The 997,490-nt window shown below is 40.7% G+C and overlaps 1 protein-coding gene across 1 annotated transcript; it reads right to left on the reverse strand.

Annotated features, from left to right (window-relative positions):
* Positions 1 to 3,189: 3,189 nt before the first annotated feature.
* Mcr (macroglobulin complement-related) lies at positions 3,190 to 943,942 on the reverse strand. The gene is made up of 29 exons (XM_067145574.2): positions 943,760 to 943,942; positions 572,949 to 573,074; positions 123,130 to 123,339; positions 120,340 to 120,520; positions 111,055 to 111,223; positions 110,680 to 110,792; positions 110,349 to 110,489; positions 102,065 to 102,253; positions 97,505 to 97,585; positions 96,774 to 96,998; positions 94,005 to 94,191; positions 93,145 to 93,320; positions 91,207 to 91,458; positions 88,141 to 88,290; positions 85,032 to 85,171; positions 79,514 to 79,680; positions 73,960 to 74,183; positions 66,435 to 66,611; positions 62,956 to 63,138; positions 57,017 to 57,253; positions 56,605 to 56,789; positions 44,666 to 44,768; positions 44,390 to 44,584; positions 32,732 to 32,918; positions 26,997 to 27,388; positions 22,825 to 23,018; positions 22,558 to 22,732; positions 8,486 to 8,591; positions 3,190 to 5,402 (listed from the first exon to the last, which is right to left on the reverse strand). Exons 3-29 carry the CDS (start codon positions 123,321 to 123,323, stop codon positions 5,212 to 5,214), a joined length of 4,914 nt encoding a protein of 1,637 aa, XP_067001675.2. The 5' UTR covers positions 123,324 to 123,339; positions 572,949 to 573,074; positions 943,760 to 943,942; the 3' UTR covers positions 3,190 to 5,211.
* Between the last annotated feature and the right edge of the window lie 53,548 nt (positions 943,943 to 997,490).

Raw genomic sequence — 997,490 nt, forward strand, 5'->3', positions numbered from 1 at the left:
TGAAGTTGCTGATGATGGCACAGCCTATTTACCAAAGGAATATACATCTGAAATATTCATGCCAAGAAAAATAAGATGACAACTGCTCAATTTTAATTTACCTGTAATAATTAAAGGTGTGCCTACAACAAAGAAAGGTATGGATAAATAATTATGCTAATAAATGTATACTCAAGAGTAAATGGAAACAATGAATCACATTCATTTTCACTAGGCTGACACTCTGAAAGAAGCATTGAAGGGGACACTGCATCAAAATGTTTGAGAATTTGTATTTGTATTTTAAATAAGCTTTATATGAAACAGCAACGGTATTCCAACCCCCTACGCCCTAAAAATATTATCTTAAGTTTTTATATATAACTAGAATTAAGTATAGAGGTCTTGCTACTAAATCAATAAGGGAAATTTGAGTGATCATGACAGATTTAAAGTACAACGAAAAAAACATACAGGGCCCATGCAGACTCTGTAAGGGAGAATAATTTGTTTAGATTTATAAGCTTTCAAAAAGTAATGCTCCTAGTGTGTGTGGCCATATTTCGTGTTACACAAGTGCAGAGAAGAGGAATTCCAGACCTCACGTTTTTCTGGGGCCGTAAAATAAACTTCAATACTAGCAGATGTCCTAGGTTTCACAAAATGTATGATATGTAACCCTGTAACTAAAACTGCCAACTGCCTTGCTGATTACGTCCACAATATCTCCCATGGATGACCTTATAGAGAATAAAAATATAAAATGTTTCAGTGGAGCAATACAATCAGATATCTTCAAGATACAAGTTTGTTGCAAGAAACTGTTATGACACAGAATACATTCTGTTTTAAGACAAATGCCATTCAGTACCTTGAAAGATATCAGAGTTCTTAATAATGATTTTCATCTTCCAGCATGCTTGTGTTTTAAGTATTAAAATATGCCCTTATAAAAATATGAACACAATGTAATGACATTTACAAAATTCTGAAGTATATACATAAAGTCCTTTGGTAAATCTCAAAATTAAAAAATATATATATAAAATAAGAAACATACCAGTGCAGCTTAAGTTAATAAATACTGTTATGATATGATCTCTAACTGCATTTGCTAATGTTATGAACTTCCTTTAACCACTCAGCGCAGAGAGCTGTGCACTATTTTGTCTGCTTTGTGCTTTGTTCTGGTAGCCTATATTTTAAATATTATAATCCTGTTAAGATATGTCAATTGAGGAAGAGTTATTCCTTCATTAATTGTACACTAGGATTCTGTAGCTTACATTACATGAATATTGGACATAAGTGAAGCTGACCATGTCACCAACAATACAATAATCCATCTAAATATTTTTTTGAGAACAATGTTGCAAAACTGTAATGTGAAATATGTAACAACTTCACAACTGATGGTGGATTTCTACAAAACAACCACACCTCAGGACATAGCAGCCAAAGTCTGAACTCAGTCAGCTTAATGCATTTTAATTGATTCTTTTATCTTTATTTCCCTTCTCCTTTAACACTTCTATTCTTGCAACATCAGGTATGGCTGCAAAGGGAAAAATCATGTGCAAGATATGAAGTAATAAGCCATTGTCCACAATATAGCATTGCCATACTATACTAGTAAACTTCTGGAGATAGAGATTTTATTACCAAATATTTGTCTCATTTTCTGTTCAGGATTCATAAGGTATGTCAGAAGGTTTGGGCATCTAGAAAACCTGTCAGATTTTTAAAAACTATTTTATATGTCATATTGCTCTCCACCAAATACAATAATTTAATTACTGTAATGATCACTATATGCCTTATTGTAATGCAAGAGTCAAATGCAAATGATGCCCAAGTTTTAAATGATTTAGAAAAGTTGATAACATTGAATGAAGACTTAGACAGAGTGCCTGAGAATGCAAAGAGTGATTGTGACAAGAAAACTGTATCTACAGTTATATCACTGACAAATTACAGGAAAAAGAGAAGAGGGTTGGTCTATTACTGATAGATAAACCAAATTTTTTATTTAAAAAAAATAACTGAAATTTATATTTACCACAACTGTATGAGTGAGTGCTTGCAAATCTAGCAGTGATCTATTATTATTCTTTAACAGTACACAACAGCAGTGAAGTAAACATTCTCCCATGCTGAGAGGTTAAGTAACAATGAAATAAAGGAAGTCTATTACTGCATTCATCCAGGTGTGTCTATTATAAAATACAACAGTGTTATTATAAAGGTGGGGGAACCATTATTAAAAACTCTTGTAATAACATTAGCAACAAGTTATGGTCACAATGGTGTAAGACCACATCAAGGCATTCTCCCCTCACCAAACTAGAAATTATAATATTTTTATATATTATTTTCTCATTCTCTCAAAAAAATTATGGTAAAATACAACCAGAGCACTAGATACTAACATATTACAAGCTCATTTATTTGAAATACAGCCTCCAAGTTGGCATAAGCAATTAGTTACTATGTGTCCCAAAACAGAACTAAAACATCTGGTGTAAGGAGTAAATAGGCCTTAATTACCACGATTACTCGAAAATCATTCCGAGTAAGTACAATATTGTTAGCAAGAGTGGAGATGACTCCTGAAAATGTTTCTGGCCTAATATAAAATAATTTTTGCAGAGCTAAACAGACATTTTCATTGAGTCAAATTAAAAAGTTTCTTGTCACACCTCTCAGATCAATGTTATTGGTACTACGAGAAATAGTGTCATAGTATACAATAGTTTGTATTCGCTCGGTTCTGTAAAATTCCCAACATGAGATACAAGGTCTTTCCACTTGACATTTTAATTCACAATGAAATGAAAATAATATTTTTAAACAAAAAGTAGTTGAGAATAATCTGAGCCAGTTTAAGCTTAAAATTAAAAAGTAACAAATGCTTACCCTGTGGAGATTGTGTGTGTACATTAACTTTGTACAGCACCATTCATATACATGGATCATTAACTTGCAACTGGAAGGCAATAACAATACAAAACTTCCAACATAATGGACACCTGACTAGAGTTCCATTACACACAAATGTCAAAAAGAAGCATGAATATACTACTTGAATAAATACTTGTATAAATAACAAAAAAATATTGAGCTGTCTTCACAGCAAGTACACCAAACCTGAATAACCTTGTAGACACATTTCTTATTTTTCACAAAGAAAGCACCAGCTTGGAGGCTAGATATCAAGAAACAGAATCATTCTCTCTTGAAACACATGGAAATTACAATACTATTTTTGAACTGTATAATGACATTTACATGCAAACTTTAACCACATATTTAAAACTATTTGCTCACTGTATTTGTTAAAATGGGGCAGTTTGGATGTAGCCAAGCCAATGCTGATTAATTCAAGTTATCAGTAACTATGTGGTAGTTTAATAAACAAAGTCATAAAAAAAGTCAATCCCATTCTGCACTGGAAGTGGCACATACTATTTAGGAGACTTAAAAATATTTCTAAAGTGAGTAACTGCAATACCAGTAATCGGTTAATGCACACTTGGCACCTTTTTCTTTTCCTACTACTTGATACAAATTTCTCATGAAACACAGCCAACATGAAGCTATGATAGCTTCTCCACACAACAGGTCCAGGGGAAGAACCAGCCTCAGATGTCGTTACGTGATACATCTGGACAATGAACAATTACAGAAAAAGTATATATAATCAAGACAAGTAATCAGATCTTCAGAGGTTACAGGGAGTTAGAAAATATAATCTCAGTGGCCTAATTAAAATTCTTTCTTCAAAGCTTAAGAAACACAAAACAATATGAGGCACTTTCCGGAGAATTTAAGGGCTCATCATTTTTCTATTGTTACGATTAGAACAATACTAATAAATAATAAACTATCCAATGAATAAAACACTGAAAAGTAATTTTATCACTGGAGCTGTACACATTTCACTATAGTAATTTTCCTAACAATACAAGTTTTTAAGCTCTATCAGTCAGCAACAGTGATTTCTTATACTATGATCATGTTTGTTATTTTACAGCTGTTTCACCACAATAATGAAGTTTCGTATCAACGTTGAGTGAAACACCCACAGTTTTACATGGCAACGGCAAGTGGGGTTGTGAGAGAGGGTAACTATTGGTATAAGTGATGTAATGTCTGGTTTGTTAATCTGTTATATAAATCAACAGTGTTAATGTCATATATTTTTATCACACATTAGATCTGATATAGTACACACAGATATGTTCAATCTCTATTAGAAATGACAAAGGAACTCCAAGTTTCAGAATAGAAAGCTATATCATTCTTTTACAGATATAGTCTGACCATTGTTCTCAGCCAGGGCCAGAGCATGGGGGCTCAAAAGGCCTTCTAATATTTGCCGTGTGCAAGTGAAATCTATTACTTAAAAAAAAAAAAAAAAAAACTGTAAAACTGTTTATAATAGAGGTCATTTTCTCATTAGACTTTACGTGTGAGCAAAGTAACAATACAAATGCTAGTTGCACTGGTAAGACATATTGTAAAGTTTTCTTGTCCTCTGTTATGAGCATGACTGACTTCTGCCAACAGTGATGATACTCGATCTATCATTAAACAGAGTCCCAGTGATATTCCAATGAGTCACCCTGGGTAGTATATTTAAAATCACAATAATGTGGATCAATATAATACATTTATGTATCAGTAAACTAAATTCCGTAGGTTTTAATTAGTCTCTGATTACTAATCTTACATGATAGCGGCATTGGATCAATGCATTGTATAACAATTACATAACAAAGAGGAATTCTGTAGTGCTACCCATGTATCGGTAAACAAATTTAAAACACATTAACACAAATTCTACCAGTACATCACAATTATATACATGGTTCTTTAGACAATTCCATTGTCAGTTAATATTCAGTCAAATGAAATGAATCAAAACACTATAGAAATTAAGATACATCTACAAAGAAAACCAAAACAAGATCAATCACATACTCCTGTTATGTATCAATGTGGATGACACTACAACAACATAAAATGAATGTGAATGAATGGCAGATTTCTCATCGAGGAAGAACTTGAATCGTCGTGGGCTCCACAACCCCCATGGACCAGCACTTGTTTTCAATGAAGTGTATATGTTGAGACTGGCAATACTCTTTAAACCAGCAATCTGTTAACCATGTTCCTTTGGTTGTTCTTTCCCTGGATCCTTTTTAACATATTATAACTACTCCCAACGTGTTAGAGATAAGACGATCTGGCGTGCCTTACAAGCAATATTAAACATGTCACCATCAGCACAGTCACAGGTACAGGTAGAGCTGTTGCCAAGTTGTAAATGGGGCAGTACGGACACTGACTGCTTCCACACACCTCACAGATGTTCAGTAAATATGTAGGGAAAGCATCAAATATTGTTTCATTAAATCGCTCTGAAAAAAGAAAAAACAATACAATATTAATACATTTCAGGAAAGGAGAAAAACATACCTATGTATTCCAGATTGTATTTATAAAAGATATGTTACACTAATAATTTGGGTAGGATAATGGAATCATGTTCAGTAACTGAAAATAAATGTGGAGCTTTACAGTATGTAAGGATTTAATTTTGGACTTGGTGGATTTTGGTTACAACATACTGGCAATTGTCAATTCAAGATCATGTGATATAGACAAAGGATTTGCTTAATCTGTTTATGTAAGTAGTTTGTGTGAACAGTACAAAGTTTTATTACCGCTGAAAACTCAAGAACAAAGTTTAAGTGAATGATTCATGGTTCAACGAAAAAAAAAAAAAAAAAAAAATTGACAGTTTTATTCCCAATTCAGAAATATTTCAAATTTTTTAAACTTCAGGTCAGGTGCACACTCTCTCCTATTTTCATCACAGGCAGAATCCTCTTCCACATCAAGCATATTTGTGGCTGTTAAGATTACTGTTTCATTTCCAACCTTGGACTGGATTGCATACACTTATTTGATAAATCATCCATATTGTGAAAATTAATTTTGTTTTGAAACAAATTTATCAACTCTGTTGTGTCTTACAAAATTATACTCTAACACAAGGCCTCTCAGAGTGCATGCACCGGTGCATGCACTGTGCACGGCGCAAAAGACAACTTTGCTTGGTTGACCAGTGTGCAGACCCCCACTCCTCGATTTGGAGCAATAGCGCTGTCTCTCTCTTTCGCCATGCCTGTCTCGCTAGCTCCGCCTGTCTCCCTCTTCCTCACATGCTCCGTAGCACTCCAAATCTGAACCAAGCTTAGCTCAGTAGCCCAGAAATGAAGCGTTGGTCCGAGCCGAGCCAAATGGGACCGATGCACTGTATACGGTAATTCTGCGCCTCAATTTGCACGCGTAAGATTTCGGGCGTTTGAGAAGCCCTGCTCTAACAGCTGTGAAAGCTATGCGGAATAAGGTGCTAAACTATGTCGTGTGAGATGTATGATGAGCTTTGATTGGATCCTGTGGACTTGGATAGACTGGCAGACGTAGTGGTTTTAGCTTTAAAGGGCAAATTTCAACATACAATTTTGTTATAAAATTGAATGTTTTGTATATTACTGTTAAAACATAACTTATTTTAAATTTGCTTCATGTTGCACCGACACAGATAAGTCTTAGGCGACGATGGGATAGGAAAAGGCCAAGGAGTGGAAAGGAAGCAAACGTGGCCTTAATTAAGGTACAGCCCCAGCATTTGCCTGGTGTGAAAAAGGAAAACCAGGGAAAACCATTTTCAGGGCTGCCGACAGTGGGGTTCAAACCTACTGTCTCCCAAATGCAAGCTGATAGCTACATGACCCAAACCATGCGGCCACTTGCTCGGTTTTAACACATAACCAAAGATCTATTGAATACACACATAATGGAATACGTAGCTAAAATATGTCCCAAAAAATGACTGGGTGGTATATGGATATAGATACCACATATAAGGATATATCCAGTTATTAGATATACCAGAAGTTGTTTGATTTGGCTGTGACTCCTTTCAACTATTTGAGAACCACTGATCTATCCTATTGAACTACCTGTCTTCTCCTAATTACCTATGCTAACCAGAAAAGAAAAAAGAGAATTTGAAGGTTTTTTAAGAGAGAGAGTTGAAGGAATAGCAAAGATAAAGTGAACATTTAGGTTCCAATTCTTGTCTGACCTTGATTTCCATCATTATCATTAATTTGCATTATTAAAGCTAGGATAAGACAATGGTTTTCTGTACTGTCTATTTACTCCTCATCCATCACCAAGCTGCTGTCCAGGTGTCATGGTTCATAACTGTTCATAACCAAGTCTGTCTATATAATCTGGATTCCTTCTCAGTCTTTCTTTCCATTGTAATTCAATGTTTTATTAGTCTTTTCTTTATTCATTCTTTTAATATGGCCAAACCATGTCTATTTCTCTCCATTTTCTCACCAACTTCTAATGTTTCTTTCTTTTTTCTTATGTCTTCATTTATATTATTTATATTATTTATATTATTCTCAGAAATTTAATTCCTTCTGCCTGTATACAATTTTATTCCTGCTTTGTCATCACTGGTAAGGGTCTGTAAATGTGCTTTGCATTTAGCCTTCTTTGGTTTACCTTTGCTCCTGTCAATTATTATACCTTTAATTCATTAAAATTCATAGGGAGCTAAAAAACAACATGAAAAAGTGTCAAATCAAAATTAAAAACTGGGAAGCTACTGCACGTAACCGCATAGTCTGGCATTGTAATGTCTGGGAAGGAACTCGGCGCTTCAAGCAAGAAAGGCGGAGAAAAGAAATTGACAAGCGCAATGCAAGAAAATAACGTAAGCTCATGAAGAAAAAACAAACTACACAGCCAGTACCAAACAGAACAAATGTGTGTCAAAAATTCGGAAAAATCTGCAGTTCTAGGATTGGCCTCCACAGTCACATTAGATCTCACAAAACTAAGTTCTTCAGAAAGACAATCATACTCGTCTATGAGGGATAGTGTATCAATACAATAAAATAATCAAAATATTGCAAAAGTTATGAATGAATTAGTAGCTGCATAATTCTTCACACATACAGTACATAATCAGAATAGACAATACAATGCAGGTATAATTTGCTATAGGTAGAAGCGAAGAGAACTTCGATTAAACAACAGAGATAGATGGATTACAACAGAGTCTGCACATTACATACATTGAAAGAATAATTGTATCATCTTGGGAAGTCCAAGTATTCAAGGGAATGTAATGGATTTGACTATACATTATAGGTATGTTTAGCTGGTACTACAGGAGATAGTTCTGACAGGAAGGGTGTTGCTTCTAATTCGGGTTCAAAATGAAGCGACTTCAACAAGAGTCTTTGAAAAGAGGAAGTGTTATGAGAGTGATGGGATACAGAGGGCTATCTAGTAATTGTGGTACAGAAGTCATAATGGAAGCAGGTTCTACAAAGTAAGTAACCAATCTGTATGAAACAAAGAATTTAACAAATAATAACAACAGAGTTCAACCATTAATTGAATTTCTTACCTGGAGCATAATAATCATACACCCTTATAGGGAGATAACGCGACATGTTGGCCACTGGATGCCAGCGTTCCACAGTGAAGTTAATGCAGATGTCATTTTCATCCAGCTACAAGTAAATAAAAGGGTATCATCCAACAACCAGTAAAAGTACATATAAATAATACCAAACACTAATTTATGAACTAAAAATCAACACATTACTGTTCTCACAATATTCATAACAAGTACAAGTTTCAATGCACTAGAATTAATTATATACTGATGGACATGGAGACTGCTATACACCCATAAGGAGTCATCTATACATTGGTTTGCAAGTGACTTCAACAACAGTGTTTGAAGATTGTGGTATGAAATATGTTTTATGCAGCCATTGATATGTAAAGGTATTAGTCCCATCAGATGCACTACAGACCAAGAACATAATCATATCCACCAATGTCCAGTAGTAAGAAGATCTAGTGGTCTGTGAGGTCTGCACTGCATTTGCTGATCTCAACAAGAACCACCATCCATTGCTATTTGAGTAAATTAGAACTACAAGCATGAAATCCTATGTGATATTTACCTTAGTCCCTGCAAATGACCGTGCAATGAACAGGGCTCACTGTTTTTTTCTGATGAATCCCACTTCAATCTTAACAGAGATAATAGTTACATCAGCGTTTGGCACCACAGAGGACTGTGCAACGATCTAGCATTGATGCATCAATGGAATATGTCTATGCCTCACACACCATTTGCTGTGGGTTGGGGTGCCATCAGTTACAACTCTCAATCACTTCTCATGTTTGTTAAAGATAAGGCTACGGAACAGTGATATGTCAGTGAGGTTCTGTGGCTTCTATACCTGCTATTTATGTACAGCATACCAAATGCCATTATGACCATACAACTCGAATCACCCAAAAGGCTCCACGAGTGTGGGCATCATTCCTTGGCATGCAAGGTCAACAGATTTGTCACCAATTGAGTACATCTGAGATGTGAGGGCTAATGTCAATCACCTGCACAAACACTGGATAATGTACATAAGCAGTTGCAGGAAAAATGGTTGTGTGCAACTCAGGACACTATCGAGAAGCTGTAGGACAGAATGCCTCCTTGCATCATTGCTAGGTTCCAATGTGAACTGTCTATGGTTTCATAAGGTTTCCATGTCCATCATCAGTGTACTTAGTTTGCCAAATGTGAAATTCAATTGAAAGTCACTGCTGGATCATCCATTTTTTTGTTGCCATTCATAATACAAATTACTAGTAGCAGTTAACAACTGCGTACAAACTAGGCCAATAGTTATACAAATTGCATGGGACCTCTTATTGTATTGTTTAGAAACGCATAGTGTTACATTTCACTTCTCGGCATGTAAATGCTGTCAGAGTTATGTCTCAGAGTAAAGAAACAAGAAAGTTGTAAATGGATATATTTTTTTAATCGGCTGGTCAGTGTCGTAAAGAATTTTGAAGTTTCTTACAATTGTTTAAACTAACAGAATTTAAGTTTGAAGACTAGCGAAGAAAATCAAAACAACACAATCAGAGTTGGACAAGAAATTAAATTAAGGCCATCAGATTATGACAGAGGAAACGTTAAACGATATTGAGATTAAATTTGGCACTAAAAAGTAAAATAAGAGGCTGTGGAAGGAGCTACAAATGCTAAATTTAGATTTCTCCTTTGTTCTTGTCAAAAGAAATTTCAGTCCCATCAACGTTAAATCCTCGATCACATATTTTTCAAGAAACTGTATCACACACATTACTTTTTTTTTTTCTTTTTCGAGTGTATCGCCGAACAGGTTTTCGGCACTTCCCTCAGGGCACTGTATAGTCATTGCGCTTTCAGGCAGGAATCGAAACTGCTCCTTCTTAAGCAACACAAATTTAGTATTTCAATATTATCGTATAGGCCCTACAATTATGTTATCGAGACCAGAACAGATGTTGCACCTTACATACATAGAGCCATGGGAGGTTTTGGGATTGCCTACTGTTTTGGTCCTAATATAAGACTGGTAATTTCATGTTTTTGTGTTAAAATGTTATAGAAACCGCGGTCTCCTTTTTTGCGCACGTTACATTTAAAAACTTTGCATCATTTCACACTCGTACCGACTTGTACAGTGAGTGCACTTTCCAGCTGAGCTCAAGGTCACAAATAACAGTAATTTCGGAAGTGTTAAAGATATTTTTTCTCTTTCCAATTTGATTGTGGTAAGTGACGGGCAGAATTGAATATAATGCATTCGAGAACTTGAGAATCGATACTATCATTTGAAACCATATTCTTGAGTTCAACACAACCTTTAAAAGTCGATGTAGGCCTAATTTACGCGGTACAAGATTTCCATAAACAGACTGCGAACAGTATATTGGTGACCAAATTACAATGGAAGATAAAAATAACAAAAGATTTTGCCATCAAGTTGGCGCTTTTGTATCTAATGTGCTTTAATTTATTAGATTACAGAATGAAAAACTACTTGTGGTTGATTGTTGTTTGGCTTGGCGTTACGGGTATTTGATTTTTCAAAGAGTTTGGCTGATCAAAGTTGCTGATCTGAAAGAAGTTCTCAGAGGAAACTGACGAAGTTTCCACGGTAAAACTGAGTGTAAAGTTTCGAGACTTTTAAGTCACGTACCGGTAATACAATGTTTCAAGCTGGTCCCTTGGTCTAACTTGCCTGCCTCTCACCCGGAGTGCCCGGGTTCGATTTCTGGCCAGGTTAGGCATTTTTACCTGGATAAGAGGGCTGGTTCCAGGTTCACTCATTCTATGATTACCTTTAATTGAGGAGCTATTTAATGGTGAGATGGTGACCCCGGTCTATAGAGCCAGGAATAATGACTGAGAGAATCATCACACTGACCATGCATCACCTCGTAATCTGTAGGCCATCGGACCAAGCAGCGGTCGCTTGGTAGGCGGAAGGCCCATTGAGGCTGTAGTTTGGTTTGGTTTAGGGGTGTTTGTAATATTGTAAGTATACATATTTCATTTTTGTGATATTTAGCCAACCGGGCGAGTTGGCTGTGCGGTTAGGGCCGCACAGCTGTGAGCTTGCATTCGGGAGATAGTGGGTTCGAACCCCACTGCTGGGAGCCCTGAAGATGGTTTTCCGTGGTTTTCCATTTTCACACCAGGCATGTGCTGGGGCTGTACCTTAATTAAGGCAATGGCCTCTTCCTTCCCACTCCTAGGCCTTTCCTGTCCCGTCATCACCATAAGACCTATCTGTGTCGGTGTGATGTAAATCAAATAGCAAAAAAAAAAAAAAAGTTTAGCCAAATTATTGATGGACAATTAGAATTAAAGAAGGTTCAACCTATTCAATACAAAGTGTGTTGTACAAGGTGTTCACAACATGTTATTTATTATTACTAGTACCGGTTTCGACGCTTAATGGCGTCATCATCAGCTAGAAATCACAAAGTGGGCAGGGTACATAACATAAAATTGTATACATGATACATGCATTGCAAAGTACAAATGATTGACTGTTTTTACATTCAGAGCTAGCTCTATGCGTTATATTATGCCATCATATTTTACTCATTATTCATCTAGCTCTTAATGTAAAAATAGTCAATCATTTGTACTTTGCAATGCATGTATCATGTATACAATTTTATGTTATGTACCCTGCCCACTTAGTGATTTCTAGCTGATGATGACGCCATTAAGCGTCGAAACCGGTACTAGTAATAATAAATAACATGTTGTGAATACCTTGTACAACACACTTTGTATTGAATAGGTTGAAACTTCTTTAATTCTAATTGTGAATCTCAGTTCAATACGGGGAAATGAAGTTCTTAACTTATAATAAACAATTGATGGTTCATTCCTTACCGGATATTTCATTTTCCCCTGTTGTAAGTTTTTTTTCCGTGGTCCCTCCAAAAATCGAGGTTCCACTATACTATAATATGCAATGTTATTGAACTACATTACTAAACTAAGGACTAGTTTTGGCCTTGGCTGGCCATCTTCAGCCTTAATGTAACACATCTAATAACTAAACTAATGTACAAACATACAATTGACATAAAAACTAATGTACAAACACATAATTAACATTAAAATCTGGGATGAACTATGTGTAAAATCTGAAAAATAAATTAGACTCTAAATTGTTAGCATCTGGAGTATGCTCATCATCCAGACTCTTTCTTGTATTAATATTCATAGAATTCTTAGTTCCATCACTGCTAATCATTACAATTTCAATTGCAAAACGGGAACTGGTAAATGTTGATTCTGTAGTCAGATCACCAATCACCAAATCTACTTGAATGGTGTTAGCAGTATGCAAGCCACTAGACGCCACTGTAAATAACCACCAGCTGACGCAGAACTGCTAGATGGTGTTTCCACATTGACCAGCGTAAATAAAATGAAATGTTCCCATAGTGCTTGTTAAAATGTTGTTGGACATTGTCAGGACGGCACATGAAGATATGGTTAAAACTGACACATTCTTAATTTATGTCTGGTATAAATTTGCAATTCATTGCGGTGTCCATGACATTAACCTGAATAAATGATAGATAAAATTAATAAACAGAAGTAGAGAGAGAGAGTGTGTTAGTCAAATGGCATAGGTTATATGAGAAGTACCTCTCATTGGGGCATGTGGTGCATGGCGTATTGTTGTGTGCCTCATACTAACGGTTGTGAGATTCAAAGGAAAAGGAAGGGGCGGGGCAAGGGAAGAGGTCAGCGAAAGGAGAGGGGGTGGATGGGAAGGGGGAATTAAGGCATGGCTTAAGGATGTGGGAAAAGAGATGGCTGCTGAGGAAAAGTGCTGTGAATATTATGAAAAACTGAATTATGACTTGTTGGTTTAACATTTCTAAAAATGGGAATTAGGTCAAATAGGATATTTGGCTTTTCTAAAATGTTATTAACCCTCCGTCGGGTGCAGCTGGCCTGAGAGGCCAGGAAAACACGTTCTGGCATGCCCTCCCTCCACCCCACTCCCCAGCAGGCCACCCCTACGAATAGTTTCCTGAATCGTGGCAGTGCATAAGACACCGTACCTCAGTTGACTGCCAGTCTCTATGCGGCACGTCTGTAACTTCTGCGGCTTGTGAGGCCGACTGCGCCCGATTACGTCATAATTTTGAAGGCGAGTTTTTTCAGTATATTTTTATTGCAAGGGTTAATTTTACTCAAAATAAGCTTGTTCTGTGTGAAAATTCATCAATATCTTTAGAAATAAGTGCTATTCTGAACCTGGCCTCTCAGGCCGAGTGCGCCTGATAACGTTACATCGATAACTAATTTAAGTATTTATATCTTTAGTTTTAGATTTCCTGCTGAAATGGCCCGAAAATTGTATGATGTCTCCAACCCCAAGGATGTTGCGGAAATATGAAGCATCCTCCTTGAGGATAATGGTGATGATCCTGCTTTAGTTGAGGATTTGGGTGAAGAAAGCGACATTGCTTCTGAGGACGAGGTTGAAGAACATGAAGTGGACTCAGAAACTGAACAGGAAGGAGGGACTAGCGGTGAGGAAGACGAAGGAGAAGAGAACATAGCGGATGCCTTTTTTCTTGGAAAAGATAAACAGACAAAGTGGACCAAAAAGCCATCTCCGGCTGCTGTTCGTTGTGCACAACGTCACAACATCATTACACACCTTCCAGGTGTAAAAGGAGATGCAAGAAATTGTAAAACCATATTACAATGTTGGGAATGTTTGTTCAATACAGATATTTTGGAATTGATTGTCAGATATACCAACCAATATATTGACTCAGTCAAAGCCAAATTTGCCAGAGATAGAGATGCTAGGGAAACAGACCTCATAGAAATTAGGGCATTCATTGGTCTATTGTACCTGGCTGGAGCTTACAGAGCGAACCGTCAGAGTCTGGAGGAACTATGGGGAACAGAAGGAGATGGGATTGAAAAATTTGGCCTCGTGATGAGTATAAAACGGTTCAAGTTCCTCATACGTTGTATTCGTTTTGACGATCTTACCAGCCATTCACAACGGAAAGAATATGATCGACTTTGCCCAATCCATGAACTGTTTGATTGTTTTGTTCACAACTGTCAAAAGAACGACATTCCGGAAGAAAATGTCACAATCGATGAGATGTTGCCAGGATTTCGTGGAAAGTGCGGTTTCAGACAATACATACAATCTAAATCCACCAAGTATGGGATAAAGATATTTTCCCTTGTTGATGCCAGAATGTTCTACTCATACAATATGGAAATTTATGCAGGAAGACAGCCTGAAGGGCCATATAAAGTAAGCAATAAGCCAAGTGACGTGGCACTGTGACTTGAAGGTGTGTAATGATGTTGTGACGTTGTGCACAACGAACAGCAGCCGGAGATGGCTTTTTGGTCCACTTTGTCTGTTTATCTTTTCCAAGAAAAAAGGCATCCGCTATGTTCTCTTCTCCTTCGTCTTCCTCACCGCTAGTCCCTCCTTCCTGTTCAGTTTCTGAGTCCACTTCACGTTCTTCAAGTCACATAACCTGTGACGATTGGTTTTCAGACATTGATTTGGTAAATGATTTGAAAGAGAAGAAGCTATCATATGTTGGGACAGTAAGAAAAAATAAAAAACAGTTGTCGCCCAGTTTTGTCAATGTCAGAGGGAGGAATCAATATAGCAGCTTGTTCGGATTCAACAGTGGTAACACTTTGATTTCATACATACCAAAGAAAGGGAAAAATGTAATTCTCATTTCATCACTTTGTGAAACTGATGCCATTGATCAATCGACTGGAGTGCAGAAGAAGCCAGAAGGGTTACATTCTACAATATAACCAAAGGTGGAGTAGACACAGCTGACCAAATGTCTGCAACTTTCAATGTGAGCCAGAACACAAGACGCTGGCCGATGGTCATTTTCTTTGCCTGTCTGAACACAGCCGGCATAAATTCCCATGTGACTTTGATTGGAAATGGACTGGAAGCACTAAGAAGGAGAATCTTCCTCAAAACTTTGTCTCGTCAACTAGTGATCGGACATCTAGCCCGGCGAAGTCTGAACATAAGTGGAATGCCTACTCAGCTGCAATTGCGCTTGAAAAGGTTTTTGCCCCGAAAAGAACGTGAAACATCTTCCTCCATACCTCCCAAAAGACACAAGTGTGCTACAAGCATGGCTGAAACAGGATTCAGAAGGATGACAAATTACGAGTGTCATAATTGTCATGAACCGATCTGTCTAAACAACCACTGTGCCAGACCTGTTATTCAGCTGCTGATTCTGAAGATTCATCGTAGGTTTCTGCTCACATATGCGGCAAAGAATGATGGTCCCACGTCAGAAGACAGTGTATTTTACCTTTATATTTCAGTTTTTTTCTTTTATAATGTTTAATTCGTCTAATTTTAACATTTCTTTTGTGATAAGTAATCAATTTTTGTTGTTTTAGTTTAAGCTTTATTTCATGTAATAAACACTTTCTTTCCCGTTAGTTTGGTATATTTGCCTTCCTTAGATCCTAGCAATGTATTAGATCCTAAGCAAACTCTTAGGTAGAGAGGAGGGGTTAAAATATATGGGTGGCCTCTTAGGCTGGCTGCGCCTGATTTTGTTTCGTTCAGAGGTGCGCCCGACGGAGGGTTAAGGGAACAGGGTAGTGTGGAATGACCAAAAATAGCATTTTTTGTTTTTAAGTTCAAAAAATTCTCCATTCTTTCCCAATCACAACAATATATAACACATGGGTATAGAAACCATATTTGAGGTCATTATTGATATTTTAATGTAACTTGCATACATCAATTACATGTAACGACACGCCCTCTTTTTGTTTTCTGGGAATATTTCTTGTTCTACATCATGTAGCTGAAATCGGGAAAGTTTGTTTTCTTGGGAGATTCTTCTGTTCGTCACATTGGCTAGCCTGAGCACGCATTAACGATTGTCAGTCATTTTACCGCCTTTCTAATGTTTATTTTAACCTGATGTTTACATTGTGATTGTGCTCATATTCAAACTTCAACCTCATTTTTCTCAGAACACAATTGTTGACCAGTTATGTGCCTTTTTCTCGGGAACTAAAAACTGAACAATCCTGAAATTTCTACCACATACTGTGCAAGTACCAGTACATAGCCTGTAGCAGAATTGCTTTGAAACCATTAGTAGTTATTGAGATAAGTTATGAAGTATAACCAAAAAATGCCACTACAAAATGCTCAAAAAGTTTGCTAGATTGGATTTTTGCTTAAAAATCAACCATCAAGCTCATCAACATAAATCTGCTACAGGCTATTAACCACACATTTGCAAGTACATATTCCAACACTCAAGGTTCTGAGTCTTCTAGATTACAAGAAAATGGTACAAAAACAAAACTGCCCGTTTTTTAAATTTAACCTTATGCCACTGCTCATAGTTTTTTCAATCATCACGAAATTCAACTGATGTATACCCTTAAATAATTGTAACAATTATTCAAAATCTCATAAATATAGCTCAAGTAGTTCTCTGATTATGATTCGGGTTAAAATATTGATCTATATGTATGAAGCAGCTTTCAGTAATGTTAAGAAGGGGTCCTTTGTTGATGATTTTGAGAATTTCCATATCTTGTTTTATGTCTGTGAATTTGTGCTTATTGTCATGCATATGCTGTTCTACAGCTGAAAATTTATTGTACTTTAGGGCATTGACGGGTTCCTAGTACCTTATATTAAAATTCCTCCTGCTTTGTCCGATATAAGAAGAATTACAACCATCTATATATATAAAATAAGAGTTTTGTCTGTACATTGCTCAGAATTTGAAAATAATGGTATTTCTGTATCGGTCATGTCCATAGTAACAAGAAAATGCATTTTTTACTTTTCCGTAATTTCTGTCTGCCTGTTTGTCTGTATGTATGTACACGCATCACGAGAAAACTGTTGAAGAGAATTTAATGAAAATCGGTATGTGAAGTCGGGGGATGAGCCTCTACAATCTAGGCTATAAATCATTTTGCTCACGCTGAGTGAAATGGTAGTTTAGGGGAAGGCCTAAAATTGAATTCTCAACTATTTATGTTATTAGTGGTCATATTTTAAAGAAAATGGGTATGCAAAGTTGGGGAATAAGTTGCTATAATCTAGGCTATCAATAATTGTATTCACGCTGAGAAAAATGGTAGTTTAGGGGAAGGCCTAAAATTTAATTCTCAAATATTGTTGTTATTAGTAGTCCTATCTTGATGAAAATCGGTATGCAAAGTCAGGAAATAAGTCGCTATAGTCTAGGCTGTAAATTATTTTATTCACACTGAGTAAAATGGTAGTTTAGGGGAAGGCCTAAAATGTAATTATCAAATATTTCTCCTTATGCATTGTTACCGTACTGGCTATGATCACAAAGATATTCATGAATTTGGATTTTTGTTAATAAGTCCATATCAGCGCCGAGTAACGAGAAAATGGGTAAACAGTATTTAATGAAAATCGGTATGTAAAGTCGGAGAATAAGAAACTTTATGGTATAAAATATTTTACAAATCACAGAGTCGAAAGAAAACTAAATGTGAAGGCCTACAATATAGAAAGCTCATAACATTGATCAACAATAACATTACATTGACCATTGTTTGTCGTGATGTGCTTTGTGTCTTCTGTTGCCCCTCATCTCCGGTAGATAGGATTACTGCTGCGTACAGAGTATTTTTTATTCGATTTACATTGCACCGACACAGATAGGTTTTATGGCGACGATGGGATAGGAAAGGGCTAGGAGTGCCTTAGGCCTTAATTAAGGTACAGGCCCAGCATTTGACTGGTGTGAAAGTGGGAAACCACGGAATACCATCTTCAGCGCTGCCGACAATGGGGTTCGAATCCACTATCTCTCGGATGCAAGCTCACAGCTGCGCACCGCTAACCACACGGTCAACTCGCCCAGTCGTACAGAGTGGAACAGCCTGTCTGAATATTGATGGGAAGTAGCTGGGGAGTTAGATAACTTTCTTCTTTAGCATGCCATTCCCCTGGTTTATAAATTTTCTGATACTACTGGTACGTAACACACTAGATCATCATAGCATTCGGGCTATTCAATGCCTACTCTGAGGCACTGATTGGAATGAACAGTGTGCATATTTAGCGGAATAATGGCAGATGAGTGTTCATGACAATCTGCGGCCTGGTCATCCCAGCTCTGGAACTTTGGACTATTAGATTAGCACCGCAATCTAACCGCAGCACTGTTCGTTAAAAGTGATAAAACGTGCGGCTTTCCATTTGATCGAGTATTTTATATGATAGCATTGTTTTTAATCGCTACATTCATACTTACGTTTTTGTAATGACCTATGTTGATCTCAGGTTAGGAAAACCACAAAGTCATTCTTTCTGAGAATCCCGTAGCGAAGCACGGGTACATCAGCTAGTTTCAAATAATCCTGTATACTCCTGATTTTGAAAAACTATTGAACTTGTTTATGGATGTGGTATTATATAAGACTTGTGCATTCCTATTGTTGGTTTTGAAAACTACTTTTACATCATGCTTTTTAAGGATGTTGGTGACTTTGTGAATTTGTTCGTTGAACGAAAAAATAGAAAGGGAGGAGTTGTTTTGTTTATATTTTTTCAAAGTGGTACAGGGGCGATATTTATATTTATTGATTATTTTTTCAATAAAGAAACTGTTGTATCCATTAGAGCTATATTACGAATGATGTTCAACTCATTTTTGAGGTCCTTTTAGACATTGGAACATTGAAGGCTCGGTACACCATGCTGTTGTACACTGCTCGTTTGTGAATTTGAGGGTGTGAAGAATCTTGACGGATTGTAGTGACTGTTTGGGTGGGTTACCTGAAAATCTTATATCTTAAGTAGCCTGGGTACTTGATAATAATTTTGCTGTTCAATTTCAGATTCAAGTGTGAATTTTATATGCGGGTCAATATTATTTAGATTAATGAGGGTGGTAGCAGCATCTGTGATGCTCTCATCCGTAATTACTATGCTGTCATCTACATATCTTGCCCAGAAAAGGATGTCGTCAAAGTTATTATTATTATTATTATTATTATTATTATTATTATTATTATTATTATTATCAATTTTGGTGTGCTCCAAAATATACAAATAAATCTCAGCTAAGATACACGAGGCCGACGATCCCATAGCCAATCCTTCTTGTTGATAAATAACATTATCAGAAGTGAAATAATTGTTGCTTATAACTAATTTAAGCATAGACATGAAATCCTGTGTTTCTAATATAATTAGGCTGCTATATTTTCTTAAATTGTTTTGAATTATGGGGTATACCTTGGATATTTGTATGCTAGGATACATGTTTACAATATCGAATGAGTGGAGAGAATGATTGGATTGAATGTTAAACTTTTTTAATTTATCAATCAATACTTTAGTGTTTTTGACGGATTTGTTCGGGAAAAAAATTATAGTTCCTTCTTAAAAATCTTCAAATGAATTGTGATGCTTTATATAACGCCACGCACCACATGCCACAATGAGAGGTAAGTCTCATATAACCTATGCCATTTGATTAACACGCTCTCTCTCTCTCTCTCTCTCTCTCTCTCCTTCTATTCATTAATTTTATCTAATTTTATCTAATTTATTCAGGTTAACTTCATGGACACCGCAATGAATTGCAAATTTATACCAGCCACAAATTAAGATTGTGTAAGTTTTAACCATATCTTCATGTGCCGTCCTGACAATGTCCAACAACATTTCAGCATGATTTTAACAAGCACTATGGGAGCATTTTATTTACGCTGGTCAATGTGGAAACACCATCTAGCAGTTCTGCGTCAGCTGGTGGTTGTTCTTACGGTGGCGTCCAGTGGCTTGCATACTGCTAATACCACTCAAGTAGATTTGGTGATTGATGATCTGACTACAGAATCAACATTTACCAGTTCCCGTTTTGCAATTGAAATTGTAATGATTAGCAGTGATGGAACTAAGAATTCTATGAATATTAATACAAGAAAGAGTCTGGATGATGAGCATACTCCAGATGCTAACAATTTAGAGTCTAATTTATTTTTCAGATTTTACACATAGTTCATCCCAGATTTTAATGTTAATTATGTGTTTGTATATTCGTTTTTATGTCAATTGTGTGTTTGGACATTTGTTTAGTTATTAGATGTATTACATTAAGGCTGACGATGGCCAGCCAAGGCCGAAACTAGTCCCTGGTTTAGTAATATAATTCAATAATATTGCACATTATACGACGGAAAATGGTGGACCATTACAACATTAATTTAATAATTATTATTGTGATGTACTGCTCACTATGGCGGCTCCATACACGTTTAGTCCATCACGCTGTGTCAGGGGAATTCTGGACTCATCTGTTAACAACACGGGTCTCCATTGGCGAAGTTGCCAGTTGACGTCGGTACGGGCAAACAAAAGGCAAGCTGCGCGATGTTGCTATGTTGAACGGGACACTCGAACAGGACGTCTGGGTCGTAAGAACACTTCTCTTAACCTGTTCCTTACTGTCTGGTCAGACACTGTGACTCCAGTGACCTTCCTGAGGTCTTGTTGCAGTTCTCTGGTAGTTGCTGAACGATGCCGCAACGCACAGATGGTCAGATATCGGTCATCCTGCGAGGTTGTCATGTTTCTACGACCTTGTCCAACCCTCTTCGTGAACTGCCTGTCTCATTGTAGCGATTCCCCAAGAGGTGAATAACTGACGGAGAGACAATGAGATCCACTGCAACATGACGAAAAGTCCATCCTTCCTGGATCAAACTGACGACTCTTGCAACTAACACCTCGTTAAGATGTCTCATGGGATGTGCTGGTTTACGTACAACATGCTCAAATAACCGCAGTAGTCTGTGTACCTCACGATGACACACAGACGCACCGCTATTCACTTTGTTTTGAGGGGTCAGCTGACAGTTTAATGCATGGCTACGCCTACAGATGGAGCATAACTTTGATTTGATGTACCCTGAGTAGCTAAGATCTCAAAGTATGCTGTACGACCATTGGAACCTCATCTACCAAATTTACGTTCACATACCAGACAGACATTACAAAACATGTTCCCCTAATTTTCTTGAACTGTGTATTTATAGGTAATCAAGGACCTCTATCCTTAAGCTTGGTAAGTTTATTTGTGAATATAACATTTCTAGCTTCCTTATCTTTTCAGTTACTCTGCTTAAATATTATTTTCAGTTGCTTGTTATCTCCATGCCAATATTGTAAATGTTGTTATAGAACAGCTTTGATTTTCAATTTCTTATTTAGGAAAATAAGGAAATGAGCAGAAATGGGAATAGTGAATATTACCTGCTGTCTTACATCAAGATAATCATTCTCACCATGTCACTGTATCTTTCAGAAAATGGTGACAGAGTACACCACTTGTCAAATGACCATAATTATTGCACTTAGCAACAGCACAATTTACTAATATTTTTAACCAGTGCAACAAATTCAGTTCTCTTGCCCTAGCTTCACTAGCGTAACTTCCTCGCCGACTTTCTGTTCGAGTGGTGTCACATCGTGCAAAGCAGAATGAGAAAATTCTACTCTTAAGAAGCGGGCATGGCCTACCTTTAGTAGTCTATATATCTTGTGGTTTATCCATCATGATGGTGCACACCCTCTGTGATGAGTCTTTCCATTTCTTCGGTCTCTTGGGAAAGTACTCTTATTTTTGGATGATAAGGGTTGACAGTTTGTTCTGACATCTAGCTGTTTCAGGACTTATTTCATTAGTTCAGTGTGCTGTCCAAGGTATTTAGAGTACATACAGCATACATTTCTAGAGCATCAGTTCTGTGTCGAACCGTCATGTTCATCACTGCATAGGTTGCAGTAGGGAAAGTTAAACTTTGCACAAGGATAAGTTTCATCTTGGTTGTGATGGAGGTGTCCTTCTAAATGCTGGTAAGTTTTACTGTTGAATTCCTTGCCATCGCAATATACCTACAGTCTCACAGTCACCAATATTAATGACAACAGATCCTAGGTACTATAAGTGACTGATGATTGCACCCGGTGATTCCCTTGGTGTTAGGGCAGAATTAATATACAATAACAGCACACAAAAACAAATACTTACATAATCAAAGTAGAACAATACTTTGCTCTCTTGATATCGTGCTCTCTGAAGATTACGAACTTGTCTTGAAAGTATATATGCATCCAGCTTCTGTTGCTGAATGATATAACCTGTTGGAATGGTCACATCGAGTACTGCCATTCCAGATCTGACAGATTCCTCCACATTGGTCCACCTAGAAGAGTATAGAACAAACATTAAGGTACACTCTTCAGAAAGAATAACAGGCAAATTACACAATTATTACTTTTCAGCATGAACATATACCTCTGGCAACTTTTATAAGTGATATGAGAGTGGTTACGACCATGGTAATTTGGCCTAACATAAAGATGGAATGCTTGAACAGGTGGTGGAGTTTGGAACTGAGGAACATCCACATTGTACTGCACTGACATCTGGAGAATAGCATAACCAGCTCCTTTAGCTTGCACTTTCACAGTGCCCCAAGCTCCTGGAATCTGTAAACATAGGTCCAAAATGAAAGATTCAGTTTATACAATACCCAAAGAAACAAAGTAAATGTCAACTATCCCTTTTAATGGATGTAACATAATAAGCATCTCTCTGTTGATCAGCTTGTCAGATTGTCAGCTTCTAAATTACAAGACAGGGAGTCCATACCTGACAGAGTAAGCCACATTTTTTTAAGAATGCAAAAAGTCAAGTCAGTTTGGCTTTCCATGTCGTATGCCATTGCAGGTAAAAGATCTCTGGTGACACATTTAATTTTTGTCCCACAAAATTAAGTAAAACTCAGTCATAGATTGCACAGCAAAGATCTGTTTCTTCACCATCTTCTAGAGTAATATGGAATTAACATGCAGGCAGCTTAAATGGGAACAAAAATGTCTGCTTATGGTAGCTGGATCCACATAATTAAAAAATTTAATAATGAAAAACCCTTGTGCCATCCTTCCCACCTGTTTGTACCAACGATCATTCTCACTACTTTCGTGTCTGTTACTTCTAAGGAATAAGATATGAGTCCACTCAGCTTTCACTCCTGTACAGCAAAGTTAGTCTGAAAACAGACCAGTGGGAAGATTAAAAAAAAATAAGCATGATCAATTTTCAATGCCAGTTCACTTCTCAAGTTTTGACTTCCTACTCTCTCTGATCGTTTTGCTCATGAATGAGCATCGTGACCTCATACATGTTGTGTCAATTTGTTCTAAACCTAACCCATGGGTCCATTAATGGCAGATTTTGCTGAAACTTGAAACCTGAAAATAGGTGCTATGAATATGATATGGAAATTAGCACTACCAAAACTGAACTGATGTCAGTTGGTAAGAAACCTGAAAGAACTGAATGTCGGGTTGCAAATACGAAGCTGGAATAGATAGATTTCAAGTATTTAGGATGTGTATTCTCCCAAGATGGTAGTATACTAAGTGAGATTGAATCAAGGTGCACCAAAGCTAACGCAGCAAGTTGACAGTTGCAATCAACAATATTCTGTAAGAAGGAAGTCAGCTCCTGGATGAAACTATCTTCACACCGGTCTGTTTTCAAACCAACTTTGCTGTACAAGAGTGAAAGCTGGGTGGACTCATATCTTATTCCTAAGTTAGAAGTAACAGACATGAAAGTAGTGAGAATGATTGCTGGTACAAACAGGTGGGAAGAACGGCAAGAGGGTACTCAAAATGAGGAGATAAAGGCTAAGTTAGGAATTAACTCTATTGATGAAGTTGTAAGTATAAACCAGCTAAGGTGGTGGGGTCAAATGGAAGAGGGTAGCTTAACTAAGAAAATAATAGACTCTGTCTTGGATGGTAAGAGAAGTAGAGGGAGGTCAACACAATAATGGTTAGACTGTTTCTAACAATTTAAAGATAAGAAGTATAGAACTAAGCAAGGCCACAGAACTAATTACAAATAGAAGATTGTGGTGGCATTTAGTAAATTCACAAAGGTTTGCAGACTGAATGCTGAAAGACATAACAGTCTATAATGAAGATGTATGTATATACGAGGGGGATCAAATATAAACAGGATTTTTTAAATTTAAATTCATTTATTGAAAAACACAAGGCAATTACAATTTATTTTTCCTCATAGTTTCCTGCTTTGGAAATGCATTTGTACCAGCGTACAATCTCTGGTAAATTTCCACCGCTGTAACTCCTTCAAGAGCAAGAAATTTTACAATCATGCGTTGTGCAGTGGAAGGGTGCACCTGTTGCTCCGACATCGTGAGCGTTACTGATGGAATGGGAGGAAATATCTAACAGCACGCTCTCCCCACTCCTAATGGTCTCGCTTAAGCATAGCATAAGCGCCAGTCCTACCAACTGTTGATGTAAAAATCATGTTTATACATTTCTTTTAACAAAACATGCCAAATATAGGCTAATACTTTGAAGAGTAGATATGTTATTTTTCAAGTCTAAGTACATGCAAAAGAGTGAAATAATGTATCTTCATTTTCTTAAAAATTTACATGATGCTTCAACAAAAAATTTACTTTCAAAACTGCTTCTTCTTTTATTAATTTTGGCCAGCTGTGGACCATGTAAATAACTCCTCATGATTTAAACTTTCTTTGGCGCCAGTACTCCTTCATCCTCCTGCTTGCTGCTTCTTTTCTTTCAGCCGTCCATTGTTGTTTCAAAACTGCTAATATATTCCATTTGGAATATACTGTTTCCTGTCTTCCAGAGCAAGATGAATTATCTCTTAAAAATAAGTTCTTGTGAAGTAGTTTGACTTTGCTATGAACATGGTGTTTGATTTTGTTAGTTGGTACGTTATTCATTTATTATATTTGTTACATTTTATTATCAAATTTTAAGTTTGTTATTTGTTAACAGTGGATGTAAGAAGTACTCAGTGTAGCTGTTTCTTGAACTTTGTGAATGAATGTGAATGAATGAATTATAAATAAATAAATACACCAGTAGAAAAAAATATCCAAACACCAAGAACGGGTTGTGCCAGATTAATGAACGTTGGTAGGAGTGTTTATACATCTGAAAGATCACGCTGATTCAAATTTCCCGCAAATCGCATTAGCATAGCCCCATGACAATGCACATCAGGTTTGCTTTAAATACAGGCTGTACTATACGAGAGCGTTAGTTACCTGTGAGATTGGACGGAGTGACTGTGAGTGGGTCAAGAATGCCTTTACAACAACGAAGAGGCCAGTATCAATAGCTCACTGCAGTTGAAAGAGGCTTTATAATAGGGCTACGTGAAGGTGGATTTTCTTTCTGCGTTATCGCGGAACGACTTGGCAGGAATGTCCCCACTGTGCATGCGTGCTGGCAGCAGTAGTCACGAGAAGATACGCTCGCAAGAAGACCGGACTCCGGACGTCCCCGTGGCACCACCGAGAGGGAGCACCGCCGTATTCAGCATATGGCTGTGGTGCAGTACACTGCGTCTGCAGCAGCAATTCAAGCGGCAGTTGGCACCATAGTGACGCAACAAACTGTTCGAAATCGGTTACTTGAAGGAGAGCTCCGAGCCAGATGCTCTGCAGCACGCATTCCACTTATCCCAAACCACCGCCGTCTGTAACTTCAGCGGTGTCAAGCGAGGGCTCATTGCAGGATGGAGCAGAGGTCTGTTGTGTTTTCCGATGAAACTTGGTTCTGCCTTGGTGCCAGTGATGGCCGTGTGTTGGTTAGGAGGAGGCCAGGTGAGTGCCAGCATTCTACCTGTCTGCAGCGTCGACATACTGGACCTACACCGGGAGTTCTGGTCTGAGGAGCAATTTCCTATTACAGCAAGAGCACTCTCGTGGTTATCCCATGCACCCTGACTGCAGTTATATATGTCCATCTGGTGATTTGACCTGTTGTGCTGCCATTCATGAACAGCATTCCCGGGGGTGTTTTCCAACAGGATAATGCATGCCCACATACCACTGTTGTAACCCAAAGTGCGCTACAGAGTGTCGATATGTTGCCTTGGCCTGTTTAATACCCCGATCTGTCTCCAATAGCATGTATGGGACATCATTGGACAACTTCAGTGTCATCCACAATCGGCATTAACCATCCCCGTATTGACCGACCAAGTGCAACAGACATGGAACTCCATCCCACAAGCTGACATCCAACACCAGTATGACACTATGCATGCACGTTTGCATGCCTGCATTCAACAGTCAGGCAATTAGATCGATTATCAATGGACCCGCATGGCATATATGTGATGGCTTTTCTCGCGTGGATTTTAATCTGTAGTCTCGTACCTTTATCCAATAAAATATGTTACCTTGGCAAATATATTGCCAAAATTCCCATATTCTACATTCCTTATTTCATGGTGTATGGATATTTTTTCCACCATTATAAATAAATAAAAAATAAGCAAGATAAAACAGGGTAATTTCAAAGGATACTTAAGAAATAAATCAATAAAAATAACTTTGCAATATTTTTGATCAATTATACTATCAGTTCTGAAGATATTTTACAAACCTCTATTTTTTGTAATTGGGCTATGTTCTTGTTTGTAACGTGAAGAGGTCTCACTGGTTCTTTCAATGCAGTAGGTTCAACTATGACTGTCAGGGAGGACACATCTCGTATCTTGGAGCGAATAGTATACTCAATGAGAGCCTTCATTGCAACAGCCGTATCCTGCGTTGAAGCCCATCCTCCATCTGTCAACCTCTGAGAATTCAACCATAACACAATGGGTTCAACCAATATCTCTTGTCGAGCCACATATGTTAGCAGTGCATATGCTGTGGTTTCTATATTGCTAGCATCATATTTGTTTGGAAGTCTTGGCAATAAAAATGGCTTCTGATTTTCCATCTTGGTAGGAGGCTCAGGAACTTTCTCCTTGCCCCAGTACATTAACCCTCCTGGAAAAACAAAATTCAGATGTTAATTATTTATAGCAGTGATTACTTGCACTCACTGGAATTCCTCAGTACACAAGAATTACCAAATTGTAAAACAAGACTAACTGTAATTCTGAACTCCTCACTTGACTTTGGTTATCACTACCTTACGTAAACAGGTTAGAAATTATTCACAAACTTTGGTGTTTGAACCAACTATAAGATAAATATATAATTCTTCTAGAACAACAAATCCAGTATGTTTATACTATGAAAAAGAAATGCACAAGAACAGCTGTAACCTGTGTTGAAGTCCATCCTCCATCTGCCAACCTCTGAGAATAATGAAAATAGATGGACAGAGATGTATGAAAACAAGAGAAAGAGACTGATCATTCTATGCATTCTCCACGACTGAGGGATTCCGGACCTTCCTTTAGGCCATCAGTGCTATTAATTTTTTGGACAATGATATTAAAGGGCAGTGTCTTCAGAATATCTTATTTTTGTGCTGGATGGCAGTGAGAGTCTGCATGGAGATGGTGGTTTGTATGGTAAGGCTTGCAGAGACAATGTATGAAAAGTTTCCTGGTCTATTATGTTTAGGTTGTGAAAGAAAGCATAAGCACCTCGGACAAATTTTTAGTCATTCCTGCCAAGAACGTACTTAGTACCGAGTACCACTACCCATAGCCTCGATAACTAATCAAAAGATAAGAATTTCATGATTATTGGTCCGTATTGAACTGTGAATTACAATAGTACCGGTAGTTAAATGTTTTATATTTGAGGTCCACCTTTTCAATACAAATTATAAATGATATACATTTATATTAACATTCAGGGACTAGTTTCAACATAAATCGTAGGTCATCATCAGCCATGAAGTAAATTATACAAATGTATCAAATAAAATGAACAATGTAATGACACAATAGTCTTAAAAAACTGTACATACAATCAATAGAATTTTAAGGCTCACTGAATAAAATAATTTCTGTAAAAAGTAATGGAAGACACAGTGTAGTGTCAATAATATTAAAAATGATATGTACATACCATATGAGAAATAAGGTAATGTTCAAGATTTTCGTTGTACTACATTAAAGAGATCCTTTTAATAGAGGTTCCTAAAATGCTGGATTGTTGCTCTATGTTAAAAAGTTGTTTTTTATAGATATTCATAAAATGCTGGTCGCGATTTACGCATAGAAATGCGACTGAAGTTGGCTCTCCAAATACGTCGCAGTTCGTTCAAAGTTCAAGTGATCCAAAGCCAAAGTGTCTTCTTAAGATATCAAAATGTTTGAGTTGTGTACACAAAATTATACATTCAATTCACGTAAAAGTGATGCGCTATGTTAGAAAAGGCTCTTCTGTGTGAAGAATCTTGCTTTTAAATAATTGCTTTTGATAGAGGTTCGTAAAACGTTGGTGCGCTGCAATATATTAAAAGCTGCATCTGACAGATAAACAAAATACATAGGTTGCAGTTAACGCATAGAAATGCGATTGAAGCTGGCTCTTTAAATACCCTGTAGCCTGTTCAAAGATTATCTGAGCCAAAATCGAGGTGTCTTCTCATGATATTAAAAAAATTGGGTTGTGTACACAAAACTATATATTCAATTCATGTGAATGCAATGAATGATGTTATAAAGGCTCTTCTGTTTAAAGAATCCTGAATGATGATGATACATTAGTAGTATCTATAAGGTGATGGAATTTCGCAGTTCAATGCGGACCGTAAAAATTTTTAATTGTATAGATGATGGTTAAGAATAAAAAGATTTATGATAGAGGGAATATAATAAATGACATATGTTGTATGGGAATCACCTCGTGCTGCAACGTGCGAAATTGAAGTTGGATGTGAATAAACGTTGAGGAGAGGAATGTATGAGGTTCTACCTAAGTCTTTAGGGGGAGGTGCAGAGAGGGGAAAAAAAGAAGAAGAGAGTGGGGTAGGAAGGAAAGGAAAGGGAATTAAGGTGGGGCCGATGGGTGCAGGAATATAGGTGATTGCGTAAGTAAGGTACTGTGAACAGAACGAAAAATCGGACTGACTGCTAGATAAAATGTCCCAAAGTATGAATGAGCAGGTCAAATAAAATGTTTTGTTTTTCAGAAATGTCATTCAGCTTGTAATTTGGATTAAAATATTGGTCTAAATGTATGAAGCAGTTTTCAGTTATGTTAAGGAGGGGTCCTTTATGCATAATTTTGAGGATTTCCATTTCCTGATTAATGTCAGTAAACTTGTGATTGTAGTCGTGCATGTGTTGTCCAACTGCTGAAAATTTATTATATTTCAGAGCAATGACATGTTCTAAGTACCATATATTAAAACTTCTTCCAGTTTGGCAAAAATAAGAAAAATTACAGCTGTTGCATTTTATTCTATATACTCCTGAGATTTTGAAAAGTTATTAGTTTTATTAATAAAAGTAGAGTAGTCCTTACAACAGAAGACACCACAAATAGGATAAAATTGAATACAATTTACCCTTACATGAAACAAACCAACAACATGCATATTTTCAACCAAGGAAGGGGCACGAAGATCAGAGCGTCTGAAGAAGTACTGGGAGGACTGCAAAGCCCGAACAATCCCTTCAAAGATACCTGAACGACGGACTGACTAAAGTGATCCTATGCGGTCATAAAAGAAGAAGAAGTAGAGTTATGTAAGACTGTTGCGTTGTTATTATTATTAGTTTTAAAGGCTATTTTTACATTATGTTTGTTTAAACATTAGTGATTTTATAAATATCTTATTGAACGTGAAAGTAGAAAATAAAGAGACATTAGGTTTTTCTTTTTTCAAAGTGGTTACAGGGCGATGTCTGTAATTATTAATTATTCTTTCAATGAAACAATTATTGTATCCATTAAGTTTTGCAATCATACGAATGTTGTTTAACTCTTTTTTTTTTTTTTGAGATCTCCTTTGGACATTGCTACAGTAAATGCTCTATAAACCATGTTATTGTACGCCGCTCATTTATGGATTTCATCTATACAAAAAAAAAGAATTATGGTCCGCATTGAACTGTGAAATCCCACCACCTTGTAGATACTACTAATGTATTTGGACCTCCATGTGCAACAATCATCATCATTCAAGATTCTTTAAACAGAAGAGCCTTTATAACATCATTCATCGCATTCACATGAATCGAATGTATAGTTTTGTGTACACAAACCATTTTTTTTTTAATATCATGAGAAGATACCTTGAATTTGGCTCAGTTAATCTTTGAACAGGCTACAGTGTATTTAAAGAGCCTGCTTTGACTGCATTTCTATGCGTTAATTGCAACCCACGTTTTTTTATTATCTATCAAAAGCAACTCTTTAAAAGCAAGATTCTTTAGCCTTTTCTAGCATCACGCATCACATTCACGTGAACTGAATGTATAATTTTGTGTACACAGCTCAAACATTTTGATATCTTAAGAAGACATCTTGGCTTTGGATCACTTGAACTTTGAATGGACTGCGACGTATTTGGAGAGCCAACTTAAATCACATTTCTATGTGTGAACCGCGACTAGCATTTCATGAATATCTATAAAAAAACAATTTTTTTACATAGAGCAGCAATCCAGCATTTTAGGAATCTCTATTAAAAGGATCTCTTTTACGTAGTGCAACGAAAATCTTGAACATTAACTTATTTCTCATATGGTATGTACATATCATTTTTAATATTATTGACACTACACTGTGTCTTCCATTACTTTTTACAGAAATTATTTTATTCAACGAGCCTTAAAATTCTATTGATTGTACGTACAGTTTTTTAAGACCATTGTGTTGTTACATTGTTTATTTTATTCGATACATTTGTATAATTTACTTCATGGCTGATGATGACCTACCATTTAGGTCCAAACTAGTCCCTGAATGATAATATAAATGTATATCATTTAAATTTGTATTGAAAAGGTGGACGTTAAATATAAAACATTTAACTACGGTACTATTGCCTGGGTAACTACCTGGTTTCAGTGGGGGAGTGACTCCACAAGGTGTTGCAGGTAGGTTACCTCGAGGTGAATCCACTCGCTCATCAGGAGACCCCTTAACCAGCAATGTACAGGGATGAAAATGTCTGTTTCAATCACTGCTCCAAATAGTCCCACACAGATCATCAATAATATTCAAATCGGGTGAATTTACAGACCAGAACAGATGTGACATGGTGCCTGAATCTTCCTCAAACCATGGCACATATGCACTGAGCATAGTAACACAGTGGTCACCATCTTGCAAGATGGGAGTGTCCACTGTATAGATAACATGAAGATGTTGGATAAATATCCAGATACACATTCTTGTTCATGTTCACAGTTAGCCAAATAATTGGGCCCCAAGCTGTGGAACAAAGAACACTCCCACACTGTCACAGACCTAGCTCCCACTTGAACTGTAACTTCTACACATTGCAAAGTAAAAGCTCCATTTGGCTGTCGATGCACTTTACGCCTTGCATCACTGGAAAGAAGACTCGCCGGACCACATTACGTTTCCTGATCACTATGGTCCAGTTTCGGTGATCTCCTGCCCAGTGAAGAGGTGCAGATTTACTCTTGCATGGTACTCGACTACAAATGTTCTTTGCATGCAGTTCTCTTCTTATTGTTCAATCAAAAATTGTGAGGATGGACCTGCATTACAAGAATGATGCAATGCCTGCTGGATTTGAAACCGATTTTCAAAGACTCTGTGGGATGTTTGCCTCCAGTCGCTCTGGGTTAGGATCTTTTTGCAACCACAGTTCTGATGCCGTATTTCGCACCTGTGTGTGGTACACCATTCCTCAAACACATTGGACAGTCTTTATGGATACACCCATAAAATCAGGCAACTTCATTATCCACAGTCCTTAGATATTAGCCAGTCACATCCTCACATCGATCCATCTTAATGCAATGGTTATATACAACCGACTGCCACACACTTACCATGTCACTGCCATGGTCCTATATCAGCAGCAAAAGGTTATGTGGCCACAAGTTACCAGTACAACACCAATGCAGTGCATTCTTGAGGGGAATACATTTTTGTCCAAGGAGCTTATCAATCTAAACAAGTGCCTTTATATATCTTGTTTTGTTTCTATTAATGGAAGACTGTCTTTGCCTCCTCCTTTTATTGTTCCCTTAACCCACACAGACTAGTCATAGTATTAATCCTCTGTGCATGTTCCTATCTAACTTTCTAGCTTTCTTTGATGTACATTAGTACATTTTGTTGTAACTTTTCCATTTCATTTAGTGTGTAAGTTTTCTTAAAAGGATAATATAAACTAATACAAACAGCAGGTACATAAAACAAAGAATTTAATTAACAACTTACCACTGAGTCTAGCTCTATCAGCAAGTATATCGAATGCTGTTTCAGCATATGATGCTTTGCTGAGCATTAAAGCATATGCCACAATAGCAACTTCATATGGTTCGCCATGTTCCTGCAAGAGCTTCAGGTTACGTTTCAGCCATGAAATAGCTTTGTTTTGAGCCAAAGATACTTTAAATCCAATACCCTGAAAATGAGAAGAGAACAGACATGTTACTTATGGCTAAATCCCACACAGGACTGAAGTGCCAACCTTCAGTAGTGTTTTAACAAACAACAGTTACACGTGGCAACTTTTTATGTGATTATTATTTTCCATTCTCATCTGACGGAACAGCAGAAACTGTGCCTTATTTCAAATTTATGGCCATCTGTCTCAATCCTAGGCTAAAACTAATTACACGTTCAACACTACCAAAAAGTAAACAAAAATGTAGATTAGAATGGGCCCAGATGAACAGGAATAAAGGATTGAAAACCAGGAATGCCTTTAGCCCCTTAAAATACAATAACAACTAAACCACTATTGGCAATGTGCTAGTCACCCTTGGTGGGCCATTCAGATTGACATTTAGTTTAGATCTCTGCCGGAAGAACAAGAATGATCAAGGCTATCCAAGTACAATCAGGAGAGCATTGGATGTGAAATAAGGTTGTGGGTTCAGTTCCCATCAGAGTCTGGTTGGCCATTTCTGTTCTGTACTGTACTTAACACCTTTCTGGCATGTACTGCGTATACACGACATGACATACTGTATTAAGCTGAAAGTCTATTTGAAGTACAATGTGGCTGTGAAAATGAATTATTCAATTCAAATGGCCCACCGCAGACGACTAGCACATACCCTTACAGATGATCTTTACTAACAGAAAAGAATGACGCAAGCCACCATAGCTAAATCAGGAGAGTATCGGACACAAAATACAGTATTAAGGTTCTGACTCATGTCAACTGGCCGTTTTTGTTCTGCAACCATATACTCGACATGAACCAATAAGCTGAAAGTCTATTTCAATAACTTACATATACAGTAGAGTCCCATAAATCTGAATTAATTGGGATCAGGCCCTGTACAGATAAAAAATAATTGGATCAACCAGAAAATTGTTGCTAGAATGTAACATTGAGCTGAGATGTCCTGAGCTGGCTTCAGATGTTAACTTAAAATTTCTGCCACTAGTAGGCACCCCAGCCAGTGTAAATGCTTTGCCTTTGCATTAACTTACAAATTTTGCCACTAATAGCACAGCAGCCAGTGTGTGAGGAAACTGGATGCTTTGCCTCTGGGTCATTTTGCTGGTGACATTGTCTCAGCTCACTTACTGTACTTCCGATAAAGTTTAGGTTTTAGAATGGCAAGTAAACGAAGTGTTGAAACATTTGGATAAAGGTGAAAGTAAACATTAGGATAAAGGTGAAAGTGCATCAAAATTATCTCTTGAGGTGTTGGAAAAAATACAAAGGTACAATCAAACAGTTTTGCAAATCATCCTTGAAACCCACCAAAGGTCCAAAAACAACATCATTTGATAACACACTCCATTAAATGGACCTATTATCCAGAAAAATGAGCTTTACTTAAATAAATTATCGAATGGAGATGTTTCGTTCACTACCAGTACTAGATGGTTCAGTCAATGGAAGCAAGGACATGGAATACTTCAGTTGATAATAACAGGAGAACTGTTATCAGTTGATCTTGCCACTACAGAAAATAACATTACTGAATTTAATAACTTGGTGGCATCAGGAAATTATTCACTGCAAGAAGTGTACAATGATGACAGAATGGGTCTTAACCAATAAAAGCCTTGCATCTACAGAGGAATCTTGTGCACCTGGGTTTAAAATTAACAGGGAACCATTTGTGATATTAGAATGTACAGTACCATGTAAACTAATTGGAACTAGGCATTTTTTCCCAATGATTGGCAACAAATTGTTCATTCTGAGATCCCATAATCTATGCATTCTTTGGACTGATTTTCATTGGTAATTAATCTGTGGTGATTGTGGCAGGAAGAAGAAATGATGCTAACTGATGAACATTTTCACCTCAGAAGAAGCAAATCAAACTCCAGTTTCACTGCTGTGGATGACTTCTGGCAGCTGGAAGGAAAGCTTGCAAACCTGCAAAGATACACTTTCTAAGAGAAGAAATGTGCACGAAACACCTCTTGTGGGCATGTAGTTATCACGATTGGACAATGGAACACTGGAAGAAAGTTCTTTTCTTCAATGAGAGTCACTCTGAAGTGCAAGAGCAGAGGACTGAACGTGTGTGGCAAGCGAAGAATGAGACAACAACTTAAGCACATTTGCAACAGACCATAAAAACACCCCATAAAGAAGATGCTTTTGGGATGTTTCACGCATGAAGGACCAGGATTCTCACTACCAGTCAACGGGATGATATCTGATGAGTACATCCAAGTATTGGAAGGGAGAGTTGTTGGAGAGCTGCAGAAGAGGTTTCTACATGCTGATAGAATTTTTCCACAAGGTTTTGCTCCTTGCCATAATTAGAAGACAATAAAAAAAATCTTCATTGAAAACAATATTTGTGTCTTACAATGGCCAGGGAACTCCCCAATCCCAATCCAATAGAAAACATGAGGGCCTGTGCAAAAGGAGATTCACAAAACTTGACTATTCCACAAAAAAATGTATGATAGTCTCTAGTTACAGTGTGGTTTCATGATGATGAAGAACTTGTGCTCAAAGTTTGTGGAATTTATGCCAAATCATGTAAAGCAATTTATCAAACAGAAAAGAGGAGATATGAGCAAATATGTATGAACAAGAGCTGAAGATGAGCAGTCAATATAAAACACTTTTTGTCCTCTGTGATGAAACTATGGACAAGTCGAGAAATTGTGTTTTTAATGTGTTCTTTCACCTTTTGAAAGCAAGGAACAGCGAGGATGTGTATTTAGCTGCCAGTAGGTACTCGATAAAGCCACGGGTGCCATGTATTCACACAGCTTTGTAAACACCCTGAACAAATATGATGTTCAATTTGACAGTGTCTTGAACATATTTACTGATTCGGCTCGTTATATGGGTGCCTGTGCAAATACCTTAAGGAGGCTTGTTGGGGACAACATATATCATTTGCAAAGTTAATCTTGCATGCCATATATCGAAGTGCAACCTCGATAAACTTCACTCAGCAAGGCAGCTTTCTTAACCACTAGATAAAGGAAACACATTTATCTTGATTCCTTCACAAGAGATACAACAAGATGCAGGGAAGATCAAATTGTTACTAATGCCTGTGCAGATGAGGTGGAATACTTGGTTCGAGTCTGTGCTCTACACTAATGAACATATGAGTGACATAGTTGACTTCATGGATAAGTGAAGAGAACAATGGTGTTAACAGTTTTTAAAGTAGCAGTGAGCTAGCTTGTCACAAGAGCTCAAACTCAGTTTGTGGCAGACAAGTGTAATCTGATCAAGGATTTAATTACATGGTTAGAAGGTAATAGCTACCCTATGAATCATACTGGTACTCTGTATTCTAAGCTCAAAGTAATGCAGAATATGTTGGATCTGCTGACTACGAAAGAGATTCCCCACTGAGCTTAATGCTCACCTCAGTGAAATGTCAGCAGTTTGCAAAGCCAAAGCTGTGAACACTCTAAAGACAACAGTAAAAAAGAGTTTGACGAAACTAGGAGCTGATGACAGGTGACCCTTCAAAGGCTGTTTTGGAAGCCCTTGGAAACCTGTTTGCCCCCAAAAATATATGCAACAAGATCCTAACTCTAGATGGTATAAAGAAAGAACTGAGAAAAATGTCATATGCAGCTCCAGTTAGTCTGTAAGAATTCTGTGAGTTCTATACCATCCTCCAGAAAATGGTAAAAGAAGAAATGTCCGTGTCAGATACCTGTACATTCTAACCCACTCTATCCCACAGTATGATGTGGTGGTGAGCAACCGTATGAGATGGCTGTAAGCACAATGGTTGCATTTTCTCAACTAGTTAATTCTATATCTAGTACATTTGTTAAGTGTATTTTCAATTAAAAGAACCTAATACAAGATATGTACAGCTTTTGGTTATCTCTTTCCAACCAGCTTGTGACTGAAAATATTCCAAGCAGTATGGCTACAACCGAATTGTATAACATAATAATTGTTAAAAAATAAGAATTATATTTGTGTAAATTTCTACGTAAATATGTTACATAAAGCATTAAAAGTTCAATAACAAAAATGTTCATTATTTTCATCTGGAATAGGTATGTGGTTGGTTAAGAGCCAAGTTTCCTATAAAAACAAAATCACATTATTTTTAAATGAATTTTACTAAAAAATAAAACCACTTTCACAGATCTTTACTTATATATACCATTCCACTCCACAAGAATACCATCTGAGCACAGATTCCTATCTCCTATCCTCTTGTTTAAATCCACAATTACCAAACAAGTTGGCTGTGTGAACCTGATCCCATATAGTATATGAGGGTGAAAGAAAGCATGATAGGATGCAAGTAGCATATCTTGACTGATGCAGGTTTTCAGTTTCTGCAACAGATACCATGTCCGACTTGTTGGCTGAATGGTCAGCGTACTGGCCTTCAGTTCAGAGGGTGTGTTATTGTGGTGGAGTATAGTGAGGTGTGTGAGTTGCAGGGATGTTGGGGACAGCACAAACACCCAGCCCCTGGGCCATTGGAATTAACCAATGAAGGTTAAAATCCCTGACCTGCAGTATAAAAGAAAGGGGATATTCATAAAAGTTGAAATGTGGAAAAAGAGCTTGGGCTATAAATGAATGTGGATGACATTTATAATCCTGGATGAACACTCTATAGATGCGCTATTTACCCTTAAAAACCTTACCGTAATAATATCGACCAAGACATCAAATTTAACTTAGAATCAGAGATAATAATTCTATTAATTTCCTGCACCTAATAATACATAGACTTCCCTCTTCATTTACATATAGTATTTATAGAAAGCCCACTCAAATGACCACTACTATAGGAAATGACTCGTTACATTCTAAAACACAAAAAAACTGCTACATACTAATAGCTTGGTAGATCGTGCATTCAGGATTCCTGTGAACAAAAAGGAACTTAAGTAAGGAACTGAACATCATTCGTTCCATAGAAAACTTTAATGGATTCAAGGAAACCTTTAATAAAGAAACGTTTTTTAAAATGTAATGTTAAAATAGCCCTTCGTACTAGCAATAGAAGTACAAAGATCCTGCAGAACTCTACATCAATAAATAAAAGTAGTCCTTTTTCAAAATCAGGTGTCTATAGGTTTTCTTGTCAAGAATGCAATAGTTCGTACCTAGGTCAAACCGGACGTAGTTTTAAAATCAGATATACAGAACATGTCAGTGCTATAAAGCATAACCGATTTCCTGCAGTCGGCCAACATATGAAAGAATTTAAACATAACTTTACTGAAATACTTTTTTTTTTGCTAGTTGCTTTACGTCGCACCGACACAGATAGGTCTTATGGCGACGATGGGACAGGGAAGGAGTGGGAAGGAGGCGGCCATGGCCTTAATTAAGGTACAGCCCCAGCATTTGCCTGGTGTGAAAATGGGAAACCACGGAAAACCATTTTCAGGGCTGCCAACAGTAGGGTTCGAACCTACTATCTCCCGAATACTGGATACTGGCCGCATTTTAAGCGACTGCAGCTATCGAGCTCGGTTTTACTGAAATAGATCAAGATCTTGAGGTATTAGAAGTTCTAAATAAAGGTCCTTTATTATTATTATTATTTACATTTTATGGCCTTCATTGGACCGCTCTAGCCAACTTTATACAAAGAATTTTTCAGTTTCCTGTCAGCCCAGTATTTCTTCATTCTCTCTAATCTTGTCCTTCTTTCTTCATCGGAAATCACCCTTTCTATTGTCTGTTTGTTGATTCTGATTTGGAGTCTGGTTTGTTTGCGAGTTTCTTGATTTTGTTGGTTTTGTTTCTTAGGTCTTCCATTGTAATTTGTAGTTCATCCATATCTTCCTTGATTTCTGTAATCCACTTAATGTTGCACTTACTATTCCATAATTTTTCTATTATTCTCCTGATGATCCTGTTCTCTGGTGTCCTGATTAGATGTCCAAAAAATGAAATGCGTTTCTTCCTGATTGTGTTCATTACTGGTTCTATTTCCTTGTAGACTGTTTCATTAGAAGCTACTCTCCAGTGTCCATCTTTTTGGTATGATTTGTTGATGCAGAAAATTGCTATATTCATTCAGATCAATACTTTAATTCAAACCTAAACTTAAATGATATCTCTGAAAAACCAAAACTCTTGTTCGATTTTCTTATTGCAGACATGCCAACTTTCAAAAGTGAAAAATCAGGAGAAATTTCGCAGCGAATCGCGACGTATTATGACACATCACTGATGGCAGAACATGTACAAATTCATTATAATTCAATACATTAACAATTCTATTTGGTCATATATATATTTTTTCATCATTTACATCTGAATACTAAATACTGGTCATACCTGAACTGTAGGAACATGTGACTTCTCATCCTTCAACATGGTGATCACATTACGACTAATTGTTGTTCAACACACCAGTAGCTGACTTAGCCCTCTTCAGTAACTCGGAACTAAATTTTTGCTCAAAACACTTGCCTTGCTGAACTGAGTTCAAGGTTAAAAGTTTCTCCAAAGTTTGTTCAGACAGCAAAGATCTGAACTGTGTTTTTGTCTTTGTGACTCTGCTAAAAATCCTCTCACATTCTGCATTGCTATGTGGAATTGATAAAATAGCAAGCATCACCTTAGAGAGTCTGTCATATTTAAGTACACCATCAGCTGATTTCATCTGACCTACCAATGCCCATTGAACATCAATTCTTCCTTTTGCCAGGTCTGTTTCTTCGAGCTGAAAGTTACAGAACTGGGAGTGCAGAATATCAGTTTCTTTATCCAAATGTTCCGTTTCACTAGTCAAAATGTTCGGACAATTGTTAATAAAAAATCTAAGGCTAGAAAATGATGCCTTACTTATAGCAGAAATATTCGCAACTTCTGCATTAATTAAAACTTCATCTTTGAATGGAAATTTGTGTACCATGTAGTCACACGATGAAGAGAAACACTTTCTAACAGACTTAAAGAATATGCACTTTTCCTCAAACTTCAAGGTGTTCACTAAAACAAACGCAGAGTTCCCTATCATCAGATCACAATCATCCTTTTGATTTGCTGGAGTATGATAATCTACATCAAGGAGAGAGGAGGATCTTTTAATAACGTCTGGTTTCACAAACCTTGCCATCACATTCTTCAATAGTTCCTCCAAAACTGACCTCAATAAGTGGATGTGCGGCATACTTGACTGAAGAGCTACGTTTGGATTCTCAAAGATATCCATAAAACTTGAGAGAAAAAGGCAAAAAAATATGTAAATTTGATGAAAGGAACATGAAAAGTCGTTCTTCACGTGACAATGCATGGCTCTTAGTGTCATCAGTAGTTTCATTTTTTTAGTGAAACTGATTACTGGGTTTTCCTTTTAACTGAGGTGAAATGTTATGAGAATCCTTAACGTTTTCAGACAAACAAGACACATCTGCAATTTTGTAAGTCTTTAAAGTTCCCATCTGAGAATCCTTACTCACAATTTCGCTCCTGAATAATGTAACCAAAGGGTCCCACTGAAGCAAAATCATATCTAAACACCTTCTTAGTGATAACCATCGAGCAGGCACATGCTTCAAAATTTTCCTGATCTCTGTGTTATGTAAAGTCTGAAATTCTCTGCTTTTCTTTCCCCTTTGCACTCCTTTCCAGATAACAAGATATATCAGTTATACTTTCATCTACATTTACAGGCAAGCACGCCGCACCCTTCTCGGCAGCAAGATTAATTAGGTAACAAGAGCAGCCTACAATGATTAGCCTATGTTACTATTTTCCTGCTTCAAACATTCTGCCACACCATTCTTTAATCCTACCATTACTGGAGCATTATCAGCACCTAGAGCTAGGCAGTTTTTTAATGGAATGCAGAATTCCCGAAAAGTTGAGAGCAAAATATTGGCAATGTTAGCTCCTGTAGCATCCCCTTCTAAATTAGGCACAGAGAGTAGACAACTCTGAATTTCATTGGGTTCAGACCTAAAAAATGTTACAACAATGGGATATATCTTCAAGTCGCTTGTATTGCTACCATTAGTAGCAACAGAAAATGCATTCACCTGCAAATGTGATACATTTTCGCCCTTTCTTCCATGCACATTTCTGTAATGATAGCCGCTGTTTTCGTTCTAGCACAGCCATATCGTTTAGCAATTTCCGAATCAGGAAACATTTTGCGAAACAAAGGTCCGGCGTGATCGGCACAATTTACAGGCAGGTTATGTTCTACTATAAATGACGTAAATAATGCCTCGACATTCGTCACAGGATTTACATCTTGGTTTTTACATGAAAATTTCAGTTTCTGGTTTCTTTCTACACACTGGACACTCCTTATGTTTTTTCGTTTGAATATGCTTGAGTTTATCGCATTTCCCACCATGTGCAACAAAAAATCACACCTACATATAGTACAGAATGTGAACGTTGGTCCCTTTCTGGATTCACTCAAACACGGAAACTCTTCCCTATAAGCACTTTTAAACACTGCATCATATGTTTTTTTGACATTTTGGCCAAAACAAATATTAAGGCACAACACGAGCACTTCTACGGGTAAAACAACTATGGTGTGCTACTTCTGAGGTTAGGTTACTCCAAAGAGAATGTTACTCGCTTGACTCGCTTGCAAAGAGAATGACTGTATTATAGACCAAAGAGCAGCACATGACTGGCCACCGTGCCCCGTACTGCCATCTGGTATCATTATTAGAACTACTATCGACCAGCCATACTCAGCCATATATCGATAGAACGAGGAAATCCGCGGGAGTTTAAAATAATACGAAAATTACGGATATTGCTCTGAAAATCGGGAGATCGGACCCGGCGATCGGGAGATCAGGAGGAACAATGAAAAATCGGGAATCTCCCGCTCAAATCGGGAGACTTGGCACGTCTGTTATTGCATTTTTCAAACATATTAAAATTCTGAATAACAGATCTGTCTTTCATATTATGTGTAATGCTTTTTCACACCACGCGCTTTCACCGTATCACCCTCCCTAAATTTCCCTCCTTCCCTTCCTCACACCTCCCCTGTCGCTCCTCCTCCTTCCTTCTCCCTTCCTACCCCAAAACTAGCCGCTTCCCTGACCCAAGCTATCTTGCTCAGTTCCTCTTCACCACGCGTCACAGCTTTGCCGCCCGAGGTGAGTCGCATTCAATTATAGTAGCCCAAGCTCTTTTTCCTCATAGTTTTCAACTTTTATAAATATCCCCTTTCTTTTATACTGGAGGTCCTGCATTGAAGAACATCTTAATGACCTTGGCTCAAAACTTGGTCTCCACCTTACATGTTATGTTACAACATTAAAACATTAGACCACAGGCAACAGCACAGCCGTCATGTAACACTAACTTCAAAGCTCTCAGAGGAACATCTTATGCAAATTGAATATTGTACTTCTGATCAAAAAGTGACAAAATGAAAAGTGACCATGAAAACATTATACTTCTAGTCAAAAAGTGATATAAATTTAATGAAAATAGTGACTTAAAAGTTGAACCCTTGACCAAGTTCAACTTGGATTTAAAGCAAAGTTTTAAAGTGTTATATGTATTCTTAAAAACTATGATCGTTGAGTTCTTAACTCGTGTTTGCATAATCAGATTGCTATTTTAATTTACCTTCTATGTGTTGTTCCGATAATGACTGTCAAGTTCTGAACTTGCGATTGAAAATCTATTCACTATTTCATTTTATTCCCCATTTTAATCACATTTCAGCATGATGTTATAATATTTTGTGTATTGTATATGCTTGTATATATGTGCCTATGCTTGTTCTCACATTTTGGCTGAAGATGATGCTAAACAGCGTTGAAACTAGTCCCAAGTAAATATGTTGTAACTTAACTGTTATAATATTCATTTGTATTGAAAAGGTGGACCCTTTAAGTTATCTCTCTTATGTAGACAAGAGAGTTACTGAATGGGCGGCTACATTTCTAGAAAATATATCTCAGAAAATTAGAGTAGGCGAAGCTTTATTTGACCCTGTAATAATAAAGAGGGGAATTCCTCAAGGCAGTATTATGTTTTCTTATATACTTAAATGATATGAGTAAAGAGCTGGAATCAGAGATAAGGCTTTCTGCAGATGATGTTATACTGAAAAAGTAACAAATAAGTTGCAGGATTGTGAGAGACTGCAAAAATACCTCAACAATGTTGTGAGATGGACAATGATAAACAGGATGAAAAGTCAGGTTGTGAATATCACAAAAAGGAAAAGTTTGCAGTTTTAATTACTGCATTAAAGGGATAAAAGTCCCTCATAGGAATCACTGTAAGTACCTAGATGTTAATATAAGGAAAGATCTACATTGCAGTACAGGTCCTAGATTTTAGGATAGTAATTTAAAAATCCAAGACGAGTGTTTTGAAGTAACAAAATTACATGGTCCCGACGAACTTTGGTTCCCCATTCAACAGACAGAGATGTCAGTGAAATAAAACAGACATTTTATTAGATTTTATGACTGAATTATTTTTAAAAAACTCAAAGAAAATGGTTTTCAATGACTGTGATTGTACTCCTTCAATCGACAGTGTAACAAATTAAAGTAACAGTTCACTAGATTTTTAACGAGCCACCGTGGCTCAGGCAGCAGCGCACCAGCCTCTCACTGCTGGGTTCTGTGGTTCAAATTCCGGTCACTCCATGTGAGATTTGTGCTGGACAAAGCGGAGGCGGGACTGGTTTTTCTCCGGGTACTCCGGTTTTCCTTGTCATAATTCATTCCGGCAACACTCTCCAATATCATTTCATTTCATTTCATCTGTCATTCATTGATCATTGCTCCAGAGGAGTGCGACAGGCTTCCGCAGCCGGCACAATTCCTATCCTTGCTGCTAGATGGGGGCTTTATTCATCCCATTCCTGACCCGGTTGAATGACTGGAAACATGTTGTGGATTTTCATTTTCACTAGATTTTAAGACAGCGAATTTATAAAATTCAAGAAGGGTGTTTTAATTCAACAGGAACATGGACGGTTATTAGATTTTAAGAAGTATTTTTGATAAACTCAAGGAGTGGTTTTTAATGATTGTATGTAGCCTACTATTTTAATTATTAATGTAAACAACTGAGGATGTCCCATGGATCAAAACCAGTATTGTGTACTTAGTGTACTCAATGAACTCCCACCTTGTACCTACCTGTGACAAAAATAGATTGGGACTTCCTAGGGTTAATAAATGTGCACTACTATTTCTATGTATTGACTAAATGTTTCTTTCTCTAGTTAAAACAAACACCAATCAATAGCATCAATATCAATACTTCGTGCAGTGAAGCTGATCACATTACCAATCTTGCTACTCAGATAGGATGGCAAACTAGACGACTTAAATATATAAAGATTGGATTCAATGTTTGAATTGAAACTTTTATTGATTCAGTGCATGAAGTTATAATCAGATCTCAACAGTTGACATAGACATTTGCCTTCTAGCGAGAAATCACAATGCAAAAGCAGAAAAAATGATGGTACTTACCCCAACCAGATCCTTCACAGTTTCAAGAGTGATAAGTACATGTGCAGTCAGTGAAATATTGCGGAACTTTATATTGTCATCTGGCCATCTCAGAGATGAGTCGTTCATCTTGCGATCAGGAAACCATGTTACTTCATAGAAAGAACCTTCAGGTGTTTGATGTTCCAACAACCAATTCACAGATTTTGATATTATCTAGATAAATAAAGACCGAATATTAGTGTCCAGCCTTCCATAATTAAATTTATTTGCTCTTTAAAATGACCTTGTACTCACCTGAGGATCAATGTAAATATAATTCTCCCACTCATAAAAGCTAGCTTCCTGGAAAATTCTAGCAACGTAGGCAGTTAGCCACACACTTGATGCTGACTGGTTCCTAAAAAACAGATAAATAACATTGTAATTGAAAGGGAAAAAAAAAAAACAAGTGACAGGTTGTGGAAGATATACAATATTGCAATATGGTTGTCACTGTCCAAAATGTACAAATATTTAAACATTTTCATAGAATAATTTCAGTTCATTGTTTTGATATTTGGAACATACAATCCTTCATATTTAATGATCACTACTGTCTTCATCTCCATTTTTCAACAATGCTCGTTTTAAGTGCAGCAGACTGATCGGGCAGACTGCAGGTGATAGCAATCAGGTATTTGTTTTTATAACTGAAACTCATTTATGAATCCAGTCAGTAATTTAGTTTTTTAAACTTAGTGTTTCATAGTAATTAATAACATTGGTTTAGAGACCCCATCAAGTGACTTCTTTAAGTTGGAGAAATACTTGCCCAACAAAGCACGATATTAATATTCTTTTACGAATTTCATTTTGTTGGTTTGAATTCTCCCCTCTAAAGAACTAGAGAAACTGGGAAATGCCTTTTGGTCTCAGTTTCAATGACGGTAAATCCAGACATTCACCTCCCCATGGTATAGAGGGGGCAACGGTTGTATATATAATATACAGGCGGCTAACGAATGCAGGGACTGAGTATCTCCTGGTATAAGGAGACCACCTACCAAATGCCAATGGCCTCCTAGGAGGGCAGATGAGTGGGTAGAAGGAAGGGCACTCTCTTGCCCTTGGAGTGGGAAATTGCTCCTAAAGATGGAGGAGCCACTAGATGGCCAACGGCATAGGATGGGGAAGGGAACGGGAAACCACTCCATTAAAGACCTGAATGGGTGTCCCAAGCATCAGCTGGTTGAGAATCTTGGGGGGTGCACCCATGTCGAGTACAGTAAGTATACCTGCTAAAACTCAAGAAATATTTGGCTGATATACATTATAACCAGCAAATCCTATTTTAATAGGAGGAGTGAGGGTGAGTACCTGGTGCCTTAAAACTGGGACTACTCGGCTAAGGTATGAAAACCCTGACAGAAGAGTCTCTGGCCCTCCAGGTTGGGGGGTTGTACATAGGGTTAACAGCTCTATGGCATTAAAAAAAAAGAATATCTCACATTTGCCTCAGATTAATAAGAATGGATATCAAAATATGACAACCCTGCAATGGAAATCACCTTTACAAATAGGAACTTTGAATGTAAGAACCCTGTGTAAACCTGGATCCTTCAAAATGCTCAGTCAACAGTTGGAGAAGTATAGAGTGGGAATTGCTGCAATTCAAGAGACTAGATTATTAGGTAATGGTATACAGGACATGGAGAAGTATGTATACACATTTTAAGAGTGGTAAAGAAACTGGACCCCACGAATTTGGTACCGCATTTTGTGTCCAAAATTCACTAGTATCGTCAGTGCTGTCCTTTGAACATGTGAATGAAAGACTATGCTATTTGAGGGTGCATTCTAAATGGTTTAACAAATCACTGGTGAACTGCCATGCCCCCACAAACGACAAAGATGATCATGTTAAATACTCCTTTTATGAGGATTTGTTAGAACTGTGGAATAAATTATCCAAACATGATATCAAAATGATTTTGGGTGATTTCCATGCAAAAGTTGGAAAGGAAGAAATTTTTGTGCCAACAATAGAAAGGGAAAGCTTGCATCACGAAAGCAATGTTAATACCATTAGACTAATCAATTACACTACATCCACACACATGAATGTACGGAGTACCACTTTCCCACATAAACAGATACATAAGGAAACATGGTATTCGTGTGACGCTAAGACTGCCAATCAGATAGATCGTGTACTAATTGATAACAGGCATAGAAGCTCCATAACTAATATCAGAGCTTACAGAGGAGCTGAGGCAGAATCTGATCACAATATGATAATTGCTTCTGTTAAAATTAAACTGAAAACCTCTTTTATGTCACAGACTGAGGAAAGATGCAAAGTTGACACTGAGAAACTGAAGCTGGAGGATGAAAGATTAAAGTATAATGTGGAAATTGCGGAAGAGATTTGATATTGTGGGAGAAGATACTACAGAAGACATAGACGAAACAAAGGACGAAGTTTGTGAACGAATGTGGAATAACGCGAAACAAATCATGACAACAGTAGCAATGAAAGTGATACCAAAAGATGTTAGTAAGAAAAAGAAATAGTTCGATGAGGCATGTCAGAATGCGGTCAATGAAGTGGAAATATGGCATAATAAGTGGCTGCAGTCTAATAAGAATGTGTTTGCTGAGGAACTATACAGAGAAAAACAGAAAGAATGTAGTAACTTAAATTAATTTGTAGAAATAATAAAGTCTACCTGAGACGACAAATAGAATCAATCCAAGATGACTACAAAAACAGGAACATCCCCAAGATGTATGGAACTGTTAACACAATTAAAAGAGGATTTCAACCAAGATCGAGTATTATGAGAGATAAGTCTGGAAAATTATTGCTGATCAGGACAAATTATTAAATTACTGTAAGCAATACTTCGATTCCTTGCTGAATTTTGATGATCCAGAAACCTGTATTGGTAAACCATCTAGTTCCCCATCAGAAGAACAAATACCAGAGCCATCATAGCAAGAGGTATACGTTTAAAAAACAATAAAGCTTCAGGTAGTGGCAACATTCCTGCTGAGCTTATTAAATACGGTGGAGAAAAATTACATAAATACATATATAAGATCATTTTAAGGATATGGCACAAAGTTATTCCAAAAGAATGGCAGGAATCACTTATTGTCCCAATTCATAAAGGAGGGGACAAGAAAGAAATTCAAAATTAGCGTGGCATATCTCTTGTAAACACGGCCTACAAAATTCTGTCTTTTATTCTTTTACAGCGTTTAAAACCACTTGCTGAAAATGTTATTGGGGACTATCAGAACGGTTTTCATAGTAACAAATCCACTACAAACAACATATTTGCAATTAGGACTATTAATGATAAGGTGTGGGAACACAAGGAGTCTGTTCATTATCTCTTTATAGATTTCTTCAAGGCATGTGATTCAATCCACAGAGAAGGGCTGTGGAACATCATGATTGAGTTTGGCTTTCCCATAAAATTAATTAACATGTGCAAACTGTGTATGGATGGTAATGTTAGCTATGTTTTGCTCAAGGGCAGAAAATCAAGTTTCTTCCAGAATAAAATTGGTCTGAGACAAGGGGATGCACTATCTCTTCTTCTATTCAACATTGCACTGGAGAAGATTATCAGGAAATTAGCTCTTGTACCTGCTGGCATCATATTAGGGAGACAACATAAAGTCCTTGCATATGTGGATGATATTGTTCTTATCGGCCGCAATGAATTAGAAATTAGGCAGTTATTTGTGGAACTAGAGGAAATGGCAGCAGAAATTGGCTTTACAGACACATTACATGGCTGTACAGAGACCGAATCATGAGGAGGTTGACAGATTGCCTTTGAAGATTGGGAAATATATATTTAAAAGAGTAGATGAGTTTAAATTCCTTGGTGTATTAATCGATGAGCAAAACCGAAGGCAACAGGAACACCAAGCTAGAATTAAGAATGCAAATAAGGAATTTTACTCTATGAGCCCTATATTAGGCTCCAAGTTTTTAACAAGGAATGAAAAAATGATTATCTACAATACAATCATTCGACCGTTACTTCTGTACGCTTCTGAGACATGGAGTATAACCAAGAAAGAATAGCAGCAGTTGCAAGTCTTTGAGAATAAAGTTTATAGAAAAATATTTAGCCCATGGTTCGATCCTATCTCTCAAAGCTGGCAGAAAAGATCTAATTATGAGATTTACACTCTCTCTCAACAACACACTATAATGGGTGTGTTATGTGGCTGAAGATGTTGATAAAATACGAAAAATGTACCACTTTTAACCATTAAACTGCCTTAAGCAATCATTGTATCGACTAGGTGGAAAATAATAAATACTTAACTGTGAATCTATTGAAGTGCGATACGGACCATGAAACTGATTTTATGTAAAAATAAGCTCGCACGCAAATGGCCAATGGCGTGCCGTGTTAATGGTCACATGACAGCACATCTCCTCTCACACTTCTCAACTGTGAGAGGAGGAGTTACACAATATTAGAAAGCTTATCTGTCTCTCCGTCTCTCGTAGATACCATTTCTCCGCTTAGACAGGCTGGCGGCGGCGCTGTGCATTGGGTAGCTGTTTTCTGTTTGTACTAGGCACTCCAAAACACAATGATCAAATACCAAGCTCACAGAATGTCGTACTTGCCTGCTAGCTATGTAACTGAGCGCATGTTGGTTCGAGTCTGGTTCTATGCAAGATACGGTCCACGATACACACGATGGGGTGATAATGTTGCTAGTTTACCTCTTAAACAATATCCCACATAATATTAAGGAACAATACCGTTACTCAGATTTCCATTAGGAAAAAAAAAAGTGTTATCACATGGTAACAGACACGAGACTACAGTATAATATTCAGTACGCATAGGTTATCTTAAGATGAGTGTCTTGGGATAGAAGAATAAACAACTAAAATAACAAAATAAGTTAAATTTTTCATACCACATAGGAAACGCTCATAAATTTCAAGGTGCCCAAATACGACAGCCTCTTGTCAGAAGATTTACTGGAATATAAAAGAAATTCTGCGGGATAGAATTTCAGCACCTCAACGTCCCGGGAAATCGTAAAAATAAATGGGGGGCCGTTAAACAGTTCAGATATTACTGTTCAGAAATAATAGCTGCGCAAACCTTCTTCCTGTGAGACGATTCCTATTCTTGGTCACTATCTGTCCTATCCCATGTGTAATGATGTCTAATGAGATGTACATTGTAGTGGTTAAAATTAGAAAACTATATAAGTTCATAATTTCAGTCATGACTCTCCTTAATACATTGTAATATTAATAGAAATATTGAGAGAATTAGATTTTACACACCAATAGAGCATATCAAGAGTTAACAGGCTTCTGATAAATTCACCTGCATACATCCTACCGTCAGTGGGTAGGGCCTGACACATCGCACTCTGATGAGTCCAATGTCAGGCCTAAGGAAAAACACTTGTTTTATAGAGTAAACACCTGAAAAGACTTACGTCTAACATTGTAATAATAGTTAACTATTCAGCAATATTCCTTGTTAACAGGACGTTTCCATACGGTTCGTCTTCCCCAGCTAAAAAGGACATGTATCATCTTAGAGAAATGTCTTCCCATGGATGAAAATGAAAAGAAAATCCACAGCCTGTTTCCAGTCATTTGACCGGGTCAGGAATGGAATGAATGAAGCCCCCATCTAGCGGCAAGGATAGGAATTGTGCCAGCTGCTGAAGCCTGTCGCACTCCTCTGGGGCAATGATTAATGAATGAAAGATGAAATGAAATGATTGGAGAGTGTTGCTGGAATGAAATACGACAGATAAAACTGGAGTACCCGGAGAAAAATCTGTCCCGCCTCCGTTGTTCAGCACAAATCTCACGTGGAGTGACCAGGATTTGAACCACGGAACCCAGTGGTGAGAGGTCGGCGTCCTGCTGTCTGAACTAAGGAGGCTCCCTTCCCATGGATAAAACTGGTAAATAGCTCCTTCTCTCTCAAACAGCTGATTCATACGCCCCTCAAACCGCCAAGCTTTAAACAGCTCTAAGAGGTGGGGTGCAGTCGAAGTCTATACGGTTTGTAATTCATATTAAGGGAGGACGAAGACCTAAACAAGTACCATCTATTGTAAAATGAACTACCTCGTTCATTGGACCGAAGTGCCGCAAGAGCTGTTTCCACGAAGACAGCACAAATGAACTACCTCATTCATTGAACAACTAATTAAGTACGCACACGAATGGCCAATGATGTGCTGTGTTAATGGGCACATGACAGCACTTCTCCTCTCACACTTCTCATCTGGGGGGAGGAAGTAATTATAAAAAATTAGAAAGCTTATCTGTCTCTCATAGATACCATTTCTCTACTTAGGCAGGGTGGCGGCGGCGCTGTGCATCGGGTAGCTTTTTTCTGCTCGTGCTCATAATAAACTAACTTGTTAATTTGAACAAAGTGCCGCAAGAGCTGTTTCTATGTCATCACCTCATGAACTATCTCATTCATTTGAACTAGTTCATTTGAATGACTCAAGGCGACAAACAGTATCAAATGAACTAGTTCAAGCAAATTAACTAACTGGACCCATCCCTAATTGCACTGTTGCATCAACCGGGCGAGTTGGCCGTGCGGTTCGAGGCGCGTGGCCGTGAGCTTCCATCCTGGAGATAGTGGGTTTGAATCCCACTGTCGGCAGCCCTGAAGATGGTTTTCCATGGTTTCCCATTTTCACAAGGCCACGGCCGCTTCCTTCCAACTCCTAGGCCTTTCCTCTCCTATTGTCGCCATAAGACCTATCTGTGTCGGTGAGACGTAAAGCCAATAGCAAATTTAAAAAACCACTGTTACACCCTCATGTTCAGCCTTGAATTCTGCCTTAATTCACTCGCTAGGTATTTGAAACTGTCAACAATTTCAAGGCTTTGACCACCAATTTTTACAATGCCTTTCTCTTGCCTTTCTCCTCTTGATATTACCATGATCTTGCTTTTCTTTGTGCTGATTTTCATACCATACTTTTCAATTTTCTCATTCATTGCATCAAGTTGTTCTTGTACTTCTTTGCTGTTTGTTCTCCACACCATAATATCGTCTGCAAATATTGCAACACATTGTATTTCCACAAGAATGTTCTGTACAGTAGAAATTCAATTAATAAAGTCCTTGAAAGCATTGCGTAACTTGAATTTACGTTACTTACCACATGTTAATTTTATGTGTTGAGGACATGATTGCACACATTTGGCAGTGCAACAAGAAGGGGTGTCTCATACAATGCTACACACGATTCTTTGATTCCCTTCTTAACCCATGAGGTAATTTTTTCCTCTCTTTTTTATTTCAGCCAATCCTGCAGAGTAGGGGTAGTGTGCCTGCCTCTTACCAGGAGGTCCTGGGTTCGATTCCCAGCCAGGTCACGGATTTTTACCTGGACCTGAGGACTGGTTTGAGGGCACTCAGCCTAAGTGATTACAATTGAGGAGCTATCATCTGATGATGAGATAACAGCCCTGTTCTAGAAAGTCAAGAATAACTGCTGAGAGGATTCGTCGTGCTGACTGTATGACACCTCGTAATCTGATGGCCTTCGGGCTGAGCAGTGATCGCTTGGTAGGCCATGGCCCTTCGGAGCTGTTGCGCCATGGGGTTTGGTTTGGTTTGGTTTGGTTTTTCTTATTTCAGACTTATCACATCCAACGTGATCCTCAGCACATCATAGAATTTTCGGATCTAAGATTTCCATTTTTAGCCAAACTCATTTATATCACTCTTTCACTCATACATCAATCAGGTAGAACATCTGTTGAAGGCCAAATCCTATGTCATACTTAATGCAAGCTCTACAAGATAACTGCGGTTATCAACTGCACTACAATTTTATTAGCCAGGACTGAGAAGATTGTATTTTATTTCCGGACATCTACATAATAGTGCACAGACTTGATTTTTAAAGTGTATTTGATCAATCTTAGATTATCTGATAATGCCAAAAAGTTGGGTCATCTTGACATAATCTTAACAAGAGGACTTCAGAATCAATAATGTTAGAATTTTAGAACCTATGTCTGACAAAGCCAAAGTTTTATTCTGAGCATCTACATAACAGTTCACAGATTTAAATTTTAAAGTGTTTATTTTAAACATATATGTGTTTTGTATTCCAATCCACATGAATCGTCAATTTTAGTTGTAATGACTGAAGACCCTCAACAAGTCAAAACTAGTCCAATGATGTATTAAATGTGAATATAATTTACATCAAATATTAATGTGTATTGAATATGTGGAGTCTTCTTCAATTTTGTAAATGCCGTAAATCACAAAATGATGCACTTTAAAGCACATGAAATTGCACAAAGTCTTGGTATTACACCGGCCGGGCTGAGTGGCTCAGACGGTTAAGGCGCTGGCCTTCTAACTCCAACCTGGCAGGTTCGATCCTGGCTCAGTCCGGTGGTATTTGAAGGTGCTCAAATACGACAGCCCCGTGTCGGTAGATTTACTGGCACGTAAAAGAACTCCTGCGGGACTAAATTCCGGCACCTCGGCGTCTCCGAAGGCCTTAAAAAGTAGTTAGTGGGACGTAAAACAAATAACATTATTATTATTATTATTATGGTATTACACGGAAAGATTTTAAAGCAAGAAGAGGTTGGTCGGAACACTTTATGCACCAGAATTGACTAAGTTTTCATAGAAGGACATCACTGTGCCAGTGGCTTCCATCAGATTATAGCAAAACAAAGTGATCGAATTTCATCACTTTGTTGCAAGACTTCAGCCTTAAACTCTGCGCGGCGATATCCGGCTGTGGCACAGGTGCAGGGTTCAGTCATATGACCAGTCAGCTGTGGTAATGAAGGAGGGCACTGATACAAAACTGTTTAACGCTTTCAACACTACCCTATCTTACATGAACACTGGCAGTAAACTGGGTCTTTTTCTGGAATGTTAATACATTATTACGCAAAAGCGAAACATAGTACCTAATTTTTGTATCATATGAAGGTGTCAACCAACCAAAATGATGTTAATAAGGAATGTAATATAATTATACTAGTCTTATGTAAAACATAAAAAAATGTACAGGGAGAAAACTGTTACATTCAAGTTATTATACAAATAAGCCTGCTCAAACAATAAAAACGAATCATTAAATGTGGCTACTTAAGCCATAAATAAACACAAAATTTATCTACAGAAGAAATCTGCTATAGCGAGAATTCATAACAGCGGAAAATTTACTCACTATAGTGGATTTTCATTATATCCGATTTTTTGTAAATTGGATAAAATCGGTATGAAACGGCAATCAATTTATTCAAAACTTGCATTTTCGCGGATGATATCCACACTATCATGAAAACATTTCAAACGCATGTAGAGAAATGATAACCTCCTCGCTAAAGATGTACATGGGAAAAGCATTTCCGAAATTTAACTAGACGCAAGAAAATATAAACTATCCTCTGAAATCAGTGATGTGCTCTGCCATATCTTGATGTGTGTCACATTCTTACTTAATTTCAGTACCGGTATAACATTAAAATTAAGAGATAGTTTACTTCAGCCTTTATTTTTAAGGAGATAATAACTGCTATCAGCCACGTTATTTATGCATTTATTACAAAAACGTGTTATCCTATTTCATTTCAAATTTTCTTTAGAAAACAGCAGTCGACGGTTATTGCTAATCAACTTCAACATCGCTTTCGAATGTCGACGAGAAAGCTTGCAAATACACATAGTGAGAAAACTATACCGTACAAGATGATCGATCGAATTTTGTGGAAGACGTTTCAGTTTTCTTATTCAAACAGCGTCACCTATCCTAACTGTACTATATGCATGATGAAAACGTACTTTAAGCGCTAGTAGAGAAATGATAACCTTCTCGCTATAAATTTGCATGATAATAGCCTTTCCGTAATTTAACCAGATGCGAGAAAACATAAACTAACCTCTGAAATCAATGATGCACTCTACCATATCTTGAGGTGTATCCAATTCTTACTTAGTTGCAGTATTTACCATTAAAATTAACGGATAGTTTATTCAGCCTTTATTTTAATGAGTAAACAACTGTTATCAGACACGTTATTTACGCATTTATTACGAAAACATGTTCTCTTTCATTTCAAATTTTCTTTAAGGAACAACAGTCAACGGGTAGTACTACTCGATTCTGACATCACTTTCAAATATCGATGAGAGAGCTCGCCAGTGGACATAGCGAGAAAACGATACCGAACACGCAACATAATCGCTGGGGTGCATGAATATTGGTAACGGAAAAAATCGCACACGCTTAATCGCTCATAATAACGGATGCGTCAGTGATAGGGTTCTCGCTGTAACCGAAGAATAATGCACAGTTTAATATAGGAATTTTGAACGGGCAGACAAAAACTGTCATTATAACGAGTTCTCGTTATACGCCATATTCACTATAGTGGATTTCTACTGTATTTAGGAATTGTTTTGTGATAGTAGCCCTGAAAACAATGGGCTATGCACAGTCCAACCTTGCACTCCTTTCACCATCATCTATTTATTTTCGCAGTACAGGTGAATCATCAGCCTGCGTCTCTTCGTCTAAACTAAAAAATAAGCCAAAATTTCTGGAGAAATTCTATTGTTTGTATTCGGAGTAAAATAATGCAGCTAAAAACTTGCATTTGAAAGTGACGTAATAAATAAAAATTGTGCCCAAACTATCACTTGATATGTTATCTGGTTCATAAGCAGAGAATTCATCACTGACATCTATTTCTTAACCCGCTACTCTCAACAAAACATCCAAGATATCACTATCATTGAGCCGGCATGAGGACATATTTGTACAATAACACAGCTGACAGCGCGACTGATTTGGTCAGCACCCGGCACATCCAGTGCTTCGGTAGGTCAAGGCAAGGAGAAACTACCCTTCTTATCGTTTCAGTTTGAACTTCCCAATAACTGCTGCATTCTAGTAGACACCACATAAACTACTACTTCCCAGCAAGGGACGGGAACCATAAGAGATACATGCAGCTGCATATAAACGTGCACAAAAATCACACCCATATGGGATACGGGTGCCGTCCACAGCCAGGAAAGTACTGTGCCCGTATCTCGTACAGGCATAGTGTTGAAAGTGTTAAAGGTGCTAGTATTGTTAAAGTATAGATTTAAATAACTATTTTGTGTGTTGATTTAAAGACACTAGATGTTGCTTTTTCTGCTCTTAAACCAGGCTAACCCAAACTATATTAGGTTTAATTTTCACCTATTTTTAAAGTTGAAAATGAGGGGGGGAAAAGAGGGTGTTATAGGCGAGTATAAGCGTAATCTACTTTACAGTGTCAGATACATGAATAGAAGACATATTTCAATGTCGATAAGGGGTCACGTAGACAACCAGCTGGGTATGGCTGTGCTGGTACTGAGCAACAACAACAGCTCTTTCATAATGGTACAGAGATTAGTGACACGACAAGCCATGTTAGGTGCACTGGCAGCATTATACTGAAAGTATATCTGGCAATATAGACCAAACAATCCTGAGTGCTTGCTGATTTTTGCTGTTCCAAATAGATATGGCTTTGGTCTTTAAAAAATAGTAAATGAGTATTAAAATAATAATTTCACCATAAATTATACTTTACAACCAATTATTTTTATTAAACCGTATTTATGCGAATAATCCCCGCACCCTAACTTTAAGAAGGATGATTTTGAAAAAAAAATGCCAACATTGACTCAAATAAAATCCGCACCCCAATTTCGTGCCTCAGTTTACTTTTTAAAAATATGCGGGCACTATTTGCGTAAATACGGTATTTTACTGTTAACAGCGGTAACGGTAATATACACATCACGTTCGTGAATACAATACAGTGAATGAACTCAACTCTATATATAATTTTGTATTATTGAAGCTTCAGTTAACTTAGAGGGATGGTTGTTTATTAATTGGAACAACAGGCATTCATGCTATGAACCAGTACATAGAAATAATAGCTACCAAAGTAGCTGATGTGATTTAACAATACATCTCAATTGTTTTATCCTTGTGCAGTATGTTCTTCCTTACAAATATATGACTAAAAGAACAATATTACACAAAAACAAAACAAAAAACAAGAAAGACAATCTCTTTCTTTGTTTGCTTTAAACTGAGAAAATTGTTCTGAAATATAATATCAGTGTAATCTCCTGTTATCAAGAATATCAAAATACCATTAATGTATTAGTGAACATCCTTACCAGTCACTTCTGAATAAACTAAAGGAGCCATCCGGTTTCAAGAACGATAATGTCCTCTGATATCCGATGTTCATGTGGTAGAAAGATAGTTTTTCCAGAGTCCTATTTCGCTGGTTAATCAGTCTCATGTACATGGTTGTGTAGAGGTTTGCAGCAAAACTAAACACTGTCTGCTCTGCACAATCCTTTAAAAAAAAATTAAAATAACTATACAAGAAGATCCCATTGGTTTCAACAGTGGATGATCGACACTGGAGCCTGTTTTCATCATGAGAACAAATATGGGAAACATGGGATTATGGGAAGGATATGATAATGACACTTGCTGGTATAGCAGTATAGGCACTATATCACATCTAAAAACTTAATCTATGTCACCTTCTCGAGTATTGAATTTAAAATTAAAACATACCATTGGCAGGTTGAGCAGAGATGTAGCATTGACAGGCATTGTGGGGAAAATAGGCCCAACCACATCACCAACCACAGACACAAAAGCCTTGTTAGAGCCATATACATAGTAACGTTCTTCATTGTAGGGAATCAGAGGTGATTCTGTTACATTCACATGCAAATACTGGAACACATAGGCTCGATTGGTTAGGTCCAGAAGAATGGACTGGTGCCTGTATTGTGGGAGACCATCAGCCTGAAAAAAGAAATGTAATTAAAGAATTAATCTGAGGAAGGTACTGACAGAAAACCAACTGTCTTAATTTTTTCAGTTTATAGACATGTCTGAAAATTATTTGCAAGACCAGAAAACAAAACACTTTACTGTTTCTACAGTATAATATTCTTAAATTACAAAAGGAATCAATAGATGCAAAACAAAAATGTTATTTTAAAAAATCGTTTTCGAACTTCAAATGTTGCCATTTAATACGAGGGAGAATTAAAAAATAAGTTACTAGCTCACCGCGAGAGCACGCTGTGTGTCGTGACCGTGGTTAATGCGGAGCAAGCTACAGTAACTGCTGACACATCCATTATGAAGTTTGGTGCGGTATCCTGTCGTGTTGTGTGTGCAGAGCAACTGGATGTTCACTCCAAACTGGAGGTACGTGCAACGATCAGATTTCTATGGGCTAAACGGCTCAATTGCATGGACATTCATCGTGAAATCACTGCTGTATATGGTGAGCATGCAATTTCTCACCCAGGTATTGTAAAGTGGTGTAAGCAATTTGACGCCGAACACACGGTTCTCACGGACGAATATCGTGAAGGCAGGCTCGCAACGTCCAGTACTGTTGCAAATGTTGACCGTGTGGATGGGATCATTAGAGAGAATCGGTGCATAACACTGCAGGAAATTGATAGCATTCTGAACATTTCATACGGCAATGTGTTCTCTATTGTTCACCAGCAACTTGGATTTCGTAAACTGTGTCAAAGATGGGTTCCACATCTGCTCACCGATGTTCACAAGGCACAATGTTTCCAATTGTCACTGGCATTTTTGCAACAGTATTCCGTGGAGGGCAACGAGTTTCTGTGGCAAATCATCACAGGAGATGAAACAGGGGTCCACTACTTCACCCCCGTAACAAAGCGAACATCGATGGAATGGGTGCACACCACATCACCACCACAAAAGAAGGCCAAGCAGGAAAGGTAATGGCGCCAGTGTTCTTTGACATGGAGGGTGAGGTGCATGTGGAATTTGTGCCAAAAGGCATGACAATCAACTTGGCTTCATATTGTCCAACGCTGCGTAAGGCATAAGGCAATTAAAGAAAAGCGGTGGGGAAAATTGAGCGCTGGTGTGATTTTGTTGCCCACATGGCCTGCCAAACGTCCGAAATGCTGCAGCGATTCAAGTGGGAGGTACTGTAACATCCTCCATACAGTACAGACTTAGTGCCATGCGATTATCATGTGTTCGGTAAGCTGAAAAAGGATCTCAGTGGACGGCGATTCCGAAACGATGAGGAGGTGAAAGCAGCTGTCACCAGGTGGTTACATACCACTGAAGGTAATTTCTATGCATCCGGAATCTAAAAGTTGATTGACTGTTCCGAGAAATGTTTATTGTCTCTTGGGGACTATGTGGAAAAGTGAACTTACATGTATGTTTTCATAGCAGTGTTGCAAATGTGTAGGTGGTTTCATAAACAGCCATAACTTGGAAGTGTAACTTACTTTTTGATTCACCCTCATAGAATTATTAAAACTTGGCTTACTGTATTGTATTGCATTGCATTCTTTCTCTATATAGCTAAGCATCTGTTTTTATCTACTCACGTCATATTCTTTAGGTGAAAGGAAGAGACTGGAATTTTTCATTTCAAGAAACAACTGATGTAAGTTTAGATTTATGTTACATCCCTCTTCCATTTTTAGGTGCTTGTTTTATGTAAAAGGGGACACAAAAATATACATATAAACCTGAAGACAAGAAGGTAAGAAAGCAGACATGAACGCATACAGTGCTATTCACTGTCATGTCACATGTTCATTGTGATGAGGGCAGTCAGTGGGGCAACCATGCTGTCAACCAACATAAATTCATGCAAGCTAGGTGACTCAAATGTGAAAGGTACTGCAGAATGACAAACACTGCAAAAGAGGATCTTCATCAACTTTAGATTGGATGTTTCTAAATAAATGTATGTTTATTTGTATATTAGCAGTTAATTTTTGTACTTGTAGCAGTAAACTCATCTAGCAAAGTAGAGTGCAGCAAAAGAGAGAGCACACCTTAGTTATTGTTACTGAGTTTTAGGGACTTAGTACATTTTATGCCATCACATTTTGTTTTCTTCCATTCTTTCAGCTCTGTGATATTGGTGCATTAAAGATCTGGGCTTTCAAACTCCTTCTTTTATGATCCCCTTTTTGCCATGTATATTCAAGTGGTCTGGCACATCTTCATTATCTTCCTGATCAGTAGGAACTGATAACCAAGGGGTTTTGCAGCTTATACAAAGAATCACGACAACACACATTACCTGTAATAAATTTCATGATTGGTCTGTATTGAAAATTGTAAATAAATATTAAACAATTAAGTTTACTGAAGTGGTCAACCTATTCAATACATTACATTCATGTGAATGTTTATAGCTTAAACATAACACTTAAATTGGGACATGTTTCAGCCTTGTTGTGGGCATCATCAGCCTATCTCCCAGCCTCAAAATCAATCGACATTGGGATCGCGATACATTCATATTAAACCAACATATAACTAAAATAGTAGTATCGGTTAAAAATACAATGTGACAGTCCTTTACTGACAAGTAAACAAGATTTAGTGGAGTTCTTGATAGAATCTTTAAAATAATTCGTGGGATATCTGGTGTTGGCACTTAAAATAATGATTATGTGGTTAGGCACTCTCAGTCTTATGAAACAATGTTTAACGTTTAAAGAATACATTAACACTTAACACAAAATAAAACACTACGTTAATACATGTACAATACATTAACACTTGATAAAAGATAAACACCATGTTAAGACACTATGTCACAGAGACACTATGTCACTATGTCACAGAGTGCAGATTTGAGATGTCTGGTTGCTAATTACAATGTTTGATGTCTGATAACATCTTTTAATCGTCCTCGAGGGATTTTATAAAACCACTTGATGTTTCTATAATCGTGGTCATATTTTAAGTTGAAGTCTTCTTTACAAACGGCATATCAACAGATTGTGGGATTGAAACACATGAGTGTTATGTTGTAGTCAAGCCCTGGTTCATGCTATTTTTAAAAACGGTCATTGTTGACTGGCAACCTAATTTGCACGCTGTAACGGTTCAGAGAATAAGCGAATAATAAGGATAGGTAAAGCGATGATGGTTCCAAAGTGTTCGACGTGTGGTGTCGCCACTGTCTTGATGTTGGTTGAATGGGAGACTCATGAAATATTAACTTTTTACGCTTTGGGTACGCCTCAACTCACAATGAGAACGAGATGTCCCAGAAATGCAGAGTCGCCCGTCTTTCCTCGGTCCACACAGGGCAGGACCTTCATTTTCAGTGAGCCTTTAGGTTTAGTGTCAAGATCATGAAGACGATTGCTTGCAATTCAACCCAATGACTCACACATGCGTTAGAAACAAATAAGAAACAAGAAATAAGAAAATAAAATTATGCACAGCATAACAAATTATGGTCTACCTAGACTACAATTTCTTCACAGAAATGACTAACATTTAAATTAATGGATAAGCATATATTCTTGAAATAGGCTATGCTTTAACATGCGCTTATCAAAAGGCAGAGTGCATTGTTTCATGGTGCAAAGGAAGTAAAATAAAGCGTGTATGCACACAGATAAGTTCTTTATTATATTGTGAGTAAAGAACCTGTTGTATTAGCCTGCCTAGATGAATGCACTTCCATAAATTGTGTTTAACAGAAATACAGTGGAACCTCGATTATCTGTTCCCGGAAACTACGTTTTAATGTATTGTGCATTCAAATTACGTGGTCCCGCGAGCATCCTAATTAAATAACGTTGTAAAAATCTTGCATTATACGATCCTCGAAGAAACTATTTCCCGGATCAACCGTCCAGAAATGTCAGTCCCATCAACGCTAAATCCTCGATTAAGCGTTTTTCAAGAAACTGTATTTCACAAAAGGACGGCTATGGCATACTTCCGGATTTTGGCGTTAACGCCCCATCATTGCGATAATTAGAGCAAGTCCTGTACTGGAAAAGCAATCGAGGTGAATGTGCATAAGGGACCATCTTAGCATCACATTCGGGTGGTACTGTTTAGAGAATCTGAGGAAATCATAAAGCCACAACAATTGGAAGAAGACAGAGCACATTTAGACAGCTCCACTTAAAGACGGAACGAGTTTCGTCAAATGCTCACACTTGTAAAACGTCCACATTATGTCCCGATTTAGATGTTTATATTTTTAATTTTTTCTATTGTATCTCCGAACAGGTTTCCGGCAATTTCCTCAGGGCACTGTATAGTCACTGGGCTTTTAGGCAAGAATCGAAACTGCTCCTTCTTAATACAAATCTAGTATTTTAATATCATATAAGATTATGCTATCGAGACCAGAACAGATGTTGCACCTTACATATATAAAAAGCCATGGGAGGTCTTGGGATTGCCTATTACTGTTTTGGTCCTAATAAAAGACGGGGAATTTTGCATTTCTGTGTTAAAATGTCATGAAAACTGCAGGCGTTTTATTTACGCACATTACATTTAAACAGTTTGTATCATTTCCAACTCGTACTGACTTGTGCAACGAGCGTGCTTTACATCTGAGTTCAAGGTCACGAACAACCGTAATTTCTGAAGTTTTGATGATATATCTCTTTCCAATTTGATTGTGATTAGTGACGGACAGAATTTAATATAATGCATTTGAGAATTTTTGAGAATAGAAATTACATTTGAAACCATAGTCTCGAGTTCAACATAACCTTTAAAAGGTGATGTAGGCCTAATTTACGTGGTTCTAGAATTCCAGAAACTGACTACGAACCGTATACTGGAGACCAAACAACAACAGAAGATTAAGAAAAGAAGGGATTTTGCCATCATGTTGGGCACTTTCGTATCTAATGTGCTTTATTTTATTAGATTAGAGAATTAAAAACTATTTGCGGTCGATTGTTATTTGGCTTGGCATTATTAGATTTTTTGAAGTTTGGCTGATCATCCCCAGTAAAACTGAATGTAAGGTATCGAAATTTTTAACTCGCGTACCGGTAATTAATGTTTGAAGCCGGCCCCGCAGTCTAATTTGGCTGCCTCTCGCCTGGAGGGCCCGGGTTTGATTCCTGGCCAGGTCAGGAATTTTTCCCTGGATATGAGGACTGGCTCCAGATCCACCCAGCCTACGTAACTACCTTTAATTGAGGAACTGTCTAATGGTGAGATGGTGACCCCGGTCTAGAGAGCCAGGAATAACGGCCGAAAGGATTTGTAACACTCACCATGCGCCACCTCATAATCTGCAGGCCTTCGGGTTGAACAGCGGTTGCTTGGCAGGCAAAGGCCCATTGGCGATGTAGTTTGGTTTGGTTTGGTTTAGGAGTGTTTGTAAGATTATAATTATACATATTTCATTTTTGTGATGTTTAGCCAAATTTTTGATGGTTTTCATTCATCCTGGATTTTCCATTTTCCTGTGTTGTACGTTTCTTTTTTGTGGTCCCTCCAAAAATGGAGAATTGAGGTTCCACTGTAGTAATTAAATCAGCTCCTCAAACATCTGTCTTTGATACTAATCTTTCTCTTCATGTTCAAAAACTTTAAAGTCTATTACAGTAATCATAACAAATTATGCATATTTACTTTCATCATAGAAGACATACATCAAATTAAAAGCAAGGAACCAAACAAACCACATAGATACAGACCTCAACTCTTAGTTTGCGAGTAACAATGTCTTTGCCAATCAGGGTAGAAGCATGGACAGTCACATCGATGTCACCAAGTCTAGTTGGAACTATAGGAATATGTACAGTGGCCGCATCTTGAGCCTTTATGAAGATGAAGAACTGATGCTCTTGGAAGGAAGTCCTTGGATTGTAGGACCTTACCTAAAAAGAAAGTTTTAAAACTAAAATCAGGATTTTCAGAAATACCTACCAAAATAATATACAGTACCACTAAATCACACTTCCCAGCAGACGCCCCAATATCTCACTCATAAGTCATATGGTATTTCAATCCTTTTATAGAAACTTCACAAACACTACAACATATATAGAAAATAATACAAGGAAATAAAAAGCAACATTAAATTCTACTTTGTAAGGTGATTTCTTTCTTTAACAAACTTTTCAGAGGGTCAATACAGTTTTATAAATTTTGCCAACAAACTGTATACAAAGTGGTCCAACAACCCCTTAAAATTCATGAAAATATGCAGTCCATCTAATGCTGCTAGTCCTTCATGCCAATATTTCTCTGTTTGCTACATGCATGTCAACAACATAAAACAAGCCAATCTTGCACACGGGAAAAAAAACCCCCTACTGTTTGTGGCTTGTTGTTATACTACATCAACTTGTAACACGTTTCCAGTTAATTAAGCGAAATACCAGTAATGATTATGGTGATGATAATAATAACAACAATAATAACGATAATAACAATAACCTGAAATTAACAGGTGGCATAAAATCTCAAAACAATATCTTCATTAATGGTGAGACAGTGGGTCCTCTAGAGGTTACGTTCACTCTCTCAATCAAAGGAACAAGAATATTCATAACTCTCACTTTACTAAAACGAAACCTTCTTTAAATTGTTGGTCACATTGCATTTTGACAGGATTTTCCATCTATACTGTTTGCATGGAAAGCATTCTGTGAATGAAATAATCAAATATCCTCCATCTTGCTGCAACATAAGTAAGTCACTTAACTGTGTGTGGGAGGTCCACTTATAGCAATAAGTGGGACACTTAAGTAGGTAATATGAAATGAAACCTGGCTTATAAGGGGCACTTATGTATAAGTGCTGTCTATGAATTCGGCCCACCATCTAGCAGTTCTGTGTTAGCTGGTGGTTATTTACAGCAGCATCCATGACTTGCATACGGCTAACACCACTCATTTAGATTTGGTGATTGACTACGGGACCAACATTTACCAGTTCCCGTTCACAATTGTGACACAGGTGCAGAATATATTGGGAAGTGTAAAGTGTTATAGATTTTATTTGTAAACCTTGTTAAGCAGTACTTACTGTATGATCTGAAGTGTGGTGATAGAATGTTTTATTTGTATGCCATGTAATTACCTAACCTGTACAGTGTAAATATTTTGGTAACATATTGCATGTGTAACTAGTAGGTTTCATTTCTATATTTACTGGAACTATCTAGAAAATTGTCACATGAATTTTAGAACAGGGTGCGTTAGCCTTTGTTAGTTATGTATTCTAGAAAGTATGTTCTGACTATTCTGGAATTGGAAGATTCGCGATCGTATGTATTCGAGAAAGTATTTAAACATCACGACTGAAATAAGTGTGATGACAGGTCAATCCGGGCAAGCTCCTGGCCACGGCCAGGGTCCCCTTTAAAAGGGACTAGGCAGCATTTCGTGGGAGGTCTGAACTCTGAAGTCTTATATCTCTGTGCCGTCTTGGTCTTGACCTGCCGAGCCTCCCGAAGTTCTTGATGTCGTGAACGTCTCCTCGGTACCAGCATGGCCTGCCTTGGGGTAAGCGCTGTTTCTTTCTGTCCAGTTTTAAGTTCCATTTGGTTTTCGTTTGGTAATCACAGGAGTTTGCCTTAATCGCCACTATTTGTTCAGATGTGAAAAGTTAGTTTTGATTTCACTCTAAAATATTTTGTGCTTCCTCTTACCTTCAGTATTGTATTTGTCGAATTTGATTTGTACTGAGATGCACTTGGTTAACCTTTGAACTTGTAGGAAGCTCTCGTCAAAGAATATATAACTTATGTGTCTCTTAGAACATGTATCTGTATCTTACGGAAGGTGTATCGGCATTTTCCACATTGACTGAAACTGTTTGTAATTTATTTATTTGTAAAGTCCATTTTGAAAATAATATTTTGAAAATCAAAGATCACTGTCAATTTTTCCGAACCGCAACCTAGACATATCCATGCCCCAGGAAGGATCCCAGTTACATCCCACATTCCTTGTTTGTTATCGTCAAGTTGCCCTCACTGATATTTACTTCTGCTGTTTTCGCCACAGTTCATTACATGATTACGGTGTGTATAGTGTTTAGTTACCTTGTAATTTGATTTACTTTCCTCCCTTTATCTGTGTTTTTGTGTAGCCGCTGTAGTACCGGTTCAAATTGAATTAGTAATGATTAGCAGTGTTAGAACTAACAGTTCTGTGAATATTAATACATGAAAGAGTCTCGATGATGAGCATACTCAAGATGCAAGAATTTAGAACCTAGTTATTTTCAAAATTAACTCATAATTTCATCCCAGTTTTAATGTCAATTTGTATATATTTGTTTCATTTGTTTTTTGTCAATTGTGTGTATGTACATTTGTTTAGTTATTAGATGTTTTACATTAAGGCTGAAGATGGCCAGCCCCAGGCGAAACTAGTTCCTAGTTAATGTAATTTAGAATATTGCATATTATAGTATTGAAAGGTGGACCATTACGACATTAATTTAATAATTATATTGTGATAGGAAGACTGTTTCCTCATCTCTCATTCCATCTAGGGAATATATGAACAGTGTTTGGCACTCGTTGGTCAACATATTTTATAATGTCAGGTTCCATGCATCTTTAACTACAGCTCCTTGGACATTTAGGAAGACAGAGAGCTACCTACCTGTGATTATAAATGAACGTTTCAAAGTATCAGTACAGGGAATGTAAATGGATCATTGCAAAAATTTCTTGGAATAGTTAAGAAAGTGAGTGATAAGTTGGTGAAATGAAACAGTAAGGTTGAAGAAAGCAAGATGGAAATACATTACTGCTATTTACATACTTACTGATCAGCAACTTGCATTACATTGTTTTTATATCCTAATACTTCAACCTAATACTACAGTGTAACAAATACACTCGAACATAATACTGGAAAGTAACTATTTGTCCCGTCCCTAAAAGTGATGAAGACATAGGCCAAAATGAAACGTGTTTCTCTTCATAAGACAAAATGGACAGAATTAAGATAATGGAATAAGAAGATACGTTCAATGTTTTGTTTCTAACTGCTTATTGAACCATGATGTCTAACCCTGTAACTTGCACTCTTGAAAATCTGACTCCATGGCTAAATGGTTAGCATGCTATTTATAAAAATATTTACAAAATATTACTTTATTCTTTCCCCTATGAACTAATCCATGATGTTAATGTCAGTTGGGTTATACTTACAATTCCATTCATCTCCACATGTACAAATTTGTAGTCCTTAGACCCAGCCAGAGAAACTGTTGCTTCGATGTCTGAGGTCATGTAATTGAACACAGCAATCCGAATTCCTACTTGCTCTCCCTGACGACATATTGAAGGCATTTCCACGTTGATAAAGAATGGCAGAATTCCCACGTACTGAAACCAAAGGGAAATCTTATTTTACAAATACAACAAGAATACCATATTATTATTCAACATAAAAATTACAATTGCTTGCTTTATCTTTTGAGCTATGGTTCCACAATTATACTCCAGCAGCAACAAACTAATATTAAGCCATGTCTATTCAATGTGATACCCTTAGAGTAGTAATTAGACTAATGGGTTCTAAAAATTAGACAGCCAAAATTTTCTGAAAAAAAAAAAAAAAGATACAGCCTGATTTCTCAAGAGAAAAAAAAGTTTATCCAAATTATTTCATATTTTTAAAAAAGGAGGTGAAAAATATGGAATTTTCTTTGGCGATTGTAACATACATGAAAATAAAGCCACAGAAAAATTTATTTACAAGGGTATCAATTTTTTGATTTCTCTGTCTCATGTTAGAACCTTGAGCTGGTACCTGTAATATTTACATGAAAATTCCATATCTATCATTTTAGGTAAAACTATAATTCTTAGGATTTTCAGTCCAAACTATACCATTTTAATTTTTCTAGGCTAAATTTAGTGCTGTGATATATTCAATGCAATCCAATTGGTAAGTAGCTAATTATAATAGCTCAGAATAACATCAAAGTTTGTGATTTTATATTATATTTATGGCATCATAACCTACACTAATATCCTTGTCCTAATATACAGGGAGATCATTTCAAAACCAGCCTAGTCGAGTTTTTCCTATCGGCAACACAACAGCCATCTCATGAACAGAATTTACACGAGGTGTGCATGCATCTGTCCTGGCCTTGGATGAAAGGCAAGCTTGTTAGTGAGAGAGTGATTAATCAAAATACGTATTTGTGACTTGTGTGATGTTCTGTTTTATGTATTAAATCACCAAGTGTATTATGTCTCAGTATATGTTTACTACTGCACAACATGTGTTTGTTAAAGATTCATCTACAGTACGTTAATTCTGTCAGACCCTGAAGTCCAAACACAATTTCAATTTCATTTTCTTGGTACTAGGATCTTTCATCCCATCCATTCTTTGATCTTCCTCTAAAAAGACTACAAAATGTATGCATTGTATCAATATATCTCTATTAAGCAGAATAACCTCCGCAGAATACAACAATCACAAATTGCAACAAATACAGTTTTGTTTGAAGTGCAAAGACCAATAAGAAATTGGCAGGAGACAGCAATGTGCAGTGTCTATCATATGGTTTTAAAATGTAAAGAATAATGCATGTTTGAAGACCATTAACAATCAAATTGTGTTCAGTACATCATAAGATAGCATTTTTGAGTTCTTATTGATAAACTGGCTCTTTAAGAGGTCTTAGATAGCAAATTACGAAAAATTCCTAATTCCACTGGTATGTATTGCGCCCTGGTGGGGGTGTGATAAGCGTCATGCAATTATAATTAGTTATGGAGGAATATATATTTCATTTTCAGAAGCAAGAAGATCGTACTGTACATACAGTAAGAACAGGCCAGGCCGAGATGGCAGGTTTCACCATACCACAGACTGTTGTCTCCATTGAGATTAACAAAAACAATGAACAGCAGAATTAGAATTCTCAGAAATCGTGACGAGGGGGAAAGAGAAAGGCACGAGTTGTTGACTAGTTGCGGAAGGTTTTCATAGCCCCGGGCCGAATAGGTAGTGACAAGAGCGCAGAGAGCCGGGTGCAAATTTCTGAGAAATGATGGCCGGGTATCTCCATGTAACTAGCGGGAGTTAAACGCGGGGTTGGCACTGGAAGAAAAAAATATGAGCCTTCCCGGTCACGTGGTTTAGGTGAACCAATGGAAAAATTCACTTGACCAAAGCAAGGTGACAACTTTGGATTGTAAGAAGCACTAGAGAGGCTAACTCCGTGGATTAAACTGATAGAAGGAAGTGAATTATCAATTCAGAATAAAGTGGAATTTAGGAGCCTTACTATACCATAAAACTTATAAAAAGTTAATAATTGCGGGAGATTGCATGGTGTAATTCTGAGAATTCATGGACGCTATTCGTTGATTGGCTGAAGGCAAAGGAAGCCACAAAAGAGCGCGAAATCCCGAGCCGGGATACGGCAGCTAAATTCGCGAATATATCCATTACCAGCGAACGATAATAGTTGAGAATTGGTATAGAGCATTTGAGAACATAATTACATCATTGGATCATATATTAAAGCCACGGGCCAAACCGCAAAGTGTCGTATGAAGATATCGGGACTGCGAGTCCCAAGATGAACTCCGGTGAACTCGGAAGAGAGGGGATACAAGTATAAATATGAGGTTGTGGACAAGGACTGACAACTACTTCTGACAAAGTGTTCGGGCGGTCACCACGCCAGTGGTGCGTAACTACTTTTGACAAAGCGTTCGAGCGGTCACCACGCCAGGGGTGCATGACAACTTCTGATATTTTGTTCGAGCCGTGATTACGACAGGGGTGCGAGTGTGTACTTACTCGTGGAGTAGGGTTCGAAGTATTATATTGTTACATAGTACAGTGATTCCTGACGTGATGTAGCTCATATTACAGTCTTGAGCAGTATACTAGTATGAAGTGTTTCAAATAGACAGGACTCAGTAAAGCATAACTTACAGAGTGTGAGATTCTACCAACAGATTAGGAAGTGAGTTACATGAGAACGGTCACGAGTGTTTATGTCACCTAGTAAACAGTCGATTCTAAACTGATACCTGGTCAGCTACACGAACGTGAGATGGGAAATTCAAGTGCGCGCACGGGCCGTTGTAAAGGGAATCCCGAGGTATCCCATGTTCCTAGTGTCCGGGAAAGGAATGAAGAATGTATATCTACATTATGTGGGCTAGATACAAGGCCGAGAGTGTAAAATTTGTGAGTAGAATTTAGGGTGGAAATTATTCCAAAGTGCAACAGTTAATTTATTTGTTTTTATTCAAAATGTGTAAAGTTAAAAAGGGTCAAGGATTAATTCTTCAAGCTGGCATGAATACCAGTGGAATGCAGGGCTAAAGACTGGACGGGGCCTGTGCTTCTCGTCCGGTTCTAGCAGACTACAATGGCAGAGATGAGTAACCTTTTAAAATATTTGTAGATTGCTATCGTTAGGGGGAGGAAATCATATTATTTTATCATGGTAACTTGATTGTGAAACGAGCCGTTTCCGGCTCGTATAAATTCAAAGATAGATAGACAAAGGGACAAATTAATATGTACATGATTAGATCGAGCACTCATCACAATTTTGATTATTAAATAGAGTATAGTAGGGTTGAGTTGTTCATTCAAGTGCTTGAGTTGTTTGATATGATATGGAGCACGTTTCACGTAAAGATAATGTTAATATTCATTTAGAAGTGCTTCCAAAGTGTTTTTCCGTTATCGGAACTTTTATAGATATTAAGGCAGGTTGTTAAGATAATCCAGAGGTAGGATTGCCAAGTGATTTAAATTGTTGTGGGACGGAATGAAGTCCATTGATTTGTTTGTAAATATCGCGAAGTTCGCCAGTGGACAAAATAATAATAATCTATACAAGTGTCGAAGTAGTACATTAAAATTTGGTAATGTGTAAAGGCGTGTTTAATAATAATCTTTGAGAATAAAGGCACGGGCCTAGTTGGATAGAATGATTGCAAATTAAAGTAATTTAAATGTGGAGATCACATGTCCCGTGAATAATTATAATTTGGGCAGTGAATCCAGTTTTAACACTAATTTTTGATTTAACGTTTTGGACTCCATAATAATCATAAATAAATTGTGGTAGAAACGAGATAGGCATTTTGATAATATGGTCACGCTATGTTTGAAGCCCAGAGTGATTTGAGCCAAAGGTTGAGATTTGGAGTTTTATGGGACAGAAATCCGGCCCAAAATGAAAGTGAATTGTACTGATGTTGATGAAGAAATAGATGGATCTTAAGGCCCACATAGAGGTTGTATTTATATACCGGTGTCTTGAGTGGCAGAATAGAGTCCACACACCGAGGGTTAATTAGCGAAAATGTTTTGAAGAGTTCCAATGGACAAATGGACTTCAAAATGGAAAAGGAAGGAATAATTTAACACTTGCAGAGATTGGAGGTATTTGCCCAACTGCGAGGTGTTATGGGATTTGAGAATTGTCTTAGGAGCATATGGTCTCCATGAATTAACGACAGTACGAAAATAAGGTTGCGGGTTCGAACACTATTATGTCCCGACCGATGTGAATTCGGATCTTGGTGATTTCTGTTTGGGAGAGAACGTATGTGACTAAATTATAAAGATGGGGAATAAAAATAAAGATTCTCGAAAGAATAATAATACTATTAATAATAATAATAATATTCCAAGTAAATCATATCTGGATTGATTAGTGACAAAATAAATCGGAATTGTAAAAGGGGTTATGCGTTAAACATATTAAGAGTGGACTACCGTGTAACAGGCGAAATTAATTTTTTTAAAAATTAATAATAATAATAAATATATTTTAAAAACTTTTTTTGAAGAAGAATTTACTTTTTTTAATATTTTGGACATAATAATGATGTTGGGAGTTGAAATGAAAAATTTGAGATTTTTAACTAATAATAATAATAATGAGAATATTTGAAGAAGAAGAATAATCAAAGAAGCTACTTTTATTTATTTCAGATGAAAATAAAAATCGCGAAAAGTTGAAATATTATTCCGAGGATGATTACGGGTTACGATAATCATGATCTCCACAAATAATAATAATAATAATAATAATATTTAATAAAATATTTTTTTTTATTTTTCTTATTATTTCGGATGCTGATGATGGATGATACTAGGGAAGTCAGCTGGCGAATTAACGTAATAATGTCAATTGGTTGTAAATAATAAGTTAAGTTAATATGTATAAAATGAAGGCAAATCCCTACATCTGGACCATTAGGTTAGAGTTCCTTTGTCGTATTCCTTCAACTAACGATTAGCATATCTTGGTTAGGAACCCGGGGAGAGTTTGTAGTTTCCCGGGTTGGTCTCATCTCAATCAAAGTGGAGGCGATAACATGGTCCATGTGATCACGCCTACTTAGCCAACAGGTAATTGGTCCATGATCAAATATGGTCATGGTGTTAACGAAGGTAAATCTGATACCTTCAGATATCAACAGTTCTACCACCCAAATGGAAGGGTGGTCAAAAGTGACAAATATTATGTAATCATTTTTCAGGAATAATTTGCCAAATTACCAGCAAATCAAGGGTCAACAGATTTTGATTGTGTGTAAAATTTAATTTGTTTACTTAAATAAAATGCTCCTTTAGCATTTGCAAGGAAACAGTTCCAGGTTCTTGTTCTTGTAGAATAGTAAACCCTTGGTGACCGTTTAAATATCCGTCTCCATCCCTAGGATGGAGCCTTCATAAATTTCCCTTTGATCTGAATATATATATTTTGTGTGTTTTATGATGAGCCTTAAAGATAAAGATTAGAGTGTCCTGTTCAACCCTGTAGTACTGATTGGATGGCGTCCTTACATTTAGTTTGAGATCTTATATCTCAAAATATTTTTTTATTGTTTAAGAGTTGCGATAGATTCGGACCGTAACACTCCCTGAGATAAATGCTGGTTGGGACTCAGACTTTGAGCGGGTACAGTGTATACGTATGTATGAGGCATGTTTTTTAAGTCAGTACCATTTTGGTATAGAAAAAGAAGTAATGCATTTTTTAAACAATTCCATTTTTACATATAAGTCTGTGCCTTAAACTACTTCTCGACGTAAGTTCCAGGCATATTAAGGCACTTGTCATGTCGTGAAGCCAGCTTCTGAATTCCATCCTCACAGAAATTTTCCGCCTGATGCCCCAACCACTGTCATGCTTTTTCAGGCACAGGAACAAGTGGTAGCCACTAGACACTAGGTCACGACTATACGGAAGATGATCAAATTGTCAATTAGCCGTGAGTAAAACTCTTTCAAGAATCAAATCTCAAGGTCAAGACTTAAATCTATAAACATTGGAACTTAATACTAAATACTTATGCTTTCTACATAGTTTATAATATGTACAATATGTACAATACATACAATATGTACATTAACTTTGCCAGAATTTGTGAATTTGTAGCCGTGAGGTCGCACATTGTCATTAAGCAAAAGAATCCCCTTGTAAGCATGACAAGTAGTTTGTTTTGGATTGCGTGAGCACTACTTCCAGTAATCTAAGCATCCTGACCCAATTTCATAAAGAACACTCCTTGAAATTTCAGGCAACTCATAACTTAATAACAAAATCGTAAAGCATCTGTTTTCTCGAACCTTTGGATCAACATTTTGCACCCAAGTCTTTGTTTGTAGTGTGTTCTCCATAAGCTTCACTAATCTGCCAATGAATTTCAACTGCTTTGACGCCTTTTCCATTCCGTAATGGCATCTGTGGCTAGCTTACAGATGTAAGTACTGAGCATGCATGCTCTGAACGACCATCGAAGCGCTGCAGCGGCCATATTAAAAACCGGTGCTTACTTTAAAAAAAAAAATCTTCAAATTATATTTCACTTCTGATGCAAGAAATACATCATTCTTCTTCTTCCCTTTTACGAGGGGTTGGCACTACATCTGGATTAACCCCAGTTTTACCACCAAATGCCTTTCTGATAAATACCAATATAATGAGATCCGTTATTGGACAATGTAAATTTAGAGACCAACTCATTCCTGTTGCCAGCATTTCGTTCCAGTGTGCTAATTTGGACTCGTCAGTTGGTAAATAGCACACCTACCAAGACGCATGGCTAGTGCATACCGTGGAGGCCACTGTGTAGGCTATTTGAAGCTACCGTCAGAGTCAATGCACTATGAGAGACTTTGCCTCTTTGCAAAAGTTGAAGTTTTGCCAGGCTATCAGATGATATGGATAAAGATTCCCTTACGGAAACTGAAATACTTCATTGGTATTATAAATTCACTCATTTGGAACAAATATTTCAGGTTCCCTAAGGGAATCTATATCCATATCAAATCCATTTCTTAACGCCAACTCTTCGTGGAAGAATGTTTTCACTACCACGTGTTACTGTGATGGTTAATAGTGTGATGTATGTATGTATGTATGTATGTATGTATGTATACAAGGATGTGTATTAAAGTGAACACAAACAACCAACCGCTGAGCTAGAGGAATTTAACAGACACAACTCAAGTCCCCAGCACAATGGGAAATTGAACCCAGAGCGCTCTTAACTGAAAGCCAATACGTTCCTGACCATTCAGCCAAGGAGCCAGACAGAATATTTTTTTTCTACATACATTCTTCTCAACTTCATGCTTTTCTGCAAGTACAAGATTATGGTGAAAATGAATGTTGCTTTAAGGGACTGTTCTGCTTATTCCTAGATAATATTCGAACATTTTTACCTCAATAGCCTTTTGGAGCATTCCAAATCCAAAAGTAGGACTCATACTAAAAGCAGACACCATCCAATGAGCCGGGCGTTCAGGCACCTTCAAATCGAATATGTATCGCCCATGAGGACCAATATTAATATCTTTCCACAGCCACACATTTTCATATTGACGCTGAATGCGACTGAAGCGGAACTTTCGAAATGCAAGAAGATCTTCCAAATCTCGAGTATCACCTGGTCAAAAGATATGAAAAAAATGCTCATTTCAGAATTATGAAAACAAGATTCTATGTTCTAACAATACAAAAAGCAGCAAATAGTTGAACACATCATGGCAAGGATTTGAATAAGGAAACATATATTTTCTTCTTTTTACTTACCATACCTTCCCATAAGTAGTGAAAACAGTACATACATTATACTCAGCCTCAAGAACAGAGGAGAAAAAAATATTCCTCTCCACTTTTCTCCTACATTTTGCAAAGATAAAACAGTGACACAGCCCACACAATCACTATACAGTAGTTCTGCAGGACATTCGAAACTTGTCTCTGTAGTAATCAGTGTGGCCGAGGCCTATCCAAGCACACATTACAGGTGGTAGGAAAGTCTGCTGAATAAACTTCTCATCCACTCTGGCTGCAGAGCAAAGATGACAGCATGAGAGGTTAAAAGAACTTTGGTTATTTACAGTATTAATGTAACAGTGCCAATGACCAATGACCACCCTTCAACAAAGAAAGAGAAGAAGCCAGCAAATCAATTAAACCAGACGTGAACTGTTTTGTCTAATGTCTGGCCAGGTAATCCTGCTATAAAATGGAGTAGACTGTAATGCCAGCGACTCAATGCCAAGTGCTGGGCGACAGTATATAACTTATCACCCCATGAGGGGCCAACAGCTCGGGCAGATGAGCCTCTCAGTGAGGGTGGGGGGATGATGGTCCTACATTTGGAGTAAATGCAACTGTAACTCATCTGGTTGGGGGAAACAGCCCAAACACTACCAGATTCAGGTTGAAGAAGAGAATATATTCCCAAGGGTCAGAATATAGACAGCTCTGAACAGATCTTGCATCAAGCGGTATGGTCAAAGTGCTGTGACGCAGAAGGCAATGGAAGACCACTGCAGAAATAAATCCCTAGAACAATCTTTATGGCTGGAAAACTAATAACCACAGCCTCGGTCCTGAGCAGACCTTAAACGGTCAGAGGGTGTTAAGAATCCCCTGGCCAACCTTGAAAATATGTACCTGGAATATCAGGAGTATGTACACAGCGAGCAAGATCCATAATATAATTCAAGAAATGACGCAATTGGATATTGATGTTTTGGGCATCAGTTAGATGTGGTGGAGAGGCAGTGGTGAATGTGAAATGCATGATAGAAGGTTCACTACATCAGGAATTATGACAGAAATCATAACAATGGTGTGGGATTCATTGTCCAGAAACCAATACAGCTGTCTGTCACCAGCTGCCTACTCCACTCTCACAGGATCATCACGACCAAACTGTGCATGAAACCCTTCCTCATTAATATCAACTTGATGCACTGACTAGCGATAAAAGTGATGACAAAATGAAGGACTTTTATGTCCAAATCAATGAAGTTTTAAAGCAATGAGTTAATGCTCATAATGGGTAACCTCAATGCAAAAGTAGGTCAGGGCAAAAAAGATAATATAGTGGGTCCTTTCGGTCTTGGTTGCAGAAACCCAAGAGGTGATTGTTGTTTTCTTTTTTTTTCTTTTGCTATTTGTTTTACATTGCACCGACACAGATGGGTCTTAAGGAGTAGGAAGGAAGCGGCCGTGGCCTTAATTAAGGTACAGCCCGAGCATTTGCATGGTGTGAAAATGGGAAACCACAGAAAACCATTTTCAGGGCTGCCGACAGTGGGGTTCAAACCCACTACCTCCTGGATGCAAGCTCACACCTGCGCACCCCTAACCACATGACCAACTTGCCCGGTAAAGGAGGGGGGTTGTTTGGTGCAATTTTGCAGAGAGGAAAAAGCATGGTTTAAATTATGACCCAGAAGGCTATAACCTGGATAGCTACATCCGACTGTGCTGATAATATTTCAACAAAATGCTTACTAAAGTTGGTGATGAACAATTGAAGGGAACTGCTATTCAAGTTTCAAAGAAGCCCTGGATGACAGTTGAGACACTCCAACTGACGGAACAAAGAAGGGAAATGAAGCTGACACCTGCCATCTATAGAGTCATTCAAAATGAAATCAAAGAAGCCACAGGAAACTGGATGAGTGAACTGTGTCTGGAAATTGAAGAGCTCAGTGATGAACATGATCTATTTAAAGTACACAAGAAAATAAGGGAAGCAACTGGCATGGGAAGGCAAAAAATGACCAGAAATATCAAGGATGAACATGGAAATTTGGTCTAAGAAGTGGAGCAAAAACTTAAAGTTTGAGACACATACATTCAAAAGCTCTTCAAGGATGAAAATTGTCTACAACAGCCTGAACTGGGTATCATAGAAGGCCCTGAAATAATCATCTACGAGGTTATGAGAGCAGAAAAGCTGCAGGGCCAAATGACATCCCTGTAGAAATACTGAAAGGCATGGAGGAGGAACGCATCAAAACATTAAAAAAGCTATACAGTAAAGTGTATGATACTGACATCATCCCTACTGGCTGAGATCTACATTCATTACCTTGTCAATGAATGCAGGAACTTTAGAACAATCAGCCTTTTGAGTCACACCTTGAAAGTATTCCTCAAAATTATTCACAGTCAAATTTATCAGCAGTGTGAGGAAAATGTGTGCATCTCAATGTGGATTTTGCAGCAGTCTGGGCACCTATGAGGCCTTGTTCGGAATTCAAGTGTTGTTTCAGCATTGCAGGGACATGAACTGCAATGTGTATCCCTGTTTTTCAGACTTCCCCAAGGCCTCTGATAGGCGACTTCATGACAAAATGATCTATACAACGGAACAGCACAGCGGTGGACGAAGAAGACACTTGTATAATCCAAAATCTATACTGGGGTCAAGAAGTGGCTGTACAAGTTGAAAACAAGATTGCAGAGCCAATTAGTATCACCAGAGGTACACGACAAGGTTGTGTTTTAGAGTTTGAGGGATGTTCCACCAATCAACACATTGTAAAATATATTAAATTTATTGGGTGAAACTGGTCTTCACCCAAATTTAATACAATTTTAATATATCATCATTGCTGGGACAAAACCTCCTATGATTGTGATAATATTTTTGGAGATATACTGACCCGCAGCACATACATTATGAAGAGCGAGAATGCCTTGACATATTCACACAATATTGCACCTTAGATAACAGAACCTTACCTGCCAAAGTTCTAAGCTAAAATATTTCACATAGGAGGTTTTGTCCCGGCAGCGACGATATTTTACAATGTATTGAATGGTGGAACATCTCTCAAACTCTATCTTATAGTTATACATCAACAGGGAAATGAAGATCATAACCTACGAAGATTGTGTTTTGTCGCCACTGCTGTTCAACCAATATTCTGAGCAAATCTGTAGAGAAGTGGTTGATGATATTTCAGATAGAATAGAGTGACTGTTCCTCCCCAAAATTAACCTGCAACTTTTATTATGTTATTTTCATTTTCTAATACTCCAACCTAATACTACATTGTAACAGATACACAGGGACATAATACTAGAAAGTAACAATTTGTCCCATCCCTAATCTTCAAAATCTACGGAGTCTGTCATTTTTGCCCCTTAATTGTTTCCAATCTATATCAAAGGCATCATTATCACTATCTTCACCGTTCACAGGGATTTTCAGCAGGGCCTATTTCTGCCATGCATAGCTGACACCTGAAACCACCTTTATGAAAACAGTCACTACAGTAGGTTGGGACACCTGCTGCAAAGCTGCCATTGTGAAATGAATTGCTTGTAGAAAGTAGATTTTCTTGCTCACTTCTTTCCTGGCATCCAGCAAGTAGACAGCTGTTTGCACTAGGTGCTTACAATGCAGTCACTTGAAACATTTTATTACCCCAAGATCAACAGGCTGCAACATGCAGCCACAATTTGGGGTGAAATGCACAACATTCACATTACGAAGAAATGATGTGTCCTGTGGATGAGTGGCACAGTTATTATCCACAAAGAGCATGGCTTTTCTTCCTAGTGTACCCATAGAGGCAATGAATGACCTTAAAAACAGTGAACAAATTTCAGTGGTCATCCAAGCCTTTTTGTTTTAACAATCAATATTTCAAGGGTAGTTTTTTTGAGTTCTTAAAACAATGTGGTTTTAATGACTTTCCCACTATGACTGGCACTCTCTTATCACTACCTTCACTGCTGAGATACAGCAGAATGGTTAGTTGCTCTGAACTTTTCTCCCCATGGCAAGATTCACCCTTCAGCGCTAATCTTCTATCCAGAAGGATGTTGTAAAAACCATCTGGTCTCATCTGCATTATACATGTCATGCAACTCGCACACATCCAGCAGCAATGGCAGTCTCTCAAACCACAGGTCCTTTATCTTCCATGTCCACAAAAGCACTTTCTTCAGAAACCTTCTTGAATATTAGTCCATTCAATGTAGCAAAATTATCAATGTTAAATCTTGCAGCTATCTTCTTGGCTTTTACTCGTAACACGGTTTCCATCTATAGGGATACTGAAAGGCCTTGCTTGCTGGTACAAAGTGATGGTACCAGCTCAGAGAACATAGATTCTCCCCTGGTTTTTTCTTTAACTGCCACATTTATCCATTTTTTCTCTTTTCTGGACAAATATGGAGTTTAAAGTTGAAGCCCACCCAAGACATTTAGCAATATCTACTCCTTTTTTTTGAACGGATTTGTTTCAACTTATTATATAATTTACAACTGTTCTTCCAGAGTTCTTACTTTTTTATGGGAAGTGACATGTTTTAAATAACAATACACAGGAACAAAAATGAGAAAAACGGAATGTAATTAGGAATGACAGATAATATTGTAACTGCCACACACAACCAAGACACAGCACAGGACCACTCAGAATGAAATGAAACAGCATAATGGTGCCTTGGCACTTCGAGCAGAAGCCTTGGCTCCAGGGGGCTTGTAGGCATGGTTACATAGTATGGTTGTGCATGAATAACCAGAGCACTGCACTCCAGCCTACATGATCCTTGCTCCAGCCGAGACACTTGCTCAACTAGCAACTCAGAATCACTCGTACATTCTCATGTAACAAGTTGCCGCTAGTCTATGCTACAGTAGTTCTTTAAATTCAAAACAAACTGTTGTGTATATTTTTCTCACAATCAAAGCAGGAAAATTGTGGCCGAGGAAAATTCATTTTTTTACAATCAATGCAATAAAACGATAGTTCAAGGAACTATAGATGTGGATAAATTAAACATTGGTTTATATGGAACACTGTCAAGACTGAATAAATTGAACAAATAATACAGGAAAACGATAGTCCCAGAAATGATGCACTGAGGTTCTGCTGTATTGTATGAGGATATGAATTACCCAAATTTTTCACTAATGAAAAAGGTAGCTAAAATAAGGTAATGAATACTTACAGTTAGCCTCATCTGTTCCATCCTCACAGTCAAACTGTCCGTCACACTTCTTTGCTTCTATGTAACACTGGCGGCCATTCAGGCATTCATGGAAACCTTGTGTCAAGTTGCAGAAGCTTTGTCTCCGAGGAAGTATTATATCACTGAATACAATCAGGCCCAGGTACCTATCCGAACACAAGATAATGTCTCAGGAAAATAGGTTAACTGAAGCAAGTTGACTGGAACATTTAAGGAAAGGTGAGAGACTTACAACAACTAAAGCCACCTCTAGGGATACAAAGACAGTACATAATTCACCTGTTTTGGGATTATTCACTGGTTCACAGACTTTTAATAAATGACAAGCTGAAGAAAAACTGTGAAAACTACATAAATTTCTAGTGCCACGATATTCCCTTCATGTTCTAGTGATACTATATCAAACAGGCTTGTGTATCTCTGCTATGGATATGAAATTATGAAATGGAAGGGGCCAAAGTATTGTCAAATATGAGTCAAAGATCAGTTCATGTCCATCTATCAGAGGACAAACTCTCTGTTGGAGCAAATACCAAACTGCAGTGCCCTTCAGGAAAAATGACATTTTCAATGTCAATCAAACATTAACCGTTCCATTTTTTAAATTTTTTTTTTCAGAAATTATCAAACTATTTGTTAACACCAGTGGCAAAGTTTCTTCATGACAAACATCATTAGTACAATTCCGAGCAAAAAAAACTTAACACCTCAAGATATTTGAAAAACTGTGATAAAAGGATACAACAAAGAATTAAAAGAGAAAAGTTACCTAAGTATGGTTCGTCCATTATTGGAATATGCAAACAGTGTTTGGGATCCTCACCAAGAATACCTAATAAAAGAAATAGACAGTGTGCAGAGGAAAGCAGCAAGATTTGTAACAGGGGATTTCCGGAGAAAGAGTAGTGTATCAGAAATGTTAAAGGAACTTGGGTGGGAAACTTTAAGTAAGAGAAGGGAGAAAACTAGACTTATAGGGTTATATAGAACCTATACAGGAGAAGCAGCATGGGGAGATATCCGTGAGAGGCTTCAGTTGGAAAATAATTATATCAGCAGGACTGACCACAAATGTAAAATTAGAAGAAATTTTAGCAGAAGCGATTGGGGTAAATTTTCATTCATTGGGAAGGGTGTAAAGGAGTGGAACAGTTTACCAGGGGTAGTGTTTGATCCTTTTCCAAAATCTGTACAGATATTCAAGAAGAGAATAAACAGCAACAGAGAAAATAAATGAAGTGTTAGAGGGCATTCGACCAGTGCAGGTTAATGTAAATAAAAAAATGTGTGTGAATAAATTAACTCCATCCCCTAGTCTAAGGAGTTTGGACAGCCATAGTAGGGGACTGCCTGTAGGGGTGAAGTACAGTGGGGACTTCGAGGACCCTGGGACCGCTACGGTAACTGTGAAGGCCCTTCAGGAACTCTGAAAAGTGGTGGCAAAAGGGGCTCTGGTTAAGACGCAGCAGGTCGTTATGCTACTTAGGTTCCGGAATGGGTAAAGGAAAACAGAAAAAAGTAAATAAATGCAATGTAAATTTTAATCTTATACCAGTTGTACAGTATCATTTGAAGTAATTCCACATAAAGTATATCAGTTGACTATATTTGTAAGTAGTACAGGAGATATTATTAGTAGAATTTTGTAAACAATATAAATTTACTAAGGATGAGCTGTGTGTTTAATAGAAAAAATTGTTAGCGTAAATTGTATAATATTGTATTATAGGAAAATTTTGTTCTCTTGTTAATTTAATATTTAGTGCTTGACAATAATGTATTTTAGTGTACCATTTGCCACCGAGGTAGGCACCTCATTTGCAAATAAAGAGATTTTGATTTGATTTTGATTTTGAAATATAAATTTTAACATTCCTCATACCCTCCTATGAAACTTTTTACTATGTACTGGATCTTACGAAATGTTATCAAAGATTGTTGAATGGAATGAACTCAACAATAGGCAATAATAGCGAACAATAGACCATCCCAAAGGTATAGTGCTCTGCAGGTGAAAGTTACCACCTATTATAAGAATGCACATCTTTGTTTCTGTACCTTCATTACCTCCAAGTGTGATGGAGGGAAATCTCTGACCTTCTGATCAGTATTAGACAGCACTTACACTACTTACAGCAGAGCGCTACTGGGTGAAGATGCCGCTGAGCTCAGAAGATGCCGAAATAGTAGTGTTAGTAGAGGATGGGCGCAGCTTGCGTTACGTGGCTGCGTTGGTACACTGCGCTCCATCAACCATTTCAGTACAATTCAGAGGTTCAAAAACAATGAAGTTATCGGGAAGTGGGTTTATACACTCGCAGGTCAGGATCTGGTAGGAGAAGGTCAACTTCTGCAAGGGATGACCAGTTCTTGTGCCTTCAAATTCTGCGTGACCGGCATAGTACTGTGGTTCTAGCCAGAAGTAGGCTTGAATAGGTACGAGGTGTGAATGTCAGTGAGTGGACAGTGAGGAGAAGCTTATGTGATGCTCAACTCTACCCCAGAAGACCTGCTAATGGCCTAGATCTTACGTGTCAGCATCGACAGAATCACTTACGTTTCGCAAGAGATCATCGGGATTGGGTTGATAAAACAAACGGGACAGTTTTCTTCATGGATGAATCTCGGTTTAGCCTCAGATCCCCAAATGGACGAGAAAGGGTGTGGAAGAGACGTGGAGAAAGATATTCCCAATGCAACTTTTCTTCACAGATACCTTTCAATGGCGGTTCTGTAATGGTGTGGGGAGCTCCTTGGCTGCTCGAACATAACTCATCTTCGTGGAAGGCGGGTCACTTATGGCCCGTCGTTACCTTGAAGAACGTTGTTCCTTTAGCACATTTCATTGGTGACTATTTTGTGCTAATGGAGGACAATGTGTGCCCTCATGTTGCAAGATGTGTCCTTCAGTACCTCGAGGAAGTAGGTATCCAACTGATGCAATGGCCTCCACGCAGTCCGGATCTCAACCCGATTGAGCATCTATGGGATGTTTTGGGACAAAAAGTGCATAGTCATTGTCCAGAGACTATGCAGGAGCTGCGGGAAGTCCTTCAAGAAGACTGGGAGCTCATTCCCCAAGAGGACATTGCGGCACTCATCAGGAGTATGCCTCAAAGGATGGAAGCTGTGATTCGTACCAGACGTGGCAACACAACTTTCTGAAAGTGTATGTTATAGTGCAGAAATGCAGTGCAATAATAACTGTCACTTTTGAATGAAAGGAAATTAAAAAATTAACTGTCCTTAAACAATATTAAATTTTGATACACACAAGGGTGATTTTAGCAATTTCTGTATCCTTATGAATAATTTGCTATAAAATCTCAATTCTCTCAATGAAAATTGCTCTGGATATCACATTAGTAGTGTGTTAAATGACAGTGATAAAGATAAGAACAACCCACACAAGTTAGTTATTGATTTTAATAAAATAAATCACTATCTTTGAAAATTCTGAAGTGCTGCATATTTTTTGCTCGGCAGTGTATTACACATGCTGACCGGTCTCTAGGTAGCGACTCAGTCACTAGAGGGGAACGCCATACAGCATTATGACTTCTGAAAAGGGGTCATGGAAGAGCACAAAGTTATCCCATTTGCACTTACAGTTCAAAAATAAGACAGTAAATTTAAAGTTTGGAGACTCTTTTTCTGCAGTCATGTTGTAAAAGAACACCTTGTGAAAGTCCAAAATGAATGGACTATGTACTGTTTGGAATTTTTAAAAATAATATCAACTATTTTCTTCTTGGTTTCATGAAGAGAAACACGATACCAAAAATGAGGGGTATACACCTAATTTAGACATTAAAATAATTTGACAGAACTATACGCGAACCTTTTCTTGATACCTGAGCTCCCTAGTGCTGAATCAGTAGACCTCGGTTATCTTCGAGTCGTTTTGGCAACCTTTGAAACACAAACCATGAATCGGTTATGCATCGCCATGAGACATCTGGCGTACAGATTACGTACTAATACTGTTATTATTTACGCAGCAAAGCCAAACTATAGAATTCATGCTAGGAACAAGATTTGCATCGAGAAATGTTATATAATGTTATATAATGTGTGTGTGACACAGTTGTTGGCTTAAGATAATAAAAGTTTAGAAAATTCATATTGATCGATCATGTTATCGATTCTATTCAGATTTCATTTACATTCAGTTGGCAGTATAACCGGAACTGGGAGAGCTCTCTCCTTACCCCTCACCCATGTAAAACCCGGTATCAAGAAAAGGTTCGCGTATAGTGTGGCAGCCAGAAAATTGAAATTCTCTTGGTGCACACAGTATTTTGGTAGCCAGCTCTCTCCTTACCCCTCACCCACGTAAAACCTGGTATCAAGAAAAGGTTCGCGTATAGTATGGTAGCCAGAAAATTGAAATTCTCTTGGTGCACACAATATTTTGGTAGCCAAGTTGCTCCGATACAAAAAAAAAAAAAAAAATCCCTTTGTTATAGGTATGTTTCGTTTGGTAGAGAGTAGGAGTACTCTCAAAGGGGCCAAAAAATAAACTCACATAATACTATAGCCAATAAAGACTTATACAAGCTAGCAAAAATACCATCGAGGAAAAGCCTGTAAAGGAACTGCTGACTGACCATCAATTCCAGAACAATTTCACTACCAAGAAAACTCAACACACAGATCTGATCCACCATAAAAATTTAAGATAAGACTTTCTGCCAGCTTTTATCTTTGCTATTGGTTAACACTAAGGAACACCATATGCATTACTGTAGTTTTATGCAAAATGAAGTTCTTGAGGAGTATGATACACAAGAGTAGAAGAGACAAAATAAAGAATGAGAAAATTTGGGAAGAAATTGGAGTGAAAAAAATTAATGACAGAATAGAGAAGGGCTGACTAAGATGGTTTGGGCTCATAAAGTGAATGAGTGATGAAAGAATGCCAAAACAGGTGATGGAAATACAAATGCAAGGAAGAAGAGGCCACAGACGACCTTGATTGAGATGGAAGGACACCGTCCAATGCAGTATTAGAGAAAGAAATCTGGACTGGGACACAGTGGTAGAGGAAGAGTGGTGGGAGGACCGAAGAAAGTGGAGAGGAACCTTATTTACCCCTACCCGGCTATAGCTGAATAATGGGAAATGATGATGATGATGATGATGATGACTGATGACATGATCATAGCCGCAGGACCTCCAGTTCTATGTGAAATCCAAACCAAAGAGATACAAACTTTCATTTCAAAAAATCCCTACGGATTGGCTGAGATTAAACCACAGCCACTTTAGTGAAAAGCTAATGATGATGTCACTTGGCTATTCCATCCCCTCTCAAACATAAATATTCAGTAGTTTCCTTTGTTTTTAAATTACTGATTCTCTTTTTTTCTAGAATATTACTTGATAGCAACAATAAGCTGTATGAAGAGGCTACAAGTACCTAGCTACAACACAAAGCTAAAAGTATGAAAAGGTGGATATTGAAATTAGAGCAGTGTACATAGCTGTTACTCACTCAAATGTCCGATTAGCATCAATACCAAATGTTGATGATGGGAAGTAAACCATTTCATCAGGATCTCCTTCATGAGATGTCCAAGTATGAGCATAGGTTCCATTTGTTTCTTCATCAAACCTTGCCATTTTTGATAAAACCTGCATAAGCATTAAAGCATTACTAAGAGCCAGAAGTGGAACAAATTTCTCACAAATATAACAAAAGTTTTATAGTTATTAGAACAAGCACTCTTTATGAACATAATATAAAAGATTAATTAACCTAACAAATCCTCCAAACAGGGTTGGCATCAGAACCAAATCCACTTGAGCAACACAGTTCAGAAACATGAACCCACCAAAGTGTGGAAAAAGCAGCAAACGAAAAAGAATTAATCTATTCCAATATAAATTCAAAAAGTATTTTACTAACAAAGTAATGTAAGTTTTTTTTTAAAAGTAACAGTTTCCTTACAGCCATTCACATACTACTCCTGACAGACCCTGTAGAGTTCTCCACTACTCAGCGGCATCAATTGGTTACAATAGGAAGGTTTAGTATGAAACTAATGCCAACTAAAAATCTTAAACTTTTCAGCAGACAAGATTTTTAAATACAAAATTATTGATACTCCACAGATGTTTAATCTATAATTCATTCCTTCCTATCAATACAGATCTTAACATTTTACACAATGAAAACAAAAGGAAACCATTAAACATACAGGAGGCAATAAAAATACAAATCACACAAAAAAGCCAACTAAACCAACCTGAATGGTCACACACAACTGATATATTCCTCACTACCCCCACCCACCTTCGCAAATTTTGGTAAAACAAATTTTCAGATTTTGGTAAAACAATATTTCACACTACAATGCAGTCTCAATTATTAGTGTGCAACGTTTTTAAAAAAAAAGTTGGTGAACTAGGCTAGGCTTTCAACAATTTCAGTTGTTAAGAAATGTAGCCTTTATGACAGCAATAAATCATTTAGTAACCGATTAGGCAACCATATCCATTGTTGTTGAATTAGCTGTTCTGTGAAAATTTAAAACAAGCTCAGTTTTTGGTTGTTAATCAGTCTGCATGATCTTCATGTTTAACACGTCATGGCAGAAATATGCAATAAAACTAAACTTTTCATTAAAAAATTTGAACAGGGAAAGTCAGCTGCCAAGCTCGCAGCAGATTATGGAATAAGAATACAAACTCTGCACAACTCTCCAAAGCTGGAGGAATTTGTAAAGAACAGTAATAACAGTGTTGGACCTTCAAACGGTATAAATTGAAAAAAGTCAACATTGGAAGAGTTAGATATCACACTTCCTTGGTTCAGCCATAAAAAGATGAAGAAGGGCTTATCATCACCGGTATAATATGTGCAGAGAAAGCCAAGCTATTCTACGAGGCATTGGAATTAGAGGAAGAGTTTTACACTTTGTCGGGATGGCTCACAAGATTTAAGCAGCATCATGGGATCCATGAACTTACTATGCAGGGTGAGCAGCTTAGTGCCAACATAGTGATGGCAGATTCTTTCTGGACTGAATTTCAAGAACTGGTGCAAAATGAAATTTTAAAACCTTATCAAATTGAAAATGCTGATGAGACAGGACTGTATTGGAAATGTCTAGCGACAAGGCTATTCAGCAATTTGGCAACCCCTATACATCTCTACATGTTTGTTAGTTCGATTTAAAAATTCACTCTGTCACAAAACAGTCTTCAAAGATAACACTTTCTCAAATGGATTATTTACAGTAGTTACTAACAGGACCATATTGCAAGTGGTTATCTAGACATATATAAGAGTTTTGTCTGTACATTGCTCAGAATTTGAGAAGAATGGTACCGTATTTCTGTATCGGTCATGTCCGCAGTAACAAGGAAATGCACTTTTTACTTTTCCATAATTTCTGTCTGTCTGTATGTATATATGTCTGTATGTATGTATGTATGTATGTACACGCATCACAAGAAAACGGCTGAAGAGATTTAATGAAAATCGGTACATAAAGTCGGGGAATGAGCCACTACAATCTAGGCTATAAATCATTTTATTCACACTGGGTGAAATGGTAGTTTAACTAAAGTTATATAGAATTAAATTTCCGATCATTTATGTCTTATCCATTTTTACCGTACCGGTTATGATAACACAGATATTTATGAATTTGTATTTTTGTTGCTAAGTCCATATTAACGCCGAGCTATGAGAATGGGTTAACAGAATTTAATTAAAATCGGTATATACAGTCGGGGAATAAGAAACTACAGTCTAAGCTATAAACAATTTTATTCACCTTGGAAGAATTGTAGTTTAGGGGAAGGTGCCTAAAATTTAATTTTTAAATACCTATGTTATTGGTCCTATCGAAAAGTTGTTATGTAGAATACAATTTCCAATCATTTATGTTTTATTCAGTTTTACCATACCGACTATGATAAGAGTGGTATTTCAGAGTCGGAAGAAAACTAAATGTGAAGGCCTACAATATCGAAAGCGCCAACATTGATCAACAATAACATTACATTGACCATTGTTTGTAGTGATGTTCTTTATCTCTTATGCTGCCACTCAACTCCGATAGATGGGATTACTGCTGTGTACCGAGTATAAAAGCCTGACTGAATATTGTCGGGAATTAGCTGGGGTGTTAGAAAACTTTCTTCCTTAGCATGCCATTCCTCTGATTCATATATTTTCAGATACTGCTGGTACGTAACATACTGGTTCATCATAGTATTCCAGCTATTTGAGTAGTAGTAGTAGTGGAAGTAGTAGTAGTAGTAGTATTAATAGTAGTAGTTGAGGACCAATGTGAAAACACAAACATTACAAGGACATCTCCGTCTTCAGACACTGCTGTCTTTGTATTAATGGGCTCTCTCCTTTCCAAGGGGAGTACAATCAACTCTCGCTGAGGAGCCATCGTGACAGATCTTCAATTTTTATGCAGGAAGTGTAGGAGAAGAAGAAAACCAAAGAAAGACAGGAAAAAAGAAACATGAATACAGGTGGTAAAAGACAAAGATAAGAAAAGGGAAGGGACATCCAATACTCTGTAATACTCATTCAATACAATTCATTCATTAAAAGTCATAATTCATAACAAACTTACCTTTGAATACGATAATTCATTGCCAGCTTGCATAGCATAGAAAGCTCGATCAATTCCCGATAATCCAACATAAGCTCCTGGTTCGCCATAAATAGCAACCTCTACTCTCTCCCCTGTTCTTGCCTTTCTGTTGTTGATGAATACAGTGAACTGAAATGTACAACAATAAAATAAAAGAAATGCAGGAACTGTTAACATCGAAGCACATTCAGTAGTGATTTCAGACAATGCAAAGTTAGGGCACAACTGTATCTATAAAGAATAATAATGGTGCTGAAGACGAATATACAAAGAGAATTTTCCGACACGACTAATAATGGGAAATATTTTATATCTGAATTTGTGGATTATACTCCGTATTTGAAAGGCACCCATCTTGTTTGTAAATTTTCCTCTCTTGATTTATGTCTAAAATGAATAATGAAACACCAAGAAAATTACAGACAAAAGCCAATGTTCACTTACTCTGAAAGTGAAAACTCAAAACACACCTTCATACGTACAATAATAATGTGATTTGGTTTTACGTCCTACTAATAACTTTTACGGTGTTCGGAGACACTGAGTTATCAGGGCGAGTTGGCCGTGCGGTTAGGGGCGCGCAACTGTGCACTTGCATTTGGGAGATAGTGGGTTCGAACCCCACTGCCCGCAGCCCTGAAGATGGTTTACTGTGGTTTCCCATTTTCACACCAGGCAAATATCGATATTGTACCTTAATTATGGCCATGGCTGCTTCCTTCGCACTCTTAGGCCTTTTCTATCCCATTCCCATTCTCGCCATAAGACCTATCCATGTCTGTGCGACGTAAAACAACATGTAAAAAGAAAAAAAAAAACCTGTTATTTAGTGTTACTGTAAGTCTGTAAGCATCTGTGAATTAACTGAATGCCTCTCTTTGCAACTAGCTCAGTAGCCTTGTTTAGTTCCACACAACTTGAAATCTTTAAAACAATCATTAAAAATCTGAGTTTAACCATTGTCATGTTGGTCTCCATCTGTTTCTCTTACCATCCATGGCTGAGTCCATTATTCTTCTAGACAACCTATCCTCCTCATCCATCCACTTCACATGATCCACCACTGAAGCCTGTTTACCTGCCCAGTTTCATCCATAGAGTTAATTTCTAATTTAGCCTTCTCATTCTGAGCACCCTCCTACCATTGTTCTCACCTGTTTGAACCAGCAATCATTCAAACTACTACATGTCTGTTACATTGAACTCATGAATAAGAAATCCTGAGTCCACTCAACTGTCACTCCCGTACGGTAATGTTTGTCTGAAAAATACCACTGATCGCAACTTCATTAGCTCTGCTACACCTAGGCTCAGTTTCACTTAGTATACTACAATTCTAGAAGAATACACATCCAGAATACTTGAAATGATCCACCTGTTCCAGTTTAGCCTCCCCAACCTGACATTCAATCCTCTTCGATTTCTTCTCCACTGACATCACTTGGAAATACTAAAGTATCTCATGTCATACTCACTGCACCTCTTTTCAAGTTCCAAGCTTTCAGTGCAGTCTACTGTTAAGACCAAGTCTTTGGCACAAGCAAAACAGCTGAAAAAATATTATTTATACAGTCAAAACAGTTTACAGTGACATCGCTTTTAACAGCACACTGTATATAATAGCGAAATCTACCTATCTAAATCCTATGTGAACACTGGATTTTAAAAAAATCGCTTAGTGCGGCATCGCTTATTACGACATATCGTATAGGTTTTGATCACATTTTTGTGAGAAATGTATCAGCTATAACGTCCAATTTGATTTTTTTTATTATGCACTTGGCGATTGCTCACAACAATATAACGCTTATTACTGTAGACTTCAAATCAGTCTGCCTGTTAAATAATCAAGTCAAGCATTGCTGTGAAGATGAAAAAGAAAAGGGAAGTGTATAATACTGAAGAAAAGACAACATAAAAGGGTGATTAGAAAATTGGGAAACAAACATAAGGCACAGTGAAGGAATTGTATCACACTGAATGATTTCTACAATTTGGAAGGACAGAGAGAAAATACAGTCTCTTTTCGAAGAAAATTCTTTGAAAGTCAAGTGGGCCAGAATATCTGAGCACAAAGATATTGAAGAATCTTTACTTGGATGGTTTAAGCAGCAAAGAACAAATAATGTATCGATTAATGGACGTATTCCTCAAGCGAAAGCCAATGAAATTTCTCATTGTCTTGCTCCTTAAATACTTCACTGTAAATACAATACTTATTTTTGTGATATTTTTGTTTAATTAAATTTTGTTAATTAACCATGGAAATGTGCAGACTAAAACTTACAGAAATGATATTTTTAGCAAAAATGAGAAAAAGAAAAACAGTTCGTGCGACTATCAGCTATAACGACCGTTGATTGGCGGTCCCTTTGGAGCCGTTATAACCAATTTCGACTGTATTATACAATGATCTAAAGTTTCCTACTGAGAGAGTAACAAGAGTCATAACAATTGGCTTTGCGTGTCGAGTGTAACGCCAGGAGTCGCATATTATGGTTGTTTCGACCGGAAATCAATAAAGCACCAAACGCTTACTTAATACACTATTTATTGTTACAATACTATAAGATAATACTAGTTAAGCACAAACACTTTTTAACATAATAATTACAACAATGAGATTGCCTTTTGCTGATGAAGTTGAAAATAAAAATTCAAGTTCTGTTTATGGAAAATACATTTAGTTATATTTAATTTCATTTAACACACATCTAAACAATGTTCCTCCACCCTCTACTCAACAATGAATGATAACAGTGCACTTACTGCATTACAAATAAGTCTACGCCATGAATCGCGTATAGTAGAATAGAACGAAGACAGATAACGTGAGGAGTTGCGTGCAAACGAAACGACCGGATAGCCAGCTTGTCACTCACTGAAGGAGTGGAGAGGGATAACAGTGGTGTGACAGAAGTATGGACGAGTTTGCGGAAGGACTGATCAAAATAAACAGAAATGATTGAAACCACCAGACGCGATCCCTCACGGGTTAATAAGTACTGTTCTATCAATACTACAGGTTTTACATTAGATTCTTACATTATTTCGTGAGATTCCATTCACAGGGAAGGTGAGACTGTCAGCTACAATGTCTCCATATCGACCTATGTGGTAAACTACCACAGTAGCAGCAGGTGCCATTTCTGCACTCAGAGTAACAGCAAATGTCCGTATAGAATCCTGCATATTCTCTTGGCCTGTCAGGAGAATGAGGCCTTTAGACATTACAACATAGTTGAACACCTCCATGTAGAAATTGCTCTGAACATGAAAAATGACGTATTCTCCAACCTGAAAAATAGAAATAAATAAATGAATAATAATAATTATCATCTTCATCATAGAAGCGATTGAAAAATATGAGTATAAACTAAAAATGATGCCTGATGATGATGATGATGATGATGATGATGCTTGTTGTTTAAAGGGCCTAACATACAAGGTCATAAGCCCGGCAAAATTGATGCAAGTGCACTAAACCCTTTTTGAACCCTATATTTGTAGCTATCACCATATCGTCTTCTATAAATTTTATCTTAGCTCCCTTTGCAGATCAGTGTAGATCATCAGCCTCCAAGTCCCAAGATTATAGGATCAAACTCAGTACAGTTAGTCGTATTTTTGTAGGGTAGTCTTCAGCACTCCATTTCAAACAATGTCAGCATTAAAAAATGAGATCTCTGGCAACACATTTTATGTCGACCGAACAAAATTTTAAACTCTACCTCAGATGTCTGCCATCTGATAGAGTTTGACGGACTGTCAAAATTGACATCCAAGCTGTATACCCTCTGCCACATAAGTGTGGTAACTATGGGAGCAATCTTAACTGCTCCTTCCCAATTAATACTGGAGGTAGTGATGTATAGCTTTTTCTTAAGTGCTGGATTGCATTCTGTGTCACCAACCATATCATGTAGGGACCCTGTTTGCCGATACAGCATCTTTCAGTTACCATTCAACTTGCATCTTTGCATTATCTGCTGTAAATTGTGTGATGAGAAACCACTGCCAACTTGTATGTTGTATCATGAAAGTCACTACTGGTGCATTTAGCAATGAAACTTATTAATATTTTCTTTTTCTTAGGACTGTATAATTATACGTTAAAATGCCAGCGTACCTGCAACAATGTGTGTAGGAAAACAATAATGCTTGCAAATCATTGATGTTCGTGATAAGAAAGTTCCTTAGATGAAGCTGTAAGCCGATAAACAATAAAGAAGGCACCAAGATTGATCTGTAAATGGGAACTACAAGAATCTTCTGCAGGTCTATATAAAGAGTGCAGCTGAAGGAGTGGGGTCAGTCATCAGTCAGCCATGAGCGAGTCACAAAACAGTTGCAAACAGTGACAATAAGTCATGAGTGAACCAGTAGTGAGTAAAACAGTCTTGATTACAGGAAATGCGACAAACAGTGTAGTGAATTACACTGTGAATTAGGCTGTATTGTGGAGCCTATATAGGAGAGCAGGAGTTTGACACATTACAGGGCTGTGTGTTTGGTTACATCTGTGAGTAAAAATTGTGTCGAGTGGAAAACACAAGCACAAGTGAACGTGTAAAGAACTGTAAATAGCAGCTGGATAAATTCAGCCTCTCTATGTAGTGATGTTGGTTTGAAGGACCCTGATAACCTGCTACCATTATGTACTGTACCTCTATACCTTAGCAGTCCTAAATTCCTGTTTTTTATTACCGGTACCATTAATATACAATTTGACTTTTCTTGTTTTGCCTATTTCCTAACTGGATGCCTATTCATGTTCAGAACACATTGTCACATGAGTACTGATGCTATTTACATAAAAGCAACAAGACTTTAAAAAGAATGAATGACCATTTATGTATAAAGGAATGTGACAACCAGCTTGTAATGATAAATGCTGTGAGAAACTTACAGATAAGAATCATACAGCGATACAAACAATCCATGAAGAGAACTTTGAACTCCGAAAGTACTCTTTCTCCTCACCTTGGCATCTCGTGTTGAGGTTGATACTTTAATCTGATGGTTTAAAGGGGAGTAGTGCGACAAGAGCAGGAGGTCCGCAGTCACTTGCTCGCCGGTCTGATCTTTGAAATAAGCAACAATTCGCATCTCCTGAATGTTGTTAAGCAATTTCTTAGACTGAGGGTTTTCATCCAAGCCTGTAAACAAAAGAGCAACAAAATAATTAAAAAATCATTTTGAAAGTGACATCAATCATTTACAAAGATTTTGATTTCTGTACCATTCTCTAATAGTGCCAGTATACACTGAATTTACTCACATATTTTTTCACACATTTTTGGAGGAACAAACAGTTTTGAAATAAGGGTGTATAAATTATGTGAGCAAAAAAATGTGACACATTATGTGTTACAATAATGTACTTTATTGTAACATACTTGTATTCATAAAAATGGTCAAAAGCATCATCAGCACTCTTACAATGTTCGGCAACCTGAAATGAATAAGAATACTGTACATTAACATAATTAGTTTGTAACTTTTAATGGAGTGCCAGTTTCAAAAATTTCCAGGTATCCATTGTACGAGAGAGAAACTACAACAGGAAAACATTCGTCACATTATATCGAACATCCTACAGGATAAGATTTCCAGAGTCTCTGCAAACCTGTTTAGGAGATGCCAATTGTGTTTGAGAGCTGAAAAATGTCACTTCTAGCATCTCTTTTCGCACCAGGTAAAGTTTTAGTCTCTTTTATCAGCATGCAGATGAGTGTCAATGAGGCAGCTTGTTGTAGCCTGGGGTGGTGCTGCTGCTGCTAAGTTATAAAATGAACCTGTGTTACAACAATGATAAGTTACAGAAATTTTGTTAAGGTTACCTAATGCACTTTTCAGGTCTACTTTCATCTCCCAAAGCCCATCCCTCTCTGTAGACATCATCAGTTCTTGATTTTCTAGTGATCTTCGTCCTCCTCCCTGCATAATCACATTGGACTGGATCTCCATCCGCGAATACTTCAGGCGATCCCGACGCAGAGGAGAACCATCATGATATGAAACTGCTAACTGTAGGGAAAACAAAAAAGAGAACAATTTCCATAAAAAATTAGCCATCATACCTAAATATATGATGTTCAAAGTCATTTACATGAAAAATGAGCATCAGAATAGCATTCATCCACAGTGATATGAAAAATATTTATATACTTCTGTAATAGCAACTACATTTTCTGAAGCCAAAATCTTGAGTACACTGAAGCACTTCAAACCTGATGGTTCTTTGATAGCACCAATGTCTGCATTTCTTGGGTATGAATGGCTATCATGGGTGTCACCCTGACGTCTTGTGTTGGCCCAAATATAAGATAATGATTTTTCTCTAAAAATATCCTTCCAAAATCTGTACTGGTCTTATATGTGTCACATTATCTTATATTTGGGCCAATACAGGATGTCATGGTGACCTCCATGATAGCCATTCATACCCAAGAAAGGTAGACATGGTGCTATCAAAGAACCATCAGGTTTGAAGTGCTTCCTTGTACTCAATATTTTGGATTCAGAAAAGGTAATTGCTATTATAGAAGTATGTACATATTGTTACAAAATGGAAATTCCTATAACCGACTGTATAGTAATACTCATGATTTATGAAATAAACAATGCGATAATGGGAAGATTATTTCCTTCATGCTAGATGAATTAACTATTGTCGACCAAAATATTACATGTACTTGAGTTTGGAGTTTGTTTATGAAATAACCAATAGGTGTACAGAAAATCCAAAAACACTGTTTTCCTCGTTTCATTTCATGTTAAGTCATGTAGGTTAATATTTCTTATTGCAGGTAGAAGGCAAAAAGTGCCTATTTTTAAACGTGTTTCAACTATGCATGAACTTTAAGACATTGTTTCTCAAAAACCTATCATCTGATTAAACACAAAATACACTGGGATGTTTTATACATTGTTGACAAATTTAAGAATTTTATGTTTTCAAGGAAAAAGTTATAAATTTTGTAAGGTCATTTTTTTTCTTGCCTCGGAGGGGTTGAAAAACTGCATTCTTGGTCGTGTTGTGATCTTTATATGTCGAACGATTGTGAAATTCGCAAATGAATTCCCTTTTTTTGATATCAGTTTGTATTTGAATTGGGTACAGTGATATGGATCAGTAGCTGGCCAGTGCAGGGAGTCTTCCGACACTGCCGCGATAGCGCAAGAATTGTGCCATGCCATGCCTCGCTCGGAGTTGAATCTACTGGTTACAAGTTGCATGCATAGTAACTTTTGCTTCACTGTTTGCTTAAGAATTTCCTCCAGTATTTAATAATTAATCAGCTTTTCTCACAAATGCTTTTGACTTCCAATGGCAGGTCTAAAAATATTTCTTTTTTTATGTTGCTTTTAATGTTTTTTAAGTTTGTGTATATTGATGGTGCGTGAGTAATAACTCGTATCCCACAATGCTCTGCTTATCCATTCCCAGCCACATATAGATATGCGGACCATCACAACGTTTGTTGCGTTCATTTTCCTATGTCAATATATACAGGAAAATGAACCTTATTCTACCATACTGTAGAATGTATATTTTCACTAAGTATTTACGCACTCCTACACTATAATGCATTTACAAAATTGGTAAATGTTTTCTTGAAAACGTATACAGCACCAGTAATTATGACATTTTTGAACATTGTATAAAATATTCCACTGTATTTTGCGTTAAAATTTGGATTCGATCAGATGACAGGTTTCTGAGAAACAATGTCTTAAATATGACTCATGCTTGAAATAAGTTTACAAACTGGCACTTTCTGCATATAACCTGCGATAAAAAATATTAAAATATAAATGCAAAATTCAAAACCTACATGAACTAGCGTGAAATGAAATGTGGAAAATGACTGTCGTTTCTTGTTTCTCTCTCACTATATGACTTGTATGGTCTCTGTGTTTTGTTATGGAAGTTAAACAGCTGATTGTAGAGAAGTAAATGAATGTGTAATTTAATTTTTTGTGAGGTTTTATTAAACTTAAGACAACCAACTGGTACATAAATAGTTTTATTGGCAATACTAACATCTGACTAAGAAGTATCAGGGAAAATATACAAATAAGACAATTAACACCCAACTAAAGTATCAATGAGATTACCAATAAAGCATTTGTAGTAGACGAGGGTTTTCTTTATCGCTACTGACGCTATTGATTATTTCAATTCAAGATGGTGCATGTTTTAATATGTGTTAATATTCATAACAAATTTTATTTTTCCTTTCGTAAAAGGAGCACCCTAGATTTTTGTTCAGAAAATTGGGAGGGGGGAATGTGTCCATTATGTGGATAGATAGGGTAATAATTGTACCAATATCAGCTAACTTTTGCAATAGCTGTATATGTTTATGAGCTTTGATAAAAAAATCTTGTATGCACAAACGAACACAACAAAAAGCACACTGTCCTGAACAGAAAAATCTGTCAAAATAATTTACACATGGAAAAATAAGGAAGGAGATAATACACAAAGACCAAAGTGTTCAGAACATTACAGGACAATCTACAAGGGTGAGGATAGTCTATATCAATTTAACATTCACAGTGCAGTTTATATGTTTGAACCTTACGTTATTCATAAAACTTACATAGCAAGTGAATGGCATTGCTGGCTTGAAGACCTGCGGAGAGCCTCCCAAGAAAGATAGCTTGATGGAGGAGTTATAGATGCGAGCAATAGAGTAACCCTCAATAACTTCATTCATGAAGTGTTCTCCAACCGTGGCTGTTATCTTCACTTCCATACCATCTAGTGTTGGAACATACCTCTCCAGTACCGACATGGGGTACCGGAACTCATAAGTACCTTTGAACTGTCAAAAAATATGTAAATATCAATTTAACTCATATTTTCATGCAGAATAAAATAACAGAAAAAGTACCTTTCACTATTTTCTCCTTAATGTAAAAACCTAGATCTTAATTTATTAACACCACTAAATATTGATTTACCAATAGTATCAACCAAAAGTTAACAAATCTTGATTCATCAAAAGATCTGTACCAGAAGTTAAGTGATCTTTATATACCATTTAGAGATGATTAAAACTGTCAGTCATTTTTACAAATGGTTTCAACTCAATTCCAGAAAAATGTTAAGATCCTTTCTCAAGATAGTTTACAAACTACAATCATGGGTTTATCAGTCTATGACCTACAGTTATGGTATTACAGCATGGATTTACTACAGTTGAGATAGGGTCCTTTTAAATTTATGATACTGAAGGATTAAATACAGTATATTTGTTGTTAAGGCATAATATTATACAATTTATATCATACACATATTAACTTACAGTAGCAAAAGTCTTATACTTACAAATTTCATGTATGGAATTCTTTCGGAGTTATAATAATTAGTTTCCTGGAATGTTGGAAACCAAAATGGATACTTCTCATCCTGAAAGAAAGATAATTTTGACATCAACATATATCATTAAATAGGGCAGATATAGTGGCAACAAGGAACTACTGAAGATAGTACAGGTTATGTTCCACAGACAGGATGTAGCGTGGAAGAAAAAGAAGTTCCTCAATGAAATAGAAACACATATTGTTGAAGATGGGATCATAATAATGGGAGATCTGAATGCTCATGTGGCAACTGATAGAATGGGGTATGAGAATGTTCTGGGCCCACATGGGTATGGTGACAGAAATGAAGATGGAGAGAAACTGTTGGACTTTTGTATCAGAAATAACTTGATATTAAAGAACACATGGTTTGTGAACAGGAATAGCCACAAGATCAGCCGATATAGTTGGGATGGACAGTATGGAACACTCATTGATTTTATAATAACAGACCGAGAATGGGGAAGACACATTGTGAATACGAAGACAATCCCCAGTGAAAGTATGGAAGGTGATCACAGATTATTAATTGTGGAATTAAAACAAGTAAAAATCCCTAAAATTGTATTGAAGATGAAACCAAAGATCAGGAGAGGAGGATAAAAGAATGGAATTCCAAGATTCTATAAAAAGGAAGTTGCCTAACACGGAAATACGAAGTGGAGAAGAAGAGTGGGACAATTTAAGACAGACATTTGTGGAAGCAGCAAATGAGGTATGCGGAAAAACAAAAGCAAAGGTTAAGGGAAAGGAGACATGGTGGTGGACAGACAAAATAAAAAAAGAAATAAAAGAAAGGGACAAGGTGAAGAAAGAAATGGATAAGGAAAAGCAAAAAATGTATCAGAGGTATGAGAATAAGATAGGACGGTTACATGTGGAATAAAAAATATTGAAACTACAAGGCATTAGAGAGAGAAGATGGATCCATAGTACATGACGAAAAGGGTCTTCAGAAGGTGATGGCAAAGTATTTTTAAAAACTTTATAATGAGGATAACTGCTCGGAGGAAGAAGGAGATAAGAAAATGGAAATAGTAGACGGAGAAAAAGAAGAGAACCCGATAACATAGCTGGAATCTCGTCAGACAGAGAGCAACTCGAGCACTGCTTAAAGTTAAAGCATGGTTAGATAATAATGAATTATTTCTAAACATTAAAAAGACAAAATTTATGAATTTTTCAGTAACAGATACACGAAACGATTTTAATGAATTAATTGTACACAACATGAACTGTAAATTTAATTGTAACTGCTACAAAATTTATAAAGTAAGTAATGTTAAGTACTTGGGATTATTAATTGATTCGAACATGAAATGGAAAAGTCACATTACCAATTTAAGAAAGAAAATCAGAAGAACTGTTTATATATTTCATAATTTAAAATACATATCCAGTATGAAATTGTTAAGAGAGGTTTATTACGCTTTAGTTCAGTCTATTCTTAGCTACGGAATTTTGGCATGGGGAGGAGCCTACAAAAATGTAATCAATAAAATACAGGTTGTTCAAAACCTTATATTACGAATAATGTACCAGAAAGGAAGATTATACCCAAGTAGTCAATTATATGCTGAAGCAAATATATTTAATGTAAAACAGCTCTATGCCCTTGAAATATACAAATATATTAACAAAAACAAAAATATAATTGAGAACATTAAACATGAATATTCAACACGCAGTAAGATGTACCACCGTTGTATGTTATACAAACCCAAACTTAGCATAACAAAGCGCAATTTCTTGTACTTCATTCCAAAATTCTTTAATGTCCTTCCCGGTTCTTTACAAACTACTTCATTAGGTCAGAAAATTAGTCTGAAGTGTCTTAAATCCTTTGTCAGGGATAATAAAACTGTTATGGAAGAAATAACTAAATGAGAATATAACGTCACCATATCCAATTTCTATTCAATGCTCCACCATGTGCTGTTGATCATATCCGTCATTCACTCATACCCATACTCGTACGGAGAACGGTTAGAGAATGTAGAACAGTTTACATTCTAATATTCTAAACTACCACACACAAGGTTTCACCTTACGTGGTATTTTACTGATATCTACTTCTGTTGAGGTTGGTGTGATTTTATAATAATAATAATAATAATAATAATAATAATAATAATAATAATAATAATAATAATAATAATAATAATTTATTTAATGTGTGCAAGAGATAGTTAGAAGTTCAATTTATTTTAAGTATTAATATGTTAATAATAATACTACTACTTCTGTAATATATGTGGTTTAGTTACAAGATTAATATTTCTCAAGTAATGATGTTATTGGAAGAGTTATGTATATATAAAACAGAGTCCTGTAAATATGATGGATGAATGAATGAATAAATACTACTACTACTACTACTACTACTACTACTACTACTACTACTACTACTACTACTACTACTACTACTACTACTACTACTACTACTGCCACCACCACCACTACTACTACTACTACTACTACTACTACTACATGAAAGGGCAGTGAAAGCAATGAGCAAAGGTAAAGCAAGTGGAAATGATGAATTTAATGCTGATATGATTAAGGCAGCAGGAAGTATTGGACTACAGTGGCTATACAGAGTCCTCAATGCCATATAGAAGGATGAAAGGATACCTGAAAATTGGCAACAAGGAAGCATTATACCACTGTTCAAAAAAAGTAAATAGGAAGAAATGTGAAAATTATACAGGTATAACCCTGAAATGAAATGTCGTATGGCTTTTAGTGCCGGGATATCCCAGGACGGGTTCGGCTCGCCAGGTGCAGGTCTTAATGATGATGAAGACAATACATACACCCAGCCCCCGTGCCATTGGAATTAACCAATTAAGGTTAAAATCCCCGACCCGGCCAGGAATCGAACCCGGGACCATCTAGACTGAAGGCCAGTACACTAACCGTTCAGCCAACGAGTCGGACAGGTATAACCAAATTATCACATGGGCTAAAAATAATGGAGAAAGTCGCAGACAAAAGATTGAGGTATATAATAGAAACACAGTTAGAGGAAGAACAATATGGCTTTAGACCAAATAGATCAACAATAGACTTGATATTTACAGTGCGAATGATAATGGAAAAACATCTGGAAAGGAACAAGGAAATCATATTTGTGATTTTGGATTTGGAAAAAGCTTATGATGCAGTTAAGAGAAAACAGGTATGGGAATGCCTACTGAAAAGGAATGTACCAAAATCATTAATTAACAAGATTAAAATGTTGTATCATGAGAGTAAAAGCAGTGTACAAGTGGGGAGTGGTGACTCTGAAACATTTTATACAAAAAAAGGTCTCAAGCAGGGAAATGCACTGTTGCCATTATTGTTTATTATATTGATGGATGAAATCATAAAACGTGTAAAACAGAGTATCAGTAGTGATGAAGTGAATGCTTTGGTATTTGCAGATGATGTGGTGATTTGGGGAAAGGGAGAAAACGAAGTACAAAGGTGACAGGACATTTGGAATGAAAATCTGAAGGAATTTGGAATGGTAATTAGTAAAAAGAAAACTGTAGTCATGCACTGTGGAAAAGAAAAAAGAAAGGAAGCCAAGTGAATATAGACGGAGAATGGTTAGAGAATGTAGAACAGTTTACATATATGGGTAGCATTATTAATAGAAGTAATGAAAAACACTGAAATTAATAACAGACTAAGTAAAGCTACAACATTTTATCATCAAGTCAGAGAGCTTTTATGGGATGACAAAGTACCCAAGAGAATGAAATTAACATTATATAAACTGTATTTCATACCAATTGTAACATACGGACTAGAAACACTGGTAACTAATAAGAGACATGATAGTAAGATCCAAGCAGTAGAAATTAAATTTTTAAGAACATCGGTTAAAAAGGCAAGAAGAGATAGAATTCAAAATATTAAAATCAGAGAAGAGCTAAATATAGAACCATTAGTACAGAAGATACAGAAAGCAAGACTGAGATGGTTCGGACATGTAAAAAGAATGGGAAAGGAATGGATAAGAAGAAGGGAATTGGAAAGAGAACTTACGGGAAAGAGACCAGTTGGAAGACGGAGAAGAAGGTGGATGGATCAGATTTGGAAGGACATTAGAGAAGCTGGATTGGATGTGGCAGAAGTAATGGAGCAGGAAAAGTGGAAGGACAGAAAGGAGTGGAGAAGGCTTGTTAACCACACCCGGGCAAATGGAGTGGGACATTGATGATAATGATGATGACAGTGGCAACATTAACATGTTTAAGATAAGTTAGTTTCACAGAGGGAAGGATAAAAACATAAGATGCTTTATAAATGTAACATCACAACTCTCAATTTAGGGTAATTTAATAGAATCTTAAATGGGTTTAATATAGATGATTAGGAGGCTTTAACATTGATATGTCAGTCCTAACAGCTTTTAACTATGTATAATAGCCCCTGGTAGGATAGAACCCAGTCAAACCCTGAAATTTGTATTGTAAACTGGACATGAGACTGTACATAATAATTAAATAATGAATACACAAGCAGTACTTACAAATGTGAAGTAGTGTACAACAGGTTCTGTGCGTTCCAGCCCTGTGCGATAGTAACGTTTGATGGGGCTTATGGTGGCTTTAAGCGTCAGGTTACCTTTCACAGGAGCACCAGTGGTGTAGTTAGCCATTACCTTGCCAAATATATACTTGTCAGTAGTGAAGAAGAAGGCTGGCATCGTTACATTAACCTGTAAAATGAAATACATTTGTTATCTGTCACTTGTATCCTTTGAGTTCAACAAACTATTATCATACCTATAGTTGCCATCTTTCATTTGCCTACTTATTTTTGGGAAAATCTACAGTTTTGGTTTGATATATAGTTTGATTTTAATATAAAGATATTCCCTACATGGCTAAACTGTATGAATACCTGATTCTTAAGAAACACTGAACTTGTTTGCACTATTTTTTCATGATCATGATCATGATCATGATCATCATCATCATCATCATCAGTTTACAGTTCCAGTTTCAGTTTCCCAGGTAATGCTGATAAACCTCTTCCATTCTTCTCTATTCATACATGTCCTGTTCTTCACGACATCCTCTTCCTAGCTGCAATATCAGTTTTCACCATATCCATCCAGCAGGCTCTACGTGTTCCTACCTGGCGTTTTCCTTTTAACCCTCTTTCCAAGTGCAATGAGGCCGCAGACTCTAGCCTCATCATGTGTCTGAACTACAGATGTCTCGGTGTACTGACTCTGTTCATTAGAGATGTCTTAATCCCAGCTTCCTACCTCACCTCTTCATTTCTTAACTTGTCCATGTGGTCTTCTGGATATTGGACCTCAGGAACTTCATCTCCAATTCCTGCAGTCATGATCTCTCTTTGTAACGTGCATGTTTCGATACCATAGATCAAGATCAGTATGAAGTAGCTGCTGAGCATTGTTTATTTTGCTTTCTTTGGATTTTTATTCAATTTGCTTTATGTTGCACCGACACAGATAGGTCCTATGGCGACAATGGGATAGCAAAGGCCTAGGAGTGGAAAGGAAGTGGCCATGGCCTGAATTAAGATACAGCCCCAGCATTTACCTGGTGTGAAAATGAGAAACCGTGAAAAACCATCTTTAGGGTTGCCAACAGTGGGGTTTGAACCCACTACCTCCCGGATACAACCTCACAGCCGCACGCCCCTAACCACACGGGCAACTCTATGTCACACCAACACAGATAGGTCTTATGGCGATGATGGGAGAGGAAAGGGCTAGGAGTGGGAAGGAAGCGACCGGCCTTAATTATGGTACACCCCGGCCTTAATTATGGTACACCCCGGCATTTGTCTGGTGTGAAAATGGGAAACCATCTTCAGGATTGCCAACAGCTGAGGGTTCGAATCCAATATCTTCTGAATGCAAGCTGATATTTACATGACCCAAACCGCACAGCTACTTGCTTGGTGCCTCCCCACTTGCTGGTAGAAGAAGAAACTCTATTGCACCCTCTTTGGTGGTCTCTCTTGTGGCTTAAGTTGTCTCTGGAGACTGTACTGCCAAGGTAGGTGAAACTGACCACACTCTCCAATTTGATGCTTGGTGGTCAGCCATCGCTGTTCACTGCCATCACCATTGATCCTGAGGTTGAACTCCTGAAAATTGGCCTTCCACGTGTTGAGTCTTGCCTGCACCTTGTCTTCTGTTTCTCAGCAAAGATAAATGCGTAAGTTCAACCTCCTCGTTATATCATCCATAACTGTGATAAAACAGCAGTAGGTTCAGTACACTGCCTTGCTGGATGCCACTCTTGGTCTTAAACCATGATGAGTGCTCCTCTTCAACTCGCACACAGCTGGTAGGCCTACAGTCCATGTACAACATCTGGACTTTTCTTACAAGTCCTACAAGCACCTTCTTCTTTTGCAGGTACAGCCAGATTTTCTCTTGGCATGCTGTCATATGCCTCTTCAATATCCACTATTTCTTACAGACATTTAATCGGGCTTAAGCAACGGCTGTGAGCTGGTCAATGAATTTCTGCTAGCTTAAATTGAGAAAAATTCACATTTTTATAAGCAGAAACCAGAAATGATTCTTACACAAAAATTTTGCATACTTACCATCCACTACAATTCGTTAATGTTCACATGTTTAAAAAGCCTAGTAATTACCTGAAATTTTCACCGAGTAGTGCAAGCTTCAGTTTAACAGTGGCTAATTTTACTAGCCTTACAGCTATACATACGGGAGGCAGAGGAGCTGTTCCCCACTGTTAGCTGTCGGCTGTTCCGTGGTTTTCCATTCCCCTGCACTAAGGCGAGTGCTGGCACCACAATGTAGGGGCAGTGTGCCTGCCTCTTACCTGGAGGACCCCGAGTTCAATTCCCGGTCACGTCAGGCAATCTTATCTGAATCTAAGGGCTAGTTTGAAGTCCACTCAGCCTACATAATTACAATGGAGGAGCTATCTGACTGTGAGACAGCAGGCCCAGTCTAGAAAACCAATAAAGACCAAGAGAATTAGTCTTGCTGACGATAAGACACCTTGTAATCTGCAGGCCTTTGGGCTGAGCAGCGGTCGCTTGGTAATCCACGGCCCTCACCTTCTCCACAAATCACATTACTGATACAAATCTCCCTGGCCGGTGAGATGGCACTACTGTCTACGAGGCCCACCGTACCCTGCTCAGCTATGGGATAAAAGCTTTCACCTTCCCCCACCTGAAAATTTTAATCAAATTTGCTTATTCATTTCTGCAGCTAAATAGAGTTTGCAATATATACAGTATTGATCCCTTTTTGTGATATGATTGTTTTGCTTAATCATTCCCATTCACATCAGTTTTTCTGTTTTTTCAATGTCAAAGGAAAGAGCCAAGAGCATTTTGATCACATAAATGAAATAATTACATAAAATTTCATGGAAATAACTCTGACAGTTTTAATTATAATTCAAAAACTATGTTTTAAAACAGCCGGCCCCGTGGTGTAGGGGTAGCATGCCTGCCCCTTACCCGGAGGTCCCGGGTTCGATTCCTGGCCAGGTCAGGGATTTTTACCTGGACCTGAGGGCTGGTTCGAGGTCCACTCAGCCTACATGGTTAGAACTGAGGAGCTATCTGATGGTGAGATAGCGGCCCCGGTCTAGAAAGCCAAGAATAATGGCCGAGAGGATTTGTCATGCTGACTACACGACCCCTCGCAATCTGCAGGCCTTCGGGCTGAGCAGCGGTCGCTTGGTAGGCCAAGACCCTTCAAGGGCTGTAGTGCCATAGGGTTTGTTTTTTCTTTTGTTTTTATGGGTAAAAACAAGCCACAAACACACAACAGAGAGAGCAGGTGATATACCTGGACATTCACAAAGATATCTTTCAAAGTATTGGAGATAATTCCCCCCCCCACTTAAGTGCCAATCTTTTTGAGATATTGTTCTTTTATGTAAAATATGTCAGGCTAGTCTATTGGAACCTTCACTAAACTACTGTGTTGGAGCTGTAGGCAGAAAATATTCTAGAAATTGTAAATAGTCCTTCCTCACGATTACTGTTCCAACCACAAAGACTAAACCTCAAGTATGAAGGTAATATTCAGGAACTTAAGTCTCCAAATGGCATCTGAACTCAGTATCATCCACCTTCTTTCAAGAAGTATGAGTATATGTGATTCATTACTGAAGTGAATGTGTTTCTACTCCTCATTAGACCACAGACACAAAGTTCAGCTTCACTACATGCAACTCTTCAAACTTAGGTCTTGGACCGGTGTGCAGCTGCTTAACATTCAAGTCCTAATAAATAATTCTTTATGTTAGTATTGCTTCCAAAGAACTGGAGCCAATGACTAGCGATTTCATTCCATATATCCATGTTTAACAATACTGCTGGACAGTTTTCTCTGGATTCATTTTCTGACATAATGCTTTTGTTCTACCTAGACTTTTCCACTTTACACTTCAAACAGCTGCTCACACAAGTTCAAGCCAAGCAGAAATTCAACACTACCATAGTTAAAATTTGTGCATCTTGAAGAAATTAATGGAATAAAAATCAATTCTGCATGCTTTTCCACCTATCGCAGTGATGACTTGCATAAAGAACCTACCTACTCATTAAAAAGGGACTGGATGCCTTTGGTTATACTGTATAACCAGTATTAAATACCATTAAGGAATAGGATGAAAACATTACGTGGTAATTATGAGCATACCAGCTGAAGAACCTTTTCTTCTTTCAGATTTATGAGAAAGAATTAAAGTGGTTAAATTAAGGTGGCCTGGAAGTATATGGGTGTCTTACAACATGCTCTTGTAGATGATATTTATGACCTGCACATTGAGTACATAAATATATAGGTTATGCCCACTAAACACTAGAGATCATGCCACATTACTCTGGCCACAACTTAAGCATTGGTTCTCTAGATACAGTCCTATTACCTTCAGTGCCTTGTTTATTGACATTACAAAGGCCAATCTGACAGAGAACCGCAACCTCTTCAAGTTGAATGGCAAGTCTGTTGGTATTAGTGGGATGCGCGAGATGGAAACACAATGACCTCTGACACAGACTGTCAAAATAATGCCCTCATTATTACTAAGACTGAGGGCATTGACAACCAGTCTGGTGCCGTTGTACAGTTTGAGTGCATCCAAATTAAGCATCAACATGACCAATGCACCAACAAAACACTCATAGCGTTTTTTTAACTTGTGCAAGAATGATCCTCCTGCCAGGACGCTTCCATACTGTGAGGTACTTCACTGCCACACTTGGAACTTGGAACAAGTCTATAGAACAGTTCAAAATGCAGTCTTTTCAGAGCACTGGTGGATGACAGCCAAAATAACAAATACCACTCATCATTGGGACTCATGTGTACCATGCATCCCAATAACTTGGAGTGCTTTCATCTGTGCTTGCTCTTGCATAAGGTGAGATGTTTTTCATGCACAGGAAATGCAAGGATCCTCCAAAAACTCTCACTGCTACTAACGAAGTGCCCAGACTGGTATATATGAACTTCATCTCACCGGTTATCTTCACCACCTTGTCCATGAAGACTTCACTCCCCTTATTGATGTTCTTAATGGATTTGACAGAGCTGCAAAATTCTACATTTATATGCATGCTGAACATTTTACATAGAAGTGGGCTGTACTGGTCTATCCAGGATATGCCAGTGTCGAGAGGTCTGTTGCCAGTGGTCACCATACTGATCTAAGCCATGCAGCTGGTGTCTGCTGGGCTTTGTCTGTGCCAAGAGCAGCCATTATCACTGGTCTGAGTCTCTTTGATGACAGCCTTTCAGTATCCTTTACTGCAGGTGCCTTTATTTATGCAAGGTGACTTGGAGAAATAAACACTGCAAGGGCTGTGGACCATGTTTTTCAGATGATCTCATTCAAGACAGGTCCAATGTTTTGGTTTTGTATTTTGGCACTACACAATGGCATCAATCTGTTCGGAGTGAGTTTTCACTAAAACCCAAAAAAAGGCATGTATATGCAAGAGATCAGGATTTTTTCCATTCTACTGTATACCTCCAGCACTGGACGGGACCCAAAATTTCACCCTTTGTCAAAACTCCCCTAAACGTAATCATTTTCTGTCAGACACTTTGGCTACAATGTCATGCCAATTAGTTGGTTTTTTGGTCTGTGAGCAACTCTGACCAAAATTTCTGTCCACTTGGGATTGCCAATCATCATTACGAACAAATTTTGTTGTCCATAATGTGTGCTGTATGCTAATGCTCATGCATATACCATGGGCTACAAGTGAATCAGGATGGCAAGATGACAACCTGACCAAGTATTGCCATTGGCAGAGCTATGGAATATAAATACAGTATGATGATGATAATGAAACTGGCTGAATAAATAAACTACAGCCAACAGCAGTTTTCAAATGTGGATAAACATGCTTAGCACACTGAACAATACAACTGTAACCTCCCAATGCTTTCTGCAGAATGGCAGGTTCATTCTCCAGCTCGCCTGATAACAAACAATGACTTTATGCAAATAATGATGAACATAGCTTCATGTGACCTCTACATACACGCAAAATGAGAAGCCCATTCATTAGTGATGGCTGGATTCTTTTTAAGCCTCGCAGAAACACTAATATAATAATAAGCTCATAATAATCATGTGAAATTTGATCTTCCTACCTGAAGGGATTTCAGAGTGTGCGAAAATGAGCCTGTAGAAAGGCATTTTGCTGTGGACCACAGCCAAAAACACAAGAAAGCTGCATTTTCTTGAAAACCATGAAGTTACGAAGAAAATGTATGACTTTTCTTATAGAAAATTTGTTTTCAAGGGCATTTTGTGATGGAACAACCAGTTTCGAGTTGATGTAGGACAAAAATAGCCCAATTTTATAAACAGAGTAGAGTATTGGTTATCTGAATACTGATCAACTGAAACATTAGTTAACTGAAAGTATTGCAGTTGGCAAATTCAAATGTGTGTGCCATGTAGAAGTTCTGCTAGCTGTTGTGTCGTTTGTAATGGTGACTAAATGTAAGCAGGTTGTTCTATGTTTTTCTGATAAAGTTAAAATAATAGAGCATTTGAGGATCAAGCTTAGTATGGGAATATGGAGTTGGAAATGCAACAATATCGGACATTAAAAATTTGCAAGTGTACTTGACAGTGAAGATGAAAGCTTACCGTCCACTGAAGAAGTTTTTCATTGCCATGAGATGACTATGAAGTGGTTAGAACAACAAGAAGAATGTGATGTAGTAGCAATAAAGAACCCAGAGTCTCAACTCTGAAGCAAAAGAAACTCCTGGACTTCTTTCCCTAAACTGTAGGCCTACTTTAATGTATTACTATGTAATACTGTATATAGTTTTGTGTTTAACATCAATTTTCTTTAGTAAAGGATCGGTTATCCAAAAAATCTTTTATCTAAAAACCCATCCCCAGTTGTTTTGGATAATTGAAGCTCTTCTGTAGTATACCGGTATATAGATGAGGGAACATGGGCAACAGAATGAATCATTTCAAAAGTTATCAACAACGTTACACAAGCACTTGTCCCACTGTTTCACCAAGTGGTGAATGCCCTACTTGTAGAACTCCTGCAGCTGAAAATGGAACCAGTTGTGAACATTGTGTCCATGACTTCATTGTCCAAGTAGAAGCAACAACCCTTCAATGCCTTTTTCAATGGACCAAACAGACAGAAGTCGCATGGCAATAAATCAGGGTTATATGGTGGGTGTTCCAACACTGTCCACCCAAACATCACCAGAAGTGGTCTGTGCAACAGCTATCACATGTGACCACGCATTGTCATGCAGCAAGAACACTCCAAAGGTCATCAGGCCAGCCCGTTTGGGTTTCACTGTTCTACACAAACAGCAGAGGGTAATGCAGTACAGAGCAGCCCTGATCATTTGACCACAGTCCAGGGACTCGAGGAGAAGATGTCCTTCCACTATCCTGCAACATCTTGGATATCTTCAGCGGTAGGGAGCTCGGATGTCTCCCCTGCTGGCTTTGTCATTTGTTTTCACGTTGGAAGTGGTGGCACCAAGATCCATCACCTGCCACAACCCTTCTCAGTAAATTGTCCTCAGAATGATACCTCAGAAGATGCTGCAAAGACAATCCCATAAAAAGCTCTTCTGATCATCTGTGATACCCCAGTACACTCGCTTTCCTGTACCGGAGTCTTTCTCTAATGACGGTACAAACAGAACCAAAACTCACTCCCAAGTCCAAGTTAATGTCCCTGACGGCTGCTCAATTTGTTCCACCAGAACGTCTGTGATGATGTGAACTTGACAAGGTCGCTCACCATCTTTCTCCTGTACAGATTTCCACCCCTCACGAAAATGCTTGTGTCAGTCCTGCACACAAGTCAATGACAGAATATGTTCTCCATAAACTGCTTTCAATCAATAATGCACTTTGCAAACTCCAACTTCTTCTGCCACTAAAAAACAAACTAGCAAACATTGCACCACCGCAGTTGAAATCTGATTAATTGCCTGCCTGCTTGCCTTCTCAGACAATATTGCTGCCTGACCCCTAACTCATATCATGTGTTCATGTGCAACAGGCGAGTCTATTATGCAGTAGGACTTTCCTTCCTTCCTTCCTTCCTTCCTTCCTTCCTTCCTTCCTTCCCTCCTGCTCTACTTCTGCACAGGGTTGTTGCTACACTCATACACAAATATAACCCAATACATCCACTGTTCTATTTTAATTTGATCCATCCTTATACAATGAGCTTCTCTCTTTAAAAATACATAATCACTAGGGCTAAAGAAATATATTATGCTAAATTAGAATGCAACACATCACAAGAGTCTTACTCACTTCAAACCTTGTCTGGTAATACTCCTCCACCAAAAAGGCTGTTTTTTCAACCTGCCCTTGAGCCACCACTTGAATGATCCACTCGCCAAATACAGGTTGATCAGACAGCTGATAGTCGAGACTCACTGTACCCAGGTTAGACTGCAAATACAAAAAGATAAAGTTCACCCTTCATAACTTAAACAGAACATCACTCCATCATTTGAGCAATTTTCTGCTTGTTCAATCCATGACAGATCACAAATTCTCAGTGGTTTACAAATGAGAGTGAGCCCTGAAACATGAAATAAAAAAAATAAAAAAAAAGTAGTAAGTTTAGATTTGATCTTACCTGCCTGGATAACCAACGTCTCATGATGTGGCCCCTTGGATCCAACATAAACACATCTATCGCATCATCAAAAGGCCTCAGTTCTGTATTGATTGGAATAGCTCGAAATCTTACTAAAAGAAGGAAAAGAAAGAGACTAATTATATCTCCACTGGGTCACTCTCAAGCAGGCTGATATGATAAGGCATCATAAGAAGAACAGTGTTAACTGAGTGTAAATGAATCTCAATTCATAGCTTCTTAGCATTATAACTTCATGAAATGAGTCCTAACTCTTTTTTTCTAGGGACTGTCTCCATATATCTCATTCTTTCCATTGATCATCATCTCGTACTCAAAAGTGCACATAAGAGTAAAAAGTCTGACAATGATTACCTGTTTGGCCCTGCATATACACTGGCTTATCTGTCTGGACAAAGATAGTCATTGATCTCTGCGAGAATGTAACATATGTCTCATTCGTAAAGGCAATTCCACCCATAAGGCCATCGTATGTGCCTTCTACTCGCAGTTTGTAAGAACCAGGAACACTGGTTGGTGGAATCTGTAAAGAGATAACAAAAATAAACCACAAGAAGCTAGGAAAATATGGAGGATGCATAAATTAAAAACTGAGGAAAGTAGGAAGAGCGACTGAAGAGAGAGACAAAGAAAAATACAGAGTATATTTAAATAAAAAGACATGGACAAATACAGAACACATTGAAATAAAAAAGACAAGGGCAAACTCCATTTCTTCACACCTGTCATTCAAATATAGTTCTCTCCCCTTTCTTGTGAGTTATTGCAGGTCTACTTTCTCAATTGTGACAGAAGATCTGTCAATAACGGTTGAAACCCATCCTCCTGATGAAGCTGGGAAGTAGAAACTAATTTGTTGGGGGTTGAGAAGAAATGGGATCAATGACGGAAGAGCCTATGTGTTCGAAGATGACAATTTATGAAAATGTTGAGAGTGTCCTTGTCCTTTGATATTTTTATGTTTCTCCTATGGTATCAAAACCTGCACCCTCACCAAGAAGGACTCATCGAAGTTGCAGCATCTGAAATCAAGAAACAAAACTGGACAAATTAAGGAATGACATGGTTAGAAAGGAAGCTGGGATTGAGACCTCACTGTTAGATCGTGTCAGCGTGTCCAGATTGAGGTGGTTCGGGCATGTAATGAGGATGGAGCCAACAAGGACAGCTTATATTAACTTGGAGAGACACGTGGCAGGAAAACAGATGGTGGGAAGATCAAGAATCCACTGATTGGTCACTGTAAAGATGAACATTGCAGATCAGGGAAGGACAGTGGAGGACGTCATTAACAACATAACATATCTCAATAAGATAGAGTGGAAGAGGCTCGCCAACAGTACCTGGGAAACTGGAACTGTAAAATGATGATGATGATGATGATGATGATGATGATGATGATGATGATGATGATGTCAATGTCATTCCTCATCACCTTTTCTATTGCTCTCTCTTTCCATAGTATTGGAAAGAAAACAAGTGTCAAATCAGGTCATATACAGAGAGATAGGAATAAGAAAAGGGACACAATTTCCCTATAGTTCCGTTTTTATGAGTTTCGACTTGACAGTTAGCCGGAAGTCAGCCAGTGGTGCCAAATTGTCACGAATACAAACAGCTGATTTATGATACACAACATGAACAGAAATGTAAATACTGGAATATAAGTCCATAACCGGTTATTCTTTGTAGCAACATACATGATTCACGTAAGATCAATAATGCACAACACCTTTAGGATAAGGCTACAAGATAAAAATATGTCAATGCTCGAACAGATAAACCGTGAGAAAATTAAATTAAATTTCTACTCACCATGTAGAAAATCTCGCGTTGCTGTTAGATTCAGTTTCCCGTAACGAAGGAAATAATCCTACAAAGCGAATATACCACTCATTTCTCAGTTACTATCGGCATTGTCATCGTCTGTTGAGGTTTCACTCTCGCTTGACCCTAAAGAGATAATAAAGTCTTCAACATAATCGTCTGAACTACTTCATGCCCGTTCCTTCTGGCTATCCACCACATAAACTGGGTACTGGGGCTTGTTTTGTTTCAAGAGATGCATAAGATCCCCCCTTTCCCATGTCATCGCGAACCGAAATATTGTGCTCCTTCAACCACTTAACCAACTCATTCTTTCTAGCCGCCATTGTTGGTGCTTTGTCAAGAATGACTCCCTAACATTACAAACAATTTCCCGGGGCCGGCTCCTTAGTGGAGTACCTCGACCGAAGGGCTTTCTTCTCTTGGGAGCTTCATCCTTAAACGTAGGCGTCGACATGACAGAACATCAAATTCACACACGGGCCTAAAATTAACCTACTATATAACTACCGAACGAAATGTTAAACTAAGCTACTATATAAAATAGATCACCTGTTACACACTATTTACTACAATATAACGCGCTATACTATTAAAAATACTAAACAATAAATTTATAAACTCTACACTGCTAAATATAAACGAACAACCACTTAGCACAAAGACACACAAAGACCGCGAAAAGAACCGAGCACAATACAACACACAGCTGATAGCACATGGTTACAGTAAACAACAAATTGACAACACTGCTAACCGCAACTGGAGTCTAACGCGGTCTATCGGAGCGATCGGCTGTCTATGATTGGCTGTTGATTAATTCACTTACCCTCCGCCAAAAGGCAGCGCTCAAACGTCAAGTCGAAACTCATAATAACTGAACTATAGTATGCCTTGTCAGTGATTCCTAGGCTATCATTATAGCTTAGGCAGAGCTTTGAGGAACAAACCAGTCTTCAGGCTGAATACCATACATACATACATACATACATACATACATACATACATACATACATGGCCATGTATGATTTATTCACTTCAGCCACAAAGACAAACATGAAAACACAAAAGGACAAGAACAATCTCCACATTTTCATATACTGGCATCTTCAAATACACAGGCTCCCTCTTCATCAACCCCAGTTCTTCTACATCAATCTCTTCTCAGCCCACAACAAGCTTGTTTCTGAAGCTGGGAAGCAGAAAAGCGCTCGTCAGTGGCTGAGAAGAGATGGATGTAGTAATATTATTTTCATCTTCGGAAGGTATAAAACATAGGGAGTAATTAAGATGAAAATGCGTTCCACCAGAGTAATATTCTTACTAGTTTAGAAAAGAATCTGAATTCCCTAACAGTTTCCAACTAACTGAAATTAAACAAAAAAATTACAGTCCATATGGCCACGTATGCCTTTGCTGGCAAGATGTAGTGTTTACAGTGTACTATGTCTTCTGATACAGGCTAGAATAAATTTGTTACTTTCATTGATCTGTCTCAGTCTCATTCTTGGCTTTGACAATATGAAAGTGACCGAGGTATCAGCGATGCTAGTAATATCATTCCTTATGCAGCCAGACCCTGTTATGAACGGTGTGAAAATATCGCTCATAGGGTCAACGGCATCTATGGCGGAGAAGATGGACTTCGGTACGGCGGAGATGGCGGAAGAGGCAACCCATCCTTCTGGGGTGTACAGATGGAACCTACTGCCTTGTAGGACGAGGAAGGCATCCTCAAAGGCTAAGGGAGTAAACCCTGAAAGAAAATCCTCTTATGCGTTAGGCCTAGCAAGTCAGCAGGAGAGTATTGAGTATAGTTGCTTTCAATAAGAAAAAGAGCCTCGGAAAGAATATTATAGACCGGACTGACACGTCCTCTCAGACAATTGTAAAGTATGATGACCGTAAGGCTGATGATATACAATGTTCTGAAAGGAAACCCCAAATAAAAAAGAGACCCAAATACCGAATTGGAACTATGAACATTCTATCATTAACTGGAAAGTTAGAAGAACTCCTAGACATGATGGATAGAAGAAAAATATCAATATTGGGATTAAGTGAGACCAAATGGAAAGGGATTGGAAGTTGCTTGCTTGTTGTTTTAAGGGGCCTAACATCGAAGGTCATCGGCCCTGGGATTGGAAGTAAGACACTTCGTGGAGGTTATAAATTATACTGGAGTGGACAGGAGAAGGTAGCGAAAAATGGTGTTGGATTCTTAATTAACGAAAGGACTGATGCTACAGCTGAAGTTATCTGCAAAAGTGATAGAATCATTAAAATGTCCATGAAACTGGAGAACACTAAGTACACCATCATACAAGTGTATGCCCCACAGACAGGCTGCAGTGAGGAAGACAAAGAGAAATTTCGGCAAGACCTGGAAGATACAGTTAATGAGGAAAATGTTATTATTATTGGAGATCTAAATGCGCAAGTTGGGGTAGACAGACTTGGGTACGAGAACATCATTGGTCCACATGGATTTGGACAAAGGAACCCAGAAGGAGAACAACTATTAGATCTGTGCAGAAGAAATGATCTTATAATCAAAAATACATTCTTCAAAAAAAGAGACAGTCACAGAATAACAAGGTACAGTTGGGATGGCCAGTATAGAACACTGATTGACTACGTAATCACAAATAAAGATGGTGGCAGGTACATCACAGATGTAAAGGTCATCCCTAGTGAAAGCATGGACAGTGACCACAGATTGTTGGTAGTAGACTTCAAACATAAGACAAATGAAACGCAGAAACTTATTACGAAAAAACCAAGGATTAAAACTTGGAAGTTGCAAGAAGTCCAAATAAAGGAAGAATACAAACTAAGGATTCAACAGAGTTTGCCGAAGTGTGAAATAACCAGCGTTAATGAAGAACGGAAGGCCTTCAAAGACACCTTTGTGGGAGAAGCCAAAAACCTATGTGAAGTTACAAGTTCTATCAAAAGAAAAAAGGAGACACCATGATGGAATGATAGAGTGAAAACAGCGGTGAAAGAAAGAAACCAAATAAAGAAGGCACTGGACAAGGAGAAACAAAAACAGGGACAAGAACAAAATGAACAAGAAATACAAAGACTTCAAGGAGTATACAGGAACAAGAAACTTGCTGTAAAGAACATTGTAAGGGAAGAAAAAGAGAAGAAATGGAATGAGTTTGCAGACAAACTGGAAGAGGACAGTAGAGGAAATATGAAATTGCTATACAGAGTAGTGAAAAACAAGCGAAGGGATCAAGAGACCATAAAAGCAATAGAACGTGATGATGGAACTCTGGCACAAGAAGAGGGAGAAATTAAACAAGAACTCAAGATCTATTTCGAAAAGCTGCTGAATGGAGATACAGAAAACATAACAACGGATAGAGGAGAGCCAAGTCGAGGAACCACAACTGAACCACCAATTACATGGCTTGAGGTTGAAAATGCGCTCAAGAGCATGAAGAAAGGAAAGGCAGTGGGCGCAGATGAACTAAGTGCAGATATGCTGAAAGCAGCGGGAGTTCCAGGAATCCAATGGCTCTATAGACTGCTCAACAAGATATGGGAGGAAAATACTATTCCTGAGGACTGGAAGATGGGCATCATTGTACCTCTGTTCAAGAAAGGAAGCCGACGAAAATGTACTAATTACCGTAGTATCACACTACTGTCTCATGTCCTGAAAATATTGGAAAAAATAATAGAGACCAGAATTAGAGATATTGTTGAACCAATTTTGGAAGAAGAGCAGTATGGTTTCAGACCAGGAAGGTCAACTACAGACCTTATATTTGCAATTAGGATGCTAATGGAAAAATACTGGGAGAAGAACAAGCCTTTATTCCTAATATTTTTGGACATTGAGAAAGCATACGATAGTGTACCAAGGGAAAGAATTTGGCAATGCATGAAAGAACTTCAAGTGCGAGACAGCCTCATAGACAAAGTGAAAATGTTGTATAGTGGGAACAGAAGCTGTATTCAAGTAGGATGTGGTTTGTCGGACTGGTTTGAAACAAAGAGAGGAGTGCAGCAGGGCAGCTCATTGTCACCACTTCTATTTATTATTGTAATGGATGTAGTAATGAAATCTATTAAAAGGAAAGAACATGGAGATATCAAAGCCTTCACATTTGCAGATGATGTTGCGATTTGGAGTGACTCAGAAGATGAAATGGGAGAGAGAATACAAAGCTGGAATGAGGAGTTTAAGAAATATGGTTTAAACATCAGCAAGACCAAGACGGTGGTGATGAAAGTGTATGGGGAAGGAGCAGAACCAATAGTCGTGTTAAATGAAGCTCAACTGGACAGCGTTCCAGTTTTCAAATACTTGGGTAGCGTTATATCAAATGACAACCTAGCAAAACATGAGGTGAACAATCGAATCAATAAGGCAACACAATTCTACCACCAGGTAAGACACCTGCTGTGGGATGAGCAAATACCCATGAAAACAAAAATGGCATTGTACAAGTCCTATTATACACTAATTCTTACATACAGTCTCGAAACGACAACACTGACCAATAGAGATAATTCCAAACTTCAGGCAGCTGAAATGAAATTCCTACGCACTATGATCCAGAAAACCAGGAAAGACACGATTAGGAATGAGAAAATTAGAGAAGAAGTAGGAATAGACAATTCTCTCCTAAATAAGATTCAGATATCAAGACTGAAGTGGTTTGGTCACATGAAGAGGATGCCAGTAAACAGAACTGCAAGGAAGGAATTTGACAGAAAGGTAGAAGGAAGAGGACCCGTGGGAAGGCCACGAAGGAAATGGATAGATTTAGTTAAGAGCGATGTAATGCTGAGAGGTCATGATTGGGACAAGTTGGTGGAGGAAGAATGGTACAAGGACAGGATGAGATGGAGGAGGCTCATATACCACACCCGGGAAACTGGAGATGGTTTAGGATGATGATGATGATGAGGGTCAGTTGGCATGCATTTCACTGGGCTTGGCAATCTGATATGTAGTAGCAACTTCTGGCTCGGTGAGGAAAGCAACGGGAAACTACCTCACTCCTGATTTTCCTATTATGCCTCATCAGTGATCTATCAAAATTGCACATTTTTTAAACATTCAGTATTCTCAATTATTAAACCAAGGACCTTCAAACAGCATAAGAAAGAATTAAGTCAGGCTTTTCTTATGCTAGAAGCCACTGCCAGGTGTAACGCAATCGGAGGAGGAAAGCATTAACTCAATGACTTGCTGTCTTTCCTTACTTACAAGAAATAAAATCTTTATGCCAAAATAATGAGGACATGGTTGCCAGAGTGTTTGATTTTATGCAAAATCTGCCTTTGCCCAGCATTCCAGTGCAGGAAATATTTTAATTGTTTCAGTTGTGGGTTCATTTAATGTAAATGATATGAAAATACACTTTAATCTATCTTTATCATTAGGGCAATGAGGAAAAAGGTGCTTATGAGGAGTCCTTTTTAAATCACTACATAACGCACTATGCTGCAAAAAGTGTGAAACAAATTACGTAATATGTTCACTACCGGCAATTACCTGAGCAACTTCCGTGTTTTCTAGTGTCGTATGCCCTCTGCCAATCAAACACATGTACAAGTGACGCCTTATTTATTTACTTTATTTTTTTAGATAACAGACAGCAAAACAGCCCGACAACCAAAGGTCAACATCCACACGTACCAACCACCATTTATTTTCCATGGGTCCTCCTCATTCAGTTACATCAGACTTCGGGAGTACCTCTGGCTCAACCTCAAAGACATTACTGACCTAAGGTCTTGCATGTATACCGGTACTTGCACCTTGCAGTACATACCCATTGTCAGTAGGCAGTAATGATTGGTCTTCGAATGTTAAAAGCTTAGTGTAGAAATATTTAACATTAAGAATTTCATTCTTCAGTTCCGTATTGAATCAAGATTCACAATAGAGAAATAGGAAGGTTAATATCCACCTTTTTAATACAATATATTACGTGAAGGTTTACATTTAAAACATCACGTTTATTTACATTTGGTACCGGTTTCGACAATGTTTGATGTCATCATCAGCCAGGACAACTATACAAAGATATATTACATTAATCGTGACTCCTACAGTAATATTACATTAATAGTATTGAATATAAACATGAATATAATTAAAAAGCTGACAGTCAATGTGATAAAAGATTGTTTTTAATAAGGTGTACACCTTAGTATTCTAGTTAAAAAGGAGAAAGTAATAAAAGTGAAGTATAATAGTCAGCTTTTAGTGACATATTTGTCTGTTGAACAGTAGGGTTATGTTTTATGAAGGCTTTTTAGCCATGTTTAACATTATAAAAAAAGTAGACACATGCTTAGTTATAAGTGTTTCTACATAAAAGTATGTAGTTAGTTCGTTGGTTCCTCTCTGACACATCTAACACTGGCTTGGCATCCGAGGTTCCGTCTTGGTTCAAGATCTTTCTCGAACAACCTATGTACTTGCAACTCAAAGGACAAGAATCTCTTCAATACCATCACAACAGAACTGCACTTAATCCACTAATATGATATAAACATACAAAATTAGAGTACAAACAACTTATACATAGAATCTACCAACGGACATCCTATATGCCAACATCAACGTGCAGTGACATCCAATCTATTAAGTCCAAGCTCAAGCCCCATTCGAATACTTTCTAGATTTTACTGTACATACTTTTATGTAGAAACACTTATAACTAAGCATGTGTCTACTTTTTTTATAATGTTAAACATGGCTAAAAAGCCTTCATAAAACATAACCCTACTGTTCAACAGACAAATATGTCACTAAAAGCTGACTATTATACTTCACTTTTATTACTTTCTCCTTTTTTAACTAGAATACTAAGGTGTACACCTTATAAAAAACAATCTTTTATCGCACTGACTGTCAGCTTATATATGTATATACTTTTGAATTATATTCATGTTTATATTCAATACTATTAATGTAATATTACTGTAGGAGTCACGATTAATGTAATATATCTTTGTATAGTTGTCCTGGCTGATGATGACATCAAACATTGTCGAAACTGGTACCAAATGTAAATAAACGTGATGTTTTAAATGTAAACCTTCACGTAATATATTGTATTGAAAAGGTGGATATTAACCTTCCCATTTCTCTATTGTAGTGTAGAAATCTCAAAAATGTGTGCACATATATATTCCACTATGGCAACCCACATCATGTACAAATGTTAAGGTATTAGATCCAAATAAGGATTATTGTTAAACTTATTGACGCTAAACGCATATTCAACTTTGAAATTTTTTGGAGGAGGAAAGCATTAACTCAATGACTTGCTGCCTTTCCTTACTTAGTGTTGGCCTGAGGAGCTGAAAGTTGTACAGGTAATGCCCAGGAGTGAATGTATTAATATGTTTCACACTTTTTGGAGCATAGTGTGTTATGTAGTGGTTTAAAATGCACTCCTCATTAGCACCTTTTTCCTCATTGCCCTCATGATAAAGATAGATTACAGTATATTTTCAGATCATTTACATTAAATGATCCCACAACTAAATCATTTAAAATATTTCCTGGACTGGAATGCTAGGCAAAGGCAGATTTTTTTAAGGCAATCACAAAATGTTATCTGCCTGAAATCGAATCCGAAAATGAATGTGTGAACTTATTTTCAGATAGGTGCCCTGGCCAAAATAAAAATCACACCACAACAGAATGAGTAGGGGTTTGAATAGGATCACTCGCTCACAAGTTCCCTAAATGTGGACATTGATATTTACCTGGCAATAGTGATTCTGGCATCTTCAAGAAGAAAATTAAAACTGTTGACAGACACTCACCCTCATTATGAGAGTCTCTGGGACTCCCTCTTTAACGTCCTGACTAGCCACACTCATTTCTACTCCATTCCTCTGAATGGAAGCTCGCACTGTCAAAGGAAGGGGTGCCTGGAGTACAGAGACTGCCACACGGTATATCTGCCCAGGTCGAACCATCCGACTTGCCACCACAAAGTAAGTCCTGAAAAGTTCAAAAATTGGTCAGTTAAATAGAAGGAGCCAATGATAATAGAAAGGAGCAACAGTGTTCAATCAGTAGCCTTTGTCAGTTAAATAGAAGGAGCCAATGATAATAGAAAGGAGCAACAGTGTACAAGCAGTAGCCTATGTATAGAAATAAATATGAATACAAATACATAATAGGATAAAATGATGCATCAGCATAGGAACAGGGAATAACAGCAAGAAGAGATAAGGACAAACATGAAAAACCATTACCTAAAAGAGACTCTCAGTTAATTTGAACTTCACCATGGGCGCCTATACCCGGGGGCAAGGTGGGGACGCGGCCCCCACCCTAGCTCTCAGGGAAAGGAAAAAATTGAACATAGTCAGCCGTTTTTCTTTCAAGAAAATGGTTTAAAAATAGGTATTACATAGAAGTGGTAGGGAATCTTCCAAAATATTAAAAATACTACATTCCCCCAGGTCTAGCCCCCCCCCCCCTACAAACTATCCTATGGGCGCCCATGAATTTCACCATTAATTTATATGTATAATACAGAATAACCTACAAGTAGTAGTAGTAGTAGTAGTAGTATGTTCGGTAGACATGATACGGACTTTAGGGCTTAAGCCGTGTCAAGAAAACAAGGTTAAACTCTTTACATTTCGGACAGAGAACTAACCTCGTGAACAGTCGAGATTTTCTTCTGAAGACGCGGAGCAAGTTCTCTGCGAAACGATATATTTGGTGCTTTTGGTGCTTTTACCCGACAAAATTTCAAACTCAACCATAGGTCGCCCAATAGAGATCAGGTTTACTCGGCCATCTGGTCGAATCTGACGCTCAAGCAGCTTACATGGCTTCAAATTAAAATGCCTGCACACGGTAGGCGAGGCCATATGATTTATTATTATTATTATTATTATTATTATTATTATTATTACTATTATTATTATTAATCATCATCAGTAACACGTGACATGCTGGTAGCATGGTGTATATATAGGTCAGGTCTACATTGCTGTTAGTAGTGTCTCCGGCGTAAGAATGGGAAAAGCGGCCGATCTCTCCGCGTTTGATAGAGGGCAGATCGTGATGGCATGGCGTCATGGGACCAACATCCCGAAACGGCTTGTGGGCTGTTCTCATACCACTAGTGTGAGCACGTATCGAAAGTGGTGCAACAATGATCAAACAGCGACGCGACGTCAAACCGATTGTCGACAGCGGCTCACTGACACCGAGAGCTGTCGCACTGTTCGAATTCCGAGTAATCGCCAACCTGTACAACGGTAGTGACCAAGCAAATACTTCCTAGCACACGGATCATCGAACAGTGCCACGCATGGGACTGCGGAGTCGACGACTCAGCCATACCACAATGGAAATTGCATCCCACCGAAAGCAACTCATGAGGTGGGCACAAAATATCGCCAATGGACTGTGGATGATTGAAAAAAGGCCGCTTGGTCTGATGAATTCAGACTCCTGGTTCCACGTCGATGACCGAGCGCGTGTACGCCGATTTCCATCGGAGGCTATGGTAGACTACGTGGTTGCACGGTCGGGCGGAGACAGGATGGCGGAGGAAGTGTAATGATCTGGACGATGTTTGCATGGGCCACACTGGGGCCCATTATTCCAGTGCACCAATCACTAACAGCTATCTGATATCTGGACGTTATTGGGATCCAACACCATTCGTTAATGTCAACAGTGTTCCCTGCTGGTGACGGCCACTTCCAAGAGGACAATGTGCCATGCCACACAGCCAGGATTGTGAAGACTGGTTCGAGGAACATGATGGTGAATGTGCTTTAATGCCGTGGTCCCCCAGATAGCTCCGATGTGAGCCCCATTAAATATTTGTGGTTCGACTTGGTGAGAAGCGGGTTCGTGCTAACTAACTCACCGCCGCCCAGCAGTGAACATCTACTGGAGGATCTGTTGTTGCGCTTGTAGAACCAGATACCCCAGGATACCTTCCGCCACCTCGTTGAATCAGTGCCTCAAGTGGCCGCGAATCTGCGGGCAAATTGTGGCCTTACATCGTATTAGGTAGGTGGTCATAATGTAATGGCGCATCGGTGTATAACGTCAAGCTATCAAGGTACAGTTTGATACCGAGTGGTTGAAGACTGACACACACTTCCGGGCGATGGCCAGTAGGTAATTATGAAGTATCACTGAAATTGCATTAACAGAAGAAACTGGATAGGCCTATCTATAAGAAAACCTGTATAAAGGCGGCCACTGTGGTAACTACTTCTAAGGATTACGGAGACGAATATTGTCCCACAGGAATTTTCTTCGTGCCAGTAAATCAATTGACACGAGCCTGGAATACCGTATGTATATGAACACTCAAATACCACTAGGCTAAGCTGGGATCGAACCCGCCAACTTGGGCTTAGAAGACCAGCGCTTCTACCGTCTGAGCCACTCAGTTCGGCAAACCTGTATGACTTCCCTTTCGTCTAGCACAGATTTCGAGAATCGAAACTGGAATCCAGCAGGGAAAGGCCAATTGCCTAACCCCATGAGTCTCTTTTTGTAATTGAAAAATTACAACAAAAAGCAGGTTCAAACATTAATTATCAACATAATACTGGCAAATGACTTACGCTTCGTTGATAATATTGTTGTTATCCCATGGCATAGAGGACTTGGACCAGTCGTTATTATTAGTCCGCGAGGACCAGTTGTCTTGATTGTTTGTCCGTAAAGGCCGCTCCGTGCTGCCAGAGAAGACAACAGGTGAATCATCTTGGGAAGCAACAGTTGCTATCAGTAGTAATAGAACTGTCAGTGAACACATGGCGACTGAGATCAATCTGAAACAAAAAACGAACAATGGCGTAAGAGAACGTGTGTTGTTGCTTGAACCATCTCTAAACCTACAATAATCAAGCGCGAGAGGATTCGTAGAGAGAGAGAGAGAGAGAGAGAGAGAGTGAGGGTTTTTTTTTTTCCTACATTCGTACACACAGTACCAAGGGAGTTACCTGGAATGTTGTTAAGTTCATGTTCAGTTACAAAATAGTTTGTATTTCAAAACTAACAGAATAGTTTAATTGAGCTTAAATACCATAGTTCATCTGAAGTTCCAACGACCATAAATAAGATGAAATTATTCCCCTTCAGTATGAGTGAAACATGTACAGAACAACTCAAGCTGCCGCAAAAATAGGAAAATCGCATAGTAAGAAAAAAAAAGAATCGTTAATGACTTATACAGTGCTTATAGCGTATAACCTTACAAACTGCGAAACTAGTACCATATTAATTTGCCTGCGAGGACGAACAAAACATTACTTTGCATGACACAACATAAAAAACCAGTTTTACTTTTTTACCAGTTTTACTGTATCTCATTATCAATATCACATTGCAAGGCAACATACAATGTAGCCTAGAATGAGGAAAGTGGTATCGCATATTATGGGCGCAATTCACTTAACATCCAAAAAATCAACACTATTCTAATTATAAATTGGTGGTACTGAAGTTATCGTCTGAATTTAAAGATTGTAGCAAAACCAGAATTGGATCAATTATAACATTTCAACCGGCAATTTATTTCATATCACTATAACCACGAACGTATTAATGCAATATGGAAAGCATCCTGAAGTGATAGCAGAATGCAAATGATAAACTTTGACCAACGAGCAACTAGATACTGTCCCTAACAAAGAGAATGTACCTAGCTAAATTCATTGACGTATAGACGCTTACAGCATACACTGTCTGAATAACGGCCGAAGAGCACTAAAACAATACATGATACAACAATGAGCAACAGTGAACAAAGAACACTTCGCCACTCAGCAGCGATACCAACTTTGGCGACAAGTCGCTAGGTCCTGAGGATTTGATAGGTGAATTGATCCCTGCAACAAGGGAATGAGTCAGTTTTTTTTATGCGAAAACATGTTTTCTTTGGAAACTATAGTTTATAGGCAGCTCTAGCCTGCCTGGTGGCCGTGAAGTCTATACGGTCTGACACCGTGGTTAGCCGGTTCCCGTTGGTCGAAAAAATGTTCACCATCAGAATGTTGGCCGGCAGGGTAGGGGAAGTGGTGGTATATAATTTCTAATCACTAGATTGGTCCGCCTCTGTGGTGTAGTGGTTAGCGTGATTAGCTGCCACCCCCGGAGGTCCGGGTTCGATTCCCGGCTCTGCCACGAAATTTGAAAAGTGGTACGAGGGCTGGAAGGGGTCCACTCAGCCTCGGGAGGTCAACTGAGTAGAGATGGGTTCGATTCCCACCTCAGCCATCCTGGAAGTGGTTTTCCGTGGTTTCCCACTTCTCCTCCAGGCGAATGCCGGGATGGTACCTAACTTAAGGCCACGGCCGTTTCCTTCCCTCTTCCTTGCCTATCCCTTCCAATCTTCCCATCCCTCCACAAGGCCCCTGTTCAGCACAGCAGGTGAGGCCGTCTGGGCGAGGTACTGGTCATTCTCCCCAGTTGTATTCCCCGACCAAGAGTCTGAAGCTCCGGGACACTGCCCTTGAGGCGGTAGAGGTGGGATCCCTCGCTGAGTCCGAGGGAAAAGCCGAACCTGGAGGGTAAACAGATGATGATGATGATGATGATGATCACTAGATTGCGTGCCAAAAGCCTGGATTAAATTCCAAACCTCTCCGCTGTGTTCATATCGAGTGAAGGTGTATGACATTGTTGATGGTGATTCGTCCGTCGGATGGGCAAGTAAAGCTTTGAGCAGACCCTTTGGTGTAGGCTACGTGCCGACACCGGGTTTCACTCTTTACGTACGGTACTTTATTATCATCATCCCACATCCAGACGCGCAGGTCACCTATGGACGTAAAATAGAACGACCTGCACCAGGCGAGCCGAACATGTCCTCGGACACTCCCGGCACTAAAAAGCCATACGATAAATAAATATATAAACAAGGCAGCTCTAACGGTTCGCAAAGGAAGGGCATCAGCCGCGACCTGATATACAGAGTTTCATGGTTAATAACTTTCCAGTCCTTGCACAAAAATCATGACCGGGCGAGTTGGCCGTGCGGTTAGGGGCGCGCAGCTGTGAGCTTGCATTAGGGAGATAGTGGGTTCGAACCCCATTGTCGGCAGCCCTAAAGATAGTTGTCCACAGTTTCCCATTTTCACATCGGGCAAATGCTACGGCTGTACCTTAATTAAGGCCACGATCGCTTCGTTCCCACTCCTAGCTCCTTCCTACCCTATCCTATCTGCGTCGGTGCGACGTAAAGCAATTTTTTAACATTCTTAATGTGTGTAAAGCTTTGAGCAGACCCTTTGGTGTAGGCTACGTGCCGACACCGGGTTTCACTCTTTACCTACTTTATTATCATCATCCCACATCCAGATCTCAGAGAATTAGGGTAGGTGAAGCTTTATCTGACCCTGTAATAATTAAGAGGGGAATTCCTCAAGGCAGTATTATCGGACCTTTATGTTTTCTTATATATATAAATGATATGAGTAAAGGAGTGGAATCGGAGGTAAGGCTTTTCGCGGATGATGTTATTCTCTATAGAGTGATAAATAAGTAACAAGATTGTGAGCAACTGCAACGTGACCTCGAAAATGTTGTGAGATGGACAGTAGGCAATGGTATGTTGTTAAACGGGGTTAAAAGTCAGGTTGTGAGTTTAACAAATAGGAAAAGTCCTCTCAGTTTTAATTACTGCGTTGATGGGGTGAAAGTTCCTTTTGGGGATCATTGCAAGTATCTAGGTGTTAATATAAGGAAAGATCTTCATTGGGGTAATCACATAAATGGGATTGTAAATAAATGGTACAGATCTCTGCACATGGTTATGAGCGTGTTTAAGGATTGTAGTAAGGATGTAAATGAGAGGGCATATAAGTCTCTGGTAAGACCCCAACTAGAGTATGGTTCCAGTGTATGGGACCCTCACCAGGATTACCTGATTCAAGAACTGGAAAAAATCCAAAGAAAAGCAGCTCGATTTGTTCTGGGTGATTTCCGACAAAAGAGTAGCGTTACAAAAATGTTGCAATGTTTGGGTTGGGAAGAATTGAGAGAAAGAAGAAGAGCTGCTCGACTAAGTGGTATGTTCCGAGCTGTCAGCGGAGAGATGGCGTGGAATGACATTAGTAGAGGAATAAGTTTGAATGGCGTTTATAAAAGTAGGAAAGATCACAATATGAAGATAAAGTTGGAATTCAAGAGGACAAACTGGGGCATATATTCATTTATAGGAAGGGGAGTTAGGGATTGGAATAACTTACCAAGGGAGATGTTCAATAAATTTCCAATTTCTTTGAAATTATTTAGGAAAAGGCTAGGAAAGCAACAGATAGGGAATCTGCCACCTGGGCGACTGCCCTAAATGCAGATCAGTATTGATTGATTGATTGATTGATTGATTGATTGATTGATTGATTGATTGATTGATTGATTGATTGATTGATTGTGTAGAGTATGGAGCAGCGATTCCCGACCAAGGACCTACGGAATTGCATAACACAGTTTAAAAACAGTCATAAAACTCAACCGTAGTCTTTCTTTAATGGACACTGCACTCGAACTTCGCTGATGATTCGACATGTGTACTTCCTGCCATCGTGGGAAAAAAAAAAAAAAAAAAAAAAAAAAAAATCTGCAATCTCATGAAAATGAAAATCCACAGCCTGTTTCCAGTGATTGTACCGAGTCAGGAATGGAATTAATGAAGCCCCCATCTAGCGGCGAGGATAGGAACTGTGCAATCACAAATAAAAGCTTTAATTATACTACTGCATTTCTCCAAGTCTTACGTATGTGAACAAGCGTTTCCGTGTGTGTGATGATCATTAAAACCAAACAACAAATAGGCTTTTGTCGGTCGAATAAGGATTTCGCAGTTGCCTATCAGTCGTGTGGTCAAGAATAAAATTACTCAGCTCCCAAGGATAGGCCAAAATATCACATTGAATCGCCAATGCCAACAGAATTATGCATTTGAAGTGTTTTTTACAAGATGCTTTTACGTCGCACCGATACAGGTACCGTAAGTGTCTTATGGCGACGATGGGATAGGAAAGGGCTAGGAGTGAGAAGGAAGTGGCCGTGACCTTAATTAACGTACAATCCCAGCATTTTTCCTGGTGTGAAAATGGGGAACCATGCAAACCATCTTCAGGGCTGCCGACAGTGGGGTACGCATCCAGTCTCATAGCTGCGCGCTCGTAATCGCACGGCCAACTCGCTCGGTATTTGAAGAATGATTTACCTTTTCAACTGAAATTGAATCTTTAAAAACTGCAAAGACAATATTAAAACACTCGTTATCAATTAACAGACATCAACTGTATTCACGACATGGCTGGAAAAATGATTAAAATAACAATAAAATAAAGGACGGGAAATACAGCAGATAACCATAGCAGATACAACCTGCTTTCTAGGAAAATAGCAACTAAAAACAGCAAAAATATAAAATTTATCGTCAAAAATATTGTGTGTGAACGGATTAGAAGGCCAATCGGTGAAGATTCCCTAATAGGGCGGCTATCCCTTATTTCCTTATTCGAAATGCTTTTGTAAAGATATAACAATAGTGTTTCAGTTAACCAGTTTTGTAAGTTGTAAAATTCATTAAAAAGTAATAAATGAGCATTGTTCTAAAATTTTAGTGACTATATGAATCGTAATTTGGGTCGTCTACTACACAGCGTTTATATTTGATTTCATATTTTGCCCTAGGTCTAAGTATGTCAGACAGACAGGCTTCCCCAGGGTTTACATAGATATTTCAAGGGCTCCCCGAAAACAAAAAAAGTTGTGAAATACTGGCATGCAAGAAATGAAAATCCACAGCCTGTTTCCAGTCATTCGACCGGGTCAGGGAGGGAATGAATGAAGCCCCTATCTAGCGGCGAGGATAGGAATTGTGCCGGCTGCCGAAGCCCGTCGCACTCCTCTGAGGCAATGATTAATGACTGACAGATGAAATGATAGTGGAGTGTGTTGCTGGAATGAATGATGACGGCGAAAACCGGAGTACCCGGAGGAAAACCTGTCCTACCTCCGCTTCATCCAGCACAAAAAATCACATGGAGTGACCGGGATTTGAATCGCGGAACCCAGCGGTGAGAGGCCGGCGCGCTGCCGCCTGAGCCACGGAGGCTCTACTGGCATGCAAGAATAGTATTTGAAAATGTAAGGGAGAAACATCAGAGGGAGCTCCCTGCGGATGCTCATACTTCCAACACACACGTCAAACGAGATACATTACCTCTCAACCAAAGAGTGCGCAATATTTTAAAACAGTACCGTAATGACGGAGTTATCTAACGTCTCCCGCCGTCAAAGCAGGCGGTAATGAGGAACAACACCAAGAAGATTATGTTTCACCGGAGCTAAGTGTTTATACAAAGTCAGCTCGATATTTAGTTTCCTTGTGTTCACTTCGTTGACAAGTCTACCATATGTTACGTCAGTTAATGAGTCTAGCAGCAGAATAAGCAGATATATTCTTGACAAGTTTCGGAAGGAGAAGAATGTGTTACATAGACTACTTAGCGAAAATTGCGACGTGACGAACTTTGATGATAAAAATAAAAGTCAAACGAAGACGTGTTCTCAAACAATGTTACGACTAACTTTTAGAATTCTTTGAAAGATATAAAGCGAACTGTGCAGAAATGAAATGTCGGCTACTGTTCCGAACTTAACCGACTTTGTCACAAGCTCTAGCAACTTTCTGAAATTGTAAGACCGAGCTCGATAGCTGCAGTCGCTTAAGTGCGGCCGGTATCCAGTATTCGGGAGATAGTAGGTTCGATCCCCACTGTCGGCAGCCCTGAAGATGGTTTTCCGTGGTTTCCCATTTTCACACCAGGCAAATGCTGGGGCTGTACATTAATTAAGGCCACGGTCGTTTCCTTCCCAGTCCTAGCCCTTTCCTGTCCCATTGTCGCCATAAGACATATCTGTGTCGGTGCGACGTAAAGCCAATAGCAAAAAATTAAAAAAATAAAAAAAAATTGTAAGTCCCGTAGCTATGATTACGACATTATAACGTGGAGGCGAGTAGCAGGTAAATACAGAACTGATCACGTTTACACTTATTAAATAACACTAATTTCTATACAAACTATACAGGCACACAATCAATTTAATTAGCGCTCTCCGCTCCCCCTCTCTCTGTTCTCGATGTTCAACCACTCTAGTTGTTTAATCTAACGCTTAAGTGCTAAAATAATCACACTACAGGCACTCCTGTAACTGTCACTTGAATCGTAGGGCAGTTTACTATTACCTTACTGCACAATATTCGCGCCCGCACACTTCACAGTTTCACAAGTCAACACGTGGTACAAGGTTCGAACTCTCACGGCCTTCTACTTCAGTAGTGCTCGTAGACCAGCTGCACTGTTCCGTCAGTTTACACGCAGCACTAACAGCACTCGATCAACACTGTCTTAAGTTGCAGTGCACTGAACCGTCTCGATCGCTGGCAGAACTAACCCTACACGGAACTGACACAATCTAGTCCGGCCTGTCCTATATAGGGAGACCGGCCTTTTCAGGTACTTCGGACGAGGAATAGATGGAGCTCTCTGGAAATATAATGCTCTGGTACACCCTTCTGTTCGTTCCTCCCATCGCCGGAAGGCACGGAGTGATGACAGTAGTGGGCTAGCCAATGCGCGCCTGACTCGTCTCTGACTGGCTGACTTCAGTGGCAGTGACTATGTCAGGCTAGCTTGCTCCTCCCAAGGCCGCATATTAAAATGGTGGACGTCACAACATCAACAGTGATGAACTGTAAACAACAAGCTTGCTTAATGTATAATAACGAACATAAAAATCGTACAATGTCCATTGTCAACCACAGTGAATGCGAGCGAATTTTCCACCTCAACCGCAATATTCACTCGTGTTAGCGAACTGCGTACAGTCAATAAATCCTATGCTCCCCTATATTCGACGATCGTATCCGTGCAATTTCTTGTCTGTAGAATAGTGTGTAACGGAAGTTATTCAGAACGGGAAATTCTGAACTTGAAGTAAACTACGGCACTCTTTCATTTAAATTCGAACCTTGGATCTCTGAACGGTACAGTTTCCAGGTTAGTCTACATCGTAGAACGTAAAAGGGTAGTTACCTCAAAAGAAACCATGCTTTCTGTCCATACAATGGTGGAATAACGAACACGGACCCTAGTTTAATCTAATTTGCTTCTGCTTACTCATGCATATTCGAATTTCCTTGGACAACTCTCCATTACTTCCGATCCCAATGGTATTATGCTTGCGAGGTATAGGGAATCTCATTTCCATAGCCTTTCCTTTTTGTTACCCCATGCCTTCATTCTTCGCCTATCTTCCTTTCTTCTGTCCTGGGTTTCAGTTGTTTCACGCATTGGCCACTAACGAGGGAACGGTACGAAGTCGGGCGGCGAATTTCGATTTGATTTTTACATATCCTTGAAGTTTTTAAAAGCTGAAACAGGTAGTGGAAGTCAAATTTTTCTCTGGTCCTTTTTAAGGGGGCATTTGGGAGCTCAAACTTGGTGGTGCGCGTCCTGAATTGTACAGTACATGCCGGCACACGTCAGTGCTCACAACCAGCGGCTGCCTTGCCTCGCCTTCCCTCTCCACTCCTCCGGTTCTCCACCATCCCCCACCACATACGACTGCCTACAATTGTGTACAATCAGTCACAAAAGTCTACATATACCTAGAAAATGTGCTACCTATACAAAAAACACAAATAAATATTAACAAGTTTCATACCACCTTGCTTCTTTACAGTGACATAAACGTTGTCATAACAAAAATAAACATTCAGGTACTTATTTTGTGACAAAAATGGAAAAAGAACTAAAGGTAACACCTCACAAAAGTCTACATACAACACCAGTGTTCACTCTCAATACTTCGTAGGACCAGCATCTGCGTCTATGACAGCCTGAAGACTTCTAGACATAGATAACACAAGATGTTCTGTCATCGATGGAGTTATTTCGGACCATGCCCTCTTCAGAGCATCCTTCAAAGTATCTTTGTGATTCGATATTTGCGAAGTCTTTTCTTCGAATTCAGCCCAGATATGCTGGATTGGGTTTTAATCGGGTACTGAGTGCAATTGTTTAGGAACGTTATACAGGATCCATTCTCGGACGGTGCGAGCAGTGTGTTTTGGATCGTTATCCTGTTGGAAGATTCACTGCCGTCCAAACCCTAAGCTTTCTGCAGGCGATTTCAGATGTTGTCGTAATATGTTGAGATACCGCCTGTGATCCATTATGCCTTCAATAAAAACCAAATTCCCCACCCCAGCCGCCGCCATTAATCCCCATACCATTACAGTGCCTCCACCATGTTTGACGGTTGGTACAAGATTTTCAGTTTTCATGGCTTCATTTGCTTTACGCCATATTTTACCACTGCCATCTGCTCTAAATACTTTGTACGGACTTTCATCCGTAAAGAGAACTCGTTTCCAAAACGTAACAGCTTTACCAAGATGCTCTGTGGCAAACTCCATCCTCTTCCACCGATTCTGCTCCGTAATTGCACTTAGTCCTCGATATCCGTTTGTCCGTAAAATCCTTCTTACAGTTTCGGGATGTGCAGACTTATGTGTAGTGTTTGCAATATCTGTCGCTATTTTAGGGGCACTTGTTCGTGAATTGGATTTCACCGTCTTCAAGACCGACCGAACATCACGGTCATTTAATATGTGTGGACGGCCAGAACGTGACTTATTCATCACACTACCATTCAATTTGAAATTGCGCACAACTGTTTGAACAGTTGCACGAGTCTTCTCCACAATCTCCGCTGTATTCCCATAGATCTACCTTCATAATGTAATTTCAGTATTAAATTACGAATATCCATAGATATTTCTTTTCTAGGCATAGTTACTCACTTTCCCTCCGCACTTTCAAGAGTGAACACCTCGATGGTTGGAGCCAGACTGACTCATTGCCATCTTTAACCCTCGCAAGATGTAAACAGTGGACTAATGCACAGGTTTAGGTTGACTTTTGTGAGATGCGCTTTTGCTGTTTCTTTATGTCTTCCCGGAAGTATTTTGTTGAACACGACATGTCTGGGTAGAATTGTGTAGAATTAGTTTACAAGGGTTAAACAGGAAAAATATCCTTTCAATATCGTATATTTTGAAATTGTAGGTGGTGTATGTAGACTTTTGTGACTGTATATGGAACGGCGAGTTCTATTCTACAGGGTTATTCACCTAAGATGTTACACGGAAATAACGTCTAAACCATTAAAGATATCGGTATTCTGTTTTCATATTCGTGAATGATACACTGGGGATTGTAAAATAATGTGCTACTTATTCCCATGGGGTGATTAATAACCGAGATATTGATCCTAACTCTATAATTTTAAATGGAACGGTACGAATACATACAGTACATACAGCTTGCCTAAAAGTTCAACCACCGGGCGAGTTGGCCGTGCGGTTTGGGGCGCGCAACTGTGAGCTTGCATCCGGGAGATAGTGGGTTCGAACCCCACTGTCGGCAGCCCTGAAGATGGTTTTCCGTGATCTCCCATATTCACACCAAGCAATTGCTGGGACTGTACCTTAATTAAGGCCACGGATGCTTCCTTCCCATTCCTAGGCCTTTCCTATCCCATCGTCGCCATAAGACCTATCTGTGTCTGTGCGACGTAAAGCAAATAACAAAGTTCAACCGCGTACAAGTTCAAATATGTACGTATTTTCAGAATCGGACAGTTACTTTCTGAGATATCAATAACAACCGCATTTGGGTTTTTACGTGCCCCATCAGACAGCGTGCGGTCGGCCAAGGACGTATTGGCACGCAAGCTGTTTCCTGACACTGGATTCCAGCCCCAGAACGGATTCTAGGCATGTACTGTAAATTATCATATACATAATGTGATGTAACATAACATACCCCGGGTGTGCAACTGGTGAACACACAATGGGGAAGGGAGATTGGAGTTTCTTTGTTTTGCTTGGTTTGTTTTGAAATCCATGTCTAACAGGTTGCGCTCAGTTTGGCATCTTTCCTAACGGATGGGAATGGGAAGGATTTGGAAAGGACGTCGGCCGTGGCTTATCTCAAAGGTACCAATCCGGTATTTGTCTGGTGTTGAACATGGGACACCATGAAAATCACTTTCAGGTCGGGCGAGGCAGGGCTCGAATCCGAACGCACGCTACTACATTATTCATTTGCTTTTCTAGAAGGAGCTCTTCAGGTGTCCTGTGTTATGTTTACTTCTCAATTCTCAACTCAAAGCTATTATTTTATTTCTTTTGAAAACATCAACCCTCCCTGTCCTGTCATGAGTTCGCCTTGCAAACCCATCACATGTATTCGATATGCTCACAACCCTGGTATCCATTCTGTGGCTGGAATCACACCTAGGAAACTGCTTGCGCGTCAATGTTTCCTTGCCCGACTGCACGCTGTCTGATGCGACATGCAAAACCGCGCATGCTGTCATTATTATCTCAAAAAAGTAAACGCCCCATTTTGAAAATACTTACATATTTGAACCTGTACGCAGTTGAAATTTTAGGCCAGCCGTATGAATTTGTGCCGTCCCATTTAAAAATATGGAGCTGCTATCAGTACCTCGGATATTATTCACCCCGTGAGAATACGTAGCGCATTATTTTACAAGCCCCTGGGTATCATTTACGAATATGAAAACAGAATACCGGTATCTGTAATGGTTTAGACGTTATTTCAGTGTAACATCTTAGGTGAATAATCCTGTATGCGGTCAAGTTCTCCACGACTGATGGCTATTCCACATACAGGCGATCGCATTGGATTCGTTACTTTGTTATGGTCACTTGCAACATTACTGCAGCTCTTAGTAATGCTTGCGGTGTTAGTATTCAGGAAGCTACAGAGCTTTCTGATAAACAGCAAATCATGTATATACAAATAAAGACAGACAACGTTTGATGCAATTCTGGAGGGGGGATTATGCGAATTTATTAAGGAGGAAGAAGCCATTTTCGTTGATTCAGAAGTCGAAGATGTCGTTGAGGAAGGGACATCACCGAAGAAACTCAAACACGGAGATGAGTTTAACGAAATAACATGTCTGTAAGTATGTGGAAATCATGATTCCAAATCATTGTTTGTCATGTATCAAATAATAAAAGAACGAGGACCTATGCACGCTGTACGGAAGTATAAGACGACTCGGAGACAAATTTATGGAATCGTCAACCACGTTGAACACAATGGAGAAATTAGGAAATGTGTAATGCTTCGAGCTTAAGTGAAAGAAGAGTTCACCAAGGCAAGGATACGTTATTTATATGTCACAAAATCGGACACTGGGCGTTGGATTGGTGAGGCTAAAGAGCGTGTTGCCCCAACACTCTGCCTAGAGCGACTCCTACTTGACAAACCTTAAAAGGCGTTCGAAAATTCTGTTCCGAAAAGTAACCAAACTAGTCAGTAAAACGTTTAAAACAGACGAAGAAGTACGACATGAAGTGGCTAAAATTTTGTAACATTCATTAATGAATTGCAAGAAGAGAAAGAGATCCCGGATACAATATCTGGAATTCGGACCAGACCCGATTCGAGTACGAAATGGCAACACAGAGAAGTTATGATTTTCGTGGTGTGAAAGACATTCTTCCTACGCTTGTGTGCCGAAATACGGTAGTTTTACGCACTCCCACACAGCGCAATATCACATTTCCAAAGCCGAAGAAATGGGACATTTGTTATTGATCGTTTTCCAAGTAATTAATGGAAAGTTTGGACCTAGGGTACAAGAAAGTATGAATGCCTACTACATGGATGCCTTTAAATATTGCCGTCATTGATTGTTCATCTTCCGAGAAAATGGGGAAAGGACATGTACGTGACTGGTTGCAAAACGTTTCCCATTCGCAATTACAGGAAGACGGAAGAAATCTTCTTCTCACAGATTCATTCAGTGGCCAGGGCAAAAGTGCACAACTTGAATCTCCGACGAACAAACATGTACAAATTGAATACATGCCGAAAGGAACTACGTATCTTTACCAGCCGTGAGATCTGGACTCTTCCGACAACTAAAATGTTCAGTCCGTCAATGGAAAACATTTGCCGAGTAAGGAATTTACACGGCCAGTCAAAATTAAAACCCAATAATAGACGTTTTATTATAACTAGTCGATACTAGCGCATAACCAATTACAAGTTGACTGTTTTGTACCAATGCTGAAATATGCTTGGAAAGCGGGTGGTTATTCCATTACTGACAATATACCACAATTGCATACTGTCTCGCAAACTAATTTTCATGATTTGAATGATAAAAAATGTGCTGGAAATGATTGTAACAATTTTTCGTTTATAAGGTGCGCACATTGTTTTCTTGTGTTTTGTTATTCATATTTTGTGTTAGATTTTCACTATCATGCCATGAACAATGAACCAATTCAAGACTGTGTTAGAATAAAGTAATTTCTTGAACATTTTGAGTGTCATGATGATGCAGATGATACAGATGATATTTGATTATGTATTATTTGTATGTTTATTTATTCCATAATGAATTCATCGTTGTAAATAAAATATCCCAACTAACGTCAGTCTTCATCCGCCATCCCGTGAACACAACTGTAGACAGACGTGTGTGGTGGATACTGGAGAACCGAACGATCGGAAAGGGAAGGCGACGCAAGACAGCCGCTGGCTGTGAGCGCTGAGGTGTGGCGGCATGCATGTACTATACAATTTATTCAGGAAGCGCACCGCCAACTTTGAGCTCTCAAATGCCCCATTAAAAAGGACCAGCAAGAAATTAGACTTCCACTACCTGTTTCATCTTAAAAAGACCTTCACGAAGGTGTAAAAATCAAATCGAAATTGGCCGTCCGACTTCGTACCGTTTACTCGTAAGTAGGATAGAGCAGAGCAGTTTTCCACCATCTTTGACGTAGGCTGAGTGAAATTCAGGGCCATGTGAATCTCCAGAAGTAGAAATATCGTTTCTTAAATTTTTCGATTTCCTGACGGGGTATCGAACCCGCATCCTTCCGGGTGAACGGAGCACGCTTTTACCGCCTCGGCTAGACAACCTCCGGTAATTCTATCTCACAAAACAAAGGGTAGACCTATTTCTTCATTTTTTTATGTGAGAGCACTTAATGTTGCTGCTCGGGTTTATAGCATGCTAGAGAAACGTAGCTCTAAGATGGAGTTTTTTCGAATTTGGATGAAAGACCAGACTTTAAGAACATTGAACTAGTATTCAATTCATTCTGACCAGCAATTTACGAAATATATTCTCTCAGATTGTTAAGAATATTACTACCGGGCGAGTTGGCCGTGCGCGTAGAGGCACGCGGCTGTGAGCTTGCATCCAGGAGATAGGGGGTTCGAATCCCACTGTCGGCAGCCCTGAAGATGGTTTTCCGTGGTTTCCCATTTTCACACCAGGCAAATGCTGGGGCTGTACCTTAATTAAGGCCACGGCCGCTTCCTTCCAACTCCTAGGCCATTCCTATCCCATCGTCGCCATAAGACCTATCTGTGTCGGTGCGACGTAAAGCCCCTAGAAAAAAAAAGAGAATATTACTCACAACACTAAAGAACTTCATCCTCTTCTGGACTGTATCAGTTTCGAACCGGCAACACCCAGGAATTTCCCACGCCACTGGTCGGACGGATACAAACCTCTGCCAGTCTTGGAACTCACAATCAGTATTAACCACTGATCTCAATATAAACAGGAGATATTACTCAAGGCTAGAACGTCTTGCCAAGCAGCTTCCATGTATCTTTACCGTTTAATATATTATAACCTCATTAACACTGTACACGTTAAATTATAATTTTATTCATATAGATTTCCAAGGGTAATGTTTTCGCTTCGACTTGTTTTCTATGTTGCCAATAAAAAGATAAGTTCAAAAGCTATATTATTAGTTTGTAACTAGAGTTCGTGTCCGCCTCTGTGGTGTAGTGGTTAGTGATTAGCTGACACCCCCGGAGGCCCGGGTTCGATTCCCGGCTCTGCCACAACATTTGAAAAGTGGTACGAGGGCTGGAACGGGGTCCACTCAGCCTCGGGAGGTCAACTGAGTAGACGTGGGTTAGATTCCCACCTCAGCCATCCTGGAAGTGGTTTTCCGTGGTTTCCCACTTCTCCTCCAGGCAAATGCCGGGATGGTACCTAACTTAAGGCCACAGCCGCTTCCTTCCCTCTCCCTTCTCCATCCCTTCTAATCTTCCCATCCCCCCCACAAGGCCCCTGTTCAGTATAGCAGGTGAGGCCGCCTGGTCGAGGTACTGGTCCTTCTCCCCAGTTGTATCCCCCGACCCAAAGTTTCACGCTCCAGGGATCCCTCGCTGAGTCCGAGGGAAAAACCAACCCTGGAGGGTAAACAGATTAAGAAAGAGAGAAAGAACTAGAGTTAGTAAAGGTTGTTAAGAATGGGGTATTAGTCAAGTTGCATAATAATAATAATAATAATAATAATAATAATAATAATAATAATAATAATAATAATAATAATAATAATAATAATAATCGTATGCCCTCAGCTAATGAGGAACTCTGAAAAGTGGTGGCAAATGGGGCTCTGGTTAAGACGCAGCAGGTCGTTATGCTATTTAGGTTCCAAAATGGGTAAAAAAATATATAAATGCAATGTAAATTTTAATCTTATACCAATTGTATATTATTATTTGAAGTAATTCCACATACTGTATATGAGTTGACTATGTTTGTAAGTACAGGAGATATTATAAGTAGAATTTTGTATACAATATACATTTATTAAGGAAGAACTGTGTGTGATGTTTGTGATGTTTGGGACATCACTGAATGTTTTTAATTATTGAACTATATATTTAATTGATAAGATGTATATATTTAATCACTGATAGGTCATTCTTAAATTAATATGTATATATATATATATAGGGTTTTTATCATCCATTTCAATCATCATTTCATTTCTTTGTATCGCGGCTATAACGTATTCTGAACGAACAAATTATTGGGTAAAGTATTTCAACATCATGCATATTAATAACTTGCAGTAAATTTTCCAATAGCCGTTGTGAGGTGACCAGAGTCAGCAGGCTAATTTCAGCCCAATTCCAGGAAAAGTACGTCATCTAGGTTACGAGAGACCTTACCCTCTCTACCTCATGAAGAGACAGTTGATACATTATTAACACCCACTTTTCAAACTCCGCTTCGGGACGCTTTATTTCAGCGGGAAAGTTCAGCCTATGTGAATGAACGTAATGAAGCAACGTGATGGATTCACAGCTATACATCGGAGAAGGGATGAGACCTCGAATCTTACTGGACCATGTGATATGGCTGATGGAAGGAGACTTTTGAACCGATATATACCACCGACAAGGGCTGGAGAAGACATTCAGATTCTTATTAGCATTAGCAGTCGTTTTCACATTCATACTCGTATTCTTACTCGTGAGCAGATTGTCACTTGTATTCGGACATTCTGATTCTGATTCTCACGCTTGGAAGATACTCTTACTACGATTCTACGTCTATACATCGGAGAAGATTTTCACTTAGTTCACTTCGCATCTGAGTATATTCTACTCAAAAGTTACTCTCATTGGGACTTGTTATCTCAATGACGAGAGGTAGTCAACGGGAGACCGGTTCTGACTAGTATAGGTGAGGAGAGCTTTTATTATGAATTTAGCTACGCTACTATTCCGTAATACGGAAGAATACAAATGTATTCTCTCCATGAACATAACCCATGGTGGTTTTGCACTTAAAATTAGGACTCATTACGACTTTATGTAAGGAGTACAGTAGGAAGTGTTAAGGACAGGAAATGAAGTAGGACTGGAATCCAACAACAGAGAAGGCAGCCGGTACGAGATCCACATATCATCAGCTTCAAAACAACAGAGTCTACATATGGTGAGCTTATGGCATAAGTTACTGCAAGTCTTTGCGCAACAGTTCATTTTTAAAATTAATTTCATTCAATTTTTCTTTTGTTTCCGTAAGTTCAGATGTCATTAAAACGCCGTTACGTCACGTTTTTCATCTTAATAAATAGCTGTTTTAATTTGTATTTTATGAAATGATTATTAATGATCCTTAAATTCCAAGTTAGTGTACTTAATGATTTGTGTTCCGTTCACCTCACCCCTGGGAGTTTTTTGAGTCTCATTACGTATTATTATTATTATTAATTATCTACTTTTGTTTTCAAGCCATAAGCTTGAAGACTGGCGCCCTTGGGATACTGTTTCTGGAGAAACAATGACATATCATTTATTTATTTTAATATTAAAGTGACCCGCCACGTTATAAATTTGTCATACATCTGTGGGCCAAGTGGGTACGTCACAAATTGTATAATATTGTATTCTAGGAAAATTTTCTTCTCTTGTTAATTTAAAATTTAGTGCTTGACAATAATGTATTTTAGTGTACTGTTTGCCACCGAGGTAGACACCTCATTTGCAAATAAAGAGATTTTGATTTGATTGATTTTGAATAAGCTACATAACTGCTGGAGTGTATTTAAACTTTAAGGTATGAATTAATAACAAACTATATTACGCATTCGTTTCCAAGGAAGTCGTCATACCATCTCACCAAGCGAGAGTGGAATCCTGTAATATGTAGCCTATATATGCGTTGGTTAACTAACTAAACTAGTTACAATACACAATTTATTTTTCACTCTGGGGAGAGTCTCTCTTGGAGTGCGGGGTATGACGCGCGCAGGTCTGTTAGACCGCAACTAACACATGCAGTGTAAATTTAATTTCTCTAAAATATTAAACAGTGAACATTGGCAGTGACACATTAAATATTAATAAAAATACAATAATGTGCTACCTTTAACCGTGTTGTAGTGGCTATGATCGATGTATTTCAATAAAATATAAAACTACAACAAGGCTGAATAATTAAAACCTAACATGATGTGCTCAGTATCACCATTCACCAAAACGTTGAAAGAACAGGTTCATGGAGACTAGAACCAATTTATCACCGAAACACAGATCACTAGATTGACAACAAAGTTGTCAACTTAATCCTTTCGAGTTTCTGTTATTTAAAAAGTCTCTGAGTATTGTAGCCTATTCTCAGCAGATTTGGTCTAAAATCTAGAAATTAAAACCTGTTAGTATACTGTATGTATTAAGATAGCGATTTCTGGTCTAGAAAGTCGAGAGTAACGGCTGAGAGGATTCGTCGCACTAATCACGCGTCACCTCAAACACAGCAGGCTTTCGGACAGAGCGGCTCATCAGGGCTGTGTGCAATGATGCCAACATAGCGTATGGAAAGAGGAAGGGAGTGCTCTTTCGTACTTAACAGGCAGTGGCGGTAGACTGCACTAGTGTTGCTATGGCTGCAACACGCTGCCCGCGTTAATACAATAGGCGGGCGCGGCAATACACGAAACAGAAACAGTAAGACGTCCATCAGACAGAATGGCCTTTGAAGTATTTCTTTTCATGTGCCGTGCGTGTAGATTCCGGGAATATGTGTATAGCTGAGTTTATAATATCATCTCTCCATTAACATTTTCGATATGGCATTCCGCCTTGGAAATTCGGGTCACCTGGGAATTTATTTCCCGTTATTTCTTCTTTTGGTATCTTCTCTGTGACTCTGTCACTTTTTATTTATGAATTTACCGAGCTCGATAGCTGCAGTCGCTTAAGTGCGGCCAGTGTCCAGTATCGGGAGATAGTAGGTTCGAACCCCACTGTCGGCAGCCCTGAAAATGGTTTTCCGTGTGGTTTCCCATTTTCACACAAGGCAAATGCTGGGGTTGTGCCTTAATTAAGGCCACGGCCTCTTCCTTCCCACTCCTAGCCCTTCCCTGTCCCATCCTCGCCATAAGATCTATCTGTGTCGGTGCGACGTAAGGCAAAAAAAAAAAAATCTTCTTCTCTGTGCTTGGAGCTCTAGTTTCTGGCTGGTGCTGCCGCTAGTCGCTAGCACGACAAACTTCTGTTCTGTTCTGTTCTGTTCTGTTTCTGGCCAATGAGAGGACGGCACTTTCGTTCAGATAAGCGGTCACAGTCAGCCATTGTGTGCTCTACCGCTATGAACAAAGGTTGCGTGTGGTGTCGGCGTCTTGTGCAGACCTTTCCTGACGAAATGGACCCGGGATGACCACCCTTGATTAGGGTGTTATCACCTTAACTGTTTCTAGGGTCGACCCATCATCTCTTCGATTGAATTTACTGTGGATTGTAATTTTTCTGATAATCTTCAAGACCCACGCCTGTATGGTCTGTATGTTTTAAGGATGTGATTTTACTTTGATGTCTAATTGGATTACTACATCGGACTTCCAGAACTGTAAGTTGATTTCTGTGTATATTCACCCCGGCCTATTCATCATGATCTTCAAAAGAATCTTTCTGGACGAAGACATCAACTTCACGTGGTCATCCTTCTGGATTATATCGTTTTCTTCTCAAAATAGCGCCCTTATTCAAGTATCGTATTCATTTTTAAATTGGTTGGGCTTCTTGCAGCCTATTGAGATTCAAGTTATTCTTACGAATTGTACGGTATTCTTATTTGGTCAAACCGCTTCCCTATCTATGGAGTTTAGTTATTCTTCTTCTTCTTCTTATTATTATTATTATTATTTTCTTATTTTGCTTTACGTCGCACCGACACAATAGGTCTTATGGCGACGATGGGAAAGTAAGGGGCTAGGAGTGGAAAGGAAACGGCCGTGGCCTTAATTAAGGTACAGCCCCAGCATTTGCCTGGTGTGAAAATGGAAAACTACGAAAAACCATCTTCAGGGCTGCCGACAGTGGGCTTCGAACCCACGATCTCCCGAATACTGGATACTGGCAGCACTTATGCGACTGCAGCTATCGAGCTCGGTATTATTTTTATTATTATTATTATTATTATTATATTTTTATGAAACTATTACCTACTTAATATCTTAACTGACTGTAAAATTATGTTACAGGCAGTTTGATTACCACCTGGGTTTCCGCAAGAAGTATTCTTAATAATAATAATAATCGGATCCCATTTAATTACATAAGTTATCTGTTACCCTTTTCATCTTATTTTAATTACTCTTGTGATTCCTTTCGTCTTACGGGATCTGCTAGTTTCCCTATTGTTTGAATGTGTGTACGTTTTCTTATTGTTGGGTATTGTTCCGGGGTTCGTGGTTCAGTTGTTTGCTTCTTTGGGGTTGCCATAGTGATGGTAATAATAATTGTTTATTGAACAAGATGGCGTGATGAATTTTCTACAGGGTGAACAAAAAATGCCGCACTTGGAGATCGGCATCCGATTTCTCATCCCATTGCAAGACAAAAGTTTCTATAGCCAAATCGGATCTGGTGCTGTTGGAAAACAAATCGAAAACGAGAAACTGGCAACACTCACATCCTGCAGCGCATCGGAATGTAATACGTAGAGAAACGTGCATCATCTCGCTCTACCGTACCCGCCGTCGCAGTTCACTGAGTAGACTGTTGGGTTATCAAATCCACATGCACCTTGGAGCTACGGCTCGAATCTGCGTCAGAATTTTTTTTGTGTGTGTGACGTCAGGTCCGTAGTTCCCGTCGTGTAACTGCGTTTGGAAGCATGACATCCTGTTGACACATGACAATGGTCGAACACCTGACAGTGTGATCCATTCAACTGAATGCATGAGTCGACTAACCACGCAGTGCACAACCATAACTGGCCCTGTAAAATGCATGTAGGGCGGCTTCCTGATGGAGTACACAAACGGCGAATACGTCGATATGCTGTTAGTGTTGGGTACGTCCGATAACCAAGCTTCTGCTGCTGCTCGTAAGTATGCAGCACGGTACCCTCAAAGGCGCCATCCCGATAAGAATGTTTTTCGTTGCCTTGAGCAACGCCTGCGGGAAACCGGTAATCTTCATCCACAAGTAGTGGACAGAGGTCGTCCAAGGACTAGACGCACTCGACAAACAGAGGATGACATTCTTGAAGCCGTTCACCAATCACCTCGGCGAAGTACCCGTGATATTGCAAGGCAGTTCCGGGTATTTCAAACACTGGTTGTTGACGTGTTGCACGACGCAAAAACCGCATCCATAGCATTACACGTTAACTCAACACCAGCGGCCAGAAGACCGCATTCAACGAGTACAGTTCTTTGAATGGCTTTTGCAACAAGTTAAAGATAATGAACATTTTATAAGGAATGTGATATGGAGTGACGAATGTAGCTTCACTCGGTAAGGTATTTTCAACCATCACAACAGCCATTATTGGTCTGACCACAACCCACATGTCACCCGTGAACGTGGCTTTCAGGCACGCTTTGGCATAAACCTGTGGGCTGGAATCGTGGGAGGAGTGCTTTTAGGCCCTTATCTAATGCCGGACAAGCTGAATGCGCCCCACTATCGTACGTTTCTGGACAATACTTTGCATGACGCTTTAGAAAACGTTCCATTTGGTGTTCAGCGACAGCTATGGTTTCAGCATGATGGTGCACAGCCACACTTTGGAATGACTGTGCGTAACGGGTTAAATGAAGCGTTTCCAGGGAAATGGATTGGTAGTGGAGGTCCAATGTTCTGGCCTCCACGTTCCCCGGACCTTAATCCACTAGATTTTTATTTCTGGGGACACTTAAAGGAACATGTTTATAGTACTCCACCCATGGATGTACAAGACCTAATAGCTCGCGTGCATGCTGCATCGGCAATGGTGGATGCAGATGTGTTGCGTAGGGTCCAGCAAAGTATGCTCCAGCGAGTGGCGAAGTGTTTGCAAATGCAAGGTGGTCGCTTTGAACATCTGCTGTGAAGTGAACGTTGCTCGTAAGTGTACGTACCGGCTCTGTGAAGATAAGATTGGAAGTCACACGTACACTATGGAATTATTGTGCATAGCACAATGGGCAATCCAGTGTAGTCTACCTACTGTACTGTATTATGTTTCCTTGTATCGCACTGGATAGAGACGATAATACTGTATCCACTATTATGTTCTACGTATTGGCTTCATTTGTGCCATGGACGAAACAAAGAGGTCGTTTACGTCTGTAAGAAGTTCATGTTATGTATTGAACCCTTTAGGTCCATATTGAGGGATACCTACCTTCCTTACCTATCAGCAAAGTTCATGAGATCTGTCTCTTGGGTCGTATCGGGTTCTTCGTCACTTGCTGAGGTAAAGGTAGGGTTCAGTAATTCTAATCTATCTACTGGAATGAAAGGTCTATTTAAAAGATTCCTATTTATTCAGGAAAATTATGAAGCAATCTGATACGTCAATGGTATCATAGAAGTCAACTGTGTCCACTGGACACCACAATCATTTTAGCATAATGGTCAGAACACTGGTGTGAGACTTTAACGTAACTGCCTGATGGGCATTCTTACTAGAAACCATTGTCTCAATTATTAATCATTTAAGAAAGGAAAGTCTGGAAATCCTTAAATTCGGCTTCCATGTGAGACCACATGTACCATCATAGTGATTCGTTATGGTCCAGCCCTCGTAACACGAACTCTGGACTCTGGGTATAATTAAGGCAGTCCAATTGGTGTGTGCCACACAGTGGTTCTACGGCATGGACCCTTAATTGAATCGATGTGACCTGCGTCTATGTCATGGACCGACATCTAATCTTCTAAGTTACTTTAAAGTCATTGTGGATGATGACCGCAAGGAAATGATGCTACAATGGCATATGGCCCTAATCTAAGTCACTGAGGTTGATGACCCCCTGACCATCCAAGTTTCTAGGCTGAAGGCTAAACACAGTTAAGTTACATCGGTTGATGACCAAAGTTTCCACTTTACTATCCCCAGCACATTCACTGCTCAATCAATCAAAGTTCAATAATTTCAACAATAGCAATGCTCACAAACTTTGTGGCAGTAAAATCCATTTCCTTCGGATATGTCCCCTTAAACGTTACTTTATATTTTAATATTCCCCCAGAAAAACAAACTAAAATTTCCAGAATGCACCTCCAAGTTATTCGCTTGATTAAAGTTATTTCAAAATGCGGTTTCACTGAATTTAATAATTAAATAAATTTAAATGATTTAGCGAAATGTTAACGAACAACAAATTTTATCTCCGCGGACTCTGGTTTCTTCACAAATTTCTACGCAGCTGTGATGTGAATTCAATATTGTGATGTTTGTCTGGCTGGAAAAGAATTGTTACATAATTCATGTCCAGTTATATATCTTGTCTCGTGATCTCACACTTTTAAAATCTAATCTAGTCCTAACCGTTATTAACACTTGGATATCCTAATAATCTACGTACAAACCAAACAACTCGCCATATAATTACGATGTCATATCTCGTCATTACCATTTATGAATTTTGCACACCCCTCACAGACAAACCGATCATCACAACCATCGCTCTATATTTTGGACAACCCTGAATTTGGTTACTCTGTTCCTTATACTCAAAGTTCGTGATTTCAAATGTTCATTACGTCCCCAATTACAGTATTTCACAATACTCAGATCATTACCGGCTATGAATTTCAACTAAATCCAGCATTTTAACGTTTTCCCTGGCCGAGAAATACAATCTCAATTCCACGCGTGTCCCGTTATATCCCCGCTGTTTTCCCCCTATCAGCTGAGGCCTCTCACCCCCAAGCTCGCTTGGCAGTTACATGAAACACCTGGTTTATTCCAGTCGACTGGCTTCTCAAAATGCTCTCTTTAAACTCTGCCGACAAAATACGATATTCTAACCAACAAAATGCACAGATTAAGCTTCAAGATGCCCACACTAATTATACGCGTCACCAATTAATACCGCTATGGATTTCTATGAATTTCTTTCCATTCCCAACATTATAAAATATACCTCGGGCTATCGTGTCCCGGCTTCAATGACAGGACTCTAACCTGATTCGCACATCTCATCTCAACTCATATAAAACATTCCTCGGGCCTCCATGTCCCGGCTTCAATGACAGGTCCAACCTGATTCACAAATCTCATATCAACAAAACTAACCTCAAAGAACTGGAATAAAATCCTCACTAGAAATCTCGACGTCTAATATGGCACAATGCATTAATCATGAATAACTTCCCATAAAGGATATCGTATTTAATAACTTGATTTTTACGAGAAAATGACTGAAACATTCTACTAGATCTTTTATTGTCAGTCAGACACAGTTTAAAATGGGCATAGAAAAACATTTCTCTCCGTGACCAAATTCATCACCCTAGGTTCTCACCCGACAGCGCGCTTCCACTCGATTGAAAATGAGTGACCATGGATTATTATTATTAACGTCAAATTGCAGACAGAAAAATTTTACGTCGAATGAACATCTTAATTTGGCATCACAAAATATAGGCAGTACACTTCACACGGATGACGATCTACATTGGACGTGATATCACTTCGGAACCCTATTCAATAACTTTTTACAACATTTTACGGCACTCGCAAGACTTCAAAAATTTATCCAAGTGGAAAATAAAACAAATGACTCTTTTTTAGTCGTATTCTCACATTTACAAAACTTAGTAGGGTGACCACTGCGTCGTATATCCCCATTCAAATACACTTTTTGAGATCATGAGACAAGATATAAGAGGTAGTAAGATGGAAAGTCACCTACCTCATGTAGTCACGCCAGTGTTCGTCATAGGGCTCACCTGCGACCCTGGCATTTTATTTAGCCATTTTTACATTCATGGCTTTACAAACCATTATGTTTCTTCAGGTTTCCTGGAATAAAGCATTAAAAAAAAAGAAAATACCCTTCACTTGTTTGCTGAGCGCACACGAAGGACTATAATTATTTCGGCACACGAATTACTTAATCACATTAGAATTTATTCAGTACTCTGACCGTCCTATCTGGTACAATTATTTCACTCAAGAAAACTATCTCCTCATGGACTCAAGACCTAGCCACACTGGCTGAAATCTGCAGTTAAATCATCTAAGTCACGAATGTCAGTCGCATTTTATTTAATAATGAAATAGGTCTTAATCATGAAGTTAATTCAAATGGACTGAAGTGCAAAGCAATAAGTGAATTATCCGAAAAACCTTTCAAATTAATTATGAAAGAAATAATCTCTCAGGAAGTTTAAATGTCGTCTAGAGACGTTACTTTTATTACCAAATGTATTTTTCGCGCCAAAAGATGTTACCGCCATTATCAAAATCATTAGATGAGTTGTTTAGTGATATGTTGGAAATTACTATTTTAAAGTACCGGTACGAGAAATGAAAACTTGCTTCTCATCAACGACAGTACATTAAATATTGTTTGCTTTGCAACTGAAAGTAATCTACGACTGCTCTATCAGAGTAACAAAATATTTATTCATGGTACATTCGATTACGCTACAGTTGTAATTTTTTTAGTCAGGTCTCTCGAATTCACGTTCCACAAAATGACTTATGCATTCATTTAGTATTTAGTATACTGAAAACACAAACAGCAGTCACACACAAAAAAACTGTTCACTAAAATCATAAGCGCCGATGATCATATCAATACTAAATTTCAACAGACTATTATTGTAGTTGAATTAGAAGTAGTCCTATATAAATCTATTACTAAAGTGTGGTCTTCATCATCACCTGGGCTAGGATTTATAAGTATGTACATGTAAATGCATGTTTCTTTGTAGTAAAGAATAATATTTTTAATTATGTTATTTGTAACATAAATTATACAAATTTGACATTTTTTCCATATTTCTGGGTTTAGCACATATTAATGTGGAAAACAAATGTTATTTCACACTTAACATTTTTAATGCAGTATTCATACATATTTTTCTTTCTGCAGTGAAGACATGTACTCTTCTCGTTTTCAGTGACAGAAAGAATTATAATGCAGATAATGTCGGAGTCCTCAGCCCGAAGTCTGGTTGGATCCTCGCCACAGTTTGTGTTGTACTGAAAGCTCCAATCCAGAGAATTAACCGCGGAAAGCTGATAGCGATTGCTGTTTGAGATGGTGGTGGTGGTGATTATTGTTTTAAGAGGAAGTACAACTAGGCAACCATCCTCTATATAACACTAATCAGAGAGAAAAAAATGGAAGGGGCCCGACACATCGAAAAATGAAGGTATCGGCCAAAGGAAGACAAGGGCCACGAAGGGCGTGAAAATGAAATACTCCCTAGCCCTCGCAAACCTAATAGCGTCGGGGTCGGAAAAGAACAAGAGTTGACCAAGGGAGGTCGGATAGGATAGATGAAAATGAGGAGTCTGGCACAAGTAAGCTGAAGAAATTCCAGGACTCAGCTGAGGGCCCCGTGGTCGCCAACCCACACTCCAAAGTTCAGAGCCCCTGAGGCTCCTTTTAGTCGCCTCTTACGACAGGCAGGGTATACAGTGGGTGTTATTCTACTGCCCCCACCCACAGGGGGAATGCTGTTTGAGAAACCACACAGCAGTTCACCTCCATCGGGCAATGCATCTCAGTTTTCTCAGGATCTTTGTGAAATTGTGGTTTCATTGCCCACCCTTGAAAAATCAGCTATCTCGGCCAGAATCAACTCGGAATCATGAGTTGGATACACTAACTCTGATCCGCTGACTCAGTTCTACCACTAAGAGAATTACTGTTATACTCCAATAACACAAGTATTCTGTGTTTTGCTAGTGGTTTAACGTCGACTGAAGGTTTTCGGCGACGCAAGGATTGGAAAGGCCTAGGGTTGGAAAGGAAGCGGCCATGACCTTAAGGTACAGCCCCCATAATTTGCCTTGTGTGGAAATAGGAAAACGCGGAAAACCATCTTCACGGCTGCCGACGGTGGGGTACTACAAGTAAGAACCGGATTTCATTTTTATAAGTGACAACGAACTCCACTCTCAAACACGTGTTGAAACTTTGACTGCTATTGTGAAGCAGACTGTACAAAGCTTTAAAAACTCTACCTATGAAGCGCCCAGTGGAAACTTTAATAAGGCTTCAAACAGACGACTACACTTAATTAATTTTTTAACTCATAAGCCGCAAATTGAACAACATTTGAACTGCAAATAAATGTTCCATCCCTTGACAGTAGCAGTAGAATGACAAGTCCCATCAATCATTGGCCACAGCTAACGATGTAGTAAATTAAATTTGCCGCTAGAACGTGCTGAATTCCATTCCTCTCAGCCTACGGGTTCCTTTAATTGCAGTATAAAACGCCGAGTCTCCAATCTGCGATTGGAATTCGAAGTGAAAACTCACTTCATATCGTAACACAGAAGATCTCCCAGTCAAATGTTGACACGTTTACGCTACGTAAACAATACTGTACATATATAAGCTTATTTTAAGTGATTTGATAGAATCTGAGGATGTTCTTGTAGAACGAAACATGTCATTCTTTGTATGTTAGTGTGTGTTTTACAGATATGCTTTTAGTGTTTTAATTTACATTGTATTTGCTATGTGTTTGACAGACTGAAAAGCCTTTGTTACATTTAACTAAGTCAACACTGGAAAACATGGCTTCATTTTTAACAAACTATTATATTGAAGGAAATAAAAAAAACCTTGATCACTTCCTCTGATTTGGGACTTGACGACTTGCGTCGCAGTCGAGCTTCCCGTCATAATATGCACTTTCCTCAGATACTCTCCGGCAAAGAATATGGTACGGTTAAGATGGTGGTTCCTGCCAAGACATGAATTTCATCTCCTTGTGAGATGGTGGTTCATGCCAAGACATGAATTTCATCTCCTTGTGAACAATGACTGCAATTCTGGAATTTTAGGCGCGGTGAATGCAGGCAGAAAGTTCTATTACCCTGATAATTTCGCTTCCGTAAGAGAGCGGTATAAACATTCCCATTCTAATTTTAATGGTCATTTACATGTTACTAATGAAAAATAAAAAGTAGAATATTTGTTTGATAGCCTTTCTAATTAGTAAATAATAATTGATGACGGAGTGTCGGAATTGCCCCAGAGGAGTTCTTTATTATGGGGGAAAGCACAGAATGGAGTTGTCGCATTTAGAAATATTTAAATGCCACGACCCAACCCGCACATATGGGGAGAGAAGGCTAACAACCAACAGAATGTGCCACTGAGATCGGCTATTAATGTAAACACAGTTTATGTCACTTACAAGCTACAAGCCTTCAAATATACATAGCTTATTATTCATTAAAGTCATTAAAGTAAGTATAAACTGATGAACAAGGAAGTAAAAAATCTCTAAAATGATTGAAAGGAGGCATATTTAATGTTAAATATTCACATCCATTAGCCTCCGTGGCGCGCCGGCCTGTCACCGCTGGGTTCCGTGGTTCAAATTCCGGTCACTCCATGTGAGATTTGTGCTTGACAAAGCGGAGGTAAGACAGGCTTTTCCCCGGATACTTCGGTTTTCTCTGTCATATTTCATTCCAGCGACACTCTCCAATATCATTTTGTCTGTCAGTCATTAACCATTGCCCCAGAGGAATACGATAGGCTCCGGCAGCCGGCACAGTTCCTATCTTCGCCGCTAGATGGGGCTTCATTTATTCCATTCCTGATCCGCTCGAATGACTGGAAACAGGTTGTGGACTTTCGTTTTCATTGTGATCCATTGAGCAACGCAGCATCGGCGGCGGCATGATTAGCGCAAAAGCTTAGCAGCTGAATTTTTCTACCCGGGCTGTCAAGGTTCGAAAGCTGGTGGATAATGGGTTGGAATTTTCAGCTGAAGATTTACGTGGCGTGATAGGCCAAGGTGGCTCCGTGACCTCAAACGTTGTTGGGATAAACTTGGTCTAGTAATTGTGATAGTGAATAAGTTATATCAAAGCCCCACACTGTATTTTTTACAACGCATTACAATTTGTTATATGGTCAAGTATAGATTTTTTATTTGCTATTGGCTTTACGTCGCACCGACACAGATATGTCTTATGGCGACGATGGCACAGGAAAGGGCTAGGAGTGGGAAGGAAGCGGCCGTGGCCTTAATTAAGGTACAGCCCCAGCATTTGCCTGGTGTGAAAATGGGAAACCACGGAAAACCATCTTCAGGGCTGCCGACAGTGGGATTCGAACCTACTATCTCCCGAATACTGGATACTGGCCGCACTTAAGCGACTGCAGCTATCGAGCTCGGTGTCAAGTATAGAAGATGGAAGATCTCCATATTGGATCTTTTACGTAACTTATTTTGTACAGTACCTGGAAATACAGAGCTATTTACAAAGGTGATAATATTGAAAAAAAATGAATAACGTCTGCGTCAAGAGCTCAGCTCACGGAAGCTACGGAACCAAAAGTTCTATTGTTGTACAGTAAGGTGTGGCTTCGCGGGACGAGCAAGTTAGAGATTAGGCACGGCGAATCTCCCTCTCCTGACTGGACGACACAGCCCAAGCGGGTAAGTCATGACGAGTTGAAGGGGGTAGGTGGAGGCATGTATAAAGTGCAGATGGACCGACCCTTCAAGATTATACCACACCTTAATACTATCCAACCAATACAACCTCGCCTGGTAACGTGTCTGACATGGAAACAGGCAGCCGTGGTAGCGAGTTTACTCGGAAGCCGGCAGATACTCTTTGTATCACTTCCCACTCTTCCCTGATATATCTTTCTTCTTAGAAATTAATAGCATGTCGGAGGCCATGTAGATTGAGTCGATGGAAAAAAAAAGCGGGTTAGTGTTCCATTTCCCTTACTGATTAAGATCGCTAGTCAGTGAAGATAGTCATTGTTCTTTCGTTGATACACCGTAGCTTAGTCCTATCTATATTTTGTCACATATCGTGTTACAGGATATCATGTACATTAGAACTTTCTACAGCAGGCTTATACAAGTAGACAATAACTACGTGGTCAAGGGTAAAAGTGTTTTATAATCTGTGGTACGGTTCTAGGGCATAGATATGCAGCGTGAGTTTGCTCAAGAAAAAGTATAATTACACCAAGTGTTAAAATCAGTGAATTTAAATAGGTACAGTATTAAGTGAATTAATTCAACTCGGAATAGCGTGTGTCGATGGTGAAATTCTGAAACTTGTGTTCATACATAAAACAAGTGAAGGGCATCATAGCCTGTAGTTCATTTCGTTGGTCTCGCTACAAGTGGTAGATCATTTTTCGCTGTATTTCACAAGCGCTTATTACAGGACCATTTCGTTGTATATAGGGAGAATCTTTCAGCATTTAATATTTATTGAGCGCGAGAAGAGAAAGACGGGAAGATCAAAGTAAACAGGAAGAAAAGCTGCAAAAGGTGATAGAAAAATAAGAAGGGAAACAACAGGAAATGACAAATAGACAAGAGCAATTGCAGCAGAAGCAATTAGAGCAAATAAGAAAACTGGAAGAGAGACAGAGAGAAATTGTAAAAATCGAAATTGAAAGAATTCGAGTAGAAATTTCAGAAATCAAGAACGACATAGTAAACATGCGCACGGATATGACTGAAATTATGGAGACTAAGAATAAAGACATTTACGAGGAAGTAAACAAAATCAGAGAAGGATTACCTGAAAAAAGAAACGTCATTCAGAACATGAAAGAAGAAGAGATAAAATTATTAACAAATGATATCGAGGGATTAAGAATTATTTCTCAGCAGAGATGGGAACAACATCACGAGTAATTATCAAAGTTAAAAGGAGGAATTGAAACTACTAACAGATCAATGGAAGTAAATTGTATAGTAGCTAGAGACCAAATAGCCGATAAGATAGGCATAATTAAGGAAGAAATGGAGCATAATAGAGATCAGGCTAATCAGAGAATAGAGAAGAGGGATTGAAGCAAATCAGAAAGGAAATACAAGAAATGAGGATAGAACACCAGACAACGAGATCTGTAATTTCAAGTTATAATGAGAAGCAGAAAGCAATTGAATTTGCGTATTATATTTATTATAGGTTGAAATGGTAGAATAGTTTATTGATAACAATGTGTTGCGATTCTCGTCTTTCTAAAGCCATAAATTAGGTGCGAAGGGATGGAGACGTCCATCGGAAATGGTGTATCACGAATTATAGGCAGTTGCACCACTCTTCGGTCATGAGATCATCTGACAATGAGTAGTCGGAGAATTTTATTTAAGCCGTTATTCGACGCAGTAAGGGCGCCGTACGGTATATGAATTGCAATGGCCTTGACAGACTAATAAACCTTCTGGCTCGATGAGGAAAGCAATGGGCTACCTCACTCATTTCCCTTGTAATCCCTAAGCTAGCTACGACAGCTGATTGTATATATGTTTAGGATTCAATCAGCTTACGGGTTCTGGACTTAACAACGTAGGTGAAGATGCTCGTATTGTTTGTAATGTAAAGAAATCAGAGTAATCAAATGTCCTGCAAAAGAAAGTCAACTGTCGGAAAATGGTACTCTTTTTCGAAAATAATAACGGGTACAGAGAGGGACGCTCTCCCAGAGATTCATCGTAGAGAAACGGTGTGAAATTCAGCTCACTGGTACAGCCCCCACAATCCGGTGCGTCCTTCAGCCTTTTACCCTCCATGTCTTTATCTTCCTTGTTCTCTTTCGATAAGAATCTGTTAGGTCTATCAGGCCCAAGAGGTCTCGTTTGCCTGCATTTATAGCACTCTCCTTTCTTTATTCTTCAAAGGGTTGGATCTCTTCGTTTTTCTTCTAGGATGTATGTTAATGTTAAGAAAGGGGTTATCACCAGACTGGAGCGGCATACTTATTCCCCGTGCCATGTAACGGCTCGTTTAAAGAAGACAGTGGTATACTTGACTTAACTGAAGAGCAAACTACAAGGGGACCAGCAATTACATGCACAATGTCAACCAAGTTCATGGATCACCGCACCAGTCGCGGTGCTTCGAACAGACTAATTACGAAAGACATCCGGTACACACACTTCAATACGGTGCGCTACCCCTGTTTTGAAGACTGGAATCGATTAGAATTTACATTTAAAATGAGTAAGCTCTCCGGAAGTTTCAAAAATTCACAGATAAGTATAATAACTTACTCCCCTTACCATTATTTTCTATTTGATTTCAACTCGTATCTTTGTTAAAATCCTCGAAATGTCTTCAGTCATATTTTTTTCTCCAAGGGTAATCTCGTCACCTCTGCAAAGTACAACACAAATCAGTCGATGACTTTCTACGCATACCATCCGAGTAACCAGAGTATAAATTCTTTGTGACCAAAGATTTTGAGCTGAATTAATAGATCACCACGCTATGTGTCCCGCTGATTCATGTTGGCACAGACATGATCTAATTTAGTTTTTCAATTCATAAAAAAGCCATATGCATATCATACAGGTGGATCAATTTCGGCCTTAAAATTATGAGTCATGGGTTCAAAACTCTTGACAAGATATGAAATTCGAGCAGATAAACCGGACGCACATGTTTTTTTCCAGGATCTTTGAATTCGCCAGCGTCCAATCTAACAATGCCCCACAATCATTATTTTGTCATTGTCCAAGATGTGTGCCGCAATTCTCTGGCCCATATGATCCTGGTGATGACGATGATGCTTGTTGTTTAAAGGGGCCTAACATCTAGGTCATCAGACCCTCATATGATCCTAGTCGGGGCTTTCGTCCCCTGACTAAGCGCTAGGATCGAATCGAATGAACTAATCTGTTTTTATTTTCAATACTTAAAGGTGCGGTACGTACACAACTTGCATTTCTACATGGATTTATCCAGCCATTAAGCAAGTTTGTACTATCTTCGTAGATTCTACTGTAGTCAAGGTTCTACTTTATGTATACAACAGTAAAAATGTAATGTAACAGAACTGAACACATATTTATAAGAGAGATGGCGTATGCCTTATAGTGCCAGGAGTGTCCGAGGACAAGTTCGGCTCGCCAAATGCAGGTGTTTTGATTTGACTCCCGTGGGAGACCTGCGCGTCGTGAGTGTCCGAGGACAAGTTCGGCTCGCCAAATGCAGGTGTTTTGATTTGACTCCCGTGGGAGACCTGCGCGTCGTGATGTGGATGAAATGATGGTGAAGACGTCACATACACCCAGCCCCGGTGCCAGAGAAATTAACCAATTATGGTTAAAATTCCCGACCCTGCCGGAAATCGAACCCGGGATCCCTGTGACCGACGGCCAGTACGTTAAGGGGAGTACGTACGCCCTATACCTACAGTGTTAAATTGGCAATATTGATGACCCATTATCTCAGAACCTTTGGCAGATAGAGATCTGAAATTTTTGGAAAGTATAGTATCACTCCTTTTCTGATTACTGAACCAGAATCAGAATTTACAGATAAGTGATTGTTTACTTATGATTTTTTAAATTTTTATATTCAATTTTTTCTTTTAAAAGTCCATTTTTTCTTCTGTAAGTAAGAAACCGTTAGAGGCAGAATTATTTTGGTGGTTCAGTAGCTGCAGTATACTAAGAGGTAATATAGTGTAAAATTAGATATATGTATCTGGAATAGTTCCTGAGATAATGGGTCAAATATTTTTAAAAAATTCATTTTCAGGAAATCAAGTTTAAAGTTTCACTTGATATTAACTCTCATACGGAGGCATGCGAGCTCCTAAAAACCGACAGCCTCATAATCAGGATTATCTGGATCCTGTTCTTGATCATCCTGCAAACCTAGAAACTTCCTTCTTTTTCCTGCCTCTTGCTCTTTTAGTCATTTCCTCTGCTGCACGCTGGGCTTTCATAATCCTAAGTCGATCCTTTCGCTGGAAGGCTTGCAGTGTGTTGGCTCCTGTAGTGATACCAAGTTGCTCTAGTACCCTAATTCTTCCCTTTTTACCATCATTAAACATTATCACAGCATCATAAACACCCAAGCATACTGTTTTCATTCCTACAAAGACATTTTTTGGTATGCGGGTCCAAGTGACATTATTGAAAAACTCATTCGGGTTTTGCGTTCAACCATGGAGACATTTGAAAAGAAGGTCAGGATGAGCTAAACCTCTATATACTGGTTTAATAGCTTCCATTACTGCAGATTGTATGCTGTTTACATGATATTCTTTGTCAATTAGTAAATCCTCATGGTTTCCAAGTTTCCTCCTCGAAGCACTAGTGGGCGTGTCCTTATCACGTATCTGTGAAACATTTATTTCAGGATCAGCACTGGATTCATATCCCGTCGAATGCTGATTTCCATGGAAAATTCGCTTCTTAAAACAACCCTTTCTTTTCGTCATGTTGAAAAGAGATATAAGAACATGTAATAACACATCAAACCACTAGCTTTTCATTTCGACAAATACAAAACACCAGAACCATAAAGTAAATCTACAAAATCTATGTGCAATACCGCCATTTCTGTTTACCCAGTGCATCCAAACTCTTAACACGAACATTAACATGGATTCAAGGAATAAATAGCTGTAAACCACAGCCTTGTAGATTGAATAGTTCCAGAGATAGAGATACTTAAGCAAGTCAATGCAGAAGGTCTGATTTTTTTACCCGTGCACTATTAATTTTGAAATGATAAAAACTACACTTCCAATTGGAATTATCCGACAAATAATGCATCAAATTACTCAGGAGAGATCAAATATTATTATGAGATCATAATCAGAAAATGTCACTTTTTGACCAATTTCACCATACGTACTCCCCTTAACCATTTAGCCATGGAGCCGGACATATATTTATAAATAGGCCTACAAGAAATTAACAGCTTAAAATGTTTAATGGGATGATAAAAAATGTCAAGTCTCCTATAAACTACATATTCTTATTTTCAACAAGTGGTCCAAAGAGTTTAAAGGATTCTACAGCAAATGTGATCATTCCGGGACCTCCGAACCAATAATCAATCATTTCCACGTGGTAACTGCTTATAAATTAAGCCAATCATGTTTTTACGTTTTCGATAGAAATGTAAAATACCATAAAAGGTGGATAATATATCTGTGAATCTCGTTTCCGCGCAGAAATATAGAAAACCAATTGAGAGATAAAACGTTTCGCCGTTAGACGAATTAATGTCACATTTTGAAATCCCTAACACAACACAGAACGCTGAAAGGTATAACAGTCTATAACGAAAATGTATGTACGCCATATAACTAATCTATTCGCGTGAAATATTGGTCCCGCTATGAATCCAGTGAAATTAATGTGATAATTTAGTAATTAATGTTGGATGCTATTGAATGCTTTTGGAAACTCGCTCTACAAGGAAGAGAGAGTCACTGCCAGGAAGGCGGAATGTTTCTGAACAACAAACCGAGCTCCTGTGCCCACCACAACCTCAAGTCTCATAATTATACAATTAGCCTGGGACACCCAATCTCGGGTACTCTAATGACAAAATCGTTTGTCTCTCTCATCATATGACCAAGACTAATGTTTGATTTAAGCACAAGAAAGGAACGGAGGCAGTACCTCTAGTGGGCGTCGATTGGGTCGTTGAACTAAAAGACCAGAGGACGACGACAGTTGTACAGCTTAAAAAAGAAAAGAAAACCGCTACGGTATTGTATACAGTACCTTGCAGGTACACTTTTCTAAAAACAACTGAATCTATAGATACAATATTTGCAGTGGGTATCAACGGGGTTTTAATTACATGGGAGGTGAATCAATATCTTGATAACAATGATAATTAAACCAGATGCAATCTTAAATGCGAGGAAAAGACGGCTCATCCTTTGTTTTTTAGCGACTATGTATTTCTGGGATTTGGAATGTCGTTCTATCATCAGGAGCCCATCCTACTTCGAGGTGTGAAAAGCCCGATGTTGATATCGTCGACACACACACACACACACACACACACACACACACACACACACACGCACACGCACACGCACACGCACACACACACACACACACACACACACACAGAGTCCAGTTCTCTTGCACAGTATTAGCTACTTCGGAAATGGAAAACTTTACCCACAGGGGGACGATGGAAAATTTACCTCTGGATGGCGAAAATCATCTGTCTCTCAACAAGACAAATGATCTATAGGGTTTACAATTCACAAGGTGATCAGAGGTCATAAAATGATCAAATTAGCCTATAACTAGCACCATGAGCAGCAAATGAAGAAACGAGGCACAGCACTGATCACAAAAATTCACTTCATCTAAATGCAAAGTGAACTCTTCGTGTCCCAAACCATTCAGGTCGACCAGAAGTGCAACCAATTTTGAAAAAGTTGTATCGGATCACATGATGAAAACAAAAATACAAATATATATGTCACATTGGCTGAAAAGTTTAGAAATATGATACATACAAAACTCTGGCTTAGCCGTAGAAGTGTTTATAGGCCCAAAATCCGTAGTAATGCACGGAGAGTTTTAGCATACGCACATGAGTGGTAAAATCCGAAACACAGCCCTGAATATGCATATACATTTTTCTAAATGAAATGTTGACAATTTATTTTTATCAAAATATACTTGTTTGCATGGCCTAAAAACAACAATTTCCCACATATGCGGAGGTACTGTGAAGATAAAGGGCGAACTCAACTAGAAACCAAACCTTTCTTACTTCACTTCTTAACTTTTTGTTTTGCTAGTGGCTTTACGTCGCACTGACACAGATACGTCTAATGGCGACGATGGGATAAGAAAGGGCTAGGATTTGAAAGAAAGCGGCCTGGTGTGAAAATGGGAAACTAACGGAAAACTATCTTCAGGGCTGCCGACAGCGGGTTCGAACCCACTATCTCCCGGACGCAAGCTGACAGCTGCGCGCCCCTAACCGCACGGCCAACTCACCCGGTCATTTCTTAAATTATTTCCCATGAAAAATAGTAACGTGGGTCAACATTACTGATTCTACACTTCTTAAGAAAATCGAGCTAAATTTTGAGTGATGTACTTACGTATATGAAGGGCGAACTCAACAGCTACTCTTGTTTAAGTAAGCATCTGGGCGTTTCCGAATGCAACCACGCTTTCGCCTGCTCAAGCCATGAGGGCCAACGAACATAATTTCAAAATAAAAACACTTGTTAAACTCAATAGGAAGTCCCTAAAATTACGATTCTAAAAAATGCGGTTGTGCAATTAAAAATAATCCAAAAAAAAGTACGACAGCCCGATAGCCATACCTCCTACATAACTAAATGGCATACACTCGTGAGTGATTGAATTAGTGGTGGCTGCCAAAGTGGGGAATAGAAGAGCATGGAATGTAATAGCGAGGACGTCGGACATCGTACGGGCTGTATGAGTAACAGTTGAATGGCAAGATATGAGACCTCAGCACATTTGATCGTAGACAGATGGTCGGCGCCAGACGTAGGGTCACTCCATTTCGAAAGTCGTACAGGCACTGGGATTTCCAAGGTTCACCGTATCAAGAGTGTACCGTGAGTACCCTACGTGGATTCGGGCAAAACCACCGCCATCAGAGTCAAAGGTCGTGGTGTACGACGCACTGATGACAGGGGTCGCCGGCGGCTAGCTCATATCTTAAAAGCGGACAGACGAGCCACAGTGCAGCAGATTACTCGTCAATTCAATGCTGGACGACAACCAAAACCATCTCCTCGCCATGGTGTAGAGAAGCAAGCGTCCCACGAGGATGCCTCTGTTCAACACCCGTCACAAGGTTCAACATCTGATACGGGCAAAGGAACACCGCCACTGGACGCTCCAAGTATGGAAAAAGGTCACCTGGACAGATGAGTCGAAGTACAATTGATACCAGGCGATGGTCAGGTACGAGTGCGTCGTCAACCATATGAGGCAATGGATCCCTCTTACCAGCAGGGAACAGTTCAGGCCGGTGGTGGTGGTGCTGTTGGTTGTGGTGATGGTATGCTCGTATGGGGATCGTCTATGTGGAATGACATGGAACCCCTAGTTCATCTGACCACGTCCCTCACAGGCGAACGTTACAGGGACTTGTACGCATATCATGCTAACCCCCTTCGTTCACCTCCAGCACCTTGCAGAAGACCTTCTACAGCAGCACAATGCACCAGTCAATCGCTTCCAAACTGTGGCTGACTGTTCGATGAGCACTCCACGTTTGCGAAGATACTTGCCTGGCCCCAGAGGAGCCCTGATCTCAATTCCAAACTGGTGTGCTGTCAAGAGGGATGTGCGTGACCTAGACCCTTTTCGGCCAATCTTCGCGGTTGCGGGAGGCTGTGCAGCAATCATAGATTAACACGGCTACCCAACGCTTCCAGTGTCTTGTGGAGTCCATGACATGCGGCATCGTCCCCGTCATCAAGGCGAAAAGGGGGTACTACACGCTACTGGCCAGTATCTCAAATTCAATTGCTCACGAGTGTACGTCAGTTACTATCATAATCTCCCTTTAACGTAGCGCAAGCCTTCTGTCGACATCATCGCCACCCAAATTCAGGTAACACAGGAATAAGGAAAAAGAGCGACGACGTCATGACTGACTACGAAGATGCGACATAATTTGATTTGTTATAAATGTGATTGCCAACTCCTCATCTTAGTAGTCAGAATTAAGGCTTTGGGTTCTGAGTGTCTCTAGTTTGACTCCCAGTCGGGTAGGGGTTTTTAACCGCGCCTAGTTAATTCCTCTGTTTCTGAGTGTTTGTGTTTGTTGCAACATATTCCTCTTCATATTCAGACAGCACAGCGCACTACCAACCACCACAGAAACACGTAACAGTGAACACATACCTCCACATAGAGTTTGCCTGAGGAAGGGCATTCGGCCGTAAAACAGAGTCAAACCCACGCATGGGACAGTTCGTATCCGCGACTCCACCAGGGTGTGGGGTAAAACGGTAGATTATTATTAGGTTGGAGTAAACCTGTTTTATAGCTTCCTATCGTTTTCGTTAGGGATATTCACTCCTTGAAAATATGACCAAACGTACAATAAAGGAAATAGAAAATTATCAAGTTGTACATTTTCTGAATTTGTTCTGTGGTTCTCTTGAAGCCCCTTCGGTATTTTCTCGAAGGGATACGTAAATCGGACCCGCAAGGTAGCGGCCGATCTGCCAGCGCGTGAAAACCATTGCTTCTCTTGACCCTTCCGTCTTGTCTCTCCGTAAATTTTCTGCAAGGCGAAACTAGAACACTCGTATTCTGGCCGTACCCCGAAGATAATAGAAATCCATCGCCAGGTACATGAAGGCAGGTTCAACTTGTAGAAAGTGAGGAGTAGTACATTACACGAGTCACGAGCTGAGAATTCAATAAGTGCAGCAGTCACGTGAGTTGATTGTGCGAGTTATCGGTCTACTCTGGAGTCGAGGCAAGCGTACAGCAGTCGTGCGCAGCGAAGTGAAGTGAAAGGTAAGAACTGTCAGTCAACATTACAGAGTATCGCCCGTTCGAGGTAAAGACTGCCAGCCAAACATCCGCTACAAAGACAAGAAACGTGCAAAGCAATCCAGCGAAAATCATGGTGTTGAGGAAATTGTTGCTATCTCAGGACGAGTCTCAGCCTCGGAGTTTCCTGGGTTTCTCCACCTACTGTACCACCGGCGACTTATCAGAGGATATGCCAACACTGCCAAAATTTTTGCATCGCCTTACCGAGAATGACCAACTATTCATTTGGATGAAAGAATGCCAGAAAGCATTCGACCACTTTAGCATATATGATTTTTCACGAGAGTTTAATCCTGATGTAAACAAGGCATGTCCACGCCTCAGCCAAAGAAAGAGTTGTGATTCGCTGAGCGTGTAGTATCGACCTCCGCCCCGTCAACGTCTCGTGTTCGGACATACAGTGCTGCGCATATTACCTAAAATAGACGAGGAACAGTTTTTGAGCTGTGCGAAACTAAACAGAGGGGTCTAAAGGGAGATCTACTGCTGAAGATTAGGGCCTACGTTATTTATTTATTAATTTCTGAATATTAAAGAAAGCTATCGTAGGCTAGAGCACCTCTTGCTCCATTTCTCTCACTGTGAATACTGACACTGACAGCTGCTGCAAGATGCAACACCTTATCTCCACACTGTACAGCTTGGGACTTTCCCTCGCTATGAGAAGACTTCCTGCATTACACCACGCCTTCTGCCTTCGTATCTCGTTATTTAATCACTGTTTTATTTAAAAAAATTATAGATACACACCGGTATATATGACAACCATATTTTAATTTGATTACGTACTCTTTCAGACTATCGAAATGTAATAAACTAAGATAAAATTAAATTAATGCCACGTACTAATTTTCTTCCAGCTCGCATACAGTCGAGTGAGTGCGACGGTTGCTTCTCCAATCAACTACGTCTGTGTCCACGTGCAAAGCCAAGGTGCTCCGCCTATTTGTTTACATCAGGATTAAACTCTCGTGAAAAATCATATACCTGTGTACATCACAGGGTCACCACAATTTCAACGCCGACTCTTTTCCCAAAGACCTTGTCGAGAGGACTGCAAATTCTACTCCAGGAGGGAGGGTGAATACGAAGTTCCCTGCAAAGGACCACCGTGAAGTTCGAGGCAATCTGAAGTCGTGACACCTGGATGAAGCGCAGAAGGATGACGAGGACATCTAACTGTTGGCTGCACGGAAGAGTGCCCGTGTTGCATAGCCAGTATCGACACACGTCGTAATCTCAGCCCCAAGACTAAGTCGTACTACTCACAATGAGATTCGGTGGTGACCATGGATAGACTGCTGAAGCGCTTCTGGGAATGTAGCGGCGGGAAGATTTTCCGAGAGCAGGTGGTTGTCCCATGAGTTATGGGGGCAGAAGTCTTGAAAGAAGATCATGGTAGAGCTTCGCGAGTACACCTCGAGATCAAGAAAATCCTGGAGAAAATTTGATAGAGGTACTACTGGGTAGGGTGCCAAGTGGACGTGGAAGTCTTCTGCACGAAATGCAACATGTGTGCATCCACCAAGAGAGCAAGTTCGTCAGCCGATACGGCGTACCGGTACAGTTACATTCCAACCAAGGATGACACTTCGAGTCAGGTTTACCAAAACCTGCGGCGGTTGTTGGGCATCAGGAAAACCAGTACCACACCTTTAAATCTCCAATCGGACGGAATGGTGGAACGATTCAACAGTACTATCGAGAATCACCTAGTCGTCAGCGAACATCAGAGAGACTGGGATAGTCATCTTCGTCTATTCCTCTTCGCATAACGGTTTGCGTTGCACGAGGCGACAGGACGCACGCCAGCTAGGGCGCCACTTGGAAGAGAACTGCTTCTTCCGGTGGATTTAGCGTTTCGCCGACCTAAGGACCATCTTGCCCCGACCAGCCAGTACTGCCAGGATCCGGCAAGGAATCTGAAGGATATACACGCCACTGTCCGGAAAAGACTGAGGACAGACAGCAACCAAAGGAAGACACTATATGATGAATAAGCGGGCGCCATAAGATGTAATGAGAAAAAAGACCTAATGCGGCTACATAATCCCACAATGAAGATAGACTTATCTCTCAAGCTCCAGAAAAAGTGGGAATGCCCTTACCGCGTTCGAAAGAGAATAAATGACGTCATCTATTGCATATAACGGAGCCCAAGAAGAAAGATCGTGGTGCTTCTGAACCGATTGGCGCCTTAGCGAGGAACAGCTGTACAAAATAACCGATCGGAACGATCAGCTCTCGAACGGGAGCAATGTGGCCGTCAGCTCTCTGAAAGCCCCCTTCGATAGTTCCTAGAATGGAAGCGTGTGTCGGACTGAAGAGCTGCAGTCGCGTGACACCCTCTGGTTCTGTTGTCCCTTTCGTCTTGTGCCTCCGGAAATTTTCTGAAGGCACAAATATAATGTTTGTATTCTGACCGTACACCGAAGATACCATAACTTCATCACCAGATATATAATAATAATGTTAATGGTTTTACGTCTCACTAACTACTTTTACGGTTTTCGGAGACGCCGAGGTGCCGGAATTTAGTCCCACAGGAGTTCTTTTACGTGCCAGTAAATTTACCGACAGGAGGCTGACGTATTTGAGCACCTTCAAATACCATCGGACTGAGCCAGGATCGAACCTGCCAAGTTGGGGTCAGAAAGCCAGCGCCTCAACCGTCTGAGCCACTCAGCCCGGCTCCAGATATATAAAAGCAGGCTTCGGAGGGATTGCTGAGTAGTCAGTTAAGAATAATTGTGAGCTGAGAGTTCAATGTGTGGAGCGATCACGTGAGTTGATTGTGCGAATTATCAGTCTTGGATGGATTTGAATCAAGCGTCCAGCAGGCGAGCGTTGGAATTGCCAACAGACGTGCGTTGAGCCTGAGTGTAATGAAGCTGCTGTGAGAAGTGACCGCAGTACGTGCGCGGCGAAGTAAAAGGAGAAAACCGTCAGTCAAGGTTACGGAGGATCACCCGTTCCAGGTAAAGACTAAGACTGCCAGTAGAAGACTCGCCGCGAGGACAATATACTTTTGTAAATAGCAAGTAATTAGTGAAGTGTTGTAATTTAATGTCAAGTCTAATTATTAAATGTATTTTCTAGTAATTCTTAACTTTGCATTAGTTTCGACAGATTGCCCAACATGAAGATTATATATGTTAACACTCGTTGGTCCTTCTTTATCTTTTCTCGAATGAAATCATTTCAAATATATTTTTCTCAAAAATGCATTTTTTGGGGTTCAAGCTTTGTATTCGCAATGATTCATATGTACATTTTTCAGTAAAGCAAATCTTTGGGTGGAAGAAACACTTCGTCACCAGATTGAAATCAGTAGAAGAAACACTTCGTCACTCCGAGAGAGAAAAATCGGACTACAAGTTTCCAGATTAATACAGACGTATGCTGTGTGCTATTCTGCGATAATACCAGCCGTGCTTCCACATCAAAACTAAGCCGTACATGAATATACTGAGCTCAACGGCTGTACTTCAACTTGGCTCCCGGAAGGCAAACTGTTGTTATCGGGCTACTGTACAATTTCTAACTCCAACAGACCCGTCCAATTTCTCTGTCATTAACTAGATAATGGCAAGTGAAACTATTACTAGGAAATGAGTATTCTAATTATATCAAAAGACACAGAAACGAGACCTTTTAATACACCTAATTCTTACAATCTTAATGCTGTAAGACTTTGAATGCTCTATTAACAGTAAGTGGATTTCGTAGGCAAGTACCAGACTAAGTGAGGATATAGTATTTAAAAACGCCAAGTCATTAGCGATTATTAGGAATTATTTCTTCATTTTCTACAAGAGATTAATGTAATCTCTAGTTTGCTAGAAACAGGAGGATGAGCTTTCCAGAGAATATTACTTGGTGGCCCTATTACGACATTACACGCCTTTTAAGCTGCTAATCTAATTTAGCTCCAAATTTCTATCTGCTTGTTAACTTAGTAATACCAGTAAGTCAAGCTTATCTGGGCAAGTGTCATACGCAACAAAGAAACGTTAAAATACCTGTTCGTCATAGTCCTCTGTGTCATTAAAATCCGTCGTAATTCTTCCCGTAATCCGTAACCTTTTTCCTCACGCACTGTTGGGGTCGCGCATGCGATCTATATCGCACATACGGATTTGGCCCTGCTTTACAGCCGGATGCCCTTCCTGACACCAACTCTATGTGGAGGGAGGTATTCACAATTGCGTGTTTCTGTGACGATCCGGGATCCGGTCGGTAGTATTGTGTGTCAATGAATATAAATACCGAATCTCCGAGCTAGAGTAATTAACCAGACAGGCTAGAATCCACGATGCGGTCAAGAATCGAATTCGGGACCACATGAATCGGTAAATATATTTTATAATTTTATACAGCTTTCTGTGCCATAGGAGGCTTAAAAACGTAATCTTGATTGTTGTTGGCATAATATGAGTTGCGGTATGCAAAAAATTGTCACCAACTTACAGATTAGTACATAATGTTATATTAGAAAGATGAAGTTTCAAAACATCATCTTGCAGCGCAGTTTCCTCACACGAGGGAAGCAATTTTTCCTATATTATGTTTCCCGCATCAGAGGTGCCGTTTCGTGGATGTCAAACCACTGCCAGAGGTTTCGTGGCCAGAATGATCAATCTTCTCCGCCCACATCCACGTTTCTATGGTCACTTGTATCAGGCTGTACTGTATTTGTCATTTCGGAATTGGCTGCTTTCCTGCGTTCCGTGATGGAGTACTCTCACGCTGGCTTATCCGTGGGATCCTGAATATTCTGCTGTGCACCTACATTTTCAAAGGCCTGAAGTTGGTTCACTGGAAGCCTTTAGCGTCCATTCTTCGACACCGTAAAGCAGCACCGATAACACTCAACTGAAATATTATAATGGTTTCCCTCTAATCGGTGCCCCCACTTTACTTTTGCCCCCCCCTCCCCCGTTATCATGTTCCCCTTTCTATTCCCGCGCCTCAACATATTAACGAGTTCTCCTTTCTATGTCTCTTTTCTTCCTATCCACATATCCCCCATTTTCACGTTCCTTCTCCACCTCAGAGCTGACCTATTGCGTACCATTGTTATGGTTTTAGTTTATAGGATCGAATCCCAGAGCAGTCATTTGGCAGTTACGAGTGCTGAAGTGCGAAGGATTTTAGTCAGTATATTATTACCATCAAGTCAAATAATTCATTTAAACTAGATGAAAAAGCTGGTTTTGAAATCGATAGTAGTCGACGGATATTAAACATACATTATTATTATTATTATTATTATTATTATTATTATTATTATTATTATTATTATTATTATTATTATTATTATTATTTATGTATTTTTTATTTCATGGATTCAACTGGTACAGATTCTAGATTAACTCAGCCGTAGCAATACATAAACATTTGCTCGAGTTAGGGCTTGATTCACTAACACTATGTTATCAAAATTACTATATCGGACATAAACATATCAAGCGGTATCTCCGACAATCCAAAATTTCTCCAAAATAATGTAGACTAATTGAAGCATTTCTGACAAAGAACACAGTTCAAGTGAAAGCTGATCATAAGAAATCAAAACCCACTGAAATTAAGTATGGTGTAGCTCAAGGATCCTCTATCTCACCATTCCTGTTTAATTTAGCAATCAAAACTGTAATACAAAATCTCACTGACCATAATATATGCCAACGTTATGGATATGTTTTATCTGATGAGCTGCCGCCTTTATCCGCATTTGCTTTCGCCGATGACCTAGTCATACTCAGTAAAACCGAAAGTGATGCTACTACCTTGTTAAATTTAGCCGAAAGCAGCTTCCCAGAAATTGGCTTACATATCCATCCTCTTAAAAGTAAATCTATAATCCTACAGAAAGGAAAATCAACGGAAGGAAACGTCACTACATTCGAAACATCAATAATTCCATCGATAAAAACAAAGAACGAATCAAGTATTTAGGAATTAATTTCAACAACGAAATGTTTCTTGACAGACATAAGCTAATAAGCACTGTAACTTCTGACTTAAAATATAATCCGGTATAAATGAAATGGCGTATGGCTTTTAGTGCCGGGATGTGTCCGAGGACTTCGGTCCGTCAGTTGCAGGTCGTTTGACTCCCGTAGGCGAACTGCGCATCGTGATGAGGATGAAATGATGATAAAGACGACACATACACCCAGTCCCCGGTTCAGCGGAATTAACCAATTATGGTTAAAATTCACGACCCTGCCGGGAATCGAACCCGGGACCCCTGTGACCAAAGGCCAGCACGCTAAACATTTAGCCATGGAGCAATAATCCGGTAAAAACAAACCTTCTAAAACCAGACGAAAAGATAAGATTATTAAAGAGTTCCTTTGGCCGGATTTAATCTATCCACTATAATGTGCACCTCTCACACAACTATCAAACTCCTTTCTCTAAAATCTACACAAAATTATAAGAAGTTCTGTAAAAGAAATTATGATGGTGCCAGATGATACTCCGAACTCCATGCTGTATAGTGCCAAAAGGTCAAAGGGATGGGAATAATTTGCGGAGTATGGGAAGCCAGTATACAGCATTATAATATTTGTAATCGCTTACTTCATATTCTCCGCCTGTTGCCATTTCTTGATGGATGCATAATTTTTGTATCCGTCTCTTGGCACAGGCCAGAGCAAAGTGTAGCTTCCACCGAAGTCCTAGTCTCATCCATGGCTGTGACAATATGGAAGCTGCAGTAGCACCTTCTGGTCCAGTGAGGAAAGCAATGGCAAACTACCTCACTCCTCACCTTGCCTAGTACGCCTCATTTGGGCTCTACCATTGGTTTTTTCAGTTTCCATATAACTGCACAGCCTTTGGTGGTGCTATTGGGGATCCAACCAGCCTCTGGGCTGATGACCTAACACCCACACAGACATTCCATATTCAGGAAGTCCATCTACAATATGTAATTAAGTTACCTAAAGTACAAGATGTGAAACTCCACAGACTTGATATACATAAAGTCTGCTCCCAAAGCTTGACGGCAGAAAACTACGTGAAATTATTCAGTCGTGGTGCCAGTTACCGCATAAAGGAAAGGGAGTAGTATTATTTTCAGACTGCCCGAAAGCAAACTCTCGGATGACTTATAAATCACATCTGTCCTCTTCTGAGTGCATAAATGCAACCTCACCCAAGTCAGATAGGTTCCCGGTAGCTCATTCAGCACAACCCGTCAAAATGCAACGAGAGAGAAACCAATGGACATGCGCTGGGATTCTGCAGGAGCACTGAGCTAATGCGCAACCATCGCCAATACCGACTAAGAACGTCGACTGCTAAAGCCTTTAGGAGGTGCACGAGGAGGTTCACTGCATCTCTAACGATGACTCTAATCGGAGGAATGACATCATAGCCATCAGCAGAAAGGACAGTAAAGCAATGGTCTTCGATCCCACCATTCGCTATGAAACAGACTCGAATCAGGCTCAGGACGTGGACCTAGAAAAACAAGCTATTTATGTACCATGCTTACCTTGCCTGTCTGCAAAGTAATACCTATTGCGCAGTGGATTGTCAGAGACCTGCTATTCGGAGCAAGAGGCACCCTCCTTAACCAGACATCGACCTTACTACAAATGTTGAAAGTTCTATTCTGCGAATAGAAAAAATAGCAATACAGATTTTGAGGGACACTATACAAATAATTCATTTCCATTTATACCTGAGAACGTGATCAACAGCCCACCGCCCGTAAAAAAAGAAGACAATAACAGTATTAACAATTATAAATGTCCACCGTTTGATGTTTTTAAATTCGATTGAAATTGTAACCTGATTGTATTCCGGATCTGAATGGTCACCCTCATTGGTGGACGGATGATTTCTTATTTCTTCAATAAATCTATCTCACTAATTATTATTTATTGTTTTTCTTATATGGCGGGGCTCAGACTATGAAACCTGCTACTATGTCAAACCATATTGTATGCCATTATACAATTTATAATATTATACAATTATGTGTTCTTAATTACGTTTACCCTTTCTAATATTTTTTTAAATAAAAATGCATAAGGCTTGTATCTCGCAGATGGTATCATATTATACTATACCCCGTCATACATGTATATCAATTGGGCCGATGACCTTCCATGTTAGGCCCCTTAAAACAACAAGCATCATCATCATCATCATCATCTGTATATCAATTTCTATTCCTATTTCATCTATTTACAAGCAACGGGAAACTACCTCACTCCTCATTTCCGTAATACGCCTCTTCGGTGATGCCTAGGCCATCTATAGCAGCTGATGGCGGAGCTGTGGAGAATCCAACCAGCCTTAGGGCTGAGGATTGAACATACATACATATTTGCATGGGATATCTTCATATCACAAATCCCTTATTCATTTGAAGTATTTGAATATTTAACGGTCTCTCATGATAATTCATCACGGAACACATAGTGGAAGGAGGAAATGCACTTGCAATATATGTCAAGAGAATTTCAACGGAGGATAAGGTCAAGAAATTACAAGAAAAGTCTACAACATTCGGAGAAGAAGCTACGCAAGAACAAAGAGTGCAAGTTCACGCTTTCACCTAGAAGGAACCTGAACCCTTCCTGGGAAAAAAGTGTACACGTGTAATTAATGCTACAGTGCGTTTTCGCGAATTGTTGACCCAGAAAAACACGATTGCATTCACTCGGGGGTGAGACTACACAAGTGTACAATATGCGGTAATACGTTATCATGAAACAAACTACAGATTAACCAATATAATAATGCTCTTCAGGGCCTGCTCACATGATGAGCTAAACTGAGCACTGCCCCTGCATTGCAGGAGGCCATAGCCCTTAGGGGATTCATATGGCTAATTTATTTATTTATTTATTTATTTATTTATTTATTTATTTATTTATTTATTTTGAAATAAAATGTTATTTGCCATGCATTTTGCCCTATACCCAGAGATTTACCATTAATCTTCAAACATAGCACAGGTATTCAAATTGACAAGGAGAACATAGTGATTCTTCTTTTAGGAAACCAAACCCATGCTGGAAATACAGTGCTGTAAAACCTATTAGCTGATCAGTCAACCCCATCAGTAAACTGCGTTCATGCAGCGTGAAGTAGAGTCACCCAAGAGACAATCAATCCGTCACCAGACAAAGAGCTTGTGCAACATGGAGAGGAGGAAGTCAGTAAATGAAACACTACTTACTACAGGCTGAAGAAACACTGAGGTAAGAGAAATAAATCACGGAGGAAGTGGAGGGTGGAAAAGACTGGGGAGTGAAGGAAGTGAGGGAGAAGGCAGGGCAGACAAGGGGAACGAAGAGACGGCAGAGTTCAGTACAGCACCTCCCAACAATCATGAGTACCACACAATACTTGTAGTGATTGACGATTATTGCCTACTTCAGAGATTTAGGAGTACTTCACGATCGATCATCGGCAACTATGCAGTAAAATAATTATCAACACAGGTGTATTATCACGATGTTTCTAAATTATACTTATAATAGAAATTAACACGTCAGACGGAGAGAAAAGAACTTGCAAATCATCTTCTATATATTAAAAGAGTTTACTAAAAACAGCTTTGGCAAATCCGTCCGTCCGTTCTACTGGACAGATTTGCTTCACTTTTGTTTTATTCTCTCCAGAATTCCCCGCCGGTGAATCATAAGACTTTGATAGGTCTCTAAGTTCAGCCAACTTCGAGTAATCATAAAATCAAATCATTAAATGATCACCCCAATAATTGCAGGCGAAGGCTTACCCCAACCCGCAATACATTCTGTACTTAACAGGTTGCTAGGCGACTAATACTTTCATTTATATTCTGATGTGATTTTCATCCTTAGTAATTGCAATGCATGCAGCCATGTTAGATTACTAGGTACTTGTCAAACCAGAGAGTATACACTTCAGCTAAACACGGAAGAATATTATTCCCTAATAAATACTCTTTGATTCTCTAACCTTCCCCAGCTTCCAAATGTATTCAACAGATGGCAGAGCGTTCCTAATAACTTACATACTGACTGCTAAGAGAAAAAAAATCTACATACAAACAGATCCCATACGCCTTAGACATAATCTGGGAAAATTTATCGAAAGATAACCTAGCTACACTACAGCAGAAAGAGTGAAGGCCATGCATCTTAAAAAAATGTTCTCTGCCTGGTAAGAAACGCTCCTTTGAGACTAACCTATGAGCTCACAAGAAAACCGTTCTGTATAGATGAACTGCGATTAAAAACATCGTTCCCTTCTACGACACAATACCAATCTTTACATCAAGAATTGCAGGATAAAAACAAAAAGCTAATATATAAAGAGACGGTATGACGACGTCAGAATGGATGAATTCTGACTACGAACTGCGGCATACCATAACGCACTTCTTAGAGCATGTTCATAAAACCATTGAAAAGGGCAGGCAAAACAATATGACTACGAGAGGCATATCAAGACGAGTTATCTGACCTGCGGAGCAGCACGAGTCCTCTAGTTATAGTATTATTTATTTTGCTATATTTGGTTTTACGTAGCACCGACGACAGGTCTGATGGGGACGATGGGATAGGAAAGGGCTAGGACTGGAGAGGAAGCGACCGTGGTCTTTGTTGAGGTACAGTCTTTGTTGGTGTGAAAATGAGAAGCCACGGAAAACAATCTTTAGGGCTGCCGACGGTGGGGTTCGAACCCATTATCTCCCAAACGCGAAGCTCCAAAACTACATGACCTAAACCACGTAGCCATTCGCTCGGTATTATAGTATCTCTAAAACTCTGTTAGAGATATGAAGACTGCAGTGCTAATTTCGAAAGGTGAGGCATGACAGCCGACAGTCACTCACGGCGGAACATAAACGCCACAGAAAACATTTATTTGTCAAAAGTAATAAACAGAATTTTTACAAAAAAAAAAAAATGCTTCAACTTGTCTTTCCATTCTTCTGTAACTAATACGTATTCAAATTTTGCAAGCGTAAGATACTAAACTAATGGTGCGGTAGTTTTCACACTTGTCAACACCTCCTTTCTTGGGGATAGGTATTACAACATTCTCTCAAAAATCGGATGACACTTCTGTATCACACATTTTACACACTAAATGGAATAACCTCGCCATGCCGATTTCTCCTAAGGCAGTCAGTAATTCTGAGGGGTATATAATCAATTTCAGGTGCCCTGTTCCTATTTAGAGCTCTCAAAGCTCTGTCGAAGAAGTCTGACCTCAAAATTGGGTCTCCCATTTCATCAGGATCAACAGCCTCTTCTTGGTCCATAATCTTATCATCTGCTTCTTTCCTTTTGAGCACCTTCAAATACTACTGGACTGAGCCAGTATCGAACCTGCGAACTTGGACTCAGACAGTCAGCGTCTTAACCGTCTGACCACTCAGTCCGATTACGCTGTTAAAAACGAAGCCTCCAGTCAAACACAACTGCTCAAAATATAAAGAAGACCTTATATTAAAATAGGAAAAATATGACCAAAATAATAAAAAAAAAAGGTAGAATATGCATTTATATGCAATATAAAATTCCTTTAAACGGGGTCAGGAACTCATCATTCACACATTTTTTTCAGATTGGTAAAATGAGCTCTGGAGAGAAATATGTTTTCTTAGCATCCCAACCTTAGTACGATGTAGGCTTATATACGTCCCACGAAGCTTCTAGTGTCCTCAGAGCGAAACTCCGCTGTGCGAAGACGACTTGGTGACTTTTGCTCAAATGGGTCAAAAGGGTGGTATTATATCAGCCCTTTCGCAAACCCAGCCGTTAGGGACGGAAGAATAATTAATGTTATTTGCTTTACGTCCCACTAACTACTTTTTAAGGTCTTCGGAGACGCCGAGGTGCCGGAATTTAGCCTCGCAGGAGTTCTTTTACGTGCCAGTAAATCTACCGACACAGGGCTGTCGTATTTGAGCACCTTCAAATACCACCGGACTGAGCCAGGATCGAACCTGCCAAGTTGGGGTTAGAAGGCCAGCGCCTCAACCGTCTGAGCCACTCAGCCCGGCAGGGACGGAAGAGAACATGAGCTGATCATGAGGGGTAGTATTCGAAAGATACGAGAAGATAGGAGCCTGCCAGAAGTATCATAGCAATGTCAGACTCAACTGACGGCCTTTGGACTCCATACCAAGTTTCACAATTCGTGAGCTCCTCAAAGGGTGAACGAAGACGCAGGCGTGTCTTTCTATAAGATAAATGAATTGCTAAATGCAGAAAGGGAACATCTCCAGTTTGAAAACCTGCATAGAAATAACAAAAACGAAATTACACTTGCCCAGTACTGTACTCATATTTTGCGGTAATCAGTGATTGAACACGTACGTTTGGAACTTTCCTAACTGGATTATCGAACATCCACGTCCATATACAGTATATACACTAGAAATAAATAACATAAGATTTTGGTGCACTTAACACTGCCTATATGACCGTACAGTATTTAAAAAAAAAGAGCATAATAAATAGTATTGTTGTCGTGAATTAATTCTTCATTGAAAATTTGATCAACTGTACATAAATACAGATTCATTCTTTTTCATATCATAAGGATAGCGACTATGCAAGTTATGAGGAATAATGCAAAAATATTTTGTAACTTCGTAGTATACCTAAATAAGAGCTTGGATCACTTAAATCATTTTTAACCCAACTACTTTTAAAAGATCTCGTTTCGAACATAAAATGCTATTATTAAGTTACATTTGACTACAGTGAAGGACTTATTCCGGTGACTGTCATAACAAGCATCTTGTAATATAAAACAACTCATTTGCCAGCAGCGCAGGCTCTAACAGATTAAATTAATTCCAAAATAACCACTGGAGACAGACACACTGCTGACATAAAGTACATCTTCAGTGTTACGTATGTTACACTTGGCAGAAGTGGGTCAAGATGCAAAATTCTATAACTCGAAATGAGTTTTGTTGAAATGATGGATTGTTTAGCGCTGAATGGTTCCCTTCAGAGTTCAAGATATCATTTGTACACTTCACATTAGTAGACTACCTAAACCACATCGTAAATACGTATTTCCTCTGCAACTTTAATGAAGATTATTGTGTAAGATATGCTTTGTCGTAATAGCAACCCATACATTGAGAAGTAATGAATTACCGTAAAACACATGCAGCTGTAGAAATATGATGTACACCAACCGAACGCCACAGTTTTCTGCAGAAACAAAACAAATCTCGAACATGTTCCTTAACTGCAACAAATACATATTTCACATTATTCACACATTTCTGATTATAACAGACATTCTATTTTCTACAGAGAATGACGAAGTTAAGACTATAGATTACATATAGGGCCTACGGTAAAACGTTACTTCCGTGAAATAGTGGGCGTTTTCCTCCTCTGCAATATGAGAGATTCAAATGTATAAAGAGCGAGTTCCGGTAAGGACTAATATTTTTAGACAAATTATCTATGATTTGGATTAAAATTTAGCGGCCAATTATAGTAATTCACCAAAAAGTCCTTCGTTACTGAGATGTATGTATTATATGGTAGCAAATCTGGTAAGTGAAATTTATCAATTTCTATGTTGAATGAATGACTGTACGTACAGATTGTGAGAATGCTATGGCATGCCTAGTACGCCACAACAGATGAGCCAGGATCAAATATTTATCCAGCGAGATGGCTGTGTTTACCTCATTAATATTTGCATAACGCCTTGACGAACGGGCCGGAGATAACTAGATACCTGCAGTGTGTCCTGACAGCTGTCGCCAGCATCGCTGGACCGACGCATCACTGCTCTCATGTCCTTTTCTCTTTGGCAACCCTTGTAACCACCAACAATAATTTTATCCGCAAATTTCAGAAGAAGACATTTTTAGAGAAATGGTTTTTACGAGTGTTCCCAGTTAGAATTAAAACTACGTTACACTTTCCACTCTGCCAATAGATTAAATTAAGAATACGAGAAAAATGAAACGTAACTAGCATTTCTATACATAAACCATAGTTTACCATTTGCCACATGAGGTTTTCACCCGGTTGGCGTAGATTCGAATGGAGTACACAATCAAGAAGGAATGTGTTAAAATTACTGTCAGCCAGTTTAGAGGTGGCTGCCAATGGCTTTTCCCATTGAACTCCAGGCAAATCCCAGGACAGTTTAGTTGCCTCTTACGACTGACAAGGGATGTTCTGATATTCTATGCCCCTTCCGACAGGGGACAGTAAAACTAAGTTACTTAATCAGGATGAGGATAGGAAAGGACGATGTAGTGATCTACGATATAGACGTAAGAGGCAACTAACGTCACATAGGGCTCTCAACTTGTTAGCGTGGGTTGGCGACCACGAGGTCCCTAGCCGAGTGTGGCATTGCTCCCACTTGCTTGTACCTGACTCCTCAGTTCAATCTTTCCTATCCAACTCCCAGGGTCAAATATAGCTCTCTTCCGACCCAGATGACTTTAGGTTTGTGAGGCCTAGGAAGTCTTTTTAATTTATTTTCACGTTCGTGATTCTTCCCTTTCTTTTACTAATACCTTCATTCTCCGAAGGGTAGGTCCTCTTCCTTTTTCTCTTTTGATTAGTGTTAAGAAAATATAGTTGCTTAATATTGTACTTCCTCTTTAATCACCACCAACTCAAAATTTTACTGTTTTCTATTAATATTTACTTTACGTCGCACCGGCACAGATAGGTCTTATGGCGACGATGGGATAGGAAAGGGCCACGAGTTGGAAGGAAGCGGCCGTGGCCTTAATTAAGGTACAGCCCCCCCCCCCCAGCATTTGTCTGGTGTGAAAATGGGAAACCACAGAAAAACAACGTCAAGGCTGCCGACAGTCGGGTTCGAACCCACTATCTCCCGAATTCAAGCTCACAACTACGCGCCCCTAACCACACGGCCGACTCGCTCGGTTTACTGTTTTCTAATCACTGTTAACGGCAAATAAACCCGATCTCATTTCAGGAGATGAAACTAGCCCTGAGGAACGGGAACACGTAGCCTGGCGAGGCCTGTCTCACGCCTCCAAGGCTATGATAAACGAATAATTATGGAATGTTACTGGAATAACATTGACAAGGTTCCTATATTCTGTGCTTTCTGGAGCTTCATCACTTGCTCCGACACTCAGCGAGTCTGCCTCTTACCCAGAGGCCTCGGATGCAACTCCCGGCCAGGTGAAAGATTTTTACCGGGACCTGAAGGGTGGTTCGAGTTTCCGTCCGCCTACATGAGGTCAACCGCGGAGCTATCTGAAGGTGAGAAAGCGGTCCCAGCCTAGAAGCCAAGAATCAAGGATTCGTCGTGACCACACATCGCCTCATAATCTGCATGCCTTCGGGTTGAGCAGCGGTCGCTTGGTAGGCCAAGGTCTATGAGAGCTGCAGCGTCATGCAGTTCGGTTTGGGATTACTTTAACTATTTTGTGGGAGGATTGTTGCCTAGTTGTACTTCCTCTTAAAACAATAATCACCACCACCACCCCCACCACTATTTTGTGGAGATGAAGATTGTAAAGTCAACGTTTGTTCCTGGGCAACGAAATACTGTGGCAATGAAGGCCGGGAGTGCAGGCAAAGCGACAATGCCGGCGCAACAGCGACAATGTGTGCGGGGCCAGCAGCGAGACAAACAATAACGGCTGCGAATTGTTGAGGATCGCGATAGATAGATAGATAGATAGATAGATAGATAGATAGATAGATAGATAGATAATTATTGGACCGAGCTCGATAGCGCCAGTCGCTTAAGTGCGGCCAGTATCCAGTATTCGGGAGATAATGGGTTCGGACCCCACTGTCGGCAGCCCTGAAGATGATTTTCAGTGGTTTCCAATACTACATATCCCCAGGTCTAGCGCCCCCCCCCCCCTAAAAACTGCCATATGGGCGCCCATAGTCACTCATAATGGCACTTATCGCTAGTAAAGTAGAACCATGGTATTTCTCAGGTTGCGGTAATCAAAGGTAGCGTAAATTCACGGTGCTCCAGACATTATGGTACAACTCACAAGTATTACACGTCGTACAGGTAACGCAGACCTACGGTGTTTCTCACATAATGGCGCCACTCGAAGGCAACGCAAACCCATGGTGCACCTCACGTAGGTGTACTAATCACAGGGACTCTTATTATCCCGTAGTGTTCCTCACATAGTGGGTACAAATCACAGGCAACGCAGACCAACAGTGTCGCTCATATAGTGGTACTAATCAAAGGCAACGCCCAACCTCGTGGTATTTCTCACATAATGGTACCAAAAAAAAAAAAAAAAAAAAAAAAAAAATCGCGTATGGCCTTTAGTGCCCGGAGTGTCCGAAGACAAGTTCGGCTCACCAGATGCAGGACTTTTGATCTGACTTCCGTAGGCGACCTCTGCGTCGTGATGAGGATGAAATGATGATGGAGACGACACATACACCCAGCCCCCATGCCAGAGAAATTAACCAATTATGGTTAAAATTCCCGACCCTGCCGTGAATCGAACCCGGGCCCCTGTGACCAAAGTCCAGCACGCTAACCATTTAGCCATGGAGCCGGACATAATGGTACAAATCATAGGCAACATAAGCCCGTGATGTTTCACATATAGTGGTACTAATCATAGGTACTAGAAACCCACAGTGAACCACACTCTGCTGCTACTCATCACAAACACATTATGCACCTAACATAGTGGTACTACTCGCAAGTAAAGGCGACCGATGGCCTTCCCCGCGTGATGGCACTAATCACAAGTAGTTTCATGATTCTAATTCAATCATACCTTGGTCGCCCCTTTTAGACGCCTCTTATGACAGGCAGGGTATACCGTGGGTGTATTCTTCGTCTGCGTCCCCCACCCACAGGGGGTAGGTAGAAAATTCCATGACCTGGACGCAGAGATTATGAAGCAGCGGTTGTAAACAGCGGTATTGTTTACGGGTATGGAAACTCCTTAAAAGAAGCTGGAAGCTAACAATCGAAAAGGTGCCCAGAATGATCTGGAAGTGGAAACTGCGAGAATCTTCCTAAGAACCGGCACAAGTAAGCCAGTCTCAGTAAATCTCGGGAGACCGTGAGCGAGTTACGAAACGGTCCCGACTAATTTTCTCTCCGAAATCACTTGACAGAACAGTTCTTAAAACGTCTGATAACGACCTCTTGAAGAAAGCTGTCGATTAAGGTTATCTAAAAATCTAAATCTTCCTGTTCGATCAAAAATAGCTAATTATCAGTAAGTCACAGCAAAGACTGGTGGTAAAGATTGGTGGTAAAGATTGGTGGTGCAGCATGGCTGGCTATGCGCTCGCCCCTATTAAGATTTACGTGATCGAATTTTAACACAGTCGACTGATTTAAGTAACAGTGCTTAAATGCTAGAACCTGTGTCAGAAGGTTTGCTGGCACATTAAAGAAAAATTATTGAAATCTCTGAGGAACTTCAGGAGGTGAGGAGGACCTTAAAACATATTATTATTATTATTATTATTATTATTATTATTATTATTATTATTATTATTATTATTATTGCCTAGAGCATACTAATTATTACATGGGCAAGTTTATGGGAACTTCCAATTGACACGGAAAATACTGCTTAAAACTTCTAAAAAACTGTATTCATTCTATTGAATACTATTTTTTAAGTTGAAGCGAGTGTATGTAGAACTGCGCCACAATAAATACAAAAATTGCAAGATCAATGGCTTTTCCTTAGACAAATGACGACGACGATTCATGGAGGGGGCTTGGGGTACCATGATCGACGTCTCGAGTACAGTGTATTAACACATACATTGCAATTGGAAGATATCTTAGTAGCAATGCATGCTTACAGTAGTACTTAATGAGTCTACATTTCTTGGTTGTTTAACGTCGCACTAACACATCAAACGTTTTCGGCGACGTTAATGTGGGAAAGCGCTATGATTGGGAAGGTAGCGCCGAAACCTTAATTAAAGTACGCTACAGCCTCAGCAGGGGCTGCCTCGCCGAGGCGGTAAAGGCGTGCTCGGTTCGCCCGGAAGGACGTGGGTTCGAATCCCCGTCAGGAAGTGGTAAAATTTAAGAAACGAGATTTTCACTTCCGGAGGTGCATATGGTCCTGAGGTTCACTCAGCCTACACCAAAAATGAGTACCACGTTAATTCCTGCGGGCAAAGGCGGCCGGGCGTTGAGCTAACCACTCTACCCCATCAAGTGCCGAGGTTAACAATGGTGGAAGCCTTTACCTTCTACTCCTCTAAGGGCCTTCATGGCCTGTACGGAGGTGACTTTGCTTTGCTTTTTTTACAGCCTCAGCATTTGTCTGGTGTAAAATGGGAGACCACGGAAAATTATCTTCAGGGCTACCAATGTGGGACTCGGACCCACCGTTTCTCGAACGCAAGCTCACAGCTATGTATTCCGAATCGCGCTGTTAACTCGCTTGGTAGGTGTAAATTTGACTTTACTTGTATACCTACACTTGTGAGTGGATCGCAGTTGCTGCTTGGATTTGAAAGGAAGCAGCCGTGGCTTAGACTAAGGTATACTTTACTCAATTATGTTATCTAAGATTGAGTGGATCCTATTCCGTTGCATTAATTCGTGACAAAAACGGAAGTAGAATCCGTACAGACCGTGTGGAAAGCTAAACCATGGCAGCAATCAACTGAATATGAACGTCGCGTTCAGTAACGAAATAATGCACGGAATGTGAAAACTGTGAAAGAGTTGGTGACCGTGGTAGTTTTGTGGATCGCCAATGCAAGAAAGGTGGCGATCAGGCATATTTGTCGTGGTGTGAGAAGAGTAAGCCGGCCCCGTGGTGTAGGGGTAGCGTGCCTGCCTCTTACCCGGAGGCCCCGGGTTCGATTCCCGGCCAGGTCAGGGATTTTTACCTGGACCTGAGGGCTGGTTCGAGGTCCACTCAGCCTACGTGATTAGAATTGAGGAGCTATCTGACGGTGAGATAGCGGCCCCGGTCTCGAAAGCCAAGAATAACCACACGACATCTCGTTATCCGCAGGCCTTAGGGCTGAGCAGCGGTCGCTTGGTACGCCAAGGCCCTTCAAGGGCTGTAGTGCCATGGGGTCAGGTCAGGTCAGGTCAGTGAGAAGAGTAATTGAAGGAATTTCTCAGATAGGTGGAGCTGTGAAGTATTCAGTATTTTATGAAGGATGCTAAAAAGCCTCCGTGGCTCAGGCATCAGCGCGCCGGTCTCTCACCTCTGGATACCGTGGTTCAAATCCCGGTCACTCCACGTGAGATTTGTGCTGGACAAAGCGGAGGCGGGACAGGTTTTTCTCCGGGGACTCCAGTTTTCCCTGTCATCTTTCATTCCAGCAACACTCTCCATTCACATTTCATTTCATCTATCAGTCATTTATCATTGCCCCAGAGAGTGCGACAAGCTTCGGCAGCCGGCACATTTCCTATCCTTGCCGCTAGATAGGGGATTCATTCATTCCATCCCTGACCCGGTCAAATGACTGGAAACAGGCTGTGGATTTTCATGAAGGATGCTAAGTATGTCGCACCGCACGCTTGCACATGACCATGATAGGTGAGTACATAAGTACCTCAGGTTTCAGATGAATAGTACAAATGCATTCTATCTTTGTTGTAGTCGATTTTGTAAGCTCATTCCTGCGTCCCTGACCACGTCACAATCATGAAAGAGGCAGGAAAAGTGCTTCGACCGTTGTTTGTTTTAGTTTCTCCGGAAATATGTAGTTTGGCTTGTTTAGAGAGAGTGACGAGAAGAAAATATGTGTTTAATTACATTGGAAACATGAGCAGTCAAAGTTTTCCACAGTAATGTACAGGCACTTCAATGAGATGGTAAGTGATATTCTAATGTTGCAGATGGTGACGGGAGCAAGATCACTCGGTTAACTTTTGATAAGAACCAAAACCAAACCCCATGGCGCAAAAGCCCGAAGGGCCATGGCAGGTGTCGTGTTGTCAGCACGACGAATCCTCTCGGGCGTTATTCTTGGCTTTCTAGACCGGGGCCGCCATCTCAGTGTCAGATGGCTCCTCAATTTATTGTAATCACGCAGACTGAGAGGACCTCGAACCCAGCTCTCAGATCCAGGTAAAAATTACTGATCTGGTCGGGAATCGAATCCGGGGCGTCCGGGTAAGAGATAGGAACGCTACCCCTACACCGCGAGGCTGACAACTTTTGATAAGAGTTTGGGATATTCAAGAAATATTGGTTTCGATGATCTACAACAGGTGTTTCCAATTAGTAAGGGCTCGAGGGCCACATTGGAAACCTTAGGTATGATCGCGGGCCGCACGTTAATAATAGACCAATTTTCGTAAAATTCTACAAATAGAACAGAGGTACCAGTATGAAATAATGTTCACAGTTCAACTGAAATAAAGGTTTGATTATTTTAATTGCTTAAAACACTATTGTACATCAGCATAAAGGAGTGCAATTAAAAATTAACACTATTATACCCAGGACAATTGAATTCTGAAGAAGAGCACCTATTAATGACAGTCCATTTGAATTAATATTTGACGAATGACAAAACATAAAATATGCCTTAAGAATAACTGAAATTAATAATGCAGTCAAAACAAAACTTAGAGAAGGGCAATTTAGTGGGAGTATTGTGGTCGATCAGCTGCATCTACCTCCAGCGCTGTTGTTGCTAATCTCAAAAGATGCAGCAAGGAAGAATCTGAAAGTCGACTTCTGTGTTGATTTTTAATGAATTTCATAGAGGAAAAAACACTTTCACATATGTACGTGCTCCCAAATATTGAAGTCATTTTTAGTCCAAATTGTCTTAACTTCGGGTATTTTTCGCTGTTTAGCTGTTTTTTTTTAAATGTGATCCCTTTTCTTGTCCTGTCTGCAGGAACGCAACGGCTTGTAGAGTGCACAGCTCAAGCTGTAGTTGTGGTTCTTGTTCCTCGATTGCAGCACCAAGAGGATTAATGTAAAGTGTATACTGCTTTTCAGAATTTCAGTTCCCTTGAATCGTATGTTGAATTCTTCAATGATCTCTTGAATGTGTGAACTGAAATCTGAAAAATGTATGGTTTCTTAGTCCTTCTCCGCCGCTAATCGTAGACAGCAGGGGAAATGAGTCAAGTCATTGTTTTCCAAAGAACATTTGAAAAATTTCAATATGTTTCGAAATCCATCAACAGTTCCCACCATATCTGACACCTCGTGGTTTCTTCCTTGAAGATTCAGGTTGAAGGTGTTAAGGTGATTTGTCATGTCTGTTAGGAAAGCTGACCGCTTTAAAAACTCTGGGCTTTGAATCTTCTCTTCTAGTTCTGAGGTATCTGACGAGACAAATTTATTAAGACATTCGGGGATTACCTTGCGAAATGTAAAAAAACGTTGAAGGCACTTCCCTGCACTTAGCCACCTTACATGGTTGTACAGCAGCAAGTCTTCGTGTTCTGCGTCAATTTCCAACTCTTTTAACATATTCATAATTGTAACAAGTGCAAAAACTTCCGTTTTCTTAATTGATTTTCCACACAACGCTCCCTGGTGAATGAGACAGTGGATAATGAGACAGTGGATCATTAGACGTGTTACGCCATTTTCTTTTAGCAATCGCGTCAGATATACATGCAAGTGACAATGATATCCATACGAAAATATATGCTCCCGCAAGAATCAGGGTTTTACAGTTTTAAAAATAATAAAATAATCTATTCAGAACAAATGAATACTTAAAAACAGGAAATAATATTAAATAATGAATTACAGTACTTCTGACTTGAGATAATTTTTTGAACGAACTATGAAATATTTTTGGTAGGTACATTTTATTCAAATTTCTTAAAAACATATATAATTTTTCTAAAGCTTTCGCGGGCCGCCTTTTGGAAACCCCTGATCTACAACTACGGAAAGGTTATCCGGAGTCAAAGCTGTAAGTCATCGGCATACATAATGATACTCGCAATATCTCAAATTCTCACAGATATCGCTGACATTCAAAGAGAACAGAAGTGGAATTTACATCCCAAACACAAAAACAGGCAATATCCAGGAACACAACTTGTCAGGAAGCCGAGTTTTATATTTCCGTCTCGGTAGTGAAACAATGTCTACAAATTGAGAAGTCGGAATGCCGGAAGTGACAGAGGAGAAATGGGAGGTACAAATGCAGAGGGGAGCCATACCCGGCAGCTGACAACTGCAAGCGGTCTTTTCTTCGCACAATTGCTATTTATCCCCCTCCCTCGGCTAACTTCTGAACTTCCATGACCTACCACAAAGGAAAAACACGAATATGCCTGCGATCTTATGATTGCCATCATGACATTTCTTTCATGTAAACATGAGGGTGAAAATTTCGAATATAGCCAGCTGTTAAGATCAACACCAAACAATTGCTAAGATGATTATAGACTACAGCGGTAAAAATCAAGGAAAGAGATATCAAATCTCGGATACAAAAAGCCGCTATATTATGTGACGGGGAGGAAATTGCGTGTGGGTTGGAGGTACAACATCTCTCACCTGCCCAGAAAGATGTATGAACTAAACGTAAGAGTGAGTGCAGTGAAAGTGGGAAAAGATCAGCCCAAACTGTCTAAGCGGAATGGTCAGTTTCTGGAGGTAAAGCGTAATAATAATAATAATAATAATAATAATAATAATAATAATAATAATAATAATAATAATAATAATAATTAGAGCTGTCGATTTAATGGATTAATCGAACCGATTGGTCGATCAATCTAAAAGTCCGATTAAACGATCAATGTACTGTACTTTAGCTGATTAATCGAACCGATTAAAACTGTAGTCAGGTGAAGGAAAAATAACTGTTTTGCGTGGCACAAAACTTGTCTATTGTATTATTATTTGCTATTTGGTGCGCTAGACTCAGCTGTTGTAGACCTATGACTGACAAGTCGAAAGTAAGGTGATGTTCATATCTTTCTTTCAAAGGGGAATACCTCCTCAATTGCATTCGTCTAAAACGAGGGTTATGGCATGACCATTGCTTTTACAAACTACTACTGGAAAGGGAATACCGGATAGGCTACTTTAGTATATTAGTGAACCTTTGCAAAACACAGTCGAGCGGAAAAATGGGTAGGGGTGGGGAAGGTACTTGAAGGGACTGACATTAGGGAATTTTCAAGAATTTCTAGGTAGTGTATCAATGGACAGATACAGTTGCTAGAAATATATAGTACAAAAAGTGACAACATAAACTTCAGTTCGTGGGCGGCTGTTATTCACAGTACATATATTCACATTCGGTGTTTGAAAACTTCAGTTACAAACATTACTCATGAATCGATGCGAGGAAAACTTGGTGAAAGTTTCGGATTTAAATTAAACGATTGTGGTAAGGTTTACAAGACCAGTGTTTTTATTAAACTACTAAAACAAACACAGAAAAACAGTGTTTTGTAAGAAATGCGAAAAATCGTTCGGTTATACTGGAAGTACAAATAGTCTTCAATAACATCTTAAACATATCCAGCCTTTCCAAAGTGTACAGTCACTCCCATAAATATTCGGCCACTGATAAAATCCGCAGAAAAGTGATGACAATAACGTAACCATGAGCAGAATGTGTAACCAAATGTGTCCAAGTAATGGAACTACATGTGGTTGCTTATGCAGAAGAGGAATCACGGATCATTGATGTCTGTAAAAGAAAGGACATTACGCACATGGGTGAAATGTTACGCCTCAAATATATTCGGTCACCCGGAAAGGTCGGGATTGCCCCTGAGTTCGTTGACAGCGACAGGGCAGATAGCGTTGCTAAACGTTCAGTTCAGTAGTGCGGTGCCGCATGTCACGTCACTTGCTGCAGTGTTGTGGACTGATTTCAAATGGGGTGCAAAAGACAACACAATACCACGTTTGAAGAACTCCAGCTCGTGATAATCCATCATGCTCGAGGTAAATAGCATAGAAAGTTATCGCAGATGCTTAAAATAAGCAGAACAACAGTTGGAGATACACTAAGATGATTTCCAAATGACGACAGAATGATTCAATTTCCCAGACTGGCAGACCGACAAGGCAGACAGAACGAGAGGACCGGTTTGTGCTTCGGAATGTGGAACGAAATCCGAAAATTAGTGCCCCGAAACTGGCAGCAGCTGTTTTAGAGGAGTGTGGAAAGAAGGTGGATACTGAAACCGCGCGAAGAGAACTGCGAAGGAATGAGTTCTTTGAGAGAAGAGCTAGGAGGAAGCCATACATTAGTGCGGTAAATAAAAAGACACGGCTAGAGTTTGCAAAAACCTACGTAAGCAAACCCAGTGCTTGGTGGGAAGATGTGTTATTTGTTGATGAGTCAAAGTTCAACGTCTTTGGGTCCCATGGAAAGCAACTGGTGTGGCGGAAACGTCACGAGGAACTGAAAACAAGCAATTTACAAGCAACGGTAAAATATGGTGGAGGAAGTGTAATGGTGTGGGGATGTGTTGCATCGAACGTGCTTGGTGCACTGAGTTTCACTGAACATACTTTGATAAAAGACGGCTATTTGGCTATCCTCAAAAAGAAATTGCGACAATCTGCGGAACAACTTGGTATACAGCGTGGGCTACTTTCAAGTTCTACCAAGATAACGACCCCAAGCACAATTCGTAACTCATCAGAGAGTGGCTACTATACAACTGCCCGAAGGTTTTGGAGACTCCACCATAATCACCCGACCTGAACCCCATCGAGATTGTGTGGAGTCGAATGAAGGCAGCTCTGCAATTGCGGCCGCCAAGTTCCCTCACAGAATTGAAGACGAGAATGCTACAAGAATGGGCGGCATTAAGCGCTGAGTATATCAAGAAAGTTATCGTCAGTATGCCGAATCGACTGGAAGAGGTCATAAAACATCAAGGTGGACCTACGAAGTACCGAATGTGTAACAGGGTTGTCAATTATGCGAGTTCTCTTTGTATAGTGACCGAATATTTTTGAGGTGGAACTGGAATTATTGCTTTTATTTAATGTGCGACAGATGGCGTACTAATGACTGTCAGAAGAGTTTGACTTACATCACAACGTGTTATGTTTTCCTACATGTTTCGTTGTAGTATACGTTATCATTATAGTGTAAGAATAGCTACCCAATAAAAGTGTGTCAAGAATCAGAGTGACCGAATATTTATGGGAGTATCTGTATCTCCATCTATTAATGCCACTACTCGTTAATCTTCTCAGTGAACGTTGGAGCATCTAATAGTGAAGCCTGTGTCCAAGGAAAGTGAAATTACGAATAAACTAGTGAAGTGGATTGCGCAGGATAATAGGCCAGTCAAAAGTGTCTCTGGTCGTGGTCCTGAAGAGATTGTACGGGACGCTCTCTTCTTCCCTCTAGAGATCGGCAACACAAGAAAAAAAACAAGTTGTATCATGAAGAAAGATCAAAATTATTAGATGAACTAAAAGAAGCAGAAATGCATATCTTATCATAGCTACTTGGGAGTTACGGCTCAATGGACTGATTCAAATTGGGAATATCGTAATTCAACATTTCAAGTTACACATATTACAGAAAACCACAATCCCGCTAACTGCACAGAGAAGTTTGAAGATGTACTGTAGTTCGTGAATGGAGGTTGGAAGATAAAGTTGTCCCTATTTGCACTGATAATGCAAGAAATATCGTTTTACGAGCTGAAAGAGCAAAGTATGACAATTTTCGGTGTGAAGCCCACATTCTACAATTAAGTTTAAATAATGCTATCAAGGATGCTGCTATCGAAACATCACTTTCAAAGCGCAGGAAAATGTGGGACATTTTCAGCACAGCTCATATCTACTTTACAAAGGCGAAAAAAAAAATGCGTGTATCCTCCTGATTCAATACATTATATATTCCATCATTAGACGGAGTAATCAAATTCAAACATGTTTCGGTTCGTTTGAGCCACCTTCAGTGAAAAAAAAGGGGGGAGGTTTAAATAATATGCACAATATAAAAAATGCCAAAAAATAATGAAGGAACGAATGAAAAAACAAAAGAGAGCCTAGACGGAAACAAAATTAGCACAATATACAATAATTACATCATCACGTGGAGCAAAAAACAACTCACTGCGACAAAATTCAGTGAAACAGGGGTTAATACAAAACATAATTGAAACTAAAAACGGCGTTAACCTAAGAAGAAAAAAATGAAAACAAATGATACAGATGGAAATAAACAATATGTGCACATAATGAGGTTGCGGACCTCTTAGTTTACAAAATATTGGTTTTGTAACAATACAAAACAGGATGAAATCACTGTCGAAAAGACAGGCAGAAAATCTATCTTTGTAGAAGCCCATCACATTGAATTGGCTAGGAGGGGAGCGGGAGCGAAAAAGTTTGAAAAACAAAGCCTGACATAACGTGCAGGCGAAAAGCCTGTGACAAGGAAAAACACCGATGAAATTTAAAGCTTTAGAACAGCAGCATTCTCAATATCTTCTCAATCTAGCGGTCCAATTCTTGATTATCGTTTCATAATGTTGGCTGGTTGCTATGCCTTATTATAAAAGGTCGGAAGGGCCGCGATATAAAATTGAGAAGCTGTGTTAGGGAGAGACAGATGCATGGTAAACTGCAAGTGACCTAGTGGAAACCGTCAATGAAGTTCCAATGGTGTTTAGAAGGTGGTCGCGCGAACGAGGCCGTTACTTTGAGAAGGCCAGGTCGTTTGAGAGGACAACCACCTTCTAAACACCATTGGATGACTGTCCAGATCCATTCTGGCGAGACAGCGTGTTTACAGCGTGTGTCTGATATGGACTAGAACAAATGTGTTACCGACCTGCCTCAGTCTCACACTTGCCTTTGCCAATATAAAAGCGACTAAGGTATTAGTGATGCTAGTAATGTCATTCCTTACGCAGCCATTCCCTGCGATGAATGGTGTGAAAGTGTTGTCTCATACAGTCGGCTGGTGCATATATTTCAATGGGCTCGTCAGATTGATATGTAATAACACCTTCTGCCTAAGAGAGCAAGGCAACGGGAAACTACCTTGATTCTCATTCCCGTAGTAGGCCTACGTCTCTTCAGTGACACCTAGGCTATTTATGATAACTGATGGTGAAGCTAGTGTGGATCAAACCAGCCCTCTGGCTGAAGACTTAACATACGGTATATTATTATTATTTTTTTTGATTTTCTTTTGATTCGTTGTGCCCAGCTGTGGAGCGCGTTTGAACTTATTTTGCACAATGTTTCTTCTTCTTTTCTTCCCAATATCTCTTCATTTTTTCACTGTGTTCCTTTCTGCGTGTTTCTGTCCAGCCTGTATTTTTTCTTGTTGGTTTCTCTGCAAATTTATGTTTGTTTACTAAGCTTCTAAATTTCATTCTATCTTGAATGGTTTCGTCCTCAATACCCATTTCTTGTAGATCTTCATGAATTTCTGCTAACCAATTGTTGCGGATTTTCAGGGTTAGAGCTAGATTTAGAATTTTCTTTGTCAACCTGTTGTTATCCATTCTGTGTAGGTGTCCGTAGAATTTTAGTCGTCTCTTTCTGATGGTATCTGTGATTTTTTCTGTGAATTGAAAAATTTCGTGTGGTTTCTTTTTCATCCAAATTCCATTTTCGAACTTTGGTCCTAGGATTTTTCTGAGAATTTTCCTCTCTTGTTTCTCAATGCTTTTCATTTGTGACCTGCCGCCAATGATCAGTGTTTCAGATGCATAAAGTGCCTCTGGTTTGATGACTGTATTGTGTCGTAATTTTGCATTTTTTGATATACATCTTTTGTTGTATCTGTTCCATGTGGTTTTGTAAGCCCTTTGCAGTTTAGCAGTTCTTTCTTTGTTAGCTTCCTGATTTAACCCTGCTGGCTGAATAATTTCACCTAGATACTTGAATTTGTCTACTTGGGAAATTATTCCACAATTGGTAATTAATGGTTGATTGTCGAATCTTGATTTAGTTCCTTCCATAAACTGCGTCTTTTCAAATGAAATTTGAAGTCCGGTTTTTGCGGCTATTTCATTCAATTTTTCTATGGATTGGATTGCTTCTTGTCTGTTGTTCGAAAGGATCGCAAGGTCATCTGCGAAAGCTAAGTAGTCAAGGTGAATTTTGTCTTTAAGAAGTCTGCCAATGTTTATACCTTTAGTTTCTTTTCTCCATTCACGAATCACTTTTTCCAAAACTAAATTGAATAGTAGTGGGGATAGTCCATCTCCCTGTCGGACGCCAGTTCTGATTTCGAACGGTTCAGAAATTTCTCCCAAGAACTTAACTTTTGATGTTGTGTTGGTCAGAGTTTGTTTAATCAATTCCCTCGTTTTCCTGTCGACTTGAAATTCCTCTAGTATGTTGAACAGGGTCTGCCGATCTATGGAATCATACGCTTTTTTGAAGTCAACAAAGGTGATTACTGTTTGTTTGGTTTTGCGAATCTGTAGTATGGTTTTTAGATTTAGGATTTGTTCTGCGCAGGATCTCCCTTTTCGAAATCCAGCCTGATAATCTCCGATCAGATGGTCTGTTTGTTTCTCTAATCTATTAAGTAGAGCTTTAGAGAAGATTTTATATACGAGTGAGAGGAGAGAAATTCCTCTGTAGTTATTAATATCTGATTTGTCTCCTTTCTTGTGAAGTGGGTGAATCAATGCACATTTCCAATCCTCCGGAATTTCTTCAGAAAACCAAATGTCCTGTAAGATTTTTTGAATACTCTGGGCCAGTTTGTCACCACCAATTTTCAACATTTCAGCGATTATTCCATCTTCTCCTGGTGCTTTGTTGTCTTTTAAATCTCTGATTATTTGTTTGACTTCTTGTAATGTGGGGGGTTCTGAATCTGGATTAGGTGTTGGTTTTTCATAGGTGAATTGTTCCTTTGGAGATTCACAGTTTAAAAGGTCCATGAAATGGTTTGCTAGGAGTTCACAATTTCCCTTATTACTTGTTTCCAAAGTCCCATCTGTACGTTTGAAACAGAGACTAGGTGCCTGGTAATTGGATAATTCTTCTCTGAATGTTCTGTAGAAGTTCCGTGTATTGTTTTTCTTGAAATCTTCTTCTATTTCTACCAGTCTGTTTTGATCATATTTTCGTTTTTCAGATCTGATGATTTTTGAGGTTTGTTTCTGTGTTTTGAAGAATTCATCACGATTTTGATCAGTTTTATGGGAACTTCAGTTTAGCCAGGACCTAATTCTGACTTCTATGGCCTTGTCACAGGTGTCATTCCACCACCTGTGTTTGCGTTTCCTTGGGGGATTGCTGATGTTTTGTGAAGCTTTCAAGAGTGTGTCCTTGAGTTCTAGCCAGTTTGAAGGAGCATCGTTGGAGATATTCGCAAGGAAATTGTCTGAGTTCTGTCTCAGAAATTCAGGGTCGATTCTTGGGTTTCTGATTGTTTTGGTTTTCTTCCTGTTCGGTTGAAACTTTACTTTAACAAGAGATAGGTGGTGGTCGGAGTCAATAATTCCCTTTTTGACTTTAACGTTCATAATTTCTTTTTGGTTTTTCTTGGAAATAGCCACATGGTCTAGTTGAAATTCTCCTAAATGCATGTTCGGGGATCTCCATGTCATTTTCTTTTGTGGAAGTGCCAGGAAATGGGTTGACATCAGTTTTAGATCGAAATTCTCGCAGAAGCCAATTAAACGTTCTCCATTTTTATTGGTTCTTTTGTGAGCAGGGTAAAGTCCTACAGTGGTCCTAAATTTCTTCTCTTTGCCAATTTGTGCATTGAAGTCCCCCAGCAGAATTTTGACATGATGTTTTGGAACTTTGGCTGTAGTTTCTTCTAGTAATTCCCAGAAGCCACCTACCTTCTGTGGGTCTTTTTGATTGTAATTGTTTGTAGGTGCATGTGCATTGATTAGTGTATAAGCTTTGTTTCCTGATTTGATTGTCATTAGCGAAATTCTTTCAGAAGGAGATGTAAAGTATAATACCGAATTTGTGATATTTTTTCTCACTGCAAAACCAGTGCCAAATTGTAATATTTTGTTAGGGAGGAGGGTAGCTGGTTTACCTTTATAAATTCTATAGTTTCCTGATTCAAAATGATTTTCGTCACTGTACCTAGTTTCTTGGAGTGCCAGAATTTGGATGTTGAGTTGGTCTAATGTGTCTGTTAAGTGCTTCAACTTTCCAATTTTGCGAAGCGTGTTGATGTTTAAAGTGCCAATAAAATGTTTTTCCTTTGGGCGAAGAGATTTGGGAAGCTCCGATACATTCCCGCATGATGTTCTCGGTCCCCCAGAATCCGATGACCGAGAAAACCTAGTATGAATACTAGGGCCTGGGGTAGTAGTATCATTAACTGACGTTGCCATCATGCTAGTAAGTTGAAGATAATGGGGAGATTGATCTTTGTCAATCTCATAGTTACAACTAAGGTATTGAGCCTCAGAGGTTGCCTCAAGATGTTTTCTGGCTGTGCCTGTTTTTGGTCCGCGAGAGGTATTTTATTTCCCTCAAGCCCTCCGGACAAGTCCGGCGAGCCCCCCGATCCGCCACCTGGGACGCGCCCGATAGGGGAACAGGCAAAACCCCCACGGATTATTATTATTATTATTATTATTATTATTATTATTATTATTATTATTATTATTATTATTATTATTATTATTCAAGGAGGAAAACTGTGGAATAAATAAAAGAGTGTTGTCTTACTCGGTTGTATTGTTCTAACTATGCGTACACAGGAACAGGCATTGGACACCGTTACAAAGACAGCGCAAAATAGACCGTGGGAGAAAAACAAGAGGTGGGTGTCATTTAACACAATCAGCTTCTACAGCACACAGTGCCTAGCACGGTACATCTGTTTAGAAGTACACAGTACTAGCGATAATCATATGCTTCGGCGAACGTACTAACAGGGTTGCCAGATTTATTTTGCGAAGGAAAGCAAGATTTTTACAAAGAATACGGAAGATATACGCGAACTTCAAAGGAATTTAGTAAGTACCAGATTATTATATTTTCGATATTCAACATCAGGAAACCTATATGCTACATGATGTTTCCAGTAAACAAAAAACATCACACATACTTAGCGATAAAATCGATGAGGGTAGTCATTTTCAACAAACTCTGTTGGTAACGCTGCTTTGTTTGTGAACACACACTGGAAATCTCTTTATATATTTATAACAAATTACACACGACACTAATTCACTGCTGCCAACTTCAGAGACAAAGCCACAATATCTAATTATGCAAGTGTTAAAATGTGCGAAATCCACGCAGTATCATATTTTGGAGGAAAGAAAGTGAAGAACCCTCAAATTACGGAAGACGTATTTTCAGGTTTAAAAAAACGTAAAATGTGGTAACCCTACGTACAAATCGCACATTGCCTATGGAATAGGCCGTGTTACATAACATTAATAAACGAGTGAACCAGGTCCGTAGCCTTTTACAAATTAAAGAATACATTCCGTATATGTATTTCCACTGTATTTAATATTTATGTTATTTTAAGTCGGAGGTGCACATGGCCCTGAGGTTCACTCAGCCTACGCCAAAAATGAGGTTAATTCCTGGTGGCAAATGCAGTCGGACTAACTACTCTACCCCATCAAGTGCCCGGGTTACGGATAGTGGAAGACTATCCTCCATCCCTTCCAGGGCGCTCACGGCCTGTACGGAGACGACTGCTTTTCTAAATAAAATTGAAAAAATATCAAGAGTCTATACACGTGATTTGTTTCTAAACATATGATTTTGATGTACATACGTTATTTTTATTAATCCTGACATTTATTGACAGTCTGCGGTGTAGGATCAGCGAGCCCTCCTCTTACCCGGAGCCCTGCGTTCGATACCAGGCAATATCAGGGATTTTTACCTGGATCTGAGGGCTGGTTCGAGCTCCACTCAGCCTACATGAGAACAATTCAGGAGCTATCTGATGTTGAGATAGCGGCCCCATCTAAGAGGTCAAGAATAACGACTCGGAGGATTCGTTACGCTGACCACGCGTCACCTCGTAATCTGCTGGTCTTCGAGCTGAGCAGCGAACGCTTGGTATGCTAAGGGTCGTCAGCACTGTAGTGCCATGGTAGGAGGGTGAATGTTACTGATAACAATGATTCCCAATTAATCCACATTAATACCTTAATGTTTACTATATACTGTGTTTGTAGTAGGCCTCCTCGCCTACTATTAACCAACGGGATCACTTCAATGAAGTTTCTTTTATTGGTCAATTATGTATTCTCACCTCCTTAATACCCGAATATTTCTGTCAAAACTTTCTCGAGCTGTTCATTCTTTTTTCCTAGACATTCTTCCCAATTATTTGGGGTAAGTCCTCGTGTGGATCAAGCCCCGTTTTACGACCGGATGTCCCTCCTGACGCCAACGCTGCGTGGAGAGGTGTATTTACTATCATATGTTTCTGCCGTGGTTGGTAGTGCGATATGTTGTTTGTAAATGAAGACGTGTATGAAGCCGATGACTAACCTCCAGCGCACGAGCTAGATGAATTAACCAAATGCCGCTAAAACTCTCGGACCCGATGACTAACCTCCAGCGCACGAGCTAGATGAATAAACCAAACGCCGCTAAAACTCTCGGACCCGATGACTAACCCCCAGTGCACGAACTAGATGAATAAACCAAACGCCGCTAAAACTCTCGGACCCGATGACTAACCCCCAGTGCACGAGCTAGATGAATAAACCAAACGCCGCTAAAACTCTCAGACCCGACCGAAATCTAATACGGAACCCTCTAAACCGAAGGCCACTTCGCTGATCATTCAGTCAAGCAGCCGGGCTACACTCTCTCGGGATTCATCTTAAAACATAATCTGAGCTTTCACATAATTCTTCAGGCATCGTTTAAAAAAAAAAAAAGTTTCTCACAAAGTAAAAGAACTGCTTCCGCTTGCGTACTTGTGCCGTTTGGCTTTTGGAAATTTCATGAACGGATTTTAAGTCACGGCACTGTTGTAAAAGTTCATGATACGTTATTCACGACACTTTGGTGGTGGTGATTATTTTAAGAAGAAGTACAATTGGACAACCAGTCTCTCTTAACACTTATCAGAGGGGGAAAAAGGAAGGAAGTGTTTGTTCACGAAGCGAGTCTTCGACGCTGTCACTACCGCGCTTAAATTCGAAAGTATATTTGGAAACAACTAAAAAGGACGTTTAGATTCCCCTGCACCAGAGGTTCTCAAATTATTATGTAATTGTACCCCTCACTCAGGCTAAAACTTAATTGCACCACCACAAAAATCGCTAAATGATAGATTTAAAAAAATATGATTATGATGATGCTTGTTGTTTAAAGGGGCCTAACATCTAGGTCATCGGCCCCAAATGGTACGGGGTGGAACGAAATGACACGACGACTAGAATTTAAAACAAATGACGAAAAATGATAATGAATTTAAAATAATCAGTGAATCTAATTCACAATGCCTTTCTTTCTGATAAAATGATAGAAAAATATATTACGGTAAATTAAGACATTGCCTTTAAGTGCAGTCATACATATTATTTAGATTAATGTTAAAAAACGCATTAAAATACACAAACACAAAATAAAACAGAGTCAACAGAATAAAACGTAAACAATAAAATAAAGACTAATTTAATAGAAAATACTATACATGAATGAACAGGCCGCTATCCCTCATAAAACGGATGACGAGGTCTTACAAATATGAGTAAGGATGAAAATTTTTCGATCTTAATTCTGGAATTCAAGACATCGCGAACCATCACAATTTCAATGAGATGAGTGTGCCTGCATGGCGTGGCAGTTTTCCGATGTGTCGTAGTCGAGCGAAACGTTGCTCCGTATACATATATCGTTTTATTTATTTATTTATTTATTTATTTATTTATTTATTTATTTATTTGAATATTTAAATTTTTCTTCACTTTGTTCCCCCTGAAGGCCGTTCGCATACCACAGTTTGAGAACTACTGCACTATTTATTATTTATTATTATTATTATTATTATTATTATTATTATTATTATTATTATTTGCTAGTGGCCTTACATCGCACCGACACAGATAGGTCTTATGGCGACGATAGCAAAGGCCTACCAGTGGGAAGGAAGCAGCCATGGCGGTCATTAAGGTACAGCCGCAGCATTTGCCTAGTGTGAAAATGGGAAACCACGGAAAACAATCTTCAGGGCTGCCGACAGTGGCGTTCGAACCCACTATCTCTCGGATGCAAGCTCACAGCCGCGCGCCCCTAACCGCATGGCCAATTCGCCCGGGTAAACTGCCCTATTATTATACGTTTTTTAATGTTATTTGTTCAGGGCGTCGACCTAGAAAGATCCTTTGCCCCCACTTGGACCATATGTGAGGAACCTGCGTGTATTTTGTAAATGGCGGAAGTGTAAAGTGTTGAATGTGAGGAAAGCAATGTTAAGGACGACACAAACACCCAGTCCCCAGGCCAGGGATATTAATAATTTACAATTAAAAACCCCTGATCCGGCCGGGAATCGAACCCGGGGCCGCCGGGTGGCGGGCGCGTTCCCCCCTACACCGCGGGGCCGGACATTGTTATACGTTATTGATGAGTGCAGTTGCCATCATACCCTCCTTCACCAAATATACAGGGTGGTCGGAAACGACCTGAATCGGGTATATGAGCGTTAAAGGATTGGTCATGCTGATAAAGAATTTGAAAAAATCGATCTCTCGTGCCGTTGTCATTTTATCAACAGCTGAAGTTAGCCAATCAAATCGCTTCGGGGGCGAATTCAAGTGGGCTTTGCGCGGCGATGTTGCAAAATCTGCACGTCGCTTAGACGGGCTTGGACAGCCATGCCGAGAAATCAGCATCAAACACAGGGTTCAAGCCGGCGTCACAGTAGTGTACTTCTTAAGGCGCATTCCTGGCAACTCGGAGGTCTGTGTTTAAATCCCTCGCATGGCGTAACTTTCTGTCCGACTGGTGCTCAGCAGTTTTCCAGATCATTTCGAAAAAGGTGAAACGTGAAGGTCTGTGGCATATACAGTACATAGGAGTGACTTGTGGAATACGAACAGAGCAAGTGGTTGCGAGGAACGAATAATATAACCCTGTGCCAAAGCTACCCTTCCGCGATTCTCATTCCAAGGTATAATGAAATACTTAACCCAGAACGAACAAATCATTTCTACACGTGCACACTAAATTCGTATCAATATATACTGTACATGCTTCGTACGGCTATGAATCATGTATCATACACAGTTCAAAAAAATTAGGGTAACATGTTTTGTAACGTCTGATATATGAACGTTAATTTGCTAGGTCGTACAGCATACCTTGAGACCTTAGCTACTCAGGGTATGTCAAATCGAAGTTATACTTCATCTGCAGGCGTAGCCATGCATTAAACTGTCAGCTGGCCCCTCAAAACAAAGTGAATAGCGGTGCGTCCGTGTGTCGTTGTGAGGTACACAGACTACTGCGGTAATTTGAGTACGTTGTAAGTAAACCAGCACATCCCATGAGACATCTTAACGAGGTTGAAGTTGCAAGGGCCGTCACTTTGATCCAGGAAAGATGGACTTTTCGTGGTGCTGCTGTGGATCTCATTGTCTCTCCGTCAGTTATTCAACGCTTGTGGAATTGCTACATTTAGACGGGCCTCACAAGGAGGGTTGGACAAGGACGCGTGACAACCCCACAGGATGACCGATATCTGACCGTCTGTGCGTTGCGGCGTCGTTCAGCAACTGCCAGAGAACTGCAACAAGACCTCAGGAGGGTCACTGGAGTCACGGTGTCTGACCAGACAGTAAGGAACTTAAGAGAAGTGTTCTTACGACTCAGACGTCCTGTTCGAGTGCCCCGTTTAACGCACCAACATCGCGCAGCTCGCCTTCTGTTTGCCCGTACCCACGTCAACTGGCAACTTCGCCAATGGAGATCTGTGTTGTTCACAGACGAGTCCAGATTTCCCCTGACACAGCGTGATGGACGTCAACGTGTATGGGGACGCCGTGGTGAGCAGTACATGGCAAATATTGTCCAGGAAGGCCACCGATTCGTACAAGGTTCTGTGATGATGTAGGGTAGCATCAGTATTGAAGGCAGTACGGATCTTGTCGTCGCCCGTGGTAATCTTACCGCTGCGGGGTACATCGAGCAGATACTGCTACAGCATGTGTTGGTTGCTGCATACGGTGTTGGCTCTGAATTCGTACTCATGCACGACAATGCCAGGGCTCATGTAGCGCGTATCATCAGAGCTGTCTTGCGAGAACTGGACATTCAAGAGATGGAATGGCCTGCAGTGAGTCCCGACCTTAATCCTATCGAGTATGTGTGGGATAGGCTTGACAGAAGTGTTCGTGGGCGTCCTGTTCGACCACAGACTCTCCAAAACCTCGATCAGGCTCTCCTGGAAGACTTGTTATCACTTAGTTTTCGCCCCTATTTGGACATTTCCTTTAGTGTTCTGAAAATGAACGCGAACCCATCGATGTTCATAAAGGTTTAGTTGGTAATATACCTGGGTGTGAGGTATTGTTTTGTGGAGCATGGCATACGTTCAAAAACATGTTCTTCTATTTTTTTTTTTTTTAACTGTGTATTAGCAGTTGTTCCTACATGCAGTTAAAACATGTTCTATAAAGCACCTGTAAACGTTAGAAACAACGCTGAAACGAAGTTCAGTTACAGCGGTGAAATATAAACTGTTAGCATTACGGTTTGGGTGTTCAATGAACATGCATGGTGCTACAACCCTTTGATTATTTGATGGTCACAGGTTCACCGGCAACATTATCAGAGGAAAGAAAACCGCTTCCGTGAGAGGGAGAGGAAACTAATTACGTAACATTAGACTAGAAAGACCCTTTATCCCGAGTCAACACTAGATTGGCCTCAAACAAATTACTCTGTGTAGTGCAAAACAAAAAGAAGCAAATTAATGTAGAATCAGAGTAACATTTCATTTAAAAGATCAACTTTAATACGGAATAAAATTAAAAATTAATGCGTAAACAAATGTGGTATAGCTTTGTGTTTCGTCTAGACAATAAAAGTCATATTACTGAAAGAAGAAAGAAAGTCTACTTTACCGATTCCAGCGGAGTGCTGAATCACGAGATGGACTTAACTTAGGCCCGAGGCATAATACATGCCAGCTGTCCAACCCTGTAGGAAACGTTAGGGGAGATGACAAATGTGTGATTATAGAATGCTTCTTAAGTTAAACTGATAAAACCTGTGAAGCCCACGTTTGTCCGGTAATGTACATAAAATATAAAAACAATAAATCAAAGACTTGTATTAACATGATTAAAACTTTACAGCCTGTGTAGAAAATGTGTACATCATATTCGCATGCAATTCTTCCATAATTTTAGTGGCACTCCAGAATAATTTTGAGCATAAGAATTTCGCAGAAAGCATACGAACATACTAGAAAAATTGCGAATAAATCCAAAAATTGTAAAATGACGGAAATAACAATGGTCGACAACAACAGAATTTCTGTAACCAGCAGCTCATATCTGGGATAAGTTATTTATATTGATGGATATCGTACAGGACTGAAGGCTCGCATTATTATTATTATTATTATTATTATTATTATTATTATTATTAATAATAATAATAATAATAATAATAATATTTGCATATTTTTCGGTACTGTGGGATTTTAGAATTCATCGTGGAACAGGTATATTCCCTCCCTGTGATACATTTCAGTCCTATTTTATCCGGAGAGCCGTGTGGTTGGGCACATTACATGACTAGACTAGCCGGTGCTGTGGTTTTGTCCTACCTCAAGTAAGAGATATGATGATTACTCTGTTAAATTATAACGTTGTATTTCTTGCGCAACATACCCTATGCACAGTATTATAGCCCGTGATGACCGTGTGTAATCTACTGGACTTGCATTTCTTGTCCACCAGGCACGAAGAATTAACTTAGCTACGAAAAAAATAAAATTATCACACCTCCAGAATAACATAGCTGTTGGACGGACCTGCCTAATGTATGACCTACAGACCACGTGGCCACAGCAATGAGCTTGAAATTGAATTTTTCAGATGGGTGTGTTCTCACCGCGGAGAAGAGAATTAATTCCTCAGTTGTTTTAGTATGCCTACGACCACAATACTCTACAAAAGAGAAAAATAAAATAGCTTAACACATGCTTACAGTAAAGCTACGCAAAACGTGACGTACTATGACGTTTATAAGTTAAAACAGATACTAGAGAGTTATAAATAAATGAGTAATATAGAAAACAAATCTTTGAACAATTTATCGCAAGTGGGATGATATTACAATATTATTATTTGCCGTGGTTTCCCATTTTCACATTCACATTAAGGCAACGGTCGCTTCCTTCCCACTCCTAGCCTTTTCCTGTCTCATCGTCGCCGTAAGACCTATCTGTGTCAGTGTGACGCAAAGCAAATTGTAAAAAAACAGCGTCTGGCGGTAAAACAGAGCCAGGTCAAGATGTGTGGCCCAGTTCACATCCGCGACCCCATCAAAGTGTGGGAAAAGATGCAGGAAAAGAAGACTGAATGTAAAACATCTCCCATCAACTGAAGGCTCTCACAAAGGACAAGGCATAATGAGGTAATAAAATGTACAATTCTGGTTTACAATGGTAATTTGTTGATTACATTATTTATATAATATCGTCAAAATGCCAACGGCCAAAGCCGTGTTGAAACACCGGATCCCGTGAGATCTCCGAAGTTAAGCAACATTGGGCGTGGTCAGGAGTTGGATGGGTTGCCACGCGCTGTTGGTGAGGGGTAAGGGAATGGAGGAGCGGAAAGGAACTGGCCACCCTACCGCACGTAAACTCCGGCTCAGGAACACCTCTGCGGAGGTTCGGACCTGCCTTCGGGCAGAACAACCCTTACCTTATCGTCAAACGATAACTCAGCAACGGAAATGAACTTGGTAAAACTCAGTGATATAGTTGGCAATTTCTGGAAAGTATAAATCAAACACTATCCAAAAAGTTAGTATGAATCGAGGAATAGTTCCTCCAGCTCTTACCATAAACTCTATCACTCCAATGTCTCTCGATACAATTTCTCTTTATTAATAAAATATGACCGAGCGAGTTGGCCGTGCGGTTAGGGGCGCGTAGCTGTGAGCTTGCATTCGTCTGCAGAATAGTATCGTGCAGCCAACAAGCTCAGTACATTTAAGTTTAAAGATATATTCAAAATTCTAAATACTTGCAGTCCAGGCCTTGTCGTGTCTGCGGTAAGAAAAGAAGACAGCTACCGGACCACGGACATACCTGAAAAACCAAACAAACAGTTTTTAACATAAAGCAAACACACTCGAAACATCGCATTAAAACAGGTTAGATGTTTACGATATAACATAATTTTAGTCTCAACTCAAATATAACGCTTAGGCCCAACTTATCTTCTTCAGAGTTGTTACTTTTACACACCTTTAGATACCTAAGTGGTTCAATAAGTAAGATGATACGATATAATCGTTGGGATGAGTAGGGAGATCGTATAATTCCATCCATAGGGAACATCAGCACCTCACGTCGTTTTGACTCACATTTTTTACTTGTTTTACGTCGCACCGACACAGATAGGTCTTATGGCACCGATGGGATAGGAAACGCCTAGGAATTGGAAGGAAGCGGCCGTGGCCTTAATTAAGGTACAGCCTCGGCATTTGCCTGGTGAGAAATGGGAAACCACGGGAAACCATCTTCAGGGCTGCCGACAGTGGGGCTCGAACCCGCTATCTCCCGATTCAAAGGTATTGAGACAAATAAGATGCTTGAATCTTTTCAAAAACAAAATTGACTTAGTGTAGAGCCTACTTGAAGTCTATTTTTCTCTTTGGTCCGCAAAGTGATGACCTGTGATAAAATCCTTCAGTGGGAGCACTTGAGCATGGCAACCTCAAGCAGATGAGAACACTTGAATATTCTTATTACTGTTCAAAATGTCTTTACTTTAAGCGGCCAATATCGAGTATTCGAGAAATAGTGGGTTCGAACTCCACTGTCGGCAGCTCTGAAGATGGTTTTCCATGCTTTTTCATCTTCACACCAGGCACATGCTGGGGCTGTACGGCCGCTTCCTTTCCACTGCTAGCCCTTCCTTGTCCCATCGTCGCCATGTAAGTCCTACGGTATCTGTGTCGGTGAGACGTAAAGCAAATTGTAAAATAATAATAATAATAATAATAATAATAATAATAATAATAATAAAATCAACTGTTTTATACTTTCAAGATCCCACTAAATATATTAGATCATCGATATACGAATATATTCAGTGTACAGAATTTCTGTTGAAATACAGGGCGTCAGCACCGTAGTATCTCAGGCGTGAGATTGACAGAGCATGTGTTATTGTTGTGGATCAATACTATGCCTATTTGAGTCAGAACGACCGAGCTCGATGGGTACAGTCGCTCAAGTGCAGCCAGTATCCAGTATTGGGGAGATAGTGGGTTCAAACCTACTGTCGGCAACCCTGAAAATGGTTTTCCGTGGTTTCCCATTTTCACACCAGGCAAATGCCGGGGCTGTACGGCCGCTTCCTTTCCACTCCTAGCCCTTTCCTGTCCCATCGTCCCCATCGTCGTCGGAGCGACGTAAAGCAACTTGTAAAAAAAGAATTAAAAAATACTGGTATTTAAATGTGAAATTGAAAGCCCATAGAACTCATCAACATTCCCGAGCAGAACAGCCTGTCTGAATATTGGAGGGAAGTAGCTGGGGAGTTGGATAACTTACTGTTTTAGCATGCCATTCCTCTCGTTCGGGTATGTTCTGATAAATACTGCTACGTGACACAGTGGTTTATGGTATTATTCCAGCTATTTAACCCCTGCTCTGAGGCGCTGATACGAATGAGGAGTGTGTACACTTAACGGAAAAATTAAAAACAGTATTCACCGCTGTCAGCTACGGGGTTATTCCAGCTCTGGAAACTGGCGCTGTTCGTGAAAAGTGAGAAACTGTCTTTTTCATCTGACTGAGCATTTCTATGATGGCATTGCGTTTAACCGCAACATTACAGTCTGTTAATATTGTATTCTGAAATTTGACATTGTAATGATGTATGTCGAGTTCCGCCTGATATTTGTCTGTGTCTGTTACAGCATCACGGGAGAATGGATGAGTGGATTTTAATGAAACTTGGTATTTCAGTTTAGAATAAGGACGAGTAGGATCTTAGCTATAACTTGTCCAAACAATTTCACCGAAGGGAAATAGCAATAGCAGTCATGTGAAAGTTTAGTCCAAGAGCTGATAATATTAACCCGATGGTATACCGGAATGAAGCCATCAAATCAATATCAGCAATAATGCAAAAAGAAAAAAAAAGTAAAGGGTATCAAAGAGCAAGGAAGCGAGTACGTCACGACAAGGCACTGACAGGGGAGGCATGCCCACTTACGAGCCTCAGAATCTGAGGAACAATGTGAGGGCAGTGGCGAAGCGTGAACTAAGTAAGGGGGTAGACAGAGATTTCTTTTATTTAAACTGTTTTAATCATATTATTATATGGAATTTTGTTTTCGACGCATACATCTGTATTCAGTATTATATTAATGACTCTGAAAATAAGACAAACCCTAAAACAACCTATAACCCTACGTGCACTTGCTTTATTTTTAAATATAGACGAAATAGGCCGCGGGAGTTGTCAAATAACAACATACTTCTAGAATAAAAATAGCAATATATTTCATTGTTATGTAGATTTAATGAAATAAGAAATAAATAGTTGTTCGTACAAGTCACCTTAAACAATATTCTTGTAAATGAGTTTAATCCGCCTGTCCTTCATTTCGGCAAATATATCTATTACTCTCGTCTTGAAGTCAGGCGTCTTGCTAAGATTCCACGGAAATTTCTTCTCTATAGCTAGAGAAATACGTTTTAATTCATTTGAATGCACTCATAGCGCGTTCACTAGAAACTGACTTTAACGGAATATACAGCATCAAGTTAAGCAATTTTTTCCGTATGCGTACTCTAGAATACCTTACTAAGACTGGAAGCCAATAGTTGTTGGGGTTATAATACCGCAACTAATATTGGCGGGCAAGAAAATGCACGTACTTGAAGGGTTTTGATGCTGCCATTCATTTATTAGGTGTAAGTTTACTATACTTCGTATTTAAATATTATTAATTTATTTTTAGACGTGTCTTATAATAAAGTAAATACAAATTAATAACATTAAAAGCATGTCTAAGCTGGTAGCCAATAAGAACACTTTATAAGAGAGACCCAAATACTAGCCAATGGGAGCAAGAAGAGACGCTGGTAAGTCTGTCTACTGGGCGGAGACATCTCGCTATAGGAAAGTCATAGTTCCACAGTCAGCACCTACAGATAGCGTTAGTGTTGCTCTATCTGAAACCTTTGAAAATCAAAGGGAAAATACACAGAATGGACAGCGTCTACTTTCGCCTATGTGCTTCGTGTAACTAACGCGAGCCTTAGCATTGCCGAAGTGAGAAGAAAATAAGTAAAGCGGGGAATACAATAACGTCACGAATCTGGAAATAATTAATGTTCTAAAAAGTAATTGAATTAACTACACAATATTTCTTTCACAAAATGTTAAGGGTACACGCTGTCTACCCTGTCTCCCCTGACGCTTCGCCCCTGTGTGAGGGGTGGACGAAATGTCACCAAACACACTGCTAAGCACTTGTCCCGTCAAACGATAGGTACTACAGCTAGTTGGATATTATAAATATTACAACGCGACCAAGAATGCAATATTCCAAGCACCCCAAGCCTCAGAAAAGTAACCCTACAAAATTGATAATTTTTTTTCTTGGAAACATGACATTCTGAAATATATGATATTATGATATTATTATTATTATTATTATTATTATTATTATTATTATTATTATTATTATTTCGGTATGATCAGATGACGGGTTTTTGAGAAAATGTCTTAATATTGACGCATGGTTTAAACACGCTTAAAATCATACACTTATCTGACCTACATGCGATAAAAATTATTACAATATAAACTAAAATTTTGAAACCTACATGATCTAACGTGATATGAAACGAGGAAAATGATGGCGATATTGGATTTTCTGTAGCCCAATTTCATAATTCGAGTACACGTAATATTTTGGTCGACAGTATTCTAAGAACTCACCTCACCTAAAAGCAAATGTTGATTTCGTTCTCTCAGAGACCCACTGTCTGAACATTAACTTTTACCGTACCGTAGTGCAACTAGTAATAAGAAATTCAGAAAGAGCAATATATCTACAATTGAAATTAGTATACAAAATTCATGCCAGGTGAAACTGAGCTTCATTGAAGGTTGGCAGAGGAACTGGGATGACCTCTTTCTTAGATTTCATTTTAAAGATGTTTTCCCACTTGAAGGAAACTGTAACGAGGCTCATTGTAAATTCCATGCATTTATGAACGATTTCTGGGCGCCATTCTAGTGCTAGGGGAGTGTTATACTGTCGCGCACGGTAATTTGAGAGCTTCACAAGCTGCTCGTTGACCGGATAGGGCGCTGAACTAAAAATAATTCAATATCAAGAAAGAAGGAATGTACCTTGAATGTTAAGCTGCAGCACACAAGTTACAGAAACTCAAATCAAATTATCTCAGCTTCTCCTGGAAGAACATAAAAATTAAGATAACGGAATAAAAATTTCATGAAATTCTTTCATTCGCAGAGAAAAAATCTCTTGAAAATCTCTTGCATAAGCATATACAGTCTGTACATAAGTCACGAAAAATTTATGGGGCATCGTATTTGAGGACATGTCCGGCCTCTTGGCTGAATGATCAGCGTACCGGTCTTCGGTTTTCAGAGGGCCCTGAGTTCGATTTCCGGTCGGGATGGGGATTTTAACTGAGTATAGTTAATTCATCTGGCTGCGGGGGAGCGTGCGTGCTTGTGTATGGATTTTCACAACACAGCACATACCAACCACCACAAAAACACGTAATTAGTTAATACATGTCCCCCCACATAGGGTTGATGTCATAAAGGGCATCAAGTCGTAAAACTGAGTAAAAACGATATAAAGTTCTTACTTCAAACCAGGGGAATGGCCAAGAAGAAGAGTGTGCTTACAGACATAAAACAGGGTCCTTTATCCTTTTCTTAAACCGTTTGATTAATGACAATTTGTAACTGCTTCATGTTTGTTGAGTGTTGAGATGAGGAGCACTGACTCCGCACAAAAAGATATACTTCGGTTCGGAGGGCCCTGGGTTCGATTTCCGGCCGGAACAGGGATTTTATGTTAAATTTCCCTTAGATCTGGGAACGAATGTTTGTACTATGTATGACTTTCTGTCTCATTAATGTCTTTCGCGATTTTCGAAGGTGTCGAGGTGCCAAGATTTTATATCACAGGAGTTCTTTCACGTGCCACGAGGCTGGCACATTTGAGCACCAATGGACTCGGCGGGGATAGAACCCGCCAACTTGGGCTCGGAAGGTCAGCGCTTCTACGGCCTGAGTCACTCAACCTGGCAGTATTATTTTCCGTGGTTTCCCACTTTTACACGAGGAAAATTCTTAATTAAAGCCACGGCGGCTTCCTTCCTAATCCTAGCTCTTTCGTGTTCCATCGTCACCATAAAGCTTATAATAATAATAATAATAATAATAATAATAATAATAATAATAATAATAATAATAATAATAATAATAATAACAGTTTGTAACTATGCATAAATATAATTCAGTTATGATCGTTGAGTTGCCTGCTGCCATTTTTTGATGGATACAGTACTTTTGTATGCATCTCTTGGCACAGGCCAGAGTAAAGTGTAGCTTTCACCGAAGTCCCAGTCTCATCCATGGCTGTGACAATATGGAAGCTGCTGGGGTATGGGTGGTGCTAAGTAATGACATTCAGAGCAGAACTAGTGCATCTGAGTGTTATGAAAGGTGTTGCTCATAGGGTCAGTCGTGCTGCAATAGCACTTTCTGACCCAGTGAGGAAAGCAATGGCAAACTACCTCACTCCTCGTCTTGCCTAATATGCCTCATTTTGGTGCTGCCATTGGTTTTTACGGTTTCTTATAACTGCATAACCTTTGGTGGTGTTATTTGGGGATCCAACCAGCCTCTGCGCTGATGACCTAACAGACAGACATGATCGTTAATAACTATACCAATAAAGAAGATGGGAGTGGATTCAAGTATTCATTCTTCTGTACATTAAGTCTTACAGGTAAAATATATATATATATAGTGGCTTTACGTCGCACCGACACAGGTATGTCTTATGGCGACGATGGGATAGTAAAGGCCTAGGAGTTGGAAGGAAGCGGCCCTAGGAAAACCATCTTCAGGGTTACCGACAGTGGGATTCGAACCCACTATCTCCCGGATGCAAGCTCACAGCCGCGCGCCTCTAACCGCAAGGCCAACTCGCCCGGTGGTAAAATATTAATTCAATCATTCTGAACAGACTACTCGCTCAAAGCAATCTTCTATAACCTTTGTGGTTATGCAAATATCTTCACTATTTAATTTGGGGCCAGGCCCACGGTCTAGAGGTAGTGAGCCTGCCTATTACCTGGAGCTCCGTGTTCGATTCCTAGCCATGTCAGGGATTTTTTTTACCTAAATCTGAGGGATAGTTCGTGGTCCACTCTGTCTACATGAAAACAATTGAGGAGCTATCTGACAGTGAGACATCGGCCGCGACCTAGAAAGCAAAGAATAACGGGCCAGACGATTCATCACGCTGACCACGCAACACCTCTAATCTATAGATCTTCGGACCGAGCAGTGGTCGGGTAGACTAAGGTGTATCAGCGCTGTGGCGCCATGGGCTTTGTTTAGTTAGTTCGAGGCTTCCTGGCCAAGGCGGTAAGAACGTGGTCACGATCGGAAAAATAGAAACGAGGTCTTATGCAGTACCTCTGGAGGGGCACACGGCCCAAAGATTACTTCAGCCTACGCCAGAAACAATCACTACGTTAATTCTAGGAGTTTAAGGTGCCAAGCATGGAGTCCACCACTCTATGGTCGAGGTTTACAATAGTGGACTTCACTTCTTCATGGATTTTCACTGCCTGTATGGGGATAGCTTTGCTATATTTATCTGTTTATTCATTAAGTAGTTCAGATCTAGCCTGCTTTTGTGAGTAGTCCTGCTGCTGCCCGACTTGTTTACTTTCTCCACTATGTGCAGAATTTCAGAAGCAAATGCCAGCCGTACTGTGGCAGTCCCAGTTACACGAGTGAACAGAATGCGGACATAAATCTGCAATTACAGAGTGGGAAAAATAAAACTGGCCCGCAAAATAGCGGAACTGACACTTGCTAATGAACAGGAGAAGTGCCCATCACTGGAAATGTTGGAAACTGTGATTTCGATCCACCAGTCGCTTGCTGCCACATACCTGCGTGTGCGGATCTCCAGCATCTCCCGAGAACGTCGTGTGTCTATAAAGTTAACGAGACACAGACAACGAATGAAATGAGAAGATAACATAGCGTCTTTTCTGATATCTAGAGGAGTGATTTTGACAATGCCCTGATCAAGGATAGAAGACAAGAAAACATGATGATCTGTCTGCCAAACTTCGACACAAACCGGTACAAGAGATTAAGTAATATGAAGTAAGGTTAGGATATCTATAATGTTATCTATAATATCAATATGGAAAGTTAGCATACTAATTTATTTATGGTACAATAAAAATTATACGGGTGAAACTTATAATAATAATATTATAATGTAGGTAGCCCTGCGCGATGTATGAGTTGAATATGGCATAACAGTTTACACTTCAGTTACCAGATGACAGCAGTAACTTAAATACATTCACTGTAGTGTATATTATACACTATAGTGTATTTAACTTAAAGCAATCTACGAAAGCGCTCTCACTTGAAAGACACGCGTGCTATCTGAATCCTGAGGTTACATTCTGTGTCTGTAAGCTGCTACTAGGACAGTTCCTACTTCCCAGTTACTGTTTTCACTAGTACGTTATTTCGTTGTTGTTACTCAGTAACCTGTTATTTTTTTTGTCCTCGTTACATCTGTAATAGTGACAGGCATGTAACTGTGACAAAGTAACTGCTACGTTATTTTTCAGCCATCTCTAAGGGCAGACACGTTTTAAGACCAGCTGAATGCAACACAAAATGGTGCTCACGATAAAACAGCGCGTGTTCATTGTCGAGTGTTATGCGAAGCATGATTGGTGAAAAACCTGGGCGGAACTGTTTGCGCAAGAGTTTAAGACTGGAAGGGTTCTGGCAAAACCTCCAGCAAAGTCTGCAATGCAAAACATTGTGGCAAAACGGCGAGCAATGGGTTCTGTAGTAAATAGAAACCGTAACTGTCCCAAATGAGTTTGAGCACCAGAAAACATTGCTCCAGTGCAGGAAAAGCCTGGAACGAAGTCCGACGAAATCTCAACGCCGTTTATCTGTGCAAGTGGGAATTAAGAGAACGTTGTGTCGAAACATTATCGCAAAGGACGTTCATCTTTATCATTACAAACTGCTGTGGTGCGTGCGTTAGTGTTCAGACGAACCTTCGTGTGTTGAGTTCTGCCGATGGTTTCTGAGTGGAGTAATAACTTGTGGATCCTCAGTTTTTCATTTCTTCAGATGAGACCATTTCCAGCATCTTCTGTGATGTTCATTAACAAGAGTCAATCCTGCGTCGGTCCAACTGTAAATATTTTCCCGGCCAGTTTTATTTTGCCCAACCGGTATAAACCACTTGGTACCAGTTACCTTACCTGTCAACCATTCAGTTTACTGAGCGACCCAAACAACGTAACGGAAAAAATGTCCAAAGCACTTTACACTATTTGGAAATATGATCTGAGCTTAGCTTTGCTAATGGCTTTACGTCGCAATGACACAGATAGGTCTTTTGGCGACGATAGGATAGGGCAGGTCTAGGAGTTGGAAGGAAGCGGCCGTGGCCTTAATTAACGTACAGCCCCAGCATTTGCCTGGTGTGAAAGTGGGAAACCACGGAAAACCATCTTCAGGGCTGCCGACAGTGGGATTCGAACCCACTATCTCCCGGATGCAAGCTCACAGCCGCGCGCTCCTAACCGCACGGCCAACTCGCCCGGTGAGCTTAGCTTTCATACTTGTATAATTACATGAGAAATATTTTGCATCTTCATTTGTATCACTAGCCTCCGTGGCTCAGCGCGCCGGCCTCTCACCGCTGGGTTCCGTGGTGCAAATCTCGGTCACTCCATGTGAGATTTGCGCTGGACAAAGCGGAGGCGGGACAGGTTTTTCTTCCGGTACTCCGGTTTTCCATGTCATCTTTCATTCCAGCAACACTCTCCGCTATCATTTCATTTCATCTGTCAGTCATTAATCATTGCCCCAGAGGAGTGAGACAGGCTTCAGCAGTCGGCACAATTCCTATCCTCGCCGCAAGATGGCGGCTTCATTTATTCCATCCCTGACCCGATCACTGACTGGAAAACAGGACTCCCTGGTTATCTGTTTGTTCCACCTATCTCCGGAGAGATAGGTGGTTTGTGACGGGTTGTAGGTTTTCATTCATTCATTCGTATCACTGGCTGTAAGTTACATTGGAATGTCATTTTGACAATGTTTTTAAGTTGAGAGATTCTACAAGCATGAAATGTATTTATTATCGATATGGCACCACAAAATAACTACACTGTGCTCTCTCGAGATTGTGAACAGTTTTATAATTGAAATATAGTATACACCAGTATTTCCAAAACTACGAAGGGAAGGGAGGGGAGTGAGATATATTTACAAAGTGGGCACAAACAATTTAGTCGGTCTGAGTGGCTCAGATGGTTGAGGCGCTGGCCTCCTAGCTAACCCCAATTTCGCAGGCTCGATCCCGGCTCAGTATGGTGGCATTAAGAAGGTGCTCAAATACACCAGGCTCGCCCCGGTGGACTTACTGGCACGTAAAAATGGGCTACTCCTGCGGGACAAAATTCCGGCCCTTAGGCGTCTCCGATAAACGTCAAAAGAAATTAGTGGGACGTAAAACAATTATTATATTATTTTACAAACAACGTACTTTGAATAAAAAAGGAACATGTGACTTGAAAAATACAGCAATTAATAAATAGGCCTACTGCACTGCATTTAAACTTGTGAGAGTTTTTTGTAGAGCTAAAAGCACTTTCTTTAAATTACCTAAATGAACGTGGGCGGAACTGATTTAGTTGCCGTACATGCTTATTTGAACATATCTTCAGAATAATACTATGGATTTGAAGCCGTATCTTAATACTGATACGTGCGACTCGTTGGCTGAATGGTCAGCGTACTGGCCTTCGGTTCAGAGGGTCCCGGGTTCGATTCCCGGCCGGGTCGAGGATTTTAACCTTAATTGGTTAATTAATGAGGCTGGGTGTTTGTGCTGTCCCCAACATCCCTGCAACTCACACACCACACATAACACTATCCTCCACCACAATAACACGCAGTTACCTACACATGGCAGATGCCGCCCACCCTCATCGGAGGGTCTGCCTTACAAGGGCTGCACTCGGCTAGAAATAGCCACACGAAATTAAAAAAATACTGATACTTTGTTGACGTATGATTATTGTTATATATCTCAATTCATTTTCTCGTTTCAGCCACATATCTCAATTATTGTTAAAATCCCTGTACTAATGTGAACTATTCTCAAATGTAAGGGTTTCTGAGGGGGGGGGGGGGGGAATTGTAATAACGGTATGGAGGGGGGTGGGGGTGCATGGAAGTTGCAGAGCTTCCAAAGGGGGTCGCCAGCTGGAAAGGTTTAGGAACCACTGTGCTAGAGGCTACTGGCGAGCGCGCTCATGCCGAAGAGCAGCCCTAGTGAACGGAGGAGGGGTGCGGTCGAATTAGAGAAATGAGGCAGGTCGAGGGGTCATAGAAGAAAGACAAAGAAAGAGAGTGATTAATTCAACAAGACGTAAAGTGATTCTGGTAGCAGAGGCTACGAGAATGGAGTAATGTGGCAAGACGTAATAAATTAAGACAAAAGTAATGGCCCTTCATAAATCAGGCGGTAGACTCAATCCTAGAAATGTACGCTGGTGCACTGCCCCGAGTACAATTCCCAAGGCGGTAGACTATTAAGTCAAAGACACCTCATTGTTCTCCACAGTATAAGAAAAGAAAGAGAGAGAATCATCAATGACGTTAATATGAAGAAAATTAAAGCGACACGATTTATTTCAGCTAGTGTTTCAACGTCGCACCAATTCAAGAGATTTTTCTGTGACGATGGAAAAGAGAAACGCTAGGACTGAGGAGAAAGTGACCTTGGTACTGGTACAACCCGAGCATTATCCTGGTGTGAAAATTGTCTGTGAGTAAGTCGAGCATAGAGCAAACCACTTTATTCCACTGCCAATGTTATGTATAATGGAAGGCTTTTCCTTCCATTCCTCCAACAATCTTCATGGCCTGTACGGAGATGGCTCTAATTTGGCTCTGCAATAATATCCTTTGATTGTACTTTACGATGATTCAGGATCTGATATTGGTAATCAAAGATGTAATATGAAAGGATCAAAGTTCAATTCTCGTAATGCTAAAGATCTCACTTTATCGTCTAACATCCAGAAGTATCCATTGTAAAACTAGAAAAGCAGTTGGAATTGATAAGATTTCTGGCGATGTACGAAAGGATATGCGATGGGATATAGTGCCGTGGGGATTTGGCTGCAATGATGATTTCAAGGTGGGAGGAGCAAGTTATTCTGTACACATCACCGAGTTATTGACCCTGCCCGCGAAGGTAACCAGCAAGGAACGAGTCCGGAACGCAAGGCCAGTCCTTCTCTATCGTCGCTCAGTCCTAACACTCAGGCCTTTCCACGGCACTAGAAAGACCTGGAAGAAAAAAACAGATCATTCCATGTCCAGGACTCTGGAGACTTCCTGTTTCAGGAAGTATCTCAAGGGGCCGGCCTCCCTATTGAAGGCAGACGGGACGAGCTTAGGCGGTAAGTTAGTGGACAGAGTCCGTTGGGTGCAAGACAAGGTCAGATGACCAGTATAGTGCAGTGCACTAAGAGCGTGAGGCAAGTGTTCCGTCCGTGGAGCTGAGTCTGTCATTCTGTTGCCATCCAGAAGTTGAGTCTCTCGTGTTCAGCTGCTGTGAAGTTAGCGTTGTGTCTCTGGTGCAGTGTGGGAGGGTTCAACGAAGGATCGGCAAGAGACAGTAAAAGAAGACTGTTGTGAGTGAACGATCAATGGACGAGAGCAAAAGGCCGTTGTGACAGACAGTATACAATGTACACAATGTTGGGAGTGTGTTGTGCGCAAGCTGTAATCTATGTGGCTATGATAGTGTACAGCGGCATAGTTTTGGAACTTATAAGATTGGTAGCAGTGAAAATGTATGCAATGTATACTTGTGTTACTTTGTAAGTGGTAGAGTGAACAACCGGTGTAAATGAGTTAGCGTGAGCAGGGAGAGCGCAAACTGGTGTACTTGTGCGACTGTGGAGAGTATTAATTAGGACTAAGTAAACCGGGCGAGTTGGCCGTGTGGTTAGGGGCGCGTGGCTATGAGCTTGCATCCGGGAGATAGTGGGTTCGAATCCCACTGTCAGCAGCTCTGAAGATGGTTTTCCGTGGTTTCCCATTTTCACACCAGGAAAATGCTGGGGCTGTACCTTAATTAAGGCCACGGCCGCTTCCTTCCAACTCATAGGACTTTCCTATCCCATCGTCGCCATAAGACCTATCTGTGTCGGTGCGACGTAAAGCCAATAGCAAAAAAAAAAGGACTAAGTAATTTAACGTTGCCAGTAGAGTGTTTATTTATTACCTCCGTGACGTTACAACTGGTGTCAGAAGTGGGATACACTGGTAGAGTACTTCGTAGTTTGTAGAAATCAGTGAGTAGCAAAATGGATACCGAACAATTACAGCTCTGCGAACTTATCAGCGACCTAAGTCTATCCAAGACGAACTTAAGGAAATTAAGTGCGAACTAAAATTGAGCCAGGAAAATATTAAGTGCCAACTGAAGCTGGAAACGACATTAAATGAAAGGTGTACAGTTAAAGTTAGTACAAGAAGTAACTCCTTAAAAATAAGTTTAAGAATGGCATCAAGCAACACGTCAGCGAACTGCCAGGAGCCGTATAAGATAATGCCCAGGTTGTGGAATCTCGAGTTCGTGACGCGTGGAAGGAAGTCAGTCCCCGGCGCAGAACGACGACGGCCACAGAGACCCGAACAGAGCGCACCAGCAGTGATTTTACATACTCTGAATAGCTAAGGTCTCAAGGTATGAAGGTATGTTGTACGACCATTGGAATTCCATATAGCAAATTAACGTTCACATACAAGACGTTACAAAACATGTTCCCCTAATTTTTTTGAACTGTGTACTTTGGATCAGAAATTTCCAAATTAGTTTCGACAAATTCTGGGTCGTAAGGACATTTCTGTTAACCTGTTCCTTACTGCCTGGTCAGACACCGTGGACTCCAGTGACCCTTCTGAGGTGTTGCAATTCTCTGCCAGTTTCTAAACGACGCCGCAACGCACAGACGGTCAGATATCGGTCATCCAGTGGGGTTATCATGCGTCCACGACCTTGTCCAACCCTCTTTGTGAACTGTCTCATTTTAGCGATTCCACAAGCGTTGAATAATTGACGGAGAGACATTGATCCACAACAACACGGCGAAAAGTCCATCCTTCCTGGATCAAAATAACGGCCCTTGCGACTTGAACCTCGTTAAGATGTCTCATGGGATGTGCTGGTTTACTTACAACGTACTCAAATGACCGCAGTAGTCTGTGTACGGTACCTCACAACGACACACGGACGCACCGCTATTCACTTTGTTTTGAGGGGCCACCTGACAGTTTAATGCATGGCTACGCCTGGAGATGGAGTATAACTTCGATTTGACATACCCTGAGTAGCTAAGGTCTCAAGGTATGCTGTACGATCATTGGAACCCTACGTAGCAAATTAACGTTCACATACCAGACGTTACAAAACATGTTTCCCTATTTTTTTTTTTTTTTTGAATTGTGTACCTTGGATCAGAAATTTCCAAGTTAGTCTCGACTAACTCTGAAGTGGCAATAGTAGCACAATCTATTTTTTTTTGCTAGGGGCTTTACGTCGCACCGACACAGATAGGTCTTATGGCGACGATGGGATAGGAAAGGCCTAGGAGTTGGAAGGAAGCGGCCGTGGCCTTAATTAAGGTACAGCCCCAGCATTTTCCTGGTGTGAAAATGGGAAACCACGGAAAACCATTTTCAGGGCCGCCGATAGTGGGATTCGAACCTACTATCTCCCGGATGCAAGCTCACAGCCGCACGCCTCTACGCGCACGGCCAACTCGCCCGGTCACAATCTATTTGGTCGACCAAGTAGACTGTGCTACTAATGACACTGCAGAATCAAATTTAACTTTCATCTCGTCAATGCTCATCACTACATCGTTATGAAAATTACCACTCATATGTGCTTGGCCATTTAGTAGGTTAAAAAACTGATATCCAAAATCTCAGGTGTAGTTTAAAATTGCGACAAATTCCGCGTTATTGTTGGTTCTTTATAGGGAAGATATTACATAAGAAAAACGCTTTTTTGAAGGTAGGCTACACCAAATGGAAACATCTTTGGCTACATTTTCAGGTGACCAGTTTGTACACTTTCTCTCTTGTAAACACTGCTTTTTGACGTTTAAAAGGAACATCCCTCCAATTTTGTTATTTTGTGTTTAGTTTTATAGATCTTCAGTAACTAATTTGCTTTTTCTCTTAATTCTTTACTTTCGACCATTACACTCGCCAGGTCACACTTCAAGGGCAAGTTGTCTTTATTTTGGTATAATTGATCGTTAATTTGTTCTCCCTGAGAAAGGTCATCATGCTCACGTGATTCCTACATAGATTTGTATATTAGTGAATGCATAACTCTTTTATAATATAGCTTCTCGGCATGAATATTTGTCTTGGAATTTTCTGACAATGCAGAAAGTGTCGGACGTTTTTGGGAAAGAACTGTCCTTTTTTCAACAAGTGCTTCGGGAGAAGGCCTCACAGTTCAGATTGTAAATCTGCCTCCAAGTCACTGGACAGAAAATGTTCCGAGCACATACGTACTATTTTAGAGTTTAAAACATATTTTCTTTTACAAAAATGTACCCATTGTTTGTGCATGGTTGGGTCTTTTGGGAATGTGTAAAAGGACAACTGACGTTTCTTTGCGTTGTTGAGATAGTTTGTACAGCACGACATTTTAACAGCACAAATAAGAAGTTCACCCAGGTACGAATTCACGGCTTTTAAAACATTCGAAAACCTCGAAAGTAATTAAAAAAGCAATGTGCAGACTTCAGACGAACAGCGATGCATCGAACTGCTTTAATTGAAAATACTGCAAGTAACGCACAAAACCATGTCAGTGTAATGGAGGGAAGGGTCTCGTGACATTACTACCGTGCCACGCTAGGGCGCACTCGTCTCGTGATGCCTACCGTCGTCTTCTAATAACAGTGACCATACCTGTGGCGAGGTGAGCCCAGAACATCAAGTAAATACAATAGTAAAATAGACCATACAGATAAGTTCTGGAATGTTGACGCGACCTTCATCAGGCAATGCAATAGCCTTGTAACGAACGATATTTTCTTTATTGATATTTGTTTTACGTCGCACGCACACAGACAGGTACCGGACAATGGCACAGGACTAGGAAGTAAGCTACCGTAACTTTAACCCTTAGCACTCGAACAAGTCCTCAACGACTGCGTTAATACGCCTTCCCAGAACAGCGATATGGGCCTAGTTCCTGTTTTTACCGGCGAGCACTGCATCGCTAGCGTTGAAACACTATTGTTCATTACAGCACAAGTAAAGTATTTTTTATATTTCTGTTTAAATATATAGCCAATCACTCCACAAACGCATTTGAATCGCACCTTACACCTTAATAAAGAAATTCAATGAAGAGTGTGTCCGTCCGCGGAGGAAAAAGAACGTGCAAAATAATGTCAACGGTAATAAATCCTATAGGAATAAAAATAAAGCTCACATAGCCTACCTCTCTATTTTCTTTAAGGGTTTCGCGTATTGGCGTTCAAATATTTCCGTCTTTCAAATATCTCTCTTGCTGATGTGACTATGTTATTTAAGAATACAGAAATAGCACACTCGCAAATAACTTCACTCAATAACTGTGAATGTCCGATTTCAGGACAATTGAAGTGAGGAAGATCGCGAAATACAGGCACTAAATGGTCACACGCAGACGCACCAGGATTTTTATGCACAAATGGTTGTGTTTCATAACAAAATCATAACTTCAAAATCCACAGTAGCAAATCAGATTGGCATTCCAGCCTGATGTTTTCATCCCTTTTATAAATCAAGTCAATTAGCATTGTTGAACACCTTGGTCTTGTCAAAGAATCAAGCAGCTATCACACTCGGTTTTCAGGCGTATTTTTCGAAAAACAAAACCTCCTATATACGAAAAACATGCTAACTTCCTAGATGGGTAGCGCAGAGCTGAAAGAGAGAATTATCGGATTTAAATCGTGCCTCAGACCAATGATGGATATTGTACAATATAGCCCTTTAAACATTAGCTGCCGTGGAGAAACAAGTAAGTTACTTCTGCAGATCATCAAGGATACACGTGACTTGATCTGGTAAATATGCTGCATTGCGCTGACCTTGAAGTGTGTTTGGAAGTTTCTCTTTGGTATTTCCTATAACAGAAGTACAAGACTCGACTTCCAAGATACTGCTTGCAGGAATAGTCAAGATTCCCATCTTCAAAAGGCGGTTGAGACAGAAGATGAAAGATCTAGCATACAGCATATTATTGCTGCTTGACATTTGCCGTAGAGCGCTAAAAACCATCTCTATAGAGCCATTATTGAATGCTCGAGTCAGAACGTAATGAAATTCTGTCTGAAGAAGTTACTTGACACAATCCACTATTGATGCTGTAGTTAAGGGAATGGCCTCGTACGTCTTCTTGCTAAGGAATTGCTTTCCGGCTTTCTCACTGGCGGTCTTATGCGGAAAACCCACTTCCAGCCACTCCATTCCCTCATCATCCAAGCTGAAGAAATGCATCTTGTCCGGCTGCAATGTTGCTGCATTTGTGCTACTGGCATCATGTATGTCGAACCGTTTCTTTACTGATAAAATGTATTTGATGGTGGCCCCTGCATTAATAAAATCGTGCGCATCTTTATGATATGTATGGTCTTTTAAATATTCTAGGGCTGTTATTACTTCAATCGCGAAAATATAATTCGAGCGCCGCGCATTCCTTTCTGTCAAAGTTAAGACTGCTCGATGTGATAACGTGTAAGGAAAGGAACCGGTTTCACATTTGATTTTGATTGCATCTGATACAGTTTCTTGATACATCTTGGGAACCATCAAGCACAGATTTTTCGATTAAAGAATTTCTTGAGTTTTTCAGAATGCGGCGCTGATCGTAAGGAAGAAACAGAGGCCTTACCCTATCAACAGCATGACAGATCTTCTATTTAATGTCTTTTGAAAAAAAAAAAAACATTCCCATCATGCTCACATTAGTCTTGTGACTGTCACAATGCGCAACACTAATAAACCGCAAGCTACGACTTGCTTTACTGTTATGAATGTTAAAGTATGTAGCTGTGTGCCTGAACGCCTCCCAGTGAAGAAAACTGTTTCTAGTAGCCTATCTTTTGCATTCACACCAGAAATGAAAAACAGAGAAGGTTATTGGACAGGATAATAGGATTTCTACTTTCGTTTGCATAACAGTCATCTTGAGTAATTTTTATTTGCTCAACGTCGAAGTGCCTTTCTGCCCAAAGAAGGTGTCAAGTTTCTTGTCATACAACACCTGCTGTTTGATAGACATTTCATCGACTACCAATGGACACAATATCTCTGCTTTATTTAGGCGCTGACTTTCTACTAAGAGGCGCTCCTTTACTCAGGGTGTTATTCCAGTCTCACAGTTTATATTCCCTACGTAGCGCGAAAGTGTGGATTTACTCGGCGTGGTAAACATATAGTTTCGATGACCTCGAGATGAAATTCGGCGACAAATCCTTTGGTGAAATAACATTTAGCCATTCTTGACGTTGTTGTTCGTTGAGAGGAAATTCATGAAACGAAATCCTATTTCCTGATCTGCTTTTGCTCATACATAAAGGCACACAGTAGTAAACCTTATTAAGTACATAAACATTAAAACGGTCTACGAACAAAGAAACGAACCAAATGAGGTAACCACAGACTCCAATTACACCGGCATTCTCAGGAATGGCCACTGAACGATTCTCGTCAAGCAGACTAATGCCAGCTTCTCAGCGCTCCAAGCGCCTGGACTGGTAACTAAGCCGGATTCGCTCGTTTACATGTGTGACCGGACGAATGAAAAGGCGTATTAGCGCAGTCATAGTAGAGGGCGATAGTCTGGTCAACCAATTACGTGAAACCGGAAGTGCTGTAACACCTAGAAAACGTAACAGAAACAAATCAGTGACTGGAGAAGAGGGTGAAATTAATGTTTTCACTACTGTTGCTGTAGATCCGCACGTTACTTCCCGTGCAATCGCACGTCCATGGAGTTTAAATGTGTGGTGTAGAATAGTGAACCATCAGTTCACAGCACCCCCCCTTTTTTTCATAGAAAGAAAACTGATTCTCAAAAGTGTCTCAACTTCCCAACAGACTAACTTCCACAGCGATTAGAAAACTGCAGACTAGGAGGAACATGTGGTATGGGCATGAGGCTGTCAAGCGCATAGCGCACGACGCACTACAACTTGTCTCCAGCTATTGTTTCCAACTCGTTTGGACTGGACGAAGTGAACCTGTACCTTGGCCGGTCCGTTCCCCAGATTTGACCCCTTGAAGTTTTTTTTTTAATCTGGGGAAAGCTAAACAAGGACGTACCGGCTACACCTGATGATATGAAACGATGTATTACTGCTGCCTGCGTTGAAATTTCTGATGAAATGCTAGAACGTGTAAATCAATCAATCAATCAATCAATCAATCAATCAATCAATCAATCAATCAATCAATCAATCAATCAATCAATCAATCAATCAATCAATCAATCTTTACATGGTGGACTGGAAGCTTGTATTGAAGCTGGCGGTCGTCATTTTGAACACAAACTTTTAAGTTCAATTCTCTTTCTTCTTCAGAATCCAAAGAATTTGTTTATTCACTTTTTTCTTAAGTTATTGCTGACAAGTGGAGCAGACAACTGACGGTATTTACAATATTCAAACTACGATAGCTCGTAAACTACTCCAATTCTGAAAAATAATTACTAAAGTCTGTGTACGGGCTACAATTATGAGCCCTTGGTTACACTTCATTTCTGTGAAAACAGCACATCAATAACACCTTCCATTTCAGAAATATTTGGGGAGCAAATTTTACGTGATTTACTCTGTACGTGTATGTATGTATTTTTTTTTCTTTTTGACCAACCTGTACTGAGTAAACTGCATTGAGAGCTTCACTAGGCCTATATCTTCTTCAAAGCAGATAATATGTGTAACATTTTCCTCGTGATGACAAGACAGCTTATTTTAATGTTGACTCTATAAATGTATCAGAACTAAGCACACATCCCCGAGGTCATTTCGCACGGTCCCAGCTAGTGCCAACTATTCTCATGGAAAGCAAACATCGGGGAAAATAGCGCGCTTGGCTCAATCATGGCCAAGGCTCAGCTATTGATTGAATATGACTGACTTTTCAAACGCTTTGTTATACTGGACGGTATTACTGCACCCATTACAATAGCCAAGCTCCCTGCAAAGCGATCTTATTTGCAGGATCGACAAAAGTTCCATTGATACGAATGACTTGACTGGCCCCCCTCGTACACAGAACAATACGTCTTTAGGAGCACGAGCCAAGCGTCGACGGAGATCCATTGTAGCGCGCATTAGCACGACCACGGGGATCACAGGACGGCCACAGACCCACTTCTAAGTCATGCCATAATACAAGATGGAATCCTAACGGTAACCGATAATACTGGAACTAGGAAACAAACGGCATATATTCATATAAATTTTACATGACCATTTAGCTCATGATTCAGAGACCAATCCGGGATAAGAATATCAGGAGTTCTAACCAATAACAGTTGCCTATCGCCACAATTCTATCGTTTTACGAATTTCATTTTATCGCACCTACGCGTCTACTTTTTATGTAAATTCAACACAACAGGGCACTAAAACATCGTTATAGCTTCTTTGGCCTAAACACCAATAATACATTTGACCATACAGCGCACAAATCAACAAGACGTTAGCTATTCTGATAAAGCGCACGGCCAACATATCGGCAGGCTGAGGCCCAAAGAGCTTAAGGTCTCCATTCTACGTGAAATCCAAATTACAACGATGTGTTGTTTTCATTTCTAGAGTCCCACATACATGGGCCAAGTTCCGAACCTTCGCCGTTTCTGTATTTTGTCTTCAAACATCTGCGTATGAACTAAGTATCTCTATGATCCTCTACTTGCAACTAGCATTGAAGACATCTCCTGCTTCTAGAAATAATAATTTAGGCATCTATTTAATTCTGATATCTTTACAGTGCGATTCAAAATGTACTTTCCCTCGTTACACGTACGCTGGATGGATTTGCCCTTCTCAGACTTTGAGTCTTCACTTGCTGTTTGTCTATTTTTATTACTTTTTTCAATTTGCTTTACACTGCACCGATACAGATAGGTCTTACGGTGACGAGGGGACAGGAAAGAAGCCCCAGCATTTCCTTGGTGTGAAAATGGGAAATCAGGGTAAACCATCTTCAGGGCTGCCGACAGTGGAGTTCAAACCACTATGTCCCGAATGCAAGCTCACAGCTGCGCACCCCTATACGCACAGCCAACTCGCTTGGTGCTGTTTGCATCTTTGAGAAGTACAGTAGGCCTAAATGCAAAGGCTTATAATGGAAAAATAAAACCTATTTTCATGCCGAAAGTTTTGTTCTCTGAATAGACATAGCCAGATCTTGACACAAAGTAATTAAATACCTATGCAGGAATTTGTTGTTTTATATTTATTTTAGAAAGCCAAATATATCGGCCGAGAGGATTTGCCGTGATGACCACACGTCACCTTGTAATCCGCAGGCCTTCGGGCTGAGTAGCGGTAGCTTTATTTTTCACTTTTCTCTCTCGTTATTTCGATAAGGCCAACTGAGGACCACGATATTCAACTTTTTCGTCGGGAGTGAACTTTGATGATTGCCCAGAACGCGCGCATTCTCTTCTCCGCCTACGTTGCTCTTTCCTCTTCTTTGTCCACAGGGCACCTGTCTTCTTACGGGGCGGATTGTCCTGGTACCTCCTTTGTATCAGAATACTTCTGAGTAGTGAACGGTCTCTGATATCACTTTCAACTATTCCTAGTTCCTGAAGATCTTTAGACACTTCCGTTAACCACGGGGTCTATCTTTTCTGCCAGTAGGATAGAATACGAGTGGTCACCCTGGCAGAATTCATCCTTGATATGTGCCCAAAGACGGTGAGACGTATTTTCATGGCCACTTTTATTATTATTATTATTATTATTATTATTATTATTATTATTATTATTATTATTATTATTATTATTTAGTTATTCGCTAAATAATCATAAATACAACTCGAGCTCAACTCTCAAGGAAAATTATGGAGCTCTCGTTATATTATTACACATAAATAACTGATCATCAGAAGAGAAAATATAATAATCTGGCTCTTACCCAATTACTTGGGAACGGCACTACAGGTGGATTAGGTCTAGTTTTCAGCCGGATACCTTTCTTGACGCCAAATTTAGGAGAGTTATGTATCCACTAGTAAGTCGTTCTGTGGCGGATGGAAGTGTGAAGAGTTGTAAATAAAGGGCACCCAACTCCGATCCAGAGGAATTAACCAGAAAAAGCTAAAATAACCAGCCCAGCCAGGGGTCGAATTCGTGATCCTCTGAACAAATTTTGACCATTCAGCTAAGCAGCCGGCACAGACGCGAAATAACAGTAAATGAAGAATATCTATCTATCTAGCATCAATGAAACATTTCCACGTTCCAAAACATTAAAACATTTCCTATTTTACTGATTATTTTTAAAACGAGTAGGCTTTACTTAGATACGTCATTTATACAGTCGTTGAGCGTGATCACAGTCACGGGACCTCCAGTTTTACGTGGAATCCAAACCACAGGGACGTGACTTCTCATTTCAAATATCCTACATACTGGCCATGATTCGAACCACGTCTTCCCGGTGAGAAAGCGAGTGATTATGCCACTCAGTTAGTACGTCTCCATACCCTTTATGCAAAGGATGAGATCTTTTCTTAATTCTGTTTTCTAAGTATCGTGCAAAATTCAAATATTAACATGATTTTTATTATTATACTGGTGTTACGTCCCACTACCTACTTTTTACGGCTTTTGGAGATGCCGAGGTGCCGGAGTTTTGTCCCGTACTTCTTCAGTGTGCCAGTAAAACTACCGACGCGATGCTGGCTCATGTGAACATCTTTAATATCAATGGAGTCGAACTCACCTACCTGGGTTCAGAAGGCCAGCGCTCTTCCGTCTGAGCAAGTTGGTTCGGCAAAGATAGCCTTCCACTATTCATAATATCGACATTGTACAGTTAATTATATGTCCTGACACGTTGATTTCCATAAATTAACCTGGAACTGACTCTCTTCTACTGTAGGCTGAGTGGAGCTCAGGATTACATGGATCTCCATGTGCAAGTCTCTCTTTTTAACCTCCATTTCCAGACATCGAAACTAAGCTCTACTGGGTGACCCAAATACGCCTTTATCGCCTTAGCTAGACATTCCCCTACTTGCACTATTTTATTAGCAAATGTAATTTTAGTAACAATTCAGGAACTGAGATTATCGACTTAATTCACGCTCCAAGCACCACCGGAAACTGACAGTTCGAATCCCACTATTAACAGCAGCTATGCTAAGCGCAACCTTTCCCCGATTCCACACTCATTTCAGGTAATTGCTATATGAGTCCTAAGGAAATAAATAGGATACAGCTCCTAAGCCTATACGACTATGGCCCCTGTGGGTGGGGGCGGTAGAATAACACCCACGGTATCCCCTGCCCATCGTAAGAAGCGACTAAAAGGGCCCCAGGAGCTCTTAATTTGGGAGCGAGGGTTGGCGACCACGGGGCCCTTAGCTGAGTACTGGCATTGCTTTCACTTACTTGTGCCAGGCTCCTCACTTTCATCTCTCCCATCCGACTTCCCGTGGTAAACTCTTGTTCATTTCCGACCTCCACGGTATTAGAACACCAAGGCCTATGGAGTCTTTCATGTTCACGCCCTTCGTGGCCCTTGACTTTCTTTGACCGATACCTTCATTTTTCGAAGTGTCGGATCCCTTCAACATTTTCTCTCTGACTAGTGTTACATAGAGGACGATTGCCTAGTTTTACTTCCTCTTAAAATAATAATCCCCACCACCACCACCACCACCACAACAGCACGAGAAACTGTAACAATTTTCTAAGCAACGCAATTTGTTATAAATATCCTAAACTGCACTTTTATCTTCTGCGCTAAGTTAATTGAACGACATGCAAAGCAAACCGTAATCACTAGATAGTAATCGCAATAACATTTCCACATTGATGTGTTATCAAAGAAAATTTCCTCCCTTGCAGAAAAGGAATAGGCTAACGATCAAAGATATGCTCTCTGTGGGTCTTTGACAGTACTTTTGTAAAATCAGGCCCGCAGGCGTAGGCGACGTAACGTTCCGCAAATTGGTCAGTTTCGTCCACAGCCTGAGTCCGTGCGTTATAATTACATACTACAGTGGGAAGCAGCTTCTGCTTCAATTGGAGTTGGCAATTACAGTCGACAGTGTCACATTCAGGCACAAGCAATTACTTTCACAAATTACTTACGTATTGCCTCGAGTCTGGTGTTACCCTTAAGAATACTTAGTGTTCTCAAAGGCATATGTTACGCAGGAATAGCTCATTTCTATGAATATAAGAGAAGTGAATAGTGATAATACATTTTCCACTGAAGACGGTAACTTATCTATCTATCTAGGTATTCTGCCTTATGGCAGGTCTTGTCATGAGATGAACCTCTTCCACTGTTGCCTGTCCTGCGCCAAGTTTTTCATGTCCGAATATTTATTTCCTTGGATATTGTCCAACATTTGATAATTTTTCCTTCCTCTTCCTCGTTTGCCTTTCACCATTCCTTCTGTTCCTTCTTTCAGTAAACAGTCCCTCCTCAAACAATGTCCGATCCAGTTCATTTTTCTCCTTCTAATGGTTTGTAACATACTTCGTTCTTCTCCAACTCTTCGTAATACCTCCTCATTCCTTACCCGGTCTTCCCATTTCACTCGTTCTATTCTCCTCCATACCCACATCTCTAGTGCCTCCAATCTTCTTTCATCTTTCTTTCTCAATGTCCAAGTCTCTGCGCCATACAGAGCTATGCTCCAAATGTAACACTTAGCAAGTCTTTTCCTCAAATCTTTGTTTAGTGGTCCACAAAATAATTTTGATTTTTTCCTAAAGCCTTCTTTTGCTATGGCAATTCTTTTCTTAATTTCTGTTGTGCAATACATATCATCTCTGATCATACTTCCCAAATACTTGAAGTTACTGACTTGCTCTATTTCTTCTCCTCCTATACTAATATGACAACTTCTACCTTTTCCTCCAATTATCATACTTTTGGTCTTCTTATTAATTCTCATTCCATATTCTTCTAGTTTCATGTTGAGTTTATCTAACATTTGTATCATTTCACGTTCGCTTTCTCCCATCACAACCATATCATCTGCAGATCTTATACATTCTACTCTCCTACCTCCAACACAAACTCCACTATTTCCATTAAAACTTTCATTGATTATTTCTTCAAGATAGATGTTGAACAGTGTCGGTGATAAAGAGCAGCCCTGTCTTACACCTCTTCCTAATTCAATTTCTTCACTCAACTCATCTATTCTCACTCTTGCTCTCTGGTTTATATACAAATTCTTTATTAGCCTTCTATCCCTCCAATCAACTCCATGTTTCTTCAGGATTGTCATCAATTTGTCCCATCTGACACAGTCAAAAGCCTTCTCAAGATCAATAAATACAGCATAAACCTTCCTGTTTTTCTCTATGTACCTCTCTCCTATCACCCTCAGAAGTCCAATGGCGTCTCTTGTTCCAACTCCTCTCCTGAAACCAAACTGTTCTTCACCTATAAAGTTATTCAGCTTTCCATATATCCTTCTGTTGAGCGTCCGCAGTAAGACTTTGGCTGCATGTGAAATCAGACTCAATGTTCTATATTCTTCACATTTTTGCTGTTCTTTTTCTTTTCCATAGGAATTAAGATGATTTCACTGAAGTCCTTTGGCCATTTTCCTGTCATGTATATTTGATTACATAATCCAATCAACTCCTTTCTCCCTTCATTATTTAACGCTTTTAACAGTTCAACAGGAATCTCATCTATTCCCATTGCTTTTCTATTTTTCATCTCGTTCAGTGATGCTTCGATCTCTCTTCTCAGTATGGTTTCCCCTTTATCATCCTCTTTAACCATATCTTCCTCCTCTAATTCAAGTTCTTCTTCATTTGGTCGATTGTCCCGATCATATAGCCATTCTATGTATTCTTCCCATCTTTTCATTATTTCTTGGGGTTCATATATCATTGTGCCATCTGTAGCATCTATTTCCTTATTGCTGCTGTTCCTTCTCTTTTCTCTGAATACTATATTTGTTGCTTCTTTGTACATCAAGTCATATTTCCCTTCTTTCTCCAGTTGCTCTATCTCATCACACTTTTCTGTCAACCATTTCTTCTTTGCCTTTTCTGTTTCTCTTCTTAATTCATTATTTAACTTCCTGTAGTTACGCTTTCCTTCTTCTGTATTTACTGTTTTCCATTTCCTGCGTTCCTCCATTTTACTTATCATTTCTGATGTTATCCATTCCTTCTTTGCCCTTTTTCTCTCCTTGACTCCAAGCGTTTTCTTAGCTGCTTCTTTTATCCCATTTTTAAAAGTTTCCCATCTCCTTTCTACATTTTCTGTTTCATTTCCTAATGTATTATTGTTACAATACTCATCCTCTAGTTCTCTACACTTGTCTTTATCTTTCAGTTTCTCAATATTAATTTCTTCTCTCTTCTTTCCTTTCCATACTATTTTCAATTTAATCATTACCTCTGCTACAACTAATATATGGTCAGAATAAATGTCTGCTCCTGGGTAACATTTAGCATTCTTTAGGCAGTTTCTGTACCGTTGTTGTATCATTATATAATCAATTTGATATTTCTTGTCATCTAATCGAGATATCCAAGTATACCTTCTCCTTTTGTGGTTGTCAAACAAAGTGTTTCCAACCACCATGCGATTTTCATTACAGAATTCAATCAACCTTTCTCCCCTCTCATTTCTGTCTCCCAATCCAAATTTACCAATGGTCTTACCATCTGATCCTTCACCAACAACCGCATTCCAATCACCCATTACAACAATACATGCATTCTTTTCCTCTTTCTCAATGAGTTGATCTATCTTCTCATAACACTCTTCTACCTCTTCATCAGAATGATTACAGGTCGGCATATAAACTTGAATGATCACTAAGTCTTTTATTTTCCCGTTCAGTCTTATCATCATAATCCTTCCATTGATATATTCAACCTTCATAACTTTGTTCTTCAGTCGTTTTCCAATCAGTATTCCCACTCCATGCAATCCATTTTTATCTTCACCCGAATAGTACATTCGGAAGTCACCGCTTTCTAGTTCTCCACATCCACCCCATCTCACTTCACACATTCCAAGTACATCCAAATTATTTCTCTTCATCTCATATTTAGCGTTTTCTAATTTTCCTTCCTGTAAAAGGGTTAGAACATTCCATGTCCCTATCCGCAATAATTCTTCTTTCTTCTTCTCCTTCCTTCCATATTTTAAAAACCTCGTTGTACACCCCTCCCGGAGATCCGAATGAGGGGAATCTTTACCTCCGGAATCTTTTACATCAATATTGAAAATAATATGGAACCATTAATATTTTCTTTTTTATCAGTAGACCTACTCGTATTTCTGAAGAATGGGCGTTATCTTTTGTGTATGTAAGAGCTTCATGTGTAGTAGTAATATCGTTATTGATGTTTGTTGGCTCTTAATATGTAGAAAGGTTCCAATTTAATAACGAACATGTGCAATATTGTACGGAGAAAGAATGACATGCTGTGGATGACGCCTCGAGAGATTTTAAATCATGATTGACAGCATGAAACACCTACCGGTACTTCTGAATTTTCCAGAGCTAATTGTGGTCGTTTTTCGCCTCCCAATTCTAATCAGAACAGACCAGCGGTCGAACGTTATCTTCGGCGAAAAATGATAGTAAATACTTTATGAATATAATGGCTGAAAATATTGTAAATAAAAGTCTTACATCCTGACAATTGCCTGGAATTGATCTTTTCCCCTAGCGAGTTTCTTGTTTGTTTTTTAACAGTCTGTTTCACGTCGCACCGACACAGACAGGTCTTATGGCGACGATGGGATAGGAAAGGGCTAGGAGTGGGAAGGTAGCGACCGTAGCCTGAATTAAGGGACAGCCTCAGCATATGCCTGGTGTGAAAATGGGAAACCACGGAAAACCATCTTCAGTGCTGCCGACAGTGGGATTCGAACCCAATATCTCCCGGATGCAAGCTAACAGCCGCGTGTCCTTGACCGCACGGCCAACTCGCCCGGTCCAAGAGTAATTAGTTATCAAGATGCAAATGTTGAAAAGTCGAGGGGGGAAAAGAACCACATCACTACAACCCTCACTCCACCTGCAGCCATACCACAACCATTAGTTCAAGCTTTTTCTTAAATTGTTGGAACGCACAAGAGAATGGATAACTTGTAGTTAAGAAAGAACAATTAAAACTTTTCAGTTCATCCCATGTAATGTTGGAGAGAGCGAGTTTTAGCAGTAGCCAGATGCCCTTACCTGACAATGTGATTTTTCAGGTGAAGATTAATTACAACCAGGAATCCACTGGGATCCAAATCTCAGCCTTCCAGGTGGGAAACCACAGCGCTAATTACGCCGCCCTTGGTAGAAAACATTTCTAAACTGAAAAACTCGAAGTTTACGAGAGAAACAGACGAGAAAATAACAAAAGCTGTTCATCATAGTTCCGGCGAAAGAACATACTGAAGAGGGAGTTCGTTTTAAAGTCCCGGCTAAAAATAACTTCGACCTTAGAAAGGCCGGTAGCAATCTATTGAATTAATTTACTTTATATAAAAAAATATTACGTTTTCGTCTTAAATATCGTAGGAATTTCATAAAATAATCTCGAGCAAGTATTAGTTTCACAAGAGCAATCTGATAAGTTTGGACTTCGCTTGATGAAGATCCCAGTGAATACAGATTTCCTTACGCTGTAAAACGAGACAATAGAAGATATGTCCACCCTCCGTAAATGACCTGTAAATAACTGGACTTTAAGAACCTCTGTAAGCTCTGTCATTCAGAAATTCCTACGAGAGGACCTCGTGATTTGGAAAAGACTGCTTGTTTTTATGTTATTTTTATTTGTACTTCCTACAATGATTGGCTGCCTAAATCTACTTCCTACAATGATTGGCTGCCTAAATCTGACAAAGTATACCATAACACTTGAATATTAAATGTATGTGTAACCATAAAGAGTTATCTGGAGTTAATTCTTCTCGTATGCAGTACTATAGAGCTGATTTCTAACCATTTAGGCGGAGCCTTAATAGCCAAGACGGCTAAATCACAGTACAGATTTTTGGAAATGCCCACACTTTTGAAAAGCTGAACTAAAAATTTTGACATGGTTCCTCTTGCTCCGATGAAAAGTCCTGCAACCCTTATACAGGAGATATATTTTTTGTTGGCTTTGATTGCGGAATTACTTCTTTGCAATTCCTTCGAAGGACGAGTAACTAGCACAGAGATCGCTCTTCTGCCAAATAAATGAGTATTACAGATGACGTGGAGAAGTGCAATTAGAAGATGAATATCAATGAAAACGGTGAAGGTGAAATATTGTAATAGAGGATTACCAAGAAAACGGCAAATATCATAGTTGGTCACGTTTAGAACAAAGATTTCTTCCTCTTCTTCCTTTCTTCTTTTTCTTATATCATCATTCACAGAATTGTGTTTACAGGCTCTTGTAACTAAACAGTGCAAGGCTTACTGACTGGCCATACTTTCTTACAAATTAGATACGCCTACTATAGAAGTTAATTTAAACAGAGTTTCCGTCGCTTGGTAGTTTTGCGCAGACTTTTGCAGATCTTGTTCTTTTCAAATTAGAATTGTCTTGCTTCTTCGCAAAATTCAAACAAGACTGTCCTCCCATTGTAACACAAGGAGCGACGTGGGAGGGCAGCAGTGGATTGAATCTTACTACAGTACATTCAGAACGATCAAAGAACATTTCCAACTAACCTATAAGATCAACACAGCTGTCCTTTCTTACTAAGTATATTACTGAGAGTTAGTCTCGAGAGATCTGGCACAACTAAACTGGAAATCAAAAGAGACGTACGAAGTTTAAGACGACATGCCGATCCACACTATAATGATCATGCTAGTAGAATAAATATTTCATTAAGTCATTAATTACTGAATTCATTCAATCATTCATTTATTTGCAATGAGAGAATTAGCTCAGAGATACGATTTTGGTCCGCCCGGGCCACTGTGATACCTTAAGTGTAGTTTCTCCAGGTATTTTCCAATACCATTTCAGGCGATTTCTGGTATTAATTCTTATTCCAGAAAATTCTGAAACCGATTAACTGATACGATCCAAATTAAAAGGATTGCACATAAGATAAACACAGTCAAAACAGCGAATTTTTGTTTTAATTTTCAATTACGAGTCAAGCGCTTCAGAAAGTCATTTTTTTAGCACCACATGAGAGTGTTGACATGTTCACATACTCGTACAGGCACTACTAACCCCTCTAGATACGCAAAAAAGATAGTTTTTTTTTTTACAATTTTGGTTTACGTCGCACCGACGCAGATATGTCTTACGGGGACGATGGGGGTAGGAAAGGGCTAGGAGTGGAAAGCAAGCGTCCGTGGCCTTAATTAAGGTACAGCCCCAGTATTTGCCTGGTGTGAAAATCGGAAACCATGGAAAACCATCTTTAGGGCTGCCGACAGTGGGATTCGAACCCACCATCTCCCGGGACGCAAGCTCACAGCTGCGCGCTCCTAACCGCACGGCCAACTCGCCCGGTAAAAGTGAATCTTAACCTAACTTTTAACCGAGGAATGGAATCTTCTACTTAAATTTAACAACAACACGTTTCCTACCAACTGTACGATACACTTCACTATCTAAAACTTAGAACATCTACAATGAACTGCAGAAGATAGTGGTTTTAGGAACCTGCAGTATTTTGAATAACGTGCTGAATAGGGTTTTGAAGGACCAATAAACGAAGAAAGTTGATCAATAGTGTTTCACCAGGCTTGGATAGTAACTGAACACAGGAGAAACCCGAGAAAATTTGGAAGGTAATAATAATAATAATAATAATAATAATAATAATAATAATAATAATAATAATAATAATAATAACATATGATTCAAATCTAGGTTAGGAGATAAAGCTCCAGTAAAGACTGAGTACAGGAACATGTTGGCTGGCATGGATGCCACGTACCTCCAAGTTTGATGCCACAATGAGTGAACTATCATGGAACGAAAGTAAAAACTTGTACATATTATGCATGCAGTCACAAAGATTTGAACCACGGGGAATTCGGCTACAATTTAGCCGCTAGATGATCGTTGAAACCGTCCCTACTACTTGGTATCGATCTTTTTTTAAACATATCTATATTATATAGACCTATATGAACAGACTTAAGTTATTTTAATTACATCTTTTGCCACAAAATATTGGCATACGTATTACGTATTATGAGAAAAATGTTGTTGCTTTCGGTGACGTTACCTTGTGTAAGGTGCTTTGCTGTAACCTACACGAAATGCCAGTCGAAGTCGGTGGAAACTCGTTTAAACACGGCGTCATTTGTACGTACTGTACTGTATACAGACTGCAGTAGACTGTGGTAATAACGTGAGGAAGATGATGAAGACGTAAAATAGATAGATTTTTTTTTTTTTTTTTTGCTAGCTGCTTTACGTCGCACGGACACAGATAGGTCTTATGGCGACGATGGGACAGGGAAGGGCTAGGAGTGGGAAGGAAGCGGCCGTGGCCTTAATTAAGGTACAGCCCCAGCATTTGCCTGGTGTGAAAATGGTAAACCACGGAAAATCATCTTCAAGGCTGCCGACAGTGGGGCTCGAACCCACGATCTCCCGGATGCAAGCTCATAGCCACGCGCCTCTACGCGCACGGCCAACTCGCCCGGTAAATAGATAGATAGATAGATAGATAGATAGATAGATAGATGGATAGATAGATAGATAGATGGATAGAGAGCGAACACTGGTAGCCTGGTTGCCACGGTGTCGGTTTTCTGTCCAAGCTAAAGTATGACGATAATTCAAGATAGATCGCAGCCCAACACAAACGTATAGCCTAACAAAGATTTATGTTGGTTTCATTGTACACAAATGGAGAGGTCTTCTCTGAAGCCTAACAGAGCAAATCACCCAACGACTTCGCTAAGTGGTATTTTTTTTTTTTTGCTAGGGGCTTTACGTCGCACCGACACAGATAGGTCTTATGGCGACGATGACTAAGTGGTTTGGGCCGTATAGCTGCTAGCTTGGATTAGAGAGATGGTAGGTTCGAACCCCACTATCAACAACTCTAAAGATAGTTTTCCGTAATAATAATAATAATGTTATTTGTTTTACGTCCCACTAACTACTCTTTTACGGTTTTTGGAGACGCCGAGGTGCCGGAATTTAGTCCCGCAGGAGTTCTTTTACGTGCCAGTAAATCTACGGACACGAGGCTGACGTATTTGAGCACCTTCAAATACCACCGGACTGAGCCAGGATCGAACCTGCCAAGTTGGGGTCAGAAGGCCAGCGCCTTAACCGTCTGAGCCACTCAGCCCGGCATATAGTTTTCCGTTGTCTCCTATTTTCACACCTGGCAAATGATGGGCATGTGCTTTATTTAAGGCCACGAACGCTTCCTTACCTATCCCATCCCATCCCATCCCATCCCATCCCATCCCATCCCATCCCATCCCATCCCATCCCATCCCACGGTCGCCAAAACAACTGTCTGAGTGAGTGTGATATTAAACAAGGAGCAAAGAAAAAAGGCATCAATGACGAGGACTGCTGATTTTCGATGTTTACCTTCACAGCCTTAGAGAGACGAAATCCATGGGCACAGAAAATATACTATGCTTCTTAAAATTATAATCAAATGGATACATAATTCACTATTACTCCATTACTTGACTAGTGTACAAAATCAGTCCGTCTTTTAGTTAATTCAACAAACTACTCTTCAAAACTTACGTCTCGGTTTAAAACACCAGATAACGCAAAAGAATTAAGTCTGCCATCTGACAGTGACAAAGGTAATTCATTTTCCCACATACTCTCAAGAGAATTCTCCACAGCTTCTAGGTTTACGGACGCTTGCATAACTTTTTCACGAGGCAGACTTGCACTGCGGGTGCTATAACAGCTCACTTGAGGCGAAAGTGAACGCCGACCACAAAGATAACGTTAACGATCAACTTAATGTGAAAATATTATCATGTAAGTGCAGAAGGCTTTATTCTGTACAATTACCATTCATCTTCATCTTGTTTTGTAGGCTACGTAATACTGATATATCACGTCTGTGAAACTTGTATATGGGAACAAGACAGCGAGTTCGACCAACAACTTGTGATACTATCGTAAGTTATGATCGTAAGTTATGATCAACAGGGATAGGATTTTGATGACATGTCATCGTTTAATTGGTTCACAACAGACATTGCTAACTGGTAGAGAAATCCTGATCATAGTTCCCACATTGTAGAAATGCTAATTTATTAGGTCATTTTTGTCATTTTTTGCCATTTCGTATTTTTAGGTCATTTTCTAAAATTATACGTCATTATTTGATCATTTTATGGAATTGATTAGACTATTTTATACTTGTAATACTTTTTTAATAATTTTCTTAAATGTTTGAGGATTTTGAAGGATTTGTGCGTGTGTTATTGTATATTATCGCAAATTAAAGTGAGGATGAATACGAAGACTTGAGAATCTTCACAACGCTTTGTCAATCTGGGAACTAAAGAAACTTTGTTCACCACTTACTTCTTGGAAATGTGTCGGGCTCCACGGCTAAATGGTTAGCGTGCTGGCCTTTGGTCACAGGGGTTCCCGGGGTCGATTCCCGGCAGGGTCGGGAATTTTAACCATAATTGGTTCATTTCACTGGCAAGGGAGCTGGGTGTATGTGTCGTCTTCATCATCATTTCATCCTCATCACGATGCGCAGGTCGCCTACGGGAGTCAAATCAAAAGACCTGCACCTGGCGAGCCGAACTTGCCCTCGGACACTCCCGGCACTAAAAACCATACGCCATTTCATTTTTATTTTATTATTATTATTTTTTGAAATGTTCACATTCCAGGAGAGGGACTTCCAATTGAAGTCTTCCTCGTGAAGAGTCGAGATTGTCTTTTGAAGACGCGGAGTAGAGTTCTGTACGAAACGTAAAGAATTTCACCTTGTTTTCTTGACATGGAAAGAGCCCAGAAGCTTATAATGTCTATAACATAATATAGGCTATACAACTCGATTAGTAAACTGATTGTAACATTTTATTTAAAATCTATGTAATTTTTTTTAAGTTTTCGGATCATTTTACTGAATTTTGCCGTCATTTTATGGATCATTTTTTATACATTTTAGGTCATCAAAATAAATCAATCAATGATTACAACGGGAAGAAAACTGTCACTTTTACTACGATTGGAGGGTCTTCTGTAGATATAATGTAGGTGATGCCAGCCACAATAGCTCAGTATGCTACAGAGTCGGCTAGTGTGGCGAATAACTATAGAGTTAAGAAAAGTCGATTCAAATTCTACCGTCTTGCATCTTTATAGTAAATTTTAGTGGCTTTCCCTAATTCAAATTTAAAATAGCTGGAGTGGTATGTAGGCAGTTAGGACTTCTTCCTTTCAGACATAACAGAATTCATTACACCTGTACACATCAGAACAGGTATCACATTTTTTTTTTTTTTTTTTTTTTTGCTAGTTGTTTTACGTCGCACCGACACAGATAGGTCTTATGGCGACGAAATATCACAATTACAGTGCTATTTCAAAATATAAGGCCATTTTTTATTTTGCGTCATTATTTTGTAATTTCATCCTGTTGCTATTTCTTGATGGATGCAGTAATTTAGCATCCATCCCTTGGCACACGCCAGAGTAAAATGTAGCTTCCACCGAAGTCCCAGTCTCATCCATGGGTGTAACAATATGGAAGCTGCTAGGGTATGGGTAGTGCCGAGTAATGACATTCAGAGCACGAATAGTGACTGCGAGTGTTATGAAAGATGTTGCTCATAGGGTCAGTCGTGTTACAATAGCAATTTCTGGTCCAGTGAAGAAAGCAATGACAAACTACCTCACTCTTCGTCTTTCCTAGTATGCCTCATTTTGACGCTGCCATTCGTTTTTTGCCATTTCTCTGAGGATCCAACCAGCCTCGAGGGTGATGACCTAAGAGACAAGTCAGATTTTGTAATTTTCTGCATTTCATTTTATTAATTTCTTACTCTCCAGCAATTTTCGTCACCTTGGTTCTTTACATCCTCATGATACTCGCTTAGTGTCCCTCCTAGAAATACCTGTCCACCGAACAACCACATACCATCGATCATTTACTATCACCGCTTCGGGATGGTGGAATGCTCTTCCCAAAGACATCAAGGATGCTGCATCAAAAAGTATATTTAAAACCTCCTACCAGCAGTTCCTCGTTAAGTGCTTCCAGCAAGGTACAGTACCTGTATGAGTGGAACGAGTGATTGTGTGTGAAAATGATATATTATTGCACAATAAATTAAATATTGGTTTAATATGATTATGGAATAATAACAATATGTGTGTGGTTAAGTGTAAGAAAGGGCCAAGAGCCCTAACTTCGCCACAGAAAATAAAGGCTTTATCTATCTATCTATCTATCTATCTATCTATCTATCTATCTATCTTTTAAGGTTCTCTACGTTCTTCGCCATTATGTAGCCATTTTCATATATTTACGTTGAATAACCAACGGCTCCTTGCTTGAATGGCCAACGTATTGGCCTTAAGTTGGGAGGGCTAGGGATTTGATTCCTGGCTGGTCGAGGAATTTAACTGTGTACAGTTAATTCATCTAACTCGGGGATTGAGTGTTAATATTCTTCTTAACACACAATCCTCTTCGTTTACGAACTTCACTCTACGTACCAACCCCGACAGAAACAAGAAATAATCAATACATCCCTCCTTAATGGGCTGGCGTCAGGAAGGGCATTTGGCTGCAAAACTGGACCAAATCCACATCAAGTGCTGACCCCAATAAATTCAAAACGGACTAATAATAATAATAATAATAATAATAATAATAATAATAATAATAATAATAATAATAATAATAATAATAATAATAATAATAATAATAATAATAATTGTAGCGAAGGTACAACCGCCCCGTACATTTAAATTAAGCGCATTGGATAAGGCCCTCTGTGAGGTAAAGTTTCAAACGACTGCTACAATAAGTTTGAACATTTCTCAACAGATGTCGCTGCTATAAACTTATGTTGTGCCCTCTGGTGTAAAGATGAGCTATTAAAATTCTAGATAAATTTTGTATGTTAAGGTTTCCTAAACTGAATTGTTTATACTTTGTTTTCGGTGTGCTAAAGTTTACAAGACTTCTATCTCTTCCCACCAACTTAAGATGTTGACCAATGAAAAATTGTGTACATTTGTTTTTCGGCCAATCAAAACTTTCTGAATTTATTTGATTATCCAATGAGAACTGGGGGTGTGCCGGGCCCTTGGCCGAGAGTTTTCTGGAACCTTCCCCTCTACTACGGACCAGGTTGTCTTTGTGATCGCTACAGTCTACTGTCTAGTGTGTGTTCGTAACGGAAACGGAGGCGCCTTGTCCATCTTCGGGAGGTCCACCAGCTCTAGGTAATGGCAGATCCTGTTTTGAAACTGATAGTCTTTCAAAGCTAGCTCGAGGGGAAGGTTTCAGATCTTTAGTAATGTAACTTCATTTTCTAAAATGTAAATTTCAAACTCTAAATGTAAATTGCAAACATGCCGAAAGGACTTAACCGAAATCAGGGAATAGAGGGTGAGATACCTTCTCGTATTCCCTCTCAACTTGATTTTGAGGTGACTATGATTTTCTAACCTTTTCTATCTTGTAATTTCTGTAACTTATATATCTTTTTCTATCTAGTCACCTCACTAGTATAGGCTTAGACTCTGTAACGTCGGGCCGTAAGCCCAAATAGGGTCTTATTCATTTAATGTAAATTTGTACGAGTGCAAGAGTTCGCCTCCTTACCATTTTGGTTTATGGGCCAGTAATTTAACCTTTTGTTTTTATCAAAGGCCATGCAGAATGGGTACTTGTTACCCCTATTTAACTGCATTTATTTCATGCTAAAGGTATCAGACTGTTGAGCAGTTCAGACAGTGAATACTGTTTAATTTTGTTATATATGGGTTGTGCCTGTGATAGCCCTGGATAGTGTGAATTTTCGGAAATAGATTCCTAAGTGTAAATTGATAGGGCAAAGATGCTCGTTGATGTAAAAGAAATGGGGAGATCCGTCTCCTTGACTATTTAAAGGAGCAGCAGTGCTCAGGTAAAAATTGTAATTGGGAGCTTCAAGCTCAGCTCGTGAAATTGTTACCTGATTATTATTCTAGATTTCTAGCTCAAGAGCTAAAATTGTACCTGATCTTGTCAATTTATTTGAAAAGAAAAAAAGGGGGGAGGGAAGGTTAAGAAAAGATAAAACTGCCAATTTTAAAGTTTTTATTCAATCTTTCGATCTTCGTATATCCACCCATTCATGCCCGCACCTTCTTTCACCTCTGCTCTCCATAATATCTACGTAACAACAACAACAACAACAACAACAACAACAATAATAATAATAATAATAATAATAATAATAATAATAATAATAATAATAATAATAATAATAATAATATACATGCATACATAATCATTATAGACTGTTATGCCTTTCAGAGTTCAGTCTGCAAGCATCTGTGAATTTACTAAATGTCGCCACAATGCTCTATTTGCAACTAGTGTTGTGGCCACATTTAGTTCTATACCTCTTATCTTTAAATCGTTAGAAACTGAGTCTAACCATCGTCGTCCTGGTCTCCCTCTACTTCTCTTACTCTCCATAACAGAGTCCATTATTCTCCTAGGTAACATATCCTCCTCCATTCGCCTCACATGACCCCAGCACCGAAGCGGGTTTATGCGTACAGCTTCATCCATCGAGTTCATTCCTAAATTAGCCTTTATCTCCTGCCATTGTTCTCACCTGTTTGTACCAGCAATCATTCTCGCTACCTTCATGTCTGTTACTTCTAACTTATGAATAAGATATCCCGAGTCCACCCAGCTTTCGCTCCCGTAAAGCAAAGTTGATCTGAAAACAGACCGATATAAAGGTAGTTTCGTCCGGGAGCTGACTTCCTTCGTACAGAATACTGTTGATCGCAACTGCGAGCTCACTGCATTAGCTTTACTACACCTTGATTCAATCTCACTAAATTACCATCCTGTGAGAACACACAACCTAAATACTTGAAATTATCGACCTGTTCTAGTATTGCATCACCAATCTGACATTCAATTCTGTTGAATTTCTTACCTACTGACATCAATTTAGTCTTCGAAAGACTAATTTTCATATCATACTCATTGCACCTATTTTCAAGTTCCAAGATATTTTATTGCAGGCTTTCGGCACAATCTGCCATCAAGACCAAGTCGTCAGCATAGGCCAGACTGCTTACTACATTTCCACCTAACTGAATCCCTCCCTGCCATTTTATACCTTTCAGCAGATGATCCATGTAAACTACGAACAGCAAAGGTGAAAGATTACAGCCTTGTCTAACTCCTGTAAGTACCCTGAACCAAGAACTCATTCTACTGTCAATTCTCACTGAGGCCCAATTGTCAACAGAAATGCCTTTGATTGATTTGAATAATCTACTTTTAATTCCATAGTCCTCCAGTATGGCGAACAACTTTTCCCTCGGTACCCTGTCATATGCTTTCTCTAGATCTACGAAACATAAACACAACTGCCTATTCCTCTCGTAGAATTTTTCAATTAACTAGCACATACTGGAAATCTGATCCTGACAACCCCTCTGTGGCCAAACTACACTGGTTTTCATCCAAGTTCCTCTCAAATACTGATCGCACCCTCCCCTCCAAGATGCCAGTGAATACTTTGCTTGGTATACTAATCAATGAGATACCTCGATAGTTATTGCAATCCTTCCTGTTCCCTTACTTATAGATAGGTGCAATTACTGCCTTTGTCCAATCCGAAGGTACCTTTCCAATACTCCATGCTAATCTTACTACTCTATGAAGCCATTTCATCCCTGCATTCCCACTATACTTCACCATTTAAGGTCTAATTTCATCTATTCCTGCTGCTTTATGACAATGGAGTTTATTTACCATCCTTTCCACTTCCTCAAGCGTAATTTCACCAAATTCATTTTTCTCCTCCCCATGAGTTTGGCTGTTCGCAACACCGCCAGGAAGATTTTCTTTTACGTTGAGAAGATGTTCAATTATTCCCTCCATCTCTCCAGTGATTCCCTGGGATCTGTTATGAGTTCACCTGAATAACTCAAAACCCTATTCATTTCCTCCCCCCCCCCCCCTTTCCTAAGATTCTTTATTACTGTCCCGAAAGGTTTCCCTGCTGCTTGACCTAGCCTTTCCAGGTTATTACCAAAATCTTCCCACGACTTGTTTGGAGCCATTTCTGATAAGCTTTTTACGTTTACAAGCTGCTCTGTATGTATGTATGTATGTATGTATGTATTATTTATTTATTTGTTTATTTATGTATGTATGTATGTATGTATGTATGTATTTATTTATTTATTTATTTATTTATTTATTTATTTATTTATTTATTTATTTATTTATTTATTTATTTAGTCCCCATCTCAAAGCCTGGTTGGATTCTTAACAGATCCACCATCAGCTCTCATAGATAACAACGGCGTCACTAAAGAACCGTACTAGGGAAGTGAGGAGTGTTGTTGTTTCCCGTTGCTTTCCTCACCGAACCAGAAGGTGAGTTACATATTCTGCTAAACCCACTGGAACGCACAAACAGACCGAACCCATGAGCAACTTTTTCGCGCATCATTTACTTATTTATTTTCGGTCGTTATGAAGTTAGGGATCAAACCCCCCAACTTGAGCTCAGAAGACCAGCGCTCTACCACCTGAGCTATTTAGCATGGCGTAATGTAACAAGTGTACGTGTTCTATCAGAGGGTTGTTGCATTATTCATGTGATTTGTTTCGTAACGTGCCGTTATGTGCTCCTATACACACAATATTACAGTAGTCAGAGGGCTAATGAGTAGTCGATTAATTTATTTGTAATATCCCAATCCATCTGTCACGTTCAAAGAGACATTACATGTCTAACATATCAATATGCACTCACTCGGTAACGAGCTACCTTACATCAAAACACTCGGCAAACATTCCTGAACAACCTCCGGATGTTTGTTGGTAGAGTACATATCCACACTGCCGAGATGACGTTACTTTGATTTTCTTTTAATTGAAGTGCACAGTGTTCTAGTCTTAGCATTAGATATACGGGCAATGCAAATTTAAGGGTGTGATTATTTTCAGAATCCGTCAACTACTTCTTGAGAAATCTCTTCAAACGTGCTTCGTACGCCAGCCTTGGGTCGCCTTCCTCGAAAGAATACCGTCCTTTAAAATCTGCAGAATGTCAGTTTTTTTTATATGGCGATATCAAAGCTTTTAAACCATACAGTGTTATCATCGCTACTTAGCGGCATAATATTGCATACACGTAGCTGTAAGAAAACGAAATGGTATATGTTTTTAGTGCCGGGATGTGTCCGAGGACTTCGACTCGCCAGGTGCAGGTCTTTTGATTTGACTCCCATAGGCGACCTGCGCGTCGAGATGAGGATGAAATGATGATGAAGACGACGCATACACTCAGTCCATATGCTAGGGGAATTAACCAATTATGGTTAAAAATCCCAACCCTGCCGGGAATCCAACTGGGGACCCTTAAGACAAAAGGCCAGCACGCTAACCATTTGGCCATGCCCGGACCACGCGTAACTTTCAGAAGGCGAAGAAAATCTGTAAATAGGCGTGGCTTTGTCATCTGGTTATAATGATGCATTTGAACAGGCCTCATGACTGACGAACGAAGCACGTTTGAAGACACGCAATTTTCTAGAGAAGTACTTCTCGGATTTTGAAAAAAAAAAAACACAAATATGAATTTTAAATGCCCATATATCTAATTTTCGGTGTAGTTCCCTTTAAAACGTGGTTCTGTTATCTCAGGATATATAGACACCCTGGAAAACTACTGCAATTTAGATTATGAACCACCTTGGAAACATTTCTAAAAGTGAAAAGAGATTGTCGGTATCTTTAACGTTTTACGAACTATTTGAAGTGAACATTTTAGTTAACTCACCCTGTACATTTATAATGCTATGCGTTTTAATATTACACTCGTTTGTATAGGTTTTCGACGATTATCGAACATAAAGGGTTACGACTGCGAATGTACATGACTTCCTTAAAATATAGCCCCGGCATTTTCTGGTCTGAAAATGAGAAACCGCGGAAAGTCATCTTCGGATCTTCGAGGTTGGCAACGATGAACTTCTAATCCACTATTTCCAAAATGCAAGCTTACAGCCATACGAACTGTACTGCAAAGTCAACTCGCTCTGTCAAGATACCTTTGTGCTCTGTGTTACAACTGGCCAATGTTCCAGTAATCGTTAAGGAGCTGCAACACTTGGTTGTGAAATGTTGATGTATATCTGTCCCTATCAAGAGATGCAAACCGTTTCAGAAATGTTCACGAAGGAATTTATTACATACTTGCATTATCATTAAAGACTGTTATGCCTTTCAGCGTTCAGTCTGCAAGCCTCTGTGAATTTACTAAACGTCCTCACAATCCTCTATTTGCAACTAGTACCGGTGGCCTCATTTAGTTCTAGACCTCTTATCTTTAAATCGTTAGCAACTGAGTCTAACCATCGTCGTCTTCGTCTCCCTCTACTTCTCTTCCCCTCCATAACAGAGTCCATCATTTTCCTAGGTAACCTATCCTCCTGCATTCGCCTCACATGACACCACCACCGAAGCTGGTTTATGCGTACAGCTACATCCATCGAGTTCATTCCTAAATTAGCATTTATCTCCTCATTCAGAGTACCCTCCTGCCATTGTTCCTGTCTGTTTGTACCAGCAATCATTCTCATTACTTTCATGTCTGTTACTTCTAACTTATGAATAAGATATCCTGAGTCCACCCAGCTTTCGCTCCCGTAAAGCAAAGTTGGTCTGAAAACAGACCGATGTAAAGATAGTTTCGTCCGGGAGCTGACTTCCTTCTTACAGAATACTGTTGATCGCAAATGGGAACTCACTGCATTAGCTTTACGACACCTTGGTTCAATCTCACTATGTTAGCATCCTGGGAGAACACACAATCTAAATACTTTGTTCTAGCTTTGCATCATCAATATGGCATTCAATTCTGCGGAATTTCTTACCTACTGACATCAATTTAGTCTTCGAAAGGCTAATTTTCATACCATAATCATTGCACCTATTTTCAAGTTGCAAGATATTAGACTGCAGGCTTTCGGCACAGTCTGCCATTAAGACCAAGTCGTCAGCATTTCCACTACATTTCCACCTACCTGAATCCCTCCCTGCCATTTTACACCTTTCAGCAGATGATCCATGGAAACTACGAACAGCAAAGATGAAATATTACAGCCTTGCCTAACCTGTTATTAATTTAAATATTAAAAACAATTGATGATGATGATGCTTGTTGTTTAAAGGGGCCTAACAACGAGGTCATCGGCCCCTAATGATACGAAATGAGACGAAATGGCATGACAAATAAAAAGTCCAAAATTCTCCACTGACCAGAATTCAAAACATGAGGACGAAGAATGAATGGATGGATATGAATTGAAAACAATCAGTGGTTGCCACCCGCAATACCTTACATTCATAGAAACTGACGGAAAAACAATAGGAATACTGACCAAGGTACTGCTGCAAGAGCATCATACTGAATCGAGGATGCTTGCAGTCTAAAAATTGTCCAAAACCCAAGTTATCGGCCCCTCATAATGGTACTTATCGCTAGGAAAGTAGAACCATGGTATTTGTCCTGTTGCGGTACGAATCAAAGGTAGCAGGGACTCGCGGTATTCCACACATTACGGTACTAATCACAGGTTATGAAATTCGACATATAATACAGATCTATGGTGTTTCTCACATTGCGGCGCCACTTACAGGCAACGCAACCCTATGGTGTCCATCGCATAAGAGTACTAACCACAGGGACCTTCCCCTATCCTGTGGTGTTCCTCATATAGTGGGTACTAATCATAGGCAAGGCAGGAACCATGGTAGCTATCATCCTATGGTCCTGCTCATATGGTGGTACTAATCACAGGTACTGCAAAAGCCGACCGCGCGGTGCTCCTGTGTGCTACTAACCACAAACCTATTCCGTATCCAATATAGTGGTACTACGCGCAAGTAAAAGCAACCCTTGGTGTTCTCCGCGTGGTGGTACTAATCACAAGTAGTTTCAGGGTTCTAATACAATCATCCCTTGGTCGCCCGTTTTAGTCGCCTCTCACGACAGGCAGGGGATACCGTGGGTGTATTATTCGTCAGCCTCCCCCACCCACAGGGTGTAGTGTGTTTGGTCCGCGAGAGGTATTTTATTTCCCTCAAGTCCGCCGGCAAGCCGGTTAGGGCCCCCCTATCCGCCACCTCGGACGCGCCACGTGGGAGTATCACCTCTCCCCCTACTACGCCTACATAGCAGGTTCGTGGTTAAAAACAATTAGGATTTTTAAAAGGATGGAAAATGATTTAGAAAAGCAAGATGTATGTCACCTTTAAAACTGAAAGACTAGCCCACCTGGTGGCCATGATCGTTAAAGCGTCTCTATGGTCTGACACCGTGGTTAGCCGGTTCGAGTCCCGTTGGTCGAAATATTATCACCATCAGAATATTGCCGACAGGGTAAGAGAGATTGTGGTATACGCTTAATAATCACCAACTTGGGTGTCAAAAGCTGGATTCACGTCCAACCCTCTCCGCAATGTTCGTATGAAGTGAGGTCATATGACGCTGTTGATGATCTGTTCGTCGGATGGTGACGTTAAGCCTTGAACAGACCCTTTGACGTTATTCGACAGGAGAGAAGGTTATGTGCCGACACCAGGTTTTCACCCTCTCCCTGCCTCATTACCACCATGATCCCGTATCCAGATGCGCAGGTCAAATAGAAAGACCACCGGGCGAGCTGGCCGTGCAGTTAGGAGAGCGCAGCTGTGAGCTCGCATCCGGGAGATAGTGGGTTCGAACCCCACTGTCGGCAGCCCTGAAGATGGTTTTCCGTGGTTTCCCATTTTCAAGCCAGGCAAATGTTGGGGCTGTGCCTTAATTAAGGCCACGGCCACTTCCTTCCCATTCCTAGGCCTTTCCTATCCCATCGTCGTCGCCATAAGACCTATCAGTGTCGGTGCGACGTTAAGCAACTAGCAAAAATAAAAAAATAAAAAAAAAAGAAATAGAAAGACCTAAAGCAGGGAGCGGACACATGTCTTCGGACACCCCCGGCACTAAAAGACATGGTGGCCTAAGATTTAAAAAAAAATGAAATACATAAGCAATGTATTTAATTGTTAAAATGTTGTGTCATTTCAGTTAAAATTAACCCATTATAATGGCAAAGAAACTGAGAAAATTTAATGTTCAGGACCTTCATAACACAAATGTTAAGGTCGTAAATTTGTAGAGGGAAAATAGTGTTATTTAAAAACATGTTTTTCCTAATCTGTATCTGACATTTTTTCCAACGATAGAAAATATTACTTTGTAGAATCTGTACTCTCAGGACTGAAAGGGATATATGATTCACAGGTTTGCCTTCACTGGTTTCATGTACTCTAGTAATCCGAAACATAACTAACGAACTTTTCTCCTTTTTCCCATTCTTTTCCCAAGCCTGGGAGCAACCCTTCTCTTAGAGATACCGTCACAGCAAACGTTGAAGATCCCGACATCAACATTCATCGAGAAGCTGTAGACCATCATTCCTCAAGACGCTCAGTTTACTGCACTTGAAATAGACGCTCTGTATTCATGTCAATAACTTGTATTCTGAGCACATTTCATATTTCACACCTCGTGGAGTGCATCGCTCAGCTAGTGTACTTGAGTTTCCTTTGGCAGCGTTTTTCCTCGATTGAATAATTTAGATCGTGAAGTGAATAATTCATTCTCGCGTAGTAGGGATAAAAGGGAGTTTTACAAAGAGAAACGTTATCACCAAAGTAGTTCAAACCACAATACGTTTAAGTTCTACCGATGTAAACAAATTATTTTGTTTCTGGTAAATATTAGTTAAGTATGTATGTTCAGCACTCAGCCCGAAAGCTGGTCTCATCCTCAACAGCTCTATCGTGACCTGCCATAGATAGCCTAGGCATCACTAAAGAGGTATACTAGGGAAATGAGGAGTGAGATAGTTTCCCGTTGCTTTCCTCGCCAAGCCAGAAATTGCTATTACATAATCAGTCTGATAAGCCCACTGAAATGCAAGCATTAACCGACCCTATCTGAGCAACATTTTCACATCACTCAAAACAGTGACGGGCTGCACAAGGAATGGCATTACAGTACAATTAAACACAGTTCAAAAAAATTAGGCGAACATGTTTTTGAATAAATGCCATTCTCCACAAAACAATACCTCACACCCAGGTATATTACCAACTAAACCTTTATTCCTTACCGTATACAAAAGAACATCGATGGATTCGCGTTCATTTTCAGAACGCAAACGGAAACGTCCAAATAGGGGCGAAAACAGATAACAGTCCTCCAGGTGGATTTCTATCGCAGTTGGAGAGCTTCAGTGTGGAGTATGTCCTCCACGAGCATGTATCACAGAATGGCACCTACGTGGCATGCTCCATATAAGTCGACGGAGGTCACGTTGCGGTATCAGGTCCCATTCTTTAATGAGAGCCTGTTCGAGGTCTTGGAGAGTCTGTGGTGGAACAGGACGCCCACGAACACTTCTGTCAAGCCTCTCCCACACATGCTCGATGGGATTAAGGTCGGAACTCCCTGCAGGCCATTCCATCTCTTGAATGGCCAGTTCTCGCAAGACAGCTCTGGTGATGCGCGCTATACGAGCCCTGGCATTGTCATGCATGAGTACGAATTCAGGGCCAACACCGTATGCAGCAACCAACACATGCTGTAGCAGTATCTGCTCGATGTACCCCGCAGCGGTAAGATTACCACGGACGACGACAAGATCCGTACGGCCATCGGACAACAATTGGCATGTACTGCTCATCACAGCGTCTCCATACACGTTGAAGTCCATCACGCCGTGTCAGGGGAAAACTGAACTCGCGTGTGCACAACACAGGTCTCCATTGGCGAAGTTGCCAGTTGATGTGGGTACGGGCAAACAGAAGGCGAGCTGCGCGATGTTGCTGCGTTAAACGGGGCACTCGAACAGGACATCTGGGTTGTAAGGACACTTCTATTAACCTCTTCCTTACTGTCAGATCAGACACCGTGACACCAGTGACCCTCCTGAGGTCTTGTTGCAGTTCTCTGGCCGTTGCTGAACGACGCCGCAACGCACAGATGGTCAGATATCGGTCATTCTGTGTGGTTGTCATGTGTCCACGACCTTGTCCAACCCTCCTTGTGAACTGGCCTGTCTCACTGTAGCGATGCCACAAGCGTTGATTTACTGACGGAGAGACACTGAGATCCACAGCAACACGATCTAAAGTCCATCCTTCCTGGATCAAAGTGACGGCCCTTGCGACTTGAACCTCGTTAAGATGTCTCATGGGATGTGCACGTTTACGTACAACGTACTCAAATGACCGCAGTAGTCTACGTACCTCACGACGACACACGGGCGGACCGCTATTCACTTTGTTTTGCGGGGTCACCTAACAGTTTAATGCATGGCTACGCCTACAGATGGAGTATAACTTCGATTTGACATATCCTGAGTAGCTAAGGTCACAAGGTATGCTGTACGACCTTTAGAAACCTATCTACCAAATTCATGTTCACATACCAGACGTTACAAAACATCGTTCCCTAATTTTTTGATCTGTATATTATATTAACGCCACTTGCATTATCCGCCAGGCAGGACGAAAACCGAGATTTAGAGGAAAGTGGGGAAGTATTCTCAGGCGGGAGGAAGGATATTTTCCTCAGTTCTTTAGTTGATTATCGGTATAACATCAAATGGGCCGCTTAGGAATAGAATTGTCGCCGACTAGAGCATCGCTCATACCTCAGCCTCTGTCACATTGGCAAAGCCACAGATAAAACTGAGACAGGTCAATGAAAGTAACAGATTTGCTCTAGCCTCTACTAGTGGCCAAAATGCACCGTTGAGGCGCGCGGCTGTGAGCTTGCATCCGGGAGATAGTAGGTTCGAATCCCACTATCGGCAGCCCTGAAGATGGTTTTCCGTGGTTTCCCATTTTCACACCAGGCAAATGCTGGGGCTGTACCTTAATTAAGGCCACGGCCGCTTCCGTCCAACTCCTAGACCTTTCCTATCCATCGTCGCCATAAGACCTATCTGTGTCGGTGCGACGTAAAGCCCGTAGCAAAAAAAAAAAAGCACTGTTAAAACTAAGTCTTGCAAGCAAAGGCCTAGTTATTTATGTAATAAGTACGAAAATTGAAGGAGGAGTCCAGTGCTGATGATACAGAATAAATAGTTCTTTATGTACATGATACATACAATGTTTAGTAAAAGCTCTCTAAATTATATGAGCAGTCTGAAGTTATTTAACAGATAAAAGACGGACAGCCTAGCCGAGGCGGTAAAGGCGTACTTTGTTCACCCGGAAGGACGTGGGTTTGATTGCCTGTTAGGAAGTCGAAATATTTAGAAAAGACATTTCCACTTCTAGAGAGATTCCTGGTTCTGAGGTACACTCAGCCTGTACAAAAAATGACTATCAGGTTAATTTCTAGGGGCAAAGGAGGCTGGTTATAGAGCTGACCACATCTAGTGGCGAGGTTACGGATAGTGGAAGGCTTCACCTTCCACTCCCTCAAAGACCTTCATGGCCTGTACGAAGATGGCTTTGGCTTTGCTTTAAAAGTAAATTACCGGGCGAGTTGGCCGTGTGCGTAGAGGCGCACGGCTGTGAGCTTGCATCCGGGAGATAGTAGGTTCGAATCCCACTATCGGCAGCCCTGAAGATGGTTTTCCGTGGTTTCCCATTTTCACACCAGGCAAATGCTGGGGCTGTACCTTAATTAAGGCCACGGCCGCTTCCTTCCAACTCCTAGACCTTTCCTATCCCATCGTCACCATAAGACCTATCTGTGTCGGTGCGACGTAAAGCCCCTAGCAAAAAAAATTAAAAAAAAAAAGTAAATTATTCTCGTATTCGTTGAACACTTAAAATGAAGCACGTTTCTATGCAACAACATATGTCAACCAGTTTGTTTAAGAGTCCGCTAAAATGTTGCTACAGTATTACCGAGCGAGTTGGCCGTGCGGTTTGGGTCGCGCAGCTATGAGCGTGCATTCGGGAGATAGTTGGTTCGAACCCCCTGAAGATAGTTTTCCATATCCCATTTTCAAACCAGACAAATTAAGGCCACGGCCGCTTCCTTCCTACTCCTAGCCCTAGCCTATCCCATCGTCGCCGTAAAACCTACCTGCGTCGATGCGACGTAAAGCAAATTGAATTTTTTTTTCGGAAAGGCAACTGTTGTAGAGGCCCTGCACAAAACATATTGTAAGACGTAAGCTTCTAATTTATTTGATTGTCTCCTAATTATTATTACATCGGTTGGAACCAGAGTTCGAGTGAAGTAAACCACAAGATTGGCCAAGTAGTACATATCACAGAGCGCTAGTATTCCAAGCCCAACTTGGCGGGTTCCATACTTGAAGGACGCCAGCGCCGTGTCGACATACCTGGTATTTACTGACAAGTAAAACAACTCCTGCTGGGCAAAATTCAGCCACCTCTACCTTTCCGAAAACAGTAAACAACACAATAACTATTCAAGGATGTTCAACGATGAAATGTTAACCCATGTTTTTTCAGAGTCCATGGTTATCCGACAAATCGAAAGGTGCTAGCTAGCTTTTAAGTGCTTTTAGCTACCAAGGTCAGACCTATGTAACTGTATGCCGTTCTCTACATGGAACTGTTATTTCGGGCTTAGACTTGAGGTACGTATCCATCGACTTCAATTTAGATGCCATTCTAAAACTGTGCTGGAGAGAAAAGGTAACATTCGAGATAGCCTCTGTCATTGTCAGAATTGAAACCTCGGATCAGTGAACGATAGGCTATCCCAACGCTACTGTGAACGCTACTAACGCGGGTACAAATTGGATGTCGATTGCAATTTGATGATGATGATGTTTGTTGTTTAAAGGGGTCTAACATCGAGGTCATCGACCCCTAATGGTACGAAATGAGACGAAATGAGATGACAAATTAAAAGTCCATAATCCTCCACTGACCAGAATTCAAAGCATGAGGACGAAGAATGAATGGATGGAATGATATGAAGTTAACACGATCAGTGGATCCGACCCACAGTGCCTCACATGCACAGAAGCTGGCACAAAACAATAGAAGTACGGACCAAGGGACTGCTTCTATAGCACGATACTGAATCGATTAGAATATGCACGTTCTCGAAACAGGTCCAAAATCCAGGCCATCGGCCCTCATAATGGTATTTATCGCTAGAAAAGTAGAACCATGGTATTTCCTATGTTGCGGTACTATTCAAGTGCAGCGTAGACTCGCGGTATTCCATACACTATGGTACGACTCACAGGGAATGAAATTTGCACATGTATTACAGACCTAATGTGTTTCGCACATTGCGGCGCCCTTGACAGGCAACACAAACCTATGGTGTTCATCACCTAAGTGTACTAACTACAGGGACTCGTACTATCCCGTGGTGTTCCTCATATAGTGGGTACTAATCATAGGCAAGCCAGGACCATGGGTTCTTTCATCCCACGGTGTGGCTCATATAGTGCTACTAATCACAGGTACTGTAAAAGCCGTCGTGCCCACGTTTGCTACTAACAACAAACCTACTTGGTACCCAACATAGTGGTACTACGCGCAAGTACAGGCGACCCATGGTGTTCCCCGCGTAATGGTACTAATCACAAATAGTTTCATGGTTCTAATTTGATCATCCCTTGGTCGCCCCTTTTAGTCGCCTCTTACGACAGGCAGAAGATACCGTGGGTGTATTCTTCGTCTGTGTCCCCCACCCACAGGGGGTCGATTGCAATTTACACACCAAGTTATTCCAACACGAAAAATGTTAACTCTGAATGACTACTTACGGTTCAGAGCGAACATAAGAGAATGAATATAAGGTTTACTCTGTACGTAAACGCAATTTTGGCTGATCTGGTTAGATTGCGGGTTCGATCAAAACCCATGTCGATGGGATTTTGAAGGTGACGAAAATCTACCCAGGAAAATTTACTCTCGATATTTTAATCCGTCCACACACAGCTCTTGGTTCCGCTTCTGGGAGGATAGTGGTGTGGCCTGGTAAGACAGTGTGTCTAATCCAACAAGTAAATCACCAAGATAACGTCATAAAAAACTAGTAATCAAGAGATAATAATAATAATAATAATAATAATAATAATAATAATAATAATAATAATAATAATAATAATAATAATAAATACAGGAGTTGCCTGGCCAATGCGATAAAGACGTGCTCGGCTCATCCCGAAGGACATGGGTTCGATTCCCCGTCCGGAAGTCGAAAAATGTTTGAAACGATATTTCCACTTCCGGAGGCGTACATGGCCCTCAAGTTCACTCAGCCCTCACAAAAATGAGTACCAGGTTAATTCCAGAGGAAGTCGGCCGGGCGTAGAGCTAACCGCTCTATCCCACCAAGTGCCGAGGTTACGAATAGTGGAAGCCTTTAGCTTCCACCACTCTAAGGACCTACATGACCTGTACGGAAATTGCTTTTGCTTTAATAATAGATACTGTATTCTCATTGTCTCTGCCAATGTTAGTCAGTGCTGAGGAAAAATTAATACCGGTTTCCTCGAATTCTGCAGCACTGAACTAATATACCACGTGAGACTGGCTCGTTGACACAGCAACGAATGCCAGCAGATGTGCTGTTATTCTTAACAATGACTACCTTCGGTGGTCGTTTCGAAAGTGCCATTGACCCGTTTTCTTGTCCACTCCAGGAAAAAGTAATAATGCACTTATTAAATCAACAAAATCTGCTTATGGTAACAGGAATTTGATTGGTGAGTTTGGTATTATAAAGAAATTGTTCGTCCTATTAAAGTTACTCTTTTACCATCCCTTTCATTCTACAGTTTCTTGCAGGTCGAATGATCGTTATTATCCTTTGTATTCTCATCGTTAGTGGAAAGGTTTTGTTGAACCAGTATAAAAGCAACATCGTTATCTCCACTGAAGTCTGGGGGATGGAGAGGTTCAATTTGTCTACTGGTTGATTACATTCCGAGCTCTTCCTTTAGTCTCGACTTTTGGTCACTGGTGAGTGGAAAAAAAAAAAAAAGATATCCCTCCTCATGCGTGTAAGTAATCCGTCATCATTACACTACAGTATTTCTGGATTTGTTTTTCTTACTACCGGCTCAATGTTTCCCATGAAAATTATCTCGAACAGGTAATTGTGACCAGATGAGGGAATGATTAGAAAATATGGGACAGATACCCAGAAAATAGAATGTAAGTTTCACGAGCTCTATGAACCAGATTTATTGATTAGTAGTGTTCACTGGAGACCATGGGGACACAAGAGAGGCATTGGAAGACCCCTGAGGAGATGGCTCGACGACATAAAGCTGTTGGCTGGAACACGCTGGTTCCAAGTGGCTCAAGACCGAAGACGATGGAAGCACATGGAAGAGGCCTATATCCAGCAGTGGATTGAAATAGGCTAGAAAAGAAGAAGAAGAAAGAAGAAGTGTTCCTTATTCTTACTCATAGAATACCTTTCCAGTCCCGAACTCCAACTGATAATTTCCAACAATTATTATACCGGTACCTATATATATTATCCTTCTGTTTCCCAGCCCAGTCAGACCTTTCCTTTTTCTCTATTTTACGTCCTACCGACACACAGACGACTCATGGCGACGATAGGATAGGACAGGGCTAGGAATGGGAAGGAAGCGGCCATGGTCTTAATTAAGACAGAGCCTGGTAAGAAAATGGGAAACCGCGGAAAACCATCTTCCGCACTGCCGAAAATGGGGTTAGAATCCATTACCTCCTGAATGCAAGCTCATAGGTACGTGACCCAAACCGAGTAGCCAACTCGCTCGGCCAGACGTGAATGAACTGATTTCAAAAATGGGATCTTTCATGGTTTCGAGTTTAGTCTGACGCGATTTCTGTTGTTTGGTACAAGGTGGTGTCATTTTTTTTTGGGGGGGGGCTAGTTGCTTTACATCACACCGACATAGATACGTCTTATGGCGACGATGGGACAGGAAAGGGCTAGGAGTGGGAAGGAAGCGACCGTGGCTTTAACTAAGGCACAGTCCCAGCATTTGCCTGGTGTGAAAATGCGATACCACGGAAAACCATTTTCAGGGCTGCCGACAGTGGGGTTCGAACCTACTATCTCCCGAATACTGGATACTGGCCGCACTTAAGCGACTGCAGCTATCGAGCTCGGTGTGGTCATTTGACGATAGTCAATTCGATATAGTTCTGTACCGCAATTTTACTATAATTCTGTTCCTTGTGGTTTACTTCCAAGTTGTCTTGAGCCTTCCAACATGGCAGTGTACAGGAGCAAAGGGCGCATAATATACGACGATGTTGTGATGAATGATGATTAGTAACTATTGAAAGGACACCAAGACGAGTTTGCAATGAATTAGCCTCTGGAAATATACCGCACAATTCTTAGTTCCAGTGAAAGAGCCAAGAGACGACTACTGTTAATGTTTTCTTACCATGACTGTCCAGTAACTTAAAACATTTGTAAATATAAACAATTTATTAAGCCGAAAAAATGAAATGCATCATGAATACCGTGGATAAAACTTAATCTCATGTAGTTATTACAGTCTGGTGCAATACTTGTAAGGTAGACCCTCGGCGCACAGGGGTCTGAATTACAAAAAACGCTGGCCAAAACTGGAAAAGAATCATTATTTTGAATTTAGTAATACAGAATCTTATAGAGAGGGTGTTACTGCCTATTGTAGTACAAGGAAATGAGTTTGTCGTTTGTACCTGGTGTAGTACTGTGCGACAAAGTCATCGCTTCGACGAACAACGTGTGAGGCAGATGCTCTTCAATCTGACGCGAATTCGAGTGCATATAACATTATATTCGTGTGCTTTGGTAATAGAGATTCCTGAAGAAAATAGATCACTTGCGTACGTTTTATAGACAGTTATTTATGTTCAGCATATATTAAAAATAGCGTCGAAAAAGTCCTATAAAATTTTCATAAATTAAAGAAAAAATACGATCCTGGGAGATCCTGTAATTTTACAACATTAAAAATGTAGATTATAATATTCTTAAAGGAAACTATCAACAAATTCCTGCATGTATATGATTGTATTATTTTCATTATTATATTTAAAAATGTCCCCCTCTGTGGTGTAGTGGTTAGCGTGATTAGCTGCCCCGGAGGTCCGGGTTCGATTCCCGGCTCTGCCACGAAATTTGAAAAGTGGTACGAGGGCTGGAACGGGGTCCACTCAGCCTCGGGAGGTCAACTGAGTAGAGGTGGGTTCGATTCCCACCTCAGCCATCCTCGAAGTGGTTTTCCGTGGTTTCCCACTTCTCCTCCAGGCGAATGCCGGGATGGTACCTAACTTAAGGCCACGGCCGCTTCCTTCCCTCTTCCTTGCCTATCCCATCCGATCTTCCCATCCCTCCACAAGGCCCCTGTTCAGCATAGCAGGTGAGGCCGCCTGGGCGAGGTACTGGTCATTCTCCCCAGTTGTATCCCACGACCAAGAGTCTGAAGCTCCAGGACACTGTCCTTGAGGCGGTAGAGGTGGGATCCCTCGCTGAGTCCGAGGGAAAAACCGAATCTGGAGGGTAAACAGATGATGATGATGATGATGATGATGATATTTAAAAATAAAACATTTATTATTTTATATCAATACATTATAATCATACTTCTAGTAATGACATGTTTTGTAATACTCGACTGTTATGTTAGTTTATGTTATTCTATAAGGCAGCTTTTATTTAATAGAACAATGTAATTATATTCATATTACAGGATCCCGAATCAAAGAATAACTTTGTCCAACTAAGTGCACAGAATTTGGACGCTAGCTAACATCGAAGAATTCACCACATTATTTCTAGAAGGTAACAGTGGGGTTTCGAACCCGGAATCTCCCTAATGCAAGCTGATAGCTACATAACCCAGAACGCGCAGCGACTTGCTCGGTAGTAATTTCTTTTTGTTTGTCATTACTTACTTTCGTTTAATTAGAAATTTTATAGTTTAATGCACAAAATATGTTAGTTCCTCACTATATTAACCAAAACGTAAATGGTCTCGTCTTTGATTCCTACGATTAAAGTCAATAGACAGATAACGAGAATTGCTGTATTCAATAGAATTATCTCAATTTATCTGTGGGCTGGCCAGTCAATGAATAGCTCAGCCTGTAAAACGGTTGGACAGTGCTGATACCGTAGTTGACAGTTGAAGTTCGAATCCAAGTCTCTGTCTTTTTGTGAGTTTATTATTATTATTATTATTATTATTATTATTATTATTATTATTATTATTTGGCATTACTATAGCCATCGCACGATGCCATGGGGGAGGTGACTAACTGACCCCTCTCACCCTAGTGAATTAACGACTGCTGACGATATTTTACAGCAGCCGGAACATGCGTTTTTCCGTGGAAAACCACCTCGTTAGCTCATCTAGCAAATCGTACAAAGATTTTCTGTTTCGATTATCGCTTGAAGTCTGCGAGGATCGGAAACCATGAGACGAGCAATACATTGCTCTTTCAAAGCATCAAAGGCTGGTCATCTAGGGATCTGGGGCGGGGTCAGGCCAGTTCTTCCTCACGACACATTATGTCCCACACTTTTTCGACTGGACTCAGATTCGGGACGCAAGAAAGCCAGTCTATAAGATTGATTTTGTCCTTTGGTCCAAGGATTTTAACCTTAATTAGTTAATTCTGATGGCTCTGGGCTGGATGTGTGTGCCGCCTTTAATAACAGAGTTCGTCACAGTAGGGCCCCATATTCGCAGACGCGCAGGTCGCCTATAGGTATCAACCTGCACGAGGCCTCTCCGGAGGCCTCCCATCTATATATATAAAATAAGAGTTTTGTCTGTACATTGCTCAAAATTTAAAAAGGATGGTATTTCTGTATCGTCATGTCCATAGTAACAAGGAAATGCATTTTTTAATTTTCCGTAATTTCTGTCTGTCTGTCTGTCTGTCTGTCTGTCTGTCTGTCTGTCTGTCTGTATGTATGTATGTATGTATGTATGTATGTATGTATGTATGTATGTATGTATGTATGTATGTATGTATGTATGTATGTGCACGCATCACGAGAAAACGGCTGAAGAGAATTTAATGAAAATCGGTATGTAAAGTCCGGGAATAAGTCGCTACAATCTAGGCCATAAATAATCTTTTTCACGCTGAGAGAAATGGTAGTTTGGGGAAGGCCTAAAACTTAATTCTCAAATATTTATGTTATTAGTGGTCCTATCTTAATGAAAATCGGTATGCAAAGTCAGGGAATAAGTCGCTACAATCTAGGCCATAAATAACTATGCACGCTGAGCGAAATGGTAGTTTAGGGGAAGGCCCAAAATTTAATTCTCGAATATTTGTGTTATTAGTGGTCTTATTGACAAATACTATATAAACAAAGTTACATAGCATTAAATTTCCGATCATTTATGTCTTATACATTTTGACCGTACCGGCTAAGATCATATCAGCGCCGCCACGAGAAAATGGGTGAACAGAATTTAATGAAAATCGGTATATAAAGCCGGGCAATAAGGAACTACAGTCTACGCTATAATTAATTTTATAAGACGGCCTAATATTACAAAGTCGAAAGAAAACTGAATGTGAAAGCCTACAATACAGAAAGCTCATAACATTGATCAAAAATAACATTACATTGACCATTGTTTGTTGTGATTTGCTTTGTGTCTCTGTTGCCAATCATCTCCGATAGATGGAATTACTGCTGTATACCGAGTTTTTTTAATTTGCTCTACGTCGCGCGGACACATAGGTCTCATCGCGACGATGGGATACGAAAGGGGTAGGAGTGGGAAGGAAGCGGCCCTGACGTTAATTACGTTACAGCCCCAGGATTTTCCTGGTGTGAAAATGGGAGACCACGGAAAACTATCTTCAGGGCTGTCGACAGTGGAGTTCGAACCCAATACCTCCCGGATCCAAGCTCACAGCTATGCGCCCCTAACCACACAGCCAACTCACCTCGTCGTACCGAGTATAACAGCCTGCCTGAAAATTGGCGGGAAGTAGCTGGGGAGTTAGATAAATTTCTGATACTACCGATACGCAACAAACTGGTTCATCATAGCATTCGAGCTATTCAATTCCTAGTCTGAGGCACTGAATGGAATGAGCAGTGTGCATATTTAACGGAATAATGGCAGAGAAGTGTTCACGGCTGTCTGCGGTCTGGTCATTGCAGCACTGGAACTTTGGACTGTTTTAGATCGGCACCGTAGTATTGTTCGTTAAAAGTGAGAAAATGTGCGGTTTATTAATTTGATCGAGTATTTTATATAACATTGCTTTTAATCACTACATTCCTTCTGACGACTTCAGGTAGGAAAACCACAAAGATAGTCTTCCTGAGAATCCCGTAGCGAAGCACGGGTACATCAGCTAGTATATTAATGAAATAACATCAACAATACCAACATTGTAATATTACCTCTTTCTTTACCATGAAAAGTATCTAATCGAATACTCTGATTAACCAATCCTTGAAAATCTGAATCTTTTAGTAGCAGAAACTTCATATTGAAGAGAGAGCTAACATGTTGATTTTCAATCCTGACATAGCCGTGTTTCAAAATTCCTTTTCAAACCACACAGTCGTTTCTGATAGAAGCCAGGCGAACGCACCACTGTGATATTAATCTGGTGAGTGTAGTTGACACGTTTGTCACGGTCAGTGTTCTGTATGTACAACAAACTCTGCACTCAATTGCCTGAAGTCATTGAATAGGCGTATGTGCATAAGTCCGTACCGCCACTGTCCGGTAACGGCTCGGCCATGGCGTCAGGTATTATTTTAGATGTCTCACTGTATAGCGAGGCCAGTTTCCTGATTCACAGTAATGTTCATTATTGGAGTTTTAACGAAATCTCAGCTGCGCGCCAGACGTACGGGACCTTCCAATTTCCAAGTCATAAGGACATTCAACAACCCTCAATCCTCACTGCCAGATGTAGACTGAGAAAACCTCTTCCAAAGACATACCACCCACCACAGGTCGACCACCTAGAGTTATGGTAGTTGAAGTGCATCCAGCAGGTAAGTGCAATGCTCTTTATTTTCCATATAAAAACTTCTCCAGGATGCCTCTGTCAACACACAACGGGATGACAGGGCGCCTCACCTGGGACCATGAAGTCACTAGTTGTATCCCCGAGGACTGGCAACATGTGATGTCGTCCTCGGGGCTGATAGTACGGTCTGGGTGTGGCGGAGACCCCAGGAGATCATGGTCGCCTAGAGGATGGTGGTGTCATCGAAATGGAGTGAGGTGTATTCTGTCATTCCTTAGTAACATAGTGCTGAACGATGTAATGATACACGGTGTGAGGTCTGTAAGTTTCGAAGTGAGAAAGCAGACCTTATACCGAAAAATTAAAAAGATGTTTGCAAAAGGAAAATAATCAAAGGACTTCCGAAAAATAATCATTATTCATCTACCTAGAAAGCCTGAAACTAAAATTTATGAATAACACCGCGCAATGAGCTGCTGTAACCTGATCCAAATTACTTAAAACCGAATTTATAATAAGATGGAGAATAACTTAGCAAAGAATCAGTTTGAATTGATTAATACATGTGCAACTAGAGGAGCAATTTTAGAATCGAGATTGATAATCCAGACGTACGCTGAACATAGGACTCTGTTCATAGGATTTGTACATCTGGAAGCATTCGACAGAGCTGACAAGCAAATGTTCTTGTCAGTTCCTAATAATACCAAAATTAATTTCAAGGACACGAAACTAGTATATGAACTTCGCAAAAACCACAAGCAAATTATTACAAATAAGATAGAAATTATGAAAGTGTGAGGCAAGGATGCCCCTTACCGTCTTGACTCTTGAAAATAATATAGACGACTACTACTACTACTACTACTACTACTACTACACACTTAAAGGACTCTCCCGTTTCAAGCAAGCGGATGATGGAACTGCCTCACTAGTAACTTTGTAGCCGTTCTGACAAGAGGAATAGGATATTCCCGTTTGCTGAGAAAGACGTCGAAGTGATATTGTAGGGGAACGTTCTAGAGCATGTTTATGTTATCTACAGTTTCTTCTCTGAGTACTGTACATGGCTGAGTACGCTTTTTATCACGAATACTTCCCGTTCCACGAAATTTATCTGTGTACTGAACTTCGACTTGGAAGTTGAATATCACGCAACATCTCTTGAAACAATCTCCGTAAAACAAGAGCCGATACTGCACGCACGTACGAATCGTAAATAATTACCCCTTGGGGAATAGACTACCTGAATTGAGCCATACGCACTTAACGAATACACATTAACTGAATACAACATGAAAATCAACAAGATGAAAACAGAAGTAATAGTTACTCGCGGGAATAGGCTTCAAGAATCCATGGCACAATAAGACACGTTAATTCCTTCAGACAACCAAGCGATTTGGCTGTGCGATTAGGGTCGCGTAGCTGTGAACTTGCATTCGGGAGATGGTGGATTCGAATCCTACCGTCGGCAACCCTGAAGATGGTATAATACTGGGGCTGTACTTTAAGGCCACGGCCGCTACCTTCCTATCCCTTCCCCATCCTTCCATCGTTGCGCTGAAAACCTTCGATGACCGAGCTCGATAGCTGCAGTCGCTTAAGTGCGGCCAGTGTCCAGTATTCGGGAGATAGTAGGTTCGAACCCCACTGTCGGCAGCCCTGAAAATGGTTTCCCGTGGTTTCCCATTTTCACACCAGGCAAATGCTGGGGCTGTACCTTAATTAAGGCCACGGCGCTTCCTTCCCACTCCTAGCCCTTCCCTGTCCCATCGTCGCCATAAGACCTATCTGTGTCGGTGCGAAGTAAAACAACTAAAACAACAACAACAACAACAACAACAAAACCTTCGATGTGTTAGTGAGGCGGCGACGCTGAACCACTAGTAAGAAATTCCTTCAGATACCAACTGAGTAGGATAACAACTGACAAAAGAAGCTGTGATAGTACAGGAATCGCCACTCTCAGATATGTATATCAATGTCTTTATTTCCTATTTTAAATGTACTTTCCGCCTTGTATGTATGTATGTATGTATGTATGTATGTATGTATGTATGTATGTATGTATGTATGTATGTATGTATGTATGTATGAATGGGTAAAGTATTTGGATATTTTGATTAACTGCGGACGGAGTAACAACAATGGGAAGTTCGATGAATCACCAGAAAGCTGGACTCCTATGCAGTATAAGCGTGTGTTGGACGCGGGAAACTATCAATGGTCTATTGACGTGTGCGTATATCGTCTACGGTCTATTAGCAATGGTGGGTTATCCAGTGTCCACTGCTTATTGTCGATTGCAAGTGAACGACAATATAACTTGTTATGTACTAACTGTTACGCGTTGACGATTATCTGATATCCTGAATGTGTTGTTGACGAAAGTCTACATTCTGCTTTTACGGCCTAGATGAGTTCTGAGAAGACGACGGCTTGTGTTTTGCAAGGTGAACAGTACAGCTAAGACACTGTTACAATCAGGGTGTTATGGTAAGGTACAGCACTGGAGATGGAATCTGGAGCAGAATATCGTATGTCAATGGTACGATATCTGAGACTTGTGTAAAGTTAGACAAATACATCGAAGTGAGCGTGTTGCTTTAGAAATTGTTCGATGTTATCAATCACTACAAATGGCAGTAAATCGCCTTCATCATGCGTCAGTAAAGAAGAGGAGCCGTATTTTCCCATGTAACTTTCTTCCAGATTTAGCTCTGATACGTATGTTCAAATTTTTGGCGGGGAGGAAGAGGGTTAGGGGGACTTTCCAGTCTTTTGTTTATTTGTGTAGGATTGATTAGTATATTTGTTTGTATAATATATAACATCGTGTATTGATTAAACGAGTAGGCGTGGACGTTAAAATATAACAAGTTGATTTCAAGTCGGTGTGGGAGAGTTATTTCCGGTTTATAGCCTAGGAGGAGTTTCCGTCCTTTTGGTCATTTTCCGAGGGCTAACAAGGCCCCGAATCAGATGTACCACAACAGTATCATGCACACGCCCTGAGAGGAGAGAGAATTACCATGCTGTATTAGAATTAAAGTTGATGGGTCCATTTTAGTAAAATCTGGCACCCAAATTTACGGACGTTTATTATTATTATTATTATTATTATTATTATTATTATTATTATTATTATTATTATTATTATTATTATTATTATTATTATTATTATTTCGAGAGGAGTTTTAAAAGTAAATACAGTTACAAAGCACATAATAGGGCATAAGAGCTCAAGTAAAAGCCGTCTTCAACCTGCTCATATCAAATAACGTAAACAGAACAGGAAATGAGAAATTTTCAAGAACGTTGTGTGCAGCGTGTCCGTACAGATCCAAGACAGGGGCAGTCGGACAATAAGCACTTGATATTTGGTTCTAGGAAGGGCTGCAGAAAATTTCGTAGAAAGATTAATGTTAGAAGTGAAGATGTTCTGAAAAAAAAAAAATAGATGAGGAACAAAGCCTGAGGATTCGACACTTAACGCCGCATAATAAGTACACGGTCGTCATTGTAGAAGGAAGGCAAGAAGGGGAGAAATGCACAGCACGGCAAAGGAAAACTCTCATGGAGCATGTAACCGAGAGGGTGACAGCAGGAAGTTACGTACTGCAAAATGAAGAAAAGGGTACTAGACAGTAAGTTCCGAAGAAACCAGAATGTATTCACCCACCGGCACCAATCCAAAGATTGAGGATCGAAAACGAAGACCGATTTGAGCGCTACGATGCACCAGCTGGTGGATATATTCAGACCAAGAAGCCGAAGCTTGCTTCGACGAGCGTTCTGGAGAGATCGGACGAATAGTGTGGTATAAACATTCACCTGACATGAATCCTAAAACAAACATCCACGAATACAAGGACAGACATGGCGGAGTCCGTTCGTCCACTTACAGAAGAGACGCCTTGTCTACTTGCTCTGTTTCATTAACCTAAGAATGGCAAGGGGGAAAGGGCCTTTCGCAAAACTAGCTATCAATCTCGTGGATTCTGGTACATGAGTGAATCTGGAATTGGAATCCCATGCCATTTGATCGTCTTTCTAGTTGGTTTCATTGAAGCAAATGGTATATGCATTCCCTAATTACTCCAAATAAGCACTGGGAAAGGTTATAAAACATACAAAGAAACGGTAACCTCTTAACTGTAAAACTGTAAACACTAAGCTGTATTCGTATTTAAAGTATGTCATTTTCTCCCTAAAGTAAACGGCTAGCATGAAAGTGGTCAGCAATTCCATCCAAGGGGCTGGTAATGTTTCGGTGGCAATGCAGTAATGCGATGATCATTGTCCACTGACGGTCTCAAAAAGTTTTCAAGCCCTGTTAAACCACAAACGGATATTTCAGCATTACGTGCTGACACAGTCATCGTTAACCTAACTCTTTAACTGTGTTAATAATTAATGGAACAGTAAGTTTCCGCAGCTGGTAGTTGTGAAATGAATATTTTTCGGGTTGTAGAACGGAAGTCCACCGGAACTCCTCGTCGTACACGGAAGTTTCATCTACAGTTACGGCAGATATCTTCAGTGACGAGGCTGCCCTGGTCGTAGTTCCTTCCGCGTCGTACAATTAGTAACTCTTATTGTGTTACTGTCAACCATGAACCATGAATAATAATAATAATAATAATAATAATAATAATAATAATAATAATAATAATAATAATAATAATAATAATAGTAATAATAATAATAAAAAATCCAAGGTGAAGTTCCACGGATGTCTCTCGCATTCCTTTGACATCAAAACAGGAGTCCAACAAGGTGATGGGCTATCCCCGATACTCTTCAACTGTGTTCTTGAAAAGATCATCAGAACCTGGCGGGTGAAATTACAGGAAACCAACTACAGTCCATTGATAATAGGAACCAAATCCAAGGGGATAGCAACAGACTGCTTAGCATTTGCCGATGATATTGCTGTTCTCTCAAACGACATAGAAACCGCTAGAGCTCAAGTTGAAATTTTAAAGGAAATTGCCGAACAAACTGGTTTGCAGATATCGTTTGAGAAAACAGAAGTAATGACTAACATCAAAGAGGCTCCACCAAAACTCCATACAAAATACGGGGACATCACCCGAGTAGACAAATTCAAATACCTGGGTGAGATCATCATGAAAAATGGACTGGACAAAGAAGCACTTCAGGAGCGAGTACGCAAACTGGAAATAGCCTACCAAACATCCCGCACAATCTACAACAAAAAATGCCTTTCCCAAAACACCAAGATACGTCACTATGAAACAGTTCTGAAGCCAGTAGTTCTATATGCAGCCGAACCCCTGTCTCTAAATGCCAACAAAGGACTCCTTGAAGAACTGGAGAAAAGACATCGCAAAATTGTGAGAGGAATCTTGGGATCAAAGTACAGAAATGGAATCCATCAAAAGAGATCCAATAAGGAAGTCTACAGCAAAATAGAGAAAATTACCGACACAATCAGAAAAAGACGGGCAAGATTTTACGGTCATCTGAAACGAATGGACGGAAGAAAGTTAACTAAAGAAATCTTTCACTTCTTTGATTCAAACCCCAAAACCACAATTCCCTGGTTTAGAAATACCAAAGAAGACCTGCAAATGCTACATACCTCAGCTGAAGACGCCCTTAACAGAGATCTCTTCCGCAAGAAAATATTGACGAACGGGCTAAACCGAGACGAGCAACCGAAGAGAAGACACGGTGCCCCTTGGACAGAGGAGCGTAAGCAGACCCACTCACAAAGAATGAGGGAAATTTGGGCTCTAAAGAAGGCCAAGTTCAGTGTCAAATGCAACAAGACTTAACGTGGTCCTTGATGGCCCCAGCGAATTATATATATATATAATAGTGTGTTATCGGCACTGCTTTATGATGTCGAAGGATGTATACTAAAAGCTTCGTTAATGAACCGACTGCAGGTTTTTTAAATGTGAATGTATCGCATAATGTTCAAAATCCAATGGGGTAGATCCACTGATCTCTATACCTGGATGGCTGGTAGCTTGGGTAGCAGTAAGCCGAATAGAAGATGACTGGCGTAGTAAGATGGCAGCGAGCGCATGGTGCAATAGACCACGAGGAGCGCGCTTGCTTTGTTTATGCTTAGTTCAGTGACGCCAGGCCTCTTGATTGTAGTTTCACGAGTGTTCTGTACTGTGTTATTGCAAAGTAAATAGTAGTGTATTTTACGAATTTAGGTTCGTTGCCTTGTAGTATGCTTGTGAATTACAAGATTAAATTTAAATATGTATGTGTTTATCTGAAATATGAATGAAGAAACATTCTACGGGGTATTAACATACCGCAGTATTCAGCTTATGGATGTACAAACAGAACCGATCAGCAGAAGGAGAAATCATTTCATCGGGGAGTTTTAATAATAATGTTATTTGCTTTACGTCCCACTAACTACTTTAAGGTCTTCGGAGACGCCGAGGTGCCGGAATTTAGTCCCGCAGGAGTTCTTTTTACTTGCCAGTAAATCTACCGACACGGGGCTGTCGTATTTGAGCACCTTCAAATACCACCGGACTGAGCCAAGATCGAACCTGCCAAGTTGGGGTTAGAAGGCCAGCGCCTTAACCGTCTGAGCCACTCAGCCCGGCTCGGGGAGTTTTATACTGTACATAAGAATCTTCCTAGGGTAGTGTTTTGAGTTTTAGGTTTATTGTATCTTATTTCGCATATTCCGGGAGCAAAATGGCAATTAATTTTTGTAGGTTTCCTTTCTCGAGACCCGAACATCTAAGATCATCGATTAGGAGTATCAGGCGGGAGAATTGGGAGCCTTCTAAAACAGCTGTTCTCTGCTCGGACCACTTAGAGGAAGACTGTTTTGATAGAAATGGACAAACTGTACACCTTAAAAGTGATGTACAGCCAACTGTCTTCAATTTTCCTGAACATTAACTACAAGTAAAGATTTACTTATATATATTTTTTTATTTCTCATAATTGAACTGACGGTTTCGATGAAATAATTGGCGTGACCTTATAACAATCTTAGAAAATGAAGTCTGGAGGAATTCTAGACCTTATTTACATCAGTAATAATTATGGATTTCAGACACTGGAGTGGTGGAAGAAGGGAAAGTGTGGTGGGTGTTTGGGGCTATTCCATTATACTATTCGTGGTATTTGGGACTCTTTTAACTGGTGTTACATATTTCTGATGATGACTATCAATATCGCTTTGCTAGCTGAATTTAATTAAAGAGGTCTGTAATAGTACATTAAGCTGCAGGTAATGTGATATACTGACTAGTTTTGAATATTTGCTGGTTTTATAAATGTGTACATTTGCTTCAATGATATTTTAATTTGATAATATGCGCGTTATTTCTTGGAAACAGGAAACAGAAATTCATTATCAAGCACCGATTACGATATGTCGAATCTAGGCCTGTATATTGAGCTACGTTTTTAGGTACATCATTTTAAGAATGCATAATTTCGTAGCATACATGTATACAATTTACAGCAATGTTTCCAGAAACTGGTTTTCACTCGTATTGTGTTACCGATCGCTAACTGCATGTATTCAGCACCTAAGTTAATATTTGCCGGCCGTTATTATACACTCATTTTTATTGCTATCCCGGAGATTTACTGACCTCGGAATGACGTGTCAGTGATCCCAATGTCCTTATGCTTTGAGTGAACATGTCTCTATATTTTTAATTATTCCAATGCGCCATTAATTGCGACTTAAAATTGACTATATTATCATTGCTTCCCCATAAGGAGAGCTCGAGGTTGGGTACGCCAACATGGCGAACCGCGCGTTCAACTTGGCGTACTTTCTCCTGCAGCGGAGACCTGCCATCAGCGATCCATGTATAGAGATCAGTGGGTAGATCACATCACCAACGAGGAGATACTCAGTCTGGCTGGCAAATCATGTAAAGTTCTAATCCTCGCAAAATGAAAGAAAGTACCCTACTTTAGCCACGTCTTCCTACAGAACAAATAAAGTCTCGTACAGCTGATCTCTTAAGGTAAGATAGAAGGAAAATGTAGACGTGGCTGGAGAAGATTCCTGGACGCGGAATCTGCCACAGTGGTTTGACATTATTAATACTACAACGCTGATACGAGAAACGCAAAATAGGAAAAATGTATCCATAAGTTAATGGTCACCAACATTCTGTGGGGAGAGGGCACGATAATAATAATAATAATAATAATAATAATAATAATAATAATAATAATAATAATAATAATAATAATACCGGGCGAGTTGGCCGTGCGGTTAGGGGCGCGCGGCTGTGAGCTTGCATACGGGAGATAGTGGGTTCGAATCCGACTGTCGGCAGCCCTGAAGATGGTTTTCCATGGTTTCCCATTTTCACACCAGGCAAATGCTGGGGCTGTACCTTAATTAAGGCCAAGGCCGTTTCCTTCCCACTCCTAGGCCTTTCCTATCCCATCGTCGCCATAAGACTTATCTATGTCGGTGCGACGTAAAGCCACTAGCAAATAATAATAATAATAATAATAATAATAATAATAATAATAATAATAATAATAATAATAATAATAATAATAATAATCGCGGCCCTTATCTGAGACGTTGTGCGTGGCGAGCACAGCTGCTCGGCTCAATCGAACATCATATTGTGACAATGACCAATAGGCCCATCATACCTTAGAATAAATTATCATCACATCATCATCATGTCAGGCTCCATGGCTAAAGAGTTAGCATATTGGTCCAAGGGGTCTCGGATTCGATTCCCAGCCAGGTCGGTGATATTAATCTTCAGGTTGTTTGCGCCAAGATTAGATATCATCTTAGGTAGGGCCCTATCCTCATAGACGCGCAGGTCGACCATAGGGCGTCAACTCGAAAGGTCTGTTATAGGCTTCTCCGCAGGTTATTATTATTATTATTATTATTATTATTATTATTATTATTATTATTATTATTATTATTATTATTATTATTATTAACCATGAACATCAAAATAAGAGGGGGATGGTTTCCTAGTTGCACTTTCTCTTATTATCATCATCATCATCATCATCATCATCATCATCATCATCATCATCATCATCATCAGAATGTTATAACTGTGTCCTAAAACTCCTTTGTTGGAGAGGCGTGTACATTTTATTGAAGTTATCAGCACTGAAGCCCAACAAAGCTCGTTCCTATTGGTATTAATCGACTAGAAAGTCATCAAGGATTATCAAAGCCGGAACATGATCCCAGGAATTACCGCTAATTTAGGGTTGTTACTCTGTGATAAATGGCGCGCGGACAGTTTTTTGCTATTTCACACTACAATGGGATGATAATTAGCTATTTAGAGCAGCAGTTGAACACAGCCCAGTAATTGACCGGACAAGCTACCTGTTGGGGACTATCACAGGGCTGCCTGCCAACTAATCAACCAGGTGACAGGTCATGCATGCTGCAAGACAAGCCACAGGAACGTGAACACATGGTACATATCATAGGGGCATACATCAGGGTGAATGTCGGCAGGAAAGCAGCAATTCATCTGCGTAATGTGAACTTTGTCCGACACCTATTAAACAATCCGCAAGAACACGATCGTGTGAATTATTTACGCCGATAAAGAGGATCGACGTTAAGCGGGTGTGTCAATTTTACAGCACAAACTTTTTCAGTTTCCCCTGTGGGTGGGGACAGTAGAACAACACCCACGGTACCCCCTGCCTGTCATAAGAGGCGCCTAAAAGGGGCCCAGGGGCTCTCAACTTGAGAGCGTGGGTTCGCGTCCACGGGGCCCTGAGCTGAGTCCTGACATTGCTCCCACTTGTGGCAGGCACCTCACTTTCATCTATCCTATCCGACCTTACTTGGTCAACTCTTGTTCTTTTCGACTCCGACGGTATTAGTTTGCGAATTCTACGGAGTCTCTCATTTTCACGCCCTTCGTGGCTCTTGTTTTCCTTTGTCCCATTTCTTCATTTTTCGAACTGTCGGATCCCTTTCCTTCTTCCTCTCTGATTAGTGTTAACAGAAAATGGTTGCCTAGTCGTACTTCGTCTTAAAACAATAATCACCACCACCACCACCACTTCCTGAAGATTGTCTCGGCAGAAATCACTAAAAGGTTCAATAATAAAAACCTCTTCGTCTTCTTCTTATTAATCCTTCTCTTCACCTCTCAACTGAAGGCGATATTTCGGTGTACTGAAGAAATGTATACATTTTCTAAACTTTCTCTTAAGTAGTAGTTTTAGTAGTCATTATTCATATATTTTTAATGTACTCTACGTAGGATGTGTAGTATATATACAGGGTGAAGCGAAATTCGCGCACTCGGGCGTCGCAGCGCGACTCATCACACGCCAGCAATAAAAAAATGTCTGTCACAAAAGTTCGTCCTGCGAGTATATCTGGGAGAAAAAGGTCGTTTAAGAGTGGCAATCTGGCAACACTGTAACCACATGTAGGGTAACTACCTCTGTCAGCATGTAATAGTCGTGCTGTGCAGTTGGTGCAATGGATAGAGTTCTAGGTTAGCATGCAGGAGGTCGAGGGTTCGATCCTGGGTTGAGGTGGGTTTTTTATTTGCTAATTTCCATCGGAAACACAGTAAGACACCATTTCTCAGATCACATGTATCCTACAATTACAAAATTTAGTAACGCTGAACACGTTGTAACGCATCTAGTAGATGAAATGGTGCAAATAAATTCATGCCCACGGCGTGGAAAGGGCGTCTTTCAAAGCTGACAAATGAAAACGAATGTTCGTCCATTTCTAGAGGACCCGCTGCAATCGCTGTTGACGATTAAGATGCCAGATACCATACCACCTGGACAACATTTACGAAATAAAAAACATGCCTCAACCCAGGATCGACCCCTCGACCTCCTGCATGTTAACCCAAAACTCTATCCATTGCTCCAACTGTACAGCACGACTAATCTGTGCTGACAGAGGTAGTTACCCTACATGTGGTTACAGTGTTGCCAGATTGCCACTCTTCAACGACCTTTTTCTCCCGGATATACTCGCAGGACGTACTTTTGTGAGAGACATGTTTTTATTGCTGGCATGTGAGGAGTCGCGCTGCTACGCCCGAGTGCGCGAATTTCGCTTCATCCTGTATATTAAGTGTTCTAGATTAAGACTGGTTAAGTGCAAGAAAGGGAGTACATCCCTAACTTTGCCAGAATAAATAAAACATATTATTATTATTATTATTATTATTATTATTATTATTATTATTATTATTGTCCGCCTCTGTGGTGTAGTGGTTAGCGTGATTAGCTGCCCCGCAGGTCCGGGTTCGATTCCCGGCTCTGCCACGAAATTTGAAAAGTGGTACGAGGGCTGGAACGGGGTCCACTCAGCCTCGGGAGGTCAACTGAGTAGAGGTGGGTTCGATTCCCACCTCAGCTATCCTGGAAGTGGTTTTCCGTGGTTTCCCACTTCTCCTCCAGGCGAATGCCGGGATGGTACCTAACTTAAGGCCACGGCCGCTTCCTTCCCTCTTCCTTGCCTATCCCATCCGATCTTCCCATCCCTCCACAAGGCCCCTGTTCAGCATAGCAGGTGAGGCCGCCTGGGCGAGGTACTGGTCATTCTCCCTAGTTGTATCCCACGACCAAGAGTCTGAAGCTCCAGGACACTGCCCTTGAGGCGGTAGAGGTGGGATCCCTCGCTGAGTCCGAGGGAAAAACCGAACCTGGAGGGTAAACAGATGATGATGATGATGATTATTATTATTATTATTATTATTATTATTTTACATCTCTAAACAATATTTAAACTGAGTGATTTAAAAAAAGGAGTTTAACAGTACAATCAATCAATACTGATCTGCATTTAGGGCAGTTACCCATGTGGCAGATTCCCTATCTGTTGTTTTCCTATCCTTTTCTTAAATTGTTTCGAAGAAATTGGAAATTTATTGAACATCTCCCTTGGTAAGTTACTCCAATCCCTAACTACCCTTCCTATAAATGAATATTTGCCCCAATTTGTCCTCCTGATAAGGGCTTAAGTGAAACTCTGTGACCAATGTAAACAAAATACTCACCAATAACAATATTATAGCTTTTGAGCCTGTCGGACACACAAGTTCAATATAAATATTACTCTATAACATACCTGCAAAAAACACACGCTATTAAACAAGGAATAAAAACACAATTATTCCTTGTTTAATAGCGTGTGTGTTTTTTATATGCTGTAGTGTAATCTTTATATTGAACTTGTGTGTCCGACAGGCCGAAAAACTTTTAAGTTGAAACACTTAACTGAGTCCTCCTTAACAAAATAAATATTATACGAACTAAATCTTCAAAGTTTCATAGAAACAAAATAAAGAAATAATCCTTCAGTGTAGATTGTTATTTCTTACAGCGTTCAGTCTGAAAGCCTATGTGAATTAACTAAGCGCTCCCACAATACTCTATACGCAACGAGCTCTTTGGTCTCGTTCAGTTCCACACTTCTTATCATTAAATCGTTAAAAACTGAGTCTAACCATTGTCAGCTTCTCCTACATTGCGCTGTCGGCAGCCCTGAAGATGATTTTCTGTGGTTTCCCATTTTCACAACAGGCAAATGCTGGGGATGTAACTTAATTAAGGCCACGGACGCTTCCCACTACTAGCCCTTTCCTATCCCATCGTCGCGATAACACCTATCTGTTTCGGTGCGACGTAAAGCAAATTTTAAAAAAAATCCTACCGTGAGTCTCTTATTCTCCTAAGTAACCTATATTCCTCCGTTTGCCTCACAGGCCCCATCAAAGCGGGTTTATAAAGCACAGCTTCATTCAAAACAAACACAAAATATCGTGATCCACACAGCCCATGGGCCTCGGATCAGCCAAGATCACTGCCGTCCAGCCTGATGTCTTGCTGATAGTGGAGTATCACATAGCGTAACGACTCCTCAGGCATTCATGACTTGGTTTATTTCCTTGCCTAACAGTCAGCTCGTCAGATGATATCTGAGTAAAAGGTCATCCCAATCTTTAGGCCAGGAACAGGCCTAAATTCCTTGAATGGGTCCAGAAATGAAAAGGCACAGCGACCAGTCGAGGAACAGTAGCATGCAGCCCCTTCGCGCTAAATGTACGATAATAATCATCATAATAATTCAAAAATGTAGTAGGACCTCGACTAAGCTGTAGTCGCCTGTCTGGTACTGCAAACGATATAGGTCAGTTGCGGTAATTCAATACATATACGTAACACAGAACAATTGAATTGGTTTTAATTTCAATGCAGCGAATCGACCGTACATGACACGAAAAACCCAACCAACACAATAATTTTCGCTTAAATAAAGGATGCTGCCAATTCAACAAATAGCGAACAACATGTTTAACTGCGCGAGCGATTATATTAGACTAACAAAATATGTAGTAACATGAATTAGATACCAAGTCACAGACAAAGGTCTCGCCAGCAAAGTCTTTCATTTTCCCGCCTTTCATGGCCATTCCCATGGGTCGAAACTCCTTCAAGGACTCTTCTTCATTGCCGTGAGGTTTCACTCCGTCTACAACAATAGACAGTAATAGGTTATTTTCATGGATAAAGAAACCCGGCCGAAAGACTAACCACTCTTTCCTACTGATTGCCGAGTTTACGGATTGTGGAAGCCTTCACCTTCCGCCAGTCGCCAACGGTTTCTCATACCGTGAACAGAGATTACATTTGTTTCCTTACTTATTACTCCCACATCATTAGAACTTATAGTTTTCGAATTACACTGCTCAACTTGTTGAAGAGCCGAGCAGTGATAGGGATTTTTGCGAGCAGAACCACAGTGAGGAACGGACGTGCTGTGACCAGACTATATTAAGACAGTTATCAAAACATTTTCACAGTCATTAACGGGGTCATGACAGAAATATTGAACTTACATAACTTACCACTTATCAAAACCAAATTTAAAACACTGTCCATCTCTATTGTGAATGACAGCTGGCAAGTGAGCCTGACGTTTCTGTAGAAACTCCAAAACTCGACTTGGAAAGGCAATAGGAATTGTGGCCTGGCATTATCTAAATTTCCCCAACGTGCCCTTTGCATCGAAAACAACGCATGGGTCCTCCCCGTTTTGTTTCTGGGATAGCGCTAAGAGACGTGCAATTTAATATAACCTTACTCACTGCGTGTGCAGTAACTTACGTAGAACTCCGTACACAAAGTATAATACTGTAAAGAAGTCCGGCTCCATGGCTAAATGGTTAGCGTGCTGGCCTTTGGTCACAGGGGTCCCGGGTTCGATTCCCGGCAGGGTCGGAAATTTTAACCATAATTGGTTAGTTTCGCTGACACGGGGACTGGGTGTATGTGACGTCTTCATCATCATTTCACCCTCATCACGACACGCAGGTCACCTACGGGAGTCAAATCAAAAGACCTGCACCTGGCGAGCCGAACATGTCCTCGGACACTCACGGCACTACAAGCCATACGCCATTTCATTTTTACCGTAAAGAAGCACGGATACATTTGCTAGTTGACAAATAATTTTTATATGCTGAATGGAAAATACTCCTTGCGCAACAGTATTCTTTGTTTCGAAATATAATTTGTCAGACTTGTCAAAGATACCCATATACTGAAGAACAACTTTGTGTTTTGAAGTCAAGTATAAACTATCGGAGATATAATATTTTTCTGTTATTCATTAAACATTCAATAGGCAAAAATGTATGTGTATCTTCAGTCGTCAGCCCTATGGCTGGTTGGATCCTCAACAGCTCTGCCATCAGCTGTCATAGATGGCCTAGGGATCACTGAAGAGGCGTACTAGGGAAATGAGGAGCGATGTAGTTTCCCGTTGCTTTCCTTGCCGAGCCGGAATTTATTACATATCAGTCTGCTAAGGCCACTGTAATGCATGCATCAACCGACCCTAAGAGCAACATTTTCACACTATTCATAGCAGGGACTGGCTACACAAGGATGGCATTACTAGCATCACTCATACCTCAGTCACCTTCATATTGTCAGAACCAAGGATAACACTGAGACAGGGCAATAAAGTACCTAACAAAATTGCTCTAGCCTATACCAGAAGACAGTGCACTGTAAACAGTAGGTCCCGCCAGCAAAGGCATTGGGCAAAAATATGAAGGCAATATTCAACTTAAAATAATATGCAGAACTACTTTTAATTTCTGTACATATTCAAACATTCTCAGAAAATTCTCAGTAAATCTGACAAGAACACCGTCGCAAGGAGCATTTTATGCATGACAAAGAGCTGAAAAAGTCTCTGTTCACTGTATTTTATTTTTATTTATCTCTTTACCTCATTCATCCCTTATTCGTATGATGACCTTGACGTTTACTCCGAAACGCATGTACGTGGAATACAAACAGATTGTGGATGACTGCGCCTCGTGTAATAGGGTCTACGCTGAGCCGGACTACAAACAACGTCACGTCAGTTGCTCGAAGTGACTTAGTCGGCACGCTAGCGGTAACGCAACCCGATGAACGTTCTCCTCAAAGTTTGATAAACTATAGTAAGCAAACAGTACTAGACCATACTTCCTCCAGTCACCTCCCTGCGTTTTGTTACAGAAGAGACTCATCCTGTATATACGCAAGCAAATAAGTGATTTGAAAGAATCTGACGATATACTTATAGAATGAAACGTCTCACTACAACTAATATAAACTGTGGTTTTGTTTCAGGTAACCTATGCACTAGTGTTTTATACATTTTTATCTTGTGTTCGAGAGACAGAACATCTTAAAAGGTTATTTTAACGAAGTCGACACTAAAAAGCATGGCTTCCATCTTTAAAACACTTAACAGAATGTACTTCCCATCGTCGTCGTTCATGTCTGATATGCTTATGTTTTCAGCTGCCCTAACTAGCGAAAGTCTGCAATATTTTATGTTGTCAGCAGTTACTATGTTTGTGATGTTTCTGGTAGCGTACTGAACTATATTCACCATATCGTCAATGGCTCGATGTAAAATCGATATTTCTCCTAATGAATCGGTTGTTTCTTGGGCATTCGTTTACAAGGATCAAGGTTGCTGGATCGATCTCACTATAGTTGAATGGAATTCAATGAAATCTTAAATGCGAGAAACGTGTGCTGCACGTTAATGAACTGCATTCTAGGTAAAACTTGCGACACTCGGGTGTCTCTACGACATTCAGAAGTAGAGATGTATTCTTCAATTAAGAAGTCCAACAGTACGAATACAGAGGATGAAATCCTTATTGAAGTTCCTTTAGACAGAAAGTCAAATGATAATGTATAGTAATAATATTAGTCTGTCAACTATGCAACTAATTGTTTGAACTCTCAGTAACTCAGATGGTTGAGCGCTCGCCTTCTATGCACAAGTTGGTGGATTCGATCCCACCTCAGTCCAGCAGTATCTGAAAGGGTTCAAATATACCACCCCATGTCGGTGAATTTATAGGTACGTAAAAGAATCCCTTCGGGACAACATTCCGGCATCTCGGTGTCTCGGAAAACCGTTTAAGAAGTCGACACGACATAAAAATAACACCATTAGTTTGAATTAAAGCAGCATTATTCCAAAACGAATAATTGGGGAAAAGAATGCCTACTAAATGTACGTAAAGGTCCCGGCCGACTTACAGGGCAACATCAAAATCACATTCAAACAAAACAAAAGTAGAACCAAAAGACAAAATGTAAGTCCATTTCTGAATGTCGTTGTAAAATAATATTAACGTTGTTGCTTTTGTTGCTGCTTCATGTCACGGTCTGGCACCCACGTCTCTCTCTCTCTCTCTCTCTCTCTCTCTCTCTCTCTCTCTCTCTCAATTGAACGACATTTATCTTCTTTGTTCGCCATAACATATCAGACGCGCGCCGCTGTTTGACACAACTGAAAAAGTTTCACCGCATTTTGTTGATGCGATTTTTTGATCTTTCACGTTCGCGAAAAAGAACTGATTTCCATTCCTCTTGAAATTCAGTTACGAAAAGACATGAAATAGATACGAATCATTTTCATTTTCTACAGTACATTAGGAAATGGCTTGAAATGTGGATGAACTGGAAATTTTCAGGGCAACCATATCACTCCAAGGTAGTATTCACATACTTGTACTCATACAAAAACAAACAAATCAACCCCATGGCGCTACAGTCCTGATGAAACTTTATCTACGAAGCGACTTCTGATCATCCCGAAGGTCTGCAGATTACGAGGTGCTCATTATCAGCGCGACGAATCTCCCATATTCTTCGCCAGATCGGAGCCGCTATCTCAGCATAAGATAGCTCCTCAATTGTTTTCATGTACGCTGAGTGGACCTCGAACCAGTCCTCGTATCCCGGTAAATATCGGGATCTGGGCGGGAATCAAAGCCGGGCCCTCCAGGTGAGAGGCAAACTCACTCAAGCGGGACGGTACGTACTCATACAAAATACTATAATTATTATATGGCTTACCAGTAAGGTTCGGATGTTAAGGAAAAGTCATATTTCATTCCTGAGCTCATTTTATCCGAAATATGAAAAATAACTGAATAATGGGTTTCTGACCCCGTTTAAAGCAATTTTATATTGCATATAACTGCATAATTCGGCCAATGTTATTGCTTTGGTCATATTTTGCTTATTTTAGTGCTCTCTCTCTCTCTCTCTCTCTCTCTTTCTTTCTTTCTCTCTCTCTCTCTCTCTCTCTCCAGTCGTTCCACTCATGACTGAGTGTCGTGACCCAAGGACTTTGTTGTTTCTTTTATAAGCTGATGCCATTCTGTACGAACTTGCGTTTTCTGGATAGTAATTCTCCATGGTAAGTTCATGATCTCTCTTACTTGATCAACCCATCTTTTTGCGATCCATCTTCGTGACCTTGTGCCAGAAACTTTTCCTTGGACAATGAATTTTTCCAGGTTGTCATCCTCTCTTCTGATAATGTGACCAAAGAACTGCAGGATTCTCTGGTACACAACTTGGCATACACTTTCTTGTATTCCAATTTCCCGGATGACAGAATCATTTGTTCGCCTGGTTATCCACGGTATTCGAAACATCCTTCACCAACACCACATTTCAAAGGCGCTGATTCGGTTCCTGTCTTTAGTTTTTATGGTCCAAGTTTCGCATCCACACAGGAAGATCGAGAACACAAGCGAATGGACTAATCTTTTCTTCGTATTCATAGATATTGCTCTATCTTGCCAGATCATCTTTAATTTTGCCATAGCTGTACGTCCTAGAATGATGCGACGTTTGATTTCTTTTTTCGTAGCTACTTGTATCCTCGATTATGGGACCAAGATAATGAAAATGACAGACTCTTTAGAGATTATTCAGGTGCTGTGACAGCTGAATCTCTGCACCTTTGTTGACAATCATTACTTTTGTCTTGCTCCAGTTTATTTCCATGCCAAGATTGTGACTTTCCTGTTGTGCACGATCCATTATTTCGACAAGCTCCTGTACACTGCTGGCTACAAGTGTGGTGTCGTCCGCAAAACGAAGGTTATTAATTATCTTCCCACCAATCGCAAATCCTCCTTCCCAACTGTCGAGGGCATGCCTCATGATATATTCACAATCACGCAAACTGACAGAGCGACAGCAGGTAAATTAAAAACTATACATTCATTCATTTTCATAGCCTGCTACCTACCCCTAAAATGCTTTTCGCACGGGAATTGGTAATGGATTTCACGATTCCTTTATGAATATATGCGAACTTACATGCCTGTATTCAAACGTTTAAAACGGCATATTAAACTCATTCTTCTACGAAAGCAAGTGGCAGTAACGTGAAGTACGATAAAGCTGAATAAAGTGGAGACAGAATGGGGTAGATCACAGAGATTATTGAACGATACAGTTCCTGGTCCGAAGTTGTGCGTAATTCTCCCTATTTCGTCTGAAACCGGAAGTGGCACTGTAGCTGAAGACTCTTAAAACTATCGTTGACGATAATCTCTCTTATTATCTATTCTCTCGAAAAGAATAAAATGGCTCTTTAGTTAAAGCATTTAAGCCAACTTGAAATGACATGACAGCCTGTAAAACAGTCCAGTAATGATAACTCCCCTGTTATCCTCCTATCGATAAGGTGCATATGAGAAAAATAATTTTGAAATTGATTTCCATTAGGGCTGGTAGTTTTCCATTAAGTTTGGTTGTGTATATTTTGTGAGAGTGCAAAATCATGGTTTCGGTTTCGTATAAAACCCCAGCCAATTCCGAGATTAAGAAACAATATTGGTCCTAAAACCTACCCAAGGACAGGTAGATTATAAATATGAAGTTTGGTAGAAATATGTAACAGTAATTTTCATGTTATAAGAACTCAGGCAAACAAACAGAAACCAAAGCTAAAAACATACAGAGGGTCATTCATTCATACACCTGAAACGGACAACTGAATGAAAATTTGGCCAAAATAGTCCATGTACAGACACACGGTCGTTACGATTTCGTTTATATAGAAAAGGAATCTGCTCCACGTACTACACCTTTTGGGTTGTGCCCATGGGACAGCCTGTAAAAACCGCCCGTTAATGATATCTCCCTTATTAATCATCCTGTCGAAAAAGTGCACATGAGGAGGACGTTTTAGAACTGGATTTCCATCAAGGTTGGTTGATTGCCATCCAGGTTGGGCTCGTATATTTTGTAGGAGAGTAAAATCACTGTTTCGGTTTCCTATAAAACCACCGTCTACTCCGCGTAGTTACCTTTGAAGAGTGAAATGCTAAATATTAAGTCTGATTACAATATTTCCAGTACGTTTTCAGTTATAAGAAATAATGCATTACACGGACCAGCTTTTAGACCAAGTCCCTGATTAATCTTCCTATCGAAATGTTGCACATGAGAAAAAAAGTTTTATAAATTGATTTCCATTAAGGCAGGTAGATTTCCATTATGTTTGGTTGTGTATGTTTTGTGGAAGTGCAAAAGCACGGTTTCGGTTTTTTATAGACCCCCAGTCAATTCAGAGATTTGAGGACGATATTGGCCTTAAAATCTACCCAAGGACAGGTGGATTCTAAATATGAAGTTTGGTAGAAATATATCAAGTAGTTTTCAAGTTATAACAACTCAGACACCGAGGATTTAAAAAAAAAATGCAGATGGTCGTTACTACACGTGAAACGGATAACTGAATGAAAATTTCGCCCAAATAGTCGATGTACAGACACGTGGTCATACGATTTTATTTATACAGATTTAACCAGTTTTTACGACATATTTGCTGGCATAGTTTGCATTTATTAGGTCATAAACTTCCGAACCTTACTTATCAGTCATCTGAAGTGTTGTTCTACACGGCTGCGAGAGCTGGACGTTGTTAAAGAAAGACCAAAGCATATGAAGGTAATGGATATATGGAATTGGAGTAAAACAACCAGAACATTTTAGAAAGAAATGAAAATTAAACTTAGTCAGAGAATGCAGACATCTAATAGGTACAATCCAGAGAAAGAAGACATCATTTTTTGGTCATTTTCCCAGGCGCAATGCCTCTATTACAAACATAATTGAAACAAGATACTGGGGAAGAAAACCAGAGAGAGAGAAAGAAAAATTATGGTAGATTAAATAACACACACAACAAGAAGCAAGAACTATCAAGAGCTGAAGCAAAAAACAAAAAGAACAGAAACATGTTTGCATCGACGATGAGTCAGGTTCAGAGTAGTAGTGGTGGTGGTGGTGGTGGTGGTGGTGGTGATTGTTGTTAACAGGAGGTACAACTAGGCAACCATCCTCTATCACGCTCAAAATGACATGTCCGTAACCTGTTAAATGCATCTGGAACAATAAACAGGCTACATAATAAACGTCATACTTGAATACCATTGAGATCTGTTTGAAAATAACTTATGGTACCTGGACAGAGAGAGAGAGAGAGAGAGAGAGAGAGAGAGAGAGAGAGAGAGAGAGAGAGAGAGTTTTCAATTAATTGGGAAAGAAGCGTCCTTGACCTTGTCCTTTATCTGTATGGGGGTTTTTAAGCATGTGAATCCGCAACTTTCAGCACGGGTGGCGAGCGCCTAACCATCTAAAACATACAGCGTACTATCAAATCCGATATTATTTCTCCCCATCCACCTAATGGTTTAACGTCGTACTGACACATAGAAGATTTTCGGCGACGCAAGGATGGGAAAGGGCCAGGATTGGTAAGGTACCGGCCGTGGTCTTAATTAAGGTACAGCCCAGCCATTTGCCTGCTGTGTAACGACAAACCACGCAAAACCATCTTCAGGACTGCCGACGGTGGGATTCGAACCTACCTCCCGAATGCAAGATCACAGCCACGCGACTCTAACTGTACGGCCAACTCGCTCGGTACATTATTTCTACTATCTCTACGCTGTAATCTCAACACTTCCAAAGATGTACAGTATTCTCATAACTATTTTATTTTACCAGCAGAATAGACAATGTGATATATGAACATATTTGAAATCACCATTTAATGAAATGTGGGATGTGAATTACAAGTGATATATATTGCAAGATTAGCAGTCGATCAGCAGACCTCCCGGATAGTATCTCTCGCTGACTCTCAACATAAATTTCTTCTTTCCCCGCGCTCTACCAGACATTTGGCACAGTCCCACAACCAGTCTTGGTAATATACTTTATGTGGGTTACATATTGCCTTCTGAATCATTTGTTACATCGAAAATCGATTAAATGAATTTTAGTGTTTCATATCGTGACAAGACAATTTAAAAAACATTTTTCTTTGGACCACGCACTATCTTACAACTATCATCTACACTGTAAATGTATAACAGATAAAACTGTACGGTGATTTGAAAATTACAATCAGTACTATCAAATGTTTTGTTTCCTCTAAGGAGTATAACACATCGTGGTCAACAAGCTCGTGAACTTAATGTGTGTGGGGTCTAACTGACCGCAAGTGTGCCGTCTTCGTGTTTACTGCTGCGTAACGTACGAGGATTCAGACTTTGTGCCTAACAACTTCGTGTTTATTCATGTCTTGGCTAATAACATGTTTCAATGAGGTATCTCTACTGGTATGCAATAATAATAATAATAATAATAATAATAATAATAATAATAATAATAATAATAATAATTGTACCGGTGGTACACCTATACGCCGCACATTTGAATGTTCCGCCTTAAAGTACTCCTCTACTGGAGAATCTCTGAACTTTAAAAACCGAATCAACTCAACTGTTTCTCAGAAGATGTCACTGTGTGTATTTCGAATTGTTTTGTTTTTCATTGATCAAAAGTCTGGACATTCTCTCACAGATGTCTCTACCACAAACTATGATCATGCACCCTGGTGCGAAGTGAAGGGACTTTTCTTGAAGAAATTTTGTATTCAGAAGTTTTGGTCTTTACTAAATTTTGTTCTTTCATCTATGGGTTGGCAATATTAATCTTTCTTTCCGCCAGTTTTGAACTTAGCCAATCCCGAATTTCTTTAATTAATTTTGGACCAATAGTGTCATTCTTCTCCAATTTTAATGTGTAAATTTTGGGCAACCAATAAACGACTGTGGGTGTGTCTTAATCATTCATGAAAGGTCTCGAATCTTCCACGAGGGTTTAAAAACTGCTGATTTTCATGGCTCGTCGCCACTTCAACAACATCTAGCTTAGTGTATGGAAGTATAGCAGGGGGCGGGTTGCGCCTCTTCCTTCGAGCAGCAGCTCTTCAGCAAAGGTAATGGCCTTTTAACATCTTTATTTCTTTCTTGCTCAGCCGTTTAACCCCCGGGGAAGGTTCGAAACCTTTTCAAAGTATCCTACCCGTTTAAAAATGTAACTTAGTGCCGGCTTATGTAAACATTTTCTTATTACTTTAAATCGGGGATACAGAGTGCTTTACCCTCTCGAGCTCCCCTTCATTTTGATTTGAGGTGACTACGTTTTCATAATCGTTTTTAAAATTTTCTTATACCAGTCACCTCCCTAGTGTAATCTAAGTATTAGAGACTAACAGCTACCTAACTGCGTAACAAATTCGGTCAATACAACTGCGACAGAGCTCGATAGTTGCAGTCGCTTAAGTGCGGCCAGTATCCAGTAATCGGGAGATAGTGGGTTCGAGCCCCACTATCGGCAGCCCTGACGATGGTTTTCCGTGGTTTCCCCATTTTCACACCAGGTAAATGCCGGGGCTGTACCTTAATTAAGGCCACGGCCGCTTCCTTCCACTTCTTAGACCTTTCCTCTCCCATCGTCGCCATAAGACATATCTGTGTCGGTGCGACGTTAAGCAAAAAAACAACTGCGTAACAAATTCGGTCAATACATCGCAATGGTTTCTCTAATAGGTGTATAAAACTCTGATACTCCTAATAGCCTCTAATATACGAAATATACGAATATACTTTAAGGCGTTCGACTATGAAAGTGGAATAAGATTGTTTTTCTTAAACAGTCGTTGCCAGTCTGGTGTCTGCTGTCATCGAGTAGCCTACTAATGGGACCGAAATCCGTCCATGCACTGTTCGATCTACCTGCTGGTGAGAACTCGCTTATTTCCTCGCCCTCGCCGGCACAGGCCATTAAAAACTCGTAAGAGAGCCATTTAAATATGAGTCTGGAAGAGCTCCAGATTCACCTCCTCCTCCTCTTGTTAACGAATGATCTGCGAGTAGAAACTGAGGGACGTAAGAAGTGTGTGGTTGTGAAAATGAGAATGAAAGAAAATGTGATATTTAAAAATAAATTTAAAAAATGCGCAGAAATTAGATGGGATACATAAACTCTCGATCGGTGATCTAACAGCGATATTTCAAAAGAAACTGAGTCTATTCTTTTAAATGTCATTGTGAGTCATGTGCCAAACCTGTCGTCAAGACAGACAATCAACTAGCTTCGTATTAACTTAAGATCGGTACTTCATGAGGTTTAAGCACAGTTTTACGGTCGGATGCCAATCCTATGCGAAAGGAAGTATTCACTATGCGTGTTTTTGTAGCAGTTGTTAGTATGTGTTGTACGTAAATGAAGATTTGTATTCAAACGAACACAAGTACCCAGCCCCCAAGCTAGACGAATTGACCAGAAGTGGCTAAAATCCCCTCCAACCGGGAATGGAACCCGGGACCCTCTGAGCTGAAGACTGCCACGCTGATAATTGAACCAAAGAGCCGGACTGACAACCAATTCGCTTGCTCTACACTGTTCTTTTCAAGATTTGAAAAACTACACATCAATCAAATACGTGAGAGTACACAACACAATACACCACTATGTGAAATGCATATGGCTCTTAGTCCCGGAAGTATCCGAGGACATGTTCGGCTCGCCAGATGCAGCTCTTTCGATCTGACTCCTGTAGGCGACCTGCGCGTCATGATGATGATGATGATGATTAAGACGACACATACACCCACCAATCGTGCCAGATAAATTAACCAATGGTGGTTAAAATTCCTTACCCTACCGGGAATCGAACCCGGGATACCTGAGACCAAAGACCAGCACGCTAACCATTTAGCCATGGAGCCGGACACCACTATGTGATAAGTTATGTGAATAAATAGACGTACAATGACATTAATGTTACAGTGAAGAATATTTTACAATTGAATAAAACATGAAATGCTTGTCTGATTTATTTTTCTGAGAAGAAAGTGCACCTTTTGCCCCGTTCAACTAATATTTTACTTTCCATTTTCCAGGACAAGGTGTTGAATTATCAAGCTTCATTTTCATTTTTGTACATTTGTAGAATTTTCAAACCCGGAGTGAAAAATTTAGCTTGTAGTTGTACATGGATCATGAACTTGTGAAGCGGAAAGCAGTCTCGAGACATTCAATTTCACTTTCTCGCAATTGGCTGGGAGTTGCTCCTTGCAATTTGAAGCGGTGAACGATCTCACTATGGCGTGCAAGTATAATGAAAATGGATCAAATCTGTGGGGAAACGTTGGTAAGGTCTCCTTATAAGCCATGTAAATTTCCTCTCATTGTAAGGCATGTAAATTTCCTCATTGCAACTTTTCAAACGGTACAGTGCAGAACCCTACTCTAGGACGATAACAAAACTGATACGCCTACAATATGGATGTAACATGTACGACTGCATGGAATACGGTGGATGGGTGCAGGAAGACTGTTCTTGTCTGGGTCAGTCCAAGCCGAAGTTCAGGACACCAGTTCCGTAAATGGGCAGGCTATGTACAAGCAGGTTATAGGACAGTTCTGCAGGAGTCTGTTTGAAACCCACCAGAATCAGCCCTAGAACTGGATACACACTGCAGTCCGACAAAGAGTCTTGTTGATTAATTTTTGCTGTAATCAGACAACCACTGGATTGAGTATCGAGTCAACATACTGTCCAGCAGTCATATTGTCACCCACAATTACCAATTATTATTTTACTCTCGATATAGGCTACTAAGACATTTTTTTTTGCTAGTGGCTTTACGTCGCACTGGCATAGATAGGTCTTATGGCGACGATAGGATAGGAAAGGCCTAGGAGTTGGAAGGAAGCGGGCGTGGCCTTAATTAAGATACAGCCCCAGCATTTGACTGGGGAAACCACGGAAAACCATCCTCAAGGCTGCCGACAGTGAGATTCGAACCCACTATCTCCCGGATGCAAGCTCACAGCCGCGCGCCAACTCGCCCGGTACTACTAAGACTGACTAGGCCTCTCTCTTCTGTAAGTCACCGGACACGTTGCAATGATCATTGTGACCAAGACTAAAGCGCGATACATCATTAACGAATGCACAACATTCGTTAGCCCAGAGCGATCCCTTTCGACACCAAATCAGCTGTGAACTTCGACGTTGTGAGGAATTGAATACTTGCATCAAGTTTGTAAGCAGATTACTAACTTGTTTGTCACGTAACGCGAGGTGATACATCGGCTCGTATTTGCACTGATGTTGTTCAGGGAAGCGTCGGGGCCATGTCGGTCAACGTGTGCAGTGACAATCCTTACAAATAACCCACTCTCACACAGATCAGATACGCTAACTCCATCAAACTGCGACAGGTGTCAATATCGTGATCATCATCATTATCAATAACATCAACATTATTTTTCAGGATTAGGCCATTAGCCTCTTACGACTTCACATTGCGACCTCTTTCTAGGACGGGCTATATCTCTCTTGCGTTTAGGACAATAGATTTGGACAATTGTCGGAAGTCATGATACAGTAGAACATGTTTAATTCGAACCTCAAGGACCCAAAAAACAAAAACAGTTAAGAACGAATTCGAATTAAACAATGTCACACACACCACATTACCCGAATCTCGAATTTAAAAAATCCCCACTTTTCAGTGCTTCCTTGTGTGGAATACGAAGAAACAATAAAAGACCATAAAACTGTAGCCTACATGGTATTTTTATCATATAAACATTTAAAAACCCAGTGTACAGTCGCTCAAAAATATATAGAGCATGTGGTATTTTTCTTGCAGGTTCACTTTTCTTAGTATTAACTGAACCTATAGAAATAATGTATGTGGTGGGTATGCACAGGGATTTTATCTACATAGGATGTGAACTGTATTTTGATAATGTAACGTTGAGGTAGTAAAATAAATACACAACAACTGGAAGCGTTAAATTCTACGACTAAGACATTTTGCCGCTAATTTTTACACAATACATCGACACACAAGTAGATCAGTTTGCTCTCTCTCTACTCTCGCTAACTCGGTCACACTGGCTGTTCATGCTGTTGTTTACAAACTAACACAATCACGACAATCAGGCGAACTGACACATTACACACTGTTCCACTAATGTCATTTATACTCTTAGGTAATTCCACAATCATACTCGCTGTACACTATCCTAGCCAATTAACTTGCGCAAAACTCAGCCTCACAATTCTGTACGTCGTACACTGTGCGTACACTCACACCAGTCTTCGTTCACTGTCCCTGGCTGAACCCTCGTCGAACTCTTTCACGCTGCGCCAGGGAGACAACTTTCACTTCACAGGAACTGGACACGGGAGACTCAACTTCTCGGCAACAAACAGAACACTCACTGCACTGCTCAACTAAACCTCAACTCTGACTGAGAACTGGAAATTCCACGGCAGTAACTCTCATACACAGCAGAGCACAGCACAGCACTCCACTCAGTGCTTCAAAGCAGTACACTCGCACACAGCACTCACCTGACTGGCTACCTGCCCGTCTTGTAAGTTATAGTTAGCATAGTGATTCCAGAAAAGACCAGAAGCTGGACCCGCCCAGAATACACTCTGCCCCCAATCCTCTAGAGCAGGGTCTCTCAGGGTGCATGCGCGTGGTGCATGCACTGTGCACGGTGCAAAAGACGACTTGGCTTGGTTGACCAGAGTGCAGACCCCCCACTCCTCGATTTGGAGCAATAGCGCTGTCTCTCTCTTTCCTCACGCCTGTCTCGCTCGCTCCGCCTGTCTCCCTCTCCCCCACTTGCGCCGTAGCGCTCCAAATCCGGGCTGAGTTGAACCGAGTATAGCCGAGTAGAGCCGAGCATAGCCGAGTAGCCCAGAGACGAAGCGTTGATCCGAGCCATACCGAGCGGCACCGATGCACAGTGCACGGAGCTCTTGCGCCTCGCTCTGCACGCGTGAGATTTTGGGCGTTTGAGAGGCCCTGCTCTAGAGGTTTCCAAGTGACACTAGCAGAGGGGACCGGCGCTCCTGCTGTTTGCTCGTCCCTCCTGAGGCAAACATGTGTGCGGAGGGCCATAGCTTGACTAGCAGGCGGGGCCAAACTGACTCGATCCTCCTCGCTTGGGAACAATAATGGCGCACACCGTCACAATGATACGTGAAATTAAATATGATTTTAAAAATGCGATGAACATACAATACCATAAGTTCATTCTCTTTTTGAGCAACTACACATTCCCTTATGTTTTGGGTCGGTAGAAAATCCTAGCCGCTGTCACTTTATCCATTTGGAATTAATGACGGATATTTTACCAAATGTCTCCAGGCCCCACCCTTCAACCTTTCAGTACCCTGTGGTATGTCTCATTTCATCTGCTGACAGCTGTCAACTCCACGTGGAGTTCTGGGTTTGTGTCTAATGAGCGGATTTTCCCGGTTACCAAAACTTTCATGCAGTCAAGAGTTTTAAATATTTCTTAGCTTCGCAGTTACTACAACTCCGTTTCCAGCACCAGCACGATTGTACACTACTTTTCTCTTCAACCTACGAACCGTTCCACCATTATTTTCTGAAAATATTTTAAGTTCTAATCTGGTAATTTTACTACAAATTGAATAAAATTATTTTCCAAACAGACATTTTGAACATCTTGTTATATAGGAATGTCAAGAGACTATGAGAAAAGTTCGAATTATTCACGAATTTGAACTGAAAACGTTCGAATTAACCAACATGCATTACATCGATGCATAAGTTCGTGTGGTTCTTATATTTTATATTATTTTACTGTCACTGTCACGCACTATAACTCATAATCACAATCACTCAGTGATGTATTCACTTGCACTCTCTATGACCTTCCGCCAACATCAGGTAGCAGCTGAATGCCTCGCCTGTAGAAATGTTTTGGTTTTGACTGGAAGAAATCGGTTAGCAATTGGTCAAGAGAAGCTTCGTCAGGAAACACCTGCCCATGAATGTGGTTAGAAAGAGAGCGGAAAAGATGGAAATCTGAGGTGCCAAGGTCAGGGCAATACAGAAGATAAGGAAAAGGTTCCCAGTCAAGTTTAGCAATCACACCTTTGGTCAACTGCGCTGTATGCGGACGAGCGTTATCATGGAGCAATAAGACTGGTTGTTGTCTTTGTCATTTGTTGTCAATAGCGACGTTAGCTGGTCGCTATACACAGCAGAGGTAATCGTTACCGTTTTTCGGAAGACGTTCATGGTGAAGAATGCCATCTTTGTTCCACCAAACACACACCATGATTTTCTGTAGATAGGCACTATCCTTGGCACGGGGAGGTGCTTTTTTTCATGGGCTGAGCCACTCTTTCCTCTTCTTCATGTTGACATACAGGCACCATTTCTCGTCACCGGTGACAATGTTCGAAAGGAAAGCTTCGTGCCTATCAAAAGCCAACCGGTGCGGGCAAGCAATGTCGAACAGTTGTTGATTTTTGTTACTGTCACTTAGCCCATGCGGTACCCATATACCCAATTTCTGTACCTTACCCATCGAATGCAAATGGCGTACAATAATTGACTGATGGCATGCAAAACCTTTGACTAGGATTCTCAATAACCTACTCATTCAAAATCTGAAGGTCTTCCAGAACGTGGATCATCAGACACGTCAAACTGTCCTGCTCGAAAGCGGGAAAACCATTTTTGTGCTGTTCTTTCAACAATCCTTTCATTCCCGTACACTTAACAAATTGTTCTCGCAGCTCCTCCTGCGCTGGATCCTCGGTTAAACACAAAGAGTAGAATGTGTCGGAAATGCTCACTTTTCTGAACTTGACATTACGAATCCGATTGTCTGAAATACACACAAAAAATACGTTCACAATCAAGAAAACCTGTGTTTCGCAACATACAAACTACAAACTCAGTTAAAACAACGGAATGACGATAAGCAATCCCATCACGCCGCATTGTTTCCAACCCAAAAGAATACCGCACGAACTTATGCATGGACCCTATACCATATATCAATTCTGACTCCAACACCCTAACAACTTTTAATCATGTATTTAAGCGGTTTTACACGTACGTACTTTATTCGTTGCAGAAACGATCAATTCTAGTGAAATCCTTGACTGCTCTTAAGGAGGTCATTTCAACAGCAGTTATCGAGCTATAATCTCCACAATTGGCGGTCTCAATCCTGAATAAAGGAGGAGAAGGGTGGGTGGTTGGTTACTACCAAGTCTCTGAGGTGGCAATGAAATGAAATGGCGTATGGCTTTTAGTGCTGGGAGATCCCAGGATGGGTTCGGCTCGCCAGGTGCAGGTCTTTTGATTTGACTCCTGTAGGCGACCTGCGCTTCGTGATGAGGATGAAATGATGAAGACAACATATTCACCCACCCCCGTGACAAGGAAATCAACCAATGATGTTTAAAATTACCGGCCCTGCCGGGAATCGAACCCGGGACCCCTGTGACCAAAGGCCAGCACGATAACCATTTAGCCATGGAGTCGGACTGAGGTGGCACTGATATCAAATAAGTGGCACCAGTACATGCTGGGGAAAATGCCACTGTTGGTAGGATTGCCTACACAATACTATCATTAAATTTTGACTCTATAAGGCGATGGGTGAAGGCGAATCTCCAACGCCTTACAAGTGGAACACCTGACTAAGGTACGGTACCCCTGGTTTTCTGAGTGAAGAGTTTCGTGAGGGACCACCGACAACCCTTCAACGTCGAAAAAGTGCTTAAGAGTTTAACAAGAAGGCAAAGCAAGATGGTTCTTCTTGCCGTGGAGCCAATTTGAGTGAAGATCACTTCACAAACTGCAATTCAACTAAAGTACACAGGACTTCACTTAACTTCGCATACTGGATGGAAGGGACTTGTCCGCGACCAATCGCGAGAGGATGTCGTATAAACAATCTGACTGACCTACCTACAGGCCACCATTCGTTATCTCTAAAAATCATCACAAATGGCCAATTCCCTTTTATGCTGCAATTCACTTTTTGTGAAAACAGTTTAAACACACAGAAAAAGATAAAAACTCGCATGTTCTTAAATCCCCATGAAAATAAAGTCACGGTACGTCACAAAAGGTGACTCCATACAAAGCTGGCTTTATTGTTATTCCGACGATATTCACCCAGCGTGCGACACAAATAATACCATGGACCTGACAGGGGATTATAATTTACCCCTGAATCAATAAGTAGTATTGTCCGAAAGCGTCACAGTCAAATATAGTAGGAAGGAAGGAAATAAGCCGACAGTATACACAGAGCTGACAAAGGCTCGATTCAATAAGGCACGGAAATTGGATTGTCCTCCAAGAAGAGGCAGCTGGGGAGGAGAGAGACAACTGCTTCCTGTCCCGCTGGACTCTGGAAACGAGCAAGTGACCCTTTGTAACAATCACATCCACTTTCATTAGACTGGGCTGTAGTCTTGTACGCAGCACACCGTAGTCACGTAAAAAGAAAAAAAAAAAAGAAAAAACACACACAGACGTGGTAGGCCGTAGAAGGTAAAGCTGCTAGAATTATTTGTGTGGAAAGTCTGTCGGGTATTGCAGTCAGAAATAGTAAACAAGTTAACTTTTTCCACATCGTTTTATTTATTCATTTACAACAATTTTAGCTATTATCAAATTTTATTGAGCAATGGTGAATGTTGCGAGAAGTACCGTAAGAGACGAATGATTTACAATGTGCGTGTGTGTGTGTTTTTGATAAGGCCAGCACAGCAGGCGCAAGTTTGCGACGGTCCCGTAGCCGTTCCATTTGTTCTGGTTCTGCAGATGTGCTTTAGGTCTTATTCGATGCCTTACTGAATCTAGTTCAGTTCTGCGTACGTTTTCTATAGGCTTTTACCAACAAATTAGTCACATAATTGAACTTTGTGAAGTAGGTATACAGATTTTATTTTTCAATTTGCTTTACGTCGCACCGACACGAAGATTAGGAAAGGCCTAGGAGTGGGAAGGAAGCGGTCGTGGCCTTAATTAAGGTACATCCCCAGCATTTGTTCGGTGTGAAAATGGGATACCGCGGAAAAACATCTTCAGTACTTCTGACATTGGGGTTCGAACTACTACTTCCCCAATGCAAGCTCAAAGCTGCGTGACCCCAACCGCACGGCCAACTCCCTCGGTATGCAAGTATTCGTCAATTTTCAGTCAGTCACAAAAGCTTGAATATCCTCTTATTTACTGATATGACACTTTAATTGTTCTCGTGTTATCTGAAAAATCTCGAGGAAACGAGACAAAATACATCTAACTCATCTCTCAGCGACATCTACACACTAAGTCCGCCTCCGTAGTGTAACGGTTAGCACTATTAGCTGCCGTCCTAGGAGGCCTTGGTTCGATTCCCGGTACTGCCAGAGATTTAAGATTGGCAGGAGGGTTAGTGTGTGGTTAAAATGGTACATGCAGCTTTCAACATCAGAGTGGACTGAAAGCATCAAAAAGATGGCCTTGTATGGCAGAAGCCAGGAGAACAACCACTGGAAGCGTGCCTGCGGTGAGATTGAAACTTTGGGACATGATCTCAGCTACTGTCCATTCGGCTCATAGCTAAGGAATAGTCGCCGTCACAAAATTCGTACGGTTATTGCAAAAGCCCTTCGCGATAACGGGTGGGAAGTATATGATGATGATGATGATGATGATGATGATGATGATGCTTTTTGTTTAAAGGGCCCTAACATCTAAGGTCACCGGCACCTGGAAGTATATGACGAAGTGAACTGCTTAGCTGAAAATGGTAGCACGAGGTGTCTTTGGGATCTGAATATTTTGCATGTTATCGAAACACAAACCTCTCTCTCTTTTTCTTTTCTGCACACTTCTGCTTTACTGCTTTACACATATTTTCCAACTATACGCCAGTAAAAATTAAAATTGTGCAAACAGCTAGTGTTAGGAAATGTTCAATAGCTAAACAATGATAATAAAATATTTTCTTGTAAGAAAAATAAATTAACAGCGTAACATTTCGTACCAAACTTTCTATCTTGCAATAACAGCACGAGTCCACAAAATTTTAAATTTGTTGAGCAGCAACACTAAACTATATCATTTTAATCTTCTTAAAGATTATAAGTAAATACTTGGGCTTAGTATTGAACTGATGGAAGACACTCCTATCCCAATTTTGATGCTAAGCAGTTTTATGTTTCTCCTGTAAAATTTGACTCTTTGGACTAATGTTGTTTATCGAACTGCCGATTCATTTGTTTTATTTACTTATGTCAGACTTCGCTTATTCGCCATTCCTGTCCAATCTAATCTTCCCTGAACAACAGTTATTATCTTCCGTCCTTGATTTTAAAACAGAACCCCTTTACTGTTCATCTCCTTTTCAACAAGACATCTTGATTGTACATCAATTACAGGGTTAGTATCATCAGTACCCGTATTCTATCTTCGAAAAACAACTCGGAAAAACAAGAAGGTTAGGTTATTTTCATCATGATCCTTGATTAGTTTTCTTACACCTAAGCACCAATCAAAAAATGAACTTACGTGGCGTACACATAATTCTGCCTGTGAAAAGGGTTATTGTTCCTAGCCTCTCAGCAAGATGTCTGAAGTTTTAATCTTGGCAAATGCAGGAAGATTTTAGAAATGGGAATATCCTGAGTTTTAAAAACTTTACACGCCATGACTTACGAACACAAGATTAAGAGACTCGTAAAACGCTGAGTACCAGTTCTACCTGTAGAAGAAGAGTTTCAACACGAAGACACCAAGAAACAAGACTAAGCGCGTCTGTTACAGCTATATTTGCAAATACCGAAGCCATTAGCCACGGGACCCTCACTTTACGTGGAATTCAAGCCATGTTTGGTTTCAAACTCACACATGCATTAAGATCGTGTCGTCCCAAAACTCACGAGTTTCAAAACTCACGAGTCTCAAAACTCACGAATTCCAGGAATAGGATTAGTAAGAACAAGTTTCCCTACTTGGGCCAGTCTCCAAACTCACGAACTCCTGGAAGAGGATTAGAAAGAGCAAGTTTCTCTACCTGAGCCAGTCTCAGAACTCACTAGCAGGGCCAGTTCTTCTTTGAATGGATAAATGTCCACCCTATTAGTGATGAGATAATTGAATACTTTTAATAATCAAATAACTTCCATCCGATTATTTAAATAATCGAATGAATAATCAAATCAAATAATCGAATGAGTTTCAAATAACATTCAGTTATATCGCGCGGAATAATCGGATGCTTCATGAATATTTTTCTTTTTGGTTTAAATGTGTCTGGTGGATAACCGATTGAAGTAAGCGAATAGATGAACGCTTTAGACGAATAGAAATACGCCTTTTTTTCCAAATTAATCTCCAAATGTTTAAACTAAATGAGTGAATTAACTGTCTTGACCTCTAATATCTCTAAATAAAATTCCTTATTCAAGTAAATGCCGTTTTCTGGCCGCATGATGGAACTAAGCCCCAGTACTACCAACTGACAGTTTCTTTTAACTAGCAGCGGGCAATATCCTGTACCTACTTTAATATGGTTAGGATGCTGGCCTTTGGTCCAACAGGTCCAGGGGGTCTCGGGTTCGGTTTCCGGTCGGGTGGGAGATTTTAACTTTGATTAGTTAATTCCTATGGTTCGGGGACTGGGCGTTCGTGCCGTCTTCAGCATGAGACTTCATCCTAGGCAGGGCCCCATCCTCACAGACGTGCAGGTCGCCTATACGGCGTCAACTTTAAAAACCTGCACCAGACTTCTCTAGAGCCCACACGTCATTATTATAAATTATGTGAAAAGGAAAAATGCATTATATTAACTTTAAGACAACAACAAAATACTTTTAAAATAATGATAATAATACACCTCGGCCTCTTTCATTCACTAACCATTATTTTTCCCCTCTGGGTTGGGGTGGCAGAATAACATTCACAGTATCCCTGCCTGTCGAAATAAGCGACTAAAAAGGGGCCCCAGGGGCTCTTAAATGATTTAAGAAAAGACTAGATAACCCACTGATAGGCAATCTGCTACTTGGGTGACTGCCGTAAGTCGGTGGAAAAACATGGGTTGAAGGGAAGCGTGAGTCACCGCACACCTCATCCCTCCTGCAGTTATCGCAAGCACCTGCTGTCCGGATTCGTGAATTTTGAGACTCATTAGAATGTTTACTTTAGCTACCAGTTTGTATTCGTGAGTTTTGATACTATTTGTTACTAATTATAGCCCGTGAGTTTTGAGACTCGTGAGTTTTGAGACGTAACCATTAAGATGAAGCTAGTGGACGTTATCACTTCTATAAAATTACTACAAATTCCAGAGAAAAAATAAAGAAGGTTCTCACCAGGCCTACAAATGATGAAAATTTGTATGCATTTAGTACAAAAGTGATTTCACACACCGCTAGGATCCCAGGTCCCAAAACCATGCTTACACCACAAGCAGTTTAAGAATCAGAGCATTTTAAACTAAACAAGAAATAATTTCAGCAATAGAAACCTCACCAAACATGCAAAACTCATCACCAACAAAACTGAACTTAGCATGCGCTACTTTAAGAGACTTACCGTTAACCGGTCTATAACATCGCCGAATGTATCACGTACCTGAAACAGAATTTTTGTCATTAATTTCCCAATACATTTAAATAGGCCAATATTAGCACAAAATATTGATGGTAAACTTACACAGGACCAACATATTTCCTTCTATGATTGCTGTCAAATTACTTTTATACATAAGTGCTTCAGGTTATAATACGAGTGTAAAACAGATACAACGCTTATCACAATGACTAATCACCTATATGAACACAGTGTTTCCATAACCCTATCATAATTTTCTAAACAATGCTTAAATAGTTAGCCTACTTTAATTTGTCACCAGTACAGCACAGCTTACAACTCCTCTTCAGATAATAATAATAATAATAATAATAATAATAATAATAATAATAATAATAATAATAATGTGTTCAATGCTCATTTATATGCTACGAATAGTCAATAACGCCAGAGGACCGGAATTTTTGAAGCTATCTTTCATTAACCCTCAAATATATTATGTTTATTTTGCAATATTAAATTTACAAAGATTGTGCGCAGCCCGTGCACTGGACTTGCGTCCCTACATCCAACTAGGGTGTAAAGCATGGGGTGACAAGGTCATCAAAACCTGGCCATGTCTTAAACATAGCTGGGTGGGAATGGGGATGTTGAAAAATAAATTGTATTTTGAGTCAAAGTTTACAGAAGTTAACATACCAGATATTTTTTGTATTGCATATATGGTACATCATGAAACAAAATAGGTCTGTTAATCTTAAGTGGCCCGCAAGTATATTTACAACACGCTCTTTAGACAATATTTACTCCTTTCTCATCGCCTACATAAATCTACAGGTTCTAGAAAGACGGGAAAATAAAAATCTCTTCAGGTCTCGAGTGCAAAATATATCCCCTATTAATGAAGATAATGAATAATTAAACAACTTGAAGGAGGAAGTAAGAAGGTCCGAAACTTCGACAAATGAAGGTATCGGCAAAGAAAGGGAAAGAGCCGTGAAAGGCAGAGAAATGAAGGTCTTGAATGCTGTAATATCGTCGGGCTCGGAAAAGAACAAGAGTTGGCCAAGGAAGGTCACACAGGAAGGAGCCAGGGAGGAGTTTAGTTTATGGATTTCCGCTCGAAGAGGTGCAAATCGAATTTTTTTCTATAGTATAGATAAGGTACACCATGCATCTAATAGCTACACTTCACAAGAGAACAACAATTTATCCGCCAGAAGCCTGAGCAGTTAGTACCGTAGATTCAGCATACCAGAGTGACACTATTGGAACTGAGCATCTTCGTCATTCCTTATGACTACGACGTTAAAAGGTCCACGAAGGTTTGCAAATAAAATGGGGAGAGAGTGAAACTGAATCCAATGATGATTTCTTGGTTGTGTAAACCGAATTACGTCGTCTGAGGCGCACACACACTAGAGAGATAGCCATCCCTCCTTACGCACATGTGCGAGTTCCCACAAATTCAATGGAACTTCTCCTGGCATGACGAGTCCATCTACAGAACCTGCTCCTTAATGCATTGTTACATACAGTACAGGACGCTACAAAGTAATCTGAGCACAGAAGCGTGCCAAACCTACGGAGTTATAAATGCGAACGAAACAGAGTTCTATTCAAAACGTGATGTGAAAGTGGTCTCCTGGCATTTTTAAACCTCTCTGCTAGAGATTTCAAGGCGTAAAAGCCGAACAGTTGCACAAACAAATTCAGATCTAGTATGGTTTAATTTTAAAGTGGATATACTATTGTATGCAGCGCTGCGCCGAAAGGTGGACGAAGAAAGCTAAAACACATTAAAGCAAGATTGTGGCAGTTGACTTATGTCTATATATGGATGGAAGTATATCTTTCTACACCGATGAGTACAGAGCCATAAAATATGGTAATAATGTGAGTCCACCGGGCGAGTTGGCCGTGCGGTTACGGGCGCGCAGCTGTGAGCTTGCACCCGGGAGATAGTGGGTTCGAACCCCACTGTCGGCAGCCCTGAAGATGGTTTTCCGTGGTTTGCTATTTTCACACCAGGCTGTACCTTAAATAAGGCCACGGCTACTTCCTTCCCACTCCTACACCTTTCTTATCCCATCGTCGCCAAAAGACCTATCTGCGTCGGTGCGACGTAAAGCCAATTGTAAAAAATAATGTGAGTTCAGTGTTAGCGTGTGTCCTTTCGTTCAGACTCTTGTAAGGAAAAGATTCAATACTCACTCAAAGCAAGAGTTGTTATTGCTTCATGTAGGGGCATGTAATATATTAGCCCACAGAGAAATTTTAAAAAGAACGGCACACACTCATTGCTGAATATGTGGCAGAGTTGCGATTCGAACATGGGCCAACTCTAGACCATGATGGATGTCTGAATGGAAGAACGTTTGATTGCCATTGAATACTCGAGTACGGAATAATCTAAAGATTGAATTTTAAATCACTCGGAGGTTATGGCAAAAACAACTGAACACATTTCACGGAAATTTAATGAGCAGAATAGCATTTGATAACGATGGAACGAGGAGCCTCCGTGGCTCAGACGGCAGCGCGTCGGCCTCTCACCGCTGGATACCGTGGTTCAAATCCCGGTCGTTCCATGTGAGATTTGTGCTGGACAAAGCGGAGGTGGTATAGGTTTTTCTCCGGGTACTCCGGTTTTCCCTGCCATCTTTCATTCCAGCAACACTCTCCATTATCATTTCATAGCATTTATCAGTCATTAATAAATCACTCTGGGAGTGGCGACCCCATCGTACTAATAGCCTATATCTGCTTCATTCATTCCATCCCTGACCCGGTCAATGACTGGAAAACAGGCTGTAGGTTTTTCAACGATGGAACGACAAAATCATGTATATGAAATTTTTACGTTTTATTATCTGAATGTACTCATTCCTTTTTTAATAGGAATTCTTACTCATCCCAAGTATCAACTACTAAGGGATTACGCTCGTGCGCTATAGTTGTATTCATAAACTATTTACAAAGTGTTTACAATTATAACTTAGGTGAGGTGGTGGTACACAGTCACTGGATTGCGTGCCAAAAGCCTGGATTAAATTCCAAACCTCTCCACTGTGATCATCTGGAGTGAGGGTATATGGCATATGACGCAGTAGAGTGTGATTCGTTCGTCGGATAGAGACGTTAAGCCTTGAGCAGACCGCTTGGTGCTATTCGACAGGAGTAGGCTATGTGCCGGCACCGGGTTTCACCCTCTCCCTTCCTACTATCATATATCACGCCATTCATTTCATCTCACTGACTCCCCTGATGAGACTGACGTCAGGAAGGGCATCCGGTTATAAAAACAACCTCTCGTTTGTTGTTCCTGCGTCGTGTTAGGAGTGACTGTGTACCACCACCTCACCTACCCTGCCGGCCAACATTCTAATGGTAATTTTTTTTCGACCAGCGGGACTCGAACCGGCTAACCACGCTGTCAGACAGTATAGACTTCAACTCCTTAACGATCATTACCACCAGGCTGGCTATATGAATAAAATAGTAGACTTACAGACACGGCAGTGTTCTACCTGCTATGAAAATAATCAATTTATGTAAGTGCGTGCTGCAAACATAAAACGAACCACCCACCACCATACCAACTATAACAAGAGTAAATAAACAATACATCACAAAATTTATTGCAATAGTTACAATGTACGCCCAGAGCTATTCACTTTAAAATAATGAATTCAAGGCGCAAGACGGTTCAAATGACAGGCATGATTACGAAAAAGACCAAACTGCTTGTCGTCATTGTTTCTGAATGCCGTATGTCTATTTCCCAATGTTAATGAATTACTGAGTTGTTATTAATGGAGTAGCATCAACTGAACAACTATTTTAACTATTCAAGCACGTTTAAAGTGAGAATAGGAAAAGTTTCGAAATATAATCCTCCCAACGTAGATACAGACAGAAATACAGGCTATGAAACACTAACCTCTGAAATCCTAGTCACTATGGAACCTCTGGAAGGGTGCTTGGTTATGAAGATGGGCAGATTTTGGCACCTTTCGAAGAGTTATAACACGGGGCAAGTTACGTGCACGAGCAGGCGTGATAACAGTGAGTGGCATCACTGATTTGTCATTAAGTCGTCCCCGGTTTCAATCCCAGCTAATGTAAGATTTTTGAACTGAATAGTCATGTTCCTGTGATTCGGATTTCACTTATAAACAACCTGAGGAACCCATACCTATGATCACGTTATCAAGAACAAGTGTAATTGCTTTCTTTCTTTCTTTCTTTCTTTCTTTCTTTCTTTCTTTCTTTCTTTCTTTCTTTCTTTCTTCGTACGTGAGTTGGAGGATAGTCGTCGTGTTAACAGTAAAGAATACAAGAACAACAGCAAAATCTCTAGACAAGAAGTATATATGCAAACATTTAAACGGAGACCTATTAACTTCAATATGCGGGCTGTTTGTGTTGTAATCTACAATTCTCCCACTGTTGCGTATGAACCATAATAGAGCAGACTGCGCTGCTCGTAACTTGTATCTGCAAACAAGAGTGACATAAAGGAGCGATACCATCATCAATGTAATGAATAGAGTAACAACAAAGGAATACTAAAGATAAGGCGGCGACGTGTCAGCACGAGGTGGTTGTTTCCGACTGAAGGTCTGTAACTACTGTACATGACTCAGGACTAGGGCAAGTCTTGCGTTGGTATCTGCTATAAGACTAATGAACATTACAACAGATGACTGAGAACTATTGCTTCCAATTAATATTATGTACCTTTTGTTAACAATTAAACAAAAATAATTTTCTACATCAAGAAATTCAGTATAAATCACCATTTAAATCAGGGACGTAGCCACGGGGGGTGGGTGGTATTGGGGGTTAGAAACACCCCTCATGGAATATAAACAGGAACTGACAAACTAAATAAACATTCAGAAACATGTTGTAGAGCGAACAGATCTGTAATTCATTTATCCACCCCACCCCCCCCTCGCACCGGCTGATCTTAGCTACGCTACTGATTTATATTATCCTATAAACGGAATATGTTAACGAGCAAGCGAAGAGTGCATGTTTTGGAAACATTAAGCGAGAAATCGCACTAATCTATACGACTATTATAAAGAGAATTTTTTGTTTATATGGAGCGCAATTTCGGACACTTAACCAATTTAATTATTTCCGCATTAAACATATTTCTTCCAGATCATTAATAGTGCAAGCGTATCCAGGGAGCAAGCAATAAAAATAAAAATTGGAGCAAACGACAAAATTGCGCATTTCTTAAACGTGAATACGCTGACTAACCTATCATAGATACATCAAAATGATGTGGATAACATTTTTAGCTCTTAATGAGTTCTTCAAGGACGTCCAGCACAGCATATGGCTATCTTCATTAGATGAAATGAAATGTCGTATGGCTTTTAGTGCCGGGATATCCCAGGACAGGTTCGGCTCGCCAGGTGCAGGTCTTTCTATTTGACTCCCGTAGGCGACCTGCGCGTCGTGATGATGATGAAATGATGATGAAGACAACACATACACCCAGCCCCCGTGCCATTGGAATTAACCAATTAAGGTTAAAATCCCCGACCCTGCCGGGAATCGAACCCGGGACCCTCTGAACCGAAGGCCAGTACGCTGACCGTTCAGCCAACGAGTCGATCTTCATTAGATTACTTCCAGTTAGTGCTTCTATGGCCACTGTACTTACGGTTCATCAAACTGCCAATTGTATGGACCAATATCGTATAAAACGTTCCAAGATCTTACGAAAATGAAGCAAACAGTACACCAAAGAATTTAATAACAATTCATAATATACTGTATGATGCGATAATGCATTATGTACACTCGTGTAAATAAATTAAGGGTTCTTCAAGATCCACGGAAAAACACTGGAAGCGGAGATACTGTGTGCACTAAAATGTGCCCTAGCAACAATTTGACTCGTGACACAGTGTTACCGATATCAGGTATACAGGAAAACCAGACATGGACAGCGTGTAGCACTGACCAGGTGTTGTGCCCCTCCAACGGTGACATACAGAACGTCAATACTGGGTGTGATGACCTCGTATGGCAATACACAATGCACAACGGCTCCCCATATTCTGGATCAGGCCGTCCAGCATGGCTTCGGGTAACGCATTCCATCGCTGGAGAAGCGCCCTCTGGAGGAAAAAAATGGCCCGTGGTGGCGGTGTTAGGGCTGCAATCCTTCGGTCTAGAGCGTCCCATGCATGTTCAATCGGATTTAAGACCGGGGAGCGAGCTGGCCAGTCAAGACGTGTGATGTCCTCATGTTGCAGGTACTCGTCCATCAGGCCACGCCTGGGTCATTTTCGTCCATCAGATGGAAACCAGGTCCGCAGGCAAAAGGAAAAAGCCGCACGTACTGCGGCTCAGTCCAGTGGCATTTGCAGATTTCCATCCCACAAAATCATATAAGAGTTTTCTGATTAAATTGGTATATTATTTTAACCTACTTCATATATCATAATTTCTTCCTTTTTACATTTCTAACAAGGAACCTACTTCAGTGCGAGATCAGCTATAAAGGTATAATTGCAAAGTATTTATTCTTTTCTTGTTTCAGCTTATCCCAGGTATACTTGGGGCCGTTCAATTTGGTTTCGGCTGGATACCTTACCGACGCCACGTGATTTCTGAGATGAAAATCTCAACCCAGAATCGAACGGGATTCGAACCTCAGCCTTCCGGGTATGAAGCTAGCATCTAAGCCGTCGAGCTAATACCCCCCCCCCCCCAGGGAATAATAATAATAATAATAATAATAATGATAATAATAATAATAATAATAATAATAATAATAATAATAATACTCTATATATTAAAAGAGTTTGCTAAAAACATCTTTGGCAAATCAGATTGTCCGATTGCTTCATTTTTATTTTATTCTTTCCGGAATTAGCTGCTGGTGAATCATGAGACATAGATAGGTCTCTAAGTTCAGCCAACTTTGAGTCATCATAAAATCGTTTCATTAAATAATCACTCCAATAATGTCCGGCTCCATGGCTAAATGGTTAGCGTGCTGGCCTTTGGTCACAGGGGTCCCGGGTTCGATTCCCGGCAGGGTCTGGAATTTTAACCACAGTTGGTTAATTCCCCTGGCACGGAGACTGGGTGTATGTGTCGTCTTCATCATCATTTCATCGTCAACAGGACGCACAGGTCGCCTACGGGAGTCAGATCAAAAGACCTGCACCTCGCAAGCCGAAGTTCTCGGATATATCCCGGCACTAAAAATCCATACGCCATTTCATTACTCCAATAATTGCAGGCAAAGGCTTACCCTAACCCGCAATACATTTTGTACTTAGCAGCTAGCTAAGCGAATAACACTTTCATTAATATTCCGATATATGATTTTCATCCTTAGTAATGTCGTTGCATGCAGCCATGTTTGATTACTATCTGTCAAGGCAGAGAGTATACACTTCCTCTGATCACGGAAGAATACTATTCCCTGCTAGATGCTCTTTGATTCTCTAACCTTCCCGACATCGAAATACATTCAACAGATGGCAGAACGCTCCTAATAACATACATGCTGCTAAGAGAAAAAAGTCTACGTAGAAACAGACCCATCATGACATACGCTTTGGACAGTATCCGGGAACACCTATCGAAGGAAAACCTGACTACACTAAGAAGAGTGAAGTTCTCTGCCAGGTAAAAAACGCTCCTTCGAGATTAACCTATGAGCTCCCTAGACAACCGTTCTATATAGAACTGCGATTAAAAATATCATTGCCTTCTACGGCACAATACCAAGCTTTAACATCAAGAACTGCAGGATGAAAAAGCGAATATACGGATAGATTTTTACCAAACAGACGGCAATCAGAATGGATGAATTCTGACTACGAACTGCGGCATACCATAACAGGCTTCTTATTAAATGCTCACAAAACCATTGAAAAGGGCAGACGAAACAATGTGACTAGGACAGACATATCAAGACGAGTTATCTGAACTGTTTATAACGAATGCTGCGGAGCCGCGTGGGTCCTATAATAATAATAATAATAATAATAATAATAATAATAATAATAATAATAATAATAATAATAGATTCGCTCAGCTGTGAGCTTGCATTTGGGAAATAATGGGTTCGAACCCTACTGTCGGCAGCGCTGAAGATGATTTTCCGTGGTATCCCATTTTCACACCAGGAACATGCTGGGGCTGTACCTTAATTAAGGCCATGACCGCTTCCTTACCACTCCCAGACAGAAATCAAATTGTAAAAATATATATATATATATATATATATATATATGATGAAGGTTAATGCCTGATAAGATAAATCGCGTCATTACACCACTCAATCAGGGAACCAAGGGCAGTATTCCTGAACCAACAACTTGCTAGAAGAACGCCCGTTTTCGAACCAGAATCCCGTGATCTATTTCACTCACATGCCAACAGTAAGAGATTAATGACTCCACACACTACGACTAATGAACATTCAGCAATAACATTGCTCTGATCAAATTACGAGCTCGAGTCCAATAATTACTGTTTTAAAGGATGAGCTGCACACAGTAGTCTTAATCCTCACCCATCGCTGTGATGAAATGTCCACTCTTAGTAGAAAAATAAATTAGTATCTTCCTGTATTTCCTGTATTTTTTTGTAAATTTCGACATTAAAACAGATTCTACTATAGAGTGGTATTACAAGGTTTAATGCGGGAAATACTGTGTAGGATTTCCGTTCCCAGTCCTAACGGGACGCAGCTTATGCGTAAACACAGAGCGAACATCAATTATTTATAGTGAAGTACAAACATTAATACAAAGATGAGTTCATCTGTCGGGAGTTCGTCCGCAGATGGGCTTGCGTACTACATTCTGCATGTGAGAGATACACAGGTCCACAATGAACAAATCCGACGACTCTGTAATCTGCAAATTGCACGATTGATAACTGCGTAACTAAAACATAATTGAAATAATATACAGTATTGTTAAATGATGATTAGATTTAGCTACTAACTGATGTGTTGATTTATTATGGGACATATTTCGTCACTAATCCGAGTAGCAGTGTCTCTACAGAGAGTCTAATAACATGTATTATTGTGGGGTCTGTCGTGGTGGATGTAAGAATAATTTTTGTAACCAGAACTGGCACAGATGTCAAGAGATTTCAGATAAGTGCATCTCTTGGAATTCACAGACAGACAGACAGACAGACGGTTGAGCGAAAAACCAGGGTAGAATCATTGTCGAATCCCATACCTCCAAACGTTCGCTGACAAAAGAGATGAGAAAGTTGCTACAATAATTGAATTACAGTGTAAATATCTTACAAGGTCGCAGGTTGTCCAAGATACTTGCAACGTTACTCACTCTAGAAGTAAGACGACTTATTAGGTCATACAATAGTATCTCCTGATGCTCGCTAGAGAGGATGGGTTCGATGTCTGCAGCAGATGCACTCCTGACAGGTCGGAGATCAACTCGCAGCTTTGCAGGACGAGCTTCACGGGACAGCATCCTCAACTGGCACTGGCAGAACAACATCCCAAGTTTGTTGTTTTAAAGGGGCGCTATAACTACCGTAAATTAGATTCCCACATTTCTTTTGTATGTCGGGCGAAATACAGGGTGGGCAAAGTAAACCTGGCCCCAAAAATATTAATAAGATTAATGCGAAATTGATCCTTGTTAATGAACAGGAGAACTGCCCATCACAGGAGAACTTCCCATCACAGGAAATGCTGAAAACCATGATTTCCATGCATCAATCGATTGCTGTCATATGTCTGTGCGTGCGCATCTCCCGCATCTCCAGAATCCCCGAGTACATCGCTGTGTCATTACGTGTGAGTGTGTGAGGAGCAGACGTGTTCAGTGCCAGTTGAATGCAACACAAAATGGTGCTCACGATGATGATGATGATGCTTGTTGTTTAAAGGGGCCTAACATCGAGGTCATCGGCCCCTAATGGTACGAAATGAAACGACAAAGTAAAAGTTCAAAATTATCCACTGACCAAAATAAAAATGCCATGAAGAATGAATGAATGAATGAATGAATGAATGAACATGAATTTAAAACAATCAGTGGATCCGACTCAAAAAACTATCATAGTTAATAGTATTACTGACCAAGGGACCACTTCCAAAGCAAATCGAGGATGCTTGGTGTCTAAATGGGTCCAAAATACAAGTCAAAGGCCCCTCAGAATGGTACTTATCGCTAGTAATGTAGAACCATGGTATCTGTCCTGTTGCGGTACTAATCAATGGTAGCAGAGACTTGCGGTATTCCACACATTATTGTACTACTCAAAGCTTATGAAATTCGACATTAATACAGACCTATGTTTTTCTCACTCTGCGGCGCCATTCACAGGCAACGCAAACCGATGATGTTCATCACATAAGAGTACTAACCACAGGGACCTCTCCCTATCGCGTGGTGTTCCTCATATAGTGGGTACTAATCACAGGTAAGGCAGGTCCATGGTAGCTATCATCCCATGGTCCCGCTCATATGGTGGTACTAATCACAGGTACTGCAAAAGCCGACCGCGCGGTGCTCCTGTGTGCTACTAATCACAAACCTATTTCGTACCTAATATAGTGGTACTACGCACAAGTAAAAGCGACCCTTGGTGTTCTCCGCGTGGTGGTACTAATCACATATAGTTGCATGGTTCGAATACAACCATCCCTTGGTCGCCCCTTTTAGTCGGCCCTCACGACAGGCAGGGGATACCGTGGGTGTATTATTCGTCTGCCTCCCCCACCCACAGGGGGTGTGTGTTTGGTCCGCGAGAGGTATTTTATTTCCCTCAAGTCCGCCGGCAAGCCGGTTAGGACCCCCCTATCCGCCAACTGGGACGCGCCACGTGGGAGTATCACCTCTCCCCCTGCTACGCCTGCGTAGCAGGTTCGTGGGGTGCTCACGATAAAACGGCGCGTGTTTATTGTCGAGTGTTATGGTTGTGACGTAACAAGGTCTCAATCCGCAGGCTTGCATGCACGGACAGTGGGCATTACGAAAATCAGCCTGTTCATCACAGGCTGTTTCAGGCAAACTATAAGTGATACATTCCATATTCTGATGTCACTAGATAACTCAAGGTCTCAAAGATAAATTGAGCACGATTATATAACCTTAGGCTCTGGAGGCCTCATGCTGAGTGCTCGATTACGCGCAATCATTAGAGGCATTACACTTCCGAGTGTCATATAGCGAGAACGCATCGACCGATTTAAAAATATTCCGGTCTCATTTGTTCAAAAACATACAGACTAACAAATATAAATGGCCGAGGCGGTAAAGGCGTACTCGATTCACCCGCATGGAAGTGGACTCTGTTTCTCGTCACGAAATCGAAGAAAGGAAAAAACCGTTTGTAAAAACTTCGATAGAAGATGACAAATACCTCTCAGTTGAACAACTGGGGTCAGAAAGAGCTTAAATTGTTCATGATGATGATACTTGTCGTTTAAAGGGGCCTAACATCTAGGTCATCGGACCCTAATGGTACGAAATGACACGAAATGCAATGGCAATTTAAAATTCCAAAATTCATCCAATGACCACAATTCGAAACTTGGTGAAGAATAAATGGATCAATACGAATGTAAAATAATCAGCGGATCCAACTCACAATATTAAAAGTTTAAAATAATTCCAAAATCAATCCACTACCTAGAATTTAAAAAAAAAGACGATGAACAATGATTATAAACTTAATCAGTGGATCCGCGATGCCCTGCCTTCCCGGAAACTAATTCAAAACAATATTGTATATCTGACCAAGAGGCTGCTTCCAAAGGACAAGCCTGAATCGATGATGCATATTGTCTAAAGGGATCCAAAATCCAGGTCAACGGCCCCTCATAATTGCACTTATCGATAGTGAAGTAGAACCATCGTATGTAGTGGTACTAATCACAAGTAACGTAGACTCACGGTGTTCCCCACATTGTGGTACTACTCACAGGTGTACTACGCACAGGTAACGCGGACCTATGGTGTTTCTCACATAATGGCGCCACTCATAGGCAACGCAAGAAAAGTCGACTCATGGTGTTCCTCGCGTGATAGTACTAATCGCAGGTAATCTCATGGTTCAAAATTCAGCATCCGTTGGTCGCCCCTTTTAGTCGCCTCTTACGACAGGCAGGGGATGCCGTGGGTGTATTCTTCGTCTGCGTCGCCGCGCCCACAGGGAGTAATTTGCAATTGTTATGTAACAAATGGTTCAATGAAAGGAACGAGGAGCTCGTAAAATGTTTCTCTTCTTCGTTGCAAGAGGCCGATGGTGCTTTCTTTATTTGGTTCTACAAAATAATATTTACAAACATTCTGGTTATTGACAATTTTAAACATCAGGCATAGCATCTTTTAGTTGACCACTGTTAATCAGCAACCCGATAATGATAACAATTCTCTCTTTTCACACTGTTGGCCATCGACACAGCAGTGAACAATGTTACTGACGTGTGCTTTAACCGGGCGGTAACCACCATGACAACCTTCTGACACTGTTCGACAAACTGATTAATATTTCGGGAACCAAACAATTGATTCGCACTAAATTTTTACTACGTATAATGCATTTGTGCAGCAAATGGCAGCTTAATATGCAATGTTATATCGTGGAAATTTCTTTCTCTCATAATTCAGTGCAGCCGAATGAAGTCTAGTGCTGGGTTGAGTGGCTAATACGGTTGAAGCGCTGGCCTTCTGAGCCCAACTTGGCAGGTTCGATCCTGGCTCAGTCCAGTGGTATTTAAAGGTGCTCAAATACGTCAGCCTCGTGTCGGTAAATTTACTGGCACGTAAAAGAACTCCCGCGGGACTAAATTCCGCCACCTCGGCATTTCCAAAAAACCCGTAAAAAAACTAGTTAGTGGGACGCAAAGCCAATAACATTATATTGAAGTCCGGTGATGCTGGGAATATTAGATTAGGAAGGAAGTGGAAAAGGAAAGGAAAAGAAAGAAAAGGAAGTAGTTGAATTCTTGTACTTGGGTAATATAATAACTAACGATGGCAGAAGTAAGGAGGACATAAAATGCAGACTAGCACAAGCGAGGAAGGCGTTTAAGAAAAGAAATTTGCTCACTTTCAACATTGATATAGGAATTAGAAAGACGTTTTTGAAGACTTTCGTCTGGAGCGTGGCACTGTACGGAAGTGAAACATGGACGATAAGCAGCTCAGAAGAAAAGAGAATAGAAGCTTTTGAAATGTGGTGTTGCAAGATGAATGCTCAAGGTGAGATGGGTACATCGAACCACAAACGAAGACATATTGAATCGAACTGGTGAGAGGAGAACAATTTGGCGAAATTTGGCCAGAAGAAGAGACAGAATGGTAGGGCACATCTTAAGACGCCCACGTCTTGTTCAGTTAGTTTTAGGGGGAAGTGTACAAGGTGAAAGGGGCAGGGGGAGACCAAGGCATGACTATGACAAACAGATTAGAGTAGTTACGTAGAAATGAACAAAACCTTTAGCACAGGATAAGGCAGCATGCAGAGCTGCATCAAACCAGTCTATGGACTGATGACCCAAACAGCACAACAATAATTGTTTCATACAGGGATGAAAAATGATTTATTTTGCTATTATTTCTTAAACCACTCATGGTACTGACCTCAGTCTTTTTTTATTTTTTGTTGCTATATCGACTATTTTCCTGGCTTTATTCCCAGCTTATTGGGGTCGGCAGCTGACATGAACTTGGCCTGGTTTTACGGTCAGATTCCCTTCCTGATGCTAATCCTATCTAGAAGGATGCCATTGCTATTGCGCGGTTCTCTGGTAATTAATAATGTGTGTGTTGTGTGTATTTTGTATGAAGAGAAGTGCATTAAGACTAACACAAACATCCGGTCCCCGAACCATAGGAATTAGCAATACGCAATTGAAATCCTCGGCCCGGTCGGTAATCGAACCCGGGGTGCTGTGAAACGAAGGCCAGTACGCTGTCCATTCAGCCAAGGAGTCGGGACAGTGTGCAGAGTAATCTGATCCAACAAAATGACTTGTTTCTCAACTATTTTGTAAATAATAGTAGATTTGAATGTTAACGTTTTATCTCACTATTTTTTACAGTTTATGTTGACGCACATCTATGAAAGAACTCGTGATGACCAAGTCAGTTGGCCGTATGTGTTAGTGAGACGTTAAATCACTAGCAAAACAGCTCGTGTTAATGCACTGATAGTGACTTTTAGGGCAATTTCAATACTGCTTTACGAAGTACATTCATTCATTCACTGTCCGCCTCTGTGGTGTAGTGGTTAGTGTGATTAGCTGTCACCCCCGGAGGCCCGGGTTCGATTCCCGGCTCTGCCACGGAATTTGAAAAGTGGTACGAGGGCTGGAACGGGGTCCACTCAGCCTCGGGAGGTCAACTGAGTAGAAGGGGGTTCGATTCCAGCCTCAGCTATCCTGAAGTGGTTTTCCGTGGTTTCCCCAATTCTCCTCCAGGCAAATGCCGGGATGGTACCTAACTCAAGGCCACGGCCGCTTCCTTCCTCCTTCCTTGTCTATCCCTTCCAAACTTCCCATCCCCTCACAAGGACCCTGTTCAGCATAGCATGAAGGCCGCCTGGGCGAGGTACTGGTCATCCACCCCAGTTGTATCCCCGACCCAGAGTCTGAAGCTCCAGGACACTGCCATTGTAGCGGTAGAGGTAGGATCCCTCGCTGAGTCCGAGGGAAAACCAGACCTTGGATGGTAAACACACGAATAAGACGAGAAGAAGAAGAATTCATTCACTGATTTTTGAGGTTTGAAAACTTCCTTTGTAGAAAATGAGGGTATGATGCGCAAAGGTATCACCCAAATATCACTATAAAATTTGTCACAAATGGAACATAATAATTGCTTTTACACATATCAAGTGAAAAATCCCTGGCAAATTAAGAAATACCGTCGTTATTTGAGAAATATGAAAACATACTTAAGGCTTGTAGACAGGACTGGTTTATGTCGTACTACGCTGCTGGTGCCGTCTTTTGTTACTTTCTTCGGGTCCAGGGCTAGCACCGTGGAATGGGAGGGCTGTCTGGATTCTCATTATCTTTGTCCATTCGCTACTGGTGCCGTCTTTTGTTACTCTCTTCAGGTCCAGGGCTAGCACCGTGGAATGGGAGTGCTATGTCTGTAGATTCCCATTATCTTTGGCCAGTACAAACAGCAAAATGGAGGTCAAAAGAAAAATAGCATGATCCCTGGACCAATAAATATTTTTATTTCCGTTCGAACGAAAGTAGCTCGATCCCTGGACCAATAAATCACTAGTCCACTGAATTTTTCTTATGTACATTGGCCATACCATTTTGTGGCCTATTAAATATTGCATATCGCGATACAATTCATGAAATGATGTCATTGACAGGTGAAGAATGAAACGAAAGCAAAGAACTTCAGTGAACACAGATATCACACACGAAATTGTTCAAAGTGTAAGACAAAAGACATACGTGTGTCACTGTGAGCGCAACACCAAATGTAATTTGCCAGGGATTTTTCACTTGATATGTGTAAAAGTAATTATTATGTTCCATTTGTGACAAATTTTATAGTGATATTTAGGTGATACCAATGCGCACTATACCCGAAAATGACATCGTCATATCAAAGACCAAAACGTTTGAGTTTTACCCGTAAACAACAGTCACCAACAGAACATTCACATTTAAGATACATCATGTAATGCCAATAACTCTGTATTACTGAACATCAACTCGAAGGCTGTCCGACTCGTTGGCTGAATGGTCAGCGTGCTGGCCTTCGGTTCAGAGGGTCCCGGGTTCGATTCCCGGCCGGGTCGGGGATTTTAACCTTCATTGGTTAATTCCAATGGCCCGGGGTCTGGGTGTTTGTGCTGTCCCCAACATCCCTGCAACTCACACACCACACACAACACTATCCTCCACCACAATAACACGCAGTTACCAACACATGGCAGATGCCGCCCACCCGCTGCACTCGGCTACAAATAGCCACACGAAATTATTATTTAACTCGAAGGCTGGCAACACCGTACCGAAGGACAGCTAGTTTCCCTCCCGCTTGCCCGGTACTGACAACTACACTACGTGTATCTCTGACGCTGTGAACCATCTGAAGTCACCGAGTAGTGAGGGGGCATCAAACGACGCCCCGTCTCCACCGTCAAACAGAAACAGCTGGTCGCTATATAAAGAGGACGCGCACATGGAGACTCTCACACACAGCAATCATAACATTCAAACCCGAAGGAGTGATTTTCCCTCGTACAGTATATGACCAACATGTCACATCTATTTTACAGATACCTTCATTTTTCGAAGGTTCGAACCTCTTCCTCTGATTAAAATTGAGAGAGGATAGTTACCCAGTTGGGGAGCCTCCGTGGGTCAGACGGCAGCGCGTCGGCCTCTCACCGCTGGATACCGTGGTTCAAATCCCGGTGACTCCATGTGAGTTTGTGCTGGACAAAGCTGAGGCGGGGCAGGTTTTTCTCCGGGTACTCCGGTTTTCCCTGTCATCTTTCATTCCAGCAACACTCTCCATTATCATTTCATAGCATTTATCAGTCATTAATGAAATCACCTTGAGAGTGGCGACCCCATTGTAATAACAGCCTATATAATGTTTCATTCATTACATCCCTGACCCGGTCAATGACTGGAAAACAGGTTGTAGGTTTTCATTTTCAGTTACCCAGTTGGACAATGTTAAGACATTCTAAATTGTGCGGAATTCTACTGGAGGCATACTATGGCTGAGTTAATTTGATTTTGTCGAGTAACATGGTCTAGAAAGCCGAGGGGATTCGTCGTGCCGACCACACGATACCTCATAATCAGGACGCCTTCGAGCTGAGCAGCAGTCACTTGGTAGGCCATGGCCCTTGTCCCGCCCCGCGGTGTAGGGGGCAACGGGTCCGCCTGTCACCCGGCGGCCCCGGGTTCGATTCCCGGCCAGGTCAGGGTTTTTTAATTGTAATGATTAATATACCTGGCCTAGGAACTGGGTGTTTGTGTCGTCCTTAACGCTCCTTTCCTCACATTCAACACTCTACACTTCCGCAATCCCAATTACACGCAGGTTCATATGTGGTGCAAGTAGTGGCAAAAGATCTCTAGAGGTCGACGCCACGAACAAATATCATTTTTAAAAAAGGCCAGGGCCCTTACAGGCTGCTGTGCCATAGACTTTGGTTTTTGAGTGACACACTGTCCACCACCAAGATCTTTATCATGCCATAATTTTTTACTGTCCTGCAAAAAACGACCCCCTCAATCCACGAACTCGGGGTCATGAGTCTGACACTACCACTGATCTACTGAGGTGGTATCTTGATTCAGATCATCCACGCATTCTTATACGATGTCATCCATGAGACTAATCAGAGAACCCAGAATTAAAACTAAGTGGTGAAATATCTTCCCTTTATTCAAAAATCTTCCCATCTGTACATTATTTTTGTTTTTGTCGGATGATCCTGGAAACAATAGATACTGAAGAACAGTATTTAGGGACTAACGGATTAATATGAAACTCTCGAATATGGTATATTACCATCCCGATCCACACGCCAATTTTGGCTATCCTACGTCAGGCAATCGTTCCAGAGCGTAGAAGATGATTACTTTCGAACTATGCTTTGCTCGATCGGTATATACAATTTTGTGTACTGAGTGCAAAGAGGTTTCGAAGAAGAAAATGTCTTGTATCCTGAAGAATGTTCACCAACATCTGGGACGAACAAGGCATTATTATTATTATTATTATTATTATTATTATTATTATTATTATTATTATTATTATTATTATTATTATATCTGATTTTTCGCTAGCCCCAAATATGTTCTATTGAGCTTAATATGATTAGATGCTTACATCTGACTCTGAAGACGATTATCATATTGTTTTGGGGTATATTTACTCTTAAAAAGTGGTTTGTGACAAAGATATGTCACTCTGGAAATAATGACTGGTGCTATTTACAAATGTAGGATAATTACTTCAAACTATTAATTATAGTGACTTAAGAAGTATTGTAGATATTATTCACCACGATTACCTAGTGACATGCTACTGGCATGGATTTCTGAATTCGATTCTTGGTTTTGTCAAGAATTAGTAAGTATTAGCCTTTCCACACCGTAAGCACTATTTTGGCATATTTTCAATGCTATTGCATACGTAAGAGCGGGAAGTAATTGACCACCCGACTACACATTAACTCCAGGCTCAGGACGCCTAGAACTGGTTGTTCTCCAACTGATTCGGAAGCAAGAAGTATCACGTTCAACACAGCCAAAATGCTACGGTATATACACCGATGAGCCATTACATTATGACCACGTACCTAGTACGATGTAAGACCAATTTGTCCGCAGAGCCGCGACCACTCGGCAAGCCATCGATTCAACGAATTGGCGAAAGGTCTCCTGGGATACCTTGAGCACAACACCAGGTCCTCCAGTTGGCGTACACTGCTAGACGGTGGTAATGTAGCACGAACCCGCTTCTCCAAGTCGAATCAAAAAATAATGTTCAACGGGGTTTATATCGGGGATATTTCGGGACCACATCATTAAAGCAAATTCATTATCGTGTTCCTTGAACCAGTCCTTCGCAATCCTGCAATGTGGCATAGCCTCCGATGGAAACCGGGGTACGCGCACTCGGCTGTCGACGTTAAGAACCAGGAATCTGGATTCATCAGATCAGGCGACCGATTTCCAATCATCCACAGTCTAGTAGCATGATTTTCTGCCCATCTCATGCGCTATTTTCGGTGAAGTGCAGTCAGCATTGCGATAAGAATGGTTCGTCGACTCCGCAGTTCCACGTGCAGCCGTGTTCGATGAACTGTGTGCTGGGAAACATTGGCCAGGTTATCACCGTTGTACCTGTTGACGATTTCTCGAACTGTAGCCTCGCGGTCGCTCCGAACACTGCGCAACAGCCTCCACCGGCCTCTGGCATCAATGACCATCCTTGTACTAGTTTCGATACGTGCTCACAACAGGGAGACAAGAGCAGAGGCACAAGCCGCGCTGGTACCAAGGCATCGTTGCCACCACAATTTGCCTTCTAGGGATCGGTCGCTTTTTCCATTCTGACGCCGGGGACACTAATGATAAGACGATCTGCGCTATATATACCAAGCCACCAGAATGTCACGTCTTAGTCTCCTCGACCCAGGCGAGCTACATGCTCTCCGATCGGGGTAGTCATAATGCAATGGCTTATCGTGTACTTTTCTAATGTCAGAGGTGTATTTCTAACTTACAATCCCATGCATAGAGATTTCTTCGTAGTAAGTTAAGTATATTGTGTCCAGCAGTATCTATCATTTTCATGTTTTCAATTTTTCACCTATTATTGTCTTTAAAAAATCTATCGGCCCCTCGAAAGTCTACATACGGTCTACAGCTGGATAGTCCTGAGTTTAGGTTAACACTGCTGCACCGCACAGTAATTATTCGTATGTGCGCGCATAATATTTCAAAAAGTAGACAAGAACACCTAGCATGCTATCTCGAAGTTACAGTTTTTTTTGGTTTTTTTTTGCAAGTTGCTTTACGTCGCACCGACACAGATAGGTCTTATTGCGACGATGAGGCAGGAAAGGGCTAGGAGTGGGAAGGAAGCGGCCGTGGCCTTAATTAAAGTACAGCCCCAGCATTTGCCTGGTGCGAAAAATGGGAAACCACGGAAAACCATCTTCAGGGCTGCCGACAGTGGAGGTCGAACCCACTATCTCCCGAATACTGGATACTGGCCGCACTTAAGCGACTGCAGCTATCGAGCTATACTAGTGCTTGCGTACATTTGTAGAGGTCTGGTGTTCGAGGGAGCTCTGTAATGAATGTAACCAGGGTAATCTTTTAATACTAACTGGAGCGGTGCAACAGACGAAGTTTATCATCACAAAGCTCACGAATCAAAGGCAGTGGCCACCACAAATACCGGGTAACAAATTACTTGTAACCACTGAGCTTCGTGCACTGCAGTGGCCTCTCGGTAGCCGCAATACGCTCGCCTTGAAACTCTGCTCAGTTTCACCTACATAAACAAGAAGATAATTCAACTAAAGAGGACAGCTTGCACCTGTGTACTAGGTACGTGAATTCAAGTCGATATCTCAGGTTATTTAATTAAATACAATATGGTCATTCTTTCTATTAAACGCAGTCAGTGAAAAATAACTAATTATCAAATCTATGAGACAAAAGAATTCAGTATGTCTTAACTTTCAATTTGTCCTACGGATAATGGAACTCTAATTTCCACTCCTTACTTGTCACTAACAAATAAGAATGGTCTCTTTATTTATTTATTTATTTTTTTCAAGTTTGCCTCCATCCTGCTCGCTCTGGTACCTAGGTTGAAATTCTTGTATACATGTAAAATAATGTTATTGGTTTTAAGCACTACTAACTAGAGTTACAGATTTTGGAGACACCGGGATGCCAAAATTTGTCCCGCACGAGTTCTTTAACGAGCAAGTAAACCGACTGACATGAGGTTGACGCATATGAGCACCTTAAAATACTAATTTACCGAGCTCGATAGCTGCAGTCGCTTAAGTGCGGCCAGTATCCAGTATTCGGGAGATAATAGGTTCGAACCCCACTGTCGGCAGCCCTAAAGATGGTTTTCCGTGGTTTCCCCATTTTCACATCAGGCAAATGCTGGGACTGTACCTTAATTAAGGCCACGGCCGCTTCCTTCCCACTTATAGCCCTTCCCTGTCCCATCGTCGCCACAAGACCTATCTGTGGCGGTGCGACGTAAAGCAAAAAAACAAAAAAAAAACTAATGAACTGAGCCGGGATCGAATCCGCCAGCTTGAGTTCAGAAGGCCAGAGCTACTCAGGCCGGCATACAAAATGTAAACAGTATCTACTTATTAACATGATAGTATGTCTTACAGGACAGATTTCTCTTTTCAGTCGAGGTGTCTTACTAGCCCAGTTATTCTCGCCGTTTTCAGCAAGCAATTATTTTCTTCGTAATTGGTTTACGTCGCACCGACAGACAGGTCTTATGGCGACGATGAGATAGTACAGGGCTACGACTGTAAAGAAAAGGAACAGCCTGGTGTGAAAGTTGGACACCATAGGAAACCACGCAAAACCATATTCAGAGCTGGCGACAACTGGGTTCGAACCAAATATCTCCCCAATGCAAGCTCACAGCTACGTGACCCAAACCACGTGACCAGCTCACTATTTCCACTAGATCAGCTTTGAATTGTGAAACATTCCCCTTACCCCAAGACATAAATTACAGTGTAAGTGATTTGATCATAACAGCAAGGTCACAAAACATTATACATCACAAGAAAGGTATTTACACAAAATTAGTTTCAAGAAATGAAAACTCTAAAAAGAATTAATATTTTGAACATCTCTTCGAAAGAAAAAGCACACTATTGTTGACATCTTTTATATTTCAGATTTGTTTTTGCAGGGTGTTTAACGCCACACACAGTCATAATTATAGGTTTTCGGTGACAATGGGATAGGAAAGGAAGCGGCCATTGCTTTAAGGTAAAGACCAGCCATTTTGCTTGCGTGAGAAAGGGAAATCACAGAAAATCAACTTGAACGCTGCAACCAGCACAAAATTATGAAATGCAATGCAATAGTGGATTACATCGTTTGTACAGCATCAAAATATTTTCCCAATTTGTTTGTAGAAGTGGTGCACCGTAGGCTGCAGTATGGTTCTGTAAGCATTACCGGAGGCAGAGTGAGTAACGCATGCGAGGTGAAACAGCACAGTGTGGGTGCTTAAGATGTTAAACTGGTGTACAATTCACGAATATGGCTCGAAGAACTCCTGTCGACGATGATGTGCGAACATGAAGTAGCGAACTGATTCGAAGTAGGTCAAACTCAGACAGCAGTGTGTTATTTCATGCCCGTCCGATAGTGTGTCATTTCCAGCTAACGTCATACTCAGAGAGTATGAAAATGTCAGTCGGCCCTTCAGTAGTGGACATCGACAGAACCTCGATAAGGGATCTGGAGATATTTGAGGTCGCCATTCTTATTCTCACGCTGTATATTAACCCATCGAATCGGGATAATTTGAAATTGCCGTGCAGTCGGAATGACGAATGTCGGAATACGAAAGCAGGTCACCTAAATAGCACAAATTCAGGTCTGCAACTCAGTAAATATTAATATTATTATTATTAATTAAAGAATAACGCGGTGCAACTTTGAAAATTCGTTCCCTCAACAATATTTCGGAAAGACCGGGCGAGTTGGCCGTGCGCGTAGAGGCGCGCGGCTGTGAGCTTGCATCCGGGAGATAGTAGGTTCGAATCCCACTATCGGCAGCCCTGAAAATGGTTTTCCGTGGTTTCCCATTTTCACACCAGGCAAATGCTGGGGCTGTACCTTAATTAAGGCCACGGCCGCTTCCTTCCAACTCCTAGGCCTTTCCTATCCCATCGTCGCCATAAGACCTATCTGTGTCGGTGCGACGTAAAGCCCATAGCAAAAAAAAAAAAAAAAAAAAAAAAATTGGAAAGAAAAACAAAGAAAAAGCACGGGACCTGATATTTTATTTTCCAGAATTCAGAGGTTTAACGCAAACTAAAATAAATATAATATGGTATTAATATCTTATGGTACGATTTCGTCCAAAGTTAAGTCATTGCCAGAATAAATCTAGTATGCATTCTGAAAATTGTGATTTCGGTCAAAGAAAATGCCGTGAAAATGGAAATGTTAACACCACGATTTAACGAAAGAAACTTACAATGCCTTTTATAAAAACGGAACCAGGACTCCACAAATATTTCAATTAATAGTTAAATCTAGTGTAAAATACTGTACGGAGTTAAGGAGGAACGAGACAAAAAAGAAGGATCTGAAATAGTGGCACGATCGAAAACATTAGGCCGGTTCCTCATCACGTAAGCGATGGCTTAACGATCAAACTCCTGGCCTTCTAACCCCAACTTAGCAGGTTCGATCCTGGCTCAGTCCGGTGGTATCTGAAGGTGCTCAAATACTACAGCCTCGTGTCGGTAGATTTACTGGCACGTAAAAGAACTCCTGCGGGACTAAATTCCGGCATCTCGGCGTCTCCGAAGACCGTAAAAGTAGTTAGTGGGACGTAAAGCAATTATTATTATTATTATTATTATTATTATTATTATTATTATTATTATTATTATTATTATTATTATTATTATTATTATCAAACTCCACTCGATCGCCATACGTGGTACTCACCCACTGCATACATGATTGCTGCAAATGTACTCGCAAACTATGTGGGGGTCGAATCGCAAAATCAAACTGCTGTTCAGCTGAACGCCCGCTTTGGTGTGATTAAGGTGCACATGCTATTAGTTTCCTTTGAACAAAGCGAGATAGTTCAGTTTCCAGAATGGAATTCCAGATTTGTGTGCGGCAGCAGAATCGAACCGCGAATTCCAAGAATATCTACATAGTGTTTGGTTTCAACATCGCTAACGTTTCACACCCATGAAGAGTTGAAATTATTTTAAAAAGTGAGAATGTCTAACGGGAGGGCTTATAAAGGATAACACCCTTCGACTATGTGTATCCCTTACCAAATCGCACCCTAACGTCAGATCTACAAAAAGTAATTGTCACTGTCATCCAACTTACCAAGCTCAATAGAAAATAGAAATATACGAGCCTCGATTAACCAAGGCTCATTTTTAAGTGTAATATTTCCGTTTATTTGAAATTGATAAAACGCCAGTCAAAATTGTATTACTCTGCATGAGTAAATACAGGGCCAGTAAGAACTGAGTTTCGTTCGATGGCTATAGGCCTACCACGATACACTGACAGAGGCTATAACTCACGCAGTTCAGAGACTTGGCAATGAAGAAACTGCTCATACGCATGACTGGCTTATTCTACTTAAAACATGAGCGAAAACAGGTGATCAGATCATGTGGTGTGGCCCCCGATGGGCTTGGTGTAGGTATTTATACTTGATACCCATGGGCGACCTGCGCGTCTGAGAGTATAACTCAGTGTCGGCACTTAGCCTACTCCTGTCTAATAACACCAAGCAATAATTTATCAGGTGGGAGTCTCTACGGTCGTTCTGCTTGGTCTCAGTTTGATTTCGTTTGCTTTCGAACGTCGCGACAGTGCAAGTGAAGAGAGTATTGTATGCGTGCAAAAATTCAACTCCCAGTTTTTGACAGATCTTGACGTTTCATGACCAGTAGACATCGGAAAATTGGGTTTCGTAACCTAAATGTAATTCAGGACGTGGTGGTGATGGTGGTGGTGGTGGTGGTGGTGGTGGTCCTTTCGGGCCATCTGGGCAGCAGACCTCGTCTAAAACGACAGTACGTTACTTGTTTCATTGGATGAAAGCTGCGAGTTAGAAGGTTGGTTCCTGTCCATCATCGTCCACGGCCAGTTATTGTTAGGCAGCATTTATTCTACACCCTGTAGCGACGTGAAAATTACAAAGAAAAGTAATTAGACTGAATTATAGTTACTTTACCCAATTACAGTGTTACAAATCACTTTCTTCTTCGTCGTCTTCTTCATCTGTTTACCTTCCAGGGTCAGTTTTCCCTCGGACTCAGCGAGGGATCCCACATCTACCGTCTCAAGGGCAGTGTCCTGGAGCTTCAGACTCTAGGTCGGGGGATACAACTGGGGAGGATGACCAGTACCTCGTCCAGGCGGCCTCACCTGCTTTGCTGAATAGGGGCCATGCGGGGAGATGGGAAGATTGGAAGGGATAGACAAGGGAGAGGGAAGGAAGCGGCCGTGGCCTTAAGTTAGGTACCATTCCGTCAATTGCCTGCAGAAGAAGTGGGAAACTAACCCACCTCTACTCAGTTGACCTCCCGAGGCTGAGTGGACTCGTTCCAGCCCTCGTACCACTTCCCAAATTTCGTGGCAGAGCCGGGAATCGAACCCGGGACTCCGGCAGTTAATCACACTAACCACTACACCACAGAGGCGGACACAAATCACTTTCAAAAACGTGATACCACACCTGGTGGCCATAATCATTAAGGCGTCAAGTCTATATGGACTGACACCGTGGTTTGCCGGTTCGAGGCCATCAGAATGTTGGCCGGCGGTGTGGTGGTATACAATTTCTAATCACTAGACTGCGTGCCAAAACTCTGGATTCAATTCCAACCTCTCCGCAGTGTTCATATGGAGCGAGGGCATATGACTCTGTTGATGGCGATTCTTCCGTCGGATGGAGATGTTGATCATTCAGCAGACCCCTTGGGGCTATTCGACAGGAGTAGGCTATGTGCCAGCACCGGGTTTCACCTTCTCCCTTTCTACTATCATACAACCTGTGACAATAAAGTTCGGTGAATGAAGTCAGAACGGACAATCCAGCAACACTGGCGACACACAACGCTGCACCTACGTAGCAGCACGTTTTGACCACCTGCTCCCAACGTTGTTCAGTTGAGCATCGTGTGTGTGCCGTGTAAGACCTGTTTGACACAGTGCGTGTTTAGTGCGTTGGTCCTGAACTGCGAACAGGAACATGAACGACCAAAAGATCAATGTACGGTACAGTTTTGTTTTAAGCTTGGCAAGACACCGAAAGAAACGCATGCGATGCTGGTACGTGTTTATGTCCTTGAAGTGTGTGTACGAGTGGTTCGCCCGTTTTCGAGGAGGCCGAGAAAGTGTTTCTGACAACCTCCGTAGCGGACGACCGGCGATCGCCGTCAGTGACGAAAACACTGAGAAGGTGAGGACATTAATCACGAACGATCGGCGATTAACTGTGTGCATGATAGCGGATGAACTGCAGATTAACCGTGAATCTGTGCGACAAATCGTTACCCAGAAGTTAGGGAAGAGGAAAACGTGTTCTCGTCTTGTGCAACATCACTTGACTGAAGATCAGAAGCAGGCACGTTTAAAGGCTTCACAGGATTTTGTTGAAACGGCGGATGCGACACCAAATTTCTTGAACTGTATTGTCACTGAGGATGAAACCTGGTGTCTCAGGTACGACCCTAAAACGAAACGGCAAAGCATGGAATATCGTTCTCCGGGATCCCCTCGTCGGAAAAAGGTCAAAGCTGAAAAGTCACGCATCAAACTCGCTTTGAAAGGAAAGAGATTTGAGGATATTCCTGACATTCAACGAAACGTAACGAGGCTTTTGAACACCATCCCAAAGGAAGCCTTCTTGCAAAGTTTCCAGGACATGTATCGCCGATCTCAGCAGTGCATAGTTATCAGAGGGGACTATTTCGAAGGACAGTAAGGTCACTGTCGTGCATTGATCATCTATGTTGATAGTACAGGAATATTCACAGAACGTTGTTGTCACAGGTTGTATAATCACGTCCCATGAACTCATCTGATGAGGCTAACGTCACGAAGGGCATCCAGTCGTAAAAACTCGCTACGAAGATTAACCTCACTTCATACCCGACCCCGCAGAGAAACGGCACAAAGGTTAGACGTATATAGGCTACATACTTTTCCAAAAAGTCATAAGTAAAAGTATAATTAAGGCAGAGCAGTCTTAAGAAAATTACGTTTGCATAGGATAGAATGACCCCATTTACAAGGTAGACAATAAAAATGAAAACCTACAACCTGTTTTCCAGTCTTCGACCGGGTCAGGGATGTAATGAATGAACCATATATATAGGCTATTAGTACGATGGGGTCACCACTCCCCAAGTGATTAATGAATGACTGATATATGCTATGAAAAGATAATGGAGAGTGTTGCTGGAATTAAAGATGACAGGGAAAACCGGAATACCCGGAGAAAAACCTGTCCCGCCTCCGCTTTGTCCGGCACAAATCTCACATGGAGTGACCGGGATTTGAACCACGGTATCCAGCGGCGAGAGGCCGACGCACTGCCGTCTGAGCCACGGAGCCTCACAAGGTAGACAATATTATCGGTTTTTCAGTTTGTGTGTTTTTTTTAGTGTAGAGATATCAAGTGGCTATCATCACTAAGGTTTTTCTTTTTGGTAGTTGCTTTACGTCGCACAGACACATACAGGTCTTATGGCGACGATGGGACAGGAAAGGCCTAGGAATGAGAAGGAAGCGGCCGTGGCCTTAATGAAGGTACAGCCCCAGCATTTACCTGGTGTGAAAATGGAAAACCACGGAAAACCATTTTCAGGGTTGCCGACAGTGGGGTTCGAACCCACTATCTCCCGGATGCGAGCTCACAGCTGCGCGCTCCTAACCGCACGGCCAACTCGCTCGGTTCATCACTAAGTAGGACTATAAACAATACCTTGGAATTTTAAAAAATCCATAATTTTTATTTTAGTTAGTGGCTCTTAGGATTTCAAATAACTTGCCATTTACTTTACAAAATAACTGGTTCCTAAAATTCTCATCGCTAAGACTCGAACTCCTGGGGTAAAGTACATCTTTGAATGTTCTTAAAAGACACTACAGATGCATTTGATGGAATACCTGTGTTTGATTTAATTTAAAGAACATCCCCAGTAACGATGGATATTGTAGGATAAGTCTATAACTTGAGGCACTGGATAGGTTAAGAAGTACCTCATTCAGCGCTGGTAAGGCTGCTTTATCGCAAAGCTCTCGATGCGATGTAAATCGATTAGTAGAATGTAACCATTACAATTTTATTTCAAGAAGCACATTACGAATAAAAAATATTTTTTTTAAAGTAACAATTACAAGTACAAATGACTAAAAAAAGTATTCGTTACACGCAATTTGATTACTTTTACTCAATTACTTCCCATCTTCCCAACTCTATTACATTACTTCGTATTACAAGTACTTCGAAACACATGCAGCCCTCATATTCTAAAGGTACAGTATACAACTTGCTCCTCATTTTATGGAGAAATACTTATCAGACTTTTGTAAAAATAATGAAATTCTCCATGCCTAGAAACTAGAACTCATAATGTCAACGTGTTTCCACGATATGGAGAAATGATTATTACATAAGCTAACTTTCATGAAATGAAAAAAAAAAAAAAAGCACGTCGCGTTATCAGACCTGACGCATCAAACCTACACCACTCTACCGAAATTCAATTATAACATCAACTTGTACAATTTCCTGGAAAGAAGGCTTCTCACAGATTAGGAGCCAAGATAACTCTGCTGGTAGTAAGTATGGCGTTAGTTTTCAACTTTTAAATAGAAGTTATGCTTCGTTCTCAGAGCATGAAATTTACAACATAAATGTTATCTTACGCCTACTCGTGAGGTAGAACAGTGCAAGTACGTCATTCTCACCTTTATTTTTGTCTGACTCATCCATGGGCAGATTTACGTAACATAATCGCTGTATCTTCGCACAAGTTGTAACATTCAAGAATGGGCTTTATTTGCACAAAAGTGGGGGAGATGAACTTTTCATCGTCGCCATAAGACATATCTGTGTCGGTGCGACGTAAAGAAAAAAAAAACTGTTCTGCCTGTAGAAAATGACTTTGCACTTTTTCAATGTAAACTCACACTAGCATATACGGAATGATTCTACAACACTAATTCAGTTGAAGATTATTGTTTATTGTAGTACTAAACCCATGGTATGTACGAGCGCTTCCCGCTTGGAGTGTGACGCACTCAGCGTGACAACATCCCCAGCCGCACTGACTGGTTTTCGTGAAAGAGTTCACTGCTTCTTGTATAAGACAACTCCTCCGTTAGTCTCACGAGGCTGAGGGAATACTTTTCCAACCCTCAGTCAAGAATTAAAATCTCTGATCTGGCTGGCAGTCGAACACGAGACCTACGCTTGCCAAATCTCCCGGAATAAAATGTAATCCCCCGTCTCAAATGCTTCCCAGAATTAAGTCACTTCTACTAATACATTTATTTATTTATTTATTTATTTATTTATTTATTTATTTACAAACCATATACCCATCTTCGCTTACCAGAGTTTAGTATGCTGGAGTTATAACCTATTATTATCAAGCCGGGGGAAGAAGTTAGGCCTCAATGTCGCGGTCACACTTCAAACTGAATCGCAGGCTTTTAGTAACAGTGTCATTTAGTAGGCTGCAGTAGAAGGGATTGTAGAATTGGAAGGAAGTGTATTATTATTGCCATGGCTAGTTTGGAACTTAAAAGAAAAATAAATAGTAATGCATATTTTAATGATGAGTGGAGAAGTGCAGACTATCGGTTAGTAAAGAAAAGAGAGTCTGGAGCAGGATATTAGTAATTGACATTAATGGTTTTTAACTACTGTAAGTTCGAAGGTATAGATGTCAGTAATTTCCCATGCCTATTCCTCTGAACACCAAAAGCACGAGGAAAGTAGAAAACGTACTATAGGCTACCCACATATTTTTTTTAAGAAGCTCTGAAGCATACTAGCATCGCAAAGAAAATCTGCGTGCTTGTAGTAAACATGATTGCGACAGAAGCGCAAGAAACTCATTCATTCAAGATCTAAAAGAGGCAAAATATTCTTCAGTTGCCACAGACTCGTCTAACGTTATTAACTAGAATAATTAACATACATAAGTCTGAAAACGTCTGTAGTTTTAAAATGGGTATATATATATATATCAGGTGGCTCTCGAACGCCGTACTTTCTACTTATAAATGCCCCGCATGCACAAGTGATGAATGGGATGTCTACCAACTGATTTTCACAGGGGAACTACTGCCAGCGGGCAGATTACGTCAGAATATGAAGAGATAAGAAACGGAGTGTCGCTGGCAGCATGTTACCGGTCTAATGCACCCCTTGCATTAGTAAACAACGTTTTCGACCGCGTAGTTCTAGGCTGGTGTATGGTACACACACGCACATTAATGGTGTCCCGACATAAACAATCAACACTGCCCCACTCCAGTACTGAAAAGGAGGGGAGAGAGTGAAGGGGTAGTGTTGAAGGCCACCCCAGTACCGAAAGGGAGGGGAAGGGAGTGAACAGGTAGTGCTGATTACACAGTGTGTATTCCGGCCTACATTTCGTCATACTGCAACATTATAAGATGGCTCCTATCTTATCACAGTGAATCGAGGCCGTATTATTGGCATGTGGGAGGCTCACATGGTCCCCCAAACAATAGCTCAAGCAATATCGTGCAGTCTTAAGACAGTTTGGAGATGGGTAGAAATATGGCAATATTATTTTATTATAATATTATTTTACCGTACGCTTATTTTATTTATATATTTTCGAGGAAGATGCGATACGTTCATATTTCTTATAAGATATTTCTGTAAAAAATGTGTTAATTTTATAATAATTAGTTATGTTGAAATGTTGTAATAATAGCATTTTTGTTGTATATTTTAAGACATGAATTTGTATTTTATGGAAATTGAATTTGAATGATATTACATTATTTTCGTACTTCTCAAGTTAATTTTGTAAAGAAACGCTCACACAGTTATACATCAATATCTTATTTTAGCATATTAATTTTCTGTTTATAGAATGTACCATAATTCTATATCCGAGATGGTAAATTATGATAACTTCAGTAAAGTCCAGAACAAAGTTAGGAACCAGTAAAAGATATTTTCAAATTACGACCCGATATAACGCAGCCACAAAATATTCCTAACTATTAAAAAATATTTTTCGGTTAAAAACCTCCTTTACCTCTTGATACTGTAATTATCAGAGTAGGTTACCTAATGCTGTACTTCAATACAACCGCCAGTGTGCCCATTTCAATCACAACAGAGTCTTGCAGCAGGCTGTATACATGCAGCAACGCGTTGAGCGAGAAGGTGGGTCATTGTGCCTTCGGCACTACCCCTTCACTACTTTCCTTCTTGTTTTGTACTGGAGTGGCCTTCAACACTACCCGTTCACACTCTCCCCTCCTTTTCAGTACTGGAGTGGGGCAGTGTTGATTGTTTATGTCGGGACACCATTAATGTGCACGTCTGTACAGCCGCACTATATTTGCTGTCTGCATATCGGCAATGGCTAGTGTGATAAGCAGAGACGAATACACAGACATTATTTTAAACTGGACAACCTGGTCGGAGTGCAACAGAAGCTCCAAACAGACGTACGCATTCTACACACGTACTTCACCGAACAATATTAGTTTTTGTTTCAGACAAGCAACTCTTCCATCGAGTGGAATGTCTACACGTGTATAAATTAATAAGTTATTAGATTTCCTTTTCAGCATCTTTGGAATCTCTGAGGGAGGTACAGGCATGCCCACCACTAGACCACGAGGCTGCTAGTTTTCAGAACTGTACATCTACCCAGTAAGTCCTTCTCACAACCAATTTCCCTATCGCATTCTTGAGAATTAATGTATATATATAAAATTATAATTCTGTAGGCCTACTCTTAAAATTATGGCCTCATAGTTCGTATTTACCTTGGATTAGGTTTAAAAAATCGAAAATAGAATCAGTCTATCTGTCTGTCTGCCACGGGAAAACAATTTTACAGAATTTTTCGAAATTTGGTACTTAACCCCAGGAGTTATTATGATTAGTAGACTATACAGTGGGTTATCAATATTAAGGGGACCAAAACAAGAAATTTGATTTTTTCCGTTAATATTAGCATTATCAAAAACCTTGACAATTATAAAAGTTATGTAAAATATGTATGTTCAGTCTTCAGCCCTAAGGCGGGTTGGATCCTCAACAGCTCTGCCATCAGCTGTCATATCCGATGTTTTATGTTGTGTGAACTTCTACGTTACGAATAATAACGGAAATATTCGCGATTGTTACAATAATAATGTTGCTGTTTTTACATCCCACTAACTACTATTGACGGTTTTCGGAGACGCTGAGATGCCGGAATGTTGCCCCGCTGGAGTTCTTTTACGTGCCAGTAAATCTAATGACACGAGACTGACGTATTTGAGCACCTTCAAATACCACTGGACTGAGCCATTCAGTCCAGCTCGCGATTGTTACATTTTTCACAAAGTTACAAATATCTCCGGAAATTTCTATTTAAGAAGTGTACATCATCTCCTGTCCGCCTCTGTGGTGTAGTGGTTAGCGTGATTAGCTGCCACCCCCGGAGGTCCGGGTTCGATTCCCGGCTCTGCCACGAAAATTTTAAAAGTGGTACGAGGGCTGGAACGGGGTCCACTCAGCCTCGGGAGGTCAACTGAGTAGAGGTGAGTTCGATTCCCACCTCAGCCATCCTAGAAGTGGTTTTCCGTGGTTTCCCACTCCTCCTCCAGGCGAATGCCGGGATGGTACCTAACTTAAGGCCACGGCCGCTTCCTTCGCTCTTCCTTATCTATCCCTTCCAATCTTCCCATCCCTCCACAAGGCCCCTGTTCAGCATAGCAGGTGAGGCCGCCTGGGCGAGGTACTGGTCATTCTCCCCAGTTGTATCCCCCGACCAAGAGTCTGAAGCTCCAGAACACTGCCCTTGAGGCGGTAGAGGTGGGATCCCTCGCTGAGTCCGAGGGAAAAGCCGAACCTGGAGGGTAAACAGATGATGATGATGATGATGATGACATCATCTCCTTCACCTTCCCTGCTGCCTGTCGGCGTCGGGCCTTTCAACCATCTTGAGTACTCAGTTCTGTCTCGTGTCAGTTGCCTTCATTTGAGTCTTTTCCTCGATTCTTCGCAATTTCACGGACCATCTGATCCCAATCCATCCGTGGACGCCCTCTTCTTCTGGTTTCCTCACGTCTAGCCTAAAATACTTGCTTAGATTTCCTCTCAGCATCCATACGGACCAGGTGATCGAACCATTTGAGTGACTTCTTGTCGATGTCATCCACTATAAATGTCACCCCAAGCTCTTCTCTTACAGCTTTGTTCCGTATTCTCTCTCGCCTGGCAACTCGACGTAGGTATTTCATTTCTGAGCTACTTAATCTGCTGTCGTGCTTTTTTCCTGGAGTCCAAGTCTCTGAGTCACACAATAAAGTGGGCAGGAAGACCGTCTTACAGATCTGAAGCTAGGTCTTCAACGACACTCCTTTGTTGCCGACTAAGCTCTGACTTAGCTGGCATTGGCTTTCTCAACTCTCTTATTGGTTTCAAGTTCGAACTTAGCAATTTCAGAAATTACTGTAAATAAATAAATAAATAAATAAATAAATAAATAAATAAATAAATAAATAAATAAATAAATAAATAAATCAAGCAAATAAATTCATTCTTCCAGGCATTTTATCCTTTACGGTCACCATTATGTCTTACTGTACATCTTCTTAATACAATCACCACAACCGCTACCACTAGGTGTCACTCAGTCTTACAGCTAGATGTCCTTCCCAACGCAAAACGTATTAGGAGGGTTGTATTCACTATTTCACTTTTATGTGATGGTTGATAGTGTGATGTATATGTAGATGAAGGATGTATATTAAGACGATAACACACACTCAATCCCGTGCTAGAATAATTAACCAAACGGGGCTATAAAATCCCTGGTCTGGCCGGGAGTCGAACGGAAGGCTACTACGGCCGACCATTCGACCAAGGAGCAGGAGAAACAAATAAAAAAATAATAAATAAATAAATAAATAAAAGTTTGGCGAAGGAAGTCAGAAGCACAAAAATAAAAGGGATGAAATGAATCTCCTGCGATTAAAATTAAAATTAAAATAATGCTTATCATTCATTCACAGATGTTTAGCTAGATTTCAAAAATGTATTTCTGTTTGCATTCTTTTTAATCTACGATAAACTGTAGTTTTATCGAATGAAGACCTCATAGTAGAGAGTAAAGCAGTTACAGGACTCCTGAGTTGATCGTTTTCAAGTTCTGCCGGAGTAACTCTTTGTCTATGAACGAGAGATATCGGTCCCACGAAATATTTCGAACAAGGGGAACTCTGTAATATCACCCTTAGTTTTAGCGAGTTACAGTTGTTGGGCTTGCCTGGGTGACGAATAAATAACTAAAGTAGAAGGATGCACATATGACATCAAAACACAAGATGAAGTCATACTGTTTTCGTGCAAATGCAATACTTCAAATACATTTAATTCAGTGTGTATTCAGCTTTCAGCACAGTCTTTTGCGATTTCCATTACCGATCATTATCTACTTGCTCTGAAAATTGCAGCAAAATGGGAGAAGTTTCTTGAAAGACCGAAAGATAGGCAACAGCGAACAATGATAACGGCAACAAATTTCAGTTCTTTGTACAACATACACAATTTTCAGGGATTATTTTACAGATACGTGGTATCCTGGTTCAAATCTCGTTTGTTGAACTGTACCTTTTTACTTACTGACTGAACACTAGTATAATCATACTGTTCACTTCTCAGAACCATACTTCTCCTGCACAAAACTCATCTACGCCTTGAAACAGGCCGCAAATTGTAGCAGTTCAACGCCCCGCGACTTCAGTGGTGTCAAGCGAGAGCTCGTTGGAGGATGGAGTGGATGTCCGTTGTGTTTTCGATGAAAGCCGGGTCTGCCTTGGTGCCAGAGATGGCCGTGTGTTGGTTAGGAGGAGGCCAGGTGAGCGCCTACATTCCACCTGTCTGCGGTGTCGACACACTGGACCTACGCCGGGAGTTCTGGTATAAGGAGCAATTTCCTATGACAGCAGGAGGACTCTCGTGGTTATCCCACGCATCTTGATTGCAGATGTGTACGTCCGCCTGGTGATTCGACCTGTTGTGTTGCCATTCATGAACAGCATTCCCGGGGGTGTTTTCGAACAGGATAATGCACGCCCCCATGCCGCTGTTGTAACCCAACGTGCTCTTCGGAGTGTCGACATGTTGCCTTGGCCTGCTCGATCCCAAGATCTGTCCCCAATCGAGCACGTATGGGACATCATTGGACGATAACTCAAGCGTCATCCACAACCGGCATTAACCGTCCATATATTGACCGACCAAGTGTAACAGACATGGAACTCCATCCCACAAGCTGACATCCGGCACCTGTACGACACAATGCATGCACGTTTGCATGCCTGCATTCAACAGGCGATTACATCGATTATTAATAGACCAGCATGGCACATTTGCGATGGCTTTTCTCGCGCGGATAGTAATGTGTAATCTTGTACCTTTAATCAATTAAATATGTTACCTCGACAAATACATCACCAAACTTTCCGTATTCTACATTCCTTATTTTATGGTGACTGGATATTTTTTCCGCCAGTGTATTTATTTCATCTTTACTGTAAATTTGTGCCTGTATGTTAAAGTGTCAGGAAAAAACTTCCCAGCCTTCCGTTTGTTTATGTTGAACAGTTGTTTGTACACTTAAAGCGCAACTGAATTAGAGATACGTAGATAGTAACCTGTAGCGCCCACTTTCAACCGAATTATAGCGGCGATGCAGCGTGATGTAGACTCCACAACACACCGAAAGCTTTGGGGAGACGTACTGGTCCACGACCACTGCACAGCCTCCCATAATGCACGCAGATTGGTAGGAAGAGATTACAGGGCGCGCACATTTCTTCCGACAGCCGGAAGACCCTGGGAGCTAGGCAAGCGTCCTCCTCTTCGCGGAGTGTTCATCGAACGAAATAGACACAACTCGGGAGCGATGAGCCGGTGCATTAGGTCTCTTGTATAGAAATAAGGTTTGATATTAAAGTATTTAAGTACTTGCTTACTATTCGTTGAACAAAAGATTTTACTTACTGAGGTGAGTAAACACTTCAAGTCTGAAGTATTGCCTTAAAGCGTAAAAAGCCTTAAAATGTTTCCAAGTACTCTCTAATTTCGGTTGAATAACGACAAGTATTGTCTTAAATCAGAAAGTAAGCTTCTAAATACTTTCCAAGAGAGCGAAAGAGAATACTTGTTTGTACTTATCTCACTTTGGACATGGTAGGATTCGTGAATTTACGCACCTCTGTGGGTGGGTAGGGGGGCAGTAGAATAACAACCGCGGTATCCCCTGCCTGTCGTGGGAACGTGGGTAGGTGACCACGGGACCCTTAGCCGAGTCCTGACATTGCTTACACTTACTTGTGAAGGCTCCTCACTTCCATCTATCCTGCCCGACCTCCCTTGGCCAACTTCAGTTCTTCTCCGACCCCGAAGGTATTAGAGCATTCCAGGCCTATGGAATCTTTCATTTTCCCTCCCTTCGTGGCCCTTGTCTTTCTTTGGCTGATACGTTAAATTTTCGAAGTGTCGCATCTCTTCCATCGTTTCTCTCTGATTAGTGTTAATGTAGAATGGTTGTGTAGTATTTACTAATCAGCATAAGTAATCACTTATAAGGCTTTACCTTACCTATTGTCTTGTCTTTTTGCCAAAACGGCAGCTCTAATTCAATTGCTGCTCAACAGTGCAATTTTTTTTTATTTTATTTTTTTTGCTGCCTCGGAGACTGATTACCTCGGATCAAGTATGCTTATTTCAGTCGCCTTAACAAACAATACTATAATGTATTCGAAACGTCGGCAAACTGAACGCAATGTACAGAAAACAACACGGTTCAACCCGGAAGAAGAACTAAATGACTAATAACTGAATAAGCTTCACTTTTAAGATACAGTGGATGTTTGTTGCAAGAGTTTGATGAAGCGGATCTCCATGGATGTCATGTTAGAATATACAGTAGCTAGTTTATTCCAAGTCAACGTGGAGGTGGAGGTTTTATTCAAGGTAGATAATCATTTTCAGAGTGTTTATCATGCTCCACCTGAATTCGAAGGAGATATTTTAGCAGATAATAATAATAATAAAATATTGTTTTTACGTCCCACTAACTACTTTTGTCGGTTCTTGGAGACACCTAAGTGCCGGAATATTGTCCCGCAGGAGTTCTTTTACGTGCCAGAAAATCTACCGACTCGGGGCTGACGTATATGAGCACTTTCAAATACCACCGGACTGAGCCAGGATCGACCCTGCCAAGTCGGGGTCAAAAGGCGAGCGCCTCAATCGTCTGAGGCACTCAGCCCGGCTATTTTGGTAAACTCCGGGACCCAAATTACGGTCATTTCAGATTATAATTATTTTACTATACATATGACGCCCAACTGTCGGGCAAGTAAATCAATAAAATTACAAATGACGACCAATGTGGTTGCAGTATGGTTATCGAAGACCAGAACATCACTGATACAGTAGTTTCCTGACATTGTAAAAATATGTCAAGGAAAGGCAACAAATCTGAGGCCTGCTATATGTTACTCGGAGATGTAATCAATGAGGCCCACCTGATAAAGAGTACGTACAGAGACAGAATCGGTTAGATATCTGGGATGTGAAAGTGGCGTGCTCGGTTCACCTGGAAGGAAATGGGTTCGATTTCCGTCAGGGTGTGGAAAAATTTAGAAACGACATTTCCACTATGACCCGGAGGTTCACCCACCGTACGCCAAACAAGAGTACCAGGTTAACTCCTGGGCACAAAGGGGGGCCGGGCATAGACCTAACCACTCTACCCCACTTAATACCCAGGTAACGGATAGTGCCAAGTCCCCCACGCCAACCTCCCTGCCTCCACCAAGGGCTTTCATGGCCTGTACGGAGATGACTTTGCTTTGGAAATACGATGAAAATCGAAAAAAAAGGAAAAAAAAAAAATTCCACACAATAGGCACCTTTAAATGAAGGCTCTGGTAGAAGTAGCAAATTACTTACTGTATGCATGTATCTAAAAGGTATATGGGAAAAGAAAATATGGAATGGAAAGCAAGCAATAACGAAGCGCAAAATACACGTAGAATCGTCGTAGAACATACAAAACTGAAACTTCTAGGACTGAAAGTACAATTAACACGGAGTGCATGTAACTATCTTCAATATATGAAATGAAATGTCGTATGGCTTTTAGTGCCGGGATATCTCAGGACGGGTTCCGCTCGCCAGGTGCAGGTCTTTCTATTTGACACCCGTAGGCGACCTACGCGTCGTGATGAGGATGAAATGATGATGAAGACAACACATACACCCAGCCCCCGTGCCATTGGAATTAACCAATTAAGGTTAAAATCCCCGACCCGGCCGGGAATCGAACCCGGGACCCTCTGAACCGAAGGCCAGAACGCTGACCGTTCAGCCAACGAGTCGGACATCTTCAATATAGTTTTAATAGCAATAGCAAAAGAACAGTACTCGTAATTATCCTTGTATGTAGTATCGTAAATTTGGATTACAATAAGCCAGTACTCTCTCCTCCGTTTCTGATTATCTGCAGGGGAAGGGAATATTCTGTTCTATTCTATGAATTTATTTACTGCAGTATAATCGTTGCAATCAGTAATTCTGCAGACTACTAAACAGTGAAGAGGGTTAACAACTAACGCTCAAGAGGGCTGGCTGGTTTAACGACGTCTCACAGAGCGAATTCTATCACAACAAGTGATACGCACAAATAAAGCGGCGCCCATTCGTAACTGCCAACAAAGCGACAAAAAGGACGCTGTACTTATAGGCTATTCATAGTAGTTAATTGGAATACTCTGGCGTCAATGCTACCAAGTTTGAGTGGCTTATCTTAGATTTTCCATGGTTACTCAATTACTTGACGAAGTATTGCATTACACGTCCTCGCCTTACAATTTACAGTTTCCACGCTCCTCGAGGACGACGAAATCATTGTTGTGAACTTAGAGCAAAACTGCATAGAATTTTTAAATGCATTGATTTGAAACTTGAACCTATGAATCCGATTATTACCCGGGATAATAATAATAATATAACGTATCCACACAGACGCACACAAGATGCTGCCAGTTGGTACAATTAATTTTATTCACATATATACACAAATTAATACGCATATGACGCTGTTGATGGTGATTCGTCCGTCGGATGGGGACGTTAAGCCTTGAGCAGACCCCTTGGTGCTATTCGACAGGAGTAGGCTATGTGCCGGCACCGGGTTTCACCCTCTCCCTACTATCATATATCACGTCATTCATTTCATCTCCCATTAACTCCTCTGATGAGGTTGACGTCAGGAAGGGCATCCGGTCATATAAAAAAACCGCCACGACAAATTCATCTCGCCTCATACCCGACCCCGTAGGGAAACGGGACAAGGGTTGGACAAACTATATACACAAATTAATACACACATAACCTTAATCACCGTATCACAAAACAAAAGCACTTCACTTGTAGAACATCAACAAGCCGCCATCTTTAAACAGTTGACAACTGACACCGAATACCACAGAGGTTACACATTGAAACACAGTTGAAAAACAGATGACTACTGATCAATTCAACATGGAGACTGCCTAACTCGGCACGTCAGCCACGTGCTACTAAACAATAACTCTCTTCCAGTAACTTCCAAACCACAACTCGACAGTAACTCACTTCACCGTCAAGATCGCCTCTTTATATAGGTGCCTGGCCAGGCGTCTAGAAAGTTACGTTAAAAAAAAAAAAAAAAAAAAGCTACCTTCTTGAATACTCCAGACTGTCCAATACCGAGATTACAATGTATAGAATATTCTCCATTGTTCTAGTGTCTATACCATTCTGGAAGTTATGGAAGTTACAGTGTGTTTCACATGGATTACAATTTATATATACAGGTAAGAATGATTACATAATATTAATTTACAGGTATTTACATTAACTGAACTCATATGTATATTTACGTACAGCACGGTTCATGACATAACCTTACTAACAACGCGATCTAATAATAATAATAATAATAATAATAATATAAAATATATATAATATTATAATATATATATAATGCATATATATTATTATTATTATTATTATTATTATTATTATTATTATTATTCCTTCATGACATAACCTCACATACAATACGATCATTCGACTACGTAAATAATGTAACACTTCACACCTATAGGCCTACATACAAGTAATAATAACCATAATCGTCAAATAATAACAATAATAATAAGAAGAAGAATTTAATGTTTAACGATCCTTTAACTACTATCGGTTTTAAGAGACGTCATACTACAGAAAATATGCTAGAAAAAGACATTCCTGGACGTGAAGGAAATCTACTAAAATGGAACACTAAAACGTAAGCTTCTCTCAAAGTGAACGGCCTACGCAGAAGCCTTTATCGACAAGTTCCAAGACAATCGATAAACGACGCGCCGTAGTAGTTATTTTATACAGTGGGTGATTACGTCGGTATTTCTATCACCGCAAAAGTTTACAACTGTTTGAACTTGGAGAAGAATTTTTAACATCGCCAGTTTCATGTCCTGGCAGTAATTTTTTTTCACCGCTTTCAGAAGCTAACACGAGGTTGTTATGACTGTGCATACTGCTTATAAAAGTTGAGCACGAATTCTACTTTTATCATTTCAGGATGAAGAACAGCTACAGTTCTCAGAAGAGGAAGAGAAGACGGGGAGCACCTTTAAGAACAAATCGTTGTCCTCATTCTGCAGTAAGCACATGATTAAGTTCTTTTCCTGGTTGTTTCATGTACCGGTTGCCGACATTTCGAGTACACTGCAATATTCTTAACCAAGGCGACTGATGACCTGCGTACTCGATCCAGGCAGCTAAAACCAACTACGAAGTTCTCTCTTCCAATTCTTTCGTCGGCTGCGAAAATAATAGCCTGCCTACAGGTACCGGTCTTGAGAGCCATATCTTGGCGGTTTAATTCCCTAACTTGCATTGTTTACTGATGACCGGGATGTTTGAATACTTGAGGTCATGGCTGGCCAGTGTGTAGTCTGGCGCTAGGCGCTGGTTTTACGACAGGATGACCTTTGGCCTCTTGTGCTCGACACCTTGGGTCTCGTAATTGTCTAACTGGTTGATGAGCAAGTTGCTCATGTCGGGCAACCTGTTATATAGTTTGGTAGCCATTTGGACAACTTGCACCTCATTCAGGTGACTATCAGTGGCAATGTCCCATAAAGGACAAGCATACTCGGGTAATGGCCTGATCACAGAATGCATTTGTTTTCTGTAGAAAGGCTATTATCACCGTTCAGCAGTGGAGATAATTGAGATACTTTTCTATGGGCAATGGCCGATATTTGAGCGATGTGCTGGCTAAACGTTAGTCCTCTATCCAGGATGACACACAAGTACTTGATACCCGGAGACTATCTGCTGACTTCTCCAAAGTAGTTCAGATCGCCTTCGAATTTAGCCCGTCGTTTCGTAAACTGAGTCGCGTGACACTTATTTACGTTTATTTTGATTCTCCACTGCTCGAAAAGGTGGTCGGTCACTGTGCGTCGCTTTATATCGCATCTCCTCCTCATGCCCCCATGAGCCCAGAGGACATCAATGGAACATATCTATCGCTCGGCGGTCAACCGGTGCTGTTCTATAACTTGAGAAGGTTCGTTCCGTGTTTTTACGGTCTGATCTGTGTATAATACGTATCCAAGAATTGCTGATTTTGAAATCTTGACACTTTAAGTTAGAAAAAAGGAACCGGAATGTCTTTTCTGCTCCCTTCACTCAGAAGGCAAGTCATAACACGTATTTTTACACTCGTTCACGAGCAGCGCATCAAAGTACGCGTCACTTACCGAATATATTGCTGCTGCTTTACCTTGAATTATCATGCGGCTGTTAACCAGAAATCTAAATGGACTTAATCGTCTATGAGAAATAGTAATGTACGTATTGTTGCGAACACCGCTATAAGTTCCCAAATGACCCTGAAATATTGAACGAACTTTCAATGTGCAGCAGACATACAAAAGTCGTTATGCTGCTGCGTTAATGCTATTGGAGAATGAGACAAATGAACGCAGCTTCTTGGTGCGATGAGGAAAAACAGCTTCCGTTTCTTGGGTAGCATTGTCACTTAATGTTACCAAAGGCCTGCCTGTCGATAACGAGGATCCGGGAGTCCAAATGTATCTATTGCTAGCACTGGAGATAGAATAGTTAACGTGCTATCTTTTTAATCTCAAGACCACAAGTTCGATTCAAGCCGAGAGCAGCGGCTTTCTGAAGATGAGTACTGTATATCCATAACAAGTTATGACGCACATGTCGACAAGTAAAATAATCCTGGTAAACGTACTAAGCATCCATTCGGTAAAAATCTTTCAGCGTTCTATATAAAATTCCACTTTCTGAACCTAAGTTTGCAGGTTCGATCCCGGCTCAGTCCGGTGATCGATAGATTAACCGGCACGTAAAAACATCGAGACAAAATTCTGGGACCTTGGTGTCACCCAAAAACCGCACAAATAGTTCATGGAACTAGAAGCGTCCACTGCAGTTAACCAGTGGTACAACCTGTTAACTGGAACAAAGTCGCAAATTACATAAGTAGCCAGATGTCGCCAAATGAATGCACCACTAAGATAATATTACTTTTTCTTCTTCTTCTTCTTCTTCCTGGCCTTTTTACCCAATTTCTTGGGGTCGGCCCTTGATGTCGATTTGGTCCAGTTTTAGGTCAGGAAGCCCTTCCTGACGCCAACCCTACGTGGAGGGATGGATTGTGCGTTTCTGCCCTGACTGGTAGTGTGGTGTGTTTATATGAAAAGGAATGAACTGAGACAAACACAAGCACCTAATCCCTCACACAGCGCAATTAATCAGACGCAATTAAAATCCCCGACCTGGCCGGGAATCGAGCCTGGGACTCTCTGAAACGAAGTGCTGGACGCTGACCATGTAGCCAAGGAGCGGAACTAAAGGGTGTGTTATAATGTGTGCAATTATTATTTCGGGCTAGTATTAAGAAAAAAAAAGTAACAGAACTTGAAAAATAAGTAAAATATTATTACGTATTTGCTGGACATAGTGAACAAAACTAAATAGTGCGCGAACATCTTTCCATTTGACTCCGAACGGTGCGACTTCTCAGTTCTACTGTAAGGCGGAATTTTAAATTTCAGTTGAAAACCTGCAACCTGTTTTCCAGTCATTGACCGGGTCAGGGATGGTATGAATGAAGCAGATATAGGCTATTAGTACTATGGGGTCGCCACTCCCGAAGTGATTTATTAATGACTGACAGATGCTATGAAATGATAATGGAGAGTGTTGCTGGAATGAAAGATGACAGGGAAAGCCGGAGTACCCGGAGAAAAACCTGTCCCGCCTCCGCTTTGTCCAGCACAAATCTCACATGGAGTGACCAGGATTTGAACCACGGTATCCAGCGGTGAGAGGCCGACGCGCTGCCGTCTGAGCCACGGAGGCTCTTTAAATTTCAGTTAAGAGTAGAAAATAAACACAAAATGGCCATTAGGAAACGAATTCGCTATTCCTTGCCTGTAACTACTTCGGTGCACATTACACCACAGAGCTTCCTCTTCCTGCCACGGTGTATTTAATCAATTCCAGACCTCTACTGAAGGTCTCCTTTAAAAGCTCCGTATTCATATCGATCTATTCTAGTGCGTTCTTTTATTTCACATTAACAGAGATTTATTGTTTCATAAAAGAAGTCTTATCAGCTGCTTTTCCAGTCCAGTAAACGCGCTCTTTCAAAACACGCCTTTCTGTCCCAAACACGAAAAAGTCTTCCCCCTCTTTACTTGACTGCTCTATCGCGTCCATTCAAGAGGAACTTTACTTCCAGACCTTACGACATTTCCGACTTATTTTTCTATTCAGCCGTTAGAATAAAATGCTTTACAAAAGTAAAAAAAAGATACAAATATAGCTAATGAAATTAACCGCAAAAGTAATCGAAAACTTCGAACGAATACTTTCAGCACAGTCTTCTGTACCATGAGCCTGTGCAAACAAGTTTGTAGTTACAGTGAAGTGAGGTTGAGGTTATGGTGATTAACAATGCTCTTACTTCACAACTATTTAAAATACTGAAATATCGATCCTTTTAACTATTGGCAATTCAAGGATATGTAGGAATTACTCTTTCTACGGCTTCAAAAATTGCACCAATTAACATCAAACACGGAAATTCCCAAATCTGTGAAGTGGATTATTTCTGCTATATGGTTACAAGCGGTAACAGGAGATAGCACAAATTAAGAGAAGCACAATTTTAGTAACGGAGGCTTTTATCAAAAAAAGCCATTTACTGACTAGCTATCTAAATTTAAGACATTTGGCAAATCTTTTACTTGGAGTGCATTTTTTAGATTAGATGTGAGAGGTGTACTTTAACAAAAATAAGCCTTATCTGTACAGGCTATAAAGGTTCTTGAGCGAGTGAAAAATAAAGCCTTTCAATACTCATACTTCGGCAGTGGGATAGCGAGGTTAATGAGCCTGGTACTAATGTTTGGTGTAGGCTGAGTGAACCTCAGACCCATGTACCTCTCCAGAAGTCGAAATCTTGTTTCTAAAATATTCGACTTCCTAGACATTAGCAAAACAAGATGCTTAAACGGACTGAAATCTTGTTAATGCAAATTTTGAGAAGAATGCTAAACCTAGGGTGGATGGCAAATAAACTGAATGAGGGAATTTCGAAGATGATTGCTGAAAGAATACTGATCAATACTTAGGAGAAAAAGAAAATTACATTTTAGGTCAAATTATCAGGCATAACAAATTCCTACTGGACGTCTCCGAAGGCAAAATAATGGTCAGAAAAAGGGTAGACCCAGATAATTGTTTTTTGTTGTTGATATTAACAAAGTTATAGGAACAGATGAACAGATGAGGACAGCAAACGAGGGATGGGGGCAGCTGTAGAACAAGATAGAACCTTTACCGACTGATGACTGCTTACTACTTGGCTCACTGCTCATACAGCCCATTAAGAGCCTTAGGTCGGCCATTGCCCAGTCGTATGGCCATATGAACATCATATGATCAGCGTTTCCACTTTCTCATCCTCATCGGCTGGCCTTTTTATCCAGTCTTTCATATCAAACATTCCTCTACTGGACAACACGAGGCAGAGTGAAATCCATTCCAACACTTCGCCAAGAATTAAAATCGCTGGACGAGCCGGGAATCAGCAGAGGACTCAGCTAAGGTACAAAGACGCTACACCACAGGTCTGGTGTGAACTGAATGAATGTAATATAATAAATATCATTAAAGTTTTTTCTTAGTTGTTCCTATGTACTGTATTCCTTTCATTTAATGTAAGTCATTAGACTATATTTAGAGCCCTGCGCGGATATACAAAATATTATTCGCCTTCGCTCCGCGACCGCGAAGAGTTATCCGCGGATATTGTAAATATTGAATAGATCTGTTAACAGGCCAAACACTAGTCATAGGTTTATGAGAGATCTATTTATTTATCCCTTTCCTTTCCCTTCCTTTCTCCAATTGCAGGCAGGAGCCAGTTAGGCTTAGGTCAGATTTACAGCTTTATAGTAATGTTATTGACTTTACGTCCCTCTAACTACTTTTACGGTTTTCGGAGACACCGAGGTGCTGAAATTTAGTCCCGCAGGAGTTCTTTTACGTGCCAGTAAATCTACCGACACGAAGAGCTCAAGACCATTTATATGTCACCAGTCCCCCATACCATCAAGCAAAAAATAAGAGTATAGCTGAGTGAAAATCAATTAACTTCATTATTTAGAAATTATCACCAAACTTATCCGCATTGCCATCAAGTTTTCATCTGCGAAAACACTAACTTCGCGGATATCCGCGTCCGTGCAGAGCTCTACCTGTATTAAGTACCAGTATGTAATAAAATAATGATATATTTATTTTCCTTCTTACGTGTGGTTTTCTAGAACTCAAACGAATGCATGAATAAGAAATCAAGTAAACAGAAACCAAGAGAGTTGGCTTCGCTCAAGATTTCCGAAGACCCTTACACTGAGTAACAAGAATAGGCTATTGCTGGAATGGTGTATAGTATACAGGGCATGGGTTATAGTGACAATCAACATGAAGTATATTAAATGAAAGTCGAAGGGTAGTAATGTAAGTATTCATTCATCGTATGATGTGCGCATGTTAAATACTAACGAAATTACATATATCTATATAGAATGTGAACAAATTTCGTAAATCTCAAGTTCGTGCAATCTTATATCTCAAAGTCAAGGTTGCTAATCCAATCAGCAGATGCATAGTGAATGTCCATTCCTGAGCCGTTGAATGCTCGTATAGTGCAGTCGGCGACTATTGTTTATGTTGTTTGTAGGGTGGCTCCACAATCACAGCGTCCAGTCCCATTTGTGTAGAAGAAATCCACATTTGCCTTATCCTGTCCCTTTCCTTTGTACACTACAACACTAGGGCTACCTTAACAACTCTCCATTCATTTGGTATAGTATCTTTTTATAAATACATTTATGATTATGATTGTTGTTTAAAGAGGTTGACATCACCGGCCCAAAATATCTTTATTATGATAGGTAAATGTCATTACTTCGCTAGTATTAGTCACCTCCACATTATCTGAATGCCCAATAATCTTTAGGTACTGCTGATCCGCGACCTCCTGAATGGGAAACCTGTATGTAATTTAATTTAAGCAAAATGTAGCTTAGAGCAACAGGAAAAGTTCACTCAAAAGAAGTGCTAGTACAGTGATCACATGTACCAGTATAAAAAGGGCACACATAATTTACAAACGTGTAACTTAAAAATTAAAGCCTTAGAAGAAACAGCGAGTGAATTAGTGAAGCTCAATATGGTGCAATACTGTGGTGCAGTGAACAGAAGTTCGAGAACAAACTAGATATAATTCACAGGGATGGAGCGAGTTACGTAGAAGTGGCGTCGTTACGTGAGATTTCCTTCTAGAACATGAACTTTTAAGAACACTAGTTCAAATGAACGCGCGCGAGTGCCAGCAGAAGGCGGGAGTTTGAGTGAACTAATAAGAAGTCTGGACAAACAGTGGACGTAGATGGCTGTTTCAATCTTGAGCAACCAAACAAACCTTCAAGAAGGACTGGGAAGAAGAATAAACACCCCGGACACAAGGCGTAAAGGACTTTTCGCTCTTGACTGTCTTGGCTACGTGAAGTCGAAGGCAGAACGTCGGCTGTGAGTGTCGGACGAATAGATTACGGTCTTTGTCTTTGACCTTTACCACAAGTAATTCATCCGAGTCGTATGTCGGCTATTAGGTATTATCGTATAAGGTTCACTAGAACAGAGCAAAGGCGATTGCGTTGTCTTTGTTAGCCTTATACGAAGGAAAAAAACGGCGATCTTTACGTATAGATCACTCGTTAAACGCTTCCACCTGTTCGAGAACACGCCAGTTGAGGAGTTGTGAGTTCCAATCCAGGGGATGGCAAAACCCAGAGGACAGCATCTATCATCAGATAGAAGCCAAGAAAAAGAAAGAAAGAAAGAAAGAAAGAAAGAAAGAAAGAAAGAAGCCAACAGCTTTCAAGCTAAGTATTATCCAAAGAAAATGACGGAAAGAAATCTCTAAGAGTTGTGTAATTATTAATACTGTTCAGTAAATATTAAATACTGAAGTTGAGAGAGTAATATTTTTAATTTTCAAAATTCAAGACAGTGCTTTAAAATTCGTGTGGAGTTATCAATCTATTTCCACGCTCCCAAGCTTCCAGCCTGTCCAGTTCTGTAAGATACGACACATGTGCAGCACAGGTACTGTTATTAAATAAAGCGAGACTTGTAAATACATAACCTAATAGTACGTTGTGCCGGCCCCGTTGTGTAGGGGTAGCGTGCCTGCCTCTTAGCCGGAGGTACCGGGTTCGATTCCCGGCCAGCTCAGGGATTTTTACCTGAATCTTAGGGCTGGTTCGAGGTCCATTCAGCCTACGTGATTAGTATTGAGGAGTTATCTGAAGGTGAGATAGCGGCCCCGGTCTAGAAAGCCAAGAATAACGGCCGAGAGGATTCGTCGTGCTGACCACACGACACCTCGTAATCTGCAGGCCTTCGGGCTGAGCAGCGGTCGCTTGGTAGGCCAAAGCCGTTCAGGGCTGTAGTGCCATGGGGTTAGGTTAATAGTACGTTGTTCTGTACTACATAAAACTCAGCTATGTACGTATGCAAATTTGAAACGCTGAACAGATTATTTGTGGAGTTTTTGCTGCCCCCGAGTAAGTTTTCCGTGTATTAAATATTGAACTGTAATGAAAATAAGCCGAGCCGTAACAACTCCAAGAAAGTGATACCCCGCGATCACTTTCTCGAGTTACTCTCCCTAAAGATATCCATAAACTATAATTGTAAGCCAAAGCTTGACCACCGATCTTTCTGTTGAGGGTCCTAAATCCTCCCCAAAACTATGCAATGGGACCGGTCTACGAGTGAGGGCAATCACGCGAATGGTTGTGGAGTAAAGGTCATGATACTGAGACAGATCTCCCTTTGGTTTCAATTTCCTGTACGACTTTGCTTACCATTCCAACTTCTTTATATTCGGAAATAAATATTTCATAACTGAGAGACGAACAAAAACAGCTGTGTACTTTTAACAGTAGTCCGCTTCGGAATTATCTCCCAGAAGGTTTAATTTTTCCCATTTTGCTATACCTTTTATGTCATACTGACATAGACAGATTTTATGGCCTGGAACTGGGAAGCAAGTGACCGTGGTCTAAAGTATGGTACGTAATGAAAGTTCACAGCTACGTAACGCAAACCGCGTAGCCAACTTGATCCCGGAAGTTTCCATCTAACCTCAGACAGTCAAGGTTTACCCAAGGATCTTTATTTTCAATATTTTTTTCGAAAGTAAAAAAAAAAAAAATCACCGAGAGAGTTGACCAAGCGGTGAGGGCCGCACAGCTGTGAGCTTGCATTCGGGAGATAGTGGGTTTGAACCCCACTGTCGGCAGCCCTGAAGGTGGTTTACCGTGGTTTCCCATTTTCACACCAGGCAAATGCTGGGGCTGTACCTTAATTAAGGCCACGGCCGCTTATTTCCCACTTCTAGCCATTTCATATCCCATCGTCCCCACAAGACCTTTCTGTGTCGGTGCGAGGTAAAGCAAATTATAATTTTTAACATTACATACATTATCATTATAGACTGGTATGCCTTTCAGCGTTCAGTCTGCAAGCCGCTGTGAATTTACTAAACGTCGCCACAATCCTCGATTTGCAACTAGCGTTGTGGCCTCATTTAGTTCTTTACCTCTTATCTTTAAATCGTTAAAAACTGAGTCTAACCATCGTCGTCTTGGTCTATCTCTACTTCTCTTAGCCTCCATAACAGAGTCCATTATTCTCGTAGGTAACCTATTCTCCTCCATTCGCCTCACATGACCCCACCACCGAAGCCGGTTTATGCGTACAGCTTCATCCATCGAGTTCATTCCTAAATTAGCCTTTTATCTCCTCATTCCGAGTACCCTCCTGTCATTGTTCCCACCTGTTTGTACCAGCAATCATTCTTGCTACTTTCATGTCTGTTACTTCTAACTTATGAATAAGATATCCTAAGTCCACTCAGCTTTCGCTCCCGTAAAGCAAAGTTGGTCTGAAAACAGACCGATGTAAAGATAGTTTCGTCTGGGAGCTGACTTCCTTCTTACAGAATACTGCTGATCGCAACTGTGAGCTCACTGCATTAGCTTTACTACACCTTGATTCAATCTCACTTACTATATTACCATCCTGGGAGAACACACAACCTAAATACTTGAAATTACCGACCTGTTCTAGCTTTGTATCACCAATCTGACATTCAGTTCTGTTGAATTTCTTACCTACAGTACTGACATCAATTTAGTCTTCGAGAGGCTAATTTTCATACCATACTCATTGCACCTATTTTCAAGTTCCAAGATATTAGACTGTAGGCTTTCGGCACAATCTGCCATTAAGACCAAATCGTCAGCATAGGCCAAACTGCTTACTACATTTCCACCTAACTGAATCCCTCCCTGCCATTTTATACCTTTCAGCAGATGATCCATGTAAACTACGAACAACAAAGGTGAAAGATTACAGCCTTGTCTAACCCCTGTAAGTACCCTGAACCAAGAACTCTTTCTACCATCAGTTCTCACTGAAGCCCAATTATCAACATAAATGCCTTTGATTGATTTTAATAATCTACCTTTAATTCCATAGTCCCCCAGTATAGCGAAAATAATAATAATAATAATAATAATAATAATAATAATAATAATAATAATAATAATAATAATAATAACAACAATAAATAAAAAGCACAACAGACTGCATTCACAAAACCTAGTCAACGCGGAACCGCACAAAAATATAGTTATCAAATAATTAATAATTGATTATAGACTTGAAGATATTTACAACTTTAAAAATCAACCTTTTCTTCTTGTGCCGAATAAAAAAATCATTTGGTCAGTAGGGAGACCCCTACTATGGAGGGAAAATAAAGTGGAACAGAAGATGGTCTACAAGGAAAGTGGTAAGGTCTGTTTTCTGTAGGAGGTGGGGTGTGGCTCAGGCTGTACGACGCCAAATCCCCCGCCTACTGTCGACCAGTGTACCAGTTCACTGAAGTGTGCTATTATTTCCTCTGACCTAACTCACCACTCCGTAACGAATGAGTATATACGAACGAAATGTGGTGTCAGAACCTGAAGCCACTTGATTCCATCTGCTTCTAAAAGAAATAGGAGTGAGGAGCGATCATTTAGATGGCGTTGTCCGATATTCGATATGCTTTTAAAATCACAAAAAAGTCATTCTACTCAAGTAGGCATTTACTCCAATTGGTAAAACCATTCCTTGTCCGGCTCCTTGGTTGAATGGTCAGCGCTGAGGCCTTTGGTTTAGAGGATCGTGGGTTGGATTCCCTGTCAGGTGTTTGTGTTTGTCCAACACATTCCTCTTAGACTACGTAAAACTACTTTTTTTTTTTTTTTTTTGCAATTTGTTTTTACGTCGCTCCGACACAGATATGTCTTACGGCGACGATGGGATAGGAAAGTCCTAGGAGTGAGATGGAATTTAGGTACAGCCCTAGCATTTGCCTGGTGTGACAATGGGGAAACCATCTCCAGGGCCGCCGACAGTGGAGTTCGAACCCACTATCTCCCAGAAGCAAGCACACAGCTGCGCGCCCCTAATCGCACGACCAACTCGCCCGGTCGTAGAACTACTGAACTATAGCCAACAGTGACTACGTCTACATTAAAAGTTATAACATTCAAGAAGAAAGAGCACAATATTACAGAAAGGTAGTACAGTTTTGAAAGATACTGTATACAAAAATACAGCTGTAAAAAAGACCATTACGAAACAATGTAGAATTATATCTGAAATAAAAGTCACAGTGACTTTCTATTCGAGGTGAGAGAGATACAAGGAAAGGATGAAACAGATGGGGTGAAGAGGATTTTAAAAAAGTGGACGAGGACGTAGGAAAGTGATTATGCCTCGCTGCATTGCTTATTTTTATCTTTGCATCAGATATTTCAGACATGCACGTTTACATTTCTTGAACGCCGACATCTCTCTGACGTCTTGCGGCAGATTATTCCTTTCACGAATTTCAGCAACTCTGGAGGAATCGCCAGATCCTGAGGACTTGTGATTAGATATGGTAACAATATGCAAGATTATAGAAACTTTTAGGTAAAAAGGAGAATTGAGAGTTAAAGTTCGCTGCTTTAAGGTTAGGCAATGAAGGTTACGTCTGTGTTGTAGACGGAGCCACCCGAGTTTGGTGTACGACAATGTCACACGATCTGTATATTTAAGTATACAGATGAACCTCATACATGCATTTTGCGAGCGTTATAACTTCTGTAGTGATTTACCAGTCCCATCGTTATAAACTATATCGCAGTAATCAAGAAATGGAGTTTCATTTTTTTTAATGGAAAATATACATTTGAACTTGCTGAGAGCGCGCAGTGACGCAATACTCGCCTGCAAGTCGATCCCGAACGTGCGGACCAGGATAGGTGTTCATTTAGCGTGATTCCAATATCTTTTACAGTTTTACTGTAAGGTATGATTTTCTGTATCCGTGTCACAGGAAGAATTGCTCGATCTGCTTCGGATAATAGTCTTGGATGAGTTATAAGGATTGTTTGGGATTTGTCAGGGTTGATAGAGAGTCCATGTATTGCTACCCAGTTGTTTACTAATTAGAAATCTAAATTTCATTTTTACGTTGTTTCTAAAATGTCACACGGTCTACATGAATGTACAGTTGCAGTTGGGCAGGAATATTTTGAGAAAAAGTTCCACAAAAATTTCGCGGTAATCATATATCGATCTCTAAAAGGTCATCCAATATATGTGTGCACGGCTATAACTCAAGAACAGCCGGGCAGTTTTGTAGGACTATGCAGTTTTCGATGTTGCCAAAAGGATTTTCCGAACAAGGTTTGACTGTAGCAAATACTGAATTCCGATTAAGGGAAGGCGAACAGTAACGATTAATGCCAAACAACTCTAAGAGAGTGACGCATGCGAACTGTTTATCGGCTTACGCTGCCTAAACAGTTAATAATATCCACAAACTACAGTAGAAACCTTGCGCTAAGTACGGGAAGAGCATTCCTGAGACTCGGCTTAACGCTGCTTAAACTGTTACAGACATCCTCAAACTATGTAGGTAAGAACTCGAGTATAAAATGTTCTATGGAAAATTCCACGAGACCAAGTGTGTGTAAGGAAACCTCAACTAAAATGCTACATGTTTCCACGTCCACCAAATTAATTTAAAAATCTCCGTTTCAAAACAATGATAGGGGTAGAATAATTTTCCATGCAAGTGGAGACAAGGAGACAAGCTAATGTTAATAAACTGCAAGTAATATCATTCCATCTCCTTTATTTTCGGATACATAGGCCTAATACAGTAATCCATCGCTGAGTGATAAATAAATAAATAAACAAACAAACAAACAAACAAACAAAAACAGCTGCGCATATGTAACACTAGCTGTTACCTGCGGCTTCGCTCGCGTGGATTTCGTAATTTAATAAAAGTAATCGTTCCTCGGTACCGCACTAACACATTATCTAAAAATCCCTAACGTATAAAAACTGACTGAAAAATTGAGATTAATTTATCCCAGAACGTCTTTGTAAACCACGCCTTTTGGCGTTAAGATGACCAGGCTACTGGCAGAGCTAACTCTGGAACATGCGGCATAGGAGGAAAAGTCGTCTCTCAAGTCGAAAATAACAAAAATTCCTGTTTCTTTATTTTTAAAGGAGATTCCAAATAACTATTTCCTCGTCTGTAACATCTTCAGTTTTTTGGATATATGTATCCCTTTTCTAAGTAACTTCCCCCCCCCCCCCCTCCCCAACACACACAAGTTAGTGGATTTTCCAAAAAAAAAACGTGTTTATTTTTAAAGGAGATTCCAAATACCAATTTTCACGTGTGTAACATGTTATTTTTTTGAGATGTACCCATTTTAAAATTCACCACTTTTTCAGTTCGTTTCACCCCCTTAGGCGGATTTTCCGAAAACAAAAAAAATCGTGTTTCTTTATTTTTAAATGAGATTTCAAGTACCACTTTTCACGTCTGTAACATCTTCAGTTTCGAGACATGTGTATCCTTATTAAAAGAATTCAACTCCACTTCTTTTTAACCCCCTCCCCATTAAATGGACTTTCCGAAAACAAAAATGAGGGTTTATTTTTAAAATGAGATTCCAATACCAATTTTCAAACTTGTACGCATGTTCATCTATATAAATAACGTTGTTGGAGGTACGCTGTCTGTAATTGCCTTTGTTTTGACAATTTTTCAGATATTTATCCGTTTTAAGTCAACTCAAGACCGAATCAGTGGTTTTTATTTTTCGTGTCTGTTCGTTTGTCTGTTCCACCATCACGGCGAAACGGCTGGATAGATCTCGACCAAAAATCATATTTAGTGTATACTCATCCCGGGGAACATTTTGATATGCATATCATTTTAAAATCGTTTATAGGGAAACCAGAACGGTTTTCCTCCATTTTCTCTTATACTATTGATTTTCTGTAAACTCCGTGGACTGTATGTGGAACGTCTCTTTATTATAAACGACTTTTGTTATTTCCATAATTTGCCTTACTCTTCAAATGACGGAGAAAATTACTATTTTCTGCGGGTATCATGCTCTGTATTGAGTGACCGACAGACCGACAACGTCCCCCTGAGGGTGAGGGCGGTAGAATAACACTCACGGTATCCCCTGCCTGTCGTAATAGGCGACTAAAAGGGGCTCCAGGGACTCGGAACGTTGGAGGTAGGTTAGCGACCACGGGGCCCTTAGCTGAGTCCTGGCATTGCTTCCACTTATGCCAGGCTCCTCACTTTTATCTATCCTATCCGACCTCTCTTGGTCAACTATTGTTCTTTTCCGAAGGTATTACGTATGGTGGCCTAGGGAGTCATTCATTTTCACGCCCTTCGTGGCCCTTTCCTTCCTTTGGCCGATACCTTCATTTTTCGAAGTGTCAGTGCCCTTCCATTCTTTCTCTATTAGAGTTATATAGAGGATGGTTGCCCAGTTGTACTTCCTCTTAAAACAATAATCACCACCACCACCACCACCAGACCGACAAGGAACCTTCAGGTTACCATTGCAACGTCTCTGACTGTTTGCCAGCAGGGAAGTAACGTACTGCCATTTTCGTCAACATTCCTGTAAATTCGTGGTTGTTCCTTGGGTAGAAAGCAAGAGAGACGTCAATCGGTCATTCTGCGGGATATTGGCGGAATATCGTTTGAATTTATAACCGTCCTCGAATAGTTTAAGTAATAACACCATTAGTCATCTTATTGTCTGTTTACCTAAGAATACCTGCGCCTAATTTTCTCCTCTGTTACCGCTTTCTTATATCCGTAACTCATACTATCATAGTTTATAGGGGGACATCTGATTTTCCAATACATCCACTTGGTATTTACATATTTGTCCTATCCGGCTGTCCTCAGTTATAATCCTGTTTTCTATTAATTTCAACTTTCTCAACTGTATTACTTTCTTCCTTAATTACTCCGTTTGTGTGCGAGTGCTAATTCCGAAACTTGGACACTTTTCTTTGAGAAAATATTCCAAGCGATGCAAATGTGTAACTATTTGCCCCGGAAAATATCGGAATATGGATGCAATTTTAACGACGGTACAGGTCTTCGTTTCGGGATAGTTGATGGCTAAACGTTAAGTGGTATCACAAAACAGAAAGGCACAATCGCCTTTCAATTTCGAAAGATCTACAACTTTGGGCCTATGACTTTTTGTCGTATCTCTATCCCTTATACGTTAAATAGAACTGAATTTCTCGAGTTCAGGTTAATTTTGTACTTTTTACACGTATATGTTATCGTTTAGCACACTTATAGGAAAAATGCTATCATGACATTGGGCACGCACATTAACATGACCAGTGCCCATATGTTCGCCAAATTTTATGATTCCAGTGTCACATGAGTATCAGAAAAATAAAGTAGTAGGTGAAAACTGTACCAAATTTCACCCCGTTCAATGACTAACTGAATCTAACCCATAAATATAGAAGATACGAGAAAATGTCATAGGACCAACCATGTAGAACACTGAACGCTAGTTGTAAATAAGCTGGAAACCCGTAATGCGAGACAAAGCTGTAGACAAGTTTACTTCCATATCTCCTTAAGCCGGCTTCACCGACATCAGGTTCCCTACCTCAAATTGTTCAGTGGAGCATTCTCTATATCCTGTTAAACTTTTGCATGCTCTTACGGAAATACCCTGTATAATAACTGGCCTATAGCCTGAGTGAACATATTTCAGTATTTCTAAACGCAATGAAATTCAGCCTGGTATTTGATGAAGTCCATGCAAGTAATACTCAGCTCTTCTCTGCGTAGAAATAAAAGAAGAGCATTGTGCAAATGGGAATAGCTGATTTTGAAGAGAGAGATCAGGGAAGACAGGCAGGTACGTCTCCAGAGAAAGGATTGCTATAGATATACCGACCCTTTTGACAATTCTTCGACGTCGCACATATTTCGTCGGCGCGTAATTTAGTAGCTTATTTATTAAATGTTTTACCCATTACTTTGTAAATGGAGAGCTTTATACAAAGAACAAAACAAATAAACGAGGAAATTTAATCCTAGGCTAAAGCAATATATTGGCTTTAGCAGTAAGTTAAAACAAATCTAGTTCCTGGCGTGGGTATGTAGACTGGTAGCTTACATTAAATGGGGAATATAGTTATCGAGCTAACGAATGGTTAGAGGAATACGACTTTGTATTCTCCTCACTACCCTGACTACCAAACTTACCCCATTGAACATGTTTGGGATATGATGGACTGGTTTGTGAAACACGCTCCCAATTGTCCATAAAACATGCCCCAAGTAACGCTGCAGCAGCAGACATGGGTCCAGTTGCCCATGGAGGATGTTTTCTGACGTCTGCAATTCCTGACTGCCCAAAAAGTACGTTATTAGGACGGTATTAGGACGGTGTTCCTGACCTATTATTGATCGCTAATTTTTAAATATACATAAAGTACTTGATTCCATTAGTTCTCCCGGCCCCGTTCAACATGCTAACTTTATGATGATGATTATTGTTAATTGAGAAAGTATTCGTAGTTGAGACGAGAAAAACGGAGTAATTGTTACGGTGACAGCAGATAACAGTTCACAGAGACGATAAATGTACTATCTTACTGCATAGCTAACACAAACGTTTGGAGAATACCTGGTTAGTTAAACTTCTGTTGAACAGTGCACAGTTGTTCCGGGTTGTTCACAGCTCCCATTAGTTCGCAAGTTGCTTTACGTCGCACTGACACAGTTAGGTCTTATGGCGACGATGGGACAGGAAAGGGCTAGAAGTGGGAAGGAAGCGGCCGTGGCCTTATTTAAGGTACAGCTCCAGCATTTGCCTGGTGTGAAAATAGGAAACAACGGAAAACCATCTTCAGGGCTGCCGACAATGGGGCTCGAACCCACTATCTCCCGAATACTGGATACTGGCCGCACTTAAGCGACTGCAGTTAACGAGCTCGGTAGCCCCATTAGTTCGAAGGAGTGCAGATCATAAAAAGAAATGATACTCACATAGGCCTACGATACATTTGTGGACACATTCTTACGAAAGGCAACGTAGTTTGTAAAGATAAAGAGGCCAGTGTGTTTCACAGCCTTCAAAAATAACCACTGGAAGTTCAGCAAAAACAGACAAGAAAATATTCAAAATATAGCTGGCAATATCATTGCAATATCACAGAAGGGAAGCACAATTATATGAATTTTTCTCACAAGAAATCAGGGCCGACAGTCATTTGTTACTACGATATCAAATTGGAGATGGTCGAAGTTGTTAAATGTCAAGTGATGAAAAAAAATCCGCAAATATGAATAGGATTAATATTTTTTAGCATCTGAGATTACATAATGGTATGTGTTAGCAGGCTGGTGCCGTTGTTGATGGTCGTACTCTGTGGGAAGATCTACCGCTTAACGATGACACCCTCTTGGTGGACTGCACTCAACCAGGCAAGTTACAGAGCGGACACTCAATAAACAAGTAGAAATGGAAAAACAGAGAGGAATAGAATATTTCAATTTACCCTCATTATAATTACTAGGAGACCGCTCCGTAAATTGAGGAAATTATGAGTGAAATTTGGGGCAAGTTATATATATATATGCTAATGGCTTTACGTCGCACCGACACAGTAGGTCTTATGGCGACGATGGGACAGGATAGGGCTAGAAGTGGAAAGGAAGCGGCCGTGGCCTTAATTAAGGTACAGCCCCAGCATTTGCCTGGTGTGAAAATGGGAAACCACGGAAAACCATCTTCAGGGCTGCCGACAGTGGGGTTCGAACTCACTATCTCCCGAATACTGGATACTGGCCGCACTTAAGCGACTGCAGCTATCGAGCTCGGTAAAGGGCAAGTTATAAAGACCAATGTTCCTAATTTTCTTACATCTAAATTGCTTCAAGGCAAGAGTACCAGTGAATGGCCATTTCATACCCTGTAGTTGCTGGAGACTTCGCTCTCCCTTAGAATGGAGAAAAGCAAAGTCAAAACTCCCTGGGTGAGTTGAAGATAGGACTACCAGCATCAGTAACCTCAGCAGTAAGTGTTATTAAGTGGTTAGCCATATGCTTGGCCACCTTTGCCTCCATGAGGTAACCAGGTATTCATTTCTGATTTATAATGAGTGAACCTCAGGGCCATGTACATCTCGTTTCTAAATGTTTCGACTCCTCTGACGAGAAATCGAACCCATCGCCTTCCGGGTAAACCATGTACCCCTTTATCATGCAAACAGCTAGTCTCATCAATATGAAGAGAACAGAACTACTACATTTTGTTCGGTCGGTTGACGCATAAAATAAGAGCTAGGTCGTGTAAAATAGAGCTTAATCCTCGCCGTAAGAAGCGGCATATACAAGCAGAAGAGGATTTGCACAAAAATACAGTCGTTCCGACCTCTTGAACAGTGAACCGGGGTAATTTACCAAGGTGCTCCAGTTTAAGAGAGAAAAGCCTCTTGAACGGGTCAACTTTACGACTCGGGAAGAGATTAACTCACATGTGCAATAGACTAGCTCACATTCTAATTATAATGAAATTAGTACGGAACATATTTACATATTACCACCAACAGTAGTGTTGTTCCCAGATACGTTAGGATATACAATTAAAAAGTGAATTAACAAAGCGTTTACATTTGCATAAACACGAAAAAAAAAATTATTGTACATTTCAATAGTGCTGCAAGCAGAGACAAACGTACTACAATAGAGAGCGATAGCCAAGTGCCATCGTCACTGGCTTCTCACCAAGGCGGCTGCGGTTCGAATCTCAGCTAATGCTTGTGGGTTTTATGAAAATAAAAGTCACTTCCCCGGGGTTCGGCTTCCACGTAAAACTGGAGATCATGTGGGTATGATCAGGTATCAACAGTCACGTTAAACTACAGACTTGCTTGATATTTTTAGAAACGTTAAACAGTGCATCGATTTCCTTGTAATTTATCGTATGGCTTTAGTACCAGAGTGTCCGAGTGTCCGAGGACATGTTCGGCTTGCATGGCGCAGGCCTTTTTATTTGACGTCCACAAGTAACCAGCACATCTCGATGTCCATCCATCAGAGATTCACTATCAACAGCGTTATATCCAACCCCCCCCCCCCCTCATCATATGAACACTGAAAGAGGTTTGGAATTGAATCCAGGCTTTTCGCACGCGATCTAGGGATTAGAAATTGTACATCACCAACCACCTCCCCTACATTGATTGATATTTAGGTTTAAGGACCATACTGGAACTGAAGAAAAATTAAAGGGTGGGGGAAGACAAGGTATGACCATGAAAGGTTTGACAAAAATAGACACACCAACTTCTATAGCTGTCTGTTCAACACGTACATTCTCCATACGAAAAATTACCAGTCTTACAAAAAATGTGAGAAATTCTAAACGCTAAAAATCACAGTAAATGAACAATTTGCAATTAATGTAAAGATCTATATTATTGAGTGCATCTTAAAACTCATAGTCCCACATACATCATACAATAATAATAATAATAATAATAATAATAATAATAATAATAATAATAATAATAATAGCAGTAGCAAAGTCATCCCCTTACAGGTCACGAAGGCCCCTAAAGGCGTAGAAGGTAAAGGCTTCCACTATCCGTAACCACGGCACTTGCTGGAGTAGAGACGATAGCTCTACACCCGGCCACCTTTGCCCCCAGGAGTTAATCCGTTACTCATTTTTTGTGTAGGCTGAGTGAACCCCAGGACCATGTGCACCTCCAGAAGTGGAAATCTCGTTTCTTGAAGTTTACAACTTACTAACGGGGATTCAAACCCACGACCTTCCGGACGAAACGAGCACGACTTTATCGCCTAGATCAGGCAGCCAATAATAATAATAATAATAATAATAATAATAATAATAATAATAATAATAATAATAATAATAATAATAATAATAATATAATTAGAGCTAAGAGGTTCTGACAAAATCACAAAAAGATGAAAATTCACTTATGACCTAAAATTTGCATAAATAGGCTCGAAAAAATAGTTAAGTAATACAATGCCCTTCTGTATCTTACCACAATTATAAGTTTACTAGTTTCACAGCTTAATACCCGAATTATTTTACCTGTAATTCTAAATCTAAACGCTCGTACAAAATTATTTTTGCCTCATAGCATCGCAATAAGATTTTGGATTAAGTATTTACCTGTTCACATAGCTGAAAATGTGAAATTTAGAGTTATAGAATTTACTAGCTGATGTACCCGTGCTTCGCTACGGAATTCTACATTGTATACAGAATTCTAGGTTAGGTACTGTACACGTTGTGAGCAAGATTGTATTAAATTGCATAGCTCTTAACGTTATCCTAGAAACGCGATAGGGAAGTCACCAAATGTGTTTTCTCATATGAAGACAGGGTTAGGGAATTTTCATTGTAATGGTAGACCCGCTTGTCTACCATCAGTCACAATCAGGTGAATGTTGCCATAAACACTATCAAGTTAATTAGTAGACGTGGATATGTCCCGAATAAGGCCACATCATCGAGACGCTGAAACGCTCTTACAACATTAGGATATTCTCGTCGGTGCTCATAAAATTCACTTAGCCACTTTCGGCCGCCTTGCTCTATTTTATTCCGCATCCCTCTCTGGTCCCGGAAGTGCAGTTGGGACCGGAGCGTGCCTGGCGAGTGTGGAGAGTACATTTCACCAGCTGCAGCAGTACTTCAGAGGCGCGTGCCCAGAGGGACTGAGCACGTGAGAGAAGAAGAAAAAAAAATCTGGAGCACGAGAGCAAAATAGCCAAACCAATGGAGCCTTGTGGGACGAGATGAGATCGGCCATCAACGTCATACCATGCAGCCAGCTCAATCATTGCGGAGCACCCTCCAGAGCCGCGCGCTGCAACTGACAGGTCAATTCAGAGACAGAAATTGTTCTGAATTACTAAAATAACAACGAGCATGTCCGTGGGAAATGGATCGTGATGGCGGTGACAAGCATAAGACATATGCACAGAGACTTCATTTAACACACCATAGAACAGAGATCTCCGTCTAGGCAAAGTACACGCACGCACATTAATGGTGTCCCGACATAAACAATCAACACTGCCCCACTCCAGTACTGAAAAGGAGGGGAGAGAGTAAAGGGATAGTGTTGAAGGCCACTCCAGTACTGAAAAAAAAGGGGGGGGGGAAGGAAGTGAACAGGTAGTGCTGAATACACAGTGTGTGTATTCCAGCGTTATACTGTAACATTGCAATAAGATGGATCCTATCCTATCACAGGTGAATCGAGGACGTATTATTGGCATATGGGAGGCTCACATGGTCCCCCAAGCAATAGCACAAGCAATACCGTGCAGTCTTAAGACAGTTTGGAGATGGATTGAAATATGGCAAGAACGAGGTGAAGAAGGATTGGTAGACCCGATATAAAGCAGCTACAAAATATTCCTAACTAGTATACAATACTTTTCGGTTAAAAACCTCCTTTACCTCTTAATACTGTAATTATCAGAGTAGGTTACTTTTTAATTTTTTTATGTTAAAATGCTATTTGTTCGGGGCGTCGACCTATAGAGTACTTTTGCCCCTACTTGCACAATATATGAACCTCCATGTAATTGGAATTGCGGAAGTGTTGAATGTGAGAAACATTAAGGACGACACAAACACGCAGTCCCCAGGCCAGGGATATAATCATTTACAATTAAAACCCCCTGACCCGGCAGGGAATCGAACCCGGGGCGGCCGGACGCGTTGCCCCGTATACCGCGGGGCCGGACGAGTAGGTAACCTAATGCTGTACTTCAATACATCCGCCACTGTGCCCATTTCGATCACAACGAAGTCTTGTAGCGGGCTGTCTGCATGCAGTCCATGCAGCAATGCGTTAAGCGAGAAGGTGAGTCATTGTGCCTTCGACACTACCCCTTCACTCCCTTCCCCCATGTTTTGTACTGGATTGGCCTTCAACACTACCCCTTCTTTTCAGTACTGGAGTGGGGCAGTGTTGATTGTTTATGTCGGGACACCATTAATGTGCACGTCTGTACAAGCTCGTATGCACTAAACAAGAGTATTCAGCAGGGGCGGCTCTTAAAGGTCTGTATTTAAAGGCCCGTCTACTCATAACGTTTTATCGTCACTCTTGCATCATGGTCAAATAAGACTGACTGATAAGACCAGGGATGTCAAGGTCACGAGCTGGCTGACTGCTCTATGTGCATGAGGAACAGCTGTTACGAGCGCTAGCCCAGGACGTTATCAGGTAGCACAAGTCTGAAGGGGTGTACATTAAGCCGGAATTACACCTACCGAGTACTGGGCAGAGTCACTCGGTCGAGTATAGTTGGGGACAAATCATGACGACCCCGCCTCACACTACTACTTTCCAGCGGCAGCTCGGTGTCTACTGTATTAGCGACTTATAGGATTTACTACCTCTACTGCAGCCAGAGTTGCAAAATCGGCTACTGCACTCTACGCGAAGAAAGGGTAAATACTACAGACAGTGAGGAAGAAAGTGGTTTGGCAGCCTCTCCAAAACAAACAAGGATCACTTAGAACTCGTTAACTCAGCAGGGTGCAGGGTGTGATTGACTGGTGGTTTCCAGCTCGCTTCTAGGAACCGAGGCCGTCATGTTTTGTCCCCAACTATAACTTATTGAGGAGTAGATGTGATCACACGAGGAAGAGACAGTGGACGAGTCAGTGCATTGAAACGTTTAAAGGGTGCTAGAACATGGTCATGCGAAGTAGGAAAATGAGGAAAATGAAGAGAGTTTTTAAAACACTATTGCAACTTGATCATACCTGCCATAATAGAGGAAATCGAAGATGACATTAGCAACAACAGAAAACGATTATGGACAAGGCCCTGGCTATTAAGACGAGATAAAGAAGGAACTGCAACCCTTTTAAGGAAATTTGAAACTGAAGATCTCAAAGAATATAGATCTTTTATGAGATTGGGGTTACATCAGTTTGTACTCTTGAATGAATGTTGACGTTGTTTCATTACTCCATTTAGCCACTGTTATTGAAGAAATCCAATCACAGTGCGCCAGACAACACAAGAACACCCCTTCACAATTGACTTGACTGATTACACTGACCGAGTGAAGAAGGAAGTGAAGCGCCGAGGTGAGTGGGCAGGTGGTGGGGGTACTCATTCGGCCGAGCAGTTGGGCCACGTTTCTATCCACTGTCTCGCCCAAATCGCTCGCTACTAGGCCGAGTACTGACTGTACTTATTACATTAGCCGAGTACTCGGCCGAGACTCGGTAGATGTAATGCCGGCTTTACACGTCCATAACTGCTGTACTCCGTGCAATACATATATATTATTATATTCTTTCATATAAGGACTTACGTAATGAAATGTGTTCAATACGGCGTTTGCATAAAATGCGCGAAATACCATGCTTTGTAAACACCGTGTACTAGGAAATAAATACAGGGTGTTAGGTGTATACGTGCAGATATTTATTGTAGCAATAGAGAACGATGTGACGAACCACTATATATCAAACTTTTAGTAATCCTCGGAAGTTATTTTCGAGAGCAAAGGGGTACGATGTTTTTAGAATAGGTAGTATGCCTTGTTCTTGTGAATGAATAGCTTTCCTTTGATAACAGGCAAGTCACGCGTCATCCCTGCCAAACTGGTTTCTGTTTATGTTTAAGAGCAAATGGACTACTGTGACAGCTGAGCGCTCCCTATTCAATGCCACGAGATGTTACGTAATATACTTGCCAAACTGGTTTTATGTTTACGAGCAACTGACCTACGGTAACAGCTGAAGGCTACCAGTCTACAACATGTTACGTTACATTATCGCCAGACTGGTTTGATGTTGTTAGTATTTAGTTTCCGTCTTAGGGGTTTCAGACAACACTAGTTATCGGTTTCGGACCCTGGAGATGTATTGAATTCTCAGCGTTAATACTGGTTCATTTGCTGTTACGTCCTTTAGGGGATAGGGATATCTGTGGTCGTCAGCCCTATGGTCTAGTGAGTATGGAAATGACCCGAAAACCTGTGTCGGTGCGCGACCTGTACGAGCGTGTGATATAATTATTGGTTGGGATACGCACGGCGGGACGTGAATGCGGTACGATCCCCGTTGTGCATTGCGTAAAGGTAGAAGAAGGAAGACAGTTCCTTGCGCCAACGAACAAATGCATGGCATAGGATATCCATATGAGTAGAATCAGAATTGAATTATCGAAGCACATCGAACGTTTTGTTTCAAACGAAAAATGGACATATTATACAACTAAGTAAATTAAACGTACCTACATTTCGTGCTTCCTGCCTGGTTGAGTGGCTAAAACGGTTGAGGTGCCAGCCTTTTGACTCCAACTTCGCATGTTCGAACCTGGCCCCGTGCAGTGGTATTTGAAGATGCTCAAATACGTCAGCCTCGTGTCGGTATATTTACTGGTACACCGAGCTCGATAGCTGCAGTCGCTTAAGTGCTACCAGTATCCAGTATTCGGGAGATAGTGGGTTCGTACCCCACTGTCGGTAGCCCTGAAGATGGTTTTCCATGGTTTCCCATTTTCACACGAGGCAAATGCTGGGGCTGTACCTTAATTAAGGCCATGGTTGCTTCCTTCCCACTCCTAACCCTTATCTGCCCCGTCATCGCTATAATACCTATCTGTGTCGGTGCGACGTAAAGCAACTTGTCATTCGAGCCAAGACACCACTGTGGTTCAGAATATCCTCTGGTGCTTAAACATACGTTCACGGAGGTCATCCGAAGTGGTTACCTCAGTTCGGTATACTTTGTTTCTCATGTCCCCCCAGGCATAACAATCCACTGGAATAAGGGCTGGCCAATTGATAGTTCCACATCGTCCTGTCTACCGTTGAGGAAATGTCTGCACCATCGTGTAAAATCCACGTGGTTCGGCGTAGTCGAAGCGACACGTCCTCTGAAAGCTCCAGTAACGTACTGTATCTACTGTACAGGAGCAAGATAACATTAATAAAAAGATGTAACCGACCTCCAACTACACCCATCCTGATATTAATTAGAACCGGTGCTGGGAACTGCCTTGTCCTATTGAATGGGGATATTCCACAGCTCATGAGTGGGATATAGTGGGTTCCAACGCCTCTGTCGGCAGCCCTAAAGGTGGTTTACCGTGGTTTTCCGTGTTCACACCAGGCAAATGCTGGGGCTGTAACGTCATGAATGCCACGATCGCTTCCTTTCCGATACTAGCCCTTTCCCGTCCCATCGTCACCATAAGGAAAGCTACACCGATCAAATTTATACAAGTAAGGTGATTGGTACCGGTCTGAGTGTCTGAGACCGTTGAGGTCCTTATCTTCCGACCTCCAACTTGGCAGGTTCAATCTTGGCTCAGTCTGATGATATTTGATGGGGCACACATACGTCAGTCTCGTGTCGTAGAAATACTGGCACGTAAATGAACTCCTGCGATATGAAATTTCGTCACCTCAGCGTCTCAGAAAACGGTATAAATAGTATGTGGGACGTAAAGCAAAATAACGCTAATAAAAAGACGATTGGTCAAAGAGACAGAATTCTCACTGCATCCATCCAGATATTAATTGAGAGCCGGTGCTAGAGGTTGCCTTGGTATACTAAATATTAAACACTCCTTCTATAAAAATTGCCTTATGTGTCATTAATACACTTGACAGAAATTCTGGATTGAGTGCTTGATCAATTAACCAGCGGCAGAAATCCACTCTTAAATCATCACCGAGCTTGATAGTAGCAGTCGCTAAAATTCGAACAGTATCCAATATTCGGGATGTACTGGCTTCGAATCCCTCTGTCGGCAGCTTTAAAGATGATTTTCCGTGGTTTTTCATGTTCACACCAGGCAAATGCTAGGGCTGTACCTTAATTAAGACCACGGTTGCTTCCTTCCCGATCCTAGTATAGTTACATCTGTTGCCATAAAACCTATCTGTGTCGGTGCGACGCACCGATACAGATAGGTCTTATAGGACGATGGGATAGCAAAGGCCTAGGAGTTGGAAGGAGGCGACCGTGGCCTTAATTTAGGTACAGCCTTAGCATTTGCCTGGTGTGAAAATGGGAAACCACGGAAAACCATCTTCTGGGCTGCCGACAGTGGGATTCGAACCCATTATCTCCGGGATGCAAGCTCTCAGCCATGCGTCTCCAACCGCACGGCCAACTCGCCCGGTAATAATAATAATAATAATAATAATAATAATAATAATAATAATAATAATAATATTTTTTGCTGCCGGGCAGAGTGGCTCAGACGGTTGAGGCGCTGGTCTTCTGACCCCAACTTGGCAGGCTCGATCTTGGCTCAGTCCGATGGTATTCGAAGATGCTGAAATAAGTCAGCCTCGTGTCGGTAGATTTACTGGCGCGCAAAAAGAACTCCTGCGAGACTAAATTACAGCACCTCAGCGCCTTCAGAAACAGTAAGAGTAGTTAGTGGGACGTAAAGCAAATAACATTACCGGTATTATCAGGTCATTAGGAGCTGAAAGGCAGGGAAGAAAATAGTAAAATATGCGTGGTGTAGGAGGAAACAAGATGAAATGTACTTCACCCGTGCCTACATCGCTCGCAGTAGTTTACTACAGGATAGTATGCATAAGACCAGAACCAGGTCTCTTTGCGATGAGTCAGGTGTATCTTCGTATTGTGGTTAGCACTAGAGGACAAAGTGTGACAAACAGGTTTTGTGTATAAACATCAAACATGCACATCAACAGACACACACACGCAATGTACCCAAACCAGTACAGTGTAGAATGAAGAACTGCCATGCTGTGTTCAAGGTCAATATCTAGCGTTTTAACAAGCACGTCTTCGGTGTGTTGTGTTCAGCTTGCGCCACGTACAAGGCAATCGCGAACTGAAACTCTAGATTTATAATTTTTGTTACCGGTACTTCAATTTTTCTGCTCGGATTTATGAGAATATCGAACTATCGAGACTCAAAATACTACATCGATTGAGAACTGAACTCCCAAATCAATACGCTGCAGAAATGGTGTAACATCTGACATACCAATGTGAAACACGTAGCAATTGTTCAAGTGACCTCCCTGGACTACTCTGCAGGCTTCACTTCTCCGTACCCGGCGAGTTGGCCATGCGGTTAGGAGCGCACAGCTGTGAGCTCGCATCCGGGATATTGGGGCTTCGAACCCCAATGTCGGCAGCCCTGAAGATGGTTTTCCGTGGTTTCCCAAGTTCACACCAGGTATTGCGGGGGTTGAACCTTAATTAAGGCCACGACCACTTTCTTACCATTCCTAGGCCTTTCTTGTCCGATTGTCGCCATAAGACCTCTCTGTGTTGGTGCGACGTAAAGCAACTAACAAAAGAAAATCACTTCTCCGAATCCAGTCTTCCGTAATATCCATTGGAGATCTGGCGGGCCAATTGATGGGTCCATGTCGTCCTATTCGCCATAGACCAAAGGACTGATCCAAATGATCACGCAGTAAGCGGGTTATATCAGGTGGTGGACCATCGTGCAAAAACCACATGTTTCGGCGTAGTCGAAACGGGGCGTCCTCTGAAAGCTCTAATAACGTACCTATGAGGAACTCCAGGTAAGATACCCCTATGAACTGTGCAGATAAGATCATGATAATAATGTCATTGGCTTTACGTCCCATTAACTACTTTTCACGGTTTTCGGAGACGCGGATTTGCAGGAATTTAGTACCATAGGAGTTCTTCACATACCAGTAAATCTACTGACACAAGGCTGACGTATTTGAGCACCTTATCAAGACTGGACTCAGAAGGCCAGTGCCTCAACCGTCTGAGCCACTCAGCTCGGCAAGATGATTGGTGCAGCACTGCGTAAAGTGCTGGCCTTCTGAACCAAACTTGGGAGGCTTGGTCTTGGCTCAGTCCGGTGGTATTTGAAGGTGCTCAAATACGTCAGTCTCGTGTCTGTAGATTTATTTGCATTAAAAAATACTGCGATAAAAAATTTTGGCATTTCAGCGTCTCCGAAAACCGTGAAAATTAGTTAGTGGAACGTAAATATATTATTATTATTATTATTATTATTAGTAGTAGTAGTAGTTATTATTATTATTAGTAGTAGTAGTAGTAGTAGTAGTAATAATATTTTTACGGAAGTTCTAATTAAACGGGTCCATTACACTCATCATTTTACCTATCGGTACTTACTGTTCAGTAATAAGCCTTCCGTCCGCCTCTGTGGTGCAGTGGTTAGTGTGATTAGCTGCCACCCCCGAAGCTCGGGTTCGATTTCCAGCTCTGACAAGAAATTTGAAAAGTGGTACGAGGGCTGGAATGGGGTCCACTTAGCCTCGGGAGGTCAAATGAGTAGAGGTGGTCCGATTCCCACCTCAGCCATCCTGAAAGTTGTTTCCCGTAGTTCCCCCCTTCTCCAGGCAAATGCCGGGATGGTACCTAACTTAAGGCCACGGCCGCTTCCTTCCCTCTTCCTTGTCTATCCTTTCCAATCTTCCCATATCCCCGCAAGGCCCCTGTTCAGCATAGCAGGTGAGGCCGCCTGGGTGAGGTACTGGTCATTCTCCCCAGTTGTATCCCCGATCCAATGTCTCACGCTCCAGGACACTACCCTTGAGGCGGTAGAGGTGGGATCCCTTGCTGAGTCCCATGAAAAACCAACCCTGGAGGGTAAACAGATTGGGAAAAAGAAGAATAAGCCTTCTATTAGAAATGCCCGGCGGCAATTCCACAGTAGGTCTTTTTCCTTCGAGCTATGTTCACGATGGATGCAACTACGGTTTTTGAAATTTGTCTCATTAATAACAATTTCACTGAATACTTATAGCCTTTTCTTTCAGTGTCCACCGTCCTTTCAATGACCTAAAAAGTTTATGAATAAGCATAGACAACCCGCATTGTCTATTGTCAGAAATTCATCGTAGACTGTCGCAATAACAGCACATAAATGTTGCACCCATATTTCATTTACTTATTAACCATTTCCTTTCATTTTGTCAGCTTGGATCACTGAGTAATGCCACTGACGTCTTAAAAATCGCACACAAATACACAACACTTGATTCGCACGTATGTGCTTGTACGGATCTTCGACGTCACTGTAAGGATTCTGTGTACTTTTCACACAGAGTACCCTACACCGGTTTTCGAGTACAGCAAGTGACCTGGCACGTGAGTCATCCTCTTCTACTTGCCAAGCCTTTAGGGGAAGTGCACAACAACATGTGTTGGCCTGCGATAAGAAACAGGTTCAACAAGCCCTATACTCGGCTACTGTACTTCCGCTACGCGTGGACAGAATGACATCACCGGCGTATCCTGCTACAGCCGTTCAAAACACATTAGGTCCTGAAATATTTGGCTCAGTTATGGGCAAACTAATAGGACAAGGTAAAAAGTACATAGCATATATTATGAGATGTATTTTTCTTAGCTGACTAGCTTAATATCTGCACGTATACAGCTAACACCCTGTATATACTTTAAAGGTTGCCATGAAGTATGAAATAAAAATTAAAGGAATGTTTTGGAAGGCTTAACATGCTCAACTCTCCTATAAACAAGTATGAAGCTCCTATATCGCTTCTGTAGCAAAAGATATGTTTTTTGTTTTAATAATAATAATATTGAACTACATTTTTAAGTTTTCCGAGACGCCGAGGTGCCGAAATTTAGTCCCATAGAAGTTCTTTTACGTGCCAGTAAATCTACCGACACGAGGCTGACGTATTTAAGCACTTCCAAATACCACCGGACTGAGCCAGCATCGACCCTGCCAAGTTGAGGTCAGAAAGCCAGCGCCTCAACCGTCAGAGCCACTCAGTCCGGCTATTTATACTTTAGAAACTTAAAGTAGGCTTAGATAAAAGCATATGAAAGTATACAAATACTTTACTATACTTTTACTATACTTTACTTTACAAATACTATACACTAACAGATTACTGTGCCAATCCTTGTGCTTCAGCCTATGTAGCTGTATGTTTCAAACAGTACCCGTAGACCGTGGAGCTTGTCATCGATAGGCGTGCACAGCCGTAAGTCAGCAACGTGGGGAAGTACAAGCCGACTGAGGGATAGACTGGCGTCCGTGCGCACAGGTACAGTACTTCTAACACAGCTAAACGCCGCTCAGTGTTTAATAATAATGCTATTTGCTTTACGCCCCACTAACTAATCTTTTACGGTTTTCGGAGACGCCGAGGTGCCGGAAGTTTGTCCCGCGGGAGTACTTTTACGTGCCGGTAAATCTACTGACACAAGGCTGGCGTATTTGAGCACCTTCAAATACCACCGGACAGAGCCAGGATCGAACCTGCCAAGTTGGGGTCAGAAGGCCAGCGCCTCAACCGACTGAGCCACTCAGCCCGGCGCTCAGTATTTACGAGGATCGCTACGCATGTTTACTGATTCTCAAGACTGATCCTGATCACTTAGGATAGAAAGCAAACCTAAGAATCAGAGCGCAGGTTTATAAACCACTTCCGTAGAGGACCCAGAACGTACTGATGCTTTAGACAATTTATAAAGTCTACTGTTTTCTAATTTTGACATTATTCAATAATCAAATTAAAGGTATAAGGTATACTTTTAAATATTCAAAAATAATGTTATGCACTGTAAATCGCGGAATATATTGTATTACACAATGAATTATTGTAGCTGAATTCCTGTTGCCCTCATGTCCTGAAAATGAAATAAATAAATAAATGTTACTAGATAAAGTTAATATAAAATATAAACCCCTATTAAATAACACAAATAGTACGTGATTTCTTTATCGTGATGCGCAGTGTGTCATCAAGTACTTTTCCATGTTTTCCACTGTGATATTTTGGCGCTGACCCGATAAAATTATCTTGTAGGCTGAGACGGGCCGTTCAACATCGCAGGAAGTCACCAGTACATATTTGAAAGGATAAAACTAGCTGAGTGAAAGATTTCCCGAGGGCTCTTCTTATGGCCTGACATACACGATGTGCTGCGAGAAGACAACATTAAAAAAACCTGTTTCCACAAAGCCTCGAAATAAACTCATATAAGCACCAGGAAACCGATACTATTCGCTACAGGTTGAAAAGTACCATCGCTCACTGCGGGGAATGCATCAGTGGACGGCAAGCAGAAAATCTAAGAGTCAAGGTCCTCACAGTGAGGCAGAGATGTCCAGCCACTCCACGTTACCGTCCGAACCGAACCATACCAAACCCCATGGCGCAACAGTCCAGAAGGACCTTGGCTTAGCAAACGACCGCTGCTCAGCCCGAAGGCTGCAGATTACGAGGTGTTGTGTGGTCGACAGGACGAATCCTCTCGGACGTTATTCTTGGCTTTTTAGACCGAGGCCACCAACTCACCGCTCACCGTCAGACAGCTCTTCAATTGTAACCGGCCACGTAGGATTCCAGATCCGATTTTGAGATCTTGCAGAGGAAATAGGCAGCGATTTTTTTTAATGTGGTGTTATTGTAGCATATCGGTTATGTACAAAAGTGTCAAGGTAGATTTCGGAATGAAGGAATGAGTGGTAAAGGAAACCCGGGATTTGATAGAGTGATAAAGAAAGTCTCCCGCATTTTGTGTGACGGGATACTTTGGGCGTGACTCCATACGTAGATTTCCTGGAATCTAGAAACGACCAGAGTTAAGATTTAGGTAGCCCTACATGGTGGTAAATACGTATTATATTGATGTAAACCCTCATGTTTTTTTTTCTGAAGAATTCTGATTATAATTTTGCTATCTTAATTAATTGAGGTGAATACCGCATATTATTTAATAGAACGGCATTTTAATAGCACAGTGAGAGGCAAAATATGCAATTAAACGACTTGGAGGACCGACTAGCCTACTGTATAACCTCTGAAATATCACAGCGCGATAAAACGAAAATAAGTCATTTAACAGTCATTTTAACCTAAAAGAGTTATCTTACTTCACAAAGCAAGGATTTAAAAAAAAGGAAACAACCGAAATTTTAAGCTACGAACCACTACTCATATTAAATAATGGTAAACGAAGAATTGAATATTATTCACACTTCCAGTATTATTTGAGAATCTACAATTTAATTTTTCAATACAAAACAATTCTATACAAGTTGCGCTATTTTTGTCCTTTGTACGCCAACTCACTTTTACACGGGGTCAGTTCAGTTTAGGACTTGGTCAGGGCCTAAGGGCTAAGATATTTCCGATTAAGAAATGGGTAGCAAATTGGTCTACCGAATAATAATAATAATAATAATAATAATAATAATAATAATAATAATAATAATAATAATAATAATAATAATAATAATAATAATAAAGACATGTGGCCTCCGAGGAGGCCAGGTGCAGATCTTTCGAGTTGACGCCGTATAGGATGGGGCTCTACCAGCCGCCGAGCCACTGGAATTAACCAATGAAGGTTAAAATCCCCACCCGACCGAAATCGAACCCGAGCCTCCTGGATCAAAGGCCACCACGCTAACCATTTAGCCATTGATCCGGACCGAACAACGATGATTGCATAACATTTTATCACATAATTTTGTGCGTTTACATCTGTCCACCAGATTATAAACCTTAAAAAATGGACGCTATCAGCAGTACGAAGAACCACAAAAGAAAGAAGGAAAGAAAAATACAAAACTTATGGCTTGCTGATGAAATCTTAACCAGTACAATTTGGTTGCCGGGCCGTTGTGGCTCAGACGGGCGCTGGCCTTCTGAGACCGAGTTGGCAGGTTCGATTCCCCCTCAGTTCAATGGTATCTGAAGGTGCTCAAATACGCCAGCCTCCAGAGGGATAAAATTCTGGCACCTCGGCATCTCCGAAACCGTAAAAAGTAATTAGTGGGATGTAAAACCAATAGCATTACTATCGCTATTTGATTGGCTGAATGGCTGAAAATATTTTACACTTGGTCGTGAAAAATATCTCTACTGCTGATAAAATTTACCTGCACCCCTTTTTCTTTTTCTAAGAAATACGTTAAGTTTGTAGGTCCCTTATGTAGAAAACCAAGGCCTTAATATTTCATTAACACACACAAAAAAACACCCAATGAATCAATTTTATATTTCATCGCTAATTTTAAACAATGTACAGACCAGGTTATAATATATGAACAATAGCTCAGGAGTTTTCGCACATCTGTACATCTTGGATTAGAGGTCACACTGGGTCTACTGGTAATGAAAAAGCAGACTCATTACCTAAATCAGTTGCTACGTCTCTTTTGGATATTGCATATCATAAATCTCCAATATGTAATGTTCGAAGACAAATCAGGCAATATATTTTACATCACTAGAATATTTTATGGACATGTAGTTTTAAAGGATCTGTTACACGAGAAATATTTTTTTCCGGAAGTTCAAAATCGACTATTATGTAAAGCATTAGTGCCGAACTTTGTTTCAACTGGTCATGGAAAATTTAAATCGTATTTAGAATGCTTTAAACTTAATGGTACAGACGGCTACTTATGCTTTTGTGGATCAGTTCAGACAGTGCATCATTTGATATTTGAGTGTCCAGTGTTTGAAACGGGAAGATGTTTTTTGCAATGTCACCTGAATAATTGTAATCTGGAATTTTCGAAACCACTGTATAATGTACTCAAGAGACAATATTGTTATGTGCAGTTTCTCACATTCATTAACAAAATTTTTCGTAAACTAAATTAATAAGAACATCTCTTTGTTGTGATTTTAAACTATAACCCTAATATACCTATGGTAAAATAGGGTTCCTGTATTTTTTGGATATTAAATAAATAAATAAATAAATAAATAAATAAATAAATAAATAAATAAATAAATAAATAAATAAATAATATATGAAGACACATAACTTGAAATGTTTTAAACATATTTCACATTGATCGCAAATACTTAATTCCACAGAAACTAATTATAATATTTATGAGTACTCATACATATACAAATTATCCATGCTCTAATAACAAACACCAGCTAGTTCGCCAGGGAAAATGAGCAGGGAACACAAGACCGATTCACGGCTATGACACAGGCGGAATAACAAACAGAAGGGATTGAAATATAGCCATTATCTGATATCCGACTGCCACTAATGCAGATTTACCGGAGAGATAATCCTCAATGCAGTCTATGGTAGTTTATATCCTCTCCATTTATAAAGCCAGTAGGTTTAAATAGACAACCATTGGCCGTGCAGCTTAAATGAAAGATTAATACCGCAGTGTGCTATCTTTCTTCCAGATATTAAACAAGGCTCGAGCATGACTAATACAACAAGGCTTGGCCATGTAATGGTGCTGTGGTCTGCTTCCTGTGGCGTGGCCATGAGTTCGACGGAGAGGGAAGCTTAAAGAGGAAGTGGCACGACTGATAGATGAATGTAAAACAAGTTCATAATCTTCTTACGGACAACACGTGCAAATGACACCATCGGGGGATTTTTTTTTTTTTTTTGCTAGGGGCTTTACGTCGCACCGACACAGATAGATCTTATGGCGACGATGGGATAGGAATGGCCTAGGAGTTTGGAAGGAAGCGGCCGTGGCCTTAATTAAGGTACAGCCCCAGCATTTGCCTGGTGTGAAAATGGGAAACCACGGAAAACCATCTTCAGGGCTGCCGATAGTGGGATTCGAACCTACTATCTCCCGGATGCAAGCTCACAGCCGCGCGCCTCTACTCGCACGGCCAACTCGCCCGGTCATCGGGGGATTTAGAATTCAAATTGACGTTCGATTCGTTTTGTTTCGACCGTTTTGATTCTACTATTCTTGGAATGTTTGGTTTCCTCTTTTTCACTGTGTTACGGGAGGGCTGCCTATTCGGTATATAATGTATTTTGTGAAATATTCTAGCTGTTTATGTATAGAATATTACGTTCTAGATCAAAATAAATATGTTTTGAATATGCGGACTGCTTAAATACAATATTTAAGTATATTCTTAAATATGTGCTACTTGAACCCTAGCATTTGCCTGGGAAGTGAGCTGTCTGAAACATTTTAATATCATAATATTTACAGCCCCGTCCCTCATATTTAAGGTGAGGCCACTAAACAAGTCCTGGGTGTCCTTAAAATGCGTCCTATCATTCTATCTCTTCTTCTCGTCAAATTTAGCCAAGTCGATCGCCTCTCACCAATTCGATTCAGTATCCCTTCATTTGTGATTCGAACTACCCATCTCACCTTCAGCATTACTGAATATATTTGTTTAGGAACACTTCTCTCAGAAACCGGTCTTCACAGAACAATTAAACTAGAATGTCACAAATAATAAACATAGAATTAATTATAAACCTACTTTTAAGTGTTTGTGTTCAGTATTCGAGAAATTAGGAATTGATATAAACATTTGGAAACTTGTTAGTGTCGCGAGTGTCGGCTCGCCTGGTGCAGGTCTTTCCGACCTGAGCGTCTGAATGTGGGATGATGATGATGATGATAATGAAGAAGGGAGAGAGTGAAACCCGGTGTTGACACATAGCCCACTCATGTCGAATAACACCAAGGGGTCTGCAAAAGGCTCTACGTCGCCATCCGATGGATGAATCACCTTCAATAGCGGCATATGCCTCACTTCATATGAACAGTGCGCAGAGGTTTGGAATTGAATCCAGGCTTTTGGCACGCAATCTAGACTGTTTATCACATACAAAAATATTATACTGAAAACCCCAATTGCCAAAAACTAATCATAAATGGTTAGCTGAAGAGGAAATAGTAGTCCACCAGCCACTAACATTTTGTGCTCATACCATGAATACTTCTTGAATGAATGGTCAGCGTATTAGTCTTCGGTTCAGAGGGCCCAGTGTTCGATTCCCGGCCGGGCAGAGAATTTTACTGCATATGGTCCATTTCTCTCATTCGTAGACTAGGTTTACATGTACACAACACACTACACTATTAACAACAACAGAAACACGTGATAGAGAATACATCTCTCCACATAGGCTAGGCGTCAGGAAGGACATACGACCGTAAAACTGGGCCAAATCCATATCAAGTGGCGAGCACAGTAAAATAGGATTAAGGCAAGGAAGAAGAATGCTTGAAAGAAGTGTTCCGAAAATCGTTAAATATAACGTAGGCAACTGACCAAGTTCCAAATTCAGCCTGGTTCACCATATACCGCACGCTAATAATGGAAGCTGACATTGAAGAAATCGATATTTTTAAACCCATGATGTAGCTGTTGAGACTTTCCTAACTCGCTGACTAAATTTACAAACATATAAATCAGCATTTAACTTGTAAAATCTGAATATCTGCATTTAAAATGGAAATTATGAAAATTAACATTCATTAAATAAAATACACACACGTCGGACCTTGTACTCACACTTACTTGTTACCTGCTTACTTACACATACGTTATTTGAAGGGCGCCAGCTACCACTCAGTGCAGCAATAATAGAATGAGACTCTTGACTACCTCTAGGGTGTGGGGTAATAAGCTTACTTTTGACAACATACCATGTAAGTTCTGGGAAAAGGAGATTGGCGTTCGGTTTCCCCATTAATTTTGAGGTTAAGATATTTTACTGTTAATGAAATAAAACTATGAATTCGTTTGATAGAACAATATATATTCTTTAAATAATATATCAAAAAATAGTGAGTCTTGTTGCGATAAAACAGATGAGAATTTGAAATTATGACATTGCAACTGAAAGAAACTAGGCATGAATTTGAATTCTTCTTGACCGGACATTTAACAATTTATACGAAATATTTCCCTCACTGATTCACTTGACTGTACCTTCAACACTTTTAGTGTAATTACGACGTATTCCTTTGATCTGGTGTTTACTGTAGATGTGTCACGCCTAACTTGGTGATACATCCTTGTGACTGCTTCTTCTCCATATCATCTGACTTCTTTGTAAGTCAATATGGTATTACCTCTTGGTAGGTCCTGGGTTGCCCTCTCTGACTTCATGGTAAGCCCTTGCGTCCTTGTCTTCCACTAAGTGACGGACCAACCATTTGGTCTCACTCTCTCAATGACCAATAATTAATGGCTCACTGAGTCTTCTCCATCTCTCGTTCACACTCGTTGACTGACCAACTAAGGCCTCTTGATCTAGTAGACTTGTTCACTGTACTGCTTCCGTTTAAATAATGACTGACGCTACAATATGCACCCACCTTATATAGACGTTGGTTGACACAGCTACGTAATCTCCAGAAATAACCATGACATACTCCCACAACGCGGCAAATATTAGACTACATACAGTGGTGAAATAGCCCGGAGGCGGCTGACTCTCTGAGCGCATATTCTAAATGAATACGATGACATAGCCATGGCGCGGCGATGACTTGGCAGAATCGCCACTAATATTGCACAATGCCCCAACGTCACATCCAATCTCTGATATATACAACAATTCTCACTGTACAGGTATTGAGTGTTATTCTACACATACGTATATATGCATGCATCTAAGTACAATCTTGCAAGCAACAGGCAATTGCAAAATCGAATTGAATAAAACTGATAATTACAATAATAGTAACAATATCACAGATAAAATAATAATAATACTGACATAATAATAATAATAATAATAATAATAATAATAATAATAATAAAATACAGATAAAATCATACAATAATAAAAATACAGATATCATCTTGTAACGGGATTTGAACCGTTACACTGTGTATAGATAAAGATATTATCCAGGCCTGTCTAGGACGCCTATCACTATGGCAACGTTGCGACAAGTATGCCAGGCATGACAAAAGCTGCAGGCGATTTCCTTTGTCTTAGGTCAGATGTTTCTATATAACCTCAGGATACTTATAAATGGAAGTTCTTACGTTCAGCTGATATTGCATGTAAAATTGAAAGCAGTATTTTCGTTCACATTTCAACAGACTGCGCATAATGGGATTACGCAGGAACTGTGGTAACAAACATTGTCAAGACTGACTCTTTATATACGTTGCCTGGCCAGGCTTCTAGAAGAATATAACAACATGTTTTCTCGTAATTTCGAGCAACTCCAATAGCCTGTTTACAATGTAAAGAAGTTTCTACATAATTCTAGTCGCACACTGCGTTGTTATGGACTTATTACAGTGTGTTGCACAATGTTGCATTGGATTATACATCATATATATGGTAATAATAAATTATATACTATTGATTACGTGTTCTTACATGAAATAAACTCATATTAATATATATACAGCAGATGGTTCATGACATTACCTCACAAAGAATACGATCATGATTACACCAAATTAAGTTCGTACACAACTACGTGTATAATAATAATACTAATAGATGTAAACAACTTCAGTGCCACACCTCACAAGTCATAATAATAATGATAATTCGAGCTCGATTTTTGCATTATTTACCCATGGGTCAGTGGCGGTGCGTTCTATATGTTCAGTGGTTCAGTGAACCCCCTAGAAATAGATAAATCTATGTATAATGGTTTATTATAGCCTATTCCTTTCATGAGCTCTGTATATCCACACGCACTGCGGTATTTTTGACATCAACACTGTTGGTCTTCGGAACCAGCGAAGAGGTTCAATTTCAGGACTGTGGGAGCGGGGCCGTGAGACGTAAGGAGGGTGCACAAGGCGAGGGGCTGTGAGGAGCAGGGAAAACATAGCCCAGGAATCGCTGGCGACTGGACCAGCGATAGACACGAGTTACATCGAGTAATTCCGAAATTAGCCGAAGCAGTGTCATAGCGCGCGTTAAAGTTTGCCGTAGGCTATGTGGTAGGTTTTGGAGGTGTTTTAATTTGACGATTTTGCAATTCTAGTGTAACTAACCGCAATGAGCTAGAATATTTTGGTAACTACGTTTTGTATAGCATCAATAGGCGTACGCAGCCTAAGTTTACGTAATTAATGAAACGTTTCATTAGTAAGTGATGATGATTTTTGTTTTAAGAGGAAGTACAACTAGGCAACCATCCTCTATATAACACTAAACATAGAGAAAAAATGGGAGGGATCCTACACTTAGAAAATGAAGGTGTCGGCCAAAGAAAGACAAAGGCCACGAAGTCCGTGAAAATGAAATACTCTCTGGGCCTCGAGTGTTCTTATACCGTCGGGGTCGGAAAAAGAACAAGACTTGATCAAGGGAGGTCGGATAGGATAGATGAAAGTAAGGAGCCTGGCGTAAGTAAGTGGAAGCAATGCCAGGACTCAGCTAAGGGCTCCGTGGTCACAACCCACGCTCCCAAATTGAGAGCCCCTGGAGCTTTTCATTAGTAATGCGTGTTTTATGAAAAGTGAGCAACAAAATACGTCAATACATAAACAACAGTAGTCTGCCTAACACGTTCTTGAAGAAATTTGTACGCAAGCAACGTCTCCAAAATCAGAGGAAATTGGGTAAGCTTTAAGTAATTGCACCTTATATTCTCTGTCTTTCATCTTCATTGTTTTGGAAACTTTTTCGAGCTGTAGCCTTGTCCATTCAAAGGAAAATCGCGTTTCTAATCAAGCAATGTCACTATTTTACATCTATGTAAACATCAAGTAACAGTAAATCTCAACACGTTATTTTCGACAGCAGTGAACCCCCACACGTTTTATCCACGCGCCGCCACTGCCATGGGTTAAAGTTTATTGTTTCCAAGTTATACTAGTTGATTACACTTGTGTCAAGGTAGTCGCAAAGAAACAAAAAAATACTGTATTTTCTCTCGTAATTCGGAAAGCGGATTATTTCAGCATGCCCCCCTACGTAGGCATCTGGGGTGTAAAATCACGCGAGAGGACATTAAGCGATCTCCGAAGTGCTGTTGCAGACAGAAGGACGAATGACTCCTTCACACTGTAGGCTAACTCCATACATTGTCGTTGCAGTGGCAGGTTCTGGCGACCTTCAGCAATGTTTCGTCTTCAGAGCACGTTTGTTTCACCACACACTCTAAATCGGAGGTGCTTAGCTGGGCGCCCGATGGGGCTAGCCCAGTGCGGCCGATTGGCCTGACGTAAATGCGGGCAGCTCAAGTAGCAAGTATAGGACACAGTAAAGCGAGAGAACAAACACAGTTTGCAGGGAAGTGGAACAGTGACGTTCGATTATGACTACGAAGCTCTCCTCCTCCACTGCTGAGCGAAATGCTGTCTGGGTTTGGGGTGAAGTATTTAAAAAAGAAAAATGAAGCTATAATCGCAAGACCGAGCTCGATAGCTGCAGTCGCTTAAGTGCGGCCGTGTCCAGTAATCGGGAGATAGTGGATTCGAATCCCACTGTCGGCAACCCTGAAGATGGTTCTCCGTGGTTTCCCATTTTAACACCAGGCAAATGCTGGGGCTGTACCTTAAATGAGGCCACGGCCGCTTCCTTCCTATTCCTAGGCCTTTCCTGTCTCAACGTCGCCATAAGACCTATCCAGTGCGAAGTAAAGCAAAATAGCTAACCATATAACCGTATAATCGTAAGAAAACCGACCTTTCAAGATATTCCGGTCTGATTTATCCTGTGCTCGATACAAAGATGTATACATTCAAACATTCAAACTGACACGTTACATTTTTGTATTGCCGTTTACAAACGTACAGGGCTTAAGCGTACATGCTACGATTCACAATTCCTTGGATGGGAATGACAGTATTTTCATTTAAAAAAGTAAAATTCCTGTTATTCATTCAGAAAAAAACGCAATATATTATTATAATTCAACAAGTTCACTGCTTGATTTTGCACAGTATTGTAGTGTTGTGTGACTTTCCTTGTTCGCTGAATTTTTGAAAACAGATGAAACTTATGAGGAACCCGATGATAAATGGCGAGTGAGTTTCATTACGGGCGAGGACATAGATATATGCCATCCAAGATTTAAGTACAACAATAATGTAAATGTATCTACCCTTTCTTTTTCTCTAGTTGTTTTACGTCGCACCGACACAGATAGGTCTTATGGCGACGATGGGACAGTAAAAGCCTAGGAGTGGGAAGGAAGCATCCGTGTTCTTAATTAAGGTACAGCCCCAGCATTTGCCTGGTGTGAAAAAGGGAAACCACGGAAAACCATTTTCAGGGCTGCCGACAGTGGGGTTCGAACCTACTATCTCCCGAATACTGAATACTGGCCGCACTTAAGCGACTGCAGCTATCGAGCTCGGTAGCTACCAAATTAATATGCCTTCAAATAAATAAAATAACTGATGTTATTCTCGGCGAGCATGACTAGATTGTTGTTAAGTTTATTAGATAATTTAAACCCAAGCAACCATAAGCCACAGCTTATCCACCCTAACTGCATACTATATTAGAAATGTTTTTAAAGCACCTCTTAAAATAGTGAAAATTGCAATCCATTACGTACAATACAAATATGTTTGAGGTTGTAGGCGTAACTTTTTATTGTGAAAAGTGAAAACCTACAACCTGTTTTCCAGTCATTGACCGGGTCAGGAATGAATTGAATGAATCATATATATGCTATTAGTACGATGAGATCGCCACTCCCAAAGTGATGTTATTAACGACTGATAGACGCTATGAAATGAGAATGGAGAGTGTTGCTGGAATGAAAGATGACACGGAAAACCGGAGTACCCGGAGAAAAACCTGCCCCGCCTCCGCTTCGTCCAGCACAAATCTCACATGGAGTGACCGGGATTTGAACCACAGTATCCAGCGGTGAGAGGCCGAGGCGCTGCCGTCTGAGCCACGGAGGTTCTACTTTTTATTGTATCCGGTCAAAATACATAAACTGTAATGAACATAACTTATTTCTTACAACGCACATTGAAAATGACGTGGATTTCTGCCCTCTTTCTTTCATTATTTTCTGCCTCAATTTCAAACTCGGGTATCACCGCTGGGATCGAGACTAACTGGGAGAACTTCGCCCAAACTTCACGGCCTGTGACGTAACCACAACGTCACTGGCTGAATAGCATAGCCTACGCTCATCGCCTGCCTGTGCACCCGCGGGACGAAATGCCCCGCGTGAGCATCTCTGCTCTAGATAGACCTTGTGAAAATTAATTTTATAAAACAGCAAATTAACTTTTGAGATTTTACACGTTTTGTTTCGACTGTTTTGATTTCACTATTTCTTGGAATGTTCGGTTTCCTTCCTTTCACTGTGTTACGGGAGGGGTGCCTATTCGATCTAGATGTTAGGCCTCGGTAAACAACAAGCAGCAAGAGTCCGGCATCGAGTAGGGAAGGCTTCCGCTTGACAGCGGCTTCCTTTGGCTAGCCTTGCAGCTCGGCATTCGGGAGGCGGAGGGGCTGGTCCCTAACGTCGGCTGTCCTGAGAATGGTTTTCCGTGGTTTCCCATTCTCCTGCACTATGGTAAAGGCCGGGATAGAGCCCTTTTATAGGCAACGGCTACTACCCCCTCACCTTCTCCGTACCTCAAATTACTTATACAAATCTCCTTAGCCTGAGGGAGGGCATTACCCTCTGGAAGGCATTCCGTATCCTTCCGGGCTTACTTAAAAAATAAAATTAAAAAGACAGTCCAGTCTGGACACGCCATCTACAGCTCAATTTGCTATACCTGATCGAGCCACGCACATATCTGGAAGAGGAGGAGATAATTATCATGAAATATTTACTGTTTTGCGATGTGATGTAAATGTAGGCGATTTAACCCCAGACGCTGTTGTTAATAACCTGTACTCACGGGAAATTGAACGCGAGATAATACATAGCAGGTTTACCGCAGATTCCGCCCCCCCCCCCCCCATTTATGACCATCTCGTCGAGCAAAATAATTTACATTAAGCATGGAGAAGAGCAGGTAATGAACATTAAAATGTTCTCTTCGGGACTACACTTTACATAGATATGAATTTTAATGGAAATATATTTTAGATTACTCGACCGCACAGAACTCACACGTACTGATGTATAGAGCAGAGCGTTGCTGTTGATCTGGCGAAGTGAGGAAAGAATTAGCGTAGTAGATTCCTGTCCGTTAAGTTATGGTTCGAATCCCGACTTGTAACGAATTTAAAACTAGTTTGATCATTTAAAACGCAACCGATAAGAAATGTTGGATAAAATAATAATCTAGGCTACCCTAGAACTGGGTTTTCCCAATTCAACTCCAACCACATTCAAGGATGGGTCCTAAAAATTAGGTTAGCGGCGCTTTCTTGCCGAGCATAGTCCCAATTAACTTAACACATCATTGAACCACGGAGAATTTCCGGATCCTAACGTCGTGTGTTCAAACCCGGCAGTAAGAGAGTCGGATATTTGAAGGGCGTAGAAAAAAATCCATTCAGCACTCTGTCTTACAATATTGGTCTGTACAAGATCTCCGGTAACAAACTTGATGTTTTATCTTCTTCTTCTTCTTCTTCTTCTTCTTCTTACGTAGCCTTTCAACGTCTACTCCTGAACATAGGTCTCTTCCTTTACTTTCCTTTCCTTTTCTTACTGAACTCTGCTGGGTAATAATAATGTATTTCCTTCCAGTGTAGCGTTGGATGCCATCCCTTCATCTAGCAGGTTGTCTTCTACCAACACTCCTTCTTGGCCCTTGTGATGTCCACTCCATCACAGCCTTGGTCCATTTTGAGATACTCCTCACTACGTGGCGTTACACTGCTCTCTGACGGACTCAGAAGTAGTTCGTGCTGTTCACGGCGAAAGTAACATTTTCAAGCCCATTTGTCGCGACTTTCAATTTGCTTTACGTCGCACCGACACAGATAGGTCTTACGGCGAAGATGGGATAGAAAAGGGCTTGGAGTGGAAAGGAAGCGGCCGTGGCCTTAATTAATGTACAGCCTCAGGATTTGCCTAGTGTGAAAATGGGAAACCACTGAAAACCATCTTCAGGGCTGTCGACAGTGGGGTTCGAACCCACTATCTCCCGAATGCAACCTCACAGCTGCGCGAACCTAACCGTACGGCCAACTTGCTCGGTATTGGTAGTACATATCATACATTTTCGCCGTGAGGTTCATTTGCACCTGTGTGGATTTCGCAGGAAGTAGCTGAGCCTACCGAAAGCTAGCCAGGTCAGGCTGATTAGTATGGTGATCTCTATCGACCGATTTTTCCTTCCTAGTTCAATGCTATGCCCCGGGTGTGTGTACTGCTCAATAGTGTTATTCGGTCCCATGACCTTTAGTTGTACTGAGGTTCACCTTCAGACCGACAGGTTGCGAGGTTTCCTTGAGTTCATGCAGTATCGATTTCAGTTCCTGAGAACTGTTAAGGGATCCATAGACGTACAGTATTATTGCGCAATATCGGGGTTTGTGCAATATAATAGATAGTGTGTATTTAATATTGAAGGGTTGTGCAATATATTGTACGAAATCAAAAGAGTTTGAAATATATTGCGCAAATCGCAAAATACTGTGTCGTGTGTTGGCAATATTGTGCAATATCGCGTCCTCCTGCCAGTTGGTATCAACAAGTGGGGGAGAACGTATCGTGATGGCAGACAAACAAGTGGTAAAAAAGTTTATTTTGGAGTTTATCGAAGCCTTCCGGCTCTAGGGGACGTTGGCATTAATTCTGAGAGAACTTGGCAATTTGGAGAAATATGGGGGGCTCCTTTCCCCAGTTAGACTGTAGTGATGTTTCTATTTCCATTTTTTTTTTTTTTTGTATTTCAGCCAACCTAAATCTTATCCGAATGAAATTTTACAGAATTCATTTCAAAAGTTATAGAAAGAATACCCATTGGCCATCAGTGTGTCGTCTCAGAACCCACGAGTCTCAAAACTCACGAGTATCAAAACCCACGAGTATCAAAATTCACGAATTCTAAGAAGAGGATTAGCAAGAATAGGTTTCTCTATCTGGGCCAGTCTCAAACCTCACGAGCAGGACCAGTTCTTTGAATGGATATGTGCCCACCCTACTAGTGATGATATAATCGGATATTTTTTAAAATCAAATAGCTTCCATCCGGTTATTTAAATAATGGAATAAATAATCAAATGAATTTCAAATATCATTCAGTTATATCGCGTAGAATAATCGGTTGCGTCATGAATACATTTTTCGGTGTAAGTGTGTCGGATGGATAATCGATTGAATTATGTGAATAGATGAAAAATAGAAATACGCCTTTTTTTGGCAATCCATGAAGTCCAATGCTGAAGACGGCACAAACACTCAGTTCCCGAGCCATAGGAATTAACAAATGAAAGTGAAAATCCCGGCCAGGAGTCGAACCTGGGACTCCCTGGACCCATTGGACCACAGACCAGCATGCTAACCATGTATCCATGCAGCCGGACGACATAAAATTAAAGTAGGTATATTGCCTGCTGCTAGTTAAAATAAATTTTCAGTTGGTAGTAATTACCGGGGCTTAGTTCTATTATGAGGCCAAAAGACGGCATTTACTTATATAAGAAACTTTATTTTACCGATATTAAATATTACGACTGTTAATTCACTCATTTAGTTTCATTAGAGATTAATTTGGTCATGAATCTCATCGCAGGGAAATTAAATTACTTATCTCCATTCCCTTCAGAAAGTGGGCGAGTATGATGAACGGTCTCTGATACGCTTTCCGAAAATAATATGAACTCATGCTGCACACGTATGACTGAGTCATGTACTCCCAGATGCCTTACTTAGCATAGATTAACATATTACATCACGCCCCCACGCGATTACACGATACGCAATGTTATATACTTGTAGTATTGACTACTTGGCTCACCAAATTTATAAAATCATAAATTAAAATGTGTCAGAATTTTATCTGAAATATAGCGAAGTAGCCAATCGCTATCTTTGACGTTCTGTTGCTATATGACTTAAAAAAGACTCCACAGCGCTGATGTTGATGATATTTTATGATGGTGGTTCTTTCCCCAGCCAAGAAAATGTGGAAAGGTTCATTAAAAATAAATAAGTGTTGAAAACAATGAAGGAAAAGGTGGTGGTGGTGATTACTGTTTTAAGAGGGAGTGCAACTGGGCAGCCATCCTCTATTAATACTAATCAGAGGGAAAAAATGGAAGGTGGCCCATACTTCGAGAAAATGAAGGTTTCGGGCAAAGAAAGACAAGGGCCTTTTCTAAAAAATGTAAGTACCCCTGGGGCCCCTTTTAGTCACCTCTTACGATAGGCAGAGGATACTGTGGATGTTACTCTGCCACCCCAACACACAGGGGAAAATAATGGTCGGTGAATGGCACAGAGGTGTATTATTATTATTATTATTATTATTATTATCATCATCATCATCATCATCATCATCATCATCATCATCATCATCAAAACATTTTTCTGTGGTCTTAAAGTAATATAACGTATTTTTCCTTTTGATATAAATTTAATGTTAATGGTATTGTGGCCTCAGGAGAGGCCTGGTCAGTGAGTCACCGCTCACCTCACCCCTCCTGCCGTCATCGCAGGCACCTGCTATCCGGAGTCGTGGATTTTGAGACTCATTGGAATATTAATTTAGCTATTAGTTTGCAGTCGTGAGTTTTGATACCATTTGCTACTAATTTTTGCACGTGAGTTTTGAGACGTAACCGGCCATACGTGCACTGTAAATTACGCTCGCGTAGGCGTAATTTGCAGTAGCTTCTTCGCCATAAATATCCCAATTACTGATCTTTTTTTTTTTGTTCATTGCTTGTACGGCCCAGGTGTAGAGCTTAAGCTTCTAGATCTGACACTGTACTGTAAACAATAATTATTTTGGATATTCCAAACAACATATGGAAACTATTCAATTTGTTGGGGAAATTACTGTTATTGCTGAAAATTAACGGCAGTGGCAAGTGATATGTAGAAGATCCCTATGTATGTTATTAATATGATTAATGTACACAGTCCTGCACCATTGTATTGCCTAACTTAAACATGTCGAGACACATGATGAACACGCTGTGTAACATTGAAACTTGAGAAATCTTCATATTAAGTGAAAATCCAGCTGACACTTGTTTATATTTTATGTTGCATCTTCGAGTGTAGATGTCTGCGGCACCACCTCCAGACTTCTTGGATCTTCGTATTTTCATGAGTATTTGATTGTATGTACATCGTAATTTTTTTTATTTTCTGTTTCAGTTCCGTTAACCCAAAACCCTCTTTACCCATTTTCGCAATCAAGTCCTCTTCCGCCGCCCGTCTCATATTCTTATTTCTATAAGTAACGCTGTTTATGTTCCATAAACATTCTTTTTCGCTGTAGAGCTCCACAAATTTGAAAGTTTCTTCTTCCGTCCACTTCATTTTGCCGCCAAATAAACGCTCGAAAATCGAACGTCCTCGGACTTCTCCGCCAGCTCTCGGAGCTCGGTTCCGGTGGAGGGGGAAGGATAGTGGTAGAGCTACTTTACCGCAGCGGAAACCCACTCTACTCTACTGCCTACTAGCTACTCTACTCTACTTGCTACTATCCCGGTCGTTTACACGATGCTAGTAGCTCTACTATCCACTCTACTCGCCTCGCTACTCTACCCGTGTAAACCAGCCCTAAGAGCAAAGATAACAGTAATCGCGTTAAAAAAAAAGTGAACAGAACGAGATGCTTATTAAGAAATATCGCGATAAATACCCGAACGCCGACAGGCAATAAGTTTTTTTTTTTTTTTTTTTATAGTAAGTTCTCTGCGTACAAACTTCCGGAACGAAGTGAAACGGCATCGTGATACAGAAAAGAGTGTTCACCAAACAAAATACCGGCATGGACTCACTATATATTGCCACGCATATTGTACGTCTATGACCGCTTTTGCACAATATATTGCACAACCTGCAATATTATCTCCACACGATTCTATTTATTGCACAAACCCGATTGTTGTGCAATAATATTGTATGTCTGTGGGCAGCTAACAATATATTGTACAATCCAATTTGCGCAATAATATTGCACGTCTATGGGCCCCTTTACTGATGAGGACAGTATCATCGGCGAAGCGGAGGTGGTTCATGTATCAATGTTAATGCCCTTTAAATCCCACAACAGTCTCTTGAATAAAATTATCTTCCAGTGTCAAGGTGAATAGTTTAGGTGAAACTGTATCAACCTACCTTACATTCCTATTGACGGGAATTTGTCAGTGATAGTCTTCATAAAGAGGAACATGATCGTATATGTACCAGGCCTGCAGTCAATACGAGCGTTGTTCATCGCTTTAAGCAATGCTCACGTCTCTATACAGTCAAATGGCTTTCTGATAATCTCTACGAATGCCATGCGAAGAGGGATATTGCATTCTGTATATTTTTCGATTAGGTCTATATGTACTACTTAAATATGGGCAATTGTGTTGAAGCCCTTTCTGAACCATGTTTGTTCGACAGACTGACGGAAATGGAATTTCTGGGCGAGTCAGTTTGTTATAACTTTAGCCAATAGGTTATAAAGTATTGACAGTAGACTGATAGGTCTGTAGTGTAGTCAACCTTTTTTGTACAGCAGGATTACTTATGCACTCTGCTATATCTCCACCAGTTTTCAGCATCTCACTTGCTATGAGGCTCTCTACTGGTGATTTTCAGTTCTTCGAAAAGTGGTGCTGGAAGAAAATGTTGAGGATTCTTTAGGAAGATCGTCGCACGAACATGTCAATTCTGAACCAACTTCAGATGAAAGTTAGTTTGCCGTGCATGGTCTCTCGGTGGATCCGCTACTTGGTCAAAAACTGCACCGAGGAGTTAGTCTTCAAAAGTTGATTGTTGAGGGCAAAGTTTCACGGGGACGAGTACCAATAAGATGAATAAACCTGGTGAATGACACGTCGGCATGTCAAAGATCTCTGGTGACACAGACTGGAGAGCACTTATTCTCGGTGTCAGTACGTGATAAATCAATCTTGTTCTCTTCAAACTCAGGAATTCAAAGGTCGCCACAATTCATTAGCAATATCGTACTTTTTTGGATTTAAGACAGCGACACCCCAACCGCCGAAATTGGAACGGGGCAGAATAGAACTATGTTTAACCTTCCCGATTCGTCCATAATATTTTAGCACACACTGCTGTGGAGGTGATAGCGCTATTATGGAATATGATACACACACATTAGGATACCTCAGAGGTATTGCAATAGGCTTCTCACCAAGGCGGCAGCGGTTCGAACCCAAGCCAAGACGTGTGGGATTTTTGAAATGAAAAGTCATATTACTCTGGTTCGGATTCCATGTAAACCTGGAGGTCACGACAAAATTAATTTAATTTCGTATGACTATTTGCAGCCGAGTGAAGGCAGACTGCGTGTTATTGTGGTGGTGGATAGTGTTATGTGTGGTGTGTGAGTTGCAGGGATGTTGGGGACAGCACAAACAACTAGTCCCCGAGCCACTGGAATTAACCAATGAAGGTTAAAATCCCCGACGCGGTCGGGAATTGAACCCGAGACCCTCTGAACCGAAGGCCAGTTCGCTGACCATTCAGCCAACAAGTCGGACACGATAAACTACAACCTTTCTTTTAAATATTAAAACAGTTCGGCAGAAAGAGTTAGGGTTATCCCGCATTTAAGGCTATTTTGAGGGAAGGGCGCGTGTTGAATATACAAGATTGTTGACTGCGATATCCAAAGCCCTTCTCGTGAAAAATAAAGGAGTTGCCGCCATCATATCACACATACATTTTGAAAATTTGTTTCACTGCGTATCATGTCGGTGCATGTCAGTAATTTGTCCTCAATTTTTGACGTGACTGTATCGCGAGAACACCGGCGATTTGCAGGTCGTCAATTTTCTGTGCCTAAATGTGTATGTATCGTTGCTGAGGAATCGATGACGTCAGAAGCGAGCAACAGCACAAAGGACAGCCACTGAAAAACACCGTAACCCAGAATCAAACCATTCATCTTCAGTATTCTAGTTCTTTCATGGTAAATGTCTAGCATGCATGGGTAACTTGTTCGGCCTCTACACACACAGCTAATACAGGCTCATGGATCTGCGAGTAACAGAGTTATGTTGCCATCACTCAATACGAAAATACACGTACAAAACTACATGACCATTAATTCATTTGCTCTCTGAAAGCAGTGTAGTATCTGGGACGTTATATTGTACAAGCACAACAAATTTCAATCACCTGCATATTTTGTGGGTTAATACAAGTGAGGTTTTAAAATTGCGGATGCCATTTTTAACAAGCAGGATTACCTTTCAAAAACGTTGCCGTGAACAATTTAACAACTTTTTCCAAAATTGTTATCCCCAAAACAGCTCATTTTAAATACCCTCTAATAATAATAATAATTGTTACGGAGTTTTCCGTGGTAGGTAGAGGTGAAAGAAGGTGCGGGTGTGAATAGGTCTCCAGCTACGAAAGCAAAATTAATTTAAAATTTAACAAGGTTATATTTTCTTTTCAAAACAAAGAAATAACAAGCATGGCAGGTACAAAGTAGCAAATCAAAAAGGGTAGTTACAATATTTACAGGAATTGGGCTTCGCGCCCTGACTTTACACTGCTTGGGCAATCAGCTCAGTTTTACCCCAAACACAAGTTTCAACAGAGGGGCAGAAAACCCCATTCATGCCTAGGAGCCCTTGCTCCAAATTACACTGAAAAGCCTCCACGAGGCGTACAACACTCAATTTTCAAAAGAGCCACTCGCTCTCAAAATTTAAGCCTCTCCCAGGCCACACCAAACTCCACCTTCAAGTTGTCCTCAACGGACATAAACACAGGGGTAAAATACCCAATCTACTGAGGTCTATTAAATGAAAAGCAGGTTAATTAAATGACCTCTAAAATAACAATTTGAGAGGAGGCGAGCTTGCACTCCTAATACACTTTGATTAAGACCTACTTGGCACTAGGCCGTTAATACAAGGGCTAATCCCATGCTAAAGAGGTGACTTAAGAAAAGAACAATTTGTTTTACGTTATCGAAGAATAGGTTGAGAAAAATAAGTTCATCTCAAAACAATAAGAGTGGGAGCTCGAGAGGGTTAGCACTCTCTATCCCAGTATGCAGCTTAAAAGAGAATAGAAGAAAAGATCGTTACATTTTAGGAAAAGGTTACATGGAGGAACGCTTCGCACCCGCCCCGAGAGTTAAACTGCTGAGCTAGCAAAGAAAGAATTTATTAATCGGCCATTACCTTATTGATGACCGCTGCCGAGGAAAGAGGCGCTTCCCGCCTCCTGCTATGTACTTTATACACTGAAAGATGGAACAGAAGTCGCCCGGAGACCCTAAAATCAGCAGTTTATATCCTCTCGAGGAAGGTTCTAGGCGTTAGGGGAATGAAAACACCCTCCCACAAACTTTTTATTGGCTCGGGTACAGAAACATATCCAAGTTGGGGGAAGATACATCGGATTGGTCGGAAATAACTCAAAGAAATTCAGGATTGGTTAAATGCAAAACAAGGGGAAAGAGAGGGGTATACAGCCAACTTAAACAATAACTAAAAAAATTTTAGCAAAGAACAAACATTTGAAATAAAAATTTCTCCAACAAAATAGTTCTTTGACTCCGCACTAGGTTGCACTATTGTTGATCTTCAGTAGTGTCCTCTAGAAGAGAAAGTTCACACTGCTTACTTCAAGCGAAACAAAACCACATCAAAAATGACACAGTTCAAAAACTCAAAATTTTCCACGTGGTGACATCTTCTGAGAAAGTAGAGAATTAATAGCGTAGATAAAGTTCAGACTTCCTCCAGCAGAGGAGTTTCAACTGGCGCACATTTTAAATTAGCGGAGTGGAGGTGTACCGCCCGGTACAGACCTCCCCCCCCCCCCAAAAGTTCCTCCCGGGGTGACACATGAAATTGTTTGAAAACAAGGTCCAAGTTTTGATGTAGATATGGAGATTAATTGCCAAAAAAATATTTATAAGATTTTCTTAATTTGGTTTGATTCAGTTTCAAAATTTTGTTGTTGCAGGTGAAGTAAAGATTTTAAGTTTGTAGAAGTAGAATTCCGAAGATGGACTTTTAATACTTAAAAGTGATGAAAAATTTTGCAATGTCCACCAAATATTGCTGTTGAATTCCCGAGTGTAGTCATTGCTTATCGTAACTGTTCATGTAGTTGATGTTAATGAAGTTGGATGGCCAGACCGGCCGTTGCAGCTTGCGTCCACAGGAGGCCGCTCGGACCCCTCAAGTACCCTGAGATACCGCTCGCCCGCACTATGAGGGGAGCAGAGGTGTTGAAACACGCCGCGCCCGCGGAGAACATATACAGGCTGCGGGCAAGTAGCAGGTCGTGCGCCGCACATCAGCCTTGGCCGGGAGGAGAGCTCCGGCTCGCCGTGCACATGTCGTCCTCGCTGGGGCCGAGGGGGCCCGTCCTCGAACCCAGCCGCGGCACAGCGCCGCGCGGCTGCGGGGGCACTGAAACATTAAAGCTAGGCGGCAGAATTGTGTTGGACCATCATGTTTCTTTGGAGGGCACAGGCATGTAGAGAGATTGAGGGGCCAGCGGCGTGCAGATATCCATGGCATTTCATCTAAGCCAGCCACTGTGTGTAGTGGAGCAGGAGACGGGAGCGTGGTAATGGCCGTGGCAAGGACAGGATGGCAGTTTAACAAATCGGGGGAGGTTTACAAGAAATGCTTAAATATAGAGAAATATAATAGAAGGAGCAGAAAGCCTTAAGAGTGGAACTCACAAAAAAAATAATATATATAACCTTCATATTCCTATCAAATTATATGAAGCAAGTTGAAACAAAATTTACACCGGTTTCACCTGGGACAGGTGAACCCTAAATATCCTCTCGGTGGCTGGATTGCTTACTAACAATGTAACCGGAGTAAGAAAATCGAGAATGATGCATGGCCCATGAAATCTGGGGGCAAGCTTGCCCGCGGGATAAAAATTCTTGACCATCACCTGGTCACCTACCTTCAAAGTGGTGGGTCTCCGTCCACGATCATACTTTTCCCTAACCTTTTCATGAGATACCTTAAGATTGGCTTTAGCCTTCTTCCAAAGATCTTTAATATTATCCGGATCTATTGTCTCGGGTAGAATGTCACTCAGAGACCAAAGGTTAGAGAGCGGCGTGTTGGGCACAAACTTGAACATCAAGGAAGCTGGAGTGAACTTATGAGATTCATGAACCGCCGAATTCAAAGCAAAAGCTAACCAATGCAGGGACGTGTCCCACCTGGAATGATCTTCATGATGATAGGCAATAAGTGCGGACCTGAGATTACGATTAACCCGTTCAGCCAGAGATGGTTGAGGGTAATAAGCAGAAGTAGTTACATGAGAGATGGATAAGTCAAAACAGAATTTACGAAATAAATTAGATGTAAAAGCCTTAGCATTATCAGATACAATATATTGACACGGACCAAAAGAAGCAAAAATAGAATTTAAGCAAGTAATGGTAGACTGAGCGGTAGCCAGCTTAGTCGGAAATAACCAGGAAAATCTGGTAAAACCATCTACACATACAAAGATGAATTTGTTGGCATTTCCCTTCGACTGGGGGAAGGGTCCTACATAATCAATATACAGGCGTTCCATGGGGCGCGATGCTTGATGCGAAGACAAAAGGCCTACCTTGGTGGACATGGTGGGTTTACTGAGCAAACAAGATTTACAAGCCTTTACTAGTTCACGGATTTCACCGTCCATACCTTTCCAGATGAACATTTCACGAATCTTTTCACGAGTTTTAAAGATACCAAGATCCCCTCCTAATGGGGTCTCATGATAATACTTGAAGATCATAGGTACAAGAACCGCTGGAACAACAACTTTCATCATCTTATCATGCCTCGAAGGGCAACATAGAACACCATTCCTCAGAACATAAGGGACAACATGTTCCCCAGAAGAAAGGGTTTCCATTATCGGAGCCAGCGTCGGATCTTCACGTTGGTATTTCTCGATATCCCTAAAGAGCATGGGGGCATCCGTTAAGATGGCATTAACATCAGATAGTATGGACTCGGGAGGTGATGAACTGTCGACCGGTTCTTGGGTCTCGACGTCGTTTGAAAACATACGGCTGAGTCCATCAGCGACAATATTTTCGGTACCTCTGATATGTCTAACATCAAACTGGAAGGCAGAAATACGGATGGCCCAGCGGGCTATACGACCAGTACGACGCGGCCTACCTAAGACCCAGCTTAGGGCTTGATTATCTGTCTCCAGGTCGAATTTGACATGTTCCAGATAGAGACGGAACTTCTCTAAGGCGAATAAGACTGCCAAACCTTCGAGCTCATAGATGGAATACTTGGCTTCTTGAGCCGACAATGTCCTAGACGCATAGGCGATGGGGCGCCTCCCTAGTTCAGTCTCTTGAAGAAGGACTGCAGCTACCGCTGACGACGATGCGTCGGTTTGGACAATGAATTTCTTCGAGAAATCAGGCATAGCAAGTACTGGGGCATTACAAAGTGCTAATTTAAGATCTTCAAAAGCGGCTTGTTGAGAAGGTCCCCACTCGAATTTGATGCCTTTCCTACGAAGAAGGTTTAAGGGCGACGCTCTATTAGCGAAGTTAGGAATAAACTTCCTGAAGAAATTCACCATACCAATGAACCTGGCGATACCTTTAATGTCCTTGGGAGGTTTAAAATCACGGATGGCCTGTGTTCTAGAATGATCGACTGCTACACCATCCGGAGACACAATATGCCCTAGGAAAGACATAGAGGGCTTAGCGAAGGCAACCTTGGACAAGTTAACAGTTAACCCAGCCTTACGAAGGCGATCGAGAACTTCTCGCAGATGATCTAGATGCTCTTCAAAAGTCTCTGAAAATACGACGACATCATCCAAGTAGTGATATAAGTACGCAAATTTGATGTCGGAGAAGACCCTATCTAGTAGCCTAGTGAGTACAGCTGCTCCCGTGGGGAGCCCGAAAGGCACGCGGTTGTATTCATATAAATTCCAGTCCGTGGCAAACGCTGTAAGATGTTTAGACTCTTCGGCCAGGGGAATTTGATTATAGGCCTGATTCAAGTCCAAGATAGTAAAGAACTTGGCCTTACGAAACCATGAAAAACAAGAATGAAGGTCGGGAAGGGGCACAGATTGTAACACCACCTTCCGATTGAGAGCCCTGTAATCAATGACAGGCCTGAAGCCTCCTTGGGGTTTCGGGACTAAAAAAATAGGCGAAGAATACGCTGACTTAGAGGGCCTAATAATACCGTCCTTCAACATCTGATCGATGATTTCTTTTAGAGCCTTCATTTTAGGTGGAGATAGCCTATAAGGTGGAAAACGGACAGGAATCGAATCCGTGACCTCAATTTTGTATTCAATAAGGTCAGTAACACCAAGAGTATCAGAGAACACCTCGGGAAACGACTGACACAATTTGCGAATACTATCAGCCTGCTCCTCAGGTAGATGTCTAAGGTCTAACAACATCTCATCCTGGGTAAGCGAAATAGAAGAACATGATGCAGAATTACACTTTAATAGAGGGATATTACAATTAGAGGCAAATTTGAAAGTGCAAGACCTACTCTGAAGATCGAGCACAAGACCAGTGTGAGAAATAAAGTCCGCTCCCAATATAATGGGGCAAGACAAATGCTTGGCCACAAACAATTTAACTTTCCATGTGAATTGAAAAATACGAATTTTGACATATAAGGAACCGAGAATTTCTAATGGAGAGGAATTAGCCGAAACGTATTGGATCGCCGACAAACAATAGTTAGGAAGCTTACAAAGAGATTTCAATTTTGAATACCAATCAGCCGAAATAATAGAACAAACACTACCTGAATCTAAGAGAGCTGTTATAGGCTCGTTATTTAACTCAATTTTGAGAAAGGGGACCGGTGCGGGGGAATCCGCCGCAATCCTAAGACACTCTTTGGGACCTTCAAAAGATGAATTTGAAAATTGCTCGTTCCCTGAAGTTACAACCTGTTTACCCGGGGCTGAGTCTCGGGAAGATGGATTAGTCGACTCAGCCGAAGCCACTAGTCACTTTTTATAATTGGCATAGGTGGAATTTGCACCAGAAGTTGAGCAGGAGGGGGTGCTATTCGAATTGGGACAATTCTTGGCGATATGTGAGAAAGCCCCACATTTAAAACAGCCTTGTGCTGACCCGGCTCCATTCCTTGTCCCACTTGACTTGATCAGTGGACACTTGTTGCGCAGATGGTCAGGCGACCCGCAAGCATAACATTTACGGGGATTGACTGGTCGGCGAGGTGGAGGCCGAGTATTACTAAAGGAAGGCGGGGGTTCTTTCGCGACACGCAAAGAATCGGCGTATCTAACTCCTTCCGCTGAGACGGCCAATGCTTCAAGTTCAGAGAAAGTTTGCGGGCACGCCGCGAAACACAAATATGACCTGTAGGGTGGTGAAATCCCTTCCACAATAGCTTGTACAATCTGATCCTCAGGGAAATGAAGAGCAAACACCCTAGTATAAAACTTAATGTCCTGTATGAAATCAGCCAAGTTTTCATCCAAGCGTTGTACACGGTAATAGTACTTCTGAATAAGGGAGGACCTGGCCCTAGCCGGGATGAAGTTAGCTAACAAATGGGCATGGAAATCCTCAATAGATGATTGCTCGGCAATGGCTCTTACGATTTTATCTGAGAGAATACCAATAGCATACGGATAGATAATTTGCAAAATTTGACATGGAGAAAGAGAAAACACAAGGGCATGATCCTGAAATTCAACTAGAAATCTTAAAAAAGAAATTACATCACTGGTGGTATTAACGGAAAACTTAGAGATACCTCTGAGCAACATTGCCAATGGATGAGGCAAGCTGCTAAACCCGGGTGACATAGTAGGTAAAGGTTTCAATGGCAAGGAAGTTAATTCAGAACGGATGTTACTCAATGATGCACGACGTTCAGATTCGTTGTCCAATGGGGCAGGGATAGTTTGAGCAGCAACGGTTATCCTATTAACTTCTCCCTTGGGAGGCGCTTCCTCACTACCTGCATTCACTGTGGTGGGTAGATCGCTTTTGGGAGGAACCTCCCCTGTTAACAATTGAGTGACCTTGCTAGATAATTCAGACATATTTTCAAGCAGCGTACTAGCTTCCTTCTTCTGAACGTCATTCAACTTTAGAGACAACAGATCGTTAACCCTATTCGAAAAATGATATAGCCTAGCTTGCACACGCTTAATTTGATTAGGAGAAGGATCATTTTCGTCAAAAAAACTAACTACAGAAGCTAGCCCAGTAATATTCTCCGTGATCGTGGAAAGAGAGTCGTCAATTTCTTTCTCTCCCAAATTGGGGATGGAAATGGGCAAATCTAGGGACTCTCTAAGCTTGTTTGTGTCTACTGCAACCGTGCCTCCAGATTGTACATTTCTAATAGTCAATTCATAGATCAACTCCTCCTTGCGCAAATAGTTAAGATGGAGAACATCGCGAGGGCCGGGCATGGTGACAGAACAATTTTGAAAAAATTCCAGCAACTGGGAAAATAGTTAGAGTTCGGAACAAACAATGTTTAGCCGTCAAAAGGGGCTAAATTGAGACCCATTCAACCACGCTCTGCTACCACTTGTTACGGAGTTTTCCGTGGTAGGTAGAGGTGAAAGAAGGTGCGGGTGTGAATAGGTCTCCAGCTACGAAAGCAAAATTAATTTAAAATTTAACAAGGTTATATTTTCTTTTCAAAACAAAGAAATAACAAGCATGGCAGGTACAAAGTAGCAAATCAAAAAGGGTAGTTACAATATTTACAGGAATTGGGCTTCGCGCCCTGACTTTACACTGCTTGGGCAATCAGCTCAGTTTTACCCCAAACACAAGTTTCAACAGAGGGGCAGAAAACCCCATTCATGCCTAGGAGCCCTTGCTCCAAATTACACTGAAAAGCCTCCACGAGGCGTACAACACTCAATTTTCAAAAGAGCCACTCGCTCTCAAAATTTAAGCCTCTCCCAGGCCACACCAAACTCCACCTTCAAGTTGTCCTCAACGGACATAAACACAGGGGTAAAATACCCAATCTACTGAGGTCTATTAAATGAAAAGCAGGTTAATTAAATGACCTCTAAAATAACAATTTGAGAGGAGGCGAGCTTGCACTCCTAATACACTTTGATTAAGACCTACTTGGCACTAGGCCGTTAATACAAGGGCTAATCCCATACTACAGAGGTGACTTAATAGCAATTTACATTACATTACGGAAGAATTGGTTGAGAAAAATAAGTTCACCTCAGGACGATGTGAGTGGGAGCTCGAGAGGGTTAAGCACTCTCTATCCCGATATGTCGTTTTAAAAGAGAATATCTGAAAAGAGTAGTTACATTTTAGGAAAAGGTTACATGGAGGAACGCTTCGCACCCGCCCCGAGAGTTAAACTGCTGAGCTAGCAAAGAAAGAATTTATTAATCGGCCATTACCTTATTGATGACCGCTGCCGAGGAAAGAGGCGCTTCCCGCCTCCTGCTATGTACTTTATACACTGAAAGATGGAACAGAAGTCGCCCGGAGACCCTAAAATCAGCAGTTTATATCCTCTCGCGGAAGGTTCTAGGCGTTAGGGGAATGAAAACACCCTCCCACAAACCTTTTATTGGTTCGGGTACAGAAACATATCCAAGTTGGGGGAAGATACATCGGATTGGTCGGAAATAACTCAAAGAAATTCAGGATTGGTTAAATGCAAAACAAGGGGAAAGAGAGGGGTATACAGCCAACTTAAACAATAACTAAAAAAATTTTAGCAAAGAACAAACATTTGAAATAAAAATTTCTCCAACAAAATAGTTCTTTGACTCCGCACTAGGTTGCACTATTGTTGATCTTCAGTAGTGTCCTCTAGAAGAGAAAGTTCACACTGCTTACTTCAAGCGAAACAAAACCACATCAAAAATGACACAGTTCAAAAACTCAAAATTTTCCACGTGGTGACATCTTCTGAGAAAGTAGAGAATTAATAGCGTAGATAAAGTTCAGACTTCCTCCAGCAGAGGAGTTTCAACTGGCGCATATTTTAAATTAGCGGAGTGGAGGTGTACCGCCCGGTACAATAATAATAATAATAATAATAATAATAATAATAATAATAATAATAATAATAATAATAATAATAATAATAATAATAATAATAATAATATTAATAATTTCTTTCTTTCTTTCTTTCTTTCTTTCTTTCTTTGTTAATTCGTTTACCCTCCAGGGTTGGTTTTTCCCTCGGACTCAACGAGGGATCCCACCAATACCGCCCCAAGGACAGTGTCGTGGAGAATGGGACTTTGGGTCGGGGATTGAACTGAGAAGGAGGACCAGTATATCACCCAGGCGGCCTCACCTGCTATACTGAACAGGGGCCTGGTATGGAGGATGGGACGATTGGAAGGGATAGACAAGGAAGACGGAAGGAAAGAATAGGCCGTGGCCTTAAGTTAGGTACCATCCCGGCATTTGCTTGAAGGAGAAGTGGGAAACCATGTAAAACCACTTCGAGGATGGCTGAGGTGGGAATCGAACCCCCCTCTACTCAGCTGACTTCCCGAGGCTGAGTGGACCTCGTTTCAGCCCTCGTATCACTTTTCAAATTTCGTGGCAGAGCCGGGAATGGAACCGGGCCTCTGGGGGTGGCAGCTCATCACGCTAACCACTACACCACAGAGGCGGAAATAATAATAATAATAATAATAATAATAATAATAATAATAATAATAATAATAATAATAATAATAATAATAACCAAGTGGCTGCGCGGTTTGGGTCACGTAACTGTCAGCTTGCATTCGAGAGATAGTGGAACCCCACAGTAGGCAGCCCTGAAGATGGTTTTCCGTAGTTTCCCATTTGCACAACAGAAAAATGCTGGGTCTGTGCCTTATTACGGTCATGGATGGCTTCCTTCCCACTCCTAGCCGTTTCCTAACCCATCGCCGCCATAAGACTTACCTGTGTCGGTGCAACGTAAAGCAAATTGTAAATAATAATAACAACAACAACAACAACAACAACAATAATGTATGTCCATCCCTTGTCCCGTTCATCTACGGGGTCAGGTATGAAGTAAGATGAATCTTCGTAGAGAGGTTTTATGACCGGATGACGTTCCTGACGTCATCAGAGGAGTTACTGAGACGAAATGAAAGACGTGATACATGATAGTAGGAAGGGAGAGGGTGAAAACCGGTGCCGACACATAGCCTACTCCTGTCGAGCACCAAGGGGTCTGTTCAAAGCTTAACGTCTCCATCCGACAAACGAACCACCATCAAGAGCGTTATATGCCCTCGCTCCTTATGAGCTACCGAGTTACAGACCTTCTGAAGTGATGCTATCTAGCTTGCCTGCACACCACTTTCGACATTCCGCTTGTGCTGCTGTCTAACAGCGAAAGTGTCTACGCCTAAGTTAATTTAATTTTGTCGCATGACGCTTAGTACGCCACCAGAGATCTTCGGTATGCCAACAACAACGATATGGAATGCCAAGGTTTTTGACTGTTCATCGGAAATCGAATCGACCTCGGATTGTGACTGACACATCACCACGGATCAATAAATAAATAAATAAATAAATAAATAAATAAATAAATAAATAAATAAATAAATAAATAAATAAATAAATAAATAAATAAATAAATAAATAATAATAATAATAATAATAATTCGCGATAGCGTGTACCACCGATAGTAACACACGCTGTTCTCAGAGGGCATCATACACCACCGGTATGGATCAGTGATAAGAGTGTGGACCTCCGGATCCCAAGATAGCGGGTTCAAACCCTGCAGAGGTACTCGGAATTTTGCAGGGCGGGACGAAGTCCATTGGACTTCCCATGTCGCATGACGTCCCCATGTAAAACATCTCGAGAAAATTAATTAAAACGCATCCATAAACGCCCAAGAGAGAGATTCCGTTCACTCTGCCATCTAGTAGGCCTGCAGTGAAACAGAACATCGATACTGACGAGCAAGCAGCCAGATGGCGTAAAATTAAACTGCTTACACCCGGTAGCCGATGTCATGCGATTATTATTATTATTATTATTTCTTTGTTCGTATCGGCCTACTAAGGACCACGTTATTTCAGCTGTCTTCTCTGGGCTTTGATCTTTGCCCAGTGTCCCTTCATTCGTTGCCGGTGTTGCTCTTTTCTTTCTTCCGTCCACGTCTTCCCCGTGTTCAACTTTGGCCTTTCTTGAAAACCCTGGTGGTCTTTTAGTTTCCTCCTGAGTGGGTTGCGTTCTTGTATATCTTCATAAGTGATCCCCATCTCCCGTAGGTACCCTTCCACCTCCTTGAACCAAGTTGCCTGGGTCTTCTTATTTTTGAAACAGGTAAAAGATCTGCTTTATATGTTATAAATTATCATCATTGGTTGTACACGTTTTCGTACTGATTTGTATCTGTCTTCTCAGTGTATTCAGTTCTTGCCATGCGGTTCCAGGCGTATGATGTAGCTATCTGCTAGGCCAGAAATAACTTCTGAAACCATCAGTAGAATATACATCTCTCTACCAATTTTACCAACTGTGTGAATAATTACTAGATTAACTGATTTTCCTCAAAAGAAATGGACTATCATTTGACGAAGCCTTGGCGAGAAAAAGAGGTAGGTCGCGTATGTACCGCCGATATTAAATGTCCCCTGGGCTTTTATGTAAGCCATCCTGTTCCACCGGTGGTACGCCTAGAAATAGGCGGGAAATCACCGTAAATACGCTGACAGCGCTGTAAAAAGGATACATTTTTCTTGCCTTTGCCACAACAATTCAAAAGGAGGGAAAATTCCACTTGCGGCACGGAGACGGAAAAGAAATACTGAACTCCGTTACGAGCGTGTTAATTCCTCAACGAGTTACAGAACAAGACAGGACTTAACGTTTAATCTGACTACATGGCGCATATGGCGCTGTTGAAGTTCCAATATTCTCCATCACGTCTTGGTTGTCAAAAATCACATTCAGCTTTACAAAATCAATATACCATGTTCTTCCCTCGCTCATGTACGTGCACTCGGCATCTTGTTTTGGTCACGCAAGGCTATATCATGCCCACAGAGAAAACTGTTGGCTGAGTCACAATGGCAATTCATACTCCAGATTTCAAGGTGAAGTTCGCTTGAACATCCTTAAAGGGGATGCACATCTTCCTCGATCAAAAATTTGTATATTACATGTTTTCGCTACTTTTAAAGATATGTTTGGTGATGCCTCTTATTACGTCTCACTCTGTCATATGCTTGTAGCTCTTTTTTTTTTTCACACGGTTTTCACCAGAATTCAAACACTGCTGAAGATATTAGCATGAACGTTTGTTTGGTAAAGAACTTTATTTATTTAAACAACATTATTTAGGCTTTATTTTTTGACACAGGTAATTCATCATCATCATCATCATCATCATCATCATCATCATCATCATCTGTTTACCCTCCAGGTTCGGTTTTTCCCTCGGACTCAGCGAGGGATCCCACCTCTACCGCCTCAAGGGCAGTGTCCTGAAGCTTCAGACTCTTGGTCGGGGGATACAACTGGGGAGTATGACCAGTACCTCGCCCAGTCGGCCTCACCTGCTTGTAGGGGGATGGGAAGATTGGAAGGGATAGGTAAGGATGAGGGAAGGAAGCGGCCGTGGCCTTAAGTTAGGTACCATCCCGGCATTCGCCTGGAGGTGAAGTGGGAAACCACGGAAAACCACTTCGAGGATGGCTGAGGTGGGAATCGAACCCACCTCTACTCAGTTGACCTCCCGAGGCTGAGTGGACCCCGTTCCAGCCCTCGTACCACTTTTCAAATTTCGTGGCAGAGCTGGGAATCGAACCCGGACCTCCGGGGGTGGCAGCTAATCACGCTAACCACTACACCACAGAGGCGGTCACAGGTAATTTAACTGTTCAAAAATGTTAAAAAATGAAATGAAAGATAACAAACAAGACGAAAATGCATTCTGAAGGAATATCTTACATAGCACAGGGCATAATAATTGTATTTCTCACCGAGCGAGTTGGCCGTGCGATTAGGGGCGCACAGCTCTGAGCTTACATTCGGGAGAAAGTCGGTTCGAAACCCACTGTCGGCAGTCCTGAAGATGGTTTTCCGTGGTTTCCCATTTTCACGCCAGACAAATGCTGGGACTGTACCTTAATTAAGGCCACGGCCGCTCCCTCACCACTCCTAGCCCTTTCCTATCCCATCATCACCATAAGACCTACAGTATCTGTGTCGGTGCGTCGTAAAGCAGCTTGCAAAAAAAAAAAAAAAGAAAGCAAAAGAATATTCAATGGGTTGTAGTATTTCCTGTATAGTGTAAACCCAATAAAAATTAATATGCAAATGTGATACCAGTATTTATAATTATAGTGCTAGGATTTTTAGAAATCTGAACATTATTTCATGAATGATAGTGTACGCATGTATGTTGGTTAAGTATGCAAATATTTGTTTAAGTACCATATGTGGCTGCTGAGCTATAATAAACACTTAATTTTACTAAATTTAAGCTAGCGAAAGAAGTATCTTCTCCCTGAAAACGATACACTGCAAAACCTAGGGATAACTGAAGTGCGATACTTCTGTATCATACATAACCTTGAGAGTAGTCAAAAATTTAATTTGAGGGTGATAAAATACGGTCATTAGATTTGCAACTGGAACGACTCCTGTTAAGAGTACATCAAGGTTTTTCTCTCAGTCCCTTACTGTTATTTTTTTCTTTCCCCTGGTGATTTAATGTCGCGCCAACACTTCGAAGGTTTTCGGCGACGCAAGGATGGGAATGGCCGAGAACTGGGAAAGAAGCGGCCGCAACCTTAATTAAGGTACAGCCCCAGCATTCGCCTGGTGTGAAAATAAGAAACCATAAAATACCACGATGGGATTCGAATCCACCACCTCCCGAATACAATTACTGTTAAGGATGTGTTGAGCGAGAGTGTATGGAAAGAGGCACCATGATTGATGATGTTCGCTGACAACAGGGTGCTCTGTACAGAGACAAAGAAGGAAGCGGAGAAATAGTTGGAAGAAGGGAGAAAAGCACTGGAAAGTGGAGCAGACCCAAGACATGATGATGATGATGATGATGATGATGATGATGATGATGATTGTTGTTTAAAGGTCATCAGAACCAAGACAATATATGAGCCTGAAAGAGAAGGAATTATGTGTGAAGATGAATGGAGCAGAGATCCCAACAACTAATTCGTTTAACCAACAGGATGGTGGACTGGAGTACGAAATAAAGGACCGGATACAATCCGAATGGTGGAACTGGAGGAAGGCGTCCAGTGTATTGTGTGACGGAAAGGTGCCAAGTAAACTGAAAGGGAAGATCCACAAGACAGTAGTTAGAACACTTATGACTTGCTAAGGAAACACTTGGCCGATGACAAGAAAATTGGCTGACAAACAGGATGTAGCAGAAATGTGAATATTGAGGTTTGTAGCTGGACATACGAAGCTGGATAACGTGCGAAGCGCTGGAAGTAATATAAGCGTCTGAAAAAGACAGGGAAGCTGAACTCAGATGATACGGGAGCATCAAAGAAGAGACCAGGAGTATAAGGAGGACGCTGAAAATGCTACCAAAGGGAAAGAGGGGTAAAGGATGACGCAGAAGACGATGGCTGGACAGCATTCAAGACAGCATAGACCTGCGCGAACTGGTGAAGGAGATGGTACTCGAAGAAGGAAATCCGCATCAGTGGGGATAATTATGCCGTGGGAGAAGGTGAGACATACTTGGTCACAAGTCCTTAATTCGTTATGGCATGTAGCTGTCTGATAACCCATTGTAGTATAAATAGGAATATGCACACATGTCATTCAACTTGTGTTTCAAAGTGTACTAGCCAGCGTCTTGAAGAGGTGTGACATTCCAATTGAAGAGTCGTCTGTCATGGGGCGCAACCGATGATTATCGTATAGTTGGAAAAGCCCCATTTCTGTTAATTTGATATCCTCAATCATTGCAATAATTAAGTTACGGTTTCATACTACTACTACTACAGTTTTCCCCACACACCTGTGGGGTCGCACTTGTGAAGTGTGTAGAATATGTGGATTTTGGCCATGTTTTACGACTGGATGCCCTTCCTGACGCCAACCCTACATGAGGGATGTAATCACTACTGCGTGTTTCTGTGGTGGTTTGTAGTGTGGTGTGTTCTCTAAATAAGAAGAGGAAAGTGTTGGGACGAACATGAACACTACTTCGACCATTTTTCGGGCTGGGGTCGGTAAGGAAGTATCATTTTAGGACTTTTATAACGCTCCAGCGAAAGTACATGGCTCTTGTTGCAAAACAGAAGCCTTATTTTTACAATAGTTAAACAAAGGGAAACCGTTTTAACATAACCCGTAGACTGCAAATGTTTCTATCTCAATAATTAGATTTTATTTCATGTCTTCTCAGTTAACTTTCTCTGTTAAAAGATGTAACGTTTCAGTCCAAATGGGTCTTCACTTTTCGTACAATATTTCTTACTAGCGTTGTTTGAAACTCTCTCGAAGAACACCCAGCAATGAAACTGCTACAAAAGTGGAGCGGAGTGACGGAAAATACGAATGTAGACTTTAAGATACAAAGGAACAACAAATGTGGTTACAACACTTCCGCCATAAAGAGTACACATTACTCATTCTACACGAGTCACGCTCTGCTGAATTCTATCGGATCGTAAAACTTCTCGACAGACTTTTATAGCAAAACAAACCTTTCCGCACCTACAGAAAAGTACTGTGTGGAATAGTATATTGAGTCACTTTTCTAGTGATCTTTATTCGATCCCATGTATGAACCATACAACTGGCGCAGAAGAGTTAATTAAAACATTCAGAGAACAACAGTGGTGGCGAATTCAATTAACAAGAGACAGAAACGAGTCACGAAATAATTTCTCCTTTCATGCCTAACATTGTTCTACATCCTTTCCATATTGATATGCTCATTATTCAAGAAATCAGGCTTGTAGTTTTACGTGACTGCTGATACCGTGATCGTACCCACGGGACTTCCAGTTTTAACGAGATCCAAGTCTTAGGGACATGACTTGTTAAGTTATTCCACATGCATTGCCCGGGATTCTCAATTTCGCCCGTCACGGTTTTCTTTTTTAAAAAGGTAAACTGAAAGCTTCAAACACCTCAATGTACGTATTTATCTATGTATAGGCTTCGAACGGCAAAAGTATTTTGAATAATTTGACCGAAGACAGCTGTTTTAAATTATTAACAACCATCCTGATTGTTGGAGGACGACATGAGCTCCACGAAGAGGTTATTCACTCCAAGCAGGGAATGGCAGCTGCAGGCGCGCTGACATCTTTACCATTAACAAAAAGAAGAACGAAGCCTACATCATCGAACATGTGAAACTGGCAGTGGGGTAGACCAGGAACAGAAAGCAGTTTCAGTTTATGAACTAGCCTGAAGCTACACGAGAGAAAAGTATAACAATTGAAATGATAGGCCTTCCCTCTGGAGCCAGGGGCACAATATTACCAAAGTCTGTATGAACTACAACATTTATATGGTTCATAAGGAACAGGAAATGTGTGGGAAAGGACTACTTTCTGGAAGACTTATACTGGCTGAAATTCAGTGCATGCTGTGTCCCGGTGGGTAATCTTTTTGAAAAAATAATTTGTATTTTTTGTACACCCTGTTCAAATTTTATTTATTTATTTAGTCTGATCCAGGACACCCTAGATTTGCCATAAGACACAGAATAATACACAATAACAATTTTGAGGGAAGATAAAAAGATTAATGTTTAAAAAAATGATAGGTTACAATTAACCATGTTAAATGGCATGAACTCCATATAAATGGTGACGAAGTATCGAAACGGAGTACTTGATGAGTGAGACGACTATCTCATCTTGTAGGCTTCTCGCTAGTTTATATTTTTGTCGCCATGTGACGAAAGATTTGGGAATTGTTCCCCTCGCGCCAAAGAAAAGTCCAGTCACCGTAATTTTTTTAAGGTTATACGACTCAAGAAAGAAAGGGATGGTTGGATTATAGATATCCTTTTTCTCATTGTCTACGTCAGTCGGCTGAGAGGCTGAAGATTCAAAGCGTACCGTAGGATCAATAATTTCTGCTTCGTTCCTCCGTCTGTCAATCGCTATAATATCAATCCTGCGAGTGCTGCCTCCTTCGGCGAGGCAGTGGACTTCTTCGTACACTTCTAGATTTTTGAGACGAAGAGCATTAGCAATCAGGTTTCTGATGATGTTATGGCGTTTGATCCTAAGCAGTTCTCCTTGAGGGCTGTTACCATACAATTAATTAATTATAAAACAATCACATTGAGCACGTCGGATTCATGACTGATGCACAACAATCATCATACATCTGAGCATGAATACAGGCCTGTGCATCCTCGCAAAATGCCACAGAAATGCAGGAATACAATCAGGAAGTGCGAAAGCTGATGCAATGCGATAACATCTCAATTGCTATTTGGCTTCGTACTAAAAAAAAGGTAATTAGTTCATATATACACAGTCAAAAGGAAGTTACATCATTAACAGCATCATCAGCAATTTTAATTCTGTTAGGGTGTTGTAGGGAAAAAAATCGTACAACTAAGTAGTATTGTAGTGTAGTAGTAGCCTGTATTAATTAAACCTTATTGTCGTGTGATCTTTGTGAACTATCCGAGACAATATTTCTTTCTTTTCATTTTTTTTTTTTTGCACAGAATAAGTTATTTTTCCTTTTCTTATTCATTATTCCGTGAAGAATGGCTAAGGAGTGCAAGTGTCGGAACTGTGTGTGTGGCCAGGCATTAAGGAGTATGAGGGAGGAGTTGGAGAGTTTGAGGGAGATAATTAGGATTCTCTCAGAGGACAGGAAGGAGAGTAGGCCTCCCTCAAAGAATGTACAGGATACAGTAGGTGTAAAAGAGGAATGGGAAGAAAAGGGGGGAATTGTAGAAGACAAGTGGTCAAATGTTTTAAGGGTGAAGGAGATTGCAGGCTAAAGGCTCTATTCGGGATCAGAATTCAAGACAGGTGCCTGTGAGAAATAGGTACGAGTGACTGCAGGTAAAACAACCGAGGGAAGATGAGGAACAGGGAACTGTTGCTAGGAAGTGCGGAAGTAGGATGAAGGGGAAAAGGTAGGAAAGGGAAATGCGGAGTAGTGGATAGGAAAAGACAAGTGGAACAGGGTCATGGGAGGGAGAAAGGGGAGGAGGAAGTAGCTTCTGCAGCTGTCAGGAAAGATAGGGCTGACCAAGAGGGGAGGGGATCAAATGAGGTGGGTAGGGTTGAGGCTCTGGTCATGGGGAATTCCACTGTCAGACATGTGCGGAAAGTGTGTGGAGGAAAGGGAACCAGGGTGGAGTGTTATCTAGGAATTAGGTTGAGGCAGATATTGAGGAAAGTAGAAGAGAAGGAGGAGGGAAGGGAGAAGGTGGTAGTGTTTCACGTTGTGACTAACAACGTAAGGCAAGCTGATATAAGTACCAACATACTTGGAGATGTGTGGGATCTAGTAAATGCAGCACGGGTGGAGTTTAAGGAAGCGGAGATTGTTATCAGTGGAATACTGTGTAGGAGGGATACTGACTGGAAGGTGATTGGGGATTTAAATGAGACTGTGGAGTGGGTATGTGGGAAACGGGAGTAAGATTTCTAGATCCTAATGGGTGGGTAGGAGATAGGGATCTGCGCTCAGATGGCCTTCACTGAAACCGCATTGGTACATATAAGTTAGGAAATTTGTTTAGAAAGGTTGTTCAGGGAAACAGGCTGGCCTGGGGAGCGGTGATAAGGATACAGCGATCCGGAAGTCAAGTATGGATGAAATAAAAAAGGTTAGTGCTCAAATGTAGAAGTACTGTAAAGGAGAAGAATTAAGTAATTTAATAGATATATATTTACAAGATATTGTAACAGGAGTTGAATCATGACTGAGAAAAGATATAATGGATGCAGAAATATTCCCACGGAACTGGAGCGTGTATCGTAGAGATAAGACAGGGATGGTAGGAGGGGAAATATTCATTTTGGTGAAAGAAGAATTTGTAAGCTACGAAAAAGTTAAAGATGAAACACTTGCAAGTTGGCAATAGAATAGAGTAGGCGAAGCTTTATCCGTCCCTGTAATAATTAAGATGAAAATTCCTCAAGGCAGTATTAATGGACTTTTACGTTTTCTTATACATATCAACGATATGTGTTAAGAAGTGGGACCGAGCTCGATAGCTGCAGTCGCATAAGTGCGGCCAGTATCCAGTATTCGGGAGATAGTAGGTTCGAACCCCACTGTCGGCAGCCCTGAAGATGGTTTTCCGTGGTTTCCTATTTTCACACCAGGCAAATGCCGGGGCTGTACCATAATTAAGGCCACGGCCGCTTCCTTCCCACTCCTAGCCCTTTCCTGTCCCATCGTCGCCATAAGACGAATCTGTGTCGGTGCGACGTAAAGCAAGTGGCACACAAAAAAAAGTGGAATCAGAGATAAGGCTGCTTGCAGATGATGTTATTCTGTACAGAATAATAAATGTTACAAGATTGTAAGCAACTGCAAAATGACCTCGATAATGTTGTGAGATGGGACAGTAGGCAATGGTATGATGATAAACGGGGTTAAAAATCAGGTTGTGAGTTTCATAAATAGGAATAGTCCTCTCAGTTTTAATTACTGCTTTGATGGGGTGAAAGTTCCTTTTGGGGATTTTTGTAAGTACTGTACCTAGGTGTTAATATAAGGAAAGATCTTCATTGGGGTAATTACATAAATATGATTGTAAATAAAGGATACAGATCTCTGCACATGGTTATGAGAGTATTTAGGGGTTGTAGTAAGGATGTAAAGCAGAGGGCATATAAGTCTCTGATAAGACCCTAAACAGAGTATGGTTCCAGTGTATGGGACCCTCACCAGGATTACCTGATTCAAGAACTGGGAAAAATCCAAAGAACAGCAGCTCGATTTGTACTGGGTGATTTCCGACAAAAGAGTAGCGTTACAAAAATATTGCAAAGTTTGGGCTGGGAGGACTTGAGAGAAAGGAGACGAGCTGCTCGACTACGTGGCATGTTCCGAGCTGTCAGTGGAGAGATGGCGTGGAATGACATCAGTAGACGAATAAGTTTGAGTGGTGTCTTTAAATGTAGGAAAGATCACAATATGAAGATAAAGCTAGAATTCAAGAGGACAAGTTGGAGCAAATATTCGTTTATTGGAAAGGGAGTTAGGGATTGGAATAACTTACCAAGGGAGATGTTCATTAAATTTCCAATTTCTTTGCAATCATTTAAGAAAAGGCTAGGAAAACAACAGACAGGAAATCTGTCACCTGGGCAGCTGTCCTAAATGCAGATCAATAGTTATTGATCTTAAAGTCATGAAAAAACAAAAACACTAACAAATAAGATCTGTTTACAGAATATGTAATGTAATGTGGACGTACAAGGCGGGTGATAATCTAAGTGACATCGTCTCTGGTCACGTATCAAGACCTCTGCGATTCAAATTCCGATCGTGACGAGCGGATCTTGATTTTTTCAATGCATCGCTCGTCACGTGACGTTGTGGAAGCAGGCACTGGATGTAACGCTTGGTGCTTTGATTTTGCCACAGTGGCCAATTGAATATTCCCACATAACAAGCTCAGGATGACCACGTAAAGACGTCCGTCAGTATCTATGCATTGTTAGACTGGGGCAGACCTCACGAACTCCTCAACACAGATCAGGGACAATGTTGCACAAGAAGTACGGTATGTTTACTTTTCGAGGGTGAATTTACTTTTATAGTTACCGTATCCTTAATTCACTTATTTAAGTTTTACAGATTTTGTAGTTCTCTTGTAGACTTGATGCATTGGTGATCAGTTCTGTTATTAAGTTGTTGATTATTAAACTTAGATGCATTAGTTCGAATGACTGGCTCGTTTAGGATTCTGGGTGTAATTCAGCCTATGACTTATGTTTCCGAAAAGCTTGTGTCATTTTACTGGTAAGCTCACCGCCACGATATTCATAGTGAGCCAGTACAGAATTAAATTTCAGTACCTCAGTGGAGAGATGACTTGGAATGACATTAGTAGACGAATAAACTTGAGTGATGCTTTTAAAAATGGGAAAGATCATAATACGAAGATTGATTTGGAGTTAAGGAGGACAAACTGGGGCAATTTTATTTATTTATTTATTTATTTATTTATTTAGTTATTTATTTAGTCTGATCCAGGACACCCTAGATTTGCCATAAGACACAGAATAATACACAATAACAATTTTGAGGGAAGATAAAAAAGATTAATGTTTAAAAAATGATAGGTTACAATTAACCATGTTAAATGGCATGAACTCCATATAAATGGTGACGAAGAATCGAAACGGAGTATTTGATGAGTGAGACGACTATCTCATCTTGTAGGCTTCTCGCTAGTTTATATTTTTGTCGCCATGTGACGAAAGATTTGGGAATTGTTCCCCTCGCGCCAAAGAAAAGTCCAGTCACCGTAATTTTTTTAAGGTTATACGACTCAAGAAAGAAAGGGATGGTTGGATTATAGATATCCTTTTTCTCATTGTCTACGTCAGTCGGCTGAGAGGCTGAAGATTCAAAGCGTACCGTAGGATCAATAATTTATAGGAAGAGGAATTAAGGATTAGAATAATTTACCAAAATGAGATGTTTGATACAATACAACTTCTTTGAAATAGTTTAAGACTAGGCAATCTGCCACTAACAGATCCCTAAGTGCAGATCAGTGGTGACTAAGGGATCGAATCAGCATCTTCAGCCACTTTTTCCCCACACCTAATGCGGACGTGGGTGCGAACTTTGCAGATGTGAACTCAGCCCTGTTTTTACGGCCGTATGCTCTTCCTGAAGTTAATCCAATGTGGAGGGAAATATTCACTACGGCGTGTTTCTAGTGGTGTGGTAAAAGATATGTGTATATGAAGAGGTGCACATTGAGACAAACACAAATGCCCAGACCCCGAGCCAGAGGAATGAACCACACGCGGCTAAACTCCCTGACTCTGCTGCGAATCGAATCCATTAAGGCAAGTAGATTTCCATTAAGTTTTAGATTATTTAATTTTTGAGTGAAACTTCGTCCTCGTGGAAGCTCGAATTGACTCGGAAGTATTTGATCCTTTCAAAATAATAATAATAATAATAATAATAATAATAATAATAATAATAATAATAATAATAATAATAATAATAATAATAATAATAATAAGTGTGTATGCATTTACCTGTCGCGCTATAGATATCATGTACACGATTTCAACTGTTATTGAGACTGTCATCAATCAGCCTCTCGACCCCAAAAGCAGTGGATTCAACACTAATCTTGGTCATTTTAGACTATTTACTTTTTTTTTGCCAGTTGTTTTACTTCGCACCGACACAGATAGGTCTTACGGCGACGATGGGACAGGTAAGGGCTAGGAGTGGGAAGGAAGCGGCCGTGGCCTTAATTAAGGTACAGCCCCAGCATTTGCCTGGTGTGAAAATGGGAAACCACGGAAAACCATTTTCAGGGCTGCCGACAGTGGGGTTCGAACCTACTATCTCCCGAATACTGGATACTGGCCGCACTTCGACTGCAGCTATCGAGCTCGGTACTATTTACTTTTAAACCCCTCTAAACACCCCCGTTTCACTGGAGGCTGAACGTGAACTTAAACAGTATCCACAGCGTTAAATTCGTATCAGCGACACATAAACAATGGATTCGACATAAATATAGGTTATTTTCCATTATTTTTACACGCCATTCCCTCCCATTTCCTACCCCCAGCGGGGGCTGTGATGTTTCATCTCCATAGTATTTTTTTTTTTTTCAGATGGTAAGTCATGTGTAGGTCTACCAAGTATCGTTGAGAGCTATTCTGGAAGCTCTGCTGGAATAAACACACATACATCCGTAATTTAGGTCATTTTGAACATTTTCTTTTCCAATCCTTCTCATCTCCATGCCGATGGGGGCTGAATAACAACATCCGGAGTGTCATTATTCACCTCAGCGACCCCAAAAGCTATGGACTGTACATTAATATTTGTCGTTGTCGATTATTTTTATATTTCACCGGTCTCTCTGTGTTTTTTATAATTCATCCCTGCCCCATAGCAATTTCTTTTATATAGTAAGTCATCTGTCTACCAAGTTTGGTTCGGAGGTACGTTAGAATATATACAAATACGTCCTTAAACTCAGTCACTTTGGATATTTTCTTTTCACCTGTTCTCACCCCACTCCCCATCTGATTGGAACTGAACATTATCTTGAACGGCAACCAGAAAGTTACAGTTCATCTCAGTGACCCCGACAACTATGGATTAGACATAAATATCGGTTCGTTTTCGGTTAATTTTTACATTTCGCCGCTGCTTTAGGGGCTAGGGTTGTCTTACCTCTAAAGTATTTTTTTTCCAGACTGTAGGTTCAATTTTGGTTGAGACCTATGCTGGAACATACACACATACGTCCATTATCTAGGTCATTTAGGATATTTTGCTTTTCACCTTTTCTTCGAAAAAATCCGGAGCGTCACTAATCATCTCAGCGACCCCGAAAAGAATGGATTCGACACTATTTTCGATTATATCTACATCTCACCCTCTCGTAGGGGTGCTACGGTTGTCATACCTCCACGCAGTTTGTCTCCTGACAGTAAGACATAAGTGTACCAAGTTTGGTTGAAATCACTCCCGTAGTCCCGAAAAGTTTGGATTCCAACACTAATACAGGTTGCTTTTAGTTATAGTTATAGTTATATCTCGCCCCCTTCCCTAGGGCTTCCAGAGGAGTCTTGCTCCCACAGTATTTTTCCAGATAATAGGTAATATTTGTACCAAGATCAGTTGACAGCTATACTGGAACGTACACACAAACATCCACAATCTCGATCATTTGGACATTTTCTTTTCTTCACTCCGTCTCACCCTCCTGCCAATTGGGACTCTACTTGGACTTAAACGACATCCGGAGTGTCACTATTCATTTCAGCGATCCCAAAAACTATAGATGTGACACTATTTTCGATTAATTTTATATCTCAACCCCTCCAACACCTACCCCTATGGGTGCTAAGATTTTCATACCCCCACGCGGTTTATCTCCCAATAGTAAAGTATAAGTGTACCAGGTTTGGTTGGAATCGCCCCAGTAGTCCCGAAAACTATTGATTCGGCACTATTATTGTTCGTTTTTAATTATTTATATATATTTCACCCTCTCCCCTAGTGGTTTCCCCCTGTGGGTGGGGGCGGTAGAATAACACCCACGGTATCCCCAGCCTGTCGTAAGAGGCGACTAAAGGGGCCTCAGGGGCTCTGAACTTTGGAGCGTGGGTTGGCGACCACGGCGCCCTCAGCTGAGTCCTGGCACTGCTTCCACTTACTTGTGCCAGGCTCCTCACTTTGATCTATCCTATCCGACCTCTCTTGGTCAACTCTTGTTCTTTTCCGACCCCGACACTATTAGGTTTGCGAGGGCTAGGGAGTCTTTCATTTTCACGCCCGTCGTGGCCCTTGTCTTCCTTTGGCCGATACCTTCATTTTTCGAAGTGTCGGATCCCTTCCATTTGTTCCCTCTGATTAGTGTTATATAGAGGATGGTTGCCTAGTTGTACTTCCTCTTAAAACAATAATCACCACCACCACCACCACCCTAATGGTTCTAGGGGTATCCTATCCTGAACAGTACTTCCTCCAGATAGTAACTCATACTTGTATCAATTTTGGTTGATAGCTACGCTGGAACATACATAGGCTACGTCCATTATCTCGGACATTTTGGACAATTTCTTTTTTACACTTTCTCATTCCCTTATGCCAAAGGGGGCAATACGAATGTCACTGTTCATCTCAGCGACCCCGAAAAGTATGGATTCGACACTATTTTCGACTATTTGTATATCTCACTCCCCCCCCGGCCCTCCGAGAAAGGGGGCTGAACTTGGACTTATAAGAAACCGGGGTGTTATTATTCAGCCTCAACGACCCCGAAAATTATGGATTTGACTCCATTTTCGAATATTGTATATATCCATCCCCTTCGGCCCCCATCCCAAAGGAGGCTGAATTTGAACGTATGCAAAATCTGGAGTGAAACGTGAAACTAATTATCTCAGCATTCCCGAAAACTACTGATTCGACAATATTTTCGATTATTTTTATATATCACTCTCCTCTCGCCCCTGTTGTTGCTGAACAACGAATTTTTAAAAATCTGGAGTGTTACCATACGACCCCGAAAACGATGGATTCGCCGTTATTTTCGATTATGTTTATATTCCAACCATCTCACACCCACCCCTACCCCTAAAGATGCTAGGTGTGTCCTGCCACCACGCGGTTAGTCTCCTGCTAGTAAGTCATAAGTGTACCAAGTTTGGTTCTAATCACTCCATTAGTCCTAAAAATATGGATTCGATGTTTTCAATTTTATCTATATTTCACCCCTTTGCATAGAATTTCTAGAGGTATCTTGCCCCCATACTATTCTTCACAGTAAGTAATATTTGCACTAAATTTAGTTGTCAGCTTGCTGGAAAATACACAGATACATCCACAATCTCTATCATTTTTGTCATTTTAGTTTTTTCACCCTTTCTCACGCCTGCACGAAAGGGGGCTAAATTAATTATTAAATTGTTATTAATTATTCACCGTCCCCGAAAACAACCGATTCGACACTATTTTCTATCATTTTGATATATCGCTATCCCCTCGCCTTCTCCCCAAAGGGGGCTGAACTTGGACTTTAGAAAATCCAGAGTGTTACTAATCATCTCAGTATAGCTATTATTGATGGCGAATTCCCCCCCACCCCCCCTACTTGAAGGGCATCTCCCGAGAAAAGAAGAAGAGAGTTGATAACATTCTCAAACTAAAAAAATCATACATACATACATACATACATACATACATACATACATACAATGTTTGAATTTATTCCAAAATATTTTTAAAATATTTTTTTATATGAACCCTGTGTTAATTCATAAACAACGCAAGTCAACGGTTTTTATGAACGTAAAAGAATGATTTAGAATTCTGTTATTTTATTAATCGAAAAGAAAAACCTATCTTAAATATGACACAGGATTCCTAACAAAATGGCCAGGAAATTTTTGACAATATCCTTGTAAGAAGGTCTTTTGTAATTACTAAACATTTACTGTGACAATGAGTAATGATAGCGATAGCATGACTAGTAAGTGCATTTGGATGTTTTCAGTTGTAATATAACACTTTCTGGTTCAGTGAGTAAAGCAATGACACTCCTCATACTGGCAAGAACGCCTCGTTATTCCGCCACCATCGGTTTTTTGCAGTTACCTTATAACTGCATAAACTTCAGCGTTTCTCTTTGAGAAGTCAATCAGCCTCCAGGATAAAGATTTGACAGACAGAATTGAAGTATATTAACTTTGTAATGCTGAACACTTGACAAAATAACAACAAACCAAACACCAGGAATGTCTAGAAAGGACCACACAAACATATCAACGGGTTTATTTTTCAGGACTAGGAATTTGTATACTAAACATGTACGCGGCTAGTTTGTTATTTCACTAGCAGGCTACCCTTATAATAATTCTATTAATAGTCGGGTGAATTCCCCCTCCTCCGAGCCTCCGGTCGTGTTTACATGACATGCCAGTCGACTGAGTTGTTTGGTTGGGGGAAACAGTGAAAGAAGTGTTTCCGCTCCATGACGTCATCACACCTGGCCGTGGTTATACTGTATACCTGGCCCACAATCTACCCCAGCATAAACTAGCAGCCGACAATAAGTTGCGTCTGAGATGACACGTGACTGGGATAAACTACAAACCACAGGCTTAGGCTGACAAGTCATCCTTCACTAACACGAACCTAAAGTTTACTTAACTAAGTCAAACACTCCACCGGCAGAAGAATAGCATCCACCCTACACTGGAACAGGTAAACAAAGGGACAGTAATATTGGCTATAAAGGACCAAATTCAACCGTTGTACAGGGTGATTCTAAGAGCAGCGCAGAAACTGAAGTAAACCACAGAGGGGTCGGCATTGACATACAAATTTCGAGTAGGTACAGTCTAGGCCGAGACAATACGCCGATGTCATACCTAAATTCAAAGTGGTGGACGACAGTTCGAACAGCTTTCGTAAACAATATCCAGTGTCTAAATTCCATGTATGCACAAACATCAGAATTGAATACCTCTCCAGAAGTGAAAGCCCCGTTTCTAATTTTCTCGTCTTCTTGACAGGAGATCAAACCCGCGACTTTCACATGCAGGGTCACCGATTAACTTGAACGATTGGTCGCGGGCCACATGTACAGTTCCAAATCGTAAACTAGTTAACACACGGGAAGCTTTCACCCCCCCCCCCCCCACCTTTAGGAGTTTACTGTTTACTTTTATGTTTACTGTTAAGCATGGTATGTTTAAATTATTGAAATATCACATTAAAAGTAACAAAAACTTTTCAGTCCGCCAAATACACTGCAATTACAATATAAATTATAACAATATAAACATACCTGCTGGGTGGCCACCTCGTCCTCCTGATCTGGTTCCATTTAATTTAAAATATGCTTATATATGTTCAGTATCGTTTAATAGTTTAATAGTTAGTCTATTTCAATTCCTTACTTTATTCACCTAAAATCATTAATTTGCACTCATCCATATTACATAAATGTACATTTTAACATGAAGTACAGTAAGTTAATAACCTTCTCTCCCCTCTCCAGTGTTGATATAAGGTTCCACAGCGCTACACTCGCTCCGCACTACTTCCCCCTTCCCTCTCCACGGTAGAACATACAAAAACTTTTCAGTCTTTCAAACACACTGCAATTACAATATAAATTATAACACTATAAACATACCTGTAAAATATACATTATTATACAAAGAATGACATGTTTCGTTCAACATGATCATCCTCAGATATGGTAAGAAACTGTGAGACATTTCTAGAGACTGAAAACGATCCCCTGGCAAGAATCCTCACTGCTAATGATAATTGCTAAGAAAGACGCTGGAGATGTTCGACCGGACAGGCTATTTTAAACACCTGTTGTACATGTCTTTGTAGCGTGTATTACGTTTTTTTAACCTACGTTCATACGTATCCCACAACAAATTCCGTTTACACCCAGCGACCAAAACGTTTCCAGGTCAGGGTTTCCGTTCTTGTACCCTTCTCCAGCGTCCCTGAAAGTTTTTATCGTCACGGAAACACACTATATAACGTAATATTTTATGGAATGTGAAAATGCCAAAGTATGTTTTAGCTAATGGTTTAAATTAATTAATATGGTGTAGTAGCCAGTTTTGCAAAGCGGGAGTAAAAGCACATGCACAATTACTCATGTGATGAGAAGTGTAGAGCTGGTGTTTTGAACTTAATAGTTAATGAACCGAGCTAAATGGCTGTGCGGTTAAGGTTGCGTAGCTGTGAGCTTGCGTTCGGGAGACTGTGGGTTCGGCAGCCCTGAAGATGATTGTCCGTGGTTTCCCATTTTCACACCAGGAAAATACTGGGGAAGTACATTAATTAGGCCATGGCCGATTTCTTGCCAATCCTAGCCGTCGCCGAAAACCTTCGATGTGTTAGTGTGACACGTTAAACGACTAGCAAAAAAAGAAAAGAAAAGATTCATATTTCCTGCACTCACTATTAAGTTTTGGGATTTTTCTAAAGTAGTTTTCACTTTTCGTAACACTACTGCACATGTAAAATCAATGAGATTAAAGAAAAACTGATTGACACTGGAGGCACAAGGCAGTGGTAAAGAGGTGGATAGTGGTATATATCTAGGATGAATGACCTGCTGGCGATGACCTTGACTGCCGGCTGGGGAGGACTCAACATTAACGAGTCGCCTGTTTACACTTCCCCCTATACCTCACACACTATCTGGTCTTACGTCTTTCATAGCCTTACTTGCTTTCAAGTCTAGCTGAAACCATTTGCAGAAACCACTAGAAACTAACCATTACAATAAAATAACTTTACTTCAGGCGGGCCACACAAAAAGCCTTGGTGGGCCGCATTTGACCCCTATGCTGTAGTTTGGGCGGCCCCGTTCAAGGAAAACTAAGCGCGCTCTTCCAGCCTCGGGTAGCTTGACCACGAAGTATACACGTAAAATAAATAAGTATTGAAATAGTATATGTCAATAAACCATGCGGTAAAGATAACGAAGAAGGTTAATGTCAATAACATACAAACACATCCATAATGATTAAACCAAGTGGAGTGAAATTCTGTCCGTTTCTGTGGTGTAGTGGTTAGTGTGATTACCTGCCACCCCCGGAGGCCCGGGTTCGATTCCAGGCTCTGCCACGAAATTTGAAAAGTGGTACGAGGGCTGGAACGGGGTCCACTCAACCTCGGGAGGTCAACTGAGTAGAGGTGGGTTCGATTCCCACCTCTCAGCCATCCTCGAAGTGGTTTTCCGTGTTTTCCCACTTCTCCTCCAGGCAAATGCCGAGATGGTACCTAACATAAGGCCACGGTCGCTTCCTTCCCTCTTCTGTGTCTATCCCTTCCAATCTACCCATCCCCACCAAGGCCCCTGTTTAGCATAGCAGGCAAGGCCGCCTCCGCGAGGTACTGGTCATTCTCCCCTGTTGTATCCCAGACCCAATGCCCTTGAGGCGGTAGAGGTGGGATACCTCGCCGAGTCCGAGGGAAAAACCAACCCTGGAGGGTAAGCAGATTAAGAAGGAGGAGTGAAATTCTACAAAACGAATATAACTGCATTAGCGAGACGGGCAAATGACAATTAACGGCACACAGCGGTATTTTTTAAGAACTTAACGTTTCCAGCAATCATTATGTTCTCTATAACTGCCGAGTCTTAACATATTTTCGCTCTTCTTATGCAATTGCATGAGAAGGGAGAAAGTTGATGCATTATGATTACACTCGATAAGATATTGTCAGTAATGTTTATTCTATGAAAATCCACAGCCTGTTTCCAGGTCAGGAATAGAATGAATGAAGCCCTCATCTAGCGGCGAGGATAGGAATTGTGCCGGCTGCCGAAGCCTGACGCACTTCTCTGGGGTAATGATTAATGAATGAAATAATATTGGAGAGTGTTACTGGAAAGATATATGACACGGAAAACCGGAGTACCCGAGAAAAGCCTGTCCCGCCTCCGTCTTGTCCAGCACAAATCTCACATGGAGTGACCGGGATTTGAACCACAGAACCCAGCGGTGAGAGGCCGGCGCGCTGCCGCCTGAGCCACGGAAGGTCTTAATGTTTATTCTATATCCTTCTCGTGTTTCATACTATATTTGGAATTCCACGTGTCTGTTGGAAGTTGAGTTACTTCTTTGGAACTTGAAATAATAATAATAATAATAATAATAATAATAATAATAATAATAATAATGTGGCATAAGTGTTTCTCTCATTTATTTTCACTCTAAAGTAAAGCGCATCTATCGGAGGCGTCAGTCCGTACAAAATGCATTGTAATCTCATTCGAAGATGAGAACCGAATTTATAAGAGCACAGAAGTTTATATACCCTCCTAAAAATTCATGGGTTAATTTTGATTGCGTATTTTACATCCTTTGCCGTTCTCAGTCTAAGAAAGTTCGATTTGTAGGGCCTATATAACATATCTTAAACAGATCGTTAACTTTTGTGTGTCTGAGCTAATCAAATAACTGTGTACTTTGTTCTTGACGCATCAGTTGCTTTCTATTTTATTTTTGTCGTCGGAATTTCCCAGCCATTGTTGCTATTCTCGACATTACCCTGAAACTGGTGGATCTGAACCCAGAACAGCTCACCAGCAGCGTATTTTATTCCTCAGACGGATGTGGTTTCCACCTTCACAGGTAAAGTTGGTGGTGGTGAAGGTACTTGGATGGGACAAAGCAAATGGTGTATGTCACTCCTCTTAATATACATCGTAGACGGAAGAAGAATAGTTCCGATCGCTTAACGAATGAGGGTATCGGTTATAAAAACGAAGGCCCATCAAATGCAGGGGAGAGAAAATAAACTCATAAATCTTGATAATGAGGTCGGAAGAAATCAACCGTACACCAAGCGAGGTCGGTTAGGAACAGGGGTCCGTAATCGCCACGCAACAAGTTGTGAGCCGTCGGTAAAGTAAGTGTCAGCAATAGCTCCCTCAAATTTATGAAAGCGGAGTGCGAGGATAATCGTGTTTCACACTTTCCTGGAAGTGTATCGAACCTGATATTCCCACTCAACGAGACGCTATGATACGGTACATTGTGCATCACTTTATCAATGTTTTACAATATAAATGGCTCATGCTGGCACCATTTGCCAGATATTTGTATCTGTCCTGAATACGTCGCTAGAGATAGAAAATAAACCACTTTTATAAATCACGTAAGGTCCCTCCGGAGTGTTCGTCGTCGCTCGGCCCATTCATTTATCGACTACAGTCAATTCACGTTTGATGTATAGTACTAGCAGAGCTAGATGTGACTGGCCATATACTGTAGGCCTATACGTAAGCACACACCATCTGTGAGTACTTGTGCCCCCTGTAAAACCGCAGTAAACTTCTATAATTATAAACTGTTCTTACAGCCTCACTCACTGCCGAGTTTCCAACCGGCCATTGGACTGTGGCGTATCTTCTTTAAGTCACTGATGACTTAATTTTGCAACTGACAAAAGAAATTATAACTTTTGATACTTTTCAATTTAAGTAAGGTCTTAACAGAGTTTATCATGACCTCTTCCTCATTCTGTCTAGATATGAACTGTTCAGATTACAAGAATTCTTGACAGTGGAGTTTCAGGATGTAATATTTGACGAACTCCCTCAGGTATCTATAACGGGTCCCCTTTAATTTTTATGGTCACGTAAATGATCTGTCTACAGTTTTACTTCCCGCGAGTTAATACTGTATATACACACACATCTATATAATTTACAGATTTACTACCATTTTCGAGAAAATCGAGCTACCGATTATCTAAGTCATGTAAATTCAGATGCCGTATAGAAAATCTGTATCAGATAAATTCCGATTCCCTTCTCTACTTTACGTGTGTTGGAACGTTTTGCCTATCATTACATCAAAATGTTTAATGTTAACATTTAAAATGGTATACTAGGGTTATTTATGGTTATGTTGTCGAATAACATTGGTTGGTATTTATACAATTATCAATTACGTTATTATTTATATAATTATATTAATCGATTAAATAATTGAAGTTGTAGTGCTAGTCCGTTACAGCTCAACAGCCCTGCAATTAACACAATGAATGTGAAATTCAAACAATATCACAGGCCCTTCGATGGATCAGAAGTACTGTGCCCGACTCATGGTCCCAAGATCGCAGGTGAAAATCTTGGCACTTCATGTCACTACTGTTGATAAAAACACAGGTTGCCTAATGCCACCATTTCAGAAAGTGTACGACCATATACCTGAGATCAGACAATTTTATAATTGTTATTCAAAATTAGGAACTAAACAGGTATTGTGGCAATGTGTTTTTGGATACTTCAATGTATGCCCCCAAAACGTGTATAAACGGAATTAAAGAGAGCTAATACGATTAATATTTAAACTGAACGAAAGTCGGCAAGTCCCCACATCTATTCTCTACTTAATAATAATAATAATAATAATAATAATAATAATAATAAATTTTTATTGGTTTTACGTCCCACTAACTACTTCTACGGTTTTCGGAGAAGCCAAGGTGCTGAATTTTGTCCCGTGGGAGTTCTTTTACGTGCCGATGTATCTACCGACACGGGACTGGCGTATTTGACTACCTTCAAATACCACTGAACTGAGCCTGAATTGAACTTGCCAACTTCGGCTCAGAAAGCCAGCGTCTTAACCGTATATCAGCATCTCAGCCCTGAAATAATAATAATAATAATAATAATAATAATAATAATAATAATAATAATAATACCGAGAGAGTTGGCTACTTGATACGGGATATATAGATGTTAGCTTGCATTCGGGAGATGATGGGTTCGAAGCCCATTATCGGAAACCCTGCAGATTGTTTTCCGTCGTGTCCCATTTTTATACCACGGCTGCTTCCCCACCAGTCCTAGTCTCTCCCCCCCCCCCCCTTTCCCGTCGTGGCCGAAAACCTTTATGTGTTAGTACGACATTCTGCTGACAAATATAAGTTAGCCGGACTGAGTGGCTCAGATGGTTGAGGCGCTGGCCTTCTGATCCCAACTTGGCAGGTTCGATCCTGGCTCAGTCCGGTGGTATTTAAAGGTGCTCAAATACGTCAGCCTTATGTCGGTAGATTTACCAGAACATAAAAGAACTCCCGCGGGACTACATTCCGGCACCTCGGCGTCTCCGAAAACCGTAAAAGTAGTTAGTGGGACGCAAAGCAAATAATATTTTTAAATATAAGTTATGTATTCTTCCGGTGACCGTCTCTTCACAATGACAATCTTTACAGAAAAAATTTTCCTATTGAGTGTTTTCCATATCAGAGTTACCGTATTGCGGATGACCATCACTGTCGAAGGTCCCGCACCCAAGATAATCTTTCATGCTCACGCTTCCCTTCTTCTAGCTTGCCTTCTATGACCAGATTCAGCTGTTCTGAAACTAATGTAAATTCAAGTCACGCTTAAAACATTTATTTCCTCCTAAAGAAAACATGTAAAGAGCACTAAACATGGTAGTCTCTTACAGAGTTAGATCATCATATGGTAACAATTCTGCAATTCATCTCTGAATCTCATTTTAAAAGTTCTTATCATCATGACAGCTGCCACCGACGCCTGGCAAGATCGAAACATGCATACACGCACAGTCCTGCTGTTCTGCAGTGAAGACTAACCTGAAAGAGGGAGGAGTATGGGCAGCGGATATGACTGTCCAAAATCCTCGCGCTAGGGCCGATTCGTAACGTATTGTGATTTAAGGGAGTTCATATCCAGGTAAATCAACAACAACAACAACAACAATAATAATAATAATAATAATAATAATAATAATAATAATAATAATAATAATAATACAGGGTCATCCGTTTCGGATGTCAGAAAAGTAAAACGCTATACACAAGAAACTATGCACATTTATTGCCTGTTAACGGTACATATATGTTAAGGAGAGTCTGGAGTTTGTGTCACAGCACATTAACGCTCAACATGTCCACCATCGCGCGTGCGGCACAAACGAAACCTCAAATCCATGTTGCGCCACGTGGCACGCAGCATTTCTGGAGTGTAATCTCCCTCCGTAGGTCAGCCAGATTCTGTGGTCTTCTGCGGTCACACCGCACCAAACATTCACTTTAGAGCTGGCTCTTTCGAGTTCGTATGAGATATGTGAATTTTCTGTTCCCCAAATGATGTAGTGTGATGGAATGTGGCTTCGTCCGTGAACATCCATCGTCGTTTTTTAACTATTGATCGTCACCTTCCTGCCGCTCACACATCATCGTAACAAAATTGAGTCGAGCTCCGTAATTCAGCTGTGTCAATGTTTGCATGCGCTACATAAGGTATGGATACATGTGAAAATAACGCCTAACAATCCTGTGACATGTTGTGTATGGTGTATTCGCTCTGCTGATAAGCGGCTGAGTGACTTTCGTGGACTCTGCGTCATGGCTTGTCGAATATCTTCCTCCTTGTTGCTATCACGCCGCCTTCCACCTGTGTGAGGCATCCGCAATCCATTTTCCAAAAACATGCTGTACCATTTAACAATGCCCCGATGTGATGGGACATGCCTAACGTTGTACTGACGCCTGAAAGCTCGCTGGGTCTCCACTACACTCGAAAATTTGGCATACCATACGACACACTGAGCGCGTTGTTGTGGTGTAACGACCATCTTCACTCAACTCTGTATCAACACTCAGCACTGAGCGCGCGCGCTAACTTGTACCGCCTCTGTACCTGACATCTGGTGATTGCACTATGAACTACACTGTTGCGTTGTCTCGCGGAAGTCATTGTTGCAAAGAGAGCCATTGTTAACTCCCATCATCGTCACGTACATTACAGAAAATTGCATAGATATATATGCATTAACATAATAGTATACTTTTCTGACAGCCCAAACGAATGACCCTGTAATAATAATAATAATAATAATAATAATAATAATAATAATAATAATAATAATAATAATAATAATAATAATAATAATAATCCATCAACTACTATACTATATGTCTTACACAATTTATTCGAATATTAATCAATTCACATGATCTGATTCTACAGTTCCGCTTTGAGTCCAGTACTTTTACCAAAACTCTGTACAATGTAATATCATCATCATCATCATCAACATTTCTATCGTAGAGTATGCACAACCGTACAGGTTCACCACCACAAGTAGTTCTTGACCTTGAATATTACCAGAGATGGTACTGTACTGCGGAAGTTCAGTGTTCATTCACCCGTCACTCTCTAGAATCTACAATAATGGTCAGTGGATGGCAGCGGCGCAGTTCCAGTTGGTAAATCGTCATGGGACATTCAAAGCCAACGAAACCAACACTTGAAAGCAAATTTCATGATGAATGAGAAACTTTTCTGCGTTCCAAAGGAGACGAACGTTTGCCCTCTACGTTCAAAAGTGTTAATGGGCTTTGGGTTACGTCTGCTTTTACTTACTTGCCTGGGCAACTGTTTTCACAAATGAGCTACACCAAGAGTAGTTTGACTGACGACATCTGTTGGCGCAGCTGAAAATAGCTTTTAACTTAAATAAACTCTGGCTCTCGAGAAGTAATTGCAAATATAGAGACATTTAATTAAATGTAAAATATTCTAATGTACTATTTGTTTACTGTAGTCCAAAGTACATACTATACCGTAAATCATAATCAGCAATTCCCTAAGAACCAGCAACGCCACTGCACTCATTTGCCTCAATCTACCGGTTCGTTTCGAACTACGTGGAGTTTGATAGCTTTGATAGCTTCGGGGTTTGCCCAAACTCTGTGACGAAGTTGTTCAAACGCAAAGCAGAAACATATTAACAGAATAGCAAAATGTTCATTATAGACGATCGTGAAACATGCAACGGTGTCATAAAGAGCATCATTTAAATTGAGCAAATATCAGCGATCTCGCCCGGAAGTTAATAAATCATATTTTACTACTACGACTTTGGCTAGACTTGCAGCTCTGCATTCGGGATACGGAGGGGTGATTCCCACCGTCGGCTGTCTTGAGAATGGATTTCCGTAGTTTTCTATTCTTGGTCCGGGAGAGGGAGTTTACTCTCTAAGAATGAAAGCTAGCTTTAAAAAAAAACTTGCGAGACCTATATCTCATCTTGTGATTCCAGCTTTAAGTATTTGTTGCCAAGAGAACGATGACATGGCTGGTCAGTACCGTTTGCGCTGTGTTCACTTCCAGTTCTTTCGGAAGATCTCGACTCTACTTCCAATCTCTCTCTCTCTCTCTCTCTCTCTCTCTCTCTCTCTCTCTCTCTCTCTCTCTCTCATCACCTGTCGTATTTCTCATGGAGATGGCGGTATGACGTTTTTCTCATCTTGTTTATTTTTTCTTACGTTTAAATTGAGTTTTGGATCACAGCTTTGTATCAGCCGTTCCGTAAGACAGTGAGAGGCCGAGTAGCATTGTCGCAAGGCGGCTAAGGTTCGAATCTCAGCCAACGCATGTTGGATTTCTGCAATGAAAAGTGACATCCCTGTGATTTGGTATCAAGGTAAAACTGGAGGTCACGATATCAACGGTCACGAAAAACCAAAATCTAGCACACTTACTTGTGCTGGTCTGACTCGGGGGCCACATATTTTGTTTCTTATTGAGGATCACATTATTATTATTATTATTATTATTATTATTATTATTATTATTATTATTATTATTATTATTATTATTATTATTATTATTACACGACCCAAACTGTAAAGCCTTCGGTCTCTGACGACATAATTTGATGCCTTCTATTAACAGCTACCCAATGTCTCGTAATAAAATGAACAATTTTAAAAACAGTTATAGGGTAAGTTCAAAAATTAATGATTTCTTGCGTTAAAACATCGATCGGTAATTAAAAGGTACAAAGTACATTTAAAGAAATAAAAGTATATTTATTTGTCGTGTAACACCAAATAGATTAAAACATAAATAAATAAACAAACCTACCACCAAGCAAGAATAGTAATATGACCAGCCAGAAGCCAATACATTCAAGAATGGCAAGTGACCAACTCCCTCGTGGCCACATAGATTAGGTGATTTGGAATACGCCCCATAGGTTGCATAAACATAGGCATCATCCGAATACTACAAAAAGTGTCAAAGTGCCAAAATGGAAAATTTCATTCATGTTTTGCAGTTAAAAACGGTCTACGTAACAAGCCCAGTGCATAAGGAAAGGGCTTGCAGGCAAAAAGTTAAAATAAGTAGTTTTTTATTTTATCAACAGTAGTACGTGTAACTAACAAGTGTCGAAGTTTCAATTTTCTTCACTAGACAGAGCTGCTTTCACTGCGATCAGATACATTTGTAGATATTTCAGTCGATAATACTAGAATGATAAAAAGATATTTGTGCCTTAATAATATTCAATTAACAAAAATAACCTTATGTTGTAAATATGGTCTAAATTGATTTCAAGGATTATTATAAAGCTGCAGATCCCTTTGCGAATATTGGAAAGTTATATACTTCTCAAGCTTCCTGCAGTGAAATCAAACACGAAAATCTCGACAGATGCTTGTAAAGAAGTCATTTAATGAAATTTCGACCTAGATCACCCGCAACATTGTAAGAACTGGAAGACGGCTATATCGAACAAACTACGTAGAAGCTGCAACTTGAGTGCATAAACTGCATTAAAACACTTGAGGAAAAATCCCGTATATGCCAGAAGAACTCAAACAACGTTATTACACAATCTCACGGTGAAAATTTGCAGGTTTGTATATACTAAAAGTGTAGCTGTATCAGAATTACAAATAGCCCTATTATAAGTTTGACAACGAAAGTTGAGACATTGATTAGTTACAATAACATGGTACACAGATACAATTTTAGTTTTCATTCATGCGTATTATACTGAAGTTTTCTTTTATAAATTTGCAAATATACTTGCTTAATATGTTTCTACATATCTACGTTTTGTAAAACTTGCATGCTAATTTATTTTTAACGTTACCGCGTAGTAAAACGTGTCTTTCTGCCTTTTCTCTGATTTTACATTTTGGCACTTAAACCCTTTTAAATTATAGTATTCACTTGTGAAAAGTCACGTAAAAAAAAAAAAAAACACACACCCTGAATTACTGTACAAATCAAATGCTCAACCCTCGGCAGGCAGTCATACTTGTTATGTTAATCATACTACAGTAAATGTTTACTGCATAAAACAGTGTAAACAACTGCCTTCTTATATCACGTGCTTTTAGAAACGGAGAGGTTTCATTAGAAATAAATCGAAAAAAAGAATAATGATTCGTGAATGAGTATCGAACGAGTAACACACCAATTCAAGTAAGATTTTTTTGTTTTTGCTACTGCTTTAACGTCGCACTAACGCGGTGGGGGCGGTATGGCGGTGGCACAACTAAGCAACCATTCTCTCTTAACACTAATCAGAGAAAAACTGGAAGAGGTCTGGTAATGCGAAGAATAAGGTATCGGCGAAAGGAAGGTAAAGGCCAAGAAGGGCGTGAAAATAAAAGATTCCCTAGGCCTCGCAAACCTAATACCGTTGGAACAAGAGCCGGTCACGGTAGGTCCGATAGGAAAGTAAAGTGAGAAGCCCGACTCCAGCAACGCCAGACTCAGCTAGGGACCCCATTTTCGCCAACCCACGCTCCCAGGTTGAGAGCCACAGGAGTTCCCTTTTAATCACCTCTTACGATAGTCAGGGGATACCGTGGATGTATTCTACCGCCCTCATCCACAGGAGATCGCACTAACACAGTGAAGGTTTTAGCCGACGTAAGGGTGGAAAGGGGCTAGGACTGGCAAGGTAGCGGCCGCGGCCTAATTAAGATACAGCCCCAGCATTTCCCTCGTGTGAAAATGGAATACCATGGAAAACCATCTTCAGCGTTTCTGACGGTGCTATGCGAACCCGCCATTCCCAAAGTAAGCTAACAACTATGTCACCTGAACTGCGTAGCCAACTCGCTCAGTAATCCATAAATAATTTCAATTTGTTGTGCAATAGAAATCTATAAATAGTAATGTTTTACATTTTTAAAGGCCTAACTCCCCTTAAACAAAAATACTTGTAGTCTAGACATTACCTTGTCTGCAGTAAAGAGACTGGAGTATGAACTCACCTGAAAAAAGGAGAAAAGTAATTTTAGCATAAAGCAAACACAGTAGAACAAGTTATCATACATTTCGAATATTACACTTTGTTATGGGAACCGTTCAAATGCTTGTAATGGGAATGTTCTGGTGACGAACGGAGGTATAACTCTCATGGTACAGAATAGGTAATAAAAGGAATGATAATTTGCTCCACCATCAATGTCCCTTTCGTTAGGCACTACAAAATAAGAGACTAAGTCCGGCATGCGGTTTTGAGGGTCACAATATAACAGAGACGATGACTCCTACATAAAATGTTATCTGTGCACTGACTGTTACAGAGCTTCTCGTACGACAGTACCATCCCGTATGCAAACATAAAATAAACAGGTACCGCACGTTTTCCGAATATTTTTTTACAACTTGTTAAACGTCGCGCCGAATCAGATAGGTCTTATAGCGACGATGGGATAGGAAAGGGCTAGGAGTGAGAACGAAGCGGCCGTGGCCCCAATTAAGGTACAGCCTCGGCATTTGCCTGGTGTGAAAATGGGAAATCACGGAAAACCATCTTCAGAGCTGCCGACAGTGAGGTTCGAACTCACTATCTCCCGGGTGAAAACTCAAAGCTGCGCGCCCCTACCCGCACGGCCAACTCGCCCGGTATTCCAAATATTTTCAAATGCACAAGTATTCTATTGAGGTTTCAAGTGTAAACCTTCAAGTGTACATTGGAAGCAAGCAGCAAGAAGTTCTCGACAGGAACAATGTAAACGCACTGCACACTTGTATCACTGATATTCGCATCAACAAATAAATTTGATTTTTTTTTTCACAGAAGCCTCATTCAAAAATAAAGTAAGAAAAGTTTCGGGCAACATTTTAATTTGCAGTTAAGCATTTTAAGTAACTTATCAAACATTTTTAATCATACCTATGTATTTTGAATAACCAATCCTAATTCAGCTGAAGTAAGAAGGAAAAACCTACGATCGGTAGAGACCTCATGATGGAATTTAGTCTCCGTGTGGGAGTTTACATAAGCTGGGAATAGCAAGTAAACGAGCCGAAGTTTACTGTGCCCTATAAAAGACATTCGTCCTCAGTCTTGATACAAATAACACTGTTTAAATTATTTTATTTGGCTTTCGGCCAATGGTTGAACATTTGACATAATACTGTTGACAGACATAAATATAATGACTATCATATACAAAATGTCACTATACAAGCTACAAAATGGGATATGCTTTGCAGAATGTTACATGCTGGAATGTAAAGTATGTTGCTTGTAAATATTGCACAATATTGGGTTATTCGAAGAAAACAATATTGATACACTGATTGGTAAAGGTATGTTCAGCTTTGTAAGTAAACTCGTTGTGCAACTCTTTTTAGACACACCCCCAATGGAAGTGAGCTGCATGTAACATTTCAACCACATACCAGCCCTCCTGGCATTCTTAAATTTCTGACAGTACCGGGAATCGAACCCGGGCCTCCGAGAACGGCAGCTAATAACACTAACCATTACCCTACGGAGGCGGACAGCTTTGCAAGTATATTGCAATGCGTATTGTGGGGCTGTTTGTGATTAGGATGGCAGTTATGAACAAGTCTTATTCCGTTGAAAATGGTGACGTGTCTTTTATTCAACCTGAAGTTTGAGAACCATGGCGTCATTGGTACTAGGGGTTGTATGCTAGTGTCCTGTAATCTTCTGAGATTCAGTGCAACCTTTCTCCTATTCCTGTAGCACTTGCTATGAATTGCTGGCAGAAAGTAGTTATACGGTAGTCGAACGGGTCTGAATAGGGTCGTTGGATGCAGAGTGGGTTTCGGCCCTTGGGTTTCGTCCCTTAAGAGGCCACGGCTTGTCCGTGGTCCAACAGCTCTGTACTCTGACCGGCCAACCGAGCAGAGGAAAGTTGGCCACGGCTCTACCGTGGCTCCACGCCTCTGCATTCGAGAGACGGGCCTGGGGCACAGTGCCGGACTTCACGCCTGGCTCCACCCGTCGACTGTCCTGAGAATGGTTTTCCGTGATTTTCCATTCTCCTGCACTAAGGCGAATGCCGGGACAGTTCGTAGTATAGGCAACGGCCGCCCACCCCCTCACCTTCTCCGCACATCTCCTTCATCGTAACAAATCTCCAGGCCTGAGAGACGGCGTCACCGTCTAGGAGGCCCGCCTCCCCCTTCAGGGGAGGAATGAAAGCATTTAGTAGTAGTAGTAGTAGTAGTAGTAGTAGTAGTAGTAGTAGTAGTAGTAGTCTGAACAGTTCGGTAGATACACTTTTTTTTGCTAATTTGTCAACAGTTCCCTTTTAAGGCGAATTATTTTCTTTTTTAAATTTTTTTACAATTTTGCTTTACGTCGTACCGACAAAGATGGGTCTTACGGCGACGATGGGATAGGAAGCGACCGTGGTCTTAAGATACATGAGGTTCGAACCCATTATCTCACGAATGCAAGCTGACAGCTACGGTGATCCAAAACATGCAGCCACTCGCTCTGTTATACGTTTTCTTGGTGTTGTTCATTAGGTTTTAGATTTCACAGACATACTGATGCAAGCGTATGTTACATTGTGGATGTTCCGGTCGCTGCAGTGCACAGTACTTTTGGAATGTTATTATCGGTACATTCATAAAGTTGTTCCGAAATCCGTATTGAATTGCTGCGCGTATGGCTAGCATTTCTGCACTGCAAATTCAATGTTTGTTTTGGTAACGCTGATTTTTCAAAGTCTTGAGTGTGGGGGCAGTACAATTCCCAATCTATTTCTTCAGAAGTTTTTTATCCATCTGTGAAGATCTGTATAAAGAAAGGCCAGTTAGTATATAGTATCCTGGGCGCATATCCATTGATACTATCTTTGTCTTTTGTATCCATCTCTTGGCACAGGCCAGAGTAAAATGTAGCTTCCACCGAAGTCCCAGTCTCATCCATGGCTGTGACAATATGGAAGCTGCTGGGGTATGGGTGGTGCTGAGTAATGACATTCAGAGCACGACTAGTGCATCTGAGTGCTATGAAAGGTGTTGCTCATAGGGTCAGTCGTGCTGCAATAGCACTTGCTGACCCAGTGAGGAAAGCAATGGCAAACTACCTCACTCCTCGTCTTGCCTAGTACGCCTCATTTTGGTGCTGCCATTGGTTTTTGCGGTTTCCTTATAACCGCATAACCTTTGGTGGTGCTATTTGAGGATCCAACCAGCCTCTGGGCTGATCACCTAACAGACAGACAGACTATCTTTGTCTAGTTTTAGGCAGGGTGCAAAGAAACACAAACGAGTGGAAAATTCGTATGGATTCGTTAATCCTGGAAGATGCTTGTCCTGTAACGATAAAGCGTACTGCAAGCGTGCAGCGCTCTTCATTAACAAAGGAACCCTGTTTTCCCGAATATTGTGTAGTGGTTGTCGAGTACGTTTCAACTATTGTATCTTCAGGATTACCGGATAATTCTTCACTGCCTGCTGTTTTTTTTTTAAATAAAGATATCTGATAACATCTGGTGAAGAATGTTTCGTGGCATTTCTTTTGTTTCTACTAGAAGTGCATTGGTGGGTGTGGATACCACTGCTGAAAGGCATGGTCTGATAGCTCGATGATGTGCGGTACTCAGTTTATGAAGGACATATTTGGGCACGCTTCCAACGAAAATGCTGCAACGAATATCATTTAGTGTGTGAACTTAGAGAGATATGTGTAGCAATAGTGTTTCCAAACTTGTGTAATGCTCCTCACTTACATTTTCGTATTTCCTGTCCAACCTAACTTGGTCACCACTTGTTCTTACCCCCCATGGATGAGGACGAAGAATACAACCATAGCATCTCATGCCTGATGGAAGAGGTGTAAAGAAGTGACTACCCAGGTGGTCTCAACTTGGGAGGCCGGGTTGAGTGGCTCAGATGATTGAGGCGCTGGCCTTCTGACCCCAACTTGGCAGGTTCGAGCCTGGCTCAATCCGGTGGTATTTGAAGGTGCTCAAATACGTCAGCCTCGTGCCGCTAGATTTACTTGCACGTAAAACAACTCCTGTGGGACTGAATTCCGGCATATCGGGGTCTCCGTAAACGTATTTATAATAATAATAATAATAATAATAAAACCTGTGTTAGCCATTCATTCCGTATGGCAGAAATATGATGAACGAGAGGAAGCTCACTGTTTTGCATATGAGGGCAAGCTATAGCTGAAACTTTACAAAGGTGAAAAATGAGAGTATCCTCCTAATTCAATACAATAAATATTCCGTCATTAGACGGAGTAAACAAATTCAAACATGTTTCTGCATCATTTGTTTTTTCATTCCTTTGTTTTCTTAGGTTAACACAGTTTTTAGTTCCAATTATTATTTTAAATTAACACCTTTTCACTGAATTTTGTCGCAGTGAGTTGTTTTTTGCTCCGCATATTGATGTAAATATTCTATATTTGTTGCTAATTTTGTTTCCGCCTAGGCTCTCTTTTGTTTGTTTTTCCATTTGCTCCTTCATTATGTTTTTAGCATTTTTTCAACTTATTTTATGTAAATTATTTCAAACTCCCCTCATTTTTCACTGAAGATGGCTCAAACGAGCCGAAACATGTTTGAATTTGTTTACTCTGTCTAATGACGGAATATTTATTGTATTGAATTAGGAGAATACTCTCATTTTTCACCTTTGTAAAGTGAAAACCGTCAATACGGAATGTTTCTAATATCCTATAGCTGAAAGACATGTTTGGAGATTGAGAGAGACTCCTAGGACTGAAAATGTTCAGCAAGAGATATGCATGTTGAAGCTATTGGCTTGATATCGACGAAAAACGTCAAGAACACACAGCGGATATTGGTCGATAGTCTTGTCCTGAGTGCTTCCACCGAACACATCAAGTAACCTTCCACCCAGATCCAGTTACATCAATACATGTGAAGGGTTGGGCATTACACAGGCCAGAGAACTGTTTCTGTTTAAACAACGCGACTTTCAAAGAATGGACGGTGGTATGGCCTTAATAAACTGTTCGAAGTGGACTCTGATTCTGTTAATTTCTACGAAAATGAAGCAAACTAATGTATCGATGATTAATAAATCAACATATTTACAAAGCTACGTATATTTTACATAATGTCTCAATGTTCAGTGCAGCAGTGAACCACAGTACGATAAATTGTTTGGAAATGTTGTACTGTTGTCACTGAAGTTCTTAACTTTCTTGAAATCTAGAGCAATTACCACGTAGATGATAGTTATAGCATATACTTAATTTACCGTCGTATTTTAATTAATTTGCATGTTTTGACAATTTAATACCAATATTCATTCGAGATGTGGGTCGTGGTAAGGAGGGACTGAGGAGGATTACTGTAGTGACCTTCACTTTGGGGGGGTCGCGTTTCCAATGGACCTCTATAGTATGTCCGAGAAGTTTCATTTCTTTACAATTAATGTCTCTAACGCTCCTTTCAGATCATTCCTTCTCTATTTAGCTATCGGCCAATGGTTGAACATTTGACATATACTGTTGACAGATATATAAATATATTCACTACCATTCCATTTCTATCACTCACAGTTGTTACATTCTGATTAATTATTGTTTTGCTGACACTATTATTTATTTGTCTTTCTATTGCATGTTTTTAAATCATGCTATATGGTATTGACATTTTTGAAAACTGCATGTATCAAATCATAACAAAGATCAATAAACAATAACCTGCCGGGCTGAGTGGCTCAGCCGGTTGAGGCGCTGGTCGTCTGACCACAACTTAGCAGGTTCGATCCTGGCTCAGTCCGGCGGTATTTGAAGGTGTTTGAAGACATCATCCTCGTGTTGGTAGATTACCTGGCATGTAAACGAACTCCGGAGGGACTAAATTCCGGCACGTCGGCTTCTCCGAAAACCGTAAAAGTAGTTAGTGGGACGTAAAGCAAATATTATTATTATTAAACAACGATCTCTTCCTCATTTGTGGTTTCCAAGATTATGGGAGATAAGCATTATCTTAAAATCTTAAATCTTACAATCTCACTAATGTTATTACCACCGTTCCAGTGATCAAATTATCTTACCTCGGATTTAATACCACAGTCACTTTGTAACTTCGAAATACCTTTCTTACCATGAGTTATTGTTTATGGACAAACAAATAGATGCGTCCCTTTTGTTTTATTTTTTATTTCTTTCAACGTAAATGTGTAAGTTCGTGTTCAGCCTGCAAGCCTCTGTGTATTATCCCCACAATCCTGCATTGAAAACTAGCGCTGGCCTTGTTTACTTCTACTTCTCTTTACAGCTGAGTCTAATCACTATCAGTTTTGTTCTCTCTCCCCTTCTGTGTTAACGTGTTAAATTGGTTATAATTATTTAAGCATGAACAAAACGTGGCGGGTAGCGTAAATCATAGTTAACTATTACGAAATTAACTGACACTGAAAAGTGTTCTTACATCTTACACTACGAAGAAAAAACCGAAATTTCTTCCCTGAAGCTGTTTAAGACCGCATCAAGTGCAAAAGAATTACAAACAATGCTTTTTTGTTGCGGCAGCCGCAGCTCCCAACGCAACCTGACGACTTGACGAACTTAATGCTGCCACGGCGTTTGTCTTGACTCTCTTTGCCAACAGTTAAATTTAACACAAAAATAAAAATCATGCAGTATTATTATTCACTTATGGTCCAATCTTCTTTCATCTAATCGCATCACATAGCCCACCTCACGTTGGACGGCGCTGCTGATCTTCCGCTTTTCCGTCATCCTGTGGGTGACCAGTGAGAACTGTATCGTCCATGTGCATTTGGCTTTGTTTTACGTTCTGATGCCCTTCCTGACGCCAACCCTATGTAGAGGGGCGTATTCATTATTGCGTGTTTCTGTTGTGGTTGGTATTCACTCTTGATGTTGTGCAAGTATACAGAAGAGTCCTTGAGTTAAAGAGAAATATTAACCAGACGCGATTCAAATCGCCGATCCAGCCGAGAATCGAAGCCGGGACCCTCTGAACCGAGGGCCTTAACGTTAACCATTCAACGAAAGAACCTTTAAAATGAGGTAGGCTGAGTCGGAACACGGGCGAAGTTTCTTTTAACGTTAATATTCATCTGAATGGAGGTGTCTCATCACTGTAACTCGTACCGATGTTTACATCCACTGCCGGTGATACATGAGACCAGGCGGGGTCTTCGCGCAAACATTTCTCCCTCTCCCGTTAGAGTCTGGTCCGTTCGTCTCACAGGTATTATAGTATAACAGTGTTGTAACCGTCCAGGCTTCTCCAGCCATATTAAATTGGTATACAATCCTTTTACGCGATATCACTCGATATCAAGATTGTCCGCCATCGGTGGTTATTCATAATGAGATATTGATTTAACTTCAATCATGTGTAAACAAGGATTTTGGAATCATATTGTATATATTAGAACATAATTTATTATTTAAATTATTATATTATGTAGGATAGAAATTCATTGTGTACTGTATATATGGTCAATGTTGAGACAGAGTTGGTGTCATTTCATCTCATACTTGCGTACACGGAAAAGTATTCTTGAAGCGGGGAAGTTGGATGACTCACGGGTTTAACTCATGAGCAAAGGTAGTATACAGCGACCCGCGCGCGAGGCTAACAAGCCAGGCATCTACATCATCGCCGCGCCTACTGGTTACTTGTGAAGAATGAAGAGAGGGAGATGATAATGCGATCTACGAATCAGATGCTTCGTTGTATTGAGATTTGGTATTGAGCTGCTACCAAGAGTGGGGAGAGCCCGGGGATATATTATCTAGCGCGGAGCAACCCTCGACACGACACAACCAGAACCACAACTACTTTATTATTCTTCAGACAGTGAGTGGTCGCTTCGAGACATAGTTATTTTTCGTACAGTGAGTTGTCGCTTCGACACAGTACTTAGCTGCTGTGATGCTGTCGGATCAGGGTGAGACGAAACAAGCTTACGGTTTGTGACATATTCAGTAATTATTCTGGACGAAGAACTACATTTAGTTCAAGTCCACGGAATTTGGTACAAGTCTATTGTAACAGTAGAATAGCTAAGTTGGATTGAGATTTCTGATAACATGAAAAAATTCATATCTCTGAATTTTCTCCTCCTACGATCAACGCTGATCAATTTTCACAAGTATAGGGCCAATGTCTAATTTAAAGACTAGGCAATTAGGGAGTGCTAGTCCAGATAGCCCAAACCACATCACAGAAGGAAGGAAGGATGTCCATGGAGCCAATTCTACAACGAGAAGAGGGGAACGAGTAACCACGGAAGATAGATGACCTCAACGGAAGCTGTAATTGGTGACCCTCAATTAGATAAAGCCAGCAACAATTAATTTCAGTAACGTAAATTCTAAAATCCCTCCAAGCTTCAAGGAACTTTTCCGATTCATCTCATTTTTGTTTAATAAATGCATTTTATTTTATATTGCTTTAATTTTCTTTCTCAAGTGATACTTAATTGTTAATTATTTAAAATCCTACCCCTGTGATTTAAGTATAAGTCTCTATGTTAGTAAATATAAATTTTGCTTTACAGTTTTGTTTAAAACTGTAACGTTGTCGCCCAAACATTACATAGAGAAATGGGAAACCATGGAATTAGTGATGGGTAGTTCGCGAACGAACTAGTTCTCGGGAACTAGTTCACTCTCACGAACTGTGAAGTGTTTACTCGTCTCTCGAGAACTACTTCGCGAACTACATATACACAGAGCAAAGAACATCACGAATGAATTGTGAAGTATTCGCTCGTATCTCGAGAACTACTTCGCGATCTGCAGAATTTCACGATTGTGAATGGGTATGGGAAGGAACTTGTTCGCGGACGAACTACTTCAGCGGTTGCAGAGTGCTCTGGCGGGAAAATTACACATTTTGAAGTAGTTATTTCTTGGGAACGAGAGTCTTGGAGTCTATTGATAAACTTAACCATGATAGATTAATATGACTGTTTGATCCGTACTGACTAGTCTGAATCTATTACAGCACTATTTAAAGTAGTTTTACTTAAATCCGCCTTGACGTTTAGCGCCACCGGCGAGAAAAATTTGACCAACGCTCAGATGTTATAAATTTACTTTTAAGTCAGGGGATGAAATCACCACCAAGAAAAGGGTTCTCTTGCGATAACAGATCAGCGTTTAAAACATCTCATTTTCAAGTCGACAATATTTAACAGAAATTGTCATTATCCTTGAAAAGAAATAGGTTTTTCCTACACTCCCATTCCTGAGGGGTTGTGGGCAGGGGGAGAGAGCGTGAGCTGACATTGCCGGTAATAGGAACGTTCATCTCTGTAGAAACTACGAATGTTATAGAGAAGTGCACCTGCGTGCTACCTGTTGTCCATATTTGTGTACTTCCTCGTTCTAGAAAGCTAGCGAAACGATCAAGCCTTGTGTGAAGGGAATGAGAAGGAAGTCGTTCGCGGACGAACTACTTCAGATGTTGCAGAGTGCTCTGGCGGGAAAGTTACACATTTTGAAGTAGTTCGCGAAGTAGTTCGTGAAGTAGTTCTTTCTTGGGAGCGAGAGAGAATGAACTAGTTCCCAGAGGTGAACTGCTTTTTCCCATTACTACATGGAATGATAATTGATTCTATTTGCGTGGCAATTTGCGGGCAAGCCACATATAGTTTACATTTATATTCATGTGTCCCCAGGTATTAACTTTCGTCTCCTCAAATGAGAAGCTTAGGAGAGCGAACAGTTACAGTGTTATGACACTTTAAACCTGTTTTATATAGTTCATTATATTCTGAACAAAATTATTTTTATTTATCTTAAATCGGTTAAATTGTGTGTGCTCGTTACGCACTATCAAAGTAGCAGACTGACCGTCCGGAACCGAACGCACGAGAAGCGCGTCGATTCCTCCTCGTGACCTTGACGGATGCGACTACTGCTACTAAAGTTTTCATTCCTCCCCTGAAGGGGGAGGCGGGCCTCTTAGACGGTGACGCCATCTCTCAGACCAGGAGATTTGTTACGGTGAAGGAGATGTGCGGAGAAGGTGAGGGGGTGGGCTGCCGTGGCCTATTCTACGAACTGTCCCGGCATTCGCCTTAGTGCAGGAGAATGGAAAACCACGGAAAACCATTCTCAGGACAGCCGACAGGTGGGGCCAGGCGTGTACTCCGGCACTGTGCCCCAGACCCGTCTCCCGAATGCAGAGGCGTAGATCCACGCTAGAGCCGTGGCCAACTTTCCTCTGCTCGGTTGGCCGGTCAGAGTACAGAGCTGTTGGACCACGGACAAGCCGTGGCCTCTTAAAAGGACGAAACCCTAGGGCCGAAACTCACTCTGCATCTACCGACCGACGACGGATGCGAAAACTCTTGCCCTACTTATGTGTATACACAACTCGATTGTACCGTGCGTGGTTTTTCATTTCATAACGTTTTAAAATCTTCCCTATTTTCGTCTCGCTCAATTTTTCGAACTGGAATACCAATTTTTAAGTATTCACGTAAAAAATGGGACAGAGCAAGGTTGGTATTAAACCGTAACTCCAAAATATTACAATAATATTGAGACGCGATGAGTTTCTATTAGTAGTGTGTAAGAGACCACTCAGGGAAGTAGTCCCAAAATCTCCTGAGGCGAGACACCGAGACCACGATCTCTTGGTCTGAAGTTCCGCGAGAGCTAAACAAACTCGGAAGATCCCCGTGATACATAAAACATTAGAAATAAAACGGAGTACTAAGTTTAAAGAGCTTAGAGGATAAGGAGGACAGCGGAAGGATTTTGCATTTTAACAGTATACTCGAACCAGGTGGTGCTTTACATGTTAATGTTAGGTCGAGTCTAGGATCGATCCCCGGTCACCACTGCCAGTACGTGCAGCAGACCACCCTGGTCACCACAAAGATTCAATTAATTCAATGGGTATTACGTTAGCCGTGCGGTGGGCATACCAATGTCTCCAACATCAATACTCCCGGAGACTACGGCTAACCAGAGCAAAGTTTCTTGCAGTAAAACGGATTCTCTCCCAGCCAAATCTCGATGTTCGATTCCCATTGGTCGGCATGCACTTAGCACAGTTGAGTGGGGTGGACTGCAATATACTCTCTGAAGAAGTGAAAAACAAAATCTCTAGTACTTCCAACTTAGCCCTGTTTCCAAAGACGAACTGTGTGCGACCATAAGTGATCAACACCCACATTTTCGTCTCCGCCATGCCGAATGGAGGACAGGTCAAAGCGCATCATATTATACACATAAATGTCAGTCCATCATCTATCAGATACTTCAGAGCCACCAGCATCTACCTTTCTTAACAACATTAATAATGGTATGGCTTAAGCTACCGAGAAGTAGACCACCTGAAGTGGTATTATCTAGGCGGCCTGCCTATCCATTTCGACATTCCGACTGTACTGCTTTCTAGCAACGAAAGTGGAATTCTATCGGACGGTCAGGCGACACTGAGTGCGCTGCCAGAGATAATCTTCAGCATGCCAACAACAATGGCATGAAGTACTAAGACGTTTAATCGCCCTTCAAAAACCGACTACCTCAGTCGGAATCGAACCCGCGATCATGAGGCGCACACACTACCACTGATTCACCGAGGCAAGTATCACAAGATGACATAAACGAAGGATTTGAAGCGAATTGGCCGTGCGATTAGGATCGCGCAGGTGTAAGCTTGCAATCGGAAGATAGTGGGTTCGAATCCCACTGTCAGCAGCCCTGAAGATGGTTTTTGTGGTTTCTCATTTACACACCAGGCAACTGCTGGAGCTGTGCCTTAATTAAGGGCACGGTCGCTTCCTTCCCACTCCAATTCCATCGTCGCCATAAACCTGTGTCGGTACGAAGTAAAGCAAATTGAAAAAGAAAAAAATAGTAATATACACCATGTGAATATGCCATCCATGCACATGAACTTTCAAAAATAATCTCAAATATATGGAGGAAAGATGAGACAGCCACTAGCATCCTATCAAGGCGATCGTGGTCCTAATCCTGGTCAATACGGGTGGAATGTTTCTAATAGAAAGTTACACACGTATGACAGGGATTGCACGCAAACCTGAAGAGACCATAGAGGATGATCACAAGATATCATTAGCGTACGTTAAATTGCAAACTTGCTTGAATTCTTTCCATTCTACCCTCAGCAATTCTATTTCTATTATTGTTTTTTCTGCAAGGAATGTTTGATCCGGTTCTTGGATCTCAGCACGAAATATTTCAGTAAGCACATGAAGTGGCTATCAGCCATTTATTCGCTGCCACCAAACTCTAAGGAATAACACACTAGATTTTCACCTGGCTGACCGGTGTTCGACTCCCGGCTCTGCCAAGAATATGACTGGTTTGAAGGACTGGAACGAGCTGGACTCGGCCTACTACTACGTTAGTGAATTACATTCTCACCCGTAGAGAAGCGGTTTTCGTGGTTTCCTCGTTTCAATCTAACATTTATTTATTTACCAGTGCTTTAACGTTGCACTAACGCATCGACGGTTTTCAGCTACGCAAGGACAGGAAAGGGTTTGGATTGGAAAGGGAGCGGCCGTAGCGTTAATTAAGGTACACCCCCATCAATTATTTTCCTAGAACAAGCATTTGCATGGTGTGAAAATGAGAAACCACAGAAAACCATGTTCAGGGCAGTTGACGGTGGGATTCGAAACAACCATCTCCCGAATTTAAGCGCACGGTTACACGACCCTAACCGCGCGACCAACTCGCTCGGTGGTATCTTAACAACATTAGTTACAAATATATTGTATACGCTAATGCAGACACCGAAACCCGACGGGAGAACAGGTAGATTTCACTGAGATTGTGAAAACGGGGCTCTTGCTCAAGATATCCCAAGCACTCTAAATCAGCATCTACGTGTTTTGAATTAAAAATCTCGACTGATTTATTTATTTATTTATTTATTTATTTATTTATTTATTTAATAGTTGAGAGTATTTAACACTTCGTAAGGAAACGAATAAGTCCAGGTCCGTCTGTAGCGAGATTATGTTCAAAGTGCACTATGACTTGTCTGTATGGGATAAGAGAAACGTATTACTTGCACCCGTATGTTCTATATTTGGTTTTGTTAATACGAAAGTGAGTGAGGTCTGAGCGATGCAGCCACCCCTGTGACGAAAGGTGTGAGAGTACGGTTTCTATGGTTGATGTGTGAGTTTCAGGAAGATTGGCAGACATACGTAACAGCAACTTCCGGCACAGTAAGAAAAGCAACGGGATACCACCTCACTGCTCTGTTATTCTCCATCAGAGACGCCCGGAAATTGACTTTTTCAGTTGATGGAGGAACTATGGGTACCCAGCCCTTCTTTGGGACTGAAGACTCAACATTCATGTGCATAGGCTACAAGGAAAAGAACATGTAGTTCAGTTTAAGTAAATTTCCAAACTACAGATACAGAAAATAGTGAGGTTAGATACTACCTCTTCCTCGAGGACATGGATGTACGAACATACTGAGCTTTCCCCGTAGAAGGAGAAGGATGAAAAATACTATTTAGCGTACATGAAAAGAAACTCAAACGACTAAGCCATAAAATACTATTATTTGCTCATAATCGTATATTATGTCCAGCTCCATGGCTAAATAGTTAGCGTGCTAGCCTTTGGTCACACGGGTCCCGGGTTCGATTCCCGGCAGGGTCGGGAATTTGAACCATCACTGGTTAATTTCACTGGCACAGGGGCTGGGTGTATGCGTCATCTTCATCAACATTTCATCCTCATTACGACGCGCAGGTCGCCTACGGGCGTTAAATCGAAAGACCTGCACCTGGCGAGGCGAACGTCTTCGGACACTCCCGGCACTAAAAGTCATACGCCATTTCATACCTTATTATTATTATTATTATTATTATTATTATTATTATTATTATTATTATTAATATTATAAGGAGTAAAGTTCGCTGCGTGGGAAAATACACCGGGTTGTAGGAGAAACGTTCTTGGTAATTTAACACCGAAAGTGTGCAAATAGTTGTAAGCTTTTCGAACACAGAAAACTGTATGGAGCAAATCCCATCTCATTTTTCCAGTTTTTAAGTAGTCTTCATGGTGCTACCAGCAGACTACAGAGGGAGCACTTTTAGCAGGTTTCTTAAAATCATCCATTACCAATTTAAGATATTTCAAAAAATGACTTTGTAAAGTTTACGGAATGAACGTTTTGACACGAAACGCCTCCAATTTTCTGGATCAGAGAATCGAATAAAATCACTCCCATTCGGTATCTTTAACAGTTTAATAGACTGTTTCAAGAAAATTATCGCTTTGCGTCTTTTTTTTTTGAATCCACTTAGCAGGAACTTTCGAACGACATAAAAATAGTCAAAATCGACTCAGCAGAACTCTGCAAATAAGCGTTAACGTTAAAGTACGCCCCATTTTACTCCTCAACGACAGAGAAACCGAAACTCTTGGACGATCTATAGCCCAGTTTATCGGGTAAGCACCAATAATACGTCACCATAGATCTTTTACGTGCCAAAAACGTACGAGTGGAGTGCCGAACGGATTATTATTATTATTATTATTATTATTATTATTATTAGCAAATTCTTCAAAGCATTCTGGCTAAAGACGCTATCCCTTCAGGCTGATGACGGGCATTAATTTAACCAGGATAAATACATAAATAAATAAATACATTAATTAATTAACTAACAACAATGTTTTTATTCGTTTTCCAATATGGAATAAAAGCTAAGACAGTATATGCTCACAATAAAACAGTATTTTCCGACAAGAATGAGGAGTTATGATATTTCTACAATTCGACCATAATTATTCTGCAGTGACTGGACAAGTGATTGTGAGATTTAAAATTCATGGGTTTTGAATGTGGAATTAATAAAACTATCGGTTTATTATATGAGGTCAAGGAATCGAGGAGATGGAGTGCAATTTTAAATTGGTCCTGCCTTGTAAATAACAGAGTGTAGGGTCGCGCACGACGATAGGTAGGGAGCAGAGGCGCAGCAAAGTGAGTTATGAGTTTTTTGCGGGAGCTATTTCCCCTACAAGTTAAGTGAAACGTCTAAATCACTTGCCGAGAACTAGCTTTTAATAATATGTCGCCTTACATCACGAGAGTACAGGTATCTGAACAGCTAACACAAACGTGACGGTATACGCAGAGTACATGACAGACTGCAGCGTACCAGAAGTGAAAACACACACTTGTTTAAGAGGCTAGGATTTGTGCGCTCCGAGGTGACATCCTCACTGGTTTCTCAGCAAAACAGCTGCGGTTTTATTTTCGATCAATGCATGTGGAATATTTGGACTAAAAATCATGTCCCTATAATTTGGGCTCTCCCGTCAAACTTGGGTTTCCTTGACAATGATCTGATCATTAATAGTCACGTTTAACTTCTAGATTGTTTGAAAGGTATACTTCCGCGTACTGTAAAATATGTGAACACTTGTAATTCCCAGGAATGAAATGGACCAACAAGATGAAAAATACCGTACAGCATTATTATTGATTTAGCATCTTGAAATTAGACAAAGTATCTTCTGGCACTTTTGTTTTATTATAATAGTTTGTAATGTTTGTAAAACATATAATTTGTAAAAAAAATAGAAAACGGATCAACTTTTTTATAATTCATATTTCCCACAACTATCGCAGGTTCTAAATAAAATAAATCGTATGTTACAGGAATTAATTTAATGAAAAGGGGTAGCTCGACACCATTAAATATTATAATAATAATAATAATAATAATAATAATAATAATAATAATGTTATTGGCTTTATATCCCAGTAACCAATTTTCCGGTTTTCGGAAACGCCGGGACAGTAGCGGCGATTGGGAATTAAAAGTGCGAGGGCAAAAAGAATATACAGACAACAGTACCCGGGTTTGTGGGATAACGCGGACGGGGGTGGGGGTGCGGGTTATATACATCAAAACAGACGAAACAAGCTACAAAATGGTAAGTTTTTTGATGCTCTCTGAGCGAATTTCAACAGAGAGGTAAAGGTTGACAGTTCACCAATTTAAGTGCGCTAATAGTAGTTTTAAGATTTTGATTCAATACTACACAATAAAACTTTCGCCAAAGGCCATATTACGCATTTATTATAATTAAACATAAGTACGGTGTAAGTATACAATTAAAATCATGTAGTATTTGACAACACACAAAGAAACTAAGAGAATGCCGGACTGCCGAATGCGCGCTGCAAGTGGGTGAATCATAACAAAGTGCCCATACCTCTGCTACCCTTCCACACAGCACGTGCAAAGTCTCCACTACTTGCTATACAAATCGGTTAGCCGGGACGAACGACATTTTGTGCGTATTTCCGCTAATAATTTTGTTAATCATTAAAGAAAATAAAGGAACAAATGAGCTGATAAGACAACAGGGCTTGTACAAATTGCTTTTTTAAATAATTCCTATAATTCTTAGTTTCTGTCGGCTAAAAAAAAGAATTAAAATGTAATATTCCCCCCCTCCCTTAATCGCCGCTAATGCGCCGAGGTGCCGGAATTTAATCCCGCAAGAGTTCTTTTACGTGCCAGTAAATCTACCAACACGAGGCTGATGTATTTGAACACCTTCCTCAATACCACCGAACTGAGCCAGAATCGAACCTGCCAAGTTTGGGTCAGAAGGCCAGCGCCTCAACCGTCTGAGCCACTCAGCCCGGTTTTAAATCTATTTAAAAATACAGTGAAATGATCATACTTCATACAATAAAACTCAGTTACTTTACTTCTTTACCTTTCATGCGCAAAACATCTTTCTTCGCATACATGGGAACTGCGTAGAAGGTATTATGCTTATAAGACACGCCGGGCTGAGTGGCTCAGACGGTTGAAGCGCTGGCCTTCTGACCCCAACTTGGCAGGTTCGATCCTGGCTCAGTCCGGTGGTATTTGAAGGTGCTCAAATACGACAGCCTCGTGTCGGTACATTTACGGGCACGTAAAAGAACTCCTGCGGGACGAAATTCCGGCACCTCGGCGTCTCCGAAAACCTAAATAGAAGTTAGTGGGACGTAAAGCCAATAACATTATTATTATTATTATTATTATTATTATTATTATTATTATTATTATGCTTATGAGACGTGCACTTGTATTTGTTCTTTTATGGAAATTTCATTTTAAGTGTAGGTGTAGACTTCCTTTCTCGTTAATGCGCATGAAAATCACAGAATCAAAACGAAAAGAATCATGTAATGGGCAATTTGGTTTGACAGATCAGTAAAGACTATTTTATCTCTAATTTCTAAATCCAAATTGACGCGATAATGCCTGACATACAGCAGGAAAATACTGATTTCGTGGCATTTGGAGAACGTGGGAATTTCTTGAGACTCTTTACGATGTGGTTTTCACTTAAACACTTGCTGACAATGAAACCCGGGAGTGCGAGGCGAGGGCTACAGTGCTGGCGAGAGGCGAAAATGTTCATGCAGCGACGACAATGTGGGTGGGGCCAGCGGCGAGTAAAACAAAGGTTCCAGCGAATAACTGAAGCTCGCGATTAGTAAGCTCCTCATATTATAACGTTGGAAGTGGCTAAAACTGTAAATGTGCCCGGAATGATCAGGAAGTGGAAACTGCGAGAATCTTCCGCTGGTGTATATAAAAAACGAAGCGAGGCAGCGAGCAGTAAGACAGTCTTGATTACGAGAAGTGCGGGGAGTTGAACTATAGGCCTACTCTGAGGACAACATTGCGCTGTGAGAGTCCATGTTGGAGAGTACGATTTCAACGCACCGCGCCGGAAGTCTATGGGGGGTAGAGGAAGTTCTTGAGTACAAACTGCGTGGATTAAAAAAAAAAACGAACGTGAGTGCGCTTTTACATTATTGTATAGCAGGGCCTCTCAAACGCCCAAAATCTCACGCGTGCAGATAGAGGCGCAAGAGCTCCGTGCACTGTGCATCGCTGCCGCTCGGCATGGCTCGGATCAACGCTTCGTCTCTGGGCTACTCGGCTAAGCTCGGCTCAACTCGCTTATACTCGGCTCAAGTCAGCCGGGATTTGGAGCGCTACGGCGCAAGTGGGGCAGAGGGAGACAGGCGGAGCGAGCGAGACAGGCGTGAGGAAAGAGAGAGTAAGCGCTATTGCTCCAAATCGAGGAGTGGGGGGTCTGCACTCTGGTCAACAAAGCCAAGTCGTCTTTTGCACCGTGCACAGTGCATGCACCACGCGCATGCACCCTGAGAGGCCCTGTAAAATAGTATTATTTAGCGTATGGTTTTAGTGTCGAGGGTGTCCGAGGACATGTTCGACTCTCCTGGTACAGGTCTTTCTATTTAACGCGCAAGAGTAACCTGCGCGACTGGGTGTGAAATGGGGGTGATGATACAGGGAGAGGGTGAAACCCGGTATTGGCACACAGCTTCCTCCTGTTGAATAAAACCAAGGGGTCTGCTCCAGGCTTAACAGCATATTCCCTCACCCCATAAGAAAACTGCGGAGAGGTTTGGAATTAAATCCAGACTTTTGGCATGCAATCTAGTGGTTATAAATTGCATAACACCACCTCTCCTACCCTGCCGACGAAGATTCTGACGGTGAATTCTTTTCCACCAACTGGACTCGAACCAGCTAAGCACAATGTCAGACCATACGATTTGACGCTTAACGATCATGGCCACTAGCCGGGCTAGTATTATACTAAATTTAGCCGATAGTTAAATGCGTTACTTCTATGTATAGTCATTTAAGTTTTAAGGACCCTAACGACCCGTCACATACTGTTTTTTTTTTTTTTTTTAAGTTGGTTTCGTAACATACAGTATTTTAGAAATAACATCTTGCACAAGCTCAGTGGAACTGGCTTGGGAGCAAATAAAACAGTTCTGCGAACATCAGCCCTTGCCTTGGTCTACCCAGTTGCAGAATACTGCTGCCCCGTATGGCTTAACAGTGCACATACTGCAAAAGTTGATGTCCAGCTGAATGACACAATGAGGACAATATCAGGCACCATCAAATCAACACCTCTGAAATGACTGCCAGTGTTATCCAACATCCATCCCCCTCACATACGAAGAGAAGCAGCTCTGCTAAAAGAATAGCAGAAATGTCGCAGTGATCGTCAATTGCCCTTACATGAGGACTGCAAACTTCAGACACGACAGAGGTTGAAATCCAGGAACCCATCATGGAAGCTTGGTGAGAAGCTCATCAACTCAGATTTCGATGCTGATCAAGCCTGGCGTGAAGAATGGAACTCATCGAACCCCGACCACCTGGGTTTAATCAGTAATCCATGCAGAGGTACGCCTGGTTTCAACTTACCGAGAAAGCAATGGACATCTTTAAACAGAATCAGGACAAATCATGGAAGATGTAAATTCTGGCTCTTCAAATGGGAAAAACTACTAGTCCACTGTGCGACTGCGATAACGTGCCTCAGACCATCCAGCACGTTGCTACGGAGTGTCCAAGAAGAAGGTTCCATGGATCTATCCAAGAAATACATAGTGCCACTGAAGAAGTAGTGACGTGGCTGCGTACACTGGACATTGTATTTTAACATGTGACATGTAAATATTTTATATAAGTTTATTGTATGTGTCCTGTGTATCCTTATTTTTGCCATGCGAAATAAATAAATAAATAAATAAATAAATAAATAAATAAATAAATAAATAAATAAGGAAAAAATCTTATTTTGCATTTTATCACAGGCTATATTTCAAGCATGTTAAAATGCACGAGCTAATGTTAAAAATAAAAATGCAGACTTACACGCACACATGGTTTCACTCTTAACTGCTAACCATGATCTACGCTCACAATCTTGAATACGTACATAGAGAGAGGTAAACATTTCTATTGTGTATACTGTAAAAGTTTTCTTACTGTAGTGTATAAGTGTTGTTTCTTAAAGCTTTGTTAATACACACAGCATGGCTTCATACGCACAGTTCTAATAATTCATAATAATGTTACATTGCTTTTTACGTTCCATTAACTACTTTTACTGTTTTCGGAGACGCCGAGGTGCCGGAATTTAGTCCCGCAGGAGTTAGTTCAGATGCTAGTAAAGCTACCGACGACGCTGACGTATTTGAGCACTTTCAAATACCACCGGAATGAGCCAGGATCGAACCTGTCAAGTTGAGGTCAGAAGGCCAGCGCCACAACCGTCTGAGCTACTCAGACCGGCGGTTATATAATTAACATTCACAAGTTGAACAGTTCTCCCATAATGAACCAGTCGTACTTGTGTCATTTTTTTACATCACTAAGTAAAAATACTCAATGCAGAAACTGATTAAAGCTCTTGCAAGGCTCAGATAGTTATACGTCGGTGTTGCATCTCCATACAGAGTTCGAACCTCGAGTACCTCATATTAAATACGTGTTCGACAAACCAAAGGAGGTAATCTTCTATATCACGGCCTCTCAGGGTGCATGCGCCCGTGCATGACTTCACTAGGTTGACCAGAGTGCAAACCACCGGGCGAGTTGGCCGTGTGGTTAGGGTCACGCAGCTGTGAGCTTGTATCCGGGAGATAGTTGGTTCGAACCCCACTGTCGGCAGCCATGAAGATGGTTTTCCGTGGTTTCCCATTTTCACACCAAGCAAATGCTGGGGCTGTACCCTAATTAAGGCCACGGCCGCTTCCTTCCCACTCCTAGGCATTTCCAAACCAATCGTCGCCATAAGACAATCTGTGTCGGTGCGACGTAAAGAAAAGAAAAAGAGTGCAAACCCCCACCCCACTTCCCTTACACCTGTCTCACCCGTTCGGCCTGTCTCCGCCCTCTCCACCTTCCCCGCTGATTCTCCCCTCACTGCGAAATGTTTATGTGCGGTGAGCGGTGACAATGTTACCGGTGTTAAAACACTGTTCTTTCAATTTGGTTTGAGCAGACAATTTATCTTCTCTAGCTCTTCTTTTCGTTTATCTTTGCAATGATACCAGTTATGCCTGGAACAAGGAACCGGCTGACAACAATTCTGAGAGCCTTCTTTAAATTACAATCAGAAATAGGCTACTCGCACGCAATCTAATTTTCGTACAAGTCAAAACAGGAAAAAATACCTTTCACATATGCATGTGGAACCAAACATAGAAATAATCTTAGCTGCTTCTCGATGTAGCTTAGGAAAATCTTCCTTCGACAAATTCTCGTAGAATTTGAGCAAAGCCTTTGTATTGGAAAATAGATCTTTTTGATTGACTTATCACATAATTATTGTCCCACGGATTAAGCAGTTAGCTTTATCATCATGACTGACAAAAATATACGAAAATTCCCAGTTCGACTGAAATGGACTTTCGGAAGTCTTTGCTTTCTTCGAAACAGGTTGCTCGATTATTATGTTGTTGCCTTGCGCTTATTTATTTCACTGATTAAACAAGCCGTCTAGCACCAAACGCTTCGTCACTCGCAGCACTACACCATCCAAGTCAAGCCGAGTCGGACGGATGCACAGTGCACGGAGTGTCAGCGCCTCGATTTGCACGCGTGAGATTTTGGGCGTTTGAGAGGCCCTGTTATATATGTTAACAATTTCCTGTGGCTATTACTAGTCGGTTTCAGCCCTTGTAAGGCAGACCCTTCGACGAGGGTGCTCGGCATCTGCCGTGTGTAGGAAACTGTGTTACTGTAGTGGAGGACAGTGTTGTGTGTGAAGTATGAGTTGCAGGAATTTTAGGGACAGCATAAACAAACCAGTCCCTGAGGCAAGGGAGTTAACTATTTAAGGTTAAAATCTCCGACCCGTCCGCAAACAGAACACAGGACTTTCTGAACCGAAAGCCATTACGCTGACCATTCATTCAGCCAAGGAGCCGGACTTATATGGGTTAATCAGGGCACTGCCGAGCTTAGGTGGTCATGACTCACGTGATTCACTTGGATTCACTTGGAAGGGCGTGGGTTCCATTTTCCGTAAAGAGTTAAAACAATGAGAATTCAGTTTCTGAAAGGGCACATGAATGTGTCATAGGTTAATTCCTATGGGCGAATGTGGCAGAATGTCTCAAGATTACGACATTGCAGGAAACTATGACTTATTGAGGCTTTGCAAATTTTCTAGAAAATCGCCACCAAGCATATTCCCCTATCTAAGCACACAAAAATGAAATGACGTATGGCTTTTAGTGCCGGGAGTGTCCGAGGACATGTTCGGCTCGCCAAGATGCAGTCTTTTGATTTGACACCCATAGGCGATCTGCGCGTCGTGGTGAGGATGAAATGGTGGAGACGACACATAAACCCAGCCGCCGTGCCAGCGAAATTAACCAATGATGGTTAAAATTCCCGACCAAGCCGGGAATCGAAACCGGGACCCCTGTGACCAAAGGCCAGCAAGCTAACCATTTAGCCATGGAGCCGGACACCTAAACACATAATGAGGCTGCACCACCAGACTCGGAACTTCAATGCAGGCAGATGATGATGATAATGATCATGATCATGATGGTTTTACGACACACGAACTATTTTAAGGTTTTTCAGAAACGTCGAGGAACTATTTTACGAGCTGGTAAATCCATCGACACAAAGCTGACGTATTTGAGCACCTTCATATACGGCTGGGTGAAGCCGGATCGAAACCGCCATCCAGGGCTCCAATGGCCCTTACCGTCTAAGCCACCCATCCAGCCCGACTGTAGCCTTCGTTATTATTATTATTATTATTATTATTATTATTATTATTATTATTCAACTTAAAACATTTATGCCAGCCCTGCGGTGTAGGGGTAGCGTGCCTGCCTCAGCCTACATGATTACAAATGATCTGATGGTAAGATGACAGTTCGGTCTAGAAAGCCAAGAATAACGGCCAAGAGAATTTGCCGTGCTGACCACACGACACCTCGTAATCTGCTGGTCTTCGGGCTACGCAGCGGTCGCTTGGTAGGCCATGGCTCTTCGGGGATTTTGCGCCATGGGGTTGGGTTTAGCTTGGTTTTAGGACATTATTCTCCCAATGTGAATCCGAAAAATGAAATCGAATCAAAGCGTAGTAGCGCTACGATCAATAATATTCACTAAGAAAGAAGAGAGTTCTCAGACGAAATTTTCTATACATCGTCCTGTTTTAAGATTTTGCTGTACGGGAGTGAAGCTGGGTATATTTACGATATATTCATAAACTATAATTAATAGACATGAGAGTAGCGAGGGTGGTAGATGGTAGATGGTGCAAGCAGGTGAAAAAAAAAAAAAAAATAGCAGAAGGGTACTCGCAACAGCGACATAAAACGTCAAGTTAGGAATGAACTCGACTGATCTGAAGTTGTGGTATGAACCGGCTAGGGTGATGGGGTCATGTGATGTGAATTGAGGAGAGGATACCCAAGAGAAAAGGAAACAGAAACAGTAACGAAAGCAGAGGAAGACAGTAAGACCAGGCCGACGAAGGTCAAATTTTTATATATATTTAATGAAAAAAAATGTGAACAAAACACCCGTAGTAGCAAATAAAGGATTGTGGAGGAGTTAAGTCACACAGACTTGCAGACTGAACGATGGAAAGCACGATAGTCTATAATGAAGATGTAAGTTGTTGTTATTGCAAGTAAACTCGTATCCTCGTCCCGAGTGGTGCAGCTCTTTCCAAGTTCACCCCAATTAGAGATGAGCTGTAGGTACCATTTTAACCACATACCAGCCCTCTTGCCATTCTGAAATATCTGTCAGTACCGGGAATCGAACCGGGTCTCCGAAGATGGCAGCTAATAAAGCTAACCGTTACGCTATGCAGGCGGACATTATTATTATTGTATGCATGTTGGGTATTCAGCCCGAAGGCTGGTTTGATCCTCTGCAGCTCCACCAACAGCTGTCATAAAGAGCCTAGGCATCACTGAAGAGGCGTACTAGGGAAATGAGGCTTGGCAGACTGAAATGTAATAGCAACGGCTGGCTCGGTGAGGAAAGCAACGGGAAACTACCTCACTCCTCATTTCCCTAGTACGCCTCTTCAGTGATGCCTAGGCCATCTATGACTGCTCATGGTGGAACTGTTGAGGATCCAACCAGCCTTCGGGCTGATGACTAAACATACATTATTATTATTATTATTATTATTATTATTATTATTATTATTATTATTATTATTATTATTATTATTATATCATCGGCTTTTTACTTCCTGCGATGGTCTTCTTTATTCCCATTAAGTAAACAAATTTTGTCCGTGTATAGGAAGTTGTTGAAAGTGATATATGCGGGAGTCTGCGCTCTTTATTGAGGGTAATGCAATAAAGCGTACTCAGGGGGTTTTACGTTGCATCTTATCCTGTTATAACAGAATATTCGAGAAATTTTGTATGGAGAGGCGAGAATACACAGAGGACTCAAGGGTGAACGAACTCTATCGCTAAGCAATTTATCAACCTTATACAAGAACATTTCTTGTATAAAGAAGAACCTCCGTATTTTCGTTTAAACCAATAATATTGAAACATCTACAGAGGATAAAACAATGATTTTCATACAGATAAATTTACGTTTGACACTAATCCCCACTGCGGCTGAGACGTTTACATAGAGGGCCAAGTTGAAATTTCGAGAACTTCGTAATAGCCTATTTGTGCTGTTCGAAGCAGAGGCAAATTACAAGAATCAAATAAACAGTAAAGCAATTATTTACTTGCTGTTACCTGTTTTCCGAATTGTTAAATCACATTTTTGTAAATCACGTACGATCAGATAACAAATAAGCCTAAGAAGTTTCAGAAACTTTCGTCTGCAACGCCAGCTTGAACCGTGATTTGGTAAGTTTCATAACATACGCATGCAGAACTGAAAATGCACTTTATGTATCACATAACGTACCTTTCTACCAGTTATACTCATCTGCCTTGTTCTCTCGCACTGTCCAGAACCGCAGAAATTCAAAATGTGTTGGAATTCGGGTACGCGCAGTTTAGTATTTATCCGATTCGGGCTAAATTAGCAACGTCATTATAAAATTATATTTGGAAACTCCCAGGTGGTGGTGGAGGTGGAGATTGTTTTAAGAGGAAGTATAAGTAGGAAGAGGTCCGATCTTTTGAAAAATGAAGGTATCGGCAAAGGAGAAAAAGAAGGAAGGGCCACGAACGACGTAAAATGTATAAAATAACAAGCTGCTTTTTCTTACAAGTTGCTTTCCGTATTTTCCCATTTTCACAACAGGCCAGTGCTGGCTTAATTATGTCCACGGCCGCTTCCTTCCCACTCCTAGCCCTTTCCTGTCGCATCGTTGATTGAGTACTCCTGATGGTTTTCTGAGGTTTTTCATTTACACACTAGATGAATGCTAGGGCTGTACCGGTACATTACAGTACTGGCCTGTTCCCTTCCCGAGGGAGATGTAAAGGAAAGATATCAACTTCGCACAAGTGGAATCACTGCCAGACTCACCAGAATGAACCGCCAACCCACGCTAGTCCCCCTGGCAGTAGGATACAGCGGACTCTTGTTAAATTCGACATTGGGTAATTCGATAAAAGTGTATTCCCCTTGAAATTCCTGTTCTAATCAATGCAAAAAAATTATTTAATTCGAATTTTCGAAGCTTAAATGTGGATAATTCGAAGTCAGGATTGTATCGCAAGTGACTTCTGTAACGGTTCCACGAACTGAAGCCTTCAAATAATTCCCAAGAATTCTCCATTTTTATTGTAGCTTCCTAGTCATGGTCAGGAAGTAGCTATTATTAACAGAACCTTTATCTCTGCCACTGTCAAAAATTTAGTGTAGTATCAGCATGGCCTTGACCGTCGCTTGTCTACGGGCATCCGCACTTGGCCACCGGAAAACTTTCCTTTACCACATCCCGAAATCGTTAACCTTGGAATAAAGGAACTAATACAGAAACTGTTCCAGAAGAACTAGAAATGCACCTGGAACGTGAGCGATGGTAAGAAGTAGTGACTGATGTGAATTATGATATGTATTTAGCTATAGATACTGAAATTGCAGTACGTGGAGATCTGGCAAGAAACGAGGTTCTGCCAGAAGTGCTAAAAAATGCCAACCCATCCAATGATGAAGAGGAGAGAAGAGCCTGTATCGACCACGTCTGAAGCTTTCAAAATGGTAGGAAGTTTAAGATGATTTGCTGAAGCTCAGTCAAATGATGACACGTCTCAAGCTTTAAATGAGACTGAAGATTTTGTCTATCATGTAAAACTAAACAAACCCAAACAAACAAACAAACAAACAAACAAAAAAAGAAAACACAAATTTTTTTAAGTGAGCTATGGAATTAGTGTATTGTTACATGTGCTAAAGTGTGTGTTAATGCTGTTGTTTTACTAGTGTTTATACACTACATTTTCGTGTGAAAACTTCCATTTACAGTAGAGGACAACATGGCAGCTGTCAAAATATGGTAGAATGCATATTATTCATTAAAATGAATTTATTAAATTTTATGTATTTATACAGTTCTGTATTACATTTTCGTTAAAATAGTCATTCTTGGTTAATTCGAATTTTGAATAATTCGATTTCTTTTCTAATTCCCCTTGGAGTTATTAAAAAGAGCATTGTATAATAGAACAGAATGCATTAGGGCGTTCGAGCACTAGCCAGTTGAGCAAGCACAGTATGTGTGTTCGGAAGGCGGCGTGAGTTCAAATGAACATACTTTGCATGTTCAGATGTGGTTTCGAATTCAAATTTGAAAACCGTAAACGTAGCTAGTGGGACGTAAAACGATTAGTATTATTATTGGTAATAATTCCAATTCCATGAATATGCTCGAACAGAACCTTTTATCAATGTTAGGACAGTTTCCATCCCAACTCAATTAATACAATCTGACCTGAAATTTGTTTTCTATCGACATCGTCGATTTGCTGAAACGTGCATCTAGCCGTGATCAGATCAAGAAGCACAGGGTGGTCTTGGTGCATGTATATAAATAAACGCAGTCGTTATTTTAAGACTAGTACGCCTGCCCACGTTGTTGCTCTTGAAAGGAGAGAAATTATTAGAGGAACTGAGGGACGTGAGGGCGAGTGGAACATCCTCCTTGATTGGTATTCCGAGAGCTGATAAAATATATGTCTGGTCTGCTATTAGGAGCACCTGCCGCACTTCCCCAATCTCCGCACGCTAACGACACTTCCTCACTGGAGCAATCAGGGGGCGACATCTTCATAAACAGCCAGAGTGCACGACAGGGCTGCCAATATACCTATAAACTGCGACTGGAATTTCAACACTTAACCAGCAACCATCAATTAAAGGCTATCGAGGAAGTACTTTTATCGAAAAGTTATTGCGAGCTATAAAGTTACCACCAGGAGGGATTTAACACCTAGCTTTAAACCAAATGTAAAATTAGTTCGAACGCTTAAAGCGGATGGATTAAGGCGAGGCTCTTTAAAGACTTTTTTTTAGCTATTTGGACAAGTGCAATCCAGTTGCATATAAAAAATAAGACCCCGAAACTGACCGACTTTATGCATCTTTACATGCGATCCTAACATCAGTTAATTTCGACTGTGGGCCTATAAATCAAAATTCTGTAGAACTTTTATTTTTTCACATTCTATTTCATTCGCCCTATGAGGGATATCCATATGAGAATCGCTAACTGCAGAAAGGCAACAACTCCACAAAATTCACAAATTCACTTTTTAGCAGAAATCAATTCTAAATGGGTAGACACACCGTTTACTGCTAGAAGGGAATTACTGCCATCATTTTTATAGGTATGGCAGAAGTCTGAATTTTGCTTTTACTGCAGATAGGGAACATGCCCGGGACTTGTTCCTTTTCTGCTGTAAACAATATTTCTAAAGCACTGTGACTTTGGAATTATAAGGAGAAAACTAAGGAAAGTAGAGAGGTATTATGAAACTGATGAAGTAATTGATCTGATTAACGTTTCCTCAAAAATTCCTGGAAAGTTTACAGTTAAAAAAATATCATTTGATGATCTCATTGACTACGGGGCTTGGTGGCCTAAGATTTACAAGAGAACATGCTTAAGCAATGACTCTTATGGGAAAAAATGTAGTAAAACCTAACAAAATAACATTTTCAATTTCAAAATACCGCGAGATGTCAGTTTCTTCTGAGATGTCGGGGGAGATTGAATGCAGTATGCATATTTCTGGATTGACAAGTGATATTTTTCGCTTACGAAACATTATAAAGGGCTTGGAACTACCAAATAATTTGGAATGAAATAACGTCATGGCCTGTAACTACTGTGTCCATTCAAGAAGATCAACCAGCTGAATACATGAAGCTCTTAAGTAGCACAGTACATCAGTTATTATGATATTAAAACAACAAAATAGCATTATGACAATAGTGTTGCATAAATAAAGCATTTTTCAAGATTTTAGAAAGTTTTCTTCATTTTAAACCTCATTTACTACAAAAAGGAGTCATGTCCACGTTTTAAAAACAATATTTACACTTAAAAACAAATGCTTAACAAATTATGTATATACCCTTTAGAACCATACTAACTGTTGAATAACTATTAATATATATATAAAGAAAGCAAAACTGTAAACGATATTAACATAACTTTGATAGCATGTAACGACTTTCCCAAGATATCCCCTACAAAAACTACATGATTAAGAACCAATTATTTGTACCTTCCATAAGAACATAGCCAGGTTCATGCTGATTTGTGCAGTGATGACGGAAACTAAAGATTTGTTTCTTTCATGACTCGAAAATATTGAGCTGAAATAATAATAATAATAATAATAATAATAATAATAATAATAATAATAATAAATTAATAATAGATTGAACTGACATTTATACTCTTATTATTCATTACATTAATTAGATCCTGTGGCTGTATATGTGTCAAGGATGGGGAATAAGTAAGGGATTGTATTCGCCATAGCTCCTTGGATGAATGATCCGCGTAGTGGTTCAGAGGGCCCCGGGTTCGATTCCCGTTTTGCTACTAGCCTGAGCCCGCAGCTCTTCGTGCCCTGAGTTCGAAGGTCAGTCCTCTCACCACGTCAGTTGTAAGATGACACTGCATGAGTAATACCTGTGGCTCAACCTGTGGATATCAGTCGAACGGAATCTCGTATAATAAGTTATCCGTAAAAATAATAATTCTCAATGGTTTGCAAAGTTGGAGGAAATAATATACAATACTCTACGTGCAAATAGTAGATATTTTATGAACAACTATAATAATAATAATAATAATAATAATAATAATAATAATAATAATAATAATAATAATAATAATAATAATAATAATAATAATAATGCTGTAATACAACAGTGACAACATCTCCTTTTTGTGTTAATCTAACGCACAACAGATGTGGGTTTTCGTGTTGTTTTTTACGTCACACCGACACAGTTAGGTCTTATGACGACAATGGGACAGGAAAGGGCTGGAAGCGATCGTCCTTTTAATTAAGGTACAGTCCCAGTATTTGCCTGGTGTAAAAATGGGAAACCACGGAAAACCATCTTCAGGGCTGCAGACAGTGCGGTTCGAACCAACTATCTCCCGGATGCATGCCGACAGCTACATAACCCAAACCACGCAGAAAGTGACTCGGTTTATTATTATTATTATTATTATTATTATTATTATTATTATTATTATTATTCCATTGCTGGCGCGATCTGGTGTTCACAGTGCACTATATCTTCTGGCATGTGTTAGATCAAATTTTGTTACTTTCACTGACCTGCCTCGGTCTCATCTTTGGATTTGACGATATGAAAGTGTCTGAGCTGTGAGTGATGCTAGTAATGTACTTCCTTATGCAGCCAGTCCCTGATCTGAATGGTGTCAAAATGTCGTTCATAGATAGCGTCGGTTTGGGCACGCATCTGCTTGACAAATTGGTACTTACACTCGGCAAGGAAAGCAACGGAAAACTTACATCACTCTTAATTTTCTTAGGCCATCTGTGACAACTGATAGGGGAGCTGTTGAGGACACCAGGTTTTTAAATTCCCGGCCGGGTCGTGATTTTATCCTTGCAAATGGTTTATTTCCCTGGCTTGGGGACTGAGTGTTTGTAATATCTCCCAACATCCCTGAAACTCATACACCACACTATTCTCCACTATAATAACACGTAGCTTCCCGTACACCGCAGATACCGCCCAACCTTGCCGCAAGATCTGCCTTACAAGGACTGCACCAGGCTAGCTATACCACACGACATTATTATTATAGTGAAATACAGCTTATGCTTGTTGTCGTGTGATTGAATTTTTTGAACAGAAACATTTGGAAGAGAGTAAGTTTTCCAATCGAACAGAGCCATGTGGTCGCCAACGCACTGCCATGCTTTGTCTACTCGCTGAACATACTGGTGTCGAACTCTCATGCCTGCACTGGCCGAGCTGGGTAGCTCAGAGCGTTGGGTTTCTTAGCTCAAGTTGCCGGGTTTGATCCCAACTCAGTCGGTGGTATTTGAAAGTCCTCAAATATCGGTAGATTTACGGGCACGTTAAATAACTCCTGGGAGACAAAATTGCGGCACTTCGGTGTCTCCGAAAACCGTGGGACGTAAGACACCTGCACTGTATGCATTTTGATGGGATTTAATTTTACCATAACTGGACTAACAGACTCCACGTCTACGAACGAAAAATATTAATTCCTCTTAGAAAAAAAAAAAAGAATCCCTCAGAAATAATATATTTCACCGTATGTGGAGAAAGCCAATTTAACATCTCATAGATCTTGTCAACTGAAAACGAACTTTAACTTTTTTTACCCGAGTTGATTTCAACCGCTCTACGGGTAACCCAGCGGGAGAAGCGCACAAACCGTGATTCAATTTCACAGAGGAAGATTGAAATGACGTCTACATCATATTGTCAATTGCATCAGAAACTTCTCGAGTTAGATCATACGAGGTCTGTCGCCTACACTCTTCACCCTACATGGCGAGGGAACGGGAGTAAAATGTATTAATATCAGTGATCCGGCAATTGCAAGACCCGCCTCATACTGGCCTTGTAGAACTAGTCTATTCAGCAGTAAATCTAGAGTATTTATAGAATTGCATTCATGCTTACGCCCGGATTAAAAGACGTGGGCCTTAGGAGGTTTTCTCCGAAGACGACCTTTAATGTGAAATGTAACTGCGAGCTACATTCACACTGGAAAAGATCTCCACTTTATCTCACAACTACCTAATAAAAACATATTTACGAACAAATAAATGCAAAAGATAGTATTGCTTCTTTCGGATTTCAAACTACATCAGGTCTAGTATTAATATGATGAGATAGCTCTGTAAGAGCATCGCTACATTTTTACAACGCGTAACATTCTCCTTCACTCATCACCTCACATCAACCCCTACGTAACTCCCGGTCTGACAGAGGGCGCAAACCCCCAAAATGGCCCGCCTCGTGCTTTTAGGTGAGGAATGAAAGCATTTAACCTTATCTCAACGTATAAATAACTAGCTGTTACCCACGGCTTCGCTCACGAGGATTTGTTAAGTTGATAAACATTAATTGTTCCTCGATACTGCACTAAGACATTCTCTGAAAGTCCCCAAAGTATAAAAACTAACCAAAAAATTGCATTTCATTTACGCCAGAACCTCTCTGTAAACCACGTTTGTGGTATTGCCTTTTGGGGTTAAGATGACCAGGCTACTGGCAGAGGTAAATCTGGAACATGCGACATGGAACTCTACATGTGAGAAACAGTCCTCTTTTAAGTCGGAAAAAAAAAAAAGAGGTTTCTTTATTTCTAAAGAAGATTCCAAATTCCGACTTTCACGTCTGTAACGTCCTAGTTTTTGAGATATAAGTATCCTCATAAAGAGAATTCAACTCCTTCTTCACTTATTTTTGATCTCCGGCTGAAAGAGTTAAACCTTCAGCAGTTCTTAGAATTACCGACTCTCTCAGCGTCTTGAATAATCTACAGTCACCTGCTACATACAAACTGACGGTTCATCAAATACAGATCATTCAGATATTTCGACAACTTACACGTCTCAATATTGATGTGCACTTTCTTTGCATACCTAGCCATACACGTATCCTACACAACGAATACGTTGACCAGCTCGCTAAAGCAGCAACGCATTTGGGCAAACGACTAGATTCATCAGTGTCTATTCGAGACTACGTGCCACGTATCGAGCAGCGTTCCCGGACGCAAATTGAAGAAGAATGGTACAGTATATTACAAAAAGACAACGGGGAAAACAATACGCTGCAGTCCAACCATACCCTCCTACTCACCTTGGTTCTCCAAATGGAATGCTTGTCGTCGATATATTACTACTCTTTCTCTACCGGATAGAAGTCCTAAACTCGCCTTACTGTCCCCGTGACCGCCAAGCAATCGCTGACCTCACCCACATCTTCTCGTGCCATCTTTATAATGAAAATCCACAGCCTGTTTCCAATCATTCGACCGGGTCAGGAATGGAATGAATGAAGCCCCCATCTAGCGGCGGGGATAGGAATTGTGCCGGCTGCCGAAGCCTGTCGCACTCCTCTGGGGCAATGATTAATGAATGACAGATGAAATGAAATGATACTGGAGAGTGTTGCTGGAATGAAATAAGACAGGAAAAACCGGAGTACCCGGAGAAAAACTGTCCCGCCTCCGCTTTGTCCAGCACAAATCTCACAAGGAGTGACCGGGATTTGAATCACGGGACCCAGCGGTGAGAGGCCGGCGCGCTGCCGCCTGAGCCACGGAGGCTCCCCATCTTTATAATGAACAGCGAAAAACATTCAAAAAACAACTGTACTTGCATTGAACTTCCAACCTACCACTCAACATACAGTGCACTTTATCATCCCAACAACCAGAGGTGCATAATGCAATCGCCATAGTCTTAAAATACACCGATTTAAGACTATAACGTTTGACGTGATACTACATCGGAACATGTAACTAAACATACTACAGTTGCAGTGTTTCAAATTATTATTTCTCTCTCTCTCTCTCTCTCTCTCTCTCTCTCTCTCTCTCTCTCTCTCTCTCTCTCTCTGTGTGTGTGTGTGTGAGAGAGAGAGAGAGAGAGAGCATTCTGTAAGAACTCAGAACGTAATCCCAGTACAATATTTTGGAAGATTCATATGTGTCGATGTATTCTCAGTGTATATTTAATGTATACATTTTGTGACCTAATGTATTTCTAGCTGGCTGTTTGGTCTGGTAACTAAAGCCAATAAATTAAAAAAAAGGTCAAGTTACGATGTTATAGTTTGGGCATTTTAATTGAGTAATGACCATCAACTTCAAGTTATGTCTTTAAGTTAAATTTTATTTTTACTGCTTAAAATGAGCTGAAACGAAGAAATGACAGAACTTTACACTCTTGAGATTGTTGCCTGTGAACAACACATCTTTAAAGATCGTGGAGTTAGGCATGTCTTTCAGAATAAATGACCAGCTTACAGATTAGGCAATTTGGAGGGATAAGAATATTTAAAAAAATTATTACCGGTAGTTAAATACGTGATCAATTTGCATGAATGTGTGTATGAGTGTGAGTATGATTTAGAGCTATATAGATAATATTAATTAAAAAATAACAATTATATTATGTTATAATATTACTTCATTAATTTACGTAGTTTCTAGAGACTGTTAACAATGTTATTTTTCCAAATCATGTGACTATGTACTGTATGTTTGTGGTTAAGTGTAAGAGAGTACCGAGAGCCCTAACTTCGCCACATACAAAGGCATAAAATAAATAAATAATTTAAATAAATAAATAAATAAATAAATAAATAAATAAATAAATAAATAAATAAATAAATAAATAAATATTTCTAACTTTCTAAATGTTTTATTGTTTGGAAAATACAAATATAAATACCTAAGCAACTGAACTGTGAGATCACTCACTTTTCTAAGTCTTCGTTAGTCACTAATTGTGCCTGATTCAGTTGGTTCGGCAACAGCAGTTTTCAGATTTGTGTAGAAATGTCACACATACCTGGAATGAGATTATGTGCACATAAAGTCAGCAGGTCCTCCTTTTCTGGAGCTACTGGCAACAGTTCCTTGTAAGTTATAAACATTACCAAGTTCCAAAGTGCGAACTGATTCCCGTCTTCCTCGTTGTTTCTGGCTAAACTTTCACTGGAATTAGCCAATGAAGGTTAAAATCCCCGACCCGGCCGGGAATCGAAGCCGGGACCCCCTGAACCGAAGGCCAGTACGCTGACCATTCAGCCAACGAGTCGGACAATCTACTGATGATCGCTCAGGTCATAAAGCTGTGAGAATGGAAACTTGGAACACCTTGACGCGTCATTGCGGAGACATGCGGAAAATCAGTGCAATCCTTAACATGCCATGTTGAGTGAATGAGTTGAATACTTCCTGTAAGATGATCGTAACTTCACTTTTACATAACTTGTTATAGACAACACTCCATTTACGAACATCGTAACTTTGTTCTTAAGTGGAACAAATTTAATTATAACAGTTACGATATTCTTAAATACTGAGTTGACAAAAAAAAAAAAAAATTGCGAATCCGGATCGAATAATTTTCCAGTTGATACAGCTCATTTTTAGTACATCATAAGCGAATAATATGAAAATCACATAAATGTAACCCACGATGTTCTTCGTTGGAGGGGTCGAATTGTTTTCAATGTACAGTAGATGCTACAGATGAACTCGCATCCGGGAGATAGTGGGTTAGAACCCCACTGTCGGCTACCCTGAAGATGGTTTCCGTGGTTTCCCCATTTTCACACCAGGCAAATGCTGAGACTGTACCTTAATTAACGCCACGGCTGCTTTCTTCCCATTCCTAGTCCTTTCCTGTCCCATCGTCGCCATCGAACAAAAAAAGAAAAAAAAGAGAGAGAGAGAGAGATGTTACAGAAAGGCTCTCAGCGGCAAATTCTAACCAATAACTTCAATAACGTAACAGCCATGAATGAGACCGAGACGTCAATGCAAAAATACTACATATACTGTAACAAGAAATAGCAAGAAACATACAAAAACAACAACAACAACAACAACAATGCAGGTACAGCCCTGACGGGCCTTGGCGTACCAAGCGATCGGTAGCAGATTACGAGGTGACGCATGGTTAGTGTGATGAATCTCCTCGGCATTTTATTCTCGGTTTTTTAGATCGAGAGAAAGAGCAGGCGAGATCTATGGACTATAGAGCCAGTTGACTACGTGGTCGAGTCCTGCTGACAAAAGCGGCAACGAGGCGATCTACTGAAATGACAGACGGTTTGCGGCAAGAGAAACACTACTCTGTAAGCTGGTCATTCAAGCGTAACTAAAGATTACATGTTGTATGATGTCATCGTACTCATTTTTTTTTTCCTTCTCTTCGGTGGGGTGGCAGGGGCACACCAGCTGTCCTATGTGGTGTGACTCATTCTCCTGGCATGGCAGCTTATTCGCTATTCTGCGTTGTGCTGGCTGTGCTAATAGCATTCCAGTCTGAGGGGAGATATTGTAATTACAAGCGAACAAAATGAAAACGTCTTTGATACCCAGTAAGAAAGCTAATTGGATTAGGCAACAAAGCTAAGATAATTAAATTACGCCTCGATGAGGTCAAACAAATGCTGCTGCTACGAAACCAAGAAATACTCCGTATTTTAATTACATATTCGCTGATGTTCAGTTCTATTCGCATGAATAAAGTTAAGTTAAGTTGCTATAAGCAATGTTAACCTATTTCTAACATTCAAACTACGGATACATTAAGCCTTTAATCAGTGTCACCCACCACACGCTTTTGAACTGATAAAAACTACGTTTTCATTTTTAATAGTACGTTAGAATAGTTTTCACGTCAACGTGTCTTGATTTCCTGAACTAAAACAAGTTCAAAGTTACCTGAATAGGTCATACTTTCCAGAAGATTGTGTTTTCAACAGATCGGTCTATTTCTCTTCTTCATCATCATCATCTGCAGTTTCCAGCTGTTGGCCAGTTCTGCTTGGAACATAAGCCCTTCCATCTCCTCATGTCTACCCACCATTTCTCCCTCTTCACTCTTGTCCAGTCCTCTTCTCTTCTCGATATACACCTATCCACTTGTCTCTAGTCTTCATTCGGGTCGTTTTCCTGTTATCTCCATTTGTGCATCCTCCTGGAAATCCTTTCCTCTGTCATTCACTTCATGTGTCCATACAATCTAAGTCTAGACTGTTCTGTAGAGGTTATCTAACTTTCTCATTTCTCATCTTATGCATTCTATTCCTCTTACATTTTCTAATATAAGTCAGCCCACTCTTGCCCTTGGTGAAGTGGATAAAAGCGAACAAGTGGTTACGCTGTTTGGGTCACCTATGCCAGCTTGCATTCAGGAGATAGTGGGTTTGAACCCCCCCCCCCATTGTCGGCTGTCCTGAAGAGGGCATTCCGTGGTTTCTCATTTTCATACCAGGCAAATACTGCGGCTGTACCTTAATTGAGGCCACGGTCACTTTCTTAACACCCCTAGCCCTTTCCTATCCCATCGTCGCCATAAGTAAGCACCATCCGTATGCCGCCTTCACACGTACCAATTCGCGACCACACCACAACCACACAACAGTGGTCTCAAGCTCTTATGGATTGCTTTCACACGTACCACACACTGCAGTCATGTTCAACAACTGTCACATTATGTGAACAGTAACCACCCACGAAAACGACGCTGGCAGTGGCCGAATGCAATTCACACACGCGATGTAGCAAAAATTACAGCAATGCTTCCTCTTCGAAATCCATTCCAGCACTTACGGGTGTGGAGCTGTTGGAACATTTGTGGTCGATACGAACTTCAAATAACCACAAAAAACCATCTAACTGTGGTTAAGAGTAGTCGATTGTAGCCACAGCTGAACCACTCAAGAACCACCTTTTTGTACTTGCAAACTGGTACGTGTGAAGACAGCCTGAAACAGATGGCACCGTGATACTTGCTGACAATTTCGAGGATTTTCAATTCCTCTTGAACAGTATGAACTATGTAAATAAGGATTTCGGCCTTAAAATAAATGCACAGAAAACAATATTCGCAGTAATCATCAAACAGAAAATCACCAACGCTGTTTCACCCTGCACCAAAACAAACATTGAAGTAGTGTCACATCAGAAGTACCTAGAATTCTAACATATGAATGGGATCCGGGTATACAAATCAAAACCAGAATCAGCTTTGCAAGCAGGGTGTTGCTGAAATTAAAACACCATCGGTGCACCTGTGCCTTCCAATACGGCGTGTCGTGAAGTGTTGCTTGTTATTGGTGCTGCTTTGCGGCGTCGACTGGTGGACGCTAAAGACTTGGTCAATGAACCTGATTCAGGCCTGTGACAGAACGTTCAAGAACCTATGGGTAGATCATGTCACCAACGAAGAGATACTCAGACAAGCCGCGAAATCATACGAAGTGTTAACTCTCACAAAACACAAGAAAGTAACCTATTTGGGCCACATCTTCAGAAATGCCAACTAGAGTCTGATAACGCTGATCAATGAAGATAAGGCAGAAGGGAAATGTGGGTGTGGACGGAGAAGCTACCCTGGACGTGGAACCTCCGACAGTGGTTCGACATCCACAATACAACTCTGATTCGGAAAACACAAAATAAGAAAATATACTCCTTGATGGTATATACAAAAATTTCTGCTTGGATCCCACGCATTAATTGTATCAAAAAGAAAAACTGTACCTGTATCAGCTGACATGAAAAGTAGAAAAGAAATCCAAAGCATTAGCATGGCAAAAGACATTCGCATACAGTTCAGCACCTCTCAACACTTCAACGGTCCTACTTGTCTCCTTTTCTCTGATTTTCTTCTTAATCTCTTTCAGATTATTTAGAGAGACGATAACCAAAGCAAACCTAATAATAATAATAATAATAATAATAATAATAAGAAGAAGAAGAAGAAGAAGAAGAAGAAGAAGTTGCGAGAGGGAATCACAGAGTTAATAAACTCCGCTGAAATCTCTTGATTTTTCTTTTTCTTTTTCAAACTGTAACTGCAATCGGGGAGCTGTTCAACTTTCCCCAAATTTTTAACAAAATACCGACGAGGGGGACAAAGAAAATAAACTAAATTATTAGTATTCCTCTCATTGTTACTTTACAGGATATGGATGCAACTCTTCCGCATAATATATGAAAGCCAGAGATATATCCCCTTTAAAACATCGAATGCCTATATATCCTTCAAATGTGGTGGACAACGAATCCAGATTGTCTACAATATATGGCATACCATTATTTATTATTCTTCGTTTCGGCCTTTTGTGGACCAGGTTATTTCAATCGTTTGCATCCTTGAGCTCTAACACATCCCCAGTATTGCCGCATTCACTTTCTATGAGCCTCCTCTCTCTCATCAGTCCACTTCTTGACTGTTTTGAACTTTGGCTTTTCTTGGAATTGTTGATATACTTGAAATTTATTCTGGAAAGGAACACGTTTCTGGGTATCATTATTTATTTATTTATGCCCTTGTTAGTAGCGACGTTAGGCATCACGGCCCCCTGTTAAACGTGACTAAATGATGCATACAACAATAAAAAAGGAAAAGCGGTAGTGGTAATGGTATAATGATGTTCAATCACTCAATCAATCACTACTGATCTGCACAGTCGCCCAGGTGGCAGATGCCCTATCTGTTGCTTTTCTTAGCCTTTTCTTCAATGATTTCAAAGAAATGGAATTTATTGAACATCTCCCTCGGTAAGTTATTCCAATCCCTAACTCCCCTTCCTATAAAAGAACATTTGCCCCAAGTTGCCCTCTTGAAAACAACTTTATCTTCATATTGCGATCTTTCCCACTTTTAAAGACAACACTCAGATTAATTCGTCTACTAATGCCATTCCACGCCATCTCTCCAGTGACAGCTCGGAACATACCACTTAGTCGAGCAGCTCTTCTTCTTTCTCCCAAATCTTCCCAGCCCAAACTTCGCAACATTTTTGCAACGCTACTCTTTTGTCGGAAATCACCCAGAACAAATCGAGCTGCTTTTCTTTGGATTTTTTCCAGTTCTTCAATCGAGTAATCCTGCTGAGGGTCCCATATACTGGAACCATACTCTAGTTGCGGTCTTACCAGAGATTTATAACCCTCTCCTTTACATCCTTACTACAACCCCTAAACACCCTCATAACCATGTGCAGAGATCTGTGCCCTTTATTTACAATCCCATTTATGTAATTACCCCAATGAAGATCTTTCCTTATATTAACATCTAGGTACTTACTGTGATCCTCAAAAGGAACTTTCACCCCATCAACGCCAAATTAAAACTGAGAGGACTTTTCCTATTTATGAAACTCACAACCTGACTTTTAACCCCGCTTATCACCATACCATTGCATGCTCTCCATCTCAACACTGTCGAGGTCATTTTGCAGTTGCTCACAATCTTGTAACTTATTTGTTCCTCTATACAGAATAACATCATCCGCAAAAAGCCTTATCTCTGATTCCACTTCTTTACTCATATCAGTTTTATATATATATATAAGGAAACATAAAGGTGCAATGATACTGTAATTCCCCTCTTAATTATTCCAGGGCCAGATAAAGCTTCGCCTACTCTAATTCTCTGCGATCTATTTTCTAGAAACATAGCCACCCATTCAGTCACTCTTTTGTCTAGTCCAATTGCACTCATTATTGCCAGTAGTCTCCCATGATCCACCCTGTCAAATGCTTTAGACAGGTCAATCGCGATATAGTCTATTTGACCTCCTGAATCCAAGATATCTGCTATATCTTGCTGGCATCCTATAAACTGAGCTTCAGTGGAATAACCTTTCCTAAACCCGAACTGCCTTCTATCGAACCAGTTATTAATTTCATAAACATATCTAATATAACCAGAAAGAATGCTTTCCCAAAGCTTGCATGCAATGCATGTCAAACTGACTGGCCTGTAATTTTCAGCTTGATATCTATGACCTTTTCCTTTGTACACAGGGGCTACTATAGTAACTCCCCATTCATTTTGTATAGCTCCTTCATGCAAACAATAATTGAATAAGTACTTCAGACGGTACTATATCCCAACCCATTGTCTTTAGCATATCCCTGGAAATCTTATCAATTCTAGCCGATTTTCTAGTTTTCAACTTGTGCATCTTACTGTAAATGTCATTGTTATCATAGGTAAATTTTAATACTTCTTTAGTATTAGTCACCTCCTCTTTCTGGACATTATCCTCGTAACAAACAATCTTTACAAACTGCTAAGTGAATACTTCTGCCTTTTGAAGATCCTCGCATACACACTCCCCTTGTGCATTAAGGATTCCTGGAATGTTCATCTTGTGACCTGTTTCTGCCATAAACTACGTATACATACCCTTCCATTTTTCACTAAAATGTGTGTGTGTGTTTTTTAAAGAAGTACAACTGGACAACCATCCTCTCTTAACACTACACACAAGAGAAAGGTCCATGTCCTCGACGAATGAGGGTACTGACGAAAGAAAGGGATGAGCCGCGAAGGGCATGAAATAGGAAAACAAACCTGCCTCGGCCTCGCAAACCTAATATAACCAGGGCTGGAAACAGAAGAAGAGTTGTCCGAGGCAGGTCGGATAGGAAAGATGAAGCTGACACAAGTAAGTAGAATCAATTCCAGACTCAGCTAGAGGATCTTTGGTCGCCAACCCATGTTCCCAAGTTAGAACCCCCGGAGGTTTGTTTTTCAGTCAGGATATATTCTACCGCTCCCACCCCATACGGGGAAGATGTACAGATAGTAGTACTGAAGCACTATAAAGAACATCAATATTATATACATGGTTACTACTACTACTACTACTACTACTACTACTACTACTACTACGTCTGGCCTTCGGAAAGGCCTAGTGCAGGTCTTTCTGCCGACACCCATCGGCGACCTGCGCGCGCGATGTGTGTGTGTGAGGGGGAGGGGGTGGTAAAATGAAATGACGTATGGCTTTTAGTGCCGGGATTGTCCGAGGACATGTCGTGATGAAGATGAAGCCAGCGAAATTAACCAATGATGATTAGAATTGCCGACCCTGCCAGGAATCTAACCTGGGACCCCAGTGACCGAAGGCCAGCACGCTAACCATTTAGCCACGGACCCGGCCGGGGAGTGAGGGAGGTGGATGTCGTGGTGGTGGTAATGTTAATTGAGTAGGCAGCGGGTGAAACCCGGTGTCGGCACATAGCCTAACCCTGTCGGAAAACACACAAGTTTTCATGTTCCCATCCGACGGACGAATCACCATCAACAATGATACCCTTACTCCATATGGCCGCCTCCGTAGCGTAAAGGTCAGTGCTTTCAGCTGCAATCCTCGGATTCGATTCCCGCTACTGTCAGAGATTTAAAAATATGGGCTGATTTGTTATTAAAATGGCAAATGCAGCTCACTTCCTCCGAAAAGAGCTGCACTACCCCGAGACAATGGCACGAGTTTGCTTTCTAATATTGCGGAGAGGTTCGGAATTGAATCTAGGCTTTTGGCACACAATCCAATGATTACAAATTGTATACCACCACCTTTCCACTTCTGTCTGCCAACATTTTGATATCGATTTTTTTCCACGAATGGGACTCGAACCAGTAAACGACGGTGTCAAATCATAAAGACGCTTTACGATCATGGCCACCAGAATGGAATAATAATAATAATAATAATAATAATAATAATAATAATAATAATAATAATAATAATAATAAATAACAAAAAAATGCATGTCAAGACAGACAAAAATTCGGCATTACAACACAGTCATAAAACCAACAGTCCTTTACGCAAGTGAAACATTGTCACTTAACAGTAAACAAGAATTAGAAGAAATAAAAAAGCAAGAGAGGAAGATCATCAGGAAAATCCTAGGAGCAAGATATACCCAAGATGGTTACAGGCTACAATCAATCAAAACAACAGAAAAAGTTTCAAACATTGAAATTGACATTAAGAAAAGACGAATGAAATTCTTTGGACACCTCACAAGATTACCAGAAAATCGACTGTCAAAAAGAATATTAAATTATGTTAGCTCACTTAAGAATTCAACACCTTGGCTGGACGAACTTCGAAAGGACCTCAAAATCCAAACATATGTGCAACAGACATTTTAGAAAGAGACACCTTCAGACACGAAGTCAACAAGTGGGATGTTACATCAGAGCAACCAAAGCAAAAACAGTGCAGACCGAAATGGTCGGAAGAACGTAAACAAGCCTTCTCAGAGAGAATGAAAGCCTATTGGAAGAACAAGAAGAACCCAAAGAAAGCTTGATTGAGTTGTTTGCTTAACGTCTTCCATTATTGGGAGAATACGCTAATAATAAAAAAAAATAAAAAAAAGGTAGGTAAGGGTTATTCTGCCCGAAGGCAGGTTCGAACCTCCGCAGAGGTGTTCCTGAGCCGGAGTTTACGTGCGGTAGGGTGGCCAGTTCCTTTCCGCTCCTCCATTCCCTTACCCCCCCCCCCCGCGCCAACAGCGCGTGGCAACCCATCCACATCCTGACCACGCCCAATGTTGCTTAACTTCGGAGATCTCACGGGATCCGGTGTTTCAACACGGCTACGGCCGTTAGCAAATAATAATAATAATAATAATAATAATAATAATAATAATAATAATAATAATGGTTTTACGCCCCATTAACTACTTTTATGGTTTTCGAAGACGTTTATATGCCGGTATTTTGTCCAGAAGGAGATTTTTATGTGCCAGTAAATCTACCGACACCAGACTGGGGTATCTGAGCCGAGATCGAACCCACCAAGTTAAGCTCAGAAGGCCAGCTCGGTTAATGAGTTGTATGTGCCCCACTACCTATGAACATTAGACGAAAAACATCAATTCGTAATAAAGTGATCAATGGATCTTCATTTGAAGAATGGTTTCAAAACTAAGTGGGAACTTCCTGGCACATTCCAACATAAGCACAATGAGCCTATTTCGCTTGTATCAGCATGAAATAACCCGTGGGGCCGTTTGTTATTTGCGCAATTACACGAATGAAAACTACAAGTAACCTCTCGGGCACAGCTACCGCCGAGCATTCAAAAAAGGAACGTTTGAATCCAATTACAGTTAAACAGGCACACGTCATAAATTACTTCATTATCATAAATGTTTTCGACACATAATTGGTACACGGCTACGTATGCTGCTCTTTCGCTATATATTATGCAATAGGAAATCTCCCCCTTTGTGTATATAATACTGCCAATATTTCAGGCTTATTTATTACATTGTACATACAAATTTCAACGACAGTGAGCATGAAGATTTCATATGGCATAATAGAGTATATTTTAACATCCACAATATACTACTCTTCAAAGAGGGAGCCAAGAAAGATAGTCAACCAATCAGTTCGTACGCAACACACTGGATTGTTCTGCAGAGAACTTCTTACCCAAAAATATATCGTTAGCGAAACAGAGAGAATATAAACAGAACTTTGAGCACGTAAATGCCTTTGCTGGTGGGACCTAGTATTTACAGTGCACTATGTCTTCTAGTATGGGCTAGAGCAATTTTGTTACTTTCATTGATCTGTCTCAGCTTTATCCTTGGCTTTGACAAAATGAAAGTGACTAAGGTATGAGTGATGCTAGTAATGCCATACCTTCTGCAGCCAGTCTCTGCTATGAATGGTGTGAAAATATTGCTCATAGGGTCGGTTGGTGCATGCATATCAGTGGGCTTGGCAGACTGATATGTAATAGCAACTTCTGGCTCGGTGAGGAAAGCAACGGGAAGCTACCTCACTCCTCATTTCCCTAGTACGCCTCTTCAGTGATGCCTAGGCCATCTATGACAGTTGATGGCGGAACTGTTGAGGATCCAACCAGCCTTCGGGCTGAGGACTAAACATACATATTGAGCACGTAAGCCCGAAGACTACACATGTAAAATGTAAACACAATAAATGATAGTTATATGCAATACCGGTCTAAAACTAATACAATATGTTACGGGATCTCAACATACCGTATCTGTAAACCACTCAGATGTTTTGTAGAAAAAGACACTCAAACTGATATACTGCGCTGACTTTATAAGTATTTATAAATGAGCCAGTAAATTCTCATAGTATGACAACTGAGAATTACACGTTTCTTATTGGTCACTTAGAAGTCGTTTTCAGAAACTTACTAGGGTAATTCAATTTATAGATGCGCAATTGTGAGCTTGCATTCGGTAGATAGGGGTTCGAATTCCACTGTTGGCAGCCGTGAAGATGGTTTTCTGTGGTTTCCCATTTTCACACAAGGCAAATGCTGGGGCTGTACTTAATTAAAGCCACGGCCGCTTCCTACCCACTCCCACGTCACCATAAAACCTATTTGTGTCGATGAGACGTAAAGGTAATGGCAAACAAAAACTTGTGTTCTTCATTTCCTGTTCATAACGCAAGTTAAATATCTTTGGTCATTTTGTGAAATCTGACGATGACATTTTTGAGAAATGGAAGTTGTATCCCCTACAGATCAATCATCTTGCTTTTCAGAGTCAGATATTTTTTGCACCACGTACTGCAGCGTCAAGGGGTTCAAGCATATAATGCGCATGCGAACGAAATGTTGTGTGGTGCTTTCAACGATATGAAACATATTGTGCTCTCCCGACCTTGAAATGCGAGAGAAATCTCGAAAAAGCCGCTGTTTTCCACTTTTAGCACTTGACACAGACTGCAGTGCTATGTTTTGCATCTTATGTCCATACCAGTACTAATAATAATAATAATAATAATAATAATAATAATAATAATAATAATAATAATAATAATAATAATAATAATAATAAATTATTACTGGGCACAGAAGGCCAGCATTCTACCGTCTGAGCCACTCAGGCCAGCCGTATCGGCGCAGGCACCACAGTCATCATGTGAACTTCATATGCACTGGCGACCACGATGTCTTGTCTACGGCTCTAAAATAAAACGTCACTAAATATTTTCCAAAATCTGTACAAACGTTACAGTAGTGCCGGTTATGACGATCAAATTCACACACGCAAAAGAATGCCAGTCTGAAGACTTCACGATGTCTCAAGCTCCTCAAGAGTAAAACAGAACGGCTAGATGTTACGGCGTACGGCAAGTTGTTACTCGAAGGGGAGAAAAAAAGAACAATCGAAGAAACAAACGTATACAAACAAATCTTTAACAAGGGAGTCATTCATCGGCAGTGTAATGAACACGACAATAAAAAGCTATTCAAATAAACACTTCAAGCAATATGTACATAGTAGGAGCAGTAACAATGTTGTAAAAAAATCTGAAGTACAGCTACGCTATTTATCGCCGCTCTTGATTACGATTCGGAGCTTCTACCCATGTTCCACGAAACATTTAAAGTGTGTAATGTTATACTCGTAGATTAATAGCCTTCTTAAATTAGTCAGCGTTTAGCGGCAATAATAATAATAATAATAATAATAATAATAATAATAATAATAATAATAATAATAATAATAATAGTAATAATTGTCCACCTCTGTGGTGTAGATGCTAGTGTGATTAGCTGTCACCCCTGGAGGCCCGGGTTCAATTCCCGGCTCTGCCACGAAATTTGAAAAAGTGGTACGAGGACTGCAACGGGGTCCACTCAGCCTCGTGAGGTCAACTGAGTAGAGGGAGATTCATTTCCCTCCTCAGCCATCCTCCAAATGGTTCTCTGGTTTCCCACTTCGCCTCGAGGCAAATGCCGGGATGGTACCTAACTTAAGGCCACGGCCGCTTCCTTCCCTCTTCTCTGTCTATCCCAATCTTCCCATCCTCCCACATGGTCCCTGTTCAGCATAGCAGGTGAGGCCGCCTCGGCGAGGTACTGGTCCTCATCCCCAGTTGTATACACCGACCTAAAGTCTCACGCTCCAGGACACTGCCCTTGATGGGATCCCTCGCTAAGTCCGAGGGGAAAAACAACCCTGGAGAGTAAACGGATTAATAATAATAATAATAATAATAATAATAGTTATAGTTTTACGTCCCACTAACTACTCTTACGGTTTGCAGATACGCCGAGGAGCCGGAATTTCGCCCCACAGGAGTTATTTTACATGCCAACGAATCTAACGACCCGAGGCTGACTTATCTGATCATCGTCAAGTACCATCGGATTGGGCCAGGATCAAACCCGCCAACTTACGCTCAGGCAGCGCTCTAACGGTCTGAGCCACTCAGTCCGGCTAATAATAATAATAATAATAATAATAATAATAATAATAATAATAATAATCTAGGCATGTAGAAATTATTATTCTTCCGCCAAATTTGCCCACACACTGGTTAAGTTGTAGGTGCGAACGGCGTCGCACATGTGGACTTGGCTCTATTTTAAGGCTGCATGTCGTTATTTACGCTAAGCCCGCGTAGAGGGATGTGTTCATTATTTCGTGTTTTTGTACTGGTTGGTAGTTTGTTCTGTGTGTATTTGAAAAGGTGTATAGTGAGAGAAACACCCAGTCTCTGAGTCAGAGGAATTATCCAGACGAGACTACAATCTCCGAACAGGTCGGGAATAGAAGCCGGAACCCTCGGAACCGAAGGACGTGACACCGACCATTCAGCCAAGGAGCCGGACATTGGCCTGCAACTATTATCGGTTTTAAAAGACACCGGAGTGCCTCAAAATTATCCAGAAAGTATAATAGTTACAAAATTGTGGTATGCCAGCAAAAGTTTTTATGACTATTATTATTTCAAGCTATCATTTCAGTAACCTTCAATACAACCGGGCGAGTTGGCCGTGCGGTTAGGAGCGCGCGGCTGTGAGCTTGCATCCGGGAGATAGTGGGTTCGAACCCCACTGTCGGCAGCCCTGAAGATGGTTTTTCCGTGGTTTCCCCATTTTCACACCAGGCAAATGTTGGGACTGTACCTTAATTAAGGCCACGGCCGCTTCCTTCCAACTCCTCGGCCTTTCCTATCCCATCGTTGCCATAAGACGTATCTGTGTCGGTGCGTCGTAAAGCCACTAGCAAAAAAATCCTTCAATGCAATTTTATTTTATGGTTGCATGTTACTAGTGATGTTTACCTCCAAGGCATTGTTGAAATTCTAACTTGAGTATCAGGATTTTCTGTGTTCACACTGATATAGTCTATGATTCATTTCATTATTTATTTTTATTACCGGTGTTAGATTATTCAAGCCACGATTTCTTTCTTTTAATTCTTCATTTCCATATTCAATCGGGCTAACTGATTTAAATTAAGGAAAGCTATCCTCTAAAGTCATTTCTAATATTTTTTTTTTTTCTGTCAGTACAAGTATTTCTTGCTATACATAAACTCGAAAGGGGTATGAGTGAGAGAAAAGTTCCGACAACCACCATGCTATTAAATCTAATGCTACGGATCTCGTGTACTTTAGCACTCTTAATGATAATGAACTGCACCGAGAATCAAATCTGGAACTCTAAGCACAGCAGTCGAGCTGGAAATCAACTGCGTAACATTCAGCAGATCGTTGAGAAGAGAGATACAGAGAAGTCATTTTACAGAACTTGGTGAGGACAGTGGAAACATGGTTGTCGGAAAAACCTACCGTGAAGTTTATATTAATGCTGTTGGGTGGATTTTCAGTGTAGCAATATTTGTTATCGCAACTTTAAAAAGTTACCATCTCGGGCGAGATCGAACTTGAAAATATCACGAGTCAGACAGTCTACGTTCGACCATTCAAGCCAGCTAATAAGTTTACATAATGCATATTACCACGGCTGTTATTGAAAGACAGCCGCGACAATATACACCCCGGAGTTCCAGCCACATAGCAATCCTCCGGGCATTTGCTCACGAATAGAACGGTGCAACCTCAGGTATGCGTCATGCATTAGTTTGGGTGCAGCTTCGCGGCAGGGCACTGAATATCAGGTTTGGCTATCCCAGTGATAAGACGGGATAGTTTAAAACATTCACACCTAGTGTCCATCATTGGTGTTCCTTTTCTTATGTTTAATCCCACTTTTCAACTTCGGAAATGGCTTAACAAGTGCAGTGTACGAACACGCACCTGTGAGCTTGGTTTCCAACCCCACTGTTGGGAGCCCTGAAGATGGTTTTCCGTGGTTTCCCATTTTCACACAAGGCAAGTGCTGGGACTGTATCTTAATTATGGCCACGGTCACTCCGTTCCCACTCCTAGTCCTTTCCTATCCCATCATCGCCATAAAAAAGACCTACAGTAGGTATCTGTACCTCTGCGACGTAGTTAGTGGCATGAACGCTACAGGAAGTCTGGTTCAACTAATCGATTTGTTACAGTCCGCTGTGCCACTCTGGTGCAATGAGGCTCTACGGCTGCTGCAGATGCAGTACGATCCACCACAGCCATGCGGCGAATACGGCGGTCTTCCCTCTCCGTAGTGGCCTGTGTGCGGCCGAACTCCGGTACTTCTTGAGAAAGCGTCTTCCCGCGACCATCACCTATGCATGGTGGATACATCCCTGCCAAGTCTTTCTGCAATATCGCGGAAAGAACATCAACCTTCCCGTAATCCTCTTCACGACCTCGTTCAAACTCAATAAGCTGCTGATATTGTCCTATTCGCCTCACATCTAACTCACAACGTCAACATCGGAGGATAACGCTCATGAAGCGTTGAGCACGTATTTAAAGCAAACTTGCTTTGTAAGGTCATACTGGAGCTACTAGCACCACTCTCCGTCGACTCGTGTGCAAATGTGAATAGGCGTCATCTTTCAGAAGTGCAAACACGCCTCCTGAATTTCGTTAGCAGAACACCTTCTTGGTGTTGGGATTTCATGTTTCGCCAGTGTAGTGATGTTATGGTCTCAGCTTGTTTGCGATAAGCTTCCGTACAGCTTCTCAAGTATATTTCTCAGCATTGGCTTCCGTCACACTCACTTATCAAATTTCCCTTGTCTTCGAACAGCGGTTTACTTCTAATATAAAGGTTTTTTTTTAATATAAAGGTTTTATTTTCCGCTAGTTATAAAGGCTGCTACCAGCCTTGTACCGGTCTTGAAATTTCCAACTTCTGAACACAAAGAGGCTTATCTCAGTCAGTATTTGTTTGCAAATCCCAGTAACTGGTCTCCGCTTGGAAATATTCTGTCGAGACAATTCTTTCTTCAACCTCTCCTAATTAAAAATATATAAAACCCAATTTATACCCATTCGTGAATTATTATCAATGTTTGATATCATGCGATCCTGGTTTGTAGCGTACGGTCACAAATACATACATACATACATACATACATACATACATACATACATACATACATACATACATACATACATAAACAGTAATGTCTTTTAGCGTTCAGTTTGAAAGCCTCTGTGAATTACTGTAACTAAGCGTCTCTACAATACTTTATTTGCAACTACTGTAGCTCTGTGACCTCATTTAGTTCCACATACTTTACCATTAAATCATTAAAAACTGAGTCGCTGTCTCCTTCATCACCCTCAGTTTCTTTTGACCTCCATGGCCGAGTCCATTATTGTCCTTGGTAACCTATCCATCAAAATTTGCCTCACATGACCCCGCCACCTATGCCTGTGCATACGAACAGCGCGATGATTCGAGTTCACTCCTAACTTAGTCTTTTAACTCTTCAATTTGTGTGTCCTCCTGCCACTGTTCTCACCTGTCGCTAAAACTTACTCTTATCTGTTACAGCTTATGAACAAGATGTCTCGAATCTACCCAGCTTTCACCCTTATTGCCATCTGATATCCAAGCGTGTACGGAATCGTCTAGTCAATTAAACGCCTAATATCCGAGAGGATAAGGAATCTTCTAATTGTAACACTACTGAACACCTAATATCCCAACAAGTAATAACAAAGCCTTCGGTACACCATTCAGTATACCACTTGCTGAAAAGACTGATGTAGTGCTGGAAGAGGTCATCGATAACTGAGCACTCTGAGGTTTCGAGACTGGGGAGAAGAGATAACTTGTGGGAGGATTAGGACGAGCGAGATGAAAGAAAGCAAACACGGGCGTGTGCACTAAGACGCAAAGCTCTAATGTCACCGGCCAGCGGGATTTTCACACACTAAATCCCTCAGATTTTCAAGCAAAGTCCTACGTCTATATTTTTTTCCACGTAAGACTTTCCGGCTTCTTATTCCAATATCGAACAATAAACAGACTGCTCTATGTGATCTGTGATCAGAAATACGATAATGACCACATTTTTACAGGCCTTAGACCTTAAAAACACCCCAATATGCAGACATGAAAGAGCCAGACATATATCCAATTAGATTTTTTCTTATTTGCTTTACGTCGCACCGAAACACATTCGTCTTATGCCTGCGATGGGATAGGAAAGCGCCAGGAATGGGAAGGAAGCGGCCGTGGCGTTAATTAAGGTACAGCCCCAGCATTTGCCTGGTGTGAAAATGGGAAAGCCCAGAAAACCATCTTCAGGGCTGCCGACAGTGGGGCTCGAACACACTATCTTCCGAATACCGTATAGTCGCCGCACTTAAGCGAGTGCAGCTATCGAGCTCGGTAAATTTACACATGAGATTTCCGCTTCTGAAGAGGCATATGACCTTGAAGTTCGCTCAACCTTCACACAAAATGAGTGCCACGTTAATTGTTGGGGGCAAAAGTGGGTGGACATAGAAGTAACCACTGTATTCCCCTAGCGCCGAAGTTACGGAGAGTGGAAGCCTTTATTTTCCACTACTGCAGAAGTCCCATGGTACGTACAGACATTTACGTTTGCATCATAATTTCCTGTTTCCATTGTAAGCATAACAAGGAAGTTCAGACACACTGGGGCTCTCATGTCACAGTAAACCCACTCAATAAAAGTTAAAAACCTGGAAGGGAGGACACACAACTGGAGAAATAAGTTTACGACTCAACCTGGATACACCAGCAGGATACAACAAAGCAATTGCATTTAACTGAAGCACCGTAACTCCATTTCTAAACATACTGTAAACAGGATTTTAACTTATAATTAACTTTAAAAATGTGTCACTTTCAATTAATATTAAATTTTTACGACCGCATTGTAATCGAAACCGACTTTCAACCTTTTAGGTCGTGTTACGTACACGACAACCGACGCGAAATCGGGAGATTGTGGGTTCGGATCCCACTGGTGTCCGGTTGGCCATTTTTGTTCTGTACTTAATATTTCTTCAACACGTACTAAATGTACGTAACACGACCTAACAGGTTGAAAGTGGGTTTCGATGTGTCCCTTTCCTTTCCATTTAACGTTAGATTGTAGTAAATATCTACACGAGCTACAACCTGACCACATGGTTGATCGCCAGATTACAAAGAGCACAATTACAAATATTGTGTTCATCTAAAATTTAGGAAGCACATTTTTTACAACTGAATTAAAGAACGAGCGCGCGATTCAATCTGAAACAACTGGTAGGTACCCTGAATTTCGGATCATGCTATTCATAGTCCCCAGGGGTTCAACCAGAAAATTCTACGTGAGGATTCCTTTTTTTTTTTTTTCGGCTGTTACTGCAATTGTTTAGGAGATCATTGTATCATGATAAACAGCCTTAGGCAGCGAGATTCACTGTCCTTAACATACCTGGTGAAAGAAGAGAAATTTAAAGAATGAACATGTCGGTTCAGCGGGATAATAATAATAATAATAATAATAATAATAATAATAATAATAATAATAATAATAATAATAATAATAATGGTTAGGTCATTAGTACAAAGACTAGTTTGATGCAGCTCTTCGTGCCACCCAATCCTGTCCTACCATTTTCATTTCTACGTTACATCTTATAGCCTATCTAATCTAATCTGGTTTGTCATATTCATACCTTGATCTACTCCTGTCGTTTCTACCGCCTACATTTTCCTAAAAAACTAACTGAACAGGCCCTGCGTGTTTTAAGATGTGCCCTATCATTCTCTCTTTTTCTGATCAAATTTCGCCAGATCGTTCTCTTCTCGCCAATTCGATTCAGCATCTCTTCATTTGTGATTCGATCACCTCACCTTAAGCGTTCTCCTGCAACACCATATTTCAAAAGGTTATCTTTCCATTCTTTCTGAGCTTATTATTATTATTTTATACTAATTTCTAATAATAATATTATTAATAATAATAATAATAATAATAACAACTTTATGTCTTTTTGCATTTTATGCGGTTTCCTGAGACGCCGGGGAGCTAGAATTTTGTCCCGCAGCAGTTATTTTACGTGCCGGTAAATCCACCGACACGAGGTTGGCGTATTTGAGCACTATCAAATACCAATGGACTCAGTCAAGATCAAACCCCCAACTTGGGCTCTACCGTCTGAGCCACTAAGTCCGACAGAATTCAAGGCCGGACACGACACAACCGGACCGGTAGCATACATGCTAAGCCCTACCATCACAGATGTGGTCGTAATCTCTTGTTTCGGTGGGCCAATTTGTACTATTTTCCATGGAAGAAATATAATGGAGCACTGGCCGGATGGATGTGTGCCTGGCACTTTCTGCAGTACACGAGAATATTATTTATACCTGTATTTCCTGTCTGGTTTACCACGGACAATTTTCTATTAAGACACCGCTGCTCAAGATCATTAAGAACACATGGACACCCACTGTAGTGAACTTGGTGGGTAGGAATGCCATTCAATAAGAATTATTACTAAACTACACCAGATATCTTTGTCTGAAGCAGTGTCGACAGCTCGCGCAAGTTACGTCTCACACTTGTTACCTAAACTCAAATAATTTCTGACGCATTGCCGCGAGCAAACTGACCTATGTTCACTTCAAGTAACACCTATATCGACACATTTGGAAACATCACGGAATGGTGGCACTACTTAATCGCCTACATAATATAACTGCTCTCCAGCTTAGATGAATAGCACTCATACAAGACTTATTGCGCCAAGCTCGATAGCTGCAGTCGCTTAAGTGCCGCCAGTATCCAGTATTCGGGAGATAGTAGGTTCGAACCCCACTGTCGGCAGCCCTGAAGATGGTTTTACGTGGTTTCCCATATTCACACCAGGCAAATGCTGGGGCTGTACCTTAATTAAGGCCACGGCCGTTTCCTTCCAATTCCTAGCCCTTCCTTGTCCCATCGTCGTCATAAGACCTCTCTGTGTCGGTGCGACGTAAAGCAGCTTTCGAAAAAAAAAAAAAGACTTTGACACACAGCTCAACCATACCATGCGTCTTATAACTGGCACAATCAGACCAACACCTACTTTCTGGCTACCTATACTTAGCTAAATACCACCACCACCTTCTCTGCGGCGGAAAAGAGCACTTGTACGCGAGTACAAAAAAACTACAGAAAAATCCTCATCTCCCTGTTCACTCAGACATCCCAACCATGAGTAAAGGAAGGCTTTGCTCTCGTCACCCACTCCTAGAAACTGCAAGGATGTCAGGTGACAACGCGTTTAATGTCAATAGACATGGCAGATTAATGCTACGACGGAACAACAGATGCCGTGCATATCGTCCACCTGGATCTGAATTGCCACACAAGGTCTGGCCGAATAAGAACCAACACTGGCAGGTGTGCCGATTTCCTGCACAAGTTGAAGAAAATAACTTCTCCTAGTTGTAACTGTGGCGCTGAAAAGCACACTGTTCACCAAGTAGTTCAAGAACGTCCTCTGAGAGCTTTTCCTGGTTATGACGGAGGGATGAATAGACTACTGGATATTAGTTTGTAATTATGATATAACTGTAAATATTAATTTTAATGATGTAGCCATACGCTAAATAAATAAATAAATAAATAAATAAATAAATAAATAAATAAATAAATAAATAAAACAATTACATGAATTTTGGTATTGCAGTGTATTTTCCATATCTATGCATGTTCGACTAGCAATAAACATTTATAACTACTTGCCGAGTCCTCATTTCTAGTAATATTACTTAGTGTTACTGGGTAATGGCACTTTCGCATTACTACTCTTTTTTCCTGGATGTCAGCATTAAAAAACATTTATTTATTTATTTATTTATTTATTTATTTATTTATTTATTTATTTATTTATTTATTATTAATTTAATAATGTCTTTCTGTACATGGCAGGGCTCAGGCTTCATAGCCTGTTATTATGCCAAACCATATAATTGTGCACCTGCATAAACATAATATACTGGACATTACAACTACTTAAAATTAAAAATAAGTTTATTATAATTTAATGTAAAATGCAATTTCAATGAAATGTAAAGCACCATAAAAATCATTTTAACATTTTAAAATTAATTTACAATATTTACTACTATTAAAACTATTATCTCAAAAAATATAAACTATAATGTTTCTAACCTTACATTGACATTTTATTCATTAATAATTCTAACATTTAAGGGTGCTTCTAAGAGTAAATTAATCTGAGTGTAGGTAAAATTTCCAGCACATTCTTCTGAATAACTTTAGGTTGCTTATGTCTCTAATTTCAGCCGGGAGAGAATTCCAGGAACGTATGGTCCCCGGTACAAATGACTTGTTATAGTACTACTGTGATGAGTGGGGATGGACAGCAGGGATCGTACTGATGACCTTGAGGGTGTTTTACCTGAAGGAGAGAGGTAGTTGAAATCTATTTTCAGATAATGTGGTTTACCTGTTCGCAGTATTTTGTGAAGAAGAGAAACAGCATGGTACTTAACATTCGGAGTAATCTAAGAGCAAAGAGAGAGACACATCAGATCTAACAAATTGCAGTACTTACCTTCCATCATATGAAAACAGAAGAGTGCAGTTTCATGCAATGACTTGGTCCGGACGCAGTAATAACAATTATGTGTATGTTCCATTTAAAAACTACTGTTAGGCCCTATATACCTGTGGCAATACACACTAGTGTGAGTGAGTGAAACAATCAAATCTCCTCACTTGATGAAGTACTGACTGGTATGGAGCATAGTATATTGGTTACGCAATGCTAAATCCCACATCTCACTCCATTAACCAACTGGGCAGTGGCAAACAACTTTGATTATCCTCCGTCCAATCACATATGACTTTACGTAATCCACTAATAACTGAAAGCCAATAGGTTTGATTCTTCTCTACACGTCGCCAACATATAGCATAATTACCACAGTGATCAAGACAATATTACGTATTCCGCTCTCACATCATCCGACCGCACTGCATCTAGTAATGAGGTGATGTAATTGGAATCATCATTATTTCAAAACAAGAGCAGGTTTTACAACTTTTGAAATTGCAAACTAAGGTGGAGCAACTTTCTACTACCATTTTCGGAATAAATTCAAGGGGGTCACGTTATAAGATCATAACATTGCTAATAACCAGTTCTCTCGTCTAGTTGTTCGTGGTAGTTTTAGATTGGGCTAATGGAGTGACCGAGATCGGCCAACAGCTAAGCTAGGAATTTAAGATTAGTCCGCTGAGCCTGATGAGATGGGACTGTTTTGAAGAGGTGACAGAAAACCGTCTTTAACGGCGGTAGAACCCATCCTGGTGATCACAGGACACCCGGTACTGCCTTAAAGAAGGCTGTCGTCAGTCAGAATAACAAATAACTCTATAGAATTTGGTCGATTCATTTGGAATATTGGTTTTCAAACCCTCATTTTGTATAGCACATTTTCATATATCGTAGCAGCATACATCCATGCTATCCATCACCTCTTTTTTTTTAGGTCATCAAACTGGAGGCCGGTTGGATCCTCAAATAGCAGCACCGAAAACAGCGCAATCAGGAGTATCAAGTAAGATGAGAGAAGCAATTTGCCACTACTTTACTCAGTAGTCCAGAAAGTGCGAACACAGCACTACTAGCCCTATGAGTAGCACAGCATCCAGACACTCCAGCTGAACCGCGAATGCCATTGTCTCCTTCCACAGAAGCTTCCATACTATCACCACTACAATGCGTTCAGGAAACAATAGAAAATGCCAATAGAATGCTAATAGAACCGCCACGATTTCAGCAGTCCGGCTCAATGACTGAGTGTTCAATATATTTGTCTTCGGGCCTCGGGGCTCCGGGATCCATTCCCGACTAGGTGGTGGCATTTTAATTGTAAACGATTAATTCCCTTAGATTCGGCAATGCGAGTATGAGGTGCTCCTGGAAGTCACACATAGTACTATCCTCCCACGACAATAGCACGCAGCTTCCCATTTACGACAGACACCGGCTATCCCTCATCGGAGGTCTGTCTTACAAGTGACATCCAGCTGTAGTAGCCACAGGAAATTATTATTATTATTATTATTATTATTATTATTATTATTGTTATTTAGTAGTAGTAGTAGTAGATAAATGCATACTCACAACATAACATAATTTGGCCTATTCCATCGAAGAAACATTTCAACCAAAGTCTCAACCTGTGAATCACTATGAATGTACCAGAGAGAGAACAAGATGGATGTTGTGTGCGGCCAGACAGAGAGATCCACGTCAAGTAATGGAACAGCCCTTCAAGCAAACGTCAAGAACACGTATTTTAACCTGAAAAAACCTCGTCTTTCGAACTAGTCACTGCATCGTTAAGAACAACATATTAACACACGTCAGAAAATCGCTGAGTAAATGAAATCAAAAAGAAGACGGCCAGGAGCAAACTGAAAGACTCCAAAAACAGAAGAAATTGCACTATTTATCGTGAAGCAATATGGAAATGAGACGTAATGCAACAGAGGTACCCATGCCGGTAAATGTAATAATGCGTTGCAGGGCAAAATTCTGATGCTCCAAGCTAAGTACAGAATACTCACCGGACAAATTAGCACGGATAACTGAAAGACGGATAATACGGTTTTGTTCATTTTAATGCACATCGAAATTTTTAATAATACAGAACATACAATACTGTTGAAAATGCAATAATGTTAAACAATTAACACATTCAAGCAATCTATATAATTATATAAAATAAGAGTTTTGTCTGTACATTGCTCAGAATTTGAAAAGAATGATATTTCTGTATCGGTCATGTCCATAGTAACAAGGAAATGCACTTTTTACTTTTCCGTAATGTCTGTCTGTCTGTCTGTCTGTCTGTCTGTCTGTCTGTCTGTCTGTCTGTCTGTCTGTCTGTCTGTCTGTCTGTCTGTCTGTCTGTCAGTCTGTCTGTATCACTAGAAAAGGGCTAAAGAGAATTTAATGAAAATCGGTATTCAAAGTCGGGAAATAAGTCGCTAGAATCTAACCCATTAATAATTTTATTCACGCTGATAGAAATGGTAGTTTAGGGGAAGGCCTAAAATTTAATGTTCAAATATTTATGTTATTAGTGCTCCTATCTTAATAAAAATTGGTATGCAAAGTCGGGAAAGAAGTCGCTACAATCTATGCTATAAATAATTTTATTCACTCTGAGTGAAATGGTAGTTTAGGGGAAGGCCTAATTTAATTCCTAATTGTTTACGTCATTAGTGGTCCTATCTCATTGAAAACTGGTATACTAAGTCGGTGAATGAGCCACTACAATCTAATCTATAAATCATTTTATTCACGCTGAATGAAATGGTAGTTTAGGGGAAGGCCTACAATTTAATTCTCAAATACTGTATTTATATTATTAGTGGTCGTATCGATAAATACACTGACTGACAGAGCAAATGCAACACCAAGAAGGAGTGGTTCGAAAGGGATGAAAGTTGGGGCAAAAACAGAGACGGCACGGCCGAATAATTGATGTTTATTTCAAACCGATATGCAGGTTACACAATGCGCACGGCATCGACTCAGTAGGATGTAGGACCACCGCGAGCGGCGATGCACGCAGAAACACGTCGAGGTACAGAGTCAATAAGAGTGCGGATGGTGTCCTGAGGGATGGTTCTCCATTCTCTGTCAACCATTTGCCACAGTTGGTCGTCCGTACGAGGCTGGGGCAGAGTTTGCAAACGGCGTCCAATGAGATCCCACACGTGTTCGATTGGTGAGAGATCCGGAGAGTACGCTGGCCACGGAAGCATCTATACACCTCGTAGAGCCTGTTGGGAGATGCGAGCAGTGTGTGGGCGGGCATTATCCTGCTGAAACAGAGCATTGGGCAGCCCCTGAAGGTACGGGAGTGCCACCGGCCGCAGCACATGCTGCACGTAGCGGTGGGCATTTAACGTGCCTTGAATACGCACTAGAGGTGACGTGGAATCATACGCAATAGCGCCCCAAACCATGATGCCGCGCTGTCTAGCGGTAGGGCGCTCCACAGTTACTGCCGGATTTGACCTTTCTCCACGCCGACGCCACACTCGTCTGCGGTGACTATCACTGACAGAACAGAAGCGTGACTCATCGGAGAACACGACGTTCCGCCATTCCCTCATCCAAGTCGCTCTAGACCGGCACCATGCCAGGCGTGCACGTCTATGCTGTGGAGTCAATGGTAGTCTTCTGAGCGGACGCCGGGAGTGCAGGCCTCCTTCAACCAATCGACGGGGAATTGTTCTGGTCGATATTGGAACAGCCAGGGTGTCTTGCACATGCTGAAGAATGGCGGTTGACGTGGCGTGCGGGGCTGCCACCGCTTGGCGGCGGATGCGCCGATCCTCGCGTGCTGACGTCACTCGGGCTGCGCCTGGACCCCTCGCACGTGCCACATGTCCCTGCGCCAACCATCTTCGCCACAGGCGCTGCACCGTGGACACATCCCTATGGGTATCGGCTGCGATTTGACGAAGCGACCAACCTGCCCTTCTCAGCCCGATCACCATACCCCTCGTAAAGTCGTCTGTCTGCTGGAAATGCCTCCGTTGACGGCGGCCTGGCATTCTTAGCTATACACGTGTCCTGTGGCACACGACACGACGTTCTACAATGACTGTCGGCTGAGAAATCACGGTACGAAGTGGGCCATTCGCCAACGCCGTGTCCCATTTATCGTTCGCTACGTGCGCAGCACAGCGGCGCATTTCACATCATGAGCATACCTCAGTGACGTCAGTCTACCCTGCAATTGGCATAAAGTTCTGACCACTCCTTCTTGGTGTTGCATTTGCTCTGTCAGTCAGTGTACTACAAAACCAAAGTTATATAGAATTACATTTCGTACCGGCTGTGATAACGCAAATATTCATTAATTTGTACTTTTGTTTCTAAGTCCATATCGACGCCGAGCCACGAGAACATGGGTTAACAGAATTTAATAAAAATCGGTATGTAGAGTCGGGAAATAAGAAACTACAGTCTAAGCTATAAACAATTCTATTCCCCCTGGAAGAAATAGTAGTTTAGGGGAAGGCGCCTAAAATGGAATTTTTAAATACTTATATTTTTGGTCCTATCGAAAAGTACTACATAACAAAAGTTACAGAGAATACAATTTCCGACCATTTATGTTTTATTCAGTTTTACCGTACCGACTATGATGAGTGGTATTTCAGAGTCTGAAGAGAACTAAATGTGAAGGCCTACAATATCGAAAGCGCGTAACACTGAACAACAATAACATTACATTGACCATTGTTTTTTGTGATGTTATTTGTCTGTTATGCTGCCTCTCAACTCCAATAGATGGGATTATTGCTGCTATAATAGCCTGACTGAATGTTGCCGGGAAATAGCCGGGGAATTAGAAAACTTTCTTCGTTAGCATGCCATTTTTCTGGTTCATACATTTTCTGATACAGCTGATACGTAACACACTGGTTCTTCATAGTATTCCAGTTATTCGATCCCTACTCTCACGCGCTCTTTTGAATGAGCAGCGTGCATACTTAAGGCAGAGGCTGCCTGGTCTAGAATAACAATTTAGGCCTATTCCAAATTATAGGACCACGATTCACTAAATAACTCAAAATTCAACCCTGAAAAGAGCCGTTTGTTAAGAAAAGCTTCTTCCTCTTCACTTATATTACATTTTACATTCATTTTATTCCAAATTATCGGAGAAGAGGGGGTTTCTCCTCTGGCTTGGAGGAAAAATTTGCCTCAAAGTCAGACAGATTTTTCTGCCACCAGTGTAGTGAGTTGATGTTTTCCGACTCATCGGGTACGGTACTCCTAGGAAACATATTAGTGAAAGGGTATAGTTTTTGCCTTGGGAGTCTCTACTATTCGACCCTCTCCCCGCCAAAAAAAGACGAAGAGTGTTTACGAATCACGGCTGTCTGCGTCTTGGTCATTCCAGCTCTGGAATTTTTGACTGTTAGGTCGGCAGTGTAGTCCTGTTCGTTCAAAGTGAGAAAATGTGTGGTGTTTCATTTGATCGAGTATTTCATATGAAAGCATTGCTTTTAATCGCGCCTTTGTAATGTATGTTCATTTCAGTTGGGAAAACCACTAGGACAGTCTTTCCGAGGATGTAAAAAGGCATGTGGAGAGTGAGTGTCTACTATTATAATGAAAACTCCCCAACCTGATTGTGACTGATGGTATGCAATCGTGCCTACCATTACAGTGAAAATTCCCTAACTCAGTCTTCATATGAGAAAATATGTTTGGTGACTTCCCCGTCGCGTTTCTAGGGTAATGTTAAAGCCGTGCAATTTAATAAAATCTTCCTCACAACGTGTACACTAGGATTCCGTACACAATGTAGAATTCCGTAGCGAAGCACGGGTACATCAGCTAGTTTTATCAATAAAGTAGGCCAATATAAAAAAATACTGACATCTATTGTTGGTAGAAAACTTGATAAAGAAAAAGTACACAAAACGTCAGTTTTTGGCGTTCAGAGAAAAATAATCTGCGATATTCTTTCGCTTTCGAGATTTATTTACGTTCTTTCGTACACAAGTAGGCATGTGCGCCCATATGACAGTTTTTAGAAGGGGGCCTATACCTGGGAGTGTGTAGTATTTTTAATATTTTGGAAGATGAATGGTGACTTGCATTCCGCAATAGAATAACACCCACGTTATCCTCTGCCTGTTGGTGGGTTGCGGTACTACCACTTCTTCGTAATACTGACTTTTAAATCATTTTCTTAAAAGAAAAATACCTGACTACGTTAGAATTTTGCCTTTCCCTGAGAGCTAGAGGGGGGCCGCGGGCCCCCCTTGCCCCCGGGTATGGGCGCCCTTGCAAGTAGGAATGTTCCGGTGTGCAATAACATCCTGCTTCACTGCTGCAATTTCTAGTGAATTCTAAGCGTTTCTGTATGCTATGTTTAATGTCTCCCATAAGCATTCCCTCATTTCTTTACTGATTCTCCTTTCTCGATCATTTCAATTAGTTCAAACTTTTGTTTTAAAGTTAAAACCACTTTCTTTCGCTTCGTAGTCATGACTGCTATCACAGAACACCAACAAAGAACTGTCACAAGGGTCCCGGGTTCAATTCCCCGCAGGGTTGTCTTCATCATCATTTCATCCTCATCAAGACGCGCAGGTCGCCTACGAGAGTGAAATAAAAAGAACTGCACCTGGCGAGTCAACATGTCCTCGGACACTCCCGGCACAAAAAGCCATACGCCATTTCATTTCAACAAAGAACTGCTATACACTACATCGCTTAGTGTTTAGTTCTCGAACAAAGCATGCCGCCAGCACACTTGCAGTCGAGAGCGGCCTCGAATTTCAGGCGCGTAGTTTACACGTATTCAAAATCCCGTGACAAAAATAAAGGGAACAAAATAAACATAATGATATAAAAAACCTCGAGGGTCCACGGAAAACCCGCAATCCGGATACTCCGCACCTGGATTATCGTGAGTTTGCTGTAGTAGTATTCCTGGTCAGTAATCGATTTCCTGACGACGTCAGTGGTGCTGTTATTTAGCTATGGGCGTTCTCCTCTGAAGATGGCGAATTCGATCCTGTAGAGGTCAGTGGAACGGAAATGTGTTTAAATACACCAACTCGCATGTTGTCAGCATCCGGCACGTTAAAGAGGTTCTACGGAACGAAACTCTGACTGCTCGGTCTGTTAAAATCCTCAGAAGTTAGAACGGACGAAAAACATATACCACAACCTGCGTTTATCCGCAGCTTCGCACGCATGGAATTCCTTCTAGTATGATGTGAATTTCTACCAATAGTACGTCACCCCGTGAAATAAGGGGAGTGTTCCAGCGCTCCATGCGAACAGCATGTGAAGCTTATCAGCATGAACGTAGCTGGCGGAAGCGACACTTAGCGCAGCCCTCGAGCAGATCTTGGGAGAAGTGCGAGGAAATCTGATACTGGGCTGGCTATCTTTCCCCACTCTTAGCCTCCTTCACCACGCAAGTAGGAGGGGTAAAATTTCCTTCCCTCCATGTCTGCTTAGCTGAACGTAAGCGAATAGAATCCATCGTAGAAGAAACGTGTTTTCTTAAACAGTTCTTAAAGCGATACTACTGACCGACATTACAGTACATACTGCAACACAGCGGTACAGCCACGGACGGGGTTAAACGGATTTAAGCTCCCTCACTTTCCTCTTTTCCAAGCAATGGCTAATTTTCGCGAATAAATAAGACATTTTTCTCCCTTGTAAAGAATTTTTTATAGTTTTAAAACAAGTGCTACTAATAGGGGAACTCCGCTAACAGTTTAGAAACATGTTCTTGTCTTTCACACCAATATCGTTGTTGGGTACCGAACACTAGTTCTCTCGATCAATATCTAGCATAACTGTACAAATCGGCAATGCCGTTTGGTTGCAATGCGCGATACACTGACCCCTCAGCGCACAAGACAACTTAGTACAACTGCTTACATTGTCGAGTGCAAGAAGAGTTTTCTGGCGTTAGTCCTTCTCGTATGCACTACTATAGAGGTAGTTACATGAACATTTTTTTTTCCTTCAGCGGAAGGAAGTAGACTTAAAATTGATGTGGTCCTAAAAGATTACACTACTTCCTTCCGCTGAAGAAACAAAACCTGTTAATGTAACTACCTTTATAGTACTGCATACGAGAAGGACTAACTCCAGAAAACTCTTCATGGTTAAACATACAGTGTTATGGTGTACTTCGTCAGATTTAGGCAGCCTATCATTGTAGAAAGTACAAATAAATACAAACTAAAGTAATTGAGGATATACGTTCATTTCATCTCCTCCTAATAGGCCCCCCTTCCAATGAAAATCCAGGCTGCGCCAATGTTGCAGCATATACTATTAATCGTTATGAACATCCCGGATTTTGATGACCTAATAAAGGCATCGTCAATCGAAAGCGAAATGCCTTGGAAGCCAGTCTGCTCCCCGCTCTTGAGGAAAGAGAGCAGCTTAGCGAGCAAGTAGGGGAAGTGCATGACGTAGTACGCACTGAAGGTCTGTGGCGCAAATATATAGCACATCTATCTGGACAGGTTAGACTGCGACACGATACGCGTGAACTCACGTGAGGTGACAGTAGTATGTTCCGGCCTTTATCCTCACATCACACCACGTTCAAGCCTAGTCGGTAAATATTGCATTCACTATGGAAGAGAGTTGAGCACAGCGTAAGCAATCGACGCCAACATGTTTCAAACCTTCTTGGGAAGAAGAGTATTTGATACTTCAAGAAAAATCACACAAAATGTTTAATATGTAATAAAATATTGAATCACATTAAAAAAATGAATCTGCAGCGCCGTTGTTCCTTATGTCATTCCAACAAGTATGATAAATATGAAGGCCGGGAGAGCAGAGCGTTACTAGAAAAACTTAAAAATAACACATTTGAGGATGCACGTACATTTCATATCACCCTGAAAAAACCTACAACCTGCTTTCCAGTCATTGACCGGGTCAGGGATGTAATGAATGAAGCAGATATAGGCTGTTAGTACGATGGGGTCGCCACTCCCAAAGTGATTTATTAATGAATGATAGATGCTATGAAATGAGAATGGAGAGTGTTGCTGGAATGAAGGATGACAGGTAAAACCGGAGTACCCGGAGAAAAACCTGTCCCGCCCCCGCTTTGTCCAGCACAAATCTCACATGGGGTGACCGGGATTTGAACCACGGTATCCAGCGGTGAGAGGCCGCCGCGCTGCCGTCTGAGCCACGGGGGCTCATTCATATTACCCTACTCAACTCTATTTATATTATACTGTTCGATAATTCCTCAGAGGTGATTTCTTTATGTACCGGTATATATTTCATTGCTGTTGTTCATATGGTAACATTTCCGAGCGGCAAGTACAGTACCGCCACGGTATGCAACCCGCCTGTCCGCTGCTCCCTTGTCACGTGACTGACAGCCGGCCCGAGCGGAGCAAGTAACACCGGCTCCCTAGAGCAACTGCGTGATGACGTCTGACCGAATATATGAACAAAAGTATAATATAGTACATCTGTGCATCGTCCACGTTATCCTTAACTCGTAATAATAATAATAATAATAATAATAATAATAATAATAATAATAATAATAATAATAATAATAATAATATACAGAAACATCTGAGAGAATAATATTTCAGTCCTTTAAAAAATGCAGTTCTTACAAGGAAAATACACCAGCATCAAGTCATCATTACTAGGATATTATGCAAACCCTGCATTCCACTGATATTCCAGATATCACGTGTTTGTCGCCACCCACATTTTTCTGAATAGTAAATATTTTATCTGCTGCCCCCATTTACCTCCGATATTTATCACCACCTGTAGAAAAAAAAAAAAAAAATCCTCGCCGAATTGTGAAATAATTTTCCCTCAACGAGCAGCGTTGGAATGGCTGAATCAGTGGCATTCTAACACTTATGTGAATCAAACTCGCACAGTGTAAAATTAAACTAACAAGCACGTATGTGTATGTTGGTATATCTGGGCCCTTCAACAACCTGGCTGAAAGGTGAATATGTACCTACTACAGCAGGGGTGCTCAACTTCATTTGCGGGTGGGCCGAATGGCAGATTTCTAAACGAAACGCGGGCCACATTAATTCCCCCCACTCCCACCCACACCCCCACCCACCGGCCTTCCCTAACACACAAATACATCAACATAAACAGCGGACTGTACCTGCAACTAGGTAAACGTTCACCTGGAGGGAACAACAGCATAATATGGTTATTAAAAGGAAGAATGCGAAACCTAGTTGATACTGCAGGCAGCCCATTCCCATTCCCAAGTAACACCAGGAAGTCTGTCCGGCTCCATGGCTAAATGATTAGCGTGCTGGCCTTTGGTCACAGGGCTCCCGGGTTCGATTCCCGGCAGGGTAGGGAATTTTAACCATCATTGGTTAATTTCGCTGACACGGGGTTTTCATCCTCATAATGACGCGCAGGTCGTCTACGGACGTCAAATCAAGAGACCTGCACCTGGCGAGCCGAACTTGGCCTTGAGCACTCCAGGCACTAAAAGCCATACGCCTCATTTTATTACCAGGAAGTCTGTCAGATGTCGTTATGAATGCTGTTAACCTGCACGTCTATGCACTCCGTAGAGGTTTGGAATCAACTAACTCAAAATGTTACCTCGGTGATTGGGGATCATTTGTGCCAATAAACTGATCCAGATAAAACTTCCTCCCCGGAATTCAAAACTATCAAAATAATACTCGATCAGTTCTGACGCAGCGAGATAACAATAAAATAACTGTTTCGCAACGACCCCTTAACATCAGATCTATCAATTTATACCTCATCCTCACCATCTTTCCACACAGGCCTATAGAGTTAGACATATTTTCCGCCAGTACGACTAAGTCCGTTGTAAGTTTTGCAATAAGGAAAAGCCCCCTCATTTTTTTAAATTACTGTGAGTACCTCACGAGGATCACTGTGACTACCTAGGAAAGTCCACCTCTGTAGGTGAGCACTATTAGCTGCCGTTCTCGGCAGCCCGGGTTCAATGGTTTTATTTTTTTCTTTTCAATTTGCTTTTGGGTCACTCCGACACAGATAGGTGTTATGGCGAAGATAAGAGAGGAAAGGGTTGGGAGTGGGAAGGAAGCGGTCTTAATTTAGGTACATGCCTACCATTTTTCTGGTGTGAAAATGGGGAAAACACAGAAAACCATTTTCAGGGCTGACGACAGTGGGGTTCAATCCCACTACTTCCCGAATGCAAGCCCACAGCTCTGCGACCCTACCCGCACGGTCAACTAACTCGGTAATTCCTGGTACTGCCAGAGATTTAAGAAAGGCAGGAGTGCAGGTGTGTGGTTAAAATGGTACATGCACCTCCACTGGAGGTGTGCCTGAAAAGAGCTGCACCACCTCGGGCCGAAGACACTAGGTTACTAATAAGGAAATATCTTGGGCTAATCACACTAACGAGGTTGTAAATACAGGTTGCAGATCTCTTCATATGAATATGAGGGTAATTCAGGGTTTGTAGTAAGGATGTATGCCGGGCTGAGTGGCTCAGACGGTTAAGGCGCTGGCCTTCTGACCCCAACTTGGCAGGTCGATCCTGGCTCAATTCAGTGGTATTTGAAGGTGCTCAAATACGTCAGCCTCTTATCGGTAGAATTATTGGCACGTAAAAGAACTCCTGCGGGACTAAATTCCGGCACCTCGGCGTCTCCGAAAACCGTAAAAGAGTAGTTAGTGGTACGTAAAGCATATAACATTATATTATTATTATTATTATTATTATTATTAGTAGTAGTAGTAGTAGTAGTAGTGTAAGGATGTAAAGGCTAGGGCGTGTAAGTCTATGGTAAAACCCAATTAGAGTATGGTTCCAGTGTTTGAGACCCACACTATGATTAATTAATACTTTTTTTTTTTTTTTTACTAGTTGCTTTACGTCGCACTGACACAGATAGGTCTTATGGCGAAGATGGGACAGGAAAGGGTTAGGAGTGGGAAGGAAGCGGCCGTGGCCTTAAGGTACAGCCCCAGCATTTGCCTGGTGTGAAAATGGGAAACCACGGAAAACCATCTTCAGGGCTGCCGACAGTGGGGTTCGAACCTACTGTCTCCCGAATACTGGATACTGGCTGCACTTAAGCGACTGCAGCTATCGAGCTCAGTAAGATTGATTAATACAAGAACTGGTGAAGAATCAAAAGGAAACAGCACGATTTGTTCTGCGTGACTTCCGACGAAAGAGTAGTGTTACAAAAATGTTGCAAACTTTGGGCTGGAAAGACTTGGGAGTAAGGAGACTAGCTAACCGACCAAGCGGGATGTTCCGAGCTGTCACCGACACCGTGGTTAGCCGGTTCGATTCCCGTTGGTCAAAAATGTTCACCATCAGAATGTTGACCGGCAGGGTAGGAGAGGTGGTGGTATACAATTTCTATTCACTAGATTGCGTTCCAAAGCCTAGATTCAAATCCAAACCTCTCCGCAGTGTTCATATGGAGTGATGGTGATTCGTCCGTCGGATGGGGACGTAAAGCTTGGAGCAAACCGCTTGGTGTTACGTGCCGACACGGGTTCATCCTCTCCCTACCGCATTATCATCAACAACCCACAGCTTGCTTGTTGTTTAAAGGGGGCTAACACCTAAGGTCATCGGCTCACAACAACCCATATCCCCCGCATGGGCGCCAAATAGAAAGACGTGCACCAGGCGAGCCGAACATGTCCTCGGACACTCCCAGGAGTGAGTGAGTGAGTGAGTGAGTGAGCGGAGAAATTGGGTTGAATGACATTAGTTGATGAACAAGCTTGAGTGGAGCTTTTAAAGGTAGATAAATATAAAGTTGGAATTCAAGAGGATAAATAGGAGCAAATCTTCATTTAAAGTAAGGGCAATTAGGGAATGGAATCATTTATCCTGTGAAATGTTCCATAAATTTCGAAACTCTTTGAAATCATTTAAAAAAAGGCTAGGTAAACATGTGACTGGAACTCTGCTACCTGAGCGACAGTCCTAAATGCAGATCAATGATGACTGATTTGTAGGATCAAGAAATATCCTGTTAGAGCAGCCATTCCCAAACTGTTGTCCGCGGACTCCTGGGGTTAGAGGGGGCGACGATAATCCAAGGGGTCCGCAATAATAATGCAAGCATTAAAGAGCGAAATTTTATTGTACACACACAATTCATATAACATTATTCTAAATTTAGAAACTATGTCTTCACTGTTGTATAACTTACACACAGTACATGCGATTCTTGGCCGATAAATGGTACAAGTTGGCAGTATCTTGTGAAGATCTTGTATCACAACTCCACGTTTCTGATCGACGTTTGGGTCCGTGACATCCTCCATAATCTACAATTTCTAGAAAAGCAATACTGCGTTTAATGCCTTTCATGACAACATACTGTACCTCGTGTGAGTGTACCTTTTCTGCTCTCACACAAATGATAACGAAGTACAGAAACGAAACTAATGTAGAGGATAATCTTCGGTTCGGGTGACTACGCTTGCAAACCAGCACCACAGCAACGGAACTAATGTAGAGGCGGATCTTCGGTTCGGGTGATTACGCTTGCAAACCAGCACCATCCGTCCCACTCATCCAACAACCGTGCCAAGTGAATTTTCTCAGGTAAGTTTCCAGATCCAGACTGTTGTAATTATTAGTTAGTGTCACAATGTTTTATAATTTTTATGCATATATAGGCCTATATAAAGTATCTTTATATACATGAAGTTACATTTAAAATTAAATGGAATGAAATATTAGTCCTAAATGATAAGAATGATAATCCTGGTAACATTGTTCACAGAATTCAGTATGCAGTTCTGTGTCTAGGGGGTCCTTGGACATGAATGCGATATGCTGAGGGGGCCTCAGACATAAAAAGTTAGGGAAACTCTGAGTTAATAATAATTATAATAATAATAATAATAATAATAATAATAATAATAATAATAATGTAATGTTATTGGCGTTACGTCCCATTAACTACTTAACGGTTTTCGGAGACGCCGAGGTGCCGAATTTATTTTAATCCCGCATGAGTTCTTTTACGTTCCAGTAAATCTAACGACACGAGGCTGACGTATTTGAGCACCTTCAAATACCACCGGACTGAGCCAGGATCGAACCTGCCAAGCTGGGGTCAGAAGGCCAGCGCCTCAACCGTCTGAGCCACTCAGCCCGGCCAGATGATAAGTCTATAGTTGGGTCCACGAGAGTTGGATTCTTACATTTGGGCGGCGAAAGAAGTAACTACGAAGTACGCTGCATTGTCATAGTTACATCCATCTGCAGCACATCACCCTCAGGCTGAATATTTAATCAAATATGTAGGCCTAATGAAACTCAATAAACTTAGACCCGTTCCTAAGTTCGTGCTAATAATTCCAGCATTTAATAGAGAACACGTCATTGCCGATAAATATGAGATTTCATAATCACTAAACTAAACAAATACCACTAACTAAACAAATGCACATGTTAAACACATGACTGAACTCTACAACTAGCCACTGATTGTTACAAAAAATAAACTAACAACGAAAATAATATTAGGAAACAAACACGCAAATAATTACATAAACCAGCAACAGCTTACACTGCTAACACAGCACCACTTTGAATATCACAAAAGCGACTGAGAGCAAGCTAACCTATGTGGCGATAGCTTCCTTAAATATGGCATCTCTGTTATCGTTACCATAGCAACAGACCATTTTCGAGCAGCGTTAGTCAACTTTTTCTCGTCGATGGCGCTAAACGTCAGACTCTCAACTCTCGTGGGCCTAACTATAGCAACCTTCAGTCAACAACACCGGGAATTACGAAGATAATTAACGAAAGATGGCTCTATGTCACAAGTGTGTAGGCACTGTATAATATATTGCCACATAAGCGGCATTTCTGACGCACAGCTGGGAGCAAGCATTCTGTTAAATTTTCGTTTACCAAAACTTGACCTGCCGCTAAATATTAACCCCGTTAATGTTGCATGAGCAGTAGATGGAGCGCAGTTCACTGGTGCAGGTGTTATCTGTGGTTAGCGTTGTTAGAGATTACCAGGATTAGGTTGGCTGGGAGAACATGTACTGCTCTATTGTTTCCTGCTGTGCAGATCTAGATAAGAGATCCATGCTCAGTGTGACATCTCCCGTCTTCTCGCGTCGGTGACACAACAGAACTAAGATTTCTACAGTACAATGGTGTCATTGTTAGCGAATTACTAGTCCGGTGGATTCCTGACCAGACTCATTACTCCTATATCCCTCGCCAATTGAACTGCATATTTCGATAAACACTGCAGAGTAAGTAGTGTTTTCCCTTGCAGTTACTAATTTTAAATAACAATGTTACTGGCTTTACGACCCACGAACTACTTGTGTGGTTTTCGGGGACTTCGAGCTGCCGGAATTTTGTCACGCAGGAGTTCTTTTACGTGCCGGTAAATCTATCGGCGTCTGCAAGTACCATCGTAATGAAACGGGTTCGAACCTATTAACTAGAGCTCAGTCCGACTCGCTGACTGAACGGTCAACGTTCTGGCCTTCTGTTCAGAGGATCCCGGGTTCGATTCCCGGCGTAGTCGGGGATTTTAACCTTAATTGGTTAACTCCTACGGCACGGGGGCTGGGTGTATGTGTTACCTTCATCATCATTTCATCATCATCACCACCACCACCACCACCACCACCACCACCACCACCACCACCACGACGCGCAGGTCGCCTACTGGTGTCAAACAGAAAGACCTGCACCTGGCGAGCCGAATCCGTCCTGGGATATCCCGGCACTAAAAGCCATACGACATTTCATTTCAACTAGAGCTCAGAAAAACAACGCTTCTACCGTCTGAGCCCAGTGTTGCCAACTCAGCGGATTTTTCGCCAAATTCGGCGGATTTTTAAATGGAACAGCGGATAATTTTTCCATTTAGCGGACAATAGATTTTTTTGACGGATTTTCAAACTTCCTTTAGCGATTTTTAGCGGTAACAATATCACCTTTCATCACGAAGAGAAAAAATAATATAGAACTTACTACGGTATAATAGTCTACTTATTTGCGTTGTATTGAACTTATGCTGGATACTACCACTCGTTTTCTAGACTAGCTCTGACCCACAACCTCAGTCAGAAATTGTTACAATCGTTACCGTACTAATGATGAGCCGGGAAGTGTCGTGTTTGATAACGTGTTTCTTTTGACATCAGGTTCTTTTTGGTACGTAAATATGTCGAAAGAAAGGGTTAAAAAGTAGTCAAATATTTCGTAAAGAGTGGTTAAATAATTAATCTTTACAATACTAGTTGGTTGAGCTTCCCAGTGATCCCAAACACATTGTGGTTCTTATAATTATTCCCTTCTCCCTCCCCCTTATAGTATTCTTCACATGCCTCTGTGTGTGTAAGACAAGTGGTGAAGGTGACGTACAACTAAGCAAGTATCTTCCCCTAACACTAACAAAATGAAGACACTGAATAATTTCGACCCTCGAAGCATGCGGGTATCGGCAAAAGTAGAAAGAGCACCAAAAGAAAAGAAAATGGAAACACTATTTAGGCCTCGCAAAAAGAGAGTAAGAATTCTCCAAGGGAGGTCGAATAGGAAAGACGAAAGCGAGGAGGCTACTAAAACAAATAGTGTAAGTAAGTGGGAGCAACGGTAGACTCTACTAAGGGTTCCGTGCTCTCCCAACCACGTTCTTAATTCGAGATTATGGTGGTGGTGGTAGTTACTGTTTTAATAGAAACTACAACCGGGCAACCATCATCTTACCACGCCCTTGGTAGCTGCAGCTTTTAATCGCCTCTTACGATAGGCAGGGTATACCGTAGATTTGTTCTCTGTTCCCATTCACAGAAAAGAGAAAGAATATAACATTATTTCTTGGAGATACTCAGCAACTTTTTCCTGTTTCTTTTACAGCAGATAACTTTCCATTTTCTCCATTTATTGGTGCATTTATTTTTATTAATTTCCTGTCGGCAATTTCGTATATATTTCATAGTGTGAAGACGTCGAAACCATACTCTTCAGTGTCATTTACTTACCATCACAATTTTATTTTAATTCATGGATTTAATATTACCCCCCCCCCTCATTTCCGCTAGCTTGTAGGCTTACATTGTTGAAGTGTGAATGCATGTTAAGAGATACACTTCTTTTTTTAATGTTTCTTTTTACTGACTACACAAGTGTTTTCTTTTGCTAGTGCATTTATACATTTCTGAATTTCGCACACAATCATGCGACCTACTAAATTACAAGTACTGAGCTACTGAAAAGCACAAATTTGGTAATACTGAAAACATGGCTTAGAAACGCGTTTCTTTCTCTCTTTCTTTCCGTTTTCATCGTCTCATCTACACTAGTTCCCAGTTCCAGTTTCTTCCGAAACCAGAGAGATCCTTTCTCCATTTTATATTCATTGCTGTAAAGATTCTTTCCTCTTCATTTCTACAACGATCAAGATTCATTCAAGGGTATTTCATTTACGTTCCTTTTCTTCTTCTTTAACGTGCTCTTTAAAACTTTGTAGTTCTTTTTTTTTTTTTTTTTTTTTTGCTAGTTGCTTTACGTCGCACCGACACAGATAGGTCTTATGGCGACGATGGAACAGGGAAGGGCTGTGCGTGGGAAGGAAGCGGCCGTGGCCTTATTTAAGGTACAGCCCTAGCATTTGCCTGGTGTGAAAATGGGAAACCACGGAAAACCATCTTCAGGGCTGCCGACAGTGGGGTTCGAACCTACTATCTCCCGAATACTGGATATTGGCCGCACTTAAGCGACTGCAGCTATCGAGCTCAGTCCTTTGTAGTTCAGTATTACAGTGTGTATGTAGTATGTGTTATTGTTAAACTGTATGTACACTGTAGTGTTGTAAAAACATGGTTTGGCAAAATAGCAGACTTCAAAGCCTGAGCCTACACAGAAATAAAGGAATAATAATAATAATAATAATAATAATAATAATAATAATAATAATAATAATAATAATAATGTCTGATAGAGTAAAGCATCGACCTAATGTAGCGGAATTGTGCCACGCGTAACGGAATTTGAATTCCATACAGAAGGCGCTGCAGAAACTGAAACTTACCGTTTATAATTTCTGTACAATGATCGCTTATTAATTAAAAAAAATGCATGCTGCACTTTGCTTCGCTCGAACTGAAATCAAAACTTCTGAATACGAGTTGTCTTTCTCAAATATCGACAAGTTACCTGAATTGCTGCAAGTGTTCCTCACAGAGGAGTAGAAAGAGATTTCTCAGCAACACGAGGTCTTTAAACAAAACAAGAAAAACAGTTTAAAAGTAGAAACATGAGCAACTTGATACGTAAGAAGATACAATTACAATGATTACTGTTAATGAATTACCGATGTTGTACCCAATCGACGTGGTAAATGTGTTTGTCCATGTGAAAATGTAAAAATAAAGCAACGCATAATTTGCAGGCTTTTTTGTTTGCTTTTTGCTAGTGGTTTAACATCGCACTAACTCAGATATGTTTCAGAAGCACAAGTTTTAACACATTCCACACCACGTCGTCCTCACACTATACAACCCCTATGCCCGGCCATTTTCTTGCCTTCTATTGGGGTTTGTTGAGGAATATTTCAAGCTGCAAAGTTCAACTTGCGTTCGACGTAATAGATAATTCCTTACTGGAGCTAATACTCAATATTTCAAGGCTAAAAAAAGAAAGAATATAAAATAGACATAAAACAGAACAAGCAACTGAGGAACAAATTTATTAATTATTTATTAATAAGTACCGTACACAACAAGCGATATCGATATTAAACAGAATTTGAATTAGATTGTTTTCTGCTTTTTTGATTAATGCAGTCGCTATTTTACTCTGATGCTGTGTTGTAATTAGTGAAAATACTCTCCACCTTCGTTATAAATATTAATTTACCATCAAACTTCGAAACAGGCCCTTCCTCAAAATAAATAAAATTAAATTATTCATGTCAAAGTCATTAATACATCTGAAGCAGGACTGAATTTTCGTCACCTATTAGCAAATTCAATGGTGTCGTGATTGCTTGGCTGGTTTGTATATAAATGTGCCATGACATTATAATTATTTAGTGTGCACAAAACTTAAAATTGAAAGAACGTTTTTATGTGATAATATGGTGATTTAAATGACAATCCCGAGGCTTTGGTTCTCTTCATCCTCGGTGTTTTGCTAATGACAGTGATGATAGTTATGCAAATCTGTTCCAATTCCATGCTTCAATTGACATGTCATAAACATATTGAAATCCATGCTGTGAATTCCCTGTGCACCGAGATGAATATTTTCCAGCACGCATTTTTGCATACAATGATGTATTGTGAGGGTGTGACACATGTGACAACTGAATTGTCTCTAGCTTGTCAACACACGAAAAGGTTTGCACCTTTCAAGTACCCTCCCGCGAATCATTATCGGCCATAGCTGTCGTAGGTATTAATCTAAATATAAGTTATTTTGGAGCCAGTCTCCTTACAGTCAATGTGACAATAAGCTAAGAATAAAATAGCTAGTGAAGAATTAAAAAAAACATATTTCTATACGTACAAGAATATTGACTGCCGTATTTATTTATTTATTTATTTATTTATTTATTTATTTATTTATTTATTTATCGTATGGCTTTTAGTGCCGGAAGTGCCTGAGGACATGTTCGTAAGGTGAGGGTACCAGAATAGCAGAGTGATAATTCAAGATAATCAAGTTGTGTGCTTCTATGACTTGCAGCAAATCAACTCCGTGTATCTAAAAACAAATATCCCCATGCAGGACTATGAGCATTTAAATCTTCGCATATTTAAATTAGGTGGAGTTAGCTTGTTCAGAATTCTGTTCCATTCTTTCGGCAGGACACGTGTACGTGGTGTACAGTGTATCGAGAGATACGTAAAGTCGAAATTTGGATGACATATACAGGCAGCAATCACTTGCGTCGTTAGTGGGAAGCTGCACGACAGAGGTATGAACTAGTAGTCAAGGAAATAGTGAATAAGTAGAGCAAATCCATATTTACCATCAGGAGTATCAGTACGAAGTAAACTGTTCAAATCTTAGAGGTGAAGCTTCCGCGGTGTGTAGAATTATTTAGTTTATTTTCCGGGTTGAACCGTGTTATTCTTTGTCCCAGGGAGACTCATTACCTCGGATCGAGTAGGGGTATTTCAGTCGCCTTGACATAGAATACTGCAATGTATTCGAAACGTCGGCAAACTACGTAATGTACAGAAAACAACAACACGGTTCAACCCGTAAATGCAGGGCTGAGTGGCTCAGACGGTTGAGGCGCTGGCCTTCTGACCCCAACTTGGCAGGTTCGATCCTGGCTCAGTCCGGTGATATTTGAAGGTGCTCAAATATGTCAGCCTCGTGTCGGTAGATTTACTGGCACGTAAAAGAACTCCCGCGGGACAAAATTCCGGCACCTCGGCGTCTCCGAAAACCGTAAAAGAAGTTAGTGGGACGTAAAACAAGTAGCATTATTATTATTACAACCCGGAAAATAAACTAAATAAACTGTTCGAGTTGTTCTTAACATTGTCTACTGCACAAGTACAGGTTGTGAACTTAGGAGACTCTTGAGTATGTGACGAAGTGGATCAAGCTCGGAATTCGCAAATCATATTCAAAACAAGGTATTTTTTGCTAGTTGCTTTACGTCGCACCAACACAGATAGGTCTTATGGCGACGATGGGACAGGAAAGGCCTAGGAATGGGAAGGAAGCGGCCGTGGCCTTAATTAAGGTACAGCCCCAGGATTTGCCTGGTGTGAAAATGGGAAACCACGGAAAACCATCTTCAGAGCTGCCGACAGTGGGGTTCGAACCTACTATCTCTCGGATGCGAGTTCACAGCAGCGCGCTCCAAACCGCACGGCCAACTCGCCCGGTTTCAAAACAAGTTGGATGATTTTCTCAATATGTTCATCTTGTGATGGGGATGGTCTTATTATATTATGTCACTGTTCGGGGGGGGGGGTGTACGGATTATAGGTAATCGGACTTACAGGGAGGTGCTGCGGAATGTATGCTCGTAGATGTGGTGGTGGGAATTATGGGCCTGACGGATGGCGGAGGCTGTGCATGGATATAGGTCTGGTAGGAATAGCCCCCGGCTATCATTATACGAGATTCCCAGAGATGGGGGATTCGAATCTGATATCTGTTTGTTGCCCTGGTGGTAGCGGTGGGAACTGTGCTGGGTCTGTAAAACGAGGGACTGGGCCGGCTTCTTGATAATAAGCTCGATTGTGCTCGTATCCTGTCACGGCTACTTGAACTGTATTAGAGTATACTGCGGCGTGCTTAGCTGCTATTTTGTTGCTTGTATGTTGGCCAGTTCCTATCTCTAGCGCAGTGTGAACCTTGACAATTAACACAGTGAGGCTCGGATGCATGGGGCATGTATTCGCTGTATGTGGTCATGCACATCTGCCGCATCGAACCGCAGAAGAACGATACTGCAGAGATCGATGTCCGAAACGTATACATTTTTGACAAATTATAATAGGCTGCACATATGGCTGTACGGCACACCGAGTGCCAAGAATCACCTCATGAGACGGTAAACGCTGCGATCGAAATTAAATCGAGCACACTGGAATTGATGTTCTATCGCGGTTGGTGACACTCATCTTAGTGAAGCGTTTCACGGAAACGACTGGAAAATCACTCTAAATTTCTGCCCGTATTTCGTCTTCAGTTAGTGTCGTATCTACGTTCCGAATGATACCTTGCTTGTGAATCAGGAAATTGGGGATGTAGGCTTCGAGATTCTTGTCCTTAAAAAAATAGCTAACTTTACCAACAAATTAGCAGATGCAGCCGTTTTAGTTCAAATTTTTAGTCTGCTGCGACCTATTGATGTAATATTTACAATGCCATTTTTATAAGCTGGATTGCTGACAAAGCATTTTGCCTATTGCCATAGGACGAATGTTTTCTACCGTTTTATCTATGATTTCCACAAACACATAATAAGGGTCTGTACATCGGATTTGTATGCAGATGCATATTTTGTTTGTTGATATGTAAATCTCCAAAATTGATAAGTACAGTTTGCAGGTGAAACTGGAAAAATTATTAAGTTTTTTGCAAGTTGCTTTACGTCGCACCTACACAGATAGGTCTTATGGCGACGATGGGAGAGGAAAGAGCTAGAAGTGAGAAGGAAGCGGTCGTGGCCTTATTTAAGATACAGCCCCAGCATTTGCCTGGTGTGAAAATGGGAAACCACGGAAAAAACATCTTCAGGGCTGCCGACAGCGGGGCCGAACCCACTATCTTCCGAATAGTGGATACTGGCCGCACTTAAGCGACTGCAGCTATCGAGCTGGGTAATTATTATTAAGTTTAATAGTGCATATAGGTATATGCATATTTATGTATATTTGTGCTTAATGTATATATTTCAAATTTCGGATTTATTGTGCAAGTTATTGACTTTTATTATGCATAGTTTAACATGTTTTACGAACAGTCTTCACCAAAATGTTAAAGTAATTAATGCCATGCACTCTTTCGGCAATGAAATAGTTCAAAGGGAGCTAGCACCTATCAAGGCACACTCTCAAATCATACCAGCTAGAATCAGTAAAGAAGCTAGAAACACGTGAGTTGCGTTTTGGTGATTCGCTGGACACTATGGAGAACGTGAAGCGTGAAATGGAAGGTATCGCAGGAAACGTCAGATTTCATCTACAAAAAAAAAAAAAAAAAAAAAAAAAAAAAAAAAAAAAAAAAAAAAAAAAAAAAAAAAAAATCGTGATGTCCAAAAACGAAATCCGTGCTACGACATCATGGTAGCTATAAACAAATATTTGGCTGTACTAATAATGTGCATCCACCAGAATGTTTTAACACCTATACTGACTCCTAAATTCAAGCACACCGAGCTCGATAGCTGCAGTCGCTTAAGTGCGGCCAGTATCCAGTATTCGGGAGATAGTAGGTTCGAACCCCACTGTCGGCAGCCCTGAAGATGGTTTTCAGTGGTTTCCCATTTTCACACCAGGCAAATGCTGGGGCTGTACCTTAATTAAGGCCACGGCCGCTTCCTTCCCACTCCTAGCCCTTTTGTGTCCCATCGTCGCCATAAGACCTATCCGTGTCGGTGCGACGTAAAGCAAATAGAAAAAAAAAAATCAAGCACTGTCCAGTCACATCGGTACATGCAGAGAGAGCTTTCTCCGCACTGAAGCTAGTTTTAACAGATGAACGCCACATATTTATACCAGAAAACTTGGAGAATACTGTTGTAGTAATCGATGTTTGAAAGATCGCGATTGTCTTTACTACTGTGTCAATTTAGACCAAATAGGTAGGCGGAAGAAACTAGTCACAGGATGAGTAACTGTATGAAGTACCGACTTATATTTGTACAAATAAATGTGTCGTTCACGTAAATTTATTTCGAAAATTAATCCACATACCTACACGACATTCTAGAGTGATTCTGTCCACGAATAAGTCCTTCCATGTTATTCTATCCGGATTGGGGCCAATAATACAATAATTGTTATCGGCCTCAAACCTTAGCATAGGAAAATGGTTGATCCTATTTTTCTGAAGATACTTACTTAATCTCCAAATTATATATAACCGGGCGAGTTGGCCGTGCGGTTAGAGTCACGCAGCTGTGAGCTTGCATCCGGGAGATAGTGGGTTCGAATCCCACTGTCGGCAGCCCTGAGGATGGTTTTCCGTGGTTTCCCATTTTCACACCAGGCAAATGCTGGAGCTGTACCTTAATTAAGGCCACGGCCGCTTCCTTCCCACTCCTAGGCCTTCCCTATATCATCGTCGCCATAAGACCTATCTGTGTCGGTGCGACGTAAAGCAAATAGCAAAAAATCATATATAGGTAACGTTGGCTATATTATGTTGTTTTGATAGCCGGAACGGAAGATATGATATTACAATATGGTCAAAGCATTGTCACAGCTCATTTTAATGGTTTTGATGTGAGAACATTCTGATATATCAAGCTCTAGAACGAACTGATTTCGAAACACCATCTAGGTATAATGTATCAGAGATAATGTACCTTAATATGCAGCAAACAACCATAAAAAATAATTAAAAAATGTGTATTTGCATTACGAAATAAAAGAATGTTGTAAAGACACTACTTGAAATTGGACGTTCGTCTTTTAGAATTACAGCAATGTGTTATCTATTTCTGGCAGTCTGACTCGTTGGCCTTCGGTTTAGAGGGCCCCGGGTTCGATTCCCGGCCGGGTCGGGGATTTTAATCTTCATTGGTTAATTCCACTGGCCCGGGGACTGGGTGTTTGTGCTGTCCCCAACATCCCTACAACTCACAACTCACACACCACACATAACACTATCCTCCACCACAATAACACGCAATTACCTTCACATGGCAGATGCCGCCCACCCTCACCGGAGGGTCTGTCTTACAAGGGCTGCACTCGCCTAGAAATAGCCACACGAAATTATTATTATTTCTGGCAGCAATATTTCCTTGTGGTAACTCAAACGAATATAACTCACAAAAGTAGAGGAACACAATTTAGAAAGGACATTTCTAAGTGGTGGTAAGAAGTGAACCTCACAGTAGTTCAAATGAGCTATTACGTTGCGTCTTTTGCTATCAGTAGACCCTATCATCTAATGGACATTCGAACAAGAGGTGAGGAACCGGCTGATCGACATTTCCTGATCGACACTGGTAATTTCCTGCTATCTGTAGACTGAATCTCTGAAAATAACTTTTAAACTTGCCGGGCTGAGTGGCTCAGATGTTGAGGCGCTGGCCTTCTGATCCCACTTAGCAGGTTCGATCCTGGTTCAGTTGGGTGGTATTTGAAGGTGCTCAAATACGTCAGCCTCGTATCGGTAGATTTACTGGCACGTAAAAGAACTCCGGCAAGACTAAATTCCAGCACCTGGGTGTCTCCGAAAACCGTAAAAGTAGTTAGTGGGACGTAAAGCCGATAACATTATCAACTTGACATGCCCTCTAATGAACTGGCTAGAGATGCAAGACTCCTTGAAGAATTTTGATTCGAGTCGCTAGACCACTGTTTGAAAAGAGAGGATTCTCGTGTCGTTGCCGTTTTTACTTCTGGTCCAAATCATATTCCACTAATAATAATAATAATAATAATAATAATAATAATAATAATAATAATAATAATAATAATAATAATAATAATCGTATGGCCTCAGCTACCGTGTGCAGACATTTCAATTTGACGCCATCTGGTTGTCTGCTCGTCAATTTCGACGTTCCGTTTTACTCTAGGCCCCCACTAGATGGCAGACCGAGTAAACCGAAACTCTTTTGGGCGTCTATGGTTGAGATTTAATGAATTTTGTCGGGTAAACACCAAATGTGTCACCAGAGATCTTTTACATGCCGACATCGTACGACATGGAGTGTCGAATGGACTTTTTTCCGCCCTTCAAAAATCCGACTTCCTCTGCCGGGTTTGAACCCGCTATCTTGGGATCCGGAGGCCGACACTCTACCGCTGATCCACAGAGGCAGCTTGTATTCCACTATATTATGCTTTCCTTGCGATGTTCTCCTCAATCAGGAAATAGCCAAGAGTTAGAACACCTCAACTAGTTCACAGATTATAAAACATGACCTTGGAAATGTTTATACCATATAGTCCGAAGAATGAGAATTTCATGATTTGTTATAGGGGAAGAATCCGAGGAAATATTAGAAAATCGCATAGGTATTTGCTGTACGTCACTGTGACTTCGAAACGGAAATTTGAATTTAGGGTTCCCAGTACAATGTCTAATCAGTCACCGACGCATATGACGTCTACAGCAATCACAATCATTATCGATATTAGAATTATGGAATGGAAGGGTGGACTTCGACCCAGGTCTTGCGCAAGAAACTTCAAAATGTGGATTTACTGGCGGATGTTACCAACCTCGTGCACGGGAAAAATGAGCAATACTGAGGTGACAGAAATTTTGCCATCTACTAAAACAGGGAAGCTTGATATTTCCTACACGTGATACATAATGAAAAGTACAGAACCATACAACTGGTTATCCACGGGAAAATAGAAGGACATTGGCCACCTAGCCGACGAGAAGACCTTAAAGACTGGTACCAGAACACAGAATAACTTTTACGTACGGCAATAGCCAGAGTTCAGATACAGTAACTATGATAGCTGCCAACCTTCAGTAAAAGACGGCACAGAAAGGAGAATTAAAAATATCCCTCTACGGCCTGATGTTTTATTTTTCCTCCTACTCCCAGGCAATGTTCATTTCACCAACCACGACTCGAACACATCCAGTCCTGATTGTTAAGGAAACGAAAAAGGTCAGAGATGCAGTAGCCTAGGAATAGAGTTGAGGAGGCAAGCTGGTTGTTGTTACACAGCGAGGAAGCTTGGAGAGACAAGAAAAGAAAGGCTCCTAATCTGCCCAACAAAGCGAATGGGCTGAGATGATTTTTGTCTTTTCAACTAAACAAACGTCCGGCTCCCTGGCTAAATGGTTAGCGTGCAGGCCTTTGGTCACAGGGGTCCCCAGTTCGATTCCCAGCAGGTTCTGGAATTTTAACAATCATTGGTTAATTTCGCTGGCACGGGGGTTGGGTGTATGTGTCGTCTTCATCATCATTTCATCCTCATCACGACGCGCAGATCGCCTACGAGCGTCAACTCAAAAGACCTGCACTTGACGCGCCGGACATGTCCTCGGGCACTCCCGGCACTAAAAGCCACACGCCATTTCCATTTCATTATATTTTACCTAAACAAACAATTGGACATGGAACTATGTATGTACAGTATTTCCATATACTGTGTACTCTTTAAGCAGTGTAATATTCAGCCTCAATACGAATATATCAAACAGAAATATTAAGACAAATCCTTACAAGCTTATAATTTCACTTTTATACTGTACAAACTTGGCAAGACTAATATTAAGGTCCAAAGCATGTACACAGTGTATTTACTATAATATAGAATTGAAAATCCAAAACCTGTTTCCATTTCAACCGCGTCAGGAATGGAATGAATGAAGTCCCTCCAATCTAGCGCCGAAACTTGTCGCACTCCTCTGGGGTAATGATTAATGACTGACAGATGAAATGAAATGATATTGGGGAGTGTTGCTGAAATGAAAGATGACAGCGAAAACCGGAATACACGGAGAAAAACCTGTCCCGCCTCCGCTTTGTCAGCACAAATGACAAGTGACCGGAATTTCAACCACGGAACCCACTTGTGAGAGGCCGGCGCGCTGCCACCTGAGCTACGGAGGCCTCTATTGTAATACAAAATATGGAACGTAATTCCAAAAATGAACTGAACATTCTGAACTGAAATATTTTGACTGTTTTAGGTTACTCTAATTTCAAGTGGAAATACTTTTATCTCACCGGACCACCCATTCGGGAAACGGCTAAAAATAATTCTCCAGAGATCTCAATGGTTCTCTCTCTCCAAACATCGTCGCCGCCACGATAAATACTACCACTTGCACCGTTACAACTTTTCTCACAAATAAGTGCCACTAGTGCTACTATCAAGGAATACTGAACATATTCTTTTAGTATCAACCTTCCTAACAAGAAGCCGGCCCCGCGGTGTAGGGTTAGCGTGCTTGCCTCTTACCCGGAGGCCCCGGGTTCAATTCCCATCCACGTCAGGTATTTTTACCTGGATCTGAGGGCTGGTTTGAGGTCCACTCAGCCTACGTGATTACAATTGAGGAGTCATCGGACGGTGAGATGGTGTCCCCGGTCTAGAAAACCAAGAATAACGGCCGAGAGGATTCGTCGTGCTGACCACACGACACCTCGTAATCTGCAGGCCTTCGGGCTGACGAGCGGTCGCTTGGTAGGCCAGGACCCTTCAAGGCTGTTGCGCTATGGGGATTTTGAGTTTTCTAACTAGAACAAGCCACAAGAACTACTATTTATTTGTTTTTGCTTTACGTCGCACCGATACAGATATGTCTTACGGCGACGATGGGATAGGAAAGACGTAGAGAATTGGAAGGAAGCGGCCGTGGCCTTAATTAAGGTACAGCTCCGGCATTTGCCTGGTGTGAAAATGGGAAACCACGGAAAACGATCTTCAGGGCTGCCGACAGTGGGGCTCGAGCCCACTATGTCCCGATTACTAGATACTGGCCGCACTTAAGCGACTGCAGCTATCGAGCTCGGTACAAGAACTGCTAATGACAAATACCAACACCTATAGTTACCATCGACCCATATCATAAATATCTGAAATATACGCTACTACTGACATGTAGACTACTGCTATCGTATTATGAAAACTAGTACCTGCACTGTTACCACAAAAATGCCATTAGCGGGGAGCAGTAACACTTACTGTTACTCTTAATCCTTCTCACAAATGTGTAACACTTACGGCGAGTTCTAACGTTTAATATTACCCTCAACTCTCACGAATGAGTGCAACTAGGGGCGTGTACCAATACTTACTGTCAACTTTAACCCTTTTCACATATGCGTACCACTAGAGACGAGTACCTATTTACACTACTGTTACCCTAAACCCATCTCATAAATGTGTGCCACTACTAACACCCGTACTGTTACTCTCAATCCATCTCACAAACGTGTGCCACAAGTGTCACTAGCGGCGAAAACTAACATCCGTACTATTACCCTGAAACCTTCTCACAGATACGAACCACTAATGCCTAACATTTACGTATGGGTTGCAAACAAGAAACCAAGTAAACACACAACGATATTATGTCACTAACGACAAGTACAATGTGCTAACCTGTATTTAAATCAAAGCTGTACGCCAGAAGCCAAAAGCCATGACGATGTATTACACCCAAGTGGCTTCATAAACTGTTACGTGAACATCGAGGACTAGTGATTACAGGAAGAAGTTATTGGATGCACACCTCGCTGAGTAATCCATCACCAAGAAATACTGAATTTTAAAACCTCATTTTTCGTACCCCGCCCCCTGCCGCCTGGTTTAACAATGTTTATTCAGATAAGAGACGCACAAAACAGGCACAATTGTCCGTTATTCAAACATCGTAACACCAGCGCTCGTCATAGATTTCCAATATCCCGGAGCAGACCCAGACTAAACAGCGTACAGTGTGCTCTCCTTACAAGCCTGTAACATCAAATAATGATTTGCGACTTGTTTCTGTTTTAATTGAATTTGCCCCACATATTGGAACATGCGGTTTGCCCTCGTTGCACTAACATATATTCCCATCCGGACCTCTCCTATTCACGGTACAACTCCGCATGGTATATCGCGTTCAAAATAACCTTCTCAGTGCAAGGAGTCATGCAATTCACCCACTTCTGAAATAAGGAATGCTTTTCAAGACTTTCTATTAAAAGTAACTTATTCGTACAGGGCAGCAAACTCAAGGCGTATATCGTCCTTGCCTCTACAAAAACGGCTATGTGATGAGGCTGTCGGAGATATACCGATCCGCAGCACATTTTTCACGGTTACCGGTGGAAGTTTTAAGCTGAAATATTTCACCGCGATTTTCGCATTCACAACGACGATATCCAGAGACATAACAATTTTAAGCTAGGAAGAACTGACATAACCTAAGGCAGATAGTGACTTACTGAACCCTTAAAAGGTCCATCGTAGGATACCTACCTTCCTTACCTATCAGCAAATCGGCATGGGATCCTTCTCTTGGGTCGTTGACGGGTTCTTCGTCACTTGCTTATGTAAGAAGCGGGTTTCAGTAATTTAAACTAATGTCTACAATGAGAGGAGCCGAGTCAAAAGAAATAGATGTTTATTGACCATATGCGATAAAGTCGGAGAAACTTGTGACATTACACCACCTCAAATCAACGAACTCAAGTCTTGTCCATTAAAAACATAATAATATAATAACAATAACGATGATGAGAGACGCTGGCGTTGGAGACCTTAATTCAATTGCCTGAGGGGCATCCTTACTAGAAACCACCGTCTTATTTTAAGAATGAAAAAGGTTGGAGATCCCTAATATCGGTTTCCATTTGAGACTGCATGTACCACAATAATGAATGATTCGTGATGATCCAGCCACCGTAACACGAGCTCTGGACTCTTGGTACAATTAAGGCAGTCCAATCGGTATGTGTCACACAGTGGTTGTACGGCATGGACCCTTAATTGAATCGATGTGACCTGCGACTATGTCATGGAACGACATCTACCTTTGTGATTTACGTTAACTCATTGCGGATGATGACCGTAAGAAAAATCATGTTATACTGGCAGACGGCCCTAATCTAAGTCGCTGAGGTTGATCACCTCATGACCATCTAACTTCTAAGCTGAAGGCTGAACACAATTAAGTTACGGTAGTTGAATGACCAAGGTTTCCCCATTAATAAATTCCCAGCAGATTTGATGCTCAACAAATCAAAATCAAAATAACAACAACAACAACAACAAACCGCTCAACACTTGTGGCAGTAAGGTCCCATGCCATCGGACATGTTCCCTTAATCGTTACGTTAATAAGTTGAAATTTCCCAGCAAATAAAACTAAGATTTCCAGAATACATTTTCAGGTTAGTCACTTGGTTTTAGGCTAATTCTCAAAATACGGTTCCACTGAATTTAATAAATGAATAAATGAAGTAATAATCCAAATTAACAACAAATTTTATCTATCCCGGACGAAGCGGTTTCCTTAAACTCTCTAAGTGTTCATTACATTTTTGTTTTCACCTGGACCTATTTGCCAGAAACATTCCTTAAAACGAAAAATATTGATCTGCTATTGTTTATGCTCAAAGTGTTCTTCAGCTGGAAAGTGAAATACATTGTGATAACTACCAATACCATTTATTTATTTCATGACGTTTCTCAACAAGTTTACATTATAACACTAATAATTAAGAAATTAGATTGGATAACCCGAACCTTACATCTGCATAAATTTATACACAACGCAAAATAAAACAACCCATGTTAAATCGCTTATAACGCCTACGGTTATCCCTTTGGCTAATTCCGGCACTTCCTTCGATATGATTTCAGGTTGATGAGACTCAAGTGTCATAATGCACCTCACCCAACTCTAGGGTGGATGGACTTACTGCACCCCATGTGCTCCATAAGCATGACCTAATATAACATGAACCTACATTTGTGCCTAGGAAACAATAACTCAACACTATCATCCCTCACGAACTCTATGGATTGACAGCTATCGTGACGTTCAAATAAAATCCTCGCAAAACTTTGGACAACCCTCAACAACACGAAACATCATTACAGATTCTCAAATTTTGATATCCCTGAAAATGGTCATTTCCAATATAACATACCATCGTGTCATTTCCATTCCTTCGATAATGAATCTCAAGTCTCCACCAAACGACTCTCTTCTAAAATAATAAAATCTAATTCCAAACATTTACTACGAATGAAAAATCTCAGTTAAAGTTTCTTTCTAACAATAAACTGGCTCGACCGCCCAACAGTTGGCTTAATAATGGGAACACGACCCGACTATGCGAAGAGTTTTTTTTTTTTTTTTTGCTAGTTGCTTTACGTCGCACCGACACAGATAGGTCTTACGGCGACGATGGGACAGGGAAGGGCTAGGAGTGGGAAGGAAGCGGCCGTGGCCTTAATTAAGGTACAGCCCCAGCATTTGCCTGGTGTTGTGAAAATGGGAAACCACGGAAAACCATCTTCAGGGCTGCCGACAGTGGGGTTCGAACCTACTATCTCCCGAATACTGGATACTGGCCGCACTTAAGCGACTGCAGCTATCGAGCTCGGTAAGATTTAATTTAAAACGTCACTTGAAACATTCTTATCCATCACGGTCCTACGGTTTCACGTGGAATCCTAACCATGGAATCACCCTATTCCTATATCATTAAATTACACAAAATAAATCATCGGATTCCCTACAATGAAAATTCCGGCTAAAGTCTCTTCAGCATTTCAGGATTTCAACAATCTGATCCACATTCTCTCCATCTTTGCACTTGCTACCACAAATTCTCTACACGACAATAATATAGAATATATCTCTTGGGTGACCAACTACGTTGTTGCATAAAACGATCTGTAACAAACTAACCATCTCTCCTCGCACATCTGAGATTGACAACACAATATTTCCAAAACCGAAACTCACAACTTGACTTACAAACAAATTTACCGTTTTATTCCTCTAATCAATTCTTCACAAATTTTAACAGACTTTTGGAATAGCACTCCCCTTTCACAAATCACATACCGGTCTCGCCTCGTACCTTCCCTTGACAAAATTTACAGCGCCGAACACATGACGGTGCTCCTTCCGCAACAGCTGACATCCCAGCATTACCGCGCATTCGCTCTAAATGGTAAACCACGGATTACACTTGCAGGAATGTCATCTTTATACTGAAAGGAATTTTATGATAACTTAATGCCTTAACTTCGGCAAACAACAAATATAGAAAATAAATGTACGGAAAATGATACTTTGCTCTAGACATCATATTCGTTTTATAGGGATCAAATCAGTCTGCAGTCATAATAATCGAGGGCTTTGAAAAAAAAGCAGCAATCCAGAAAGGAGTGAGGCAAGGCTGCACTTTGTCCCCCCTCCTTTTCAATGTTGACATACAACAGGCAGTAAAGGAAATCAAAGAGAAATTTGGAAAGGGAATCACATTCCAAGGAGAGGAAATCAAGACCTTGAGATTTGCTGATGATATTGTTATTTTATAAACGACTGCAGAAGATCTCGAGAAGCTGCTGAATGGTATGGACGAAGTCTTGGGTAAGGAGTACAAGATGAAAATAAATAAGTCCAAAAACAAGAGTAATGGAGTGCAGTCGAACGAAGGCAGGTGATGCAGGAAATATTAAATTAGGAAATGAAGTCTTAAAGGAAGTAGATGAATATTGTTGCTTGGGTAGTAAAATAACGAACGATGGCAGAAGTAAGGAGGACATAAAATGCAGACTAACACAAGAGACGAAAAGGGCTTTCTTAGGAAAAGAAATTTGGTCACTTCAAACATTGATATAGGAATTAGAAAGAGGTTTCTGAAGACTTTCATCTGAAGCGTAGCAATGTATGGAAGTGAAACATGAACGATAACTAGCTCGGAAAGACAGAGAATAGAAGCTTTTGAAATGTGGTGTCACAGAATAATGCTGAAGTTGAGATGGATAGATCGAATCACGAATGAAGAGATACTGTATCGAATCGGTGATAGGAGATCGATTTAGCTAAATTTGACGAGAAGAAGAGATAGAATGATAGGACACATCTTAAGACATCCAGGAATTGTTCAGTTGGTTTTTGAAGGAAGTGTAGGCGGTAAGAACGGTAGGGGTAGACAAGGTATGAATATGACAAGCAGATTAGAGCAAATGTAGGATGCAATAGTTACGTAGAAATGAAAAGGTTAGCACAGGATAGGGTGGCATGGAAGGCTGCATCAAACTAGTCTATGGACTGATGACTCAAACAATAACAACATTTACACAACACACTACACTAACAACCATTACAGAAACACGGAATAGTGATTACATCCCTCCATATAGAGTTGGCGTCAGGAAGGGCATCCGGCCGTAAAACAGGGCCAAATCCACATGTGCGACACAGTTCGCACCCGCGACCCCACAGATGTGAGAAAAGCGGTAGAAAAAAGTGCTTTTGACACTCTCTACCCAGATGTAGATAATAGATATCTGTTGCCCTCACCAGATTGGTCGGTGTTCACTCGATTCACGAGATTGCACCAACAACAGGCAGATTTCAGGCATTCCCAAACTGTAGCTGAACAGTGGTAACACTTCAGAATTTACCATAATATTCAGTCTAGCAATTGCTATATGCAGAGCCTCGGGCTGTCCAGAAGCTGGAAAACACCGGAAGATAAAAAAAATTAACTTCCAGAAACGTTAATTTTTGTGAACATGGAAGAAGTATACGTACTCTTCCGTAAGCAATCACAGTAATTAATCTCAGAAGACGAATTGCTATGGATGAATCTTGTATGTATTCTGCTGATCCTCAGCGTTTGATCTTGTAACCCATGCGCATGAACTAAAGAACGTACATAATCCTTTATTTGCAGCCAGCACTTGCTTTTAAGCTTCGTATTTTGAAATAAATATATATAAATATACTGAAATAACTATATATAAATAAATAGAGCACAATTATTAATATGAATGATACCTCGCAAAGCTGCGATTAACATATGGATCTTTAAGCCAGTCTAATTAATGTGTCAGAATTGAAGCAGAATTTCATGGTGACTTGGACTATGTCTGTAAGATGTTCATGGTATCTAACCAAGAAGGTAGTATAGTATTATACAGTTAAAAGCACTAAAATGGGAGTAGATAAAAGCGTACAGAAGGTTGACGTCAATATTCCAGTTCTTCATTAATAACACAGTTGGTAAATGTTTGACTTCCTCCTGCAAAACGAATTCCCTCCTATCTCGGAATACCGCACTCTGTTGGTTCCTTTGATCGACCAAAGTTTGTTATATAACAGAGCTGTCCCAAATATTCATTATGACAGGTCGAACCACAGACGTGAGGAATACTGACGGCTGAGAGGATATTATTAGAAGTTGTTCATTAGCTCGTTGCTCACTCAGCAGTTAGATACGAAGCAAACAGTAGGAGCAAGGATTATACTGATGTACCCTGGTAGGCACTGTACACAGGCTATCGTTGCAAGTAAGGTCAAAACGTTTCAGAAATATCTCGACTGAAGGCATTATATAATATACGAAATCGATAAAGTTGCTTTTAATGACGATTATTATTATTATTATTATTATTATTATTATTATTATTATTATTATTATTATCCAGAGAAACCAGGGGAAATATGCTGGCCATACTGAGGGATTAAAGGATAAGAGGTAGGTTATTACAGGCAATCAAAGGCAAATACTGTACGGTGACAATCGCGTCACAGTGAGAATTGAAGGTATAATGCGTTCTTCTTCGTTCAAACAAGTTGCATGGGTTAGATAAAGTTGTGATATTACACCTTTATTGATCATGGTTTCCAATAATAACTTACTGAAATGTATACAATGGCAGGGAAGGTTTTGTAGTTGGGTGGAGTTAAAGTAAGCAGCTTGGTCTATGCCGAAAACTTGCTGTGCAGAATATCTTAAGAGTTTGGAGATAGGTGCAGCGAGTGTGATATGAACGTTAGTAAGACTTAAGTGATGGTAAGGGAACTTAAGCTGGGTGGCCTCAGGTCGTAAATTGGAAGCAAAAAAAGGGAGTAGCGATAACTTTTGTCTTTACAATTTGTTTTACTTCGCACCGAAACAGATAGGTCTTAAGGCGACGATGGGATAGGAAAGGCCTAGGAGTGGGAAGGAAGCGACAGTGGCCTTAATTAAGGTACAGCCCCAGCATTTGCCTGGTGTGAAAGTAGGAAACCACGGAAAACCATCTTCAGGCCTGCCGACATTGGGGTTCGAACCCACTATCTTCCGGGTGCAAGCTCACAGATGAGCGCCCCTAACCGCACGGCTAACTCGCCCGGTGTGGCGATAACCACTGCTAGGAACAATGGCAGGGGCGCATTCATAATGATATAAAGGCGAATGGAAGAAGATAGGCTTCCTAAGAGTGACGGTGGTGGTGATGATTGTTTTACGAGGTAGTACAACTAGACAATCATCCTCTATATAACATTAATCAGAGAGAAAAAATGGAAGGGGTCCGACACTTCGAAAAATAACGGTATCGGCCAAAGAAAAACAAGGGCCACGAAGACCTCGAATGCTCTAATATCTTTGGGGTCGAAAAAGAACAAGAGCAACCCAACGGAGGTAGGACAGGATAGACGAAAGTGAGGAGCCTGGCAAAATTAAGAGGAAGCCATGTCAGGACTCAGCTAAGGCTCTATGGTCGCCAACATCTGAGGACCCTTTTAGTCGCTTCATAAGACAAGCAGTGGATATTCTGCCGCCCCCACCCACAGGGGTTAAGGAATTATATATTCGGTTATGGAGGCTGAGAAGCAGAAGGAGACCAAGGCGACGATGGTTAGATACATTTTCAATTATTTAAAGTCCGGCTCCATGGCTAAATGGTAAGCGTGCTGGCCTTTGGTCACAGGGGTCCCAGCTTCGATTCCCGGCAGGCTCGGGAATTTTAACCATCATTGGTTAATTTCCCTGGCACGGGGGCTGGGTGTGTGTGTTGTCTTCATCATCATTTCATCCTCATCACGACGCGCAGGTCGCCTACGGGAGTCAAATGGAAAGACCTGCACCTGGCAAGCCGAACCCGTCCTGGGATCTCACGGCACTAAAAGCCATACGCCATTCCATTTCAATTATTTAAAGATAAAAGGTGCGGAACTAAACGAGGACACAGAGCTACAACGAAGATGAAGGGGGTGTCAACCATGAGCACCTGAGTGGACTGAAAAAGAAGACGCGGTGAAGCAATGCCAGACTAAGCTAGGGGTCCCGTAGTCGTCAAGCCGCCTTCCCAAGTTGAGAGTCAGATTTACTTCTCTTAGTCGTCTCCTATGATAGGCAGAGAATACCATGATATAATATATTGTACGTCCTTACCCACAAAGGGAACTCCGAAATCCCCTAAATCCGGTTGTACTGTAGTTGAAATCGCATTAACGATCATTAGATGATAGTTCCTTCTGTGGATCAACAGTAGTGTGTCAGCCTTCGAATCCTAAGATGACGGGTTCAAACCCGGTTGAGGCAGTCAGATTTTTGAAGGACGGAAAAAAGTCTATGAGAACTATCTCAGGTGACGTTTAGTGTTAACCTGATAAAGTTAATTAAAACTCAGCCATACATCCAGCAGAGATCCGTTCCTCTGCCATCTGGTAGAGTGAAATGCAATGTCGATACTGACACGGAGGCAACTTAGATGACGTCAAATCAAAATGCCTACACAAAGTAGCTGAGGATATACGATTATTATTATTATTATTATTATTATTATTATTATTATTATTATTATTATTATTATTATTATTCGAAGAAAAAGCGATGAGGCATAATTTAAACTTGTACGCCAGAATTAAAATAATCATGAATGCTCGAGTTTAACTCTGGTGAAATTACCACATCGAAGCGGAAGTGTAACATTACATCCCACTAGCTAGCCCTAAAAGAGGAGAGAAATCGAATGGTGCAATATTACTTTCATTAAGAACTCAGCAAGTCTCCCAAACCGAATTCCACATGTAGCAGCATGCCTGTCTCGATCACGGCTAATTATTGTCATTAAAAGCACGACACTACCTCCTTCTCCTACGGAAGATCCTCTCTAGGTTACAATAATTATCACAAGGTGAGGAACTCGCACGCACCACACTACCACGGTACTTTAAGCTCTCCAGCCTGCCCGCTGAACTATAAATACGCTGTCTGGAACTGGACATCCTTTCTGGAACACGTGTGGTGCCAAGTATGAGATGAGCCACGACACAGCCGCCCCCGACAGCAGAGTTACAGTGGGGTGGCGACACAGCGTCCCTAATTGAATGCTGCTTTGTCTCCAGAGCAAGATCGTTGGCAATCTCGTCCTTGGGAATTATTCACAATTCACCGCTGGAATAAACAGGGTTTATTTTCAAGAGTAAAAATTTCATAGGCATTAATTATATTATTGGTTTCGAAGAGCCGCGGTGCCGGAATGTTATCCCGCAGGAAGTCTTTTACGTGTTAGTAAATCTCAGGGGCCTACGAATGTGATACGGGCTAAAAATAAAAATTTGGGCCCTCTCGAATAAAATGTAAAACCTATAACTAATATTGTCAAATTATATAAACAAAGGGATTGTTCAATATTGTAAGATTATTAAAAATAAAATTGAATGTTTTATTTGACTACCTCCATAAGTTTAATGGCAAAGCTGCTGAGATGCCAGCCGTACACCACTTAGCTGTTCGTACTTAAAATTGGTTTCATTTTTAAGTAATTGCAGAACTATACTCTGTAACCGATACCGAAGTCTCACTTATAATAATGTATTCGATTACAACACAGAAAAATTTACGAACACAATTAATTATAACGGCTCAAATAAAAATTTGTAAAATATCAAATCGCACAACTGATATGCCTGTTAATCATCTTCGCTCAAGGAGAGGTAGTTCGAAACTGAGCTGAATGATTGTTACTGCGCCAACTTCTTATTGGCAGCGTACATTGCCGTCGAATACATGTGACAAAAGTTAAAAGTGTTCAGCAAAATTTGTGCATAAGATTCTGGGTGTTCTGCACATTAAGAAAGTATAATTTTCTACATAAAATATCATATTTTGGTATCAATTTTTTAATGCTATAAGTATTTTTAAATAATTTAGTGCAGGTCTTTTGTGAGGATCACGTCACAGTTTTGCGACGGACGGCAAAGGAAAGCATTACTTAAGGCTGTGGTGTCTCCGACTCAATAGAATTACAGAGATGCCAACTTTCAAAAAAGGTAAATCGTAATGCAACCGTAGGGCACGGGGGGCAGGGGCAGTCGTAGATATATATATATATATTGTGATCTTACTAACTTACATATCATTTAAAGCTAGTAGTTGCTGTTTGGTAAACGTACACTGGTGACATGCTTATTCTTTTCATATCATGTGCATCCTCTGCACTAACAGAGCACTTAACAGTTCGGAGTTCATATTAGCACGAAATTCAGTCTTGTTCTTCTTCATCATGCGCATCCGAAACACCGCGGCTACACACACTACAAAACACGTGTGAATGAGATTTTGAGGAACGCATTAAACACGGCCATTCTTCGGAGTATACCTCCCTAAATTTTTCAATTATATTTATTACTAGCGTCACTAGTCACGGTAACGTAATTTCCTGCACAAGAAATCGCTTCATTATTTCAAACCTTTCGCATGTCGTAACACACGATTAGCATATACCCTAGAAGAGCAATATATGTAAATTTGGCAACCAAAATCGCAATGAATATTTCTTCAACAGTCACGCACAAAGTATTCACAATTAAACGGAGTTTGTCATCACTTTACCACCAAAACAAAGACAAAAGAACTCGTATACTTGCATGGAAGTCTGATCATGTGACGAACAAAGACAACAACTCCGCAAGATATACCACTTCACAGGTGCCTATATTTCCGGTCCTGGAAGCACACACTGCGTTCGGCGCGTGAAAACTCGAAATATTCTTAAACGAGGGACAGGAAAGGGGTATAAATTATTACTGAGAAATCCGAAAATAATATTCTGAGAATTCAAGACGCCTTGTGTATCCTTTTGAACACTTCATACACTTAGATTTAAAAATCAACAAAAAATCGTAATTTGTGGTGTGTCATTCGTAAAGGCGTAATTATATTGGGTAATTCGTAATTATTACGATTGAATCGTAATAGTTGGCATCTCTGGAATTATGATAACAGCTGCCAGAAGCAACCAAATGTACAAATCATAAAACAAACTACGAGGGTCGTATTATACTGTTCTACACTTTATTTTTTGTACGTATGGGTATGGTTCACATTTCACTTTTGAAGGTGGTGACATGTAACTAGTGTCTTGTTCCACCGTTTGGTAGCAGCACACGCACAGACGCCAATGAATGCACTCGCCATAGCCATGTCATAACAACAGTCAGCGTAGGAGCAGAAAACATGGAAAGCAACCGTCAGGGACAACGCTATACGACTTGATTCCTATGGAAAGAAGGCGTGACCACTGCAGAAATTCATCGGCGCTTGGTGGCAGTCTGTGGAGAACATGCGCCGTCACAGAAAACAGTTTACAACTGAGTGGAAGGTTGGAAAACAGGGCGTACATCGGTGGACAAGGGAACCAGTTCTGGAAGGACTATAACAGTGTCAAACAGCAGCCAACAGCGAATCCTCCTCAAACTCACTGTACTAGATCAATACCTAAATAGGGGACGGCTGATAAAGGCCATATTTAAGATTTATTTTATATTAGTTGATAGTTTTTAGTAAGAAATATCTAAATAATATACATAATTTCAGCTCCCATATGTTATTATTCACGGAATAGCTATTAGCAACGCTACATCGAATAGGCCATCCAAGGAAACAAATGCATCACATGTACGGAAATGGAGGCAGCCACGGGAATTAGCCGAAACACTCTGCAGCGGATCGTGCACGGCAACTTACAGCTGGGGAAGGTGTCATCCACGTGGGTGCCTAGACTCTTGACTGCAGACGAAAAGCAGAGGCGTGTGGACGTGTGCAGAGAACTTTTGCAACGCCATGATCAAGATCCAGACGACTTCAAGGCTAGGCGTGTGACTGGTGATGAGGCATGGCTCCATTACCATGAGCCACAAACGAAACAACAATCGATGCATGGAAGCATAAGGGCAGTCCACCGCCAAAGAAATGTCGAATAGAGTCATCAGTTGGCAAGCGAATGGCAACAGTGTTCTGGGAAACAAAGGGCATCATCCTCATTGACTGGCTGGAATTTGGGGGCGCGATTAACAGTGCAGCATATGTGGCAACCCTTAAGCGCTTACGTCGTGCCATTCAAACTAAGCGGCCAGGAAAATGCGCTAAATGTGTGCTTCTGCAACATGACAATGCCCGGCGCTACACTAGCCGAGAGACCACCGCTGCCACTGATCAAATTGAATTCACAGTGCTGACACAGCCACCATATTCTACCGACTTGGCACCACGTGAATATCACCTTCGGGAACATGAAGAAACCTCTGCGTGGTCGCCGTTTTGCGGATTTTGTAGAACTGGACACAGCTGCCAAGGCATGGGTACGCAGCACTCCGAAATAATGGTTTCTTTGTTGGTTTCTTTTTTCTTTTTTGCTATTGACTTTACGTCGCACCGACACAAATAGGTCTTATGGCGACGATGGCACAGGAAAGGGCTAGGACTGGGAAAATGGGAAACCACGGAAAACGATCTTCAGGGCTGCCGACGGTGGGGTTCGAACCCACTATCTCCCGAATACTGGATACTGGCCGCACTTACGCGACTGCAGCAATCGAGCTCAGTAAGAATGGTTTCAGAAAGGTCTGGAGAGACTGACACATCGATGGCAAAAGTGTATACAGTTACAAGGAGATTGTGTTGAGGAGGTGGACGTAACAACTGATGTGTAATGTACTCCATTTGGGTACCAAAGAAAAGTGTAAAACAATATAGTACGCCCTTCGAATTTCGACTGATTCTACAAAACCGCCCTGATCATTTCATTGCAGAGACAGAGGCTAGATAATATTTTCAGTTTTTGCGAGGACTCTGCGTGGCCCCTTTAAAAGGCTCGGGCCCGTCTGCATTACAGGCCCTGACGTTACGCCCGTGGTAAATCTACCGACGCTACGCTGACGTATTTGAGCACCTTCAAACACCAACGGACTGGACTGGAATCGAAACCGCTAACTGAAGTGGTTATTTACGTTACAAGGACCGAAAGTGAGCTTTTGCGTATGAGTTGAGATGTCAACGGCGGGACCGTCCGCCAAGGCCGGAAAATCGATTCGAATTATACGTGAAATACTTTCCTGCGTGGAACACACACTATTCTATTTCATACTACGCTGAATTTAGTTTGTACTTAAAATAATATGAAGAACACATTATGATCAATGCAAACAAACCGTACGCTCAGTTCAGGACCCACTATTAAAACAGTCGACACCATCCATGAATAAATCGATATAATCCAAGAGTCAATCGATACATGTACTGACTCGCCCACATGACGTGGTGTAGCCATGTGGAAAGTATCTTAGTAACTGTTTTATACGCTCTGAAGCAAGTTTCTTTTTTGTTTTGTATTGTTTTAATTAATGTACAGTCCCAGCATTTTCCTGGTGTGCAAATAGGAAACCACGGAAAACCATCTTCAGGGCTGCCGACAGTGGGGGTCGAACCCACTATCTTCCGAATACAAGCTCACAGCTACGCAACCCTAACCCCACGGCCAGCTCGCTCGGTAAGGTTTCTGATGGTATGTTTTTTTTTTATGTTGGTAGAAGTTGAGTGCGATTAGTAACTACACGTTCCACATTACTGTATTTTGAAGAAAGTAAACATATGATGTTCCACATTCATAGTTTGAAATTAAATAGCAACTCCCAACATAATGTTATTCAAAGCACTCTACAGGCTACCACAAACTATTAACTGATCTATTTGAGATATAGGAGCGTTAAACACCAGTCAGCGCAATGGATGTCACTCAGCCAACAGTTCCGAGGTAATTGTCACCAGGGATTGGATAGCTGTCATATCTACAGCAGTCGTAAACCTGCACTGAGCGTGTATTCCAACTCTTTTGAGGGCGCCAAAATGTTCGATAATGTATGCATTTACTATTACGCATTATACGATCATTAGCAATTTATTTACTGCAAATTCAGCAGTAATAAAAGCAGCAAGTTGGAATTAATGAAATTTAGTTAACAGTGTTGCGATACATCTCTCTGTCCTATTCAAATTCTAATTGCGATGTAGCGGAAAATGGTGTTCCACATTGGATAGTGAAATGCACACATTATGAAGCTCGTTCTCCACTGGCCAAATCCTTTATCGATTGTAACGTCTCACTATCTAATTCTGTTTCGAGTTACTGAAAGGAAAACTTAGAACTCCTCCAAGTAGTTGGGCAACCTGAAAGCGTCTCTGGGCAAAATGTACAACAAAAATTACGTTTAAACGTTCTCAGCTAAATTCCTACAGGAACATCCATCTTATTTGAATACAATTATAATAACAACATTAGTCATGAATTACCTATAAAATGCAAATTTATTGTGATGGATAATATCGCTGTAGAACATAATGTTCGATGGCCAGTTTACTATCGCACCAGAACACAACTTTACAAACAAACAAACAAACAAACAAACAAACAAGACATGATCATTAGTCGGTTGCTCATTGCTGAGCATCGTGACCTCATAACTCTACCCTTTCCGTGTTGCAGCCTTGGTGATATGCCGCCAACCAGAGCGGTTTTCAGCTTTCCTTAACCCTTTCTATCCTGAATTATTTTTCTTAACAAAAAAAATATTTTATTGTTCTTACTGTGTTGTTTGGCTTTCAAATAAGATATTATGACCATTTTTAAAGAAATTCCCATTGTAATTATTGAAGTAATTATTATAGCCATATGGCAACTTTGGGGCATGGAGTCAAAGTAATAGGCACTCACTAAATTTCATATTCATATTGCCCAGTTGGTATACATCACAATAAACACATCAATTAATATAGTAAAACATTGAAAAAGTTAAAATTACAGTTGAATACATCACAATAAACACATCAATTAATATAGCAAAACAGTGAAAAAATTAAAATTACAGTTGAATACTAAATATGATGTGGGCCTAGTTCTTCTGAATTTTAACTAACTATTGTGAAAAAGCAAGAAGCAGTCATTATTCCCATTCAAGATAAGCCAACCTTGCACTTCTTATACATCACCCTGGTGAAACCCACTTTACAGTTCCTATACTTCTGTTTTTTTGCTTCTTTTTTTTTTTTGTTTTTTTACAAATATAAACTGGCCAGTGGCACAACCTATCAAACCTCACATCAGAAGCTGGCATGGCTACTTTTGGCCTTCTTTTCACAGTAGGCTGCAACTCTGAGCTCGGTTGACCTCTTTTCCGAATTTGTGACTTTCCTGCAGTTGTGAGTAAATTTGCAATCACAGTCATAAATTTCAACAATGAAAGAGCAAGGAGAATCAAAATCGTATTTTCTTCACTTTGGATAAACTTTAATTTTGTCAATTGATGTTGATGCTGTATCTCTGGATGTTTGCCGCTGTCGTGTAGATGAACCGTTGGTACCAGAAATGTCTATTACACCAGAATTATCTACTGCAGAATGATTGGGCCTATGACTCAGTGCAGTCATATCTACTGAATTTGGTGGTTCATCAGTTGTAACACTCCTGCGAACAATATTCTGTTCTACTGTTTCAGGTTCATCGTCTTCAATATCAACACCTGATAAATCCCCATCAGGAATTACTGCCTCATTCAGGATACAGTCCAAATCTTTATATGACAGTGGGAGGTTGAGGTTCTACCAAGAAAACATCTCTTGTTAGGTTATGTGACTACGTCAAAAAATAGCTCGTAACCTTAGTTTTAATACTAATGACCTATATGTACTAATAAAGAAATAATAATACAGTATAGTACACAGTAAATTCATCAAGAAACTTGAATCATATGAGATAAGGGTATGAAAATCTAGAAGTAAATAAATGTGTACTACCTAACCTCCAATGACTGTAGTTGCCATATGGCAATAATTATTTTAGGAACTGATTACAGTAAAATACATTAGAGACATGACTTCATTCATAGTAAAAATATAATTTAGAGTCTTTTACTGACATTTATCTAATATTATTTAATGACTCATGCTTCAAATAAACTGTTTATTCACAGTTGAAAACGAAGCCCTCCATTCACATTCCATGTTTGAAGCAGCTGATGAGACTTTAAACAGAATACATGAAGCTCTAACAGTGTTACCAACTTCAGAACCACAATTATTTTGAAGAAATGATATCCAAGTGGCTAATATGGGCTAAAATAGCAAGGTGTTCGGTATAATATCGTTTCTGTAAAGGGTAAAAGTAATTGTTGCCATATGGTAGGTATGGGTAACAAAGGGTTAAGAGGTAGGCCAGCGATCTTCTTCGCCTGATCTAACTATCTACCTGCTGTTCTTCCTCGTGGTCTACTGCCTTCAACTTTGCCTTGCAAAATAGTCTTTTCCAAGTTATCTCTTTCTTTTCTGAAAATGTGGCCGTGGAACTGGAGGTAACAAACACTCACTCACACGGAGAGAGAGACGTTTCTTGATGCTCAGTTCGTTCATAATGGAAAAATGAGTTCTTCTTTCCGTCTAGGGTACACGTAGCATTCTCCGCCAACACCACTAAGACTCGATTTGGCTCTTTTTGTCTAAAACACATTATTTATATAATTTTGCAACGTATCTACCGTGTGAAAAAATGTGTAAATGCACCGAAATTCCAGGCCTAATTATCAATATTTAGAGATTAGGTGAGTTTTTGTGACAAAGATGTGGTGAAAGGGATGGTCAGTGCCTGCTGCCTGGAACAGGGGGATCTATATTTAAGTCTTAGGTGTGCTGCTCACACTTCCCTTCGTAGACTAATAACGTGGCCATTCCCGTCCAGGAATAGGCAGCAGACGTCCTATTATAAACAGCACATCGCCCTACCGTCTGGAATGAAACGAGTATTGCATTTCCTTTCTCACCCTCCACGTCCAGAGCCCCAGAACTGTGTATATTTGAAGTTTGTGTTTGGAAACTGCTCTTGTTTACACTCGAAGGGTTGATGAAAAAATATACTATACTGTCTAACAGTCTAAAAATGTAATAGGTAATAAGTGCTAATCTTGGTGGGTGATCTTGGGACTACCTGCGGCGTTGCTCTTTCAATACAAGCCAATGTAAACAATTTTCGATTTAATTATGACACGGTTTCGTAGTTTCTACTTTGCTCTTTCAATACAAGTTAATGTAAGCAATTTTCCACTTAGTTATGACACGGTTTCGTAGTTTCTACTTTGCTCTTTCAATACAAGTTAATGTAAGCAATTTTTCCATTTAGTTATGACAGGGTTTCGTATTTTCTACTTTGCTCTTTCAGTACAAGTTAATTTAAGCAATTTCCGATTTAGTTATGACACGGTTTCGTAGTTTTATGAATTATTTATACAATTCTACATTGGTGAAACTAATTTATTATTCAAAATTCCATCCATTAAATTACTACTTCAGGATTATTTCTTACAGTTGAAGGCCTGTAAACTATCAATATTATGAAGTTCAGTGGCCAAGAGCTCAGAGCTTTCATACAAAAATTATTGAATGATTACTCCTGAAAGAACAAAATCTGAATAAAATTGTTTTCTAGTTGTTGCTTTGATTTTATAAGTCACTCTGTGACATGGCTCGTATGGAACGCACAAAAATGTCAGAAATAATATTCTATCTGTGGTAAATTATTCTAAATATGTTTGTCACACGCGCTCTGTGAGGACCTATATATTTTTCACCAACTGTGAAAGTTAGAATGGAAATATTCTACACTGCAGTAGCTATTGAGTGTCAGTGTTCTATGGTGATTTTGTCTTGTAATTTACTTATCAGTTCGTCCCTTTCGTCATTTCATGTAGGAAAGGAACAATTCACTACTTTTTCAAAGTTTTGGACGTATATCCTTTTTCGCGCCTATACTTTCTTCCCCTAGAGGTTTACGCCGCATTAACAAATCGAAGGTTTTCGGTGACGAATGCTACCAGTAAAAAGGAAATTTAATGTCATGAAGGCACTTCATGACTGAATTTTCATCATGAAAATGTACTCTCTTATTCATAATCAGCTGGCTTCATCCGAATATCAACCAATGCTTCGCCTTGCTTTGCAATCAACAGATTTTATTCCTGTTGTTGCTTGTATTTGATATTCAAATGTTCTATAGCGTTTTTAGTGTTTCAAGGCATTTTAGGCCACCTTGTAACCATTCTTGTGCGTTTGTATACCGTCTGTTAAGTCATCAACCCAGAGGCTGGTTGGATCCTCAAATAGCACCATCAAAGGTTATGCTGTTACAGGAAAATCGCAAACACCGATGGCAGCGCCAAAATGAGGCGTACCAGGCAAGATGAGGAGCGAAGTAGTTTGCCACTGTTTTCCTCACTGGGCCAGAAAGTGCTATTGCAGCACGATTGAGCAACACCTTTCATAACAATCGGACGCACTGGTTGAAATCCGAATGTCATTACTCAACACCACCCATACCACAGCAGTTTTTTATACTGTCACAGACATGGATGAGACTACAGCTACGGTGGAAGCTACATGTTGACCGTGTTTTTGTTCCAAGAGAGCAATTAAAACCTACCAGATCTCATTTCCCCACCTTCGGACAGCTCATCCTGCTAGTGACCGAGTGACATTCACGAGTGAAGCACTTTCGGGGTGAAGTAATGCCAAAATTAAAGAAAGTACGAGGCAAAACCTAGAACATGTTTCTCGGTATAGAGATGAAATGTTCGGTATTCTTCTAAGATTTGTGACGTGAATGTTGGGGGTTGAACACGTAAATAGGAAAAAAAAAACAAATGCGGTCAACAGCGGCTATACGGTAAGAGAGAAGTAGTTCAGCAAATGCTGCTTGGTCAAGCCCACCCTACCGACTCGCCTTCCTTTGAAGAACTTGGCGAAGCTCTGATTTCTGCAGATATTCCTCTGAGTAAGGTTCTGTGCGTTCTTAGGAAAACATACTGGAAAGCCTGTACAGATTCTTCAGCATTATTTGTTTCCAAGTATGTAGGTAGATGCTATGAAAAAACGATGCTAGTGATTATGGCAAAAATGGCAGGTAAAAAGTCGGGGGTGTGTAAAGACGAACGCACAGACTCCCTAAGACGCTATATTGTTAACGTTGTGGTAAGCGTAATGCAAGAAAATATTCCAGGTGAGTCTTTTTTAGTTAACCGTGAACAGCTGAAGAGAGTGAATTCTTCGACAGTAAAATGTAAAGGACTGTAGATCTTTGAGCCTGTTATACCCCAAACGCATTGAACATGACAACGTGCTGCATGCACCATACATGGTCAAAGCTGCTGCTGCTTCCCTGCAGCTCCGTACTAAAAAAATGGTGCCTGTTACGTATATCGCACGCGCTTAGCACACAGTTGCCAAGGAAGCACGGTGTCAGTTTCCCAAAATTGACCGGCATATAGAATCTGTCAAGACCTTCCTTAAGGCACCTTCTAGGGTGGCATATTTCAACTCTGAAGTTCCTGAAATTCCTTTCACTGAGCAAGTAGCTGCACGGTTTGGGCCGCACAGTTATCAGCTTGCATTCGGGAGATAGTGGATACGAACCCCACTGTCGGCAGCCCTGAAGATAGTTTACCGTAACTTCCCACTTTCACACCAGGCAAAGGCTGTATCTTAATTAAGGACACGGTCGCTTCCTTCCCACTCCTAGCCCTTCTCACACCCACGCGATAGACGAAGAGTTATAAACAATAGTACATGAACTACAGCTACACAACCCCCTGTGGGTGGAGGCGGTAGAATAACACCCACGGTATCCCCCCCGTGTCGCAAGAGGATACTAAAAGGATGCCCCAGGGGCTTTTATATTGGGGAACATGGATTAGTGACCACGGGGCTCTTAGCTGAGCCCTAGCATTGCTTCCACTTACTTGTGCCAGGCTCTCCACTTTCATCGATCCTATCCGACCTCCGTTGGTGAACTCTTGTTCTTTTCCAACCCAGACGATATTAGGTGATGAAATGAAATGTCGTATGGCTTTTAGTGCCGGGATATCCCAGGACGGGTTCGGCTCGCCAAGTGCAGGTCTTTCTATTTGACACCCGTAGGTGACCTGCGCGTCGTGATGAGGATGAAATGATGAAGACAGCACATACACCCAGCCCCCGTGCCATTGGAATTAACCAATTAAGGTTAAAAACCCCGACCCGGCCGGGAATCGAACCCGGGACCCTCTGAACCGAAGGCCAGTACGCTGACCGTTCAGCCAACGAGTCGGACAAACTCGTGTCCTCATCCTGAGGTGGTGCAGCTCTTTTTAGGCACACCCCCATTGGAGGTGAGCTGCATGTACTATTGCAACCACATACCAGCCCTCCTGCCATTCTTAAATTTCTGGCAGTACCGGGAATCGAACCCGGGCCCCCGACGACGGCAGCTAATAACACTAACCGTTACGCTACGGAGGCGGACAGGTGATGATAATGCCTGTTGTTTAAAGGGGCCGAACATCTAGGTCATCGGCCCGACGGTATTAGGTTTGCGAATCCTAAGGAGTCTCATTTTCACGCCCTTCGTGGCCCCTGTCATTCTTTGGTTGTTATCTTCCTTTTCTGAAGTGTTGGGACCCTTCCATCACTCCTCTCCCCTCTGATTAGTGTTAATAAACAATGGTTGCTCAGTTCTACTTCCTCTTGAAACAACAGTCACCATCACAGCTACACAATATATCATATTTAACATGAAGCTCATGAGAACAATTCATGAAGCAACAACAAAAAGACATTGATACTGAAAACAGTATCGATAATCTCATGATGATGATGATGATGATGATGATAAAGGTGCATTAACATATTCGTCTTTGCCTTAAATGCTATTCATAACGGTCTATCCAAAAAGACACAGCCATTACAGTTCGTGATTCCGTATATAATGTGGCTTAAGTATGTAAAACACCGCAATTTAAAGATCGAGAAAGGAGCCAATTGAGCATTTCTGGCGATGGTGCCCGTGAGTTCTTAATTACGCCACTCACACATAATCTATGACGCGGGGTGTCGTGCTTAATGCGCAGTAATAATAATAATAATAATAATAATAATAATAATAATAATAATAATAATAATAATAATAATAGGATAACGTGCGAAGGAAGGAAGGAAGGAAGTTTGATGTCCTATTTTGTTGACTGATACCAGCAAGCATTATACGTATGCAAATATTAAGTGCGAACAATCTAGCCTCGTTACTCACGAACAAATGTCTACCCCAACCTTAAACCGGGCCGTTTAATGCCTAATGCGCTAACGGTCATTCTGTGATTCTCTTGTACACACTATTTCGCACACCGATGAAACAGAACGAGTTATAATGGTCATCGGGAGATTTACAGTCATTCACTGGGCCTCGCACAGGTGCGTGCCCGTTATCGAACCGGCGATATTTGAACACAATTTCCGCTGACAAGTCTACAATCCATCATGACGGAAAAGTGGAACCCAATGAGAGTAGCGTGCTTTGTGACAGGGATGGGACTTACTTCACGTCAAGGGCAGATCGATAATGGAACTATTGTTAAAAAAACTTTACTCTCTAGTTGAAAGAAAAGAGAGAAGGCATTTATATTCAATAAAGAATATTAGATTGGAATAAAGTTAAGAAACTCAATCCGTTCGCTTTTTAAAGACGCTCAAGGGAGCTCAATTGGGAATTAAAAGGTTTAACCATTATAATTGCGAGCACGAGAGTGGTGCTCGCAGAGAGACAGAGGTATTATATAAGACCTACTTCATATGCGTAAAATAATAGTGTTTGAATCATCCTGAAATGGATATTCTATCCCTAATCATATTCTCAAATGAATTATAGTAATTTATTTACGTAAGTTTTATTCGTCCTTTACTCACATTTCCAAAATTCATTGAACAGGTTAGTGCTTCTTTTCAACTGAGTAGCAAAGTAGAGACCCCAGACAAGTATGGTACTGGGTCCACATACTTGTGCCAGATTCTGTCTAAAATCTTTCCTGCAATCTAATCTACCTTGGTCTATGGTTTTTCTTTTCGAACGTCTGCGGCGTTAGACTGCGAGGCCAGTGGTGTCTAATATTCACGTCTTTAATGGTCTTCCCCGTTCTCCAACTCAGATCTTCAAAATGCGACGGATCAAAACTATTATTTTTTTCAATTAATATTAAAGAACGGCACATAATCTCGATGCGTTGTTCCTTAAAACAACATCTTCCTCTACCACAACCACTTTATTTCACCTACATGTAGACATGTAGACTTTACTTGTAGGATTCCTTCAAGCTCCAATTTTTACAGGATTCTTCTCTCTCTCTCCTCTCGAAGTGTAAAATGCAGACGAAAAGTATCTCAAAACCGATGTAGCCGATTTGATGTTTCTGAACTTCACGTATTATTATTATTTAGCTTAATTTATGTATTGTTATACTACTTGTTAATTTAATGTCGTGTGGCTATTTCTAGCCGAGTGCAGCCCTTGTAAGGCAGACCCTCCGATGAGGGTGGGCGGCATCTGCCCCCCGGCCGGGAATCGAACCCGGGACCCTCTGAACCGAAGGCCAGTACGCTGACCATTCAGCCAACGAGTCGGACATACTACTACTTGTTGGTAAGCAGAGTATAATTGCATTTTTGCGAAAGGAATGGCCTCACTTTTCTGTTCTTTTTTTCAGTAAGGTGGCTCTTCCTCCATTTAATTCCTTACCGGGAGAGTTGGCCGTGCGGTTTGGGGCGCGCAGCTGTGAGGCTTGCATCCAGAAGATAGTAGGTTCGACCCCCACTACGGTAGCCCTGAATATGGTTTTCCGTGGTTTCCCATTTTCACACTAGGCAAATGCTGGGGCTGTACCTTAAATAAGGCCGCTTCCTTTCCACTACTACACCTTCCCTATCCCATCGTCGCCATTAAGATATATATGTGTCTGTGCGACGTAAAACAACTTTTAAAATGATAGTTCATTCGTTTTTTTCATTACATGTTATTTTACTGTCCAAGAAACGACGGTTTCTTTCTTCCTACAGTCTTAAGTTTGTTTCTCTTTTGATATTTATATTGCATTCCCATACGACGTACTTGTTATTTAATCACCCTGCCGAACACCAGTCTACTTGGTTACGAGGACAATGATATCAGCAACTATTACTGCTTAGTACGGAGTAATAACTTACTGTATTTATGTAGACTTCGGTAGGAATACGATACCCATCCCATGGCTTGATATCTGGTAAGACCGCAGTTAGAGTATGGCTCCAGTGTGTGGGACCCTCACCACAACTAATTGATGCGAGAACTAGAAAAAATTCAAAGGAAAGCAGCACGATTTGTTCTGGGAAATTTCCCAGAAAGGAGTAGTGTTACTAGAACGTTGCAAACTTTGGGGTGGGAAGACTTGGGAGTAAGGAGATGAGATGCTCGACTATGCGGTATATTTCGAGCTGTCAGTAGAGAGTTGTCATGAAAAGACATAGGTAGACGAATACGCTTGAGTGGAGCTTTTAAAAGTAGGAAAGATCATATGAAGATAAAGTTGGAATTCAAGAGGGCAGATTGGGTCAAATATTCATTTACAGGACGAGGGACTGGAATAAATTATCAAGGGAAATGTTCGATCAATTTCCAAGTTGTTAGAAAATATTTAAGAAAAAACGCTAGGTAAACAAATTATAAATAAATGTAAATATGAGCTAAACAATTGACAGGGAATCTGCAAACTGAGCGACCGCCCTAAATGCAGATCATTGATGATTGATTGATTGACTGTATGATTGATTGATTGATTATAATATCCCAGCATTTTTCTGAAATAAGTGTAACCATCCATGTAATCGGACATATTAGCGCGTAGGTGTCATAGGCTCCAAATCGGAGAAAACATTTATTCGCAAAATGGTAGTATCCAAATTCTGGGTTGATTAATAATGGTTTTATGATTAAATAATACCCCACCTTTCAACAACCAATATGATTCTATATTTTTCGCACAAAAAGAGGGCTCGCCCCTTTTCACTAGACCTTCTATATTCCTGTTCAGAATTGTGGTAAATAAAAATAATACGATCGTGTAAAGAGTCCAACAACCCGCATCCAACTCAACAAATCCCATAATAGAATACGCACATCACCAAGCCAAGAGACCCCGCCATACCAACAACGCAGTATAATAATAATAATAATAATAATAATAATAATAATAATAATAATAATAATAATAATAATAATAATAATAATAATAATAATAATAATAATAATAATAATACTTTTTAAGAACCATTAATTACTTTTGACGGTTTTTCGGAGAAGCCGAGATGCCTGAATGTTGTCCTGCAGTTCTTTCACGTGCCTGGAAATCGACCGACACGAGGCTGGCGTATTTGATCACTTTCAAATACCATCGGACTGCGCCAGGATCGAACCTGGCAAGTTGGGGTCAGAAGGCAAGCGCCTACACCGTCTGAGCCACTCAGCCCGGCAACGCAGTACATGACAGACGCAGAACCAATACGTACGGTTGTGAAACAGAATTATAGTTATATGTACTGTATACTACGATTGGAAGGCATTACTGTCTCAATGTCCAGTCTCACAGCAAGAAAGTGTAGAGAACTGTGTAAAAACAATATTAGAATGTCCTGTAAGGATGCTTATGTTTGCTACCAAACTTAATAACGGGCAGTTAGAGCAAAGGCCATGGCACACAAAATGCGGGCTGGGGCCACGTTTTGCGAAATGAGCCCGCAGCGGGCTGGACGCCAAACAGTGTTTCGTAATACCGCATCATCTCAGTCAAATACTCACCGGTCTGCGCTAACGATCTCATCCAGGACGTAACGGGCAGCAATTAGTTGAATTTTGAGTCTGTTGCCTGCGTAGTGTATTGCGTAGTTTGTTGAAATGGACACGGAAAGACTGATCGATGAGGTGAAAAAGAATACATTTTTACATGACCGAGGACGTGTTGACTACAAAAACGCCGACAAGAAGAGAGACAAGTGGAGGGAGATAAGACATACTGTGCATTGAACTCAGTCGGTAATTGTCAATATAATCTGTGATATTCTCCTATTTGTTCTCATTGCCAATCTATTTCGTGAACCCACTTCCGTTTCTTGTCCTTTCTCATAACAACAAATATAGCTAATATTTCCTCTTCATCAGAAGAACACCACATATTCGTTAACAGCCTTTCGAACTGCCCGCACGCCCTATCATGCCGCAATGTGTATGACATCGTCGTTGGGCCCCGAAATACCGTTATGTGACAATGTTGAGGGGAGAAATACTGACCCGCAGCACATGTATCACAGAACGAAAATTCGTAGATGTAGCTCATGCAATACTGAACATTAGATGTCAGAATCTTTCTAGTCTGAGTTCTAAACTGAAATATTATGACATAGCGATTTTTCTAGCCGCAACTTAAGTACTTTAGGCCTATGTCGTCGTTGCGGCTTGGGTTTTACGACAACCTGTCCGTAACCGTAGCCCGCATACTGTGTGCTAAGGCTTTAAAGCCATCGAATACCTTGAATGAAAATACATAAAGAATAATAATTTCGTGTGACGATTTCTAGCAGAGTGCAGCCCTTGTAAGGCAGACCCTCCGATGAGGGCGGGCGGCATAGTGGTGGAGGATAGTGTTTTGTGTGGTCTGTGAGTTGCAGGGATGTTGGGGACAGCACAAACACCCAGCCCCCGGGCCAATGGAATTAACCAATGGAGGTTAAAATCTCTGACCCGGCCGGGAATCGAAGCCGGGACCCGCTGACCATTCAGCCAACGAGCCGGACAATATAAACATATAAAGGACCGCAAACCTCTAAACATGATAATCGGGAAGACTTTCGTCCTTCAAAGTGGACTAGAAAATGCCCTGTCTCTGCACACGTCCACACGCCTCTGCTTTTCGTCTGCAGACAAAAGTCTAGGCACCCACGTGGATGACACGTTCCCCAAGAACTCCTGCAGAACTAAATTCTGGTACCTCGGTGTTTCCAAAACCGTAATAGCAGTTAGTGGGACATAAAGAAAATAACATTATTTTTATTTGCCTGTTATTTGTTAAAACTGTCTTATTTACTTGCCAGTATTTCTGAGACAAATCACTAAGAACTTTCATAATTTTGACGTAGAATATGTGTACAGTTTTGGAACAGTACTGGAGCCAGTGAGCGTTGTAAAAACATACAAGTTTAAAAATAAAATAAAACCTTTCAGACAACACGTTCGACGAAAGCGAGCAATATCTCACTGTAAAGAGGAAGACAAGAAGAGACTGCCTTCGGTATGACGTCATTGGCTGGTAAAAAGCTCCGCCAACTTGAGGCACTAAAAAATCGTCGTGCTGCGCGGCTAACAATTAGTGTAGCTCTGGATTCCGGAAAGGTAGCACGTCATGTGATATTTCACTTGAAGCGCCTTAATGAGTTATACACGTGTATTAAAAAATACATTTCGGATAATTATTGAGGAAAAAACTGCAAAACAATTATTTCTTTTCCAAAATGTGGCAGCTTGAACAAATTCCAAAGAAGACCAAAATCGCCCGTGCCGAGCGTGAGAAGACTTACTGGGAGCGTCTCCAAATTTAGGCGAGCTGCGCATAACTTGATCTCCTTGACAGTCTGGTCAAACAAGGCACACGCACTGGTTTATTCCTTTTATTATGCCTCCCCTGAACTAATTTTTATGTACGTAGCAGAAGGAAAACTTACGTTAAATGGACAGCTCTGTGGAACAAGACTCCTCAACACAGATGTCATTGCTATGCCTCCATTCAGCCAGCTATCCCACACAAACCGTGGTACCGAGCGAGTTGGTCGTGCGGTTAGGGCACACAGCCGTGAGGTAATATTCGGGAGACAGGGGGTTCGAACCCCACTGTCCGCAGTCCTGAAGATGGATTTCCGTGGTTTCCCATTTTCACGCCAGGCAAATATCGGGGCTGTACCTTCCCACTCCCAGCCCTTTCCTATTCCATTGTCGCCATAAGACCTATCTATGTCGGTGCGACATAAATAATTATTTTTTAAATGGTATCAAGACGTCAGATGGGCCAGAGGCCAAGTAACCACCATCATCTGGACGAGAATCAACCATGCTTTATTCCCCGCTCACCTCAACAGGATTGGAGTCCTCCAACCAGCAGAATGCCCGTGTAATGCAAGAAGCACAGGATACGTGCACCACCTCACCTTAGAGTGCAGTAGAACTATGTCCTATCGCACAGAATAGTTCGATATCTCTGTGCACCTTCGTGTTCCTTTTCCAGCACACGTCCAACCGTTACCGAAACCGGAGATCTACTGTACGTGTGTACAATGCAATTGAAAAATACTTCACAAAAACTGGTGTAAATATCTTAAGACACAAGAGTGTTTATTTCAACTTTTTTTTTTTTTTTTTTTTGTCTTTCTACATGTATTTTACCTTGTTGTCAAATTGCTTTTCTCTTTTCCGTAACTTTTTAATCACTGTACATTGCTGATGGCCAAATGTCCTAAGGACGAAAGCCATAACAAGAAACCTGGATCCCCAGCCGAGTACATCTACTACCACTCTGCCGAAAAAAGAAAATCACACCCATACTAACTAGATACTTTATTTCGACAATACCTATCAAGTGGTAAGTATTCTACGTCAAAGCTTGCTGCTGTGACACCGACACAGCACCATTCGAATGTTTAGAGCTGGTTTTAGCTACTATAAAAAAAACAGTAATCTAAACTAAGTGATGTTTACGATTTCAATAAGATTAGTGACTTTCTTTCAATTATACTATTTCAAGAGGGGAAATGATATATAGACCTAACAAATAGACAGTGAATGATATTTTACCGTGATTTCAGTTTAGTGGCTACTTTCAATCCTTTTGCAACATCTCCGAAAAAATCACAAAAAACCACAGCATATTTCCAGTCATTCGACCAGGTCAGGAATGGAATGAATGAAGCTCCTATCTAGCGGCAAGGAGAGGAATTGTACCGGCTGCCGAAGCCTATCGCACACCTCTGCGGAAATGATTAATGACTGGCAGATGAAATGAAATTATATTGGAGAATGAAAGATAATAGGGAATACCGGAGAACCCGAAGAAAAATCTGTCCCGCTTCAGCTTTGCCCAGCACAAATCAATCATGGAGAGACAGGGATTTGAAGCACGGAATCCAGCGGTGAGAGACCGGTGCGCTGCAACCTCAGCTACGAAGGCTAACGAGGAGATCAATAGGTATTCATTAGATTAGTAGTAGATTGAAAATGCTAGAAATAATGTGATCGAAGTTATTCACTACGAAACCTTACACAGCCAAACACTGAATAATGAACCAAGCACCGCAATCAACCAAGCCATACTTCTTATAAAAAGGTTATTAACGCAATGGGAACAGCATCGTTCTCAGTCTCCGTTTTACAATGCAAAGGTTCCAATATCACAATGTCAAAAATTATTTTTAACTACGCATCCATAAGTTAGTAAATAAAGAAATAACGGTTACTGACACGAGGCTGGTGTATTTTAGCACCTTCAAATACCATTAGACTGAGCCGTGATCGAACCCACGAAGTGGAGTTCAGGAGCCCAATGTTCTACCGACTTAGCCACTCAGCCCGACTCCTGATAATGAAGGCTGCCAGTATTTCTGACGACAACGAATAGAAGAACTACAACATTCAGTAGCTATATCTCTTAGCTAAATTCGAGTTACGGGCGAATGCAGGTTCATAGTTTCATGTCGCACCGACACAGTTCTTATGGCGACAATGGGATAAGAAAGGGCTACGAGCGGGAAGAAAGCAGCCATGTACTTAATTAAGGTACCACGCCAGCCTTTGCCTGGTGCGAAAATGGGGAACAGTGGAAAACCATCTGCAGGGCTGCCGACAGTGGGGTTCGAACCCACTATCTCCCGAATGCAAGCTGACAGCTACGTGACCCAACCCGCACGGCCACCCGCTGAAGTTTCAAATATACCTCTCTCTTTTTGTTCCTTCGTAGATCAAAATATTTCGCACTATTAGCAGTAAATCGACCATAGATTGAAGTGTTAGGAAAGTCTTTGTTTTTTAAGGAACGAAAATTGTGCACTTAATTTATCTACAACGAAATGCCTTTCCGAAAGATGGCTACAGTTATTCCGAGCATTTCTTTGATATTACTAGGAATCTTCAGTCTTCAAATGTAAAGTACCGAGCGACTTAGCTACATGATTCACTCACGTAGGTGTGAGCTCGTAATCAGGAGATAATGGCTTCGAACCCCACCATCGTCAGCCCAAAAATGGTTTTAAAATTTCACACCAGACAGATGCAGGAAATGTACCTTAGTAACGCCCAGGTCGGTAATTTTCCTAATCCTAGCCCTTCCTCAACCCTGAGTCGCGGAGAATATTCTGTGTTAGTTTGACATTAAACCACTAACAAGAAAAGTTAAAAGTCTTAAAACCGTTGCACATACAGATACTGGAGATCCATGTGGTCAGCATAACGTTGTCTGCTAGCGAATGTCCTTCGTGAGGGGACTCACTAGTTTTCATATCAGATAGCTCTTCCCAGTAGGTCGCACGAAGCTGAGCGGATCTCGTTCCAACCCTCGGTCCAGAAGTGAAATAATTGGACTGGTCGAGAATCGAACCCGGCGACTGCGGGTGGAGGCGGCATGCTCTCTCTACAGCATGGGTTTTAGCATTAAAGCAAAACAAATTATTATTAAGGACGGAAAAATTCATTTGCTGTTTCTAAAATATTTGATTAAAGTACAATCTGTTTCATGGCACTGAAGTCTTATTGATTTAGGAGGAAGAACAACTGGGTAACCATCCTCTCTTAACACTTGTTAGGAGGGGAATAACACTTCGAAGAATGAAGGCATCAAAAAGAGGAAGGGAAATGACACGAAGGGCATGAAAATGAAAGACTCCCTAGGCCTCGCAAACCAAATACCGTGGGGCGGCAGAGAACAAAAGATAACCAAGATAGGTTGAATAGGAAGGTGAGAAGACAAAGTTAGTGGAACCAGTGCCAGAATCAGCTAAGGGTACTGTGGTTGTCAGCCCATGCTACCAAACAGCGAGAACCCGCTCCCCTCTTCAGTCCTCTCTTACGACAGAAAGGAGATCCCGTAGATGAGTTCTGCCGCCACCATCCGCAAGGGGAAAATCTGTATCACGAACCGACAGCATAAGCGGTTTGGGTCACGTAGCTATCAGCTTGCATTCGGGAAAGAGTGGGCTCAAACCCCACTGCCGGCAGCCCTGAAGATGATTTTCCGTGGTTTTCCATTTTCACACCAGACTGTACCTTAATTAAGGACACGGTCGCTTCCTTCCCACTCCTAGCCTTTTACTATCCCGTCGTTGCCGTAAGACCTATTCGACGTAAGGCAGATTGAAAAAAAAAAAAGCTGATGGGTTGTTATTATTATAGATATAATTTTTTTCAATTTGTTTTACGTCGCACCGACACAGGTAAGTCTTATGGCGACGATATCATTATTATTATTAGTAGTAGTAGTAGTAAGTTAGGAGATGCATTTAATGTCATTCGTGATTTACGCTGCAGCGGTTATATCTGCAGCAGTATTGATATCTGCCTGCTACGTTCAATGTGGCTGCATTAACAGAGTAGTTAAAAATAATGAAACCAATAAACGGCAATGAAAACATTAAAATAAAAAATGTGTCATTCGGACACACTCGTTATACCGCTCAGCTTTAAAATTATGCCTAGCGAATTTAAGGTAATGCGCATAATTCACACTCAACGGAAACATTACATACATACATACATACATACATACATACATACATACATACATACATACATACATACATACATACATACATACATACATACATACATACATACATACATACATACATATATCACCGAATCGAGTGTCTCATCTGGTAGAGAGCCGTGCTGACCTCAAGTTGGTGTGGTCGATCCTGGCTTGGTCCGGTGATATTTAAAGGTGTTCAAATTCATCAACCTCTCGTCGGTGGGTATAACGATACGTCGAAGAGCTCCTGTCAGACAAAATTCCGGCTCCTTGGCGACCCCGAAAACCGCAAAGGGAGTTAATCGGATGTAAATCTAAACCGTACAATAGTAACACAAAGAAATTTAAGTTCACTATTTATCAGATTTAAGGAGGCGTTGAAATCGCCCGCCTTCATTCTCCACACATTTTTGACACCTTGTTTGGAAATTATTCATCTCTCGTTGTAGTTCACGTTGAGGAATTCCGGCATTTTCTTGACGAATATTATGATTCAGTTCTTGTATGGTGTACGGGTTTGTCTTCTACACGTCATAATAATCGCAAGCGGATAAACCAGGTAACTGAGGGGGACACAAATCCCTACTTATAACTCTGTTCCGTGGAAACACGTCATGAATTTCTCTCATGGAATTATTCGCAGTATGAGAAGAGGAGGAGATCTGTTGAAAAAAAAAGAAGCAAAATCACGCTCCCTGTCTGTAAATTATCTTTAAAAAAGTACGGTCTTCAAATAAGTAAAATAATTAACCGTTTTCTCAAAAAGACTGGTCCTACGATTGCATGTTCGTGATGTGGGTCATTGTACTCACGTCCTAGTTCGTGAACCATGGGCAACAAATGAGTGGCCTAGTAAGTGGTCCTGAGAGTCGGGATACCAGTTGATATGGAATGGGAGTGAGTATCTCGGACATATTCTGAGTCATGGCCCTCCTTGTGCTCAGACGGCTAGGACTATACAATCCACCGATGGTCCCTAGCCCGTTAGAGGATAAATACTCATTGGAACTATGTACAAATAGGATAGCATCCTACTACACAGATTTTTTATCGAACACGCTCAGAACATTTCAAGCAATCCTCGAATCTATGGGAGTAACGGAATCTCACTTCCATCTGACATGCGAGAGATTCCTTGGAAACAATTTGACGAACGAAATGGAGAAATTAGGACGAGATTTGTTTCAATCTATTCACCATGTGAGGATGCAGATGAGGACGAAGTGGACAAGCTTTTTGAAGCACTGAGTGGCACAGTGCATAGTGCTAATGGGCGATTTCAATGGGAGACTTTGAGATAGAAGGAAATGGAACTGAAGATCCATAATAGATTATGATAATCGATTTTAAATTCAGAAAATCTGTTAGGAATGTGTACGTGTTCCGAGGATTTTCGACGACACAGATCACTATCTCATCCGCAGTGAACTATCTCTAGGCTTAGGACAGAGAAAGTGAGATCTGTCCGCAGATGAATAAGGGTCGAAAATCTCCAGAACGAGGAAATTACAAAGAAGTGGATACGATTAGTGAACATTTCCTAACAACAGATAGTAAGCAGGTTCAGGACGACAATGGGTGGCACACAGGGATGCTGTAGAATAAAGAGCAAGGGAATGCCTAGGAACAACTGTGTGTAAAGATGGGGAAAATCGAACATCTTGGTGGAATGACGAAGTGAGGGCAATGTGTAAACGTAAAAAGAAGGCGTATCAAAAATGTCTCCGAACAGGGACTGGTGCAGACAGGGTATTGTACGTAGATGAAAGAAATACAGCGAAACGAATAACTGTTAAATCCACAAAGAAGTCGTGGGATGATGTCGGTAACAACCTCGAACCGCTCGGTCCAGTAATAAAAAATCTTAGAAATGAACAGTGTTTTGGGTAGACGACGTGAACAGGGATCGATGACCTAGCTGTTAGGTACCTTTAAACAACAAGCATTATCACCATCAATCAGGTAAACTTATAATACATCCTGGGGAATCACTGGACAGGATGAAGGAATATTTTGAAAATATCAGCATAAAAAGAAATATGTTTAGCGACGCTGCGAACAATCGAGCTCACGAGGAGGACAATGGTGTTGGTGAAATTACCCTTGAGGAAGCGGAGAGAGAGTTGAGAGTAAGTTGGTTGAAAACCAGTGTGATTTCAGACAACATAGGGGCTGTCAGGATCAGATTTCCAGTATGCGAGGTCACTGAAAAATGCAACGAAACGAATAGACAGTTATGTTCGTGTTTCGTAGATGTAGGCAAGGCATATGGCAGGGTACTGCGGGAAAAATACGTTCTCCGTACTGGGGGACTACGGGGTTAAGGGTAGATTATTAAAAACAAAGACATTTCTGTGGTGAGGATTTATGGTAAAATGAGTTCTTCGTTTAAGGTAATTATTTGGTAATTTTTTTACACGTTGCTTTACGTCGCACCGACATAGATAGGTGTTATGGCGACGATGGGAACAACAAGCATTAACGACCGTGGCCTTAATTAAGGTACAGCCCCAGCATTTGCCTGGGGTGAAAATGGGAAACCCCGGAAAAGCATCTTCAGAGCTACCGTCAGTGGGGTTCGAACCCACTATCTCCCGAATACTGGATGGTCACACTTAAGCGACTGCAGCTATCGAGCTCGGTGGTTCAAGGTACTAACCCAGGTTAGACAAGGCTGTAATATTTCACCTTTATAGTCCATAGTTTACATAGATCATCTACCGAAAGGTATAAAATTGCAGGGAGGGATTCAGTTAAGTAGAAATGTAGTAAGCAGTTTGGCCTATGCCAAAAACTTTGCCTTAATGGCACAAAGTACTGAAAGCCTGCAGTCAATATCTTGGAACTTGAAAATAGGTGCAATGGATATATGGAAATTAGCCTCTTCAAGACTAAAGTGATGTCATTAGGTAATAAATTTAAGAGAACTGAATATCAGGTTGGGAATACAAACGTGGAACAGGAAGAAAATTTCAAGTATTTATTATGTGTATTCTCCCAGGATGGCCGTACTGTAAGCGAGATTGTATCAAGATGCAGCAAAGCTAATACAATGAGCTCGCAGTTACCGATAATACTCTGTAAGAAGGAAGTCAGTTCCCGGAAGAAACTATCCCTACACTTTGCTTCATGGGAGTGAAAGCTGGGTGGACTCAGGATATCTTATTCGTAATTTAGAAGTAAAAAGACAGGAAAGTAGCGAGAACGATCGCAGGTAGGCCTACAAACAAGTGGGAACAATGGCAGGATGATACTCGGAATGAAGAAATAAAAGCTAATAAACTCGACTGATGAAGCTTTACGCATAAACAGATTTCGGTGGTGGGTTAAATGAGGCGAATGGTGGAGGATAGGTTACCTAGGATAATAAAGGACTCGGTTATGGAGGGTAAGAGAAGTAGAGGGAGGCCAAGACGACGATGGCTAGACATTGTTGTTGTTTGAGTCATCAGTCCATAGACTGGTTTGATGCAGCTCTCCATGCCACCCTATCATGTGCTAACCTTTTCATTTCTACGTAACTATTGCATCCTACATCTGCTCTAATCTGTTTGTCATATTCATACCTTGGTCTACCCCTACCGTTCTTGCCACCTACACTTCCTTCAAAAACCAACCGAACAAGTCCTGGGTGTCTTAAGATGTGTCCTATCATTCTATCTCTTCTCCTCGTCAAATTTAGCCAAATCGCTCTCCTCTCACCAATTCGATTCAGTATCTCTTCATTCGTGATTCGATCTATCCATCTCACCTTCAGCATTCTTCTATAACACCACATTTCAAAAGCTTCTATTCTCTTTCTTTCTGAGCTAGTTATCGTCCATGTTTCACTTCCATACAATGCCACGCTCCACACAAAAGTCTTCAAAAACATCCTTCTAATTCCGATATCAATGTTTGAAGTGAGCAAATTTCTTTTCTTAAGAAAGCTCTTCCTTGCTTGTGCTAGTCTGCATTTTATGTCCTCCTTACTTCTGCCATCGTTGGTTATTTTACTACCCAAGTAACAATATTCATCTACTTCCTTTAAGACTTCATTTCCTAATCTAATATTTCCTACATCACCTGCCTTCGTTCGACTGCACTCCATTACTTTTGTTTTGGACTTATTTATTTTCATCTTGTACTCCTTACCTAAGACTTCATCCATACCATTCAGCAACTTCTCGAGATCTTCTGCAGTCTCAGATAAAATAACAATATCATCGGCAAATCTCAAGGTTTTGATTTCCTCTCCTTGGACTGTGATTCCCTTTCCAAATTTCTCTTTGATTTCCTTTACTGCCTGTTCTATGTAAACATTGAAAAGGAGAGGGGACAAACTGCAGCCTTGCCTCACTCCTTTCTGGATTGCTGCTTCTTTTTCAAAGCCCTCGATTCTTATCACTGCAGACTGATTTTTATACAGGTTGTAGATAATTCTTCGTTCTCGGTATCTGATCCCTATCATCTTCAGAATCATAAACAGCCTGGTCCAATCAACATTATCGAATGCCTTTTCTAGATCTACGAATGCCATGTACGTGGGCTTGTCCTTCTTGATTCGATCCTCTAAGATCAGACGTAAAGTCAGGATTGCTTCACGTGTTCCTACATTTCTTCTGAAGCCAAATTGATCTTCCCCCAACTCAGCTTCAACTTGTTTTTCCATTCTTCTGTAAATAATACGTGTTAAAATTTTGCAGGCATGAGATACTAAACTAATAGTGCGGTAGTTTTCACACCTGTCAGCACCGGCTTTCTTGGGAATAGGTATAACAACATTCTGCCGAAAATCGGATGGGACTTCTCCTGTCTCATACATCTTGCACACTAAATGAAATAACCTTACCATGCTGGTTTCTCCTAAGGCATCCAATAATTCAGAGGGAATATTATCAATTCCAGGTGCCTTGTTCCTATTTAGGTCACTCACAGCTCTGTCAAATTCTGACCTCAAAATTGGGTCTCCCATTTCATCAGCATCAACAGCCTCTTCATGTTCCAGAACCAAATTATCTACATCGTTACCTTGATACAACTGTTGGATATGCTCCTGCCATCTTTCTGCTTTGTCTTCTTTCCCTAGAAGTGGCTTTCCATCTGAGCTCTTAATATTCATGCACCTAGATTTCCTTTCTCCAAAGGTTTCCTTGATTTTCCTGTATGCAGCATCTACCTTTCCCAGGGCCATACAGCCTTCGACATCCTTGCACTTCTCCTTCAGCCATTCTTCCTTAGCTACCTTGCACTTTCTATCCACTTGATTCTTTAATCGCCTGTATTCTTTTCTGCCCTCTTCATTTCTAGCATTCTTGTATTTTCGTCGTTCATCAATCAGGTCTAGTATCTCCTGAGTTATCCACTGATTCTTAGTTGATCTTTTCTTCCTTCCTAACATTTCTTCAGCAGCCCTACTGACTTCATTTTTCATGACTCTCCACTCTTCCTCTACTGTGTTTCTTTCGGCCTTTTCATTTAGTCCTTGTGCAACATGTTCCTTGAAACGATCCATCACACTCTTTTCTTTCAACTTGTCTAGATCCCATCTTTTTGCATTCTTTCCTTTCTTCAATTTCTTCAACTTCAGATGGCATTTCATGACCAACAAGTTGTGGTCAGAGTCCACGTCTGCTCCTGGGAAAGTTTTGCAATCCAACACCTGGTTTCTGAATCTCTGCCTAATCATAATGAAGTCTATTTGATACCTTCCAGTGTCTCCAGGTCTCGTCCACGTATACAGCCGTCGTTTGTGGTGTTTGAACCAAGTATTGGCGAGGACTAAATTATGGTCAGTGCAGAATTCAACCAGCCGACTTCCTCTTTCGTTCCTTTGTCCCAATCCAAATTCTCCTACTGTGCTACCTTCTCTTCCTTGGCCTACCACTGCGTTCCAGTCTCCCATCACAATTAGATTCTCGTCACCTTTGACATATTGTATTAAATCTTCTATCTCCTCATATATTCTTTCAATTTCTGCATCATCCGCTGAACTAGTAGGCATATAGACCTGCACTATTGTGGTGGGCATTGGTTTGGTGTCTATCTTGGCGACAATAATTCTTTCACTATGCTGGTCGTAGTAGCTTATCCGCTGCCCTATTTTTTATTCATTATTAAACCAACTCCTGCATTACCCCTGTTTGATTTCGTGTTGATAATTCGGTAGTCGCCTGACCAAAAATCCTGTTCTTCCTGCCAACGTACTTCACTTATACCAACTACATCTAACTTTAGCCTATCCATCTCCCTTTTCAGATTCTCTAACCTACCACAACGATTCAAACTCCTAACATTCCACGCTCCGACTCGCAGAATGTCAGTATCCATCTTCCTGATGATCGCCCCCTCTCGTGTAGTCCCCACCCGGAGATCCGAATGGGGGACTAGTTTACCTCCGGAATATTTTACCCGGGAGGAAGCCATCATCAGTACATCTTTCATACAGAGAGAGCTGCATGTCCTCGGGAGGTGGTTACGGCTGTAGTTTCCCGTTGCTTTCAGCCGTGTAGCAGTATCAACACAGCTAAGCCATGTTGAGTATTATTACAAGGCCGTATCAGTCAATCATCTAGACTGCCGCCCTTGCAACTACCGAAAGGCTGCTACCCCCCTTTCGATGGACCATTCGTTAGTCTGGTCTCTCAACAGATACCCATCCGATATGGTTGCACCTGCGGCTCGGCTATCTGCATCATTGGGACACGCAAGCCTCCCCACCGCGGCAAGGTCACATGGTTCGCAGAGGAGGGGCTAGACATAGTTTCTTATAAATTAAAGATAAGAGGTATAGAATTAAACGAGGTCACAGAACTAGTTACAAATAGAGGATTGTGGCGGCGTAGACTTGCAGACTGAATGCTGAATAATGAAGTATGTAAGTATGTATGTATGTATGTATGTATGTATGTGTATTTTCGTTAGAGGTTTCAAGTTGTATTAACATTGCAGGTATTTTGGGAAGGGAACGGGGCTAAGAGGGTAGCGGCCGTGGTCTTCATTAAGGTACACCCAGGCATTTGCCTCCGACCCGTACGGCATAAACAACTGGCTCGGTAAAATACACTGGCGGAAAAAATATGCAAACACGAAGAAGAGGTTGTGTCAGATTAACGAACGTTGGTAGGCGTGTTTGTACATCGAAAGATGACTGTCATTCAAATTTCCCGCAAATCACATTAGCGTGGCGCTAGTAGCGGCCCCATGACGTTGCACATCACTGCGGTTGAACGAGGCCGTATAACAGGGCTACGTAAAGGTGGATTTTCTTCCCGCGCTATTGCAGAACCAGGAATGCAGCAGTGGTCACGAGAAGGTACGCTCGCAAGAAGACCGGGCTCCGGACGTCTCCGTGGCACCATCGAGGGGGAGGACCGCCGTACTCGGCGTATGGCTGTGACGCAGCGGACTGCGTCTGCAGCAGCAATTTGAGCGGCAGTTGGTACCACAGTGACGCAACGAACTGTTCGAAATAGGTTACTTGAAGGACAGCTCCGAGCCAGACGCCCTGCAGTGCGCATTCCACTTACCTCAAACCAACGCCGTCTGCGACTTCAGTGGTGTCAACCGAGAGCTCATTGGAGGATGGAGTGGAGGTCGGTTGTGTTTTCCGATCAAAGCCGGTTCTGCCTTGGTGCCACTAATGGCAGTGTGCTGGTTAGAAGGAGGCCAGGTGAGCGCCTGCATTCCACCTGTCTGCGGCGTCGACACACTGGACCTACACCAGGACTTCTAGTCTCGGTAGCAATTTCCTATGATAGCAGAAGCACTCTCGTGGTGATCCCACGCACCCTGACTGCAGATGTGTACGCCCGTCTGGTGATTCGACCTGTTGCGCTGACGTTCATGAAAAGCATTCCTAGGGGTGTTTTCCAAAGGGATAATGCACGCCCGCAACCCAACTTGCTCTACAGAGTGTCTACATGTTGCCTTGGCCTGCTTGATCCCCCCAATCTGCTCCTAATCGAGCACGTATGGGGCATAATTGGACGACAACTCCAGCGTCATCCAGAACTGGCATTAACCATCCCTGTACACCAGCATTCAACAGTCAGGCGATTACATAATTTATTAATGGACTAGCATGGCACATTTGCGATGGCTTTTCTCGTACGGATATTAACCTGTAGTCTTGTACCTTTATTCAATTAAATATGTTACCTCGGCAAATATATTGCCAAGATTTCCGTATTCTGTACTCCTTATTTCATGATGTTTGGATGTTTTTCCCGCCAGTGTAATAGATATATATAATAAATTACTTTAAAGGGCCTAACATCACGAGTATCGAAACGGAGCAGGATGCCAAGAGCAGCCTCAAAAAGCCACGGCGAGTCTCGAATACCGCAATGTGACACGAGGGATTTAATCTCTAAAGCCAAGCTTATTATCCGAAACCACGACCACTCATCTCTGTTGCAGCATTCAAACCAACAAATCCGAGAACTAGCCTACATGGTCGCAACGTTGCGAGCAAAATAAGACTACATATAGAGAGCGTGCTCTAATGCACACAAAGCTGGCGAAATAAATTTACCTCGCTGAAGAGTGAAAAATCTCTTAATCGCAAGTTTGGCAGGCAACATCAGTTATCTTCAAACGAAATTTGTGCTGTTTTTGAAAGTCTGCATGGATTGTAGGATATATCCACTGGAAGAGAAAGCACAAACCATTCTACTATATATACGCTGGTGGAAAATGAAATCCCAACACCAAGAAGACTTAGTTTAGAGGAATGCTATTTAGGTTAAGCAATTGTCTAGATAACATATTCATTTTATTATAGTTTCCAGGTCACAGGTTCAAGTAAGCGGGAGGAGACATGTACCGTCGCCCTAGTCGCCACGATTTTAAGTGTAAAAGAAAAATATACTTTAAAATAATAATAATAATAATAATAATAATAATAATAATAATAATAATAATAATAATAATAATAATAATAATATTGTTTTACATCCCACTAACTACCTTTGAAGGTTTTCAGAGACGCCGATGTGCCGGAATTTTGTACTGCAGGAGTTCTTTTACGTGCCAGTAAATCTACTGGCTGACCTATTTCAGCACCTTCAAATACCACCGGGCAGAGCCAGGATCAAACCTGTCAGGTTGGGGTCAGAAGGCCAGCGCCTCAAACGTCTGAGCATGTCAGCCCAGCAAAAATATTTTTTCTTTGTTTTTTACAATTTGTTTTATGTCGCATCGACACAGATAGGCCTTATGGCGACGGTGGGATAGGAAAGGCCTAGGAGTGGGAAGGAAGCGGCCGTGGCCTCAATTAAGGTATGAAAGGTATGAAAATGGAAAACCACGGAAAACCAGGGCTACCGACAGTGTGGCTGGAACCCACTATCTCCCGGATGCAAGCTCATTGCTGCACGCCCGTAACCGCACGGCTGTCTCACACGAGTACGCGGCATCTCCACAGTGATCACTCAGCATCTGACGCTGTTTATTGTTTACGCGCCTTATATACTCTACGAAGCCTGGTAACAACACTAACGCACTGTGGTGGGCGATCTACCTGTCACAGAGAATGGCAACTATGGTGTGTACGTGTACTAAGTTACATAGACATCCGACGATTTCTTCTGTGTGCTTCAATTTGTTTGTCAGGCAGTGTATTATTTATCTCTATCATCATCATCTGTTTACCCTCCAGGTTCGGCTTTTCCCTCGGACTCGGCGAGGGATCCCACCTCTACCGCCTCAAGGGCAGTGTCCTGGAGCTTCAGACTCTTGGTCGGGGGATACAACTGGGGAGAATGACCAGTACTTCGCCCAGGCGGCCTCACCTATGCTGAACAGGGGCCTTGTGGAGGGATGGGAAGATTGGAAGGGATAGACAAGGAAGAGGGAAGGAAGCGGCCGTGGCCTTAAGTTAGGTACCATCCCGGCATTCGCCTGGAGGAGAAGTGGGAAACCACGGAAAACCACTTCGAGGATGGCTGAGGTGGGAATCGAACCCACCTCTACTCAGTTGACCTCCCGAGGCTGAGTGGACCCCGTTCCAGCCCTCGTACCACTTTTCAAATTTTCGTGGCAGAGCCGGGAATCGAACCCGGACCTCCGGGGGTGGCAGCTAATCACGCTAACCACTACACCCCAGTGGCGGACTATTTATCTCTATACTGAATAAAATAGAGAAACTTGAAAAGTGCCGCACAATCTAAATACTGTACTCTATAGTAGAAAAACGTAACAAGAATTTGCGAAGTCACACAAAATGAAATGGCCAAAAGGTTATAAACCAAGGATAATCATTTTCTTATAGTACCTCGTACACACTAATACACAGTCCAGCTCCGTCTCTTCCTGGTCAGCGTCAGGTCTTTGGGGTCCCGGGCTCGTTCCCACGCCGGGCCGAGGGACTTGAACTGCGAATGATTAATTCCTCTGACAGAGGACTGAATATTTGTACTACCCCCTAAATACCTGCAACTAACACACAGTTTTCCATCAGCGGAAGACGCTGCCCACTCTTGTCAGAGAGTTTGCCTCACAAAGGCAGCAGCAGGCCAGTAATAGCCACACGATATTATTATATTAACAGGTAGAGTATTAGATGATGATGATGATGATGATGACGATTATGATGATGATGACGATGATGACGATGTTTCACGACCGTTAACCACTATCGGTCTTAAGAAATTTGAATTTGATCCTGAAAACGAGAGGTTCCAACTGACAGGGGAATAAGGAAAGAAAACCTACAACCTGTTTTACAGTCAGAGACCGGGTCAGAGATGGAATGAATGGAGCCCCCATCTTGCGGCGAGCATAGGAATTTGTGCCGGCTGCCGAAGCCTGTCGCACTCCACCCGGGCTATGATTAATGATTGACAGATGAAATGAAATGATAGTGGAGTGTTGCTGGAATGAAAGATTAAAGGGAAAACCGGAGTACCCGGATAAAAAACCTGTCCCACCTCCGATTTGTCCAGCATAAATCTCACATGGAGTGACCGCGATTTGAACCACGGAACCCAGCGGTGAGAGGCCGACGTGCTGCAGCCTGAGCCACGGAGGCTCATAGGGGAATAATCATTCTAGGCTCATAGGGAAATAATCATTCTTATATAACAACCGACTGGGCTGGGTCGGGAACCCATGTCACAGCCTTGAACACAGGAAGGCGAGCGCCTAACCATCAGTGCCACACGTAGTTAGCAAACATGAGTTACTCTCGGTAATAAAATATAATGCAAGAGGTGTAAAAGAACTTAGTGTACAATGCAAAGAAGTAAACATGTGCACACACCCCACCCCCACTCATGCAGCAATAGGATCTCTGTTACCAAGCTTGATAGCTGCAGTCGCTTAAGTGCGGCCAGTATCCAGTATTCGGGAGATAGTAGGTTCGAACCCCACTGTCGGCAGCCCTGAAAATGGTTTTCCGTGGTTTCCCCATTTTCACACCAGGCAAATGCTGGGGATGTACCTTAATTAAGGCCACGGACGCTTCCTTTCCACTCCTAACCCTTCCCTGTCCTATCGTCGCCATAAGACCTATCTGTGTCGGTGCGACGTAAAGCAACTAGCAAGAAAAAAAAAGGATGTCTGTTACGACGATACGTCAAGTCTTCGTCTATTTATGTCTGCATTAAGTGGGATGGAAAGGGTAGATCTATGCCCAACTATCTTTGTTGCCAATCATTAACCTACTATAGTAGTTCATTTCTCGATTTCCTGAACCGGGTACATCTTAACCGCTTCGGTGAGTAGTTCATACTTGCACATACATACATACATACATACATACATACATACATACATACATACATACATACATACATACATACATACATACATACATACATACATATTCAATATTCAGTCAGCAAACCTCGACGGATGGACTAAGAGCCTCCAATTGGAACTGGCATTGAAGCCATTTCTGGTACTGGGCCTCTTGCTTTGAAATCATCTACTACAAAGTTTTTGTCTACTAGGTTTCCCTCCGTTTCCCTTGCCCTTTATGGTCCAAGTCATCATTATCCTAGGACACCTCTTCGTTTGCCGCATACAATGCTACCACCGAAGTTGGCTGGCATTACAAGACATTCAATCAAATCAAATTAACACGTTGAAGACGATGTCACCCCAAGGGGTGACGGACGCTCATACAAAATATAGAATGTCACCCCTCATGGGGTGACACGGTAGTGTCCATGCCTCTCAACTTTAGGCTGTCGCACGAAACTAGCGCTATCATTCGCTGTTGTATTGCATTGCTTGTTCACGTAAGGTGTTCATGAAGTGCAGCGCGGTGCCCATTCCTTTCTCAGCACGCTGTGCATTGCGCAACAGACAGTCGAATTAAACGACCGTCAAAATCAAATTTCGTACTCCCTAATAGATCATCTGCGTTGTGAAAACTCTGCTTCTGTTTCCATGCACTTAGCTCATGAATGATTTATATTATCCACCTCCAACATTATCTCCCCCTCTACCCACTCTTGATGTTGGACAGGATAACAAAATAAAAAATTACCACCGATATTTAAACAAAGTGACGCATATTTGATAAGATGACAGTCTATGTTCACTCTCAACATGAGTGTACAGTACATAACTTGCGTCTGGCTTAATATCTGTCAAAGCTTGAAATTTCATGTTATAATTGCGCTCAAAGCAAACAATTAATTCTCGCACTCGGAGATAATTCAGAGCTGCGGCCGTCTCGGACAGGACCTCGTTCAACAGCTCGCACAATAGAAGACAAGCTCGTCAAAGGATCGATAGTATGCTCTTCATTCTCTCCACTTTGCTGACACGCACATGGGAGACACGTCAAAAAATTTTAAAAGCTTATAAACCACGTGGATCAGCACAGCCCCAAGAGAGCGTTTGAAGAGACCTGGCGTGCGTACTGACAGCACGACAGACCAGGACTGATCGCTATTGTTCAATGTCTTCATCTATCCTGTCTATCCACCCAGAACAAACCTTCATAGTTCCTTTCTTTAAAGTAACCTCCAGAAGTCACGAAGAAGCTACTTACCAATGTATGTACTTATATTTTTATTAATTTAAGACGCATCTAACCAGGCATTCCAAATGTCTCCTTTTACCCCCAGAGAGTCCCGTGTTTTGAATTTTCCCCCGGTCTTCCAACAAAGATTAACTGAGACGCAAAATGCTCCATTTTCACTAAAGGGGTGAAAATCGAATATGTAATTTTTAAATTCCCTCCTTCTTTTGGCGTTGTCCAGTTTTAGCATCAGAGCTCCATTTTGAATCACATAGATGAACAGTTTGTGGACCATAGAGACAAATAAACTTCAAGTAAGGATTGTCAAGTCACTTTTGTTGTTGGAAAAACTTTATAAGGATCAGAAGCTTTTTGAAATGATACATCTCCTGATTTCAACAATTTGTTTTACGTCGCACCGACACAGATAAGTTTATGGCGACGATGGGATAGGATAGGCCTAGAAGTGGGAAGGAAGCGGCCCCAGCATTTGCCTGGTGTGAAAATAGGAAACCACGGAAAAACATCTTCAGGGCTGTCGACAGCGGAGCGCGGAGCGTTAAGCATGGCTGCTGCGCATGCGGGGTAAGTGGTGCGAAGCGTTAAGCATGGCTGCTGCGCATGCGGAGTAAGGGGTGCGAAGCGTTAAGCATGGCTGCTGCGCATGCGGAGTAAGGGGTCCGAAGGGATAAACATGGCTGCTGCGCATGCGGAGTAAGGGGTGCGGAGCGTTAAGCATGGCTGCTGCGCATGTGGAGTAAGGGGTGCGGAGGGGTAAGCATGACTGCTGCGCATGCGGAGTAAGGGGTGCGGAGCGTTAATCATGGCTGTTGCGCATGCGGAGTAAGGGGTGAGGAGGGGTAAGCATGGCTGCCGCGCATGCGGAGTAAGGGGTGTGGAGCGTTAAGCATGGCTGCTGCGCAGGCGGAGTAAGGGGTCCGGAGGGGTAAGCATGGCTGCTGCGCATGCGCAGTGAGGGGTGCGGAGCGTTAAGCATGGCTGCTGTGCATACGGAGTAAGGCGTGCGGAGGGGTTAGCATGGCTGCCGCACATGCGGAGTAAGGGGTGCGGAGCGTTAAGCATGTCTGCTGCGCATGTGGATTAAGGGGTGCGGAGGGGTAAGCATGGCTGCTGTTCATGCGGAGTAAGGGGTGCGGAGCGTTAAGCATGGCTGCTGCGCATGCGGAGTAAGGCGTGCGGAGCGTTAAGCATGGCTGCCGCGCATGCGGAGTAAGGGGTGCGGAGCGTTAAGCATGTTTGCTGCGCATGTGGAGTAAGGGGTGCGGAGGGGTAAGCATGGCTGCTGTTCATGCGGAGTAAGGGGTGCGGAGCGTTAAGCATGGCTGCTGCGCATGCGGAGTAAGGGGTGCGGAGCGTTAAGCATGGCTGCTGCGCATGCGGAGTAAGGGATGCGGAGCGTTAAGCATGGCTGCTACGCATGCGGAGTAAGGGGTGCGGAGCGTTAAGCATGGCTGCTGCGCATGCGGAGTAAGGGATGCGGAGCGTTAAGCATGGCTGCTACGCATGCGGAGTAAGGGGTGCGGAGCGTTAAGCATGGCTGCTGCGCATGCGGAGTAAGGGGTGCGGAGCGTTAAGCATGGCTGTTGCGCATGCGGAGTAAGGGGTGCGAAGCGTTAAGCATGGCTGCTGCGCATGCGGAGTAAGGGGTGCGGAGCGTTAAGCATTGCTGCTGCGCATGCGGAGTAAGGGGTGAGGAGGGGTAAGCATGGCTGCCGCGCATGCGGAGTAAGGGGTGCTAAGCGTTAAGCATGGCTGCCGCGCATGCGGAGTAAGGGGGTGCGGAGCGTTAAGCATTGCTGCTGCGCATGCGGAGTAAGGGGTGCGGAGCGTTAAGCATTGCTGCTGCGCATGCGCAGTGAGGGGTGCGGAGCGTTAAGCATGGCTGCTGTGCATGCGGAGTAAGGCGTGCGGAGGGGTTAGCATGGCTGCCGCGCATGCGGAGTAAGGGGTGCGGAGCGTTAAGCATGTCTGCTGCGCATGTGGAGTAAGGGGTGCGGAGGGGTAAGCATGGCTGCTGTTCATGCGGAGTAAGGGGTGCGGAGCGTTAAGCATGGCTGCTGCGCAGGCGGAGTAAGGGGTCCGGAGGGGTAAGCATGGCTGCTGCGCATGCGCAGTGAGGGGTGCGGAGCGTTAAGCATGGCTGCTGTGCATACGGAGTAAGGCGTGCGGAGGGGTTAGCATGGCTGCCGCGCATGCGGAGTAAGGGGTGCGGAGCGTTAAGCATGTCTGCTGCGCATGTGGAGTAAGGGGTGCGGAGGGGTAAGCATGGCTGCTGTTCATGCGGAGTAAGGAGTGCGGAGCGTTAAGCATGGCTGCTGCGCATGCGGAGTAAGGGGTGCGGAGCGTTAAGCATGGCTGCTGCGCATGCGGAGTAAGGGATGCGGAGCGTTAAGCATGGCTGCTACGCATGCGGAGTAAGGGGTGCGGAGCGTTAAGCATGGCTGCTGCGCATGCGGAGTAAGGGGTGCGGAGCGTTAAGCATGGCTGTTGCGCATGCGGAGTAAGGGGTGCGAAGCGTTAAGCATGGCTGCTGCGCATGCGGAGTAAGGGGTGCGGAGCGTTAAGCATGGCTGTTGCGCATGCGGAGTAAGGGGTGCGAAGCGTTAAGCATGGCTGCTGCGCATGCGGAGTAAGGGGTGCGGAGCGTTAAGCATGGCTGTCGCGCATGCGCCAGTCTCAAGTCACAAGGCCTGACAAGAAACATCGGTTCCGTACGCGGTGATTCTTCTGAACTGAAGTGCTGCTGTAAAGTTTCAAATTGGCAGTGCAATTGCGCTTTAGTTGCACATTTACTGTCCATAATGAACCGTTTAATAATGAACACGCATCTCTTTCAGAGAGCCCCCACTGTTTATCACGACAAATGTTTGTAGCTTAGTGTAGTATCTGTTACACGGGCCGTGCCTACAAACTGCCGCGACCTCTCGTGAGACGCAGATAGTAGCGGTTGTTATTTGTTTCTGTTGAGACTTCATTTTATACACTGCGAGTCTTCTGCCTCTTTATTTGTAGGTGCAGGCTACATTTCGCACACACATATTTTATAGACAACCTACAAACATCAGCCCATGCCTGTGTGCACTAAGGACGTTACCGAGTACACTCTGTAAAACTCAGACGGCCTTATGCCGTTGATTTGGAAATAGTAGCGCTCCTGAATGAACTCATTAGCCATTTGCAACAGCGAATGAAACCTTTATACACATGGAAGAGTGCGGTACGTCTATGCCAAAAGTACTGGATAAAGTATAGTCTTCCGGTAAGCACTTACGTACCTCGTTAGCTTAGTTGGAACTGGCAGTGAATTCATGCGCAGCCGGACAAAGTGCCAGCTGGTTCGAATCTTCGGAGATGCTTTTTTTTATTTCACTTTACTTGACGGGCATATTTTCTTACAAAAATGTTTTCAACGGCTGGATGTTTATGTAGCCCTGAAAAGGAACATTTGATGATCAGGTCTGGCCAGGAACAGCACGGCCGGTGGAAGGGACTTAAGGTACGTGAACACATGTTCACTGATACAATCTTCTTCACAGTACCGTATCAGGTCCCCCTGACGTTGACGATCACTGTGGCGAATGCAGTACGATCTCTTGCTAGGTGGAAAAGTATTTCAATACTGTGAATTCCAGTCCATTCTTTGATGTTTCCAAGCCATGATGTTCGCCTCCTCCCGACACCTCTTCGACCCTGTATTTTGCCTTGTACAATCCGCTGTAAGATGAGGTAACGGTCATTTCTAAGGATGTGGCCAAGGTAAGATATCTTCCGGAGTTTTATTGTTTGAACGAGTTCCCGACTTGTTCTTCCCCTTCTGAATACTTCTTGGTTCGTTAGTCGTGCAACCCACAAAATCCTGAGCATCCTACGGTGGATCCAGATTTCAAAGGCTTCGAAGCGTTTTACTGATATGTTCTTGAGAGTTCATGTTTCCACACCATATAGCAAGGCTGACCATATATAGCACATGACCATCCTCTGTCTAAGTTTTAAATTTAAGTAGTCATTGCAAAAGAAAGATTTTATTTTTGTAAATATTTTTCGTGCTACTGCTATCCTCTGTTTCACTTCTTTCTCAGGATCAAGGATACAATATGTACTCGAAATGATGAACTCCTTCATTAATGCACGTTTGGGTACGCCGCTGTAACGGGACTCAGACCTGCTGGAGCATGTTAAGCTGCGTTTACACTAGCGAAACTCCCTCGCGAAAGTCGCTCGGGCGAAACTTACTCGCTTCGAATGAAATTTCGCACTACGCTAAACAGAGCGCAATTCAGAGCGCTAAATAGCGCGAGTGGGGCGAACCGCCTTCGATAAGCCTGAAAGCTTCGGTTCTGGTTTTGCAGCCAACATGGAAACATGTTTTGTCCCTCCAGCCGCTACAATATTTCATCATCTTATAGTAGATTAGTATCATAAAAGTGTCATAAAGTTGAAATAAATTTCAGTTTTTGTAAGAAATTGAAGTGTTGCGTTTTTCGTGTCAGTCAGTGTAAGTTCTACACAATGACCCAATAATGCTTCAAAATATGTACCGGTAGGTTCAGAAAAGTATTTAAATGACAATTTTGCATTATAAAACAACAGTAATTGCTTACCTGGTCCAGTGACTCTGCTCTTATTTTCTTTCGACCTTTCGCTTCGATATGATCCCAGTAGCGCTTTCATCTTCCCTATCACTGTAGAAATAGGAAAGTTTAGTTGAGAACTAATTTCCTTCCACGCATCTTCTCTTTTATTGCGATTGAAATAGTTTTGTTTTTCGGATTCCACATAAAATCTCGATTTTTGTAGAGCTCGATGAGCTGCAAGCACTGTTCTTGATTCATCCCTCGCGCAACTATGTGGACCACGTTTACACCGCGCGAAATTCGATGAGCGAAACCGTTTGATGCACGGACAAAAACCGACTGAGCTCGGCTCGCAGCGAGGGCCCTCACTCCGCAATTACTCAGGGGTGTAGACGCAGCTTAATGGATGTGCAAGCTCTCGAAAGCTCTCACGATCTTGCGGCCGTTGCGCGTAGAGTTCTTGTTTTGGGGATGGTTGCAGACTGCTGAATTGTGCGGTGAGCTCCGTCATGCTGAATCTACATGGTAACACGCTGTCCTAGAGGCTCATCCTCTAACAACAGTGGCAATTGATGGCGGAGAAAATGTAGGTAGAGGGTTCCTGTAAAATGGCCTAAGAAATGTGAGCCAAAAAGGAGTTTAACCAAAATACCATACTAAACACTTTACTCCCCATCGAACCTGAAATGCTGCCCTCTTCTCCAGTGGGGATTGCCAACGCTCCAATAGTGCATGTTGTGGAGATTAATGGTACCATTATTGTGAAACCGTAATTCGTCCGAAAACATTTTGGAAACGAACGGCCCTTCATTTGCCACTTGCCTCAGCATCCATTCAAAAGTTAACCTGAGCTCAGAAATCTGCCCGTGGAGCTCCTGATGTAGTTGCAGGTGATAGGGGTGAAAGCGACTGCCATGCAAAGAAACGTACGACTGGCTGATATAAGCCTGTTATGCCACTGCCGGTATAGGCCTATCCGTGACAGCGTTCAGGACAACCTCTGCACTAGCTCCAGAAGTCACAGGTGCCTCTCTAACTGGGAGGTATTTGGGAGAGTGATCCTGTTGTACACAAATGGCGTTCCACATTACTTAAAGTAACTGCGGCCGGTTGACATCTATGTGGAAATCTCTCTTGGTAAATGCACTGTGCTTGCAGTGCGTCCACTGTTGATTCACCATAAATTAGGAGCATATCGACCTACTCATCCGTTGAGTACATAGCGAAGGAATGAACAGCACTACTGAGACCGCACACTACGGTATTTGAGTGAGGGGCAGTTAACGTCCATATCCCAATAAAACAGCGTCCTATTGATCGAATGTGGCACGAACAGGCGTGTGTCTGATAGCCGAAGCTCCAACTGCAAAACAAAAACATTTCGAGGTGAGATTCGAACCATCAGCAAAAAGCGCGAGGGACAGTACAAATGCTAGTTAGCCAACTAAGCCACTCCGATAACACATTGCAAACGTCAACAAATCGTACATAATATGCGCTCACTTCCGGTTCACCAAGTCGAACACTTGTAATACCTCTGCGGTGTCGTTATCTTCGGAATTATCCTCATATTTTACTATGTCAAATGATTTGGCACGATCCGTTAACATTATCGTTTGACAAATAGATCCATTCTGTAACCACCGGATGCATGCATGTTCTCACTGGTTCTTACAACAATTTTGTTGTGATAAACTCATCTGACGTCAACTAAGCTTAGAGACTAATTTCCTCTACAAGTTCTAATCAATGTCATGACATAATATCACTGGCAGGCAAAGGAATTTAGACCTTCCGTGCTCTTGACCTTTGAAGGGTGTTCGAAGATATAATATTCAAAGGGACGGAAGACTCACACAGTGTATCTCTTGGTCATCTTCTTTCCTAATCCGTTTATTCTCCAGGGTTCGTTTTTTCCTCGGACTCGGCGAGGGATCTCACCTCAACCGCCTCAAGGGCAGTGTCCTGGAGCGTGAGACTTTGCGTCGGGAATACAACTGAGGAGGACCAGTACCTCGCCCAGACGACATCACCTGCTATGCTGAACAAGGACCTTGTTAAGGGTTTGGTAAGATTGGAAGGGATAGACAAGGAAGAGGGAAGGAAGCGGCCGTGGCCTTAAGTTAGATACCATCCTGGCATTTGCCGGAGGAGAAGTGCGAAACCACGGAAAACCACTTCGAGGATGGCGGAGGAGGGAATCAAATCCCCCTCCCAAGGCTGAGTGGACTCCGTTCCAGCCTTCGTACCACTTTTCAAATTTCGTGGCAGAGCCGGGAATCGAACACGGGCGTCCGGGGATGACAGGTAATCACACTGACACTACACCACAGATGAGGCGGACTCTCTTGGTCATCTACCTTGACTATTTGTAGCGTATGTGTGAAGAATTTCTTATTAGCTTTATTAGTTTGGTACTTGTACTAATTTGAGTAACACCAGTCATTAGGTCCTAAAATTACAGAAGTTGTAAGACTTAATATGTCATTCCGATATTTTGCTGAATGTAGTGAGGAAAAGCCTAAATCAGGATGACTGCTGAAAGTTAGGATGGCCATAAATCGAACCATTCTGTTCCTTAGACTTCCTTCCCAAGGCACGTGAATCGGAAATACTGTTTCAGAAGGAAGTAAAGTAACTCTGTTGAAACGTGCTCAATCAAGAACGAGTCCACGATCTGTCACAAACACGGATACATTTAAAAAAAATATAAAGTTTCTCGCGGAAAGAGGGAGCGTGCTTGAGAAAAATTGTGGACGGCGGTCCTTGATGATCAATATTGCTCACTAACATGCAATAGAGATGAGGGCGGTCACGCAAGACTGGCTTCCAGGATGCTGTGGGCTAAAACACGGAACTCGCTCACCTCACCTAGCTGCTTCAGAATGTAATGGACTTGCACTTAACAGCTTACCGCATACTAGAGTACGCGACCATTAAAAAATAAAGAGTTTGTAATAGTACCTCTCTTCAATTTTCAATGGAAGAACACATCAATGTCATCGGGCAGAACACAGTCAAAAACATGCCCCAAATTCTCCGGTTTTTTTTTTTTTTTTTTTTTTTGCTATTTGCTTTACGTCGCACCGACACATATGTCTTACGGCGACGATGGGATAGGAAAGGCCTTGGAATGGGAAGGAAGCGGCCGTGGCCTTAATTAAGGTACAGCCCCGGCATTTGCCTGGTGTGAAAATGGGAAACCACGGAAAACCATCTTCAGGGCTGCCGACAGTGGGGCTCGAACCCACTATCTCCCGATTACTGGATACTGGCCACACTTAAGCGACTGCAGCTATCGAGCTCGGTAATTCTCCATTTTGACCTACTCTATTCTTAACCCATTATTCCATAAATGTTTATTTTATGATGTATGTAGAGTCCAAAGAATCCAATACGAGGCTTGTTCTAAAAAAAAAAAAAATCGAAATTCGAACGGGGCTGTGTTGAGGTCACAGACACAAGTTTTGACGTAAATATTGTGGAAATAAAGTACCTAGTCAGTATGGGTTTGACATGTTATTGGTGTCATTTTATTTCTTAATTCTAAACAAGCCGGGCTGAGTGGCTCAGACGGTTGGGCGCTGGCCTTCTGAGCCCAACTTGGCAGGTTCAGTCCTGGCTCAGTCCGGTGCTCAAATAAACCAACTCGTGTCGGTAGATTTACTGCCAGGTAAAAGGACACACGCGGGATAACATTTCTGAAGATGCTGAAATATGCGGGGGCAAAATTCCGGCAACCACAGCGCCATTTCAGGCTCCAGAAGTGGGAATCTCGTTTCTTAAAATGTTTGACCTTCTGATGGGGAATCGAACCCACGTCCTTGCAGGTGAACCGAGCACACCTCTGTCACCTCGACTAGGTATTATTATTATTATTATTATTATTATTATTATTATTATTATTATTATTATTATTATTATTATTACTTCGCGCCCAGCCTGTTAAGGTTTAATTTTTCGGCTCTGCCAGGAATCGAAGATTGGATTGAGGATTCATTCTCAACTTCAAGAACACAAGTGAGAATAGAAGACGTACTTGTCTTATTCATAAAAAACACACGATAAATGCCACAAAAAAGGATGCCTGCTATCCTAAACAATGATTAAAAATTCAATATTGGCTTAAGCGTTACTTTTAAATGAACTCGAGGGAACAAGTCAATACTGAGTCACAGTAGGAACAACTACTTTACATCATTCAGCACAGGGGAAATTTAAAATGCAGTCTTAATTTTGCATAACAAAGACCAAAAGGAACTTTGTTTCACTTTGACTTTCCATCGTCTCATCCTTTCCTCACAGACACTATGCCGTCAAGTTTAAAAAGAAGTTTAGAGCTTAAGGTAAGAGAATGAGCGGCAATTCTCGCCTCAGTAAGTAACGAGCCATGGATAAAAGAAAATAATACTCGTATATTATGTAGATCTGAAGGTGAAAACCTGAACAGAAAACACCTGAGAGATACTGTAGATAAGAACAAAACATTACAATTAGGCCCTATATTCTAATACTCATATGCCATGACATTATATATTATTATTATTATTAGTAGTATTACTATTATTCATACATACACCATACAATTTCATTACCGACTTCATTGCAGCGTTCGGCATTCATGAATTAACTATGCTTCTCCATAACCCTCCATTTGCAACTAGCTCCGTGGCCTTGTTTAGCATTACATTATTAAAACCAGAGTCTACGAACGTCGTCTTGGTCTTTCCCCGCTTCTCTTCTCCTAGATTACTTATCCTCATCCGTCTGTCTCACATAACCCCACCACCGAACCCAGTTTATACGGAACCGTTTCTTCCATCGAGTACATTCCCAATTATACTACGAAGACCTGCACTAGGTCTCTCCGGAGGCCACATACACCAATCATCATCGTCATCATTATTCCCAACTTAGTCATTCAATGATTTTCTTCGCTATATGCAGCAAAAATAACTTATGCGACGTTCTATATTTATCTTAATGTTTCCGCTGTGGGTCCAGCTGCAATACTCGAGGCCACATGTTTCGAGAACGAACTTCTAAGATTAACTGCCGGAACTATTTTCGCTCCAGTTTACCACCGACCAAACACATTTACGCTGCGTGCGAGAGCCCTTTTATCTGGATCCAAGTACAGGAAGTCGCGAAGCACCAGTGGACTTTCACTACACTTCCAAAAGGCAGTCTCAGGGTGGCGTGCACCAACCAAGAGTAAGTTCTACTTCCGTAGTAAAGTACTCTTGAAGTCAGCATTCGGCGACTTCCACACGAGAGTAAATTACTTCCGAAGTATTTTAGTCCTTTCAGATACTCCTGGACTAAATTACTACAAGAGTAAAATGTTGAAGAGCACCATCTTGTAGTATATTACTAAAGAAGTAAATAACGTACGAATATAGGTTAGAATTTACTCTCACGTCGTGCATGGAGTAAGCTAAGTTTAGACTTGTTGACTAATGATAATATCGTGCCGTATATGAGAGGAAAGACGTTTCAAACGTGTTGATGGATTACTTAGATTATATTGACGATCTCGACGCAGTAAACGATGGGAAATATAATAGTGCGTAGGCCTACAGTGCGTGAAAGGCGATAGCCGTGTAATGTGAACACGGCGAGTTTCAGGAACGTTTTTGGTCTTAGGAAGGAATCCTTTACTTTCCTTCTAAATCTACTTGGAGATCACTTACAGCTGAATTCTTGTCTTAATTTTGTTGTATATCTAAAATTACAGTTGCTGTGTGCCCTACGAGTGTCTCGTACCGGAACATTTCAGTACAGTTGCCGGTGATCTAATTAACGTTTACCGCACAACAAGCAGTAGTTGAGGCTAAGAGGGAGGTACGCTTGCAAATGATGATGATCGTTCGGAAAATAAAAGGATATTCTTCACGTTGGCAGGTTTCCACACGTCGTGGGTGCAATTGACTGTGACTGCGCGCATATTCCCTTTTATTGCCCTCTCGGTGACAACGGTGAACTTTCAGAAATCGGAAGATTTTTTTTTTTTCAATTTGCTTAACGTCGCACCGGCACAGATAGGTCTTATGGCAACGATAGGGCAGGAAAGGCCTAGGGATTGGGAAGCGATCGTGGCCTTAAGGTAGGGCCTACCTGCCTGGTGTGAAAATGGGAAAATTTCGCTGTGGATGTAGGCCATCTTTATCAAGAAACCGCCATCAGTTTTAATTTTTCCCGCGTGTCCATGACTTTCTGCTTTGCTTCCGTCTTCGCTTTTAAGTCCTTCTACAGAATCTTAACTTGCTTTTCACTGCGTTTTCCGTCACTCGAAGCATTGAATTCTTTCGCCACGACTTTCCATGAATTTCCTTTCTTATCCAGCATCTTTATGTTGTGTTTCTTACACCTTATATCCTTTGCATAGATGGTCATTATCTCTATTAACAAGCATTTATCTTTTTCGTTTACGTTTTCCCCCCGTTTCCTATCGCACATAACCTTATCTATTTGGATTTCTTTAAAGAAGATACACGAACACAGCACTACTCCGCGAGTAACGAACGCTACTTCTGTAGTAGTAACTAAAAGAGTAAATTGTACTTCAACTCTCCGACGTTACTTCCGGAGTAAATAACTCCCGTAGTAATTTACTTCTGTAGTATGGACTTCTTTAGTAAACGCTACTTCCGTAGTAATTTACTCCAAGATGGTGCACGCCACCCTCAATGTACCATTTCAAAAACTCTTATCGCACAATGTTACAGGTTCAAGATATATATATCTCAGTGGACTAGCCGAATAGCTGAATGGTGAAATTTGTTAGACGTTCGTCTCCATCGTTGCGAGATAAAATCCTGACTCAGTGAGTCGGCATTTAGAACTCTTGTTACTGTTCAATCTTCCTACCAATAAAGGACATCGTAGGCACAGTCCCGTCTATTTAGTGAGGGTGTAGCTTTTGTTCTAATAACCAGTGCGACCTGGTGGTACCTGCACTCGTGTACTGTAATTTGGATGCTTCAGAAGGAAGCATACGAGCACTAAATTGTACTGAAGGCGACCATGCGGGAAGATACTATGCTGAGACCTAGACCGAAGAAACAAGCATTCTGTAGATTTTTAAAAACTAAAAGAACAAGAAAATACAGGTGGGAATAGTCTGTCCTGCTGATTTCTATGACCACGTTACACGAAACAAGTCTGGCAGCGTGAAATGAAGGACCAACGATACGAAACACGGTGACTCGGGGTGCAATGAAGGACCAATGAGACCAAACACTAACTTAAGGTGCAATGAAGGACCAATGATACTAAACACGGTGACTTAAGGTGCAATGAAGGACCAATGATACTAAACACGGTGACTTAGGGTGCAATGAAGGACCAATGAGACCAAACACTGTAACTTAAGGTGCAATGAAGGACCAACGATACGAAATACGGTGACGTAAGGTGCAATGAAGGACCAATGATACTAAACACGGTGACTTAAGGTGCAATGAAGGACCAATAATACTAAACACGGTGACTTAAGGTGCAATGAAGGACCAATGATACTAAACACGGTGACTTAAGGTGCAATGAAGGACCAATGATACTAAACACGGTGACTTAGGGTGCAATGAAGGACCAATGAGACCAAACACTGTAACTTAAGGTGCAATGAAGGACCAACGATACGAAATACGGTGACGTAAGGTGCAATGAAGGACCAATGATACTAAACACGGTGACTTAGGGTGCAATGAAGGACCAATGAGACCAAACACTGTAACTTAAGGTGCAATGAAGGACCATCGATACTAAACACGGTGACTTAAGGTGCAATGAAGGACCAATGAGACCAAACACTGTAACTCAAGGTGCAATGAAGGACCAACGATACGAAACACGGTGACTTAAGGTGCAATGAAGGACCAATGAGACCAAACAAACTTAAGGTGCAATGAAGGACCAATGATACTAAACACGGTGACTTAGGGTGCAATGAAGGACCAATGAGACCAAACACTGTAACTTAAGGTGCAATGAAGGACCAACGATACTAAACACGGTGACTTAAGGTGCAATGAAGGACCAATGAGACCAAACAAACTTAAGGTGCAATGAAGGACCAATGATACTAAACACGGTGACTTAGGGTGCAATGAAGGACCAATGAGACCAAACACTGTAACTTAAGGTGCAATGAAGGACCAACGATACGAAATACGGTGACGTAAGGTGCAATGAAGGACCAATGATACTAAACACGGTGACTTGGGGTGCAATGAAGGACCAATGAGACAAAACACGGTGACTTACGGTGCAATGCAAGACTAATGAGACCAAACACTGCAACTTAAGGTGCAATGAAAGACCAATGATACTAAATGTACCGGGCGGTACACCTCCACACCGCTAATTCAAAATGTGCGCCAGTTGAAACTCCTCTGCTGGAGGAAGTCTGAACTTTATATACGCTATTAATTCGCTACCTTCTCAAAAGATGTCACCACGTGGAAAATTTTGAGTTTTTGAACTGTGTCATTTTTGATGTGTTTTTGTTTTGCTTGAAGTAAGAAGTGTGAACTTTCTCTTCTAGAGGACACTACTGAAGATCAACAATAGTGCACCCTAGTGCGAAGTCAAAGAACTATTTTGTTGGAGAAATTTTTATTTCAAATGTTTGTTCTTTGCTAAATTTCTTTCTGTTATTGTTTAAGTTGGCTGTATACCCCTCTTTTTCCCCTTGTTTTAGATTTATCCAATCCTGAATTTCTTTGAGTTTTTTCTCGACCAATCCGATGTATCTTCCCCCTACTTGGATATGTTTCTGTACCTTAGCCAATAAAAGGTGTGCGGGAGGGTGTTTTCATTCCCCTAACGCCTAGAAACTTCTGCGAGAGGATATAAACTGCTGATTTTAGGGTCTCCGGGCCACTTCTGTTCCATCTTTCAGTGTATTAAGTACATAGCAGGAGGCGGGAAGCGCCTCTTTCCTCGGCAGCGGTCAACAACAAGGTAATGGCCGATTAATAACTTCTTTCTTTGCTTGCTCAGCAGTTTAACTCTCGGGGCGGGTTCTAAGCGTTCCACCATGTAACCTTTTCCTAAATGTAACTACTCTTTTCATATATTCTCTTTTAAAGCTACATACTGGGATAGAGAGTGCTAACCCTCTCGAGCTCCCACTCATATTGTTTTGAGGTGAACTTATTTTTCTCAACCTATTCTCGTTAACGTTAAACAAATTGTTCTCTTCTTAAGTCACCTCTTTAGTATGGGATTAGCCCTGGTATTATCGGCCTAGTGCCAAGTAGGTCTTAATCAAAGTGTATTAGGAGTGCAAGTTCGCCTCCTCTCAAATTGTTACCTTAGAGGTCATTTAATTAACCTTCTTTTCATTTTAGAGACCTCAGTAGATTGGGTATTTTACCCCTGTGTTTATGTCCGTTGAGGACAACTTGAAGGTGGAGTTTGGTGTGGCCTGGGAGAGGCTTAAATTTGAGAGCGAGTGGCTCTTTTGAAAATTGAGTGTTGTATGCCTCGTGGAGGCTTTTCAGTGTAATTTGGAGCTAGGGCTCCTAGGCATGAATGGGGTTTTCTGCCCCTCTGTTGAAACTTGTGTTTGGAGGTAAAACTGAGCTGATTGCCCAGGCATTGTGTTTTCAGGGCTCGAAGCCCAAATCCTGTAAATATTGTAACTACCCTTTGACTTGCTACTTTGTACCTGCCATGCTTGTTATTTCTTTGTTTTTGAAAAGAAAATATAACCTGGTTAAATTTTAAATTAATTTTAATTTAGTAGCTTGAGACCCGTTCACCACCCCGCACCTTCTTTCACGCATAACTACCACAAAAATACGGTAACACTAAACATTCTTTATTCTTTATTATTATTTTTCTCCAGATCACAGTAACCAAATACCCATTCGATCCATTGAATGAGAAAAATAACAATGTTCAACCTAGCCACCAACTCCACAAACAGAAATTGACAAAACACACTACTAATAAAATAATAATACCATAAATAAATAATAATAAACAGAAATAGACAAAACAAACTACTAATAAAAATAATACTACCCGCAATAAATGATAATAGTAGTGATCATCCCAAACGTACCCCTTAGACATGCCATGAAGCCCGTCGAATACCGCGGAAACGCGACCCCTAAAGATGAGGTCACCACAGTAGTCATCCTCGGTACCTTCATGCCACGTCCATCGTCTCCCCTAAATACTCCTACTACTACTGTCCGGCCGCGTCATCACCCCTGGTGAGAAGAAGGCCGCCCTCCCGATGATGACTCGACCGGCCCTATCCGTGAGGTCCTAATGAAGGCCTCACCAACCCTACCAGATGACAAAGCTTTTTTTCTCTCTTCTCACCATTCCGTTGCGGCCATCCCCGTGAAACTGGAGCAGCTCTCCTCCCGTCTATCTCATATCTCCCTTCTTTGACTTATTTGGAGTGGGCCCGTCCCACCCCGTCTTTTTACGGGTATGTCCTGCCCTCCCTTACCCATCCTTCATTACCAGCTCCCACTATGCTTGAATAGTGAGACAAAAGCAACTGCTCTACTATATACAACCCACTAATGATACTAAACACGGTGACTTAAGGTTCAACGCAGGACCAATGAGACCAAACAATGTTACCAAATGGACTATGGGTAAGAAATGTAGCTCCCTGCAAAATAAATGAATAAAATAAAATAAAATAAAATAAAATAAAATAAAATTAGATTAACTGATTGTATCTTTACGGCTGTTGCGTTATTGATGTTATTTATTTCGAACTGAAAAATGTGGCTGGTCACCCAGCAATGCGGATGGCTAACTAGTAACTGCATAGCTACTCCATATGAATTAGTCGGCGTGTGTGCTTATGCAAGTCCTTTGATTCCGCGCGGTTATAATTTGTAAAGTTGAAGGCTGAGAATAGTTACGATACCACAGTTCACTCCTAATCGAATTCCTATTTCCAATTATCCCAAACATGGTTATGTTTAAAGTAAATTTGGTATTTTCGAAATTCCGCACACCATATCATTTCTGCCGTGACTATCCTACATACAGCGCACAAAATTCTCTATACAATAATATACAGGGTTATTCAGCTAAGAAGTCTACCGACACAACTCGTGAACTGTTAAAGATGTCGCCTTCAGTTTTCACATTCTGTAATGTTACCAAAGGGATCGAAATCGAACCTTTAGTACTTTTCCAAGGTGTCGATATCTGTTGAGGTAACGGTAACAACTTTAAAAAATAGAACTATACTATTTTCTAAATACATTGCTCCTTCTCGTTTAGAATGAAATACTGAACACTGTCGTCGCATGTTTTGTCTAAGCATTATTTCAGTTTTAAAACATTTTTTTTGTAACGCTCGTTGTTCCAAGCACCATTCCGCAACTACAGACGTATTCTACATCAAAAAGGTCCTTAACATACCCGAGGCAAGGGTAACCGAAAACATTTTAGCAGTCTGCAAACAATTTTATTATAAACAAGAGAATAAATTCAAAAACCGTTTGTCGAAACACGTGTGTCCTATTGCAAATCAGCATGGAAAAATTGTGATGTTTAAAGTAAATTTATTATTATTATTATTATTATTATTGGTTACAAACAGTTTCTTATTTGTCATCACATTCCCGGTATCTGGTATTTGCAAATAATGATACGTTCCCAAAATGTAGGCCCAATTTTCTGGACATGCTTTCTTATTGCCAGGTAGTTTAAATACTAGCTCCGGTGTACCTTTGTTGCGAACTGGGAGATACATTGTGGTATTTGATCTGTCCCTCTCAGACAATCGAAAGAGAGAGGATGGTGCCACCTCACTGACAGTAGACGGAATGAGAGATGTATATGTCCTACTATAACCTGCTAAGATCCGATTAATCTCACCACAGTCAGAAATGTCCGCTGGCTTGGGTCCTTTCATGTCCAAGTGTACTGTTCACTGCGCTGGCAGCTTTACACCCGGCACTGTCCCAACGAAGGTGTTCTCGCCGATCCATCAAATAATTCGCAACAGATGTAACGAAACTTTATTATACATTGCTTTCAATATGCTTCCAAGCACATTTTAATCTGCAGTAGCTTGCAAAGTTGTATCAGTTCCCAAGAAAAATACTTTGTATTATTAATAATAATAATACCGGGCGGGTTGGCCGTGCGGTTAGGAGCCCGCAGCTGAGAGCTTGCATCCGGTTTTTTTTTTCTATTTGCTTTACATCGCACCGACACAGATAGGTCTTATGGCGACGATGGGACAGGAAATGGCTAGGAGTGGGAAGGAAGCGGCCGTGGCCTTACTTAAGGTACAGCCCCAGCATATGCCTGGTGTGAAAATGGGAAACCACGGAAAACCATCTTCAGGGCTGCCGACAGTGGGGTTCGAACCTACTATCTCCCGAATACTGGATACTGGCCGCACTTAAGCGACTGCAGCTATCGAGCTCGGTGCTTGCATCCGGGAGATAGTGGGTTCGAATGCCATTGTCGGCAACCCTGAAGATTCTTTCCGTGGTTTCCCATTTTCACACCAGGCAAATGCTGGGTCTGTACCTTAATTAAGGCCACGGCCGCTTCCTTCCAATTCCTAGGCCGTTCCTATCCCATCGTCGCTATAAGACCTCTCTGTGTCGGTGCGACGTAAAGCCACTAGCAAATAATAATAATAATAATAATAATAATAATAATAATATGCTTCAGATACCGAGTTGCAGACCTTCTGCAGTGTTGCCTTCTAGGCGACCTCAACATTCTTGACTGTGCTGCTGTTTAGCAACGAAAACAGAATTCTACTGGGCGGTTCCTACGGCTGAGTTAATTTAATTTTGTCACATGACGTTGACTGTGTCACCGGAGATCTTTAACATGCCAACAGCAACCGCATGGAGCACCTTAGAAACTCTACTATATCCACTGGGATCGAACCCGTGATCTAGGGTCATGAGTCGAACACACTACCACTAATCCACCGAGGCAGCTAGTAATGACATATGAAACTGCGCAAGAATAATAATGTTGATTATTTTGCACCCCTTAGAGACGCACCCATGAGACGTGCGAGAAAACCACGGGGCAAAGAGCTTGTTGCTACGGGGGCTTGTCTGAGTCGTGCACAGCATTAATACTCTATCCACGCCCCCAGCCGCCTTCTTATATGTTTTACAATGTATTACACACTCAGTCGTTTAGCACCGGAAGCTTTAGCGTTGCTTCACAAACAACTAAAGGAACCTACCTGCAGTTTAAAAGGAATTTCTTAATAAGCTCGCACTTCCACACCAAGTAATACAGAGTTGTAGCTGATTTCCTCTTAAAAATTACAGCATCTGTTGAGCCAGGTACCTTCTTTCCGACTAAACAGTTGGATATTTTAGCAACGGTGTTCGCGCATCTGCTGTTAAGGGGATTAAGGAACTGGACAAATTTATCTCTGCGGAAAACATCAAAATCGCCCGAAAGTGGGGACTAGGATAAGGTCTCAACTTTACCTCGCTCCCTTCTTTTCTTCTCCTTCCTCCGGTAAGATTTTGTTCCCTCTCCAACCCCGATGCATTAGGTTCGCATTATTATTATTATTATTATTATTATTATTATTATTATTATTATTATTATTATTATTATTATTATTATTATTATTATTATTTCTCTGCCACGAAGGGACCTATTCGACTATTACATATTTCTGTGTTGATAGCGTGGTGTGTTGTGCAGTGGTTGTGGTGGTGGGTGGTGATTATATTTTTAGAGGAATTACAATTGGACAACCATGCTCTAAATTTAAAGAGTCATTGTTTTAGAATCCTTTCTCGTGGACAGTCGAGATTTTATTCTCTTGACGCAGGTCACATACGGCGTCAAATCAAAAGAACTCCATCTGACGAGCCAAATTGTCCTCGGACATTCCCGGCACTAAAAGCCATACGCCATTTCAATTTTCCCTGCTGGTGACGATCAATGCGGCATCTCACGCTGCCAGGACTGTGAAGGACTGGTGTGAGAAACAAGAGTGAGTCTGCTTTAATGCCGTGCTCAAATACGTCAGCCTCCTGTCGGTAGTTTTACTGGTAAGTAAAAGAACTCCTGCGGGACACAATTCCGGCACCTTGACGTCTCCGAAAACCTAAAAAATGTAATTGGCGGGACGTAAAACAAATAACATTAAAATGATCAATCGCATAGGAATGACACCGTCGCACTTGCTGTCAATTTAGAAGACTTTCAATTCCTTCTGAACAGCATCAATGAAGTAACACGGAGTTCGGCATTAAAATAATCACCCAGACCAACCAGAAAACAAAATTAATTGTTGCTACTGTTATTTCGTCTCTGTGTTTTCCAAATCCGAACGTTCCTCATCGCCAGATGTTTCATTCCAGGCTTGTATCAATGTCACACACCTGTCAATATTACATGTTACGTACACATGTTATGTGAACCCCTTAGACTGATTCTGATGGTTCGGTTAGCTTCTGCTTCGAAAGCTAGCGCTGTGCCACGTCTGGGGAGCCATCTGGTGGCGAATGAACGTACCATTTCCACTTCTATTATAACGTCTAAATTTAAAGAGTCATTGTTTTAGAATCCTTTCTCGTGGACAGTCGAGATTTTATTCTCTTGACGCAGAGCACAGTTCTCTGCTAAAAGTAAACATTTCACGTTATTTTCTTGACATGGCATAAGCCCAAAAGCGTATACAGTATCATGTCTATAAAATTCATTGTAATAAGCAAACACAAAAATCTCTTAACACTGTTATCGTTATCGCCCTGGACAGGAACACTAGTGAATGGGCGTCACATTTCAAGTACTAACGATGCTGGCCAACACAAGAAATCTAGATGTAAAAATCAAAACCAGAATAATCACTGCAAGAAGTGTGTTTCTAAAAGTAAAACATCTTGTGTGAAACCATGATCTCCGATTCGAAAATCTTTGGCGTGTCGTGAAGTGTCATTTGATACATTTGTTTCTTGACGGTGTCGAAGAATGGACACTAGAATCTTCGCCAATGACCCGACTGCTGGCCTTCGATATGAGGATGTATCGCAGGATGTTCAAGATCGCATGGGTAGACCACGCCACCAACGAGAAGATATAACGTAATCGCGCAGATCATGTAAAGCATTAACCTTCGAAAAATACAGGAAAACAGCCTATTTCGACCACATACACCGCAAAGAAAAATACAGCTTGATACAACCCTTGACCCAGAACATCGGACAGTGATTCGCAATCTATTATACGGCAACTCTGATATGGAATGCACAAAATAGGAAAAAGATGCTCCTTGATGATCGCCAACCTTCTGTGAGGAGACCACAAAAGAAGAAGAAGAAATTCGAAGTTATCCATTATGGACGTGGGAGGAAGCCAAGGAGCAGACCTTCGAACTGCTGAAGCAAGCAGAGAAGATAGGTCTCAAAATCGCCTTTGGAAAGACCAAAATAATAACCAACATTAAGAATCCTCCAAAATATTTGAAAGTGGGAGAACAAAAAATAGAGATCGTCACAGTTGTCAAATACCTTGGTGAATGGATCAGTTGGAATGGTCTTGAGAAGAAAGTAATGGAATCTCGACGAACCAAAATAGAAACAGCCTTCCAGCTTACGAAATACACCTATAACAAAAAATTCCTCTCGTGGAATTCCATGATCAGACATTATAATACAGTAGTCAAGCCTGAAGCCCTTTATGCTGCAGAAACTATCTATAACTACACGTGGTCCAATGGAAAAGTTGGAGATAAAGGAAAGGAAAATACTACGAAAAATTCTAGGCCCCAAATTCCATAATAACGAACTTTCACACATCAGCAATGAAACCCTGTATAGGAAATCAGAGAGGATTTCCGACACAATAAGGAAAAGGAGAATTGACTTCTATGGCCACATCCTAAGAATGGATCGGAAAAGGATAACTAAAAATCTTCGACTATTTCCGTAATAAGAAAACCAAGCCGAACTGGTTTAAGGAAACTGAGAAGGACCTACGAGAATTCCAAATTACAGAAGAGATGCTTGTAGATGGATCTGCAAAGAAAATAACCAAAGATAAAATAAAGAGGCTTCAGGACAGGGTGAAGCCCAAACGACTCTACAGAATTTCTGAAGAAGAGAGGAAGGCAAGATCTGAAATAATTAAAAAAGTACTGGGAGGACAGGAAAACACAACTCACTAACCATTGATAGATCTATCGTACCCCAAAGAGGGTGAAACGGACAAGAAGAATAGTACCTTTATTTTCTCCTGATCCACACACAACTCTCCCAGTCAGATAATTTCGTTGGAGAAAATACCTTTAAAAAAACACAAAAACAAATAGGTATATAATACTAATCTACATCTTACGACACGTGTGCCTGCATGGATGAACTCCCCCTTACTCTGTCGCGGATAATCAGCAACCTGAGGGCGGAGCACTATTTACAAGCCGCCCATCGCATGTCCAACTATCACTCTCGTGACCCCTCTCCTCTCTATGGTATCTAGTAGCGAAGTTTATCCATTAAAAGAGCAAATCATTCATTCAGCTTTACGTCGCTTTTACACCATCTACCTGCCATTCTGCCTCGCAGATTAATCCACTTCTCTTTGCACTCTCGCCGATCCTTGGCATCTCATTTCTCGCTCTTCCGTCGAGATGTTCCGTGGCTTGGTCGGTGGTTTTTCAGGTGCATGCCTCAATCCCGCAACATTTTTTCCTAAATATCGTTCTGCCCTGCATCTCTTCCTCCTTGATGCCTGCTTCTGCTAGGTCCTCGTGCACCAGTTACCCAGGCTGTGTTTTCAATTTTTCTGCAAAAAAACTGCTATAGTGGGAAAGCACGCATCGGAAAACAACAAATATAAAAATATGAATTTAATTGGTGTAATTCCTCAGCATTTTCCAAATCTAACCCTAACTCGATTTAACATGACAAATACTGTAATAAAATTGAGGACATTAGGGGAGAGAGCAAGGAACCAATAGTCCTCCCGCTCCATTTCTAACATCCTAAAAACTATTATCACTCCGCTTGCTGCGTTGCTTTTTATCTTTTTCTTTCTTTCCATTCCCCTGGAGGCAGCGGAGGCTGAACGTAATATCGGCAGCCAGCCGAGTTCTGTCAGAGAAAATCCACATAACGACAGTTTCTTTCACCTGACTGTTAAGGTCTGGATACAACGCGAGGCGAAAGACTCAAGTTCAAAGATCTCAAGTTCACCAATAAGCCCTTATTGCTACCTCTATCTGGCATTTATACAGACCAAAGTACGCATCAATGGTACAACTTTCAACAACGTTTAATACGCGATTTGCACTACATAACCATGACTACTACTACTACTACTACTACTACTACTACTACTACTACTATCGGCAGCCCTGAAAATGGTTTTCCGTGGTTTCCCATTTTCACACCAGGCAAATGCTGGGGCTGTACCTTAATTAAGGCCACGGCTGCTTCTTTCCAACTCCTAGGCCTTTCCTATCCCATCGTCGCCATAAGACCTATCTGTGTCGGTGCGACATAAAGCCCCTAGCAAAACTACTACTACTACTACTCATTCTTACTATTCCTTCAGCTATGTTAGCAACTAAGAAGTTGCGTATCCTTTGTGTGTAAAAATATCTTATGTTACATTATTTCGAGCAGTGCAGTGTTTAGAATAATGAATGGGTGGGGACATGTTTTTAGCCTCTAAAGTCGGCAACACAAAAGTAGCACCTTTTTTTCCAATACAGTATTCCGCTTATTGCAACTGTACCTTCATTCTGATTAACTCGTCAATACGGGTGGGTACAGCTGGTCTTAAAAATGAATACCTCCTGAATCGCTTTAATTTCTGGCACTTCGTGGGCTTTCTCCTTACTTTACCTCATTCTCTGAGAGATCCGTTCTTTTCCTTCTTTACTATAACAGGAGGCTGTATTTTTCTTTGCGGTGTATGTGGTCGAAATAGGCTGTTTTCCTGTTTTTTTCGAAGGTTAATGCTTTACATGATCTGCGCGATTACGTTATATCTTCTCGTTGGTGGCGTGGTCTACCCATGCGATCTTGAACATCCTGCGATACATCCTCATATCGAAGGCCAGCAGTCGGGTCATTGGCGAAGATTCTAGTGTCCATTCTTCGACACCGTCAAGAAACAAATGTATCAAATGACACTTCACGACACGCCAAAGATTTTCGAATCGGAGATCATGGTTTCACACAAGATGTTTTACTTTTAGAAACACACTTCTTGCAGTGATTATTCTGGTTTTGATTTTTACATCTAGATTTCTTGTGTTGGCCAGCATCGTTAGTACTTGAAATGTGACGCCCATTCACTAGTGTTCCTGTCCAGGGCGATAACGATAACAGTGTTAAGAGATTTTTGTGTTTGCTTATTACAATGAATTTTATAGACATGATACTGTATACGCTTTTGGGCTTATGCCATGTCAAGAAAATAACGTGAAATGTTTACTTTTAGCAGAGAACTGTGCGAACTATTGCGAATAGTAAGAGAGATTCTATTTATCCATACAAAACTGCTTTCTTCGAGTCACTTATGGTACAGTAATCCTACGTTAACTGATTTAATGTACTTCATACTTCCTATTATCTTAACTGCAGATCGCAAGGGAAGGAAAATAAAATAAATTAAGACATGATATAGGCTTTTGGGCTTATGGCGTGTCAAGAAAATAAGGGGGAATTCTTTACGTTTCGCAGAGAACTATGCTCTGCGTCATCAGAAGAAAATCTTGACTGTCCTCGAGAAAGGCTTCTAAAACAATGAGCTTTGAATTTAGACGTCACCCATTAGAAGTGGAAATGGCACGTTCCAGTAGCGGCGATTAGGGGGTGCGAGGAAGGGGGGCAGTCGCCCCCAACCCCCACTTTCTGGAGAAAACATTACATTTGTATTCAATTTTAACTGGCTAAAAGAAGGAAGTATATGAATTTTTAAAACAAGCACTTTATACGAGCCCTGTTGTCTTATCAGCGGAAATACGCATAAATTGTCGTTCGTCGTGGTTAACCTATTTGTTTAGCGCCACAGCAAGTAGTGGAAACTCAGTATTTTCTGTGAAGAAGGGAAGCAGGGGATAATTTTTGCTAAGTTGATGGACGCTGAGGTACGATTCACCCGCTTGCCGCGCGCATTCGTCAGTCTGACAGTCTCTTTAGTGTCTGTTAGTTTCTTAGTGTGCAGTCAAATACTAAATGATTTTATTGTATAATCACGCAGTACTTGTGTTTAATTGTAATACATGTGTAATTATTGCTCTTTTGGTGGAAATTTTATTGTATAGCATTGAATCAAAATCTCAGAAAACTATTTTTATCAACAGTTAAGTTGGAGGCTGTCAACCTTTAACTTTCTGTTGAAATTCGTCCAGTGAGCATAAAAATTTACAATTCTGTAGATTTTTTTTTTTTTTTTTCGGTTTTGATGTATATAATCCCCCTCCGCTATCCTACAAACCCCGGTACTTTGTTGCCTGTAATTTTCTTCTGTCCGCCTACTTTTAATTTCCGCTGGTGACGAATGAACGTAACAATTTCCACTTCTATTAGGTAACGTCTAAATTCAAAGCTCATTGTTTTACAAGCCTTTCTCGAGGACAGTCGAGATTTTCTTCTGATGACGCCGAGCATAGTTCACTGCGAAACGTAAAGAATTTCACCTTATTTTCTTGACACGACATAAGCCCAAAAGCCTATATCATGTCTATAAGTACAAGCCGTGAAAGCATTAATGGCAACAATTGCTTACATAATAATATGGTACTGTACATTTAATATGCAAGAGTTGGCAATGATTTTGTGCATCGTAAGAAAACGTCTGAGCGAGAAACGGTGCCATAAAAGGCTCAAAATAATAATAGTTTTACAGTTGATGACTTCGAAATGTAAGAGCTGGGAGTAACTAAACTGTCTAAGTAGAAAATGCTAGGAATATCATTATTGCCAAATGACCAAGTTATAATAGCGTTCTGGAGTGCAGTATAAGGGTTGTCTTACTCATCTCCATGACATCGGAAGAAAGGAATATCATTATTGCCAAATGACCAAGTTATAATAGCGTTCTGGAGTGAAGTACAAGGGTTGTCTTACTTATCTCCATGACATCGGAAGACGACAAGATTATGAAAAATACATTTCTAAGCTCTGACATCTGGCAAGTAAAGTTCCCATATTTATTTCAATCATGTAAATAAATATCAGAGAAAATAAAACACTCCAAAAGATAACAATATTTTCCTTACCTTATTAAGATGTTATACGGAAGACAACGGCTGAGGTCCAAAAGTACCACGAATCCTCTTGGGTCGCTCGCCTGATGGAACTTACGCAGTGTGGCAAATCACTTCTCTATTCGGCCAGCACTTTACCTGAAATAAAATCATGCATAAATAATCTTGCAGGTACCGCAGGAGGATTAATAATACATAAACCTCGGGAGCAATAGCACTTAAGTGGACGCAGTGAGGCTCGACGGCAAGAATAAAGGTATAAACCAACACCTCCCGAGTCCTACAAACCCAACACCTACTCCATAAGTAAGTAAGCAAGCAAGCAAGCAAGTATATTCGTGGCGAAGTTCTGTCTCAAGGCCGTCTCTACTTAACCACAACATTAAAATTACACAATTATGCAATAAGAATAGTGAAACATTCAACTAAAGCACAAAAAAAAAAAACAGGACTAAGCCTACAGTAAAACTTTTCCCAGCGACAGGAAATTTCTTACGCTGTATACAGGATTTCGGTTCATAAAGGTGGTTAAAACATATAAATCGTAAGTGTATACTTCCGTTAGATAATTCAACAGTGTATTTATATGATTTTGTGCGGTAGTAGATACAAAAATGATTATAATCGCACACTAGTTCATCAGCTCTAACAAAAATCTGTTCATGTTTAGAATTTCCTCACAGTGCACAGTAGTACAGTATATACACTTACTTAATACACATTGCATGTTTTATGGAAATAACGCCAATAATAATACTGTACAGTACTGTCATTTACTTCTTCCAGTAATCCAGAATTGTACGCTGGGCACAATTTTCGCTGATAGCACGGTTCCCAATTAAAATACGGGCACGTGAAATAATGTCGAACAATTCCGCATCATTCTTCGTTAGCGAAATAGTTACGGCTGATAGGGCATGTCGGTAGGACTTCACGTTACACAAACCATCTTCTTCATCGTATTCGTTCTTGTCTTCATGGGCATGAATTTCTGTTCCTATTCTTGGAGGTGATGGGTGACGAACTCTTCGATGGTTTCTAACGCCGCCTCTGTCTCAACTTCTAGATCCATGGCCACGTATCTTCTGCACTGACATTACTAGAGTCCGAAAGTGTCCGACTCGTTGGCTGAACGGTCAGCGTACTGCCCTTCGGTCCAGAGGGTCCTGGGTTCGATTCCCGGCCGGGTCGGGATTTTAACCTTAATTGGTTAATTCCCATCGGACGGGGGCTGGGTGTATGTATTGTCTTCATCATCATTTCATCCTCTCATCCTCATCACGACGCGCAGGTCACCTACGAGTGACAAATAGAAAGACCTGCACCTGGCGAGCCGAACCCGTCCTGGGATATCCCGGCAGTAAAAGCCATACGACATTTCATTTCAGTCCGAAAGTTAAGCAAAATGCCTTTTTTTTTTTTTTTATCTAGCTGGATATATCGAAGTGTAACAGAGACAAACATGTTTTCGTATGTTTGGGAACGGCAGGACCAGTTATAATTTTTTTTTGGCCTACTTTACCTTCGGTGGCCTATTTGATAGCTTAATGCTCTTTTAAGTTGTTGTGAATATTTTCTACTATATAATTCCAATGTACTGTATTAACACTACAGAAAAAATCATTTTAGCTTAATAGATAAAAAAATAACATTTACATAAATGATATGAAGGTTGCCAGGTGAAGTCCTTGCTACGTAATATTAATTGCTAGTGGTGATGATTGTTTTAAGAGGAAGAACAACTTGGTAACCATCCTCTACTAACACTAATCAGAAGGAAAATGGAAGAGGTCCGATATCTCGAAAAATGACGTTATCGGCAAAAGAAAGGGAAGGACCACGAAGAGCGCAAAAATGAAAGACTCCCTAGGCCTCGAGGTCGGAAAAGAACACGAGTTGGCCAAGGGAGGTCAGGCAGGAAACGTAACAGTGAGAAACCTGACACAAGTAAGTGGAAGCAACGCCGGGCTCAGCTAGGGGAACCGTGATCGCCAACCCACACTCCGAAGTTGAGTGGCCCTCGTCCTCCTTATAGTCACCTTCTCTTTCGACAACGATACCGTTATTCTGTCATCACCAGTCACAGGGAGATGTAAGATTAAGTACTGAAATGTGATGCAGATGTATGTTATCTAGTTTACATTAAAGCAGCTTTATTATTTTTATTATTTTAGTGCCCGATTTTTGTAATTATAAGTGCCTATTTTAATTATTTTACTGCCTAATTCTGAAATGTAAAGTACTTATTTGCCTGCCTATTTTAGAAAAAATAAATGCCTGAACGTCCGGGCTCTAGACATTACCATAATTACACTGTTCGAGAGTTTGTTGTAACAATCAATATCTCGGCTATCTTAGATACATTTGAAATACACAAGTATTGAAAAGGGTTAGGAAGGAAATTTACATAGGCCTACAATATTTTTTCCGTTTTAGTACCAAAATTTCTTTCCATTTCCGCGTCAGACAGGTTTCGCTAAATGCAGGTAAACTTAGAATAACCATACTTCACGGGACCGGGAATATTTTCCGATATGTACAGTTTTCCGGTTCATAAAGCTTCCGCTAAAGGCAGGTTTTAGTGTGGTAACAATAAACATCGAAATAGCATTAATATAAACTGGCTGTAGCACACGGCGCTGCCCGGGTACTTTTTTTCAATGTTTACTTTTAGGATTGGTATTATCTAAATAAGTGTGAAGTGAATTTTTGTAGATTTCTTTATTGTAACGCTAACTGGTGTTTTGCGAAGAATTTTGTAGTTTTAGAGTTACTGTTATGTGTTTAGTCTAAGTTCTTGTTTGAGATTATTTTATTTAGCGTTAAACTTTGTCCTTGTGGCAGCCCTGATTGTCTGGGAAATAACCGATACTTTCAAATAAATAATAGAAGTAACTGAGAACTGTGTGTACTTACGCGTCGCGCTTATACATATGATGTAGGCATACACGATTCCAACTGTCATTGGGACTGTCTTCAGTTAGCCTTGCGACTCCGAAAACTGTGGATTCAACCCTTGTCTTGGTCATTTTGGTCATTTTCGTTTTCACTACTCCTTACCCCTATGCCGATGGGAGCTGAACTTGGACTTAAACGGCATCATGAACGTCACTATTCATCCCAGCGGCCCCGACAACATGGATTCGACTAGATCCCCTGTAGGTGGGGGCAGTAGAATAACACCCACGGCATCCCTTACCTGTCGTAAAAGGCGACCAAAAGGGGCTCCACGGGATCTGAACTTGGGGGAGTGTGGATTGGCGACCACGGAGCCCTTAGCTGACTCCTGGCACTGCTTCCACTTATTTGTGTCAGGTTCCTCACTTTCATCTATCCTATTCAACCTCCCTAGGTCAACTCTTGTCCAATTCCGACCCCGATGCTATTTTATTTTACTACCCTTCATGGCCCTTGTCTTTCTTCAGCCGATATCTTTATTTTTCGAAGTGTCGAATCCCTTACATCATTTCTCTCTGATTAGTGTTATATAGAGGATGGTTGCCAACTTGTACTTCCTCTTAAAACAATCAACTCCACCACAAACACCACCAATAATATTACCCGTTTTCGACTCCCCCAGTATTTTTTTCCACATAAAGTATTAAGTGACAAGTTTGGCAGAAATTGCTCCATGCATTCCAGAGCTATGTTAAAGAAACTCACATATCCAACTTTTGATTTTAGGTTTACTCAAGCTGACTGAAGAGACCTATCAATGCCTGATGGCTAATCTGCAGGTGATCCCGGAGATAATTTTAAAAAAGTGAAGCAAATCGATCCTGTAGAACGGCCGAACGGACCGGACAAAGCAGTTATTAGTAAATTTTGCAATACATAAATAATAATTATAGAATGTACAACACGACGATAAAAAGATAACAACGATTATAAAAATAACAATAGTAATAATAAAATAATATTTTGGAATATTAACCCGTAACTAGCAAATAAATGTGTAAGTTTAAAGAAAATATATTCATTCACACTAGAAAATGAAAATCCACAGCCTGTTTCCAGTCATTCGACCTGGTCAGGAATGGAATGAATGAAGCCCCCATCTAGCGGCGAGGATAGGAACTGTGCCGGCTGCCGAAGCCTGTCGCACTTCTCCGGGGCAATGATTAATGACAGATAGATGAAATGATATTGGGGAGTGTTGTTGGAATGAAAGATTACAGGGAAAACCGGAGTACCCGGAGAAAAACCTGTCCCGTCTCCGCTTTGTCCAACACAAATCTCACATGGAGTGACCGGAATTTGAACCACGGAACCCAGCAATGAGAGGCTGCCGCCTGAGCCACGGAGCCTCTTGATTCACACAAGCCAGTTTTTAAATTTCCTATGAGAACGCAAAAGTTGATAGGGAGGGAATTCCACAGCCTAGCGGCAGCGACTACGAAAGAACAGTTGTAAGCCCTGTAGTGACAAAGATATACAGTAGTAAGAAAAGAGCCAGATCGTGCATCGTGGTTACGATACGAGAAAAGGTAATTAAAGTTTGAAGAAAGGTAATTTGGCACACCTGAATTTACGTAGAACTCCATGCAGAAGCGACATGTGGAGACTGCAACGCTCAGAAATTATGGAGACAGGAGATATCCTCTACCGGCGCCAGACAAGATATGCACACAATACACAGAATAAATGCAAGAACAGGTGAGAATGAAACACAGTGACTTGGACGGAGATTGAGCGCTGACCATAATGCTCACTCATAATGATATGCTTAAAGCCAATGATACACCAATCTTGACGTTTTTGTTGTTGTTGTTGTTGTTGTTGTTGTTGTTGTTGTTGTTGTTGTTGTTGTTGTGGAAAATCTGATGTGCGCGTTCAAATGCCACGAACCATTTTGTCCCACGATCCGTAGTAGTTCAGATTTTGGTGTTGACATGATCGTGTTCACTGTCACACCAACCTACGTACGAGATGTCAAGCGGTGTTACAATCCTCCGTGTCTACAGGTGCCCGAAAGGTGAAAACTTTTTTGGGCACAATTTGCTTTACGTCGCACCGGCACAGATACATTTTATGGCGACGATGAGGATAAGAAATGACTAGGAGTAGGAAGGAAACGGCCGTGGCCTTAACTAAGGTACAGCCCCAGCATTTGTCTGATGTGAAAAAGGGAAACCATTTTCTGGGCTGTCGACATTGGGGTTCGAACCTACTAAAGTGAAGATTTTGGTGCTCATTTCAGAATGGGAAAATGAAAGGCACAAGATACGGCCACATGAATGAATAACCCAACGAGTACTTACTAAATAGAGGAAGTCTACAGCAGGCTGACAGAGAAACGTATGCTCGAAACATGTATTCATGGAAGGACTCAAAATGCAAACGAGTGTCCTTAATAGGATGGTGAGGTAAAGATGCCAAACGAGACTTATTTGGGAATGAAAAGTTAGGGGGAATGGATACTGTATACCACTTCAACACTGGATTGTCTGTCTAACTGGAATTCTACAAAAGAATGAATATAAAAATTGGGAATGAAATATTAGAAGGGGATAAAAAGCTGAACCACAAAAAAAGGTCCATGAAATAGGTCACATCGCAGAGTAAGACTAAAAGATCATACATGCACACATACATACATACTTAAGAGGAAGAAGAAAAATATGGGAAGATAAGGAAGAGCAAGAAGGTGTAACATACGCTCCAGGAAACTTTTAGAGTAATTCGTCTTTGATGGGTATTTCCCGAAATCTGATTTTCCAGTCAGTCAGTCAGTCAGTCAGAATCACTTACGTGATACATCATCTATCTCACTAACACATGATTCATTTTTATTATAGAGTAGAATCTTCAAGGTAGTGCGCAAACCAAAATAATAGTTTTTCATGGAGAAACTCCTACTAGAAACGTAAAAGATATGAGAATAAGAATTTGTATTTTAGTAAAATAAATTACTAGAAAAATGCAACAAATGACCATTTTAGGTTCAAGCACCAGCACCTGGTTAAAACATAGGACCAATTGTTTTGGTGCTAAAGTTTTGGTGACACAACTTTTGGCCCGTTCTTGAGTAGAAAATATGGGCTTATCGCAAAAAAATTAATACTTTTGTGCAACTAAGTGGAAGGAGTAGCTTAAAAAATAAGTGTAAAGCTCAACATTGTAGGGGTGTCATACTTCAAGTCAGGAGATTACCAAGATTAACTGGCTGCCAGAAAGATATCAGACATGCCATTGTTTATAGTTTGTCGTGTTAGTTCTTCCATAAACCCAAAAGAATACGTTTATTATGCTGCGCCATGAAAGAACCAACCTAAACATCAGAAAGATACTGTTACTCGATTAGCTCCCCTCAGATGTCACTGTTTAGCACGTGAAGGCGATCTTAGCCAAAACAGTAAGCTTACCGATCTATTCGCAAATCTCTAACTCAGCAAGAATGGATCCGGAAGAGCAGAATAAGTCGTATCTGAAAACGAAACAGCCAGGTAAGCTATTGGGAACAAGAACAAACAAATTTTTAAAACAAATTTTCAGTACAGAAGTAATAAACTTAGTTCATTTCATTTAAAAAAAGATAGAATAAATATTATTTGCTTGCAGTAGGATTTCAGATGGCATTCGAAAGCGAAGAGTTAAATTTTTTGGACATATTTCAAGAACGCCTCATGACAGACTTGCTAAGAAAATCTTTAACCACTTCAATAACCCCAATAGGAAAGGCAGCTCTTATGAAAAATGGTTTGTTAACACGAAGAAGGATTTGCAAGAAATGAACATCACACATCAAGACATCCACAACAGAACCACCTTTAGAAAAAAGTTACACACATTTAAGGGTTTCCTAGAGCCAGAAACAGCGACCAAGAAGAAACAACAATGGACGGCTGAAAGGAAAGAAGCAGCAAGCAGAAGGATGAAGGAGTACTGGCGTCAAGGAAAATTTAAATCATGAGGAGTTATTTACGTGGTCCACAGCTGGCCAAAATCGATGAAAGAAGAAGAAGAAATATTATTTTCTATTTTTCTCCACAGTTTACGTGTGTTGCCGTTATTGTCCAGCACTGCAGGAAAAAGTGGTCCGGTTAATCCACTAATTAAAATCTCGAGAAGCAAACTACACACTCTATACCAGGGGTGGCCACTAACCTTAATTTTGGGAGCCGCAAATTTAGGAGCAAATTTAGGAGACAAAACTGGGAGCATGTTTAGAAAATGGTTTATAAAATGAAGACACGTTTTTCGTTTTTAACAAATGAAGGAACCTTTATTTTCTACACTACACAGAACATAATTGTTCAGGTACACATTAAGGAATGAAATTTTACTTTTGAGAAGTGCTTTTTTTGAGTGTTCATTTTTGCTGTTAGTTTTGTTGAAATCTGGCTGATAATTGGTAAGCCCAGTTCGCACAAGTTAACTTAAATGTTCATCAGTTAGTTAAGATTGATATTTAGATTTAATGAATTTAAGCGTTGAGTACAGTGATTCACACACACATGTAGTCCCAAAGATTGAGATAAGTCTCTTAGCACACTCTTTTGTTAGTGGGTATTTTTCTTCTGGAGTATTCTTCCAAAAGTCTATGGTAGAAACGCCACTTCGTTTGAGTCCTTTTACTCCTTCGTCCTCTTGCAGTTCTAGTAGCTCCAACTCTACAGCTGCTCTATCCTTTGTTATTGGTGATGAAACAGGACAGCCATCGTCGACAACATCAACAGCAAAAGGATTTTTCAGGAATGAAAATGAAGGTTTAAGTGATCTCAAATCATTAAATAACGTTAAGCCGCACATCGCTGCTACTGACTGCCGCCGGCCGCGCGATGATGTTAGTTTCCATTACTTATATAAATTAATTTTACTCTAAGCTTGGTGTCAAGAGCCGCACGAGACTGACTCAGGAGCCGCATGCGGCTCGCGAGCCTCGTTGTGGCCAGCCCTGCTCTATAGTATTAGAGGTAGAGACAATGGGAAATGTTCTACAGTTATCGTTAATTTTATCGAAGGTTTTGGTAACTTAAGCTCGCAATACCTGCAGACACTATAAGCCTAGTTTCATGTAACCTATTTTAGTTCACAAGGTTAGCGAATGTTATTTTCAGTTTCATAGCAGATATCATTGGTTATCAAAAGAGAGCTTCCCCATCCAGCGCAGTTTACTGAACTGTGACTGTTTTCACATTAGCAGTACTACATGAATATGTTTTGGAACTGTGCCACGCGCTAGGAAATCAAATAAAAGTAGTTAAGAGTCTGAAGAGTTACATACTCTATGGATTGAAAATAACATTACATTACAGAATTCCAATTCCATAGTCACACTAACGTGATTTGCAAACCCCATATCTGGGGAGCAAGGGATCATATTTCGCGAAACTCAGTGGCGAGGGCGAGAACAGCGGCAGATGTGTGTGTAACTCGATCATACACTGCAGCACCGCATTCAAAGAAAGGCTTAAAGGGCATTCACTCTCCAGCCTGCCAACAAAAGGAACACTTCGACGTATGTCAAGTTTAGCAACTACAAAAATCGATACTTCACGCTTATCTTCTCCCTCATTAATATTCAGTTCTCTTCTGGAACACCAAATGTACTATTCTTATCCGAGAGCAGGCGTCATCTCGAATGGTACAGATCAAGACCCGCCGAGAAGCCTCAAATGATTCTAATATGAAGCATTTCCGCAGCGAAGGAATGAATAAACAGAGTAGAACTCTTCTCTCCCAAACACACACGACCAGCAACTGGGGAGAAAGTAATCTTTTGCCACCATAACTAACACACGCAGTTAGTTGTTTATAATACAAGATATTACCGAAAATTCAACTTACAAAATGTTACAAAAATTAATTTGCTTATATAGGCCTATATCCCTTAAATAAGGGCGTGATTAATTCAGTGGCTTAGCTACTGGCTTCCCACCTGGAAGGCTGAGGTTCAAATCCCGGTCGATCCTGGTTGAGATATTCATCTCAAAAATCACATGGCGTCAAGCATAGCATCCTGCCTTACACCCCCGACCAAAACCCAAATGACCCTGGGCGACTCCAGCGAAAAAAAAGAGAAGAAAAACTGGGATAAACTAAAGGAAGTTTACATACAGTATATTCCTTAAATTGAGCGGATCTTTAATAATTAGACAAACTTAAGACTTTAAGAGATATTTCCCACACTTTAACTAAGTTGTGGAGTGTGTGATACCAACTCATGTTTACCAACATGCATGTCCTCTGTTTGCACCTTCCCAAGATTTCATTTCCCAAATTCCTCATATAATATTACATAGATTTTTGTTCTCCCTTGTGTATTCCATTCTCTGTTTAATAACTTAGCAAGAGTGAATAGTACAAGTTCAGTTTTAATTTTGAATCTTTCCCATATATTTTTCGGATTTTGTGGTTTCTTTTATTGCCGAAGGGGTTCGACCTGAGTTTGGTTCAGAATGTTAACCCTCTCATTGCAAAGAGAAAAATAAAATAAATAAATACAATAAAATAAAGTTGTTTCATGTTTAAACACCAGAAGTTTCATTAGATAACCCAACCCCATAGCTCTACAGCCCTGAAGAGCCTTGGCCTACCAAGCGACCGCTGCTCAGCCCGAAGGCATGCAGATTACGAGATGACATGTGGTCAGCACGACGAATCCTCTCGGCCGTTATTCTTGGCTTTCTAGACCGGGTCATTAGATAACCAGTGGTTTAAAAGATGATGGTGGCTGCAGTAGATACGTAGCTGTACTGATTAAGCGATCATCTCCTATGCTGAAGGTTGTAAAATGCCACAATGACGGTTGTCATTTACGAGTGCTTCCTAACTGAAGTCAACTTAGACCATTACAAAAACGTCAGTAGGAACATAACGATTAAAAGCAATGTTATCATATCAAATACTCAATCAAATGAAAGAAAAAAACGCACATTTTCTCACTTTTAACGAACAGTACTACGGTGCTGATCTAACAGTCCAAAGTTCCAGTGCTGGAATGACCAGGCTGCAGACAGCCGTGAACACTCCTCTGCCATTATTCCGTTAGATATGCACACTGCTCATTCTAATCACTGCCTCAGAGTAAGGATTGAATAGCTCGAATGCTATGATGAACCAGTTTGTTACGTACCAGTAGTATCAGAAAATTTATGAACCAGAGGAACGGCATGTTAAAGAAGAAAGTTATCTAAATCCTCCAGCTACTTCTCGCCAATATTCAGGCAGGCTGTTAGAATCGGTACGGCCGAGCGAGTTGGCCATGATGTTAGGAGCGCACAGCTGTGAGCATGCATCTGGAAGGTAGTGGGTTCGAACCCCACTGTCGACAGCCCTGAAGATGGTTTTCCGTGGTCTTATCTGTGTCGGTGCGACGTAAAGCAAATTTTAAAAAAATACTCGGTATACCGCAGTAATCCCATCTATCGGAGATGAGTGGCAACAGGGACACAAAGCACATCACAACAAACTGAAGTCAACTTAGACCATTACAAAAACGTCAGTAGGAATGTAGCGATTAAAAGCAATGTTATCATATCAAATACTCAATCAAATGAAATAATGTAATGTTACTGTTTATCAATGTTATGAGCTTTTTGTATTGTAAGCCTTCACATTTAGTTTTCTTTCGACTCTGTAATATTAGGGCATCTTACAAAATTAATTATAGCGTAGACTAGCTCCTTATTCCCTGACTTAACATACCAATTTTCATTAAATTCTGTTTGCCCATTTTCTCGTGACTCGGCGTTGATATGGACTTAGCAACAACAATCCAAATTCATGAATATACGGTAAAAATGTATAAGACATAAATGATCGGAAATTTAATACCATATTACTTTAGTAATGCACTATTTGTCGATAGGACCACTAATAACACTAATATTTGAGAATTAAATGCTAGGCCTTCCCCTAAACTACCATTTCACTCAGCGTGAATAAGATTATTAATGGCCTAGATTGTAGTGACTTATTCCCCAACATTGCATACCGATTTTCATTACGATAGGACTACTAACAACATAAATATTTAAGAATTAAAGTTTAGGCCTTCCCCTAAACTACCCTTTTTCTAAGCGTGAATAAGATGATTTATGTGCTAGATTGTAGCGACGTATTCCCGGACTTTACATACCAATTTTCATTAAATTCTCTTCAGCCGTTCTCTCGTGATTCATGAGCAGACAGACAGACAGACAGACAGACAGACAGACAGACAGACAGACAGACAGACAGACAGACAGACAGACAGACAGACATTACGAAAAATTAAAAAGTGCATTTCCTTGTTACTATGGACATGACCGACAGAGAAATACGATCTTTTTAAATTCTGAGCAATGTACAGACAAAACTCTTATTTTGTATAATAGATGTGTAAAAGAAGTAGGCCTATTTATGAAGTGTCTGAAGAGTGTGGTGTAGATGAATGAATGGGTCGGAAGTTTGCGAAAATATTCCCACTAAATATTACACAACCAGGTGGGCAATTACACCAAAGTGTTCCACAGACGAGGCCATAAATAGTGAGAAAAAGATGTGTCGAGATCCACCATGTGTGGTTTCCAATTTCTATTAGATATCACAAAATACCTATCATATCCATCGCAAAATCCGATTTTCACATCTTTGAGTCAAAGTTAAAGATCCTATTGGTTTAAACTGTGCTGGAATATATATGATTCCTTCCTCCTGTGGATCGGTTTATGTTGTCCAAACATGTCGGAAGGTAGCAATGAAGGTTAAGCAACATCGCAGGCACTTCTGTTTTTGCCAGTCAGAGAAGTCTGCTGTGGCAGAACATGCCATATAAAATGGCCATCAAAATATTTTTGATATCACTTCTGTCACTTATAAAGATAAACATTTTATACCTAGACTCATTCGTGAGGCGATATACATTGCTAAACACCCTAATAATTTTAACAAAGGTGACTGCTCTATACTGAGTAGATCATGGCCACCGTCAATAGTTAACTCAACATCTTTCTCCTTGACTCTGGAGGCGCTGGAATGAACTGCATTTCTAACAGGGTCTCTCTATCTTGAGTGTGGTTCCTATGGAGTAACAGTTGGAGTTGCCAATACAATCTCTGTTATTGCTCTGAAGTGATCCTGGTCGGAGTCAGAACATTATAAGCATTACACGACCTAAAATCCTCAAAATTAAGTATTATAATGGCTAAGTAGAACTCTTTAAACCGAAAATAAAAATACATGGCCTCTAGACCAACCCAATTCTATACTACCAAAGTTTATAACCCTAAGGTTCCGGTTTTGTGCCATTCTCTTCAGTTCAACACAAGATTGGCATCCCAGCTCTTCCTCACTTGACCAATATAGTCCAGTCCAGGCCTTCCCCTACAATTTCTTCCTTCCACAGAGCCCTCCAGGAAGAAGGCTAGCAAACTATCATATCTGATTACTGTATATGTCCAATCCATGTATTTCTTCTTTTGTTCACATTCATTGACAAGCTCGGGGGTTCTCCAACTCTTTCCATTACTTTCTCATTAGTAACTCCATCTGTCCAAGGAATTTTCAGTATTCGTCTATAGCACCATTGTTCAAAGGCTTCTACCCTGTTCCTCTCTGCCACTCCTAGTATTCAGGTCTCACTTCCGTACACAAATATGCTCCACACATTATGTCTTTAACTGTTTCCTCAGTATTAACCTCATATTTTTAGATGTGAAGAGCTTTCTCTTTTTATTCAAGGCTATAGTTAATTCTGCTGAACAGACCTCTCTTAACTTAGTTCGGTTATCAGCTGTTATTTTGCTTCATAAATAAAACAACTCTTCAACGTTACTGAGCTGGTCCCCTCGCAGAGCTATCTTTATTATTCTTTGTTGCTTACTTATTATTATTTTTGTTTTGTCTCAATATTTCTTTTCGTGTTATAAGGTGAGCGAAGTCAAGAACATTCATAAACACGTGATTTTCGTAAAACAATTTCACATAAAATACGCTCTAGACTTTTCAGACAACCTCATATGACACATCAACAAAGGCTTTTCTTAACTGAGCATTTTATAACACTGGACAATTTATAACGGCTTCCCCGCTGACTCGGCAAAAGAATGTGGTAAAAGCCACATTAAAGAGCGACAGATATTTGTAATACAAACATGGTAAAAAATCTAAATACGGTACTTCAAAAGTATGTCTATATGGAGGTTATATCCATCATGATGGAATTCTCGACTTAACATCACAATGATCCTGACGCAATTCCAAGCAGCGCAGCAATTTACGAGTTATTGTGCTCGGGGCGTAGGTCACCGGTAGTTAACGTAAATTCATTTAATGGCAATAGGATCATCAGGATGCTTCCTCATTGTGCCTTAACTCCATTTAGATATGCTAATGTGCAGAACCGTTTGTGAGAACAAGCAACCTCATTCACTCACCTATGGAATCGCCCACCGTCCTTCAGACAATATCTGAGGAAGAAGATCCAACAATTCATATCCTAAAAACGCGCCAGCATCCCTAGAGAGACTATTCAGAAAATTGGAAGCAATGTTGGTACGTTAGATCAGGGACTGGTAACTGGAGGTTCGTAAACAACTAGTATGTATGTCTGTTAGGTCATCAACCGGGGGCTTGTTGGATCATCAAAAAAGCACCAACTGATGTCATGCTGCTACAGGAAAACAGCAAAAACCGAAGGCAGTGCCAAATGAGGTATACTAACCAAGATGAGGAGTGAGGTAGTTTGTCACTGCTTTCCTGGCTGGGCTAGAAAGGGCTATCGCACCAAAAATGACCCTATAGGTAACACCTCTCACAACAGTCAGATGCACTAGTCGTGCTCAGATTGTCCTGAACCAAAGTGCAGACCCTGAAACATTGCATCCATCAAGAAATAATAACAGACTAGCGGAAGACATAAGATTCTATAAAAACATTTTCCAAACACATCTGCAAAGTTTAGGTTGTAATTGAGGATTAAGCGTAATGTAGCCGATACCATAAGTATATTTATATACGGGTGAAGCCAAACTTCACGGGCGAACTTTCGGAGGCTGTTCAGGGATACCTTTTGAGTATATTGATATAAGGGACCCACCGTCTTCGGTTTCAAAGTAATTGCATTTAGTTTGGTTTGTTGTCGCAGGTAGCTTTGTATCTGTATTGCGCTGAAAATAATAAATGCTAGTTCTTGACAAACGCTGGGGTGTTGGAATTTTGTCCTGCAGAAGTTCTTTAATGTGCCGGAAGCCAACGATGTCGTGAACACGGTGGTCGATTTTAAAACAATGATGATGATCATGATTGTTGTTTAAAGGGGCCTAACAGCTAGGTCATCAGCCCCTAATGGTATGAAATGAGACGAAACGTAATGACATTTAAAAGTTTAAAATCATCCGTCGACCAGAATAAGAAACGTGATGATGGAGAATGAATGGAAAGATATGAATTTACAGTAAAACACTCAGTGGATCCGGCCGAGAAACTATCATAAACAATAGAATTATTAAGGGACTGCTTCTAAAGCACAATCCTGAATCGAGGATGCTTGTTGTCTAAAGGGGCCCAAAATCCAGATCAACGGCCCCTCATAATAGTACTTATCGCTAGTAAAGCAGAACCATGGTACTTGTCATGCTGCGGTACTAATCAAAAGTAGCGTAGACTCGCGGTATTCCACACATTATGGTACTACTCACAAGTATTGTACATCACACAGGAAACGTAAACCCACGGTGTTCCTCACCTTGGTGTACCAATCACGAGTGCCGGTATTCCCGCGGTGTTGCTCATATAGTGGGTACTAATCACAGGCAACGTAGACCCACGGTGTTACTCATATAGTGGGTACTAATCACAGGCAACGTAGACCCACGGTGTTACTCATAGTGGGTACTAATCACAGGCAACGTAGACCCACGGTGTTACTCATATAGTGGGTACTAATCACAGGCAACGTAGACCCACGGTGTTGCTCATATAGTGGGTACTAATCACAGGCAACGTAGACCCACGGTGTTACTCATATAGTAGGTAATAATCACAGGCAACGCAGACCCACGGCGTTGTTCATATAGTGGGTAATAATTACAAGCAACGCAGACCCACGGTGTCGCTCATATAGTGGTACTAATCACAGGCAACGCAGACCCACGGCGTTGTTCATATAGTGGGTAATAATCACAAGCAACGCAGACCCACGGTGTCGCTCATATAGTGGTACTAATCACAGGCAACGCCCAGACCCGTGGTGTTGCTCACAATGGTACTAATCACAAACCTATTATGTTCCTAACATAGCGGTACTACTCGCAAGTAAAGGCGACCCACGGTGTTCCCCGCGTGATGGTACTAATCACAAGTAGTTTCATGGTTCTAATACAACCGGTGACAATAAAGTTCGGTGAATGAAGTCAGAACGGTCGATCTGGCAACACTGGTGACACATCGCTGCACCTGCGTAGCATCACGTTTTGACAACCTGCTCCCAACGTTGTTCAGTTGAGTATCGCGTGTGTGCCGTGTACGACCTGTTTGACACAGTGCGTGTTTAGTGCGTTGGTTGTGAACTGCGAACAGGAACATGAACGATCAAAAGATCAATGTACAGTTTTGTTTTAAGCTTCGCCAGAAACCGAAAGAAACGCATGCGATGCTGGTACGTGTTTATGAAGATCAAGCATTGTCCTTGAAGTGTGTGTACGAGTGGTTCGCCAGTTTTCGACGAGGCCGGGAAAGTGTTTCTGACAACCCCCGTAGCGGAAGACCGGCGACCGCCATCAGTGACGAAAACATTGAGAAGGTGAGGACATTAATCACGAACGATCGGCGATTAACTGTGCGCATGACAGAGGATGAACTACAGATTAACCGTGAATCCGTGCGACAAATCGTTACCCAGAAGTTAGGGAAGAGGAAAACGTGTTCTGGTCTTGTGCCACATCACTTGCCTGACGATCAGAAGCAGGCACGTTTAGAGGTCTGAGAGGATTTTGTCGAAACGGCGGATGCGTCACCAAATTTCTTGAACTGTATTGTCACTGAGGATGCAACTTGGTGTCTCAGGCACAACCCTGAAACGAAACGGCAAAGCATGGAATGGCGTTTTCCGGGATCCCCTCGTCGGAAAAAGGTCAGAGCTGAAAAGTCACGCATCAAACTCGCTTTGAAAGGAAAGACATTTGACGATATTCCTGACATCCAACGAAACGTGACGAGGCTTTTGAACACCATCCCAAAGGAAGCCTTGTTGCAAAGTTTCCAGGACACGTATCGTCGATCTCAGCAGAGCATAATTATGGGAGGGGACAATTTCGAAGGACAGTAAGGTCACTGTCGTGCATTGTTCATCTCTGTTGATAGTACAGGACTATTCACCGTACTTTATTATCACAGGTTGTACAATCATCCCTTGGTCGCCCCTTACGACAGGCAGAGGATACCGTGGGTGTATTCTTCGTCTGCGTCCCCCACCCACAGAGGGTGATTTTTAAACAAAACCTGTAAGGGAATAGTTCTGCATTTGTTACGTACTGTACTGTACAGTACACTGACAGAACAGGTTGAACACACTGTGATAAAAGTGTATGTATTTCATCTGAGGGTTGTTACATTACTCTGAGTTTCACGTTTTGGTTATTGGATATTAAAGTCTTTGCATTATTCTGTGTTTACTGTTGTACGTTTTGGTTATCGCATATACAGACTATTTCAATGATATGAAGGTATTTTCACAGAAACAAGGATGAATGGGGTAACAAACCGAATACATCGTAATTACATCATTACTCTGTAATGAGCTATGGGAGACCATGCGTCCCTTACACCAATATACTCAGAAGGGCCTTGAACAACTTCCGAAAGTTTGTCGGTGGATTTCGGCTTCACCCTGCAGATAGGGGCGTTTTGAAACTTTCATTGTTTACTGCTGGATGTTCAGCACTGCACCTGATGATAACGCAGCAGAGTACATAATGTCCATTGAGCAGGTCTGCCAACAGAATCGCTTCCAGCATTAGTGTGCTCTATTGTTCTCCAGGAACCCACACTACAAGGGCCATTGTCGCATGGCCAGTGGAGATTAGATGACCCCAGCGTACGACAAGGCTTGTAAGTCATTGGAGCATTTGTGAGGGAAAAGCAGAAAATTCAATTGCTAAGCTAGCAGGGCACAACTGTTGATTAAACAACACGAAGACACCGGCACAGTCCTTGCGCCATTAACTGAAAATCCCGTTTATAATCTCTACACTTCCTCCCCCTCACTCGCTTTGCGTGAGGGGGATGCAAAACGGAGATTAGGAGGGGGGATGGGGATGGGGATCGCATAATGAATGACTGGAACTGTAAAAAAGCTGCAGCACCCTCGCCAAAGCAGGGCACAAAGCACGTCAGAACAAATTACAGTATTGGGAGAGGAGCGGCCCCTCTCAGCAGCTGACGGCTCAAGTACCGTCAGCACAAAGAAAGAAGATGATGTCTGCCTTCAGCTATGATACTTGATGTGACTAGCACTGTGCTCGCCTAGTTAAAGCATAGATAACGCAGCGCTGATGGCTTTACTTCCGTGGTAAAAAAAAACAAAAAATAATCGTGGCCTGTGATTTTCACAGCAATAAACATCAGCTCACTCTTCGCTGTTGAAATTCATAAGCTACTTCAAAATATTACCACGGAATACAATCAATACATTAACTCAACCGATCCAACACATTACGAAGGTGTTAAAGAAACAAACCAAGGAAAATAGAAAGAGAAAACCTGAATTCATACACACAAAATAAATTAGAATTATTCCACCCAAATGTCATACCGAGGTGTAAATTTCCAAACTGATATTACCTTTTTGTTTGTTCAAGAATTATGATTATAATATATAGTTCTATTACAGAGAGAAGTATCGGAAAAACATTTTGCAATGGCCCATATCTTACTTCAAATCTTGTGACATTGAGAAATACTCTAAATAACGTGCCTTTTCCATATATATTGATATTTATAAGAAATTTTGTATTTTCAAACTCACCTCTTTATATGTCAAAAAATGAACTTTCCTATATTATAAAGTATAATTTTCCTAATTCTCTTAGTAGTTTGAAAGGACACTTTATGTGTTTAGGGCGGATTGTGGTCAGGCAGTCAGTCATGGAAAACACAGGAAAAGTCTTATACACAGCACAATAATCGATGGAATAAGATTCCCTTGGGGATCCTTACCTCACCTTAACGACATCAACAAAATGTTATTTGAACATTTTCTTCTACAGTAAATCAGAGTCCAGCTACGACACTGTGACTGACTGACATTGCGCGCGCAATATTATCCACACCTCCTCACAGTCCAGTCAGTTACCTAGAAGAGGGCGTAACAACGAAGTTCAGAAGAAGACATTTGATCTCGAGTCAGATTATACGGCACATGACAAAAATGCAGTTGATGTTTTCCTAAGAGCATTGTTTTTGTAACTGTTGGAGTTTGCAGTAGTAACATTGTTTTCTGATGGAGCAGCGAGCCATTTACAGCAAAAATATACCCTGAGCCATTTGACGTTACTTGGATTTAAAATTCAATGGAGCTTCCTCGAATCATACAACGGAAAAGGGGCGCTAGATACAACTGCAGGCCAAGTAAAACGAATGACGTGGGTGGCTGTGAAATACAGACGGCTGAAGATTTTCTTGACGTTATCAGCAATAAGACCAAACATATTACTGTTCAGGAGGTACCACAGTTTGAAATAGAAGAGGTAAAGAGATATATTGAAAAACTATTTCAATATACCGTATTTCAGCCATTCCGGCCGTACATAACGTTCAATATGTAGGAGTAATGGGCGAATATGCCATAGAATATACACATCTTTCGTGTGAAATGAAATGTCGTATGGCTTTTAGTGCCGGGATATCCCAGGACGGATTCGGCTCGCCAGGTGCAGGTCTTTCTACGTGACGCCCGTAGGCGACCTGCGCGTCGTGATGAGGATGAAATGATGATGAAGACAACACATACACCCAGCCCCCGTGCCATTGGAATTAACCAATTAAGGTTAAAATCCCAGACCCGGCCGGGAATCGAACCAGGGACCCTCTGAACCGAAGGCCAGTACGCTGACCATTCAGCCAACGAGTCGGACATCTTTCGTGTGAACAATCAGTGAAGGATTTACAAGTTTCGCAATTAAAACTAAAACTGTTACCAATAGTCAGTTACGTTATGTGTTGATATTAAAAAATATTCTTTTATGTTATTCATTCATGATGTCTTCGTTTCTGTTATTTAAAGTGAGAAAACTGCATTTATGTTATTGACAGTGTTTTGATTACGTTTTTTTTTTGCAATAAAACGATACCTGTAAAATTGTATGAGAGTAAAATATTGTGAATACAGAATTATAATCAGTAAACTAACTCAGTACGAAACGTATAATTTTGGAGATGTCAGTCCGTCACATAACGAGGCAACAATATTTTTACCTGTAACATCCTTATAAAGTGAGTTTCATGTATGTTCTTTTTTTTATATAGAGGAGCACTTTAAACCTTCCTCTCCAAAAATACTTTGCAAAACAGTATTCGAAATAAACGTTCAGAGAAATATGCGAAGAAATACGTTCACACGAACAGAGAGTTGACATCTCTGTCAGTCAGTCACGGAAACTTTGGAACCAAGTATTTGGTATGATTTTTATTTTTAAGCCATGTTTTATATATCACTGTATATGCCCAGTGTTCCTTTATCATATCGTGTTATTAGAATCTTCAATTATCGTCGCCATACGACTCATCTGTGTCGGTGCGACGTAAAGCAACTAGCAACAAAAAAAAAAATCTCCAATTTTCAGCCACCACAACGTTTATACAGACATTTTCGTGCTGAAGTGTACTGTAAATGTCAGTCAGTCACATACGGAAATGCTCATTAATAAATGAAGAAAGTAACAGGCTTAAAACGTCAGTAATTACATTTTGATATCTTAATAAATACTATTATTTTTCTATACACTTCGATTTTTTTGCTTCATAATTCTTTTTTTCTCACAAGGAATACCCCCTGTTTGGAACAAGCAGAATCGCACAAGAATGCAGTTGAAGATCACGAGCGTACCCCCGATTTCAGTGGTGATTGTACCGGGTGGTACACCTCCACGCCGCTAATTTAAATGCGCGCCAGTTAAAACTCCTCTGCTGGAGGAAGTCTGAACTTTATTGACGGTATTAATTTTCTACCTTCTCAGAAGATGTCACTACCTGTAAATTTTGGAGTTTTAGAACTGTGTCACTTTTGATGTGTTTTTGTTTCGCTTGAAGTAAGAAGTGTGAACTTTCTCTTCTAGAGGACACTACTGAAGATCTACAATAGTGCAACCTAGTGCGGAGTCAAAGAACTATTTTTTTAGAGAAAATTTAATTTCAAGAGTTTGTTCTTTGTTAAATTTCTTTCTGTCATTGTTTAAGTTGGCAATATTTACCCCTTTCTTCCCCTTGTTATGAATGTATCCAATCTCGAATTTCTTCTATTAATTTCTGACCAATCTGGTGTATCTTCCCCCAACTTGAATCTGTTGCGGGGTCCTACCCAATAAAGAGTTTGTGGGAGGGTGTTTTCTTTCCCCTAACGCCTAGAACCTTCCACGAGAGGATATAAACTGCTGATTTTTGGGTCTCTGCGCCACTTCTGTTCCATCTTTCGGTGTGTTAGGTACACAGCAGGGGGCGGGAAGCGCCTCTTTCTTCTCCAGCCGTTCAACACCAGGTAATGGCCAATTAATAACTTCTTTCTTTGCTAGCTCAGCAGTTTAACTTTCGGGGCGGGTTCTAAGCGTTCAACCTTGTAACCTTTTCCTAAAATGTAACTACTCTTTTCATATATTCCCTTTTTTAACGACATATCGGGATAGAGAGTGCTAACCCTCTCGAGCTCCCACTCACATTGTCTTGAGGTGAACTTATTTTCTCAACCAATTCTTCCGTAATGTAATGTAAATTGTTATTTTCTTAAGTCACCTCTGTAGTATGGGATTAGCCCTTGCACTAACGGCCTAAGGCCAAGTAGGTCTTAAACAAAGTGTATTAGGAGTGCAAATTCGCCTCCTCTCAAATTTCTTAAGTCACCTCTGTAGTATGGGATTAGCCCTTGCACTAACGGCCTAAGGCCAAGTAGGTCTTAAACAAAGTGTATTAGGAGTGCAAGTTCGCCTCCCCTCAAATTGTATTTTAGAGGTCATGTATTAACCTTCTTGTCATTTAATAGACCTCAGTAGGTTGGGTATTTTACCCCTGTGTATATGTCCTTTGAGGACAGCTTAAAGGTGGAGTTTGGTGTGGCCTGGGAGAGGCTTAAATTTGAGAGCGAGTGGCTCTTTTGAAAATTGTATGTTGTATGCCTCGAGGAGGCTTTTCAGTGTAATTTGGAGCAAGGGCTCCTACGTATGAATGGGGTTTTCTGCCCCTCTGTTAAAATTGTGTTTGGGGTAAAACTGAGCTGATTGCCCAAGAATTATGTTTCTGACTTTTGAAGCCCCAAATGGGGTACCTATGTAAATGTATTTTTCAATCGTGTTTCGGCTACTAAGTACCTGTTCTATTTGTTGTTACCTAATTTTGCAAAGAAAATATAACCTTGTTAAATTTTAAAATTAATTTCACTTTAGTAGCTTGAGACCTATTCACCACCCAGCACCTTCTTTCATGCATAACTACCACCAAAACACGGTAACAGTGATAATGAACCCATCTGTCGTGCATCCAAACAAGATGTAAAATAAATAAATTCCGTGCATAATTCACTGAAATTGTTTTGTCCCGGATGCAATTAAAAAGATAATATCATCGTCCCTGTAGTATTTTTCTCGCCTTTAGTGGACAGCGTTCTTGCGCAGGCAAGCTCATACTTAAATTGACTCTGGTCACAGTTCCGAACATACCCGAGTTGAACATGTTCACTTTCAAAAATGTTCCTTCACGTTGAATTATGTTGAAAACTATGAATATATGGTATTAATTCATAGCGCAACACACAACTACACGATAGACGTTGCATGGTCAATGGATGGTCGTTTAGCAAGCAAAGTAGCAACTGTATAAGTGATTCCAGGAACAGAATGGAAAAATATGAATTCCGTGTGGTACGAGCAACTGAAGAAAATTGTCCTGCAAATGTTGTGGACGTCAGTATGAATGGAAAGATGATGAAACTACACCTGTAGAACTATTTTTCGTCGATTTTGAATAGGTATCAGTCTGACAAAGACTGGGATGGACACAAGGATGAACGCAAACTTTTCTAGAGACCTCCCGGGGAGAACAAGTTGTTTTAAAACTCATCCCACCGGAAACTACGAAATACGAGGGGCGTGCTATATTGTTTTTCACTTTATTTTTTGTACGTCCGAGTGTGGTTCACAATTCACTTTTGACGGTGGTAACGTGTAACTAGTGTCTTGCTCCACCGTTTGGTAGCAGTACACGCATAGGGGCCAACGAATGCACTCGTCATAACAACACTGTCAGCGTAGGAGCAGACAACATGGAAAGCAACCGTCCGGGACAGCGCTATCTATACGACTTGGTTCCTAATGAAAGAAGGCGTGACCACTGCAGAAATTCACCGGCGCTTGGTGGCACAGAAAACAGTTTACAACTGGGTGGAAGTTTGGAAAACAGGGCGCACATCGGTGGACAAGGGAACCAGTTCTGGAAGGAATGTGTCAGTGTCAACGTCAGCCAACATTGCCCGGGTCGAACAGGCCATCCAAGGAAACAAATGCATCACATTTACGGAAATGGAGGCAGCCACGGGAATTAGCCGAAACACCCTGCAGCGGATCGTGCACGGCCACGTACAGTTGGGGAAGGTGTCATCCACGTGGGTGCCTAGACTCTTGATGCAGACGAAAAGCAGAGGCATGTGGACGTGTGCAGAGAACTTTTGCAACGCCATGATCAAGATCCAGCCGACTTCATGGCTAAGCTTGTGACTGGTGATGAAACATGGCTCCATTACCATGAGCCACAAACGAAACAACAACCAACATACGGGCAGTCCACCGCCAAAGAAATGTCGAACAGGGCCATCAGTTGGCAAGCGAATGGCGACAGTGTTCTGGGACGCACAAGGCATCATTCTCATTGACTGGCTGCAACATATGTGGCAACCCTTAAGCGCTTACGCCGTGCCATTCAAACTAAGCGGCCAGGAAAATGGGCTAAAGGTGTGCTTCTGTAACATGACAATGCCCGGCCCCACACTAGCCGAGAGACCACCGCTGCCATTGATCAAATGGGATTCAGGGTGCTGCCACTTTCACCATAACTCCCGACTTGGCGCCAAGTGATTATCACCTCTTCGGGAACATGAAGAAACCTCTACGTGGTCGCCGTTTTGCGGATTTTGCAGAACCGGACACAGTTGTCAAGGCATGGGTACGAAGCACTCCGAAAGAATGGTTTCAGGAAGGTCTGGAGAGACTGACACATCGATGGCAAAAGTGCATACAGTTACAAGGAGATTATGTTGAGGAGGTGGACGTAACAACTGATGAGTAATGTACTTCATTTGGGTAGAAAAAAATAAAGTGTAAAACAAGATAGTACGCCCTCCGTATATTCAACCCCTAGATGCGATTTTTTTCAGCTAGTATAAAATGTACGCCATAAGGACCACATACTACATAAATATAGGCTAAGTTTCAACACACCACAGCCCTAATTAGATGGCAAACTATTCTTTCTTTTTTTGAATTTGTTATTGTAACAATTATGGTTTGTTTTTGTTCCGTATTGACTTATATATAATAACACCACTAAAAATCAGGTGGATATAGATCTTTATACCAGTTATTTTCAGTGGTGTTATTAGACTATTCTTTCTCAATATGCAATGAATTGTCTATGGAGATCTATCTACCGATGCTGCGTTACGCATTCGATACCACAGTGACAACCCTATGCAGACGTTCAAACCTATCATCAACATAGCTTTCAACACAAACGTTCTTCATAAGTAGGCATTCGATGAGTGTACCGATGTTGACTTTATCACCTGTGCAGTTGGCGGTAAAGGTTATTGCCTTCATCATCTTATAGAAAGCCCTCACCTGCATTCAACTTTGAACACATGCACGCCCTGATTATTCAATGCAGTTACAGACGTCAACAACACTCCTATACGTGCAGATCGGCTCTTTTAAATTCCAAGCGGCTCTTGTATATTGGTCCACTGCGGTATTTTACAGAGCACGACTTTCACCATAGTATTCAAAAGACAAAAGACTCGTGAAGGAATCCCGATGCGGCTTCGCAAATGATGCATACAAATGACGGAAGCAAACCGAGCTCAATATTTATTTATTTATTTAATTTATTTATTTATTTATTACATTATAGAAAAACTGAATATCTCGACGTGCGGTATTTAAGTTCAGGAATTTGATTAGTATGCAGTGGCGTAACAATACTGAGGGTCAAACAGGAAATTGCAAATTTCACCGTTAATATTAGTTAATATTAACTGTATCGAAAACTTTTAAATAATAAAAGTTCTGCAATATACACTTTCCTATCTTTTATAATATAACATCCGTTTGACTGTACGATTAATAATAACGGTAATATGCACTGTTATTACATTTACCATAAACTTAGGATTTGCGACCTGGATCAGTACTGTACATAACTACCTATTTGAGTCCGTTGAACAAGTAAACTACCGAGCGAGTGGCTGCGCGGTTTGAGTCACGTAGCTGTCAGCTTGCATTAGGGAGATAGTGGGTTCGAACTCCGTGGTTTCCCATTTCCATACCAGGATTAAGATACAGCCCCAGCATTTTCCTGACCATTGAGGCACAGATTCGGGTATGTTTATGTAAAATTATATAAAATTACTTTGACCTTTAAAGGTCCTACAAATAATCAATACAGTGTTAACCACAAACCAGTGCTAAAATGTGTTCAATGCGTATCATTATCTACATCGAAAAATACATTAAAAACTTCAAGATCTTTCTGAAAGGTTTCAATAATGATAAGATGCACTTGCCAATGGTAACGAGATATGAATTTCAAAATTGTGTTTAAGTAGTTTATAGCAGAAAATTGATTTCTTGATCTCTACATTATTTTTCCTGAATAAGGTTCATAACGATCATTGATCTATAAAGTAAATGGCTGAATGATAATCTTCACTGTTATTAACTTCAGATGATTGTTACACCAAACAATTTTTATGGATTAGATTAAGGAATTTTATATACATAGAAGAGCCAAGAAACCAAGGAGAAAACTGACTTGTTTTCAACTCTGAATCTCCTACGAATGCGCCAACTAGAGATTGAATAGTACTCATACTCGAACTACCTTGGATAGAACTGTATGTTTCTATATGAAGATCAACTTGCTAAAGAGCAGCTGCTGATCTCTTAGCAGTGGGGGCACAAGTAGCTGGTGTGGGATTCTCTCGGTTATGAGGAACAAGGATTAGAGGGAGAGACGAGTGGCAATGGTGCACTCAATATTTCCCAAAGGCGAGGGGAAGAGACTAGGAGAAGTACAATACTATACAAGAATGATCCACCAAGTGCTCCAGGGGTTACATTTCGTATACAAATGTGAATCTGGCAATGCCTCCACAAACATGTGTATCTGTTGCCTGCCCAAACTACATAGATTAGCTCTTGTTTCTTTCTTATACCCACGGCATTATGCTTGCGAGTTCCTAGATAATATTTCATTTTCACGTATTTCAGGTTTATTTCCTCGAAACCCTCATTCTTCCTCCTTTGGGTATTGTTCTAACAGAGGCTCAATCTCGTCGCTTTCCCCCTTTAAAGAACAATATTATTACAACACTGCCCGACTCGTTGGCTGAATGGTCAGCGTACTGGCCTTCGGTTCATAGGGTCCCGGGTTCGATTCCCGGCCGGGTAGCGGATTTTAACCTTAATTGGTTAATTCCATTGGCCCGGGGGCTGGGTGTTTTTGATGTCCCCAACATCCTTGCAACACCCACCACACATAACACTATCCTCCACCACAATAACACGCAGTTACCTACACATGGCAGATGCCGCCCACCCTCATCGGAGGGTCTGCCTTACAAGGGCTGCAATCGGCTAGTAATAGCCACACGAAATTATTATTAGATGCTAGCTTGCATTCGGAAGATAAGTGTATTCGAACGCACTTCGGCAATCCTGAAGATAGTTTTCCGTGGTTTTCCAATTTCTCACCAGGCAAATGCTAAGACTGTACATTAATTAACTCCCTACTCCTTCCTTCCTATCCCATTTCCTTCACACAAGAGCGATAAATATAACATAAAAATATATACGTAGGTCGAGTCATAAGTAATGGCAACTATTTTCTTTCTCGCGAACAGGAGACATGTACTTGCGTACGATGCCACTAGATGGTGTATGTAAACAACACTGTGGGTCTAAGCATGCCCCCAAGTTCGGTGTGTCAGTGAGAGCATCACAAAATGGAAGTCAACAAGCAGGAGCAACGATCGTATAAAAAAATAGCAGTTCTCTACGGCAGAAATGCACGCCGCACCCGCCTTATTCGCCTGATCTGAGTCCATGTGACTATCGTCTAATCCACAAAGTCAAGAAGCCATTACGAGGACAACGGTTTGCTAACAAAGAGGACATCTCAACAGCATTTCGGAGAGAGGTGTCACATGTTAACGACACACATGCAGCGAATGGTATTCAGCGCCTGCCCCACCGCTGGCAACGCACAGTGGAAGCCTTGGGTGATTATTTCAAAGATCTGTAACCAGTGGAAACCTGTCCTTGGTACGTAGTCTTGTGTACTTGCTGCCTATACCATAATAAAACAATGTTTACCAATGGCCTGTGTTCTGTCACTTTCCTACAAGAATCTCCTGAAGTCAGAATTTGTCTTCAGGCACTATGCATAAGTATATGCCCTATATTTCCAAATGCATATTTTAGATTTTCCGTGTTGTCTCCTGTTCGCGAGAAAAAATAGTTGTCATGACATGACTCGACCCTCGTAAAAAAATATATATAAATAAGGTATATAAATAAATATATAAATACAGATATAAATAATAATAAAAATAAATAAAAACATATAAATAAACATTGACAAGCAGAATATAGAATCCTGACACACATGGCTGACAACGGTTCAAGGGGCCACGAATTCGAATCGGAGCAAGTCAGGGATTTTAAATCACGTCTCGTTACATCCTCTGACCTGCGGACAGGGTGTATATGTTTTTTCGTAATACATACATTTACATACAGCACACCATACTGCCCACCTACACAGAAAAACGCAATAGTGAATATATCCCTTCACATAGCATTGGCATCAGGAGAGGCATACGGCCGTAAAACTACACTTAAAACACATGCAGGACCATTCTCAAGTAATGAGAAAAAAGTCGGGAATGATGAAGTGAAGGAACCAATTTTCAGGACATATTCCGACATTCTATTATCTGACAAATGAACCAAATGTGCTGTTTCCCGGGTCACGCAGTAAAGATTGTAAAGAACCACCTTTATCAAAATAGAAAGTGTTAGACTGGACCAGTAACAACCCAGGTCTAAACTCTACTGAGTATATGAAGCTTTTGAATTAATTTCTGTGCGATTGCTGTTAATTATTACGTTAATTGCCATTTTGTTTCGTTCTTTACTTTAATGTACGCCCTTTTTTCTGTTATCGTGGAATATTTCGCTTTCATGAAACTTGTATTTTTGTTGGTGTTACGCAATTTATGTTTTAATTAAATTTTGTTGTTATACTATTGTAAGTAGAGCCTCCGTGGCTCAGACGGCAGCGCGTCGGCCTCTCACCGCTGGATACCGTGGTTCAAATCCCGGTCACTCCATGTGAGATTTGTGCTGGACAAAGCGGAGGCGGGACAGGTTTTTCTCCGGGTACTCCGGTTTTCCTTGTCATCATTCATTCCAGCAACACTCTCCATTCTCATTTCATAGCATCTATCATTCATTAATAAATCACTTTGGGAGTGGCGACCCCATCGTTCTAACAGCCTATATCTGCTTCATTCATTACATCCCTGACCCGGTCAATGACTGGAAAATAGGTTGTAGGTTTTCATTTTCATTTTCACTATTGTAAGTAAAGAAGAGACAAAATTAGATCTGAAGTGGAGAAATATAGTGGAAAGGTAGGGATGAAATGGTTTCACAGAATTATAAGTTTTTCAGGGAATGTTAGCAGTGATTGGACGAAAGCAATAATTGCAACAATCTATAAGCAAGGGAATAGAATGGATTGCAACAACTATCGAGATATTTCATTGATCAGTACACCAGGTAAAGTGTTCGCTGGCAGATTGGGAAGGAGGGTGCGATCAATTATTGAAAGTAACTTTGACGAAATTCAGTGTGGTTTCTGACAACAAAGGGGCTGTCAGGACCAGATTTTCAGTACGCGCCAAGGAACTGAAAAAAATGTTACGAGAGAAATAGATAGTTACGTTTATGTTTCGTAGATCCAGAGAAACCATATGACAGAGTACTAAGAGAAAATATGTTAGACGTCAGGGATAATGGCATTAGGGGAAAGTTATTATATACAAACAAAGGCATTTATGTTGACAACTAATGGTAAAATGTGTTCTTGGTTCAAGGTACTCGCAGAGGTTAGACAAGACTAATCTTTCACCTTTGTTGTTCAAAATTTGAATGAATCCTTTAATGAAAGGTAATAAAGAAGCAGGAATGGATTCAGTTAGGTGAAAATGGAGTAATCAGTTTCACCTACTTCGATGGCTTCGTCTTAATGGTTGAATGCACTAAGAGTCTGCAATCTAATACTGTATCATGGAAGTTAAAGAGGTGCAGTGAGTTGCTACAGTAGCCCCAGCGTACAAAGGACAGGGTTATAAACGTACAGCTTGGCGTGTGTTATATGTACCACACCGAGCTCGTGGCTGCGCGGTTGGGGTCACGTAGCTATCAACATGCATTCGGCAGACAGTGGGTTTGAACCCAACAGTCTGCCACCCTAAAGATGAGTTTTTTGTAGACTCTACTAAATATTCTTAAAATGTCAGTGCGCAGACGTTCTTTCGCTTTATTAAAAAAAAAAAAAAACTCTTTACTCTAACGAAAACTTTACGCGAGATTATTCAATTAGTCAGTTTATAAAATTATCTCTGTTTATACAGAGAAAAGAAACGACTGAGTAAACCATTTTCATAAAAGGGAGTTTCAAATATAAGAAATTATATTCTTTTTTCGGAGATTTTTCATATCGGCTACTACTACTACTACTACTACTACTACTACTACTACTACCACCACCACCACCACCACCACCACCGCTTTTTCCACATCTGTGGGGTCGCGGGTTCGAACTGTATAGCATATTGGGATTTATCAGTTTTACGGCCGGATGCTCTTCCTGACGCCAACCTTATATGGAGGGATGTAATCACTATTGAGTGTTTCTGTGGTGGTTGGTAGTGTAGTGTGTTGTCTCAATATGACGAGGAAAGTGTTGGGACAAACACAAACACCCAGTCCCCGCGTCAAAATAATTAATCAGACGCGATTAAATTCCCCGACCCGGCCGGGAATCGAACCCGGGACCCTCTGAACCGAAGGTCTCAATGCTGACCATTCAGCCAATGAGTCGGACCGGGAATCATCACTATAATTTCTAAAGAAAACAGCATTTCTTAAAAGGCCCAGAATTACTTCAAACTCATCCTATACACAGACTACAACTATATGGCTGACTAATTTGTATGACTGGATGAGTGAATGACTGACTTAGAAAAGTGTAATGTATTACTGTGTTGATTATGATTTACTATATATTGTTATGTAATCTTAAGCTCTGCTCCCAATGGTGTATCATTGCATTGTTTAAGTGTAAGAGAGGAACAAGAGCTCTAACTTCGCCATCTACAAAGGCATAATAAATAAATAAATAAATAAATAAATAAATAAATAAATAAATAAATAAATAAATAAATGTGCATATGAAAATCACGAGGAAGTAATCTTTTTTTTTTTTTTTTTTGGTAGCTGCTTTACGTCGCACCGACACTGATAGGTCTTATGGCGACGATGGGACAGGAAGGAGCTAGGACTGGGAAGAAAGTGGTCGTGGCCTTAATTAAGGTACAGCCCCTAAGTCATAATAGTGATAGCCTACGTAACTGTAACATGATAACAAAATCCAGACGAATTGATTGTCCCTTCAAGTAACACGGGATTTTGAGATCGTATTCCTAATTGATAGGCATGATGGGGGAAAACAATAGCGCCATCTATAGATCACACGAGTAGTGTACAATACTAGATGATAAACGGTCAAGGGTCTCAAGAGATGTCTGCCGCGCAGACAACAGTGGGCCAAAATTGATCTCCCAGTTTATAGTCTAACCTCACAGGAATCGCTGAAACGTAAATATTTTAGTTCTTTGTGGGATTTCTCATGCATTAAGTTTCATTGGAAAAGAGTTTATCGTCGCTGCGCCTAGGAAAATCGCTATGTGATAATACTTCAGCTTAGAACTCTGACCAGAAAGGTTCTCTTATCTAACGTTCAGTATTGCATAGGCAGGGATGGCGAACCTATGGCACGCGTGTCACTAGGTGACACGTGAACATGATTTCGGTGGCACGCCACATAAACATAATGTTTTTATATACGTCTTGTACTATGAACAATACATATCTTACAGTGGTTCACGTGTAAGAAATGAATATCGAAAAACTAAATACTTCTTCCATTCGGACGTGCAATATGGCAACACTGCTACACTGATAGGTCTGAAAGTCAAGTGAGATACGTGTCGTTTTCTGGTGGTTTTATATACGGACCTAGCAAACATGTTTTCAGTATCGAAAAGAACAGAAACTTAACAAAGGTAGTGACCGGATTTTTCAAGAACAGTGGACAAGGGAATTCGGACTGATAGGAAGATGTATGGCATGCGTTCGAAAGCAATTGTATTCCCCACATTTAATGTAAAGCACCATTTCGAGACTAATAATTCAAATGTTTGTTCCATGCTAAATGAAGAAGGATGAGAGTTCGCGTCACAAAATATCGAACTTTACACAAAACAAACCAGTTCTTTTGTATCATATTTCCACTCTAGGAATAATATCAGTGCGGCTGTTATATCTGTCTGACTGCATAGTACAGCATGCATGGGAAACCGCTTTCTGACGGCGAGTTCTTGAAATAACCTTTCTTATGACGTCAGGCACATTATTTGAGAACTTCCCTAACAAACAATAAATAGTTAACAGAATTAAAGGAATGCCAGCTGAACTGCTGTCAAGGATAGAATAATTACAATTAGGACACAATTGGAGCGTTTGAGTGTTATGAAAAGTGTCACTCATAGGTCAAGTCGTGTTGTAGTAGCAGGAAAGCAGTGGCAAACTATCGCTCTTCATTCTGTCGAGTTCGCAATATTTTGGCGTCGCCATAGGTTTTTGTGATTTACCTATAACCGCATAACCTTTGGTGGTGTTATCCGAGCGTCTAACCAGCTCTCGGGATGATGACCTCAGAGTGTAAGCAGCTTAATCTCGGCCACTACCAGTACTTGGGATGTTATCTCAACCAGCATTGGGACTGCAGCCAAGAAATACGGATCTTCGTCGAACGTGCGAGAAGAAACTTCATACAGATGAAGATATTCCTCAGCAACCACAGCCTACAACTGAACCTTCGGCTCCGTTCGGTCCGCTTCTACGTTTTTTCAACGTTATTGTATAGAATGGAAGGACAGTCACTTACCCAGGCTCTCTGAAAGAAACTGAAGGCATTTGAAATGTAGGTATATAAGAGGTTGCTCCAAATTTCGTGGACTGACAGAATCCGGAAGTCCAAGGTGCTGCTGGATCGTTTGGGAAAGAAACGGAAGTCATGTTGAACATCAAAAAGCGTAAACTGTAATATTTCGGCTAAATAATGTGGAATGACATGTACAAAATCCTGCGGCTTCACATTCAAAGAAAAAAAAAAGGACGTAGAAGAGCTCGCATACGACGAAATTTGTGGCTGAAGAATCTCATGGACTGGAACGGGTTAGGCCGGCCGCAAAATGAGACGCAGGTCCGTGAGGTGACGCAGGGTCACTCACGTCGAATTCTTCACGGCAGAGTGAGTCACGGCGACAATCGTCGCAAGTTGGATCGCAGTTTCAGTACGCAGTTTACAACGGAACTTCAGCTCTGGCAGAGATGGCGAATACTGCTGCTATGTTAATAGATTTGAGTTCAGAATCGGATTCCGATATCGAGTTTGTGTTCGAAACGGTATGTTACAGATTCAGCCGGTGCTCCACTTGTCATGTATTTTTGTTGTCTTCTGAGAGCATCTCTCAGCGAATGTCTCAGTTTCTCCCACATCACCTTCGCTTCAGCACCTGCAACAATGGCTTCCTGGTTTGTATCACACAGAACTTCGCGAACACGCACGGCTTCAATTACTTTTTCTTCCATTTCGAACTACAAAACACAATATGAACAACCAAAATCACCGTGAGTCTTGCAGGAAACTGTGGAAGAGAGACTGCGGTCTGCAGGGTCACAACGGGCAGCAACTGCGTCACGTCACCCTGAGCCGTAACATGCGCAGGTCCAGTCAGTTCTGTGCTTCGCAGAAACTCACCGTGAGTCACCCTGCGTCACCTCACGGACCTGCGTCTCATTTTTCGGTCGGCCTTAAGCACTGTGTCCTAGTTCTCTGCCCCTGAATCCAAACTCAAGATCCCCCACATGCAGAGTGCCAACTTCCCTAGAAGATGGCACATTAAGAATAAACTGAGTGTCTCCTTTCTGTTAGTGGCGTCCTCTTAACTAATTTCTGTAACGCGCGACATTTGATTAATGGGACCAACAAATAAGTCTGATGTTGATGGAAGGCAACTCTGCTCTTTATCTTTCCCAGTCGTTCGGCCCTCTGCAGACTGACGGCGCTATTTCCACACCTGTCGGGCAGGAATCACTTTCCGCTTTCAAATACAATCTTCCTGCGAATGTTAAAATATGTGTTTTTGCGCGCAGAAAACGTATCACTGTGCAGACACCTACGACTACTTGTTTAGTTTTTGACACTGTCACTGTGCCAAGGTTCTGTATCACCCAAGGGCGCCCATACCCGGGGGCAACGGGGGGGGGGGGGCGCGGCCCCCTTCTAGCTCTCAGGAAAAGGAAAGTTGTAATGTAGTCAGGTGTTTTTCTTTCAAGTAAATGATTTAAAAGTCTGTTTTACGTGGAAGTAGTAATACCGCCCCCACCAACAGGCATGGGATACCGTGGGTGTTATTTTACTGCGGAGTACAAGTCGCCACCCATCTACCAAATATTAAAAATACTGCATACCCTCAGGTCTAGGCCGCCCCCCTGAAAACTGTCATATGGGCGCCCATGGTATCACCGACTTGTACAACTGTGCGCCACCTATCGCTGTGATTACGACTTCACGGATATATAAGTTTATTTGTTCTTGAGCAGTAAAACAGAGAAGCTTTTTCGTTTGTTTACTAACCATAGTATCTACGCTCATAAATCTGTGAATGCAAAAGAGAAGAAAACATGCGTAATATTTAGCTTCGTATTTAGACTGCTGCCACGTATTGCAACACGAGAAAATGTTACCATACAATAACAGGTAACAAAACAAAAGTAAAGAGTATTACACCAAAGAAAATAACAAAATGAAAGACTGTGTCCAATAAAATTTACTTCACCCAACCTGCTATGGAATAGATTCTGATGAAAATAACATTGAGTATACGTGTAACGCACACTCCATCTTTCCTCTGCACTCTACCATAGCTCGAAGGCAAAAGCCAATAAAAAAAATAAAAATTAAAAAAAACACTCATTCACTCACTCACCCACCCATAATATCACTGAAACTATTAAACAGATGAGAGAGAAATTTGGCACAGAGGCTCCTCTTAGGTCATAAGTAACGGTAAGAAACCCACTTCTTAAAGATTTCAACCCCTACGAAGTAGAGACAAGAGAGTAAAAACATGAAAAATAGGCAATATTTCAGAGTTACAGGTAGCGTTAACAGGTCTAGGGCTGTTATAGTATTAACTTTTATGCCACTTGGTAGTGTCAATATCTCTTACCGCAGGTTTCTCTGTGTTTTGGCTTGCACACCATATTTGGATATCGAGGAGTTGGCCACTCTGCTTCTTGCACTGTATAAATCATGAACCGATTAGAGGAAACATTCTGCCATATTCATCAGATCCTGGAATGTGTAGAAATGTTTGAGCTCCTCTAAGAACACCAACAAAGTACCAACTTACAACTACCATCATGTCACATCGGATCCTTAGAATTCAAATATTAAGGAGGAAATGGCTGAAAGCTCCATATATCTCGGCAGAAAAAGCATGCCAGGTAGTATGGAAGTCTACATGCAGTTGTACAAGAACGCGAACATGTTTTATGAGCTATGCAGCTAACACGGCGAGGCTTCATAACTGGCACCGCTTTTGAGAGCGCCTCGGTCACGTTATAGAGTGTTTGGTTGTGCTGCGGCTTCAATACTTGAACAGCGGTGAATTCTCGATGATGCGTACAGTGCAATATGAACTCAAGTTGTGTGCTTCTGCTGCGAACTCTCGAAACAAGAGAAAGGATTAAATGCAAAATTCCGCGAACTCTCGAAACAAGAGAAAGGATTAAATGCAAAATTTCCGCAAAATATGTACGCTGGATGCAACGCAAAGAATGTTCTAACATGTAATTCTTCCTATCTTAAACAACTTAACACTTATTTCTAGTGCAGCCGAGTGAGTTCCCAAATCTGATGAAAGGATTTTTCCATAACAATAAAATGAGAAAGACCCAAAATAATGGCGTGTGGCCTCCAGAGAGGCCTGGTGCAGGTCTTTCGAGTTGACAGCTTATAGGCGACCTGCGCGTCTGTGAGGATGGGGCCGTATGTATGATGAATTCTAATGCTGAAGACGGTACACATACCCATTCCCCGAGTCATCGGAAGTAATCAATAAAGGTTAAAATCTCCGACCCAGCCGGGAATCAAACCCGGGACCCCTTGGACCAAAGGCTAGCACGCTACCCAATTAACGATAGACCGGACAGGGTGACCAATACTCTATTCAATACGGTACTAAAAATTGTCAAGTTGTAGACTCACGCAGGGCAGAATAAAATTCAACTCATTATTAGCAATATTCACGGTGTAAAACTCGAAAGTTATGAAAGTTACTTTAATAATAATAATAATAATAATAATAATAATAATAATAATAATAATCTATAGTTCGAAAACTTTCAGTCCAGCTACGTACAACAACTCCAACAAATACAGGAATCAAACTGAATATCTCTTAGGTGTCTAATAATAAAGAACTACAACCAACAAATCCAGGTCAGAACATCGCAAGAAAAGCCACAGCGAGACGATGAAGAGATTTTGGGAGAAGAAAAAGGCGACGACATCAGCCAAATACACTGACTGACAGAGCAAATGCAACATCAAGAAGGAGTGGTTCGAAAGGGATGAAAGTTGGGGAAAAAACAGAGACGGCACGGACGAATAATTGATGTTTATTTCAAACCGATATGCAGGTTACACAATGCGCACGGCATCGACTCAGTAGGATGTAGGACCACCGCGAGCGGCGATGCACGCAGAAACACGTCGAGGTACAGAGTCAATAAGAGTGCGGATGGTATCCTGAGGGATGGTTCTCCATTCTCTGTCAACCATTTGCCACAGTTGGTCGTCCGTACGAGGCTGGGGCAGAGTTTGCAAACGGCGTCCAATGAGATCCCACACGTGTTCGATTGGTGAGAGATCCGGAGAGTACGCTGGCCACGGAAGCATCTGTACACCTCGTAGAGCCTGTTGGGAGATGCGAGCAGTGTGTGGGTGGGCATATCCTGCTGAAACAGAGCATTGGGCAGCCCCTGAAGGTACGGGAGTGCCACCGGCCGCAGCACATGCTGCAAGTAGCGGTGGGCATTTAACGTGCCTTGAATACGCACTAGAGGTGACGTGGAATCATACGCAATAGCGCCCCAAACCACGATGCCACGTTGTCTAGCGGTAGGGCGCTCCACAGTTACTGCCGGATTTGACCTTTCTCCACGCCGACGCCACACTCGTCTGCGGTGACTATCACTGACAGAACAGAAACGTGACTCATCGGAGAACACGACGTTCCGCCATTCCCTCATCCAAGTCGCTCTAGCCCGGCACCATGCCAGGCGTGCACGTCTATGCTGTGGAGTCAATGGTAGTCTTCTGAGCGGACGCCGGGAGTACAGGCCTCCTTCAACCAATCGACGGGAAATTGTTCTGGTCGATATTGGAACAGCCAGGGTGTCTTGCACATGCTGAAGAATGGCGGTTGACGTGGCGTGCGGGGCTGCCACCGCTTGGCGGCGGATGCGCCGATCCTCGCGTGCTGACGTCACTCGGGCTGCGCCTGGACCCCTCGCACGTGCCACATGTCCCTGCGCCAACCATCTTCGTCACAGGCGCTGCACCGTGGACACATCCCTATAGGTATCGGCTGCGATTTGACGAAGCGACCAACCTGCCCTTCTCAGCCCGATCACCATACCCCTCGTAAAGTCGTCTGTCTGCTGGAAATGCCTCCGTCGACGGCGGCCTGGCATTCTTAGCTACACACGTGTCCTGTGGCACACGACAACACGTTCTACAATGACTGTCGGCTGAGAAATCACGGTACGAAGTGGGCCATTCGCCAACGCCGTGTCCCATTTATCGTTCGCTACGTGCGCAGCACAGCGGCGCATTTCACATCATGAGCATACCTCAGTGACGTCAGTCTACCCTGCAATTGGCATAAAGTTCTGACCACTCCTTCTTGGTGTTGCATTTGCTCTGTCAGTCAGTGTAAGTTCAATCGTGCCCCTTAGTCGGGCATAACGAAGAAAGAGAAGAAGAAGAAAAGCAAAAACCATCAAAATACTGTACTTTCTTCCACTCAACGAATTACAACGTGAAGGTCCTTAAGCATTAGTTTGCTAAGGAAGAACAAGAAGAAGGTTACTTCGAGGTTCAACGAACTTCTACATAGCTAGTTCGCAATACTCGAGAAGCGCTCGATAGAGACAAAGCGTTTGCTTTTCTCTCCTTACGAAACAATATCTGGACGATTCACCCGCCCAACGGAAACTCTATCCCAGAGTGCTCGTGGTGACTGGTGCGCTCCAGGCTGTTAGGACGTCTAGAGAGGCGCCTACTGTAATAATAGCGCACGCTGTGTAGCGCGGCGTCCACTGAGGATGCGTTTTATGGTTTGTCGCCTTATCTACACACTTCTCGCGTACTGTTACCAAGTTTAGCTATTTCATGGAGATTTCTAAAGCTATTTTGTAACACACAAACAATCAGCGATTTAAAACTAATTTTTGTCAGAATCCTGAAATTCTATGCATTTTCCTCACTGCCGGCAACTTTCCTGTTTACTTCTCAATTTGAACATGTACAAGTGACTGATTTTACTGGATGATATCCTCACGGTTTACTCTATCCCACCATGTAAGTTAAGAAACAGCTTTCTTTCAAAAGAAGAAATATTGTGATTCTAATTTATACCTTCTCAGAGTACTTATAAAATATCAAAGCCATCTTATTAACAGTGCTGATGGTGGTACTTATTATTCTAATTAGTCACATACAGTCGTATCAACACACCAAATTTTATTTCAGAACCGGTTTTCGGACGTATTATCATGTGCTTCCAAGTGCACAGACTTAAAGCTGAACGTTTGTCTAACATGTACTAGATCACGAGTGTAATCCAGCCCTTCCTATGGTATGTCATATATTTTTTACATTATCATTACATTTTTATATGTATTGTGTGCATACTTTTACACTTTTCTTTTTCTTATTTCACAGTTGATCTCAACAAGGCTCCATTTTAACTGTTTTAAAACTAAATGTGACGACACAGTCATGTAAAATCAAATGTTTTTGTACCGGGTGGTACACCTCTACGCCGCACGTTTAAATCTGGCGCCAATTAGAACTCCTCTACTGGAGAAACACTGAACTTGGAACTAGACAAACTTAAATTTTTCCTCTGAAGATGTCACTGTGTGAATTTCGACTTGTTTTTCTTTACTATTAATCAAGAAGAGTGGACATTCTCTCATAGATGTCACTACTAAAAAACTATGATCATGCACCCTGGTGCGAAGTGAAGGAACTTTATTTGAAGAAATGTTGTACTCGTAAGTTTTTGTCCTTACTAAATTTCGTTCTTTCATTTGTGGGTTGGCAATATTAATCTTTCCTTCCGCCAGTTCTGAACTTAGCCAATCCAGAATTTCTGTAATTAATTTTTGACCAATTGTGTCTTTCTTCTTCGATTTTGATGTGTAACTGTAAGCTACCCAATAAACGCCTGTGGGTGTGTCTTAATTATTCATGAAAGGTCTCGAACCTTCCCCGAGGGTATAAAACTGCTGATTTTCCTGTCTCTCGGCCACTTCATCAACTTCTAACTTAGTGTATGGACGTGTAGCAGGAGGCGGGAAGCGCCTCTTCCATCTGGCAGCAGTTCTTCAGTAAGGCAATGGCCGCTTAAGATCTTTATTTCTTGCTAGCTCAGCAGTTTAACCCGCGGGAAAGGTCCGAAACTTTTACAATGTAACCTACCTTTCTACAAATGTAAACTCGTGCCGGCTTATGTAAAAACTCCATATATCTGTAACTGTAAATCGGGGATAGAGAGTACTTTACCCTCTCGAGCTCCCCTTCATTTTGACTTGAGGTGACTACGTTTTGGTAACTGATTTTCTACTCTTCCTTAAGGTGTTAAATTTAATCATTATACGAGTCACCTCCATAGGTTGGGAATAGACCCTGTTTCATCGGCCTAGTGCCTCTTAGGTTTTAAGAAGTTTCATGTAGGAGTGCAAATTCACGCCTCCATTCAGTTTTGCATGTTGGGCCATTTACTTAACCTATTCTTTTTCTACTAAGGCCCAGTAGGTTGGATACAAGATACCCCCGTTTCATTTTGAGTAAGTTGTGCCTTGATGGCAATTTAGTGTAAAGCCTGGTATTGCCTTTAATAGGCTTGGAAAACTGTTCCGAGGCTCTGGTCATTGCTCGCTATTTCAGCCATGCTGCAGTTATACTTGCGATGACCTATTCCATAAGTCGGCTATCGTCAACGACTGTGAGGACAAGATACTTCAATCTTGTCGCACGCGTCAGAAACGTCAAACCAACAACACAACAACATTATTATTGAGTTAACTCTCTACTGCATACTGTTGCCATCAGGCAACAAATAATTTTTCACCTGTGTAAATGGATAAATATTATACACAGAGGTAGTTTTACGGCACACCTTCAACTGCACAGTCAATTAAACACATATCCCAGTGATGCCTTGTTTTTCTTACATAACATAAGACAAAACAGCCCTACAGCCAAAGGTACTCCTTCCACCCCGTCAACATCCAAAGACATTACCGACCTACGGTCGTGCAAGTATACTTGCGCCTTGCAATACGTACCCATGGCCAGTAGGCAGTAATGTTCGGTCTTTGAATGTTAAAAGCTTAGCGTAAAATCGTGAAAAATCGTATATATATTCCAATATGGCAATCCATATCACATACGAGTGTTAAGCTATTAAGCCCAGTTAAGAATTGCTGGTTATATCTAAACCACTGCGCGGATGTTGAACATTAAAGCTTGAAATTTTCTTCGCCAAACGGAAACTAAAAATAATTCATGCAGTAGAGGGTTAAGTAGTTAATTTTGTCGGGTAACCGCTGAATGCACAGACAGAGCTCTTAAAATTTCAATAATGATGGTACGAAGTGCCAATACAGTTTGTTCATCTATCAGAACTCAACTACCTCGGCCGGGATTGAACTATTGATTTTTGATTCGTGAGTCAGCTACTTATCAATTAACGGAATAAATTCTTTCTCGAACTCATTTCGCTGCATAACTAGAGTACATCATTATCAATAACAAAGAATGTAGCCGACAGACTCAATTGTAGGCCTGAGAAATAGTGATGTTCTGAAGTTATTAGTTGTTTTTTTTTTTTTGCTAGTTGCTTTACGTCGCACCGACACAGATAGGTCTTATGGCGACGATGGGACAGGAAAGGGCTAGGAGTGGGAAGTAGTGATGGGACATTCGATTCATTTTACTGAATCGATTCATTTGATTCCGTTCACGTTACTGAATCGATACAGTGATCCGATTCACGGCTCATTGGTCACCGCTCCTACTGCATCTGTGTAGTATGTGCTGGTAAGACACCAGCAACAGCATTCAGTGCTCGCAGCTGCCATCTGGTCTTCATACCATGAACTCCTTTCTTAGAAAAAATGCTAGTTACTCTAATACATCGAAGGTTTCCGGCGACGCAGGCTGGGAAAGGTTAGGAAGGTAGCAGCCATGGCCTGAATTAAGGTACAGTCCCAGCATTTCCTGGTGTGAAAATGGGGAAAATACGGAAAAACCATCTTAACGGCTGCCGACGGTGGGATTCGAACCCACCATCCCCCGAATGCAAGCGCATAGCCCCGTGATATTAACCGCACGACAACTCGCTCAGTCTTTTTTTAAAGTAGTTTTCCATCAGCTGAAGATTTTTTTTTAATCGTCATATTTTGTATAGGCTACCCGAGATGTACAGTAGCCCGCTGGTTTTCTGATTCAACATACTGTTATTGCGTCTGTCCACATATGATTGAAGTCTTGTGCAACGATGTGACATATGAACTGAGAGAATACTGAGCCGTTCTTCCCAATATAAAACAGGTACTTTTGAGTGGTCATGACACATGAGCATGACTCATAGTCATAGGGCAGGCTAGAGTCGAGTTTAATTGTCAAATGTCAACTAAGTTATAATACTAAGATTCATTAAACTAATAAATAGTATAACCTAATAGCCTACCTACTTACTAGCTACTTCAGAATTATGTTGTGACTACCTTTTTAACACTGCAAATAAATCCATCTATTATTTAAACCTCCCTGTAAGAAGAGGACAGTGAATGCAAATGGGTATTATTTTCAAATGAGCTGAGCTCGAGAGTCCATTATAGCATACGATTCTTTCAGTCTAGCATGGCTCACTGTATCGCTGCAGCGGAAGCTCGGCTCTCCGCGTGTCCAGTGAGCCGATAAGGAGCCGTGTGTATCATGTGTCTCACTGAGCCGCGCTCGTTCACGATTCTTTCGATGTGCCATGATTCACTGTGTTCCTCGCTGCAGCGGAAGCTCGGCTCTCCGCGTGTCCAGTGAGCCGATAAGGAGCCGTGTGTATCAAGTGTCTCACTGAGCCGCGCTCGTTCACGATTCTTTTGATGTGCCATGATACACTGTCTCGCTGCAGCGGAAGCTCGGCTCCCCGTCAACGTCCAGTGAGTGCGCCACTCAGCACTGTCCGCTGGGAGTAAGCTGAATCGTGTGCCGTGAGCTCGCCTTTCCTGTGAATCGATTCACTCGGACACTTGAATGAATCGATACACTGCTTCGAATCATGCATTCAGTAGCCAACACTAGTGGGAAGGAAGCGGCCGTGGCCTTAATTAAGGTACAGCCCCAGTGTTTACCTGGTGTGAAAATGGGAAAGCACGGAAAACCATTTTCAGGGCTGCCGACAATGGGATTCGAACCTACTATCTCCCGAATAATGGATACTGGCCGCACTTAAGCGACTGCAGCTATCGAGCTCGGTGTTCTGAAGTTAGAGGTTCGAAACCCGGTGTTAACAGTGCTGCCCTAAACGTTGTTTGCCCATGAATTACACAATTCACAGTCGTTCAAAACAACAACGACAAAGACCGTTTCTGAACACACCAGCAGGCCGCGTTGATGAAGAAAGACGCTTGATGGATAATGAATATTAGTTGTCCGTCTGGTGGCCATGATCGTTTAAGGCGTCAACTCTTGTGTGATGATTACGTGATTAGCTGGCTCGAGTTTCGTTGGTGGAAAATAATTCCACCATCATAATGTTGGCGAGCAGGGTAGGAGAGGTGGTGGTATACGATTTCAATTCGGGAGATAGTGGGTTCGAACCCTACTGCAGCAGCCTTTAAGTTTTTCCGTGGTTTCCCATTTCCACACCAGACAAATGCTGGGACTGTACCTTAATTAAGGCTACGATCGCTTCCTTCCTTCTCCCAGTCTTTTTCTATCCCATCGTCGCCGTAAGACCTATCTGTGTCGGCGCGACTTAAAGCAAAATTGTAAAAAAAAGAAAAAAAAAAGTATTTGAGCCACAGCTCGTAACTTGCTTGTCTTGTTATCATATTCTTCAGATACCCCATTTTATGCGATGTCTTACGTCTGTCTGTCATGGCTGCTTGGGATCCAGAATGCCGTGCCCGGTGTGTAATTTATCCCTATTTAGACAGATGGCAGTTCATGTTATGAGGATCGCCAAAGCATTTCTTTCTATCTTATCTACATGCTGTGTGTTCTTTGACAGTCTGACGTTGAGATAGAACTATAAGATAGAGACGGTGTTTTGTGATGTGGCTTTCGTCTCTTACCGAAGGTATTATAAACGTTATAAAACGTTACCCTGTACGACTCTCATAGATTGGAGTCGGAACTATGAATACTTCTCGAGGTAATGTTCGTTAGTATCATTCACCGTTTAATATGTTTATTTCTATCATTCCCGGTTTGCCATAAGTAGTAAGCATGTTTATAAGGAGGTCTCTCGTTTTGTGTGTTATTTCTTTTATTATCTTGTGGCAGACTTATTTTCTGTTAGCTCCCTTTCTTTACATGCCTGCTTATGTGTGCTCATTTCGGCTAAGAGCGAAAGGTGGCATCGGCCCGATTGTTCTTATGTGTTGTTTTGTTTGTTGTGTTTGGTTGGAGACCTTTAATTTTTCTTTATCTTCGATGTCTAGGCTCGAGTTCGTGTTATACATTGTGTTTTGTCCCTGATACTGTATGATTTAAGTTCGTCTTTCCGCACGATATGAATAAGTGTTATGCAGCGAGTATGTTGTTAACGTTTTGCGTTTAGACTGGGTGTGCCATGCCCCTTTTGCGGCAATCCAGCTTTCTGATCTGTACTTTCAGATCGAACTCATAAGCCGTTGACAGAAGCATTTTATACTGCACGTTTCTAGTCGTATGTCGTGCCACTGTACTACTGAACTTTATATTTCGTATGCTGGTGTCTATGTGTATGCGTAAGTGTGGTGTGATTACCAGGCCTATACTAGTTTTCAGGATGCAGCTATTATTTATTATTATCATTGTTCCTATTTTTTCTTACTTTCATTTCTGACCTTCCCAGCCGATTTATCTGTTTGTTTTGGATTCTAACCTCATTTTTACGTCTTTCTGCCACGTGTTTATTTATTTCTCATTACTATGGCAACCCTTTTCTTTTTTCTTTTGTGTTCCATGATTTTTCTTTTCAGCCGGTCTTGATTTCGCTGGCATCTTTGATTTTACTGGGGATTTAATCTCCGTGGGGATTATTATATAAAAAGGTGAGAGTATAGATTCTGATGATGTACCTCGAGAGGATTATTTTACTTATTTCGAGAAAGAAATACTTTGGGATTTGATCTTAAGTGCTGTGCGCACTGTGTGGTGAAATATTATATTACCAAACAGATTCCTCTACCGTGCTTTCTAGAAGTATACTAAAGAAATATGAGATTGTGTAACACTTCCTTTCAATGGACCGTTGTTCTACATCATGTATGTGAGTAAATGACTTCCCATATCCCTATTTATTTGTTATTTTATGCCAGTCTTGGGCTGATTTCTTCCCTGTTTATATTATTAAATGTGCTTCATTTAATTAACCCTAGATCTGCGTTATTTTATTATTTTTTTCGGACGTTCCTCTTTCACTCTGTTTATAAGTCTAAGAGACCCGGATTTAGCTCCTGGTGATTTTCTTAGCCAGTTTTGGACCGACAGGTAGTAGTAAGTAAGTTTGTTGAAATTATATCACTAGATCGAGTGCAAAATGCCTTGGTTTAGTTCCTAATCTCTCCGCAGTTTTCATACGAAGTGAGGGCAAATGACGCTAATGATGGCGATTCGTCCGTCGGATGAAGACGTGAAGCTTTGAGGAGACCTCTGTATTATTTGACAAGAGTGGGCTATGTACCCTTTCACCCTCTCCCTAATTCATCTCTCACTTTCTTTCTCTCTCTCTCTCTCTCTGTATATATATATATATATATATATATATATATATATATATATATATATATATATAGCCTATCTCTGTATCTAGGTCCTATACGTAGTTTGGCTGCGTTACACGACATACTACGCACAGGTGTACTTAAGCCGAGTCCATCTTTACCTAACCAATACAGTCAAATTCACGCACACACACACACACACACACCCATATATATATATATATATATATATATATATATATATATATATATAAGTTGCCCATGGGAGTCAAACAGAAAGACCTGCACTAGGCCTCTTTGAAGGCCACACGCCATCACCACCACCACCACAAATATTTGTTTGCAAATCTATGAAATTAGTGTCGTTGCGCAGGTGCTCTGTATGAATTCAAATGATCCGTTGAGAGGTTCATTTACCGAGCAAGTAGCTGTGCGATTTGAGTCGCGTAACTATCAGCTTGAATTCGGGATATAATGGGTTCGCACCCCATTGCCGGCAGCCCTGAAAATGGTTTTCCGTGGTTTCCAATTTTCACACCAGGCAAATGCGAAGTTTGTATCTTAATTAAGGCTTGGCTATTACCTTCCTATCCCTACACTTCTCCCATCCCAGTGTCCAATTAGGACAATCATCTTAAACAAAATAAAATGCAGGTAAGAAGTATCAAGTGTCAGAACAGATGTCTCAAATACCGCTATGTCTCCAGATATTAAGCCATGTAAATGAATTCTACGGAGCTAATTCATGTTGTATTCAAAGAATTGGAAATTCTTAGGTAGGCCAAATGTTACAATTTAAACTTTTTTTCATTGTGAAAATGTATCTAATGTTCCGTTGTAAGCCTATGTGTATTATTCTTAAGTTATTTTTTAGATCGTGAACTAATTAATTTAAGCTGCAATGGCAGTTAGGGCCAAGTCTGGCTCCATGGCTAAATAGTTAGCATGCTGGTCTTTGATCACAGGGGTCCCGGGTTCGATTCCCGGCTGGGTCGTGAATTTTAACCACAATTGGTGAATTTCCCTGGCGCGCGGACTGGGTGTATGTGTCGTCTTCATCATTATTTTATCCTCATCACGACGCGCAAGTCGCCTACGGGAGTCAAATCAAAAGACTTGCACCAGACTTGCACTATTATTATTATTATTATTATTATTATTATTATTATTATTATTATTATTATTATTATTGGCCTACACTTAAACCTACCTGTTATCCAACTTGTAATAAATTTATCAAAGTTTATGCTTCCCTTTTTATAGAACACAAAAGTCTGATACTAAGTTCTATGAACTAAAACTCCTACAATCACAAATTATATATATAATGACAGCTTACAGTACTTAGATGTTATATGGATGATACTTTGCAACCAACTTCGCTTTATGAGTAGTTTTATTCGTACTTTTCTTAAAAGTCGATGCTCAAAATAAAATAAAAAGAAACTTTAAAAGAACAGTACTGTAGAATTGCCTCGTATAATTCCGAAGAGAAAATGATGCAGCGAGACCAGCCATTTAACTAAATAAAGTTTGGCATACGAGTAACATCGTCTGAGTGCACGCTCTGAGATGAGATAAAGATATTTTAAGTTCAGGATAAAGTGAAGTATACTAGCTTCAAGTGCCTCAACTGACTCCGCTCCATACAAAAAGGTCCCAGTAACGTCTGCAATTTACATAGACTTCACATTCATGGAAAAGAATAGCATGTTCTTCCTAGCCTATCTCTGTATCTAGGTCCTAGATGTGGTTTGGCTGCGTTACACGACTTACACTATGCACAGATGTACTTATAAGCCGAGTCCATGCTTGCTCCAGAGGTGGTCAGTGAGTTATACGTGCGCTAAAACTTCTCGTTTGTACGCACTGTGCCTCGAGGCGACGACAGTAGTGAAGTATCAGAGTTCAAAGGTGTGTTGGGACTAAATCCCGGCTTTTAGTTCTTGAGGTATCACTATACCCTACTAAGGCCTGGAATATACAGTATTTTAGGGCTGAATTCTAATAATAGTGTAAGAAAATGTTTGTCCTTATAATTTGGGTCATTCCACACGGAGATCAGATGTGTGTGTGTTTTTTTTCAGTTCATCCTTAGTTACCACAATATATTGTTGTTTCTTGAACTAATCATTAGTCGATGATGATGATGATGATGATGATGATGATGATTGTTGTTTAAAGGGGCCTAATATCTAGGTCATCGATCCCTCACAGTACGAGGTGAAACAAAATGGAATAATAATTAAAATTTGAAAATGTATCCACTGACTAGAATTTAAAACAACTGATGATGAAAAATAATCAAAATAATTCAAAATAATCACTGTATCTAATTTTCAAACCTTTATTTTCTTATAAAATGATAGAAATATATAAATAGAATAAGACATCGCATTGAAAGTTTAAGAAACACATTAAAGTACATAAAAACAAACTAAAACCGAGGCAATAAAATAAAACGTAGTCAAAAATAAAAATTAAAAGCAGATAGAAAACTCACTTTCATACACGACAAAACAGGCCACTATTCCCTCATAAAACGGATGATGAGGTCTGTTGATCGCTCGACATCTCGTAGGATGAGGGAGATGGTACCCAAGGTTTTGGACTACGGTGCAGGTCGACCGAGTCCACGGACTCCGTAAGGATGCGTACCACGGTAAGATGACTGCTGCAAGTACACATCGGGGGTGGGGGTTTCTCCCTTCAGTAAGTAAAAGTGCGTTGCTATACCGTGGCCGATCCAAGACGATAGAACACCACTGCTTCTCTCCGAGAAACCCGAACCAATGGGACATGGGACATAACTCAAGGTCTCAGCTGAGAACGAATATCACTGGCTGGAACCTTGTAAGGCAACGGGGGAATGTGACCGCCTCATTAGCAGCCCTATCACCTAACTCGTTTCCCGCTACATCCATGCAACTTGGGAGCCACATGAACGTGATTCTGGTGCTAGCACTCCAACACACGGTCAGCAGGTATTTTTATTTTATTTTTACAATTTGTTTTGCGTCACACGGACACAGATAGGTCTTATGATGACGACGGGATTGAAAAGGCTTAGGAGTGGGAAGGAAGCGGCTGTGGCCTTAATTAAGGTACAGCCCCAGCATTTGCCTGGTGTGAAATTGGGAAACCACGGAAAACCATCTTCAGGGCTGCTGACAGTAAGGTTCGAACCAACTATCTCCCGAATGCATGCTCACAGTTGCGGGCCCCTAACTGCACGGCCAACTCCCCCGGTGGTCAGCAGGTCCTGGATCAGCTGCACCAGAGGGTGCCGAGGGAAACTTGCATCAACAGATTGTAACGAGATGAAGGAATCAGTACACAGCAGAAAGTGTCGGCGTTCACTGGACAGCGTGTTCCGCAGAACTTCAAATAAAGCGTACAGCTCTGCTGTGTACACACTACAGGGTTCCAGTAGAGGAAAAAGAAACCTCTTATTATCGACAATGAACGTACAGCCTTCTTTCGCTTCTGCCCTGGAACCATCTGCTACTGAATCTGGATATCGGCCAACAACGGACAGGAAGAGCCTCCAAAAAATGGAGGGTCCGTGTTCACCTTTTGAGCCGGTATGCAGATCCAGGATAATTTCAGGTCGCCGTAGTAACCACGAAGGTACCTTACTTGTTCGCCTAACAAGACAAGGAACTGAAGGTACATCAAACGATCTGTTAATGCTATCCAAGCGTATACCAACCGGCTGCGTTGCTCGTGATTAGTAGAACCGGTGGAACAATCCCTGCAAATTGCATATGTTGCACAAAGTAGTGAAGTGTCGTTCCACTGCTTATACGTATACTATAAATGATAGCAGATAGTAGTGTTTGATTTCCAATGTAATTATTCAGCTTTCGATTTTGTTTTTATGTTAATTTGTTAGGGGCAAACTTTCCTTCTTTTGTTTGTTTCAATATAAGGGGTTGTTTATATGTTTGTCACAAGAGTTTGATGAAACGGATCTCCGAGGATGTCATTTTAGAATATAGTTTGTTTTATTCCAAGTCATTGTAGAGGTCTTATTTAATGTAGATATATATCCTTGGTGGCAGTTCCCAACCGTTTAATCGTTTTCAGAGGGTTAGGTAATCCCCCTAGCGAATGTACCATGATCTAAATTCGAGAGATACATTTTGGTGAATTGACTCCCAAAGTACGGATATTTCAAAGTGTTACAATTATTTATTGCAAGTAAGTTAAAGTTAATAAAAGTCAGAAAACTTTCAAACGATGTCCAACGGTGGGGCAAGTAGAAACAGTAATGTTACAGATATATAGGCACATATACATAATTTTTGCTTCGATATATCTCATTGGTCGGCAGAGAGTATCAGGCCACTTACGATGGTCAGACAGCAGATGATGTGGTACTCTTTGTGTTACGCTACATACAGTATGCAGACCGCGGTTATGGGACCGAACATATGGTAACGTACTGCGATGAATAGAGAAGCTGTGACGCTACGTAGAGTTTTCTTTTCTCCTTGAGTAAAACTGGCAGGAGGTTCTGTTTTATACACAGTGGCGAGATTTTTGTCATGTATAACTGCGCTTGTCCGATTTCACTCAAAATACCCGAACATAAACCATCGAAAGCATTTCTATTTAATGGTGATAGCAATTGTACACTGTTCCAATAGTTTAAATCCAGTTTCATTCAGTCTTCACAAAACTGAGTTCAATAACAAACAAGCACTTCGAAATATAGTAAAACCCATAGGCCTATTTAACATTCTAAATAGCTAAATATTTGATACAAAGTCATACAAATTTTGATGGTGGTTATTATTAGTACTAACGTATTTAGTGCGCCTCAAACATAATTTTTAATGGCCAAAGTCCTCAGCGTAGTCATTAACACTTAAACGTCATCATTCAGTAATAAGGGCCCCTTACAATTTGTTCCCTTAATTGCCGATCATCATCAAGAGCCGGGCAAATATCCAGTCTGTACAGGAGACATACGGTTGGTTCCCGTGACTACCATAAGGATGTTAGTCTGTTCTATATGCGTCTTGTCCCAATAGGGTGCGGTTGCAACAACGCTGTCTAATTAATTTGAATACTGTCGCTGGTGGGACAACCTAACGTACACTATATCAAGTTGTACATGCACTTGGAGACTGGCCTAGGCTTCCCACAAACGCAAGCGAACACACTCGCCCTACGGTAACTCCCTTCAAATAAATTAAATCACAACAAAGTCTTTCATTTAACACTTATGAGTGATTTCGTCGCTGGTCTGGCTCCTAGGTTGAATGAGCATTTATGTGTTCGGTTCAGAAGGTCCCGGGTTCTATTCCCGGCCTAGTTAATTCCTCTGGTTCGAGGAATGGTAGTTTAACACATCCAGTATAGCACACTATCAACCACCGCTGAAATAAGTGATAGTGAAGGTATACTATACAAAGGATTGGCGTCGGGTAGTGCATCCGGCAGTAAAACTGAGTAATATGTACCAGTGCGACAACAGCTGCACCCGTGAACCCACCAGGCTGTGGTGAAAGTGGATGATGAACGAGTGATTGTACCAGTGCGACATCAGCTGCACCCGTGTACCCACCAGGCTGTGGTGAAAGTCGATGATGAACGAGTGATTGTGTCATTACGGAGCCAAATATTTCATAGTCCACCCGTGCCCCCAGTAGGTGTGGGAGACTGACTGACAGTTTCGTTCATATTATGCACCACATCTTGGGCAAGAGATGGCATGCATGCATTCATTCGTGAGGAAGGAGGAGATCGCCATGATCCCTCCCCGAATCTTAATTCACGGAGGAATTCACTGATTAAACACTGCTGTTGCTGCCTGGGAAAACGTACCTATAGGTAATAGAAACAGAAATCAATTTTGTTAACTTACAGAAAACAATGAGGATGTTAGTCTACAAGGTTACAGAAATTAAAAATAAGAGCCAAAAGTAAAGGGGCAAGACTATTATACACAATACTGACGACCTCTGTGTTCTTCTGTTCCCAATAAAGTGAGTTCGATTCCACTAAAGTTCAGTAGCATTTGGGAGAGTCTGATTGCGATAATTCTGTATCACTGTTAAATAATTTCTGTGAGCAAATTACAACATCACTGTTCTAAAGATTGTAGCTTGTTATAGTGGAAGAAACATTATTATTATTATTATTATTATTATTATTATTATTATTATTATACAATGATGTCCGAAATGTAGTCTAACTTATATGTTAGGAATATGCTAAAGTGATGATTGGAAACAAGTGTGCAATAGATGACTAAATGATAAGGAACATGTAGCTGCAATTTGCATTCGGGAGATGGTGTAGTAGAATCCCATCGTCGACAGCTAGGCAGCCTGTATTACACAGCCAACTTATCTTCGGCTGTCTCGGTGGATTGTTATTAAAGACTCATGATGCCAGTGCGTGGCTTGGATCCCAGCCGAGGTAATCGACTTTTGAAGGGCGGTAAGAAATCCTGGCACTGTCATTGTCATTGCAGTTGGCATGTTAAAAATTCTCTGCTGACGCACTCAATGTCACCCGACAAAATTAACTCAACCATATGAAACGTCTTGCAGAGTTTCACTTTCGTTGCTAGGTAGCAGCAAGATTGGAATGTCGAAATTAGTAGGAATAATAATAAAAAGAAGATGAAACAATACTATATTACAAGGAAAATTCTAGGCCCAATACAGGCTCAGAAAAAAAAAATACATGGACCTTCACAGTGATATTACGAAACGCAGATTAACATTTTCCGGACACATCAAAAGAATGAACGCTGACAGCCTCATACAACGTACTATTACGTGGTCATGTGCCTGTCAGCTCTGATGTAGCCCCCTTCGGTATTTCCTGGAAGGAGCGAATGAGACAGGCAGGGGACTTACCGGCCGACCTGAGGGCATGTGACGGCCTCTCTTTGTCCTGTGTTTTTCGTCAAGTGTGTGCGTGGATTTTGAAACTAGAATATTCGCATTCTAGTCGCACCCCGAAAACACTGGAACTTATCACTAGGTATATAAAAGCAAGCTCGCTGGGAGCGGTTGTTGCCGTTGTTTAGTGGTTGGTGTCGAGCTGTATTGTGGAAAGTGATGTGTATTGAGCAGTTCAGTGTGTCGAGCGGTCATGTGAGTTGATTGTGCAAGTTATCGATCTTGTCTGGAGTCGAGCCAAGTGAACATCAGTCATGTCTTGTGATAGTCAACAGATGTGTATTCGAACCCAGCTGCAGGGAACTGCTGGGTGGAGTAACTGGTGTATGGGAAGCGAAGTGAAAGATGAGACATGTCAATCAAGATTACGGAGGGATCGCGATTCCAGGTAAGTACCAGCAAGCTGTAGATTTGCTATGAGGAACCGGAGATTTTTGTAAATAGCCACTAATTAGTGAAGTGCTGCTATTCATTGTCAAGTATTTTGTCTGTATGTGTGTGTACTGACTGGGTCATCCTAGATTAAAATAGTCCAATAAAACAGTCCGTGTTTTATTCGTAACACTATAGTCAAAACATGAGTACCTAAATAAAAATACAATATGAAATTGATCGGCGGGAACGAAAATGACCTTACATTGGCAGGAATTACACAAGACATCCAGAACAGGGATACCTGATCCAAAAATTCACAAATGTCAAGCTGACCGAGGGGACAAACCGAAGAAAACGATCGGAACATGGTGGACCTAAGAGAGAAACGAAGCCCAGAGCAAAATACTGAATAATGTATGGGTACAATGGAAGGCAAACTAACTTTTCTGAGTACTAAATGGGTTTACTCATAACTACGAAGTAATAATAAACTATCGTATTGACTACCAAAATGCATGCTTTGACTGACTGATGTCACGGCAATTTATATTTCACCGCTTATCATTCACAGGTCTCGCCACAGTAACTATAGTCATCACTCCTAAAACAGAAACTGAGCTCTACGTGGACCGATTAGTTCATTGAGGGAAAGAAATCTGTCGGATGATGACATAAAAAGCTCACCTGTATTATTTTACCTGCCGACATCAACAAACAGGCAAACAAAAATACCCGCATTATCATGTCATTCAAATAACGATCCAAACCGCGTACAGTAAAAAACCTGCTTACACCTGCACGAAAACATGTAAGGTAAAACCTGCCTACAACGGAACGGTTGAAAAATGATTTCATGCGGATATTTTGAAAAATTGTTGGCTTGTTTAGAAATGTCTCAAACAAAACTTACTTTAAATTTAATTTTGAACATGTCATGTCACGACAGCTTTTTTGATAGACTGACATGATTACGAAACCTTACCATTACTCCCCCATTACTACCGAAACTAGTGATGTACTGTACTTCTCTGTTAGGCGGCAACTGCGTTTGCTGATAGCTCTTACAGTTATTTTTTATCTTACATGTTGGCAGCATTTTTCGTAATTTACGAGGAGTTACACTACTGGCAACGTTCATACGGTCGTATTGTGCGAGTCACTACAGCTGCATTTCCTAGTATAATATTGATGAATACTTTCCTTTAGGATTGTAAGGCTATGGGGGATAATAACAACCAAGTACAATAGTGACAAATAATGCATTTGATAGCGTAGTTGGCGTAGGATTAAATCTTAATTTTCATTATTAATATACTAACGTAAGTGAACTTCATTATTGATACTTGCATTGAGATAGTGCTTGTTCAGTAATGTTCTGTGATTTTTCCTACGTAACTATTCAAGTTAGCAACATACTGAATATTACGTAGGACTTCCTAGAAACCAACTTCATATAATTTCGACTACAATATATGGAACAAAAACTATTTATACAAACGAAACACAAAATAAAATGATCGTTTATAAAGCCCTTCAGCTGTTACAGTTAAAATACCTACCAACCGAATTATAGATGGCGGCCACACGCGAGTAACAAAAATTCCGATTCGTGACCGGAGTTATTTCAACTTAATTCACAAAATATGAGTCTACAACCAATTCGGTTAATTACTTTTTTAAAAATATACGCAACAAACTGTAATGATAATATTTTTTTAATTTCTTAAAATTTAATCACTGCGGATTAGCGGGACCTGCTTACAACATAAACAATTAAGTTTCTGAACTAGAACAATGAAGCAAAAGCAAGGTAGTAAGAGCAAGTATTGCAGAGGAAGTACAGTACCGACATTTGCCTTCCTCGTATTTAACTACGTTAACTTCTATACCTCAACAGCAGTGAAGTTAAACAGGACTTGGCAAACAAAACTGTCTGGTTGAGAGGTTGTCGTGGTCAGCATTCGTCATCTCTAGCCCGCCCCTCACCACCAACCAGTATACAAATCTGAAGGGCTACAGGGGGAACTATCTGTAAGGGCTAGGCTTGCTCTTGACTCCCTGGCAAGAGATTAAATAGGGAGCTTCCATAACACTCGTCGTGTTCACGGTCACATCCCATCACCTTATTATTGCATCTGTCAAAAGCAGAGTCCTCTATTGGTCATACTGTCCTAAAACAAACGTCTTTACTCCAAGACCACTGTGCGACCCCTACGACATTCCCTACCAGGAAAGAACATGGAATAAGTCATACCTTCAGAGAATGCGGTCGTCTAAGGCTCATAAGCATAAATTATGCAAAACTTTAGGAACGCCCAACAGCAATGTATCTCAAACCAATGGGTCCTGAAATGAATTTACCTTTTTATTATGTAAGGCAATCAGTTTTCCCTTTCATTCTTTCTTTCTTTGTTTATTTGTATAAGGACACTGCAATACGAAAAGAAATCCTACAACATTAAATGTACTAACCAACCATTATATAATCTACTCCTCACTTTATCTTTTTTTTTTACTGCATACTTTGTCCTCGGCAATCTCCAGTAGGGGAAAGTCGAAATAAATATCTATTCATTTCTTGATGGATACATCGGGCGAGTTGGCCGTGCGGTTAGGGACGCGCAGCTGTTAGCTTGCATCCGGGAGATAGTGGGTTCAAACCCGACTGTCGGCAGCAATGAAAATGGTTTTCCGTGGTTTCCAATTTTCACATAAGGCTGTACCTTAAGGCCACGGCCGCTTCCTTCCCACTCCTAGGGCTTTTCTAGCCCATCGTCGCCATAAAACTTATCTGTGTTGGTGCGGCGTAAAAAACTTGATGATACACTACTTTTGCATCCATCTCATGCCGAAAGCAAGAGCAAAATGTAGCTTCCACCCAAGTCCCAGCCTCATCCATGACTGTGACAATATTTTTTTTTAATTTCGTGTAGCTATTTCTAACCGGGTGCAGCACTTGTAAGGCAGACCCTCCAATGAGGATGGGCGACACCTGCCACGTGTAGGTAACTGCGTGTCATTGTGGTGGAGGATGGTGTTATGTGTGGTGTGTGATTTGCAGGGTTGTTGGGAACAGCATAAACACCCAGTCCCCGAGCCAAGGGAATTAACCATTTAAGGTTAAAGGCTCCGACCAGAACGGGATTCGAACCCGGGACCCTCTGGACCAAAGGCCAGCACGCTAACCATTTATCCATGGAGTCGGACACTGCGACAATATGGAAGCTGCTGAGGTATGAGTGGTGCTGAGTAACGACACTCTGAGCACAAGCAGTGCGTATGATTGTTTGATTGTTATGAAAAGTGTTACTCACTGGGTTAGTCGTGCTGCAATAGCACTTTCTGGCCCAGAGAGGAAAGCAATGAAAAACTACCTCACTCCTCATCTTGCCTAGTACGCCTCATTTTAGTGCTGCCAGCCTCTGGGCTGATGACCTAACAAACACTATTAATAAAAATGGGATTGTGTCTTTGTTTGCCTCTTTGTTCCGCATGAGCTCGAAAACAGACCGACTGAGCTGAAATTTGGTAAGGATATAGCTTGAAATCCCGAGTCACGCAAGGAATACCTTTGAATTTCATATATTTCACCGTTGCGAACTATTGGGGGGTTTCACAGCTGCCTCTGTGGATCAGTGGTAGAGTGTCGGCCTCCGGATCCCAAGATAGCGGGTTCAAACCCGGCAGAAGTAGTCGGATTTTTGAAGGGCGGAAGAAAGGCCATTCGACACTCCATGTCACACGATGTCGGCATGTAAAAGATCTCTGGTGACACATTTGGTGTTTACCCGACAAAATTCATTAAATCTCAGCCACAGGCGCCCAAGAGAGTTTCGGTTTACTTGGTCTGCCATCTAGTGGGTCTAGAGTAAAACGGAACGTCGAAATTGACGAGCAGACAGCAAGATGGCGTCGAATTGAAATGTCTGCACACGGTAGCTGAGGCCATACGATTATTATTACAGGGGAATGTCCCAAATTTGGGCAATTTTTGTCCTGCATCAACTAAAGTAACAGATAAACGACAACGCCTATCGAAAAATGAGGTGCACACTGTAGCCTTGAAAGTAGATTTTCTACGAAAAACTTCGTATGAGTTTTCTTCATAACTCTAACGGTTTTCGAGAAAATTCAGCGTCATTGTGTTTTGTGGCTGTGATCGTCATCGCTAATGAATACGCTACTCATTTCGCACAAAGTACGGTTCACAAGCCCTGTCCAGTTGCATTCGGGAGTATTCGTATTTACTCGTGTCCGCGTTACAAGCAAAAACACCACGCATTTAAATGTCCTGCGTGTGCTGTGTCAATGAGCGGAGCGGCGAACTTTTGCCATTCGATGATCACCGAGCGAAGCGTAATGGGAGGGCTGCTCGTCCGATGTTTTTTACACCACCGCACACCATCTTTGTCAGAGACAATCAGCGACTCCGGGAAACTGGTACAATCACCACCAACAGCGCACACTGTTGTGCACCAAGGCAGCGCACCGTTGTGTGGAGGAGCCCCAGTTTCCACGGTGCATTTTCTTCACGTATGACGCCAGATTCACCACGGAAGTTGTTTTCAATTCGCGTAACATCCATGTTTGGGCACGGTTTCTGGAAGGCTGTGCGACTGGGCCATACCTTCATCCAACTTACCTAACGCGTGGCGTGTGCTTGATTTTTCTGCAGAACTTATTGTACGAGCTCTTAGGAGGTGCCACTGAGCATCCGGCAAGACATGTGGTTTCAACACAATGGCGCACCACCTCACTTTGTACGTCTGAGGTCACCTTGACCAATGATTCGGGTAAAGGTGGTTAGGCGGTGGTGGTCCAACTGATTGGCCTAAACGTTCGCTGATTTCCTGCGGGGTGTCATGAAGAGCCGGATTTACGAGACGGCGGTGGAGTCAGAGAGAAAGATCTGCTTGCGCGGGTTATGGCAGCGGCGGATGTTCCACTACCAGGTGCTTGTCAGCCAGTGTACCAGAACGTGATGCAATGTATCTGAGTAGTAACAAGCCTGTATACAGTGCTTTAAATTATGTGAATCCATACTAGCAGACTTTGCACTGCGGAAGGCGATTCGAGCAAAACGAAAGATGATGTGGCTTACTCTGCAGAATCGGCTGCTTTCCACCACTCAGAAACACGAAACATGTGAAGTTGAAAGCAGAAAAATGAATTACATGCGAACAATAGGCCTATACCATAACATCGGCTAGTAATGATCAACAAAATTTGTGAATAATTCTAAATTACTGAATTACTAATGACTAACCCTTTAACTAAAATGTAAGACTAATTTAAACTGCTGAATAAATAGAAGTATACAGTTACTCTTATTTTCTTCTTCCTCTAATCTATTTGCACTATGAGAAAAAAGGAAATATGACTTTTCGTAAAAATGAAGTAGGACATTTGAATGCATTTATGTTATTGATTTAACGTCCCACTAACTGCTTTTACTGCCATCGACGACGCCGAGGTGCCGTAATTTTGTCCCATAGGAGTTCTTTTACGTGCCAGTAAAGTTATCGACAGGAGACTGACGCATTTGAGCACCTTCAAATACCACCGGACTGATGGTGAGCCAGGATCGATCCTGCCAATCTGAGGACAGAAGACCAGCGCTCTATCATGAGCTACCAAGGCCCGGTGCCCACTTGAATATGACTGTTAGGAACACTGAGCTTTACGAAAATTATAAGGATATTTCGTCACAAGCTTCTGAACAAATTAAACCAAAACAAATTCCGAAGGCCCCCAGGTGTACAGACCAACAACTATTCTCTTTGAGGCAAAAGAAGTCGTATAGTCAACACGATGGATGCCAGTTAAGAAAACTGAGCATTTGGATCGTATAGACTCTTCAATTAACCTCAAGAGAAAGAGTGAATGAATCCATTCGTAAACCTTAATCCATTCTAAAATTCGTGACACAGCCGCTGACTGGACCTAGGATTTTACGGACAGCTGTTCGCAACACTCTCCAACAGAATGGGAGTCGTAACTCGTAAATTATAGAAAATGTTCGTATGTTTAACAAAGCTATTTTCTTTCTTTCCTAGCCTTTTACCTATTACCTGAAGTTAGCACGTACATGGATTAAGCCCAGTTTACGGCCTGATGCCCTTCCTGACACAAACCCTACAGGGAGGAATGTAATCATTATTGTGTGTGTCTGTACTGGTTTAGTAGGATTTTTGAAGGGCTGAAAGAAAACCATTCGGCACGCGTATCATACGATGTCGGAAGGTAAAATAACTCTGGTGACACATTCGGTGTTTACCTGACAAAATTAAAATTCGGCCTCAGATCGCCCAACAAAGCTCCAGCATCTCTACTATCTGCTAGAGTAAAACGGAACGTCGAAACTGACACATGGGTAGTCTATATGACGTCAGATTGAAATACCTGCGTACGGTAGCTGAGGCCGAAGGATTATTATTATTATTATTATTATTATTATTATTATTATTATTATTATTATTATTATTATTATTATCGGGAGTTGAATTTTTCTATAAAATACAATGCGTGCAATAAGACAGAGGAAAGGAAATCACAAAGAAAAACTCAGAAGAAAGCACAATATAAAAATCGTGAGGAGTACTACAGACAACAGACTTTCCCCAGGAATATTCAGAGATAGTTCCACACCACGCGCGCATGTCTCCGAGTCGCTGTTTCCTGATGGCTTAGATGCAGAATCTTAGCAAAAAACATTGACAGGTCATAACAAACAACCGTAACTTCCACCGCAGTCCCATTTGTGGCTGTGACAATACTGAGGAATGGTTGGTGATGAATAATGACATTCAGATCACGACTAATATACCTATGCTGTCCGACTCGTTGGCTGAATGGTCAGCGTACTGGCCTTCGGTTCAGAGGGTCCCGGGTTCGATTCCCGGCCGGGTCGGGGATTTTAACCTTCAATGGTTAATTCCAATGGCCCGGGAGCTGGGTGTTTGTGCTCTCCTCAACATCCCTGCAACTCGCACACTACACATAACACGCAGTTACCTACACATGACAGATGCCGCCCACCCTCATCGGCGGGTCTGTCTTACAAAGGCTGCACTCGGCTAGAAATAGCGTAGTATGCCTCACTATAGCGCCGCCACCGGCTTTTTGCGTATAAATTTCGATGGTATTATTGGATCCAACCAGCCTCAGGTCTGATGACGAGACAGGAATATAGACAGGTAGGCGCAAGTAATTACACACACACTGCCGGAGACCTCACTACGACAGACTGCGTGCAGCCCCTGGCACAGTGGTAAACTCGGCTCTTCACATTGGAGTCAATGGCCAATGCCCGGACTTTATGATTGTCGACTTGAGGCCCCATGACGTTCAGTACCGCGCGAAAACGTAAAAAATAATTGGCGGTAGGCTGTTACTATTGCAACGGCCGTAGGGTTTCGAGGGTTTTGTAGACTTACCTATTAGAAATAAAAGACAAATATTATGTGAATAATACATTTTATTCAATAGTACGTTGTACACTTGAAATGTGGTAATAACTCGGTGCAGTGTGGGTCTGTGATATGAAAAGTAAGAAATGCAATTTAAAGAGTTCGAGAGTAATATTACGAGTGAAAGTGAAATCAATTTATTTTGCATATTTTGCCGATTCCTAATCAAATCTTTCTTTTCCATGATTACATTTCTTATTCCATACAAGTGACCACGATGTATTCACAACGACAGCTAACCTCCAACACAGTCAACACAGCGCCATCTTCTAACGGAGTATGCGTGTGACGTCACATATTAAGCACAAAGTTTGCCTTACTCTGAAGCGCTATTTCATTAAAACGTTTCAGATTTTTTTTTTTTTTTTTTTTACAAGTAGCCTCTTTTATCTGTCAATTGAGACATTAAACATAATTATGAGTTAAATACTCTCGCTGATTTTCGCGTTCTACCCAAACACTAAAAGCGTATTAAAATGTTTATTTCCGTGTACCCGTTGTCAAGGAACGTTAAGTCTACGTTAAAAGCGGGCCCTGCACCAGCGGCACAACGCTAATGATGTTGATGACTGCTAAAGACTGCTTTCGCTAGCGAGACCTAGTGTTTACAGTGCACAATATCTTCTAGTAAGGGCTAGAAAAAGAAAAAAAAAGAAAAGAAAAACCCTGTTAAATTTCCATTCGTCGTCTGTCTGTATGTCACAATCTCATCCTTCGACAATATGAAAGCATAACTGAGGTATGAACAATGCTAGTAAGTCCGACTCGTTGGCCGAACGGTCAGCGTACTGGCTTTCGGTTCAGAGGGTCCCGGGTTCGATTCCCGGCCGGGTCAGGGATTTTATCCCCCTGTGGGTGGGGGCGGTAGAATAACACCCACGGTATCCCCTGCCTGTCGTAAGAGGCGACTAATAGGGGCATCAGGGGCTCTGAACTTTGAGGCGTGGTTTGGCGACCACGGGGCCCTCAGCTGAGTCCTGGCATTGCTTCCACATACTTGTGCCAGGCTCCTCACTTTCATCTATCCTATCCGACCTCCGTTGGTCAATTCTTGTTCTTTTCCGACTCCGACGCTATTAGGTTTGCGAGGGCTAGGGAGTCTTTCATTTTCACGCCCTTCGTGGCCCTTGTCTTACTTAGGCCGATGTGTGTTATATAGAGGATGGTTGCCTAGTTGTACTTCCTCTTAAAACAATAATCACCACCACCACCACCACCACCACCACCACCACCACCACCACTCAGGGATTTTAACCTTAATTGGTTAATTCCAATGGCCCGGGGGCTGGGTGTATGTGTTGTCTTCATCATCATTTCATCCTCATCACTACGCGCAGGTCGCCTACGGGAGTCAAACAGAAAGACCTGCACCTGGCGAGCCGAACCCGTCCTGGGATATCCCGGCACTAAAAGCCATACGACATTTCATTTCAATGCTAGTAACACCATTTCTTATGCGGCCAGTCCCTGTTGTGAATGGTATGAAAGAGTCGGTCGTAGGACCGGCTGGTGCGTGAATTTCAGTAAGCTTGGCAAACTGATGTGTAATAGCGCCTTCTGGCACAGTGAGGAAAGCAACGGGAAACTACCTCACTACTCCTTTCCCCCCTAATACGCCTTTTCAGTGACACCAAGTTTATATATGACAGCTGGAGAGCCCACCAGCATTCGAGCTGAAGACATATACAATACATACGGTTATACTGTACTAAAGAACAACAACTGATTTATCCAGATTTTTTAATAATTAGAAACACAGAAAGGGTAATTAAGGCGTTATTTCGAAGGTAGGAACCATCGAAGAGAAAACTGCCGAAATAAATATTTTATATCCTCGTAAACAGAATGAATGAGAATATGAGTGGATGGCACCGCGAATATCTAAGCAAGATATGGCAGACTGTGTCGTTCGTGGTATCTCGCAGCATATTTGCCTGTCTCCGTAACGTAAAGTTGGGGAAGCGTGTCTCATCGCCCTGGGGGAGAATGTGAAAGTTTGTAGCGTCATATATATAGGCTACTGTTGTTGAATATTACCAAAGGAGTTTTCAAGGCTCGACGTACCGAGCGAAGAATACAAGGAGCGTCCTCATTATTCTCTTTGACTGTAACATTAAGGCTCTCTCTCAAATCACGATAATTCAGCCAAGAACGAGGACTGGATAGCAACAGGCTCGTTAAATAAGATAATGCACTAAATGCTGTAACATACGTGGTTGTGCTCAATAGCGCGTGGAATTACAAAAGGAAGGCAGGATCAAATAAAAGAGCATACGAAAGAATCGCGCTTATCCAGGGTTCAGTGTGCTCGTGATGAAAGAAAAAGAACGCATGGTACTACAACCCTAATTGACCTTAACTACTAAATGACCGAAGGCCTGCAGATTACGAGGTGACGAGTGGTCAGGGCGTTATTCTTGGCTTTGTAGACCAGGGCTCGCGCTGAACCTCCCCAAAATACAGCTTTCTATCAATTTATTTCTCACTTCTTTGAATACGTTTTTCGTGGTTATAATGGTCCTTTTCTTGTTGAATGTCGCCTTGGCTTAGGAATTCTTCTCCACTCTTCTCTTTTTTCTGTTAGTGCTTTCATTCGAACATACGATTTTGCGCTCACATCATTAATGATTTGGTTAACTGCAATCTTTGCCAGCCCCTTCCTCTTTCTCTCTCTACTTCCCCCTCTATAATCTCTATAAATGCTTTATACCTGTACAAGTGTCCAATAAACCGATCTCTTCGTTTTAATAGCACCTTTCAAAGTCTAGCCTAAACAGAGTGGTCCCTGTTCACACACCGAAAGGTTGATGTTGATGATGATGCTTGTTGTTTAAAGGGGCCTAACATAGAGGTCATCGGCCCCTAATGGTACGAAATGAGACGAAATGGAACGACAAATTAAAAGTCCAAAATCTTCCACTGGCCAGAATTCAAAATGTGAGGACGAAGAATGAATGGATGATATGAATTTAAAACAATCAGTGGATCTGACCCGCAATGTCTCCCATTCACAGAAACTGACGTGAAAGAATAGTATTACTGACCAAGGGACTGCGTCTATAGCATAACACTGAAGCGTAAAAGGGTCCAAAATCCAAGTCATCGGCATGTCATAATGGTACTTATCGTTAGGAAAGTAGAACCGAAGTATTTGTCATGTTGCGGTACTAATCAAAAGTAGCGTAGACTCGCGGCATTCCACACAAAATGGTACTGCTCACAGGTAATGAAATTCGCACATGGAAGACAGACCTATGGTGTTTCGTACACTGCGGCGCTATTTACAGGCAACGCAAACCTATGATGTTCCCACAAAAGTGGACTAACCACAGGGACCCGCACTATTCCGGGGTGTTCCTCACATAGTGGGTACTAAACATAGGCAAGCCAGAACCATGGTGTTACTCATCCCATGGTGTTGCTCATATAGGGGTACGAATCCAAGGTACTGTAGAAGCCGGCACCGTACTCTACTGCTACTAATAACAAACCTATTTGGTACCTAACATAGTGGTTCTACGCGCAAGTAAAAGCGACCCATGGATGTTCCGCGCGTGGTGGTACTAATTACAAGTAGTCTCATGGTTCTAATTTGATCATCCTCTGTCGCCCCTTTTAGTCGCCTCTTACGACAGGCAGGGGATACCATGAGTGTATTCTTCGTCTGCGTCCCCCACCCACAGGGAGTTTTGTATTTGGTCCGCGAGAGGTATTTTATTTCCCTCAAGTCCGCCGGCAAGCCGGTTAGGAACCCCCTATCCGCCATCTGACACAGGCCACGTGGGAGTATCACCTCTCCCCCTGCTACGCCAGCGTAGTAGGTTCGTGGTACACCGAAAGGGCTGCTTGGTTGAATAAGAGACTTGATAAGGAGTATTGTCACCTCTTGCTCAGGTAACCGCTTCACAACGCCTTCTCATGCTTCTGCCATGGCGCCGCACGTTCAGTTGAGGCAGACATCCCCACTCTTCCACAAGGATGTCTCAAGGGCTTGTAGTGTCTGGGGTGGTAGATTTCTCACTCGGATGTGTTGCTCTAGTCGGTCCCTCGGATTCAAGCTGGGACTTCTGAATGGCCAGTCCATTCGCTGCACGTGGTGATCTTGCAGGAATTTCCGAACGATGCTGCCATAATGCACTCTAGCATTATTGTGCACGAGTGATGAGTTTTCTCCAAGTTGCCTCCATGAGGAACCACATGAGACAATAAGATCTCGTCAATGTACCGCAAAACATTTAAGGGTGCATTGCAAATGATCAGTAGATAGGGTTTCTTGACAAGACTTACGCCTGCCCATACTATAACAGACCCTCCTCCACAAGCAACTGTAGATTGTACAGCTGTCATAGGAAATTGCTCCCCACGGCTTCTGTAGACTCGCAGATGACCACCCGAACAATATAATGCGAAAGGGATTACATCCGAGAACAACACAGGACTTATGCCGGTGTCTTAGCTGCCAGTGCAGATGACCTCTAGCAACTGCAATCACCTGCCATGATGTCATCTGCCCAGTGCGGTACTTCAGCGGGTCGTCGGGATCATAAACTGGCCTCTCACATTCTGTTCCTGACTCATTAATCGCAAACTCGTGCTCTAGAAGCCGGCTTTAGATCCACCTGTAGTGTTCGTGTTGTAACTGGCGGTTTGGGAGAGTTTGTAGACGCACAAAATGATCCTGCTCTGAGGTGGTTTTTCTTTGGCGGCCTGTGCCAGGGCGCCTAGCAACACTTCCAGTCTCCTGGAATAATTTCCACAGATACCTACCATTCTGGCAACGTAACTGTGCGAGTAACCTTCTTGAAGCAGTGCTAGTGTACGAGTGGCTTCATTCGACGGAAGCTTACTGCTTTCCCCGTTGCCTACCTCGCCCCGCAAGATTAGGCATGACTTGTAAATTTCACTCCACTCCACACATACACCAAACTTCGCAGACACTTTGAACTGAGACACAGGTACCTTCCAACTGCAAAATGCAAACTTGTGTCCTCATCCCGAGGTGGTGCAGCCCTTTTCAGGCACATCCCCATTGAAGGTGAGCTGCATGTACGAATTCAACCACACACCAGCCCTCCTGCCATTCTTAAATTTCTGGCAGTACCGGGAATCGAAGCCGGGCCTCCGAGGACGGCAGCTAATAACACTAACAACCGTTACGCTACATAGGAGGGACACCTTTCAACTGACGCTGCCGGATGACAGGAGCTCTCTTGTGTAACACGACACGTTATTGCCGTAACTGTATAATCCCCTTTCCACTATGCATTTGTACTATCTAGTTAGGAACATCTAAACACGACCAATTTTTTTTTTTTTTTGGGCAATGCATATAATCACAACTTATCAAATGAGGCCTACTAAATCTTTTGGTGCTGTGACCTTGCATCCGGGAGATAGTAGGTTCGAATCCCACTATCGGCAGCCCTGAAAATGGTTTTCCGTGGTTTCCCATTTTCACACCAGGCAAATGCTGGGGCTGTACCTTAATTAAGGCCACGGCCGCTTCCTTCCAACTCCTAGGCCTTTCCTATCCCATCGTCGCCATAAGACCTGTCTGTGTCGGTGCGACGTAAAGCCCCTAGCAAAAAAAAAAAAAAAATCTTTTGGTGCACCACGCCATAATGAAAAACGTCTTATCTATGTCATTCGCAATATTTTACCGAATAATATTGATATTTTCTTCATTCTTGCTTAAAACAAATTTTTAACGAGCGAGTTGGGACGTGATTTGAGCCGCGTAGTCGTGGAGCTTGCATTCGGGAGACAGCGGCAGGCCTTAAGATGGTTTCCCATGTTTCCCCATTTTCACACCAGACAAATTGTGAGGTGTACCTTCCCCTTCATTAAGGACACTGTCTCTTCCTCCCTCTAACCTTGTTATCCTTTTATTTTGCTATTTTGCTTTACGTCGCACCGACACAGATAGGTCTTGTGGCGACGATGGGACGGGAAAGGCCTAGGAATGGGAAGGAAGCGGCCGTGGCCTTAATTAAGGTACAGCCCCAGCATTTGCCTGGTGTGAAAATGGGAAACCACGGAAAACCATCTTCAGGGCTGCCGACAGTGGGATTCGAACCTACTATCTCCCGAATACTAGATACTGGCCGCACTTAAGCGACTGCAGCTATCGAGCTCGGTCCTTGTTATCCTGTCGTCGCCATATGACCTGTCTGTGTCGCTGCGACATGAAATAGAATAGTAAAAACATAAACTGTCCAGATTTAATCCAGATAATAATCGTTTGTCATACTACATCAAAGCAGACACGTGCTTAAGAATGGAAAACTAAAAGGGACTGTTTGAGATTGTGCGAAATAGCTCTGGCTAGTGGCTTTACGTCGCACCGACACAGGTAGGTCTTATGGCAACGATGGTATAGGAAAGGTCTAGGAGTTGGAAGGAAGCGACCGTGGACTTAATTAAGGTACAGTCCCAGCATTTGCCTGGTGTGAAAAAGGGAAACCACGGAAAACTATCTTCAGGGCTGTCAACAGTGGGAATCGAATCCATTATCTCCAGGATGCATGCTTACAGCCGCGCGCCGCTAACCGCGCGGCCAACTCGCGCAACAAAACCGTCATTATCATCAACATCCGTTCAAGGACTGGATACTAAAGACAAACGTGCACCTAGCTCTTGAATTAAATAAACAAAAGAATGCATCTAGCATAATTGAGTTCACAATGATAACGCACATTTTAAACTAATGTTACTGTTTTTACGTCCCACTGACTACTTCTGAAAGTTTTCGGAGACACCCAGGTGCCAGAATTCCGTCCCGCAGGAGTTTTTTTTTACGTGCCAATAAATATACCGACACGACACTGACGTATTTAAGCACCTTCAAATTCACAAATACAACCAGGCTGATTTTTCAGTGGTCTTAACCAGAGAATCTGGTAACGCCTGGTATTTGCATTCTTTAGTCCTGAGAAATACGCCTGTATTTGCTGCTAACACTGGCTTCTTGTGGCATGAATCCGGGTACTGAGCATTTTATATATTATTGTCAATATTCGCCAGAAGTTGGATTTGGCACAGGTCAGCAAGGAATGAGTGGAAGAGTAACATTCAGCGAGGTAGCACGTGCCGAGTAGAAAATGAAAACAATGCTCGTAGCGAACTGGCCAAACCTTCTTGATCTCCAGCACAAAGATAACTCTGTACTTAAACCACGCCTCGAGTGACCTTCATTCCCCAAATGAAATATCTGCAGTACTCACCAAGGTAAGTTTAAGTATAGTACTGCAAGCTGTCTATTTTGCTGTTGATAAAATCAGCAACTTCGTCATTATTATTATTATTATTATTAGCAATGCTTTATTCAATAGTCGCTTTTTTGACTCTTTCTCAGCGCATATCCCACAAGGTTCACTTCTTCCGTTTTGGAAAGTCAAAAACCTGTTCTAAAACAATGTGGACCAATGCTTATGCACGTACCTATTCTTCAGCTCTTGTGTTATCCTAAGTACGCCATTCCACGGACGGGGAGTAGCCAGTTTAATGACGGGATCAGAGTAATTTTAAATTATTACCGAAGTCCATCAACATCTTCATTATAATAATGTGTCCAACCCCAATCCAATTATGACGTATTGTCTGGCGGTAAGCACATTAACAGTTAATGGTCAATGCGAGGGGAGACAAGGAGAGCAATCTATTCTATTACATAGCTCGCGTTCCGCCGACCGACCACACGAAATGAAGGAAGGCGCACCATAACACGGCCCATTACGGCCACCCTAAAAACATAAATACTGAACTGATCGAGATCAGTGACCCCACAAAGCTTCCAGGGAGAAATCTCACAACAGAAGTTTATTTTCAAAAGCGTATGCAAGCCAACTCAAAGTGCGATATTCCGATGTACTTTTGAGTCTGTCCTATACTAAAAAATGACAGGTCTATCATATAGCCGAGGCATAGCGTAAACGCTATGGTCGTAGTATAAAATCATGGACGACCAAATTTGGTTCCCTGCCGGTTCCTACCTATAAAGCAATAGCACATCATGATTCTACGAAACCAACTAGTGCCATCTAGTGTTGAATGTTACAACTATCCAATAAAGATATTACCTATAGGGTTATTTACCATAATTCTGATCATATCAATATGGAAAATCCAGTGAAAAAGGGCGAGCCACACGAACATTTAAATTATATCGTGGACCAATACTACAAATCACATCTATATTATATATAATAAGAGTTTTGTCAGTGCATTACTCGGAATATAAAAAGAATGGTATTTCTGTATCGTTCGTGTTCACAGTAACAAGGAAATGCACTTTTTACTTTTCCGTAATTTCTGTCTGTCTGTATGTATGTCTGTCTATCTGTCTGTCTGTACGTGTATCACATAAATTTATCAACAATAACATTACATTGACCATTGTTTGTTATGATGTTATTTATCTTTTATGCTGTCACTCATCTCCGATAGATGGGATTACTCCTGCGTACAGAGTATAACAGCCTGCTTGAATAATGGCGGGAAATAGCTGGGGATTTAGATAACTTTCTTCCTTAGTATACCATTCCTCTGGTTCATACATTTTCTGATGGGCCTACTGCTGGTACGTAACACACTGGTTCATCACAGTATTCCAGCTATTCGATTCCTACTCTCACGCGCTGATTGGAATGACCAGTGTGCACACTTAATGGAATAACGGAACAATGGAATAATTCTCATCTCCCCACCCCTATCCCAAAAATAAAAATAAAAGAGTGTTCACGGCCCACGGCTGTCTGCGGCCTGGTCATTCCAGCTTTGGAACTTTGGACTGCTAGATCGGCAGCGTAGTACTGTCCGTTAAAAATGAGAAAATGTGTATTTTTTCGTTTGATCGAGTATTTCATATGATAGCATTGCATTTAATTGCAACATTCCTGCTGGCGTCATTGTAATGACCTATGTTGATTTCAATTGGGAAAACCACTAATGCAGTTTTTCTGAGGATTAAAAAGGCAGGTGGAGAGTAAGTGTCTGCCATTATAATGAAAACTCCCCAACTTGATTGTTTTTGCTAGTGACTTTACGTCGCACCGACACAGACAGGTCTTATGGCGACGATGACATAGGAAAGGGCTAGGAGTGGGAAGGAAGCGGCCGTGGCCTTAATTAAGGTACTTGTCTGGTGTGAAAATGGGAAACCACGGAAAAACATCTTCAGGGCTGCCGACAGTGGGATTCGAATTCACTATCTCCCGGATGCAAGCTCACAGCACCGCGCCCCGAATCGCACGGCCAACTCGCCTGGTCCCAACTTGATTGTGACTGATGGTACGCAAGAGGGCCTACCATTACAATGAAAATTCCCTAACCCAGTCTTCACATATGAAAAGACGTTTGGCGACTCCCCCGTCGCGTTTCATGGGTAACGCTAAGAGCTATGCAATTTAATACAATCTTACTCACAACACGTACACTACCTAACCTAGAATTCTGTACACAATGTAGAATTCCGTAGCGAATAAATAATGTGTAAATATATTCGCATTTTCTTACTGATAATTCTTTCAGTCAACCAGCTGATCAATCAATTACAATCACCCATTCATTCACTACTTCGTGTGCTACTCCACTAGTCTGATGTTCATTCTGAGTCTCACATACAGACTCATGCATCAGTTTATTTAAATGATATTGTTCTTTACGTACAATTGAAATTTTGGAATCAAGTCAAATTCTTGGTATTCCCTGCTAGCGGGTTCCATAGCCTCGCGGAGTGCCAATAAAATCCCATCTGTAAAACAGAGGTTAAAACAAAAGGGAAAAAGGGGGCAACAACTGTCCCTCCTCCTCTCTGAGCTGAACGGTATGCATGTGAGGAGGAGATATCACTACCTACAGAGGTGTAGAGGGATTTCGGAAGAAAAAAGGTTAGTTGGTTTGGCTAGTTTCAATGGAAGGAAGACCTGAATGGAAAGTTGAAGTGTTGGTTAATCAACTTAAAATAATGGTTTCTGAGCTAAAATCTTGTTATTTTTGTAAACTTGCTGGCCTTCTTAACATCAGTATTTAGATGACGCAAGCTAAGCTGACCGTCTTTAACAAAATATACAAGCCGGGGCTTATACTAGAAACTGAATACGCGCTGCTGTGAGCTTGCATCCAGGAGACAGTGGGTTCGAATCCCACTGTCGGCAGCCCCGAAGATGGTTTTCTGTGGTTTTCTATTTTCACACCAGGCGAATGCTGGGTCAGTACCATAATTAAGGCCACTGGCGCTCCCTTCCCACTCCTAGGCCTTTCCTACCCCATCGTCGCCATAAGACCTATCTGTGTCGGTGCGACGTAAAACGAATTGAAAAAAAAAAAGAGAGGAAATGAATAGCAATTTCTTCACGGTCTACATGAATGAATGTACTGCACGCGACAGTGAAAGCATGCTTGTGACCAATTCGTTACCAATTACTCCTTCGTTACTTTTAGAGGAGTCTCACGTCAGAAGTTCAGTGATAAAAGAATATGCATGAAAACTTAAAGTGTAATATTCCGACACACAATGACGCTATGAAACGAAAGTTTCGACAGTCTACGATCATGCACATTCTGCTCCCACATGACCACTTTATACCACATAAACCATCAGAAGCAATAATTAATCATTTAACAGAGACGGTTACAACGAGAAAAAAAAAAAAACCCACGAAGTACCAGGACCACAACGTTTCGGATACGGAACAACTAAAGGCTACCCTCGCGAGCTAGCGCGAGCTACCACTACATTTTACAAACATTGCTCAGTGTTGAAGCGTTTGAAATACAGTACTCATTTGATTACGCGCGAGCTGGCCCTATGTAGCGCCAGTAAAGCGAGCGAAACGATCCGTTGGTCTCCGCGCATCAGTTGAAGCTTGTCAGCAGACGGGTAAGCAAGGATTGCGAAAAATGAATGAACGACGACAATTTGATTTCATTCCATCCCACCGAGATTTTAAATTTGTAAAAGAATTACTGAGTATATAATATTAAAGAAATGTAGGAAATAAAATACAGTATATTATATTTTAATTCCATCAATTCTCTTACCTCAGTGTTACTGCAAGTTTCTCTTCTGCTGAAATGGAAGGTAATGGAAGGTTTTTTCTGTGCCTTGTAGTAAGGTCCTTTATATTCACTAAAATATAATAAAATGTAACTGGTCTCATTCGACAATATTTGAGAAATTTTTTTCGCCATCTTTAAGCATTCTATGCCAGCAATCGAAATAACCGAGTTCACGTAGATTGTCAAATTGGGTGCACTGAATACCTTTGTCTATATTTCAGGACGCTATTTTCATTAAAAATCTTCACATACACAGAACTCAAACGCTTGTAAAGAACTCGCTCATACTGGCATACAGTCAATATCGAGAACAAGCGCGAAAGCGTCTACTAGCATATTAAAGCACTAGTAGAAGCGAGATGTTCCGCAAGCGCAGCCTAACGTTTTGACCAAAATTTATACGAGAAGTGAGACATTATTAAACTTGTTTTTGTACTTACGTACACATTTCCTTGAGAAATATTCGGAATGCAACAACTGCCAGTCGTAGTGATCATGACGAAGCTATTCTAAGCGGATAATTCACTCCTCGTTAAAGTTATAGCACCTAGTACCCGGTCTCAAACACTGGCGCTAAACGGAATCACAAGCAGGTCTAGTGTCCAAGGAAGACAAAGTTTGTCCTGTCGCAGGGTTTAGCCACAACAAGAAACAATGTCGCGTTCTCTGTAGGGAATGAGAAGTATAGTGCTGACTGGAGGAGAAACAATTTATTCCGATAGGAGAAAATTACACTGCAGTTCTATTTGTAGTACTTTCAGCAGCCTAGCAGCCACTGTGGAACATCAACGAAAGAATACAGATCTCTTTGTTGGTTCTGTTAATCCAAAAGAAGCATGTAACGTTAGAAACAGATAGACTGATGTGCGGATAAAAGAAAAGCAAGCTAAGTAGCAGTTTTACGCGGATAACGACAATGAGATCATAGCCTCCAGACCTCCTGTTTGCGTGCAGTTCGAATCAGAGACACATAACTTACAATTTCAAAATATCCACATGTATAGACCAGGATTCGAACAGTGTCCACCTCGCTGGGAAGCCAGAGAAATTATCAAGGCAAACTCGCAGTTTTAAGTGACTGCTAATATCGTGCTCACAGACACAATACATCTTCAAATCAAATCAAATCAAATCAAATCAAATCAAATCAAATCAAATCAAATCAAATCAAATCAAATCAAATCAAATCAAATCAAATCAAATCAAATCAAATCAAATCAAATCAAATCTCTTTATTTGCAAATGAGGTGTCTACCTCGGTGGCAAATGGTACACTAAAATACATTATTGTCAAGCACTAAATTTACAATTAACAAGAGAAGAAGAAAATGTTCCTAGAATACGATATTATACAATTTACGCTAACAATGTCTTCTATTAAACACACAGCTCACCCTTAATAAATGTATATTGTTTAAAAAATTCTATTTATAATATATCCTGTACTTACAAACATAGTCAACTCATATACAGTATGTGGAATTACTTCCAATAATACTATACAACTGGTATAAGATTAAAATTTGCATTGCATTTATTATTTATTTTTTACCAATTTTGGAACCTAAGTAGCAAAACGACCTGCTGCGTCTTAACCATAGCCCCTTGTTTTATATGCAATCTAAATCAATGGTACGTGACTTTACAATCCAAAATTTCAACATGAATTGGCTGGAATTCGCACCCCGGCCGCCTTTGTAAGACCACAATGACTAAATCACTCAGCTATCACGCCCCCACACGACCACTTGATACCAATGAAACACTGCATACATTCTATGACTTATTAATCAAGCCTTGAACCACCGTAACAGTAGAGTCACGTTTAAACACACAGCATTTTATCGCACAAGAAAAGAGGGAATATAATTAAAAATATAATTATATTCCCGTTATAAATTTAGTTACAGGGAGCATTTGGGGAAAGTATAATCGAGCAATCTCACAAAATCAGAACAATAATGCACCACTCACTGAGTGGAACAGACTGTGGCCATCAATTTCCTAAACCTGGGCAGCAACCGGGAGAGCTATATCCGCTATGTATTGAGGCGGACGAAATGTAATAGGATTTCAATAATATTCAGAGGGATAGGTAACAGGAATGCCAGTGGAATAATAATCACTTTTAATAAGTACGGATCAGATTTGAACAAAGAGTTTCGAGCCAAGTGACAATGCATACGTCACATAAATCACAATGACAAGGTTGGATAATTTTGACATTGTCTTCTACCATCGTTCATCAGCATCTTTCCAAAACGCAAACAATTAAAAATTGAACTGAAAAAAATCCACAAAAGAATGCAAGCAAACTAAGAGTTCTACGTGACTATTCTTGTGACTAACCATGGAACTTACCTTTTACAAGGAACTAGCAAGTGTCCTCGGCTTCGCCCGCGCTTATTAATTCAACCGCGTTAGATTTTCTAAACCGTTTAATTAAATGCAAAAGAAAAACTATATTTATTAAAATATATCGTTTTCACTTTTAACATTGGTCGTTTTATATTATTTTAATATTTCACCCCTCCCCCTTTCAACCCCCACCCGTAGGGATGTCTTCCCCTACAGTTTTCTTTCCCAAACAGTAAGTCATATGAGTATCATGTTCAGATGAGAGCTGTGCTGGAATATGCACACGTACGTTAATGATCTCGGTCAATTTAGACATTCCCTTCACCCCTTCTAACCCCATCCCGACTGGGAATGAATTTTGGCTCAAACGGCATCCAGAGTATCATGGTTCGTCTCAGCTACCCAAAGACTATGAGCTCGCCACTAATATCGGTCATTTTTCGGAGTTTTATATTTCACCCCTTCCTTTAGGGGTGTTAGGGGTTTCTTATCCCTGCAGTAATTTTTCCAGATATTAGTTTGGTTGAGAGCTACGATGAAACATAAACACACACATTCACCCGTAATTTCTGTAATTTCGACATTTTCTTTCTTCACTCCTTCTCACTCCTTATGCCATGGGGACTGAACTTGGATTTTTCATTTTCATATGTACCGTTTATAGAAAAAGAAGAAAAAGAAGAAGAGTTTTAAGAAACAAATAATAATCTTTACATACTGTTGGTTAGGCAACCCGCTGATCAGACTTGTTATGCGGTTTACTTACCTTCCCCTATTTTTTTTTTTTTTTTTCCCCTCATCCTTCTCACCCCCTATGCCGAACTACTCATCAGATTTCGTTCAAACCACTTTCTAAACCCTCCCAGGGGTAACAAGAACAAATTTTGAAATTTTCAGCGAAATCGGACCAGTAGTTCTTGAATCCCATCGAGACATACATAAAAACAAACATTCATTTTTATATACAGTATATTATAGATAGAAGATATATAGATAAAAAACTGCAGCGATGTGACTTTTCATTATTACCGTACTCTCACATGCATTCGTTGGAATCTGTATCGTAACCACGATAATGTCACTGAGCTATCGTAAAGCAAGGTTTTTTATTATTATTATTATTATTATTATTATTATTATTATTATTATTATAGATTTAATGATATAACGAGCGAGTTGGCTGCGCGTTCCGTTCATGTAGTTGTTAGCTTGCATTCAGGAGATGGTAGGGTTCGAACCCCACTATCAGCAGCGCTGAAGATGGTTGTCCGTGGTTTCCGATTTTCAAAGCACACAAATGCTGGGGTAGTACCTAGCCCTAGCTATCCCATTATCGTCATAATATCTGCCTGAGTCAGTGCGATGTCAAAACCAAAAGGTACATACAAACGAACGTATTTAATGACAAAACTAAACGAGGCCACAAAGCTAGTTGTAAATAGAAGACTGTGGAGGTCCTTAGTTAATTCACAAACGCTTGCAGAATGAACGCTGAAAGATATAACAGTCTATAGGCCTCGTGCGAGTGAAGCCGTTCCGTACCTGTTGCATCGCTAGTGGCTAGACAGGTAAACTGTTGGAATTATAGCTGTTTTCTCATAAATCACTTCCCATGTGTAAAAATTGATTCGAGGGTCTTTTGCGTTGGATTCCCTGAAATAAAACGATATATACGTTAACTTTAGAAATTCTATTTTAAGGCAAGGTGCACAACTTCAAGGATAATAATCATGTTATGCATGTAAAAGAAATATCAAGAGAAATATCATTGAACTGCCTGAATGAAGCAAACATTAACCAACCTCCTTACGTTGTCAAACTCAAGGTAAGCTTATTTGTAAGCTTTTTGCGTTTTGAAAGTGCGCTGTGGTGGTTTCTTGAGGGTCGGGAAGACGGTACGTTTCCTATGCTATAGGTGGGCCGGCACAAGGTTGCACTTGACAGTTGTAAGTCATGTTGGCACCACTACAAAAATGAAATGAAGAACGTCACCCGTCAGTCAGAATCACCAATCCACTACTTTTTATGTCAGATACAGTTACGCATTTTATTCATGTTAATTCGTATTTAATTCCGTATAGTATTCATAATCTTTTATTTGCTTACACAAATATGAGCATTTAAAAGATATTATAAGGTTTAAACGAGCTACAAAATAAATACGAACTATTTTCAGTTGACTGTTGTTGGGAATATACAGTGGCTCAAAAAAGTATTGGTCTGCCCATAGCCGTGGTATGAACGGAACTCTATGGTACAAATAATGGTGCATATAATGGAATTATACATATGCAGATATGTAAGACAGTCAAATACATCAGTAGGTTGAATATAGAGCCAAGGAGATTCACACTGTTTGCAAAAGGATCAGTAATACAATGGCGTGCGTCATTACACGCCAAACAAGTATTGGTCTAGTACACAGTATCATCGTGATATCGTGCTGTCTGCTGCATCTGGCTCATTGTGTCTGTGCTGACAGGACGGAAGGTAATATTCAGCACTGTTTCCGTGTTCAGCTAGCAATGGGAAGGAAAATGAAAGAAACAACCGTGGAAGAAAGGAGGATTGTAGTGCGACTATTTCAGGAAGCTAAATCTTTCAAGGGTATAAGTGAAATTATTGGAAGAGCTGTTACAACTGTTAAAAATATTGCGTACAGGTACAAACAAACAAAGACAATAGAAAACATACAAAGAAGTGGCCGTCTCTCAAAGTTATCAGTACCGGTACAAGACAAACGGCAAATTGTGCGTAAAGTGGCCCAAAATCCTCAGCTAAGTGCGCCGAAGATAGCAGCTACGTTACAACAAGATGTAGGAGTGCAAGTGTCATCTGAAACCATCCGAAATGTGCTACGCGAAAGAGGATATGCGGGCAGAAGAGCTCTTAGAAAGCCGCACATCAGTAAGGCTAACAGAAAGAAGAGACTTGCTTACGCTAAAGAGCACAGAAATGACAGCTATGAGGATTGGAAGACAGTCGTTCTTACTGATAAGAGTAAATTTACCCTCTTCAGGCCAGACAGTTGAGTGACTGTGTGGAAGAAGACGAATTCTGAACTTGAAGAGAAGAACCTGACAGCTACTGTGAAACATGGGGGTGGTTCCCTGATGGTGTGGGGTTGCATGAGTGCGAATGGTGTAGGTGAATTAGCCTTTATTGAAGGGACTATGGATCACAAAGCATACATTAACATCCTCAAGACACATCTTCCATCAAGTGTACAAAAAATGGGACTCTCAGCAAAGTATACGTTTACGCAAGATAACGGCCCCGAACACACAGCCCTGAACACGAAGCTATGGCTGTTATATAATACACCGCGTTGGATGGAAACTCCACCACAATCTCCCGACATCAACCCCATCGAGAATTTGTGGCACTATTTGGAGCAAAACTTGAGAAAGCATGCCATATCAAACAAAGCTGACCTGAAAGAAGCCTTACTCACCGAATGGAATAACATATCACAGAAAACTACGGAAACCTTGGTACGATCGATGCCAAATAGGTTAGCTGAGATTATAAAGAGGAAAGGAGGACCGACCAAGTACTAAAACGTTCAAGAAGGATCAAGAAATTGCGTTATGTTAATTCAGACCAATACTTTTTGGTGGCAAGTGAAAATGGTTGTTTTAAGTTATGGCTTTTTAGTTATATGGACATGGAAGAATTATGTTTTTCTTACAATGTACATGTTACACAAGATGATAAATAATCAGGGATTCTAGTATATGTCAATTTTTATCATCATTCCCTTAGATTCCTCGTCCTCATATGTAGTATATCTCGACAGACCAATACTTTTTTGAGCCACTGTAGGTAGTATAGTGGTGCCATCTATAAGTAGCTTGACTACTGTATTGAAGTGTTGCCGTTTTGTCTGTCGCCACTAGCACGTGGTCAGGTGTGATTCGCGCGTTTATGAAAGTTTTGTTTTCATTGTGAGATAATTGTGAAATTTTATTTTAACGAATGCAATGCGGTGTCTCGGAAATGACAACATAGTCATGAAGCGCGAAGTGATAATCCTTTGAGCCACGGAGTGTCCCTTAATAGTCAGGCATCAGAATTAGTGCGGAGAACTCGTGAGTTTTACGAGAGGGAGACGAAATTCGTACGCTTGTATAGCCGTCTCTCCGTTCCTGTAGATCATGTTGTGGATCGCATATCTCAAACATTAGGGCTTTCAAAGCGTACTGTCATTCAAACAGGTGTTCGCCTCCAAAAACAGAAGGAAAAAGTGACTGGGGTACATAGCAGTAGCAAAAACGGGGCTGATAGTACGGACTTGTTTCACAGCACTCCGGGAAAGAAACGAATTAAGCTATCTCCTGTAACAGGAATTAATTATTTTCAGGCTGATGCAATACGAAGACACGAGTACGATTTTTACAGCTCAAAGTCCCTTCTGTCATTGTTATGGACAATGCACGTTACCACTCCGTATTAATGGACAAGACCCCTTCTTCGTGCGCCCGTAAAGAACTGTAAGTGGAATGGCTGCAGTAAAGAAATATCCCAGCGCATATGTGTATGACTAAATTAGTCGACACCGGGCGAGTTGGCCGTGCGGTTAGGGGTGCGCAGCTGTGAGCTCGCATCCGGGAGATAGTGGGTTCGAATTCCACTGTCGGCTTCCCATTTTCACTCCAGGCAAATGCTGGGGGTGTACCTTAATTAAGGCAACGGTCGCTTCCTCCCCATTCCTAGGCCTATCCTGTCCCATCGTCGCTATAAAACCTATCTGTGTCGGTGCGATGTAAAGCAAATAGCAAAAAAGAAAAAAAGAAATAGTCGACGAGGTAGCGAAGGAACACGGGGACGAGGTTATCAGGTTGCCGCCATACCACTGTCACTTCAACCTCATTGAGTTGGTACGGTCTGGGGTGAAGTAAAACATTACGTACGCATTTATAACAAGTCCTTTGCAGTTACTGAAGTGGAAGGACTATTCCGGGAGAGTATTGCTCGAATGGATGCGGCTTTGTGCAGGAAGAAATTTAGCTATGCCGCAGCATTCATTAATTCGGCAATGGCAATACATGGCACCATCAGTGACTCTCAGGAGTTGATGATCTGCCTAGACGATGATGACAATGACAAAAATCAACATTGGACATTATAGCAGACACATTTTTCCGAAAATGGGACAAAAATACGCTTTTTTATATGTTGTAATAAGTGACGTCGCACTAAGCGATCTTTTTTAATGCAGTGTTTATATAGGATTTAGACGGGACCGTTAGATTTCGCCGTTATATCCAGTACGTCGTTAAAAGCGATGTCGCAATAAACGGTTTTGACTGTATTATTATTATTATTATTATTATTATTATTATTATTATTCAATCGTCCTAAACTTATTTACTCTCCAACGGGGCATACAAGTAGGCTACAAGTTCACACACATTTAGAACCAAGTCAGTGTAATTACAGTTAAGCATTAATGAAAGAGAAAACACTGTTACTGACAAGTTGTCCAAGAATCTCACCAAACAAAAGACGCATGACATGTACTTGGAAAACTAACCGAGCAAAGCATAACAGCGAGGTCATTATTCTCGCACGTAATGAAGGATTCACTCAAGATAGAAATGCGCCGCCTTTCTCTTGACAAACGTGTACACGAGCCCCAACCCTCGCCACTTCTCAGTCAGGCGCTGGAACGTGCTTGACAGGAGTTGTAAAGCGACATTTATATCAACCGTCTTCTCCTTCAAGGCGCGGAAAGATTGCTACCTTTATGTGCCTATTTTATGTTGAACACAAAGAGAGATCGCAATGGGGTACGTTCAGCAGCCCTACATGAAAGCAACCCTGCCCACTGTGAACACTTCCACTTCCAGTAAGTAATATTTCCGCTTTCGTTATAGATGGCGAAGCGGCTTTAACTATCACAAAGGACAGCCATTCTGTCAAGATCGTCAATAGTAATAAAGCCATACTAGAGTAAGTTCCATAGAAAAATTCTGCATTAACAATGGGTCTTTCCTTAAAATTTTCTTACTCAATAATCATTAGTGGACTCTGAAGCCGAGTCGGTAGAGATGTACTTGGCGAGTGAGCTGGCTGCGTGGTTCGGGCCCTCTGTTAGTTTGTATTCGGGCGATGATGGGTTCGAACCTCACTGTCAGCTGTACCAAAGATGGTTTTCCGTAGTTTCCGCATTTCTACACCTGACAATTGTTGGTGCTATACCTTAATTAAGGTTGTGGTCCTTCCTTATCAATCCTACTCATCACCGCTGTAAGAACTGTCTGAGTCGATAAGATGTAAAACAAATAGAAAAAAAGAAAGAATAAGAGATGAACTCGTCCCATCCGAAAGGACAACGGTTAGAGTCTTCATCAGGAAATCGATTATTATTATTATTATTATTATTATTATTATTATTATTATTATTATTATTATTATTATTATTATTATTATTATTATTAATATGTTGGGTAGTCAGCCCGAAGGCTGGTTTGATCCTCTGCAGCTCCGCCAACAGCTGTCATAAATAGCCTAGGCGTCGCTGAAGAGGCATACTAGGGAAATGAGGAGTGAGGTAGTTTCCCGTTGCTTTCCTCACCGAGCCAGCCGTTGCTATTACATATCAGTCTGCCAAGCCCACTGAAATGCATGCACCAACCGACCCTATGAGAGATATTTTCACACCATTCATAACAGGGACTGACTGCATAAGGAATGGTATTACTAGCATCACTCATACCTCAGTCACTTTCATATTGTCAAAGCCAAGGATGAGACTGAGACAGGTCAATGAAAGCAACAAATTTGATATAGCCCATACCAGAAGACATAGTGCACTGTAAACACTACATCTCGCCAGCAAAGGCATATTATTATTATTATTATTATTATTATTATTATTATTATTATTATTATTGTTGTTGTTGTTTAAAGAGACCTGACATCTACGTCATCGATCCCTCAGGACTGATACTGAAACAGTCAGTTTTAGTACGACGTAGGGCACGGCCCTGAAGTTTTCTCTGCTGACAACAGAAACGAGTACCAAGGATTTTTGGGGGGCAATGACGACCTTACAAAGATCTTACATTATGCACGGTGGAAGCCCACAACAACAATGATCTCGTAGCTCGAACCGAAATCGCTTAGCTTTATTTTAACGGTTTTAAGAGCGATGTTTGTGGAGTGATATAAGAATAAAATCCAAACGTCGCAAAATCAACTAGTAATATCGTGTCCGCCTCTGTGGTGTAGTGGTTAGTGTTGGAGGTCGATTCGATTTCCGGCTCTGCCACGAAATTTGAAAAGGGGTACGATTATTGGAACAGGGTCTACTCAGCCTCTGGGGGGGGGGGGGGATCAAGTGAGTAGAGATGGGTTCGATTTCCACCTCGGCCATCATCGAAGTGGTTTTTCGTAGTTTCCCACTTCTCCTCCAGGCAAATATGCCGGGAAAGCCACGGCCGCTTCCTACTTCCTTGTCTATCCCTTCCAATCCCCCGCCCCTCCCACACAAGGCCCCTTTTCAGCATAGCAGGTGAGGCCATCTGGGAGAGGTACTGGTCCTACTTTCCAATTGTATCCCCCGGCCAAAGTCTCATGCCCAGGACGGTAGAGGTGGGATCCCTCTCTGAGCCCGAGGGCAAAACCACCCTGGACGGTAAACGGACAAAGAAAGAAAGAAAGAAAGAAAGAAAGAAGGAAGAAAAGAAGGAATTTCGTGCTTTGGTATTGCTCGAGGGAATTTACTTCTTATCGAGTTAATAGAAATGAAATGTGAGCATCTTCTCTGCCAGATACTAGACCACCCAACCTTCCGACCTCCAATTTAAACATCGTGAGGTTGGGATCTGATCTTGAGCCTATGGTGAAGGCATCAAATAGTGTTAATTGTTACACTGTATTCACTTATTTCCATTTCCATTTTATGTAATGCACTCGAACAGAGGCAGTTAAGTACAAAATAAAAAAAAAGACGGGTTAAATCAGCTTGCTTTCAAGATTCCAATTAGTAAGCAGGTGTGAACGGAGTAGCTATGTAAAAATATCGGGTCCCATGAGATCTCCGAAGTTAAGCAACATCGCGTGTGATCAACACTTGGATAGGTAGCCATGAGCTGTTGACTAGAGGAGGAGCAGAAAGGAATTGGCTACCCTACCTCAAAGTAATCTCAGGCTCAGAATGCTCGTTTAGTTGCCCCTACCTGGGGGGACTGACAAGGTCGTCAACATCCAGGTACGGATAACGCACTTGCTTTTTAATAAACAAGATAACTCCTTTCATACCAAACTTTACCAACAGGAGCAGTGGTATGTTATCATAAACACTGCAATCAACGGCATTACTACCGTGAAGTTTTCTGCCTAGCTAAGTGGCATTAAACACTGTGTCTACGATACCAACAAAAAAGAATATAACCCACTTACTTCCCTCCATTTATTCCCTATACATTTTCCTACGAGAAGACAAAAGTATAACATACACCACAGATAATGCCCAAGGAAAGAATCGTTCAATCAAAAGCTGTACCATACAAATTGTCTACTTTTTGTACGGAAGGGCTCATGTCAGTAATATAATAGACATACAATTGTGTCCTGAAAAAGGAACCAATCAATGCATTCGATCGAGCTCATTGAATCACCCACTCTGAACAGCGCTATTCAATACACATTCCACTTTCCCCATGAGGCATTCACAGGCAATCAACTTCCTCTACCGGGGGAAAGAGGACAAAGCTGAAAATGCAATATTACATCGTCAGACAATACCTCTCATTTAGCTTATTTCATCCCAGATGTAATCTTTGCGTATTTCATTTAAATTACGACAAAGTGGCATCCCGTTTTCAAATTAATACGAGCTTTACAGAGAGTAATGTTGATTTGCCATTAGTAACCTAATTCGAAAACAGTACTTCACTGTCAAGTAGGTAGTATTTAATAACACTGAAAGAATGAACAAACTGAAATAACGGTTAAACTTCTCCCAGTAGTTCGCATAAATGGAGCAAAATTCCCTTCCCCCAATGAGACTACTGGACTCCAGACTGTCTGTCTGTCTGTCTGTCTGTCTGTCTAATCATCCGCCCGTAGGCTGGTTATATCTTCAAATAGCACCACCGAAGGTTATGCAGTTATAAGGCAACCGCAAAAAACCGACGGCGGTTCTACGATGAGGCGTACTAGGCAAGATGAGGAGTAAGGTAGTTTGTCATTGCTTTCCTCACTGAGCCAGACAGACTGACTATGAGTAGCACATTTTACAATATTCAGACGCACCAGTCGTGTTCTGACTGCCATTACATTACTCAGCACCGCCCACATGTCAGTAGCTTCCGTACTGTCACAGCCATAAATGAGACTGAGACTTGAGTGAAAGCCACATTTTGCTCTTATTATCATCATGATTATCACCATTATCAAAGAAAAGTTATCTCCGTACAGGCCATGAAGGCTTCCACTATTCGAAACCTCGGCACTTGGTGGGGTAGAGAGGTTAGCTCTACGCCCGACCGCTTTTGCCCCTAGGAATTAACCTGGTACTCATTTTTGGTGTAGGCGGAGTGAACCACAGGGCCATACGCACCTCCGGAAGTGGAAATCTCGTTTCTTAAGTTTTACGACTTCCTGACGGGGATTCGAACCCAGCACGCCTTTACCGCCTCGGCCAGGTAGCCCCTTGATCATCATTACAAATGCAAAATTAGTGCAGCCATCAAGAAACAGCCACATACACCACATTCTGAACGACTGCAATGAAAAAGGTTATCCCGGGAATTTCTGATACTCCTATCACACTACACACAAAATGCCTTTGCACAGACAGGAAGAATGGGCATTAAAACCGATTAGAGTTTATAACTTCGATGTTCACCTCCTTAAAACAGCAAACCTTCACCAACAAATCAAGAGATGAGAAGTCTTATTTTTATTACAAAATCTTTGCCAAACGCGTTCGCTAGGAAACTCAACCCATCTAATCTTTGCTGACGGTATCCCGTTGTGAATGATAGATGAGATTAACAACAGCTCCTACGCTCGAATCAGTTCTAGTGTGTTTGCCTATGAAGTCCAAGAGCAAGGGTTCAAAATTGGCAGAATTACTCGGAGTTCTGAAGGGTGGGAAAAAAGTCTTCTTTAGCACGTAAAAGATATCCAGTGACAACTTCGATGTTTATCTCACAATATTAATTAAAACTAGCAATAAGTCGCCCAACATAGTTCCTCTTGTCATCTAGTAGAGTAAAACGGAACGTCGAACCATATCACGTGATCAAGAAACAGCTTCAAACAATTAATATCTACAGACTCGACATTTCAGTTATCTTGGAAAACGACTTTTCAATTAAGCCTACCTTGGAAAACTTAGAATGCCCAATACGTACGTTAAAGAAACTGAAAAGGACATGGATTGACTCAAAATTATCCAAGATAATATTTAAGTACATTCACAACTCAGGAATATATTTAAAAACTCCAGAGGTCCCAGGAAAAGCTCAGGAATAACAGCGGTGTTGTTTAGATTGAGAAATCGAAAACAAAAACTAAGAGGTACCTGAGAAAAGAAGAATATTGTCAATAGTGACCCCCGCCAAAAAAAAAAAAAAGCATAAAGCGAAATAGGTCAAAATAAGACCGTTCTTGAGACTCGAATTCGATTCCCCCGCGCTACTGGAGGGCCCGCGAAGATGTCCGATGCGGAGAAGAAACATACTCACCCCTCTGACGTTAAAATATCTCTCAATGGGGTCATCGTCTAAGCAGAATCCTAGAACGCATCCATACGGAGTACGGAGGATTTGTCCGGAAGTGGACATTTTCAGCACTTTCTTCTTAGTTAACGATAAGAGAAGCTCTAAAGCCATGTCTAAAGTTTCTAAATTAAATAATGAACGAAACTGAGTGAATGATATAGAAAACAAAGCCTGCAAAACTAACCCAAAATAGTAAACATTTACGCGTCCTGTCGACAATTAAATTAAACAAAGCGTTCGATGTAAATCACGGCTGCATTCACAAAATTGACACCATAATAACATTGAATCACAGTTCAAACCAAATTGTAAAAAAAGACAACAAATAGAAGAGTCCGATTAATAGGGAGTAACATTACGTATGGTGTGTCATTTACAAGCTCTGAGCGAACTAGTATTCATGGGAGATGGTCAGGTGCCGAAAACTCTTCGGTAACCCCATTTGTATGCTCGCATAATTTATTTCTAGAGGCCTATCCATTAGATAAAATTATGTTACCATTCCGAAAACTCATTCAGAGATAGCGGTCTGAGCGGCTTCTCCCAATGATGTTAGCATTTTCGAAATACGATTTCCTTTCACGACTTAATCAGTCGCCTCGTTTCCACAGTAGTTTGCTTCCCTTTGCGACCCATTTTAACCACTTGTATCCCACAAGTCACTAAATAGAGCTCGTTTAACATGCAGTCTACACCTGAGAGAAACTGAATGTGGTAGAGAACTAGTTTGTATGTTGTTTCCTTGTTCACAGCCATACTTCTGTCCGGGAAAAACTGGAAGTTACAACGTAAACATTTTTGTCGTTTTCACACCAAAATACGGTCTTCCACTTGTGGCTAATCCGCGGTATTACGAGATACCTCATACATGTTACCCAAGGAGAATAGAGCATGCACACGAAATATTAATCGTGTTATGAGGCGCTTACTCTGACATGTTTTATTGTACAATACTCCAGAGGACTGCCTGCTATCATTTCTTGATGGATACAGTACTTTTGCATCCATCTCTTGCCACAGGCCAGAGTAAAGTGTAGCTTCCACCGAAGTCCCAGTCAACATCCATGGCTGTGACAATATGGAAGTTGCTTGGGTAAGGGGAGTGCTGAGTAATGACATTCAGAGCATGACTAGTGCATCTGAATATTAAGAAAAGTGCTGCTCATAGGGTCAGTCGTGCTGCAATAGTACTTTCTGACCCAGTGAGGAAAGCAATGGCAAACTACGTCACTCCTCATCTTGCCTAGTACGCCTCATTTTGGTGCTGTCATTGGTTTTTGGGGTTTCCTTATAACCTTTGGTGGTTCTGTTTGAGGATCCAACCAGCCTCTGGGGCTGATGACCTAACAGACAGACACTCCAGAGGACCCAGGAAAAACAGCGATGCTGTTTGGACGCATGGTTTAAAGCATCCATGTCAAGGTCATGAACTGACTGACGACTCTGCATGCATGAGAAACAACTGTTACGAGCGCTAGCCTAGGACGTTATCAGGTAGTGCAAGCCTGGAGGGGTGTACATTACACGTTCATAACTACGGTACTCCGTCCAATACATGCACATGTACATGATAATTGTGTTCAGCAAGGAGTTTGTATAAAATGTGCCGAACAACACACTTTGTAATCAACGTGTACCAGGAAAATAAATAACTACTTTAAAGGTTGCCATAAACAAAGAAGTACAAAATAAAAGACATATTTTTTAACAATTATGACCGGGCGAGTTGACCGTCCAGTTAGGAGCGCGCAGCTGTGAGCTCGCATCCGGGAGATAGTGGGTTCGAACCCCACTGTCGGCAGTCCTGAAAATGGTTTTCCGTGGTTTCCCATTTTCACACCAGGCAAATACTGGGGCTGTACCTTAATTAAGGCCACGGCCGCTTCCTTCCCATTCCTATGCCTTTCCTATTCCATCGTCACCATAAGACCTATCTGTGTCGGTGCGACGTAAAACAAATAGAAAAAAAATATGACGCAGAATAATACCGAATACTATGTCGCTACCATATCGCAACTGAAGCAAAACGACATTTTATATAAACTTAAACAAAAGAAAATAGGCGATGATAAGAGTAGCATCTCTTCAAGCAACAGAAGTGCACAAACACACACTAATAAATTACTGTGTCAATCCTTATACCACAGCCCATGTAGCTGTAGATTTCAACCATTACTTGTAGACCAAAACAAGTACCCGGAGCCTGTCCCCGCTAGGCGTGCACTGCCGTAAGTCGGCAACGTGAGGAACTACAAGCCGACTGAGGGGAAGCGACTTGCGCCCTCGAGCACAGGTATTTCTAGCACGGGCACTGCGCTTACGGCGGGCAAGGCCCGTGATTTAATAGAGTCTGAGGATATTCTTATAGAACGAAACATGTTATTCTTTGTTCGTTAGTATGTGTTTTTGCACAGATATGTGTTATATGTGTTTTAATTAGGGTTTTCAACAGACTGACAACCTTTAAAGTTACATTTACCGAGTCGACACCGGAAAGTATGGCTTCATTATTAACAGGTTTCTTTTTTATTTTATTTTTTTTATTTTTTTTTTATTATTATTTTTAAGACAATGAAATTCAGAGCCATGAGCCTCTCCAGAAGTGGAAATCTACTGTAGTATTTCGACTTCCAGACGGGGATTCTAACCCATGTTCTTCAGAGTGTTATATGTGTTTTAATTAGTGTTTTCAACAGACTGACAACCTTTAAAGTTACATTTACCGAGTCGACACCGGAAAGTATGGCTTCATTATTAACAGGTTTTTTTTTTTTTTTTTTTTTTTTTTTTTAAGACAATGAAATTTAGAGCCATGAGCCTCTCGCCTTTACCACGCCTCGGTAAGGCAGCTCTTCAGATTGTAAAATGGCACCTATATTTCTTTGCTGGAGTGTTTCTTACTTTGTTGACTAGCCCGGCACAAGAAATTTCCCAGACAAATTTGGAGACGATTCGACCTCACTTCATTTATTAACCGTACAGCTATGCTTCATTTCAGAAGAAGAAAAGTACCGGTCTGTGGAAAGGAAGCGATCACTCAATCGAAGTAAATGAAATGAAATGAAATGAAATGAAATGAAATGGCGTATGGCTTTTAGTCCCGGGAATGTCCGAGGACATGTTAGGCTCGCTAGGTGCAGGTCTTTCGATTTGACTCCCGTAGGCGACCTGCCCATCGTGATGAAGATTAAATGATGATGAAGACAACACACACACCCAGCCCCCATGCCAGCGAAATTAACCAATGATGGTTAAAATTCCCGACCCTGCCGGGAATCGAACCCGGGACCCTTGTGACCAAAGGCCAGCACGCTAGCCATGGAGCCGGACACTCAATCGAAGTGACGAGATAACAACTAATAACGGCTTGTAAAACAGCCCAGTCAATACCTAATAATTTACATGTGTCACTTGTCACATTATGTAGTTAATTCATCTAGCATTAATTATATTCCCACTGGATATTATAAATAAATTTTAAACTGATATTATTTAATATGTAATTGTGATCTATCGTTTTAAATTACATTCACTATAAAAATGTCATGTAATATGCAACGTCATATATTACACAACAGTATATTTCCCACCCTTGGATCTCCTCGCTTACTACTGTAGTTACTGACGTGACTACTGTTTTGAACATGATTATGAGGACTGACAACTTCTGCTTGATTTGAGGATTTATGAGCTTGATTCAGACAGGCCAATTCAGTATATCAACATCCTAGACATCAAGGGCGATGGAATTTGCTGCCTGCCCGCTTGAAATCACTAACTCACGACTGCTTCAAGGAAGGTTGGCCAAGTACGAAGTTGCACTGTCCACTAAATGACCGTCCACCTCTGCTCCAACAGCAACCAAGGTTGGAAAACAACTTCTAGGATAGCCAGGAATGGGACTTCAGTCTACTTATCTTAACTGTGATACCTGTCGCTAAATGCACCTCATTCCACTCCATCAAACCTGTCTTCAGTTTAATCGCCAACTGGTGAAAAAAGTAAAATTTTGAGATTTTATGTTTTTAATTGAATTTTGTCCCCGAATCCTTGGCCGATCGTCCGGTGTAGAAACGAAACAAATCATAGTTTTTCTATATGGCATAAACTCGAGATGCCTAGGAGTGAGAAGAAAGCGGCTGTGGCCTTAATTGCGATACATCCCGAGCATTTAACTGGTGTGAAGATGGGAAACAATGGAAAACCATCTTCAGGGCTGCCGACAGTGAGGTTCGAACCCACTATCTCGAGAATGCAAACTCACAGCTGCGCGCCCTAAACCGCACGGCCAGCTCGCTCTGTTACCAATTCGATTCAATATCTTTTCATTCGTAATTCGATCTACCTATATCACCTTCAGCATTCTTCTGTGACACTACATTTCCAAAACTTCTATTATTTCTGAACTAATTACTGTCCACTTCCGTACAATACCACGCTCCAGCGGGAAGTCTTCAAGAACATCTTTCAAATTCCTATACCAATGTTTGAAGTGAGTAAATTTATTTTCTTAAGAAAAGCCAGCTTTGTTTGTGCTTGTCTGCTCTACATTTTATGTCCTCCTTACTTCTGACATCGTCAGTTACTCTACTCCCCAAGTAAATATACTCTTCTACTTCCTTTAAGACATTATTTCCTAATCTAATATTTCCTTGGTCAGCTTAAAGGACTAAAAAGCCAAAGCGCAACGGGTAACACATTTACACTCTGCCTCTTAACTTCATAAACAACTCCATATCCTTGTTTCACAGCCTGCATCAACATTTGGAAGGGTATTGTCCTTGGACAGGGATTTCAAATTTGGATGAGGTTTCCTTTGGAATGGGATTTCCTATGTGCACGGGGGACTTACTCAGTAGATTAATATTAATAGATTATTAAAGGATTATATTGAGCTAATTTTACAGTGACATAATATTAATTAGAATCGCACGTCGTTACAAACAAAATAGTTTATGTAAAAAAGTCACTTGTTCAAACCAGCCAACTCTGCTTTCAATTAAATGAAATACATTTTCTTTAACTATAACAATACCAAATGGAGATAAGCAGTTTCTCCATTTCTCGAACAGTGCACAAAATCGACTTATTTGATATCATCAAGTTGACGATTAAATAGCTGAACCAGTGTTAACTGGGCTGGGCTAACTAGGCTTTCAAGGCCGGCTTTTCAATGAATATATAAGAAAGTATTTTCCGAAAACTGAGCCCGGCATTTTCTCCGAAGATCAACAGTGGATTAACCCAATGAATTATTAATCCTCAAATTGTGAACCTTGGAAGAATAAAGCGCCAAGTGGAAAAATGAAATTCAGGCGGGTACATTCATTTAGAGACGGTATGGAGCGCAAGAAATGTTTTTTTTTGTAGTTGCTTTACGTCGCACCGACACAGATACGTCTTATGGCGACGATGGGACAGGAAAGGGCTAGGAGTGGGAAGGAAGCGGCCGTGGCTTTAATTAAGGTACAGCCCCACCATTTGCCTGGTGTGAAAATAGGAAACCACGGAAAACCACGGCACTGGCCGCACTTAAGCGACTGCAGCTATCGAGCTCGGTAATGTTTATCTTAAGGGGGGGGACGTGGATGAAATACATGAGCAAATATAATCATTCACCAAATCCACAATTTGTAAGGTACATAACTGAAATTTAGTACAGAGGTTAAGAATGGTTAAATGCATCTCTTCACTATTTTTTTCATAACTTAAGAAACAACAACAAAAATTGAAGTGTTTTGCAATTTATAAATGTTATGGCCTCGTGATCAACAAAGGTACCACTTTTTCATACACTTTTCAACAAACTGTCAGGAAAATTGCACAGTGTAACCTCAATATGTATAGAAACAACTCCACAGAAGCATTTTTAAATACAATGATATGTAATTAATTTTATGTTTTCAAGGTTGGTGCATTCACTCGAGACATCTTTTAGAGGATTGACACACAACGTATAACTGCAGCTGAGAAATCCATTGAAGACCTTGCAAAGAACACGCGACGGAAGAGAGGTAGCCAGAAGAGAAGTCTTGAACGAGGACACTCAGTACAGTTCTGGAGCCTTTTAATAAACAGAATTGCAAGGAGAAAGTAAGTTCAACTTTAAAGTGCATTTTCTCAGAATCACCATTTTCGTTATTACAGTACAACTTTCTCAGAAACTGGGAAAGATAGAGCCATGATTTTTGGCATCCCCATTGCTGTGTGTATAACAAACATATACACAGGGCCAAATTTTAATATCATTCCTGTACGCCGAGATATACAAGAAATAATATAATTTTTATGACCGAGCTCGGTAGCTGCAGTCGCTTAAGTGCGGCCAGTATCCAGTATTCGGGAGATAGTGGGTTCGAGCCCCACAGTCGGCAGCCCTGAAGATGGTTTTCCGTGGTTTCCCATTTTCACACCAGGCAAATGTCTGGCCACGGCTGCTTCCTTCCACTCCTAGCCCTTTCCTGTCCCGAATCATCTGAGGTTTCATGTGGTAAATATTCACTGTCATCTGCTGAAATATCAGATGTTTCTCCTCCTGACATTACTCCTGCGTCAGCTGTTTCGAGTCTGATGAGTGATGATTGCTGGATCGCCCTAAGTCAGCATTGGAGCGTTTTTTTTTTTTTTTTTTTTTTTTTTTATGACACTTAGGATGCGATTTGGATTATGAAACTTCATGAAAGTATTGACAATGAGCTGAGCTAATGAATAAAAAATAAATCGAAAAATGAGATTTTCGGGCGATTTCATGCACGTCCCCCCTTAAAGAAATTACCGTCCTTGAACATAATATTGGGCTCACTGTCCACTTAATAGCGGCTAGTTTTACTAACCTTGCAGGTTTACATTCGGGAGGCAGAAGGGCCTGGTCCCCACCGTCGGCTGTTCTGAGAATAGCTTTCAGTGGTTTTCCATTCTCCTGCACTAAAGCGAATGCCGGAACAATAGAAGACATGGATGGAAGAAGGGCTTAAGTCAGGTTGTGGCGTTATTCGGTAAATTGCGTATATACGTTCCTTGGAGGCTCTTCTAGATACTACCTAAATGGCTTATCGGTAGTGTCAATAGATGGCGTGTGATGTGCTATATTGAGTTGCGCCGTTCTTCCAAATATTACTCATGTCCGACTTAAAATACGCTCCAATGCTGACTTAGGGCGATCCAGCAATCATCACTCATCAGACTCGAAACAGCTGACGCAGGAGTAATGTCAGGAGGAGAAACATCTGATATTTCAGCAGATGACAGTGAATATTTACCAAATGAAACCTCAGATGATTCGGATACTAAATCCTTACTATCAGAATGATCTGCCGTTCTCAGCCCACTGTCATTTGCAACACCACAAACAAAAGGACTTCAGTTTTCAATTCCAAAGTATGTCATATTATGTCACTCTCCTGAAGGAACTGTATCAGGAAGCCAGAATTATAATATTACGTTTCATGACAAGTTTCAGTTACTAAAGGATATATGGTCTGTAAGATAATTTGGATAGCTTTCCAGTCCCTCCTGTAGGTATTGAACCCAGAAAATTAAAAGTTGTTAAAGATTTAGTAAGCTTTCTATGCGCAGGTGCACGTGCATGGTTTGAAAATATTTTCCGGAGAGCTGAATCTGTGGGAGTAGGAAATTCTCGATATAGTGACTCCCCTAATAATATGTTGTGCCCTGTCAAATGTTCTAACCTGTAAAACTTGTCTACATGCTTCCAACAATGTAAAAAACATTAATTCAATGAAAATGTTTCTTGAAAATGGAATAAGGGCGTAACTCCAAAATACAAAATTGACAACAAACTAAAAAATGTATAAATATTTTTGATGTACATATTATGAAATAGTCAAGAATGTAGTTAAGTATTATATACCACAATTTTGTATTTCTGAGAAAAGTGCTTGATGTTGTAATTCTTTAAACTCATTTATCTCAAAAGAGTTTTTTTTTGAGTTACGCCCTTCTTCCATCCATGTCTTCAATAGGCCACAGTCGCACCCACCTCACATTCTCTGCAAATCACATCACACCCCTGGCCTGAGAGGTGGGGTTACAGTCTAAGAGGAATGCCATATCCTATCAGGGTAGTAGTAGTTTCTACTGAACCAACAGAGCCCAGCATGCCTCGCGATAGTTATGGTGTATCAGACCTGTACAGGAGACCCGTGCGGCTATGTAACGACATGAGTCACAGGTCAGACGAGTAAAGCAGACAATAGCAAGGACATGAATCATGAGAAGTCATGCAACTGTGCCCACGCTCAAGGAAGCTCAATTATTATTGCCACTGGAAGTGACAGTCACTTGTTCTACAGGACGAGATTCAACAGCACGTCTTAAATCTACATTCTGGCTCCCTGCACGTTATTAGCCAGTGGTTAGCCAGTAGGTATGATATATGTAACAATGTAAACAGTATCGCTATTACACTGCTAATAGCTAAATGCATAATCTAAATGCAATTCTGGGTGTTAAATAAGGGAAGATGGGGCTACAAGATCTACAACTCTCTCCAATACCGGTTCTACTACACAACTACATAGCCATCATACATGTCAAATATGGAAGAGAATTAACATATTCACAATATGTTCTTTCTATATATAGTGTACACTCATTTTATACTTATCTTTCGCACACTTACACAAACGAACCTTTTAGTACGATCTAAAATACGTAACAACTCCAGACAGTGATGTGCAACGAATATACTGTATAGCGGCTTTGAAATTGCTACCCTTCTCAGCACCAAACTTCTAGAAACATCCAGACATCTTTACTACAGACCGATACGCCTTTCGGTGTTTAGGGGCGTAATAGCCGAGTGGCATTGTCCCTGGCTTCTAACCAAGGCGCCGTTGTTCGAATCTCGGCCAGTGTACAGTGTACGCGATTTTTGAACGGATAAGTCAAACAGGAATTTGGAAAGGGAATCACAATCCAAGGAGAAGAAATCAAAAACCCTGAGGTTTGCCGGCGATACTCGTATTTTATCTGAGTATGCAGAAGATGTAGAGAAATTGCTGAATGGTATGGACAGAGTCTTGAGGAAGAATTACAAGATGAAAATAAGTAAGTCCAAAACAACAGTAATGAAGTGCAGTCGAACAAAGTCAGGCGATGCAGGAAATATTAGATTAGGAGACGAAGTCTTAAATGAAATAGATTTTTTTAAAAATTTATTTGGCTTTTGGTCCATCGACCATACAGCAGCAAAAAACATTACAAATTCACAAGTCACACAGTAGTATGTATATACATATGACAGACACAGGAATGAAATGACATAAATGGCAGACAGAAAAATCACCTGAAAGTCTCTTTCACTTCACAAACTCCCTGGATGTTCTGACATTTACATTTTTTTTAACATGACTAAAATCAGTATAGATGTCTGATAAAATAAGAGCGGGAAAAAGGGCACAAATTATAAATGAAATAGATGAATATTGTTACTTGAGTAGTAAAACAACTAACGATGGCAGAAGTAAGGAGAACATAACATGCAGACTAGCACAAGTAAGGTAGGCCTTTCTTAAGAAAATAAATTTACTCACTTCGAACATTGTACTCGCTCAGAAAGAAAGAGAAATGTGGTGTTACAGAAGAATGCTGAAGGTGAGATGGATAGATTGAATCACGAATTAAGAGATACTGAATGAAACTGGTGAGAGGAGATCGATTTGGCTAAATTTGATGAGAAGATGAGACAATGATAGGACACATCTTAAGACACCCAGGACTTGTTCAGTTGGTTTTTGAGTGAATTGTAGGCGGTAACAACGGTAGGGGTAAACCAAGGTATGAAAATGACAAGCAGATTAGAGCAGATGTAGGATGCAGTAGTTACGTAGAAATGAAAAGATTAGCAAGGACAGGGTGGCATGAAGAGCTGCATCAAACAGTCTATGGACTGATGACTCAAAAAACAACACAAGTCATGTTCTTATGTTTCCTATTTCATCATCGTCGTCTGTCTTCCTCTACTTTTCTTACCCTCGGGAGAAGAACATTGTAACCTATCCTACTCCATTCGCTTCGCATGACGCCACCACCGAAGGAGGTTCCTATGTAAGTAAGACAATACACAATGTGTGTCTGAAATGTACGGTGAATGGACCGATATTGCAATGGCAACGTGTGTTAACACTGCGTGTATGCGCATGTGAAGAGACACACATCTCGAAAAGTGGTACGTAGCACTGATCACACGGGGACTGAAGCAGATTAGTCTGCTGCGGCCAGTTGAACGTAGTGCGTGTAAAGACTCGTGTCATAGTACAATGGTGCTACACATAAAGCTTTTGTACAGTTTGGGGGAAAACGGTGACGGAGACGCATGTGATGTTGATACAAGTGTACGGAACAGAAGCAGTAAGCAGAAACCTTTTTACGACTAGTTCAAACGCTTTTGGGATGGACAGGGAACTCTTTATGATGCACCATATCCGGGTCCACCGTCAACAAGCGAGGTTGCATAAAACATAGAGAAAGTGCGACAGATGCTGGCACAAAATCGGCGACTGCCTGAGAAGGATATAAGAGGAATTTGGGGATTAGCAAGGACAGTATGAGCCGGCCCCACGGTGTAGGTGTAGCGTGCCTACCTCTTACCCGCAGGCCCCGGGTTCGATTTCCGGCCAGATCAGAGATTTTTACCTTCATCTGAGGGCTGGTTCGAGGTCCACTCAGCCTACGTGATTACAACTGAGGAGCTGTCTGACGGTGTGATAGCGGTCCCGGTCTAGAAAGCGAAGAATAACGGCCGAGAGGATCCGTTGTGCTGACCACACGACACCCCGTAATCTGTAGACCTTCAGGCTGAGCAGCGGTCGCTTGGTAAGCCATGGCCCTTCGGGGCTGTTGTGCCATAGGTTATTTTTAAGGACAGTATGAACACTATCATTCGCAGCAATCTAGGTTCTGTGTTTATGCCGCGCACATTGACTGACGAGTAGAAGGCAACACGGATAAAAATTGCTAGAGATTTCACTGATACGTGTGATCGAAATCTATCTTTTCTGAAAGCCATCATCACAGACGAGAGCTGGTGCTAGTGTGATCCGAAGACCAAGCGACAATCAATGGCATGGTGTTCGCCGAATTCCCCGCGGCCGAAAGAGACAAACCTCCAAAAGTCCTGGACCAAGACACTGTTGATCGCCTTTTACGACAGCAATGGCATGATCCACCAAGAATTCGTACCGGAAGGTCAAATTGTTAAACCCAGCACTGTACGAGAACGTTTTGAAATGGCTACTGCTAACGCATTCAGCGAGTTGGGAAAGAATTGCACAGGAAAGTGGAGTTTCCTCCATGAAAACACCCGCCCACGCACTGCGATCTGTGTGCACAATTTCTAAGCTAAGCGGCGCGTGACTGTTCTCGAACATCCACCCGTCTTCTTTTTAATTCCCAGCCTCAGTGGAATCCTGAACGCACAAACTGTGCTGACATACCGGACATCCAAAGACATGTGATATCAGTGCTTCGATGATTCCAAAGGTTGCCTTCGCTACGGAACTGTAAAATTTGCGCCGAGTAAAAGTTGCGCCGTGGAGATTCCCCGCCGGGAGTAGATGTGGTTTGACAGCTGTCTTAAGCAACTGCTACCTGCGCGCAACCGCAGGAGCTTATTTCCAGGTCCAGCGAATGGTGTGAATATCTGTAGTACTGAGATTTTGAAATTAATATATATAAAATGTTATTCACTCTATCAATGTTGGTTTCTTGCACATTTAGAAGACCTGCATCGTATTTATATCAGTGGGTGATATATGCATAACTACGTAGTTTGACTTTATTTACAAACTAAGTGTGGAAACAAGAATATCCACAGCCTGTGTGTAGGTAACTGACAGGGTCAGGAATAGAATGAATGAAGGATGAAATACCGCTAAAGGAAGAAAATGGATGGCAAATGAAATAAAATGATGGCGAATTTGCTGGATAAAGAACGACCAGTGAAAACAGAAAAAACTGTCTTACCCTACGTTTCTTCCGACATGAAGTGATAGGGATCAAGAATGTACCATAGCTATGGCCAAGGAAAGGAAAGTGTGTGCCCTGGCGAGGCCTGTCGCATTCCCTGGGTATAAAAGATTAATAAATGACAAATTAAATTGTTTCAAACAAACAATGATGCTGATATAAAGATGAAGAAATCGGAAATAATATTTTGAACGCCAGCTTTGTCCAGCATAAACGCTACCTAAAGTGATCGGACATTGAACCCCCGGAGCAGTGATGGAAGGTCTACGTTCCACCATCAACGTCATGAAGAAGCTTTTTCAATCTTAACAATAACTGAAATTTACAAAAGTATTGTAAAAATTCGGAACATCGCCACGAACTTGTCAGAATATTAAATTGAACATGTATTACATTGAAACTTAAAGTTCTCTGTCTCAAATGTTCATTCGATCAGCGTTCTTTCATTATGTCTTATTGAGACGATCTCCGTTGAATTTAAAACAGCCGCTTAAGTATTACTTGAATGATTTTATATTATTTAACAAACCAAGTCTGGCAATAAACTTCGCTGTGGAATTCCCAGACAAACAAGACCTCTCGCTAATGACATCCTAGAATGATTAATGACCACGGCTTAAGTTTTACTGATTTTAACACGGCGCAACTTTTACTCGGCGCAACTTTTACGACACCTTCGCTACCAGTTTCGAGCACCTGTATACACGTTGCCAACAGTGTTTTTTGACCAACAGAGAATACTGTACTTTGAAGGCGAATAAAGGTTCATAACTTCTGTTTCCTTTGTGTTATGGTATCATTCACGGGACTTTTTAGACGTACCTTGTATCATTAGTTTGTGTCAAATGTGAAGCGTTTGGGCCTCTTACAGGCTACTCAGAACTGTCCAACCAAGCAGCAGCTATGTTGTCGCGTTATCCGACACATTCAATGCGATGCGCTCCACAGAAAATTTCGTTGTGTTAAATATTACTTCCGCGAGGCCAAAATAATTTTACTTCATAAAACCGACCGCAACGGAAACAACTTCCCATCTGAACCTGAAGTTAACATACAGGATAGTTGCCAAAAGTCGCCGTTGCTCGCATGCTACTTCCAAATGATATAAGGCACAGTGAAAACTGAACAGTTTATTTCCAAAACGGACTTATTCCGAAGGCATAGAATTTTACTGAAAATATGCTTCCTTTCTTTACTGGAATAAAACTTCAGACATACCGTACCTAATTTTTCTTATGAACCTAAAATATTTCAATCCAAGTCTTATATTCTAAAACAAGATTCACAGGCAAGGATATGACTGCATTTTCAAAATCTTGAATTTCCGTTTCTTTGGGACTAAACAGTACGAAATGTACCAATATCAGTGAGTATCTATTTCGTAAGCAGGTACCAAAACGGTAGGAAATAAAAGTCCGTGATCCACTACATCAAGTATTCAAAAATAGTTCTTTCTTTTCCATATATGTTTTCCTCTAGACGTGTAAAATTTGAGCGCAAGTCTGCAAAACAAAAATGTGGAACATATAACTTTAACTTCTTCTTTTTCGCGAATGGGTCGCTTAGGACCAGGTGAATCAACATTTGTTAGCTTTCCTCTGAGCCCAGTATTCTTGCATACGCAACAAGTGGGCGTTTTCCCGTTTTTCCAACCACATGTTTCGTGTGGGTCTTCCTCCTCGAACCCCCGTACTTGTGTGATTTTTCTAACGGAATTTCGGTCCTTACAGATTTTCTTGAAGGTCTTTTTTTCTGTTTGCTTGTAACAATTCGGTCTAGTAGTCTTAATTTTCGGCAATATGCGAATTTTGTTGATCGTCTGTTCGGTTCCATTCAATCTAGGTGTTCCAGGAATTGGATTCTTCACATGCGCATCGCATTTGTGGTGTTGGGGATATGTTTGCAGATATCTGCAATGGGTTTAGGTTAACGAACTCTGCCTTTGATTCTTGGACCTAGAATGTTTCTCACGATTTTTCGTTTTTTAAACTTCTAATTGTGTGTTCAAAATTTTGTGCTGGAGAATCAATTCATGAAACTATTTTCTTGACTCAAAATGACCTGAGTCATTGCTATTATAAGACACTTCAAAAATAAATATTGTTTCGCCCCAGTGTACAAAGGAAAGGGTGAAAAACATAAAATGGATAACCACAAGTCTGTCAACTTGGCATGTGTTGCCTGTAAGCGCTGAGAGAGCATTATTTCTGATCATATTAGACACGTCTGCGATCGAAAGCAGTTTGGGTTTCTTTTTGTTCTTCCTTTCGCCCGTTATTCTTGGCTTTCTAGACCGGGGCCGCCATCTCACCGTCACATAGTTCCTCAATCGCAATCACGTAGGCTGAGTGGAGCTAGAACCAGCCCTCAGATCCAGGTAAAAAATTCCCTGACCTGGCTGAGAATGCAACCCGGGGCCTCCGAGTAAGAGGCAGGCACGCTATCCCTACACCGCGGGATATGGCATATATTTTAGATTCAGATCAAATGGACTGTATTACTACTGATCTATCCAAGGTTCTTGATAGGGTAAATCATGGAAGACTACTGATGAAACTGAGGGCTATTAGGCTAAACAAAAGGGTGACAAAAATGGGTGGCTAATAAACAAATGATACGGAATCTGCCTCTTGGGCAACAGTCTTAAATGCGTAAGTGGTGGTGACTGATTTTATTATTTTCACAGGGGAAAAGTTCGGCTCCATGGTTAAATGGTTAGCGTACTGGCCTTTGGTCGCAGGGGTCCCGAGTCGATTCCCGACAGGGTCGGGAATTTTAACTATCATTGGTTAATTTCACTGGCACGGGGGCTCGGTGTATGTATCGTCATCATCATCATTTCATCCTCATCACGACGTGCAGGTCGCCTACTGGCGTCAAATCAAAAGACCTGCACCTGGCAAGCCGAACTTGTCCTCGGACACTCCCGGCACTAAAAGCCATACGCCATTTCATTACAGGGAAAAATCCTACTTTAGGTTTATGAATATTTTCGACACAGAAACTTAGTACTCTGGGATCGTATGTCTTTACTCTTTACCGGGCAAGTTGGTCGTACAGTTAGGACCGTGCAGCTGTGCGCCTGCATCTACGAGATAGTGGGTTCGAACCCCACTGTCGGCAGCTCTGAAGATCGTTTTCCGTGGTTTCCCATCTTCACACCAGGCAACTGCTGGGGCTGTACCTTGATTAAGGTCACGGCCGCTTCCTTCCCACTCCTAGGCTTTCCCTATGCCATCGTCGCCAAAAGACCTATCTGTGTCGGTGCGACGTAAAGCAAATTTAAAAAAAGAAATGTTACTCTCCTCGAATTTAAACCACTTTTTGAAGCTTTGTTACTCAACGGTCGGTAGATAAGTTTATATAACTAAGAACATTTATGACGAATCTCCGTGTCTGAATAAATTCTTCGTAATAATGTTTCGTTCATGAACCACCATTTTTGTATTCCTTAACGACAAAGAATCGCAATGATCTTAAGAGCCTCTTAAAGGAATTTCCACGTTAGCAAGACACCTCATTTCTGGAAGGCACAGTAACAAAATGAAACAGATTCATCATGAACACAGAAAAGTACAGAAAACATTAAAGCCAGAAAGATATATCTAGCACTTACACTTGATTCGGGAGCCAAGGTTTTATGGGCCATATTCATCATCTGCGCGCTCGTATTTCCTGTGTTCTGAAGTCGTGAGTACACTACTCACTTGTAGCTGTGCGGCGTGCAGATTAATCTTCGTGCTCGTCTTCCGTTATTTGCATTCGTTTGTAGAATTAGTTTTAGACACTTCATTTATGTAAAGCAGTATGCCGGAGATAGGCAGAACTGCAGTTTAAACATACCTTCCGAGGTCTATAAGGGAGTGACCTGATAAGGGGGTGACCTACTACTTGAGTAGTTTACCTATTCAACTATTGTTTCTGGATTCAAGTGGAGTCCAAGCAAAACTAACAGTAGTGGTAGAGACTGTAGTTTTAAAAGACAAAAGGCGACACTGATGATATATCGTCAAAGAAGGTCAAATAGGAACGATAACAGCATCAGTCTGACACACATACTGTCATGGAGAAGAGTATTCGTACAGTATGAATGCGCTGCAAAACAAAGTGCGTGTTTAAAGAATACATCCAATTGATAAGTACCCTGATGTAGCATAATATAACCAAGCCAGTGGTTATACAGCTTTTCATGTGCCGCGGAAATATTATATGAAAATAAAAGATTATGAAATTCGTATGTGAAGTATCAGCTTTTTTTGTTCATCTTATTTATTCTGAAAAATCCACGGCCTGTTTCCAGTCATTCGACCGGGTCAGGAATGGAATGAATGAAGCCCCCGTCTAGCGACGAGGATAGGAAATGTGCCGGCTGCCGGAGCCTGTCGTACTCTTCTGGGGCAATAATAAATGAATGACAGATGGAATGTTACTGAAGAGTGTTGCTGGAATGAAAGATGACAGGAAAAACCGGAGTACCAGGAGAAAAACCTATCTCGCCTCTGCTTTGTCCAGCACAAATCTCACGTAGAGTGACCGGGATTTGAACCGCGGAACCCAGCGGTGAGAAGCAGGCGCGCTGCCGCCTGAGCCACGGAGGCTCGGTATTTTATTTCTTACAAATAAGGTACAAAGCTAACAAACAAAAGTAACACCACAAGTAAATCACTCGATCTCTTGTTACAGTATAATGCTCACTTGTCACATGTCCTTTTGTCCTTAAAAAGAATCTTTCGTACACTCTTCCTCTAGAAAATAGTCATTTAGTCATTTCAACTGAGGAAGAAGGCATTAGCACAAAACACACAAAAAACACATTGCGTGAAAAACACTGCACTGTTCACTGCAAGACTATTCGAATATTATAATGAAATACTCTTGAGTTAATTAACGTGATTTTTCTCTATCGGTGGCACACGTTTCAATATCTTCTGATTCCTTTATCTGGCAAGACGTATGTACTGAGGAACAGTAGAATAGGCCGCAAAGGAAAGGAGACGACCGTGGAGAAAAGAAACATAGTTGTCTCCATAAAATCAGTTCGGAAATTGCGAGTATAATCGGAAGAAGTCGAGCGACTGAGCAATACATCATTAACCGATAAAAGAACAGAAAAACAGTAATCAACGGTCAAAGAAGAGGACGTCCACAGAAAATTCCGACAAGAGAGACTAGAATTCTGCTAAGAATAATCAAGAAATCCCCTAAATTGGCAGCATCTGCACTATCTGCACATGTGCATGGACATTCGGAAACGACATCACTCCGAGAGCAATCCGTACCACCCTCAACCGGTCGAGCTACACAGCCAGGGAACCTAAGCAAAAATAACAAGAAATGGAGACTGGAATTCGTGCAACAGTATGTAGGAAGACAACAGATTTCTGGTACACGGTATCATTTACAGACGAAAGTAAATTTAATATATTTCACAATGGTGGTAGGATATTCGTCTGAAGGAGACAGAATACAGAACTAGACCCTCAAAACAATTTACTGAAGGTAACATGTATTTGAATATTCTCAACTAGAATCAAAGGACTACAGGGACTACAAAAAGATTGGACCATTCCATGCCAGAGAAGTTGAGCGAGGTGTTACATACGAAGGGTAAGCATACGAAGTATTAAACCGGTTGTGGCTTTGTTATAAGATGTATTTTCAGTCAGCGTATGAATAGGTAGTTCACAGTACATAAGAGCACTTGACAGTATGTTTCTGTATTGTTTCGTAAGTGATTGTTTTTTCTCTACCTGCATAGCTATGGTAGTGAATAAACAATGTATTTGTTACAAATCCAATAAATGTGTTTGTTTTCAAAGCATTTAAAATAAAGTTTACACTGCAGTGTATGACTACTTATTTCCAAGACTGTAAATGGTAGTAATGTTAGAATCAGCTTGGGTCCATTATTGCCGTAAACGTGTCGCAAAATGGAAGTCATTGAGGGTCTGAGTGTAACGGGAGCGTTTTAAAAGTAAAATTAGGTTCGCGTCTGGAATGGATGTAGTTTCTTTCTCAGCACTTTGTTTAGCTTATGTTACAAGTTAAGCCACGCACAAATCGAGTGACATGTGAAAGCAACAAATATATTAAAAAACAGAATAAATATAAAAAGTCAGAATAAAACAAAGAAACTGAGAGAGATATTAACAATAGAGAAAATATAAAGAAAAAGTACAAAAATACAAACAACGATGTAAATACATAAATTAACAAATGAAAAAAACTATAGTCTGGAGTTCTTCACCACAGCCACGGCTTGGAGAGGGTCGCAGGCCCCAAGAATGCATCGTAGAGCCGCTTTTTCCATGCCCAGTGCGCACTCTGTTTAGTGGGGGGACTCAAACACACCGCGGGAGATGAAACCAAGGCGGGGGCTGCGTAGGGTCAAAAATCGATCTCCATTCGTCGGGGGCTTTAGCAGTCCATTCTTCATTCCAAGTTCGCAGTCCACAGTGGTTTCCCTTCATCAGTTTTCGAGCCAGCAGCAGGAACGGATTTTAAATTTAAATTTACTTTTTCTCGATTTCAGATTTTCTGTTCAAATTGTCCTAATTAATATTTAGCGGGGCTTTACTGTACCTAACATCAAAAGCAGAAGTATCAAGAGTCCTCGTGTTCGGCGAATCCGCCAACGACCCATTCAAAATACGTGTGTGTAACGTTTAATGTAATAGTTTCCATGTCCGGCCCTGCGGTATAGGAGGCAACGCGTCCGCCTGTCACCCTGCGGCCCCGGGTTTGATTCCCGGCCGCGTCAGGGGTTTTTAATTGTAATGATTAATATCCCTGTCCTGGGGACTGGTGTTTGTGACGTCCTTAATCTTCCTTTCCTCACACAGAACACTACCGCCATTCCAATTACACGCAGGTTCATACAATATGGTGCCAGTAGGGGCAAAAGATCCACATGGGTCGACGCCCCGAACAAATAGCATTTTTATAATAATAATAATAATAATAATAATAATAATAATAATAATAATAATAATAATAATAATAATAATAATAATAATAATAGTTTCCGCACCAACAGTTTCCTGGTAATTTCTTCAGCCGGACTGAGTGGCTCAGACGGTTGGGGGCGCTGGCCTTCTGACCCCAACTTGGCAGGTTCGATCCTGGCTCAGTCCGGTGGTATTTGAAGGTGTTGAAATACGTCAGCCTCGTGTCGGTAGATTTACTGGCACGTTAGAGAACTCATGTGGGACTAAATTCCGGCATATCGGCGTCTCCGAAAACCACAGTGGCACGTAAATCCAATAAGACTATTATTATTGCTGTTGTTGTTATTATTATCATCATCATTTTCACTCTCGCTCCAGACGACTGACTACTCAACGTACAGTGCACAGGTCTGGTGGTTTAGATGTTCGTAGCCCTGAAAATGGGCAGCGACGTATTTTTTATTAAAACTATTTGTTTTACGTTGCACCGACTCAAGCATGTCTTATGGCGACGATGGTATAAGACAGGGCTAGGAATGGAAACGAAGCGACCGTGGCCTTAATTAAGGTACAGCCCCAGCATTTGTCTGGTATAAGGAAGGCAACCACTGAAAATCGTCTTTAGGGCTGCCGACTGTGGGATCGAACACACTGTCTCCCGAACGCAAGGTCACAGGTACGTGGTTCAAAATACGTAGCCAACTAGGACGGTGACTTAACCTTTACGTTAAGTCACAGATTCACACAGCGTAATTCTTGTTCATCAGATCCTTTCGTCAACTATCGCTCCATCCAGTGACTCTAAACAACGCGTGTGAAATGTGTTCGATAACCCATTATAAGATGATACCAAGTAAAACAAACTAGTGCAGCTACCTGCACGAGAGAAAAAAATTCACACAGGATAAGGAAGGCTTTTAAAACAAGCACGTAACCAATGTTATAGTTTTACACGACAATTAATATCGTAATCATATGCAAGGTATTTTCAGTTTTATGTGAAATCTGAACCACAGGGACTTCATTTTCAAAATCCCATATTTTGCTTTTTTGTCACTGGCTAATATTCTACAGCATACAGGGTTACTGGGCGTGTAATGTAATTTCGTGTTTTAACCACAAACCAGCACGTCTTCCAATCTTAAAATTTCTGGCAGTACCGGGAATTGAACCCGGCCCTCCGAGGACGACAACTAATGGCGCTAACAGTTACACTGTATGGTAACACCAAAGATTTTAGGTATACAGGAATTTTCTAGTCGAATTGCACACAATGAGTATTAATACCACATTAACTATCAGATATTAATTCTTGTTCTGATACATTATAATCATTATGGCATCATTAGTTGTCAGGTGAGAGCCAATATCTGAAGTCAGAAGACTTCACTAAAGGGATGACATTTTCCTATCTGTCTGGACGCCACACTTCGGGTATTTAGTCTTCGTCATGTTGAGCCATAGTTCAAATCTGTCCATTAATAAATCCGATTAAGTAACATCTAATTAAGGATTCAAGTCATTTCGAACAAATCATTCTCTGTATTTCTTGCGATGTCTTACATAACAGAGTGGCCTGTGACTTGCTGATTAATTATATTTGAACTGGGGTTTTTCTAAATGAGCTTGTAGGAAACTGCTAAAGAATAACATGTCAAAACACGGTTATTTATTCTCTCGTGAATATTCAATTGTTTATTTCGACAGATGGAGACGTGTCCTAAATTATGATATGCCCATGCATAACACAATAATAACGTAACTACCACAGCTGTGAGTTTTTTGCGGTCCACTCCATCATCACTCGCCAAACGAGGTCTGTTTGACCTTTGTGCAGCAGCGAACGAAGTAAACCTGCAGCATATTTTGCTGGACTGTAATAGCTTTCGAACGCCACGAAAGGGGAAAGGACACACGTTCTCTCAAAACCAATCAACTGCCTACTACTCCACGGGTGTAATTATCCAGTCGCCTTTCACTGCGTCAAATAGAGAGTTAAGAGGGCGAGGAAGATGATGTACAGCCCCTGCGGAGCTCAATATCAGCCAATAAATACAAAGCAACGTGCGAAAAGGAAACCACTAACCTCGCAACAACTAGACTAACTGTATATACCAATAATGTGAATTATTGCCATAGATTAATACCAGCGTCCATATTTAAGGAAAAATCCAAAGTTCTAGCCCGTCAGGCAAGCAACTGAATGTTGAAAATATCCTAGGAATATGAGCTATGAATTTTAGGTAAATAAAATATAATAAAGTTTGAGAATGTATTCTTTACTTATTCCCAAAAATGACAATCCTTTTCTTAATCATCGTTTCCCGGTTGATCAGAAGCAGTTTGCCTTTTTTTCTACCACTACGACCGATAATGCGAGTCAATGCAGAGTTTCACTTAAGCCGGTGTGGACATTTTTCAAAAAATAAAACAATGCCTTGAGGGTATTGAACCAAGGAACACTTTACAGAAAGAATTATGTAAAAGTCCGACTCGTTGGCTGAATGGTCGGCGTACTGGCCTTCGGTTCAGAGGGTCCTGGGTTCGATTCCCGGCCGGGTCGGGGATTTTAACCTTCATTGGTTAATTCCAATGGCCCGGGGGCTGGGTGTTTGTGCTGTCCCCAACATCCCTGCAACTCACCACACATAACACTATCCTCCACCACAATTACACGCAGTGACCTACAAATGGCAGATGCCGCCCACCCTCATCGGAGGGTCTGCCTTACAAGGGCTGCTCTCGGTTAGAAATAGCCACACGAAATTATTATTATTATTATTATTATTATTATTATTATTATTATTATTATGCAAATAAGTTAATCTGGCTAGGATTTAAATACTGCATTTAGGCCAGAAGTGATTTTCGAAATGTATTTATTAGTTTGTTAGAGCTATCCAAGACAGAATTTGAAACCTTTCCCTACAACTTTCCGCACAATTGAGGAAATTACATAATTTTACGTTTTTCGTAGCATGAGGACCCCTACTTTGTCTGCTAAGAAAAGTTTATCGTCAACTCATCAAAGGGAGAGCATGAGCTGTTCGAGCGTCAAGAGGTCATTCAAACGAGGTTTCTCCTGGGTTCACAAAAATGTTGAACAAAATGAAATGAAATGGCGTATGGTGCCGGGAGTGTCCGAGGACAAGTTCGGCTCGCCAGGTGCAGGTCTTTTGTCCGTAGGCGACCTGCGCGTCGTGAGGAGGATGAAATGATGATGAAGACGACACATACACCCAGCCCCTGTGCCAGCGAAATTAACCAATGATGGTTAAAATTCCCGACCCTGCCGGGCATCGAACCCGGAACCCCTGTGACCAAAGGCCAGCACGCTAACCATTCAGTCATGGAGCCGGACAATGTTGAACAAAGCTTTACTAATGAGATATTCATTTACACACACAGGTTGCAAGTAAGGTGCCGTTCAGTAATAACAGGCCGTGATGAAGGGGACTACGAAAATATTAAAATTAGGACAGGAATTAACTCTCTAAATTGAAATTCTCATCCAGATTTAAATGGGGCAAGTAACGTGATGTTTTATACGAGGTCTGAGACCCAAATTCGTAGAAAGGAGCCCCCATGATGTCTTCAATCACAGTTATGTTACGAAATCCACTTTTTCGGTGTCTAGGGTTCATGAAACGCCAAGATCCGTCAAGAACTGGACCTCGATTTTTTTGCACGAATACAATACTCCCTTAACTCATTCCGTAGTTTGAGGGTTAAGAAGTCAACTGAGCCCAAGCAGAACGATATGGCTATAAAATTACATTACTTCAGCCAGTTGTCATCATCATCTGTTTACCCTCCAGGTTCGGTTTTTCCCTCGGACTTAGCGATGGATCCCACCTCTACCGCCTCAAGGGCAGTGTCCTGGAGCTTTCGACTCTTGGTTGGGGGATACAACTGGGGAGTATGACCAGTAACTCGCCCAGGCGGCCTCACCTGCTATGCTGAACAGGGGCCTTGTGGAGGGATGGGAAGATTGGAAGGGATAGGCAAGGAAGAGGGAAGGAAGCGGCCGTGGCCTTAAGTTAGGTACCATCCCGGCATTCGCCTGGAGGAGAAGTGGGAAACCACGGAAAACCACTTCCAGGATGGCTGAGGTGGGAATCGAACCCACCTCTACTCAGTTGACCTCCCGAGGCTGAGTGGACCCCGTTCCAGCCCTCGTACCACTTTTCAAATTTCGTGGCAGAGCCGGGAATCGAACCCGGACCTCCGGGGGTGGCAGCTAATCACGCTAACCACTACACCACAGACAGCCAGTTGTCTCCGGATGAAAATGTGTGCTTGAGGGTTGGTTCCTATCCTTATTGTAACCGTCCTCTTATCACCGCCAGCGAAAACTGGATGGCACTTTTCCTGCATTCAGTACTTTACACCGTTGACGTATGACTGATGTACAGGAGTAATTCTTCCAAAATAAAAAAAGTAAACTCGTGTCCTCATCCCGAGGTGGTGCAGCTCTTTTCAGCCATTGGAAGTAAGCTGCATGTACCATTTCAACCACATACCAGCCCTCCTGCCATTCTTAAATTTCTGGCAGTACCGGGAATCAAACCCGGGCCCCCGAGGACGGCAGCTAATAACACTAACCGTTACGCTACGGAAGCATTCCTCCACAGTGAAAGGTTATTTTCTTCCAAAGCAAGCAAGATAATTTTGCGTGATTGCTGATATCATCCCTATAAGACATCCGTTAGAACGTGGAAGCGAAACATCAGGGATGTGACTTCACTTTAAAAATCTCTCACGCATTGGCTGGGATCGAACCGCAGCTGTCTTGGTGAGAATCCAGTGAAGTTGTCACTCGTATGTCACCCTCGCCCCCCCTCCCCCCACCGCCATCAAAAGCTTTCTACAGAAATGCTTTCATTTATTTTAACTAAAAAAGTTCCTATGGCAGCCCTGTGGGTTAGCATGCCTCCCTTTTACCCGGAGCCCCCGTGTTCGATTCCCGGCGAGGTCAGCGACATGAGGGCTGGTTCCAGGTCAACCTGGGCTATGTGATTACAACTGAGGAGCCTATCTGACGGTGAGATGGCCAACCCGGTCTAGAAAGCCAAGACTAACGGCCTAGAGGATTCATCGCGCATAACCTCGTAATCTGCAGGCCTTGGGGCTTGGAGCCATCGTCTGGCAGGCCAAAGGCCTTAGAACTAACTGTCGGCATAGTTGTTGTTGCTAAGGTCAAATTACCTCCACCTCTAGAACACCTGTTTAAAACTCACGGCGTTGTTGTTGTGAAGGTGATTTTTGACCTTTATGGCAACTTCTAGTTAACATTAGTCCAAAATTGCCAGCAACGTGGTGGTTGTTCTTGTTGTCAAAAAACTTCCACTTCTAGCTAACACTTGTCAAAAACTGTCGGTGTGGTTCTGGTTGTCAAGGCCACATCTAGTTTTTATAATATGCGATGATGATGAAATACCGGGCATGACCTATAGAAAAACTTCTGTCGCAACCTCTAACGGGTGAATATTTGTTATATATACTAATCAATGCTACGTAATGGTACGGGATCTTTAACATTTAAGTTTCTACCGCAATTAAACGTAAAGTATTATTTTAATTGGAAACATCTGTTTCAATTCTCTTCTATCAACATACAAAACTGCTGTTCAAAAGATTCCGCAGTATTATCATTAGACATCGGATTTGTATGAAAATGCAAATATTTTGTTTGCCGATATGACAACCGGCAAGGAAGTTCGTTTAAAAGCGAAATTGGACGAATTATTAAGTTAAATAGTGCATATAGGTATATGCATATTTGCATATATTCGAGATTAGTGCGGTTTTACTGTGTATGTTTTCGACTTTTATTATGCTTATTTTAACATGTTTTACAAGCAGTCTTTAAGATGTAAAAGGAAAGTAATTAATTTCATGAACTCTTTCGGCAATGAAACGGTTCAAAGGGAACTGGCACTTATCAAGACACACTTCCACATCATACTAGAATCAATTAAGAAGCTAGAAACACATGGGTTGCGTCCTGGTGATTCGCTGGGCATTATGGAGAACGTGAAATTGAAGGCATCCCTGGAAACATCGGACTCCGTCCGCAAACAAAATATCGTGATGTCCTTAAACGAAATACAACATCGTGGTAGTTATAAACAAATGTTTGGCTGGTACTGATAATGTGGATCTACCAGAATGTTTAACACCTACACTCGCTCCCAAATCCAAATACTGTCCTGTCACAATCGCAGATGTAGAGAGATCATTCTCCGCACTGAAGCAAGTTTTAACAGACTCCACAGAATGATACCAGAACACTTGGAGAAGACTATTGTAGTGCACTGCAAAGACAATCATAGACAGGAAAAGTTGGTTGTGTAGTGTAAAATGAAAGAGGAATCTGTACTTAAGTATGTTTCTTCACGTTTGTGGATTTTTTACATGGTTTTCTTACAACCTTACTCATTGATTTATCACATGCATTAATTAACACATTGTGTCTCATCTAGGAGACGTGTGCAAATTGTTCTAACAGTGAACACAGAGATTGATACGTCTCACGAACTATGCACGGATTGTTTGCACTAGTGGAACAGCCTCAGCTGTAAGCAGCGTGATTTTGTTTTTGTTTTTCATTCAATTGTTTATTCATGATCATGATTTAATGTATTGGGTGGGTGAATCGCGTGGGCCTTGTAAAGGAATATTACGTTAGTATTTCATACAAATGTTTAACAGCATCAAAAAGAGTGCATATTTAAATGCATAAATCACCACATTTTGCAGCATAGTTGCATGCTTATATTGGTGATTTATACAGCATATAAATCCGATGACTATCATCCATACCCTCTTAAAGCACGTTGCGGTTGTAGATCAATAGGCCTCTCCGCTGCTCATTACGATCGCACATCAATGTCAAATCTGCTTATGCTTAATTGTGACAGAATAGTATAAATTCTGTTACTCAGGAGCATCTGCTGACATTCCCATCATTCAATCAGGAACCAGCACAGAACGCTATTTTAGATTTCTGATCGCTCTGGGTAGTTGGAACATTTTAAGAGTGTTAACCTAACTTCAGCAACATCTATGGGAATAAAACTATAATTTTGTCTGTACCCTTCAAATTGTTGTCATTCGTTTATCTCTCTGATTAGAATCCTGTAGTAAGCAATAAATTAAATTTAAATTAAATTAGTATGCAAGTCCCAATACTTCGTTTATCTCTCTGATTAGGTACGCAAAAGTCGAAAACAGCTTCAGTTCAATTTACGTTCTTTGTTTCTTTTTTATGACATCACAGGAAAACGGCTGGCAGATTTTCTACAATAGCCAAGTTGTGCAACAGCTTATATGTTATTTCATTAGTATGCGTAGCCTAGAAACATATTGGCAGCATCGAAACACTGAATAATGATGATGATAATAATAATAATAATAATAATAATAATAATAATAATGCCATGCTGACCGGCTCAGATGGTTGAGGCGCTGGCCTTCTGACCCCAACTTGGCAGGTTCGATCCTGGCTCAGTCCGGAGGTATGTGAAGGTGCTCAAATACGTCAACCTCGTGTCGGCAGATTTAATGGCACGTGAAAGAACTCTTGCAAGACTAACTTTCTGCACCATGGCGTCTCCGAAACCGGTAAAAGTAGTTAGTAGGACGTAAAGCAAATAACATTATTTATTATTTAATGATAATACACACACACATACATACTTGTTCATTAGACTGTTATGCCTTTCAGCGTTGTCTGCAAGCATAATAATAATAATAATAATAATAATAATAATAATAATAATAATAAATTTCGTGTGGCTATTGCAGAGCCTGGTGCACCCCCTGTAAGGCACGGTTTCTGCTATGTACGGGAAACTGCGTGTTATTGATCTGTTGTATCTGTTGTATGTGCGATCGTAATAAGTTGCAGCGATGTTGGGGAGAGCACAAACGCCCAGCCTCCGAGCCCATTTAAGATTAACATCTCCGAACCGACCAGGAAATAGAACCCAAGGCTCTCTGAAACGAAGGCCACTGTGGTGACCATCCAGCCAAGCAGCCGAAGTATGGATAAAATAAAAGTTGCGAAAAATATAGCCTAATGTCCGTTCTTTCATGTTTCGGGTGTTTTTACCATTCGATGCATAATAGCAGAGATGTCGCGAATATCAAGTTTTTCACGACCTTCCAATTATCTCCGGCTAAAAGGTGAGCTTATTTAAAAAATAGAAAATATAATTTCCAAACTTTTATATCAGGTGCATTTTTACCGTACAAGCTATAATAATGGAGATATTCACGAATTTGTGACTGCTCAATCCATCAACGACGAGCATCGTGTTTATGGTAAGGAACAAACTTTAAAGGAGAACGTTAGATTTTTGTTCACTCTTCACCGCGACACAAACGTAGATATCAAACAGATTTTATAACGATCTAACAGTAAATAGAAGAATTAATGGTAATTCAGAAGTTTGAATTCACACTGCAGGAAAACTTCTTCAAAGGATTTCCAATCGACCTCCAAGACCACGCAGAGTCACAAAAAGCTTGGCTTTAATCTCCTCAGCTCAGTCGAGGGCTGGTAACCTCTTGCCCAATAGAAAGAAGTTTTCTCATCTTTCTCTCTCATGCTTTGTATTTATTTTCCTTTGTAATGCGTTATGCTTTGTTATTTTGCAGCATCGAGGAAAATTTCCCAAAGGAGAAGTTATTAATTTGGGTAAGCATGAAGAAACGGGACTCCACAACACTTTGCATTGTGTTGATACTGGAGGTAACTAAGAACTAGAAGTGTTTTTAAATGTTGTGTGCATTACGGTTATGGTTTAAAGAGGGATGTCAACTCCAAACTAGTATGTAAGTCACATCTACACTCATTTTATACAGAAAGTTTGCGAGTTTGTTTGTGTGTGGAGGCTAATCTCGGAACCGCTGAAGCTATTTCTTAATTTTTATATATTTTTTCCTGTTGTTTCACATTGCTTCGGCACGGAGAGGTCTTATGGCAACGATGGGTTAGACAGGGCTAGGACTTGGAAGGAAGCGACCGTGACCTTAATTTAGGTACAGCCTCAGCCTTTGCCAATTGTGAAAATGGGTAGCCACGAAACATCATCTTCGAGGCTATCGATGGTGAGGTTAGAACCCACTCTCCCTCAGCCGATTTCAGTAATTAATATTAGAAAGTTTATTTCTTCAAGATTAGGATTGGCTGTATAACATCCTATCTGCAGGCCTTCGGGCTGAGTAGTGGTCGCTTGGTAGCCCATGGCCCTTCGGGGCTGTTGCACCATGGGGTTTGGTATATAACATGCTAGCTTATCAGAGGCGCAGTTTAGTTTATATTTTTAAAAAGTAGAACAAGTTGATAAAATTGTGTATCCGGGCCTTGAGAAGTTAATACGTTACCTGAACTACTAGTACTTTGAAAATGGAACCCTCGAAAGCCTATACAGTATTCATTTTTTTCAAAAAAAGGAGTTCCTGACTCTAGGCAGTTTTCTAGGTAACAATACCTTTCTTTGTTTTGGTGCATGTTTTATCTTACAAAAACTAAAACAAACGGTAAACTGGTATTCGTATCAGAAAAGGAGCATGCACGTAGAATTAAATTTCCTACAAAAATGCCCATATGCATTTTCTTTGTTCTCGAACAGTTTCCCAGATAATTGCGCGTTTAACCCTAAAACGGTCGGGTTGGGCTTCTGAGACCCAGCAGTATGAAATTTTGTAATTACCCCAAGGTCTCAGCATTCAGAGGGCTGGTCGTCTCTGTACCTTCCTGTAATGGTCACGGAAATGCGTTGCAGTTCTTATCTAGGATCTTCCCCAGTTAGTCTTTTTCTGTCACTTCCGCAAAGTAAGAGTTTCAAAACTCTTACCATGTTCATATCTTCAATAAACAATAGCATTAGTGTTCCTATGACGTTTTCAACACGGCAGCATCAAATGAAAGGATTTCAACATCTGAAATAGAGGAAATGTTATACAATGATGAAATTGACTATTCAGACGCTGGCCTGGATTTTGTGGTAACCAGTGATCATGAATCCAACAATGAATTAAATGAAGAAGACATCAGAGATGAAACTGTAGCCAGTTTCAGTGTTACGGTGATTACAGGAGATTCAAATGCAGGTAGTTCTCCTCGTTATTTTGTTGATAAAGACAGAAGAACCTAAGGAATCTGACCCTTCTGGACCTTCTTTAAATGTTATTACACATTTTTTAAAAATGGAATAAACAAACAGATATGCATTACGTACATACTGTTTGCCACAAATGTTCATGTCAGTGTATGTTTTGAACCCTAAGTGTTATGCTAATTTCCAGCTGGCATTTTGAATTTGTTATGAAGTCAAGGATTCTAAAAAATGTTTTCAGGACATTGATATCATGTAATTTTATTGTAAAATACGTTTTTAGTAAAAATGAATCGCTAGAGAAGTTTATATAATTGTTTTTACATTAGGTCTACCAGACCCAGCCCGACCGTTCACGTCATGTTTTCCACCCGACCTGCTCTAGGGTTACGTGTAAAAGGAGTATTTTGAGCAAACAACCTGGAGGGCTAGCAAGTCCAGCATGGTATTGCTGGATCAGGGAAAGTCCAACAATCGGCATACTTTTCCACTATGAGAGAGAAACTCTTAAGGTAGAAGACTGGGGGACAATGGAAGAAAACGTGGAGCAAGACAAAGGATTTGTACGTCTGGGACTCTTAAAATACTACTTTGTCTCTTAGAAGTACGTGTAATATTACCTGACTACGGGAATAGATACGGTAATCTTTGTGTACGGTGAGGAGATAGGTAATACATGGCAGAGATATTGATCAGAAGTAAGTTACTGTTCGACTGTTAACTATCGTTACCAACAGTGTTCAAATCCGATTCCTAATTCTAATGTAAATTGGTATCCTCGTCCCGAGGTAGTCGCAACTCTTTTCTGGCACACCCCAAATAGAGATGAGCTTTATATACCTACTTGACTACATACCAGCCCTCTTGCCAATCTTAAATTTCGGACAGTACCAGAAATCGAACCAGGGTTCCAGAAGACGGCATCTTTATATTTTTGGTTCTCGGTCTGCAAGCCTCTGTGCATAAACAAAGCGCCTTCACACGCTCCATTTTGTAACTAAAACAGTGGTCTTGTCTTTTTCTATACCTCTTACTTTGAAATCGTTAAAAGCTGAGAATACATAATCGTTGAGGTCTCCCTCTGCTTCTCGCACCCTGCATGGCCGAGTCTACTATTCTCCTAGGAACCTATCCTACTTCTTTTGTCTAGCATGACGCTACGCTACAGCCCAGAGGCCTCCACCACAAAAAATAAAAATAAACTGAAAATATTCACAAGTCATTTACTGTATGTAACTCTGATGAGGGCACGTGGCGCTGTTAATGGTGGTTCGTCCGTCGGATGGAGACTTGAAGCCTTGAGCAGACCCCTGGGTGCTATTCTACAGTAGGTTATGTGACGGCAACAAGTTTCACCCCCTCCCTTCCCACTATCATGAATCACGTAATTCATTTCTTGTCATTAATTTCTAGGGTGTTGACGTCAGGAAGGGCAACCGATCGTAAAAACTCGCTACGAAGATTCATCTCACTTCATATCCGACCCCGTGGAGAAATGGGACAAGAGGAGTAGCGGAGTTGCCTCTAGCATGAAGACCCAAGGTTCCATTCCCGGCCAGGTCAGGTATTTTTACCTACATCTGAGGGCTGGCCAATCAGCCTATGTGATAACAGCAGAGAAGCTATCTGAAAGTGAGATAGCAGCCTGGTCTACAAGGCCAAGAATAACGACCGAGTCGGGATATTTCGTATAGAAAACTCTGTCAGAATAAGGGGAGGGGGAGGAAGGCGCACCAATGATTCAGCCTAGGGGCATGCACACACGAAATCCGGCTCTCAAACAGAACTTCATCCATAAAGTTTACCTGTTAACTTTACCCTTATCTCCTCATCGTGAATAAAATTCGAAGCAATAGGCTTTATGAAGAGTAATTATTTTGATCTAGGTTTAGGACGCGTGCCTCGTGTGTGTGTGTGTGTGTGTGTGTGTGTGTGTGTGTGTGTGTGTGTGTAATATCCTTTATTTAGGAAACTGGTTCTCAAAGCATCTGCCATAATACACAGCACTGTACAATTTATATGTTTCGGAATATTACAGGCCTACATTGTTCCTTAAAAGAAGCACAGACCCACGCACAGCCGCCTCGGCAATCGTGGCTAGGTAGCTTTCCTTGAGGGCAAACCTCTTCCATAACTCAGCCATCATCCCCGGTAGGATACCTCTTGAACCCACCAACAATCGTGACGGAGTTTACATGATATTTCTCCATGATGTAATTGGATACTAGAACTCAGAGGCTGTTGTTCGCCCGAGTATAGATGTACTCTTGGGTCCAATATTACAGAAAGATCTCTCTGTTTATCGACGGCTGGAATCTTTGCTCTTCTCATGCTACCATTTTCAGCTACGCAGTTCACTTCTTCATATACTTTCCACCCGTTATCGGAAAGGCTTTTGCAATAAGGCCGCGTACTGTGTGATGGCGAGTATAGCTAAGCAATAAGCCGAATGGACAGTAGCCGAGAACATGTCCCAATGGCAGTATTTTGACGTGGCACTTACGAAAACGTGAGTTTTAAAATAGCAATAATTTCTAGATAACATTGTTAACTATCTCATTTTAAAGAGGAAAACCAATGTAAATAGAAACAAGAGTCTGATCTCGATATAGCGTCATCGGGTGACGCAATAGCGCTACTATTTTGAGGTATTAAAATCACAATTCCGCGCGGCTAACAATGGAGAACACCGAGTTCGATAGCTGCAGTCGCTTAAGTGCGACCAGTATCCAGTATTCGGGAGATGGTGGGTTCGAACTCCACTGTCGGTAGCCGTGATGGTTTTCCGTGGTTTCCCATTTTCACACCAGGAAAATGCTGGGGCTGTATCTTAAATTAAGGCCACGCCCGCTTCCTCCCCAGTCCTAGTCCTTGACTATCCCATCGTCGACATAAGACCTCTCTGTGTCGGTGCGACGTAAAGCAGCTTGTAAAAAAACAAAAAATAAACAGTGGAGGTCTGCACTCTGGCGTGGTAGCAATGCCGTGGAGCAGTTGCCTTATATTCCGGAGATGGTGGTTTCGAACCCCGCTATCGACAGCCCTGGAGATAATTTCCCATTTTTCTCACCGCGCAAATCCTGGGGATCACGGTCGTAACCCTTTCCTTTAACACCCTAGCCAAAATAACCTGCCTGCGTTGATGCGACGTTAGGCCAAAAACCAAAAACATACATACTCAATGAATCTACTTTGTTCGTTTGTCGGTATCCACAGGATTTGTATATACGTAAGAGGTGAATTATATTTTGATAATAATTAAAATTGTTTGATAAAATATCGAACATAGAATGCCATGCGTTCATTCTTCTTTTTGGAGACGGGGTGTGGTAGTGAGACTATATGAATACATTACAATTTATTTCGTAGAATACGATGACGAGGCCTTACGTTATCATGGTGAAGGAGGAGGATGTTAATAATGTTATTGTTTTTACGTCCCACTAACTACTGCTGAAGGTTTTCGGAGACGCCGAGGTGCCAGAATTTTGTCCCGTAGGAGTTCTTTTATGTGCCAGTAAATCTACCGACACAAGCACCTTCAAATACTACTGGACTGAGCCAGAATCGAACCTGCCAAGTTGGGTCAGCGCCTCAAGTATCTGAGCCACTCAGACCGGCTATGATGATGACATCTTTATTGGGGACGAACATGCAGAAATCATCTCTTGTTTTTTTTTTTTCCTTCAGATTCTCGATGTAAAGTTCTGAGGTTACCATGTGGCCAGCAGGCAATGTGCCAATCAGAATCACTCCTTTAGAAAGCCAGAAGACTGAGGCCATAACCTTGCCGGCTGACGGTCCCGACTTGAACTTGAAGAATAAGCGCATGGTATTGTATAAGCTCCTCGCAGGTACACTTTCTCAGAAACAAAATTGAGCCTATAGCTACAACTTTACTTCCGAGGAGAAGTCGTGTGACGCCACTCCATGGACTGTCGCTGAGTCTCAGGCTCAAAACTACGAATCCACGTTTCATTCCCTGTAACGATTTTGGATAAGAAATCATTATTAGCCTCGAGGTGTTTAAGCAACTGCACAAATGGCCCTCCTCTGTTCTTTATTGTCGTCAGTTAGACACCCCGAGACCCACTTGGAACAAACGTTTCAATAGTCTAAGCGGTGGAATAGTACCAGCCACTTCTTTGGTTGTTATTCGCCTTTCGCCCCGAATAAGCCCGTGTACGTGTTGAGCAGACACCGGTGTCACAGCTCTGCATGCGGCCGTCCCAGTCTTCCCTTTACCTCGTGGCGCTGATACTCCGGTTACCCAACGACTGGCTGTACTCCTAACAACTGCTTGTTCTCCACAGACATTTTTAAGTGCCCGTGAATGTTTGCAAAGGTCTCCTGGTTCATAAAAAAAATTTTTATCGCAGCTCTCTGTTTTGTACGTACTTCATGTGCAGTGTAGCCATTTGACAACAAAACTATTGTCTTACCATAGCAACGACAACGATGAAACTTCGTGGCATTGCCGAGTAAAGTTTGTAGGCTACTTGTTGTATATAAAACTTCGTCCTTCTCCAACATATTTAACAACAACAACATGTGCGCTGCTTATTGAACCACCCTAGTATGTTCTTCGTGCAGGAAAAGAGGTACTGGGACAATATTCTGCTTGTAGAAATGATGTCAAATGAAATAAGGCTAGCACGTACTTATTTCACAAGTCTCTGAAAGTTAGAACGAAGAGAACAGTTGAATGATTGTTATCGGTAGCGTTCGCATACGGACAGATCGATTGCTAAGATATCATGACATTGGGAAATGGCTTGCAGCGAGAGAGAGAGAGTGGATATCTGCGCCGTAAATGAGCTGGCAAATAGCCTCCTAAAACTTTCAAATTCCAATTCCAAGTTTCAGAAAGACTCAGTCCCAAAGATCTTAATGCCGTGGCCGTGCGGTCATTATCCTGAACCTGATTTATTTAAATTCTAGCGTAGGACATTTAGTTCCACTGGGTTACACAATACGCACACTTCCTAAGAAAAAGTGATCGACCGAGTGAGTTGACTGCGTGGTTTGAGTCGTGGAGCTGACAGTTTGCATTCTGGATATGACATGTCTGAACCCTACTGTCCGTAGCCCTGAAGCTGGTATTCCGCTGTTTCCCATTCATGCCTTATTCAAAGCCACGGTCACTTGCTTCCCAGGCCTATTTCTGTCCTATAGCATCGTCCCATAAAACCTGTCTGAAGTCGAAGCGCGACGCAAAACCAATAGCAAAAAGAAAAAGAAAAAATTAGAAAGTGACTGGTTGAAAATGTCAAGACCCCGCGTAAAAATACGGCTGAAAAGAAGGACCACATTATCAAAGACTGCGCTTTTATGCTTTTAGACATGAGGATAGTTGCCCGGTTGTACTTCCTCTTGAAACAATAATCATCCATCACTACCACTCTATGCGTTGACAGGAATATATTGTACTAACGTATATTAAAGAGTAATGTTCTATTACGGAAGATCATATCACGGGACGAAGTATACAGAATCTGATGCAGATATATCCGCACACAAGTTTGCTTCTCTTTTCATGAAATAATACCCAAGGGATAAGGCAATGTCGTTCCTCCGTCGTAAACGTGGCGAATCACCTTAAAATACGGACCATTGACAAACTCCATAAAATAAAATAAACGCTAGCCCACGTACGAAGGACCGTTTCTTAAGATAAGAATAAAAGAAACCAAACCTTTCGGAACATTTTCTACATACTAACCCGCACGGCATACAAATTAAAGTATGCAGAATAACACCGCACGAATTTCGGCCCAAAAGGTAGCTGATCTCGCCCTGGCAAATCAACCTAACGCTTGTCTTAATGGAGCTCAGAAGTTCGTAAGGACCCATCTTAAAAAATTAAATTTAAAAACCCAGCTTCCACAAATCTATAACCACCACTCTACACAACACAAAATTCACGATGTCACCTAAAAAACACAATGAAGAACACTCACAAAGAACACTTATCTACTATACTGACAAAGGAGTTAAATCTAGCACCGGTACCAGTGGCGATATCCAGAGCCTCCATCCAGAGAGACGAATGATATAGAATGAAATAAAGACCCTCAAATCGACTAACTGACACAGTCCGGCATCGATGATCGTACGTTTAGTAAAGCAAGTTCTCTGTACCGTAGAACTTAGATTTGATCAACACCGAGGTGGTTCGATTTTTTTAAGTGATAAAATCCATAGCTCATCATTTTGAGGGCATGTGAGTACTAAAGGAACCTTGATTGGGAGACAAACCTAAAATCAAATCTTTAGCTGTAGACTGATGGGTGCCTATCCACAGGAAGCGTACGGATTGTGATATCAACTCTCTACCTTTCGAGGTGGAATGAACGTCGTTTCTAAACTCCCATGCCAGATAATTCAAACACAGGACCACTTGAACATACAGGTTGGTCGGAAACAACGTGACCCGGGTATAGGAGCGTTAAAAGGTTGGTCATACTGATAAATAATTTAGAAACAATAATTCGATATCTCGCGCCGTGGTCATTTTATCACCTGCTGAAGTTAGCTAATGAGATCGCTTTCGCGGGCGAATTCAAATGGGATTTGCGAGACGGTGTTGGCTTGAGACCTGCTTGAGAGCCATGTCGAGATATCAGCATCAAACACACCGTGGGTTTCAGGTGGTGTCACCACAGCGTACTTGCTATGGCACAATCCTGTCAGCTTGGAGCTCCCTCTCCTGGTAAAACTATTTCTTCGATTGGTGCTCTCAAGCCGGTCTTAATCCATTTGCAGAGTTTAGCAAACCGCGACGTAAAGTCAATTTCAATTCGCCCGCGAAGCAATCTGATTGGCTAGCTTCAACTGCTGATAAAATGACAACGGTACGAAAGGTTATTCCACTGAAGCTCAACTTGTAGGTTTCCAGCAAGATATAGCAGATATCCTGGATTCAAGAGGTCAATTGGACTGTATCGCGATTGATCTGTCTAAGGCATTTGATAGGGTGGATCATGGGAGACTACTGGCAAAAATGAGTGCAATTGGACTAGACAAAAGAGTGACTAAACGGGTTGTTACATTACTAGAAAAGAGATCTCAGAGAATTAGAGTAGGCGAAGCTTTATCTGACCCTGTAATAGAATAATTAAGAGGGGAATTCCTAAAGGCAGTATTACTGGACCTTTATGTTTTCTTATATATATATAATATAAATAATATGTATAAAGAAGTGGAATCAGAGATAAGGCTTTTTGCTGATGATGTTATTCACTACAGAGTAATAAATAAGTTACAAGATTGTGAGCAACTGCAAAATGACCTCGATAATGTTGTAAGATGGACAGTAGGCAATGGTATGACGAAAACCGGGGTTAAGAGTCAGGTTGTGAGTTTCACAAAGAGGAAAAGTCCTCTCACTTTTAATTACTGCGTTGATCGGGTGAAAGTTCCCTTTGGGGATCATTGTAAGTACCTAGGACTTAATATAAAGAAAGATCTTCATTGGGGTAATCACATAAATATGATTGTAAATAAAGGGCACAGATCTCTGCACATGGTTATGAGGGTATTTAGGGGTTGTAGTAAGAACGTAAAGGAGAGGACATAGAAGTCTCTGGTGAGACCCCAACTAGAGTATGGTCCCAGTGTATGGGACCCTCACCAGGATTACTTGATTCAAGAACTGGAAAAAATCCAAAGAAAAACAGCTCGATTTGTTCTGGGTGATTTCCGACAAAAAAGTAGCGTTACAAAAATGCTGCAAAGTTTGGGCTGGGAAGACTTGGGAGAAAGGAGACGAGTTGCTCGACTAAGTGGTATGTTGCGAGCTGTCAGTGGAGAGATGGCGTGGAATCACATCAGTAGACGAATAAGTTTGAGTGATGTCTTTAAAAGTAGGAAAATTCACAATATGAAGATAAAGTTGTAATTCAAGAGGACAAATTGGAGCAAATATTCATTTATAGGAAGGGGAGTTAGGGATTGGAATAACTTACCAAAGGAGATGTTCAATAAATTTCCAATTTCTTTGCAATCATTTAAGAAAAGGCTAAGAAAACAACAGATAGGGAATCTGCCACCTGCGCGACTGCCTTAAATGCAGATCAGTAGTGACTGATTGATTGATTGATTGATTGATTGATTGATTGATTGATTTATTTATTTCGCCTAATTATTTTTTAAAACTATTAATCAGTATGAGTAATCCTCTAACGTTCATATACCTGGTTTATGTTGCTTCCGATCAACCTGTATACTAACTACTAGAAAATGGCAGTGGGTACATAAGGCATCCGCAATGAAAAATCCTCTCTTGACATTTCTACTTAAATTTTCCAGTCCATTGCATGGAGCGCTCACTGCAATGTTGACTAACGTGGTGCAATTTGATAACAGAAATGCAAATGATGGCATTAACATGAGGCATACACTCTGCGCTTACAAGACCATGTTTTAATACAGTTTGCCATCAATAACATGGAGCTACCAGCAAGTACATTTTTAAGATGCATTTCTGCTGTATTTTTAGAGAAAAGGGGCTATCATTTTAAGGTCCCATGCCCTAACAAACAGCTACACATACATTTGAAAGAACAGACGAAATAAGGAAGGAAAAAGTGTATATTTACGACCTGCAGAACTGAAAGAACAATCAAAACCTTCTATAAACCTAATAGCCATGGAACTGAGGGATGCAATTTGAAAGCGGAGAGTCTAATTGCAGACGTGAAAAACCAATGCCAAATTCAGTTCGAGAATCCTATCATTTAAAATTTGAGCCACAGATGAGAGTAATTTGTGTAGTTGTAGTCGTTTTTGTTTTTGCTGCTTTTTCTATTATTTATTTATTTATTTATTTATTTATTTATTTATTTATTTATTTAACAGTCTTTCTCAACCTGTGAAGTTGCTTTACGACAAAGAATATACATATAATTTAAGGAAAGGTTATAAAATGTGAATAATGGTCTTTGACGACAGAATAATGAATTGGAATTTTACTGTTAGATCAATGATTTTCTTTGCAATACATTTACAAGAGTGAATGATTATCGTACAAAGGTTACTGTTTTGAGTATAGGCTACAGGATGAGATTTATGATTTCAGTGATTCAATGGCTATTTCCATAATGATATTCGAGAGGATGCAGAAGGATCTAGAGAAGAAAACGAAATAATCGGTGATTGTTTTTAATACGGATTTTGAAGTTGTGGTAAATCTTTCGATATGAGGTTGGAGTATTTGAACATATCAAATACAATTTAACTCAGCAAAGATCAAATGTGACAACTGTGGCTCAGAAGGCCAGCTATTTGCTGTCTGAGTCGCTCAGCACTGCATGAAAGAATGAATCCAAACTTAACGGATAAGAAGACAGAATGCCAACCCCTACATAGGGCGGTAGACTGAAGCCGCGTTGGAATTGGTAACAGGGTGCGTGATATTAGAAGACATTCACTCCAGTCAAGTCGTTGTAAGAAACCTGACGAATTTTTCTAAAATCTACTGTTTCATTTCCTTAGAAGAAGTGTACGTGCCTCGTTCTACAGTCAATTGATGAGTGTTAGCTCTAATGCTGCCCGCAACGTTGTAGCATCCACAGAACTCGTCCTTGAAGCAATTACTTGGCAACATTTCCCACGCCGATATTCAATTAAATAAGCAATTATTTTCATTCGACAAACCTCATTTGGTTAAACGCAGATAATCTACATATTTAACTGTATTCTAGAAGGAAAACGACATTCTGTTATAGCACCATACGATTCATGAGATGTTCAACCGACCACGTAGCCCAATACAATAAAATGGAGTAGTCTAGAACTTGGGGGATAAAGGAGTCCGAATATCCCTGCCAAAAATACTTAACCCATTAAAAACCAAATTCTCTCCTGTAATTTAAATTGTTTCGTAAGTTTCTTAAAGTATCTAGTTGATAAGAAAAATAACACCAAGTAAACACTTCCGAGTGCGGTAACTATTATCTATCATAGGGGTTTCAATATGGCGGTCATATTTTGCAGCCCGCGAGGGCTTTTAAAAAATATTCTAAGAAATGTGAAGAAAATTTACAAAAAGTTTCATTTCTCTTTCAAAAATGTATTCATTTTTGTATCCTTTATAGACCCAAGTCAGAACTAATTCATTCTTTAATATTATTTCCGGTTTGTAAGTAATCTCACGGGATGAACAGATTATTTTTATTAAAAAATTAAAGTCCAAACTTCGGCGGAAAACGAGCCCTCACAAATGACGGAGCTAGGCCTACGTCTTAAACATGATACAGAAGGCCATGGGAGCCATACCAATTCTTAAACTCCATGCCAAGGTCACTGTGGACATTGTATACAATATAGCATGCAATGAATACCAAGAAATACTTTAATTGCCATTGGTGTAAAAAACGGTATCAATTCCTCGTTCTTCTCCTATTGGTAGTACCGGCTGCCCACTCGAAGGAATTTTCAGGAAGTACTCCTGCAAGTACAATGCTGGGATGTAAGGCTCTTAGAACTGTGCAACATTGCTCCCTTCACACTATTCCCACTAAATTGTCCTCCTTTAGGTTTTGTTTTGACAACATTATTCATTTCAGTTTGTCTTTCGGTATTTTTTAAAACTTTTTGTCATTTGTGAAATAATAATTCAAATGAACCGACATTGTTAGGTGCTCTTCATCCAAATGCAATTGTGCTGGGTATAATAGTGTTTATTTTTAATTTCACTCTTTTATGCAATTGCAAAATAGTGTTTGAAGCAATTAACATTATTAAACCTTCATTTCAATTGAACTATGCATATTATTTCATGCTGGTACCTCTGTTCTATTTATGGAATTTTACGAAAATTGACCTACAGTATTATTAAAGTGCGGCCCGCGATCATGCCTAAGATTTCCAATGTGACTCTCGAGCCCTTACAAATTGGAAACCCCTGATCTATCATCAACCCCAAATGGGGATAATCATAAAGTACCGTACGTGCCCATGGTCGTTACGGTGTCAATTCTCTACGATCTGGCACCGTGGTTAGCCCGTTCGAGTCCAGTAGGTGAAAAAAAGAATTAGCATCAAGTCTTATAGACGCACGATGATAGAGCTATCGCTCGGTAGAAACCAGTTTCCTCCGGGTCTTTTTCAGCTTTCAGGATCTTGGTAATCCAGTCGTCAGGGAAAATACTTTGGGATTAGAACTCAATAAAAAGTTGCACAGTAAAAAGTTTAATTAGTGGTAGGTGGGCTATAATGGCGCACTGAATGTGGTCAATTTCTGAAGAAGTATTGGATGGATTTTTAAGTGCTCCTATAAGTTCTTGAAGGGTGAAAGGTTGCAGGGGGGTGTGGTGTGGGAGTTTTGGGCACCCTGTAGATGAGAAGTCTGTCAAATGATGATGCAGATGGGGCAACGGAATCGGCGAAGTCCCCAAGAGAGCATCTTAGTTATTTTGGAGAGGTTCGTTGTTTTTTTTTTTTTAAGTCTGTTATGATGGACCATACTTTGATGAGGGGTTTATCTTCATTTTCCATCTCTTTCTCTTCTAACTTGTTAACAAACGTTTCACTTCGGCGTCCATTTTCCGGTAGGCGCTGTACTTTTCCCACGTTGGAAAGAGGTTTTTTTAAAATTATGTATAAATCGTCGTCGTCGTCGTCTGGCGTTCATTCTGGAACATTTTGAAGCCCACCACGGGACTTGTACCCGCTTAGAAGGGTCAATGGCCGTCGATGTAGGATGGCTAGTGACGCCGCTTGGTTGATGAAACGTAAAATGCTTCATATTTTTTTAATGGATGAGGAATGCAGGTTACAGTAAATTGGTCTCTACATTATTTCTGGCAAATCTACCGACATGAAGTAGGCGTATTTGAACACCACTGCGGTTATCCAGTCGTACGATCATAACTGACAAGCGAAATAGTTGTTTATAAAAAAAGAATACATCCTCGGTCACATCAGAAGTAGTTACCTGTGATTTTCTCCACTCCTCTCCAGGTGAATTCTTCAATGGTGCGTAACATGTACAGTGGCTGCCTGGCCGACGCGGTAAAGATGTGCTCGGTTCAACGTCAGGAAGTCGAAAAATTTAAGAAACGAGATTTCCACTTCTGGAGGTGCACACGTCGCTGAGGTTCATTCAGCCTACACCAAAAACGATTAGCAAGTTAATTCCTGCGGGCAAAGGCCGGGCGTAGAGCTAACCACTCTACCCCGCCAAGTGCCGACGTTACGAATAGTTTTCGGGCCTTCATGGCCTGTACAGTCAGTACCGCGGCGATTGCCCCCACTCGCTCCCCACCTCCCAACTTTGTGGAAAAGGAATTATATTTTTATTCCATTTTAGCCACCTAAAGGTAGGAATGATACAAAAAGCAAGCACTTAAACCTAGGAATGATACAAAAAGCAATTTATACAAACCCTGTTTCCTATCACCTAGTTCTTTCCTTTGAAAATCCACAGCCTGTTTCCTGTCATTGAACCGGATCGGGAATGGAATGAATGAAGCCCCTATCTAGCGGCGAGAATAGAAAAATGTGCCGGCTGCCGAAGCCTGTCGCACTCCTCTGGGACAATGATAAATGACTGACAGATGAAATGAAATGTTAATGGAGAGTGTTGCTGGAATGAAAGTTGACAGGGAAAACCGAAGTACCCGGAGAAAAACCTGTTCCGCCTTCGTTTTGTCCAGCACAAATCTCACATGGAGTGACCGTAAATATCCAGCGGTGGGAGGCAGGCGGGCTGCCACCTGAGCCACGGAGGCGGCAATTCTTTCCTTTAATTTATTTAAATATTAAAAGTATGCTTAGTGGAAATACGCACAAAATATCATTCGACGCAGCTAACAGATTTTTCAGCGCCACAGCAGCAAGTAGTGGAGACTCGCGCAGCAGTGTGTGGAAGCGCGATTAGTATCTGATGGAACAAAACCTTAGTTGCGCACATATGTAATTGCTCCTTTGGTGAAAGTTTATTGTGTATTATTGAATAAAAATCTAAAACTATTACTGCTGTTAAGTTGGTGAACCATCAACCTTTACTTCTCTGTCGAAATTCAGTCAGGGAGCAGCAAAAACTTACCATTTTGTAGATATTTTCTTTCAATGTTGTTGTCTACACTCCCCCTCCCCGACACGATATTCCCCAGGCCCCAGGTTCTATTTTCTTTTCTATAAATTGTTGTGCCCCCGCACTTCTAATTAATTCCCAATCGCCGCTACTGTGAACGGGGATGATTTTACTTTTACTTCTTCTTACGTAACATATAGACAACCACCATTTACTTCCCAATCCCTTACCTTCCATATGTCCAGAAATACGCTTACCGATCGTATCTTACAGTATAGGAAAGACTTTTTTAACACGGGAGTTTATGATCGTCTGCCTCTGTGGTATAGTGGTTAGCGTGATTAGCTGCCACCCCCGGAGGACCGGGTTCGATTTCCGGACGTGACACGAAATTTGAAAAGTGGTACGAGGGCTGGAACAGGGTCCACTCAGCCTCGGAAGGTCAACTGAGTAGAGGTGGGTTCGATTCCCACCTCAGCCATCCTCAAAGTGTTTCGTAGTTTCCCCACTTCTCCTCCAGGAAAATGCTGGGATGGTACCTAACTTACAGCCACAGCCGCTTCCTTCCCTCTTCCTTGCCTGTCCCTTCCAATCTTTCCACCCCTCCACAAGGCATAGCAGATGAGGCCACCTGGGCGAGGTACTGGTCATTCTCCCCAGTTGTATCACCCGACCCAGAGTCTGAAGCTCCAGGACACTGTCCTTGAGGCGGTAGAGGTGGGATCCCTCGCTGAGTTCGAGGGAAAAGCCGACCCTCGACGGTAAACAGGTGAAGAAGAAGAAGAAGAGTTCGTGATCATAATTTGAATTATAAAGGAATAGACTAATATCAAAGGATATGATTAAAAACTTATAAGTAAAATGGATAACAATTACAAAAATTTACCTGAGTACATCACAGTCATTCACTTCCCAAATGGAGAATGAAGTGTAGATTAAAATAAAAGTCTGGCTTTCAGGAGAACAAACCGCATTCTCGTGCTAATTTACCTGAAAGCAAAAGAAAAGAGAAAGCATAAGACGATTAAATACTTCAGGTAACGTTTGAGAAGAAAAACAAAGGAAGAAAATACCCCTTGGGAGATAAGTCCCAAGAAGTTGCGTCACAGCAGTCTAACAATGTTATCATTCTTATTTACTGAAGTACATTAGTGGCTGGAGTGTGGCACAAACCAGACCAACAGAACACGTAATTCGTTTATCTGAGTAGTCTGCAAACATCGTACAGAGTCCCATCGCTCCTGGGAAGAATCACACAAACATTACAGTAAATTTAAGTTATAATCCTATCCGGTCACAAGGGAACATCATGGATGGGACAAAACAGTAGAAAGTCCACGGTACGACGTGTCGTTGTTACAGAGATTTATGCTGTTAGTCGAGTGAGGCAACAAATTGTATAGAACATAACTTAATTTGCCTTATTTTATATTTTATTTAAGATTGTAAATATTTAACGTTTAAAATCCTGTTGTTGAATTCCAAAACTGAATTGCGTACAATATACAATACTGAATTAAACGTCAGAAGAGAGTTTCAGCTCATACAGTTAAACTTACACAGTACTCACTATACTACTTCATTTAAAAGCAATGTTTGGCAGTCTTCCCCTGCTTGCCCAATATACACTTTTTAAATTACCGCACGTTTTAAGTTCATACTTTTCGTCACCATTTCATTCCACTACTTACGCACAGCTTACGTCGCATCGTTCAAGTTTTCCTAGCTCCGAACTTCTACACTTGACAGTTACAAAGGGGTGACGTCACAGTTTTGGCGTTTCGATATGGAGGCATGAGTCTTGTTTGCATGGTAGCATGTCGTTATTTCAACCATATCAAAGGTGTTCGTTGAAAGTTTATTTCGAGTACAATGCGGTCGTGAAAATTCAATATTCATTTCTGACCATATTTATATCGCCCTTTCTGGCAGTAACTCACGCCCAGAAATGGTGCTGGGGTCACTCAGGCTGAATCAGAGATGAGAACCCGTTAATGGAGCAACGGTGACCAGTCGTAAAGCCAAGGTTACGAAAAATGAAAGAATTTATCTTCCACTTCTCCGGGTCTTCCACGGCCTGTAAAGGGCCTGGGAATTTTTTCGTGCCGAGCGAGATGGCCGTGCGGTTAGTGTCGCGTAGCTGTGAGCTTGCATTCGATATCCCTGAAGATGGTTTACCGTGGTTTCCCATTTTCATGCCGAGCACCTTAAATAAAGCTACAGCCGATACCTTTCCAATCCTAGCCCTCTTCCATTCTTGCGTCGCCGAAAACCTTCGATGTTTTAGTGCGACGTTAAACCACTAGCAATGTTTCTTCCTCCTCCAACAACAACAACAACCGCTTGTAGAAGTAATAACAATTTAATTCATATAATGTGAAAGAAAATATCTATTTGGTACAGGTTCTGAATCAATACAACTTAAAGCTGACCGACCCATTCGACAATAAACGGAATTATTAAATTAGTGGAGGAGCTGCCTGGCCGAGGCGGTAAAGGCATGCTCGGTTCGCCCGGAAGGACGTGGGTTCGAATCCCCGTCAGGAAGTAGTAAAATTTAAGAAAAGAGATTTCCACTTCCGGAAGTGCGCATGGCCCTGAGGTTCACTCAGTCACCAAAAATGAGTACCAGGTTAATTTCTGGGGGCAAAGGCGGCCCGGCGTAGAGCTAACCACTCTACCCCATAAAGTGCCGAGGTTACGGATAGTGGAAGCCTCTACCTTCCACTCCTCCAAGGGCCTTCATGGCCTGTACTGAGATGACCTTTGCTTCGCTTTTTTTCCTGCTATTTAATTAATGACACACAAACACAGGCAAAGTTTAAAACACTCATAAGATAATTGCTAAGAGGCTGTTCTTTTAACACATCTCATTATGGAACTTGAGTAAATGAAACGATAAAGAGACTTTCTGTTCGCCATCAGATGACTGAAGAAAATGGATGGTTCCTTATTCAATGCAGCGCAGTAAATTATGCAGAGCATATGATCCCCAGCATTTACCGTGAATATTAGTTTCTCAGTGGTAACCCATTTGCTGCGAGCTTGACGTTACTAATTCCTGGTAGAGCATTAGAAAGCTTTCTCTCTGAGTGGGTAGAGAAACACAATAACTCTCCAAGATGTTGGCAGATTGGCTTTCAGCTCCGCAACTCTCACTGTCTCTACTTTGTTACGATCTTCAACCCTCGTTTAACCATTTTCTATCTTCAACTCTTTCGAATATTGGGAGGTTACTGTATATTAACGGGGAGCCTCCGTGGCTCAGACGGCAGCGCGTCGGCCTCTCACCGCTGGATACCGTGGTTCAAATCCCGGTCACTCCATGTGAGATTTGTGTTGGACAAAGCGGAGGCGTGACAGGTTTTTCTCCGGGTACTCCGGTTTTCCCTGTCATCTTTCATTCCTGCAACACTCTCCATTATCATTTTATAGCATTTATCACTCATTAATAAATCACCTTGGGAGTGGCGACCCCATCGTACTAATAGCCTATATCCGATTCATTCATTACATCCCTGACCCGGTCAAAGACTGGAAAACAGGTTGTAGGTTTTCATTTTCAACATATTTCCTATCGACGCAAATATCAGTGTAAAGTGAACGAATCGTATTACAGCGTACAGATCGGTGTGAGAAAAACACTGATACAAAGAGGAGTTCACGGACACACTGAGACAGATCTTAGCCACGGATTGGTCACACAAAGTTAAATGCAAAGAGGAGAAGAATTCCACCTAATCAATGCAGGTTTATTATTGTTATTAAAAATACAGGACCGGTTTCGACCCTAGCGGGTCATCTTCAGCTGGACATACATACACACATAACACATCGTACAATTGCAAACATTACCGTATCTAAAAAGGAATATCATGTGACGGTATATGTATGTCAAGCTGAGGATGACCCGCTAGGGTCGAAACCGGTCCTGTACTTTTAATAACAACAATAAACATTTATTGATTAAGTGGAATTCTTCCCCTCTTTTCATTTGTGTGAATCATCAATACGGATATGAAGCTCATAAATTACGACACATAAAGTTAATCCTCGAATTCGAGGTTTACAGCTGATACCTCCAGTGGGACTAAATTCGGCACCTAGGCGTCTCCGAAAACCGTAAAAGACGTAAAACGTACTACTACTACTACTACTACTACGTCAAGAATGTACCTGAAGACCCATCAACTGCTACTGATTTTAAGAGAAAGCGAGAGACTTACAATTTTCCCTGAAAAAAAAAAAAAAAAAAAAAAAAAACGTTATTTTACGAACGAGTAAATCTATTAACGGTACTCCCGTACTTAGCACTCTCAAATGCTAACCAACTGCGCCAGGATTTAGATAAGGCGAACGTCTAAGCTACGCAGCAAGTGTGTCTTATTTCTAATGTAATACCTGTAGCCCAGAGCCAAACAAACGTAAGCGCCAAACAATTCACTTTGAAGGAGAGCGAGAAAACAACATTTTCCCCACATTTCAGCAAAATCTGTAAAATAATTGGTTGAATTTTTATAAAACTTTTGACTGACATGCTTTATGATGTCGTTCAGCTTCGTTTATCATTATAGTTTTTTTAAATGTCAAAATACTGAGAAAAGGGACTTTTGTTTGGATCTAAGGGGATTTCATTTAATGTTCCATTTTGCTCCGAGTCATATGACCTCTGTAACAAGCAACGGAAAACCACGGGTTCCTTATACCAATACGCTCAGAAGGTATCCTTGAACAACCTCCGAATGTTTGTTGGTGGAATTCGGTTTCACCCTGTATAAAAACCGCTAGAGAATGGAATAACTCACTATCAACCGACATTATAGCCAATAACATATACATACACTCCTAGCACAATATATATAAATCGTCCCCCCTCTGGCAAACTAACAAATGTGCAAATTGTCAAAAAATTAGGAGAGCTGAAAGAAGTTGTGATTACTCATGACAACTCAATTTTTATATTATATATAAATATTTATTGCAGCTAATAGCCAAAAGAGAGAATGAATACAGACAAGGTAAAAACGAATATAGAATACATTATAAGTGCTAGCAGGCTAGTCGCTACAACAGAAAGACGTCAATTTTTATATTTAATGATTGGTTTTATGTGTTAGCCATACAGAACGAGCTGCAGATGTGAGACCTTGTCAGAGGGTAGACATATAAATAATAAAATCTAGATCAAACCTTTATAACTACAGGCTCCCTAGTTCGTCACTTTCACTAGTTTGCCATAGTGGGGACGATACATATAAAAATCAAAAATTTGTTTGTTTGTTTGTTTGTTTGTTTGTTTGTTTGTTTGTTTGTTCATTCATTTGTTATACAAATCTACACACCTCCACCGATCGGTAACAAAATTTACACCAAGTGCATGAGGCACTCGGACGGGTTGTAGAGATAGTTATATTCTCAAATTCAAATTTTAACTCCAAGTGTAAAGGGGAACAAAAATCCATAAAACAGGCAAAATATCGAAGTTTTAGAAGGACCGGACACAGCTCATTTTACGCCCCTCACGGCAAGCAACAACACCCTGTTCTAAATTTAACCGTTTAGAAGATATTACCAAAAAACTTCCTTCTCTTGGAATGGCCAGCTATAACTATAGCAATGCCAGCTCAAGATGTCCCACTCAACTTTCCCTCTGGCTCTATACGAGGCAGCGCCCAAAAATGGCGGGGCTAACTTCAACAACGGCATATTTCGTGAAGTCGTCCAGCAAAATTAACCTCAGTTCCATGAATAAGTAGGGATTATATGCTTTCACGGGAGGATTTCTTGTACCATAGTTTTGCATTTCTCTTCGTTTCTTAATTCTAAAACGATGCCTTTATTACGTATTTTTCTTGACTCATATTATTCCAACCTGCAGAGACTTCCTTTTAGTCATAGACTGTAGCAATCGGAAAGTCTGCTATGAATCTTTCACCTCAACTGCATCATTAGGGGATATCATATCGATATGCTTAGTAGCAGAAACCCTTGCTGGTTTATGAGATTGTATTACATCAGCGGAACGAAGCTTTCGCGATAATTGTAAACAAGGTTCTACGACAATCTCTGAAAGTAGCAGGCAAGCCTCTGTGGAACTAATCGTCTTCACAGTAATCTATTCGCAACTACCTCAAGCCTCGTTTAGTTCTACACCTATTGCAGTAAATCATTAAAAACCGAATCAGACCATCGTCGACTTGACCTCCTCCAACTTCTCTTACCCTAGGTAACCTATTCTCCTCCACTCAAAGTATGACCCCACCACCGAAGCCGGGTTATGCATACACCTTCATACATCGAGTTTATTTCTAAGCTTGTCTTTATATCGTATCCTCATTCCGTGCGCTATACTTACTGTATGTTCACGTCACGCTCGCAGCAACTCTTTCCAACTTCCGAGACAGTAGATTGTAGGGGTACATTTTTAAAATATTTAAATAACGCCAAAATGATCAGCCCCTAAAACCTAAAAATAAAACTAAAATGACAAAAAATATAAATTTCACAAGGGTTTCTCCTGAAGATTAAAGTCAGTCTACTTTCCAATAAGCAGAATATTGGGTACACTGAAAGAATACCGTAGACTAATGAGAAGAGACAGGTCATTCTGGGAGGAAGAGAAAACGGATGTACCCTCGCAATCACCTGCAGTGCGTCATCTCCGGAGCTGCATGTGTGGCGTCAAATCCGCTCCAGATGTCGACGTTATAATTGCATTGTGTAGGTACTGCTCCCCGGTGGTTTATGCTCGTGTTATTATGCACTTACTTTGGTCCACGGGGTGCATTTGTAATGTTGTGAAGAGGGAGGGGGAAGAAGGACAGTCCCGTTGTTAGGAAACAGCCACGTTGCGTCACATTCTTAGATACAATATATATACCAAAGTCGCCAGTATAATTTTACAACAAGCCCGAAGTAACACAGCATCGAGTCTGACAACCCTTACCCTATTTGCTATATAATCCACCCACCCACCCTTCCCATCAAAAGATATGGAGGGTGCCAACTTCAAAAGAGCAAGGCACATAACCCGTTAATCCCAGAGGTAACGAAAACATAAAACTTTTCAATGTAGTCATTCACAGTCACAGCATCAGTCAGTCTATGATATACTATCCAAAGAAGTGGATTTACCAGAGACGCCATCACCTTAGACCTTGAAATTCCGTATTTTCTACTCATTTTTATACTTTTCAATAAGCTTTCTCCACCAAAGAAAGAGCTGTTTCCACAAAAGAAGACTCCCCAAGAAAATATATATTGTAACGCGCCAGCCTTGCGGCAGTCCCTTTCGGTATTTCCTGGAAGGGACTAGTGAGTCACACGACTGGGGAGCTCCAAGCCGGCCAGGAGGGCATGGCCGGCCTTTCAGTGTATTGCTCTCTCCGTCTGGTTTCCCTATGCGTTTCTGGGAGGCGCACCGAGAATGTTCCCTCTCAAGTCACATCGCGAATATTCCGGTACTTATCACCCGAGCTCTAAAAACGAGGCTAGCCGCAAACAGCCAGTCAGTGTTGGAGTCAGTTTCTTGGGGTGAGTGTTAGAGTTCACTGGCTGGACTGAGGATGGCTATAACAGTGCTGGCTGCCGTCAGTGTCCCATCGGAGTCTGAACGAGGAGTTGTGTTGTTGCGTCGGAGTATCGAGTGAGTAGCTGGACGAAGGACGGCTGTAGTGGTGTTGGCTGCCGTCGGTGTCCGACCTGAGTTAGGGCTGGTTTACACGGGTAGAGTAGCGAGGCGAGTAGAGTGGATAGTAGAGCTAGAGTACTAGCATCGTTTAAACGACCGGGATAGTAGCAAGTAGAGTAGAGTAGTTAGTAGGCAGTAGAGTAGAGTGGGTTTCCGCTGCGGTAAAGTAACTCTACCACTATCCTTCCCCCTCCACCGGAACCGAGCTCCGAGAGCTGGCGGAGAAGTCCGAGGACGCTCAATTTTTCAGCTGGCGCGTCATTCGACTGCTGTATTTGCATTTGTACAGACGGTGGTATTACGTTGAGCGTTTATTTGGCGGCAAAATGAAAAATGAAAATGAAATGTCGTATGGCTTTTAGTGCCGGGATATCCCAGGACGGGTTCGGCTCGCCAGGTGCAGGTCTTTCTATTTGACACCCGTAGGTGACCTGCGCGTCGTGATGAGGATGAAATGATGAAGACAACACATACACCCAGCCCCCGTGCCATTGGAATTAACCAATTAAGGTTAAAATCCCCGACCCGGCCGGGAATCGAACCCGGGACCCTCTGAACCGAAGGCCAGTACGCTGACCGTTCAGCCAACGAGTCGGACGGCGGCAAAATGAAGTGGACGGAGGAAAAAACTTGCAAATTTGTGGAGCTCTACAGCGAAAAAGAATGTTTATGGAACATAAACAGCGTTACTTTAGAAAGAATATGAGACGGGCGGCGGAAGAGGACTTGATTGCGAAAATGGGTAAAGAGGGTTTCGGGTTAACGGAACTGAAACAGAAAATAAAAAATTTACGATGTACATACAATCAAGAACTCATGAAAATACGAAGATCCAAGAAGTCTGGAGGTGGTGCCGCAGACATCTACACTCGAAGATGCAACATAAAATATAAACAAGTGTCAGCTGGATTTTCACTTAATATGAAGATTTCTCAAGTTTCTCTTTCAGTGTTACACAGCGTGTTCATCATGTGTCTCGACATGTTTAAGTTAGGCAATACAATGGTGCAGGACTGTGTACATTAATCATATTAATAACATACATAGGGATCTTCTACATATCACTTGCCACTGCCGTTAATTTTCAGCAATAACAGTAATTTCCTCAACAAATTGAATAGTTTCCATATGTTGTTTGGAATATCCAAAATAGTTATTGTTTACAGTACGGTGTCAGATCTAGAAGCTTAAGCTTTACACCTGGGCCGTACAAGCAACGAACAAAGAAAAAAAATTAAATAGATCAATAATTGGGATATTTATGGCGAAGAAGCTACTGCAAATTAGGCCTACGCCAGCGTAATTTACAGTGTACTTATGGCCGGTTACGTCTCAAAACTCATGTGCGTAAATTAGTAGCAAATGGTATCAAAACTCACGACTGCAAACTAATAGTTAAATTAATATTCCAATGAGTCTCAAAATTCACAACTCCGGATAGCAGGTGCCTGCGATGACGGCAGGAGGGGTGAGGTGCGCGGTGACTCACTCACCAGGCCTCTCCTGAGGCCACAATACCATTAACATTAAATTTATATCAAAAGGAAAAATACGTTATATTACCTTTAAGGCCACAGAAAAATGTTTTGATGATGATGATGATAATAATAATAATAATAATAATAATAATAATAATAATAATAATAATATTGCATCCGGGAGATAGTAGGTTCGAATCCCACTATCGGCAGCCCTGAAGATGGTTTTCCGTGGTTTCCCATTTTCACACCAGGCAAATGCTGGGGCTGTACCTTAATTAAGGCCACGGCCGCTTCCTTTCAACTCCTAGGCCTTTCCTATTCCATCGTCGCCATAAAACCTATCTGTGTCGGTGCGACGTAAAACTCCTAGCGAATAATAATAATACACCTCTGTGTCATTCACCGACCATTATTTTCCTCTGTGTGTTGGGGTGGCAGAGTAACATCCACAGTATCCTCTGCCTATCATAAGAAGTGACTAAAAGGGGCCCCAGGGGTACTTACATTTTTTAGAAAAGGCCCTTGTTTTTCTTTGCCCGAAACCTTCATTTGCTCGAAGTATGGGCCACCTTCCATTTTTTCCCTCTGATTAGTATTAATAGAGGATGGCTGCCCAGTTGCACTCCCTCTTAAAACAGTAATCACCACCACCACCACCACCTTTTCCTTCATTGTTTTCAACACTTATTGATTTTTAATGAACCTTTCCACATTTTCTTGGCTGGGGAAAGAACCACCATCATAAAATATCAACATCAGCGCTGTGGAGTCTTTTTTAAGTCATATAGCAACAGAACGTCAAAGATAGCGATTGGCTACTTCGCTATATTTTAGATAAAATTCTGACACATTTTAATTTATGATTTTATAAATTTGGTGACCCAAGTAGTCAATACTACGAGTATATAACATTGCGTTTCATGTAATCGCGTGGGGGCGTGATGTAATATATTAATCTATGCTAAGTAAGGCATCTGGGAGTACATGACTCAGTCATACGTGTGGAGCATGAGTTCATATTATTTTCGGAAAGCGTATCAGAGACCGTTCATCATACTCGCCTACTTTCTGAAGGGAATGGAGATAAGTAATTTAATTTCCCTGCGATGAGATTCATGACCAAATTAATCTCTAATGAAACTAAATGAGTGAATTAACAGTCGTAATATTTAATATCGGTAAAATAAAGTTTCTTATATAAGTAAATGCCGTCTTCTGGCCTCATAATAGAACCAAATACAGTAGAGACAATACACGACACTTACGGATTTCGCCTTGCTAAAATGGGAGACAATTCGACGGTGGCGCTCCTAGTGACTTGACCTGAACAAATCGCGCTAAATTCAAATATCAATGGAAATGTATATACGGAAATGGATAAATAAATTACGTCTAGAAAGAAAGTGGTATTGAGATATTAACTTCGAAGTTGCTAAAGCAATTCTGGATAAATGAATGAAGAATTATTTAAAAGGTTATTATTCAAAGACTGAAATTAGACATATAAACAAGGTGTGAAATGGACTGCTGTGAAATGGCTTGATCTTCCATTTATGCATTACTTTTTTAGCTTTAGCATACCTGCCTGAAATCTTACGGTTGGATTTGTCTTTTTTCCTCATTTGAAAACATTGTATTATCACATTAAGACATTTGTCAATAAAAATATCGGCACACTCCTTACACATATGATGCAATGAATTAACATTTAATAGCTGGACAATTTTCCTCTTAACATGAAACCTACTAACAGAAAGAAAATCTATAAAATCTCGGCTTTAATCTGAGAAGAGGGATAAAAGAAAGAAAAGTTTGAAAATGTTGTCGATAGTGATGCTTTGAGGAATATTTACGTACAATTAGAGTAAAAATGTAACATACCCTTGGCTGTATAGTCGAGGAGTTTTAAAGTCGCTGGCCTGGAAATGATCTGAACAGATCTTATAATTCTTATAAAAGCGTAACGTCCCTTCTTTCTTGTACACTTTATCCAAATCGCTTCTGTGACATTTCAAAACCCACAGTTCACACCTACAACAACACATCGGTATTGAAGGTTAACTGCTGCACTACACAATAAAATATGCGTATTATATTTTAAGCCCGTTAAAATATGGGTCGAGCAGGTCAGAAGATTATGAAGTACTATAAAAATCTCTGTCACTGGAAGAATATATATGCAAACACAATATTACTTACATGTTCTTGTCACGAGGGAACCTGAAGAACGACCGCGCATTTTTCTCTACTTCGTAATTACTGCAGCCAAACACAGCACATACCTTTCCCCTCATGTTGAGAGGAGATATCAAGGAATGACACACGCTACTATTTAATTATGCCAACTCACTGAAAACGCATAAATAACACCAAAAACTTCACACAAAAATACACGTGCTCTTATGACAGAATCAGTACCGTTCAGGTCTATCCGCTAGAGTGAGCTCCAATAGCTGTCCCTCGATATCTCGCTCAGTGTCGTGTATTGTCTCTACTGTATTTGATAGAACTAAGCCCCGGTAATTACTACCAACTGAAAATTTATTTTAACTAGCAGCAGGCAATATACCTACTTTAATTTTATGTCGTCCAGCTGCATGGATACATGGTTAGCATGCTGGCCTGTGGTCCAATGGGTCCAGGGAGTCCCAGGTTCGACTCCTGGCCGGGATTTTCACTTTCATTAGTTAATTCCTATGGCTCGGGAACTGAGTGTTTGTGCCGTCTTCAGCATTGGACTTCATGGATTGCAAAAAAAAAAGAGGCGTATTTCTATTTGTCATCTATTCACATAATTCAATCGATTATCCATCCGACACACACCGAAAAATTTATTCATGACGCAACCGATTATTCTACGCGATATAACTGAATGATATTTGAAATTCATTTGATTATTTATTCCATTATTTAAATAACCGGATGGAAGCTATTTGATTTTTAAAAAAATATCGATTATATCATCACTAGTAGGGTGGGCATATATCCATTCAAAGAAGAACTGGTCCTGCTCATGAGGTTTGAGACTGGCCCAAAAAGAGAAACCTATTCTTGCTAACCCTCTTCTTAGAATTCGTGAATTTTGATACTGGTGAGTTTTGAGACTCGTGGGTTCTGAGACGACACACTGATGGCCAATGGATATTCTTTCTATAACTTTTGAAATGAATTCTGTAAAATTTCATTCGGATAAGATTTAGGTTGGCTGAAATACAAAAAAAATGGAAATAGAAACATCACTACAGTCTAACTGGGGAAAGGAGTACCTCACCCCTTCACCGTGGAACAAAAACCTTCCCCAGAATTATGATCTATAATTAGACTGGAGCTCGTTCATATAGTTTTATCTTAGAAATCACCACTACAGTATTCACAGACGAAGACTAGTAAAATCCTGAGGGGATGATTACACTGTCGTTACTTTCTGTACAATAATGAATAAAGTCATAAAAATTCAATCGTTTGTGTTCCTGGGTTAAAATGCATGCTTGCACTGCCAGGGAACTGCTCCTTCATTAACAAAATGATTCCTGAGACGATCCCTCATGTTCTTGGCCAACTGTGTCGAGTTTGTCCCCCCATATTTCTCCAAATTACCAAGTTCTCTCAGATTTAATGCCGATGCCCCGAGTGTATCTCTCCTGCTAAGCCAGCCTCTTACCCATTCCCTTTTTTCCTCATTTACTTCTTCTTCTAACGCTTCACCAACCTCTTGCAGTGATATGTTTGTAAATGCCTTTAAACACTTCCTTACGTCTTGACATGGTGCTACTACTGTACTCTACTCTACTGTATGACTCTACTCCCGTATGAACGATACGAGTGTCAACTCTACCAGACAGCGGTAGAGTAGAGTAACGTGGCTACTCTACTAACTACTCTACTCGCCTCGCTACTCTACCCGTGTAAACCAGCCCTTAAGAGTATTGCCACATACGGAACGGAATACTGTGAGTACTGCGAGTGCTCGGTGTGTGTGTTCTACCGTGGACCGTAGATTTACTTGGAGTCAGTGTGCGGAACAGCGATGTAAGCGGAACTTTTTAAAAAATTATTTGGCTTTTGGTCCATCAACCATACAGCCAGCAAAACATTAAAAATTCATAAGTCACACATTAATATATATACACATATGACAGACACAGGAATGAAATGACATAAGTGGCAGACAAAATATCACCTGAAAGTCTCTTTCCCTCTACAAACTCCCTGGATGTTCTGAAATTTACATATTATTTTAAACATGACTAAAATCAATACAAATGTGTAATAAAATAAGAGCGGTAAAAAAGACACAAATTATATATTTAAAAGACTATATTTGAGAAATTGTGCTGAAGTCGCTTAAACTCTCTGACAGGAGAAAGAAGAACTGGCACGCGGGTTGGAGACAGTCTCTTTCACACCACATACTCCTTAGATGTTCTGACACTCATAATTCATGATTTGCACTTTTTTTTAACGTGACGAAAACCATTACAAATTTTTTGATTAAGAGAGGTAAAAACAAAGAGAAGAAGGACACATATATTTAGATCACTATTTTTTAGAAATTTGGCTAAAATCGCATATACTCTCTGGTTGGCAGAAGAAAGAAGAACTGGCACACTGGTTCGAAGTGGAGTTCCAATTTTTATCAATTTTGAGAGCATTACTGTTCGTGCAGCACTGTACTTTGAACAAACAAATACAACGTGGTTCAAATCTGCGATATACGGAGGGTCATACTCATACGTGGGAGAGTCCAACACTTTTATACGGTAGAGATGGTCGGCGTCTAACATCCGTGTCCGAGTCGCATGCGTATGAGGGGTAAGCGGAATTGGAACAGTGTTAAACCGTTGTAAGGAGTACTGTTCTGCTGTTTAACACTACTAACCTGTTGTTGTTTAGTTGTTAACTGTATTTGACTGTGTGAATTACAGGTCTCTGGAGATGAACCAAGGGAAAGTCATTGTGTGTTGTGGGGAGTTAGCAGCCCTATCTTCAAACCTAGCTGTCTCCACGCAGCCCCGGTGTGGGGTGACTGGTTTGGAGGGGAAGTGAAGATAAGGCGAGCCTGTCAATCACGATTGCCATCTCTAAGGTACTACCAACGAGCCGGACTACCTGCTGTGTGAAGAAGACAAAGACTTGTAAACAGGAAGCAAGTGGTGAGCGTGGTCATTCCCGGTTGAAGACAATTGTGTGTTTATGTGTGTGTGTGTGTGTGTGTGTGTGTGTGTGTGTGTGTGTGTGTGTGTGTGTGTGTGCATTTAATGGGTAATCCTGAATAAATTAGAACGATAAAACAGACGGTGTATTATGTTTTAAAACAATTTGTTTTACGTCGCACCGACACAGATAGGTCTTATGGCGACGATGAGATAAGGAAGGGGTAGGAGTGGGATGGAAGCGGCCGCGGCTTTAGTTAACGTACAGCTCCAGCATTGCCTGGTGTGAAAATGGGAAACCATGGAAAACCATCTTCAGGGCAGCTGGCAGTGAGGTTCGAACCCACTATCTCCCGAATGCAAGCTCCCCGCTGTGCGAAACTAACCGTACGGCCACTTGTTTGGTAACAATTACGTTCAGTTACAAACAACTCTCTTTTTTATCTAGGATACCGAGACGCAAAAAGACTTACCAAAGTAAGATCTGGGAAGCTGAGATAAGTGATTCGATCTTGAACCACAACCTCATTCATTTCCTGGGACATCTATCCCAATCCCAAACAATAAACACTACAATGCCAAGTATTATAGCGAGGAATGTCAGTCAGTCACACACTCTTTTTTTCTTTCTCTGCCTCCCAAACGAAAGCAAGCAGCTACACGGAACAAATCGCGCAGCCTACTCGTTGGGTGCCTTTATCCTCTGTCTAACATATACGAGTCATTTTAAAAATATACAATCTTGAGAAATTGAATAAGAAGGACAATGGCCTAGTGCTCAGCCCGATTAATGTAATAGGAGGGCGTGGAATGTAACAGAGACGACTTCAGACCTCGTACGTGCTGTATGAGCAACAGTTGACTACGGATGGGTACGACCCGAGACCTCAGCGCAATTGATCACGGCCATATTGTCGACGCAAGATGTTTGGGCCACTCCATCTCCGAAGTCATGCAGACACTGAGCTTTCCAAGGGTCACCGTATCAAGAGTGTACCGCAAGTACGTGGATTCGGGCAAAACCATCGCCATTCGGGATCAACTGTCGTGGGGTACGACGCAATGATGGCCAGGGCCACCATCGGCTAGATCGGATCGTAAGAGCGGACAGACGGGCCATAGTGCAGCAGATTACTAGTCAGTTCAACGCTGGACAACAACGACGTGTGAGCAATCATACATCCAGAACCATCTCCTCGCCATAGGTTAGAGAAGCAAGCGACACCCGTCACAAGAGTGAATATCAGACATGGGCAAAGGAACACACAGCCACTGCACGTGTGAAATAAAAAAAGTGTCCCCTGGACAGACGAATCAAGGTACCAGTGGGTACACACCGATGGTCGGGTATGAGTGAGTCGTCAACTATATGAGGCAATGGATCCCTCTTCACAGCATGGTAAGGTTCGGCCACTGGTGGTTTCCTCACATGGGGACTGACATGTGGGATATGGCACCCCTGGCACATCGGACAACGTCCCTCACCAGTGAACGTCAGAGGGTTCTGCTGGCAGATCATGTTCAGCCCTAAGTTCGCCTGCAGCAACCTGCACGCGGCGTGTACCTACCGTTAGAAAATGCTCCAGCCCATCACTCCTGAATTGAAGCTGACTGGTTCGATGAGCACTCCACGGATGTGGAGTTTGTTGCCTGGCCTCCAAGGAATCTCGATCCCATTGAGCAAATCTCATCTGGTATGTTGTCGAGAGGGATGTGCGAGCTCTAGACTCTGCTCCTTCGTAGACGAGTTTATACTGCAAACTTCAGTTCCACGAAACAGCAGCAAAGCCAATAATGACCGAGTTATTTGCAGCCAGAAAATACGAACTATCATTTTTGTTAGAAGCCACACAAAGTCAGATGAACCGCACTTCTCTAACATCTAAGAATGGAATGAGGCCAAGACAACAGCTTGGATAACTAGCACAGCTTGCTTACAACAGCTGAAAGACGACACAAGAGCGAAGATGCGCTAATGGTCCAGAACTTCCTAACAATGTTATCAGCAAACAATAAGAATGGCAATTTTATGTCCTCAGCTTCTCAACATTTATGTGAATTTTGTATCGTAGATTTTGAACGAGGACGAAGAATTTTAAATCTTAGAATTATTATTTAGATCATGAGTTAGTAACCAGTCCGGTATACGAATATCAGGCACTTCGACCAATCACAGCTGCTGAGAGCTACAGTTTTATCGTTTTCTTTTTATCACTTTCATTTTGTTTGTTAAGAAGCAAGCTATACATTCCAGTGTCCACTCATTTAAATGTAACTTAAAAGATTTTCAGTCTGTCGAACACACAAGTTCAACATAAATATTACACCATACATGTAAAAAAAAACTATTAAACAAGAAATAAAAATGCACGCTTCTAACAAAGAAAGATATATTTCGTTCTTAAAAGGACAAACAGATTCTATCAAGTCACACTCAATATTTGGAAATATTTATGTTTATTTCTGTCCAAACACCTAAGAATTTGACATTCGGAACTTAATTTAATGAAGTCCTGCTTTGTCTCCACCCCAGCATACAACGAGAAGAGTTTGAAAAACCGTGGTGACATTCTGTGAATATAAATTTTTTTTTGTTAGGGGCTTTACGTCGCACGGACACAGATAGGTCTTTTGGCGACGATGGGATAGGAAAGGCCTAGGAGTTGGAAGGAAGCGGCCGTGGCCTTAATTAAGGTACAGCCCCAGCATTTGCCTGGTGTGAAAATGGGAAACCACGGAAAACCATCTTCAGGGCTGCCGATAGTGGGATTCGAACCTACTATCTCCCGGATGCAAGCTCACAATATAAATTAAACTTTGTGGACATGATAAAGTTCGATCAGTCTCTGTCAGATTTCAGTGATAAAGCGGGAATTCAAACTCAGGAAGAGGTCTTACTATTGTCATTGTAATGAAAATACACAGCATGTTTCCAGTCATTCGACCGGGTCAGGAATGGAATGAATGAAGCCCCATCTAGCGGCGAGGGTAGGAATTGTGCCGGCTGCCGAAGCCTGTCGCACTCCTCTGGGGCAATGATTAATGAACGACACATGGAAAACCGGAGTACCCGGAGAAAAACCTGTCCCGCATCCGCTTTGTCCAGCATAAATCTCACATGGAGTGACCGGGATTTGAACCAAGGAGGCTCATTGTCAACATTATTATTATTATTATTATTATTATTATTATTATTATTATTATTATTATTATTATTATTATTATTATCATCATCATCAATTACCTACACTTGCATCCGTTGACCCTGTTCACAAATGTATTTTTTCTGACGTGGAAGTGTGGGCCAGATAAGAAAATAAAAACAGGCAGGATTCTGCGCTTATCCAGCAGGAAATAAATCAGGTTTAATACAAATACATGCACCATTCTGAAATATATATATAAAGATAGGTTTTAGTAATTCGACTTATCGTGAAGATAGCTATGAGATCCCCGGCTCTGCGATGAATTCGAATCACAGGGACATCCCATTTCATTTCATTTCATTTCAAACATGCCGTTAAGAACAGTAATATAACGCACCCTTAGATAGGTTCATTTTCTAAAGCAATACTGAACGGATAAAAGTAGCATGGTATTTCGCGAGTGGCTGCTATCAAATGTCAAATTAGTCTGAATAGTTGAGAATAGTGCATAAAACAATATTTTCAGAGCTCAGACTTAACATAGATGGTGACCAAGGACCCTCACTGCTTCCACTTACAGATCAACGCCGAACTGCGGCAGTTAGTTCTTTTGGTTTTTTTCCATTTTTCTAACTTTACTGTATTATATTTCAAACACAGGAAATGAATATCAATAACCAATGTAACAAGAGGAAACTATAAAAATAAAAGAGACGAGGAAAAATAAAACATAAAACTCTTTTTTTAATTAGTCGATATATTTAAAGCAAAGTAGACCCTCCGTTTAACAGAATATTCAACGTCCAATTTTAGAATTCCAGCGAGTCGAAGAAAGTAGAAGAGGAACAGATTTAATAGGGACTTCCAGTTCATGTTATGCTGTATCCTTAATTCAAGCAATTCACCATTTGTATTTATTTACTTATTGCTTATTTATTTATTTTTAATTTGTCAAAAATAAAGTTGGAAGCGGTAAAAAACAAGCAAATTGGAAGATACTGATTAGTAACTAAAATCTCCGTTAAAGTAAAACCAACATAACTTGATTAGTCTCAGCGTTTTTTCACGATTTCACGAAAGAAATCTTTATCAAGACGCAACTTCAATTCTGACGTGAAGATTCACAAGTTGGATGCCGAAAACATGGATGAATAATATTCTCTAGCAGCTGGACCATGCCATCATATTTCAGTTAACTGTTAACCGGAATGAGGGGAGTTTATCTTTTTTGTGAACTGCAAAGGATTCACGCGAATATTGTTCACAACCATAATAGTGTCAATCTCATGCTATGCGAGTGGAGCGTATAGATATCTCAATTATCTGTTCATTAGGCACAACGTCCGATAAAACTGACAATGTCATTGTATCGCACAGTCACCCAGTCAAAATATGACGTCTTTTTTTTTACTATGCCTGAAGGCGACAATTTTTGTCATTAATATTGTACACTATCGATTAAATAATAGATTATGAAAACAGTTGACCGGCAGAAAGAAAATCAATCGAGTGATTAGCGAGTTTTTTTTTTTTTGCCTCTTTAGCATAAACAATATTGAAGATGTCTTCTCTTTTGTCTTTCATATTATATTAACCAGTAGTGAGTGCTCTTGTTTTGTTTGTATGTTAGGTAAAGTGAAAGAAAAACTCACGTGCATCAGTGTTTTAATAGAAAGCACTCTAAATTCGCTTTACGTCGCTTTGACACTGACAGGTCATATGACGACGATGGGATAGGGAAGCGCTAGTAGGAGTGGGAAGGAAGCGATCGTGTACAGCCCCAGCAATTGCCTGGCGTGAAAATGGAAAATCGCGGACAACCATATTCAGGGCTGCCGACAGTGGGGTTCGAACCCACTATCTCCCGAATGCAAGCTGATAGCGACGTGAACCAAACTGCGCAGCCACCTGCTCGGTATGTATGTATGTATGTATGTATGTATGTATGTATGTATTCTTTAAAATAATTTCTTAACAGCGTGCTCCATTACAGAAAGCAATACTACATGCTTGTATATGTATAATGACTACTAATTAATACCTTACATACAATTATTAACATATGACATGTCAATATTACACTTAATTAGTGTCTCGTTGTAAGATGTCAAAATTTACTTTGTTGACAAATTCATAAAAATCCTTTAGGTGTTTGTCCACGAGTTCGTATTTCTCCACGCCGGCTATTGGACCACTGACTTTATATAACACTTCTACATGTAGGGTCATTTGTTACTTTGAACCTAAATAAGTATTCACCCAATTTTCCATGGCCTGTTGTCATAGCTGTCATATTATGACTTAGGTTTAATTTAATTTTCAGTCTAATCCCCACATTAGGAAAGTATGATTTTGTTATGTAAGTAGGCCTACGTCACTCACTTCACTCATAGAGACGAGGGAATATTGGACAAATGTAGGTTTAAACTACAATAATGTGGATATCCACTCCATACAGCAACCATCCATTTTAAAAAAAGCATAGTATAGAGGCGGTCACGCGGTGTAGGTGTAGCGTGCGTGCCTATTTTCCGGTCTAGAAAGCCAAAAATATCGACCAAGAGGATTCGTCGTGCCGACCACACGACACCTCGCAATCTGCAGGCCTTGGGACTGGGCAGCGGTTCGCTTGGTAGGCCATAGTCCTTCGGGGCAGTTGTGCCATGGTTTTTTTTAATTTTATAGAGGCGGTCCAAAGACGCGTGGTGCACATCTTTACACCGATTAAGTAACAGCGAACGAGTGGATGTTCCTGTCCTGGTTGCAAATTTGTGTAAATATTTTAACTGAATCTGTACTGAATCGTTAGTTCTGCCAATTACAAGTAATTCTTACCGAGCTGCGAATCGTTCGAAGCACTCCACACCAATAACCACTTTTTTCAAATGTATGTCTTAGGGGAGTGAATCAATAGCTTTACCGATTTCAATTTTTGCTCGTTTCTCGTACCGTAATCTACTTCTATGTAGGGCATTTCAGATGATACATAGCATTTAGGGAATTATCCAAACCGAGTCAAGTCCTACGACTCTACAAGTTTAGAGGGCCCTTAACCTAATGAAGGACTAGTGCCGTCCTCGCAACAGGAATATGAGTTAAGTAGTACATTGTAACATGCGTAAATATGGGCCCATTGGCGTGACAAATATGGCTTCCCATCATATGAGGTTACCGTACATACAGTTCGTCATGAGGATAGGCATTACACATTTCAAGTTTCATTTTAAAATATCAATAATTATTAATTGTAGATCCTCTATGTCTCAGGCGGCAGCGCACCGGCCTCTCATTGCTGGGTTCCGTGGTTCAAATCCTGGTCAATCCATGTAAAATTTGTGCTAGACAAAGCGTAGGCGGGGCAGGTTTTCCTAAAAGTACTCTGGTTTTTCCTGTTTTTTTTGCTAGCTGCTTTACGTCACACCGACACAGATAGGTCTTATAGCGACGATGGGACAGGAAAGGGCTAGGAATGGGAAGGAAGCAGCCGTGGCCTTAATTAAGGTACAGACCCAGCATTTGCCTGGTGTGAAAATGGGAAAACACGGAAAACCATCTTCAGGGCTGCCGACAGTGGGGTTCGAATCCACTATCTCCCGGATGCGAGCTGACAGCTGCGCTCTCCTAACCGCACGACCAAATCGCCCGGTGGTTTTCCCTGTTGTAATTATTTCCAGCAACACTCTCCAATAGCATTTCATTTCATCTGTCAGTCATTAATCATTGCCCCATACGAGTGCGACAGGCTTCGGCAGCCGGCACAATTCCTGTCGTCACCGCTAGATGGGAACTCTATTAAATGTCATCCCTGACGCGGCCGAATGACTGGAAACAGGCTGTGAATTTTCAACAATATTAATTAATTACTTATCCAAGCTCTATCTATAATATATTGATTAGCAATGTGTGATCTACTTGAAGATATGCGACAGCGACAACTGAAATTCACTGGTCCGGTTACTTCCTATGGGTGGGGGCGGTAGAATAACACCCATGGTATCCCCAGCCTGTCGTAAGAGGCGACTAAAAGGGGCCCGAGGGCTCTCAACTTTGGAGCGTGGGCTAGCGACCACGGGGCCCTTAGCTGAGTCCTGACTTAGCTTCCAGCTAATTGTGCCAGGCTCGTCATTTTAATCTATCCTGTCCGACCTCCCTTGATCAAATATTGTTCTTTTCCGATCTCGTTGGTGTTAAAGCGCTCGAGGCCTAGCAGTCTTTCATTCTCACGCCCTTCGTTCTCCTTTGACCGATGCCTTCATTTTTCGAAGTGTCGGGTCCCTTCCAGTTTTCCTATCGGATTAGTGTTATGTAGAGGATGGTTGCGTAGCTGTACTTCCTATTAAGACAATAATCATCACCACCACCACAAACACATCCCCCCCGCACTGGTCCAGCTCCTTGGCTGAAGGATCAGCATAGTCGCCTTAGGTTCATAGGGCCTCGGGTTAGATTCTCGGCTGGTTCGGGGATTTTAACCGTTTGGTTAGTTCTTGTAGTTCGGCGACATCGCTAATTCCTTCCTTGTAAGAGTTTGAGTCAAACAAAAGTATCATGTTCATTGTGAACAGACAAAAAGTAAATATTTTTTTATACAGGTTCAGAAACGCACGCTTGTGCACGGTATTGCTTCTTTGTTGTTTTTGTCTCTAAGCACAATACAACGTATGCCCCAGATTAGTTATGGACATCATTTAAAAAGTGGTATCAGGAAAATCCTATTCAAATATTATATTGGAGAAGAAAATCAATGCCGTATTACGGAATAAATGAGATAGCCTACACTATGTTTAATCTCTTAAGCTATCTTCGATACAGGGCACTGTAACGTGTTTTAATCAAATAAAAGACGCGCATTAAAAATATTCCAGAGAGAGCAATACTTCATTGGAAATGCTACTATCAAAAACATACTGGGGCAGAGCGGAGTGATCCCCCTACCCCACCCCACTCTTTCCATCGCTCTCTCTGTCTCCCCTCCCCCCCCCCCTCTCTCACTCTCTCTCTCTCTCTCTCCGTAGCCAACGAGTTATATTTCGGAGCTGACAATGGCTATCCTAATGTCTCCCTGGATGATTTCCTTGATTTTTAAGATATATTTTTTACTAGTTCCTTTAACGTCGCACAAACACGTCGAAAGTTTTCAGCGACGCAAGAATGGGGAAGTGATAGAATTGGGATGGTAGCGTGCGTGACCTTAAGGTACGGCCTCGGCATTTGCCTGGTGTGAAAATGGGAAAACACAGAAAACCATCCCCAGGGCTGCCGACAGTAGGAATTGAACCCACTATCTCCCGAATGAAAGCTCACAGCTATGCGACCCAAACCGCACGGCCAAATCGTTGATTTGACTCTCACTATTGATATACAGCTATGTTGTCAAATTATGTACCATATACACTGTGGTTGAAACAATTAGTCATGGTCTCTAAATTTATACGTCATAATAGGTCAGCTTCCAGACAGGTTCCGCACCTGAAAGTGCAAGGGGTAATAAACTAATCTCTTGTGCTTAAGATCCAACAATAAATATCACACAGCAAGAGAACCAGTTTTGGGGTTCCTAGGCCCTATGCCTGTGCAGCGTTTCGCCCAGAACGTGCATTTGGGCAATAATGCACGCGCCTAACAACCCAAAAGCTGGTTCTATTGTGTGATATTTCCATCTGCAGCCGTGAAAGCCTTAATTGACAATAGACAGTTGCAGAAGCGTTCCAACAAGGAAACTATTACAAATTTTGCCTTTATAATTGGATGCTGTAAGATGTCAACATTTACTTTGTTGACAAATTTATAAAAATCCTTTAGGTGTTTGTCCACGAGTTTGTATTTCTCCACGCAGGTCATTGGGCCACTGACTTTATATAACACTTCTACATGTAGGGTCATTTGTTATTTTGAACCTAAAGAAGTATTCACGCAATTTTCCATGGCCTGTTATCATAGCTGTCATATTATGACTTAGGTTTAATTTAAGTTTCAGTCTACTCCGTACATTAGGAAAGTAGATTTGGTTATGTATGTAAGTACGTCACTCACTTCACTTATAGAGGCGAGTGTATGTTGGACAAATGTAAGTTTAAACTAGAATAATGTGGATATCCACTCCGTATATCAACCGCCCCATTTATGACGAAGACCACTGCCGTCATACGAATTGGTTTATGGGCCGCATACTTAAATTTAATATTGTACTGTTCATGTATTGGACATGTGCGAATCAATGTGTAAATACAATATAAGGAAATGATGACCTTAAACTAAATTGAACAACCTTAAATCTATTGAATGTGATTGCACTGCCCTACTAATTATCTAGGTCAGTAAATTTAATTATCTCCTATCAATGTCAGATTGGGCACAGCTTCTCACGAACAAGGTTCCCAATATCGGATGTGACAGATGTAGTAGAAATTCGAAGAGAACTTTCCAGTAGTGATTCACAATCTCGTTACACACTTCACATGCTTCATTCTCCAGAACACTGGTTCTTTCCTCAGGTATTATTTTATATTTTGCTGACATGTTACTGCTGTACGATGTACCTACTATGTAATTCTCCTGTAATACAAATAATTTATATATATCAACTCCCTTTAAGAAGATTCGTAAGTGGGCAATATCGCAAGGATCGCAACTGTCATCGAGTGTGAGTGAATAGCATTCGAAATTTTGGGCTAAACATTTTGAAATACTCTCTACACTAGTAGTACAGCGAGATACAGTCTGTAAGCTTAATTTAGAGAACTGGGATTTCTTGTCAGGACATATTATTTCAGCAACACTTTCAAGGCATTCTTTATTTAACTCGCCGTCTGAAAATGATTTTGATTTCTTTGTAATAAATTCCCCCAAAACACAGCTCGCGTTGACAAGCAATTCAGGCCAAGTGGACATATTCTTAAAACACGACTGTTGTTCAGAAATCTTAAAGTTCAGTCACTTTATCTTCACTCAACTGACTCTCAAATTAATGATATGAAGAAGCAAGTGCTGAGACGTTATATGGAGTAACAGTGCATTCTTTAAAAACTGAAATTACATATTATACACATTGCTTCGTTTTTCATTTCAGTACCTACAAAAATACTGATTTCTCCACCTGATATGAAATGAACTGCCTTCGTCCGAAACTTCTCTTTTCTTGCTACTAGATGTAGAAGAGATAATCGCCACTTATTATTAACAATGTCTTTATTTATTGTATTTATTTAGCGTATGGATTTTAGTACCGGGTCGGCCCTATGTTCCTCAACAGGAGTTTAAGGAATTAAGTCAAGTAAGTTTTAGTATCGGGAGTGTTCGTGGACATGTTTGGTTCACCTGATGCAGGTCTCTTTCTGTTTGATACCCATGGGCGACCTGCGCGTCTGGGTGTAAGATGATGATGCGATAGGGAGAGGGTGAAACCCAGTGTCGGCACGTACCCTACTCCTGTCGAATAACACCAAGGGGTCTGCGCAAGGCTTAACTCTCCATCCCACGGACGAATCACCATCAACAGCGTCCTATACGTTCACTCCACATGAACACTTGAATCCGGGGTTTATCACGCAATCTAGTGATTAGAAATTGTAGGCCTATACCATTACCTCTCCTACCCTGCCGGCCAACATTCTGATGGAGAAAATTTCTTCCACCAACGGGACTCGAATCGGTGAATAAGGTATCAGACCAAACAGACTTGACGCTTTAACGATTATGGCCACCGGGCCAACAATACGTGACATAAATATACACTATTCGTACATTTTTAAAAATCACTGGCAACTAATCTTTTCACCAACACTGTTATTTAAATACTGACCGGTTATAAACTGAGAACTCGGAGCTATATTATTATACTTTTGCTAAGATATAAAGCAGTAATCCGACACTTTCAAAGGTCCCCAATACCGACATTGAATACAATGGACGAAGACTTATAAGTGCTAAGAAAGTCGGTGAGTAACAATAAACGAATACACTCTCAAAACATCTGGACGTCTTTCCTAAAATGGGAAACAGCTGTATTGTATGCTACTCCGCAGCATTCGTTATAAACAGGTCAGATAACTCTTCTTGACATGCCTGTTGTAGTCATATTGTTTTGCCTGGTCTTTTCAATGGTTTTATGAACACTGAATAAGAAGCGCGTTATGGTATGCCGCAGTTCGTAGTCAGAATCTATCCATCCTGACGTCATTATACCGTCTGTTTGGCAAAAATCTATCCATATATTAGCTTTGTTTTATCCTGGAGTTCTTGATGTAAAGCTTGGCACTGTGTCGTAGAAGGCAATTGTACTTGTAATCGCAGTTCTTTTTTATAGATCGGTTGCACTGTGAGCTCGTGCCGGCCCCGTGGTGTAGGGGTAGCGTGCCTGCCTCTTACCCGGAGGCCCCGGGTTCGATTCCCGGCCAGGTCAGGGATTTTTACCTGGACCTGAGGGCTGGTTCGAGGTCCACTCAGCCTACGTGATTAGAATTGAGGAGCTATCTGACGGTGAGATGGCGGCCCCGGTCTAGAAAGCCAAGAATAACGGCCGAGAGGATTCGTCGTGCTGACCACACGACACCTCGTAATCTGCAGGCCTTCGGGCTGAGCAGCGGTCGCTTGGTAGGCCAAGGCCCTTCAAGGGCTGTAGTGCCATGGGGTTTTGGTTTTTTGGTTTGCACTGTGAGCTCATAGGTTAGTCTCGATGGAGCGTTTTTTGCCACGCAGAGAACATTTTTAAGATGCATAGCCTTCACTCTCTCTAGTGTATCTAGGTTATCCTTCGATATGTGTTCCCAGATAATGTGTAAGGCGTATGTCATGATGAGGTCTGTTTGTACGTAGACATTTTTTTCCCTCTTAGCAGCATGTAAGTTATTAGGAACGCTCGGTCATCTGTGGAATATATTTCGGAGCTGGGAAAGGTGAGAGAATCAAAGAGTATCTAGAAGGTAACAGTTTTCTTCCGTGATCAGAGGAAGTGTATACTATACGCGAACCTTTTCTTGAGCCTTGAGCTCCCTAGTGCCGAATCGGTAGACCTCGGTTATCTTCGACATCCATATTGGCAACCTTTGAAACACAAACTATGAATCGCTTATGCATCGCTGTGCGACATCTGGCGTACACTTTACGAACTAATACTGATGTTGGTATACACAGCAAAGCCAAACTATATAATTCATGCTAGGAACAAGATTCGCATCGAGAAATGTTATATAATGTTAAATAATGTATATGTGACAGAGTTGTTGGCGTAAGGTAAAAAATATTTAGAAGATTCATATCGATCGATCATATTATCGATTCAATTCAGATTTCATTTCCATCCAGTTGGCAGTATAACCGGAACCGGCAGCGCTCCCTCCTTGCTTCTCACCTCGTAAAAATCTGGCTCAAGAAAAGGTTCGCGTGTAATACTCTCTGTCTTGACAGGTAGTAATCAAACATGGCTGCATGCAATCACATTACTAAAGATGGAAATCACTGTATATCAGAATATTAATGAAAGTGTTAGCCCCTTAGCAAAGCTGCTAAGTACAGAATGTATTGCGGGTTAGGATAAGCCTTCGCCTGCATTATTGGAGTGATCATTTAATGATTTGATTTTATAATTACTCAAAGTTGGCTGAACTTAGAGACCTGTCAATGTCTCGTGATTCACCGGCAGGTAATTCCTGAGAGAATAAAATAAAAATGAAGCAAATCGGTCCAGTAGAACGGACGGACGGATTTGCCAAAGCTGTTTTAGCAAACTCTTTTAATATACAGACTAGTGGACCCCTTATAAATAGGTCAGATAACTCGTTTTTGTTTTGCTTGTCCTTTTAAATAGTTTTATGAACATTTAATGTCGCCTGTTGCCATTTCTTGATGGATGCAGTATTTTTGTATCCGTCTCTTCGCACAGGCTAGAGCAAAGTGCAGCTTCCACCGAAGTCCTAGTCTTATCCATGGCTGTGACAATATGGAAGCTGCTGGGGTATGGGTGGTGCTGAGTAATGACATTTGGGGCACATGTTGCTCATAGGATCAGTCGTGCTGCAGTGGCACCTTCTGGTCCAGTGAGGAAAGCAATGGCAAACTACCTCACCCCTCATTTTACCTAGTACGCCTCATTTGGGCTCTGCCATTGGTTTTTGCAGTTTCCCTATAGCTGCATAGCCTTTGGTGGCGCTATCTGAGGATCCAACCAGTCTCTGGGCTGATGACCTAACAGACAGACAGAACATTTAATACCGGTAATATACTTTACGCAATAATCTCTGCGCTTCTACCATTCGGCCGTACCTGGATCTTTAACATTTTCAGACGATCTTACCCGAGATAGTGCAACATACAATTGGCCGTGGCTGAATACTGGTTCGGGTAAGTAGACTAGCCACTTTTTCAAGAGTTTGCCCCTGTGCTTTATTAATGGTCGTACAGAAGGCTAGTTAACTTACCTTCTCGTCTGTGCGTTCGTCGACTCTTTTCTCTCTCTTTTTTTTTACAATTTGTTTTACGTCGTGCCGACACAGATAGATCTTATGGCGACGATGTGATAGGAAAGGCCTAGGAGTGGGAACAAAGCGGCCGTGGCCTCAATTAAGTTACAGCCCCAGCATTTGCCGGGTGCGAAAATGGGAAACCACGGATAACCATCTTCAGGGCTGCTGACAGTGGGGTTGCGAACCCACTATCTCCCAGATGCAAGCTCACAGCTGAGCGCCCCTAACAGCACGGCCTACTTGCCCTGTACTCTTTTCTCTTAGCTGCATGTAAGTTACAGTATTAGGAACGTTCTGCCATCTGTTGACTATATTCAGAAGCTGGTGAAGGTCGGAGAATCAAAGAGTGTCTAGCAGAGAATAGTATTCTTCCATGATCAGAGGAGGTGTATACTCTCTGTCTTGACAGGTGGTAATCAAACATGGCTGCATGCAATCACATTTCTAAGGATAAAAATCACGTATCAGAATATTAATGCAAGTGTTAATCGCTTAGCAAACTGTTAAGTACAGAATGTATTGCGGGCTAGGGTAAGCCTTCGTCTGCAATTATTGGAGTGGTCATTTAATTATTGAATATTAGGATTACTCGAAATTGACTGAAGTTAGAAACCTATCAAAGTCTCATTATTCACCGGCACGTAATTCCGGAGTGAATAAAACAAAAATGAAGCAAATCGGCCCAGTGGAACGGACGGACAGATTTGCCAAAACTGTTTTTAGTAAACTTTTTAAATATACAGATTACATTTAATTTATGAATTCCGGTACGGGCCGCATACAAAGTTCACTAGGGCCACACGCGGCCCGCTAGCAGAGTGTTTGACACACCTATCTTACAGTCAAATAATACTACAATAATGAAAAAATAGGGCTATTGAAGATGACGTTGATATTTATGAATAATGATTTAAAATGTTTATGTCCCGTCCACAGATACGTGGAATCGGAGGTAGGTCTACGTTTCCGCGGTCTTCTAGTACGCTTACTCCTGACAAAAGTTAATCGTCTAGAACGCCTACGGTGGTGTCAGGAAGAGAATCCAATGGACAAGCAACTGGAGATTGTTGGTAATCAACGATGAAATTCATTTATGACTTATACAAAGTAACGACTGTGTTCTAGTCCGTACACTTTTTTGGGCAGGGGGAAAGTACATAATGTGTTCACGCCCCTCATTCTGGGAGTGGGGGTGAGGTTAAGACAACAAGCTACACATCCCGATCACCAATGGAATTCATTCAGCAGAGAGTTGCGAAGGCGAACACCCGAGATGTTGAGAGAATGTCCTCCAACTAAATCTTGGCACTGGCGGGAACCAATCTTACATGCGCATCCAAATGCAGCTAGGACAGCAGTATGCTCTATACCAGTGGTTCCCAACCTTTTCCAGCTGACGCCCCCCTTTTCAGGTACGGGTGGTTATCGCGCCCCCCCCCCTCCCCCGTTATTTCTATAACCTCTCCGATAAACTGTCCTGGAGGATATAGACCCAACCTAGTGACACTACATAATGAATTATTCCGTTATTCAATTATTTACGAAAAAATAATATGAAGTACGTGCTTTATATCTATGACATACTAACTTCATTTTAGCACAATACAAAGAACACACTTTTACAATAAATCCTTAAATTAGTCAACAAATGTCAGTGAGAGGGTTCACACTGGTTTCTCTTGGTAAGATTCGGTATGTTTGGTTTGATATTTGACAGAGCACAGCGGAGATCACTTGCAACATCTAGCCGACAGCGTGGCTTTTTTTTTCTTTTTTTTTTACAATCAGCGTTGAAAATCCTGACTCGCATAAATATGTCGTTGAAAACGGGACAATGGCACGCAATGCTTCTTTGGCCATTTCAGGATACACTGCAAGACAGTTTACCCAAACGTCGCCCAGTCCGAATATTTTGTAATCATCTTTTAGCTTTGAATCACACTTCAGATCTATGGCTCTTCTTGAAGTTGTGCTGGCAATGCTTCACTGTCAATGGCAAACGTATTTCTTGTTAACATTCAGGACCATTCATCTGACGAGGTATCAGGAAAGTAGAAATTGAATTATTGTGCCAGGGAATCCAAATGTAACTGAATTTGCAACTTAAGTTTATTACGATCACGTTCATTTTCCGGCAAAATTTCATTGGAGGCGGTGAAAGGATGAGAAGTTGTTCAACTGAAGCCGGCGTTTCCATAACTGTATTTTTTCCAGGAAAGCTCTGATGGCATCATAGGCAAGCATAATATTGGAGTTGTTGCCTTGGAGCTCTAAGTTCAAACTGTTCAAAGCTTCACAAAATCGCAAAGATATGCCAAAGAGACGATAAAATTGGCATCAGTAAACACTTCATACAGATCGTTCTTACCTTCATCAAGAAGAAAAATTTCAACTTCAGACTTTAATTCAAACAGCCGAGCCAACATGTTCCCTTTTGATAGCCAGCAAAAAGGAGCGTTTTGTGATCGGCTTGAAGGTCAACACAAAGGGCTTCAAACAATTCTTATAGCGACTTTTAGAGTGTTATTAAAACCTTGGGGCAAAGTTTTGGCCGCCAAAGCATGCCTGTGAATTATACAGTGGGTTTCTATGATGTTTGGGTTTTTATCTTTGGCCAATTTGAGAAACCCAGTACGTGACCCAATCATAGCAGGTGCACCATCCGTACATACACCCACTGCATTTTCCCAGGAAAGTCCATGTTCTTGAAAAAAAAAACTATCGATGGCAGAAAACACATCACAATCTTCAGAAGTTGTTTTCAAATATTGGTAGAAGAACATTTCTTCTCTTAAAATTCCATTGTCGACAAATCGACAATATACAATCAGTTGACACAACGGGCCACATAGGTTGTTTCATCACACTGAATTGAAAACACTGGAGATGCTTTCACCTCCAAAATTTGCATTTTAATGTCTTCTGACAGTTCTTGAAGTCTGCACTTCACTGTGTTATCAAAAAGAGAAATTTTAGACAATTTCTGCCGACTCCCTTCATCCAAAACTATATTTACGGCTAATAACATACATGGCTTTATTAATGTTTCCCCAATTGTGTGTGCTTTTTTGTCTTTGGCAATCAGAAGAGCTAGTTCATATGATGCTTCCACTGCTTTCTCATTTTCTTGGTTAAAAATACCCGATGAATCTAATTTCATACGTTTTAGTGAGTTAGCTTAGTTGCAAAAAATTATGTGGGTTTGTCTTTTAAGCCTGAATGCGTCGTGTTTAAATGTCTCTCCAAACGCACAGGCCTCATCGCATCGTTACGCAGAACACAGTAGCAGATTACGCATTGAGGCTGTTGCATTCCGTTCCGTTCAACGACTGTAAGCCATATTTAATGTAGTCATCATTGTACAGTCTCTTCTTGGACATCGTTATCAATTTTTTTTAAAGTCACTGTATTAAATAACACAATTCACACAGTCGCACTGTTACAGCGAAGCATACAAAACACTCACAATAAACTTGACAGACACGTCCACTGCGAAAGTATATGAGGCACAGAATCAACAGTCGAAGGGCTTGGCCACTGATGGTCTATCGGCGATGTGTTGTCATGGCCATTACTGCGCCATCTCTGATGGGCCAGTTGTACTATGTAGCTCTCGCCAATTTGACTGCAAGGGAAGAATAAGAATATGCAGGGGTGGGAACAGAGCATTCAAGGACGAGCTACCCACAAAACGAGTCTATATGCCGCAGAGTGAGAGGGAAGGAGGAACTTCCACTTCATTTGTTGCTTCTGAAACTCTGATATTCTTTGTTCTTCAGAGTTAATGTCGACTCCTGACTATAGTAACTTATTGCCAGTTAAGATCTTTGGTGAGAAAATGTCACTGTTTCATTAACTGCTGTGGTTAAACATTAATTAGTTGTAGCCCAAAATACCAGTAGGCCTACATAGAATGTCACGCTAGCCGTGAAAGCCTAACATCTTATATTAATACATTTATTATAATTTAGCCTACTATTGTTACCTTATCTCCTGTTGTTCTCGCCACTAGATCAATTTGATATAATACCGACATTTATACAAATACCTCCTTCATGTAATATATTTTGTTTATGAGAAAAACCTTGTACAGTATGTAACAATAATACTGGAAAATGAAAGCAACTACTACATCGTTGATGACTAGAAACATGTCGCGTCTGGTCATAGTTTACTTTCACGCAAGTAGGTCCACAAAGTGTGCAATTAAACGTGCGTTGATTGGTCTTGTTCCCGCACCTGCTCTCAGGCTTCATTTTGCTCCTCACAACACAGCAAATTCCTTATTTCACCTCCAACCTCGCGGCTCCGCAGAGGTTTGTGCCGACAGTAGGCAATTACCAGTGCTTTTGAACGATTGACTTGGCGCGACAATCACTTGGAGAGATTCGAAAAATGTTTATTACACAAAATTGTAATTTTCGAGTTAAAAAAGATTAATTCGGAAATCACATCACGCCCCCCCTGATTAAGCCCCACGCCCCCCCTAGGGGGGCGCGCCCCCCAGGTTGGGAACCCCTGCTCTATACAGTGTACACACTCCACACTGCCCGGCTAGATCTCCGTACCTCAAACCCATCGAGCATGCCTGGTCAAGTCCGGCCTTGGCAAGGACCATCATACTACAATAATGAAAAAAAGAAAATTCGGCTATTGAAGATGACGAGCTATGCCAAGGGGGTACTGAGAGCAAGGGATGTCGTAACCCAGACAGACATTCGCCATTTGTACAGCGGGTCACCTGCCAGATTGGCTGCGTGTGTGGTCATTCAGGGTTGTTACATTCGTTATTGAGATGTCTACTGTATGTGTTTCTACCACTCACTATTAGATGTTCTGAATGTCACACGGGCTTCGTGTTCTGATCAATACCACGTGCCTTCTTTTCGTGTACCAGCTTTAGGATTAGTAAGCAAATTCAATTATCAGCTGAGGAAGCTGTATTTTTCAGAACCGCGTCTAATGTAAGTAATAGTTTAGTCCAGGGACGACCACGCCCACATTGCATGTGTGACCTTGAAAATATGACGTGAAGCGACCGTCACGTAGCGGGCGGAGTACCTGTCTCTATTTGGTTGTGTTGTAATGCCAACACCACATATCATCATCATCATCATCATCATCATCTGTTTACCCTCCAGGTTCGGTTTTTCCCTCGGACTTAGCGAGGGATCCCACCTCTACCGCCTCAAGGGCAGTGTCCTGGAGCTTTAGACTCTTGGTCGGGGATACAACTGGGGAGAATGACCAGTACCTCGCCCAGGCGGCCTCACCTGCTATGCTGAACAGGAGCCTTGTGGAGGGATGGGAAGATTGGAAGGGATAGGCAAGGAAGAGGGAAGGAAGCGGCCGTGGCCTTAAGTTAGGTACCATCCCGGCATTCGCCGGAAGGAGAAGTGGGAAACCACGGAAAACCACTTCCAGGATGGCTGAGGTGGGAATCGAACCCACCTCTACTCAGTTGACCTCCCGAGGCTGAGTGGACCCCGTTCCAGCCCTCGTACCACTTTTCAAATTTCGTGGCAGAGCCGGGAATCGAACCCGGGCCTCCGGGGGTGGCAGCTAATCACGCTAACCACTACACCACAGAGGCGGACCAACACCACATATACTTTGTTAAATATCACCCGACAGTACCAGACCTTGCTAGTACTATGATGCAAGTTGACTAGTAAAACCCGACGCTTAGACAGTGTGTGTTATTGACATTAGAAGAACAACGAAATACAGACAGGTACTCCGCGCGCATGTGACGGAGCTTCACGTCATAGTTTCAAGGTCGCGAATGCAATCTAGTCATCCTTGCCGTATATCATCACCTTCTGTTCGTCCGGCTCCATGGCTAAATGGTTAGCGTGCTGGCCTTTGGTCACAGGAGTCCCGGGTTCAATTCCCGGCAGGGTCAGGAATTTTAACCATACTTGGTTAATTCCGCTGGCACGGGGGCTGGGTGTACGTGTCGTCTTCATCATCATTTCATCCCCATCACGACACGCAGGTCGTCTACGGGCGTCAAATCAAAAGACCCGCATCTGGAGACTCGAACTTGTCCTCGGACACTCCCGGCACGAAAAGCCATACGCAATTTCATTTTTACCCTCTCCTCGTGTACCAGCTTTGGGAAAGGTGCGTAAATTCAACTATTAGCAGAGGAAGCTGTACATTTCAGTACCAGTTCTAAGTATTAGTTTAGGCTGTGCTGAGTGCTGTCGAAGTGCAAGTCCAGACCACTCCGCAGTACACTACAGCAAATGTGACTTGAAACCAGCAAATTTCTTCAATCTATGTATTTAAGTAGTATTCAGTGTAGAAGAGAGAGGATGGTCACCTAGTTGTACTTCCTTTTAAAACAACAATCGCCACAAGAAGAGAGAAAATAAAATTATTTTCAAATGCGAAAATATAAAATGAAATGGGAATATAATAGCTACGGATGAACTTTAAACTGATATTATCAGAATTTATGTGAAATATTATTTATGGCCGTGATTACACTGATTAGAATGCAATAAGCTGAGACTTACTCTTAGTACAATCTTAATCGATAGGGCAACCACGAGTAGTTCACGCGCAATAACTTTGAAGCTGAAGGAGATATTCCGCAAGATTCCAGACATTCATTGTCTCAAACTAATTACAAGTCCGTGCAATTACATAAACGAGCCGAGATTTTAATTTCGTGCTGAATATATTGGTCTGCCGACCATTAGATTCAACTGGTCCATTTAGTTTGAAGTAATTGGCCAGAGTAATTGCCTGATATGAGTTACTGCAGTCGCATTATGATGAATATTCACAGATAATCTTCAAAGAATGTATGAATTACTAGTACTATTCTATTCAAGGTCACGAACTTCACAATAACAACAATAATAATGTTATGCTTACGTCCCACTAACTACTATTACAGCTTTCGGAGACGCCGAGGTGACGGATTTTGTCCCGCAGGAGCTCTTTACGTGCCAGTAAACCTACCGACACGGGGCTGACATATATGAGCACCTTCAAATACTATAAACAGAACACATCACATACAAACTACCACAGACACACGTAATAGTGAATACCAAATCCACAAGTAGCGGTGACAGGAAACTAACTGGGAAAGGTTCAGGAAGAAGTAAGAAGACTCATCTTCTTATGACACCCCTTAATTGATGCTGCTTCCTGGAAGGGGGCCCGTGCCATCTTCCGGATATGAGAAGTCTGTCTGATAACGCGCCAGGCTGTAGAGACCGTATTATTGCGATGGTGTAAAATACCTGCTTACGCTGTTTGACAAATGTCTGATTGACATAGTTTCAGGGAATATTTTATTCGTTTCAGAATTTCAAATGCCCGGTGCCTTTCACAGTTCAACGGCACACTTTTTGAGAGTTTGCGTGTAGTCGACGCGCAGCAGTGGTAACGGAAGTCGTAGATCCTCATTCCATTCCGCGGACCTTCATGTCATGTATAGCCAAGTGCGTATATTACAAGTAAAAACCTCTGGTGAGAAATGTATATTATAACAATACTTTGTAGATGCGAGCAGGAGGCAATACGCAAACGTTTGTCCCTTCAAAACTTTATGTATGGAGCTCGTGAGTGGTGAAGTGATATACTGGTCATAAAAGAGTGAAAGAATAATATTAGCAACTTCTTGTATCAGAGTCTATACACTTCAATTCGATTTACGTTTAAAAGTGCTTTACGTTAGCCTTTATATCCGACCTCTTCGCGTATTAAATTTCACTCCTCCGGTTATCTTCCGATACACCGCGTTTATCCTATCATGCGGGATAATGTATCTCCCCCTGATAATTGCATTATATCGAGTTTCTACTATACGGTATCTTTGAAAGGTTCTGTGGTTATCTTTAAAGCTAAGAGTATGGGTCAGGAAAAGTAGGCACTGGCTTGTAGCCACCAACCATCTGTGTCTGTTAGGTCATCAGCTCAGAGGCTGGTTGGATCCTCAAATAGCACCACCAAAGGCTATGCAGTTAGAAGAAAACCACAAAAACCAATGGCAGCACCAAAATGAGGCGTACTAGGCAAGACGAGGAGTGAGGTAGTTTGCCATTGCTTTCCTCACTGGGCCAGACAGTGCTGTTGTAGCAAAACTAACCCTATGAGATGAGCAACACCTTTCATGACACTCAGACGCACTGGTTGTGCACTGAATGCCATTCCTCAGCACCACCCACACCCCAGCAGTTTCCATATTGTCACAGCCATGGATGAGACTGAGGCTACACTTTGTTCTGGCCTGTGCCAAGAGATGGATGCAAGAGTACTGTATCTATTAAGAAATGACAGCAGGCAGACCACCAACCATACACTCTGGAAACAGGTGGGCTCAAATCTTTTTGTGGACTATCCTGGAAATAGTGATTTGCTCTGTATCACTCCATGTTCGAATCAGTAGCTTTATCATAGACCATACCTTAATAAATAGTAATTAAAACCCAAATATAATAATATAATATTTGTTGAAGTGTGAAGTTCGTTGGCCAGTTCGATCCTGGGAGCAGTCCGGTGTTTAACTTCTGCGCAAGCCGGGCTGAATGGCTCAGAAGGTTGCGGCGCTGGCCTTCTGACCCCAACTTGGCAGGTTCGACCCTGGCTCAGTTCGGTGATATTTGAAGGTGAGGTGCTCAAATACATCAGCAGTTACTGGCACGTAAAAGAACTCCTGTGGGACTAAATTCCGGCACCTCGGCGTCTTCGAAAACCGTAAAAGTAGCTTAGTGGGACGTAAAGCAAATGCCATTATTATTACTTCTACGCAAGCCACTGATAGTTATATGGGCATAGCCAGAGCATTGGACATAATATTTTTTATGTTTCTATCTCCTCATTCACATTTAGGACTTCTTCAAACAAGATTAGAGATGGTCGTAGATAGGCACACCTTTTCTGCCGTCGTCTTCCATGTCATCTCGCAAGGCAGTGTCTTGGGACCTTTTATTTTCACCGTATTTAAATAAGGTGATTCTATTCGTAAACTTTACGTGATTGGACTAGACTCTCCAAGTATAAGAGATGCCGAACTGGAGGAATTCCATCCTGAAAATATAATTCTTTAAAGTGCCAGTATAAAACTATGAGCTCTCCCATTTTAACACACAAATATCAATCAAGTTTGCGGGATTAGATTCTGCAACACTGACCATAGGAAGTGATCGCCTACCATTTAAAGAGAAATGTCAGCAGATAAATATGTTATATAATTTGATCATAACTGTTTATCCTCTTTGAAGTTAATGAATGAAATTTTACACACACAAAAATTATAATGGCCAGCACTTGTGATGAACTGTGTTGTATATTTCGTGTTCTATTCATCTCACTTTAGAGTTACAGTGAACTGCTCCAATTTAACCCCTTATAGGGCAAAACCCTGGGGAACAAAATATATTACTTATTTGATTAAATACCATGTCGTTGGGGTCTACTGTTTAGGTTTTGACCAACATCTGAGCCAATAAATTGTTTGATTATGCGATATGGGGTGGTAAGTATTTTTACCAGAGAGCATTTAGGATTTCTTTCCCACCGAGTGTGCACTGGTAAATTTATTTACCACTTTGCTTACATGACAACTTTCCACAGTGTTTTGCAAATAATAGGTGCAAAATGCAGATGGAAAGCATGGAACAAGAAGTATATATAATTAATATAATTATAAATGTCACACTGGCTCTGAAAATTGCACTAGAATCATGGCGTCATGGGCAGAAAAGACTGACCTAGGAACATAGGCTACATCTATGTTTTACATCTTCTATTTATTATTTTAAATATAACTAAGGCACATAATTCTCCTTACAAACAATACGATTCAAAACAAGCCATCGTCCGAAATAAATTTCTAAGATCGTATAAGAATATCTTACGAAATAGCATAAATATGCATTGAGGCAGGCAAGTGCTAGGGGATTGAGGGGAATTTTGGGATATATCCATCCAATAAATGTCTGATTTGTCACCCCCTCCCCTATGGGAAGCCCTAGTGTTAGCCACTACATGTGGCAGTCTATTCTTACATCCATGGGTACCCTGAACATTTATTCTTTTTTATTATTATTATTATTATTATTATTATTATTATTATTATTATTATTATTATTATTATTATTATTATCGTTATTATTATTATTATTATTATTATTATTATTATTATTTTCTGTATACGCCTCTGAACTCAAGATAAACTAAATACCATACAGATCGACTAAATTTACGTTTTTCCAAAATACAACTGAAGTGTTGTTTTGGATATAAATCCATTTTTCATAATCTGGGAATAGGCTATAACATGTTCGCCAGAATATTGTACGAAAAGGCATATGTTAAACATGTAACTAGAAGTTTCTGAAGTCTATTTTCCGATATTTATATTACCAATTGCATTGAAAATGAGTACGTTATTAGTATGCAAAACGAGCACACTATTTCGCTTTCCTTGGTACTTCATGTGTAGACCAATAATAATTTTGCTAAAATTTTTCAAAGTCAACCACAAAATATGTAATCTATGGTCACAAAATAATCAAAATATTCAAAATATTTACTGTTACGTTATATAAATCATGAAAATCCAGTATCTGGCTTAAAATGAGCTGTATTTTACGGTCAACACAATGCTTATACGAGTGAAATTCAAGTGGCGCTCTCTGGTAAACATATGTACCACTTCTGGAAGTGGAATGATTCAAATAGCCGTGAAGCACAAGTTATGAAAAAAGTTATATTCTTACCAGTAGCGTTACTAGACTATAAAGCAGATAGTTACGGCTACTTAGGGTATTGCCATCTGAACAGTTTCTGTGGCAACCCAAGTGGTAAAAATATTTACCAGCAACCTATAAAGGGTTAAAGTAAACGATGATGTCCTGAAAATGCAAGAAGTAGAAGAATGTGAATCGAAACGGTAAGATATCACGAGAAGGAAGTGGCAGAAGAGCCACAGAACATGAGGCACTTATCAAAACTCAATTAATTCATGGTTCATCAACTTCATAAAGTTCCTTGAGTCACACTTTTTGTTCTATGGAGTCTATAAGTATACGGAAAATAGAAATTGCTACAGATGTAAATTTCAATTGGATATATGGGTATGTTTATAACTACGTAAAAAGTTGCTAAATTGCGAGGAGGAGGAAAGGAATTACATTTTAAAAGGTTAAACCAACTGACATGAATGGTGACCCTTACCGGGCGAGTTGGCCGTGCGCGTAGAGGCGTGCGGCTGTGAGCTTGCATCCGGGAGATCGTGGGTTCGAATCCCAATGTCGGCAGCCTTGAAGATGGTTTTCCGTGGTTTCCCATTTTCACACCGGGCAAATGCTGGGGCTGTACCTTAATTAAGGCCACGGTCGCTTCCTTCCAACTCCTAGGCCCTTCCTATCCCATCGTCGCCATAAGACCTATCTGTGTCGGTGCGACGTAAAGCCCTTAGCAAAAAAAAAAAAAATGGTGACCCTTAGAACAAAATAACAATACAATAATATAAAAATTCTGCACAAGGAAATTTTTGGTAGCGTAGCTAATAAGTTTATATAGTATTAAATAACTCAAAAAATATAATATCTATCTACTTGAAATTCTGAGGGTATTCTCACGAAACTGATACTAATTAGTGACAAAAATTTCATGGTGATCGGACGAACAGTTTCTAACTTTCTAATTTCAATTACGGCTAACATGAAGGGAAACCTCTACCCGTAACTCAAACTGGTACCGTATGGTTGGTGATATCATAGAATTCGTCGAAATGAACTACTGTAAACAGAAAAAGTAAATAAACTAAAGGAAAATTAGTATTAGAACAGGAGACTGGTCATATAGAAATGCGGGATCAATGTCCTACTGAAATGAAATGTCGCATGGCTTGTAGTGCCGGGATATCCCAGGACGGGTTCAGCTCGCCAGGTGCAGGTCTTTCTATCTCACACCCGTAGGCGACCTGCGCGTCGTGATGAGGATGAAATGATGAAGACAACACATACACACAGCCCCCGTGCCAATGGAATTAACCAATTAAGGTTAAAATCCCCGACCCGGCCGGGAATCGAACCCGGGACCCTCTGAACCGAAGGCCAGTACGCTGACAGTTCAGCCAACGAGTAATGTCCTACTTATGAGCATCTTTTCAAATAGAGACTACGTGAATTCAGTGACCTCGAACTAGATGCGAAATACTGTCATTACATTAAAACGAACGAGCAAGCATGCATGCATTTTCTGCACATGATAGTTAGGAGCAAACAGTTGTTGACGACGGCTTGTAAATGGCTGGCTCAATAAATTATCACAAGTGTACAGGGTAAAATGTAAATGGAAAAGTAATGGGGCCTCGTATGTTCCAGAACATTAAGCCAGGCCCTTCCTTCCCTCCACTCCACCCCTTGGTCTACATTAATTATGGTACCTTACCTCCATCCTGAACACTCCCATCCTTAAGGCCATCCCAAGCGGAACAATTGCAACAGACATTCAATATATCTAATGTGTAATAAAGATAAGGAACACATGCAGTCTTCCGCAAACATGATAAAGTAGTGAATTTGTCCAACAAAACGTCGCTATTAGCTTCTACACTTCACTAGCTTCCAAGAGACGAATTACACAGATTACAAACGATCACATATCGTAAGCTATACAATATCTCTTATTATTTGGTAAAGGCTGAACCCAGGTTACGTTCTGTAACAAGCAAGGGAAATTAATCTTATTTTCAGGAGTTTAAGTATAAACTATTGCACCAACCCGCGTCCAGGTGGGGATACACGAGTTCCAGACTAGCTCTTAATAACAATTTCATCTGCCAAATATTGCTGGGTTGTGAGTTCCGCGTGAGAAAGAACACCGATGGCCTACGGTAAATCCCAACCTACGTAGATGAACGTCTTCAACACGCTATCAGTCGGATACCATACTTGTATGATACCGGAATTTATCGTAAAGATCAGATTATCATGGCTTGTCAAGAATTCCGTACATGTCATCATCAAAATCGCAATCAAAATTAGTCATTATAAGCTTATATCTAATACTTATTCTAAGTAGACATTGAAAGAATTTAATGTTTTCACTACTCAGCTTTTATTAATAAATTGGTCTAAGTATGATTTGAAATTAAGGTAGAATATCTTGAAAAATTATTTATACACTGTGGCTGATTCCCTACGCATTCAGCATCTCTAAATGACGTAATTATGTTGCCTTGAAGAAAATAGGTTTAGAGAAACCTCTAATAAATAAATTAAATTAGGCCTCATTCATCTGTATCCTAGTCCTGGCCTGTCAAAGAATTGTATCATAACTAAGTAGTATCCAAGGGAATTAAATGAAAGGAAAATAAATAAATTATATAATCAAGTAAAATTATTCAACATAATTGTAATAATTGGATGCATCCAAAAGATTTAAGTAAAATAAGCTATATTCCCTACTATATACAATGTTCAAGTTGAGTTTCAATTGAAAATGTGAAAATGCAAAGAAAATGGCCAATAATTAATCAATCAATTAATTAATTAATTAATTAATTAATTAAGATCTGGAATCTTTCCATATTAAGCTAGGTTGCTTCTCAACATTACCAAAATTCAATCGTCTGAACCTAAATTCACATGCAATAAAAGAAATGCATATCTCTTGGCTGAACACTTCACATCAATGTCCACGCACAGTAGAAAAATCGTGTGAGAAGATTAATGTCTGTCCATTAGGGATTTTCTCAAGTTGAGGTTCCAAATTATTTTATGTTTCATATTTCATCCTAATTGGCCTCCATATAAGCAAATCTAAGTCCACTTTAAGTCGTAAGTAATCTCAAATTAATTCCATCGTAAGGCTTATGTGGCTAAATCATTCAATTATTATTTTAATTCATGGTTAAAATTCAATTAAAGTGCGTATATGACTTAATATAACATTACCAAGTGTATTTAATTAATCTTCCAACGAATAATACCATAGGTGGAAAAATTGACACATAGGAAGACTCTATCTTTATCTAAAATCCACATATGAAAGACTAAGTTACCAGTGATATATTAAACTGCTCCCATAAAATCATAAGTTAAATTGCCGTAAATGAGAATACATGAAAACAATCGTAGATATGTCAGTGAAGGCCTAAATATTGACGTAAGTGGCCTCTCGGCTCTTCTGATGATCCTACTTACTCAATTAATTCTATAGTGATGGCATTAAGATCGTATCCTAATCTGTATCATATATATATTAGGGAATAAAATAGCAATCGGAAACAGTACGTTTCAAAACCTATACCTTAGCATGTGCAACCTACACATACTACCATCTCTCGAAGAAATACTATGACCAACTTCCTAAATAACAATAACTATCACCATCCAAATATACTATCAACTCATATGCTAATTACATTCACCATTTAACACTTCCATTATCGCGTAGCATTTATAATCGAAGCACTCGTTTCATCAAAATACGCAATATATGTGCCATAACCTACACATATATAAATCATTATCATTACTGTCATAGTATCAAAGAACAGCACATCGTAACCTTAAAACTGTGCCACCATATTTTATTGTAACATTCCCTAAATACGATCTTTACGCATGTTATTTTGTTAAAGCCATCACGCATATAAATATTAGCTTCCTCTTAATACTCTAACACTTCACTGACAACGAATTAAGAAAAAAATATCAATCACTTCTCCACTACCATATTGACAAACTTACGAACGGCATTCACTGGTATTTTACACCTATGTTTGGGATTTATGGTAACTTCAGATGAATACCTATTTTCTTGTAAGTACACTCGTATATTAACTACGCACACACAATGTCATAATGCACATTATATATTAACCAAAAGAAAAAGGTTTTCTACTTACGACACGACTCAAATGTGGACTTAACTTTGCTTATTGGGTAGTGATTTCCATCTTGCTGTTAATCGTCATGGGATGGTAGGCCTCGCTCCATGGTTCGGCTTAGGTAATCGGGTCCATCTCGTCCTCACAGCTGATTACCGCCCTCCTGGATCATCGATCTCGTGAAGCGTCACCATAGCCAGAGTAGTCTTTGCCTCAGCTTCTTAGAACATCATGGTGGTCTTCATTGCATCAAGGACAGAATAACACAAGGCATTAGTTGATTTATACATGCTGTAATCTGCTTAGTAGTGCTAATGCGAAAAATATATTTGTAATCTGGTCCGTCTAATTTGCTTATAAGGCTCTAAATATCGTCTTATTTCAACTGCCTTGCTCGCCGAAACGGTGTGAATTTTATGTGCTTTTAGAATTGCACTCTATTTTCCGTTAATTCAGCTCTCTTGAATTTGTGCAGTATCGGGCAAATACAATGTTCCGAGCCCAACCGTGACGTAGTACAGATCCAACTTGACGTTTCCAAACAGCTGGTCTATAATCTCACGTATATGTGTCAATCACAGCTGATGTTAAGCGGGTTATCGTAGATTTAATCTTATCTCCAATAATTGATTAAAGAATCCGATAAGTAGCTGGTTTCTTTACTCGATTCCGTCTTTTCTTCGATGCAGTGCTGAATTGAGATTTGTTCTAATGGAAGACTTTTTTTTCAATAATCGGTTTAAATAATCCGCTCTCGTCATTCTTTCGCACCGCCTTCTAAAAGTGGTTCTTTCCGTGATTGCCGGTTGAATTTATTGTCTCTTCAGCTCGTACCGCTGCTAATTGCTTTATTTTAACTCTTTAATGGCTAGAGCGCCATTTTTGTTCCTAATACACCAACTATAGAACGGTGAAATGGCACACTATATTATTTTTATTTTAGCAAATCTATAATGTTTTCGTGGACAATTCTGTGTACAGAGATTTATATTGGTGGTAAACAAGTACGCGGACAGCGAGCACAAACCTTTGTACCAAGCCTAATACATCCCTCCATAAATCATTTTTGAGTGATAAAACAATTAGTTCTAATATTAGCTTGAATTCAAACTATATCATTCAAAATTACGATAAATCGAGCTCTTTAGCATTTTTATACTCAGATTACAAACCGCTGTATATCCAACTTCTGATATTTGCCGATAGCTGTTCATTTCGTATTTCCTTTTTCTTCATCTTTATACATTCTAATGCAACAAAATTGGCTTGCACATGCCGTACAGATTTACACAGTCCTCATCTACAGTTTTATAAACCTTACTGATATGGAAAGTTTACTCTTAAGGCGCATTTCTCTTCAAAGAGTAAATACCTATCTTGACAAATAATCAGCAAAGAAATGCTACGAAATTCACGATGTATCAAAATTAACCGATCGAGCTCGATAGCTGCAGTCGTTTAAGTGCGGCCAGTATTCAGTATTCGGGAGATAGTAGGTTCGAATCCCACTATCGGCAGCCCTGAAGATGGTTTTCCGTCGTTTCCCATTTTCACACCAGGCAAATGCTGGGGCTGTACCTCAATTAAGGTCAAGGCCGCTTCCTTCACACTCCTAGCCCTTTCCTATCCCATCGTCGCCATAAGAACTATCTGTGTCGGTGCGACGTAAAGCCAATAGAAAAAAAACCTAGTCTGACAATTCTGGCCTAAATGCTCCAAGAATTCTTAGAAAATCCGTGTAGTTATTAACACGAATGTTTTTATCTGTTCAGTCTTAGCTTCTGTACGTATCCCATTCAATAATTAGTTGGTTTTAGGTTTTAGAACATTCATATTCGCACTAGTTGTTTTATAAAAACCACCAGAATTTCAACTAGCCACAAGACACTAAAAAAAAAACCCCGACCTTGTCAGACAGAAATTTCAGAACACCAAGTTTGATGGGAGGAATGACTAAATTCACAACAATGTCAATGCTTCTGATTGTCTTAGATCTCCACCCCCACCCCCACCCCCTCATGCAACCTTGGACCCCAGAACGTCTGAGACCAATTTCTTACGAAATAATGCTTGAGCTCGAAGTTAAGAGATCAACCAGTAGATACCCACACTGATTCGCTTAGCACAAGATGAATTGATGGATTACAAAGAAGTAACCGTTCGTTAGCAAGTCGATGTAATAATAATAATAATAATAATAATAATAATAATAATAATAATAATAATAAATAAAAGAAGTACTTCATTTGTTCAAGATCAATCCTGCCTTAATTCATTTTCTTGATGTTACTATGAACAATTGGAAGACAGTGCTCTGCACTAAGACAGAAAATAAATGTATCATGTCCGACACAATTAAAATTGAACGTGGTATATTTCAAGGAGATTCATTAAGTCCTCTGTGGTTTTGCCTTGCAATGAATCCCCTATCCAGTCTGCTAAAAGCTATTGGTTTTGGATTTGACATTAAATATAACAATAGGAAAAACACAATATCTCATTTGTTTTATATGGATGATATGAAAGTGTTTGCCCACAACGAAACACAAATGAACGCCCTGCTGAATATAACAGACTCTTCCTCATCTGATGTGGGAATGACGTTAGGAGTAAAGAAGTGTAAGCTGCTAACAATTGAACGTGGTCGGTACACAAACTCCCAACCATATGAGCTTCATACCGGATCTTTAATCGAGGGAATGACACAAACAGAGACCTAAAGTACCTTGGATTTGCTCAGAATGCAACTCTGGAGCAGAAGAAAATCAAACAGGAACTCATTGAAAAATATACATCAAGGTTACATCAGATTTTGCGCAGCTACCTAAATGCCAAGAACAAAATTAAAGCAATAAACACGTACGCTATTCCAACTCTTGTTTATTCATTCGGAATTCTGAAATGGTCTGCTAAAGAAATAGACAGCATACAAAGAAAAACGAGAACTTTGCTCACCACCTATAGATTACATCATCCAAATTCATGCATGGAAAGGGTCACTCTTATTACAAGTCATTAATCTCATTTTTTTGGTCCGTATTATGTAACCACAAAACGTGGTACTGTATGTATTGAATAGGTGAATATTAAATGTATACTTTATAAATTGAATAAGGGTCACTCTTCCACAAAAATCGAGAGGCCGAGTAGTAATGGATCTTCAAGTCATGCTCCTGAATCAGATAAAGAACCTAAGGAGATACTTCCATAAAAAGCAAGAAAACAGCTTTCTCCATAAAGCTGTAGTACTTGCTGACAAGTACACTGTTCTGTATCCATATAATGCCTCTGACCCTTATACAAATCACCAAGTACCCCTGCAGGAGAAAAAAAGGACCTGGCGAGAGAAGACCCTCCATGGAAAATAATACAGCAATCTAAACCAAAAGAGCACAGACAAGAATGCGTCGTGCATGTGGTTACAAAATGGGCGCTTATTTTGGGAGACAGAGGTATTTGCAGTTGCTATACAAGACCAAGTAATAGCTACAAACAATTACAAAAAGTACATCATCAAAGATACCAGCGTACTCTCCGACAAATGCAGACAATGCTCCGTTCACCTCCAGACCATCGACCAATATCACTGCGGGCTGCCCAGTACTTGCCCCCGTAGAATACACAAGACGACACAATCGTGTCTCGGAAATTATACACCAGGCACTTGCTCAGGAAAACCAATTAATTCAAGAGCGTATCCCTTATTACAAGTACCATCCAACACCACTACTGGAGAACGAGTCGATTAAGCTTTATTGGGGTACAGCTGTAGTGACAGACGAAACAGTCAACCATAACAGACCAGACATCATACTGGTAAACAAAAAAACTGGGACAACTTTCGTTATTGACATCGCTATCCCCAATGACTAACCAAGGAGTACTTAGAAGGGCAAGAGCAAGTCGGGAACTCATTCAAACAATAAAACTCCGGAAGATCTCTTACCTTGGCCACATCCTTAGAAATGACCGTTACCTCATCTTACAGCGGATTGTACAAGGCAAAATACAGGGTCGAAGAGGTGTCGGGAGGAGGCGAACATCATGGCTTGGAAACATCAAAGAATGGACTGGAATCCACAGTGTTGAAAGACTTTTCCACCTAGCAAGAGACCGTACTGCATTCGCCACAGTGATCGCCAATGTCAGGGGGACCTGATAGGTACTGTGAAGAAGAAGAAGAAGAAGAAGAAGATCCCCAATGACACCAACATTGACAGGAAGTACCATGAAAAAATCTACAAGTACAAAGAACTTGCAGAAGAGATCAAGAGGATCTGGAAGATGAAACTGGTACGAATAGTTCCTGTGATTCTGTCAGTCAACGGCTTCATTCCACACACACTTCACGAGAGTCTGCAAGAACTGGGTTTTCCACCGAACTCTACAAAATTATGCAACATTCCGTCCTCCTGTCAACATGCAACATTGTGCGATCATTCCTCTCGCAAGAATGAAGATCCCGTGATCTACAGTTTTGTATATACCTGTACATCAATATTTGTATTATAATGTGTAAATACTTCAATTATTGTAAGGCACTTGGTGCATCCCGTGCCCCATTACTAACCATATTTCCTGTGGAGAAGTGTATGAATAATAATAATAATAATAATAATAATAATAATAATAATAATAATAATAATAATAATAATAATAATAATAATAATATGTTATGTATTTAACGAACAGCGTTAGAAGGGCATAACACGGAAAAGTTGAGGAGGTAGGTTGATTTAATTATGGAAATAGGAAGACTTTTCTTAGGGGAAATGTGTGTCCCATTCAAAGAAGAACGACTGCGTCTTGATTCGATCTTGTAAACGAGGATACATGAGACGCGCGTTTTATCAGATGATCTTGTAACAGATCAACGAGGGTTGGTTAGGATGTAAGTTTCCCTGTTTCACTGCTCAGAAACGAAGGAACGTAGCTCGCTCTAACCGATCTACCCGATAATTTGAAGTAACATGAATAGACTGCGCTCACGTGCAGAAGTCAAGTTAACCAGAACCCTGGCATTGCGACAGTTGCAAAATGGCAAAGATACAGAAAGAGTGGTTACGAGAGGAAGTCCGCATGTCTATCAGTTTTCTAAGGCCCGTTACATAGCTTCAAAATGAACGCATTACACACTAGAGTAGTAGCTACTTACTTGAAGGCTCATCTAAAGCACGCCTGTTTGACGGCACAGCAGATGAACAACTCGTTTGCACGGTATTTAGCACTGCCATAGCATTTCGACTAAGAAAAGTCTTCCTATTTCCATATTACACATCTATTGTATACTGTTCGGTACAGGTAAAGGAGAGGGTGATATGGAGGGAGGACCACCCTCCTCATATAGCCCCCGTCCATAACACAAACTTCTAACTGTAGCAAAATATGTAATTAAACTATACAGTCTCAGTCACTGCAAAACACGAATGAATAAACACTGAAACACACAAACACCAAATTACGCATTTATAAGTCTAACGCGCGCCGTGCGCTTTTTAAAAATTTATTTCATTTTTTGAATTTTTCTTTAAATTGTACTATTTTTTAAATTACTGATGTTTACTTATTTTTCACATTCTTTCCTTGGTTTTCCTTTTACTTTATTTTTAAGGACGACACACACCCAGTCCCCGAGCCAGTGGAAATAACAAATTAAAGTTAAATTCCCCAACTCGGCCGGTAATAGAACCCGGGGCCCTTTGAACCAAAGACCAGCTCGCCAACCATTTATCAATCAATCAATCAATCAATCAATCAATCAATCAATCAATCAATCAATCAATCAATCAATCAATCAATCAATCAATCAATCAATCAATCAATCAATCAATCAATCAATCACTACTGATCTGGATTTAGTTGCCCAGGTGGCAGATTCCCTATCTGTTGTTTTCCTAGCCTTTTCTTGAATTCTCCATTTCCATTTAGCCATGGAGCCGGACTGGGCTTGGTACATCTGTCGCTGACGCCTGTTACATGACGTCTAGATTGGTTTAAGTAGGAACAGTTTAATTGTAACCATACGATATGATTAAATTCTGAAGCCTGTAGAGTTGTAATTATTTAATACTGTAATTTAAACGGGGACAGACACACCTCCTCTAAGTTGTATATGAACAATATGGAAAATAAATAAATAAATAAATAAATAAATAAATAAATAAACCCTCGGTTACTAAAACAGCATCGTGTGCTGCTGAAGGCGAATATGAACAAGCAAGGTTTCTCGTTGCAAATACAATTTGGAGAGTGGTTAAAAATATGCATCCACACAGTCGTGTTTTCATTTAATTCGTTGAAATAAGCAACAAATGTAACGTCAACAATATTTTAAATTTAAAATTATAAAATACTCACTTTCCCCATTAAAATATAAATACAGTACTCTGTAGCCTACATCAAATATTCCGTATTCCGTACATGTATGCATTAGACCCAGTCTTAAAAAAATGAAAGAACTGAGGACCGATGCTCCGTTGTGGTTAGAATAATTGCTTAGTTATCTACATTCCAAGAGACTCCAAGTCGACTCGCTTGCTGAATAAAAATTAGGATGGGATTAATTTCTCTCAGGAGGGGGTCGTAGCATGATCTTACAAAGTACTCCTATTATCTAAGCTAGAGATGATTAAAGTGAAGTCTTAATCCACCCATCTCCAGAGTATCTCTTATTTATGGCACCTAAATGTTAATGAGATTGCCAAACTGTTGACATAACTTATTTTCTTTCCTAAACATGAGGAATCTATTGCTGAAATATTGCTCCATATTTCTGGTATATCCTATACAGTCTATTTTCTACTAGCTAAGGTGTTTAATGAAGTTGGTCGAACTCTGATTAAACAGCGATATAAGTGATAACGTAGAAAATGATTAGGCCTATTTAAACATTAAAATCAGCACAAGCAGCAATGTATGTATGACCACAAGGATCCTGAATTCCAAATAATGTTTTAGATAATTTATGAGTGCAGCAGCGATAAAACACAGCAAATAGTAATAAGAACAGAAACAACTAGAAAGATTGACATAAATATAACATGCTGCCTAAGACATTCTAAAAAAAATAACAATTGCAAATAAATACACTATAATTAAATAGGAATTTAAACCAAAAAATTGAGAAACACACTAAAGATAAGACACAAAATCATTAAGAGTATACAGATGATGGTGCAGGATCTTTATTTTCTGGTCTATGTTGTAGTGCTGACTGAGATAAGGGATGCATAGTTCACATATGTCTCTTTTCTTCTTCTTCTTCTTCTTCTTCTTCTTTCTTATTATAAGTTATTGAAGATAATAAGAAATTATGAATCTGTAGTTATAATGTAGCAACACTGTAGAAGTTTGATATTTACTGGACTGTAAATAAGGTTCAAGGAGGAGAGATCACAATGTTAATGCATAAAACATGTATAATTCAGCTAAGTTTTCCACCTCAAATATACAGTATTCTGATTCGTTGAAGATATAGACATTCTGTTTTCAAATTCTTAAATTATATTATGTCTATACCTTTAAGGGATCAGAAGATATTTGAGGTGGACAACTTAGTTAAATAATCCTGTATATCGTACAGTCTCAGCAGAAGAGGAGGAGGACGAGGACGACGACGACACGATGACGACGACGACGATCGAGTCAGTTGCTGCCGTTCCACGAGCAATTCGCATGGAGATATTTTAATCACGCTCATTTAAATACAGCAGACCGATATTCCTCTGACCTGTTGCTGGAAGCTGGAAGCGGGTGCGATTCCCGGCTTGGTCATGGATTTTAATCGCGTCTGAATAATTCTTCTGGCTCGGGGAGTGGATATTTGTGTTTGTCCCAACACTTCCCGCTTCATATTTACACAACATACTTTACTACCAACCACCATAAAAACACGCAACAGTGATTATATCCCTCCAAATAGGGTTGGCGTCAGGAAGGACATCCGGCTGTAAAAACAGGGCCAAATCCACATGTGCGATACAGTTCGCACCCGCGACCCCACAAGTGTGGGAAAAGCGGAAGAAGAAGAATAATAGTAAATTGAATAGCATTAATAATTAGACAACAAGTGTACATGAGCACATGTGTATTGATAACTCCCTTTCCTTCGTTCTTCTTTCTTCGCGAATACGAAAAACTCACACCCAAACACTACGCAGGTATTCGCCATTCTTCCACACAGTAGTTTGCCGAAAATAAAAGTGAAATGTGCATAAAAACAACATAAACTAAAACTGCACTTAGCACAGTAACATATATGTTTACTGTGGCCGGCCCCGTGGAGTAGTTGTAGCGTGCCTGCCTCTTATCCGGAGGCCCCGGGTTCGATTCCTGACCAGGTCAGGGATTTTTACCTAGATCTGAGGGCTGGTTCGAGGTCCACTCAGCCTACGTGATTACAATTGAGGAGCTATCTGACGGTGAGATGGCGGCCCCAGTCTAGAGAGCCAAGAATAACGGCCGTGAGGATTCGTCGACACCTCGTGATCTGCAGCCCTTCGGGACTGTTGCGCCACGGGGTTTGGTTTGGGTTTTTTTGTGGACCTGTAGTGACGTAAGATGGCGGCGGCCGCAAGTTTCCGGCTTCACTAGGACCAGTGCTACGAGATACAGCGCTGCCAGTCTATTTACTGTATGTCTGTGCTCCCACAACAGCGACGGCAGTACTGATACGTAACAACAGTATTGCCACCCTTCGCACGAAATATGTGTTATGGCGGGTGTTCGGTTTTCATTTGACTGCCCTTTATACATGAAAATATGACACAGGCCTCTGGCATGTACGCACAGTGCTTGGAAAGATGATCCTGTGACCAACTCATCTGGGCAATATTCTAATATTCTGGAATTGTATTAAGAGAGGCAGACAGAAAAGCTATTGATTATAACGTAGAGTCTGTATCAAATAACTGAAAAACTCGCTACCAGTTCCCCAACTCAGTTGCCACAGATCTAATCTGCTTAGTGCTCTCCACGTACCACCCCTCTTCTTCTTTCAGCAGCCCTTTACGACATACAGAAAATACCGTGTTCATGGCACCAGTCACAAGAAGTCCTCACGGTAACTCGAACAACTGACCTCTAGATATTTTACCTTCGACTGGAATGCAATGACGCCAACATGCCTCAAAAATTGGCGAGGGTAAGACGTACACATAAAAATACATAGAGGCAGTAACGCCCGCAAGCTTGACACTACGTAGTCTCTACAGTATATACGCTGACACCTCCTCGAGGAGGGGGTTAGTCGCTCGACAAACAAACAGCCTCTGTAGACAGTGCCTTAGGAGATTTACCGTTCTACCAAGCGTGCCATAGGGCGAACAATATTCCAAGGCTATGAAGTGTACTGACTCGAGACCAAGGTCCCACATCCTACACCTACCGCATCGTTCAGCTTACCTGTATCATGGCGAACAGAATCGCTTTGCGTGTACTGAAGCAAGATCTGAAAAAACGACAAAATATTAATATTAGTGCGTATGGTGATAGATTAATGAAATTTATTGACGATATACCTACGACTAATCATATAATGTTTCTGATACAGTTTATTGTTCTGTTATGAAACTTCATCAAATTTAAAACAGTAACTACTATTTCTTCTTCTTCTTCTCCTTCTCACCACAGATCTCTACGAAAAAACCAGTTATCTCCAAATGTATTTTAAGAATGTACCGTACGCTCCAATTCTAGAAATGAACTGTTTTTTTCTTTCGAAATGTGCTTCGTTAATATTCAGCCTCACCAAGGTGATTCAGCAAAATGTGTTTTCGTAATAAATACACATAAAAACTGAGTTGTTTGTTTATTTCTCTTCCACTTTTTTTTACAAATCATCGCGTGTTATATCCAGTACATATACTAAATAATGGGGCTCAATAACATCGGCGGCTAATAAATTCAAATAATAAAATTCAATCGTGATTCACGTCATGCTGCAGGTTGCTAGTTAAGTGAAACTGAATTTCACACTGCGGCGACCGAGTCCGGGTCCTTTACCAAGACAGCTGGACGTGGAATTTGGGTACAGATGATAAACATTTGTTTTAAAACGATGTACAGTGAATTAGGCACGAACATTAACCATTAATTAATGCTGCCCCTCCGAAAACCGTAGAAGTAGTTAATGGGACGTAAAACCAATAACATTAATTAATGTTGTCTTTAACCAATCTGCCTGTACCGTTTAATTTTAAACAGACGTATTGGAATGTTATCCTTTCACTTTGTAAACATTTCTGTTAAAAATTCTGTCAGTATGATTAATATTCTGTAGTTTATATCTCTCTTTTTAATACATAATGCATGTCAAACTCGTGTCTTTTAGCTTTCGAAAGATGCAATGTCACAACCACGCGGCAAAATGTCGAAATTATGGCAGGCCATAGTCTGTTTACAGGGAGATGCATGGATTTTAAACATAAAACAGTGAGGGACTAACCGAAATTGAGGCGATATATTGTAATTAGATGTACGGTACATTATACGAAACGAGAATTTTCTCCTGTTACCACCTATTATCATATAGCCATATGAGATACGCAAGCTTCTGTCCTGTGAGTTGGTAAAACGAATCGGAAGGATAACACGTATTCATTGCATTTTCCTTAGTATGGCCTTTTCTAAGACTTTTTTTTTTTTTTTTTGAAACGATACAGGCGTTTACATCATTAAAATGCATCACGTTCATAATCTAACATCTGAGCCAATCAGCCCAGAACTGTTCGGCTCCATGGCCAAATTGTTAGCGTTCTGGCCTTTAGTTCAGAGGGTCCCGGTTTCAATTCCAGCCGGGTCGGAGATTTTAACCTTCACTGTTTAATTCCGATAGCTCGCGGACTGGGGTGTGTGCCGTCTTCATCGTCAAGAATTCAGCATAGGTAGGGCCCCATACTCATGGACGCTCAGGTCACCTATACGGCGTCAACTCGAAAGACCTGCACCAGGCCTCTTCGGAGGTCACACGCCATTATTATTAGCCCAGAATTTAACTTAATGTTTCTTAACTGTAGACCAAATAATTTGTACTGTAGATAAATATATCCCATAAATCTGTCGAAACATATGTATTGCGATGTACGCATTGTTACGTACCAGCCTTCTGTCTGTAGTCCCCTTCGGCATTTCCTAGAAAGAACTAGTGAGTCAACTGTCAGCTTCCTGCCGGAGGGCTTAGTGACGGCCTTTCTCCTTATTTTTCTCTTCGTCTTGTTTCTTATGGCTCTTCTGGAAGGCTTAACCAGAATGTTCTCATTCCAGCCGCACCCCAGAAAGTCTGGAACTTCATCACCGGGGAACTATCAGTCAGTGTAGTGGAGTTCGACAGTAGTAGTGCTGGCCGTCTTCGGAGGTAATATGGTGGGTGTCCCAACCGGAGTATCATTGAGTTGGAGTGTTGTTGGAGTACGGGATGGAGTACTGTGTGTGTACCGACATGGGAGTTTGGAACAGTTGGTGAGAGTAGAGTTGGGGCAGTGTTAATTGTCGTTGTTTTGAGTACTGTAGTGTTGGTTAGCATTGTTAAGTTGTTGCTGTTATGCGAGTGCCGTTAAATTGGCAGTGTTGAGTAATTCACTGTGTGGAACAGCCACGTGAATTCACTGTGCGAGTAAACGGATTCATCTAGAGTCGAACCAAGGAACAGTCGTCGAGCGTTTTGACTGTTAACAGACTGTGTTCAAACCTGTCTACATGCGGCTGTTGTGTGGAGCGACTAAACGTCCGCAGCCAGCTAAGTGAAGGTGAGGCCCGTCCCAGGCCGGACAGCCTGCTGTGGGGAGGACAGAGGTTTTGTGTAAATAACCACTAATTAGGGAACTACTGACACCTAATCTCAAATATAATTGTGTGTGCCTATGCGTATGTACGAAATGGGTAATCCTACATTAAATTAGGCCTAGGTCGATAAATAGACTGTGTTTTATTCGTAATACTATTAGCACTTACACATTATATGCGAGCGCTAGCGTGAACCTTGTAGCCGACTGTGTCAGGTTTCATTTTTACAATCTTGAGCCCAAATGATGAAAACCTATCTAACTACTCCATTGAACCGATCAACTATCAACATGTGCCGAGAACTATTATATTTAACGTATTACCAAGTAACAGCAATGCGTGGCAACAGTAATGCAGCTAATTCATTTATACATTTTTGTAGTTGTACTGAAAATGCTTACGTCACCCAATACTAAGTAAATAATAAAAACTGGACACTAGTTGCCGTAAACCACTATGAAGTTAAGGAAGTACACACTGAATTCAAAGTTAAAATATTATTGACAGTTTCAACATGTAAATTATATTCGACAAATAATAACCAACGTTTTTGTCCTATAATAATAATAATAATAATAATAATAATAATAATAATAATAATAAATTATTATTGTTATTATATGGCCTCGGCTACCATGTGCAGACATTTTAATTTGACGTCATCTGGCTGCCTGCTCGTCAATTTCGAAATTTCGACGTTCTGTTTTACTCTAGGCCTACTCGAGGGCAGAGTAAACCGAATGTGTCACCAGCGATCTCTTACATGCCGACATCGTACGACATGGAGTGTCTAATGGACTTTATTCCGCAGTTCAAAAATCCGACTATCTCTGCCGGGTTTGAACCCACTATCTCGGGATCTGGAGGCAAACAATCTACCACTGATCCACAGAGACAGCTTTTGACCTATTAAAGTTATGATCGAATTATTAAAATAGTAATCGACTTGATTAATGCGATGGTAGGCTACTTAGATTAACTGGTAAAAACCTTACATGCACAATTTAAAATACGTAAAAATTAATTTTAAAACTTGACAGAATACAATATTTCGATTTGAGGCTGATAAGTACAGGCAAGCAAATACGACATTTTATATTCTAAACCATGGCTGCTAGGGCTACGGAAAAAAGATTTTTACGATTTTCGTTGTCTAGAAATCATTTTTTCATATTTCATAATATTTTTGGTAACATTTTTATATTTCATGCAAATCTTCATAATTATTATTTGATATCTGACTGACCCTTTTTTTGTCTTTAAAATACATTCTTTCCTTCATATTTGCAAGTTTTTTTTTCTTTTATTAATATTTTAACTAGCAATGAACTGGGCTTTCCAGATATTGTATCGAAACAACTCTTCAGGAAACATGTCTGCAAAACCCACGCCATTCTTTCCAACAGCAGTCTCATACATTTGATCGACTTGTTTATTTATTTATTTATTTATTTATTTATTTATTTTTACACCCTCTTGGTGGGCGGCACAGGTTCTGTGGGTTTAGTTCATCGTACAAAACAATATTAACTGACAGAAAATGCAACCTTTTGCCAGAAAATATTGGGAAGCTACTTGTAGTGTATTTTAAGGATGGTAAGGTCCAGGTAAGTAGCCAAGCGATTTATTTTGTTGCCTAAGAGTGTAAAAAATATAACATCACTGTGATTTATGGTATTTCATTTGGTATCGTATTAATCTATAAAGGCTTATTTTATAAACACGGCGGTGATGTAAAACTGCAGCAACTGATTTAAGGATTTTAACTTTAAAATATGTACTTTATATCTTGACTGTTTCTATGGGCTATTTTGACAAAATTTTGACAACATTTTCTTCATATTGTGCATATCCCTATTTTCTTTAAAATTCTAGTCTTATCACTTGCATTAAACTATTACGATAAGGAGCAAAAACTGACCTCTGCTGTAGACCGTAAGGGCCGCGAATGAAACTTCTGAATGAGAATCCTTGGGTAAACTCTTAAATAGAATTTTCTTTCAAAGTGTCCAAAGTCTACAAATACAATCGTGAAGTAGTAGCAGGTGCTATACAGTAACACATGTCCACCCACTCTTCTTAAGCCGAGCTTACCTTAAATACTCCTTCCGCAGCACGTTCTCGGAGGGAATTAATCCTAATAAATCCCACGTGCAACTTCCCGCAAGTATCAGAACAACTCTATCTTTGGTAGGATATTGTGTACCATGCAGTAAATCTCTATTTTACATTTTAATCATTTTTCTAATCCAATGAAATACGAAGAAAAATAAGAGATGCAAGATGAATTTGCTGTGATGTCCAATATTTTATAATACAAGGTTAAAAATGTTCTTTCTGAAAAACAGTGGTTCAGTAGAACAATGCTTGCAAGAAACGGTTCGATAAAGGATACAAAACTGAGCATGTATCGTAGCAGTAAATACTACTACTACTACTACTACTACTACTACTACTAATAATAATAATAATAATAATAATAATAATAATGCCTTTACGTCCCACTAACTACTTTTAGGGTTTCCAGAGATGCCGAGGTGCCGGAATTTAGACCCGCAGGAGTTCTTTTACGTGGCAGTAAATCTACCGACACGAGGCTGGCGTATTTAAACACCTTCAAATACCACCGGAACCTGCCAAGTTGGGGTCAGAAGGCCAGCGCCTCAACCTCAACTCAGCCCGGCTCGTAGCAGTATTATTAGGTAAGGGTTATTGTGCCCGAAGGCAGGTCCGAACCTCCGCAGAGGTGTTCCTGAGCCGGAGTTTACGTGTGGTAGGGCGGCCAGTTCCTTTCCGGTCCTCCATTCCCTTACCACCACCAACAGCGCGTGGCAACCCATCCAACTCCTGACCACGCCCAATGTTGCTTAACTTCGGAGATCTCACGGGATCCGGTGTTTCAACACGGCTACGGCCGTTGGCAGCAGTATTATTAGTCCACATCAATAGGGATTCTCTTTGATTATATTTCAAAAATATAATGCTATATCTCAAATTGTCATGACAGGGTTCTTTCTTATCAGATACCAATATTTCAACTACGTCCGTCCCTTTAGATACTGGGTGTTCTTATGCGTGGAAAAGGCACAGGACACAGATGAAAAGCAGAAAATGCTGATAAAATTTGGACTCAGATGAATGGTGACTTGATTGAATTCTGCAAGATAACATTTAAGATGATTGCCACGACAGACTTTACCGGAGATACAGATATGTCACCTACGTCCGTCCCGTTGGATACTTGATTTCATATCGGCAGAAAATGTAGATGTTAATCATCATCATCATCATCATCATCATCTGTTTACCCTCTAGGTTCGGTTTTTCCCTCGGACTTAGCGAGGGATCCCACCTCTGCCGCCTCAAGGGCAGTGTCCTGGAGCTCCTGGAGACTCTTGGTCGGGGGATACAACTGGGGAGTATGACCAGTACCTCGCCCAGGCGGCCTCACCTGCTATGCTGAACAGGGGCCTTGTGGAGGGATGGGAAGATTGGAAGGGATAGGCAAGGAGGAGGGAAGGAAGCGACCGTGGCCTTAAGTTAGGTACCATCCCGGCATTCGCCTGGAGGAGAAGTGGGAAACCACGGAAAACCACTTCCAGGATGGCTGAGGTGGGAATCGAACCCACCGCTACTCAGTTGACCTCCCGAGGCTGAGTGGACCCCGTTCCAGCCCTCGTACCACTTTTCAAATTTCGTGGCAGAGCCGGGAATCGAACCCGGGCCTCCGGGGGTGGCAGCTAATCACGCTAACCACTACACCACAGAGGCGGACAGATGTTAAACAGCAAGACGAAAATACAGTACGTACACGTCAGAAGTTTAATGAAGGAAATACTCTTCACTCCCAGGCACGGACGGCCAACAACTGATGAGAGGGTATTAGTTTATTGTCATCCAAATTATTACATGGAGTTAATATTGATAGTACTACAAAATACCAAAGATATTCAGATTAGTGAAATATTACAAGAATGTTTGAAATATATGTTACGTACCCAATAAATGTTATAACTAGCCTTCTGAGGCATTTCCTAGACCTTAACCATGTTACAGAGTCCAGGATACCTCGTCCTGTATATTCATTCTACATATGAATGGACGAGAACAACGAACAGTATCCCCCCAGTCACGGATGACCACAACAACTGAGGGAGAGAGCACCCGCCCATCGCAATCACATGCAACTAGTATTGTTAGCTTATTTAGAAAATAGCATTCTTACTATATAATTATGAATGCACGAAGACAACGAATCCACCCCACCCTACACCTGTCACGGATGACCACCAACCGGGGGAGGGGGGGGGGGGTGAGAAGAATATCGACCCATCGCAATCACTGCAATCACATGCAACTTGTATTGTCAGTTTTAGAAAATACCAAACTTACTACATATGAATGAACGAATACAACGAACAGACCCCTCCCCCCACACCACACACTCACATTCCAGTCACGGAACGTCATGAGTTGAAGTACTACAAGCGAAAAAGTACTATCATGTTGCTGCTGATTATTATTATTATTATTATTATTATTATTATTATTATTATTATTATTAAAAATGTAAAATTAGAAAATAATGAAAAAGTCATTCATTCCTTTTTAATTCTTCTGTCTCTGTATATACCTAATTCATTATCAGTCATATTCACAATTTCCACATGTTACAGAAATATCACAGTCAGTCACATTTGAACATTCAGTTTCCCTCCCAATACTGCCGTCACTCAAGTAATCAGTCATTTCCCAAATTTTCCGCAGAAAATCATCTATTCGTATAACAAGTGAATTACAAACAATGGAACCAATCTACAGTATAAACGTATTTTACAGGTGCAACATCGTAGTATAAAATGTTTTACTAAGTTGTTTCTATCTCACTGCATCTCTCCACTATATTATGTGAAATAGCTGCTTCTGTGGATCAGTGGTAGAATGTCGTCTCTGGATCCCAAGAAGTAGGCGGATTTTTGAAGGGCGGAAAAAAGTCCAGTCGACACTATGTCGTACGATGTCGGCATATAAAAGATCTCTGGTGACACATTTGGTGTTTACCAGACAAAATTCATTAGGCCCTAAATCTCAGCCACAGACGCCCAAGAGAGATTCAGTTTACTCTGTCTGCCATCTAGTAGGCCTAGAGTAAAACGGAACGTCGAAATTGACGAGTCAGATGGCGTCAAATTAAAATGTCTGCACACAGCAGCTAAGGTCATACGATTATTATGTGAATTTAATAACCTAAAAGAAAGAAAATAAAAGTAATAGTAAGATATATTACAGTATAGATACAGTCGATTCCGTAGTAACCAAAGATCAGAAATTGCCTACAGAACCTACAGAAGGCACTGATAGATGCAGCAACAGAAACCATCCTTGCAACCAGAAGGAGTAAGCACCCATGGTGGACACCAACATGCGATAAGGCAATAGAGGAGAAATGGAACTGCAACAAAAACACGGAAAATCATACAGCCTTCCTAACAGTCAGAAAGAACACGGCCAAAACCATCAGAAATGCTAAGGGGCATTATAACAACGACATCACAGACCAGGCAGAGAAGGACTTTCAAAGGAACAACACCACTAACTTATACAAAACTTTAAAATCTCAGACAAATACTTACTCAGCCCCTACACTTCACTTTCGAGGGCCAGACGGAGAACTAAAAATGAACAATGAAGATTATACTACAGCCCTTGCAAAATATTTGATGACTACAATTTCAACCCAAGAATGTTATTAACTATGATTTCCTTCCTCCTACCAAAAAATAAATCAAACAGATCATCTCTGAACTAAAATCAAACAGAGCAGCAGGCGAAGATGGCATCATTGCAGAATTATGGAAACATGAAGATGAAGAGTCAACTGACAGTATCCACAGAATCATAACTGACTCTGGACAACGGAAACACTACCAAGGGATTGGACTTCACCTATCATCCACCCGCTGCACAAGAAAGGAGACAAGTTAGACCCTAACAAATATAGAGGGATCTCTCTCCTATCAGTGACTTACAAAATCTTCTCCAAAGCACAAAAAAGTGGAGGCACAATTAGACTCCTGCATAGGAGAGTATCAAGCTGGATTCAGGAAATCAAGGTCATGCTCAGAGCAGATTCTGAATCTCAAAACTATCTTTACCTACAAAAACCTCAGCACCTCACCTTATGTAGCAATTTTCGTTGACTTCCAGAAGGCCTACGACGCTGTAGACAGACAGTCCCTCTTTGAGACGTTAACTGAAATGGGACTGGATAAGAATACTTTGAATCTTGTGAAGGCTACTTTAACGAACACCATATCCGAAGTCAAATTCAGAGGGGTATCAAAAAGCTTCAAGATCAAAACAGGAGTTAGACAAGGAGATGGTTTGTCCCCCATCCTGTTTAACTGCCTGCTGGAGAAGGTCATTCGGGAATGGACGAACACACTAGCTAACAACTCTGGATTAACAATCGGCTACAAAAAAGACAAGTTAACAGTCACTTGCTTAGTCTTCGCAGATGACCTCACACTCTTAGCTTCAAGTATGGACGAAGCTACGTACCAGCTATCCTCCCTCGAACGCATAGCAGATAAAGTAGGGCTGAAGATCGCTGTCAACAAAACAAAACAGAATTTCTGACCAACATCAGAGAAGCACCCAACTTCATTTCTTTGCAGGACAAAATAATACACAAGGCCAACTCATTCAAATATCTTGGAGTATGGATAACCCCAAATGTTAATGAGGACCTTGCAACTGTCCCCTTCAAATTTGGTCATCATTGGATTATTTACGACAGGTCGACATTAAAAGTTTTACTGTTCGCCGGGAGTTGTATTCATCATTTGGAAAGCTGTGTAAGCGCACCAAACTGGTTTTTTCTGTCATTCATAGGGACATAGTATTGATCCGTCTTCGATTGAGTGCAGGGTAAATCACGTGACAAGCCAGTGTTCCCAAGCGAGGCACGCGCATGCCGACCTGCGCTGCGAGCAGGCAAGCTTCTAGAAACAGTCACGACCAATTACAAGAGACCCCGTGGACCAATGATCGTCTCTAAGAAAGACACACCCCCTGAGCGAAAACTATAAAACATCATGTTCACATTAAATCAATTTCTACTCTACTCTACTCTACTCTACACTACACTGATCTACTCTGTTCTGTGACTCTGCTGGTGACGATATTCATTGGGACCACGTAGAAAATAAATTCAGCCGTGCAGGCAGACATCCACTCTGCTTATTTTAGTGTAGTTTTTACTGAACTTCAACATTAGTGATCCAAGTTAAGTTTATTTCTCCACGAGAACATTAAATATTCCAACGTGTGTGTACACATTCTAATATCTGTTGCATTAGTTACAGGTTACATTACTGGCACGTGGCAAAACTCATCCCAGCGAATCGACGTGTACTTCAAGATGGATTCTTCCTCTACAACGTGCGGCATAATTTCATCGTGGGACGTCTGCTACCGTTTCTCCATGACCTGCTAAGCATGTAAGGCATTTCTAACTGGAGAAGGTGACTGACGGAAAAATGCTAGAATGACGAACCTCAACCTGGCATGTTTTCAATTATTCAGTGTATTTTAATCTGGTCGTGCGTTCATCACGACGGCACGGATTATTTTCAACGTTGTTTTGCCACCATGATGACTTGTTTAGCGTACTTTAAGGAACAATTTGCTGAGAATAACGTAAGACCAGGCTAGGATTTAATTTGCACTTACCAAAGATTTAGACGAAAGATCATCTAATTCATTTCCAGCAAAGGCAAGCGATTTATAAATTAATCCTTAACTAACTCACACATGGTTATGAGAAAATTTTCAGTGCATTTATATTAAAATTTCCAAAATATTTTCAAACTGATTTGAAACTTTAAATGCCATGCAAGTATAAATTTAATGTCCACAAACGGCATAATTAGCTTGAACTTAGGAGATAACGAGTAATGATGATAATTAATTGGTTAATTAATTAATTGGAAAAATGTGTCATAATTACAGTGAGAATTATTTAGTGAGATACACTGATTTGTAAACATGATCGTGTGATGATAAAAGTAAATGCTACACAGATAGGGTTGGAAATTAATAATAATAATTAATTAATTAATTAATTAATTAATTAATTATAATCTTGGAGTCAACTCAGATTTTCCATCAGAATTTCTACTGGTGTTATTAATGGACGCTACATACCTTAGTTAACGAAATTCATCAGTATTTAACATTGACCACGTGTTGAAATTTGTAATACACTAATGGAAAATTAATTTTATTATGAAATAATAAGCGAGACAGCTGCCTACTAATTTAGTGTAAATCATTATAGAAGCATCAGGATACGTTCATTTTAAAACATATTTTTAAGTTTTGAAGGCAGTGAATGCCTAATCTTTCGTTAATTTTGATTCCAGAATTTAACCATACAGCTGGAGGACGAGGATTATGTTTGATTGATTGTTAATTGCTACAGGAAGATCAGACATCATGAAAAAGCATTGTATTTAATCTCAGCAAGGATATTTTGTTGTTCATTGATGCTTATGTCAATAAATGTCAGAGTGTTGTTTTTAACTTTTATCTTTTTTGCTTGGTCGTCACCCCCTTTTCCCTTAAATGCCTCTAAAAACATAAAGCCATGATCGAACCGTCCATCCCGGGATCTCTCGCTCACTGGCTGGGCTTAGCTCGGCAATAAAGGGGGCACGATGAAGAGTAGAGGCACTAAATTAGAAAGAGCTTCTCATCTTTGTAAGAACATATACAAGTCTAAATCCCTCTCCATGTCTTAGACACTACAACACCGTAGTAAGACGATCTGTACTGTACGCCTCAGAATGCCTAAACATGACCCGGAAAGGACAACTCAGAAAACTGGAACTGAAAGAGCGGAAGATCCTCAGGAAGATTATGGGCCCCATTAAAGAAGGAGATGGGTACAAAATAAGGCACAGGGAATTTTACAGTAAAATAGAGAGGATTACAAGTGCTATGAGGAAGAGAAGACTAATATTCTATGGTCACATAGTCAGGATGGACAGCCAGCGACTCACTTCAAGGATCTTCAACACTGTATCTAGAGGGAAAGCAACAAATACCAAATGGACAAATTTAGTTAGAAAAGACCTACAATACCTAAATATTGATCACATTGATATTTACAACTGAGATAAGTTCAGAAAGTTAATCAAGACATCTGACTCTCTCCAGTCACTAACTGCTAAATCACTCCGTCCAGGAATAGGAGTGAAATGGACTCAAGAAAGAAAAGACATCCATAGCACTAGAATGAAGAAATACTGGGCTAAGAGGAAGAAAAAAGGCTCACCAGAGAACCACGTGGTCCATCGTAGGCCTGAACAACGAAGAAGAAGAAGAAGAAGAAGAAGAAGAAGAAGAAGAAGACGAATAAATAAATAAATAAATAAATAAATAAATAAATAAATAAATAAATAAATAAATAAATAAATAAAAATAAATAAATAAACAAATAAATAAATAAATACGTTGAAAATGTCATACTAGAGAACAATAAATGTTTTTCATATTTCTTCCTTCTCTTTTACAGAAACAGAAAGAGAAAACCCTGTTTTGTGGTACTTCGTGCCATACCTTGGTCATACTAGGGTTTTCAAAATGAAGCTTCATTCGGAATCCAAGAGTAAAAACGTGATGAACACACACTTCCAGTCGTAAACAAAACCATTAAGATTGCAGGGTAAATCCTGACACGATATTCTACCACTGTGTAGTTGCTGTACGAAATGATTGGTCACAAACCGTAATGCATACGTGAGGCAGTAACACTAGGTCTCTCTGTAATTTAATATGCGCTGCCCGGCTCATGTTTATTATTTGCTGCACACGTGCTTTTCCTAGCGGTAAAACTAATTCAGAGATCATATTTCATTTGGTTTGTTCCCAACGGTCAAACTATCCTTCATTAGTTCGAAGTTTAACATTTCATATTTCACAATGGAGGACCATGCGCCTATATCAATTTAGCTAACTTAGTGTTCTTCACTAATACTAGGTTTTACTTGAAATATTCATATAAATATACGTAATACTTAAAATGCCATTCTACGCTCAAAAAAAAAAGAAGTTTCGAAAATGAGAGTGAATGGGTGGCTCTGTTTCTAGAAAATAGAACTCAGAGAATTAGAGTAGGTGAAGCTTTATCTGTCCCTGTAAAAATTAAGAGGGGAATTCTTCAAGGCAGTATTATTGGACCTTTATGTTTTCTTATATATATAAATGATATGAGTAAAGAAGTGGAATCAGAGATAAGGCTTTTTGCTGATGATGTTATTCACTACAGAGTAATAAATAAGTAACAAGATTGTGACCAACTGCAAAATGACCTCGATAATGTTGTGAGATGGACAGTAGGCAATTGTATGATGATAAATGGGGATAAAAGTCAGGTTGTGAGTTTCACAAATAGGAAAAGTCCTCTCAGTTTTAATTACTGCATTGATGGGGTGAAAGTTCCCTTTGGGGATCATTGTAAATACCTAGGTATAAATATAAGGAAAGATCTTCATTGGGGTAATCACATAAATATGACTGTAAATAAAGGGTACAGATCTCTGCACATGGTTATGAGGGTATTTAGGGGTTGTAGTAAGGATGTAAAGGAGAGAGCATATTTGTCTCTGGTGAGACCTCAACTTGAGTATGGTTCCAGTGTATGGGACCCTTACCAGGATTACTTGATTCAGGAACTGGAAAAAATCCAAAGAAAAGCAGCTCGATTTGTTCTGGACGATTTCCGACAAAAGAGTAGCCTTACAAAAATGTTGCAAAGTTTGGGCTGGGAAGACTTGGGAGGAAGGAGACGAGCTGCTCGACTAAGTGGTATGTTCCGAGCTATCAGTGGAGATGGCGTGGAATGACATCAGTAGACGAATAAGTTTGAGTGGTGTCTTTAAAAGTAGGAAAGATCACAATATGAAGATAAAGTTGGAATTCAAGAGGACAAATTGGGGCAAATATTCGTTTATAGGAAAGGGAGTTAGGGATTGGAATAACTTACCAAGGGAGATGTTCAATAAATTTCTTTGCAATCATTTAAGAAAAAAGGCTAGGAAAACAACAGATAGGGAATCTGCCACCTGGGCGACTGCCTTAAATGCAGATCAGTAGTGATTGACGATTGATACATTTTTTGTGAAAGATGCACTTTTACAGTACAAATTGCAATTTTTTGTGTGTATTTCTTCTATATTTAATTAACATAATTACCATTAGAGAACCTATTCAAATCCAAAATCAAATCATTTTAGCAACCTCAGAGTGTAGTCTACCTCAAGGAGATGGGTTTATTATTGGAACAATCAATCCACATGAACAATAAGAAATATGTCCCTTCAAAAAACGAAGTTCATGAAAGGCGCTCAAGATCTAGAATGTATGATACGAACACCGTTGAGGAGGAGAAAGAACACAATCTGGACCAGAAAATAAAATTTAATAGCACTGCTTTTACGCCCCATAAACTATTTTTACGAATTTCGGAGACATCGATGTGCCCTTCAGGAGTTCTTTTACGTGTCAGTAAATCTACCGACACCACGCAAACAAAACAGGAAAAATGAGTTCCTAATACAAGTCTCCCAACTGGAAGATATATGTGTATACCGAGAACGTATAGCAACTGTAGGCCTATATCTAATTCCTGAATGGCATGCGGAGGGGTGAGGGTTAGGGGGGAGGAGGAGGGGAAGGGTCAATTAAAATATAAGGTTTTGTTTTCCTTCCGAATTCTCCAACTTAGCGACAAATACTCAAAGTTTAGAAAAAGTTAGTTCGTGTCTTGAGCTCAAAACTCATTTAAATTCACAAATTTATTAATTTAGTTCTGTTATATAACTTACTATCTGCATCTGACGAGAAGTCGCGGCAGCTTGTAGGTACGGCACGAGTAACAAATACTACACTAAGCTACAAACATTAGTCGTGACAGACAATACGAGCTCTCTGAAACAGATGCACATTCATAAAAAAAACTGTTCATTACACAGTAGACCTACTTAAAGTGCGTAATTAAGCACAATGCACTACCAGTTTAAAACTGCACAATAGCACCTCAGTTCGCAAGTATCACCGTGTTCGAAACGGATGTTTATTGTCAGGCCTTGAGACTCCAGACTGGCGCATGCGCAGCAGCCATTCTTACCTCTCGCACCCCTTACTCCGCATACACACGATTTTTTTTTGTTTTTTTTTCTAATTGCTTTACGTCGCACCGACACAGATTCGTCTTTTGGTGACGATGGGACAGGAAAGGGCCAGGAGTGGGAAGGAAGCGGCCGTGGCAATAATTAAGGTACAGCCCCAGCATTTGCCTGGTGTGAAAATAGGAAACCACGGAAGACCATTTTCAGGGCTGCCGACAGTGGGGGGTTCGAACCTACTATTTCCCAAATATACACGACTGCTCGTCAGACGACCATAGTAGCTCAATATTGAAGAAAGGTTACCCAAATTACGTATATGAAAATATTTGTTTTACGTCGCACCGACACAGACAGGTCTTATTGCGACGGTGGTATAGGAAAGGGCTAAGACTGGAAAGGAAGCGACCGTGTCGTTAATTAAGGTACAGAGGCATTTGCCTCGTGTGAAAATGGGAAACTACAAAAAACATCCTCAGAGTTGTCAACAGTGTTGTTCGAACCCATTATCTCCCGAATGCAAGTTCACAGCTGTGTGACTAAAACTGTGCAGCCTACACGCTCGGTTACTGAAAATGAACAAAAGATCTTATCATAAAGCGAGCATTTGAGTTGGCTGTATGATGCATTTAGTTAAGCGCTTCTCTTTTTTTAAACATCTGCTTTACGTCGCACCGTCACAGATAGAACTTATGGCGACGATGGGACAGGAAAGGGCTAGGAATGAGAATGAAGCGACCGTGGCCTTAATGGCTCACCATTTGCGTGATGTGAAAATGGGGGAAAAACCATCTTCAGGGCTGTCGACAGTGGGGATCGAACCCACTATCTCCCGAATGCAAGCTGATCGATTCCAGGTTAGATAGTCGGCATTTAAGAATGGTTCAAGGCATAGACTGATATACAGTGATTGCTGTTTTAAAGAGAAAAACTATCGGATAGTTAGCCAAACGCAAAGACTCCTGTAAGTAAAATTATTGGCATATTAAAGAACTCCTTTCGCAATTAAATTCTGATACATGGGAGGATACATTAAACATATAGAGAAGGGTTGCCCAAACCTTTTGTCTCTGAGGCCCCCTGAGCATATCTCATGCATGCCAAAGAGCCCCTTAGCCACAGAACATAATACTGCATTCAATAAACAAAAACAGAATTTTGTAATGTTACCATGTTTGGTTTTATTCGTATAGGACTAAGATTTACTTTATTTGAAAGTTTAATTTAATTTCATTTACATAAAGATACATTATCAATGCACATAAATTCTAAAACAATGTGGCAATTGGCCAATAATTACAACAGCCTGGATCTGGAAATTTACTTTTACAAATTCACTTGTTGCGGATGTTGGTTCAATATGACGGGTGATGCTGTTTTCCAAAGACCAAGCGTAGTTATTCGAACAGAAGATCAGCCTCTTCATTAGCTCTGTTTTTGTAATTCGTTTTCATTTGTGTGAGAGCAGAATGGTTACTATCACATAGGTATGCTGTCATGAAAGGCATTGAACGTAGTATTTACTTTCTAGAAACTGTAGGGTATATGGGATGTCATGGATCCAAAAGTCGATCAGAAACGTGGAGTTCTGATACATTCTGGAACTTCCCCGAGCTAAACATGCCACTCCATCTGATTCTCCACCCGTATCATAACTTACTTCAACCTGTTTTTCACTTTATCTCTGCCAAGATACTTCGGCTAGGATTTTTGATCCACGAGATTTTCTCAATGAGAGGCAGAAAGTATGGTCTGAGTGTTGATACTAGCAATTCCAAATGTCTCACAATTACATCACTTACACTGCCTTGAAGTAGCGTATTACTTCTTTCCCCGCTGCTGACTTGTACTTTCTATCGGCTACGTTAAGAGTTACATATACTGTACGTCAATTTTACTACAGTGAAGACATAATTCCTAAAATTAGTATAATGATCTATGAATTGTGCTTGTATAATACAATTTCACTCTACAAATACTTACAACTTTTTTATTATTATTATTATTATTATTATTATTATTATTATTATTATTATTATTATTGCGGGCCCCTTGGATTATCGTTGCGGCCCCACAGGGCTCCACGGACCACAGTTTGGGAATGGCCGATATAGACTAATAATATGTGTGCCGTGTAAGACCTGTTTGACACAGTGCGTGTTTAGTGCGTTGGTTCTGAACTGCGAACAGGAACATGAACGACCAAAAAATCAATGTACGGTACAATTTTATTTTAAGCTTGGCAAGACACCGAAAGAAACGCATGCGATGCTGGTAGGTGTTTATGAAGATCAAGCACTGTCCTTGAAGTGTGTGTACGAGTGGTTCGCCCGTTTTCGAGGAGGCCGGGAAAGTGTTTCTGACAACCCCCGTAGCGGAAGACCGGTGACTGCCGTCAGTGACGAAAACATTGAGAAAGTGAGGACATTAATCACGAACGATCGGCGATTAATTGTGCGCATAATAGCGGATGAACTGCAGATTAACCGTGAATCCGTGCGACAAATCGTTACCCAGAAGTTAGGGAAGAGGAAAAACGTGTTCTCTCTCGTCTTGTGTCCCATCACTTGACTGACGATCAGAAGCAGGCCACGTTTAGAGGCTTCACAAGATTTCATCGAAACGGCGGATGCGACACCAAATTTCTTGAACTGTATTGTCACTCAGGGTAAAACCTGGTGTCTCAGGTACGGCCCTAAAACGAAACGGCAAAGCATGGAATGGCGTTCTCCGGGATCCCCGCATCGGAAAAAGGTCAGAGCCGAAAAGTCACGCATCAAAAGCATCAAAACGATGCTCATCACCTTTCTCGATAGTCAAGGCATTATCCACAAGGAATTTCTACCTGAGGGAACGACGCTGAATGCTGCACAGTACATCGAAATTTTGACCCGTTTCGTCTACGCAGGGTACGACCCCAGTACGTACAACAAGGTTCATGTTTTTTTTTTTAATGACAACGCTCGCCCACACACAGGCAAATATCGTCAAACAGCTCATAGCAAAAAAGGGGGTGGTGCAACTTGAACATCACCCCATACTCGCCAGATCTCAATCCTCGAGACTTCTTCCTATTCCCACGACTCAAACTCGCTTTGAAAGGAAAGAGGCTTTTGAACACCATCCCAAAGGAAGACTTCTTTCAAAGTTTCCATGACATGTATCGCCGATCTCAGCAGTGCATAGTTATGGGAGGGGACTATTTCGAAGGACAGTAAGGTCACTGTCGTGCATTGTTCATCTATGTTGATAGCACAGGACTATTCACCGAAATTTATTGTCACAGGTTGTATAATATATACATGTACTCGATTGCGTGTTTCACAGGAACACATACAACCTCTCAGAATTCCATGGTTTCACGTGAACATTCGGAGCAAAACACAAAAAACAACTACAACCTTTTCATTCGTTTCATTAAGCCCTAACTCTGTTATAACGTAAACGACCAGTTGGCCTGCTTCACTTTTATTTAAACGCACTTTATCCTTTACCACTCGAATTTGCTTTTCTATCCCCGCTTTGTCATTCTCTTCCACATTACAAATACAGCGTGTATTTAGTAATAAAAAGGGATATTGGGTCCTTGCAGCACGCAGCAGACTTAGCGGATTACCGTGTGCCTCCAGTAACTGTCACAGAGCATGCAGGACAGTTATATGCTAATAGAGGGCTGTGTTGTCACTATCAGTGACAGGATAGCGACAGTACTGCAGATAAGTATTAACGAGCAGGCGTAATAAAAGTATATTAACGATGAAATAAACACGAGGACAAAGTGCACTAATGAACACCTTTACTTTATGAATATTCCTGGCAAACTCAATGAAGAGTTAAAAGTGCTAATATCACAAATTATCATATATAATTACTCATGAACGAAAAAAATCCTCAAAATAAATCAAAGGTTATGAATACTAAACTAGATAATCGCAATTAACCCTCACATGAAACAAAAATATTCTCCCTCTAAAATACCACACGGGAGTCCCTTAGTTTATTTTCTCCACAAAAAATTGATTTTATTGATTTGTTTTCTTAACTAGATGAACTTGTCATAATAGTTTACATGTTAGAGAGAATTGTCAAAGTTGTTACGGGCATCACATTAATCGGTCGCCAGCCTTAAAGATATCAACGATGTTGTCTATTAAAGAATGTATTACTTTAAATATATACCATATTTTTACCAAATATGAAAATCATCGAATGCATCTGTAAAAGAAAAGTTGAGGATAGCTTAATTTAACAACGATATGTAACAAAATAACAATAAATAGCATAACATTGTGCTGTATTAAATTAAGCTTTATTGTCCAAACTATAAATAAAAGGCCGGGGCTGAGTGGCTCAGACGGATGAGGCGCTGGCCTTCTGACCCCAACTTGGCAGGTTTGATCCTGCCTCAATCCGGTGGTATTTGAAGGTGCTCTAATACGTCAGCCTCGTGTCGATTAATTTACTGACACGATAAAGAACTCCTGCGGGACTAAATGCCGGCACCTAGGTGTCTCCGAAAACCGTAAAAGTAGTCAGTGGAATGTAAAGATATAACATTATTATTATTAAAAATAAAATAACTGCGTAAGCTAATCACCAACAAATAAAAAAATGTAAAGGTATTATAATGTTCATATACATTCGCGAAAGAAACTGTAGCAGATAAAAGTCAATTAGGTGCACACTACTACTTAAAATGTGAAAGACCGGGCGAGTTGGCCGTGCGGTTAGGGGCGCATCCGAGAGACGGGAGCCATGAAGAAGGTTTTCCGTGGTTTCCCCATTTTCACACCAGGCAAATGCTGGGGCTGTACCTTAATTAAGGCCAAGCCGCTTCCTTCCCAATCCTAGGCCTTTCCTCTCCCATCGTCGCCATAAGACATATGTGTCAGTGCGACGTAAAGCCAATAATAATAATAATAATAATAATAATAATAATAATAATAATAATAATAATGTGAGACGTCATTAACATGTTATAGGGAAGCTGAAGTAAAAGTTGTACATTGCGTGTCCTCAGGTCAATATTTCAAACGTCCCCTGTTATTTCATAGCCGAAAATAACTCTTCAAACATGTATGTGGAAAGTAACAAATATAGCACTTTTGTAGCTGACGCAAAAAGTAGTGAAAATCATCCCCGACGGAATTGTTTGTAAAACTGTGCCATACTTCAATTGTAAATGGCATGTCGCGATCACACCTCACGCGAATCAAGTCGCGCTGTAATGAAGGGAGCCAGAGTTGCTATATTCCGCGTAGAATTCAGAATTCGGAAGAAGCCGAGAAGACCCATGAATCTCAAATGCGCTGGAAAATATTAAAGAGATTCAGGTTCACATCGTCCGAGAGGTAAAGATCGACTCCGTGGACACTATCCAGACGTATGTGTTGTGGATATCATTAGTCATTTGTGTATTTAAGTGAATAATGACCAGGTAATTTGTAGATTAAGACTGCCGGGTCGTAAATATATTATTATTATTATTATTATTATTATTATTATTATTATGCTGGGAGGTTAAATGAAGCGCCTTGAAGAACGCTACCTATCACATAAAAATTGAATCAACTAGTGAAAGAAGTTGGGACGTTGGTCAACAGATGTCACTACTAAAGTGACGGAGTAATGTGTTATTTTAAGGTTTCCTAAACTGACTGGATTTATTTTGTTTTTTGGGGTGTATTACAGTTTGTAACAACTATTTCAAGAAGTTTGGACTTTTCTCTACAGATGTCTCTATTAAAGAACCGAAGTCAGGCACTCTGATGCAAAATGGAACAACTAGAAATTTAAAGAAATTTTGAGTTTATATGTTTTCTGAACTGAATTGAATTGAATTTACTTGTTTTAGATACTTCAAGGTTTGCAACACTTCTCACACATCCCGTCAGCTTGGAGTCTGGCCAATCAGAAATAATGTGTATTTATTTTTTAGCAAATAAAACGCTTCTTGTACCTATTTTATCTGCCAATTAAGTAAGAGGGTTTGTCTGGTTTTAGTCCAGAGCCCTCTCGAACTTTCCTCTCGGATATAAAAGCTGACGCCTGTGCGAGCTAAGTTGCCTTATTGATCGTCGTATGATTGAGTGTGTGTGCTAAGAGAGGAGGCAGGGGCTCACCCATCGGCAGGCAGAACATCAACTAAGGTAATGGCCACTATTTTTCTATCTCAGTAGTTATCTCCGCAAGCTGACTCGAGGGGAAGGTTCCAATCTTTAACTATGTAACAGTCCATATCTCCTAAAATGTAAACTTTCTTCCTTCTCGTGTAAAAGTTCAAGTAAATCATAAGTACTTGTGTCCGCCTCCACACATTTTGTTTTTGGGGCCAGTAATTGAACCTGTTGATTTCCATAAAGGCCCAGTAGAATGGGTACTAGACACCTCTGTGTAAACTTAAAAGGTCGTTGATATGGTCTTGTAAATTGTAGGTTGTGCCTAGAGAGGCATGATTTTGTAATTTTATTGAGCAAAGACGCTGTGATCCGAATTGTAAAAGTTAATGGTTGGCTTGAGTAGGCTGTAAGGGATTGGGAGCGTAGTCTCCTGGGTAGAATTGTGGAGCATTGTGGCTCTTTTCTTGTAATGTAATGGATATTTCTGTAATACTGAGTGATACCTTTGGAAGGCCGTAACTTGTAACCGTTTTAGCCAAGTGCTCTTCAAAATTGTGATTCAGAATTTCCTTTGAAACAAATTGGGAGATTCATCTCCTTGCCTATCTAACTAAACGCAACATTAGTGAGTTAGGACCCTTGTAAATTATGAGCTTGAAGCTCAAATCGTAACTTACCTATTCTTGGTTTTTCTGCTTTTTTTTTTTTTTTTTGTTCAAAACTACCTCTGTAACTGAAATCTTGTTGTTTGTTAAAATTTAATACCTGAAAACATATATAACCTTTATTTTTGAAGTTTTAAATTAATCTTTGACTATCGTAAATAGACCCATTCCAACCAGCACCTTCTTTCACCTCTGTGTTCCACGGAAAACTCGGTAACAATTACTATTGTAGATTAAGACTAGGCCTCTAAAAGTGAATGGCGGTAGACTGGCGGTATGTATGCCCGGGTTGGTCACCAGGTTTGTCACCTGCTGGCAATGTCAAAGGCGAAATTGTAAAACGCCGTTGGTCGTTGATAAATACGAATGCAAAAACGCAATATCAAAAATCCTAACAGGTTTTGACGCAGACCATATTAAATGTTTCAGCGATTCCTGTTGTTATTTCTTGATGGGTGCATAATTTTTACATCTGTTTCTCGGCACAGGCCAGAGCAAAATGTAACTTCCACTGAAGTCTTAGCTTAGAAAGCATGACTGCTGCTTAGGTATGAAAGTGCTGAGTAATGATATTCGGAGAAAAACTAGTGCGCCTGGATATTAATGAAAGTTGCTACTCATTGGACCCGTCGTGTTGCAATAGCAATAGATATCCAGTGCGGAAAGCAATGTCCGCGAGATAGTGGGTTCGAACCCCACTGTTGGTAGCCCTGAAGATGGTTTTCCGTGGTTTCCCATTTTCACACCAGGCAAATACTGGGGCTGTACCTTAATTAAGACCACTGCCACTTCCTTCCCACTCCTAGGCCTTTCCTATCCCATCGTCGCCATAAGATCTATCTATGTCGGTGCGACGTAAAGCAAATAGCAAAAAAATAAAAAAATAATAATAATAAAGAAAGCGGAAAGCAATGGCGAACATCATACCTTGCCTTGTACGTCCCATCATGGCACCGTCATTAATTTTTTGCGACTGACGGCTGTTGCAGACTGATGACTTAACAGGGAGAAACAGACGATTCCAAATGCCTGTCAAATGCCTCAACACTAAAACAATGGCTTCAATGCTCTAAACTCATTGCTCCCATTGCATCACTGTTCTTGCTTCCTGTGTCAGTCAATTCTGGGAGCAAATTTCCGCAATAAAATTAACAATTTAAGGAGCTTTGGAGATTTGGGGTAGATATAAAACTATACATCTTGTAGGAGTATCGTAGTCAAGAAAAAATATTAGTTAATTTGATTGCTTGCGTTCTAAGCCTAATTAACTTATAAATTTACTTCTACTAAATGTGTGTGTCATTATCAAAATGGACCACTTGATGACTCCTGCCAGCCAGATAATCAAGACGGTGGGTGCAAACATTATTTTTCTGGTTTATCATCATCATTACGATAATCATTATCCACATCCACCACTGATCTGCATTTACCGTTGCCACACAAGTGGCAGATTCAATGTCAGTTTTCGATTATTGTTATTTAAGGGGCCTAACATCTATTACATCGCTCCTTGACTGCATGACACGGCATTAAGACCTCTGAAATGAAAATCCGCAGCCTGTTTCCAGTCGTTCGACCGGCTCAGAAGCAAAATGAATGAAATTCCCATCTAGCAGCGAGAATAGGAATTGTGCCGGCTGCCGAAGTCTGTCCCAATCCTCTGGGGGAATAATTAATGACTGACAGATGAAATGAAATGACAGTGGAGAGTGTTGCTAGTATGAAAGATAAGGAAAACCGGAGTACTCGAAGAAAAACCTGCCTCGGCTCAACTCTGTCCAGCACAAGATCTCACACGGAGTGACCTGGACTTGAACCATTGAACCCAGCGGTGAGAGCCCGGCGCACTGCCGCCTGAGCCTCGGAGGATCCGAGCTCATATAAAGGAATGCCGTCAAAAATAATGACTGTTGTCCTGACTTCTTTGATCTAAGTAACTACATAATGGCACTCACAATATTGGTAGATTTTATAACCTTTGTTCCCAATGTTCCCAATTTAGCTACTTCTACTCATCCATGAACCCTTTATGGGACTTCAAGTTCAATCCCATTTATAAAAGAGACTACGGAGGATTAAACCACCACAATATCAACCATGTAAAATGTAATTATTATGCCTTTAGCTTGAAAATATGATAGAACGACATAGCAGAGAAAAATTAACAACTTTTTTTTTGCTAGTTGCTTTACGTCGCACCGACACAGATAGGTCTTATGGCGACGATGGGACAGGAAAGGGCTAGGAGTTGGAAGGAAGCGGCCGTGGCCTTAATTAAGGTACAGCCCCAGCATTTTCCTGGTGTTGTGAAAATGGAAACCACGGAAAACCATTTTCAGGGCTGCCGACAGTGGGGTTCGAACCTACTATCTCCCGAATAGTGGATACTGGCCGCATTTAAGCGACTGCAGCTATCGAGCTCGGTTAACAACATTTGAGATTACGTTTCGCTACTTCCGGTTGCCAGGAAAGCGGGAATAATTTTACCACCAGTTGACCACAACCTTTCTCACAATTTCATAATTTTAGTCGAAGTCGCTCACTTTTCAAATTTTCTGTAAAAAAAAATAAAAAAAAATATAGAAATGATGTTCCTGGAAGGAAACAATAGGAACTAATGGGTTAAGCGCTTCCTGTAACGAGCTCTTGATGTTGTACCATTAGTAATTAAAAATGTTCAATTGATTTCGATTCCATATTACACTTTTCGTTACTATTATAATTAGTTCACATGTCCTCCGCCGAATGGTCAGCGCAGTGGCCTTTGGTTCAGAGGGCCCCTGGTTCGATTTCAGACCGGGCCGAGGATTTTAACAGTGTATGGTTGATTCCTCTGACTCGGAGACTGGGTATTTGTGTACATCTTAATGCACTTCTCTTCATCTAATAATAATAATGTTATTTGCTTTACGTCCCACTAACTACTCTTTTACGGTTTTCGGAGACGCCGAGGTGCCGGAATTTAGTCCCGCAGGAGTTCTTTTACATGCCAGTAAATCTACCGACACGAGACTGACGTATTTGAGCACCTTCAAATACCAACGGACTGAGCCAGGATCGAACCTGCCAAGTTGGAGTCAGAAAGCCAGCGCCTTAACCGTCTGAGCCACTCAGCCCGGCTCTTCATCTACTCATACAACCACCAAACACCACAGGAACACACGCAAGAATGTATACAGTACATCCTGGGACATCCGGATATACAACTTGCTCAAATCCACGTGACGTACTGTCCCCAATAAATTTTGGAAGACCAGGAATAAGAGGAAGATCATTATTTCACATATATACCATTTTTATTTTTATTCTACACCCATTCCCACACCCTGTTTTACGGTTGGATGCCCTTCCTGACACGAACCCCCATGTGGAGTAATGTTTTCACTACTGTATGATCCTGAGGTGAGGCGTGTTGTATATGTATAAAGAGGAGTGTATTGTGATGAACACAAACACTTAGTCCCGAGCCAGAGGAATTACCCAGACGCGATTAAAATCCGATCCCCGAAGGCCTCGACGCTGACCATGGAGCCGGATACTTCACATATGTATGTCTACCTCTAAGTCCCGTTTACTGATACGGAGTCGGCGATAAGGAGACGAAAAAATGTATGGTATGGTTTTACGGCCGGATACCCTTCCTCTCAGTAACCTCGGTTGAGGAGTTAATGAAGATGAAATGAATGATGGTGAACGAAATTGGGTAGTGAGGTGGAAGCGAACACCATTCAATAATGGAATCATTCATTCATTCATTCATTCATTAATTCATTCATTCATTCATTCATTCAATTCAATTCAATTCAATTCAATCATTCATTCTACTCATGAAACACTCTCCCATGTTGGTGGTTACCGTGAGTGGGAGAGAGGATATATATACGAGCAAATGTACCTGTGCTTCGCTACGGTATTCTACACTGTATACGGATGTCTCCGTAATTTACTGTAAAAGCAGTAAGTAAGATTATATTAAACTGCATGTCCCTTAGCAGTATCCGAGAAACAAAACAGGTAGGACACCAATTGTTGATAATGGTAGGCCACATTTTCTACTGCCAATCACAATCGAGTTCCAAAGTTTCTACCATAACGGCAGGCCGACTTGGCAACTACCATTCCCAGAAGAGATGGAGATTTTTCATTATAAAGACAGGCCCCTTTTCCTAATGCCAGTCACAATCGAGCAGGCGAGATTTGATTATAGCCTAATAGAGAAATGCAGCGCTATGTAACGTATCAACAATCGAGACGCGACAAAAGGACCAAAGTTCTAGATCTCTCCAAATTGAACGGTGATTGTACAATCTGTTTTGTAATATGACTTACCGTTTAGCCACCAACTACCCCGCAACAAAGATCTGCACCGTCATTTCGATATTTTCCTGGACCAAAAGTTATACATTTGAACAGCTTGGAATTCTTCCTCATAGAAAAGAGTGTCCAAGTTTCGGGATTAGCACTCGCATACATACGGAGTAATTAAGGAAGAAATTAATACAGTTAAGCTAGTTGAAATTAATAACAAATAGTATTATAACCGAAGACAGCCGGATAAGTCAAATATGTAAATACCAAGTGGATGTATTGGAAAATAAAATGTCACTCAATAAATTGTGATGGTATGAGTTACAGATATAAGGAAGCGGTAACAGAGGAGAAATTTAGGTGCAGGGATTCTTACAGTAGGTAAACAGATAAGAAAATGACTTATGGTGTTATTACTTAAGCCTAAAGAGGCAAGGCAGAAGCAAGAAATTAAAGCGGAAAACAGAAGTAGAACCGAAATACAGTAAAAACTATAACAAATGACAGAAAACACATTATGGTGTGAAATAATGGGCTACACTCCGCGGTACAGTTCAAATATTAAAAGCGCCACCTACTGCTATTCGAGGACGATTGAAACCTCCAACGGTATTCCGTCAATACCCGCAGAATGGCCGATTGACGTCTCTCTCGCTTTCTACCCAAGGAACAACCACGAGTTTACAGGAATCATGACGAAAATGGCAATACGTCGCTTCCCTGCTGGCAAGCAATCAGATACGTTGTTGTCATGGCAAACTGTAGGTTCGTTGTCGGTCTGTCGGTCACTCAATGCAGAGCATGAGACCCACAGAAAATAGTAATTTTCTCCGTCATTTGAGAGGTAAGCGAAATTACATACATAACAAAAGTTGTTTATAATGAAGGGACGTTTCACATACAGTTCACGGATTTTATAGAAAATCAGCAGTCTAAGAGAAAATGGAAGAAAACTGTTCTGGTGTTCCTATAAATCCTTGTCTATTTAAGAGATTTTAAATCATATACATATCAAAACCTTCAGTGGGACGAGTATACTCTATATATGAAATTAGATCGAGATCTATCCAGCCGTTTCGCCGTGATGATGGAACAGACAGACAGACAGACAGACACGAAAAATAAGCACCATTGATACGGTCTTCAGTTGACCTATCATCATCATCATATGTTATGCCATCCGGCAGGTCCAATTATGGCTGTGACCTCCATATATCTCGATCGTGTGCCCTTTTCTTCACTTCTGCATAATCTTGCTTTCTTTTTCTAAAACGAATAAATATCTAAAACACTGGCAAAACAAACGAAATTACAGACAGCGGAGCCATTACAGTTTCATTTATATATTGCCATTAATGCTTTCACGGGCTGTACTTATAGACATGATATTGTATAGGCTTTTGGACTTGTGTCGTATCAAGAAAATAAGGTGAAATTCTTAACGTTTCGCAGAAAACTGTGCTCTGCGTCCTCAGAAGAATTCTCGACTGTCCACGAGAAACGCTTCGTAAACAATGGAGGTCACAGCCATTATTTATATAGATTTTACAGGAACCCAGTCCATTCATTCATTGTCAGTTATTCATACATAATGGAATGTTCTCTCCTTAACGGCCGGCTTCCGCAGCGGTAAGCTGAGAGCATGCATTCCGTTCATTTCATTCATTCATTCATTCATTCATTCGTTCATTCATTCATTCAAGTACGAAGACAATTCATTCCTTCATTCATTCAATTCATTCATAATGTATGTTGTAATTGTAGGATAACTCTATAAAAGACTGGTGACACAAAAGTAAGCTAATGCAACTGAGGGAGGGTAAGATACATGTCTGTTCTAGACTATTGAACTCTGTACACATCTAGGACAAAAATAAACAAACTTAAAGAAAAAAACGACATTTTAGAAATAGGGTTGAAATACTTGAAATAATTAATACGTTTAATTGTAATGTTTAATGTAGTAACAGATAAATGGTAATAAGGAAAATAATGCATGTATCGAAACACATTTTGGATTACAATACATGATTCCTCCCTCCACAGTTCCAGGTGATTAGAAACGGGGGGGGGGGGGGTAGGAGTATTGTATTCTATTCTAGTGAGGTAGAAGGAACCGGCTGTAGCCTATGAACAGGAACTCTCCCGGCATTTGTCTGGAAGTGAAAATGTGAAAAGAAAAACAAAAAATCAGGACAAACCCAGGTTCAAACCCAGTCGTCTCTCGAAAGCAGAGCCTGACTCACATTACTGCCATGATACACTAACATACTGATAACTTAATACCTGCGAAGTGATCCCGTTTAAAATATTCCTTCATAAAAATTACTAACCAACTGTCCGACTCGGCTAAACGGTCAGCGTACTGGCCTTAGGTTCAGAGGGTCCCGGGTTCAATTCCCGGCCGGGTCGGGGATTTCAATCTTAATTGGTTAACTCCAATGGCACGGGGGCTGGGTGTATGTGTTGTCTTCATCATCATTTCATCCTCATCATGACGCGCAGGTCGCCTACGGATGTCAAATAGAAAGACCTGCACCTGGCGAGCTGAACCCGTCCTGGGATATCCCGGCACTAAAAGCCATACGACATTTCATTTCATTTCACTAACCAACTGCATTGACTGCAGCTTTTTACCAAGTGACAACACCTAGTGACAACACATGAATTACAGTGGGGTGCATTACGTAGCTACAAGTACAAAATCCCTACACATTCTTCATGATGTGAAACACGTGCCTCAAATGACGGTACACTCAGAATAACAAGAGCTGGCTCATAAAGAGATGAAGATTTAGCGCCGCAAAACTGGGGACTGAGACACCTCACCACTCGCCTTTTACCACGCGAGTTACGCACTCTGACGCGGAATAAATAGGCAATTTAAAATGCAGCCCCACCTCGACTCAGCCCCACCGTCATACGCTGTTTCTACCAGACAGGCACGTGCAAACTACACACTCATGTCCAAGTGACGCACTCATTGCTGTAAATACACGGTCGGCAAGACACGACACGCAGGGTTAGTACTACAAGAGTTCCTTACTATTTACCCTTAAGGAAGAATCTAACAAACCAAACCCTCAATTGTAAGCACATAAGCTGAGTGGACCTCGAACCAGCTCTCAGGTCCAGATAAAAATCTCTGACCTAGCGGAGAACCGAACTGGGAGCCTCCCAGTAAGAGACCGCGGGGCTTGCTAAGAAAGAATCTGAAAAAATGGATCAAAATGTTCGCTTGCCTACAATTGTTACGACACAGATGCAAATTTCATCAAACATTTTGTTACATTAAGTAAGTGAAACCTGGAGGAACCAGTCCCAATAGATTCATAATAATTAACCGCCAAACCCAACAAAAATGAGTCAGTAAAGTAATTTAGAATACATCCAGAATCACCTAAACATGGCCTTGATCAAACTACACCATCAGTACACATGGTCGGCAGTTGCAGTATACCCCTAAGCATGTAAGTGGAAGCTGAGGAATAACAAATACATACGTTATACTAATCCGGCTCACCAACTATTACCCCGATAACTTTTCACCGAATCAGTTCAGTTAGTCTGATGTGTTTCATTCGTTCATTTTTGGTCGCAACTTCAAGTTATAGGCCTATACACTGGCAGGCAAAAAAAAGCGCATAATATTGTGAAAATTGAATCGGAAAGAAATAAACACTAACCTAAAGAGGCGGCTTCCACGTATTCAACATTTTAGAGATAAGACATCATAAATCCCATACAATGAGCTAACTTTGAATCCTAAGCGCTGTGCACCGATTCATTCTTTTCTCTCTATTTGTTTTACGTCTCACGGCGACGATGGGATAGGATAGTGCTAGGACTGGGAAGGAAACGACCGTAGCCTTAATTAAGATACAGCCGCAGCATTTGCCTGGTGTGAAAATTAGAAACCATGGAAAAACCATATTCAGGGACGACATTGGGGTTCGAAACCATAAGCAATTAAAATATCTCGCCGGCCCGAAATCGAACTCGGGGTCCTCTGAACCGAAGGCCAGTATGCTGACCATTTAACCAAGGACCCTGACTTAAAGGAACGGAACCTACAGTTTAATGTCTGCGTTCTTTCCTCGCTCTCACCTAATAGCGGCACAGACATCTTGCCTACATTTGGTTGAATGTGAATTAATCGAGTCACTGACAGCGATTAGTCAAAGAAAAAATACGTCTATATACATGCAGAGCTATCTCCCCGCTACTATTAGGTACTGTATAGCCATATCAAACTCGTGTTTGACCAGCTTTCGTACATCACAGTAATGGGTTCTTATTAACTACTGTGCAAACAATAAATGCATTGGAATACCTTATATTAGATGGGAGTGTTCATTCATTTCCGCTGAGGAAGTCTATATCCTGTATAGTTACGAAAAACGAACACTAAACTGCTCAAAGGATTATGACATTCCCTTGGCACCCTACTCTTCTATTTCTTGGTTGGTTGGCCCCGTAGCCATCAAGATAAAACATTACAAAGTTCATCGCGACAGACGGTTTGTCCGCACAAGATGAGAGAACGGAAGATAACAGAAGACACGGGCGCTCTATCTTCGTTACTGCTTCCTACAGCCGCTTTAGACCACGGAAGTCTTAAAAACACGCAGGATTGAGGGGTCTTCGTATCGTATTAATAATAAAGTGTACCGGGCGAGTTGGCCGTGCGGTTAGGGGCGCGCGGCTGTGAGCTTGCATTCGGGACATAGTGGGTTCGAATCCCACTGTCGGCAGCCCTGAAGATGGTTTTCCGTGGTTTCCCATTTTCACACCAGGCAAACTCCTATGCCTTTCCTATCCCATCGTCGCCATGAAACCTATCTGTGTCGGTGCGACGTAAAGCCACTAACAAAAAAAAAGTACAAATAAACCGGGCGGTTAGTTATAAGACGTCACTGAAATGAACTGCTAGAAAACGGAATGACATAACTATCGGGAAACTGAATTTTAAAGAATGAACTCAATATGAATATTCGAAAGCCTCTGTGGCTCAGGCGGCACCGCGCCGGCCTCTCACCGATGGGTTCCGTGGTTCAAATCAGGGTCACTCCATGTGAGATTTGTCCTGGACAAAGCGGAGGCGGGACAGGTTTTTCTCCGGATACTCCGGTTTTCTCTGTCATCTTTCATTCCAGCATCACTCTCCAATATAATTTAATTCCATCTGTCAGTCATTAATCATTGCCCCAGAGGAGTGCGACAGGTTTCGGCAGCCGGTGCAGTTCGTATCCTCACCGCTAGATGGGGCTTCATTCATTCCATTCCTGATCCGGTCGAATGACCGGAAACAGGCTGTGGATTTTCATAAATATTCGAAAATTCAAAACTACTTAATTTTACATACCCACAATTTATCAACTTCAGTATCACAACTTCACATTTACTGTAAAACTCTCCTGATAACTGTTTCTGAAATATATACCAAAATATACAGGGTGGTCGAAAACAACGTGAATCGGGTATATGAGCGTTACAAGGTTGGTCATAGTGATAAATAATTTTAAAGAAATAATGCAATATTTCACACCGTAGTCATTTTATCAGCAGCTCAAATTAGCTAATCAGATCGCTTCGCGGGCGAATTCAAATGGGCTTTGCACAGCGGTGTTGCTAAATCTGTACGCGACTAAAGAACGGCTTGAGGGCCAAACCGAGAAATCACCATCAAATACAAACACATTGTGGGTGGGTCAGCGTAGCGCACTTGCTCTGACGTCATACTATCAGTTCGGAGGTCGGTATTCAAACCCCTCCACTAGCGATATTTCATTTTCAACTGGTGCTCTCATGCCACGTACCGATTTAGCAACACCACCTCGCAAAGCCCATTTGAAATCGTCCGTGAAGTGATCTGATTGGCTAACTTCAGCAGCTGATAAAATGACAACGGTGCGAGATATCGAATCGTTTCTTTCAAATTATCTATCCGCATGATCAACTCTATAACGCTCATACACCCGGTTCACGTTGTTTCCGACCACCCAGTAGATACGCATTTTAAAATGAACATGTATTTACTAGGCTGCACACAGTCTAAAATAATACATTTCACGTCTATCTATATATATATAAAATAAGAGTTTTGTCTGTACATTGCTCAGAATTAAAAAAGGATGGTATTTCTGTATCGGTCGTGTCCATAGTAGGAAGGAAATGCCTTTTTATAATTTTCCGTAATTTCTGTATGTATGTATGTATGTATGTATGTATGTATGTATGTATGTATGTATGTATGTATGTATGTATGTATGTACGCGCATTACGAGAAAACGGCTGAAGAGAATTTAATGCAAATCGGTATGTAGTGTCCGGGAATAAGCCGCTACAATCTAGGCTATAAATAATTTTATTCACGCTGAGAGAAATGGTAGTTTAGGTAAAGGCCTAAAATTTAATACTCAAGTATTTATGTTATTAGTGGTCCTATCTTAATGAAAAGCGGTATGCAAAGTCTGGAAATAAGTCGCTACAATCTACGCCATAAATAACTGTATTCATGCTGAGTGGAATGGTAGTTTAGGAGAAGGCCTAAAATGTAATTCTCAAATATCTGTGTTATTAGTGGTCCTATCGACAAATACTACATTACTAAAGTTATATAGTATTAAATTTGCTGTCATTTATGTCTTATACATTTTTACCCTACCGGCTATGATAACAGAGATATTCATGAATTTGGATTTTTGTTGTAAGTCCGTATCAGCGCCAAGTCGCTAGAAAATGTGTAAACAGAATTTAATAAAAATCGTTACATCAAGTCGGGGAATAAGGAACTACAGCCTACGCTATAAATAATTTCATAAGACGCCCTAATATCACAGAGTCGAAAGAAAACTAAATGTGAAGACCTATAATACAGAAAGCTCATAACATTGAACGACAAAAACATTACATTGACCATTGTTTGTTTTGATGTGCTTTGTGTCTTCTGTTGCCAGTAATGTCCGATATATGGAATTACTGCTGTATACGAAGTTTTTTAAATGTGCTTTACGTCGCACCGACACAGATAGGTATTATGGCGACGATGGGGTAGGAAAGAGCTAGGAGTGGAAAGAAAGCGGCCCTGGCGTTAAATACGGTACAGCCCTAGCATTTGCCTGGTGTGAAAATGGGAGACCACGGAAAACCATCTTCAGTGGTCAACAGTGGTTTTCGAACCCACTACCTCCCGGATGCAAACTCACAGCTGCGCGCCCCTAACCGTACGGCCAACTCGCCCGGTCGTACCAAGTATAACAGCCTGCCTGAATATTGGCGGGAAGTAGCTGGGGAGTTAGATAACTTTCTTCTTAAGCATGCCATTCCTCTGGTTCATAAATTTTCTGATACTACTGGTACGTAACAAACTGGTTCATCATAGCATTCGAGCTATTCAATTCCTACTTTGAGGCACTGACTGGAATGAGCAGTGTGCATATTTAACGAAAGAGTGGCAGAGGAGTATTCACAGCTGTCTGCGGTCTGGTCATTCCAGCACTGGAACTTTGGACTGTTAGATCGGCATCGTAGTACCGTTCGTTAAAAGTGAGAAAATGTGCGGTTTTTTATTTGAGCGAGTATTTTATATGATAACATTGCTTTTAATCCCTACATTCCTACCGACGTTTTTGTAATGGCCTATTTAAACTGTAGTTAGGAAAACCATAAAGACAGTCTTTCTGAGAATCCCGCAGCGAAGCACGGGTACATCAGCTAGTATAAAATATTTTTAATTGTTATCAAGTCATGGAAACAAAAATCCCGGCCCACACACTAATTTTACAAGACATACAAACACCTTGAAATTGAATCATTCAGTTACATACGTACGACTGGGGGAGCTGTAAAATTTAAAACATGTACTTTGATAACTCCTATATTTACCGGTATTAATAAATGTGCATGCATTGTTTTCATTGATTTTAAATTATCTTCCTATATAAACTAAAAACATCCAACATAAAGAGCTTTTATTTCCTTATATCAGTATCACATTTTGGAGAGTAGCCTATAAAGTATTTCTTCTTCTTCTTCTTCTTCTTCTTCTTCTTCTTCTTCTTCTTCTTCTTCTTCTTCTTCTTCCTCCTCCCATGAACTTTTCCCAACTACTCAGGGTCGACACTAAATATGTATCAAGCCCAGTTTTACGGCCGCATGCCTTTCCTGGCGTCAAATCTATATCGATGGATGTATTCACTATTGCGTGTATCTGTGGTCGTTTGTACTGTGAGGTGTATAAACGGAGATATGTATTAAGACGAGCACAAATACCCACCTACCAGACGCGGTTAAAACCTCCGGCCCGGCCAGGAATCGAACCCAAGGACCTTTGAATCAAAGGCCAGTATGATATTACTTACCCCTGTGGGTGGGGGCAGTAGAATAACACCTACGGTATCCCCTGCCTGTCGTAAGAGGCGATTAAAAGGGGCACCAGAGGATCTAAACTTTGGAGCGTGGGTTGGCGACCACGGCGCCCTTAGCTGAGTCCTGGCATTGCTTCCACTTACTTGTGCCAGGCTCCTCACTTTCATATATCCTATCCGACCTCTCTTGGTCAACTCTTGTTCTTTTCCGACCCGGACGCTATTAGGTTTCCGAGGGTTAGGGAGTCTTTCATCTCCACGCCCTTCGTGGCCGTTGTCTTCTTTTGGCCGATATCTTCATTTTTCGAAGTGTCGGATCCCTTCCTTATTTCCCCTCCGATTAGTGTTATATAGAGGATGGTTGCCTAGTCGTATTTCCTCTCAAAACAATAATCACCACCACCACCACCACCACCGCGCTATTGCTTATTATTTAACGTATGGAGTTTATGCCGGGAGTGTTCAAGGATATATTCGACTCGCGTGGTGCAGTTTTTCTGTTTAACACCCACGGGCGATCTGTGCGTCTGCATGTGGGATGATGATGGTAATGAGGTTGGGGCAGGTGAAATGCGGTGTCGGGACAGAGCCCACTCCTGTCGAACAACACCAAGGGGTGTGTTCAAGACTTACCATCCCCACCTGATGGACAAATCACCATCAACAGCGTCACATGCCCTCATTCCATATGAAAACAGCGAAGAGATCTGGATTTGAATCCGGGCTTTTGGCACGCTATCTAGTGATTAGAAATTGTATACCACCACCTCTTCTGCTCTGCGGCCAGCATTCTGTTGATGAAAATAATTATTTCCACCAACGGAACTCGACCGGGGTAACCACGGTGTCAGACCATACAGACTAGACGCCTTAACGATCATGACCGCCAGGCGACCAGTAGGCTAACGTTCAGCCGGACAGTGCAAAGTCATGACCACCAGGCGACCAGTCTGCTAACTTTCAGCCGGACAGTGCAAAGTCATGACCACCAGGCGACCAGTCTGCTAACGTTCAGCCCGACAGTGCAAAGTCATGACCACCAGGCGACCACTCTGCTAACGTTCAGCCGGACAGTGCAAAGTCATGACCACCAGGCGACCAGTATGCTAAAGGTCAGTCGGACAGTGCAAAGTCATGACCACCAGGCGACCAGTATGCTAACGTTCATCCCGACAGTGCAAGGTCATCACCACCAGGCGACCAGTAGGCTAACGTTCAGCCGGACAGTGCAAAGTCATGACCACCAGGCGACCAGTATGCTAAAGGTCAGTCGGACAGTGCAAAGTCATGACCACCAGGCGACCAGTATGCTAACGTTCAGCCCGACAGTGCAAAGTCATGACCACCAGGCGACCAGTCTGCTAACGTTCAGCTCCACAGTGCAAAGTCATGACCACCAGGCGACCAGTATGCTAATGTTCAGCCGGACAGTGCAATGTATTTAAACAGTTCCGCTGAAGAGTCTGCCACTGCTAAGCAGTCTTGGAAAGGGGTGCCGTTCCACTGATGAGGCAAAATGGCACGCCCTGGGTGAAACACTGCATATACACAAACACATAAAGCCTAATAACTCAAAAGCTTGGTTCCATTTTACTATTGGATTCTTCAGTATGGTTGCCAACAGCGTTCAAATCTAATTTCTGGCTTTCCGGGAGGTGAGATTTCATAAAAATTAACAGTTTTTGCCGTGAAAAAGGGGCTGCCTGGCCGAGGCGTTAAAGGCGTGCTTGGTTCGCCTGGAAGTACGTGGGTTCGAATCCCCGTCAGGAAGTCGTAAAATTTAAGAAACGAGATTTCCACTTCCGGAGGTGCATATGGCACTGAGGTTCACTCAGCCTACACCAATGAGTACCAGGTTAATTCCTGGGGACAAAGACGGCCGAACATAGAGCTAACCACTCTACCCCATCACGTGCCGAGGTTAACAATGGTGGAGCCTTTACCTTCCACTCCTCCAAGGGCCTTCATGGCCTGTACGGAGGTGACTTTGCTTTGCTTTTGCCATGAAAAAAAAAAAAAACAGGGCAAAGGGTTAGGACAAGCCATTTATCGATAAATATACTACAGAGCAAAGCATCAACGTCGGTGTTTCGTCCTTTAGGAGGCGGCGCTTTCACCGTTTTTCCTCTTACACCAGTTTCTCTCCATATTATTCTTACCCGCTATTTATCTTCACACAAGTCACATCCCTGCGCCGAGTTCAGCCTGTCAGCTCACTCCGTCCCTACATCGTAACTAGGGCAACAGAAGCCTGAGATGTTTTACTTTCAAAACCATTCGCAAACTCAAATACAAATTTCAACTAGTAAGACAAAGCCACGCAAACCACACAGAAGAAATATTAAGAAAGTTAGTACTGTTTCAAAGCATTCAATTTAACAAGGTCTTTAAAGAGAAACAAACAATTTAACAAGAATTTACTCAAGCAAAGATACAGATAATACCAGGCTAATTCCGAAACTTGTCGCAAACTATATTATAAGAAGAGCTCGGTCTTTGTATTCAGTGTTCTCATTAGTGAAGACGTATATATACAGTCGGCATTTATATTGCGAAGATTCACGCAAGTTAGTTTCGAAGCTGGGCAACTCAGAATTAAAGAAAGACTGGATCACTGTTTGCTCACACTAAAATAATTAATCAGTCGCCAATAATCTGCTTCACGAACTTTCAATTGATTCATTCCAAAACTAAATTTTCTGAAGTATTCCTCACTCTGCACCGCCACAGTATCCTGCTGATAAAGAGGCAAACTGGAGGGAAAAGCAGTAAAAATACATTTTATATTTTTAGAATTTTCTTTACGTCGCACCGACGATGGGATAGGAGAGGCCTAGGAATGAAAAGAAAGCGAACGTGACCTAAATGAAGCTACAGTCCCCACCAACTGCCTGGTGTGAAAATGGGAAACTACGGAAAACTATCTTCACGGCTGCCGACAGTGGGATTCGAACCCACTATCTCTCGAATGCAAGGTGATAGCTATGTGACACAAGGCACGCGGCCAATTGCTCGGTAGTGTTGTTTTTTCTTTATGCTAGCAGTTTAACGTCGCACTAACTCAGATGGGTTTTCGGTGAAGATGAGATAGGAAAGGGCAAGGACAGGAAATTTTCCTTTCTCTTTTATTTTACGATGGGAAAGGACAAGGCTAGGACTGGAAAGGAAGCGATCGTGGCCTTAATTAAGGTACAGCTTCAGCAGCATTTGCCTGGTGTAAAAAATGAGAAATGACGGAAAGCCACCTTGAGGGCTGCAGATACTGGTGTTCGAAGCCACAATCTCCGAACGTAAGCTAACAGCTACACGGCCCGGAAGACGCAACCAATTCGCTCGGTGACTGAGAAATGGCCGTTGCCTTAAATGAGATACAGCTCCAGAACTTTTCTGGCGTGTAAATGGGAAACCACGGAAAATCAATTTCAGGGCTGCCGATGGTGGGGTTCAAACTCAACTCCTGAATGCAAGCTTACAACTACGTGCTCTGTTCTACGCAGAGAACTCACTCGGTATATTTCAGATAACTTACTGCATATTTTATCCTTAATTACATGACTATAGAAATGTTGTTCATAGCAGCAGGACTTCCAGTTTTACGTGGAATCCAAACAATTTTCATTCCAAAAATCCTACACGTATTGGCTAGGATTCGAACAGCGACCGCCTTGCCACTCGGATAGCACACTCTTCTGTACTGACTCACTTCTCTACGTGCTAATATTTGTCGCTTGACAGCGGTAACTGGCTGTCACTCGCGAAGGCTGAGAAGGCGTAGAATCGAATATGTTCCTTTAGCTTCGATGTCATGAGATTTGGTAATGAATTATTTTATCAAAAGTATTTATACGAAATAGCAAAATCCACACGCAACGTCTTTGGTGTTTAGACGGAAAACTTATGTCCAATGTCTCCTAGATTTCGGTGAATACACTTGCTTACTACTTACGGTAATTATAAAATGTGAAGAAAGGCAATGCAATTTCCTTTCTTATCACTATATAGGGCGGAGAATTCAGAGCTTTTGCTCCCCCTATGGAGTGTTAAACACAAAAGATCTGACATACGGGGAGTACCCGCAAATTTGCAGCTAAAGTTAAAATATAGCACGAATTAGGGTTTCCATTTTTAGTCTATTTCAAATTAATCCTGATTTGTTCACTGTGTAGACAAGTTTGAAGATGCTAGCTGTTTAAAGGGGCCTAACATCTAGGTCATCGGTCCCTAATGGCACGAAATGAGACGAAATGTAAGGACAATTAAAAATCCTCCACTGACCGGAATTCAAAGCGTGAGGACGAAGAATGAATGGATGGATATGACGTTAAAACAATCAGTGGATCCGACTCGCAATGCCCCACATTCCGAGAAACTAGCGTTAAACAATAGTATTACTGACCAAGGGACTGCTTCTAAAGCATAATACAGAATCGATGATGACTGTAGTCTTAACGGGTTCAAAATCCAGGTCAACGGCCCCTCATAATGGTACTTATCACTAGGAAAATAGAACAATGCTATGTGCCATGTTGCGGTACTAATCGAAAGTAGCGTAGACTCGCGGTATTCCATACATTATGGTACTACTCACAGGTAAGGTAATGCGCACATGTAACATAGACCTATGGTGTTTCGCACATTGTGTTGCTATTTACAGGCAACGCAAACCTATGGTGTTCTTCACATAAGTGGACTCACCACAGGGACTCGCACTATCCCGTGGTGTTCCTCACATAGTGGGTACTAATCATAGGCACGGTAGAACCACGGAGTCTGTGTCGCTCATATAGTGGTACGAATCACAGGTACTGTAAAATGCATCCTGAGTACACACTGTCGCTACTAATCATAAACCTATTGTGTACCTAACATAGTATTACTACTAGCAAGTAAAAGTGACCCATGGTGTTCCCTGCGTGGTGGTACTAATTACAAGTAGTACCATGGTTCTAATTTGATCATCCATTGGTTGCCCCTTTTAGTCGCCTCTTACGACAGGCAGGGGATACCGTGGGTGTATTCTTCATCTGCGTCCCCCACGCACAGCGGATGCGGACAAGTTTGGATAGTAAGTATGGTTTATATAGGCCTATATATATACGTATATTGCTTTGCTATTGGCTTTACGTCGCACCGACACAGATAGGTCTTATGGCGACGATGGGGCAGGAAAGGACTAGGACTGGGAACGAAGCGACCGTGGCCTTAAGGTACAGCCCCAGCATTTGCCTGGTGTGAAAATGGGGAACCACGGAAAACCATCTTCAGGGCTGCCGACAGTGGGGTTCGAACCCACTATCTACCGAATACTGGCCGCACTTAAGCGACTGCAGCTATCGAGCTCGGTAATATCTTCATTAGGATATAATTACTTTTCTACTTTGGTTACGAAAATCTAGAAAAATACATTCCGAATAACTGTCGAAAGTCATCGTGGCTGGGATCAAACTACTCAACTATTTTCGGAAAATTAATTCAGGTATGGTTCTAATGAGGTATTCTTCTAAAATAAAACTACATGCACTATCCTACAAGAATATCGGGAATGTCAGTTTCTCAACTTTAAAAAAAAAATCATAATTTCCAATTTGCTCTATTCTTCGTGAAATAATTCGACAACCATCATTAGCAAAAGTGTGTATACTATTATTCTTCGAAACGATTTATTTTCTTTCTTTTTGCAATGCTTAAGACCACGATTCTAGGAAGTTCACAAAAGTGAAAGAAATTACCATCCTACCAAACATTTTTAATGCTCCGCATCCCGCAAAAATTGAGTTATGACGAAGTGCCTCACAACGAAATATATTTTTCTCACCAAATATCAGCAGTGAACGCCATAAGGTTCCTGCTTAGATTTAAGGTTGGAACAAACCATTATACAAGCGATTTGCATACATTTTACATAACGCCGCAACGATCTGCGAAGACAAAAGCCTGACATTAATACAAGGGAATACGAACTTTGTTGGGCGGAGCTACATGCCAACATTTGTTACATGCCGCATTCTGCAATGCTACGAATGTTTCAGAACATGGCTGTTAGTTTGTGAATCTTATTTTTAAAATTACTGCTTTATCTTCTGCTTACTGAACGGTATTCTCAACATAAATTGCCAAATATTTCTAGCATCATACGCCATCGACTTGCAGCCACGTGAGAAATAAAGGAGGCCAAATAGAGCTTAAACCTGTATAGCTTAACTTTTTTTTTTTTTGCTAGAGGCTTTACGTCGCACCGACACAGATAGGTCTTATGGCGACGATGGGATAGGAAAGGCCTAGGAGTTGAAAGGAAGCGGCCGTGGCCTTAATTAAGGTACAGCCCCAGCATTTGTCTGGTGTGAAAATGGGAAACCACGGAAAACCATCTTCAGGGCTGCCGATAGTGGGATTCGAACCTACTATCTCCCGGATGCAAGCTCACAGCCGCGCGCCTCTACGCGCACGGCCAACTCGCCCGGTAGCTTAACTTTGAAGTATGACAGATAAACTACCCAGGTTGTTAAACCAAAGAAACTCTCAGCTGCCAAACTGCTGAAAGAATGCAGGCAACAAGTTTCACATTAATTCAATGTTATACCATCCTTAAAAGATGGATTGAAACATAAAACATAATTATTAGATACGTGGTTATTTACGTACTAGCAGTTCGCGTCCAAGTTGGAATTAGACAATTGGATAATAATAACAAAGGTCAAATTTCATCTCTTTCCTCGGCCTCTACATCAGTTAGTGTCCCAGGTTATAGTGAAGAAACAATACTTGTTTTAGAAACTACAGGCCTACTTCTAGTAAATTAGGGAGTGCATTCTCTTTTAAGGCCCCGGAAATAAAACAAATGTTTGTGAACTGTGATAAAGGTGCATCGTGAGTGTACGAATGACACCACTGAGTATAATCGTTGTGGAAATTGCGGAGCTCTACGCGCCATTGATGTTCGAGGCGAGCGTTTGTTACGACGGTGCGTGAAGGCCAACCTACACGCTATAGTGATAGTGATAATGATGATGATGATCATGATGATGATGATGATGAAATGAAATGAAATGTCGTATGGCTTTTAGTGCCGGGATATCCCAGGACGGGTTCGGCTCGCCAGGTGCAGGTCTTTCTATTTGAAGACCGTAGGCGACCTACGCGTCGTGATGAGAATGAAATGATGATGAAGACAACACATACACCCAGCCCCCGTACCACTGGAATTAACCAATTAAGGTTAATATCCCCGACCCGGCCGGGAATCGAACCCGGGACCCTCTGAACCGAAGGCCAGTACGCTGACCGTTCAGCCAATGAGTCGGACGTGATAATGATGATGATGATGATGGTGATGATGATGACGCTTGTTGTTTAAAGGGGCCTAACTTCTAGGTCATCAACCCAGGCTATAGTGGAACAGCTCACCGTCCAAATGAACCTGCGCTCACACAGCTGCATTGACAAAAATGACTGGAATTTGCTCGACGGCGTGGTGACAGGTAGTCTCCTCCGACGAGTCACGTTTTCAGCTGCATACAACGGATGAACGTCGGCGTGTCCGGCAAGAAAAGTCGGAGAACCAATGCTGGACGAACACAAGGCAGTGGGGGCAATGTTCTCGTAGCAATCTCTAGGTCCCATCAACCATCCTCGGCGATCAAGTCCACCCATACATGATGACTGCCTTTCATCGGAAGGATGGGATCTTGCAGTATAATAACGTGCCTTGTCACACGACTAGAACAGAAGTGTTCACACGTGGATGGAAGAGTATGATCAAGAATTCAAAGTTCTTCCCTGGTCCCCCAACAGGCCCGATTTCAATCCAACTGGATATATGTGGGACCACCTCGATTGTCGTGTTCGCTGTCTGCTCTTCTGCCACGCATCCCTCAACAGTTGTGGGACCCATTGCAGACGAAATGGCTCCAGATACCCGTGGAGACCTATCAGCACCTGACTGACTCATGGCCAGCACCTCAGTGGTCATAATAATGTGATTCGACTGTGAATGGTATCATTCATTCTTTAAAAGCTGATGCAATAATCACATTCATGGTTGTCCACTGCAAACGAAAAGCAAATTTTTACGAAACAGATGTTAAAAATTCTTTCAATTCTTCCACTTCTCAAACTACTCATCTTTAGACAGTAAAATTCATACTTGCAAGTACATTTTAAGGACATTTTTCGTGTGGCCTAAGTTATAATGATCAAGTTATCGTTGTTCAAGAGTTTTAAAGAGATATTGCAGCATCGAAATTATCGTATGATTCACATAGACGCTACAGACAAACCTTATTGACATGATTAATCTGTGGGCTGTGGTGATTTTATGACTTGGAAAATGGATGAGAGTATCGTCAAGAGAAAGTATATGAAAGGCGGGAAACGAAAGCCCGCCAAGGCCTTGTAAACCTAATACGGTCAGGATCAGAAGAGAACGAGCGTTAACCAAGGGAGGTCGGAAACATGAAATAGGCGATCTGGAAACCAGCTACTGGAAGCAATGTTAGACTGAGCTAATTCGTCATTGCCATACATGTCACCATAAGTGCGATGGGAATGGCTAATGAAATGGAATGTTAAAGAATTGTTATGTCGTTATGATTAAGTACAAGAATCTTCAGCTCTTCATCAAAGTTAGTTCACGTCATAAAAATATGCATTTTGAAACCTTGTTTTTTTTTGCTCGGTATGTATTCGTCTATTCTCTTTCTCGCCATAATGTATTCCTTATAGAGTAGGGGTTCCCAAAGCCATATTTTGCGCCCGCGAGGGCTTTAACAAACAATTTTTTTAAGAAATGTCAGGATAATTTATAAACAAATATTTCATAGCTCGTTCATAAATGTATTAATTTTTATACACTTTAAACACCCAAGTCAGAACTAATTCATTTTTAATATTGTTTCCTTTTTTTAAGTATTCACTTGAATATATTATTTTTAATTTAGAAAAGTAAAACCCAAACTTCGGAGGAAAATGAGCCCTCACAAATGCCAGTGTGTCTTACCCGTTATAAAAATGGCCATGGGATCCATGCCAAATCTTGAATTCCATGCCAACCTCACTGTGGGCATTTTATTCAATGTAGCATGTAATGAATACCAAGAAATACTTTAATTGCCATTGGTGTAAGAAGCGGTTTCAATTCTTCGTTCTTTCATTGGTACGCAGTGCTGCACACTCGAAGAAATGTTCAGGGAAGTACATTGCTGGGATTTTAGGTTCTTACAACTGTGTATCATTGTTCCCTTCAAACTACTCCCATTAAATTATCCTCCTTTAAGTTTTGTTTTGACTACATTATTCATTTCAGTTCGTCATTATCATTAGGTTTTTTTTTCCCCTTTTTGTCATTTGCCAAATATTAATTCAAATGAACTGACACTGGCGTTCTCCTTCCAAATTTAATTCTCCTTGGTATAACATTCTTCTTCTTCTTCTTCTTCTTCTTCTTCTTCTTCTTATTCTTCTTCTTTCGAATAACCCACTTGGAGGAAACTTTGGTTACTTTTCATTGTGTTCGATTTCCTTTGCTTCCAAATTTCCTTCATCCTTCGAGAGTATCGTTCCTTCTCATCTTGAGCCCACTTTCTTCTAGTTCTTGGTTTCTTCCGCTCCTGAAACGCTGCCTTTTGAACTGCTTCTCTAAAAACTGTTTTGTTTTTTATTGAATCTGTTTTAATTCCAGCATTTTTCATGTATTTCTCAATTTCAATGAACCATGTGGGTTTAGATTTGTAAATTCAGAAGATTGAAGATGCCCTTGGTTAGTCTGTTGTCATCCATTCTGTAAACGTGTTCAAAAAATTGTAGTCTTCTTTTTCTCATTACGTCAGTTAGTTTTTCAATTTTCAAATATAACTCTCTGATTGGTCTTAACCTGTATCCTGCATTATTATTTCGTTTATAATCCAGTATTTTTCTGAAAATTTTTCTTTCAACCTTCTCTAGTTTTTCGAGATGTTCATTTTTAATTTCACTCTTTTATGCAATTGTAAAATAGTGTTTTAAGCAATTAAATTATTAAATCATCATTTCAATTGAACTATGCGTGTTATTTCATACTGGTACTTCTATTTGAGGTATTTTATAAAAATTGGCTTATTATTGAAGTGTGACCCGTGATCATGCGTAAGGTTTCCAATATGGCTCTCGAGCCCTTACAAATTGGAAAGCCCTAAGCCAAGCAACCTCAATACAGCGTTTTATGAACATATTTTTAATTAGCATAGACGGAGAGGCAAAGAGATTAAACAAAAGCCAGGCTGCAAAGCTCTTCTCTAGCTCGCAAACATTGTGAAAAGTAATAAACTGAAGACATCAATCTTAAGTAGCAGCTGGGGTGACTAAAGAAAGCGTTCGGAAAAATACATTCATAAGGTCACTCTGACGTAAGTAGCATTTCTAGTGTGTGTGAGGGTGGGCTTGCTAATGCTTTGTAATTTACATACACAAGAGTGCTGTGAATAAATGCGTGCAGGACCGTCATCTCTCTCGCTCTTCACACATTAAAGCGACACCGTTACCCGGGTTCAAAAGGACAAAAGCACCAACATTCTCAGAGATATATGAGGGAAGAGCTGCAATTAAAAAACGATACTCAATTATTTTAAAGCAGAGGAAGCTTTTATAGAGTCAGAAACATTAAAATGTTCGAATTGTGAAAATAAGTAGAAACGGTTTTGTTCTAATTTTGCAGACAAGGCGCAATCTAGTAAATTGTCACAAGATATTTCCGTAGATTAAAGGCGAAAAAGAAAAGAGAAATAAACCTGCACGTATTTCTAAACATGGATACTTTTATAATAGTTTCCACGTGTCAATTACATTATATAAATCCCAGAATTGAATGTGGAAGGCGAAGTCTGTGAAGGATAGCAGCAAAATGCAAAACGTGTGACCATAGAAATGCACCCTCCAATCTTCCGTGGAATTTGAACTACACGGACATGAATGTGCCTTCTCATTTTAAAAATTACATATGCACTGGTAGGGATTCGAACCACGATCGCCTTGGTTAGAAGCCAGTGACAATTCCATTCAGAGACCAACTAAAAACGTGCTGAGAATTTGGGAGCGATAATAAAAAGGGGTAGGAGGGGGGGGGGGTGCAGGGACGACGACAGAGAAGGGTGGTTCGGGAATGAGCAATTGACGTTACTGTAAAGCCAATAGAAGGAGATTCGTTTATCGGATGTTCCGATGTCACGACCACGCGTTGTGACTGTATTTTTGGAACTCTCCGACCTGCGTTTATTCTAAGAATACTGGCCATTATCGACAGCATTTAAGCTTCGAGCAGCTCTTTAGCTGTACCACGTCCAGAAATGTCAAATTTTCCTATGGGAAAATCAAATGATCATAACTTTCTTATATGTCTCTCAGTCACGGCCATCCATTAACGGTTGCTAATTTTTTTCATGTTTTACGTCGCAACGACACAGATAAGTCTTTTGGCGACGATGGGACAGGAACGGGCTAGGAGTGGGAATGAAGCAGCCGTGGCCTTAAGGTACAGTCCCAGCATTTGCCTGGTGTGCAAATAGGAAACCACGGAAAACCATTTTTACGGCTGCCGACAGTGGGGTTCGAACTCACCATCTCCCGAATACTGGATACTAGCCGCACTTAAGCGATTGCAACTATAGAGCTCGGTGGTTGCTAATTTCAGATGACCGCCATCCATAAGAAATAGCCTGCACGTTTGCCTGGCCATCCATCCGTACTTTACATCATAGCCTGGAAGGTTGCTAGGTTACACTTTCGTCACACAGTTTGTTACATAACATTGTTTCGTTACACAAATTTCCGGATGAACCCCAGCTCCAAGACATATTTATGTATAAAAGCACCATTTCATGGTCTTTGGAATGGATTTTTCCTGTTGAGACGAGAAGCCACTGAACGGAAAGCCACACTTCATGTAGCTGCATACTCCGATTACGATGGACTGTGTTGAGTTCAGTAGACAAAGCACAGAAAGACGAAGAGAGACCTACTAGTACCCAGTACTTCCAGTGTTACAGACTCATTTCTCACTATGTCCCCATAAATATCAATTAGAATAGCTCTATATTCACTCTGAAGCAAGTCACGACTCAAGCGAAAAACTATAAATATACTGAACATACAGATATGTATTATTATTATTATTATTATTATTATTATTATTATTATTACAAATACGAGAACGAACACTACAGGTATTGATATATTTGAAGATCTATGACCTCTTGGCAAACGCGGAGCATATAAAGCCATGATTTAAATTAACGCTTTTAAAATTCGTTGTTCTTGTTGCCTCGCTTCCCGAATATTTTTGTTTCTGGCTTTGTTTCACAGTTCGAGTTCATCCTGTTATTCCCTTCCCCCCTTTTGGCGTTAAGACTTAAATAAAATGCACTAATTAGCACTGTGTGTCGGTATTGTGTTTAAAAGGACTTAAATGCAGGCTGAAAGATAAACTGTATGAGCTGCTTACATGCCTTACATGAAAACGTTGGTAATTTTTACTTTCTTCTTTTTTGTAATGGTGGAAGCAATTTCCGTTTCGACCAGTTAAGTTATAACAAATTCTTCAGTCAGTCGAAACGAGTTTATGAACAAATAAACCGAGCGAGTTGGGCGTGCGGTTTGGATCATGGAGCTGTGAGCTTGTATTCAGGAGATGGTGGGTGGGCTAGTGATATCTACCACTTCCTAACAGATGTGTGAATTATTTTGGATAAAAGGTGTCCGCAGCAGAAGTAAGTGAGTACTAATCTAAAGTACGGTATGTGTAATGAATATTTACGATTTGTTAAAAGTTAGTATATCTTCAAATGACGTGTTTCATAAGTTCACAACCCGCCTACATAGTGTACCGGTTAGCACTATTAGCTGCCATCCTCGGGGGCCCGGGTTCGATTCCCGATACTGCCAGAAATTTAAGAATAGCACCAGGGCTGGTATGTGGTTAAAATGGTACAAGCAGCTCATCTCCATTGGGGGTGTGCCTGAAAAGAGCTGCACCACCTCAGGACAAGCGTCAGTTTTAATTTCGTGTCATAACTTCATATAATATGAATAGTACAAAATATTACAGAATGTAAACAATGAAATTTAGAAAGCAAGTACTAACTAATCGATTTAACTACTTGCGGTGCAGTTTACCGGGTGGAAATACTTTTCTGTGTTGAATAAATAATTTCAATAATGTTATTTACATTAACAGGGTTATAATAATAATAATAATAATAATAATAATAATAATAATAATAATAATAATAATAATAATAATAATAATACAATGAGTGAAATATTCCTTTAAACTGTATAGGACATTATTAAGGTATTTGGGTGAGTCTAAATGTATATGTTTGATCAACCAACTAGTGTCCTTTCATTCCACTCCGTTCAATTTTCTAAGAGTAGAGACCTCGACAGCACACTGCTTTGTTACTGCACTAACAGCAGAGTTATCCTCAGATCGAGGATACCTCATTTCGAAATATAGAACAATTTTTAGGTGCTTGATATATTCTATACTCCTATTCTGACAGAATAAAATACATCAGCGCCCGTAAACATATTCCGAAGGGAACCTAAAAATATCACAGTGAACGCATCATTAAACAGACTTCGAATTTTCAAAACATTATTCAGGTAATTTGCCTTTTAAAACAACAAAGAACACCACACTTCAAAGCATAATACATCAATCGAAATAGTGTGCCAGACTAGAGGTTTCAGCAGCTTGCCTTCGAAAAGCTTTATCCGTGACAACATGCAATAAGTCTTCAGAGACAAAAGTACCACATGTTTAATTCAAGAAGTGCACATCGAACTTCAATAAAATTAAGCTTATGCCATCCTACTCTATCCCGAATTTAGTTGACATGAGCTTTTATTTAATAAATGACTTTTAAAAAACAGTGTGGGTGAAGTCTAGCACCTGCGTTAAATGTTACATTTTTCTAATCAGAAATGGCCAATCGACTATGACCTTAAATTAAGGTACAGCCTAAGCATTTTCCTTGTGTGAAAATGGGAAACACTGAAAACCACCTTCAGAGCTCCTGACAGTGGGGTTCGTACCCACCATTTCCCGACGCAAGCTAACAGCTACATGGTCCAAACCACACAGCAAACTCGCTCGTCAACTGTTTCTCTCAGGCAATTCGACTCGATAGCTCGTGGCTGCAAAGTGAAACGTTAATAATCCAGTGTCGGTGATAATGTTGACAGGAATACCCGAAAATAATGTCATCCTTTTATGCCAATAAGAAAAAAAGTCCCTTTACTTCAATGACGAAGAATAATCTGCAGAACACTTCATCACGGGACGGCTAATCCACATAACAGATTCGACATAACAGATGCGATCGGTGCTAGTTGGTTGGTGGTTCTGCACGGAACAAACTTAAAAATTAAACTTCATCGCTTTTTGTTTTCATTTATTGTATCTTATAATATAATTATACATTGCAGTTTAAAGAATAATATTCGTAGTATCATTGGCTGAATGGTCAGCGTTGATTCCTTCGATTCAGAGGGCCCCGGGTTCGATTCCCAGCTGAGTCGGACATTTTAATCGCCTCTGATTGATTATTTTGGCCCGGGGACTGGGTGTTTGTGTTTGTCCCACCAATTTCCTCGTCATAGTCAAACAACATCAAGATATACTACTAACTACCACAGAAACACGCAAGAGTGATTACATCCCTCCATATAGGGTTGGCGTCAGGAAGGGCATCCAGACGTAAAACGGCGGCAAATCCACAATTGCGACACAGCTCGCACCCGCGACCCCACAGATGTGGGAAAAGCGGTAGAAAAAGAAGAAAGAAGATTCGTAGTATACACTTGTTTCTACTGGATTAATTTTAAAAAGATATGCATGAAAGAGACTATTAGAAAATCCAAACGGGGCTGCGTCGGAGTCATGGCCACAAGTTTTGATGTAGAATACGTATCGCATGATGGGTTTTGTCGAAATAAAGTATGCTACCTGATCAATAATTTAAATTTATTTTTACAAGTTGTTTTACGTCGCACCAACACAAATAGGTCTTATGGCGACGATGGGACTGGGAAGGGCTAGGAGTGGGAAGGAAGCGGCGGCGGCCTTAATTAAGGTACAGTCTGGTGTGGAAATGGGAAACAATGGAAAACCATCTTCAGGGCTGGCGACAGTGGGGTAGCTCCCGAATGCTGAATATTGGCCGCACTTGCGCGACTGCAGCTATCGAGCTCGGTACTAATCAAAAGTATCCGGACAACTATCTGAAACTGCACATAGACTTAACCCGTGTCACGTTCTCTATTATTGGACATTAATATGGGTTGGATCCACCAATCGCCTACATGACGGCTTTAACTCTTCTGGGGACACTTTCAATGAGGTGTCTAAAGGTCTGTGGAGGAATGTCAGTACATTCCTCCTCAAGAGCCAAAACCAGAGAAGGTAGTGATGTTGGACGCTGGGTTCTGAAGCGGAGGTCGACGTTCTGTGTTCCATTGGGTTCACGTCGGGATTCTGGGCAGGCCAGTCCATTTCAGGAACGTTATTGTCCACAAACCATTGCCTCACAGATGCAGCTTTATGACAGAGTGCATTATCATGCTGATACAATCATCGTCTCCGCACTAGTCCTTTACTGTACGCAGTACACAATGGTTTAAAATATATTCATATCCTTCAGCATTTAGAGTTTTCTTAAGCGCAATAAGGGAACCACACTCTAACCACGAAAAACACCACCTCCTCTGTACTTCAATGTTAACACTACACACGATTGCATATAACGTTCTCCAGGTATTCACCAAACCCAAACCCTTCCATCGGATTGTCATAGGGCATAGCATGCTTCATGACTCCAAATCACTTGTTTCCAGTCATCCACTCTCAAGTAACGTCGCTCTTTACACTACCTTAAGCGTCGCATAGCACTGACTATACAAAAATGTTTGGCTTATAAGCAGCAAGCCGACCACTGTACCCCATTCTTTTTAACACCCGACGCACAATTATTGTGCTGGCTGGACTGCTGGTAGCACTTTGGAACTCTCGAGTGATCCCTTTAGCTGATTTCTTGCGAAATTTTACAACCACCCTTCGCAATGCTCGGTGGTTCCCGTCCGTCATTAAATAAGGTCTGCATGGTCTTGTTATTCCTTCGCGTTTTCACTTCACAATCACATCACCAACAGTCTATTTGCGCAGCTTTAAAAGAGTTGAAATGTCCCCGATGGATTTGTTATTCAAGTGTCAACCAATGACTAGTCCAATGACTAGTGATTCTGGAATTTTTGGAATCCTGACAAACCACTATCCTATACAATGGGTTTTTAAAATTGTTTTGAAACCATTTATTGTCCATGACACTGAGCTCGCCTAACCGACCCATTGTGCTGTTACTGCTTTTCTACTGACAACATAATACTCCCCGCCTTCTTTTATATTGGCGGATCCACCTCTCGCGACATCTAGGATTCAATTCCGCATTACATAGTAGGTCCACATACTTTAGATCAGATAGTGTATCTAGTCTGCATGGATTTGAAATTTTATTGTTGACATTTTATTTCTAAATTCTAAAGAAATATGTTCGTGATAACTGCATCGGGGCCTGTTCAAGGTGATCAGCATCCATACCCACACTTTCCAAAAAAAGTCCAATAATGGTGGTGGGGAGCAGCAGCTGTGCTCAGCTGGGGCTCCAGCAGTGCGGACCTAGTCTCACGACGCTCCAAATAAGCCTTTTGACGTTGGGCACTGGTGATTCTGGAAGTTTTGGAATTCTGACACGCCACTATCCTCTCTAATGGGTTTTTTAAAATGGTTTTGAAACCATTATTGTCCATGTCACGACATTTTTCGCATTTCCTTGCCCTACAATTTTCTGAAATGGTCACTATTTGACTGGTATTTACCATATACTTGTAGAACCCATTGAGATTAATAAATTAACATCCCCCATGACGTGCTATAACGCCAGTCCACAGCCACCTGTAAGCTAATTACACTAGTCCGCGATGAAATTGTTGCCTCCGAAGTTTGATTGGGGTATTTTTAGCATACTGAATTGAAACCCAAAGCCAGAAATTTCCTATCACATACCATTTAATTTTTTTTAAAATTTTATTTTATTTTCCTTATAGCGTAATTTTCGTATGTCCAAAGAGTAATTATGTAAACTTACACATCCTGTTTTAGTTTCTCTCACATTGCATTAGTGTGTGTAATCTGGAAAAGATACCAGTTTCAAGCTGTATTGTGGAGTAGAATATTGTGAGTTTGTAGTTCAGTGCGAAAGTATATTTACAGTACCATGTCTCATCGCTCACGTATAAATGATCCAGACCTCTTTTGTTATATATGTGAGAAACACACATTGCCTAAGCAAAGGCATAATATTGTAGACTAGCAAGATACCCGTGCTTCGCTACGGTATTATAATGAAATTAATAATTGAATGCTTAACGTTTTATATATAATCCGCCGAAATTCGCGATCTAACTCGTTTTCTGAGAGAATCGGCCAAAATTCGTGATCTAACTCGTTTTCTGAGAGAATCCGCCAAAATTCGTGATCTGTCTCGTTTTCTGAGAGATTACGGCAAAGTTCCTCCCATTTTTCAATCTTTCTTTCCAGCAATCGGTGTCGTACAGTACTTCCCGGGCTGGGTCCAGGTATTCCACCCGGTCAGTTGAGTCCCTAAATTTTTGCCATCTTTTCCTATAAGCATGTTTAATATGGATCAAATCCTTGAGGAGATCCGGCGTGGTGTCGCCTTGGGTGCCTTGGCGGTACTGAACCGGCGGCCGGACTGCAATCGTAGTCATTACCCGGCCAGGACCCGTTTCCAGCGTGGTCCGCACATTTTGACGACGGTCCAGAACATTTTTGAAAGTAAAGAAACACGTATGTTTTGTTTTTGGAAAATCCAATTAATGGGAGGGTTAATTTAATTTAATTTCGTGTGGCTATTTCTAGCCGAGTGCAGCCCTTGTAAGGCAGACCCTCCGATGAGGGTGGGCGGCATCTGCCATGTGTAGGTAACTGCGTGTTATTGTGGTGGAGGATAGTGTTGTGTGTGGTGTGTGAGTTGCAGGGATGTTGGGGACAGCACAAACACCCAGCCCCCGGGCCATTGGAATTAACCAATTAAGGTTAAAATCCCCGACCCGACCGGGAATCGAACCCGGGACCCTCTCGACCGAAGGCCAGTACGCTGACCATTCAGCCAACGAGTCGGACTAATGGGAGGGTGAAAATGGGGGTGAATTTTAGATTGCTTAGATTGGATGTAAGTACCCTCATACAATTAATTCAAGTAATTTTTCTATTCTTTCACCTCCCCCGCCCCCCCGCCCTTCATTGGATTTTCCGAGAATACGTGTTTCTTTAACTATAAAACAGATTCTAAATACCAATTTTCACGTCTGCAAAATCTTTCGTTTCTGAGATAATAGTATCCTCATACAAATAATTCAACTAATTTTTCAATTTCCCTCCCCCTTTATGTGTATTTCCGAAAACAAAAATTCGTATTCCTTTATTTTTAAAGGAGATTCCAAATACCAAATTTCACGTCTGTAACATCTTCAGCTTTTGAGATATCAGTATCCTAATTAAAAGAATTCAACCCCTTTTTCAGTCACTTTTACCCCTCCACCCAAGTGGTTTTTCAGGAAACTAAAAATACATGTCTCTTTATCTTTAGTACAGATAAAAAATACTATTTTTCACATCGGCAACATGTTAAGTTTTGAGATATACTGCAGAAATGCTCATTTTAAAATTTCACCCCCTTTTTAGTTCCCCTTAAGTGCAGTTCCAAAAACAAATCACCTATGTTTCTTTACTTTTACAGGAGATTCCAAATATCAATTTTTACGTCTGTAACATTTTACGTTTCTTAGATATACTGTAGATATAGTCTTTCTAAAAATTCACCCCAATTTGTCACTCCCGTTTAACCGCCATTAATTGGATGTTACAAAAACAAAAAATACGTGTTTCTTTATTTTTCAAGGAGATCCCAAATACCAATTTTCAGGTCAGTAATATCTTCAGTTTCTGAGATATAAATATCTTCATTAAAGGCATTCAACCACTTTTTCACTCTTCCTACTGGGAGTTTCCGAAAACAAAAAAAAATACGCGTTTCTTTATTTTTAAAGGAGATTCTAAATACCAATTTTTACATCTGTAAACTTTCAAAGTTTTGAGATATAGATGCACTCATTTTAAAAATTCACCCACCGGGCGAGTTGGCCGTGCACGTAGAGGCGCGCGGCTGTGAGCTTGCATCCGGGAGATAGTAGGTTCGAATCCCATTATCGGCAGCCCTGAAGATGGTTTTCCGTGGTTTCCCATTTTCACACCAGGCAAATGCTGGGGCTGTACCTTAATTAAGGCCACGGCCGCTTCCTTCCAACTCCTAGGCCTTTCCTATCCCATCGTCGCCATAAGACCTATCTGTGTCGGTGCGACGTAAAGCCCCTAGCAAAAGAAAATTCACCCCCCCCCTTTTCACCCTCCCATTAATTGGATTTTCCAAAAACAAAAAAATACGTGTTTCTTTATTTTTTAAGGAGATCCGAAATATCAATTTTCAGGTTTGTAATATCTTCAGTTTCTGAGATACAAGTATCCTCATTAAAGCTTCCAAGCAGAAATTAAAGGTCGTTCTCCTTCATAAAGGAAACGTTTTTGGTTCAGTGCCTGCTGCCTATTCAGTAATCCTCGAAGAATCATACGCACATTTGCAACTGATGTTATTGCGAGTGAACTACAGTGAACACAACTGGCAAGTTTGTGGAGACTTTAAAGTTCTTACTATGCTGCTGGGTCAACAATCTGGTTTTACCGAATTCCTATGCTTTCTTTGCCTGTGGGATAACAGGGCGCGAGTTGATCACTGGACTAGGAAAGACTGGCCACCTCGAGCAAGTGTGGAAGCTGGTTCTAAGAATGTTGTGCGCCAAAGCCGTGTGCGTCCTTCTAAAGTTTTGGTGCCACCTCTCCACATTAAGCGTGGCTTAATGAAACAATTCGTAAAGGCTTCCAGTAAGGAAGGAGGCTGTTTCAAGTACGTACAGTATGTGAGAAATTTCCAATACTATCTGAAGCAAAATTAAAATAAGGAATATTTAATGGTCCTGATATAAGAAAATTGATGTCAGATGCGGCATTTAAAAGCACTGTGGATGAAAAAGAGAAAGCAGCATGGATATCTTTCTGTGAAGTTGTATCAAAATTCCTAGGTAACAACAAGGATTCCAATTACCGAAACATTGTGGCTAACATGCACCAAGCATACAAGGAACTTGGTTGTAACATGAGTAAGAAAATTCATTTCCCGTTTTCTCACCTAGATTATTTCCCTGAAAATCTAGGATCTTTTAGCGAAGAACAAGGCGAACGATTTCACAAGGATGTGCTGGAGTTCGAAAGGAAATACCAGGGACGCTGGAGCATCAGTATGCTTGCAGACTATTGTTGGATGTAAAAGCGTGAAATACCTGAAGACAAACAAAGGAAAAAGGAACAGGAGGACTTTCTCAAGTAAGAAGCAAAGAGTGTAAAATTTGTGTGAGATTTTCCAATATTGAAGTAAACAAGACAAAATAAAACAAAAACCCCAGTGACATGTACTAACAACCATGTCTGTCTGTCTGTTAGATCATCAGCCCAGAGGCTGGATGGATCCTCAAATAGCACCACCAAAGGTTATGCGATTATCAGGAAACCGCAAAAACCAATGGCAGCACCAAAATGAGGCGTACTAGGCAAGACGAGGAGTGAGGTAGTTTGCCATTGCTTTCCTCAACTAACAACCATACACATTAATTTCATCAAGTTGTGCGTATTAAATATTATTTTTTTCTTTAAAAAATGTGAAAACGTTTGTGATGAAATTCGCGTCATTTATACAATACATGTAAAGTGATTTCGCAATTAAACCTTACATTATAGAAGAAAACGGATTGAAAATTCAGATTCAACACATCAACATTATATAAAATCACATTTTTTGCTCTAGGCAATAAACAAAAAGTTTAAATTCGCAGGCTAGTGTTATTAGCCGCACGACGCGCGCATTTTACTACCTCAAGATGGCGGCGCTGTTGCATCAACCGACGACCTCATGTCGAAGCCACACTCTTGTCGCTAGGTTCATTAGTCCTTCCTCCTTACAAAGGTCATCTGAACTGTCGTCGCTCGTGTTGTCTAGAAATCATTTCCGTTTTTAAAACTTTCACCTTTTTAGTACCGCTCACCGGCCCAGCTACGGCTACGAAACTATAGACGTATTCTGCGTCAAAATTCGAACTACACGAAAACATATCTTCACTTGTTGATGCAAAAATCACAAATACAAACAAAAGGAACCAGACTGATTAAAGTATTGTTTTCACTTTCTGTCTTTGCATACCAGGTTAATTTTCCTGGACGAGAACGAGGGAAGAACTATGAAGCTGCAAATTAGTTTCAATTAACTTTCAGAGTATTTATCATCTGACTTTCATTGCACGATCTACGCGCTCCTGCGAACGGTAATTAAAGAACCTTTGCAAGTTCAACTTCCATTGATTACGCAGCAATAGGCGAGCAGATTAAAAAACGGCACTCGTTAATCTCTTACTTAAATTAGAATATTAATTAAACAAGACTTTGAAGTACTCACCATACATCAGACACAGTCCACAGTCTGTTTATCGCTTCATTTTTCCTTTCGCCGTCTCTTAAACAAATCAAGTTATTGTTTTGAAGACAATGCGATCATTTGCTCCCATATGGTAATTACTGCCCATGACGTTATGTTTTATGCAGTATGCTTGTCATTAAGCAATTAAATCCAGGGGGACAATACAGTAACGTTAACATAACATATTCTTACATCCGTCACTTGTAACATGTACCATACTACATTGCCCAAAATTACACTACATACATATCCCACGTCGTTCCATCTACACGATGGGTCGGCGAATGAAGCCCCTCCACCAACTTCTGTCTTTGTACTTTTCTGCTTCTTCAATGTTGTCGCAGTCCCCCTCCTCGTTGCTGAATGTCGTTTTTCACCATGTCTGTATATCGCATTCTTGGCCGCCCTCTTGGTCTTGAATATTTTAACTGCAGATCATACATTTTTCTGGGTATGCGATCAGGATCCATCCTTCGTATGTGACCATACCATTTGAGTCTACGCCGAGTTATGTTATCCTGCATTCTGCCAACCTGACCCATGTCCCTGATGTTCTCATTACGAATTTTATCTCGTCTTGTTTTGCCAGCCATCGCTCGGACGAATCTCATTTCAGCTGCCTCAATCCTTGCTTCATCCTTTTTCCTCATGGTTCAGGTCTCACTCCCTTATGTCAAAATTGACATGTAATAAGTCAGATAAATTGCTCACTTGTATTTCAATGGTACTTTTGGGTTCCATATTAAGTCTCGGACAACTCTATAGAATGTTCCTCCATCTTGAATCCTGCTGGTAAGTTCCTCTTCAATGGAGCCTGTTGCTGATATCATGCTTCCTAGATATTTGAATTAGTTGGACATTTTGAACTGTTTACCCTCTATTTCAATGTAACCTTAAGGTTGACCATTTCTCTGCATACCCAACACTTCACTTATTTCCTGACTGAATCTTAGGCCTAACCTTTAGCTGTTACTGCCCACGCATTGATCTGATCCTGAAATTCCTCCTTGGAATCTCCCCATATACAGATGTCATCAGAAAATAGCATGACTTACAATTTGTTGTCACCAACGTTTTGGCATACTTGTTTAATCTCATTCATCACAGTAATGAAGAGGTGACAGAACTCCACCCTGTCTTAGGCCCGTAGTTATTCTAAAGGGTTCCGTCATTCCTGATGGTGTTTTGACGCGACTACTGATGTCTTCATATAAATCCTCAATTCGTTTTATTATGTCATTATTGATTCCACTGTTTCTCAACACTTCCCAGACGTTGTCCCTGCTTACAGCATCAAAGGCCTTTTTGATATCCAGGAAGGCCAGCCAAAGGACCTTATTATGCTCATAATACTTCTCCATTAGCTGACGCAGTGCAAATATTAGATCAATTGTTGATCTGCCTTTTCGGAATCCGTATTGTTCCCCTGATAACTTTCAATTCTATCTATAGTCTTATTTTCCTTTCTAAAATCCTTTCATACAGCTTTCCCACTTGGGAATTTAATGCCATTCCTCTGTAATTGGAACATTTCTTCCTGTTACCTTTCTTAAAGAGTGGAATGATGATACCTTTTCTCCAATCTGCTGGTATCTGCCCATCCTTCCATATCTTGTGAAGTCTATACATCCACTGCGTTCCTGCATCACCCACAAACCTGATCATTTCACCACACACTTCATCAATGCCTGGAGATTTTCCTTTTTTGATGTATTTCCATGCGTATTCTATATCATTCCATGTCAGATCTGTTATAGTGTCTTCCATCTTTCCATCATTAACTAATCTATCTAATGGAAAGTGTGTGATACCATTCACATTTAACAGCTTATCAAAATAATTCTTCCATACTTCTTTGATCTCTGTCATCTGTAATGAGATACCCACTATCACTAGTCAGATAATTAAGCTGTTCTTTGTCCCTCCTCCTATTCTTCATCATTCCATACAACATTTTTCTGTTGCCATCTACATCTTCATTTAGTTTATCACTCCATTCATTCAACTATTTTTCTCTTTCTGCTCTGACAACCTGCTTAGATTCTGTTTTCGCCTATAGAGTTCTTTGTCCTTATCTGTTCGACTTCTGACATATTTTCTGTAGGCGTTGTTCTTTTTAAGGACTGTGTCTCTTGTTTTATCATTCCACCATGGTGTCTCCATTTCCTTTTGCAATTTGTTCTTCCACACGTCTCCTCTGTTGTCTTGACGAAGCATTCCTTGAAATTTTTCCATTCTTCTCCAACTGTTCCAGTGTCTGATTTTGGTACTCGCTGCTGGTTTTTTTCTTGATATTCTGTGGCCTTCTCTTTATCCTTCAATTTTCATACCTTTAATTTCTTGTCCTGGGTGGTCCTTATTTCCTACAACCTTTAAAACCTGAAACAACTAACAAGGAGCCTATGATCACTGTCAAGAGACGCACTTGGGACCACTTTCACATCCAGCAACATTTCTTGTATATGTTTATCTACCATAATATAATCAACTATGGACTCCTGTTGCTCATTCCATCCATGCCTGGTGATGTTGTGACTTTTCTGTTTGTGATACCAGGTATTACCAATAACTATGTTATTTCTCAGACTGAAATCTAGGAGTCTGCTTCCCTCAGTGTTCCTTGAAACACTACACAACTATCCAAAATTAATTTTAGTTTATAAATATATTTATTTTAAAGAGGTGAATTATAAATAGGTCAAGTTTATTAAATGTAGTAATATGTATATCCAATGAAGAATATTTGAGATCAGACAGCCAGTGCCTTGCATAATTATGTGAGGGTTTAAGTTACTGTGAAATAGTACATGTATTTCAGTACCGCGGGGGGGGGGGGGTTGTCGAGGGTTGTATTTGTCCAGGTGAGTCAATTTAGGCGTTGCTTCGCGCTATGCGAAGCCGCACAGTATTTGGAAATTTAGTAGAAGTATATACAAAAGAACGAGTGCGATTCAGATAACGAACGGCAAGTAAGTTGCATATGGAGATTCGGTCCGCTGTATGTAAATTCATCTAATGTTTTTGAGAGACGATTGGGTGTGATGGTTCACTCTACAGTGTGTAATCTACAATTGTTCGGCGAGTAAGTTGGTGGTTCGGAGTTCGATGTTCACTATCCTCTGAGTAAATCCGAAAAGTGGTGAATAAGTCCACAGTGTGGGAGGCGGCGCCAGAATAGATCCACGGCAACCTCTGCCCTTCTGCAAAAGGCAACTAAAAGGGGGACCAGGGGCTGTGAACTTTAGAAAGTAGGTTAGCGACAACGGATCCCCTAGCTCAGTCTAGCACTGCTTCAACTTATTTGTGTCAAGCTCCTATCCAACCTCCCTTGATCAACTCTTGTTCTTTTCCTACGCCTTTGCTATTAGATTTGCAAGGCCTAGAGAGACTTTTATGTTAATGCCTTTCTTTTGCCGATACTTTCATTTTTCGAAGTGTCTAGGGCCTCTTCCGATTTTCCCTCTGATTAGTGTTAACAGAGGATGGTTACCCAGTTGCACTTTCTCTTAAAACAACAATATCACCACCACCGGTTCAATGATATATTCAAAACTTGTAAGTTTGGAATCAACAGTCACGTCAATGGTATAAATTCAGTGATGCTGTACTTAGTTAGTCATGTACATACTACATAACGTGGATTAATGGTACGAGTCGTTTGATATTAGCTAAGGCGAGAACTACACTCCTATGCGTGGACGTAGCAGCAGTGTAATTTGGAACCAGGGACTACGTACCAAGGCAGGCACTTATGGTGGACGAGATACGTGGGAGGGCAGTACCAAGGAGAGATGTCGGTTAAGGTATCTGAAAGGAGAAGATGTAAATATTCTGTTATTTTGGTCGGGAAAAGGCTATTCTGATAATAGTATCATTATCCCACATTTGAAGATAGATATCTTATGAAATCATTTAACTGTGTTTGTGTGAAAACCTAGTAGCATGTTCCTACCAAATTCAATCTTTTCCATGGGGTATTAGGTAAGGTCCAACAACGGAATACCTTATTTACAGTTTATTTTCACATTGAGGAATCCCGACAATTTCCTGACTAATGCTATGTTTCACTTCTTGTATTGTGTGCGGGTTCGTCTTGTACACGGCATTTTTAAATTAAACTATCACCGTGCATTTCCAAAACCAAACAACAATGACAATTCTGTCTCTTAAATTATCAACCCAGAGGCTGGTTGGGTCCTTAAATAGTACGACCAAAGTTTATGTGGTTATAGAAAAATCCGCAAAAAATAAAAATCAAAGGTAGCGCCAAAATGAGGCGTACTAGGCAAGATGAGGAGCGAGGTGGTTTGCCATTGTTTTCCTCACGGGGCCAGCAGTGCTATTGCAGCACGGCTGACACTGTGAGCAACACCTTTCAGAACACTCAGACGCGTTAGTCATACTCCGAATGTCATTACTCAACAACACCCAATAGTTTCCGTATTGTCACAGCCATGGATGAGACTGGGACTTTGGTGGAAGCTACATTTCGCTCTGGTCTATGCCAAGAGGCAGATGCAAAAGTACTGCATCCATCAAGAAATGGCAAGAGGCGGGGAATGGCAATTAAAAGCAAGCATTTATCAAGAAATGCACTACGATGTAATCGTCGTAACGGTGTAAAAATTTAATCATGCTTTCCAGGCAGTAAATCAACATTAACTACAAAAGGAAACATGAATGAGGTGGAAGTGCTCTACCATATACTGAAATACTCCTTATTTGATTAAGAAAAAACACAAACGAAATACTTTCCTCGCGTATTTTTAACCATTCAAATGTGCGTTACTGGATTAAAGGCTCTAATCGAGGTTAACAGCCCTACATTGGATGTATTCGTGCCATCACATAGGAAGAAAAAAGTGAGGCCTGAAGGTGGTAAAGTACGGTAGACCAGTCATTAGAGAGAAGGGAGAGGAAAAGAAAGGCATCGCATGACTACTGACGGAACACCATTAGTGTGGGAAGAGAACAAGAATAGATCATAGGAGGCTGAACGGGAAATGTTAAGCAAACGAGGGTAAGTGGAACCGATGGCAGATGCAGACTGGGACTGCATCTTACCAGACACTTCTCACCAGTTGTAAAACTCCGGAGAGATTCAAGTACAGAACTTGTCTCAAAATGTTTACTTATTAACTGATCATTGCTGGCAAGATAAACTATTAACGTAATGGGTCCTTTTGAGTGATCACATGTTACGAACTACAATAAAGGTTTCATCTAGATCACCATTGTTTAGACTTACACATATGGTAGTATTTTATTTCGGATACTTTCTGATGATACAACTCACTGCTAAGAATAATAGTAACTAATAGAGTGTAAAACATTCTCTGTCAGTGACAGATATCACAGTGAATAGAGTAGCCTATGTGACTATGATAACGGTGTCAGGAATCACGTAAAACTGCTCGCTTAGTATCCGAGTCATTAGCCAATCACTCAAGCATGAAAAACTTTTAAACTGAAATAACATGCTGACGGTTCTGTCATAACATTTCATAGTCGTGTGCCTGTTCATCGTCATTTCTTGGGACCCTGAGATCATGATACATAAGTTAACGGTGTCTTATGATCACAATGATTCTTAATATCTAACAGCGCTGTCAGATAATTCAATACGACACAGTGTTTTGCCTAGTTCTTGACAACAAGACGTATAATTCGATGCAACATTAACCATTTATAGCTACTACAAATTTAATTGCAAATAATAATAATAATAATAATAATAATAATAATAATAATACCTGGTGTCTACAGGCCACTCTGGGAAAATGAGAAAAGAACACCATGAATTCATCGACCGAGCACAGGAGAATTTTACTGACACACTCTTGAGGACGTAAACAACACACGATCACATCGACAGAGCCATACGCATCTGAGTACAATCGAAAGGGCGTGAGCAATGTCAGCGCTAGTACCGTGTATACCCTCCTTTCGCAGCAATGCAGGCTGCAATTCTCCCATGCAAACGATCGTAGAGGTGACGAATGTAGTCCGGCGGAACGGTCTGCCATGCAACTTCTACCTGGTGCCTCAGCTGGGCCATATTTCCTGCCATTCATGCAGGCCGCACAAGACGACGTTTTATCCGATCCCGAACATGCTCAATGGGGGACAGATCTGGGGATCGTGCAGGCCAGGATAGTCGACGTGCACTGTCCTGTTGGTAAAAACATCGCTCTGTTGGTGCATGAGCGGTAGCACGACGGGTTGAATGATGGTATAGATGTAGGTTTACAATGATGCTTGGAGCTAATATGACGGTAACAGAAAAACAAACTTCTAATGCTCGGAAAATCGGCGAAGCCTCACTGTTTCTCGGATGTGAATTAATTAGCGGTCACGTACAAAAGCAACCTCCGAAGATGCGAATAACAAGCTCCATTTACGAATCTCGGCTGCGTTGTATTCACCAGAAGTTTGAACGTAAAGGGAGGAAAGGTAAGCCGTAACAAACAGAAGAGACTAACGGATTTTTCCAAGGGTGTTAACCGATGTTCGTTTCTTGTTTCACTACTGTATGTACTGTATCCTGTCTTCTAAAAAGTTACTATAATAAGGGTTATAATTAAAGTGATGCCATAAAATAGAGTTTGCTTGTATATGTTTACATACTGTTAAAAAATAATGTATTCACTATAAGCCCGTAGATACATATGATTCAATTATGGCCTATACATGCTCAAGAAAGGTACTCTCGATAACTCGAAATAAAATTTAGCTCCAGAGGTGAGTCGAGATATCGAGGTTCCACTGTAGTTTCAATACACCGTGTGACAGCCGGCATCGTCGTTACTAAAGCTATAGCAGGAGATTCGCCAGTTTCAAACAGTAGCATGTTACCGTCCTGTTAAGATGGCAGCGTGAAGTTACTACGAGCTGTAGTTTCAAGCCTCGTTAAGAGCTTACGAGTCACATTCTCCATAGAAAAAGTAGCCTATTATACAATATAGGCCTACAGGTAGAAGTCCCCGTAAACACGCCGATCCTACAGAGACTCGTCTGAAACTGAGCCCAGATAGTTTACAACGGCAACAAGCAGATCGCAAAGAGCGACTGCAGTTTCGACCTGGTATCTTGGAACCATGATTTTTCGTTTATTTGAAAATCACTAGTTGTTTTATAAAAATGATACGATTTAGTTGCACTTTTTTCAGATAAGCATATGCAAGTTATTGAAGCATTACAGATACCGGTATTCAACAGCTAGTGTAACGATGAAAAAACAACTGGATGTGTATGGGCTGCGATTAAACGTACGAAAATCAGAGTATTAGAATGCGGCTCAATTAAAGTTGATAGGACGTAACTCAACAAAACAACTGAATTACAATATTTGGCATTGCCAGCCTCTTGGGATTGTAGTACACTGCCTAATGCACGACACAGTGACTGACTCCTGGACAAAGTGGAGCCAAACGGGAGTCCTCTTTCGTCGAAAGATACCAGTCTTCCTAAAATCCAAAAACCATAAAACGATCGTTCACTCAGCGACGTAATACGGGACGAAGTGCTGGCCAACCACAAAGAAACGTCAACAAACATTAATGTTACAGAAATGAAGATGCTCCTATAGCTACTGGGACTCAGCAGGTTGGATCTTGTTCCCAGACAGGATATTCGGAGGACATTTGGTAGCGTCGATCATCGAAGAAATGCTCTAAGCTCGACTGCGATGGCACAGGCACATCTTGCACAGGCCATGAGGGATACTAGCCCAAGGGAGAGAACAGCTGAGAGCTACTTGCGCCGCCGCAAGCCTATCTTAGGATTGATGAAACAAGAACAAGAAAGTTACGACGGCCTTTCAGTTTTATGTATGTACGAAACATACGTGAAAAAATTTGTGCCGAATTTCTTTATTTTTATTTAAACAATGTTAAAACACAAAATGCTCAGTTAAGGGTCCATATTCAAACCTCAGATGGTCTACAGCCCAGCTGACGCTACACTAATTTTTAGTTGTAGAAATGGAGCTTTCGTGCTGTTTCTGTATTATACATCGAGCTTTGCCATTAGGTTCAAACTACATTTTATATTGAATCAGACTCACTAACAGTTGAATATCACAACTGTATTCCATTAATCTATCACCAGTGACCTGCATTTAGAGCAGTCCAGGTGACAGTTTGAATGCTGGAAGTTGTGAGTGCACTCCCACCTAGTACGAACATTTCGTGTGGCTATTGCTAGCCTGGTGCAGCCGTCTGCAAGACAGACCCTCCACCGAGAGATGGTGGCATGTGCCGTGTACGGAAAACTGTGGCAGAGGATAGCGTTGTGTATAATGTGCGAGTTATATGAATGTCAGGAACAACATACACCCAGTTCCCGAGTCAAAAGACTTTTTTTTTGCTAGGGGCTTTACGTCGCACCGACACAGATAGGTCTTATGGCGACGATGGGATAGGAAAGGCCTAGGAGTTGGAAGGAAGCGGCCGTGGCCTTAATTAAGGCACAGCCCCAGTATTTGCCTGGTGTGAAAATGGGACACCACGGAAAACCATCTTCAGGGCTGTCGATAGTGGGATTCGAACCTACTATCTCCCGGATGCAAGCTCACAGCCGCGCGCCTTTACGCGCACGGCCAACTCGCCCAGTAGTCAAAGGAATTAACAGTTAAAGATTCTAGTCTCTCGACCGGAATAGGAATCGAACCTAGCGCCTCGAGGACCGATGGCCAAGGCGCTGATTATGGAACCGAACATTGTTATCTAGTAGCGAGAGGGGGATCGTACTGGACGGTTCCCAAGCCTCAGCAGTAGATTCTGTCGATTGGAAGCTGTCAGCAGTATATGAGTTAACGACATAAAACAGTGAAGATCCTGTCAACCATTCAAGAATCGACTACCTCGGTCAGGATCGAACCTGAGATCTATGGACTACAAATTTCACACTAGTTCCCCGTGCAGCTTCCCTCAGCACTATTAACAACAAACTGATACACGGTATATGACCTAGAAATACTCGAGTAGGCCACCTTCAAAGCAGCTCCCAATCCGTACAGATCGACCACTCCACCAGCCGTTGCGTGAGCAATGAAAGTGCAGGCGGGAGTTCATTGCAGCAGCCACTTTCGAGTTCCCAATGAGGGGACAAACGATCTCTCCCCTATGCACGATCAGGACGCGTGCTTTCTGTCAAGCACGTGTTCAACAAGGGACGTATCGATCGCAACCACATGCAACTTCCTAACAAGATAAATGCAGCATGAATGAGCGCGCCTCCAGCAGTCATTCGCCCTCGTGCCTCAGATTATAACACTAAGATGGAGGTGAAATTTCTACCCCGCAAATCTATACGGTACTCCTCTTACAATACACAATGAGAGTATACCGGATTGTTGGTTGGCGGATGAAAAGATATTCAATAGTAACTAACAGAATATCAATGGGCATGTGTTACAACAGTTTCCGATACTACAGATGGGTACACGTCCCACCCCTGACGCAGTACTCAGCCAGCTGTTATGAGAGGTTCTAGGACATTTCGTACCACTTGACTACCTGCGAAGTGTCAGTTAATGACTTTAAAATATTTAGGAGATGCACTCAACACTAGCAAAATGTTCTCACTTCCCCACGAAGCTTCAATATTCACAGCTGAAATACTTGCCATTAAATAAGCCATCACGTACGGCGTCCAGCACTTCAGCAGTATATTAATTCTCACGGACTCCAAGAGTGCACTTCAAAAACTAGAACAACCAGGCAGGAACATGCGTTCGAATAAATACATCATGGACATCCTAAGTTACATATACCAAGCTAAGGAAAACGGAAAAGAAGTTCATCTTATGTGGATCAAAGGTCAGACTGGAATTATACACAATGATACCGTAGATCAACTGGCAAAGCAGAGCATTACAGAAGGCCAGTTCCAAGCACTACGCCTACCATACACGGACTTCCAAAGCCACATCAAGAAACAGGCTTACAAAGAATGGTCAAATTACTGGGCAACAACTCAACGCATCAAAGGCAAGCATTACGCCGCTATCCAGAGATACATCCCACAGAAACCATGGCTCAGTCTACTATCTCTCACTCGCCGCCATATGACATCAATTATCAGAATGCGACTTGGACATGCATCTTACCCCAGTCATCTGTTCAGACTCAAAGTCATAGACTCCCCAAATTGTCCCTCTGACCCCAATCAAGAAGCAGACCTCAACCATACAATTTTAGGATGCACTAGATACAAACCACAAGTGACCAATTTATATCAAACGCTTATACAACTGAAAGTTCCACTTCCCACCTCCGTTTCGTCGTTGTTCAGCAGCTATGACATCCGTATATATCAAGCAATAGCCAAATTTTTAAGTGAAGCCAATTTAACACTGTGATATGTTTGTTCTGTAGTCTGTAGTTAAACTGTTCTCAACCAACCAAAGTTCCCGTACCGTGGCTTTCCATCACCAATTAGTCACAATGCCATGAACGGTCCATGTTGTAAAGATGTTGCTCTTTGACTTCCCTGTTTTCTAAATGTACAGAGCTGGCAGCATGGTCTTACGGACCAAATGCCAAAATGTAATATATATATATATATAAATATTTAGGAGAGGACATTCCGTACCACTTGAGAGAGTGAGAAGTATTGCGAAGTAAAAACGATATCCTAATGAATGTATTCATGTGTATATCCATTGTCCACTAGTGGCGCAGAAGTCTCCGCACGGAATGACCACTACTGATGTTAACCTTCCGTCGGACGCAACTGATTTCACTGATTTCATTCTTATCTCGTAATGGTCATTCGCGGGGACCTAACTACTTCCACCTTTCAGTAAATTCCCGTTTCCGCGTGACCTTCAAGCTCATATCGGCCACTTCATCAGAATATTCTTTTTACTTGATTCTGAAAGCGCGTCTCCGAAAACCGTAAAAGAGTAGTTAGTGGGACGTAAAACAAATAACATTATTATTATTATTATTATTATTATTATTATTATTATTATTATTATTATTGATTCTGAAATAATGCAGTAGTTTATAACTATTCACGATAATAGTAATATTATCCATCCTTATGCTCGTCAGGCACATTGCGCCCGAACACGATGTATATTTCTATTGTATTGCTTTGTTTGAGGATGTATACTTTAAAAAAAAATCAACTTTCTTATGATATCTACGTAAACGTAAGTGATAAGTATAGTTTAAAAGGCAATTATTAAAATAATATAGAAGTTTTCTTCAGCAAATGCTGTCAATTATTTTTGTTTCTGATTTCCAAAGTGTGTCTGTAAGGCTCATTACGCCAGCTGGCGTGAAAATGGGATTCCAATTTAACATCAAGTGGTACGGATTGTCCTGGCGTAAATATCTGGGGATTACGGGGAAAATGTTGGGAGGTAGATAACGATCTAGGTGGTACGAAATGTCCTGAAAAATCAAGTGGTACGGAATGTCCGTGGTATGAAATGTCCGGACACCGTTATGAGATACAGTTATTTTAGCCCACCCCCCGTGACTTTTCTTTGACATTCATACTCTCTCAGCTCGTGCACTAATTCTAACAAGTGACAACTGTTTGTATATCAAAATATATGTTTGGGGCATACAGCCCCCCCCCCCCGAATTACGATTTTGAAAGTTTATTCCTTTGGTTTTTCATACTTTTTTTTTAATATTTGCCCTTGCACTTTGTGTTAAGAGTGTTTGAAATCGATTGCCTTGAAAATGGTGAACAGATTTTACCAGAATCATATAAGTCTGAGCCTGTTATCCTTGATGATTTTTGACAACGGTCTAGAAGATGATTGAAATAAACTTGTTGACGAAGATGATATGATGGAATATACATTTTTCCTTCGTGCTTCAGATGAACGTATTTTCATGTTAGAAGAATTAATGAGATCAAGGGCATGGCAAGGACTGGAAATTCCATCAACAAGCAGAGGAATTCGTCTTCCTATTGCGTAAAAAAATAGTATTAACGATACTCATTCAGCCAACACCAGTCTGTCTCCGGTCTGGAATATGCAACGGCAGTCCAAAGAGTCTAAAATCGCTATTATTTGCAATGAATGAAAGATATTCGTATGCAAATGCCATATGCTGGAGTTGTGCCCAAATTTTGCAAAATAAACCTAATAATAGCACCAAAAAACCAAAAGGTAGATATTTCTTTTTAAAAATGTGATCTATTTATTTCATTACCAGCAATTACAGTACTGTTATAATCTGCATAACTATATATCACGTATTGAAAATAATCAATTACACGGATTTCATGAGATTTTAAAATAAATCACCGGAAAACGTAAAATACTTATTTGTTTTGTGGGGTACTCAGTACCCCGGTATACGGTTAGTGTCCCTGAAATATAGTTTCACGCTTCCAGGGTTAATAGCATTAAGTCGAGAACACTGCAACACATAATACCTCTCTCACTACTAAGCGTCCAGGACCTCTAGACGGAGGAGGAGGAGGAGGAAGAGTTCTGGAATTCAGGAAGTAGTTTATAGTTACTTACAAAGTGGTGGTGAGATGTGGTGAATATCAGGAAGAAGCCGTCATAAAACAAGGAGTGCGACAAGGTTGTTTCACTCTCCTCTTATTTGTTCAATGGTTATGGCCTTTGATTGCGGCCTTTGAAAAGTTGTGTTACCGGAGGATGTTCAGAATTTACCGCGTGGAAAAAAAGTGACGAACGAAAGTTCTGCGAAGGGTTAGGGTTCAATGGGGCGAAGCTGTGCCTATGGAGCCTAATTTGCAAGAGGAGGGATGTGTGAATTGGGCACGTTCTAAGGCACGAAGGAATGCTGAAGACAATTCCTGAAGGAGCTGTGGAGGAAAGGAATGCTACAAGCAGAAGGAGGTTGCAGTACATTGAGCAGGTCATGAGGAATACTCCTATACAACATTGAAGAGACTAGTCCAAGACAGAACAGTGGAGAGCTGCTTGCACCGCCGCAAACTCATCTTAGGATTAATGTCGCAAGAAGCAGAAAGTTACGAAGGTCGGAAGTGGGGTTTTATGTATGAAACATGCGTGAAACACTTTGTGCTGAATGTATTTTTATTTAAATAATATTAAAACATGTTCAGTTAAGGGTCACTATTCAAACAGTCGTAACTATTCAAGAAAAAATCACCCAAAAATCAGTCGATTGACTTGTCCACATGATGCAGTGTAGCCATCTGGTAAGTACAGGTAATATCAAAATTATTTCAAACACATGCTATTTAATACTGCCACTGCCATATATTCATATACGTTCTGTTAACAAAATAAACAAAATAAATTTCATGAACAATTTGTGCTTCTATAACCTAACGGTTACGTCTCAAAACTCACGGGCTAAAATTAGTTACAAATAGTATCAAAACTCACGACTACAAACTGGTTGCTAAAGTAAACATTTTAATGAGTCTCAAAATTCACGACTCCGGAACAGCAGGTGCTTGCGATGACCGCAGGAGGGATGAGGTCGCGGTGACTCACGCTTCCCTTACTGTGGATGTGATTCTGCCACCCCAACCCATACGGGAAAAATAATGCCTGGTGAATGAAAGCGACCGAGGTGAATTATTATTATTATTATTATTATTATTATTATTATTATTATTATTATTATTAAACTATTTTGCTGTTGTCTTAGAGCTAATATAATGCATTTATTACCTTTCACATACATTTATAATAATGACGCGTGGCCTGCGGAGAGATCTTGTGCAGGTCTTTAGAGTTGACACCGTATAGGTGACCTGCACGTCTGTGAGGATGAGGGCCTACCGAAGATGGCACAAACACCCAGTCCCCGAGCCATAGGAATTAACTAATGAAAGTTAAAATCTCCGACCGGACCGGAAATCGAACCCGGGGTCCCCTGGACCAAAGGCCAGGATGCTAACAATTTATCATGCAGTCGGATGACAAAATTAAAGTAGGTATATTGTCCGTTGCTAGTTAAAAGAAACTGTCAGGTGGTAGTACTGGGGCTTAGTTCCATTACGCATCCAGAAGGCGGCATTTACTTGAATAAGGAATTTTATTTAGAGATATTAAAGATCAAAACAGTTAATTCACTCATGTAGTTTCAACACTTGCAGATTCATTCGGAAACAAGGCGTATTTCTATTTTTAGTAAGAGTTCCTCTATTCGCTTATTTCAATAGATTGTCTACCCGACACACTTAAACCGAAAAAGAATACTCATGACGCATCCAATTATTCTGTGCGATATAACTGAATGATATTTGAAACTCATTCGATTATTTTAAAAAATCGGATGGAACTTATTCGATTATTAAAAGTACTCCATTATCCCATGACTAATAGGGTGGACATTTATCCATTCAAAGAAGAACTGGCCCTGCTCGTGAGTTTTGAGACTGGTCCAGGTAGAGAAACCTGTTCTTACTAATCCTCTTCCTGGAATTCGTGAGTTTTGGGACTCGTGAGTTTTGAGACTCGTGAGTTTTGGGACGACACGAACCTAACAGTCATGATAAAACTAAATTACTTAACATTTCCTGCAATAAAACCGAAATCTGAAAATAAATAATAATGTTCTCACAACAAAATTAGTCGGACACGTATAAATGAAAATAAAATTCGCTTTAATACTTCCATAATAACTGGTTGGTTTGGACCATCCTTTCGAATTGTAACCTCTTCAAACGTCTTGGCATGCTGTGCTCATTTTCTTTTTTTTTCTTTTTTTTCGCTGGGAAAGGATATTTGTTCCCTATTCTTCGAAAAGTCTCGTTTTCAGTTCTTCTTTTGATTCAAACAGTCTAGATTGAATGCATATCTAGACTTTGTAATAGAGGATAGAGCACTTTAGGGTAACTGTAGAACTGTGTTATGCTTGGGGTCGCTGTCTTGACAAAACATGAACATCCCACCAAATTACAAGTTTTTCTGAACGTTGTTTCGTCAAATTTGCCGGAGAATGTTTACGTAGCCTTCCTTTTTCAAGATGCCTTCAATAAACACCACATTACTCACACCTGAAGCTGACAGAGTTCCATACCATCACATGTCCACCGCCATTCTTCACAGTCCCGATCAAATTGTTGGTTTTCACCAGACTAACTGCCTGCATCCTGAACCTTGCTCTAATCTGCAAACAGAACCTTTTCCCACCGAAGTTCTTGAAAATGGGAAACCATGGAAAACCATTTTCAGGGCTGCCGACAGTAGGGTTCGAACCTACTATCTCCCGAATACTGGATACTGGCTCGGCAATGTATCTAATGCTTTTGCCCTTCACGTGATGCCATATTACTGACTGTCTTTGATTAAATGTAGTCTCCTTTTCCTTCCGTCCCATACTGCTGTTTATTTTCTTTTCAATTTGCTTTACGTCGCACCGACACAGATAGGTCTTATGGCGACGATGGTATAGGGAAGGGCTAAGAGTGGGAAGGAAGCGGCCATAACGTTAATTAAGGTGCAGCCCCAGCATTTTCCTGGTGTGAAAATGGGAAACCACTGAAAACCATCTTCAGAGCTGCCAACAGTGGGATTCGAACCCACTATCTCTCGTATGCAAGCCCACAGCTGCGCACCCCTAACCGCACGACCAACTCGTCCAGTACAATATTGCTGTTTCACTGAGAACACAGTCAACACTAAGTTCAATGGCGTTGCTGGAAAATCTGTACTACCCTCCAGGTCTGAACAAAGCAGGATGAGAAACAGTGTCCGAATACTTCTGTTGAGTTAAGAAACTGTCATTTCTCGAAATTTGATCTATATTTACGTACTATATTTAAATTAACAAGGTAGTCCATAACAGAGATGTCTTCAATAGCAAAGGGTTCTAAGGCTTAATTTCTTATTTCTACAGAAATTCGTTTTATAATACTGACTGGGCCGATGACCTAGATGTTAGACCTCTTTACACAACAAGCAAACACATTACTGACTAAAATTCATAACAGTTAAACGTCCGAATAAGTGGTGTTTTTCCCCCTTATCTGCATCCAAGTAATTCGAAATCAACTTTCAACTTATTAGGTCGAGTTCAGTACATATAGTACATTTCGAAGAGCTGTTAAATACAGAAGAAAAATGACCAACCGTACACCACCGGGATCCTAACCCACAACCTTTCGATTTTGCGTCGGATGAGCTATGGTGGCCCAAGTCATATCCGTTCTGCTGGAAAGGATCTAAGCTACGGGTCTGACCAATACTACCAGCACAACTGCAGAGTGCGCGCAAGTCACCTGTTGAGGCCTAACACGACCTAATAGGTTCAAAGTTTATTTCGAGTACAATGCAGTCGTGAAAATGAAATATTCATTATCAAAGTAAATGTCTTGTATGCGCTGAAAAAAAAAAGTGTTTATTGGTATGTTGTTAGATGTTAATTGTGGTACCCAAGTAACTATAGTAAAGTTCCATTTTCCACATTACAGTATTTTGAAAAAAGTATACAAATGAAATTCGACACAGTACGAAATAAAATAATTTCACCATCGTTCAATATGTAAATCGTCGGTCAAAAATCAGAAAATCAGTCAGTCAGTCAGTGTCTGTCTGTTAAATTTGGTTAATTCTGGCTCTACTTCTAGCATTCTGCCAGTTGCTCGTTGTGATTCTTTTAGAATCTGTTTTACGTCGCACCGACACAGGTCGGTCTTATGGCGACGATGGGATAGGAAAGGCCTAGGAGTGGGAAGGAAGCAGCCGTGTCCTTAATTACGGTACAGCCCCAGCATTTGCCTGGTGTGAAAATGGGAAACCACGGAATATCGTCTTCAGGGCTGCCGACAGCGGGGTTCGAACCCTTTATCTCCCGGATGCAAGCTCACAGGTGCCCGCCCCTAACCGCATGGTCAACTCACCCGGTTGTGATATTTAACTTAAAACTCTGATACGTATGAACTCAAAACTAATTACTTCTAAAATCGGACAACCATTAATAGCGTAAAAGAGACGCATCAAACTAGGAGACATAACGCTAAATAACATATTTCTTACGTTTTCCTGACTTGAACTGAGAATGACTGTATCATAAACCAGCAGCAATATTAACAACAACAGGTTAGTGTGAGAACATTAGTTTAAAAACCATTTTTAACGAAACACCACATCGAGCTGGAAATTTTGGATGCTTTTTATAAACCCGTAATTGTTCTGTCACACAGCGGAAGTAATTACGAATTGGAAACGGGTCCTCTACAAGCTCAATATTTAGAACTTGCTAGTCCTAGGTTAATTTTTCGCCAATTACCCAGTACATATCCCACAGCAATAATTTACCTTTCCAAAATAGCAATTAAATCACACACCTCCTGTCCGTGAGAGAATGTGGGTTGAATTCACTTCCCATGTGTGGGTGAGCAACCAATGCAATCTCATGCAGAGGTAGTGAATCAATAGGGACACTGAAATTCTTTTACTTCTTTGTGTGTCACGAGTGGGGAATAGAAGAAAATGTTTATTTACAAGGAGAGACCATAGCTATGGGGTCATCGAATTCGCCTCCACCTCTACGTGTACGTGTACCAACACCTCCATCTGTAGGCTACCTACACCTCAACGTCCACCTCAGCCTCCACATCCGGGTTCCATTCTCCGTCGGATTAGAGATTAGAGTAGTTAAATTAATTTAAACCCAAAGCACTACCATATCATCCGAAAGAGGCCTCAATAGCACTCAAAAGAAACTTTGTAGCGCCCAAGTTAGGTCCTAACTTACAGCCACCGCAACTCACAGCATGATCTTGATGCCAACAAATACTTAGAAAACATTAAGTACAACTTCAACTATTCCAGATCTTTCTAGTGAAATTCTACAGTAGTATGAAACAACTAATGTCATTATAACTCTGGACAACTCTTAAGACGATAGTTGTAATAAAATTACGTTAGTAGTGAGTGCGCTTTTTATGATGGGCAAATAATGTATTTTTATCACCTGTGTACGAACAGACTGGCTTGGGACAATGGACTTGAAATTAGACCTATTACAGTAAAAATCATGATCACACAGCTGGTTTCATAGCCATGAGCCTATTACAGTACTGTACGTGTCACCGCTTACTTTAACAAAAACTCCTAAGGCAAATTAGATTTCAAATTAAAAAAATCTTCTCCTTCTTCTGGTGCCGTCTCCGCACAGAACGTCGCCAATCATATGCAGCAGTAATTTTTCTGTTTTGTATTTTCCGCATCAGAGTTGCCGTGTCACCATTGTCCCAGGACAATCTTCTTCGCCCACGCTCCCGTCGTATCAGGCTGTATTTAACATTTCGGAAGATATGACCGAAATAGGCTGCTTTCGTGTGTTTTGCGAGTGTTAAGACTACAAAATTTCCCAGAGTAAGTGCTCTCTGGTGACGTGGTCTACCCACAGAATCTTGAAAATTCTGCGATACAATCATATTTCAACGGCCTGAGTAGGTTCATAGACGAAACCTTGAATATCCATCCTTCGACACCTGAAAGCAGCACCGGTAATACACAACACTTTACGCCACGCCAACGAGTTTCAAATCGGAGGCCCTGTTCCACAATAGATAGTTTCAGAAACACACTTCTTCCAACGCCGATTCTGGTTATGATTTCTTCATCTAGAATAAATGCTATTCTTGTATTAGCCAGCTTCCCAGGTACTAGGAACGTGATGGTGTTTCCGTCCAGGGTGATATCATTCAAAGGAAAGTGAGGAAGGACACATTCTGGACTTGTAGGCTCCCACGGAAAGGAAACAGCTACATCCAGATCACAGATCACGAGACGTGACCTTGTGACCACAGTTCAGTCTGGCAATGACTCCACTTTGTGGTATGCTCATCTCCTCGTTCATCCTTCCTATCCTATCTACCAAGACAACGCCTTGTTCTCTTCTGACCCTGCCAGCATTTATGGGGTCTAGGTAGTCTTGCATATACTTTTCATAGCCCTTCCATTCCTTAAATCGATACCAGAGTTTCAGCTAAACGTGATTTCGGCTATTCTCTCACTGGCAGTAATGCTTTTCTTACAAGAACGACGCATCTATGATATATCACGAATTAGATGGAGTCCAAAACGCAAAAATGCAAAGAACGCAGAATGCTAGTGTGTGAACTGTTTTCAGCATTCGTAGAGTTGCCCATATTTTCTCTTTATACTGTGGATCTCGTTGGCTGTAGCAAACCAAAGGTATGCAATGGTCACATCTGAACTAAACATTATGAAACCTAGCCAAGCACACTACATGATTAACGCACTCGGGAATTAAATACACACACGCTGCTAACTTCCGTCAGTGTACTCATTAACGCAACATGTAGGTTATAAATTATCTCTTTTAACAAAAATTGCAATAGTACTGCCGAAGTTGATCAGTCAGTCGTTGTCTTTAAATAATGGTAGACTCGACGACTTTGTCGCATTTGATTCATGTGACCCTGGTGTCTGCCTGGCTCGTTTTGGCTAAGGTTTAATACTGGATGACCTTGCTGACACTACAACATTTTCAAACGAAGTTTCCAACCTGCAGCCACCAGGATTCGAACCTCGTTCATCAAAGATGAAAGCAGCAATCAGGTCCTCTGAATTATATTCAGATAATTACTTACAGTAATCCCACCTATTGATTTAAAAATCTGTTTCTTGAATTAGTCAGAGTAAAATGTATTCTCCCTCATTCATCGGCGTGACCATATAAAAGCTACTGATATATGACTAGTGATGAGCACTGACATTCAGAGCACGACTAGTGCGTCCGGATGTTAAGAAAGGTGCTATTCACAGGAAGTCATGCTTTAATAGCACTTTCTGCCCCAATGGGGAAAGCAATGGGAAACTGCTTCACTCATCATGCCTTGTACGCCTCTTATGACGCAACCATAGGCTTTTGCAGTTTCTCCATAACCGTATACCCTCTGGAGATGTTATCTGAGGATCCAACCAGCCTCTAGGCTAAAGACTTAACAGACTACTTAATACGAAATATAGTATTTTAATTTTACATCTATTACCAAGATTTCGCACTAGACTCGTTTTTGTTGGTGGTTTAACGCCGTATTAATACACCGAAAGTTTCCGACGACACAAGAGTGAGAAAGAGCGCTGCCGACGTTGGGATTCGAACCCACCATTTTCCGAATGCAAGCTAACAACAACGAGGCCCTAACTGCATGGTCAACTCGCTAGCAATAGACATGTAAATGTGTAGGTAACAATTTTAATTGTTTGTAATTCAGAACCGATAACAACAAATTAAATTCAATAAACTTCCTTGCTCAACGTGAAGACGTACTGGAATCAAATATACTTCTTGTTGTAATTTACTCTGATGGTATTAAATCACCATTAACAAATGGCTTATATTTAGGACAGACGCAGAAAGGTGTACTGCATGGGTCTGGCAGCTGTTCGCTACGACTACAGTACCATCATACTCGTGGTGACAACTTACGAAGTTTAGTTTATATTATTCTCTTCAACAAGCAAACAGTTTGACTCCATGGTAGAGTTTGCAACCACAGACAATGGACCTGCAAAGAGAAGTGCCTTCCTAAATAGCAGGATGCAGGGAAAGACAAAAAGGACTGAGAAATGGTACATTTTTAACAATACCCATTTAGACTTCATACGTCAAAAAACATCACTAGCAACTCATACAAAGGAATAAATACCAATCATTCGAAATATTCGAATTAAATAAGTTATAAGTGGAATGTATTAAAAAACACTATCTCTACACAAAAGAATTACATTCAGAATGCAAAAAGCAATTTTTTGTTTGTTTTCATTTTAACATACAAAATGCGAGAATGTATGGTACTGTACCTACACAACATTTGAAAATCATTGAATCAAATTCACTAAGTCCATAATACATAACTTTTCAGGCGAGAGGACGAAAACTAATATCTCCCAAACTTCCAGGAGATTTTTAAAACTCGAAATGCCTAATTACAGTGTGAGGTTCATATACCTGTGATCTGAAAAATAATTATTTGCTTAATACTGTGGTTATTGGCGATAATATTTTGAACTCAGTGCATTTTGAACCACTCTGACTGAAAATTATTTTTTTATTATTATTATTATTATTATTATTATTATTATTATTATTATCAATGATGATGACTGTTTAAAGAAGCCTAACACTTAGGCCATCGGCCCCTGTATTATGAGCAAAAAAAAAAAGAAAAAACATTTCCATTATATTATATTTGAGAACTTCAATGCAGCACAGAAAGCGATTTTATATATATGAAAACATTTATGTTCCGATGTTTTCATTTATGTCACTTCTACTCTAAAAAACGAAAGTATTTTACAAATGTTATAAAAGTCCGAATTATTTGGGATTAAAGTTACGTGTTACCGAGCTCGATAGCTGCAGTGCGGCCAGTATCCAGTAATCGGGAGATAGTAGGTTGGAGCCCCACTGTCGGCACCCCTGAAGATGGTTTTCCGTGTTTTCCCATTTTCACACCAGGCAAATGCCGGGGCTGCACCTTAATTAAGGCCACGGCCGCTTCCTTCCAATTCCTAGGTCTTTTCTAACCTATCGTCGCCATAAGACAAATCTGTGTCGGTGCGACGTAAAACAAATAGCAAAAAACAAAAAAATTACATGTTAGAAGTTGAATCGACTTACCCCACTTCAGATTGACGTGACCCTTAAATTTAGACTTGCTTTATATATTTTAAACAATACCAGCTTCTACCTGGATACAGTCGCATTCCGTGTTCATCCAGGCTGTTCATCCAAGACTTTTAACACAGAACTGCAGCTGAGTCTCACTTCTCCAATTGAAGACCTCGGTGCAAAAGCAGGTCAAGTCCAACTATTTTGAAAAATGACATTTTATGTGTACTGGGTAGAGAAATAGATACCAAACATTTTATAAAAGAATCAAGACACGTTCACGTTGAAGTACACTTCCTGGCGCAGAGAGAGATTTGACTGCATCACGAATTTGCATTTTTTATTTTTTTAAACCGGCGAAGTCCGGACTTAACTGAATTGCTCTGAAACCCTCTTGCTATATGTCAGTAACATTACTTTTTTTTTTTTCTCCTTGCTTTACGTCGCACCGACACAGAGAGGTCTTATGGCGACGATGGGAGAGGACAGGCCTAGGAATGGGAAGGAAGCGGCCGTGGCCTTAATTAAGGTACAGCCCCAGCATTTGCCTGGTGTGAAAATGGGAAACCACGGAAAACCATCTGCAGGGCTGCCGACAGTGGGGTTCGAACCCACTATCTCCCGGATGCGAGCTCACAGCTGCGCGGCCCCAAACCACACGGCCAACTCGCCCGGTGTAACATTACTTACGTGTCAAATGTGATGAAGGACAGTACGAATACAATTCCCTGTTACACGTGTGAAATAGTAGCCTACGTGTTGTGCACTGACATGCGAATTACTAACAAAGTCCAGTGCCAATCGAGGTTAACTACTTTGTGCTTTCATAATAATTTGTGCCACAGTGTTTAACGGGATATAATATAAACCCTGTATAAATCCTATATAAGCCCTCAGTCATGCAGCACTACAGAACAAGAAAATAATCATGTAAGTAAATCAGACTACAGACTACTGCAAGATCTAGAATCCTAACCATATTACATTTGTCATTTTTTGTGTCGTTTAAATCCGCCATTTTTCTGTAGGCCTATTACCTTTAACATTGGAATAAAAGTTAAATATGAGTATGCAAATAAGTATAATACTTCCATATTTGCAATGATTAACGACCCTGTTGTCTTATTTGGAAAGTAAACTGAGAGGAAAATGGGTTTTAAGGTTTTGTTTTCAAGTAATTAACAAATAAATACCATTTTAGCATGACTAATACGGCACTGGATCTTTTCGGGTCAGAAATAGCTAAGTCCATCATCTTAAAAATGTCCATGTACAAAATGAAAAGCAGAAGAACGTTGGTAACCCCACAGAATTTCCGATAATTACCCTACATTTTGCGTGAACAATTTGATTTGATATTAGAAAATCGGACATCTGGATTAAGAACCTGAGGGTCTGGTACCAAAACACAGAACGTTCCCGCGTGGTAATATATCCACCGTACACACAGCTATGCTCGCCAGTCTTCGATAGAAGATTATTAACGAAGAAGATAAATTACCGTTTCATAATGCGATATTCACAAATGATTTCAAAATGACAACCTATCAATAACATGTTATTTCAAAATAAATCTATGAACCTTGTCTTCACTTTAACGCTGCTATTCTTGTGAGTGCATTTGTGTACTTTACCTTTCAAACGTGATTCTCCTTCTTACAGCTAGTTATACTGCGTTAAAGGCAACGTAAATTACATCATTTGGTATAATCTGCATTTCAAATATGACAGTACTGTGTAGAACGTCACATATACATTTTCAGTGAAGTTCTAGCCTTTAAGTTTCATGCATCTGTCAGCTGAACAAGTAGCCTACTCGTCCTCAGTGACAATATCCCACAGGCACAGTAACCCAGAGCTTTGTCGCTGAGATATCGTGCCTAAAGGTAAAGAAACTAACACCGTAGGTCTCTGCTGATTATCAGAGGATATTCACTACATTATTTTTTCAGAATACCGAACAATAAGGGAAGGATATTACCGAACCTAAAATGTTTATTCTCAACATTTTTTGTGTATAAGGTTTCGAATGTTTAAATTATTTAACATCTTTTCTTTTGTGTCTCCATGTTTATGGTAAATCAGTGTACCTCTCAGTATTGCTAACAGTCAGAATATAAGATAATTCTAACCGCGACTAAATATTGTAATATTTCGAGGCAAACGTTCAGAACTCTCTTTTTTGGCCTTTCCCAAATTACTTGAGGTCAGCACCAGATGTGGATTAAACCCAGTTTTACTGTCGGGTGCCTTTCCTATATGGAGGAATGTATTCACTGTTGTGGAGGTCCGTTGTGTGATGTGTTGTACGTAAATGTAGACGTGTATTCAAACGCAAACATGCAGCCCCCAAGCCAAAGGAATTAATTAATAATACGTGGCTAAAATCACCGGCCCGGAGACATTCAAACACGGACATGTTCTGAACCAAGTTACTAAAAGAAAAGGTACAATAGAGGGGATAGAAACTAAAGCCAATTTTTAGAAGAATGTACAGTTTTCCATAAATGAAGGCGTTTATATACTGCAGGTCAAGATGCTTTGAGCAATTACAGATTTAACATACAGTTCTAAGACTAAATAATGGATGAAACATGACATCAGTACATATTTGGATTAAAAGGGAAGGTGGTACAGGAACCATAGCAATTCGCAATTATTTTACTTCCATTTTACAAACTCCGTAAATTCTGTCATTCTGTATCCCATATACAATATATATCCTATATTAAAGACAGTCCTGCGCAAGGAGACTTTTTTTTTTTGCTAGTGACTTTACGTCGCACCGACACAGACAGATCTTATGGCGACGATGGGATAGGAAAGGCCTGGGAGAGGGAAAGAAGCAGCCGTGGCCTTAATTAAGGTACAGCCCCAGCATTTTCCTGGTGTGAAAATGGGAAACGACGGAAAACCATCTTCAGGGCTGCCGACAGTGGGATTCGAACCGCTATCTCCCGGATGCAAGCTCACAGCTGCGCACCCCTAACCGCACGGTCAACCCGCCCGTTTGGAGACTTCTAGTAAAATGACTAAATAAGCCCCACCACACCAAACTACATCAAGATAATTATACGTAGGTAGCCTACTTTTCACAGGTATCTCAGACACATTTTGGCTGTTGAAATAAATATGGATCATGCTCAGTAATACCATCCAGAACACAGAAATGAGCGCATGCTATTGTATGTTCCTCGCATTTAATATTTTATCAGACTTAGTTTTTATTTTTATCAAAATATAATTCACCTCCCATGTAGATACAAACCTGTGGATACCCACAACGAGCATTATTCAGGTGTATCAGAACTATACCGGGAAAAAGAATTAGGTGATGCTCTTCGTATTATGCTAAGAACGATGGTGCAATCGGATTGGCGGAGAATTGTTACTTCCGAGCGCGTGATTCAAATTAACGAACTCGCTGCATTTGCAGAAGGGAAGTGGTGTGTATGATGGAGGCTCCGCGCGTATGCACAAGTTTCCTCGTTCGACTCGCATAGGATTGTCTTTGTCTCTTACAGGCAATATCCACAGTCCATTTATTAAATAGTCGCAACTGCACACACAGTACAAGAACGTAATGTAATTAAGAACACTTGTCAGTCAAGGAATGCACCAGATCGTTTCCCCGCTCGTCTGTTGATCGCAGAAACGTTCTTTATTATTTAATATGCTCGAAAATGCAACGCTCCCGCCGCACGATTGAGCATTCCTTCACCCACAACATTGTAAATGGAATGAAATGCTGAACGAAGGAAGCAATACGCCCAATGCTTTGATTACAGTAGATGTCCAATAGCCCCTATGCCCCCCTCCTTCTTCGATGCATGCTTCAGAACGGTGTATTACTGACCTTTGGACTCTGTTCATAATGTGTGGTGTGTCGCGAACGACCTGGAAAGCTGCCTGTATTCTTGGTACAAGTTCATCTTCTCTTTCTACGAGGTTTGCATAGCAGTCAATTTGTGCAGAACAAACTGTACACTACCTACTGGGGCTAGGAAGCGTCTATGCGAAACGAACGATAAATATGTGCATTCACACCGAGCATTACTTCTGTCTTCCCCTCCCTTCCCACTTCTGACGCACATCAACAGGCAGCAGCTGTTAGGGATGGGCTGCGAACGGAGTCGCGAAGAGTCGAGCCTGCTGCCTCTGGAACCGACACTCTCGACTCCAGTGATGTACTAACGCCATTTAACACCTGTTTTCGTAACTGCTTGGAACTAAAGTTCCACGTTCCTCCCTTGGTAGCTTGTGATACGATGAATACAAGATGATTTTCTTTTTCTTTTTTTGTTAGGGGCTTTACGTCGCACCGACACAAATAGGTCTTATGGCGACGATGGGATAGGAAAGGCCTACGAGTTGGAAGGAAGCGGCCGTGGCCTTAATTAAGGTACAGCCCCAGCATTTGCCTGGTGTGAAAATGGGAAACCACGGAAAACCATTTTCAGGGCTGCCGATAGTGGGATTCGAACCTACTAAAGATGATTATTAGCCAGCAAACATTAAATATTGTTTTGGGTTATTGTCATCGTTATTGTTAATGTTGTAGGTCTATTTTGGCGACGATGATGATAAATAATTTCGTGTGGCTATTTCTAGCTGAGTGCAGCCCTTGTAAGGCAGACCCTCCGATGAGGGTGGGCGGCATCTGCCATGTGTAGGTAACTGCGTGTTATTGTGGTGGAGGATAGTGTTATGTGTGGTGTGTGAGTTGCAGGGATGTTGGGGACAGCACAAGCACCCAGCCCCCGGGCCATTAGAATTAACCAATTAAGGTTAAAATCCCCGACCCGGCCGGGAATCGAACCCGGGATCGTCTGAACCGAAGGCCAGTACGCTGACCATTCAGCCAACGAGTCGGACGACGACGATGATGATGGTGACGATAATAGTAGTGGTAATAATAATCTGACAGTATACTTTAAAATAAATGCCAATATTAACTTCAATGACGTAAAACAGAAAAAAAGGCGAGTGACCAGAATATGATTTTACAACAAATATTTTACAATATTTTACATACCGTACTTCATTCTACAATACTCTTAAAAATCCCAATGGGAAAATAAGCAGAAACATGTACAATATTTCATGTTATTTTCCGCGCTTCGACATGCTAGCGGTCCCGCAACGAGAGTCAAGTTAGCTTGGAGTCGCGAGGCTTCATGCGAAGCGACCGTGCGGCCCCGCACTGCGCATAAAGTTACCTTGGAGTCGCGAGGCTTTATGCGAACCGAGTATGGTGCTCGAAGTCGATGGCGTCGACATTCTCGATTCCAGGCTCCAGTCATGCCCATCCCTAGCAGCTGGCTCTCTGGCATACCATATACGGCAAGTTCGTCAATTTGAATCGCGTGCCCGGAAGTAACAAGTAACCTCATCATTTTCTCCAAAATAAAAATTGTCTCCGCCAATCCGATTGCACCATCGTTCTTAACACGGTCCATGAATTTTTTATCGGTATAGCTATGATACACCCTGTATATAGGCTCACTTTTTCATGAGAAATGTGTACTCGCCAGGAACTTTTACAACATCGAGCTCTCATTCAGTTCTGGAGGGACTGTACATGTTTTGAAAACTAGTACAATTTTTCGGGCTGCAATAAAGCAATGTCCAAGCTGTGTGAGGAAAGCAATAGGAAACTACCCAACTCTTAACCCTATCTATACAAACAAACAAACAAACAAACAAACATTCTCCAAATATATTATGAGTCGTGTTCGTTCCCAAACAACGCTAAATTTGACTAACCGAGTAGAGAAACTAATGTCTGTCGTCATAATAAAGAAGAGAAGAACGATGAAGCGTCGATGTGGTCCTGGGCCACATATTCAATTCTGGGACTCTGTTCAATATGTCCGTAAGACGTTGGTCTATTTCATCAGAGATTAATGTTAGTAACCTCTACTGCTTGGAGTGAGGGATTGACGGGGCGATCTCCCCATTATTAGGCACTAGGGAGCAGTTAAGTGACCGGAGCGACAGAGATCGGCGATCTCCGTGATAGAGAAGTACAGTACGTTCACATCATAGCGAGTGCTACCATGTCCGTTAAAATTTTGATTAACCTACACTCTGAAATTTTGTATAAAAATACGAATATTTCAGGCTAGTTTACTCACTGACATTGAAAATGCCACACCGTACAATGGCAGAAATGTCTGATGGTGTAAATATCCAGATAAGTTAAATAAAATTGTAGTTTTATCTGTACATTTCAAATTTTAGCCTCATTATTCTTGTATTTTTTGTGTTACGTACATAAAAGTCGAAAACAGGCTCAGTTCATTTTTTGGTCTGTTTTGACATACGGAAAAATGACTGCACAGAAGTTCATGAAAACCCAGAGTATGCAGCTACGCGTATGTTCGTTGATTAGTATGCGGTGGCTTAATAATAAAGGGGCAAAAAGAGGAGAAGGAAATATCAAATTTATCCGTTAATATTAGTTGTTTCTACAAAATTATAAACTTATAAGACGTTATTAGATCCTCCTATTCAAAACAAAGTTTCCTCCTCTAACTACAAGGACCTCTATCTATAAGGGGGTCCAGTATCCATTGACCAAACATGTTTCAACCGAATTTAGACCATCTTCAGTGCTTAACATTGTGCTTAATTAAAGTTTTGGTCACAGTATAAGAAACTTTAAAAATATTACATAGTACACATTCTATAGTTCGAGACTATCAAAGTAAAAAGATACATGCACAGTTTTTACTTGACTATTAAATGCAGTTCTATAGTTCTGTTTGTGAAATATTATTAGTTATTTACCTCCAAGTTTGTGAAATATTATTAATAGTTATTTGTCTCCAAGTGCTATAGTTCTGTTTGTGAAATATTATTAGTTATTTACCTCCAAGTTTGTGAAATATTATTAATAGTTATTTGTCTCCAAGTGCTATAGTTCTGTTTGTGAAATATTATTAGTTATTTACCTCCAAGTTTGTGAAATATTATTAATAGTTATTTGTCTCCAAGTGCTATAGTTCTGTTTGTGAAATATTATTATTAGTTAGCCTATTTACCTCCAAGCACTGTAGTTCTGTTTGTGAAATATTATTAGGTATTTACCTTCAAGTGCTATAGTTCTGTTTGTGAAATATTATTATTAGTTATTTACCTCCAAGCACTGTAGTTCTGTTTGTGAAATATTATCATTAGTTACTCACCTCCAATTGCTATAGTTCTGTTTGAGAAATAGTATTATTAGTTACCCACCTCCAATTGCTATAGTTCTGTTTGAGAAATATTATTATTAGTTATTTACCTCCAAGTGCTATAGTTCTGTTTGTGAAATATTATTATTAGTTATTTACCTCCAAGCACTGTAGTTCTGTTTGTGAAATATTATTAGGTATTTACCTCCAAGTGCTATAGTTCTGTTTGAGAAATATTATTATTAGTTATTTACCTCCAAGTGCTATAGTTCTGTTTATGAAATAGTATTATTAGTTACTCACCTCCAATTGCTATAGTTCTGTTTGAGAAATATTATTATTAGTTATTTACCTCCAGTGCTATAGTTCTGTTTGTGAAATATTATTATTAGTTACTCACCTCCAATTGCTATAGTTCTGTTCGTGAAATATTATTATTAGTTATTTATCTCCAAGTGCTGTAGGCCTAGTTGAGGTAACTGTAAAGTTAAAATAAAATGTCCTGTACAAACATCTGTTTAAAGGACGTGCTATGAAAGCACAGTATACTAAATTTTGTTAACAATTATCTATCTATATATATAAAATAAGAGTTTTGTCTGTACATTGCTCATGATTTGAAACGAATGGTATTTCTTTATCGGTCATGTCCACAGTAACCAGGAAATGCACTTTTTTACTTTTCCGTAATTTCTGTCTGTCTGTCTGTCTGTACACGCATCACTAGAAAACGGCCAAAGAGAATTTAATGAAAATCGGTATGCAAAGTCAAGAAATAAGTCACTACAATCTAGGCCATAAATAATTTTATTCACGCTGATAGAAATGGTAGTTATGGGGAAGGCCTAAAATTTAATTATTTTCGTTATTACTGGTCCTATTTCATTGAAAATTGGTATGCAAAGTCGGAGAATGAGCCACTATAATTTAAGCTATACGTAATTTTATTTACGCTGAGTGAAATGGTAGTTTAGGGGAAGGCCTGAAATTTAATTCTCAAATGTTTATATTATTAGTTGTGGTCTCGATAAATACTACATAACCAAACTTATAGAGAATTAAATCTCCGACCATTTATGTCATACATTTTTACCGTACCGGCTATGATAACACAGATATTCATGAATTTGTATTGCTAAGTCCAGATCAACGCCGAGCCACGAGAAAATGGGTTAACAGAATTTAATGAAAATCGGTTAATAGAGTCGGGGAATAAGAAACTACAGTCTAAGCTATAAACAGTTTTATTCATCCTGGATGAAATTGTAGTTTAGGGGAAGGTGCCTAAAATTTAATATTTAAATACCAATGCTATTGGTCCTATCGAAAAGTACTACATAAAAAAGTTATAGAGAATACAATTTCTGATCATTTATCTTTTATTCAGTTTTACCGTACCGACTATGATAAGAGTGGTATTTCAGAGTTGGAAGAAAATGAAATGTGAAGGCCTATAATATCGAAAGTGCATAACATTGATCAACAATAACATTACAATGACCACTGTTTATTGTGATGTTCTTTGTCTCTTATGCTGCCTCTCAACTCCGATAGATGGGATTACTGCTGCGTACAGAGTACGAGACAGACCTTGACCGAGTATAACAGCCTGACTGAATATTGGCGGGAAATACCCGGGGAGTTAAACTTCCTTCTTTAGCATGCCATTCCTCTGGTTCATACATTTTCTGATACAGCTGGTAAGTAACACACTGGATCATAATAGTATTTCAGCTCTTCGATCCCTACTCTGACGCGCTGTTTTGAATGAGCAGTGTGCATACTTAAGGTAGAGCCTCACTTAGTGGTGGTAGTAGTGGTAGTAGTAGTAGTAGTATAGCTTGGTCTAGAATAACAATTTAGGCCTTTTCCCAATTATAGCATCACAATATTCACTAAATAACTCAAAATTCAGCTCCGACAAGAGCCGTTTCTTAATAAAAGCTTTTTTCTCTTCACTTTTATTAAATTCTACATTCAATTTATTCCAAACTAGCAGTGAAGAGGGGTTTTCTCGTCTGGCTTGGAGGAAAAATTTGCCTTCAAGTCAGATAGATTTTTCCACCGCCAGTGTAGTGAATTGATATTTTCCAACTCATCGGGCACTCCTAGGAAACAGAATAGTAATTGGGCATATTTTTTGCCCTGTGAGTCTTCACTATTCGACCTTCTCCCCGCCGAAGAGTGTTCACGGATCACGGCTGTCTCCGGTTTGGTCATTCCAGGTCTGGAACTTTGGACTGTTAGATAGGCAGCGTAGTCCTGTTCGTTAAAAGTGAGAAAATGTGTGGTATTTCATTTGAACGAGTATTTCGTAATATGAAAGCATTCTTTTAATCGCGCCATTCCTATTGACGTAATTGTATGTTCATTTCAGTTGGGAAAACCACTAAGACAGTCTTTCTGAGGATGTAAAAAGGCATTATAATGAAAATATCCCAACCTGATTGTGACTGATGGTATGCAAGCGGGTCTACCATTACAGTGAGAAATCCCTAACTCAGTTTTCATATGAGAAAAGATGTTTGGTGACTTACCCGTCGCGTTTCTAGGGTAACGTTAAGAGCTATACAATTAAAGACAACCTTGCTCACAACGTGTACACTACCTAACCTAGAATTATGTATACAATGTAGAATTCCGTAGCGAAGCACGGGTACATCAGCTAGTATATATATAAAATAAGAGTTTTGTCTGTACATTGCTCAAAATTTGAAAATAATTGTATTTCTGTATCGGTCATGTCCACAGTAACAAGGGAATGCACTTTTAACTTTTCCGTAATTTCTGTCCGTCCGTCTGTCTGTCTGTATGTACACCCATCACGAGAAAACGGTTGAAAAGAATTTAATGAAAATCGGTATGTAAAATCGGGAGATGAGCCACTACAGTCTAGGCTATAAATAATTTTATTTACGCTGAGTGAAATGGTAGTTTAGGGCAAGGCCTGAAATTTAATTCTCAAATATTTATATTATTATTGGTCCTACCGGTAAATACTACATAACTAAAGTTATATGGAATGAAATTTCTGATCATTTATGTCTTATACATTTTTACCGTACCGGCTATGATAATATAGATATTAATTAATTTGTAATTTTGTTGCTAAGTCCATATCAACGCCAAGCCACGAAAAAATGGGTTAAAAGAATTTAATGAAAATCGGTATATAGAGTCGGGGAATAAGAAACTACAGTCTAAGCTATAAACAATTGTATTCACCCTGGGTGAAATTGTAGTTTAGGGGAAGGCACCTAAAATTTAATTTTTTTAAAACCTATCAAAAAGTACTTCATAACAGAAGTTACAAAGAATACAATATTTCCGATCATTTATGTTTTATTCGGTTTTACCGTACTGACTATCATAAGCGTGATATTTCAGAGTCGGAAGAAAACTAAATGTGAAGGCCTACAATATCGAAAGTGCATGGCATTGATCAACAATAGCATTACATTGACCATTGTTTGTTGTGATGTTCTTTGTCTCTTATGCTGCAACACAACTCCGATATATGGGATTACTGCTGCGTATCGAGTATAACAGCCTGCCTGAATACTGGGGTGACATAGCTGGGGAATTATAAACCTTTCTTCTTTAGTTTTTTTTCTATTGGCTTTACGTCACATCGACACAGATAGGTCTTATGGCGACGATGGGACAGGAAAGGGCTAGAACTGGGAAGGAAGCGGCCGTGAAGTGTCTGGTATGAAAATGAGAAACCACGGAAAACCAACTTCAGGGCTGCCGACAGTGGGGTTCGGACCCACTATCTCCCGAATACTGGATACTGGCCGCACTTAAGCAACTGCAGCTATCGAGCTCGGTGTTCATCCTAGTACATATTCCAGCATTCAATCCCTACTCTGACGCGATGTTTTGAATGAGCAGTGTGCACATTTAAGACAGAGGTTCAAGTAGTAGTAGTAGTAGTAGTAGTAGTAGTAGTAGTAGTAGTAGTAGTAGTAGTAGTTTTTGTTATGGCACGGGAAAATCTTTTAAAGACACCAGTCTGTGTGGGAGTTGGATTTCCACCAACTAAAAACCCCTGCCCTCTTCACTCAGCCCATTCTGGAACTGCTAGTAGTAGTAGTAGTAGTAGTAGTAGTAGTATGACCTGGTCTAGAATTACAGTTTAGGCCTATTCCAAACTATTGCCCCACAATTCACTAAGTAACTCAAAAGTCAACCCTGAAAAAAGCCGTTTCTTAAGAAAAGCTTCTTCCTCTTCACTTTTATTAAATTCTACATTCATTTTATTCCAAATTAGCAGTGAAGAGGGGATTGCTACCGCCAGTGTTGGGAGTTGAGATTTTCCGATTCATCGGGTAATCCAAGGAAACAGATTAGTAAAAGGGTATAGTTTTTGCCCTGGGACTCAACTAATCGACCCCCCCCCCCCCCCCCAACCGCTGAAAAAAGACGAAGAGTGTTCAAGGATCACGGCTGTTTGCGGCTTGGTCATTCCATCTCTGGAACTTTGGATTGTTAGATCGAAAGTGTAGTACTGTTCGTTAAAAGTGAGAAAATGTGTGGTTTTTCATTTGATCGAGTATTTCATATGAAAGCAGTGCTTTCGAACGTGCCATTCCTACAGACGTCATCGTAATGACCTATGTCCATTTCAGTTCGGAAAACTACTAAGACAGTCTTTCTGAGGATGTCAAAAGACAGATGGAGATTGAGTGTCTGCCATTATAATGAAAACTCCCCAACTTGACTGTGACTGATGGAAGGCAAGCAGGCCTACCGTTACAACGAAAATTCCCCAACCCAGTCTTCATATGAGAAAAGATGTTTGGTGACTTCCCCGTCGCTTTTCTAGGGTAACGTTAAGAGCTATGCAATTTAATACAATCTTGCTCACAACGTGTACACTACCTAACCGAGAATTCTGTATACAATGTAGAATTCCGTAGCGAAGCACGAATACATCAGCTAGTTCAAATATAAAATGTACATTCTATTGTGCAAAGATAAAGAATTGGAGTTTATGCATAGTATTAAAGTGACTATAAAATGAGGTTAAATTCGGAATGTACTCTCTCGTCTTTATTTAAAACTAGCTGATATACCCGTGCTTCGCTACGGGATTTTCAGAAAGACTTTGTGGTTTTCCTAAATGAAGTCAACACAGGTAAGTAGGGAAGTAGCGATTAAAAGCAATGTTATCATATAAATTGCTACATCAAATGAAAAACCGTATATGTTCTCACTTTTAAAGAACAGCACTACGGTGTCGATCTAGCAGTCCAAAGTTCCAGAGCTGGAATGATCCGGCCGCAGACAGCCGTAAACACCCATCTGCCTTTATTCTGTTAAATATGCACACTGCTCATTCCAATCAGTGCCTCAGAGTAGGGACTGAATAGCTCGAATGCTATGATGAACCAGTGTGTTACGTATCAGTAGTATCAGAAAATTTATGAACCAGAGGAATGGCATGATAAAGAAGAAAGTTTTGTAACTCCCCAGCTACTTCCCGCCAATATTCAGGCACACTGTTACACTCGGTACGACCGGGCCAGTTGGCCGTGTGGTTAGGGGCGCTCAACTGTGAGCTTGCATCCGGGAGATAGTGGATTCGGACCACACCGTCGGCCGTCCTGAAGATGGTATTCCGTAGTTTCCCATTTTCACACCAGGCAAATGCTGGGGCTGTACCTCAATTAAGGTCAAGGCCGCTTCCTTCACACTCCTAGCCCTTTCCTATCCCATCGTCGCCATAAGACCTATCTGTGTCGGTGCGATGTAAGAAAATTAAAAAAAATACTTGGTACGCAGCAGTAATCCTATCTATCGGAGATGAGTGACAACAGAAGATACAAAACACATCACAACCACCAATGCTCAATGTAATGTTATTGTTGATCAATTTTATGAGCTTTCTATATTGTAGGCCTTCACATTTAGTTTTCTTTCGACTGTGTGATATTAGGGCGCCTTATAAAATTATTTATAGCGTAAACTGTAGTTCCTTATTCTTCGACTTAACATACCGATTTTCATTAATTATGTTAACCCATTTTCTCGTGATTCAGCGTTGATACGGTCTTAATAACAAAAATCCAAATTCATGAATATCTCTGCGATTACAGCCGTAATGTAATACTATATAACTTTAGCGATGTAGTATTTATCGATACGACCACTAATAAATATTTGAGAATTACATTTTAGGCCTTCCCCTAAACTACCATTTCACTCAGCGTGAATACAATTATTTACGGCCTAGTTTATAGCGACTTATTCCCCCTACTTTTCATACAGATTTTCCTTAAGATACCACCACTAATAACAAATATTTGAGAATTAAATTTTAGGCCTTCCCCTAAACTACCATTTCACTCAGCACGAATAAAATTATTTATGGCCTAGATTGTAGCGACTTATTCCCCGACTTAACATACGAATTTTCATTAAATTCTCTTCAGTCGTTTTCTCGTGATGCATGTACAGACAGACAGACAGACAGACAGACAGACAGACAGACAGACAGACAGACAGACAGACAGACAGACAGACAGACAGACAGACAGACAGACAGACAGACAGACAGACAGACAGACAGACAGAAATTACGGAAAATTAAGAAGTGCATTTCCTTCTTACTGGGGACACGACCATCCTTTTAAATTCTGAGCAATGTACAGACAAAACTCTTATTTTATTTATATATAGGTATAAATACTATAGAAGTCGGCCCCGTGGTGTACGGGTAGCGTGCCTGCCTCTTACCCGGAGGCCCAGGGTTCGATTCCCGGCCAGGTCAGGGATTTTTACCTGGACCTGAGGGCTGGTTCGAGGTCCACTCAGCCTAGGTGATTAGAACTGAGTAGCTATCTGACGGTGAGATAGCGGCCCCGGTCTAGAAAGCCAAGAATAATGGCCGAGAGGATTCGTCGTGCTGATCACACGACACCTCGTAATCTGCAGGCCTTCGGGCTGAGCAGCGGTCGCTTGGTAGGCCAAGGCCCTTCAAAGGCTGTAGTGCCATGGGGTTTGGTTTGGTTTGGTTTGGTTTGGTTTATAAATACTGTAGTAGTTATGTTGGCAGCCTATTCTTCTTTGTAAGACGTGCATGTCCCGATGTGGAGTGTGCTATGACAAGCCATCTGTCTGATGAAGTCTTGTAAGTATATAATTCAGCTGATACGAACACAAAAGTTGTGCAAAATATTTTCTGCCCTTTTCTGAATATTTATACACTAAACGTTGTAGAAAATTCAATTTTCGATATTGTATAATTTATACATTCTTACCGTATGAGCTATGAAAATGAATTTGTGTGGCTATTGCTAGCCCGGTGCAACCCTTGTAAGACAAACTCTCCGACGAGGGTGGGCGGCGTCTGCCGTGTATGGGAAACTACGCGATTCTAGTGGATGGTAGAGTTAGGTACAGCGTGAGAGTTACAGGGGTGTTGGGGACAATACAAACACCCCACCCACGAGCCAGGTAAATTAACCATTTAACATAAAAATCCCCGACCCGGCTGGAAATCGAACTCTGGGCCCTCTGAAACGAAAGCCACTATGCTGATCTTTCAGCCAAAGAACCAGACATCATATAGGCTACAGCATAAATACCATTTGAAAATAAAATTCATAAATTATTAGGTACTGAGATTGAAAATAACATTTCTTTCTGTTCCCGGCTTTTCTTCTGTTTTGTCAAACTCGCCTTAGATTGTTCATAGTTGCACGGACCAACAGTATACGCAAATGTAAATCCACAGCATGTTTTCAGTCATTTGACCATGTCAGAAATGGAATTAAGCGCCACCTAGCGACGAGGATAAAGCCTGTCGCATTCCTCTGGGGCAATAATTAACGACAAACAGATGAAATGAAATGACATTCGAGAGTGTTGCTCGAGTGAAAGATTACAGAAAACCTGAGTACTCTGAGAAAAACCTATCCGGCCTCTACTTTGTCCAGCACAAATCTCACATGGAGTGACCGGGGTTTGAACCACGGAACCCAGTAGTGAGAGGCCGGCTCGCTGCCGTCTGAGCCACAGAGGCTTTCAACAAAATAAGTCTCACCTTTAAATTCATGTTCTTTTAAAAATCCAGGTAAAGTTATTTTGTTTGCATACTTGTTCCAGAGATGGCGTGTTATTTATTAAATCAATACAAATTGCGTGCACTAAATGATATAAATAAATTTAAAAACTTCAGCAATAACAACGAAATATAATTCACAGTGCATAAATACAGCATGCATGAAAAAATTAAGAACAAAATGAGCTTTGAAACAACCCAAATGCAGCTCTACACTGAATACGTGGCGAAATAAAAACAATAAACTTATATAAAACATGAATATTGTGCATACTGTAATGTTTTCTGGATACAAGTTTACAAATGTATTATTCTGCGAGATAAATTTAATCCAGGAATTTCTTTTTACACAGTTCAAAACAATTAGGGAAACATGTTTTTGAACGTATGCCATGCTCCACAAAACAATACCTCACCAACTAAACTTTTATTCTTTACCGTTGAAGTATACAAAAGGACATCGATGGAATCGCGGTCATTTTCAGAACACAATCGGAAATGTCCAGACAGGGGCGAGAACAAAGTGATAACAGTCATCCTGCGTGGATTTTTATCACAGCTGGAGAGCTTCAGTATGGTGTATGTCCTCCACGAGCATTTATCACAGCTTGGCCCCTACGTGGGATGCTCCGTATAAGTCGACGGAGGTCACGTTGCGGTATCAGGTCCCATTCTTCAATGAGAGCCTGTTCGAGGTCTTGGGGAGTCTGTGGTGGAACAGGACGCCCACGAACACTTCTGTCAATTCTATCCCACACATGCTCGATGGGATTAATGTCGGGACTCATTGCTGGCCATTCCATCTCTTGAATGTCCAGTTCTCGCAAGACAGCTCTGGTGATGCGCGCTACACGAGCCCTGGCATTGTCGTGCATGAGTAAGAATTCAGGGCTAACACCGTATGCAGCAACCAACACATGCTGTAGCAGTATCTGCGCGATGTACCCCGCAGCGGTAAGATTACCACGGACGACGACAAGATCCGTACGACCATCAATACTGATGCCACCCCACACCATCACAGAATCTTGTCCGAATCGGTCGCCTTCCTGGACAACATTCAGCATGTACTGCTCACCACGGCGTCTCCATACACGTTCACGTGCATCACGTTGTGTCAGGGGAAATCTGGACACGTATGTGAACAACACAGGTCTCCATTGGCGAAGTTGCCAGTTAATGTGGGTACGGGCAAACAGAAGGCGAGCTGCGCGATGTTGCTGCGTGAAACGGGGCACTCGAACAGGACGTCTGGGTCGTAAGGACACTTTTATTAACCTGTTCCTTACTGTCTGGTCAGACACCGCGACTCCAGTGACCCCCATGAGGTCTTGTTGCAGTTCTCTGGCAGTTGCTGAACGACGCCGCAACGCATAGATGGTCAGATATCGGTCATCCTGTGGGGTTGTCATGAGTCCACGACCTTGTCCAACCCTCCTTGTGAACTGGTCTGTCTCACTGTAGCGACTCCACAAGCGGTGAATAACTGACGGAGAGACATTGAGATCCACAGCAACACGACGAAAAGTACATCCTTCCTGGATGAAAGAGACGGCCCTTGCGACTTGAACCTCGTTATGATGTCTCATGGGATGTGCTGGTTTATGTACAACGTGCTCAAATGACCGCAGTAGTCTGTGTACCTCACAACGACACACGAACGCATCGCTATTTACTTTGTTTTGAGGGGTCGTCTGACAATTTAATGCATAGCTACGTCTACAGATGGAGTATAACTTCGATTTGACATACCCTGAGTAGCTAAGTGTCAAGGTATGCTGTACGACCAATGGAACCCCATCTACCAAATTAACGTTCACATACCAGACGTTACAAAACAGGTTCCCTTAATTTTTCTGAACTGTTACTGTGTATTTGACCCACTCACATTCTATCGAAGTAACAGGTGTGGAAGGTTTCCTTCTACGGTAAATATTTTCTTACTTTTAAAGTTATAAATATAAGGAAATCAGTAGAAACTAAATCATCATAAAATGACACGTAGCTAAACACCAGCTGTCGACTTAACATCAACGTTACTTTGTACAATGAGAAAGCCAAGCTCGAATGTACCTGTGTCGACAAGATCTTCAATATTTCAGCTCGCATTTTTAAATAGCTGATAACGGTGACAGAAAACAGTTCGTGTCATGGCTACTGCTTATGCCACAATGCTTTTTGAAAACAGAATATATGACAAAATATCGATGTAAGTTGTTGATCTTTTTTAATTTCATTATTTCTTGTCCAGAGATTTGAAACCCTACCTGGGTATCTACAGTAATTGAACAGAACTACAGATCCGACTTTAAGGATGAAGTTCTAAGATATCGCCAGTGAGCTCGTCGCCCAAGTTCACGTAATCCACCCTTTCCTTTTGGGTTGCGGCGATGCCAGGTGTAGTGTCTCCTTAATCTCCCGCCCGCTCTAGGAGGGACTTAACCCGAGCCTCTAAGATGGTATCTCCACGCCCAGGACACTGGCCTCTTTTACGAGCAGTAACACACAGCATCAAAGGTGTGTTCATCCGAGCATACATATTACATCATACGGGTGGCTGCTCTTTTTAACCCGGCCCTGCCCTAAGTTCATCATCGCTATTTCCGCGAATGCTTCGTTGTGTCTGTTAACTGACACAGTACAAGTCGATATCTCACGGCTTAGTGGAAATTTTACCTACCTTTCGGCCGCATGAAGAATGTTTTACGAACCTGGTCAAAGATGGAATTCTTGATGTTCAAATGCAAGGCCTAGGTCCTCATGTGAAACCATACAAAATCACCAATTACCTGAAAATGAAAAAAAGAAAAACGTTAAGTTCATACATATTATATTGCGGTAGTGAAGGTGATTGTGAGGGGAGAAAACAACGCTGTAATCAAACTCTTTTACATAAATAGGAGGGAGAGTTCTGAGCCCTCAAAAGATTACAATATTGACTACATAAATAGAAAGGAAGTGGCGCGAAATGCAAGAAAATGAAATTCTCCCAGGCCTAGTGTCGGAAGACAAAATAAATGTCCATCTCCAAGCGAGTTGGCAACGCGGTACGATTCGTGTAACAGTAAGCTAACATTCGGGAGACCTGAAGATAGCATTCAATCTGTGGTTTCCCATTTTAACACTAGGCAAATGGCGGGGTTATGGCTTCATGAAGGCCACAGACTATCCATCACAACATCGCCAAAAACCTATCCGTGAGGTAGTGCGATGTTAAGAGAAACCAACACGTCCAGTTCATCCAAACTAAAGGGGTGCGGAAAATGTGATCTTTTTATTTTGCTGTTTCTTTTTCGTCACACAGACTCAGATAGGTCTTATGACAACGATAAGATAGGATAGGATTAGGAAGGAAGCGACCAAGGCCTTAACATTAAGATACAGCCCCAGCATTTGCCCAGTGTGAAACCCATGAAAAAAACATCTTCAGGGCTGTCGACAGTGGAGTTCGACCCCACCATCTCCCGAAAGTAAGCTAACAGCTACATAACTGAAAACGTGTAGCCGACTTGCTTAGTTTACAATATTACTGATCAGAGTAAAAGCACACAATGACAGTATATAGTTAAATAATAATAATAATACCCTAAATATCTAGGCGATTTCAGTGTGGCGCTGTGGCTGGGTTCAGAGGCCTTAGGTTCGATTCCCGGCCGGGCCGGGGATTTTAAACGCTTTTGGTTAATTCCTCTAGCTAGAGGCTGGGTGTTTACGTCCATCTTAATACACATTTTCAAACATAACACATCACACGACAACCAACCACAGAAATACGCAATAGGTGAATCCATTCCTTTGCATATGGTTGGCGTCAGGAAGAGCATCCCGCCGTAAAGCAAAGCTTAATCCCAGATAATAGGGAAAAGGCCAGGAAGAAGATATCAAGGCTATTTCACAGAGAGTAACAGTCATTGTCTCTTTTTCCTTCGCAACCCTTGCAAGTTGCTATATTATACCAACGCAGATTCATTGCTTTGTACGAAATGGAAGGCAATATGAAATAAAAACTTGTAGGCCTACCAATATTTCTTCTTATTAATATTAATAATAATAATAGTTTTACGCCCCACTAACTACGATTATGTCCAGCCCCGCGCTGTAGGGGGCAACACGTCCGCCTGTCACCCGGCGGCCCCGGGTTCGATTCCCGGCCGGGTCAGGGGGCTTAATTGTAAATGATTATATCTCTGGCCTGGGGACTGGGTGTTTGTGTCGTCCTTAATGTTCCGTTCCTCACATTCAACATTTTACACTTCCGCCATTTCCAAATACACGCAGGTTCACAACATATGGTGCAAAGTAGGGGCAAAAGATCATCTTAGGTCGACGCCCTGTGAGATGTCTGTGTTGAGAACATACTGTAGCTAATGCGGGTCAAGCAAGCCTGACATCCAAGGGATGGTCGAGCACACTGGAGGCTGTCTGCTGTAAATAAATGATGGTGCTAGTAGAAGGGAGCGAGGAGGTAAGCCATTGGCCAGGCATTCTCAACATCAAGGAAGCTTTCTTGGAATTCTTTCTCCTAAATATCGTTCTAAATTCATCCAACCCACTTTCTCATAATGCACTCTTTTAGACGCTCTTATAGAGTTGAGGAAAGTATTTTGATGTTCAAGTGCAATTCATCCGTCAGTGACACATATTCAATCGACCTGAATGAAACTCATGTTTTACAAGTTCCCACGATTTCTAAACCTCTTCATTTAGTCAGAGGGTTTTGTTTGGAGAGTTCTCAATCCGAGAAGTGATCGCTGTGTGTGTTGTTGTCGATTAAGTGTAATGCAATCGAGATTATCAGTTCTACCTACCCAAAGGAAGAAGAACAGTACAAGTACTGGACAACATGCAATAAGACAAATTTTGAGAGTTTCACAAAAACTGAAGATAAACAATAGCCTACCTACCATCAAGTAATGAAGATATCAACTTAATTTTCTTTGTGTCCAATCGAAGTATTCGCCATTTTGCGGTTAAAAACGTATACCAGATGTCAAAAAATTCAATAATCAAACTTCTAGGAATGATGGAAGAGGCGAAACCAAATCCATTTTATTAATTATCCATAGGTCGGAAATTGATAATTGGGGTACTCTTCGATGTGAAAAAATTGAATGAAACTATCCAACACCTGAAACAGCACCACTCTGAATGGAATATTCCTATCGCTGAACGAGGATTACGTCGTTGCAGAGCTTATGAAGGATTACAAGTAAACTGAAATGTAATAGTTTGAATCTTATTCACGTCAAAAAGTACCTCAATTTTCAATTTCCGCCCTACGGTTTTGGTCTTATCTATCATCCCTAGAAATTTGAGTACTGAATCCTGTTACATCCCGGTATATAACTTCTTGCGAAACCGGTCAAACTTTCCTTCACCATGTTGTCCAGCATAGTCTTTAATCCCCACCTGATCAATCAATGTTTGTATAAGGTTATCACGGAGTGTCGAGACCCGTTTCCCCTTTTCGTCACTACACAATTCACATCATGCAGACTGTAATTTAACTTCTAGGCCTACAAAGTTCTTTGTCAGAAGATACGAGAGGTCTACATAAGTTCCATAAAACCATTAAATTAAAAATGTACGAAGTAAAACAATGGGAACATTTATAAAATAACAAATAACTTTAAGCTGTCGGATTATAGGCCTATTCATCATTGAAACAAACATGCAGAATTCAGACACAGAACAGCAATTAATTATTTTCCCCGAAGCATTTTTAGAATAAATACGTTACAGTATTCCCCTGAACATTCGCTTTTATTGCATTTTCGTTTCAGTGTAGATATCGGTTGTGGCAGACCAAACCTAACAAATATTGATACTAACGGACGTTTGGACAGCGTTCCGGACACAAGATATGGTGGCTACTTCTACACGCATCCTGCTCTAAAATCTTTAATGGTGCACGACAAATTCCAAAGTTCTCATGAGGATAAGAACAGCCGAACGAGTCGATGTCCAACTGTAACCAGTAAATCACAGAGAAATCAATAAAACAGAATCGGCTACAAATCAAGGGTTCAGGCGCACTGCAATAAACAAACAAACAAACAAACAAACAAACCCCATGGCACTACAGCCCTTGAAGAGCCTTGACCTACCAAGCGACCGCTGCTCAGCCTGAAGGCCTGCAGATTACGAGGTGTCGTGCGGTCAGCACGACGAATCCTCTCGGCCGTTATTCTTGGCTTTCTAGACCGGGGCCGCCATAGCACCGTCAGATAGCTCCTCAATTCTAATCACGTTGGCTGAGTAGACCTCGAACCAGCCGTCAGGTCCAGGTAAAAATCCCTTACCCGGCCGGAAATCGAACCCGGGGCCTCCGGGTACGAGGCAGACACGCTACCCCTACACCACGGGGCAATAAAGTACAGTTTAAATAAGGAGATATTTTCATTCTGCGAATCAGATAGAAAATGCCTTATGTCCTATCGTCTAAACAAAATCCATGGCATGTGTATGGATCAGAAACATCACGGTCATCCAGACCCGTGATTGAAGAAGGAAGTCGAAAACTTCTGACTCATCGAACAAAGAAAACGGTTATCGCGTAGGAATGAGGAGAAAATGCCATTAAGGTCAGAAAATGGAACAATTTGTAGGCATCGTTGATAGAAAGCAGGGGCAGACTCGGCAAAGTCTTCGTAATTGATATGCCTTACGAAATCTTGTGGGGCCCTTTCACTTCTCAAATCTAATAATGTTATTTGTTTTACGTCCCACTAATTACTTGTTTATGGTTTTCGGAGACGCCGAGGTAAGTTACCGAAATTTTGTCCCGCAGGAGTTCATTTACATGCCAATAAATATACCCACACGAGACTGTCGTATTTGAGCACCTTCAAATACCACCGGACTGAGCTGGGATCGAACCCGTCAATTTGGATCAGAAGGCAGCGTTCTACCGCCTGAGCTACCCAGCCCGGTCTTCTCAAATCTCTCACTATGCTAATCTACAAAGAGAATACAAGCTAGTGACGATATGCATTTCCTTATGAATTTCTTATCTGTTACAAGGTCATAATGCCTGAAGGTTGACTGCCGTGGTGGATGAATTGTTTTACCAAAACAATGGACAGCAGAGAAGTCGTTAATATAGAGCAACATTATGAGATAAATGACTTCTGGACAACACTACACTACACTAGTATCTGGCGAATCGCCCACGCCAACTCACTTTCTACTGCCTCCGCAAAGCAAAATACCTGGTCGACATCCAGGTATTATTACAGGACACTCATTTACGATGAGTACATCCATGTTCATCTCCTCCGTACAGACCATGCACGTCCTTGGAAGAGAGGAAAATTAACTCTCTTCTATTATTCGAAATCTCGGCTACGCAATAGCTGTGACCATAATATGACGATGATATTATTATTATTATTATTATTATTATTGTACCGGGCGGTACACCTCCACGCCGCTAATTTAAAATGTGCGCCAATTGAAACTCCTCTGCTGGAGGAAGTCTGAACTTTATTGACGGTATTAATTTTCAAATTTCTCAGAAGATGTCACTACGTGGAAAATTTGGAGTTTTTGAACTGTGTCACTTTCGACGTATTTTTGTTTTGCTTGTAGAAAGAAGTGTGAACTTTCTCTTCTAGAGGACACTACTGAAGATCAACAATAGTGCACCCTAGTGCGGAGTGAAAGAACTGTGGGTTTTTTTTTTGGAGAAATTTTTATTTCAAAAGTTTGTTTCTTGTTAAATTTCTTTCTGTTATTGTTTAAGTTGGCTGTATACCCCTCTCTTTCCCCTTGTTTTGTATTTAGCCAATCCCGAATTTCTTTTATTAATTTCTGACCAATCGGATGTATCTTCCCCCAACTTGAATATGTTGCTGTATCCTACCCAATAAAGTTTTTGTGGGAGGGTGTTCTCATTCCCCTAACGCCTCGAACTTTCCGCGAGAGGATATAAACTGCTGATTTTAGGGTCTCCGGGCCACTTCTGTTCCATCTTTCAGTGTGTAAAGTACATAGCAGGGGGCGGGAAGCGCCTCTTTCTTCGGCGACAGTCAACAACCAGGTAATGGCCGACTAATTACTTCTTTTCTTGCTTGCTCAGCAGTTTAACTCTCGGGGCGAGTCCGAAGTTTTTCCATTATGTAACCTTCCTTAAAATGTAAAGAAACTTGTATCTATTCTATCTTTTAAACTACATATTGGGATAGAGAGTGCTTAACCCTCTCGAGCTCCCACTCATATTATTTTGAGGTGAACTTATATTTTTCTCAACCTATTCTTCTTCGACTTAATGTAAATTGTTTCCTTCTTAAGTCACCTCTTTAGTATGGGATTAGCCCTTGTATTAACGGCCTAGTGCCAAGTAGGTTTTAAACAAAGCGTATTAGGAGCGCAAGTTCGCCTCCTCTCAAATTGTTATTTTAGAGGTCAAGTAATTAATCTTTTCTCAATAGACCTCAGTAGGTTGGGTATTTTACCCCTGTGTCTATGTCCAGAGAGGACAACTTGAAGGTGGAGTTTGGTGTGGCCTTTGAGAGGCTTAAAGTTGAGAGCGAGGGGCTCTTTCTTGAAAATTAAGTGTTGTATGCCTCGAGGAGGCTTTTCTGTGTAATTTGGAGCAAGTGCTCTGGAACATGAACGGGGTTTTCGGCCCCTCTGGTAAAATTTATTTTGGAGTAAAGTCGGGCTAATTGCTCAAGAATTGTGAATTTGGGGCTCGAAGCCCAAATCCTGTAAATCCTGTAATTGGAACTGTTGTTGCCTTGCTACTCTGTACCTGCCGTAATTGTTATTTCTTAATTTTGAAAAGAAAATATAACCTTGTTAAATTTTAAATTAATTTTACTTTCGTAGCTTGAGACCTGTTCACCACCCCGCACCTTCTTTCACCTCTACCTACCACCAAAACACGGTAACAATTATTATTATTATTATTATTATTATTATTATTATTATTATTATTATTCGCTAATCGGCCAACTAGGGACCACATTCTGGCGTTTACTCAGTTCTCGACTGATCCAGTAGATTTACATTAGCTCGCTGTGTCGAGCACGACGTTCATCCGACCACTTTTCACCAGTTGTCCACTTCACATCCCAGAAAGTTCCATAAGTCACGAAGCTTGTTCTGAAAGTCTCGTTTGTGCGCGTCATCTGTCCGTATGCCCATTTTTGCGAGGTCTTTCTTGACGTTATCAACGGCCGTAACCGTGTTGAAACACCGGATCCCGTGAGATCTTCGAAGTTAAGGAACATTATACGTGGTCAAGATTTGGATGGGTTGCCATGCGCTGTTGGTGGGGGGTAAGGGAATTGAGGAGCGGAAAGGAACTGGCCACTCTACCGCACGTAAACTCCGGCTGAGGCACACCTCTGCGGAGGTTCGGGCTTGCCTTCGGGCAGAATACACCCTTACCTTTTCTTGACGTTAACGTATCAGGGAACTACTGGGCACATTTTGGGTGTTGTGAATATTACTACTACTATTGCTACTAATAATAATAAAACAGATAATTTTAGTTGTGATGCAGAAGTCATTGAACCTGTACGAGCTGTTTCAGTGTTTGAGTGCAGTTGTTTTGCTCTTCCTGCGCTTGTAAATTTCCGTTCGAGGATATGATTGATACTTGGACACATACATTGCACCCTGACTGAAGGAATAACAAGGTTATACCGCGTCCTTCAGTTGGTTCGTGGCACATAAAACAGAATTTAAAAATTAAACAAATTAAACTTTTGAATTTCGACTAAATTCCCTTAACTTATGACAGAACCCCTTCATTTCCGGCTTCAATGGTTCAACTTTTGTTTTTTTGATATGACGGTATATTGATTGTTAAGCCCACAGGGTCTCATTATTCCGCCTCTCACGGCACTTTCATTTCTATAACTTACCCTCAAGTTTTGGAAATCGGCACCCCTCTTGCTTCTTCCTGGTAAGTCTGACGATATGGCTCAACTGTCTGATTATTAACACTGCCATCAAAATGGAAACGAATGAACACCAACCGACTGCCCACCTGCTGGCTATGTTCGTTAAGGCGTTGAATCTCTGGGGTCAAACGCCGTAGTTAGCTAGTTCTAGTCCCGTTGGTGATAAAATTTTCACCAGAAGGAAGTTGGCCGGCAGGGTAGGACAAGTGGCGGTATACACTTTATAATCACTAGATTGCGTGGCAAAAGCCTGGATTCAATTATAAAGGTGGTGGTGGTCCTGATTATTGTCTTATGAGGAATTACAGCTGGGCACTAATCAAGAAGGAAAATCGCAGAGGAGAGACACTTCGAAAAATGAATGTATCGGCAAAAGAAAGGCAAAGGTCACAAAGGGCATGAAAATGTAAGACACCCTAGGTCTCGTAAAACCTAAGACCGCCGGGCTCGGAAAAGAACAAGAATTCGCCAAGGCAGGTGGGGTAGGAAAGTTAAAAGCGAGAAGCCTGGCACAAGTGCAAATAACGCCAAACTCAGCTAAGGGAACTATGGTCGCCAACCCATGCTCCCAAGTTCCGAGTTGCCTCTTATGACAGGCAGGGGGACACCGTGGATGATATTTTTTACAGCCCCATCTACAAGAAAAGATTCGATTATAAACCTCACTGCAGTTTTTATATAGAGTAAAGATATATGGCGGTGTTGGTGGTGATTCGTCCGTCGGATAGAGTCATTAAGCCTTGAGCAGACCCCTTGGCGTTATTCGACAGAAGTAGGCTATATGCCCACAACGGGTTTCACCTTCTCCCTACCATATAATCATCACCACTACCACCACCACCACCACCACCACCACCACACAGCCACACCCAGATGCGCAGGTCGTCCATGACGTCAACTAGAAAGACCTGTACCAGACCTCTTCAGAGGGCACACGACATCCACACCAACCCGCAGAAGTACAGGAAGAGAAGTTCGCAATCTACAACTCAATCGTTCCATATTATGGAGAAAAATATAAATTAACACATGCGGAAATTTTATCGGCTTAATGGTCTCTCTGTTTTCAGAATATTTTCTTCTTTTACAATTTGTTTTACGTAGCACCGATGCAGACATGTCTTATGGCGACGATGGAAGAGGAAGGGCTAGGAGTGGGAAGGAGGACCATGGCCTTAGTTAAGGTACAGTCCCAGCATTTGCCCGGTGTGAAAATGGCAAACCATCTTCAGGGCTGCCGACAGTGGGGTTCGAACCCACTATCTCTCGAATTCAAGCTCACAGCTGCGCGACCCTAACCACACGGCCACTTACTCCGTGAATAATTTCTCTTCCTACTGCGAACAACATCTGCATTTCAAGTTTAAGAGCTACGTAATACTTCGACCCTACCCTGGGCTTGGCGTCTACAAGTCACCAGTCATAATCTTGCACCGCATTACGTTTCCGTGGCTTACTAGCTTCGTTTTGCTACAGTACGTTTTAACTTCCACACAAATATCATATGAATTTATACATACACCTTTAGGCTAACTCAATAAAAGTATTACACGCGTATTCACTACACCTACACTTGTTTCACTGTTTCTTAATACTATTGGGATACACGTTCCTTAACGTGTAATTTAAGGTCTTGTCCTCGGAGATCGCGGGTTCGAGGCGCGCTCGAATCCGTTCGCTCCACACTGAAACACGGGAGCACGCACCGCGGTTCTCCACTCGCGACAGCCATCAATATGGCATTAATTTCAAACATGGTGGCCTACGAGTGTGCGGTAGAAGGAGAATGAAAGAGACTGATATACGAAGTACAATGCGAATAAACGTACAAACCATAAATTTTGTTTTAATCTAACACTTTATAGCCATTCAGTGTGAATTCGCTTGGTTCTCAACGTCTTTTAGTCATAAAATTAACACTTTCTGAATAGAATTCAGTTGAAAACATGATCGCCGTCGGAGGATTAAATTATTAGACACAAAAGAGTCAACCACGTGCAAAAGCCAAAAGCAGAGGGCATAATTGTGCACATGGGGATCATTGTTTACAGGAAGACATTTTATATAGTCAGTAGTAACATGGTGAAGAGAAAAAACAGTACAATGCAATGGTGGTTTAAAACATGTAATTGTAGTAATGGATTCCTCAAGGATGCACCACGGTGATCTCAAGCTGCAGGTAACACGGCTTTCAAAGCGGCTGAATATGCCCAAACATGTACTGACAAAATTAGGACAGGAAACCACCGACACCATCAGCTGGGATATAGAAGAAAACACGTGCAAATGCCTGGTCTCTTTGCTGTCCCGCCAGGAAAATTATTTTGCTGGACGGACTGCTGACCTCCGTTCATATCAAGGATCACAGAGCGATTTCGTAGCTTTGATCCAGTGACTGAATCAACTACAGTACATGTGCAGTTGCGAGCTAGTACACAACCATGTCTCTTTCAATGTGTCAACCCCTTGCTGATTATCATTCAAGGACTTCTTTCATATTTATAATTTAATGTTTAATTGTGCCTTTGCTGGCAGGACCTAGTGTTTACAGTGCACTATGTCTTCTGGTATAGGCTAGAGCAATTTTGTTACTTTCATTGATCTGTCTCAGCTTTATCCTTGGCTTGGACAAAATGAAAGTGACTGAGGTATGAGTGATGCCAGTAATGCCATTCCTTTTGCAGCCAGTCCCTGCTATGAATGGTGTGAAAATATTGCTCATAGGGTCAGTTAGTGCATGCATTTCAGTGGGCTTGGCAGTCTGATATGTAATAGCAACTTCTGGCTCGGCGAGGAAAGCAACGGGAAACTACCTCACTCCTCATTTCCCTAGTACACCTCTTCAGTGATGCCTAGGCCATCTATGACAGCTGATGGCGGAACTGTTGAGGATCCAACCAGCCTTCGGGCTGAGGACTAAACATACATACATACATACATGTTTAATTAAGCTATGTATTTATTCATTGGTCATGTATATCATACACTAAATAACAGACATCGAGTTTAGTTGAAAATTTATTAAATACAGAAATACATACTGAATGTATGACGGATGGTTCGTCACCCGGGCAGTATAACTGCATGATAGTAAATCAAAATACTCGAAAATATTTCATATCAGGTAGAAACAACAATCCAGAGGGAAAATGACTACAGGTCTAATCAAAAGGTATTCGAGCCCTAAACATTTCCATACAGTAATTGATGAGTTTTAAAGAGCGATAAATTATCAATGTACTAATTAGCAAACTATCGTATCCTCAGTAAAACTATGTCAGACAAAGGAGAGGCGAACCCTGTCACAAAAACTAGATTACTGGAGCGTCATACGCCCTGGAGAGTGTAGTTACAACTATGGCGGTAGATTTCAATTCTGAAGTTAATTACAATGTATTAGCCAGTATTTTACTTACTAAAACCAAACGCATAAATTACGTCAAGTCCAGCACGATCACAGTATCAAGCAACTGGATACCACCACGTCATCTGCAACAAACCTACTGCATGCGCTGAATACTGAATTACAATAACTATTAGACACACCGGTAGCCGTTGATATTTACGAATGGATTTTTGGCAACGGTCCAGCTGCAACGAACATCCTATATAAAGAAAACAGCTAAATACACAATACGGTGGAATAACTATAGTTTGTGGAGGCGAGGGATAAAGGTAATAAGCACCTCAGCTCGGATTATAGGCTGAGGACAATATCAGGGATCAGAGTGCTATTCATATTCACAGATTGTCAAATCTATTGTAAAATACCCCCCTTACACCACAACAAAGAAACATGTCAACAGACAGGCAATAGTCAATATTGGGGTAGGTTTTGGCAGTTTTGGACACGATTCTTTAGTACCGGTACATCAACCCCAAACAAATAATGAGGTACAAACTGAAAAAAATTAATATACCGGTGTATTCCAATCCCCCGAAGAATGAATGCTTAATGAAGGTACCTCAACAACATGGGTTCTCATAAAGAGTACACACACTGTAAGTAAATGGCCATGATAATATAAATTGTTACTTACCGGTAATCACTAAATAAAGCAAAGATTAACTTTAAACAAATCCTAACTATGGATACAAATTTAAAAATACAGGCGAGTCCCGTTAATTCGGTATCTGCTTTATCCCGAATGAAGAATAGATAATACTACTAAATTAAAATTAAAATCTTTTATAAAATCTATGATGAATGATATTTTAAATTTAAGACGATTTCATTGACAAAATGAAAATTCTTTAGTGCGAAGGTGATTATTATAAAATGCTCTGACATATCCTGAAATTATTCACAATTATAACCAAAATGAATACTATTAGAATTTGTCGATGAAATCTTCTCGATGTATAAACTATTGTTTTGAGACTGCTACTTTATTATGCTAGTCCATTAAAAATAGGTGTGGATACATGAACCCAAATTTACTGTGAGACAAAATCATATTACCTTTTGGGATAAATTCATGACTACCGAGCTCGATAGCTGCAGTCGCTTAAGTGCGGCCAGAATCCAGTAATCGGGAGATAGTGGGTTCGAGCCCCACTGACGGCAGCTCTGAAGATGGTTTTCCGTGGTTTCCCATTTTCACACCAGGCAAATGCTGGGGCTGTACCTTAATTAAGGCCACGGCCGCTTCCTTCCCATTCCTAGGCCTTTCCTATCCCATCTGTGTCGGTGCGACGTACAGCAAATAGAAAAAAAAATCATGACTGCACAGGTTTTCGTCAGTCCGGATGTTCCATTAGTGTAAGCAGAAGGTTCCCTTCTCTACTGCTTTGTTCATTGAAATGATGAACAGTGCTACAATTAAATTCGAACTAATACTGTATGCAATTTATTTGAATTTATTGTAAAATTTGGAACGTTTTGTGCTTTGTACTATTAATAATAATAATAACGGTTCTACGTCCCACTAACTATATTTTTATGGTTTTTCAGAGACGTCGGTGTGCCGGAAGTTTGTCCCGCAGCAGTTTGCATGCCAGTACATCTACCAACAGGAGGCTGAAGTATTTGAGCACCTCCAAATACCACCGTAATGAAGTGGAATCGAACCTGTCATGTAAGTGTTGTGATAGCATATAGACTGTGCAGTAAAATATAAACTGTCTTATTTCAGCCGTTAACGAATTTTCTAGATTTTCGGCCATCCGATTGGACGCGGTCCCGTTTAAGCCGGATAAACGGGCTTCAACCGAAGCGCAAGATACGTCTATAGATTGCAAAGTAACAAATGAACGACAGAATAACATACAAGAATGTCAATGCACGTCAAAACGCTACCTACGTCAGCTACCTTCCACAACAAACACACAAAATAAAAAAATGACATACGAGCGTGGCTGTGACAGGGTCACGGTTGCAATTTTTCGTAAAATACGTACTACGTGAAAGGTGTAGTCGAATATCTACTCGGTTTGAGTCCGCCTCTGCGGTATAGTGATTAGTGTGATTAGCTGCCACCCCCGGAGGCCCGGGTTCTGCCACAAAATTTGATAAGTGGTAGGAGGACTGAAACAGGGTCCATTCAGCGTCGAGAGGTCAACTGAGTAGAAGGGAGGGGGGGGGAGGGGATCGATTCCCACCTCAGTCATCCTCGAAGTGGTTTCCCACTTCTCCTACAGCCAAATGCAGGGATGGTGCCTACCTTCCGACCCAAAGTCTCATGCTCCAGGACACTGCCCTTGAGGTGGTAGAGGCGGGATCCCTCCCCGAGTCCGAGTGAAAAGCCAACCCTGGACGGTAAACAGATTAAGGCTGGTATTACACTATCAAAGAAATTTGTCAAAGATCTTTTGTAAAATATTTTGTGCAAGTTAACTTTTATAAAAGATGGTAACATACAGCTACACACTGCATAAATTATTTTAACATAGTTCAGCAAAAATAGATGAAGGACAGTTGTATTGCATGTGTGGCTACTATTAGTTTCTACTTATTTATTGTAATTGTTCCGGGGTATCTGTCGAACGCAGAGGGGATGAAAGAAGGTGCGGGCTTGAATAGATCTAACTACAATATCAAAATTAATTTAAAACTTAAACTGAAGGTTATATTTTCGGAATTCCAAACTTAACAATATTTCATAACAAAGAAACATCAGGTACAGTGATAATCTCACAAGTCTAGGAAAAGACAAGATAAGCGGTCGTAACAGATCCTGGGCTTCAAGCCCCTCGCTTTACATTTCCTGAGCTCCTAGCTCAAATTTACAAAAGAGCACAAATTATTCAAGGGCAGAAATCCCCTAATTCACGAGCACTTGCTCCCAAAATTTCAATATCTAGCCTTCCAGAGGCACACTTTTACAATTACAAAACTTGAAAAAGAGCTAACAGGCTCTCCGGTTTCTTTCACCCTTCTCGAGGCAACCTCAAAAATCTTACACTTTCTGGCCTTCCATGGCCCAATTTACAATTTGAAACAGGGGTATCTCGTACCCAACCTATAGGGCCTTTGCGGAAAAGAACAGGTTAAGTAAATGGACCGAAACACAAACGGAATGGAGGCGTACTGCACTCCAATATAATGAACACTTAAAAACCTAAAGGGCTCTAGGCCGATGAAACAGGGGCTATTCCCAAACTACTGAGGTGACTCGTATAGAAATTGCATTAACACATTACAGTAGGAAAAAAACAGTTAGAGAAAACGTAATCACCCCAAACCAAGATGAAGGGGAGCTCGAGAGGGTACTTCACTCTCTATCCCCGGTTTACAGTTAAAGATTTTATGAAGTTTTTACATTAGCTGGAAGAAAGTTACATTTTAGAAAAGTTGTTATATACTAAAGGATCGGACCTTTCCCTCGGGTTAAACTGCGGAGTTAGCAAGAAGGAATAAAGTCATGTGGACATTACCTTGTAGATGTTCTAGCTGCCGACGAAAGAGGCCGCCCGCCTCCTGCTTAACACACACTCAGATAGACGTCGATCAATTGGACAAGAAACGTGAAAATCCGCAGTTTATAAACCCTCAGGGAAGATTCGAGATCATTCAAAACTAAACCGACCACACCCTCTCAATTTAATTGGTCAATTTCAAAGTTACACTCAGAATCGAACAAGAAGCCTGTGATAGGTTGAAAATTAATTACAGAAATTTGGGATTGGCTAGATTCAAAACTGGCGGAAAGAAAAGGTAAATATTGCCAACCCAAAAATAAATGAACATCAATCAGTTACAAAAATCTAGAAATACAAAACTTCTTTAAATTACAAGTCCTTTCACTTCGCGCCAGGGTGCATGATCATAGTTTTTGGTAGTGTACTCTATGGAGGAATGTCCAAAATTCTTGATGTACAGCAAACAAAACTAGGAGAAATTCAGTCAGTTTAGGAAACTTCACAATTTTTTTTTTTTTTTTTTTTTTTAGTGGTGACATCTTCTGATTAAAGTTCCAAGTCGGTGTAGTTTCAGTTTCACTGTTTTACCAATAGAGGAGTTCATTTAGGCGCTAGTTTTGAACGCGCGGCGTTGAGGTGTACCTCCCGGTACAGTAATGACAAAAATTTTCATAAAATGTACCGGTATATTTTAAATTAAAACCATCACAGGAGAGCACACCGTAAGTTCTACATCTATCTGCTTGTTCACGCTACAAGTTTAAAATCGACATGGTTTTAGGTAATCTCACGTGGCTTATCAAAAAAATAAAAAAGTATCTTACAATAATCAAAATTACATGAATTGGCAGAAATATAATGAATAATACAAAGATTATATTCAATTTTAGTTTTTCAGCCAAATACTGGCTACGTAACCCATTCAACTTCTTTACCATTGCCAAAATGGTACATCACTCCTGTATGGTATTTATCGCCCCCACTATGTTTAAATACATTTACTGTCTTAAATTTACATATTCCCCGTGTCGTGTTGTGCTCGGAAATAACTAGTTTTATTGTAGCAACATTCTAACTTACGATACGCCATTTTGGATTTAACAAATCAAATCTTCTACAAAAGAAAACACGATGCTCACATTTCATTTTTTTAAAATAAAATGTCGTTTTATAAAATATTCCTCCATATATTTTATAAAAGATATTTTACTAAAGAGCTTTGAGACAAATTTCTTTGGTAGTGTAATAGCAGCCTAACAAGAAAGAAAGAACGAAAGAAAGTACTGGTTTGAAATGTTGTTGCAGACATTTCATTTCTGATCTCTAAACACATCTTCAAGACCATGAATTTCAAATCATTTTCCACCACTAGGGCAGTAGTCTAGATGTGCTTGATTGGAGTTCCAGAAGCGCGGAACTCGCCTATCACCACTCTGTCGCCTCAACTTTGAAACGCACTCGATACGATTTTTGACGCTCTGAACTGGTGATTTTAGACTTTTTGGAATTCTGACAAACCGTTATTTCTTTCGAATGCATTTTAGATAATTCTGAATCTATTCATTCCCCATATGTCTCGACATTTTACGAAAGAAAGATACTTTTCACACTTCTTCGCACCACACTTCTGTCCAATAATAATGTTCTTTATTTGATGTTCTTCTTCACTGTATACGCGTAGAACCCACCGAGACAAATCACATCTTATACGATGTGCTACCACATCGGAGTCCGGCTCCATGGCTAAATGGTTAGCGTGCTGGTCTTTGGTCACAGGGGTCCCGCGTTCGATTCCCGGCAGGGTCGGGAATGTTAACCATCATTGGTTAATTTCGCTGGCACTGGGACTGGGTGTATGTGTCGTCTTCATCACCATTTCATCCTCATCACGACGCGCAGGTCGCCTACGGGAGTAAATTCAAAAGACTTGCACCTGGCGAGCCGAACATGTCCTCGGACACTCCCGGCACTAAAAGCCATTCGCAATTTCATTCCCACGTCGGAATACAGAGCTATACTAATTTGTTAGCCACGCGGCACGTCGATTTTAGTACCTCAAGATGGCAGCACCCGATAACGTCATACCGAGATCCGACTCACCGACTCTTGATACTAGATGGATAAACTGACCCTTTATCTTTCAAATAGATACCGAAGACAATCTACAAATTATTTCGATTTTAAAACTTTCATTTTTTTTCACGCTTAACGTCAGGTATCCTCTTCTACATCAAAAACATATCAACATTAATAGTGGAAACTACAGTCCGAAACGTAACTCGATCCGTTTAAGTCCATGAATATAAGACGAACATTTGGAAGTTCATATCTCTACAGTGATGTCTGATAGCTATTACTCCTCCCAGATGCGCAATAAAGTTTTTGTAGAATATTCCTCAACAACAGTCCGTTAACGTTAACCTTATCAGAGGCGATGTTCCACCGACTTGAGTGAGACAATTCTTTAAAATACGTTCCATACAGGCTGCAGTAACTACATTACACAGAGATTACAGATCTGAATGTGCCTCTGCTCCATTCTGAATGCACATATTTTAGCATAGTTTTAACATATATTTCGAACAGAACGCAATAGCCCAATGAAATATCACGAACATTGTAATATCAGTGTAATTTGATCACACCTGCTCTTACGTGTGAATATTTTAAGTATTGACAGACGGGTACGTCAGAACTTCAGAGACAAAGAATAACATTATCATATTTGAATTACTGACCACCCCTTGAGTGAAAACTACATAATGGGCTTAGCAAAGCAATATATAGGAGAGAGGGATCCTCTACTATAATAATTTAAGACCAAGACTCACTCACACTGATGTCCCAGCCATTCCTGACGTATTTTATAAAGTTCTTTAATTTTAAAATTATTCCATTAATTGATTTTATAAAATTACGTCAGAGCTGCTTTCTTCTTCTTCGTCTTCTTCTTCTTTTCCTCCTGGGCTTTTTCTAAATCTCTTGGGATTGACCCTTGGTGTGGATTTGGGCCAGTTTTACGGCTGTATGACCTTTCTGACATCAATCCTATGTCGAGATATGTAATCCCTAATGCATGTTTCTGTCGTGGTCAGTAGTGTGTTGTGCGTAAACGAATATACGTGCATTGAGGTTGTTTAATTATTATTTCCTACTAATTTTATTATCACCAAAGTTCGGCTACAAATGACACATCCCACTTTACTTTGAACACTGAAATTACGTATCATGACCAAAATGAATTAACACTTCTTCTTCTTTTCTTTATCTGTTTATCCTCCAGGGTAGGTTTTTCTCTAGGACTCAGCGAGGGATCCCACCTCTACCGCCTCAAGGGCAATGTCCTTGGAGCTTCAGACTCTGGTCGGGGGATACAACTGGGAGGATGACCAGTACCTCGCCCAGGCGTCCTCATCTGCTATGCTGTAAATGGCCCTTGCGGTGGATGCGAAATTGGAAGGGATAGACAAGGAAGAAGGATGGAAGCGGCCGTGGCCTTAAGTAAGGTACCATATCGGCATTTGCCTGGAGGAGAAGTGGAAACCACAGAAAACCACTTCCAGGATGGCTGAGTGACCTCCGGAGCCTGAGTGGACCCCGTCCCAGCCCTCGTACCACTTTTCAAATTTCGTGGCAGAGCCGGGAATCGAACCCGGGCCTCTGGGGGTGGCAGCTAATCACACTAACCACTACACCACAGAGGCGGACATTAATAACACTCGTGCTAAAAATTAAAACGCAAGATTTCTCAAGAGGACCCCTCAAACTGAAATAATGATAGTGGTAGAGAAAATGAAAATGTCATCCCAGGTCGCGTACATAAATTGGAAATCTGGTATTCTGTCGGGTCTTACTTAATGCCTTCTGAAAACGATAGAAATGAGGAATAAAATGCTACAAGGACTTCTCCACAAAGAATCGACGAATACATTTAGAAAAATGAAGAATAATCAAAAAAATCCGATAAGAATGGCATTCATAACATGTGTTTACAATTCATATACTTCTCCCGAACATTTCCTGATTTTAATTCGACATTTGAACAGGCCCAACATTTGTTCTCCCTTATTTCTCATTACTTAATGAGATTCGAATCGTATAGCAGATTTATATCACGACGGATACGTATTAGTTGGCATCTCGTTCCACCTCCGTGACTCGAACAGCTTCCGTTGAAATTATAGACAAGCTCCACTTGAGCTTATTGAACAACATACCGACTGTTGTCCCAAAACGAGTTATAGTCTTGAAGATTAATGGCATATAGCCTACTGAATGCCGTTAACACTGCCCTTACACTTTACACTTCACTAAATGAGAAATGTTAGCAGTAAACTAATCGGCACACTGTGGAAATAGGTTGTACGTAAACATACTAAAAATAAAAAAAAATCAATTCGCACGTTATTAGATTATAGACATAATGTCTCATATTTTCCTGCACAGTTTCACAAAAAAACATACTGTGTGAGTATGAGTGGACATTGCAAAGCTTTCAAATATCATAAAAGCGAATTAACATGAATATACACTCTCCAACAAAGAGTCGATTCTCATGAACATTTTTTTCAATAAAGGATAGTCGTAAAATGTCAACCCCCTCTTTCGCACTATGGTGGATATATTTTCTATATTCCCATACAATTTCTGTTGGACATCAGATGGAATATAAACACTTCTGACATTTTCTTGGGCTCTAAAATACTCCTGAGAATTTTTCTCAATCTATTTTGCCCAGGGTCTCGGCGTCGTATAAGCACTCTGGTCTGTCTACCGTAGAGTATAGTAGTGTTTCAATGTTTGATTTTCCCCTGAACGAGACTGATTACTTGTAGGTATCATGGTATAGTTGTTTTTTTCCCCACTGCTAGCTTGTCATTTTCACTGGGGGCGTAAGGATCTCACCTAGGTTCTTTAAATGTTTTATTTCTCCGAACAGTTCCATACACCGTCACAATCTCACTTCAGATTCAGACATCTCCGAGTCCAGGTACTCGGCATTTTAGGTTAGTCTTTACAGATATTTGTTGCAATATTTCGATCTGCTTCACTGCAATTTGGAGGTTGTCTGCAAGTAGGCCTACCAGAGTTTTTCGGGCCAATTCTCTCTCCATGCTGAATGTTGTTATTTGTTAATGTTTTTCTGCATTCTCCAACATGATATCATCGTCAATTGCTTCTTCTTATTATTATTATTCCTTTTTTCATTTTTAGATTCTGACTCGATAATTCGTAATGAATCTCACAACCAGCAATTCAACGAATTTCACGTCGTTCCTTGCTGTATCATGTAAGGTACCGGTACTTGGAACATTGTGATCATTAACCCTATGTGCTTAGTGTGTGAAGTTTAGATAGATAAACTATGTCAATGTGGGGTATGTATTAACGTGTATATTTGTAATTATTAAGGGCAGCTATGATGCATGAAGATATGATCAAGGTGAACTTAATCCTTAACAGAACGAAACACGCTTTTTTAATCTTGTAAATTCACAGTTCAGTTACATGTAGGAGAACTAATTAACTAGGCCTACTATTTTATGTATTTACACTTTATTTTATGAAATGTGAAATCGATATTTTTATCTCACTGGTCGTTCTAGACTGGAAATGTTCATGTGGGATAATTTGCCGTTTAAAAAGAATTACGTTAATGTTGTCATAATGAACGCTGAGCAATGCAAATCATTCAAACAATGTTAGTACATTTGTGCGATGTATACGGAGTGACAGACATTTTTTTTTTCAGCCAGGCATAACGGATTAGACATCATTTAAGTTTGCGCGTGAATTAATCATCAATGTCCTGAGACAACTAGGATTTGGTGAGTGGCAGATTACTGGTTCGTGAGGATTCGCTTTTAGCACAGTCCTTCCCTCACTCCTCATCTTGTCTAATACGTCTCATTATAGCGCCATTGGTTTTTGTGGCTTCCTTATATTAAAGGCGCATTACCTTTAAAAAAAAGTATTTATGACTTTCGGCCTGGTAATGATCATAGAGCCAGCATAGATACATATTATGAAACACAAGAAAGTGCACAGAAAATTAATATAACATATTACATGAAATGTATACAATGAGTTCTTGTTTGTGATGAGGTACCATGAGATATTGTCATCGTGTGTTATAGACAGAGGCCTGTATTCATCAGAAATGTCTGGATACTGGAGTACACTGAGGGACGGTTTGTAGCGAGCAAGGTTGATAGACTGGTTGGTAGTGGTTCATGTCATTCTTCTATTGGCTTTAGAAGTGTTTGTTGGTGAGATAAATCGGTTGCACTGAAAAAATTATATGTTCTGGATCTCCAACGCCTCTGTCACAAGTACAATACGGGGTGTCAGCAACATTAATACGAAACAGATGACTGCGGAAGCTACCATGGTTGAATCTGATTCTGGTGATGGATGTGATATATCGCTTGATAGAATTCCATTTAGAGAACCAGGGCTCCGACGGTGGATGAGGCTGTATCTGAGAATAATAATATCCACGATGTTGTTTGGATATAGCCACCTCTTCATTCCACCTGTCCTATGCTCGCTGCTTCGCCCTAGAAATGAGGTCTAGTGTACGTACGGTACGTTTCTGAGGTTGGCCTGATTCTGCTGCTTGTCTGGCGAGCTTATCTACATATTCGTTGTGGGTGATTCCACTGTGTGCTGGTATCCATAGAAGAATGGCATGGTAGCCGTGTAGGTTCAGTTGAGTGATTTTCTTCAGTATGTTGATAATATGAACACTAGGATTTCGACACAAAATTGGTGTTGATAAAGTATTCAGTACACTCAGTGAATCAGAGAGGATGATGAATTCTGATGGTGAGAAGGATCCAATATACGCAAGGGCTTCGAAAATAGTTAATGCTTCCGTAGAGAATATAGAAGTATCAGGCGGAAGTGAAAACTGACGAGTTTCCTGAGTGCTGGGGCAGTAGAAAACGCAACCCATGGTGGATGCGGATGGAGTCTTTAGATCCGTCAGAATAAATTTGCCGAGCTAGAGGCCAATTTATTAATACGTATTCTTGAACCATATGTAAGGCTGTGTGTCTGTTACGAGGAGTATATTCCAGCTGGTGTACAGTAATGGCTTCCACACACAAGTAAAATAAAAGAGTATGTATTGTTGGTTGATTAGTTGATAGTTGTGGTTGAAGAAAAATCGGAAAAATAATGGAAGCTAGTGATCAGTAAAAGAAAGTTTTTTAATTGTGGTCATCCTCGATTTTCACCTAACTGCAAAAGTTGACGAAGATCATGAACGAGAGGAGAACTGGAAGAGCTAAATCGCTTCAGTAGAATTCTGTCTGATCAGGACGAATGTGAAGGGGAAATTCAGCCGCCTCTAGGCGCACTACCTTCGTTAAACAACAGACCTTTGATAACAGCAAGTGAGAATGTTAGTAGAGTAGTGGAATCAGTTCCCCCTCACCATACCAATGAAATGCGTCTCATTCTCCAGTGGTGGTGGTGATTTTTGCTTTAAGATGAAGTACAACTAAGCAACCATCATGGATCCGACACTTCGAAAAATGAAGGTGTCGGCCAAAGGAAGACAAGGACCAAGAAGGGCGTGAAAATGAAAGACTTCCTAGGCTTCGAGTGCTCTAATACCATCGGGGTCGGAAATGAACAAGAGTCGACAAGGGAAGCTCCGATACGATAGATGAAAGTGAGGAGCCTGGCACAAGTAAGTGGAAGCAATGCCCGGATTCAGCTAAGGGCCCCCTGGTCGCCAACCCACGCTCCCAAGTTCTGAGGCCCCGGGGGGCCCCTTTAGTCGCCTCTTACGACAGGCACGGGATACCATGGGTGTTATTCTACCGCCACCACCCACAATGGGATCATTCTCCAGTGCCAGTGAAGCAGCAGCATATTGACGTTTACGTGTCTACTCCCCGTTGAGTAAGTGTTGCAATATTTTAGGACCACAGATTACCTTATATCGGTGTTCGCAATAACTGTTGTTAGCGATCAGTCACGTCCATTTAGATTTCTAATTAACAGCCACACAATCCACGAGTGTGTAAGGAAAAGTAGCAATAACGCATTCTCCAGAACTCGGTAGGTGAGGCAGGTCTGGATCACTTGATGAGCCGCTCGTTAACGAGGATAGTGCGCGATTAATAACTGCACAACCTTTGGTGGTGCTATTGGCAGAGCCCTGCACAGATGCGGATATCCGTGAAGTTAGTGTCTTGGCGGATACAAACTGTATGGCAATGCGGATAATTTTGCTGATAATTTCTAAATAATGACGTTTATTGATTTTCACTGAGGTATACTCTTGTTTTTTGCTTGTGGTTAGGCGACCCTTGACATTGGTATGGGAGAAACCATAAAAACCATAAAGCCGTAAATCTGACCTAAGCCTAACTGACTCTTGCCCGCAATTAATGGAAGGAAAGAACAAAGGTCAATGTGTCAGTAGATGTCGCAAGAGAACATCCCTCATAAACCTGCGACTGTAGGACTGTAGGGGTTCTGGTGCCAGGTGTCAGGCCTGTTGTATTATGTTAACAGATCTATCCGTGTCAATACCTCGGGTGTAATATACTGCAGTTAAATATTTAAATTATCCGCGGATAACCATTTGCGGATGCGGATGAAGGAAGTGCGGATGCGGGGCGGATATTATTTTGTATATCCGCGCAGGGCTCTAGCTCTTAGAGGATCCAACCAGCCTCCGGCTGACGACTTGACAGACATAAGTCCATAAAACGAAATTCACGGGATGCAGATTAAACATATCTTCGTTCAGGAATTCCCACAACTGATCTCCACATAGCGGACAGATTGTGTTACACGTTCCCCCTTCGATCAATATTTCACCCCTCATTAGTAATCGGAGTGTAGTCCACCACAGTTCTTGTAAACCCTTCCCTTCCAAACACCACAGTCGTGTTTTACGGAAACCTTTGTAAGAAAAACGCACTTCACATTAAAGGTTTCCTCCTGCCGCCATTATCCAGCTAATTTCAAAGAAAAACAGTGGAGACCTTAGAAGCGCCAGTCGTGGAGGGTGCCGACTAGATTCCTCAAATACCAGAACTATCAATAAGACGCAGATATTCAGGAGGGACAGACAATACACAAGCAATTCCATCAACATACCTGCATACCGAACATGGAATTCACAGTCACTGCATCAGACGAGCTTCATGCGGAACATACACAACAGAGCGGTTAGCCAACATTATTCGCATCATCCCTTATTAAAATTTGTCATCATCACTGGCAAAACAAACATTAGACGAATGGACAGCATTTAAATGATTTGAGCCAATAATAATAATAATAATAATAATAATAATAATAATAATAATAATAATAATAATAATAATAATAATAATAATAATAATAATGTTATTATTATTGTTATTTGGCATGACTTCTTCTTATTTTAGCAAATCCACTCCAGTACAGGCCATGAAAGCCCTTGGAGACTGAGAGCGAGATCCATACCTTCGGCTTTAAGTGGGATTGAGTGGTTAGCTCTATGCCCAGCAACCTTTGCCCCCAGGAATTAACCTCCTACTCATTTTAGGCGAAGATTGAGTGAATCTCACGGCCATGTGCCTCTCCAGAAATTTCAATCTCGTGTCTAAATGATTGGACTTCCTTCTTCCTAACAGGGAATCGAACCTACTTCCTTCCGGGCAAACTGAGCACACCTTTCCAGCCTTGGGGAACTCCTTTCATAGTTAACACTTCTTCCGAGACTCAACCATCAATTATTATAGCAGCACTCTGGTTCCAGTAGAGATTACCAATAATACGGAATGTTCGTAAGTTCATTATGTAACTTAAAAACTCTTCAGTCTGTCGAACACACAAGTTTAATATAAATATTACAGGCTGAAAAGCTGGTAAGTTATATTTAACCGAGTCGACACTGGGAAAATATGGTTCCTTCTTAACAAAGGAGTACATTACAGCGGACTGTATCGAAAACCTTTTCGTAGTCGATGAAACAAGCAAAAATAACGACATAGGTTTCCCGTTACCGTTGGATTAACACCTGCAGACTGAATAATGTATCTCTAGTACCAAAGCCATTTCCGAAGCCGAACTGTGAGGTTCCAATATTCTCCTCATATTTATGATAAATTCTCGAATGCAAGACCTTTAGGAATATTTTCATAACATGGCTCATTGAACTAATTGCAGAATTTTGCAATGGCTTTTCTAGGCAACATTACAAAAGTTGATTTCAGCCAGTCGCGAGGGACAGTTCCACCTCAGTGAATGCCGTTGAATAGGTCATCGGATAATGAAAGGAATTTTTATTTCTCAAGCAGTTCCAGTGTCTCAGCATACATCTCGCCAGGGCCTGCAGCATTCCCATTCTTCGCTGTTCTTATGGCACACTCCACTTCTGCACGTGTGATACTCATACCGTCATCTACTCAAACACCACGATCCGTATTTCTTCGTCCCATGGAGATATTTTGTACATATTCCTTCCATTCTTTCAAATTCTCTTCTGTACACGATAAGATGTCACCATTTTTGTTAATGAGGACATCATTACCCTTGTTGTATGCACCAGACCAGTTACTTGTTTCACTTTCTTGTATATGTTGAAAAAATTCATGTTTTGAATTCAGTCATTCTATGTCGTTGCATTCCACACCTGCAGACTGAATAATGTATCTCTAGTACCAAAGCCATTTCCGAAGCCGAACTGTGAGGTTCCAATATTCTCCTTTTTTTCATTCTTTATTTTTTGTCGTATTAACTTCTGCAAAAATATGTGTAATTTACAGAATCTTTGTTCTTAAAAGACCTCCTCTGGTCCATCAGCTTCAGAATTTCTTGTCATCCAGGGCTTGTTTATCATTCTTTCAGTATCCTTTAATTTCACTTATGTCTGGTTGTGTGTGCTGCCATCCAAAAAGCTCTACTTTCCTGCCCCATTTCCACTATCCGAGTTTAACTCGTTTTTTTCTTTCATACTACAGGCCCGCATTGGATCGAGAGTATTTTAACTTCTTCAACACACAGTTCCGATCACAAGATCCACTCGCTCCAGTACAATACGACATAGCATCGTATTTACGAAGATGGTTTTTATATGTATTACCTACTGACTTAGTATTGTTTCTATGCTCACAGAGGAACATCGTCCACTTCTTTCAACGTATTTAACATTACCGCTTCGCATTTAGCATACATTTCTCTACATACGTTGGCTGCCAATGCTGTACAAAGCACCCAAATCTAAAATTTTAAGACTGTCAAAGACTTGAACTTATTTTCTGCAAGGTTTCTCAACTTCAGTTTTTAATTTTATTTGTGACTAACAAGTTGCCAAACTTGTACTAGTTACATATTCAAACCTGGACATTTAGCATAAATATGCTTTGTATTTTAACTTGTTATAGACAGTTTTAATTATGAGGGTCAATTTTGTGTGGTTTAACTTTAATGTGTATCTTTGCATAATGATCCTATTTGGTTGATGATGATGATGTCCACGGATGTTGAAACCGGTACCATTTAATAAATGTGGTTGCAATTTTAATCAACAACATATCTTGTATTGAAAAGGTGGATCTTGTACAATTTAACTTATTGTTTTGTTAAGATTTTAACTTGTAAAATTCTTTCCGTTAATGGAAAGGGAGATGGGTAAATTATATGATTGAAGAGAACTGAAAAAAGACTTACAATACATTTTACGATTTGCTTTACATCGCACCGACATATAGGCCTTGTGGCGACGATGGGATAGGAAAGTACTAGAAGTGGAAAGGAAACGCCCGTGGGCTTAATCAAGGTACAGCCCCAGCATTTGCCTGGTGGGAAAATGGGAAACCACGGAAAACCATATTCGGGGCTGCCGACAGTGGGGTTTGAACCCACTATTTTCCGAAAGCAAGCTTATAGCTGCGCGGCCCTAACCGCACGGCCAACTCGCTCGGACAATAATTTATTATGCTTGTATTGTACGACGGGAAAGCAAGAGAAAATGTACAGAAAATATATTCAATAGCTTTTAATACTCGTACTATAAACGCACACAAAAAGTGAAAAACGGGGCACAATAAATTACAGGCTATCATGCACATATTTTCTTATTTTCCTTTTTGTACAAATTTGCTTTACGTCGCACCGACACAGATAGGTCTTACGGCGACTATGGGACAAGAACGGGCTAGGAGTGGGAAGGAAAGACTGTGGCCTTAATTAAAGTACAGCCCCAGTATTTGCTTGGTATAAAACTTGGAAACCATCTTCAGGGCTGCCGACAGTGGGATTCAAACCCACTATCCCCTCAATGCAAGCTGACAGCTACGTGACCTAAAACCTGCAGCCACTCGCTCGGTATCATGCACATGATTTTTCTGGATATTCGCTTTCAAAGGCATGGCCATTCAGTGAAAGGAAAATGTCATTCCTTATATTTCCTGACACATTAACTTCAGTCTTCAAGGTAAGACCCAAATAATCTCATTCACGCCGACAGGGGAATCAGTCGCGAAGTCAGCCCAAGTAGACCATTCGTATGACAATAAGCGTCACGCAAAATATTACTTTATACGGACGGAAATTAATTTCAAGGAAACATACCTGTGAAATGATATGGATTGCCCTTTATGAACCTCTCTACGCAGCCATAAGCTGCAAAGGAGACTGGCATTTTCTTTCAGAGAAGTATGTACTTCAATTTATCGTGAAGCTACAGTAGTGACAGTGCCAAACAATCCAGCTTTTGCCAAACAACGCGCTCGCGACTGCGGCGTCAGTGCTACCTCTGGTGTATTATTTATTAACTCTATGAGGTAATCGGCCCCTGATGGTACGAAATGAGACGAAATGTAATGACAATTTAAAAGTCCAAAATTCATCCACTGACCAGAATTCAAAACGTGATGATGAAGAATGAATGGATGAAATGAATTTAAAATAATAAGAGGATCCAACTCACAATACTGAAAGTTAAAAATAATTCCAAAATCAATCCACTCACTAGAAAATGGTGGTAGTTCTTATCTTAAGAGAAAGTAAAACTAGGCAAATATCCTCTATATAACACTAATCAGAGAGAAAAAGGAAGGGATCCGACACTTCGAAAAATGAAGGTATCGGCCAAAGAAAGACAAGGGCCACGAAGAGCGTGAAAATGAAAGACTCCCTAGGCCTAGAGTGCTCTAATATAGTCGGGGTCAGAAAAGAACAACAACTGACTAAGGGAGGTCGGATAGGATAGACGAATGTGAGGAGTCTGGCACAAGTTCAAGCTATGCCAGAACTCAGCTCAGGGCCCCGTGGTCGCAAAACCACGCTCCCAAGTTGAGAGCCCCTGGGCCCATTTTAGTCGCCTCTGAACACAAGCAGGGTTTGCGTGGGTGTTATTCTAACTCCCCCACCCACAGGGGGTCCACTGACTAGAATTCAAAAAGACGACGATGGACAACTATTATGAACTTAAAACAATCAGTGGATCCGACCCGCAATGCCCCACCTTTTCAGAATCTAAATGAAAACAATAGTATACACTGACCAAAGAGCTGCTTCCAAAGCACAATCCTGAATCGATGATGCTTGTTGTCTAAAGGGGTCCAAAATCCAGGTCAACGGCCCCTCATAATGGTACTTATTGCTAGTCAAGTAGAACCATGATATTTCTCGTGTAGCGGTACTATTCGAAAGCAACGCAGACTCACGGTTTTCCACACATTGTGGTACTATCACACGTTACGCAGACCAGTGGTGTTTCTCACATAATGGCACCACTCATAGGCAACGCAGATACTAATCACAGGCAACGCCCAGACCCGTAGTGTTTCTTACATAATGGTACTAATCACAGCCAATGTACGCCCGTGGTGTTCCGCATATAGTGGTACTAATCACGGGTACTGTAAACCCATAGTGATCCACCCACTGTTGCTGCCAATAACAAATATATTGTGTACCTAACATAGTGGTACTACTCGCAAGTAAAGGCGATCCATTGTGTTCCTCGCGTGATGGTACTAATCACAAGTAGTTTCCTGGTTCTAATTCAATCACCCCTTGGTCGCCCCTTTTAGTCACGTCCTTCGACAGGCAGGGGATACCGTGGGTGTATTTTTTATCTGCGTCCCCCACCCACAGGGTGTCAGAGAGAGAGAAAAGGAAGGGATCCGACACTTCGAAAAATGAAGTATCGGACAAAGAAAGGCAAGGGCCACGGGGGGCGTGAAAATGAAAGACTACCTAGGCCTCGAATGCTCTAATACCGACGGTCGGAAAAGAACAAGAGTTGATAACAGATGAAAGTGAGAAGCCTGGCAAAAGTAAGTGGAAGCAATGCCAGGATTCAGCCACGGGCTTCGTGGTCGCCAACCAACGCTCCCGAGTTAAGAGCTCCTGGGGCCCCTTTTAGTATCTTCTTACGACAGGCAGGGGATACCGTGGGTGTTTTCTTCATCCGCGTCCCCCACCTACGGATTTTTTAATTGATTATAAACCATTATTTAAGTACACATCGTAAATAAGACGAGATTGTGAAATTAAATACACGTTATAACACATCACAAAAAAATGTAAGCATTTGTGTTTTTATCAAGTAGGCTATAATACAATGACAATAATGTAACAATATGAATGTTTCACAATTGGCTAGATTATAGCCTCAATATTAAATAAGGATGACAAATTTTGGACATTCATGCATACAATTCTGGTATTCAGACATTGCAAAGCATCAAAATTTCAATGGGATGAGTGCGCCTGCATGGCGTGACAGTTTTCTGGTGTGTCGTAGTCCAAATGAAACTTTCAAGCGAACCGTGGCTCCATACATTGTATACATACAGTATTTAACTTCCTTTTTATTTATTTCCATATTTCAATTTTTCTTCTTTTTTTTCCCTGAAAGCCGCTCGCGAACCCCCACTAAATGTCGCCTACCCTACAGGTACGCGTACCACAGTTTGAGAATCAGTGCTATAGAGAATCTGTGGTGGGAGGTGTAGAAGAAGGTGCAAAGGTACAAAGTCCCCAACAAAAGTAAGACAAAACAGATGCTGCAAAACGATTGGCAGAGGATTCTTCCATCAATGACAGAAGTATATAAAACCCATGGCTATGAGGCAAGAAGCTGTTTTATAAACTAAAGGAGGTTCTACCGGCAACTGAAAACTGTGGAATTTTAAAAATATAAGGGTGAATGCTCAACTGTGTGATGCATATAAAATATATATATTGATTCTTAAATTAGTTTTGCATTGAGTTAAAGTACTGTAGTCATTGAAAGGAAACGTATCCTGCTGTAAACGTGTCAAGAATGCTAGTACATGCTTGTAAATAATGTAAGGCAATTGGATAAACATATTTTGCATATTATATTTATGTTAATAAACACGAGTGTACGCTCAATTGTGAGAACGACTGTACACAGCACACAGCAGTTGAGTCACGACAGGTGTGACTCAGTGTCGCAGATGACCTGGCCTTGAAAATAGAATGGAATGAAACATTGTTCCTCGAAACGTTCACAAGGATCATTATGTCACATGGAGAAATCCGAGAAGACAAAATGTCTGTTCCTTTCCAGGGCTTCATTGCAATACTGCAGTACTGCACACAGGAGGAATACATGGCTTTGGGTTTTACTCGATACTGCACTAAAATCTGATAAGGGTTTAGCTCTAGGTACTAATGGCCACACTTGCTATTATGAGGGTATTTAGGGGTTGTGGTAGGGATGTAAAGGAGAGGTCATATAAGTCTCTGGTAAGGCACCAACTAGAGTATGGTTCCAGTGTATGGGACCCTCGCCAGGATTACTTGACTCAAGAACTGGAAAAAATTCAAAGGAAAGCAGCTCGATTTGTTCAGGGTGATTTCCGACAAAAAAAAAAAAAAAAAAAAAAGTAGCGTTACAAAAATGTTGCAAAGTTTGGGCTGGGAAGACTTGGGAGAAAGGAGACAGCTGTTCGACTAAGTGGTATGTTCCGAGTCAGTGGAAAGAATGAGTGGAGTGACATCAGTAGAGGTATAAGTTTGAGTGGTGTCTTTAAAAGTAGGAAAGATCACAATATGAAGATAAAGTTGGAATTCAAGAGGACAAATATTCACTTGTAGGACGGGGAGTTAAGAACTGGAATAACTTACCAGGGAAGATGTTCAATACATTTCCAATTTCTTTGCAATCATTTAAGAAAAAGCTAGGAAAACAACAGATAGGGAATCTGCCACCTGGACGACTGCCCTAAATGCGGATCAGTAGTGATTGGTTGATTGATTAATTGATTGATTAATAGTAGACTAAAATCATTTGATGATGATGATGATGATGATTGTTGTTTAAAGGGGCCTAACATCGAAGGTCATCGGCCCTACAATCATTTTAGAACTGACGTCATATTCTTTATAATTCACAAAACAAACTTATTTTTCTGACGTCTCCATGGCAATCATCTAATCTCTTTTCATTTGTAACGTCCTTTTTTTCTTTTTGTTTAATCTCAGTGTCACCATGGAGCTGCTGCACTACATCATTCCCCCTCCAGCGACAAGGTCGCGAACAAAATTTAATATTAATTGAGAACTAAGGTAATAAAAAATAAAGCAATACTTATGAATTACACAAGAAAGCGTTTTGGAAAACGGCCTGCTCTACCAATTCTTGTTTTCACTTTCTTTCTTTTTTTGGAGGGGGAGGGGGAAATACTACTGGTTTACCGAGAGGTGGTGTCCTGGTTGTCGATGACAGGTTTCCTTGGTGAGGTGGAATATTTTCAAGGTGTTCCGGGTTGACCTGGTCTTCGTTCACTAACAAATGTGCTGGTTTTAATCTGTCCACCGAAATGTTACAGTTTCTTGGCTTGATGAACACAATGAAAAATTTATCACTTCGATCAACCACAGGGAACGGACCTCCATAAGCAGGTTCCAGAGGCTTCTTCACTCTATCGACACGCACAAACACATGTGAACAGAGTTCAAGTCTTTGTGCACAAGCTGGAATTTTTGAATTCACACTGTCTCACAATTCACTAGATTAAACTGCACCTCCACTAATCACGTCGGGATCACCAATATTACTGTATCATTTATTAATTGTAGACTACAATAATTTTAGAACTTACTCCATATTCTTTTTAATTCACAAAAAACTTATTTTTCTGAAAGAACAGAGCAAATTCATTTCATCCAATCTCTTTTTTTATCGTTCTTTTTTGTTTAATCTCCGTGTCACCATTGAGCTGCTACATCATGAAAGAAGTATTCAAAAACATTTAACGACATTTCGACGATAGTGCAGAGGCAATATTTATCAGTACGGTAATTAATAAATAATAACATAACTATCTGTGAATTAATGGTTGCAATTTCTAGAACTAAAGGCCAGTAATTTTGATGACTGGAAAGTACTCTAGTTAAAAGGACATCAAACAACATCATTATTCCCTATGAAACAACGTACCGACTACAATTCTTCAAAACAAAAACAAACCATGCAGAAGTAATTACAAACACAAAATCCTTCGCCTCTGATGATACCTATACTAGAGCCCATGAGAGTTGGAGTCTGGCATTTGTGCGGCGAAAACAGTAACGACGAAGTAAGCTGCAGCACATCACCCTTTCTTACAGGATGAATATTTCATCAAATAAGCAGGCGTAATGCAATGATCCGTTCCTAAGCTCGTGCTGATAATTCCAGCATTTAAGACATTGCTGATAAATGAGATTTCATAATCACTGAACTGACCCTCAACAAATGCACATGTTGAATAGAGAATAGAACTGTACAATTAGCCACTGATTAACTTACAAAAAAAAAAAAAACTAACGAAAATAATATTCAGGAAAGAACCACGTAAATAATTACAAAAAGCAGCAACAACACAGTTACCACAGTACCACTCCGAATAATATCACAAAAGCGATTGAGAGTAAGGCAACCCACGTCGCGATAACTACCAATAATTAAAGAATAGGGGGTTTCTGCTCTGGCAGAAGGCTAAATTGCCTTCTTGACAGATTGTTTTGTCCCCCACCAGTGTATAGATCAGAGATTTTCCGACTCATCGGGTACTCCCTCGGAAACAGATGAGTAAAAGGGCACATTTTCGCCCTGGGACTCTCCATCTATCTCGACCCCAACAAAAAAAAAAAAAAAAAAAAAAAAAAAAAAAAAAAAAAAGAAGATAACTACCTTAATGTGGCATCTCTGTTATCGTTGCCATAGCAACAGACCATTTTCGAGCAGTGTTAGTCAACTTTTTCTCGCCGGTGGCGCTAAACGTCACACTCCAACTCTCGTGGGTAACTATACACTACGTTGCAGTAAACCCAAGTTGCAGTATCGTATCAGAGGACCTGTGTATTGAGTCGTCAGACCGAAGGATGGGCGGATGCTCCACAGTTCCGTCATCAGCTATCATAAACAGTCCAAGTGCCACTGAAGAGGTGTACCAGAGAAATAAGGAGTAATGTACTGTATATAGTTCTCCATAGCTTTCCTCACTCAGCGAAAAGGTGCTATTACATATCAGGCTACCAAGTCCACCGAAACGAACACGCCAATAAAACCCTACAAGTCATACATTAAGAACAAGGGTTTCCAACTTATAAGGGCTTAAGGGCCACGTTTGAACCTTAAGCCACCGGGCGAGTTGGCCGTGCGATTAGAGGCGCACAGCTGTGAGCTCGCATCCGGGAGATAGTGGGTTCGAATCCCACTGTCGGCAGCTCTGGAGATGGTTTCACGTGGTTTCCCATTTTCACACCAGGCAAATGCTCGGGCTATACCTTTACTAAGGCCATGGCTTTCCCATTCCTAGGCCTTTCCTATCCCATCGTCGCCATACGACCTGTCTGTGTCGGTGCGACGTAAAGCAAATTGTAAAAAAAATTGAAACCTTAGCCATGATCGCGGGCCGTACTTTTAATAATAGGCCAATTTTCGTAAATTTTGCACACAGAACAGAGGTGCCAGTGGGAAATAATATGCAGACGTGCCAACTTTCAAAAGTCAAAAATCAGGAGATTTTTTGCGGCATATTCCGACATGTTACGACACATCACTGATGATGAAACTTTGAAGAATACTTAACAAAATAATGTTACTACTCAATTACGTAATTTATCTTGATAATGAATTAATTAATTATGAATACTGAAATACTGCATGCATCTGAGCTTTAGAACACATGGCTCTTCATTGTAACTGCCTCTTCCCACATTTCTGAAATAGATTTGTGCTCAAAGCACTGAGGTTGTTGGACGGGTTTTAAGGCTTAATTTTTTCCAGAATTGTTCTTTTCGGGAAGCTTTGATCTGAATTGAGTTGTTCTTGTAAATATACTAAAATTAATTTCACGGTTGGCATAGTTACATGGAAATTATAAAATAAAAAGCATTACGTTTGAGATTCTGTCATATTTAAGAACACCACCAGCTGATTGCATGTGTCTTCCCAGTGTCCAATGAACATCAATTCATTATCATTTCATCCTCATCAAGATGCGCAGGTCGCCTGCGGAAGTCAAATCAAAACACCTGCACCTGGCGAACCGAACATGTCTTTGGACACTCCCGGCACTAAAAGCCATACGCCATATCATTTTCATCAATTCTCTCCAGCTACTTAAAGAACGAGGAAAAACCTGGGCTTTTCAAAAAGTACAGGAATACAAAATCTGTTCTGAAAATCGGGATATAAGTCTCTGCAATCAGGAGAGAGGGAGAAAGGACCAAATATAGGGAGCCTCCCGCTTAAATCGAGGGAGTTGGTACGTCTGAATATTCAACATTCAATTGAAACGAAGGTTTAATAACTTTAATTGCTTAAAAACTCCTTAAAATGGTATCAACGAGTGAAATTAAAAATTGAACAATTGAATTTTGAAGAAGAGCGCTCAAAAATATCAGTTCATTTGAATTAATACTTGACAAATGGCAACAAGGAAAAAAATAACCTAAAGACAAACTGAAGTTAATAATTTAGCAACAAAACTTCAAAAAGGAAAATTTGGTGGTAGAAGTGTGGTCGATCAGCTGCATCTGCCAATTATAGAATGTCCACCTCCAGCTCTGTTGTTGCTAATCTCATAAGGTGAAGCAAGGAAGAATCTGCAAGTGGACTTCTGTACTGATTTTTAATTCATTTCTTAGAAAGAAAAAAAAAAAAGAAAAAAAAAACAATTTGACACACATACGTGCTCCAAAACATTGAGGTCTTTTTTTAAAGTGAAAATTGTCTTAAGTTAGGGTAATTATCGCTGGATAGCAGTTTTAAAAGATGTAACCCCTTTTCTTGTTTAGACCGGGCTGAGTGGCTCAGACGATTGAGGCGCTGGCCTCGTATCAGTAGATTTACTGGCACGTAAAAGAACTCCTGCGGGACGAGATGCCGGTACCTCGGCGTCTCCGAAAACCGGAAAAGTAGTTAGTGAGACATAAAGCCAATAACATTATTATTATTATTATTATTATTATTATTATTATTATTATTATTATTATTATTATTATTATTATTTGTTGTTGTTGTTGTTTGGTCTAAATACAAAGATCTTCCTCGGGAAGAGAACATTGATATATTCAGTTGCAAGAGCTTGAAATACGAGCAATGTACTTCCAGGAGTACGTCCCTGAAAATTTCTTCGAAAGTGCAACAGTGTGTACCAGCCAGTACCGACCCACCTCGTACACCAATGGAAATGAAAGTATGTTTTGGTATTTACTGTATGCTTGGTTGCAAATATTTTCCATGGTTGAGGTTGGCACTGAATTCAAGGTTTGAAATGATCCCAAAGATATTTTTATAATGATTAGAACCTACCACTGACATTATTTTGTGAGGGCTCATTTTTTCCCCAAATTTTGAATTTAAATTTTAAAAGACAATCAAATATACTCTAAATATCAAGTGAATACATAAAAACAGGTAATACTATTGAGGAATGAATTAGTTCTCACTCGGGTCTGTAAGACTTCCATTGTTTAACGGGCTATGAAATAGATTTCGTAAAGTTTCTTCATATTTCTTAAAATATTAATTTTCAAAAAGCTTTTGCGGGCCACGGGTTGGAAACCCCTGATTAAGACTATTCATCACAGAGACTCAGACGGAAGAAATAATGGTGGAAATGTCGTTACAAGCCTTGACCATGCTTCAGTCACTTATTTAGTCAAAGCTAAATATGGATCCAGACTACTTGAAGAAAGAAACAAACTTGTTCTAGCCCTTCCCGAAAGACACAGTGCACTGTAAACACTAGGCAGAGCCTATCATCCTGAAGCTAGATAAAGGTTTTCTATAGAAACTTGTCTATCTACATCTTTCTGAAACTACCAGAAATATAACCGATAAAAAACGCTGCCAACATGAAAGAATTTAATAACAAAAATAATGGTTCACCGACGGAAGTCTAGACAATGCTACAAATATTTCTAGTAGCGACACTGAAAATTCTACGCAAACAGAATACTACCGAAGAATAAACAAATATAGATATTTTTCCGAGAAGACAATATATGTATAAAACACACTTTCCTTTTTACAAGCCAACATCGCTGCTATGGATTTTCTCCTTCAACTTCAACATTAAATTGACATTCTCAAGGATTGAACTGATGATCTTCGGTATAAGAAACTAGTTACTCAACCAAAATTTGATTATCCGAGAAGATGCTGGAAGCAGTATCGAGAACTGTACACTTTTTAAAAAACTTATATCTCTCTCCCTGTTCGTATGTGTTTGCCTTTTGCACATGGTGAGCATTTGTTATGAGATATTACTTAAATCTAGATTTGCCTCAGCCTCCTCTCTCGGCAAAACTGTTCGAGAAGAGGACCTTTTTGTAGCATTTTTTTTGTTGTTTTTTTTTTCTACGGGAGCTACTTCTGTTACGCAAGAACATCTCTGTAGCCATCATTGATGAATGGTAGAATAATCCGCGAATGAGAGGTGAACTGGGTGATCGTCCTCTAGTCACATACGGGTCGAAGAACTATGATGTATATTCTCTAAGAAAGGCTGACTGTCAAACAATGAACTGGAAGGATATCGCGTCCTTCACACGGGGCAGGAAGCAGAGGGGTAAGTTGACGTGATGCAGACGCAATATTTCAATTGCCACATAAAGATATATTTTTGAGGTAGTTTAATCAAACACAAATAGTGGTCGATACTTAAATGTAGGCTAGCGTTTCCATGGAACAGTTACCGTAAGAATTAAGTTATTCGATAGGCTACATCATTCAATCGTGGTTCAGGACAATTATTTTTAGTGAAAAGTGCCTTATTTTGCACTGTCAAATGAGCTTTTTACCACGATAATCTAATTTCACATAAAAGTTTTTTTTGCTAGTGGCTTTACATCGCACCGACACAGATAGGTCTTATGGCGACGATGGGATAGGAAAGGCCTAGGAATTGGAAGGAAGCGGCCGTGGCCTTAATTAAGGTACAGCCCCAGCATTTGCCTGGTGTCAAAATGGGAAACCACGGAAAACCATCTTCAGGGCTGCCGACAGTGGGATTTGAACCCACTATCTCCCGGATGCAAGCTCACAGCCGCGCGCCTCTAACCGCACGGCCAACTCGCCCGGTCACATAAAAGTAACTGAAGTATTACAAAACTGTTAATCTAATGCCACAAGCCATGGATGGAATCCTCGTTTAATTCTAGGATGAAACATTTTCCATACACCCTATACAGACCTCAGACAACTGAACCAGATGCCCACATGAACAGAAAGGTAATACCCTTCACTCATGGATCCTTGTTGGAGTGAAGACTGATCGAGACATTATGTACCACAGACATCTCCTGCACCGGATACAACCATACCCCATATGTAAAATGTAAAATGTCTCGTGTGAACCACTATAATGAAAACCATACACTATTATCTATAATCATAAAATTCAACTCGGGGAAAATGTCCAGAAAAAGAAATTCTCTCGAAAGTAACAAGATGGCATGGGATAAGTGGTGATGGTGATTATTTTAATAATACTATTGGTTTTACGCTCTGATTATTGGTACAGAAAAAAAAAGTTATGTTTTTCTAAATCCCAGGTTCATATATGAGATGACAAGGCTAGAAGAAATTCTGAATAAATTACAGTTACGTCTGAGGTCCTATAGCCTTCCTAAAAATAGTTCCCATTTGCATCGCACAGAGTACATTTTGCCCCTTTATCAATCACTATTTACAGAATTCAAATGCAGTATCTTCCTTGCATCTACCTTAACCCAATGAACCCATGGACATAACCGGTAAAGGAAGGATCATTATCACTCGCCGGAAACTGAAGCCGTATGCAAGCGTGGATACACTTTCATCCAATGCGATCATCATTCACAACTTCCTGTGTCACAAGCGATACTTGTGAAGCGGATACTAACCGTGTGAATAGTCACTGAAAATCCAAAAGTGGAATTCCGAACACGTGAAAAATGACGCGTGACATTGGTATAGCCTCGCAGTGTTACCTCGGCTCAATCGCTTTTCCAGATGACTAACTGCATAAGGTAAATTAAGTAAAAGGTCTATCAAAGACATTAAATTAAATTACACTCTCCAGAAGGTGGCTATTTTGACTTACTCATAAGCTTAAGCAGTAAGCTGGAAACCTTTCATCAGTACAGGATGGGTTTTATTCTCGGTCGAAGCTTTCAATGTTTGCGGAAGAATTGGTGAAATGTCAGCTAATGTTGACTAGAAAAACAAAAGTTGAAGCTGCTTCTTTGCCTCCTCTTTATATATTAGACAGATAAATAGATTAAACATATGTTTCCCTCTTCTTCCAGAGGTTCTCCCAACACCCGCTGGCATCACAGATGAGAATACAGTGTCACCACGTCCTGTTTTACGGCCGGATGCCCTTCCTATCGCCAACCCATTTCGAGGGATGTATTCACTATTACATGTTTCCGTGGTAGTTGGCAGTGTGGTGTGTAGTTTGTTTACGAAGGGATGTGTACTGAGACAAACACAAGCCAGAGGAATTAACCACACGTGGTTAAAATTCCCAGCCCGGAATCCTCTGAGCTGAAGACCACGGAGACGGACTAGATGAAAATATATTCAAGGCAGATAAGTCTAACTGTACAAAACAAAAACAAGCTTTTCCTTATTGAATTAGATTCTTCTTTGAATGCCGTAACATAGTAGTAGTAGTATCGTCGTTCATAATCTTCACGGATTAGATCCTACACGTCTTTCGTCACCGATTCGGTTGTCCAATCGGCCTTTCCAGGAGGCCTTCTACTTGTCTTTTTCCTGCCAGAAGACGGTATTGATAGTTCATTTCAGGAGGTTGATACCTCTCTGAGTATGTTATAGGGCCAAGCTAATTTACCTTCTCCACTGTCGGATAAGTGATGGCGTGTACTAGCGTTCATACAGCAAAGTGACACGGTCTACTGCACCACGTGACCTGACCTGAACATTTAGGCTACTAGGAATAATGTCTCGAGAAAGAACCAACAGTGTTTGACAGCAGTGACTTACTTATTTTACCAAAATGATAGATATTTGTTTTAGTATACATATAGGTCTTCGGCTTCCTTCCTAGTCACAGGTTTCACACTTATCCTTCCTTATACCCTGCTTCCATCTCAGAACCTAAGAGCGCCACAGTCATTAGCCCCAACTCCCTGTCTACTTCTTCTTCCTAGCGTTTTCTCGCTGGTGCATGGTCCGTTGTTTTAATCTTGGCTCGCGATCTTGGGCATCATGAAGGTTTAATTTCAGAGTCTTCATATCAACATTTACTGTGTCATGCCAGCGCTGCTTTGGACGTACACGTGACCATTGCCCATTAATTTCAGAGTAGTGGGTGAAAGTAGTAACTGTTCCAGGTGCAGCACGCAGGATGTGACCATACCATTGGAGTCGTTTTTTCCTGCCTTCTCAGTAATGACCATTAGCTGGCTAACGGTGTCGTTTTGGACACGATACAGGAGTGTGATACCCATCGACCAACGAAACATACGCATTTCCATGGTGTGTAATTGGCGCTCCGTAGCTTTGTCAGCTGGCCGACATTCAACACCGTATAAAGCAACAGGACGTACTATGATGAGGCATATTTTGGACTTCAGATGTAGTGGCATCCTTCTGTCGCAGAGAACGCCCGAGACGTCCCTCTATCTTATTCCATCTTATCCATGCTGCCTTTATCCTACTTCGCACTTCATCTATCCCGCCATCAGTCTGTATGTGGGATCCTAGATACTTGAAGCTTACGGTCTCCGTTAAGGTCATTCCACCAACTTGGATTGAGCCGTTGCCTGGGATGGTTTCCAGGTATTCGTTCTTCTTTTTGTTCAGTGTAAGACCGTACTGTGAAAGACGGCTGTTTCAATCTCAACTTGATGCTGCAATCATCTTCTGGTGGTATCCGCAAGTGCGAAATCATCTGCATATAAGAGAGCCCACGGGACACTGATTTGCAGGACTCATGTGATTGTATCCAAAGGACAAAAGAGTAATGGGGACAGTGTGGAGCCTTGGTGTAATAATACTTTATTAACGGTAATACCATCTTCCACTGGGAAGCTCTCCGAGATGCCGACAGCGCAACCTACACAACTTACTTGTGGTGACCGTGTATAGCATCTTGATTCAATTGATAAGCATTTCTGGTACACCATGGTCACGAAGTGCATATCTGATCACACAATGTGGAACACGGTCGAAAGCCTTTTCAAAATTAAGGAAGGCGATATGTATAGCTGTTGTTTCTCTCGTTGCTTATCAATGAGCATTCCGGCAGCGAAGTTTGCATCGGATGTACCAGCAACCTTGAAGAACTCGCACTGGTTTGTAATAATGCTGACGATGTCACGCAAACGTCGATCAAGGATTCTCCCTGTCTACTAACCTCATATCTGTTGACTGTACTAGAGTGTAGCCCAATCTTTGTAATTAGTATGGACTGGGATAGGGATGGAGTTCAGTCTAGAAAATCGATAACTACCAAGCTCGATAGCTGCAGTCGCTTAAGTGCGGGCAGTATCCAGTATTCGGGAGATAGTAGGTTCGAATCCCACTGTCGGCAGCCCTGAAAATTGTTTTCCGTGGTTTCCCATTTTCACACCAGGCCAATGCTGGGGCTGTACCTTAATTAAGGCCACGGCCGCTTCCTTCCCACTCCTAGCCCTTCCCTGTCCCATCGTCGCCATGTGACCTATCTGTGTCGGTGCGACGTAAAGCAAAAAAAAAAAAAATTATAAATCGATAAAATAAAAGAAGAAAGATAATTTTGTTTACAGTTTGCTTTACGCCGCACCGACACAGATAGGTCACATGGCAACGATGGGATAGGAAAGGGCTAGCAGTGGCAAGGAAGCGGCCGTGGCCTTCGTTAAAGTACAGCCCCGGCATTTGCCTGGCGCGAAAACTGGAAACCACGGAAAACCATTTTCAGAGCTGCCGACAGTGAGATCAAGCCCACAACTGCGCCACCCTAAACGCACGACCAACTAGCTCGGCAGAAGAAGACGGCGAAGTATAAGATCCCTTACATTACTGTGTACACCTCTTCAAGCGAGAGAATGTCAGGATTTTGTCCTCGAAATAATTCGAGATCGTAGCAGGAAATCTACTAACTTTTAAATCAGTTGTCTTGACTGAATTTAATTCAAACGCCTTAAAAACAGGGAGCGAATGCCTAACCAACTTAGCTTCTCAACAGGATTCGTAACACTGCCCATGTGACACACATTCCTACACCGAGAAAGGCCCCTTCGTCTGTTAGTTACGATCACATAAGTTACAGGTGTAGCTCTGAGAAGGGGCTGTGGCCTTTTAACGGGCACCAGCCTGGAGTTCAAACGAGAAACAAGGGGAAAGAAATCCAAAAATGGTTGAAAGCAGGACTCTATCCCACAAGTCCCATGAACGCTGTAATGATTAAGATAGGTGAAAGGATCTCCACGCCGTACTTACTACCAACCAGATTGCAATTCACTGGATTCGAAAACTCGCCGGACATTGACGATTTTCTAGAGGAAGTCGATTACACAAGATTGAAGATAACAACATAAGCTCACATCATTCCTATTTTACTTCTACAAACAACTCTGGAACATATTGTAGATATACTCTTTAAAAGCCTCACTCACGAAAGTATTCCTTCCGGATGTCTGTTTGTCGATAACGTACTCCCTTCACCCACCCTAACACAATTCCTTACAACCATGAGAAATTACTAATGTAGGCCTACCTTCCCTAAAATCGGTGAAACCACCTCTCCTAAATGTCCATGTGAAGAAGAAACTCACATGCACACGTTCCTCCGGCTGTCAAGTTTTCATCTATGCAAAGTGAGTTTCGATCCCAGGACAATAATTTCACACATAAAATATTCCAGACTGTAAGTCAATGGGATATAAAAGACTAACTCACCGAGCTCGATAGCTGCAGTCGCTTAAGTGCGGCCAGTATCCAGTATTCGGGAGATAGTAGGTTCGAACCCCACTGTCGGCAGCCCTGAAAATGGTTTTCCGTGGTTTCCCATTTTCACACCAGGCAAATGCTGGGGCCGTACCTTAATTAAGGCCACGGCCGCTTCCTTCCCACTCCTAGCCCTTTCCTGTCCCATCGTCGCCGTAAGACCTATCTGTGTCGGTGCGACGTAAAACAACTAGCAAAAAAAAAAAAAGACTAACTCAACTGTAATGTCCCATGCACCTTCGATATTAAATATTCTGCAATATACCCAAAGGGTTGAAACGCGGGTTGTAATTGCAGCAGTTGCAGTTTTTTTTTTTTTTTTTTTTTTTTAATCCTAGATATTCAGATTTCTAACACATCATGGTCGGCAACTGAAACAACTATAATGGTCGATCGTTACAATGCTTCCATGTCACTTCCAGCGGCAGGTCAAGCGCTCCGATCAGCACACTAGGGAAATAAATATAAAACTGATAAGGACATCTACCGTAAATTCTCCTACTACGTCATAACTGGTCGAGTTATTGTACTGTCGTCGGTAACTTTATTGCAACCCGAGGAGCAGACGACAGGTCATAAAATAGGTTAGGAAATCGGGTCAAGGCAGCCATTCAAACAAAAGAAGTAAAAACTGGGAAATGAGTCATATAAACCGAGCAGTGCAATACAAAGAGTGTTCGAGGAGACTCGAACCATTTGTCTTCCAATACATGAGCAGATAGAGCAGGAGCAGTGGAAAAAACAGAACGTGCAAGTTAATGACTTGTAGCCGGTCGAACCGAATCTGCTGATTGCTTCTATTTTACAGACGTACAGTTCTAACCTTCTGCCAAGGGTATTCGACGAGACATTTTCCATTTCCCCAGTCCCATCCTACCCAAGACCGTTTCTCTTCCTTTAAAAAAATACTGTATTGACTTACTGGACATTAACATACTACCTCAAGATTGATGAATATAACATATCTGACGAAAAACACCATCCACACGTTAACAGAATAATCCTAAAAGACCTGAAGGGTTCTAAAACAAACAGTTAATGCTGTGAACGGTTTGCTTACTTTTCTATAGCCCCAAAATTCAATTTATGCGAGCCAGAATATAACAGCGTATAAAATCTCGTGTGACAAGAGAGGACTCAGAAGAGAAAGTTACATAGTTCCCATCCGCCTTCTGTGAAGCAGTGTGGATCATGGTGGAGTGTCTCCCTCGAGTTTCATGATCGCGGTTTCCAACGCGATAGATGCAGTCAGATTTCGATACATGTCGCACGATGTGGGCATCTCTGGTAACACATATGGCGTTTACCCGACAATCGTTGTTTATGCCATAAGGGAAATAATGAGCAGGCTACTTACCAGTCCAGAACAATTTTGCGCCCGAGAGATAACGAGGGCTGGCACAAGAATTGGATACTCTTCAATTCTCTTTTACGCCAAGAATTCCGCGTAATAAAAATGCATTTTAAGAACACCTTGATTATCAGCGAGTAGGTCAAATTTCAATATTATTTTGTTTGTTGCTATGGAAGCATGTGAAGATGTTAAATCATCTTTGTGATTTACTTCCCTTGAGAGGTAAGTGAACTTCCATCTCGTCGTCAATAGTAAAGTAACTGAAGATATGACAGTGGTGGTGGTAGTGATAAGTATTGTTTTAAGAGGCAACCATCATCTATTAACACTAATCAGAGAAAAAATATGGAAGGGGTCCGACATTTCCAAAAACGAAGGTGTCGGCCAAACAAAGACAAGGGCCACAAGGATGTGTAAATGAAAGACTCCCCAGGCCTCCACACGTAATACCATCGGGGTCGAAAAGAACAAGAGTTGACCAAGTGAGGTCGGATATGAGAGATTAAAGTGAGGAGCCTGACACAAGTAAGATGAAGCAATACCAGGGCTAAGCCAAGGGCCCCGTTGTCGCCAACCCACACTCCCACGTTAAAAAGCTCCTGGGGTTCCCTTCAGTTGCACGGGATAGCGTGGGTGTTATTCTAAACCCACAGGGGGACAAAAATATGACAGTACAACATATTTACTGCCCTAAAAACAATGTAATAACACTATAAAGCCAAGGGCCCCGTGGTCGCCAACCCACACTCCCACGTTAAAAAGCACCTGGGGTCACGGTTACTGCCTGGGGTTCCCTTCAGTCGCACGGGATAGCGTGGGTGTTATTTTAAACCCACACGGGGACAAAAATATGACAGTACAACATATCTACTGCCCTAGAAACAATGTAATAACACTATACTTACTATAGTGCAAGTAGAAAAATGTAATTAGTGATCAGCCATAGGTCGCCCAATAGAGATCCAATTTGTGTCATTTGGTAGAGTAAAAATATGACGTCTAAATTGATACGCAGGCAGTCTAAATGGCGTCAAATCAAAACGAATGCAACACGGTAGCTCAGGCCACATTATTATTATTATTATTATTATTATTATTATTATTATTATTATTATTATTATTATTATTATTATTATTATTATTATTATTATTATTATTATAGTCAGGATTCTTGGTTAGTCAGCATACTGGCTTTCGGTTCAGAGAATAGCAAAATTCAGTTCCTCTGTCTCGGAGACTGGAAGTTTGTGTTCGTCTTAATATACACGTATACAAAATACACTACATTACCAACCACCACCAAAACAGGCAATAGTGAATAGGTAATTTATCAGTTGTAATTTATGACTGTAAGGCTTCCAGATACACCACGTTCCTCCTCTTGACGGACGCAGCACACACGACACTACGCTACACTACAACCACTAAGCTAGCCTACATTCAATAGCGAATACATCCATCCAAATAGGATTGACGCCAGCAAGGGCACCCGGCCGTAAAACTGGACCAAATCCTACGTGAGTGACGACCCAAATCAATTCGGAGAAGGGCTATGAAGAAGATAATAATGAAATAATATGTTATGCCTGTTATAACCGGAGCGCAACCCTTGTAGATCTTGCACAATCTAGCAAATTCACCTATGACTTGGAAGACAATTATTTTGTAGTTGATATATTTTGTCCTTGGAACCTCCGTGGCTCAGACGGCAGCGCGTCGGCCTCTCGCCGCTGGGTACCGTGGTTCAAATCCCGGTCACTCCATGTGAGATTTGTGCTGGACAAAGCGAAGGCGGGACAGGTTTTTCTCCGGGTACTCCGGTTTTCCCTGTCATCTTTCATTCCAGCAACACTCTCCATTCTCATTTCATAGCATCTATCAGTCATTAATAAATCACTTTGGGAGTGGCGACCCCATCGTACTAATAGCCTATATCTGCTTCATTCATTCCATCCCTGACCCGGTCAATGACTGGAAAACAGGTTGTAGGTTTTCATTTTCATATTTTGTCTTTGTGGCAGCCTCCTCGTGGGAGGGGGGGGAATTGTATTATTAATAATAAATTAAGAATAACAGAGCGCGTCACGTCTTTAACATGCTAAAGATTACGATATGTCAAGTCTTTACGCACCTTTAAATTTATCTAGCACCTCGTCCGGGATGGAACACGCGAACTCGGGATCATGAAACCGACATTACTACTGTTCCATCGACACAGCATGTACAAGTAAGTGAAAGAAATACGAAGTCTGGTTCGGGGAAGCGTGCTAGCAAGCATGTCACATAAATGATGGTTTGGTCGACTCTTTTTTAAGACAACTATCGCCCGCACTAAGCTTCTATGAAGGAGTGTTCTACAGTTTTGTAAAGAGGAAAAGAGGAAGGGTCTCGTAATCCCTCTCCAGGAAGATGTGAAAAAGATTGCTAACGCTATTGGGTACAAGTGAAAAGACTGCGTAATATTGCTAGGCAGTGTGAAAAAGCAGCAGCAGATGGAACTGTGATTCGTATCACAGGTAAAAGTAGCCCGCGTCGGAAGAAGACAGAGCTTCACGTGGGCTGAAAATGTATTAAGTTCGCAAAGGAATCCCCACTTTACGTAAACTTCTTAATGATATCATTAAAAAAAAAAAAAAACGTTTACAGGAGGGAAACGCATTCTGGAGACTCATAAAACGTATGGTGAAAGATGGTGAGACATATGTTGATGGAGCGTAGTGATATTGCTGGACGACGCGTAGCATTACTTCGCGCACTGAGGCACAATGGAATTTGATCTAAAGATTATGTCGTGTACACATATGAAGCATGGGTCCATACCCACTACACGGTAAAGAAGTGTTGTTAGCGCGAGGATGTTCCAGGTTTTTTAAAATGAATTTTATTTGGCATTCGATGAGTAGCCATTCAGCCAGCAAAACATAATGCATAAATAACACTATATCTAAAATACGCGCAAGAGATGAAATATCTCAATACCAAGGAAATTAAACTCATTTTATTTACTTCACAGCATACGTAAACGAAGTTCCAGGGGTTACAGTGAACCAAAGTGCAAGAATAAAGAGCTATTGCGGTTCATGCGGGTGGTGAAGTGGGGTTTATTCAAGGTGCAGAGTTGATTTAAGATTCGAAGTTGCAATCACAGGATTACCGTGATGAAATGAACAGCTCAAATTATACAAAGTGGCTGCAGGAGCCACTCATTCCAAAGCTTCCGACTGGCTGCACTGTAGTCCTTGAAAATGCACCATATCATACCGTTTAGGAACACAAACCTCCCATACGCGCTGTTCGCGAAGACATGTACGTGTTGTGGTTGAAGGACAACAACATTGCTGTGACTGACGACATGACCAAGAGTGAGTTGGTAGAATCTGTAAAAGCAAATAAACCGGAACCTCTGTACACGGTAGACAGGATTTTGAAACACAGTAGGTTTAATGTTCTGAGATTACTTCCCTATCACTGTGACCTAAATTCTATCAAACTCATTTGAAAATTCGTGAAACAAAAAACAACCGCAAACAATGTCTCCAATCTCTCACTGTCGGCTTTGAAAGAACTAACATACGAGAAGTGACCGAAGAAGATTGGATGGAAGAGGGTGCAAAGTTAAAGATATCGAGAAAGAATATTGGCGCTGTGACGCACTAACAGAACAGGAGATTAGGAGAATAGTGATAAATATCGGGTTGGAAAGTAGTGATGAAGACGGAGACCAGGAATTCAATACCACCACAGCTGGAGAATCTGATGGTTGCTCGACCGATACGTCAGGAGAGGCAACTGATATGATTGACGAAATTACAAGTTCAACTTCAGGTGCCACTCAGTAATGAATTATTGTAAAATGTATGTACAAGCCATTTAATTGTATTTAAATTTTAATTTATTTTAAAATAAAATACTGATTTGTGATTGATGAATGTCTGTCCGGTGTTAACAACGCTGCGATAAGGAGTGTACTGTACCTCTCTCCTCGCTAGCCGCCAGACGTGCCATTGCATCTATAATTTTGACCATGAAATGGCGTATGGCTTTTCGTGCCGGGAGTGTCCGAGGACATATTCGGCTCGCCAGGTGCAGGTCTTTTGATTTGATGCCCGTAGACGACCTGCGCGTCATGATGAGGATGAAATGATGAAGATGACACATACAACCAGCCCCCGTATCAGCGAAATTAACCAATTATGGTTAAAATTCTCGACCCTGCCGGGAATCGAACCCGGGACCACTGTGACCAAAGGCCAGCATGCTAACCATAATGGGCACCAATGGTCCATATTAACTTAAATCGCTGTTATTAATTATTTAAAGATCCGCCTTGTCAATACAATTCAAAGCCCAATATATTTGCTAATACATCAAATACATAAATCTATATAAGTACATGTTTCGAGAATCCATTAAATATACGTCCATTAGGGCCTAATATTTCTTTCCATTGAATGAGCCTTGACAATTTTTTATGGTATAAGCAGACGCATACTCTAGCAGCTTTATCAAGAACAACAACATGAGACCCATGAAGGGTGTTTGGTTTATGAAGGTCATACAAAGGCCACACCGCAAGAGTATTTGATAACTGAAAATCAGCTTAATATTAATACCAGACATGAACTCTCACATGATATTTACAGGACAAGGACAGTAATTTACGTTAGATGAATAGGGGTACTGGCAAGGCGGTTCCTTAAATAATTAATAACAGTGCCATTACATTTCAGTTAACAGGCACCAGTGCGTTCATACGTAAACAGCAAAGACTCGTGCAACGGGTGGTATGTATGCATGTATGTAATAATAATAATAATAATAATAATAATAATAATATAAAAATATAATATAAAAAGGATGAACCCAGATAGACTTACCAAGCAAATAGTTGAATTTTATGAAAACCGAAGTAAAGCTAAAACGGACACAATAAAATGGATTGGCGAAATTAAAACAGATCTCAAACTGGCAGGAATTACACCTGAAGACATCCAGAGCCGGGTTATCTTCAGAACCAAAGTTCATAAGTGGCAAGTTGACCAAGAGGAAAAACCAAAGAAGAAGACCGGAACAACATGGTCTCAAGAGAGAAAAGAAGCACACAGCAAACGAATGAAGGAAGTGTGGGCACAAAGAAAGGCAAATGCCTGTCTCTAAGTACTTTGCGTAGTCCTAATGGGCTCATTCGCAATATATATATATATAATAATAATAATCCCTTCAAGAGACACCAGACGGCCAGAACGCTGTATCATGCCAGTAAATGAAATCACAATCTCCCTATTTAATTAACATCTAAATCAGCCTGTAGCAACGAGAATGAGCATCTAAGTAAATATTAAACAATAATTCATTTTGAAACCGTAGGATATTTAAATTAGGAAGTGATAAGGATAAGAAATGAGGCAGTAGATGTCATTTCGTGAACCCTTCGTCAGTAAATACACATGAGGTAGGCCTACTCTATGAACACAAAGATTCCATAAAATTCGGATTTTCTGCACGCATGTACGTACAAGCGAAACACTTCCGCTTACTTCCGAAACAAGAGCGAGCAACGCCCATTAGCAAGGCAGCTTTAGAATGTAGGTCGACACACAGCCTCTTTCTCTTGCTCCGTAACGTCACCTTCTTTCTCTTGCTCCGTAACGTCACCTTCAAAACTGTTTCTCGAAACTTCCTTTACCTGTTTCCTGTAATGCACTGTGATCATCTGACGTGAACACAATCTTTTCTACCTGCTTGCTAACCCATAAAGGAGATAGATGCATACACTGTTTGCTTGCTGGCGACTGTACAGCAGGCTGACTGGTGTAATGGGAGACGTTAGGTCGCATATTTTAGCCCGCATCTCTTGCGACAGATAAGAAGACGTCTATGCCATCCCGGTCACTTTTATGGGACTCTGCCTACTTCTGCTTTTGTTACTTGTTCGTGTACCAGGCAGTGTGAGGATTGCATTTAGGTGACTTGGAAATCACTAAAATAATATATTACTTCAAACACACTTCGGCAATATAGGGGCTACTTTTATACACTCAACAAGACTGAATAAGCTGAATGTCTATTTCTAGCGGACTGTAATCGAAAGAAATAAATATTCACTAGAATATACAGCATTACTTGACTCAATAAATAAATAAATAAATAAATAAATAAATAAATAAATAAATAAATAAATAAATAAATAAATAAATAAATAAATAAATCACCACTGATCTGCATTTAGGGTTGTCGCTCATGTGCCAGATCCCCTATCAGTTTAACTAGTCTTTTCTTACATTATTTCAAAGAAGTTGGAAACTTATCGAACATCTCACTTAGTAAGTTATTCCCCTTCTTCTTTATCTGTTTACCCTCCAGGGTCGGTTTTTCCTTCGGACTCAGCGAGGGATCCCACCTCTACCGCCTCAAGGGCAGTGTCCTGGAGCTTCAGAGTCTGGGTCAGGAGATACAACTGGGGAGGATTACCAGTACCTCGCCCAGGCGGCCTCACCTGCTATGCTGAACAGGGGCCTTGACCGGGGGGGGGGGGGGGGGGAGATTGGAAGGGATAGACAAGGAAGAGGGAAGGAAGCGGCCGTGGCCTTAAGTTAGGTACCACCCCGGCATTCGTCTGGAGGAGAAGTGGGAAACCACGGAAAGCCACTTCCAGAATGGCTGAGGTGGGAATCGAACCCACCTCTACTCAGTTGACCTACTGAGGCTGAATGGACCCCGTTCCAGCCCTCGTACCACTTTTCAAATTTCGTGGCAGAGCCGGAAATCGAACCCGGGCCTCCAAGGGTGGCAGCTAATCACACTAACCACTACACCACAGAGGCGGACTATTCCCCCTCCTATTAACGATATTTGCCCCAATTTGTCCTCTTGAACTATATCGTCATATTATATTTCCTACTTATAAAAACTGCACTCAAAGCTTGTTCGTTTACAAATGTCATTCCAAGCCATCTCTCCACTGATAGCGTGGAACATTTCGATTAGCTGAGCTGTTCGTCTCCTTACTCCTAAGTCTTCACAGTCCACAGTTTACAACTCTTTCGTAACACTACTTTTTCGTCGGAAATCACCCAGAACAAATTGTGCTGCTTTCCTGTGGTGACCAACACTTGAGACTATTCCTTACCGAGCGAGTGGCCATGCGGTTAGGGTCGCGTAGCCGTGTGCTTGCATTCGGGAGATGGTGGGTTCGAATCCCACCGTCGGCAGTCCTGAAGATGATTTTCCGTGGTTTCCCATTTTCACACCATGCAAATGCCGAGGCTGTGCCTTAATTAAGGCCATGACCGCTTCTTTCCCAATTCTAGCCGTTTACCACCCTTGCATCGCCGAAAACTTTCAATGTGTTAGTGCGACGTTAAACCACTACCTATTCCTCAAAAAAAAAAAAAAAAAAAAAAAAGGTTGGAACTACTAACAAATATATTTTACTATAATTAGGAAAGTAATTTGTTTCTATAATAACTGAGGTGTATGAAAATGAAAATCCACAGCCTGTTTCCAGTCATGCGACCGGGTCAGGAATGGAATGAATGAAGCCCCCATCTAGCGGCGAGGATAGGAAATGTGCCGGCTGCCGAAGCCTGTCGCACTCCTCTGGGGCAATGATAAATTACTGATAGATAAAGTGTATGCCTTTGCTGGCGAGATGTAGTGTTTATAGTGCACTATGTCTTCTGGTATGGGCTATATCAAAGTTGTTACTTTCATTGACCTGTCTCAGTCTCATCCTTGGCTTTGACAATGTGAAAGTGACTGAGGTATGAGTGATGCTAGTAATACCATTCCTTATGCAGCCCGTCCCTGTTATGAATGGTGTGAAAATATCGCTCATAGGGTTGGTTGGTGCATGCATTTCAGTGGGCTTGGCAGACTGATATGTAATAGCAACGGCTGGCTCAGTGAGGAAAGCAACGGGAAACTACCTCACTCCTCATTTCCCTAGTACGCCTCTTCAGTGACGCCTAGGCTATTTATGACAGCTGTTGGCGGAGCTGCAGAGGATCAAACCAGCCTTTGGGCTGAATACCCAACATACATGCTGGAATGAAACATGACAGGGAAAACCGTAGTACCCGGAGAAAAACCTATCCTCCCTCAGCTTTGTCCAGCACAAATCTCACATGGAGTGACCGGGATTCGAACCACGGTATCCAGCGGTGAGAGGCCGGCACGCTGCCGCCTGAGCCACGGTGGCTTCGAGGAGTATGAACCGTGCTATATTATGTGGATGGATGTCCATAATAATATTGTAACAATGTGTACGGGAAGTGATAAGGCTGGTATTACATTATCAAAGAAGGTTGTAACATGCAGTCATTGCACCTGCACACTACATAAAATATCTTACCATAGTTCAACAAATATGAACGAAGGAAAGTTCGGTGCTTGTTTAGATCCAATTACTTCAACAGTTAAAATGTGTGTACTGCTAAAATATGAAGGACAGAGAAGAAAACGTCCATGAGTATGGGAATAATGGATTGCTAGAAGTGATGAGAAAGGCATCCATCAAAACTTACAGAAAGAATTGTAGTACGGGAGCATTAAAAGTTACAGAAATTATTTGAGAATGAATGTGTGACCTTTTAAGTTCGTTGCATTAAAAGTGTCAATTTAAAAATGAGAAATTGCACAAGTGCTGAATATCGCCTTCTGATTACACTGACGTTTCTAGCTACGGGAAAAAGTTATTCTGTCTGGAATACAGAACCCGCATTTCTACATGCTCTCTCTCTAGCATTATTCCACAGACGTGTAGGGTTATCCATTCAGTGAAATATGAATTTATAAAGGTAAGTAATTTATTAATTTTATTTCTCTCTTTATTAACGTAAATTACTACTACATTTAACTTACTTGGTACGTTCACAAATGACTGACACTAACGGTTTTTTTCATAGCAACAATTTGTGAAACAAAATAAAGAACAGATTATATAAGAGGTATTTCCTGCCAATGTTTATGCACCTTCGTCGTCATTCCGACACTTGACGTATTTTGGAGCAAACCAAGTGTTGGGGTTATATTGAGGCCTCTGCTGAACGAACAACTGCCTGCAGCACGTCATTGAAGACGTCTTATCCTGTGTGACTTCCTTTCACTGCGTAGTCGTTAGGGGCAAGATCGTGAGAGAGTGGCGGAGAGGTAGAACGGTGCGTCCAAGAGCACCCAGGGTGGCAATGGTCTACCGACTGCCATGTGGCCACGGTTTGTGACGGTTCTGCGGAAACAAGGTGCTGCTTCCCCACTAAGGCTGCTAATCTCGACTGAATGTGTGAAGCAACCAATCCTCCTCTCCAGAGAAACCGTACAGTCCACTGTTGCCCATGATTGTCTGTGCGTTATCCGGGAATGCTCCTGGACATCGGCACGAATGACGCTGCGGTGTTCAAGCTGATACCTACAGGCGGCTCTACGGTATGTCTTCCCACATACACAGGCCACACACTTCAAACTGCTACTTTTCCGGAGTTATGGGCTCGATGCTGGCCTTTGGTCACAGGGTTTCCGAGTTCGATTCCCGGCAGGGTCGGGAATTTTAACCATAACTGGTTAATTTCGCTGGTACGGGGCTGGGTGTATGTGTCGTCTTCATCATTTCATCCTCATCACGACGCGCAGGTCATCTACGGGAGTCAAATCAAAAGACCTGCATCTGGCGAGTCGAACATGTCCTCGGACACTCCCGGCACTAAAAGCCATACGCCATTCCATTTCATTTCCGGATTTATGGAGTTAGTCATCGCCTTAAATAATACTTAGTTTGAAATGAGCAACATTTTTGTAGCAGTGTTCCAGCTAAACTTACCATCAAACTCGTCAAAGATAACATGATACGCATAAGTTTTATCAAAGGAAGTTTTCAAAACCAACTTTTATAAAATATTCTATTAACTTACACTGTCATATACAGTATTTTATAAAACATATTATACCAAATAGTCTTAGGGCGGTATCACACTATCAAACAAATGTGTTAAAGATCTTTCTTAGATAGTGTAATACCAGCTCTTCCTGGACTGCCATGACATTAATGAAGGTCACACCAAAACTAATGCATCACATTTGTTTACAAAGCCATTTTTATTAAACAATTTTGTTATTTTTTACAGTATTTTGCTACACGCTTTACACGCACACAATGTCACGTTTCTACACCATCTCCCGCCGCTATTCTTCAAAGGACGGCTTTCCACTATTCGTGCACAGAGCCAAGAATTCGGTACCCAGTCTTTCTTGTTTCCTTGCGGGCAGTTGTCAACATTCTCGGAACTTACCGGTAACAAATCTTTTCAACCCCAGCTGTTTCAGCACATAATCGATTTCCCAAATCCCAGTTGATGTGACATTTCTCACAATTAAACGCAGTCTGTCCATAACAATGCTGTTAGCGACCTGCACATTAGCATGTGCTTGTGCGCAGTGCGGTCTGCCAGGGCGAGGAGAATCTTGACAAGACTATTGTAACTGTAAGGGTTAGGACCTTTAGTAAGGTATAATCCTAGCATTTGCCTGGAGTGAAACGAGAAGCCATGGAAAACCATACTGAAGGCTGCCGGCGACAGGATTCGAACCCACCATTTCCCGAATGCAAGTTCACAGCTACGTGACCCAAACCGCACAGCCAACTTGCTCGGTCCGATAATCTCTGTGCCCAGTTCCTTTACTGTATTGCAATCGACTACAACGTCTTAATTCAACCTCTTGTGAAGGTTTCCTACGGCCTTATTTGTACAACACAGGAACTCTGTACCTGCACTTTGCTTCTGATTAGCGAGTGTTTGGTCAATTCCTCTAGTTCGGGGACTGAGTGTTTGTGATCGTCTTCATTCGTATACAACGCTGTATACAGAAAAACGCAATAGTGAATACATTCCTCAACATAGAATTGGCGCCAGCAAGGGCCTCCGGCCGGAAAACTTAGCTTAATCTACATTATTGTCGGTGCCAGATACGTGAGGAGGAGGGACTAGGAAATAAGAAGCGTAGCACTTTGGAGGATAAAGTAATGTCGACCAGGGGAGTTTCGCGGTCTGGAGATTTGATGTTTCAGAACCAGCACTGAAAGCAGTCAAAGGAAGTATGATTTAACACTGCTTTTACACACAAGCAAACTTGATGCTAATAATTATTTAACTGCATCCCATTTCTGAAACATCAACTGCTGACGGGCAGTGCCCACGATCGGTAAAACAGAGCGCCAAATCACTACATCAAGGATATTAAACGGCATTATCTTCCTGGCACACAATAACCAGATCACCGACAGGACTTGAAGTAGCCTCCCGCCAATCACAGTATCAGGTAGCAGCCCTCAACTGGCGCTGAGCCAGCCTCCACTATTAATGCATTACCTCCCCCACGCTGCTCATAAAATAGGCCGCCCAGCAGTAATAAATGGGCCAATTTTAGAGTTCAAAGCTGCGCGTTCATAAAACAAACACATGCGGGATCCATCGAGAAGTACTTGAATAATAAACGATTATCAAAGCGAATTCAATAATCAACCTCATGACCCGTACAATTTTTCTTCTCCGCAAACAATGCAAGCTAGTTTCCTTCTGTAACAGCTTAATAGGGTCGTCTGGCTCAAGCAGAAGCCATGAGGAAAATGAATGGAACGTGAGGATACAATTTTCTCAGAGAGCATCAAGTAATGGTGAAGATGAAGTACAACTGGACAACCATCCTATCTTCATATTAATCAGAGATACAAAATGCAAGAGGTCTAACCCACCGAAGAATGACGATATCGTCAAAGAAAAGAAAGGGCCACAAAAACGCGCGATTTTTCTATTTGTTTTACGTCACACTGACACAGAAGAGGTTTTATGGCGACGACGAGGTACAGGAAAGGGTTAAGAATGGGAAGGAGTGACCGCGGCCTTAATTAAGGTACAGTCCCAGCATTCGCCTGGTGTGAAAATGGGAAACAACGGGAAGCCATCTCCAGGGCTGCCAAATTGGGGTTTGAACCATTATCTGACGATGAAAGCTGACAACTACCTGACCCAAACTGCGTAGCCAATTCGTTCGGTAGGTGCGTGAAAATGAGGGAGACATCCTAGACCTCGCAAACCTAATAACGTCGGAGTCAAAAGAGAACAAAAGTTGACCAAGGGAGGTCGGACAGGAAAAATGATAGCGAGGAATCCAGCCTTGTACAATTAAGCTGAGAGACCCGTGACCACAAACGCACGCCCACAAGTCAAGAGCTCCCGGAGATTCTTAGATTTTAGAGGAATCCAACAAACAATGATTTAAAAAATGATCCGGAGGTTACAGTGAATGAACCTCCGTGGCTCAGGCGGCAGTGCGCCGACCTCTCACCGCTGGGTTCTGATTTTTTCCAGATAGTAAAGTAAGTCATGGATTCGTCTACTTTAGTTGACAGCTATGGTGGAATATAACACAAACATCCATAATCTCTGCCATTTTAGACATTCTTTCTCATCCCTTCTCAACCTGCATTCCGATAGGACCTCAACTGTGATTTAAACGGCATCCAGAGTGTCACTATTCATCTGAGCGACCCTGAAAACTATGGATTCTACTTTAATGTTGGTAGTTTTCTATTACTTTTATACTTCACCCACCTTCCTCCCCCGCCCAGAGGGGTGCACACTCATACATTCATAATCACGTCTATTTTGGAATATTTCACCCCCTCCTCCCATGCCAATGGGGTCTGAACTTGGACTTAAACAACATGCGGAGTGTCACTGTTCATCTCAGCGACCCCAAAACCTATGGATTCGACACTATTTTCGATTATTTTCACACGCCACCCCCTCCCCATCTCCAGCCCTAGGGGTGGCTTACCCCATAGTGATTTTTTTTCAGACAATCATTTGTGTAGCAGAATTTCTCATTGGCCTAGCCTACATTTACGCACGAGCCTACTTCGAACACCAGGCCTGTATTCTACTGTAGAGTCCTTGAGCTGACGTTGTCATGGTTACTACTGGTCATTTCTGCATCCAATTCCTATAGCTGGGTAGTGTGATGCCAATATCTCCATAACAGTTGGTTTTAGGTCTTTAAAACATGATTTTCGGAGCCCGTAGGGCCTTATTGAGTTTTGTTGTGAGGCTTAAAATAAGCTTTATCTCGTCCTTGTATGACAAAATTCGATATTTCACCTATATTAGCCTATGTTAATATGCCAAAGGGCCTAAATATATGGAATGGAGAGGGCCGTTTGCTTTATATATATTTATTTATTTATAGGATGTTATGCATCAATTTGAAGAACAATACAGGTCGTACATCTCCCAGAAATTGAGAAAAAGAACATTTTTCCTTTTGCAAAATTAATTGAACATAAAAAGGTCTCCTGTCATGGCCGTCCATCAACGGCTGCTAATTTCAATGGCAACCAGTCATAAGACATAGCTGCACGATTGCTAGGTAACACTGTCTGACCATCCATCCATACCACTGATCTCTATACATGGATCACTGATGGCAGCTCTCTGCTGCAGGAGAAAGTACGCCGAGTTAAGCGCGCGGTCTGCCATGTTGGTGTACCCAACCTAGAGCTCTCCTTATGGGGAAACAATGATAATATAATCAATTTTAAATCGCAATTAATGGCGCATTGGAATAATTAAAAATATAGAGACACGTTCACCCAAAGCATAAGGCCATTGGGAACACTGACACGTCATTCCGAAGTCAGTAAATCTCCGGGATAGCAATAAAAATGAGTGTATATTAACGGCCGACAAATATAAACTTAGGTGCTGTATACATGCAATTAGCGATCGGTTACATAATACGAGTGAAAAACAGTTTCTGGAAACATTGCTGTAAATTGTATACATGTATGCCACGAAATTATGCATTCTTCAGGGGAGGTATGACTGAATTTTTCGTATTTTGAGCCAAAAACTCGGTTTTTCTTTTTATTCATACAAAAAATAGCCCAATTCTTCCTCTTTCAGAAAATCTTTTATTTTAGTCATTCCGGCTTGTTTAAAGCTTGTAGAAGCCATTTAATATGAGCCCGCAGGACATTTAAAAGCCCAGAGCCACACCCACTTCTCCTGTAATGTCATAAAGATAGTTTACTGTGTGTTTTTCGCTGGATATTTAAGTATTTCGCGGCATATTTGCCGTAGAAGTACACCTGGGCATGCTGACAGTCACTTGTTTACTACGTAATCAATACAATTACGTTAGGCCTATGTTAGGAAATATTTTGATTTGAACTGACGGAGGGAACGTTGTACCTCTTCCAAATAGTACTCTTAAAAATGACAGAAATACTTAACAAGGAAACATGTATAAATGAACCAACTTTCTCTTCTGACCACTTTGTGATTTAAGAGCTTATTTCCGCTGCCCTCTCTTGGTCAACTCTTGTTCTTTTCCGACCCCAACTGCATTACGTATGGAGGTAAAGGGAGTCTTATTTTCACATCCTTCGTGGCCCTTGTCTTCCTTTGGCAGATACCTTCAATTTTCGAAGTGTCGTACCCCTTCCATTTTTTCTCTTTGACTAGTGTTATATAGAGGATGGTTGTCTAGTTGTACTTCCTCTTAAAACAATAATCACCACCACCTAATCAGCTCATTAAATTCCCTCTGAAATGGGAGTCAAACATGGTAAACTCATTAACTCACACGGAGTATCACATGAAGGCTATTATATACTCCAACTGCGGGAAGATTGCAACCGACATTTAAATAACGACCCACTGGCACGTTTCCTTTATTAGATGTAATAGTCCACTTTCCTCGAGTTACCACTCATTACAGCTACCAAAAGACAACACTACGTATACGGTGGCAATCATTAAGACTTGTAACATGTGAGCGACATACAGGATGGCGCAACAAAAGATCCACCATTTTGTAGTTGAGTATAAATTTTATTGTGAATACAATCTCAAACAAACATACTTCAATAAACATCGCAATATGGAAAACCGTTCTAACACAGCACATGCTCAAGATGGCCACCATTTCGATTTCTAATAATAATAATAATAATAATAATAATAATAATAATGTTATTTGTTTTACGTCCCACTAACTACTCTTTTACGGTTTTCGGAGACGCCGAGGTGCCGGAATTTAGTCCCGCAGGAGTTCTTTTACGTGCCAGTAAATCTACCGACACGAGGCTGCCGTATTTGAGCACCTTCAAATACCACCGGACTGAGCCAGGATCGAACCTGCCAAGTTGGGGTCAGAAGGCCAGCGCCTTAACCGTCTGAGCCACTCAGCCCGGCATATTTCGATTTCTAACTTCATTCATATGAACGCAGATATTAACAATTACGCTATGTCACATGTCTTCAGTGATCTGACTGCTAGATTGAAGAATATGTTTTCTGGACTCGATTAGATCTTATGGACGGTCTGGAAAAATATTTTCCTTTAGGTATAACCCCCCCCCCACACACACACACACTGACAATAAATGTCCTGGGTTGAGATCTGGACTCTTGGGGAGGCGGGGTGATTCGTCCGTCCCTGAACCGACCCGAAAACCTGTGTGCAATGGCCGCATGTTGAAACGTTCCGGTAAGAAATCCACGAAAATGTTAGTAATGGACAGCCGTGCTCCACCTTGCATGAATCACTGCGTATTCAGGGACAAGAAGCTATGGAACGAAGTTATTGCCGAGCATGCTCAAGTAACGCTTACTGTTCACAATTTCTTCAAAGAAAAGGGATCCAATAAGTCCGTGACTTGAAATCGCGACACCGTAATTCTCGGAGCATGGTATTCTTCATGAAGCACTTGGTGGATTTTTAGTGGCCCAAAAGCGTACCACACCACCGTCCAAATGAAAATGCGCCTCGCCAGAATATCAAACATTACGAGTTTATTTCTTACTATCATTCTCCCAGCGTCTTCCCCGCAGACAGAGTACAGACCTGTGGTCTTCCCTTGTCAAGCATGTTGTAAGCATTAGTTCTTTAGCGACGGCATCGTGAACTACGCGTCGATTGTTTACTCATTCGTCTTTCCATACTTTACTGCTACTGCTATTGAAATGCGCAACGGGATGTCCCATACGATTGATAAATTATATAAGAAACAAATGGTGAATCATTTCACACGCCACCCTGTACTTCACTAAGAGATGGCGCCAGCGAACAGTACGCAGCGTATGAATTTGACGCCTACGTCAGTTTGTTCGTCTGACATTAACCTACCAAAACACACAAGTTGAGTCCGCCAAACACTAGCGTCTGTATTGTATCGTTCAGTCATCATATCGACGTCTGTGCCTGAAAAAGAACATTTGCGGCACGCACTGCTTTACTTATTTAAACAAAAGAAAAAAAAAAGGCTGTGGAAAGTCGTTTACTGGTAGAAACATATGGTGAACACGCTCCATCGATTAGAACATGCGAGACATGGTTTCGACAATTTAAACGTGGTGATTTCAATGTGAAAAACAGTGCGCTTTGTAGACCACAAAAGTGCGAAGACGAGCAATTGCAAGCGTTACTGGATGATGACCCAACTCAAACTCAATGTTGTCGCCAACAAATCACAATTTACATCACGCATTGATCGAAAGACGACTGGAATGGGCCAGAAGACATGGCAAAGTGATTTTGTTACACGACAATGCGCAGTCTCACACAGCAAAACCAGTGAAAGAGACCTTGAAATTGCTTGGATGGAACATCCTTTCGCACCCGCCGTACTGACCCGACCTGGCGCCATCTATCACCTCTTCGCACCAACGGGGCACGCGCTCGCACAGCAGCACTTCAGCAATTTTGAGGAAGTTGGAAAATGGCTCGACGAATGGTTTGACGCAAAAGACAAGCAGTTTTTCTGGCATTGTATTCATAACTTACCTGAAAGATGGGCGAAGTGTGTAGAAGCCGATGGCCAATATTTTGAATAAACAAAAAAATAATTTCCCTTGAAAATTACGTGTTTTGTTTACCACAAAAACCGGCAAAAACTTAGCATGCACCTGGTACAGACGGGATAAAGTGTATAATTTGTGGTTGATTTTTACAATGACAACAATAACATTAATAAAAAAAACTAGTATTCGAATTTGTTTATCAAAGTTTGATTTACAACAAAGTAGTGGTGGTTGAGAAATAACGTAACAAGTATTTTAACCGGCACGCCCTCGTAACGATTACAGAATGTAACGATATCCAGTTACTGGAACAAAAGCTTCTCGTTGATGATCCCGTTAAATCGGTTAACGAGGGTAGCGCACGTTTGTACATCCTACTCGGTAGTAGTAAACATAATAATTTATAATTTCGTGTGGCTATTGCTAGCCGAGTGCAACCCTTGTAAGGCAGACCCTCCGATGAGGGTGGGCGGCATCTGCCATGTGTAGGTAACTGCGTGTTATTGTGGTGGAGGATAGTGTTGTGTGTGGTGTGTAAGTTGCAGGAATGTTGGGGACAGCACAAACACCCAGCCCCCGGGCCATTGGAATTAACCAAGGTTAAAATCCCCGACCCGGCCGGGAATCGAACCCGGGACCCTCTGTACCGAAGGCCAGTACGCTGACCATTCAGCCAACGAGTCGGACAGTAGTAAACAGCTCAGTAATCAATCTGCATCGTTAACTCTGCTTTTAACCATCAAAGGAGTTATGGAGAAGACAACGAAAAATTCTAGGTGGTCATATTTTCCAAAGCCAAAGCATTCATAACTGAAGGCCTCGGCCTCACGAAAGTTTCACGAATAATATTTTTAAGAGTAGATGGTCATTCCAATTTAGTTCATACGTTTTAATTTTTGTATTTCGTAGTACGCCTTCTGTGGTATTTTTCATTTTTGTTAAAACTTCAAGTTCCTGTTAAGCAGCTTCCTTGGACTTCCTGTGAACAGTATGCAATTGATATTATTCACGTGTTTTATGTATTTCTCCGTGAATGAAGTATCAGTCAGTTGTATAAAAAGTGGTTTTAAGTGACTCTTATCTTGGCCTACTTGCTTCCACCTGCAATCGTAACAAGTACTCCATTTCCCTTGTACAGCGAACATAAGATACCGAAACGTTTAATACCCGACCGCCCTTTTGTATTAGTGGTTGATATTTTTAACCGTTACCGTTAACGACTATTGGGTAATCGATCCATTTATAACCGGTCATCGAAAATAAATGCTAAACCCATCCCTACAACCCAATAATACCAAGGATGAGACGAGATCGTCAACTTTCATCCGATGGTACTCAGTCGTGATTGAAAGTGATCACTCAACAATAATTCGTTTTCCGGTCAGATGATACATCTAAGTATGTTCCCGAATTACAAGAGAAGTCATTTTTTGTGTTTTTCCAACAACCCGTGTTCTTCATTTTCGACAATCTACAGGACCCTTATGAACAATACGTGAGGGTGCACATTTTGAACGCAGGCTGAACTGACACAGATACGCTTTGTCGTCGTCGCCTTGCATGTTATAATGACGTATTTTGACCTTAATGGCATATTTGTAATTTAAGTACTGTTTGTTTTACCACATACTGTATATACATCTTCAAGACTGTTCAGTCTTTCAGTGCTTGGACTGTTAACTTCTGTGCCCCACAATCCTCTATTGTTGTAACTAACTCTGTGGCCTCGCTTAGTTCCACACCTTTTATCATTTACTAACTTAAAACAGTTTAGCCATCACCGTCTTACTTGTTTTCTACTACTTTACCCTCTATGGCCGAGTCCATTTTACAATGTCTGAAATGATCTAATACGGGGGTTAGCGGCTACTTTTGATATTAGTGCTGAAAAATATCTAAAATTGACCCTTTTTTAATTTTCCTCCAGCTCTGAAGAGTATAATTCGGTTTTAATTATCTTATTAAGACTGGAGCGTTATTTTACACTTTTCCATAACGCAGACGGTGTAATGCAACATCAATAATACTGATTTCACTTGAACAGCGCAGAACTATTCTGAACAGACAGACAAAAATATAGTAAACTACTGTATGTTCTGTCGTTAAGAAAAGAAAAAAGACACTGTCTCATGTGTTTAGTTATATTTGACATGCGGCCCCACTTTGAAATAATACCTCTGCCGCTATTGCTGTAAGTTCTCTTCTATTTGCTGGTCTCCCAAGGATATTAATTGCAGATCTTGTAGACGGCGCTGTCGGTGCACTACAGAGGAATTTTTAGTAGTAGTCCAGGAAGCAAGGAATGCAGAAATACACGACTGTTACATTGTCATTGACAGCAGAAGCAATTCTGGGTTAAGTGAACGAGAGTTCCATTGCGGCGCGAATTACACACAACAGTAGTATCTGTATTCCATCTGAAATATATGAGATTGAGTTTTACTGTGTGTACGTGCGTGGTTCGTTAGCACTCGTGCAGTGGATAGCAATGTCTAGAACAAAGATGTAATGCCGAAAGATACCGTGACAATGAAGGCTGAGAGTGTAGGGAGCCGGGAGCAGGCTACACTGACGGCAAGAGGCAACAATATGTGCGAGGCCAGCAGCGAGCAAAACAATAGCACCAGCGAATTGTTTACGCTCGCGATAAGGAAGCTTCTTAGAAGAAGCTGGAAGCTGATCAACTATAGAGGAGGCCAGAATGTTCTGGAAGTAACAACTGCGAGAATCTCCCTAATCAAATCCTATGAGGCTACAGCCCTGATGAGCCTTGACCTACCAAGCGATCGCTGCTCAGCCCGAAAGCCTGCAGATTACGAGGTGACGAGTCGTCAGTGTGACAAATCCTCTCGCCGTTATTCAGGCTTTCTATACCGGGACCGCCATCTCACCGCCAGATTGCTCCTCAACTGGTCTCATGTAGGCTGTTATCATTATTACAAGTTGTTTTACGTCGCACCGACGCAGACAGGTCTTACCGCGACAATGGGACAGGAACGAGCTAGGAATGGGAAGAAAGCGGTTGTGGCCTTAATTAAGGTACAGCATTGCCTGGTGTGAAAATGGGAAACCACGGAAAACCATATTCAGGGCCGCCGACAGTGGGGTTCGAACCCACTAACTCCTGAATACTGGATACTGGCCGCACTTAAGCGACTGCAGCTATCGAGCTCGGTACATGTAGGCTGAGTGGACCTCAAACCAGCTCTCAGATCCAAGTAAAGATCCCTGACCTGGTCAGGTAAGAGGCAGGCTCGCTACCCCTAGACCACGGACTGACTGCGAGAATCTCCTGTTGGCTTATACAGGGCGTTTCCGTGATAAGACTTTCAGGGATGCTGGAGAAGGATACATGTATCAATCTGAGACAGGAAACACCGGTCCGGAAACGCCTCAGTCCTATCTTACATCCAAACGTTGTTTTCCGTAGGTTGCAGGTTTGTCAACGCATATGGGTCCAACCCGATGCGACCGCAGCCCACTTTTCGCATGATACTCGGGAACAACCTTAATCAGACGTTGCCGGAAAAATGGAAAGGAAGAGGAGATCCTGTTGCGTGGCCGCCTTGTCCGCCTGATCTGATCTCACTTGATTTCTTCTTGTGGGGTTAAGGGAAGAGTCTTGTCTACGAAACACTTGTAGGGACTGAAAAATAGCCCCTCACAGTTAGCGACATTGCTAGAACGACGCCACAGATGTTCGACGGGATACGCCAGAACTTACTGCAACGTTGGCGAAGCTGGGGGACGCTATTCTGAACAGCTGTTGTAATCGTCTTCGTAGCGTGTACATGCAGTGCAAAGTCAATAAAAGTATCACATCTCCATACAAAGATTTTATTTTAAAATTCTACGTTCATAATAATTATTCCACAACAAATTTGTGAAGTGAACTGCTCTAGGAATGATACTGCTCTGTGAAAGGCTGTATGAGAGAGCAGAAGTTCGGCGCGCCAGATGGCTGAGTGAACTTGTCTCTGTTGGTCCGATCCTCATACAGCACCACAAAAAAAAATTCAGTTATAAAGAAACCGCAACAACCGATAGCAGTACTACAAGGAAGCGTATTGGGCATGGTGAGGAGTGAGGTGGTTTTCCATTGGTTTTTCTCGCTGAGACAGAAATGCAGCTAATGCAGCACGACTGACCCTACGAGTAGCATCTTTTACTGCTTATAGGCGTACTAGTCGTTCTCCGCACCACATACACCTCAACAGCTTCTGTACAGTCGCAGCCATAAGTGAGACGGGGAGCTCGGTGGAAACGACATTTCACTCTGGTGCGTGCAAAGATACAGATACAAAAATATAATAGCCATCAAGTATTAGCAACAGGCCGCAGTGAACTTGTAAATATCTGTAAATAGTAATTTAATACATTGACCCGACAGTTAACACTCGATACTTCTGCGAGTAGTGATTTTAGTTTTACTGATCCTGATTACCGGCTACGAGACGTCTGCGGCTGGTAGGTTATCAAGATTTGCCTTCCGACAGGAAAATAATCTTATGTTCTTTGTGTAACTAAAGATACGAATTCTTCACTTAAGCTCTTATATTTTTCAGCTAAATATCCTCTTCAATGTTTGGTAATCTTAGTTTATTTTCCCTACTTCTTTTAATTTCAATTATATAGGGTCAGCACAAATGTGGATTAAGCATAGTTTTGCGGCCAGATACCCTATGCCGTATGCGGAGGGATATATTCACTAGCGTGTTTTGAGGTGGTTTGTAGAGTTGCGAGTAGTACGTAGACGAAGACACGTGCATTAAAAACGATCACAAATATCCAGCCCTCGATGTAGGGGAATTAACCAAACGAGGCTAAAAACCCCGTCCTGGACGGAAATCAAAGCCACTGAATATTCTGTCAAGGAGCCGGCCCAGCAAACTTAGTTTCTGTTCAACATAATAACCGAGTTATAAGAGACTATTCAGGTTTCTCAGGAGAAAAGTCACACATAAAACTGTTGGCCATGCCATAAAAATTATATTTCAGTGATACTAAATGGTTCATGGGCCAGTTTACTGCTATGCCGATATCGAAAATTTACTGTGCTTGCTAATGTATTGACGAAAACATGACAAACATTATTATCGCGGAATTTTTAAAGCCGATTTTTAATTTTAAGTGCCTAAATTAGCATTTTCGAAACCTACTTTAGGCGCCTAAAACTGGGCTTTTTCACGCCTAAAATTCGAGGGTATTGTGATCATTTAAGAATACAAAATGACAAGGAGGAATTATTTTAGGAAGGAACGTAATAAGCTGTTTGGCTTGCGCTAATTACTTGGAATTCCAACAGAAACGTGCCCTATATCGTATTAAAAAATGAACTTCCTAGACCAGTCAGCTGGGAAGGAATCTGTTTATGTAGACTGGATTACAGGAAGGAAATACGAAACTGGAAAAAGTGAACTATTTCAAGGACTACGAAAGTAATTCTTCCCAAATTGCAGAAATCCATAGTGAGAGAAATTTAAAAGATGTTAACAAACGAATGTAGCGCGTGGTGTGTTGCGATTGTGTTATAAGAAGAAACCGACTTCGCAGACCAAATTATCCTTACTGTGTTATAAGAAGGAACCGACTTCGCAGACCAAATTATCCTTACATTTCACTACTTTCTGAACGATTTTGCTGAAGCAAAGTGGACTCGAGATATCTTATGCAAAAGCATTAGGTAACAGATATGAAAGTCTTGCAATTGATCGCTAGTAAGAGGAGGTGTGAACAATGTCATGAGATGAACAAAGAACAGACAAAAAACAAGATAGGAATGAATACGAAGATAAGCACGTAAGTTGGCTTATATGACGAAGGAACTGATGAGGGTTTGGTGAGGATTATCTTATATGTGGATGAAATAGAATTAAATTCATGATAATTAATTCATAAACTAAAAAAAAATGTGAGAAATACTGGTCAACAGCAAGAGAGATGATAATGTTATTGGCTTAACGTCCCACTAACTACTTTTACGGTTTTCGGAGACACCGAGGTGTCGGAATTTAGTCCCGCATAAGTTCTTTTACGTAACAGTAAATCTACCGATACAAGGCAACGTACTGAGCAAGAAAGATGAAACAGTGGCATTCTTGATTTGTAAATGAATGGGCGAGTTGGCCGTGCGCTTAGAGGCGCAGCTGTGAGCTTGCATCCGCGAGATAGTGGGTTGGAGCCCCACTGTCGGCAGCCCTGAAGATGGTTTTCCGTGGTTTCCCCATTTTCACACCAAGCAAATGCTGGAGCTGTACCTTAATTAAGGCCACGACCGCTTCATTCCCACTTCTAGGCCTTTCCTGTCCCATCATCGCCATAAGACCTATCTGTGTCGGTGCGATGTTTTATAAAAAATATATATACTTGTAAATGATGATAATTTAGGAAAATTTCTTTATGGCCAGAAAGTTACTTTGTAGGGTGAAGTCGGTAAATATAAACATCGAGAATGAATATATTCTCGCGGAAAGTTTCTTTTGTGGGCAGCTTATCAGAGGGTTTAATAGCTGATAGGTTCTTTACAATGGTATATAACAGTCCATATGAAATGAAATTCTTTGCTTTTGACACATGAATAACGAAGAATTCTTTTTTTTTTTCAGTCGAACGTGGATAATTCGAATTATTGGGCAATTCGAACGGAAGTATATCTCAAAGAAATTACTATGTAAAAACATGTTAAAAATTCAAGTGTAATTCGAATTTTCGAACTGTTTACTGGATAATTCGAAGGCAGGATTTCAGTAATACACTATATCAAATTTTCCTGGATTCCAATGCCAGTAAATGTAGGAAATTCATAAGTAATTCTACGAATTTCTAGAACTGGACTGATAGCAAAGAGAATATGTATTGTACAGTGCATAGCTTCCACGGGTTTAGAGTTATACAGAGACAGTTTTAGTGAAAAGAAAGCTTCTCTTTATTGATATGCAGCCTTCACCCTCTCCTCATTAGTGTGGGATTATCCACCACCTTTGTGTGCACTGTGCAGCTACAGTAACAGTACCTACACAGTACGCCCTCACCCCGTGTTGGCCCTTCGATCACCTCTCCTCTTAACCAGCATGTTGTAAGAAGAAACAAACTGCGAACATCTTCATCACTTACTGAAGTTAGTGGCCAAAGGGCCCTGTGTTGTTTAGCAGTAATTTTTCAGAGCACATTCTTTACAATATCGAAGTGTGGCGCGTATGTTAGCTTAACATTAGAGAAAACCGTAGCAGTTCTAAAAAAAAAAATGGAAAGAGTTCTGAGGAAGGAAAAGTAGCATTACTAAAGACCATGGAATACTACCGAACACCCTATCAACCTAGATTTAAAATAAAGAAAAAGTATATGGAGAGTTGGATTCTACTAGTGGGTAAGTGGCGGTGAATTTTCCGACATTGATGTGCGTGTGTGTGGAAATGGTTCAAACAATCACGTATTTAAATGTGTGTTTTATTTACTGGTAGCTTTGAATTGTTTTCACCTTGCAATATAAGGAACATGCACAAAGTACTGCAGGTTTTAAAGCAAGGTCCACTGCATGTTAATTAGTTTGTGCAAATGTTGGTAATTTTATTCTACTGCTTCCCTTTAACACTGTAATACATGTTTCTGTCAATTCCAATTGTGGATAATTCGAGATTTTCGTATTCCTATAGAGTCCGAATAAAAAAAAAGAGCCGACTGTATTAATATCCAATTTCAATTTAAGAGTACAAGGGGCAATGTAATTACCGTACTAAATATTTATATCATAAATCAAATATGACAATGATTTAAACGAATATGAGTGCTGCCTTTGTACATGCAATTATTTGCATAATTTTAAGCTTAAACATATATTATTACGTAGACTCACATTTTCTGTTTTAAAAAATTATAATACAGCACTGAAATATAACAGGAGAAACTGCCAATCAGAATTACATGTTGAACACAAAATGTTCAAGGTATTCCGATAAGCACGGTATAAACTTTTCCTGTCATAGTTACAGATCCCCACATCCTTCGTTTATACAGCGTCTAAACCAGGGCCTCTCAGGGTGCATGCGCGTGGTGCATGCACTGTGCACGGTGCAAAAGACGACTTGGCTTGGTTGACCAGAGTGCAGACCCCCCACTCCTCGATTTGGAGCAATAGCGCTTACTCTCTCTTTCCTCACGCCTGTCTCGCTCGCTCCGCCTGTCTCCCTCTGCCCCACTTGCACCGTAGCGCTCCAAATCCGGGCTGAGTTGAGCCGAGCTTAGCCGAGTAGCCCAGAGACGAAGCGTTGATCCAAGTCATGCCGAGCGGCACCGATGCACAGTGCACGGAGCTCTTGCGCCTCGCTCTGCACGCGTGAGATTTTGGGCGTTTGAGAGGCCCTGGTCTAAACTCTATGCTATGTCAGATGAGTAAGAAAAAATACAACAGCTTTCCAATTTCTTAAAGAAATGGTAATGCAATTGATAATAATGTTATTTGTTTTACGTCCCACTTACTACTCTTTTACGGTTTTCGGAGACGCAGAGGTGCCGGAATTTAGTCCCGCAGGAGTTTATTTACGTGCCAGTAAATCTACCGACACGAGGCTGACGTATTTGAGCACCTTCAAATACCACCGGGCTGAATCAGGATCGAACCTGCCATACTGGGGTCAGAAGGCCAGCGCCTTAACCGTCTGAGCCACTCAGTCCGGCGGTAATGCAATTAGCGGTGGTTATATTCTTAGGTAACATTTAAATGCTATATTTAAGTTGAGTACAGGAATAGAACCACCACTATAAACAAATTCTAGAAAAAGTTACTTCACATCAAATTCCACAAGATATAAACAAACCCGTCAGTAGCCTATATTACAGTTGCGATAACAATCAGTTTATAAGGAAAGCAGTACTTTGACAGTTGGCCGTGCAGTTAGAGTCGCGTAGCTGTGAGGCTGCATTTCGGAGATGGTGAGTTCGAATCCCACCGTCGACAGCCGTGAAAATGTTATTCCGTGGTTTCCCATTTTCACACCAGACAAATGCTGGGGCTATACCTTAATTAAAGCCACGGACGCTGCCTTCCCAATCCTAGCCCTTCCACATCCTTGCGTCGCTGAAAGCCTTCAGTGTGTTAGTGCGATGTGAAACCACTAGCAAAATAAAAAGAAAGGATAGTAAGTAGTGAAAGAGTAGTAACATATATTCAGTAATAAAATCTGTATTTTAACGCCTTAGATCTGATGCTTTTAATTACTGTACGTAGTATATCGTTTATAGTCTCTTATTTCAAGCTCCAACCTTCTACGTACCCACTGTTTGCCATAAAGCAAGAGAAATTACCGCAAGGGAAAATGCAATTAGAGGGCAATGCGCGCTAAAAATGCATTACATGCAAATTTCATTTCATATCTGATTAAAATAAATAGGATTCAATCCAAAATGACAGACTGAATGTTTTAATAAAATCTGCATGCAAGTAATCTTTCTTTTGAAGAAATTGCCATTGTGAAGACCCTGGGAGCTTCAAGATGATCAAGGGGGGCTTCCCCTTCAGCCAATGACGACACGCGCACAACGCACACTGGCGCTACTGTCAGTCGCCTTTATTGGTCATGTTAATCAACGTTCCCCCTGCTGTACTACCACATTCTGTTTGAATTGTTCCGGGCCAGACATAGCCGGAAAAGATCTCACACAGAGTTTAATAATACAAACAGAGAAAAAAAAAAGCGCTTAATTTGCTAAATACCTAAAGCCGATTTGCAAACGCGTCCAAGCATTTAACAAAGAGAGGGGTGCAATGCTTCCTACTGTAGCGAAAATATTTAAAGTTGCAACTTGCAGAGAAAGTTGCGTCCATCATACTTTAAAATGGATTAACGTGGTAGGGTAACAATAACACAATGAGCACGCTCTCTCTCTATATGTGCGCGTAGTTTGTGCTTTGTGTATGTTCAGTCCTCAGCCCTAAGGCTGGTTGGATACTCAACAGCTCTGCTATCAGCTGCCATAGATGGCCTAGGCATCACTGCAGAGGCGTACTAGGGAAATGAGGAGTGAGGCAGTTTCCCGTTGCTTTCTTCATCGAGCCAGAAGTTGCTATTACATATCAGTCTGCCAAGTCCACTGAAATGCATGCATCAACCGACCCTAAGAGCAACATTTTCACACCATTCATAGCAGGGAGTAGCTGCATAAGAAATGGCATTACTAGCATAGCTTATACCTCAGTCACTTTCACATTGTCAAAGCTAAGGATAAGACTGAGACAAGTCAATGAAAGTAACAAATTTGCTCTAGCCTATACCAGAAGACATAGTGCATTGTAAACACTAGGTCCCGCCAGCAAAGGCATACAAGAATTATCACCTCAGAAGAGAAACTTAGATCTATTGTAGATCTTCGAGAAATCAAATGAGGGACTTTGAAAACATTACAAGTTAATGAGTGAAAGATGAGAAAGTCCACTTTAGAAGATAATAAAAAAATGTAGATGAAGCATCGAGTAAAGTCAACACACTTGTATCTGCCATCTGAACATACCGATCAAGACACTTGCGTGTGCAGTGGTGAGAAGATGAGGCCTCTCGTTTTAGTACACAACGTCCTTAATAGTTTACATACTAATAAGCTCTCTTGCCCTCCACAACACAAGATTACGTCGTGTCAAACTCGGCATAGACACTCAGAATTTTGAACGGCGGAAGAAATCCATTCGACACTCCATGCCGCATGATGTCCGTACGCGAATGTTTTCTGGAAACACATCTGATGTTTGCACAACAAAATAAATTGAAACTCAGCCAATGATCACCCAGGCGAGACCCGCTTTACTGTGCCATCCTGTAGAGTAAAACAGAACATCGAAATTGAAGCGCACCCTAGATTGCATCAAATCAAAATACTCGCACACAGCAAATAAAATTGAAATGTAAAGAGACATAACCAGGCCCAAACACAGAATATACCTCAAGCGACTGAAGTACCTGTACACTTGTAAATCAGTTTCAACATTGCGGTAATAGATACCCAATACCTCGATTTTTTACAGATGCGGCCAAATTGCTGAAAACCATCTCTGTCAAAGCGCTTCTTGAAATGCTTAATATAAAATAAAAATGTTATATCATACAAATGCATCAGAAACTTTAAGTGCAAATGTACATAAAAAGAAACACAATTACAGGAAAAATATACATACATACGTACATACACACCGGACAAAAAAATCGATCACCCTAGTGCGCACGCACAGATGGATCGTTACGGGCCGCTTCACACTAGGCGACTGGAATCGGCGACCAGCCGCCCGTGCTTGTGAAACATTGTTTTAAATGGAGCTCTTTACACTGGGCGACTCAGTAGCCGAGCTACAGAAAGAAGCTCGGCGACCGACCTTGCAGTAGCTCACTCCCGCTACCGGTCGCCGAGACAGATTTCGCAACTCGGGCTGGCGACAGCTGGTGAACCATTTTTGTATTGGGAGTCTTCACACTAGGCGACTGTGTAGCCCAGCTACTCGTCCTCTTTGCGTTCCATTCAAAACACCCTTCAGTGTCATTGTGCATTTCAAGTTCCTGCCAGTTTTGTACTGCGTTTCAGAATATTACAAACTGTACTAAATAAATATGTTACATTCAGTATGAATGATTTAATTATATAAACTGAGCAGCGTCCATCTGGAACTTAAACTGGGACGAACAGGCTATAGTAATGAAGTTGAGAGGAGAAATACATGGTATGAAGTAATGCCATAGTTTTTCAGCGACTTTAAAGAAAGAACATCCCAAGAAAGGAAAGAGCTTTGTAATTAAAATATTACAAATATAAGCGACAACACTTTTATTAAATGTTCAATATAAATGAGATTTTTCTGTCCGACCTTTTTTGGCAGTATGCTCAGCACAGCGTCCTTCTGTCCAGAGGGCCCTGGTTCGATTCCCGAACGAGTCGGGGATTTTTTATAATTTGCTTTAGGTAGCACCGACACATACGTCTAATGGCGACGAGGGTACAGGAAAGGGATACGAGTGGGAAGGAAGAGACTATGCCCTTAATTAAAGTACAGCCCTAGCATTTGCCTGGTGTGAAAATGGGAAACCACGGATAACTTTCCCCAGGACTCCTATAGTGGAGTTCGAACTCGCTATCTCCCGAACGCAAGATGATAGCTCCGTGGCACAAACCGCGCGGCCGTTTGCTCGGTCGGGGATTTTAATCTCGTATGGTACCACTGCCTCGGGGACTGGGTGCTTTTGTTCGTCTATACACACCACACGCAATAGTAAATACATCGCTCCGTAAAATTGGGTCAGGTGCAGACCTCGATTGGGAAAAAGTCCGGCAGAATAGAAAGATAATGGAGAAGATTTTGCCAATACAAGGACAGGCAGGAAATTTTTTATTATTAAGTTGTGGAGAGAACGATATTTAAGGCACCTTGTTGCGAGCGTTCTTGATTTTACTTTTAAAATGAAGGTTGCAGGGAATCAACCAACAATTTTCAAAATGAGGCTGTACAAACAACTATAGTACCGTCTTCTCAGTAGTCTACACAGAAAAGTGAAGTACCGGTAACTATAAGAAAAACTTACGAAGCTTTCATTCTTTTCTTCAATAATAAGAGCAGCAAGAGACACTCCTCTGCCTGAGAACTCGTTATAAAAACTATCACTAGGCCGGGGAAGGCGGCTAAGTAGCGCGGCCGGCTACCGCACGGCGACACGGAATTCACCTGAGCTACTCTGTAGCCGATTCTGGTCGCCGATTCCTGTCGCCTAGTGTGAAGCGGCCCTAAGCCTGTACAGATGGCGCAACGAACGAGTCCCGTGTTCAATCGCACGCGCACTGCCGCTACGTGAGCATAAGGCAGTAGCGATCAATGAGAAATTGATATTTCAAGTGGACAATGTATGTCAACATGGGTAGATGTAAGGATGTGACAGAGTACCACAAACGAGCAATCGTGTTTGGACACGGCCAAATGGTGAGTGAAATTGCTGGATTTGTTGCAATTACACAGGGAACTGTTCAACATGTCTACAAGCAGTGGTGTGCCACATGTGCTCACGAAATACGACGTCAGAATTGAAGTCGGAAAAAGATCCTGACTGAGAGGGACCGGAGATGTGTTTCACGCCTTCCAAATCAACTGCAGTCAGTGAATGAAGTTCCATCCCAACCTGTTTGCAAGAGAACATTGCGACGGGAACTGCATGCAATGAACATTTGGAGTCCATCACCGCGCAAGAGGCCATTGCTCACACAGGCACGTAAAGCCGCGTGTTTCCAACGGGCTAGAAATCATCGAACGTGGACAGTAGCTGATCGGCGGAACATAATGTGGTCTGCCGAATGAATCACCATGTTTTTGCCTGTATTCCTACGACGCATGTCGTCGAGTACACCGAAGGCCAAATGAAGCATTTCATCCTGGATGTGTGTGTGCAAGGTCAGGTTCAAGCCGCAGGTGGATCTGTGATGTTTTGGGGGTGTTTTTCGTATAGATTGGCCCACTCACTGAGGTGATCACTAACAACAAACAGCACGTTTATTTAAATATATATTCTGGATGATCAGGTCTTGCATTTCAGTCAACATCTGCATGATGAGTATGCTATTGATGCCCCGAATTTCCAAGATGACAACAGCAAAGTTCATCGGGTTGGACGCACTGGTTTTATGAACACTCTCCTACCCTATTACATCTCGATTGGCCTGAAAAATCACCTGACTTGAACTCCACTGAAAATATGTGGGACATGTTGGAACAGCGTGTAAAACGCCGACATCAGCATTACCGCAATTTCGTGGAATGCGCGATCTGTTCCTCAGCGAGTGGCTTAACCTGGATGCGACGTACCTGCACAACTATGTGGACTCACTTCCTAACCGAATCCAGGCGTTTATTAAGTCCAGAGGCGCTAAGTTACAAGGTATTAAATCATACTTGTCAAGATTTATCCAAGGATGACTAATGTTTTTGTCCGGTGAGCTTACATCTTCAATACAGACTCTTTAAGCCTTTCAGCATTTAATCTGCAAGCTTCTGTGGATTTACTAAATGCCTTCACAAGTTCTATTTGTAACTAACTCGGTGACCCCGTTTAGTTCCATACCCCTATCTTTAAATTAGACACTGAGTCCAAACATCGCCATCAAGGCCTCACACTACTTTTCTTACCCTACATGACCAATTACATTATTCTCTTAGGTAACCTATCCTCTTCCATTAGCCCCATATGACCCCTATCACCAAACGTTGTTTATGGGTTCCGTTTCCTCTACTGAGTTCATTTAATTTCGCCTTTATCCTCTCATTCCGAGTACCCGCCTATCATTGTTCTAATCAGTCTGTATCAGCGATATCGCCACTTTGATATATGTTACTTCTAATTTACGAATAATATGTCGTGAGTTCACCCAACTTTCACTCCCGTACAGCAAAGTTGGTGGGTGATTTCCGATAAAGGAGTACTGTTACGAAAATATTGCAAACTTCGAGCTGAGAAAACTTTAGACTAAGGAGACGAGATGCTCGACTATGTGGTATGTTTCGAGCTGCCAGTAAAGGGATGGCATGGAATGACATTTAGTAGACGAATAAGCCTTGTGCAGAGCTTTTCAATGTAGGAAAGATCATAATATGGCGATAAAACTGGAATTCAAGGGGACAAATTTGGGCAAATGTTCATCTATAGGACGAGGAGTAAGGGAATTGAATAAATTATCAACGGGAGAAAGCTAGGAAAACGATAGGGAGTCTGCACCTGGTTCATCTAGCTTCAGGCTAGTACTTGATAAGAGCTCCTTGCCAAGGTAAAGGCGATGTCTTCAACAGCATCTTTAGTCCGTTAAAACGCCGAAGATTGCGTAAGGGGCAATCCGCTCACTGGATCTAAGAGGAGAGACTGTTGCCTTGTGATGATGAAAAATTCCAAGAGTTTAGGGAGTAAACCTCGACAGAAAATCCTCAATGTTGGGGGCTGACACAGAATTTAAAAAAATTAAAAAAAGATTTTTACAAAAACCTCATGGCTTTATCCTTAAAGGAACAGGAACGGATTGAGGAAGGTTTAAGAGGAAGTCAAGTCTCGACAAGGGCTGTAGCAGAATAAGAAGATTAGATACGGAGAGCAAAATAAAACGTGAAATTGGTCAAAATAATCAGGAATTGAGATGATAATTGTAGCTTTACCGTGCCAAACATCGAGGTTATCGGCCCCAATCAGGAATGTTTCACACCATAGCAAGTAAAAAGTACCCTTTTTCCTCTTCTTATAAACTTAATGTTTAATGATGTTTAATAATCTTGCCAATTTATTTACTTTATACGTTTTTTATTATATGTAATACTCTTCAAGTTCAGATTTACTTCAATAATAAACTCTTCTCTGACAAGCATACTTTCAGTGCAACTTAGTGGATTGTTTCAGTTTTCGTTCTACAGACACAAAGGTCTCAATTTTCTTTCCAATTTGGTGGCGTATTCTTAGACAACACCATTAGCCAACAGATTATCCCTCTCTTTTTAACCATTCTGGACTCATTTAAAACTCCTTCATTACTTCACATAAATCCGCTAATCTTCGCTTGGTACGTGGCCATGTTATTAGAATAAAGCGTAATTTTATCATGGTGGGAAATATCCTTGAAAACTGATTATTTTACTTCATCCGTTACATTGTCAACAGAAATGGAAGGAATGTAAGACGATCTAAAGAAAACGGTGTTTCTATGAGTTCAATTTCCTCTGGGAGAGATCACTGCGTTATCAATGACCGAGATGATTTGTACATAGTATGTTGTATAATGGATCTTCAAAATTATATTATATACCCGGTACGAGAATAGTAAAGATTTTCTTCAGCTGAACGTTAGCATCAGGGGTACTTCCTCATCAATTAACAGCTCTTAACATTCGAAATATTATTGATATAGTTGATCTGAGTTAAAGGTTTATTTAAAAATGTACTCATTCTCAATATTTTGTTTCACCTGTAGCAAATGTTTTGAGTTGTATTTTTCTCTGGGTTAGCTGAACACCGTTTTGTCTGCTCAAGGTATGGCGTTGTTATAAGTGTGGATATGAATGACACTATCCGTCAGATGGATAGCACAATAATTTATTATAAGTTTAATTTTTAATAAACTTATTGACTTGGAAAGATCATCTAGGATCTCGGTGAGAGCAGTGTAGGAATAGTGCGTATGTATTAGTGTCGCTACATGAAAAGCATTGATTCACGTTACTACATCATTTGTATCTGCCAAGACTGTGAGTTCAGGAGGGAATGCATGATCCAAGTCAATGAGTTAATTGAGCAGCAATACTTCGGTGAATTACACCCAAAATTCAATAGCTGCCCAATATCGCGACCAACCATCTCTCATCCTATCTGTTCATATCCTAAGAGCACAAAATATTCCCGGAACTTTACAAGAATATTTTCCGAAAATGATTAAATGTCTCAGAAATATTCTAAAATATTTATTAATATCCCAAATGAAGATAATACTGAAAAAGAGAACGACTGCAAAATTAAAAATTTGTAATAATGTACAATTTATTCTACAACAGCACTTAGACTCTTTGACTGAAAGGTCAACGCACTTACCTTCGGTACACTGCCCTGGATTTGACTCCCGGCCGGATCGGGGAATTTAACTGCGTACCGGTAATGTTACTTCCCATTGCACGGGGAATAGACGTTTGAGTTTCTCTTATAACATTTTTCTCCATCTACTTACAATATACCACACTACCAATCACCACAGAAATAAGTAATAGTGAACACATCCCTTAAGATAAGGCTGGCGTCAGGAAGGACAGCCGACCGTAAAACTGGGCCACCCTGCCATCTATTGCCGACCCCAACAAACAGGAACAAGAAGAAACACTTTCCCCATGACGATGTTGCCCGGAAGGTCAAAGTAAACCAATGTAATTTATATCTTGCTACACAAATTGTGTTTTACCACTGAAAGAGAAACTTTCAGGACTGACAAAACCCACTCTTCGCCAGTAATGCAGAAAGGCTATTTCGTACAGAATTTCTCAAAAGTATTAGGAATTATTCCCCTTGCTCCGATTAGTAGGCCTACTACTTTTATGTTCCGAAGGTCATATTTTATTTATTTTTAAAATAAACTATTTCATTTCAATTAAAAAGTAAATTGAACTAGCTGTTAAGATATCGGATAAAGGAAGTGAAGGCTGGGGCAATGAATAACCCTCAGGCTTAATAAGAATAAGGGCATCAGGTATTAAAATAAGAGAAACCGGCGCATGTGAATAATAAAAGCCATGCCGAACTAGGTCAAAACTATATGTTATTTAACAAAAACTAATATTAGATCTCACTTGAAGAGATATATCACCTGCGAACTGATATAGTTTCGTACCCCTCATGAACTGGGTTGCATGCTCACCATTCACGGCACACAAGTCGTGAACCTCTGACGAACGTATCGGGCCTACACACAGATGACAGTAGACTCTAATAATAGTAGAAGTTTTGCACTCTCTCGTAACGGCCCCTATGGACCATATCGATTTAAAATATGTCACGAGGAGATATACTACACTTCTAATAACTATTTTATGAGCACTTAAGAACAGTGCAGGGTACGTCTAAGTTTCGTAGTTCAATCCTGTGACATGGAGCCTGTAGAAAGTTACTCTAAAAGATCATTTTTACTTGTTACACTTCATACATACTGCAGAAATATGTTGAATTACTTCCTTCTTTGTGTCGCGACAAATTACCAACCTAATCCAAAAATACAAAAGCTTAAACAATAGACACAGAAGTAAAACATATACACAGATTTTGCATGGAACTGGTAATCACGATGACCTTTCCCTTCAGTAAGCAAATCATGTTTCATTTCGAGGGGCACAAGTCTAGCGCAAATGGCACAAGGAGTCTGACTTGATTCGAGATAAGAAAACAGAATACTGCCTTTCTTGGTGCTACGACAGAAGCTTACAAACTTCCCCTCGAGTCGTGGTGCTTTGCCGAAGAACAGTGTAGAACATTATCGATTAGCAATTTACCCTGCCCTGGAATTGTAAAGCCATGGAATGAAAAGAGCAGTTAACAGGATCTAGCTTCCGAGAGAGTGTCGACAAGTAAATTATAGTCTCTTCTGAAGCGACTTTAAATTCCTATATATCCATTGTAAGTAAGCTCAAAGTTGTGGAGAGAGGCCTCGGCGTGAACTGACGTCACACACAGCTGGATTTAAAGAATAACAAATGGATTGAAGTGCACTGTTCAAATATTTACCATGTGGAATGTTTACAAGTGTTGAATTATTGAGCGAGTTCCAACGAAAAAAAGACAGGAGTCTCAATTTTTGTGAATTTGATGAGGTAACATTGTCCTCTAACCTGAAATTTCAAATTCATGGAATAGAGATTTCGGATTATACATCAATTATTAGGTAGTTTATATCACTCGATGCCATGTTTCAAAAATGATCGCTACGTATCTCTCTACAGCCTATACCAAATATGTATAGGCAAAACTTAGCTAGAAGGGTGCACATGTGATTGACAAGCCAAGGGCAGCAAAGTGGCCAGAATTGTACCAGTCGAGATTACAGAATCAATTCCCTTAGTTGACGAAGCTTTCATCACGTTTTCCTACTCTCTTCCCTAACGCTAGGATTTAAGACTGAACTACATGACCTACGTACCAGACTGTTTCTGTTCCAGTTACTGGTTTAACGTCGCCTTACCACATCGAAGGTTTTCTGCGAAGAATGGGAAAGGACTACTAGAATTGGTACTTGATTCATGAAAGTCTAGGCCACCCTTCCCCTTCTTTTTCAAGAACTTTCACCTCCATAATGTTACAAATGAAACTGTTGTCCCATTAGGTGGCCAAATAATGCACCTTTCTTTTCTCTTTTCATTGCATTTTGCAAGCCCTGTGTTCGTATATGTCTGCATTCAGCTGCTGTGCGGGGTGACCGAAACTGTGAGACAAAATAAGGTCTCTTCCCTAACCGCCTTCCAGGTTATACCGGCGAGCCGGACTACTTACTGTCAGGAGGGCAGAGACTTAGTAAATAGATAGCAATTAGTGCAGTGTGGTCATTCATGGAGTAAATAGACAGTAAGTAGTGCAGTGTGGTCATTCACGCTGTACCTGAGAGCCAAACCAACGTGTTACATTTTATTCATTTTATGAAACTTACGAGCCATATGAATGTTTTATGAAATTTAGAGCCATATAAATGTGACTTAAGTTGTTTAGCTCTCAGGTATGGTTGAATATAATTGTGTGTGTACTAATTGGGTAATCCTAGAATAAAATTAGATCAATAAAAGACAGGACAATTTTTTGTTCGTAACAGTAATAATCCTGAATATCTCCATTATTCCTCGTACGGTAAAAATCATGCAACATAAAAAAGATAACACGTATCTTACACAACTTTCTTTATGCTCAGTTTCTCTATGCAGCTAATATTAGGCGAACATTTGAAGGATACAGAAAAAAATGTAATGTTATTTACTGCAGATACGGATCACGTTACAATGTTGGTATATAGCAACATACTTGTACACTGACTGACAGAGCAAATGCAACACCAAGAAGGAGTGGTTCGAAAGGGATGAAAGTTGAGGAAAAAACAGAGACGGCACGGACGAATAATTGATGTTTATTTCAAACCGATATGCAGGTTACACAATGCGCACGGCATCGACTCAGTAGGATGTAGGACCACCGCGAGCGGCGATGCACGCAGAAACACGGCGAGGTACAGAGTCAATAAGAGTGCGGATGGTGTCCTGAGGGATGGTTCTCCATTCTCTGCCAACCATTTGCCACAGTTGGTCGTCCGTACGAGGCTGGGGCAGAGTTTACAAACGGCGTCCAATGAGATCCCACACGTGTTCGATTGGTGAGAGATCCGGAGAGTACGCTGGCCACGGAAGCATCTGTACACCTCGTAGAGCCTGTTGGGAGATCCGAGCAGTCTGTGGGCGGGCATTATCCTGCTGAAACAGAGCATTGGGCAGCCCCTGAAGGTACGGGAGTGCCACCGGCCGCAGCACATGCTGCACGTAGCGGCGGGCATTTAACGTGCCTTGAATACGCACTAGAGGTGACGTGGAATCATACGCAATAGCGCCCCAAACCATGATGCCGCGTTGTCTAGCGGTAGGGCGCTCCACAGTTACTGCCGGATTTGACCTTTCTCCACGCCGACGCCACACTCGTCTGCGGTGACTATCACTGACAGAACAGAAGCGTGACTCATCGGAGAACACGACGTTCCGCCATTCCCTCATCCAAGTCGCTCTAGCCCGGCACCATGCCAGGCGTGCACGTCTATGCTGTGGAGTCAATGGTAGTCTTCTGAGCGGACGCCGGGAGTGCAGGCCTCCTTCAACCAATCGACGGGTCTGCTGGAAATGCCTCCGTTGACGGCGGCCTGGCATTCTTAGCTATACACGTGTCCTGTGGCACACGACAACACGTTCTACAATGACTGTCGGCTGAGAAATCACGGTATGAAGTGGGCCATTCGCCAACGCCGTGTCCTATTTATCGTTCGCTACGTGCGCAGCACAGCGGCGCATTTCACATCATGAGCATACCTCAGTGACGTCAGTCTACCCTGCAATTGGCATAAAGTTCTGACCACTCCTTCTTGGTGTTGCATTTGCTCTGTCAGTCAGTGTACTTAAGATATCTTATTTCGGAGTTAATGCTGGGCATCTATCAGGCTTCAGAAATAATTCCACTGCAGAGTAATATAAAATACGACTTAATAAGAGAAACCGCGCTCGTTAGCAATCCCAAATCATATAACAGTGCGGGATCTAATGCTTGCACAGGCGCTCCACATTATTGGCAGATCAGCAAAGAGATAAAATAAACAGTGACATTTTTTCTCGCTTGCATACTCCTGCACGCACAACAAAAGCTATCCAATAATGATAGGATTATCACATCAAATTTTAATTGTAACAGTGATAATTACCAGCCTGCGATCAATATTCACATCACACGTGTGACTGATGGTTCACTACGATTAACTCTATTAACAAGTTTGTGTCTTTGCTTTTCATTCAATTATTTCATAAAGCTACTAAATACGAACCAAAAAATGAGTAATACAATCAGTGTTATGACATGAGCTATGCTACCAGCTGTCAAAACACATTATATTTATAACTTCCGAAAAAAACACCTCCAGAATAGCGTATATATCGTCAAATTCGATTTACCGTCTGACCGAAAGAGAAATCATTATTCTAGCACGTTATAGGTAGCATCTTCACGCATATTATTTAGAATGATCGGTCTTCCAGGCGTGCGCTCCTTCAATGAATGGTCAGCGCCAAGACCTTTGCTGGAAAGTGGCGAAAGAAAAAGAAACGCATACCAAGGAGGAATTTAAATCAGAATTGAGTTAAACAGCGAACTGGAAGAAAAAAGCAGTGTCAATGAGCAAAACACGAACCGCAAAATTGTCGTCCTACTTCATGTAAATGGTTAGCGACATTGTGGCTGACACCCTCGTGTTTGAAACAGAATTATCCCTGGAGGACTTCGTCAGAGATCGACGCGCTGACAATGTCACACAAGTGTGGTATACATGGAGTAAAAGTATTTATATATACAAGTTGTTTTACGTCGCACCGACACAGATAGGTCTTATGGCGACGATCAGACAGGAACGAGTTAGGAGTGGGAAGGAAGCGGCCGTGGCCTGAATTAAGGTACAGTCCCAGCATTTGCTGGTGTGAAAATGGGAAACCACAGAAAACCACCTTCAGGGCTGCCGACAGTGAGGTTCGAACCCACTATCTCCCGAATACTGGATACTGGCCGCACTTAAGCGACTGCAGCTATCAAGCTCGGTAGGAGTAAGAGTATAATGAAGGAAAGTAACTGGTGTTTTCTATGCTAATCAATCCAAGAACAATTGGATGCACAGGGCCCCGTAAACATTAAATAGACATACTGACAGTTGTTTCCAGACACATTAAAAAAATTGTGCCAAGTTATTAACAAACAAACAATGGAACAGAAGATAATAATACAAAAAAATTGTTTTATGTTTCATTTCTGAAAGGCGGTACTGGATTAGGATGGAAGAGTCACAGGGTTCTTACAAGGCTATCGCGAGTGTGGGGCGATCGCCAAAGGTAGGGGGCGCCGACTTAGGTATCATCATTTCAAACAATAAAATTAAAAGAAGAGGCCTCTTAACGAATACTTTTCGACACAAGTCTAATCGTGACCATAAACTACAGATGGCATGGTTTAACTAATTATTTACATTAGTTCAGTGTCGACTCAGTTAATTTAACTTACAAGCTTTTTAGTTTGTCGAATTAGCTATACGACATATTTACATAGTTATTAATACTGAGGACGTAAGACTCTTGGCTGAACGGTTCAGAGGACCCCGAGTTCGATTTATGGCCGGTTCGGGGGTTTTAATCTTAAATGGTTAATTCCCTTGGCACGGGGACTGGGTTGTTGTGCTTTTCCTAACATACCTGCAACTGATACACCACACACAACATTACCCTCTACCACAATAACACGCAGTTTCCCCATAGAGAGCAGATGCCACTCACCCTCGTCGAAAGGTCTGCATTACAAGGACTGCACCAGGCTAACAATAGCCACGCTAAATATTGATAATGTATTATTTTTAATATAAAACAAAACATAAGGAACGTCATGAATTGAACTTTGTGTAATGACGATCTGTTGTATTTGATAAAAACCTTTCAATTATTAGGCCTCTGCACACACAGTGCTGTAAAAAGACTTTGTATAACAAAGTAATGGAACTATACCCTAAAAATGCCACATAATATGTGTAAAGATGCAACATATAACGTAAAGAATGCTTGAATAGAAAGATAAACACCCTATGCTGAATTATTTGTTCGTAGATAATGCGCAGTAAATTAGTTTAAAACATTTGCGATGTTAATGGAGTCACGAGAGTAATGTAACTTTATATCTGAGGCTATTATAAAAGAGAACATGTATGGTCACTTGGAAAAATGAATGAGCACGTGTACCTTGCATTTAATATTTTAACAGACTTCATTTTAGTGTATTATCAAAATAGAGTGTACCTTTCAGGTAGTTACAAATCATGTAGATACCTACAACAAACATTATATCTATAGGTTTAATAGTTTCTGAGAAAAGTGTACCTGCAAGGCCGTAAACAATACCATGCGCTCATTCTGCCGTTGAGCGACTGCACATGAAACAAAGCTGAATTTAAAAATATTTTTATGAAAATGTAAATGATTGACCGTAGTCAGGCCAGCAGTGAAGGGTGTAGTGACTTGGAACAGTTTGAATAAACCGAGCAAGTTGGCCTTGCGGTTAGGATCGCACACCTGTGAGCTTGCATTCCCCACTGACGGCAGCCCTGAAGATGGTTTTCCGTGGTTTACCATTTTCACACCAGGCAAATGCTGGGACTGTGCCTCCATTAAGGCCACGGCCAATTCATTCCAACTCCTAGCCCTTTTCTATCCTATCGTCGCCGTAAAACCAATCTGTGTCAGTGCGACGTAGAACAACTTGTAAAAAAGAAAAAGTTTGAATGAAGTGCAGCATGTTCCCTATAGAAAAATCATTCTCCTTAATGTTCCACGAGTCTTTACATATTAGTTGTTTTATGTTCCTTTACATTCTATCATAAAGATAAAATTTATGACTGCACTTTTTGAAAGGACCTTCCTGAATCTCGCTCTGGGCGTTTACGGCCAAAGCAACGACTCATCGTTCTTGCATAGACACTGAGACATTTCATTCAATTAATCATTCCAAACATATCTTTATTGTTCATTTTAGGTCCATTGGACATTAAGTACATGAAATTTAAATGGAATATCGTTCTTACAAGTAGGTACGTTAATTAAATAAAAGAAACGAAGTAAGATTGCTCTATATTATTTCAAGTAATATTTTGAAACGCTATTTAATTTGATATCCAAAAGAAATTAAAATGGTCACAAGCTACTTCAGCTAATAGTTTACGAAAACACATTTAATATCTAAAACAAAAAAGCAATATCACTTTCACAACTTTACATTTTACACATTCTGTTCTGTACTCTTCTACTCAGTGCGTTTCTTTACCTTCATCTTCTGAAACACGTCCCTCTTCGTTTGAGGAATGGGTTACTAGCATCAATAATTAGCTCCAGCTCCGAGATTACGTACCTCGAGTCAATGTAATGAAGAAGTGATTTAACAGACAAGAGAATTGCAACGACTCCTTGTCCCAGTACCTGAACACAACTTGCGCAAAGGAGAGGTCAAAGCTCATTAAACATTTTTTAATGCTCCGTTAGTACCATCAAGAGTGAGAGTTCAGAAGTGAGTGGTTAATCCAGAGCTACGGAGTATTCTGGAGGCTTTAAATAAATAAATAAATAAATAAATAAATAAATAAATAAATAAATAAATAAATAAATAAATAAATAAATAAATAAAAAATTGATAGGACATAACTCTAACGACCTGATAAAAGCCCTTAGTCCTATTAATTGCATTTACTAATACCGTAGACTCGACAGCAACAAAGTTTAAAAGATCTATATAGCCAAGTAATGGACCTATTGGCTAAATTACGGTTGTTTCATCAAGCACTTTCAGTACTGGAAATAGTTTGTCCCAATATGAGCCTCTTCCAAGTGAATTGTCTCCAGCCTTTCTCTTGTTTCCTCACAGTTTCTGCGATCCGTAACCTTGATGAACGATGGTTATAATAGGATGACATAACACGGACCATCCAGGAAATGGAGCTTTTTCCTATATAACTGAAGAAGTGTGGCCTGTAGTATAAAAAAGCAAATATCACAAAGCAGCAGGGCCGGACATTACCAATGAACTAATAAAGGAATCCCTCACATACACCGTCAGCTATGCACAACTAGTGCCTGGAATTTCAGACAATTCCCAATGCCTGGAGAAGGTCGATAATAAAGAGGTTCTATTAAGACAAAAGACTTCAAAATTCACCGGACTCATACAGGGGGATTGCTCTAGAATGCACTGCCTGTAAGATGATGTCCAATGTAGTTCGAAAATAATATTTAAACGATTAACGGAGGTCATACCAATCCAACACTATTGTTTTATACCAGGGAGGTCACCAGTACAAGCAATGTCATAGAATATATTGCACCCTCAACTAGTCAAATATAAGGACAAGTAGTGTACGCGGCTTTCATAGACTACAAGAAGGAGTCAATAGAAACATTCTCACCCAGAAACTTGAAGCGATCCTAGGTCCAGGAGACCAATTCCTTAAACTCATAATCAACACCATGGAAAAGAATGTAATAAATATCCGCGACGGCCTACTAGAATCAGTAGATATCATGCAAACCAACGGAGTCTTACAAGGTGACCCCATAAGCCGGATAATGTTCAACGTAATTATGTATGATGTAATACAAAAGTGACAAGCGAAGATGGGAACATGTATCTGTATGATGATGGCATGGTCATACTAAGTAATAATAGGACATCAATACCAGCGCTCAACAAACTAGAGGATGGGTCACATGGTAACGACATGCACAAAAACCAGAATAAAATGATCACAAAGTTCGTAAAGGAGGAAAGCTGGCCGACAAATGACACACTCCTCTACAGAAATCAGAGATTAGGAAAAGTTAAGTCGTTTAAATATAGCCTATATAGGGACGACAATACAGATCATGGGACTCACTTTCACGAAGCATTCTGAGAACAGGACTGTTGTTGCAATAAAAGCGACGAAGGACATAAGCAATCTCAAATCTCTCTCACTCAGGACCGCGATGTCCCTGTTCAGACTCAAAGACGCCCCGTGGCATCATATGCTATAGAAATGATGATGATGCTTGTTGTTTACAGGTGCCTAACGTCTAAGGTCATCGGCCCGCTATGGAAATAACATGGTCATATGTGAAATACAAAAATCTCATTAGAATAACTCTTTGTATCTCAAAGTTTGCCCCAACCCTATATGTATACCAGCTGGTAGAAACTACATCTTTCATAGATGACCTGATGACCAATCACAACCTGTTGCCTACCCCATCCCAAAAATGTTCCTAAAAGAGCGACGACAGAAAACAGCAGAAATAGATACAGAGATTTTCTGCACTCCAGCTATGATCAACGAGGAATGGAAAACGGCCAACTACGAATTGAAACACCTCTACACGCGAGGAGCAATACATGGTTTTCACTATCACAGCTGTATTTTTTATTTCTTTTCAGTAACCTACTAAGGTTTGGCGCTAATAAGATACGTCATTCCGTCATAATATTGAAGAAATAGCCACATTTTACTTCCAGATTATCAAGAATACAGAACAGTCCCAGGTAAAAACCAGATAATTTGAGTTATCTTGTTAATATTCTGAATATATTGTTAATAAAAGTGGCTTCAACCACATAGGTCAGGTTGTCTTATGTTTAATAGGCCCATATTTTATGCGGTTATAGTGGACGTGGACATTATTATCTTGTAAATGAATTACTGAAAGTTAATTTACACAGATGACTTCTATTGAAGAGAAATTTTAAATCTTATTAGCTAACAATACACAAATGTGACTTACACGCTTTGGTTTTTACTGGTCCACATAAGAAAATAATGCCTGCTCAATACAGGACAAGTCAGTTTCATTCACGATCCAAAATAGATACCTCTTTCATTTTTCAAATTAAACCAAGTCCAATTAAAACTACTATTTAAAAAGCTGTCCATTATAACGCAGAATGGTTTCACAACATCTGGAGAATCGGTAATTTCGTGTTGTTTAAAAAATGCTTTCCCTGAAAAATAATTTTTGACTCATCTTGTTATTCTCCGGGATGAGTTAATTGGCAATGAAAGTCATTCTTTTTCAATCGATCTGTACGTATTGTGCTTAATAAATTTATTAATAACACGCAAACAGACTGTACTATTTTCTGTTCCGGTCACACTTAAATGCCGATGTCGTAAGCCTAAAGCGTACCTTTTAAAAACAGGAAAGATCATAATATGAAAATAAAGTTGGAACTGAAGAGGAAAAATTGGGTCATATATTCATTTATAGGACGAGGAGTAAGGGATTGGAATAATTTATCAAGGGAAATGTTCGATACATTTCGAAGTTCTTCGAAGTCGTTTAAGAAAAGGCCAGGTAAACAAATGACAGGGAAGCTGCCACGTGGGTGACAGCCCTAAATGCACAGCATTGATGACTGATCGATGGAAGATACTGCAGAAGAAATGGGTTCAAATCCTTATCCTCTGTTGGCCGTTTAGTATGAACGATTTAGAAAAATTAGAACCAGCCTTATAGCGAAAGGGAGGAATTTTAAACGCAGAGTTCATATTCATAGTCAGGCTGAATAGTAAGTAATTTATTGAACATTTCAGGCATTTAGCATATATGCATGCTCACAATTCTGTTACATAAAACAAAGAACCATTAAACCCAGTGAAACTGAACAATTATAGACAGAACTAACAACCCACCAATTAAATTACTAAGCGGCCCCTTACACGGGCAGATGACCAGTCCACATGTAAGGGCCAACCCCACAACCCTCTAATCTTACAACTAACTTGGTGGCTCCCCACACGGGCAGAATACGAGACACCATGCAAGGCGCCACCCCTAACTAAATCTACTAAGCTGCCTCTTACATGGGCGGATTAGTCAGGCTGAGTAGCTCAAAAGATAGAGCGTTGCCTTTCAGCGCCAAAGACGGCGGGTTCGATGCGGTTCAGATCAGTGCGATTTCAAGGTGCTCATATACGCCAGCCTCGTGTCACTGGACTTATCGGCATATGACCAAACGCCGGCGGGACAAATATTCCGGGCACCTCAGTGTCTTCGAAAACAGTCAAATCAGTGAGGCGTAAAATCAATAACACATTAGAACTTCGTATTCCGTAGGTCCAAGGATTCCACAGTTAAAGAAGTAGAATTTTAACGAGCTTATCAAGCACATTTGAAAGAGTTAGATATCGTTAATGATGTTTTGAAGCATGTAATCAGCTTCAACAGGCTCGTAAATGTTCGCAGACTAGGTCTTGGTAGAAAGTGTCGTAAACTTGGCCTGGACCTAATGTCGTCCTGTGCAGTCCAATTCAATTGATCTCTGGAGCAAGAGGCCAAGCTCGTGCAATTAGCTGACCGGGGTGGAACAGCCGGATGAGCCCGTGGAGATCTGGAGGTTAACATACGTCACAAAGAATACCCATTCCAAGCAGATAAGTTTAAATACCATTACGAATCATATTTCACAAAAATTAATTTATAACTATACCGATAAGATCGTCATTACAATGTTTCGATTCACTAAAACACACTCAATTTGCCTCGCAGCGTAATACTCGGCTCGCACATAATTACTGTACAGCGATGGTCACAATCAACCTCCACCACACGGTGTTAATATTGAATGAAAATGAGCTGACACACTCAGATTCATTAATTTACTGTATAGGAGGGAACACAAACGCTGTGAACACAGCGAATGAATAATATTAGTAATAATAATTTATATCATTAGACCTTGAATAAGGTAAACCACGAAGAACCGAACGATGTAATATCCAGGGTGAACATAAAATGCCGTCTTCGAAGACAATGACCATGTCAAAATATGAAGAAATAAGACAGAAATCAATACCCTAATTTACCCGCATGTCAAATGAGGCAAGTATTATTTCTGTGGGTTACGCTTCTTAGTAAGATAGGTAAGATAGACTCTTGGGTTCTCGGTTTAAAAATCACAATCATAGGAATAATTTCGGTTTTTTGTTCATACAAAAAGTCGGCTAGAGGAAAAGAAAAGAAGATCGCGAATAAGGGTGTCACTAATGACTGTCTGATGTCTGGAAGTTCATCTATCAAGATCACACACCCACTCTTCAGCCAAGAACCCGCCCGTACGTCGTCTGCATCGTAAACTTTCCGTACAACGGCAGCTCGCCAGCATGGAACTTGGAAACGAACCATTGAGCAGATGTCGTTTAACAAACGATGAAATACAAGACTAATATGAACACGAGAGACAAAAGAAAAACCAACATACAAACAACACAGGGTAGCCAATCAGACGTATAACTTATAGGAAGATAAAAATAAATGTTATTGTTTTTATGTCCCACGAACTAATTTTTACGGTATTTGGAGACGACGCAATGGTGCCGGAATGTTGTCGCACATGAATTCCTTTACGCGTCAGTAAACCTACCACCGCACGAACGGCGTACTTGAGCCCTCTCCTCTGCATTTTATCCCAAATAAATCATGTGCATCATGTTTTGAACCTCGCTAGCTGACTGTAGACAAAACATTGTTATACTCGCTTTGAAAACCATGTGCATAGTGGATTACTGCCTAACCTAACACAATAGTTATGTTATTGGTCCCGCTAAATATTTTTACGGTTTCCGGAGACGCCGAGATTCCGCAATATCAAGCCTACCGCGTTGCTCTTTTTACTCGCCAATAAATCTAGCGTCACGAGGTTGGCGTATATAAGCATCACAGGACTGAATCGGGATAGAACCCGTCAGCTTGAGCTCAGAAGATGCTGTACTGTCAACTACTCAGCTCGACTAACAAAGCAGTATTCAGTCTTTGGAAGTATTAGCTTGTTTCATCGTGAAGACAACTAAGAACTATGTCGTCTAAATTAATAAACTTTCAGTCTGTAGTTGGTCAACTTTCAAAGAAAAACGAGTACCGGTAACTTAGGGTATAATGATTGGAGATTACGTCAAAAACATGTAATGATTTGAGATTATGAAAGAAAATGTCATTTATGATGTAAAATACTGAAGGAAAAAAATCGGCATGACTTAGAATACTGATTTTGATTCAGGGCAACATGGCGATATAAATGAAAATTGGCTGGACCTGTGTACTGAAAATAAGAGTGATAAGACCAGTAAAACTTAGCGGTAGACAGTACGTAGATTTTTTTATGGCGACGATGGGACAGGAAAGGGCTAGGAGTGGAAGGGAAGCGGCCGTGGCCTTTCCTTGGTGTGAAAATGGGAAACCACGTAAAACATTCTTCAGGGCGGCCGACAGTGGGGTTCGAACCCACTATCTCCCGAATGCTGGATATTGGCCGCACTTAAGCGACTGCAGCTATCGAGCTCGGTAGTACGTAGATTGATCTGCAGTAAGGATGTAAATGAGATGGCATATAAGTCTCAGGTAAGACCTGAACTAGAGTATGGTTCCAGTGTATCCTTCACCAGGAATACTTGAACTGTAAAAAAAATCAAAAGAAAAGCAGCTTGATTTGTTCTGGGTGATTTCCGACAAAAGAGTAGCGTTACAAAAATGTTGCCAAGTTTTGGGCTGGGAGACTTGGGAGAAAGGAGACGAGCTGCTCGACTAAGTGGTATGTTCCGAGCAGTTAGTGGAGAGATGGCGTGGAATGACATCAGTAGACGAATAAGTCTGAGTGGTGTCTGTAAAAGTAGGAAAAATCCCAATATGAAGATAAAGTTGGAATTCAAGAGGACAAATTGGGATAAATATTCTTTTATAGGAAAGGGAGTTAGGGATTGGAATAACTTACCAAGGGAGATGTTCAATAAATTTCCAATTTCTTTGCAATCAGTTAAGAAAAGGCTAGGAAAACAAAAGACTGGCGACTGGCCTGAATGCAGATCAGTAGTGACTGAAATTACATATAATTTGTAGTAGGGCGTTTCATGATTAGATGCTAGCCTTCATTATTAAAAAATTAAAATGAAAAACGACGAAAAAAGGTCTCCGGCATTACACTCAAATGCAATAATAATGTTATTGGCTTTACGTCCCACTAACTACTTTTATGGTTTATAGAGACGCCGAGGTGCCAAATTTAGCCCCGCATGAGTTCTTTTACGTGCCAGTAAATCTACCGACACGAAGCTGACGTATTCGCGCACCTTCAAATACTACCGGACTGAGCCAGGATCGAGCCTGCCAAGTTGGGGTCAGAAGGCCAGCGCCTCAACCGTCTGAGCCACTCAGCCCGGCAATAATAATAATAGGCCTACATACGCATTACCTTTCATCAGACCCCCCCCCCCCCCCTCCGCTGGTTGTCTCTGCCTCTGATACATGTAAGACAGAACAACGCAGTGCGTGTCAATGGGTAATTGAGCGTTTTTCTCCCGCCTACAATGCAGGAGACCGCTCTTCTACAGTAATTAGATATTGTCAACGTTCTGTGCGCTGACACATCCAGTACACTACAGGCTATAATGCGTATCCCAATCGTTATCCATCATCTGTTTCCTTACGATATGTTCATAAGATTCAGCATATATACAAGTTCTTGACATTTATCTCCACTTAGGGAGATCATGGGTCGTACACCAGCACTGATTTCCCGAGGAAGATAACCAGTGAATGATGGGTACGATCGCTGTAAAATTCATGTTCATCCACAACATGAAAGCAATAAACAACATTCTACATGCAGAGTAAATTCGTCCCTTCATATTCCCCGAGGTGATACAACTCATTTCAAATATGGTACATCTCCAAGGGAGGTGAGCTGCATGTACCCTGTCAACCACATACTAGCTGTCCTCTCAATCCTTAATAGCTGACAGGGACAGGAATCAAACCTGGGCCTCCGAGGACCTACGGAGTATTGCAAAACATTATTTTGAGGAAAAAACTCTTTAAAATAATGTCTATACTCACAACCGCAATAAATACACAAAAACTAGGAAATAAGAATTATTTTACTTCCAATGACCTATTTAATCAGACAACAACAGACTGCATCTCAGATTTAAATGCACATGTGAATTAGTTCAATGTCTCTGAAACGTGCACTAGCGACTTCATAAGCAACGCCCTCATCTGCTAGACCACAACATCTATCTTTATAAAATAACATGTTCTGACTGACCGACTCATCATCGCCGAGCCAAAACTACTGGGCATAAAGAAATGAAGGGAGGATTTTTTAATATTCCGCCGCTAAGGGGGTGACAAAGAGGGGGGGGGGTGAATTGTATAAATGTGCATATCTATATCTCAGAAAGTTCTTCAAAAATAAAGAAACCTTTGTTTTTTTTTTCGGAAAATCCTCTTAAGGGGGATGAAAAAGGGATTGAAAGGAATCTCAAAAACTGAAGATCTTACAGACATGAAAATTGGTATTTGGAATCTTCTTTAAAAACAAAGACACACGTATTTTTGTTTTTGGAAAATTCAATTAATGGGGGGTGAACAGGAGTGACAAATGGAGTGAATTTTTAAAAAGACGATACCCTACATTATATTGTACAGTAACTGTTACAGATGTGAAAATTGGCACTTGGAATCTCCTGTAAAAGTGCAGAAACACAGATAATTTATTTTCGGAGAATCCACTTATGAACTGAAAAAGGGGGTGAATTTTTTAAATGAGAATAGTTACAGAACATATCAAAACTTAACATGTTACAGACGTGAAAAACTGGAATTTTAATCTTTTAAAAATAAGGAAACATGTACGTTTTTGTTTTCGAAAAAAAAACCACTTAATAGGCGAGGGGGGGGGGGGCTGAAAAGAGGTTGAATTCTTTTTATTAGGATAGTGAAATCTCAAAAACTGAAGATGTTACAGAAGTGAAAATTGGTACCGGTATTTGAAGTCTCCTTTAAAAATTAAGAAATACGTAGTTCTTTGTTTTCGGAAAATCCACTTAAAGGGAGGGGGGTGAAAGAATTGAAAATTAGTCGAACTATTTGTATGAGGATACTTATATCTAAAAAAACTAAAGCTGTTACAGACATGAAAATTGGTATTTGGAATCTCCTTTAAAAATAAGGAAACAGGTATTTTGTTTTTGTTTTTAGAAAATTAACTTGCGGAGGGAGGGTGAAAGGACGCAAAAAATTGAATTCTTTTACCCCGATGAATATATCTCCTTATATTAACACCCAGGTACTTACAGCAGTTCCCATGAGGTACATTCACTCCATCAAAATAGTAATTAAAACTGAGGGAAGATCGCTCTGAAACTAATGAATAAAGCTAAGGTTCCATTCTTCATATCAAATGTTAAAAATGATAAACTTATGCGATCTCTAACTTTGTTCGTTCAGATTTATAAGCATATCGAACTCGGAACTCCATCCCCCCAGGATTCCATAGGATCACATTTTCACAGCAGATAAATATCGTGGCAGTACTTTAATTAGCCCTTTCCATATGACACCATCTCCGAATATCTGCCCGTGTTAGTACGACGTTCTACAGCAAGGAGGAAATACTCCACCATTCCCAACATGATGCGAATTGTAGCTTTAAAAATAATTCCCCTTTTCTCCTTAAACCTCGCATTACCGTACAAAATAAGTGACATATATTATTTTTAAAACAATACGAGAAAATAACTACACTGTTTTTAAACAGTTTCACACGCACATAATAATGGCATGTGGCCTCCGAAGAGGCCTGGTGCAGGTCTTTTGAGTTGATGCCGCATAGGCGACCTGCGCATCTGACGCACATACTATCATCATCTGATGATAGTTTACATCCCGAATGCAAGCTCACAGCTGCGCGACCCTAACAGCACGGCGAACTAGCTCGATTGTGAGAGAAAATGAAGTCTTTCTTCTTAAAGTGAAATTGTTTAGTTCAAAAGCATATATTCATATCATTCCCATTGATAACACGTGCTAAAAATGGGTGCATTGTGAATAATTATAATTTTAAAGTGTGAAAATGAACAAACTTAGTACAGTCATATCATTAGAATAAAGCACAGCTTGTTACAGCATATTTGCAACGCGCACATGGAAATAATCACACAAAATAGCAACTGGGCCTTATCGTTAAAGTAAGGGTTGATATTTGTTCATCTATTAACTAATGTACTTTAGCACATTAACTTAACAACCTCTATTCCAAGTTTTCTTAAGCTAGCACGCCCCTTATATTTCAGGATTTTTTTATTGTACAATAAATTGTATTCAAGACAAGGCAAGAACCTGAAATGCAAAGCATACCATTGAATTTACGATTCGGAATCGTAAATGCCCACGCCCAAGAACCAAAATAGCGAACATTTCCCGCGCGTTTCAGAAGTCAACATAGTGGCGCGGTCAATTGCCTCTCTCGCTGTGCGCTTCGAGACAAAAGCAGGTACATGGTTGCCGCGGCCTAGCCTCGACCTTTTGTCACCGGGGGTCGCTGTCCGAAGGTTTGCCGCCTATTATAATAACCCATTGACGTAAAATTTATTATCTGTGAGTACATATTCTACAGCACATATAAACACCAACAAGGTAATCAGCTATCTACTGTTCAATATTCATTTCGCTGTAATATTCCCATCACTTCGCTCCTAGTACTCTCAATCAAACCTCCAAACCAAACCTCATGGCGCAACAGCCCCGAAGGGCCATGGCCTACCAAGCGACTGCTGCTCAGCTCGAAGGCCTGCAGTTTAAGAGGTGTCATGTGGTCAGCACGAAGAATCCTCTCGGCCGTTATTCTTGACTTTATAGACCGGGGCCGCCGTCTCACTGTCAGATAGCTCCTCAATTGTAATCACGTAAGCTGAGTGGACCTCGAACCAGCCCTCAGATGCAGGTACAAATCCCTGACCTAGCCGGGAATCGAACCCGGGGCCTCCAAGTAAGAGGCAGGGAGGCGGCTACACCCAATCAAACCTCAGTATGACCAAAATGAAGACTAGAGTACGGAAGTTACTTTGTGAATCACCACAATCAAACATCCCCTGGCGCTACCGGCCTTACAAACTTAATGAATCTGCAAGATCTAGCATATTTTCACTTCCAAAATGGAAAATGTGACCATGAGCCCATCTTCGACGAATTTTTCCTTTTCTTAATCCATTTACCATCCAGGGTTGTTTTTTTCCTCAGACTCAGACTACCACCTCGAGGACAGTGTCTTGGAGCGTGAGACTTTGGGTCGTGGGGACACAACTTGGAAGGAGGACCAGTACCTTGCCCAGGCGGCCTCACCTGCTATGCTGATCAGGGACCTTTCCTATACCATCGTCCCCATAAGACATCGCTGTTACCTAGAATCTGAGTTTAGTTTGAAACTGGATTGTAGCAAGGTCTGCATTCGTAATACAAGGAATTTAGAAAAAATAAAGGTATCTTCCTGGGTCCTCGAATTCTGCTCAAGAAGAAGGCTAGTGGAAACGGCACACAAGAACATGCCTTGACGAGACAGTAAATTCGAACCACTTTCACCGAAGTTAATATTCATAAAAGGATGATTCTTTATGTTTACATATTAAACTGGATTTACAAACAGCACGAGAAAGACTGAACACCAACAGAAAATCATAATTCAGAGTTGATATTAACACTGGCTAGCTCTCTGGTACCACTCAAACTCTGACAAACCTGCAATCACAGCTCACAGTTTAACATCACGGCTGCTACACATTCTCATAGCACGTATCAGTTGAGAAGTCTGTTCCATTTCTGCAAAGGTTTACGGTTTTTGGTTCAAACTTACATACCATACCAAACCAAACCCCATGACACTACAGCCCTTGAAGTACCAAGCGACCGCTGCTCAGCCCGAAGGCCTGCAGATTACTAGGTGTCGTGTGGTCTGCACGACGAATCCTCTCGGCCGTTATTCTTGGCTTCTAGACCAGGGCCGCTATCTCACCGTCAGATAGCTCCTCAATTCTAATCACGTAGGCTGAGTGGACCTCGAACTAGCCCTCAGGTCCAGGTAAAAATCCCTGACCTGGCCGGTAATCGAACCCGCGGCCTCCGGGTAAGAGGCAGGCACGCTACCCCTACACCACGGGGCCAGCTCAAACTTACATACTATTAATAATTTACTACTACTGTCAACGATCCTGCTTTTACCTTTATACAGCGTTACATACATAACGGTTATAATATCCAGCGTGAATAAAGTACCACACGCTCGCAAACTGAGATCCCTCCAGAAGAAATTGACATTTCAGGTAAGGGATGTCGAGAGAGAACTTCAGAGCCATAACCCAAACAAGCATAAAGGGACACACTTTACCCCTCAGATTGTCAATTTAAGAAATGAACGATATGCAAAACACAAGAAAGATTAACAATCAAATTCCGTCGCTACGTTGTTGAAAACTGACGCACCCCATGATCCATCACAGAATACGCACTTCCAGCAATGTAGGATTATGAACAGAATTAACGTTTTCCCCTTATGCCGAAATGAATGGAAAATGAGGCATTTAGGCTAGCTAAATATGTTTAACTAAGTGAATTGCAAACTTGCGCACTTTCCTACACTGAATACTCAAAAGAGATAATGATAATAATAATGCCATGCAGAGAAAATTCCAATAACTGCTGAAGAAACAGCAGAGAACTGGCTCCTTTATGATATCTGACGATCTTCTGCATTCAGCTACTCTTAAATGTCAAATAATTATGACATATTCGAAGCCGGAGCCTTAATCGTAAAAGCAAACTCAAATGCCCCTCATTCCAAGTTGTACCCCCACGACCCAAATGCCCCGAATATAGCTATATTAGAAACTCTGAACCCCACATATGTGATTCCATAAAGTCTGAATTTAAAAAAAAAAACCTGCACCAGCCCAAATTTTAACAGAAAGGCCTTACCGTCACATGCTATCCAATCCATTGCTTTGATTGCTTTTAGTGTACAGGTTGTCCCAGAAGCCACAGACCGAGGCAATTAGACAGCTGAAGGCACGCCCACACGAACAGAACTGGACCCTGGCCTATGACCCCGCCCTCATTGAACATGTTAAGAACATCTCGTCAAATACCTTCACAACAATTCCGGCTACTTGAGAGAGACAAAAGCTTCTCTGTCCAAAACAGCTTTCCAAGTTTTGCACAGCATGATCACACGCACGTTAACTTATGACCACACTGATGGTAGCCTATAACGTATATGGTGATCCAGTAGTTAGCCTACCACTATAAACCAGGTGAAACATCTCGCCACCGACAATACAAACCCCGAGTTTGACATATACACTGAAGGAAAGGGGATGAGGGGAATAACACACGCTAAAACTAATGCGGAAAAGATTACAGTTTCAGATCTTTTCCTTTCGCTACTGATCTTAGACATGCAAGTACTTCTTTTAAGGCTTTGACCACACTGTTGGGTCGCGGGTGCGAACTGTGTGGCACATGGCGATTGGGTCCTGTTTTACGGCTGGATGCCCTTCCTGACGCCAACTCTACGTGGAGGGGTGTAATCACGATTGCATGTTTCTGTGCTGACTGGTAGTGTGGCGTGTTTTCTGAATATGAAGAGAGGACAAACACAGACACCCAATCCCCGAGCCAGAAGAATTAATCAGTTGCGATTAAATCCCCGACCCGGCCGGGAATCGAACCCGGGACCCTCTAAACCGAAGGCTTCAATGCTGACTATACAGCCTGGAAGTCGGACTTAGAGACATAGGAACAAAGGGAAATTATATATTGCATTAAAATTACGGTTTGTCCAATGATGACAACCATTTCAGAGAGTTTTCTATTTAATATGAAGGAGCAAAAGTATATGGTACCCTTCAATTCTGTTTCTGATTGGGATAGGTTACATTCTGAGAACTACGATCAGCTCTTGGGGATATTTAGTGAAATTACCTTTCCATCGTAAACGAAAAGGATGACTGAACCTCAGGTAAGATGAAACAACTCTATAAATAACAATTCCTTCACAAAACCTCTAACAGAAATTTTAAAACTGCCTTTGTGATCTATAACACAGAAAACAACATAGGGGTACTGCGTTAACTTAGAAACGCATTTAAAACCATAACTAACCAAGCTGTTATACTACGCCTACGCTTTTAAAATGAATCCTTAAAGCAACGTAATTAAATCTGCAATTAGTGGAAAAGGCTATCAGACTGTAAAATCCTACCTCCCTCTAAAGAAATCTTCAAGTTTCTAAAATTCGGACAAAAATTCGAAAGTTGTACAAATCGTAACTAGCCGAGTCATGCGTCCTGAATTTTCAGACAATGATGAACTGGAAACTCTTCCCCTGACGACATAAATTTCCGAATACGTCTTGGTACAAATTCCTACAAAGAACGAGGATATAACCCATTATTGTATTCAGAACCAGTTATGAGGATATTTTAATAAATTCCAGAATTAAATGTTGTATTTAGAACCCCGCCACTGGAATGTCAGACCTAATAAGTTCGTCATCCATGAATTCAGCGAAGCATTAAAATCTCCAACAGAATATTGCAGTTCGTATGATATCTCAATAAATATTCAACAGAAAAAGAAGCTAAAACTTTGAAACAAATTAGGTTCCCGTTACGAAGTACTACTTTCAAACAATTAATGCATAAGGAAGAAAACGTGTTTTTCAAACTCATCCATTCTGTACACGCCCCAATGGACGAAGAAACCAACAACAATGGTAAAGTGATATTCAACTGCTCCCGATTTCTACAAGCGCAAAAAGAAGTTCCTGAAATACACTAAAACATTTTACATTACCAAATGCATTCACAATCACGAGAGTGCGTGGCGTAAGCGGTTGACGCCCAAGTTACCTGGGAAGTGTGGTCAGCGTCGTCAAGTTTACCATTCCAGTCACGGACACTCGAGTTCAAACACACAGTACACAGAACACTCGCAGAAAATCACTCCTGATTTATTTATATTATGCTACAAACTTGAACAACGAAAGCTCACTTATCCGAACCCCATGTCTGTACAAGTTACCTTGACCGTTAACAAACTACCTCCAAACAACCGAACAGTCACCGCACACCGCTCTTCGCGGACTACACGAGCGCTTGTGTTTACGTAAGTCAGAGCCGTTAGCTATACTACTAGCGACATCCGTTGGCAAAACTTTGAAACGCTACAATGTTGCCAACTTCGTTCAAACTGCGTAACCAGCGCTATACTGTAGGGGTATTAGCACGTGAAATACAACGTAACTTTGAAATGCGTGTATTCTTGCACCTTCTCACTGTGCTCTACGAGCATACCCCCTACAATTCTATCAAAATCGTGGGACTGTGTGGAGAGTACCACGCAATGTATTGTGGAGACATGATTTATTTCCAAGGTTCTGCACTTCACAATGATGGTGATGAGTTCTCTATATTATATTCTTATGTTTACGTATGCTATGACCATTGGCTGCAATACATATTTAATTACCGGGCGAGTTACCCGTACGGTTAGGGGCGCGCAGCTGTAAGCTCGCATCCGGGTTCGAATCCCACTGTCGGCAGCCCTGAAGATGGTTTTCCGTGGTTTCCCATTTTCACACCAGGCAAATGCTGGGGCTGAGACTTAATTAAGGCCACGGCCACTTCTTTCCCATTCCTAGGCCTTTCCTGTCCCATCGTCGCCATAAAACCTATCTGTGTCGGTGCGACTTTAAGCAAATAGCAAAAAAAAAAAAAAAAAAAAAAAAAATCATATTTAATTCCTATACGTCCCACATTTATAGATTTTCGGAAACGCCGAGGTGCTGGAAATTTTGTTCTCACAGTGTTTTTATGTGCCGGTAAATCTACAAAAACGAGGCTGACGTACCTGAGTAGGGGCCTACCTTACAATAGGCCACTACCAGACTGACGATGAGCTGGGATCGCCAGCCCGGCCTCAGAAAAACAGCGCTACGGTGCTCGAGTACCCCCCCCCCGCAAAAAAATTTTTTTGTGGGGTACCGGTACTCGAGCACCCCACAAACAGGAGGGAAGAAAGTAGTTCTTAACCCTAGCAATACCAAGGTACTTTTGTCCATACGTTACCAACGGGAGAAAGGGGGGGGGGGGGCTGAGGAAAAAATTGGGGCAAGGGTGATGTTCAATAAATTTCCTAGGAAAACAACAGATAGGGAATCTGCCACCTGGGCGACTGCCCTAAATGCAGATCAGTAGTGATTGATTGATTGATTGATTGATTGATTGATTGATTGATTGATCGATCCCGCTAATCAACTTTTCGTTTTCTTTATATCACAAGTAAGTTTTATGGATTTTTTTTTTTTTTTTTTTTTTTTTTTTTTGCTAGGGGCTTTGCGTCGTACCGACACAGATAGGTCTTATAGCGACGATTTTATTTTATTAATTAGACCTGTTTCATCCAAAACTTCATAAAGGGTAACTGATACCAGGGGTAGTTAAGTTTGCTAAAGATCGCTTTAACTATACTGTACGGTACCGCTACCAGTTTTTTACATGTAGGGCCTACATCAGAACGATCTTTTCCCGCCTTGAGAAGATTTAAAACTTACCTGCGCAGTACCACTCCGCAAGGAAAATTGAATGACAATGGAATCATGCATGTCCATTATCAAGGAACAAAAAATAAACTGAACCTCGAACTGTGGCGAACATTTACATCAAACGATTGATTGACTGTTCATAGGAACACACGCTTTATGAGTGAGAATTATAAATTACAGTACGCAAAGATTTTGCATTTTGTACTAAAAACTTTCAGTTTCTCCTTTATTATAAGGCCCTACACTAATAATAAACGCCAAATTTGCTTTATTTTTTAAACTCTGATTGGTATCATTGAGAAAACTAGACTATTTTTTTTTCCTTGAGATTTTAGAAACACAATTTGTATTTTTTTTTAGCTTCGATCCTTTTAATTTACATATACTTAAAATGTAAAAATCTCTTACTTTTTCATTTTTTTTTTGCTACTTGCTTTACGTCGCACCGACACAGATATGTCTTACGACGACGATGGAATACGAAAGGCCTAGGAAGTGGAAGGAAGCGGCCGTGGCCTTAATTAAGGTACATTTGCCTGGTGTGAAAATAGGAAACCACGGAAAACCATCTTCAAGGCTGCCGACAGTGCGGCTCGAACCCACTATCTCCCGATTACTGGATACTGGCCGCACTTAAGCGACTGCAGCTATCGAGCTCGGTACTTTTTCATTATTAAAACGCACATTTACCTGTTGTGTGGACTTTTGTTTGTACTCGTCAATTATTGTTGAAAAAGTGGCTAAATAAACAATAGTTTTTTTTTTTCATCAAGTACTGCTCATTCAAGAACACATAAAACTAAATTGTCATGACGGTTACATTTCCACATTTTTTGGGGCCTTCCCATTTTTAGACTGAGTGTGTTTACAATTTGCTTTACGTCGCACCGATGCAGATACGTCTTACGGCGACGAGAGGAAAGATCTAGGAGTGGGAAGGAAGCGATCGCGGCTTTACTTGAGGTGCAGCCCTAGCATTTGCCTGGTGTGAAAATGGGAAACCACGTAACATCATTTTCAGGGCTGTCGACAATGTGGTTCGAAACCACTATCTCCCGAATGCAAGCTGATAGCTACGTGACCCAAATCGCACAGCCACTTGCTCGGTTGGACTGTGAGTTAGAGCACTCCCACTAATTTTCAAAACCCGGCGCCCCTGACGGTAGGTCCTAATAACCATTCAACGGGGGGTAAAATGCAGGGCTCCATTTACTTCATTATATTATAGTGTTTTAGTTTCTTTCATAGGATGATGGAAATAAAGTAATTTTTACCCCAGGTATATTTGGTATGACAATACTTGTCGTCAAATTGACGTAAATGAACTTAACTTCTGCGTACTCAAAACAATCGTCACACTTCGTTCTGCAGTGCGAGCCTCAGTCGAGTTGCTGGGCCGTGTCTGAGCGAGTGGATAATGAAAAAGCCGCCTGACCAATATAGTTCACCCAGTGATGTCATGATCTCATGATCTCAGCTAGTCTGGGATAAGCTTCCGTACAGCGCAATTGAGTGGTTTAGTGCGTTTCATAGCTTTTGAATATATGTTGAGAGTGTGTTTCGTCTGCTGTATATTTTTAAAGGACGAATCTGCTGGGAGAGTGAGGAGAGAATTCCGCGAACATGTCCTGGAACACGAGTGCCAACGCGTTAGAGAATTAAGAAAATTGTGAAAAAATTCAAAACTGCGAGTTCAGTGCTAAACAAAAAACGAGTTAACAACAGACTATCTTAACAGACGAAAAAAAAAATCAGAATATTTGTAAAAGACTCGAGCGATCCCCACTAAAATCATTAACGAAACTCACTGATCAAAGTGAGATTTCATACTTTTCTGCATGTCGAGCCGTAATAAAGCTGAACTTCAAACCCTACAAAGTCAAAGAAGTGCAAAATTAAGTCCAAAAATTTGCAACTGATTTCTTCAGATTGTCAACAGTAGTGAAATGAATCCTGGATTAGTGCTTTTTCTGATGAGACGTAGTTTCATTTTCATGGACGTGTAAATTCGCTTAGGTCAGATGAGAATCCAAGAATAATTCATGAAATAGGATTCTGGTGCGCTATTTGTGCTATTAGTGCATGTTTATGGCCAGCTCGCTTCTATTTATAGGGTCATTTGAAAGATTGAGTCTATAGAAGTAACTCCCGCAGCGTACAAGAACTAAGAAATGCAATTCGCACCGAAAATTGCAGAGAGTGAACCGGAATGAACGCTACAGTGCTTGTCTATAGGCTGTGGGAGATCATGGGTAAGTCTGACTGTTATCTGCAATCTGATTCATTCGAACTTGGTCGGTTTTCTACGGGCGTACCGGAACTGTGTGTCGGCGACCGCGTTCCCCTTTACCGACACGCGGCGTGCATGAAGGGCAGCAACCCTTGCAAGAGATGTGTATTCCATTATAAATACAACTTGGGAGAAACATCGTTCTCAATCACGAGAATTTGCCAAGTTGTTGGGAACAATACCAGAACAGATCGATTCTATAATTTCTCGATATTGCCCGACTCCATGGCTAAATGGTGAGCTTGTTGGCCTTTGGTCACAGGGGTCCCGGGTTCGAAGCCCGGCAAGGTCGGGAATGTTAACCATAATTGGTTAATTCCACTGGCACTGGCTGGGTGTATATGTCGTCTTCATCATCATTTCATCCTCATCATGAGGACAAAATCAAAAGACCTGCATCTGGCGAGCCGAACTTGTCCTCGGACACTCCCGGCAATAAAAGCCATACGCCATTTCATTTCAAAGCCTCAATCCACACGATAACTACTACATGTTTCCAAAGTGAAAACTGAAATGAAAATATACACATAAAAGTCGGATTTATGCCCCTCGTCCTTAAACATTTTAACCGCCGTTTTAATCGAAATATAGATCAAAATGTAAATCTACAGACACAAGGCTGAGCACCTTCAAATACGACCGGTCTGAACGAGGGTATAACCTACCAACTTTGATTCTACCGTCTGAACGACTCCCAGCCCAGCTATGTAATAAAAGTATTATTAATCGAATCTCCTAGTTTCTCGCATTCAAAGTAACACTTACGACAAGAAACAGTAATAGCCTAATAATGATGACGATGATAATATCTTCTACCGTTTTTGCCCACACTTGTGGGGTCGCGAGTAAGAACTGTGGATCTGGCCCAGTCCTTTCTGATACTAACCATATGTGGAGGGACGTATTCAATATTGCGTGTTTCTATGGTGGTTAGTTGTGTGATGTGTTATGCGAATATGCAGAGGAATGTGTTGGGTTAGACATAAACACCCAGTCCCCAAGGCGTAGGAATTAACCATACACAGTCAAAAATCTTCGGTCCACCCGGGAATCGAACTCGGGACCCTCTGAACCGAATGCAAGTACATTGACTATTCAGCCAAAGAGCCGGACAAAAACAATCATAATCATCATCGTGCACTAAAGGCAAAGCCTTGTCGCTGCAACATTCTCCTCTGTTGCTCTCTTCACTTCCTTGTAGTCCTTGTACTTCACGTTCTTCTGGTCTTTGAAGTATGATTTTCTGGGTCTTCCTCTGCTCCTTTTTCCCAGCATATTTTCTTCGAAAATTTTTTGAGTAAGTTTTCATGCAGGTGGCCTACAAATTCTATTTTCCTCCTTTCCATCTCTTTAATGAGAGTCCGATCTTCACTGACTACTTTTAAATCTTGTAGGTTTAATTTCTTATCAGTCCAGCTCGTTCTGCTGATCTTCCTCGATATCCACATGTGCACTAGTTTTTCCCAACTGCCAGCTTCCAGTCTTAAAAATGAACACACACACATACACACACGGCCTTGACGAATATATGCACACGCCACTGCACAAACCAGCATTTCTTCAAATAGTAATTGTCTAAGTCTGTTTAGCAGCTTGTATACTCGCCGACCCAGCGATCTAGGAGCAGCAATCCTGCCTCTCCCGGATGTCCCGGGTTCAATTCCCGACCTGATCAGGCTTTATTTCACCTGTATCTGAGGGCTGGTTCGAGGTCAACTGTCTACGTCAGAACAACTGATCTGACGGTGACATAGCGGTCCCGGTCTAGAAAGCTAAGAATAACGACCGAGACGATTCGTCAAGCTGATCACGTATAATTTCGTAATCTGCAGGCGTCGGGGCTAAGCAGGGCTCGCTTGATAGGGCAAGACCGGTCGAGGATGCAGCACCATAGGGTACTTTTGAAAACGTGTCAAAAGGAGGTTTTATAATGCAAATACCAAACCAAACTCCATGGCACTATAGCCCTTGAAGAGCACCGCTGCTCACCCCGAAGGCCTGCAGATTATGAGGTGGCGTGGGTCAGTTTTATTCTCTTTTATCAAGGTGGAATTGCATTTGCTCATACTGGTGAATATTATTGTCATGTTGCATAGAGCAACCACTCTACACGTGTTTTCAGGGGATCAATGACTGAGGATACCCAAAATTAAAATACAATTTTAAAAACAAACTGATCGATTCTTGAGAGTGCAAAACAATCACTGTAAGTCTATAATGCAAATTTTAATCAATAAATAAATAAAAATCAGTTAAAACTGTAAATTAACAGTCTGAGTAAAACCAAGGACAAATTGTCCCCACTTTTACATCCTGGGGTATACGAAATTCCCTGTACTTGTGGTAAGGTATACATCGGCCAAACATGCCGGTCCATTGGTACCTGTATCAAGGAACATGAACGTAATATTCGTCTCAACCAGCCAGACAAATAGCTGAGATCACTCTATCGTCGGGTCATGTCATGTTTCAAGATGATCGAGCTCTTCCCCACACTAGACACTACAGGTCCAGGATTATACGGGAAGCTGTGGAAATACGTAGAAATCCTAACAATTTCAACAGGGACACTGGCTATCAATTAAGTAATACCTGGTTGCCGGCCATTAAGGATTTACGAAGGTTGGAACTTAAATAGTGGCAACTATATATATATTTTTACAGATACAAAAGAGTTACATATTAGCAACCTTTATACTCTTTCAAAGTAGTCACCAGCGTTGTGTATAACCCATTGCCAGCGATGTGGAAGTCGTAGTATACCTTTAGCAGAGCCTATTCTGTTGATGGTGCGAATGGAGTGGTCTACTGCCTGTCGAATCTCTGAAACAGTTCTGAGCTCACGAATCGTCTGGTTTCGATCACTGTCCATTAACGGGGCAAGAGCATGCACTTCTTCTTCACTGACGCTCGTAGGACGACCTGCCCGATGAATGTCCACCACAGTTTGCCGACCATCGTTGAAGGCTTTTACCCAACGTGCCACTGTTCTGTAAGGCAATGCAGATTCCCCGCAAACCTCCTGAAGACCTTGATGACACTGTCGTGCTGTACGACCTCTGGCACATTCAATCTTGATCCTGTTTGGAAAACACAGGGACGTTACATTAAACCGCTAGGTCACAAGTGACTGTTTCTCTCGCTTGTACGCACGCAGGTGATGTGGGAAGGGTGAGTCCATTTGCTCTGAGGCAAGGTAGATATGTAATCAACGTGTGTTATCAGCGACAATATTAGATTCCGTTGCATAGCGTCTCCACAGCAATGTTGCTACTATTTAAGTTCTAACCCTCATGCGTAGGTAGTTCCCTTCCCTGTCGCTTCACTGTTGTTATTTTAGCTTGGTGTTTCCCAAATTCGTACGTTCCTCATCGCCAGATGTTTCTTTCCAGGCTTGTGTCATGTCATACACCTGTCAATGTCATATGTTAAGTACACATGTAATGTGACCTCTTAGACTGATTCTGATGGTTCAGTCAGCTTCCGCGTAGAACACAAGCGCTGTGCCGCGTGCGGTGAGCCATCTGGTGACGAAAGGTTATTCCACTGAAGCCCAACTTGTAGGATTCCAGCAAGATATAGCAGATATCCTGGATTCAGGAGGTCAATATGACTGTATCGCGATTGACCTGTCTAAGGTATTTGATAGGGTAGATCATGGGAGACTACTGGAAAAAATGAGTTTAATTGGACTTGACAAAAGAGTGACTGAATGGGTGGCTCTTGTTTCTAGAAAATAGAACTCGGAGAATTAGAGTAGGTGAAGCTTTGTCGGTCCCTGTAATAATTAACAGGGGAATTCTCCAAGGCAGTATTATTGGACTTTTATGTTTTCTTATATATATCAACTAGCAAGATACCCGTGCTTCGCTACGGTATTATACTGACATTTATAATTGAATGCTTAACATTTTATATATAGTCCGCCAAAATTCGCAATCTGACGGCAAAGTTCCTCCCATTTTTCAATATTTATTTCCAGCAATTGATTTCGTACTTCCCGGGCTAGCTCCAGGTATTCCGCCCGGCCAAATGGGTCCCTAAATCTTTGCCGTCTTTTCCTATAAGCATTTTAAATATGAATCAAATCCTTGAGGAGATCTCGCGTGGTATCGTTTTGGATGCCTTGGCGGTACTGAACCCGTGGCCGGACTGCATTCGTGGTCATTACCCGGCCAGGACCCGTTTCCAGCGCGGTCCGCACATATTGACGACTGTCCAGAATATTATTATTATTATTATTATTATTATTATTATTATTATTATTATTATTATTATTATTGAGGTTCTGGACCCCGCAGCAAGATGCAAGACCGCTACTTTGCGGTAAATTACATCTGCTGCCATTGTCATTGCTGACGATGTGACCAACACCATTGTCGCGCGTTGACAAGTGTTTCCGTGTATTATCGACTTTATCATAGAGGTGGACAACTGCACGGTCAATATCATTCCTATCGTTTATTTCAAATGTGTTAAAATTTTTATTTATATGCCAGGAGAATCTACTGTAGGTAATCTAAATTTAAGGTCTCCAAAGGAAAATATGGCTCTTGAAAACGAACCCAGGAAAAATTAAAAATGGTCGGTTTATGATCAGAATCAATTAGTACATTATGAACCGTAAAATCAATTGGTCTCAACTCCCTTTTCACCCCACCGCCGTTAAGTTGATCCCCCCTCACCCCCCCCCCCCCCGCGCCCGCCAAAAAAGATGTGTTTCTTTATGTTTAAAGGAGATTCCAAATACCAATGTTCACGTCTGTTACCTTCAGTTTTGAGATATAAGTATATCCATAAAAAGAATTCATTTTTTCACTTCCTTTCACCCCCCCCCCCTTACGTGAATTTTCCGGCAAAAAATACTTGTTTCTTTAATAGTAAAGGATCTTATAAATACCAATCATCACGACTGTAACATCTTCAGTTTTTGAGATATGTGTCTTCATAAAAGGAATTCAACTCCTTTTCTCTCCCACCCCCCAAGATGGTTTCCCTGCAAAAATCCGTTTTTCTTTGTTTTTAAAGGAGATACAATGACCAATTTTCACGTTTGTAACAATTTTAGTTTGTATTAAATGTAAGTATCCTCATACAATTAATTCAATTAATTTTTCAATTCTTTTACCCCCTCCTTTCATTGAATTTTCCGAAATCAAAAGAATACGTGTTTCTTTACTTTTAAAGCAGATTCAAAATACCAATTTTTTACTTCTGCAACATCTTTCATTTTTGAGATAATAGTATCTTCATACAAATAATTCAATTAAATTTTCAATTCTCCCTTCCCCCCCCCCATTAAGTGGATTTCAGAAAACAAAAAATACGTATTTCTTCATTTTTAAAGGATATTCCAAATACCAAATTTCACGTCTGTATCATCTTCAGTTTTTGAGATATCAGTATCCTAATAAAAATAATTCAACCTCATTTTTAGCCCCCAACTGAAGTGTTTTTTCTGAAAACCAAAAATACATGTTACGTTATTTCTAATGGAGATGAAAAATACCATTTTCACTTCTTTAACATGTTAAGTTTTTGAGATATACTGAAGACATGCTCATTTTAAAATTTCACCCCCTTTTCAGTTGCGCTTAAGTGGAGTTTTCAAAAACAAATCACCTATGTTTCTTTACTTTTACAGGAGATTCCAAATACCAATTTTTACGTCTGTAACTTATTACGTTTCTGAGATGTACTGTAGATATAGTCTTTCTAAAAATTCACCCCATTTTTCACTTCTGTTTAACCCCTATTAATTAGATTTTCCAAAACAAAAAAATATGTGTTTCTTTATTTTTAAAGGAGATTCCAAATACAAATTTTCCGGTCTGTAATGTATTCATTTTCTGAGATATAAGTATCCTCATTAAAGGCATTCAATCCCTTTGTCACTCTTTTTCACCCCTCCTATTGGGATTTTCCCAAAACAAAAAAATATGTGTTCCTTTGTTTTTAAAGGAGATTCTAAATACCAATTTTTAAAAATGTTACAGATGTAAAAAGATATGATGCACTCATTTTTAAAATTTACCCCCATTTTCACCCCCTTAGCGATGCAATATCCAAAAATTCTCCCATAGCAAGCACCTACATTATAATATAAATGTATCCTCAAAATTTAATTTCTTTATTTCCAGTAGTTTTGGCTCGGCGATGATGAATCAGTCAGTCAGTCAGTCAGTCAGTCAGTCAGTCAGTCAGTCAGTCAGTCAGTCAGTCAGTCAGTCAGTCAGTCAGTCAGTCAGTCAGTCAGTCAGTCAGTCAGTCAGTCAGTCAGTCAGTCAGTCAGTCAGTCAGTCAGTCAGTCAGTCAGTCAGTCAGTCAGTCAGTCAGTCAGTCAGTCAGTCAGTCAGTCAGTCAGTCAGTCAGTCAGTCAGTCAGTCAGTCAGTCAGTCAGTCAGTCAGTCAGTCAGTCAGTCAGTCAGTCAGTCAGTCAGTCAGTCAGTCAGTCAGTCAGTCAGTCAGTCAGTCAGTCAGTCAGTCAGTCAGTCAGTCAGTCAGTCAGTCAGTCAGTCAGTCAGTCAGTCAGTCAGTCAGTCAGTCAGTCAGTCAGTCAGTCAGTCAGTCAGTCAGTCAGTCAGTCAGTCAGTCAGTCAGTCAGTCAGTCAGTCAGTCAGTCAGTCAGTCAGTCAGTCAGTCAGTCAGTCAGTCAGTCAGTCAGTCAGTCAGTCAGTCAGTCAGTCAGTCAGTCAGTCAGTCAGTCAGTCAGTCAGTCAGTCAGTCAGTCAGTCAGTCAGTCAGTCAGTCAGTCAGTCAGTCAGTCAGTCAGTCAGTCAGTCAGTCAGTCAGTCAGTCAGTCAGTCAGTCAGTCAGTCAGTCAGTCAGTCAGTCAGTCAGTCAGTCAGTCAGTCAGTCAGTCAGTCAGTCAGTCAGTCAGTCAGTCAGTCAGTCAGTCAGTCAGTCAGTCAGTCAGTCAGTCAGTCAGTCAGTCAGTCAGTCAGTCAGTCAGTCAGTCAGTCAGTCAGTCAGTCAGTCAGTCAGTCAGTCAGTCAGTCAGTCAGTCAGTCAGTCAGTCAGTCAGTCAGTCAGTCAGTCAGTCAGTCAGTCAGTCAGTCAGTCAGTCAGTCAGTCAGTCAGTCAGTCAGTCAGTCAGTCAGTCAGTCAGTCAGTCAGTCAGTCAGTCAGTCAGTCAGTCAGTCAGTCAGTCAGTCAGTCAGTCAGTCAGTCAGTCAGTCAGTCAGTCAGTCAGTCAGTCAGTCAGTCAGTCAGTCAGTCAGTCAGTCAGTCAGTCAGTCAGTCAGTCAGTCAGTCAGTCAGTCAGTCAGTCAGTCAGTCAGTCAGTCAGTCAGTCAGTCAGTCAGTCAGTCAGTCAGTCAGTCAGTCAGTCAGTCAGTCAGTCAGTCAGTCAGTCAGTCAGTCAGTCAGTCAGTCAGTCAGTCAGTCAGTCAGTCAGTCAGTCAGTCAGTCAGTCAGTCAGTCAGTCAGTCAGTCAGTCAGTCAGTCAGTCAGTCAGTCAGTCAGTCAGTCAGTCAGTCAGTCAGTCAGTCAGTCAGTCAGTCAGTCAGTCAGTCAGTCAGTCAGTCAGTCAGTCAGTCAGTCAGTCAGTCAGTCAGTCAGTCAGTCAGTCAGTCAGTCAGTCAGTCAGTCAGTCAGTCAGTCAGTCAGTCAGTCAGTCAGTCAGTCAGTCAGTCAGTCAGTCAGTCAGTCAGTCAGTCAGTCAGTCAGTCAGTCAGTCAGTCAGTCAGTCAGTCAGTCAGTCAGTCAGTCAGTCAGTCAGTCAGTCAGTCAGTCAGTCAGTCAGTCAAGTCAGTCAGTCAGTCAGTCAAGTCAGTCAGGACATGTTCTTTTATATATACAGATGATATGTGTAAAGAAGTAGAATCAGAGATAAGGCTTTTCGCAGATGATGTTATTCTGTACAGAGTAATAAATAAGTTACAAGATTGTGAGTAACTGCAAAATGACCTCGATAATGTTGTGAGATGGACAGTAGGCAATGGTATGATGATAAACGGGGATAAAAGTCAGGGTGTAAGTTTCACAAATAGGAAAAGTCCTCTCAGTTTTAATTACTGCGTTGATGGGGTGAAAGTTCCCTTTGGGGATCATTGTAAGTACCTAGGTATTAATATAAGGAAAGATCTTCATTGGGGTAATCACATAAATACGATTGTAAATAAAGGGTACAGATCTCTGCACATGGTTATGAGGGTATTTAGGGGTTCTAGTAAGGATGTAAAGGAGAGAACATATTTGTCTCTGGTGAGACCCCAACTAGAATATGGTTCCAGTGTATGGGACCCTTACCAGGATTACTTGATTCAGGAACTGGAAAGATAAGCAGCTCAATTTGTTCTGGGGAATTTCCGACAAGAGAGTAGCGTTACAAAAATGTTGCAAAGTTTGGGCTGGGAAGACTTGGAAGAAAGGAGATGAGCTGCTCGACTAAGTGGTATGTAAATAAGTTTTACTTATACGGAACAAAATGAGATTAGATACTTGTAAGTGGTATGTTCCAAGCTATCAGTGGAGAGATGGCCTGGGAGGACATCAGTAGACGAATAACTTTGAGCGGTGTCTTTAAAAGTAGGAAAGATCACAATATGAAGATAAAGTTGGAATTCAAGAGGACAAATTGGGGAAGATATTTGTTTATAGGAAGATGAGTTAGGGATTGGAATAACTTACCAAGGGAGATGTTCAATAAATTTCCAATTTCTTTGCAATCATTTAAGAAAAGGCTAGGAAAACAACAGATAGGGAATCTGTCACCTGGGCGACTGCCCTAAATGCAGATCAGTAGTGAATGATTGAATGAATGTTCCATTTCCACTTCTATTATAACATCTAAATTTCAAAAACTCATTGTTTTTAGAAGCCTTTCTCGTGGACAGTCAAGATTTTCTTCTGTTAACGCAGAGCACAGTTCTCTGCGAAACATAAAGAATTTCACCTTATTTTCTTGACATGGCATAAGCCCAAAAGCCTAAACAGTATCGTGAATTGATGTTAATGTAAATATTCTATTTGTAAAGAAAAATAAATTGTACTGAAAAGGTGGACACCTTCAAAGATTGTTTTGAATAATAAATATCATATGACAGCTCAATACGGACCAAGAAAATAAAATTTATAACATGTAGGCTTTTGTCTAGATATAGCAGATATCCTCCTTGGATTCAGGAGGTCAAATGAACTGTATCACGATTGACATGTCTAAGGCATTTGATAGAGTGGATCATGGGAGATTACTGCCAAAAATGAGTGCAATTAGACTAGACAAAAGAGTGACTGAATGGGTGGCCACATTTCTAGAAAACAAAACTCAGAGAATTAGAGTAGGTAAAGTGTTATCTGATCCTGTAATGATTAAGATGGAGGGTCCCACAGGGCAGTATTATTGGATCTTTATGTTTTCTTATATGTACAAGTGATATAAGTAAAGAACTGGAATCATAGATAAGGCTATTTGCAGTTGATGTTATACTGTATAGAGTAGTAAATAAGATAGGGGATTGTAAGAGACTACAAAAAAGACTTAGACAATATTGCAAGATGGACAGAGGACAATGGTGTGATGGTGAACGGGATGAAAAGTCAGGTGGTAAGTTTCACCAAGAGGAAAAGTCCTCTCAGTTTTAATTACTGTGTTAATGGGGTGATAGCACGTCATGGGGATCACTGTAAGTACCTAGGTGTTAATAAAAGGTATGATCTTCACTGAGGCAATCACATTAATGAGGTTGTAAAGAAAGGTTACAGATCTCTTTACATAGTTACGAGGGTATTTAGGGGTTTTAGTAAGGATGATGGTGAAGTAATCAACCCTGAAATTAATAACAGACTAAGTAAAGGTACAACATTTTATTATCATGTCAGATAGCTTTTATGGGATGACAAAGTACCCAAGAGAACGAAATTTCATACGAATTGTAACATACAGACTAGAAACACTGGTAACTAATAAGAGACAAGATAGTAAGATCCAAGAAGTAGAAATGAAATTTTTTAAGAACATCGATTAAAAAGACAAGAAGAGATAGAATTCAAAATATTAAAATCAGAGAAGAGCTAAATATAGAACCGTTAGTACAGAACATACAGAAAGCAAGACTGAGATGGTTCGGACATGTAAAAAGAATGGGAAAGGAACGGGTAGCAAGAAGGGAATTGGAAATAGACCAGTTGGAAGACCGAGAAGAAGGTGGATGGATCAGATCTGGAAGGACATTAGAGAAGCTGGATTGGATGAGGCGGAAGTAATAGATCAGGAAAAGTGGAAGGACAGAAAGGAGTTGAGGAGGCTTGTTAACCACACCCGGGCGACTGGAATGGGACACTGATGATGATGATGATGATGATGATGATGATGCTGCTGAGTAAGGATGTAAAGGAGAGGGCGAACAAGGTCCTGGAAAGACTCCAATTAGAATATGGTTCCAATGTATGGGACCTGCACCAGGAATATTTGATATGAGAACTGGAAAAGATCCAAAGGAAAGCAGCACAATTTTTTCTGGATGATTTCCGACCAAGGGGTAGTGTTACAAAAATGTTGCAACCTTTGGGCTGGGAAGACTTAGCAGTAAGGAGAAGAGATGCTTGACTAACTGGTACGTTCTGAGCTATCTAGGGAGATGGTGTGGAATGACATGAGTAAACGAGTAAGCATGAACGGAGCTTTTAAAAGTAGAAAAGATCATATTATGAAAAAAAAAAGTTGGTATTCAAGAGGACAAATTGGGGCAAATATTAATTTAAAGGACAAAGAGTAAGGGATTGGAATAACTTATCACAGAGAATGTTTGATAAATTTCCAACTTCTTTGAAAATATTTAAGAAAAGGCTAGGTACCCACTTGATATGGAATCTGTCACCTACATGACAGCCCTAAATGCAGATCATTGATGGCTGAATGGTTGATTTCTGTCTGTAACCACTGTCAATACTGTTTATTGGGATGCACAGTCTATCAAGACAAAATTTAGCAAATGCAGAGAACTCTGACTGCACCCCAGTTAATGCAATCATGTCACATTTTCCATCTTTCTTCGGTTGATTTTGAATTGTATCTCTTAGAGAACTTTCACCAGACCAGTTTTCCTTTTGTGAAAGAATTGATCTACCAAACAATTTCTCAAGCTCAGCTGCTTTACAGTTATTCAAGATGACATTTTTTTAGGATACAGAGCTTGAGAAATTGAAACAAAAATGCAATTGGGGTCTTTGACTTTCAAGGTCTCTACCTTGTAGTGATGGATACTTCACAAATAAACTAGTTTTTGAAAACTACTTCACTTCTGTGAACTGTGAAGCCCTCACTCATCTCTTGAGAACTACCGGTACTTCGTAAACCATACATTCAGCAAGACTTCATGTATATAAAATGAAATTCTGGCAAATAACAAAGTTGGAAGGTACCGGTCTACCCCTTGTCGAATCTTTAGCAGTTATTGAAGACATTTAAATGTGTCTGCAATCATCGCATGGGGAAGTAGTAGTGGCAGCTAGAGATAAGCTGAACAAAGTGATTTGAAAAGCTTGATTTTGAATTCGTCAAGCTTACAAATTACTTATTGAGTGCAAAAGACGTACAATTTGACCTCACTTTGTCACAAATATCTTCTCTTGTGACATAGAAAGACCATTTTCTGTGTTTAAGAATGTGCTGACAGATAAACGGATCAGCTTAAATCAAGACAATCTGGAGAAATCAGGTGTACAATGTTTCAAAAGGAAATGAAAATGTAACCATGTCGAACAGAATTTTGATAGTGCATATTTTCCAGTTTACTGCGCATATTTTGCCATTTGATAGTGCAGGAATGCATGAATATGTTGATATTTGTTAGTGCATGGAAATCCGGGCTCTAGTAATAACAAATGCTTCTTAGAACTTGCAACCAATACAAAGAGGTTACTTGCTTCACAGTTCAGAGAACGAATGGCATGTAATGGATCATATAGCTCGTAGGGAAAAATCTTACATGTCTAAGAGGGGACTTCGGTAGTTCATTGTGAAGCAGTCTGTTATTATTCACTGCAGCAAACTGGCATTAATTGCTTCTTATGCATATGCACACATGCATGAAAGTATTCATCAGTGTCTAAAGGCAATGCTTTGTCTACATCTTCTCTGTCCTCAGCTCCTTGTTTCATTTCATAATAAGAACCATAATGACTCTGTCCCATGTCTTGAAGGAATTTTTTTTTTCCTTGGTCGTCCTCGGCCTCTCTTCCCCATGATTTTCCCTTCCGGTAGATTAGTAAAATGGTATTAGGTTGCAAGATGTGGCCAGTGAATTTAGCTCTTCTTCTCTGTACTGTTAGCATCAGTTCTCCCTTCCCTTGAATTTCTTGCAGAACGCATTTGTTTGTTCTCTTTTCAATCCATTTAATCCTTAGCATTCATCTACAGACCCACATCTCAACCGCTTCCAGTCGTTCCAATCCTGATCTCTGATTGTCCAAGACTCACAGCCATACATGAATACAGCACACTCCATACAAAAGAAATCACAAATTTCTTCCTAATTTCAAAATTTAAATTTGCACTGATTAAAAGATTTCTCTTATTACTAAACACCTGTTTGGCAAGTGCTATTCACCTTTTGATCTCTTTGCTGCATCTGTTGTCATTGGTGATCAGGCTTCCTAGATAAGGGAAATTGGTGACTTGTTTCACTATCTTGTCAGGGAGCTTGATGTTGGTGTGAATTTGTTCAGGATGTTTACTCACAACTTATATCTTAGTCATCTTAACATTAATGTTTAAGCAGTAATCGGGAGATCGTGGGTTCGAGCCCCACTGTCGGCAGCCCTGAAGATGGTTTTCCGTGGTTTCCCATTTTCACACCAGGCAAATGCCGGGGCTGTACCTTAATTAAGGCCACGGCCGCTTCCTTCCAATTCCTAGGCCTTTCCTATCCCATCGTCGCCGTAAGACATATCTGTGTCGGTGCGACGTAAAGCAAATAGCAAAAAAAAAAAATGTTTAAGCATGAATCTGGCAATGCTTATGACAATAATAAAAGCATTAATTAAATAAATTTAAAGAAAATAAATAAATAAATACATACATACATACATACATACATACATACATACATACATACATACATACATACATACATACATACATACATTATCATTATAGACTGTTATGCCTTTCAGCGTTCAGTCTGCAAGCCTCTGTGAATTTACTAAACGTTGCCACAATCCTCGATTTGCAACTAGTGTTGTGGCCTCATTTAGTTCTATACGTCTTATCTTCAAATCGTTAGAAACTGAATCTAACCATCGTCGTCTTGGTCTCCCTCTACTTCTCTTACCCTCCATAACAGAGTCCATTATTCTCCTAGGTAACCTATCCTCCTCCATTCGCCTCACATGACCCCACCACCGAAGCCGGTTTATGCGTACGCTTCATCCATCGAGTTCATTCCTAAATTAGCCTTTATCTCCTCATTCCGAGTACCCTCCTGCCATTGTTCCCACCTATTTGTACCAACAATCATTCTTGCTACTTTCATGTCTGTTACTTCTAACTTATGAATAAGATATCCTGAGTCCACCCAGCTTTCGCTCCTGTAAAGCAAAGTTGGTCTGAAAACAGACCGATGTAAAGATAGTTTCGTCTGGGAGCTGACTTCCTTCTTACAGAATACCGTTGATCGCAACTGCGAGCTCACTGCATTAGCTTTACTACACCTTGATTCAATCTCACTTACTATATTACCATCCTGGGAACACACACAACCTAAATACTTGAAATTATTGACCTGTTCTAGCTTTGTATCACCAATCTGACATTAAATTCTGTTGAATTTCTTACCTACTGACATCAATTTAGTCTTCGAGAGGCTAATTTTCATACCATACTCATTGCACCTATTTTCAAGTTCCAAGATATTAGACTGCAGGCTTTCGGCACAGTCTGCCATTAAGACCAAGTCGTCAGCATAGGCCAAACTGCTTACTACATTTCCACCTAACTGAATCCCTCCCTGCCATTTTATACCTTTCAGCAGATGATCCATACAAACTACGAACAGCAAAAGTGAAAGATTACAGCCCGGTCTAACCCCTGTAAGTACCCTGAACCAAGAACACATTCTACCATCAATTCTCACTGAAGCCCAATTGTCAACATAAATGCCTTTGATTGATTTTAATAATCTACCTTTAATTCCATAGTCCCCCAGTATAGCGAACATCTTTTCCCTCGGTACCCTGTCATATGCTTTCTCTAGATCTATGAACATAAACACAACTGCCTATTCCTCTCGTAGCATTTTTCAATTACCTGGCGCATACTGAAAATCTGATCCTGACAGCCTCTCTGTGGTCTGAAACCACACTGGTTTTCATCCAACTTCCTCTCAACGACTGATCGCACCCTCCTTTCCAAGATGCCAGTGAATACTTTGCCTGGTATACTAATCAATGAGATACCTCGATAATTGTTGCAATCCTTCCTGTTCCCTTGCTTATAGATAGGTGCAATTACTGCTTTTGTCCAATCTGAAGGTACCTTACCAACACTCCACGCTAATTTTACTACTCTATGAAGCCATTTTATCCCTGCCTTACCACTATACTTCACCATTTCAGGTCTAATTTCATCTATTTCTGCTGCCTTATGACAATGGAGTTTATTTACTATCCTTTCCACTTCCTCAAGCATAATTTCACCAACATCATTTTCCTCCTCCCCATGAGCTTGGCTGTTTGCAACACCACCAGGATGGTTTCCTTTTACATTGAGAAGATGTTCAAAATATTCCCTCCACCTCTCCAGTGATTCCCTGGGATCTATTATGAGTTCACCTGAATTACTCATAACACTGTTCATTTCCTTTTTTCCTCCCTTCCTAAGATTCTTTATTACTGTCCAGAAAGGTTTCCCTGCTGCTTGACCTAGCCTTTCCAGGTTATTACCAAAATCTTCCCATGACTTCTTTTTGGATTCAACAACTATTTGTTTCGCTCTGTTTCTTTCATCTACGTACCAATCCCTGTCTGCCTTGGCCCTTGTTTGGAGCCATTTCTGATAAGCTTTCTTTTTACGTTTACAAGCTGCTCTCACTTCATAATTCCACCAAGATGTTCGCCTTTTCCCATCTTTACACACAGTTGTTCCTAGGCATTCCCTTGCTGTTTCTACTACAGCATCCCTGTATGCCACCCATTCACTTTCTATATCCTGAACCTGCTTACTGTCTATTGTTCGAAACTTCTCACTAATCATATCCATGTACGTCTGTCTAATTTCCTCGTCCTGGAGATTTTCTACCCTTATTCGTTTGCAGACAGATGTCACTTTCTCTACCCTAGGCCTAGAGATACTTAGTTCACTACAGATCAGATAGTGGTCTGTATCATCAAAAAATCCGCGAAAAACTCGTACATTCCTAACACATTTCCTGAATTCAAAGTCTGTTAAGATATAGTCTATTATGGATCTGGTACCCCTAGCCTCCCATGTGTAGCGGTGAATAGCCTTATGCTTGAAGAATGTATTCGTAACAGCTAAACCCATACTAGCACAGAAGTCCAGCAAACGCTTTCCATTCCCATTAGCTTCCATATCTTCCCCACATTTACCAATCACCCTTTCGTATCCTTCAGTTCTATTCTCAACTCTCGCATTGAAATTGCCCATTAGCACTATTCTATCCTTGCTGTTGACCCTGACCACGATGTCACTCAATACTTCATAAAACTTGTCAACTTCATCCTCATCTGCACCCTCACATGGTGAATACACGGACACTATTCTTGTCCTAATTCCTCCCACTGACAAATCTACCCACATCATTCTCTCATTTACGTGCCTAACAGAAACTATGTTGCGTGCAATGGTATTCCTGATAAAGAACCATACCCCAGACTCTGCCCTTCCCTTTCTAACACCCGTCAAGTACACTTTATAATCTCCCACCTCTTCCTCATTATCTCCCCTTACCCGAATATCACTTACTCCTAGCACATCCAGATGCATCCTCTTTGCTGACTCAGCCAGTTCTACCTTCTTTCTTCCATAAGCCCCATTAATATTGATAGCTCCCCATCGAATTCCATTTCGTTCGTCAAGTTGTTTCCAAGGAGTCCCTCGCCTGTCAAATGGGAGTGGGACTCCATTACTCCCATAGGTCCAAGGCTTGCTTAAAGTGTTCTGAGCTCGGTAAATTCATGAAGCAGGATGCTGCCCTACTTGCACATAGTCCAAGTGAGGAACTCTCCTCTAACGGGTTATGGACCACCGGTGAATTTTATAGTCCTAGCCGCCTGAGCACAAGGAGGGCCACGACTCAGAATATGTCCGAGATGCCCACTCCCATTCCATAGCAACCGGTATCCCGACTCTCAGGACCACTTACTAGGCCACTCAGCCGTTGCCCATGGTTCACAAACTAGGACGTGACTACAGTAACCCACAAACATGAACCACAAAAAAATAAATCTAAACATAAGAGACATGATCTTAACATTTTTTGTTACATATTTGAATTCAAGAACAACATCTGTTCAACTGTTTTCCCACCCGTAAGGGTTTTCTCATCTGTTCCCCTATCGGGCATGTCCCAGGTGGTGGATAGGGGTGCCCTCTGGACTTGTCTGGAGGGTCTGAGGGAAATAAAATACCTCCTCGCAGGCCAAAAACAGGTATTGCCAGAAAATGTCTTGAGGCATTATGATTGTTATTAGCCCAAGCCAAGGCTTGGAAGTGGAAGCCCCGCCCACGCATGCTAGAGAGGCATCCATGGTTCCTCCACATGGGTGATGCGGTGGTTCAGGTGGTGGTGCTGGTGATTGAGGTGAAGGTTCACTGCGGGGTGCTGGAACCAACCCGTCACTTTGTTCTACGTAGCCTGGACAAGCTGCGGGTTGGGAAAGGGGTGAACCCAATCTAGGGGGAAACTCATGGCTGTGAACTCAGACACGGGAATGCCAAGTGGAAACCACGTGAGTAGGCCTACTGAAGGGGGAACAAACCTGGCTAGGTTCGGGCCAGGGGCGGACCGCTGGATGGACGACTGAAGGGTGTGAGAACGATGCTCAGGACCCTAGAAGGGGCAAAAACCCTATGATTGATTGAAACATGGATGCTCAAAAAGAACCATTTTCAAAAACTCAGACATCAACGGAAACCATGGAAACTCCAGCAGAACAGATCCAGGAGCAAGCCCAAGATGGAAAAATGGAGACAGAATTCCCAATAGGACAGGCTGTCGCCAAAACAAATCAAGAAATGGCAACAGAAGCCCCAGTAGAGCAGAATGCTACCACAAGCAAATCAGGACCATCCGTAGAGACAGAAATGAAGATTTCTGCATCGAAAATCAACAGATTACATGTCGACAGACCACCGTGCAACAGTGCATGCTATAAGGAAAGGAAGAGAGTGAGGAAAGAAGCCAAAATAGCGGCTGGAACTTGGACGTAGAAGCACCCAAGGAACAGGGATCTGCGAGAGACTATCCCTCCAACAATGCCCAAAATGCTTAAGTCGCAGGATACCGTATTTATGCGAATAATACCTTCATCTAAAAAAAATAAAATTGAGGCACGAAATTGGGGTGCGGGTTTTATTTGAGTCAATGTTGGCATTTTGTTTTTCAAAACCAGCCTTCCTAAAGTAAGGGTGCGGGGATTATTCGGTGGCGGGTATTATTCGCGCAAATACGGTAGTACACCATCAAGATTGGCTACAAAACCGCCTGCAAGAAACAGAAAGGAGAAATGGTCATTTCAATCAAGGTAGCAATAATACCTAAAACCTTTCCAGATGGGAAAATGAAGGAGGAAGACGTGAAAGAGTTCTCATCTATTATTATTACAGCGCAGATGAAACCGCTGTTGGACGGATGTCTTCCACGCTTCCTCGAGTCTGCAAGGCTGGAAAGTGCAGCAATGGTAGTGATCTGTGCAAATCCAGAAACCAAAAGTTGGCTGGAACGGACAGTAGTCAATTGCAATCCTTGGAAAGGGGAGAATTTAGAGGTGGCAGAAGCCAAGAAGGTGCTGAATATTACAAAGGTCATCATCAAGTTTCCACCTCCATTTGACAAGATGAAGGTTGAAGATATTCTTGTCAGAATACATCAGCATGACACCAAACGTCCGACGAAAGAGTGGACAGTGCTGAATGCGACAACTACCGATGACGCAGGAAGGACAATTGTTTTGGCCCTTAATGAAAAAGAATTTGAAGGGCTCAAGAAGAGAGGCCTTAAGGCCAAGCTTGGGCTTGGGCAGATCAAATTTCAAGTAATTAAGGAAAAAAAAACAACAACCTAGCGTTGGTAAGCATGGCGCTGAATTTCTTCAGGTCAATCTTCAACATAAAAAAGCAGCTATTGCTAATTTCGTCAGGAAGTTCAAGTCCGAAGCTATCCTCATTTTTCTGTATTGAAAGCCTGTTAAAGGAGATCAATAAAACTTTGATTTCCACCTATTCAATACATTAAAAGCAATTATAAAATTAGGATCTCATCCTTATTTTATTGCTTAATTATTAAAACACAGGACATGTTCCATTCATATTTTGAACATCTTCAGCTATAAAAATTCTTACAAGGTTAAACCGGTAACATTATTCTAGTGTACACTTATAGTTTGCTGTTAACAAACTTATCCATAATAAACTTTAAAAATCTCTTAAATATAAAGCGTTTATAAATAAAACATCGTCTTATTAAAAACAATGTAACTATTTGTTGCATTTGAAACTTTAAAATCTTATTCTAATATTTAAAATACAATGCCATTAGTTAGTGTCTGTAGAAATATATTTACAATCTGTTAAAATTGCTGAATGTCTTAAAATTATATTGTTGGAATACACATTAAAACATTTTGTTACAATTGGCGTGAGCTTTTCCACATGTTGTACCATACGGAAATGAAATCTTAATACACTCTCAAAACAGCTGAGTTTAGGCATGAATATTATTCATTTCATCCATAAAATGACAAAACTGATGCACACTGTTGTTTATAGGTTATTAATTTGTCGTACTTCAAAATATTTAACGTCCAATTTTACAAATTCACGAATTGCTTGTAGACTTTACCAGTGTAGGGCAATCCTACAGACGTAAGCAAGGACTCAGTAAAATGGTGATAGTCAAGTTTTGATGATAAGCAAGTGGTAACTTCATCAAATTTTACGTAAGCAAGTCTGTTGACATCTCTGTAACAGGAAAATATTTTTGTAAAAATATGTTAGATGGTTTAAAAGTTGAAGAAACTAGTGTTGAAGGATCAGCACTTACCCCTTCTAATCTTGACTGCTTTTACGTTAGTGCACTCAGCTGTTTTATGACTGCTTGCGCTCCTCGTGTTGTATGTGTGTCTCCGTATCTGCAGGGCATTGGGAAGGGAGGTAACAGAGGGCGGCGTTCTAGCGAATGGCGTGATTCATGGAGGGGAATGTTCAGAAGTTATTTGGGGGGGGAGTTTGTTTATTTGTAGATTGACCTTTATTATTATTCGGGATAAAATTGCTTGTTAATTTGTGCTATTGAGTTATACAAGAACCATGGGTAGTTAAGGGCAGAGTAGCAGGACTGGCAGAATCTGGAGGTAAGCTAATGTATGATACTACATCAAATACGCCCAGGACATGTTTACTTGTGAGCAGAAAATTAAAGTGTCTTATGTTACAGGAACACTGTTCAAGGGATTTAGTGGCAGCCAAAATAAAACTTGGAAATTGGGAAGGTCCCAGAGAAATAACAATAGGCTCTGTGTATCTTCCATATGACTCAACGGATCCACCTCCATTGGAAGGCGTTGAAGAATTGATTTGCAAAGGAAAGAGGAAAGGTGAACACCTAGTACTTGGAGCAGATGCAAATGCACATCACACTGCATGGGGCAGTACCAACTGCAATGCAAGGGGTGAGGCTTTACTAGAGTTTATTATTAGATCAGATTTTTTAATACTAAACCTAGGAAATAAACCGACATTCATAAATAAGAATCGTCATCACATTGAGCACCACACATATTAAACGTAAGGAACTTCATAATATAGATATTAAGGAGTTAAGTATAGCAATATGTTGTTGTTGTTCATTGTTTATATCGCCAAGTTTTTTTCACTTACTATGCAGCTGATGATGGTTTCTAAATGAACACCAAAACTAGTTCTGTAATGAAATATGTTGTAAAAACCATCCAACAACATTGTATTTTGTATTGAAAAAAGGTGGAACTTGATAGATTTTTAATTCAATTGTCACCACACATATGGCAAACTTCATTAGGGATTGGAAGGTGCTGAAGGAGCCATCTTTGGCAGACCACTAGCATATCCAATTTGTAATAGATGCGAGGCAATGTGATACTGAATTGTACAGAGATCCTAAAAGAACGAACTGGGATGGATACAGAGAAGTTCTAGGGCAGGCTGTACAAAAGATCCAAACAAATGTAAGGGGATGGAGGGAATTGGATGAGGCAGTGGAATAATTAGAAGAGGCCATTTTAGACTCATACCATGACAACTGCCCCTTAGAGAAAAGAAAACTGCCAAAAATGTTAGGTGGTGGAATAACAACCTAGCCAAAATGAAGAAAGAGGTTAGAACATTGTATAAAAAGTAATCAAGAGACGACATGTGGGACGTATATTATAGGAAACTCACTGAGTATAACCTAGAGATATGGAGAGCAAAAAGAAACTCTTGGAGACTGTTTTGCGAGAAAGTGGAATCAAACACTGAAGCAGCAAGGCTTCAAAAGGTTCTTAAAATGGTACATATAAATGGTACATGGAAAACCTGATGGAACATATACTCAGACGAGAAAGGAGATGCTGGAGGTATTGCTAGCTTGTCATTTTCCTGAGGCTGAGGAAGCAGAAGAGGAAGATATGGTTGAAATAGAGACCAGACCACAAAGAGCCGATTGGAACTGTGCCAACCGATTAATTAAGCTTAACCATGCGAGGTGGGCAATTAACATGTTTCAGCCCATAAAGGCTCCGAGTTAAGATGAGATAATCCCACTACTCCTGCAGGAAGGATGGGAGATAATCATCAAGGCCCTGACAGACTTTTTAGAGCAAGTGTAGCTCTGGGGTAGTGCCGAAATCATGGTTCAAGGCTAAAGCGATATTTATACCGAATCCTGGAAGGGCAAATTATGCCCAAGCCAAAGCCTTATAGACCATTATGCTTAAACTCCTTCATGCTAAAATCAATGGAGAAGATACTGGATAAATACATCTGGAAAATGGTGCAACTGAACTCAACCTTACATGAAAATCAGTTTGCATACAGACCTGGCAGATCCACTGAGACAGCACTCCATCATTTGGCTTGCAAACTAGAGGAAAGCCTAGAATACAAAGAAATAGCTCTGGCGGCATTTTTAGATATAGAAGGGGCCTTCAGTAATACAACCTACAACTAAATGATTAAAGTTGTTGAAGAGAGTAGGGTGAGCAAGACTGTTGTAAACTGGATTAGATCCATGTTAGACGGGAGGAAAATAAAGGCAACTCTGTTTGAAGAGATGCTAATGGTTAGAGCCGAGCCACCTGAGGTTGTGCGCAAGTAGGAGTCCTTTCTCCTCTTCTGTGGAACCTTGTGGTGAACAAAATCATAGTCATGCTCAATGAACAGGGATTTTATACACAAGGATACACACATGATCTAGTTATTGTGGTAAGAGGTAAGGTGATGAGTGTCACCCAGGACCTCATACAAAGGTCATTTAACCTTGTGGAGAACTGATGTTGGGAAGAACAACTCACAGTCAACACGAGCAAGATAACAGTGGTCCCTTTCACAAGAAGGAAGAAATTAGAGGGCACGAGAACAGTGAAGCTCTTTGCACAAGAAATCTACATGGAAGGACAAACGTTACAATTAGGTGTAATATTAGACAAAAAGTTAACCTGGAATCCTCACATAGAAAGACACATAACCCAAGCTAAGAACCTATTGTATGCATGCAAGAGGGCAACATGGGGTCTAAAGCCGGCAATGGTAATGTGGATATACACAATGATCATTAGACCACTGATGACCTATACAGCAATCATTTGGTGGGTGAAAGCACATCAAAGAAATGTCAGTAGCAAACTAAATAGCCTTCAGAGAATGGCATGTATAGCCATAACTGGGGCAATGAAAACTACGACGACAGAAGCCTTGAATACCCTACTAGATCTCCCTCCATTAAGTAACTTTATAGAGGGACAGGCTAGAATAAGCTCATATAGATTGGAGCAAAATGGATGCTGGAAGGCTCAAAGGCCTAATCTTGGACACTGTAAAATTAACAGAGTAATAACAGGGGAAGTTTTACACATGCCAGCCGATCATATGATTTCAAAGTATATTTTTGAGAAACCATATGAGACCCAGATAACAAAAAAAAGGAAGACTGGGACATTAACAGATGGAAAACTGGTAGGGAAGATGTTGTGTGGTGGACAGATGGCTCAAGGACTGAGATGGTAACAGAAGGAGGGATCAACAGGGAAAGACCTGAGAGATCAATCCAAATGCGTCTAGGCAGACACACTACAGTTTTCCTAGCTGAAGTGATAGCCATCATTACATGCCTTGAGGAAAATCTGAAAATGAACTACAGAGATAAGAACATTTTCATATTTACAGATAGCCAAGCAGCCATTAAGGCACTCATGCTGTCCAGATTACATCCAAAATTGTTTGGTATTGTCATACAGTTCTCCTGAAACTCTCAGAGTACAATGCTGTTAAAATAATATGGGTACTTGGGCATGCAGGCATAGAAGGTAATGAAAAAGCAGATAAACTGGCAAGAAAAGGGTCAGAAACATCTTTTGTGGGCCCAGAACCAGTATGGGGGATCTCTTATAGACAAGCCTGACTTTACATAGGTAAATGGGTACAAAAGAAAAATCAATCAATCAATCAATCAATCAATCAATCAATCAATCAATACTGATCTGCATTTAGGGCAGTCGCCCAGGTGGCAGATTCCCTATCTGTTGCTTTCCTAGCCTTTTCCTAAATGATTTCAAAGAAATTGGAAATTTATTGAACATCTCCCTTGGTAAGTTATTCCAATCCCTAACTCCCCTTCCTATAAATGAATATTTGCCCCAGTTTGTCCTCTTGAATTCCAACTTTATCTTCATATTGTGATCTTTCCTACTTTTATAGATGCCATTCAAACCTATTCGTCTACTAATGTCATTCCACGCCATCTCTCCGCTGACAGCTCGGAACATACCACTTAGTCGAGCAGCTCTTCTTCTTTCTCTCAATTCTTCCCAACCCAAACATTGCAACATTTTTGTAACGCTACTCTTTTGTCGGAAATCACCCAGAACAAATGCTCCTGGATGCAGGCTTGCGAAAGAACTAATAAAGAGCCCAAACAAGAAGCATACTAAGGAACTGCTGGAACTCAGCAGAGAAAATATAAGATGGGTAGTAGGACTGCTGACTGGACACTGCTATCTTAAAAAGCACCTACATAGAGTTGGAGTAATAAGAGACAAAGTATGTAGGAAATGTAACGATGCAGAAGAATCAGCTGAAAACATACTCTTTGAATGTGAGGCGCTGGGAAGAATCAGAATCTCCACGCTGGGACTGCCTGGTGAAGGGAGCAGAAACATCCGAGAAGAACCAATAAGGAGGACCTGCAACTTTATGAAGGGAGCAGGTATAACTAGGTGGGGATGAAGGAAAACACATGGTAGCATAAGATTTTCGAGGTTGATGCTAAAAGGAACTTTTTAAAGAGACCCCATGAATAAAGGAAGAAGAAGAAGAAGAAGAACTGTTTTCCCAGTTGAGCGAGTTCACCTGTCTCCAACTGTCTGCCCAGCCTTTGAAAAGATTCTACCAGATGGAACAGATGTAGCGACAATGCTGAATCAAGATTTTGCAATTCTGAACAGGTGGTGGTGGTGATTTTTGTTTTAGCTGGATGAACTTTGCACCTTTCTTGCCATGACAAGGAATAGAAGGGTTTCTTGAACTTGAATGTATTTATTTACCTCAACAATGGCTGCAGTTGCAGGGTTTGCAAGTCCAACCACTTTTGAAGCATACTGTAGCTCTCAAAATTGTCCCAAATGGAAGAGCCTGTAACAGGCCAAATGTTGGGCAGACAATGACATGGTTAGATGGGCTCTGATGAAGGTGGCGATGTATTTTCTGTTGGCTGGTGCTCTTCACAGTAAGTAACGAGAGATTGCTTTGCTCGTTCAGAACACCTAACTTCACAGAACCCTAGTTTTCTGAAACAGATCCAGAAGTGTGACCCGAGAAAGTAGGCTATATTCCTCAACCACTCTAAATTGTTTCTCTAATGCTTCCAAGAGGCTGAGCACCATCAATCTCACTCGGTCATTAGCATCTGTATTATTGTTGCTGTAATGACTGCACTATTTCTTGAGACCCTTGCATAAGTAGGTCTTCAGAGAACTCAACCTGCTTCTCACTGCAAATTTTTTCAGTATTGTCTTTGAATGCCTTTAATGGGTCAGAGATCTGCTGAATGATAGTGATGTCCTCATCTGAAACGTTTCGTAGTTCAAGGTAGTTGATGGCTATCATTTACATCAAAGAGTAAATAAAATAAAATTCTCTCTAACATGTAATTTGTGGAGTTCCACCTGGTGACCACATCCTGTTGAAGAGAGGCTTCTCCTAGTTGTTTATGCATAGCCTCAGTTTCTTACAAGCTTGTGGGCTTCTTTTAAAACCTCCAAAATGGACTTCAAAATTAATTACCAGATCTTTTATGGTCTGAAGAACACACTGAGCAAAAAAGTTCGGCATATGTGTTTCCACCCTGTTAGGTGCACAGCAACTGCAACATTAGGTATATTGTCGGTGACAACTGCTACAATTTGCTTTTCAATTACCCACTCCTGAGAGACTCATTAAATTATCAGCTAAGTTGGCTGCTGTATGCTCTTGGTCATATTTTATGAAGTTTTATGAAGATTTCAGCTTAAGGTCAGGTCTAAATAGTGGTAAAAAATGAAATGAAATGGTGTATGGCTTTTAGTGCGGAGTGTCCGAGGACATGTTTGGCTCGCCAGGTGCCGGTCTTTCAATTTGACCCCCGTAGGCGACCTGCGCATCGTGATGAGGATGAAATGATGATTAAGACGACACATACACCCAGCCCCCGTACCAGAGAAATTAACCAATTAAGGTTAAAATTCCCGACCTTGCCGAGAATCGAACCCGGGACCCCTGTGACCAAAGGCCAGCACGCTAACCATTTAGCCATGGAGCCGGACTAAATACTGCTATGTTACTGAAACATAACTCTTGTTGTTGGAATATGTCCAGCTGTTTGTAGCGACTGCGTCACTAATTGCCGACTGCATATCTTTCCTCACTTTTTCTTTTTTCATAGTTGGGGAAGTACTTTATTACTCAAGAGTCTTCTGGCTCAGTATTTTGTGGCCACTATTTAATTTTGAATTGAATCCCTGCAGGTCCTCACCCTCTACAATCTCAAATGGTAAATAATGATTTATTATTAGTTTCAACAGCAAAAAGAGTTCCCGACTTCTTCTGAGAGAGAGAGAGAGAGGGGGGGGTTGGAGAAATACACAGAAATAGTGTTGCTCCTGGGAGTTACAAGTGACATTATTGTTGTTGTCATAGTCATTATTGTTGATATGGTTGTGGGAGTGGTAGTACATGCAGGTTCTGAAGATGAGGAAGTCACCAAAAAAACATTTGGATCAACCGGCGAATCAAGTGCAGACGGGCCAAATATTGGGCAAACAATGCATGGTTAGATGGGCTGTTCGGACATAATGATTTAAGCTGAAAGTGTTCCTTCCTTTGTAGGATATCACTGAAATGCAAAATTTACATACCAGAAAAGTAGCTCCAAATATTGGCTACTTTTTCTGGAACGAATTGCCATAGTGATTTCTTGATCCAGTGTAAATTAAAATATAACCTCACTACTGAATTAATAAAATTTAGCCTACATCTAATTCCTCGTATGAAGTGAATGGGAAGGAACATGTTAGTTCACAAATGAACTACAACTTCATCACAGGCAGAGTGCTCTAGTGGGAAAATTACTTATTATAACATAGTTCCTGAAGTAGTCCTTTGTTGGGAGCGAGAGTGAATGAAGTAGTTCCCACAAGTAAACTGCTTCTTCCCATCACTAAGAGTTTGCTCTTTGAACAATGAGCCACTTTGATCAAAATGTTTTTGCATGCAGCTTGCTCTAAAGGAACAAGCTTAACTAAAGCATTGTTAGTTGTTGCAGAATAATTACCCTCACAGATTGCAGAAAAAGTTGCCTCAAGTTTAAGAAGTTTGGGGTACAACAAATGAGAGGTTGGACTCTGAGACTCTCAATTTCGGTAAGAAGCTTAATCATCTCAACTGCACATGATCCTCGACACAGACATAGACCGAAGTCTATTCACTTCCTGGTCAGTCAGATCTTTTAGGTACTTACTGCCACAATATTGTTAATATCTTTTGTATCAGACAACTTGAAAAATGTGACAATGTCATTACAGAACCCATTTTAAATACAAGACAGCATGAAACTAGCTGTTCCACCAAGGAAGGATTGGCAGAGGTAAAAGCTTTGCTTCCTTTGAATCCCTACACTGAGACTTTAAGAAATTTACACCTTCTTGTGTTGAAAACTGCAGACTTCACCCTTGTTACCACATGATTCAAATCTGACATCGCTGAGACTCAACAATTACCATCTAAGCTAAGCACATGTCCCTAGCACTGCACATGCATAGGATGATCCCCTTGTACCATTATGTAAGAGATGGTCATGTGACAAACACTTTTGTAGCATCATCCGGTATATTGTCGGTTCATAGACCATCTATAACAGCATCGGAGCAGTTTTTACCATTTCCTGCTTTGAGATAATTCACTGCACCAACTAACAGCTTCCTTTTGGATTTGGCTGGCACTTGGAGAATAATTATGAAACATCCCATTCTGTCTGTTGTTTCATCACAAAGGATGTTTATTTTCCTTCCAGCTACAGATTCTGTTCTTAGCCTATAGTGATCAGAAGCAACTTGTAGAAAAAGTAAATATTGTTTCTTTTGAACTTCAAAGACTTATCTTTACAACAAAAGAGTCTAGAATAATAGGTTCATTTACATTTTACTCACATGGTGAATATTTCTCATACTGAGTTTCCACATATGGTAGATCTTTATTCAAAAACTCGGTATTCCATCATTGTAACTTTTGGTTTTCAAGCTTTTCCAATGGGATGGTTGCTTTTGCAAACACTTCAACTGTTCTTTTGTTGAGAAGGGGTCTTTGTAAATTTTCCAACGTTTGCAGCTGTCCAATCGCTCCATAATAGAAGTCTGTTTTGTCCGAGATTGAGATGGACCAGCACAAGCTGTAGAATATGTACATCGCTTCAACATGTGTTTTTCACTTTTAACGTGCCTCATAATAATACTGTTCCTTCTTTTTTCATGCAACTCTACAATTACAAGATTTGCAAAACACTATCAATGAATCTGTGGCATGTAATCCTTCATTTGGATATTGCTGAGCCTTTTCATGGGAATTTTCAGCCATACACTCCATAACCTAAACGATTTTAAATCTATATGGTATGACACATACACTTTGTGCACAATAAAATTCAAACAGAAATGAAGTTTTATCTTGTGTCAAACTCGTTTTTTTTTTTTTTAGTAATAAACTACTCAATGTTTTCATAACAAGGACAAAAATAACTAATTTTTTGTAATTTGTATGCACTGATGATGAATATGTCACATTTTATTATAAACTTACAATTTGTAGTTAACGAAACATAATAAAATGTGTAAAAACCGATTCACTTTGAAATAGGTTCTTTTCTACAATGCAGTTCTTTTACACAATTCTGCATCATTTCTGTTCAGTTAAGGTACCATAAGAAACAGCTCTTACTTTTGAGGATTGAATGAGTGTTACCCTTTGCGGTGTTTTATTACTGTTATTATGCAGCTGTGTGGACGGTATGTCACATCCAGCTCTGGCAGACTACAGGAAGGGAAATATGGTTGCTGTTTTATTGTGAGCCAGGAAATGAACAATTTTAGCTTAGTTCTGATTGTTAAAGCATTGTAAGTAGTACTAGTAATTTTGTACAGTAATAGTGTAAAATATACCACAATTCTCATTCATGTAAAACTTCTGCAAATAGTTTCTGCTATATTTGTGGTGAATTAACTTTGAAATCACAACGCCGATCAATTACAGACAATCGATCAATTACAGACAATGTAAAAAAAAAAAAAAAAAAGCCTATTACTTGTATGTATTTTGGCTGTTAAGTAGGTGAACAAGACAAAAATTGGGCTCCACACGTGTGTTGTGTAATGTCATGTGAAGTTAACAGAGTGGTTGCGGTGGGGGGGGGGGGGAAGGGCGAAATAACACCATGTCTTTTGCTGTTCCAATGATTTGATGCACTGCCACCTGGAGGATTGTTACTTCTGCATTACCAAAATGGAGGGCTTTTCAAGGAAAACTAAAGTTAACATTGTGTATCCTAATCTCCCATCAGCCATAAGACCCACACCACATTCTCCTGAACTTCCTGTCCCCATTCTTCCGCCCATTGGGAAAGATTTCATCATTCCCGATAAACACGAGCTATCAGAGTCCTCAGACTAACCTTCAACCTCCGCTGTTCTCACGTATGTTCCAGAACATCATGAACCACCACACATGATACGACAGACAGAACTCAATGATCTAGTTAGGGATTTAGGTCTTTCCAAGCAACACGCTGAGCTGTTAGGTTCTAGATTACAAGGATGGAACTTATTAGCATTTTAATACAATCTAGAAAGAATGGAGACTGTTCATCAATTCTTCAACACTGAGTTTAAAAAGCAGTTTTATTGCACCACGACAATACAAAACCTTCCATTCCAGTAGCTCATTCAGTCGCAATGGAAGAAAATTATGAAAATATGTCACTAATATTGAAGTAAATTATAATGAACATCGCTGGGTAATTTGTGGTAATTTGAAAGTAATAGCATTGTTGCTAGGATTATAAGGTGGGTTTACTAAGTTCTGTTGGTTTTATATACTTCTGTGGGACAGTCATGCAACAGTACAATTATAGGGTAAGAACTAGCCTATCAGGCAAGTATATATTACTGGTGAGCATAATATTAAATATCCTTTGCTAGTGCAACATGAAAATGCACTTCTTCCTCCACTGCATATTAAACTAGAGCCATGACGAATATAAGAACACGTTCGAGGACTCCTCAAGTTCAAGCGAGCCCCGCCAGGCAGTGCTAGAGTGGGCAAGCTGCACAGTACCGATCAGCTGGTCTTAGGAACGAAGCCAGAGGAAACGTATTACTCCGTAACTGATAAGTACATACCCAATCTTTTAAAAAACAATGAGCGTTTAAAATTAAAATACCATGGCAGAGTACAATGGAAAAAATCATACATGGAAATAAGAACTACGGCCTTCATCACATGCTGCGGACAGCACAGGTTACTGGATTGTACACATACAGACAAATAGCACATGATTCCCAGCATATTAAAACAAACATCTATGAACTGTTTAAAGGTAATACTCTACTTACCAACGCAATTTGTCGGTTACTGGACTTTCAAAAGCTTGCTTGAAGATTTGGTGGTGATTTTATTCTCAACAATAAACTCTAAAATGAATTCATTGCTGAACCTCGCTCCATTAAAAGATTCTTAAGCATGGTGTCGATTATCATCTTTTCCTTCTTGCTAAGGTGTTTATTATCTCTATAATTAAATGCCTGTGTATTTCTAACCTGCTTCTCCAGGAAATAAATTCTCGATTTGGCTGAGTTGAGCAAATTAAATTTTGATTAGCATTTTTAGGCGCTTTTTGAGCGATAATATTGTTTTTTCGGCATCAGAATGTAGTGTAAAACAAAAGCTAAAGGTTTCCACCTTTTGTTTTACACTATATTGCTCTTCAATACAGATTAATATGAAATTTATTACCTATGATCAGAATGTACACTAGAACGACCCAAATTTTTATCTACATTAGACTGACCTTGTAATTCCCCATTCACTGCTGCACTCCTGTCTTCAAACTTCTTTCTTTTTTTTCTGATGGTCTTTAGGTTCTTTATCTAGTTGGAAGTTTCACGGGACTTAATCTAATCTCACGTGAAAGGTATTTCGGCAAATTAGGGAAAATATGAGGCACTGGTCCTGGACGTAATTTCCATCTCACATGAGAGTTATCCAATTTTTCACCATTCACTATAAAATTATCTGATTTTACTATAAAATCATCAGAGAAATTAACACGACAAATTCAGCTACTACGCATTAACTCAGTACCCTTGGAATAGCTCTGGCCCATTTTCCAAATTGATTTCTATCCTTCGGTAGTGAAAACAATCGCATATCATCAACTACTCTACCACAGCCTGACTTACAGCCAGGCACAAAACAGTACAGCATGCTGAACTATTAAATTAATCAAGCCACACAAGATACATGCTTCAAGTACACAACACACAATGAACTGAGTTTAGGAACTGAAAGCAAAGAAAATTATACTTATTCACAGAAATATCTTGCAGAGTAACGTTTTCCACACTTTTCTACACCCAGCTTGTCGGAACTACTGGAGTATGTGTTGGATATAATCGCTTGCAGAGGCGGGACCACAAACTACCATGCTATAATGGCCGAGTCCTCACACTTGGTCTTATATTCGTCATGCTAAGGCTAAGGAAGAATTTTGTGAAAGCTCTAGAAAAAAGAGTGGAAGAGCCATTCAATACTTAAGGACTCTATTTCCTGCTAAATTTAAATAAGGCATATTTGTTGGTCCACACATTAGAAAACTTATGAACAGCAGCATTTTTGAGAAAAAACTTAACCTTAAGGAAGTACCAGCATGGAAATTTGTATCCGTTGTCAAAGGGTTTTTAGGGTATCATAAGGCAGAAAATTATCACCAGTTACTAGCGGTGTTACTAAGAAACTACGAAACAATGGGCTGCTGTAGGTCCCTGAAGATCCACTTCCAACATTCTCATTTGGACTTCTTTCCCGAGAACTTCGGGGCTGTCAGTGATGAGCAGGGAGAGTGATGATTTCACCAAGATGTTGTTACAATGGAGCAACAATATCAAGGAAGGTGGGATCCAGCAATGATGGGCGATTATTTCTGGTTTTTGAAAAGGAAAGATTACAATTCTCATAAGAGAAAAATTACGGTATATGTTTTATCTTTCTCCATTTTATTGCATGAAGAGTGATTTTTTATGTTTTGGTAGCTGGTAAAGTATTAGTTTTATCGTAGCTAAGCTGACCTTGAAAATTTTCCTACAAAAAGTGAGAACAAAACAGTGTTTAATAGGTTAAAAATCATGATTTTTCAATGTATCAAGTAAATACCTATAAAACAAAAACGTTACGTGTTACTAACTTTTTGCTGATGTTTTCATGTTCAGCAATACAAATTAGTTAAAAAAAAGCCTATTTTATTCATGTTATGTAAAATAAATTCACATTTATTGAATAGTGTTAAAATTAATTAAATGATAAATTTTTCAGTTCTTAGTTACATGTTTTTGGCAAAACAGAAATGCCACGGTAACTGCTAACATCAGTTCTGTCACCTTTTTTTTGTACAGAGAGTGAATCATCGCTGTTTTCCAATCACTGGGGATCTTTTTAGCTTCCCAGATCTGTTCCATTTCTAGACTCAACGCCTTGATAGCAATTTCTCTACTGTTATGATTCTTCCCCAACAGTTTTGTTGTTTTTCAGTTCTCCAAATAACTTCTGAATTTCTTCCTGATTCAGTGGGAGTTGGACATATTCTTGGCCATTTGTCCTTGGGTTCATCACAAGTAATTTCTCAAAGTAACTTTATAGGACTCACTGCCAACTTTCCATCTTCTCTCAGAAAGCTCAAACTTGGTGGTTGATAATCATTTAATTGCTGTTTAACCCTAGACCGGGCGCGCTGGTTGTTTTTGTCAACCAACGTGCTATTTTACGCCGTATTTCCTAGAACTGTCAGTCTTTCACCACCTCGCAACTAATACCTTTGCTCTCACTCTTGACCTTCAGTTCAGTCGAGTTTCGACAACAGTGAAAGTGATATGTGTGTGTAATTATTTCGAGTGAACTCTTGGAACTCTAAACTGATTGACAATGTCAACCGCTCGCCTAGACATGTAAGTAAAATTTATTTCTTTAACGTTTCCTTTCCTCTGTACTTTTTGGGTAATTAGGCAAAGTCAGGCGTAATTACATGCAGTATATTTCTATTTTAGGTTTCGTTTTGTCTATGATGAAGACATACCTAACATTTTGAGCCAGTTGTCCGATGAAATAGAGGACTCTGCCTCGGATTTTTCGAATGGGGAGGAGGAAATTATAAAAGTATCGGATCAGGAACATAACCGAGATACGTAGCAGGAGGCTGATTAAGACAGTGAGATCTATGAAGACGATAACGAAAGGGAATTTATCTTTGGGAGAGATGGAGAGTCCACGACAGACTTTTCAAAACTTACCTTGAGGGTAAAAGCGAGGAAAATTGTAAAAATACTGCCAGTGCTGGAAGGGGAGGTGAGGAAGTTAGCAAGAGAAATTGACTGTTTCATGCAGTTGATAAACGCTGAGATGATCGATGAAATATTATAATTAATTTGTACATCTCTAGGAAGCAGAAGTGAATTACAGTCGGGAGCGCGATGCTAAATTTGCGAACCATAGTGAAATTATGGCATTGCTCGTGGGATAAGGTGTGAAAGATTTCTTGGACATGGCAACAAAGTTTATTTTTCATCCACTAATTTTTGCTATTATATCTGATCATTTTGTATAATTGTGCAAATATTAAAATATGACCATTATTTAAATTTAAATATGTATCTACTGCTTAACTCATTTTGAATACGGGCAGTATGATGTCCCTATCAGAATTAGTTCACATGTGTTCATGATTATCCATTTTACGTATATTCATATTAATCACCAATACAAGTTTTTAATTTTATTTGGATAATAGCATTGAAACAAAAGGTAAAACGCCGTTAAATGAAATGTTTATCCGATTGGAGGCCTGTAAACGACTGAAAACTTAACTGGTTGACAAAGTCAACCGCGCGCCCGGTAGTGTAACCCGGTCTAGGTTAGAGGTCCGATACAAATTCCTGCTGTTATTTGATTTCTTCAATCCTGAATCAATACTTTGAATTTATTCAGAGCTTTGGTTTCCTTTGCTCTGTCAGAAGGTTTTTGTCAACTGTTTCTGTATTTCTTTGCACACGTTAAGTTTATCTTAAGTTTTGTGAGCATACTGTTGTAGACTGCTGCTTTTTGATCCAACTGCCTTTTCACAGTCCTTAGTCCACCAAATGTGTTCATGTGTTCTTTGTAATGGAGTTACTTTCTTTGCAGCATTTATGACGTTATGCCAGAATTCCTCTCATGTTCCTGTTTTTCTTTCTTGCAACAATTCTTGAAAATTGGCTTTGTTTAGCTTCAGCTTTCCATGATCTATTACCTTATTTTCGGGCACTCCTCTCTTATTTAATAGAAGAGATCTGAAATTGATACGAGTCAAGAAGTGGTCCAAGTCAAATTTAGCTCCTTTCCGTACTTCTAAATTCATAATTTTTCTAACATTTCCTCTTGAGATTGCGATGTGATGAAGATAAAATTCACTAAAATTTATTCATGGAGAATACCAAGTTTTCTTTATCCTAGGAAGTCTTTTATGGTGGTGAACATAAATTTAAGATCGAAGGTTTGATAAAGTTTGATGAGTCTTTTGCTGTTAGTGTTTGTTGTGTTGTGTTAGGGTAGTAGCTGACTGTTTTCTGATACTATCATTCTTTTCCAACTTCTTCTCCTTCATCCATTCCCTTTTCCAGATTCTCTCTGGGTAGGGTAATGTACCAAAGCCCTCCACCTTACTCGATCTTTCCACTATTCCTGCAATGTTCTCTTTGGTATTCTCTCTCCTGGCATTCTCATCATGTGTCCAAACCATTTTAGCTTTGCTATATCAATCTCTTCTTGAAGTTTACACACTCCCATGTTTCTCCTTATTTCCTCATTTCATATTCTATCTCGTCTTTCCCTGTATGCTCTTCTTTTCAGCTGCTTGTATCTTACTTTGGTTCCGCTTAGTTAACGTCCAGGCTGCTGAAGCATAGGTCAGTATAGGTTTATAATAGGATGAGTATAAAACCTTCTTGCACTTCATGGGCACATCTTTGTTTCCAACTAGTGCAATGAAATCGCCCATTAGAATCTTAACACAGTTATTTGCGATCTTTTGCAGTTCACTCTCGAGATCACCCCAGAACACATCCACTTTTTCTTTGGTTATCTTCATTTATGGGTGTGTGTTTATTGCATAATGCATATCTCGTTTTCACATTTCAGTGTTAAGAGTGGTGACTCTGTTTGAAGGGGAATTAAGGTCTGTTATGGAGTCAATTATTTATGTTTACATAAAATGCTGTGCCAAGCTATTATAGATTTTTTTCCAATTTTTCCATTGAAAATTCTATATAGTTTTCAGATTCAAGTTTATAAAATTGTATTTTGAAGTGCAATTACCAAAATGTTCTGTTTTCCCATCTGTTCCAATTTTAGTTTTAGCTTCCTGGTCTGTAGTAAAGTTTGTATGCTGAGAGTTCCAAAATAGTGATGTGTTTTGGTTTGCATATTATGTTCAGGAACATTTCCTGTTGAGGTTGTCTTAATCCCATTGAATGTCTGGCTTCTGAATGGCTCCGATTCCATTCCGCATGCCGGTGCAGTCTTCCCAGAATACAAAGGCCTGTCTGCTCCACTTAAAGGGACAGTGGAGTAATTTTTTCTAAAAGTGTTTCCATCATCTACGGTATTACTGCATAGAGTATCTGGTGGGATAGATCACTTCATCTGTTATTACAACTACAGTTTAAAGCCGTAGAGCAAAATTCCTTCACCCTTTCTGCCATTGGGAAACTTCCTTTCTGTGATCGCGGCCACTGACTGAGTTTTTCTTCACCTCGGTTGATCCATGAGTGCTTATTTAGCCAGGCCTTATTCATACCTGTCTTGTATATCTACATGAACTTACCTCATCACCTATTAGGATACAACGTGCAGGGGTTGGACTCCCTGCCCCCACATCCCAGTGCCCCATGCTGGGTTATGTCCAGCCCCTACTCAGTTCAGAACCAAACCCAACTGCTGTACGTTGACTGGGCATGGTTTCTTTTCTACTACTACTACTACTACTACTACTAACTTACTTACATACATACTTACTTACTTACTTACTTATCTACCTACCTATCCTGGTGCTACCATATAGGGTGAGTTTTGGCCATACTTGCAACACCTCGCCAGCTGTTAAACAGTCTTGTGACAGCAAGTGTCAATGCCCCGTTTATCCTCCAGCTGTCAGGTCTTCAATCAGTTGATCTCTCCAATGCCGCTTACGTCTCCCCAGTTGCTGATTCTTCACCAGGCTTTTCTCCCAGATCATCACCATCATCATCATCTGCTCTATCAACCGACATGTGCTTGATGTGTCCAATCTACTGGACTTGTCTCCTACAACATGGAGTTCAAAAAGGGACATTTTCTGCTCTCAAAAGTATGACTTATTCTGCCTGGTTTGAACCCACAATCTTGGGATCCAAAGGCTGACACTCTACCATTGATCCACAGAGGGAGCTTTCCCTCTTGAAGACCTTAATGAGAGCAAGTATAGTAGTGGTAAATCTTGGAGAAGTAAGTCAAGTTTGTGCAATTGTGTTTTTGTATCTACCAAAAAGGCAAAATCATACATTAATTTGCATATTTAAATTCAGCAATAAGTTTCCCCCTTTCCTACACGAATGTTTAAATTTTAATTTTAAGAACAAACACTAGCTTCAACATTCCGCCAAGGCTCAGTCATCCTATTTCAGTGTAACAAACAATACCTTCCAATTTTGAATCAAGACTGTTAAACATACATACATACATACATACATACATACATGCATGCATGCATGCATGCATACATACATTATCATTATAGACTGTTATGCCTTTCAGTGTTCAGTCTGCAAGCCTCTGTGAATTTACTAAACGTCGCCACAATCCTCGATTTGCAACTAGTGTTGTGGCCTCATTTAGTTCTATACCTCTTATCTTCAAATCGTTAGAAACCGAATCTAACCATCGTCGTCTTGGTCTCCCTCTACTTCTCTTACCCTCCATAGCAGAGTCCATTATTCTCCTAGGTAATCTATCCTCCTCCATTCGCCTCACATGACCCCACCACCGAAGCCGGTTTATGCGTACAGCTTCATCCATCGAGTTCATTCCTAAATTAGCCTTTATCTCCTCATTCCGAGTATCATCCTGCCATTGTTCCCACTTGTTTGTACCAGCAATCATTCTTGCTACTTTCATGTCTGTTACTTATAACTTTAAGATATCCTGAGTCCACCCAGCTTTTGCTCCCGTAAAGCAAAGTTGGTCTGAAAACAGACCGATGTAAAGATAGTTTCGTCTGGGAGCTGACTTCCTTCTTACAGAATACTGCTGATCGCAACTGCGAGCGCACTGCATTAGCTTTACTACACCTTGATTCAATCTCACTTACTATATTACCATCCTGGGAGAACACACAATCTAAATACTTGAAATTATCGACCTGTTCTAGCTTTGTATCACCAATCTGACATTAAATTCTGTTGAATTTCTTACCTACTGACATCAATTTAGTCTTTGAGAGGCTAATTTTCATACCATACTCATTGCACCTATTTTCAAGTTCCAAGATATTAGACTGCAGGCTTTCGGCACAGTCTGCCATTAAGACCAAGTCGTCAGCATAGGCCAAACTGCTTACTACATTTCCACCTAACTGAATCCCTCCCTGCCATTTTATACCTTTCAGCAGATGATCCATACAAACTACGAACAGCAAAAGTGAAAGATTACAGCCCGGTCTAACCCCTGTAAGTACCCTGAACCAAGAACTCATTCTACCATCAATTCTCACTGAAGCCCAATTGTCAACATAAATGCCTTTGATTGATTTTAATAATCTACCTTTAATTCCATAGTCCTCCAGTATAGTGAACATCTTTTCCCTCGGTACCCTGTCATATGCTTTCTCTAGATCTACGAAACATAAACACAACTGCCTATTCCTCTCGTAGCATTTTTCAATTACCTGGCGCATACTGAAAATCTGATCCTGACAGCCTCTCTGTGGTCTGAAACCACACTGGTTTTCATCCAACTTTCTCTCAACGACTGATCGCACCCTCCCTTCCAAGATGCCAGTGAATACTTTGCCTGGTATACTAATCAATGAGATACCTCGATAGTTGTTGCAATCCTTCCTGTTCCCTTGCTTACAGATAGGTGCAATTACTGCTTTTGTCCAATCTGAAGGTACCTTACCAACACTCCACACTAATTTTACTACTCTATGAAGCCATTTCATCCCTGCCTTCCCACTATACTTCACCATTTCTTCTAAAATTCTCTACGTTAGCTACTTCAGCCTGGAGTAATTCAACTAATGCTTCTTGTTTTTCTGCAAACACACGAGCGTCGTTAGTTCTTACACCAGAGAGCTTTGTATATTACAAGCAAAGCTGGTTCAAGGTTTCAGTGAACCACCCACATTAAGTCACTGCCTTTAGTGATGCTTTACGAGGGACAAGAACAGCTAATTCTTCAATAATACTGGAATCTTTATCAATCCCCACTGAAGAAAATATTGGTGACAGGGCTTGCCTGACAACTCTCCGTGAGAGTCAGAGAATAGAAATGACCCTCTCCTGCTTGTCCAATTTCACTCAAAGCATCAATGTGAAATCTTTATAATTCACAAACCACAATTCCACGTTGATGCTGTGGTTGAGTGTCAGTGTCCATCAGAGTTCTGAACTGTTGAAGTATTGTAAAGAAAGGAATATAATTTAATAGATATATTGTAACAGGAACGGGGAAATGTGGAGCTTCCACATTTGACGTCATGGGGTACTGGTGTGACACTTCCCTATGGCGAAGCACGCCGAAATAGTTCCCACAGCAGCAAGGATAAAGTTAGAGTCACAGTTCGTATTTGGAATAATACGCAAATGAAACAATCTAGAACCTTCCGAGGTACGGGGATCAAGCACTTCATAAAGAAAATTAAATTTATCGAGTACAGTCTCTGCACTGTACTCCACCAGCATAATACATTTGTTGAAATAAATGACAGTCCAAATTCCCGTACGTCGTGATTTTCAGATTAACACTGGCACTTAAGATCATAATGCAACACAGTTCAACGGATAGACAAAGTGTTTAAATGAAATTGAGGCTGGCTAGAAATACTACCGCTGCTTTCACACAGTCTTTGAACGAAATCAATGCTGGCACAGTTAATGCAAGAACACAGTCTTTAAATGAATTCAAGCTGGCGAGAACACAGTCTTTAAACGAATTCAAAGCTGACACAATTAATGCAAGAACACAGTCTTTAAACGAATTCAAAGCTGGCACAGTTTATGTGAGAACACAGTCTTTAAATGAATTCAAGCTGGCGAGAACACAGTCTTTAAACGAATTCAAAGCTGACACAATTAATGCAAGAACACAGTCTTTAAACGAATTCAAAGCTGGCACAGTTTATGTGAGAACACAGTCTTTAAATGAATTCAAGCTGGCGAGAACACAGTCTTTAAACGAATTCAAAGCTGACACAATTAATGCAAGAACACAGTCTTTAAACGAATTCAAAGCTGGCACAGTTTATGTGAGAACACAGTCTTTAAATGAATTCAAGCTGGCGAGAACACAGTCTTTAAACGAATTCAAAGCTGACACAATTAATGCAAGAACACAGTCTTTAAACGAATTCAAAGCTGGCACAGTTTATGTGAGAACACAGTCTTTAAATGAATTCAAGCTGGCGAGAACACAGTCTTTAAACGAATTCAAATATACAGCCGGATCGAGAGACGAATTATGTCGCGACGGCTTACTTGCACACGCTCGCTGACTCACGGCTTACTGCCGACTCACTCCACTCTCTGCCTTCAGCACACTGCCGTCGCATACCGCGCACTCCCTCTGCTTTACTGCAGGCTCTCTGCTTACATTCTGCCTTACCCCAGGCTGGCGACTCGCTTATATTTCGTTCATGCAGCAATGGAACACGAAGGAACCTTCTGCGTGACGTCGCTTGTCCTTGGCCGGTGTTCTAGAAAGTCGCGAACTTGCTCGCAGTTTCCACTATGCCTGTGCGCTCGGCGCAAGCTTACTGTCGGGTATTAGCGAGCTTCTCTTAATAAAAGAATGAAACGTGAATGCTCGTAGGGCGTTACCGTTTCATCTCCCCCCCTGCTCGGGAAAAAGAAAATTGCTGGGCGATTTTCTTTCGCTCATCTCCTAGTAAAGTATTTCTTGAGATTGGCTGAGTTGAAGATTCCCTCAATGTCACCATCTGCCCTTCCTACTTCATAGGCACCATTATTTAGTGCGGTAAGTATCCTGAAGGGTCCTATGAATAAGGGACAAAATTTGGCGTAAATTCCCTGGTCGGGGTGCGAAACTGCAGGCTTGCGTATTAATACCAGGTCATCCACTTGTAAGGGTTGTCGAAACTTGTGATGTCGTAACTTCTTTTCTCGGATTCGGGCAGCATGTCGTAATTGCCGAAGGGCCTTGGTAATGCGAGCTTGTTGGCTCACTACTGCGTCAGGTTGATCAGGCAAAACTCGATCCCACGGTCTGTCAGGAGTGAGGTCTTTATGTACACTTAAAGGGATGTCCTGAATAGACTCATGCACGGTGGTATTGACGATCCTTTGCATAATGGGCAGAACTTCAACCCACTTCCAATGCTGTTGTCCACAATACAATCTACAGAATCTGGCAATTTCTCGCATAACCCGTTCGGCTGGGTTGGCTTCCGGGTGTCGGATGGAGTTCATGATATGCCTTATCTCAAGTTCTTCCAGGGCAACTTGGAATTCCATGGAGGTAAACTGACTTCCATGGTCTGTTAAGAGAAATTCCGGCTTGCCCATCTCGGGAATGATGTTTCGACGGATCCTGCGGAGAATGTTCCCGGTATTTGCCTTCTGAATTGGAAGCAACATAGTGTATTTAGAAAATGCATCTATGGTGACAACAATGTATCTGTTGGCACGTAACGCCTTGGGCAAAGGTCCATATAGGTCCATTGCGAAGATCTGGCCAGGTTTTTCAGGTATTAAAGGTCGTGGGTATTCCCGGAGGAGCCTGTTATTGGGCTTGATCCTTTGACAAATATCACAAGTCCTAATGGTGTTACGGATGTCACGGCGTAAGTATTCCCAGGTAAACCTTTCTCTAATCAGGTTTAGGACCTTGTCCGTACCGGCGTGTCCAGAAATGGAATGGCAATGCCATATAATAGCAGTCCTTATTCGAGGAGGGGCATAAATACGATCTGTTGTTCTAGCGAGGTCGACGTACTTGTGAAGTAGGCCATCATGGTAGCAAAAATTTTGAGCTATCCTAGATATACGAGGATACTCGTCGTCGTCTTGAGGGATAAATCCTTTTAAAAAACGAATCAGCTCATGGCTTAGAGGATCTCTTCCTTGAGCTTGCGCTAGATACTTTAGTCGTCGCAAGAACTCTTCATCTTCATCATTCATGACTTCAATCGCATGGATCGAAACCTCATCTGTCGGATTCCGACTTAATGCGTCGTCTAGGATATTTTTCCTTCCGGGCCTGTGAACAACAGTGATATCAAATTGCTGTATAAACAGCGCCCATCGGGTTATCCGTTCGCTTGTAATGTCTGACTTGAGAATAAATGTCAGTGCTTGATGATCTGTGCAAATAATCACCGGATATCCAAAGATTATTTTCTTCCAGTAAATGAGAGAATGTACTACGGCAAGGGCTTCTAACTCTGTTATCGTATAAGCCTTTTCATGGGGTCTCAACTTGCGGCTCATGAACGAGAGAAAGATGCGAACTTCAGGTTCCCTTGGATCAATTTGGAAAAGAGCTGCACCGATCCCTACGTGGCTGGCGTCACATTCAATATAAAAGGGTAGCTCGTAATTAGGATAGGCGAGTTGAACATTGTCTTTCAACATCTGTTTTGTCGCCACAAATGCTTTATCGCAGACATCAGTCCACTTCCACCTGTTGTTCTTCCTCAACAACTGCTGCAGGGGTGCTACCGTTTCAGTAAAATTAGGGCAATGCTGCGCGAAGAACTGGCAGAGGCCTAAGAATTGCCTTGTGGGTTTAGGAAATTCTAGAATACATTGAATCTTAGCCGGATTGGGCTTGATCCCATTCCCTCCAATAAGATGGCCTAAAAACAAAACTTCAGTTTTGAAAAACTGGCTTTTCTTGGCGTTAATTTTAAAGTTCTTGGTCTGTAATTCCTCCAACACCTTATGAACATCTCGTACATGTTGTTCCAGGGACTCGGACGCGATGATGATATCGTCCACATAAATGGTGGTGATTGCCTTTACTTCATCGGAGAGTTGTTCCTCTAAGGCTCTGATAAGAACTGCACCAGAGTTCTTAATGCCAAAAGGGAGTCTATTAAAGGCATAAGTGACATTATCAAAGATGAATCCGGTAAATTTCCGACTATCTTCATCCAATAAAATGTGAAAATATGAAGAAGCCATGTCCATAGCAGAAAATACTTTCATGTTATGAAATCTCCTAATTACATCCCGGAGTAGGGGAGGGTGGTCATATTCTAACACAAGCCTATCGTTCAAAGCCCTCGCATCGAGGCATATGCGCAGATTACCATTTGGTTTTCTTACTATAGCCAGAGGATTAATGTAAGGTGTGACGCATTTTGATATGATTCCATCATTCTCCATCTGTTTAATGATGACCCGTGCTTCTTCCAAGTACTTCATGGGTATCGGATAAGGCCGTTTCTTATAAGGTAATGTGTCAGTAACATCTAAGTGGTGCTTGAAACCCTTAATGACTCCAGGTTTCTCAGAAAATACATCTGGAAACTTCTTAAAAAGCTCTTGGATTGCCTTTATTACTTTATCATCATCGTAATCTGGGCTTTCAGCTACATTGGCGTAAAGCGTGAAGTTGTAGTGGTCCTCGTTAAACTCATCATCGATAATGGACGCCATCTGGTCCTCTACGGGTCCCACTTCCTCGGGTCGCCCCTCTTCGTGGACGCTTTCTTCGACAGGCGGAGCCTCGCTCATCTTGCCTTCTACTATGCCCACCGGGGTCTCACATTCCGGATTCTTCACGTCATTATAAGTAACCAACTGTAGCCCTACAGATTCGACGTGGAAAAATTTAATCACATTAGCGGGATAATCAATGATTCCCCCATGTTGAATGAGAAAGTCTGATCCAAGAATTAAGTCAAATTTCATTTGCGTCAAGATCAAAAATAGATGTTGGAACTTAACACCACCAATTTCTAACTCAAGAAACGCCTGGAATTTGCATTTAATAGCTTTGTCAGGAACTATGCCTTTAACCTTAACTTGAGCAACCGGCAAGATGGAGATGTAGGTCGTCTCCTGCGCCACATCTATTAATTTCTGCGAAATTAGTGAGGCTTGCGATCCCGAGTCTACTAGAGAGTGGACAATCATATTGCCTAACTTAATGATAATGATCGGTAAGCCGCGTTGTATCTGAGGCTGTCGTGGTGTTGAATCCTCATATAGTAAATCTGCATCCTCTAAATACCAATGGTTAATGAGTGCACTACATACTACCTCTCCTCCCTCCGGGTTTTCAGGCAATCTCTTTATTGCTTCGACAAAGTTTTTTTTTTGGTACCCGTAGCTCTTGGATCCATTTCCGTTCTCTCATTTCTTCTCTGCATCTCTGCCTGGTATTCCAAAGAAGCTGCTCCAAGTAAGCCCTCTTCCCTGTTCTTACTCCTTACATATTCCGTAGTCTCTCTCCAACGTTTCTCTAATTCTTCCCGCTGGGAGTTCCTATTATCATTGGGTTGATTAGCTGCCTGCCTCCATGAAGGTCCAGGTTGAAACTTAGCCCTCCCTTCGTAGGGGCGATTCCTAGATCTTCTATACCGAAACGGAATATCTCGGCGAGTTTCTCTTTCTTCTCGCGGTTCTAGATTTACTTGAACCGGAGTTTTCATTTCCGTAAAGTTGGTTGTAGTTTCTTTGGTTCGACCTGCTTTTACTGCGCTCTGAGTGTGCGCAGTATCGAGTTTCCTCAGGACATCATCGAGCTGCTCCAAGTCCTGGACGTTTGCTGCCACCAATATTTCCTGAACATTTGGTGGAAATTGCAGCGTTATGACCTGAATAAGTTCTTGCTCCGGTAAAGGAGGGTCGAAAAACTGCATCTTTTTAAGCTGAGATATGAGATAATCTGAGTATCGCGAGGAATTGACGGACGTGTAATACTTTCTAGAGTATAATTGAAGTTTTATCAGGTGCTGAGCCTCAGCACTCCAAAATCGTCTAAGTAAGGCTTCCTTAAACTCTTCGTAAGTGTTAATACTGAATTTAAAAGCGGTAAACCACATTAACGCCTTGCCTTCTAACAATCGAGATGCTATTCGTAAACGACGGTCGGTCTTAACGTGATTTTCTTGAAAGAACTCTTCGAGGTTGAGGAGAAACTCCTTAGCAGTATACTCCTCCTTCCCCGAAAATTTGGCTGGTTTTTCCTCAGTTATTTTAAAAACTGTGGAAACATTCATGGATTCTCCACTAGTGTTGTGAAGGCTAGATGATGAAACATCCTGTTCGATTTGCGATACTTTGCTGTTGAGAGCTTCTATACCTCCTTGGAGTTCAAGTTTTAGGGTTTTAATTTTCCCCTGTACAGAATTCTCAATTTCCTTGACCTCCTTTTCTATGTCGGTCTTGACTTCTGCTACGTCGCGACAGATACGAGTAATCTGCGTGTGAGCATTATCTAACTGAGTCTTAACACGTTTATCGGCCTCCTCTTGCTGACTTTTCAGAAGAGTAATTTCGTTTCCCAACTTCATGAAATTATTTTTAACAGATTCATGAAGTTTGTCTTGAATAGACGCAATTTTAGTTTGCGCAAGAGATAATTGAGCATGGGACTCTTGAAATTCTTCCTTTAAGCTTTCTACTTCCTTAAGGACTTCCTGAGAAGAAGACGGGAAAGCAAGTTTTAAGTCCTCCGCCACTTGTGATTTTATATCTTGCTTAATGGTTTCTAAGTCACGTGTTAATCTTTCATTTATTTCCGTAAACTTAGAATCCATCCTTTTGTTAGATTCTTTAAATCTTTTTTCAATTTCGGCACCTGCACTATTGAGCCTACGTTCCAAATTATTATTAACTTCTGCAAATTTTTGATCAACAGATTCTGTCAATTTTACAATGTTGGCATCATTAGCCTCCCTTAGTTGAGTGATACTACGATTAGTTACTTCATTAGCCTCCCTAAGTTGACCTATACTAGCCTTAGTGGCTTCCATACGACTTTCCAAGGCCGCGTTAGATTCTTTAAGTTGAGCTCCTAAAGTATTATTAGATTCAGCAATCCTACGCCCGAGATTAGTGTTACTTTCCGTAATCCTGTCATTTAGACTGATTTTTAAAGCCTCGATGGCAGCTAGTATATTTTCCATATTAATGTCGTTATTTTCACAAAATGCAGAAAATACAATCATTCACCTCATACGTAAAATCACCATTATTGTCCAATGGTAAAGTTCAAAATTTCACCAACACAAAATATCAAACACTTGTGCATAAAATTAAATATCACCATTATTGTCCAATGGTAAAGTTCAAAATTTCACCAACACAAAATATCAAACACTTGTGCATAAAATTAAATATCACCATTATTGTCCAATGGTAAAGTTCAAAATCTCACCAACACAAAATATCAAACACTTGTGCATAAAATTAAATATCACCATTATTGTCCAATGGTAAAGTTCAAAATCTCACCAACACAAAATATCAAAATTTATATAAGCCTGTGCATGAATATTATGCCTGAAATGTTTTACATAGCAAGAGAAAGAGAAAAATAATCACTTGTGCCATAAACTTGATCAGAGTTCTGTGCCAAAAGTTTAAAATTTCGTCAAAGTCATTGAATTGAACTTCGTAAAATTTTAACACATTCACTGAACTGGAATTAACGTACGTACTATGCACTTTTATTTGAATTGGTAAGTTAAGATATCACTGATTTCAAAGTTAATTTTTATCACTTTACTCTCTTTAATCTGGCCCCAACGTCACGGGTGCCACTATTCACTACCTTCTCTCTGTAACAGGAACGGGGAAATGTGGAGCTTCCACATTTGACGTCATGGGGTACTGGTGTGACACTTCCCTATGGCGAAGCACGCCGAAATAGTTCCCACAGCAGCAAGGATAAAGTTAGAGTCACAGTTCGTATTTGGAATAATACGCAAATGAAACAATCTAGAACCTTCCGAGGTACGGGGATCAAGCACTTCATAAAGAAAATTAAATTTATCGAGTACAGTCTCTGCACTGTACCCAGCATAATACATTTGTTGAAATAAATGACAGTCCAAATTCCCGTACGTCGTGATTTTCAGATTAACACTGGCACTTAAGATCATAATGCAACACAGTTCAACGGATAGACAAAGTGTTTAAATGAAATTGAGGCTGGCTAGAAATACTACCGCTGCTTTCACACAGTCTTTGAACGAAATCAATGCTGGCACAGTTAATGCAAGAACACAGTCTTTAAATGAATTCAAGCTGGCGAGAACACAGTCTTTAAACGAATTCAAAGCTGACACAATTAATGCAAGAACACAGTCTTTAAACGAATTCAAAGCTGGCACAGTTTATGTGAGAACACAGTCTTTAAATGAATTCAAGCTGGCGAGAACACAGTCTTTAAACGAATTCAAAGCTGGCACAGTTTATGTGAGAACACAGTCTTTAAATGAATTCAAGCTGGCGAGAACACAGTCTTTAAACGAATTCAAAGCTGACACAATTAATGCAAGAACACAGTCTTTAAACGAATTCAAAGCTGGCACAGTTTATGTGAGAACACAGTCTTTAAATGAATTCAAGCTGGCGAGAACACAGTCTTTAAACGAATTCAAAGCTGACACAATTAATGCAAGAACACAGTCTTTAAACGAATTCAAAGCTGGCACAGTTTATGTGAGAACACAGTCTTTAAATGAATTCAAGCTGGCGAGAACACAGTCTTTAAACGAATTCAAAGCTGACACAATTAATGCAAGAACACAGTCTTTAAACGAATTCAAAGCTGGCACAGTTTATGTGAGAACACAGTCTTTAAATGAATTCAAGCTGGCGAGAACACAGTCTTTAAACGAATTCAAATATACAGCCGGATCGAGAGACGAATTATGTCGCGACGGCTTACTTGCACACGCTCGCTGACTCACGGCTTACTGCCGACTCACTCCACTCTCTGCCTTCAGCACACTGCCGTCGCATACCGCGCACTCCCTCTGCTTTACTGCAGGCTCTCTGCTTACATTCTGCCTTACCCCAGGCTGGCGACTCGCTTATATTTCGTTCATGCAGCAATGGAACACGAAGGAACCTTCTGCGTGACGTCGCTTGTCCTTGGCCGGTGTTCTAGAAAGTCGCGAACTTGCTCGCAGTTTCCACTATGCCTGTGCGCTCGGCGCAAGCTTACTGTCGGGTATTAGCGAGCTTCTCTTAATAAAAGAATGAAACGTGAATGCTCGTAGGGCGTTACCGTTTCAATATATTTACCAGATATTGTAATAGGAGTTAAATCATGGCTGAGAAATGATATAATGGATGCAGAAATATTATCACTGGAGTGTGTATCACAGACATAGGATAGGAATGATAGGAGGGGGAGTATTCACTCTGGTGAAAGAAGAATTTGTAAGCTACAAAAAAGTTACAGATGACAAACATGAAATTCTAGGCCCAAGGCTCATCTCTAAAGATAATAGGCAACTTAATGTCTTTAGAGTGTACAGACTGGGAAAGGGTAGCGCTAATGCTGATTCAGATTTATTTGATAAGATAATCTGCTACGTGGGAAACAATATGCAAAGGAACGTGATTGTAGTGGGTGATCTCAAATTACCAAATGTTCATTGGGAAGGTAATGCGAATGACAGGAAATATGACCAACAAATGGCAAATAAGTTAATATGGGAAGGGAATCTGATTCAGAAAGTGATGGAACCAACAAGAGGGAAAAATAACCTGGATGTGGTGCTGGTAAAACCAAAAGAACTCTATAGAGAAACCAAAGTAATAGAGGGTATTAGTGTTCACGAAGCTGATTTTTGTCATAGTTAAAAATAAATGTGATAGATAGGAAGATATTAAAATTAGGACTATTAGGCAGTACCATGTGGCTGATAAAACAGGCATGAGGGAGTTTATAAAAAGTAACTGTTATTGGTAGAAAACAGTAAATAAAAATATAAACAGACTCTGGGATGGGTTTAAAGCAATTGTTGAGGAATGTGAAAACAGGTTTGTACCTTTAAAGGTGGTAAGGAATGGCAAAGATCCACTATATTATAACAGAGAAGTAAAGAGAGTAAGAAGGAGGTGCAGATTGGAAGAAATAAGAGTTAGAGATGGCTGTGGAAGTAAGGAGAAATTGAAGGAACTTGCTAGGAAACTGAATCTATCAAAGAAGTCAGCTAAAGATAACATGACGGCAAGCATAACTGGCGGTCATACAAATTTTAGTGAAAAATGGAAGGATATGTATAGGTACTTTAAGGCAGAAACAGGTTCCAAGAAGGACATTCCAGGAATCATTAATGAACAAAGGGAGTGTGTATGTGAAGATCTTCAAAAGGCGGAAGTATTCAGTCAGCAGTATGTTAAGATTATTCATTACAAGGATTATGTCCAGATAGAGGAGGTGACTAATATTAAAGAAGTATTAAAATTTACCTATGATAACAACAACATTTACAGTAACATACAAAAGTAGAAAACTAGAAAAGCAGCTGGAATTGATCAGATTTCTGGGGATATACTAAAGACAATGGGTTGGGATATAGTACCATATCTGAAGTACTTATTTGATTATTGTTTGGTCGGAGGAGCTATACCATATGAATGGAGAGTTGCTATAGTAGCCCCTGTGTATAAAGGAAAGGGTGATAGACATTTTTTTAAATTAAAAAAATTATATTTGTTCGTGGCATCGACCTCTGTGGATCTTTTGCCACTACTTGCACCATATGATATGAACCTGCGTGTAATTGTAATCATGGAAGTGTAAAGTGTTGAATGTGAGGAAAGGAACGTTAAGGACAACACAAACACCCAGTCCCCAAGCCAGAGATATTAATCATTTACAATTAAAAACCCCTGACCCAGCCACGAATCGAACCCGGGACCGCCGGGTGACAGGCGGACACGCTGCCCGCTACACCATGGGGCTGGACGTGATAAGACACAAAGCTGAAAATTATAGGCCAGTCAGTTTGACATGCAATGCATGTAAGCTTTGCAAAAGCATTCTTTCTGATTATATTAGACGTGTTTGCGAAATTAATAACTGGTTTGATAGATGGCAGTTCGGGTTTAGGAATGGTTATTCCACTGAAGCTCAACTTGTAGGATTCCAGCAAGATATAGCATATATCCTGGATTAAGGAGGTCAAATGGACTGTTATCTAAGGCATTTGATAGGGCAGATCATGGGAGACTACTGGCAAAAATGAGTGCAATTGGACTAGGCAAAAGCGTGACTGAATGGGTGGCTATATTTCTAGAAAATAGAACGCAAAGAATTAGAACAGGCTAATCTTTTTCTGACCCTGTAATAATCAAGAGGGGAATTCCACAAGGCAGTATTACTGGACCTTTATATTTTCTTGTATATATCAATGATATGAGTAAAGAAGTGGAATCGGAGATATGGCTTTTTGCAGATGATGTTATTCTGTACAGAGAAATAAATTACAAAATATTGTGAGCAACGGCAAAATGACCTCGATAATGTTGTGCGATGGACAGTAGGCAATGGTATGATGATAAACGGGTTAAAAGTCAGGTTGTGAGTTTCACAAATAGGAAAAGTCCTCTCAATGTTAATTACTGCGTTGATGGGGTGAAAGTCCCTTTTGGGGTTCATTGTAAATATATAGGTGTTAATATAAGGAAATATATTCACTGGGGTAATTGCATAAATATGATTGTAAATAAAGGGTACAGATCTCTGCACATGGTTATGAGGGTATTTAGGGTTTGTAGTAAGGATGTAAAGGAGAGAAAATATAAGTCTCTGGCATGACCCGAACTAGAGTATGGTTCCAGTGTTTGGGACCCTCACCAAGATTACTTGATTCAAGAACTGGAAAAAAATCCAAAAGAAAAGCAGCTCGATTTGTTCTGGGTGATTTCCGATAAAAGAGTAGCGTTACAAAACTGTTGCAAAGTTTGTACTGGGAAGACTTGGGAGAAAGGAGACGAGCTGCTCAACTAAGTGGTATGTTCGGAGCTGTCAGTGGAAAGATGGCATGGAATGACATCAGTAGATGAATAAGTTTGAGTGGTGTCTTTAAAAGTAGGAAAGATCACAATATGAAGATAAAGTTGGAATTCAAGAGGACAAATTGGGACAAATATTTGTTTACAGGAAGGGGAGTTAGGTATTGGAATAACTTACCAAGGGAGATGTTCAATTAATTTCCAAATTCTTTACAGTCATTTAAGAAAAGGCTGGGAAAACAGCAGATGTGGAATCTGCCACCTGAGCAACTGCCCTAAATACAGATCATTTGTAGTGATTGAT

Source organism: Anabrus simplex, chromosome 4 (assembly GCF_040414725.1).
Source record: "Anabrus simplex isolate iqAnaSimp1 chromosome 4, ASM4041472v1, whole genome shotgun sequence".
Taxonomy (NCBI): Eukaryota; Metazoa; Arthropoda; class Insecta; order Orthoptera; family Tettigoniidae; genus Anabrus; species Anabrus simplex.

Bases quoted from the DNA above. Each gene is read 5' to 3' on its own strand.
- Mcr (XM_067145574.2), bottom strand. From the start codon at position 123,323: ATGTGTTCACTGACAGTTCTATTACTACTGATAGCAACTGTTGCTTCC. The intron at 120,521-123,129 runs GTAAGTCATTTG...TGAACTTTTCAG, and splicing joins AACAATATTATCAACGAAGC to GACTTACTTTGTGGTGGCAA. The intron at 97,586-102,064 runs GTAAGTACTGCT...TCTTTCTTTCAG, and splicing joins TTGTACACTACTTCACATTT to GATGAGAAGTATCCATTTTG.